This window comes from Homo sapiens, chromosome 15, assembly GCF_000001405.40.
Source record: "Homo sapiens chromosome 15, GRCh38.p14 Primary Assembly".
Classification (NCBI taxonomy): domain Eukaryota; kingdom Metazoa; phylum Chordata; class Mammalia; order Primates; family Hominidae; genus Homo; species Homo sapiens.
The window spans coordinates 48723012-49849146 of NC_000015.10; the positions used below are offsets into that span (position 1 = coordinate 48723012).

Consider the following 1126135-nt stretch of genomic DNA (forward strand, 5'->3'; position numbering starts at 1 on the left):
AATCAAACGGCTTTAGTTTTAGGAGCTAGATTTAAGACGGTAGACCTAAAGTAACAATTGACATGTCCTTGTTTATAGGAGGCCAGCAAAGAGTTTACTTATGAATGATGTGTGAGGCCAGTCCTTCCCAGATGCCTGAGGCCTTTTATGTTTCTGTGAATAACATTAATAACAGCTATTCATTTGGAAGACAGTGTTGCAAGATGGTTGCTGCAAATCCAGGTGTTACAACCAGACACAGTAACATCTAAAAAATGGCTCTAACCACTGATCTAGAAGTTGCACATTTGTCATTTAAAGTCAGCTCTTTCCAGTGTGGAAGAAAATACTTTTTAGAAAGAAACATTTTCTACAAGCCCTGCAGCCTCTCCCTTATATGGCATTGTCCAGAACTGAGTCATATGCCCATCCCTAAACAAGTCACGGTAACAGGAATTGAGGCCACTGGGATTACTCAGGCCAAACAGGAGTCAGCAACAGAGTTGAAACTGAGTCATGAGGGGAAGTGACAGCTATGCCCCCCTTGGTCTGCCAACAAGGAAGAAGTAGGTAATAACGTTGGGTAGATAACCAATAGTGTCCACTATATGTTCCCATTTTCCAGATGTGGAATCTAGGCTCACCAGTAGGTGACAGAATAAAGATATGCAACATATTTGATGTCAAAGTTTGATCCTAGTCACTACCTCTTCTAACCTGAGAAGTCTGCTTTGTACTAACTAGATCTGAACTATTCAGTACAGGTCTGATCCAATTTTAACAGGATATTTTTCAGAACAGTGCAGCAACTCCGAAATGTTTTTAGTATAAAGTCCTCTTATTAATGATAGCAACGGCATCTACATATGTTTGAAAACGATGCCATATTGATGCTGGAGATATATTGTCGTTTTCATTTGTAGATAATGCATGGCCAGCAAATGAGTTCATATTCACCTTGCAGTAACTCTATGGCTTCCTTGGACTCCTGTTCAGCCACATGAGACTCTTTGCATAAGTTCCTTCCCTTCTTTCTCATCTATAGAATGAGGATAATAAGACCTAGTTTGAAAAATTGTTGGAAGGATTAAGACAAAAGTGTAGGTATAGGGCTTAATATGATAACTGATCCATTGTCATGTTTAATGAATAATCTTGAAGACCTTTCAGAGTAGATTGCGACACTGGACTACATTTTTAAAAACTTTTCCAGGAAAACTAATTGGTAGCCAATGAAATCATTGACAGCTACAGGGTCACTGTGATAATACATGTATTGAGTTCACCCTGTGCTCTTACACAGATAGGATATTTCAACTTTTATTGAATAGGGTGAAATAGGGTGTTTCAATTTTTATTAACCGTTCCTAGGGAAACAGTTTGTGTAAGAGCACAGGGTCAAGAAAATATAAGAAGCAGAATTTCATCCAGTACATTCTATATACAACATGATTGATAAAATTATGAAATGAAATGAGGAAATATTTCAGACAAGGGCTATGCCTGAACCAAAACCAAAAATAAGTTTTAAAAGTTTTGTTGATTCTACTTAATTTACTCATCAGACAACATTTTTAAGAGCACAAGATTTAACATGTTCTCAAAGTTTCCAAATTATTGCTGACCTTTGTGGAAGAAGCCAATTCATTTATCTTACTTTCGAAAATAACAAAGTTTCTATTTAATGATGTTTTACTATTTTGATTTCTAATTAATTTCCTGGTCTGGTCCTTAAGGGGAAAAGTTGTTACAATTATATCAAGAGATTTAAAAATCGCATATTTACTACTAGAAAATTTCTAAATATCTTTTTTCTTTTAAGATGAACCATTACTCGTTGAATTTTAAAATTACAAAAGGTGGTTCTATAATATTACAGGCTTTCCTGTTGTGTTGGTAAATTTCTAGCTGCAGCATAATCTTCATATAATGTCATATTCTATAAATCCCTGCTAAAGAGCAAGATCTATTGCTCGTCTACATCCTGCTGAGAAAGCAAGTTAAACTGATTTCACATGTGGAGGAGCCTGCTGAACTCATTTTCCTGCTTGGAAGCATGGAGGGGAAGTGGAAGGAGCGGAAAAAGAAAAGGACTTTCCCCTTTAAAATAAATTCCAGCTCACCTGTAAGCCAAACCAAATAAAGACAGTATAGGGATTAAAGCCATGGCCTCTAGCGTCACAAGAAAAAAAAAATACATCTATATTTAAATGTAATGTTGGTTCCTTAGTTGTGAAAAAGTTACCATAGTGATGTAAGACATTAACAACAGAGGAGTCTGGGTGAGAGGTATAGAGACTCTGTATATCTTTGCAACTTTTTGGTAAACCTAAACCTATTCTCAAATGAAAAGTTTACTGCCAGATCAAATTGAAAAGCTTACCAAGCATCTTCCACCAAGAACAATTGGCTATCCACGGACTCTTGTTTATGGTACTGGAAAACATGGCACAAGCTTGCTTGAAAACTCTTTATCGAACAATGACAGGTTTAGACACCCCAGTGCTGATGGTAATTAAAGACAGTGATGGACAGGTTTTTGGTGCGTTAGCAGCTGAGCCATTTAAAGTGAGTGATGGCTTTTATGGTACTGGAGAGACCTTTGTTTTTACATTCTGTCCAGAGTTTGAGGTCTTTAAGTGGACAGGAGATAACATGTTTTTTATCAAAGGAGACATGGATTCACTAGCTTTCGGTGGTGGAGGAGGAGAATTTGCCCTTTGGCTTGATGGAGATCTCTACCATGCAAGAAGCCATTCTTGTAAAACGTTTGGGAATCGTACACTTTCTAAGAAGGAAGATTTCTTTATCCAAGATATTGAAATCTGGGCTTTTGAATAAATACAATGCTCTCTGTCTTAGCAGGAGAATGGCCCAAACCTGACATGGACAAGCATTGTTTGGAAAGTTCAAGAAGCAATACAGTGTAACATGTCACTTGTGCTTTAAAATTGGTCTGTCTCACCATTTATTACAGGTATAATTTTGGAGTTTATTTTTCAAATAATGTTCTTGTCCCAGAGTTCTTTAGGTTAACACTATGGACTGCGTCCATGTACTAGTATAACAGCTTGGGTTTGTTAGAATTTGGGCAACATTTTGATTATAATGACAACTTCATTTTCACATGTTACTCAGTTCCCTAATAGGATGGTGCTCTTTTGTTGAACCTGTATTTTTTTTTTTTAACTATATTGATTCGTTTACTAGAACCATCTAATTGGGGCATTGAGGAAATGAAGACTAGATACTTCTGTATCTGTGAAGTTGGCACAGGTAACATTTGGACATGTTCATCTTATTCTTAGGAAGGAAAAAATCACTTGCCAAAATAATACATACTTCATAGACAAAAAAAAAAAAAAAAAAGACTTGGGTATAACTTTTGGCTTTGCCTGCTGCAAGCTTGTGTTAACCATGAACAAATTACTTATCTTCTCTAAGCCTTGATTTTAGCCAACCATAAAGTGCTTATACAGAGCCTCACTCAAAAAGCTGTTGTGAGGATTAAAGGAGTTAGTGAAGTGCTTGGCACAATGCTCATCATCAAGTTAGCATCTGTAAATTAGTTGTTCTCATGACTGTGCCCACCAAAGGACTGTGCACTTCAGTACTCAAGGGAGAGCATGGTCCCTTCAATCCACCCTGTCTTGATTCTCCAGTACTGTTGATAGCAGAGTCATCTTCACAAACACCCAGGCTCTAAATCCCTTCTCAGTAGGTCCTGGAAGCATGGGTGTGTCATATTCTCAATCTTGTCACCTCTTCATTTCCACCACATCTACCCTGGCTCTGGCCTTGTTCCTTGCCTGACTGTCCTTGGACATTGTCCTCCTGGTTCCTTGGCTGTTTGCTCTGTTCCTCCAAGTCCTCCTATTATATGGCTTCCCTAATCTCTCTAAATCATGCTACCAAAACTTCAACAACTCTCCCTTTTCTATGAACCAAATTTCGAATTCTTTGGCTTTGACATCCAAGACCATCCATGATCATGATCTAGCCTCAATTTACCTATCTCACTATTCTTCATGTACTCTTTTTTTTTTATTATTTATTTTTTTTTTTTTTTAGAGGGAGTTTCGCTTTTTTATCCAGGCTGGAGTGCAATGGCACAATCTCGGCTCACTGCAACCTCTGCCCCCCAGGTTCAAGCAATTCTCCTGCCTCAGCCTCCCGAGTAGCTGGGATTATAGGCGCCCACCACCACACCTGTCTAATTTTTGTATTTTTAGTAGAAACGGGGTTTCACCATGTTGACTAGGCTGGTCTTGAACTCCTGACCTCAGGTGATGGGCCCGCCTCAGTCTCCCAAAGTGCTGGGATTACAGGCGTGAGCCACCGCGCCCGGCCTTCACATACTTTTAAATCTGGTTTACCTGAATCTTTAGGTAATCATATGCCTAAACCTTAATAATAGCAAACACTGAGGCCCAGACAGGCTACAGAAACAGCTAAGACACAGAGCTAATGACAAAGCAGACTTTAGGTCCTTGATGGCATTCTAAGTTTACACTTTGGAAGGACCCAACATCTACCAACATATAACAATGATGGAAAAAGTATATAGAGAAAAAAGACTTTTAAAACACAAAATGTCCCTGAGGACTTGAAAAGTAAGGTACTACCTGTTCTGTATCTAAATGTAGTAAAGGTAGGCCTGGTACGGTGGCTCATGCCTGTAATCCTAGCACTTTGGGAGGCTGAGGTGGGTGGATCACTTGAGGTCAGGAGTTCGAGACCAGCCTGGCCAATATGGTGAAACCCCATCTCTACTAAAAATACAAAAATTAGCCAGGAGTGGTGGTGCGTGTCTGTAGTCCCAGCCACTCAGGAGGCTGAGGCAGGAGAATCGCTTGAACCTGGAGGTGGAGATTGCAGTGAGCCAAGACTGCGTCACTGCACTCCAGCCTGGGCGACACAGTGAGACTCGGCTTAAAAAAAAAAAAAACCAAAAGTAGTAAAGGTGGCCAGGAGTTTCTGCAGAATAATAAGGACTAAAAGCATCCAACTGAGGAAAGGAACAAAGGACAAGCTTGCTGTCTAAAGCAGTAGTCCAGGTAGGGGTTCCTTACCTCAGGGAGGCTGAAAAAGCTACACTCTCCACCTGAGGCCACAAGTTATATTAAAACTATGTATCTAGAGAGCCTAGAGGTTAAAGGCAGAGCTTTGCAGCCAGGAACTGGGCCAAGCTGCCTGCTGGCTCAGTGACTAGCTTTAGAATAGCCCCACTAGATCAGAAATCACCTATGTAAGACCCAGTCTTGGACTGGGTACTATATGGAGCCCATATGGAGGCAACCAAAAGAACTAGACAGTGGTGGGAGAGAACTCAGAAGGAGAAAAAAAATCTTCTTCACTGTTAGACTGCAAGTTAGACTGCAAGCCAAAATTCCACACGCGTGGGGGAAACTAATTCTGTGTAAGGCAAAAACAAACAAACAAAAAGCAACAATTTGGATATGAACTCACTCCCAAGTGACATGATAAATTACTCTAGAAGTAACTTTAAGAATTTCTTAGTCTTTAAAAATATAAATACATAGAATCTATTAGAAAACAAGATTACTAAACAGGTAGAAATTTTACAAAAAGTCTAGGTGTAAAAACACCAACTAGAAATCCCGGAAGTGAAATTTCAAAACTCAATAAATTAAACAAACAAAGACAGAATTAGCAAACTGGAAGATAGTACTTCCAGTGAAAAAAGACCTCCACAAAGTAGCACAGAAAAATAAAAGTATACAAAAGAACAATGAAGAGAAACGAGGATGGGGCTATGTCTAAGAGAAGTTCCAGAAGCAGGAAACAGAAGGAATGGTGGAGTTAGAGTGGCTTCCTTCTAATCTTTACCCAAATGTTACCATCTCAGCGTGACCAACCCTCACTATTCTATTTAAATTTGTAACCACTCCCTCTTTACTCCTCTTTTTACCCTTACCTGCCCTTATTTTCTCCATAGCACTTACCAACTTCTAACATACTACATAAGTTATGTGTATTTACTGTCTCCCCTGACTAGAGTGTGAACCATGAAGGTAGAAACTCATGTTTTGATAAGCATTGTATCACCCTAGAACATTAACAATCAGTTGTTGACACCTCATAAATATTTGTTTAATGAATAGCTATTGGCTGAGCATTTTTCATAATCGAAGAAAAGTGGTAAGTCCTCAGCTTGAAGGTGAACAGCAAAGATCTAAAAAAAAGTTATAACACATTATTGTCACAATTAGGGCAATTTGAATATAGAATGTATGTATGTTGGCTGGGCACAGTGGCTCACGCCTGTAATCTCAACACTTTCGAAGGCTAAGGTGGGAGGATTGCTTGAGCCCAGGAGTTTGAGACCAGCCCAGGCAACATAGCGAGACACTGTGTCTACAAAAATATTTAAAAATTAGCCAAGTGCAGTGCTGTGTACCTGTAGTCCCAGCTATTCAAGAGGCTGAGCGGGGAGGATCATTTGAACCCAACAGTTGAAGTCTCGGTTCAGTTGCAGTGATTTGAGCAACTGCTCTCCAGCCTGGGTGACAGAGCAAGATCCCATCTCCTAAATAAAAAAAATTTTTTAAGTGTATATGTATATAAATATTTATCAATATTCAATGTCCTAAATATGACAATTGTATTTAAGAAATAAAATGTTTTTGTTCTTAGAAAATGTATGCTGAAGTATTTAGGAAGGAATACTCAGGGTGTCTGCAAATAATCTTCATGGTTAAGGAAAAATGTTTTTATATACATGTACATACTATGTACATGCATACATATGTATATTTACAGACAAATATAAAACAAATGTAGAAAGTAAACAATTGGTAAATCTAAATGCAGGGTATATAGGTGTTTATTTTCTACAGATTATGAAGATTTTCAATATAAAAAGTTGGGGAAAATAAAGAAAAAATTAATAAATACACAGAAAAGAGATTACTCCAGTACGTAACAAATAAATAAAAATAAGGAAATTTCTGGTGATACTGGAGTGAAGAAGCTCCCCACCGGCCCCCCCCAAAAAAAATTACTACAAAACTGAAAAAAGAAGAAAAACAACCATTTCAGGGCTCCAAAAATCAACCAAAGGGAAACAACCAAAATTGAGAAGCTGCTGAACTTTGGAAGATCAGTGAGACTCTGAGGCGTTCTTACCAGGGGCTGCTCCCATTCCGCTCCCCAGCTTGATCAGTGAGGTAGTGCTAACAGTGTAGGAATGACAGTGAACATTAGCAGCCTCTCTGCTACAGTGGGCTCACTTGATTTGGAGTAGAAGGAAAGGAGCCCATGCCCAGTAGTAGGGTTAGTTAAAAACAGTAAAGTTAGAGGGACAAAAACAGGGAAGATGCATAGCTCCGCTAGTCTGAGATTGCAGTCCCATTTGGGGCAAGAGATGGGCAGACTAATTTTTAAATTAACAGGAAGAAAGTCTAGAAATGAGGGGCTAAATAAGCTCTCCGCATATCTCTGCTGGAGTGGGAGGCTGTGTGCATATGTAGGGAAAACCTAAGAAAGCCCATGCTCACCACATATCCCTGAACTAATGAGGATGTGCACATGAGCAGGAAGACCTGGAAGCGCTCAGAGGGAAGCAAAGTGGAGGAAGACTGGAAAATTGCCTGAACATTGAATGCACAGACACATCAGCATAGGATGAAGACCTACTGACTCAAGGTTTTTCAATACAGCCTTCAACCAATAATTGAATAATCATTAAGCAATACAGATGCATAGAAATCCCCTAAAATGACCAGCTAAAAACTAGAAATGCAAATTAAAACAACAGTGGAGAAATCAGCAGGCACACACCATAGAGGATTTTGCAGATAAAGTCTAAGCAAATAATGAAACAACACAACAATAATAATAAACCAGCAATAACAACCCCCAGGGGAACAAATACCAAATCCAGAGTTGCCACAATATGTTACGTAAAATTTCCAGTTTTCAACAAATTTATAGCGTATGTAAAGAAACAGAAAGTCTGATTTATATCAAAGAAAAAAGCTGTCAAGAAAAACTATGCATGTGCTTGGATGTTGAATAAAGACTAAAAGTCACAAAAGGACAAATACTGCATGATTTCACTTACATGAGATTTCTAAAATAGTCAAACTCACAGAAACAGAATAGAAGGGGGCTGTCAGGGGAAATGGGGAGTTACTGTTCAACAGGTATAATGTTTTAGTTACTCAAGATGAAAACGTTCTAGAGATCTGATGTAAAACACTGTATGTATAGTTAACAACACTGTATTGTGCACTTAAAAATTTGTTGAGTATATCTTACCTTCCTGTGTTCTTACCAGACAAAAAATATTTACCAGAAAAATATATGGAAAAGAAAAAAATAAGATGAAAATATGATGACAATGACTCAACAGGGAATATTGTATTATAGTTGCTATTTTAAAATAGTCACGTTTTTCCTGACGAAAACGAGCAATGGGGAAAGGATCTCCTATTCAGTAAATGGTGCTGGGAGAACTGGCTAGCCATATGCAGAAAACTGAAACTGGACCCCTTCCTTACACCTTATACAAAAATTAACTCAAGATGGATTAAAGACTTAAATGTAAAACCCAAAACCATAAAAACCCTAGAAGAAAACCTAGGCAATACCATTTAGGACATAGGCATAGGAAAAGACTTTATGACAAAAACGCCAAAAGCAATTGCAACAAAAACCAGAATTGACAAATGGGATCTAATTAAGCTAAAGAGCTTCTGCACAGCAAAATAAACTATCATCAGAGTGAACAGGCAACCTACAGAATGGGAGAAAACTTTTGCAATCTACCCATCTGACAAAGGTCTAATATCCAGATTTACAAGGAACTTAAACAACCCCAACAAGAAACAAACAACCCCAACAAAAAGTGGGCAAAGGACATGAACAGACACTTCTAAAAAGGAGACATTTATGTGACCAACAAACATATGAAAAAAGCTCAACATCACTGGTCATTAGAGAAATGCAAATCAAAACCACAATGAGATACCATCTCACGCCAATCATCTCACGTGATTATTAAAAAGTCAGGAAACAATAGTTGCTGGCGAGGTTGAGGAGAAATAGGAATGCTTTTCCACTGTTGGTGGGAATGTAAATTAGTTCAACCATTGTGGAAGACAGTATGGCGATTCCTCAAGGATCTGGAAACAGAAATACCATCTGACCAGGCAATCCCATTACTGGGTATATAGTCAAAGGATTATGAATCAATCTGCTATAAATACACATGCACACGTATGTTTCCTGCAGCACTATTTACAATAGCAAAGACATGGAACCAACTCAAATGCCCATTAATGATAGACTAGATAAAGAAAATGTGGTACATACACACCATGGAATACTATGCAGCCATAAAAAAGAATGAGATCATGTCCTTTGCAAGGGATGTGGATGAAGCTAGAAGCCATCATCCTCAGCAAACTATCACAGGAACAGGAAACAAAACACTGCATGTTCTCACTCATAAGTGAGTGAGAACATTGGGAGCTGAACATTGGGAACACATGGACACAGAGAGGGGAACAACACACACCAGGGCCTGTTGGGGGTTTGGGGTGAGGGGAGGGAACTTAAGAGGATGGGTCAATAGGTGCAGCAAACCACCATGGCACACATATACCTAGGTAACAAATCTGCATGTTCTGCACATGTATTTTTTTTTTTTAGAGTAAAGGAAAAAAAAAGAATACATGATCAATGATGAATCTCTGGTTAAAAAAAAAGTCATGCTTTTAATTCTTTAAACATTTTACCTTAATTTTTAAAACACATTTGTAATAGCTGCTTTGTAGCTATTTTTAAACAAGTAACTATTAAAGAGCCAAATGTGGCCAGGTCTGGTGGCTCATGCTTAAAATTTCAGCACTTTGGGAGGCCAGGAGTTCGAGATCAGCCTGGGCAACATGGTGAGATCCCTTACTTATAATTAAAAAAAAAAAATTAGCCAGGCATGGTGGCATACACCTGTAGTCCCAGCTACTTGGGAGGCTGAGCGGGGAGGATCACTTGAGCCCAGGAGTTCAAGGCTGCCATGACTGCACCACTGTACTCCAGCCTGGGAGACAGAGTGATATACTGTCTTAAAATATATACATACATATATATAAAATGATGTTTTTGTATCCATTAACCAACCACTCTAGTATAGTAGGGTAACTATAGTTAACAATAATTTGTTGTAAAGTTCAAAATTGCTGGAGGAATTGGCAGGTTCCCAATATAAAGAAGGGGTGACTGTTTGGGGTGATGGATGTCCCAGTTGCCCTGGTCGATCATTACACATTGCATGCATGTATCAAAATATGTCTATCCCCAAAATATGTACAACTATTATGCATCAATTTAAAAAGAGCCAAATGAAAATTCTAGAGTCAGAAAGTTCAATAGCTGAAATGAAAATTCCTAGATAGGCTAAACAGCAGAATTGAGATGGCAGAAGGATCAGGAAACTTGCACATAGATTAATAAAATTATCCAATATGAAAAACAATAATGATTAAAGAAGAATGCACAGTGCCTCAAAGACCTGTGACACAATGGTAAGCATATTAATGTATATGAAAGCCCCAGAAAGAGGAAACGAGGACAGAAAAAAATAATTGAAGAAATAGTGGCCAAAAAACTGCCTAAATTGTATTAAAAGGATAAATCTAGAAATCCTAGAAGCTCAACAGACTCTAAGTAGGATAAACACAAATTCAGACCTAGACACACCATGCTCAGACTGTTGAAAGCCAAAGAGAAAATCTTAAAAACAGTATAAGAAAAACAATTCATCATATATAAAGAACAACAGGATTAACAGTTGACTTTTCATCATGAATAGTGGTGACCATAAGGCAGTGGAATGACATATTCAAAATGCTGGAGGAAAAAAGTCAACCGAGAACTCTAAATATATCACATACTGTCCTTCATATATAAATTTGAAATATATTCCAAAATCCACAAAGACTGAGAGAATTTGTTGCTGGCATACTTGCCTTACTTGGAATACTAAAGGAAGTAGAATATAGATGAAAGGAAATGACAACAGACCTGGCAACTAGAATCCATGGGAACAAAGAAAGAGCAGCAGAAATGATTACTACGTCAGTAAATATAAAGAACTATAAATATACATTTCTTCTATTAAATTCTTTAGAAGACATATTGCTTTATTGTATAAAGCAATAATTATAACACTGTAATATATACATATATACATATACATATATATATATATACACACATACATATATAAGACATAATAGCACAAAGGAGGGGCAAGGAAATGAAGCTAAACTGGGGCAAAGTTGCTATATTGTACCAGAAGTTAGTCAATATTCATGTGAAGTAGGCCGTAGTAAGTTAAGATACCTATGATAAGTAGAGACACCACTTAGAAAAATAGCTAAAAAAAAAAAGGTTAAAAAAACTAAAATGGTACCCTCATAAATATCTGTTTAATGCAGAAGAAGGCAATAAAAGAGCAATTCAATAACGAAAGATACACAGTAACCAAATAGCAAAATGGAAAATGCAAACCTAACAAAATTGTAGTAAATTTTAATGCACCTAAAAACTCCAATCAAAGCTTCTCTGATAAAAAAAAAAAAAGCAACATCCAGCACTATACTGTCTTCCAGAGACTCACTTCAAATTAAAAGATACAAATAGGTTAAAAGGAAAAAAACAGAAAGACATGCCATGCAAACAGTAATCATAAGAGAGCTGCAGTGGCTGTAGTAATTATAGACACAATGGACTTTTAAAACAAGAAATATAGTAGATACAAAGAGGGATATTTTAAAATAATAAAGGGCCAATTCATCTGAAAGGCATAACAGATATAAAGGTATATATACCTAACAACAAAGCTTCAAAATACATGAAGCAAGAACTGACAGAATTGAAAGAAAAAAGTTTAACAATTACAGCCAGAGATTACAATATCTCACTCTTAATAACCAGTTGAACAAATAGGAATAAAATCAGCAAGGCTATAGCAGACTTGAACAATGCTATCAACCAACTTGAACTGACATTTTTGAATACTCCATCCAAAAAGAGCAGAATATACATTCTTTTCAGGTGCATGTGAAACATTCCAGGATAGGCCATATGCCAGGCCATAAAACAAGTCTCAAGAAATTTAAAAGGATGGAAATCATTCAAAGTATATTATCTGAAAACAAGTAAATTAAAAATAAATAAGAAAGAAACTTTGAAAATCTGCAATTCTTAGAAATGAAGTAACATACTTCTAAATAATCTGTGGGTCAAAAGAAAAATCGCAAGGGAAGTTTGAAAATATTTTGAACTAAATGAAAACAACAATACAACATATCAAAACATATGAGGTGCAACTTAAACAGTGCTTAGAGAGAAATTCAGAGCTTTATACATCTATATCAATAGAGAACAGTTTCATATCAATAATCTAAACTTTCACTTTAAGAATCGATGAAGGGCCAGGCGTGGTGGCTCATGCCTGTAATCCCAGCACTTTGGGAGGCGGAGGTGGGCGGATCACTTGAGGTCAGGAGTTCAAGAACAGCCTTGCCAATATGGTGAAACGATGTCTCTACTAAAAATACAAAAATTAGCTGGGCATGGCGGCACACGCCTGTAGTCCCAGCTACTCGGGAGGCTGAGGCAGGAGAATTGCTTGAACCCGGGAGACGGAGGTTGCAATGAGCCAAGATCGCGCCACTTCACTCCAGCCTGGCGACAGAGCAAGTCTCCATCTCAAAAATAAATAAATTTTAAAAAAAAGAACAAAGAACAGTTAATTAGACATAAAGCAAACAGAAGGAAGAGGGAAAAATCAATGAAATTGGCAATAGAAAAACAAGAGAAAAGAGAAGAACCCAAAAGTTCTTTGGGGGAAAACAAATCAACTAATCTGATAAACCTTTAGATAGACTAAGAAAAAAATGAGATGACACAGAATACCAAAATCAGGAATGAAAGGGGGACATCATTATCAAGCCTACTGAAATGAAAGGATTATGAGAATACTATGGCTAACTGTGTCAACAAATTAGACAATTTAGATAAAATAGCCAAATTCCTCAAAAACCAAAAACTACCAAAACTGACTAAAGAAAAAATGGAAATTATGAATAGCTCTATAACAAGAAAATACATTACTTAAAATCCACACTTCTGCACCACCCCCACCACCAGCCCAGGCTAGATGCCTTCACCTAGTAAACTCCATCCAATATATAAAGAAGAAGTAATACCAATGCTACACCAATTCTTTCAGAAAACACAGGCAAGGAAACACTTTCCAACTCACCCTATGGGACTGGTATTACCCTTTTACCAAAGCAAGACAGAGAGCATGGGAAAACAAGAGACCAATATCTCTCAAGAACATACACATGAAAATCTTTAACAAAGTATAAAATAAAATAAAAATCCAGCAACATTAAAAAAAGGGCTAAATATCATGACAAAGTGAGATTTATGTGATCATGATATCTACAGGGCTCCTGCCTCCCTTTTGTTCTGCCATGACCTTTCAAACCAATGTACACCACTAGTCATAGTTTGGCTGTGTAGTCCCTTCATTTGCACACTAATAAGTGGATACCTTCATATTTATCATAATAGAATTAGGTTACCTTGTCATACACCCTATACCACACCCTATCTCCAACCAATTGGATATAGGATGTATGACATAAAGTAACTTAATCCTATTGAGATTATGAGTATCAAAAAAGATTAAGGATACTCTAAAAGGAGCAGAAAGCAAGAGAACTTCCAATTTCAACCTTAATGTTGAGAGTTTAAATAACTGACATGGATTTTGAACCAAGTGGAAAAGGTAGGTGAGCAACGAGCCTAGATTCTAAGTTTACTAAAAACAAGGGCTTAAAACGATCAAGCACCAACCAGATCCATAGGGAGCATAAACTTGGCTGTTTTAGAGTTTTTTTCTAGAGTGAGAGATGACAGCCTAACTGTTGGAGAAGGAGCATTGTATCTTCAGGAATACAAGTGAGACTTTGACAAGATGGTTTGTTCCTTACTATAGCTGTATGTGAATTCAAGCACTGAAGTCCAGGACCAATTTTTAGACTTATTTATCCCTGGTCAAGAGTTAAGGTGACAGAGCTTTCCAAGCCCAAAAAGTTTTCCTTCTCGGTTCTTGCTTTTAGAGATGGTTATCAGGAGGAGGAGGATGCATCTTGCCGTCTCCCCATCACCACCTAAGTTATCTGGCTCTGGGTGGAAAAATACACTAGATTAACCCCCAAATACAATCCATAATATAGTAGGTGTGGGAGATGTGAGAGAAAGCTATAGTTAACTGTTTTCGGAAGCACTTGCATACAGCTAAATGTTCATACCCATCGCTAGGGATCTGAAAAAGAATTCACCTAAAAACAATGATATTTAGGTAGTCATTCATTTCTGCATGTATTCTTCAGTTTAGAATTATAACCTTTAACCTAGAGCATTAATTAGCCAGTTCTGCACTATAAATGAATGTAAAAATCTAATCGTTTTACATTTTTTGCTACATGACAAAACTTATCTCAATTTTTCAAAAGGTCGTATTTCAGATGAAAAAACAAATGTGAAGCCATAAAAGAGACAAAGTTTTTGGATGTCACAGATGATCTGAAATAATGCAAGTAAGAACTAAAAAAATTCAGACTAATATTTAAATAATAAAACCAGGACATAGCTATGTATTTTGTAGTAAACCCTGGAAAACCTCTAACTGAAAAAAAGATCAAAATTTTGAGTAGATATTGCTAGGAAAAGTCTATGTAGATTAAGTTCATAGCCTCATTAAACATGACTAATTTCAAAAACTAAATCTGACTAACACATACAAATAATCAAAATTTATGTTTTTTTCTGGGTGAATTTCAAACATGATGCCAATATGACATTTCTGTATTCTGAACCACAAAATAATTCATAACAATTCTACAGACCATATGCAAGTTTATTTAAATAAGTTAACACTGCAGAGTGAGTCAATTTATAAGTATAAAAATAGATGGTTTAGAAACCAAAAATAAGCACCACACAAAAGCAGATTATACATACACCATCAGGCCTTTGGAATATTAAGGCAACATAAATATCTCAAGCAATTTTAGAAGAATGCTTTACTTATATAACAGATGTTATTAAAACATCTCAAAAGAGGCAGGGCTCACAATTTTTTTCAGTATGAGGTCTTCCCTTCCATTTTTGTTAATATATTAATGATTCTTCTTAAATACTGTACCATAATTAGTCTAGATTAACAAATGGGCTATCAAAGCCACTATCTTGTTGGCTAGATAGCGGAACAATTAATTTTCTTGAAGGCTGCTGACACACTGAAGATGGTAATGTACTGCTCAGTTTTTTGAAATCTGACTTTAATCTATCAGCCTTATGACGAGATGGGTGTCCACAATTCACACTGATCTTTCCTGGCTCCAAATACGTGGTTTCTTCTGACAGGTATGGAGTTTGATAACGCTGACATTTCATTGTTTGACAAATCATATTACTTTCCTCTGTATCTGAAAGATAACCGGATGGTGAAAACTGTTTGGATTTAACAGATTCACTTGGTATTTCCAAAGTTCCTTGTGGCCTACCATGTACAAATGATGCTTCACGACTGTCAAAGGATAAGGTTGCACTGCTGGAAGGCCAGCCCAAGCAGTCACTAAGGTCCCCTCCATCTTTTACTGGAGGTTCCTGAACATCCAAACCTTGACTTTTCTCAGATGCAGCATTTTCACTTTCCATTAGTGGATTGCATTTATATACTTTTAAACCAAGTCTTTCATTAGAATCGCGAAAGGTTATATGCATGCATCCTGATTCAGAAGGACCAGGGGTACATCTAGGTGAGGGTTTATTTCCTAAGGTTCCAAGAAAGGGGTATGCAGCTGAATGCGGAAGTGATTCAGAACCATTATCACTGAGTAGGTCTTTCTTCTTGTGCAAACCAAAGCCTCCTTCACCTTCACAAGGAACAAACTCAGGAGAAACATTCCTTGGCAAACTGTTTAGGTGCTTGCAACTACCATCCCCAAACTGGAATTCCAAATGTGTCTCTTTGGATCCCACATGCTTTATGCTCTGATGCTCTGAGTTCTCTAACAGCCTTTGTAAGTTACAAGCTGCCCTCCTCTTGGGAGCTTGTTCGCACAGAGTTCTGGTGATGGTGTTTACACTATTTGATTTGCTTTCAATACAACATGGTATTTTCTGATTCACATCATTTCTTTTTGATTTTTTAACTGCAATCAGCATCTCTGAAGTTAGGGGCAGTGCTATTATGTGCAAGGAAACACGAAATTAAGAGAAAATTAATATTTAAAGGGAAGATTCATCCTTGAACAAAAAAATAAAAAAAATTAAAAATAAGAAAAAATTTATGTTTTTATACTGTATTCCCAAAGAATGCTTATATACTGTAATAATTCTTAAAGAAAATACATCAATGCTGGACATTTAAAAATATTCTTTTACATATATCCACTAGATAAAGCTTGGTAATTTTGTTACTAAGATCTGATATATAATTATTATTGCTATCCATCTGACCTATCATTTTCTGCAATAGATGTTATAGCAATTTCAAGATCCAGCCACAATGTTTTCAATCCTGCCCTGATTCTGATGTTAAGAATGGAGTTTCTGACAAGTTCGCTCAAAGAACCCCACCCACCCAATACCTACACATACACTTCTAGAATAGCTAAATAGACTTTCTGATTTAATTACCTAAGACACTAAATCTGATCAAAGACAAAGCAGCCACATAGCATGAAATTAGAGGCATTGTATCTCAGAGTAGCAAGCCCTAGAGTCCATGAAAAGGATTTGCTTCTCTACTGGGGACATTATTTGCACACTGTTGCCCCAGATCTAGAAAATTATTTTCTTGTTATATGTTACTGCCTTTTCATACCTAAGGTTCACATCACCATTCCAAAATTTATACAAATAATCTTTGGCTTGTACATGAGGAATGTTTACCAACATCAGACTCATGGACCCCTGAACAATCTCAGCTTCAAGTTTTCCAGAGGTTCAAGAACCCCATTTCCCCACTGATATGTTAAAAATCTCTCAGTGTGATTGGGAATTTACCAGTCTTTTTCATGTATTTCTATCAGCTCTTGCTTTATATAAAGCTGTATGATCTACAGAAAGAAAACAATTACAGTTTCTTGGGAGACTATTCCATTATCATTATGAACTATCAGCTTTGTCCCTTTTAATGCTAACTCTAATTTATCTAATCTTTTATTTACCTCTATAATTTATCTAATATCAACACTGCATTTGCTTGGTATATCATTCTCCATCCCCTGATTTTTAATTTTAGATGTTCTTCTTGTAAAAATAGCAAATTTCCACATTTTTAAAAACCCTATTTGAAAGTTGTGGTCTTTTAATAACTTATATGAGTTTAACCTACTTATATTTAGTGTGATTGTTGATGTTTCAAACTACTATTATGTCCTACTTACCCACGCTCTCTAGGTTTTTTTCCTCTTTCCTGATTTTGTTAGATTGAAAATGTTTTTTTCCAAGTTTTTCCTTTACCAGTTTTAAAGTTATACGTTCTATGTTTTTGTTGGTTACTCTTACTTTTTTTTTTTTTTTTTTTTTTTTTTTTGAGACAGGGTCTGCTCTGTTTCCCAGGCTGGAGTGCAGTGGTGCGATCACAGCTCACTGCAGCCTTGACCTCCCGGACTCAAGTGATCCTCCCATCTCAGCCTCCCAAGGCAAGTCGGCTCCCAGTTCCTGCTTGATATGGCTAGCCACCTGGAGCACTGCCCTGCTCCCAGATTCTTTGTTCCTGTTGTTGTTGCCCAGCTCAATATTGAGGTTGGGGAAAGGAGGGGAGAAGAAGAAATAAAGAGAGGATTAACCCCACCTGGTTGCTGTTGGTTTAGAACACCAACTAATTACCCCATTCATATCCCCTAGGCCCTCTATTTCTCCTGGAACATATCACCCTCATATGTGGAACAGTTTTGATATTGCTCCTAATTGCAATAGTCATCTCCCGGTGGTTTTGAACTGAGGTTTCCATCTTCCATCCTATACTGTCTTCTTTCTCTCAGGGATTTCTTGTAGCTTCTGGTCTATCCACTGCAAACTTTTTTTTTTTTTTTTTGAGACAGGGCCTCACTCTGTCACCCAGGCTGGAGTACAGTGGCACAATCATAGCTTACTGCAACCTCAAATTCCTGGGATCAAGGGATCCTCCCACCTCAGCCTCCCAAAGTGCTGGGATTACAGGTGTGAGCCATGATGCCTGGCCCACTGCAACTTTTTAAAACCCACTTATAATTTCTTCTTTTTCTCATTCTTTATTTGCTGTTTAAAATCTTTTCTATCATTTCGAGGGATGGAAGCAGCAATAGGAAACTGATGGGCATGCTCAGTCTGCCTACTTAAATTGGAAACTGTGTACTCTTTTTGCGTAAACTTCTAGTTTAAGTAAAACATACAAAACTTCACAAATTAACTCTCACTCCTTACCTTCCCTGCCTTCTTCATACTGAAAATATTAAATAGCTAAAGAAGAAAAGATAGAAAAACCATTTGGCGACTCACTTTGACATACCTGACTGTGTAGTTTTGCTTTGGGACTTACTAGAAATAGGTGTTTCCAGTAATTTTGCCATTGTAGCAAGTTTGCTAGCAGCATTCATAATCTTTTTCTCAGCCCTGTGGGGAATTCCAGAATATTAAAAATATAGTTTAAAGGAAAAAATGAGTTGCCTTAGCCCCATGGTTTCTGTTTTCCTATTGGCTCTGCCAACATTTAGGGTAGCACAGCCATAAACCTCTCTTAACCCCCTATGGCTGATCATGTAGAAATAGTTAATTTAGTGGTTAAGGAAAATGCTTTAAAAATGATAACATGTTGTCCTGGTAATCTCAGGACACATTGTTCAGACTGAACTCACCCTTCTTTTCCATCATCCTGCAAAATCTGTTGGAGGCAAATCAAATAATATTTGCGCATCTTTCGGGCGGTTTCTTGACGTTCTCGCAGTACCTCTGCTTTTACCATTTCTGCAGCTCGTTCCTTACTCTCCTGAATATAACGAAGCATGTCACCTATAGGGAAGTGAGAAAATGCCCACAGAATGTATGTTTATTAGCACTTTTTCAGAAACAGGAGGGGCAGACTTCAGATCAATTTTCTGGTAGATGAAGTGATTTTAAGTATAGTTTAAACATTATACTTTCCACAGTCATTAAAATGGAATATTTTAGATCATCATTTTGGTAGACTCAAATGAGAAGTACTCTATAAGTTCTTTCGGAATGATGACAGCTACATATAGTAAGGAAACATGGCATATTCCCCAGCTAAATTTTGTCATATTCTAAAACACTTAGCGAAGAAAATACTGTAAATATGAGGTACAGAAACTTAGTATTTCAATTGTACATTATGTCCAGTTAGGAAAAGAGAAAAATAAAATATAGAGAAAAGGTTAAGCAGAAAGAAAGGAAAAAGCAAACACAAAGACAGAAGAAAAGGAGGCAGTATGAGCTGGAGAGACTCATTCTTCTCTAGTGCTCTGAAAATTTACGTTCCATTATTTATTGAAAATTCTTTCAGCAGCACTTTTTGAGCATCTAACTAAATATAATATTACAATTCATAAGAGATATGTACAAAATGAGACTACAAGGAGGGTGATGGGACTTATAGTTGGCCTCTGAAATTTACATATAAACATAGCCCACAGCTTTCAAGTTTTTTTTTTTAACTCAATATATCTTTGATTAGGACTACTATTAGCTAAGGCTAACTTTTATTTTTTTTTTTAATAAATCCAAGACTACATCCTACATCTAGAATTTCACCATCTCTGTTATATTAAGGATACCAATTCATACAGGAATCTTCCTGTTAATGTCAGTAAGCATCTGAAAATTAGTGGTTCTATGCAAAAATACTAACTGGGAGACTGTTTTTCATTATTTGAAATGGAAAATGAAATGCAGTACATGTCAAAACAAAACCTCCAACCAACTTTCTAAAAAATAACTAAAACATAATATACACACATACATACAAGTTATCACATTAGGATGAAAACATGCTTAAAATTCCACTTCCCAATTAATACATTATTAACAAAAAGTTGCGTTGCTTGTAGCAATATGCCCTTTATTAGCACCAGTAACAACGGAGAAGCAAATTCCCTTATAAATACCGAATGAGCTTTGTAGAACATCTACACGTGATTCTGAATCTACCAATTATATTTGAAACTTCAGACTTTTCCTGCTCTTTTTGTTAAAAAGAAATGTAATTTTAGGAAGTTAATATACATTTTTCCTATATAAACACTACTTATTGTTTTGGGACATATATCCATTCTATGCATATTAGAATTAGAAACCAAGAAGTATTCAAAACAGGGAAAACACACATCAGGAGAATGCTCTACAGGATATGCTGGCACAACCTGGTACTGACAAGGACTTGATAAATTTATAGCTATGAGAAATAATAACCAGAAACAACAGAACAATTGCTAACTAGATCCACTTCTACAGTCCTTAAAAGTTTATGGTAGGAGGCCGGGCACAGTGGCTCACGCCCGTAATCCCAGCACTTTGCGAGGCCGAAGCGGGTGGATCACCTGAGGTCAGGAGTTCGAGATCAGCCTGGCCAACACGGTGAAACCCTGTCTCTACTAAAAATACAAAAATTAGCTGGGTGTGGTGATGCATGTCTGTAATCCCAGCTACTCAGGAGGCTGAGGCTGGAGAATTGCTTGAATCCAGGAGGCGGAGGTTGCAGTGAGCCGAGACTGCACCACTGCATTCCAGCCTGGTTGACAGAGTGAGATTCCGTCTCAAAAAAAAAAAGTTTATGGTAGGAAGTAATAGTTAATTGCTCATTTAAAACCCATGTGACATTTTCTTTACTACAAATTAGTTAAGTTGTAAGATTATTAACTTTTCAGTTTAATACTAGTGTCCAAAAAGAAACAAGAAAATCAACAATATAAACATAAGACGATTCTCACATCACTTCCAAAAGATATTATTTGGGAAAAATGATCAATGACTACATAATTTTGAAAAGGTATCAATAATCTCTTTTAAGATTGAAGAAAAAGGTAATTTGGAAAATTCCCTAGAAGAACTACTGCTGGTAAACTCTGAGTTTACTTTAACAGTGATAATAAAAAAGGCCCAAGCCATCCTTAAAATCTTCAGAATTAAACTTACATTTAATTTTTTTTACAGCTTTAATGTACTGCCCACGAAGTTCTTCCAAGGCTCCCCCACTGCATGGCAGGCAAGCATTTTCAATGGCCCCTGCTGACAATGACCTAAAAAACAAACCAAAGATTACAAAAACAGAAATGGTAAGTGAAAAATTTCATTTGAAAAATATATATGTATCCATATACTCTAATAAAGTTAACTGAGAAGTGCTAAAAATCTCATCTAGAACAATCTCCACTATACAGTTATTTAAAATAGGGGAAAAATGGAAACAACATAAATGTTATGGTTGCTTCAATAAATAACAGTAAATCCACATGAAAATTTATGCAGGTATTGAAAAACATATGTAGGAGAATATCTAATAACATGGAGAAATGCTTATCTAGTAATATTAATAAAAAGTTATAAAATACCTTATACTATAGCCTCAATTTTAAAAACACATTGTGCATGTGGAGTATGTGTAGAAAGAGGCTTAAATGATATAAAACAAGAGGTCACTAGAGGGTATCTTCAGGAAATAAGGTTTTGGGGGATTTTCTTCTTTTTTATACTTTTTGCTGTATAACAAAAAAAATTGATACTTAAAAAAATTTAAAGATACTTGTACTTAGATTTCTTTAAAATAGCACTTTAAAATAGTAAAAGTATACCTTGGTGGTGTTTTACAAAGTGTTTGCAATTCTTCCAATTTATTCTTCATGTCGTTGTTTTCTTCTATTAATTCTTCAACAACTTTATTATTCTCTTCTATAACAGAAAGTTTATAGTATATTAGACAGTTAAAAATTTTTTAAGCCTTCTTTTCCCTTAAGTTCCCAATACAAATGTTTATAGAAGAGACTGTGCAATTTCCAGTCGCTTTTCTGTAACGTTCATCCCCTTAGAAACCCTACTCAGACCATTCCCTTGCTCTGTTTTCTCAGCACTTAAAATCTGTATCCCATCTTCTTCTTGCTTTGGGTTACACACTGTCCTGGAATTGGGTTTCAACTGTTTCAGATGCCTGTGTTTTGTTTTCCAACTGTGCTGAAGCTCTGTAGAAACCTACTAGGTTTTCTAATTCCATGTTCCCTATGGATCCTGGTAGACAGTTTATGCTCATATAAACGATCATTGAACATGCACCTCGATATAAAACAAAAAGAAAGTTAACCTTAAGTAGGTGTCTTTTTCAGAAATAATGTAAGATTTTCAATTCTTTGAACTTTGTGTGTGTGTGTGTGTGTGTGAGCAACAAGGCTGTTTATTTCACCTGTGTGCAGGCGGGCTGAGTCCGAAAAGAGAGTCAGCAAAGGGTGATGGGATTATCATTAGTTCTTACAGGTTTTGGGATAGGCGGTGGAGTTAAGAGCAATGTTTTGGGGGCAGGGGGTGGATCTCACAAAGTACATTCTCAAGGGTGGGGAGAGTTACAAAGAACCTTCTTAAGGGTGGGGAGATTACAATTCTTTGAACTTTTAAAAAGAGGATGAGGAAACTGATAAGAGTCCATGTGGTATGAAGGAAAACACATGAATTTCAGAGTCAGAGACATCAGTTTACATTCTAACTTTGCTGCTTACAAGGTTGATAAGCCTAGGAAAAATTAACCTTTCTGAACTTTTCTTCACATGTTAACTTACAGATTATAATAGAAATAAAACAACAAATGCACAACACCTACACAAGGCCTGGAAATACCAATATAAATGTGAACATGGCATCTCGTGTTTCCTGTGATGCTACCCTCTCAACACTCCGTAAGTTGAGGAACAAAATTACTCTATTCCCCCTGGTGATGGATATAACTTTTTGTTTTAAACAACTCACTCCCACCCCATCTATTTTTTAATAAACGCTACCAAGAAAGTGGAAAAATAGAATTTAAGAAACAAAGAAGCAATCTCAATAGCAAAGATATAATAACCTACTAAAGTTATATTAAGAAAAAATTTCAATTAAACTATTGACTTAAATTCTGACCCAGACCCTTTGTATCAACTCATTGTTTTGAGTGATATATCAACTTTCTTCGATTATTTGCAAGTCTACGAGTTTTAGAAGATATCAGCTTCAAAAAACACTGTGTAGAATAGTATGGTGCTAAATATTATTATTTATAAATAATAGTCATATCCAACTGCCCTTATCGCCATATTCTGTAAAACAAATTGTCTTGGTTTTCATCATATTTTAACATATCTATGTTTTAAATATACTACAGTTGGACAAATAACTCATTTACTCTCCTGGCCTCTACTAAAGAGCTAAGTAATCACAAAATGAATTGCAGTTGTTAAATTTTTAATCTCAAAATTCTTAAAACCCTTTCTGGTCTTAAAGTAATTATTATCTATCTCTTAGTAATAAGTACTAAGAGTAATAAGTGCCTTAGTAATAAGCAGTCAGTGGTAGTTACAGGTGGCTTCTTTTAGCAGTATTTCCCGAGTTGTGCTATGGTGCCAGGTGTGCTAAGTGCTGGAACAGGACTTGATCCTTATTGCTATAAAGACTACACTCCAAAGGGAAGTACAGACAGCAAATGATTACAAGGATGGTGAATGTTATAAAAAGCATAGGAACTATGGGGAGTGTATAACAGGAGGACTAAACAGGTCTGCAGTGGTTAGGAAAGCCTCCCTGAGGAAGTAATGTATTGGGGAAAAGATGAGAAGGAGTTAGCCAGCCAAATGAGATCAGGATGTTTTGGTGAAGGGAGAAAACAATGAAATCCATGCTATGGCTCTACTGAGAGAAATTAAGAGAGCTGGGGGAAGACAAGGTTGAAGGGGCTGGCAGGTGCTGGATCAAGAACTTTTCAAACCCCGTTAAACTAAGTGTTTTTGGTTTTATACTGAAGGCCATGGCAAGCCACTGAAGAGCTTTAAACAAGAGTGTCATGTTTCAATTCACTTTTTAAAAAGGTTGCTCCAGCTACCCTATGGAGAATGGATTAGAGGGGCTAGACTAGAAGCATAAAGAGTCAGGGAATTATTGCCAGTGTCCAGGCAAGAGAAAGAAGTGGATGTACAAAATAAACTTATTAACCTGGTCTTTTCTGAATGACACCATTATTTAGGACCCTGGCATTTTGTTTTTTGTCCATTTAAATATTTATTATCTGGTATGTGGTGGGCACCATGGCTATTAGGATGAACAAGATATGGCATATTCCTTCTCCTCAGAAAATTCTTGGAGAATTTGGAGAAGGTATCTGACAAGTGACCAAACAATTACAATACAGAATGGTAATGGTGATAATAGAGGAAGAGCCAATGCTACAGGGCCGCACAAGAGCAGCCCACTTCACCCTGACTAGGGAAAATCAAGAAGGGCTTTGCAGATAAAGCATCTTCTGAGTTGAATCCTAAAGGATGAGAGTAAGACTAAAAAGAATGTTGGGGAAAAGTACAGGACAGAATACAAACATCATATGCAATGAAGGTCCAGCAGTAAAAGAAATAGGACCAGCTCAGGAATCGGAAGCATTTCAAATGTAGAGTATAGCGTATAGGCTATAAGCGATAGTGAAAGGTAAGAAGAGGGAGCAGCGATCTAAGCCCCAAAACTTCCCTTCTTCAGAGGGGCACTGGGAAATGGTAGAAAATATCCCTTTCCAAATGTCTCACAGCATTGTGATGAATGGACTAGAAGGAGGCCAGTCCAGACCCTCACGCCCTTGTTTATGCCTTTTCCCTCTATCTCAAACGTTGTTCTCCTTGGCAAACACCTCTATTTTTCAAGGCTTAGTCAAACCTTTCTTAACTTTAATAAGAGGTAGAATTAACAATCCTCTTTCTGAGGAAAACACTGCCAACAGCATTCAACGTTTAATTATTTGTTAATCTGTTGTTAGATCTCCTCACTTAACCAAAAGCTTCTTGAAGGAAGGGAACACATCTCCACCAGAACTGGAATTTTGTATGATTTATTCACTGCTGCATCCCCAGTGCTTAGAAGCCTGCTTGACGTATACTGGGCCCTCAATATCTGTTTAATCAAGAAAGGAAGAAAGGAATGTGACCTTTTAATCAGAGCTGAAATCTTCCTCTTTTGAGTTTTGTAATAATAATTTGATTAGTAAAAATAAGATCCAAATTAGTTTATATTAATCCCAAAAGAGGATCAGTGCACACATTAACTAAAATGTCACATTTGAACATTTCAACAAGGATCAAAGAAATTCATATTGGTAGCAGTGCTACTTTAAATGCTAACCTCCAATTTTTTCCACTACAGCTTTGTGCTTCCTTTCTAAATGCTGAAGATGCCTACAGCATTTCTCCAGTTTTCCTTTCAGATCTTGACATTCCTGCTTTGCCTTTTCAAGTTCTTGGAAGCAGTGTCCACAGCATAAATCCTTAATTTCAAGGACCTTTTTCTTATCTGCAAAAATTAAATGACAGAAAACTTTTATATCAGTTTAGACCAAGAACTATCATTAAAAAAAAAAAAAAAAGACAGAAAGAAAAGCAGATGACTCATGACTAAAGGCTACAGCACGACTGAAAGAGTGTGATGCTTAAGATAGAGAGACATGGGTTTACATATTGTTTCTGCTGCTTACTGGCTGTGTGACTTGGAGCATATTAATTAACTTGTCTAAGGCACTACTGGATACTACCATCTACTTTAAAAATAGTCATGAAACCTATTGCTCTGGATCTTGGTATTGAATACCATTCCCTACTAAAGGGAGTCAAGGATCTTCAAGAAATGGCTGACTCCAGTACTGGGGAGGGTATATACAAAATAAGACTGAAATATCTTCCTATGCCAGAAAGTAAGAAAGTACTCAAAAATACAGGCATGTCACAAGGACATAGGAGCCAGTTTGAAGGAGCTCCACTAGCTGAATCTGGGACAATTTGAGCACTAATGAAATATAGTAATGAATTATAAAGTATTAAAAATAGGAATTTATGAGTCATACCAATAATTTTATGAATGGTAGGTAGGTAAGTGGGTTGGTAAGTAGGTAGGTAGATGGATCGATGGACAGAGAGATAAAATAAATACACAAATGAGAGGAAAGGATTCTTGATTCAACATGCTTAGTGCCAACTGGGATAAATAGAGGGAGGAAGTTGGAAGAATTATAATTTCACAACCACCATAGTAAAGACTGGATCAAGCAAGAATCATCAACGGTTGCCAAATATAAGAGAAGGTTTTCATGAGAGGAAGATATTTGCATGGTCTTAAAAAGTGTCTCCCACAGATTGCTTATCAACTGATAAGCAAGGGTGAAAAAAAAACAGTAATTATATAGTGAAGAAATTAGACAACATATTCACTAGGTAATGAAAAGTAACCTCACCAATAAGACATATGGACACCACAATTTTTAGATGTAACAACATATCACCCCTTGCAGTGCTCCAGCTGAGAAAACACAACCTGAATCAACCATGAAGAAACACCAGACAAACCCCAAATGAGAAAAGTTCTGTTAAAAAAAAATGAAGGTGGAAGCAGAGAATATTTCTCAAAAATGTCAATGTCATGAAAGACAAAGAGAGGCTGTGGAAATGTTCTAGATTAAAGGAGGCTAAAGATACATTACAACTAAATGTAACAGCTGACCCTAGACAAACGTCTGTACTGGAAGAGAAAAAAAAAATGCTATAAGACATTATTGGGTCAATTGACAAAATTAGAATACAACAGTAGATTAATACAATACTTTAATGTTAAATTTACTGTACTAAGGTTAAACAAGAAAATATTCATATTCCTGGAAAATACAGTCTGAAGTACTTAGCCATAAAAGTCACAATGTATATATAACTTACCCTCCAATGGTTCATAAAAAAATGAAATATTCACATACACATATATACATAAGAGCACAAAATGGAGTAAAATGTTAATAATAGGTGTATCTCATTAAAGGGTATGTGAATGTTCTTCGCAACTATTTTTCTTTTTGCTATTTTTCTATATGTTTGAAATTATTTCCAAGTTTAAAAAATGATTTAAAACTTTTAGAAGACGTAAATATATAAGAACTGTTTGGCACAGTAGCTGGCACAGAGCAAGTACACAATAAATAACAGACATTGTCATTAGTAATACATAAAATTTATAAAATTAAAATATACAAAAATGATTAAAAAGTAGACTATTAACATAAGTGATATAATAAAGCAGGAATACAAGTTAGCACAGGCTCAGGGGCCAAAATGTTACTGTAAAGTCATTGATCCAGCAAAATTATTCTTAGCTCTCTCCTGACATTTTAGTTTGATTTAAGTGGTGCCATTTATGTTAATGAACATTAAAGGATTAATGAAACATCACAATGGTACCATAAATTGCATTTATATTTTTCATCTAGGATACTGTTGTAAAATTGGAACTCGTGCAAATACCACTAACAAGAGAACAGATAACTCATAGTATATTCATACACTGAAATACTATGTAGCAATGAAAATGAATGAACTAGAGCTATTGCATCAACACAGACAAATCTTAGTAGCATGCTGTTAAACAGGAAAAAAGCAAGTTACAAAGAATATAGAGTATTAAACTATTTTTATAATGTTAAAACACAAAAAGGCAACAACTTTTTGAGGGTACATACACATAATTAAAACATTAAAAAAGACAGTAATTTTTGAAAATCAGAATATTTGTTAGCTCAGACTGGGGAGAGGTTGCAGGCATAGAACTGTGGTCAACAGCACTGGTGATGTTCTGTACCTTAAGCTGAATAATGGGTTCCTGGTTGCTAGGCTTCATAACTTACAGATGCATACATATATTCTTTGAATGAACTAAGTATTTCATAATTAATGTTTTAAGTACTTCAAATAATAATGAGATATTAGGACAACATAACCAAACATCCAACAGTGGTACTCTCTGGTGGTAGGATTTTAAAGGACTTTATCACTTAATACATGTTTTGTATTATTTAATCCTTTCTAATGAATTTATTAATGTGTTTGTTTTTAAGGGAAAAAAGACTAAAGAAAAATATTTTTATAGTCTGATTTTTCTTTGGCCAAAACTAATTGCTTTTATATTTATAGGACTTCCTAAAGCTAAGTAACATCCAAAACTTGTTTCTACCCATTCATTTCACAGATTAAGATAGAATTCTCAGGCTATTCCAAACAGGGCATAAAAAGTACAATGCAAAATACAAATTAAGGTAATATTATCATCCACTGAATTGGCAGTAAGATATTCTCAGCCACCTAGAACCTAGAAGTAGGGGAAAAGGGTTTGTGAACAATGAGAAAGGCAGAGATGGTATAGGCAGAGATTCTCTAAGATTCTGGTAACATTGCCTTCTGAATTAGAAATGTGTGCAAACTGAGGTTATTTACTTAGTAGGTATGACTGGCCTTGGCAATTATTAGTTCTTTTCCAGGTTACATTAGAAACAGCAAATAAGCAGCAGAGAGAGGCTGTTGCGTTTGTGTGGGGAGGAAAGGAGTAGGCTGCAAAGGGTCAAGAAGCTAAAAGAGATGGGAGCTAATAAAGGATTTGCAAATTTCTAGCTCTGAAATCTCCATGAATAGGCAATATAAGTCCTATACTCCTCAGTAAGCTCTGAATACAAGCGGCTCTAGTACAGTATAAGAATTCTTTTGTCATGATGAAGAGTCTAAGTCATTAAGGAAAAGTTAAACTATTAATTCATCACTCTGCCATACGTTGGAAAGGAAGAGATTAAAAACACTGCCCAGGCCCTCAGAAAAACTCACAAATCAATTAGAAAACATCTAATACATTTCAGAAAGATTTCCATTAAAAAGTGATTGAAATTAGTTTCAGTAATTTGAATGAAAAAGTCTGTATTACTTGGCAATTCTCTGATGTGAAACCCTTGATTTCAGGGAATAAAAACATGACTTCTCCATTAAAACTCTCATGATTCTCCTTGTAACAAGAATCAGTTGTGAATGAAGGGAAAACCATAAATAGAAGAAGAGGGCCTAAATTAACCCTCTTATCTAAATACAAAATGAAATCTAGGAAGAGGGGACATTAAGTCAGACGATTATTACCCATTTGTTCACATCTATGATCTCCTTTTATCCTCAAAGCAACCCTTCAGATGGGTGATTATGGATGCTACAAAGACTGGTGGGAACAAAATCCAATTACCAGCTTCTGCTTCTGTTGCTTGTAAGGCCAAGGGCTGAGCATGGTGTCCAGCAGCAGGTCCAGGGTCTCCTTGGCCAGTGCCCTGGCTGGCAGAATCCTTAGAGAGCTCGGCCATATTTCTCTGAAATAAAGTATCTTCAAAGTTAATGCTTAGTAAAAATCTTTATACAATTTTATATTTAAAATGCTAATATTAAAAATACAAAGAGAAAACACTACCTGAAAAAAATCTTGCCTGAACTATCTATCGCCAATATTTTTCTTAGGGTGTTATATAAGTACTGTCACTGTACTAGGAACTAGCTTCCTATGAAACTTTCCAAATAAGAACACTGTCTGACAGGCGACTGGTGGGCAGCTATGAGACAGACAGAAGATATGGTTTGCACATTATATATGTGAATTTGAGATTTTTCAATGGTTTACGTGATTAAACCACATGAAAGACAATATAAAATCAGAATTGTTCTTGAAAATCTAGAACATTTTTACTACAGCAAGGAACAAGTTAATTAGCAAGTATAATGCTAACCCTCTGCCTCCTATGAATTGAAAATAACAGTTAAAAATCATTTTAAATTTATATAGTACTTCATATGCTTCTAAATACTTTAACATACACAGTAATTTTGTAAGGAAGGCCAGCTGAATGCCAAAGTTAAGGACAGAAACTGAGGCTTAGCTAAATTAAACATCTTGCACAAGACCATTTCTTCACTAATATTTATTGAACGTTTTTATGTTCCAGTCCTTGTCACAGCAATACAGCTACTAAATCAATGGATTTTTCATTTTTGGTTTTTGTTTTGAGATGGAGTCCTCCTCTATCGGCCAGGCTGAAGGGCATTGGCGCGATCTCAGCTCACTGCAACCTCCACCTCCCAGTTCAAGCGATTCTCCTGCCTCAACCCTCGTGATCCGCCTGCTTTGGCCTCCCAAAGTACTGGGATTACAGGTGTGAGCCACCACGCTCAGCCAAATCAATGGATTTTTATGGTAATGTTTTCAGATTTAAGATGACTACTAAATCGGAAAGGAACAGAATAGGTGGTATGGAGAAAGTAGTCTTACTGATTATTTAAAACATACTATATATGCCTGATTCTAGAAGCCTTGATTTTGATTATGAGAAACCACTTAATTGACTGTCAGAAAACCTACTTACAATGTCCAACAGAAGCAGAGGTTAGCAATTATAGAGAAGAGGCAATCAAGAAGCTATGGGTTTGAGGTCAAAAGGAGTAGGAAAAGCTGAACCAAAATGCAGTCAGTGCTTCCAGTTTTTACTCAAAACTGGGGAAGAAAAGTCAAGATAACAGAAAAGGGAGAAAAGCAACAACCTTTTTGTCTCAGTTTTAACTTGACTTTGATGGTAAAAGAGACAACATACATCCTTAAGTTTGCTTGAAAATTTTGTTCCATTTGATATTTGTTTTATCTGTTATGAACTACTGTATTAATATATTTTGATATGGCATTCATTTTCTTGAAAGCTATATTTTTCATTCATTGCATCCTCTCCATTTAAAAAAACTTTTGATTGTCTCAGTTATTTTAATGAGGACTTGTTTTTATATATTAATAAACCATCTTTTGTTTTAATTTCCATGAACAATTTTTAAAACTAGAGAGTTAATAAATTATAAATTATAGTTCCTCACATTTACAGCACCTATGTAACAAATTTAAAATCACTGCTCTATAATCATAGCTTTACCTCAAGGTCCTGAGTGAAGATAGCTCGAAAATGGCAGAAGGTCAAGTATTACTTCTATGACAAATTCCAGATTAGGCATTTCAAAGCCATCCTTTTCTCAGGAATGGAATCTGACCCACCCAACAAAAGCCGTAAACATCTAAATTCTTAGCCAGATTATGTGATTCTGTCTCCATAGACTTATGAGCCTCATTAAGTCACACAGATGATCTTATACTGCTTGCACAATTATAAGCCCTGTAAAAAGACTCCAGGGTTGATTTTATATGTATATATTAATGGTAGGAGAAAGGTGTCATAGTTTCTTGATTTTTATAACAGATTTTATAACTGTTATAAAAATCGAAACATGCTTACAAACGAAAGCATGTAAACATGATTTTCCCATCATTTCTCATCTCCAAATCTGCTATAATTTTTTAATTATATGTTTTCTCCAAGTTATTTTAATTATTTTCTCCAAAAAATCTCAATTAAGTGTGAAGCAGTATTCATGGGAAGTGATCTTGCCCAGTAAATTTTACATTGAAGGCAACTACTCGGTAGCAACATCTTTGTGAGGTCAAGGATAAAAATATCAACTGGGGTGAAGTAGGATGGAGTGAGCTGATCTTTCAGGTCCCTTCTGGCTCTAAAATTCTATACTGTTTCAAATGCAGGACCCAGAAAGGCTAAGCTGTGCCATGCATATCCTACCCAAACCCAAGGAATTAGGCCGGGGATTTGTATTTTATTTTTCCAGTGAGCAACTATGTGATTGCCCAATATAATAATCTAGTTATCATCGAATATGGAACTGAAACTCAAGGTTATTTTTTCTAGTTTATAACTCTCCCAAGTAGGTATTAATACCAAATGCTCAATCCTGGCCTTGAAACTCCTTAATCACAATATTTTGATGGAACTTCACTCTTAAGTCTCAACTCTATTAGACAAACCTTATAATACTGGCTTTTTTTTTTTTCCTGCCTCTAATCCCAAATGTTGAAATTGGCTAATCACCATGCTCAGAATATCATTCTGGATCTTTCATGCATACCTAATTGCTTTGATCATAAGGTAGCAAGAATTTGGTTTTACTGAAACTTTCATACAAATTAAAAGCTGGTCTCAGAGAGTACTTATATAACTAAAAGAATATAATTAATTCTATATGCACATATATAGTACATCCAGAAACTGGGCTTCAGAGTTTTATGCGAGTGAGTCGTATTTATTTGCTTGTTTCTATATCAATACCTTTGTACTTGGTTGGCATTTTTTTGCCTAAATGAGACATAAATTTATTGAGGGCAATAAATAGGCTTCCAAACTCTTTACAAGCTTTTAAGAAACTCTTATTATGCATATTTCATGAAGTGGTCAGGCCCAGAAAACAGAATTTTGAAAAAAAAATTTTCAGTTTCTGAAATCTCAGGCCCTTAGAAAGAACAGCATATATTCTTTATTTTATTTTAAGTTCTGGGATACATGTGCTGAACGTGAAGGTTTACTACATAGGTATACATGTGCCATGGTGGTTTGCTGCACCTATCAACCTGTCATCTAGGTTTTAGGCCCCGCATGCATTAGGTATTTGTCCTAAATATTCTTTAGGAAAAAGATATTTAGAGGCTAAAATCTTGTCTTGTATTTGTGACACTATGAAGTAGTAAAGTTTTTTGGCAACGAAACATGCAAACCTTTGGATTTCGCTACAGAAACTTTTTTAAACCACTGACAAAAACATAAGACTTACATCTACTAAAATTTAAAAGGAAAAAAGGAAAAAACACTATATACAACTTCTATAATCATTCTTGGTGTTCAATACCTTCTCTCACTCTCAGGAACATACCTTTTTCCATTCTGGGTCAGCGTTTTCTACAAGCAGAGGAAGTGTATCTTGAAATGCTTTCTGTATGCAGCCCTTTAGTTTTTCAAAATATTGCACAGACATCCATTTTGAAGAACAAGTCGACATGATTTCCAAAAGCTGCTTGTCCTCAGAATCACTGATGTGCTCCTTTTGGGTATCACTTAAAAGAACCCCAAGTACAGTCAGGATGTCTTCCTCATACTGATAGATTTCCAGTTGGATCCGCTTGGCTTCCTGCATAGTCCATTCTCTACGACTCTGGTCTAGACAAGTTTGTAATTCTGTCTCCTTCTGAAGAAGTAGTTCAGTTTTTTGTTTCATAAAGTCTTCTTTAGCTGCCGCAAGCACCTCATTAATTTTATTTCGGTGATCATCTAAAAATTGCCGGTAATCTTGCTCATTTTGTTCTTGGATTCTGTGGATTTCTTCTTGCTTTTCTTTGTTCCATTCACTCCGAGCCTTAGCTAACTCAGCCCTGATGACCACAGGGACTTCTTCGTTCTTTAACTCAAGTTCCTTCTGAAGAGAATGAATCTTCTCTTCCAATTCCTTTCCAGGAAGTATATTTTTCCTCATATTTTCAAGCTCACTCTTCCATTTCTCTTTAGCTTCAGAAACAGCAAATGATATCTAAAGAACATAACAACATGCATTTTGAAAGTCTTTATGATTCTCCTCCTTCGCAAAAAAATTAAGGTAACTATTTTGGTTAACCTCTGAAGCTAGGAAATGTAAAATCAAAATTAAAAGGAAACATGATTTTAGATAAGACATTATTCTAAAAACTATACTTACACTAAAATTGGTCAAAATATATACATAAATATGTTTATATGTATGTATAGACACATAAACACTCACACATATAATTATATAATTAGCCAAAACTAATGTGAGAAAAAATTTCATATTACTTTTCTTAATACAGATACAATCTCAAATTTTATCTGTGCCCCCAACAAATTAAGTATCTTTTACCTAAAGCAAAAGCGGACTCATAAGGATTTTTTACTATTACTTAGGAATATAGCACACACCTGCATAATTACTTGCTGATAAGTGTAACTGTATTTTAATGCACTTTTAGTGGCTAGAACAGTTCATTAAAGGACAATACCAAACAGAAAAAGTCATTTTTCATTAGTCTAATTTGTTTGTATGACAGAATAATAGAACTAGTGGATCACAGAAAAAAACAGGTAGTACATAACTAAAAAGTAATAGCGAAATCAAAAAACCTAAGCTCCAATCCTGACACCAATTTGCAGAGGAAGCCTAGCACAGATGCTTAACAGAACAGAATCTGGAGACAAACTGCTGGAATTAACTTACCAGCTGAAGAACTAAAGGCCCATTCCTCAACTTCTTTGAGCCTCAATTTCCTCATCTATAAAATGGGGATAATTACAATGCCAATTTGATAGCATCCTTTAGGATTAAATGACATAAGGACATAATCCATTTAAAGTACTTAGCCCAGAGCCTGGCAGATGATAAGGACTCAATAAATCTTATGTAGTTATTACTTTTGGATGCATGGCCTTGCAAAAGTCACTTAATCTCTTTGGCACTAACATCTTCACCTATATAAAGGAGTAGAGTAGATAATGGCCTTGAGTCCCTTTCACTTTTAATATTCCTGACTGAATTCCTAACTGAATTCAAAGAAGGCACAAGGACGCACTAGTGTCAAAAGACAGAACTGGGCATCTCCAAAGGCTTGGCCTAGACAATGGTGGTTACCATTGATCAATACTATATATATGGCTGGGATGATGGGATAGAGTACCTACTAAATAAATTTTCTGCTAAAGGAACCCACTATCTAAGGTGAGCTTTACAAAAGAATTCACTGCAAAATTCCTTTGCTACCAGCAGAATAATTCAGTAGTGATTTGAAACATGTTTAAATAGTGTTTTTAGAGAAAACAGGTCATGTTGCAATGGATGCCTGGAAGTCATTCCCAGGTGACTCGGATAGAGGTGATGGATTCCACAGAATTTTTATAACCTGCCCAACCTTACCAAAATGTGCATTTTCTCATGTGAAGTTTTACAAAGAGAATTTGACAGCATTCATCAACTCAGTGCTTCCCAAACTTTGCTGCACATTAGAATCACCTGAGCAGCTTTTAAAAATCCTGATGCCCAGGCCAGGGCCCATACAAAACAAAGTTTAAGGGTAGGGGCCAGGCAACAGTATTTTTTAAAGATCCTCAAGTTATTCCAATGTGCAGCAAAGTTTGAGAACCACTGAACCAACTTAACTACTTCTGAATTCTAGAAACTGTCTTCACACTGTCACAGATCTCAACTAATCACTCTAATCTTAAAATAACTCTATAGCCAATGCTATGGAACCGGCCCTTTCTGGACCTCTTTTGGTTTGGAGGAAGGATGCACAACATGTTGACATTATTTTTTGTGGCTGATATAATTATCTGGAATAGTGCTACTTACATCCAAGTGTAGTCCAAAGACCAGCTGGGAGCCTGTTAGAAATGCAAATTCCAGCCAGGTGCGGTGACTCCCACCTGTAATCCCAGCACTTTGGGAGGCCGAGGTGGGCAAGATCATCTGAGATCAGGAGTTCAAGACCAGCCTGGCCAATATGGTGAAACCTCATCTCTACTAAAAATACAAAAATTAGCCAGGCGAGGTAGCGGGCACCTATAATCCCAGCTACTTGGGAGGCAGAGGCAGGAGAATCGCTTGAACCCAGGAGGTAGAGGTTGCAGTGAGCTGAGATTGTGCCACTGCACTCCAGCCTGGGAAACACAGCAAGACTCCATCTCAAAAAAAAAAAAAAAAAAAGGCAAATTCCCAGGACACCCTCCAGACCTACTATATCATTATCTCTAGGAGGAAAGCCCAGATAGCTATGCTTTAACAAACCCTGCAAGTGATTCTCAGGCCTGCTGAAGTTTGAGAAGCAACAAAAACACTTTTCTCTCATTTCTATATGTCTGCTTTCACAAACATACAGCCTTCTATGTTCTTATGAAAAGATCTCTTGGCCTGTTTTATTTTCTACATTGTACTCAACTTTACTATTCTACTTGACTTCTGAGCTCTGAGACACATATCCTCACAATCATATTGTTTCTTCTCTCTCTCCCTCTTAAATTTCCTTTTAAAATATTTCAGACATACTAAAAAATATAGATTATAATTTATCATGTGTTATCCATTTTTCTTATTTTTATTATTCCCTTTACTTTTTACTACAAAAACAAAACATATTTCAACCTATTACTTTATCTTTGCTATTGGATATGTTGCCTCAAAACTGAGTTGTTATTATGGTACAGATCTGAAATCTTCAATTTTCTTTTAATTTTTCTACACTTTTATTTAAAAATGTTTAACTCCTTCATTAACCTAGAATTTATTGTGATACACGTTGGGTAAACTTAATTTTTCCAAAGTGTTACCTGGCTATCATAAGACTATTATGAAATAATTCCTCATTCCCTTGTTTTAAAACAATTTATTAAGCTTTTATTTATAGTAGGGCCTACCTCTGAAACCTGTATTGCACTGAATTAAAATGAATTCTATTTTTGTGACTCAATACAGTCTGAGTTGTTGCTTTCCAATATATTCCATTATGTGTTAGGGCTTGACTATAATTTTTCCAGAACATTAAAAAACATCTAGTCCTTTTATTTTTCCAAAAACATTTTATAGAATTATTTTGTCAACTTCAAATACATTCAGTTTGTTGGCATTTTGATTAGAATTGGTTTAAACCAGTAATTAAGTTGGAAGAGTACACATGGTTATAATATCTGTATTTTCCAGTCAAGAAACATGACATTTCTGGAAAGGAGAACTGGCTATTTACCAAGAAGAATGTTACAAGACTACTAACACAACAGAGAAAACAATCTTTAAGCATGTGAAAGGATACTGTATAGCTAATAATAAACAAATATATACCTGTTCTCAATTTCATCTAAAGATAGGGCAAGATAGAATGGGAGTTATTAAATAGTTTCTAAGTTATCCTCATAGGAAAATACATTCTTTCTCTAAGAACAACTTGATGATGACAAGAACACTTGCTAGGCTTTGAGCTATTGCTTAACATGTATCAACATGTTTATCCTTCAACAATTCTATGAGTAGGTACAAATTCCAAGGACTGAGATAAGAGAAGGGGTCAGGTAAGACAGCCTCCTGAAGTGTCTTTGCAGAAGAGCTCTTACCCTTTTGTTCACAGAGACCTCATGCTGTTCTTCCCACTTTTTCTGTTCTGCCTTCACAAGTGCTTGATACTCTGCCAGCTCTGGTAGTTCTCCCAGCCATCGCTGATGAGCATTTTGCACAGCTATTTCTACCTGTAGGACATTGCAAAAGAAAGAGGTAAAGGGAAGTATAAAACTTAAAAAAGATCCCATTTTTAAACAGCAATTATGATTTCAGTATTTTATACTGTATATCACTACATAATAAAGTCAAACTGACTGCAAGTACCCTACCTATCCCAAACAGTGGATTCTAATCCTTTTGTTGTAAACTTCCCATAGCATCCCATACAAATGCAACAGAGGAAGTGGGAATCTGTGAATGTTTGATGACCAGTACTATCTTAGAAAGTGTCATACGAGGTACCAATTACCATTTCTAACAACTCCTATTTATCCTGGGAAAGAGAAGGCCTCCTGGAGGACTGCTTGGTGCCAACTGCTGTCTAATCACTACACCCACCACCTTCCTGACTCCTCATGCTCTACACATGTGCATGAACACATACACTGATCTAGTTTAGAGCCCTACACCTGCGAACTTTCCTACTGTCGAGAATGAGTTTATACTAAAGAATGAGGGTGATACCTCTGAAGGGAAAAAATTAAGACTTGATTAATTATGAGGGTCATCTGGTTGTAAATCTGCCACTAGTTACCAGAAGATTATGTTAAATAATTTTACCTTATTCCTTTATTTTAAAATACACACAGATATGCAGATATATGTATATATACGTACATACAACACAAAAGCAGGGTTGATATAAGAGGCTGTATTTCTCGTTAAAGTGCTAAATATGTCAATGTGTAAACTCTGTCTACGTACAAACTCCAAGGAGTTAAGAAATGGGGAAAAGATAAAGCTCCTGTAGAAATTTATCTACTTAAAAAGTTATTATGAAATATTTCCTTTCTGCTGTATTATGCTATTTAAGATTAATAATTTCATAAATACCAAAGCAGCACCTTTAAACTCAACTTTTTGTCTGTGGAACGTTTTCTTAACTCTTTTGAAACCCCCTTCAGTAAACATTTCGGTAAACTAACTGAAGATATCCTTGGCACCATTACATATATTTGCCTGTATTTCCAGACTTTAAAGGTGCCCTGTAAAATCACGTAGAACAATGTAACAAATAAGCAGAATTTCAAGTATTTATCAAAAGTAGAGTGTATTTTCAAAAACTTTACATTGAGTGCTATCTTGTTTAAGAGTTTATAATAAGTAATAAAATTAAAATAACTACATAACGGATGTATCAAAGTCCAAGGAACTCTTGAGGCTAGAAACCCTGTCAGGTAGTCTGTGAGGTCAAAACTTTTTCCAAAATAATATTAAGACACTATCTGTTTTATTGCTGTTCTCTCATGCATAAACAGCACAGTTCTCCAAAAGCTGCATGCTGTGATCATGTCATTGTTCTGACAGTCAGTGGAATGTGTGCTTGGGTATTTTTGTTTTTTAAAAATTTCTCAGATTTTCCAATAGTGTAAATATAAACCACACAAACAGAAGCTCTTTAGAGTCCCCAATTTTTAAAATTGTAAAGGAGTCCTGGGACCAAAATTTTGAGAATCACTGTAATAGGTAAGAAAGATATAACAGATAACTCATCTTTATTCTGTCACAATAGGCTGTACTTTTCTCAGTATGACATTTCTTTCAAATCAAGTAACTGTGTCAGTTAAAAGCTAGTTTTGTGAGTGCCTCAAAGGAAAGGTATTGGCACCACTTTTGGAAAGCTGATGGGAATGATAGATAAAGTTCCATTTAAGGGCACGCCTGCAGATCCAACCACATCAAGTCTCCACACAATGTTGTTAAATACCTTATGTGCTTAGGTTTACTTATCTATAACCACCTTAGTGGAATATTTTCTAAAAAATTAGATATGAAAGATTAATAATTAAACTGTGATTCATTCAGATGTAAAAAGCACCCTCTTTAACCTTGGGCATCTTAATGCTTAGACTAATCTCAAAGGAGCAAATATTTTGTAAACCGAAAGAATATACAGAAAAACCGAGGGGTGGCAGCTTTATGACAGAAATATTATGAAGAAAAATTTAGGAACATGACAGGTTTTCTATCCTAGAAATGCACAAAATCTTAAAAGTATAAAGTTATGAACGAGTTCAATGATAGCATTGTATGGGTTTTCATTAAGAGACAGGCAGTTCCAATAAATTTACTAGAATAAATCTGCCTTTTACCTGTTTGGTAATATTTTCACAATGTTTGAGTTCCAATTCAATTTCGAGTTTCTTCATAGCCCCCTTGATGGCTATGTCCTTCTCTTGTTCTAAGTTTTGCTGGATTGTGCACTTCTGCTCTTCTATCATAATTGCCATCTCTTTCTTGGAAATAACATCACTGGTGGTTACTTGGTCAGTTTGGCTGCCACAATCTAAGGTCTTCTTTTTCATTGCCTTTATAGTTTGATCCAGCTTAGACTGCCACTCCTTTTCAAGCTGTTGAATGAGTTTTTCTTTGATCTGTTTTCAGAAGAAAAATCATACGAGAAGAACAATTTTCAAATAAGTAAAAACTAGAATTAAAAGCTAGCCAGAAAAGCAACCACAGCTGTGTTTGAAAACCATCTAGATATTGTTGTAGTAATTATAAAAGGTTTAGAAATTTAGTCAATTAAAATACACTCTCAAGTAAAACTTGAAAGTTACTCTTTGAACTTAACTATATGACAAAAATCACATGAAAGATTTAAGTATGTTGTGTAAAGTCAGGATATCTTGCTCTTAATATCCAACCTTCTGGAATCTTTCCTATTGCCACTACAAAGATGGCAGGATTTAAAAAAAAAAAAATTACAGTTAATGTGTTTTGCCATCAACACCATGCTCTCCACAAAGGACCGAGTAAATCTAATTAACGAACCAAAACCTGAACAATCTAAAAAATAGTTTTACTCACTTGAACACATTAGAATCTTATTTGTTATAGTGTTAAATTTTACTAAGTAGACTACATTCAAAAGGGAGGCAGTATTATTGGAAGAACATCTTAATGATTTTTCCACTTTAACAGTACAGTGAGGTGGAGCTAAACACAGTCTTAGGCAAAACTATGAAACTGCACAATTTGGTTTTCCCTTTTTCTGTTCACCACCTGGGTATCTGAAGTTCTCCTACTGTTTCCCTGGCTACCAGATCAATAGCAATTAATAGCCATTTTGTAGATAAAAGAATCTAGTTGAGGCCAGGTGCAGTGGCTCATGCCTGTAATCCCAGCACTTTGGGAGGCTGAGGCAGGCGGATCACCTGAGGTCAGGAGTTCAAGACCAGCCTGGCCAACATGGCGAAACCCCATCTCTACTAAAAATATAAAAATTAGCTGGGTGTGGTGGCGCTTGCCTGTAATCCCAGCTACTCAGGAGGCTGAGGCAGGAGAATCACTTGAACTCGGGAGGTGGAGGTTGCAGTGAGCCGAGATCACACCACTGCACTCCAGCCTGGAGACAGAGCGAGGCTCCGTCTCAAAAAAGGAAAAAAAAAATTTAGTTTAAATAAGCTTGAGAATTCTTTTTTGTTTTCATTTCTAAATAAGCTTTTAGGATCATACTTTGTTCCCTAACTTGCTAGGGAACTATTAGCATTTCCTAATCTCATTTGCTATTTAAGTAATAGAGGTAACAAATTATGGGCTTCTGAGACTGCCCATTACTTCTTTGTTTCTAATCCATGATATGGCTTATTTGTTAGTTATAAATATTAGTCTAGAGTTATAATCATTCCACAATATGAAATCAGATCATGGTTTCATTTTGAGGAATCAAAGAAGTGCCCAAAAAACTTGTTATATCCTGAGTTGGGTCGAAAAGTCAAGAGGTGGCTAAATTCCTAAAAATAAAACTGGTGTGGTAACTGCTAATAGCTCAATTCCAAAAGGTAAAATGGATGATTATGTAAGTGCCTGGCAAATAAAAATTACGTATCTGGTTCAAGAAGAATTGTCTTCTAAAGTTAGTACCACATTTTAAAAATGTGGTGACCAGAAAGAAATTTTAATCCACACCTCTTGCTCTTCCTTATCCCAATGTGCTTTGGCTAAGATCACTTCACTTTCAACTTGCTGTTTAATATCAGTTTCTTGATCTTTCAGCCACTTGCTCTTTTCCATCATAAGTGTATCTTGGTACTTTTTTTCAAGTTCCACCTGCAGTTTGCTTACATATTCTTCTCTTTCCTCCAATAGCTGTCTCTTTAAACAAAATTCAAATAAACATCTCTCTACAACACTAACAGTCTCCAAGTTAAAACATGAACTTGTTGTGCGTGTCTTGGATAGCAAAAAAAATCCCTCTAACTTCTAAAATGCACCTACCTAACTCATATTACAATTGTATAAATAAGCCTTAATGTGCATAGAAATGGCATCAGGAATGGGAATGTTGACCATCTTTGCCTTGTCTGCAAATTCATAGGCTTCACTGATTACTACCCAACCTGAAGGATTCCGTGTATATGATTTTTTCCCCCTTTCTCTCAATGAGCCAGGTTAACATGTGAGGAAAGTTCTGTGTGCTACTAAAAGCTTTAAAACTTGGAATTGAGCTCCTATTTAACCTGCAACCTGACTCAGCAAGTGTTTCAGAAAACAATGCATGAAACATAAAAAAACACCCTTTAACTCTTATTGTTACCTGACTCATATATTCTGTATCCAGGTTAAATTCCCTACCTAAAGCTAAGCTGCAGTAAAATGGCTTATGTCCTGCATGGAAGAGCTACCCCAGAAGTGCCCTCACTTGTTCTAGAGTTTAGTAACATTCTCCCATGTATGTGAAACATTTCCTTTAAAAAAAAAAAAAAGGTGTATTTTTGCCTACCTCTGAAAAATGTGAGAAGATTAGACAGTCTCCTAAATATAAAGATGTTTCAGTTCTGACTGGCTTATACTACTAAGGGCTTATATAATTCTATAGTAAAAAACTAATGAATTCCCAGAGAGGGAAGAAATTAAACTTCTAATGCTTTAAGTACACTGGCCCTTTAAGTGAGGGGTGGGTTTGGAGGAGGAGTGTAACCACAAAAAGATAGCAAAAGGGAGCGTTTTAGGGTGATAAAACTGTTCTGTATCCTGACAAAACTATAAACGTGTTAAAGGTTTATAGAACTATACGCCCAGTGGTGGGAGGAAGTCAATTTTACTGTATAACAATTAAAATTTTTTTTTAATTATACTTTAAGTTTTGGGATACACGTGAAAAATTTAACCTCTAAGTTTGGTTTTTTTTTGAAGGATCAAATAGCAGTTTAACTTTTCTTCTTGGACTTGTGTACAAACACTCATGAGCCAAAATATCAGTCAATAGCAGATACTAATTGTAACTGACCCATTATATGAGATCATATTTTATAGTCAAATTGATTCTATTAAAAGTATCAGAAAATATTCCTGGAATGACCTCTTTGAGAAAATTCCTCTTATGTTCTTGCCAATTTTTTTTTTTTTTTTTTTTTTTTTTTTTTTTTGAGAGACGGAGTTTCGCTCTGTCGCCCAGGCTGGAGTGCAGTGGCGCAATCTCGACTCACTGCAAGCTCCGCCTCCCGGGTTCACGCCATTCTCCTGCCTCAGCCTCCCGTGTAGCTGGGACTACAGGCGCGCACAACCATGCCCGGCTAATTTTTGTATTTTTAGTAGAGACGGGGTTTCACCGTGTTAGCCAGGATGGTCTCGATCTCCTGACCTCGTGATCCGCCCGTCTCGGCCTCCCAAAGTGCTGGGATTACAGGCGTGAGCCACTGTGCCCGGCCGCCAATTTTTATACATATAAAAGAATCACACTAGTGATTTCCCTATTTTAATTTTTAAAACATTACTGAAAGCTAAGTCCTCAATTTCAAGGTAATATAAGATCCTTTCTCACTTTTATACTGCCATCCCTACCTAAAACAGCTCCCTTTAGAAGTTCTTTTTCCACTAGATGATATGTATACATGGCACATTTTTCACCATATTAATCTATTCAACAATAATCAAGATATTGAATGAACTGAATTCCTCGCCTGCTCTTTACTATTCTTTTTAAGTGTGTGGTAGTAATAGCTTGCTTTAACATAACTTATTCAAAAACCTCTGTATAGAACATTTATTTAAGCATTTAAAAATATTTTCTAATCTTGAGGCAGATAGCTTTCAAACTGTGGTTTGCCGCTGGTCCAAAGTGTGAAGGACAGTCAGGCCTGTTAAGGCACTGGGCCAGGACAGGGAAGAAAAGAGGAGGTGTGACTGTTTACATGTGATTTTACTCCTGGACACTCACCAAGAGTGACTCAGAAGAATCAGGCAGAGTTGGAGAATCTACTCTAGCCCCTCCAGCTTCCCTGAAGGAGGTCATACGAAGATGCTGACCTTGCTGTCCATATCCTCCATATCATCACTTTCCCTATCACGAGACCAACATTCAAATTCCTACTCTTCTCCCCAGAAGAATAAAATGACAATGAGGTAGTGAGAAAGAAATGGATCCGAGAAAAAGGGCTCTGAACGAATGCTCCGTGCAGCGCTCACAGGACTACATAGGGTTTCCTGAACAGTCAACACCGAAAATGAGGATCTGTGATTTTCAGATTTAAAGTGACACTGATCCTTTTTTTTTTTTTGCCCTTTAGAATAAATCTGCAAGAAAAAAAAAATCACTTTCTCCTATCTATATGCCATTGTACATTAAGGTTTTAATAATCATTTCAGTAATTACTGTATTTTATTTGTGAGCTATATGAGTGTGATACAGCCAAAAGTAAAGAGAACATATGAATACCTTCTCCATTCACTTCTCTAGAACAAATGTATTCGTTTAAATGATAATACTGAGGCTTGAAGAGTGAAAGGATGTCGATACAACATAAACTTGTACTGTACCTTCTCCTGAGTCTGTTGCTCCTTTTCAGTGGTCTTCCTGAGAGTCAATTCTAGATTATCCTTCTCTCTGCACACTTCTAGGTAACATTCCTGCACAGCAGTCACCTCCTTATTCAACTTATCCAACTCAGACCTTGGATACACAAAACCAGCAACTAAATGATTTAACCACAAAAAAATACAAGAGCTGCATAACAAACAATTTTCCTCTAAATTATGGAATAGGGGAATGTAGTCTCTACAGCTTAAAAGGCAGCTAAACTCTTTATTCTCACCTCAGTTGCAAATGAGTTCTCTCATAAGCCTCAAAGAGCTGCTGCTTCTCCAAAGCATGCTTTGCTAATAGGCTTTCACGTATTTGAGTTTTCATGGCTTCATGGTGCTGCTGATAAGTCCTTTCACACCTGGAAACAGAGCGGAATCAAAGGCAATGCCCAGTCTCACTACGAACACCAAAATGAATTGGTTTCCTTCCTTCCTCCTCACCTCTTCCCTCTAATGCAAATTATAATTGAGGTCAGATAACTTTTCCCCAACTGAAAGTGGTAATAATTAATTAATAACCAACAATCTTATGAGAATCTTCAAAATTTTCTTTCTTCAAATGTTTCTAGAGAACAATTAGAAACTTGGATGTGAGACTGCCCCAGTCCTTCAAATAGAGATAGTAATCTATGTTGAGGACTTCTGTTTATAAAAAATTAATGGCAATAATTGAGGGTGTGGCTCCAAAATTTCAAGTCATCTATATTAAACACAAATACTAGCAGTCCCCAACTCACAAGTAAGTTATGTTCCAGAAGTCTGTTTCCAAGTTTATGATTTGGTATTTGGAAGACATATTCCCTCTCACAGACTTTTTTCTTTATAAAGAATAGTTTCCCAGACGAGTCTTTAAAAAAATATTAACCTATAATATTTCAGTGAACTACAGTTTCAATGATACTATAGAACCCAACCCACTACATAACACTGTTTCTATGGAAAATGTGTTCCAAATTCTAATTTGAGAAGCCAGGGACTCATCTCTGCCAATCCAAGATCTCAACAGGGTAGAAATCACTCAATCATTTTGAATCTTTTTGTCACAGGGAAGGGCAGGGACTTAGAGGGGAAGGGTACCCAGGAGACAGTCGTCAGGCATCTATATAGACCTTACCTATCCACAGCTTCTTGTTTGTCATGGTCAAAATCTTGTACCATTTGTCTCATTTGATTACATAAGTCTTGATTTGTATTTCTCAGTTTTCCTTCAGTTTCTTTAAGTTCCTAGACACAAAAGAATAAACTTAGTACTTACAGAAAATAAACATCATTTTCACTGATTGATTTTGTCTTATTTTTTAATATTTTCTATGCTTTCTCTCTCCCCTATAACAATATTTGACATATTATTTTTACAATTCTGCAAAAGAAAAAGTCTCTTCACGCTTTGATAAGAACATAGATTCATTTATTTGACAAGTAGTTTTCTGACAGGACTAAACGTTTAAATTTTGTATTTACTTTGAAATATATAAAATGAAAATATTTAACCAGAGAAGTATTGGCTAGCTGATGCCTTAAAATAAGTCTCAGAATTCAATAATCTTCAGCAACCATCTAAATAAGCAAAGTTTTACTTCTGGGTCAAGAGCTGGCTAAGGAGGAAAGAATACCTCTGTCAGCCATGCTACCATAGAGAAAGAGAACTGGAACTACACTAACTTACCTTCCAATGAAACTACTAACCAACAGTTCACTAGCAAAGGGAAGTAACTGGAACTCATAATCACCTGCTAATATACTTGTCTACTAACTCACATTGCCTCTTTATTTGCAAAAACTCTATTATATCCTTTGTATTTAATGAGGAAATAAAAATTCTCATAAAATATAAAAAATATTTTTAATCACCTGATTTTGTTGTTGTAAAACTTGAATTTCATTTTTAAGCAGCAGAATATCATCTCTGACAACATCAGAAGTAGAAGACTCAGGCCATAATTGATTCTTTGGTTTTTCTGAGGTATCTGTTTTAGTCTGAATATTAAAAGGTCAAAAGTTTTACAAGTTTTAAAAAATTCTAAGTTTCACTTTGAAATACTTCCATACTTTAAAAAAATTGCAAACAGTACAAATAATCTCCATATAGCTTTTACTCATCTTCCCCCAATATAACTACAGCACAATCATCAAAACTAGTAAATTAACACAGATGCAATACTATCAAGTAATCTACAGACCTTATACAAATGTCTCCAATTTGCCCCAAATGTCTGTTTTCTGGTCCAAGATCAAATCCATGATTCTGAGTGGCATTTAGTTGTCATGTTTCATTAGTCTCCTCCAATCTAGGACAGCTCTTCAGTCTTTCAAACCCATGATGTTTTCTAAGAATACTAACCCGTTATTTTGTGGGATGTTCCTCAATTTGGAGTTTTTAGGTTTATTAAAATCAGGTTATGCATCTTTGGCATGCATGTCAAGAACTGATATGTGCTCTTTGCAGGAGACACATGATATCACTATGTCTCACCACTGGTAATAATCAATTGAAGGTGGGATCTGTCATCTCCATTGTAAACTTACTATTTTTTGTTTTATAATAAATGATAAGTATCTTATAGGATACTTTGAGACAATACAAATATCCTATTTCTCATCATATGTTCTCCTACTAAGATCAAGCATTTATTCTATTTCTGTATGTATTCATTTATGTCAGCATTCACTCACGGACATATATTTTATTCAATACATACAATTTTTAAGACTCATGATAGACTTTGGCGAATTGCCTTCCAGAAATGTCATCCAAATGTATACTGTCAGGTAGTACATGGGTCTGCCCATCTCTCTTTGCCTCCAATGGCAGTGATTATCTTTAAATAATTATCTTTGATGGGAAAAGAATATCTAACAATTGCTTTCATTTGTATTTCTTGTGTCACCACCAAAGTGGAACCTCTTATATACCTTCATTGTTCATTTGTTTTTCCACCTTCCCAGATTTATCTGTTCATTTAACTTTGCATATTTTCCTCTGAGAGTTTTCCTTATCTACTTTTCTTTTTATTCATTGATGGGGGTTACAAAGATTTTAAAAATATATCTACTCCGTTTCACTTGTTGTGTACCTGGACTCTGAGCTCTTTGCCACAACACAGTGGCTCATCCTTGTAATCCGAGCACTTTGGGAGGTGGAGGTGGGCAGATCACTTGAGTCCACAGCTGAAGTAACTTTGAGAAAAATTGGAGTTTAGATGTACACTACCGAGAATTCACTATGGCAATAGAGTAGCTGGACAAAAAGAATACTCAAAGATGAGATAGTTATTCCTTTGATCTATTGATCAACCAGACTACAGAGGAAAATGGGAAGGCTAAAAAACAGTACAATGCATGACCACTATCTACTGCTACACATGATAAAGTGTATCTGTATAGCAAATGCCATTAGCAAGTTTAATACAGAACAAAGAAAGCACCAAGATATCTGAGCTAAGGTTCAGACTCAAAATCAGGTTTCTAGTATCCTAAATCCTAGAGCACTCCCACCAAAATGCTTAAACTAATAAACTCTAATGTCTTAATGCAAATTGAGAAACAAGCTTTCATTCCCATCCTTTTAAAGAAATGTAGGGCAACAATGAAAACAGCTTGATTTAAAGATGTTAAATGTGCAGGGGGCAGGGCGGGGAGGAGTCTCTCTCATTTGCTGTTAATATTAAAATCTATGTTTTAGTCATCAAATGTAGTTACTCAGAAGAGGGAATCAGGCTGGAAAAGATTTTGATAGCAAAAACACTGTTTTTCCAAAATATAAAAATTAACCACAATCAAAATTCCACAATAATTAGCACAGAATATTATACATACTTTAGCAGAACTGTTCTAATGAACACAACTCCTAGTTTAAATAGGAGATAAAACAGTACTAAAGAAGGAAGTAAACAATTATCTCCACCCAGGAGGAAAAGGAGTATACTACCCACATTCCTTTTCCCTCTTCTTTTGCTTTTCTTAGTTATTAGGTGTTTTATATATTATTTTCTATTGGGAGTATAGATGGCTGATGATTTGTGAAATATGGAAGGGTAAAAAAAAGGATCTATAAAGGAGAGCAGCCCTAAAGATCTCTGTGATAGCATGATCTTACAGAAATATCTTTGACTTACTTATTAGTCATGTGTTTAGTTTCAATTTGTCTGAAATTGGCTCTGTAAATTCAAAAGTGTCACAAAGTGCTCCAGCTTCATTTTCCGAACTGAAGAATACAGAGGTGGATTTCAATGACTGACAAAACCAGATTTTGTGTACTTTCCCATAGTACCACGACCACTATATAATATCTGTACCATCATCACTATATAATTAATGTCCTCATATAGAATGACTTTTGTTGTAAGAACATGGGCCAGGAAAATCTCATAGAAAATACTACAGGATTTCTATGGAGGATTTATTTTAACTAGATTTTAGAGCACTATTGGTAAAAGCCAATCTTAAAGAAATGCAGATTCCTTGTTACAGAGAATACTTCCTTGTATTTATGGTAAAGGAATTTTACCTAATTGGTATCTCATTTACTAGGTGCCAAGAGTAACCAGAAAAAACATACAGATGCTTTTCAACTTACAATGGGTTTATCACCTAATAAAATCATTATAAGTTGAAAATATCATTAAGTCAAAAATGCATTTAATGCATCTAACCTATTAAAACCATAGCTTAGCCTGGCCTACCTTAAATGTGCTCAGAACACTTATAATAGCCAACAGTTATGCAAAGTCATCTAATGCAAAGCTTCATTTATAATAAACTGTTGAATATCTCATGAAATTTATTGAACACTGTACTGAAAGTAAAAAACAGAACTGTTTTACAGGTACTTGAAATATGGTTTCTACTGAATGCACATAACTTTTCCACCACTGTAAAGTCTAAAAATTGTAAGTCAAACCATCCTAAGTCAGGGACTGTCAGTATCCCTTTAAAAATGGCATTTCCTTCTTTAAACTTTATTTCTAAAAATGTCAAATAAACTCCTGAAAGCCAAAGGTTTATTAATTTAAAAACATGTAAAAGGGCTGGATGTGGTTAGTCACACCTGTAATCCAACACCTTGAGAGATTGAGGTGGGAGGATTGCTTGAGCCCAGGAGTTTGAGACCAGCCTGGGCAACATTGTGGGAACCTGTCTCTACAAAAAATTTAAAAATTAGCCAGGCATAGTGGCGTGCGCCTGTGGTCCCAGCTACTCAGGAGGCTGAGGTGGGAGCATCGCTTTAGCCTGGGAGGTTGAGGCTACAGGGAGCCATGTTTCCACCACTGCCCTCCAGCCTGGAAGACAGAGTGACGCCCTGTCTCAAAAAAAAAAAAGTGTAAAAGTTTTCTTTATTGAGCCTTTTAAAAATGGTTTTTTAACTCTATAGGCTTTACATACCTCAACCTCAATGCTTTTTTCATCCTTCTTCACTTGGTGGAGATCTTCAATTTTCTTATGACAGTCTTTGAGGTCATTTTGTAACTGAGACACCAGATGACGCTTCATTGAGTTGCTACCCAGCAAACGCTGTACTTCTGCCTTTAACTTCAGAATGAACTCATCTTTTGAAAGCTCTTCATTTGGGTCTTCTTCTTGTACAATGCTAATGGAGAAATTGTGATTTTTAACATTAAATCAAGTAATAAATCAGACATGGTTATTCCCTAAAAGCACTGACCACAGTGGTGAACATGTTTTGTCACCTATACAATTATATACTAGTATTTCAAAACAATTTTAAATGTTGTCATACACAAGGATTATCACCTTTGCCATGTCTCTATATACAGAAATACGTTTATTCACAGGAAGAGCCTTCTCAAGCTTAGTCCTGCTGCTCACTGTAAGTAGCTTAGAAATGTGAACTTTGACATAATTTACATTTGTGTTATTGGAAAACTGCATGCTGTATATACATGCCCTTTATGACTCTAACAGAAACAACATAAATATTAAGGAAGAAAAGAATACTAAACACTAGCCATCCTAACCAACAATTTCTGTTATTTTTTTCAACTTACTAAAACACAAGTCTGGGTGAATATCTGAGTAACTAGAAAAACACAAAAATAAAACCATGCTAATTTAAACCCAATTTTAGTTTCAATAAATTTAAAGATTGAGAGATTATCTGCTTCCTTGCCGTAATGAATTAACAAGACTAACCTTTATCTTCCTCCTTAAAAAACTAGCAAACCAAATAAAGCAAATAAAATAATAGTTTTCAATCACTAGACAACAGGCAGCACAGGCCAGGGATTCCTGAGAAAAGGAAAGCAAACAAGGTGAGCTCTAAGATTACCCCAGCTTTCTGCCTGGAGAGTGTCCAGGCCATAGCACAGGGAGGTGAAACCCAAACAGAGCCCAGTAATCTCACTGAGTTTCAGAGAAAGAATTCAGAATTTGGGGAGTCCAGAGTGGCTAGAATATGAAGGGAAGAAATACTGGGGAAAAAGAAGCTGCACAGAAAAAGAGCTCTGGAGATCTGTTCTGTATGAGTGGCTAGGGAAAAAAACATAGGAAATGAATAAGGCTGGGAATATGTTATGTTTCAATGAGCCATAATGCAAAGACTTCCTAATTTAAAGGGCATCAAATAATACCTTAGTAGTGGGGCAAAATTAGCCCCAGATTAAAGCCTTTTCTAAACCTGATGTAGTAAAGCCTATAAAGAAAGCCTTGAAAGGATCAAACTGATTCCAAGTAACTTGTGTGTCACAGAAAAAGTACAACAGTATTTTTAAAAATACAGTAATATCTGGCATCCAAAACAAAATTCAAAATGTCTAGCATTCAATCAAAATTTATCAGGCATAGAAAGAAGTAGGAAAAAAATATGAACCATACCAGGAGAAAAACCAATCAATAGAAACTAACCCATCAATGACACAGACAATAGAATTAATATATTTCATATGTTCTAGAAGGTTAAGGAAGATATGAATATGTGGAGGAAAATGGAAGATACAGAAAAGACTCAAATTAAACTTATAGAAAAAATTATAATATCTGAAATGTAAAATATACTGGATGGGGTTAATAGCATATTTAAAACTGCAGAAGAAAAGATCAGTGAACACATAGATATAGAAATAAAACTATATAATTAAAAACAAAGATAAAAAAGACTAAAACAGAAATACACAGAACATATTACATTTTCCAACATGTGTAACTGAACTCCCAGAAGAGGAGAGGGATGGAAAACATATTTGAAAAAATAATGGCCAAATTTTTCCTAATTTGATGAAAATGAAAACCCCACAAAACCCAGAAGTTTGGTGAATCTCAAGCAGAATAAACACAAAGAAAACCAGCATACATCACACCAATGTCAGATTGCTGAAACCCAGTGATAAAAAGAGAGTGTAGGAAGACTCCCGGAGAGAAAAGAACCAGAGAAAGGAATCCTGAATTCTGTGTATAAATTTGTACAAGCCTCAGTCTAAGCCCTGAACTATGCATGTACAGGGCAACCCTCAAACCAGCATATCAAAGATTTTAAAAACTTAACTGAAATTTAAACCACACATTCAAGTCTCACAATGACTAAACCCGAAGGGATGCATACACAGGTTGGATTCAAAGCAATGTGGCAAAGGCTTGGAGAACCAAACAGATTTAAAACACTCATACAAATTCACAATGTCTAGTATATAATCTAAAATTACTTGACATGCAACTAACCAGAAAAATGTGGCCAAATCTTAAAAGACAATCAACAAATGATCCAAATGCTGGAACTGTCACTAAAAGAGTTTTATAAGTTTAAAGTAGCTATTATATCTCTGCTTTATGAAGTAAAGAAAAAGATACTTGAAGTGAATGAAAAAAAACAGGAATTCTTAACAGAGAAAGAAAAGTGATACAAGAACAAAATAGAAATGTTATTAAGTAAACAAAAGTTAAAATAAAAACACACAAAACCTTCACTAGATAGGCTCAATAGAGTATAGAGGACAAGAAAAAAAGGAGTGAACTTGAAAATAGTCCAGTAGCAATTATGCAAAATAAAAAGGGAAAAACTATAGAAAAAAATGAACAGAGCCTCAAGAAACTGTAGTATAATATCAAAAAATCTAACATACATGTAACTGGAGACCCAAAAGGAGAGAACAAAGACACAGAGACAGAAAAGGTATTTAAGGAAATTAATGGCTGACATTTTCACAAATTTGGTAAAAGACATAATAAATTTATATATTCAAGAAGCTCAGAGAACCCAAAATGAGATAAACTAAAGAAAAACACACTTAAACATATCATAATCAAAGTACCAAAAACTAAATATAAAGAAAAAAATTCTTAAAGCAGCAAAAGAAAAACCTATACATTACTGACAGAAACACTAATTCAAATAACAATGAATTTCTTCACAGAAACCATTGAGTCCAGAGAGAGTGGACCAACATAGCTTTAATGTGCTGAAATAGAAGAACAATTGGTCAGGAATTGTATAATAAACAAATATAAGGATATTTTCATAAAAGGAAACAGACTCTGTCAGCAGCAGACATGCTTGAGAAGAAATGGTAAAGAAAATTCACAGAAGATCATATTATACGATTCTATTTATATGAAATGCACAGAGCTGTCAAATCCATAGAGACAGGAAGTAGATTAGTAGATTAGTTGTCTGGAGCTGTGGAGGCAGGAAGAGGTAATGGGAATGACTGGTAATAGGCATGGAGTTTCTTTGGGGGGATGTTGAAATGCTGTAAAATTAGGTGTGGTGATGACTGCACAGTTCTGTGAATATACGGAAAACCACTGAGCTGTATTCTTTAAGTGGGTGTCTTTTATGGTATGTGAAATAATATCTCAATAAAACAGTAAAAAAAAAAAGAAAAGAAAACCCAAACACCTAACGTATGAGTTTCCTTCATATGAAGGCAAATCTAATAATCTGTAGTGCTTAGGTGTGAATAACTGGGTATTAAAAAGCTAAGGGAAAAAAAAAACAGAAAATGATTGCCCTAATAGATAAGATAGTAGTTAGCCTCAAGGTTACAATAAGAAAGAATATGGGCAGCTCGTGGCAATATTTACTTCTTGACCTGGGTGGTGGTCCTACGAATATTCACTTTCAAATAATTCATTAAGCTATATATTTATGTTCCATGTTTTTTATATGGTATATTTCATAATTTGAAAGATTTAAAAAGCAAAATAAAACTATAGAAAGTACTAGAGAAATACCTTATTTTTAAATATCAAGAAACCATAAATGAAAACAGTGACAGATCTAACTATATAAAAATTATAAACAGGAAAAGTGATAACTCTCAATACTGGCTAGGTTACCAAGAAATAGGGACAGCCTCAGGACGTGGGTAATAATGTAAACTTTAGGGCTGTTTAGTAATATGCATCAAAGCCCTCAAATAAGTGCACACCCTCTAGCAAGACAATTATTCTACTTCTTTAGGAAGTAATCAAAGATGTGAATAAAGACTTGACTACAAGGATGCTTATAACAATGATATTGCATTATTTATAAGTAAAACTTTTAAACAGCGATTTAGTAGCTAAACTGGTTCATTCATCTACATAGTCACTAAAAGTAATCTATAAAAATATTCACTAATATTCAAAGATTTCAGAATATACTAGTAAAATGACATTATAAAGAAATATTATCAATATTATTTTATCTTTTAGAAACATACAAAACAGGTGATGTGGAAGTTTTATACTGAAATATAAAAGTGGTTTTCTTCATGGGAAGTAAGGTGAGATTATTGGTGACTTCTATTTTCTTCTTTTTTAGTCTGTATTTTCTAATTTTTTCATAATGGAGGATTAAGTTACTTTTGAAAAGAAATAAACAGTTGACAGTATCTGCCCTTAAGATGAGGTGATGAAAGTCTCTGTGGTCTTTCTCCACAAAACCCATGAGAAAAACGTAATCATAAGAAAAACGTCATATTCCAATAGACAAGCTTCCTACAAAATACTTGGCCAGTATTCCTTACGACTGTCAAGGTCATCAAAAACAAGTAAAGTCAAGAGAAATCTAAGGAAACATGACCCCTAAATGTAATGGGGTAGCCTGGTTGGGATCCCAGAACAGAAAAAGTATGTTAAATAAAAACCAAGGGCATGTAAATAAACCCTGGATGTTAATTAATAATAATATACCAATATTGGCTCATTAATTGTAACAAATGTACCATACTAACATAAGGTATTAGTAGGGAAAAATGGGTGCAGCATATCGTATATAGGAACTCTGCGTAATACAAATTTTTCTGTAAATTAAAAACTGTTCCAAAAATATATTTTTAAAAAACCTTTATTAGAAACAAAAATACTACCTGAGTTAAAATGTTTACTGTTCTTCAGTTTTAGATGATTCCAAATAAAATCTTAGAATATTGTGTGTGTGTGTGTGTGTGTGTGTGTGTGTCTGTGTGTATGGGTGTGCGAGACAGAGAAAATGAACAAACTATTAGGTAGGCTTTTTAATGTTATAAAAGGAGCTTTTGCAATACAAAATGCAAATTTGTATATGTAATATATATATATATTTTGTAAGTAGTCTGTCTATATACATAGATCTCATTTAAACCACTTCTATTTCCATTGAAGTAGAAAATATAAATTACAAGAAATATAAAATATTTTACAATATAACTTCCTGTGCCATAAGACATGGTGAACTAACCTTAAGCAGAATGATTATTTTGCTCGGTTAACAAATTATGCATCCCCAATTTCTTTTCTTACTGAATGCTGACCACTGAAATAGCACATCCTGTACTCCTAGAGGGAGCCAAGTCAGAGAGAGAAAGTGCTTGCTAAAATAATTTTCTCTTCTTTCCTCAAAGGGGAAAAAAATCAGTGGTAGTGACCAATCCTGAAAAAGGCTCACTACTGAGTCCCATGGAAGTCAGTTCTCCTAAATCCAAATAAACTGTAGTCCCTTATGAAGCCTGCTGAGAAGACCAAAGGGAAAAGGCATTCCACTTGTTAAATGTTTATTATTTGAGCTTAGCAGCCAACTATAATAAGGGAGAGAGGAAGCTGTCTGCAAGCTGCATGCAGATTTAGCTACTCAAATTCCATGAATGTAAAATAGAACATTGAGGCTAAACCCTTAAAATTTACTAGGCAGTAGCTTGAGGGAGGAGGTAGTTGGTAATAAAAGCTTGTAGCCACCAATATTTGAGTCAGTGATTTGAAAGCAGCCCAAGTCAACAAAGAACTAAAATTCCCAACACATGAAAATTATTGCTTCCCCTTATTCTAGGAATCACAGTAGACCAGGGGAAAGAGACAAATATCTTCTCTCCTTTATCTCCTTTGAATTTGATCTGAGTATAATAGCTTTTAGTTTTCCACGAAGCCAAAATATCATCTAATAAACTGCTGGTGGGTGGGATGACTACAAGCAAAACGTTTCTTCGCTTATCTTGTGCTTCACTGGATGTCTTTTTGCCGAGCCTCAGTGACTAATCACACTGTGCTTTATTCTTCACTTTCCCACTGAATGCGTCCATCATTCCTTTTACTATAATAATGATGCGGTGTCTCAGGTTTATTATCTATAGGAATGTGCTTTAAGATGAGTACAGGAGGCCGGGCGCGGTGGCTGAAGCCTGTAATCCCAGCACTTTGGGAGGCCGAGGTGGGAGGATCACCTGAAGTCGGGAGTTCAAGACCAGCCTGACCAACATGGAGAAACCCCGTCTCTACTAAAAATACAAAATTAGCTGGGCATGGTGGCACATGCCTGTATTCCCGGCTACTCAGGAGGCTGAGGCAGGAGAATTGCTTAAACCTGGGAGGTGGAGGTTGCAGTGAGCCGAGATCATGCCATTGCACTCCGGTCTGGGCAACAAAAGCAAAACTCCATCTCAAAAAAAAAAAAAAAGATGAATACAGGATTTTGGCTATGAGCACTAAGTAAATAGAAAGTGTAAAGGTAGCAGAATATGTTTTAATAGACATCATGAAGAAGTAACTATTTGAAAAGATAAACATACATAATGTATTATTTATCCAATTCCCAGACCAACTAGAGCAGAAACTAAAAGTAATCACAAATTGGAGAAAAATCTTTTTTGTCATGAACTACATCTTTAATCCTCAAAAATAAAAGACATGAAGAAAGGAGTTTAAGGCAAAAAGGTTTAACTGACATGTAAATATGAACAGACAGACAACCGAGCCTTTCTCAGGAGTCTGGGTTCAAGTACTGGTTCTGCTACTAATTGTCTGCCTTACTAAGCAAAGGAGTTCACTCTGGTTTTTCCAACTCTCACATGTTGATATTGGATTTGATATTTTTCACAAGGTTGAGAATCAAGAACATTTACAAAGTATGTGTTGAATTAATACAAAATTCATGTGACTTAATATAAAATCTGATCAGTGATATGTTTTAATCAACCATCTACTGTATAACAATAGTAACAGCCATCATTTATCAAATGATGCCTAATATATGTTAGAACGTGTTACATAAGGCCTTTTATATTCATTATTTTATTCCTCAGTTTAACCTCCAAGGGATTTTAAGCTTGATAAGAAAACAGGCTCAGAAAAGCTAAGAAATTTGCCCAAGCTCACAAAGCTGGTAATAAAATGGCAAAACTATTATTCAAAACAATCTGGATCTAAAGCCCACGCTCTTCCCAGTAGCCCCTTAGAATTAATCTGGCATTAGCAGGAAATGAGGCATTCACAGCAGTGAATTTTCCAGGTGACTATATTAACATTTTATGTAAATCTGTCTAAAAAAGATATAATGCACTTCGTTTTTTGCTTTAATTTACTAACCAAACTGGAAGCCTTTCTTTGACAACTTGGGATCATAACTGTGGACATTTTGATGTGGATCAAACACACGTAAATGTGTAGAGCTATTTGCTGTGATACTCAGCAACTCTAGCCTGTTGGGTTTCCATAGTTTTCTCCTTGCTAAGGCTGAGCTGCTGGCCGAAGGATGGATACTGTCTTTCCCAACCCTTGCCCTAGCCCTCTGCAGTTGGTTAGGAAATGAGACAATTCATGGAGTACAAATAAATCTAAGTCAATATGGTCCTGGGATAAGAACTTGAAGGTGGCTCCTACTAAATACATCATATAATCCAGTTCTGATATTTTCTTCTTTGCTTCCTTCTGGATAGCAGTGCTGTGATTTGTAGGGATGAGAGTCCCTGAAGACAGACCTCTAGATAAATGGAGCCTTACTAAACTAGAATAATACCATCTACTTTCACAGTATCACCTGATCACTTTATATTTCTACTTACTGAATCTCATCTTACTGTTCTTAAAATGAGATCACAGTCTCAAAATATGTAACTTCTAAAACCTATCGTAGAGCAAACTTTTCAGGACATTTATATATTTGTATTTAGTTGTGTAATACCTGAAATACAACATGTATTAAACACTCTCTGGAAACTACAATTCAACAATGATGACGAACTCCATCTTAAACTATAAACAAAAGGGTGGTGGTAAGGGCCAAACGCATCCAAAAATCTTTTCTTAACCTAAATACAATCTTTTCCAAACACCGTATCTCTCTCTTCCCTATCCAAAACCAGTACAGGAAATGTGTAAATCCCACCTCTATACATCAAACATAACATTGAATGCATAGCACTTAGTTGTTTCCAACAATGTTTCTTTCTCCCTGACCAGAAAACACGTAAGCTCCCTGTGGGAAGGACAGTTCCTATCTCATCTTTTGTACTCTATTCCCAGAGCCTTGTATAGCACCTTCCACGCAGCAAGTGCTTCTGAAGTCCTTTAAGTGTTTAATTCTCCTTCTACAACCACCACTACTCCCTCCCTAGTCAGTCTCTAGCAGGAGTGATAAAATACTTCCTACTATGAGATTGCTAAAATATCTGTATTAAGCAGTAATATAAAAGACAGAATCTCTACTTTAAAAGTAAGGTCATAGTAAGGTTTCTAGGAAAAATTAATGTATATTTTTTATACTATCACTGATAAATGCAAGGTATCTGCATTCAATACACAGTGTTAACATATGAAAATAATACGCTCTCACCTTAAAACAGATACCATGCATCATCAGCATTACTAATGTTGGTTCTTCTACAGTAAACTAAAATATTCTTTCCATACCTGGTAACTTTGGATTTTTTCCAGTTGACCTTTTTAATACCCAAATCCACATACGATTCAGTGAGTTCTATATTTAATTCTCCTTCTGAGTCACTTGGATGTATTCCTAGTTTTGCAGCAGATTCATAGAGAGAAATTTCATCTTTTAGTTCTGTTAATTCTTCCTACAACACAAAATTATTAAAAATAATTTTCACTATTTTCCTATATGAAGTAATCAGTCATTCTGTTTCAAAATTTGTTTTAATGATCAACAGGAGGCAAAAAAACTTCTTCAAATATATTATTAGTACACATTATACTTTATAAAGGTCGGCATATATCAGGTTTTCAAGTAAAGCCTAAATGAATAAATGAATGAGAAAACAAACATAAGGATTTCCTCTCACATCTCTGTCTCTTAGATTTTGTCCTCCATGGAAAGTGGTGTGTTCCTTGGGCTTAAATGCTGATGGCGGCGCTTTCTGGCTTACTAGAGTACAGGACAAAGTACGCTGGTTTGCCAAGAACAGGTTGTACTTTAGCCTGCCGGTGGTGAAAAGGTGGAGGTAATAATGGAACTCTTCTCCCATATTTTCCTCCCCCTCCAGTGGAAAATGTAAATAGCACTGGAGGAGGATATGACAGAATTGCAGCAAAATTCAACATTCCCCACCCCCATAGATGAACTGATCTCTGGGATACACCCAAAGATGAAAGGACATGCCACTTGAAGGAGGTGGCAGGCAAGCTGGCAGGAAGTGCAGGGCCTTGGCTCTGCAATTAGACAGACCTGAGTTTGACTTGCCAACTGTGTGAAGGAGATGGTGAACAACTCCCATGGGCTGGTTTGAAGGTGGTCCAACCACCTCTATTATACAGAGAAACCCAAGATTCAAAAAGGTGATGTAACTACTGCCTAATTCAGATACCCATAGAGCCTCTTCCAAGTGGCAACACTCACTTGCAAAGCCTTGTTCATGTTTGCACTCATAGCATGTGCCTTCTGTGCTTGCTGCAGCTGGAACTGTAGCTGAGCCACCTCTTGTACTGACCCTGCAGAGGAAAGAACCATAGGATATACTGAAAAAATTAAGGGGACAAAGTGCTTATGATCTACAGAAGACTTGAATCCACTGAGGCTACAGAAAGTAAAGTTCTGCTTTACTACTACTGTCTCTTTAGAATACATAGAGCCCATGGGACCCAGAAGGCATAGGTCTGGGCCAGACATTTCCCAGATTTAGTATGGCATCCCATATGACCTTGGGCAGTTAAAGGCATGGGCTACTATGACCTTTTTATGAATCAAATCAGTCACATTTACAGACCTTAACATTCCGGAAGTCCTTTAATAGGAGCGTAACACTCCAACTCATGGTAAGTCAAAGAAAAAATTCTTTGGAACCCATTTCTACCCTGCAATAAGAAAACTATACCGTGCTGCCTTTAACTTCTTTGTAGATGCTTTTCTATCCAGCATCCCCACCTCCACATGTAAATGAAGTGTATTAGGGTTATAATTCTGAAACTTTAGAAACCTAATATTTTAAATGTACTGGGCAAGGTGGTGGGGGGACTGTTCCCAATTTAAAAGGGACATTATTAGGTTTCAAAAGAAAATGACCATCTGGGAAATGATTAAGTGAAGCAATGATGGCATAAAGAAAATAATATTTTCAAAGCATTTAACAGCCAGGAAAAAGGCTCACCAAGTAATGCCAAATGAAAACAAAGGCTATAAAACTAAACAGGGAGGGGCCCTTAATAAAGCATAATCCAAATTTTGCCCCCTATCAAGACATATATACACATACATTTAGGCAGTCTTTGACTTTAGTATTTTCAGCTTTTGAATAGCCCACCCTTTCACATATTGTACCAACAGTCTAAATTACCTTTCATATGCCAAAGTGTGACTTTCATATATCAGTTAATGAATAACTGTTGACCTGTTTTCACAATGTGAGCTACTTACCAGCAAACAGGGAAGTTTTGTCTATATAGCGGTGTTTGTACAAACGTGATCATTTTATTGTTCTTTGCTCTAATATCATTTTATAAAAATTAATAAGAAATAAAACAACTGCTGAAACTAAAATGATAGGAAGCATATGTCTCAAACTTAATACTATAAAGACCATATTAGAAATCTGAAGCATGACAAAAATGTAACTCTCTGGCCTCAACTGACTAGGTAAGTCACTATTCCATTATGAGGGGAAAAATATGAAAGAAGTTATACAAAGGATAGAACTATATGATCAAATATTGGGCCTAAAAAAGCAAAATATAATGGGATTTTATAATCACTTTTAGTTTTCAGGGATAGAAATTACCCTATAATGTATTTTATTGTTCAATTTTTGCATGTTCAGCTTTAGTATGTTTTCAGAAATGCATTACATAAAGAAGCAGGACATTGTCTATGTGTGTACATTCATTTCATTTGAAGGAAATACATTCAAATGCTAACAATAATTATCTCAGTAGTAGAATTACGGTTATTTTTATTTGGTACTTTATACTGGTCTCCAGCTTCCAAATTATTTAATAAAAACAAACTAAACCTTTATATATTTTTTTATATATGTGTGTATGTATATATATATATATGTATATATATATATATGCCTTCTGTATATATATAAAAATATATATTTCTTTTTTTTAAAGAAATTTATTGCTGATTGTGTTTTCTGTCCCTTCTGGATTTTTACAAGTCATGGATCCTACTACATTCTTTCTGCATATTGAACCAACCTTCTGGGGAGACAGTGGACCTACCAGACACCTACCGGACTGCAACAAGTGGGCACACTGCTTTTGACTCTCCTCTAGACTTCTTGTCAACTTATTAATGATCTCAGTCTTTTCTAACTTGATTGCTTCTTGATTCCTTTCCAGTTGTTTCACGTGATCTTTCAGACGAGAGCAAATGTCTTCCTAAATAGAAAAAAAGTTCAGGAAGTCATTTTCATAAAGAGTTTTAATAAAGAGTAAACTAAAAATTATGATACATAATTAGATTTGATGTCAAACACAAGATCATCACATGGGAGCATCACCTCTTTTACAAGGTAAAGTGCACAGAACTGGGAGTCAAGAGCTTGGGTGAAGCTTCAACTCTTCAGTCTGTTTCTTCTTTTGTAATTATGCTAATAAAGGTTGAATTAGGTGCCTTCTAAAGTCTCCTTCAACTCTATATTCACAAGACAATGAGTTATTCAAAAATTAGATTTTATTCAAGCCAAAGAAAATGTATTACATTCCTATGCGTATTTTATATTGTCAGTATAAGTGTATGTATATATATTTAGGCAGACTACTTTGAATCATGCTATTTGTATCCCAAAACAGTAAGGATATAGATAAACACATGAAAACTCACTGTATTCTAAGCAGCCAAAAGTTCATTCCATTAAGAGCAGCCAAAAAATAATCTTTCCCTCCTCTGAAATTCTTTTAAACTTGATCTGTTTCTTTCTTATCTTTCTCCACCTTTTAGATGTCTTATTTCTCTTAATAGCCCCCTTGAAGGTGCTTCTGCAGTGCCTTAGACATATCAAGTGCTGTAAGAAACACTTGAAAAATAAATGACAAAGAAAAATAGGGTAAATGTGTATGTGCATGTGTGTAACTATATGGGATTACATAAAATATAGAGTGTGTATGCAATATACTCAAGTTTCTTCCAAAAGAAAATATGTTTGGGTGTAATAAACCACGGGAGTCCTGAGTCCAGGTAGAACAAACACACTGTCGAAATCATCACCTTTCTTTCAAAAAAGGCTACACAGGCTGAATTCCAGGCAAATGGCAGAGCATGGGAGAGGCAGAGGAATGAGTTAAGTTGATTAACTGAAATTACCCAAGAAAACCTAAAGAAAATAAGAAATAAGAAGAATACTGAGAAAGGGCTTTGAAGTAGAGAAAAGGCCTTAGGCTTTTGCTGCCTGATCTGTAGTATAACCTAAAGCCCAATAATACCTTAAGGATACTAACACAAGGTACATCCCATAAGAGCACCAATACATAACTACCTTGAAGCAAAGAGACTCTGAAGTCTCCCATTTTAGCTTAAAAATCCATGTGAATTTTGTATTCTATTTCATAATGAAGCTGTGTTTGCTTTAAATTTTTTCTACTAAATTTTTGAGCAAAATGAAGCTTCTGGAAACTAGTCCATGTTTATTCAGCACTGCAAACCTCCTGGCACACTGCTGCGAATTCCAGGCCAGCTTGAGAAACCTGGTTCTAAAGCGCCAAAGTAACGTGGCAAAAACAATGAATGAGCTCATATTAATGACAGCATGACAGTAATGACAGCAAGAAGGGGTGGGGAGACAGCTAATATTTATATTCTGGGGAGGTCACAATAGTGTTAACAAGGGACTGGGAACTAGCAAACAAAGTTAAAGAAAAGGTAGGTATAAAAAAATTGTAAAGAAAAGGCAGACTCTGCCAATAATTTGATTTTATGTAAAAATCAATTAAACTATGGTGTATCCTATTGACAAGTTCAGGAAAACAGATCATACTCATAAAACTTTAAAGTTTAAAGTTTTAATACCAAAAATCAAAAAAGATTGAGTAGCTCAATGTTTGCCATGATTAGCTTGAGTAGTTCAAGTCTGATATGGGCAGACATTTTTCAAGACTGAGACAAGTGTAATGATAAAGAGATGACGGCTGAACTCCAGCCTGGGCAACAGGGCGAGACTCCATCTCAAAAAAAAAAAAAAAGAGAGAGAGAGAGAGAGAGATGATAGAGATGACAGCTGAATCTGTGGGAGGGAAAAAGAACTGGACAGGGTTCTAGCACACAGGAAAATGAGGACTGGACCACACACAGAGAAGTCTGTGGGAGTCTCTAAGCCAACAGAAAGTGTTCAAAGTGGAGCCTTTAAATATAACATTAAAGAAAAGGTAAAAGGTTATGACATAGAAACCAAAGTCCATGACTTCACCAAAAGCTGAAGTTTTCAAGGAGACAGAAGGAAAAAAGTAATATACCAACAAGGAGATAATCAGAGATCTTAACATGACACTTCCATGAATGGGAGGAGGTAAAAGTCAGTTTGGTGGAGAGAGTCCAGGCGATAGTTTACTAGGAGAGAATTATGACATTGGAGGAACACTATGAGCTCCAAGAAGCCCATTTCTTTCACCTTTTCTGTCTCACTAAACAAATTCAAGGGAAAATCAGCCAAAAAAAAAGAACTATTATAATATGTTGTGAGTGCATACAATCTTTTCTACCCAGAAAAGCTGCTGTCTTAAGAAAAACACTAATAATTTTACAATCCATAAATTTCTCAAAATATACTAATTACAGACATTTTGTTTTTAATTTTAGATTCAGGGGATATGTGTATAGGTGTGTTACATGGATATGTGGCATGATGCCGAGGTCTGGGCTTCTGTTAGGCGCTTTGGAATCACCACTTTGCAAAGCAGCTATGCAATTATATGCAGAGCCTAACATCAGTGCCATGCTCTGTTAAAAAAAATAATAATAAAACAAAGTAAAAATAGGCAAAGAACGTAACAGTGGGAAAAGACCTTAACACCTTCAATTTATGGATTCCGGGGTCTGAAACCCACCCAGCACAGAATCAAGAATTTGTTCTGACTTTACTGTAGAGTTCTTCTATTGAAGGGGGTGGGGCAGTGGACAACAGAGTAATGCAGTGGGCACAGGGGTAGAAAACACTAGAAATTCCTTCCAATCCATCCCTAATGAAACTGTGTTTAAGTCAACAGAGAATGGAGACCCCCAACCCAATAAGGAAAAGCCACCAGGATCCACTCTTCTCCAGTCATCCAAGAAGGGCTACTGTCCAAGTCCAACTAACTTCAATGTTACCCTATGTTTGGCCAAAACTAACTTTAAAATAAAATAAAATAAAAATTTATGAAGCTACATCTCAAATTCTGTTTAAATATTCTATAAAGTAGACTTTTCAATAATTTGGTATAGCCTTCGTTTTTTTTTTTTTTTTTTTCTGGAAAAAGAGTCTCACTCTGTTACCCAGGCTGGAATGCAGTGGTGCAATCATGGCTCACTGCAGCCTCGACCTCCTGAGCTCAAGCAATCCTCCCACCTCAGCCTCCCAAGTAGCTGGGACTACAGGCGCATGCCACCATGCCCAGCTAATTTGTTATTTTTTCTTCGTAAAGACAAGGATTCACTATTTTGCCCAGGCTAGTCTTGAACTCATGGGCTCAAGTGATCCACCTGCCTCAACCTCCCGAAGTGCTGGGATTACAGGCATGAGCCACCGTAACTGGCCTTCATCTTTCCCTACTCCTATATATCCTCCACATTGATCAAATTCACAATTTTTTTATATAAAATAAATACATAATGAAATAGATATAATAAAAACACACATAAATACATGTAAAAATAAAATAAAATGATAAATAATTATTGCCAGTAATGCACTCTTATATAGTTCTACCTAAAAGCATGGAAAAATTAGAGGCAGCTATATAGGTCAGAAATAACCCAAATCAGCATGAATTTTAAGTGTGGTGAAATTTTCCATACCCTCACATCTGATTTTTCTTCTCTCCTTCCCTTAAGTTAAATCAATTTTGAAATTACATTAAGAAAAATAAATTCTGAAATGTTATTCACTCAAGTGATTACCTAGAGTTATGGAGCACAAGCAAACTCACCACCTGACTCACATTTAGCTTTCAATATTTTATTCCCCCTTGAGTGAAAATAATAAAAATTCACTGTGCAATATGCTCAAGATGCAAATCTCATTAAGTCTAGATCAGACTGTCTTATTTTATAAATTATACTGTCCTCAAAATTTACTCTCTTCCCAAGAATCATTTCTCAACAGACTGTATTGCTGTATTGACAGGTGAATTACCAAATGCTGGGAGACTCAAGTAAGGTTTTCTACTGGTTAAGCTTCCAAGGTAACCTCTCAAGTTCTAGCCAGCCGCTGGCAGACTCATTTGTTTTGGTCTGGATTTATTCTAGGACCATATAAACAACATACACAAATACCCTACAAATAAAGGACAAGTAATGTGAAAGTTGAGAAAGTACTAATAATCGTATAAGAAGTAGGGTTTCCAAAAGTATACCTTTAGGATGTATTCTCAGATTAAAATATCACTGGCTTCTTTTTTTTTTTTTTTTTTTTTTGGGGAGACGGAGTCTCGCTCTGTCGCCCAGGGTGGAGTGCAGTGGTGCGATCTCAGCTCACGGCAACCTCTGCCTCCCGGGTTCAAGCAATTCTCCTGCCTCAGCCTCCCGAGTAGCTGGGATTACAGGCACGCACCACTGCGCCCGGCTAATTTTTTTTTTTTTTTTGTATTTATAGTAGAGACGGGGTTTCACCAAGTTGGCCAGGCTGATCTTGAACTCCTGACCTCAGGTGATCCGCCTGCCTTGGCCTCCCAAAGTACTGGGATTACAGGCGTGAGCCATTGCGTCCAGCCAATATCACTGGCTTTTAAGTTTCACTCACCTCACACACAATCTAACATTTACTACAAACATCCAAGACTTCTATATGATGAACCATAAAATATCAGTTACAAAACATAACCAGCTTTACTTGTTGATAACAGTTGCTCATTTGAAATCATCCCAACCTGTTCTTTAAGTGCGGTGACTGTGGCATCCAAATTCTTTTGTAAGGACAATACTTGCTCTTCGTACTTCTTTGTGAGGCCCATAACAATGCTCTCATGCTGTTCTCTAGCTCGTTGAAGTGATTCAGAATGATGAAGGTCCACCAGCTGCTGCTTCAAGCTTTCCAGAGCCATTTCAGTTGTTCTGGACTTCTTGATCATCTAGTAAATACACACAGGATATCCATGTTTAAAATATACACAGAGTATTTTAGCTCTGTGCTGTCTATAAACTTTTACTTTTACTATAAAATAAAACTCAAGCATGTTTTAATGAGAGTAGAGAAGGGGTCTCCGCTCATCATGGCTCAAGCTCCTTAAAACAACCCTAGCTGGGACCCTCCAGGCCCATAGTTGTTGGAAACAATGTTCCCTGAGAAAATACATTTGGTAGATACCTGAGGGGAGTGAAAGAGGATTTTGCGCAGCATGATGGATGTGGCTATCAGGCACGGAATCTGCTGATGCCGTGATGGCCCCAGTGCTGTTTGCATTGCTCTATGACCAAAGTGTGGGGTAACCCAATTGTTAGGTCACAGAAAAATGACAACTGTTCCTTGAAAGACTGATGAAACCTGCCAATGGTCACTTACTAAAAACAAAGTTTTCAAAGCTGTAACTGCACAGTTGGTATTGTAGGCAAAATCATAGCCCTCCAAAATGACCGTGTCCTAATCCCCAAAACCTGTGAATCAGTTATATTACATGGCAAGGGAAAATTAAGATTGTATGTGGAATTAATATGGCTAATTAGATTGCCTTAAAATAAGGTGAGTAGCCTGGATTATCCAGGTGGGCCCAATGTAACCACAGGGTCCATAAATGAGAAAAACTAAGGCAGAAAAGTCAGAACCAGAGAGACTCAATCAGCCATTCATTGCTGGCTTTGAAGATGGAAATGGGCCACAAGCTAAGGAACACAGGTGGCCTCTAGAAGTTGGAAATAGCAAGAAAATGGATTCTCCCCTAAAGCCTCCGGAAAGCAATGCAGCCTTGTTGACACCCTGATTTTAGCCTAGTGAGATCCATGTCAGACTTCTGACCTCCAGAACTGTGAGATAAATTTGTATTGTTTTAAACCACTGAATTTGTGGTCATCTGTTACAGCAGCAATAGGAAACTAATACACTTGGTGATTCTGCTGCTTACATAAAAAAGATTACAAAGTTATAACCTTTTACTACATAAAGGCAACTTAACTTTTTAATCTAATAACTATTGGTTTTCAAAAAGTTAAAAATAATCTACATTACATACAAAAATTAAAATTTCAAGAGAATTATTCTTCATTCTATTCCAGAGATTGCCTATTTATTCCAATACTGCTTTCATGGCTAAGAGATCCATCCACTGAATGACACAGATCATTTGTGCCAGGCAGGGTTCTAAGCACTAAGGACATAATGACCAAACAGAAAAGGTCTAAGCTCTTACTACTTTCTAGTGGGAAGAGACAATAAATAACAAGTAAACAAATGAGATCATTTCAGATAGTTATAGAGTAATAGAATATGGCATGATGAAGGTGAGTTGGAGGATGGAGCTATGGGCTACCTTACATATAAAGTGAATAGCAAGTCCTCTGAAAAGGTAATTGTTTTTAGCTAAGACCTGAAGGATGAGGAGAAGCCAGACATGAGACAACACTGTTTAAACTCTTTCATTAAACCATCCTCAGACTTAGCTACAAGTCTCACTCAAAACCAAGCTCATTATTTCATAGTCACTTTCATTTTTTTTTTCTTCAGACAAGTCTCGCTCTCGTCCCCCAGGCTGGAGTGCAATGGAGCAATCTCAGCTCACTGCAACCTCCGCCTCCTGGGTTCAAGCGATTCTGCTGTCTCAGCCTCCAGAGTAGCTGGGATTACAGGCATCTGCCACCACGCCCAGCTAATTTTTGTACTTTTTAATAGAGACGGGGTTTCACAATGTTGGCCAGGCTGGTCTCAAACTCCTGACCTCAGGTGATTCGACCGCCTCGGCTTCCCAAAGTGCTGGGATTACAGGCGTGAGCCACTGCATCCGGCCATCACTTTCATTTTTAACCCTGCCCCCTGCCAAAAAATGAATCAACCACCACCAGGCTTAGCTACCAATGACTTATGACTATTTCCAAAAATCAAATGGCTATCTCATTAATCAAAGAATGTGAATGTGTCACCACTTTAAACTCAAGTTTAAAAAACAGTTCTCCAAATGGAGAAGCAGCAGGAAAAATAAAAATAAAAGCTTCTCGGGATACCAATTCTGAAGCAAACTATTGCAGTCAGGAAATTTAAGTTCTAATGCTTTGTCAATAACTTCAAAGTTCTTCTAAATTTAGTCCTACCCTACAAAAAGTTTTGTTAAATAACTAAACTTTTAATTTTTTTACCATACATAAGTTAAAATAGGTACCTGTTCTTCATTGACTTTTAATGCTTGTATCTGAGTCTCCAGTGCTTTTATTTGAGCTTCAAGCTGTATCTCTCTTTCTTTTCCATTCTGAAAGAGTTTCTGTGATTCTCGAAGGCTGAGAGTCAAACCATCCTTTTCATCTACGGTATTAAAAATGTTTATATAAATAATGTTCCTGTAGAGGGACCCCAATGTCACAATCCCAATCAGATGTCACGTCTGTATCATATATAAATGTTGTTGAATTAAATTTAATTCAGAAAAATGAACTTTAGTTGATTTAGAGAAAACTAAATAAAGAATTTACTTACTTACTTATTTATTTATTTTGAGACAGCGTCTCACTCCGTCGCCCAGGCTGGAGTACAGTGGTATAATCTTGGCTCACTACAACCTCAGCCTCCCCAGTAGCTGGGATTACAGGCACCTGCCACCACTCCCAGATAATTTTTATATTTTTAGTAGAGATGGGGTTTCACTATATTGGCCAGGCTAGTCTCGAACTCCTAACCTCAAGTGATCCACCCACCTTGGCCTCCCAAAGTGCTGGGATTACAGGCGTGAGCCACCTCACCCAGCCCCAAATAAATAAATTATTAAAAATTAAAAATTAAAAAAAAAAACAAACCTGATACCAAAAAAATTTTTTTAGAGAAGCAGAACTACTTCCTTTAAAACTATTATTGCATCCCTTTTGGGGACAAATCCCTGCTAATCAAAGAAGTTATCTGAGGACTAATTATCCTACACATACTTGCAATGAACTCTTTTTTTTGAAACGGAGTTTCGCTCTGTCGCCAAGCTGGAGGGCAGAGGTGCAATCTCGGCTCACTGCAAGCTCCGCCTCCCAGGTTCACGCCATTCTCCTGCCTCAGCCTCCTGAGTAGCTGGGACTACTGGCGCCACCACACACCCAGCTAATTTTTTGTATTTTTAGTAGAGATGGGGTTTCACCATGTTAGCCAGGATGATCTCGATCTCCTGACCGCGTGACCCGCCCTCCTTGACCTCCCAAAGTGCCGGGATTACAGGAGTGAGCCACCGTGCCCGACCCACTTGGAATGAACTCTTAAATTCACCTAATGTTAAATTCTTCCCACATACTTTGCTATAACAGCTCACAAGTTCTTCTCTCAAAATAAATGTTATGAGCATTACAGAAAGAGACATTTTTACCATCAATTAAATTTGAAATGAGCTAGAGTTCAATCACAAAAGTATTCTGCAAATGAAAGTTCAACGTGGACCAAAACTAGAGAAAGCACAAGGAGTAAGCAATTATAATTTGAATCTGTATTTACTCTGTGTGTTTATCCCAGACATGGCACTTCACAATCACTAACTCTTATTTGGATTAAAACGTTTATGCTAATTTGTAGCCTCAGGAAACGCTGCAGTGCAAACTAAACACAAATCACTCTGAAAGCTGGAATACTTCATCCAGAGTAATGACATAAGGAATCAGACATAAGGAATCAACAACTTTTTAGGACAGAATGCCATCAGTACAGTTAAATAATGTTCAATGATTCTAAAAGCCTAAGTGAGAAAAGGGAAAATATAGGGACTCCAAAATAGAGTGTCTTTTTTTTTTTTTTGAGACAGAGTCTCACTCTGTCACCCAGCCTGAAGTGCAATGGCGCTTTCTCGGCTCACTGCAACCTCCGCCTGCAGGTTCAGGTGATTCTCCTTCTCCTGCTTCAGCCTCCCAAGTAGATGGGATTACAGGTGCCTGCCACTATGCCCCGCTAATTTTTGTATTTTTAGTAGAGACAGGGTTTCACCATGTTGGCCAGGCTGGTTTTGAACTCCTGATCTCAAGTGATCCGCCCACCTCAGCCTCCCAAAGTGCTGGGATTACAGGCGTAAGCCACCATGCCTGGTCTCCAAAACAGCGTGTTCCAAAGAGAAGTAATCCAAGGCCAACACTCAGAAATCCTGGGTTTTGTTTTGCTATGCCTCACTCACTATGAGCCCTCTGACCAAGTGTTTTTACTCTCTAAGCTTCGTATGTAATCTGAGGTTATTGGAAACAAGATATCTAACTCAGTGTACCTCATAAATGACAGCATCCAGCATCTTACCTTTTATTATTACAAGCTGGTGATTCAGATATCGAATTTGACGTTCACTTTCATTTAACTTTTCAATTAAGTTCTCCAGTTGTCTCTCTTTTGCTTTGTTAAGAACCTGAAGTTGAATAATCTGCATATTTTCTGCAGAGTCTGGGAATTAAAGACAATTTATTAGATAAAAACATACCAAAATATAAATTTATAGTCATTTAAAGCAGTGTTTTTCAAACTGTGACTACAACCTTTTAGAGCATCATGAAATCAATTCAGTGAATTGTGACTAGGATTAAAAAAGAGAGAGAGAATATATCAGAGTGCATCATGTAGTAAGAAACAGTCTTATTTTGTGAAACTTGTTTCATTTATATATACCTGTTCATATAGATACATGTTGTACACCATATCACAATGTAAAAAAATATAGTTCTTACAGTGGGTCACTGATAGGAAAGTTTGAAAGTCACTGGTTTAAGTTATAACCCTGAATCACTAACTACCATTTTAGCCAGTTAAAAATCAGTATATAACAACTGCAATGAAATAAAGTAATATGCTGTCAGAAAATTAAAAACAAAACAAGTACATCAGCTTCTATAAAATCATTTTTAAAGAAAATTTCTAGACAGCCTCAAAATATTTTATTTTAGGCAGGAGTGGGGAAAATATTATATTTATATTGATGCTGGCACATAACTGAATTAATTAGCTAGTGAATAGATTAATCAAGAATTTTGGGGAGGGAGCAGGGGAGAAGGGTTGAAAAACTATCCATTGGGTACTATGTTCACTATTTGGGTGATGGGTTCACTAGAAGTCAAACCCCAGCATTATTTAATATACCCATATAACAAACCTCCAAATCTACTCCACGAATACATAATTTAAAAAAAAATTTTTGAAGTCTTCTTTTAGAAACAATTAGTCATTTGGGGACCACTTTAAAAAGAGAAAAAAAATGGAAAAAAGGATTGGTAGGTATGCTTCAACTACATAATGATAAATATTCTACTTACTACTAGAACAATGTTTCTGTTAGCTTACAATCAGAAATAAATGCATTTACTGAGTTTTAACCACTTGCTAACTAAATAATTCTGTCCTCTTTTTAGAAAGAGATCTGGTTAAATAAAGAAAATTAAAGACTGAAAAGTTTATACAAGTCAAACTCCTCATAGGTCTTATAGTAGAGCTAGCCCCATCTCCAAATTTTTTAAATTACTGTTGCTAAGAAACTATAATCACTAATTTGGCACTACCATTAAGTTATTTAATTAACTTCCAAATGTCAAATTTAGACAAATGTGTAACTGACTCAACTTGAAGAAGTGCAGAGTGTTAAGAAAGGTAAGGAAAGGTTTTTATATGCAGAAAGACCAGGAGATACAAATACAACTTTTCAAGGGAACTGAAAGAGTAAACACTAAGGAGATGTCAGGCCACTGCTGTGAGGTTCATTTACTCAACCTAAAACCAGTTATGTCATATACACTGTCCACTTCCTCATTCCACAAAAAACTTAAGAACAAAGAGAGGCCATCCTCATATTTGCTGTTGACTCCTTCAGGGGAAAATGAATTCTGGGCCTCCCCCTGTAACTACCCTGCCGTCCCAGTGTACGATGGAAGCAACAATATGAAGTCACAACCCAAAAGTCCAGTTTTCTCTTTGGTATAGCCCAGGTAAGCCAGAATATCCAGTATGACCTTTCCCCTACTAATTAAAGGGAAACAAAAAGTAAAACAAAAACACTTGCTGCCACACTCTAGAATTACACTGGCTCTTCAATATGCACAATAATTAGAAGCTATTTAGTGTGCCAGACAGTATGACAAGAGTAATTCAGTACAGTCACTATACGGGTTTATATTTTGGGATTTTTGTTTTTTGATACTAGCATTTCATCTCAGAATTCTCTAGTACCTATAAGCACTTTTTTCATTCTCATATTTATATACATACTATACAAAAAAAACTGGCAAATGCCACATGACTGAACCTGATATCTAAGTAATTCTGAATATAAACTAATTTATATCAGAGTTGACTAAAAACTGTAAAATCAAAAGAAAAAAGTTGATGATAGTGCTGATGTATTAAATTACACTTCTATATAGTCAAAAATCTGAGATTGAAAACTATGTTTCATTTTCCAAATTAGGCTTCAGTCAAAAAAATATATAAAGTTCATAAAAAGTCTTTTAAAATTTTTTTAAATTTCAAATAAGTCCAGGTATCCTGTATGATAGGCGAGGATACTTAACACTATACAAATAAGGAGAAAAGGCTTAACAAACTAGAATGACTGAAATATAAAGTTGGAAAAATGTCTTTTAACTTTTCATTACGAAAAATTTCAAATATATAAGAAAGTAAAGAGAATAATATGATGAATCTCCACGAACCCATCTCCCAGATTCAACAATTATGAACTCATGGCCAATTTGGCCACATCTATATTCCCACCCAACATTACCCCTCAACAGCCTATTATTTTAAAGTAAATCCTAGACTTCATGTCAGTTTATTCATAAATACTCTAGTATATATCTCTAAAAATAAGGGCTCTTTGAAATATCAAGCACAATTCTATTGTCATACTTAAAAAATAATAATTCTTGAATGTGCTCAAATATTCATTGTGTATTCAAATTTCCCCAATTATGTGGTATTAAAAAATAAATATAAACTTGATACCTACTCTCATTAGCTCCTAAAAATTGTTGTTGCAGGCCTTCGAATGTGTCACTTCCTGTTATCTCCTGGGCTGGTGAGCCATTATTCTGGGCAGAAGACTGATAAGGTTTATATGTCACTTTATTATACGGTTCCAAACCTTGACAACTGGGACCCTGTGATAACAAATGAAACTGACAATTAAGATTTGGCCTTTTCTTCCAAAATTATCTGAATTAGACACCTAAATTAATGTTACGTTACAGAACTTACTTTTGGTACAGTTCAAAGTTGTTTATATATATACACACACACACACACACACACACACACACACACATATATATATCTGCTCAAAAGTAGCACGTATTGTTATTTAACACTATTAATTGAAAGTCTGCAATACATAATTTATAGACACCTAAATTCTACTTTTGAGCACACAATGAAGGCAATTTTATAAATAAAACCCAAGAATTCCAATAAGACTATATAGAAATATTTTATTACAAATGATTTAGATTATGCCAACATCTTGGGAATATAAAAATGCACATATCCAATAACATGAACATGGACCACGGTGCCTCATATCTAATAAATAGTAACTCTTATGGGATGAATAATAACATTCTACGGAGATAGAATTAAGAGAAAATAACCACTTAACAGCCTAAAAAATCCATCCTGTCATTGCGTGACACAGACTAGCTGTTGAGGTATTTGCTGTCATTGAGAAATTCTAAGAAGCAACTAACTATATCCTGAGGTCTTACTTCATTAAACTCCCCCCCAGGAAAAACAAGGTTTTTTGGTTTTTCCTTCACATTCATCCTGTCTACTGTTATATCACCATACAATAGAGATATCAGCTTTGACATGTTTAACCTAAAATTTGTTATGGGTGGTGAGCAAGAAAACTGAGGAAATTAAATGTTGCCACCTACACAGAATTACTGCTTTAAAAACTACAATAAGAGACCTGAACACAGCTTCTCATTGAAGCACAGTGCAGTGGTAGAAGCAGCAGTAAATGAGGATAGTTATTCTTTGGCAGACTTAACTTTTAATGTTTAATCAACTATGTCCAAAGAGCCTCTATTTTAAACTTCTGACTTAAGATCATGATTGTATTAGACTGTAAACAGAAAATACCATGACTAATTCACCATGAACCTGAATAAGTGCCCTCTCAGAACTTCGTGTGGTTAAATCATCTTACCATTGTACTCACATACATTTCCTGAACACACACAAACATCACGCAAATGCGTGTGCACACACACAAGTTCTTGAAAGTCAAGTTTTTACAATACCTGAAAATGGTTCCATTGAGGATCTGAAAATTTAATTACATTGGTTGCTTGGTTATTAAATTCCTGCTTCTGACCATTGGTATATGGCCTAAAGTTTTCAGGAAGGTGATATAAATCAGTCTGTTCACATTTACTTGGAGGACTATAACCACTTCCACCTTCATCTCCACCTTCTTCAGGATGGTACACAGGATGTCGGTCTTCAGTTTTACTTCTATTTTCTTCCCAGACATTACCACATTTTTCTCCAGCATATAAACTCTGAATTTCATTATAGCCCTATTAGATAACAAGAGTAAAACAAAAGCACGAAGATCCAGTCCCACCCTCACCAAAGTCATCATCACACCAGATACTTACATTTACACTTTGAGATTTGGGCAGCATTTGCTCATTCCAGCTCATCTCCAATTGCTCAGGATGATGTGGTCTCGAGAAAAAGGAATACTTTCGATTTAAAGCGTATCATTTATTTGTACATAGATAACACAAAGAACCCCAAGATTTTAACCTTTTTCCTTCCAATCTTCACCCAAAATTTTAAGAATCAATTTACAATTTTATAATCATGTAATTATTAATCTTCATCAAAAGAAAAAGACTTATAGAATTGCAATATACAAGTGAAAGTGACTTCAGGTGCTTACTGTCCGTCTGTGCCATCCTCGCTGCAGTCCGAATACTGGAGCTCTGGAGAGGAGAGGTCGTCATCCAGCATGTCATGGGGAAGGTCTGTGAGTAACTGCTGCAACTGAGTCAAAAGGTCTGCATCAATATCATACCAACTTAAACACAAGACACCAAGCCAAAGCTGCCTTGGAACGAGTGGTTTTTTACTGTAGAGGTCAAAGAAGTTCATAATTCCCTCCTTTAATTAACTTCTTAAGTTCCACACAAATTATATTCATCATTTCACTTGGGGAAAAGGGAATGCATAATTTTAGGATTTATATCAGAAGGCTTTTTTTTTTTTTAACGAAGATCTCAGATTTAAATACACATAGAGCAGAATTCAAAAACTTTTTTATGGAAACACAGCAAGTCACAATAATGGTACAATCAATGCATTATGTTATCACAGGGCAGGCAGACTAAGTCTCAGAATCCTGTTTTATCAGTAATCAGACCTTGGGGAATTGACAATTAGGCATCCCACAGGGAATGTGAGTAGCCAGATGCACTCTGGCCAGGTGATGAGAACAGCAGCAGCAGCAGGTGGCCTAGAAGCTCTTAAATGCTCTGATAATGTAGAAACCCGTGGGAGTCACTAATTAGTAGAGAGCCATCTAATTCCAAAGATGAAAAGATACATAATACCCTGCTCTCATACAACATCTGAGTAAAAGAAGAGTTGGAAGACTGTTTTCTATAGATAGCACATGCAAAAGCATGACACTACATCTGACATTAAATGTTTGATTTCTCTCTCCTATTATTTTCTAGAAAAAAATCAGTTTTAGCATTCTGCTTATTATATAAACTAGATAGACAAAATTAATTCATTCAAATTTCAAATGTGATAAAAAGATGAGTAAATAAGCTAGTCTGTTAGACATAATTCAATAACATTTAGGATTTCAATAACTGTCTGCTATTGTCTTTCTTCAAAACCCAATATAATAATATTACCCTAAAAATCCCAATATAATGTATTTCTTAAATTATGTAACAATTAGAAGATCAAATATTATGTTACTAAATACTTTTTAGGGAAACTGTTTCTAATTACTTCTCTTTAAGAAACTAAGCACCAGTTTAATTGACAGCTTGATTAAATCCCTCCAAAGGACATAAATCAAACCCCATAACATTGTGCAAGTGGATTTTAAAGACTTTAAATACTTTGTAAAACCTTTCAGGAAAAAAAAAATGAGATGCTCCCTGGTCTATAGCATTTTTTTTCCACTTTACCTGTCATTAGTACAAAAGAAATGGAATGTGTCCATAAAACATATCTGAGTATTATATTAAGAATTACCAAAAAAAAAAGTTTCTTAAACAAAATATGTATAGTAAAAGTTAAATAAATATATTTTATGGAAGGTCTGAAAGGAATGCCCCAAATTCTTAACTGAGCTTTGGTGAAATAAAATTTGGGAATGGGAACAGAGTATGTTGGAGGTGGGTGGGAATACTTCCTCACTCTATATTTATTTCTCATATTCACTGGATGGGTTTTTTTTAAAGGGTTTCTCAATCCATTTGTCATCTAAAGATGCAACAAGAGAAAGATATTTTCTTCAATGAAAAGTTATCTTCATCTTTAAATCTTTTAACGCTAACATTAACACACAAGACCCTCATTAAATGCTCATCTCCACATGCAAGGTACTTGAAAAATCATTTTGAGAATTAGCCATATCAGAGTTGACTGAGAGATATAAAAAACAAGAAATACAAAAGACACAACATGAAAAACAAAACAGAACACATCAACATATTTGTACAAGACATGCCTCAAATGAAAGGTAGCAAAGCAATTCTACAAAGACACAAATGCACTAGAGAAAAAAGTTGCATCTATGAGGTCTTTTAAAAGTAGCACCACTTGTTGTCTAGAATTATGCATCACTGCTTTAAGGAAAAAGACTACCCCCACATGTTACACAAGGAAAAATAAAACAAATCTTTTATACTTACATTAAGTAAAGACTCCTGAACAGAAAGAATATTTTCTTGTAAACCTTCAGTAAGGTTCAAGTACATAGCCTTAAAATTCAGGGGCGCCTTGACAGGGACATCTGAAGAGTACATTGTTTTCCCCGCACAAAAACAAAAAACTACATAATAATTCAGCAGTTATTGTAGCTTTGTGACACCACAAAATTGGCATCCACAGAGAAAAATTAATTTGAGTATAAGCAATCAGCTAATCAAAATGCTTCTGGATACATACATAAACATCAACTAGCAAAATCATCCCTATAGTATTCAGAGTCTTGCAAGATATTTTACATATATGCTAACATTTTAAAATTGATCTTCAAAAAATTTATCCATCAAGTTCTTTGGCATAGCTGGGTCATATTCCCTGGCTTCTGTAAGTTTCAGGGCAGAGAAAAGCTAAATGAAGTCCTCCTAAATAAGGCCATTCAGGAACAAAATTCCACCTCCAGTGTTTCCATTTCCCAGGATCAAAGTGTGCCCTCCTCATATACATTGTCAAATTGCCCTTTGGTCACTAACCTTGTGCAATAAAACACAAAATTGCCGTATCTAGATATGCATGTTACCAAATACAGAAATTTAGAAACTATAAATTTTCCTCATTAAAGATCTATCAAACTTCCAAATACAGATTCAAGAACAGAAATAACAATCCTTATAAGTGATAAGATTTAATACCACTCATTAATTTAAAATTCATCAGACTGCTTTTTGGCAGCAAGCAGCAATCTCAACAGGATATTACTGTGTATTAACCGAGTTTAAAAATTTAACAGATACCTTCCCTGTAAGAAAGATAATTTGCCACTCTAAGGCTTCAGTTGAAATAAATTCAGAATCATTCTATAAACTCCCCTCCTTTTCTACTTCATGTTTCTTTCTTAAAAAGAAAAAAAAAGAGAGCATTTTACTCAAAGAACTTTGTTAACAAAACACTTTGCAATAACCCATGTAGAACATACAAAAGCCTACATTCAGGGGCAAATGTAAAACAGAGAACATGTAAACCTTTTGTTAGGATTTTCAACTTAAATTAACTAAACAGATTATCTTCAGAGCCTATAATCCTCAATATTCATGAAGGCAAGAGGCCTCAAGTTACAAACCATACAATAATCTTCTCCCAAGAGAAAGGGTAGCAAATGGAATACCTAACGGTCATATTCCCTTTGAACAGGTGACCTCTTAGTACGCTTCTAAAAAGATTCTGATATTTTCAAATATGAATTATTAAATAATGCTTTCATGGATACACGCTAAATGTAAACAAATACTAGCTTTACAACTCCCTCTAGTGGAAACAAAATATCAAAATGCTTCCGCAATTACATCAAACAAGGCAGTTAAAAAGTGGAAGAAAGGCTATGCAATGGAAACCTTGCCTCTAAAATACATGATGCTGAGCTCAATGGAGCTTTATTATTCTATTAGAGAAGTACCACTATAAAAACCAAGTCAGTATTGCCAAGTGCAAGTTTCTATCTGCCACCTGCTACCTAAACCATCTACCTTTCTACTCAAGATCATTTTCAAATATGTCATCACTAAATGACCCGTCAACACTAAATGATCCATCATCAGCAAATATTATCTTGATATCATAGATTACCAAGTATTTCTGCCCCAAATCACCAGCTCCAGAATATATACACACATAAATAGATAATTTTACTATCTGGAACCAACAACAATCACAGAGCTACTTCTGGTGACACTGCAGAAAGTACATGTCTACTCCAGCTGACTGTGAGAGTCCAAAATGGCAATCTTGTTTAAGCTGTGGCTTTACCAACAACTGAGAGGCTTATAACAAGCATGCCTATTACAAAAAGACCTTTATCTGGGGCTGGGTGCAGTGGCTCACACCTGTAATCACAGCACTTTGGGAGGCCGAGGCAGTTGGATCACCTGAAGTCAGGAGTTCAAGACCAGCCTGGCCAACATGGCAAAACCCTGTCTCTACTAAAAATACAAAAAAAATTAGCCAGGCATGGTGGTGCATGCCTCTAATCCCAGCTACTTGGGAGGCTGAGGCAGGAGAATCGCTTGAACCCGGGAGGCAGCGTCAGCCAAGATCCCGTGATTGCACTCCAGCATGGGCAACAGAGCGAGACTCCATCTCAAAAAAAAAAAAAAAGAACTATATCTCTGTAATATCCAACTGTGCAATCACAAGTATAGAGACTTAGGTGAAAAGCATTTTTGCAAAGTCATATTGTTACATTATGAGTGAGTTAATACAAGAGCTTCTGAATTATTTTCTGGGACAGCTTTATAAAGAAAAGTTTGCTTTGGATGATATCTCCTTCTTAGCAAGAAGGACAAGTATTACCAGCAGCTCTCAAGTGGTACAATCAGAAAATAATGCCCTCCAGTTAGTTAGGAGAAACATAAGTAATGTGTGACAATTAATTGATATTAACTGACGATACATATCTCTATGATGTCATCACTCTCACTGATCTACACCCTAATCTGCTCTGTCGACTATTTTTAAGAGATGAGAGTTTCAGTTGAAACACTGTGAGAAGCTGTGGTTTATGTACCTCTCTACTATGCCTTTATGCCTTGACTCACAGTGGGCCAACTTTTACTAATGTACCATTAAGAGTTGTAGCACTTTAGAAATACATTATAGGACGTTTCTAAAAAATTCTTGCTTTTTTTTTTCCCAAAATATGGGTATATTTGTGATGGTCTCTGGCTTGAGATCCACTGGTCTAAATATCCTCTAAATATTGAATAAAGTATTTACTAAATCCTTTCCTTTTTCTGAATGTTAAAGGCACTTTCTCCCTTTGACCTTCAATACAAACAATGGAGAGAATAGAAATGGAAAAAGCAAAATCATAATTGTAAAGCTGCTCATTAGGATGGCATGAAGGTTGGAATGGTGTATTCATTGGGATATGGGCCCATGTGGACAAAATCCCAACTGGCACCAAAACAACAAAATTAAACACAGCTTGGAAAAACATGCTGTATTAGCAACTAGCCTTTCATCCCAGGCAGTGAAAATCAGGACTATCCAACCATGTACCAAGACAGGCTCTCACAAACCCTTAGCAGGGTAGACTATGAGTCAGATGTGGTATGCCTGGTAAGCCTTATAGCACATCATCAGGGATAAAGGCATTCCTCCCACATCAGCAACTTGAACACAAAGTGATTCACTAAGTAGAGAAAGCAATATGCATTAGCCCACTGCTAACAGTTATAACCTAGCCACAATCCCAAAGCCACAGTCCCAAAGCTACCAACCAGGTAGACAGGATAAAACAGCTTTTTTTCTTTAATCTCTTAAGGCTGTGAACCATTTGGCTATTGCTGGGTCAGGAAGACTGAGACAGTTAAAAAAAACCTTCTAGATATGCATTCAAGCTTGGGTTTGACCACCCAATTTATTACTTTAACTTGTAGTGACAAAGTATACATACAGCTGAAGATTTGTGAACAGTTCCGAAGTTTGTTACTAAAATTTGAACCTCTCTAGCCTCTCATCTCACTTTTTCCCTTGCAGCAATTATTTTTTAAAGTAAAAATATTTTTATTAACATGAAGTTTTTTACAAATTTAACCATAATCATCATGTTAGAGTCAATTCAGCTATATATCCTTCCACTCTGCTAGAAATACTCATTCTTAGATACTTGATCTTTCAAGAACAACTTTTCCCCTGAAATTCCCTATCCCAGCATACAATCTATCAAAGAGGTGATCCCAAATAGCTGTTTTCTATATTATCTAGAATTAATTGCCTCCTTAACTAGTATCCCCTCTAAAATTTTAACCACACAATACACTGGCAGACCTATCTCTCTAATATATTTCTCAATGAAAAATCACCTGTCAAAATATTTTTTCTTCTTTACAGTAGTGATTATTTAAACTGACCTTCTCAAGAATCCCAGTGGCTAAACCCCAGCCAACTATCCAAGCCCAGTCATGAATACCTCATGCTGCAGGTTCAAAGTAACAGAAAATCCTCATTCCCATCCTTGCCACAATTGTTGTGAGGGGCCCTGCCAAAATCCGGAAACCCTCACCAGGGTCATAAACTCAAATGCCCTCAGGGCCCTGGCAGAGAATTTACCAGAGTGAAGCAGGCAGGTCTGAGTGCATAAGCCCATGTCTGTGTGAGAAGTGGGGACTGTGGCCAGCTGGGGAAGGAGAGCCACTGCTCAGTTCCAGCCCGCCTGCTGCCATGTGCAAATACAGGCCAGGTGTGGCCAGGGCTTTGGATGTTTTTTAGATAAGCCAGAGACTCTGCAGTGCTGCATAAAATTTTCCCATCTTCAAATACAGATTCAATTTTTTAAAAGCACTCTGCAACCAACAATACCTGTCTGAACCAAATCCAGCAAGTTGCCAGTTTTCTATCACTGCCTTAATTCTACCACCAGCCACATGAGCAATGGTCAACTGACCCTATTCCTTGCTTCCTGTTAATACTCATGGTCCACAATAACTATTAAAAAAGACTTTTTTACATGTTAGAAAATGGGTCATATAAAAAATAGCGTCAGGACAAAAGAAGCCTTTTATCACAGACAATCAAGAAATTTGACTTACACTAAAAACAACCAAAACAACTAAATTGACTTCCACCAATAACACTATTACTGCTGCTATTACTATTGCCACCATTTACTGAACATTTGCTATGTGCCAAGAATTCTGCTAAACACTTTACATATAAATAATATGGTCTCTCCCTTTTATTCCTTTCCTTCTATAATCTATTCACCATGCAGCCTTCTGAAAGATCTTCAAAAATATGATATCAATTTTCCCTGCTTAAAATCCTCCACTGGCTTCCCATTGTTCTTAGAATAAAATACAAACACCTTATCATGGCTTTCCATGATCTGACACCCACATCCACCACCCAACACTGGCTCATATATACCCAATACCATGGCCTTCTGGCCGCTCCACATGATCTGTGGCATACACGGGGTCTCTTCCCAACTTCCCAGCTTACACTCATTGGTGTTTTGGCGTAGACTGCTCTTCCTCAGGCTTCTGCATGGCTGGTTCCTTCTCATGAGTCAAGTCTCAGCTCATATATTGCCTCCTCCCACAGACCCTCCCTCACCACCCCATCTACAGCAATCCCCTATCAATTGCTTTCATAGCACTCCAATTTGTTTCCCTGTCATTTATCAATGATAAATTATCACTCACTCAAATTACTTTACTCACTTGTTTACTTGTTTATTGTCTGCCTCCACTAGGATGTAAACTACCCAAAGCAAAGAGCCTTGTCAGACTTGTTCATGGCAATGTTTCAAGCACCTAGAAACTAACCTTCCACTTCCAAAGCCAACCATTACCTCCTAAATGAAAAGAAAAATTTAACCATTTATCTGATGGTATTATTCACAGTTGTGTTTTATTCCTGTCTCAAAAACAGAAGCATTCCACTTATTCACCTTTTCAGTCTAAATAGCAAGCAGATTTTAGGGTTGTTTTTTTTTTAAAAAATCCAAATCCCTTCAAAATGACACAAGATGATACAATTTTGATCAAGAAATAAAACTTGTTAAAGATTGGGTTTAGTGTCTCTTTTTTTTTTTTTTTTTAACAACTTACCTCTTTCTCTCTTTCATAGTCCTCTTCGTCATACTCTTCATCTTCATTTTGCACTGGTAGTGCCACACTGCCAAAGTCTAATGACATGGTCCTCCTGTGGGAAGGGAAAGATGTTTGGTTTCTGGACACCACATAAAATCTCCCCAGGACAAACTACATAAGAGATGCCATACATACACAAAGTGAAAAGACAGAAACAGACTGGGAGAAAATATGTATAACTCAGTTATGGCCAATAAAAATAATGGTGATTCACCGAAAATAGCTATATGACAGCAATTCATGGAAAAGAAAACATGCAAATAGGTAATAAAGCTATGAATAGACCTTTCTAGTGGTCTGAAGAGTATAAAACAGTAAGATTTTTGCCGACATGAAAAATAAGATGACAATAATAATAAACTAGAAATGTGCCAAATGTAAAAATCTTAAGCTCAAACAAAACTTCAAATGTGATATATTAAACATGGCACAGGCAGTACCCTATTGCTTCATTTTTTTTTAATATCAGAAATCCAAATATCATGCTTTACAAGAAGAAGGCCCCTAAATCATGAGTGAATGACTACTACCCAGAAACCATTTACAATTCAGTCAATGCCATAGAGTGCACAACAAAATATAAGTCTTAAATGTCCTCCTCTTAAGCTTGATAAAATCAGGTTCTGGCAATATACTCGGGAAAAACAGAAGTGAAGGCTGTGAAGCTCCACCACTGTGGACTTCCAATTCCAAAAGCAACAGCAAGAGTTCCCTGGGGAGCAGTGACTGCTGCGGCAGAAGCAGCAGCAGGAAATGGGTTTTCAACTACTTACATTCAAAAAAGCTGCTGCTGATTTAACTTGTACTTAGGGATCCTGACACTATACATAAACTCCTCAGAACTTCAAAGCTCTGAACAATCACAACAAAAAAGTAGGCAGGTGTCATCAATTACCTGGCCTAACACTGCCCTCCATTCAGTCCACTGTTGTTCATGCCAATGAAACGCACTTGGATGTGAGCCTGAGCCACAACTCATTCACTACACCTTTCAAGCTCTAAAATGTCATTAAATTGGAAGTAAAATCAGAAGCATGGAGACCCAGCAATCCAAATGCATTTTACCATAGAGAACTTAGCTCCCTCGTCTTAACAGATACGAACTATATCACAAACTTTTGTGGAAGCCAATAGCTCTAGAGCAGACAATATCCCATTTCATCAGATCTAAGATGTCTTTGATTCTATGATGCAGTTCCATTTGTAGCAGTAGGAACGAGATGTAGCCAATCAAATTATGACATAACATTAATTTTAGGACGCAGTCTATGTTGTAGATATTAAAGTGTGAAAAGAAAATATGCAAGCTAGAATAGATGAATATGGTATTAAAGATTAACATACATATGAACTTCAGTGGTAAAAATCCCCCTATGACAAGTTTTTGTTTTTCAAAGACTGAGTTATGTTTCTTGGCCAACCTCTAATTTGCAGTCTACCTTCTAATCCCTTCCTCTCTGGTCCCTACACCCAACCCGTCCCTTTAAACTCATATCAACTCAGACTATACCTCAACTTAAAACCCTCCAGCCTCTGCTTCTCAGACCACACCTATTCCTTTCTACCCTTGTGACAGGGCTAAACGGGGGAAGAGACATGCATATCGAGGAAAATAAATCTATCTATAAGAATCCTTTTGTATGTCAACATAAGATGAAGATATGAATATGATAAAAAGCCTGTAACATGAAATGGTGAGGGAAAAACACACAATCTCATGTCTCTAGATTTTTTTCCACTATGCAAATAGACTTAATATTCTACAGAACACTATATATATTGAAAATACTAGCCCAATTAAATCCTATGTCCTTAAAAGAGATGCCTGTAGTCCCAGCTACTCGGGAGGCTGAGGAAGGAGAAGGGCGTGAACCCGGGAAGCGGAGCTTGCAGTGAGCCGAGATTGCGCCACTGCAGTCCGCAGTCCGGCCTGGGCGACAGAGCGAGACTCCGTCTCAAAAAAAAAAAAAAAAAAGAGATGAAATTAAGCTGGACCTTAAAGAAATTCCTGAATCCTCCAGGCAGAAAAAATCCTTTCTGTTTCTGAATTCTGTGTCTTCTACCTTTCTTTCATTCAAATATAAATACAAGACGAAATATGGAATTTGGGTTACTTTCTCCTTCATTAAGTTAGAGAAGAGAGGTTTGTTCCCATCCTTTATTAACCTGCCATCAACTGATGTTGATTATTGAAAAAGAACATTAAGATTTATAAGAGCCTATTGCTAAAAATGTAGCTACTAATATTTTAAATAGACAGCTACTTTTTCTCAGATAGAGAATACTTAGGGTTTTGTTTTTAAAGAGAATGTAAAATATCAAAGTATATATCTTTAATGTTATTTTAAATTCAAAACATGTCATTAAAGAAGACATCTAAAAATACCTGAAAAGACCAAAATCTCCCCCACTGAAGAAGGTATAAGTTTTCCTTATCAGAACTATAAACTATAAAAGACTTTAAGAAATGATTTCAGACATAAAGGGAAACCTGATCAACTTAATGTGGTTAAAAATATATATAGTAAAAAGGTAATACATATTTTAAATGAGACTTAAAATAAAAGCTAATACCTTAACTTATTAATCACCACTCATTATCACTGCTACCAGAGACTTTAGTATAATATTCAGAACAACAAAAGAGACTTCTTTAAAAAAAAAAAATAGCAAGATAGTAAATCCAAAAGCCATAAAGAAAAATGTGATGGAAACCTAACCACAAAAAATAAAATTTTGTTTAAGGCAAAAGACATCATTAACGAGTCAAATATTATATATGAAAAAATACATCAATAACAAAGTCAAGAAAAATAAGAATAAAAAAAATTTGCAAAGCACCTGACAAAGTCCCAATATAAAATTATTACAAAGAAATGAGAAAAAGACAATCCAATATAAAATTGGGCGACTGACATGACAATTTATTTTAAAAAGTGTAAATCAATTAGTTTGAAAAGATGCTTAAGCTCGTGATGTTTCAAAGAAGTGTCATTTAAACAATATGCCATTTTCAACCACTAGATTGAAAAAACAAACAAACAAAAAAAAAACTTGTTATCACCCAGTGGTGACTATTTTGTATTTTGTATGGCTCATGAGTTGCTGGTGAAAATATCAACTGCTAAACCATCTTGAAAACTATCAATATTAATATATTGAAAATTAACATTTACACTAGTAAAATTATTTTGAATTAATTTGTCAATACTATGCCACTAGTAAAAATACTGAAAATTTTCTATATCTATTGACTCAAGGCTGACCACTTGAGAAATCAAGATGCAGATTAAGTATACAGTATGTTTTGGTTTTCTTCTTCAATAGCAGTCTGGTAGACTTTCTTCCTAGATAACTTTTTCTGAACCCTTAACAAGACTATAAAAAGTATGTCTTGTTGTTACACTCAGATGGATGCTCTGACCCAGCATTCCTTTTGTTGTCCCCGGTTGTTTTCTCTGCCCTCCTTGCAACAAAAGCAATGGGTATTTGGACAAAAGATTACAAAGCAAAAGTAGCATTGTTTTTGCTTCATCTAATAAACTATAAGCACCCTGAAGGCAGAATTAAAATGTATCTGCCTGCTTGCACATGGTGGGTACATAACAAATATTTGTTGACTGAATATGATATAGGCATGTTACCTTATACGAATTCATTACTTCAATAAAATTTTATTGAATACCCACTGTGTTCCAGATCATATCCTAGATGCACCTAAGACATGGTACCAGCCATGAGGAGCTCACTGTCTCTGCTCACCCTCTCTTAGATAGAGCCACTGATATAAACAGTTACAATAACATATTGTAATAAATTCCGTAGTAGATGAAAGTACAAAGCACAAATTACTTTTCCTAAGAAGAAAGGATAGTTTAGAGAAGTTTTACAGAAAAAAAAGAGCTTTTAGATTAGAAATAAATCTTAAAGGACACAATATGGCTATAAGTGGTTCTAAGAATGAGGGCACTCATTCAGACAACCTGGGCTCAATTCTGGCTCTTCTATTTATCAGCAGTGCAATCTTGAGCAAACTGTTTCTGCTTCTACGTTAAAGAAATGGGGGTAAAAATAATACCTACTTCAAAGATTGATTCTGAGGATTCACAAGATACTACATGTAAAGTAATTAGCACTATGTACCAATCAATACATTGTAGTTTTATTACTATTATGACATTATTACTGATGAATAGGAGTCTGCCAGCTACCGAAGAGGTTTAGGGAATAAAGAGGATTCCGCATATCTGAGAAAAGGTGAATGTGCAGCCTATGAGAAATGTCACTTCTAATAATGCAACCTCCTATGGAACAAAAATGCCACCCTCCTTCAAGATGCCCTCCCAAGCCTGTTCCCCCATGGAGCTGGCCACTCCTTTGCACTTTCAGACTGTATTTCTTATGCTTTTCTTATGGCTTCAACTTCAGCTTCTCTTTAGTTGAGTGCATTCACCTGTCTAGGGAGTGCATGTTCATTGTCACGCACTATGAAGGTATAAGGTGATAATAGGCTTAAATCAGACTCAAGTTCATGACTACGATATAGGAAGGGTTATAAACCCCCACAAAAGGGGTTTCTAAGAACTGCACTTGGAGTTGGGAAATTCTACTTACTTGCTGACATAACTCGCCTTCTAGAATGGAAATAGCCAGAGCACATAGCCCGGTTTAGACTTGCAACACCTGGTGGAGACACCTTATTCATTCATTCGACAATTTACCAAGCACTGTTCAAGATTACAAAGTTTAACAGGACACGATGAAGGGAAAGAAAATAGACATATAAACAAATGATCACAACATCTTGTGATCAGTGCTAATAACAGCACTTTGGACAAATTGATTCAAGTTGCCCAGAGGGCGGAGCGAGTAATGCTAATACACAATAAGCATCCACAGGCTGAGCGAATGACCTTGAGGAACTGTTTGGCGTCAGCTACGGCACTACAAACATGACCAAAGCCGCACGGGGCCCAGGATGCCCGGGGCTACTGGCTTCGGGTGCCAGCGTCACTTGTACTCGGTCAACACACGTGCACAGAGCACCTACTGTGAGCCAGGCGTGACGCCAGGGTGACCAAGGCGGGGTCCGCAGAGTAGGGTCTCAGGGCGACCCCAGCAGCCTGGAAACGAGGCGGGCTTCCCATATGTCACTTCTAAGTAGGATATTGGAGGAATGAAGAGGTCTAAATGACACGTTAAGGTAAAAGCTGAGCCCGCAACATGCGGGCAGTCCACCACCGCGGGATTTGGGGAGGGGGCAGGTCAGCCCCCCCAGGAACCCTCAGCCAGCATCCCGAGGACCCCGCAACTCCTCTAACCCCAGGTCCAAGCTCACCCGTGAATCAGAACTTACCGGAGGCCACGGAGGCTGTTACCGCGAGGAAACTCTAGTCCTGGCGGAAGACCAACTTCTAGCAGATCCCCTTACCCTGGCTCTAGTCCACTAGCTCCTTCCTAGTCACAACCGAACTCACGGGGCGGAGGCCCTTAAGGAGCACTCGCATCCTTCAATCGCCGACTAGAAGCTCGCCCGGTGGGCGGAGCCGTGCCAGCTCAGGGCAGAGCGAGGAGGCAGAAGTCTCCGCCTTCCTCAAGCTTGGTTGAGAAGTCCACCTGCAGTTGCAAAGTACGGCTGTTTGAAAGCGGGCGCCAGAGGTGGCGGGAAGCTCCCCCTGTGCGCCCATTGGTGGATTCGAGAGCCAATTACGAGGAAGTCACCCCGGAGTGGGCGGGCTGATCGGTTGCCTAGAGACGCCGAGGCGCTTCACCCGCTACCTTCGGCCAGGGTGCAGCAGTCTTACGGGGACCCCTTGCCCGTTTGGTACCGGAGACTGCAAAGGTGACTCGTGCCTCCTGCGCTTCAGCACACAGAATCCCGCAGATTCCCCACCGAACTCTTGCCTTAGAGGTTTTTTACATTTGCCCTTGTTTTCTAAGGCGCCTGCTTCCCCATTATTTAACAGCCTTAGATATTTTGCTTTGTCTTCTACCTTACTAGGTGCCGCTTTGTTTACATTTTTGCTTCTTTAATTACTGATAAGATGGCACATTTTTCCACGTGTCTATTTACTACTCTAATTTCCTCGGGTGTGAGTGTTCTTGTCACTTAGGTGTATATTATTAACCTGCCCCTAAAGACAGCGCCACCCAGTCCTCAGTAAAGCCCAGTACTGTGTCTATCTTCTCTGGCTGAAAGGGTTCCAGTGAATAATCAAGGAATTGGTGGCGGCAGGTTCACATATCCTTTCAACCCTTTCCCATGTGTACTGGCACGGAGTAAAATGGTTGTTCGAGGCTCTTCATACTGTGGCTGGTTTTCCTTTGCTACTTCACCGTCCGCCCCCATGATGCCTACACTGACCCCTGTAACCCCATAAACTGGTATAGGGTTTGGCAAACAACAGGTAATTTAACCCACTGTAATAGAATGAACGAAATCACAGCCTGAGCTAACAATGGTTCCCAGAGCGCTTTTTTTCTTTCACCTGCTGTGAAAGCTGTTTCTTTCACCTGCATCGCCTCTACCTTCTCCTGCTACTTAGTTTTGAAGACAGACTAGCACCTCCTTTGAAGCCTTTCATGACACACACTCCCTCACTTCGCAAAAATGATCTTTCCTACCTCTGTACACAGTGTATCCTATATATCCTATTATAGTTCTTTTATCTACTGTAAGTTTTTGTGTGTCTTACACTCAGTACAACGTGAATATCTTGAAGTACTCACTTTACTTCTTGGGTGTCTAACATGACCCTGGTAGGCACTCAAAACAATTATGTTAAATGAGTAAATGAATAAATGAACAAATAGATGAAGATTTTGGCAGGGGGGCAGGCAGAAAAAGCAAATAAAAGGCCTTCAAGTAAATGGCATTTGTTGAATCTGAGCCAAGGCATCTTAGTGAGAATTAAATGCACTTTTCACTTTTCACATCCCACTGAAGTCGATTGGCAAACTGTATGTTGCATTCTGTGCTGAGGGTTATGATGGAGTGCTGCAGCAAGAATGCCAGGTGATCCCCATGCACAAACAACTGCTTCTTAGAAGGATGAAAGCATAAAACGTGTCAGGGTAAGCACATGAGGAGGCAGTGTTTATAATCCATTACACAGTGCTTTACAGATTGGTAAATTCTTTCACAAGCATCATCTCATTTGGTTCTCACTACAACACTGTGGGGGGTTAGGACAGGTATTCCTACCCATTTTCCAGTTGAAGAAACTTACATAAAAATAAATTAAATGACTTGTCCAAGGCTACACAGCTAATACAAGGCAGACAGAATCTGAAACCAGGTCCTTTATCTCCAAACCCAGAGCTCATCACTACATACAAAATATTTTAGTGAGACTAGCATATACGTGACAAAGAGGGAAAATAAAGAATAAATCAACCTCCCATCCTGCCATGCCTCTAAAAATGGTTTTTGGTGGAGTTATGGATATATTCAACTAAATTTCTTTGACCACCTATCCTGTTTAAGTCCTGGCCTAGGTGCAGGGTAGGACCCCTATGCTCAAGGTACCAACACTCTGAGTTACAAGATGCTTACGTAGAAAGATAAATAATAATAAAAATTGTTTACTAAGTGTAATAAGAGTAGAATAGGCAATAATTCTAGGGAAAGTGAACACCTAAAGATGAATCTATCAAGGCAGGTTCAAGGAAGAAGAGAAGGAGAGAGCTCAACAGGTCAGTTGATTAGCATGAGTGCAATTTAAAGGCCAGACCAGCAAAAGTGCAGGAATCTTACATTTAGATGTAAGTCTGGAGAAGAAGGCAGGAAGGAGGTGGTCCATAGAAGAGCTTTAAGCCTGGGAGAATAGGAAGGGCATTCTACAGAGGTCAGGTAATGGTGTGCACAAGGAATGAATCTAACATCCAAAGAAACACAAGCAGACAGAGGCATTCTGGGATAAGAAAGGCAAGTGTGGGAGAAGAAAGTAAAACTGCCAAAGATCTCAAATGCTGGACAAAAGATTATTTGTGAAACGTTGGCTCGATGTTTACCTTGCATGTTTTAAATGGGCACACCTATGAGCTGGGTGAGACATTTCAAGAGAAAATGTCACATTGTTGATGAGATGGGGTCCCTCCCACTAACAAGCATTTATAAAGGTAAAGCTAAACCATTATTTCTCCTTTTTCCTCCTTTTTGGTGTCAAAGCTATCAGGTCAAAGCAATGTCATCACAGGAGTGCTATCCAAAGTGCTATCATCAAGGAGTACTATCTTCAAAGGAACACAGAACTTAGAGTAAGAAGATCTGAGTTCAAGTCCCAGTTCTCCTACCTACTAGCATTGTCCATAACAATTTAACACTCAAAAGCCTCAAAGTCCTTATCTGAAAATAGGGATGATAATACCCACTTCTCAGGATTGTGGCCAAAAAAAAATGAGATGAGATTGTGAGAAACAGCTTTTAAATGTAAAAACATTATTTTCCATTGTGTTTCTATGTACTATGGCTTATTGGATTAGAGTACACACTGGGGTCTGAGGTAGTAAGGAAAAACCAGGAAGGTGTTCTGGGAGTGGATGGCAGAGAAAGACAAGGGTGAATGTGTGCCGAGGGCAACAGGAGCTTATGGGATGGGACAAACAAAGAGTCTACACAAAGGATATGGCTTCATGAGAACAGGACAAAAATAGGAAGTGCTAGAGATGGAACAGGAGTACTTGGAAAGAACCAAGGAAGATCAGACCATTATTTACATCTTATTCAACAGTATTTTGGGAACACCTACTTTGTGCCAAACACTGTGCTGGGATCATTTAATATTGACATGTGGATCAAAATGCCCACTCTGCTCAAGTCCCTTCTCACAGAATCTGCTCCTGCTCACAGTCATTATGACCTCACCACCATCACCATCCTACCACCCACGGTCCTGGCCAGACTTGACTGAATCAAAGGGGAACACTAGACCCAAGCTGGGCCAATCGTATTCCCTTCCCAGATAACTAAGATTCCACAAAACTGAGCAAGGTGGTAGCCATACAGAGGAGAAGCAGACTTTTATTACACTTGCCTGTATTTTATGGGAAATATGCTTCCTCCATAACTGTGTCATATACATGGTAGACCCTAGACTGAAGATCATGAACTTTTGCCACTGAAAGCCATGTATCTGTCTGGTTCCTGTACTTTGAAAAGCCAGACAGTTTAGCTTTTCCTTGCATTCTGTGATAACTAAACCTTAAAAACTTTTTGACTTGAGCTGGCTTGGGTCATTGTAGAGGTTGAATCATGTTCCCTAAAATTTCATGTCCACCTAGAACTTCAGAATGTGACTTTATTTGGAAATATGGTTTTTGCTGATACAATTGTTTAATATGAGCTCATTCGGGATTAAACTTAGGTAAAGCTAAACCATCATTTCTCCCTTTTCCTCTTTTTTGGTGTCAAAGCTATCAGGTTAAAGCAATGTCATCACAGAAGTGCTATGCAAAGTGCTATCAGCCTTAAGTCTAATGACTGGTGTCTTCATAAGAAGAGAGGACACAAAGAGACACATAGGGAGAAGACAGCCATGTGAGGGTAAAGGTGGTGATTGGGGTTAGATTGCCATAGGCCAAGGAACGTCTGGGGCCACCAGATGCTGGAAGAGACAAGAAAGGATTTTTCCCTAGAGCCTTTGGAGGGAGCATGGCCCTACCACATCTTGATTTCAGACTTCTATCTTCCAGAACTGTGAGAGAATAAACTTCTGTTGTTTGCGGTATTGGTTACAGTAGCCCTAAGAAGTTAATAAAGGTAGGTTTACATTCTTGGCAACCAAACATTCATGACTAAGATACATTTTTAGTGATTATATTTGAAAAGTCTAGACCAGTGATACTCCAAATAGGGCCATGGTCCACTGGTATACCTCATTTGTATTAAATGATACAAATGCCCAAGGCATTTCTTCAATTATCATAGGAAAATAATTTGTAGATTTTTATTTTTACATACAATTAGAAATCCACCAAGTAAGATATAGGAAGTTACTAATGTTAAGAATTTGTAAATTAAAATGAGTGCATTTTTCGGGTTTATCAAGAATGATCATCATTTGGATGTGCAATATTACAAAGCTCTTGCTCATGCACAGTTGAAGGTAATTGGAATTCCCAGTTTTGGAAGGAGGATGTTAATAGCACCATTCCCCCAGGAAGTCATGGTCTTTACGAGCTGTTATTACTGTTTATTTATTAACTATGTTTGGCTTCATCAATATCAAGTAAGCTTATTGTGAGTTGTTTGATTAAACCAACTCTATGTAGTGTTAACTACTTTAAATATTTTCACTTTTTCTATAGCGACTTTAAAATAATATACATTTGGGTGGGGCGCCATGGCTCATGTCTGTAATCCCAGCACTTTGGGAGGCTAAGCCCGGCAGATCACCTGAGGTCAGGAGTTTGAGACCAACCCAGGCAACATGGCGAAACCCCGTCTCTACCAAAAATATAAAAATTAGCAAGGCGTGGTGGCACATGCCTGTAGTCCCAGCTACTTGGGAGACTGAGGGAGGAGAATCACTTGAACCTGGGAGGCGGAGGCTGCAGTGAGCTGAGGTCAGCCACTGCACTCCAGCCTGGGCAACAGAGCGAGAGTCTGTCTCAAAAAACTAAATAAATAAATAAAATAATAGACATTTAGAGGTTCGAGTTCTTATTACTAAAACAATCAACTTGTAATTCCTCTGAAATTTGCTTATACTTTATGAAAATATGCTGGCTATGAATTTTTTCTGCTTAAATAACATATTTATCAAGGCAAGTGTGAAAAATTACTTGTTTTTTGAAAAATAGGGCAGTATTTAGGAATATAAAATCATATGAATGAGATCATACTCCTCTCTTAAAAGTAAGTAAATAGGCCGGGCACGGTAGCTCATGCCTGTAATCCCAGCACTTTGGGAGCCCGAGGACGGTGGAACACAAGGTCAGGCGATCGAGACCATCCTGGCTAATGCGGTGAAACCCTGTCTCTACTAAAAATACAAAAAATAAAAATAAAAATAAATTAGCCGGGCGTGGTGGCAGGCACCTGTAGTCCCAGCTACTCGGGAGGCTGTGGCAAGAGAATGGCGTGAACCTGGGAGGCGAAGCTAGCAGTGAGCAAAGATCGTGCCACTGCACTCCAGCCTGGGCGACAGAGCGAGACTCTGTCTCAAAAAAAAAAAAGTAAGTAAGTAAATAATTCCTATTGTTCCTCTCCAGTTCTCTGTTGTCACCAAGTTCTTTTCTCCCTGCCCAAGAAAGAGATGGGCTGGATGAAAGTTAGGTCTTTTGCTACTTTGGTCAAAAGAGTGTAAGCACCAATGGCTTGGATTTCATGTTTAGGCTTTTTAATCACAGACTTTTAATCACCACAGGCTCTTAATCAGAAACCAGTAAAAGCTGTCAGAAGTGATATTGACCATTTTTAAAGATCCAAAGCTGCAATAATTATATTTGAATGTGGAATTAAGACCCACTCAAATGGCAAGAGATGCTCAGGCCATTCCATTTTTGTTTCTTAAAACATTCAGCAGATTAAAAAAGAAAGATGTACCAAAGCAAGATTATAAAATTGGTGTATATTTTAAATGCTTACATAGTGTGTTCAATCCATATTGACAAAATACAGCATAATATAATGATGCCATTCATAAGAAAATGTATAATTTATTAACCTTTATAAATTTGTATGCATTCATATTTATTAAAAATTTTAATGCATTTGAATACTTAGACTAGTCCAGTAATGGAATACATGTTGAAAGTTATTTGATCTGAGGTTGGATTCCCAGAAGAAAAGTCATACAGATGATTTTTTAAGGGCTTCCAGAAGAAACCAGTAAGGAAGTGAAGAAAAGGGTAAAGCTAGGAGAAGAGGCCACGTAAGGGTATGATTTCAGAAGTACCAGCCCCCACCCTGATCCTGAACTCTGGAATGTAACAGATGCGAAGGAACTGAGCTTTTGCACTCTTGTACGAGTGATGGTGCGAGGTGTAAACTCACAGGCCGTTCTGGTTCTTGGTGACCCAAAGCAGCTTCACTAGCCTGCATCTGTTCTCAGAATGAACAGTGACACAGAAGCAAAACACACAGAAGCCAAGGATGGGGTAGACAGAAGTGCTTTGAGGGACTCCAGGGGGTCTGGACAAAGCACTGGCTATATCTCCTACAACATCCTTGTTTGCCATCCTTTGATCTTATCAGCGTATCTCTGGAAATAATATCAGATATTTACATTTGAGGCCCTTCAAGAATGTAACCTCATGCAGCTCCTCCAATTGACCCTCCTAGTCCTAGCATGATGGGACCCAGGACTACCAAGATGATCTTATCACCATATTCTGTGGATATACTATATTCAGTGGAGCTGCCAAGTGTTAAAGTAGAAATTTGCCTAAAGTCTCTTGATATATCTAGGTTTTACCCCTAAACTTTATTAAACTTTTTTATTTTGGGAAAATTATAGACTCACATGGAAGAAATGAGATCTCCTATAAGCTTTACCCAGTTTCCACCAATAATATCTTACAAAACTATACTACAACATCATAACCAGGATATCCATATTAATACAGTCAAGATACAAAACAATTCTGCCACCAAAAGGATCCCTCATGTTGTCCTTTTATAATTGTACCCACTTCCCTCCCACCTACTAACTCCCTCCTTAACCCCTGTCTTAGTCCACTGGGGCTGCTATAACAAAGTACCATAAACTGAATGGCTTATAAACAACAGCAATTTATTTCTTCTAGTTCTGGAGAGTAGGAAGTTCAAGATCGAGGCACCAGCAGATTTGGTGTCTGATGGGGGCCCATTTATTGGCTCATAGAAGGCACCTTCTTACTGCGTCCTCACATGACGGAAATGCTAAGGGAGCTCTCTGAGGCCTCTTTTATAGGGGCACTAATTTAATTACTTTACAAAGGCTCCACCTTCTAATATGATCACATTGATGATTAGGTTTCAGCATATGAATCTTAGGGGGATACAAACATTCAGACCATAGCAACCCCAATCTGTTCTTTATTTCTATAATTTTATTGTTTCCAAAATGTTTATGTGTGTGTGTGTGTATATATATATATATATATGTATAAAATAAAACCTTTGGGGACTGGCATTTTTCACTCTTCTAATTCTCTGGAGATTCATCCAAGTTGTTGCGTCTCTCAATGCTTCTTCCTTTTTAGTGATGAATAGTGTTCCATGGTACGGATACACCACAGTTTGTTTAATCATTCACCCATGGAAGGATCTGGGTTGTCTCCAGTTTTTGGTTATTATGAACAAAGCTGTTATGAACATTCCTGTACAAGTTTTAGTGTGAACATAGGGATTCATTTTTTTTTGTGATCAATACCCAGGAGTGCAGTTGCTGGTTAACGTTAGTTGCACGTGCAGTTTTTTAATAAACTGCCAGACTTTTCCAGAGTGGCTGTACTATTTCATGTCCCTACCAGGATTGTACGTGTGATCTACTTTCTCTTCTCATGGTTGGCATTTGGTAGTGTTGATATTTTCCATTTTACCCATTCTGATAGGTGTGTGGTGATATCTCATTATGGTTTTAATTTCCTTACTGGCAAATGATATCAAACATATTTTTATGTGCTTATTTGCCACCTGTATACCTTCTTCAGTGAAATCTGTGTTCATAAATTTTGCCCACTTTCTATTGTCTTTTTTCTTTTTTTTTTTTTTGAGACGAAGTGTTGCTCTGTTGCCCAAGCTGGAGTGCAGTGGTGTGATCTCGGCTCACTGCAACCTCTGCCTCCTGGGTTCAAGCGATTCTGCTGCCTCAGCCTCCAGAGTAGCTGGAATTACAGGCATGCACCACCATGCCTGGCTAATTTTTGTATTTTTAGTAGAGACAGGGTTTCACCATGTTGGCCAGGCTGGTCTTGAACTCCTGACCTCAAATTATCCACCCGCCTCGGCCTCCCAAAGTGTTGGGTTCACAGGCTGAGCCACTGTGCCCAGCCTCTGTTGTATTTTTTCTAACTGTTGAGTTTTGAGAGTTTTTAACTACATTCTAGATTTTTGTTCTTTGTCAGATATGTGGTTTGCAAATATTTTCTCTCAGTCTATGGTTTGTCCTTCATCGTCTCAACAGAGTTTTACACACAGCAAAAATCTGTAATTTTTTTTTTTTTGAGACAGAGTCTTGCTCTTTTGCTGAGGCTGGAGTGCAGTGGCATGATCTTGGCTCACTGCAACCTCTGCCTCCCAGGTTCAAGTGATTCTCATGCCTCAGCCTCCCAAGTAGCTGGGATTACAGGCACACACCCATGCCTGGCTAATTTTTTATATTTTTAGTAGAGATGGGTTTCGCCATGTTGCCCAGGCTGGTCTCCAACTCCTGAGCTCAGGCAATCAGCCCACCTCAGCCTCCTAAAGTGCTAGGATTAGGCATGAGCCACCGTGCCAGGCCAAAAATCTGTAATTTTGATGAAGTCCACTGTACTAGTGTTTCCTTTTACGGATCATGTTAAGTCTAATAAGTTTTTGCATAGTCCTATATCCTGAAGATTTTCTTTTAGGTTTTTTCCTAAAAGTGTTATAGTTTTACATCTTACATTGAAGTCCACAATCTACTTAAGGTTTGTGTAAAGTGTGAGGTTCATTTTGCCGAAAGATACTCAAGTATTCCAGCACTGTGTTAGTCAGGGTTCTCTAAAGAGACAGAACTAATAGGATATGTGTATACATGAAGGGGAGTTTATTAAGGAGAATTGACTCACACAATCACAAGGTGAAGTACCATGATAGGCTGTCTGCAAGCTGAGGAGCAAGGAAGCCAGTCCACGTCCCAAAATCTCAAAGGTAGGGAAGCTGACAGTGCAGCCTTCAGTCTGTGGCCGAAGGCCCACGAGCCCCTGGCAAACTACTGGTGTAAGTCCAAAAGTCCAAAAGCTGAAGAACATGGAGTCTGGTGTTCGAGGGCAGGAAGCATCCAGCATGGGAGAAAAGATGAAGGCCAGAAAACTCAACAAGTCAAGTTCTTCCACCTTCTTCTGTCTGCTTTATTCTAGCTGCCTGGCAGTTGATTAAATGGTGCCCACCCAGATTGAGGGTGGGTCTGCCTCTCCCTGTCCACTGATTAAAATATTAATCTCCTTTGGCAACACTCTCACAGACACACCCAAGAACGATAGTTTTCATCCTTCAATCCAATCAAGTTGACACTCAGTATTAACCATCACAAGCGCCATTTGTTGAAATGACCAGCCTTTATCTATTGAGTTGCTTTGCATCTTTGTCAAAAATCAGTTGGACATATTTGAGTGGTCTGTTTCTGGGTTCTCCATCTTGTTCCATTGGCCTATGTATCTATTCCTCCACCAACATCAATACAGTCTTTAAAATGATATAATAAGTCTTAAAATCAGGTAAGATGACTCCTCCCACCTTGTTCTTTTTAAAAATTGTTTTAGCTATTCTAGTTCCTCTGCCTTTCCACATACATTTTAGAATAATCTTGTCTATATCTACAAAAATCTTGCTGAAAGTTTGACAGGAATTGCATGAAGTCTGTGTACCAATTTGGGGAGAGTTGACATCTTTCTTATGTTGAGGTTTGTAATGCATGAACACAGTATGCCTCTCCATTTATTAGATCTTTGATTTCCTTCATCAGCATTCTGTCATTTGCAGTGTGCATCTTGTACGTATTTTGTTAGGTTTACATGCATGTCCTTTTTAGCAGCTGTAAATAGTATTGCATTTTAAATTTTGTGTCTATATGTTCATTGTTAATATATAGAAATGCAATTTAATTTTGTATGTTTATCTTGTATCCTCTAAGCTTTGCTAAACTTAGTTCTAGGAGGGATTTTTTTGGTCATTTTCTGGATTTGGGGATTTTGAGGGTTTTTGTAGATCCTTGGAATTTTTTGCACATAAACAATCATGTTATCTGCAAATAGGGACAGTTTTATTTCTTCTTTTCTGATCTTTAAATAAAATACCTTTTATTTCCTTTTCCTGTCTTATTGCACTCTCTAGAACTTCCAGTAGTATATTGACAAGAATAGTGGTAATAGATGTCATTGTCTTGCTCCTCATTTTAGGGGGAAATGACTCAGGCCATGACTTTAAGTATAATGTTAGTTAGCTGTAGGTTCTTTGTAGATTTTTTTTTTAAGACATGGTCTCACTTTATTGTCCAGGCTGGAGTGCCAGGGCACAGCTATGGCTCACTGCAGCCTTAGCCTCCCAGGCTCAAGTGATCTTCCCATGTCTGCCTTCAGAGTAGCTGGGACTACAGGTGCACATCACCACACCCAGCTAATATTTTAAAAATTTTCTGCAGAGATGGGGTTTTGCCATGCTGCCCAGGATGGTCTCAAACTCCTGAGCTCAAGCGACTGCCTGCCTTGGCCTCCCAAACTGTTGGGATTACGGGTGTGAGCCACCAAGTGTGGCCTCTGTAGTTGGTGTTTATTTATTTTTAGTTTACTAAGAATTTTTATCATAAATTGATGTTGAATTGTATCAAATGCATTTTCTGCATCAATTGATATCATGTGATTTTTCTTCTTTAGCTTCTTAATATAGTGGATTACAGTGATTGATTTTCAAACATTGAACCAGCCTTGTATTCCTGGAATTAACCTTACTTAGTCATATTATGGTGCATAATTCTTTTTATATATTGGGGAATAATCCTTGCTAATATTTTGTTAATGATTTTTGATCATATTCACAGAGATTTCATCAGTAGTTTTCTTTTTTTTTGCTGTTTTTGTCTGGTTTTGATGTCAGAGTAATTTTACCTTCAAAATATGAATTGAGAAGTATTCCCTTCTCTTCCATTTTCTGGAAGCAATTGTATAGCATTAATGTTATTTCTTCAAATGATAGAATTCTCCAATGAAACATCTGAGCCTGGAATTTCTTTGGGGGAGGTAATTGTGAATTCAGTTTTCATAATAGTTATAAGGTTATTCAAATGATCAATTTCATATTGGCTAAATTGTGGTAGTTTGTACTTTTTGAGGAACTGGTCTATTTCATCCAAGTTGTTGTCAAATTTATATGTGTAGAACTGTGTGTTGCATTCCCCTATTATTCTTTTGATGTTTTCAGAGTCTGTAGTGATAAATTCTCTTTCATTCACAGACTAAAACCGTTTGTCCCATTAGTAAGACTATGGCAAACTACAGACAATTCATTTTTAACACTAATATGTCGATACTTAAATATTTTCCACAGATGCAGATGGTATATTTCACATGTGTTTGACATAGTGATTTCATATTATAATTTTTGTCGGTCTATAATTCCAATCATAAAAGGTAACAGGGTCAGGTTCATTACTTTTCCATATATAATTACAAGTAATAAAATGGCAAAATTAGTAGAAGGAATTGCAAGAAACATGAAGGTGGGATTAAAAGTATCTCTGTAAGATTGAAATGCATTTGAAGTTGTTCTTGAGCAAAATAACCAATGCTTCAAAATATAGCTTGAGTTTTAATAATAGTAACAAGTTGACATTTTTGCTGTAATTCATTTATGGTTACCTGAGAATCTGGACTTATTTCTCTGCAAATTAGCTTTGCCTTACTGGCTAACCCAAAGCCTCTCTAATGCTTTTAGAAGCTTGACTCTCTTCAAAGTCCTCTGTGCTAGATGTACTCCATTTATTTGCCCTTCCAGATCTCCCCCTCTAGTCTTTTCCATCCTCCTCTGTTCCCAGGAGGCTGACCTCCAGAACTGCATCAAGGAGCTCCCTTGCTCTCTGTCTTCAAGTTACTTGGGCCACTGGAGAATCCCAGCAGGAGACAGATAGGGGGAGCAGAAAAACGTTGGGTTATGAATGCCCCTCACTGCCTCTTAGTTGAGTCAGCAGGGCTGATTGCATTCCTCCACTACAGGCCACAGCTCCTAAAAGGCAGCCCTTGCACACAGCTCCCTCTCCAGATTCTGTTAGCTGTTCTTTCCCTTTCTCCCTTAATTGGCCCCAAGGCACTGCATTCTCCCTCCTGATTTCCCTAAACTCTGCCCACACCTTTGTAAATAGTCCCTTTAATAAACTCACCTTGAATTATCCAGTTTGATTGAGCCAATGTGTTTCCCTGATACATTTTACAAATGACAGTTTCCAAATCCCAAACATCAGACATATTCTGTCAATTGTCACAAAGCAATAATCATTTATTTTTTAAAGTCGTTTACAGGTATTTATAGGCAAATGGATTTCCACTTTAAGACAGATAAAGAATGTGAGATTAAAATAGCATGCAGACATTCCTTTTATTGTTTCCTTTTGCTTTAACTGTGTCTGTGGTATTTTTAAGTGCTGTATTTAACTACTATACTATTACAGTCAAATACTGATTATCCATGTGTACTGCTGACACCATTTACAGTCATTGCATCTATTTGTATCAGGAACTCTTGCTACCAAGTTAATACTCTGCTCAGCTAGAGTGAGACCACAGCCCTGCTCTGTCTCTGATAAAAGTGGTTAGACTACCCATACATTTCTACTGTCTATACTCATGCTGATCCCCTTTTTAAGGACAAACGATCAAGACCTAAGGTATATGGAAAACTGGTGAAAAATACATTAATTCTAGTTGTGTAAGAGGAAACAAATCCATCTAAAAAATTAATGGCAGTAGAAATAAAAATCATAAGCCTTTACAGTAAAATATTAGAGTGCAGTATGCTTGGTTTCTAATGATTTCTATCCAAAAGAAGTTTTATTTAAAACTTAGCAAATATATCACAATCACAAAGACTAAGTTGTATCTACATAGCCAAAATGAAATGGAGTCAAGGCAATATCCAGATAACTCAAGATTAAAAAAAAAAACAAAAAACATTTTTCTTGGAAAGGCAAGAAAAGGACATAAGTAGTTTTCTGCTACTCAAACCAAATCCACTTTTATCATCATTCCCTATATTCCAAAGTTTCAGTATTTTAGACTGAATGGTTTGGAGTCTAAACTATGTGAATGTTGATCTCAGGTGTGCCATTCATTCTGTGAGTATGGACACAGACTATAGAAGAAAAGCTTAATTTTTTACCTTAACTATACAGACTGGTTATCAATAACGACCTCTAACAAATGAAAAACTTGCTTTTTAGAGACTCATACTATAAGTTAGGACTGAAGTAGTCCTCCAAATTCACCTAGCCCATTTAGCTCATTTTATTGCCAAGGAAACTGGAACCCAAACAGATTCAGCAACTTGCTGAAGGTCACACTGGTAAGACTCAGCGTAATGCTTTTCTGTACACCATGCTTAATCACTCTGTTAGTTTACCAGTTGGTCTACATGTGGAAAATCTTTCCAAGTGCTTCATTCAATATGTTTTTTTTTCCTTCTGCATTTTGTCTGATCATATCTATACGAGGTGCTAAGGATATATGTAGGTGAGAAACTATGATTCAGTGTCAGCCAATCAAGAAGAAATTTTACTATAATTTCAAATAGATTCTGTACTTTTACTAAGAATGAAACCAATTTGAATAGTAAATATGAAGAATACTGGTTTTGTTTGCCCTCTTTTAAATCCATGCACTCATGAGGTTTTTTTTGTTTTTTTTGTTTTTTGTTTTTTGTCTTTTTAGCAGGAAGAGGGGGAGAATATAATGAAATCAGAAATGACTGATAGATTTGGCTTCTTCAGCTTGTCACATGCTGTATTTAGACAGTCTGAATAGCAAACACTGAGAAATGCTAGGCCAGAGGATTTGGGCCCCAATCCTTTTAACCAGCAAATGGGACAGTCCAATGAAACAGACAGCCATGTTAGTGGCTTTTGATTTGATTCCACTGACATACACACAGTTCGAATTCAATGTCATATTTATTTTAACATTGCAGTGAAAAATGCTGCTAAACAGAAAATGTAATAAAGTCAATAAGGCTCAAGAAAATTGCTTATTTTTTGTAGCAAGAAAAGCTTTTTTTTTTGGCAAATGGTTCTATAGTCATAGAACATGAAGATACTTAGAATTAATCTCCCAATATGAAAATGTCCCCCAAATTATCAAGTTGAAAGGCACATACCACTGCCCCAGCAGTTCATTCAAGTTGTCGTTAGCATGTGAAATTTTAGTTGTGCTTTTAGCTTGTTATCAATGCAATATGGCCTTAAAAAGTGACATCCGTGCATACATATAATTTCTTTTAAAATGACCAACCCTCTTCCTCTTTTCTGATTTTCATTTCTGAAGACTAATTTTTGTTAGTTCTTCATTTTATAGAGGACCTGGTCCATGATGGTCTTGGAAAGATGCACTTCACAGTTTGTGCTCTATTTTATCTACAAACAAAGTTTAAATTATCTTTGTGTCCTAATACAAAATGGGGTTTCTTGAAATATCAGTGTGATGGTGCTTCAATACTGTCATTTGTTGGAATGCAAAAGTGCTGGATTATTATCTTTTCTCACTGGTTGTTTAAGGCTTACTTCGCTTCCAGAGGAGATGATTGGCAAACTGTTATCCATATGGTATCTGATAAGGTGGCCGACATTATCAAATACATGATCCTTGGTCCTCACCTTGAAAAAGAAGTACAAATATATTTAGGTTAAATTATAGTAGTTCTCCTGAAAGATATAAATAATAAGGGGGAAAATGCCAGATATATCCCTAAAGTAGATACTTTGCTGAAAAAAGAAAAGGTACTTTTTTTTTTTTTTTTGAGACAGAGTGTCACTCTGTGGCCCAGGTTAGAGTGTAGTGGCACGATCTCGACTCACTGCAACCTCCACCTCCTGGGTTCACGCAATTCTAGTGCTTCAGCCCGAGTAACTGGGACTACAGGCACGTGCCACCATGCCTGGCTAATTTTTTTTATTTTAGTAGAGATGGCGTTTCACCGTGTTGCCCAGGCTAGTCTCAAACTCCTGAGCGCCAATGCCCACCTTGGCTTCCCAAAGGGCTAGGAGAAAAGGTGCTTTTAAACTCTGTAGTCCCTAGTCAACAATTTTCTCATTCCTCATTACCATTTTAAAGCAACCATTCCCATAAGTTAGGAAAATGGTAGGCACTTGTCACCCAATCCAAATTTGCAATCAGCCTCTTTGCAGTATTATTGTTTGGTATATTCTATGTCACTATCTCTATAACTATTTAACTGGTTTGTATACAAGCATGAATCCCAGGATTGTAATTATCTTCTGTTAACCAGAGTGCTTCCATATCACCTTGTCTCTGTCAGAAGCAGGCCTTTCTGGAGAAGTCCTACCTCCTATCTCTCTTTGGAGGCTCAGCATTCCTGTCTTCTCCAAGAAGCCTCCTCAGACCTTTCTAATAGGCATTCATGTGTCCTTCCCACAGACTTCATAGTAGCTGATTCACAGATATTTGTTGCATGGAACTTACTGTCGGCATGCCAAAGAAATTCAATTTTCTTATGGCATGCCTTCTATGGAATTCCCTTCCTAGTACCCTATGCATAGACAGAAGCTGTACATTACTATCCATTGTGGCTCTACCAGCTTGGTGGCCTGGTTATACAAGTGCTCCTGTTTGGAGGGTGGCTAGGAACCATCCAGGAAAGGGGAAGGCATGCAACAAGGCAGCACCTCGTTATGTATTTCTGCCAGCTCTCCTACAAGGGATTCTTGGAGTTCTGTCTAGATGTTGGTTTTTGCCGTATTAAAATCATGCATAATTACTGGAATAATTAATATAATTTGAATATGGACTATGACTTAGATAGTATTGTACAAATGTTAAGTTTCCTGATTTTGATCTCTGTACTATGGCTATGGAAGAGAATATCTCTGTTCTTAGGAAATACACATTCAAGGATTTACAGAAGAGGACACAATGGCACCAATTTGCTCTCAAATGGCTCCAAACCTCAAAAAGGTTTTCAACTCCTCCATCTCATTCCCATCCCACACCAAATCAGCTGACCAATCCTTCCATTCTATGTTCTTAATGCCAAGTCACTCTGCCTTCTTCTTTGTATTTCTTCTGCCTCAGGCTGTCACTACTTTTTACCTAGAAGCCTCTAATTACTCTCTCTGTCCCTGGTCTTTCCCCTTCTCTTTAATCAATCCTGTATACAAGTGTGAAATTAATCTTTCAAGTACAGAGATTGTAAGCAGGCCACTCTGGCTGAATGCCCCGTATGCTTTAGTTTGCTAGGGGCTAGGATAGGGAGGGGAGGTTACGCACAGAGAGTTTCAACTATTTTGAATTAAAAATAAGGAGAGTTCCTATAAAACTCTGGTTTTATGACTTATTTGAAAAAAATAAAATCTGGTCCCACTGGGCCTCTGCTCTGCATGACAGCGTTTGGTTGGAGCTGAGTGGTGACTGCCCCCTTACACAGGGTATGTGCCTTTTTTAACACAGCCCACTGTACCTTATGCTCGCTCTATCCCCTGCCCAGCTTTATTCACTTACAGTACTGGCCTAGTCCTGCAGACACTTGTGTTTGTAACTTCACCCACACAAGATTTTTCACTGTGGTAAGAAACATATAACATGAGATCTGTTACATATGTATGTATGTGTGTGTGTGTGTGTGTGTGTATATATATATATATATATACATCTGTTATGTAACAGTTAATACTGTACTATACACTTAACAGATTTTTAAGTGTACAGTACAGTATTGTTAACTGTTAAGTACAACGTTATACAGCAGATCTCTGGAACTTTTTCATCTTGCATGACTGAAACTTTATACCCATCAAACAGCAACTACCCATTTCCTTGAGAACACTGTAGCATAGGACAGGATTTCCCTCTTTTCTATGGTTGTTCTATGGTGTTCCACTATATGGATATTATCATATTTCCTTTATCCATTTATTGTTTAGTGGATCTTAGTTTTCACCTCTTGACTATTGTGAATAATGCTGCAATAAACATGGGAGTGCAAACATCTTTTCAAGATCCTGCTTTCAGTTCTTTTGGATAATTACCCAGAAGTGAGGTTGCTAGATCATATGGTAGTTTTATTTTTAATTTTTCGAGAAACCTCCAAACTGTGTTCCATAGAGGCTGTACAATTTTACACACCCACCAATAGTGCACGAGGGCACCAATTCTTCATATCCTTGCGAACACCTGTTATTTTCTTCCTCTTTTTAAAAAAATAATGGCCATCTTAACAAGTGTGAGGTATTATCTCACTGTGGTTTTGATTTGCATTTTCCTGATGATTAATGATGTTGATTGAGCATGTTTTCATATACCCGTTGGTCATTTTTTGGTCTTTTTGGAGAAATCTCTATTCATTCAAGTCCTTTGCCTATGTTTTCATTGGTTGCTTTTATTTTTTTGCTATAGAGTTGTAGGCGTTCCTTATATATTTTGGATATTAACTCCTTATCAGATACATTGTTTGTAAATAGTTTCTCTCATTCTGTAGGTTGCCTTTTCACTAAGCTGATTGTTTTCTTTGCTGTGCAGAAGCTTTTTAGTTTAATGTAATGCCACTTCTCTAGTGTCCCTTTTGTTGCCTGTGGAAATACCAGTTTTCCTTCTGCCTCTAGTTTCATTCCACTGATACTTGTTATGATGTCAGCCTCTTAAATTTGTCAAGACTTGTCTTGTTATCTAACATAATCTATTCTGGAGAATGTTTTGTGTGCACTTGAGAAGAATATGTATTCTGTTGCTGTTGGATGGAATGTTCTGTATATGTATGTTAGATCCACTTGGTCCATAGTGTTGTTCAAGTTCTTTTTTTCCTCATTGATCTGTCTGGTGTTCTATCCATTATTGAAAGTGGAGCATTAAAATCCCCTACTATTATTGTTTTGCTGTCTATTTCCCCCTTTAGTTCTGTCAATGTTTGCTTCATATATTTGGGTACCCTGATGTGCATATATATTTATAATTATTATATCTTCCTGAAGAATTGATCCTTTTATCATTATATCATGTCCTTCTTTGTCTCTTTTGATATTTTGACTTAAAGTTTATTTTGTCCGATATAAGTATGGCCACTCCTGCCATTTTTTGGTTATCATTTTCATGGAATATCTTTTTCTAAACTTTCACTTTCAACCTACGTGTGTCCTTAAATCTAAAGTGAGTCCTTGCCAGGCGTGGTGGCTCACGCCTATAATCCCAACACTTTGGGAGGCCAAGCAGGTGGATTACCTGAGGTCAGGAGTTTGAGACCAGACTGGCGGACATGGTGAAACCTCGTCTCCACTAAAAATATATAAATTAGCTGGGCATGGTGGCGCACCCCTGTGGTCCCAGCTACTTGGGAGGCTGAGGCAGAAGAATCACTTGAACCCAGGAGGCGGAGGTTGTAGTGAGCTGAGATTGTGCCACTGCACTCCAGCCTGGGCAATAGAGCGAGACTCCGTCTCAAAAAAATAAATAAATAAAATAAAGTGAGTTTCTTATAGATAGCATGTAGTTGGAGCTTGTTTTTTTTTAATCAATTCAGCCACTCTATGCTTTTTGATTACAGAATTTAATATATTTACATTTAAAGTAGTTAATACTAGAGAAGAACTATTACCATTCTATTGTTTTCTGTCTTAAAGCTTTTTTTGGTCCTGTTTCTCCTTTCTTGCTGTCTTCCTTTGTGTTTCATTAATTTTTCATAGTGAATAGGCTTTAATTCCTTTATCATTTTGTTTTGTGTATCTTCTAGAAGTATTTTCTTTGTGATTACCATGGGGCTCGCATAAAACATAGCTATAACAATCTCTTTTAAACTGATAACACCTTAACTTCAATCACATACAAATACTCTACACTGTTATTTCTCCACACACAATTTTATGTTATTGATGTCACCAATTACATTTTTAAATTTTGTGTATTCATTAACATATTTTATAGTTACATAGTTATTGTTGCATAATAACATTTTGGTTAACAACAGACTGCATATACAATGGTGATCCCATAAGCTTATAATGAAGCTGAAAAATTCCTATTGCCTAATGCAATTGTCCTGAAGAATTGACTAATGAGTTGTTGGAACTGAAACAGGAAGGCATAGCTGAAGAGGAGGCAAAAGGAAAGGAAAGTGCAGGCAAAGAAAAAGAAGAAGAACCCCCCAAAAAATTAACAATAAAGAGTTTAGCAGAAGCTTTTTCAGACCTTAACAAGCTTCTTGAAAAGACTAAAAACATGGATCCCCAACACCAAAAGGTTTTCATTAATAGAAAAGAATGCTCATGTTGCATTATCTGCGTACGAGCAAATCTATGATGAAAAAAGAAACAAAGCAAGCAAACCGCCAAGGTCATATTTCTGAAAATAGTGACACTTTCTCAAGAGACTCAAGCAGGTCCTTTAGGAGATATTCTAGAATAAGGCATTGTTATCATAGGAGATGACAACTCCATGCAAGTTATTGCTCCTTAAAGACTGTGGAACAATATGTGGAGATAGAAGACAGTGATATTGATGATCCTGCCCCTGTCTAGTGCTAGCCTAATGTCTGTGTTTCTGTCTCTATTTTTAACAATAACAAAAAAGTTTAAAAGTAAAAAATAGAAATAAAAAATTTTAAAATAGGAAAAACCATATAGAATAAGGATATAAAGAAAGAAGATATTTTTGTACAGCTCTATAACCTATATTTTAAGCTAAGTGTTATTACAAAAAAGTCAAAAGATTAAAATAATTTAAATGTTTACAAAGTAAAAAAATTACAGTAAACTCAAGTTAATTTATTATTGAAGAAAGAAAATTAAAAAAAATAAACTTAGTGTGGTCTAAGTGCATAGTGTTTATAAAGTGTGCAGTAGTGTGCAGTAATGTCCTAGGTCTTTACATTCGCTCACCACTCACTCGCTGGCTCATCTGGAGCAATTTCCAGTCCTGCAAGCTTCATTCACAGTAAATGTTCTACATAGGTGTACCATTTCAAATCTTTTATATCCTATTTCACTGCACCTTTTCTATGTTTACATACACAAATATTTACCATTGTGTTACAATTGTCTACAGTATTCAGTACACTAACGTGCTGTATAGGTTTGCAACCTACAAGCAATAGGTTATACCATATAGCCTAGGTGTGTAGTAGGCTATACTATCTAGGTTTGTGTACATATATTCAAAAATGTTTGCACAATGAAAAAATCATCTAGCAATGTATTTCTCATAACATTTCCCCATTGTTAAGTGATATATGACTTATTTTTCACATTTTTGTCTTTTAACTTCTATAACCAGAATTAAAAGTTATTTACACACTGCCATTATAATATTACAGTATTCTGTGTTTTTCTATATATTTACCTTTACCAGCAAGCTTTGTACTTTCATATGCTTTCATGTTACTGTTTGGTATCCTTTTGTTTCAACTTGAAGGACTTTAGCATTTCTTGAAAGGCAGATCTAGTGCTAACAAACTCCTCATCTTTTGTTTATCTCAGAAAGTCTATATTTCTCTTTCATTTTTAAAGGATGGTTTTGGCCAGGAACGGTGGCTCACGCCTATAATCCCAGCACTTTGGGAGGCCAAGGCAGGTGGATAAACTGAGGTCTGGAGTTCAAGACCAGCCTGGCCAACATGGCAAAACCCTGTCTCTACTTAAAATACAAAAAATTAGCCAGGTGTGGTGGCGGGCACCTGTAATCCTAGCTACTTGGGAGGCTGAGGCAGGAGAATCACTTGAACCCAGGAGGCAGAGGTTGCAGTGAACCGAGATGGTGCCATTGTACTCCAGCCTGGGCGACAAGAGTGAAACGTGGTCTCAAAAGAAGAAGAAGAAAAAAAGAAAGGATGGTTTTGCCAGATGGAGTAGTCTTGGTTGGCAGTCTTTTTTCTTTTAGCATTTTGAATATATTGAACCCACTGATAGTCTTACGGTGGTTATGATAAATGTGCTGATAGTCTTATGGAGGCTCTCTGGCACATAATGAGTCTCTTCTCTTGCTGCTTTCAAAATTCTCTGTTTTTGACATTTTGATTATAATGTATCATGATGTGAATGTCTTAGGGTTCCTCATAGTTGGAGTCCATTGGTCTTCTTGAATCTGATGTTCATTCTCATCACTTACTTGGGAAGATTCAGACATTATTTCTTTAAATAAGCTTTCTGCCCCCTTTCCCTCTTCTTCTTCTCCTTCACTCTCTTGTTTTTGAACTCCAATAATGCATAAACTGGTCTGCTTGATGGTGTATCACAAATCCCTTAGGCTTTCTTCACTTTTTAAAAGTAATATTTTTGTTGTTGTTCCTTTTTCTGAAGAATTTCAAATGACCTCTCTTTGAGTTTGCTGGTTTTTTTCTTCTGCTTAATCAAGTCTGCTGCTGAACCCCTCTAGTGATCTTTTCAGTTCAGTTATTGTATTCTTCAGGTCCAAAATTTCTGTCTGCCTCTTTTTAATATTTTCTTTCTCTCTGTTGATATTCTGACTTTGTTCATGGATGGTATTATTGAGCTCATAGAGCATCTTTATTATACTTATTTTGAATTCTTTGTCAGTTAATTCATATGCCTCTGTTTCTTTAGGATCTGTTTCTAGATATTTATTTTGTTTGTTTGTTTGGGCCATGTTTCCCTGATTCTTTTTGAGTTTCATAACTTTGTGTTGGGATCTATGCATTTGAAAAACAGCCACCTCTCCCTTTCCTTACAAACTGGCTTCATACAAGGGAAGAATCACACCAACCAGCCCAAATAGAGATTCTGGGGGTCTCCAAAACCTTCTGTGGGGGGACGTGACTTTTCTGGGCCTGTGTGTTCAATTTTTCAATTACAGAGGTTTGCCAGTTTTTCAGGAACTTGTAATCTCTTGCTCCTTCTGATGTCTGTGGCACTGCAAGTTCTCTGGTTCTATAGCAGCAAGCCACCCCACTATCCCTTGTTGTCCATGGTCACAGGCATCCAAGGTATGCCAGCTTCCTTTCAGTGCCCCAAGTGGCAGGACAGATAACTGGTTTATCAGGTATCCCTCCAAAAAGCTGGAATTCTGGACACACTTCACTCCCCTCCCTCCCTTCTGAAGGAGAACCTTCAAGTTGTGTACTTTCTCCTATTTGTACTGAGGAGTGCCAGCTGCAGCAAGCTATCCTGTGCTCTTCTTTGTTCTCAGTGGCTCCTGGCATCCAAAATATGGCAGTACCATGAGCACTCCATGTGAAGTGAGACAGAAACCAGTCCCTCAGGCAACCCACTGAAAAGCCAGAACATGGCATGCAAGCTCTACTCTCCTCTTTCCCCCATTCCCCCAAGGGAGAGGTCATGAGACATGGAATTCCTTCCTGCCACTGAGCTATGCTGATTTGGGTAAGGAGATGATGCAGATAAAGTGAAATTGTTCTTCTTACCAGTTTTGACATGACTGTTTTCAGCTCTATGCTCACCTGAGGTACTGAAACTTTTGAAGTGAATTCTGTGGTTCTCATAAAGGTATTTTGGTCAATATAGAGTTGTTAATTCTGTGTTTCTTTTGGGGGAACAAGGGCTGGGACTTCCTATTCTGCCATCTTGCTGATGTCACCACTCACATGGGCTTTGATTGCATCATTTGTCTCAAAACTGCCAATGCCTCCCCACTGCCTGGCAAATTAGGCATTTCTACCCCATATTGATGGCTCTAACTTACCTTTCCCAAGATAATTTTCTGTCTACAGGCATTCTTTGCTACTGTCATTCATCTTCTATTGGCTTAATACCATTCTATTACTCTGTCTGCACCTATGGTTCCTTCTCTATACTCCAAATGTCCCCCTTTTGAAATCTTGCCTTCTTTCAAGGTTTGCTTTACATGATGGACCCTATAAGAAACCTTCTTAGTTTGCCTCAACCAGAATGACCTCTCTGTTCTGAGAAACACCATAATGCTTTGGTTGAACCATTCTTATCTCATTCAGCTTTATATTATAATTATTTAAGCACTTGTTTTATTAAATTATCAGCACTCTGAGAGCAAGGACTATGTATGTGATATTGAACAACAAACAGCTGCAAATTCCTTTATTTCTATATAGCAGGTATTCATTTAATTCATTGAATTGAATTGAAAAGGGCAGAAAGAGGCTGTCCTCTGCTTGATACTCCAGGGTGGCCTCCTACTCTAACCCCTCCACTACCCTCTAGTTAGCATGTCCTGCTCCAGCTGGAAGGTTCCAGAAAAAGCAAATACTTAGCCTTGAGCACTATTCAATACCAGGTTTTGGAAATCATTCAGGGTATGCTTAATAGAACAACATCCTGTGAAACCTCTAATGAGAAGTCAATGATACCTTGCCTTCAGGATCCACCAGGAGAAGATGTTTTGCTTGGCCTCCCTGTAGTCCACTCAGCACATATTGGCCAGGGGATGTTGCACTCTCTCGAACCAAAAAGTCCCCATCCTTTACCAAGAGGCTCTCTGCCGCCTTCCTGCTCAGCTTGCCATGATAGCATTCTTCGCTCCACAGCTGCTGCTTAATGTGTGGCAAAGAATGTGAGCTGGCAGGCTGGGCTGTGGCACCCGGCTGAACAGTTTCTGGTGCCTCTGAAGTCAGAACACAAAGAGAGACATCATCGAGTTACCTCTTCATCCATCCATTCATTCATTTATTCACTCAGTAAATATAACCTGAGGTCCTACTGTGTGCCAGCCATTGTTTAAATAATACTGCTTGGGGAACAAATGAGGTTTTTGTTTTCAGAACTCCCAACAGGCTTTAATTTAATGGTAGATCCAAACATTGCCTTTGGCTTCTGTTACCAGGGAAGCCTTGCCCAGGTGCAGGAGTTTTTCTTTCAGATGGGAAATGGAACAGACCCATGAGAACAGCTTTTATAACTGCAGAGAGAGGCTCTTTATGTCCTAGGGGTTGCATGTTAAAGAGAAAAAGGCTTATGCTGTACCTGGATTACAAATAATTTCTACAATGTTTCCAAACACTTTGAAAATAGCTATAATAACTTCAGGCCATCCCCACTTTTTAGCATTTAGCTCTTGTCCCACCTTTTTAAAACCAAATTATTAGTGTGTGTCTAGTCATTCTTCTGACCCAAAACTTCAAAACTTTGCTAAACCTCACAGCATTCCCACTAAAGGACTACTTTGTTGTTTGTGTCATTCACCTGCCTGGACAAAAACAGTTGATGAGGTAAAAGAAGACAAATCATCAGGGAGGAACAGCCCAAGGCAGCTCCCCAAGGCGCTGCTGAATAAGTGTTGTCCAGAGTTGAGAGCACTGGGGATGGGAAGGGACCTCCAGTTAGCAGTTTACAGTACTATCCACACTCATAATAGTGATAATAGTTACTGCGTAGTTCTCATTTATCAAGTGTGATAGAAACTGCTAAATGCTTTATATACATTATGTTGTTTAACTCTCAAAATTAGACAGCAAGGAAATGAATCTTTAGAAAGGGTGGCCAGACAGGATGGCTCATGCCTGTTATCCCAGCACTTTGGGAGGCCGAGGCAGGTGGATTACCTGAGCTCAGGAGTTCGAGACCAGCCTGGGAAACATGATGAAATCCTGTCTCTACAAAAAATCCAAAAAAAAAAAAAAAAAAAAAAAGCCAGGCATAGTGGCACGTGCCTGCAGTCCCAGCTACTTGGGGGGCTGAGACAAGAGAATCGCTTAAACCGGGGAGGCAGAGGTTGCAATGAGCCAAGATCGCGCCACTGCACTCCAGCCTGGGCGACAGTGAGACCCTGCCTCAAACAAACAAAAAGGAAGGTTAAGGGACTTAAATTTACACTGCTAATAGTTGTAGATCTGAAATTCGAAACAAGGTCATCTGACTCCAAAGCCTAGATTCTTAATTACTAAACTCTAAGGTCCTTGCCTTGGATGTGAAAATCTTTCTTTTAGTAGAATCTAGCCACTCTGCTTTAGTAGTACCCACAGAGGTCCCTAGCAGGTAGCAAGGCTAATCTTACTTGGGGTAGCCTTCAGCATCTCCAGAACTAATAATGTAAAATTCTTATGTCTGAAACCAGGTTCTTATGTCTGAAACTTGTATGTTTAATAAGGCAAATTTACCAGGAAAATAACCATAGAAACTAGACTTTGTTTCTTTTTTTTTGTTTTTTTTTAAACACAAAGCGTCTTTGAAATAGAAACCAGTCTTTATCTTTATAAACACAAAGAAGTGTTTATGTGTCCTTAGGTAAGGGTCTTGCAAATGAGAAATTATCTTGACTATGAGTTTGTATGACTACAATTTACACACGATCATCCCATGAAGTCACTGGTGTAGGCAACCAGTGTGCTGTAGTCGTAATTCAATTCTACTGTTAATACGTTATAGTTTTGTCCCTACTTGAGGGCTTCTTTCTGCACACAGTTATAATGAGTATTCACAAACAGATCTTTTAAAAAATATCATTAATCTAAATCTAATGGCTGGAAACACTCTCTTCTACAATCAAATCTTTCTATTGTTGCCAGAAATAGCCTGACAAAATGTATGCAGATTTGATGAATAATACTTGTAACTGGCCTTAGTGCTGCCTGCTTTCAGGCACAATGGATAACTTCTAATGAGTAGCCATGTGTGTGTTTGTGTGTGTGAAAAAGTGTGTGAGTGTGGGAGGAATGCATGCACGCAGTGTGTGGGTATACACGTCTTAATGCGTGATGGCTTTTGGTCTATTCTGAGATTATGGTGAAGAGCTTTTGGACAAAGACAAAACAATAGAAAAAGAGACATTATATCATCTTGAAAAGAGGCAACGGATCGTGGGCCAACCAGAGGAAATGGACAATGTTTCCCTAACAGTTTCCCAAATTAGCAGAAGGACAAGATACTCCGCTGGGAGATTTCAATCATCCAAACATTTGCTGAAAATCTGATTCTGCCAGAATAGATAACAATTTGTTTATTTTGCTTAATTTTAAAAGTTACACATACTAGCTTTTTAAAATCTAGGAAAGAGAAAAACAAATAAAATTAATCACCTATGGTCTCATCACTAAATAAAACCGCTCTTAACACTGTGGTACATTATCTATTATCTTGCTCCTTTTCTAATGCATAAGTTGACTTTGACAATAATAATTATAATCTAAATATGGTTATTTATATATAATTTATGTGTAATATTTAATAAATTGCTGAATTGATATAATCATATTTTCTGAGAAGAAGTAGTGGAGGTTAAGGAAGTAATAAGGAAGGCCAATCTAGATTTAATTGAAACCATAAAAAAGTGATAGGACTTATAGAAGATAGTAATCATATCATCTTGGAGTTCCTATTGGCACTTAAAGACATATTGTTCACAATCAGACCTTCAAGAAAGCACAGTATAGATATGGCTATCCACACCCAAATGGATCTAATGGGCAAAAACCTCTAAAAGGGAAAATACAGTTTAAGGAAGAGAAAAAAATCTAACACGCAAAATCTGGATTAAATAATTGAAAGTAATCTCAATGAGAAAGAAAGGATGAGACATTTAAAGAAACCAATATGAACTATAAAGATGGCACACTGATGAATCCCATTTTTTAAAAGCACCTGTATACAATTTTTATAGTATTAATTATTATTTTAGCAAAGCACTGGAAAAATTGATATGTCCATCAATAAGGGACTGACTACATAAATCATGATGCACTCATACAATAGAATACTATAGAGCAATTTAAAATAGTGAAGATTGTATGTTTATACAGACACATTTCTAAAAGAGAAGAGTAAAATAAGGAGGTATACAAGGGGATTATTATAACTGAGAGCTGAAACAAGAAAGCGGAGCGTTGTCTTATTTGACATCAGCTGAGAATGTGCACATTGGGTGATTGAAAATTTTTGTTGCTCCGTGCATGGCCACAAATGACGCAAAAGGACCATGAGTATTGATTTTGGAGTTACAACTAAATTTTAGCAAGTAAGCTAATTCTCAAATATGGAATCTGTGAATAATGATAATTGACTGTATACTGTTTATTAGTATGGATTACTGGGTGTATGAAAACTCTAAAATAAAAATGTATTTGCATTGAAAGGAAAAATATGTTCATTTACACAAAGTACCTGAACATTTGGTAGAAAAAGATGTTAACATGAAATGTTAAGCATAAATGAGAGAGAGGTTCAGATAGTACCCAGAGAAAAATTATTTGCAATGTAAAGGAAGAATTAAATGTCTGTCAGACATGTTACAAAGGCATAGCAATTAGTATATAGTAATTAAGATGCTGGTTGAGAAAAGGCAAGTGCTCCAATAGAAAAAACATAATAAAGATCCCAGAAACAAATTCACATATATACTAAGAGCTTGATATAATAGAAAGTAGCATCAGGGAAAAGAGGAGACTACTCAATCAATAGTGTTTGGAAAATTGACAAACATGGATAAAATTAAGTTAGATCCCCAACCTCACATAATCTATAAAGGTCAAGGGGAATAAATATTTTATTATGAAAATAAAACTATGAAGCCAATATTTAAAAAATATAATAGATGTTGGATAAAAAAGAGAAAATTTAATCCAAAGCAAGTAGAAGGAAAACATAATAAAAATAAAATGGAAATCAGTGAAATTGAAAACAAAAAACAACAGAGAAAATTAAACCAAAACTTGGGCACATTGGAAAGATAAATAAAATTAATAAACCTAAAAGAGGACTGATCAAGTAAAAAGGAGAAAATTACCAATAACAGGAAAGAGAGAAGGGATACCACTATGGATGTTTTAGGCACTAAAAAGACAATAAAGGAATATTGTGGAAAACTCCACACGGAACTGCCTCTAAGCTAATAAAATGGAATCCTGCCAAGTTTTCAAGGAAACTACATCGCCAAAGAAATCACAATCCCTTCTAGTCCATGGCTTTTGGCCCCTGAAGCGAACTCTAATCTCTCATGACCACAGTGGGAAATAGCCTGTAAAAGTGGCGAAGCCCCCAAGAAAGGCACTTTCTCCAACATCTACTTTAAGTATGCACATGAAGAACAATGGTAGGAACAACCCAGATGGCATCATCTGGATCCACAGATGACAGTGGACACCAAAAGTCCTTTCCTAAAGCTGAACCAGGATCCAAGCAAATTGCTTTCTCCACTTCCAGCTCATGTAGTCTTCACAACTCTAGCCTGGCCAGATTTGGTCATCGTTGTGGACCAGTGACTGCTGTCCCACACTGTTGCATTCCTCCCTTTTGTGAATGTGAGTTTCTACTGCAATTACCTTATTACTTTTCCCCCGCTAATTTGGGGTATGGAGGGTGGCAGACAACTTGGCAGATAATAAGGATCTTCATCTAATCTTAGATGCTGTAATGGTATAAGTACTTGCAATGTCTTCCTTGGGGAGAAGGCAAATATGTTCTATGTGAAAAGAAAAGTTCACGAATATTTGTGGCAGAGACAGTCATCTACCAATATCTATCCTCCCTTTCATTACATTACAGAACTCCTAAATTTAGCTGGGCACCCAGCTAGAGTAATTTTTCTAGCCTTCCTTGCAGCTAGGTGTGGTCACATGTCTATGGTCTGCCAATCGCAGGTGAAAAGAAATGATGTCTGCCACTTCTGGGTCACATCCTTTAAAGAAATATATATGTGCTCCTCTTGCTTTTCTCCTTTCCCACTAGCTGAATGCAAATGTGATGATGAGGGCCCAAGCAGCCACTTTGGACCAGAGATGGAAACCAGATGTTGAGAATGACAAAGCTACCCTACCAATCCCGTGGCACTAATCTTTGAGCTTTTAGGTAAAAGAAATAAATGTCAGCCCTTTTTACACTACAGCATTTGGCGGGGTGGCGGGGGCAGTATTTGTTATGGCAACTGAGACAGAAACTAACAATAAATCAAAACAAAAATTAGTACCAGAACTCAGGGAATCTTTCTGCCATGTTTGGTGAGAATAAAGATTGTGTCAGAACTTTTTTCTGTTGGTAGTGTGACAAGATGAACTGAGGAGCCCTAAGAGCATACCTGAGAGACATTAGGTTAGTAACTCTGGATTTGTTTTTGTTTGGTTTGGTTATACTGAATTATCAAAAGCTTTTTTTTTCTGGCTAAGGGAGGCTAAGTATGCCTAAAGAAGCTAAAGAGGATTTTTGAGGCAGGAAGGAAGAAAATAGAAGGATCCATTATGGGGGAAGGTTAAAGGTGCAGTTAAGACATTTTATTAAAAAGTATGTATAAAGCTATCCCCACTCCATCTCTTTATTACTAGACAGGTGCTTTAACCAGCTAAGCCACGAAGCCTCACCCCATCTCTTTATCAAATGTTCTTAAATCAACATAATTTAAGGTTTTGGAGTTGGATTTATTTTGGAGGGAGCAATGTTGAATTTAACCTCAACAGGGCAGCAAGGAGCCCAAGAGCGCTATGGTACATTAAATCCTAATAGGAAATAAAGAGGGAGATCGTACCAAAGGCCTAAATTATTAAATATGTTGCCACCAAAGCAGGGAAAGGGAGAAAGGTGAGGAAAAAAGGCTAGAGTCAGAGAAAATACATTTTGACATTACAATTTTGGACAAGGCAGACTTTATTTACTTTCAATGAATGATAGAAATTTTGTTATGTATTAATTTTGCCATTTCATATTATTGAATTGCCTATGACAAAAGGCAAAGTTCCTTTGCTTGGATTATGAATAATTTTAACTTTGAAGACTAAATTATAAAGGAACTGGAGTTGTGAATCAAAGAATATTCCAGATCACCTAATTTGGGCCACCCACTAAATAAGTTCTCTGATAATATGTGTGGCTCTGAAAAGTCCGTGAAATGAAAGGTATCAAGAATATACTCTTATAAAATCTAAGGTCCAGAAAGGGTTTTTTTCCAAAAAGTTGTAACAAACATTACCTATCCACACAGGACATTTCCCATTGCACAGTTGAGTAAGCTTAACAGCAAAAATCTGAATTTGTTTCACATCTCATCACCCGTCACATAAGATGTCCTCTGTGGTAGCCACAGAGATGCACTGCCCAGATCTCCCTTCAAGGAAGCACCATTGCCCCAGGTGTCAGCAGTCAGCCTGCAGCTGACCAGCCCTTCTGGCTCTGCCTCAGCTGCCCAGGGTTTGACTTTCCTGGTGTGGCCCACATCCCAAGACTGAGATAAATGGGGCTATATACGCTCAGCCATTTGGGCCCAATGTAGGACAACTCCGACAGACCACATGGGCTTTTTGGTGTTGGCTGAGGCTTTGTCAGGCCTGTGTTGTAGTCCCATCTCCCACTCCAGCCAATCCTACTTCCTCTCCATTGCTTCCTGATATTGATCCTCTTACAGACCCTGCCTGCCAAGCTTCATCTTAGCATCTGCTTCCAGAGAATCCAGCTTGGTTGAATAGGGTGTCAGGAGTGATCTTAGAAAGTCAGCATAAAGAGGGATCACTTGTCACCTGGCTGACAATAAGGACCCCTGGTTCTTAATCTAGACAGTTAAGACGGTCTGCTGAGATCCAGGCTCAACAAAATCTTTTAAATTTTGTCTTGCATTGTAGCCACACTAACTGGAAAGCTGTCTTTGGCAGTTCTGGAGAAATCTCCTGGACTATTAAAAGGATTTTCTTAGTGACTGGCTCTCCATCATTGGAGCAAACCAAATTTGACACCATGCCAATCTCTGAACAAAACAACTTCAATATTTTATGAAAAGCATTTTTTGTTTATTTTTCAGTTGATTATAGGCTTTTGGCTTGTTTTATTTTTATTTATGTTCCTGTTTATGATAGTAATTTGGCAGGAAAGATGTTTGTCTTATTGTATTTTACCCACAGTACATGGGTGAAGAAAGGAGCCAACTTATTTTAGTGCTTTATAGATGACTTATTAAGGGGTTTTGAAATGAATAAAATTAATGCTATCCCTAACAGAAACAGTAGCCACTGTGACTCATGCAAATAAACAAATTCAAAATTATCTCCTGGCCTTGACAGCCCTACTTTCAGCAAAAGTACGTAGTAGAAATCAAAAGTTCGAAGTAAATTTAAAGTATTTGAAAGGATTATTCAAAATCAACATTTCTAAACCTTGAAACCTAAAACAACTCCACAAAGCTCTAATCGATATTAACTATGGTGAAGGATGGAGGTAAAGAAAGAAAACTCAATCCCTGAAAATCAGACCAAGAAAATAGCCTTCTTGAAATATGAGATAGTACAATTAGTTAAATAGTAGCCCTCAAAAAGATAAATTCAAGGCCGGGCATGGTGGTGCCTGTAATCCCAATGCTTTGAGAGGCCGAGGCAGGCAGATGGCATGGGCCCAGGAGTTTTGAGACCAGCCTGGGCAAACAAGATGACACCCTGTGTTTACAAAAAATACAAAAATTAGCTGGGCATGTTGTTGCGTGCCTGTAGTCCCAGCTGCTCAGGAGGCTGAGATGAGAGGATCGCTTGAGCCCAGGAGGCAGAGGTTGCAGTGACCCGTGATCATGCCACTGTACCCCAGCCTGGGTGACAGAATGAGACCCTGCTTCAGAAAAAAAAAGAAAAGAAGAAGATAAATTCAAGCCCTAATCCCTGACCTGTGAACATGACCTAATTTGGCAAAAGGGTCTTTACAGATGTAATTAAATTAAGGATCTTGAGATGAGATTAGTCTCATCTCATACAATCATTTCATCTCCTCCTAAATCCAGTGACTGTTGTCCTGTAAGAGGAAGGAGAGGGAGATCAAGAAATAGAGACACAGGGGCAGTCAATATGAAGACAGTTGCAGAGATTAGAGTGATGTGTCTACAAGCCAAGGGACATCAAGAATTGCCAGCAGCCACCAGAAGCTAGAAGAGAAGCATAAAATGGATTCTCTTCCAGAGGTCCTAGAAGGAACCAACCCTGCTGACACTTTGATTTTGGACTTCTGGCCTCCAGAACTGTGAAAGAATAAATTTCTGTTTGTGGTAATTTGTTAAAACAGCCCTAAGAAATGAATACAGACAGTGAGTAGCTACTTACTTCCGCAGTGCCATGGGCTCCCCAGTGGTTGGGCTGACCTTTGATTTCCAGCAGAGCCAGGTGTACTTTGAAGAGCCTGTGTATTAATGTAGCAGGGGTCATCAAAGAGATCCACTCGGCACGTGTGCTTCAATAATGAGGTATCTCGCTGGGACTGCACCCCTCTTGGATGGACATTACCTGTAGTGATTAGTAGTGATCAATACATTATGTTTTTTCTTTGTAAATAGTAAATAAAATCATGTTTGAGTCTAGAATTGATAGAAACCTAAAGGCCATGCCCCACCCTATACAATGATTGAACACTTAACTTTTAGGTTTGACTTGGAAAATCAAAATAAGCACCAGTCTCTGAGGGAAAGCCACCCTTTCACTGGGCTTCTTTCCCTTCTCGGGCCCAGCCCTCAGCTGACCAATTGCGTCAACAGCAGACAGAAGACAAGCAGGAAGATCCAAAGAGGACTGACCAGCCGTGGAAGAAAGAGGGCTGATAGTCTCAGCAAACAGCACAAACCTGCACTCAACACTGCTCAGAGGGGTTGCCCAGGAATCAGGAAAACACACATGTCATATTGAACTTGATTATCTATAATTAAACTTTTCAAAACTGATTAATTTTAAATCCTTATTCCCTGTGAACTAAATTAATTTATAAATAAAAAATGAATGAATGAATACAATAAAATTCTTAAGAGTAGGAAGTCTGGCTTCTCTCTATGCTCAAAGTTTGCTCTTGCCAACCTCAGCCTTGCACCAATTGCTGATGTTTAATTCTGTTATTCAATGAAAAGAACTCAAGCCTCAGGTTATCTCCTCCTCCTCTATTAATCTGTCCTCTCCCCTTCCATTCTATTCTACACATTGTAGCCCAAATAATCTTTTAAAAACTGCAAATCCGGTCATATTTCTCAGAGGTTTCACACCTCTTCAATTGCTTCCCATGCTCTTTAACAAGCTGTAGGCCTTGCTCTGTCTACCCAGCTACCCTTCTTCCTCTCTCCTCCCCAGCCTCTGTCTGGGGTCACACTGGCCTTCCTGCAGTATGATCTCACATCGAAAGGCTGTCTCCTCTAATTAACATGCTCTTCACTCCTTTTCTCCATCACTGTCATCCTTCAGATATTAACTTAAACATCTCTTTCTTTAGGAAGGCCTTCCCTGACCTTCCAGACCAGAATAGATCTCTGCTTTCCTAGCAGTTTGCACTTGACCTCTGATATGGTTTGGCTGTGTCCCCACCCAAATCTCACCTTGAATTGTAATAATCCTCATGTGTCAAGGGCAGGGCCAGGTGGAGATAACTGAATCATGGGGGCAGTTTTCCCTATACTGTTCTCCTTGTAGTGAATGAGTTTCAGATCTGATGGTTTTATAAATGGGAGTTCCGCTGCACAAGCTCTTTTGCATGCTGCCATGTAAGATGTGCCTTTGCTTCTCCTTTGCCTTCTGCCATGATTGTGAGGCCTCCCCAGCCATGTGGAAATGTGAGTCCATTAAACCTCTTTCCTTTACAAATTACCCAGTCTTGGGTATGTCTTTATTAGCAGCATGAGAACATATGAATACAACCTCCAAAGTCCATATCATGACAGTAATTCATTCTGTTATTTATGTTCTATTCTATTATTTAGTTAAACAGAATATGTGCTAGCCATATAGCTAGCCATATGTGCTCATGGTCATCATAAGGCTGCACCTGAACTAGTGACAGTCCAATGTAAGACAACATTAGTCCTTCTATTGCTTTAGTCATTAAACCTTTTCAGTGTGGTCCAAGGACCAACCACATACTGAATTTCACATCAGGGTGAATAATGCTATGACACTTGTAACTCATAGTATGGAAAGTAAGAATACATCAAGCAGGAGAAGCCCAGTCAGAAGTCTGCAGTCTTACCACCTGCTTCTCCTTTACTCCTTGTCTGTCAGCTGTTACATGTCATCTTGTCATGTGTCATACTCTGTATGTGGGGTATCCTAAAACACGAGTGAGGTTTCTACAGAGGGAGGAGTTGACAGGGTGCCTCATCTGTTTTGTACATTTTACCACCTATAAGATAGTTTCCATTTGCTTAGTTAAGTGGATTTATAAGTTATATTATCTAGTTTAAACTAAACTTGCTTTTACAAATGGAAAGTGGCTAAAAAATTACTGCAAAGAAATGAAGGATTAAGGATAATTCTTTTAGTACAAGCTCCTCCTTAGCTGCATTAGGAGCTTATAAACGAGAATGATCTAATCAGATCAGAGCTTTGGCCCCTCAAATGTTCAAATTATCAGGAATTAAGTGTAGATTTACATCTATTTTCTTTTTCAATAAATGCTCTAAATGCATACTAGACCTTGAGATATTATCTAATGATAGCATCCAGCTGTTGTAATTAGCAAGTCTTTGTAAAAAATGTTTATTTATCATCTACTCTAACTTTAAATTTTCCTATATTTGTGTTTTATGATACATGCATATTAATATATTAGCACATGTGTATACAACTTATACATTATTAAATAACCATTTATGTAGGAGTGCCTGCTCATAAAAATTTACTGAAAGTGAAATATAATCAAAAGTGCTTGAAAGTGGCTTAAGTCAGTTTTTTTTTTTTTAAGTTGACATCTCACCCTGTCACCCAGGCTTAAGAGCATTGATGCAAACACAGCTTACTGCAGCCTCGAACTCCTAGGTTAAAGTGATCCTCCTGCCTCAGCCTCCGGAGTCACTGGGATTACAGGTGTGAGCTACCGGGCCTGGCTAGAAGTCAGCTTTTAAATTCATATGGACCTGAGTTCAAATCCCTGGGGTATCTCTTACTATCTGAGCGGTCTGGGATGAGTTAATTAACCTCTCTAAGACTCAGTTTTCATATCTGTAAAATGTGGGTGCCTAGCTTAAAATACTGTTGTGAGGACTAAGTGAAATAATGTTGGTGAGACACTTGAGCATAGTGCCTGCCTTATAGCAGGTATTCGATAAATAGTTCCCACTGATGCTCAGTTATTATTTAGTCATTGATGCTGGGCCTCCATACAAGATGCTTATCTCTTACAGCAATATGCTCCCCCTCCTTTACTTTACTTAATTCTTATTTGTCCTTCAAGATTCTGCTCTGAAACCATCTTTTTCAGGAAGCCTTCCCCTGAATCCTTCCCTCCCTAAGGTTGGGAATGGTGCCACTTCATGATATACTGCAAGAATCTGTTTACTTCTGTCTTCCCCCTTGAGACTGCAAATTCCTCGTGTCCTTGAGGAAAGACTAGAACGCATCCAATTTGTGTATCTTCTGCATCTTCAGTGCTTGGGATGAAGCAGGTGCTCAAAAGAAAAATGTTTATCAGCTGATTGGACAAATATCTGCATGTCTATCCAATCTTCCTTTGTTGGCATATTTAACCCCACCACGTTTTGAAGACTCTGGATCAACCCACAGCACAGGGTGCTAACGCATCTGCCCCTCACAAAGCGTTAGCCTGAGCTAACCACATCAATTTTACCATCCCGTAGGATGACACCAAAAACATCGGTGTTTATATCTAGCCTCTCTTGAAAACTGCCACCTTTAAGCGCACAATAGAGTACTGAAAAAAAAAAGAAAGAAAGGAAACTGCCATCCCCTTTTTTTTTTTCATATGGGCCATTATATTTAAGTTGGTAATGTTGCCTTAAATTAAAAAAAAAGAAAAGCCCACCCCAGACTCAAATTTAAAATCATTCTAGGCTGAAGTGTTTGGTTGACGAGGGCTTAGACACAGATGCCAGCTAGTACGCCTTCCAAAAGTTCTTTGTATTACTCCAAGACCCTTTCCAGCTTTCCTAAGAGAAGATTTGTAGAGGAAAATAAATATATACACAGTATATACACTGTAAGTAACAACATTTTAAAGTGTAAGCCCTTAGGGTTTGTGGGAACTTAATGTCTTTTTGATTAAAAATATCAACATTTCAATTTAACTGGAAGGTCAGGGAAACATTATTCTATTTTGCTAATTATTGTTTTCCATGAGGGAATTTTTCCATAAGTATGAAGGATAAGGATCTTTTCTATGTCTAGTGATAAATACAATTAACTCTTTCAACAACCAGAGGCTACTGCAGTATTTATAATACACTGGAATTCAAGTTTGAAGTCAATATTTGAATAAATGGATGTCTTCGGAGGCTACTGAAAATATTTCTATAGGTATCTCTCAAATGCCTATATATGAATCTCTGGGAAAAGCCACAAAAACTACATATTTGCTATTCTGGCAACTGCTATTAAATTGCTCATTGGTCAAGAATTTCGGATTACTTTAAAAACATATGCCCAAGTAGGCCAGGCGTGGTGGGTCACGCCTGTAATCCCAGCACTTTGGGAGGCCAAGGCGGGCAGATCACCTAAGGTTGGGAGTTCGAGACCAACCTGACCAACATGGAGAAACCCCGTCTCTACTAAAAATACAAAATTAGCCAGGCATGGTGGCGCATGCCTGTAATCCCAGCTACTCAGGAGGCTGAGGCAGGAGAATCGCTTGAACCCGGGAGGCAGAGATTGCAGTGAGCCGAGATGGCGCCATTGCACTCCAGCCCGAGCAACAAGAGCAAAACTCCGTCTAAAAAAAAAAAAAAAACAAAAAAAACAAACAAAAAAAACATAAAAACATATGCCCAAGTAATCAAAGACAGGTCTCAAGATAGGATTACCTGATTTATAGGTGCCTAGGGATGAAAGGACACTAGTAGGAAACTCTCTCCTGCCACAGTAGGAGGGACCTTACTTGTCATGGCCACTGGGACATGGGTTGATTCCTTCCATCCCACCATGGTTTTAGTAGCTAAGGTTTGGAGAGATAGCCTCTGAGCATTCTGGTTCCTCACCGGAACTCAGAAATGGCTTTTTTATGGAAACAATGTTGTAATTCAGTGATTTACGGGGGAGCAAAGTATCTAGGTGGAGGACTTTTCTTAACTGCAAACACCATCTCACCTCCTCAAGATTCCGAAGTTCCCAGTTACAATCATTACCTTACAGCCACCATTAACAAAGGGAGTATCCAATAGAACTTTCTATTGTTTTATCTGTCATTACAAAATATACATTTAAGCTTCAATATAGGCAAACCAGAATAGTAGAATATAGTATACTTGTCTAAGAGTTAACCATCATGGCTAGGATTAATTCTATAAAAATATATCCCAGGCTCCAAACAAACTTTTATTAAAGTCTGTTAATGTATTTGAATCTTCTTATAGTGGCTTAGGGAAATATATATGTAAATAAGAATAAGGGATTATGTTGTTTGTTGGTTTAAAGAAGAAATAAAACTAAGATAATCTGCAAGACTACACTTACAAAAAGAAAAATCTTGAATTAACGTTAAAATACTTTCATATCCATTAATTCCTTCATAAATTTATGTTTTTGGAGATGGGTGTTTTAAGAATTTTTTTTTAATTAATCAAGTTGAGAACTCTTGGGGGAAAAAGAAGAAGGGAAACCATGTCCCCTTTTTCTAGTGGTAGTATTGTGATTTAGCCCATTCAACATAATTCTAGAAATGTCCATTTCTAGACTTTCACTCAGTGAGTTCCCTTCAGAAGCTGGGTTATTAAGGACAGGAGGGATGTGGCTATGCTGACTATTTAATGGAGAGGAGAGAAACAAACTGGGAAGGGAGGTATTTGGGCAGGACTGAACATTTTGAAGATCCTTAGGATGCTGTTGTAGGTTCGACACTCATCTTTCTCTCTTTACTTCTGAGCTCTCTCTGTCCCAGTGATCTGGGAACTGGTCCTGGCATGCTTAGTTCTGGTGCCCATTTATTTTCTCTCTCTTCTTTCCCCTGCTCTCTCTCCCTCTCTCCCTATGTCCCTTTCCTACTTCCTTCCTACCTCCCTCTCTGTGCCTGGATAATTCCCACTCATCCTTCAGGCCTTGGTTTGATTGTCACTTCCTTAGGGAGAGCCTCTACAGCCTCCCCAATTAAGTTAGGTTTCCCCATTATTTGTTCCTATAACATCTTGGGCTTTGAAACACTCTTCATATTTGTAGGCATTTGTTTAAGGTGTGTCTTCCTGGCTAAACTGCAAACTACAAGAGTGCCAGTTGTGCCTCTAGCTCTAGCACCCAGCACAGTGCCTGACCCATGGGAAGTCTTCAGTAAGTAGTCATTAAATAAAGTGTTGAATAAATGAAGAATACATGAATGAGATAAAATAGGACATGGAGGTATTTCCAAGTGAGCTTCAGTACAGGGGAGAACATGGTTGCAATACCACAAGGCATGCGTGGTACGTTCCTGACTATTAAATCCTTAGGTTAAGAACCTCCAGGATGACGGAAAGGAGAGAGGAAGGAAATATGGCTGTCAGAGAGCATAACTTTTAAGAGATTCATACTTGCCATTAATTTAATTTGTTTAGTAATATTATTAAAGATTGGTTTGGAATTTTAAATAACTTTAAAGAATGGCATGGAATTTTAATTTCTATCATAAGAAGGCATATTTTTACAGAACTTAAAATACTGCCTTAGGCCCAGCATGGTGGCTCACGCCTGTGATCCCAGCACTTTGGGAGGCCAAGGCAGGTGGATCACTTGAGGTCAGGAGTTTGAAGTCAGCCTGACCAACATGGCGAAACCCCGTTTCTACTAAAACTACAAACATTAGCTGGGCATGGTGGCGGGTGCCTGTAATCTCAGCTACTCAGGAGGCTGAGGCAGGAGAATCGCTTGAACCCGGAAGGCTGAGGTTGCAGTGAGCCGAGGTTGCGCCATTGCACTCCAGCCTGAGCAACAGAGTGAGCCTTTGTCTGAAATAAAAATAAATAAATATAAATAAATAAATAAACTAAACTAAACTAAAATAAAATGTTGCCTTAGGTTCACTACTCCGTTTACAAGATAGAGGAAGGTGGTAATCATACCTATACCAGAAAGAATAAATCTTCATGTATCCTTCACTATATAAAAAATAATAAAATTAATATATTACATTGGTGTAATTCCATAAGAAATAAAAAAGTATCCTTGGAAGTGACTACCTTGTAGATGGCAAGTTCCTGCTAATTTGAGTCCTTAAATATGGTTATCCATCTGTATTCTCCACTGCATTATTTATACAGTTCAGTCATCTCCCCCTCTAAAACTGCAAAACTTTCCTTCCTGAAGAAATAAATATGCTCAACAACTAATGGGAATTAAAATGACTAACTCACAATATAACATGTTTTAATTAAAATATATTTCCAATCTGATAGTCAAGGTTGTGGAAAAGTTTTGTCCAACATCAATGATCACATGCAGTAATAAAACATTTACTACTCTGGCAAGTATGGGGTGGACAAGCTCCTAAATGAGATTCTCACATTTCAGACATCCTTTCGTTCCCTTTGCCAAGCCAGAATAAAGATTTTATCTTAATCCTAATGGATCTGACAGGCATCAATTTTCACATTAGCTTACTCCTGATCTTCTTTGAAGTGGAACTCCCTTGGGTTTCGAGCAGAGAAAGCACCTTTCCAGAGAGAGAGCTTTCATGATTTCAAGGCAGTAAAAGACTCCATAAAGCAAAACCATCATCATGGCAGATCACACAAGAGCAAGGGAGAACCATGAGCCTTCCTAGTGACACATATGCAACATTCTGGGCCTATCTGAGAAGCCTACAGTCAAAGGATTATGTGTTTAGTGGTAGATACCTGACTTTTCAATGAAGTATTTAAGAGCAAGGGCCACATATGTCCATAGGACTTACAAGGAATAAGGAGGGTGGCAGATGGAGAAGGGCATTGTACCTACCTATTGCCCTGCTTTGTTCTAAACAGTTCTCATATACACTGCTGCACTTGGAGTTTCCAGGCTGCATGAACAACAAATTATGAAACATTTACAAACATAGTACACATTCATAAACTTAAAAGAAAAAATTTATAATAATCCCAGAAGAATATAGCAGACTTCACTTTCTGACACAGGAAATGTTTGACAGGTAAGAAAAGAAAATGGATATTTGGGGTGAACAGAGAACACTCTTCATAGTTCATCGCCTTGGAGCTGCAGAGTTGGTTCTGATTCGGCTGGGGGGTTCTAAAGGCTACCAGTGTCCTGTGTCCTGAGGGTTACTGCTTCTGCTTGAGAAGTCACATGCCAGAACTCAATCCAAGTCTCAGCCAGAAAGTGATTTTCAGGACACTGCTATAAACATTGGCCATGTAGCCAACCTCTGTCTAATTTTGAATTGGTAGATTGGATTTCTACTCTACTCAGGTTTATGCCAGGCTCACGTCTCACCCTTGAAAATCTTATCCAAAGAACTTCGATCATCCCTGTACATACAACTCTCGTCAGCAATATACTGTGGGGGAGGGATCCACTTGATGCCTTTGAGATGAACAGTGTCTTTAGAAAGATTAGTTTGGCAGCACTGTGCAGGAGGGTTTGAGGGAATGAGATTGGAGTCAGGAAATGGTCTTTCAGAATCATCTAGGCAAGTGAGGACCAGGACTTCGAAAGAGGCAGTAGAAACGGGAAAGTTTGGATAGACTCAAAACATATTTTCATGGTAGAATCCTAGGTCTTGAAGACTGAACTGATATGGGGCCCAAAGTGTGAGAAAAACAGAAGATTGTAGATTAATGAAAGACTGTCAGTGCCATCAATAAACCTGAGTAAATCAGTAGAGGAATCAAGTTTGGAGTCAGGGAGAAAATGCTGAGTTCAACCTTGATATAGATAAGCAATGTAGTGCAATGTGGCATTACAGCTAGAGAGATACATAAGAGCCAAAGACAGAGAAGGTAGAGGAAGTGTGTACACAAGTGGCCTGCCAGAAGCAAGATAAAGGCCAAGGGTAGAGCCTAGGAGAGTGCTAATGTGGTGGTAGGGCAGGGCTTGTGTTTTTATTGGAGGAGATGAAATAAATGATAACATAAAAAGAAAAGGTAAGACTTACTTTGAAACATATCAAAAATAAGATGGATCAATGTATGATAATCAGCTACATATGTAATAAAGCAAATATAATAAAATGTTAATTGTAGAATTGAGATGGTATGTGAGTGTTCATTGTATAATTCTTTCAAATAGTCTATATGTTTAAAAATACTCATAATAAAATGTTGGAAAATGTGAGAAAATGAAAGGAAAGCAGCAACTAGAGATGCAGAAAGAGAATGAAAAGGTGGAAATGTTTTGGAAGCTTACAGAAGAGGTCTCAAAAAATAAGAGGTAGGGCCAGGCGTGACGGCTCACGCTTGTAATCTCAGCAATTTTGGAGGCCAAGGTGGGCAGATCACCTGAGGTCAGGAGTTTGAGACCAGCCTCGCCAACATGGGGAAACCCTGTCTCTACTAAAAATACAAACATTAGCTGGGCATGGTGGCATGCACCTGTAATCCCAGCTACTTGGAAGCCTGAGGCAGGAGAATCGCTTGAACCTGGGAGGCGGAGGTTGCAGTGAGCCGAGATCACGCCACTGCACTTCAGCTTGGGTGACAGAGTGAGACTCTGTCTCAAAAAAATATATAAAAATAAATAAATAAATAAATAAATAAATAAAATAAAAATAAAAAATAAAAAAATTTAGAGGTGGAAGTCTTAGAGCAATCAGGCAAGAGAAAGAGATTAAAAAACATACAAATAGGAAAGGAATAAGCATTTTTCTTCACTGGCTGTAATAATTCTATACCTAGAAAACACTAGACTCTGCCAAAAGGCTCCTGGAACTGATAAACTTCAATAAAGTTTCGGGACACAAAAGCAATGTACAAAAATCTAGCATTTCTATAAACCAGTAACATTCAAATTGAGAGCCAAATCAAGAACACAATTTCACTTACAATAGCCACCAAAATATAATAAAATAAAATACCTAGGAATACATCTAACTAAGGAGGTTAAAAGTCTCTACAAGGAGAACAAGAAAACACTGCTGAAAGAAATCACAGATGACACAAATGAAAAAGCATTCCATGCTTATGGATTGGAAGAATCAATATCATAAAAATGGCCATACTAGCCAAAGCAATCTACAGATCCAGTGCTATTCCAATAAAACACCAACATCATTTTCCCCAGAATTAGAAAAAAATACCCAAAAACAGTTGGTTCATATGGAACCAAAACATGAGCCCAAATAGCCAAAGCAATCCTAAGTAAAAAGAACAAAGCCAGAGGCATCACATTATCTGACTTCAAGCTACACTATAAGGCTACAGTAACCAAAACAGCATGGTACTGGCACAAAATCACAAACATAGACTAATGGAACAGAATAGAGAACCCAGAAATAAAGCTGCACACCTGCAGCCATTTGATCTTTGACAAAGTCAACAAAAATAAGCAATAGGGAAAATACTCCCTATTCAATAAATGGTGCTGGGATAGCTGGCTAGGCATATGCAAAAGAATGAAACTGGGCCCTTACTTTTCACCATATACAAGATAGATTAAATATATAAACGTTAAGACCTCAAATTGTAAGAATCCTAGAAGAAAACCTAGGAAATCTATTCTGGACATCAGCCTTCGGAAAGAATTTGTGACTACATCCTCAAAAGCAATTGCAAGAAAAATAAAAATGGACAAATGGGACCTAAATAAAGAGCTTCTAAGCACAGCAAAAGAAACTATCAACAGAGTAAACAGACAATCTACAGAATGGGAGAAAATATTCACAATCACTACGCATCCAAAAAGGTCTAATATGTAGAATCTATAAGAAACTTAATTCAACAAGCAAAAAACAACCCCATTAAAAAGTGGGCAAATTTCATGAACAGACATTTCTCAAAAGAACACATACAAGCAGCCAACAAACATATGAAAAGATGCTCAACATCACTAATCATCAGAGAAGTGCAAATCAAAACCACAATCACATATCACATATCATATCAGAATGACTATCATTAAAAAGGCAAAAATACAGATGCTGGCAAGGCTGCAGAGAAAGGGGAATGCTCATACACTGTTGGTAGGAATGTAAACTAGTCCAGTCACTGTGAAAAGCAGTTTGGAGAGTTCTCAAAGAACTTAAAACAGCACTCAAACATTTGACCCAGCAATCCCAACTACTGGGTATACACCCAAAGGAAAATGAATTGTTCTATCAAAAAGACACATGCATTTCTATGTTCATCGCAGCACTATTCACAATAGCAAAGACATGGAATCAATCTAGATGCCCATCAATGGTGGATTGGATAAAGAGAATGTGGTACATATACACCATGGAATACTATGCAGCCACAAAAAAGAATAAAATCATGTCCTTTGCAACAACATGGATGCTGCTGGAGGCCATTATCCTAAGTGAATTGACACAGGAACAGAAAACCAAATACCACATGTTCTCACTTATAAGTAGGAGCTAAATATTGGGTACTCATAGACGTAAAGATGGCAACAATTGACACTGGCGACCACTAAAAGGAGGAGGGAAAGAGGGGGGCAAAGGCTGAAAGCTATCTGTTACTATGCTCACTACCTGGCTGATGGGATCATTTGTATCTCAAACCTCAGCATCATGCGATATGTTGATGTAACAAACCTGCACACATACTCCCTCAATCTAAAATAAAAATTGAATTTAGTACACATGTACACAAAGAAGTGAACAATAGACACACTGGGGCCTATGTGAGAGTGAAGGGTGGGAGGAGGGTGAGGATTTAAAAACTAGCTACCAGGTGCTATGCTGATTACCTGGGTGACAAAATTATCTGTATGCCAAACCCCCATGATAAACAATTTACCCTTGTTAACAAACCTACACATGTACCCCTTGAGCCTAAAATAAAAGGTGGAAAGAAAAAAACTAAAACAAAAATAAAATAAAATAAAAGTTGAAATTATAAAAATAACAACAACAAAAAAGAAGAGGGGTCAAACATTATAAAGAGATACAGAATACTGAAGAAGGAAATAGATTTAGCAATTAAACCACTGGTGACCATTGTAAAAGTAACTTCCATCAGATTGTCAAGCAGAGTTCAGATCTTCCAGTATAGTGCACATGTTAACACAAAGACAGGGACAATGCTTTCTAGAAGTTTGTGGGTGAAAGGAAGATGACAAGGAGGTGGAACATTATTAGGTTGGGTTGAGGGAGTCCAAGTTTTTTGCAGGCAGAAGGAACCAATAGAGAAAGAGTGAAGATTGAGACAGAAGTTACTGGACAGAACTAGGACACAGAGTTGGCAGGAGAGGTTTGGATGAGAAGCACAGGGAAAAGATTAGCTTTGGAGATAGTTGCTAAGGAAGAGAAGCAAGGAGAACATGGGCAGACTTAGAGCTGTGGAGGGGTGAAGCTGAGGATAACATGTTGGATCGCCTCAGTCTTCCCAGTGAAGTGAGATATGAGATCATCTGCTGAGGCTACAATTGGGGGATTAGGAGTAAAAATGATCTAGTGTAGCCTCTGACAGTTATTCATTCTCTGGCTCTGTATTTGAGGAAGACAGGACTTTCTCTAAACTAGCATTTGGAAATCCTCAAAGTAAATGCTCTAGTGATAAGGGCAGAATTGCATTGCTGGTTCCAACAACAATAAAACATTACATACCAAATAGCACAACTTTTCACACTGTATGGGGCAGTAAGCCATTTGTTCCGTGGCTTGAACTTTGATCCGCATATCTGAAACACCACCTACTGGTGGCTGCTTCCCTGGAATTTCATTGTAATATTCATGATCTTCTCTCTCCTCGGCATGGCTATCAATATGCACCTCCTCACTGTGAAGGAAAAAAGAATCCTCAAGAGGCTGGGCGAAAATTCAAATACTGTAAGGGATGCAAGGGGATCAGAACCAAGCAAATCATCCTGAAAAACTTTGCATTCATGTTTTCAGTTTATAGCTGTGCTTAAGTGATGTTAAACATTTGGATGGGAGCAGTCAGATGGTTGAGTTGTTTAGCTTTCTGTAGACAAAACGGGGTAAGCCAATAGAAAGTGCCAAGGGTGATGCTTTTGTGTCTCCTCCAGTGATAAAAATAATGATAATAACAATATATGAACTTCCTAAATGTAAGATATTTTTGTCATAAGATCATAAAAATACAAAGTATTCTTGAGTATCTCCAGCACACTTTGATTGTTCCATTTTGGAAAGTTTTGCCCAGATAAAATTTAAATATTGTTCTTCGGGTATAGGGCCTGTCCCAGTTTATTAAACCAAAATGAAAAAAAAAATAAGAGAGCTATGGCCAGCTATCTTGTCTGCACAGATCTGGAGGAGTACATGGGATTAACACAGAAATATTAGAACCATATGTGGCAAGTGGGTAGATTTATATAAACATGGAATTGTTTTTAAAATTGAAACAGGGCAAGACAAACAAACAGACTTTTCTTCCAAATTGGAATCAGGGAAAGTTTCTTACTAAAAAAAAAAAAAAAAACAAGAATAAATCAAGTCTATTTGGATTGAACTGATTCAACTGACAACTCACACAGTTTTGTTAGGTTCATTACATGTCAATAAAATGATAGCACTAAGACAGAAGTGCTATCCTGGGAAAAATTCAGCATCAAGGCCTCCTGGTAACACCCTCTCCTTTGCTACCCTAGACTACCTCATAAAAGGAGATCTCCAAACCTAGTATTTGTTGATACACAAAGTGACATACCAGAGGAAAATGCATTTTAAAGTACCCAAGAGTTTTGTTTCTCCGGCATGAATTGTGTGAGCCAGAGGCATCACTGCATTCCACACTTGGTGAGGTCTGACAGGCCTGAAAGGGTTCAGCTTTCATTGCAGACTTTCTGTGCCTTAGAACAACCAAATCCTTGGGTCCCACCGTGTTCCACTCTAACCACAGTTTAGCTGAAGCCTATCTATTTACATTGCAAACCAACTGACAGGAATTCCTACAAGAGACATTTGATTCTTATTTTGCTCTTTGTTCTTGCTGTGTTTTTTTTTTTAACTGATATGTAAAGGATCTGGGGTTGAAACAAATCTGAGAAGTTTATTGATGTTTATTATTTTGATTTCAATTAATTAATTCAAAGCTCTTTATAGTGCTAGAATAACAGAGATAATCTATTCTTACTTTTAGTGAGAAGGGATCTCTTTTAATCTTGTTACAAAGCAAGAGGATATAACTGGATAAATATGAATGGAAGGAAAATATTATTTTGTACTGAGACTGTGTCTATTTGCAAGAAAAAAATTACTAATTTTATTAGTTCATTTTAAAATGCCACATTAATGTTATATATACACACACAAATAAATACATACAGATAAATGCACACATATATATATATTGTCAAATTATTATAAAACTCTTGGCTGACCTTTCACAAGAAGTATTCAAAGAAGGATTTTTCAAGTACTGTTTAAACCGGAGTTCAAAAGCCTGCCCTATGGTACTTATGACGTCTTGGGCCATTCCATTGTGGCATTCCAATATGTGACAGGCTGCAAGAGGACATACAAAAAATAATATTATAATAAATTTTTAGAAAGAGAAGATTACATAAAATCAGAGTACTTCAAAACCATGAACTGATAATTGAATAAAAGGGAGCAGGATTACAAGCTCTCTGCAGCCATGAAATGATATAAAGAATACTTCACATTTCACATGAATCAAAGAGAAGAAAGATTCAAATTTTACATCAAAATATATCCAACACTTACAAACTGGGTGCTCAAGGCAGGGATTTGGGGGCCACATTTTTACAAAAGCACACTGATTTGACTAATAATGTGACTAATGTTTAACTGCTAGCTCTTGAATTCAATATAGATTATGCTTAGGGCACTAATCTACACAGAAGGCGAAGTTTGAGGTTTCATATTTGTCATCTTTGCACGGTATGTTATGGAAGATTGAAAAAATATGACTTTCCAAATCCCTTCCAAAAGTGGGGAATGAGCTGTTGGTAAAGATAGGGGCTTTGGAATACGCCCCCCGCCCCGCTGCCACCCCTTTTCCCTGTCATTGCTATTATAAAGCACTGAAAAGCACAGCAATCCCCATCTTTGAAATCCCACTAAAAAAGTGTCTTCAATAAGCATCAAAATCAGCACTGGGTGAAGGTGTCATTACCAGAAGATATGAGAGTTTATATTAGATACTTTTTCTGAGGCACAGTTACCAGGAAGGCGCTAGTTTTCACACAAAAATAAACAAGTTAGGGTGCGGGCAGGCATCTGACTATCACAAATGAGTAAGCAAATCTGCTGCTGCCACTGAAAGGAGGAGCTTGTGGTTAGGGACTGTAAATTAATCTCCCTACCATATGTAACATCATTCCTGCCTTGGTTAGAATATGGCCTTGCAATATGAAGATATAATTGATGGAAGTTTCCTAATGGTGACCTAGAAAGAGTCCTAAGGATGGCTTAAAGACAGAGGCAATAAATCTCATGACAAATTTTTACAAAGGAACATTGGGATAACCAGAAGAATTGAGAGATGAGGAAAAGTCCAATAACAGTTTAATATACACAAGAGTGTTGTAAAAATTGTCAGCTATTTTCTGAGAAAAGGAAAGCAGGGGAGAGGCAATGGGCTTAAAGGAGTGCATGGAGAATCAGATTAAATACCAGGGAAAGTATCTTGGGTCTCAGCATTTTGAAAACAAACCTGGAACACATTACTAAAAGGGATATCTGAGGAGAGGAGAGACAACCGTCTTTATGGACTGGTTTAACTATGCTAACTTGGAAGCATGATTTTATGCTTTGCATTGTCTTGGAAAAAATTCATATTTATTTGAAGTAAAAGGCAATTCATTCACATCTAACAGAATTTGTAGAGCTGATAACAGTAAGTTATAACAGAACCTATAACAGTGTTTCTCAGCCTTATGTTAATAATCACCTCAAGGAATCTCAGATATTCTCATTCCAAAACTAATTTGACTTTTACTTAAAAATTTTGTCTGAACACATTTGAAAGGGGTGTGTGTGTGTGTGTGTGTGTGTGTGTGTGTGTGTGATGGTGGTGTGGTGGTATTACTAAATCAAACAATGCTAAGGTATCAAATCTTCATTCTTATAAAGTTGCCCCTTTAAAGTACAAATTGGATCCTGAAATAGACTTAGGAGCTAATTCCGGTTTTGAAACCCAGTTAAGAATATCTATAAATTTATGTCTTTCCTACCAAAGGAAAATATTTGGTCTATCTTTACACTGCCATTTTATATTGTTCCTATATTTTTCTCCACAGTAGCTTTACTTAGTGACCAACAGATAGAAAATGCTCTAAACATATTTGTTGAATGAATAAATAGTGATTTCTCTGAATCATATGAATAGTGCTACTGTATGAAATTGTCTTTGAGTTTTTTGAAGTGAGAATTGCAGTGAGTCCCTGCAATGGGACATGTTCTTATAGCTACTAGGTGATATAAATTATTTCTTAGGTGATTTGTGGAAATAGTCTCCTCCTTGCTAGTCAGGCCTCATATCCGGAGACCTAAAAAGTACCCTTGGAGATGTATCCTCCAGTTGAGCCATGAGAAGCTGTGTTACATTATAAGAAAAGGTAATTCACTAGTCCCAGATACTTGGGAGGCTTAAAGGAGGGAGGAGAGAGGTTCACTTGAGCCCAGGGGTTGCAGGCTCTAGTGTACTGTGATCACACCTGTGAATAGCCACTGCACCCCAGCCTAGGCAACATAGCAAGACCCTGTCTCTAAAAAAGAAAGAAAGGAAGAAAGAGAGAGAGAGCTTACATAATATCAAGTATGGCTTAAATGATAAAATATCTCCTAACACTAATATGCTAGCAACCTAACCAAATAAATACTTTTTTTTTAAAGAAAAGGTAATCCTTTTGTTTTTAATCTCGTAAATTCCCAGTCCAATTAAAAATGAAGTCAAGGCCAGGTGCAGTGGCTCACGCCTGTAATCCCAGTACTTTGGGAGGCTGAGGCAGGTGGATCACTTGAGGTCAGGAGTTCATGGCCAACATGGTGAAACCCCGTATCTATTAAAAATACAAAAAAATTGGCTGGGCATGGTGGCAGGTGCCTGTAATCCCAGTTACTTGGGAGGCTGAGACAGGAAAATCACTTGAACCTGGGAGGCAGAGGTTGCAGTGGGCCAAGATGGCGTCATTGCACTCCAGTCTGGGCGACGAGTGAAACTCCATCTCAAAAATAAAAATAATAATAATAAATAAAAATAAAAATGAAGTCAAAATAGAAAGTCATATCAAAATGGAAACAACAATTTTTGCAATTTTATTTTTTCTTAGGATTGAGGAGATGTTGAGAGATGAAGATGAGGAAGATAATGAGAGAAGCAGGATACTTAAGCCTAAATAAATAAATAAGAAAAGCTAAATTGTACTTCCAGTGAGGGCGATGAGAGAATAGGATGTTTAAAAGAACTCCGTGAAAAGATTCAGATCTGAGTTCAAGTTCCAATTATGCCACTACTTATGTGACCTTGAACAAGTCACTTTATGGCAAGGTCCTTGTCTGCCAAGACAATGTCCTGAGTCATCTTTGAAGTCTTTTTGTTTTACAGAAACCCTATTCTTCCTCTGTCATGGAAGCTCAAAGTCTCTGAGGAACAGGGCGGCATGTGGGTACACAGAAATGAATGAATCAATCAGACACATCAACCAGCCTCTAACGCTTCTGGCGTACCTCTAGAATGTCTTATTTATCTCAACTTTTCTGATTCTGATGCTTTGAGGTTTGGGTCCTGTTCATAGGCTGATGCTATCAACATAATTTTCTGCTTTTCTTTGGATTAGCCTATTACTACCATATTACTTTATTTATTATAGAGACAGGTGTCTCACTACGTTGCTCAGACTGGACTTGAACTCCTGGGCTCAAGTGATCCTCCTGCTTCAGCCTCCCAAGTAGCTGGGACTACAGGCATGCCCCAACACACCCAGCTTGAGAAGACTGGACAAAAATAAAAGAACAAACAGTGGTGTCTGTCTGTCTCCAGGCAAGATGCAACAGCAGACAAACAGACTGACCTCATGCAGATGTTCTGCCCAGTCTCACCACCTTCAGGGAGCACATGTACTTTCACAGTTCCATTGTTGCCTCTCATAGACATGCTATGTTGCTCTATGGAAATGGTCTTTTTTAGGTTGGTCATGGGACAGGATAGAGGTGGGCCTTGAATCACATATAAATATGCCCATTTCCCAGGATTAAAACCAATTCCAAAAGCTTGGCCAAGAATTGCCCAATTTTCAGCTAAAGGGAAAGAAGAAAGACAAGTAACTATATATAAAAAGAGCCAAGTCACAAAAAAGAGGGTGCCTTTTCAGGGATATGGTAACTTTGTTACCAAGGCCTGAGCTTTGCTTCCCATGTCTGGAATCAGATGAAAGTCTGGATTTTTTTCATCCCACCTGTAGCAGGATGGGCTCACACTTCCAGCCCTGGGTATCAAGTACTAAACTAAGATTCAAAAGAACCTGAGATACATATTCATCTGTCTTTTTTATTTGGTTATTGAATTAGGTAGTCATAAACAAGAGGATTACAACTATTACTAAAGGATAACAGACACTTCTTTACTACTTTTATATTTGTTCTTAATAAACAGTTTTTTTGTTTTGTTTCTGTCTTTTCCTTTTATACTTAGAAAACCAGAAATTCAAAAGTTCAGCTTTTCAGGTCAACCACCAGATGGTGCTATGGGATCAAAGCAGGGAGTCCTCCATACTTTAGGAAGAAACAACCTCAAAGAGGCAAGCCAGTATTCAGTTCATAGCTAATTAATACCACCAGGACAGTCGTAGGCATACTTTATAACTATAAACATAAATAAAAATAAGTGGATTAATTTAAGTTGGTTTTACTGGTTTTGGGGTTTTTTTTTTTTTAACTTTCTTCAGAGACCCAGAAGCATGGCCTTCCTATATCCAGGTAGTCCAAGCAGTCCAGTCCTATTCACAGACTAGATTCAGGGAAAATATTAAAACATTCCTGGACTGCCACACATTTGGAGTAAGACAATGTGGATTTCCTCATTTACAGCAATTACAGAAGCAGGGTGTATTAATCACTAACTAAACTCAAAACATTCTTACTGGAACTTAACCTTTTCTATAAAAAAGGCCTTTGATAAAATGAAGAGTTCACTAAAGGGTCCTAGCCAAGATGGAAAAAGTGGGAACTGCCCTGATTTAAATGCACTAATGCTAAAAGCGAATCAAGCAAAAGGAAGAGTGGGAAGCTTCGGGATTGTCAGCATGAAGCCCAGTCTCCTCTGCTCATCTCCACTTCCTGTCAACCATACTGTCCTCCTCATCCCTGCAATCTGGCTCCTGCCTTTCTAGGTGTACAAAAATTGAGCTTTCCAGAGTGACCAGTGGCCTGTTAATTGCTGGGCGAAATAGCATCTTCCCACCCTCATGCCCCTTAACTCCTTTTCAGTGTGTGACCATCTGAGATGTCTCCTTCAGAAGAACCTTGCTCTTCCCCTCTGTTAGGTAATACTCATTTCTTGACTTCCTCCTGTCCCCTGACTACTCCTTAGGCAAGTCACTGTCTCCTGTGGCTTCCCCCACTCCCTGACATCCTTAGCCCTCTTCTTTCTAGGTTCTGCTAAGAAGTTGCAGTTTTTTTCTGCACCTGCAGGCCTGGCCTGCCTCCCTCCCCTCCCTGCCAGCCCCACCCCCAGCCCCAGACCTACTCTCTGGGCTTCTCTTGTCTGCCATTTTCTCCTGGATGAAACAAACTTGCTAGTTAATTTTATAACATCAGCTTTCTGATTTCATTATTTTAAAACATTTATTCAAAGGTTTTGGATATTTTTTCTTTTTATAAATGTAATAAATATTCACTGTAAGAGTTTTAGAAAACAAAAAGGCACCAAGAAGAAATAAAAATTACAGAAAATTTCACTATCCAGTGGTTATCTCAATAACCACTAGGAACATTTTGCCATATGTCTTTCCTATCTTCTTATAATGCGTATCTACCCAGAAAAGTCACCTGGGATTATACTATACACAATCTTCATAATGTTTTTTGCATTAACAGCATTGTGAATATTTTTCCCATATAATTACTTATTTTTCTACTATTAGCTTTAATTGCTGCATCATAGTACATTCTATGAGTTTATTTAATTTGCTACTTATGAATACTAAATTTTGTCTTATGATATAAATAATATACAAAAATGATCTATATTGCTTAATCTTTGTACGTATCCTAATTATTTCCTCAGAAATAAAACTACTGGTTCAAAGGCATTTACATTTTTAAGATGTTTGATGCAAATGATCAAATTGCTCTTTAAAATGTTTGAATCTAAACTCTTTATCAGCAGTGTTCAAGAATAACTACTACTCGAAACCACATTTTATCTTTTTTCAATGTTTGAAATTTGGAGATGAAATATGATGTCTAATTATAATTTGTGTGTCTGATTGCTAGTGAGGCTAAACTTTTTTATTTTTCAAATGTTTCTTGGTGCCTTGCCATGTTCTTTTGTGTGCTCAGGACGTAGAATCTGTCCATCCACTTAATGGCTGGGTAATCTTACGAAAACCGCCTTATTTTTCTCACCTCCAGTGTTTTCTTCTATTTAAAAAAAGGAATGATATGTTTACATACTCCCTAGGGCTGCTGTGAGGATGAAATGAGATAATGCAGATGGAGTACTGAAAATGCCTGGCACATAGTAAGCATGCAATAAATGGTAGCCATTTTTCTTTGCCTATTTTTTTTATTAGATTGTTTGTTTATTCTATTTATGAGAATTTCTGTTTCTTTAGTGGCAACATCACTCCACATCACACAGAATAGTAATAATAGCTACCATTTACTGCCTAGGTGCTATAAGCCAGGTATTGAAATGTTTGCATTGCATATGATATCTCATTAAATCCTCAGGAACATCTGATTCCTATTTCTCCATCAATCTAAATATCTAAATAGTCATCAAGTACTATTAGTTCACAAATTTGACCCAAACTCTTCCTTCCTCCTCCAGTGCCATTTAGAACATTACACTGCTGCCCACGACTAATGAGATGTCCTCTAAATTGAATTCTATCATTCCAGGTGGCTTTTCTGCTTTCCAATACCAATACCACTTTCTTTTTTTTTTTTTTTTTTTTTTTTTTTTTGAGACAGAGTCTTGCTCTGTCGCCCAGGCTGGAGTGCAGTGGCGTGATCTTGGCTCACTGCAAGCTCCGCCTCCCGGGTTCACACCATTCTCCTGCCTCAGCCTCCCGAGTAGCTGGGACTACAGGTGCCCACCACCACACCCAGCTAATTTTTTGTATTTTTAGTAGAGACGGGGTTTCACCGTGTTAGCCAGGATGGTCTCCATCTCCTGACCTCATGATCTGCCCGCCTCGGCCTCCCACAGTGCTGGGATTACAGGCGTGAGCCACCGCGCCCGGCCTCCAATACCACTTTTAAAGACACAACTGCCAGAAAAATGATCATTTAGTAATTTCAGAATAGCAAAACATAATAATATTTTTAAAGCTCAAAATATTTGATGGCTCCAGTGACCTCCTGGCCAGTATTCAAAGTCCCCCCACAATCTGTCTCTGGTCTATCTTTTCAGCTGTGGGACCCCTACTTCCACTTTTTCCTTTCTCTGCAACCCCGCCTTTACACGCACATTCGCACAACCTGCAAACACTTGGCTGTAAGCTCTCATTACACTGCTCTTTCACCTGTGTCTTTTTTTACTTACTCCACAAATCCCAAGCATCTACTGCGTTTTAGGCACTGTTCTCTAGGCATCCCTCTTTCTCTATGCACATCTTATGGATTATGTTTCTCCCTCTTGCTAAATGATAATACCATGGTGGGATTTTCCTTCCATAATCATTAATAATTATTTGTGTATTCAAAAGCTGTGTCATCACCTCTTTGCGGGCACTGTCAGTCCAAGGGCTCAGGTCGGGGGAAAAGATTTAGCACTAGAGGACTGTGTGCAAGGAGGAGGTATGTTGAGAACACAGTGTCTTCTCACAGGATTTTTATAGCCAAGCTATATGAGAAAGAACGAGGAGATCAGAAAAGGAGGAAGAGGTGATAGAGACATATTAACTTTTAAAGCCAAGAAAACTACCCTATGTTACTAAGTTATCTTCTTGGACACACCCATTTTCCTATAGGAAAGAAAGATGTAATAAGGGAGGAAAGAAAACTATGCTTTCCATGTGTTATGCAGATGTTATTATTCCCACTTAAAAGATAAGGAAATCAAGGTTTGAGGTTGTGAAACAATCTGCCTGACATCGTACAGTGAGATGATGAAATAATTATGATTCCAACCCAGTCTTTCTGACTCCAGCATCAATCTTATTTCCTATACACAGGCTGATGGCTAAAGAAAGAAAAAACTGAAACCTTGATTTGGACTGTTTCTGTCCCTCACCTCCCATCCAGGACCTCGCTCAACAGTTCACATGAATGCCTTCTCAAAATCCCCAAGCCAGGATCCCCAGGGGTCCTCTTCAAGCAGCTCAGCTCTGACAAATGACTCAGGCACCAGAACAGGGGCTTTCAAAGTGAATGTGCTGCATCATAATTTTCTCTGCCTCTCCTGTTTCACTTAAGCAAAGGGAGAGCTTTGCAGGCATGTGGATCCTTCTTGGCCATTACCCTTAGCAACAACATTAATCTTTGAACTCTTCACCATCATTTACTTAAGAGCAATGACATGCCCAGAGATATTCTGTGACTGACGGCAAAGTTACTAAACATCTAGATTTCCTGATGTATTTTTTTCTTCCTTTCACCCTGTCATTTCCATGTTAAGACAAAAAGTGTTGTTGTTCAGAGGCCTTCCCAGAAATAGCAAGCAGTTATTATTTAGGGACGTTCAGGCAGGGATGAGAAGAAGTTGCCCTTTTCTGGTATCCTTTGTTGTGCCCTGTTCCTACATTCCCACTGCCCCATTCACTGGTTCCTGTCTCTCCTGCACACTCTTTGACCATGATTCATTCTTCTTATTTAGTTTAGAGTGGGTCAGTTTTAATGGAGTATTTCATACTGTTTATCCTCTGTTCCTTCCTTTTCATCTTTTTGCTGCCACATTCTTTTGGCAAACATTTGCTGAGGATCTACTACGTGCCAGGCTCTGTGCCAGCAGCTGGGCTTCATCATTTCATTTCTGACAATCACAATAGCTTCCAAATGGATATCCCTGCCTTAAGTTTCTCCCTGAATCCATCTACTACATCCTGCTGCCAAACCAATCTGTCTAAACTCTACTTTGTAAACAGTACTCTCCACCCATCTGCCCATGGGATTAAGTCCCTACTCATTAGCTCTCTCGTGTCTGTCCTATAGATGCCTTTTACGCTTTTACATTGTGAGGTCCAGGGTGTTCTATTTATTTACTCCCCAGCATCCCATGTACATTTCCACCTCGGTGTCTTATAGCTCTCTAAATTTTCAAGTCCTATTCCATGTCCACTTAATAAATGTTTGGGGGCAAACTCCATACCTGGGACAGCAGAGGATGTGGCCCAACCAATACGTTCTAGTTAAGGAGGAACCTAACACTTCTCCCTAAGAGGAGTCTGAATGTCCCAGCGTTAGGGATGAGAAGCAATACTAACCATGTGACCTTGCTAAATCCTGAAACAAGAATTCCCATCAAATCACTCTTCCATTCACTCAGTCATTCAATAAAATAGTTTTTGAGTATCGCCTATATGCTAGGCATCATGGTGAGTGCTAGGGAACAACAGCGAGTAAGAGAAACAGGTTCCTGCCCTCATGAAGATTTTAGCCTAGTAGAAAGGACACATTAAACATACAAACAAGTGCAATATGTGAGTAAATAAAATATTAGGTTGGTGCAAAGGTAATAGCAGTTTTTGCCATTAAAAGCAATGGCAAACTGTGATTACTTTTGCACTAACCTATAATAGAAATGTGGAGTGTTAATGAAAAGAGAAATAAGTGTTGTGATGCAACAAGGTAGGAAATGCTACTGGAGACAGGAGGTGCTATCAAAGAAGGTCTCTGAAGAAGAGGCATTTAAGCTGAAATCCATATGATGAAGTCAAGCATTCAAAGAGATAATACAGGCTCTTGAACAGCAAGTACACAGACACACAGACACACACACAGACACACACACACACCAAAGCCAATGCAGGCCAATAACCTCACTCCTCACTGGCTTTGATCTTACATGTAATTCATTTGTCCAGTGGGGATGTGACAGCCAGCCCCCTCTATCATAACCATAATAGCTTCTCTTTTGATAGCTAAGCCTTTGGTTTGTGGATCTTTAAAATGATTTAAATTTCATCTACATAGTTTTTCTACTTTGCTCTGCTAACAGGGCAATTTATTTCCAACTCAAATTTGCATAATATTTCTAGAATCCAGTATAGCACCCTAGTGATAGTCATCACTCTGTACATTGAAAATAACTGTTGGTTACTTTTTAGAGTTGGTATATACCAGCTCTTTAAAAAATCTGTAAGTTGCTTTCCATACCTCGTTGATTAACTGGATCTTTAGCTACGTAGGCAACATAGTCTGTAGTATCCTATAAAAAAGGGAAAATGACTGTATTTAAAATGGATGAACTGTACTGTTGAAAGAAACATATATTTTGGACATGATACTGAGGCAAGGACTCAAATACAAATGTTTTTTATTTAAAGAGACAAGAAAAGCATTGTAAAAGGGAACATAAACAAATATACACCATATAGTTTAACAATTATGGAGTCCATGTTCTCTGTCCCTTGGGGAAAGAATTGGAAAATTAAAAATTTAGAGGCAGACTGTCATTAAGAATAAAAGAGAAAGCAGATAGGGAACATGTTAGGACATATTCTTTAAAACTGGCTAGAGACTATGATGCTGTCCTAGGTTGAAAGTTGAAATATCAGGGATTATGCAATCACAAAAGTGACATAAACTAAGATAGGGTATCATGATCTCCTGTTGTCCAAACATATACCACATACATCAGAAAGTAAGTTGACTAAAGAGACATGTTGGATTTTGTGGTTGTTAGCTTGCTTGTATGCAGTGTAAGTTAACTTAAGGGATAATAAAGTGAAAATACAAGGAATTTATTTGATCAATATACAGAAAAGAAAAATCATTTTAAAAAAAAGAGAACCCCTGAAAAACTTAAGAAGTTCAAAAAGAGATGCACTGCTGACTTCGTAAAAACAAACCAACAAAACGCTACTTGGTAATTCCAGCTTTTATTGAAAACAGTAAGCTGATGAATGATAAGGTTTTAATAATTAAAGATGCTTTTTGTTATCTAAGTTCTTGGGAAAAAATACACACAATTCCATTTGCAGATTAGAAGTATGACTCTCTAGAGGGAAGATGCAATCAACTGGCAGGAAATAAAAGCCCATGTTTGTAATACCCTCAAGGATAATCACTTAATAACCCACAATGAATCACACAGGAAGTGGATCTCAGGGTCAGCATAACTCGTCTTGGGCAATTAAAGAAAATAATAACACATACCTGAGTAAATTTCTCTTACGCAAAAAGAAAAAAGGTTTTAAATATCCTCTAAATAAATAAGGCCATATCCTTGGGCTTTGTTTTATATGAATTTAGAAGGAAAGCCACAATTGCTGGGGACTTTGCCACTCTTATTCAAGTGAAGAGGTGGTCTGATGCCAGCCATGCTGTCTGGTAGGTCCAATTATGGGAAAGAGGCTGTGAGACCTCTACAGACCTCAGTTTTCTCATTTTCAAAACAGCCTCCAACATTGGTATAGTTCTAAAATTCTATAGCTGTAAACATTTGGGAGAATTTACAGAATGCTAAAAGTAAAGCACAAATAGCAGGGGAAAATATGTTTAAATGTATTTAATTTTTGACATACTCACAATGCACTTTTTAAGTGGAGAAAGTATATATAGTTATAGAGGCATTACCAACAACTGTTTTCAGGGCTGACGGATGGAAAACAACTGTTTTTGCAAAGAGAGTAAAAATGAGGGTGAGCAAAGGCCAAGAGATGAGAAGGCTATTCATTATTTTTGAAATTTTGGAGGAAATCTTGTAGAAAGATTACTATGTTGGACCTCAGGGACTTTTAAGTCAGCTTCCTACCCTTGTACACAGTTCACTGTGAAGCTGTAAACGATCTCAGTTAATATCCTAAAACAAATATGGGTATGTGTTAGCAATTGTGGTAGTAGTTACTTCTTGTGACTGTGTGCCAGGACCTGCGCTAACACTAACCATGTATCATTTCACTTAATTCCCACAACACTGTCAGGCAATAGGGATTATCCTCCATTTACATATGAGGACTCTGGAGTTTAGGGAGTTTAAATAAGTCACGTCTACTTGACTCCAAAGCCTGGCAGTACATAATACTGCCTCCCTGACCTGATGGTAAAACTTCATAGAGATGATTTCTAATGCCAATGCTTAGGGTGGCTCCAGACTTCTATTTTACTAGACAGGTGCTTTAACCAACCAAGCCATGGCACCGCCGCCAGATTTCTACTTTAAATTAGAATCAACAGGCTTTCTCACCAGCTTTAGAGAGCACAGAGGTGCTCTCAATGCAGCAGGTACAAACTTTCCCATAGTGGCCACAAATTATTTAATGTTTGTTTTTTATAGGAACAGTGGTTTGGTCAATTTAAAGAACTAAAGGCACATGAAGAGAGTATGAAAAAAATTAAGATTCTGGAGAACAATAACAGAAATCATTCAGGGCATGCCTTGAGTAAATGTTTGCGCACCAATTCTAACATGATGACAACCCTTAAGAAATTTAGGGCAAATGCCAATAATTATTTTTCACACTACATGTATAAACACTACTTTAAATCTCTTAAGAAAAGTATTTGAGTTCCTTCATGGATGACTGAGCTAGGGAGAAGAGAAAGTGCTGGTATTTTTCAGCCTGGATTCAGTTGACCCTCCCTGCCAGCCACCATCCTTGGTGTTGCTATTGAGGCCAGATTACAAGGCTGGATGGAAAAGAGTCCAGATAGGCTCTTGGGCTCAAATAGCAGCTGCTAAGCACCAGACACCTTGTATGTCCCTTGTTTGCTAATGGGAATTCACAATTAGGCATCTGTGGAATTTCTTGGGGAAAAGGTGGAACTCTTAACATTTGGTTTACTTTTAAAAATGGCAGCATCATGGAACTAATATATAATAGTTATTTGAAAATAACTATACCCCAGGCTAAAAGATGAGGAAGTAGTAAAGCTTAAAGGGGAAACTGGATATCCATTAATTAGAAAACAAGGGTTTGAAATCCTGTAAAGGCTGCTTTTCTTCCATATGCTTCGTGAGCCAAGATCGTGCCACTGCACTCCAGCCTGAGTGACAAGAGTGAGACGCCGTCTCAAAAAAAAAAAAAGCATGTCTTGGTTTGACATGCTTAAATACTTTAGGTCATTGGTAGCCAATGTGAAGACAAGTAATTATTGAAGTGTTTTTAAGAATTGGCTAATTTAGCTATATATTTTATACACAGGTAAGTTACACCAACACCCAAGAGGAAGAACCTGCTTAAATGCTTTAGATGCCAGTAAATGAAGCAATGATTACAGAGTAACTTCAGAACTTTACTTCCTTTTAGGATATACAATTATTTCTCCCCCATTGAATATTTAGCAAAAAGTTTAAAACAAATGAAAACTACCATGGTATCAGCTGCCAGATTTAGTTTTTAGCATCCTCTATATCTTTCTTGGGTTTCTAGGTTATTGTCCTATCATTTATGACTCTACATTTTATTCCTCAATTACAGGTGAAAACTAAATGTGGTGGATAGAAAACAATCAATGGTTAAACTGAATTGTATTGGTTCGTTCCTGAAGGATATAATCTTTTCTTTAAAAAATGCTTTGCAGAAAAGAAGGTAATACATTCTGAGTAAGAACAAGGTCTGTGTATGTTCCCCCTGCTTTCTTGACATGGCTGATGTTTAACCATTATGAAAGTCATACTCCATCCTCTTCTAACCTTTCATCAAAACATATGGAAGATTAGAAGAGGAAAGAGTACAATAAAAAGACCAATAATGTCACAGAGTGGCAAAAGTATTCTTCTACTCCCTCAGTTTAAACAGATTTGCTTCTTGCTCAGTTGCAGGCTCCCTAGCTTCAAAGCCCCTCTCCTTTTGCTGTGGTCCAGAAATGGTGCAGTAGGGAGTCAAGGAATGACACTCCATTCTGCAGAGTAGGCTTGGAGAAATCCTGTACAATTTCTGGGAAGTGAGTATCACATGACCCCATCTTGGTAGAGAAGAACTACAAGTTCTCTCTCCCCAGCTCAGCATTTCCTCCATGAGTTCCTGCAAACCTGGTTGCTCATTCCAGATTAGACTTAGTTGACTTGGTTGATATATCAAGTCCAGTTGATTAGTAAAGTGTTCCAGAAACTCTGTGTTGAGAAGAATTCTAAGGAAGGATTGAGCAACACATGTATGACATACTTGCTTTTCATGACCTAGATATTATCAACAAGAAGCTTATTAGATGATAACTCCATGGCTAATAACACAATGGAGCACTACTAGCTCATCTACTAATCCAAGTATTTTAAAATTTAATAATAGGAAATGTTTGCCTAAAGAAAATATTTTATTATCTGCTACATGTAGCTATTCACAGACTGTAATAGTATGTTAGGAAAAGACATGTAGTGGCTAATATGGTTTATGTAAAAGTTATTTTATTTTATTATCATCCAGCCCCAAATGTCAAGAAGTTATTTTAACTCATAAAAAGAACTTCTGTGAATCCATACTTACAGGATCCCCTCCAGAGGCAAATGAAATAGACTGCATATGATGATTTGCAATAATCTGAAAAACATAAACATGTATACTAATATAAATTAATTGTTATTTCTAGTTATATACAGTCTAACAGTAATAGACATACATTTGTTTGTTTTGTTTTTGCCTGATCAGCATCCCTTTGAAAACCACCCAACCTACACTCTATAATAATCTCATTTAAACCACGAGATTCTGATGATTTTGTGATGCCCATCTCACTGCCCTTGCCCACCCAGGTGGAACATTATCTAGGGCTAGCCAATCAGAAAATACCATCTCTCTGGATACAGCAGAGCCAATCAATGTATTTTGGGAAGAACTGAAATGAATAATAGGAGAGAAAGCATCTCTCTCTGCCATTAAAAACTATGTAAGCCCAAAGCTTCTAGGGGCCATATTATGCTGCCATGTGAGAAAAGTCTGCTGGAATATGAAGCTTTTCTTCTGATGAAAATCGGAACTGAGAACTAAAAATAGGAAAAAAGTCTGGTGGTAACATTTGTTCCATCACTTTAACCAATATATTTCACCCTCTCCCTTTATATTTTTGTTTCTTTTTGCAAAAGTTAGTTTGAATTTGATTTCAGTCATTCACTACTAAATGTATCCTGAGTAAGGCACTAACATTAGGACTTCTAATATGAGTAAGAATCGCCAAGTAACCACATTAATTAGCTAAGAAGATTGTCTTCTATTTGAGAGTCTAGGATTGCTTGTTTGCAAACCACAGTGTAATGACCATTTGCAGAGACATATCTGTCATGCTATTTTGAAGGTTCATTAAAACACCAACTATGCACCTATTGACTAATCCTGCTTTCAAAATTGTGTGACAGAATCTACCAAAGCTGATTATATAAGATGACCAGCAATTTTATTCCTAGACGTATATCCAACACAATTGTGTAAATATGTGCAACAAAAAATATTCTCAAAGAAGACAATAACTGCCCTGTTCATAACAGCCCTAAATTGGAAACAATTCCAATGATGACTATTGTAATATTCAATGGTGGCATACTATATAGCAGCAACATGTTTGCTGAGCAAAAGAAGTCTAACACAAAGAATATACTGCATGGCTTAATTTATATGAAGTTCAAAACTAGGCAAAATTATGGTATTTGAAATCAGAACAGTGGTTATTTCTGGAGCACAGGAAGAAGGGGCAAAAGATTTTCTGGGATTGCTGGAGTTTCTTGATCTGAATATTGGTTATACAACTGTTCATTTTGTGATAATTATTACGGACTTATTATCTGTGTACTTGTCTACATTTATATTTCAGTAAAAACAAAGTCAATATACAAAGATCAATGTCATTCCCATATATCAACAATAGTCGGCCGGGCGCAGTGGCTCACGCCTGTAATCCCAACCCTTTGGGAGGCCGTGGCGGGCGGATCATGAGGTCAGGAGATTGAGACCATCCTAGCTAACACAGTGAAACCCCATCTCTACTAAAAATACAAAAAATTAGCTGGGCGTGGTGGGCACCTGTAGTCCCCGCTACTCAGGAGTCTGAGGCAGGAGAATGGTGTGAACCCGGGAGGCGGAGCTTGCAGTGAGCTGAGATCATGCCACTGCACTCCAGCCTGGGCTACAGAGCGAGACTCCGTCTCAAAAAAAAAAACAGAAAAATAGCCAATTAGACACTGTATTTTGGGGAGAAAGGTACACTTTGTAAGAGTACTTTAGTACAAAACTAATAAGAATCATGTAATGCTTTTTGGAAAACTTCACTGAAGAGTATAAATAAGATCTGAACAAGTAGAAAGATATATATCACTCTCATGGATGAGAAGATGGTATTACAAAGGTGTCAATCCTACCCCAGATTAATTTATAAATTCCATGCAATTCCAATAAAAATGCTTCTAAAATTCATATGGAAGAATAAATGTGCAAGAACAGCTAAAGCAAATTTTAAAAGAACAAATGCATAAGAATTCCCTTATAAGATAATAAGAAATATTATAATATCACATTCAAGATGCTCCTAAATTCATATGAAAGAATAAATGCACAAGAAGAGTTAGCGCAGTTTTTTAAAGAACAAAGACAAAATATTCCTGATCAAACAGCAAGATATAAAACTGTAAAAATGTCACAAGAATTCAAAGTCTAAAAATAGACTCATGTATTTAAGAACTTTTAGTCTATGATAAATCTGACACCAAGCAGCAGTCAGCCAGAAATCATGTGTCCATGGTGAGAAGAACTAGAGCAGGGGCTCCCGACTCCCCTGGCCAGAGACCAAGTACCAGTCCGTGGCCTGTTAGGAACCGGGCTGCAGAGGAGGTGAGCAGTGGATGAGCAAGAGAAGCTTCATGTGTATGTACTGCTGCTCCCCGTTGCTCACATTACTGTCTGAGTTCTGCCTCCTGTCAGATCAGTGGCGACATTAGATTCTCATAGGAGAATGAACCCTATTGTGAACTACACATACGAGGGATCTAGGTTGCATGCTCCTTATGAGAATCTAATGCTTGATGACCTGAGGTAGAGCTGAGGTGGTGACGCTAGTGCTGGGGAGTGGCTGCAAATACAGATTAACAATAGCAGAGAGGTTTGACTGCACAGAGACCATAATAAATCAATTGCTTGCAGACTCATATCAAAACCCTATCGGTAAGTAGCAAGTGACACTTAAGTTGCATCTGGTGGCAGGCTACATAGTGGCAAGTGAGTTGATGTACTTCAGTTGTACAGCTGCAGCTGATGGCAGGCTTTAAGTCTGAATCCGACTATTTTAGTTTGTTCCTGACCCGCCCATTATTTTATTTACCACTCCCATCCATGTCTCTTTCCTGCACCATGCACTTTCTCGGTCACAGTTTTGGTAAGCCCATAAGCTAACCCTAGCCAAAATGAGTAAAAAACAAACTTCACTGGAGAGGTTCTTTGAAAAGGGGGAAAGATCCAGTGATGAGACTGCAGAAGACTTTAAGACTGCCAACAAAAATAAAGCTGCATTTAAAAGAAAATATCAAGAGTCCTACTTAAAATACCAGTTCATTACAACAGGTGATTCACATTATCCAAGCTTGCTTTGCATAACATGTAGCAAGTGGCTATCTAACAAAGCCATGAAGCCTTCTAAACTGCTTTGTCACATGGAGACCACACACCCTGCATTAATACTAAGCCTTTGGAGTTTTTCAAAAGAAAACAATGTGAACACAAAGAATAGAAGAAATTATTGAAGGCCACCACTTCATCAGATGTGTTTGCACTGAGAGCATCATTCTTAGTGGCTAACCACATTGCTAAAGCTAAGAAGTCCTTTACTATTGATGAAGAGTTGATCCTGCCTGCTTCTAAGGACATTTGTCATGAACTTTCAGGAGAGGCTGCAGTTCAAAAGGTGGCATGTGTTCCTCTTTTGGCTAGCACCACAACTAGATGAACTGATGAAATATCAGAGGATAATGAGGCACAATTGTTAGAAAGGAACAATGCTTTTTTGTGTGTGATATATTTTGCAGGAGGATGTGAATGAGGATATGCTATATGCACTTTTGTTGCCAACCAGCACCACAGATGCAGAACTATTCAAGTCTTTGAATGATTACATATCAGGAAAGTGGAATCAGTCATTTTGCATCGGTATATGCATGGGTGGAGCAGCTGCCATGACTGGATGGCATTTTGGTTTCACTACTCAGGTCAAAGAGGTCGCTTCTGAATGTGAGTCTATGCACCATGTCATCCATAGAGAAATGATGGCTAGTCAGAAAATGTCACCTGAACTTAACAACATTTTGCAGTATGTGATTAAAATTATCAACCATATTATACATGCCCTTAACTCACATCTGTTTGTGCAGCTCTGTGAGGAGATGGATGCAGAGCACACACGTCTTCTCTTACACACAGAAGTGAGATGGCTTTCTAAAGGTAGATCACTGGCCAGAGTTTTTGAGTTAAGAGAGCTGCTTCAGAGATTTCTTTGTAGAAAAACAGTCACCATTGGCGGCACATTTCAGTGACACAGAATGGGTCACAAAAAAACTTGCTTACTTGTGTGACATATTCAACCTGCTCAGTGAACTCTGTCACTTCAGGGACGAACAACAACTGTGTTCAACTTGGCAGATAAGGTGGCTGCATTCAAAGCCAAACTGGAATCATGCGGGTGACAAATGAACACTGGGATTTCTGACATTTCAAACATTAGCAGAGATTTTGAAAGAGACTGAGCCAGGGTCTTCTTTCTCCCAGCTGGTGCATGATCACCTATCTCAGCTTTCAAAATATTTTGAGCATTACTTCCTGTATTAGTCATGGTTCTCTAGAAGCACAGAACTAATGGAATATATACATATATATATACACACACACACACACGTATATACACATACACACATACATATACACATATATATGTATATATATGTAAAGGGGAGTTCACTAAGTATTAACTCACATGATCACAAGGTCCTACAATAGGCTGTCTGCAGGCTAAGGAGAGAGGAGAGCCAGTCCGAGTTCTGAAACTGAAGAACTTGGGAATCCAATGTTCGAGGGCAGGAAGCATCCAACACAGGAGAAAGATTTAGGCTGGGAGGCTAGGCCAGTCTCTCTTTTCACATTTTTCTGCCTGCTTATATTCTAGCCAAGCTGGCAGCTGATTAGATTGTGCCCAACCAGATTAAGGGTGGGTCTGCCTTTCGCAGCCCACTGACTCAAATGTTAATCTCCTTTGGCAACACCCTCACAGACACACCAATGATCAATACTTGTATCCTTCAATCCAATCAAGTTGACACTCAGTATTAACCATCACACTTCTCATCCACAAAAGACGGAATGGATCTGTGACCCATTTGTGAATAAGCCAGGTGAATCCACTTTGTCCACGCTAGAAGAGGATCAACTGCTTGATATTGCAAATGACGGTGGCCTTAAAAGTATGTTTGAGACAACTTCAAATCTCCATACGTTCTCGATTAAAGTCAAGGCGGAACATCCTGAGATTGCCACAAAAGTACTGAAAAGCCTCCTTCCATTTTCAACATCCTATCTTTGTGAGGCAGGATTTTCCACAGTAACAGCAACCAAAATGAGATTACAGAATAGACCGGACATAAGGAACACACCTCGGGTGTCACTGTGTCTCATCACCCCCAGATGGGACCATCTAGTTGCAGGAAAACAAGCTCAGGGCTCCCATTGATTCTACATTATGGTGAGTTGTATAATTCTACATAACTATAATGTAATAATAATAGAAATAAAGTGCAGAATAAATGAAATGTGCTTGAATCCTGTAAGTATACACAGTCATATAATTCATATAAGTATATACAACTTAAAACCTGAGGCTTTTAAGTTGAAGGTAAAAACAGGTAAAACATGTTTTTAAAAAACACACAAAATAGTATTTTGCTGTCAATACATAAAGATACATGTAAATGCAAATAAAAAGAATTCAAAGAATACACACCGCATTGCTAATAGTGGAAAGATACCTCCCAGGCGAAAAGAAATGGGACCAAGTATTTCTTCACTATAACTAAAAAAAAAAAAAGTACAATATATCTGTTGTTTGTGAATTTAACTTTTTAAATGAAAACACTAAAAGGACAAAATGGATTAGTTCTTAATATGCTGATCTGTGGTTATGGATGTTGTCTGGTTTGGAGACGTGGATTTACAAGTCATCAGTACATCGGTAAATTGCCCAGGGGAAGAGGAAGGGGGGGAAGGAGCATTAAATGTTACGAAGGCCATGTAAGGTTATTTTCCGGTTTGCAGCATTACAAGCAGCAGTAGGGTTAAGTAACACAGAAACTGTTACGCTCTTGCATGCAGGGTCCCTAGATACGAAGTTCGAATCGATGGAAACGTAGCTCAAAAGGCGACGCCAACACCCCGGAGAAAACACTGAGCTACTCCAACCACAGTGGCGCGCCAAGTAGGAGGCGGTACCTGAGGACCACGCCTGCGCGCGGGGTTACGCAAGCGCGCAGCCTTTGCGCACGCGCACGAACGCACGGCCGCGCAGCATCTGTCTTGCTGGAAGCTTTTTCCTAGAGGTTGAGCGGTTTGCACAATGTCGGAAATGGCTGAGTTGTCCGAGCTGTATGAAGAGAGCAGTGACCTGCAGATGGATGTGATGCCTGGCGAGGGTGACCTTCCGCAGATGGAGGTAGGCAGCGGGAGCCGGGAGCTATCCCTGCGTCCCTCCCGCAGCGGGGCCCAACAGCTCGAGGAGGAAGGCCCAATGGAGGAGGAGGAGGCCCAGCCAATGGCGGCGCCAGAGGGGAAACGGAGCCTTGCTAACGGGCCCAACGCTGGGGAGCAGCCAGGCCAGGTGGCGGGCGCAGACTTCGAGAGCGAGGACGAGGGCGAGGAATTTGATGACTGGGAGGACGACTACGACTATCCCGAAGAGGAGCAGCTCAGTGGTGCCGGCTACAGAGTATCAGCCGCTCTTGAAGAAGCCGACAAGATGTTTCTGAGAACAAGAGAACCAGCCCTGGATGGCGGGTTTCAGATGCATTATGAGAAGACCCCGTTTGATCAGTTAGCTTTTATCGAAGAGCTTTTTTCACTGATGGTTGTCAATCGTCTGACCGAAGAACTCGGCTGTGATGAGATTATTGATAGAGAGTAGTTAGATGCTGTTAAAAGAGGAGGAAACTACTTGAGGAGGGACCCAACTTTCCGCTATCTTTTGGGTTCATTCCAAATAGTTTTGTGCCATTGAAAAACTTGACCTTCAAAAAAATTTGTTTTTCAGAATAGAACACAATAGGACAGTGACTGCACAGTTGTGAAAAAGGAAGAGAATCATTAAAGAAAAAGAAAAAAGATTTTAAGACCGTTGAAATCAATTATCAAGAACGTCCTAAAACACCTATGGCTTTGACTTTGTTATTGATCCAGATTATTTTCCTTGCATTGGGGAAAATATCTTTCATATTTGTTTGCTGTAAAGATGGTTTTGCAAGAATAAGTCATGACCAAGACAAACTGCCAATACAAAAGCCCACTGATACTAATTATATAATGAGAAAAAAATGTATCCAACTAGGACACATATCTTTTGAGTTATTTGGACTGAAAGCTTAAGAAAACTTGGAAAATTCTATTTTGTGATCTAGTCAAGCCACAGTTATCAAAGGCTACATTTTCAGTGTAAGATAAATGGATGAGTAAACTCAAATATGTATCACGTGTGCTTTGTATCTTAAGATGTGTTTCCAAGAGCATCTGAAATTTTGTTTGTACATGTATCTTGATCATTTATAAAGCCACTGTGATCTATAAATCAAGAAAATCCATTGTCATAACCATTTTTAAAAGTCAAAAATTAAGACATCCTTAATTAAAAAGTTTCAAATCTAGACACTAAATGTGTGTGAATGTACAAAGAAAACAAACCATTGCTTATGCTGTTATATACTAGAGAAATTTTGTTTTGCTTGCTGTTTTAACTTGACAGATGAAGGACTTTAGTTGAACTTCATATTGTAAGAACTGTTAATAAAAGTTGTCAAGTAAAAAGCGCTATATCTAAAAAGACTTTATGAACAGTTATTCTATCAACTTTTAAAGGTTTTAAACCTGCCCAGAAATTACCTTGGTATCTGAAGTTTCCCTCTGTCTCCTCCTCTAATTAAGCTTGTTATTTGTCATGCACCAGCATTGGAGATAATAAAATTTCTTGTTCTGTGTATTTTGTTTGGCTAATAGTATTGCATACATACTTTCTCTGTATACTACTTTCTATTGTATGTGTTAACCAGTATTAAGGGAAAATGATCCAGCTTCAGCTATCTAATTCACAAATTAATTTCTGGAAATTAAACTTTGTAAATTAAGTTTTTGCCTATAAGAATTTGCTGGTCTGGGAAAACCTGCCCTATCAATGAGTATGTTGCCGTGGTTACCTTACTAAGATGCTGAAGTTCTAGGAGAGTAATGATTACATCAGAAGGCTAGGTTCAGCAAAATAAGTGTATCAGCAGGTTTTATCATGATCAGTAAAAATGTTCCAAATGCTTCTGCTCCATTATAGCAGTAAAGAACGAATATCCAATGCAACAGGACAATTCAGAGCCTTATTTATTTTATGGTCATCCTGTCTTTTGGGGAGAGAGATCTGTAAAAGATAGGACTGTGACAAGGCTGATCAGAATTGCTCAGACACTAGCTGGGTTAGGAGGGAGAGATGGTGGAAGTAAAATGTTGGTGCTTAGACTTAATCCTACTGCCTCTTCCACTGCTTTCTCAATTAGCGTGCAGCTACGGTCAGATGAGTGTGGATAGGTAATTAATTGCATGGATGATGTAAATTAGTGTGGGTGGGGGTATGCTAGTGCACAATAAACTGGCTGGTTGTATTTACCTCCAGATCTTTATCTTTACCAGGAAAGTTTATCTTTACTAGGAAAGATAAACTCTTGGAAAAAAAAATCTGAGGTCCACAAACTAGAAGGTTGTGATTCTGTTTTTCTCTGGGACTGAGTAGGGCAAAGAGGTGGGGGTGGGAAACACTATTCCATCTGAAGGCCCATCTTGGGGAGAAAAACCTGGGCTCTGCAATTGACTTGGTTGTTTTTCAGTCTTAAAAATAGGCAGTAAGCTGAGAGACAATGAAAATTGTAAATACTTACTTGTATTTATTGAGGATAGAAAACATTTTAACACCCCTTTTAGGGGTGTAAAATTATTTGTGTTTCTTTTACATGCAGTTGCCACAGACAAACCAGACTACTTGGTTAAAATTTGGGTTCTACTATTTATTAGCTCAGTAACTGGGAAATTAATCTCTCTGGCTCATGTCCTAAACTGAAAATAGGAACAATTGGATGTACCTTACAAATTGTGAGGACTAAATGATGATGTGTGTGAGAGTGTGTGTGTGTGTGTGTGTGTGTGTGTGTGTGTGTGTCTTCATTTAAGGAAGCTAGAGAAAGGAGTTCTGGGGAAATTCTGATTTTGCAAGGTAGGGGATTTAAAGAAGATTTTGAGTACACGGTGTGATTAGGGAGAGTTTTCCAAATTTATCCATACATATTATAAATGTTCGCTTAGATCAGATATCCCATGTTGACTGTCTTCAGGCCACAGATCTATTTTGTTTGGTTCATGCTTATAATTTTAAGAGACCAACATCTCAGTACAGAGACAGCAGCTAAAAATCTAGATTCTTACCTTTTTATTATTATTTTTTTAAAGTAAAAGATCTGGGAGCCTTTGACCTATAGACCTATGTAGCCAACAAACAAACAAAAAAACAAAGCAAAAAAAAAAAAAAACCATCTGATTCACCTTTAGATAAGGAAGATTCTGTTTGCCAAGTCCCTCAGTGTTGTCTCCCCAACACAGAGGCCAGGTAGCACTTGACATTTATCATTGGGCCTGCACCATTGTTTTTTCTTGTGCTTGCACAGCTTGCATTACCTACTTGGCCTCTAAATATCTCAAGTTGCCTCTCCTTGTAGAGACTAAAGGATGTCTCAATTTTTGCCTGTTTTACCTTAACTCTATTACCCTTCTGAATTCAGTACCTGTTAGAGTTGTAGAAATCAGTAAAGAATTAGTGGGAGTGTGAGCAACTGAGACTCTGACTTTGCTTGAGGCCCTAAAATACTATATTAAAGTATGTCAATAAAGTCTGTTGCTTGAATTTTAAAACAAGGAAATACCTATAACTTACCCTTGCAAAAATGTATTCCCATCCTGAAATATGGTAATATTTAAAAATTGCAAGCATCGCATGTTTAATATTTTCTGCCTCTGGAGGTTTGTAAAATATTTTCTGGGAATGAATTGTTATATTCTTGATGTTCTCAGTGGCCAAAGATAAATGTGAACTATCCGTTCCATAAATGCTATCATCTATGAATATATCCATAAATTTGAACCTTTGTTTTCAGTCCAAAGCATATCTTAGAAATTAAGTGGGGATGGGGAAGGCATTAGTATTTCTTTGTATTTATTTTAGAACTTCCAGTGGTAGCATTAAGGATTTAATTAATCCTTTTCTTGTGCTGTATCCACAAGGTCTCTCATCTTTGCTGCCTTCATTTCTTAAACATTTTAGTTGCCTTTCTCATGGGAAATAAAGCTTCTTGAGTTGAGGCCTCTACAGTGGCACATCTCTCCCCCATATCCCCCAGCCATTTCCCCTAGGCCTGCAGGAAAGCTCAAAATAGTTATTAAAAATCAGCCCTCAGGTCTGAGATAAATGAGATCTTAACTTTGGTCCCCACTCTAGCAGTGGGCTGAATACAACCCATTCCATGCCACCAGTGCAGAAAAGCTATGGATTACTTTCAAAGGCACATCATATTACTATAGTTACTGGTAATGAAAACCACCCGTTATCCTCACCTCTGTTTTGCCTGAAAGATTATGGATGGGTAGTAATACTTTGCCCTAAAGAAGGGTACTGAAGGGGAAAGAGAGGCTGAGAATAAACTCTGCCCCACCACATATACCACAATCCCATTCATAAATTCCTTATTCATTTCAGACACCCCACAGAAAGGGCCATCTTAAAAAATGATCATAGATTCTACCCAAAAGGCTGTCATTATGATGGCTTCAGCTTTGCCTACTCTTCCTCCCTTACAAAACTCTGAGATAACCCGAGGGCTCCTTTACTTAGTGAGATCTCATAACTAAAAGCATTGAGCTTGCGTGGTACCATCCATGTGAATGAAAACTGAAAATAAATTTTGCATCTACATATGTATTGAAGTCAAAATGTCAGAATGACTGAATGAATGTTTCACCACCCACATGTGTCTTCCAAGTGCAGCCCAAAATGTTATGCTCTCATGATACCAATGGTATCACCACTCTTGGAAGATCAGTCAGGACCCAACTAGACAAGAACTTATTTGTAACTGTTTCATATTAACACTTTTCCTCTAAGGTGTTGTATACTACTGCTTAAACAGTGTATTTTATTCTGTTTTTTTAATTTAGAAAATAAAATAGACCTCAAAACCTGTACTTATATGTTACTGATAATTTTATAATCTTATAATATGCACTTCCTATTAAGTACTGAGTATATGAAAAGGTCTCTGAGAATATTTGAGTAAATAATAATAGGTATCATGTGACTGGCACATGCTATATAATTTACATCTATTATCTCATTTAATCCTCTAAACAGCCCTATGAGACACTTAAAATCCATCCTCTCAGAAACCTTATAAATAAGTACCATAATCCTCATTTCACTGATGAGGAAAACTGAAGCCCAGAGTAGTAGAGTCATTTGCTAGTAAGTGGCAAAGCCAGCATTTCAACCCATATGTAACCTCAGACTTTTAGCATGTTATTATTGCCAAGTACATATTAAACCTTGATCAACAGCACTCCATACAGTAAAACCTTAAGTGTAAAGAAACTTGGATCACAACATATTAGACAAAGAGGAAAATCAGATCCTAACACACATACATAACCTGATAGAAGGAATTTAGTTTAAAAAATTAAAAGCAAGCCAAACAAAATGTCCTGGTTTAGGTACACATTTAGCCCAATGCCTACGTATCTTCTACATTTGCTTCAGCAATGCTGTTCTTTGAGAAATGAGGTTCACAATGAAAACTCAGGCACACCACAGTACCATAAATTATTAAGGAAGAAAACATTACCTTTTATACAATAACATTTTAGAAAGCTTCTCAACCACAAGAATTGGAAGAAAATATTTTCTGCTTAAATTTCAGTTCGCTAGAACATTAACCCCAACATCACCTTTCCCCTTTGTCCCTCATCTGTACCCTGGCCCAACACACAGTCTGTTAGTTGTGATAACGGAATTGCTATCCATTTGGGGAGGGTTGGTGGAGACATCAATGACCAATTCAAGGATATGAGTTGCTAAATGATATTTTCTATGTTCTTTGCAACTTAGTTCTTCATTCAAAGCCAGTTAGGTAGGGACACCTATGTAGGTGGTTACATGCTCCAGTGATGGGTTAGTAATGCTGTTGTTCTAATGATTGTTATGCATAAATCTTCAGCAGATTTTTCCCTTGTGCTGTATTAGGTTGTAGGCATACTCTGTCTAAAACTTTATTCTTTTCATTATCCCCACGCTTCTCTGAAAAAATAGATATGTTTATCTATAAATGACATTTGTGATCTTACCTGTTGGTTGTCAAGATTCATCAATGTGAGACTGCATGTTGAGATGGTCAGTTTTATATTCATTCCTGAAAACTGAAGATTACTTTTGCCAAGGACTGTTGATAGGAACTTAACTGGAGGCTTTAAAAATTAAAGAAGAAAAACAAAACACTGTTAGGAATTTTGTTACAGAATAAATGTTAATGTTTTTTAAATGTTAAAAATGAGTCAAAGTCCAAACTCTTCCTCTCTATTTTACTTTATGTAAATCAAATGAAAGGGAATGGTTTTTATTAAATAAACTTTTTTTTAAATTAGGATGCAGCGAATTCTTTATTAAGTAGTGAAATTTAGGCCCTCAGAACTTTCTCATAGTTTCTCTCCTCCCCAGGTGCTGGGAGTGGGCTCCTGCTTTAATGTAAACAAATTCCTGTGAGAGTTTAGACCAGCTGAACTCTTGAGTCCTTTTCAATACTACAAATCTAAAAAAAGAAAAATTTGACAATCCACTGAATCTAATGCCACAGAAGGCATTGATGAACTCTCCAATTACGTAACTGCTTCCTTCTCTGAGGCCATCCCTGTTCCTCCCTCATCTTTCCCTTCCCAGAGTTAAAAAGTCCTCTCTACTAGTCTAATTGTTACCTTCAGATAATCATGATGCCTGAAATTCTACCACTGGGCACCCTTTTAGGTTAAACCATTGTTTTCAGAAGGTCCCAATTGTTAAACTGAACAAATATTACTAGGAAGGGGTTAGCCCATTCCACATTAACTCATTAATAAAGATGATTTACCAGAAATTACTAATAGAGATTTAGAGGCAGATCCTGAGGAAAGGGATATGTTTTGATAAAAGTCAAAATTCTGAACCAGTCATTTCTCAAGGAGAAGAAGTGTGGGGGTGTGGTGAAGAATCATGAGAGCAGGGGGTACCCAGGAATTATAAAGAAAAGCACTGGGGTCATATGTCAGGAAAAAGGTACCAACAGGGGGGCGAGAGGCTGGGCTGGCAGATTTCCTCAGGCAGAAATGCCACTTACCAACTGATGACCTTAGACAAATAAACTTTCTAAGCCTCAAATTCCTTTTATATAAAATGTGGGGGGAAAAACAGTAGCCACCTCATAAGGGCTGTTGTGAAGATTAAATAATAACTAGAGAACATTTAGCATAGTATTTGGCTGGTTACATGAGAGCTGTTATTATTATTATTACTTATTTTTGCCCTTCCTAACATTAAAAATTCTAAGAAATCATTTGAGAGATTTGAATGCTTTGATGGATGCTTGGATTAAGTCCTGAAATCCTCTACTGGAAAGTGGACCAGATGATGGAAATCAGTAATTCCTCAGCATATGAATCAATACTTTAAGGCAATCAATGAAAACACAATTTGTTTCTTTCCTAGTTTTGCTTTTATATTACTCTCATTTGATTCATTCTGGAGCCATACCAAACTGTTAAACACACACTGTTGAAATTTAATGTACAGTTTTATTTTTAATTCCAAGCACATTCTAAAATGTAGTGCAAACAGTGTGAGGAAGGAGCCCTCAACCTCACAGCTATCACCACATCATAAAGCTGACTCTTGGTCTACTTTCTTTGCTTCTTACACAGCTCTGGGCAAAGCGAGCCACACAGTTCAGGGATTTTGTGTTCCCACAGTGATTTTATTTAACAGCAAGCTGCTCATTTGCTTCTCTAGAGTTTCTTTTCCATGCTAGTTTAAAAAATATTATTGTGAGGCTGGGTGCGGTGGCTCACGCCTGTAATCCCAGCACTCTGGGAGGCCGAGGTGAGCAGATCATGAAGTCAGGAGTTCGAGACCAGCGTGACCAACATGGTGAAACCCCGTCTCTACTAAAAACACAAAAATTAGCCAGGCGTGGTGGCGCATGCCTGTAATCCCAGCTACTGAGGAGGCTGAGGTAGGAGAATCGCTTGAACCTGGGAGGCGGAGGTCACAGTGAGCCAAGATTGGGCCACTGTACTCCAGCCTGGGCGACAGAGCAAGACTGTCTCAAAATATATATATATATATTATTATGAAATACAAATTAAATTATAACACTGTCTCACAGTCGAAAAGCATTTTGTTATCTGTAAAGAACTTTTACGTAAATCATCTTAATTTTGTTCTCACCATAACCTTAATCTCGTGAGAAATGTCCAAAATGTATTTATTATATAGGAGACAAAGTCTTTCATGCCATCATTAGAAATGTCCTAACAGTTAAAAGACCGATGGAAGAAAAAGGAGCGGAAAGCACACAGGATGGGCAGTGAGGCAACTGGAATTCAAGTCCCAGGTTTGATCCTAACTTGTCAAGGGACCTTAGACAACTCCGGAACCCCCTCAATGTTTTTGTTTACCAAACAGGATTAATACTACTATCACTTCCATTCTTCCACCTCTAGCCATGGGAATCTTAGGAGAATCAAATTTAGTATTAATAATAAAGTATATGGAAATGCATAGTATACAGCGAAGTGCTAACAAACTGTAGTGGTTATAATTACTACTTTTAAAATGAATTTTGGCAATTTTGCTGTAGGATTTCTCCTTCGAGAAAGAGAAACTGCAGACCCTGGCCTTGGGAGAGGTCATTATGGGAATGAGAGGAGAAGGGAACAGAAAGAGAAGGCTGAGGATGGGATACTGACCAAATTTTACTAAAGAGTGGAGGCAGGCCTGGCAGAGGTGCTTATCCACATTTTACAAACGAGAAAAGTATTAAGATAGGGAAACATTAATTGACTATATCTGGGTCAATTTATTTGTACTGACATAGCAGCCTAGCTCTTCTACTCTATGTCGCATAGTCTCTCAGGAACCCCCAGTTCTTTTGGTTATTCATTAACTTTTAGACTTCAAAACTCATGGGAGATCACATAAATGAATAAATCATTTTTCCATTAGCACTCCAAACTGCTAATGATGCAGTATCTAACAGATCTAAAGAAATCAAACAAAGATCTGACTATATTCAACTGGTCCTAAATCGTTTTTGGCTCCCTCCCCCCAGGGCAGATGCTTGGCAAGGAAGCAGATAACATTGTGATTAAGTGTGTAAATGCTGGAGCCTGCCTGGGCTTGACCTAGCTCCTCCATACACTGACTGGGCCACTAAGCAAGTTACTTAACCTCTCAGGGCCCCAGTTTCCTCATCTGTAAAATGGGGATAAATAATAACACTAGTGGCTAGGTTTTTTGTGATGATTAACAAAGTATAAAAACCACCGCATACCAAAACTTATGGGATGCAGTGAAAACAGTGAGTGCTAGGAGGAAAAATCATAGATATAAACACTTTTATTTAAAAAGCAGAAAGGTCTTAAGTCAAAAACCTAACATTGTAACTTAAGGAACTAGAAAAAAACAAAAGCCAAAGCTAGCAGAAGGAAGGAAATCATAAAGATTAGAACACAGATAAAATAAATAGAAAATAGAAAAATAGATAAAATTAATTAAACCAAAAGTTGGTTCTCCCAAAAGATCGACAAAACTGACAAACCTTTAGCTAGATGAACTAAGGCAAAAAAGAGAAAAGACTCAAATTACTAAAATCAGAAATGAAAGTGAAGACATTACTACCAATTCTATAGAAATAAAAAGGATTGTAAGAGACTACTGTGAACAATTGTATGCCAACAAATTGGAGAATCTAGATGAAATGGACAAATTCCTAGAATACCTATCAAGATGAAATCATAAAGAAACTGAAAATGTGAATAGGCTTGGTGAGAATATGGAGAAATTAGAACCCTTGTGCATTATTGGTGGGAATGTAAAATGATACAGCTGCTGTAGAAAACAGTATGGCAGTTCCTAAAAAAATTAAAAAATAGAATAACCACATGATCCAGCCATTCTACTTCTGGGTATATACCCAAAATAATTGAAAGGAAGGTCTCTAAAAGATTTTGTAACTCATGTTCATAGCAGCATTATTCATAATAGCTAAGCTGTGGAAGCAACCCGGTGTCCATCTACAGATGAATAGATAAGCAAAATGGGTATATACATACAATGCAAAATTATTCAGCCATAAAAAGGAAGTAAATTCTGACATCTGCTATGACATGGATGAACCTTGAGGACATTATGCTAAGTGAATTAAGCCAGTCATAAAAGGACCAATACTGTATGATTCCACTCATATGAAGTACCTAGAGTACTCAAAATCATAGAGACAGAAAGTAGAATTTTGGTTGCCAGGGGCCGGGGCGATAGGGGACTGGGGAGTTCTTGTTTAATGTGTAGAGTTTCAGTTTTGCAAGATCAAAAGAGTTCTAAAGATGGATGATGGCGATGGCTGCACAAAAATATGAATGTACTTAATACCACTGAACTGTACACTTAAAAAGGGTTAAGATGAGGCTGGGAGTGGTAGCTCACACCTATGATCCCAGCACTTTGGGAGGCTGAGATGGGCAGATCACTTGAGGCCAGGGAGTTAGAGACCAGCCTGGCCAAAATGGTAAAACCTCATTTCTACTAAAAATACAAAAATCAGCCAGGCATGGTGGCACATGATTGCAATCCCAGATACTCGGGAGGCTGAGGCATTGAGAATCGTTTGAACCCCCAGGAGGCAGAGGTTGCAGTGAGCCACTGCACTCCAGCCTGGGTGACAGAGTGAAACTGTCAAAAAAAAAAAAAAAAAAAAAGTTAAGATGGTAAATTTTATGTTATGGATATTTTACCACAATAAAGTGGAGAGAAAAGAAAAGAAAAAAGCCTAAAGTGCTGGAAAGAGTCCCTGGCTCATACTAAGTACTCAATACATGCCAGCTGTTGAAGGAAACTAGCTGCTTTTCTGTTTTTCTCTGCAAGTGTACTTTCCGGATAGATGATAGCCAGGTTTGCTCTGTTTTATTTTGGGATGGGGAATCCCTGCTCCTTAAATGAGAATATCTTGCCTGGTAGCTGGAATCATCCAGTTGAAGCATCCTAATCAGAAATTATGAGAAGCAGGAAGAGGTTAGAGATTACTTTGGAACCATGGGTTCTGTGAAAGAAACTAGTCAAAGGGAGTCCTTGATGGAATTTAAGAGCCATTTGTCAGAATGTTTCATACCGTGTGGATTCTCTAGGTGACACTGGGTTCAGCCCTATGTAATATAATGAAGAATGATAACCAAAAATGGGGCAGAATGGTATAGAAATAGAGCCCTAAGCTGGGAATCTGAAGACTTGGCTTCTACAGCTGGCTCTGACCTTAATCATCCTAGTGACTCAGGCAAATATCATCTCTTGTCTCAGACTCAGTTTAGTAGCTGGCAAAATGAAAAGGTTAGACCAGAAGATCTCTTAAAAAACCCTTCTCCGCCGGGTGCGGTGGCTCACGCCTGTGGCCCCAGCACTTTGGTAGGCCGAGGCAGGCGGATCATGAGGTCAGGAGATCAAGACCATCCTGGCTAACACAGTGAAACCCCGTCTCTACTAAAAATACAAAAAATTAGCCGGGTGTGGTGGCGGGCTCCTGTGGTCCCAGCTACTCGGGGGGCTGAGGCAGGAGAATGGCTTGAATCCGGGAGGCGGAGCTTGCAGTGAGCCGAGATCGCACCATTGCACTCCAACCTGGGCAACAGAGCGAGACTCCGTCTCAAAAACAAAAAACAAAACAAAAACAAAAAACCCTTCCCTTAAACAGTCTGCAATTCTATATGATTTATATAGTTATCTCAAGAGCTTTTGCATTGGCCCTTTGGACTTTTCAAACCAACAAAATATTCTAGGGCTCATAGCTTAATAGCAATAATACTAGCTACCATTAACACAGAAAGTGTAATAGATGCCAGACGCTGTGGTAGATAGTATGTAGACATCACTTCGTTTATTTCTTACATAACTCTATAAAGTAAGTGCTATTTTCTCCCATTTTACAGATGAGTAAACCAAGGATCCAAGAGGTTAAGTAACTTGTCCAAGAGTACACCATTTGTAGGTGGCTGAGGCAGGACTTTAATCCGAGTCTGTCTAACATCAAAACTTTTGCTTTCTTTCCACAGGGAAAGCTACTGTACCCATGTGCTATTACCTCACCTTTACCACTATCCATATTTATACTAGAAAATAGGCCAGGAAGCCTAAAAAGTCTAAAATGTTATAATGCAGAATACATACATTATAAAATGTGGAAATTGGAAGGCACTAAACTGGCCATTTAGTGCAACTCCCTAACTCCACAGGAAATAAGAACAGAGTCTCAGCAAGATGAGATCCCATGCTCACTGGTCAGTAACAGCCAACTCTGGCACCCTACATTTCTGACATAAAGCCCAGGGCTTTCTCCCCTCTGCAGCTGGAGGTATCACCACGTCGGACAGTGTCAGGCAACTCGGAAAGATTTGAGGGACAAGAGCAGTTTTGAGTGCAGCTCTGATATCACGCCACCTAATAAAGGCCAGGCTGGACCTTGGTCATATGGTGGGATGAACGAACAGCGATTTTCATACTATCTTTGCCATAATTAGGGAAACATAAACAAGAAAACCACATCATCATTTACCTTTCGCTTTTTAATGGCTCCATTTGCCCCGGGGACAGCTTCACACAGGCGACTTATTGCTTCCCTAAAGAACAGAAACCATATAAATAAAGACTTAGCATACTACCTCCACACAGTAAGTGTTTAAGAAATGTTAGAAATTATCACGACCAAAAAGTACACATACATAATAGTGAGTCTAACACAAATGGTATTCTCCCAGCCCCACAGGAGGAAATGCTGTACTTACTCCTTCTGCAGGAAAACCTAGCAGCACCCTAATACTGAGCAATTGCTTTACAACAAGGAGCTCTACTATTCGCTTTTTTCATCTCTGTTTTTCCTTGGGTTTTCAGATTTTGTTTATTGTGTTGTTGATTTTTAACCAAAAAGGAGGGGCAGGGCATTGTCATCTGGAAATACTTCGCAGTTTTATCTTTAGCAAAATCATCTCTGTAATGTTATGAATAAAAAGCTTCATAGTATCTCAGAACTAAAGACAATTAAATGCAAAAAGAACCTGACACGAGAAAATTTAAAAGGATCGGGAGAACGTTGAACTTCAAGGTGGTCTCAAATGGAGTTTTATTGACTAGGTTGCTGCTGCGAGCCATTGAGCTTTCATGTAATTTCACAGAAGAAAAGAAATCAATATCAAATTTCCTCCTTTGCTTACTTTTCTGCCCTTCCTATATATTGCACTTCCTGAGAGAAAGGCACCGCTAAAATAAGTAGTTGCTCCTTAATGGAAGTGGTGAAGAAACTGGCGCCCTCCTTTCCAGAAATGCAGTTATAACTAAAAGCTTTTGTCTCTGGGACTCTGAGCATTCATAACTGCCCAAGCTTTCACTCTGTGTAATTTGAACCTTAGCCTTGTGGCTTTGAACACATATATTAAACTTCTCACAAGGCAAATGGAAATCTCTTCTGGATTCCCCAGAGATCATTGTTTAAATTAATAAACTATATTCTCTCACACACACACCAATACACATACACATGCAACATTGTATTATAGTTTTTATATATATTATATTTCACAATAATATTTTCTATAGTTTCGATTCCCAAAGGAAGTGGGGAGAGGTCAGAGAGAGGAATGCAGACCCATTTTTGTTTTGTTTTGTTTTGTTTTGTTTTTGTTTTGAGACGGAGTCTCGCTCTGTCGCCCAGGCTGGAGTGCAGTGGCGCGATCTCAGCTCACTGCAAGCTCCGCTTCCCGGGTTCATGCCATTCTCCTGCCTCAGCCTCCCGAGTAGCTGGGACAACAGGCGCCCACCAACACGCCCGGTTAATTTTTTTGTATTTTTAGTAGAGATGGGGTTTCACCGTGTTAGCCAGGATGGTCTCGATCTCCTGACCTCGTTATCCGCCCGCCTCGGCCTCCTAAAGTGTTGGGACTACAGGCGTGAGCCACCGCGCCCGGCCATGCAGACCCATTTTTAAAACTACAGCTATGATATTTTGTAGTGCAGAGCGATGTTCTTCTAGAAAATACTTTTGAAAGATAAGCAGAATTCCCAAAGATTCTAGGCATTATTTTGCACTTATAATGTATGTTTTAGCTCAGATCATTTTTTCTATATAAATGAAACTCTTCTTCAAGGTATTATCTTGTCTGATTTTTGCATAATTATCTGCAACCAAAGGATAGAATGGATCTTTGGTTAGCATATATTCTCAGAATTTCATATTTATTGTTTCTCTAGGATTCTATCCTTTGTTCTCTGGAGTCAAATAGAAGGATAACACAGATAGTTGGGCCCTCTGGCTTGGTTGGTTGATTGACATTTTGAGTCATCTTAATGACTACTCAATAATTGATAAGACTCATATTATTAATCCAAATTGGCACTGATACTGCCGAAATAGCTAGTCCAGGCACCCCACTCTATTGACAGTATTTAATAAAGAGGTATTATAAGATAGGGCAGATCCTTTAATCCATGAGAGTGATTTGGATGTTTTGGTCTAAAAATACAAAAAATTAGCCAGGCATGGTGGCAGGCACCAGTAATCCCAGCTACTTGGGAGGCTGAGGCAGGAGAATCTCTTGAAGCCGAGAGGCAGAGGTTGCAGTGAGCTGAGATCACGCCATTGCACTCCAGCCTGGGCAAAAAGAGCAAAACTCCGTCTCAAAAAAAAAAAAAAAAAAGTTGACTATAAATGATATGAACTTAAAGTAAAAACAAAGGTGGATATTGATGCTGCCAAATATAATAACAACAATAATAAAAATATAACAATAATTATATGCCAAATATAGTAACTTTTTACTAGAAGTTGTTACTTTTATATAGCATCTTGTAATTTCACAAACTGTTTTCCCACACGTTTGTTTTCTTGATTCTCACACCAATTATCAATATCTTCTAACAAAAAGTAATGCAGTGAATTGAAGCTGAAGGGAATACTTTACAGCATGAATACCTCTCAAGGAGGTTTTGAAAGGATGAACCTTCCTGGCAGGGAGGGGATTGGAAATTCTAGACAGACAGAAGAACATAGGTGAAGACACCAAAACACAAAGTATCATGATATGAGGGGAATTACAGGTACTTTGATATTGCTGGAGCATAACATATGGTAGTAGAAGAGTGAATATTAACTAAGAAATAAGAGTCTAAAAACTGTTTCTGTGAAGTGCCAGACGGTAAATATTTCAGACTTTGCTCTTTTGCAAGTACTCAACTCTGCCATTGTAGCACAAAAAGCAGCCTTAGCCAATATGTAGACAAGTGAGCATGGCTGTGTTCCAATAAAACTTTATTTATAGAAACTGAAGGCTGGCCAGATTTGGCCCATGGGCCATAGTTTGTTGACCCCTGGATCCGATAATTCACACAAAAGGAGGGAGAAATCATTTGGCTTTTTAAGACGGGAAAATATTCACATTCATTATAATTTTAAAATTGAAAATTAAAACAACAAGATACTTCACTCATATTAAATTAGGAAAAAAGATACAAAACCCAGTGTTGGAAAAGATGGGAAATATTCTGCTTTAGGCATATTTATCCATTGCCAGGGGCCTTGGTTAGTATTAATACAATCTGAGAGTAATTTGGTAAAAGTTGACAAATGTCAAAATTTATCAGAGCACAGGTGGGGCGTGGTGGCACATACTTGTAGTCCCAGCTACTTGGAAGGATTGCTTGAGCCCAGGAGTTCAAGGCTGCAGTGCCACTGCACTCCCACCTGGGTGACAGAGCGAGGCCCTGCCTCTAAAAACAATTTGTTTAAATAACTTATTACAAACTTCGACAAGGTGGGGAGAAGCCTGTATTGGGATAGCATTGAGTATATAAGTAAAAGAAACACTTCAAGTAAGAAACCAACCCGAAGTCTTGTGATATAGAGATAAAACATATCAAAATAAATATTGCCACTCGGACTATAGAAATATGAAGAAGTCTATATAAATTAGTGTGAAAAAGTAGAACTTGCAACAGTATGTACACATTGGTAGCAGCTATACAAAATTAATCCTGTGTCAATAGTAATATAGAAAGAGCTTGTAAACTATGGCTTGGTTTTAGGTGCTTTTTTTGTGGTTTGCTATTTTGTTTCTGATTCTACCGATGTTTAGATATAAACAAGGTAAACAATGTTATGTTTTACTTTCATTGTGCACTTGATCGGATAAGTAATCCTTTAAAATATTGAAAATAATGCAGAGTAAGTTCCTTCAGCAGGAGTTTTGCTAGTGTGAGGCAAAGGTGTTGAGATGTGAAGGCACATCAAAGATGTCCCAATGGAGAGGTGACACCCATAGAGAGACGGGACAATGTTCCTGTTATGGATACTAACAGATGTTCTTTATTTCTCTCTCTGCTCCCATTCCAGCTTAGCTTTTAACCCCTCCATCTTTGTAGCCACTAAATCCAGATTTCCTTTTTCAGTTTTTTAAGTAGAGTTACCTGTTTCTATTCCCAAAAGTTTCATAAAGATAAAAAATCTTGAGCACGTTTAGTAAAGCCTTTTAGAATGGTGCACCTTGCAGTAGCAGGGAGCCCGAGTTTCAGTGAAAGAACAGCCTCTATTTATATTTATTTATTTAATTTTTTTGCTTTTGTAGAGATGGGGGTCTCACTCTGTTGCCAGGTTGGAGTGCAGTGGTGGGATCATAGCTCAATGCAGCCTCAACCTCCTTGGGTTCAAGCAGTCCTCCCACCTCAACCTCCCCTGTGGCTGGGACCACTACAACTGGCAAAAACCGCCACAATTAGCTAATTTTTTCTTTTCCTTTTTTATTTTTTGTAGAGACAGGGTCTCCCTATGTTGCCTGGGTTGGTCTTGAACTCCTGGGCTCAAGTGAGTCTCCCACCTCAGCCTCCCAAAGTGCTGGGATTAGAGGTGTGAGCCACAGCTCCTGGCCAGCCCCTATTTACTGAGCACTCTTTATGGTCAGGCCCAGAAGTGAGCACCTTATGTACATCATTTCATTGAGTCATAACAGTACCATTCCAAGGTATGGACTTTACCCTCATTTTACCAATGAGGATAATAAAGTTCAAATAATTTAAATAACTGTACAAATAACGCAATTGACAGTGAGAGAGACAGAATGCAAATCCAGTTCTGACTTCAAAACCCACAAGCACCGGGGAGGAACCATATTGCCAGATGGATAAAAAGGAGGGAGTCCTAGGCTCCAGAGACTAGGGAAAGTAGTATATTGACTGTCCTTCCCTTGTTCACTCCCCTAACATAGTGAGGCGCAGCTCTTTGGCCAATCGTTAATACCCGCGTGGCTGGTAAACTACCCAGGCAAAAGGACAAAGTGGTAGGGGCTGACTCTAGAAAAGGCTTACTCGGATGCCCCTGCCCTTCCCCAGCCCTCTGCTGTCTATGGCTGGCTGCCACCTCCTGGAAGAAACGAGCATCTGGAGCCAGGCTGTGCCCACCTGGGCAAACACATATGAGTGTGCACTCACACGCTCACTCAGAACTGTATATTTGAGGCATGTGAGGCTTTACAGAGCGCCCAAAATCTCTTGATATACAAAACTCTGCTCAAAAGAAAAAAAGGGGAAAACTTGTGCTTATGAACTTGCTTTAAAAAGTAATAATTAGCCAGGCACAGTGGCTCATGCCTGTAATCCCACCACTTAGGGAGGCCGAGGCAGGAGTATCCCTCAAGTCCAGGACTTCGAGACCAACTGGACAACATGGTGAGTCCTTGTGTCCACAAAAATATATATATTTTTAAATTGCCAGGCACAGCAGTGCACACCTGTGGCCACAGCTACCCAGGAGCCCGATGCAGGAGGATTGCTTGAGCCTAGGAGTTCAAGGCTGCAGTGAGTTAGGATCACATTACTGCACTCCAGTCTGGGCGACAGAGCAAGATCCTGTCTCAAAAAAAATAGTAGTTATTAATTTTTTGAATTGGAGACTCTAAGATGAGCCATGCCTCTCTCCAGTAAAAGACCTATTTGTACAAACTTTCCTTCTTTCTTTTTCTTTCTTTCTTTCTTCCTTTCTTTCTCTCTCTCTCCCTCCCTCCCTCCCTCTCTCTTTCTCTCTCTCTCCCTCCCTCTCCCTCTCTCTCTCTCTCTCTCCCTCCCTCTCCCTCTCTCTCTCTTTCTTTTCTTTCTTTTTTTTTTTTTGAGACGGAGTCTCACTCTGTCGGCCAGGCTGGAGTTCAATGGCATGATCTCAGCTCACTGCAACCTCCGCCTCTAGGGTTCAAGCGATTCTCCTGCCTCAGCCTCCCAAGTAGCTGGAATTACAGGTGCCTGCCACCATGCCCGGCTAATTTTTGTATTTTTAGTAGAGATGGGATTTCGCCACATTGGCCAGGCTGGTCTCAAACTCCTGACCTCAGGTGATCTGCCCGCCTGGCCTTTCAAAGTGCTGGGATTACAGACATGAGCCACCGCGCCCAGCCTGTACAAACTTTTCTATTCCATTTAAGAAGGTCCACTCCTCACCCCAAAGCTCCCCAAAACATTCTGTGGACCTCTTAGAAATTACAGATCCCAGGTTAAGAAATACTGCTTTAAATTAACCTCTCAAATTCTGCTGGCCTTGCTGATAGCAGCGTTAACAAATCTCCTGAAATCCCAGCAAGGACAGGCAGATAGATGCCTACATTTTGTTGCTTTTGTTCACAAAGATCTTTTCTTCCCCTGCTACTGGGACCAAGACATTAACTGTAACATTTTCAAGAACAAATAGTACTTTCAGTGCTTTTCTGGAGTCTCAGCCACACCCTTGGGCCAACTTTACAAATGCCGAGGAGAAAGAAAAAGAAAACAGAGTTGAGAGCGATTTCTCCTGGGGCTCAGGGGGTCCCCGCCATTCTTGCAGCCCAAGCAGCTGCGCTCCTGCAGAACCTTTTTGGAGCTGAGTGGCGGTGAGACTTTCTCCAGCTAGCAAACATTCAGCAAGTGTCTGCTCTTAGAGGAGCAGAAATTTTGGGGTTTCAGTGGCTAAAGATTTCCATCCTGGGAGCCTGTATTAGAAAGAAAGAGAAACGCCCCAGAGCACCAACAGTGGCCACTTTGTTTATTGTTTCGCCACATGAGAGAGAAGGGGAGAAGTGGGCTGATGTAAGAGAATGAGAATGCCGTGGAAGATTTGCTTTTAAGCATATAAAACCCTGCCTACGCCATAAGACCAAAAAAAGATATTTTGTCTGTCTTAACAGAGTCCAAACTAATCATCCAAACAAAGCCACCTTTCTTCATCAACTCCTGGCCACTACAACACTTAAGTTATAATTCTTCTGTGTTTTTAACCCTTAAACAGTTAAGCTCCTCTGGAAGCAATGTCGCCACACACACACACACACACACACACGCACACACTTTTTTTTTTTTTAAGTTTGGAAGGCAATATCACAATCCAAGACAAAGGGGAGCATTTAATGGGAGGAGAGGCTGCGCGGCAGATTTTTTCTGGTGAATGTCAAGATGCAGTTCTTCAGTAAATAGGAAAGCCAGAAAATGTGCAACATGAAACCAGGCAAAGGGGCCCAGCTGGAATGATTAAAGGCAATGATCCCCACATCCCCCACCTTCTGACACACACACACACACACACACACACACATCTATAGTCACATATGCAGTGAAGGAGTAGTTCCAGTTTTGTCCCTGCAAATAGGAATGAGAATAAAATTTTAATCACAGCAAGAGCCTTTCCAAAATAAAAAGTCAACGATACTCAGCCAAAACAAATTCACCTGCGTTTCCCAAAGGTCTTTCTTTCACTTTGCATCTCCAACGTAAGTCCTTAAAGAAATCAGTTAACAAAGTCTAAGGGACATGTTGCACCCTAAATGTCTTGGATTGCCTTCTTATTATGAATGAAGAGACTGAGTAATTCAGACTGCACATCCATGTGGTATCATGCTGTTCTCATTGTTCTAGGGAAACCAGTACCATCTTTTTTTAAATCTTTGCCTCCAGGACAGCAAGGCTCAGTGATCTATGTGTTCAATTTTGTCCAGCTTAGTGAAATTAAAGACATCCAAGAATTTGTGAAAGCCCTCAGACAGGACACTTTAGAACAGGAACCTGCCTCTGTGGCGATAAGCACACAATGAACGCAGTCAGTGCCCACAGACCAGTTGAAAATGGAAAGCCTCAGACTTGCTTTGTGCTATTATCAAGGGGCATCACCCGTGTACTCTAGGAGGGTGAACTCAGCCTCATAAAATACATCCTTTCACTTTAGAAACAGGCACCTCGGGTCCCAGGATGGTCAAATAAAACCTTTGAGTACTGCCCACAGCATTTATCCCCACACTGACTTAGTGTCCCACTCTGTTCACCTGAATTGTACTTAAAGTCTGTTTCTAAAGTACATTTGCTAGCCAACCCAGCTCAGCAACCATAGGAAATGGGTTTGTCTGTCTACTTCGTGATTCTGCCCTTTGGCTCTGATGCAAATGTGAACCCATTAATCACACTGGAATGAAGTGAAGGACCCTCTTGTCTGGAGTATCACATCTCCCCTATAACTCTCACTAGTTAACGGACATTAAGTGCTGGTTTTTTCCTGTCCCCACAGAGATTTCCTGTAATACAATCATGTATCTCAAAATTCAAACACCTACACCCACAAACTGATGGCTTATAGGCTTTATAAGTGGTTAAAGAAATGACAATAAGAAATAGAGTTGGTTTCATATAAAATACATGGGAATTTATAAATTCAAAAGATTGTTCTCCTTTAGGGTAAACTGGGCTTCTTTAAAACAACTTTGTTTTTGACAAAATATTCAAAATATTATGAAGGTGTGTCTTTTGGAGTTAAAGAGTGCACTGATGCATAATGTGGTCACTTAAAAGCCAAAGCTCATTTAGAAAAAAAAAAAAAAAAAACCGAAAACAGGTCTTACTTAGTCACCCACTTTATTCACTCAAGCTCACTCTAAGCAATGTATATCTACTTCCAAAAATTCTTCAGAGAATACTTGGAATTTTAAAGATATTTAAAACAGTTTGGCCAGGTGTGGTGGCTCACACCTGTAATCTTTGTACTTTGGGAGGCCAAGGTAGGCGGATCACTTGAGGTCAAGAGTTTGAGACCAGCCTGGCCAACATCGTGAAACCCCATCTCTAGTAAAAATACAAAAATTAGCTGGGCATGGTGGTGCACATCTGTAATCCCAGCTATTAGGGAGGCTGAGGCAGGAGAATTGCTTGAACCGGGAGGTGGAGGTTGCAGTGAGCCAAGATTGTGCCATTGCACTACAACCTGGGTGACAGAGCAACCCTCCGTCTCAATAAATAAATAAATGAATAAATAAATAAACAAACAGTAAAACAGTTTGTCATACAGGTGTCTATATTACTGAGCAAGACAGCAATTGGTGTAATGAATATATTACTTCTACCACTGTTTTTTTTTTTAAATAACTCTGGTTCTTTTAAAGGCTATTTGGCAAATATGTTGTAAATTTTTTTGGGAATTCCATTTTTTTAAATGTGTGTGCACCTCTGGAAGGAACGAACAACTGGCCTACCAAGTTAATCCACCTTGACAAATAATAGTAGGACAACTTCAGCTTGCACATCCACAGAGAGTACACCATTTAGGTAAGTGGTGATCAAACTGTAAAGTTCTTAAGAATCAACTGGGTGCTGGTTAAAATACAGATTTCTAGGACTGTTCCTAGAGGTTTTGATTCTGAGGTGAGGCCTAGGAATCTACAGCTTAACAAACCTTCCAAGTGATTCTGACACAGAGTTCATGAACCACACAGCTGATTAAACCTACTTGGACTCGTTGCATTGAGTAACAGGTTCTGTGCTCTATAGCTTAGACCAGATGGTTGTGTTAGTGCGTGTTAAGGAATGAGGTCACCTCTTCCTAGAGGCTAGGCTAGGGAAGGTTACACTGTCTATACGTTTGATGATATTCCGTTCTGGGGAATTTTGTTTTCAATGTAGTCACTCTATATTCTGGGATAGATATTTGGTATAATCCTCTCTTCTCCTCTCTGCCTCCCCCATTCTCATCTCCTAAAGAAGAAGGGCTTTATGGCTGGGCGCAGTGGCTCACACCTGTAATCCCAGCACTTTGGAAGGGCTAGGTGGGAGGATGACCTGAGGTCAGGAGTTCAAGACCAGCCTGGCCAACATAGTGAAACCCCATCTCTACTAAAAATACAAAAGTAGCCGGAAGTGGTGGTGGGCACCTGTAGTCCTAGCTACTTGGGAGGCTGAGGCAGGAGAATCTCTTGAACCTGGGAGGTGGAGGTTGCAGTAAGCTGAGATCGTGCTACTGCACTCCTGCCTGGGCTACAGAGTGAGATTCCAACTCAAAAAAAAAAAAAGAAAAAAAGAAGAAGAAGAAGGGCTTTTACCAGAGGGCACATGGAGGTCCTGAACATCTTTGCTTACATCACCCTTTGCACACACAAGCAGTGAGAGAGTGGCCTGCATTCTCTCTCTTATCTGGAGGCAGCAAGGTCATCCTGGAGGCAGCAAGATCTAATCTATTTGCCCCTAAAATGCATTCAACACTCTAGGCAGTGGTTCTCAGCCTTGGCTGCACATTGGACTACACCACCAAGAATTTTACGAAGTTCTGAAGACTGGGTCTCAGCTCCAGAGATTCTGAATTAATTGGTGCCGGACAGGGCTTGGGGGTCAGAAGTTTTAAGATCTCTTCCAAATGCTTCCAACAAGGCTAAGGTTGAGAATCACTCTAGCAGCAGTTGGCAAACTTTTTCTGAAAAGGGCCAGGTAGGAAATATTTTAGCCTTTGCAGGTTATATAGTTTCTGTTACAGCTACTCAATTCTGCTGTTGTAGCTAGAAAAACAGCCATAGGCAATCCATAAACAAATGGATGTGCTTGTGTGCCAGTAACACTTATGGACACTGAAATTTGAATTCCATATGATTTTCATGTGTCACAAAATATTCTTTTGGGGTGTTTTTTCCAACCATTTAAAAATTGTCAAAACCATTCTTGGCTGACAAGGTGGCAAAATCGAAATCAGGTAGCAGGTGGGATTTGGCCTGCAGGCTGTTGTTCTCTGACTCTTGCTCTAAAGCAAACCGGAAACAAATGTAAGAGGCTTTGGGGTCGTGGTCAGTTATTAGCTTGTGCATGGTGCAAAGCTTATTAGAGTGTAATCTTTTGCAAGGATTGTTTATACATATTTTGAACTTTGTCTTGTTCGGTTTCTTGGTACAGGAAGTTGGGTATTATAAGAAAGGGGTCTTTCCCTATGTCAGTATAAGAATTATGGGACTCCCTTTACGCTGTAAATTATTGTTTTTCCATTCTTTTATTCTAACAGCACTCAGTAGAGGCAGATGGAAACAAATTATTTTTTCCTTTTAATTATCATCTAACCTTCATTAAGTGATACTATGTACATGAAACAGTGCAAAGTGTTTGGGCAAGCAATACAGAAATAAACAAAAGTGCAAAATTATAGTAACTGTTAAAATTTGATGGCTTTATCTATAACTCTACTTTCTAATGATAATAGAAAGTGAGGAAAAGCTAGTCAGGTAGACTCTGCAGTTAGCCAGAGTTCAAAATCTAGCTGTCTCTTACAATCTCTGTCACCCTGAACAAGTTTTTAAAGCTCTCTATGTCTCAATTCCTTAAATATAAAAAGTAAGAATAATAATAGTGCTTTGAACAGTACCTCAGTAAATGCTAGCCATTATTATTGCTTTATCCTTATAATGGCTATCTACTTTAAGAACTGGGTCTAGGCCGGGTGCAGTGGCTCATGCCTGTAATCCCAGCACTTTGGGAGGCCGAGACAGGCAGATTGCCTGAGCTCAGGAGTTTGAGAGCAGACTGTGCAACATGGCAAAACCCTGTCTCTACAAAAAATACAAAAGTTAGCCAGGTGTGTTTGCTTGCACCTGTAGTCCCAGCTACTTGGGGAGGCTGAGGTGGGAGGATTGCTTGAGCCCGGGAGGTTAAGGCTGCAATTAACTGAGATTGTGCCACTGCACTCCAGCCTGGGCCAGGAAGTGAGACTGTGTCTCAAAAAAAAAAAAAAAAAGAACTGGGTCTAACCTAATTTGTACAACACCTATTACCCAGCAAAGTATTCTCTGTGTTATAACTGGAATGCTATAGTTAATATGTTATATAGTAGGTCAAATTATGTCTATCATGTGTATAGTAACGGATGGTATAAGTTTCTATAAAGGCAGAATACATGTCTGGCTTTCTTCAGATATTGCATGGTACCTAGTAGGCTGCCTTGGAAATACAATGTATTCAACATACAAATGTTAGGTAGTGCTATGTCATCAAAACAAAGTGTAACCCTTGTCTCCCTATATAAATCCAATCCCCCTTCAGGACAGAGGTACTCATTCCTCCAGTTGCTGGGATGCTCACTTCTCATGGATCACAGCTGAGTTCCTTACACAGAAATTGTGCTCTCTAGGGGAAGTTGCCCTGCCCATGTTATGACCCCTCCCCAGCAGCAGCAGGCATCCAACGACCTGACTGGTCAATATGGGGTTCCAAGGCCTGGTCCCCGTACCTCAATATGGGGTGACTCTGAAGTGCCATCCTAGCTCCAGAACTGCCCATGGAGTCTGCTGTGACTTCATTGCTTTTCAGCCTCTCCCTCTGCCAGGCCCTGCTTCCCTTACTCCCTTGACAGTTGATTTCAAGAGCCCTCCTAGTAAACCTTTTGCATTCAACTCTCCATCTCAGAACATGTTTCAATATCCAGCCTGAGACGTGCTAACAAGCTGCTGCCAGAGTTATGCCCCCTTAAACTTGCATACACTTAACTAGATGATGTCTTTCAAGAACCTATTTTGTCACAGACAACAGTGAAAAAAATCATTTTCAGAGAATTTCTCATAAGAGACACAGATGATCTGGATCAAAAACACCCATTTTTTAATTGTTCAAACATACACTACAGTACACATTTCCTAAAGTAAGTGCAGCTCTCAAAAACTGCAACTCAATCACATATAATTAAAGGGACCAGAGCTGTGCACTTACTCTACAAGGCATTTCTCAGCTTCCCTACTGAGAACACCAGCAGGAAATGGAATAAATCTGCCTGGCAGGTAGAGAGATGCACCAACTGTCCTGCATTTACTTTGGCCACAAAGCTCTCCTTTTACCAATGAAAAGACTATCTCTGGATGAGATTAGTTTTTGATGAGTTTTGGGTGCCTCCCGTCTAGCTCACTCTTCCCAAAAGGAATTATATCATTTTTTTTCTAGCTATTTAGGATGTAGCATAGTTAAAACTCACTGTTCTCACATTCCCTGATATTCCCATTTTCCTTTCTTAAAAGCAAAAACAAAACAATTAAAACTTGCAGATGCTTTGGGGGACTTTCTGGGGAACCACCTGCTCAAAAATAAGGAGCCTCCATGTAATCTGTGGTCCAAATTACGTGGAGACCTCATTTTAAAATCACTGGATAGGCTTCCCTTGCACATGCAGGCCTCAAAGTGCAGTCCTCGGACCAGCAGCATTAGCATCGCCTGGAACTCATTAGATATGCAAATTATTGAATCAAAAAACTCTGGGGCTGGGGTCCAATATTACGTGTTTGTTTGTTTGTTTGTTTCAGAGACAAGGGCTCACTATGTTGCCCAGGCTGGAGTGGAGTGGCTATTCACAAGTATGTGATTATCACACGCTACAGCCTCAAACTCCTGAGCTCAAGTGATCCTCCCATCTAAGCCTCCCAAGTAGTGGGGACTACAGGTGCATGCCACCACCCCCAGCTAACATTCTCTGTTTTAAGAAGCCTTTGCATACTAAAGTTTGAGAACTACTATCTCACACATTTTTTTTCTCCTTAGAAATCACAAAAGGACATTAAAGTATCTTTTCCTACAGATTTATGAGTATCTTTATGAAGACCTTCCAGAGAGAATTCACAAAAAAGGAATCTGGCATCTTAAACCCAGGATTAAACATTTCCTTATTCTGACCCTTCTGGCTTTCAGCACTTCCCCAAGATTTGTTCCTTAAAATTATTCCACTTTGGTTGACCCATAATGCACAAGAGGCAGGGCAGATCTGATTTCCAGTTCTACCACCTATTGACTTGCTAGATGACCTTGGTAAATTTTTTAATTTCTCTAAGTCTCAATATTCTTATGGACAAAACAGGGTTAATAGTAATATCTATTTTATAAATGTTAAATTTTGTGATGACAAAGTTGATAAGTCGCTATAAATTAATAATAAACTGCTATTTCAACAGCCTGCTAATAGATGAAACCATGTTTGATCTCTTCAACTAGAAAGAGGTTAAAGCTCATCCAGTTCCACATGATTGAGAAATCCTTCCCTTCATCTGAATCAACTTGTGGACCCCAAGGCTGTCTGAACCAAATGAGTATCTTCATGAAATTTATTTTTATTCCTTTGTTCAAAAATATACCTGGCTGGGCACAGTGGCTCACACCTGTAATCCCAGCACTTTGGGAGGCTAAGGTGGGAGGACTGCTTGAGGCCTAGAGTTTGAGACCAGCCTGGGCAATATAGCAAGACCTCATCTCCACACACACACACAAAAAAATGTAATTAGCCAAATGTGGTGCTGTATGACTGTGGTCCTAGCTCCTTGGGAGGCTGAGGCAGGAGGATCACTTGAGCCCAGGAGTTTGAGACTGCAAGGAGCTTTGATCATGCCACTGCACTCCAGCCTGGGTTACAGCATCTGGGTTACAGTATGAGATCCTGTCTCTAAACACGACACACACGCACACACACACACACACAGACACAACACACACACACACACACACACACACACACACGGATGGCACCCATAAGCCAAACACTCTCCTGTTGAGCCAGGGACCTGACCTAATTGTCCAAGAGCTTCTTGTTTTGGAATTTGGCCAGGTTTAGCACGTCAAATCCTATGTTTTAGATTCTCTAGGTCTTTTCTGCTTTTCTCTAACCAGCAGTGACCATGGAAAGTTCAAGACCTCCAGGATCATCTCAAGATCTGTGATCCAGGCCTGAGAAGCCTAGAAACCTCTCCGTTATTCGATAAATTATTATCAACCCAACTATGTTCTAGAAACTGTGGCTCTGAATCCTTCCAGCTCCAGGGACTGGGCTTCTGAGGAAAACCTTCAAGCCCAAAAATGATGGATGATGGAGCCCTTGTGGTTGCTCCACTGAAAAAAGACCTTAGGGAAACCAATCCCTTCCAGGCCAGACATCCCCCAGGGCACACTCTGAGCTTTCTCAGGAGGCTGCCATTCAACTGCAGCTTCTGTGCTTCCCAGAACAATGGTTCAAAAGGCCTATTCTTACTTGCATTGTAAAATGATTAAGACTAGAGGCTGGCCACTGTATCTATCAAAATCAAAATTAGAAATCCAGGCTTAAGGAAAGCAAAAAGGGGCCACCAAAGAGAGATACTAGAATGTATTTTCATCTGACTCTGCATGATGAAGAAGGCCTGGGAAGAAATCACTGGAGAAAGCTATTTCATTCAGCAATCAGAGCTAAAAATACACATGCATAGGCTTTCACATTCATGTGTTTTAATCTCTGAATTAATTTGTTTCTCTTCAAACACTTGAAGCCATCTATTACCATCTATATTTCAACATGGACAGATATATAACTATTCTTGCTTAGGCTAGTGAATGTGTATGTATTGCCTGATTGAGGAGCTGTGTTTGTGTAATAATATCTGCACATCTGTATGTTTCTATAGATTTATATGGATAAATTAGCAGGCCCTGCTTTTAGCCACAACATATTTTTAGAAACCACTTCATAATGTAGATCATATTTTCCATGGAAAAGATGCTATAATTGGGAGTTTCATTCCTGACCAAGGACTCCTCAGCAAATGAAATATAGAAACTGCCAACAGCTTGTCATGGAACGAAAACTATGACTATTTTATATACCTCTATAAATATCTAAAACTCTAAAACAATGCCCTAAGTCCTATAAAAGGGGCCCAAATATATACAGTACCTATACATGGAGTCTCAAAGTTTAGAAATGTTCAACAACCACATAAAAATACAGCTCAATTGAACTATGTTCTACAATTAACTCACTGCTATAATAACATCAAACATTTGATTAACAATTTTGCAAATATTAGATTTTAGTAGAGCATATTTAGGGATAATTTAAATAGTCCAAAGAAATTGATCTAATGTCTTCTTTTCCTTTTGAGGTGGAAATCTATTTTTTACTGTATCTACTACCTTCATTTTACAAGCTTCTTTTTCCACCTGATTTTTCTTGTCCTTGTCCTTCCCCCATTTCCCCCTACTCTTCCCTTCTCCTACTCCCCCATCTCATCCCCTTTTCCCTACCCACTCCCCTTCTCAATACAGGATTACCATGGAACTACCATATTGCCACAATACAGTGCTGTCCTGGTTAAAGATGTCTGGTCCAGGGTAAAGCCTCAATCGCCATATTTACTGGAAATTAGTATTTGGAACTAAGAGAACCAGAGATGGGGGTGTCCCTGCACTCCTGCTGCCAAGGCCTCAGAAGACCTGGCCCCTGTCCTTTATTAGTTTGATTGTTTACTGCTCCTCAGGTTCCATGAGCTGCCCCAATATCCTTTCAAGGAATTCCCTTTTTTGCTTAAGCTAGGCAATCATTTTCTGTTACTTAAAACCCAGAAGTAAATATGCCTAGGGCAAGCAGATGAACTGAAAATTATTCCCTCTATCTTAAGGCTCAAATCAAAGCAATTACTGCTCAGACTCAATGACCTACAAAATGTGCCCAACAAGTGGCAAAAGCATGTTACAAATTAATATGCACCACAGGATCTCACTTTAGTTTTTAAACATGCGATTAGAAAAACCATATATCAAACTGTTACTACGGGTTATCTCCAGTGATTTGCCTTTTTTAAAAGTTTATTTTACTTACCAATTTCTACAATAAGCCAGATTTACTTTTCATAATCAGAAAAGGAATGCAAAAAAAAATTAAGAATTAGATATGGCCCAGAGGATTGACCTTACCAATGATAACGGTCATGGTGATGTGTGATTTCTTTCTTTTTTTTTTTTCTTTTCCTTTTTTTTTCGAGACAGAGTTGTGCTCTGTCTCCCAGGCTAGAGTGCAGTGGCGCTAGCTCGGCTCACTGCAACCGCTGCCTCCTGGGTTCAAGCGATTCTCCCCTCAGCCTTCCCAGTAGCTGAGATTACAGGCATGCACCATCATGCCCAGCTAATTTTTGTATTTTTTTTGAAGTCTGTGTTTTTTTTTCCATAAGTTATTGGGGTACAGGTGGTATTTGGTTACACGAGTAAGGTCTTTAGTGGTGGTTTGTGAGATTTCAATGCACTCATCACCCGAGCAGTATACACTGCACCATACTTATAGTCTTCTATCTCTCATCCCCTCCCTCCCTTCCCCCCGATTCCCCAAAGTCCATTGCATCATTCTCATGCCTTTGTGTCCTCATAACTTAGCTCCCACTTATCAGTGAGAACATACGATGTCTGGTTTTCCATTCCTGAGTTACTTCACTTAGAATAATAGTCTCCAGTCTCATCCAGGTCACTGCAAATGCTGTTAATTCATTCCTTTTTATGACTGTGTAGTATTCCATCATATATATATATATACACGGTCATAAAAAGGAATGAATGAATATGTGTGTGTGTGTGTGTGTGTGTGTGTATATATATATATATGTATATGTATGTATATATACCACAGTTTCTTTATCCACTTGTTGATTGATGGGCATTTGGGTTGGTTCCATGATTTTGCAGTTGTGCTGCTATAAACCTGTATATGCAAGTATCTTTTTCGAATAATGACTTATTTTCCTCTGGGTAGATAGAAGGGAAAGTTGAGGCTCAGAGAGGTAAGTGGCCATTCTAAGACCACCAGTAGATACCCAGTAGTGGGATTGCTGGATCAAATGGTAGTTCTACTTTTAGTTCTTTAAGGAATCTCCACACTGTTTTCCATAGTGGCTGTACTAGTTTACATTCCCACCAGCAGTGTAGACGTGTTCCCTCTTCACCACATCCACGCCAACATCTGTTTTTTGATTTTTTGATTATGGCCATTCTTGCAGGAGTGAGGTGGTATTGCATTGTGGCTTTGATTTGCATTTCCCTGATCATTAGTGATGTTGAGCATTTTTTCATATGTTTGTTGGCCATTTGTATATCTTCTTTTGAGGAGTGTCTATTCATGTCCTTAGCCCACTTTTTGATGGGATTGTTTGTTTTCTTTCTTACTAATTTGTTTGAGTTCATTGTAGATTCTGGATATTAGTCCTTTGTCAGATGTATAGATTGTGAAGATTTTCTCCTACTCTGTGGGTTGTCTGTTTACTCTGCTGACTGTTCCTTTTGCCATGCGAAAGCTCTTTAGTTTAATTAGGTCCCAGCTATTTATCTTTGTTTTTATTGCGTTTGCTTTTGGGTTCTTGGTCATGAAATCCTTGCCTAAGCCAAAGTTTAGAAGAGTTTTTCCAATGTTATCTTCTAGAATTTTTATAGTTTCAGGTCTTAGGTTTAAATCCTTAATCCATCTTGAGTTGATTTTTGTATAAGGTGAGTGATGAGGATCCAGTTTCATTCTCCTACATGTGGCTAGCCAGTTATCCCAGCACCATTTGTTGAAAAGGGTGTCCTTTCCCCACTTTATGTTTTTGTTTGCTTTGTTGAAGATCAGTTGGCTGTAAGTATTTGGATTTATTTCTGGGTTTATTCTGTTCCGTTGGTGTATGTGCCTATTTTTATACCAGTACCACACTGTTTTGGTGACTATGGCACTATAGTATCGTTTGAAATCAAGTAATGTGATGCCTCCAGATTTGTTCTTTTTGTTTAGTCTTGCTTTTGCTCTGCTGGCTCTTTTTTCATTGCATAGGAATTTTAGAATTGTTTTTTCTAATTCTGTGAAGAATGATGGTGGTATTTTGATGAGAACTGCATTGAATTTGTAGATTGCTTTTGGCAGTATGGTCATTTTCACAATACTGATTCTGCCCATCCATGAGCATGGGATGTGTTTCCATTTGTTTGTGTCATCTATGATTTCTTTCAGCATTGTTTTGTAGTCTTCCTTGTAGAGGTCTTTTGACTCTTTTGTTAGGTATATTCCTAGGATTTTTTTTTTTTGCACTATTGTAAAAGGGGTTGAGTTCTTGATTTAATTCTCTGCTTGGTCACTGTTGATATATAGAAGACCTACTGATCTGTGAATACATTAATCTTGTATCCAGAAACTTTGCTGAATTCTTTAATCAGTTCTAGGAGCTTTCTGGAGGAGTCTTTAAGGTTTTCAAGGTAAATGATCATATCTCATATCGTCAGCAAGCAGTGACAGTTTGACTTCCTCTTTACTGATTTGGATGCTGTTTATTTCTTTCTCTTGTCTGATTGCTCCGGCTAGGACTTCCACTACTATGTTGAAGAGGAATGGTGAGAGTGGGCATGTTTGTCTTGTTCCAGTTCTCAGAGGGAATGTTTTCAAAGTTTCCCTATTCAGTATTATGTTGGCTGTGGGTTTGTCATAGATGGCTTTTATTAAATTAAGGTGTGTCCTTTGTATGCCAATTTTGCTGAGAGTTTTAATGATAAAGCGTTGCTGGATTTTGACAAATGTCTTTTCTGCATCTATTGAAATGATCGTGTGATTTTTATTTTTAATTTTATTTGTGTGGTGTATCACATTTATTGACTTGTGTATGTTAAACTATCCCGCATCCCTGGTATGAAACCCACTTGATCATGGTGGATTATCTTTTTTGATATGTTGTTGGATTTGGTTAGCTAGTATTTTGTTAAGGAGTTCAGCATCTATGTTCATCAAGGATATTGGTCTGTAGTTTTCTTTTTTGGTTATGTCCTTTTCTGGTTTTGGTATTAGGGTGATGCTGGCTTCATAGAATGAATTAACAAGGTATGCTTCTTTCTCTATATTGTGTAATAATGTCAAAAGGATTGGTACCAACTCTTCTTCAAATGTCTGGTAGAATTCTGCTGTGAATCCATCTGGTCCTGGAGGTTTTTTTTTGTTGTTGGTAATTTTTAAGTTACCATTTCAATCTCGCTGCTTGTTATTGGTCTGTTCGGGGTATCTAATTCTTCCTGATTTAAGCTAGGAGGGTTGTATTTTTCCAGGAATGTATCTATCTCTTCTAGGTTTTCTAGTTTATGTGCGTAAAGGTGCTCATAGTAGCCTTGAATGATCTTTTGTATTTCAGTGGTGTCAGCTGTAATATCTCCTGTTTTGTTTGCTAGTGAGTTGGATTTTCTCTCTTCTTTTCTTGGTTAATCTTGCTAATGGTCTATCAATTTTATTTATCTTTTCAAAGAACCATCTTTTTGTTCATTTATCTTTTGTATTGGTTTTTTTGTTTCTTTGTCTCAATTTCATTTAGTTCTGCTCTGATCTTGGTTATTTCCTTTCTTCTGCTGGGTTTGGGTTTGGTTTGTTCTTGTTTCTCTAGTTCCTTGAGGTGTGACTTTAGATTGTCTGTTTGTGCTCTTTCAGTCTTTTTGATGTAGACATTTATGGCTATGAACTTCCCTCTTAGCACCGCCTTAGCTGTATCCCAGAGGTTTTGATAGATTGTGTCATTATTGTTGTTCAGTTCAAAGAATTTTTAAATTTCCATCTTGATTTCGTTTTTGACCCAAATGCTCATGCAAGAGCAGGTTATTTAATTTCCATGTATTTGCAGGGTTTTGAAGGTTCCTTTTGGAGTTGATTTCCAGTTTTATTCCACTGTGGTCTGAGAGAGTGCTTGATATAATTTCAACTTTCTTAAATTTTTTGAGGCTTGTTTTATGGTCTATCTCATGGTCTATCTTGGAGAAAATTCCATGTGCTGTTGAATAGAATGTGTATTCTGCAGTTGCTGCATGAAATGTTCTGTATATATCTGTTCAGTCCACTTGTTCCAAGATATAGTTTATCCATTGTTTATTTGTTGACGCTCTGTCTTGATGACCTGTCTAGTGCTGTCAGTGGAGTATTGAAGTCTCCCACTATTATTGTGTTGCTGTTTATCTCATTTCTTAGGTCTATTAGTAATTGTTTTATAAATTTGGGAGCTCCAGTGTTAGGTTCATATATGTTTAGGATTGTGCTATTTTCCTGTTGGACAATGCCTTTTACCATTATATAATGTCCCTCATTGTCTCTTTTACTGATGTTGCTTTAAGGTTTATTTTGTCTGATATAAGAATAGCTACCCCTGCTCGCTTTTGGCATCCATTTGCATGAAATGGTTTTTTCCTACCCTACTCGTTACTTTATGTGAGTCCTTACATGTTAGGTGAGTCTCCTAAAGGCAGCAGATATTTGGTTGGTGAGTTCTTATCCATTCTGCAGTTGTGTGTCTTTTAAGTGGAGCATTTAGGCCATTTACATTCAATGTTAGTATTGAAATGTGAGGTTTAGATTGAAGAGCATTCATCGTGCTCTTTGTTGCCTGTGTACTTTGGTTTTTTTTGTTGTTGTTGTTTTTGCTTTTTAACTTGTATTTTTGTTTTATAGGTCCTGTGTGATTTATGCTTTAAAGAAGTTCTGTTTTGATGTGTTTCCAGGATTTGTTTCAAGATTTAGAGCTCTTTTTAGCAGTCCTTGTAGTGGTGATGTGGTAATGGTGAATTCTCTCAGCATTTGTTCGTCTGAAAAAGACTGTATCTTTCCTTCATGTATGATGCTTAGTTTCACAGGATACAAAATTATTGGCTGATAATTGTTTTGTTTGAGGAGGCTGAAGATAGGGCCCCAATCCCTTCTAGCTTGTAGGGTTTCTGCTGAGAAATCTTCTGTTAATCTAATAGGTTTTCCTTTATAGGTTACCTGGTGCTTCTGTCTCACAGCTCTTAAGATTCTTTCCTTCGTCTTAACTTTGACAATGTGCCTAGGCAAAGATGTTTTTGTGATTAATTTCCCAGGTGTTCTTTGTGCTTCTTATATTTGGATGTCTAGGTCTCTAGCAAGACCAGGGAAGTTTTCCTTGATTATTCCCCCAAATATGTCTTCCAAGTTTTGGAATTCTCTTCTTCCTCAGGAACACCAATTATTCTTAGGTTTGGTCATTTAACATAATCCCAGACTTCTTGGAGGCTTCACTCATATTTTCTTATTCTTTTTTCAGTGTCTTGGTTGGATTGGGTTAATTAGAAGACCTTGTCTTCGAGCTCTGAATTTCTTTCTTCTACTTGTTCAATTCTATTGTTGAGACTTTCCAGAGCATTTCACATTTCTAAAAGTGTGTCCACAGTTTCCTGAATTTTTTATTGCTTCTTTTTCTTTAAGCTATCTACTTCCTTGAATATTTCTCTCTTCACTTCTTGTGTCATTTTCTGGATTTCCTTGTATTGGGCTTCACCCTTCTCTGGTCCCTCCCTGATTAGCTTAATAACTAACATCCTGAATTCTTTTTCAGGTAAATCATGGATTTCTTCTTCGTTTGGATCCATTGCTGGTGAACTAGTGTGATTTTTGGGTGGTGTTGAAGAGCCTTGTTTTGTCATATTACCCGGGTTGGTTTTCTGGTTCCTTCTTATTTGGGTAGGCTCCGTCAGAGGGAAGGTCTAGGGCCGAAGGCTGTTGTTCAGATTCTTTTGTCCCACAGGGTGTTCCCTTGATGTAGTTCTCTCCCCCTTTTCCTATGGATGTGGCTTCCTGTGAGCCGAACTGCAGTGATTGTTGTCTCTTCTTGGTCTAGCCACCCAGTGAGTCTACCTGGCTCTGGGCTGGTTCTGGGGGTCGTCTGCACAGAGTCCTGCGATGTGAACTGTCTATGGGTCTCTCAGCTGTGGATACCAGTGCCTGTTCCAGTGGAGGGGGTGGGGTGCAGGGGCGGGTGCAGTGGACTCCATGGGGGTCCTTAGCTTTGGTGGTTTGATGCTCTATTGGGCTGGTTGGCCTCCTGCCAGGAGGTGGCACTTTCCAGAGAGCATCAGCTATAGTAGTATAGAGAGGAGCCCTTAGTGTGTGGGGTCCTAGAACTCCCAAGATTATATGCCCTTTGTCTTCTGCTACCAGGGTGGGTAGGGAAGGACCATCAGGTGGGGGTGGGGCTAGGCATGTCTGAGCTCTGACTCTCCTTGGGCAGGTCTTGATGTGGCTGCTGTGGGGGATGTGGGTGGGGTTCCCAGGTCACTGGAGCTGTGTACCTAGAAGGATTATGGCTTCCTCTGCTGAGTCATGTTGGTTGTCAGGGAAGTCAGGGAAAGCTGGCAGTCACAGGCCTCATCCAGCTCCCATGCAAACCGAAGGTCCGGTTTAACTCCCACCGTGCTCTCCCCAATAGCCCCCAGTCCATTTCTAGATGGAGAGCGACAGGGGCTTGAAAACCTGCCCCAGCTCCAGGCTACCTGCCTCCCAGCTGCAAAAGTAAAGGTCTTGGTTCTTTCCCTACATGTGGAGTCTGAGCACAGGATTTGTGCCCTCCCCCAAGTTCTGGCCAGGAGGCTTCTCACCCCCTTCAAATTGTCACAAAGTTCTACTAGAGAATTCCTTCTCCCTGTGGAGTTTTAACCCCTGCTCCTCTGGTCACCCTCCCGATGGATCCCTGTGGTTCCAGGCAGGAATGACCTGCTAGGGGGCCCAGCGAGCTCCCAGGGCCTTTCTACTGCTTCCTCTACCCTTGGATTTCGTTCAGCTCTCCAAATTGACTCAGCTCCAGGTAAAGTTGGAAACTTCTCCCGCAAACAGATCTTCAGCTTCCCCAGTGGGTGTGTTTGTTCAGGAGAGGAGGGTCTCCCTTTCCCACTTCCGCATCTGGGGCACTCACAGTTTTGGGGGTTCTCCTGGGTCCTGCAGGAGCAATCTGCTTCCTTCAGAGGGTCTGTGGGTCCTCTCGGGATTGCTGGTTTTCAATTCTTGTAGTTTTGGTAGAGACAGGGTTTCACCATGTTGCCCAGGCTGGTCTCACACTCCTGGGCTCAAGGGAGCTGTCTGCCTTGGCCTCCCAAAGTATTGGGATTACAGACATGAGCCACCGCGCCCGGCGCGACATTGTGCGTTTTAAAGACTTGAGCCTTTCGCTTGATTGTCTCCCACATTAGTTCATTCACAGCCCACAAGAACTGTTTCTTAGTTTCAATCCAAAGCAATCTCACTAGGAAACATTAAGTGTGGTAGGGATTTGGAGTGTGAGTACATGGGTTTGAGTCCCTGCAAAACAGCTGTGTGGTCTTAGAATGGCCACTTACCTCTCTGAGCCTCAACTTTCCCTTCTTTAAAAGGGGAAATTACTCCTTTCGAGGTGATTTTGCGGTTGCAGAAGCTCTGTGCAGTGTTAACAAACATTAGCTATTATTAGCTACTCTTTCATCGTCTTATTCTGCCACAGCTCCTCTCTGCCAGTGTGGCTTTTGGTTGGAATTTGCTGTCAAGAAATTAGAAGAGGCCACTACACACTCCTTACCAAATTCTCTTTGCTGTATGACATGCTAGAAACTTAAGCCCCGAAGCCTCGATTATCCTTTTCTTATTTGCTTTTCACCCTTTTTAAAGAATAAAATGTATACAATATTGAATACTTCAGTACTCCAAAAATATAAGTCATCTGGTAACTGCTGTTTTAAATATATATAATAAATATACGTAATACAAAATTTACCATTTTAATAATTTTTAAGCATACAGCTCAGTGGCATTAAGCAGATTCACATTGTTGTGCAACTATCACCGCCATCCATCTCCAGAACAGAACTTTTTCTATCTTCCCCAACTGAAACTCTATAAGCATTAAACAGTAACTCCCCCTACTGCCTGACAGCTACCATTCTACTTCCTGTCTTTGGATTTGACTACTGTAGGTACCCCATATAAGAGGAATTATGCGTATGATTGTATATCTTCTTCAGAGAAACATCTGTTCAAGTCCTCTGCCCATTGTTTCAATAGGGTTCTTTATTTTTTGTTGAGTAATAGGAGTTCTTTACATATTATGGATATTAATCCCTTATCAGATATATGATTTTCAAATATTTTTCCCATTCCGTCGGTTGCCTTAGCAGCTATATTTCTTGACTTTACACCTGTTTATTCAAACAAATAGTAACTATGTGCCTGCTGTGTGAAAGACATTGTGCTAATGACAGAGCAAAAAGGTACAATTGGCTTTCATACCCTCTCTGTCTGCATTTGACTTTGTCATGCTATCAGAACCATTCCCAATTGATTGGAATTTTTTTTTAAATGACTAGATCTTTGAAGGCTTCTAAAAGGAATTTAGTTGGCTATTTCAATTATCTCAAGTATCTGAAAAGTGAGATCTTATATTGGGCAAAACTGGAGAGCAGTGAAACCTGAAACTAAAAGAGGTGGTCACTGTGCACACACTCACATACACAACATCAGACTTCCAGCAAAGGCTTCCTGACATCTGCACGTGTGTGAAAGGAAATCATCCTTCCACTGACACCAGTGCTCGCTGAGGGGAGATCAACTTTGGATGCTATGTTTTATTGCATGGTTTATTGTTCTAATCAGCTGATAATGGCCATGAACCTTGACCCTTGGACAGCAGACCATTGCAGGGGCCTTAACACCCTTTCCTGACCAATGAACAATGCAACCTGTTTTAATCAACCGTGGGCATTCTGCCTTAGCTACAGTGCTTGTTTTCAATCCTTAGTATAATCACTATAAATTAGAACTTTAAAACTCCTGATTTTTTTCTCCTTAGCACTCTTCTCAGTAAATTTTTTCACTGGGGAATGTTCCCTTGTCTGCTAAATTAATAGACTTGGCCTTTTATCCCCCTCTCTGGTGATCTTTATTTCACATGACAAGTGGCTGCAATCCTATTCCTAACTGCAACAAGTCAACACAGAATCCACATACCATATGCTGTTCAACTACTCCAAGGCTTAGCAGAGATACTCTCACTTATCCATGCATTGCCGTAACTAATCCTGTTCTGCAATCCTCAGAAAATTTAGACAAACGCCAGACTGTTTTCAAACATATCTTAATTTAGCTACCTAATATACAGATATTTGACCTCTCCAGAATGCTTTTCCTTCTAGAGTTGACGTTTATTGAAAACCACATGTACAGGACTTTATGTAATTGTTCAGCTGCATCTTGAATCTGCTTTGCAGCTGATGGTTGCTCACACACACACACACACACACACACACACACACACACACACACACCCAGAAGTATGCATTTGTCATTAAAGGCATTTGTCACTGCCTTTAATGTCCTGTTGAAGCCCAATAATAAAAATTTTCAACATAGTGAATGAAATTTGCAGAATCACTGCTCAGGAGCAATAACATACACAGGAAATTAATCCAATTACAATAACTTCTGAATGATGATCTCTGTTTCCTTGTTGCTTTAGCTAGTACCAAATCACCCAGAGAACCTCCTTACTGTCTATAGCATCAGTTCAAAAAAAAAAAAAAACACTACTCAGGGTTTCTTCCTACACAGAATGGAATGGGACAGATACACCACGAGGCACAGGTAGAGATCAGCTAGAGAAAATGAATCCGAAGCCAGGACCTCAAAACGGAGCACTCACCACCCATTCTTTAACAGTTCCCCATTTTCCTTCATAGACCCCCAGGGTGGCAATCACACAAAGGAGGAAAACCCACTCCAAGCCACTGCTTCTTAGTTGCCCAGTAAGCCTGGCTTGGGCAGATCCTGTGCTGGGAGCCTGGCTGATTTTATTACTGAATACAAGTTACATGTGTAAGGCACTAAATATCAGAAAAGTACAGAGTGGTAAGACAGTGATCTGGAGGTCCCTTCTGCCAATGGTGTGCTCCGCCCCTCGGGGTGAATTATGTACTGTGGTGATGAAATAAATGTTCCCTTTGCAATTTCCTTGGGTATCAAAATGTATTCTGTTCTTCAGGGTTGAAAGTCAAGCCCTTTCTCACCAGCTCCACTTACTGGGTTTACCCTGATGTGTCTATTCCTCCTTCAGCGTTTGATGCAGGTTCCCACCTAGACACAAAGAGGTAGCCATCCTTAGAGGAGAAGGAAGATTTTTTTTCTTCTTTACTTGATGTGGATGCTTACTTAAGGGAAGGAAGCTGAGCTTTAAGTTTTAGTGACCTGATTTCTTGTGTGTGTGTGTGTGTGTGTGTGTGTGTGTGTGTGTGTGTGTGTGTGTCAGATTCCTGATTTAGGTCAGGTGTTTTTGTTGTTGTTATTGTTTTATTTTCTTTAACTGTGTTTTTAAAAACATAAGGAATACATTTTTATAGGAAAGTTTAAGTAACAATGTCATTCTTAGCATGATCTTCATTTTCTCTCTTCCCTTGTTTCCTTTGGATACAGTTCCGGACATTTTAAAGACAACTGCGGCTAGGAAACTTTGTTTTCCTAATGATCTTGTTTCTCTTTACTATCAGTAAAAACCTCCTCTTTTGCCCTTTTGCATGAATATTCTATTATTAAAAATGGAGATCTGGTCCAGAATCAGCCAAGGGGATGAATGCCTGGGTGAGAGTTAGTGGAGGAACAACAGTAAAAGCCATTCAAGTGGCTCCCCCAGGGACTAAATCTAGAGTCAAGGTAGGGAAGCAAGATGAGAGCTTTGAAAGGGGTGACATCCAGGGAATGGCTGAGAAAGTCAATGGCCTCTTGTCCTTTTATTTTCCTCTGCTCTATCTGAGTACTTTCTGTGTTCTAAGTCTGTGGATTCAGCCCTCAAATGGTTGGCAGAAAGGTCCCTCTAAAGAAAAGAATTCTGCTCCATCTTTCTCCTTTGTTTCAAAGGCTGACTCTTAATCATGGCTCCTCCTTTATTACCAGGAATTTCATGTTGCTGTCTCCCTGATATTTGGAATCTAAAGATGGTGAAATATTTACAGTGAGTGAGACATCAGCCTCCAGTTGTTTGTATCTGTAGCGGTAATTACTTACACCAGTTTGTCAGCATTCACACCTGAATTATTCTATGTTTGGTGGTATGTCAATGTCTAGAGATAGCTATGATCACACAAAATACAGTTTTTTCTTGTGAAATCCTAACTTGGCCCATGGAAATTTTTTTTGAAAAAACACAACAAAAGATCCCGTCCACCACCCTCCCACCCAACTCCCCCATATGTTAACTGGATGGAAATATTTGATTTGAGTGTGGTGTTAACTGGATGGAAATATTTGATTTGAGTGTGGTGTCCATAGGACATTCTCTCACCTTGACTTTAAACTGGCTCATTCAACAATGTGTGTTTCTCAAGGCCATATGGACCACTTTCTCAACAACCTCTATTTCCCACCCAACCTCCCAAATACTGTTCTTCCTTCTAATTTTTCCTTTTTTGTCATTCTCTCTTCTTTCAACTGCAATGTATTTTTGATGTTCAACCACTATTCAGGTTGTTTTGTTACCGATTGTCTTAGATGTTCTTATTAAACATTACTATTGAATCGTTTCCATTTTTTCTTTAAATTTTTTTATGTTTATAAAGTCTTTTCATTTAGCTCATAGTCCTATTTAGTTCAAGACCTAGAGTTTGAAAGAAGAGTTTCAAAGATCACCCTCTCTTTCAGCAATATTTGAGCTCCTGAGAAAAAAATGTGAAAGTAATTTATTTCCATACAAAACGTTATTTGAAACACCAAGGAATTCACCATTAAAAGGAAGTCAGAGGTGAATTCTGCAATATAATTTTTCTGTTCAGCAAATTTTGATTTTTTGCTAATTCTTTAAAGTGAGAGATAATCTATTTTATATCTTCTCTCTTTTTTTAAATTTACCCTTCTTTGATGGGGTTTTTCCTTCTCCCTTCTGGGTCAGGGCTTCCCAGGTCTGCTGTCACACCCAAGTAGCTGCAAGTCACAGCATTTCAAATTCAACAAGCCCCAGGGAAATAGTTCAAGAAGCTGGGATGGGGACAGGATTTTGAAGCAAGGGACTGATGTCTGGCCCTGGCACTTGGAAATCAGCCTCACTGCTTTCAAGACCTCCCTGGATAAGGTCCCTAGTCTACTGGTGGCTGGAATCTCCAGACTTCAAGTAGGACCACTTGACACCATAGGACATTTTAAAATTTGATCCTCCCCTCCAGTCAGCGTTTCCCTCTCCTGAGTTGACGGTTGAATGTTTTTGCATCCACTCTTGGGAGAAGATGCACACCCTCTCACACTCTTAAAAATTTATTTTAATTTTTTTTTTTTTTTTTTTTGTAGAGATGGGGTCTTGCTCTGTCACCTGGGCTGGAGTGCAGTGGTGTGGTCACAATTCACTGCAGCTTTGACCTTCCAGGCTCAGGTGATCCTCCCACCTTGGCCTATAGCATATCTGGGACTACAGGCTTGCACTACCATGCTTTATTTTTGGTAGAGATGGGATTTCACTCTGTTGCTCAGGCTGGTCTCAAACTCCAAGACTCAAATGATTCTCTCACCTTGGCCTCCCAAAGTGCTGGGACTACAGGTGTGAGCCACCATGCCTGACCTCTCTCACATTTTTATCAAACTCCCTGCCCAAATGTTGCCACCATGGACCCATGATGTCCATGGTCATCTTCCCTCTGCCTTCAGCTCTCTTCTTTCAGATACTTTCATGGCTGGATCCCTTACTTTATTCAGGCCCTAGCTCAAATGTCCTCTCCTTAGATAGGACTTCCTGACCACCAGATCTAAAAGTAAAAGACCATCACACTCGAGCTTCCATAACTGCTTAGAACACAATCAGCCATGCCTGAATCATGTATAGACACATCTACAAGAAACAATATCCAGATACCATACCAGATATCTTCCCCTTGGTGTGTATGTTAGACATAACTGAATCCTCAAAGGAGAGGGGAAAAAAAAAACAGTTCACCTTTTACTATTTACAAAATAATAGGGAAATATAGGCCTACAAGTTCACGGAGTTTGTTTTTTTTTTTTTTTCTGAGACGGAGTCTTGCTCTGTCACCCAGGCTGGAGTGCAGTGGCACGATCTTGGCTCACTGCAAGCTCCGCCTCCCGGGTTCACGCCATTCTCTTGCCTCAGCCTCCTGAGTAGCTGGGACTACAGGCACCTGCCACCACGCCTGGCTAATTTTTTTTTTTTTGTATTTTTAGTAGAGATGGGGTTTCACTGTGTTAGCCAGGATGGTCTCGATCTCCTGACCTCATGATCTGCCCGCCTCGGCCTCCCAAAGTGCTGGGATTACAGGCGTGAGCCACTGCGCCTGGCATGGGAATTCCAATTACCTTCAACTGTGCATGAGCAGGAGCTTTGTAATATTGCACATCTGAGTGATGAATGATCATTCTTGATAAACCCGAATAATGCACTCATTTTAATTTACAAATTCTTAACATTAGTAACTTCCTATATCTTACTTGGTAGGTTTCTAGTTGTATGTAAAAATAAAAATCTACAAATTATTCTGCCTGCCTCAGCCTCCCAAAATGCTGGGATTACAGGCATGAGCCACCGCGCCCGGCCAGAGATTTTTTTAAGTAGATAAAAATAGATAAATGGCTGGGAAAAGGGGGTACCAATTAGTACAAATAGACTGCAGAGCCATCCAGCAATACATATCAAAAGCCTTTAAAACATTTATATTGTTTGACCTAGTGATCCTAATTCTAGAATTTGTCCTTTGGAAATATAATCAAGATATATATATGATGTTAATCACAGCATTACTTATAATGATGAAAAATAGAAGAGGCCAGGCATGGTGGATCATGCCTGTAATCCCAGCACTTTGGAAGTCTGAGGTGGGAGGATCCCATGAGCCCAGAAGTTAAGATCAGCTTGGCCAACATATCGAGACTCTTGTCTCTATATATGAAGAAGAAGAAGGAGGAGAAGGAGAAGGAGAAGAAGGTGAAGAAGAAGGAGAAGGAGGAGGAGGAGGAGGAAGAGGCAGAGGAAGAGAAGAGAATGTTATGCAGTCATTAAAATTTTAGAAAAACAACCCATTTATCTATTGACTGATGGATGAATAGACAAAATGTAGTATAGACGTACAATAGAGAGTAGTATTGAGCCTTAAAAACGAATGAAATTCTGACACATGCTACAAGATGAATTAATCTTGAATACATTGTGCTAAAGGAAATAAGCCAGACAGAAAAGGACAAATACTGTATGTTTCCACTTTTATGAGGTACCTAGACCAGTCAAATCCATAGACACAAAAAGTAGAACAGTGGTTGCCAGGGGCTGGGGAGGAAGAGGAAATGGGAAGTTATCGTTTTTTTTTTTTTTTCCTTTGAGATGGAGTTTTGCTCTTGTTGCCCAGTCTGGAGTGCAATGGTGCAATCTCGGCTCACTGCAACCTCCGCCTCCCGGGTTCAAGCAATTCTCCTGCCTCAGCCTCCCAAGTAGCTGGGATTACAGGTGTGTGCCACAATGCCTGGCTAATTTTGTATTTTTTTAGTAGAAACAGGGTTTCACCATGTTGATCAGGTGATCTCAAATCCCTGACCTCAAGTGATCCATCTGCCTCAGCCTCCCAGTGCTGGGATTACAGGCGTGAGCCACCACGCCTGGCCAGAAGTTACTGTTTAATGAGTACAGAGTTTAATGCGTACAGTTTTTCATCTTCGGGAAGATGAAAAAGTTCTGCAGATGGATGGTGACGATAGTTGCGCAACAATGTGAATGTGCTTAATGCCACTGAACTATACACTTATAAATGATTAAAATAGTAAATCTTGTTATGTGTATTTTACCATGATAAAACATGCTTTAGAATCTTTAGCAACAGGAAATTGCTCAGTATGGGAGACTTAGTATATAATATTGTTCAGATTTTGTGTAAAATTCTTTGTAAGCTCATGTATAGAAAAAATACTGGAAATGGATTTAAAACACAGACTGTTAATAGACACCCTCTCTAGGTAAGATTCTGAGTAATTTTCTCTTTCATACTTTTCTGTACTTTCCAAATCTTCTAAGTAAACATGCAATATTTTATAACTAGAAAATAAAATAAAATTTAAAAACCCGCCACCTAAATCTCTATCCTCATTCCCTGCTTTTTTGATGCAGTAAATAAGCACTTCTTCCTATCTGAAAGTAGATTGCTTATTTACCTGTTTCCTTGCCTATAGTCTGTTTCCCCAGCAACAGTGTAAATTCCATGAGGGTAGAGGCTTTGTCTTATTCACTTGAACAGTTTCAGGAACTTTATGGATACTCCATAAACATTCGAGTGAAAAAGAAAGAATCAATGAATGAATGGGTGAATGAACAGAAGATTAGTCATCCTCAGTGTCTTAGTCCATTCCTGCTGCTATAACAAAATACCCCAGACTGGGTAATGAATAAATAATAGAAATGTATTTCTTAGACTTCTTGAGGCTGAGAAGTCCAAGATCAAGGCACCAGTAGATCTGGTGTGTGATGAAGGCTCACGCTGCTCCTCAGCCAGGTTCTTCTTGCTGCATCCTCACATGCTCCCTTGCACCTTTTATAAGATCACTAATCCCACTCGTGAGGGCTCTGGCCAATGAATTAATCCCCTCCTAAAGGCCCTGCCTCTTGATACTTTCACACTGGGAATTAAGTTTCAATACATAAATGTTGAGGGGACATATTCAGACCATAGCTCTCAGGTTAGGACAGTGGGGATTCCTTTGTCCTGTGCCAACCTGGGGTATCAGCCCTCTTTCTCTCATCTGTAGCCTGCTCAGGATTGGAAGAAAAAATGTCTCAAGATTAAGAATCTTCAAAATGGAGTAAACCCTGAAATATGTCCATCAAAGTAGGGCTAACAGTTTGGAAAGTAGTAGATACCATGTCACTTGAAGAGTAATTGAAGGCACTGAGAATGTGTAAGAGAAGATTTAAAGGGGAGAAGAAATGTAGCTGCTTGCAAATACTGGAAGTGTAGTCAGGTGGAACCATGAATTTATTCAGTAAATATCCAGTGAGCCTCTGCCATGTGCCAGTGACTGACGTAGGTACCAAGAGTACAAAAAACAGGATTATATAATATGTTTGATTCCAGAGGAAATACCAAGGATAGACTGAGAGAGGTTTGGAAAGGCAGATTTGAATGCATCATAAGGCAGAGAGTCTCAATCAGCATTTCCTAAGGCACATTTCATGGAACCCTAGGATGTACATTTCTGTTATACGAGAAAAGGATCCAAGGCCCAATAAAGTTTAGAAAATCTTAAGGTAAGGCTGGGTGTAGTGGCTCACGCCTCAATCCCAGAACTTTGGGAGTCCAAGGCAGGTGGATGACCTGAGGTCAGGAGTTCAAGACCAGCCTGGCCAACATAGTGAAACCCCATCTCTACTAAAAATATGAAATTAGCCGGGTGTGGTGGCGGGCACCTGTAGTCCCGGCTACTCAGGAGGCGGAGGCAGGAGAATTGCTTGAACATGTGAGGTGGAGGTTGCAGTGAGCCAAGATTGCACCACTCCAGCCTGGGAGACAGAGTGAGACTCTGTCTCAAAAAAAAAAAAAAAACAAAAAAGAAAAAAGAAAAAGAAAATTTTGAGGGGTAGAGTTTTTTCAACTATAGCAGCACAGGACTACTCAGTCTTTTTTTTTTTTTTTTTTTTTTATGAGTCAGGGTCTTGCTGTCACCCACACAGGAGTGTATTGGCACAATCATCTCTCACTGAAGCCTTGAACTCCTGGGCTCAAGTGATCCTCCAGCCTCAGCCTCCTGAGTAGCTGGGGCTACTGGCATGTGCTACCGTGCCTGGCTATGTTCTTTTTACTTTTGTAGAGATGGAGTCTCACTATGTTGCCCTGGCTGGTCTCAAACTCTTGGCCTCAAGCAATCCTCCAACCTCAGCCTTCTGAGTTGCTGGGATTACAAGCGTGAGCCACTGCACCAGGCTCAGAGTCTTCAATATACTATTGTATACTGTAGTCTCCTAAAGAGTGATGTGGCTCCTTTCGCTACATTTTTTGACCACAGGATACTTCTTTTTCTAGGCCTAGAATTTCATGGGATGAGCATTAGGGAGAGTTATTCTCTACATGACAATATTCACCTTCAGAACAGGAGGCCTGCAAGCACAGATCTACTGTGGCATGCCCCTGAGACACACCTTGGCACCACATCCAATGGATGCCCAAGTCTTCATTCTGAACCACTCATATCGACCCAGTCCTCTCACCTCATCTCCCTCACTTCACAATTTTTCCAGCTGCCAGTCTGCACTCACTCCTTCTTTCCGTCCTTGCTTTGGGCTTAGCTTTAATGAACCATGCCTTGTATTTCTGCTTCTGACTTGAGCTCCACGTAACAGGGATTCTGATTTCTTCCCCTAAGCTCCCTGGGGTCACCCTGGGTAAAACTTCCCTGATTCCACTGTTCCATCTAGCTCACTGTACATAGAGGAGGGAGACCCAGACAAGGAGTAAGCAGTTTCTCACGTCAGGAAGAGCTTGGGGAAAGCTTGGGCTTTCTCATGTTGAAAGTCTTACTTGGTCTTATTTTCTGCTACTTCCTTGACAGGTCTGATTCTGTAATGGCTTCCTGCCAGGCATAATTTTAAATACTTTTGGTACCTGGGAAACCAGCTATTTCTGTAGACTGTATCATCTTATTCATCCTCACATGAAACACAGATGCACTGCCACACAGTTGAGAAATCTTTCACACGATGAGATCAAGCCACTCATTGAAGGTCACTGGGCGAGCCTTCTACACTCCAGTCGCGTGAATAAAAGTGCATAATGAATTGGAAGGTTTGCATAAAATTCCTGTGGGAGAAATTATTGTGACTTTAAACCATACTCCTCAAAGCCCCTCCCATTTTTGGCTTCTTACCTTGTAACTTGGGTTCTCATTCCAAAATCCAGTGATCTCATTGATTGCAGCACTTCAACACAGCCCATGTACTACAATAAGAAGAAAAAAAAGAAGAAGTAGGACAAAAATTCCAAGAAGCTGTCTCTTAGCTTCACGGCAACTTCCTGGGAAGCACCTAAAATCAGCTTCTGCTATCAAGTTACATTTGCACCCTCTGCCTACAACTGTTATTTCTGACTGTTAATGGACACATGCCTAAAGGTTCAATTCAGTTACAAAACACCAGTTAAATCCAAACCATAATATAGATAATGCAAGTAACAAAGACAAATGTGGGTTCAGTGGTTAAGATCATGGGCTCTGGGGCCAGATCATGTGAATTTGCATCCTGGCTCTGCTACTTCTTAGTTATGGAACCTGAACCTCAGCAAGTTAACTTCTGTGCCTCACAGTTTTGTCATTGGTAAAATGGGGATACAATAGGAATTGTTAGGAGAGTGAAATTATTTCCTACATATAAATAAAGCTTTTAGAACAACGCCTGGTACATACAAAGGCCTAAATAGTAGAGGAAGCAAAAATAAATGTGAGATAGAGAATACAGGAATGTCAAATCTTCTAAGTGGATAGAACAAGCATATAAATGCATAGAATACCAAACTTAGTAATATAAGATCTTATCATCCTTTGCAGCTGATTTAAATATTAAGGGGGTTCTTGACAGGACAAAAGTCATGTGCTGCATCAGTGATTAGTATGGTTAGCTCGAACACCATGTATTGCAAAGGGAATTGTGACTTATAAAGCTGAAAGATGGTTTATATTTAGTGTGGCAGCAGTGAGGATCCATGGCAGGCGTGATGCGATTAGATCTGTGTTGGAGGAGGCTTAAGTCAGCGGCAGTATGAAGGTGGGTTAATGGTGAGGGAATAAGTTAGGATGACCCTGTGGAGAGGGAAGTAACGACAGCCCACACTGAAGAGGGATGGTGTCAATAGGAAGGACGGGACAGATTCAAGTGACATCATGGAAACAGATACTACAGAATTCGGCAGTTGATTTGATACGGAGAACAAGAGAGAAGGATGAGTCAAGGATGACTCACTCAGATGTTTCCAGCCAGGGTAGCAGAGGGAACAGTGATGCCATCAACAGAAACAGGAAAGCCAGGAGAAGGGAAGATGATGAATTGGTTTGGGAGCTGTTGACTTAAGGCACCGGTGGGGTATCCAGGAAATAACAGGCTGGCAGCTGAAAATTGGATTCTGGAGACCTGAGAGGATTCAGCCTAGGGACGTGGACTTAGTAGTCTTCTGTGTAGCTTTGCCAGGTGAGGCTGTGAGAGTCAATCCTCCCAGAAGAGCTTTGGTTGAGGAGGGAGAGTGCTTCTTTGAGAATTGCCTTAGAAATGTTACTAGAGCTAAGAGGTCCAATTGAAAGTGATCTGTTGTCTCCTCGGAAATGATATGCTCCCTGTTTAGCTTTCCTTTGGAGGCTTTCCAGCCTCTCTATGCTTGGGAATGGCAAAAACACTGTCAAAAGATGTCAGGAGCTGGTGGGGAGGGGCACCTACCCAAACACTTCTTGTATAATAGTATTTCTTTTTTTTTTTTTTCTTTTGAGATGGAGTCTCACTCTGTCACCCAGGCTGGTGTGCAGTGGCACGATCTTGGCTCACTGCAACCGCTGCCTCCCAAATTCAAGCAATTCTCCTGCCTCAGCCTTTTGAGTAGCTGGGATTACAGGCGCATGCCACTGCACCTGGCTAATTTTTGTATTTTTAGTAGAGACAGGGTTTCACCATGTTGGCCAGGCTGGTCTTAAACTCCTGACCTTAAGCGATCTGCCCACTTTGGCCTCCCAAAGTGCTGGGATTACAGGCATGAGCCACCGCATCCTGCTGTATAATAGTATTTCTGAGCAGATTGTGCAGGTAGAACTCCTTGATGCACCGAGTGCTGCCTGGAGCCTGGTGCTGGGAAGAGCATGCTGGCCGGGACAATCACCCTGCCAGTCTCATCCAGACTCCTGTTAGTCACACTCAGTTACACTCCTCTTGGGATCTCTAGTACTGAAACATTTTGGATATTTTACTCTGTCCCCATCACACTAGTAAGAAACATTTTGGATATTTTACTCTGTCCCCATCACACGTAACTTCCCAAGCCTTGGGTACCTTAAGGAAGTTGTGTCTAGAGATTTCTCTTCAACTGTAAGTGTTATTAGGAGAAGAAAGCTAGATATAGGAAGTAGGTTAGAAAGCCCATCTCAGAATTGTCAAGAAAGGAAATTCCAAGCATCCAAGCTCCACGTCCAGGTGGCATGAAAAGATTGTCCATATGTCTTCACTGACTTCTCTGGCTTTTGGTACCTTCCAGCGCCCTCTTCCACCCCAGAGCCTAGGTCTTGCGTCCCTATATCCTGCAGTCCTGGCTCTGGAAAGAGTGGACTCCCCACACAGGCTGGAGAGCAGGCCTGGATCCCCTCCAATACCCCCAGGAGGTCTTGTTGGTGAGGAGGTGGGTATCATCTTTCCCTTTAGCTGTAAATCACCGATTGAAGACAAGGTGATATCAACTGGCCCATCCGTGCACACTTTTTGAAAAGGTGACCAAGCACCTACATTTTTCACACTCCGCTGTGGTGGTTCTTCAAAACTTTATATCAGATCGTGTTCCTCCACCACATGAAACCCCTGGCATCTATGATCAAAACAATCTCGTTACTATAAACCCCTAGACCCTGGGGTTCCTGGCCCCAGCTCACCCCTTCAGCTTCATCTGTGTCACTGTCCCCTTACACACTTTGCTGCCACATTGGCCTCCTTTCTACTCCTCAAATACACCCCAGCTCTTCCCTGCACTTGACATTCTGTCCGCCTGGCTCTCCTACACAGTTCTGCAGGACAAACCCCTTCTCATCTTTCAGGTTTCAGTTCAAATGACACACCTCAGAGGCCCCCTCCTGCCACCCTTCATCTCAGCCCCTATTCATCACTGATTGATTATTGGTTTACTTGTTAATTTGCTTGTCTAGTACCTCTTTCTATTCCCTTGGCTATAACCACCATAAGATTAAAGATCACAATCACTGCCATATTCCCTGCAACAGTGCCTAGGATCTGGTGGGCACTCGATAAACACTTGTTGAAAGAATGAATGAAGCATCTTTTGTTCAATTCTATTGTACCTTTACAATGAGTGGGGGCTAGGGCGAGCCGAGGGACGGAGGGAGGTGAAGGCTTGGCTGGTCTCTCCACCCAGGAGTACAAGAGCACCCAGGACTCAGCCTCAGGTGCTACAGGCCAGAACAACGTCTTTGCAAGGTTTCTAGATTTCTCAGCAATGTACTTCATGTTTGTTATTTTTGTTGTTCTTCATTTTGGAGTGGCAACACACAACCTAGACCGAGGAGGTTTTGTAGTGAAGTGGGAAGCTGGCAAGAATGTGCCCTACTTCTCAGGCGGGCTATAAGCTGTGGGTGGGAACAGCCCTGGATGATAGAGTTGACAGTGGGAACTTTAAAAGGAAAGGAGAGTACAGAACAGAAACAGACATTTATGTTCAGACAGAAATGTCTGAACAGGAGGGGGACAAAGGGACAAACGGAAACAGCTGGAACAAGGACACCCAAGGCTGATCAAGTTTGAGACCCACGTGAGGAGAGTGTCAAAGTGAAGGCTATTCTCAGCCCAGTTATTAAATAAGTTGCCATTCATTTTGGTTATCAATGAGGAGAGGAATTTTTAGTGTCTTGGGGGTGAGAGGAATTCCTCCACGGTGTCGTTCTTAATCACACTTCATGGTTATAACCACCTTATCTGCTTCGGACTAAGGCAAGCCCAAGCATTGCTTCGGGATCCCCTTCCCTTCATGTGAACCTCTGTTTTGATTCATACACTTGTCTGTCAGCTATGGCACAGGTGACTCCCTGTTGCAGGGAATATGGCAGTGACTGTGATCTTTACTCTTACGGTGGTTATAGCCAAGGGAATAAAAAGAGGTACTAGACAAGCAAATTAACAAGTAAATCAATAATCAATCAGTGATGAATTGGGGCTGAGATGAAGGGTGGCAGGAGGGGGCCTCTGAGGTGTGTCATTTGAACAGAAGTTTCTGGAAAAACATGAGTCATGGCCTGAGATGATTGACAATGAGGACAAGTCCCCTTCCACTGTGGGCATGTGTTGAGAAAATCACAACTGATTTTTGCCACAATTACCCCAAAGACAAGAATGGAGTGAGTCTTCCCATTGACTCACACAATCCATTTCACTTAAAAAACACCGTGGTGAGGAAGCGGGGAGGGGGCGGTGCATAAAAATACTCTGTCCACTTCTTTCTTTAGGTGTTTGATGACTGCATAAGCAGATAGTGGCTGAATATCAAGGCCCGAGAGAGGAGAAGTTTAGTTTGTTAGCTATAAACTGGAGATGACAATACTTCTCATTCACGTATTAAATGCGGATCTGCATAAGACATGGGCTCTGTTCTTAAGAAACCTGGCCCCATTCAGATAGGACAACCATGAAAAGAGATGACCTATCTTTTCTTTTTATGAGATTAGTCATTGTTGCTAACTTTATTTAAGAGATGAGGAAATTGAAGCCTATTAAAGAGAAGTGCCTGGCTCAGTTTCATTTATTCACTGGTACTGAATCAGGGTTTATTCTAGAGTCTGCAGTCCATTGCTAGGACCCTGTATAACAGAAAAAGTGAAAAGAGGAGTTATCCTGCTGGCTGCCACTACCCTCCCTTTGGTCTACCCAGGAACACGGTGAACAGTGTCGAGACGGGGGACCACAATGGTAACAGCAGATGTGAGTCCAAACTGCTCTGGGAACTGCAGGAGGTGAGACAGAGGACACTCCCTAATTCCCCACCCTGTGGTGAGGAGAGGACACTGAAGACCTTTATTTGGAGCCTTACAGGAACAGTGGGAAAGCAGCGGAGCTCAGCGTTGCTCAGACAACCTGCCCATTCAGCCCCCAGCATAGGTTTACCTAACTCCCAACTCGCTTCCTCCCTTTATGCCCCAAGGCAGTCATAATATTTTTGTACTGTCTGAGCTTCAACCACTTGCTCCCAGGGAGAGGTGAACAGCCTATTTATGGCCATGTGTATCTTGGGCTTTGCTCTCCAGAGAAGAAATTACTGGGATTTTCAGAGGAAAGGAATGATAGTTACTTATGGGAAGTCTCATCCTAACTCTCTTACAGAATGATGACTACAAGCACGCTACCTAAAGAAAAAAAAGATACATATTCTTATACTCTTAGAAAGAAGGTCTGCAGGATAATAAGAAACTAACAGTGGTTGCTTTTGGAAGTGGGAGAGAGGCAGGTTTTTACTTTTTACTTTATACTTTTGTACTGTTTATACAAATAAGTGTAAACATATTTATTTTTAAAAATAAGTAGTAGTATTAGTTTAGATTTGAAAAATAAAATGAGCAAAGCTCACTACTTCATCTATAAGAACCACAGTTTTATTGAGTAGGGTGAAATCTCTTTTTATACATGGCTTATTCCCTTTCTCAGAATATACCTGCATCTTGGCTAGGAGTATGGGAGAATATTTTTCAAGAGAAGTTTAAGGCACAGGCCCTGCACTTGGTAAGTTTATAATAAGAGTGCTAAGACAAGGAAGAAAATCACTTCCCAGCTACTTGGGAGGCTGAGGCAGGAGGATCACTTGAGCCCAGGAGTTTAAGGCTGCAGTCAGCTACAATCGTGCCATTGCACTCCAGCCTGGGGGACAGAGCGAGACCCTGTCTGTAAATAAAAAATAAATAATGAATTAAAAACAAACACTGAAGAACAGTATATAATCAACTATGATATAAGGAGGGTCTGACCTTCATGCAATAAATGTTCAACAATGGTAGAGGCCACCAAAATGGCAGGAAAACACAGCAGGATATTTCTGCCACCTTTAAATAATTTTTAGTCTTTCCCATTTAAAAAAAATGGGAGAGTAAGAAACAGGGACATTCCCTTCATAACCTTGAAACACTGTCTCACTTTCTTCCTTTCACTCATGCCTCAACTCACAATAGTAAAGTTTCTGGCCTCATCACTCTAGTGAAACTGCCTGAGCAAACCAACTACTTCCTCAAAGTTCCTTTAGTGAACGATTTTTGTTTTCCTACTCACCTATTGGGGTCACCTACCGCTGTCGACCTTTACTCAATCCCTTCATTTTCCTCTGAACTCTCTTCTTTAGCTTTCCTGAGAACATTTTCTCCAATTCCTCATCTTCTCTGACTATTCGTTCTCAGTCTCCTTTGCTAGTTTCTTATTTTTTAAAAACAATGGTTCCTTCTCTCCCTATACCAGTGATTCTCAACCCTGACTGCATATTAGAATCACTTGGGAAGTATTAAAAATTCTGATTCCTAGGTTCTACTCTAGTCTAATAAAATCAGTCTCTAGCATGTACACTCCTTTGCTTTCAATTACTGCCTCATGCTCATGCCACACACATTTTTAGCCCAGGTTTTCTCCCACCTTCAGATGTGTATTGGCACATGAATATTCTAATTGCATCTCAAATTCAATACATTCAAATTATTCCTCTACTTACATTTCTGATCTAAACCAATAGTATCACTATCTACCTAATTACATAAACCAGAAAAGTCAACTCTTACTTTTTTTTCAAATCCATCAACCAATCAAGAGGTAAGCCGCATCCTTTCAATCTCCCTATCATCGTCATAACTTCCCTGTCTTCTTCCCTGAACTCTGCACACTACCCCCAGCATTTACTATCCAAGTTTAGGCACATTCTTTCTCTCAATTGCAATACTGGGGTCTCATCATATTCATGGGCAAAGCATATGAATTCAACTGCATCCATTTGGCAGGCAGAAAGCGAGAGATTAGCCCCTTTGTTATCTCCTCAGTCTTTCAACCCTACTTGCCAGAGAGTAGGGTAACTATCTGCCCCAGAGAAAGAGTATCTGAATTTATGGAGAGTTAAATAATATCTTGTGTTTCTGTTTGCAATAATAAATGTCTTGTGTTTCTGTTTGCATTTTTGGAGACATACTCTGCCCCAGAGAAAGAGTATCTCTCCATAAATGCAAACAGAAACACAAGACATTGATTCTGACAATTGATCATCCAGATGCGTGGGAGTTGGAGATTTCAAGGATGATCCAGTGTATTCTTTATTCTGAGTTTTATTCTACTGTTGACTTTAGAATATGGCCCTCCCTAAGATGGGGTTTCTGGTGTCCCACCTTTTGAATCTGCCTTTCCCAGTGCAGCCAGCACATTACTAAAACACATATATGGCATGTTATCATTCCGTCCGATCCCCCAATCATTCTCACTTAAAACACTCCCAAGACCCCCATCCTTAAAGCAGAGCTTCCCAAACTTTAGAGAACTTAAGAATCACCAGGGAAACTTACAAATCAGATTTTAAAAATAAAATTCCCAGGCTCTGAGAAATTCTTCTTCAGTAAGACTGTGAAACTGCATTTTAATAAGCAATCAGGTCCTTCTACTACAGGTTGTCCAGGAATCACACTTTGGAGAAAACACCAGTCTTCAGGAAAAGATCCAGCTTTCTTAGAATGATGTACAGGGCCTCTCATGATTTGGCTCTTGCTGAACTCTTTAGCCTTTTCCTCCCCGCTTTTGCCCTCTCATTTTGCACTCTGGTCATTTGCCTGAACTCACCATGCTTCAAAATTCAGAACAACCCCTTCCTTTGCTCCTCCCTCTTGAAATGTCCTTCTTATCCATGTCCATCTTATTAACACCTACTCATCATTCACAAGGAAATGCAAAGTCACTTCTTTTATGAGATCTCTCCTCTTCCTCCCCATCCCTACCTGCAGCCTTGATCTTCTTTGGGCCCTCTTCTATACTCTGTATGAACTTCTAGCAGACCTTTAATAAAACTTCCTTTGCTAATATGGAACTACTTCTTGGTCAATGTGTCCGTATCTCTTTTATAGCAAGAATGGTGTCTGTTTCTTCTTTGTATCCTCTGTGTAAAGCCTGGATCAACAATATTCTTGAGATGAGCAAGTAAGATATGGCTTGAGGTAACTTTTAAGAAAGAATGGGATATGCATATAAAAAAAATCACATTAAGGACTTAAATAATATTAACTGCTCTTTCAAATTGAATCTCATCTAACTTAAATTTCCCAAAAGAATAATCATAAAGGCCAAAAACTCAGTGCTTAATAATAAAGATATTAATGAGCAAAGTAAACTAGATATAAGAAAGTAGCTAGATTAGGACAAACTTGGAACCATATGGCCTACAAAAAGAACAAGGCCCAAACCAATCATTCCAGTCCCTCGTTACCATCTGGGAAACCAGACCCTGTGATTTTTCAAAAGAGGTCAGAAATCAGACTTTATTTGTAAGTTTTCCTGATTTTTAATTCCAGCAAGTCACAATGAACAATCCAAAACAAAATTAAGAAAATAATTTCATTTGCAATATGTGATCAAAAAGAATAAAATACTTATGAATAAATCTGATAGGATAAGCTTACACTTTGAAAACTGAAAAACATTGTTGAAGGAAATTTAAGAAAAGTGAAATAAATGGAAAAAACATCCCATGTTCATGGATCAGAAAACTTAATAATGTTAAGATAGTAATACTCCCAAAAGCTGATCTAAAACTTCAGCAGAATCCCTATCAAAATCTCAGATGGCTTCTTTGTACAAATTGACAAACTGATCCTAAAATTCATGTCTAACTTCAAATTCATGTGTAATTTCCTGACATTCATCTGTAATTTCAAAATAACCAGCACAATCTTGAAAAAGAACAAAGTTAGAGAATCCGCATGTCCCAATTTCAAAACTTACTGCTCAGCTACACAATCAAGATAATGTGGTACTAGCATAATGATAGACATATAGATTAGTAGAATAGAACTGAGTCCAAAAGTAAACCCCTGCATTTACTGTCAATTGAATTTTGACAAAGGTGACAAAAGAATTCAATGGAAAAATGACATTGTTTTCAACCGATGGCACCAGAGCAATTGTATATAAAAGTTGGACCTCTATCTCATACCATAAGCAAAACATAAACTCAGAATGGTTACAAGACCTAAATATAAGAGCTAAAACTGTAAAACTCCTTAAAGAAAACAGTCATAATCACAGGACCTCAGAATAGGCAATGGTTTCTTAGATATGACACCGAAAGCACCAGCAACCAAAGGAAATAAATATATAGGTTGGACTTCATAAAAATTAAATTCTTTTGTGCTTCAAATGACACTAAGAAGAAAGTGAAAAAACCACTCAGAGAATGGGAGAAAATATTTGCAAATGACATATCTGCTAAGAAACTTGCATCTAAAATACATTAAAAAACTCTTACAACCCAATGATAAAAAGACAAATAACCCAATTTAAAAATGGACAAAAGAACTGAACAGACATTTCTCCAAGAAATATATACAAATAGACAATAAGCACATGAAAAGATGTTCAATATAATTTACCATTGGGAAATGCAAATCAAAGCCACAGTGAGGTACAACTTCACACCCTCTGGAATGGCTATAATTTAAAATACAAACCAGCAAACTGAAAATAAATGTTGGTGAAGATGTGGAGAAACTGGAACCATCATACATTGCTGGTGGGAATACAACATGGTAACACCACTAGGGGAAACAGCTTGGCAGTTTCTCAAACAGTTAAACATAGAATTACCCATATGACCCAGCAATTCCACTCCTAGAAATATACCCAATAAAATTGAAAGCATATGTCCACACAAAAACTTGCACCTAAATGTTCATAGCAGCATTATTTATAATAGCCAAAAGGTAGAAATAACCCAAATATCCATCAACTGATGAATGGACAAATAAAAGGTAGTATGTCATGCAATGGAATAGTATTTGGCAATAAAAAGCGATCAAGTATTGATACATGCTGCAGCATGAATGAACTTTGAAAATATTAATTCTAAGTGAAAAAAGACAATCATAAAAGACTGATTTTATTTTATTTATGTGAAATGTCCAGAATAGACAAATTTGTAGAGCTAGAAAGTAGGGCTATGTGGTTTTTGGGGAATGGAGTGTGACCTCTAACAGGTACAAGGTTTCTTTGGGGGTTGATAAAAATGTTCTGTAATTGGTGATAGTTGCACAACTCTGTGAATATATTAAAAAACCATTGAATTGTATACTTTAAATGGGTGAATTATATGGTATGTGAATTACATCTCAATAAATCAATTACCAAGAAGCAACAACAACAAAAGGAATCCAAACAAGCAATATCTGCAGGCAGTGTGTGATCCTTGATATAAACTATTCAGGAAATATGTATGAATGGATGAATAATGGATAAATGAATGAGGCATCAGCAGTGACTACAGTTTTTTGAAATATTCTGTAGCCTTGAGGTGGAGTTCATTGCTCTTCCTTTGGGATCCCAGAACACCTTTGTCACACCCCTAGGTTGCAGTCACCCTGTGGTGCTGCAATTTATCTGTTCCAATGTCTATGCCTCCTGCTGGACTATGGGCTTCTCAAGGGCAGGGAGTGAGTCTTAGTCATCATTATGCCCAGCACCTCTTACAGTGCAATTAAATGATTTATTTGAATGAACTAGCCAAGAAATGATGTTCAGGAAGTCTCAAAATAACCTGCATCCTAACTGGACCATTTGTAATGTGTTCCTTCTTAAAGGGGTATATTGTCAATTAAAATAATCCTGAAGTTAAGCTGGCCAAAGCCCTCCTTGTGCCAGGTTTGAGCTGGAATGTGGGTCGTGTAAGAAGGGAATGGAAAATCCTTCCCCTTTTAGTGTAACACCAATCAAATGAAAACCTGGGCAGGGTTTTGAAGAAGCGGGAGTAGGGCATCTCCTGCCCTGGAATAGGGAAGCAAGTTTAGAGAGAGCTCAGTGAGATGGACAGAGAGATGAGCTGCTTGGAACACAACTTTAAGGAGGAGGTGCAAGTGGTCTTGGCAAAAACGGACTTTTCTTAGGAATAATCTTATAGCACCTTTGAATGCTATAATAATAGCATTATATAATAATATGTATATTATAATCTATAGCATCAAGGAGCATAAAGGTGCTAACACTTTCCATTTCTTCACTATTCTGTGTCCTCTTTTATTTGCTTTTCTACAGAGCACTTACTGCTGAAATTATTATGTATTTGTTGGCTATCTGTCTCCCCTACTAGAAGATTAGTAGCAGAGAACAGGGAGTGTTGTATCCCCAACACCTAGAACATAGTAGACCCTCCAAATATATTTTGGTTGATTGAATTTGAATATATATTTTTAAAATAGAAACATCTATTTTTGCTGAAAACTCCTCCTTCTGCTCCAGGTTTAAAAGCCTGAAAATCTGGATTTGTTCAGTCATTCACATTGGAGACTCAACAACCAGGAAATTTCAACCCTGTAAGTCATTAGTCATTATAACGATGGAACCTTCTAATAGTAAGTTGTGTGTTCTGTTTGCTCTTACAAAAGGCAGATCTCCTTTCTCCAGGGTTCCTGCCCAAGTCAAAAGGCAGGGTTGTGAAGTGAGCAAAGCCTTTCACTTGGCCCAATCCATCTCCTTCGATGTCTTTCCCTGCTAAGTGGACTCCACCCCAGCAGATGGAGAGAGTCTCCATTGTCTCCATCCCCAAGATTCTATTCCCAGTCCGCTTAAAGTAAGCTGAACCAAGCTTGTGCCTGCTTCCCCTTTGCCTTCCACCATGATTGTAAGTTTCCTGAGACCTCCCCAGCCATGGCTCCTGTACAGCCTGCAGAACTGTGAGTCAATTAAACCTCTTTTCTTTATTAATGACCCAGTCTTGGGTAGTTCTTTATAACAATGTGAGAACAGACTAATACACTGGGAAATGAGCTGCCTACAATTGTCCAAAGAAATCTTTCAATTTCTCTGAAAAAAGTACTGGTCATCTGTGGGCAAGGAAAGTATGACAACCATCTGCATCCCGTGAGGCAGCTATGTACTGTCTCATTCCAACAGTCCTACTCCCATTGAAAATCCCTTACACAGGGGAATTTGTTTGAACTAAGAGAGGTTTCATCTCTGCCTACAGACTTGAGCACAGACAAAGTCACCCAGCTGGAGGTCATCCCTGTGGCAAAAACTATACTGATAGCATTTGGAGAGCTATGACTTCTCCTAGGAATAACTTTACACCAATGTGTTGGGAGCCACAAATGGCTCTTTCTGCTGCTGGGCATGGCCAGAAAAGTTGTGCTATGTGATTCATCATGTGCCTTTGCACAAATAGAGATGTATATTCTGTTTAGTCGCAAAAGTATTATATCATTTGAGCCTCATAATGAAACTGTGATGAGACCTGAATAGGTAGGTGATCTCCTTTTTTATTTTTATTTTTGTAGAGATGGGGTCTCATTATGTTGCCCAGGTGATCTCAAACTCCTCACTTCAAGTGAATTCTCTCACCTTGGCCTCCCAAAAACCTGGGATTACAGGTCTGAGCCACCACGCCTGGCCCTGATGCCTTTTTACAGATGGAAAAACTGATTCTCAGAGGTTCAATGCTGTGCTCAAGAGTCACAGGGCTGATTAATGGAGAATAACCCAGATCTTTTGATGTTTAAAGCTGCTGTTCCATGTCATCTTTCCGATCCTGACCTAAAGAAGTTTACCATCTAGGGGAGACTCATGCCTTGCATATATTATATATAGAAGATAGTACTCTATCACACAGACACATAGATAGATAGATAGATAGATAGATAGATAGATAGATAGATAGAGATATAAATAATACACATATAGATCTATCTATCCATATCATGAAGAGAAAGAGGAGTGGTAAGGCCAGACAACCCCTGTATGTAGCAAATGTTTTACACTATCCAATAACTTATAGTGACTTGACAAAAGATTGCTGCATCCAATACCTAAGACAGTAAGTATTGTGCTCAGTTTTATACTGTGTCAGCCATTCTGTGTTCTCTGAAAACAGGAATTGCTTTGTACAACGGTGAATTCTCCTTGACCAAAATATTCCCAATATATCTTTGCAGAAATTCCTTGAGGCCTTGTATTTTATATTCAATTTTAATGTTGTTATTGAGATCTAAAAGTTGCAACCAATAGCTTTAACCCAAGTCTTTTGCGGGGAGGAGCAAGTGTTGGCACTGTAGCCAAGCCTCCTAAGAGACTTTTAAGATCTTTATCACCATGTAGGCCTAATCCTAGGAAACCAGGAATGCTACTCTCTGTTGTTGGAGAAAGTCTTTAACCTGGTGGGACTGGTTCTCCGAAATGAAAATGAGAATTGGAATACTGGCTTGCAAAAGCTGACCCTACTCAGATTAAGATGTTTTGTAATAGCAATTGACTACTCTCTCCTGATAGATCCAGCAAAATCCCAGGTTGTGTCAAAGTATTAATACATTCAGAAGAGAAGAAGCCTTAACAATGCAACTTACAGGAAGAACAACTGAATAATTGATCCCAGCAGCCGTTTAACTGGAGACCTATGGTTTAAAAAGGCAAGCTTTCTCCTATTCCCTGGAAGGCCCTTATTCCTCTGAACACTTTATCCTCTATTATTTTCATTTCTCTATTTCCCTCACTCCTTTCTTTTGTATTGTGGGAGTCATTAGTACCGTTCCACAAATATTTCCAATTCTTCATCTTCCCAGCACACAGCAGCATTGCACTTCTCCTGCCCCTTTGAAGTTGGGTACAGCACCTGATTCGGCCAATGATATCACTGTGGGAGTGATTTGTCACATGTCCTTTCTCTTGCAATTGGGGAGGCACAGATAGAAAGCCACCTTCAGCCTTTTTGCTGAGTGAGAATAACATACAGCAGATGCCCCAGCCAATGTGCTCGGACCATGACATGAGCAAGAAGTAAACCTTTTTGTCTAAGCCACTGAGATGTTGGCATTACTTGTTAACATAGAATGACCTGCCCTATCCTGACTGATACAATAACCATGAGAGGGGAGAAGGAATATGGCATACAGTCTAGGAGCATGGGCTTTGAGAATCAGAAGGGCCTGGGTTTGAATCTCAGCTTTACACGTACTGGCTGTGAAACCTTGGACAAATAACTTTAATTCTCAAAGCCTCAGTTTCCTCATCCATAAAACAAGAACAATAGTTTATGTGTTTCATAGGGTTATTGTGAGGATCCAATCAGGTAATGCATGTGTGGTGCTAAGCACAGTGACTGGCACATACAAAGGTCTCAGCATATGTTCATCATTACAGTGGGATGACTATACTGCTGTTCCTGATTGTCTTCAGTTCTACCTGCCTCAGTATGGGGAGCTGATAAACAAGCCTCAATTACTGTGCAGGGACCTTAATCAATGGCGCTCCATAGGAGTGTGATGAGCACTGGGATGCAAGGGGCTATGGGAGTGTGTCAGAGAGGCTCCAGACCAGCCTCAGGGAATCAGGGAAGAAGGGTCAGAGGAAGGACGCTGGGGCGAGTTATGAAGGGCAGGCAATGAGAGGTGATGGTGGAGGAATTTCCAGACAATGGGCACAGCATGTGCAAGAGGTAAGGGCAAAAATAAGGGGTGGTCCAAAAATACCAAATACTTCAATATGACTAATGTCCAGGGATATGGCTGAGATATCAGCAGGGGCTACATTTCATTAATCATCCAATTAACCATCTGCCCACACAATTCAATGAGCTCTTAGAGGGCAGAAGCTGGTTCTCATTTTCCCTTTTGTTCTTGGAGTCCAGCACAATATGTGACACACAGTAGGCTCTCAATACACTATGCTGAATGTCTGAGGACTGTAACCAAGTTTCAGGCCACCCTCGCTTAGATGTGACGCCAATTTCTTCTTATTCTTTCATGAGTTTCCCAACTACACTTCCACCCAGCCCACTTCTCAGACCCAAATAAATAAAAGCTAAAAATACAGCTCAGGTCATGAATCATAAATGAGATGGAAGAGCAGTGACTCACAGAAGTTAATCTGCTTCCCAGGAGAGTCTTGCTGGATGTCCTCTGCTCTGAAAGGTTAGGCAAAAAGCCAGGATCATAGCTGTGCAGACAAAGCTAATCTAAAGACTAGGCCTGCCATTGGAAGCCCATCTGGTATTCCAAGGCTCCTAGGCAGAGATGCCAAGAGGCGGCAGCTCTGTGCAACCCATCATGGGGCAGCGGAAGGATGGGCCCAGACACAGATGCTGACAAGGTTGCTCTAGGTGTCTGCTAAGAACACCTTAAGCACAGGGCCCTGTCGATTTTCTCAGTGGCCCAACATATCCACCATCAAGTTGGTTATGGTTACTGCTGTAGCCAAGGCAATGCCCTTGCAGGATGGTTTAGTGAATGACCTACCAATTATATTTTGTATTCTTGTCTAGTTAAGTTGAGAATATGATCTAACCTAATAGTGACACTGTGTTTATGGTCTCTCCTGCCAACACATAATCCACTTACAATTGAACATTTTTGGGATATTTTGACCTTCATTCTCAATTATCAGCTCCTCAACAAAATTAAATAATTATATCCTACACCCTAAAATCACACAAATCTGACTCAGCTTTCAGTACCTAGGATGTCGAGTTTCAGTTTAATTAAATATTTACTGGAGGAACTCTGTGTATTCACAAATGAGAGCATCTGCAAATACTGCCACAAGGTAGACAAACAGCAGCTCCATCAAACTTTCTTCTACTCCATTTTCCGTTTGACTCAGCAGTGTCAAAGGCCAAAATTTTTGTCGTCAGTTACCATGTCTGGTCAAAGTTGATGTCCCTAGTAGCAGCATCAGTATGATGGTGGTTTCAATCTCCCCAGCGCTCTAGGACTTTGCATGTTCAATGTGTGGTCATGTCTGGAGACCATGTGGGCAAAGAACCTCATTGACGTCATTCTCCCTCTATGTCACAGCACTGAAGTCCTAAATGAATGGTCAGTGTTCGTTATACTGAAACCATGACTCACATTAGTCATTCTCCCACATGGTGATAAACTGCTGAATTATGCTGTATTAGTTTTCAGCTTTTATGACTTCTTTGAAAAAGCAGCAGTCAACAATACGGCTTTGCGGAAATGCAGCTCAAATGTTAATCATTTCTCATTATACTTCTTTTTACATGAAACACAAGAGTTGTCTGTACCTGGAGCAGTGAATTCTGACTCCTGATAATATGACTAAAAGCACACCAGGGCTCGAAGGGACCTTAGAGATGATCCATTCCAACTCCTCTACTTTTTGTGGATAAAAAATTAAATGGCTTATCTGATGTCACTCAGCATTTAAAGGGAAGGCAGAGAACAGTCTACTAAAGACACAAAAGTCAGAGATGTACAAAGCGAATCAGAAGAGTATAAGACAGCAGCAGTCAAGTGTACACAGAGCTCCATGGAGGAAGAAGTTGTTGACTGAATTCAGGGCAGTGGAGAGGGTCAATAGGCTAAGGAACTGGAAAATGTTCATAGGAGTTTGGCAACTGTTGGCTTTTGTGGAACATTATCAGTGGAGTAGTCAACGTAGAAGCCAGGTAGCAAGAGATTTAAAATTTGATATGGAGATGAGGCAGTGAACCGGTAAGCATAGTACTTTTGTTTTTGTTTTGAGAAATTGATATTTTAACAAGAGGGGCAAGATAAGCTTAGGGGAGGGTGTTATTTTAAGAGTAGAACAGATTTGAGCATGTTTATTGATAGAAAGTTTGACAGTAACAGGAGAAAAGAGAAATAATGGCGAGATCACAGTCCCTGGGGAGGCAGGAGTGAAGACTACCCATGAAATGTGAAAGACCTGATTCAAATAAATTATTTTAATTATGAATCAGATTCTCTCAAGCATTCAAATCAAGTAACTTTGAAAGTTGAAGATACAGTTGCCCTTTTCACATGTCTGGATACCTTTCTGGGAATCTTCTTTTGGTGTTAATTTAAGGGGTACAAGTGCAGTTTTGTTTCATGGATATACCGGGTAGTGGTGAAGTCTGGGCATTTGCTGTAACTATCACTCAAATAGTTCACATTGTATTCATTAAGTAATTTTTCATCCTTCACCTCCTTCACACCCTCCCACTCTTCTGAGTCTCCAATGTCTATCAATTTCAACTCTATGCCCACGTGTACATATTATTTCATTCTCATTTATAAATGAGAACATGCAGTATTTGAGTCATATTCTTATAAATAATCAGGATTGAGCCTAATTTTACGTAAATGGCAATGCTATGAAGATGGACAGCAGCAGGATCCTGTGACTTCAGTAACTGTAGGGTTGCTTCAGGATTACATCACAGGGTCATCATGATCAGAGCTAGAACGAGGTGACCTGTTAGTCAGTATTTTTTTAAAAAAACAAAAACCCTAGATTCATAAAAACTTTGTGATGGACGACACTATTTGTCCCAACCCCTTTATTTCCAAAGCATTTAAGTGACTTGAACAAGATCACCCCGCAGTACAAAGCTCTAAGCAAGCATAGAAATTTGCTAAGCTATTCGATCACAAACATCAGGTTCCCATTAAAATCGAACATAGATTTTTGAATCAAACTCAAATAACGCTGTTATAACTTAAATAACCAACACCTTCAAGATGCAATGTAAATAGGATCCTAGATTCAAGTTGCTTATTTTATAGCTTGTATTCTTTAAAAAAAAAAACTCAGCATTTTTAGCTAAGGAGAAAAAAAGGGCACAGGGAGATCTCTATTTTCCTTTAAAGTCTGCTAGCATGAGTGGATTATTATTAATTATTGGTTATTATTATCCAATTATTTTTTACATTGCTTGAAGGTCTCATGATAATCAATTATTATCATTGGTTATTACATTAAGTATTGACTTTCTAGAAGGATACATAGATTGATGTAAGTAATCAAAAAGTTAGGAATGCTGAAGTAAGAGTCTAGGAGCAGGGAGAGGTCAGTTGGTTATAGCTAATAAGAAGTGTAGTTCAGGCTTGAGATTTACATAGAAGTTAGGCAGCTTCTTTTCTTGCCCAGTCACTGACTACACACCAAACCTTCAACCATTGCCCTGAATTCCCCTGACCAATGGCATTCATGAGTACATCAATGGAAACCAAGTGTAGGTGATACCATGCTGGCTCTAAGCCAGCCATTCCCATAATACCTAAAGAGGGTCTGCTGATAGCATCACTTCCTTTAACATTCTTCTGAAATCCCATATCCTCCAGAAAGTCTCACTGAAGAACTGAGATAGACAATTCAACCATTACCAAAAACATTCCTCTCAATAATCTTTATGTATGTGGGTAAAAACACCCAACATCTACTCCCTTAGCAAATTTTCCATCTACAATCCAATGTTACTAACAATAGTCCTCATGCTGCACATTAGATCTCTAGACCTATTCATCCCATGTAACTGCAAGTTTGGACCCCTTGACCTATACCTCACCATTTTCTCCCGCTCCCTGGCCCTTGTAACCCCTGTTCTACTCTCTGCCTCTATATATTCCACCTTTACAAGATTCCACATATAAGTGAAATCATGCAGTAGTTTTCTTTCTATATCTGGCTTATTTCACTTAGAATAATGTTCTCTAGGTTCATCCATGTTGTCACAAATGACAAGATTACCTTCTTTTTTAAGGCTGAATAATATTTCATTGTATATATACCACAATTTCTTTATCCCTTTATCCATCAGTGGATACTTTGGTTGTTTCCATATCTTGACTACTGTGAATAATGCTACAATGAACACGGGGGTGCAGAAAGCTCTACAAAATGCTGATTTCATTTCCTTTGGGTATATACCCAGCAATAGGATTGCTGGGTCATATGACAGTTCTACTTTGAATTTTTTGAAGAACCTCCATATTGTTTTCCATAATGATTGTGCCAGTTTACATTCCCACCAAGAGTGCACAAAAGTTCCCTGTTCTCCACACCTTCACTTATTGTCTCTTGTCTTTTTGATAATAGCCCTCTTAACAGGTGTGAGATGATATCCCATATAGTTTTGATTTGCATTTCCCTGATGATCAGTAATAGTTTTCCTTGAAGTCCTACCCAATAACATCCTCTCACATCTCCTTGGGCCCCTGGCTTCCAGGGAAGCTGAGAAATGGCAGTTTTTAAGCTGCGTACATTGGGGATCTGTTAGTAAGGTAGAAAGAGGGAACGGAAAAGGAACATAAGGTGTAGGTAGGACACCCAGAGTCTCTGCCCTGGCCGAGCACCTTTTTATATAGCTGTTGGCCATTTTTATGTCTTCTTCAGAAAAAGGTCTATTTAGTTTTCAACAATCTAAGCCTACAAACTTTCAAGTGGTAAAGGGATGGGCTCTTGCAAAGCTCTGCCCAGCTCTGTGTGCAACACCATGTGGTGTCCACCTCTGTTGCATCCATCTTAAAGCATGAGAGCCTAGGTGGCCAGGGCAGAGACTCTGGGTGCCCTACCTACATCTTTTGTTCCTTTTCCTTTCCCTCATTCTTCCTTACTAACAGATCCCCAAACTGCCATTTCTCAGCTTCCCTGGAAGCCAGGAGCCCAAGGAGATGTGAGAGGATGTTATTGGGTAGGACTTCAAGGAAAACTATTTAAAAGGGGGCTGACTCAGCCAGGAGGTACACCATTTGTATTTGCCATTCCTTCTTCCTGCTGCTTGGAAAATGGGTATGATGCTGGGTGCTCTAGCAGCCTTGTTGCAATCTTGAATGAGCCCAAAGATGGAAGCCATGTGTTAAGGATGGCCAAACAGAAAGCTGGAAGGATCCTGGGTTATTGATGACTGAATCCCTGGCCAACCTACCTAACATGAACAAAAAGGGAAACCTCTATCTTGTTTAAACTCCAGTTATTTGAGTTTTGTAGTGATATAATCTGAAGTGATAAGGGGGATCTTTTAAACTGTGCTTTCAGATGGCAGCTGAGGAGTCAGGGTTCCTCTGCAGCCCCCTTCCTACCAAAAAAGATCTCTGTGAAAAGGTTTCTTACTCGAATCAGTTCAGCAGCTCTTAAATAGGCTTTCCTATATGTCAGCAAAAGTAACGTTTTAATCCCCATTATCTGAAAGTAGAGTCTTTATACAATAACACCTTACTGAAAGTATTATACCTAACAACTTCAAATGTCCTAAGCATGGCTAAGAATACAAAAATATGCACCCAAAAACATCTAAAAATACTACTAAGTCAACACTGATGTTTATGCTTATGTTTTTCTCTTAGGAGAGCAACCCAGTCTTTCATTCAGAGCCCATTTACCCTTGCTTTCGATAACAGTGGTAACAGGTTGTCCTCTCCAGAGCTCAAGAGCCCAGATTGAAATGTTGGGTCCTCCCAGAGACAGACTCACTCTGAAAAGCAAAAAGTCATAGCTGACTGAACAAAAGAAATCTGATAAAGTATAAAAATATAGTCAGATAAGTTCAAAAAGCTCAACCACTTGGGAATCCAGACTTCAGGGGCAACCAACCATTGCATTCCATGACTGTTAGAATGAAGGCTCCATTTCCATCAGAAAAAAAAAAAAAGGAGATTGAATTCCAATCAGTATCCACTTCTGGGTGTACACCCAAGAAAGTTGAAAACATGTCTGCACAAAAACTTACCCATGAATGTTCATTATAGCACTATTCATAATAGCCCAAAAGTAGAGACAACCCGAAGGTCCAGTAACTGGTGAATGGATAACAAAATGTGGTATTGCCGTACAATGGACTATTATACTGGAATAAAAAGAAAGGAAGAACTGACACATGCTACAACATGATGAATCTTGAAAACACTTGCTCAATGACAGGAACCAGACACAAAAGACCACATATTATATGATTCCATTTATAAGAAATAGCCAGAAAACACAAATCCACAGAGACAGGAAGTAGATTAGTCTCTGCCAGGGGTTGGAGGGGAAGAAGAGGGAGTGGCTAATGGTTACAGGGTTTCTCTTTGGAGTGCTAAAAATGTTTTAAAACTAGACAATGGTGATGGTTGCACAATTTCGTGACTATATGAAAAACAATTGAATTGTACACTTAAAGTGAATTTTACAGTATGTGAATTATAGCTCAATAAAACTGTTATAAAAATAAACCATAGATCTAGAAAAAAACCTGACATTTACCTCCCAAAATTTTTTTTCAAACAGTATCATCTGTCTATGAAGAGAAGGAAGCATATAATCTTCATTATACAGAGGTTTCCATGTAAAATACTGCATTTTTAGAAGACTGACATCTAAAGGGAGAAGCTTCAATTATCTGAAAAAGTCAATGATTGCCTAGTGATGTCAACTAAATGAGCTTTACTGTGTCGAGATTCTTACTGGTGAGTGTTGACAATGTCTGTGGGCATCTTATTCAGAAGAAATAGCTCCCTTCTCCCTCTTATCACTTAAACAGTTGGATGATGACTCACAGAGTTTCTGCTCTTTCACTTGCTTAGAGTTGCTCAGTGTGTGTAGGAAGCATTAACTCACTAGCAGGTGAGCCACCTCAAACCTTTTTGGAAGTCAGCTGGGTATAAATCATAAATAAATATATTACCCATGACTGTGCACATTATGCTTCCTGGAGGCCTCCAGAATCAATACTCACTCCTTGCCAGGGCCGAGGGGCCTCCCACAGCAATGCCCACGTCCTTCCTCATCCTTCCTCTTCCTTCTCCCTCCTCTCTTTCTCCTCCCCCTTTCCTCTCCCTCTCCTCTTCCTCCTTCTTTTCTTAAGTGACAGCCTAGTTGTAAAATCGGATTCTTACATTTTCTGAAGAGAAATTTGGAGATTTGTCACACATCCCAGGCCAGAATCTCTTTCACTTGTTTCATGTTGAGATTTTTCACTGGATGGCTGTTCCCCATTCCTTGCTTATCTTTCTTGCTCTCTGGGCAACGCATTTGGAACATTCTCTCCCCAGAACATTCCTATCACTGGACTAGGCACAATGATATGGTACTTGCCTTTATTTCACAGAACTTTGCAACTTATTGCTGCTTGTCATAAAAGATAAAAAAATTCAAGATTTGGTGTTGAATAAGAGTTTCTTTGTTTTTAAGTGAACAGCAGATATCTATTTCAGATGGATTAACATTTTTTAAAACTCACCTCTGCATTTGAAAAGGTTGAGAAGAGACACTTGACATAACTTAGACAGGTCCTGAGAGTCCGGTATTATGTAAATAGGCTGTGTGAGCTCCTATGAGCTATATATAATGCTTATGCTAGGGGGGTTTAGGGGATAAGGCTTCAGTTAGAGCTACTCTGAAAAGTTTTAGTCTTTTATTTCAAACTGTCAGTATTTCCAAGATACATATTTTTTCAAATCAAAAACTATTTCTAAGTATGTCTTCATTTGGCCAAAATGAGTATCTTTAACATTATTTCAGAAGCCAAAAGAAAATCAGCATGAAAACAGATCAGCCTCTGGCCAGGGTCATCCAGCACCTCTGGGTCTTGTCTTTCAATAAAGGAATGGCTAGAAGTGTGACCCCTTCCCCAAGACACTCTCCTGCCACTGATGGATCAACAGGTACTGACATGCAAGGGTGCCCTAATCCACAAGAGAGAAAAAAACACACACATTGCAGACCAGCATGCACAGTATAATTTTCATCTGTGTCAACAATTATATTTGTGTGTATACACAAATATGCAACACTTAGGAAAAAAAGTCTGAAAGAATACAAAAGAAGCTGTTAATAGTGCAATTACCCCTCAAAAAGTCATTGCTTGTCATCCTTTTTTCTTGTCCTGACTCCTCTATTTAAAAAATACAAGTGAGAGAACAATCTCATTCACCAGGATCCTGGAGGCCTTTGAGTCCCTAGAAGCATTGGGTAAATAAGAGCTAAAATATATCCACTTTGTGGATAAAGTATCTTGGTTTTTGCCAGCATATTTCTGATAGTTAACGTCATCACACCTGAGAAAGATATGTATTTTTTCCAAATGACGAACAAAAGCTATTGAAAAAAATTACACCTGCTTTTGTAACACCCTTTATTATAATTTGTTTAATGTTTGCAGAATGCTATGGAGATGCAAAGGGCCCTCTAGAAGATTGATGTTGTTATCAATAAAAACAAAAATCAAGGCATCTTCACTCAGTCTTCAGCTGATAAAAATGTTGACAACAGTGGGAGAAACTCAAAACTCACATGTTTTGGCTTTCTTTATAAAGGGAAAGGCCATAGATGAATTTCTAAATTTAAACCTCCATCTCCAGAGACACCCTTCTCGTTGCTGATTCAGTTTCATCTCATGAATACACAGGGTCTTGGATAGGATTCTGCATGGGCAGCCAAGATATCTGTTGTATTCCTAGCTGTGTTTTTTATTTCTAGGTTGCCCTGGGACACTCTCTATATATCATTTTCCCTGAACAGAAACCATTTTGAGAGTAAGTACAACAGCATTCGTTAAATGCTCTCTGCTCTTCAAGGGCAAGATGTTGTTGTCAAGTTTAGTAGAAAAACAATTGAATGTAAAATGGGCTCATTGATTAAAGCTATACAACAAAGCATTTACATGTGATGACAAAAATAGGAAACGCATTGTGAGACATACCAACAAATCGTGTTGCTGAATTGTTAACACAAACTTCAATACCATAAAACTCTGCTGACTGATCTCCAGTTGACAACTTGCTGCATGAAGCCAACAGGCTACCAATATGTCCACACTTTCGGCTGTGAGTATTTGAATTGTGGGCTTACCAAGAATTCTGCTATGTTTGTGCCATTGTAATTGCTGTATATGGCACCTGTATATTGCAATTGTAACTGCTATTGAAATCACATAATTTAAGCAGATAGTAAACACACTGGGCTGGGCGAAGTGGCTCACGCCTGTAATCCCAACACTTTGGAAGGCCGAGGCAGGAGAATTACTTGAGCCCTGGAGTTTGAGACCAGCCTGGGCAACATAGCAAGGCCCAGTCTCTACAGAAATTTTAAAAATTAGCCAAGCCTGTTGGTGTTTGCCTGGAGTCCCAGCTACTTGGGAGGCTTAGGTGGGAGGATGGCTTGAGCCTGGGAGGTTGAGGCTGCAGTGAGCCGTGATTGCACCACTGTATCCCACCCTGGGTGACAGAGCGAGACCTTGTCTCAAAAAAGAAAAATCACACACCTCCCTCTCATCTAGATGACTCTGCCACCTCAAACTCAACATGTTGGGAATGGAACCTCATCCGTTCCCTCTCAACACTGCTTGTCCTTCTGTAGTCCTGTGTCTTCCACTGGCATCTCTCCCATCCCATCCTAGGCCACTTACCTCAAAACCTTAGGCAGGCTGGCCAGGCGCGGTGGCTCACGCCTGTAATCCCAGCACTTTGGGAGGCTGAGGCGGGTGGATCATGAGGTCAGGAGATCGAGACCATCCTGGCTAACACGGTGAAACTCCGTCTCTACTAAAAATACAAAAAATTAGCTGGGCATGGTGGTGGGCGCCTGTAGTCCCAGCTACTTGGGAGGCTGAGGCAGGAGACTGGCATTAATCCAGGATGCAGAGCTTGCAGTGAGCCTAGATCATGCCACTGCACTCCAGCCTGGGCGACAGAGTGAGACTCCGTCTCAAAAAAAAAAAAAAAAACCTTAGGGAGGCTGGACTGAATTCTACCCTCTTCATCAAATTATTCTTCCACGATCTCTCTATCTCTTTACATCATTGCCTGTATCAAGACCTTGATACAAACACTTCTCACCTTGACTATTGCTGTAATCTCCTCTTAATGGGCTTCCCCACCTCAAGGCACTTTGTTTGGCAGCGCAAATCCTCATGCCTCTGCTCAGACACCTAAACTTCTTAGGCTGATGCTTAAGACTTGTTATAATCTGGATCGAATCTCAGCATTATTACCCACCATTCTTTTCCAGCAGCTTTTACTCTGGCCCAACTAAAATCGGTGCCCTCCCTTGCGGATAACCTATAATTCCTTATCTATATTCCCTCATCTACAATACCTTAAAAAAATTATATATATGTAAAGTAATATAATTTTATAATTATATATAATTACAAATTAATATATATATAAATTATGTAATATTTATATATTATAATTAGTATATTAATAATTTTATAATGTATGTATACAAGTTATAAATTATACATATAATTTATATAATATATTAATATGCAGATTATATATTATATATAATTTTAACATATGAAATATGAAATAATATATAAAATAATATATTAATATTATTAAAATATTTATTATTAATAAATAATATAAATATAATACAATAAATATATTTATTAACATACAATAAACATATAAAATATATTTTTATAATATAGTAAATACATAATTATATAATAATATGTGTTTATTTTATATTATATAATTGTATATATTATTTTATATTATATAATTATATTTATAATTTTATATTATATAATTGTATTTATATTATTATATATAAAATTTATATATTATTAAATTTCATATATATTTTAGATAATATATAAAATTACATATATATATATTCCCTATGGTTAAACTTCTAACCGATCATTAGGGACCATCTCAGAGGCCATCTCCTTAGGAAGCTTTCCTTGATTACTCAGCTAGAAGACATCTCCACCAGATAGAAGACATATCTACTTTATCACACTGATGTATATGACTGTGTCTATAGGCATATATCATTTTCTACCTTGTATTATGATTATTGATCTCCTAGTTTCAAATGAAAGCTATAGTAGCAGAGTTTCCCAACCTGTGTTTCACAGAATATTAGCTCCATGAGAAGATGATCTAATAAGTTTTAAAATGGTGCATACTAGAGCCCACCTTAGAAACTGCAGTGGGGATGGAGGGAAATGGGAGTGTGTGAGAAATGTCATAAAGGTGGAATTGACAGTTTGTGATAAGAGGAGGCTGCGTGCAGCAAGACAGAGTGAGTGGTCTAGAATGCCCCCAGACTTCTGACTTGGACAACAGGGAGGCACCATTCACTGAGTGGGCGGAGGTGACAGTGGAGGTGTGGGATATCCACTGGTGTGCTTGGGTCGCGATGGTTGGCGTTAATATCCTGGAGGAGGGTAGGAGTAGGAAGACAAAAGACCAAGCCCTGCGGTTCTTTCTCAGTTCTCATCTTCCTTGAACACTCCACGGATTTTGACATGGTTTTGACCAACCTCTCTCTCCTGGAAACTCTCTCCACCCTCTCCCTAGGTGACCTGTCCTCTCTTCATCCTGCTCCTCATACTGCCCATTCCCTTCCTCCCCTTTCCATAGAACACCTAAATCCTAAATCCTGCTCTACCCTCTCCTTGTGGCAGCCTTGTCCATTCCACGGGCCTTGATGACAATAACAACAAAAATAATTTCTCCCCAGTCCTAACTATTCTATTTTTTGCTGGAGATTTCCACCTGGATGCTTTCGGGGTCACCTTGAACACAGCAGGTGTACAATGGGACTCATCCCCAGCCACATCCTTCCTACCCCCTCACTTTCCTGCCTGTGACCCATTTCCAAAGGGGTGAGAAGCTGGTGGCTTCTTCCTCCCTTAGGTGTCCCATCTTTCCCCTCTCTTCCCAGTGCCACTGCCTTTGTTACCACTCTGTTTCTTCTGGTTGCCTTTCTCCAGGCTCCCTCCTCTTGCATCCTCTCTGAGCATTGCAGCCCATGTAATCTTCCTAAAGCATATCTCTGCATTTGTCATTCCCCCATTTAAAAAAAAATCCAGTGGCTTTCTGGTGAAAACCCAGCTTTTCAGGTACTATACAACCTTGTTGTATCAGTCCATCTTATTTTCCTTCTGATTTCCTACATATGCCTCTTGCACTGTTTAACCAAGTCAAATCACTTACTGCTCCCCAAATACATCCTCCACTTTCCCACCTCCATGCCTTCACTTTGCCTAGGATGTTCTCTCTCCATCTCAGCCTATGGAAACTCTACCTATTTCTTAAAACTCAGGTAAGATACCTCTTCCTCCAAGAAACTTTCTCTAATTATCTCAAATGGAAGGTGTGCCCTTTCTTCTCTGAACTCCCATAATCCTTCATTGGTATCACTTTGGTTTCATTTATTATAACCTAACATTTATTACAGTAATGTGTGTGGACATCTTTGCTTTACTTTCCTACCACACCTCCTCATGCAAGAATTATGTCTCATTCACATAATGTAGTGGAAAGACCACTGGCCTGGGAGTAAGGAGATGTGAAATTTAGTCTTTGCGCTGCTGCCGATGAGCCCTGTGACCTTGGAGAGCTTAACTCACCATGAAACAGAACTTTGTAGTCTAACCTATCAGATGAGTTCTGAGTCCAGGGTTAAAGGAACCAAGCTGAGAGGGATGTGGGAGGCACAATGGCCTTTCAAGGAGCCAGGATTGGCATTAGGTTAAAAAAGATTAAGTTTGAATTATGCATTTTACCACTTCCCAATAAATGATTCATATATAATAAATTATTTGCTGATGATATTAAGGGTAAAAATCCAATTTCTGGGGTTGTCCCTAAAGCACATGGGTTTTTCAACTGGAATGTCAACCCCTCTAACTAGAGGAAGTTTTCAACCCCAAGACAGGCTCTGCTCTTAAAATTTACTTGTAAATTAGTTGTTAAAAATCTTAATGCATTTCCCTGTGAAAATGAAGTTACTAGTAAGAGTAGGATACCATGATTAAGATACAAAGCTATCTGCACAGCAAAAGAAACTATCAACAGAGTAAACAGACAACCTACAGAATGGGAGAAAAGTTTTGCAAACTATGCACCCAACAAAGGTCTAGTACTCACCATCTATAAGGAACTTAAACAAATTTACAAGAAAAAAAACCCATTGAAAAATGGGCAAAGGACATGAACAGACACTTCTCGAAAGAAGACATCCATGTGGCCAACTATCACATGAAAAAGGCTCAACATCACTGATCATTAGAACAATGCAAATCAAAACCACATACCATCTCACACCAGTCAGAATGGTTATTAAAATGTCAAAAAATAACAGATGCTGGTGAGATTGTGGAGAAAAGGGAATGCTCATACACTGTTGGTGGGAGTGCAAATAGTTCAACCATTGTGGAAGATAGTGTGGTAATTCTTCAAAGATCTAAAGACAGAAATACCATTTGACCCAGCAATCCCATTACTGGGTATATACCCAAAGGAATATAAATCGTTCTATTATAAAGACACATGCACATGTATGTTCACTGCAGCACTATTCACAATAGCAAAGACATGGAATCAACCTAAATGAAGATCAGTGATAGACTGGATAAAGAAAATGTGGTACATATATACCATGGAATACTATGCAGCCATAAAAACGAATGAGATCATGTCCTTTGCAGGGACATGGATGGAGCTGGAGGCCATTATCCTTAGCAAACTAATGCATGAACAGAAAACCAAATACTGCATGTTCTCACTTAAAAGTGGGAACTAAATGATGAGAACGCATGGACATATAGAGGGGAACAACACACATTGGGGCCTATCAGAGGGTGGAGGATGAGAGGAGGGAGAGGATTAGGAAAAATAACTAATGGGTACCAGGCTTAATACCTGAGTGATGAAATAATCTGTACAACAACCCCCCATGACACAAGTTTACCTATGTAACATGTACCCCTGAACTTAAAATAAAAGTTAAAAAAAAACAAACACTGTGTAAAGCAAACTACAGTAGTGGAGTTGACATGTTGGACTCCCATTTCAATACTGATGCTTGCTACTTATAAGCATCAAGGCCAGACAATGGGCCTCTCTTGGTGTCAGTTTCCTCTCCATCTACCCACTCCACAGGGTCATTGTGAGGTAATTGATGCAAGCTTCCTGCAACATACACAGAGCTCAACAAATCATAGCTATTATGTTAATGAGAATGTGATGTTATGTTCCTATATTTCCAAATAAATTATAATAAAATCTCATATTTCCATTTCCCTCCACAGAAAAAGAAAGTAAGCTAGCCTGTCAATGTCATTTAGCCCGAGTGCTCCTGGGTTAAGGTAGAATCTGTCCTAATGTGGACATCCTTGATGTACGAGTAGCTCATAGCAACATATGGCTCATGTGGCTCACCCTCATCCCATGACTTGAGATCATGATGTGGAAGCCACAGGAATATTGTTTGGGTGGAAAGTGGTGTGAACTATAATTTTTAGAGAATCTGTAGATTTAAAAGAGGGGAAAGAAGAAAATGAGAAGATGTAGAAGTGGCTTAGATTCGATTTACAGGAATCACTGAGCAGTTGTTTATTTTTCCATTTAATATTGCCTCCTAATCTACATCCCGGGTTCATACACTTCATCCCACTGGCTCAAGGTTTCTCAGCCTCAGCACTTCTGATGTGTTGGACCTCACAATTCTGTGTTGTGGGAGCTGCCCTGGGCCTTGCAGGCTGTTTAGCTGCAACCTGCCCTCCAACCACTAAAGGCCAGTAGCATTCACCTCCCCTCCCAGCTAAGACAATTAAAAATGTCTCCAGACATTACCAAATGTCCCTTGAGTGGCAAAATAATCCCCCGTTGAGAACCATTGCTCTGACTGGACTCAGCAGAGGTTCCCAAATCTTCTCTGCCGCAGAATCACATAAGCAGTTTGCCAAAAATGCAGGTTTCTGGGCCCCAGCCTCAGACATTCTGGTCCAGTAAGTCCAAGCTAGAGACTGGGAATCTGCATTTTAACAAGCATTTTTAACTGATACAGGTGGTCCTCAGCAAACTTTGGGAAACACTACAATGAAGAGTCAATGAAGTAAATAAACATCTTTCCAAAATGCAGATGCTTTTCGCTTTGCTGCACTGGAGGAGCAGGGGACTAGCGGATAAACATTAGGCAGCTTTAGAGAAGAAGGCAGGCAGGCCCTCCCTGGTGAGCAGCACAAGGCAAGACTTAGGGAAGAAAGTTCTGCCAGGGTGGCGCTGCTGGCCGGGAGAAAGTATGCCAAAGGAATGTGGGGAAATGCCAAAACCAAGTTTAGTCTATCCTGAGTTTTCGGCCCAGAGGCACCCCCTAGGCTATTGAAATCCATTCTCTTCCCTCCACTTGGGACCTACTGTGAGACAGGCTCTGTGCTAAGCCTTGTACATACAGTTTGTTATTTTATCCTGTCCCTAACTGTATGAGAAGGCTTATCAAGTTTTAGTTTTATTTCTCTGAGAAATTTCAGTCTCAAAGAACTGCTGTACAAATTAACTCTTCACCCGCAATCTCTTCATGAAATGGGAACAGCCTGTACTAATCCTAGAGTTCTACCACCCTTAAAAACTCTTTGCAACATTGTTACAATGAGAAAAAGCTCCATGAGTTGAGAAGGCAGGATCCCTCTCTTGGGTTTCCTGCAGCCCCCAGTACTCTGTCCCTTTGCGTAAAAGAAAGACATCCCAGTATGTTTACCCAGGAAGAGGACATTCTAAGCTTCTTTCCCACATATTCTGAAGGGGAAAATGAAAGACAAAGGGACTAGAAATGTCTTCACATTCCAATACCACGGGTGGGTGTGCAAACCTAGCCACCTTCAGGTGCAGACAGATGATGTAAGTGAGTGAAGCTGGGTAGGAGCGGGGTGTGGGGCAGCCTGTGTGCATCATTTAGATCACTCTCCTGGTGATGGAACTGTCATATTGGGGTCCAGGCTTGGTTCGGTCCCTCCATATGATAACACCGTATTGGCTTCAGAGTAATATGAACATGGAAATGAGAGGAAACCATATTGGGGAAATGACCCTAAGGTCATTAGGGTTGCAGCAATGAATGAAATGGGAGCCAGTCCATGCATGTGGTAACAAGTCCTGGCCCAACATGGACACACTGCCATCCGCAGGGACCTCCTTAATCAAAAGGTTGAAACTGGCCAAGCCAGTGCTCTTTGGTCTCCTTGCCACCCTTCTATGCTCCCTCTTTTCTTCTCACTGCTATTTTAAGACAATTTTCCCATTAGAAAGAAGTTTTTGTAATTATCTTTCTAAAAAGCACACGCAGCATTTTAATCATGTAGAGGCATTTGGTGTAGCATATTTATTTCAGGAAGTGGGGGAAGATGAAGCAAGGTGGAGGTAGAAAATAGAGTGCTGTACACAGAACTGGGAGCTCTTGTCTGGGCTCCACCACTGGTAGATGTGTGGTTGGGGGCAAGTCACTTCACATGTCTGAGCCTTAGTTTCCTCAACTGCAAAATGAAGTGTGTGGACTCACTGATCTCTAAGACTCTTGCAGTTAAGGCTCTAGTGTCCAGGGGCATGAAAGGACTGGACCAATCAAGGGATATGTGAAGGTCTAGAGAGAAGAACAGGGGAACGGGTCAAACCTGCCAGGCTTTCTCTAAGTTCCAGCAGAATCTACTTCCACGTCTACTCCAAGAAAGAAATAGGAAGGAAAATATAATACCCTCAATGCCAAGTCATCAGTTTTAGCTGGAATTATTTCCTCCCATCCATACTACCTCCCTCTCAACCACCAATAACTTAGAAAAGAAGGAAATTTACAAAGGCAGAAAGCCATGTTTCTTTGCTGTGGGTACCTGAGCGACCCAGGTCTGGCTTCATTGTGTAAACCATGGGACTGTCTCTCCAGGAGTCTCCTGGAGTCACAAATCTCCCTCTTTCAAGGTTAGAGTTACCAGGCTATGTGTGTGGCAAGGCCTTTTTCTCTTGGCTCTTTTGTCCAGAGAAAATAGAGATGGCTTAATTTCTGTCACTTCTGCAGTCCTCCTGTTGGACACCAAGTCCAGTCAGACCTAGCTGGCCAGACACATGAGGAATGCCATGTTCCCACAATCCCATCCACTATCGCTCACCTCTTCCAACCCTGGCCTGCCCCCGAACTAGCCCACCCTTCACCCCTCCCTGGAATTCTACTCTTGGATGCTGTTCTACCACCCTCCATCTCTCTAAAACTTACTGCCTCCACCCATGCCAGTATAACACCCTCCTTTCTGCCTTACTGGTGAAGCCAGCTCAGTGTTAGTAAGAGGGTGCTAAAATAGAAGTGAATGCATCCCTGAAGGACATTCTTTCTCTTCTCTGCTAACATAAAGTGGATAAACATTATTTCCTCAAGGTAACTCTTTCTAACCAAAAGAGATCCTAATAATAAGGGGTTTCAAACAGGTAGGAAAGAAGACCTGGAGTCTCAGGATTTTAAGCAGCATTTTGTTCAAACTTCTTCTTCTTTTTTTCTTTTTCTTTCTTTCTTTCTTTCTTTCTTTTTTTTTTTTTTTTTTTTTGAGACAGAGTCTTGCTCTGTCGCCCAGGCTGCAGTGTAGTGGCATGATCTCAGCTCACTACAATCTCCACTTCCCAGGTTCAAGCAATCCTCCCACCTCAGCCTCCCAAGTAGCTGGGAGTACAGGTGCATGCAAACATGCCCGGCTAATTTGTGTATTTCTAGTAGAGATGAGGTTTCACCATGTTGGCCTGGCTGGTCTCGAACTCCTGACCTCAAGTGATATGCGTGCCTCAGCCTCCCTAAGTGCTGGGGTTACAGGCATGAGCCACTGTGCCTGGCTGAAACTTCTTTTAAATATGAGAAAATGAGGCCCACAGAGGTGAAGTGACCCACCCAAGATCACACAGCTTAGTGTCAGAGCCGTTACTTCAATGCACGTCTCCAAACTCCTAGACCTGTATTCTCCTATGGAAAAGCTACTTGAGGTAGATGTAACATTGTGGTACTGTGGACTACATCTAGTCTAGACAACAGATGATTGACAATACTAGTTTACTGGGTCAGTGATAAGATACCTTAGACAGGAGAAGACGGATGGTAAGAGTATACTGTGGGATTTATAAAGGAAGTAAAGAAAATCTTTCAACACAAATTTCTATTTGCACACAAAGCTGATGAGCTTGATACCCAAGAAGGCCCATGTGAGCAAACACATTGCAATAAATGCTCTTGGGGACTGTTTTGGGTTGAATTATGTCCACCAAAAAAGATATGCCCAAGTCTTAACCCTCAGAACCTGTGAGTGTGACCTTCTTTGGAAATAGGGTCTTTGCAAATGTCATCAAATAAAGATGAGATTATATTAGATGAGAGTGAGCCCTAATCCAATGACTGATGTTCTTATAAAAAAGAGGGAAATTTGGCCATGGACACACAGAGAGAATGCATGTGAAGACAGAGGCAGAGATTGGAGTGATGCATCTACAAGCCAAGGAGCACCAAGAATTGCAGGCAACTGCCAAAAGCTAGAAGAGACAAGGAAGAGCTCTAAGATTCCTCCCCTAGAGCTTTTAGAGACAGCGTGACTTGGCTGATATCTTGATTTCAGACGTCCAGCCTCAAGAACTGTGAGAGAATCGATTTCTATAGTAGTAAGCCACGCAGTTTGTGGGACTTGTTACAGAAGCCCTAGGAAACTAATGCGATCTGGGAAACAGTTGGCTGGGCTGGGCTGAAGTGAAGAGACTGAAATCATGCAAATGCATATCACAAGGCAAGTTCCATGGGCTGGTCCTATGATGAGGCTATCCTGCACAGTGTGGCCTCTCATCTACGCTACTCCATTCCCATACTTCAGAGGCTGCCTGTCTTGCTTGGAGGCAAGTGAGAGGTTGGGAAGTGGAGGAACATTGGAGTGAGACACACCTGGTTAGGAATCCTCAGTCTGCTACTTACTAGTTGTGAAGTATCCTGTGGATCACAGACACCTGGGCTCTCAGTGTCCTCACCTGGAGAACACGGCCTTCCTCAGGGGGTTGTGGTGAGGGCCACTGCAGTTACCTGCCAAAGCTCGTCAAGGTTGGTTTCTTTGCCTCTGCTTTATTAAGTCTTTGAGCCAAGTTGAGAATTGGAAAGGAAACTAACATTTTCAACACCTCCCGTGTGAGAAAGGAACCCTACATTCATTAAATACTGGTGCTGCGAGGGGGCTTTCAAGCCAATTCTCTCATTTTAAAGAGGAGAACACTGTCACGTTGTAGATTTTCCACATTCCCCACTATGTTGGGCACCTGGGAGACCTTTAAATGAATGTCTGCTGATGGATGAATGGACTTGGAAAGGCCTCTAAAGAAAGGAGACTCAGTCTTATGGGGAGAATGAAGTCACATTTGACACCATTTAATGGGCTTTGCCCACCTCACTACTTTGCCCAGACTGGGATCTCACTGTCCTATTTCTGGCTCAATATCTTTCAAAGAATGGTTTGCTAGGCCCCCTTCCCTGAGAGACCTTCAGGTGGTCCAAAGTCTGAGCTTCAATTAAAGTTACTCAAAACAGGTGGTCAGGATTCATAAAGTGTTTTCAGCTATATAATTTATTCTACATCATAAGACCAAATGAAGAACCATTTTTTAAAAAGAATATTTAACCCAAAGTCAACTCTAGCTTAGCGCAGATGAAAAATATAGTCCCTATCATAAAGAGAAAATATGCAAGAAAACAAAGTAAAGAGTAGCTATAACAATCCCACTTTTTACCCAAGAGTAATATGCCTTCCATTCCCACCCAAGCTACTGCCTTTTTCACTTACCCCACTTTATTGCTCTCCATAGCACTTAATGCCATCTGAAATAGTATATTTTTTCATTTATTCAATTGAACCTATCTCCGCTCACTAAAATATTTCACAATGATTCAGACCTGGTCTCTTTTGTTTACTGATGCTTAGAACTGATTCATTTTGTTCATGGATGCCCAGTGCCTAGAACAGTTCCTGCTGCATAATTGATTCATAATACATATTTGTTAAATAAATGGATGAATGGATTAGCAAATAAGTTGGGGCAGGGAGAGGAGCAGTCACATGATATGGATAAGAAGGTAGAATATGAAGTGGCTTTTTTCCTGTAAACTTTGCCCCTAAATCCACCAGCCCTGTGTCAACTAGCCATTAAGATCATCTTTCTCTCAGTTCTCTCCTATGAATCCATTATTACCAAGCAAGGTTTGATTTAAAATTTTTTATGTGCTTTTTCCTACAGATGGGAATACAGAGCTCACAACTTTGGTTCATTTGGTATGATATTTTTACTGTAAATTAATAGCTTAGCATTTCATTTTTCAAAATTGGTTCACATCTCAAAAGAATTCTGAGGAACAGAACAACAACCAGGATGGAAACCTGTGGTGAAGACAGATAAGAATGGCACACAGGAGATTTGGGCTCTAGATCTCACTCTGCTTTAACTCATCTGTGTGGCCTTTGAAAAACCTGGGGTTTGGTTTCACCATTAAGGAATTGACCTTGATAACTTCTGAGTCTTCCGTCTTTCAAAGTTAGGATTCTATAAAACTTAATAAGTAAGTTCTTTCACGTATTTTGACTTCATAAGAGATGTCATTAGCTTGTATCGGACATCACGGATATCGGCAATCTTGTGAGGTTCATTTGGGTCGTGGGGTCAGCACTTTTTCTGGAGTCAGTGATTATTGCCATGAAAAGACAGATGGTGCCCCCATTAAAAATCTAAAACGCCAGAGGAGGCACTCCCTAGGGAAACTGGAGATCACACAGCAACTCTTTTCACATTTAAAATTGTACAGGTGTGTGGGTATGGGGAGGTTGCAGGAGGTACAAGAGGAAAGGAAAGCTGAGGCAGAGGCTAGAGGATGTGTAGGTGATGGTAAGGCAAGTGCAGAGAGCCCAGGTTTGGAGACTCACTCGTTTTCCCATGAGGGCCTGGCACACACCTAATCTTGATAAATGAGAATATGCCCATGAACTTTGAGTAGAAACATGAAAATATTTCCATTATGTGCCATGTCACTGTGGGTGAGGGCGAGAGCTGCATGTCCCATACATTTATCTGCTTTAGAGGTTTTAGTTACCCATTTGCCAGGACTGCCCAAGCCTGCTCTCTCTGTAACCCTTCCAGTGTTTATTATTTGAACTTCCCTGAGATCCTAATTGTCTGTTTGTAATACTGAGATCCTAATTGTCTGTAATACAGTTCTTGGGCTAGCTCTCTATACCTTCAGATCAGACATCTCGCCTGAGTGCTAGTTTTATATGACTGTCTACCTACATATTAGCATTATTTACAAATAATTACATTAAATTTAATATGTCAAAAACAAACTTAAAATGAGTCCATTTCCTAATTTACTCTGCTTCAGTCATTGGCATCACTGATGTCATTCTGAGACTTCAATTTGAAAGTTTTTTTTTCACCCTTTACAACCCTCCATCAATAATCAATCACAACCCCAATAAACAACAATGGTAACAAAATAATCAATCTACCCACTGCTCCATAAATGTTCACTACTCTATTAGTTATATTATGATTTGAAATGATCTGCTTAATCTCCCAGGGTTGTTGAGGCTTCTCTCATTCTTCTGTCACAGAATGCCTTACCATTCACCTCCTTTCTCTCCTCTCCACCTTAATCAGTGTTCTCATTGCCTCATACCTAAACTCTCAGAGTATCTTTCTTACTGTCCTCCAAGTCTCTAATTTTTCCCTGCTTCAATCCATGTCAAATAAATCAACCAACTGGTCTTTTAAAAATTACTTTCAGCAAGTCATGCCCTACAAACCTAGGAGGATTCTCATTTATCAATCACAGTATTTACAATCTCCTCATTTGGCATTTAAGAGCTTCAGTCAACTTCGGTCTCCCAAGCTACCCGTGATCTCTATTTGTCTTTATTCAACTCATACTTGTTTGAGTACTACAAGCCACCCCCTCCCTCAGTCACCCACTATTCTCCAGCATTCCCCTTCCTCCTCCATAAGGCCCAGCCTGTGTGATGCTCCCCTGCAGCCACCACAGTGACTTTGCTCCTATTCTTGGCCTACCAGGAATCCCCTCCTTTCTGCCAACCCAGATCTGACATTTCTTCCAAGATTCATCTTCTCCTGAGGGTTCCCCATGTGAATGAATCCCAGATCACATAATCTTTCCTTTTTTCTGAATTCCCTCAGCATTCTCATATTAGCTATCTATTGCTAAGTATTATTATCTTAGTATTTCGCATGTATTCATTGATCTCATTGAAATCTGAGCTGCAAAAGGGCACAGGCCAAATCTTCATTTGCCCACATCTTGACTGAGCAAGGACAGATACAAGGCCAGTAAGGACCTTGATTTTGCCCATAGCTCATGGACAAGGCCTACTTGCTGCAGCGTAGGCAGTAAAGGCAATAAATGTGCACCGGAGAGCTAAGACTAGCTCCTGGCACAAGGTTAGAGACTCGGACGTGTTTTGAGAAGTGTTTGTTAAATGCTGAAATAAATTTTTAAAGAATAATTCAAGCCCCTTACACACCATGTGTTTCTACAGCACAGAAATCTTTACTGTATTCATCCAAAATACAATGGCCAGTATAACCTACCAGGTCTCAATCACTGATCAGATTTGAAGTCCTTGACTCTTTTTGGCCAGAATACTAGGTCCAGCGGGGACAAAGTGGTGCCATCAGCTGCCTCTATCAGAACTTGCCTCTACACCTGCCAAGTACCCACAAGTTCATGTCCTACAAGTTAGCACCGGTTCATGTCCTTGAACCAAAGGCTGCCTGACTCCAGTACAAGTCAGATAGTTGTAGGGACATATATAAACCCAGCTCCCCTCCGCCTTGGTCCAGTTGAATCATGTCCTGTCCAAACACAGAACCCAGGCAGGTAACATTAGACCCCTTGCAGAAAGCAGAGAAGATGCCCCCTTCCACGGAAGTTCTTAGAGGGCAGAGAGGAAAATGGACTTACCCTCACACAGTAGTTCATGCCCATCCCCAACAGGTGCTGTAGAAAGTGCCTGTCCTGCCTGCTCCTAAGTGTTGGCTCCCCAGGGCCAGGAAGCGGGCACGAATCAGGGGTTAGGGCGGTTGCCCTGTGTCCCACCAGGTCCTGCTGCGGTGGAGGTGCAGTCCCGGACCTACTTAAACTGGTTTCTGGGGAAGAGGGGCCGCTGGAACCTGGGTCCCGGCTTTCCTGGAGCTTCAGCCGAGGCACCTCTTTGGTACCCAGGCAAAAGTTTTTCAGACTCAGCAAAGTGGCCGGGTTGGCCAGCTTCATGCTTGCCATGCGGGGGATCAAGGTGCACAGTGGGGTGGGGCTCTCCTGCGACGGCAAGGTGGCATCTTCAGTCGGCAGGTGAGGTGCCAGGGCGGGGTGGGGAGGCTGCGGCGAGCCCTTGTTCCCGACCGAGCCTCCGGAGCTACCTTCGTCCAAGGACGTGATCGACTCGTTCCGAAAGCGGCTGTACTTGGCCCTGTGCAGCATCCCGGGGTGCCCGAAGAGTCCTACATACAGCACGAGTCCTGCCAGGCTGTCCTGGCCGCGTTCTCGCATAGCCTTGGCAGTGCTGAAACAGGATACTGTTGCATAAATCGCCTCGTCGTCTGGTAGATAAACGGTGCAGACATCAGATACCTCAACGCCCGATGCAACTCACAGCAGCCACCTCTCCAACTCTGCTCTCGAGCTCGCCCACCTCGGCTCCCGGCCCCTTAAGGGTGACAGCCCATGGGGGAAACGCCTCCCCTGCTCTGATTTCAGTCTCTCCCTGGCCCAGGCAGAGGCACCAGTGTTCTCGCCTTGGAATCCTTGTCGGGAGAGCCTAGACCCAGGCTCCCGGCGGCGCGGGTCGCTCACGGCCAACTCTTAGGCGCAGAACCCGGGCGAGCGCCGGTCGGGGGGCCCGCTGCATCACTAGCCTTGCAGGAGCCTAGTAGAAATATTTAGCACCCGACTCCCACCCTCACCCCAGCCTTCTGTTCTGCACACAGGAACTTTCGAACCTGCTCCCTTCGGCTCTCACAGGGCGGGGCAAATGACTGGCCTATTAACCCTTTATTTGTTCCAGTGATTGTTCATTTAAAAAGGAAAAAAAAATGTATCTATGAACCAAAGGCCCTTTTGCCTGGGTTCGTTGATTCCAAAGGCTGCCCTCTCTTGGAAGATCTTGTCTTGCATCCCGTTCTGGGCCACCAGCCAGGAGTACTACTGACGGGCGCTGCTCCGCATTGTTTCACTGACTTGTGATGGGTCCGTGTTCCTCAGATCCCCTCCCAGCCTGCCTACCCTCGCTCAGAGCTTCCCTCCCTCCTGGATTCCTCTCGGAGCTTTTTTCAGAAGCCCATTTGCAGCCGAAAGCTGAGATGTGCAGGATGATACGCAGCGTGTTGAAATTTTTATGAATGAACTTTGCCGAATGAATTTCTCTGTGTGTGTGCAAGCTAATAAATCTGTGAATGAAGCTGAGAATAGCTGTAATTGACTGACGGTCTCAGAGGTGCTTGGTTTTTATCCAATCAGGAGGCAGCTTGATGACTCATACACCATAAATATACTAAACTAGTAGCCGAGAGAAATAAAGCTAGCGGGAGAGGAGGGACGTATTTTATTTTGTGGTATCTGATGAATGAGTTAAAAGGAAAGGCAATCTTTACTACAGATCATTAGCCGGGGAGCAGCAGGTTAAAAGATCTATTTTCTTTCTTGTTGAGATGGCCGGGAGGGCAGAGCAGAAGAGCTAAAAATTAGACCCATTGTTACAGGGATATTAGGACATATGGTTCACAACTCCTGTGGGAAGCCATGATGCATTTTTCTTAGAAACATAGTTCTTTTTTTATTGATTGTTGGTTCCATCTTCCGTCTGGTGCGACTTCCTGTACCTATCAAATGCATCCTGAAGACATGATGACAACTGCAAAGGCTTAGCACACAGGAAGCCAAAACCAGAGCTGGGAAAAGGAAATGCAGGTTCTTCAGGAATGGAGAAGAGGAAACTGCTGAAACACTGGGGGTGTGGGGTGTCGGGGTGGGGTGGAAATCACACATAGGAAGAGATAAAGAACTCTCAGAAAAGATTGCATTACTCCGTGTCTCAAGGCTTTGACATCTGAAATTGTTCATTAATTAAAAAATTAAGACAAACTGGCAACCAAAGGAATTAAGGGTGCCACCTTCATTATCTTATTGTCCCTAATGCTGGATTAGGCTTATGTATATTCATGACTTTGGGAGCCTGAGCTCCCTTGGGATCCAAACACAGGTTCTGAATTAAATGGTTGAGAGTGACCAGTGAAAGCGGCATCCTCCTCCCAAGCTCCCTGGTCCCCCAGGGAAATAAAGCACCCATCACATCCTGTCTGCCAAGCCTGTTCAGACATTTCTTTCCCTGGAAAGGCCTTTCTGCATCTTCATAAATCTTCCCTTCAATCCTTGTTGACCTCCTTTTCCCTGCCCTACATCTCCTCCTGGCAAAACTGAGGGAAGTAGCTAAATCAGTTGGACCCCACATCCCTGGGGCTGAGGAGACAGGCTCTGGGCAAGAATATTTACCTCTCATTCCTCCTCATTCCTCATCTGCTTTCTTCCTCTCATTTTTCCTGCCTTCCCCTGGGTCCCTGGGTCCCTGTGTTGCTTCTGTTATGCTATGATGACCTCATTATATGCTCCCTTTAGAAAGTTACTTTACCTCTCCGTGCCTGAATGTCCTCATATGTTGGCAGCAGCCATCTAATGGGGTTGTTATGAGGGCTTACGAGGCCCAATGCTCCATACAGTGCCCATCTCACTAAGTACATGTGGGCAGTATGAAAAAATGGCCATTGGAACCAGAGCTACCTCCCCTTGAAGCTCATATTCTTAACCCTCACACTGCAGAGTTTACATCATTCTAGGCAACTAAAAAGAAAAATTAGTACAAAGTGGGAGAAGCTAAGAAACTCAACATTGTCCAAAGAAAACAATTTTTTAAATCAGGTGGGCCTGGAGAAGGCTGGAAAGGACATGGGCCTGCCTGGCTGATAGGAATCCTTACAGAGGTCTCATGACTGCAGGATGGGGTGTCCAGGGGAGCCAGCTCATCTAGGTAGGCACCATGCTGGCCAGACTCCAGGAGCCCAGACCAGCCTACATGCCTCAGAAAGTGCGAGTCCTGGGAGGGTTGGGGGTTGCGAAGTGGGACTAAGTAAGGTAAGAAAGCAGTCATGGCCATTGTGGGCTCCTTCTCTTCCCAAAGCCTAGAGACCTTGGCTGTCCTGGGTAGCTCTGCTACAGCGTTTTACGAGGGTGAAAGAGACCAGATCTGCAACTGGAAGTGGGGAATAGCCTCTAGGCTGAGCCTGCCCAGCTGGACCACTCTCTCAGTCCTAACAGCCCAAGAGAAGGCTCGTTGATTGAATTGCTTTTCATTCTAGGTAGATGGGTGGGTAAAGCAGATGGTTTGCTTTTTCCAGGGCATTAGAACATCCTCTTCAATTAGTCATGATTAAAATAATATTAATAAGAGCTACTATTTGTGGAACACCTGACAGTTTACCTACATTCTGGTTCAATTATTATAACAAATTGTGGATGCTTGGATTATGTTCCTCACTGCCTTACAGATATGAAAATGAGGCTGAGAGAAAGGGCAGTGACTTGTTCAAGGTGCTCCAGCTGTTGAGCAATGATCTTGGGATCCCTCTGGGCCTGATTGCAAAGCCTCTGCTGGCAGCCACTGTACTCTGCTGCCTCCCAGGGGACCAGAGAGCTCAAGTCTAGTTTCCAGGCCTATGATGGCTACAGGGCATCTTACTGCTTCCTAAAGCTCTGAGAAATGACTGGACAGGAAGATGAGCTGGGGATTTTTGGAGGTTCTAGGGTTGTTGGGAAGCCTACCCCTGAGCTGGCCCTCACAGATCAATGAGATCAGGGCTGGCAGAATATTTTCCTATCTATGGTTTTCCTGTATCTACCCCTCCAAAACCCCCAGGGAAAGTGTATTTAGCCCAAAGATCATTTATCAGAAGATAATACTAGACTAGATATCTCAGGAAACCTTTGTAACTGGGCCACTACCTACAAGCAGTATGCACTCAGCAGCAAAATGTAATTGGATGAACATTAATCTGGGAATTCCAGAACCAGCTGTGGGATTTTGAGTAAGTTATTTAACCTCTCTGAGACTTAGGTTTTGTATATGTAAAATGTGCACAATAATAATAACATCTGCTGAGCACTAACTCTAGATCAGGTCCTGAACTAAGTGTTTCACATTTAAGCCCCCCAGCAAGCCTATGCAGCAGGTGCTATCTGACATTTACTGACTTGCCCAAGTCACATAACCAGGAAGTGGTAGTTGTGGTGTAGAATCGAGCACTGACTCACTCCAAACTATGCCCTTAACCACTGTGATATGATCCAGTGTATATGAACCTAACTCCTACTGCATGCTCGATAAATGTTAGTTCTTGCTCCTTTCTCCTCCTTGGAAAGCATACCTATAAAATTCACCCTAAATACCTCACAAGTAACAACATGAATAATAGATAAGAAAAACCATTATTGTCATTAAATCATCTAAGAACCATGAATGCCTCATCATTGCCCTTGGAAAACAGAGTTCTGCTTAGACCCCAGCAGTATGCCTCCTTTACTCTGAGACATCCCCTCTCTAAAGGCACCTGCTAGGAAACAACATGTCAGCTTCTTAAGAGACATCCTATGCTGGCTGAGCTTCTTGAGTAGAACAGGCAGTTTCAAGGAAGACCTGGGTCAGGCTGGGTCATGCTACAATTAGCCAGGTCCAGGAGGAGGAGAGAAGAGAACCTGGCAAAAATGCCAGCCCAGTTTTGAAGATAATCCAATATGGAATTCGGGGTAGAGGAAGGTTGTGCTAGAGGATATGGGGAAGAGGAGAGAGAACAAGGCAGAAACATAATAACTCTGGGGGGCTGTAGGCCAATTGCTACTTTGGAACAAAGTGGAGCAGGTGGCATCTGAGTGTTATAGCACAAGGACTGTTACTTCATCCCTCCACTACAATTTCTACCATAAAGCAGGCCTACTAGCAAAGGATTTTCACTGAGCAATACCCACAATGAGTCTAACAGCCCATCAGCTGGGAATGAAAACATTGCTGAAGCTCTATTTTGGGGAAAAAATTCCACAAGAAAATATTTATATAAAGTTCTTGGTAGAGACCAAAATATCATTTTCAGGATGGGGAAATGAGATGGTGAAGAAGAATTGTATCTCTGAGAGTAAGGGCCTAGCCTCACAAAAATCATATCCCCCAAAGTTGTCATTAACTCTAGAAATAATCACCTTTTGCTTCCTGAACCCAATGTTTTCTGTTTTTTTCACAGTCTCCAGCCCTGTAGGTCAACAGTTTTCTGATGGCTGCTGTTGATCTCACACTCCTAGAACTAGGACCAGCTAAAAAAAAAATGAACAGGAAAACGGATATTTTCCTATCTGTTGAAAAGAAAATAATGTACCTGGGAAGGCTATGTAAAGAGTTAGCATGAAGATGAAAAGTAGATGAATTACTTAGGGTCATGTTCAGTTGAAAATAAGATAAAAATTAAAAATTATAATAGATTAAATAGAAAGTTTATTACTCTGGAGGTGGGAAATCCAGAGGCAGTGTCAGCTCTTGGCCATCCCTAAAGTATAGTCCTTCTCCTCATAGCCCAAAATAGCTGATGGAGCTCCAGATATTTCATCTGCACTCCAGGCAGCAAAACGGATGAAAGGACAAAGAACGATACGCCCTCTCTCTTTAAAGAAACATTCTGGATACCCCATACAATGTTTTAATTTATATCACATTAGCCAGAACTTAATCACATGCTGTACCTAGCTGTAAAAGAAGATAAAGTCTTCTTCATCTGAGAATGAAAAAGTCTTTTGTCTGGGTGCGTGGTTGCTGCACAGAAAGTCACAGTTCTGTTACTGGGGGGAAGAAGATAAAAACAGATATTATCTGCCATGGTAATATTTTTAGAAGACCTTCTACTTTATTAAATTTAAACCTAGCATAGGATTAAAATGTTCTTGGCCAATGTGGTCCAGTTGTCCCCTTTTTTGTACATGCAAACACACACACACACACACACACACACACACACACACACACAATGCTTATAAATGACCCATGTAAAAACAGGCCCTGTCAGAATAGAAGCTTACCTCTGCAGAGCCAGGGGACTGATGGAGTCTCTAGGCTCTGAAAGGTGGTCAGGTGCTTCCAGGGGCCAGCAGCTAGAAGCAACAGAAAGTGCATCCAGGCCATGTCAGATGGCAGGCCAAGTAGTTAATTGGGGCCAGGAAGATTTTATAAGGAGTAAGTGGGTGTTAAAGTGGTCCAAGTACAATCATCAGGTGGCTGATTCAGGAGCAGAATCTCCACTCTAATTGTGACTGGCAAGAGAAAAAGGCAAAGATAGAGTCCTGATAGGCTGAAACTCTGACACTATGAATTGGCTAATCCAATCCTCATTTCCAACTTTCTTTTCCTTTGCCCACCCCCACCAGGAAAAGCTAAATACTCTCCTTCTCAGGCTTCCCTGTAACTGCAGGGAATAGGGGCATTTGATACAGTTCTGATCTACGAGATGCAAGTTAAAATATGATGGGGACTTCTGGGAAAACATCTACTTCCTAATTAAAAGGGCAGATAAAACTGGAGCCCACTCTTTACCCCATGTCTTCTTGTCTTGAATGTGGATATGATAGCTAGAGTTATGGTAGCCATACTGCAACCATGAAGGAAAGACCAACCAAATTATGAAGCCAATGCTTTGACATCATTGAACCCCTGAACCAAGACCAGCAATCACCTCTAGATTTGTTATGTGACAAAAATTAACCTCAATAATTCAAGCAACTCAAGCAGCTCTTAGCTGTTATTTATGACTTACAGCCCAACACATTGCTACCTGACACAAATACAGTGGCAAGAACAGGATCATAAGAAGAGCAGGGCCTCTAGGTATGAGACAGAAGCACAGTTATGACAGGAGATTATAGAATCAGGTGGGAAAAGTCCAAAAGCAGTCAGATCAACCTGGTTTCAACTCTGGATGTTGACAGTATGGTAAGCAGACTAAGCACTCCCAAAGATGTCCATACCCTAATCCCGGGAACATGACAAAAGAAACTTTGCAGATGTGATTAAGATTACAGACCTTGAGATGGGGGAATTATCTGCGTGGGCCCAATCTAAACACACAAGTCCTTCAATGCAGAGAACATTTCCTTGTTGTGGTAAGAGCTAGGAAATTTGAGATATAAAAAAATGGAGGAAAAATTTGAAGCGTGAGAAGGATTCACCCTACTGTTACTGCCTTTGGAGATGGAGGAAGGCGCTATGAAGACAGGGTCCTCAGCTGACAGCCAACAAAGAAACAGGGATCTCAGACGTAGAGCTGTAAATCATTTAATTCTGCTTAAAGTCTGAATAAGCAAGAAACCAGATGCTTCTCTAAAGTCTCCAGAAAGAAATGTAGCCCTGCCAATACTTTGATTTAAGCAGGTGATCAGAGAGACCTGTGTCAAACGTCTACCCCAACCCTTACAGTAGCAAGATAATAAATGTGTGTTGTTTAAACTAAGGTGGTGGTAATTTATTATGGCAGCAATTGAAAACTAATACAGATTTTGGCACCACAAGTGAAGTACTACTATAACAAATATAAAATGTGAAGTGGTTTCAAAACTGGGCAACAGGCAGTGGCTGGAAAAATTTTGAGGAGCATGACCAGAAAAGGCTAAATTAAGATCAATATCACTGTAATAGCCAAACTGCCCAATGCAATCTATAGATTCAATGCTATTCCTATCAAACTACTAACATCATTTTTCCCAGAATTAGAAAAAACTATTCTAAAATTCATATGAAACCAAAAAGGAGCCCAAATAGCCAAGCAACCCTAAGCAAAAAGAACAAAGTTACCCAACTTCAAACTATACTATAAGACTACAGTAACCAAAACAGCATGGTACTGGTACAAAAACACACACATAGATCAATGGAACAGAATAGAGAATCCAGAAATAAAGCCACACACCTACAGCCATCTGATCTTTAACAAAGTTGACAAAAACAAGCAATGGGGAAAAGACTCCCTGTTCAATAAATGATGCTGGTATAGCTGGCCAGCCATAAGCAGAAGAAAGAAACTAGACCCCTACCTTTCACCACATACAAAAATTAACTCAAGATAGATTAAAGATTTACATTTAACACTTCAAACCATAAGCATCCTAGGAAACACCATTCTGGACATCAACCTTGGGAAAGAATTTATAACTGAGCCCTCAAAAACAATTGCAACAAAAAGAAAGATGAACAAGTGGGACCTAGTTAAAGAGCTTCTGCACAGCAAAACAAACTATCAACAGAGTAAACAGACAACCTACAGAATGGGAGAAGATATTTGAAAACTCTGCATCTGACAGAAGACTAATATGCAGAATCTATAACTTAAGCAATTGAACAAGCAAAAAAAAATCCATACAACTCTATTAAAAAGTGGGCAAAGATATTAACAGACATTTCTCAGAAGAAGACATACAAGCAGCCAAAAAACATGAAAGGATGCTCAATATCACTAATCATCAGAGAAATGCAAATCAAAACCACAATGAGATACCACTCATACCAGTCAGAATGGCTATTATTAAAAAGTCAAAAAACAGCAGATGTTGGCACGACTGCAGAGAAAAGGGAATGCTTATATACTGTTGGTGGGAATGTAAATTAGTTCAACCACTGTGGAAAGCAGTTTGGAGATTTCTCAAAGAACTTTAAACAGAACTACCATTTGATCCAGCAATCTCATTTACTGGGTATGTATCCAAAAGAAAATAAAACATTCTACCAAAAAGACACATGCACTCATGTCTTCATTGCAGCACTATTCACCATAGCAAACCTAGTTTTCTTTAACTAGGTCCCACTTGTCCATAGCAAAGACATTAAATCTACCTAGGTGCAGATCAATGGCAGATTAAAGAAAATGTCATACAAATACACCATGGAATATAATGCTGCCATCAAAAAAGACAAAATCATGTCCCTTGCGTTGACATAGGTGAAACTGGAGGTCATTTTCCTAAGTGAATTGACGCAGGAACAGAAAACCAAATACTGCATGTTCTCACTTATAAGTGGTAGCTAAACATTGGGTGCTCACGGACATAAATATGGCAAAAATAGATACTGGAGACCATTGGGGGAGAAGCCAGGAGTGAGGCAAGGGTTGAAAAACTAACTACGGGACCTAGAAGTAGCTTCTCCGTTCCTTCTCGAATCTCTGCCTGGTTCAGCCTGCCTGCCTCCACTCCTGCCTCCACCATGTCCATCAGGGTGACCCAGAAGTCCTACAAGGTGTTCAATTCTGGCCCCCGGGCCTCCTAATGGGATCATTAGTACCCCAAACCTTAGCATCATGCAATATACCCTTATAACAACCCTGCACATGTACCCCCTGAATATAAAAGTTAAAAAAAATTATTGACTAAGCTTGTTGAGCTTCTCCCCAGTGGGCAGCAGCAGCTTCCGAGATGTCCTGGGCACCAGCATGGGTCTGTGTGGAGGCTATGCGGGGCCAGCGTATGGGAGGCATCACAGCCGTCACAGTCAACCAGAACGTGCTGAGCCCCCTTAACCTGGAAGTGGACCCCAACATGCAGGGCATGCACACCCAGGAGAAAGAGCAGGTCAAGACCCTCAACAAGTCTGCCTCCTTCGTTGACAAGGTACTGTTCCTGGAACAGCAGAACAAGATGCTGGAGACCAACTGGAGCCTCCTGCAGCAGCAGAAGCCGGCTCAGAGCAACATGGACAACATGTTCGAGAGCTACATCAACAACCTTCTGGGGCAGCTAGAGATCCTGGGCCAGGAGAAGCTGAAACTGGAGGCAGAGCTTGGCAACATGCAGGGGCTCTGCATGTTTTTCGTGAAGGAGGACTTCAAGAAAAAGTACGAGGACGAGATCAATAAGCCTACAGAGATGGAGAATGAATTTGTCCTCATCAAGAAGGATGTGGATGACGCTTACATGAACAAGGTAGAGCTAGAGTTTCGCCTGGAGGGGCTGACTGACGAGATCAACTTCCTCAGGCAGCTGTATGAAGAGGAGATCCCAGAGCTGCAGTCCCAGATCTTGGACACATCTGTGGTGCTGTCCATGGACAACAGCCGCTCCCTGGACATGGACAGCATCATCGCGGAGGTCAAGGCGCAGTACTAGGAAATCGCCAACTGCAGCCGGCCCGAGGCTGAGATTATGTAGCAGATCAAGTATGAGGAGCTGCAGACACTGGCTGGGAAGCACTGGGATGACCGGCGTCTTACAAAGACGAAGATTTCTGAGATGAACCGGAACATCAGCCGGCTCCAGGCTGAGATTGAGGGCCTGCCTCAAAGGCCAGAGCAGAGAGCTTCCCTGGAGTCCGTCATCGCAGATGCTGAGCAGCGGGGGGAGCTGGCCATTAAGGACGCCAAGACTAAGCTGTCCGAGCTGGAGGCCGCCCAGCAGCGGGCCAAGCAGGACATGGCACATGGCACGGCAGCTGCCTGAGTACCAGGAGCTGATGAACGGCAAGCTGGTCCTGGACATCGAGATCGCCACCTACACGAAGCTGCTGGAGGGCTAGGAGAGCCGGCTGGAATCTGGGATGCAGAATATGAGTATCCACAGGAAGACCACCAGTGGCTATGCAGGTGCGCTGAGCTCGGCCTACCGGAGCGTCACAAGCCTTGACCTCAGCTAAGGCCTGGGACTCCAGCTTTGGCTCTGGCCGGGCCTCCAGCTCTTTCAGCCGCACCGGCTCCATCAGGGCCGTGGTTGCGAAGACGATCAAGACCCGCGATGGGAAGCTGGTGTCCGAGTCCTCTGATGTTCTGCCCAAGTGAATGGCCACGGCAGCCCCGCCCAACCTATCCCTCCTGCTGCTGCCTCAGGGCCTGAGAGGGAGGCCGCTGTGCAGGGGAGCACAGGGAACAGGAGGCCCACCTGAGGCTCAGCCCTGGCCCTCAGCCCACCTGCGGGGAAGTTTACTGCCTGGGGGACCTGCCTTGCCCATGCCTCCAATTACAAAACAATTCCATTTTTTTTCCCAAAATAAAACCTCAGCTAGCTCTGCAAAAATAAAAATAAAAATAAAAAAACTATGGGGTACTATGCTCAGTACCTAGGTGATGGGATCATTAGTACCCCAAACCTTAACATCATGCAATATACCCTTATAACAAGCCTGCACCTGTACCCCCGAATATAAAAGTTAAAAAAAATTATTGACTAAGCTTGTTAAACAATGCTTCAGTATTACACTGAAAGGACATGCTGTCTACCTTTTTGCCTTATTCTTTTTAGTGATGTTTAGAAACCTATCACTAAAGGACACCAAAATGAGGGAATTTCAGGCACCAGTCAATAGATGTATATGGATAGATACATACGAGTAGATATATTAGCATTCTAATATATAATTCTCCCCTAGAAACCACCTATATGAATGGCTTTGTTGATAAAGCAAATAATGAAATTAGAGAGGAACTTTCCTGAAAGGCTAATTCCATCCGACGAGCTCAGTTATTTTTCAATCAAAAATAAAATTTGACCAACTGGGTGTAGTCTGGTGATCCAAGTGTAGCCAAGACTTTCATTTGCTTTTCAGTTAGGTTTTCTCTGGGTAGAATCACACTGGCAAGGTGGTTAGACAGAGGCAATCTGCAATAAGAAAAAGCCACTGGGAGCAGACAGACTTGAATTTGATTCTAACCATTCCATCAGCTGATAGTCTCTAAACCTTGGCTTCCTCACCTGCAAGTGGGTAACTCTAAGTATCAAAAACAATGGAGCACTGTTCCCAAACCACTGATTATCTGTAAAAATGTTTTCTCCAGTTTATATAGAAATAGTAATAATCTTAAAATACATGGGGGAAAAGGAGGACCTTATAGTGAAGTTCTATTTAAACAGTGCTTTAAAAAAAAAAAATTTGAGATTGTCCTTCCTATTTTCTGTGTGTGGTAAAATGTCTTTTCCGTTAGGAAGTAATGGCAAACATGGATACTAGGCAGCTTTTTAAATGGCTCTACCTGGCAAAACATAAGTTAGCAGCCCTATTTCTATCTCCAAATGATTTTGGATATGCTCTGGGAATCACTGTAAGGGAGTCTGTGGATTTACTTTGTGAACTAAAAATACGTGTACAAAGTAAGCTATTATTACTGTAGTCTCCCAAAGTGCCGTTGCTTGTGTAGTGATGAAAATATCGTCCAGCTGGTCCTAAAGATGCCTAAAGAACGCACACTAAAAAAAAATGCTTTTTCCCAGGAGACTAACTGGGACAGGCCTCTCACAGAGAGACAGGTCAGGGTCTGCCTCTGGGTTAAGCCCCAGACTTCTTTTTAAGAAGAGGAATTTTATCTTACAAGACTTTTGCTTTTAGTGGGAAAAGTGAATAGCATGGTAGGATTCTCTATAGAGACTAAGGAACCTCTCTGGCTTGAGTAAGTGATGAGAGGGAGGAATGCAGTTTGCTGCAGGAAAGCAGGGATAAGAGAAGGGAGGATCTAGCGCAAATTTGAGAACCTGTATGGGGCTGGTGGAGCTGGAAATGGCCAGAAGGGGCAACACAGTAGTGTTTGTATGTGGGCTGGGAGAGCCCAGGACTTCTGTCATGATAAATAGTGCTGAAATAATCCCACGGAGCCTGGTCAGCTTCTTGAGCTGACCACATGTTTTAAACTTCTTTTTTTCATTTTGCATAGAAGTACTTCATTGATAGATAAGTTACAAAGATAAGTCAGATATGAAAACTAAATTCATCCATATCCTAATTTAGCCACAATCCTTATTCACATTTTAGCGACAAAAACCACCTCAGGCTGCTTTTCCCCTATACGTATTTTTTTTTTTCAAACAAAAACAACATAATATTGTGCATACGGTTTTCCACCTGCTTTTTTAACAAAAAAAAAATCTCCATATCACTGAATAGACGATGTTACTTTAACAGCTATATAGTACCATTGTGCAAATGTGGCATAATTTAGCAAATCGGAGAGGGGGTGGATTTAGATTCCTACACACACACACACACAATAGGACAGTGATAGCCATTGTTGCTAAATCCTTCCATACAAAATGCTAATTGCAGACGCCAGATAGCGGGTATATAGGTGTATATTGTACCATTCTTCCAACTTTTTAGCATGATTGCAATTTTTCATAGAAAGATTTGGAGGAAGAAGTTTTTTTTGACATATCCTCTCACAGATCCCAGTCTGATTATCTCAGAATGAGCTCTCAGAATGAGCTCCCAGAGGTAGCATTGCCGGGCCCCGGGCTGCCTGTTTTTCGTCTGAAAGGCGGGCGGCGGATGAGTTTCCCGGATGAGCTCCGGCTGCGTGAGCTCCCCGCGGGCAGGCGCAGCGCCCCCTCGGTGCGGCGGCGGGAGCTGCAGGCCGCCAGCTCCGCGGCCGCCCCGGGCTGTGCCCTTCTCGAGAAGCCCGGCCGGGCGGCGGGGAGAGCGTCTGGTCCGCGCTTTCGCACGGTCTCCCTGAAAAAGACCAGCGGAGCACCAGGCTGCCAGGCGCACAGCATCAAAGCTGCGGGCGCCCCGAGAAGAAAAGGGCCAGTGTGCATTCCGTGAAACTCCAAAGCCCTTCTCCAGGCACAGCGACTCGGGGGGAGGGGAGAGGGGGCTGGAACTGCGCTTTCACAGTGTGGGCAGTCAGGCCCCGGGTGCCCCGCCGGGACAATAGGGCCTCAGTGCTGGATACTAAGCGGCCCGGGGGCCTAGTGGGAGCATAAAGGGAAGCTGTGTCTCCGCAGCACTCAAGTTCACCTTTGTCTTCGGAGTCCAAGTCAAAGAAGGCTAAAGAAGGAGCCTGCAGGCTCTCCTCCCTCGTCATGGGTCTGGTCGATAGGAAGGGCCAAGTTCTTTCCCTAAGATGCTGGGAATTCAGATGAAAATAGAAATGGGCTTGCCTGCTAGCTGGGACAGCGGTCAGTGTTTCTATCGAGAGCTGAGTCCTCTGGCCAGGACCTACGAGCAGGGGGACGCCAGTACAAATTACTGGAGCCAGCCGTCCGGAAGGCGCCTATGCACACGTGTTGTACAGCAATGCGAACTTGCCCTGGTTGGGGAGAAGTAGCGGGTGGGAGGTGGGCAAGTTTCTTCCCAGCAACTATCCGCTGTCCACACTCCGCTACTGCCTCTTCCCCAGAGAGAGAGGCCGCCCTGTATTCTGGCTGATAGCAGCAGCCCACTGATCAGTGGTGGAAGGTGACTTAGGCTACGGTCCTTACACTTGGCCTTGGCCGTTTTCTCCTGGAGTTGACACAAGATCGGCTGGCTGGGGTCAGGTCTCTATTGCCACTTAAGGGAAAACAAAACCTGGCTCTTGGCTGAATTGCCTAAATAATGCCAATGGCTTGCACAAGACAGAGGAGTAGCTGTGATTGAAGAGCAATTCACAACCCCTGCCCTGCAACACACGCAATCCACACAACCCAGTTGTACATCAATTTCCTAATCCTTCTCTTTGTTATAGAGGGTCAAGATAGTTAACAACAACAACAAACAACCAAACCAAACAAATAAATAAACTAACACACAAACTTTTTTTTTCAACTTTTATTTTAGTTTCCAGAGTACATGTGCAGGTTTGTTATATAGGTAAATTGCTTGTCATGGGGTTTGCTGTACTGATTATTTCATCACCCTGGTAATAAGCATAGCACCCAATAGGTAGTTTTTTAAAATTTTCTACCCCTTCCCCAGCTTCCCACCCTCCACCCTCAGGCAGGCCCTGGTGTCTTTCGTTTTTTGTTTTGTTTTGTTTTGTTTTTCGAGACGGAGTCTCGCTCTGTCGCCCAGGCTGGAGTGCAGTGGCGCTATCTCGGCTCACTGCAATCTCTGCCTCCCGGGTTCACGCCATTCGCCTGCCTCAGCCTCCAGAGTAGCTGGGACTACAGGTGCCCGCCACCACGTCCGGCTAATTTTTTTGTATTTTTAGTAGAGACAGGGTTTCACCGCGTTAGCCAGGATGGTCTCGATCTCCTGACCTTGTGATCTGCCCGCCTCGGCGTCCCAAAGTGCTGGGATTACAGGCGTGAGCCAGCGCGCCTGGCCTGTTTCCTTCTTTATGTCCATGTGTACTCAATGTTTAGCTGCCACTTATAAGTGAGAACATGCAGTATTTGTTATTTCTGTTCCTGCGTTGGTTCTTTTAGGATTATGGCCTTCAGCTTCGTCCATGTTGCTGCAAAGGACCTGATCTCGTTCTTTTTTATGGCTGTGTAGTATTTCATGGTGTATATATACCACATTTTCTTTATCCAGTCCACCATTGATGGGCATTTAGGTTGATTCCATGACTTTGCTATTGAACACACAAACTTTGAACTCTTGATCTGAGTTTTATTCTGACTTTACCACTTACTATGACTTTGGACAACTAACTTAACCTCATTCAATTGTGTTAGTTTGTGAAATGAGCATATGAAATCTGCCTTATAGAGTTGCTGTGACAATCAAAAGAGAAAGCATACTGAACATTCCTAGCATGGCAGTAAGCTTTCAAACAAAGGTACCTATTTATTTGTTTTTCAGATAAAGGTATCTTTTATTTGTTTTAAAAAATTTGATTATTCCTAATATTGTTCCAAATGGATTTGAGGCTACTTACACAAATACAGAGAGAGTACTATGACATAATAAATGAATGCTTTCAGGTTTTGTTCTGTATACTTCTGAGTTCATTATTTACAACAAGAATGTATTATTCATCGATTAACTTATGAAATAAATGTAAGAAGCAACTGATGAGAAAAAAACAAGAAGGAAATTAAGGTGAAAGCAGTGGTGACAGTATATAAAGTGTTTCACAGAAGGGCAAGTAAACTTTCTAGAAGTTTAGGCTGTCAATTTAATTCTGAGCTCCCAAGCAAACATGTCAAATGGGGGAACAGGATCAGTTTCATAATTCATGCTGTTCACTGATGAAGCCAAACCTGTTTCTCAGGGTCACAAACTATTTCTTTGGAAATCTCTCTTGAAAGTTTTTGTGAAAATAAACACTGCAAGAGAGATTAATTTAAGCAGTTAATTGAGGAGAACCCCGGAAAGAAAGTCTTGGGTAAAATACCTGTGCTCAATGCCTTTAGGTGAAGGTGGAGGGTGGAGATTTAGGACATAGTAGCTATATTAGTCTGCTCAGACTTCCATGACAAAGTGACACAGGCTGGGTGGCTTTAATCACAGAAATTCATTTTCTCACTGTTCTGGAGGCTGGAGTCCAAGATCAAGGTGCCAGCGTTGGTTCCTGGTGAGGCCTCTCTTCCTGGCTTGCAGATGGCTGCCTTCTGGCTGTGTCCTCACATGACCTTTCTTCTGAGCATGCTTAGAGAGAGAGAATTCTGGTGTCTCCTTCTCTTATAAGGACACCGGTCCTGTCATATTAGGGCTCCATCCTTATGACCTCATTTAATCTTAATTATCTCCTTGAAGGGCCTATTTCCACATACAGTTACATTGGAGGTGGGAGCTTAAACATATGAATGGAGGCAGGGGACACAATTCAGTTCATAACAGGAGCCAAAGTGGGGAGGGAGGAGTGTCACTAGAACATAGGGAAGAAGAGCAGTCCAGACCTGCCATGAGGACCTTATTTCCTCAGGACACAGCCTTATTCTACCTGGTAAAGAATGTGGAGCTAAGAGGCTCTTTGTCACAGGGTGAAACTTGGGCAGAGTCTGACAAGGGACCAACATGTGGCATCACTGCATGTCAACGTGAGGACCCTACTGACCAAATCCCTGGCTCGGAAGCAAATGACCTCTGTGACCTCGGGCCAGTAACTTAAATGCTCACAGCCTCAGTTTCCTTATCTGTAAAATGGGGCTGATAATACCTACCTTGTTTACCTCAGAGGGTAGAAAATTGAGCTACAGTGAGGAGTAGCAGTAATGAGAAGTAATTCCCAGTCTCTCCTGGCCCACCCACCCCCACTGTATATAAATATTGTATATAAATATTATGCACAACAAATAAAATGAAATGGTGGATGTCAAAAGTGCTGGGTAGACTAGAACCTGCCATGTAAATCAGATGTAAAGGATATTCTCAACAATGCCACCAATGACAGCAGTAGAAGCTATACACTCGGCATCTTGTCAGTTCCACACCCTCCTTGGCTGTGGGTGTGAGAGGCATTGCCTGGCCAAGGTCAGCATTCATCACAGCTGTGGCAATGGGAGTCCCCCCCAAGAGCACTGCCGTGTGATCTCTGGGCTGAAAAGAGACCTTCTTCCCCTCCATGCAATAATAACAGGCTCAACTACTTCTACCTCTGCTCATGGTCTCTTCCTCTCTACCCTCCGATCTCCCTCACAAACTGAGATGTTGGGAAGGCAAGAGCAGACGGAGATGGAACCTCACATCCTCTTGAACCAGATCAGGTCCCAAGCCAGGCACATCCCTTTCTCTCTATCATGGCTGTGAATGAATAATCAGATGTGTAGTGAGACTTTGAGGTCTGTCCAGCCACGGGGATAGAAGCTCCTCGAGGACCAGAGCTGCCATCTCTGCTCTGGCCCGGGGTGTAGCACAGAGGCTCGGGCACAAGAGGGCTCAGCACAAATCCGAAGATGTGTGAGCAAGTGAGTGAATGTCACCTACGAGGCGCCCCAGGTCCTTGACGTCTTCTTGGTTTTAGTGACTTTTCTCTGGGGAGCCAGGTGATAAAAGAATGAGAAGGAAATTGCCATTTCTGTCTATGCCTAGGAAGAAGCTCTCTGAGCCTTGATTTTCTCTTCTGTGAAAAGTGGGTAACACAGTTCTCAGAGGGAGTGTGAGCATTCAGTGAGAGGATGCATGTAAAACATCAACTACAGGGCCTGGCACGTGGCCGTTCTCATGTCATTGGAAGGCTTGCCTTCTCCATGTGCCACCTGGGTGCCTTGTACATGTTTCTACAGTGGCATTCCTTCTGTACAATTCTGAAAATCACCCTTTATTGAATGTCTGTCATGTGCCAGGCACTGTTTTAAGTGCTGTGCATTATTTCACTTGATCCTCACAACTCTATATTATTATTCCTGTTTTACAGATGAGGAAGCTGATGCTCACGGCAAGTTGAATAACTCATTCAAGATGAGATTGGACCCCAAGAATGTCTTACCTGCAGGTAGGAGTCTATGCTCTTACTGTCTTTGTGAACGACTTCCCAACCATTCTGCTGTAATAAATATAAAATATAAAAATATTTAGTATAACATAAATATAAAAATAAATAAATTTGTTTGTTTAGATCTCCTTCTTCAACCTTAAGTTGTAAACATTTTAAGGGCCAACACCTCTTTTCTACAGTACCCAGGACAGTATCTGGCACATAGTAGGCATACAGTAAGTAGCCACCATTTATTGGACATGCTATGTGCTAAACATGTCACAGACACTCTCTCACTTATGTATTAGGAATCACTATGTCCATTTGTCAGATGAGAAAACTAAAGCCCAGAGAGGTTTTGTCACATGTACATGATCAATGGTAAGTCTGTCCTAGATCTGCCTGACTGCAGAGTGCCTGTGCACTTAACCGTAAGACACATCACCCACCTTCCACCCGAATGAGCATTATTGAACCTTTCGGAATGCAGCTCCACATGGGCTGAAGTGGAAGATACATATGTTTAAGAGGATAAAAACTGTCCTTCATTTGTGTGTATGCACATGCACAAATACACACATATAGATGTATTTCCATACACATATTTATTGTTGGGATGTGCATAGATGGGCTCTGGAAGGCTGCATCTTTAGGGAGCTGCCTTTGGGGAATGAAGCAGAGAAGCAGGAAAGGGACTTGCTTTTCATTGTACATCTTTTGGTATCTTTGGAATTATGAACCGTGTGTAGATATTGTCTATTCAAGAACAATAAAAAATTTTCAAAAGACTGCTATATGTTTGGTGGAAAAGATACTGGATCCAAGAGACTCGGGTTCTGATCTTGCCTCTGCCACTGGATACATTTGAAGAATAATCAGATTTATTTTTAGTTTCTTTGTCCATAAAATGGGTATAAGAATCACTTCTCTTACCTCCCTCACAGGGCCACATGAGATCATTTACACAAAAGCATTTTTCAAGGTGTGAACAGCCTTGCACATGGAATACATTATTATACCATAGTGGTATCATTAAGGTCAATTCCTTGATCCACCCACTCTGGCAGCCTGAGGACCTCGTAAAGAGCAGCATGGCTTTGAGCAAGATAATGGGTGTTTCCAGGTTAGAAAAGAGGTTTGGAGGCTTATCAGACATCTGTGGACAGAGGGCCATGGAGCACTAGTGCTACATCTTTCGACAAAGTGTTTGCATTTCCTCTTCCATCACCATCACACACCTACAAAGAGCAGTCTCTCTCCTCTTGAGAGTTAAGAACATTCTGGTCAGGTGGCCAGAGGCGGGGCAGCTCCTTTCCAATGAGTGGAGATAAACATGGTGAGGATGGGAGACATGTGCTGGTGTTTGCTGGTGCTGCCAATTGCTGATTTCCGTTTGGGAGAAGGAAGATTCCAGGTGCAGAGAAACTGCAGCATCTGCAGTATCGTGGGGTGGCAAAGTTTGGCAATCTCTGCCTCAAGAGTTCTATGACCTCAACTCAGCAAGCACAGCTATTTTAGCCAGAAAACAAAGCTTCTCTTAGAGAATGTGTTTCGCAAAAGTAGAATTGGGCGTTGGAAGGAGCCTGAGGGGAATTCTAGTTTCTGAGTCTCAGGATGCAGGGACAAGAGCACAGCCTGGGGATTGGTGGATCTGGAATCCCAGCCCTAATATGCCTCCACAAAGCTAAGTGGCCTTGGCCAGATCCCTTTGCTTCCCTGGGCCTCAGTTTCCCCATCTGTAAATGAGGGGCTTAGACTGAATCATCTTTACGATTCTCTCCATATTAAAGATCCCCTAACCTGGGACCTCTGTGTTGGGGAAACATGCTGCCTGACCTGTGTCTCTACTTGACAGACTTGCAGAGTGTGCTGTGTTTTCTTATCCCTGTCGTTGCATCTGGAGGCCATAGCCAGGAGAGTGTCTGTTCTGAGACATCAACACCCCAGCAGCGGAAAGTGCTGCTGACCTGCCTTTGCACCGGGAAACCTTGATCCTTGATTCTCACACTGCCCCACTGCGGGGGAGTTTGGGTAAGAGAAAGACTCTGTGTGTGTGTGTGTGTGTGTGTGTGTGTGTGTGTGTGTGTGTGTGTGTGTGTATTTGTATGTGTGAGTAGAAGGGGCCAGGTAATTGGAAATGTGTACTTATTTTCCTGAATTATACACTTTTCTCCTAGAAACAAGGGGAATTCAACAACAATTTCAGTGTATGAAGCTGAAATGCATTTGTAGCAGCATAGTTTCCTATAACTGTGGGTTTTTCCTATCATTTCAGCTCCAACATGAGTTATGGTTAAGGGTTTCTAGGGCTTAGCTTGGGAATATAATGAGCACTTTAATATGGCTACTCTGGGATAATGTTCCATGTTTCAAGCAATTTAGGAACTCTCAGTACACAGCCATGTGTGAGATGGGGCAGCCTGTGTGTCTGTCAACTCTGCCAGGGCACTAACTCAACCATGGCCCAGAATCAGCATCAACCAACACTGATTTGATTAAAATATAATAGAGGGTCCTCAGTTTGTGGCTTAGTAAGTCTCCCTATGTCTTTCAACAGTAATCTTAAGAAGGGAGCTTCTTCTTTGTAGACGGGGGCTTTGTGTTCCATTCTCTCCAGAATTACAGGAGCTGCTCAGGCATTTCCAAGCCCCTTTCCAAGCCCCTGTCCAGTGATTCTGCTGAGGGACTTGGTTCCAGGGCAGCCATTCCCTGGGAGGTTGCTGGAGTATCCTGCAGAGGCTTTCTTGTGTCTGCTTCAGAGATGCTACTCAGCAGGGCAGGCAGCTGGATTCCATGTCACAGTGTCTTAGAAAACTCAGTCCCCGCCACCTTTGCTTGATTCAATTGTGTGATACGGCCAGACCACCGAATTCCTCTGGCCTCCTGTTCGCACTTGAGTTGTGCTTTTCTTGGAGTGTTCACTGAGCAGCCCTTGCCAGAGGTGCCTCCCTGCCCTTTTGCTCCTCACACGCCTGCCCACATGATGGGAGGAAACAAGTGGGAGACATGGGAGGATGTACTGGCACATGATCAGAAGCTCCAGGTCAAACTCTCTTCATTCTCTTCCCCAGGCGGTTGAAAAAAACACTTTTTAAAAATAAGGCCTATTGTATCAGGAAGACCTGGATGTCCCTGGCTAAGCCAACTCTGGAACATTAGAGAATGTATAAACATGTGACAGAAACAGAAGTCAAGAGCATTTGATAACTCACCATATGAATACATGCCCACCTTCTTGGGGCCATGAACCTATATGGGACTAATGCAGTCTCCCAGGATTGAGTTAGTGCAGGGCCTCTCAACCTCTCCATTGTTGACATTTCAGGCCAAATAGTTCTTTTTTGTGGGGTGGGGTCGCTCTCTTGTGTACCATAAGGTGCTTAGCGTATCTCTGGTCTTCACCTGCTAGATGACAAGTAGCCCCTTCTTCAGTTGTGACAATCAAAACTGTTTCCAGACGTTGCCGAATGTCCCCTGGAGGTGAAATTGCCCCTGGTTGAGAATCTGCGAGTTACAGCAGTCCAGGTATTCCTTATGTGCCTCATCCTCCTGGACCTTCAGAGTTTAAGCAACATAGATTTTGTCGCACATTACATGAAAAACTAGTTCCCCAGGATGTTCATAGTTCCTGCACAGAAAAAGTGCTCTGTGACTGAATGTGGAGAACTGTGTGTGCCATGGTCCAACATGTTGAGGAAATGCAGCCTGATATATAATAAATCCTTCCTTCATGGAGAGTCAAAATACATTAGGATATTGGAGGCTGTAAAATGTCTGACAGTAAGGAAATCTGTTCAACACTGCCTGACCCAGATTTTGCTTTTTCTTGGCCAAAAATGACTTTAGAGATTCCTCTTTTAAAAGCCAGACACCCCAAACCATTTGAGCCAAGCTCTCTCAATCCCAAGTCCAAAATTCCCAAAGAAAAATCCCATTGGCCCGGCACAGATCAACTGTTTCATGATTTCCAGACTAATCAATGGTTTCGGGGTCATTTAACTGCCTGCTCCTGTTGCAATTAAGAGATTATATCGCTGGTGGGTGTGTGAGGCATAAAGTGTTGTTCCCCAAAGAATGGATGTACTAACCAGACAAAACAACAGATGCCTAGTTAATAATACTTTAGTACTGATTTCCTTTCAAAGTTCTTTTTCCTTTCTTTATGCTTTTTTTCTAAATGCCTGAGCAGCTTCATCATCTTGATTCGTGTTCAGATTTCTTGGAAGCTGGTGGCAACCAACCTAAATTGCTGCAAAAGTTACAAGTACATGGAAACATTTTTTAAATTCTGAAATTAAAAGAGACAGTTTGTTTTGTCAATATTTCCACAGACTGGGCTACTGTAGGTGCCACTGCAGCTGGCCAGGGTGAAGTTGGCGGTGGATACAGGTCCAGAGCTTTCACTATGTTGTATTCCAGATAGTTGCCCCTGTGCTACCATTTATAGGTTTGCTACCATGAATTGGCAGGTGAAAAATAGTGTTTGAAGAGGTGAAGCAGCCCTGAGCAGACCAGGGGCACCACGATCAGCTTACTCAATTTCTATTCCGAGCAAGGAATGCCATTACTTTAAATACTGTGTTCTGGTTTCTAAGGAAACCAAATAAGTGGGTTGCTAACACAATCTTAGAACTTTCTATGAAGATTAAAGCACTTTGCTCTAGCTAAAGAGCAGATGGGAGAGTCATAGATGGAACCCATATTTCTCACTACTTGGGGGAGGGTTAGGCCAGGGAAAAGATGAAGGAAGAGTTTTTCATTCGTGGGAAGAAAATAAAATGTGTAGCTCTTGGCTATTTAACAAATAGTTGTTATTTGCTAAATCAATCAAGATAGGGGTTTAAATCTGGCTTCCAGTTCCATTTCCACTACTAATGCTTTTTCTGTTTGTCAATTTATTGAAGTCAGTGCCAAATCTGGGAAGTCAGTTATGGGATAGAAAATAGTTGCGTTTTAGTTGGCCCCTTCCTTTTGGTTATTCTTATAAAATATTTTAAGTACATAAAAAGCTCTATACAATTAAGGAAAAGTAGTGTTGGTTAAAGCACAGCATGGGCTAAAAAAATGCAAAGTGGTCAGTCTTGCTTTGTTACTTTCATAGCCTCTCTACTTTCTGCATACCTGCATACTGCACACCTGCGACACTCTGCTTTCTCTGGCCTCCAGTTCAAATTTTAGTGGGGGATGGTTGGGGGGAGGGGTGAAGCGGGAAGAACTAAGGTGATCAGCCTAATTGCCATGACCCATTCTGGGGACAGGACCCATCCAGGCCACTTTGAGGGTGCTGGCAGTCTTTGGCTATGGTAGCCTTAGAAAGTGCCCAGCTCACATCCAACTTATGACCATCCTTGACCAAAAAATGGCTTCACTGTTTCTCTAAGGAGCCAAGTTCTGATTCATCCAGTACATCCCCTGACAGAAGAGGAAATCAGGAACCAGGGACTTGCCCAATATTAGAGAACAGAGAAACAAGAATTCAGGCCTTCCCAAACGCCAGTACTGTCCAAGCATCCAGGCTTGCTTCTGGTGGTGCCCCTCCTATGCATCTGCATGCCTTCTACCACTGGGCAGAGCTTAGTACGTTTTTTAATATGTAAAACCACAACAAACGTATCATCTCTGGAGATAAAAGAACTGGGGGCGGGAATCACGTGAGTGTAAAATATTGGACATCATCTCAATTTTAGAGGTTGGCCAGAGAATAAATATTTCAGGCTTTGCAGGCCATATGGTCTCTCACCTCCGCATTGTAGCACTGAAGCAACCATGGACAATATGTAAATAATGTGTGGCTGTGTTCTAACAAAACTTTGTTTACAAAAAGAGGCTGCTGGGCAGCGTTGGTCCACAGGCTATAAGGCAATAGTTTGCTGATCACCTTATCTAAAAGATTACATCATTTAATTGGTACACTTTATTAGGAAAAGAGAAAATTAAGGAAATAGTTTTATCTTTCTTGGTCATCATGGTGTTTGAGTATTTGTAAAATAGGAATACAGTAATTTCTTACCTTTCTAATTACAGATGTTACAGGATTTGTTAGAAGCTCACCATTTTCCTTACAATATTGGCTTTAAGAAGGGGGAAGCAAGGAAAAGGAACAATGAGAGGGATGATGACCTCTAATATTTCTGTGATTGAGAAGCCAATATTTTAAAAGTTTTCTCTCATTTCTCTTTATCCAGAGCTAACAAACATTAACTGCTTTAATTTCAATTCAATACTCCATTCTCAAGCTGAGGGTTTACAAGGCAATGAAATTCTCTAACTCAGTTAAACAGAGAGAAGACTGAGAAGTAAAGGGTGAAAACAATTACCTGGAGAAATCTGCACAATGAAGTAGGAACCGCCTTACATCACTCATCCCCTGGTAGATGAGGATGCAACTGACACTGCCTCCCATCAGAGGCCTACCACGGGAATGCTGTAGCTATTATCTGTTCCCTCTGGGTAATTCAAAGCCATGGCTAGATGAAGCACTCATTCCTTCCACAGAAACCTATTACGCCAGCCTCCAAAACCATAGCACACCAGATCACAATTCCATTCTTTGGTTGGTTCCTCAGCAATTACATAAAGAACATCATGCTCAGCCAGAAGCTCCAAATTTCATGCAGCTCATTATCTTATTTGCTCCAATCCTCTGCTTCCAACTGAAACCTTAGATACAGGTACAGCCAGTTTATAGTTGCACAATTATCCAACCTATTTCTGCAAGAGTAAGGGTCACCTTGCTTGCCACATGATTGCTAAATAATTACTCAAAGTGTCAAAATGGAAGGACTGGGAAGAGAGAAATACAGAGATTGAGACTGGGTCCAGAACTGAAACATCTCCCATTTCACAAACCATACTCTGGCTCTGCAATCCACAAGGCTGCCATTGATGCCTAATATATAAGCCAAGTGTAATATTCCATGACAGTAACATCAGAAGAACCCAAATCAAGCCAAAAGTACTGACTGACTTGCTAATCTAGAAATTTCACGACCTATTCAACATGTCTAAATATTCTCTCTAAAATGAAATGATACCCATAGGCATGGTTCCCAGTTCTGAGCTTAGACTCAACTAAGCACCTTTAATGGCAAGGCCCATAGTTCAGGTTACTTCTCTTTCACCGTTTCCTGCTTTAAAAAAGTATTATTATTACATGTAGCTTTTGACTGTTTTCAGGTGCGATGCACACCCTCTTCTGGTTAGGAGAAAAACTGATCACTATTGGAAAAAATTAGGGAGTGGTACATGTACTGGTTAAAAAGGAAGTATCTGATACAACTGATGAGGCATTCTCCTTCGCTTTGTGATCACCAAAAAGTTCATTTCTTTGTTATGAAAATTAGTATCCTATTTTCTGACAGATGAATGCACTTTTTCAGATTCCCTACATTTCACTGTGACATAGTGAGAAGTCCTGGGGCTACTTAGGGAAAGGGCGATGAGGTGAGGCCCAATAACTTTAGTCCCCAAGGCCCTCTTCAGTCCTCCTGTTCCACATTCCCAAAGACACCTGAAGGTGAAGGAAGCATGTTTGCCTTGCACACCCTGTGCACCTTATGCCAAGACATAACAAAGTACAGTGATTGGGGCATGGGCTTTGGTATGGGGCTGGGTTAACATCTCCATGACTCTTCCATCATCTGAAAAGTGAGAAATAGTAACCAAAATCTACTTCACAGGACTGTTTTAAGGATTGAGTTAATACTGGGAAAAGACTTAGAACAGTGCCCAGCACAGAGGAACTAATATAAAAAGGTGAAGGAATCTATAGAAGCCTTCTCCTAATAACCAGGATGGTCTCTGGCTAAACGCCTGGGCCCATGCCGCAGATCACACCAACCATCCCAGATGGAGATTTTTATTCTTAACTCCTTCGTGACGATTTTACAGCCTTTTTTGGCAACTCCATATGACCACCAATCAATACTCAAGCTGGACTCTTTTTTCTGTCTTCTACTTGTGGGGAGTCATGAACTCTTGAAGTATCTCTTCTGAAAGGACAGATTTCATTTCAATAATCATTTTATTAGTACAGAAGAATCCCCACTAGTATTTACATAGTGCAAAAAAGCTGTTATTACCCCCCAAATGTGATATAACAATTATCCTTCATACAGCAAAAGATGAAAATCCCTTCATGTTATAACTCACACTAATTTTGCTAGTTTTTTATTAGAGCATTACAATTAAGACATTAAATTATAAACTTATGTGGTATATTTAGAAATTAAATTATAAAATAATACAAATACTTTCAAGGTGTGATGTGCCAACAAAATTTAAATTTTTCTCATTAGGATTCAGATTTCAGATTAGGCAAACAGTTTGGTTGATTCTGTGATGTATGTAAAGGTTGGAAGGGATGAGGGAGGAGGAAGATGTCTGTAAATAAATTATTTCACAGAATTTTTTTAAATCAAAAAAAGATAAAAATTTTTAAATGAGTTGATGTTCTAACCTGTTGGCCCAACATACAGAAAATACATGACAAGGGTGTTTTTTTTTTTTAAGCAAACAGCAGCTTTACAAACAGTAATACTTCTTTATACATATATTAAAGTAACAATGTGTTAAGATTGAACAGTTTCATGTTAAAGAGTTGAAAATGAGTGTAGCATTCACTACTCATTTGCACATTTCAATTCCCACCCCTCCCTCCTCCCCCAGCTTATTTAGAAATCAGACAAGTACATATTTGGATATTAATTTCTCAGTATTTAAACTATGTGAATTCCTTTTGACTAATTCTTTTCCAAATACTGGAATCATATAAAATACCATCTCTGCAAAAACAACCTCCAGTCAAAGCCAGTAAAAACTTCTCAATGTATAACACACATTACTTTTCCACATTTAGTCAAAAGAAATATATTACATCATTTACAAACATATTTAAACCGAAAATTAAGCTAATATGAACATCTGTCTTTTGAGAAGTAATCTTCACAGCAAACAAACCTACTGAAGCAGAAATCTAACTTTGGAAGTGTAATTCATATTTTAGTTAATATGCTTACATACTGAAATAGAAATCTATTATTAATTATTGCCAGTAAAACCACCTCTACACATTAAGAGAAAAAATCACTATGTTTTTTATTTCTTGTGATGATGAACCAACCCTTACTCTTCCCACTGGATCTCTTTATAGGTCTTCAAAGAGCCAACCATGCCCACTTCAAAAAATATATAAAAACTTTCCTAATTTTCACAACTCCTCCAAAGCCTGTAATTCAATATTCCAAAATTTAAAGGAAACAAGTTATAAAGACATTATTAATATTTATTTAAGCATGCTCTCAAAATGGTAACATTTCCTTTAATAATTCTTGGGTTGTCCTCTAGAGGTGACCTGTCTCATAAAAAGGCTATGGTCCCTTGGATTTGCTGGCAGAAGAGGTACTGCATATGCGAGAGCATTTACCGAACATATAAATAAACACTTCTGAAGTCTATAGCAAAACTAAAAGTTACCAGTGTTCTGAAGATTTCCTCAACTTCTCTTTTGATACAAATGTCAAAAATCTAAAATGACAATTCATGTTCAGAAGAGATATAAAATATAAGAAACCTGTGAAAAGCCATCATCTCAAGGTCAAGAGTTATCTGAATCACTGACATCGAGCAAAGGAAATTTACACCATAAAAAGTATGAACAGTTTTTAAATTCACTTTTAAGACTGTCAGTAGTTCAAAACCTCTATCATTTCTTTAAACCAACGAACACTTCCAAATGTGTAGAGACAGTAAGATCTGCCATGTATAAATCCATGAGTACTATTTCAGAGGCTTCATTCCTTACCTGCTGTGTTCCTTTAAATATTGGATATTTAGTGCCTAGGAAGTCTATACTGGAGAACAGTTTAGACAGGACAGTATAAGAATGTCCCCTTTTAGCACAATAATAAAGTTGATTGACTAACATTTTCTACACAGCTCCTGAACTTTCACAATTCACAAATACTAAATCATCAACCAAGAATCCAATCTCTCCAGTAATTAAATGCCAGCATTATAAAACATCAAAACTAGCACAGTAGTCCCAATGAGTTCAGTAAAGAATCTGCCCAATTCTTCTCTCCTGCCTCTGTGAGGCAAAGCCCTGCCCCAGATAATCAGGGCAGGGATAATACCCCTTCCTTCTCAGTTTTGTGCCTGCTTATGGAAGCTTGTAAGTGGAAAACACACACACGTACGGATGTGTGCATGTGTGTGAGGGGGGTGGGGGGGACAGTTGGGGGTGGTGGGGAGTTGGATGGAAGACAAAAAAATTACATAGTTTGTCATTCTTCCACCATTACATAAACTTGTAAAGTCACTGAAGTCCAGGTGGTGACTGACTAGCAAATAAAACATTTAGCTCATTTATTGTCTCCTAAGCAGGTATACAAACTCCTAGAGAAGGGCAGAGATAAATAATAGTGAATAGAGAATTAATACCTACATATCTGTATACTCTAAATCATCTAATAGTTTCAGCACAATTAGAACAACTTTCTCTTATCTTCTAAAACTTCCTCCTCTAAGCCTTGATTATCAGGATACATGTCACAAGTTGTGCAAAGTTCCTTTCCTTGACCTCCTGACAGTAACTATGGTCATTGCTATGTGGAAGGTGCTCAAGGCTAGGTGCAAAATAGGTATTTTTTAAAAGGTGAAACAGTTTTGCACTCAGGACAAGTTTGGATACTCAATCAAATCCATATCTCAAATCAAGAGTCCTGAACCAGAAGCATGCAAGAGAACACACCAGTATAAGACTCTGTTTCTGAAGAGTTTACATGTAAGTGCAGCAGTCATACAATCGGTTACAGTTATTCACCTGTCAACATGTGCCTAGCTTTTTGTAAATAAGTCTATGTACAAGAGCATTCCTGAGGTAAGTAAGAAGCAAATATGAGACAGAACCTGGAGGTCCTATCATGGGTGACTGTTCACTATTATAGACAGCATCTATCACTTTCCACAAATGAGGCTAGCTAGCTATAATCTAAGATGGTGGCTCCACTGCTAGCCGAAGTTTTGAAGGCTCTGTTTTAGCCCATCCCAACACTAATTAATTACAATAATCAGTGACTTCTGACTAAACATTTGTGGACCACATAAAAGTTGCATTGATTTTTTAACATACAACACTGGTGGACTTAGTTACCCTCAGCCTTTCATTTAATTTTCTGACTCCACCCCCAGTTCTTTTTTAAAGAAGCCCAAACAATTTTTTGGTCAAATTAGAGTAGAGGAGGTGGAGTCCTGAAGCAAACACTGATAACTGCTTCTATCCTTAGAACCTTGTTCTTTAACTTTCAAAATGTCTTTTAAGTAAGCATTTGAAATTTATTTTCTTTAAGATCTGGTCTTCTTTTTATCACTGTTTTTGATTACAAAATAAGCTGAAACAGATCTGAATTTTCCACACAGTTCTTAGAAAGACACTTAGATACTAATTAAAAGCTAAGCTACAGATCATAACAAGTAAAAGCTACAAAAATATTTGTTGGGAATTAAATACGTATATTAAATACTGGACAGTGCAAAATGTTGAGATGAAGCATAAAAGGTAATGGCTGCAACCCTTCCACAGCTGGAGATAGAGAGCCGACATTTCCTGAGTTACGTAGTTTGCGTTGTGTAATTAGAATCAGAGTGCTCTTTGTTGAGCGAGCTGCAGTTGCTGGACTTCTGCTGCCCAGGACTGGCCTGCTGGTCAGCAGTCCATGCCTCACTGTCCATCCCTGGCTCCAGCACCTCAGGCGCCTCTGCTTCCTCTTCTCCACTTTGCTCTACATTGTCTTCCTCAGAACCATTAAGGGTTTTTCCAAGCTGAAGGGTTTCCATAGTTCTCTGGGTCTCTGAGACCCAAGACTCAATTCTACTATTGAGCTGCACTTCTACAGATATGGGTTCATGAGTATAATCTTCCTCCTCCTCCTCATCTTCATCTTCTTCTTCTTCAAGCATGCCAGGTACAAGAGTGCTGGTGGTGCTGGTGATGGAGGAATTCAAAAGATCTCGGCAACTGCCATCCAAAGAGCCAGTCTCTGTACTCTGCTGTGAGGCCCATTCCAGGTCATCTGGCTTCACTTCCTCTTTATCACTTGCTGTGGATTTCCCAGCACTTGTAGCTGAGGTAGTACTGCCTGTAGCCACTAATGATGGCTGCTTACCAATTGGGGGTGTGTCAAATGGAAGTTTACTGGGTTTTTCAGAAGTGCTGTGCTTACAGGATACCTCTTTCTCATTTTCTGATGCTTCCAGTCCATCTGAAGTTTCCACCATGTTTCTCCAATTTGTTTCTACAAGTATCAAGCAGATTTTTTAAAAACCAGAACACTGTTTCAAAATCATGCAACTCTTTAAAAACCCCCAAAAAAGAAAGAACAACAAAATATATAAATTTGTTGGCTTAGAAACTGACTGGAAAAACTACAAATTTAGTTTATTTAGTACTAGTTTGAGACAGAGAGAGAGTGTGTGTGTGTGTGTGTGTGTGTGTGTGTGTGTGTGTGTGTTTCAGATGGGGTCTTGCTCTTTTAGGCTGGAATGCAGCAACATGATCTTGGCTCACTGCAGCCTTGACCTCCTGGGCTCAATCTATCCTCCTATCTTGGGCTCCCAAAATGCTGGGATTACAGGTGTGAGCCACTGTGCCCAACCTAATTTAAATGTTATAAAGGGAAAATAATTCCCAAAAATGTACATTCAAGATAAAGAAACAGGGAGGTAAAAATAAGTATATTAACGCTTCAGAATGCAAGAGATCTTATACCAATAGGAGCTCACTGGCATTCACAAATAAAATCCATATATTCATGAAAATCAATAAACTGCCTAACTTTTTGGTAGCCTAGAGGTGTAATGGGCTCAAGGACCCACAACCCAAGAGATAGAAGAGCCAAGATGTCCAGCAATAATAGTTCTGATTCATGTGTTTGTACCATGCTCACTCAGCAAGTTATTTAAATTATCTTTTGGCCTGTAATGGGACATGTGTTTCCAATTATAAGCAAAGAATCCATCCATGCATTTCTAACATCTGTGAAAGGTTGTTTTATAATATATATATATATATAGCTTGGCTTACAAAGTGATTTTGGAGGACAAAAAAAGTATTATATACTACAGTGATGACAAACTAAATTATTTCTCATGATAGGAAATCAGTTGAAGGCAAAAAAAGTACCAAGAATCAGTAAAGATCTCTCACCCCTGTATTTTTTCAAATTTTTTTAAAAAATAAAAATTCTATCATATTGACATTACAGCTACTATTTGCAGTTTATAGGTATAATATTCTTATCAAGTTGTAGCAAACCTATTCACATTAGTATGTTCAATATGGTCACCATCTATGGCCTATATATTGATATAGAACATGTTTTGGGCACTTCAAGTCAGGATACATTGTTTGGGAAAAAATTTCTTTCCTGAAGCTACTTTAGTGTAGAATGAGTCCTTTCCACTGTCATTTCTACCTTATGAAAAAAAAAAAATCACCTCCTCCTATATTCTCATTCTCAGCTAATGACATTATCATTTACACAATCTCAAAGCAGAAGACACCTTATAGTAACACTTGATCCTACTTTTCTCTCTTATTAGTATTATATCCCTTTAGTCCACTGAATTCATCACTATACCATGACACCTGTAGCTCAAAAACTACTAAATCTGTTTACTACTCCCTTAGCTCAGGCCTTCTTTTTCTTGCTGTTCATTTGTAACATCTTCGTAACCGGTTTTGTGAACTGATTATATCATTGTCTAACTGGCTTTTTATCACCCTAGGATAGAATCCAAAATCCCTGGCGTGGCACAGCAAAGCCCTTCATGATCTGGCCCTTATCTATCATTCTGGTCCTACTGCCTTCTGACCCTGCGCCATAGGCCACACACTCCATGCTCAGTGTCATCTAAATTCTCACTGTTCCCTAAAGTTGGAACATCAGCTGTACTCTTTCTGCAGATGTGTTTTCCTCCTTTCCCCTTCAGACTCCTATTCATCTTGATAACCACTCTTAAATGTTAGTTCCTTCATGAAGTTTTTCCTAACTCCTGACAGGCAATCGCTAACCTGAACTCCCACAGTACTTTTTACATATACAGTCAAAAGCCTTGTTTTGTGTTTGCTGTTTCACCTTCCTCATCCCTCCTCACTTCCACTCCAGCTCATCTCTGTGTCCCTATGACTGGTATATAGTAAGTGCTGGGGAAAAAAAAAAAAAAAAACAGTCTAGTAAGTGAAAATTTTCCCACATATATTTAATTATGAAAAAAAATTTTAAAGGCACAAAATGTTTAAAAATTTTAGATGCACATTAACATTTCAACAGTTTTTTTTTCTAAGGAGAAATCCAAGACCCCGAGATTAACTGATTACACCTAAAACCTTTAGGCAGAGTATAGAAAAACCAAGGCTTCAATCTTTGAACACTTTGAATCTGGTGCTTTCTGAAAACATCACCTCAATCTCTGAGACTTTCGTTTTATACTACTTGTGTTTATATGTGCCCATATCATTTGTTACTCTGTCATCTGTCCAAACCCACAGCTTTACAGGTTTCTCTTATGGCTTGCCTTTGAGATGCGGCATTTCACTATATAGAGAGGATCGTGCTCATTTACAATGTTAGCACTTTCCCTTTATCTTCTTAATTTTCAACTAGTATCACTCCTGCAAAAGAAACATGTCTGCCTCTAAACCAGTATCACCCATCCCTGGCCAACAGTTTCCTAAGGGCCCACAACAGCTTGTTAATTGCCTCTGCTCTGGAGCTTTACTGAAAGCATTCCAAACATCTAACTACAATCACAGACAGGGAGGCCAGGAAGGAGAATATGGGAAGAAAATGAGGGCTCAGTTTTTTTTACACGTTAAATTTTAGGTGGCAACAAGCTATCTGATAACCTCCCAGAGAAAAGAAAAAAAGAACGAACAAAGAGCCAAATGAAAGAAGGTGGCTATACTATTTAAAATTTTAAAAAAAGAAGAAAGGAAGTTACATAGGGAAAACAAATCATAAACTAAACCAAGAAAGAGAACTCAAGAGCTCAAAGTATTATAGAAATAAGGCAAAGAAACTACTGAGATGTAGACTTCAATAAATAAATGTTAAACATTAAATACTATTTTTTAGTCTGTATCTCTTCTTGATTACAATCAGACTACTTAAGGCAAACAGCATGCTAGGTTTTATAAGCCTAGAGTGAATATTATTCACGTCTGTAGTTTACTTAGTAAATACAACATTTAAAGTTTTTTTAAATTTATTTTTTTCTTTTTAAGACTATAGTCAAGTGCAGTAGTGAAAAGGGGGGAAAGAGCAGAACAAAGAGATTGATCTATAACTGACTGTGAACAAATTAGATAACTCACTACCTTCAGACCAGCCCTTAGGAAATATAAAATTTTAGTAACTGAGCATAAAGTATTGGAATAAAACTTCCTAATGTTTAGTTAGTGATAGGTCACAAGTATGGTGTGTTTTGCTTTTTAAAGCCCCTGAGGCTTTTTATAAAGATTTGGAACTGTGATTAAATTCTGGGGTCTCATAAGAAGTCTCAGTCCCAAATATTCTCCTGATTTTTAATGAACATGTTTAATGCAATGTTTTAAACCAAATTTCGAGCAACATTTGAATAATCAAGAATAAAGATTAAAAATAAAAGGTAGAATAGAAAGTCATTTAAATCATCTCATGGTTTAAGTCATTTAAAATAGTATTCAACAACTTACCATATTCCTTTTCATTTACTTCAGAGATCGGTTCAGAAATAACACTGCAGAAAGAAATGGCACTTGCTGCAGAGGGATTCCGAGAATGTCCCATGTGGTGTGGTACCTTCTTCACATTCTTTAAGGCTTCCTCAGCCTGCTCCTGTTCCATTGCTGCAACCATATCTTTATATGCTTTCCTGGCCTCCTCAGTGAGTTCTACTAATTTATTAAACAGGCTCTGAAAAGAAAGAGTATTTTGATTAATCCATTTTTTTGTTACACTTTTTATTCCTATTATGGATAATAAATATCTCTACTGTTTGTTTCAGGGTCAGACACTTTCAATGAGGACAAAATCCAAATGGTATGCAAACCACAGAACCTTATGAAATTACTCTGTAACTTACATTTACTGTTTATTTAATTCTCACAAGTCAAGTCTGAGGAAATTTCTTGATTCCAACACTAGCCACTAAATGTGATATATTAAAAGTTCTTACACTATTCAACAAGTGTACTCTTCCTTTAGTGTCTGCCACTACAGAGGGTACAAAGATGACTGAACATCAACTCTACTCTCAAGGAACCTTCTATGTGGCTAGAAAAAGATGGTAAGAGACACCTATAATGCAAGGCATAACACCTTACATGCCTTGAGAGGTGTAAAGTGTTATGGCTTTAGTTGAGGCATCAACTCTAAACTGCTGGGCATCACTGAGGAAGTCATGAAGGGAAGATGACATCAGCATTGGCCTTGAAAAAGGTACAATTTTGAGGGGTGAAATCAGGGCCTTCAAAGCCAAATATGCAAAATCATTAATAAAGCTACAGACATAAGAAAAGTATAAGGCTTGTTAGGGGAGCAGTAAAGATTTTATCTGGGTTAGAATATAAAGGAGTGAGTGTATTCTGAGTGATGTTCAGGAATGTAGAAGAAGATGGCAGTCTCTATAGGAATTAAATTTTTCTGTAATGTTTACTTTTTGGAATAACTAGACGAAGACCAAAAGTAAGTTGGTGATAATATGGAGAGCTAGGACCTTGAAGATGATGAAAAGATAACACAAGATAGAAAAGCATGACTACTGGGCCAAATGCAAATTAGAATATAGAGCTTGGAAGTAGAATATGGAGCTAAAAAACCAGATGTTCTTTCATTGCTGAAACAAACATAGGAACAAAATAAATAGTTTCCGTGAAGTGGTAGGTACACTGAGCATATTCACATCTAATGAGATGGCAAAATTCAGCTGGGCACAGTGGCTCATGCCTGTAATCCCACCACTTTGGGAGGCCAAGGCAAGAGAGGTCAGGAGTTTGAGACCAGCGTGACCAACATGGAGAAACACCATCTCTACTAAAAATACAAAATTAGCTGGGCGTGGTGGTGCATGCCTGTAATCCCAGCTACTCGGGAGGCTGAGGCAGGAGAATCACTTGAAACCGGGAGGTGGAGGTTGTGGTGAGCCGAGATCATGCCATTGCACTCCAGCCTGGGCAACAAGAGTGAACCTCTGCCTCAAAAAAAAATAATAAGATGGCAAAATACATATAGCATTAAAGTTGCACTTCAATAACCATGATACCGAATGATGTCCAAAGATTTAAGTTTCTACAGCCACCAGAAGGCCAATCTATATGACTTTTAGTTATGCCATAATTCTATAGCATCCCATTCCTGTTAAATGTCCAATTTAGTATCACAATGCAACATACTCACAACATTAAGAATTTCAAAGAATTAAACATAACCTGGACATTTTTGAGAATCTGTTTAATTTTATAGTAAGTACAAACCTTGAGATGAAAGCATGGCAAAAAGTGCTACATTGCTGTAGAATAATAAGTCTCTGAAGATTCATCTCAAGAGGGAAAAATATAAGTAGCATCCTTTATCCAGCTGCATTTTAAATTGTTTAAAATAGCAGGTATAATATAGGATGCTGCTAATTGTATTGATTTTTGAAGAGTGGTGGGTGTTACCTATTAGTAGTGTAAAAAATATAATCAGGATTTATTATTTTTAAAAAGGAAGGACAAATTCTGTTAAAAACAAAAAACAATAGCCCCTATGTGGTTACATGTAACAGGCTTGACAAATATTTTCAGTGTTTAACAAACCATGCACTGAAGTGAAAACAATAAAAAGAAAATATGCAAATGGATATGTGAGTTTAACATTGGTTTTACAATATAAAAGAAAGAAAGAAATTGTTAGGAATAAAAGAATATAAGGAAAGAGAAGAAAAACTGAAGAGAGATGCTAGGATCAAGGAATTAAAGCCTTGAATGTGAGGGTAAAGATTGGAAGCTTAATTCCAAGATTAGTTGTATCAGATGGTAACAGTAACAGGTGCACTACCATTCATTGTGAATAGACATACTTGATAATATACCAAGCTGGTCTGGAACTCCTGGCCTCAAGCACTCCTCCCACCTCAGCCTCCCGAGTTACTGGGCTAACAGGCATGAGCTACCAAGAAATTCTCACATACAGTCTAGCATAGTGGGCAGATATACATCTATCTCACAATATCATTCAACAAACATATATTGCCTGCTTATACTCAAGTAATGTGAAAGGTGTCAGGAATATAAAGACAAGGTAAGGGGCCTGTCACCAAGGAATTCACAGTTAAAGGGAAAGAAACATACGTAACCTACAGCAAGGCAGTGTGCTATGCTAAACGTGACAAAAGCACAGGCTATTGTGGGAGCACAAATATTATTTATATGCTCATAGAGCAGGTGGGTAGAGAATTTCATGGGTGGTGGGAAAGAAACAGAATGGACAGGGGAATGTAGGATATGCAAACATGGTGACTGGATAGACACATACACAAAAATAGTGTGGTTGGGAAAAGTAGTCTGTCATTGATATCACAAAGTACTTCAGAATCAACTTTGTTAAAAAACAGTCTTAAACACTACAGTTGATGAGCATTACTCTAAATTGATAACCATTACATTATCAGCTCCTATGATAAAGATCTATATTAGCAGATTGCCAAAGAGATGATGGTTGATAGTATCATGGGTACAATCATTGTGACAATTGGTTTAGAAATTTCATTTTCTAAAGGAAAATCCCTTCCAATTAAAGGATTCTTTTGTCTCCTGATTCCTAGTAGCACAAAATATACCCATCTAGAGACTGAAGAAATTACATTACGTAATATCAGATATCTTTAACCAGCAGTAAAATAAATTACCAAGTACTATGCAGTTGAGCCTGGAAGAAAAAAACCACTTTGGCAGAAATACGAACTAAAACCTTTTCAAAATGCTTTAGGATTAATCTACATAAATCTTTTCCACCACTAAAAAAGGAAATGTAATACTCAAAAAATTTCCATTTATTCTTTCAGGGTTGTCAACTCACTCCTTCAAATGCTTAAACATAACACTGGCATATGTCAATCGAAAAATGTGCTATCTGGGGGATGTGCTGGAGAGCAAGAGTGTGTGTCTTCTAAATTCTTACCTCAGCACCAAAGTAGTTGAAGATTCCCACTACGCTAACAGGAACCAGCTTGTTCACACAGCGTCCTAGAGCTTTCCTTCCAAGGGCAAACACAAAAGGAATTTCTTGTTCCCGTGCCATGGCTATAACATTATAGAGAGCCTCATCCAGACCACCTGAGAAAATCAACACATGCAGACGCCTTTAGTTGTTGCCTACATGGAGCTAATTGCACACCCGATAGCTAAAGCATAAAACATCGCAGCAAAGAATTCTATGAACACTTGTAGCACTTAACGCTGTTACACATTATCCTATTTAATTTTATACAATATATGGAAGTATATATGTATTTTCTTTCTCCCCTATTAAATTCCAAATTCCCTCAAATCCAGTATTTTTCTTTCTCCATAGGGATTAGCATAGCAGCAATCAAACTGCAATTCAACAAATATTTATAATAAAGAAATTAATTAAAATTGTCAATAGTGGCTGACTTGCAAATGTTTCAGCTCAAGAAAAGATCTCTCACAATGCAATGAGATCGATTACACATTACTGGTCTCACTGATATTCCTCGCCATGCATATGCCTACTACTACTACCTGCTTTGTCTACTACAGTCACCTAAAGTTGCCCATCGAAAAGGACAAATAAGGATGCATGATGTAGTTCAAAGTACTTGTGTGCTGGTTTGCCTAAGTGCCTCTAAATGAAACTGCTGGTTTCTCAGAGACAAATCACCACCATAAAATTTTAAAAGCAGAATATATTTGCCGAAGAAATGCATTCTGGCTAGACCTCCATCTGATCACAACAGAAGGGACAGTTGGTGGGCCAAACTGAAATCTTCCACTGGTGTTCATACATGAGGATTTTATTTACAATCCAGTCTCAATTCTACTACTTAATTTCAGGTATTGAAAGACTGCATTTTCTTTTCTCATGCTCCAATATTGTTTTATACCTAAACTCTGATGAGAAAGACATATGGCTTCTACTTTATATTCACTGTATATCCCACAGCTATACTATCAAAACACTTCAAAAGCAAAAAGCGCATACCTTTTGACTGGATTTTTTCACAGTTTGGAGAAATTATAACACACTTGATCTTGTTTAACTTCATATGTTTGGTAACTTCTCTTAGACCCATAACGAGTCGTCTCCTTGCTTTTGCTCTTACAGGATCTTTTTGGTAGATGCGTTCCTGGAAACTGACAAGCTCTTGGAGAAGAAGAGTCACACATTCATCAATCTCTTTACAAAGAACCTGATTACAATACCTGTAAAAAAAAACCAAAATGGGTAACTCCATCCTAATTTTTTTCCCTATAGTTATAAAACTGCATTAAGAAAATATCTCTAAGAGAAAATATATATGGTAAGAAGTTTTCATGAAAAGTCTCTTAAAGAAGTGTTTAAAACTTCTTAAATCCTTCAGTCATTTACAAAAACAGAAGAGTGATACAGATATTCCTTGTTTCTGCATTTCAAATAGATTTTTTTAAGTATTCAACAAATGCTTGCTTTTATTATGATACTGGTTTATCACTTTATCCCCATCACCTAGAAAAAGGCACATACTAAACACTCAAAAATATCTGATAAATTAACAAATATATTTGTTGTCTTCCACATCGTATTCTTTTTTTTTTTTTTCTTAATTATCCTTTAAGTTCTGGGATACAGGTGCAGAACATGCAGGTTTGTTACATAGGTATACACGTGTCATGGTGGTTTGCTGCACCCATCAACCCGTCATCTACATTAGGTATTTCTCCTAATGCTATCCCTCCCCTAGCCTCCCACCCCGACAGGCCCCGGTGTGTGATGTTCCCCTCCCTGTGTCCATGTGTTCTAACTGTTCAACTCCTACTTATGCGTGAAAACATGCAGTGTTTGGTTTTCTGTTCCTGTGTTAGTTTGCTGAGAATCATGGTTTCCAGCTTCATCCATGTCCCTGCAAAGAACATGAACTCATCCTTTTTTATGGCTATATAGTATTCCATGGTGTGTATGTGCCACATTTTCTTTATCCAGTCTATCATTGATGAGCATTTGGGTTGGTTCCAAGTCTTTGCTATTGTGAATAGTGCTGCAATAAACATATGTGTGCATGTCTCTTTATAGCAGCATGCTTTAGAATCCTTTGGGTATATACCCAGTAATGGGACTGCTGGGTCAAATGGTTCTGATTCTAGATCCTTGAGGAATCGACACACTGTCTTTCACAATGGTTGAACTAATTTACACTCACACCAAAAGTGTAAAAGCATTCCTATTTCTCCGCATCCTCTCCAGTGTCTCGTTTCCTGACTTTTTAATGATTGCTATTCTAACTGGCATGAGATGGTATCTCATTGTGGTTTTGATTTGCATTTCTCTAATGACCAGTGATGATGAGTTTTTCATACGTTTCTTGACCGCATAAACGTCTTCTTTTGAGAAGTATCTGCTCGTATCCTTCGCCCACTTTTTGATGGGGTTGTTTTTTCTTATAAATTTGTTTAAGTTCTTTGTAGATTCTGGATATTACCCCTTGGTCAGATGGATAGATTGCAAAAACTTTCTCCCATCGTATAGGTTGCCTATTCACTCTGACGATAGTTTCTTTTGCTGTGTAGAAGCTCTTCAGTTTAACTAGATCCCATCTGTCAATTTTGGCTTTTGTTGCCATTGCTTTTGGTGTTTTAGTCATGAACTCTTTGCCCCATGCCTATGTCCTGAATGGTATTGCCTAGGTTTTCTTCCAGGGTTTTTATGGTTTTAGGTTTTATGTTTTAAGCCATTAATTCATCTTGAGTTAATTTTTGTATAAGGTGTAAGAAAGGGGCCCCATTTCAGTTTTCTACATATGGCTAGCCAGTTTTCCCAACACCATTTATTAAATAAGGAATCCTTTCCCCATTGCTTGTTTTTGTCAGATTTGTCAAAGATCAGATGGTTGTAGATGTGTGGAGTTATTTCTGAGGCCTCTGGTCTCTTCCATCGGTCTATGTATCTGTTTTGGTACCAGTACCATGCTGTTTTGGTTACTGTAGCCTTGTAAAGTTTGAAGTCAGGTAGTGTAATGCCTCCAGCTTTGTTCTTTTTGCTTAGGATTGTCTTGGCTATATGGGCTCTTTTTTGGTTCCATATGAAGTTTAAAGTAGTTTTTTCTAATTCTGTGAAGAAAGTCAATGGTAGCTTGATGGGGATAGCACTGAATCTATAAATTACTTTGGGCAGTATGGCCATTTTCACAATATTGATTCTTCCTATCCGTGAGCATGGAATGTTTTTCAATTTGTTTGTGTCCTCTCTTATTTCCTTGAGCAGTGGTTTGTAATTCTCCTTGAAGAGTTCCTTCACATCCCTTGTAAGTTGGATTCCTAGGTATTTTATTCTCTTTGTGGCAATTGTGAATGGGAGTTCACTCATTATTTGGCTATTATTGGTGTGTAGGAATGCTTGTGATTTTTGCACATTGATTTTGTAGCCTGAGACTTTGCTGAAGTTGCTTATCAGCTTAAGGAGATTTGGGGATGAGACAATGGGGTTTTCAAAATATACAATCATGTCATCTGCAAACAGAGACAATTTGACTTCCTCTCTTTCTATTTGAATACCCTTTATTTCTTTCTCTTGCCTGATTGCCCTGGCCAGAACTTCCAACACTATGTTGAATAGGAGCAGTGAGAGAGGGCATCCTTGTCTTGTGCTGGTTTTCAAAGGGAATGCTTCCAGCTTTTGCCCATTCAGTATGATATTGGCTGTGGGTTTGTCATAAATAGCTCTTATTATTTTGAGATACACTCCATCAATACCTAGTTTATTGAGAGTTTTTAGCACGAAGGGCTGTTGAATTTTATCGAGGGCCTCTTCTGCATCTACTGAGATAATCATGTGAGTTTTATCATTGGATCTGTTTATGTGATGGATTACGTTTACTGATTGCCATATGGTAAACCAGCCTTGCATCCAAGAGATGAAGCCGACTTGATCGTGGTCGATAAGCTTTTTGATGTGCTGCTAAATTCGGTTTGCCAGTATTTTATTGAGGATTTCCGCATCGATGTTCATCAGGGATACTGGCCTGAAATTTTCTTTTTTTGTTGTGTCTCTGCCAGGTTTTGGTATCAGGATGATGCTGGCCTCATAAAATGAGTTAGGTAGGAGTCCCTCTTTTTCTATTGTTTGGAATAGTTTCAGAAGGAATGGTACCAGCTCCTCTTTGTAACTCTGGCAGAATTCGGCTGTGAATATGTCTGGTTCTAGGCTTTTTTTGGTTGGTAGGATATTAGTTACTGCCTCAATTTCAGAACTTGTTATTGCTCTATTCAGGGATTCGACTTCTTCCTGGTTTAGTCTTGGGAGGGTGTATGTGTCCAGGAATTTATCCATTTCTTCTAGATTTTCTTGTTTATTTGTATAGAGCTGTTTATAGTATTCTCTGATGGCAGTTTGTATTTCTGTGGGATCAGTTGTGATCTTCCCTTTATCATTTTTTATTGTGTCTATTTGATTCTTCTCTCTTTTCTATTAGTCTGGCTAGCAGTCTATTTTGTTAATCTTTTCAAAAAACCAGCTCCTAGATTCATTGACTGTTTGAAGGGTTTTTTGTGTCTCTATCTCCTTCAGTTCTGCTCTGATCTTAGTTATTTCTTGTCTTCTGCTAGCTTTTGAATGTGTTTGCTCTTGCTTCTCTAGTTCTTTTAATTGTGATGTAAGAGTGTTGATTTTAGATCTTTCCTACTTTCTCCTGTGGGCATTTTAGTGCTATAAATTTCCCTCTAAACACTGCTTTAGCTGTGTCCCAGAGATTCTAGTACGTTGTGTCTTTGTTCTCATTGGTTTCAAAGAACTTATTTATCTCTGCCTTAATTTCGTTATTTACCCAGTAGTCATTCAGGAACAGGTTGCTCAGTTTCCACGTAGTTGTGCAGTTTTGAGTGAGTTTATTAATCCTGAATTCTAATTTGATTGCACTTGTTTTGAGAGACTGTTTGTTACAATTTCCATTCTTCTGCATTTGCTGAGGAGTGTTTTACATCCAATTATGTGGTCAATTTTAGAATAAGTGCAATGTGGTGCTGAGAAGAATGTATATTCTGTGATTTGGGGTGGAGAGTTCTGTAGATGTCTAACAGGTCTGCTTCATCCAGAGCTGAGTTCAAGTCCTGAATATCCTTATTAATTTTCTGTCTCGTTGATGTCTAATATTGACAGTGGGGTGTTAAAGTCTCCCACTATTGGCTGGGCGCAGTGGCTCACGCCTGTAATCCCAGCACTTTGTGAGACTAAGGCAGGTGGATCACCTGAGGTCAGAACTTTGAGACCAGCCTGGCCAACATGGCGAAATCCTGTCTCTACTAAAAATACAAAAATTAGCCAGGCATGGTGGCACAGGCCTGTAGTCCCACCTACTCAGGAGGCTGAAGCAAGAGAATCACTTGAACTCAGGAGGTGGAGGTTGCAATAAGCCGAGATCGCGCCACTGCACTCCAGCCTGGGTGACAGACCCAGACTCCATCTCAAAAAAAAAGTCTCCCACTATTTTTGTGTAGGAGTCTAAGTCTCTCTGTAGGTCTCTAAGGACTTGCTTTATGAATCTGGGTGCTCTTGTATTGGGTGCATATACATTTGGGATAGTTACCTCATCTTGATGCATTGATCCCTTTACCATTATGTAATGCCCTTCTTTGTCTCTCTTGATCTTTGTTGGTTTAAAGTCTGTTTTATCAGAGACTAGAATTGCAACCCCTGCTTTTTTTTTTTTTTTTTTTTTTTTTTTTGCTTTCCATTTGCTTGGTAAATATTCCTCCATCCTTTTATTTTGAGCCTATGTGTGTCTTTGCACGTGAGATGGGTCTCCTGAATACAGGACACCAATGGGTCTTGACTCTTTATCCAATTTGACAGTCTGTGTCTTTTAATTGGGGCATTTAGCCCATTCACATTTACAATTAATATTGTTATGTGTGAATCTGATCCTGTCATTATGATGCTAGCTGGTTATTTTGCCCCTCAGTTGATGCAGTTTCTTCATAGTGTTGACGGTCTTTACAATTTGGTATGTTTTTGCAGTGGCTGGTACCGGTTTTTCCTTTCCATATTTAGTGCTTCCTTCAGGAGCTCTTGTAAGGCAGGCATGGTGGTGACAAAATCTCTCAGCATTTACTTGTCTGTATAGGATTTTATTTCTCCTTTGTTTATGAAGCTTAGTTTGGCTGAATTTGAAATTCTGGATTGAAAATTCTTCTAAGAACGTTGAATATTGGCCCCACTCTCTTCTGGCTTGTAGGGTTTCTGCAGAGAGACCCGCTGTTAGACTGATGGCCTTACCTTTCTGGGTAACCCGACCTTTCTCTCTGGCTGCCTTTAACATTTTTTCCTTCATTTCAACCTTGGTGAATCTGATGCTTTGTCTCTTGGGTTTGTTCTTCTCAAGGAGTATCTTTGTGGTGTTCTCTGTATTACCTGCATTTGAATGTTGGCCTGTCCTGCTAGGTTGGGGAAGTTCTCCTGGATAATATCCTGAAGAGTGTTTTCCAACTTGGTTCCATTCTCCTCGTCACTTTCAGGTACACCAATCTAACGTAGGTTTGGTCTTTTCATATAGACCCATATTTCTTGGAGGCTTTGTTCATTCCTTTTCATTATTTTTTCTCTAACCTTGTCTTCACGATTTATTTCATTAATTTGATCTTCAATCACTGATATCCTTTCTTCCGCTTGATCGATTCAGCTGTTGATACTTGTGTATGCTTCAGGAAGTTCTCGTGCTGTTTTTCAGCTCCATCAGGTAATTTATTATGTTATTCTTTAAACTGGTTATTCTAGTTAGCAATTCCTCTAACCTTTTTTCAAGGTTCTTAGCTTCCCTGCATTGAATTAGAACATACTCCTTTAGCTCGGAGGAGTTTGTTAACATTGAATTAGAACATACTCCTTTAGCTCGGAGGAGTTTGTTATTACCCACCTTCTGAAGCCTACTTCCGTCAATTTGTCAAACTCATTCTCCGTCTAGTTTTGTTCCCTTGCTGGCGAGGAGTTGTGATCCTTTGGAGGAGAAGAGGTATTCTGGTTTTTGCAATTTTCAGCCTTTTTGCGCTGGTTTTTCCTCATCTTCGTGGATTTATCTATCTTTGGTCTTTGATATTGGTGACCTTCGGTGGGGTTTTTGTGTGGACATCCTTTTTGTTGATGTTGATGCTATTCCTTTCTGTTTGCTAGTTTTCCTTCTAACAGTCAGGTCCCTCTGCTGCAGGTCTGCTGGAGTTTGCTGGAGGTCCACTCCAGACCCTTTTTGCCTGGGTATCACCAGCGGAGGCTACAGAACAGCAAAGATTCCTGCCTGTTCCTTCCTCTGGAGCTTCATCCCAGAGGGGTACCCACCAAATGCCAGTGGAGCTGCCCTGTATGAGGAGTCTGTCAACCCCTGCTGGGAGGTATCTCCTATTCAGGAGGCACAGGGGTCAGGGACCCACTTGAAGAGGCAGTCTGTCCCTTAGCAGAGCTTGAACGCTGTGCTGGGAGATCCACTGCTCCTTTCAGAGCCAGCAGACAGGAACATTTAACTCTGCTGAAGCTGCGTCCACAGCTGCCCCTTCCCCAAGATGCTCTGTCCCAGGCAGATGGGAGTTTTATCTGTAAGCCCGTGACCAGGGCTGCTGTCTTTCTTTCAGAGATGCCCTGCCCAGAGAGGAGGAATCTAAAGAGGCAGTCTGGCTACAGCAGCTTTGCCGAGCTCAATTCAGATAGATTTTATGTAAAGGATAAGTTAACCTAAGGTAAAGACTATCAGAATTACTAATTATTAAATTCCTAAGGATATAAACCAAATGACAACCTGCTATTAGATAAAAACAAACATAATGATTTTGGTAAAGAGTTACTGAAGATGCTTCTAGTAGGAAATATATACAATTTCTAACTGAATGTCCTATTACCAACAATTCCTCCTCTGGGCTTGGATAGATTTCTGGGCACTGGCTTTCTCAGTCATAAAAGTAAGGAGCTAGGTAAAATGGCCTCAAGAGTGCCTAGAGCTCCGAAAATTTATGGCTATGGAGGATGAACTCAATAATTAAACTGAAGCCAAAACCAAAGAGGTCATGAGGTAAAAATCACATGCCTTTACATCAGACAAAGCAAATGAGTAGGGCTCTCTGAGATTATGTATGACTATAGTGTGAGACACAGAAAGTCAGAAGCGTGAGGCCACTACAGTACCTAATTTCTGGGACAAAGAAGTCATCTAAGTATATACTTCTCCTGTATACTCTTTCCATCTTTTCTAGTAATCACCCCTCATGTCTACCATAAGCAGGTACTTAATAGGGAGAATTGGTGTTTCTTATCTATGAATAACCAAGGCAAGCAAATTTCTACTTTTATATTATGTAGTGGGAAAATCTGTGCCTGTTCTTCTTTAGTGCAAAAAAGTTTGCAGGGGAATTTTTTGTATTTCTGTCAAAAATAGTTAAATAAGTACAAGAATGACACTACTTCAGAAGAATATATATAAATGCAGAGATTGAGGAACATTTAACTGTCAAAGTGTGCCAAATTGAAGAATGCAATCAAAGACTAGAACATCCCAAAATGCAATTTTCTTCATTCTTTTTTTCCCTTTTTCCTTCAAGCTGTTCATTTCATACATATGTAACATTTTATCCCCCAAGTGTTTCATTTGCTCCACATCTGTGATTTGACATTTAATTAACTTTCCAAAGCTAGGCAGGAAGTATTTGCTCAAAAACAATGGTATAGGGAAAAGGAACAGAATAAACCAATGTAATTTGGACTCACATAGATTATACTTTCACCCTGGGATTCTTTCATATGTCATTTTTAAAGGTAAAATTAATTCATCAACATAAATGTTAAAATCTTAAAATCCTTCACAGCAATAACTGTTAAAGCTATTCACAGATGGGGTATCATATTCTGTGATCCCCCCAGTTATCTCAATTTAAGAACTTAGAAATACTTGCACAAATAGCTTTATGTAATAGGTTCACTTCATATAATAGGGTCTTAGAAACCTATTAATTGGTTAGAGTGATCTTTTGAAGGGCCAATAATATAAACAAAAAAGCAAAAGCATTTGTAGGAGGAAAACTGATAGTACAACATTTAATATATAAGATATTAAGAGTCTAGATTTCTAGAATAGAAATACTATCTGATATAAAGAGAATATACTTACTGTCAGATCACTCTCACGTGAATACTAACAGCTGACAGAAGGCAATGCTTTAAATAATAAACCCAGCTGTTAAACAAAATCCGAAAGGAGTTAAAGATCTCTGGTCTTTTGTCTGCTTGACTCACTGAGTAACAATGACAATACTAAATTCAGAACTACAATCAAGATCCTTAAACTATTCAACCTCAATAATGAGTATAAAACTTACTCTCTAAATCTTTTGCTGTGGATTTTGGTTATTGTTGAAGATGCCATTGGACTGCCTATTCCAGAACTAGCAGGAGAGCCTTGTGACACAGGTGTCATACAGTATGGAGAGTTCTGACTTGCTGGAGAGAGTGAAGTATCACTGGGCATGCTTAGTCCAGTATCTGTGGAGATGTGGAGTGAAGGGAAAAAATTTAGAAACTTCAAATGCTGAAAAGTTCTACGTTGATCAATGCAATTTAGAATGGCCATTGTCTTTTGGGTCATTTCCAAATTTTCCAGAAGCTAATAAGGTGGGCATTTTTCATATCACAAATAAACATGTTCCATACACTACAAAAATTAAATTCTCCTATTGTCTGTTGAAGTATATTCTTAGCCAGGTGAGGTGGTGCATGCCTGTGGTCCCAGCTACTCAGGAGGGTGAGGCGAGAAAATCGCTTGAATCTGGGAGTTTGAGGTCAGCCTGAGAAACGTTGTGAGACTTCCATCTCTTTAAAAAAAAAACATTCCCTCTCTCTCTCAAAAGTTAAGCATAGCCCAGAAGTCTCCACAGGGATGAGGAAGAATACACATTACCTAAAACATGTGTTCCCAGAGAATTTAAATTAAAGAGAAAAAATCTGCACCTCTTAGGCCGGGCATGGTGGCTCATGCCTGTAATCCCAGCACTTTGGGAGGCCAAGGCAGAAGATTACTTGAGGTCCAGGGTTCAAGACCAGTCTAGCCAACATGGTGAAACCCCATCTCTACTAAAAATACAAATAAATTAGCCGGGCGTGGTGGCACATGCCTGTAGTCCCAGCTACTCGGGAGGCTAAGGCAGGAGAATCGCTTGAACCCGGAGGTGGAGGTTGCAGTGAGCCAAGATGGCACTACTGCACTCCAGCCTGGGCAACAACAGAGGCAGACACACACACACACACACACACACACACACCCCTCTTGCCAGATCACATTACTCACTTCTTCATTTCTAGTTTTCCATCTATTTCTTAGAAATCTTTTTTTTTTTTAAACAATCTAAAACTTCCCATTATTGCTGGCAATGACAAATTCTACCTCACCCTCTCCACACCACTCCTGATTCTCCAGGTACCACCCCGGTCTCTCTCTTATTTGGTCTTTGCTTCTGTGTTCAAGAAGCCACATTATTAAATGCCATTTCTTGACTCTACTGTCTCCTTCGTTTAGTTATTGCCTCTTTCCTAAACAGCTAAACTCAGGAAATTAGTTTGTATTTGTATATCTAGTCCATTAATTAGCAAAGCTACACATGGTGTTTTTTTTTGGTTTTTTTGTTTGTTTGTTTTTGATACAGGGTCTCACTTTGTCATCCGGGCTGGAGTGCAGTGGCATGATCTCCACTCATTGCAGCCTCAACCTCCTGGGCTCAACCAATCCTCCCACTTCAGTCCCCCAAGTAGCTTGGACTATAAATATGAGCTACCATGCCCAGTTAATTCTTGTATTTTTTTGTAGAGACAGGGTTTTGCCTTGTTGTCCAGGCTGGTCTCAAACTCCTGAGCTCAAGTGATCTGCCCATCTTGGCTTACCAAAGTGTTGGGATTATAGGCGTGAGCCACTGCGCCCAGCCCACGTGTATCTTCTTACCTTCCTACTGGGCTGTAAGCTCTTCAACAGCAGGACCTGTCTACTATATATCTTTATTACATTCCCCAACGTCCTCCTGCCGCTCTAGTTACTAAAATACATGGGGTAAGCATTCAATAAACATTTGCTGAATGAATGGATGGATGATTACACCTAAAAACATGGGGAATCATTAAATTGAGAATAAAACAGAACCCTAAACAAACATGTCCCCAGTGAACAATCTTTAGAAATCAACTCATTTTTCTAAAAACAATGAAACATTGTTGCTTAATCTATGTGTAAACCAGATTTAAATGTGTTGCAAAAAGTTGGGCAATAAAGATATACTAGCAGAAAAATCTTTCTTTTATGGTGGTATAAATATTAGAAGAAATCTGCGGTTTTACTAAGTTACCAACTGGAATCATATGTGTTGCTACTTACTGTATGACACTGAATCTTATCGACCAACTAGATTCTGCTTTGCAATTGCATTCATTGTGACATATGTATTAATTCCATGAAAGCAAGAAAATCAACAAAAATGACTCAATGAAAAGTAGCCCTAAAAAGAAAGATAGCCAACAGTATTTTGGACGTAAAAGAAAACAAAATGAAAATACTTGTGACAATTCCAGAGATCCCATGCATTCGTGACATCTTAATTTTGAGAATTCACTACAAATTCAGGATTTAAGCCTCAAAAATGTCATAGGCCTACTATATAATACCTGTCCCCTTCTCTTTAACCATCTCCCTACAAAAGCATCTTTAAAAGAAACCACTCTGAAGAATAAAGAGATTTATGTAAAATATGGAGCACGTCTTCCAATCAGGAGCATTAACTAGTGATAGCTTACGTATCTATTAAAATATTTCAGACCATTCCATGAGAAGAGGAGAAAGGGGGAGCTCCTTACCTTCCTGGGAAACAATCTCCTGTGGCAAGTCATCAATAAAATCTAAGTGCATTTCTGTTGGTTCCTCGGATCCCAAAAGATTGTGGTCCACAGTTAAGCGCCCCTTCTTTTCCTCTCTTTCTTTTAAAATAACCTAAAAGTCATTACACTAGTCTTTAATTACAGATTACTCTTCAACTGTGTACAAATGATGACAATATACATTATAACACAGGTATGGTAGTTCACTTAAACATGAACATGAGAAGTTTGGCTAACTGGCAAAAAGGCAAATGTAATTTCAGACACTGTAAGTTGAAGGAAGTACTGCATACAAAATAAAGAAAAGCAATTATGTTATAGAATATACAGCTATCAAACCATATCTGATGCTTTAAATCCTAGGTGGCAAACTAGAGTTTCCAAAAAAAAAAAGGGTAAATTAAAAAGTTTGGAACCCAGGTCATACAGTTACATTTGATTGACATTCTACAGTTTTCAATTATTTGGACACGAATTATCTCATTTTGACCCTTTTAACAATAGTGAGTTAAATCAAATATGCTCCCCAATTTATAGATGAGAAAGATGAGAGTAAAATGGTTGCCTAAAATGATATGTGTAGCAAGCACTGAAGTTAATACTGAAATCCAGGGCTTCTGATTCCTGGAGTCTTAATGTTTTGGGATACTACATATTTATCTTTTTTTTAACCTTATAGAAATAATTCATTTTCCAGGGCCCCGTTCTACACAGAAAGATAGTCATGATACTGATGATATCCTGAGCTTCAAATTAACACATTATCGTCAAGATTCATGTGTATGAATACTTCTCACAACAATCTGTTGGCTAAGACACCACAACCTACTTTTACAAAACAGATTAAAATCCTTATTCATCCTATAAAATAAATATCCCACCAGATTTTGGTTTACCTTTTTAAGTGCTGTGGGTCGTTTTAGTTTTGCAATTTCCTTCTCTTTTCCTTTTTTTGCTTTAGAAGAAGCAATGTCCACAGAATTAAAGGATGTCAAACAGGGCTGACTTTTGGTTAAAGGTTTTCTATTAGTAGAGTCTTTAGTGTGAAAAGAAGCTGCAGTAACCACTAAAAACAAAGAGGAACATTAGTTTCACCATTAGGGCCAATCCCACATACTTTCAAAATTTCCAATAACTACAAAAACAAGAACATCCTCCTCCCATGGAAAAAACGACATCATAACAGTAGGAGCACTATACATGGCTAGGCAGTGTCCCTCAGATACAGCTTTTACCTATCCTTTAGAGACTAAGCCAATGCAATTAACCAATTTAGAAGTCCATTATAGGGGTAAATAATTAGTTCTACTCTCCTGTACAACCCTCAAACATGGCAATTCCTTGCAACTGGTCTTCAGTCAGAACCATTCTACCTTTGAAACTTCACAATGCTGCACCCCTTCTTATTCCTACTGAATCTGCTATTTGTCCTTATGTAAGATATCTTATCTATCACTTCTCTCCTTATTTCAGTTGGTCAGTAAAGAATGATGATTTTACCCACTCAGCTGCACTCAGCCTCACTCAGTAATTATTTTTATTTATTTATTTATTTATTTATTTTGAGATGGAGTCTACTCTGTCGCCCAAGCTGCAGTGCAGTGGCACGATCTCGGCTCACTGAAACCTCCACCTCCTGGGTTCAAGCAATTCTCCTGCCTCAGCCTCCCGAGTAGCTGGGATTACAGGCACGTGCCACCACGCCCAGCTAATTTTGGTATTTTTAGTAGAGACAGGGTTTCACCATGTTGGCCAGGATGGTCTCGATCTCTTGACCTTGTGATCCGCCCACGCTGGCCTCCCAAAGTGCTGGGATTACAGGCGTGAGCCACTACACCCGGCCTCAGTAATTCTTTTATGTCTGGTTGATACCCTCAGTTTCCACTGGCTTCTTCCAATCCTTTACTATACCTAAATCCCCAACCTCAATCCTCTCACTCTAGCAGAGCTTTCCTGCCACTTCCCTGAGAAGATGCTATCCAATATAAACTTACCAACCACCTGAAAGGAGGTGGCAGACATCCTTACTCCTGTCCAAGGCTCACCAACTGTCTTTATTCTTAATATCCCATCTCAGTTCCTCTAAGATCTAACTCTATTCCTATACCCTTGCATCTTTCGAGTTCCTCCCTGACCCTTGACTTTTTTCTTGATCCCCTAATAAGATGCTAGAATCTTCTATCTAAAAAAAAGAAAGGGTTTTTTAAAAAGGCACACCAACTAAACCCTTCCCTTCAAGCTAAGGTGCCATCATTCCCCTTTCCTTCCCTATTAAACTTCGAAACAGTTTTTCTCTCATTATCACTTTTCAAATCATTACAATTTGACCTCTGCCCAACCCATTCTCTTGAAACGTACTGTCAAGGTCACACATAATCTTGCAATTGCCAAATACAATTCTCTGACTCTTCACTCTACTCTAATTTTCTTCAGCATTTGGTACCAAGGACTACATCCTTTTCCTCAAAATTCTATCCTTGCCTTCTGTAACATTACACTCCTTTATTTTTCTTACTCTTTCTCAAATCTATGTTTCTTGTTCTTCTTCCTCTTATCCTTTAAATGTGAGCATTCCACAAGGCTTTGTCTGTGAACATCTTTTTCCTAATTTTTCTTTCCCCCAACAATCTGATTTCCACAACTTCAACAATCATCTGTATTTGAAACTCACTGACTTGTAACCTAAACTATACATTCATAACTATATGCTAAATAGGAACCACCAGAATCTCCCATGCTAGCATTTAAAATACAACAGGCAGCATCTGCTCTTCCCAACAAAATTCTTCTATAATCCCTATCTTGTGTAGTAACATCGCAGCCCTTATCACCACCACAGTCATTCAAGACAGAATCTGGAGTCATCACTGACCTGTTTCCAGATCCATCATTTCCCTATAATTCTTTTTCATCATGATCAGTCTCATCCTTTTCTTGAACATGTGTATATATGGGTGTATATATATTAAAAAGATATATAATTATATATAAAACAATATATAGTTATATAATTTATAGTAATTATATCATATTAACATTTAGCAACTGCTAAATGTTTGTTTATGTATATTAACAGTATATGTATAAATATATAAATGTATATATTTAGCAGTATATACTGTATATATAATATAGACATTATATATACTGTATATATGTACACATATAAACATATATATTAACAGTTGCTAAATTAATTGAAGTTGTAACAATAAGCCATCTGAAGTATCACAGGTTAACAATCTCGTCTCCATAATAATATTAAACATTTATTGAGTGATTATAACCCAGATACTCTATAAGCACTTTACATATATCATCTCATCTAATTCTCAAGACAATCCTGAAGTAGGTACTCTCATATTAATGTGAGGAAACTGAAGCACAGGAAGGTTAAGTAACTTGCCAATGAAACACATGGAAGAACAGGATTCAAACAAAGGCAACTTGATTCCAGGGCCCCTGCTTTTAGCTACTAGGGCATACCGCCTCCAGAACACTGCTAACTCTCAGTTTTATTCCCTATTTTTACTCTTAAGTGAGAGATTACTGCCACTCTGCCCATCTCAACATGCAACTCTAAAGCTTTATATACATTCAGTACTATTTGTAATAATAGTTATTACAAATAACTATTGTAATAACAGAGGTTGATAGTGGATTGGTAACTAGATAGGTTTAAACGTTTTGCACACAGGTTAAAATTATACACTGTAATTTATCTTTCTGTCTAATAAGTAATAGTCCCTTCACACAGGATCAGAAGAAACACAAAATTCAATTTTGCCTCTCAACATTGGTGCTGGTGCTGTACATTGGTACCTTTCCTGTTCCTTTGTTCTATTCCTCACCCTCTAAAAAAAGACTATGAAAAGAAATGAGGGAACACAGAAAAGCTGAGCTCTAAATCTGACAAGGTTTGTTAAAATAGAAATTACTGTTTCAGTAGAAAGCCAGATCATTTTCTCATATACACACACACACAATCTGATCAAAACCCTTGTATGCAACTGAGTTTTAAACTGGATAATTTAAGAGAGCCAGATTACTTGTGATTTTTTATTTCAATCTTTGAAAAAGAAAAAAATTTGGGTGAGTCAAAATGCATATCAACTGACATTTATGCAGAGATCTAAAGAACCTGAGGGAAGCAAACTATGCTGATACCTGGGGAAAGAGCATCCCAGGAAAAGGGAATAGCAAGCCCACAGATACTGAGCTAGGATCATGCTGGGTGTGTCTGAGGACTGCTAATGCAGCTAGAGCAGAGTGTGTTAGGAGAGAATGGTGACGAAGGCAAAAAGGTAATAGGGTCAGCTAAAATATGGCTTTAGTTAGGAGTCTGGCTTCATGCCAAGTGAAATGAAGCACTGTTAGAGGATTCTGAGCAGTGAAGTGATATAATCCAGCTTACATTTTAAAAAGGTCACTCCTTTTAACGCAGACAAGGGGTTGTGGGGAGGGAAAAGCAGGTAGTAGTAAGGAGGCTACTCAGTCTAGTATGATACAATAATGGGGGCTACTGTGGTGGCAGGAAATCTGGTGAGTAGTTAGAGTATGGATATGTTTTGCAGGCAGGACAGATAGGATGTGTTAAAGGACTAGGTGTGGAAAGGAGCATGGACAATTTCAAGGCTTGCGGTTTAAGCTGACTTAAAATACACACACACAAACACACATACATATATATACACACACACACACATATATATACACATACATATATAAAATTTTAAAAATTTCGATTAACAACATCTAACATATATTAGCAGAGACAAACAGCAAATTGCTCAGACTAATGATATCACCTGTATATGACAGAGGTCTGGTGTTAGTAATTTGCCGTGCTTTCATTGCTTGCTGTTGTTTTTCCAGAGCAGCTAACATGTCCCCTAAATCTAGCTGCACAGGTGTTTTATTCTTTTTTCCAGCTGCTTTTGATAAAGCTTCCTACAAAATAAATATAAAAAATTAATTTTTTTGTTATAGTACGAAACTGTGGCATTTTAAGATGACTACATTTATCACTCCTTCTATCTATTCCATCAAACCTAGCAAGTAAACTATCACATTTGTTCATAAAAATGAATATGTACCTGTAATTTTTTTTGCTCCATACTTATTTCTGAATACTCTTGAGCTGTGGCAAGGGCTGCTGCTAAAGCTTTCTTCTTCTGACTTTTTGCACGTTTGGGAACTGAGGTGGTAATAGGAATTGGAGTCTGAACTATATTGATTGGTGAGTTTTCAGGTAAATCATCCAACTATGATAACCAGAAAAAACACATTTGTTAGTGATCCCATAAAAGTCAATCATAAGGAAAAAGGATCCAGAATGTGGGATGTTCTGCAGTACAACCGGACTAGACTCTTCAAAGAATTCAATGTCATAAAGAACAGGATTTGACAGTGGGACCATTTCAGACTGGGAAATAATAAAGGGACAAAACAGCTTAATGCAGTGGGTGATGGCTGCCTGGATCCTTGAATGAAATAAAACAAAATACATCCAAAGTAAAATTTTGCAACAGTTGGGAAAATTTCAGTACAGACTGTATGTTGTATGATGATATCATTTAGTTAATGGTATTTTAGTAATAGAACTGTGGATTTCATAGGGTATTATCTTTGTTCAGGCTATGCTGGAAAAGAAATATTAAAGATAGGTACTAAACACCATCTCCTGCACACTCTGCTGCTCCATGTGCCTTTACACTTATCTTTAATATTTCCCTTCAACATAGCCATTGTTCAAAAGATGTTATATTTTGCTTTTCTTTTTAAAGAGTTACTTACTACTTTAGAAGAAAGTTTTTGTTGAATATTCTCATCCTTAGCATTTCCATTCTCATTTAGTTCTTGAAACCCATCTTCATCCTGAAATGTTTCACATTTTAAGTAAAAAGAGTTCAAGGCAAACTCCTAAACTTTTTATAATGCTTAGAAGTATTGAAAAATGAGGAAGTTATTTCTTGTATTCTATTACTGAATTATTCAAAGTCGGTCTTAAAGAGGAAATGTCATTTCTCACATGCTAAAATATAAACAATTTAATTATTCAAGGATGGGGGCGTATCCACACATGTCCAGTTTTTGGATTTCTGCACCTACTATTTCATTTTTATTAATAATTCTACCTTCAGATGGGTGGGTAATTGAAAAGAAATTCAAACTGGGTTTTATCACATTCAGATAATTTGAGAAAGTGTTTAACAGACAGCTTCATGTAAACTTTATTAATATACTCCTTGTTCTGCATTACTCCACACAATTGTCAATAAGGTTAAAAACATCTTTTCCATTGAAATTAATTTATTAATATCTTCCTTTTTCCTGAAAATTATATCTAATGTCTTTAAATATAAGTATAGAACCAATAGTACAGTTGAGTACATGTACTACAATTGCCAGACCTGGATATATTGAAACTATTCTTGAGAAAATAATTGAGATATACTCTCAAGTCCTTTGGCTCAATTACTAAACTTATCTAACATATTATTGATTTTTTTTTTTTTTTTTGAGATGGAGTTTCACTATTGTTGCCCAGGATAGAGTGCAATGGCACAATCTCGGCTCACTGCAACCTCCACCTCCTGGGTTCAAGCAATTCTCCTGCCTCAGCCTCCCAGTTAGCTGGGATTACAGGGACCCGCCACCATGCCCAGTTAACTTTTTGTATTTTTAGTAGAGATGGGGTTTCACCACGTTGGCCAGGCTGGTCTCGAACTCCTGACCTCAAGTGATCCTGACCTCAGGTGATCTGCTTGGCCTCCCAAAGTGCTGGGATTACAGGCATTAGCCACCACGCCCAGCATATTATTGATTTCTATCCTCTGACCTCAAGCAAGTTTTCCAGTTTAACCTCCCATCTATTAACTCATTCAATAGAATTTATGATCCAACCAAAATGAGTTACTCAAATGAGTTACCGGAGATGTGTGGTGAAAAACATCTTGACACATACAAATTCTACTTGTTTTTTAAATTCATTTCAAATGTTACCTACCCTGCCACAAACCCAAAGTGACCTGTCTCTGCGCTCAACTCTAACCACACTCAACTAAGTATTAGGTGTGTATATGCCTATGTTCTTCTACTACACAGCAACTTTCCCAAAGATAGCAGGTCTATTCACCTTAATGTATCATTCAGAGCACCTTACTGCACACATATACTAGACCACCAGTAAGAATCTGTTAGATGAATAACAGTGCAATTAGGATATGAACTGTCTATCAGAGAAAGTAAAACATTTTTCTTCCTTCTCTAAAATTCTCCTGGCTGGCAGCACAACTTAACTAGACTGAACTACTCAAATCTGAAAAGCCTTTCAAATGGATTGAATAACAACAAAAATTAAGTGAAAAAGCTCCATACTAAATAAAGTCCACATGAAATCAAGTTCTACCTCTATACATTACCCCCTAAATGATGAACACACAGGACAAAAATTTATAAAAATAAACATCAGTAAAATTAATGTTAGATTAAATATATATAACCAAGACAAAAATGAGTTAATACTTCTGAGTAATTTATAATTTAATACTAGAATCACATGTTAAGACATAAAAAGTACTCACAATGTTCACAATGTAACAAATTAATTTCTTAATGGGAACATTTCCTATAACAGCTTACAAATAGAGTTTGAAAAAAATACCTCAAAATATAAAGACTCAGAATTTGGATCGCTTCTATGGGATTGACTAGAGCTTAAATGCTTATTATCTGGTCTCTTTTGCAAATTCTGTCTTCTTTCTGAGGAAGTACTGTGTCCTCGGCATCTGAATCCAACCTAAGTAAACCCCAGAGGGGAAAAAAAATCTAATTATTTTTAAATAAATGTTTCACTCAAATATATAACATACTGGCAGAAAAGTACACGCAAGTGTACAACTCAATAAATTTTCACCAAGTGCATCACTTATTTTAAAGATCAAGTTTCTGACAAGTAAGGTACTTATAAGAAAAATAGAAAAATGAGACAATTAATCCACATTGCTTTTTTCCCCTCGACATGAATATTTATTAGCAGCTTTATTCACAAAAGTGAAAACAGGAAACAAACCAGATGTTCTACAGTGGGTGAACAGTTAAACTAACTGTGGCATATCCAGATCATAGTATAGAAGTCTGTATCAACCACAAAAAGGAATAAACTACAGTATTGATAAACTCAACAACCAGAGAACCATGGAAGTGAAAAAGGCCAATCCCAAAAAGACTGTATGAAGGCATACAAAATTATTGAAACAACAAAATTAGAAAGGGAGAATAGATCAGTGGATTCTAGGGGATAAGGAGCAGTTGGTGTGGCTATGAAAGCCAACAGGAGGGTCCTTGTGATGATGGATCTGTTCTGCATCTTGACTGTATCGAGGCCAATATCTGGGTGTGATATTGCACTATAGTTTTGCAAGATGTTACCACAGGGGGGAAACTGCATATTACTTGCTTATTTTTTTTAGAGACGTGATCTTGCTCTGTTGCCCAGGCTGGAGTGCAGTGGCTTGATCATAGCTCACTACAGCCTGAACACCTAGGCTCGAGTGATTCTCTTGCCTCAGCCTCCCAAGTAGCTGGGACTACAAGCACATGCCACCACACCCAGCTAATTGTTTTATTTGTATTTTTGTAGAGACAGGGGTCTCGCTATGTTGCCCAGGCTGGTCTCAAACTGCTGACTTCAAGCAATCTTCCCACCTTGGCCTCTCAAAGTACTGAGATTAAGGCATGAGTCACATGCCTGGCTTTTTACATTACTTTTTCAGTTAGGATCTTACTCTGTCACCCAGGCAGGAGTGCAGTAGTGTGATCACAGCTCACTGCAGCCTCAACCTCCTGGGCACAAGTGATTCTTTCACCTCAGCCTCCCAAACAACTAGGACCACAGGTGTGCACCACCACACCCAGCTAATTTTTTTTATTTTCTGTAGAAGCAGGGTCTACCTATATTGTCCAGGCTGGTCTGCAACTCCTGGGCTCAAGGGATCCTCCTGCCTCGCCTCCCAAAGTGCTGGGATTACAGGCATGATTCACCGTGCCCAGCTACTCTTTAATTTAACTACTGTAAGTCTTCTGATACTTGCAGTTTATTTTTTTATAAAATAGATAAAACAATTAGGAGAATAATTTAATACAAATCTTGTTTCCAAGATTTAAGAGAATAAGCTTTTATTAAATCACATAAATTAGTATTATCATTGTATGTTATGGACTAAAATGTTTCCATCTCCTAAAATTCATGTATTAAAATCCCAATACGCCCTCCGCCCACGAGACGGTATTTGAAAGTGCGGCCTTTGGGAGGTGATTAAGTTATGAGGGCAGAGCCATCACAAATGGGATTAGTGACCTCATATAAGAAACCCCAGAGACGCCTTCACCCCTTCTACCACATAAGGACAAAGCTAGAAGACAGCCACCTATGAACCACAAAGCAGGCCCTTACCAGACATCGAATTTGCCAGTGCCTTGGACTTCCCACCCTCCAGAACTGAGAGAAATAAACTTCTGTTGTTTATAAGTCACTGAGTCTATAGCATTATCTTATAGCAGCCAAAACAGACCAAAAAATCCCATTAACGAATATGCAAAATGTTCAACTGTCATATGGGCAAGAAAAAAAACATTAAGCATTCTAAGACTCTTAAGACATTTCAAGTTACCTCTCTTAAGTACCAAATGCAGCTAACAGTAAATGCCTCTCTTAACCAGGACACTTAAAATATATGAAAAGTATAATCTTTAGTAACAGCTACTCCAAAATTCTAACAACTGCGAATTGGAAGCAGACCTGGAGAGAAGGTGCTGGTACACAGGCCTTGGATTCTGAAGTCAAACAGATGCACACAAAGACCTGGAACCACCTGAATTCTCACGCTTGCTGTTGTAAACCAGAATTAGTATATATGTATTAACGGTGTTACAAACGGTAAAACAATTTCCTTTAAAAACAAACGCAACCTGATTCTTACACTTCGAGACATAAAGCACCAGGATTAAATTAAAACCCCCAAACTAATGGTCCCAACAAAGTTCATGTGAGCCAAATGTGCAAGTACTCCAATAAACTCATGAATGAATCAATAACCTCAGGACGTCGAAATACTTTTTGTCAGCTCTTCTAAGAAAGAGTTTTGTTGATAGAAAGAGGGTATACTGAACAAAACAAAGCAGAAGCTACGGCTTTGAATATATATTAAGATTCTTAAATGAGTAGCACAAAATTAATTTAAAAATTTTAAAGTTTTCATACCCCATTTACAATAAAAAGGAAAAAAATATTAGAAATTGCCACTAAGAATATGTACAAACTTATTTAAAGAAAACTTTACAACACTTCCATTTATTTGATTGATTGACTAACTGCTTAACTGAGACAGGGTCTCATTCTGTCACCCAGGCTGGAGTGCAGTGGCGCCATCATAGCTCACTGTAACCTCAAACTCCTGGGCTCAAGCGCTCCTCCCACCTCAGCCTCCCAAGTAGCTAGGACTATGGGTGCATGCCACCATGCCTGCCTTACACCACTTCTAAAGAACACAAAAAAACGATTCAAGCCAGGTGCGGTGGCTCATGCCTGTAATCCCAGCACTTTGGGAGGCTGAAGCGGATGGATCGCTTGAGGTCAGGAGTTCGAGACCAGTCTGGCCAACATGGTGAAACCTGGTCTCTACTGAAATACAAAAATTAGCCACGTGTGGTAGCAGGCACCTGTAATCTCAGCTACTTGGGAGGAGGCTGAGGCAGGAGAATCATTTGAACCCAGGAGGAGGAGGTTGCAGTGAGCTGAGATTGTGCCACTGTACTCCAGCCTGGGCAACAGAGCAAGACTCCGTCTCAAAAAAAAGATTCAAAAATAGGAAGACATACTGTTTTTGCATAGAAAGGTGACACATCATAAAGGTAGCTGATTCTCTCTAAGTTTACAGATTAATTTAAACACCAATGGAACAGAATAGAAAGTCCAGAAATGGATTCCAATATATTTGGGAATTTAATAAGTGATAAAGGTAATTAAAGTCAGTGAAGAAGAGATCAACTTTTCAACAAATGCTGCTGGAAGATTTTAAAAAGTCACTTTGAAATTACAAAGTAGGATCATATCTCACATCATATACCAAGAAAAACTCCAAATGGAATAAAGATTTAAATGTAAAAAGCAAGGCCATGAATACACTAGAGGAAAAAACAAGCAAATTCCTTTACAGCTTTAGAGCAGGGGCAAAGCTCTTCCAATTATGATTTAAAACCCTTTAGAAGCCATCAAAAAAAAAAGGACCAATAAAGTCAATTTATAAATATAAACTTCTTAATGTTATTTTAAAAATAAACTGTGCATGGCAATAATCATGATAATAATGAGCAAAGTAAAAAATAAAAAGGAAAACCTAGCAAAATATTTGCAACTTGTATTACATATTAAATACTCCAAGTAACTTCAGGAATTTGATAAAAACTTGATCAAACTGATTTTAAAATGTACCCCAAAAAAGAAAGAAATAGATCAAGATTCAAAAAATGAGCAAAGGATAGGACCAGGTAAGTTCACAGGAAAAGAAGTAAATACAAATGCTCCTTAAACACATGGAAGAATGATCAACTACATTAAGACATAATTTTTATCTAACTGGCATACACCCCAAATCCTGAAAACGCACTATATCTGAAGCCGTATGAAACTAGGCACTTTCCACATTGTTGCTGAGGATGCAAACTGATACAATCTGGTGATATTTACCAAAACAACAGATGAATTTACCTTCTGACTCAGCAGTCCCTAACTAGAAACTGATTCTATACATACACATTTCTAAATGACACAGCAGCATGTCTATAACAGCAACAGTTTGCAAACAACTCAAGTGTCCACTGGTAAGACTACAGAAATCAACAAGATTATATCCACACAATATTACGAGTTGTCTAAAAGGAAAAAGTGTGGAAGCCCTTTATGTAGTAATATGGAAATTATGAAAATGTCTCCAAGATACACTGTTAAGTGAGCAAAGCAGAGAACAGAGTAGATATGCTCTTTTATGTAAAGAAAGAACAAAAATAAGATATATACTTCTATTTACTTATAATGAAGTGAAAAAACTCTGGAAGACAAGAAATTACTCAAAGTGGGAGAGGTATGGGGGAGAGGAGAAGTCAAGGAGAAGCAGAGGTGAAATGAGACTTTTACATTGTATATAATCTTTTTTTAAAAATCTCTTTTACTTTTCAACCTATTCCATAAAATAAAGCCGTTTTAAAAGATTTCAAGTTTTTGGATTCTTTCCATCATTTAAAATTAGACCTATACCAGACTAAAGAAATGATCTATATTACCCAATGTTAAAACACCAGAAGAATGTTTAAAACTCCTGTAATTAAACAGCATGGTATAGGTGCAAAAATATGATAAACTGAACAAAACAAGTAGCCCCAAAATAACATATAAGAAATCAGTAGGCTGGGTGCCATGGCTCACCCCTGTAATCCCAATACTTTGGGAGGCCGAGGTGGGTGGATCACGAGGTCAGGAGTTTGAGACCAGCCTGGCCAACATAGTGAAACCCTGTTTCTACTAAAAATACAAAAATTACCCACATGTGGTGGCGGGCACCTGTAATCCCAGCTACTCAGGAGGCTGAGGCAGGACAATCACTTGAACCCGGGAGGCGGAGGTTGCAGTGAGCTAAGATCGTGCCACTGCATTCCAGCCTGGGCAACAAGAGCAAGACTCTGTCTCAAAAAAAAAAAAAAAAAAGAAAGAAATCACCAAATCACTAAAATGGAAACACAAACCAGGGAAAGAATGTTAGGATAACTGGTTAACTACTTTGAAAATTTTGTTTTACCATGGATCAAAATAAATCTCAGATAAAAATGCCCTGAAATATTATATTATAAAAAGTAGCAGAACATACAGGTCAATATTTATTTGATTTCTAAAAGATGTTTAGAGCCTAAAAACAATCAGAAATTGCAAATAGGGAAAAACATTTTGACTTAAAAAGACTCTGCATCTCAAAAATCAAACAAATCAAAAATCAAACAAATACACTTAAGTAAAGTACAAGGATAACAAAGCATCAGAAGTAGAAAGCAAATACATTGTCAAACATGTGGCTCCAGTTCTTTGGTGCCATATATATTTGCAAAGTTTTCTTTTTTGTTCTTTTAACATTCCTCATCAAGTTTTGAGAAAGAGATAAAATGTTTTTCATCTCAGTATTATTTCCTCTCTAGTGAGCTACTGATACCAAAACCAATAGTACTGAAACTGTAAACATGGGTAGGACTAGCAATTACAGTCTCAACAGAAAATTTCAGCCCGTATGTAAATATTAGGTAGAATTCATTTATCTAATCTACATAAATGATTCCCCTTTTAGCTCTTTTGTTTTTAATCAAATGAAGTTAGACTGCCTCACAAGCTTGCCATAAATGATTTATTTTTGCAATAACCACATGGAAGAGTGAATTATTTTTTTTTGACAGCCTAATTAATGTTAAGGTACATATGAAGTACAGGTTGAGTTATTCCTTATCTGAAATGCTTGGGACCAGAAGTGTTTTGAATTTCAGACTTTTTCAGATTCTGGAATATCTGCATATACATACTGAGGTACCTTGGGGATGGGATCCAAGACTAAACACGAAATTCACTTGTGTTTCACATACACCTTATGCACATAGCCGGAAGGTAATTTCATACATTATTTTAAATAACTGTATGCATTAAACAAAGTTGTGTTAAGTACTTATGTGTAGAATTTTCTACTTGTGGTATCATGGCACTAAAAAAGTTTCATATTTTTCAATTAAAAAATGGGCAAATGATTTGAACAGTCATTTCTCAAGAGAAGGCATACATGAAAAAATGCTCAGCATCACTAATCATCAGGGAAATGCATATCAAAACCATAATGAGGTATTTTCTCATCTCAGAATGCCTATTCTCAAAAAGACAAAAAAAAATGCTGGTATGCTGGTGAGGATGCAGAGAAAAGGAAACTCGTATACACATTGATCTTGGGAATGTAAATTAGTATGACCACTACAGAAAATAGTATAAAGTTTCCTCAAAAACTAAAAAAGAACTGCCATATGATCCAGCAATCCCACTACTAAATCCAAAGAAAAGGCCATCAGTATGTTAAAGAGATATCTGCCTCTCTTCTTTATTGCAGCATTATTCACAATAGCCAAGATATGAAATCAACTTAAGTGTCCATCAGCAGATGAATGGATGAAGAAATGTGGTATATATAAACAAGGGAATACTATTCAGCCATAAAAAGAACAAAATCCTGTCATTCACAGCAACATGGATGAGCCTAGAGGACAATATGTTAAGTGAAATAAGCAAGGCACAGAAAGATAAATAACACACGTTGTCACTCACATGTGGAAGCTAAAAAAGTTGATCTTACAAGTAGAGAGTAGAATAATGGTTACCAGAGGCTGGGAAGGGTTGAGGGAGAGGGATAGGGAAAGGTTGGTCAACAAATGCAAAATTACAGTTACATAGAGGGAATAAATTCTAGTGTTCTATAGCCCTGGTAGAGTGACTACAGTTAACAATAATTTAATGTTTATTTTCAAATAGGGGACAGGATTCTGAATGTTCCCAAAACAAAGAAATGATCTATGTTTGAGATGATGGATATGGTAATCACCCTGATTTGATCATTACACATTATATACATATATCAATATATCACACTATACTTTATAACTATGTACAGTTATCATGTGTCGACTAGAAAGAAAAAAGTTTCAGATGCTCTAAAATCCCAATCCCAAATCCAAAATGCTCTAAAATCTGAAACTTTTTTCTTGGATGCTCAACCTGTATTTCATTCCAGGGAGGCAAAGGAACAGGCAAAGAGTTAGTATATTTAACCCATTAGTAACTTGCTCCTATTTAAGTTTATTCACAGATGAACATGTCCATATAGTCATATGATAGTTTTAATTCCTTAAATAGAGTTAAGGAATCCAAGAAGGCCATCTGAAAAATGAAAAGGAAAAATAATGACCATTAAACAACTCCCTGATTTTACAGCCAACCAAAGCAGGAAGATACAGTTATGGGTAGTTCATGGCAGTGCACAGCCTGCTCTACTGTACTGCAGTTACACCTTGTTCCTCTGGGCCTCAGGAAACTGCTCTGTCTGACTACCTCATGGCAAGCCATCACTATGGCACTGCCATTAGCACAAAAGGGTATTTACAGTCAAGTAAAGACACGTGGACAAGGCTACAATCCTTAAGATCAAAGAATCAATATTTAAAGCACAAAATGCTTTTGAATTTTTATGTGGGAAAAAGACATGGCAAATGAAACAGGATTAAAGGGCATCCTTTTTTAACATATAAAATATTTAAATATACAGAAATGTAGAAAAATGGTACCATATATACCCACTCAACACTTTGCCATTTTGTTTCATTATTTAAGTAAGTTTATTAGCTAAGCCATTTTAAAGTTACACATGATAGTTCACTTCCAAATCACTCCATGTGCATATCCACTACACCACTGTAACTAACAAATCTAAAATGACTCATCTCATACCTAATCAATTTTCTCCAACCTAATTCGAATTACCTGTGAATTATTTCTTTGTTCAGTTTGCCTTCCACCTCTAGAAAATGTCTGATTTTTTTCCATCCAAGGTTTTTTCTGAGTTGCCTGGCAAGTTACATTGGACCAATTTACACCACCTATAACAAATGAAATTTTAAATTATAATTTACTTATAAAAGGTAGGAAAACCTAAATTGACCTGACTTCACATACTGAAATTCAGTCACTAGAAATGTAATAGTGAAAATTTTTCTATAAACCTTATTATTTTTTTTTTTTTTTGAGACAGAGTTTCACTCTTCTTGCCCAGGCTGGAGTGCAGTGGCGAGATCTTGGCTCACTGCAACCTCCGCCTCCCGGGTTCAAGCAATTCTCCTTCCTCAGCCTCCCAAGTAGCTGGGATTACAGGCGCTCACCACCACGTCCAGTTAACTTTTTTGTATTTTTACTAGAGATTGGGTTTCATCATGTTGGCCAGGCTGGTCTCGAACTCCTGACCTCGTGATCCACCCACCTCGGCCTCCCAAAGTTCTGGGATTAGAGGCGTGAGCCACCTTACCCGGCCCTATAAACTTCTAAGCAGTACTACAGCTCTTAGTAATACAAGTGTCCTCTTACAGAATACCTCCAGCTGGCATTTTCTCAAGCTGATCAGCAAAACTGTACTTCCAAATTACCTTGAATCTCTGGAAGACTTCTAAGTTTTTTTTGCAGTATCAGCAAGCCTCATGCTTAAAAGGAAAACTCTGATATGGACAAAGTAGAAAGTATAGCAAAAACACAATGCAGAAAACAAGTACCTGCACACATAGATGATTCCACATGCTAAAAAAAGAAACAAAAAGACAATTATACTCTACTTGAGAACCAACATTATGTACTTTGCTAAATGTTTTATAATTTATCCTAGTGTGAAGCATGCATATCACAATATTATCATACTTCTTCATAAATGAATATTTTTATTAATAAAATACAAAATACATTTGTAACTATCCTATTACTACAGGAATTGCTAATGAAAACAGATACTTAAGCTTTAGCAGAGGATGCAAAATAATAATACTGATATCAATGACCAATAAAGAAATCAAGACGATGTCACATACATTCATGGTCCCAGAATCAGGATTTCTCAAAGCCCCTGCTGCAGGCTGGTTGTTGCTGTGTTTGGGACTGCAGTAACCACTATCACTGTCAATGTCGGCTTCACTAGCCCCCTGCTCACTAGAAGATTCAGCAGTAGGGTGGGATGCTCTTCTTCTCCTGCCCTTGGACTTCCAGAGCATTGTTGCAGTGGTCTCTGAGAGAGACTTGTTAGCGATATCTGATGGGAAATCTACAAAGGCAAGGAAAGTTTGACAATTCTTTGTGATGAACAAATTGATAAATTCTCATTAAATCATCATTAAGATTGTAAGAAAATAGATACCAAACTTCATAAATGAAGAAATAGGTGACAACTTTTTGAAAAGGTCATTAAAAGGTAAGATGTTCCTGGTAAGTTGGTTCATAATGTTTTTTGTTTTTCTTGAGGCAAGGTCTCAGTCTGTTTCGCAGGCTGGAGGGCAGTGGCGCAATCTTGGCTCACTGCAACCTTTGCCTCCCAGGCTCAAGCAATCCTTCTACCTCAGCCTCCCAAGTAGCCGGGACTACAGGCACGCACCACCACCACACCAGGGTTATTTTTTGTAGAGACAGGGTTTCGCCATGTTGCCCAGGCTGGTCTCAAACTCCTGAGCTCAAGCGATCCACCCGACTTGACCTCCCAAAATGCTGGGATTACAGGCATGAGCTACCTCGCCCAGTCTATATGTTCTATATGTTTTTTATTATGAAAATAGAATAAAATATATCACTAAAATACTAAAACCACCATCAACCATTTAGGAAAGAGAACATCGTCAATCTTTTGAAGGTCACTGTGTGCTCCCCTCCACTACTATACCGTTTTCTTACCCAGAGCTTACAATCTATTCTGAATTCTGTGCATATCATTCCCTCACTTTTCTTTACGCATTTGCCATGGATTTCTGTATTTCTAAAACCTAAATCATATAATTTTCCAGTTTCTAACTTTATTTTAAAACGCCACTTTATCCATGTGACTTCTCACCCCTGCCACACCTCAACACTGGCTTTCAGATTCTGGTGCATGTGATTCATGCCTTTACATGAATATACCACAGTGTACTTATCCTTTGTACCACTGATGAGACACCTGAGTTGTTTTGGAGTTTTGCTACTAAGAACAATAGTACTGTTGACATTGATACACAGACACATGAACATGCATATATGCATATGTAAGTTTCTCTAAGGTAAATACTGCAAGAACTTAGGGGATGCACATATCCAACTTTACTTGATGCCAAATCATTTTCACAGGTACTTAATAGACAGTTATACTCCAACAGTAGTATATACCCCCAATGATCCACATATTCATTAAATACTTTACATTATCATCCAGACTGTACCTAATCTGTTGGTTATAAAATGGTGGCTCATTGTGGGTTTTAATTTGTATGTACCTGCTTAATAATGAGGCTGATCTTTTTTTTTTTTTTACTTTTAGCCACAGTGTTTTCCCTTCTGAGAAATTTTTATTAATATTACTTTTGAATTATCTGACTTCTGCCATTTTTCAACTGAGTTGTATTTCTTATTTACTTCACAAATCATAACTGTACCAAGACAGTCCAAAAAAAAAAAACAAAAAACAAGACTCTCTTTGAACAAATTACAAGTTTTCCTTTTTCCACATTTCTGCCGATTCATAATTTTTATACAACACTGATACAATTTTGAGTTGTGCTCTGCTTAATATGATGTCATGTCATGACAAGTCTTCATAATTATAAGATGACTCCATATTATTCCATTGAGTGGGTGTTCTGTACTTAGAGTAGTATCCAAGCAGGACTTGTTACCTGCTACTAGTGGACACTATGAAAGCTTCAGTACTTTTGCTGCACTGCTGCAATATGCATCTTTAATCAAATACCCCCTCTCTTTCTAGGGGGAGGCTCCATTTGGATACATTCATAGGAATGAGATGACTGCGTCCAAAGAAAAATTCCCATATTCCCGCAAAATTGTTCAGCCTGCTAGCACAGTGTTCCACGGGCCCCAAGGACAGGGTGGGATCATTCTCTTATTGATTCATATTAATTCTTTATATATCTCATGCTAATCCTTTGTCAGTTATATACATGGTAAAAGTCTTTTCCAAGTTGGGGATTATTCTTTCACTAACTTTTAATAAATAGAAATTCTTGATTTTAGAAATAGTTCCCTCCCTGCAGTCATAAAGTTATCTGCCTATATTTCTTCTACCATAGGGTTTCCCTAAGTCTTTAATCAATCTGAAATAGATTTGCATGGGGCATAAATCAGTAATGCTATCTGTCATCTTCCATATACATGTTTTCATACACATGTGGGGTCTGTTTCTGGGCTCTCTGTTCTGTTCAACTTTTGTATTCTGCATTGACAAAATAAACCTATAGGAATTAAGATGGCTTTACAAGTTTCCATATCTAGAGGAAAAGTTCTTTTCCAGGGATGTCTTGGGTCTTCTGAGACCACTGTTCCTTTATTTTAGCATTAGTTTATCAAGTTTCCCCAAAATCACTTTGAACATGATATTTAGGTTTTTCTTAATGTCCCATAATAAAGACTTATCATTTTCTTTTTTTTTTTTTTTTTTTTTTTCCCTTTTGAGACAGAGTCTTTCTCAGTTGCCAGGCTGGAGTGCAGTGATGTGATCTCGGCTCACTGCAACCTCCGCCTACCAGGTTCAAGTGATTCTCCTACCTCAGCCTCCCAGATAGCTAGACTACAGGCACGTGCCACCACACAGAGCTGATTTTTATATTTTTTAGTAGAGATGGGGTTTCACCATACTGGCCAGGGTAGTCTCGAACTCCAGACCTCAAGTGATCTGTCTGCCTCGGCCTCCCAAAATGCTGGGATTACAGGCATGAGCCACGGCGCTCAGCCTATTCTTACCATTTTCTGCCTATACATCCCATATGTCTTCTCTAAGATTTCTAGAAACTCTCTTTTTCAGTGTTATTGTTAATGACATCTTTTTTTTAAATTTTGTGGGTGGCAAACTGAAATGCAATTAACTTTTGTATATTATATTAGATCCAGCTATCTTATTATAAACTCTTATTAAATAATGAGCTTGTGTTCAAATGTAAAAATCTGTTAGAAATGGAAAGACATTCCTAATGAACTATAATATTTAATTCGATCTCTGATTGATACCAATTAATCCTCAGAAATTAAAAACTTAACTGAAGAATAAAAATACTGACAGAATTAAAATCCTCAGATTTGAAAACTAAAAATAAAAATACTAATAGGATGTATAATATATAACATTCTATTCAAATTTCACCTTCATCTTTTCATTTTCTAATTCCTGTGCCTTAGAAAGAATGTCTTTGTGGTTAAAATAATAAGCAACGTAAAGAAGTAAGGATATTTTAAAGCCTTCCCAGGGTTAAAAGCACATAGAAATGGGTCACTATGACTAGAGACAACCAAACCAGAAAACTTAGTAATATATTACATTATGATTCTTTTCCATAGCCACTCCAAGTATTTGTCAGTCTGTTAATCTCAAAGCTTCATGCCTTTATGCTTTAACCACACAATGACTGTACTATCAACAAGGCTTTTAAAACTGATTTTCAGATCCTTTCTCTGCTCCTAATGGATCTAAGCAACCGTAAAAAGATACATAGATCTCCAAAAGAAAGGGTATAATCTAAATGAAAAAAGTATAAGCCATCTTATTCATTTCAACTCAGACTTCATTTGAATGGAGGCTGTACAGAGATAAAAAAGCTAATTCTGCCTTTGAACAGATCTTGGCCTTGGATCACAAACAAAGATTTTTTACTAGTGTCAATAACTATGGGTGAGAGGAGATAAACATCTACTCTACAGATAGTTTCTGTACTGAGATCAAAGATACAAAGTGAAATTTCAAAATATAAACTGTAAAAAATAGCACATTGTAAGAATACTAATTCTTGTCTATTACCAGGTGAAAGCTTTTTTATTTAATGCCTGTACAGTCCTCTAAAAATTTTTGACAAAATGATATTTGACTAGTTCAAAACTTGTACTTGTTTAACAGGATATACATGACATACATAGGTTTGGTTCAGATCTATGCTAAAATATGGCATAGAAAACTTCCTAAGTTCTTTCTACAAAGATATATAGGATATTAGGATGTTTTATAAAGGGCTTTAATCTAGTTATAAAAACATGTACAATTTTAATTTTAACCAAAATGAGTTCCTCAAATTTCTACAGTATCTGCAAAATTCCATCTCTGATTTCTGAACCGCTCCATTATTACAAAAGGAAAGGACATCTTAAACCCGCCCAAAATTGTACATAAGGCCAGCAAGCAAATTGAAAGAACATTAAGGACACAGATTGCTTTATCCTTCCTAGAGAATTTCACAAAGTGGCAGGACAAATGAAAGGATGAAAGTCTACAATTCTGACAAGTGGTTCAGACCACAATTATAAAGTGAATGAATGAAAACAGATAAAAATCAGTGACGCACATGTAAGAACCCTTGCCTTACCAGTTTGCTGTGAAGCATCTACCAGAAGCACAATTTTTGATCGACTATCAGGACCTGCTGCATTTGTTTCTTTCTGAGTAGCTACATTTTTCACCAGCGGCCTTTTGCTTTTTATGTGCTGTTGTAAAAGCTGTTGCTGATTTAAAAAAAAAACAAAAAAACAAAAAACACACAACTATTCAATGTACTGAACATTATAAAAAACACATCTAAAATAAACATTATAAAATACACATCTTAAGTGTATGTTCACAATTCTTGGCTTCCATGGGGAAATAGTACTAGGGTTTCATGAAATGCCTGCAGCAAAGCATACGAGGCTAAACAATGTATTATACGCACATATATACACTTTTTCAAATAATAATTAACACAAGTATGATTAATAAATGAATTCATTTTTAACTGCTAATTTTCTCAGTCAAAAAAATAATTAATAGCAGGGGTATAATAATGTCATACAAGGGGTTGTAAATTTCTTTAAAAGGGTAGTAACCTATCCCAAAGTAAATTTTAGTTTCAGAAAAGCAATGACATGAAAAATGGTTTCTGCTTCAGAGTTCAAAATGAAAATATAAAAAAGCTGATCATGGCAGGGCACAGTGGTTCACACCTATAATCCCAAACTCCTGGGCTCCTAGGCTGAAAGATCACTTGAGGTCAGGAGTTTGGGACCAGCCTGGGCAACACAGAGACCCCCAATCGCTACAAAACAAACAAACAAACAAAAAAACAAAGGCATCGGTAGTCTTAGCTACCCAGGAAGCTAAGGCAGGAGGATCACTTGAGCCCAGGCGTTTGAGATTACAGTGAGCAATGATTGCTCTACTGTACTCCAGTCTGGCTGACAGAGACCGACCCTGTCAATCAATCAATCAATCAATCAATATTAATAAACTGATCTCTTCCTTTACTTTTAAAAATATAAGTATTCATCACTTAATAGCAACTTACACAATAGAACTCTGAATTTATTTAACTTCTTGAACGTCTGAAATTGAAGTGCTGGGAATGTATTCTAAGAAATCATGTTCCTTAAACATCTGTAAATTATATACTACTATCTTATTTCCAACACTTTTTTTTTCATTCTGAGTTCCCGAAAAGATATTTCTTGACCAAGAAAGTTTCCATGAACAAAAACTAAAAGCTTTTTAAAGCAATCTCTGCTGCTTGTATTTCAATTTTTAGAAATTATACGAGGAGGCAGCAAAGACTTCACTGAAGAAGTTGGGCTAATGGAATCTAGGGAAAGCATCAACTCCTTGATGATGTACTCATAAGATATGTCTAAGATGTCCCTCTTCTATCAGCTCAAAAGTGCCAACTAGAAACACATTCTTTCTTCCCATTAGCTTTGACAATAAGGCTTCAACTGTAAAATAGCCTTTTAAGTTAAAAAGTTAACTAAAATTAAACCTTAATTCTCTTGTGATTCAAAGCCTTCATTTCTTTCTTTTTTTTTTTTTACTTAGTCAAAAGGCTCGTACTGAGTAAGTGGTTTCACATATTTATCTTCCATTTTCTTCAGTCTTAGGAGACCCTTGTTCATATAAAAGTAAAGCACCTCTTAAATAACAAAGTGCTATTCCTACTAAAAATTCACAGAGTAGAAACAATAAAGTTGAAGCGATCTAATGAACCACAAATGTTCTTTTCCATAATGTCTCCAGCTAACTTTTGAAGATTGAAAGTATATCTTTTGTTTTTTTTTTTTTGAGACAGGGTGTCACTCTGTCACCTACGCTGGAGTGTAGTGGTGCTATCTCAGTTCACTGCAGTCTTGACCTCCTGGGCTCAAGCGATCTTCCCACCTCAGCCCCCAAGTAGCTGGAGCTACAGGCATGCACTAACATACCCAGCTAATTTTTGTATTTTTGGTAGAGATGGGGTTTCGCATGTTGCCCAGACTGGTCTCAAACTCTTGGGCTCAAGCGACTAGCCTGCCTCGGCCTCCCAAAGTGCTGGGATTATAGGTGTGGCCACTACACCTGGCCCATTGAAATATCTTGAAGTGCATTAGCCATTCAACACAGCTAGCACAAGATCCACACTAATCACTTACAAATGTTAGTGTCACCATGCAATTTTTATCACTAAATTTATTTGTAAATATTTCTGCCTTATGTTATGTAAAACTCTCTAAAGGAATGTGAAAATGATTATAAATCATATCACAATTAAGAATGAGGAACAAACAACACAAAGAAAATTATTTTAAGAATTACATACCCTTTACCATTTTACAATAGTGAACAATATGTTTTATAGTAAATTCAGCATTAATGGTCAATCAACCCAAGTAGCAAATTGCTTATACTAATATAAGTAATATCAAATTTAAAAGCCAATCAAGACCAGACACTTACTTTTGGGACCACTGATCCTCTGTTACTGTTTCTGCTTCGATGGCTGGACAATGGGAAGACCTGTCCAAGCTGACTTGGACGCTCAGTGCATTCTGTGGTGATAGCATTTACAGTATTTGCAGCCTGAAAGGTGTTGGAGTAAGGTGTAGGAAAAGGATGATAGAAACCCATAACCTGGGCACATGGTGCTGGCATCAGCTGATAATATGTATACTCTGTAGAAACAGGCGGCTGAGCAGATATAATGGGATAGGCAAAGTATGGTCCAGTAGGGTTTGGATTGGGTTGTTGCCATCGTATATCATTGTTATATAAAGGAAACTGTCTGCAAAACCAAATCAAAGAAGAACAAATCTATTGACAAGTCTAAAAATACCACTAAAGCAAAATCTCTTAACTTACACTAATAAAAGACAAAACAGAACAGTGGCTTCATGATAATTTTGGGAAAGGAGACAAAACTATCATCATCTTATAAATTTCTTTGCTATAGAGATCATTATGTACATGCAGTAACAATGTAAACAACAGTATAAACGAACCCAACCTGATGGTTTTACAGTATTCCACATACCAGCATTGTCTGTAACTCTGCCTTCCAATTCCTCAAGATATTTCTGCCTAAAAGTTAAACACCTAGCTACTGTATCTACCAACAATGGCAGTCCAAAGTTCCCATTCAAGGTACACAACCGTGACAGCCTTCTGTAAAGAACAGAGTAAAGTGACCATTGTGTAAGGTGATCTTTACATAGGGTGATTTAATTCCTCATTTTCAGCTCAATCTCAGAGCCTCCTACTCCTCCTCTCATACTCCCCTAATCACTTGGCCAAGTCCAGCTCTTTTCCTGGCTCCCCTCCTGGCAATAGAAGCAGGCTCTGGGTCCAAGGGAAAGAAGAGAAGAGGCAAATCTGTCCACTGACATCTTCAGGAGTGGAGCTTCTTCTAATGCAGTTCATATAAAACACTAGCAAAATTCTTCCTGTCCCAGCAGCCCCCTCACCAAATCAATATGGGGTCCTAAGGACTAGGGAGTTGAAGCATAGGGCTTTTCCTCATTACTCCCATGACAAAGCAAAATAGTAAAATGTTCACGGCCATATTCTTAAAAATATTTTTTAAATAATCTGTTGGCTTGTTTACTCATAAATTCACAAAGATTATTTGGTAAACCAAGAAAATCAATTAAGTTTATCATACTGTATACTTGGCCATTTTTTCAAATAGAAAAATAGTATTATTAAATTTAGTTTCATGAATCAGTTTGCACATTATCCAATATAGGCAAAGATATTTAATATCATGCTAACTTCAATTGAAAATGATTCCTTAGTTTCTACTATTTGTCTAACCCTCAAGACTCTTGATTAACAGCCTCAGAATATTAACTTGAACATTTAATATTTGAGTAGTTGAATGGCCTTATATACCATACATCCACAATTTCTCAAAGAATGTGCACTGGCACACTAATGTGCAACAGTGGTTTATAGATGGGTGGAAATATTGATTGACTCAGCCCTCAGGAATGACAGAGCCTATAGCCAGTTAACAGCTGCCTCATCCATTTACAGTCCTAGAAAAACGAAATTTTCTGTGTGACATAACTTGAAAAAGGCTGAAAGTACTTTTATACAGCCATAAAATAAACTATACCAATGAAGTGCTAATCACTCAGACAGTATAAGCAGGGTTAGAATGGCTATCACGACTATCATAAGTAACACCCTAACCACTAGGTTACACATGACCTAATTGCGGGCAATTTTGCTAAATCATCCTGTAACTATAGCACAGACATAAATTTAAACTAAAATCTGAGTCTAGAAATACTAATATATGCTAACCATGACAGCTTCAAAGTTAAGGACTATTGCTTGGTATTTTCTTTTACACCAGAGACTATCTTGGCAACTATGAGATTAGATGTTCAATCTCAAAAAAAAAAAAAAAAAAAAAAAAAAAAAAAGGTTTTTGTTCACCTCTGAATATTTTATTTCTCCCTTTGAGCTGACTTACTTCAAATAAATTTCAATGACTTACTGAAGGAGACATAGCCTAAGAATTCAATTTTCTCTTAGAAAAAATGAGAAACTAATCCATATCAACAATTTCCAAATTTCAGTATCATTTTATTTACTCCTCTTAATAGAGAAATGGTTAAAGTCTAAAAGTTGCAAAGGAAAAATATTAAGTGCACTTTGCCAGCTTTTATAGCCACCCCCACAAAAAAGAAAATAAAAATAAACAAATTACCTATTGGACTGGTTTTCCTGCACAAATGGGTAACAAGTAATCAGGTAGCTGGGAATTGGAGTTGGTTCCACACCAGAAACACTTCCATTATCATTTGGGAGAGCCATAGGGATCATAAATGTATCAGGACTCTTCTTCTGGGGAATAAATGGCTCCACCTCAGCTGACAGCTTGACATTCTTCAAAGAGAAAGTAGAATACATTAATAACAAATGAGCAAGCAACTTCCTACAAATTCAAAATTTAACAACAGAAGAGTCAGTCCTTATAAACAGTAATTAGGTCTCTTCTCAGCATTCATAAAACATCCAAAAGGAAGAGCAATGTCAATTTTAAAATAACTGAATAATGATCAAGTTATTTAGACAAAGCCATCAAATAAGGAAAATAAACCAAATGTTACATTTCAATGTAATTAAAGCTGTTAAAACAATCAAGAGAACACAGAAGTTATACCTCAGGTTCTAAAAATAAAGTTGGTAGTAAGAGATGTAGCTCTTCAGACAAAACAATGTGTTTTTAACTCATTTTGTTGGGGGAAAAATTGAACAAAATTATGAAGGATAATTATTACTCTATATTTGTTTGAATAGTCTTAAAAGTTGTCTATTTCTGTCCATTTCTGGAAATTAGATCAGTATCATTAAAAGAAAAAATGTCTAAGATGAAAAAATACTTAACATTAACAAGAAAAAATCTGCACAGTTAAACTGGGGAAAATATGAGTACTTCAGTTTCCCAGTACACATGTGAGTAAACTAAAGTAATCCAAGATATGTAATCCATTTTAGTTTACTTTGTATCTTTTCTTACAAGAAATCTATAGAGATTTAAAAGACATAAAAAAAAAAAAAACCCTGTAGTATTTAGGGATGCACATATGGGCAACAAAACTATAAAGAAAAGTAAATAAAATCCATAAAAGTCAGGATAGGAATTATTCTTAGCAAAGAGAGTTGTGATTAAGAGGAATCTGGAGAGCTTCCAGGGTGCCTGGCAAAGTTCTATATCCTAACCAGGATAAAATTTACAAGGTGTTTGTCCTGTAACAATTCATCAAGCTGTACATTGGTTTTATGCAGTTTCTATATGTTATAGTTAACAACAAATTTAACATTTTAAATTATTTTTTGAAATCATTAAGTACATTCTGTAAAAAATCATATAAATATTATAATATCAAATGATATGAAACATGTTTTAATGAAACCAGTAAGTGAAATGCAAGCTAATGTTTTTAACTACTGTAAAAAATTACCTTAAAAGCCATGGTCCTAGCCAGAACTTTTTCCCAACAAACCCACTAGGGTGATATTTATTAGAGGCTCCCACCAAAACATAGTTGTAAGAATAAATTTCATGTTTCTCACAAAAGCAGCTAGTAAGGAATCCAAGTAAAAAATCTGAAGATGAGATATGCTCATTTGTTTCAGAAAAATTAACTTCTCTAAAAAGTTCACTGTAAATATTTATAAATGCTTGTTAAAAGGGAAGGGGTGGGGATGGTAAAATCTGAACTGTCCAGCAGTATTAATTCAGTATCCTTCCTCCCTACCTGATTTGAGGTTTACATTTGTACTATTAACCAAATCAGAAGTAGATATACTATAATAATAATACAAATATTAGTGAACTGAAGTTGGTTTCTTAAAGATTAACATAAGAGGCAAAAATATCTTCAAACTCTAATGATACAAGCTAGTAATTTTCACTCTGTGATATTCATTAGAACCCAAACTCACTTATATAGGACACAATATATCAAAACAATAAATATTTCCCCAATTAGGAAAAAGAAAAGCCGACGTACAGCAATAATGCAAAGATAATGGAAGCTTGCTTTATACAGTTCACACATACATGCATAAGAAAAGAAACTGAAATCACAGTTTAACTGCACTAAAAATGTAATTTTTAGGATTTCTTTTTTTTTTCTTTCTTTTTTTTTTTTTTAGACAGGGTCTCGCTCTGTCACGGGGTGGAGGTGGAGGTGGGGTGCAGTGGTGTCATCATGGCTCATTGCAGCCTCAATCTCCTGGACTCAAGTGATCCTCCCACCTCAGCCTCCCAAGTAGTCAGGACTACAGGTGCACATCACCATACCCAGCAAACTTTTTAATGTAGAGATGGGGTTTTGCCACGTTTCCCAGGCTGGTCTTGAACTCCTGGGCTCAAGTGATCCTCCCACCTCAGCCTCCCAAAGTGCTGGGATTATAGGCATGAGCCTGGCCAGGATTTCTTTTAAAAAACAAAAAGTTCTTTACGACATATGAGAACTCACTGAGCAGTTTTATAAATCTGAGCTAGTAGACATTCGGGGTTTTTTTCAGCAAGGTATATGGGTACATCAAATTATCAATCTTAACCATACTAATATAATCATAAATAAATAATTTTAAAATAACACTTTTTCTGACCTCTCCCCCCAAAACATATCAACTCATAAATTACTTTGGTAGCAATACATTCAAATTCTTGCTCAGCTCAAAAGCTGCAAAAAATTTTTACACCCCACTTCATTTGTACTTCATAGAAAGTTTTATAAACTTAGGCAACCTACTGTTTAAAAGGTATTATGTATAATTCAAAACTAATGGCTGCACATATACACAGTATGTGCCTTTATTAAAGTTTGTATTGGTTTCTAAGTGCAATTCTAGTTATCAGAGTTCAACAATAAAACTCACAAACACTAAAATGATCCTTTGTTTTTAGCACACACACAAAAGAGAGAGAGAGAAGCTGCTATAGTCAACAGCTGCACAAACAGAAGATGTCACTAGTAGGAACAGACTGGCAAACTTTCTCCTATAGCTACAACTCTGTATGGTTTCAAAAGCTGTTTATTGTGACTTTGGGGCCTTCAGTAATATACATCAAAATGCAGCATCTGTTGTTCTCAGGACTGAAAAGGAGTGTTATGATCCCAAACTATTCTTTTTTTTTTTTTTTTTTTTTTTTTTGAGACGGAGTCTTGCTCTGTGGCCCAGGCGGGAGTGCAGTGGCGCAATCTCGGCTCACTGCAAGCTCCGCCTCCAGGGTTCACGCCATTCTCCTGCCTCAGCCTCCCGAGTAGCTGGGACTACAGGCGCCCACCATCACGCCCGGCTAATTTTTTTTTGAATTTTTAGTAGAGACGGGGTTTCACCGTGTTAGCCAGGATGGTCTCGATCTCCTGACCTCGTGATCCGCCCGCCTCGGCCTCCCAAAGTGCTGGGATTACAAGCGTGAGCCACCGCGCCCGGCCGATCCCAAACTATTCTTAAAAGTCCACATAATAAAGCCCATAACATTAACATGTTAAATAAATAACAAATTCTGGCAGTGTTTTAATTATATTATTATACAAATAAAAAAAAAAGCCTTGCATAGTGAACAACAAAATGTATGAAAAAACTAGACTAGATACATTATAGAACGTTATTCCTCAGTTTGAATTTCTGTGTTTAGTCTCTCTACTTTTGCCAAGATCTATTTTTTAGGAATAAGAACTTTCATAGCAGAGAGTTGTCTTCATAAAGGAAATAAATATGGAATAAATGTAAACTACACTTAACAAAGTCTAATCATTCTTGTATTATTTGCTTCACAAAAAAGCACAACCATCTACATAGCAAAACTATCTTCATCTTTCAGAAATTATTTCAGAATTTTCCAAATTAATGAAAAAAATCATAGTCCCAGAATCATCTTTGTAAAAATATTTAAGCAGTTTCATGTTCACTTTTTATTTTGTGTACATTAAGGCAAATGTCTATAAACAAAATGCCTTTGATGTAAATAATCTAGAAAGCTCAAGACTCTGTCAGAGTATGAAACAAAAATGTTATTTAAAAGAGTTTATTAGACAAATGTATTCAGATCATTGAGAGCCTATATAATTCAACAAACGTGCATTTAGCATACATTCCGGAAAGAGCACTGTGCTGGACTGGGTTAGGGAAAATGGGCAAACATTACCACAAAGCACACGTCGGCAGAGAATGTACACTAAATTCCTCAGACATGGAACCTCCAGATGAATGCAAATAATTTTCCCAGATTAAGCAATAAAAAACTGACACCCACTTAAAATCAAAACTGAAGTTGGAACATAACGAGACACTCTCCCACAGTGAAACTCCAGAGTATGTACCACACACCCACAGAAAAAATATGACCATGGAAACCCTCCATATTCTTTCTATGTTAAGGTAAAAATAGAATATCTCAAACTTTAAGATATTTTACATCTCATGGCAAAAGATAAAATAAATGTCCTCTGAAGGGAAAAATGATTAATGCTTAAGAGATAACTACTAGCTGTGCTGTTTTTTTGATTAAAATGCCGAAACAAAACACAGTACTTACACGTGTAAGTTTCACAGACTCCAGACAATAATGAGGAAGACAAATCAAAGTATTTAACTTAGATTCTGCCCATACTGGGCAGAATGCTTTGCTACCCATACTTTTCCTTTTTAAAAAACAGACCAAATCTAATGTTTTTTAAATCTGATGGTTACTTTTTTAAAAAACCAGCTTTCTAGATTTAATATTAGTTTCTGAATTATCCACTACTTTGTTTTTAACTTATTATTTTCTCTTTTGATTTGATGGAGTTTCCCCTCTAACTTCTTGCCTTGGATGCTTAATTTTCATTCTCCTTGTAAACTGTTTAACAATGAAGGCATTTATGACTATGCATTTGCCTCAGAGTATAGCTTCAGCCACATTCCATAGGTTTTTTGTTTGTTTGTTTGTTTGTTTTAGAGATGGGGTCCCACTATGTTGTCCAGGCTGGAGTACAGTGGCTATTCACAGGTGTGATCTCACTACTGATCAGCACCAGAGTTTCTACATGCTTCATTTCTGACCTGGGCCAGTTCACCCTTCCTTAGGCAACCTGGAGTTTCCCCACTCCAGGGAGGTTATCATATTGATGCTGAACTTAGTGCAGATACCTGATCCACATAGCACACTACAGTCCAGAACACCGAGGTAGGGTCAAGCGATGCCCCTGCCTTAGCCTCCTTAGCAGCTGGGACTACAGGTGTACACCACCATGCTGGGCCCCATAGGTTTTTCATATGTGGTATTTTATTATTAACACATTTTTAATAACCTATCATACTACTTTTTATTCTTTTTTGACCTAAGAGCTTGAAAATGTCTTTTTGGCCAGGTGCAGTGGCTCAGCCTGTAATCCCAGCACTTTGGGAGGCCGACGTGGGTGGATCACCTGAGGTCAGAAGTTCGAGACCAGCCTGGACAACATGGTGAAACCCCATCTCTACTAAAAATACAAAAATTAGCTGGGTGTGGTGGTGCACACCTGTAATCCCAGCTTCAGGAGGCTGAGGCAGGAGAACTGCTTGAACTGGGAAGGCGAGGTTGTAGTGAGCTGAGACAGTACCATTGCACTCCAGCCTGGGTGACAGAGTGAGACTCCGTCTCAAAAAGAAAAAACAGAAAATGTCTTTTTAAATTTCCAAATGCTATTTTCCCTAAATGTATATATTAATACTTTTTTATTATGAACATATTATTTTTTAAATCTGATAAGACAGCTCATTTACTTATATCCTTACGTAAGGGCCAACTATACGTATTACTGAATAATAAACATTTAAAATAACTTATTTAGAATACATTTCATTTGGAGTACTGACATTACTTAAAGTTTATAAATTATTTAAAGGAAACAATGAAAAGCTAGACAATTTTCTATCCTGATTGGTAAAACGCATGTTGCATGAAATCATACGTATTCATTAGTTTTTCCAAAAATTAAAGACATTAATAACTAGTAATCTTATAAATTCTTTTAAAAGAACTAATGTTAATGTACTAAAAATTAAGCCAACATTTAAATTATTTGTGATAACAGAAAAGAGACTGTTAACCTCAAGTGTTCTGTCACTTCTAAGCCCATTGTTTACTTTAAAAAATCTCAATAAATTTCCTAAAAATAGAACCAGTAAGCCTTTATAAACAAAATGAACTCCATGATTTATCCTTCACATCTCAAAATGCAAGTTTTTTTTTTTTTTTCAGGGGAAAAAATGCATTATATACCAAGCAACACATATTCTTAGAATATTTAACTCTGGCAGTTAAAATTAAGCTAGCTATTTTGATTAAATACAGAGAATACTCTATAAAAAGTGCTGAAAGAGGATACTCCTAAGATTTTCTTCTAGTTATAACATTCTTTCAAATAATCATTATTGCAATTAAGATTATCCATCTAGCACTGTATTCCCAGTAAGTTACTTTTTACAATCTTGATCAGCACACATACAATTTACCTTTTCTATAAAAAGATTTTATATATTAAAAAAAGGTAATTCACAAGAACAAGAACATGAATGCCTTCAGGCAAAAAAAAAGCGTTTTTTTTTTAAAGTTACACTTGTAAAGTACACAAGGATTTAATTAGGTTAAGATAAAATGCAGAAAGTCTATATTAAGTACTACTTTTTAAAAACCAAACTTCTATGAATTGCTAACTACCACAATACTATAATGAGTAAGTTTTAATGCTGTAGGCATCTAGAGAAATTCTGAGTATGTCAACACTGGTCTAAAGGGAAAAAAACATTCTGTGAGGAAAAATGGAAATTGACACATATTACATATACTTTTCAATGACGTCAATCTACCTAAATTCACTTCAATAGTAGAAATACAAAAGTATAATCCAAATATCCTGGAAAAGCCATTACATGACTCTATGGCATAAAGAATCAAGAATTCCACAAAATTGAGAAATCTCAGTTCCCAATCTACTATTAAGTTAATGGTTCTTAGCCGTCCTTTGAGAATACGATGAAAATAATGGATTCTTGCCCTAGAAAAAGGCATATAAAGAAGCATACTCCTTCTAGGTCATTCATGGACCCCTGAATTAACTGCCTATCGCATAAATGAGGTGAAGACATCACTTTTCTATATATATTTTCTGAGTGTATAGGGAAGTGGAGGATTTTCAAATTATTCTTTCATTTAGGGTTAGGCTGGGGAAGAGGCAAGAAGTACTGGAAGAAAAAAAAGTCAACAGAAAACCTTCTTCCATGTTTTTTTCCTAGTTCTTAAATTTCTACAAGGTTTTAATAGGTCGTGGACTTTGGAAAGATGTGGAAAGGGGAAAAGGCTCTCTAGTTTAAATAATTTGCTCACAGCACTTGCTGCTAGGATAATCACAAACAGCTATGCTAAAAATTACCATCTAAATAGTTAATTATATTTCCTCTAGGATGAAAGGAACTCTAAGTATACATAAGGTAGCATTACTGGTTTTAGTCCTGGCATCCTAGTGAAGGAACAAAATGTTGAACCCTTTCATTAGTAACACACATACAAGGAAATGATTCAAGGAAAATTCGTATTCATTTGTCAGGCTTTGAAATCTCAGGTATTTATGATAGATACCTTCAAAAATGTTTTTAAATTAAACTAGATACAGGCTGTATACAGAATACTTCTGGGTCACATAAATGCCTAAGTGTATTTGCCAAGAGACTCTGTATCAATTTCTCTTTGGTAATTCCATGTATTGTTTTATAAAACTCATTTGTGTCTTCAGAGTTACATTCACATAAAGCTTTTTTTTAAAAAAAAAAGTCTTCTGTAAAAACAAGTATACACAACTAGGAAGCTGTGCTTTGCCTGCTAAGAGTCCGATTTCAAAATACAAACCGGCTTCAACTACATATAGACACATACAGGAATTTGGGAAATCTTATCTCATTAATTCAGGTGCTAATTATCCAACTGTAAAATTAATAGGCAGAAATTACTAGCCTCTCTTCTTCCGTCATCTAGTCATCAATGGGCAAGGCCTTCGAAGAAGGGAATAGAGAGTGAATAAACTTGGACTTCAAATTAAGTCGTTTCGCAGAGATCTTAAGAGTGGAAAATACTGGGGGGGAAACTATTGTTTTCGATTACTTTTAACACTGTTATCATCCCTGCCTGCTACCACCTACTAGCATGCATAATCAGGAATTTGATGCAAATAAAAATAAAACAGAACACTAATAGGACTACTTTGCGAATATGAAAACGGGTTCGAAAATAAGCTTATGCTTTACACCCTTAAAATAGAGCTAGCTTTAAAAAAAAACCCACTAATTACAATTCTTTGCAAAATAACTGGATAAAAGGACAAGGGGAAATCGTAGTATCGTTTCTTAAAAGAAACACCTCCGTAAAACCACTGCAAAAACAATGCTTCGCTCCATTGAACACAGACCTAAAAGGCCCGTGACTTCCCTTCATCTGTAGTTACCACACATTCTCTTACAGTCTTTCTGGGTGAGAAGCCTTCAAACGCCTTTCCACCTTGAAAACACATTCCAGAGCTGAAGGGAATGGGGGAAGCGGGGAGACTACTAGAAGTTATAAGCCCTCCTCCCAGGAGAGCAGGGACAACTTGGAGCCTTCTGACCCCTTCACCAAGCAGGGGAGAAGCGGCAACGGCGAGCCCTCCGCCTGGGAAGTAATCAGGGTTGGAAAAGCCCCCAAGTCCCAGGCAGCAGCTGGAACAATGAAGGAGAGCTGGGAGCTGCCAGGCTCCCAGGTGAGGGGGTCTGCGGCCGCAGGACCGGCCCCCGGTCCCCACGTTCGGAGAACTGGGCCTGGCCTGTGAGGAAGCGGCGACCCCAACCCCCGGCTCGGCGGGCCCAGCCCAAACCCGCGTACCTGCTCCGTGGGGGCTCGGTCCATGGTGCCTGCAGCCGCAACGGGCCCGCGCTAGTCGGTGTAAACAGCGCCTCGGGCCGCTTTCTCCATGGCCCCCCGCTCGGGTCCAGACTGGGTTCCGGACCTCCGCCCCTATCTGGCTGGCCGCGACACCGATTCGGCTACGCCACTGGCCGAGGAGGCGGCTCCAGCTCCGGGAGATGGAGGAGGCGGTGGCAGCTTCGGGGAGGGATCATCTGGGACGGAAGCCGAGGAGGGCCCGAATGGGCTGGAGGCGTAGTTAGAAATGGAGGCGCACGGAAGGAAAAGGAGTGGGGAGGAGGCAGAGAGGGGCAGTGGGCGGAGTGACAGCAAATGGCCTCAGCAAGGGTAGGAGGAACCCGGCCTGGCCTGGAGGCTAAGGCCAGGTGGAGGCGCCCAGGAGCAGGTGCCCCGAACCACACGCCACCCCTGCGACTGTTAAACGAGAAGTGTCAGACCACTTGGGACCCAGGTCTCCCGGGACTTCAAAGACCTCTTCAGGATCTGAAACCACCTCTTAGTGATGTTGGAAAAGCTTTCATCTGCCCACCGTACATCTGCTCCTTCCTTATGTTACGCAAATAAAGGGAGTCATGACTATAAAGGAATGAGAATATTCTGAAAATAATGGAGTCTTGCCCTAGAAAAATGCATATGTAAAACGCATACACAGAATGACTGGAAGAGGCCCGCTAGGAAGCTCCCCACAAATATTTATTGAGAGTTAATTCATTATCCAGGTTCATGCCCACTTCTAGGCTCACATCCAGGCTGACCTCGCCCATCTCAGAAATCCTAATTTTATGCAGGATCTGTATAACACCACCCAACGGGTAATTATTTTATCTTCAGATCCTTAGCTCCTTAAGGGCAGAGACTGTCTTGAAACTGGGCACTACCGTTAGCATGGCAAATTTCTTCTGGGCATCTCCTCAGACACACCCTCCAACACCCACACCCTCTGTGAAGATTCAACCAACTGCGGATAGAAATATTTTGAGGAAAAAAGAAATATCAAGTACAACAATAAAATACAAGTAATACAGTTTAACAACTGCTTATACAGCATTTACATTGTATTAGGTATTATAAGTAATCTAGAGATGATTTAAAGTATATCGGAGGATATGCATGGATTGTATGCAAATACTACACCATTTTATATAAGGATCTTTAGCACTCATGGATTTTGGTATCAGCAGGGATCCTGGAGCCAATATCCCCCCTGGGATACTTAGGGACAACTGTATAAGCTAAATTACACTTAAGTGAAGGTAGAGTTGAGGTGGCTGCTGTTTGGGGCACTGGTGTGGAGATCCACAGCTAGGAATGGGAAAGAGATTTTAAGAAATTTGCTTTGTCATGCTTCAGGAGATATCAGTAAAGACTAATTGCCTTTTCAGTTAGTCTAGGTTATTAGTCTGGTTATTAGACTCCAATATGAGGCTTGTTATGTGAAGGCCCCTTGCTGTACTTATGTTGATACAGGTTGGGTATCTCTAATGGAAACTATGAAATTCCAAACCCTCTTGAATCCCAAATGTTCCAAAATTAGAAACTTTCTGAGCACAGACATGACATTTAAGGATAATGTTCGCTGGAACATTTCAGATTTTGGACTTCCAGTTTAGAGATGCTCAACCAGTAAGTATAATGCAAATCTTCCAAAATCCAAAATCTGAAACACTTATGGTTTCAAGTATGTCAAAATAAGGGACATTCAACCTGTATTATATATTGGCCTGCTGAAAGGAGCTATATTGTGTCAGCAAGACTTATATCAAGGCTGGCAATAGAAACATCTTGAAAGGAGAAACATTTATATTTACACATTTATATTTACATTTAAATATATTTATTTAATTTTAGTAAATTTTCTGCCACCTCAAATTTAATATCAATGCATGTGTATTTGAACTGCAAATTTATGTAACATTTGTAAATATATGTGCAATTAACGTAATGTTAGGTCCCTGGTGCCTATCACACACCTAGCTGGGATTCAGTGAATGCTGAATGAATTTAGGGTTGGTTGCTCAGAAAAACTAAGTTATTTATAAGGAGTAGTTATGTAAACTAACAGATGACCGTCCTCCTTCACAATTGAAAGACAAAATAACTGAATTTTCAGATTGTCTTCCTACTGGTGGTCTATAGCCATAATATACCCTCATCTGAGTAAAAAGATAATAGCAATGCACTCATAAAAATACTATAGTACTTTTGCTTTTCTTCCTTCTTCTGAGGAATGATCTGAGGAAATTTAAATATAGGATTCCCAAGGATCTTTCCACATTATAGGATTTTTATGACTGTAAAATTGTTTTCATTGAGAATCTATGTACAAGACATTCATTAAAATTATAAGAACAGAATCATAAGAATTATGAGAACAGAAATGTCACAATGCCCTTCTCATTTAATGTAATCTTTAAAAAGATGGCAATAGCTAGTAGATAAAAAATTAAAATCTGTGAAAAAAAGTAAGACATATTAAAAATACTACACTTTACAGATGATATAAATGAATGCAAATTATTTTATTCACCAATAAATATTTAATGTGCAAGGTACTATGCTAAATACTAGAGGTACAGCAGTTTATGAGACACCTTGAGGGCTGAGACCATGTTTGTCTTGTGGGCAAGACATGCATAGGAGAAGTCTTTATAAGTGAGATGAGTGTAATGAAAAAGGAAGTATAATAGGTGCTACCATGGTAAGGGATGGAAGGTCAGGGAAGGCTATTTGAGTAAATAGCATCTACAAAAAGACCTGAGTAGGAGTTATGATCAGTAAAGGAGAAGAAGTAGGAAAATTGTTTCAAGAAGAGGAAATGGCACATGTTAGCATTCTGAGGAAAGAGAAAATTCAGCCTTTAGTACTCACACAAGCTCATCCCTTGGAATGAGGGTTCAGAATGTGAGGGATAATCCAATAGATGAAGGCCTCTGAGAAGCTCGGAGGGGATAGGACACAAATACCAGGGGCAAGAAAGAGGCCTTTGATGGGAGTAGGGGCATGTTATCTACTGTAACAGAAGAAAGGAAGAAAAGATCAATATGGCTACAGATTATATACATTTGTAAGTTTGGTGCCAAAAGTTGAGGGAATGCCTAATGGCTTCTGTTTTCTCAGTGATGTAGGAGGCAAGGTTACCTGCTGACAATAAAGAGAGGTGGAGTTGTGGTGACTAGGCACTTGTCAAAATTCAGCAAACATATAGTTAAATTATGTACATGTCATTATATGTACATTTTATCTCAAAAGAAAAAACTATAACCAAATATTGAATTCTAGCTTTAACAAACGCATACACCTATGTAATTCAAATCTCTATCAAAACATAGAATGTCACCATTACCTCCAGTGACATTGAAAACTTCTCTACTTATATCAAATGCTTGTCTTATACATTGTTGTTATTCTTACTACCTATACCAAAGCCTAGCATGCAACAGGTGCTCCACAAATATTTATTGAATAAATGAGCTGTAATATTATATTAAATCAGGATTCTTTCATCCAGGGTTGGGGTTTTGTTAGGCATGTGCATTTTATTGAAGGAGCAGGATTCACTAGGGTGCAAGTAGAATTATTATTTATTGTCCTGTACCTTCAAATTCTCTGAAGATGATTTCTTTTTCTGCCTTGGATGAAATCTCGTGAAGGTCACACAAACTTTATTCCACGTCAAAACTTCTCCTTTTCCCCAGCTCAGTCCTGCTTCAAGCTGGAAGCCTGCAGTGAAGGACGTGGCTTGGTCCACTTCAGTTTTGTTTTCTACATTTTTTATCTCCACCTCCTGTACCTTAAATACTCAGATTAGGCTTTTAGATTTCTCTAGGTTTGGACTGTGAGGGGGAGGATGGCAGAGCTTCTCAGATGTTTAATTACTACTTTCCTGCATGTTTACATGCAGCAAAGTCATCTCAGAGCAGTCACTTATGACCCTAGCCCTCAGCCCTTGTGCTTCTGAGGGTTTAAATCTCAGCTTGATCAATTTGGGGAAGAGCAAGCCAGCCTTATTTGCTGGATTCCCTTTTAAAATGGCTTCAGGCAGAATTCCTGGGATCCCATCAATCCCTGGGATCATTTTGCTACACTTGATTTATCATGTAGCTATCCATCCCTCCGTCCCTTTATCCAGCTATTAATTTGTCTTATTTTTGGTGCATGTCAAAGTAGATTACAGACTTCAGTACACTTTGCCCTGGGAAAAACTTATATAGCTACAGTAGGCAAAAATGCAGCTTGTTCCCACTGTTTCTCTCAGGTCCTTGTATTCTACCACACTCCAGGCAACATGTATCAAGTTCTCCAAGTGTTTCCCAGAAAGTTTCTCTCACATAGCTTGAGGTAAGGGGAAGCATCTCCTTTTGCCCATGGGAGGTGTGGGTATGTATAAGGTATACAAAACAGTACCCTTCGTGAGTCATTGTATTAGTCTGTTTTCATGCTGCTAATAAAGACATACCTGAGACTGGGCAATTTACAAAAGGAAGAGGTTTAATGGGCTTGCAGTTCCACCTGGCTGTGGAGGCCTCACAACCACAGTGGAAGGTGAAAGGCACATCTCACATGGTGGCAGACAAGAGAACAGAATGAGACCCAAGTGAACAGGGTTTCCCCTTATAAAACCATCAGCTCTCATGAGACTTATTCACTACCGTGAGAACAGTATGAGGGAAACTGCCCTATAATTTATTTATCTCCCACTTTGTCCCTCCCACAACACAAGGGAATTATGGGAGCTACAATTCAAGATGAGATTTGGGTGGGAACACAGCAAACCATATCATTCTGCCCCAGCCTTTCCCAAATCTCATGTCCTCACATTTCAAAACCAACTGTGCCTTCCCAACAGTCCCCCAAAGTCTTAACTCATTTCAGCATTAACTCAAAAGTCCACAGTCCAAAGTCTCATTTGAGACAAGGCAAGTCCTTTCTGCCTATGATCCTGTAAAATCAAAAGCAAGTTAGTTACTTCCTAGATACAATGGGGGTACAGGCATTGGGTAAATATACCCATTCCAAGTGGGAGAAATTGGCCAAAACAAAGGGGCTACAGGTCTCATGCAAGTCTGAAATCCAGCAGGGCAGTCAAATCTTGAAACTCCAAAATGATCTGCTTTGACTCCATGTCTCACATCTAGGTCACGCTGATGGAAGAAGTGGGTTCCCATGGTCTTGGGCAGCTCTTCCTCTGTGGCTTTGCAGGGTACAGCCTCCCTCTCAGCTGCTTTCATGGGCTAGTGTTGTGTCTGCAGCTTTTCCAGACACAGAGTGCAAGCTGTCAGTGGATCTACCATTCGGGGGTCTGGAGGAAGGTGGCACTCTTCTCATAGCTCCACTAGGCAGTACCCCAGTGGGGACTCTGTGTGGGGGTGCCCGCCCCACATTTCCCTTCCACACTGCCCTAGCAGAGGTTCTCCATGAGTGCCCCACCCCTGCAGCAAACTTCTGCCTGGACATCCAGGCATTTCCATACATCCTCTGAAATCTAGGCAGAGATTCCCAAACTCAATTCTTGACTCCTGTTCACCCACAGGCTCAATACCACATGGAAGCTGCCAAATCTTGGGGCTTACACCCTCTGAAGCCATGGCTCGAGCTGTACCTTGGTCCCTTTTAGCCATGGCTGGAGCGGCTGGGATGCAGGGCACAAAGTCCCTAGGAGGAAGAAATGGATTACCTTAGATGGTTGACCACTGAAGAGGTGATATCTGATGTGAGATTTGAGAAATACAAAAAGATAGAGAAAAGACAAGCAAAGGCCTCAGGAGGGGAAACTCTTAAATTGTGGAAACAGAAAGGAGAGACCAGTGTGAATAGTGAATGGTAGGAGGGGGAGAGTAGTATGGACAATAGATAGAATGGAAGACTAGACCAGGCCAGATTTTGTACTAATTTGCAAGCCATGGTAAAGAATTTGGATTTAACTTTAAGTCAAAAAGCCATTTGGAGAATTTTAAAGAAGTGCATTGAATTCACATTTTGTCTGAATGCTGAATAGCAAAATGTTAAAATTAATACTTCTGGGATATAAAAACACATCTAAATGACTATTGAAAAACTGGATTATTATTACAATTTTATTATTAAAAGGTTTAGTAGTGTTCAAAGAGAAACTGTAGACAAATTAAATTTAAGAATTTAATTAAGCAAAGAATGATCTGCCAATTGAGCAGGTCCCCAGAACCAGAATAAGCTCAGAGAGACTCTGGGGTTCCCACATGATCCAATCATACTTATAGAAAGTGAGGTACAGAAAATGGAAGCGGGGTACAGAAACAGCTGGATTGGTTACAGCTTGGTACTTGTCTTATTTGAATACAGTTTGAACAGTTGCCCACCTATGATTGGCTGAAACTGCGTGATTAGTACAAGAGTAAGTTAAAGTCTGTTTACACATCCAGTTAGGTGACAGTTTACTATATGTGTAAGGAGGCAGCTTTAACTTAATTTAACAGTTCACCCTTTTGGTGACCCTCTCAGTATAGACAAAACTGATCTGTTTTGGGATCGATCTGCTTCCATAATGTTTCACTTTAATTACGTAGCATTTAGCATGAGTGACTCCATGTTGGTTTGGTCTGGTCTGTTGGGGCCTACTGCAGGAGCTCTGTCTAGAACACTGGTTTCCCATAATTTTGACTAATAATTTCCCCCTTTCGCTCAAGTTCTCACCTAAGTGAGTGTAACCAAAATTTAGGGTTTAGCACTACTCCCAGTTGCCATCATTTTGGATTTCTAGTCACAGCACATCATTCATAGGTTACAGCGTCTTCATGATCACTCATTTCTTTGAGGTTTTTGTCATACCAACAAAAGGGAGATCATTTGACATTCTACAGATGGCTATATGCAAGCATTTATAATTTTGGAGAAAATACAGTGCACCAGGGATACTACTCTTATGGTTATCAGAAGGATAATACCAAGAGTTGGGAGTATGCTCCCTGGCCAGGGTCCTCATGAACTAAGCCAACTAAAATCAAATAGATCTACGAATGAGCCTGATAAAGAATCTTGTTTTAACCAACCAGCCTGTTTGTTAATCCCGTGAAAGTGAGTCTTTATAAAACCTGATGTATTCATACAACAAGAAGTGTCAGGAACTGCACAGATCCTTCCCTGTTCAGTCAAAAATAATCTAGAGTAATTCAGTCATCTAGCACAACTTTAGCAAGAAAATTTTTAAAAGTTTGTTGTGCAACCATAGCCTTTGCAGTAAAATCTTCTATAAAGTCTACTACAAGGAACACATTTCTAATCATTGTCTGATTTATATTTCCCGCATGCCACAGAAAAGAAGACCTAACAATGATGCCCATCCAGAAAGGTGAAGTCCTCCTGGCAATGTTCTCTTTAACCTATGATGTATGCTAAGAGTGGACCAAGGTTGTTTTTGACTGTTAGTGGAGCAACAAAGGTACCTTTAAAATTCCTAGTCCAGCTGGCCACGGTGGCTCATGCCTGTAATCCCAGCACCTGGGGAGGCCAAGGCATGAGGATCACTTGAGCCAAGTAGTTGAAGATCAACCTGGGCAACATAGTGAGACCTCACCTCTACAAAAAAATAAATAAATGAAAAAAATTTAAAAAAAATAGCCAGGTGTACTTATGCGTGCCTGTAGTCCCAGGTACTCAGGAGGCTGAGGTGGGAAGATTGCTTGAGCCTGGGAGGTCAAGGCTGCAGTAAGCTATGATTACATCACTCCACTCCAGCATGGATGACAGACTGAGACCCTGTCTCTAAAAAAAAAAAAATCCCTAGCCACAGTGGCCCCTCATCTTCCATTTTTTAAGGCAGGCGTTCCCAATCCCCGGACCATGAACTTGTACCAGCTAGGGGCCTGTTAGAAACTGGGTCGCACAGCAGGAAGTGAGCAGTGGGTGAGCAGGCATTACTGCCTGAGCTCCGCCTCCTATCAGGTCAGTGGCAGCATTAGATTCTCACAGGAATGAGAACTGCACTGTGAACTGTGCATGCGAAGGATCTAGGTTGCACACTCCTTATGAGAACTGAATGCCCAATAATCTGGGGTGGAGCAGTTTCATTCCAAAACCATCACCACTACCACCCAACACCCCCAGTCCATGGAAAAATTGTCTTCCACAAAACCAGTCCCTGGTGCCAAAAAGGTTGGGGACCACTGCATTAAAGCATAAGGTTTCCCCTGTATAGGGTTAGCTGTAAAATCCTCCACACATAAAAGTATACCCTATGGGTACACCCAAAGCACCTTTTCCAGTTCTATTGTTCATAGAGGCATAAGCAAGAAGATGTAAGCGTCACAGGATGGCAGGTCCTTGATCCATGATCTTGAGAAACTTGTTCATGTCTAGGATTCTGTCTGCTTCCAGGGAGAAAATTCCCAGTTAACTTTACCTTAAGGTCTCCAATAGGTATACAGTAGCAGTCCCCAACCTTTTTGGCACCAGGGACTGGTTTTGTGGAAGACAATTTTTCCATGAACCTGGGGGTGGGGGATGATTTTGGGATAATTCAAGTGCATTACATTTATTGTGTACTTTATTTCTGTTATTATTACATTGTAATATATAATGAAATAATTACACAACTCACCATAACATAGAATCAGTGGGAGCCTTGAGCTTGTTTTCCTGCAACTAAACCAGGGGTCCCCAACCCCAGGCTGTGGACAGGTACAGTCTGTGGTCTGTTAGGAACCAGGCTGCACAGCAGGAGGTGAGCAGCAGACATGCAAGCTCAGATTAGTAACAGCATTAGATTCTCATAGCAGAGCGAACCTTATTGTGAACTGCCCACGGGAGGGATCTAGGTTGTACGCTCCTTATGACAATCTAATGCCTGGTGATCTGAGGTGGAACAGTTTCATCTCAAAACCATCTGCCCCTTCCTCTCCTCCCCATCCATGGAAAAATTGTCTTCCATGAAACGAGTCCCTGATGCCCAAAAGGTTGGGGACCATTGAACTAGACAGTTCCATCTGGGGATGATGGGAGACAGTAACAGATCATCAGGCATTAGATTCTCATAAGGAGCGTGCAACCTAGATCCCTTGTGTGCACAGTTCACAATAGGGTTCACGCTCCTATGAGAATCTAATGCTGCTGCTGATCTGACAGGAGGTGGAGCTCAAGTGGTAATGCCAGAGATGGGGAGCAGCTGTAAATACAGATGAAGCTTCACTTGCTTGCCCACTGCTCACCTCCTGCTGTACAGCCTGGTTCCTAACAGCCCATGGACAAGTACCTGTTAGGGGGACCCTGGTATACAGTCCTGAGTCTGAAAGGGCTGTTTAGAGTTATGAGACTATGGATACAAGGTTTGCGGTCCCAAAGTTTTGCTGCAGTGTGTGTGGCAAGGGCAGTCTTTCTCTTCACTTCCAGAAGACCCAATATCTTGGTTCTATATCATCAATGTTTTAATTATCCTGAGTCAATGGGTCATTAAAATTTCCTTTGCCTGACTAAAATACACTTTGGCATAATGCATTAAAGCCTTGCGGCAATTAGTCATATCAGAGTACAGGAATGGAAGAGATATAATGTTCTATTATTAGGAGGATAGGCCTTCCAGTGACTGTTTCATAAGGGGTCAACTTATGTTTTCCTCTGGAAGTGGATCTGATTGCCATCAATCTTCAATACTTTGGATCAAGGCAATCCAGTCGATTCATTTAGCTTTGCCTAATGCTATAATACTTTATTTAACTTTTCTACAACCTGTCCAGTGAAACAAGTACCTCCATCACTGGAGATTTCTTCAGAATTCCCCATGAGGGAAACACATTTTAAAATAACCTTTTAGCTACTGTTATAGCATTGGCCTTCTTGCATGGGAAAGCTTCTATACAATCAGAAAATGTGCGTAGAATGGCAAGTGAATGAAATGCCCTCATAAATGTTCAAAAGGCTCATCATGTAGCAGAAATGTACCCCAAATTTTGATATTTTCCCTTAATTATGGATTTGACAAACTAAACATTGATCATAAGCCATTTTAGCAGTTTAGAATAGTCACCACACACACACACACACACACACACACACACACACACATAATTTAAATCATTTTACCTCTTTCCTAATAAGTCATAGGGTATACAGCTTTTAATAATGGAAGCTATAAGGACTCAGGAAGGGCCAGGCAGCCATCCAGGCTCTCCATGAGTCCACACTTAACATTGGATTTTTATCATTCTTAAATAGCGATTTTGTTGCACAGCACTGTTTGTTAAATCTGTTATCATAGGTAATTTGCCTTGGGCCATGGAGTTCATTTAAGTTGAATTTCTTAACAATTTCAGTACTGGCTCATTTTGCATAACATTTGGCAAAATTTTTTCTTGATATTCAATCAATTCTTGTCCTGCTTGGTTTAGCAGTTTTATGAATCAGTCAGTCTCTTCATGAGAGTTCTAGGAATTCCTACCCAGTCCAAATTATATGATCCTAAAGTTATCAGAACCGTGTATTCAAGAGTGCTTCTCAGGGTCCTTTCCATCCTTTCCATGAGCCTCCTTGAAGGCACAATACTCTAGGATTTTAGTTGCTTATAAATAGCTTTCAGAAAATGCACCAGAATTAAGCAATTAACTGGAAGCAAGACTTAAAATGGTCACGGTTAAAGACACAATTGACAAGGAAATTTGGTTATTTCTGTGACCTACAATAATTAAACATACTAACTATAACTATGACTGATAACATATACCAAGACATATCAGAATTTTAGGAGTCTCATACAATTTTAGAACATATATTAATAACATATCCTTAAAAATATAACATGAGAAGGTTAAACATCATTTCTTATTTGGCAGTAGTCAAACTTCAGAAGCTTAAATAATGCAGGAACAATTTCTTAGCATTACTAGTGTTCCTACAGTCATGATACTGCACATTGCAATTTTAAATATTAAAGTCCACTATTAACCAAAGTCAGATGAGGAACAAGATTATTTTTGGCTAGCTCTGCTAGTATAGGATACTTCTGATAGTGATGTCATCATCTGTTATTAAGCTTCCCTTCCTTTCTAATAGAAACTAAGTTTTATCCGCTTTTCTGCTGCTGGACTTGAAGATTTGGTCAATGGACATGATTCCATTTCATTGAAGCCCCCTAGAAACTGAAGTTTGTGCTGTGCTTGAAGAAGATGCTTTGTGGATATTTTCAGATGCACACCTAAGATTGTTATTCTCATTTAAAATTTTAATTTCTAATATGCGTTTATTTCTGCATGCCTTTTATTATTAATTACATTGTATGAATATTAGTGGTTCAAAAGGATGTAATTTTCTTTCTAAATTTATGTAGCCCATCTTTTGTATAATTGTATTAATTTTCAATTATTTTCTTACCTAACTACTTGAAAGTTCTACATTTTTGCATAAAATTAACAATTTTCACAATTACCTTTATTACTGAAGTTTATATTAAACAATTAATAGAATTTCAACAGAGGAAATACATCCAAAATGCTTACCTATATTTGAAAGTGCATATCCATATATTAACACTAACTCTGACTAACATACTTTGCTCTTATAATTTACATAGTTATGCTGATTAGATATAATGGTTACCCAGTAAGATCACATGATGGGGAGGCCATACCCAGTTTAGACTTGCCAGAAGGTGAAATAGAAATTTGACAATATGACCTTCCAAAGGCCAATGCTAAAGGTGAAATTGAAAAGCAAATTTTGGCCAATGCTGAGGCCAGGGCACAGCTGAACTGGAGTATGTATCTCTCATTATTTGCAGGAAAGTAACATGATCTAATGGCAAGAGGGTGGTTAGGGTGACAGAACAGACCATGGAATCAAACCTGAGTAAAGATAGTATGAATCAAAATTACTAGAGATAATATCTTTATGTTTTCAGCATATAAGATGAATCCACCAAAATTCCTAAAAACTAGTGGCAAACTCATAAGAAAAAAGATTCCATTGATAATATAAGTGTTATGATGGAAAGAGCACTACTAGACTAAGACTTGATAACTTGGGTTTAAATTTTATCTATACCCATTTCAGGCCATGTGCCCTCAAAAGTCGCTTAAGCTTCCCTGGGCCTCAGTTTCCTCATCTGCACAATGCATGGGATTGTTGAGGGGTTCGAGTTGAGGTAACGAATGCAAGAACACATTGCAAGCCCTAGAGGAGTGGTTCTCAATCTGTGGCACTCTTAAAGCTAGAATATTCAGTCCCCTCTTAGACCGATTAAGTCAGAATCTCTGGAGCAGATAATCTCCCAATCAGCCATAGTCAGCCATAAAATTTTAAGTCAGATCATGTCACTCCTCTCTTCCAAGGAGCTCCAGTGGAGCTTCCCATCTCAGAGTAAAAGCCCAAGTCCTTAGAGGGGCCATTGAAGTCCCTATGATCAAGCCCCTACCATGCCTCTGGCCTTAATTCCTATTCCTCACTCACTTGCTATTCACTTGCTCACTCCTTGCTGTTCCCTTGTCATTCTAAGCACACTCTCATCTTGAGATCCCTTGGCCTTGCTGCTTCCACTGGCAGGAACTCCCTACCCCCAGTTAACCCACATGGCTCAAGCCCTCACTTCAGGCCTTTTCTTAAATGTGACCTTGGAGTGAGGCCTTTTCTGACCACCTTCTTTAAAGCAGGATGCAATACAGAGCGATCTAATGGACTATGGAGACTCAGAAGGAGGAAGGTAGAAGAGGGGGTGAGGGATTTAAAAAACTACATATTGGGTATAATGTACACTACTTGGGTGATGCGTGCACTAAAATCTCAGGCTTCACCACTGTATAATTCATCCACGTAACCAAAAACCACTTGTACCCCTCAAAGCTATTGAAATTTTTAAAAAAGAAAAAAAGAAAAAAAAAACAGCATGCAAACACACACACTGCCTCTCCTTTCCAGCTTTTTCTCCGTAGCACTTATCATCATCTAAAATGCTGTATGTCTGTTTTGTTTATTGACTGTCATTTTTATCTCAAATATAAGCTCCATGAAGGCAGGGATTTTGTTTGTTGTGCCCACTGCTCGATGTTTCCAGTGCTTGGAACACTGCCTAGCACATAGCAAGCCCTCAGAGCACATTTATTATTGCTATTCCAAATGGAAGCTCTGAGCATGCACCTTATTCAATCTACAAACTTCATTGATGGCTCACTGCCTATCCCAAATGTATTCTGTGCTTTCCCACCTCCCTGACTTTGTTCACACATTTTTTTTCTACTTAGTGTGTCTTTTTTGTATTGAAAATCATTTCCTCCATTTCCTGGATGAAACAGATCCTCCTCAAAATTCCTCTAGCTTGTTGTGCCATATCCTGCCTGAAATTATTTGTGTACTGTGTATAATTATTTATGTAATTATTTCCTTTCTAAGAGCATAAACTCCTTGAGAAATTACTCAACAGTGTTTTTTGAATGAACAAATGAGCTTGCCTTTAGAGCTGAGTCAGATGTTTACCAGAAAAAGGAAGACAGGTAATTAAATGGTGGATTTAAACGGAAAACTCCCTAGCTCCTTTGAGAATATTAGACGCAGGTAAGTAAAATGAAAACAGAAGACGATAACATCAAAAAATGATTTTTGGATGGTAAGATCAACTACATAATTAGCTGTCTTGTAAACAATCTAGTTTAGGTAAGAGTGAGTTGAAAAAGAATGAATAAATGCATAAATGGACTTGGAGAACTAGATAAAAATTGGACATGACATTCATTTTTATGGCAGTGAGGTCTTCAGACCATTCCAACTAAAAACAGGAAATAACTTCCCAGATTTATTATGATGTCCTTAAGATGGTTTTCTTTTTTATTTTTGAGACAATGTCTCATTCTGTCACCCAGGCTGGAGTGCAGTGGCACAATCTTAGCTCAAGACTGTGAGCCAAGATTGGCTCACTGCAACCTCCTAGGCCCGATGGATTCTCCTGCCTCAGCTTCCCAGTAGCTGGAACTACAGGCTCATGCCACCACACTGGGCTAAATTTTGTATTTTGGTAAAGACAGGGTTTTGTAATGTTGCCCAGGCGGTCTCAAACTCCTGAGCTCAAGTGATCCACCAGCCTCGGCCCCTCAAAGTGCTGGGATTAGAGGTATGAGCCACTGTGTCTGGCCTATCATATTATTTTCATGAACTATTCCAAATCTCAATCTTTCTCTAGAGGATGCTGTCTTATGATAGTGAAAGCTATGAATCTTTGATAGTCCCCCTTCATTTAGAAGTACTATACAACCTGAAATTGAAAAATATCCTTCAAAACTCAATGTTTTCTGGCCAGGCATGGTGGCTCATGCCTGTAATCCCAGCACTTTGGGTGGCCTAGGCTGGCAGATCACTTGAGGCCAGGAACTCTAGACCAGCCTGGCCAACATGGTGAAACCCTGTCTCTATTTTTAATATTTAAAAAAAAAAAAAACGCAATTTTTTTTTACTCTGTCTTTAGAAATCTTTGCAAACAAGCTATCTAGATTTTTCATGTCAGTGACTCATATCCACAGCTCCCCAAACCTAACATTCTTTCTGGAATGTCCTTTTTGAACCAGTAGGCGCTTTCTTCATCAGCAGGCCCTGATTCTTAGAATCAAAATGTACGAAGCTCAACCTGTAAATGTGTAATTCTTGTTAACCTTGATGTGCCATCAAGTTTCCTTAAGGCTTCCAATGATAAGCAAGATATCGCCAGTCTCAGAAGGAAAATAACAGGTGCTAAATAACTAAAACTAGCAGAGATACCATCTCTGAAAACATTCCTGCTTCAAAGAATACCGTGACAGGAAGCATACATTATAGATGACAGAATTTGTTTTTTTTTTCTTAAAGAAAGAGTTTTAAATGTTTTTGCAAAAATAACATCAGAGCAAAAATAGTACAATAAAAAGAAAGAGAATCCACCAACTTAGCTTTTTAACATAAGAAAAATATTTCTTAGTTTCTGTTCATCTATGTGCATGTGACATGATTTTTAATCTGTGTGACCTGGAGGTTCTCAGGCCTATTGTGCAATGGAGTGTCTGCCCATTCTCTAGAAATAGGGTAGGAAGAAGTCACTGGCCCCTGCTCTGGGGCCTGTATAAATGAGGTGTGGAAGCTTAGGAAGAGCCTAAAATAGTTAAGAGGAATGTGAGACATGAGGCCCAGAACTAACCTGAAGGTATGTATCACTTGGCTTGATGCATGATGTGGGAGCTCCAGAGATCCATCACTGACTCTAAAACAGAACAGGGTATATCCATGAGAATATCATTTCCATCCATTTAAAGGATAGCTGGAATCTTCATGTTGACAATTATATCAACTCAATCCTCCCTTGCCAAACTATCTAGGCCCTGTGTTATCTGGGTCCTGCGGGTAGACGGTAGTATAAGATAAACATTGAGGGAAATAAGAAATTATTTATAATAATATAAAACCCTAAAATTGTCTTGGAGATAGAGAGAAGGGCACCAATACTATACTGTGGGGTTTTAATCTCAAAAGACCCGTCAATACCAAAGTCAATCAGAAACTATACCTACTTATAAAACCCCAGCCTCTTCTCCAGTCCATCCTTAATCAGAGTTGGCAGAACTCTTAAGGAAGACAACTGTTGGAATCCTGGTCTCGTTGCTTCTGGCTGACCTGCCCTGCTTCTTCACATTGACTTGTAACAGGCAGGCCATTCACTCGCCAGCTGACCATGGGGTCTCCAGATTTTCAGCTGTGCCAAACTCTAACAGGTTATAATTCACAGTCTTTGAACTGGTCAAGGTCTCTAAAAGAAATAATAGGAACTACAGCCCCTGGCCATCAAGAACAATGAATGATAAGAAGCTGTTCACAATGACCTCTTACCAAGTAGTAATAATAGCTTACACTGATTGTTCCAGAAACAGTGCTGAGCCCTTTACAGAAAACATTTCATTCAACCTTCACAAGCACCCTTGAGGGAAAAGCTACTGCCTTTTTTTCTCCAGAAGGAGAAACTAAGACATATATGTTATATACATGATATAATTACCATGTATATATGGTAATTAGCTTACACAAAATTCCTGTATAGATAGAAGTGGCAGAGCTGGAATTTGAATACAGCAAGCAAAAGAACTTGTATATAAGGAAACAACTCCTTCCTGTTGGTGAGACTAATACAGGAGACACTCATGGTGAGCTTGGAGCTCACAGGCTATTAGGTCCTGGGCAAGGCCTCCTAAATGGTGCATCTCATCACATGTGCCCTGAGTTATGCTGTTTGCTCCTCACGCCAGCACGAAATGCTCTGGCGTAGAAAATTACCACAAACCTAATGAAGGTGAAATGGGAAAATTTCCCTTGTCCCCCTTGCAGGGCATGTGATGGGGGTGTGGCCCACTTCTTCAGTGTCCCCCTGCTCAAATCTTTAGGGGAGCATACAGCCTGCCAGGCTGTGGGTCTACAACCCCACGGCAGTGTATAGGGGTGAATATTTACAGCCGAAGCCCCAGTGGGTGTGTGTTACCATGTGCTCTTTTAGTTTAGCTGTCCATAGGCAGCTTGTGTTAGTCAGCTAAATGAGACCCCTGCCTTATGGCAAGAACAGAGGGCTTTCTGTATCCCAGCGTTCTTGCTTTGGTGTACCGGAAGAATTGGATCATGTGTGGGCTTGGAGAATTAGTGCAAGGTTTTATTGAGTAGAAGTAGCTCTCAGCAAATGGGAGAGCCAAAAGCGAGATGGTTTTCCCCTGGATTTGGGCCACTCGGCAGCCCCGGCTCTCCTCGGACTGCCCCAGCCAAACTCCTCCCCGTTCTGCCAGTCCATAGCCTGCCCACGTGCCGTCTGTCATGTGCTCTTCCACCAGCATGCTCCCCTCCACGTCCTCTCGCAGTCCAGCTGCTTGTGTCTTCTTCAAACAACGTGTTCCTCTCGACGTCCAGCGGCTTGTGTGCCTGCCTGCTATGGTCTTGTCCTGGGCCTCATCTTTCACATTCCTCTTGACTATTTTAGGGCTCTTCCTAAGCTTCCCACCTCATTTTTACAGGCCCCAGAGCAGGGGAGAGTGACTTCTTCCTACTCCATTTCTAGAGAATGGGCAGACACTCCATCACACAATAAGCCTGAGAACCTCCAGGTCACACAGATTATAGGCACAGGACGGGGGCATGGTGGGCCAGCGTGGTCTTGGGAAATGCAACATTTGGGCACGAAGGCAGGCGTGCCTGTCCTCACCAAGGTTTGTGACCACCGGCAGGTAGGCAGAGCCCTAGCCGGGGACCTGCCCTTCCCTTCCCAGCACTTCCCCACCCCCCTTCCATATCAAAGTGATCCGTCTGGGACAGAAAAGGGAACTAAGCCTCCAGGGGAAAGGTCCTTGTGGCAAGTTCGCAACCCGATTACAGTATGAGGAAATGATTTGGATGTCCCAATCAGCTGGGATTAGAGAAGAGCAGCCGCTGCTTCAGCAAAGCTGCTTCACAGGTACAGATGTCCCTATGTCTGTTCATATATTTTCCCAGGGCCCAAGAAAATCTAGTGTCTCCTTTGCAGGCAATAAATGTGTCCATTGCAAATGATGGTAAGACAGGGTGTTTGTCAGGAGGAAAGCACAGGGACAAGGAATATGCAGAGGAAATAAAGAAAGGAGAGGAGAAATAAGAGCGACAAGGGAGAGGAAACAAAAGAGAGACCACACAGGGCAGAGCCCTGTGTGTGAAGCTTTTCGTTTCTCAACATACCCGTTACCAGCCAAAGCCTGACTGCAGCGCCAGCACCAGGGAGGTGTTCAGATAGAATCACTCACATGCTGACCCTTCTCTGCTGCTCTGTCCCGGCCCATCAAGTTTCTCCTTCTTTCTCTCCTGCTCTTCCTTCCCCATTTTGCCACTCTCTTTCCCTTTTCCATCTCCCAATCATTTACTTTTTTCTTCTCTATTTTCTCACTCTGTAAATGCTCAACTCAGAAACAGGCAGTACTGAAAGAGCTGTTAGCCCTGGCTGTGGTGTGTGGCTCATTACTATGTTGTTGTACTAGGAAATGGACTGAGTGAAATAAAGCAAGTCCGAAGAATTCAGCCCCCTTATTCTCATTGAGGTCAGGTCCTAGGTCAGAATTTGAAAACATCCTAACACTTTCAATTGTATAACTCAGTCCTGAAGTCCTTGCCTACTCCACCCAGTTCTCTGTGACAGCCTTTGATCTTTATCACATGTAACATTTTGCAGTCCCACCGCTGCAGGGGAAAGATGTTTGCATGCAATGGGAACCTGTGATTCAGTGCTGTTACACTGATTTCTTCTGAGATCTTTGCTGGTGTTTGGGCACTTTCATGTTCTTGAAATTGTATATATTGATGTGATTAGTTTGGACTCAGTTTCAACATCATTAAGAAAATCTCTTTACTGCCGGAGGAAAGTATGTTTTGAGGGAGTATATTCAGAGGGAAAAGATGCAATGCCTTTATATATAAAGTTGCACAACATTAGGTGGTGAAAATTCACTTTCTAGCACTATTAGGAAGTCATTCATTCATTGGACACATACTTAAATATATCAGAAGTTATATATGCTATGAATAAAAATAAAACATGGTAAAGGGATAGAAAATGGAGGGGAGGCTAGTTTAGATAAGGTGGACAGGGATGGCCTTCCTGAAAAAGTAACATTTAAATAGAGCCCTGAAAACAGTAAGGTAGTGAGCCATGAAAACATCTGCGGAAGAGTGATGTTCCAGGTGGAAAGAACAGCAGATGTTATGGCCCTGAGATGGAAATGAGCTTGATGAGTTTGAAGAATAGCAAGAGGGCCAGTCAAGTTAAAATAGACTCAGGAAAAAAGCAGTACTTGTGACGTCACAAAGGTATGCAGAGCCTGATAAGCTATATTTCACAGTTGTGAATGTCTTGTAAATGTGATGAGAAATCGCTGGAGGATTTCAGCAGGAGAATGGCATGATCTGTTTTATGTTTTATAAAGATTACTCTGGCCTCTGATTAAATAATAGACATAAGAGTGCAGGGAGAGAAGCAGGAAAGCAGGGAGAGAAGCAGGAAGGCTGTTAGAGTAGCCAAAGTAAGAGAGGATAGGAACTGTCAGGGTTGGGATATATTTTATAAATAGAAACAAGAGGCTCACTCTGACTTTGTTTCCTTTAATTGGGTCAAGTCTTGTGGCATCTCCTCCACCAAGGTTGCTGTTCACCAGCAAGACCCCATCATTGCACTCATTCACTTGAAAACTAGACAGGTATATTTCTGCATTAGAAAAATATGATGATGCTTTGGGTGTGAGGGAAAGAGAAGATTCAAAGTCACCCCCAGGTTTTTAGCCTGAGCAATAGGTGAACGATGGAGCCATTTACTGAGATTGGAAAAGTTTGGGAGGAAGGTAGTAAATCCAGTGCTCAGTGTTGAACATATTGAGTTTGAGATGGCCTAAACATCCAAGTGGAGAGGCCAAGTAGGCAGTTGTAAAGCAATTCTGAAGCTCGTTGAGAGGTGCTATTTACTAACTGAAACACAAAATAAATTCAGCCCCTGGCGAGGGCACTGCACTCTACCTGGCAGAGCCCTGTTCTCTGTTTCAATTCTACAGGTCAGGGACGGTTAGATGAGATGCCGAGGGATCACCTGGTTTATGGAGTTCACAATCGTATCCTCTGATACTGCCTCTTGAGCAATTAAAATCTGACATTTAGGAAGGGCTCCTTGACAGGCATGGTGGCTTACATTTGTAATCCTAGCAGTTTTGGAGGCTGAGGCGGGTGGATGGCTTGAGACCAAGAGTTTGGAGACCAGCCAGGGTAATGTGGTGAAACCTCATCTCTACAAAAAATACCAAAAAAATTAGCCAGGCATGGTGATGAGCACCTGTAGTCCCAGCTACTTGGGAGGCTGAGGTGGGAGGATCATATGAGCCAAGGAGGTTGAGGCTGCCGTGAGCTGTGTTCATGCCACTGCACTCCAGACTGTGTAGCAGAGTAGGACCCTGTCTCAACAACAACAACAACAAGAAGGGCCTGAACTAGTGAGGCTATGTGCTTCTTAAATATTGTCCCTAACCTAGGCAGAAACTCTGGACAACAGAGGCAGCTGAACACAAGGAACGCATGTTCCATAATATCTGCAGATCAGTTTCAGGCATCTTAACCTTTTTCAGAGGATGTGGCGAGTCACAGAGTTAAAGATAGGGAGTGTTGATTTTGAATGAGGAAAGGCCTACCTTAAAAGAGCATGCTATTCAAATGCTGATGGATGGAAGCCTGGAACTTATGCGGTAGGGTCACATCACCTGACATGATGATCTGGATTCTTGACAGGGCACTGAGATCCAAGAGTTGCATCATACTCAGAAAAATTGAGGATATATGCCTTAGGATACTTTAGAACATATAACTGGATAAGTGAATAAATGAAGCATAGCATGACATTTCAATAATCAATACAGGCTTTGCTCACAATATTTTTTCATGAGATGTTTTGCCAGAATTACCAAATTAGCCAAAACTCCTTTAACATTATAATGCTCACATAGCTGATCTTGCAAGGACTCCTTTGTGAAGAGAGTACCACCTATCCTTTCTAGAGATAACACCTTTTGAGAAGGAACATAGAGACCTGGGTACACAGCATCTGTACCAAGAGAAAGTCTGATTGAAGAAGGTGTCAGTAGATTTCTCATGGTATTTCTCCAGACATTGAAAGCTTATAAGGCTCACTCTGACTCTGACTTTGCCTCCTTTAACCGGGTCAAGTCTGTTTGGCATCTCCTCCACCAAGGTTGCTGTTTACCAGCAAGACCCTGTCATTGCGCTCATTCACTTGAAAACTAGACAGGTATATCTCTGCAATTAGAAAAATATGTAAACGTCTTGCTTATCTTATCAAACAAGGTCTCTTTAAATCAGTTGCATGTACTACCATGAACTGTGTCATTTGTGTCCTTGGCATTATTAACAAGAAGCATAGGCTTTCGATCAGTGAGATTAGAGTTTTGAATTCAGCCTGCCACTTATTGCTCTGGTGGGTAAACTTGGGTTACTGTAAAATTAGAATGATAACAGTACCAACCTCATAATGTTGTTATGAGAATTAATTGAGTTAATACCTTCAGAAAGATTAGTAGAGTATCCAGAATATAGTAAACACAATAAATGTTAGCTATTATTATGACAATGATGAACATTATTCATTTAAAGCCCATTGGAAAAGAGACTGTTGGAACTATAGACCCAATACAAATAAGATACTTAAGCAGACCCTTCATCAAGTTTCTGCAGTCAGTTAACACTATACTATTTGTAATTTTAGAGAATGAAGTTTAGTATAAATCTTGGCCCAGTTCAAGGTTGTCAGTGACTTTTTTTTACTGAGGTGAAATTCACATAACATAATATTAACTTTTTTTTCGAGACAGGGTCTTGCTCTGTCACCCAGGCTGGAGTGCGGTGGCGCAATCATGGTTCACTGCAGCCTCAACCTCCCAGGCTCAAGTGATCCTCCTGCCTCAGCCTCCCAAATAGCTGGGACTACAGGTATTCATCACTGTGCATGCTAATAGAATTAACCATTTTGAAGTGTACAATTCAGTAGCATTTAGCACATTCACAATGTTTTGCAACCATCATCACTATCCAGTTCCTGACCAATTTCATCACCCCTGAGGAAGACCCCCTATCCTTTCAGCAGTCACTCTCCATTCCTGTCTCTCCCAAGCCCCTGGCAACCACCAAACTGCTTTCTGTCTCCATGGATTTACCTATTCTGGATATTTCATGTAAATGGAGTAATACCATATGCAATGTTTCGTTTCTGGCTTCTTTCATGTAGAATGATTTATTATCAAAGATGAAGCTGCAGACTCCCAAAAGAATCTCCATCCCTTCATCTCTGATAGGCTTGGAATTTTCCAGTGCTTCTAATGGAGACTCTGATCTCCAGGATCTCAGATTCTGTCCTCTGTTAATAAAGTACTTGAATCAACAGTGGATGGATTCTTGGGAAAGCTTCAGGCAGTTCTAAATTATTTGAATATATCAAGTATCTGAGACAAATGATGACCTTTAGATCTATAGATCTTGGCAATCATGCAGTTCAACCCTCTCATTTTATAGAGAAGGACTTTGAGGCATAATATTGTTTTCTTTGGCTACTGTAAGACACATACAACCATTGATGCACTTATTTTTAAAAGTTCCTCTTATGAGGTTGTATAATGTTCTAGTGCCTAATGAAAGACACAGTCCCCAACTTCAAGCTGCCTATAGTCCACTGGAGGAAAAAGACAAATGATCAGATATTAAAATGCAATATGGGGAGGTCACTTCCAAGATGGCTGAATAGGAACAGCTCCGATCTACAGCTCCCAGTGAAATCAATGCAGAAGATGGGTGATTTCTGCATTTCCAACTGAGGTACCTGGTTCATCTCATTGGAACTGGCTGGACGGTGGGTGCAGCCCACGGAGGGTGAGCCAAAGCAGGGCGGGACATCACCTCACCCAGGAAGTGCAAGGGGTCGGGGGATTTCCCTTTCCTAGCCAAGGGAAGCCATAAGTGACTGTACCTGGAGAGGCAGTACACTCCTTCCCAAATACTGCACTTTTCCCATGGTCTTCACAACCACCAGACCAGGAGATCCCCTCCTGTGCCTGGCATGGCAGGTCCCATGCCCATGGAGCCTTACTCACTGCTAGCGCAGCAGTCTGAGATCAACCTGGGATATGGGAACTTGGTGGTGGGAGGGGTGTCTACCATTGTTGAGGCTTGAGTAGGTGGCTCTATGCTCACAGTGTAAACAAAGTGGCAGGGAAGCTCAAACTGGGCAGAGCTCACTGCAGATCAGCAAGGCCTACTGCCTCTCTAGATTCCATCTCTGGGAGCAGGGCATATCTGAACAAAAGGCAGCAGACAGCTTCTCCACTTAAACATCCCTGCCTGACAGCTCTGAGGAGAGCAGTCTCCCAGCATGATGTTTGAGCTCCGATAATGGACAGATTGCCTCCTCAAGTGGGTCCCTTACCCCCATGTAGCCTGACAGGGAGACACCTCCCAGTAGGGGTGAACAGACACCTCATACAGGCAGGTGCCCCTCTGGGACAAAGCTTCCAGAGGAAGGGTCAGGCAGCAATATTTGCTGTTCTGCAGCCTCTGCTGGTGATACCCAGGCAAACAGGGTCTGGAGTGGACCTCCAGCAAACTCCAGCAGACCTGCAGCTGTGAGGCCTGTCTGTTAGAAGGAAAACTAACAAACAGAAAGGAATAGCATCAACATCAACAATAAGCACATCCACACCAAAACCCCATTTGTAGGTCACCACCATCAAAGACCAAAGGTAGATAAAATGACAAAGATGGGGAGAAACCAGAGCAGAAAGGCTGAAAATTCCAAAAACCAGAATGTCTCTTCTCCTTCAAAAGAACACAATTCTTTGCCAGCAAGGGAACAAAACTGGATGGAAAATGAGTTTGATAAGTTGACAGAAGTAGGCTTCAGAAGGTCGGAAATAACAAACCTCTGAGCTAAAGGAGCATGTTCTAACCTACTGCAAGGAAGCTAAAAACATTGAAAAAAGGTTAGAGGAATGGCTACCTAGAATAACCAGTGTAGAGAAGAGCTTAAATGACCTGATGGAGCTGAAAGCCACAGTACAAGAACTTTGTGAAGCACATATAAGCTTCAATAGCCGATTCAATCAAGTGGAAGAAAGGATATCAGGGATTGAAGATCAAATTAATGAAATAAAGTGAGAAGACAAGATTAGAGAAAAAAGAGTGAGAACAAACAATCAAAACCACCAAGAAATATGGGACTATGTGAAAACACTTAATCTACATTTGACTGGTGTACCTGAAAGTGATGGGGAGAGTGGAACCAAGTTGGAACACACTCCTCAGGCTATTGTCCAGAACTTCCCCAATGTAGCATGACAGGCTGACATTCAAATTCAGAAAATATAGAGAACACCACAAAGATACTCCTTGAGAAGAGCAACCCCAACACACATAATCTTCAGAGTCACCAAGGTTGAAATGAAGGAAAAAATGTTAAAGGCACCTAGAGAGAAAGGTCGGGTTACCCACAAAGGGAAGCCCATCAAACTAACAGTGGATCTCTCTGCAGACTAACAGTGGATCTCTCTACAAGCAAGAAGAGAGTGGGGGCCAATATTCAACATCCTTAAAGAAAAGAATTTTCAACCCAGAATTTCATATCCAGCCAAACTAAGCTTCATAAGCGAAGGAGAAATAAAATCCTTTACAGACAAGCAAATGCTGAGAGATTTTGTCTCCACCAGGCCTGCCTTATAAGAGCTCCTGAAGGAAGCACTAAACATGGATAGGAAGAACTGGTACCAGCCACTGTAAAAACATGCCAAATTGTAAAGACCATCGACGCTATGAAGAAACTGCATTAATCAATGGGTGAAATAACCAGCTAGCATCATAATGACAGGATCAAATTCACACATAACAATATTAACCCAAAATGTAAACGGGCTAAATGCCCCAATTAAAAGACACAGACTGTCAAAATGGATAAAGAGTCAAGACCCGTCAGTGTCCTGTATTCAGGAGACCCATCTCATGTGCAAAGACACACATAGGCTCAAACTAAAGGGATGGAGGAAGATCTACCAAGGAAATGGAAAACAAAAAAAAGCAGGGGTTGCAATCCTGGTCTCTGATAAAACAGACTTTAAACCAAGAAAGATCAAAAGAGACAAAGAAGGCCATTTCATAATGGTAAAGGAATCAATGCAACAAGAGCTAACTATCCTAAATATATATGCACCCAATAAGGAGCACCCTGATTCATAAAGCAAGTTCTTAGAGATCTACAAAAAGACTTAGACTCCCACAAAATAATAATGGGGGACTTTAATACCCCACTGTCAATATTAGACAGATCAACAAGACAGAAAATTAACAAGGATATTCAGGACTTGAACTCAGCTCTGGACCAAGTGGACCTAATAGACATCTACAGAACTCTCCACCCGAAATCAACAGAATATACATTCTTCTCAGTACCACATTGCACTCATTCAGAAATTGACCACATAATTGGAAGTAAAGCCACTCCTCAGCAAATGTAAAAGAACAGAAATCACAACAAACTGTCTCTCAGACCACAGTGCAATCAAACTAGAACTCAGGATTAAGAAACTCACTCAAAACCGCAGAACTACATGGAAACTGAACAACCTGCTCCTGAATGACTACTGGGTAAATAACGAAATGAAGGCACAAATAAAGACGTTCTTTGAAACCAATGAGAACAAATACACGACGTACCAGAATCTCTGGGACACATTTAAAGTAGTGTGTAGAGGGAAATTTATAGCACTAAATGCCCATAAGAGAAAGCAGGAGAGATCTAAAATCAACACCCTAACATCACAATTAAAAGAACTAGAGCAGCAAGAGCAAACACATTCAAAAGCTAGCAGAAGGCAAGAAATAACTAAGATCAGAGCAGAGCTGAAGGAGATAGAGACACAAAAAACCTTTCAAAAAATCAATGAATCCAGGAGCTGGTTTTTTGAAAAGATCAACAAAATAGATAGACCGCTAGCAAGACTAATAAAGAAGAAAAGAGAGAAGAATTAGATGCAATAAAAAATGATAAAGGGGATATCACCACCGATCCCACAGAAATACAAACTACCATCAGAGAATACTAGAAACACTTCTATGCAAATAAACTAGAAAATCTAGAAGAAATGGAAAAATTCCTGGACACATACACCCTCCCAAGACTAAATCAGGATGAAGTTGAATCTCTGAATAGACCAATAACGGGTTTTGAAATTGAGGGAATAATTAAAGCCTACCAACAAAAAAGGTCCAGGACCAGATGGATTCACAGCTGAATTCTACCAGAGGTACAAAGAGGAGCTGGTACCATTCCTTCTGAAACTATTCCAATCAATAGAAAAAGAGGGAATCCTCCCTAACTCATTTTACGAGGCCAGCATCATTCTGATACCAAAACCTGGCAGAGGCACAACAACAACAAAAAGAAAATTTCAGGCCAATATCCCTGATGAACATTGATGCGAAAATCCTCAATAAAACACTGGTAAGCTGAATCCAGCAGTACATCAAAAAGCTTATCCACCAAGATCAAGTTGGCTTCATCCCTGGGATGCAAGGCTAGTTCAACATATGCAAATCAATAAACGTAATCCATCATATAAACAGAACAAACAACAAAAACCACACGATTATCTCAATAGATGCAGAAGAGGCATTCAACAAAATTCAGCATAAAAACTCTCAATAAACTAGGTATCGATGGAACATATCTCAACATAATAAGAGTTATTTATGACAAACCCACAGCCAATATCATACTGAATGGGCAAAAGCTGGAAGCATTCCCTTTAAAAACCGGCACAAGACAGGGATGCCCTCTCTCACCGCTCTTATTCAACATAGTATTGGAAGTTGTAGCCAGAGCAATCAGGAAAGAGAAAGAAATAAAGGATATTCAAATAGGAAAAGAGGAAGTCAAATTGTCTCTGTTTGCAGATGACATGATTGTATATTTAGAAAACCCCATCGTCTCAGTCCCAAATCTCCTTAAGCTGATAAGCAACTTCAACAAAGTCGCAGGATACAAAATCAATGTGCAAAAATCACAAGCATTCCTATACACCAATAATAGACAAACAGAGAGCCAAATGATGAGTGAACTCCCATTCACAATTGCTACAAAGAGAATAAAATACCTAGGAATAAAAGTTACCAAAGATGTGAAGGACCTCTTCAAGGAGAACTACAAACCACTGCTCAAGGAAATAAGAGAGGACACAAACAAATGGAAAAACATTCCATGCTCATAGACAGGAAGAATCAGTATCATGAAAATGGCCTTACTACCCAAAGTAATTTATAAATTCAAAGCTATCCCTATCAAGCTACCACTGACTTTCTTCAGAGAATTGGAAAAAACTACTTTACACTTCATACGGAACCAAAAAAGAGCCCCCATAGCCAAGACGATTCTGGGCAAGAAGAACAAGGCTGGAGGCATCACGCTACCTGACTTCGAACTTCACTACAAGGCTACAGTAACCAAAACAGCATGGTACTGGTACCAAAACAGATATATAGTCCAATGGAACAGAACGGATGCCTCATAAATAATGCCACACACCTACAACCATCTGATCTTTGACAAACCTGTCACACACAAGCAATGGGGAGAAGATTCCCTATTTAATAAATGGTGTTGCTATTTAATAAATGGCAAGAGAAAGAAATAAAGAGTATTCAAATAGGAAGAGAGGAAGTCAAATTGTCTCTGCAGAGACAGATTGTCTCTGTTTGCAGGCTAGCCATATGCAGAAAACTGAAACTGAACCCCTTCCTTACACCTTACACAAAAATCAACTCAAGATGGATCAAAGACTTAAACGTAAGACCTAGGACCATAAAAATCCTAGAAGGCCGGGCATGGTGGCTCACACCTGTAATCCCAGCACTTTGGGAGGCCAAGGTGGGCAGATTACGAGGTCAAGAGATTGAGACCATCCTGGCTAACATGGTGAAACCCCGTCTCTACTAAAAATACAAAAAAATTAGCTGGGCGTGGTGGTGGGTGCCTGTAGTCCAGCTACTTGGGAGACTGAGGCAGGAGAATGGTGTGAACCCGGGAGGCGGAGCTTGCAGTGAGCAGAGATCGCGCCACTGCACTCCAGCCTGGGTGACAGAGCAAGACTCTGTCTTAAAAAAAAAAAAAAAATCCAAGAAGAAAACCTGGGCAATATCATTCAGGACATAGACATGGGCAAAGACTACATGTGTAAAACAGCAAAAGCAATGGCAACAAAAGCCAAAATAGACAAATGGGTTCTAATTAAACTAAAGAACTGCACAGCGAAAGAAACTATCATCAGAGTGAACAGGCAACCTACAGAATGGGAGAAAATTTTTGCAATCTATTCATCTGACAAAGGGCTAATATCCAGAATCTACAAGGAACTTAAACAAATGTACAAGAAAAAAGCAAACAACCCCATCAAAAAAATTGGCAAAGGATATGAACAGACACTTCTCAAAAGAAAACATTTATGTAGCCAATAGACATAAGAAAAAATGCTCATCATCACTGGTCATTAGAGAAATGCAAATCAAAACCACAATGAGATACCATCTCATGCCAGTTCGAATGGTGATCATTAAAAAGTCAGGAAACAACAGATGCTGGAAAGGTTGTCGAAAAATAGGAACGCTTTTACACTGTTTGTGGGAGTGTAAATTAGTTCAACCATTGTGGAAGACAGTGTGGCAGTTTCTCAAGGATTTAGAACTAGAAATACCATTTGACCCAGCAATCCCATTACTGGGCATATACCCAAAGGATTATAAATCATTCTACGATAAAGACACATGCATACGTATGTTTATTGCAACACTATTCACAATAGCAAAGACTTGGAACCAACCCAAATGTCCATCAATGATAGACTGAATTAAGAAAATGTGGCACATACACACTGTGGAATACTATGCAGCCATAAAAAAGGATGAGTTCATGTCCTTTGCAGGGACATGAATGGAGCTGGAAACCATCATTCTCAGCAAACTATCACAAGATCAGAAAACCAAACACTGCATGTTCTCACTCATAAGTGGGTGTTGAACAATCAGAACACATGGACACAGGGAGGGGAACATCACACATCGGGGCCTGTGGGAGGTGAGGGGGTAGGGGAGGGATAACATTAGGAGAAATACCTAATGTAGGTGATGGGTTGATGGGTGCAGCAAACCACCATGGCATGTGTATACCTATGCAACAAAACTGCACGTTTTGCACATGTAACCGAGAACTATTAAGTATTAATATAATACTTAATTAATATAATTAAGTATTAATATAATAATTAATACTTAAGTATTAATATAATACTTAATTATATTATTAAATATAATAATAATTTTAAAAATGTGATATAATAGGTGCTGTGACTGAATGACGCCAGGGTGCCATGAGAGCACATGTGAAGCTATCCAGCCCCATGGGATGCACTGTAGGGACAGTCTTCATACAGATGGTCCCAACACATGATGGCTCGACTTAAGACTTTTCGATTTTATGATAGCACAAAAGCAATAGGGATTCAGCAGAAATCATCCTTTGAATTTTGAATTTTGACCTTTTCCTTGGCTAGTGATAATCAGTATTATACTCTTACATGGGATATTCAACACTTTATTATAAAATAGGCTTTGTGTTAGATGTTTATGCTCAACTGTAGACTAATGTAAGTGTTCTGAGCACATTTAAGGCAGGCTGGGCTAAACTATGATGTTCAGGAGGTTAGGTATATTAAATGCATTTTTTACTTAGAATATTCTGTACTCATGATGGATAGATTAGGATGTAACCCTACTCCAAGTGAAAGAGCATCTGCACTCTATCTGCCTTCCACAAAATAACAAGTTATTGCATTGCTAGTGGAAAAGCAAATTTTATGCATCACAAAGCAATGTTTTTTAGAATGTGAAACAGTTGTTGGCTTCAGAGACTGTGCTAATTTATTATCAGAAAAAGAGAGCACTGTTACCTTAGGTGTTTCTCCTTACATTACTTTTTTCTGTTTGGACACCAATGCCATGTGGCATTAAGGTACAGATTGTTCCTAAAGATAATGTTTCCTGTTGAATGGAACTACACAGTTACTGACCAGGAAATCCTTGCTGGTATTGTGGGAGTTATTCTTTCTGACTAAACTCTAAGAGCTTAAACTCACCACAGGCTCTGGGAGGATTCTATTCTAAGAGTAAACATGGTCTCTTAATTACATTCTGTCTCAACTCTTTGCCACAACCATGACTCTACCCCCATTGTTTGCAACATACAAGTGTTGTCACACTTGACCTTGTCATCTATGCTCAATATCAGTCCCTAGCTGGATATCAGCTGATAGTATTGCAAGTCCTCCAGCATTATGGGCACACCCATTTTCATAATAGCAAGTAAAAATGGCTCTGAGCACCATCTCTCATCTCTCTTCTTCCTCAGGGACTCTTGGGGCTTTCATTTCTCCTAGTCACTTCTTCTGACATCCTGCTTTTGCTGAATTATTGATTCTTGCTCTTGGTCTCACCTTCTGTATGTGTTTCTCCTTTTCTGTACCACATCACCACATGTTGGACACTTCTGATCTCCACTTCGCAAAATACTATTGACTAAGCAGTATCAGAATACTTGGAGATAATTGAATGGTTTCTATTGCAGAAAAGGAAAGCAAATAATTTAAAATTGAATATTTCAGTGTGCTCCAAAATCCTTTTGTCCACTTACCTCTAATCATTTTTCTTCCCCATTTCTATTTTTTTCTCCCCTAATTTTCCCCAGAACTCAAATGTCCTCCCACTTTATTATTATGCAGAGCTCAGTACCTTCTGCTTCTACCTCAAAGTCTGCTACTGGCCAACTTTTGTACTCACCAAAATGGCCTCGTAAATAAATAGCCATTTGCTTTGGAACACTACACTTGAACAGCACAAAGCACCTGTAGAGACTTTACAACTTGTCCTTGCTTTAGCAAGATTAAATGATCAGGCAGTGGTTCTTATAGTCCCCCAACCAACAGCCTTGGCATCCCCTGGGAACTCGGTAGAATTTCAAGGTCTCAGGTTCCACCATAGACCTACTGATTGCGAAGCCATCCACAAGCCCTCCAGGTGATCCTGGTGCATGCTAAAACTTGAGAACCCCTGACTTAGGCAAACTTTGAGTTTATATATTTGTAACATGCACATGTATAGAGATCTACTTCAATTTTAATGGTTGTATGAATTTAAAGATTCCATACTCATGGACATTTAGGTTGCTTCCATTTTTCTTTTTTTGAGATGGAGTCTCTCTCTGTCACCCAGGTGGGAGTGCAGTGGTGTGTTCTTGGCTCACTGCAACCTCTGCCTCCCAGGTTGAAGTGATTCTCCCACCTCAGCCTCCCAAGTAGCTGGGACTACAGGATCCTGCCACCACACCTGGCTAATTTTAACCAGGCTGGTCTCAAACTCCTGATCTCAAGTGATCCGTCCATCTCGGCCTCCCAAAGCGTTGAAATTACAGCCAACGTCCAATTTTAATACATGAACAAACACTAGAAGGGTATGTGGAAAAATAAAAACAATTATGAAAAGATCTAGCTATTTTTTAGATAAATTTTTTTCTTAAAAAATTCCTCCAATGTTACAATATTGTTTTAACAACAAATAAAAATTGGAAGAGAGAACAATGTTAGGTTAACTAAAGAAGTGAGGGAAGGATGGATTCTCCATAAAGGGTAAAGGGAGCCCACTGCAGTAGGCTGGAATAGCCATGAGGCCAGAGACCATGTCCAGTGTGCTTACTTCTATATGCCCAGTGTCTTCAATGGTGCCTGACACAGAATAGGTACTTAGAAAATATTAAATGAATAAATGGATGAATCAAATGCTGCTGAGGCTTCAGCTCCTATGTCTGGATTTGCCACAGTTCATGCTCTAGGACTTGAGCTTTTTGACTACCCAGGGCTATAACTGTGGCTCTACTTTGTGCCCACGTCTCAATTGGGAAGACACTCATGATAGTAGTGCGGTAAGGAGCTGGGTATGCATTTCAGCACAAACCTTTATTAGTTTCTTTCTCCCAAAAGACCCTACCTATGACCTATCAGTAGGCAGGGTCAATAATCTGGTTCTATAACAACTGAATAATGGAAGATATTAAGGAATTAATTTTTATTTAGTTTGAATAATGGCATAGTAATTATATGTCTATTTTAAAAGAGTCTAGGATTTGCTTCAAAATCATCTGGATTGGGGAGTTGAAGAGTTGGCGTAGAGATGAAATAAGATAGGCCATCAGTTGATAATTGCTGAGGCTGGGAAAATGAAAACATTTTCAAGTACATGGGGGCTTATAATGAATATATTGAATATACACATATATTTATTTATAAGGAATAGAATAATGATTGTATTATTATTAAAAAAAAAACTTCAGGTCAGCAGCAGGTGCTCTCCCAATGAGCACAGCACAGCTGTCACACCTGCCACCAACTCCTGGGTACATGTCTCTTGTTCCTTTTGGTTACAGTAGAAGAACACTCTGGATCCCAATCTTTCTTACATTTTGATGCACTTAGTGACATCAGTTATCTCTTTCTCTCCTGTATCAATGTCTACCTCTCCTCTGGAGTTTTATACTCAGACTTTAAATATAACTCAATTATCTTCCATATTAAAAATCAAATAAACATCCCGTCCCCTCAGCTCAGACACTTCCTCCAGCAATTGCTTGATTTTTCTTTTATCCAGAACAGCCAAACTTACCAAAAGAGTTACCTATTTTTCTCTCTACATTTCTTTGCTTCTGCCTCAATCTACTGGAGTCTGGCTCTGTCCTCACCATTCAACCTTAATGGCTGTTGTCATAAAATTTCATGTGCATATTTCAGGTGTAAAATAGCAGCTCTAGCCCAAATACTTCTCCTTAAAGAGACTCTAGTATTCAAAACTCACTGACTTCTCTATTTGGATATTCTGTGGTTCTATTCAGACTCAGCACTGTATGTCCAAACAGAGCTCTTTGTCTTCCTCCCAACCTGTGGTCCTTTCAGTGAATCACCAATTGCCCAAATAACAAACACCCTGGCAACATTTTGCTTTGTTTTATTCTAAATAGCTTTACTGAGGTATAAATTATAGACCACAATAAACTGCACATATTTACTGATTTGCTTTTCTGTCAGTATAGATTAATTTACAGTTTTCAGAATTTCATATAAATGGAGTCATGTAGCATGTACTTTTTTGTCTGGTTTCTTTCACTCAGCATAATTATTTTGAGATTCATCCATGTTGATGTGTGTATTAATAATTCATTCCTTTTTATTAGCATGTAGCATACCATTATATGGATATACCACAATTTGTTTATTCATTTGCCTGTTGATGGCCATTTGAGTCATTTCTAGGTTTTGGCTATTGCAAATAAAACTACTATTTCATGTACAAGCCTTGGTATGTACATATGATTTCATTTTTCTTGGTTAAATTTGCAGGAGCCGAATGTCTAGGTCACATGGTAGGTATGATTTTGTGTTAACTTTTAAAGAAACTTCTCGGTGTTACTCTTGACTTTTTGTGGCAGTCCTAGTTGGCTGCCTTCCCAACAACCATCTCATATTCCATCCCCTACTTTGCACTGTCTCTTCCACTGCAGAAGCGGAAAAGGTGACATTTGCTTTCCCAGAACCCTTTGCATCTGTGGCCAGGGCATGTGGCTCCACCTGGCTGCGGAGACTTGAAGACAACTCCCCTGGGAGTGAGGGGTGGGGAGGGAGGTTCTGGGAAGCCACGAGAGGATGTAGCAGAAGGACTCCCTAGCACTCCTCTAACGGCGCCCTTCCCTGTAAAGGGTGGTGTCTTGGAACCAAGGGGACATTCCCACGCGGAGCTTGTGGCCCCCATCCACACCACTCTCCTTGTACCCAGGACGCAGAACTCCTTAGGCTCATCGCCCCGACCCCTGCCAGGGGCTCAGAGGGACTCTTCCAGTCCTTTCCCCGACCGACTGACTGCAGGCCCCGCCGCTAGCGTGTTTATCCCTGGACACAGACGGTGGCCAATTGCAGGAGGAGATGCGCTAGGGTGGCCATACGCATGCGTGTAAGGTCCCTAATGGCGCAGGTTGCTGCACCGTGTGGAGAAAGTTTTGGGAGAGCTCTGCTTATACACTTAGGAGCAGAAAGTCTGCTTCTGACACCAGAAAGTGAAACAGATATTCTGAGGCTACGAGGGGCACAGCACTGCCAGCATGCTGAGAATTGTCCTTAGAAACACCTTGGAATCCCCCAAACCTTCCCTTCCAACAGCTTTGCCTCTGGTTTATATCAATTTTGTTTTGTTTTTAGAGTCTGAGTCTCCCTCTGTCACCCAGGCTGCAGTGCAGTGACACGATCATAGCTCACTGCAGCCTCAAACTCCTGAGATCAAGCGATCCTCCCACCTCAGCCTCCCGTGTAGCTTAAACCACAGGCCCTCTCCCCCATGCCAGGCTAATTTTCTTTTCAAATTTTTCTGTAGAGACAGGGTCTTGCTCGGTTGTCCAGGCTGGTCTTGAGCTTCTGTTCCTTGCACTGCAAAGCGTCCTGACTAATGCTCCCTCCCTCCCTTCCTCCCTTCCTCCCTTCCTCCCTTCCTCTCTTCCTCCCTTTCCCTTTCTCTCTCTCTCTTCCTTTCTCTTTTTCTTTCTTTCTTTCTTTCTTTCTTTCTTTCTTTCTTTCTTTCTTTCTTTCTTTCTTTCTCTTTCTCTTTCTTTCTCTCGCTTTCTTTCTTTCTTTCTTTCTTTCTTTCTTTCTTTCTTTCTTTCTTTCTTTCTTTCTTTCTTTCTTTCTTTCTTTCTTTTCTTCTCACTTCTTTTAGCCCATCACCAAGTCCTTTCATTCCTATCTTCTTAATAGTCTTCAAATCTGTCCACTGTTCACTGTTCTCAACCCCTCTGCCGTTGTCTCAGGGCAGACCACTGTTATCTTCACCTGAATTACTGCCGATTCTGAAGGTTACTCTCACAGCGCAGACCTAGAGTCACTGGGTTCAAATGCCAACTTGCTCCTTATGAGCTTAGTGAATTCTCTGTGCCTAAGTTAAAAGTGCTTTTCTGCCAAGATTATTGTGAAGACAAAATGCAATAAAATAAGTGGGGCATTTAGCACAGTTCTGGTTTTTAAAAATGTTTTTTTTTTTCTTTTTTCTAACTTCCATATAATCATGTGCATTGATTTTTTTGTTTGGAAAATATTTACTTCTACTTACAAAAATAATAATAATAATAAGTGTAAAACAGCCTTAGGCAGGTCCTCCAGGAGATATTCTGTAAGGCATTGCTATCATAGGAGATGACAGCTTCATGCGTCATCTGCCCTTGAAGACCATCCAGTGGGACAAGATGTGGAAGTGGAAGATGGTGATGTTGATAATTCTGACCCTGTGTAGGCCTAGGCTAACATGTATGTTTGTGTCTTTGTTTGTAATGAAAAAGCTTAAAAAGTTAAAAAAATTAAAAAATGTAAAAGTAGAAAAAAGCCTATAAAGATATAAAGAAAGAAAATATTTTTGTACAGCCATACAATGTTTGTGTTTTAAGATAAGTGTTATTACACAAGAGTCAAAAAGTTGAAAAAAGTTTAGTTTTTATATAAAATAAGAAAATTTACATTGAGCTGAGGTTAATTTATTACTGAAGAAAGAAAAAATTTTGCGTAAATTTAATGTAGCCTAACTGTACGGTAGTTTATAAAATCTATAGTTGTGTACAATAATTTCCTAGGCCTTCTCATTTACTTACCGCTCACTTACTGACTCACCCTCCTAGATCCAATCATAATAAGTGTCCTATACAGGTGTATCATTTTTTATCTTTTATACCATATTTTTACTGTACTTCCCTATGTTTAGACACACAAATACTTATCATCGTGTTACAATTGCCTAGGGTATTCAGAACAGTAACATGTTGTATAGGTTTGTAGCCGAAGAGCAATAGGCTATACCGTATAGCCCTGGAGTGTAGTAGGCTATACCATCTAGGTTTGTGTAAGTACACACCACGCTGTTTGCACAGTAAAAAAATTACCTAATAATGCATTTTTCAGAACATATCCCTACTATTAAGTGGTCCATGACCGTATACATATTTTGTATATCTAATATATGTATAAACGTTAGGAACCTAAGCACAACCCACTGAAATGAGTCAATTTGACACTCATTTGCTTCCTATGTGCTAGGGTGGTAGGAATGTGGCTGTGGAGAAATCATCCCTGCCTTTGTAGAGGCAGACATTAAACAAATAATTATACAATACTACTAATTATTATTATTATTTATATACCACTGATGAAGTGCTATGGAGCTCAGGATCTTCCATAAGAAAGTAAAATTTAAGGTGATGCCTGAAGGCCAAGGAGGAGTTAACTCAATAAAAAGGCTCTTTAAAGAGCCTAGTGCCCAGAGGGAACAGTGTTCCAGGACCCTAAGGCAGAAAGGAGAGGAGGTGCAGGCAGACCAGGCTAGTTGGAATACAGTGAGTAAAGGTGATAAGATTCAGAGGGGAGAGAGTGAGCAGAGGGACAACCATACAGGGTTTGAAGCCACAATTATGGTTGGAGGCTGCGTCCTAAGAAGAGTGGGAAACTATTGAAAGATATTAAGTAGGCAACTGATGTGGTCAGGTTTGAATTGAAAAAAAAAGAAAAAAAAAACAAAAAACTCTCTCTGGCTGTCACGTAAGTGAATGGATCAGAAGGGACAATCTGAAAGTGGCTTGACCAGGGAGGAGAGTATTGCTATATTCCAGGTAAGGTAAATAGAAAATGCAAAATATTTAGCTCTTTGTAGACATACTCCATGTGGCTATGGGCAATGCAGAAGTGGCAAAAGAAAGAGGAAAAGCATGTGGAAATGGCAGGAAATATGAGCAGAGAGTTTATGGCATGATAAAGCTGAATAAATTGATATAGATTTTGATACTAATGTTTTTTAATAATACCACTTTTGTAACAATGATAATAATAAAACAATAACCATAGTAGCTTAATATTTATTGAGTACTTACCATGTGCTAGATAACTGTTCTATGCTCTTTATATAAATTAATTCATTTCATCCTTGTTCCAGTCATTTATTGCTTCTTAACAAACCACCTTACAATTTAGTGCTTAAAACAACCACAATATATATTTTGCTCCCAAATCTGCAGCTTGGGCAAAGCTTACGGGTTGAGGGGAGTTCATTTCTACTCCACTTGGTGTCAAAGTGTGAGAAAGTCTGACTTCCAGCTTAAAGTCTGAGAGCTGGAATCTCTGAATCTTGCTCACACACATGTCTGTGATTGATGCCAGCTGTGTGCATTCTTCTACTATTACACTCAACACACTATATTGCAATGTTTTTGTTTAAATATCTGGTTCTCTGCTAGACCTTAAGCTCCTCCAAAACATGAAATAAGTCTTATTTATCTTTGTATCACCACTGTTTGGGGCACCATCCACACAGTGGGTGCTACACAAATGTTTATAGAGTAATGAACAAATGAATAGTTCTGATCTTCACTAATAGAATATTTTCCTTCCCCAAATGCTTACGGGAAATTCTCCATCTTCTATTTGAACACTCATAGTGACTGGATTTTTAGAACTTTGCAAAGCTACTATTTCATTAGGAAGTTTTCCTTGATCTTCAGCCAAAATCTGCTTTTGCATAACTTTTACTCAGTTGTTGTAGTTAGGATTCATAGAACCGCACAGAATGAGTCTAAGTTAACATAAGACATAAGATATCATTCCCTCTAAGTTAACATAAGACATAAGACATCCATTCCCTCTAAGCTAAACACCCTAGTTCCCATTTCTGGGCCTTATGGATATGGTTTCCATGATTACCTCACTCTAGATGCATTCTCAGATTGTCATTGTGGTTCACAGAGGTCCAGAACAAAATGCCTGGAGAAATATTAATGGTGAGCCTGTGGACAAAGGAACAAAGTGGGAGAGAAAACCATTCTGAAACTGTCATAAGCAAGTGAGCTAAAAAAGGAAGTGCAGGATGGGAGTGTGGATTGAGGACAGGATGAGTGGGAGACCAAATTCTGTCATGGACCTTCTCTGGATAGGCTGCCTCTCTGTTGAGAAGTGGAAGGAGAATGTCTAAGAAAGTAATCTGAGGCAGTGACTGAATGGAAGTGGAGAAGGAAAAACAGGAAAAGTGGGGAGGTCATTGAAACCCAGTTGCCCACTTCCATCTGAAAATAACCTTTTTTCAAAGCATAGTTTATATTGATCATGTACGTAAGAATCTCATAACCCACGGGTTAACATGCAATGCCGGAGCTCAGCTCCGTAACTATGGAATGTGCATTCTTCACAAACTCTAAGGTAATTCTTAAGTGTGTTGAAAATCTTGTTTTAAAGAATGAGGTAAGGTGGGAACTACTCATATGCAGGTTTAGAAGACTGTTTTTGAAATGTTATGTTTTGCAAAGCAAAAGACTCTCATGTTCTTCAGAAATGTCTTGGAAATATAAAAAGCCCCAGCTTAATTGTTCCGTTTGCGTAAGTTCCAGCACATAGGTCCTTATCCCAACCCATAAGGGCCTGAAAAACAACTTAAAAAGAGCTGCCTTTGTCAAAAGATCCTATCACAATAACTCTCAGAGTAAGGCCTCCCATCCGTAACTCCCTCCAGCCCTCCCCCAGAAAAATAAGTAGTTGAAGAATTCAAACTCATGATACATTTTTTCCATTCCAAGTCCACAGCTTTATAGAAATATTAAATCCTTTCTCCTTTTCTACAGATGGATTTGAAGACAGATTTTACAATAAATTTTTAGTTAAATAATGAGTAAAAAATGTGAGATATAGTTGTAGCAAAGACTCTTTTTGCTTAGAATTAGAAAGAAGCTAAAATGAAATTTAGGCAAAAAATATGGTTTGTGCTCTTTTAGGAAAATGTTTTAAGTACCTTTACGGAGTGTCCCAGGTAGATATCAGTGCATTTTTTTTTTAATGAAGTTGCAACAAATGAAAATCTAACATTATTACACAAAAATATAAGGACAAATTTTTCATATGTGAAAAGATTTTGCCTTAATAAAATAATTCAGCAGTAGCATTTCTTTAAATTTCTTCTCTGACCCTTAGCCTATCTCCCCAAAGCATTTATTTACAGAGCAGAAGGAAGATCAATGAGAAATAGATTCTTTTAATGAGATAATGTCAAGGGAAGAGCAGGCAGAAATGGGGAGAAGGCATTGGTGATAATTTTACCACAAGTTATTGGGGGGGAAAAATGGATTTAAAGTGGATTCACCTACAGCCTTTCAGAAGCACTGCTTTAAACAGAAACACAGACTACTGCACTCACTCACTGACTCTTCAAATGTTTATTAATATCACCTATTGTATGTCAACTGGAGATACAGAAGTTGCCAAGACAGACACAGTTCCTCCCTTCAAGATAGAGTTCATAATACCAGGGATCAAGGCATTTAGTTATAGTTGTGATAAATATAAAGGAAAAGTGCAAAATGCTTTGAGAATTAATTTATCATCATTACAATATTGAGCTAGAGGTTAATCTTAAATGAGGGGACAAATTTAAACAATTTTTCACAGGCTTCAATGTGGGCTTTCTTCTTTAAGTTTTTGAAAATGGTTTGGGAGAGTGATTTTTCAAAACATGTATTGTTGGCTAAAGGTAAAACAGGGAGTGAGTCCTGTAGATTGTTTGCAGTCAGCTACAACTCAAACTCCTTGTTCTGCTCTTTCCCCACCTCTCATTGCTGTACTTGACTAGTAAAAAACAACCACCACCACCATCATCTATTGTGTGTCAAAGCCTGGATGCAAAACTCAGATGAAGAGATGACTTACTGCTTTCCAGTGACTTTGCTTTGCTGGTGTAATTTCCTACAAGATCCTTCTCTGAGGGCAAGGACATTCACATTTATTGAGTGCTGATTCTTTTGGAGGACTTGGATCAATTTTGCTCAGCAATCCTAAGATGGGTGTATTTGCAAATGAGAAAATGAAGGCTCAGAAAGACAAAATAATTCATTTCAAGTCAGCTGCGCCTGTTCCTGTCACTACACTAAGCTAGAAAATGGAGGAGGGGAGAGGGTGACAGATAAAACACAAGTTTGACTGACAATTAGTTTATTGTTAGCAAAGCTAATGGGTTGAGCCAAACCTAATTAGAGCCAACAAAATGCCGCCTTTTTATCAAAAGTAAACGCAGGCTCTGTAGATGAAAGAATAACTGGAGTTTCTTGAGCGAGAAATAGTAGTTGAGATTTTGTGTGAAAAATAGCTTCTAATAAAATTAGATTGTACCAAAATGCATGAGGAGACTGAGCATTGCACTCAAGCACTTTTTAAGATGTTTATTTTACCTTCAGCAAAGTTTGCAATAGATAACGAGGTAAGATTGTAGAGAATTTATTTTGTGAAATAGAAGAAATTGTGCAATGCCAGTTTACACAACCAAGTTAAAGTTTTTAATTCTAAGCAAGGAATGAGGGGAAAAGCTAAAGTAATTAGACCAGAGAAATTATAGAAAACTAGAGATAAGCTGAATATATAGTGTTAGTTAACAAACAGTAATGTGAAAGATCAAGATTTGCTTCCTCCTGGATAATCAATCAAGAACAGAAAGAAACAACTACCAAGATTGGTAAATTCTAGTCTTAGCTCTGCTACATCTACTCAATGAAGACCAGATACATGTCAGTTAATCAAAAAAGTTTGAAGATAGTATAAACATTCAAAACAATTGGTGAGAGTCAATTCATTTTAAATTCAAACCCACCAGGGCCTCATCATTCAAGGTGACCCACAGGAAGGTAGGCTGTGGTGGAAACAGACTGAGATTCACCTTGAAATTTTATTCTCCACCAAACTGTCACCGTTTTTATTTAACTTATTGTGCCTTTATCAATACAAGTGAGGAAATGCTAAGTATATATTTGTATATATAGAAGTATATATTATATATTATTAATATGTTGTGGAAAAATATATATATTTGCACAACATTATAAGAAAGGTTCACTTCTATATACAAAAGAATACAGTTTTAGAGAGTCTTCAACAATACCATTCTGTTGAACTAGCTACAAGAAATTCTTTTCAATGATAATTTTGCTAGCAAATTATCTTACAAAAGACCGATTTTTCTATATAAACATGCCTGATGGTGATGAGCTCATCACCATTCTTTTATTCTACTACCAAGTAGCAATGACCTGTTACTCTTCCTCCTTTCTCCACTAAACATCTCAGTCACTTCCTAACCAAAAGCAGATCTAAACTCTTAAGCCATTCACCAAACAAAATAATATTGTAGAAGGCTTAGACAATTAAAAAAGAAAATAATTTGAGATTAAATTTCATATAGGACATAACCTACTTTCTTCTGTATAATTTAACATCTTTAATTTATTTACTAGATATCATATCACGTCTGCTCAGCCTCTAGTTCCTATCAACTTGTGTAAGAATTCTAGTAATTCACCCAGAACAATAGAATCCTAGTTCAGTAAAACAATGTGTATATTATTTTAAATATACATGACATATTTCTGAAAACATTTAAATGAATTTGAGTTCGTGTGCCTCATGTAGTCTTTTATTTCCTTTTGAAATGGACTCTCCTGATTGCCTTTTCAATTCTCCTTCAACAGAAAGTAAGAAATGAATAGCAGAAGGAGGTAATTGATGATGGACTTTTAAATATCCCAGAAAGCAGCAGTCTACATAATTTCTTTCTTTTTTTTTTTTTTTTTGAGATGGAGTCTTGCTCTGTCGCCCAGGCTGGAGGGCAGTGGTGTGGTCTGGGCTCACTGCAAACTCCACCTCCCGAACTCAAGCGATACTCCTGTGTCAGCCTTCCAAGTAGCTGGGATCACAAGTGCACACCCACGCCCGGCTAATTTTTGTATTTTTAGTAGAGACAGAGTTTCGCCATGTTGGCCATGCTGGTCTCGAACCCTTGACCTCAGGTGATCCATCCACCTCGGCCTCCCAAAGTGCTGAGATTGCAGGCATGAGCCACCGTGCCAGCCCAGTCTACATAACTTTTAAACAGATGCCCATGAATAAGAATGGCTCTTCAATGTGACAGCACTCAATCAGAACTCTTTCTGTTCAGTATGGAATGATAAATTAATTGATTTAAAATGATCAGATTACTAATAAGTATAATAATGATTAAATTATTGACTTAAACCAGAATTTTAGGTGGTTTGCAAAAATACATAAAATACCTATGACAGAGTTGTAACAAAGAAATATAGTGAAAAAAATAATAAAGCCTGCCATGAGATTAGTACGAGTGCCTTAAAGTCCTACATACTTGCCAGAGCTGGGTCACAAACGTGAGTCTGATCTTTCTTACAATTGAGGGGCCAGAGTCAGTTACCTGATTCACAGGATCTGTGAGACAGAAACTGGTGAAACACAGCCACTCAGATCTGCCTGGGAGGCTGACACTTCGCTTGAATCAGATGTGATAGGTTGACTGAGTGACCCTCAGTCAACATTGGGACATGTCAGTGATCCAAGGCCAAATGTTCTATGCCATGGCAGCACAGCTGAGATAACACTGGTGGGGAGCATTTTTTTTTTCTTTTTTGTGAGACGAAGTCTTGCTTTGTCGCCCAGGCTAGAATGCAATGGTACAATCTCAACTTGCTGCAACCTCCGCCTACCGGGTTCAAGGGAGGATATTATTTGGGTGACAAGGAGTCTCCTGCCTCAGCCTCCTGAGTAGCTGGGATTACAGGTGTCCGCCACCACGCACAGCTAATTTTGTTTTGTATTTTTAGTAGAGACGAGGCTTCGCTGTGTTGGCCAGGCTGGTCTCAAACTCCTGACCTCAGGTGATCCGCCCACCTTGGCATCCCAAAGTGCTGGGATTACAGGCGTGAGCCACTGCGCCCAGCTGGGAGCATTTTTAAAGCAAGTTTTATCAAATTACAAAAGTGAACACACAAGAAAATTCTCCATAAACACCCATAGAAAACCTAACCATCAGCAATAGATTTGTTAGTGAAGATTTTAAATTGTTTGTCAAAGGTATCCCTGGGTAGGTATCTGAATGAAATCCTTGCTGAATGCAGTCATTAGGTTTCAGCCAGTGGTATTTTGAGAGATAGCTACCAAAATGGACAACTTTGGCCTTGGAATAATTGGCAGTGCTATGCAAGCATAGCCCTGCCTAGCATCTCATGACAGAACCAGTTCATAGGCAACCAAAGAAAATGTAATCTCCTGTCTTCCATAGCTGGATACTCATGCTGAAGGAACAACAGCCCACCACTTTGAGGTGGGTGCAGGAAGCTGTGTGTGGTTGCTGGGTATGTTAGTGTTAAGCCTGCATTCAGAAGAGATAACGTGTACAAGTTACAGGCCTGAGGAGTGGAGAGACAAGAAGCCGAGGAGGGGAGTTACAATCACAGGCATTGTGTTGAGCTCAATGCTATGTGTGACTTCTTATGGTGCTTGGTATAACAGATTTTGTGGGGGTGCTATGAAAAAGCTTTTCATCCTTCGAAATAATTAAATAAAAAGGAGGATGGTCTGGCACGCTGCATAACTCTGGGGAATTTGTCTGCTCTGGAAAAAAGCAGACAATGTCCTGAAAATAGGACATTGACTACAATATGACTTATGAAATGTTAAAGATTTTCTTAAATTTCACTTTAAGGAATTTGCAAATCCTCAGTTTATAATTTTAAACAATGACATCCAAGTAGGATGGACAAATGCCTTCAAATTTTTAATTTAAAGAGGTGGCATAGAAGATGAAGTCAGGAAGACCCTAATAATGTAGGACAAAGAACTAAAGGAAAAGGAAAGAATGCTTCTTTTTATCATGTCTAAGGCCTAACCAAGAATATAGGTTAAAAAGACGCAAGAGTCAGAACTGAATATTTTGTTTGCTTGTTTTGAATATGCTTTGGGTGGAAGAATTCTAGAACTTAACTTGCTATTTTTTCTTATTTTAGTTAATGGTTCCGATACTTATTTAAGAATGTATGTATTGCTGAACCTGAGTTACTTTCCCTCCTCTGTGGTCAGGAAGGAAAGGATTGCTTTAAAAAAATTCAAACAGGGCTGAGTATGGGGGGGTCACACCTGTAATCCCAACACTTTGGGAGGTCGAGGCAGGAGGGTCACTTGAGCCCAGGAGTTCGAGACCAGCCTGGGCAACAAACTGAAACACCCCCCCACCACATCTCTACATTAAAAAAAAAAGAAAATAGCCAGGCTTGGTGGTGTACACCTGTGGCCCCAGCTGCAGGGGAGACTGAGGCAGGAGGATCACTTGAGCCTGGGGGGTCAAGGTTGCAGTGAGCCATGTTTGCACCACTGCACTCCAGCCTGGGCAATGGAGCGAGACACTGTCTAAAAAAAAAACAAATCAAACAGATGATGTCCATGGTTATGTTTTTCCAGTAGTAAAAATACCATCCCTAGCTACGGCGTATCTTAAACTGTGTCATGTGATGCTCTGGGTTGATTGGTTTCTTAGCTGGGCTAAAACTAAATATGGCTTTGTTGTAAAACAGATTCTTTCACAGTCCAGCAGGCATTTGCTGTAAGACTTTTATTTAATAATCTGCACACAACCTTAAGTTCAAAGTAACGTGGATAAATAAAAGTCAAAAAAATTTTCAACATTGGCCAGGCGTGGTGGCTCACGCCTGTAGTCCCAGAACTTCGGAAGGCCGAAGCAGGTGGATCACCTGAGGTCAGGAGTTTGAGAACAGCCTGGCCAATATGGTGAAACCGTTTCTACTAAAAATACAAAAAATTAGCCGGGCGTGGTGGTGGGAGCCTATAATCTCAGCTACTTGAGAGGCTGAGGCAGGAAAATCACTTGAACCCGGGAGGCAGAGGTTGCAGTGAGCTGAGATCGTGCCGTTGCACTCCAGCCTGGGCAACAAGAGCGAAACCCTGTCTCAAAAAAAAAAAAATTTTTTTTTCAACATTAAAAGAAATGCTTAAGTTAAAAAATTATAAATGTTTCATTCTTTTTTTTTTTTTTCTTTTTTGAGGTGGGGTCTCACTCTGTCACCTAGGCTGGAGTTCAGTGGCAAGATCTCGGCTCACTGCAACTTCCACCTCCTGGACTCAAGCGATTCTCCTGCTTCAGCCTCCCGAGTAGCTGGGATTACAAGTGTGTGCCACCACACCCGGCTAATTTTTGTATTTTTAGCAGAGACGAGGTTTTGCCCTTTTGTCTAGGCTGGCCTCAAACACCTGATCTCAAGTGATCTGCCTGCCTCAGCCTCCCAAAGTGCTGGGATTACAAGTGTGAGCCCCCTCTCCCAGCCTTCATTAGTTTTTTAAAATGTCTTTTATCAGATTAACTACATACTTTGATTTTAATTTGTTATTTTCCATAATTTTACTGATATGTGGCAATAATTAGGCCATAATCAGTTCACTTACTCAAAAATATTTGTGGAGGGTCTATTACATATAAGCCACCATGCTGGCCTTGAAAAGCAGGGTTGGGTGCTGGGGTAATGGTTAGCTTATTTTCCTTAAATCTTAGGGAGTTAGATAGTAACACAACTGCTACCAAAAAAATCTTTTATGCAAAGGTTGCCATTTACAGAGCAGCCCATTCCTCTGCCTATAGCAGTAATTAAAATAAGTTATTTCTCATTATAGCCCAATATCTACTTCCCACTGGGCTCCTAATTTTAACTTTTAAAGCAACACCTTGCAAAGCCAATTTCTCTTTCTCTGAATCCATTTTAAATACTTGAAAACAGCTATTTTCTCCCCGCTAAGTCTTCTCTCATCTACACTAAAAATCCCAAGTGATGCAAAATTTTTTGGAACCCAATATAAAATTTTATATCAATTACTGCTAAATTTTACTTTATTGCTTTCATCAGCTAGCCCACTTTATGGGAATATTTAAATATTTATTCTAGATTCAGTGTATTAGACACCTAAGTTTATCTTCCTGCCTTTGAAATATACTGAGAAAACATTTAAGAATTTTAACAGTAGGAGTCATCTTTCTTTTCCAGTTTAAAATAATAAAAAAAAAGGATAGTGAAGATAAAATTATTTAATCTATTTAAAAAATGTCTCAGCTGGGCATGGTGGCTCATGGCTGTAATCCCAGCACTTTGGAAGGCCAAGGCCAGAGAATCACTTGAGGCCAGGAGTTTGAGACCAGCCTGGTCAACATAGTGAGACCCCATCTCTACAAAACATTAAAAAAATTAGCTGGACTTGGTAGTGCATACCTGTAGTCCCAGCTACTTGGGAGGTTGAGACTGAAGGATGGCTTAAGCCCAGGAGTTTAAGGCTGCAGTGAGCCATGATTGGTCCACTGTACTCCATCCTGATGGACAGAGTGAGATTCTGTCTTAAATAAATAAATAAACATTTCTCATGTGAACCCATCTGAAGTATTTAACTTTTATTTTTAAATGACACATAAAAGTCATATATATGCACAAGTGTTTTGTTTTTTAAGTATCTGAAACACGTTTTTTTATTCTAATAAGATAAGTAGTGACAGATGTTTTACTGTCTAAAAATATTTCCAGAATAATCAGATTAAGCTCATGAATTAGAGATTATTTCTTGTAACTTCATAAACATTAGTTTGGTTTGTCAAATAATAAGTTCAATTTTTCAGTGATACAAATTTGAAATATGCTATGACTTTAAATAAACCTCCAAATATATATAATATGTTATATATATTATATATTTTATATATATATATATATATATATATATATATATATATACACACACACACACATCCATTTTTTTTTTGAGTCATGGTCTTGCTCTGTCACTGAGGCTGGAGTGCAGTAGCACGATCATAGGTTGCTACAGCCTTGAACTCCTGAGGCACGAGCCTCTAGCTTTTCCCCCTCCCCTCCCCTCCCCTCCCTTCTTCTTCCCTCCCCTCCCCTCTCCTTCCCTCCCCTCCCCTCTCCTTCCCTCCCCTTCCCTCCCCTTCCCTCCCCTTCCCTCCCCTTCCCTTCCCTTCCTTCCTAGAGACAAGGCCTCACTAGTTGACCAGGCTGGTCTCAAACACCTGGCCTCAAGTGATCCTCCTGCCTCCACCTCCCAAAGTGTTAGGATAACAGGTGTGAGCCACTATGCCCAGTCCATCTATCTTTAGGTTGTGAAGAGTATGCTTTAGGATTTTTCCAAACAATACTAATATACTTATTTTTTTTTTTGAGACAGGGTCTCACTCTATCACTCAGGCTGGAATGCAGTGGTGTGATCTCGGCTCACTGCAGCCTCGACCTCCCAGGCTCACATGATACTCCCACCTCAGCCTCCTGAGTAGCTGGGACTACAGGCACTCACCACCATGACCAGTTAGTTTTTGTATTTTTTGTAGAGACGGGGTTTCACCATGTTGGCCAGGCTGGTCTTGAACTCCTGAGCTCAAGGGATCCATCTGCCTTGGTCTTTCAAAGTGCTGGGATTACAGGTGTGAGCCACTGTGCCTGGCCAGAAGCACTTTTAAAATAAGTGGATTAGGTTACATAATCTCTAAGGTCACTTCTAGTTAAAAAAAAAAAAAGAAATATTTTCTTATCAATTGAGCTACACTTTCAGTGGAGAGTTGGTGTACTCTATTTTAAAAAATGCTTTTAAATGATGATTCTGGAATTTTCATATGAAAACAATTCTGTTACAACATGAATAACTCAGTTATCTATGAATACTTGGTTAAACCTTATCAAAATATCAGAAGAATCTGCTAAAACTCTCAATGTAATACATGACCTGCTGTTCTTCAGAAAGACAACAGATAGAGACATTTTGATTTTTGTCGTTATTTGATTTTGATTTTGTACTGTAAGACACACTTCAAATGTGCTAGAAAAAATATTGCTGAAGTTATAGAACATTTTGTAGCTCTCAGCTTGATAAATAGCAGGAAGTAGAGAGAAGTTAGCATTCACCTTCTCTTTCCAAGACTCTGTCACCAAGCACTCCTCCTCCCTATACTCTTCGAGCCTGCCTCTCAAGAGAAGCCATCCAGAGCTTCCTTAGGTACAATGCTACTTTCTTCCAGTTCTACCTTCCACACAGGCCCCCTTTGTGTTCCCTGAATGAATGCTTCCTTCTTGGGATCATACCCAGACGCAAAGCTGTCATCAGAGAGTGGACCAGGATCTTCCCCAGCTCTGTCTCTCAAATGACCAGTATGCTGGTATTTAATGAATGTGACAATGATTTGGGACCACTAGTGTTATATCTGTGCCTTAGCTATTCATCTTTGCTACTTTCGAGGGGAGTTGGTGCTGTTGCTCCTGAAAACTGAAATGTGGAAGGATCCAGAGACTACTTAGCTAGATCTGCCCAAGTACTGAACCCCTCAGGCCCTCCCAAACTGCTGCTCAGCTTTGGCCTGGCTCCAGAGGGGCAGGCTGGACCTGGTTCTCCTCTGAATCCGGGCATCTCTGGGAAAAGAAATCCAGATTAGGATCCAGTTTGTTTCAAAGGAATCTTGAGGAGAGATGAGAACCAGGTCTTCTCTAGAGTCAGGTTTCGGTTTACTTCTGAAAAGCCTGGTGCTGGACTACAAGGCTAAGACGTGGTGTCTGATTCGGGTTCTGCCACTGATGTGCCCTTGGATAAGTCATCGCTTCTCTGGGATTTAGTTTTTTCATTTGCAAAATGACAGTTCAGTTTTCATGACTCCTTCCATTGTACCATCTGATCATTCAAGCAGATCAAAATCTACCTGCCGAGCCAGAACTGAATAAACCACCCCACACCAGACCCTACCTCCTTTCCCAGTGCTGGAGGACAAGGTAACATTTGTCCTTCACGTTAAACTGGTTACGTCCACATAAATGTTTTTATTTGTGTCTGTATTATTTGCATTTGTATTATTTTGCTATTCTCCTTGCAGATAAGATACTGTTGAATTCACTCCAGCTCACTTGGTACCAGATATTCCTTTAAGAGGGAGAGAGTAGCAGCTGTATTTGGTATTTTCACAAAGAAAATATTTTCCAGTAGAAGAGGCCAAGATGTGAGAAGATAAGTCAGGTTGTCCTACATAGCTATAATCTCCAATTGACTTTTTTTTTTGACATAATTGAAAAAACAGACAAAAACTCTGAACAAGAACAACAAAAGGTAACTTTATTTGCTCCCTTATGCCCCTGCTATTTTTTTCTCTTCTTTTAGCTCTTACAGCACCCTAAGTTTTCATATTTCCCTGGATTCCTTTTGTCACAGGAAAAAAGCACGTCTCACAGACTAAGTTCTCTGAGCTGAGCTGAATGTGTTGTCTCTCCAGAATAATTCATCATTAAAAACCACAGAATGGCATCTCTTGACAGGCAAAGAAACATTAGAATACAAATTGTTAGAGAAAAATCATTCTCCCCTTTCTCTTACACTGCTGTTAGCATTTTAATTGCTGCTAAACTTTTTTTCTTTGCTTAGGCTTTTTCTATGTGTATAATATATGGATTCCACAACTTGGTTTTCCACAGACTTTTTTTTTTTTTTTTTTTTTTGAGATGAAGTCTCACTCTGTAACCCAGGCTGGAGTGCAGTGGTGCGATCTCAGCTCACTGCAACCTCTGCCTCCTGGGTTCATGTGATTCTTGTGCCTCAGCCTCCTGATTAGCCACCATGCCTGGCTAATTTTTATATTTTAAGTAGAGACGGGGTTTCACCATGTTGGCCAGGCTGGTTCTGAACTCCTGACCTCAGGTGATCCACCCACCTCAGCTTCCCGAAGTGTTGGGATTACAGGCATGAGCCACCGCGCCCGGCCATTCCACAGCCTTTAATGCCTATGCACTAAACCCTCCAGGGACAAGTAGCACGTTTTCTTAACCACCATTTCTCTTTCTTAACCCTGGGAGTTGGGTATCTCAGGGTAACTTGACGGTTAGATGAAGGAATAGAATGATACGGAGCAATCAGTTCTCACTGTTGAAACCTTATGTTCACTGGGAGGCAGATGGGGTAGAGATTTTGAACATGGGGAGAAGTTCATAGGCCCCATCCTCTAGATATTAAAGAGTAGCCAATCATGGTCAGTTTCTCTTTTCTTTTTAAAAATTAAAAATAGCTTTATTGAGATATAATTCACATATAATACAATTCACCTATTTAAAGGGCACAATTCAGTGATGTCTAGTATAGTCACTGAGTTCGTGCAGCCATCACCATAGTCAATTTTACAGCATTCATGGTCAATTTCTATGAGTGATGAGAAAGCGAATACCTTTATTTCACATAGCATTTGAAATCAGTACCCACTCATTACCTTTATACAATTGTTTATTTTAAATGATGTTTCTCACACCAAGACTGATGGGTTAACACCCTCTAACTCCAGTCCTACCTCTGGATAGGTAGGAAGGTTAACTAGAGTTCCTATATACCAACACACACAGTTCCTTAGGGTCAACATGTGAGAGAACATTTAGCAAACAGTCTTTGTCCTAGGGCTGGGTTCACTTCTGGTTCCTGGTGCTGTGTTTTCATCTACCTTTGTTTCTGCCAGGAGTTGGGAGAGCTGGTGACTTCTTTCTGCTTCAGACCCTTTGGCTTCCAGACTCCAGCCCACTCTTGACTACAGGTGACCCACTGACACCCTGGAGCCTGCTCTATTGCCTTGGCCACCTTTTCTAGGGCTCTTGGCCTTGTTCCTGACCTTTTGCTGCACTAGAGTCCTCACCTTCTGTTGCAGATCCCAGTCCCTGACACTGGTGTGGCCTTCTCACCAGAGCAAGCAGGCCCAGCCAATCAGTTTCATTCTATTGTAACCTTTGCCCTATTTTGAAATCATGAGTGATTCTCTGCACTTCAGCAGGGCTCACTTCACCAACTGAAGATAAGGAAGCCCCTACTACCAAGGTCATGTTTCTAAATTCAAGACTTGTAAGATAGACTGAGAACCAGAAATAAACTAGATTGAAAAATCTAGTTAAGCCTTAGTGATTTTTTTTGTACAAATATATTCAGCTTGTGTTATTTATAAAATTGAAATGTCCAGCAATAGATGGTAGTTGAATGAATTATAATACATCCCCATGATGAAATATTACTCAGCAATTGATATTTATCAAAAGGCTTTGATGAAGAAGGTAACGCTTATCGTATAATAGTCAGAAAATCAGGATATAAAATTGCACACAGAGAATGGTATCAACTATGTAAAACACACACATTTTTTAAAAAAAGACCAGAAAGAAATAGCTAATTTTTAATCTCTAGATAGGTATTGATTATTTTCTTTTCTATGCTTTTCTGTACTTTCTGAGTATGCATTCCTTTTACAAGCAGAAAAAAAGGTAATATTAACTTTTTAAAAGAACTATTTTAGGCTAAGCGTTATGACTCACACCTGTAATTCCAGTGCTTTGGGAGGCCAAGGTGGGAGGACTGCTTGAGCCCAGGTGTTTGGAAACCAGCCTAGGCAATATAGCAAGACTCCTGTCTACAGAAAAAAAAAAGTTTTTTTCAAATTAGCCAGACACACACCTATAACTACTGGGGAGGCTGAAGCGGGAGGCTCGCTTGAGCCCAGGAGATCAGGGATACAGTGAGCTATGATCACTCCATTGCATTCCAGCCTGGGCAACAGAATGAGGCTCTATCATAAAATTCACTCATTTCAAGTGTACAAATCAATGTTGTTGGTTTTTTTTTTTTTTGGAGACAGAATCTTGCTCTGTCACCCAGGTTGGAGTGCAGTGGCGTCATCTCAGCTCACTGCACCCTTCGCCTCCTGGGTTCAAGCGATTCTTGTGCCTCAGCCTCCTGAGCAGCTGGGATTACAGGTGCACACCACGACCTTTGGCTAATTTTTTTTTGTATTTTTAGTAGAGACAAGGTTTCACCATGTTAGCCAGGCTGGTCTCGAATTTTTGACCTCAAGTGATCCGCCCGCCTTGGCTTCCCAAAATGCTGGGATTACAGGTGTGAGCCACTGCACCTAGCCAAATGAATGGTTTTTAATAACTCTACCAAGTGGCACAGCCATCATCATAAATCAGTTTTATAACATTCTCTTCACCCCAGTAAGAATCCTCATGTTCATTTATAGTTAATGCTCCTCCCCCTCAGCCACAGCACCAAGCAACCACTAATCTACTTTCTGTCTCTGTTACTTTTCTGAACATTTTATGTAATAGATTCATACATGTGGTTATTTGTGTCTGGCTTATTTCACTTAACATAGTGTTTCTGAGGTTCATCCAGGTAGCATGTATCAATTTATTTTCTTTTATCGCTCTGTATTCTAACATATGAACAAACTACATTTAATCTATTCATTCCTCCATTGATGGACATTTAGGTTGTTTCTATTTGGGGACTATTATGAATAATACTGTTATGAACATTTGTGTACAAGTTTCTGCGTGTACATGTTTCCATTTCTCTTGTTTGTAGATACCCAGGTATGAAACACTGGGCCATACAGCAACTTTGTGTTTAACTTTTTGAGAAACTGCCAAACTGTTTTCCAAAGTGGCTACATTAACATTTTTTTCTGGCCCTTTTCTGTAAGTATATATTAGCTTCTAGAACTCCACCCTAGAACTTAAAGTATGCCTCTTGGCCTTTAGATAGACAGCTGGATCTGGCTTTTTCATCCTTTTCTCAGCAGATTTAGCTGGTGACTGAGGAGACAGACTATTACAAAAGTTATAACCATACTTGTATTGGCCCAAGACATCACCTGAGAAATTATTGATGATTCTTGTGCATCCTTCATATTTCCTTAAGCTCCCAATAAACAACGGACCCTTTGCTTGGCTTTTCCGGGCTATGAAAATCTCTATAATAAAGAATTTGAGTGTTCAAGAAGGAAGTATACCTTTAGCCTAGTTGTCTGCCCTTTTGGAAATTTTTTATAGTTATCCAATAGGCAGCTTCACCTTGAAAGACTCTAGTTTACTGTAGATAGAATCTAATCATCAAGAATCTAATGAATGTTGACTATATGCCCAGCACTCTGCTAGGAGCTGTGGATTGCAGAAAATTAATCCTATGTTGTCTTTGCCCTCAAGAAAGTTACAATTTGGCTGGGAAGATTAAAAAAAAAAACAAGCACATGTTAAACAGAACAATTGATGTCTGATCAGATACTATGGTTTGGGATAGTAAACCAGAAAAAATTAAATCAGACAGGAAAAGGAAGGCAAAAGCCCTGGGATTCATTTAATTTGTTTTTCTTGAACAGTCAGGCACTGTTCTAGTCACTGGAGACATAGCAATGAACAAAGTTGACAAAATCTCTACCCTCAGAGAGCTTACATTCTAAGGACATGAAAATAAGAAAAAATAAAGTAAAATAAATAGTATGACAGATGGTGGCCATGGAAAAATAAAGCAGAAAGTGGGATGTGTGTGTGCAAATTAAAATAGGTTGGTCAGGGACCATGTCTCTTAGAAGGTGATATATATGAGCAAACGGCTGAAGAAATGAAGGAAGCAGTCATGTGGCTGTCCAGGGGAAATAGTATTCCAGACTCAGAAATCAGCAAGTGCAACAGCCTGAGGAGGGATGTGCCTGGCAGGTTGGAGAAACTGCAAGAAGACGAATATGGCAGGGGCGAAATGAACAAGAAAGTAAGTAGTAGGTGATCAGGTCAGAAAGACAATGGGAGAACTTTTTGGGCAGGGCCTTGGGGGCCATTTTAAGAATATGATCTTCTACTCTGAGTGAGATGGGAATCCAGTGGGAGGTTTTGGACAGGGGAGTAAGATATTTGGACATGCTTTAATAGAATCACTTGGCAGCTGTTCTAGGAGTAGATTGAAGATAAACTGAAGGGGAAAGGCACAGAGACCAACTGGGAGGCTGTTGAAATAATCTATTGGCATGGTCTTATTTTGAAGCAGGAGCCACCATGAACAAAAGGTAGTGTTCAGGAAACACTGAAGAGCCATACTTGACTGCAGAGAATGCCAAGTTGGAGATGATGGGCAACTATGGTAGGATTGGATTTGGTAGGGGGTATAAAGGAGTCTAGAGTCAGAAAAATAGGGAGTTACCCTAGTATATTAGTCTGGTAGGGTTGCCACAAGAAAATAACGTAGGCTGGATGCTTTAAACAACAGAAACTTATTTTTTCACAGTCCTGGAGGCTAGAAGTTCCATATCAAGGTATGAACTAATTTAGTCCCTGGTGAAGGCTCTCTTCTTGGCTTATAGATAATTGCTTCTCACTTGTCTTCACATGGCCTTTCCTCTGTGCTGGCATAAAGAGAAAAAACTCTGGTCTGTCTTTCTTTTCTTACAAGGGCACCGATACTATTGGATTGGGAACCCACTCTTATTACCTCATTTAACCTTAATTACCTTCTTAGAGACCCTATCTCCAAATATATTCCCATTAAGGGTTAGGGCTTCAACATATGAATTTGGTGGGGGTAGGGGGAGCAACATAATTCAGCTCATAATATGTAGGTTATCAATTAGAGAATTTTGGGGAGACAAATCTGATATTGGCTACTAGGATGAATTGAAAGAGGAAAGCTTAGGGGACTAATCTGGAAGCTCTATGTAAGGATCAAGACAAGAGATGTTGCAAGCCTTGACTAGGGCACAGGTTAGCTAGTGAGGGACAGAGAGAGCCTTAGAGAAATTCCCTAGCTCTATTACCACATTTCTGTTATAGAAAAGGAATTTTGTGTCTTTATTTCCACTTATTTATCATATTTATTGAACATATGCCAGAGCATATATCAGAGAGTGAATTGGGCACACAAATATACCATTTGCTCATCCATACACATACACACCAAGACACTCCACTATATGTACTTTCACTCACCCTTCCCCACTTGCACATGCCTGTGAGCATCTATGAAACAGTATTTCAAGGATGCAAATGCAGAAGAAAAAGAACATGCTTACAACATAAATTTGTGAGAGAAAAGACTGGGTAGATAGGAAGGAGAATCAGAAGTATGACAGTTAAGAGAGAGAATTGAAATTCAGATTGCTGAAGTCCAGGAGAAGACTCATGACCAGGTAAGGTGAATTTCTCTGTAACATATTCTACTACCAAGTTACACTAATTTTCCACTATTTTGTGGATGTAGGTCATACTAAAAGCCAGTGTTTTATAAACAGGCATATGTAGCATACAGAGTTGATATTCATTTGATGGTTATCTTTGTTCCAGTTTCAGAAAGAGACCACCTGGCCGATGTGAACTCCCTGCTTTCAGTTTAATAGGCAGTGTCTGCTGACCCTTCTTGTACTAGGGTGGTCTGAGCTGAATGAGGACAGGGCTTTCTAGAAGGGAGATTCAAAAGAAACAAATAAAAGGTAAAGGCAATATGCTGTTTCAGCTAACACTGCCGACGTGCTGAGTAGGGTGCACCAACAGTGCAAGGGCAATAGGTGGGAAGAGAAGGGACAAAATACTGCACAAGAGAAGTTAGGTAGCACAGAGGTTAGCATACGGCCTCTGGAGTTACACTAATCTTGGTCTCAAGCTCAGCTTCTCCACTTAGTGATGTGGTCTTGAACACATTATTTAACCTTTGTGTGCCTTTGTTTTTGTTAACAGAAAGGAAATCAGAAAAGAACAGTATTTACCTCATAGGTTGCAGTGAAGATTAAATGACATATCAAAAGCGTTCATCATAGCTTGGCACACAGTAGGCCTGAAAATTAACTGGTGGAAGTTGTTTTTCTAAAAGTCAAAAGTGGAAACATTTGCAGTGCTAAAAATAATAAGCATTAAGCTTTCCATTTACAAATCTAACTAGATTATAGGTCTTGAGAATGGTGGGAGTATCTTGGTCAAAAAAATTTTTGTGAAACATCCCACTGGTAAAATGAGTTTTCTCACAATCCCATTCTTTGTGAGACTGAATATGGAATGCCACAGAACTAGACAGGAATCTCACTCCAAGTTTGCTGACCACCAGATGCACGATGACATTTTCCCAAGATATTTGCTAGGTTTTTTTTCCTCCAAATAATGAGTCATTATTGTAAGATATTGTTTATTGTAAAACTCTTGTGTTCCTTCCGTACATACTAAAACAAAAGGTCACTTTAAAGGCACATTATGTTGTAGTCAAGAATAAAAGAATACAATGTTGTGAAATGTCATACTGTATGATGGGCCCTGTCTTGCTGTGCCTTCTTTATATCAATTTAAAATATACACATTAGATACAAAGCAAGTGGCAGAACATTTAGTTGGACCCTACTTATGCAAAAATTGTATTTTTTTATATGCACAGAGAGTTTCTGGAAGGACAGAAAATAATCTACTGATAATGATTCTATCTAAGGTCAAGATTCTTTTACTTTTTCTTGTTTTTTGAGACAGAGTTTCACTGTTGTTGCCCTGGCTGGAGTTCGATGGCGCAATCTCGGCTCACCGCAAACTCCGCTTCCCGGGTTCAAGCAATTCTCCTGCCTCAGCCTCCCGAGTAGCTGGGATTACAGGCATACACACCTGGCTAATTTTGTATTTTTAGCAGAGACAGGGTTTCTCCATGTTGGTCAGGTTGGTCTCGAACTCCCGACCTCAGGTGATCCATCTGCCTCAGCCTCCCAAAGTGCTGGGATTACAGGTGTGAGCCACCGCGCCTGGCCTGATTCTTTTGCTTTTCATGATATATCCTGTGTACCTTGAGTTTTTTACCAATGAACATGTATTATTTGCAGAGTAATTTTCTAAGCCATATGAAAATGCATACAGAAAAAAAAATTACACTGCCAGATTAATAGTAGGCCTCAAAACTATAGAAATAATTTAAGGAGAAGGAGTAAGAAATGTCATCTGAGATTGTCTTTCAAGATAAAAGACAAACATAACAGATAAAAAATAAATATATGTGTGTGCACGTAACTATTAAAACATTATAACACACCGGGCTCAGTGGCTCACGCCTGTAATCCCAGCACTTTGGGAGGCTGAGGTGGGTGGATCACCTGAGGTCAGGAGTTCGAGACCAGCCTGATCAACATGGAGAAACCCCGTCTCTACTAAAAATACAAAATTAGCCGGGCGTGGTGGCACATGCCTGTAATCCCAGCTACTCGGGAGGCTGAGGAAGGAGAATCGCTTGAACCCGGGAAACGGAGGTTGCGGTGAGCCAAAATCGTGCTATTGCACTCCAGCCTAGGCAACAAGAGTGAAACTCTGTCTCAAAAACAAAAAAACAAAAAACAAAACAAAAAAAACCACATTATGACACCTACAGGCTAATTCATGTAGAGAACCAGGATCTCTTCACGGGTAATACCATGAAGAATTACCTCCAAGTATTCCCAGGGTTATTCCATAAATGTGGGGGTTTGAGCTACAGCATTTTTACTAAAATGAGGTAACTCAGTGGAGCTCAATCCAGAAGAAACTTCTGACTCAGAGGTTCTAGCCACATTTAGTATCTGGATGTATCTACGCTGCTACACCCAACTCTGCTCAGTGTTTTTCCTTCACTGAGTCAGAATAATGACTCTAGGGGTGTAGCTGTATCACAGTAGTAATGGAACCCCCATCCCTATATTGACTGAAAGCACATTTCTAAGTACTTTGCTTTTTGTCCTATGCCCTCACTCTGACTCTTGGATATTATGACAGAAAAGCCAAATAACTTGCTCATAATTAAATGTCATGCACTCTTACACAAAAATGGACATTTAACTAGTGAAAAATTAAAATATCTTGGTAAGTCTCTTGATATGGGGTTATAGTCATAAGTGACCTAAACCAGAGAATGAAGTCACTAAGAGACCTCCCAAAAGCTTCAAACTAAGAAAAGCATGCTAAAAATTAAGGAAAAACCTTCCAAAAATAGGAGTCTTGGTGAAGACAAGACAAAATGCCATTTTATTGACAGCATCCTCTCTAAGTTATGGAGATTGTTATAACCTCCCCTGCAGGTGTCTTCAGTAAATATTTTGCTCTACAAAATAAAATAATCCAAAAACTTGTAGCTTCTCTGCCCAAACAACGATCATTTTTAACTGCTCTATGGACAGTGAGTGAACCTATATATATGGGTAGCATGAGAAGAGTTTATGGAGCGTGAAGCTTTACTTTGTTCAGGCTTACAGGAAGAAATCACTGGCCAATATAAATTTCCTGCTTTCAACTAACATGACAGTGTCTGTTATATCCTTTCTTATGGTCTGGGCTAAATGAGGACAGGACTCTTTGCAAAGGAGATTCAAAAGGAAGTTGCAAAAATATGTCTTCTGTCACTGTGAATCTGCAGGTCTCATCTGGGTTTCTTTGTATTTTTCAAAACCATCTTATAATCTATTCCTCTATGCCTGATTTCCCAAATAGAAGCACTATAAAAAACCAAACCCTTGCACTGGGCACGGTGGCCCAAGCATATAATCTCAGCACTTTGAAAGGCTGAGGTGGGAGGATTGCTTGAGGCTAGGAGTTTGAGACCAGCCCGGGCAACATAGTGAGATCCCATCTCTACAAAAAAAAAAAAAAAAAAATACAAACACTAGCCAGGTGTGGTGGTGTGCACCTATAGTTTCAGCTACTCGGGAAACTGAGTTGGGAGGATTTCTTGAGGCTGGGAGGCCGAGGTCACAGTGAGCCATGATCATGCCACTGCACTCCAGCCTGGGCAACAGAGTGAGACCTTATCTCAAAGGAAAAAAATAAAAATAAAAAAATAAGAAGTAAAAAAATCAAACCCTTAAATATATTGATTCAAAGTAACAGGAAAGAGGAAACTGTCTGGATTCTGTCCCTGGCACAAGTATAAAATACACATTATTGACAAGTACCTGGAGAAAAAACAGGATAGAAGACTCATGGTAAGATTATTGAATTGTTTGGATTAGTTTTAGCTTTTGACTATTATAACAAATGTTCCAGATTTTATCTAAGCCAAGCTATCTGCTCAGCAGTCACCCCTTTTTTTTTGCTGCATTATAAGCAAATAAGGCATAATGGTGGTGGTGATGGCAGACCCCAAACCTGTGTCACTGGAGACAAGGAGAGAGAGCTGGGACTCTGTTAAAGAAAAGTGTGTAACAGGACAAGGGAATAGCCTATCAGGGAAAGGTGAGAAACAAGTAAGGAAAGGGAGGTGTCCTTTTACTTGGGTTAAGATAGCACAATGTAGGCTGGGCACGGGGGCTCCCGCCTATAATCCCAGCACTATGGGAGGCTGAGGCGGATGGATCATCTGAGGTTGGGAGTTCGAGACCAGCCTGACCAACATGGAGAAACCCCATCTCTACTAAAAAAATAAATAAATACAAAATTAGCCAGGCATGGTGGTGCATGTCTGTAATCCCAGCTATTCGGGAGGCTGAGGCAGGAGAATCACTTGAATCCAGGAGGCGGAGGTTGCGGTGAGCTGAGATCACGCCATTGCACTCCAGCCTAGGCAACAAGCAAAACTCTGTCTTAAAAAAAAAAAAAACAAAAAAACAAAAACAAACAAAAAAACAGATAGCACAATATAGAAGACGCATTAAAGTGGGGGCTTTAGGCAGCTAGCTGTGAGAAACCATGGAAAGTCAATTTGTTGAAAATGTTACATCATCATTTTCTGCAACGAATGGTATTCAAACTCCATATAGTACCATAGCTTCATATTTGACATTATATAAAATCTGACTTTCAGCTCCCAGCTGGAAGTTTAATGCATACCTGGATTAGTTGTACACTTGACTCTCATTGTTTGCAGATTTCATATTTGAGAATTCACCTACTCATTAAAATGTATTTGTAAACAGAAAATCAATATTTCTGGTGCTTTCACAGTCATTCATGAACATACATTTGCAAAGACTAATGAAAAATGTGAGTAACCCAAAGCGCACATTCTGAGCTGGGACTGATTCTCTGTCTTCTAGTTTCAGCTCTCAGAATATACACAACTGTTCTTCTTGCAACCTATTTAGTGCCACAGTTTTTGCATTTTTGGGCTTTGTGTTGGTGACTTTGCTATTTAATGGCCCTCAAAACATAGTGCTGAAGTGCTGTCTAGTGTTCCTAAGTGCAGGAAGGCTGTATCTTATGGAGAAAATATGTGTGTTAGGTAAGCTATGTTCAGGCATGAGTTATAGTGCTGTTGGCCATGAGGTCAACCTTAATGAATCAATAATATACATTAAATAAGTTGTTTTTAAACAGAAACACACACAAAACAAAGGTACGTATGACTGACTGACAAATTGGCTCAAAGGAATTTCCCGTAAATGTTGGAAAATAACTTCATGGATAGGGATATTTGTTTCCTAGGACTGCCAGAACAAACTACCACAAACCTGGTAGCTTAAAACAACAGAAATTTATTCTCTCACAGTTCTGGAGCCAGAAGTCTGAAATCAAGGTGCTGGCAGGGTTATATTTTCTTTCTTTGAAGGCTTTAGAGGGGAAGTTCTTCCTTGCCTTTCTCCTACCTTCTGGTGTTTCTTGGCTCTTGGTTTCTTGGCTTATGGCAGCAAAACTCCAATCTCTGGTTCTGTCTTCACTTTGACCTCTTCTCTGTGTGTCTGTGTCCAAATCTTCCTCTCCTTTCTCTTATAAAGAAACCAATCATTGAATTTAGAGCCCATCCTAAAACCAGGATGCTTTCATCTTAAGATCTTTAATTACATCTGCAAAGATGCTGCTTCCAAATGAGGTCACATTCTGAGGTCTTAGTATACATGAATTTTGGGGTGACATTATTCAACTCACTACGATGGGCTTAATAATGGATTACACACAGCTAAGTGACAATACAAAACCAATATAAATTTAATAATGGATTACACATAGCTAAGTGACAATATTAAAAAAAAGGCAAATGAAAATCCAAAATAAAGCATATAAAGGCAAAAAAAAAAAAAAACGAAAAAAAATTAAGGTTAGAGACATAGGATACAATGAAAAGGTCTAATATATGCTTATTTGGAGTTTCAGAAAAAAAGAAGAGAGAAAATGTGGCAGAAGCAATACCCAAGGAGACAATATCTGATATTCTGCTATAGCTGGTGAGAGATATCAATCTGTAGATTCAACAGACCCAAAGGATGCCAAGAGGATGCATTTTTAAAAGTCCACATCTAGGTACATCACAGTAAAATTGTGGAAAACCAAAGACAAAGAGAACATCTTCAAAGCAGCTAAAGATAAAAAGACAGTTAATTTTCAAAGGCAAAACAATTAGATTGACAGTTGACTCCTCAAAAGAAACAATAAAAACCACAAGATAGTAAAATATTTTTGATGTGCTGGAAGGAAATAATAGCACACTTAGATTTATATACCCAGTGAAAATATTCTTCAAAAATGAAGATGAAATAAAGACATTTTCAGACCAATAAGTACCAGAAGAATTTATTATCAGCAGATCTATATAAGGAAAATACCAAAGAGGATTTTCATATAGTTTTGAGCAAATTTACTATAATTTAATTTAAAAATGATTCAATTCAAGAAGCTAGAAAAGGAGCCACAGAATATATATTTAAAGAAATGACAATAAAGGAAGTCATACAGATCAGGGCAAAAATCAGTAAGAGAACAAAAAACATAATAAAGATGAGCCCCAAACTGGAAAGTTAGAAAGACTAATAAGATAGACATAATAAACAAATACAGAACAAAAAAGGGGAATAATCATAAATATAATGGATATTAAAAATAAAAAGAATATCACAAACTATATCCTGATAAATTTGAAGACTGATATAAATCAGGTATATTTCTGAAAACAAATAAAATGCCAAAATAGCACAAGATAAGTTTTTGAAAGGATGAATAATCATTAAAGAAATTGCAAAATTTAAAAATCTTACTATCTCTGAAATGTCTTAGTCCAAACAGCATTACAAGTGAGTTCTTTCAAGAACATATTATACATATTATATGTATATATATAATATTATACATATTATATGTATATATATAATATTATACATATACACATATATTATACATATTATATGTATACATATATTATACGTATATACATATATTATACATATGATATTGTATGTGTATAATATGCTACATATTATATGTAATATAATAATGTATATTATATACTGTTATAATAAACAGAAAGAGTGAAAGCTGCCTATTCATTTTATGATGTAAAATAACCTTGATAGCTAAACCAATGAAAGACAGTCCAAGAAGAGAAAATTATAGCCCAATTTTACTTAAAATCATAGGTGGCAAACCTCTAAATAAAATGTTGGCTATTAAATGCAAAATTGTACTGAAAAGGAAGATATAATCATCAGTCTGAGTTTATCCCAGAATGTTGGGATGATTTAACACCATGTAACCCACTATGTGAACACACATGTTCATCTTATTAGGTCGAGGAATATTTTATATAGCTCATAAAACCTATTTTCATAAAACCTATTTATGATTTTTAAAGAGCTTTTAGAAGACAAAAAACAGAAGAGAATTTTTGTAATTTAAAGAATGCTAACTCCTCAAAACTGATAACGAATTTCATGCCTAATGGAGAAATTTGAGATGCTTACAAATAAATGTGTGTGTGTATTTTTGACATGATTATCCATATTAAAAACACAGGTGATTGGGAGGCTGAGGTGGGCAGATCACGAGGTCAGGAGATCGAGAACATCCTGGCTAACACGGTAAAACCCCTTCTCTACTAAAAATACAAAAAATTAGCTGGGCATGGTGGCACGTGCCTGTAATCCAAGCTACTTGGGAGGCTGAGGCAGGAGAATCGCTTGAACCCAGGGGGCGGAGGTTGCAGTGAGCCAAGATCACACCACTGCACTCCAGCCCGGGCGACAGAGTGAGACTCCGTCTCAAACACACACATACACATGTGAATCAAAGACCAACTATTGATAAATAAGGTTCAGCAAGGTTGGTAAACATAAAAACCAGTATGCAAATTATCAATATCATTCTTCTATTTCAATAATAACCAACTAGAAAATATTTTAGAAAATGACAGATCATAAGCTATAAAGATTTTGAAATTAATATAACAAAGAATGCTCAAAATCTTTATAGTGAAAAAAACTAAAAACAAGAGTCACATAAAAGTCACATAAAAGGAAACAAATCTATCTCTGAATTTAATGTAATTCCAATTAAAACTCCACAGTACCTTAAAGAAACTTGACAAACTGATGGCAAAATTGATACAGAAAAATAAAGATAAAGATACATGAATACTAAAATAAATTTCAAAATGAGCAGAAAATTGGGTGGAGAGATTCTCCTGTAATGAAGACATCACTCAGCTCAGTAATAAAAACACAACGTGGCACTGGTGAGGAAACAAATAGAACTAGACTACAGAACCCAGAAATATACCCCTTGCCTTTGTAGAAGTGGTAGTTAAAAAAGGTAGCATCACAAATCAGTGGGGAATAATAATTTAGTAGATGAAATTGAGAAAATGTGCTTCATTACAAAGAAATGAAAAGCTTGATGCTTACCTCAAATCATATACCATAATAAACTCCAAATAAAGATTTAAATATAAAAGGGAAACTATAAAACAACACTTCTGTATTGGAAAAGATTTCTTAAATGAGTTCTTAAAAAACATGGATGATGAGGAGGAAAAAGGATAGACTTATCATTAGAATGAAAGTTTTATGTTCAATAAGGACATAAGAGACAATGCTTCGGAGAATAGTTGCAAATCTAAAATAAGATAGATAAGAGTTTAATATCTAGAATACACAAATGGCCTGACATAGATCAGTAAAAATAAGCCAATAACAGATTGTGAAGAGTAGACAGTCCATAGAAGGGGACAACTAAATGGCTAATAAATGTATGAAGAGATGTACAAGCTCATTAGTAATAAAAATGTGCATTTAAAAAACAATAAGATACCGAAGTTAGATATTATCAAGGGCTGTCAAGGATAAAAGAAAACTGGAACCCTCATGCACTACTGGTGGGAACATAAATGATACAGCCATTTTGATGAGTTATCTGGCAGTACTTGGTGAAATAAAGTACTATGCCCTAAGACCCAGTATTTCCAGATACACATGCCAGAATAAATTTTGCACAGGTACATAAGGAGATAAAGATAAAGTGTTCATCAGAATTATTTATGTAGTAAGGATCTGGAAGGAACCTCCATAGATGTCTATCACAGGATAAATATGTAAATTGCGGCATGCATATGAGATATAAGTGACAAAACAACAGTCAGAAGTAATAAACCAGATTTAAAAATAACATGGATAAAAGCATAGTTTAAAAAGGTACTGAGAGTGTTAAAGGGACGGGTTCAAAAGGACTAAGTAGAGGCATTTGATACTTGTCTCCTCCACAAAGAAGAACCAAAATAGCAAGTAGATAATCACACTTTGAATGGATAATCTAAGAAAGAAAACTAGAATTCAACAGAGAAGTAACAGGAAACACCTAAGGCAAAGAAGGAGAGGGAATCAAGGCAGCCTGCTCAGCCAGGATTGGCTGGTAGCCTAAAGAGGCTGCTCAATGTGGAGAAAGGGTAAGTGAGAGACGGAGAGACCACCCGTGGTCCACATTCCTATGGAGGACTCCCACAGTCCTAGACAAAGGAAGAGTCCCTTACCTTTACAGGCCCTGAGACTAACATAGGGAACTGCCTGGAGACCATACCACACAACACCCTTGCTCCAAAGAGGAAACTCATGCTAGGTCCCATGCATCCCTATGAGTCCTAAGTAGCTACAACATGGCAGGATACTGAGAGCTCAGTCTCCACCAGACTGCCTCCTGCCATGGGGCCCAACAGTCTCTGCATCTCCACATTCCTGGAGTCCCACTGACATGCCCTGCCTACAGCCACTGCCACTGCTGGCTACTGCTGCCAGGGCTGAAGTGGGAGCCAATGCCAATAATCCTGTTGTCCCCAGAAGCACTGCTGTGGCATATTTATGAGTGCCATGAGGACAGGCTATCCTATCCACAGCCATACTCTGAGGCCAAATCATGTGCTACCCAGCCACCTGCTTTCTGCTGGCTACCACTGAAAGCAACCCTGCCATCCCCACAGGGGCCTGGGGATCACTCTGCCTCTGCCAAAAATAGCCAATGCCCACATGTACAACTGAGGGACCTGAGGACAGGTCTGCCCAGCCAAGCTCCACCCTCTGGCCAGTGCCTGAGAATGTCATCTGGGGCCTGGGATCACCCTGCCTCATCCATCATCACTGGCACCTGAGCACTCTTCCCAGGGTCCTAAGGATGGGACCACTCAACCTGCCACTACCACCACAGTTGGCACCCACCTGAATGCATCACCTGAGGGCCTGAGTACCTGTTGCAGCCACCTCCAACACCAGTGTGAACCACTTGGGAGCCAGGGAGTTGTTCTGTCACTACCACTGCCATTGTTCATGTACCACCCACTGCCCAGGAGCTCAACAACCTGCGCACACACCAGGCCACCAATGCCACTGCTGGCACCCAAGCAAGGTGGCGGAAGGCCCAAGAAATGACCCACCTGAAGCAACTAACACAAGTGCCAGTGCATGCTGTCCTGGGGCCCAAGGACAGGCATGTCCAGCCTTCCATGGCCACCACTGGGGCCAGTGGAGTAGTCTACCTGGTGTCTCTGTTCCCAGTAAAATTTCACCAGAGCCTCCACTAACAACAAAACCCTAAGCCACTAAGGAAATCACATACATACACCACAGATGCTGTTTATAGCCAAATAAATCATACAGACCCTATACTACTGCTCACACCCATAATCAAAGCCAAAGTGTCCTACCCAACAAACATTATAGATATATCATCAGGAAAAAGTCCTCCTCTAAGAGGAAGAAGTGACTATTATACCAGATGCACAGGTATCAATGTAAGGACACAGAAACACGAAAAAGCAAAGAGATATGACACCTGCAAAGGAACATAATAATTCCCCAACAACAGATCCCAATGAAAAAGAAATTTATGAAATCCCAGAAAGAGAATTCAAAATGATGATATTAAAAGTATCAGTGAGATACAGAGGGACACAGATAAACAATATAAAGAATAAGAAAAACAATTCAGGATATGAATGAGAAATTTAGCCAAGAGATAGGTATCATAAAAAAGAACTAAACAAAAATTATTGCAGAATTCATTGAATGAAATAAAAAATACAATTAAAAGCTTCCACAATAGACTAGAACAAGCAGAAGAAAGAATTTCAGAACTTGAAGACAAGTCTTTTGAAATAACCCAATTTATTTTTTTAAGGAATAAAAAAGAATGAACAAAGCATACATGACACGTGGGACTCCACAAAGCAACCAAATATTCAAAATTTCAGTGTCCCAGGATGTGAAGAGTCAACCAAAGGGATACAAAACCTATTTCACAAGATAATAGCTAAAAACTTCCCATCTAGCAAGAGATTTACACATACAGATTCAGAAAGCTTAGAGATCCCCAAACAGATACGATTCAAAAAATCTCCATACATTATAGTCAAACTGTCAAAGTGAAAAACAATGAGATAATTCTAAAAGCAGCAAGAGAAAGCATCTGGTCACTTATGAGGGAATCTCCATCAGACTAACAGTAGATTCTCAGCAGTAACCTTACAGGCCGGGAGAAAATTGGATGATATATAAGTGCTGGAAGAAAAAAAAAACCATCAGCCAAGGATACTATACCCAGCAAAGTTATCCTTCATAAATGAAGGAAAAATAAAGTCTTACCCAGACAAGCAAAAGCTGAGGGAATCCATCACCACTGGATTGGTCCTACAAGATGTGCTCTGAAGGGTCCTACACGTAGAAGTGAAAGGATATTATCTACTATCATGAAACACATAAATGTATAAAATCAACTGGTAAACACACAAATAAGGAACAGCAAGGACTCAAAAGTTACCAATAAAGAAAACCACCAAACCACAATGACAAACAAGAAGAGTAGAAGAAAGGTACAAAGGATATATAAAATGACCAGAAATCAATAAAATGACAAGAGTAAGTTCTTACACATTAATAACATTGAATTTGAACAGATTAAATGTTGCACTTAAAAGATATAGACGGCTGAATGGATTTTTTTTTTTAAAAAAACCATGACCTAATTATATGCTGCCTACAAAAAACTAATCTCATCTATAAAAGCACATATAGTCTAAAAGTCAAAGGATGGAAAAATATCCACCCATGCAAATGGGTTAAAAAAGCAAGCAGAAGTAGCTATATTTATTTATATCAGATAAAAAAGACTTTAAGTCAAAAATAGTAAAAAGAGACAAAGAAGGTCATTATGTAATGACAAAGGGATCAATTCAGCAATAGGATAGGACAATTCTAAACATATATGTAGCCAACACCTAAGCACTCATATATATAAAGCAAATATTATTAGATCTAAAAGGAGAGATGAGATAGACTCTAATATAATAATAGTTGAAGACATCAACACATCACTCTCAGCATTACCCAGATCATATAGACAGAAAATTAACAAAGAAACATTGGATTTAAAGTGCACTATAGACCAAATGGACATAACAGACATACACAGAACAATTCATCCAACAGCTCCAGAATACACATACTTCTCATCAGCACATGGAACATTTTTCAGGATAGACCACACGCTAGGACCCAAAGCAAGTCTTCACAATTTTTTAAAAATAGAAATCATATCAAGTATTTTCTCAGACCACAGTGAAATAAAACCAGGTATCAATAACAAAAGGAATTTTAAAAATTGTACAGATATATAAAAATTAAACAACATGCTCCTCAATGACCACTGGGTCAAGAAAGAAATTAAGGAGAAAAATTTAAAAAGCTCTTGAAACAGATGAAAATCGAACACAACATACCAAAACCTATGGGATATAGCAAAAGCACTGCCAAGAGGAAATTTTGTAGCAATAAATGTGTACATCAAAGAAGAAAGATTTCAATAAACAATCCAATGATGTACCTCAAAGAACTATAAAAGCAAGAACAAGCAAACCCGAAAGTTAATAGGAGAGAAATAATAAAGATTAGAGAACTAAACAAAATAGAGCATAAAAATATACAGAATCAATAAAACAAAAATTTAACTTTTTGAAAAGATAAAATCAATACACTATTAGCTAGACTAATCAAGAAAAAAAAAAGGAAGACAGAAGACTCAAACAAAACTAGAAAAGAAAATGAAGACATTACAACTGATACCCACAAAAATGCAAAAGATTGTCAGAGATTATCATGAACAAACTGGGAAACATAGAGGAAATGGATAAATTCCTGGACATACACAATCTACCAAGATCGAATCAGGAAAAAATAGAAAACCTGAATAGACTGATAATGAGTAATAAATCAGTAATAAAAAGTCTCCCAACAAAAAAAAAAGCCCATGACTGAATGGCTTCATTGCTGAATTCTACCAAATTTCCAAAAAAAGAACTAACACCAATTTTTTTTCAAACTATTCCAAAAACTTGAGGAGGGTATTCTTATTTATTTATTTATTTTTGAGACCAAATCTCACTCTGTTGCCCAGGCTGGAGTGCAGTGGCATGATTATATATATATATATATATATATATATATATATATATATATATATATATATATATGTGTGTGTGTGTGTGTGTGTGTGTGTGTGAGAGAGAGAGTATATATATATGTGTGTGTATGTGTGTGTGTCTATATATGTGTGTGTGTATATATATATATATATATATATATATATATATTTTTTTTTTTTTTTTTTTTTTTTTTTTTTAGCTGGAGTCTTACTCTGTCACCAAGGCTGGAGTGAAATGGTGTGATCTCAGCTCACTGCAGCCTCCACCTCCTGGGTTCAAGCAATCCTCCTGCCTCAGCCTCTCATGTGGCTAGGATTACTGGCACATGCCGCCACGCCCAGCTAATTTGAATTTTTAGTAGAGATGGGATTTCACCATGTTGGCCAGGCTGGTCTCAAACTCCTAACCTCAGGTGATCCACCCGCCTCGGCCTTCCAAAATGTTGGGATTACAGGCGTGAGCCACCACGCCTGGCTGAGGAGGGTATTCTTTTTAACTCATTCTATGAGGCCAGCATTGTTACAACCAGAAGAGGATACAACAAAACAAGAAAACTATAGGCCAATATCCCTGATAAACACAGACACAAAAATCCTCAAGAAAATACTAGCAAACCAAATCCAACAGCACATCCAAAAGATAATACATGATTAGCAAATGGGGTTTATCCCATGGATGAAAGGATGGTATAACATATGCAGATCCATAAGAGTGAAACATCACATCAACAGAATGAAGGACAAAATCATACGATCACCTCAAAAGACACAGAAAAAGCATTTGATAATATTTCACATCTCTTTATGACAAAAGTTCTGAAGAAATTGGGTACAGAAGGAAAGTATCTCAACATAATAGACCATATATGACAAACCCACAGCTTACATCATACTGAATGGGGAAAAATGGAAAGCTTTCTATTTAAAAACTGGAACACGATAAGCATGCCTACTTTCACCACTGTCATTCAACATAGTACTAGAAGTTTTACCACAGCTGTTAGGCAAGAGAAAAAAATAAAAGATATCCAAACTCAAAGAGAGGAAGTCAACTTGTCCTTGTTTGCAGACAGCATATTATACATAGAAAAACTTAAGACTCCACCAGAAAACTCTTAGAACTGATAAACGAATTTAGTAAAGTTGCAAGATAAAAAATGAACTTTAAAAATCACTAGTGTTTCTATACACCACTAACAAATTCTTTGAAAAAGAAATCAACCAAGCAATCCTATTTACAATAGGTATAAAAATAAAATAAAATAAAATAAAATAAAATACATACGGATAAATTTAACCAACTAGGCGAAAGACCTTTTCAAGGAAAACTACAAAACACTGATGAAAGAAATTGAAAGAACTTATTGAAAGACAACCATTCTTATGGATTAAAGAATACTGTTAAAATGACCATACTACACAAAGCACCTATAGATTCAACGCAGTCCTTATCAAAATGCCACTGTCATTTTCACAGAAATAGAAAAAACAATCCTAACATTCACTTGAAACCAAAAAGAGCTCAAATAGCCAAAGCAATCCTGAGCAAAAACAAAAACCACCAAAGCTAGAGGCATTATACTACCTGACCTCAAAAATATTACAAGGCTATAGCAACCAAAGCAGCATGGCATTGGTAAAAAACAGACACAATGACCAACGAAACAAAATAGGGAACTCAGAAATAAATCCACATGTTGGGAAAAGAATACTCTGTTAAACAAGTGGTGCTGGGAAAATTGGATATCCATACGCAGAAGAATGACACTGGACCTCTATCTCTCACCATACACAAATATCTACTCAACATGGATTAAAGACTTAAAACATACCACATGCAATTATAAAAGTACTAGAGGAAAACATAGCGGAAATGCTTCAGGGGATTGGCATAGGCAAAGATTTTATGGTTAAGGCTTTGAAAGCACAGGCAACAAAAACAAAAATACACAAATGGGATTATATTAAACTAGGAAGTTTCTGCATGACAAGGAAACAATCAACAGAGTGAAAAGACAACTTGTTGAATGGGAGAAAATACATGCAAACTATTCATCCAACAAGGGACTAATATCCAGAATATATAAGGAACTCAACTAAACAGTACAAAAAAAATAATCCCATTAAAAAGTAGTCAAAGGATATGAATAGACATTTCTTAAAAGACATTCAAATGGCCAACAGGTACATGAAATAATGCGCAACATCACTAAACATCAAAGAAATGTAAATCAAAACCACAATGACATATCTTCTTACACCAGTTAAAATGGTTATTATCAAAAAGACAAAAATAACAGATGCTGGGAAGGATGGAGAAAAAGGAACTCATACACTGTTGATAGGAATGTGAGTCAGTACAGCCATTATGGAAAACAGTATGGTGATTTCTCAAAGAACTAAAAAGAGAACTATCATATGATCCAGGAATCCCACTACTGAATATTTATCAAAAGGAAAAAAATCAGTAGATCAAAGGGATACTTGCACCCTGTGTTTATTGTAGAATGATTCACAACAGCAAAGATATGAAAAGAACCGGTGTCTATCAACAGATGAACGAATAAAGAAAATGTGGTGTGTACACACACACACGAATACTATTCAGCCATAGAAAATAATGAAAACCTTGTCAATTTGCCACAACATGGATGGAACCAGAGGTCATTATGTTAAGTGAAATAAGCCAGGCACAGAAAGACAAATATCACATGTTCTTACTCACATGTGAGGGCTAAAAAAGTTGATGTAATGGAGATAGATTAGAATGATAGATACCAGAGGCTGAGAAAGGTGTGTATGTGGGGTGGTTGAAGAAAGGTTGGTTAATGGGTATACGTACACAGTTAGAAGGAATAAATTCTAATGTTCGATAGCAGAGTAGTGTGACTATGTATTGTATATTTTAAAATAGCTAGAAGATAGGACTGAAAATGTTCCCAACACATAGAAATGATAAATTCTCAAGGTGAAGGATACCCTACATAGCCAGACTTGATCATTACACATCCTATGCATGTAAAAAATATTACATATGCCCCATAAATACGTACTAGTATTATTTATCAATAAAATTTGTCATTTATAAAAATTAAAGGCCAGGCGCGGTGGCTCACGCCTGTAATCCCAGCACTTTGGGAGGCCGAGGCAGGCGGATCACCTGAGGTCAGGAGTTCGAGACCAACCTGGCCAACAGGGTGAAACCCCGTCTCTACTAAAAATGCAAAAATTAGCCTAGTGTGGTGGCCGATGCCTGCAATCCCAGCTACTCAGGAGGCTGAGGTAGAAGAATCACTTGAACCCAGGAGGCGGAGGTTGCAGTGAGCCAAGATTGTGCCACTGCACTCCAGCCTGCGTGACAGCGAGACTCCTTCTCAAAAAAAAGTTAAAAATAGGCATATGTATATTATTTTTTCAAAATATACACATAACTAAATACATGGAAAGTAAACTGAAAAGACATGCTATTATGCCAGGTGACAAGGATAATGATTTTCTCTGTTCTATATACCTGAGGTTAAAAAGAATCGCTCAAGAAAAAAAAATGAAGCCCAGAGAGATTAAGTGGCAAGATCTCAATTCTTAGTCAACCATATAATGCAGGTCGCCTGTTTCCTAGGTCTTTCTACTCTACCACACTCCTCTTTCCTGGGAAGCTGAAAGTGGCATCTATTAAGATAGCAACCTTGGGCACCGTGGCTCACGACTGTAATCCCAGCACTTTGGGAGGCCGAGGCGGGTGGATCACCTGAGGTCAGGAGTTCGAGAGCAGCCTGACCAACATGGTGAAACCCCATCTCTACTAAAAATACAAAAATTAGCTGGGTGTGATGGCAGATGCCTATAATCCTAGCTACTTGGGAGGCTGAGACAGGAGACTTGCTTGAATCCAGGAGGCGGAGGTTGCAGTGAGCCAAGATTGTGTCACTGCACTCCAGCCTGGGTGACGGAGTAAGACTCTTTCAAAAAAAAAAAAAAAAAGATAGCAACCTATTGCTAGAATTCATTGTTTTTTCCACAGAAGCACAATCTCACTCAACTGTTTCCTGATTTTCTATTGAGGAGAAATAGCCATTACTTCTGAGATATGATTGCCTGCAAATTTAATTATTCTTGCTTCATAAGCATTCAAATATGTAAAGCCAAGTATACTTTCAGATATTAGGTTGGCACAAAAGTAACTGCAGTTTTTTCCATTACCTTCAATAGCAAAACCTGCAATTACTTTTGCACCAACCTAATAAAACATGGTAATTTTAGATGTATTGTTATTCCACTGTGAATTTGAGATTACTCAAAATACAATCTTTCAATGTTGTTTATATTTGAACTGGTTTGTTTCTTCTAGACAAACCCAAACTTTTCTATAATTCATGATTTTTATATTAACATCTAGCTATAATGATATTCTGAGATATCACAAAAATTGATAAACCAAAAGGGCTTTGTTTACATATAAAAAATTCATTCTTCATCAACAAGGAAAAATTGACAGCTTTTGTGGGGACATACAAATGTTAGGTAAAGCAATGGATTTCAACAATTTTATAGTTAATAGGCATCAAAGAAAAACTTTAAAGTTAAATGCTTATAAATATACAGTGTTGGGCCAGGCACAGTGGCTCACTCCTGTAATCCCAGCACTTTGGGAGGCTGAGCCAGGCAGATAACCTGAGGCTAGGAGTTCAAGACAAGCCTGGCCAACACGGTAAAACCCCGTCTCTACTAAAAATTAAAAAATTAGCTGGGCGTGGTGGCACACACCTGTAATTCCAGCCACTTGGGAGGCTGAGGCAGGAGAATCGCTTGAACCCGGGAGGCGGAGGCTGCAGTGAGCCGAGATCGTGCCACTGCACTTCAGCCTAGGCAACAAGAGCGAGACTCCATCTGAAAAATAATAATAATAATAAAATATATATAAATACACACACACACACACACACACACACACACACACACACACACAGTGTTGGAAAGGAAACAAACTGGTTTTAAAATACTTTATAGGAAGAGACATTTTATAGAAAGCTGTTTGTTATTAATGTCTGGAGTTATAGTTGGCTTTATTTCAAAATTTCCTAAGTTATTCTACTTAACATTCAGAAGATGGAAAAAAGAACCAACTTTCAGGTAAGGACAAATACTGCATGATCATTTATGTGAGGTATCTAAGATAGTCAAACTCACTGAAGCAAAGAATAAAATGGTTACCAGGGGCTGGGGGGTGGGGAAATGGGGAGATGCGAATTAATTAGTATAAAGTCAGTTACGCAAGATGAAAAAGTTCTAGAGGTCTGCTGCGTAACATTGTGCCTGTACTTAACAATACTCTATTGTACACTTAAAAATCTCATGTTTAGTGTTCTTACTACCACCACAACCACCCAAAAAAAGGACTTTAAAAAAAAACCTTTAGGTCGGGCACAGCGGCTCATGCCTATAGTCCCAGCACTTTGGGAGGCAGAGGCAGGCAGATCACGAGGTCAGGAGAGTAATTTCATTTAAATAGTCATCCTTAATTTCTCACTATAAAGTTTGTTTGTTTTGTTTTGTTTTGTTTTTTGAGACGAGTTTTGCGATTGTTGCCCAGTCTGGAGTGCAGCAGCGCGATCTTGGCTCACTGCAACCTCTGCCTCCTGCATTCAAACGATTCTCCTGCCTCAGCCTCCTGAGTAGCCGAGACTACAGCTGTGCACCACCACGCCCAGCTAATTTTTGTATTTTTAGTAGAGATGGGGTTTCTCCATGTTGGCCAGAACCTTATAAATATACAGTGCTTATATATAAATGCTTATAAATATATAAATGCTTATAAATATATGCATATATATTTATATACATATATGCAGAACCTGGCCAACGTGGAGAAACCACATCTCTACTAAAAACACAAAAATTAGGTGGGCGTGGTGGTGCACAGCTGTAGTCTCGGCTACTCGGGAGGCTGAGGCAGGAGAATCGTTTGAATCTGGGAGGCAAAGGTTGCAGTGAGCCAAGATCACGCTGCTGCACTCCAGACTGGGCAACAATAGCAAAACTCGTCTCAAAAAACAAAACAAAACAAACAAAAAACCTTTAATTTATAGTGAGAAATTAAGGATGACTATTTAAATGAAATTACTCATAGTTAAATAGAAGAGCTGGAACATCTTCATCATTCCACTGAAAATGCTTATTAACATTACCAAAGACTTGCATCTTGCTAAATCCTAGGGCCCTTCTCTGCCCTTATTTAACCTCTCAGCAGCATTCAGTTAATACTTACTGTTTGAAATGCCTGTTTCTGTGACACCGCTCTCATTTATTTCCAAGCTCCTTGTCCACTGTCTTTTACCAAAAAATACTTTCTTAGTCTTCTCATTTCATTTAATCATACCACTGTCTACCAGTTACTCAGTAACAAATCCAAGAGCCATCCTTGATGTTTCTCTCCTTCATAACCCCCAATTTCAACTCATAAGCAAATCCTTGTCAGCCTTATCCTGATCTTACCCACTTCTCCTGTCCTAGTCCAAAAATCTCCATCATTTCACCCAGACTTCTGCAATGGACTCCTACTGTCTCTCGGCCCACACTCTTGCCCCATACAGTAATTTTTCCACATAATAGCCAGTATCATCTTTTAAATTTCCAGTCTTCCCAGTGTATTCAGAGTAAAATCTCAGCTAATTACCTCTAAGACTACACATAATCTGGTCCCCGCCCACTTCTAAAGTCTTAACATCATACCCTGCCTCGTTTGAATCTGAGATACCCATCTCTACGAATATGCACTTAACCTCTGCCTGAACTGCTCTTCCTCTAGATCTGCATGTCCAGCTTCTTTCCTCATTTAAGTGTGAAATAAACTTTTATTGATAGGATTTTTCTCTAAAATCAACTTGTGTATCTGCCTCTCCCCATACAGCTAAGCTCTTTGAGCACAAGGATAATTTATTCCATATGGTATTCTTCAACTTTAGAATGGTCCCTAGCACATGGTAGGCACAATAAATACCTGTCTCAATAGATTAAGCGGTTAGAGAAAGGATATAACCCTTTTAGTATTCTAGCATGTTTGAATTCCTTTCTTTACCTGTTGGTGGTAAAGACGGTAATAATGACAGTGACTTAAGTTTTAACAACCAACCTTACCTTACCCAATTAGTACATTAGTTTATCATCTATATTTAGTCCCAAAACTTGAGACAACGTCTGTCACCCAGGCTGGACTATAGTGGCATGATCATGGCTCACTACAGCCTCAACCTCCGTGGGCTCAGGTGATCCTCCCACAACAGCTCTGGAGAAGCTGGGACTATGACTCGTACCATCATGCTGGCTAATTTTTATATTTTTTTGTAGAGATGGGGTTTCACCATGTTGCCCAGGCTGGTTTCAAACTCCTGGGCTCAAGTGATCTGCCCACCTTGGTCTCCCAAAGTGCTGGGATTACAGAAGTGAGCCACCTTGCCTGGCCACAAAACTTATTTTTTGAGTTAGGTAACTCTTCTTCAGTTGAAGACCACTAACCTACAGTGGTTCATAATCCGAGGCTTAAAATAGGTTTCTGGAAAGAAAGAAAAAAATTCCATTCATTACTCTAAAAATTGAGAGTTGGGAATATAAAACCATTAAGTACCACAAATAAAATAACTCAAATGTCAGATGTATATTGCTTATGTAGTTTCTTGCTGGGCTAATGCTATCAACATAATACCACCTACCACTGCTGTGTGAAATGCAGCTGAAATAGAAGTAGCTAATCTGTTTCACTCCTCTTCTACTCCCACAACTTGGAAGGCCAAAGGATTTGCAATGACAATTTGCAGTGACATTAGTTTTAGACACTTACATTGGAACCTTGGTTATACGGCTATTAGTCTGAAAGTTCTTTTGACTTTCAAGAGCTGTCTGATTGTGTTATCACTGTACTTTGAGATTAGGGTGGTCCATTCCACCAGGTGAATGTTACATCTGAGAACATTATTTTTAGATATATAATAAATTCACAAGTGGTTTCTTAGATGTTGCAGTCCTTAAATAGTTCATTTTAAAGCACCATAACAAGGCTTACAAAGCTTGGGAGAGAACATTTCTTACCCCACGTCTTTCCTTGGCTTAATTTCCTGCTTTAAAGTGTTTAATTTTATACTGAAGGAATAATTCCTGAGACATTTGTTTGAAACATGAATTGTTCCAGGTCAGATAATTAAACAGCTCAGGAGAGAACAGCTCCTCCATGAATGCTTCAAAGCATAATAAAAAGGTAATCTTAAACATGGAAAATACTAAAATCCTTTCAAACCAAATGAACAAGATTTTCAGTACTTTAGAGAAGCATTCTTAAAACATTCAACAGCTATTTTACAGAAGTATACATTTTTGAAGTACTAGATCAAACATAAAGTTACTGTGCTGATCTTGAGCATTGTAACTAATGTTAACACAGTAAATACTTAAGAAGTAGATTACGTATTTTTTATTACCAATAAGGAATGTGCACTTCCAGATAAATAAAAAAACCCTTGAGTATTTAAGCCTTACAGCATCTTATGACACATCCTGCACATATAATCAGTTCTCAATTATTAATTGGTGGAACTGACCATTTCAGGCAGACATCCTGTTACATTCCTAATCACCTACTACTTCCTTCCCACCTAGTGTTAGCTCAAGGAATTTGATACCTTTTATATTAGCTTATCATAAACAAAATGGAGAAAATTTATAATGCAACCAATTATGTAACACATTGCAAAACCAAACAACTTTCTATTTTCCATGTCATTGCTCCATTTCTTGAAATATATTTTAATTTTCTTCAGTGTTATTTAAAATAGATGCATAAAAATTTATTACTGTCGTAAACAGTAAGGGATAGGCAAACATTTGAACAGAAATTAGATACTCAACACTTGGCATTAATATGTTGCTAATAAGCATGCCAAAACTTTTGACAACTTCATGGGATGACGCTAGAGATTACTTTTTCTAAACTCTAAACTCCCATAAAATGGATGTACAATAAAACAACCTTTAGCAATTAATTTTAAAATGCCCTTACTTCAGAATTAAAAAATTACTCTAGATTATGTAAATTTGGACAGTCTTCCACATGAAACCTAGTCATAACACGCAAGTTACTGGTACACTGGTAATTCTTTTCATGGCATATGACATTTGCCTGTGTCAGAAATAAGTGATATTAAGTAAAATAGAAAACTGGAAAATTACTGTGATAAACTGGTGATGAATTTTGTACTCCCACAAGTATGTTTCACTTATTACATATGTATACATATGCACACAAAAAAGTTTTGGTCAGCTATTCATGTGGAAATTCTGAGCAAAGTTCATAATTTTGCCAACACGGAACAAAGTTGCCCCCGAATAGTAAGTACTTAAGAAATAATTTTTTCTTTTTTCCTGTCACAGGGTTTTAAGGTACACTTGGCATATACCTTTGATGCCGTAATATTTTTAACTACTACAGGTAGTTTAGATATTATTATACGTGACAGTAAAAAAGTAAAATTTTAGAGAACCACACACTGGTTTCTTCTGAGACATTACCTAAGACGAATCTCCTTAAAATTCAAAAGCAAGTAAGTGATGCTAAACTTTAGCATTTTGAGAAACATGTAGAATCACTAGTTGACAGTTTAAATTTGTGGTGCTTAATATAACACAAATCCTCCAAATGGCATTTAAACTCACATTTTAATGGCCCAAGAAGTTACTATAAATTTAATAATCTCGAGTTAAAGAGAACCTCCAATTTGTCTTCGTTACGAAATTTCTGCCAAATTCCTGCTTAAAACTGTATCAGGCTGGGCGTGGTGGCTCACGCCTGTAATCCCAGCACTATGGGAGGCCAAAGCGGTGGATCGCCTGAGGTCAGGAGTTTGAGACCAGCCTGGCCAACATGGTGAAATCTTGTCTCTACTAAAAACACAAAAATTAGCTGGGCGTGGTGGCGGGTGTCTGTAATCCCAGCTACTCCGGAGATTGAGGCAGGAGAATCGCTTGAACCCGGGAGGTGGAGGTGGCAGTGAACTGAGATTGCGCCACTGCACTCCAGCCTGGGTGACAAGAGCGAAACTGTTTCCAAAAAAAGCAAAACAAAAACAAAAACAAAAAAACCGTATCAAACAAATATAAATAGGATGCTGATTTGGGGGAAAAAAAAACCTAAAACAATGAAAACTAAAAGAAAACCTCCAGAAAAAGAAAAAAAGAGGAAAATTTTAATTGTGGTCACATAAATGAAGACCAAATGCCTTTTGCGTCACATTCTGAAACCTGATACTCCATCTCTTGTTCTGGATAGTGTTCTTAAACACTTTGATACAAAATAGTTAAATGTCAAATTCCTTTTTTTGTTATATACTTCAGTTCAAAATGTTTATCTTCTTCAAAATGCTAGAAATATTTAGTCATAAATCCCATATGAAGAATGAAACTCCCAGCTTTACTTGTGTATGCTCAAGCCTCACTTCAAAAATCTAAATCAAAAGAGAAATTTTCAGGTTTAAAAGTGACTAAAATAATATTTTAAAAAATCCTTAGTAAATTAATGATTACAGATCTCTGAGCTTCTTAAAAAGAGGTAAAGGGAATCCACTAGGCAAATAATTTTTTGTCTTATGGACTAACTGCTTCACCCATAGATTTAGACTGACACTGACACCACAAAAGCATACATACCTGTGTTTACTGAAGAACTGTAACTATTGATTAAAAAAGAAAATTTCCCACAAAATTTCTACCATCATGGATATTTTAAATATTAAGAATAAGAGTTTTTCAGTCTAAGACAAACCTAAGTCTTACATAAGGTAACAAACACTACCACCCACAGTATAGCTCATTTAAAATAGGCCTCACTTAAATATTAGGTTCTCAGTTTTCCTGAAAGATGTATCAGCCTGTAGTTAGAAGGGACTCATGTAATGAGAGCATTACTTAGTACATATATACTCATCTTTAAAAAGAAATCAGTTATGTTACATTAAGATGTAGAGAAAAAGTATTTAATCAACAACTTTAATGTAAGAGCAAGAGTGAGTAATGGAAATCCAGCTCTTGTAGTAGAGAGCATCTACTTGTGGCAGCCAAAGATTTCTTTGCAGTAACTTTTAGCTAGGTTTAGGGATAAAAAGAAGAATGAGATGAACACATTACAATATGATGTAAACCACTGGTATGGTTTTCACAAAAGTGGAAAAGATTTAATCAGTGAATAAATGCTACAAATTTGCCAATCGATTTTTAACTTCCCCTAAATTTATATTTCGATAAGCAATCTCTAAGATTTCAACTCTACAATATTTGATGCACAAAAACACAGAAAAATGTTTTAAGGGAAGAATAAATTATTTTAAGTTAGTCAGACTGTTAAGATATATTTAAAAACCTGTATTCCAGAACAAAAGTCACAGATGACTAACAGAAAAAAAAGAACGCACCTATATCTGGGTAAACAAAGCTATGTAATACACAATTACAATAAATTATTATGGTATAACTTTGGATACTGTTATATATTTAGCCCAGTTTTCCAAATAACAAGTGCATGCTTTCTCTCTAGAAAGTGGAAGATGCACTATTGTACAAAGCAAAGATAGCACAGGAGAACTGGGCACTGTAAGAATTGGAGGATAAAGGTTAAATCATTTCATTCAAATCTTTGAATTCTAATTCCATCAACTCAAAAGTTAAGAAGGGCTTTAGCTTTCAAGGGTTATCACATGCATACATATTTGAATACAGGCACAAAAACTCATCATTTTTATTTGGATAACAAAGGGTCTCCAAATTATATTGAAAAATAAATCCTAATTAATATCACTCTTGTAAAAAAAGTTTAGCACACTTTTCACAAATGATTTATGTAAAAGAGAAAATACACATAATTTTATAATATCTTAAACTTTTATTCCCTACCATAGACATTTTGTCTTTTGTTTTCTTTCCGTTTTCTACAATTTCCAACTTGTACCTGTGTTTAATACTGCTTTAGTCTGCTAAAGACATTAACTGATTGCTTTTCTAAATCTAAGGATTATATATTTTTAGTATAAATATATATCACATATTTTCGTAAAATTTTGACAAAACCGAATAAGCATGCCTTGTTTTAAGTCCATGCTCCTTCCACTGTTTATAAAATCTGATTTAATGATCAAAAAATTCTTGGTTGTCACTCTTCTGTAACCACAATCTTCCTTCTGAACTGCCACCCAGTTTTTACATAATAATAACAAGCAATAGAAAAACCAAAGAAATTATGTTAATCCTAGTTCTTCCTTTCGACACTATAAAATAATGTGAACTTTTTAAAAAATGAAACAAATACATCCAAAACTCAATACATTCAAATGAGCTGAGTTCCTTTAAGGTAGTTACCTTGGAAGGCCACAGTTCATTCTCCTAAGTATACTGCCACTGCTCAAAAAACCTTTAAAACTCTTTTGGGATTGCCTTCAAAGCCAGTTATATACTTTCTGCATTACCTCAAAGTTAGGTGGAAGTTTTGGAAACTTTCATTTGGTGCCAAGTAATGGTAACTAAAAATAATCAAGCTTCCTAATACTATATTTTTTAAAACAATGTATAATCATAAAGTTTAGTGTGTGTGACAAATTAACTTTGAATGCAATTCTAAAAGAGTAAACTCAGCAGGTTTTGGGCAATGGTAGATTGCTGGCATTAGGAAATAACCTTCCAGCATGATCACTATGCAGAGTAACATTCATTTAGCTGTCTATGTTCTGGCATATTCGTTTAAAGTGAACATTCTGAGAGTTAGTATTCTTTTGAAAAGGAATATCACTCTTTAAAAAAAAAGAATTTTATTCCTTTAAAGCATCACTGTCATAACTATGCACGTGTTTTGTTAGAAAGTAGTTCTCCTTACTCTATCAATAAAGACTACTTTTAAAAACTTGAAAGCAAATAACCAACTTATTTGCCCCCAGGCTTTTTAAAATCATTAACTGAAGATAAAATAATTTGAAATTTCGAAGGTACTAAAAAACAAAACAACTCCAAATGTAATAAAAACACATCAAGAACCAAACTACAATTTCTGAGCTGCACTGTTTATTTTGCTGCTTGAAACCTAAGTGACAGTATGCCACTATAATTATGGGGTTTCGTCTAAACCTTTACTACACTGCAGGTACAGAAATATACGGACACATTTTTAGAGAATTGACATTTTGCAAAATGCAGCAAACATTTTAATTTATACATGAGAAAAGGAAGTGTTCAAAAGGGTATGCATTTCAAGTTATTGCAGGTTATTTGTGAGAGAATTTCTGCAGGTAAAACATGTTTAAATTTAACCAACAGTAGCGTGTCAGTGTATTTAAAATCATGACAAAAATCTTCTCTCTGGTCATGTTGCCCATGACAAATTACTATGATGTTGTACGTTTAGGGCAAGATGTCAATACAGCATAAATCCCATGGTATTTTGGTTTTCTTCTGGAGATTAAAGCTGTTTTTCTTGGGATAAATGCAGCAGCAAAACACAAACCAGTTGATCAAAAAAGCACTTCTGCCATAACTCCAATAATTTTCAGGACACATCAACCGACAGTAGTTTTGCCATTCCCAGTTCTTTTAAGGATTACATCTCTGCACTGTTGCCTTAAGGACGTCTGTAAAAGCTTGTTCTCTGTTAAGCCAGTTTACTGACTACAGCCTGGTTGAGAGAATTTAGTTGGTTGGTCCATTTATCTAGTGCAGTATATCGTGCACCACCCCTCTTCTGATGATCCAGTTCAAGGAGTTGGTTGACTTGATCAATTCGGCCATGAATAGTGCTAGAAAGAAATAAATAAGATGTGTCTACAAAAGACTTTCATCAAGCACAGTTTCTGGATTAATGTTTCATAAAATACAGTATCAACAAATGCCAAAAAAAAAGCAGCTGCCTACATTAAATGAGTTCAGTGTTAGTTTTAACTTCACTGTGTTATTCAAACTCTAGATAGAAACCAGATTTCAGATACTTTTCATCAGTTTCACTGAAAGACCCATAAGGCATAGATTTATCCGATTAATCAAAGGCAAGTATCACCTGTGAAGCTTTAAACAATGTACTGTTTTCAAGTAAGATACAATTTCAAAAATGTTATGTACCACATACCCTATACTTAAAAACATACATAAATACTATTCATTAAATAATTCTTTGGCTGTATATAATAAGAAATCCTTCTGAAAAATCATTTAGAACTTTTTCTGAGATGTGTTTAATACGCTCATTCATCAAAAACCATCACACATACATATATATCTCTTCTAATAGAAAACCATACCCAAGGGTGCTTTTTATGAATAATCAAGAATCCAATTGTTACCTTTGTCACTATTATTCAAAACTTACGGTACCAAATATTTTGTGATAAAAAATAGTAAAGTACTTACTTATCCAATATGCACTGCACCAGCAAGCTCTCCACATCAGCTACATCTATGTTTAACTCCTAAGACAAAAGACTTGTTATATACCAATTAACATTTTAAAGACTTCATAATTTTACACAATCATTCTAATTTTAATTCATTTCTATCACTTAAAGGAAAATTAGTGAAGAGAAGATTTTTAAACATATTTCATTATCACTTCAAAATATATCCGAGAACACAGGTATGATAAAGACTTAAATTTTTAACTTCTGAAGCACATTCCTGCAACAATTTTATTGTGGTTGAAGTTAACCCTTCATCAATTACATATTTTAGCCACTACTTTCCCCTACAATTTTCTCTGAGGGTGAAAGAATCCTTAAAAAGAAATTTAGTGATTCCTAATTTCTTTGTTACAATGTTAAGGCTCTTTTCTGTTAACTCAATTTATGCCAAGAAAACAGAAAAATTCACATTAAAAGTAAAGCCCAGTCCCAGCTACTCAGGAGGCTGAGGTAGGAGGACTGCCTGAGGTCAGGAGTTCAAGACTACAGTGTGCCACACTGTGCCTGTGAATAGCCACTGTACTCCAGCCTGGGCTATACAGCAAGACCCTGTCTCTTAAAAAAAAAAAAAATGATTAAAAGTAAAGCCCTTAAGTTATGTTTAATTTAAAAAATGTATTATTATAATAAAATGTTACCAAGTTAGAGTGACTCTTAAATGCAAGACTGGTATACTGCATTTATAACTATAAATTATAAACATCATTAAAATCTATGAATATAAGTACCTTAGAAATAAAAGGAATATGTATTCTTGTGTAAGGCTTAATTAATTTTATAAGCACTTGTGTTCTGATGTTTCGCAAAAGCTCTGAAAGACAAAAAATTAAAATAACATTTTATTTAACAGTTTGTATGATATCTTTATGGATCATTATGTACTCCTAATTATCTTCTCAAAATACATCTTCCTGCTTGGCAATGATATAAAGTGTTTAGATTTTAAAATACCTGGGTCAATGGATGGACAGTATGATCAGCTGCTGCCTATCCCATAATTTCTTGTTCCCACCTCCTTGATTTTGTTGACATTGAGACTCTACTAAAATATTATTTTGCCTTCTCAATATTACACTACTTATCATTTCCTCAACAGTTAATATCTTTAAAGAAGCTCTGATTTATACCAGCCAGCCAAGTTCCTTGTTTTAGACTCTCTCAAAACCTAGAGTACTATATTTTATATAATGCTTTTACAATTTCCTCCAGTTTTGTCTGTACAATAGTTCTTAAAATTTTTTAAAACCAGGTTGAAATTCATGTACAAAGATTCTACGTTTTTCTATATCTATAAACTGCAGTATCATTCCAGGTTCATGTAAGAACTTTTAAAATGTCTGTTGATTAAAAGAGAAAGAAAGATGGGGAACAGAACATTACTTCTGATGCATCTGAAATTTAGTTCCAAATGGTCATTTAAAAACCTTCAAATAGCTCCATAATAGGTGGGAAAATCGGAGCTATAAAAGAAGTCCAAGAGCAAAGAGATGATTGTAGTCTTTGGTAATTCAATATAACTTGCTAAAAACCTCATTCACTTACTGGTATGAAACCTTCACAGTGTTGCCTTATCTTTCATAGTACATATATCTTAGCATTATCTATAGCAGGATATTTTCATAACTTTTGTTATTTGTCAAAAATAAACCTTAAAAATTAACTTTGAACCTAAGCATCAATAATAAACATGCAACAGCATCTATATTAGATTTTTTTAAAAAGGGACAGTTACCTTAAACAAAATGGACATTATATATAAACTTGACTATAGTAATATGAAATTGGTCAATTTCTTTAAAAGAGCTTCATAATTTTAAGGAATATCCCATCCAATGACAGCATTTAGAAACATATCTATACTTTGCAATAGACAGAAAGAAAACAGCTTAATGCCATGCAGCTTCATTAAGTGGCATTTCTTTGACAGTGGCAAAGAAAGTAATAGAATCCAGTTGGCAGAAAGAACATACCTTCAATGTGTTCTCTTATGAAAGGATCATCCATGATGTTGCTGTGATTTGTTTTTAGAATCTTTTCAAATTCAGTGATGTCATTATTCTGATAGGCACTAATAGAAAAACAAAGTGTAAATTATGTCAAACATGAAGAAGTTATGTATTAAATCAGATAATCCAAAGACCCTGCTTCTCAACTTTCATATGCAAAAATCTAAATAATATTATACTTTCTGTCATGGAAATCACAGTTAAACAAGCACACATAACCTTCTGCCAAAAAAAACATAAATTTCCTTTTCATGCTTTTGGTTTTTTAAAAGAAAGATTAAATAAATCTTCTTTTGGGGTTATATACTATATTTATACAAAGTTAATTAAAATCACCTCAATATCTTACTTCTCTTAAAAGTTGGCAATAAAACATTTAACAACTATTTAATGTTTGATGTTTTCAAATGAAATTGTGCATTTAATTCCTAATTGTTCATAATGAAAGGAACCAGGCTTCATGTACACTACATGAAGGGGTGTAGCCTCGTCTTTCAAATGAGAAAGCATATCCTCTGTGTAGGTTATTCAGAAAATGCAGCTTCTTAATTTTTATATTCTAGAAAGCTACCAGCAACTGTGAAAATTTTCAAAAGGAACATTTCTCAATCCCCTGTTGCAGAAGGCCAAAGACTGATTTATATTCATAATTCTCTGAGGTATCTAGTATCTCCTCTTGAAATAATTCTGTAAAGCTCTATGGGAATTGCTAAAGGTGCTGAGAAGGAAGAATCCAACCTTGTGGATATGGCACCATTGTCTGCTTTATACGTAAGACATTATCATCAGCTATACTGCACGCCCTCTGCTAGTGCTTCCATCTGTTGGGTCCCAATGTAACCTCATATTAGGGGCACGTGATTCAAGTGCTTTGACAGGAATTATTTTCCTCTAGTCTCCTGGCAACTGACTAGGAAGACAAAATTAGGAAGCATTACTTTCTTACCTACCCCAAATACACTGCTGTAATATACTATAGGAGGACATATTCAAGCATTGAAAACACTTGCACAAACATTTGTTTTATATTTGTGTACATACATATTTTAACCGTAAGACATTCTTCCATTTCTTAAGTGGGGTTTCAAAAAAAACATCTTATACAAAATTGTGGGACACCATGCATCACATCATGTGGGTCAAAATTTACCATTAAAATAAGTTTTGAGTTCTAATACAGTGGCTTTGCTGGAGTAGTTGGATATAATAAATTTATAAATGTCATTATATATTCTGATATAGGTCAGATAAAGGTCTGACAAATCAGTCCTTTAACCAATTTTAATGTACTTAGCCAATTTAATTTATACAAAATATCAATGTCTAGGGTAAAGCTTTTCCTCAATATTTCTTAGAGTTTTAAAAGTGTAAACTGCTGCTTAGCAATTTAACATTATAAACAACTTTGGTTCTTAGTTAATGTGACCAAATGTGAATGAAATAAACTATCTGAAATAAAGATGACGTTTCCTTTAATAATGAAAAGCAACCTAATTCAACAAATAAATTAAAATAAAGTAAACAATAAAGAAACTGATTTAATGTGGTAACTTAAGGTTTTTAATTCCAAACTGTTCTTAGTCCCCCTAAAAAAAAACGCTTTTTTTTTTACAGCCAAAATTAAGGTTTCTTTAAAAAAAGTTAAATGAGGACATTTTACACAGGAACTTTAATATCATGAAATAAGCTATCTTCTCCAAGTATACACAATTTATATGTAGGTGACCCATAATGTACAGTCTAATAGTGTTTTCTGTTAAATGAAAAAGTACTATAAATAGAACTTCTGGTCACCTAAATTATTTACATATATCTGCAAAAAAAAAAAAAAAAAAAAAAGCCCTGCTTCATGTCCCTAACTACATTTTTCCAGCTGTGGTAAAACTCAGCTGTACAACTTAAAATAAAAGACTTGAAGAAATTTAGTAAATTTCTTATACTTTTTTAATGAATAAAACCCACAAAAACCCTGGGTTCCATTTATTCTATGCCTGGAGGAAAGTTTCTCTTACTCACTAATTCCTTTTGCAAAAATGGGCCTTTTCTTCTAGGTTTTTTGTTTGGTCTTATCTTCCATAATTTTGTCGAATATTAATTGACTATGGTAGGTTCTTCAGTGGTTAACCATCATTACATCTTCCTCCACAGAATCATTCAATAAATCTTGGGTTTCTTACCAGTACGACCCTTCTGTCACCCCACACTCCACCTCAGAAAATTATCCATTGTAAACATTTTTTTTTTTTTTTTTTGAGACGGAGTCTTGCTCTATCGCCCAGGCTGGAGTTCTGTGGCGCAATCTCAGCTCACTGCCACCTCTGCCTCCCGGGTTCATGCCATTCTCCTGCCTCAGCCTCCCGAGTAGCTGAGACTACAGGCGCCTGCCACCACGCCCGGCTAATTTTTTGTATTTTTAGTAGAGACGGGGTTTCACCGTGTTAGCCAGGATGGTCTTGATCTCCTGATCTTGTGATCCACCCGCCTTGGCCTCCCAAAGTGCTGGGATGACAGGCGTGAGCCACCACGCCCAGCCTATCCATTGTAAACATTTTTAAAAATACTTTCATCTTGTCATTGAGAAAATATATGAGTAAAAAAATATGCTTATGCTGTCTTGTCTTACTGAAAATTCTTGACTCATCTTGGACTAGTTCGTAATTTCATTCTGGATTAAGAGAGGTATAGGCAGTATCATTGTGAAATAATGTTTTAAGACATCCACAATCAGTTTTCCACTGAAAGACACAGGTGCATTCGTGCGTGCGCAGACAGACAGACACACACACATGGATAATAGGAAAACTAAGTAGATACTTTATAAAATCTTGTGGCTACAGAAAATAGCGTAATAAATAACCTCAGAAGATAAAAATTCTACAAACTTTTCTAAGAAAATACAAAAGGGCAAATGTTGAATATTAACTGAGTTCTGAAAAGTTTTCTCACTCTTTCCTTTATGAACTGCTTTAAGGAAATTTACCTTAACTGAAATACAAAATCTTACCTTACTAAATTCGTCATTGCTAAAATTTCTGGATCATTTTTGTACGGCTTGGCCTAAACACAGTAAAGAAAAAAATTAAATATATGTACAAAGAAACAACATTTTAAAAAAAGAAATAACATTTATTTCCAGATAGCTGATAAGAGAAATTAACAATTAAAACACACGTACCTCCTGTGAGTCAAATGGATTTATTCCCGATTTCATAAGCATATTTGCTAAGACCAAATATTTTAAGCAAGTGGTTCGTCTTGGACTTCCAGATTCATCATAATTCTTGAAGGCTTCAAAAAAATCAGTGTGTGCCTTTTCAAATTCACCTTCCCTCAAGTGCATTTTACCACCACATTCTGTGAAGAATAAGACATGAGAAAATAGGACATTTTCAGTTCTGTAATAACAAAACTGACCACCTCATAAATGCCAAATGAAAACTATTTCAGTGCCTTTCAGTTTTTAAATTCTGTAACTTGAATACTACTGGCCCCAAGGTATACACTGAAGTTCTAAAAAGCAAGAGTTTAATTAAACACTTTGATATCTCCCCATGCCACTGCCCACCCTCTCCAAACCAAACTTGCCTCTGATAACTCCCATAATCAGTGGATGAGGGATGGCAGACTTGATGTGAAGTGACTGTTCATAGAGTGCTTTAAGTTTTTTGTTATTTTTCTGTGCTGTGTACATTTGAATTTCCAAAGCATATATTTCTAATAACTGTGTACCTTTTTTCAGATCATCTTCTCCATCATCAGTCTAGGAAAGCAAATATTTAACTTTAGACAAGATAGAATTCAGACAGTAATTCTTATTTGCATTAGCCTGGAAATCTTACATTTATAATACTATTTCCATGTGAAAACACAACACAAATTTTAATTGGGAGCTACAGTACTAAGAATACCACTTGTAATGGCCAAAAAGAAACTAATACATCCTTTCTACTTTTTAGTTATGAGATAAGGAAAAAGTAGCCAAAGGTTTTTTTTATAGTAGTCCTTCCTTATCCACAGGGAATATATTCCAAGACGTCCAGTGGATGCCTGAAACTATGTATAGTAGTATGTTTTTTCCTATATAGTAAGTCCTCGTTTAACACTGTCGATAGGTTCTTGGAAACCATGACCTTAAGCAAAACAATGTACAATGAAATCATTTTTTCCCCTCATCAATGTAGTGTTGAACAAAACAACATTAAATCACAGTTTCTAAGAACCTATTAACAACGTTAAGTGAAAACTTACTATACAGACATACCTATGATTAAGTTTAATTTATAAATCAGGTACAGTGAGACATTAACAATAACTGATCATAAAATAGAACACATAACAATATACTGTAATAAAAGTTATGTGAATGTGATCTCTCTCTCTCAAAATATCTTATTTTCAGACCACAGGAAATAAGCTGACCACAGGAAACTGAAATTGAAGAAAGCAATCTGTGGATAAGGGTTGGGAGGACTGCTGTACGTATGAAATGTTTTAATGTTTATGTTTTTATCTAGGAGATTTATTATTGTCTTCCCAAAATCTTCACAACTGCTTTAGAACCACTTATTCAATTAAAAAGCCCTTCCTAAGTCCCTTCCACATGCCAGGCACTGGGTCTGTCATGGGGAAATACAAAGTTAAAAAAGCCAAGGTTCCCGGTCTCAAAAAGTTCACACTCTAGTAGAAGATTAATCTGTCAGTAGATAAATTACAATGTAAGTGACAATGACTAGGTGAAGCATAAACCAAGTGCCTAGGAGAATGAAATAGGGACTAACCTTCCTGGAGGACGTCACAGGAATCACAAAAAAGTGCTGACATTTGAGCATGACTTTAAAGTTGACCAACAGCCCATGAAATGTGGGCCATGAAAAATAGCAATATGATCAACAGGAAGATATTCATAAATATCTCACACTGACATACACTAAGCCAAAATTTATTGGGTCTTCAAACTTAAAATTCTGTTTAATTATTCACTAATGAATCATAACCAGAGTAAAACATACAATATACAAAACAATTTATACATCTAGAGTATCCTGCATCTTTCCCTGAACATACTTCCATCAAAGTACTAAGTAATATAATGCTATTTACCATCCTGATAGCATTTTTATGTTCTTAAAGCAAAACTTCTTCAAAGGGTTTTCTCAAATTCCTTATATACATACTGAAAGACCCTCCACCATTCAGAGATGGCTGTTCCAGCATTTCCATTTCATAGGGAACTGAACCTCCAGTTGGTTATGCATCAGACTAAAGCATCTTAACAATGTGTAGATAAGAAATAATTCCTAAGTGACTAATCTGCTTTACAAAACAAAACTATTGAATATCTGCAGGTGATTCATTTAGAACAGTTTCTTAATCGTTTCTCCCATTCACAGAAATGACACATATATCATTAAAATAATACTACATGGTGGCAAGCGTGGGGAGGGGTTGAAAAAAAGTAGTACGTGGCATTGGAAGAGTTTAAAAATATTTAAAGCAGTATTTCCACATTCAATTTAAACTAGTATTAAATGATGTATTTGGTTAAGACAAAAAAGGGAATATAAAATGAAAGCCTGGTTAAAAAGTTATAGAGCCATTCTGTCCTGACCATATGGCTTTTCAAATTTAAAGTAATTAATTACAGAAAATAAAGAACTCAGTACCTCTGTCACAATAGCCATACTTCAAATGCTTGATAGCTACACATAGCTGGTGCTACCATATTTGATAACAGATATAGAACATTCCCAGTATCACTTGAAGTTCTGTTGGACAGTGCTGCTAGGATTCATATAAATTGGAATATAAAAATATCTTTATTACACGTTTGTAATATCCTGGCTCTGTTTTCACAGGGTATATAACTACATATCAATATAATAGTAAGTATTACAATAGGCCTGTTTGTTTATTGATACTGGTACCTCATTAGACAAAGAATAAAGATTGAGGGGCCAGGCATGGTGGCTCACACCTGTAATCCCAGCACTTTGGGTGGCCGAGGCGGTGATCGCCTGAGCTCAGGAGTTCAAGACTAGCCTGGGCAACATGGCAAAACCCCACCTCTACAAAAAAATACAAAAAATTAGCTGGGCATGGTGGTGTGCACTTGTAGTCCCAGCTACTTAGGAGGCTGAGGTGGGAAGACTGCTTCAGCCCAGGAGGTAAAGGTTGCAGTGAGCCAAGATCGCACCACTGCACTCTCCAGCCTGGGTGACAGAGCCATACCCTCTCTCTCAAAAAAAAAAAGATAATTTTATAACTTATTTTCTAAATTTTATTTTTCAGATAATGCTTAAACTAAAACATCCCTAAACAATATTTTGAATATAATTATTGCTTATACTTTTTTTTTATTATGAAGAAATATTCAGAAAAAAATAAGGGAAAGCTACCTGGCACGACTGATGTAACTGGCGTAAAATTTTTTGAAGCTTTCCATATTCCTCTCGTTCTAAATATAATTTTCCAAGCTGCAAGAAAGCAAATTTATTAAAATCAAGATTTCAACAGAAGATGTGCATCTTTAGGAGACTTTATTAAAAACACCCACCCACTTTTCAAAAGAAAAGTGTAAGTATTATAACGGTTACCTTTGTGTTTGTCTTAAACCACAGTCTATCATTCTTAGCATCTTTCAAAGCTTCCAGTGTTGTTTCATAGAATTCCTGCAGTAAATCCATCTGACATAAAAAATCAGAATTCTATAATTGTAAACAGCAAATTTGTACCTGTTAATAAAGTTAATTTGAACAAACTAAAAGTGCATCTTTGAACTTTAATACACATAAGATACACTATCTGTATCTTACTGTCTTCTACAGTCCAAAAAATTAACAAACTGAAGCAAAATACAGACCAAATTTACAAGTACCATGATGCGTTGTTTTATAGAACCCAGAAAATATTTCCCCATATAAACATAGTGCTGTAAGTTCTCATGCTGTAATAGTACACGTTTGTCCTTCCCAATCTAATAATACATTCTGTATTTTATTTTACTTTTTAAAAAGCTATTCAAGTGAAGCAGTGGGAGTGGAGAAGGAACAAAGTAATCTGTAACTGGTTGTGCTCAATTAGCTGTAAATACCACTCCACTCACATCAGCCACTCATTTCATATTAACAGCAGTAAATGAAATGTACATAGAACTAGTTGTATTATTACTAACAGTGTATATCTTATTCACTCAACTCTTATTTGGAGCCTACAATGTGGCAAACACTAAGCATGCTGGTGAAGAAACAAAGAATAAGCTCCTTCCCTCAAAATTCTTCTATAAATATGACTAAGTAACTCAACTGCATAGCTTTTAAGTCACTGGTAAACCATGGAGGTGGGTGGAGAGAAAAGTCTAGTATAATTTTAGCTATGTCTAATCACCACCAAATCACCAATCTGTGTGGCATTTTTTCACGGAAATCATTATTTGTTTTACATCTTGTTAAGTTCCCCTGCCCACCCTCTTCCCCCCGCTTCTGGCTTTGCCTTTGTTTGAATATCTAATTCTCTGCTTAACAGGATCAAGAAGAGGACTGTAAGAGCAGGAAAATTTCACATTTTCAGAAAACACTCTCTATTTATGCATGACTGCTGATGGCATATTGAATAGAACAGAGTACCACCCACCCAATATCTGTTGTTACTTTCAAAAGACAAAAACCTTACATATAACCACACACAGAGCATGCAGTCCTGAAGTTTCAAAATCACTCGATTCCCTCTCCCTGCTCCAATTACTGGCATAATATTTATAAACAGTATACAAAATATGTTTTGATGACACTTGTTTTTAAGAGTTGGAAAACATTTTCCCACTTTAGGAAAGCTCCATGATATATAGCTTAACTCTAGAATTAGTGTCATTAAGTGTTAATATTCTAACAAAACATGTAAGTTTACCTTCCTCTATTGGCATTACATAAAATTTAAATGTAAAGAGTACAAACTGCCTGAAAAAAATGACATCTAGTAGAAAAGACATTAAATGAGGCTGATTCTGATCTGAACATTCTTTGATTACGAGTACAAAAAGTATCAAATATTCTAAGAAATACTAAATGACATAGAGACTATATCTTGTACTCAAGTATCACAGAGTAAGAGGACGAAAAACTAAAACTGAGGACTATACTGCTTACAAGGATAAGGACAAATGATCCAATTAAAAATTATCTTAGCAAAAATATATATAAAATAATCATTGGTTTTCTTAATAACCAAAATCTAGACTCATAATGAAAGCACTATCACTCCCAATACCTTCTTTAGTTTCTTTCATCAGTAGCTCTTCTTTCATTATCCACCCATCCTTTGCAGAAGCATTTACTGAGCACCTGTTGAGTAATGCCAAACACTAACTGATAAGAGCACAGGCACTTCTCAAAGATTTTAATATAACCAAATCCACACAAATAACCTGTGATTCAGTGTATTTAACACCTCAGAATGGCTAGCTAAAGTGTTAATGTAGTTTATTAGAAGGACCTGTGGTAGCAACTGTATAGGAGTCTAACATAAGCCTGAAAAGTTGTTTACAGATTTTAGCATCTGAAGGCATTATTTAAAGAGATCAAGCTGGAGTTATTACCTTTTACTATTATATAATCAGTAATATAACCAGGAAAATAGTACTTATCATTTTTAAAGCATACTAATAACTAGCACAACTACTTAAATAGAAGCTCTAGGCCTTTCCATCTATAAAGAACAAAGCCCTTACTATAAATAATAAACACACTGATCGTCCCAAGAGGGGAAAATTGAGTCTAACCTGTTTAGAAGTAGAGATATAATCAAGAATAGAATTAATGGATTTTTCAGAATAATTTCTTGTGACTGCACTCCGAATATAGGTCAATAGCTGCTTATATCTATTCATCATTTCTGGAAAGTTTGTCTGTGAGAAAAGAAAAATGAATTATCAGATGCAAATTTAGGTACTAAAATATGTACACATGATTAAGGTTATAGAATACACTACTACATAATGAAATGTAGTTCATATAGTTCCTGATATAGTTTTGTAAAAGAGGAACTATGTATGACAGGAACATTGTAATTACCTTAAATTTGAAATGACTAGATTACTCAAACCAAATGTATAAAGTTAGCTTATGAAACAAGTACAACTGCTAAATTTTCCAAATTTCAGAAATTGTCATTGCACAACATATTTAAATCATAAAACCTACTACAATATTCATAAGCCAAAACATACAAATAAAATCCAAGTATTTTCTTTTTTTTTGAGACAGAGTTTCACTCTTGTTGCCCAGGCTGGAGTGCATGGCGCGATCTTGACTCACCGCAACCTCCGCCTCCCAGGTTCAAGCGATTCTCCTGCCTCAGCCCTCCAAGTAGCTGGGATTACAGGCATGTGCCACCACACCGGGCTAATTTTGTATTTTTTTTTTTTTTAGTAGGGACAGGGTTTCTCCATGTTGGTCAGGCTGGTCTTGAACTCCCGATCTCAGGTGATCTGCCCGCCTTGGCCTCCCAAAGTGCTGGAATTACAGGTGTGAGCCACTGCACTCGGCCAAAATCCAAGCTTTCAAATGCCTTGGGTACCTGCTATGCAGGATATTAGCTATATTCTTCCCTGTAATTTTATCCCTTCCTCAGGAAGCTCTGCAATAAGAGTTACCTGTTTCTTTTCTCCCTACAACTGGCTGGTTATATATAAAAATGTGAAATTAAACAATTTTTTCAAGCCTCAATACTCGTTTCAAGTCAAGAAAAGACCCCCCATCTAAGGTTCTATTCAAAAGTAGATATAGTAAATGTTGTTATTCCTTGTATTTGTACTATTGAGGTTGTTCCAGGAAACAAGAAAGGTCTAAAAAATAAAGGAGTACTGAGACTTATTCTGGGAGAGGTTTACCATTCCTAAGTATATCCTGTAAGTCAATTTATAAGTCTAACCTTATAACCTGCATCCACAATCCTCATAATCTGCAATTGCTGTTAACCTCTCTTTTTACTGAGTTCTATTTTCTTTTTTTTTTTATCAAAGACATGAAGCATTGGCAGATACAAATGCTTCTTTCCTTGACTAACTGAACATATGTATTTATTAGGGTGAGGAATAAACTAATAATGCTGCAATTATCTTGCTTATGACAATACATTCTGCCCTGAGGCACAGCACAAAGAACAAGAAAACTTGAGAACAATCCCTGAAACCTAACCAAGAATTGAATTACAATAAAGAAAACAGCAGAGGTGGATGGGACAAAAAAAAAAAAAGGATAGAACTATGGAAATATATACATATATAAAACCACTTCTGTTTCCAAGTTTCATGTGGGGGTAAATGATAGGTGACATCCTGTCAATGAGCTGCTAAATCCACATTACAGTACATATCTTGCAGCAAAAGGGAAATCAGAGAAATACGACTATCCTAACTTTGAAGCTGTATCTTGGCACTGAAATAGGAGTTTTGCAAAAAGTTACAGTTTTTGGCTGGGCTTGGTGGCTCACTCCTGTAATCCCAGCCCTTTGAGAGGCTGTGAGCATTGCTTAAGTCCAGGAGTTTGAGACCAGCCTGAGCAACATGGTGAAACCCCGTCTTTACAAAAAACACAAAAATTAGTCAGGTGTGGTGGCATGCGCCTGTAGTCCCAGCTACTTGGAGGCTGAGGGAGGAGGATAGCTTGAGCCCGGGAGGCAGAGGTTGCAGTGATGCAGTGAACCAAGACTGCGCCACTGCACTCCAGCCTGGGCAACAGAGCAAGACTTCATCTCAAAAGAAAAAAAAAAAGTTAGCTTTGAATTTATCTCATGTTATAATAATTTATAGCTCATTTAAAAAACAATTACATTCTAATTAAAGACTGAAGGAAGAGTAGGTAAATTGGTCCCAGAGAAGTTGATAGTGAACCCTTCCAACTTTTTACTATAAAATCACCACACATAACATAGCTCCTACTCTGAGTCCAATCAGAAAACGAGAGGGGCAGGTACAGAAGCTGAAATCACTCTTGTGAACCATAACTTATTCACAGATGCTGCTACAGCAAACAAAAGGTAGATAAGGTAAACAAAATAACATAAAATGCAAAAAACCCTCTCCCTTCCTTCCCACTCTGCTCAAGGTAAAATGGCAAAACCAAGTCTTAAGGGTAGCACAGTGTTCAAATGGACTCGAAACCACTGCTAGTACGTTAAAATAGCAGATTTCTATAGGGACTCTTGGTATTATCTCAAATCACAGAACCTACGAGTTAAACATTCAGCCCCTAATGGCACTATAATTGTTTAATCACAAATTTCTGTCCCTTGAAACACTTGGTGCTTCTTCCACAGCCTTCTAAGTTATTAATCTGAATACAGTAAATGTTTGTGTTTAATATTCTTGCAAACAGAAAATGGAAAGAAAGCATGGGGCTCTGGGCAACATAGAAATGTTTTGAGAGTATCAAAGCAGTAGGAGTAGAAAGGGTAAATATAATGTAGATAATTTTCATTCTTTAACTAGATTTAAGTGCAATATACAATATACTTAATAACATTTAACATGTTTTGAATTGTTCTGATGTATTTTGGGGAAGAAATGAACAAAGACATTTTGTCAACAGCTTCTGTAGGAGATGCCATGGAGTGCCCCTCCTATTAAAGGTGAGATAAACCATACCAGAGTGACAGTACCTCAAAAAGAAGAGGTACAAGATTAGTAGAAGTTAACCTGGATACAAGTACTAGTCAGACGGGATAGAGAAGCTAATGGAGAGGTGGAGGAAACATATCATATGGGAAATACAAAAACAGGGGAAAAAGAAAGTGGTAACATATCAGCTATTCTTCAATTTGCCATAGTTCCTGAACCTTCCAACTGCTTCACTCCCTGCTCATCTGAGCTTCAACTTCATCTTTCTCTCAAAAGTTCTTCTCCTTTAGTGATCTAAGATTCATGTTTGTACCTAGTCCTATCATCTCCTGATCCTTTTTCCCTCCGCTTCTACCCTGTATTCTTTACCAGTTTAAAGAAACCGAGGAATGACATTTTGAGTATAATGTCATAATTCCAGTTTCTCTAGAATAAGTTATGAGTTCATTCAATAAAATATTTGAGCACCAACCAAATGACAGTCACCATTATAGGTTCTAAGATTATAACAACGAATAACACAAAGTCCTGCTCTCATGGAGCTTACAATTTACTTGGGGGGAGGGGTGGGGTGAAGAGGAGCAATAAATAATAGATCACATGGTGACATATGCAAAGAAAAAGAGCAAAGAAGAAATTTAAGTGACGATGGGAAGAATGCTATTTTATATCAGGTGGTCATGGGAAGGCCATCCTGATAAGTGGTGCCATTGAGCAGAGACCTGAATCAAATGAAGAAAAAATCCATATGGTTATCAGAGAAGAGCTTCTGAGGCAGAGGAAACAGCAGGTGCAAGCCTTTACACAGGATTGTGCTTGGGATGACTTGAGGAACAGCAAGAAGGCCAGTGATGGAGCAAATAAAAACAGCAGCAAAGGATGAGCTTACATAGGGATCTGTAGGTCATGGTAAGAATTTTGGATTTTACTAAGGGAGATGGGGACCACTAGAAGATATGGAGCAAAAGAATGGCATAATCTGACTTACATTTTAAAAGGATCACTCTGCTACTTGTGGAAAACTGTAGCAGGGTAAGGATGAAAGTAAGGAGACCAGTTAAGAGGCTATCTCAATAATCCAGGTAAGAAATCATGGTGCCTTGGACCAGAGTAGCAGAGGTAGAAATGGTAAGCACAGTCATACTGGATGTAAAGCCATGTGGATTTGCCAATGGATTATTTGTGGGGTAATAGACAATGAGAAGAGTTAAGCATAATGCTAACGTTTTGGCCCTAGTCAATGGAAGAGAAACTCTTTATAATAAACAGGAGAATTTTAAAACTCCAAAGTAAACACTAATCCTTTGTGGAAAAGTCAATCTATTAATAATGCAGCCCTGGCAGGGTGCGGTGGCTCACGCCTGTAATCCTAGCACTTTGGGAGGCCAAGGCAGGCAGATCACGAGGTCAGGAGATCGAGACCATCCTGGCTAACATGGTGAAAGCCCGTCTCTTCTAAAAACACAAAAAATTAGCTGGGCATGGTGGCATGTGCCTGTAGTTCCAGCTACTCAGGAGGCTGAGGCAGGAGAATCACTTGAACCCAGGAGGCAGAGGTTGCAGTGAACCAAGATTGCACCATTGCACTCCAGCCTGGGTGACAGAGCGGGGGAAAAAAAAAAAAGGCAAATACTGTAAATGCATCTAAAAGAGTAAGTTTTCTTAAATAGAAAACTTCTGTATCCTATGAAGAATTTGTTTTTTTTACTTAGTATTACTATAGTCCCAACTGCAGAGCAGACTAAATATAAAAACACATCCAAAGAAGTACTTTAGAAAAGAAGATATAATAGTACTTTGTCGTGATGAGGTTTTTACCTACAAAATTTATTAGTTTAATTCCCCTCAAAACAAATCTTACCAACTTGAAGTTAATCTTAATCATTTGTTTCAGTGCTTTAAATCCCCATTCTCCTTTTTCACCTTCAAGTTCCAAAACCTAAAAAGAGGAAGAAATTTTTAGTTTATCTTAATATTAACACATTATTTTCTAATGATGCCCAATGTGTAAGTATTGAATTAATTTTATACTATATGCATAAAAAACATTTCCCCAAGGATACCACCATTTCTCAATGTCATTTTTCAGTCTTTAAAAAAAACAAGTTGTAAGATGCCTACATAAGGATAAGCAAGCTTAAAGTTCCTTCATCAGCAAAATAAAGAGCCACTTCTTGATTATTATATAGTTTCTGAAATATTTTTTCCCCTGAATAACCAACCTATGGTAAAAATAATCCGTAAGTGTATCAGTAAGTCAAGAAATCAAGCTATTCATAATAATGAAACCACAACTGTATGATTTACCCCTAAAAGAAACAAGATTGCAGTGATAATACCTACTGACCATCATGTTGGTGGTTCTTCTGCCAGAACCATCCTAGTTTTTCAGGACAATGGCCCTGCTCCATAGACAGCTTGATTGGAAAAAACATCAGGATAACCGTTTTGAAACACTTGCTTGTGCTGCCTAATGCTAACTGATAGGATAATTAAGTATTCAAAACACATTTCTGAGATAAAATCACCTGGGACTTATTTGTTCTAGCATATCATTAAAAAAATTAACACATAGAATCAAATGGAAAAGAATATAAACCTTTTGGAAACTGCTTAATGCCGCTTTTGGGTCATCTTCTTTTAATGCTTTGGAATTATAGTACTGATTTTCCAAATCCACATTTGGCTCGGAGTTACTATCTTCAGAGTATTCCTGTGTTGGAAAGAAAGAAATATTAAAAGAAAAAAAGAAAAGAAACCCACACGTAGCAACGTAAAAAGTGAATGCTGTTAAGACAGAAAAACCACATATTTTTACAAAACAAAACAACCTTGAATACATACGTAAAATGCCACTGATATTCAACTGTTATATAAAACCAGGGGTTGAAGAGAGGAGGAAGGAGGAGTCAAAATCAAGTGTATAGCAGAATATAATCATTACTTTCTTTCAGATGAAAGCTAAAATTTCTATAGAATCAACATAAAAGAAGAATGCAACCTAATATTGGTTAATGACCCCAATTCTGTAGTTGCTAAGCTTTCGTTAGTCATGAAATCTGAGGGAAACCTAACGTAGATGTGTTCTAATTATTAATCTTTGGTTCTGTAATCTAATTTTTCTATTCCCCAAGTCTAAATTTCATTATTGTAACACGGTTTAAAACCAGCTAGGATGGTAATCTACACATGGCAAAGTCATCTAGCACTAAATATAATTATGTTAATAAGAATACTTTCCTTATGTGCACTATACAACAGCTGTTTATACTAATGTTAACTTAATCAGCTTTATAACAAATCAAAATAAATAAAACAAAATGGATTTATATAATTTTATGAGACTTTCTATTACATGAGTTCAATTCTTAGTGGAAAAAAAACAAGGCAGAAGGGAAAACTGGAATAAAACAACTATTTTGTGGAGCAGTATAAACAAGAGTGTTACACAGTTCCAGGACATTCAACCTAATAATGAGGATTACAAAATACACATGGATTGGTATAATGGAAATTATTATCTTATGAGTCATAAGATATAGATTATTTCCTTCTCAGCTTTAAGTCATTACAAAGGGCAAGTTTATATCAAATTAAGAATAGTACCTGGAAACAAACACAAAAAGACAAGAATAGTTTTATAGTTATTTCTAAATCCAAATACAGGTAACAAATTTCTTTATGAGATATTTATGAAAAATTCTGTTACAGTCTCATAAAAGCATAGGAGTGAAGAAAGGTATGCTGTGTATAATAAGTTACTTGAAAGCTCAAAAATACATTAACACAAGATGAATTTTTCAATAATCAAGAGTGGCTTTGTAATGTGCGCCCTCTGGAGGATAATTCCTTCCTCGTGTGAAGACCTGAGTCTGTCAGTCTTACAGATTTAAGACCTGGAATTCCATTCTGTTTAACATATGAAAATCACTTGGAACACTTCTTTTAGGGACAAGATGAAACTAGGTAGTAAATAAGTTTCATAATTATTCATTTACTTCTTAACCCTTGTAATCTAGGCTTGACTACAAAGAAACTGATCAAGCTAAAAAAAAAGAGAAATTAGTAAAGAATGAATAAGCCAACCATACACAGAATGATGCTGTGACAGTGATGGCTTCAAACCTGGGTTTTGAAAGATAAATGGAAGTTTGCCCACTAGACAAAACAGGAGAGGATAAAGAGAATAGTACACGTAGTAACAGCATAAACAATGAAAGGTAACTATTTGTTGGAACATAAAAATCCTTATTGACTCTACCTTCAAAATAAATCTCAAATCTATCCACTCCCGAACCCCCTGCCTGCTACCACCCTACCCTACCCAACTACTTTCATCTCTCCACAAACTTTAGCAGCCTTCTCATTCTCCTTTTTAAGTTCTAATATCCTCATGGTTAAGCAGGTGAAATAATTTTCACAAAATGTAAATTATCTTATTCCTCTCCTCAAAAATGGTTCCTATTCCTCTTAAAATCGAGAGCAAAATCAGCAAAACTTGACTCCTGTGTCCAACCTTATCTCCTATCTAGTTCTCCCTCATTCACTTTGCTGCAGCCATCCTGGCCTTAACTCAACAAGTGCCAAATTCTCCCACTTTTATGTGCTATTTCTCTCTCTTTCCACCTCTACCTCTACCTCTCTTCATCTAGTTAACTACTGCTTATCATTTCAGATCTCAGCCTAAGGGTATTCTTTAGGGAAGACTTGGAGTAAAGAATCACAGCTATAAAACCTACTCTATGCCTTCGGAAATCAGCTCTTTTCTAATTGTTTTATTAAGTTGGAACAAATATAAACAGATTTACCATATATGATTTATCATACAATAACTAAAATAAAAACTTCACTTAACAGTGTTGAATAAGATAGAGGAATAGCTTGCTGAACCAGAAAATTACTTTTTTTTGCAACCCAAACCTTCAGAATGCAGCCTTGAACCTGGAAGTAAAATGAAAAGTATTTCTGATTTACATTGATCACAAAGTAAAAATTCAGAGTCCATTTATTTTTGGTTTCTTGGCTCAAAACAAATTAGAAAAAACAATTAGGTCAGGTTTCGAGAAGAGGAAAGTAGAAGCTGAAAGGTATACATGACAACAGTAGGACTAGTATTTTGGAGCTTCCCAGCAAATGAGAAACAGTATTTTAGAAAGGGAAGAGATTAACTTCAATTATCTGGAAATTACTGAACCAATTATAACATTGTTAAAAACAGGATCCTTGACATTTCCTGTCATATGTCACACAGTGTCTTGTCATTCAGTCACGGAATACTTATAATAAGAGTAGTTACCTGTAACTTCTGGGACCTGATAGATTTCAGATAGAGATTTCTAAACTTTAGATGTTACAACTCCAAAAAAAAAAAAAAAAAAAAAAATCACAATGACTGAGAAAAGATTTGATTCAGCCCTCTTCGTTTTGTGACTACATTCTTTTGGTTTTTCATATCATACGGATTAAGAAATGGCATGTATAATGTTTTTGCATAACTGCAATTCAACTCTTAAACAAATGTTATTGCTAAAATATATAAATACATGAGAATCGGCACAACTGATGTTCTACTGATTGACTACAAATAGACAGTTCCTTGTTATGATCTGCAACGCCATGTTCGTAGGCTTGAACCAGCCATCATGACATCACTAACCCATCATTTGCACCCCACTGAATCAATTATCACAAGCTGTGCACTACTGCAAATTATTCTTCAGTTATTACACAGGCATAATTTTTCAAACTCATGTTTTGAAGTCTTTGGAAGAACAATTCTATTGTTTAGGTGCTTCTACTATTTATACTCAAAAATCATGATCTTTAATATATGCCAGCAATTAATTATTGCTCACAGAAATCCAAATTAACAACCCTTCCCCTCAAGGTATTCATGGTCTATTAAGGAACAGATATGCAAACAAAACCGTAATATAATATAATATAATATAAGCAATAACAGACACACATACTAAGTCCACTGGCATCTCAAAAAGGAGTAATCAACTACTTCTGAGTTAGAGGAAGGAAAAAGATACCCAAGTCAGGTATAAAAGTATGAATAGGAATCGCCAGCAATGAGGAAGGGCAGCTGAAATAAAGCAATTAACATGCAAATGCAAGGAAGCTTGAAACAGTATGAATAGTTTGGGCTGAAGCACAGGATGTTATGTAAAGGGCTGATGAAAGATGAACTGGTATTGAACAGAGGAACAGGACAACAGAAGTCTTACAAGGAGATGAGATCCAATAAAGAGCCTCTAAAAGATTTTACAAGGAAATAGTCAGATTTGTGTTTCTGGAAGCAATGAAGAGCCCATTGGATAATCTTAAAAGTCTGGCCAGGAGCTGTGAAGGCCTGACTCCAAGAAGCAGAATAAGGAGAAAAGTTAGGGGACACAATAAATGATGGAATAAACACAGAAGATGTTAAACAATGTTAAGGATGTAAAATAAAAGTGCCCATATGGGCACAAGATAAAGGAAAATAAAGTTATCCATAATGACTATCAAAGGCTTGGTAACACATGATGCCATTACTCAGAATAGGAAATCTAGAAGTATTGAGTAAGTATTGCTAAACTGAATTAGTTACGTCAAATGAAAAAGAGATAATTTGTAAAAGTGTAAATGTTCTTTAACAGAAGAGAAAGTGAAATTTTAATTAGTATATAAAGAATGCTTTAAAAACAAATGAAGAGGTTAAGCAAATTATGAAAAATAATCAAGCACTTGTTTTACAAGAACAGTTGTAAAAGGGATTAAAAATAAAAAAACCCCCTAAAGTTCAATAATAGTTCCAACCTACTCATGTCCTGTTATTTCCCCCAAGCAATTTGTGATCCATCCACACAACCAAAATCTACTCTTTCTCAAACATGCCACACAATTTTAAATCTCTGCTTTGGCATAAACTGCTCTTTTTGCTAGAATTCTAAACCACTTTCCCTCCTAACAAACTTTCTGATTTTCTCCTAAGATACTCCCCTGCCCTAATACTGCTGGGAAATGTGTTCATCAACTCATCTTAGCATCACTCTTCTTAGCAAACTAAATTTTTTTTCTCAGTCATGCTTCCATATGACATGCATCTCTCTAACATAGAGCTTTGTATGTTAAAACAGTCCAAATTGTGAACTTCTCAGAAGCAGGAACTTTCTTATTCATCTGTGTATTCTGAGAGCCTGGGATATTACAAAACGCTTAGTGAGTGTTTGGTGAGTTAAAATAAAAGGTGGATAAACATTCCAAAATAACACAACACAGAGCAGCCAGGGTCAATTTTGACTATATCTGGAATGTCGCTACTGCTGAACAGGATCAGTTCCATAGCTCATTTACTTACTCTTGTATTTACCGCCAATAGAAGTCCTAAGAAATGTACTTTAGGAAAACAATACTCACCATTAACAATGCTTTCTGAGTCTTGTCTAACAGCTGTACCATATGTTGGCACACTAAGAGGTACATGGCAGTTGTTTCATTATCCTTAAAAACCAGACACGATTCAAATCCTAGGTAGCCATTTATGGTTTAGCTACTGATAAAGTTATCCATTTAAAAAAATTCACACAAGTTAATGGGTGCTGATTTGTTAACTATGGAGTAAATTAGAATTAAAAAACAAAACAAAACAAAAAAACTGTCTGCTGGGCACGGTGGCTCATGCCTGTAATCCCAGCACTTTGGGAGGCGGAGGCAGGTGGATCACCAGGAGTTCGAGACCAGCCTGACCAACATGGAGAAACCCTGTCTCTACTAAAATACAAAAAATTAGCCGGGCATGGTGGCGCATGCCTGTAATCCCAGCCACTTGGGAGGCTGAGGCATGAGAATCACGCCACTGCACTCCAGCCTGGGCAACAGAGTAAGACTCTATCTCAAAAAAAAAAAAAAATAAATAAAAATAAAAAAATAAATAAATAAATAAAACCATTGATAATTTATTTGCAGACATTTTTCTATATTTTTCCCACCTAACAAAATTGGGATAATATGGATTATACCGTCTTTGATATTTTTTGAACTTAACATTTATATTGAATACATGTTCGCTATGTACATAGCACTGGCAATCGACCATCATCTTTCTACTGATCTTTTTATTAAAAGGATGACAAATACGAGAGTCTGTAAGAGATCCTGTAGCTAAGACTCATTTACCTCCCCACTGCACACAAAAAAATAGACAAATAAGTAAAAATGTAGAGCATTAAAACTGCTATACCATAAAAAATAATGGCAACATGGGTGGAGCTGGAGGCCATTTTTCCTACCCAACTAATGCAGGAACAGAAAACCAAATACTGCATGTTCTCTGTTATAAGTGGGAACTAAATGATGAGAACTCATTAACACAAAGAAGGGAACAGACACTAGGGCCTGCTTGAGAGAGAAGGGTGGGAGGAGGGAGAGCAGCAGAAAAAATAACTATTGGATACTTGGCTTAGTACCTGGGTGATGAAATAATCTGTATAATAAACCCTTGTAATACGAACTTATCTATATAACTAACCTGCACATGTACCCTTGAACCTAAAAGTTAAAAAAAATAAATAAAACTGCTATATATTAAGACAAGAAGAACAATACTAGTAAACATTTATCCCCTAATCCCAACTATGAGCTTGACTAGGGGAATATAATGAGGCTCACAGCTGGTCATATGGTCATATATTTAACCAAGTGGAATTATTCTAACTTTTAGACAATGTTTTCCTTGTAATACATTTAAATAATTATATCCAAATATAGGCCAGGCGTGGTGGCTCACGTCTGTAATCTCAGCACTTTGGGAGGGCGAGGAAGGCCAATCACCAAAGGTCAGGAGTTTGAGACCAGCCTGGCCAACATGGTGAAACCCTGTCTCTACTAAAATATAAAAATTAGCCGGGCATGGTGGTGGGTGCCTGTGGTCCCAGCTATTCAGGAGGTTGAGGCAGGAGAATTGCTTGAACCCAGAAGGTGGAGGTTGCAGTGAGCCGAGATCATGCCACTGCACTCCAGCCTAGGCGAAAGAGCACAACTCTGTCTCAAAAAAAAAAAAAAAAATTATATTCAAATATATAATATCCTACATATAACAGGACTTACTAAAGACTAATTTTTGGAATAAAGTCAATTGGTCTTAAATTCTTTCTAAAAAGATTATTAGAAGTTTCACGGTAGAACGATTGGACTGCGGAATTAAAACAGTTAGCTTATCAATGGCCTTACCAACTTAATGAATGGCACTATGATTATTATTTAGTGTTACTGGATCAGCAAATAATCTATAAACCTGTAAAATTAGCATTGCATTAAATGTCATTTACTAGCACCATCACCTACCACAGATTACTATGTTTAGAAATGCCTGCTTCTGCCTCTAATGAAAATCAAACAGATCTTAGAACATACATGATCATGCATGTATGTTGAATTTCTTTTATATTCGTTTCTTTTTTTTTTTTTTTAAATAACAAGTTTGTTTTATTTTAGATTCTTCTTGGGCAGAAATCATTATTTACTTTCTTGGGTAAAAACAGTACAGTTTTAGAAACAGACTTAATTTTTCAGGTGGTATCCTAACTACCTATTTCTACCAGATTGGGGAAGAACAAAGTGATTTAGGGTGTTAAAATATATCATTGGACGACCAATAAAGATATGCTGAGTATCACTGTGGTCAGCAATACTCACTGCTCTTAGTTAACACTTTAACTAAAACGAGGTGATGATCAATTTTCCAAAAAACAATACATTTTTTATAAAAATAAATCTTGAGAAAACAAGTCAATTACGCACATTTTTTAAATACTAAGAAACATAAAAAAAAAAAAAGAAAATCCCAGACAAAATAACTATTTTAAAAAAAGAAAAACTCTTTTGGCAAAAGGTAAGCATGAAATGGTAACCTGCTTCATTAATCTTTTTTTTTTAAATATATGATTTAAGGAAATGAAAAACAAATTACTAAATAAGTTTTATGCCACCAAAAGTTTTAACTGTTAGTAAATTGATCATAAATAATTTTACAATTAGACACCTGATGAGAGACAGATGAGGGGAGGAAGAGCTATTTAATAGAACGCTAGGGAAAGAAAAACAAAAAACCCAACAGAAAACTCCAACATTTCATTTCATTATGTGGTAGTGCAAAATCTTACTTTAAGAAATAAAAAAGTTAAAACAAGGCTGGTTGTGGTGACTAACACCGGTAATCCCAGCACTTTGGAAGGCTGAGGAGGGCAGATCACTTGAGGTCAGGAGTTCAAGACCAGTCTGACCAACATGGTGAAACCCCGCCTCTAATAAAAACACAAAAAATTAGTCAGGTGTGGTGGCAGGCGCCTGTAATCTCAGCTACTAAGGAGGCTGAGGCAGGAGAATCGCTCGAACCTGGGAGGCGGAGGTTGCAGTGAGCTGAGATTGTGCCACTGCACTCCAGCCTGGGCAACAGAGTGAGACTCTGTTTCAAAAAAAAAAGTTAAAGCAATTATATATTCAACTTCATTTTACTGCTCATGTAGCGTAGGCCCTAAAAGGCTGGGAAAATATGACCAAGTTAAAACACTGTATGTTTAATAAAAAATCTTGCAAAAGTTAATCAAGTACTTCATGGGACAAAAAGATTCTCACTGCTATTGCTACATTACATTCTCAAAGATGATCATCAGCTTGATCACAGTGCTAATAAGTTATGTATCCAACAGACTATTGCTTAGGAAAGAGGTAAGCAGAAACACTTACAAACACAAACTAATAATACAAATGCAATTTCTCAAGAGATGACATACAGCTGGGCATGGTGGCACGTGCCAGTAGTCTCAGCTACTTAAGAGGCTGAGGCGGGATGATTGGTTGGGCCCAGGAGTTTGGGCCCAGCCTGAGTAACACAGCAAAATCCCATCTCTAAAAATATATACATGTGTAAATAAATAAAGAAGACATACAAATGGCCAACACATACATGAAAAAAAAAAAGGTCAATATCACTACCAAGAAATGCAAATCAAAACCACAATTAGAATGGTTATTAATCAAAAAGACAAAAAATAATAGAATGCTGGCAAGAAAGTGGAGAAAACAGAACTCTTCTACACTTTTGATGGAGATGTAAATTAGTATAGCCATTATGGAGATTTCTCAAAAACTAGAAGTAGAACTACCATAAGATCTTGCAATCCACTCCTGGGTTTATCCAAAGGAAAGAAAATCGGTCTATTAAAGGAATACCTGCACTCCATGTTCATTGCAGCATTATTCATAACAGCAAAGACAGGGAATCAACCTAAGTGTCCATCAATGGATAAACGGATGAAGAAAATGTGGTATATATACATAATGGAATATTATTTGACTATAAAAAAGAATGAAATTCTGTCAGTTTGCAGCAACATGGATCTGGAGAATTAGGTTAAGTGAAATAAGCCAGGCACAGAAAGACAAATATCACATGTTCTCACTCAGATCTGGGAGCAAAAGAAGTTGATTTCACGGTGGTAGAGAGTAGAATGATAGGAAGGGTGTTGTGGGGGGAAGAGGAGTGGGGAAGTAAGAGAAGTTGGTTAATGGTATGTACAAACCAACAGTTAGATAGAAGGAGTAAGTTCTAATGTTTGACAGCGGAGCAGGGTGACTATGGTTAAAACGTATTTTATATTTCAAAATATCTAGAAGAGATGACTTTAAATATTCCCTAGACACAGAAATGATAAAAACACAAGGTGATGGATATCCTAAATACCGACTTGATCACTACATATCCTGTGCATGTAACGAAACCCCCCATAAATATGTACAAAATACTATGAATCAATTAAAAAAATACAAGCACATATAAAAGAAACATTTTGATAACAAAACACCTGTAATATAAATAAACAGGTAATAAGTAAAAATGGACAGATACATATTCTTAATGAACTGAAGTCACTGCCTACAACTGGCTTGCACAAACTAAAATGTAAGGTAGAAACCATAACTATTAGCGAAACTACATTTAACTTTAAAAATTATAAAAATCTCTACTATGACTTTCAAATAATAGCGAGAATTTCCTTTCTCCCTTTTGCAAAGTGTGCCTTATTTTAAAATGCAAAAAACTGAAAATATATACGAAAAAGTTATAGACTAATTCAAAACAATGTATTAATATTTTGACAATCTCTGGCACTTAAAATGAGTCAGACGTCCCAAAACATCTATTTCGTAACTTTATGATAATGCAGCATCACCATAAAAGAACCATATGAAACACCCCCAAAATAAAGAAACACAGCAAAATTGACGTTAATTCTGGATCAAGATAATTTTCTGAGTTTCCACACGATGTTTTTGAATAGCAAACGTTATTCAAACTTGCAAATCCATTAATAAATGAAGCTTTGAATCTTTAAAAATCTCCATTCGGTCAGAAAAATTCGTTTATTTCTATGCTGTTGCTGTTTTAAACTTTGTATACTGGGAAATTTCTAAGGGAAAAGCCATGGGTTCAATTATCTTTCACCCGTCCTCCAAAAACACCACAAGCAAAACCTCCTCCCCAGCTTTTCTTTATAAAGAACTGAAAAAGTGGTTCGACTACCTTTTTTTCAGTTATCTTTGCTCTGAACTCTCCCCTACACACTTACCTCGGACCAAAACTGGCCCTGGCAAGACTATTTAAGCTATGTCTCCAGGAGACTCACAAGTTGCGTTTCGCAGTCAGGCCTGGGAGCAGTAAGGACACCCCCGTTTTCTGACTTCTCCTAGCATTTCGCACCCGCTCAGTTCCAGTGTGAAGAAGTGGGGGCCCGGAACGCTGGGCCCGAAAGGGCAAAGCCAGGGCCTACACCGCAGCATGGTCACCGAGGCGGCTAGCGCGGTGGGGAGGCAGAAGACAGAGAACCGAACGCCTGGGACCAGGGGCATCCGTGTAAACCGAAGAGGCGCTCAGACTCGGAGGGCAAGGCCCGGGGCCCCCTTCGCTGCCTCCTTTGCCCTCCCTTCCCCCATGCTGGAGAAGCAGGGCCCGGGCCCGGTGCGGGAACGGGGAGGAGGTAAACCAGTCCTGTCACCGCACTGAGAGAGGCTGTAAACGGCACATGCTCTACGGGGAGAGGCCGCGGGCGCCCCGGCCCGGACCCCGAAAACAAGACACATCACCACCCTCAGAGTTCCATTCCCTGCGCCTCACCAGGTCGTAGTCCTCCTCATCATCGCACATGAAATCATCCTCCATGTCAGACATCTTGGCCGGGAGGGGGAGGAGAAATTGGAGACAACCTCCTCCCACAATCCTCCGCGGCTCAGAGGCGTCACTCTCAGCTTCTTTCCGCCTTCCAGTCCCTCTTAGAGGAGCTGTTTCCTGCCGGAACTAATTATCTCGACTTGTAGCTGATTCGCTACGACTCCAAAAGAGACTGCACCACCCCCCGTTTCCTCCGAAGTGGTTGGTGCCTTAGCAACTAAAGCTGGCAACTGGGACATCGTCCGGTGCTGCAGGTCTCAGCCGAAGGGCGTCGGAAACTGCGCTCGCATCGAGCAGTTTCCAGCCTCCTGGGTAAAGGAGCAGTCTCCTCCCTTGCTTGGGACTCTGGACGCATCTCATTCCGGTGAAAGTAAGGGACAGCTTAGGACCAGAAGCCTTTCGCGGAGAAAAGGCTGACATGCCCGTCCTATATGACAGGTATTATTTCTGCTATCATTGTACGTGTGCATTTAGCCCACACATTGCGGTGGGTGTTCCTAAGATACTTGGAGTACTTTTCAGCAACACAGTTTACACTTAATGCTTGTTATATTTGTAGTTGACAAAACAATTCTATGGATATCCTAAATTAGGTATGCAGCTATCAGTTGAGTTGCCTTAAATCTTACTCAGTTGTTCAACGAGTTGTAAACTGACCTTTACAGCCCTTGGGACCAAATTAAGGTAACAACGACTGGTTTTTAAAAAATACATTACTGTGAACCTGAGGGCATCATGTTGTAAGGAGATGGGGGCTGCGGTGACTCGCGGGATCAGGAATTTCAAGAGAACCGAGCGGAAAGGGAAATCCGCAACATGAAGCCCTCTCTCGCTCCCAGGCACCCCTCTACCAGCAGCCTCCTGCCAGAGCAGATTAGTCTCTATCCAGAAATTAAGGGAGAGATTGCTCGTAAAGATGACAAGCTGCTGTCATTTCTAAAATATGTGTGTGTTGATTCCAAAGATCCTGTGTCTTCCGTGCAGCTGAAAGCTGCTGAAACACGTCAGGAGCCAAAGAAATTCAGATTGCCGAAAGGCCATCACTTTGATATGATAAATATTAAGAGCATTCCCAAAGGCAAAATTTCCACTGTAGAAGCATTGACACTTTTCAATAATCATAAACTTTATCCAGAAACATGAACTGCTGAGAAAATAGCGCAAGAATATCATTTAGAACAGAAAGATGTGAATTCCCTTCTTAAATATTTTGTTACTTTTGAAGTCAAAATCTTCCCTCCTGAAGACAAGAAAGCAATACAATCAAAATGAAGAAAATCACAAAAATTTCCTATGTGTACTCCTCATCCCTCATCCTGTATATTTTCTTATTTTTGCATATTAAATTATGTTAATTACCAAGTGTTTAATGCTCTCATTGTGAGAGCATCCTCTTAATATTTATTGAGCTCCCTGAATTTTCAAGATTGCCATAGACTGTATTTTGTTTTCTTTTAATTTGGTTTAGGCATATTTCATATGTACATGTTAGCATGACTAATCAGCACATCTGTACCTTTATTATAAGTAAAAGAGTTAATTTGTTATTTTAGACACATCATACCAACTTTTAAATTGGTCATATGACCCCTTGGGAAGTGTCCTGAATCCCTCATTTAAGTTTTCCTATCCAATTTAGGTGTTTAGTTCATTCTTCATATGTGATAGTGAAAGTAAAAGCTTTCCTGACTCTTAAGACTGACATTTTCTTGCTAGGGAAAGAGACTCGATAGTAAGGTAGACTAACAGTATTTCCCAAATAAAGGCACATAGGAGAAAATAAAGAATCAATAAAATCTAATTAAAATTACTACCCCAGGGAATAAGAAGTATTGAGGATTTATTTTATTTTGAATTGGTTTTAAGTATGGAATAATTGTCTTTACAGTTATAAAAAGTAATTAGTGGTGTTTACGAAATGTTGGGAATTTCTGCTTTGACAAATAGTTAAGTCCCATGGCCTTCAGAGAGAGAGGCAGTAGTAGAAACTTTCGAAAAAGTAACATTTCTCTGGATTTAACATGGAACTAGAAAAATTTAAAGAATAATTAAAAAACCATGGTAAATGAAATTTGGTGATTATATATAGTTTTGGATGTTAATGCTAGTTGAGAGAAGAGAGAAAAAATAGCAAGTAGAAGCAGAGAACAGGATCATTGGAAGGGACCTGAGAAATTGCTGCTTTATCCATTTTAGCAAACTTATTAGCACGGCATGTACCAGTACTAGGATCTTGAGTAAGAGTGTGTGAGTTTAGCTCTGCCTAATATATTACTACTTGTGGGATCTTTGGGAGACTATGTCCTCTTTGAGATTGAATTTCTTCTATAAAATGAGCATAATGCTACCTTACTTAAATTTAAGGGTTATCATGAAGATAAGTGAAATAGTAAAGGACTACAAAAGACCAAGGGAATAATGAATTTTTTTTTTGTAGTGGAGAAACGCCTGGGGAGAATATATGACCTAAGGTTTCTGTAGTTTATGACCTAACCAGGCCCAGAACTTAGTTTTTCAAATCCTAGTAGTGTGTTTTTTCTGATGTGCCAAAAAGCAGCACACCTCAGAGAAGGGAATAAGTGTGAATTGTGGGTATATTGGGGTTATCAGTGTGCTTCTGAGGGAAGATAGGCATCACTACTTCCCAGAGATGCCCCTGGAAATGATACAGAAGATGCTAAAGAATTCAACAAGATGACGGAATGAGGCATTTGTAGTAATGCTGAGAACAGAAAAATGAACTAAGTGGAAAATTTGTAAGCATGTCTTTGAATGTAGATTGGTTAGGTGAACAAACTACCTAGTTTATTTTTAGTTCAGTACAATAATTGTTTTAAGAAAACATGAAATAACTACTCAATATAAAATGCATTTTAAAACTCCTGTAAATCAGTCAAAACTTTATTCCATTTGTCATAATGGTAACTAGTTGAGTCACTAATACTAGTACACTCTTATTTCTGAGCCATCTTTATTCATATCTACATTGTGTGGTTAGGCAGCTGTTATGTGGTATCACATGATAAAAGATTTCTTCCCATACCATTAAAAAAATACTATTACACAAAATCATTGGCAGAATTCAAAATAAAGAAAAAAATGAAATAAAGGGGAAAAACTGCTTTTCAAATAGGTAGCATTTTCCACGTAAACTTCCAGATCTGTCCACGTGACTCCACAAATGGTTATGTAGTTAAGCATATAGATTTGGATTATTTTTGCATCTATGTAGCAGCATAGGTCAATATTTGGTTGTTTATATTTAGAGACAAGATCTTGCTCTGTCACCCAGGCTGGAGTGCAGTGGCACCATCATAGCTTACTGCAGCCTCGAACTCCTTGGTTTAAGTGACCTTCCCATCTCAGCCTCCTCAGTGGCTAGGACTTCAGGTACATGCCACCATTCCTGACTAATTTAAAATATTTTTTTTGTAGAGACAGGGGTCTCACCATGTTGCCCAGACTGGTCTTGCAATCCTCCCACCTCAACCTTCCAAAGCACTGGTATTACAGGTGTGAACCACATTGCCCAGTCTTAAAATATATTCCTAATAATAATTATTTTAGTGGCTGTGTAATAATCCCTCGTTGAATGTACCCGTGCACCATAATTCATGCCATTATTGTTATACATTCAGAGTATTGCAGAAATAACACTATTTTAAGCAATTCTGCAGTGAATATCTTTGAAATTTTATTCTTTAAAAAATAATTCCGGCTGGCGCGCTGGCTCACGCCTGTAATCCCAGCACTTTGGGAAGCCGAGGCAGACGGACCACCTGAGGTCAGGAGTTTGAGACCAGCCTGGCCAGCATGGCAAAACCCTGTCTCTGCTAAAAATACAAAAAAAAAATTATCCAGGCATGGTGGCGGGTGCCTGTAATTCCAGCTGGAGGCTGAGGCAGGAGAATCTTTTGAACCAGGGAGGCAGAGGTTGCAGTGAGCCGAGATCGCACCATTGCACTCCAGCCTGGGCGACAGAACAAGACTCTGTCTCAAAAAAAAAAAAAAAAATAAAATAAAATAAATAATTCCAAGAAGAGAAATTACAGGCTTGATTCTTTTTTAGTAATTACTTGAATTGACACCTTTTTGGTCATAGTTCTTTTAAGTTATATTTGTGACAATAATGTGTTCTCACCTATACATACAAATGTTTTTCCCTAACAGTCTTCTTCTCAATATTTTATTATGATAAATTTCAAGCATACATAAAATTGAAAGAATAGTATAGTGGACATGTATATACCCATTATCAGCTTTGATTGTATGTATGTGTGTGTTCCCTGTATCAGTTGAAAGGATTCGGATATCATGACACATCACTCCTAAATGCAGCTGTGTCTGTTTCCTAAAAATAAGAACATTCTCCTATGTAATCACATCATTATTACATATAAGATTAATAATACTGGCCAGGCACGGTGGCTCGTGCTTGTAAACCCAGCACTTTGGGAGGCTGAGGTAGGTGGATCACCTGAGGTTAGGAGTTTGAGACCAGCCTGGCCAACATGGAGAAATCCTGTCTCTACTAAAAATACAAAAATTATCCAGGCATGGTGGCACATGCCTGTAATCTCAGATACTCAGGAAACCTTAGGCAGGAGAATTGCTTGCATCTGGGAGGTCGGGGTTGCAGTGAGCCAAGATTGCGCCACTGTACTCCAGCCTGGGCGACAGAGTGAGAGTTTGTCTCAAAAAAGAAAAAAAAAGATTAATAATAATTCCCTATCATTCAATATCCAGTCTATATTCAAAATTACCATATTAAATGTATAACTTAGAATTGGAAGAGCCTTTAATGATATCACTTTACAGTATAAGGCTTCCCAAATCCCACAGTAGAGATTCTGATTCAGTAGTTCTGAGTGGCATTCAGAAACCTATACTTGTAACTTTACAACAAAACAAACCTCCCTGTACCTGGGATGACTATACATCCCAGTTTTCCTGGGACTGATCTCGTTTACTACTGTTGACCCATCATAATAGTAATAGTACCCAGGCCGGGTGCGGTGGCTCACACCTGGAATCCTAGCACTTTGGGAGGCCGAGGTGGGTGGATCACGAGGTCAAGAGATCGAGACCATCCTGGCGAACATGGTGAAACCCCGTCTCTACTAAAAATACAAAATACAAAAATTAGCTGGGCGTGGTGGTGTGCGCCTGTAGTCCCAGCTACCTGATGCTGAGGCAGGAGAATCGCTTGAACCGGGGAGGTGGAGGCGGAGGTTGCAGTGAGCTGAGATCGTGCCACTGCACTCTAGCCTGGTGATAGAGCGAGACTCCATCTCAAAAAAAAAAAAAATTAATAGCACCCATCACTTTCAGAAGTTAGACAGTAAATCACATGGTTACTCTACTTTTAATTGTTCAAAAGAGAAAATAGGATCCCGAGGTAGTTAAGAGGTTTATTTGCTCAGAGTAATCAAAGTTTCATAGTTTTACTTTGTACTCAAGATAGCAGTTGCAAAATGGATAATATGCTTAACAAATGCATACTGATCACATATATGAAACTGCATGTTGATTTACATTTAAATATATTGCATAATTTGCTGCTTTTAAATGTAATGCCTTATTCCTACAATGGGAAAATAAGTATGCAAATAAGCTGGTAAGTAGGAAGACTGGGTGAACGGCAGCTAAATTTTGAGTATAATTTCCTTGGCCATGACCAAATTTATTAAGTCTAGTCTGGAAATTTACTAACAGCAGTTGAAAAGGTCTTCACTGTGCTGAGCATGCTGCTTGAGTACACAGGTGCTAATAAGTGCTAGTTGGATAAATAAAAATGTTAATAGATTAATCTTTCTGTATCACACATCAAAATATTTTTCTGTCCTTAAAAATCCATGTAAATGTGACCTTATTCACATAGCCTATCCTGAATACTTTATACCGTTAAGATACTCTCTTTTATTTTTTCTTGACATTAATTTTATTCAATGGTAAATAATAGAAAATTGTAATTTTAACAGAGTGTATTTGTGTGACATGCTGCCCTTGTTGAAAGTGGATCCTATGTTTTTAAAACATATTTTCATAAAATGGCATTATTGAGGTATTATTCAGTAGCTTCATTTACCTCAATAAGGTAAATTAAGCTGCACATACTTAAAGTATAAAATTTATTTATTTATTTTATTTTATTTTTTGAGATGGAGTCTTGCTTTGTTGCCCAGTCTAGAGTGCAGTGGCATGATCTCGGCTCACTACAACCTCCGCCTCCTGGGTTCAAGCGATTCTCCTGCCTCAGCCTCCCTAGAAGCTGGAATTACAGGTACTCACCACCACGCCCAGCTAATTTTTGTATTTGTAGTAGTGATGAGGTTTCGCCATGTTGGCCAGGCTGGTCTCGAACTCCTGACCTCAGGTGATCCACTCGCCTTGGCCTCCCAAAGTGCTGGGACTACAGGCATGAGCCACCACTCCCAGCCTTAAAGTATAAAATTTAATGAACTTTGACATATGTATACACCTGTGAAACTATCACGACACAAGATAATGAACATATTATCACTGCAAAATTTCCTCTCAGATTCCTTGCAGAAATTTCTCTCCTCCCCCCTTAACTTTTCCCAGGTAACTGCTGATCTACTTTTTGTCACTATAGATTAGTTTACATTTTCAGGAATTTTATATAAATGGAATCATGCAATATGTACTCTCATTTTCCTGGTTTCTTTCACTTAGTATAATTATGTTGAGATTTGTCCAGGTTGTTGCATGTATCAGTTGGTTGTTTCTTTTTATTGCTGAATATTCATTACATGGATATATTACAATTCATCTTACCCATTTATCTGTTGATAGATATTTTAAGTTTTTTTCAGTTTGTGGCTAATATAAATGAAGCTGCTAAGAACATTTGTGCACAAGTTTTTGTGTGGACATATGTTTTGTTTCTCTTGGGTAATTTATGGTAGACAGACTCTGGTGGCTACCCATTATCTATTTCCTTGAATAATTCTTTGCTTTTTGAGCGTGAGTGGGATCTGTGACTTGCTTCTAACTAAAATACAGCAAAGGTGATATACGTGATTATATATACATGATTACATTATACAAGATTGTTAAGTCAATCCTGATAGGAAAGATGATCTCCTGTGCTGGCTTTGAGGAAGGCAAGTGCCCATGTTGGGAAGGACAACACAACAGGGAGCTGATGGTGGCATCTGGTTAGCAGCCAGCCAAAAAATAAAAAATATGGTCTTAGTCTGACAGCCCACAAGGAACTGAATGCTGCTAACAGCCATGTGCTCTTGGAAGTGAATCCTTCCCCAGTTGAGCCTCAAATAAGCCTTTGTGAGACCTTAAAACAGGATGGAAAATTGTGAGATAATAAATGTGTATTTATTTATACTACTACATTTGTAGTAATATTGTTACGCAGAATAGATGTGAATGCAGTTAGTAAATATCTTGTAGTGAAATGGTTGGGTCATATGGTAGGTATATATTTAACTTTTTAAGAAACTCTCAAATTGTTTTCCTAAGTGGTTTTACCATTTTGCATATCCAACAGCAGTGCATAAGAGTTCTAGTTGCTCCACATCCTTGCCAACATTTAGTGTGGTCAATCTTTTTAACTTTAGCTACTCTAGCAGGAATGTAGCAGTATACTATTGTAGTTTTAATTTGCATTTACTTAATAACTAATGTTGAACATTTTTTGTGTGCTTATTTGTCATCTATGTATCTTCTTTGGTGAAATGTTTTTAAATATATTTTGCCTATTTTTTAAACTGGGTTGTTTATCTTATTACTGTTGAGTTGTAAGAGTTCTTTATGCTTTTTGTGTTGTATTCATCTTTGTCATACCTAAGGGCGCTGAGATTTTCACTTATGTTTTTTTCTGGAAGTTTTATATAGTTTTACCTCTTCCATTTAGGTCTGCGATCCATTTCAAATTTAATTTTCGTGTATAGTGTGAATGAATGTGGAGGTTCATTAGTTTGCATATGGATGTCAAATTGTTCCAGCATCATTTGTTGAAAAGATACGCTTTTTCAATTGAGTTGTCTTGGCACCTTTGTCAAAAATCCAATGACAGTTTAATTGTCAGCATAATTTGATCCTTTTAAAATATATTTTTCATAATTGTATGCTACCTTGTATTACAATTATTTCCATTTATTCATTATTAAACAGAAAGCTCCTTGAGGACACAACTGTCTTTCTTACTTCTGAATTCTCTGAAATGCAGCATATGCCTTGCTTATAGAAGATTCTCAATGAAAATGTGATGTGTTTAAGTAAACTTTAGCATTCATGACTCTTCACAGGCCTTGGCTGAGTCATACCAAACAGGTTTATGATTTGGCATCCTTTCAGACCAATCATCTTTAAAATTTTTTTTTACTATATTAATTTGGGGAGACTGAACACTGTGTGTTAGAAGAGCAGAAAAAGAGGACTCCTTTTGTATTAGTAAAGTTCTGGAAAGAAAACTCGTGGCATACTCAGGGAAGTTAACTGAAAATTTAATTAAGGGACTATTTATAGAGATGGAGGCAGGGTTAAGGGAATCAACAACTACTTATACTAAGCCTTCAGAATGCTCCAGACTGCAATTATATCTTTCATCTCTATAGTTGACATAGGAGGAATATGCTAATACAGTATGATTAAGCATTGAAGGGGTTCAGAATATGCCACCCCAAAATATGCTACTTTGGCCTAAGTATTATTTTGAGCCGAAGCCAATTGACAACCAGTAGATGCAGTTATGTCAGTCACTGGAGAGCATTAGCAAATGTATTCCAAAAAAAAAAAAAATTGCTTAAGATAATAACCACAATCAGCTCCTCATTGAGGTGGGCAACATTGGATGGTTATGACAAGGTGAGGAAAGAATTGTCTAGTTTGAAGATTCTTGGTACTATATTTAGTTTCTAGGTGAAGAAATAAAAAGGAAGGCTGGGCATGGTGGCTCATACCTGTAATCGCAGCACTTTGGGAGGCCAAGGCAGGTGGATCACCTGAGGTCAGGAGTTCAAGATCAGCCTGGCCAACATGGTAAAACCCCATCTCTACTAATCATACAAAAATTAGCCGAGCGTGGTGGCGCATGCCTGTAATCCCAGATGCTCCGGAGGCTGAGGCAGGAGAATCGCTTGAACCCAGCAGGCGGAGGTTGCAGTGAGCCGAGATCATGCCATTGCACTCAGCCTGGATGACAAAAGCAAAACTCCGTCTCAAAAAAAAAAAAAAAAAAAAAAAAAAGAAATAAAAAGGAAAAAACAAAATATAGTTTTAAATTGGGGCAATTTATCTGTAGTTTGGTCAGGCTAATGTACACTGTAAGCTTGAAATGCAAATTTCTAATTTCAGAGTCTAAATATTTGTTTCTCAGATTTCATTTTGATGATGGAATGTATACTAGATGCAGAGTTTGCATCAATTTTTGTAATATATTCATTTATTTACTTAACTAATTTTAATTTGCCATAATAGCAGGAGCTTTTTGTTTATGTTTATTGTTGTATCCCCAGTGCCTAGAATAGTGCTTAGAACATAGTAGCACAGAGAAACATTTGTTAAATGAATGAATGAATGATAGAATAATGGATGAAACATGGAATATGAATTTTAGTGGAGGTGACAGGTAATAAGTATAAAAATCAATAAATAATGTAATTTCAGATGGCCTTAAAGACAGCAAACCAGATTTAGGTGATAGAGAATAACTGGAGAGAATGTTGGGATGGTTTTTAAAATCTTCATAATAACCCTATGAAGTAGGTATTTTTATCTCCCTTTTTTAGAAGAGGAATTTCAGACTTGCCTAGGGTCACAAAGTAGTGGAACCACGCTAATCTGATTTCATTAATTTATTCCTTCATTAAACATTCCTTGAGTGCCTGCTCAACACTGAGCCAGAGTCTATAAAATCAGAGTAAAACAGTCTTTGCCTTCAGGGAGCTTATAATCTAGCTCTGTGCTGTCTAATATAGCAGCCACTTGTTTCTCATCATAATTGAGATATGCTGTAATTGAGATATGCTGGATTTTGGAGACTTATTTAAAAAAGTAAAATGTCAATAATTTAAAATATTATATTTAAAATGATATTTTGGTGTATTAGATAAAATATATTATTAAATTTAACATTTCTTTTTATTGTTTTGAAAGTGGCTTCTAGAAAATTTAAAATGGCATGTTTGACTTGCATTGTAGATTCTGATTCAGTAGGTCTGGGCCCAAGATAATGTATTTCTTTTTTTTTTTTTTTTTATTGAGACGGAGTCTTGCTCTGTCACCCAGGCTGGAGTGCAGTGGTGCCATCTCCGCTCACTGCAAGCTCCGCCTCCCAGGTTCACGCCATTCTCCTGCCTTAGCCTCCCGAGTAGCTGGGACTACAGGCGCCCACCACCACGCCCAGCTAATTTTTTGTATTTTTAGTAGAGATGGGGTTTCACTGTGTTAGCCAGGATGGTCTCGATCTCCCGACCTTGTGATCTGCCCGCCTCGGCCTCCCAAAGTGCTGGAATTACACTGCGCCCGGCCCAAGATAATGTATTTCTAAAAACTTTCAAGTGACGCTGATGCTGCTGTTCTGAGGACCACACTTTGAGTAGAAAAACTTAGACTAGACAGAAAACAAGTAATTAGAGTACTGATGTGATGCTTTGTATGACTGGGCAAGCAGAGGGTGCTTAGAGTCTTCGTTTTGTTTTGCTTTGTTTTTCACTCTGCAAAACAATCTATGTTCGGTTAAAGCATTTTTGCACAATTTTTATTTCCTCCATAACTACATAAATATAGATTTCTCTGATTCATGAGTTTATCTTTTGCCATTTAATGATTATATACACTAGAGAGCAGTATCTATTTTATGAACAGAAGAATAAGGGGCCGGGTGCAGTAGCTCACGCCTGTAATCTCAGCACTTTGGGAGGCCGAGGCAGGTGGATGGCCTCAGTTCAGGAGTTTGAGACCAGCCTGGCCAACATGTTGAAACCCCATCTCTACTAAAAATACAAAAATTAAGTGGCAGGCACCTGTAATCCCAGCTACTCGGGAGGCTGAGGCAGGAGAATCACTTGAACCCGGAAGGCGGAGGTTGCAGTGAGCCGAGATCGCGCCATTGCACTCCAGCCTGGGCAACAAGAGCGAGACTTGGTCTCAACAACAACAACAAAAAAGAAGGAATGTAACATCATTATAAAGAAGACATAAACAAGTATTACATATTATTTACTATAATGAGAAAATATCCAAAATAGGTCACTGAAGTAGATTCTCCCAATTGTGAACAATAGTTTTTATTGTAAGTCAAAATAGGAAATATTTTCCAGAGGTTGCACAAACAGATTAAACCACAGAAATAACATTATTTCAGATAAATGGTCAATCCCTCTGTGGTCTTAGACATTTAGTTTTGGGTAGAGAACATGGAAAACTTCCTGAAGGAAGTGATTTCTAAGCTGAGAAACATCAATAGGCACTAGCCAGGTCTGTAAGTCTCTAACACCCATGCTTTAACTCATATTTTGGATCAAGTTTTTGTATTCTTTCATTTTAGTGTTTGTTTTGTTTTTGTTTAGTTTGCTATAATATTTTATCTGAATGGAGACTAATATCCTTTGAGGAGAAACAATTTCAAGTTTATTAATTAGGTTTCTGTTTAAGACTCCATCATAATATACCATTTATTAGTTTATAATTCAGATTCTAAACCTATTGTAAGAGTGCCTACTTGCAAAAAGCAAAGAACCAGAGGTTCAGGATTTGTGAAAATAAAAATACTGTAAAATATAAATGTTTAAATATTTTCTTTTCTTTTTTTTTGAGATGGAGTTTCGCTCTTGGTTGCCCAGGCTGGAGTGCAGTGGCGTGATTTTGGCTTACTCAATCTCCATCTCCTGGGTTCAAGCGATTCTCCCGCCTCAGCCTCCCAAGCTGCTGGGATTACAGGCGCCCGCCACCACACCTGGCTATATTTTTGTAGTTTTAGTAGAGATGGGGTTTCACCATGTTGGCCAGGCCGTTCTCGAACTCCTGACCTCAGGTGATCTGCCCACCTTGGCCTCCCAAAGTGCTGGGATTATAGGCATGAGCCACTGTGCCCAGCCAAATGTTTAAATGTTTTCACTATTAGATATGTCTAATAAGAACTAAAGGAATATCTTCTTGAAATTGAAAAGGAAATAATATTTTTCTATCCCATAAGGATTGTTGGAAAGGTTTAAAGAGACAATAATATACGCAAAGTGCTTACTTAGCAAGATGCCTAGTATAAGGAAGGTAGTATAAGAAAGTAATGTTTTGTTTTTGGTGTCCATTTGGGGTTCTCTAGTAGTTTGGACAGGTTATTTTAAGAGTAATCCTTTATGAAAATTATAATGTACACATTTTATTTTGGGACAAGGATTCTAATCATTTCAATAATTTATTTTTAAGCACAGTTTACTGGGGTCTCAACAAAAGTCACATATTCAGAAGTAGTATGGCCTCTAGGCTAGGAGTCTAGAGACCTAGGTTTTAGTTCTAGCTCTGTTAATCCTGTTTTACTTTGTGCCAATCATTTCAAAAAAGGATGCTTTACTAATTGCTCTGTAAGGTGCTTTCTAGTCTGCATCGGTTTTGTTGAGACTGCAATAGCAATGTATCCAAGGTCCAAACTAATGATTTGCCATCTGGTTTCATTTAGCAAAGTTAATGTTCGGTCATCAAGTACATATTCAGTAGGAAGTATTCTTTTTCGAAACAGTTTCTACAGTCATTTTTTTTTAACCCTGTATAAAATGAGTTTATTTTGGACTGTTAAAAAAATTCAAAACTTTAAAATTTGTTATTTTTCAACTAATGCAAAAGAATATATTAGAAACATCTGAATAAAAAATGATTCTGGGCTGGGCACGGTGGCTCACACCTTTAATCCCAGAATTTTGGAAGGCCGAGGTGGGCTGATCACCTGAGGTCAGGAGCTCGAGACCAGCCTGCCCAGCATGGTGAAACCCCGTCTTTACTAAAAATACAAAAATTAGCTGGTGTGGTGGCGGCTGCCTGTATTCCCAGCTACTTGGGAGGCTGAGACGGGAGAATCGTTTGAACCTGGGAGGTGGAGGTTGTAGTGAACAGAGATCATGCCATTGCACTCCAGCCTGGGCAACAAAGAGCGAAACTCCATCTAAAAAAAAAAAAAAAGATTCTGTTCTTTTCTGTATTTACTGATGTCCCTAAACATTTTACATTTTTTTTTAAAATTTAGGTTATCTCCCTATTAAAACTATTTACAAGTGACAGTGATGACTCCTGTTACTCAAAATTAAACCAAAATGAACATCAAACTGGGATTTATTGGGGCCCAGAAACAAGAAGATATAATTCATTCATTTGAAAATGATAAAGAGGGACTGAAATAATAGTGAGAAAGCTGCCCTGAGACCAGAGTAACTTTGTTTCTTTGATGTATCATTTACAGTAATAACCCAACGGGGTGCCAAGGGGCTGCCACTCTTTGGCTATGCTTTATTGTCCATTCACACTTTGTCTCCATGTTTCCTTCCCCCTTCCTCCTGTATACATGTATACAGAAGGGGGAAGGAAACATGGAGACAAAGTATGCATATACATATAGAAATTCTGGAGCAGTAACTTACTGATGTATACAACTTATCGAATCTCTCTGAGTTATGCTACTACCCCTAGTGTGTTGGGCATGTTGGCTCAAACTTCCTTAATCAGGAAACTTTGGAATGGGTTTATTGCTAGCTGTCTTTGCTTGGGTTTAATCTCAATATTTCTGAGGTGCAAAGTGCACTAGATTGAGAGTTAATAGATCTGAATTTTAATTCCAGTTTTGTTCCCAATGATCACTGTGACCTCAGGCACATCATTTCACCTTTCGTCGTTCATTCAGTTTATCTTACCTATTCATTAAAAACCAATCTGCCTGCCCCCAGTTGCTTTCTAGTGGTAGTGATGATGGAGGTGGTGAGAGACACAATAAATACATAAGCAAATAGGAGAACTATGAAGGAAGGAAAAGTTAGTGATGTACTAGGGATAGTGTACTTTTGATAGGGCATCTAGGATTTCTCTAGATAAGTGAAAAATGAAGAGGTTTAACTGGATGCTAAGGGGTCTTGCACATTAAAAGGCATGTGTTTCCGTCTTTTCACTACTGTGTTCTAGGAAGGCCCACCAATGCCTCTAACCTGTAAATAAATGCAAATCTATTTAAATCAAGTGATACATCAATTTTATGTTGCTTGATTTGGAAGTAATCCGCAAAGAAGCAATAGCTAAACATTTTAGTGTTGTTTGGGGAGTAGCTGCTGAACAATAAAGACCAAAACCATAACTAAAAAACAAACAAACAAACAAAAAAACGCAGCCCGAGACAGATCAGAAACTAGGTGTATGTAGGGCGCCAGGTTATGACACTGTTCTCTGACATCCACAGGGCGCAAAAAGAAAACCTCACTAGTCAGCTTCGCACGTGCTCTGCGCAGGGGCTCCTGCGAGGCCCTAGTCCCTCCCTGGGAGCTAAGAGCAGGACGGAGGCTGTACCTGACTGCTGCTTGGAGGGAACCCTGGCTGAGTCCAGGGAGGAGGAGCCAGAGGAGGGGCCGATTGGAAGCAGCCACCTCAGCGAAGCTGCAGGATTTCCGCAGGGCGGGAGCTGTTTATCTCCCGGAAGAAAACGGCTCCTGTCACAGAAGTCTCGTGATTGCTCTGGGAGCTTTGCTTAGACACTTGAAACTACAGGAGAAAGAAGGATCTAGCGAAATATGGCTACAGAGAGCCCTGCTACGCGTCGGGTCCAGGTGGCAGAACATCCTAGGTGGGGGAGAGGAGACGCCGGGCTTTGGGATCTGCTGGGTTGGCTACGTGTAGATCGGGTCCACAGCACTTGGCTCCTCCCTTGGGGCGCTGCTTTTGGTCCCGGGGAGCAAGTGGAACCCTTGGGATTCTATAAGGACACGTGGCTGGGCTTGCAAAAAAGATCACGCCGCAAACACATTCTACCTTGACTACTACGAAGGGTTGTATGTTTTTTTCTTCATCCATGCAGATTCTTCTTTTCCTTTTCTTGTTGTAATTAGTGTACTCTTTCTACTGGGCTTCAGCAGAAATGCCCATATCCACACTGAACTCCTCTCTTTGTCTCGCATGCCAGTTGATACTGCTTTTTAAAAGTCTTCTTTCTAAATATTAATTGAAAACAAACACAAAAACCTTCTTGGTGTCTGCATCCTCTTTAAAACAAAACAAAACAAAAACACGAGAATCTCTGAACTGTCACTTAGGGAATTAATTTGCTGGCAGTCCCTAGCTACACAGTAACTAATAGTTTAGTGATGTCTCGGGGAGGATCTTTTCAGTTACAGGTACTTTGTAGAAATACTTCGTTCTGACTAATGGGGCTGAGGTCTCATAAAATGAAGTCTGTCACCTGCTACATTAGCGAAGGGCTTTCCTGACTCTCTGCTTTTGCTGTTTTTCTTTTCTTTTCTTTCTTCCTTCCTTTCTTTTTTCTTTTTCTTTTTCTTTTTTTTTTTTTTTTTGAGACGGAGTTTTGCTCTTGTTGCCCAGGCTGGAGTGCAGTGGCGCCATCTTGGCTCACCGCAACCTCCGCCTCCCAGGTTCAAGCGATTCTCCTGTCTCAGCCTCCTGAGTAGGTGGGATTACAGGCAGGCGTCACCACACCCGGCTAATTTTGTATTTTCATCAGAGATGGGGTTTCTCTATGTTGGTCAGGCTGGTCTCGAGCTCCTGAGCTCAAGTGATCCGCTCACCCTGGCCTCCCAAAGTGCTGGGATTACAGACGTGAGCCATCGCGCCCGGCCCTCTGCCTTTGCTGTTTTCAGTTTTTTTCTGTTAGTTTTTTTCTCTGGCATCAAGTCCTTAAGCTCTTCCTACTTGGTGGTTTATTACCACCGTGTGTCAGTTGATGATATTATACTTTACTACAACTTGAAAATGTTCTTTCATCCTTAAACCAGCAAACAGTGTGTCTTTAGTTACCAGAAAGAAGCATGATTTCTTATTATAGAGTCCAGCACAGCTTTGGACTACTTCTCAATGTCTTTGAATGTTTTAATATACTCTAGAGGTTCTTGTATAGCACTGTTGCCCTTATATATTTGAATTAATTAAGACACACTGTTAAAGGCATGCTTCCAATAAGATTAATGAGAAATTTGTTACATGAAAATAACTTGATCTCTTGTAGTTTAGTCTTATTTTTTTTTTTTGAGACAGAGTCTTGTTCTGTTGCCCAGGCTGGAGTATAGTGGCGCAGTCTCCGCTCACTGCAACCTCCACCTCCCAGGTTCAATCCATTCTCCTGCCTTAGCCTCCAGAGTAGCTGGGATTACAAGTGCCCGCCACCACGCCCCGTTATTTTTTTGTGTTTTTGGTAGAGACGGAGTTTCGCCATGTTGGCCAGGCTGGTCTCCAACTTGTGACCTCAAGTGATCCGCCCGTCTCAGCCTCCCAAATTGCTGGGATTACAGGCGTGAGCCACCGTGCCACGTCTATAGTTTAATCTTCTACATAAAACATACCCATGTGTAAATTCCTAATGTGTTTCCATTTTATGTGATTGTAATAATAAAGATCAACATTTCTATCTATATTTACCCTGTTTGGGGGAGGATGGTGGTAACAAGTATAGGTACATGTACTAAAAGTGAAGAATTGTTTACTGAATTTCCTTAGTGTTCTTCTTGCTTTTCATGATTTTTATATTATTCATGTAACAAATATTTATTGTTAATATTTATTCTGTGTTATCCACAGAAGAGATCATAGTAGATAAGCTCTGCCGTTTTCTTGTTTTTCATTTGTGCACAAAATGCAATTATTAGCTTCAAGCAATGTTTTATTTGCAGGAATGTTTTGCAGCCACTTACTCATTCTAGGAGGGATGTATTTTATTAAATCTAAATAGTATAATCTATAAATTCACCTAACCGGTCAAGTATTGCAATATGCTGAGAAGGAAAAAAAATGAATGAATGGTCAGCCTGCTTTCTTGTGGAACTCTTATTCTTTTTCCAGGATGCCTCTTCAACCTCACAAGGCACATGATCCTTTGAGTAAAGGCACTGGTCAACCATATCATACATTTTAGTAAAACTTAATTTTATTTTTATTATTTTTATGTAAAAATCAAATAGAAATTGAAGTTCTAATATTTTCTTTCTGTGTCCCACTCTTGCATGGTACCGGTACCGTAAGACTCTGAATTTCACTGTTCTGGCTTTCTTTGCATTCTTAGCAGTTGTATCTCTTATCTTTACTTTCTCTTTTGGATTAAGTTTTAAAACTTGTTGGATTATTGCTATTTTTGTAGCAGTTTTATTGACATTCACGTATCATATAACTAATTCATTTAAAGTTTGCAATTAAATGGGTTTAATGTATTCATAGAGCTATGCAACCATCACCATAATCAAATTTAGAACGTTTTCTTAGAAAGAACCCAGCCATCCCTTAGATTATCACACCCCAGAACTCCATTCCCTTTCCCCTCACCTAGCCTTAAACAACTACTGCTCTGTTTTCTGTATTTATAGATTTAGTCACTTTGGGCATTTCAAATGAATGGAATCATATAAAATGTGTGTTTTTTTGGTGACTGGCTTCTTCCATGTGGCATAATGTTCTGAAGGTTCATGTATCAGTACATCATTTAACATGTATCAGTATATCATTCCTTTTTATGGTTAAATAATATTCTAGCTTATGGATATACATTTTGTTTATACATTCAACAATTGATGGACATTTGGGTTGCTTCTATCTTTTGGCTCTTATGAATAATGCTGCTGTATGAACACATTCTTGAGTCTCTATTCTACCAGTTGAGCTAGCAGGGTGACACTGAATACATTTTTAATATTAAAAATTTGGATTATTTAAAAGTATATTCAGTAAAGCCTGAAAATCCCACAGTTTCTTTCCTGATTGTCTCTGATTTCTACCCTTGGCTGCCAATTTCTACTTCTCTTCTTAGAAGTTATTCATTTGGTTTGTATCCTTGTAATATTATTGTGTCCTTATATCATTGTTACTATATTTTATAAAAATGATATATTCACATAAGTCCAATAATTATATTTGTTTTTTTTTACTTACTTTTTTTCACTTAATCTTTCTCAGATATCTGGTATATCAGTTCATACAGATATATTTCACTATTTTTACTTATTTCATTTTATTTTTTGAGACAGAGTCTCGCTCTGTTGGCTGGAGTGCAGTGGCACTATCTTGGCTCACTGCAGCCTCCGCTCTTGGGTTCAAGAGATTCTCCTTGTCTCAGCCTTCCAAGTAGTTGGGATCACAGGAATGTGCCACCATGTCTGGCTAATTTTTGTATTTTTAGTAGAGACAGGATTTCACCATATTGGCCAGGCTGGTCTTGAACTCCTGACCTCAAGTGATCCACCCGCCTTGGTCTCCCTGGGATTACAGGCTGAGCCGCTGTGCCCCGGACTATTTCACTGTTTTTAAGGGCTGAGAGTATTTTGTAGTATGAATACCATTATTTAACCACTCAACATTTAGTACACTTAGATTTCTAATTTTTCTCTCTTGTAAACAATGCTGCAACAAACATCCTTGTGTACATATACATATGTACATATATGTATATATATTCTCTGAGCATTCTTGTGAATTTTTTAAAGCTCATTTATGAAAATGGAAGCAGAGCCAAAGGTAATAAACATTTAAAATGTTGATAGCTCCTGTCAAATGGCCCTGCAAAAAAGATGTTATTGGATTGCCTATTTCTTGCTTTTTTGTTTGTTTGTTTTGTTTTTAAGAGACAGTCTCACTCTGTTGCCCAGGCTGGAGTGCAGTGTCATGAACTCGGCTCACCACAACCACCACTTGCCGGGTTCAAGCAGTTTTCCTGCCTCAGCCTCCCAAGTAGCTGGGACTACAGGTGCTCACCACCACGCCAGGCTAATTTTTGTATTTTTAGTAGAGACAGGGTTTCACTATGTTGGCCGGGCTGGTTTCGAACTCCTGACCTCGTGATCTGCCTGCCTTGGTCTCCCAAAGTGCTGGGATTACAGGCATGAGCCACAGCACTTGGCCTATTTCTTGTTATTTTTAGAAACTCTTTTTATATGTGTGTATTTTTGTATTTGTATGTATTTTTAATAGAAACCATTTATTCTATATATATTATAAATATAGTTTCTAGTTTAACTTTATGACATCTTATGTAGACATTTTATAATTTATGCATTGTAGTATGTTGAATAATAATGATGATAGCATCTTTGTCTTCACCCTTATTTTAATATGTCATCCAAATGACCACCAGAATGGTGAGATAGTAGAAAGAAGAGCTTTATTGGCACTATCAGTTTGTAGACCAGAAGAGAGAGTCTGCAGTGTGGACTGAAGGTGTTCTAACTTCGAGTAGGGAAGAGGAAGTTTGGGTTTTAGGCCCCACAGAGTCTGTCTTATACAATAGAGTCATACATATTCAGTAGGTTTTGGGGAAAAGCTATACATATTTATGAGGGGAGCCAAGCACATGCGCAGTGGGTAAACATATATGTAACATACATCCCATGTTCCCTTCGTGGCAGGTTTTAGCATTAAAATGAGGTGGAATTTGGCTCACATAACAAGGTGAGCTATAGGACACAAAGACAGTTAGTGCACAGCCTTTATAGGCTGGCTGAAACTAGCTTAAGGTCTGCAGTTGTTTATCAGAAAAGAATGTTTGTAAGGCTGGTCCTCTGTCCAATCAGAGTTGTAGTGGCCTGGATCATAAGTCAGAGTTAGGAGGTGTCCAATAGCTGCTATTGCTAGGGGGTTTAGCAAGAGAGTGGTTTTACTTGTAGCCATGAGAATTTAGGAAGTTGTTACACCTCGACCTGTAACTTTTGTTACCTTAACTTTAGAGTCCCCCTTACCTGATAAAGGGACATCTACTTAAGTTTCTCAGATCACAAATGGGAATGCTTCTAATATTTTGCCATCAAATATGATGTTTGCTGTTTCTGGTAAACATCCTTTATTAAATTAAGGACATGCCCTTTTCTAGTAGGTGAGAAAAGAAAAATAGCTCTGAGCCATCTGAGGTATGTTAAGGGAGGCGACCACCTCTCATATTGTCTTATGCCCAATTTCTGCCTCCAAAAAAAGAAGTAAAAACTAAAAGGCAGAAATGAAATCCACAAGCAGACAGCCCAGTGCCACACCCTGGGCCTGGTAGTTAAAGATCAACCCCTGACCTTATCAGTTACTTGCATAAAAAAGCACTGTGAAGATCCCTGTCCTGTTCTGTTCCCTTCTAATTACCAGTGTATGCATCCCCCAGTCAAGTACCCCCTGCTTGCTCAATCGATCATGACCCTCTCATGTGGACCCCCTTAGAGTTGTGATCCCTTAAAAGGGACAGGAATTGCTCACTCGGGGAGCTCGGCTCTTGAGACAGGAGTCTTGCTGATGCTCCCGGCTGAATAAACCCCTTCCTTCTTTAACTTGGTGTCTGAGGGGTTTTGTCTGTGGCTTGTCCTGCTACAATGTGAGATATGCAAAGATTTATCAGGCCCAGAGAGACATGAATATGGCACTTTAGTCACATCCCTCGCCCTCCTTGCACCCATGTGCCAGGGGGCAATCATTTAAAGACCTTTTGTTCCTGACTTCCCCTGTTCCTGCTTCCCCTGTTATCTTGATGTTCCTGTAATCTGTGATACAAAGTACAGCCAATCAATAGGTTATGCTATTTTAATGTAAATTCTTGGTAAACAAGTTAGGAACCACCCCATTTTTTTCCTTTAAAAACCACTAGTAACTACTGCTAATCAGAGGGTATATTCATGTTAACTTGAATCTATGTTCCTGGGTTGCAATCTTCAAACTTGGCCCAAATAAACTCTGTATTAAGTTTGCCTCACTTTTTTTGTCTTTAGATCAACGCATGACAGAGATTTAAAAAATTTTATATTTTATTTTTAAAAATAAGGAATGGCTATGAAAATACATTTGTTTCTTATTTGGATTTTTTGAGAGGATCATGAAGTCATAGAATTTTCTTCTTTTTATTCTGTTAGCATAGTTCATTTAATCAACAGATTTCTGGTGCTGATTACCTTCATATTCCTGGAATGAACTCTGCTTGGTCACATAGGTTATTTTAGGTAATTACTGCATTAAATTTACCGACATTTTATTTAGGGTTTTTCTATCTATTTCCACAAGTGAGATTAGCCTATAGTTTGCTTTTGAGGGCCATTCTTGTCAAATGTAAGCATCTGGGTTAGACCAGCCTCCTAAAATGAGATGGGAAACTTTCCACAGCTTCTATTATTTAGAACCATTTATAAAAAGAAAATACCACTTTTTCCTTGAAGGTCCAACCAACTTGTTGTAACACTTTTTGGGCTTTGTTTCTGACAACTTTTCTATTTCTTTATTTTTAAACTCTTGTGTCAATTTTAGAAATTTGTATTTTTTCTAGAAAAATCAGCCATTTAAAAATTTTTAAATCTTTTTAAAATTTATGTTTGTCTATTATTTCTAGTATTGATTATGTTTAATGACACTCAAAGTTCTTTTTCTATATATTTTTTTAAATTGAAGAACCACCTTGTAATTTTTTTATCCAATCTGCTATTTTCCCCTGGTTCAATAAATTTTGCTTTTATCTGTTAATTTGCTTCTTCTAATTTATTTAACTACTTTTTGCTAGGTTCCTATGTTATATGCATACTTTATTTATTTTCATTATTTATTTTCTTTTTTTCTTTTAAATAATTTATGTTAAACCTATTGTATCACACAGTATGTTTTAAACACTGCCAGATAACTCCCTAATCAGATAAAGCAAAGACAAAAAAGTTTATCTTACTAGAAACAAGAGACATCATCACTTATAGTTTTCAAACATTATTGCACTTTAACTGTCATAATTTGACAAAGAATTCATGAAATAATCTACAGACTAGTTTTAACAGACAAATAATACTTGTAAGCAGACATGACTGTCCTAAATTGTTTTTTAGGTATCAACTTTACAAACATTACTTACATTAGTGGTAACGGTGGAGTTGGAGAGTATTGTGCCTTTTCCAAGATGCACAGTGAGAATCACCAGGAGTGTGGTGGAACTTATGACCCTACCAAGGCCACGGATCTTTCGGCCTGCAGATGTCAGCCCATGCATCACCCTTTGCTTGTGGACTGGTTTGGTGATCCACTGGGTGGCAGGATTTTTTCTGACAGCATTATGGAGTGGATGAATGAGGATAACTTCAAACATTTTGTATGTTGAATCTTCACCGAAGTGAGAACTCAGGACTCTTAGCCGGGCATGGTGGCTCACACCTGTAATCCCAGCACTTTGGGAGGCCAAGTTGGGTGGATCACTTGAGGCCAGGAGTTCGAGACCAGCCTGGCCAACATGGTGAAACCGCGTTTCTACTAAACAAAAATTACAAAATTACAAAAATTAGCTGGGTGTGGTGGCGCACACCTATAATCCCAGCTACTTGGGAGGCTGAGGCATGAGAATTAGTTGAACCCAGGAGGCAGAGGTTGCAGTGAGTGAGATTGTGCCACTGCACTCCAGCCTGGGTGACAGAGCAAGACTCTGTTTCAAAAAAAAAAAAAAAAAAAAAGAAATACTATATATATATATATATATATATATATATATAGAAATAAAATGTATAAATATGTCTATATGTATAAATAAAAATATATGTACATGTATATCATATATACATGTACATATATGTATGCACATATATGTATGTACATATATACATGATGTACATGTATATCATGTATACATGTATATATATGTACATATATATATATATGTGAATTCAGGACTCTTAGAACCCCACAGTGGCGTCCAGCTTTCTCGTCTTCAATGGACTTCAAGCATACTTTAGCTGGTTAACACCACAGTGGACAGGCTTGCCATAAGCTGCACCCTTAGGAACTGGGCATTTTCGGCCACCATGGTGCACACGAATCCTATATATAACGTAAACTTGCTTGGCCTTGTAGCCCTGTCGGTGCACTTTTTTGGGCTGGGTGGGATGTGGAGCCCTGTGGTAGAGCAGAGAGCTGTCAGTACTGCTAGCAGGGACTCTCCGAAGAAAGTGCATGGTATCAGACTGCTGCTTCCTCCACAGCTCCTGAATGTACTTGTATGCAGTTATCTTGGCTTACCTGATGGCTGTTGCCAGACGGAAAGGAAAGAGCCTTTCTCCCCCATTATTTATTTTCTTATATGAATAGAAGGCTAGAAAATTTTCTGAGTGCTATTACGGTTGTGCCTCATGGGTTTTGATATGTAGACCTCTCATTATTATTTTCAAAATAGCTATAGCTGTGGCCTTAATTTCCACTTTCCTTCAGCTTCTTGCTCATTAATTTGCTCTTTAACTCTTTTCATTCTTCTATTCAACCTATCTACTATTTTTATTTTCACCATCATAACCTCGTTTTCTAAGATCTCTAATATAATTTTAATTTTGTTTTTATGTTTAATTTTTGATCTTGGAGAAATTTATTGTGATGAAAGGAACAAAACAGAGATTCAAATTCACCCTCCTTTCCCAATGGTAATTACCAATCTTTGAAATTCCATCTCTAACATATATTAAATTCTCAAATATAACAGTAATAATAGTAATAACTAATAATTATTTTATACTTATAAAACCCTCAAACAAACCTTTGCAGTGAGTTCTAGTATTAGCCTCAGTTTGTAGATGAGGAAAATTGAGGCATGGAGCAACTCATACAAATTAACATAAAAATTCATGTTATAACCAATTGTTCTTAAATTAGTATTAAAAATTAACATTTTCTATAATGCCATGACTCGATATCCTGATATTGAAGAGAAAACAAGCACAGACAGGATGGGGGACTTGCCCAAGGTCACAGTGGAAGACTGAAAATACATGTCATAGCTCCTGAAATTTTAATTCATTCATTTCTGCAGTTAGCCACACGGTCTGAGAGAATCAGTCCTTTTATTAAAGTCCATTTCATTCACAACAGTCATAGCTTTGTTTCTCAAGTTCTGTTACTAATACTGCTGTTCTTTTTTCTTTGTTTCTTTCTTTTTTTTTTTTTTTTTTAAGATTTTAAGTCAAAAGAGCATTCAGAGCACCAGAGTCAGCAATTTGTGCTGCAATACTTTGGCCAATTCCCCATTTAACAGTATGATCTTTGTAGGAGCTCTTATTTTCATATTGAAATGCTCATTGTATTTTTTGGGGGGCATACTTTCAGTGACTGCATTAAGACACAAGGTCTTGTTGGTAGCTCACCTAGAGGTAAAATACAGCTACTTCCCCCAATTACAGCCCTACCATTCATTATTAGAGGGTTAGGTATGAAGTTTAGAAAAACACTGTACACTTCAGTTCTTTCTGTTCTTAGAGAAAAATGCCTTCCTTGTTTCCTTTTATAGCCTCCATGCATTTGAATTTCTAAGGTAGGAATGTTGTATAGTAAGCCTCTTGGTACTGAAGCAGTTATAAGCCATGAACAGACTGCCTTCCCAAGGAAGTCTAGGAAAATGACAAAGTTTTATAATTCAAAATAATTTCATTAAGACACATTTTAGGAGACTTATTCTAACTCTGCTGTTAGCACTTCATGTTATTTGTGTTTGCAGTCCTTATAAAAACAAATTAATAAGGATTCAAGTTCAGGAAAACTTGAATTTCATCTGTATATGATTTTCACAGGCAGAAACATTAACCCCTATTAAGGCTAGCAGGATTATCTAAACCAGCAAAGTGGGAGTTGTACTTATTGCTCTTTTTCCCACATTTAATTGTACCAATTCCTTTGGATTTGACATTTCAAATATCACCTTAATTTCACCCTTCTCTACCTATAGCTTTGAAGTACTTTCAGCATTTCTCTCTAGATATATTACAATGAACTGCTATTAGATCTCTTTATTTCTACAATCCGAATTCCACACACTACCCAGTGAGCTTTTTCAAATGCAAAATTGATGATTTACTTCATTTTTAAACATCTGTTCACATCCATTGCCTGTATGTTAAAAGCCAGGTTTCTCAATATGGCATAAGGCCCTTTAAGATCTGAGACTTGATATCCTCCAACCTCCTCCCCTCCTTTTCTCTTCTGATGTTTTTAGATACCTAATTGTAGTTTTCTGAATGCTGTATGCTTGGGCCTTTTCATGTCAATTGCCTAGAATGCTTCACCGTACCCCACCTGTCTGACATCATCCTTTAAAATTTATTTCAAACATTACCTCTTTGGGGATCCTTTAATGTACCTTCCCTCTTTTTGATTTATCTTACGGCTCATATCATATTCTGTCATAGCAGGGACTAAATGATGTTTCTCTGTGCTCCCAAAGGACTGTATTTGGCCGACTTATCACTCTGTATTGTCCCCCTGTATTGTGAATTTTGGCTTACCTATTTTCCTCTTTTGCTAGACCAATCCTTCCTTCCTTCCTTCCTTCCTTCCTTCCCTCCCTCCCTCCCTTTCCTTCCTTTTCTTTCCTTCCTCTTCCCTCCCCCCTCCCCTCATCTCCTCTTCTTTCTTTTGAGACAGGGTCTCACTCTGTTGCCCAGAATGAAGTGCAGTGGCACAATTATGGCTCACTGCAGCTTTGACTTTCTGGTGATTCTCCCACTTCAGCCTCCTGAGTAGCTAGGACTACAGGCATGCATGTGCCATGGTGCCCAGCTAATTTTTTGTATTTTTTGTAGAGATGGGGTTTTGCCTTGTTGCCCAGGCTGGTCTGGAATTCCTGAGCTTAAGTGATCTGCCTTGGCCTCCCAAAGTGCTGGGATTACATACATGAGCCACTGCACCTGGCCAACTTTTAAATTTCTTAAGGCCAAGGATTCTTATTCATCTCCTTTCAAAGAGTACTTAGTAAAGCATCAGTAAATGTTTCTTTTTTAAAAAAAAGACTTTTTTTTTTTTTTTTTTTTGGAACAGAGTCTCACTCTGTTGCCCAGGCTGGAGTGCAGTGGTGCCGTGGCACGATCTCGGCTCACTGCAGCCTCCACCTCCTGGGTTCAAGCGATTCTTGTGCCTCAGCCTCCCGAGTAGCTGGGATTACAGGAGCCCGCCACCATGCCTGGCTAATTTTTGTATTTAAAAAAAATAGTTTTTTATTTTGAAATATTTTTAGACTTATAGAAAAATCAAATAATAATTGAAAAAAGTACTGTATATTCCTCTCCCAAATTCCCCAAACTTAACATTTTACCACATTTGCTTTATCATTCTCTATCTCTGTTTTAATTTTTTTTAATTTTTATTTTTTATGGGTACATAATATAGATGTATATATTTATGGGGTACATGAGATATTTTGATACAGGCATACAATGTATAATAATCCCATCAGGGTAAATAGGGTATGCATCACCTCAAGCATTTATCATTTCTTTGTGTTATAAACTTTCCAATGATAATCTTTTAGTTATTATAAAATGTAAAATAAATTTTTGTTGACTATAATAACTGTTATGCTGTCAAATAGTAGATCTTATTCATTCTATCTAACTTCATTTTTGTACCTATTAACCATCCCCACTCCCTCATCTCTGCTACCCTTCGCAACCTCTGGTAACCATCATTCTACTCTCTTTCTCCATGAGTTCAATTGTTTTAATTTTTAGCTCCTGCAGATGAGTGAGAACGTATGAAGTTTGTATTTCTGTGCATGACTTGTTTCACTTAACATAATGTCCCCCAGATCCATCCATGTTGCTGCAAATGACAGGATCTCATTCTTTTTTACGGCTGAGTAGTACTCCATTGTGTGTATATGCCACATTTCTTTATTCATTTATCTGTTGCTGGACACTTAGGTTGCCTCCAAATCTTGGCTATTGTAAATGGTACTGCAATAAACATGGAGTGCAGGTGTCTTTTCAATACACCGATTTCCTTTTGGATATATGCCTAGCAGTGGGATTCCTGGATCATAAGGTAGTTCTATTTTTAATTTTTTGAAGAACCTCTCAACTGTTCTCGGTAGTGGTTGTACTAATTTACATTTCCACCAACAGTGTATGAGGGTTCTCTTTTCTCCACATCCTTACCAGCATTTGCTATTATCTTTTTTTTGGATAAAAGCCATTGTAGCTTGGGTGAGATGTTATCTTATTGCAGTTTTAATTTGCATTTCTCTGACTATCAGTGATGTTAATCACTTTTTCATATACCTGTTTGCCATTTTTATGTCTTTTGAAAAATGTTTATTCAGATCTTTTGCCCATTTTTGAATTGAATTATTACATTTTTTCCTATTACATTGTTTAAGCTCATTACATTTTCTGGTTTTTAATCCCAGTCAGATAGTTTGCAAATATTTTTTCTCATTCTGTAGGTTGTCTCTTCACTGCATTGATTTTTTTCCTTTGCTGTGCAGAAGCTTTTTAACTTGATGTGATCTGATTTGTCCATTTTTGCTTTGGTAGCCTTTACTTTTAGGACATTAGACAAAAAAAATCTTTGCTCAAACCAATGTCCTGGATGTTTCCCCAATGTTTTTTGTTTATCTTTTCAAAATACTAACTTTTCCTTTTGTTTATCTTCTGTATTTTTTGCTTTAATTTCATTTATTTCTGCTCTCATCTTTATTATTTCTTTTCTTATACTAATTTCGGGTTTGGCTTTCTCTTGTCTTTCCATGTTTAGATGCATCATTAGGTCATTTATTTGGTGTTTTTCTACTTTTTTGACATGGGCATTTATTTCTATAAACTTTTCTCTTAGCATTCCATCACTGTAACCCAAAGGTTTTGCTGTGTTGTGTTTCCATTTTTATTTGTCTCAAGAAATTTTTAAATTTTCTTCTTAACTTATTCATTGACCTACTGGTCATTCAGGAACATATTGTTTAATTGTGTTTGTATAGTTTCTAAAGTTCCTCTTATTGATTTCTAGTTTTATTCCATTGTTTTCAGAAAAGATACATGATATGATTTCATTTTTTTGAATTTTTAAAGACTAGTTTTGGCTGGGCGTGGTGGCTCACGCCTGTAATCCCAGCACTTTGGGAGGCCAAGGCGGGCGGATCACTTGAGGTCGGGAGTTTGAGACCAGCCTGACCAACGTGGAGAAACCCTGACTTTACTAAAAATACAAAATTAGCCAGGCGTGGTGGCACATGCCTGTAATCCCAGCTACTTGGGAGGCTGAGGCAGGAGAATGGCTTGAACCCGGGAGGCAGAGGTTGTGGTGAGCCAAGATCACACCATTGCACTCCAGCCTGGGCAACAAGAATGAAACTTTGTCTCAGAAAAAAAAAAAAAAAAAAGGACTAGTTTTGTGGCCTAACATATGGTCTGTTTTTGAGAATGAACCATGTGCTGAGGAGAGGAATGTGTATTCTGCCACCGTTGGATGAAATGTTCTGTAAATAACTATTATTAGGTCCATTTGTTATAGTGCAGATTACGTCTCATGTTTCTTTGTTGATTTTCTGTCTGGATGATCTGTCCAATGCTGAAAGTGGAGTGTTGAAGTCTCCAGCTATTATTGTTTTGGGGCCTATCTCTCTTTTTAGCTCTGATAATATTTGTTTTATATATTTGGATGCTCCAGTATAAGGTGCATATATATTTACAATTGTTACATTCTCTTGCTGAATTGACCCCTTTTATCATTATATAATGACCTTCTTTTTCTCTTCTTATAGTTTTTTTTTTGGAAATCTATTTTGTGTGATATAAGTATAGCTACACCTGCTCTTTTTTGGTTTCCATTGGCATGGAATATCTTTTTTCATCTGTTTTCTTTTTCAGTCTATGTGTGTCTTTAGAGGTGAAGTTTGTTGCTTGTAGGCAACAGATCATTGGATTTTGTTTTGTTTTTAATCCATTCAGCCATTCTATGTCCTTTGACTGGAGAGCTGAGTCCATTTACGTTCAATGTTATTGTTGATAAGTAAGGACTTTTCTGCCATTTTATTATGGTGTTCTTGTTGTTTTGTAGTCTTCTCTTCCTTCCTTCCTGTCTTGCTGTTTGTGAAGGTGATTTTCTCTGGTTTCTAATTTCTAGCTTTTTATTTTTTGTGTATCTGTTTTGTGTTTTTTATTTGAGGTTACCATGAGGCTTGCAAATAACATCTTATCACCCATTGTTTTAAACTGATATTAACACCAATTACAAAAAGAAACAAACGAGAAAAGAGAAAACTAATAACACTTCAACTTCATCTACCTTCTTTTTTAAGTTTTTGTTGTTTTTATTCATATCTTATTGTCTATGTCTTGAGAAGTTATTGTAGTTATTATTTTAGATGGGTTCATGTTTTAGTCTTTCTACTCAAGATATAAGTAGTATACATGCCACAATTATAGTGTTACAATGTTCTGTGTTTGTGTCCTTCTTATTACCAGTGAATTTTCTATCTTCAGATGATTTCTTTTTTAAAAAAATTAACTTCTACTGTTGATATGTGGGTACATGTGCACCTTTGTTATATGGGAATATTGTGTGATGCTGGGGTTTGGGGCCTGTATCCTGTCATTCAGGTAATAAGCATAGTACCTGATAGTTTTTCAACCCATACCCCACTCCTCCTTTCCTCTCTCTAGTAGTCTGGAGTGTCTTTTGTTTCCATGTTTATGTTCATGTGTGCTCAATGTTTAGCTCTTACTCATAAGTAAGAACATGTGATATTTTGTTTTCTGTTTATGTGTTTATTTGCTTAGGATAATGGCTTTCCACTGCAACCATTTTACTGCAAAGAATATGGTATTACTCTTTTTTATGGCTGTGTAGTATTACAGGGTGTTTATGTGCCACATTTTCTTTATCCAGTCTACCATTGATAGGCACCTGGGTTTGATTCCATGTCTTTCTTATTGTGAATAGCACAGCAATGAACATATGAGTACATTTGTCTTTTTGGTAGAATGATTTATTTTCCTTTGGATGTATACCCAGTAATGGGATTGTTGGGTCAAATGGTAGGTCTGTTTTAAGTTCTTTGAAGAAACTCCAGACACTGGCTAATTTACATTTCCATCAACAGTGTATAAATGTCCCCTTTTTCTCTGCAGCCTCATCAGCATCTGTTAGTTTTTGACACATTTTGGTAACAGCCATTCTGACTAGTGTAAGGTGGGTATCTCATTGTGGTTTTGGTTTTGATTTGCATTTCTTCAGATGATTTCTTATTGCTTATTAACAACCTTTTCTCTCAGTTTGAAGTTTCTTCAGCGTTTCTTGTAGGATATGTCTGCTGTCAGTGATAGCAGTTTTTGTCTGTCTCAGAAAATCTTTGTTTCTTTTTCATGTTTGAAGGATATTTTTGCTGGATATACTATTCTAGGGTAAACATTTTTTTCTTTCAGCACTTTAAGTATGTCTTGCCATTCTCTCCTAGCCTGTAAGGTTTCCACTGAGAAGTGTGCTGACAGTTGTAATGGAGCTCCTTTATATGTTACTGGTTTCTCTTCTCTTCCTGCTTTTAGGATCCTTTCTTTATCCTTGACCTTTGGGAGTTTGATTATTAAATGTCTTGAGGTAGTCTTATTTGTGTTAAATCTGCTTGGTGTTCCATAACCTTCTTGTACTTGAATATTGATATATTTCTCTAGGTTTATAAAGTTCTCTTTTATTATCCCTTTGAATAAACGTCCTATCCCAGTCTCTCTCACTCTCTATGCTTTTTCAGGCCAATAAATCTTAGACTTGCCCTTTACAGGCTATTTTCTGTAACTTGTCGGCATGCTATATTCTTTTTTATTCTTTTTTCTTTTGTGTCCTCTCACTGTGTATTTTCAAATACCCTGTCTTCAAGCTCACTAATTCTTTCTTCTACTTGATCAATTCTGCTATTGAGTGACTCTGATGCATTCTTCAGTATTTCAATTGAGTGTTTCACTCTAGAATTTCTGTTTGATTCTTTTAAATTATTTTAATGTATTTGTTAAATTTATCTGATAAGATTCTGAATTTTTTCTCTGTATTGTCCTGAATTTTTTTCTTTTTTTTTTTTTTTTGAGATGGAGTCTCACTCTGTCGTCAGGCTGGAGTGCAGTGGTGCAATCTCAGCTCACTGCAACCTCCGCCTCCCGGGTTCAAATGATTCTCCTGCCTCAACCTCCGAGTAGCTGGGACTACAGGTGTGCACTACCACACCCAGCTAATTTTTGTATTTTTAGTAGAGACAGGGTTTCACCATGTTGGCCAGGATGGTCTCAATCTCTTGACCTCATGATCCGCCCACCTTGGCCTCCCAAAGTGCTGGGATTACAGGTGTGAGCCACTGCGCCTGGTCTGTTATCCTGAATTTTGTTGAGCTTCCTCAAAACAGTTATTTTGAATTCTCTGTATAAAAGGTCACTTGTCCCTGCCACTCTGGGAATGGCCACTGGTGCCTCATTTAGTTGATTTGGTGATGTCATATTTTCCTTGATGGTCTTGATGCTTGTGGATGTTCACTGATGTCTGGACATTGAAGACTCAAGTATTATGGTAGTCTTTGCAGTCTGGATTTATTTGTATCCTTTTGGGGCAGGCTTTCTAGGTATTTGAAGGGAATTGAGTATTACGATCTAAGTCTTTGGTCACTGCAGCTATATCTTTATTAGGGGGTACCCCACACCCAGTAACACTGTGTCTCTTGCCTTCTTGTAGAGGTACTGCCTTGGTGGTGTTGGGTAAGATCTGGGAGAATTCCCTGGATTACCAGGCAGAGTCTTTAAATCTTTACCATCATTTTCCCCCAAAGAGAATTTCTTTCTCCATACTGATTTTCCTGGAGTTAGGGGATGGGAGACACAAGTAGACTTGTGGCCACTGTCAGTGGGACTGCACTGGGTCAGACCCAAAGTTCACACAGCACTGGGTCTTGCCTGAGGCCTGCAGAAACCATGTCATGGTTACCACTGATGCTCCCTCAAGGCCCAAGCAGGTGGCAAACCCAGCCAGACTTGTGGCTTTCTCTTTAGGGTGATGAGCTCCCCCTAAGCCCAGGATTGGTCCAGAAATGCTGTCTAGGAGTCAGGGCATAGAGTAAGGAACCTTAGGAATCTACTTGGTGCTCTATTCCACTGTGGCTGAGCTGGCACCCAAGCTGCAAGAGAAAGTCTTTCCCACTCTTCCCTCCTCTTTTCTTAAGCAGAAGTATTTCCCTGTAGCCACCTCCCCCAGCCTGTAGTGAGTAATGCCTGGTTATTGCTGATGTTTACTGCCTGGCTCCCACTGTTTACCCAAGGGCTCTTCTGTCAGCTTGTAGTACATGCTCCTGGGCCTGGGATGCTCCCTTCAGGGTAGTGAGCTCCTCTCTGGTCCAGCATGAGTCCAAAAATGCCATCCAGGAGCCAAGTCCTAGAATTGTGGACCCCAGGAGTCCTTGGGTGGTCTGCATCACAGTAACCAGGCTGGTACCCATGCTTCAGGACAAAGTTCCCGTTAATCTTCCTTCTTTCCTCAAGCAGAACGAGTCTCTTTCCATGGCCAACACACTGGGAATGCACAGGGTCACCCAAGGCCTATGACAAGTACTGCCTGGCAACCACTGATGGTTATTCAAGGTCTGACAGCTCTTTAGTCAGCAGGTGATGAATTCTCCCAGGACTAGTTCTTTCTCTTCAAGGCAGTAGATTCCCCTCTGGTCCAGGATGTGTAGAAATGTTGTCAGGGTTTACAGCCTTATAAAGGCTTAGAGTGCCTTTCAGATTTGTTTAGGAACCTGTTGTGCTTTAGCCCATGGTGGTTGGGCTAGCCAGAACTTACTTTCAGGCTGCTGGGATGGGCAATTTCCCTCTAGCTAGGGCTGGTCTAAATGCTGCTTCCATGGGCACTGGCTGATTTCTGCACTGTGTTACTTTCTACTGTTACAAGACAGCACTGAATTCCAAAGCAAAGCCCCATAATCACTGTACTCCTCCATGTGCACAGCTTCTCTCTCCATGCTACATGGCCACCACCATTGCTGGGGGTTAAGAGAGTGGTGGTGTCAATGATTCAAGACTATCTTTCCAACCGTCTTCAGTATCTCTTTCCTTGACATGATTTTAAAACCAGATGTTGTGATTACTCACCTGATTTTGGGTTCTTAAGAAGGTGCTTTCTTCTGTGGATAGATAGTTGTTCAACTTGGTATTTCTGCAGGAGGATGATCCCTAGAGGGTTCTATTTGGTTATCTTGCTCCTATCCCCTTATAATTTTTTTCCTGAACAGTTTGAGATTAAGTTGAGGACCTGATTCCTGGTAGAAGACAAAATCTCAACTAATTTAATTAAATGCTGTAATCAGCTTTTATTATTATTTTCAATTCCTGAATTGGGCAGCATGTAAAAATAGAGAGGTGCTAGGCTAGGCATGGCAGAACAGTTGGTTTTCACAAAATAGCTTGAAGAAGCACAAGGAAACAGCATAATAAAAAGCAGATTATTATGTTAACATCAGGTTACTTAAGGTTCTTTTTCTTGTAAGGGTTAAAACAGAGGGGACTTCCTTACCATGCAGGCTAAAACTGGCCTGTTTAGGAATTTGGCTACCATGTATCCCCTGCTTTTTTATAGATCAGATAAATAATTTAGTTTTGGTTTGGTGATGTGGAACTTTAGCATGAATGACTCCATTTTGGTTTGGCTTACTGGGGCCTAGTGGAGGAACTCAGCCCAAAACAATGGTCTTCCATAAATTTTATTTAACATGCTCTTTTAACCTTAAATACTTGAATGCGTATTTCCTAAACACAAGGACATTCTTTTATATAATCGTAGCATAATGATTAAAATTAGGAAATTAACATTGATAGAACAGTATTCTCTAATTACAGACCTGAAGTGTTACCAGTTATCCTACTAATGTTCTTTATAGCAAAATACAGCATACGTTGGTGGATACATCCCAAGACCCCTCAGTAGATGCCTGAAACCACAGATAGTACCGAATCCTATATATGCTATTTGCTTTTTTCCTATATATAAATACCTATGATAAAGTTTAATTTATAAATTAGGCATAGCAAGAGATTAACAATAATAACTAGAAATAAAATAGAACAATTTTAACAGTATGCCAACATCACTACTCATAGGCTTTGGGGTCATTATTACATAACATTATGGTTACTTGAACACAAGCACTGCAATATAGAGACAATACAGAGTCAAGCTGATAATGAGATGACTACCAAGTGACTAGTGGGTGGGTAGCATATATAGTGTGGATATGCTGGACAAAGGGAAGACTCATGACCTGGGCAGGGCAAAATGGGACAGTGTGAGATTTTATTATGCTACTCAGAATAGTGTGCAATTTAAAACTTAGGAGTTGTTTATTTCTGTATTTTTCCATTTAATATTTTCAGACCATGGTTGACAGCAGATAACCGAAGCCACAGAAAACAAAACCACAAATAAGGGTGGACTGCTATATTTTTTCGTGTTTCAAGATCCAATCTAGGATGTATACTATACTTACTTATTGCCTCTTTAATCTTTTTTATTGTGGAATACTTCCTCAGCCTTTCTATGTGTTTTATGAGCAGCTATTTTATAGAATATTCCTCAGTTTGAGTTTTAGGGAAAATTGTGAAAAACTTCGAAATGGACCAAAAGATTATCAGGTATCTTCAAAGGAAAACTAGAAGTTTTCTAGTATACCCTTTCAAATTATCCGATTTCTATGTGAGTTCTGAGGCTTTCATTGTATTCATGGATTCATGGTATTTTACAACTCTATAGGTCATATAAAACTGATAGCAATGCAAATGATTTTTTTTTTCCATAGAAATCGCAAATTGCGTCTGGTGGAATGCAACTGATTGCCCCCTGGCTGTTAATGTTTTCAATTTTTTTTGTATATATTTCTAAATGCATATTGGCCATTCCTTATTTTACTGTATATGGGTGAGACTTTGGATTCTTTTTTCTGATTGGTTATAACATCTTACCAGTTCTGTCATTAATTACTGAGATAAATAAAATCTTTAACATATGTTCATTTTATATGTCATGATGATATTTGTCAAAAGACAAAAGCACAACAAATTTAGTTTTGTTAAAGCAAATTAAATATGGCCTGAGGAGGCCTCTCTACTTCTATATTTGAGTCCTTGTGGATGAACTGCAACCTAACTTAAAAGGTAGACAAGACTGAAAACCTAACTTAAGAGGATGCTCCTGTAACAGTAGTTGATTCTTGGCCAATCCCAGCAGCCGTACTTCAACCAGTCATACACTCCTGAGTGTTCAAACTGTGTTCGAATAAGGCAAATGTGGAACTGTAAGGAATTCAGTTGTTTCTGTATGTCACTTCTGATTTCTGTGTTACTTCCCTTTTTTTGTCTATAAATTTGTTCTGACCATGAGGCATCCCTGGAGTCTCTCTGAATCTACTGTGATTCTGGGGGCTGTCCAATTCATGAATTGTTCATTGCTCAGTTAAACCCCTTTAAATTTAACTTGACTGAAGTTTTTCTTTTAACAGTTTAAAGACCTTACTTGGTGTTATTTGCAGTTCTAGAATTGGGCAGCACTTCATTCTATAAAATAGAATAAGTGTTCCAATGGGCTAAACGGAGGTTGGTTTTATAGACAAAGGGCTGAAAAAAGCAGAAAAAAGAACAAAAAGTGGATCGGTCATTTTAATGTTAATTTCCTATTAAGGGAGGAATAGGGAAAAAAATAATACAAAAATAACTGGTTGGTCAACATCAGGCTACTTAGGTTACTTTTTGTTGTTAAAGGCAGAGGGAACTTTATTGTTACGCTGACTGAGACTGGTCTGTTTGGGAAATTTGGCTATTGTCTCTCTCTCTCTCTCCTGATTTCTTGGAAAGTCAGATAACAACTTAGTTTTGGTTTGCTGATGTGGAACTTTAGTACCAGTACTACATTTTGGTTTGGTCTGTTGGGTCTAGTGCAACAGCTTAGTCTAAAACAATGGCCTCCTATAATTTTCATTTAACATACTTTAAAGAAATTTCTCCCTTAATGAGTTTGTGTAATATTTCTTCATGGTTAGATTCAGCTTATGTATTTTTAGGAGGAATACAACAAAAGTGATTTTGTTTCTTTAGTACATCATATCAAAAGGCACATGATGTATATGTCCCATCACCAATTCTGTTAACCTAAATCACTTAAGGAGGTGTCTGCTGGTTTTTCCACTGTACAGTTACTGTTTTCTCTTCTGTAACTTATAAGTATCTTTTGGTGAAAAACTTTGAGAATATATTGGTATCCTATTTCTTACCAAATTTTCATTTACTGATTTTAGCATCCATTGTTGATTCTTGCCTGAATCACTTATTACTACAATGATCTCTAAGTGGTGATTTTCTGTGTTTTTTTTTTCCATACTTTTAATTTATTAATTGGCATTCTACTGTAAGGAAATGCTTTTCCTTTTCTTCCTTTTATATCACTATGGACTCGGGTTTTTATTTTATTCTATGGATTCTAATGTTTCCATTATTTTTGTATTTATTTTGATGCTCAATTGTTTCAGGGTCAGATTTGGGCAATGGGAACCTCTTCAGGTGGGTTTCTGTGTCATTGCGACATGTCACTATCATTGAGCACTTCCTTACTTTCTGGTATAGAAAGATGTTTCAGATTTATATTGTGTTGTTTCTTTCCAGTTCTGGAATCAGCCATTTCTTTAAGGAACTGTAATTTCTTTTGAAATAAAGATCTGGGCATTAGAGATGCTTATTGCTAATATGATAGTAATTATCCCAGGCCATCTCAGCAGATAAAGCACTTTGCTTTTTTCTTTTAACATAGTATTTCTGGAAGTCGCTAGATCAACATTTCTAGAAATGATATTCTTTTAAACAGTTTCATTGCACTTCATTTTGGAAACAAGTCAGAATTTATTCAAACATTCTCCTATGTAAGAGTGTTTAGATTGTTTCCAGTATTTTGCGATTATAAACTATTCTGCAATGAATATTATATATATATGTATATATATATATATATATATATATATATATATATATATAGTTGGAGGTGTATCTTCAGGGCAAATTCTTAGATAGTGGATTGCTAGGTAAAAATTAATGACTATGTATTTTTGTTAGACAATGCCCAGTTCCCCTCTGAAAGTGTTGTACCAAATTTGTATTCCCAAAACAGTATATAATAGAAGAGTGCCTGTTTACCCAGAACCTCAACATCAGAATGCATTGTTACTTTTTAATTTTAACCATCTGATAGTATCTCAGTGTAGTTTTAATTTGTATTTCTATCTAAAAGTTAAGGCTGAACATCTTTTCATATGTTTAAGGGCCTTTTAAAAATTTTTTCTTTTAGAGACAGGTCACCCTATGTGGCCTAAGCTAGTCTCTAACTCCTGGCCTCAAGCAATCCTTCTGCCTTGGCATCCCCAAGTACTGGGATTACAGGTGTGGGCCACTGTGCCTGGCCTAGGGTCATTATGAAACTATCTTTTGTTATGAATTTTCTGTTTATACCTTTTTTTTTTTTTTTTTTTTGATGGAATCTCGCTCTGTTGCCCAGGCTGGAGTGCAGTGGTACAATCTTGGCTCACTGTAACCTCCACCTCCGGGGTTCAAGCAATTCTCCTGCTTCAGCCTCCCAAGTAGCTGGGACTGCAGGCATGTGCCACCACTCCTGGCTAATTTTTGTATTTTTAGTAGAGACAGGGTTTCACCATGTTAGCCAGGCTGGTCTCGAACTCCTGACCTCAGGCAGTCCACTCGCCTTGGCCTCCCAAAGTGCTGGGATTACAGGCGTGAGCCACCATGCCCGACCTGTTTATACCTTTTACACATTTTTCTATCAAGGCTTTGGTCTTTTTCACATGGTTTTTAAGAGGCTTTTTTTTTTTAATGTAAGGGATATTATCTCTTTATCTACAATATATGTTATTTTCTGTGCGTTGTTTTTTAAATTTTGTAGTGTTTTTGCCATAAATGTTTTAAAACATTTTTATATAGTCAACTCTATCAAATTAAAAAAATTTGCCTCTATTTTGAGTCATATTAGAAAACCTTTCCCTTAAGCCTGCATTATATTGAAATTCACTTGTGTTTTCTTCTAGTTTTCTGTAGTTTCTTTTTTACATTTAGACTCCTGATCCATTTGGAGATTATTATTGTGTATGGTGTAAGATATGGATCTAATTTTACCTTTTCCCAGAAGTCTAACCAATTGTACTAGCATTCTGTTTTTTTATTTTTTTATTTTTATTTTTTTTTTTGAGATGGAGTCTCATTCTGTTGCCCAGGCTGGAGTGCAGTGGTGCAATCTCAGCTCACGGCAACCTGTGCCTTCTGGGTTCAAGTGACTCTTCTGGCTTAGCCTCCCAAGTAGCTGGGATTACAGGCACGTGCCAACACGCCCGGCTAATTTTTTGTATTTTTAGTAGAGACGGGGTTTCACTGTGTTAGCCAGATGGTCTCGATCTCTTGACCTCGTGATCCGCCCACGTCAGCCTCCAAATGTGCTGGGATTACAGGTGTGATGTACTAGCATTCTTTATTAAAAATTTACCTTTGTGGGCTGGGTGCAGAGGCTCATGCCTGTAATCCCAGCACTTTGGGAGGCCGAGTGGGGGAGATCACGTGGTCAGGAGTTCGAGACCAGCCTGGCCAATATGGTGAAACCCCATCTCTACTAAAAATACAAAAATTATCCAGGCGTGGTGGCATGCACCTGTAGTCGCAGCTACTCGGGAGGCCGAGGCAGAAGAATTGCTTGAACCAGGGAGGCGGAGGTTGGAGTGAGTCGAGATCCGCCACTGCACTCCAGCCTAGGCAACAGAGCGAGACTACGTCTCAAAAAAAAAAAATTTACCTTTGTGTCATGATTTGAGATGCCACCATCATCATATATTAAATTTCTATTTGAATCTGTTTCTGGACATGATATTATTCCACTGAAGTCTGCTAGTCTATTTATGCACTGATATCTCACTGTTTTCATTACGGAGGCCATATAGTATGTTTTAATGTTTGGTAAGGTTACTCCTCTCTCAAAACAGGGTTTTTTTGTTTTTGTTTTTTCTTTTTTTAGTGTTTTGCCCACTATTGTTACATATTTGTTTTTCTTTTCTTTTTTTTTTTTTGAGATGGAGTTTCACTGTTATTGCCTGGGCTGGAGTGCAATGGTGCAATCTTGGCTCACCGCAACCTCTGCTTCCCAAGTTTAAGTGATTCTCCTGCCTCAGCCTCCCGAGTAGCTAGGATTACAAGCACGTGCCACCATGCCCAGCTAATTTTGTATTTATACTAGATACAGGGTTTCTCCATGTCGGTCAGGCTGGTCTTGAACTTCCTCCCTCAGGTGATCCGCCTGCCTTGGCTTCCCAAAATGCTTGGATTACAGGCATAAGCCACCGTGCCTGGCTACATATTTGTTTTTCGTAAGGTCTTTTTAGCTAACTTGTCTATCTCCATAAGAAAAGCTTATTGGTATTTTTTGGGAGATTTAGTTGAATTTGTAAATTAACTTTGGGAGAACTACATCTTTATGATGTTGTATCATCTTATCCAAAACAGGGATATCTTTTCATTTCTTATTTTTTTATTTTATTTGAGATGGAGTCTCGCTCTGTCACCTGTGCTGGAGGCTAGAGTGCAAGTGGCACGATCTTGGCTCACTGCAACCTCCGCCTCCTGGGTTGAAGTGATTCTCCTGCCTCCGCCTCCGGAGTAGCTGGGATTACAGGTGCGTGCCACCATGCTGGGCTAATTTTTTGTATTTTTAGTAGAGATGGTGTTTCACTATGTTGGCAAGGCTGGTCTGGAACTCCTGACCTCATGATCCACCCGCCTCGGCCTCCCAAAGTGCTGGGATTACAGGCATGAGCCACAGTGCCCAGCCCGTTTCTTTAAGTCTATTTGTCTTTCAAGAATGTTTAAAAACTTTTCTTAAATAGATTTTGCACGTTTATTAAGTTTGTTTGTAAGCATTTAGTGTTTTTTGGTGCTAACATTAATTATATTTTCTTTACCATTCTAGTCTCTAATTGGTTTTTGTTTTCGCATATGAAGTCTACTGATTTCTGTATATTAATCTTACATCCTGTTACCTTAGTGAATTCTTTTATTATTCAAGTTGGTTTTATCATTACTTCTCTGTGGTTTTCCAGAAATTTATTACTGACATTATAAGGCTTTCTGGGGGAGCATGGCAGGTTGCCTAAGCTGGTCCAAAACTGGTTTGAAAGAGCAGGGAAAGGAGACTGACTTGGGGTTTTTATGATGGTTAGAGGGTAGAGCCAGGGAGAGGATTTCTACATGTGGTTTGGCTGGTGGCAAAAGAGAGGGGCTTTTTTTTTTTATCCCTTTGCTTAATGTTAGGTAGAAAGGGGAAAGAGGGAGAGTTAAGGTCTAAAAGCTGGCAGTAGTCAAACATCAAAAATGGAATCAGACTATTATAGTTTCTGATATATTTGGATAGAGGTCTGCAAAGTCATTTCTTATTTAAAAAAAAGTCTTCTGTTTAGTAGTATTTTCCCTTTGTTATTTTTTTATTTTGTACATTTGTGCTTTATCCCCCATATTATTAATTCATTAGCTAATGGCTTATTTTGTTAACTTTTTTCCTAAAACCGCAGGCTTTGAATTTTTAGGTCTGCTGTTTTTCTACTCCCCATATCATTACTTTCTGTTCTTATCTTTTTTGTGTCATTCTTTTTGTTTATTTTCTAGCTTATGGAGCTGAGAATTTAGTTTCCTATTATCATTTTTCATTTTTACTGCTAAAGTGTTTAGAGCTATGGAGTTTTCTGACTGCTTTAAATGTATCCCATATATTTTTTATGAGTAGAGCTTTTAATGTTATCATTATTTTTAGATTCTATCTTTCACTTCATTTCCCCTTTCACCCAAGAGTTGTTTAAAAGACACTTAAGAAATTTGCAGGTAGGAAGACCTTTTTGTTATTTTTCTTGTTAATAATTTCTAGTTCTATTGCATTGAGTGTTGTTTGTATTATTTCTACTTTATGGAATTTACTAATGTTTCATTGTAACCAAATATATGATCAGTATTTGTGAATGTTCCATGTACTCTTGAGAAGTTTTATTGCCTATTATCAGGGTAAAATGTTTGATATATGTATACATCCATAAAATTTACTTTATCAAGTTTATTGAGTCTTTTCTCTGTGTTTTTGGACTCATTGATCTACTAAGGTGTCTTATAATCTCTTATTATTAATGTATTTCTACCTTTATTTCCTTACATTGCCTTATAGTTTTGCCTTATACAAGTAATTACTGTTTCATTTGGGATATTTCTTAACTGCCATGTCTTCATTTTGATTTGTGGCTCTCAGCATTAAGAAATATCCTTCTGGTAGGCTGAGGCAGGAGGATCACTTGAAGCCAGAAGTTTGAGACCAGCCTGGGCAACATAGTGAGACTATGCCTCTACAAAAAATTAAAAAATATTTTAGCTAGGCATGGCAGCATGCCTCTGTAGTTCTGCTGAGGCTGAGACCACAGGATTGCCTGAGCCCAGGAGTTCTAGGCTGCAGCGAGCCGTGATCATGCCACTGCCCATTGAACTTTAGCCTGGGCAACAGAGCGAGTCCCTGTCTCTCACTCTCTAAAGAAAGGTATCCTTCTATGCACATTTAATGTGTAAGCTTAAATTCTACAATTTTGATCAGGATTACTACTTGTTTTCTTATTGTTTTCATTTGCCTATAATACCTTTGCCCATTTCTTGATATTTAGTCTTTCGGAATCACCTTGTTTTAGTTATGTGTCTAGTATTCAGCATAATACATTCAGTCCTATTTTAGGAGCAAAATTGCACATCTTTATGTTTTAATAGTTGAGGCTCATTCACATTTATTAATGTGACTAATATGTTTGATTTCAGTTCTGTCATATTATTTTATACAGGTTGAGTATCCCTTATCCAAAATGTTTGAGACTAGAAGTTTTTCAGATTTCAGATTTATTGGATTTTGGAATATTTAAAGATACATAATGAGATATCTTGGGGATAGCACCCAAATCTAAACATGAAATTTATTTGTTTCATATACGCTTTATTCACATAGCATGAAGGTAGTTTTATACAATATTTTAAATAATTTTATTTATGAAAGTTTGTGTTAAATACTTAAATGTGGAATTTTCCACTTATAACGTCATGTCTGTGCTTAAAAAGCTTCAAATTTTGGAATGATTTGGATTTTGAAATTTTGAATTAGGAATGCTCAACCTGTAATTATATACTATGGTACATTTTATGTTTTTCTTTATCTACCAGATATTTTTCTTTTCTCCTTTAGTTTTGAAATTTCTGTGGTATTTAAGAAGATTTATATTTTTGTTTTATTGGTTACCTTTGTACTTATATTTTAAAACACCCTTAGAAAATAGGGGAATATTTTCTTATTTAACTTCTACTATCTGCTTTGTCAGTTTTTTTTTCCCAGTGGTGGCTGTTGAAAAGCACTAATATTTTATGTCATTCTATCTCAAATCCAGACAAATAACCTCAGTTGTTTCAACAAACTTCTCTATAAAATAGAAGAAGCTGGGCAGAGAGCAGCAAGATTTATCAACAGCATCATTAAAATTACCCAGTGCACTAACATTACTAACTATCCTGACACAAGCTAAACACTTAATTACCTACCATCTCTCATTGCTTGTGATGTATTCTTTTTTGTTGTTGTTGTTGAGATGGAGTTTTGCTCTTGTTGCCCAGGCTGGAGTGCAATGGCGCGGCCTCTGCTCACTGCAACCTCCACCTGGGCCTGTAATCCCAGCTTGTGATGTATTCTTATTCACCTGCACAGACTGGAAATGATATTGAACCCAGGAACTAAGATACAATCATAACTACCATTTATTAAACACATACTTCATGCCAGTGCTGGGCTGGACACTGTTCCAAATGACCTTATTAATCTTCCCAACAAATCTATGGGATACATGTTTCTATCCTATTTAAAGGAGAATGAGATTAATGAATTTCATCATGTGTAGAGAACAGTTTTAAGCCCAGGTCTACCTGACTGCACAGGCCCTGTTCTTTGTTTTTGTTTGTTTGTTTAATAATATCCTTGTATATGCCTGTACTATAACTTAAAAAAAATCATTGCTTTGTCAGTTTTTTTGGTATCTTTTAACTTTTACCTCTTGCCTATTTAGTAATCAATGAGCTTATTCTACTTTCCTCTTTTTCTTTCCTACACTTCACCTTTTTTTAATAGGTGGACTTTTTCTTTCTAGTAGTAGTTTTAGATTAATCTTAGTTTTGGTGGCTCCCTTCTTTTCTCTTTATTTTACTCAATTTTCCCTTCCTCCCCCTCTTCCCCTCCCCTCTCCCTCCCTCCCTCCCTCCCTCCCTTCCTTCCTTCCTCTTTCATTCTTTCCTTTTTTTCCAAAGACAAGGTCTCATGTTGCCCAGGCTAGAGTGCAGTGGCTACTCGCAGGCAGGATCTTGCCGTTGATCAGTGCGGCAGTTTTGACCTGCTCCATTTCCCTCCTAGGTTGGTTTACTTCTCCTTAGGCAACGTGATAATCCCTTGGCCCCCACAGGTCACCTTATTGAAGCCCAACTTAGTGCAGACACCTGGACAGCGTAGCGCACCACAGCCCAGAACTTCTAGGCTCAAGCGATCCTTCTGCCTTAGCCTCCAGAGTAGCTGGAACTACAGGCACACCCAGGGCGTCCGGCTTTTTTGCTTAATTTTTGTTTCACTATGTTTTGTAGTTCACTAATGTTTTGTAGTTCACTATGGTCTTCTTTTCTCCCTTCTTCTTTTTTCCCCCTATTATAGATAACTTAAAGTTTGGCATTTCGTCTTCTAGTTATACTGAAGACAAAGTTTTTGTATACTTTTATTTGTTCTTGTTTTGTTTTTTGAGGATGTATAGAGAAAGATTTAGGCAGCCGCATCTACCAGGTAGTCCAGTAGATGTATTTTGAGTGATATGCTAGCGATATCAGTTATTGTCTCCCTGCTGCAATCTTTTGTTCTCATCCACAGCCTCTGCTGAAGGAGTAAACACAAGTGACCATATTTGTAACTAAAACAAGTGACCTTATTTTTACTAAATGACCTCACCCTTTGGCCACAGATGAATTTATCTTTCCTGTATGGATACAGGACCTAAACTCTGCCAAGCTGATTATATCTTTTGAGAATTTGAACGAAAGGACACAGAAACGTAATCAGTTAGTATAGGATGCTGGAGCTGTTAAGTCTTGTAGAGTCAAGGCCACAGTGTCATGAAAACTGAAGGTATGGAGGAGCAGAAACTAAGAGGTTCACAGAAGTAGGTGGAATGCAGAGTACTCAGCAGAGAGAAGTTTATAATGGTGTCTTTGGAGCAACAAGAGAATGAGGCAGGAAGAGAGCCAAAGAAACTGGTATAAACAGTTTCTGATGACTATTCAATTCCCAAGAGACGAGCTTGAATAACTTCCAACAATATTCAACATATTTTTCTATTATTTTATTACATTTTCTTGAGGTTTTTTGGGTGTGGGTCTCTGTTTCTTAATTAATTAATTTCCTGAATATATTAGGCTTTAATAAATGTTTATCATCCTGGTGTTATTACCCAGATACAATATGATGTGGGACTACAAATAATGAGGGCTATTCACAGAATTGACTTGAGATAATTTGAGAGTATCAAGTTATTAAATATATTACAAGAATTTTGGATCTGGAAGGGACCTATGAGGAATATCTAGTTCAAATTCTCAAATTTTAGGGAAGAGAGGCCAAGAGAAAATGATTTGCCGAACTTTGACATTGAATTAGAGGTCTCATTAGAATTAGAACTGTGGTTTCCTGATACCCAGTCTAGTTTTCATTTGACTACATGTTCTGAGTTAGACAGTATAACCCCCCAAATTCATATCTACTTGAAACTGCAGAATATGACCTTATTTGGACTAGCATCTTTGCAAATGTAATGAATTAAGATGAGGTCGTACTCAATTAGAGTGGATGGACTTTAATCCAATATGACTGGTGTCCTTACAAGAAGGAAAAACAGACAGAATGCCATGTGATGACACGGCAGAGATTAGAGTAATAAAGCTGTAAGCCAAAGAACACCAAGGATTGACGGCTGCTACCAGAAGGTAGAAAGAGGCAGGGAAGAAATGATTCTCCTCTACAGCTTTCAGAGGTACTACTGACCTCTGGTTTTAGACTTCTGGCTGCAGAATTGTGATTATAAATCTCTGTTGTGTTAAGCCATCCAGTTTATAGTTCTTCGTTATGACAGCCTTAGGAAACCAAATATACTACCGCATGGTACACTTTTAATGTAAAGAGATTCTTCCCTGAATGTCACCAAAAAAGTATACAGAAACTACATTCTTCAAAAGGGAAGAAAATAGCTTTTTCTGTTGGGTATATCAATCTTAACTTTTAAATTCTTCAGTGTGCTTAGCTATACTTTTGTGCCATTTAGAGATTACAGTATTGTTCATCTTGGGATTTTCAAGGAAGTATGTCACTAGGAAATTTTGCTTTTATTCTTTTAAGGAATAATTAATGGTGGCAGGCATATGGAGTGTGTGTGTGTGTGTGTGTGTGTGTGTGTGTGTATGTATGTGTGTGTATGTTATGTTACGGATTTTCTGTTATATGATATTCTGAAATATTGTACTTTTATTTTCAGGTTACTGAAGCTAAAGGAGATGTTTAACTCCAAGTTTGGATCTATTCCCAAGTTTTATGTTCGAGCACCAGGAAGAGTCAACATAATAGGTATTTCAAAAGTTCCTTCTCTTAATTTTTTTCTTCATCCTTTGATAAGATCTAAATTTTTAAAAATATATTTCTTTCTTAATTTTTCCCAAAATAGAATATTTCACATGTATCTACTAATAGTAAGATGTGCCTTTGCATAAGGAACACACTTTACTTTTATCTTTCCCAATCCATGTTATTAGTATTGTTCATTTGTTTTTTAAATGTATTAATTTGTTGAAACCAAGTTGTTAATATTGTTTTCATAAAAAATGAAAATATTTTTCTAGGCCACAGGTTAAAATTTTAGACTGTGGTAAGTAGTTTTGATGGTTTTATATTTACTCACTGGGTTAGAGGAGCACAGGGAAACCTTAAAATTCCTTGCTACTAAAAGTGTGGTCCAGAATTTGCAGCCCTTCTAGATGAATTTATCTTTCCTTTTGTTTATCCTGTGAAGTACTTTGAATTTTACTACCTTTTAGTGGTAAATAACACAACCTTTCAACATTTTGTTTACTATCATTTTATCAATGTCCCTATATATAATAATTGACATAGTTGTACTTAGACTACATACCATTTGTATCTTTTTTTCATTTAATATATCATAAATATTTCCATGTATCTATTTCCATTTTCTGCTGGTATAACAGAATTCCACAGATGGGGTAATTTATCAACAATAGAAGTTTATTTGGCTTGTGATTCTGGAGGCAGAGAAGTTCAATATCATGGTACTCACATCTGGTGATGGCCTTCTTATTGTGTTATTCTCTTTTTTTTCTGAGATGGAGTTTTGCTCTTATTGCCCAGGCTGGTGTGCAATGGTGCAGTCTCGGCTCACTGCAACCTCTGCCTCCCGGGTTCAAGTGATTCTCCTGCCTCAGCCTCCCGAGTAGCTGGGATTACAGGCATGTGCCACCATGCCTGGCTAATTTTTTGTATTTTTAGTAGAGACAGGGTTTCTCCATGTTGGTCAGGCTGGTCTCGAACTCCCAATCTCAGGTGATCCACCTGCCTTGGCCTCCCAAAGTGCTGAGATTACAGGCGTGAGCCTCCACACCTGGCCTCTTGTGTCTGTTAACTGACCTCTCCCTACCTGCCCTTCCTGCCCTCACTACATGTTATCCTTCCCAGCCTCTAGTAACCATTAATTTATCCTCTATTTTTATGAGATCAACTCTTTTAGCCTCCATATATGAGTGAGAACATGAGGTATGTATCTTTCTGTGCCTGACTTATTTCACTTAACATAATGTCCTCTAAGCTCATCCATGTTGCTGTGAATAACAGGATTTCACTCTTTTAGGTGGCTGAATAGTATTCCATTGCACACATACACCACATTTTAAAAATCCATTCATCTGTGAATGGACATTTATGTTGATTCTGTATCTTGACTATTGTGAATAGTTTTGCAATAAACAAGAGAGCCACATATCTCTTTGACATACTGATGTCCTTTTCTTTGGATATATACCTAGTAATGGGATTGCTGGATCATATGGTGGTTCTATTTTTAGTTTTTTGAGGAGCCTTCATACTGTTTTCCATATGGCTATACTAATTTACTTTCCCACCAACAGTGTAGAAGAATTCTTATTTCTCTGCATTCTCTCTAACACTTATTATTTTTTGTCTTTTTGATAATAGTCATCCTAACTGAAGTGAGATAATATCTCCTGGTGGTTTTGATTTGCATTTTCCTGATTATTAGTGATGTTGAGCATTTGTCTATGATTGTAAGTCATTTGTATGTCTTCTTTTTAGAAATGTCTATTTAGATCATTTGCCAATTTTTATTTTATTTTATTTTATTAATTTATTTATTTTGAGACAGAGTCTCTCTCTGTTGCCCAGGCTGGAGTGCAGTGGCACGATCTGGGCTCACTGCAACCTCCACCTCCTGGGTTCGAGCAATTCTCCTGCCTCGGCCTCCCGAGTAGCTGGGACTACAGGCACGTGCCACCATGCCCAGGTAATTTTTGTATTGTTAGTAGAGATGGGGTTTCACCATGTTGGCCAGGATGGTCTTGAACTCCTGACCTCAGATGATCTGCCCACCTTGGCCTCCCAAAGTGCTGGGATTACAGGTGTGAGCCACCACACCGAGACCATTTGCCAATTTTTTAATTGGAATATTTGTTTTACTACTGTTGAGTTAAGTTTTTTATATATTCTGGAGATTAATTCCTTGTTCGGTGAATAGTTTACAAATATTTTATCCCTTTCAACAGGTTGTCTCTTCACTCTATTGGAAGGTTTCCTTTGCTGTGCAGAAGCTTTTTAGTTTGATATAATTTCATTTGTCTATTTTTGTTTCTTTGCCTGTGCTTTTATAGTCTTATTCATAAAATCTTTGCCTAGACCAATGTCTTGAAGTGTTTCCTTTATGTTTTCTTCTAGTAGTTTCATAGTTTCAGTTCTGATGTTTAAGTCTTTAATCCATTTTAAATTCATTTTTATAAATGGTGAGATATTGGGGCCTATTTTTATTCTTTTGCATATGGATATCTAGTTTTTCCATCACCATTTATTAAACAGATTGTCCTTTTCCCTATGAATGAAAGTAACTTTGTTGAAAATCATTTGGCCTTGGCCAGGCATGGTGGCTCACACTTGCAATCCCAGCACTTTAGGAAGCCGAGGAGGGTGGATCACTTGAGGTCAGGAGTTTGAAAGCAGCCTGGCCAACATCATGAAACCTCGTCTCTGCTAAAAATACAAAAATTAGCTGGGTGTGGTGGCACACACCTGTAATCCCAGCTACGCAGGGGGCTGAGGCACGAGAATCTCTTGAATCTGGGAGGCGGAGGCTGCAGTGAGCCGAGATCAAACCACTACTGCACTCCAGCAGGATTCTGTCTCAAAAAAAAAAAAAAAAAGAAAATCAGTTGGCTGTAAATACATGGATTTAGCTCTGGGTTCTCTATTCTGTTCTATTGGTCTGTATGTCTGTTTTTACGCCAAAACCATAGTATTACTGTAGCTTTGTAGTATATTTGAAGTCAGATAGTGTGATGCCTCCAGCTTTTCTTTTCTTCTTCTTCTTCTTCTTTTATTTTTTTTTTTGGCTCAGGATTGCTTTGGTTTTTTGGGGTCTTTTGTGATTCCATACAAATTTTAGAATTAATTTCTGTGAAGAATGTCATTGGTATCATACGAGGAATTGCATTGAATCTGTAGTAGTATGGTCATTTTAACAATATTAATTCTTCCAGTCCAAGAATGTGGGATGTCTTCCCACTTTTTTGTATCCTCTTCAATTTCTTTCATCAGTGTTTTATTGTTTTCATTGTACAGGTCTTTTATCACCTTGGTTAAATTTATTCCTAGATATTCATTTTTTTTAGCTATTTCAAATGGGATTGCTTGCTTGATTTCTTTTTCAGGTAGTCTGTTATTGGTGTATAGAAACACTAGTGATTTTAAAAATTTTTTCAAAGTACTTTTATTTATTATTTTAAAATCTTATTTTTCCATAAGTTATTGGGGTACAGGTGGTATTTGGTTACATGAATACATTTTTTAGTGGTGATTTGTGAGATTTTGGTGTACCCATCACCCAAGCAGCATACACTGCACTGTATTTGTAGTCTTCTATCCCGCGCTCCCCTCCCACTCTTCCTCACAAGTCCCCGATGTCCATTACCTAATTCTTATGCTTTTGCATCCTCATAGCTTAGCCCCCACATATCAGTGAGAACATACAATGTTTGGTTTTCCATTTCTGAGTTATTTAACTTAGAATAATAGTCTCCAGTCTCATCCAGGTCACTGCAAATACTGTTAATTCATTCCTTTTTATGGCTGCATAGTATTCCATTGTATATATACCACAGTTTCTTTATCTACTTGTTGATTGATGGGCATTTGGGTTGGTTCCGCGATTGGGTTGGTTCCATAATACCAATGACATATAGTGGCAATTGTGAATTGTGCCACTATAAACATGCGCGTGCACATATCTTTTTCAAATAATGACTTCTTTTCCTCTGAGTAGATACCCATTAGTGGGATTGCTGGATCAAATGGTAGTTCTACTTTTAGTTCTTTAAGGAATCTCCACACTGTTTTCCATAGCAGCTGTACTACTTTACATTCCCAACAGCAGTGTAGAAGTGTTCCCTGTTCACCACATCCACACCAACATCTACTCTTTTTTGATTTTTAGATTATGGCCATTCTTGCAGGAGTGAGGTGGTATCACATTGTGGTTTTGATTTGCATTTCCCTGATCATTAGTGATGTTGAGCATTTTTCCATATGTTTGTTGGCCATTTCTATATCTTCCTTTGAGAATTGTCTATTCGTGTCCTTAGCCCACTCTTTGAATGGGATGGTTTGTTTTTTTCTTACTGATTTGTTTGAGTTCATTGTAGATTCTGGACATTAGTCCTTTGTCAGATGTATAGACTGTGAAGATTTTCTCCAACTCTGTAGGTTGTCTTTTTACTCTGCTGACTGTTCCTTTTGCCATGCAAAAGCTCTTTAGTTTAATTAGGTCCCAGCTGTTTATCTTTGCTTTTATTGCATTTGCTTTTGGGTTCTTGGTCATGAAATCCTTGCCTAAGCCAATGTCTAGAAGGGTTTATCCAATGTTATCTGCTAGAATTTTTTTAGTTTCATATCTTAGGTTTAAGTCCTTAATCCATTTTGAGTTGATTTTTGTGTAAGGTGAGAGATGGGGATCCAGTTTCATTCTCCCACATGTGGCTAGCCAGTTATCCCCGCACAATTTGTTGAAAAGGGTGTCCTTTCCCTACTTTTTGATTTTGTTTGCTTTGTTGAAGATCAGTTGGCTATAAGTATTTGGGTTTATTTGTGCGTTCTCTATTTTGTTCCATTGGTCTACGTGCCTATTTTTATACTAGTACCACGCTGTTTTGGTTGACTATGGCCTAATGGTATAGTTTGAAATCAGGTAGTGTGGTGCCTCCAGATTTGTTTCTTTTTGCTTAGTCTTGTTTTTGCTATGCAGGCTCTTTTTTGGTTCCATATGAATTTTTATTTATTTATTTATTATTATTATACTTTTTTTAGGGTACATGTGCACAATGTGCAGGTTAGTTACATATGTATGGTTCCATATGAATTTTATAATTGTTTTTTCTAAGTCTGTGAAGAATGATGGTGGTATTTTGATGGGGACTGCATTGAATTTGTAGATTGCTTTTGGCAGTATGGTCATTTTCACAATATTGATTCTACCCATCCATGAGCATGGGATGTGTTTCCATTTGTTTGTGTTGTCTATGATTTCTTTCAGCAGTGTTTCGTAGTTTTCCTTGTAGAGGTCTTTTGACTCCTTTGTTAGGTATATTCCTGAGTATTTTATTTTATTTTTTATTTATTTATTTTTTGCAGCTATTGTAAAAGGGGTTGAGTTCTTCATTTGATTCTCTGGTCGCTGTTGGTATATAGAAGAGCTATATTTGTGTACATTAATCTTGTATCTGGAAACTTTGCTGAATTCTTTTATCAGTTCCAGGAGCTTTCTGAAGGAGTCCATAGGGTTTTCAAGGTAAACGATCGTATCATCAGCAAACAGTGACAATTTGAGTTCCTCTTTACCAATTTGAATGCCCTATATTTCTTTCTCTTGTCTGATTGCTCTGGCTAGGACCTCCAGTACCATGTTGAAAAGGAGTGGTGAGAGTGGGCATCTTAGTCTTGTCCCAGTTCTCAGAGGGAATGCTTTCAACTTTACCTCATTCAATATTATGTTGGCTGTGGGTCTGTCATAGATGGCTTTTATTACATTGAGGTATGTCCCTTTTATGTCAATTTTGCTGAGAGTCTTAATCATAAAGCTTGCTGGATTTTGTCGAATGCTTTTTCTGCATCTATTGAGATGATCATGTGATTTTTGTTTTCTATTCTGTTTATGTGGTGTATCACATTTATAGACTTGCCTATGTTAAACCATCCCTGCATCCCTGGTGTGAAACCCACTTGATCATGGTAGATTAACTTTTTGATATATTGTTGGATTTGGTTAGCTGGGATTTTGTTAAGGATTTTAGCATCTATGTTCATCAAGGATATTGAACTGTAGTTTTCTTTCTTGGTTATGTCCTTTCCTGGTTTTGATATTAGGGTGATGCTGGCTTCATAAAATGAATTCGTAAAATGAATTCGGAAAGGTTCCTTCTTTCTCTATCTTGTGGAATACTGTGAAAAGGATTGGTTTCAATTCTTCTTTGAATGTCTGATAGAGTTCTGCTGTGAATCTGTCTGGTCCTGTACTTTTTTTTTGTTGGTAATTTTTAAATTACCATTTAAATCTCACTGCTTGTGATTGGTCTGTTCAGGGTATCTAATTCTTCCTGATTTAAGCTAGGAGGGTTGTATTTTTCCAGGAATTTATCCATCTATTCTAGGTTTTCTAGTTTACTCATGTAAAGGTGTTCATAGTCGCCTTGAATGATCTTTTGTATTTCAGTGGTATCAATTGTAATATCTCCTCTTTTGTTTCTTAGTGAGGTTATTTGGATTTTCTCTCTTCTTTTCTTGGGTTAATCTTGCTAATGGTCTATCAATTTTCTTTTCTTTTTTTGAGACGGAGTCTCGCTTTTGTCACCCAGGCTGGAGTGCAGTGGTGTGATCTCAGCTCACTGCAATGTCCACCACCCAGGTTCAAGCTTCTCCTGCCTCAGCCTGAGTAGCTAGGATTACAGGCACCCACCACCATGCCCAGCTAATTTTTGTACTTTTAGTAGAGACGAGATTTCACCATGTTGGTCAGGCTGGTCTTGAACTCCTGACCTCAGGTGGTCCACCCGCCTCAGCCTCCCAAAGTGCTGGGATTACAGGCGTGAGTCACTGCGCCGGCCCAATTTTATCTTTTCAAAGACCCATCTTTTTGTTTCATTTACCTTTTGTATTTTGTTTGTTTGTTTGTTTCAATTTCACTTAGTTCTGCTCTGATATTGGTTATTTCCTTTCTTCTGCTGTGTTTGGGTTTAGTTTGTTCTTGTTTCTTTAGTTTGTTGAGGTGTGACCTTAGATTGTCTGTTTGTGCTCTTTCAGACTTTTTGATGTAGGTGTTTAGGGCTATGAACTTTCCTCTTAGCACTGCCTTAGCTGTATCCCAGAGGTTTTGATAGGTTGTGTCATTATTGTCATTCAGTTCAAAGAAGTTTTTAATTTCCATCTGGATCTCATTTTTGACTCAATGCTCATTTAGGAGCAGGTTATTTAATTTCCATGTATTTGCATGGTTTTGAAGGTTCCTTTTATAGTTGATTTCCAGTTTTATTTCATTGTAGTTTGAGAGAGTGCTTGATATAATTTCAATTTTCTTAAATTTATTAAGGCTTGTTTTGTGGCCCATCACGTGGTCTATCTTGGAGAAAGTTCCATGCCCTGTTGAAAAGGATGTGTTTTCTGTGGTTGTTGGATGAAATGCTCTGTATATATGTGTTAAGTCCATTTGTTCCAAGGTATAGGTTCAATCCATTGTTTCTTTGTTGACTTTCTGTCTTGATGACCTGTCTAGTGCTGTCAGTGGAGTATTGAAGTCCCCCACTATTATTGTGTTGCTGTCTATCTCATTTCTTAGGTCTATTAGTAATTGTTTTATAAATTTGGGAGCTCTAGTGTTAGGTGCATATATCTTTAGGATTGTGATATTTTCCTGTTGGACAAAGCCTTTTTACCATTGTATAATATCCCTCTTTGTCTCTTTTAACTGCTCTTGCTTTGAAATTTGTTTTGTCTAATATAAGAATGGCTACCTCTGCTCGCTTTGGTGTCCATTTGCATGAAATGCCTTTTTCTACCCCTTTACTTTAAGTTTATGTGAGTCCTTATGTATTAGGTGAGTCTCCTGAAGGCAGCAGATAGTTGGTTGGTTAGTCCTTATCCTTTTTGCGGTTCTCTATCTTTTAAGTGGAGCATTTGGGCCATTTACATTGAATGAAACACTAGCTATTTTTAATACTGATTTTGTATCTTGCGACTTTACTGAATTTATCAGCTCTAAAAGCTTTTTATGGTTTTTAGGTTTTTCTACGTATAAGATCATGTTGTGTACAAGTAGAGACCATCTGACTTCCTCCTTTCCAATTTGGATGCCCTTTACATTTTTCTCTTGCCTGATTGCTCTGGCTCAGACTTCCAGTACTATTTTGAATAAGAGTGGTGAAATTGGGTATGCTTGTCTTGTTCTAGTGCTTAGACAAAAAGCTTTCCATTTTTCCTCATTTGGTATGACATTAGCTATGGGTTTGTCATATATGGCCTTTATTGTGTATTGAGACATGTTCCTTCTGTACCTAGTATGTTAAGAGTTTTTATCATGAAAGAATGTTGAATTTTATCAAATGCTTTTTCTGAATTGATTGTAAAGATTATATGGGTTTTGTCCTTCATTCTGTTGATGTGATATATCGTATTTTTGGATTTGTGTATGTTGAACCCCTTCCTTGCATTTCTAGGATTAATCCCACTTGATCATGGTATATAATCTTTTTATGGGCTCTTGGGTTCATTTTGCCAACATTTTATTGAGGATTTTTGATTATATGTTCAACTGAGATATTGTCCTGTAGTTTTCTTTTTCTGTTGTGTCCTTGTTCAGTTTTGGTATCAGAATAATGCTGGCCTCATAGAATAGTTTCAAAGAATTCCCCGCCTTTCAATTTTTTTGCAAGTCTGAAAAGAATTGGTGTTAGTTCTTCTTTAAAGGTTTGGTAGAATTCATGGGTGAAGCCCTCTGGTCCTGAGCATTTCTTCGTTGGGAGACTTTTTACTGTTGCTTCAATCTTGTTACTTGTTATTGGTGCGTTCAGGTTTTCTATTTCTACCTGGTTCAATCTTCTTAGGTTTTATGTGTCCAGGAACTTATGCATGTCCTTTAGGTTTTGCAATTTGTTGGCATAATAGTTGTTCACAATAGGCTTTAATGATCCTTTGTATTTTGTGGTGTCACTTGTAATGTCTCCTTTTCTGTTTTTTTTAATTTTATTTATTTGTGTGTTCTCTTTTTCTCAGTCTAGCTAAAGATTTGCTATTATGTTTACCTTTTCATTTCATTAATTTTTGTCTCAAATTTACTTCTGCTCTGATCTTTATTATTTCTTTCCTTCTACTAATTTTGGATTTGGATTGTTTTTGCTAGAGATGTACCATTAGGTTGTTTATATGCAAAATTTCTACCTTTTTTTTTAGTGGCTGATTTATTTTATTTTATTTTATTTTATTATTATTATTTTTTTGAGATGGAGTTCTGCTCTTGTTGCCCAAGCTGGAGTGCAATGGTGCGATCTCAGCTCACTGCAATGTCTGCCTCCCAGATTCAAGTGATTTTCCTGCCTTAGCCTCCCAAGTAGCTGGGATTACAGGCACCCACCACCATGCTTGGCTAATTTTTTGTATTTTTAGTAGAGACAGGGTTTCACCACGAAGGCCAGGCTGGTCGCGAACTCCTGACCTCAGGTGATCCACCCGCCTCGGCCTCCCAGAGTGTTAGGATTACAGGCGTGAGTCGCCGTGCCTGGTCTATTTTATTTTATTTTTAACTTTCGAGATGTAGTCTCGCCCTGTTGCCCAGGCTGGAGTGTAGTGGCACGATCTTGGCTCACTGCAACCTGCACTTCCTGGACTCAAGTGATTCTTGTGCTTCAGCGTCCTGAGTAGCTGGGATTACAGGCATGTGCCACCATGCCTGGCTAATTTTTGTATTTTTACTAGAGACGGGGTTTCCCAATGTTGGCTGTCACACACACACACACTCACACACACACACACACACACACACACACACACGGCCTTTTCATTTCTACCACATGGCTGGGCTTCAATTTTTCAAACTTGTTCACTCTGCTTCCCTTTTAAATATAAATTCCAGTTTCAGGTCATTTCTTTGCTTATGCATAAGAGCATAGGTTGTTAGAAGCAGCCAGACTACATCTTGAATGCTTTGCTGCTTAGAAATTTTTTTCACCAGATATCATCACTCTCAAGTTCAAAGTTCCACAGGTCCCCAGAGCAGGGGCACAATGCCTCCAGACTCTTTGCTAAAGCATAACAAAAGTGACCTTTACTCTAGTTCTCAAAAAGTTTTGTATTTTCATCTGAGACCTCTTTAGCTGGGACTTCATTGTTCATATTATTATCAGCATTTTGGACACAACCATTCAACAAGTTTCTTGGAAGTTCCAAACTTTCCCTCATCGTCCTATCTTTTTTCTGAGCCCTCCAAACTGTTCCAACCTCTGCCACTTACCTAGTTCCAAAGGTGCTTTCACATTTTCAGGTATCTTTATAGCAATGCCCCACTTCTGATACCAATTTTCTGTATTAATCTGCTCTTGCACTGCTATAAAGAAGTATCTGAGACTGGATAATTTATTTAAAAAAAGAGGTTTAATTGGCTCACAATTTTGCAGGCTGTACAGGAAGCATGGCTGGGAAAGCCTCAGGAAACTTACAAGCATGGTGGAAGACAAAGGGGAAGGAGGCACGCCGTACATGGCTAGAGCAGGAGGACGAGAGGGAGGGGAAGTGCTATACTCTTTTAAATGATCAGATCTCATGAGAACTCTATCATGAGAACCACACTCAGGAGATTGTGTTAAGCCATTAGAAACCACCTCCATGATTCAATCAACACCCACCAGGCTTCACTTCCAGCATTAGGTATTACATTTCACCATGAGATTTGGGTGGGGACACAGATCCAAGCCATATCATATGGGTCTAGGCATTGATCCCTTTCTTCTTGGTTTTCTAATTTGTTGGTATATAGTTGCTCATAATAGTCTCTAATGATGCCTTGACTCTCTGCTATCAGTTATAATATCTTTAAAAAAAATTATCTGACTTTATTTATTTGAATCTTCTTTATTTTTTACTTTTTCTTTTTTGTTTGAAATGGAGTCTCGCTCTGTTGCCCAGGCTGGAGTGCAGTGGCGCTATCTCAACTCACTGCAACCTCCACCTCTCAGATTCAAGTGATTGTCCTGCCTCAGCCTCCCGAGTAGCTGGGATTACAGGTGTCCACGACCATGCCTGGATAATTTTTGTATTTTTAGTAGAGATGGGGTTTCACCCTGTTGGCCAGGCTGGTCTTGAACGCCTGGCCTTGTGATCTGCCCACCTTGGCCTCCCCTCCCAAAGTGCTGGGATTACAGGTGTGAGCCAGTGCACCTGGCCTCTTTTTTACTTAGTGTGGCTAAAGGTTTTTTGATTTAGTTTATGTTTGCAAAACACCAACTTTTAATTTCATTGATTTTTTTTTGTAGTTTTAAATTTCAATTTTACTTATTTTTGCTCTGATCCGAATTCTTTTCCTCTACTAATTCTGCATTTCATTTGCTTTTGCCTTTCTCATTTGTTAAGATTCATCTTTAGGTTGCTTATTTGACATATTTCTACCTTTTTGATGTAGGTGTTTATTGTTTTAAATGTGCTTTTTTGTACTGCTCTTTCTGTATCATGGAGATTTTGATCTGTTGTCTTTTCACTCCCAATTGTTTCATGAAATTTAAAAATTTCTTAATTTTTTCATTGGCCCACTGGTCATTCAGGAGCATATTTTTTACTTTCCAAGTGTTTGCTTAGTTTCCAAAGTTTTTCTTCATGTTTATTTCTAATTTTATTTCATTATGATCAGAGAAGTTACTTGATATTATTTTAACTTTTTTGAACTTTTTGAGACTTGTTTTGTGGTCTAACTTAAGATCTATCCTGGAGAATATTCTGGGCACTGATGAGAAGAATGTGTATTCTGGGGCTGTTGGATGGAATGTTTTTATAAATATCCATTTGTTCTATAGTGCAGATTAAGTCTGATGTTTCTTTGTTGATTTTCTCCCTGGATAAATACCCTAGGGCTGAAAGTGAGGTTTTGAAATCCCCAGCTATTATTCTATAGGCATCTATCCTTCTTTTTAGTTTTAATAATATTTGTTTTACATATCTGAGTGCTCCAGCATTGGGTGCACATATATTTACAATTGTTATATCCTGTTGCTGAACTGACTCCTTTGACATTATATAATGACCTTCGTCTCTTTTTATAGTTTTTATCTTGAATCCTGTTTATTTATGCATAACTACTCTTGCTCTCGTTTGGTTTTCATTTGTATGGAGTATCTTTTTCTTTTTTAAAAAATTTTACTTTAAGTTCTGGGATATAAATGCAGAATGTGTAGGTTTGATACCTAGGTATACGTGTGCCATGGTGGTTTGCTGCACCTGTCAACCCATTGTCTAGGTTTTAAGCCCCGCATGCATTAGCTATTTGTCCTAATGCTCTTCCTCCCCTTCCCCTCCACCCCACAATTGGCCCTGGTGTGTGTTCCGGAATATCTTTTTCTATTTTATTTTATTTTTTTTGGTCTGCATGTCTTTATTGATGAGGTTAGCTTATTGTTTTTGTTTTTATAATCCATTCATCCACTTTGTCTTTTATTGGGAATTTAGTCCATTTATATTCGATGTTATAGTTATAAGGTACAGACTTACTACTGCCATTTTGTTATTTATTTTCTGGTTGTTTTGTTGGTCCTCTCTTCCTTCCTTCTTGTCTTCCTTTGTGTAAAAGTGACTTTTTCTGACAATGTTTTAATTTATTATTTAAAACTTTTTTTGGGCTGGGCATGGTGCCTCACGCCTGTAATCCCAGCACGTTGGCAGGTGGAGGCGGGTGGATCATGGGGTCAGGAGATCGAGACCATCATGGCTAACACGGTGAAACCCCATCTCTACTAAAAAATAAAAAAAGATTTAGCTGGGCATGGTGGCGGGTGCCTGTAGTCCCAGCTACTCAGGAGGCTGAGGCAGGAGAATGGCATGAACCCGGGAGGTGGAGCGTGCAGTGAGCTGAGATCATGCCACTGCACTCCAGCCTGGGCGACCGAGCAAGAGTCTGTCTCAAAAACAAACAAACAAAAAAACCCAACTTTTTTTGTATCTGTTACAGGTTTTTGTTTTGTGGTTACTGTGAGGCTTGCAAATAACATAACCAATTATTTTAAGCAGATGACAGCTTAACTCTGATTACAATGAAAATAAAAAAGAAATCAGCAAAAAGAAAACAAAAAAACCCCCCAAAACTTTACCTTAACCCCATTTCTTCACTTTGTCACTTTTTTTTTTTTTTTTTGAGATGGAGTCTCACTCTGTCACCCAGGCTGGATACAGTGGCGTGATCTCGGCTCACTTCAACCTCTGCCTCCCGGGTTCAAGCGATTCTCCTGCCTCAGCCTCCCAAGTAGCTGGGACTACAGGCACCTGCCACCACACCCGGCTATTTTTTTTTTTTTTTTTGTATTTTTAGTAGAGATGGGGTTTCACCATGTTAGCCAGGATAGTCTTGATCTCCTGACCTCGTGATCTTCCTGCCTTGTCCTCCCAAAGTGCTAGGATTACAGGCTTGAGCCACCATGCCCGGCTGCTTTGTCACTTTTGATTGTCTCTGTTTATATCTTTTTATGCTCAGAAAGCTGTTTCAGTTACTATTTTTGATAGGTTTGTCTTTTAATCTTCCTACTAAGATATGAGTGTTTTAACACTATAGTTACAGTGTTAGAGTATTCTGTATTCATTCATCTGTTCATTTACCACTACCAGTGAGTTCTGTACCACCATGTGATATATATTTTTTTACATTAATGTGCTTTTCTTTCAGATTGAATAACTCTCTTTAACATTTTTTGCAAGACAGGTCTGGTGTTGTTGAAACCCCTCAGCTGTGTTTGTCTGGGAAAGTATTTCTCTTTCATGTTTGAAGGATAATTTTACTGGAAATAATATTCTAGTTCAAAAGTTGTTTTTCTTCAACACTTTGAATATGTCATCCCCCTCTCTCTTGGCCTCTAAGTTTCCTGCGGAGTTGTCTCCTACTAGACATATTGGAGCCCCTTTATATGTTCTTTGCTTCTTTTCTTTTTCTGCTTTTAGGATACTTTCTTTATCCTTGACCTTTGAGAGTTTGATTAATATATTAACTGAGTTAGTCTTATTTGGGTTGAATCCTTTTGGTGTTGTGTGATCTTCTTATACCTTAATATTTATATCTTTTCTTAGGTTTGGAAAGTTTTCTATCAGTATTTCACTGAATAAACTTTCTACCCTGATCTCTCTATCTCTACATCCTCTTTAAAGCCAATAACTCTTAGATTTGCCCCTTTTAGGCTATTTTCTAGATCTTGTAGAGAGGCTTCATTCTTTTAAAATTATTTCTCTTTTCTCTCCTCTGACTGTGTATTTTTATATAGCCTGTCTTCAGGTTCACTATTTATTTTTCTTGATCGATTCTGCTGTTGAGAGACTCTGAGACATTTTTGAGTTTGCCAGTTGAATTTTTCAGCTGCAGAATTTCTGTTTGAAATTTCAAAAACTATTTTAATCTCTTTGTTAAATTTCTCTGGTAGAATAATGAATTTCTTCCCTGTGTTATCTTTAAGTTTGTTGAGCTTCCTCAAGACAGTTCTTTTGAATTCTCTGTCTGAAAGGACATACATCTCCATCTTTCTGGGATTGGTCACTGGTGTCTTCTGTAGTTCATTTAATGAGGTCATGTTTTCCTGGATACTCTTGATGCTTGTGGACATTCATCACTTATGGGCATTGACAAATTAGATATTTATTTGTCTGTGTAGTCTGGGCTTGTTTGTACCCTTCATTCTTGAGAAGGCTTTTCATGTATTCAAATGGGATTGAGTGTGTTGTGCTCTAAGCCTGTGGTCCGTATGGGCATATCGGCACAAGGAGGTGCTCTAAGCCCAGGAATGCTGCAATTCTTCCTGACATCTAGAGGCACTGCCTTGACGAGTTTGGGTAAGGTAAAGGAGAATTCCCTGGGTTGTCAGGCAAAGTCCTCTTGATATCTTCCCTTTACTCCTCCCAGTCAGAAGTAGTCTGTCTCCATACTGGGCTGCCTAGAGCACTTCCATGGCTTCCACAGCTGGCACTGTGCTAGGTCACACCTGAAGCCTGTATAATACTGGATCTTGCCTGGTTACTGCTGATGTTTATTCAAGGCCCAAGGGATCTTTAGTGAGCAGGTGAATCCTGCCAAGACTGGGTTCTTCTCTTCAGGGCAGTGGATTCCCTCTGAATGAGAGTGGGTCCAGGAACTAAGTCCTGGAATTGACAGCTTCAGGAATCTCCTTGGTGCTTTACTTCGACTGAGCTGGTACCCAAATTGCAAGACAGTCTTCTGTACTCTTCCCACTTCTTTCCTTAAGCTAAAGGAATCTCTCCCCAAACTGCACTTCCTGGAGTTGGGTGCAGTGCGATCAGGCACTCCCCTGGCTGCCACAGCTGGTGTCACACTTGGTCACACATCACAAGTCTACTGCCTCCAAGGCCGGTGCAGTACCAGGGCTTGCCCGAGGACTGCAGTACTTGTGGCCTGACAGCCACTTAAGCTTATTCTGGGCACTAGGCCAGTTTAGTTAGCCAGAGGTGAGGTTGGTTGGGACTCAGGTTCCTCCTGCTGAGATTGAGAATTCTGTCTTGCCCAGGGCTGATCTAAATGCCCCCTCCTTGGGTGCTAGCAGAGTTCTGCTGTTTTGTGTTTTTCTGTAACATGGCTGCACTAAGTTCCAGTGCAAAGACCCACACTCACTTCACCCTCCCTCCCCCAAACACAGTTTCTCTGTCCATGCTGGAAGGGATCCTGTAGGCAATGCAAGACTGTCTTTCCTGTCCTCTTCAATTCCTCTATCCCTGATGTTATGTTAAAACCAGGTACTGTGATTTTCAGGTACTCACCTGAATTTTCTGGGTTCTTATGAAGGTGTTTATTGCATAGATAGTTGCTCAATTTGGTGTAAGATCATGGAAGGGTTCTATTTGGCCATCTTGCTCTGCTTCCCTTTATTTTTATTTACTGTTAAAACCTGGCTCATGGTCAGTTTTTTCCTGTATGTAAACTTTCTTGAGGTGCTTTTGTTTTATATATTAGCAATGATTAAAAAAGCTTTCTCTTTTTTCTAGGAGAGCATATAGATTATTGTGGATATTCTGTTCTTCCTATGGCTGTAGAACAAGATGTGCTAATAGCTGTAGAACCTGTGAAAACGTACGCTCTCCAACTGGCCAATACAAATCCCTTGTATCCGTGAGTATTTAAAATTGTTAGTGTGTGTGTATGTATGGTTCTGTTTGTACCCAAATGAACTCTTTAGGAGACATCAAATTTGTAACAGGTCATTTAACTTATTGATATTTTGTGTCTGACATTAAAAAAATTCTAAGGCCATTATTTATTGTTCATTTTGTTCATTTGTCAATTCATTTAAGGAATATTTATCAAAGACTTATCATGTGCTAGACATAGTCTTAGATACCAGGTGATACAAAGATAAATAACTCTGTCCTTGTCCGATAGGTACTTATCATCTATTGATCTAATTATCTCCAGCAAAGTCAGGTCTGATGTTTTCCTATGTTACTATGGCACCTTCTAAGTATCTTGTCATAGCATATTATTATGCTGTATTATTATTATCTGTTTATTTACCTGTGTCACCCAGTAGACTGTAAACTCTGTGACTTCAGGCATTGTTGCCTCTCTTCTTCAATGCCCTAGCATATAAAACAGAGTCTGGTGCCTAATAGAGGTAAGTTTCTAGTACATATGCTTTATCAAGTTAACAAAGTCTTTAAAAAAAATCTTAGTTTGCTAAGATTAAAAAAGTTTACTAATGGGTATTGAATTTAATTAAATGTCTATTTAGAATTGAAGATCAGTTTTTTTAAAAATATGGTGAATTAGTCTGACGAATTTTCTAATGTTGAGCCCTTTTTGCATTTCTGGGATAAACTCTACTTGCTTCTAATGTATTATAATGGATTTGACTTGATAATTACAGAAAAAGATTTTGGCTTGTATTTGGCATATTATATGTTTGGCTTGTTCATTGGTTAGTTTATCTGCAATAACATTCATGTATTCGGAAAATATTTTTGATAAGACTCTATACCAGTTTGTGCAAGACGTAGAAGTTTTTTACTTTTATATGGAACTTACTGTAGAAGATCTTTTTTTCCTTTTCATTTCGCATGTTTGATAATATATCTTGTGTGCATTTTGGACCCTTGAAAAGCTCACATTATGTCAAGCATATTTTCGTGTCATTGTGTATGAACATTTAAAAATCGGTGCATAGTATTTTGTCATCTTGATTTAGTAAAATTTACTTAATCATTCCCACAATAATGAATATGTGGTTTCAGTTTCGTTTTTCACAAAAGTAGATCCTGAGACAGACCTGGATGAAGGTAGTATATTTGAGAAATGGTCCCAGGAGCAGTAGGAAAGAGCATGAAGAATGAGTTGGGCAATTAGAGGTGAATTATCAAGACATATAGTCCCTGCTAGAGGCAGGAGGCTTGATTCTACCAGGACCCCTAGGAAGCATGCAGTATGCCTCCTAGAATTGTCCATTTGTTTTAGCATTCATTGTGTAAGTATATCTTAATTTGTTTGTTTACCAATAATGGACATTTAGATCATTCCCAGTTTTTGCCTGTATGAATAATACTGCTACAAATATTTATGTACGAATATATGTGTGGACATATGTTTCATTTCTGTTGGGTAAATACCTATGATTGGAGTGTCTGGTTTGCCATTTATTTATTTATTGAGACAGGGTCTCACCCTGTTGCTCAGCCTGGAGTGTAGTGGGGCGATCTCAGCTCAACTCAACCTCTGCCTCCCAGGTTCAAGAGATTCTCCCACTTCAGTCTCCGGAGTAGCTGGGACTACAGGCACATGCCGTCACACCTGGCTAATTTTTGTATTTTTTGGTAGAGATGGGATTTCACCATGTTGACCAGGCTGGTCTTAAGCTACTGACCTCAAGTGATCCACCTGCATCAGCCTCCCAAAGTGCTGGGATTGCAGGTTTGAGCTACTGCATCCGTCCTGGTTTGCCTTTGATATGGTTTGGTGGTGTCCCCACCCAAATCTCATCTTGAATTTTAACTCCCACAATTCCCACGTGTCCTGGGAGGAACCTGGTAGGAGGTAATTGAATCATGGGGGCAAGTCTTTCCCATGCTGTTCTTGTGATAATGAATAAGTCTCATGAGATCTGATGGTTTTAAAAATGGGAGTTTCCCTGCACAAGCTCTCTTTTTGCCTGACACCATTGATATAAGACGTGACTTGCTCCTCCTTGCCTTCTGCCATGATTGTGAGGCTCCCGCAGCCATGTGGAACTGTAAGTTCATTAAATCTCTTGCTTTTGTAAATTGCTCAGTCTCAAGTATGTCTTTATCAGCAGCATGAAAATGAACTAATATAGCCTTTTAAAGAAATTTTCTGGCTGGGCACGGTGGTTCACGCCTGTAATCCCAGCATTTTGGGAGGCTGAGGTGGATGGATCTCTTGAGCCTGGGAGTTCGAGACCAGCCTGGGCAGCATGGCAAAAGCTTGTCTCCACTAAGAATACAAAAAAATTAGTTGGGTATTGTGGCATGCACCTGTAATCCCAGCTACTCAGGAGGCTGAGGCAGGAGAATCACTTGAACCTCGGAGGTGGAGGTTGCAGTGAGCCAAGATTGCGCCACTGCGCTCCAGCCAGGGTGACAGAGCGAGACTCTGTCTCAAAAAAAAAGATATTTTCTGCTTGCCAAAGTTGTATAATTTTACATTTTCACCAGTGGTGTTACTAACATGTCTTAAAATTTTAGCTATTCTCATAAATGTGTAGTAGCATATTTCAAGTTTTTAAATTTCTCTGATTAATGATGTTGAACATCTTTTCATCTACTTATTTGCTACCTAGATATATTCTTTGTTGAAGCGTCTTCTCAAATCATTTCCCTATTTTTGAGTTTCTTATAGATACAAGTCTTTTTTTTTTTTTTTTTTTTGAGACAGAGTCTTGTTCTGTCATTTCTGTGTTGGGACATTACAGGTCCTTTCTTCTAGGTATTTTGAAATATACAATACATGGTTGATAACTATAGTCCCCCTACTCTGCTATAGACCATTAGAACTTATTCCTTCTATCTAACCGTATGTTTTTACCTATTTGCCAACCTCTTTTTATCCCCCGTTCACTGACCATTCCTCACCTCTATTATCTATTATTCTACCCTGTACCTTCATGAGATCAGTTTTTTAAGTTCCCACATATGAGTGAGAATATCTGATGTTTGTTTTTCTGTACCTGGCTTATTCCATCCACATTGCTGCAAATGACATGATTTTATTTTTTTTATGGCTGAGTAGTATTCCATTGTGTATATATACATTTTCTTTATTTATTCATCTGTTGGTGGGCACTTAGGTTGATTCCCTATCTTTGCTATTGTGAATGGTACTGGAATAAATATGGAGTGCAGGTATCCCCTTGATATACTGATTTCTTTTCCTTTGGATAAATACGCAGTATTAGGGTTGCTGGATCATATGGTAGTTGTGTTTTTAGTGCTCTGAGAAATCTCCCTACTGTTTTGTATAATGGCTGCACTAATTACATTCTCACCAACAGTGTATAAGTGTTTCCTTTTTTCTGTGTCCTTACCAGCATCTGTTTTCTTTAGTCTTATTAGTAATAGCCATTCTAACTTGGGTAAGATGATGTCTCATTGTGGTTTTGATTTCCATTTTGCTGATGATTAGTGATGGTAAGCAGTTTTCATATACCTATCTGCCATTTGTATGTATGTCTTTGGAAAAATGTCTCTTCATGTTATTTGTCCACTTTTAAATGGGATTATTACTAGTTTTTACTATCGAGTGTTTTGAGTTCCTTGTATATTTTGGATATTAGTTCCTTGTTGGATGAATAGTTTGCAAATATTTTCTCCCATTCAACAGGTTGTCTCCCCACTCTGTTGATTGCTTCCTATGTGGGCAGAAGCTTTTTAGTTTAAAATAGTTTTATTTATCTATTTTTGTTTTATTTTTCTGTACTTTTGAGATCTTAGTCATAAAATCTTTGGCTATATCCTAAAGTGTTTCCCCTATATTTCTTTCTAGTAGTTTTATAGTTGTGGGTGTTATGTTTAAGTCTTTAACCTATCTTGGATTGAATTTTGTATATGGTGAGAAATAGGGGTTCAATTCATTCTTCTGCATATGGGTATTGAGTTTTCCCAGCACCATTTATTCAAGAGGGTGTTTGTTCCTGAATGTATTTTCTTGGTACCTTTGTTGAAAATGAGTTTGCTGGCCGAGCGTGGTGGCTCATGCCTATAATCCCTGCACTTTGGGAGGCTGAGGCAGGCAGATCACCTGAGGTCAGGAGTTTGAGACCAGCCTGGCCAACATGATGAAGCCCTGTCTCTATTAAAAATACAAAAAATTAGCTGGGTGTGGTGGTGCGTGCCTATAATCCCAGCTACTCAGGAGGCTGAGGCAGGAGAATTGCTTGAGCCCAGGAGGTGGAGGTTGCAGTGAGCCGAGATCGTGACACTGCACTCCAGCCTGGGCAACAAGAGCAAAATCTCTGTCTTGAAAAAAATAAAAAAATTAAAAAAAAAAGAAAATGAGTTTGCTGTACATACATGGATGTATTTCTGGGTTCTCCCTTCTGTCCCATTATTACTTGTGTCTGTTTTGATACCAATACCTTGCTGTTTGGGTTTTTATAGCCTTATAATATATTTTGAGGTCAGATAGCGTGACCCCTCTTGCTTTGTTCTTTTTCCTCAGGAGTGCTTTGGCTATTTGGGCTCTTTTTTTTGGTTTTATACATATTTTAGGATATTTTTCTATTTTTGTGAAAATGACAGTAGTATTTTCATAGGGATTGCATTGAATTTGTAGACTGCTTTGGGCAGTATGTTCATTTTAACAATATTAATTTTTTCCAATCCATGAACATGGGATGTCTTTTCATTTGTTTGTGTCCTCTTCAATTTCATTCATCAGTGTTTTCTAGTTTTCCTTAGAGATCTTTCATCTCCTTGGTTAAATTTATTCTTAGGTATTTTTTTTTGTAGCTATTATAAACAGCATTTCTGGCTTAATTTCTTTCTCAGCTAGTTCATTATTGATGTATTGAAATGCTGCAAATTTTTGTATGTTGGTTTTTTATACTGCAACTTTACTGAATTTATTTATTAGGTGTAAGAGTTTTTTTTAGAGTCTAGGTTTTTCTGGATATAAAATCATGTCACCTGTGAAACAGGACAATTTAACTTCCTCCATTTCAACTTGGATCCTTCTATTTTTATTCTTGCCTGATTATTCTGGCTAAAATTTCTAGTATTATGTTGACTAGGAGTAGTGATATTGGTCATCTTTTTTGGGTTCCAGGTTTTACAGGAAAGGCTTCAACTTTTCTTTATTTGATATGATGTTAGCTGTGGGTTTGTCATATGAGACTTTTATTGTGTTGTGGTATATTTATTCTATGCCTGATAATTGAGAGTTTTTATCGTGAAAGGATGTTGAATTTTATTACATGCTTTCTCTATGTCTATTGAGATGATTATGTGGTTTCTGTCCTTTATTCTACTGATGCGATGTGTCACATTTAGTGATTTGTGTTTCTTGAACAATCCTTGCATCCCTGGGATAAATCCCGCTTGATCATGGTGTTTTATCTTTTTGATGTGCTGTGGGATTCAGTTTGCGGCAATTTTGTTGAAGATTTTTACATATATGTAAATAGGGATCTTGGCCTGCAGTTTTGGTTTTTGTTACACCTTTCTCTAATTTTAGCATCAGAGTGATGCTTGCCTTTTGGGACTAGGTTAATTCCCTTCTCTTCAATTCATTGGAATTGTTTGAAGAGGATTGGTATTTGTTCTTTGTAAGTTTGGTAGAATTTTTCAGTGAAGCTGTCCAGTCTTGGGCTTTTCTTTGTTGGAAGCCTTTTCATTTTACTGTTTCAATCTTGGTACTTGTTACTAGTCTGTTTATGTTTTTTGTTTCTTCCTGATTTAATCTTGGTATGTTGTGTGTTTAGGAATTTATCAATTTCCTTTAGGTTTTCTGGTTTGTTTGTGTATAGTATAGTTGTTCATAACAGTGTCTGATAAGCTTTTGTATTTCCATGGTATCAGTTGTAATGTCCTTTTTTGATTCTGATTTTGTTTATTTGGGTCTTCTCACTTTTTTTCGTGGTTAATCTGGCTAGCAGTTTATCAATTTTGTTCTTCTTTTCAAATAATCAACTTTCCATTTTCTTGATTCTTTGTATTTTTTCAGTAAAATAATTTCAACTTTTATTTTAGATTCAGGGGTTACATGTGCAGGTTTGTTACTTGGATACATTTTGTAATGGTGATGTTTGGGGTACAGATGATCCCATCACCCAGGTAGTTAGCATAGCAGCCAATAGGCAGTTTTTCAGCCCACACTTCCTGCCTCCCTACTGCCCCCGCCATTGCTTACTAGTCCTCAGTGTCTATTGTTCCCATCTTTATGTCCCTGTGTACTCATATTTAGCTCCCACTTATAAGTGAGAACATGCAGCAGTACTTGATTTTCTTCCTGTGTTAATTTGCTTAGGACTATAGCCTCCAGCTGCATCCATGTTGTCGCAAAGGATATGATTTCATCCTTTTTATGGCTGCATAGTATTCCCTGGTGTATGTATACCACAGTTTCTTTATCCAGCCCACCATTGATGGGCACCTGCGTTGATTCCATGTGTTTGCTATGGTAAATAGTGCTTCAATGAACATATGAGTGCATGTGTCTTTTTTTTTTTAGAATAATTTATTTTCCTATGGGTATATACCCAGTAATGGGATTGCTGGGTTAAATGGTAGTTCTGTTTTAAGTTCTGTGAGGAAACTCCAAACTGCTTTCCACAGTGGCTGAACTAATTTACACTCCCACCAAGAGTGTATAAGCATTCCTTTTTCTACACAGCCTTGCCAGCATCTGTTTCTTGTTGACATTTACATAATAGCCATTCTGACTGGAGTGAGATGGTATCTCATTGTGGTTTTGATTTGCATTTGTATGTCTTCCTTTGAGAAGTGTTTGTTCATATACTTTGCCCATTTTTAAGTGGGATTATTTGTTTTTTGCTTGTTTATTTGTTTACAATGTTTACAGATTCTGATATTAGACCTTTGTCAGATGCATAGTTTGTGAATATTTTCTCTCATTTTGTGAGTTATCTGTTTACTCTGTTGATAGTTTCTTTCGCTGTGCAGAACCTCTTTAATTAGGTCTCACTTGTCAATTTTTGTTTTTATCACAGTTGCTTTTGGAGATTTAGCCATAAAATCTTGGCCAAATTCTAAGCATTTCCTAGGTTTTCTTCTAGGATTCATACAGCTTGAGGTCTTATATTTAAATCTTTTATCCATCTTGAATAAATTTTTATATATGCTGAAAGATAGGGGTCCAGTTTCATTCTACTGCATACGGCTAACCAGTTATACCAGCACCATTTATTGAATAGGGAGCCCTTCCTTCATTGCTTGTTTTTGTTGACTTTGTGGAAGATCAGATGGATGTAGGTGTTCAGCTTTATTTCTGGGTTTTCTATTCTGTTCTATAAGTCTATGTCTGTGTATCTGTTTTTGTACCAATACTATGCTGTTTTGGTTACTATAGCCTTGTAGTATAATTTGAAGTTGGGTAATGTGATAACTCCAATTTTTTTCCTTTTACTTTAGTTTTTTCACTGATTCTCCTCTGAGAGAAGTGGTGTTCTTTTAACTGTGGTTTAAATGGAGGATAGTCAATTGGCTTCATTTCTGGTTGCTTTCAGAGGGCCAAGGCTCTGTACAGGATCTTTATTTGTGGCTAGATTCTTGCCCCTGGTTTCACAAGTGATGTATATTGGCAGATTATTTTTGGTGTTTTAATTTGGGATGTGATCCAGTAAATGGTGCTTAAGAGTGGTGGCCAGCAGATAGGCTCTTAATCAGCTTCACAGCTTTTTTTGTATTTCAGTGCATTTGCAGTAGTGGTCTATAGTGGGGTAGGGGGAGACAGATGACCCTCTCAGCAGGTCTGTTCCTGAGCTTTGAGGAAGCCGCCTCTGATCACTGGCACTGATCCTGTCTTTTTCTTTAATTAGGTCTTCCGGGCTGCAGGGCTCCCTCAGGCAGAGGCTATGACCTGCAGATAGGCCACACCATTCTTGGACTGGTCCTGTAGAGCAGGGTTCCCCAATCCCTGTTACTGCTTCATGGCCTGTTCAGAAGTGGGCCACACAGCAGGAGGTGAGTGGTGGGTGAGTGAGCATTATTACCACCTGAGCTCGGTCTCCCGTCAGATCAGCAGTGGCATTAGACTGTCATGGAAGCATGAACCCTATTGTGGACTGCATGTGGGAGGGATCTAGGTTGCATGCTCCTTATGATAATCCAATGCTTGATGATCTGAGGTAGAACAGTTTCAACCTGAAACCATCCCCTCCTCCCCAACATACACCATCCATGGAAAAATTGTCTTCCACAAAACTGGTCCCTGTGCTAAAAAGGTTGGGGACTGCTGCTGTAGAGGGAGAGATGCCCTTCTCTGGTGCTGGCTTACAAGCCTCTGTGTTTCACTCCTCTCTGTCTTCTGAGGGTGTGGGCTCCTTCCCTGCTCTAGCACTGGCTACAGATCTTGGCTCAAGATTCCCAAGCTGCATGCTGCAGCCCTGAGCTGTTGGGACTGGCCCACAGCTCCATCTTTTGGCTCCCTTTGGCACAGCACCAACTGTGCTGGGGGATTCCAACTGCTTCCAGACCTCTGAGAAAGTACTCAGGCTGGCCTTTTGATAAAGCACCCATACTGGGCAGTGGAGGCTGCACTGTACTCATGTTCCTGTTAGAGCAGCTGGGCAGAGGCCTTGGAAGGGGCTGGTGGGCAGGAGTGCCTGCAGAACAGACATGCCCCATTCCCACTGGAAAGTCAGCCCTGTTCTCTTGACCCAGTGGTCAACTGGGGTTAGAGTTACTCAGAGGAAGAAGGGGAGCGTTGGGGGATGGGCACCTATGGCTGTATTCTGCTTGCGGCTGTCATGTGTGCCAAACCTCCATTCCATATAGGCTGGAGTACTTTTACTGCCTACTCTCCAGGCAGATCCCCTTGCCAGTTTAAATGTTTATGGGCGTCATAGGATCTCTTGTACCTAGGATTGGAGATCTGCAGCAAGAGTGGGTTGCCCCACTATCCCTTCACTAACCCCTCCCTCAGGAGGCTTTCAGGGCTGAGCATGAGCCCTAGCATTCAGCAACCCCACACAAGGTTCCCAGCTTCTTCTCTTTTCAGCCTCAGTGTCAGTGTTGCTTCTCTATCTACTCTTGGTGTTTTCTGTCTAAGATTTGCTCAAAGTTTATTAGTTTACTTAATTTTTAGTCTCGTTCAGTGGGAGTGGTGCTTCCTGGCTGTGTCTAGTCAGCCACCTTATCTGCTATCCCTCCAAAAGCTTTAACCCTTTATGTTTTTTTTTAGTAGCTACTTTATTTACTTCTATTCTGATCTTCATTATTTCTTTCCTTCCACTATTTTTGGGTTTTGTTTCTTATTGCTTTTCTAATTCCCTGAGATGCATAATTAGGTTGCTTATTTGAACTCTTTCTTTCTAGATGTAGGCATTCATTGCTATGATCTTCTCTGTTGGCAGTGTTTTTAGTATATTCCATAGATTTTGGTATGTTGTGTTTCAGTTCTCATTTATTTGAATAAACTTTTTGATTTCTATGTTAATTTCTTCCTTGAGCTAGTGGTCATTCAGAATAATGCTGTTAAATTTCCTTGTATTTATACAGTATCACAAGTTCCTCTTTTTATTACTATCTAATTTTAATCCATTGTATCTAAGAAGGTATTTGATACACACTGTCTAGTTTTATTCTGTTGTATCTAAGAAGATATTTGACATGATTTCCATTTTAAGAAATTTGTTGAGGCTTGTTATGTGTCCTAACATATGGTCTATCCTGGAGAATGTTTCATCTGCTGATGAGAAGAATGTATATTCTGTAGCTGCTGGATGAAATGTTTTGTAAATTTCTGTTAGGTCTATTTGGTCAGTAGTGCAGTCTAAATCCAGTGTTTCTTTTTAAATTTTCTGTTGTGATGATCTCTGTAATGTTGAGAGTGGGCTGCTGAAGTCCCCAAGTATTATTGTATTGTGCTGTCTTTCTCCCTTTAGTCATAATAATATTTGCTTTATATATCTGGGTGCTTTGTTGTTGAGTGTATATGTGTTTAGAGTTGTCATATCCTTTGCTAATTTGATCCCTTTGTCATTATATAATACCCCTCTTTGTCTATTTTTACTTTTTTTTGACTTAAAGTCTATTTTATCTGATATAAGCATGGCTATTCCTGCTTGCTTTTGGTTTCTGTTTGCATGGAATATATTTTTTTCATTCTCTTACTTTCAATATATATGTGTTTTTTTCAGATGAAAAGAGGTTTTATTTTTGTAGGGGGCTTATTATAGGGTCATGTTTTTAAATCAGTTATCCTAGTTTGTATCTTTTAATTGGAAAATTTAATCTTTTTACATTCAATGTTATTATTGATATGGGAGGGCTTATTCCTGTCATTTTGTTAATTGACTTCTGGTTGTTTTATATATCTTTTTTCTTTTTTTTATTTCTCTCTTGTTTGTTGTGGTTTGGTGGTGTTCTGTAGTGGTAACATTTGAGTCCTTTCTCTTTCTTATTCATGAGTTTGCTCTACCAGTGGGCTTTATACTTTTATGTGTTTTCCTGTTGGTGTATATATTATCCCTTTGCTTCCAGGTATAGTACTCCCTTAAGTATTGCTTGTAGGTTCAGCCCATTCATGATAAATGTGCTCAGCTTTTGTTTTTCTAGGAAAGACTTCAGTTCTCCTTCATTTATGAAGGATGATTTTGTTGAGTATAGTATCCTTGGCTGCCAGTCTTTTTCTATCTACACTTTGAATATATCATCCCATTTTCTCAGGGCCTGTATGGTTTCTGCTGAGAAATCCACTGTTGTTTTGGTGGGGCTCCTTTGTAAGTGTCTAGATGCTTTTCTTTTGCTGCTTTAAGAATTTTCTTGTTGTCTTTGACTTTTGACCACTTTGCTATAATGTGCCATGGAGAAGACCTTTTAAAGTCATATTTGTTTGGGGATCTCTGAGCTTCCTGTATCAGAATATGTAAATCTGTTACTGGACTGGGGAAGTTTTCAGCTATTATTTTGTTAAGTAGGTTTTCTATCCTTTTGGTTTTCTCTGCTTTCTTGAACACCAAAAATTCAAATATTTGGTTGCTTTATGATGCTTCATAAGTTACATAAGGTTTTTTCATTCTCTCTTATCATTTTTTCCTTATATTTGTCTGACTGTGTTATTTCAAAAGAGCTATCTTTAGGTACTGAAATTCTTTCTTCTGCTTGATCTAGTTTATTGTTGAGGCTTTCAAATGCATGTTTTATTTCATTCAGTGAATTGTTCTGTTCCAATATTTTTGTTTATTTTATGATATCCATTTGTTAAATTTCTTTTTCATATTCTAGAATTTTTTTCCGATTTCTTTGTATCTGTGTTCTCTTGTCTTTCACTGATATATATATATATATATATATATATATTTTTTTTTTTTTTTTTTTTTTTTGCGATGGAGTCTCAATCTGTTGCCCAGGCTGGAGTGCAGTGGCATGATGTTGGTTCACTACAGCCTCTGCATCCTGGGTTCAAGTGATTCTCATGTCTCAGCCTCCCGAGTAGCTGAGGATTACAGGCACCCACCACCACACCTGGCTGATTTTTGTATTTTTAGTAGAGATGGTGTTTCACCATGTTGGATGGGCTGGTCTCAAACTGCTGACCTCAAGTGATCTGCCTGCTTCAGCCTTCCAAAGTGCTGGGATTACAGGTGTGAACCACCACACCCAGCTTCACTGAGCTTTTTAAATGTCATTACTTTGAATTCTATTTCTGGAATTTAATAAATTTCTTTGTCATTGGAATCTGTTGCTGGTGAATTGTTTTGCTTCTTCCAAGTTTTTGAATTTGCTTTTATAGACAGTGACTTTTTCTCAAAGATGTACCTATGATATTGGTTGGGTTGGCATGTTGGCATTGATTCTTGGCACTTGTAGTATTGTAGTCTCTGTATAATTCCTTTGGCTATAAACAGTATCACTGGTCTCTGATTTCCTCAGTGACTTAGGATATGGTTGTTGTTGGAGACTGTGGATCCTGGCAGTTGTAGCAGTGAGCTGGGTGAGTGGCTGGGTCCTTGGACCCCTGGGTAGTTAGTGTCACCTGTGTGATGGCAGTAGCAGTAGTAGAACAACCCTCTGGCTCCAAAGCATTCTGCATTGTTGTTGGTGGCTGTATTAGGCTGGGTGAGTTGGTCCCCTGTGCCACAGGTGTTGCATGCAGGTGGAAGCTAGCTGTGGTAGTAGTAGTACGTTGGGTGGGCTCATCTTTAGGTCTCTGGGAGAGTATTCAGGTGCCAATGGTGGTAGATTGGTCACAGCCATTCTTAGTACCCTGGATTGTATGCTTAGGCATAGGGGTGGAGTCTGGCAGGGCGGGCCTATCCTCAGGCCTCCTGGTGGTGTATGCAAGTGGTAGGCAGTAGTAGAGTGAACCAAGCCACCTAGTGGAATGCCCAGGTGGTGGTGGCAGTGGCTGTGATGTGGCCCAGCTGCGGGGGAGAGTGGGGTTGCTTTTACTGGCAGCAGTCGTAGACAATTGGCTGGGGAGCATGCACTTTGGCTCCAGGTAGTGGCTGCAGGTGGGGTAGCGTTTCCTCGGGGCACTTGAAAATCCATGGTGGCTCTGCTGCTGTGAATACCAGGGTTCTGCCAGTGGCTCATGGTTTGGCCTCAGCAGTGCAATGGAAGTTGCTGTGAGTGAGGGAGTCTGTATTTAGGGCTCGTGAAAATACACAGCAGTCCCACTGCTGGGAGTATTGTAGTTATTGCCAGTGGCTTACATTTTGGCTCTGACAACAGCAGTTAGCACTCGTGGTGTCTGTGGGTAGGGGACATCAGAGAGGTTGCAAGGATGTGGAGACAGGAGCTGTTGATCCCCATGGCAGGATGCGGTCTAGTAGAGTCTGGGATCTCAGGATAGTGATGTGCAAGTTGCTTAAGACTTGGGGGTGTGTGGAACCCAGCATGAATTTCCTCTTTGGAGCAATGCCATCATGTGATTTCCAAGTAGTTCCTCTGTCAGTCGCATGGTCCTAAAGGGTTGAGGCGCTCTCCTATGGCTAGGATTGCAGGAGTCCTTGATAGTAATGTGGACCACTTGGGGTGTTTCTCTTGCCCTTTACCCACGCTGAAGAGCCTCTCCAGGCTCCCAGCTGATTCTGGCTGAGCAGGCTGCCCTGATTTCCTCTCCTTCCTTGCCTTAGGTGTTCCTTGTCACTTCTTGTTGAATTCAGTGTTCTCTCTTACATGATCTATTCTAACTATGATTGTCAACTTGTTATTTTGGTTCTTCTTTATGGAGGAGGCAAGTACCAGATGCCTACAGGCATTCTTCTGTGCCTCCGACTTCATATTTTTTTTGATGCTACTCTTATTATAAATGGTCTACCCCAGATCCAGACACACACAGGTGTCTTATAATGGTCTACCTACCCCAGGTCCAGACACACACAGGGTAGACACTGGGCAGATGTTTCTTTGAAGAACAAGTAAATGAATAAAATATGTAAGTGGAAAGTATTAATGTAATAATGGGTCATGTCTGCTCATTTTCAGGATTCTTTTCTCAGAATTCTACAAACATGGAAGTGGGGGTAGAGAAAGCAAATGGATAATGTAATGCAGGGTTGAGAATTGGTGGGAAAATGAGTGGTTTTGAACCTCAGGAAAAGGCTAGGTAGAGAGGTGAGATAGGGATGTGGGAAAGAGCAAAGATCAATAACTAATCAAAAAGCAGTTTTTTTTTGTTTTTTTCTGACAGACTTGAGCCATACTTCTAATTCTGTGGGAGCTGGCACTTTTCAGTTTGTATTAGTCCATTCTTACACTGCTATAAAGAAATACCTGAGACTGGGTAATTTATAAATAAAAGAGGTATAAATGGCTCATGATTCTCTACAGGATATACAGGAAGCATGGCTGCGGAGGCCTCAGGCAAATTACAAACATGGTGGAAAGCAAAGGAGAAGCAGGCATGTCTTACATGAGTGGAGCAGGAGGCAGAGGGCTGGGGGCAGCTACACACTTTTTACACAACCAAGTCAAGTGAGAACTGTATCACGAGAAGAGTACCAAAGGGGGAAATCCACCTCTGTGATCCAATCACTTTCCACCAGACCCCACTTCCAAAACTGGGGATTATAATTTGACATGAGATTTGGGCAGAGACACAAATCCAAACCATATTATTCTGTCCCTGGCCCCTCCCAAGTCTCAGGTACTCACATTCCAAAATTCAGTCATCCTTCTCAACAGTCCTCAGAGTCTTAACTCATTCCAGCATTAACTTACAAGTCCACAGTCCAAAATCTCATCTGAGACAAGGCAAGTCCCTTCTGCCTATAAGCCTGTAAAATAAAAAATGGGTTAGTTATTACTTCCAACATACAGTGAGGGTACAGGCACTGGGTAAATACTTCTTTTCCAAAAGGGAGAAATTAGCCAAAAGAAAGGGGCTACAGGCCCCATGTAAGTTTGAAACCCAGCAAGGGAGTCATTAAATCTTAAAGCTCCAAATAATCTCCTTTGATTCCACATCTCACTTCCAGGGCACACTGGGGCAAGGGGTGGGCTCCTAAGGTTGGGAAGCTGCACCTCTGAGGCTTTGCAAAGTAAAGCCCCTGAGGCTGCTTTCATGGGCTAGTGTTCATGCACCTGCGGCTTTTACATGTGCATGGTACAAGCTCCTGGTTGATCTACCATTCTGCAGTCTCGAAGACAATGGCCCTCTTCTCACAGCTCCACTAGGTAGTGCCCCAGTGGGGCTCTGTGTGAGGGATTCAACCCCAGATTTCCCTTCAGTACTGCCCTAGTAGAGATTCTCCATGACGGCTCTGCTCCTGCAGCAGGGTTCTGCCTAGACATTTAGGCTTTTCTACACATACTCTGAAATCTAGGCAGAGGCTCCCGAAGCCTTAACTCTTGCACTCTGAACATTGGCAGGCTAAACACCTCATAGAAACACCAAGTTTTATGGCTTGCACATTCTGAAGCAGCAGCCTGAGCTGTATCTGAAGTCCTTTCAGCCACCCCTGGAGGCAGAGGGGTCAGGATATGGGGAGCAGTGTCTTGAGCCTGTGCAGGGAAGTGGGACCCTGGTCCCTGTTCATGAAACCATTCTTCCTTCTTAGACCTACATGCCTGTGATGGAAGGAACTGCTGCAAAGGTTTCTGAAATGCTTTGAAAGTCTTTTCCCCTTTGTCTTGGCCATCAGCATTTGACTATTCTTTACTTATGCAAATTTCTGTAGCTGGCTTGAACTCCTCCTCCAAAAAGGCCTTTTCTTTTCTACCACATGGCCAGCCTTCAAATTTTTCAAACTCGTACACTTTGCTTCCCTTTTAAATATAAGTTTCAGTTTCAGGTCATTTCTTTGCTCACGCATATGAACATAGGTTGTTAGAAGCAGCAGGCTATATCTTGACTGCTTTGCTGCTTAGAAATTTCTCCTGTCAGTAACCTAAACCATCACTCTCAAGTTCAAAGTTCCACATACCCCTAGATGCCTCCAGGCTCTTTGTTAATGCATAACAAAAATGACCTTTACACTAGTTCCCAAGAAGTTCCTCATTTTCATCTGAGACCTTCTTAGCTGGGATTTCATTGTCCATATCACTATCAGGATTTTCAAAGCAACCGTTCAACAAGTCTCTAGGAAGTTACAAATTTTCCTCATCTTCCTGTCTTTTTCTCAGCCCTCCAAATTGGTCCAACCTCTACCTGTTACCCAGTTCCAAATGCAAATTCACATTTTCAGGTATCTTTATACCAATGCCCCTGTCCTTGTTACCAATTTTCCATATTAGTTCATTCTTGCACTGCTATAAAGAAATACCTGAGACTGAGTGATTTATAAGGAAAAGAGGTTTAATTGACTCACAATTCTACAGGTGTACAGGAAGCATGGCTAGGGAGGCCTCAGGAAACTTACAAGCATGGTGGAAGGCAAAGGGGAAGCAGGCATGTCTACATGGCCAGAGCCAGGAGGAAGAGAGAGAGGTGGGAAGTGCCACAGACTTTTTAAATAACCAGATCTAGTGAGAGCTCTATCATGAAAACAATACCAAAGGGGGAAATCCACCCCCATGATCCAGTCACCTCCCACCAGGTCCCACCTCCAACACTGGGGAATCACAACTTGGCATGAGATTTGGGCAGGGATGCAAATCCAAATTATATCACAGTTCTTTCTGGAACGTTGCTCATGTAGCTTCCTACATATGTGCAACTATCCTCCTCTTTTTCTCCTCATACCTGCCTACCCCCTCTGTTCATATTCCCCTCTCAAAATCTCTTTCTGTTTTTCTTTTCTTAGTGACTTTCAAGATGTCCTTTTAACTAGGAATAGAACCTGTCAGATATGCTAACATAACTGTATCTGCTTTCAAATTGTGTGACCTCTTGTTGATGGTGAGCAACATATTTTCAACTTCTGTGAGTGACAGTAGAGTAAAATTCTGATGAGCTGAAGTCAGACTACGCATTTTTGGAAAGCAGCTAAACCTCTTTGAGCCTCCAGGAAGACGTCCTCTCTCTATCAAATGCGGACTTTTAGAAATAATACTCTCTCAGCCACGTATGCCACCCAGTATTATTATCACGTGCCATTACTGTTTGGTAGTTATTTATGTTCATGTCATCTTGGCTAGATTGTGAACTTTTAAAAGGCAAGCCTTCTGCCTTTTACCTTTATATTCCCATGCATGCTTTGTATGCTTAAGTGGTTAGCCACTTAATATATTTTAAAAGAGATAATGTATCCATGTTATTGAGTTAAAATAATCCATGGAAGGCATCTATTACAATGATTGGCATATAGTAGATATTTAGTCAGTTATATTAGAGCACTCAGTCAATATGGGGAATTTTGCTTCATTTCCTCCTCTTTAATTGATTCTCCCATTTCACATACATTGTCCTTCGGCTGATTTTAGGAGCCTATTTATTTATCTGCCTATTTTTCATTTTGAAGTATTTTTTTTGACTTTCAAAGAAGACACAAGAATAGCATAAGGAAATCCCACATTCCATGGATGTATGCTTAGTATATTGTATCAAGGAGGCACAAAACATCCCTTTACTGGTGGTGTTAATTTTGATCATTTGATTAAGGTGGCATCTGTCAGATCTTTCTACCATAAAGATGCTATATTTCATGCTGTTAATAGAGAAAAACCCTAGGCTGGGTAATTATAAAGGAAAGAGGTTTAATTGACTCACAGTTCCATATGGCGGGGGAAGCCTCACAATCATGGCAGAAAGCAAATGAGGAGCAAAGTCACATCTTACATGGCAGCGGGCAAAGAGAGCATGTGCAGGGGAACTCCCCTTTGTAAAACCAGCGGATCCCATGAGACTTATTCACTATCATGACAAAAGCACAAGAAAGATCCACCCCCCATGATTCAGTTACCTACCATCAGGTCCCTCCCACAACGTGTGAGAATTATGGGAGCTACAATTCAAGATGAGATTTGAGTGGGGACACAGCCAAACCATATCAGATACTTTTTTTTTTTTTTGAGACGGAATCTTGCTCTGTCGCCCAGGCTGGGGTGCAGTGGCACGATCTCAGCTCACTGCAACCTCTACCTCCCGGGTTCAAGCGATTCTTCTGCCTCAGCCTCCTGAGTAGCTGGGACTACAGGCTCCCACCACCACACCCAGATAATTTTTGTGTTTTTAGTAGAGACAGGGTTTCACCATATTGGCCAGGCTTGTCTCGAACTCCTGAACTTGTGATCCGCCTGCCTTGGCCTCCCAAAGTGCTGAGATTAGAGGTGTGAGCTGCTGCGCCTGGCCCAGATACTATGTTTTTCCATTGTAGTTCATAAGTGTCTGGTGGGGAAATACTGTAAATATCTTGCTTCTCATCACATTTTTACTAAGTTTAGCCCAGTTTAGCCAGTTTATTAAGTTTAACAGTCCATTGATGATTGTTTCCTGAAACAAATTATCATACAGTTTACCATGTAGTGACTTTTCTATTCACATCATTCCTTCTATATCTATTAGTTAGCATTTTACCATAATAAAGAGTTTTTCTTTCCTCTTCATTTAGCTTTGTATTCATTTGTTAACTTACATTAGTATAGACTCATGGAATCTTATTTTGTTAAATTGATTATGCATCAAAATCATCATTTTGTTTATTTGTTTTTTTTTCTTAAATTGTGCAGATGGTAAAATTGGATGGGTGGCAGAGATGGCTTTGAGTACTCTTGTTTCAGTTTGGGGGTGTGCCAAACAGCAGGCCCAGAGGATAAGCATTCATGTGGTTTACACCAGTTTAACAAGGACCAACATGAAAGAGAAAATAGTTGTAGATTACTCTGAAATATATTGTTTCCTCTGTGTTTCAGGAAATAAAAAGGGTCAGTTGGAGGTAGTTTAGTCACTAAGGCCACTGCAACTTCCTCTCTTAACTCTTAGCAGCTGGAGATGTTTTGCTGTAGACACACAGTTTGAACATAAAAGGTAAAGGAGAGTCAGTATCGCTGTGTTGGCACAAGATGGCAGCAGTCATCCATTGATTTTGCAGCTCAAGGCCTACAGATTTTAAATTAATGGTGTCTTTTGTCTTCGCAGGGACTTCAGTACTAGTGCTAATAACATCCAGATTGATAAAACCAAGCCTTTGTGGCACAACTATTTCTTATGTGGACTTAAAGGAATTCAGGTAAATTGGTTTATAAGGCACTTACTACCAGTTGAGATTATCATGTGTATTCTGTCAGATTTATTTTATTTACTACATCTTTTTCATCTCCTTACAGTACTAACCGATGCTTCTGTTCTATTTTGCTAGTTTGTGTTTCAGAGAGTGGGGAAGATATGACTGTTTTGGGGTGGTGTTCACAGGGGGCAGTAGTGGTTTTTATACAGCTGGCTGTTCATAAATAGGTGCATCTGACAAACATCTGTCTGGTTTTAAAATCTTTGTTTAAACATACTTTTGAGGATATGTTTTAATACTATTATTTACATTTATACTTGGGATGTATAGGGGTATACTGTAATAGGATTTAGAGTCAGCCCAGGTTTGAATCTGGGCTCTTCTCAGCTGTGGTAATTTAACCTCTTAAGTCTCAGATTTATCCATAAAATGATGTCATTGCTATCCTGACAAAGAGTTGTTAAAAGAATTACATAAAGCTTGATGGTAGCCATTTAATAAATGGTAGCTAGTATTGTTATTGCTACTTCAGATGGGATTAAAAAAAGATATAATGAAATGTATTAGTATAAGTATTTTCCAAGAAACATTGAATAATTACTTTGAAAATCTCTAATGTTACATACAAGAACAAGAAAATAAAATGTTTTCACTCTCATAATTGAAAAAGTATCAAGGACCAAAAGAAAATTGATATTTGCTGTTTTTAGAGCCACTTTTATATTGCAATAATTATTTTAGATGTAGTGACTTGCATAGAATCATAGTAGGACAATAAGAAGTAAATTTTGCCTTTGTGAGCTAAAAGTAAACAAACAAACTGACCCATGTTTTAGAGAGCTTGTGTTCCTTACTGCCTGGCAGTCCTATCTGAAACTTTGTAATGAGCAGCTAGGACTTAGTGGCACATCCATTACAGAAATACATCAAATTTATTTCTAATGTGTAGTCCTATACTGTAACAGTGGTGGTTTTTGTTCTTAAAGTTAATGAATTCATTTCTTTCTTTCTTTTGTGTTTTCCTTTCTCTCAGACACATGGTAATAACTTACAGGAAAAGTTATTGGCAGGTTTTAAATCTTCAAATCATCTGGCTTATCATATGCATTAGTGGGAATTACAGTATTTGGAAGCATTTGCCTGGCAAATGCAATTTTAATCTTCCTTGTAACAACATGCCTTTTTGCAGCATATGGGTAAAGTGGCCTAAATAATGCATGTTGCTTTGTGTTATTTTTGAGCATTTCAGGTTTTAAAGCCTTCCTGTTTGGTTTGACAATTTATGTGCAAAAGCAAACTTATACAATGAACTTTTGGCAGAAAGGTAATTTAAATGCTAGCCTGTTCAGAAACTTTCAAATTCAAATACTAGAAAGTTTCAGAGAATAATTCACTTATATTACATTGAACATGTTATCCTTTTGGCATAGAGCTATTACAGAATGTGGCATATACCCATTTGCATTTTGAATTTGTTATACATTTTCATTTAAACATTGCATAATACGTTGTTTTTTGTTTTTGTTTTTTTGTTTTTGTTTTTGTTTTTGTTTTTTGAGACGGAGTCTTGCTCTGTCGCCCAGGCTGGAGTGTAGTGGCGTGATCTCGGCTCACTGCAACCTCTGCCCCCGGGGTTCAAGCGATTCTCCTGCCTCACCCTCCTTAGTAGCTGGGATTACAGGTGCCTGCCACCGCGCCTGGCTAATTTTTGTATTTTTAGTAGAGACGGGGTTTCACTATATTGGCCAGGCTGGTCTTGAACTCCTGACTTCGTGACCCACCCGCCTCGGCCTCCCAAAGTGCTGGGATTGCAGGTGTGAGCCACTGCGCCCGGCTGATAAGTTCTTAAGTGTGATTCCCACTCAAGACACCTGTGTTTGATCAGTTTATATTAAATATATTGTATTCTTCAATTTTTTTTTTTAAACAAGCTGTCTGATATTCTGTATGAAAGGGCATTGGCAACAGTAGAGTTTCAGTTTATAGTTTGTTTGTATATCTGGAAGGAAATTTTTAGATGACTTGAAATCAGGAAGAGAAGTACACCCAGCTAAATTTCTTCTTATTGTGGTGCGAGAATTTTGCTAGCTAGGACAGACAGACAAAAAATTAAGGAAAAAGGTCTTTTATTTGCAGAATTTTGTTGTTATTTTAGTTATTCTAGCTAGCTGATTGAAATTCTCCCTTGTATAATAGGTATGATGAAATGCATAATTAGGTAATAGTATTTCATATGTTAATCTTCAGTCATTTGAGTAATTTGCAAAGACTATGGTACTTTTTCTTGAGAAGGAGGTAGACTTGAATTTATTTGTAAACTTAAACCACAAAGGTTATGATATGATATCATCCAAAGTGTCCTAGTGTTAGAAAGTAATGTAAGTATACTAGAGCTTTCCATATTTAAATCAGAATCTGATTATTTCTTTGGGCTTTCCTATTTGTAGAAATAGAGTTTCCTCAACTTGTTTAGGGTCTGTATTCTCATTTGTGGCTGAATTCTAATTTGACTATCTTTAAAGCTACCATATGGCTAAACTGTATCTATAAACTGTAGTAAGCATCTGGATTTTCTCATGTAGCTGGCATATTAAATCACAATGACGGTTTGCTGGCTCAGGTTTCTAACTGCAGTGGAAAAGTTTTCAAACAGGATTCAGAGACCTGGGCCCTACTCTCGTCTCCCTATGTGTCATCTTGGGAAAGTTTCTTCATCTCTTGGTGCCTAGGTTTTTTCATAAGTAAAACAGAACTGAGAATGTTTGGAACTCCTTTTTTTCAGAGAACCTTCTAAAGTAAGGCACTCCTTAGAAACAAGTCACTGCTTGGGGGCTGGACTTTTATAATAACAGAATGCTGGAGTTGTGCTGCATGGAGATTTAAATTACCTCACAGATAATTGTATATTTCTTGTCCTGCTACTTGACAAATTGGATTATAATTGTTTTATATTTTTTCCATATTTGTTCAAATCAATTAATACTCAAGAAAAAGAACATTCAAGGCAATTTTATATTTTTTCCATATTCAAATCAATTAATATTCAAGAAAAAGAACATTCAAGGCAAGAAAATTAAAGGCATTTAAGGGAATTACTCTGTGGCTAAGAGTCATTAAATAAAATGTCACATATAGTCTCAACTAAATTGAATTGCATAAGTAGTTTCTATAACTATTATAAGTCTATTGATAGACTTTTGTTCTCTGGGGAATGAAAGAAGCTTTCACTACTCCTTGAATTCAATACTGAATTACTGTTGCTGTTTTTCCTTATATTCTTAGGAACACTTTGGTCTTAGTAACCTGACTGGAATGAACTGCCTGGTAGATGGAAATATCCCACCAAGTTCTGGCCTCTCCAGCTCCAGTGCTTTGGTCTGTTGTGCTGGCTTGGTGACGCTCACAGTGCTGGGAAGGAATCTATCCAAGGTAACTACCTTTGATAGGAAACCTCATAGAACCCTCTCCTAATAATCATTAGCATCCAAATCTCAAATCAGAATGCCTTCCTTGATTGAAAAACTGTCTTCTCTAAAAGGACTGCACATGTGGGCAAGCATTGTAACTTAACAAGTGATAAATCACTATAAAGTAGCTTATACCCTCCAAACAGTGAGTGAATAGATCTGTGAATAACTGTATAAAAATACATTGTATTAAATATGGGATTTGAATGTATGGATATCATTTTAGATCACCTCATTCACAAGTTAAATTTAGGGCAAGAAATTCTTCCTCTCATGGTTGAGCCTGCTTATTTTCACCCAAAACCTTAAATTAAAAATTTGACAAGTAGTGGGTTACAAGGGTAAAGACTAGGTAATAAAGGAACTGAATATGCCAGCAGATTAGTCACAGAAATAAACTTTAAAATATTGCATTACAAGACGAAATGCTTATTTAAAGGAAATATAAATTGTACAAGAGGTCAGAAAGCCTCAAGTTTATAAGTTCACATAAATCTCTGACTCTGCAGTTTAGAGCAGGTGTGCTCAGCTTTAATTAATGCTTTAGCATTCTGGTTCAAATAAAATGTTATCATAGGTTCTTTTTACCCCATGTACATATACTACCAGGTTTACGGATGGTTTGGACAGATCAAGAGAAAGGCAGCCACATGCTTAGTCTCTTTTAAGCATGTTTAAACTTTCAGTTTGAAAATTTTATGTATAGGAGGAAGGCAGAAATGAAGGAGAAAGCAAAGGTTCAGACAGAATCCTTCTTTTTAGCTGTCCTGTGTAAGTGTACATTAATTAGCCCTTAGTGAGCAATGACTGGTTGGGAGGGAAAGGGGGCTTACATATTATTATTATTTTTTGAGAAGAGAAGAAGCAAGGGACAGGAAGTCCATGTGTAAAATGTGTTTCCCCTGGTACAATTTTCAATCTGATTTGTTTATTTATTCATTTGTTTGTTCATCATTCAACCATTATTTATTTAATGGCTATTTTGTGCCAGATAATGTTCAAGGCATTGGAGATATAATAAGTATAGTCTCAACTTTCACTATGCTTATAGTCTAAAAGGGAAAAGAGACAAGTAAATAGGCAACTGCAATAGAATATAGTAAGTGGATAAGTAGTTTTCTATGGGAGCAGATATAACCCAGATTTAGAGAGCATAGGACATCTAAATGGAGACAACAAAGATTAAAGGAGTTGTAGATATTGATGGCATGATAACACTGATGACATCAGATAAGCATGTATTGGGTGGAGAGAACATCATGTGGAAATGTCCAGAGTAAAAGCAATCATGGCTTGTTGGAGTAACAAAAAAAATGTCTCAATATGGTTGAAGCATACAGCAATTTGGATAACAGAGCAGGAGATCAGTTGCTGGGCCTTGTAAACTTTGTTAAGGAATTTAGGTATCATCTTCATAGCAGTGGGAAACCATTGCAGGGTTTTAGGAAGAGGTAAGGTGATCATATCTGTATTTTAGAAAGATCTCCCTGGCTATATTACAAAGTCTGCATTTCAGGGTTTTAGCAGTAGGGAGGTGATTTGGTTTAGAGTAGTGGCAATGAGAATGGTTAGAATTAGATAGATTCAAGATCTCAGAATCAGTAGGACTTGGTCATTGATTGGGCATGGGAATGGGGAACAGCAAAGACTCAAAGATTATATCGGTGTCTGGCTGGTATGATTCATTGGAATAAGAGATATGGGGGAAAAATAGGTTTGAGTGGAAGCTGAAATGTTGAGTGTGAGGAATCTGTGGGCATACTGATGGAGTTATTTAGTATTTAGTTATGAAAAAAATATGAAGGTCAGGAGGAGATCTGGACTTGAGATGGTACATTTGAGAATCATTAGTTTATCATTGTTTTTGAAGCCATAGGAGTGGATCAAGATACCTGGTGTTGGAATATAGGTGGAAAGATAAGGAAAACTAGGACAGAGCCCCAAGAAACATGAACATTTGAGGAATGGGCATAGGAAGGGATGTCCACTGAAGGGATTGAGGAGTAGTCCAGTAAGTATGAGAAAAACCAGAAAGGTGAGGCAACAGCAAAGACAAGGAAGATAATGTTTCATGAAAGGAGTGGTAGTGTTGTCATATGCTTCTGAGAGGTTACCACAAGTTCTGAGAAGTATCCATTGAATATCACAACAAAGAAGTTGTACAAAACTTTGACAAGAGCAGTTTTAGATGGAAATGGGTTGAAGGGTCTATAAGGGGTAAGAAAGTGGTAAAGTTCAGTGGATACAAAAAGTCTGGTGATGCATAGAAAAAGATAATTTGGTATTTGGAGGAGGGTGTGAAGTCAAGGAATTCATTTCACTTTTAATGGGAGGATTGGTGAAACTTAGTTTTTCTATTTTTCTGGTGTTTTGATAATATACCTATCTAAGAAATAGGAAGGAAAGAAGATAAAGAGAAACACTTGAACCCTTAGAATTAATTCTGATTGTCTGTTTTCAAAGTCGGAAATAGCAAATACATTTTTTTATCGGAACTATCTTACTGCAGTGCCTAAGCAAAAAGGGAACAATATGTATATCCTGGCTTTCTCAGCTAGTCTAAGTTGTACTAACAATATTTACATTTTCTAAGGACTGAGCATAATTATTTGGAGAGTTTTTTTTTTTCTGGAGTGAGACAGAATCTTGAATGAAAGGAAGTCTGTAATTTGTTCAGTCTTTAATTTAAATGCCATGTGATTTTACTCTTGTAAAAATCACAGAATATAAGAATTCAAGGGACTTTAGAGATGAGCTAGTTCAAAATGCTCCTTTTACTGATGTATTAGTGTTACCATAGGAAACAAATGACATGTTAGGTATAACTGAAGAGAGTTTAATAAAGAGACTTTTACAGAGATGTGGGTAAGGTCAAGGGAACTAACTAGGAAGGGTTCTCTTGTGAAGCTGGAAGCCATTGTACTTTAGGAGCTGTGGATATAGAGTAATGTTGCCAGAAATGCAGCAAGGCAGAGAAAGAATGACACAGGTGAAAATGGCAATGAGTGGGAATAGTTGAGGGGAATTTACCATAGAGGTCAGCCTTTTGGGGTAGGGGAAGTGTGAGAATAGAGGAACAGAGGGACAACCGAAAATAACTAGCCTGTTTGATAAGGACACTAAGTCCCACAACAGATTGGTGACTAAAGCCTTTCCTATTATTTCATATCCAGTAAACCCCATTCAGTTGCAGACAACAATTACTGCAGATGGGATATAATAAGTAGATGTGGAACTTGTTAATTCATTAATATACTAAATGTTGCATATCTGAAACCAGAAAACAATATGGCTAATCACCCAGAGAATCTGGAAGCCAGAAATTATGAATCAGAATGTTACTGGTACAAGAGAGTATGATGTGGCAAAAGATCTATGAAAAAGGAAAATCTAGAGACTTCTGATTTCAGCATGTCAGAATAAGACTTACCTACTCTTTTTCTGTGTCCCTAAATTAATCTTCTTTTCTCAAAAATCATTTCCAAACAACAGGGAAAATAAGAAAAGGAAGCACAAGCTTTATCTTTGGTAAGCCAAGGAGACATAAATAACCATAAACCACAAAATACAAAGATGGAAAGTGGATAGAGGAATGTTACATGACTTAGGCGAATGGAGAAAGGTCAGAGCCAAGTGCCTGCGGAGGGAGTTGCAGATGGAAAGGCAGCTGACTCATCCCACAGCTCTCTGGCAAGGCTTAGGAAGAAAGCAGGGTAATATGGTGGGTGGGGATTTATCTGAAAGCCTTTGTGAGGACTATTTAGACCCTAAAAGGCCTCTCTTCACCTGGACCATTTCCCCCTATCTTTGCAGGAGTCTCTGGAGAAACAACCAGAGATCATTTGTACTTGGGGACACTGAGCACTGAGAAAGGCAGGACGAGAAAGACTTGAAAACTGGGAGATTAGAGGACATTCTGCATCTGAAAAATGAAATTCTTAGCTCCATTCTTCTGGTCATTACTGGCACACTGGCAACCTCACCACCCTACACTCCAGCAGGAATGTTGGAGGATCCTTCTCAAAGGAAACTTAACCATCCCAGAGATGGTTCATACAGATACTGACATTTGGTGACCCCCTTCTCCAGCTCCTCTATGACCTTGTTAGAAGCCCATTTACAAAGCTTCTAATAAGCTTTTTAGTGACTCACTCTTAAATATGATAGGGCATCAAAGTATAGTAAGATTTTGGAAGAAAACCTACAAAATGAACCAAACAAACAAAAAAAACAGAGAAAACAGGAAACTAGAGGAAACAGAGACAATGCTGAGAGCAGAAGAATCAAAGACATGATGTCCTCAGAGAGATAAAAGAAAATGTTAAGTCCTTGAAAAATAATAGTGTTACTTTTTTAAAAAAGGAACCAACGGTAAGATAGAGCTTTTGCATATTAAAAATATGACAAGACAAAATTTAGCAAAAAGATTGGAAACAGCTGGGCATGGTGGCTCATGCCTGCAATCTCAGCAGTTTGGGAGGCTAAGGCAGGAGGATCGCTTGAGGCCAGGAGTTCAAGACCAGCCTGGGCAACACAGTGAGACCTTGTCTCAAAAAAAGAGAACAGACTGGAAGAACTCTCTGATATAGTAGGGAATAAAAGAGCTGGACAATAAGAGAGAAAAACAGGAAAATTTATGGATCAATTCCAGAAATCCATCCAACTAGTAAGGAAAAACAGAAAAAACAGTTATTAGAAATTATTATTATTATTAAAAATAGAGTTGGGGCCTCTCTATGTTGCCCAGGCTGGTCTCAAACTCCTGACCTCAAGTGATCCTCCCTCATCAGCCTCTCAAAGCTCTGGGATTATAGGTGTGAGCCACTGTGTCTGTCCAGAAGATTTTTTTTTTAAAATAATATTTCTCCAAAGTGAAAATGTGAATTTGGATTGGAAGGGCTCACTGGGTGTTTGGTATAATAAATGTAAAAGGCCAAACCAAAGAATATCATCTGGAAATTTTGAAACTTGAGTGTTATAGAAAAGACACTAAAAGCTAGTTGACAGAGCAAGAGAAAAGAACGGAAAGAAATCATAATCAAAGGATCAGAAATGTAAATTAATTTCTCAAAAACAGTATTGGAAGATAAAGGCAGTTGATAAATGTCTCTAAAATATTAATAAATTTTAGTTTAGGCTATCTGTTTAAATGAATTAATCAAATGTGAGGGTATAGTAAAACATTTTCAACATGTAAAGTGTAAAAGTCTAGAGGATGTAATCCACCAAAACTAGGGAGTAAACCAAGAAAGAAGATCGCATGGGAACTAGGAAATGAGAAATCCAATATATGAGAGAGGAGTTGGGTATTTATAGAACATTGGTATTTGTAGAACATAAGGGGAATTCCAACATAACACCCATAATATCCAGCAGCTTAGAAAGCAGTGCAGATTAAAATGAGGAGAGGGAAAGATGGAACTTATAATCTTATCAGTAAAACAAAAAAAAAGCCAAAAAAACTGGTTAATCTGATATGTTCAACCATGTGGAAAATGGATTCAGAGTAATTTCACAGAGCTGTTGTAGGATATGACAAAGCTCAGCTAGATATACAAATCTAAGCAAATGAAGAAATGGGGCAATTATTAAATATAGGAAAAACAAAAAAGTTTGTAACAGAAATGAAATCAACCATTTTTTTTTGCTCATAAGTGAACAATAATCTCAGTAATTAACACAACAAATATGAATTTAAGCAAAATTTTGGGCATAACTTTATTGAGAAAGGTGGAGGAGGGTAAAGGAAAGGTGGATGTAAGAGAGCTAAAATCCTCACTTATCATAATAGGAAAGCAATAAATAATGTTTAAAATGAAACAACAGGCAATAACATTTACCAATGTTATTTGGAATTGGAAGCAAAAGCAAAGAGCCAAAAGTATTTGCCGTTGTACACATTGCATTGGGGATAGGGATGACAGAGTGAGCTAGGGGCTGCCTTTGTTGTTGTTATAAGCCTTTTACCTCTATTTAATCTTTTAGATTATATGCAAATATCACTTTGGCGAAAGTAAAATAAAAGATAGAAGAACTGAATAGAATGAAAAATAAGAATGGAAATAGAATGAAAAGTAAGATGACCTGTATGACCACACCTGGGGGAACCTGAAAGATGAAGAGATGAGAAGGGATTCAATGAGTCAAGGCTAGAGATTGAGAACAGATGAGCTGTTGGAATGTGACCAAATCAATGGCCTAGGGTGAGGTCTGTTGATGGGTTTTGGGTGGAAGAATCCAAGAAAATACAGGCATCTTCCATTTAGTGGCAGTAGTCCATTCCAACAAATCAGATGTTCTGCACAAAATTATTCAGCGAGGGCCTATTTTTTTAAAATAGGAAAAAGTATAATGCATTATTCCTCAACTCAAAACCTCTAACTAATTTCCTACAATGTTACAAAAATACAGTAAAGCTTTCTTTATATAAGTCACACAGAAGTAGCATGAAAAATGTTTAAACCAATTTTCTTGAACATTAAACAATTAATATGGTTGTTAACAAGCAGTTACTTTATATAGTGATACCGGTATGTCTTCTGTATTGACACCTGGTATTTCAGTACTCTGCATACTATTTTGTTAACAATGTTGTGTTTAGGTTTTAGGGTGTAAATATGTATGTTTTCCTATATAAACACCTTTCAGAAAGTGTTGTTTTGAGAGATATGAACATTCTATGAAGTTTGGGTATCAAAAATCTTTCGCCAAGAAAATGTTAGTTGCTGAGGTGTTCTACAAGATATGCCTGTATTTTGTAAGAATGGGATTTGGGTTGCTCTGATGTCCAGTTTCTGTCTGTTCTTGGAGTTGTCCTTGGAGGCCAAGAAGAAAGGACCAAGTGCCTCTTAGGAATCTTAGAATAGAAATAGCTGGCCTACTTGGGAAACAGGTTGCAACTCTAAAAGCTAGTCTTGGGTAGTAAGGTGTGTTAGACTAGCATCTATCCACAAATTCCTCCCTCTGCTGGTGTGGGGTTGGGAGTAGATTTTGAATTCATGAGGTTGTAGACTGAGCAGGTGATATTCAGAAAACCCACTTTGGAGGATCTGGGAGGTACAGTAGAGAAGTATAGGGTTGAGCTGCATCCCCCATACTGAAGTCTAAGGAAGAGAAAACCCATATTATCTTGGTTGATGAAGACTGAAAGAGCCAGCTGGGAATAGTGGGGTAGGGGAGAATTCTTGTATGTGGATATCTCTGGCATTTTGTCAAAAACACAATTTACATGATTCTGAGTTACCCAGAATATGAATTGGACATAAAACCTTCCTTTGAGAGTTATAGTTCACTGGGGAACCTGGGGAATCTCTTAGATGGCATCAAGAATCCTGTATTGGGAAGCCCAGAATAACATGTATAATACTGGATTTGTGAGGAGTGCTTTCAAGAGAAGAAGACAGATAAACTTCCTAACCTACCACTTGAAAGCAGTGATTCAGTGGCATTTGTTGAATACCTACTATATGCCATGCGTTGTTCTAGGCACTGGAAATACAACTGTGAATAAAACCAGTGAAGTGCCCCTGCTTTTATGGAGTTTCCATATTGGCAGAAGTGATGGTATGAGAAAGATAATGAAGAGCTATACAAATAAATATATAATATCAGCTAGGCCGTAGTTAAGGGAAATTGTATATTTTATCTAGGGAGTTAGGAGAAGTTCTCTCCGAGAAGAGGACATTTGAACAGAGACCTTAGGGAGTGAGCAGCTGAGAAAGAGTGTCAGAGGGAACAGCAAGTGCAAAAGCCCTAAGGTGAAAGAGAGTTTGTCATGTCTCAGGAATAAGAGGTCCCTGTGGTTGGGGTGTGGTGAGACAGAAGCGGGGAGAGGTGGGAGGTGAGTTGAGAGAGTTGGTCAAGGGCCATGGTGTGTAGCATCTTCTTTGGCTTTCATTCTAAGCGTAATGGAAAACCTTTGGAGGGCTGTGAGCTGGGGATGGCAAGATGTGATTTACATGGATTAAGTTCTTTTACCTGGGAGTATTATACCATACCCCTGACAGTGGCAAGAGAGGAAACAATAAGAAAGAAAAGAGAAGAGAAAAAAGAAAAGAAGGAAGGAAGACAAATGGTCAATGCCCTTATGGAACTTAAATGCATATAGTGGAATAGTAACAGAAGATTTATTAACTGACCATCTATCTCATACAAAGTGTAAGGTATTTTATATGTAAATGAATAAAGAGGTTGAAATAATGTCTCCTTGGTGAAGTTAAACAGGGACAGTTTCAAGTAATTGGTGAGTTCTAAGAAAATGTTAAAGGAAGGAAAGGCTGGGAAACAAAGCACTGGGAGGGGCCCAAGGGCATTTCAGGCAGAGTGAACCCATAAGTGTATTTTAACAGTTCTCTGAGCCAGACTTAAAATATGTGTCAGCCAAGGCCTAGAAATTCTCTTGCAGCCTCATGAAATTCCTTTTAAAACTTTTTGACTACAGGGATGCTTTCTAGTTGCTTAAGTCCCTGAACAGATTTACTTAACTTCATTTCAGGGGCAAATTAGTTATATAGACAGGGGTTGATACTCTTTTCAGGGGAGTGTTTTTGAAGTTTGAAACCTGTTCTGTACTGGAGACCTCTAAGGTTCATAAACAGAGTAAGTGGAATGTTCAAAGTTCTGTGCCAAATATGTCCACATTTTCACTTTTCTGAGTTTACAAGTGCTGTTTCCTTGAGAAAGTACAAGGCTGTATTTTTCTTCACATATAGCTGCATTTCAGTGAAATATTTCTTGGCCTTCAGAATAAGACCTTGTGCCTAAAGAATAAAGACATGTCTATGTTATAAAATGAAAAGGATCTCAAAATTATATAAACTATGATTTGAATGTTTTAATAGTTTGTTACATGGTATAAGAAAAATCAGAAACCAATTTGCACTGTCACTAATTATTATGCTTAGAAGTCCACATAAGGACATTGTTTCAGTTTGCTTAGAATAACAAAACCTCATCCATATAATGGTTAAGGAAAATAGTAGTTTAAACCATTCCAGCCAGATGTTGAGTGCTAATGAACTGCAGCAGTATGGCCTCTGAAAAGATGGTAAATCCAGAATACAAGCTTTGAAAAGAATCTCTTAATTAGGTGTTGAACATGGACTGAAGCCATGTGCTCACTGGTACAAAAACCAGGAAGCTATAGTGTTAGCTCTGGGTGGCCTGTGTTTAAATGTGTTCTAAGTTTTAGGTTAATAATGTAAATACAAAACCATTCACGTAGTTTTGTCAATTAAAAGAGATCCTCTGGTTGTATCCTTTTTTAGGAGTAGGATTGGAGACTGAATCATTTCTTTAATGATTTTGAGTAGTTTGGATTCACTTGGGTGATGTGACACTAAGCTATTTGTCTTTGCAGACGTTGTTTGGGTCACTTCTGGGTTTTTTTTCCGTTTTCTTTCCTAGGCTAAATACTTGTTTACCTTTAGCGTAAACGAAGGCAAACAAGCATAATTAGGGAACAGCAGATTTGAGGAGTGTGTGTCACTGTTTGCAAGTGGTTTCAAATGAAACCACTGTTGCTACAAATTAATATGTATGCCTAGTTGTGTTTTGAACTTTTGTTGTGATCCTTAAATCGTTATTACTCAGTGACTGTGTTTCAAGGCCTCCAGATTTTGACTTGCACCCTACAATAAGTTAAGTGTTACACAGTATTCAAATAATTAACTGGAATAATGCAAGTGATATTAAGTACTACACATATGTGCATAGCCTTTACCTACTACATCAGTTGTGTGCATTGAACATAACTTAAAGATGAAAATACAAGGATAGATAACCCCCCTACCAAATTCAGAAGTGTTTCTCATTTATTTTCATGCATTTCTGTTTCACAGAGGTTATGGTAGCCATCTTGGTCAAGAGTTACCTATGCTGACTCCCAGACTAATATTTGATAGAGTAAGGAAGACAATGAAAGACTGACTTAACTTTGTCCCCTCTGTGGCCAATTTGCTCTGTAACTTGTGATAACTTCCCTATGCCTCAGTTTCTGTTTCTAAAATAAGGGTGAGAATAGTTCTTCCTTTAACTTCACAAGGATGACTCAGTTAAACTGGCTTAATACCTACAGTTCTCTGACCTTCCTGATAGGAGATTTTGATGAAGTTCAGGGAAAGAGTTTAGCAAGAAAATAGGTAAGGTAGGAAAATAAATTAGTAGTCAGGGAAGTTTTTGTAATTGTATGAAGTTTTGTTGACTGTATTGGTGGTATAAAAAGTAAAGTAGAGGTTCCTTTTCAAAGAGACTCTCCTCCCTGTCTAATTAGGAATAAATAGTACTTCTCTTAGAAGCAAAATTTATTCAAAGAGCTGTGCTAACATTCTTAAATATCTGCTAGCTCTAATAAAGAAATCAATGTACTTTATGTTCTTAGCTCCCACAATTTAGCCTAAATATTTGCCCTGGCATGCTTATACTGGTCCAAGCGGGCATTAGGTTATAGCCTGTTCCTCTTCCTTATTTGGAGGTGTTTTTACCTTTCTCAGCATTCCACAAGTTACTTCCTCCTTCCTTTGTTCTCGTCTGCCCGTGCCTCTTTTAAAAAGTTCTAAGTTGCTAGCCAATTGGGACAAATACAGAATGTGAGGTCCCGTACTAGCCAATGGAAACCGGACATAGCAGTAGGGTGGACGCGTCAGGTTATAAATGACTCTGTCTCCTTTGTTTGGTGTACTCTTGTGGTAAAACTGCTGGCGAGTGTACCCTTTCTGCAGAAAGTAAAAATGGCCTTGCTGAGGAAATTAAATTTATGTTCAAGTGCTATTTCTTTATGGCACCGGGGAACAAGCATTTCTAACAGTGGTCATGGGAAGAGTAAGGAGCCAAATCATATTGTGTGGAGAAGAAAGTGATTCAAAGAGAAAAGGTTAATAAATGAGACTGGTTAAAGCATGCACTGCAGTATTGGAGACACAAAGATTTGGAGGTTATTACTGCAAAATATGACTTTAAAGTTTTATGTTAGAATTTTCATGAGAGTAAAAGATGTCTTTTTAAAAAAATTACTGTTAAGCACCTAGATGTTTTATGCACATCAACTCTAACTTTGTGGTAGTCTTGTAAATAAGTTTTACTACTATTTCAATTTTGCAGAGGAAAATATGAGGCTCAGAGAATTTATATAATGTCACCAAAGACAAATCACATGTAACTGGAGTTGTCTGGATTCCAGCTCACATATTTTTGATCCAAAATGGATACTTTTCTATTCAGCCATGCTGCTACCTATGGTATAATGTAATTATACCATATTGTCTGATATAATCAGTATCATAGACATCGGAAAACCCTGGAGATGAGGTCCAGCCCTAACATTCTGTGATCCTTCTGATGTCCTAAAAGACAGGGAAGTAAATTATACATTTTCATGTATATAATTAATGTGAATTGGATTTTTTAAATAAGTTGACAGATTTTATACTCTTTGTCAAAGTTATAATGATATTTTTTTGAAATCCTACTATATCCAAAGCAAACGGTTGGATTCTCAGGATATAGGAAAACTTAGATACAGTCTTTGGGCCTTAGAAGTTTATAATTTCAGTAGGGAGATTAGATTAACATAAAAATGGAAATGTCATGCAAAAGTAGCATATACAAATTCTTCCAAAGAATACGAAAACAAAGAACACTTCCCAACTTGTATTATGAGGCCAGTAAAACCTTTCTGCCAAACCAAATGTGATAGCTTGATACCAAACCTGACAAGGACATCACAAGAAAAGAGAATTACAGGTCAATCTCTCTCATGACATTGGATACAAAAAATTCTGAACAAAATGTTCACAAATTTAATCTGGTAATATTATAGGCTAATACATTGTGGCCAAGATGAGTTTATTCTAAGAATTTAAGGTTGGTTTATCATTTAAAAATCAGTGTTATTTACCATATTAACAGTAAAACATGTCATCTTGATATATAAAGGAAAGAGTTTGATAAGATTTATCATGCATTCATGATAAAAACTCTTAGCAAATTAGTAGAATTCAGTATAATGACTGCCTTTGGGAATTAGGGAAGAGAAATGATTAGGTAGAGACATGAAGAGACCTTCTAGAGTGCTGGCAGAGGTTCATTACTTTTTCTTTTATTGTGGCAAGACCACTTAACATGAGATCTACCCTCTTAACAAAATTTTAAATGTATAATACATTATCATTGACTATAGGTGCAATGTTGTAGAGCAGATCTCTAGAGCTTGTCCAGCTTGTTTGACTGAAGCTTTATGCCAGTTGATTAGTAACTCCCCATCCACCTCACCCTGCACCAGCAACCATCATTCCACTCTGATTCTAAGTGCTTCATTTCTTAACCTTGATGGTGGTTACGAGGATGTTTCCTTTGTGACAAATTATTAAGCTTTATTTTTATGCTTTATATACTTTTCTCTATGTTCTGTACTTCCTAAACATAAAAAATAGCAAGACTTTCTTCAACCCTAGGATCAACCACTGTTAAAAGATTTTTAATGAATCCTTCCAGAAATACTCTATCCAATGTAATATATACATATGTTTGCCCTTTTTGTAAAACACCCAGGAAAATTTTATATATAAATATATGTATATATTGGCCCGGTGCGGTGCCTCATGCCTGTAATCCCAGCACTTTGGGAGGCAAAGGCGGGTGGATCACTTGAGGTCAGGAGTTTGAGACCACCCTGGCCAACATGGTGAAACTCTGTCTCTCCTAAAAATACAAAAAATTAGCTGGGTATGATGGTGAGCACCTGTAATCCCAGCTATCAGGAGGCTGAGGCAGGAGGATTGCTTGAACCCGGGAGGCAGAGGTTGCAGTGAGGCGAGATCGCACCATTGCACTCCAGTCTGGGTGACAGAGTAAGACTTCGTCTCAAAAAAAAAATTATACACACACACACATACACACACATCTTTCCCCTTGCTTTGCTTTTTCACTTAAAACCATAAATTGGGAATCATTCCATGTCAGCACATCTACATATACTGAATTCTCTTTAATGGCTGCCTTGTTTTCTAATATACGGTCATACTATAATGCCCAATTATAGATTTTGGTGTGATGGTAATGTTCTAAAATTGGCCTGACTATTGGACATTTCAGTTGTTTCCAGGGTTTTGTATAATATCAGTTTTAATACTTAATAATATTTCTTTATAAGGATATGCTATACTTTATTTAACTAGACCTCTATGATGGAAATGTAGGTTGTTTTCAAGTTTCCACTATTATAAAGAAGGCTCTGATGAATATTCTTGTAGACAATTATTTTCATACTTATTCACTTTTTTATTTAACATAAATCCCAGAACATAAAGTTACTGGGTTAAAAGATATGATAACTTTACTTTTGAAATACACTGCCCAATCCGGAAAGATTTTACCAGCAATGCAGCAACATTGCATGAGAGGATCTATTTTCCTACTACTGAAGTTCTATCAATCTTTTAAATCTTTCCTAATCTGAAAGATGTTGTCATGGCCATTTCTTTAATTATTAGATAGTTTAATTAGATAGTTTAAATGTTTAATCTTTTCCATGTCTTTTATTGATCACTTGCATTTTTTGATTTGGCTGTATATCAACTCAGCTCATTTTCTCCTGGAGTATTTATCAATCATCTTATTACTTTATAAGAACTCTTCATATGCTAACCATTCATCTATTATATGTTGCAAATATTTATCCCTGCTCAAACTAATTTTCTGTTTGACTTCTTTTAAACTAACAATTGTGAAGCAAAAGTCACTTTAGTCATATTTAATCACATATAGCATAGGATCATTATATGTGCATTCAATTTTATCTTCCTTGAGTTGAAAATACTCTATAATCTCTCATTTCATTTTGAAGTACTTGGACACAGGGAGCCTCATAGACTCAGGGATTTTACTTAGCATCTCTCAGGAGATCTCCACTAAATGGATCCCAGGGTTCTCTTGTCTACTACAGGTGTGACCTTTTATCTTTAGACGCTTACTCAGAGGAACCAAAACTGTGACTGATTTGCATTGTAAGCAGGAATATTTTTTCTTTCTTTCTTTTTTTTTGTGGTGAAAGCAAGTTTATTAAGCAACTAAAGGAATAAAAGAATCACTACTTCATAGGCAGAGCAGCCAGCAGGAATATTTTTTCCAATAGCATTTGTGCAGTAAGACATACACTTTTGAATCATGAATAATGTAACTTACCATCTGTTTAGCACTTGGAAAGTTTCAAAGAACTGTACCATGATCCATATGATAGGCCATTTAACTCTGTTAAGTAAGGTACAACTGCCAACTTCTTAGACCAGAGCCCTGCCTCTCAGAGACTTCCTGGAGCCTAGCTATAGGAGTGTTTACTTAGGACTCTAGACTTTATGTTATATCAAAGAGATATGGAAGATTTCACTTTTATAGTATATTAACATTGTCCCCATTTCATCTTTGGACCTTAAAACACCAAGCATCATCATCATCATCATCATCAACAACAACTACACAAAACTGTTGAGGGGCACAGTCATTGGGTGGATAGGCTTAGGTTCATTCAGCCCTTCTGGATCTTGGGTCAGCCACTGGTATTGACAATAGGGATGAATTTTCAATCTTGAAGGACATATAAATTTGTTAAGAATAAAAGAAGTGCAGTTAGTCTGGCAAATTGTAAATAACCTTAAAACTTTTCTCCCTAAAGAGAGATGATTGTATCACTTTCTTATGAGCATCTTTACAGTGCCTGACATAAAGGAGGCAAGTAATTGGATTGGGTTGAATTAGTGAACTACCTTCATCTGTAAAGCAGCCATTTTCCCCTAGTGTTAGTACTATATTTGGATGAATTAACAACTGGTTGTTAATTTTGACTGTATTTATATAAATTAAAGTGAAGCAAGACCCTGTGGAATTTATTTGTGACCATCAAAGACCATAAATCTCTTACATTTTAAGTAAGTTACAGAGAAAGTAAAATTGGTGATGAGTCCTGTGGTTACAAAGGCATTCAGAGATTATCTGATTATTTCTTCTTCTGATAAAATTATGTTATTGCTTTGTAAAATATAAGCAAAAATCTAAGCAATCAGGACTCTTTATGCTGTCAAGACCTTTTCATTGTAATGAAAGTGCTCCTTTTTATTTTTATAATTTAATTTGTATTTATATTTATTTTCATGACAAAATATTTTAATTCTCATCAGGTTTTATAAATAGTTCTTCAAATGTCACTATGGTTTAAATTTGGTGATAAAGCAGAGAATTTGGATAAAAGAAAATTTGGTGATAAAGGAAGAAATTTATTGGAAAAATTTAAAAGATGTAGATTTTTTAGGGATAGTTCACAGAAACCTATGTGTTAATGCAGGGTGCTTTTATATTTAGAAGTTTTCATTGATTTTCTTCAATTATTTGGGATAATATTGTTACCTATTGACAGCGATGTTACATCTCTCACACACACATGATTAGATGTATTGTTAATGTACCACTTAAAATTTTTTTCCAACTTTTAATTATGAGAAAATTTCAAAAGGATAGAAGAGGCAAGAATAGGCAATGAACATGTATGTCTTTCACATAGATCCTTGGAAACATTTTGCCACATTTGCTTTATCTTTCTCTCTACTTTTTTTTCTGAGCCATTTGGGAATTAATTGCGGACATCACCTCTGAGTACATCAATATTCATCCCCTCAAAGCAAGGCATTCTTTAATATGCCACACTATATCATTGGAACATTTAACATTGATATAATATTATTATCTAATATGCAGTTCATATTCAAATTTCCCAATTGTCTCAATAGTAATGTCCTTTAGAACTTCTTTTTCTTGTTCTTTTTCTTTCTTTCTTTTAATTTTTTCTGATTGAGAATTTACTTATTCAAGATAATTGAATACATTCTGGATCTGAAAAATTAAAAAGAAAGGAATTAAATACTACTCATAATAATACTCAGTTTTACCAATAATTGGATTTAATTAATATCATCATTGCATTTAGTTTTTTTTTCATTTTTTTAGTTTACTTTATTTTAGAACAGTTCCCCAGCATTTTTTTGTCTTTTATGACACTGACAATTTTGAAGCGTCCAGGCCAAATTTTTTTGTTCAAATTTCCTGAATTTGGATTTGTCAGACGGTTGCCTTATTATTAGATTGAGACTAAGGTTTTTTGCCCCAAGAATACTGTATAGGTGATGGATGTCCTTCTTGGTGAATTGCATCACATGGTTTCTGTTTCTCCAATTGTACTTAACATTATTTAATACACAGAGATAGGTAGAGATCTGCTGTCTATCAAAATAATGCCATAGTTTAGGTATGTCATATGAATTCCCCTTTATAAAGGTGGAGTTTTTGTTAATAAAAGTTCTTTAAAAGTGTATTAAAAGTGATGATAGAGACTATAACATAGTCTTCTATTACATGTTTTAATTAATAATGCATGTTTGTCAAATGAGTGAAAAATAGCAATGACTTAAAAATCACAAATTCTCAATTTTGTCAAGGAATTTCAATTCATTATTGCACTGCTATTTAAGTCTGTTCATGTTCTTCATTGTTTTGTTTAGGAAACAAAATGTACTAAGCTTGGAATAAACTGTTTGAGATGTCTAACATAAAAATAACCAAAGCAGATGTAATTTTATACTGCCACTGTGTATATAGGGTTACATTATTTCACTTGCAGTCACTTAGGGTTTGTATATATCACATTTCAGTATAATGACATGGGCAGGCTCCAAAGAAAATACCAAGCAACGCGAATTTGGTTTGACTAACAAATATTTACATGTCTTTGTGTCTGTAATTATTGTAATCTTTTAAGGGGTTTATGCTACACAGGCTTAATTCTCTAGAGCTCTGTGTTAGATTAAAAGAGGCTGATCAGTAGTATATATAACTGTAAAAATGATACTGTAGCCCGTCTAGATAAATTGGTATAAGCCAGAGCTTCTGCAGGGAACAGGTGGACTTAAGAGAGCCCTGACATGGGCAGATAGCTGCCTTTCATGTGCATGCTTTCTTATGTGTTTTAGCCTTTTCTTTCTTTCCAGATGGGTGGTGTTGATGGAACCATCATTTGATTGTTATTTGATCTTTTCAGGTTTCTCTAGTCATGTAGTTAGCACATTGGAAGCAAGAAAAGATAAACAGTACAGTCCTTTCCTCATCTATAGGAGGCAGACAGATAGTTGTATTGCTGGTACTGAACCATTCACGTATATTTGCTTACTCAGTACCATCCGTGTCAATTTGCAAGCTTTAGCCAGATGTAATTGGTTAAATAGATTCTCCCCTGTTGCCCCCTTGATTAAAGCTCCTTGGCCTGTAAGATGTCAATATCCTATTAACTTTTAACTTCACTATAGCGCTTCTTAGTTTGTATTGTAAAGATGTTTCCCTCTAGACCATCATGGGGTTTTCAAGCATAGAGACTATTTATTTTTTAAATGTTTGGATCCCCATAGACTCAAATCACAACTGATTTAGATCAGGCAGTATGGTGCCTAACTGAATTAATTAAAAAAATGTAATCTCATTTGCAACATAATTTCCTGGTGATGACATAAATAATTATTTGAGTTTTAACTTGAGATTCTATCAATTTTACAATTTGGTTTAATCCAGAGGATTTATTCATTTATCCACATTGACTGAGGAGTTATTATGTTCCAGGCAGGGTTGATCCACTGGTCTCTCTCCTGCCTCTCTTATGGCTGATGTCTATTCTGAGTTGTTGGTGTCTCTGCCACACTGGCTGGTGACTGTCATTATTAGTTTTAGGCATTTGTGCTAGTTGCTGGGTTCCGCCTAGTTGCTAATAGGCTTTGTCTGTTATATACAGACATAAATCCCATAAATTTAAGCATGTGAATTAGTAAAGTTGTCATAGTAACAGTTCTAGTAAAGACTGTTCCTCTTGGATGTCACACTTGAACCCGCTGAATTTTGTCACCTGCCTCTTACATTCTCAGATGAAGGAGTTATTACACAGGGAGGTGGTAAAGGAGCAACAGAGGCAAAGAAATGGGATGCACTCATATAATATAATTGGCTACCCAAAATGGAGATGTTTCTAAAGGCATAAATATCTCTGGATGCATGTGGAAACCTCTCTTTTATCCCTGATTGTATTCTCCTTTAGTGTAAAGAATAGGCATTACATAGCTATTATAACTAGTAAAGTTAGAGTTTTTGTTTATCAGAAATTTAAGATCAATTAAATATTTTCTAATTAAAGTGTTGTAGTTAAAAATTATAAATATTGACTGAACACAATGGCAGTGAGAATACAGTTTTCAAGTGTGAGTTTTAGCACTGAGGGCTAGTTCATGAGCTGGGTGTTCCCAAAGCCATGGGTAGAAGTAGGAAATACAGCACAACATCTTAAATGGGTGAAACTATATTTCTTAATAACCCTAGGTTTTTCCTGATCTCATTAGAAATGATTATATGTTCCTTAAAATTTTTTTAACTGTAAAAGCAATATATTCTATTTTATAAGATTATGGATTATTTTATTTAATTTTAATTATAATTGTAATAAAATAACATTTTATTTAATTTTAATTATAATTATAATAAAATAACATTTTATTTAATTAGAAATTAAAGAAAATTATCCATAATCTTATACAACCAAATATTGGACTCACAGTCACCTTAAGTATTGTGAGGAAAATAAAATCTTTGTATCTTTAAATATTACAACTCAAAGAGACTACATTTAGCTCATATGTTGATTCAATTAACAATTTTTAATAACATATCTATTTTGTGTCAGGCACTATTCCTGGCACTGGGGTAGAGCAATTACTAAAATGCAGTGCCTGCTCTCATGGAGCTTACAATTAAGTGGGGAAAGAAGGGTGATGGAAAAGAAATAAGTGAAAAGATAACCTAAAGTGTTAAAAGCCTTGAAGAAAAAGCAGGGTTTGAGATGGAGAGTGGCAGGGGGTATTAGTATATTTTAAGGAAGTAAGGGAAGTTCTGTCTGATGAGGTAACGTTTGAGCAGAGATTTTGGGATAAGGGCATTCCAGACTGAAGGAATGGTGGATATAAAGATCCTGAGGTGGTGGGATATTGATGCACTAACTATATGCTAGGCTTTTAAAATCCTAACAGTGACACAATGAAGTAGGTAATTATTATAATTTGTATTTTGCAGAGAAGGAAACTTACATGCTTTAACCACTGTGCTATACACCCACATGATGTAATAGAGCAGAGAGTTAAAGTATGTAACTCAGGTCCCAGGAGGCCAGGAAAAGTTCCCCAGAGGAGTTGCTCCTTGAATTTAGTTGTAGTGAAAAAGCAAGTAGAAAATGAGAAGGGTTTAGAATTCTGGTCTGTTTTCTCCTGTTACTATATCCCCAGAAGCACATTTATTTGGAAGCATATATATATATATATATGTGTGTGTGTGTGTGTGTGTGTGTGTGTGTGTGTGAGAGAGAGAGAGAGAGAGAGAGAGATGGTATCTCATTGTGGTTTTGATTTGCATTTCTCTGATGGCCAGTGATGGTGAGCATTTTTTCATGTGTTTTTTGGCTGCATAAATGTCTTCTTTTGAGAAGTGTCAGTTCATGTCCTTCACCCATTTTTTGATGGGGTTGTTTTTTTCTTGTAAATTTGTTTGAGTTCACTGTAGATTCTGGATATTAGCCCTTTGTCAGATGAGTAGGTTGTGAAAATTTTCTCCTATTTTGTATACATATATATATATGTATACTAAAAATTGATAAGCTATAGAGGAGATGATCATAGACCTCAGGGAAGGATAAAGTGAGTAGTTCCATTATTTATTTTATTTTATTATTATTATACTTTAAGTTTTAGGGTACATGTGCACAATGTGCAGGTTAGTTACATATGTATACATGTGCCATGCTGTTGTGCTGCACCCATTAACTCCTCATTTAGCATTAGGTATATCTCCTAAAGCTATCCATCCCCCCTCCCCCCACCCCACAACAGTTCCCCAGAGTGTGATGTTCCCCTTCCTGTGTCCATGTGTTCTCATTGTTCAGTTCCCACCTATGAGTGAGAATATGTGGTGTTTGGTTATTTGTTCTTGTGATAGTTTACTGAGAATGATGATTTCCAATTTCATCCAGGTCCCTACAAAGGACATGAACTCATCATTTTTTATGGCTGCATAGTATTCCATGGTGTATATGTGCCACATTTTCTTTTTTTTTTTTAATTATTATTATACTTTAAGTTTTAGGGTACATGTGCACAATGTGCAGGTTAGTTACATATGTATACATGTGCCATGCTGGTGCGCTGCACCCACTAACTTGTCATCTAGCATTAGGTATATCTCCCAATGCTATCCCTCCCCCCTCCCCCAACCCCACCACAGTCCCCAGAGTGTGATGTTCCCCTTCCTGTGTCCATATGTTCTCATTGTTCAATTCCCACCTATGAGTGAGAATATGTGGTGTTTGGTTTTTTTGTTCTTGCGATACTTTACTGAGAATGATGATTTCCAGTTTCATCCACGTCCCTACAAAGGATATGAACTCATCATTTTTTATGGCTGCATAGTATTCCATGGTGTATATGTGCCACATTTTCTTAATCCAGTCTATCATTGTTGGACATTTGGGTTGGTTCCAAGTCTTTGCTATTGTGAATAGTGCCGCAATAAACATACGTGTGCATGTGTCTTTATAGCAGCATGATTTATAGTCCTTTGGGTATATACCCAGTAATGGGATGGCTGGGTGAAATGGTATTTCTAGTTCTAGATCCCTGAGGAATCGCCACACAGACTTCCACAAGGTTTGAACTAGTTTACAGTCCCACCAACAGTGTAAAAGTGTTCCTATTTCTCCACATCCTCTCCAGCACCTGTTGTTTCCTGACTTTTTAATGATCGCCATTCTAACTGGTGTGAGATGGTATCTCATTGTGGTTTTGATTTGCATTCCTCTGATGGCCAATTTCATGTGTTTTTTGGCTGCATAAATGTCTTCTTTTGAGAAGTGTCTGTTCATGTCCTTCGCCCACTTTTTCATGGGGTTGTTTGTTTTTTTCTTGTAAATTTGTTTGAGTTCATTGTAGATTCTGGATATTAGCCCTTTGTCAGACGAGTAGGTTGTGAAAATTTTCTCCCATTTTGTAGGTTGCCTGTTCACTCTGATGGTAGTTTCTTTTGCTGTGCAGAAGCTCTTTAGTTTAATTAGATCCCATTTGTCAATTTTGGCTTTTGTTGCCATTGCTTTTGGTGTTTTAGACATGAAGTCCTTGCCCATGCCTATGTCCTGAATGGTAATGCCTAGGTTTTCTTCTAGGGTTTTTATGGTTTTAGGTCTAACGTTTAAGTCTTTAATCCATCTTGAATTGATTTTTGTATCAGGTGTAAGGAAGGGATCGAGTTTCAGCTTTCTACATATGGCTAGCCAGTTTTCCCAGCACCATTTATTAAATAGGGAATCCTTTCCCCATTGCTTGTTTTTCTCAGGTTTGTCAAATATCAGATAGTTGTAGATATGTGGTGTTATTTCTGAGGGCTCTGTTCTGTTCCATTGATCTATATCTCTGTTTCGGTACCAGTACCATGCTGTTTTGGTTACTGTAGCCTTGTAGTATAGTTTGAAGTCAGGTAGTGTGATGCCTCCAGCTTTGTACTTTTGGCTTAGGATTGGCTTGGCAATGCAGGCTCTTTTTTGGTTCCATATGAACTTTAAAGTAGTTTTTTCCAATTCTGTGAAGAAAGTCATTGGTAGCTTGATGGGGATGGCATTGAATCTATAAATTACCTTGGGCAGTATGGCCATTTTCATGATATTGATTCTTCCTACCCATGAGCATGGAATGTTCTTCCATTTGTTTGTATCCTCTTTTATTTCCTTGAGCAGTGGTTTGTAGTTCTCCTTGAAGAGGTCCTTCACGTCCCTTGTAAGTTGGATTCCTAGGTATTTTATTCTCTTTGAAGCAATTGTGAATGGGAGTTCACTCATGATTTAGCTGTCTGTTTGTCTGTTATTGGTGTATAAGAATGCTTGTGATTTTTGTACATTGATTTTGTATCCTGAGACTTTGCTGAAGTTGCTTATCAGCTTAAGGAGATTTTGGGCTGAGACAATGGGGTTTTCCAGATATACAATCATGTCATCCGCAAACAGGGACAATTTGACTTCCTCTTTTCCTGATTGAATACCCTTTATTTCCTTCTCCTGCCTAATTGCCCTGGCCAGAACTTCCAACACTATGTTGAATAGGAGTGGTGAGAGAGGGCATCCCTGTCTTGTGCCACTTTTCAAAGGGAATGCTTCCAGTTTTTGCCCATTCAGTATGATATTGGCTGTGGGTTTGTCATAGATAGCTCTTATTATTTTGAAATACATCCCATCAATACCTAATTTATTCAGAGTTTTTAGCATGAAGGGTTGTTGAATTTTGTCAAAGGCTTTTTCTGCATCTATTGAGATAATCATGTGGTTTTTGTCTTTGGTTCTGTTTATATGCTGGATTACATTTATTGATTTGTGTATATTGAACCAGCCTTGCATCCCAGGGATGAAGCCCACTTGATCATGGTGGGTAAGCTTTTTGATGTGCTGCTGGATTCAGTTTGCCAGTATTTTATTGAGGATTTTTGCATCAATGTTCTTCAAGGATATTGGTCTAAAATTCTCTTTTTTGGTTGTGTCTCTGCCCGGCTTTGACATCAGGATGATGCTGGCCTCATAAAATGAGTTAGGGAGGATTCCCTCTTTTTCTATTGATTGGAATATTTTCAGAAGGAATGGTACCAGTTCCTCCTTGTACCTCTGGTAGAATTCGGCTGTGAATCCATCTGGTCCTGGACTCTTTTTGGTTGGTAAGCTATTGATTATTGCCACAATTTCAGAGCCTGTTATTGGTCTTTTCAGAGATTCAACTTCTTCCTGGTTTAGTCTTGGGAGGGTGTATGTGTCGAGGAATTTATCCATTTCTTCTGGATTTTCTAGTTTATTTGCATAGAGGTGTTTGTAGTATTCTCTGATGGTAGTTTGTATTTCTGTGGGATCGGTGGTGATATCCCCTTTATCATTTTTTATTGCGTCTATTGATTCTTCTCTGTTTTCTTCTGTATTAGTCTTGCTAGCGGTCTGTCAATTTTGTTGATCCTTTCAAAAAAACCAGCTCCTGGATTCATTAATTTTTTGAAGGGTTTTTTGTGTCTCCATTTCCTTCAGTTCTGCTCTGATTTTAGTTATTTCTTGCCCTCTGCTAGCTTTTGAATGTGTTTGCTCTTGCTTTTCTAGTTCTTTTAATTGTGATGTTAGGGTGTCAATTTTGGATCTTTCCTGCTTTCTCTTGTGGGCATTTAGTGCTATAAATTTCCCTCTACACACTGCTTTGAATGCATCCCAGAGATTCTGGTATGTTGTGTCTTTGTTCTCGTTGGTTTCAAAGAACATCTTTATTTCTACCTTCATTTCATTATGTACCCAGTAGTCATTCAGGAGCAGGTTGTTCAGTTTCCATGTAGTTGAGCAGTTTTGAGTGAGATTCTTAATCCTGAGTTCTAGTTTGATTGCACTGTGGTCTGAGAGATAGTTTGTTATAATTTCTGTTCTTTTACATCTGCTGAGGAGAGCTTTACTTCCAAGTATGTGGTCAGTTTTGGAATAGGTGTGGTGTGGTGCTGAAAAAAATGTATATTCTGTTGATTTGGGGTGGAGAGTTCTGTAGATGTCTATTAGGTCCGCTTGGTGCAGAGCTGAGTTCAATTCCTGGGTATCCTTGTTGACTTTCTGTCTCGTTGATCTGTCTAATGTTGACAGTGGGGTGTTAAAGTCTCCCATTATTAATGTGTGGGAGTCTAAGTCTCTTTGTAGGTCACTCAGGACTTGCTTTATGAATCTTGGTGCTCCTGTATTGGGTGCACATATATTTAGGATAGTTAGCTCTTCTTGTTGAATTGATCCCTTTACCATTATGTAATGGCCTTCTTTGTCTCTTTTGATCTTTGTTGGTTTAAAGTCTGTTGTATCAGAGACTGGGATTGCAACCCCTGCCTTTTTTTGTTTTCCATTGGCTTGGTAGATCTTCCTCCATCCTTTTATTTTGAGCCTATGTGTGTCTCTGCACATGAGATGGGTTTCCTGAATACAGCACACTGATGGGTCTTGACTCTTTATCCAATTTGCCAGTCTGTGTCTTTTAATTGGAGCATTTAGTCCATTTACATTTAAAGTTAATATTGTTATATGTGAATTTGATCCTGTCATTATGATGTTAGCTGGTTATTTTGCTTGTTAGTTGATGCAGTTTCTTCCTAGTCTCGATGGTCTTTACATTTTGGCATGATTTTGCAGCGGCTGGTACTGGTTGTTCCTTTCCATGTTTAGTGCTTCCTTCAGGAGCTCTTGTAAGGCAGGCCTGTTGGTGAGAAAATCTCTCAGCATTTGCTTGTCTGTAAAGTATTTTATTTCTCCTTCACTTATGAAGCTTAGTTTGGCTGGATATGAAATTCTGGGTTGAAAATTCTTTTCTTTCAGAATGTTGAATATTGGCCCCCACTCTCTTCTGGCTTGTAGGGTTTCTGCCAAGAGATCCACTGTTAGTCTGATGGGCTTCCCTTTGAGGGTAACCCGACCTTTCTCTCTAGCTGTCCTTAACATTTTTTCCTTCATTTCAACTTTGGTGAATCTGACAATTATGTGTCTTGGAGTTGCTCTTCTCGAGGAGTATCTTTGTGGCGTTCTCTGGATTTCCTGAATCTGAACGTTGGCCTGCCTTGCTAGATTGGGGAAGTTCTCCTGGATAATATCCTGCAGAGTGTTTTCCAACTTGGTTCCATTCTCCCCATCACTTTCAGGTACACCAATCAGACGTAGATTTGGTCTTTTCACATAGTCCCATATTTCTTGGAGGCTTTGCTCATTTCTTTTTATTCTTTTTTCTCTAAACCTCCCTTCTCGCTTCATTTCATTCATTTCATCTTCCATCACTGATACCCTTTCTTCCAGTTGATCGCATCGGCTCCTGAGGCTTCTGCATTCTTCACGTAGTTCTCGAGCCTTGGCTTTCAGCTCCATCAGCTCCTTTAAGCGCTTCTCTGTATTGATTATTCTAGTTATACATTCGTCTAAATTTTTTTCAAAGTTTTCAACTTCTTTGCCTTTGGTTTGAATGTCCTCCCAACGTAGCTCAGAGTAATTTGATCGTCTGAAGCCTTCTTCTCTCAGCTCGTCAAAGTCATTCTCCATCCAGCTTTGTTCCATTGCTGGTGAGGAACTGCGTTCCTTTGGAGGAGGAGAGGCGCTCTGCTTTTTAGAGTTTCCAGTTTTTCTGTTCTGTTTTTTCCCCATCTTTGTGGTTTTATCTACTTTTGGTCTTTGATGATGGTGATGTACAGATGGGTTTTTGGTGTGTATGTCCTTTCTGTTTGTTAGTTTTCCTTCTAACAGACAGGACCCTCAGCTGCAGGTCTGTTGGAGTTTGCTAGAGGTCCACTCCAGACCCTGTTTGCCTGGGTACCAGCAGTGGTGGCTGTAGTACAGCGGATTTTCGTGAACCGCGAATGCTGCTGTCTGATCGTTCCTCTGGTAGTTTTGTCTCAGAGGAGTACCCAGCCGTGTGAGGTGTCAGTCTGCCCCTACTGGGGGGTGCCTCCCAGTTAGGCTGCTTGGGGGTCAGGGGTCAGGGACCCACTTGAGGAGGCAGTCTGCCCATTCTCAGATCTCCAGCTGCGTGCTGGGAGAACCACTGCTCTCTTCAAAGCTGTCAGACAGGGACATTTAAGTCTGCAGAGGTTACTGCTGTCTTTTTGTCTGTGCCCTTCCCCCAGAGGTGGAGCCTACAGAGGCAGGCAGGCCTCCTTGAGCTGTGGTGGGCTCCACCCAGTTCTAGGTTCCTGGCTGCTTTATTTACCTAAGGAAGCCTGGGCAATGGCGCGCGCCCTCCCCCAGCCTGGCTGCCGCCTTGCAGTTTGATCTTATACTGCTGTGCTAGCAATCAGCGAGGCTCCGTGGGCATAGGACCCTCTGAGCCAGGTGCAGGATATAATCTCCTGGTGTGCCGTTTTTTAAGCCCGTCGGAAAAGCGCAGTGTTGGGTTGGGAGTGATGCGATTTTCCAGGTGCTGTCTGTCACCCCTTTCTTTGACTAGGAAAGGGAACTCCCTGACCCGTTGCGCTTCCCGAGTGAGGCAATGCCTCGCCCTGTTTTGGCTCGCGCGCAGTGCGCTGCATCCACTATCCTGTGCCCACTGTCTGGCACTCCCTAGGGAGATGAACCCAGTACCTCAGATGGAAATGCAGAAATCACCCGTCTTCTGCGTCGCTCACGCTGGGAGCTGTAGAGCGGAGCTGTTCCTATTCGGCCATCTTTGCTCCTGCCCCAGTAGTTCCATGTTTTTTTAACTGAATGGAACAAAATGTTTGAAATTGTTTGAATGTTTGAATATTCTTTGGGCTTCTGTGAAGATAAAATATTCCAAAAGCGCTTGTGAGTTTTTAAGATTCTTGCTAGCAAGGAAAAATAGCCCACTCAAGCCAGCTTCATTAAAAAAGGAGTGTTTGCTTTAAGTATGTGTCCTAAAATGCGAAGGAGGGTATGTCAGTTAGCTTTTGCTGTGTAACAATTTTTTTCGAAATATAGTGGCTTAAGACTACCACCACTTGGACTGGGTTCAGCTTGACAGTAATTCTGTCTATTTTGTCTGGACTCATTAAGACATCTGATCTCAGCTGCTGGTCAAGTTGGCACTTCTGCTTCTGGATTGGCTGGCTGTCAGCCGACATGATAGGAGGCCTTGGGCCACATGTTTATCATCCTCCAGGCTAGTCCAGGCTTGTCCAAATGGAGATCTCCAGCTTCCAAGAGCAGGTGGAGGGCAAGCTCCAATGTACAAGTGCTTTTCAAGTTTCTGTTTATATCTCATATGCCTCTACCCAAATTGAGCAAAGCAAGTTTTATCCCAGATTTAATGAGTGGAGAAACAGATTTCATCTTTTGATGGGTGGAACTGCAAAGTCACATTGCAAGGGAACGGAAACAGAGAGGGGAAGAATTTGTGGTCATTTTGCAGTCTAATATAATGGAGCTGGGTTTCAGGAATGCACAGAAACCTAAGTGTCGTTAAGACTGCCTCTCTCACTTGTCTTGCTCTCTGTTTTGCTTGTCTGTTTCATTCTTCTTAATCTTCAGACCAGCTTCCTCTACTTCTCTGGTCTCCATTTTAGAAAATATGGCTGCTGACAGCTTCTATGATCATATGAGATAGACATAGATCGCTTAAAACTGACTCTTTCCCCATTGGGAAGATTTTTCTGAAGAAGGAACTCTAGAAGGGGAATCTGGTTAGTGTCTTCAGCCAGGTACCCACTCCTGGATCTATGAATGGTGATAAAGCATTTTGTTGGGTGGATGGGAGATTGGGTGTGTGTGTGAATCTGGCAATTATGAGTTATATTGTTATAACCTTGTGGTATTAATAGTTGGAGGTAGAGTGCTAAGAAGGAGGAAAAAGAGTTCAGTGTCCCCAGAAAAGTGTAGAGATGGGAAGAGGGTGGCTAGACATCTCACATGGGTCCATTACGATGAGTTTTATAACTACTGTATTAATTTCAGGGGATTGAGAGTAGTGGCTGGGACCTGGGAGGAACGAGATGATGAACTAAAAACCAGTATGGAAGGGAGGTACTTGAGCCACGTAAAGGGGTAAAGGGTGTTAAAGAAAAAAATATTCAATGATATTTGTTAAAACATGGCAAAGCAGGCTTTCTTAAGGACCATTGTGATGAGATTTTGCAATGGGAGAGAGAAATTGGGCTCAACTCTGAATACAGCATGGCCAAATGGGAAGTTATAGCCAAGGAGCAGGGTAGGAGCCAGTGAATGGGAAATTAAACATCAGGAGTAATGAGGATTCCAGCTAACCTGACCTAAAAGGATTCTTGCTGAATGCAGGCCAAGGTGATCAGTCATTACCTGGAGGATGTTGGAAGATGAGGAACCTTATCAGATATCAAGGGTGATCAGATATTGAGGGTGGGGTGTTCTCACTAAACTGATTTAGCAAGGTGAACAGATGGGCCTAGTAGCTGGTTCAGGAGCATGACTGAAGTTTGGGCAAGCAAAGAATCGTTGTCAAGGTCTTCTGTCTCCAGAGTCTCAGTCCAATGGGGAATACCAATCCCTTCAATAATGGCAGCAGTGTTTCTAGTAACAGACTGGGAAATCTGTTTGGGTATGTCTTGGATGGTTTTATCACTTAAACCCTTTTTCTTCTACACATAATGCCATTTCTGTGATAACATGTTATTTCTGTTTTACTGGAATTTTCTAGTTCTTTATTTCCTCCTTTTCATGTTGGTCATATTATAGATGTTTTGATAGTTATTGGCATATTTTTCTTGAATAAATCAGAAAAATGGAAAGAAGTAAAATCCTTACTTCTTTCATATTTTTATCAAAGAAGGAAGTTGGAAAATATTGACTATAATGAATTTTCTAGATTTTTTTTCTGTATCTCAGCACATAAACATATAAAGAAGAATGAGATAGGTTTTTCTGTTATAAAACTCTGAATGAAGCAAAAGAAAGTGATATTTCACTCTCCAAGATTTGCCAGTGTCATATAATGACTGCATAGTTCCAGGATTTTAATTTGGTACATATTCATTTATCAGGGGAAGATTTTTGTCTCTGAATATGGTGGGTTAGCAGGGAAATGGGGAGTTGACATTGTATATTCATTTGTTCATTCATTCATTTATTCAGCATTCATTTATCAACAAATAGTTTAGGTATTAGAGATACAAGGTGAACAGAATGACTCCTCCCCTCATGGAGCTTAGACTAATGGAGGAAGACTAATATTAAACAAACATACACAAATATCTGTACACAGATTGTGATAAATGTTATGAAGGAAACAGATTATGAGAGAGAACAGGGAGAACCCAATTTAAATGGGGAAGAGTAGTTTTGGGAAAGGCTTTGTGGTGTCAGTTGAGATGTAAAAGCTGAGTTGCAGGTACAAGCCAAAAATTACTCATTTTTTAAAGTCACTATGTCATATGTCAATGTAAAATGCAGAGTGTTCTAGATTGCTTTGCAGAGCTAAAACTTCAGCTATAGAAATTAGTAATATATCCACTGAAAGATGTGGATAGAAAGAATCATGAAGTAAGAGAGAAAGTGAGCAGAGCTGCAGTCTGAGGCACAGGTGGTGTAATGTAAGGACAGTGGCTGATGTTGCAGGCTGCTGTTTGGTCCAGTAGCAGGGAGCCCATTATCCACCTTGCAAAGCAGCCAGCCAGGGTTCTATCCTTACTGGTATACCTTAGAAATGATCAGAAATGATCATCTTCTTTTTCTCCCCTTCTTCTACTGTCTCTCTTTAGACAATGTTAGCATCTTTTGCTCCATGGATTGGCAGTGTGTAAAATGGATTTATTTTCTAGCAAATTACCTTACCAATTGGGTACATCTCCTGGTCTAGGTTAGTTTTTGTTCCATTAGAAATTACTTCCCTCTCCTTTGAGCCCTTCTACCAATAGTGTGCTAAACTAAATGACATTTTTATATTTACATCCAAGATAGTGATTATGCAACATCATCTGCAATATTGTTTCTATTTTTATCTAAGTTTTGTTAAGCATTGTATTTATAACATTTATAATTTGGGGGAGTGTCAGGAGTAACTATATGTAGGTACTTAAGGAATGAAAATCTGGAGAAAGAGATTACAATCATTTATTTTTCAAAGGATAGGTTTTCTAGGTCAGCTTTTTGCCTTATGGATTAGAGTGTACTTGGGCTGTGATTTGTAATTAGATTGTTCATGAAAGTTATTGGTTGTCAGCACTTCTTTTGGTTCTCCCATGGTGTGTAGCATAGAGCCGCAAATATATATTTAAAAAGTGCTGTACAAGAGATCAAATGAATCTGCCCCTGAGGTACTTCTTCCATAGGGTATATTGTGCAGTGCAAGGTCAGGGGCCTGGTAGATTGCATGGAGGGTGAAGGTGAGCTCTTGTGGTAGTCTCAACTCAGCATAGGCCTCATAAACATGGGGAGTAGAGTTGTGCCCAAGAACCCACATTTTGGAAGACAGGACAAAATGGAAATTCTCTACTGTTTCATGAAGTTTTCCTTTTACTTCCCTCTCCTATTTTGCAAAGAGCAAGGAATTTAACCCTTTTGTTTCAGCATTTCTACATACATTTTCATCTTTTGTAGAACAGAATATTTATAAATTTTTAAAATTTGGAGGAGGACAAGGAAGTATAGTTTTTCCCTAGGAATTGAAGTTAAGACGCTGCTGTCTCTGAACCCCAGAACTCAGGGGCCCTCTCCCTATGTGCATTTTTATTCCACTCACCTCCCAACTTGAGATATTAATAGGAGATCATTTTCTACCCTCTGTTACCATAGTGATCTCACTGCTTCACAAATTAGCCCTTTTCATTCTTGGACCACTCTAATCATTGGAAAGATTTTCCTTCTATTTAATCAAACTCTATCCTTTCTATCTATATATCCCCAATTGTCTCCTCCTTTTGATAGTAGAATCCTTTGAAGTTTGAAGGAACCGCTTGTGCGTCCTCTTATTCTTTCTCTAAGCCACACATCCACTGTTGTTTCAACTATTCCTTATGGAATATGGCTACTGGACCTCCTCACCATTCTTGCTCCCTCTTCTTAGAATGTACTCTTGTTTATCATCGCTCCCCTAACGTAACTATTCCTCCCATCTGCTATGTCTCAGTTTTTTATTCTATTTGTACCAAGTGCCTATTTTCTTTATGTTTAAAGTGTCTAGGAATTATACAATCCAAAATATTCAGTAAGGTTAATAAATTAGAAGTAGAAAACTAGGACAAAAGAAAAGAATAAAAACATACCAACTCTTAATTACTTAATGTAATTGTTTTGTTTAATCTTACTTACTAAGATTCCTGGAGGCCAAGGTGAAAGGGCAATAGTAAGTTATAGAGGTCTCATGATCAGAATAGAGGAATCATTCCAGTTCTTCAGAAGAGGCAGTATTTTCCCTGGGGGTGCTAAATTCTGAAATGCATTTCTCACATGGATTCTTTAGAGCACATAAAATATAATGAAAATCACCTCTGCAATGTCTGAAAACAAATGCAAGAGTGGTGTTCACATGACTCTTTCTTATAATGACCTTCAGTAGATGCTCTGAGCATAACATTTGAGCACAGTGCAGTAAAATCAATTTATTTCATGTAACAACTCTTGGAACACCCTCAGCATTTCCTGACCCTAAAGATGCTTCCCACTACATGTCAAAGTGTTTGCGAATTAACTATTGTATACATAAAACCCTTTCCCCAAGGCAAATGTGTACACTGAGATATGTATTTGGTTGACTCGGATTATGATTCATAGAGGTTCTTTCTTTCTCTTTCGTTTGCATCTATATCTGTATGATCAGATCCATATTAGGAAAATTAGCAAGTATTCTCATAGTTATTATTATGCTAGGGAAAGAAATAGTAACTAGTCATCGAATGCCCCTCTCTTCTTGTCATTCTCTAGGAGAGTCCAGATTGGTTTACCACTAGAAATCCTGCAGTTAGGACCTCAAGAGTGGGACAGGACTGTTCTGCTCAAAACACAGTATAAGGAACCCTTCCTCCAGGGAATAGGAGGGTTCCTCTATCCATGGGAAGGAACATGCAATTCCAGGACACGCTTGCCAAACCACAGAGATTGTAAGCCTGCCGCCCATCCATTATTATCATTATTTAGCATTTTTAGAAGGTTAGAGCCAAAATAAGTATTCTGCCAGCCAAAGGAGTGACACCAGCCTTTACCACAGGCATTGGAGGCCCCGCTGGTATTTAGTAGCTGTGACTTGGGTCATATTATTGTCTGATTCCATCAGGCCGGCCAGGCTCCTGCCTCCTGTTGGCTTTCCCCAACAACTTTTTTTTAGGCAGTTTTTTCTCCCCTCTTCTCCTCTTCCCAGTAGTAGTTACTTTGGTATGTGTTTGCTGACTATTCCCTCCAACTCCCACCCTGTGTTTTCTAAGAATTTAAACAATGAAAGGGATTCAGTCAATTGTGCTAGTGAGAGATAAGTATGCAGGGAAGGCTTTGGGGGCTCCTGAATTTTGGGATCCTGGTCTACTCCTGAAACCTTTCCCTGAGAGATAAAGTATAGTATTATGCTTAAAAGCATAGAACCAAGACTCTGAGCTCAAATTCTGGCTTTGCCACTTACTAGCTGAATGATCTTGGGCAGTTTATTTAACCTCTCTATGCTTCAGTTTCTTCATTATAAAATGGATTTGAAACTCCCTCCCTCACGGATTTGAAACTAGATAGAACACAAAAAGTGCTTAGAACAGTGTCTGAGGCATTGTGTTAGCTGGCATTACAATTATTGGGCTACAGAAATCATACCAAGCTATTAGCCCTATATTGAGATCACTCTGGGTTGCGAAACAATTAAGAACATTGGGATCTTTGGGAGGAAACTATTTGGGAATTGTGTTTGGAAATGGATAATGGCAAAGCCCTCCAAGCCTCAGGCCATCCAGCAACGTACACGTTTTTTAACTTGAAGAGAAAATGGAGGAACATTTTGATGAATCAGAAATGTCTGCCTCCTAGAACTTATGGTCAACTTAATTGTTCATTCTAATGAAAAGGAGTTTCAGTTCAGATATGCATAAATTGTGCTCCATTGGCTCACCAGGGCCCAATTTTGGGCACAGCCTGTTTCCTGAAGCAGAATGACAAGGTAGCTTGGTGGACTTTTGAGCCAGGCCTTTCTGGCTTTGAATCTTATTTTAGGTCAGCTTATTGACCTTTTTGAGCCTCAATTTCCTTCTCTATGAAATAGAGAAGTTACAATTCTATAAAAAGTTATAATTCTTTTTCTGGGTTGTTTTGTAAATTAAATAAGATGTACAAAATACCCTGCACAGTGTCTAGCCCTAGAAGACATTTGGTATTTGTCAGCTTTCTTCACTTTTTTGTTAATATTCTTTCCCAATTTGTTTAATTTATCAAGAAAGCCTTGTCATGTAGGAAATCATTTAAAGAGCTGTTTCAGATTTAATATGCATGCAGATCACCTGGGGATCTTGTTAAGTTGCAGATTCTGATTCAGTAGGTCTGGGATGGAGCATGAGATTGTGCACGTTTAACCAGTTCCCGGGTGACATCAATGCTGCGTGTGAAGACTGCACTTGGAGTAGCAGAGTATACTGTACTCTTTTCTCCCTTTGCATCTCATTATTACCTTTTAGATTCATGTTAATATTTTAACAGTTTTACCACACACATTTGCACATCCAGAGTCATCATCTGGAGAAATATCCAAGGTTGTACATTGTTAGGTACTAATAAGATTCCTCCTCATGCAGTACAGGCCGTGATGGTTGAGGTCTAGAAGAAACCTATCATAGACATTTCCCCAGGATTCCCATGGGCCTAGGATCCCAAAGTGTTTGAATAAAATACTTTGCTCCAGCCTGATTGTTGAAGGTCCCTTCTCAGAATCTGGGTCCCTCTGTGACTTGGATTGCAGATCAGTTAGGTTAAGGAAGTGGTCTTTGTCTTTCTCTTGTCGACAAGTCTGGAGGGAGCCACTGGAAGACTGTGCTTCTGCCCTCACTGAGCACCTGAGATATTTTTAGAGCCCCATGTCCCAACTACTAGCTTTCTCCAGGTTCATTAGATCACGTTCTCTCCACTGTACACAGATAGAAGAGTGTACTGTTGTCCTTTTGTGATACACACTTTCTGAGCCCATTGAGCTTTTATAGGAACATACGAATATCCAGCCCTAAGAACTAAAAACAAGCTATGTGTGAAAAAAGCATGAGTGCTTAATGCAAACTCTGAGTGCTTAATGCAAACTCTGTGGTGTTTCTACATTTTTGCAGATTTCTTAGATTGACTTTGGAGAAACCTCCTCACTGTTGTTGTTTTTTTCTAGTTTCTGCTTATTTTGATATTTAAACTCCTTCCTTTCTTTCCTGTATTATTTACAGGAACTTTTCAGCCTGAACCATCAGGGTCATTTGCATCTGCTGTGCCCAGTTTGGGAATTGGCTGTCTTTGTCCTCAGGCAACTTTTCTTGAAGTAAAAAATGCGAAAGTTGCTAATTCCTTTGCATTACATCTCTTAAGTTAGAGATGTGAAGAAGAAATAATAGCCTCCTTCTTGAAAAAAAAATATTAGAACAGGCTTTTTTTTTTTTCCCTTACAAAGTGTCTGTAAGTTAGAGCTTGTTCATCAGCCATGTTTCAAAACAAAGCAAGTCTGCTTCAGTCTCTTTTAGAGTTATCTTGGTGCCATTTCATGGAGAACTTCTCTGTCCTGGATGGGCTCTACCTAATATGTTTGCCAACTTGGGGAAGAATTTGAAAATAGCCCCAGGTAATAACCTAGAAATTTTGAAAGTTAGGGTGGAGAAGGATTATAGAGGGAGAAAATAGAGAAAATATTTGAGGTAAAGTCAGAGGAGCCATTAATGTTTTTACTTTATCTAGATGAAACAGTCAGGGTTGTAACAGAAAACAGATGGCACACTCAATGCTGAAGGACAGTTTATTTCACTAGGACTGTTTACAAAGATGTGGGTTTAGGGGACACCCAGGACTAGTTGTAGCTGTGCTGTTGCTGCCCTTGGGCCTGAAGGTACCCTCGACAGGGAGAGACATCACTTTACTCTCCCTCCCTTCCCCATTTCCTGCCAGAGTCCTCTGTTAGAAGAACCTGATGGGAAGCAGAGAGCACCGGAGCCTGTTGATGCACAATTATGCATTGCTTAACAATGGGGTAATGGACTGAGAAATGTGCTGTTAGGTGATTTTGTCATTGTGTCAACATCATAGAGTGTACTAACACAAACCTAGATGGTGTAGCCTACTACACACCTAGTCTATATGGTACAGCCTATTGCTTCTAGGCTATAGAACCAGTACAGCATATTACTGTACTGAATACTATAGGCAGTTGTAACACAATGGTAAGTATTTGTGTAGCTAAACATAAAAAAGGTAAAGTAAAAATATGGTTTAAAAGAAAAAATCATACAGTTATATTGGGCATTTATTATGAATGGACCTTGCAGGACTGGCAGTTGCTCTGGGTGAGTCTGTGAGTGGTGAGTGAATGTGAAGGCGCAGGACATGACTGTACACTACTGTAGACTTTATCAACACTGTCCATGTAGGCTACACTAAATTTATATAAAAATGTTTTCCTTCAGTAATAAACTAACCTTAGCTTGCTGTAACTTTCTTACTTTATAAACTTAAAATTAAAAAAAATTTTTGACTCTTGTAATAACACTTAGCTTGAAACACAAACACATTGTATAGCTGTACAAAGTGTTTCTTTATATCCTTATTCTGTGAGCTCTTTTCTATTTTTAAAATTTTTTAATTTTTTAACGTTTTAAACTTTTAGTTTTTTTGTTAAAAACTAAAACAGAGTCAGGATCATCAATATCACTGTGTTCCACCTCCACCTCTTGTCCTACTGGAAGGTCTTCAGGGGCAATAACATGGATGGAGCTGTCATCTCCTGTGATAACAGTGCCTTCTTCTGGCATACCTCCCGAAGACCTGTCTTGAGACTGTTTTACAGTTAACTTTTTTTTTTAATAAGTAGAAGACATATGCTCTAAAATAATGATAAAAAGTATAATAAATATGTACACCAGTAGCATAGTCATTTATTACCAAGTATTATGTACTGTGCATAATCATACATACTACACTTTTATATGACTGGCAGTGCAGTAGGTTTGTTTACATCAACATCACCACAAATGTAATGTGATGTTACAACAGCTCTGAGCTATGGTGTCACTAGGTGATAGGAATTGTTCAGTTCCGTTTTACTCTTATGAGACCACTCCAAAATGCTTTTGTGCAGCACATGACTGTAGTTCATCCTGGGCAGCCTTCTGGGGCAGATAGCAGGATGAAGGCAAGTGGACAGATCTGGAGAGGCAAACAGAAGCTGTCACTCCAGGTTTACATTTTCTTTTGGAAGACTTGTTCACCTAAAGACACTATCAATATTGTGAGCTCCTTGAGGGCAGACACTGGCCTATTCACTTATCTGTTAGGTCACTATTTAAATGATTGTTGAATGAATGAATGGGTCTGTTTATTTCCTTCCTTTCTCTTGACTTGCACTTATGGCAGCTGACTATAACAGTATAATTTTGTCTTGGTTAGAGCCTTGTGTTCTGAATAGTTAGGCTTCCCATAGGCATGGTTAACTAACTCAGCGAAACATTCCTTCCAGTGTAATTCAGCTTTTAACAATCTCATTATTAAAACTGCTAAACAAAAACAGGTCACTGTATTAATATCTTGAGTCTTTTGTATTATTATTATTGTTTTTTTGTGGATATCCAGGTTTAGCGAGGCATAACATTCATGAATCTTTCGCCCTTCTCAGTGCTAATCAGTTAGATTTAATTAGATTCTCTATTAAATTGAACCCTGTTATTTCATTTCTCCTCTTACCTGGAGTTCCACTGGCATGCAGATGGATAAACTTTAATTTAGGAAGCCCACAAGGCTTTTGTTTCCTACCCAGGCTGCTTCAAGAGAACCACACAAAGGGCTAAAGTAGCTTCATTAACTATCTTTAGTAGCTTTAAAAGAAGATCTGTAAATAATGTCAGGTGTCTCCTAACTGTCCAGAGGGCAGAAGTCTGAATAGACACCAGCTTATTGGTTACACACTTTGGCAAAGTTTCCCATGCAGTCAAATTGTCTTCCCTAATGATTCTCAGTCATTAGGGTTTTGAAAGAAGGGATAGAGAGCAAAATGTCACAAGTGACTAGTTTGGAAGTCCCTGGGTTTCTTGTGGTGCTCAAGTGTAAGAGCAAAAGAAAATACATGGTAGAGACGGGAGTGAACCCCTTCTTCATTAGAGCTTTGCTGATCTAGCTTGAGGGTTTTCAGGTTGTGTGTTTGTGTTTGTGGGGTACAGTGGAAAAGCCTTAGAATCACTTAGCCATCAGGTAGAAATATGCCTTTGTCCTTTGCTAAAGAGAATGGTGTTCCTGAATTCATTTTGATCTATCCATGAAGTTAGCTTCCAGTATGCTTCTTTTCTTTATGCTTTTGATAATGTTCTTTTGATAGCTACTCCTTATTCTCATGAAATCTATTGAGATTTTACATAATTTAAGTAGGTATGGAGTATTGATTCAGTGTCTTTGCAAGTCACTCTGTCTGATTATAATCCTTGGAGGACATTTTATGGTTCTATTTTCAGTGTCCCAAAGGACAGACAGAAAAAGCATGAATAGACTCACTCACATGTCTCCCTCACATCATCCATAATGACAGCATTCTCTGCTTCCTTTTACAGTGTAGTGCTGTTAAGGCACCAGATCCCTTCATTAATGGTTCTCTGAGTTCAGGTCATGCTATCTCTGGCTTAGGCCATGGGCCTAGCTAATTTATTTATTAATTATTTATTATTTCTTTGATTTCTGTGGGCCTAATTTTTGTTTACCATCAGAAGAATGCAAGCTTTTTTCTTAATAGAATCTGAGGTTTTTTTTTTTTTTTTTTGGTTTTTGTTTTTTTAACCTTTTGTTTCTAGTTTCTTTTTTTCTTTTCTTTTTTTTTTTTTTTTTGAGACAGAGTCTCGCTCTGTCCCGCCTGCAGGCTGGAGTGCAGTGGCGCAATCTCGGCTCACTGCAAGCTCCGCCTCCTGGGTTCACGCCATTCTCCTGCCTCAGCCACTCGAGTAGGGCGCCCGCCAACACGCCCGGCTAATTTTTGTATTTTTTTTTTTTTTTTTTTTTTTTTTTTTTTTTTTTTTTTTTTTTTTTTGAGACGGAGTCTCGCTCTGTCGCCCAGGCTGGAGTGCAGTGGCGGGATCTCGGCTCACTGCAAGCTCCGCCTCCCGGGTTCACGCCATTCTCCTGCCTCAGCCTCCCAAGTAGCTGGGACTACAGGCGCCCGCCACTACGCCCGGCTAATTTTTTGTATTTTTAGTAGAGACGGGGTTTCACCGTTTTAGCCGGGATGGTCTCGATCTCCTGACCTCGTGATCCGCCCGCCTCGGCCTCCCAAAGTGCTGGGATGACAGGCGTGAGCCACCGCACCCAGCTGTTTCTAGTTTCTTTATATATCATAACCATTTAGGATTTGACCTTTCTGGCCGGGCGCGGTGGCTCACGCCTGTTATCCCAGCACTTTGGGAGGCCGAGGCGGGCGGATCACGAGGTCAGGAGATTGAGACCATCCTGGCTAACACAGTGAAACCCCGTCTCTACTAAAAATACAAAAATTAGCCGGGCGTGTTGGCGGGCGCCTGTAGTCCCAGCTACTCGGGTGGCTGAGGCAGGAGAATGGCGTGAACCCGGGAGGCGGAGCTTGCAGTGAGCCGAGATTGAGCCACTGCACTCCAGCCTGCGGACAGAGTGAGACTCCGTCTCAAACAAACGAACAAACAAAAAAGGATTTGACCTTTCTGCTTATGGTACTGGGGTGAAGAGGTAGGGCCGCTGGGGAAACCAGCTGGTGGGCCTGCAGTTGAATATTTTACTACAGGCATGTTTTATTTTGTGAGTAGAGACTCCCTGCCCCTGTAAGTAGACCCAAATGCTTTAAATCGGGCATAGGGCTGGGTGCGGTGGCTCACGCCTGTAATCCCAGCACTTTGGGAGGCCGAGGCGGGCAGATCACGAGGTCAGGAGATCAAGACCATCCTGGCTAACACGGTGAAACCCCGTCTCTACTAAAAATACAAAAATTAGCCTGGCGTGGTGGCGGGCGCCTGTAGTCCCAGCTACTGGGGAGGCTGAGGCAGGAGAATGGCGTGAACCCGGGAGGCGGAGCTTGCAGTGAGCCGAGATCGCACCACTGTACTCCAGCCCGGGCGACAGAGCTAGACACTGACTCAAAAAAACAAAAACAAAAATAAAACACAATTGGACATATATTTTCCTGTTTGCCTCAGGCTTCATTACTCCTTAATGTTGAATTGGCTGTTTTAGAGGAATCCAGATTCTTTAAATTCTCTTTCCCTGAACACTTAAAAAATGGTCTTGTATTCTATAGTAATTATAACTTGTCTTTACATTTGGCTTGGGACTTGGCTGCTTTTTTATGTAAATCAGATGATTCCTTATTCATCATGTAAAGATAACACCAACTGTGTAGTACTTTAGAGCACTATAAGGTGCTTTTATTTGAAGTTTTAAACTTTAGTTTCTTGGATCATTACAATAATCCTGTGGCTAGGGAGGTGGGTATTTTTCTCCTTATTATGGATAGGAGGTAATATATGGTGGTGGTTAAGATTATGGGTGCTGGAGTCAGATCATTTGAGTTTGGATTATATCTTTAATAATTACTAGCCTAGTCTCAGCTAATAAACCCACTCAGTTTCCTAATCTGTAAGCCACAGAGACCTATTTTATAGGTGTATTAGTCCGTTATCACACTGCTGTGAAGAAATACTTGATACTGGGTAATTTTTAAAGGAAAGAGATGTAATTGACTCACAGTTCCACATTGCTGGGGCAGCCTCAGGAAACTTACAATCATGGCAGAAGGCAAAGGAGAAGCAGGTACTTTCTTCACAGGGCGGCAGGGCGGAGTGAGTGCAGGCAGGGGAAATGCCAGACACTTATAAAATCATCAGATCTCCCGAGACTCACTCACTATCATGAGAACAGCATGAGGGAAACCAACCCTGTGATCCAATTACCTCCACCTGGTCCTGCCCTTGACACGTAGGGATTATGGGGATTACAATTCAAGATGAGCTTTTGGGTGGGGACACAGCCAAACCATATCAGTAGGGTTGTGTGAGAAATAAATAATTCAGGCAAAGCAATTAGAACACTACCTAGCACATAATAAGTGCTCAATAAACCTTAACTACTAAAACTATTAGCATTGTTAATAGAATATGAATACATGGAAAAAATAATTAATAAGCATAAATTTCTCAAACTTCTCAATGTTCTGGTTTTTTCCTCTTAAGAGGGAGGATACTTAAATTTTGGTGAATCTCATTTGTCTTTTCATATCCCTTTGAGGTAGTGAAAAATAGATTACATCATCTCCATTTTGCAGGGACTGGTTGAAGTCCAGTGAGAAAAGAATACAGGCTTTGGAGTCAGGTGAGGTTCAAATCCTGGCACTTCCACTTCTGGTTATATATCTCTAAACCTCATTTTTCTCATGTCTATAATGGGGATAAGCAGAACTTTGTTTGGAGGTTTGAAGGAGATAATGCTTACAAAAGAAATAATGCAAGGTACTTAGTATACTTACCACATACTGTGACTCAGTAAATGTGGCTGTTATTGCTGTTGAGGGGAGGGGACTTTTTACACTGGCCCAGGGTCACAGTTAGTTGGGCACCCAGGTTCCATCATCTCTTACATAATGATGAATGTACTGCTTCATCTGGGTATGTTGTTTCTCTACATTTTAAATCCAAGTGTTTTGATCTTTTGGTTACTAATTTATTTTTAATGTACATATTATGGACACTGGCTCTGTGTGTCAGCAGACTATGAACAATGCCTATTGCATCAAAATCCTAAGTTTACCTCATGTCACAAGACAAAAGTTAATGTTAGTGAATCCACATGACCAACAAGGAATATGACACTTGCAGAATCTGTCAGATGGTGTTTGGGCAGCTATTCTCAGAAATTGAAAGCAGCAGGTGTTTATTAATATTTACTATGTGTTCGGCATTATGTGAAGTAGGGGACACAAAAGAAACACCATACTTTATTCATCTCTCACAAGAAACAGATGTGATAGAAACATGAAACAATTAACAATTAAGGAGCAATAATAACACTGTGATTCACAGACATGTAGATAAAAAGACAAGTAGAGCCACACTTAAAGCATATTCAATACATGATAATAGAGTTATTAACAGGGAGTGCTGAGGAGGAGTTATGTGGTATGTATGCATATGGGTGGTGGTGCAGGTTCCACGGCAAGGTGCTGCTTGAATTGTTGACTAGTTGGGAATGCGGTGGGGAGTATTGAGTGAAGAGAATGGAAAATCATATTTGTAAAGACAATGAGATGTGAAAGAGCCTGCGGTAGTAAAGAACAGCATTTGTTTAGTATCCCTCATGGCTGGAGCTTAGGATTTACAGGAGGAGTGGTGGGAGAGCAGGCTGGAGAAGTGCACTAGGGTTAAGTCATTAAAGACCTTGTGTACCATGCTGTAGAGTATGAGCATTAAGGTGTTGGCAACCAAGCAGGCAAGAGATGATTATATCAGTTTTTCAGAATAATTATTCTAGAAACATCATATAGTAAAACAGAAATAAGGGCCCGAATAAAGTCTTACAATAAATTAAACTGAATAGATGAATGAATGAATAGTAGTGTGAGTATTAGACGATACTAACTTAAATGTTTTAGGAGTTTAGAAAAAGGGGACACCATGATGGGAATAATATTCGAAGAAGACTCCATGATGAAGAAAGATTTTTTATTTTTTTATTTTTTTTTGAGAAGGGGTCTTACTCTGTCACCAGGCTGGAGTGCAGTGGTGCAACCTCGGCTCACTGCAACCTCCGCTGCCCAGGTTCAAGAGACTCTCCTGCCTCAGCCTCCTGAGTAGCTGTGACTACGGGCATGCACCACAATGCCCAGCTAATTTTTGTATTTTTAGTAGAGATGGGGTTTCGCCATGTTGGCCAGGATGGTCTTGATCTCTTGACCTCGTGATCCGCCCACCTCGGCCTCCCAAAGTGCTGGGATTACAGGCGTAAGCCACAGTGCTGGGCCATGAAGAAAGATTTGAGTGGTCAGCCCAGGGATTTATCTATAGTAGCTAGCCAATAAACTGGATATTGGACAAAAGTACAATTTATACAGGACAGAAGACAGGAAGTAATACCAAGTTGCATAAACATGTGTGAAGTGGTCAAAGAGACAAATCTAACTGGATAAGAATGGTAAATGATACAATTTCGTATGCATAATGGTCCCAGATTTTGGAAGCCTTCGAAATGCCTGGTTGAGGCGTTTAGATTTATTTCTTAATCAATAGGAAGCCATTAAAGATTCTTAAACAGATATTTCAAGATTTTCAGTTTGGGTTAGAACATCTTGGTTGGAGGAAGATGAGCCTGATGAGATGACACCAGTTCTGATTCTTACATTTAATGGAAATGCCAGAGAGACTTCATTACTTTTGGACAGGAAAATAAAGTTTAATGACCCCACTTTGGTTATGGGTAGACTGTGGAATAGTAGTTCACTGTTGGGAGACAAAGGAAGCTGAGGCAAAAATGAATGATTGCCCATATGAGATTTTCAGTGATACCAGTCTAGGGAAGGATAGAGTAAATAGAAAGATGGTAGAAACTGCTTGCTCTGTGGAGACTATTAGGGATGGCGAAAACATAGTGTGCACGGTCAATATCTTATTCCATACCCATAGCAGACATTGTTAATTGATTTTGGTATATTTTCCTATAGTCTGGAGCCCTTTTTAATGCAGTGCTCCAGGCAGGCTACTATTAGTTGATCAGAGTTGGTGCTGGAATTCAAACCTGTTTGTCATGCCTGTAGTAAGAAATGAATGAGAAATGGGTTATGACTACTCACAGTACAAATCAGTTTTTACCTTTCCAGGTGGAACTTGCAGAAATCTGTGCCAAGAGTGAGCGTTACATTGGCACTGAAGGAGGAGGCATGGACCAGTCTATATCATTTCTTGCAGAAGAAGGAACTGTAGGTAGCATTCCAAGTAGGAACCATTCAGAAATTCCTAGTGGGAAAATTTACATGGAGAAGAAGGCCCTGAGAGCCCCAGGATGCTTGGTTATGGACAGCCTACTATATTAGGCTCTATTGTAGGATATTATTTCCCAACTGCTTGTAACTCAAGGCTGCCACCAGTTAATCTACTCTATTTCATGTTGATTGCCTTTCTCTTACGCTTCCAGAATGATACTCAGGTCTGTTTTTCTCATGTGTCTAGCTTTTTCCCCTCTTCTATTTTTCTTCATTGTTAAGATGAGCTTTCTCAATTCCCTAGTTATTGGAACCTCATTTCCTGCTCCTATCCTAAATCACTTCATCTCATGCATTTTTATAATCTCTTGTTGGTTTTAAACCCAAATCATAGTTCTCTTACCACATATATTCACAGTCCCTCTTTTTATAATTTACTCTTTGGTATCATTTTTCCTGTCAACATTTTTGGGGCTTCAGTGGTGGGAAAAAGAATGTTGCCAGTAAGCCAGGAATGAATTCCTTAGCTGGATACCGCTTCCCCTTGGCTATCAACTCCTTTAGGCAGAGCAGAGGTTTTAGTTGTTGCTCATAAGCTGCTCATTTCCAAAATAGAGCAAACATTTCTTTAAAACATTTTCTTAGTTTTTCATCAGATTCCTACAGGCTTGGCTATTTTCCAAGAACACCTGGATTCCTTCTTAGTAAGAATATTTGTTATTGATTCCCCTAAGCCAAAGACATGAGGCATGAGGAAATTTGTTTTAATACTAAGAAAATACTTTGGGTGTTTTGGATGAGACGCAACAGGCAGACATGAGGGCCAGAGTCCTGATGTTAATGTAAGTTAGCTATAGAGTCTGAACACAGTCTAAGTTCTTTGGGCTTACAAAACACTTCACCATCTGACCCCTGCTTTACCCTTCTATCCTAACCTCTCACCACTTCTCACCCCTCAAACTGTAAGCTCTAACCAAATTTCCATGCCCGTAGCTCCATTAACATTCCATGTTGTTTTTTGCCCCTGGACTTGCCTAAGTTCTTCCCTCTTCTTGACATGCTTTTTGAGGAAAGAAACCCTCTGTCTGCCCTACTTTTTTCATCTTTTAGAACTCAGTTTAGATTTCTCTTTTTCAACTGAGTGGAACCTACAGTAGGCTGTACTGATGAGATGCTTCAGCTATGTATCCATATAGCATCTGTGCTTTGCTACCATTGTAACACAACTTGGAAAGGTATTTGTCTGTCTACTAGACTGTCTTTCCCACTTGATTGCGGGCTCTATGAGAGGAATGACAGTGTCTTTCCTGTTCACTGTTGTATTTCCAGTGCCTAGTACAGCGCCTGGAGGTCAATAAGTAATATTTGAATGAATGAATGCATTTTTGACAAAACACTTTAAGATAAATACATAAACACTTGAACATTTTCTGCATTCTAATAAATTATATTTCTCCTTTCATTTTTCTTCTAACAGGCCAAGTTGATAGAATTTAGTCCTCTGAGGGCAACCGATGTAAAACTCCCAAGTGGAGCAGTGTTTGTGATTGCCAACAGTTGTGTGGAGATGAATAAGGCAGCAACTTCCCATTTCAATATCAGGGTGATGGAGTGTCGGCTGGCTGCGAAGGTATGAACTTGGCAGGCTAGTGAAACTTGAAGTAGGGTTTTTCTTGTCTTTATTTTCATTGTTCTCTATTACTTTATCTCTTTCCCCAAATTTTAGGGCAACATTCTGACTGCACAGCATTCCAACTGAAGGTCTTTGGGTACAGAGAAATCTGATTTCTAACTCAGAAGACAGATGAACCAGTTGAGTCTTCTGGGGTGGCACTGGGAAGAAAAGGGCAGCTTATATATGTGAAGCAGAATTATAGGTTAGGTCTATGGGTGGAGAAAGATAGTTGGGGACAATTGATGGGAATGACCACAGCTGGTCTTGTTTCCTCAACAAAAGTGATGGCAGCCTCACCCCTCCTGGTCCTCTAAGATGCAGTTTTTTTATTGGGTTATCATTCGTTACTCCAAAAATACAGGATTGGTGAAGTCCCCCCAGACCCCGTACCCAGAAAGAAGATTTTTACATGTCTACTAGGGAAACACAAACCAGCAGGGAGTCTTGGAAGTCTCTCTTTAGAAAACTGCCACAGTTAAACCTTAAATCTATTTAGGTAGTATTCATTGACTAGCTATTGTAGTTCTAGCGGCATGAAGATATACAAAGGGACATAGGACATGGGACTAGAGAGAGTGGACAGTAGAGTTAAGAGTTCAAGTTAAGGGATTATGAAACAGGAAATGGTTAATATGTGATCAGATAGTAAGTAATCCAGTGATCCAACAAGTGACACAGTAATTAAATATTATAAATAATCCAGAATAGCTCATAATACGACTAGAAAGTTGGAGAGAGGACTGAGGCTGGAGGCTAGGAAGTGGATTCTGGGTCAGGAGCTCCACTGTGCTTTCTTCCACTCTTGCTTTGATCTCCTGATGGATACTGATGGATATCACCTAAGACTTATGATCAACCTTTACCAGGTCTTAAATACAGCCTGAAATCTATTTTCTCAGTAGTAATAATTTCATACCTTCTTTACTTCTCTCAAATACCCATTACTTGATTCAGCCTAACTTCCAAAAGTGATTTTCTCCCATATTTCATGTTGGAAATAGATGTGGTCACATAGACTTTGGCTTCCTGTCATCATATCTGTATGTCTCTCTATATCTGCATCTCCTGTCAAAGCCAGCCCTTCCATGTGTGGCTGCAGGGAACTCACTCCATCTTTAACTTGTTCCTCGCCTCTATTTCTCTACTAAATCCTTTCTATCAGACTCCACCTATTCTAGTATTTTGTATTAGAAAAGTCTACCCTAAGCCTCACAACTCTCTCCATCTACTATTTCTATTTCTACTTTTTCATTCTCTTCACAGCTAAACTTCTCAAAAATTGCTTTATATATGTTATCTTTACTCCTCTACCTCCCTCTTATTCCTTAATTTACTAAAATCTCACTTCTGCGTTCTCCACAATGTTGAATTTGCTCTTTCTTAGGCCACCAAAGGTTTTTTCATTGGTAAATCCAGTGGATGCTTTTCAGTCTTCATCTTATTTCTCATTGTTATTTCTTATCTTTCAACAGAGTTAACCAGTCTTTCCCTCTTGAAATATTCTCTTCCTTAGGTTTCCAGTATACTTCACTTCCTGTTTTTTCTTTTCCCCCTTATATTTTTGTTGCTATTTCTTTTTAGTTTTAGCCATTCCCTCCACCGACCCACCCTGGGCAGGGATGAAGGGATGGCAGGAATTCACTCCTCCTCCCACAGATGTTTAAATGTTGGTGTTCTTCAAGGCCTTGGCCTTGGTCGTCTTCTTCTTTCTAGTGGTCTTTCTTCTGTTGGTCTCATGCCCTCAGCTTCAACTTCCATCTCTATGATGATGACTTCCTAATAAACATCTTCAACTAAGGCTTTCTTGGTTGAGCTCCAAACCTCTATATCCCATGCCTTATTGACCATCTTTACTTGAATGAATCATAGACCTCTCAAACTGAGCATGTTGAAATTGAACTCAGTCTTTCACAGACCTTATATTTTTCCATCGGTCCCATCATCACTTATTGACTATCACATTAGCCTTCTCACTGTTCCTTAAATTCATGCTCATCTCTTTCCCAATCATTCTTTAAATAACAGCATGACGGCTTAGAAATTTAAATCTGAGCAATTTAAATTCCCCTGCTTAATACCTTTCAAAAGCTTCCTATTTCGTTGGAATAAAGTAAAAGGTCCATATCACGACCTGGAGAGCCACCATATCTGAGACCTGTGCACCTCATCCTCTTCATCTCTTAGCATCACCTGCTTTCCTTACACTCCAGCCATGAGACTCATTCTCATCTCAGAGACTTTGCACCTGCCCAGGACATTCTTCCTTCAGCCCTCTTTGAAGTCTTAGTCTAAATGTCCCTCAAGGAAGCCTTCCCTGACTTCCTTACTCCTAGACTAAGTTAGAGCCCCCTTTATATTTTGAAGCACTTCATTTTTCAGTTATGGCACTTATCACAATCATTTATTTAATGTCTGTCTCTTCTTTCAGATTCAGTTTTACCTGAGAGCTGAGGCTGTGTTTGTCTTGTTAACTCTTATATCCCTAATGCTTGATGTGATGCTTAAGCTGAAGAGACACAGGATAAACATTTGTTCAATAGATGAATGACAACTCCCTGTATCACCTGCTCTGTAGTTTATTTTGCACAATTTCACAGTTTTTTACAAGTACCTATTGTATGCTTAGCACTGGCCTAGATCCTGTGGAGGTGTGTAAAGTATAGTTTTCCCTTGTTACTGACTTAGCACTTCTCCTCTTACTTCTATCCTCTGAGGTTGGGAAATTCAGGAAATTAGAGATATACTGAACGAGGAAAATAAAAGCTTTTTGTTTCTGGAATATTTGGGGGGCATACATTTTTTGAAAAATTATGATTTAAATGTTTTGAATTTTTAATTTACTTATTAAGATAGTGTCTAAAAATAATGTAATAGAAGTGCTTTAACATTGAACTCTTCATAGTATTTGATCAGTGCATATGTGCAGAGAAACAGTTCTGTAAACTTTTTAATATCAAGGGTTCAATGAACTTTTTTTCTTTTACGACACACTTCCTTTTTCAGGAGATGGAAGAAATTAGTGTCTTATTTGTTTGAGGGCTTAGTCTTGTTGACCTTTTATCTTGAGGTTGATGAGTAAGTGTTGCCTTCCTAAGGAGACCTCAAACATACACAACATTGTTTTCAAAGTTTTATCACGAAATTAGATATCCTCTACCAGATCCATAGGTGAGCTGAAACAAGTATTAGACATGTAAAATCAGTTCATGTTGTGACTACTCTCCCAAAGATACAAGAAGAAAATGATGGATAAAATTGTAGTGCTGAGTCTCTGTAGTAAAAGTTATTGGGATGTGGGAATGTTTTTTGAGAGTTAACTAGAAAAAGGGCATCTCCTTTGGAAGCAGTAGTAGCTGAAGATCTTAATCCACTGCAGAACCTCCTGTTCTTGAGGATGTTTTCTCAGTTTAACTGCGTAACCCCATATGCATTTTAGAGGTACTTTGGTCAGCAAAATTGGCATCTGAATTTGGCTTTTTGCTACACACTCCTCCCAATTGACGTAGATAAACACACTGTTTTAAATACTCTGAATTTTTCTCTTTTAAAATGTGGAAGAAAGAAAAATGAAAGACTTTATCAAGATGGAAAATGTTTTCTAAATCATGTTGCTGCAAATCACTAAAATCCCAGGTTTTATACAAAAGGGAAATGAAGATAAAACTGCTAATGTGCACTTTACTCAGAGATATTGATATTAGGAATATGCTTTTGCTTAGGAATATAGGCTGGAATTCTACTAAGCATATTTTCTTTGCAATATGGTTCTATTCTTCCATTTTTGGCAACATGTGAATGAATATAATTATTGTTTGAAGATGGTCTCATTAAATAAATAACCTCTCATGTAAAAAGTTTAAAAAAAAGCTTATCTCAATCTGACCAAACTTTCTGTTTTCCAACAACAATAATGAAGTGTCAGTTGAAGAATGGCTAATCAAGATAGTTTTGAAAATGAGACTGAGACTGATCAGCTAGGGCTCCACATGGCAAAGTTGTAATGAAGAACATTTATTTTTCCTTTCTTCCTATTTTTCTCAGATCCTTTTTTGAAAATGAGTACCTTTTTTTAATCAAGTTAACACAGAGAAGTACACTAAACCAGTAAAGACAATTTTTCTTTGTTTTGCATTAATGCTAGCAATTTCTTCTATTCTCAACTTCTTTCTCATCTTGTTTCTCTGTCTCTGTCTCTTTCTCTCCATCAGCTTTCAAAAGCTAATTCATGCAAATTCATAAAAAGTCAGAGCCTTGTAGAGCATTTGACTAAAATTAAAAATTTTTCAAAGCAAACTCGAGATTTATAATTACTACTTGTATAAATGATATCTTAATGAAGCACATTTTTATGATAAAGTAGCCAAGGATCTTTAGTAGGTACAACATTTTTCATATTTTACACACATTTGGGGCTTAAATGTTTCCAGAAGTGCTTTTCTTATACAGTATCCCTTAGTTATGTTGAAGAATAAAATGTGTGATACCCATGATAAGTATTATGGGAAGTCAGGTAGGGAAGAGAAATTATACTGTTGCTTTTTGCATACCCTGAGCTCCTTGTGGCAACATGAGAAGCAGTGAAAGAGAGAGTTTCATATGTTCCTTTGACACTTCAAGGAAAATTTACAGTGATTCTTTACAGGGCCTGTCTGGTCAGGGGCCATCAGTCACCCAGTTTTTCAGCTCCTTTCATTTAGTAGTTGGTATGAAACTTATTCTTTGTCTGGTGATAGAATGGGAGGAGAAGTTGGCATAATAGTCTCAGGGTTTTGGCAGTTTCCTTGAATTTGAGCAGAGAAAAACCAAATACTCAAGAATGTAGCCAATTTCACGCAGCCAGTTGATTCAATAGTGCATACTCTGCCAAGACTCTGGCATGGAGTATTCAGGCAATGGTGAGTCCGAGCTGCATGGCAGAGGACATACATACTGGGGAATAGGGGTAATGTGTTTAGTGGAACCAGATTGTGGCAGGACCTTCAGTGCTATGCTCAGCCTTACCCAGGCTTGGCTTTGAAAGCAGTGGTTGTTAGCAAGGTATTTTAGAAATATTAATATGACAGCAGGAGCTTTTGCCTTGGTTGAAGAGAAGTAGGTACTAGAGTATCAGTGAGGATGGGATAAAAAGGGAGAGATGTGAGAGAAGCTCTGACTGGACCTAGTAAGGGTTGGGTACAGGCTCTCTGTGATTGGATTTTTGTTTTCCTTCTGGCATATACTTCATTACTTTGAGGAAGTTTTCCTTGACTACCTCCTGACCTCAGTTAGGTGAAACACTCTTTTATGTGCTCTTACCATGTCCTGTATTTTTCTATTATAGCAGTTTATCATAATTGGATTAAGTTCTTTATGATAAATGTAGTTTTAATTTAACCTCTGTCTTTTCTGGTGGGCTGTGAGCTGCACGTGGTCAGGAGCCATGTGTGCCTTACTCACTGCTGTCTGCCTGGAGCCTGGGAAGTAATAGGCACTCAGTAGACACTCACTGTGAGCAGATGCACATGAATGAAGGAAATGAAGAAAAGGTGTTGAGTCAATAAGGGCTGCAGCTTCAAGGTGCAATGGTTGGTGAAAAGCATAGTGCTGCCATTGATAGGTTTTGAGAAGGCAGGATGGACTAGAAGTTGACTAAAAAGTAGGAGATGATGAGAATTCTTCATGAATATCTTAACACTTTCTCTACCATACCCTCTTACCAGAAGACCCAGGGAGTCTCAGACCAAGAACAGAGGGCTTAGTATTTTTGTTTGTGTCTGGGACAACCTGAAAGTGCTAGGGAGTTAATATCCTTGAGAGCCACCTCAATCAGTGGTAACTGGGAGTTATTGGGTAAATACTTTGGCTTTCTTGCCCATGGTGGGACATGACTGAGCTTTACACATACAGGTTCCTGAGAACCTGTGATTTGAAGCTCAGCGGGCCCAGACTCACCTGCCAATATCAGTACACCTCATATTGGCGTCTTTTCCTGTTTCACTTTCCATTCCTCTCTTAATGCTTCTTAGGATCACCTTCCCCTCAAATTCTTACCCTCAAATTTTTGTCACAGGGCCTGCGTCTGAGAGAAACCAACCTAAAACAGAGTTTTAGCACCATTTATCAGTGCCTCTTTCCATGACTGTGGACAAAGCACTTGTTGCCTGCTTTTTTGTCCACAGAGCATGGAACAGAGCTCAGGAACCTCTCAGAAGTGGTATCTGATAGGAATACTTAATGTTTGCCATGGTGAAAAGAAAGTGGTGAATGTGGACAAAGAACTGCCTTCTCTTATTTCCCCACCCTACTACTGAGTGAGAAAGTTGTGACAAAATAACCTATAGCCCTGACTTATAGCCCTGCTTCACAAATGTGAAGGAGGCCAGTCACCTGGGCCACAAGTGCCTCCATGAAGCTCTGTCTTTGAACAATGGTGATCTTATCCACCCATTTCCTTCATCTGAAAGTCATCTTTCTGTTTTTCAAGCCAAATTTCAAAGGGCTTAAGAGGCTTTTCTATTTGACTCCCTCAATGTAGTGTAATTCAACAGCTCACGGGCTGTGCAGCTGTCATTGAGGGCATATGGTAGATTTCATCCTTAATTGAAATACACACCAAATTGGCTGTGTGGATTCTCCAGCTGAGGGCTCACTGGACAACTGGTGTCACAGTAAAGTGGGATATTGCTGGAGTGAATGTGAACTCTATGTTAGTGCCTCAATCTGCAGAAGAGCACATCAGGAGGCTGCCTTTGAAAACTGAATCTTGTGGGCTGTAGCCATCCCTTGCAGACTTTCTCCCCACACATCACTGGCCCAGTTTTCTTGGATCAAGTGCCTGGGGCAATGTGACTGGTTCAAGAGAGAATGGGAATGGGAACTTGGAGATTACTGTGGACTGAAAGCTTCTTAGGAAGAGCCCACTGTCATCTCTTGGGGGCAGTTCTGTGATGTTTTTCTTTTTTTGTTTGGAAGGAACCCATTTATCAAAGTGTTTTTAAATTACTGGAATGTTCACTTCTAGCACAGATCTAGGTTTGTGTTTTGAAATGCGTTTCTAAGACTTGATCGGTGATTTTAATTCATGTGGGTAACATGATATAGTTATCATGCATACCTCATTGAGAACGTGGCCTAGGGGCAGCAAGAAAGAGTTATAAGACCTGGATTCAGTTTCCAACTCTGTTATTAACTAGTTGAGTTACTTTGTTTTTTTGTTTTGTTTTGTTTTTTTGAGACCGAGTCTCACTTCATCACCCAGGCCGGAGCACAGTGGCATGACTTCCGCTCACTGCAACCTCTGCCTCCTGGGTTCAAGCAATTTTCATTCCTCAGCCTCCTGAGTAGCTGGGATGTCAGGCACATGCCACCACGCCCAGCTAATTTTTGTATTTTTAGTAGAGACAAGGTTTCGCCATTTTTTTTTTTTGCTTTTTGTTTTTTGTTTTAAATGACACCATGTTCCATGAAATAATTGAACCGAAAATCATAGTTCTATTGTTTTGTTTCCCAGTTTGGCCTTAAAATCATTAACTCATTTCAAATATACGAGCCAGGGTTTTAAAAAGAGGATTAAATTAATATAAGAACTTCTGTTATTAACATTCTTCAGAAGTCAGTGGCTGTAACCAGAGTACAATAGTCTTTTGGTAAACCCCGCTTCCTGTCAAAAAGAGAAAATCATCAACATAATGGAAGAGTAAATCAGATGCACATTTTCTTGAAGACTGATTTCCCCTTCTCTTGTTTCTTTTTGCTGCTTAAAATGCCCCTCTGTCTTCACACCCAGGCAATGAATATTGTAGACCTCAGGATAAGAGAAATCCTCACTGTTTTGATTGCCACCTACTCTGATATTGCTTGGGGAGAATGACAGAAATATATTCTGGATTGGGGTTCCCATGGGTGGTTACAGATTTGGTTTGTACTTAACCCGCACTGTCAGATTGAGGAGGTACCTCAGGATGCAGTTAGAAGCCAAACTCTTTTTCTTGAGGGTAGAGGAACATATAGCTCTACTACCACCAGTGACCTAATGAAGTGCTTCCCATAAAGTCACCAATGAGGTTTTCATTTCAAATTTAGGACTTTACCCCAAATGCCCATATAATGCCATTTTCAAAGAGACATATAGTAAACAGGAAGTACCCTAATTGGATGTACAGTATCCTCTCAGGACCCAGGTCACATGAGATTTAAGTAGTTTTCTCTTGACTTCCTAGGGAGGAATGCAGTAGGCATGAACTGAATAAGGATAAAAGAGTAAAATTATTCAAAGAAACAGCCCTGAGGGAAAGTGGTGACAGGCCAAAAAAAAAATCAGTGAGAGATTAGTTGTGTGTGTTTGCGTGTGTGTGTGTGTGTTTCAGGACAAATACCTACCTAGTCTGTGAGTGTAATACAGACATGTTTAATTCCAGGCATCTGAAGCCAGTATGCATTTCCAAGTAATGGTGGGAAAGTTGGATAGGTTGAAAGGAAAACAACAACAAAACAAAAAACAGCTTAACGTTGAATCTGGCTAATTAAAATAGTACACATCAAATTCTGAATCAAAACTGACCATTATCTTGATTTGAATTTGCAGCTCCTGGCTAAATACAAAAGCTTGCAATGGGACAAAGTACTGAGGCTGGAGGAGGTGCAGGCTAAACTAGGGATTAGTCTAGAAGAAATGCTGTTGGTCACAGAAGATGCCCTTCATCCTGAACCCTATAACCCTGAGGAGATCTGCAGGTGTCTGGGAATTAGCCTGGAGGAACTCCGAACCCAAATCCTGAGTCCAAACACTCAAGATGGTGAGTTGGCTGGAGAAAGTATGATATATGTTATTCCCTCACTTACAGCTGGAAGGTTTCAATTTCTCCACTGGTTTTAGAGAATACTTGAGGGAATTTGGAGACTGTGTTTTGGCAAGCTTAATTATTTAGAATCTTAGCTTCATAAATGTATTCATTCATTCTTTCATTCACCACTATGCTGGGTAGGCAAGGGTGAATGAGACATGATTCCTGTCTTCCAGGGGCTTATAATTCAGTAAGCTTCTCTTTTTTATCTTTTTTTTCCCTTATCCATTTTTTTCTGGTTATTATGCTACTTGTATAAAAAATGGACTAAGTTAGAGAACTGCTCTAACTCTGTGAAACAATACTCGGAACACTATAAAGTGTTCACGTCTTAGGTTGAAACTTGTGGCCTACTTTAGTGTGGAAGCTTATTTCTATTTGTGGTCTGCTTTCAATTAACTTTATTTTTATACCAATAACATCAGAAACTGAGATGAAGCCCAGGTAAATGTTGCAGGCACAGGATGGAGTCTTGGGCTGGCTTGTTCCTCTTAGACTAGAGGTTATCTATTTGTGACAAATCAGTACTGGGGGCAAGGACATCTAGTTAAGATCCAGTTGCCCTTAGCGGATGGTTATGGGGGATGAGTAGGAGATTAATACAAACATCAGCCTCAGGGACCCATTTCTGTCTCATTCAGTTCAGTTCTACAACTGGTTGTTGAGTTGCTACTGTAGATTTACCCACAAAGTAATGTCTTAAAGGCTGGAAGTACTGAAAACTTTGGGATGAGATAAGGGAATCATTTGGAAGTAGGGATTGGGTTTTAGTTTCTAACACTGTCGATCCAATTTAATTTGATGAAGCTTGATTGAGTCTTTAGAACCAGAATAAGCAAACTATGGCCTACTGGCCAAATCAGGCCTGCCATCTGTTTTTATAAAATAAACTTTTACTACAACACGGCCATGTATTAGCTATGGCTGCCTTTGCACTATAAGAGTTGAGTAGTTGTGATAGAGATTAAATAGTCCACAAAACCTAAAATATTTACTATATGGTTCTTTGCAGAAAATGTTTGCTGGCTCTCGTTCCAGAAAGGCAGTAGACTAAAGTTTACCTTAGTTTTGCCATGAAAATAGGCGTAACAGGAATGCCTCTAAGAATAATCTGTATAATGTGCTAAGAATAATGCTTGGTAGCAGAGGTACTAATAGAGTGATGAGTGTGGTGATGGAGTTGTACTTGGGTCTAGGGAGACCAGAAAACAAAGAAGTCAAAGCCAGCTTAAGGCCGGGTGCAGGGGCTCATGCCTGTAATTCCAGCACTTTGGGAAGCCGAGGTGGGTGGATCACTTGAGGCCAGGAGTTCGAGACCAGCCTGGCCAACATAGTAAAACCCTGCCTCTACCAGAAACACAAAAATAAGCCAGGCATGGTGGCAAGCACCTGTAATCCCAGCTAGTCAGGTGGCTGAGGCATGAGAATTTTTTGAATCCAGGAGACAGAGGTTGCAGTAAGCTGACATTGTGCCACTGCACTCCAGGGGGAGACCCTGTCTCAAATAAATAAATAAATAAATAAATAAATAAATAAATAAATAAGACCCTGTCTCAAATAAATAAATAAATAAATAAATAAATAAATAAATAAATAAATAAGCAAGCAAGCAAGCTAGCCAGCTTAACTAAGGAGTTAGCAACCAGCCAAAAGTTAAATAATAAATAGGTATTTCCTAGGTAGGCAAACAGTCAGAAAGAATTCCAGTCTGACAAAACAGTAGATACAGAGGCAGAAAGAAGTGAGAGAAGATTATATGTCCAGGGAACTACAGATAGTTGAGTGTTTCTTGAAAATAATGTACATAGTAGAGAATGATACAGTATCAGGCCAAGGTTGTGGACAGACCCAGATCACCAAAGGCCTTATTAAATAATTTGTGTGTGTGTGTTGTATAGGTAATGTGGGAGGTAATCAATATTTATTGAATGAAGAAGTTGGGTAAGGTATTGGATAGGGAGAGGTTCAGGGGAATTGCCTTTCTCCTTTGACCTGAGATATTGATTTCTTTAACAAATCGTATTGACTTCTGTGGACTGGAAATTGTGCTAGATGCTGGGATACAAAGATAATCAGGACACAGTCTCTACTTTATAGTGACTTAGTGTCTAATTGGGGGAGAGTGCCATACAACAATCACAATAAATAATACCTGCTATAATAAAGGTATTTATCAAGAACCCTAAGAGTATGGAGGGAAAAGTGGCTCAGGTCCTGTAGATGGTGGTTCAATTTTGAGCTGGATCCTTAGAGAAAGTTATGAATTTCCTAGACTTAGAGAGATTACCAGCCTTTCCAGGTGGAGAGTAGAGCTTGAATGAAGACAAAGTAGCACAAGGAGTCGAGTACTGGAGAACATGCACCAAGAGGTATTGTGTGCAGTATGAGTTAGAAGACAAAAAGACTGCCTAAAAGGATGCCAATTAGGAAACTATTGCTCTATACTCTATACTGAATGAGAAGAGCCTGAAGTAGGATAGATGGCTCAACTGGTAGATTCTCAAGACTGTAAAATAGAATTCAGTTGCAATTGGCAATTGCTGGTATCTAGGAGTGAAGGAAAGAAGAAAGAGAAGAAGGAGGGGAAGGAGGGAGAGGAAGAAGGAAGAAAGGAAGGGAAGAAGAAAAGAAATATAAGGTAAATAAATCCAAGGTATGGATAACTGGGAAAGTTAGGAAATTATAGTATTGAAGTGATTTTGGCAGTAAGATGACAAGCTCATTTCTCTCTCTCTCTCTCTCTCTATCTATATATATATATAGATAGATAGATAGATTCATCTATCTATCATTGAATTTGTCTGGTGTGATAGCAAGATATCTAAATAGAGATGTAAAACAGGTAAAGATCCAAATGATATAATAATTAGATTTGGGGGTTATTGTTGAAAAGGTGAGAAAGTCTTAATAGACATTGAAAATGTTGACTATGAAATGATTTTAAAAGAGTCATTTCATGGTGTCACTTAGTTCAGAAGCCTTCAGAGGCTTACCATTACCTAATTGCCTGAGCTCTTCTAGTCCTGTCTTAACTAAGTTCTGTCCTGTGTCCCTTTTGAGCCCATACTTGCCTGTGTGGACAGTGTTACCTTGGTTGGACCATTCCACTTACTAATTGGAAGCTTGGTCTTCCCTCTGGGCTTTTAATCCTAAATACCACTGTGCTTTTATAAATGAATTTTCTCCCTTTTCTGAAATGCAGTTTCTACCTGTCTTAAAAGCTTAATATAATTCTTATCTTCTGCTTATGCTTCTTAATCCACAACCTATTCTCTTGCTCTGTATCCATCTTCCTTTCTTTCTGCATCTGCCTGTCTTCCTTTCTTTTAGATTTTTTTTGAATAAGTAAATTTCCCAGAATGCTTTGGAAAATACAAAGAGCAATTTGCTTATCAAACAACATGTATTGCTCTCTCTCTGCCTCTCTATGTATATATTCATAAGCTTTTCCTCCTGAAGAATAATGACTTCATGGTTTTTGTAAAAATGAGGCATGCTTCATCTTATTTCTTTTTTTCCAGAACTTTTATTTATTTTCTTTTTCAACTTAATTTTAGGTTCAGGGCATACACACTAGGTTTCTTACATGTGTAAATTGCATGTTTCTGGGGTTTGGTGTACACATGATTTTATCACCCAGGTAGTGAGCATAGTATCCAAAGGGTAGTGTTTTGACTCTCACTCTCCTACCACTGGCCATCCTCAAGTAGGCCCTGGTGTGTACTTTTCCTTTCTTTGTCACCATATGTACTCAGTGTTTACCTCCCACTTACAATTGAGAACATATGGTATTTTGTTTTCTGTTCCTGCATTAATTTGTTTAGGATAATGTCCCTCAGCTGCATCCATGTTGCTACACAGGACATTATTTCATTCCTTTTTATGGCAGCATAGTATTCCACAGTGTATTTGCACCACGTTTTCTTTATCCAGTCAACTGTTGGGCATCTAGTTTGATTCCATATCTTTGCTATTGTGAATAGTGCTGCAGTGAATATATAAGTGCATGTGTCTTTTTCTTTTTTTTTTTTTAAGACAGAGTTTCACTCTGTAGCCTAGGCTGGAGTGCAGTGATGCGATCTTGGCTCACTGAAACCTCTGCCTCCCTGGTTCAAGAGATTCTCCTGCCACAGCCTCCCGAGTAGCTGGGGTTATAGGCACCTGCCACTACGCCCAGCTAATTTTTTGTATTTTTAGTAGAGACAGGGTTTCACCATGTTGGCCAGGCTGGTCTCGAACTCCTGACCTCGTGATTCACCCGCCTTGGCCTCTCAAAGTGTTGGGATTACAGGCGTGAGCCACTGCACCTGTCCACATGTGTCTTTTTGGTAGAATGATTTATATTCATTTGGGTATATACCCAGTAATGGGATTGCTGAGTTGAATGGTAGTTCTGTTTTAAGTTCTTTGAGAAATCTCCAAACTGTTTTCCACAATGGCTGAATTAATTTACGTTCTCACTAGCAGTGTATAAACATTCCCTTTTCTTGGCAAACTTGGCAACATCTGTTGTTTTATGACTTTTTAGTAATAGCCATTCTGACTGGTGTGAGATGATATCTCATTATGGTTTTAATATGCATTTCTGTAATGATTAGATATTGAGCATTTTTTATATGCTTGTTGGCCATGTGTATGTCTTTTTTTGAGAAGTATCTGTCCATGTCCTTTGCCCATTTTTTAATGGAGTTATTTGTTTCTTGCTTGTTGATTTGTTTACCTTTTTCATAGATTCTGGATATTAGACATTTGTAAGATGCATAGTTTGCAAAAATTTTATCCTATCTCTGTAGGTTGTCTGTTTACTCTGTTGACAGTTTCTTTTGCTGTACAGAAGCTCTTTAGTTTATGTCTCACTTGTCAATTTTTGTTTTTGTTGCAATTGCTTTTAGAGATTTCATCATGAAATCTTTGTCAAGTTCTATGTTCAGAACTGCATATACTGGCTGTTTTTTCTAGAATTTTTATAGTTTTAAGTCACACATTTAAGTTTTTAATCTACCTTGAGTTGATTTTTGTATATGGTAAAAGGAAGGGGTCCAGTTTCCATTTTCTGTGTATGAATAGCCACCTATCCCAGTACCATTTATTGAATAGGGAGTCATTTCTCCATTGGTTATTTTTGTTGACTTCGTCAAAGATCAGATGGCTGTAGGTGTATGGATTTATTTCTGAGTTTTCTATTCTGTTGCATCAGTCTATGTGTCTGTTGTTTTATGCTGTTTTGGTTACTGTAGCCTTGTAGTATAGTTTAAAGTTGGGTGGTATAATGGCTCCAGCTCTGTTCTTTTTCCTTAGGATTGCTTTGGCTATTTGGGCCCATTTTTTATTTGAATTTTTGAATTTTTTTTTTTCTAATTCTGTGAGAAATGACATTGGTAGTTTGATAGGAAAAGCATTGAATCTGTAAATTGCCTTGGGCAGTATGGCCATTTTGATAATATTGATTCTTCAAACCCATGAGCATGGAAAGTTTTCCCATTTGTTTGTGTTGTCTCTGATTTCTTTCAGCCATGTTTTGTAATTCTTATTGTAGAGATCTTTCACCTCCTTGGTTAACTATATTCCTAAGTATTTCATTCTTTTTGTGGCTATTGTGAATGGTATTGTGTTTTTGATTTGGCTCTTAGCTTGGACATTACTGGTGTATAAAAATACTACTGATTTTTGTACATGGATTTTGTATCCTGAAACTTTACTGAAGTTATTTGTCAGTTCCACGAGCCTTTGGGCAGAGACTATGGGGTTTTCTAGGTATAGTATCATATTGTCAGTGTAGAGAGATAGTTTGACTTCCTATTTTCCTACTTGGATGCATTTTATTTCTTTCTCTTGCCTGATTGCTGTGGCTAGGACCTCCAATACTATGTTGAATAGGTGAGAATGGGAATCCTTGTTTTGTTCTGGTTCTCAGGGGAATGCCTCTAGCTTTTGCCTGTTTAGTATGATGTTGACTGTGGGTTTGTTATAGATGGCTCTTATTATTTTGAGGTATGTTCCTTTGATGCCCAGTTTGTTGGTAGTTTTTAACATAAGGAGTTCTTGAATTTTATTGAAAGTCTTTATTTCTATTGAGATGATCATATGGTTTTTGTTTAATTCTGTTTATGTTGTGAATCACACCTATTGATTTGCCTATGTTGAACTAACCTTTGCATCCAAGGAATGAAGGCTGCTTGATAGTGGTGGACTAGCTTTGTGATGTACTGCTGGATTCAATTTCCTAGTTTTTGCTGAATAGTTTTGCATCTATATTCATCAGGGATATTGGCCTGAAGTTTTCTTTTTTTGTTGTGTCTTTGCCAGGTTTTGGTATTGGAATCATGCTGGCCTTATAGAATGAGTTAGGCAGGTGTCCCTCTTCTTCAATTTTTGGAATAATTCCAGTAGGATTGCTAACAGGTCTTCTTTATATGTTTGGTAGAATTTGGCTGTGAATCCATCTGCTCCAGGGCTTTTTCTGGTTGGTAGATTTTTTATTATTGATTCAATTTTAGAACTTTTTATTTGTCTGTTCAGGAATTCAGTTTCTTCCTGGTTCAGTTCCTGGAGTTTATTCATTTCTTTTAGGTTTTCTAGTTTGAGTGCACAGAGGTGTCCACAATAGTGTCTGAGGGTTTTTTGTATTTCTCTGAGGTCAGTGGTGATATCACCTTTGTCATTTCTGATTATGTTTATGTGGATCTTCTCCCTTTTTTCTTTATTAACTAGGCAGCAGTCTGTCAATCTTATTTATTCATTCAAAGAACTAGTTTTGGTTTCGTTGATCTTTTGTATGGATTTTTATGTCTCAATTTCATTTGGTTCAGCTCTGATTTTGGTTGTTTCCTTTCTTCTGCTAGCTTTGTGGTTGGTTTGCTATTGTTTTCCTAGTTCCTTTAGGTGTGATGTTTGGTTATTAATTTGAGATCTTTCTAATGTTTTGATGTAGGTGTTCAGTGCTATAAATTTCCTCTTAACACTACTTTAGCTGTGCCCTACAAATTCTGATATATATTTGTTTTCATTAGTTTTACAGAATTAATTTCATTGCCTTAATATCCTTCTTTACCTAAAAGTTATTCAGGAGCAAGTTGTTTAGTTTTCATGGGATTGTATGGTTTTGAGAGATCTTCTTGGTATTGCTTTCTTTCTTTCTTTCTTTCTTTCTTTTCTTTCTTTCTTTCTTTCTTTCTTTCTTTCTTTCTTTCTTTCTTTCTTTCTTTCTTTCGTGCTGTAGTCTGAGAGCGTGATTGGTATGATTTTTTTTTTAATTTGTTGAGAATTACTTTATGGCTGGGCATGTGGTCAGTCTTATAATACGTGCCATGTGCAGATGAGAAGAATGTATATTCTGTTGTTGTTGGGTGGAGTATTCTATAGATATCTGTTAGGTCCATTTGGTCAAGTGCTGAGTTTAAGTCCCTAATATCTTTGTTAGTTTTCTGCCTGGATGATCTGTCAGTAGGGTGTTAATGTCTCCCACTATTATTGTTTGGTTATCTAAGTCTCTTTGTGGGTCTCTAAGAACTTGGTTTTATAAATCTGGGTGCTCTAATGTTGGGTGAATATATATTTAGGACAGTTAAGTCATCTTGCTGAATTGAACCCTTTATCATTATGTAATGCCCATTTTTGACCTTTTTGATCATTGTTAGCTTTAAATCTGTTTTGTCTGAAATAAGAATAGCAACCCCTGCTCTTTTTGTCTTCTGTTTGCTTGATAGATCTTTCTCCATCCCTTTACTTTGAGCCTACATGTGTCATTGCATGTGAGATGAGTCTCTTCAAGACAGCATGCAGTTGATTCTTGCTTCTTTATCCCACTCATCACTCTGTGTCTTTTAAGTGGGGCATTTAACCTGTTTAAATTCCAAGCTAATATTGACATTTGAGGGTTTGATCTTGTCATTGCTTTGTTAGCTGGTTGTTTTGTAGCATTGATTATATAATTGCTTTATAGTTGATATGGTTTGGCTGTGTCCCCACCCAAATCTTATCTTGAATTGTAGTTCCCATAATCCCGACATGTCATGGGAGAGATCCTGGGAGGTAATTGAATCACGGTGCCAGTTATCCCCATGCTGCTGTTTTCATGATTGTGAGTGAGTTCTCTTGAGAACTGATGGTTTTATAAGGGGCTTTTCCAACCTTCACTTGGCACTTCTCCTTGCTGCCACCATGTGAAGAAGGATATGTTTGCTTCTCATTCCGCCATGATTATAAGTTCCTGAGGCCTCCCCAGCCATGCTGAACTTTGTCAATTAAACCTCTTTCCTTTATAAATTACTCAGTCTCAGGTATGTCCTTATTGGCAGCAAGAGAACGGACTAATACAGTAGTGTTGGTGGGCTATGTACTTAAATGTGTTTTGTGGTGGCAGGTACCAGTTTTTTGTTTCCATGTTTAACACTTCCTTAAGGATCTTTTGTAAGGCAGGTCCGATGGTAATGAATTCCCTTAGGCTTTGCTTGTCTGAAAAGGATTTTATTTCCTCTTCACTTACAAAACTTGTTTGTCTGGATATGAAACTCTTGGTTGGAATTTCTTTTTTTTAAGGATGTTAACCTTGAGGTGACAGTGTAGGGAGAGATGTTCAAATCAAGCAGTGGCTTGAAGCTTCTGTTAAACTAGCCAGACTTCCAAAGGCCCATGCGCAGTTCTTATTTTCTGTTTCCAAATTTCTAATAATTAGATTTAGAAATGCTCAGTGGCCATTCAAATTAAACACACACAAAGCAAAATCCTTCAATCCTTTAGATGTTGTTTAGAAACTTTTAGGAATAGTTTCAGGCTTATTTGCCAGGCCTTACCCACAGGTAGGAATTGTCTAAGGGTGTGGTAGAGTGGTCTGGAGTCTTGGAGCCTCAGGGGCCAGACTTAATTGGGAGGGATGTTTCCCATGGTGTGACCCAAGAAGAAAATTTGAAGCTGTGGTCAGGGTAAGGAGAGATAGGCAGATGTATCAAGCGTATAACTCAAGAACACACATTGGAGGACAGAAGAATTTCTGAGAAGGTAAATGGGCAGTGAAGTAGAGAGAATGGGTCAGTTGGTTTAGATTCTAGCTTAAAAAAAAAAAGGAATTTGTTGGGAGCATTTCTTTTGGGAGTGTCCAAACTGCTCTGGGTTGGGGTGGCCCAGCTGCTTAGCCACACTGTGCTGGGGTAGACCCAAATTTCATTACTTCAGTTATCAACTTTGCCTGTGACCACATGCTGACAAAGTGCTGGTCAGTTCCTGACTCATTTGTTTGCCTTGTATGATCTCCAGAGTCATGGGTGATAATCATGACTTTTAATAAAGAACAAAGCCCTGATGTAGATTGCTTTTTAGGAAGACACCTAGAGTCAATGGTAAAGAAAAAAAGAACAAAACAACTTGTTATACACTTTATAGTTCCCACGTGACCATTTACACACACCTTCTAATTTGAATCTCACAACAACCCTGGGGCACAGGGTTATCTGCATTTCACAGATGAAGAAACAGAGGTGAGAGAATTTAGTGATTTGTCAAGACCACATAGGTGGTACGAGCTGGAGCCGGACTCCAAATCCTAGTCTTCTAACTTAATCCAGTACTTTTTCTGCCATCACTTTTTAAATCTTGGCACACTTATAAGCTGCCCTTAGCAATCCTGCACCAATTACGGGAGGTGATATCAGTATTTTGACTTTGCTTGGCTCTAATTTTTTCTTGAGACTAAGGAGTAATGATAAAGATAGGTAGCTTTATGTCCAAAGAGTTTCCTTTATGGCTATTTCCCATTCTAGTGTTTTGGCCTTAGAAGAGATAAGACTGTGTGGCATCTAGAAGCTTGCTTTATTTAAGGAACAACTCAACTTGGCCATAATATGCATAAGCTGTTGTGTTCTAGAAGAGCCATGAGAAGTGCTATGGAATTTTCACGTTTAATAAAAATGCAGTTCTCATAGATTATCTTGGTTAAGTCTAAGAAGATTAGTTTGTTTTTATCTAATAAAAAGTATAAAGGTGCTTTACAATGTAAAAAGGGTCAGTTGTTTAGTAATTTAAATGTCCAGTTGAGGGTTCTCAATTATGAAGGAAATTGATTTAAATGTAGCTTATAAGATATCAAGCACTAAACTCTGTGATCTCAACAGATTCCATTGTTCTTCTTGTAAATGTTTTGGAAGAAAAGTTTTCCATAGAAAGCTAGACGAAACTCCAAAGGAAGTTTTAGACCCTTCTAGAGTTTACAGATGTTGGTTGAACAGAAATCCTTAAAATCTGTGAGATGGACTTCTAATGAGAAAGCCAATAAAATGGGTCCTTTGGTTTTGTCTATTGTTTTTGTTTTTATGAGAAAAATAATAGACTGTTGTAAAACAAAGTATAAAAGAATAAATCAAATAATAATGATTTTTCTTTCACACAAAAGATATTATTCTTTAAGTTGTTTTGGAAGTCAAGTTTGCAGAAAATTTGCTTTCATTAGTCCTTTTTTCTTTCTCTCTCTGCCTGGTCACTTCCTTTTGCCCATCAGCTTCTATTGACTTCTCAGTTGTCTGGCTGTGGAGGACAGGTTCATGCCAGGAATAAAGGTTCCTACCTTGTTTCCTAGGGAAAAAAAATGGGCTTACCTGATATCGCAGATAACCAGGAAATTCCACTTCCTCTTTCAGATGTGTGCGTGATATGTCCCTATTCATTGGTTCACCTTCCCCCTTCAAAACTAAAAATGAATGTGAACATACCTTATTAAGTAGGATTTTTAAAGGCACGGCATCATAAAACTTGCAACTTCTGTAGGAAGAGCCTAGGACATGTGTTGGAATCACACCAGTGATTTGTGTTGTGTGTTGGTCAGCTTCTCAGCCGCTGGTAGGTAGGTCAGTACTCACAGTGTGACTCTTGTCCCACAAGGCTAATGGTGACCATGGTTCTGGCTTCTGAGGCCAGCAGAGAAGTAACAATGTGCATGAACTGCCGTGGCACCAGCTGCTCCTATGTAGACCTTTGAAGCATGAAAAATACATGTCTCTCATCATTCTTAGTATATTTACTTATTTGCTCATTTTCCCTGTATGTACCTGGTTTCCTGACCCTGCCAACTATCTTCTTCACTCCAGCTGCCTCCTTGGCCTTGGCATCACTGGCCTCCTTGGTCTCCTCAGCTCTGACCACCACCTTGGTCCAGCCTTGCAGGCCTCTTTGTTTCTGACCCTGTAGTTCCTGTACATCTCCTCAGCCCCAGCTGCTTCTTTGGCTCTAGCCTTGCTGGTCTTCTCATTTGTGGCTGCCTCAAGGGGAAGGAAGGGAAGAAAAGGAAAGGAAAATGTATAATTTCTAAACTTGTAAATATATGTATTTAAGTCTAAGGAAATGTTACTCAGTATTCCCTTTGCTTAAATTTATCATGGATGTATCTCTGTCTTTCAGGAGTGAAATTATCAAAGGATCAGCTGTGAAGTTATTAGATACTATGTTTTGAGTAGAATGAGGCTTCTGCAGATATAAGGACATCTCATTGTCTCCTCTGTCACTCCTCTGCTGGTTTGGAAACATCTATAGGAAAGCATCTTCTATAGTCATCATCAACCTAAGAGGCCAACATCTTGCCATCCTATTTTCCTTTTTTGCTACTTATGCTTTCATTTTTACATTTTGTAGGTTTCCACATAAGTAAGTGTTCTCTTTGTATACAAAGCAGCTTTTCTTATGGTGAAATTCATTTATTTTGGTCAAAGTGATTGTCCTGTACTGGTAAGCTCAAACTGATTGTGCTTCAGTAACAAACAATTTCAAAGTCTCAGTGGCTTGACCAAGCAAAAGTTTATTTCTTACTCACTCTTTATATCTAACATAAGTCAGCAAAAGAGTTTGTTCATCTAAGACACTTATGGAGCTGGGCTCAGAGGGCTCCATCTCAACACGTTTGTCCACAATCATGGCAGGAGGAAGGTAATGTTGTTAATTGCTCTCTGGCTCTTAACATCTGCCAGAGTGACTGGCATCACCCCTATGCTCATTCGATTGGCCAAAGCCAGTCAGATGGATGTGATGAACTTCAGTGAGGGTGAGGTAGTACAGTCTTAATATGTGTGAGGATAGCTGGAATATTTGGAAGCAGCCTAATGACAACTGTACTTTCCCATGTTGAGTGGCTATGAGTCTCATCCCATCAAATCTTGGTGATACCAATGAGAACCAATTTACTTTCTCATATACAAATACGAAGTTGACATTTTTTCCAAACATCTGGGACAATGAATATTGCTCTTGATCAAATTTCAAGTTATTTTCATTTAAGAATTAGACAGACATACTGTGATCTCTTTTTATGTTACACATTTCTCTCATACTGGCATTTTATCTGCACATGATCTGGTGAAAGCTTACTTGGTAATGATGGCTTGTCACTTTCTTCCCTGTCTTGCAGAGTTCATGGTCTCTTTTCAGGAGCCAGTCATTCTAATATCCTAGTTCAAGAAAACATCTTCTTCTGTTTATTAGTTGTTCAATTTCTGTAGTCCTTTTTCAAAGTACTTAGCTTCAGGTGGAAGAAAGTTTCCTAATAATTTCTAAATTAGAAATTGTATGCTATTTTCTACCTACTGTGCCATTTGTTTCCAGGAGAGTCAGCTGAGGCGAGTAACTGTGGATGGATCTAGTGCCTTTTTGCAGGTTATTGCCAAATATTAATAGTAATGACAACAAAAATAATGACCTATTGTATGTGTATAGACACTAACAGTTTAACCATATGAGATCTCATTTGATCATCATTCATGTGGCAGGTTTCAGACGAAAATATGACAGGCCACCACTCTATATTCAGGGTAGAGACGCTCCATAGTTTTTTAGAAAATGTTTGAGGAAGATGGTTTCTTGTTTTGTCTTTAGAAAGGATTAGAATGGGAGAGACCACAAAGATTAACACCCTTAGTCCATTAGGACTTCTCTAATATTGGGAAACCCTTATTCTGTCAAGGGCCACTGATGGAACAGTAAAAAAGACCAGAGACCACCTACATAGGAAAGCAATATAATTTAGTCTTTTAATGAGAAGTTATAAAATGTTCCAAGAAGAAGCAATATAAAAGTCTACTTAATTAACACAAGAAATAGCAAGATACATGCTTCATTTCTCTATTTTAGCCTAAAAAGGGAAGGGGGACAGAGAGGATGAAGATCACAAGGGAAAGAGTCATATGAATAAAGAAAACAGGAAAGAGAATCTGATAAAGGGGGGAAGGTTGCTTATGGAAAAGCACATAAACACAAATGCAGAGAAACCACAAACAAACACACCTGTGTGCATTCACTTCCCAACTGGCTTCCGGAGAACTACATAAGCACATTTGTAATCATGGAGTGCTGTGAAATAGCAGCATCTTGATTTATTCTTTCAGGGTATTGCCAGTTATAGTGTAAACACCTTGAGAATAGGAACATCTCTAGATGTTTGTGAAAGTGAAAGATTTTTATCTTCTTAATGCTGCACTGCATTTTGGAAAGTTCAGGTATAGTGTAGGTGTATTGTCCTTCAATAGGAAGTTCGGAGAAGGGCCACATTTGGCACATGATTCAGAGCTCCCTCACTTTCAGTCACCCCAGGTCACTCTTCCTGTTCTGCTCCAGTACCTACCTTCCAAAAGCAAACTCCGGACAACAGCCTATGTAATCTAGTAGGGCCATTTTACATGCCAGATAGCATAGTTTCATACTTGCTTAAACTGTTGACGTAATCTGTTCACTGACTACTTTTTCATCATTTTGGGAAATAAATAACATAAGTAGAGATAGATTTTTATTCCTTTATCAACAAATGTTTGAGAACCAGCTATTTAAGCACTGTGCTAGGTACTGTGTATTAGAAGTCAGTAAGGCCAGCATAATCCTTATTATTATTTAATTTTGTGGGAAGACAACAATAAAATAATAACTAAAGTGTTCTAATAGAAATATGCTTATTTCACAGGTAAGCACTAATTTTTCTTTTGCCTCTCTTTCACCCCTTTTTATTCCCTTATGTATTTTTCCTGTAATTCAATTAATAGAAGAAATCTAGGATAAGAGCTTATTCCCTTTCATGTAAAAATACCAGGCCAGGCCAGCCCTAGGCAAGCATGACCATGTTTCTCATAGTCCTTCTTGCAGCTCTGCATTGACCACGATTCCTTCTTAACTCTCTAGGTTCCTTTTTAAATGGCTTGAAATTGTTTCCTCTTTTCACATTTTGCAAGAATGAAGTTTTAGGGAAGTTCTGGAAAATTAATGGGAAAGTAATTCCCTCAAGAGAGTGAGACACAAAAATGTGGCTCATCCAGGGAGCAGCTTCAGATTCTTCCCTTGCTAATAAGATGAGAGCAAGATGATGTGTATTGAGAACCTGCCATATTCAAGACACTCTATTAGGTTCCAAGGGGGCTATAAAGATAAAGAGGGCACAGTCCCTGCCCTCCAGAAGCAGTATATGGTAACTATAATTAGAAAGGAACACAAAGTAATTAAAGAAGTGTGCCGAGATGGGAGGTATGGATGCCTCTGACTGTTATGTTTTTGGAGAGTTTTGTGAAAGAGGTGGCATCCAGGCTGATACTGAAAGAGATGTGGGGATTGCAGAATCGGACTGGGTAGGATGCTGATGCAGCATCTTCATTCTGGTACTCTGCATGCTGCCAGTGGACAGGCAATGATGGTGCGGGGCAGGTATCTCAAGTCAACGGGGAGAGGATAGTGTCACAACCATACCATTTGGGGGACTGTTGATGTTTCTTGATGAATTGAAATACGGGGGCTTTCATTTGTTGGGCAATGGAAAAATACGCTAGATTTCGATGCAATGAAATATTCACAAATGCCACAATCAAAATGGCAATTTGGGAAGTTTGTTATGGTATGTATGAGCAGGTTGATTAGAGGGGAGAGGGATACCAGTTAGAAGGTAGTGCAATGGTACAGACATGGGATGATAAGAATCCAAACTACAAAGGTAGAGGGTAGAATGGAAAGAAGAGAGTGATGGGCTCTGTCTTGTAATGTGTATGACCCTGGAGTTATTTACAGAAGCTTAGCATATGCCAGCGTGTAAAATGCAGGTGAGGGTGACTACAGTGGAGTGAGGCAAAGGTTTTGATCAGCGGAGTAAAATGTACTATGGAACAGACCTTGAAGGCTCTTGCTACTTTGGAAATCTGAGAAAGGGAAGCCATAAACATGAGGAGCACTGTTACTCTCCATAAAACAGCATTATGCTGTTGATTTTCAAATATTCACAAATGCTTCTTGGAATGTACTTTTCCATGGATTAGTGTGTTTTATGTTGAAAGTGCATTTTTTTTCATCAGCGAGTTTGCTTTTAAAATCAGGTAAAGATATTTTCCCTTTAAATGTAAAATGCTAATTTAATTTAGTCTTTGCAGCATGGGAATGGGATACTAATGTGGCTGAAAACAGCAGTTTATTTTTTGTGGGTTTGACCATTTCAGAAGTTTAACATTTTTAAAAAATATTATCACTAGGAAAATAAATTTGAAACCACATTCCAGCTTCAATGAGGATTATTCAAGTGTTTTTCAATTATATTGCTTAAATGCTCCAAAGAGTCTTTGCCTCAGAGCACGGACTTTTTATTATGACTTCACTGCAAAGGGAAACAGAGGACTCTGTTCTGGGTTCTGAAGTGGTTTTCCTCATCCATCTCTGGATTGCTCTTCTTGGAAACCAACTTTTGGTTTAGCCTAGTGGAGCTTTCTATTTGTTAGAGAAATTGACCAGTAATGTGTAGTTATATGATTGTGCATAGCCAGCTACAGCCACAACTACTTTTAGCCCCTCACTCAAACAGTGGGAAAATATTCTAGGGTATGAAAGTCTCAGAAAGATTAATTATACACGTACATGATAAAGATTTCCAGTTATCTCAGACCAGCATATTTATTCTTTATGATTAATTATCCTGAGATAGTCTTCATTCAAGGTAATGAAATATTCTTAAAATACTTATTGCTTTTTAGCTTGATAGCTGAAAACCAATGCTCTGCATTCTTCTGTATTTATAAACCTTTATGCAGTTTGGTGATATGAGGCTACGTGGAGAAACTCGCTGCATAAAGAATGAGGGAGATGATGGTCCAGCTCTCCCTTGCAGTCATCAGCTGACGTCCAGAACTGCATTCAGGCCTGGGAACCACCCTTCAAGAAGGGCATACACAGACTAAAGTGTATTTGGAAGAATAAACAGGTGAAGGAGACTGGAAATTTGATCATGTTGGAACTTGGAAGGTTGCTCTGGAGAGAAGACTCAAATAGTTGTGGTATTTCACTGCTGCAGTGGGCAGATGGCAGCAGCCATAGTTTTGGCTACCTAGCATCTGGGCCCCTTTTCCATCTCAGGGAAATCTGCTGTGTGTATGTTGGTGATGGAGAAGGTCTTGCATTCTATGGTAGAAGCTGAAGGGTCAGATTTGTCTCTTTTGAGTCACTTGACATCTGCATGTGGACAAGGGTACTAGGCTTCTTCTGGTGTCCGGGCACTTGTTTATGGCTGGGGCTTTGAGTCTAACAGGCATAGGTCAGTTGATAAAGTGTCTAGATTCCAATGTCATATCCAGACTGCTCTTGTGGAATGATTTTGGCAGTGTTCTTCACTGGCTGCTTCCCTTAGCTTCTAACCACTTCCCACCTGGTTTCACGTTCTAATAGAGAATGGAAATATATAATCCTAAAAGATTTTGTGAGCTTCTCAATATCTTCAAAACAAGTTTCTTTTTTGCTTAAGGTAGTTGGTGTAGGTTTCTGTTGTTTACAAACAAGAATGCTGACTGATATAATTACTAAAAACATAATGATTTCTTATTTCTAACTGGAATTATTTTATTTTTTACTATTTAGTGAATTTTTTCTTTAATTTTTAGTTAACATATGACAATTGTGCATATTTATAGGGTACAGAGTGATATTTCAATATAGGTATACAAATGTGTAATGATCAAGTCAAGATAATTAGGCTATACATGACCTCAAACATTTAGCATGTCTTTGTGTTGGGAACATTCAGAATCCTCTTTTCTAGTTGCTTGGGTTTTTTTTTTGTTTTTTTTTGAGATGGAGTTTCATTCTTGTTGCCCAGGCTGGAGTGCAATGGCATGATCTTGGCTCCCTGCAACCTCTGCTTCCCGGGTTCAAGCAATTCTCATGCCTCGGCCTCCTGAGTAGCTGGGATTACAGGCATGCCCCACGACGCCCGGCTAATTTTGTATTTTTAGTAGAGACAGGTTTCTCCATGTTGGTCAGGCTGGTCTCGAACTCCCGACCTCAGGTGATCCACCCAAAGTGCTGGGATTACAGGCATGAGCCACTGTGCTGGACCTCTTCTAGTTTTTTTGAACATGTATAATAAATTCTTGTTAACTGTAGTCACTCTACAGTGCTATAGGACACTAGAACTTATTCCTCCTATCTAGCTACAATTTTGTAATCATTCTCTTCCTACTTGCCTTCCCCCACTACCCTTCCTGGCCTCTAGTAACTATAATTCTATTCTTTACTTCCATGAGCTCAGTTATTTTTAGCTCCTGCAGATGGGTAGGATCATGTGGTTTTTAATCTCTCTGTGCCTGATTTATCTCACATAACATAATGCCTTCTAGGTTTATCCATATTTCTGCTAATGACAGGATTTCATTCTTTTTTATTGTTCAATAGTACTCTATTATGTGTACATGCCACATTTTCTTTATTCATTCATCTGTTGGTGAACATTTAGGTTGATCCTATATCTTGGCTATTGTGAATAGTGCTGCAATAAACATGGGGTACAGATAGCCCTTTGATATACTGATTTTCTTTCTTTTGGATAAATACCCAGTAATGAGATTGATGAATCATATGGTAGTTCTATTTTTAGTTTTTTTAGAAACCTCTATACTGTTTTCCATAATGGCTGTACTAATTTACATTCGCACCAACAGTGTAGAAGAGTTCCCTTTTCTCTGCATCCTCACCATCACTTGTTATTTTTTTGTCTTTTTGATAGTAGCCATTCTAACTGGGTGAGACGATACCTCATGGTGGTTTTGATTTGCATTTCCCTGATGATTAGTGATGTTAAGCATTTTTTCATATTCCTGTTGGCCATTTATATGTCTTCTTTTGAGAAATCTCTATTCAGACCCTTTGCCTATTTTTTAATTGGATTTTTTGTTGTTGTTGTTGTTGAGTTGTTTGAGTTCTTTGTATATTCTGGATATTAGTTCCTTGTTAGATGAATAGTTTGCAGGTATTCTCTCCCATTCTGCAAGTTGTCTCTTCACTCTATTGATAGGTTTCCTTTGCTGTGTAGAATCTTTTTAGTTTCATGTTGTCCTATTTGTCTATTTTTGTTGTTGTCACTGGTGATTTTTGTTGTCTTACGCATAAGTTCTTTGCCTATACCAGTGTCCTGAAGCATTTCCCCTGTGTTCTCTTCTAGTAGTTTTATAGTTTTGGGTTTTACATTTAAGTCTTTAATCCATCTTAAGTTGATTTTTTTATATGGTGAGAGACAGGAGTCTATTTGTCTTCTTCTGCATATAAATATCCAGTTTTCTCAGCACCATTTATTGACAAGCGTATCCTTTCCTCAATCTAACTGGAATTTTTAACCAGGATTCAACAATAGCTTTATGGAATCTGTGTGTATGTTGTGTTATATGCAGTATTTTGGTTATTTGTTCATTCACATGGGGGAGAGAGTCCATTGTTTTATTTACTTCTCAAAAGGTTCTGTAATCCCTAAAGGGCCAAGAACCACTTATCTGCAGGATACAATTTAAACATCTTAGCATGACATACAAAGTCCTCATTATCTGGCTGGCCTCAGCCCATTGCTTTGATTTTCTCTCCTGTTACATTCTCTGTTGCTTCTATTTCTTTATCCTCTTTTCATGCTCCAGTAGTCAAAGTACTTTGTTTCTCTAAAAGCACCTAATGGTTTATAATCTCGACGTCTTTGCTCTTAACGTTCTTTCTGCCCAACCCTTTTCTTTGCTTCTTATCCCACCATTTCATTGGTTTGCTGAACACCTACTCATCTATTTAGACTTCACTGGTTTAATTCCTATGTGGATGTAATGATTACTGTGCTATATCCTCTTGGATATATCCGTATTGTACTTTATATTCTGATTTCAGCATTGCTGGCAGCCCATGTTAAGCTAGCAGCTTGTATGAGTGCCTCTTCTTTGTAGCCATTGTGCGTTCTCCAAAGTCACTAAGGCAGATGTGTTACCCAGGCACATCTTTGTGGAGAAGTTAACCCTTCTAGGGGGAAACACTCAAACAATGAGAATGTGAATGGGTCAATGCCCCAGGCTTCCCATTGCCTGTGGGCCAATGGTAGGCACATTCGACATGACTCTTCAGAGAGATCCCTGAGAGATTGGGCCGGGGGCTGTCCACACAGTTAATCTGCTCATTAAGCCCCCTTTATTGGCTTGCTTTCTTTCCTGAATCACTTTTCTTCCTCTTTCACTCCTGCTTTCTAGATTACTGCTCCCTGCATCCAAGTCTTTATCTCAAGCTCTACTCTCAGGTGCATCTAGATCCAGACACCCTCTTGACTGTGTGCATCTATTTTAGCTGTGAGATGCTGCTTTAGCATCTCTTGCCCTTTGTTGATCTCATTTAATGATTTCTTTCTAGTAGACTATTACTTGTGGGGCGTAAACAGCTTATCTTATTGTGATGTGAGTGGGCACCATCCAACTGGCTGCCAGTATGGGTAGAACAAAGCAGGTAGAAGAAGGGAGATAGGTTTTGCTGAGTCTTCTTGCTCTCTTTCTCTTCCTGTGTCAGATGCTTGTTTCCTCTCCTCAGGAAGGACATCAGATTCTATGTTCTTCAGCCTTGGAATCTGGGACTTAAACCAGCAGCCTTCTGGGGGCCCTAGGGCCTTTGGCTTCAGACTGAGGGCTGCACTGTTGGCTTCTCTGGTTTTGAGGTTCTCAGACTTGGACTGAGTCATACTACTGTCCTCTCTCCCTCCCCAGCTTAGAGACAGCCTATCAAGGAGACTTCTCCTTGTGATTATATCAGCCAATTCTCCCTCTTTTGTATACCTATATATCCTGTTGTTTGTGTCTCACTGGAGAACCCTGATTAGTACACTTATTCATTATTGGTCCCTAAGCAGGTACATAGTGGACCCTCAACAATGTGTAAAAGGCACAGTGCATGAGAGCTGTCTTCAGATATCTGAAGGGTTACCTTGTGTTTACATATGTCTGGGGAACAGAACCAAGACCAAAGAGTAGAAGTTACAGGAAGACAGATTATAATTCAATACATTGTTTATCAGTGCACCTATGGGAGGTGATATTTGATAGCAACAGTAACAGTGGCTCATTATGGCATGATGACCCACTCAGGGAAGATATTTGCCCACTCTTCTGCTGAGAAGTCCTATTATAGAAAGTTTTATAGAACAAGGACCACAAGCACATACCTGCAAGGACCAGGCTGGCATATAAACTAGTGAGGCAGGCTAAGTGTCACATAGTTGGGAATGGTGAGAACTGTGTGGAATAAAGTGTGTGTACCCTGACTCAAAGGGGTAGGTACTCCTTAGCTCCAGCCAACAGTTGCTAGACAGTAATGCAGATCCAGCACTGTCAGACCTTCCAGTTTTCCAAAAGTAAGTAGAAATCCAGATTCTTAGGTAAATCTTCCAATATAAAGACATTTGAGTCAAGAAGGCATCACCGTGGCTGGCTATGGCACATGGGTTGTTTGTAATCTTTGTGTAGTGGATGTAGCTGAGGATGCTAAAGCCTCAGATGTGAGGATAGCTTTCTAGAGAGCCAGATTCTGGTCAGCTTGCTCTCTTCAGGCCCATGAACACACTCTGCCTGTTCCCACCTTGGGCCTTTGGCCATCCTCTCTTCACAGAAGGGACACTGTGTGGCTCAGGCCCCTCTCCTGTGACATCTCCCACTACTGGTCCTTCCCCAGCAAGCCCTGTCTTCTTGGTGCACCTTCAGCATTTCCAGCACTCAGATGTCTGCTGCAATTGCTCACTGTCTAGTAGTGTCATAGTTTGTCTTATCTGTGTAACTAAGTTATAAGTTCCCTTAATGCAGAGGTTCTACTTCATGTGGCTTTCCTGTCATTTGGAGCACAGTATTGGGTGCATAGCAGGTGCTCAATAAGAACTGTTGGTTAACTTTTGCTAGATGACTATCATACTCAGTGCTTATGGCATCCCTCTTAGTAGAAGATGAGGTAATAAAGAAGAGGCCACCAGCTCTTGCATGGAGAACTTAAAATTAAATCAGTGAAGCTCTTTCAGATGACTCAGTGCTTTTGGCATTGCTCTTAGCAGAAGATGAGGTAATAAAGAAGAGGCCACTAGCCCTTGCATGCATAGGTTAAATTTAAATCAGTGGGACTCTTTCAGAGATGAAATAGACATGTCCTCTATCTACTGTTGACCTGCTGTCCTCAGAGCTTAAAGTGGCGCTCAGTGTGCCTCACCTGTCAAAGGCTTTCCCTCACCATTTCCCACCAGAGATCCAATAAAATAACCAATTATGTGTGCCCTGATTTAGATTCCTTGATTAGAGATGGGTTCTGATCATAAACTATGTAACCATCTTTTAAAGGAAAACGTTAATAGGCAACTCTTTGTTACAAAGATTGCCTAAAAGAAAAACTAATTTTAACTGTTTACAATTATCCATTTTTATATTCTTTCTCTTTTATTTGAAACAGATTTTGTTTTAGAAATCTCTTTTCTCTCACATCTGTAAAGCAAAATACAATATAAACAATTCTCAGTCATCTGTGATAATGAATATTAGGGTATACTTTGGGCACTGAAGTTTACTAATTGTTTCCAAACTTTATTTTAGCAAACTTTCCCCACTTTTTGGTGAGGATGCTAGTGAGTATAAATTGTTAAAATAGTATGTCTCCTTTATATTCCATATTGTACTTGTCTCACTACTGTTTATTTAGCCTAGTTTCAGTGCAGTTTTGTTACAAGGAGAAGGATTTGAATTATGCATTCAACAAACATTTATTGAACCCCTACTAAGTGCCAGATCCTATTTTAGCTGCTAGAGATAGTTATGAAGAAACTAGACAAGGCCCTTGCTTTCTTGGAGCTGAGCTTCCATTGGTGGGAGACAACCACAAACCAATGAACAAATGAACACACAGGAAAATATTGGATGGTGATAGGTGTTGGGAGCATAAAATAGAATGGAGAAAATATGTATGTGTGTGGGCTACTCCAGATTGGAGTTGAGTCTCTTCAAAGCTGTGACATCTGAGTGTTGAACCACAAGAAGGAACCAGCCATGTGAAGATCTTGGGGAAGAGCATTTCAGGACAACAAAACAGCTACTGCCAAGGGCCTGTCACAGGAGCCACATGGTGTGCTGGAAGCACAGCTCGGAGGCTGGGCAGAAGGAATTTAGCCAATATAATTTATTATACAAGCCAAAATTATTAGCAACAAAATGAAATATTTATTTTGCAGTTTAAGTATATATAGCCATGAACATTTAGATTTCAGAATTTGTGCCATGATTTCATGACTAGATTCAGTAATTATTTAAGATTCACATTGGAGAAAATCAGTGTTCTGAAGACTATGACGTATATCCCGCTTTGAAGTTTTGGATTTTTCTTGAATAGGATAGGCCATTAACAATATTGGAGGAAAATATCATCTAGTGTTATATTCTTAAATTGAATTTGCCTTGGAAGTAATCATGCATGCAATGAACATAGTAAGAAACAGCTTCTTTCATCCTTTAATGTAATAATTGCTCCCAAGGATTACAAGAGCTTATAGACAGCTGGAACATCCAGCTATAATGTTAGCTGGACAGGGAAGAAAGTTGTTATGGATAAAGCTTCAGATTTTCTTGGATTTTTTGGTATCTGTATAACAGAGACCTGATGAGTTGCCAGCACATAACAAGCCAGAACCCTGGATCCAGAGAGCATTTGTGACATTCAGCCAACACAGAACTGCTTTCCCACCCAAAGGGTGGTCTCCAAATCTGTTGTAGCTTTTGGCAAGATTTTTATATCACAATTGAAAACAGATGCCCTTTCTGCCCTTTCCCTTGTTGTCTGAGTTACTACCGTTCAAGAGATTGCAAGCCATGGCAATCTCTCATGCACCTTCAGAATGCCCAGCAAGAGTCCTCGTTAGACATTCCTATTCAGAAGTCCTGCTGTGACACACTTCCTCTGCAAGAAGAGAACAGATTCAGGAAGGTGCCAGGATTGTGAGGTTCTGGTAGTCTGCAGGGTGTACTGTGAATGCTTTTTGTCAAAATCAAAGCACCAGTCCTGGGTTTAATAGAAAACATCTCTCTGGATAGTTTCTATTTTAAAATATTTAATCCTAAAATAAAATATTTAATCCTAAAGAAATATGTAATCCTAAAGGAAAACCAAAGTGTACTCTCCCTGATGGACTATATTGAGTTTTATTACAGGATATGGCCCTAAAATGTGCTTGGATGGGATATTGAAAATCCAGAGTATCAAAAATCACTAAACTACTAAATTCTTGATTGACTAAAAGAGACTTATTAGACATAACAACTGAATATAATGTGTGGAATTTGTTTGGATCTTGGTGTAAACCAGTTGAAATGTAAACTGGTGGACAATTGGGAAAATTTAAATATGGACTGAATATCAGGCAATATTAAGGAACCACTGGTAATTTTGTTAGGTGTGATAATGATATAGTGGTTATCTACGAAAGTAAGAGTTATAAGGACAGTGCTGTGGAGGGGAAAAATGAAACCTGAAACTTTAATAAGATTTATTGGTTCAAACACCACATGTTCTCACTCGTAGCTGGGAATTGAACAATGAGAACACATGGACACAGGGAGGGGAACATCACACATGGGGGCCTGTAGTGGGGTGGGGGTAGGGGGGAGGGATAGCATTAGGAGATATACCTAATGTAAATGACGAGTTAATGGGTACAGCACACCAACATGGCACATGTATACATATGTAACAAACCTGCACGTTGTGCACATGTACCCTAGAGCTCAAAGTATAATACAAATAAATAAATAAATAAACAAGAAAAATCAAGGGCAAAAAAAAAATTATTGGCTCATTAGTAGAAATGTAAAAGTGCTTCAGAAAAAGTAATCATAGTTTAGGGGAGAGGAACCTAGGGGCAGACCCAGGAGGAGAGAAAGTCATGTAGAAAAGGAGATTTTGAAGGATGTTCAGTGTCCTTCAGTGGAAAGACACTGCCAGCTCTAAATGGCTCTGCAAGGGAGGAGCCGGGGAATAAATCCTCTGACATCACTCTCTTCCCTCCCATCTATTGCTGATCTTTTCCTGCTCTCAAATCTAGATGGCAAGGGACTCACTGGTGTAGTCTATACAGGTCAGCCTTTGGGGCTGATAGTAGGGTGGAAAAGGGCAGAGAGTAGGACTGGGGTGTAAACAAAAGCTACCAGTAACAGCATCTTCTTTACAAAGTATAACAATATGGGGGGAATGTTGAAGGATAGATACTTTTGGAAGAAGCCCTTCATAGAATTATAAAATGTTAGGGCTGGGAGTATCCTGAGAAGTGATTCTCAACCTCATTTTAGAGGTGAGGAAATAAAGGGAGCATTATACAGGTAGCAATTTGTGTACAGCTAGTTGTCACAGATCTGTTAAGAAATTACAGACTTTTTGATATGAACAGACACTTCTCAGAAGAAGACATTTATGCGGCCAAAAAACGTGAAAAAAAGTGCATCATCACTGGTCATTAGAGAAATGCAAATCAAAACCACAATGAGATACCATCTCACACCAGTTAGAAAGGCGGTTATTAAAAAGTCAGGAAGCAATAGATGCTGGAGAGGATGTGGAGAAATAGGAATGCTTTTACACTGTTGTTGGGAATGTAAATTAGTTCAACCATTGTGGAAGACAGTGTGGCGATTCCTCAAGGATCTTGAACTAGAAAGACCATTTGACCCAGCAATCCCATTACTGGGTATATACCCAAAGGACTATAAATCATTCTACTATAAAGACACATGCACACATATGTTTATTGCAGCACTATTCACAATAGCAAAGACTTGGAACCAACCCAAATGCCCATCAATGATAGATTGGATAAAGAAAATGTGGCACATATACACCATGGAATAATATGCAGCCATAAAAAAGGATGAGTTCGTGTCCTTTACAGGGACATGGATGAAGCTGGAAACTATCATTCTCAGCAAACTAACACAGGAGCAGAAAACCAAACACCACATGTTCTCACTCATAAGTGGGAGTTGAACAATGGACACATGGACACAGGGAAAGGGGAACAACACATACTGGGGCCTGTCAGTGGGTTGGGAGCTAGGGGAGGGATAGCATTAGGAGAAATACCTAATAGAGATGACGGGTTGATGGGTGCAGCAAACCACCATGGCATGGTATATCTATGTAACAAACCTGCACATTCTGCACATGTATCCCAGAATTTAAAGTAAAATTAAAAAAAAAAATTATAGACTTTTTGATTTTCAGCCCTGTCTCTTTCCCCTAGGCCTGGGAATTTTCATAAATTTTCCAAAATTTTCCCAGACCCACCACACCAGCTCAGCAACTGTTCAGCATGGGTGAAAATGGTAAGGAAGTCTCAGTTGTTATTCACAGGAATGTGTAAGCATTATAGACATAGCCATTGCAATATACCATGTTTCTGTAGCTGAAATTACAGTGTCACTGTGGGTAATCTGGAAAATACATATATGTGTCAAAAGGAAAATAAAATCACCCATAATGGACCACAGAGATAACTAATATTAACATTTTCGTGCTTTCCTATCAGTTTTTTAAATTAAAATATACATAAATATGTGTATGCAAAATTAGTATCAGTTGTACATATAGTTTTGTAGGTTGTTTTTTCACTTAATAATGAATAATTTCCTATATATCAAATTGCCTTAGAATCTGAGTTTTGATAGCAGTAATATTTCAAAAATGAATATAGCATAATTTTTAAAAGTCCTCTGTTATTAGATATTTGTTTCTTATTTTCTTCTATGATAAATAATGCTGCAATATATATATATAGGTACATATATAAACATTATATATCCCATATAAATAATTGTGTTTATCTGGGACATATAATATTTTTATTTAAAAAATTGCCACCATAAGAATTTCCAGTGGTCCTTTCTGTTGGGGCAGAGTGGAAAGAACATGGCTCTAGGGCCAGGCATCCCTGATCTGTTTGGCTTCCGCCACATTCTGGATGTGTGTCCTTAAGCATGTCACTTCACTCTATTGAGCCTCCTTCTCTTTTCTGTTAACAGGGATCATACTGCACATCCCTCAGTGCTGTGATGAGAACTTTATGAGGTAGTACTTTTCTTTCTTTCTTTTTTTTTTTTTTGAGACGGAGTCGTGCTCTATCGCCCAGGCTGGAGTGCAACGGCGTGATCTCAGCTCACTGCAACCTCTGCCTCCCAGGTTCAAGCAATTCTCCCACTTCAGTCTCTCAAATAGCTGGGATTACATGCACCCACCATCATCATGCCCAGGTAATTTTTGTACTTTTAGTAGAGATGGGTTTTCACCATGTTGGTCAGGCTGGTCTTGAACTCCTGACCTCAGATGATCCACCTGCCTCGGCCTCCCAAAGTGCTGGGATTACGGATGTGAGCTACCGCGCCTGGCCTACACAAAGTAGTATTTTAAAGTGTTTGGCATGTAGGGTGTACTCATTACATGTTAGGTCTGTCTTCATTTGGGATGGATTAGATTGCACACAAGTATATGCACATGTGTGTTGAGTGAAGTGAAGGAAATATAGTTACAAGATTTTATTCAGTATCAAGAAAAAAGTAAACCTGACTTGCCGATAGACACATTTCAATTGAAAGAATCCTTTCAGCAAGAGAGACCTATTGAAGTTTAAGATACTGATAATGAAAACAGAAATGAAAGTCTTTAAAAGTGTATTTTTCTTTATACTGGGTTGTCCAGTAACTATTCCTAACCTCCTTCCCCATCCTCTTCCTTCCTCAGTGCTCATCTTCAAACTCTATCAGCGGGCAAAGCATGTGTACAGCGAGGCTGCGCGAGTGCTCCAGTTTAAGAAGATATGTGAAGAAGCACCTGAAAACATGGTCCAGCTGCTGGGAGAGTTGATGAACCAGAGCCACATGAGCTGCCGGGACATGTATGAGTGCAGCTGCCCCGAGCTGGATCAGCTGGTGGACATCTGTCGGTGAGGCAGCCTGGTGGGGGCCAAGGGATGCCATCAAATAATATTGTTTAAATTAATGGAAAAAAATGCAACATTTCATAATCTACGGGAATGAAGATCATTCCCCACTTCCTATATGAGGAGTCTCTGATGATACAGAGCTACACTTGTTCCCTTCTAAATACCTGTAGGATGAAAGATTTGCTACCTGGCTCCATGATTTTATGAGGCTCTGGGTTTGGAGTCAGTTTGGAGTCAGCTCTTTACATCATGAGAAAGACCTTTCCGTCTTTGGATGATTAGGCCTTTCAGGATGGTAACTTTGCTCAGAGCTGGGCCCTGTTAACTTTCTTATGATATGTTTTATTATACTGCTGCTCTGCCAGAAACTCCTGTCCAGTGTCCTAATTAAGTTTAGTAGTTCTACTCAGAAGAAGGGAGAAAACTGACAGAGGATCTCAAGCTTGATGGGAGCATGTGGGGAGATTTGCTGAAGGAATCACCCAGAAAGCCAGCATTTCCTGCCTTCTAGGTTTAGTTTAGGCAGTTTGAGGAAATAAAGGCTGAAGAAAGCCCAGGTGATACATGGTTAATAGAGGCAGAAATGTAAAGAGGACAACTCTTTCACAAAGCCTAAAATCAGCTTTCCTAAAATTGTGAAAGAATGGAGATAACAGAGTTAGTCCTCTTACCCAGGAAGGAGCTCAGTGACCCTGGGAGAACTGAAACTGGGAAAGTTCTCAAACGCTAGATGTTACTTCACTGTGAGAACACAATGCTACACTACAATTAGTAATGGAAATGTAATTAACCACTTGGCACTTGTGGCTTGCCTCAGTCATTGCCACACTCCCAGCCTGAAAAGTTTAAACCAAGTAACTCCAGTGATCACAAATGGCCTGGGTAATCCAGCTTGTCAAAAGACTTGAACACAGCATTGATGAAGATCACTCTGCTGACATGTTTGCTCACTCATTTCCAAAAGCCTTCCCCAGCTTGTTTCATTTTAAGTACCCTTTTCTGAAAATATCAAGGGCCTAGTATATGGAAGGGACAAATATTGTTCAGTTCTGGAAATAAGAGGAAGTGGAATTATTTCTGCAGAGATCAGGAAGAAATGTCTTTGCCTGGAAGGAAGTGGGATGGTTGGAATCCCACCTGAAAAGCTGCGGAAGGGCATTTGCCAGCTTCCTGGAATTCTCTAATAAACTTTCTCTTCCTAGAGTGGTCAACCTGTACTTGTTTTCATGGAGCTTACATTCTCGTGGGGAAAGAGAGAAATGACAATTAAAAATAATTTGAATGGTAGTGATAAGTGCTATGGAAAAAAATGAGAAGGAATAGAGACTACAGGTTTGGGTGGGTACTCTTTCTGTGGAGTGGTTGAAGAAGGTCACTCTGACGAAGAGATCTTTGAGCAGAGGCCTGAAGGAGGTGAATAAATGAGAACAGCAAATGCATAGGCCCTGAGGTGGATACTTGGCTGTCAGGTGTGAGGCTCAGCAGGATCAGCATGGCAGAGGGCCAGGAAGGAAGGAGAGGTAGTAGATGAAGTAAGGAAGGAAGTGGGGAGCCACACCATATAGGCCGTGTAGGCCATCGGAAGGCTTCTGGCTTTGAGAAGAGAAAGGGGGCAATGGAAATGCTAGGCAATTCTATGCCAAATATGCCTGCAAGGAAGACTTAGATAATTGCTGTGTGGGTATAAGAGAGAAATCAAGACGACTCCTGGGTTTTTGTCCTGAGAAACTTTCCTTGTGCCTCTAAAAGCCACATTTTTGAAAAGCACACTTCACCACTGTAGGTAAGAGTTATCTTAGAGTACCATAAAATATTAGATCAGGAAGGGGTCTTAGAGATCCAGGAAGGCACTAAGAGATGAAATAATTTGAGTAAGTTTCACATATGAGTTCATTGGAAAGCCTGGCTCCCAATCCAATGATTTTGCCACACGTGCCTCTCCCCTTGGGTTATACTAAGATGTGATTACACTTAAATGTGGGTCATACATACGTGTGTGTACGTGTGTGTTTGTAACCTATTTTCATCTCCTAGCTTTGAAGCTTTATGATGGAGGCCTTTGTTGTCATAGTTTCCAGCATTTGAACATTAAGCAAAGTCATGTTGAGCAGGAACGTAATGTGTAGAGTAGGATGAAAAGTGGGCTGGAAGTGAGGAAGCTTGGATTCCGACTCTCTTTTCATTCTGAGCTCTGTGAGCTGGAACTGTTGCTTCGCTTTGTGTTCTCCATTGGCTTTTTCTGTTCTAGCAGTCTACAGACCTATACATTTAAAAAATATGGTTCTAGTGAAAAAGCTTATGGCTATGTCTTAAATGGGTTTGGAAGAGTACCTTTTATTTATCTTTTCATTTTGTTTGTTTTTGGAAAATCCTTTCTTAATGGCAGCTAAAGTGTTTCATTTTCATTTGCTGTATTTATTTTCTGAGAAAAATTCAGTTCTGTGAAAAATTCAGGAGCTCCATCACTTTTTCATGATTGTTTTGTTTGGAAAGCCAATTGCTAAGTATCAAAGTTATTTTCTACTTATTCGATAACCATATAGGGTCCAAGTTTTCCATATTGAAAGATTATCTTCTGGCTTGTTGGCCAGAATAGTTGTCTGGTCCTTAAAGCTTCTTATATAATTAATTTTTTCTTTGCTGTCACTGTGACCAGCAGATAATATTCTTCAAATGTTTCAGTTGGCTGCAAGTTACTGAAAGGTCCTAAGTGGCAGAGCAACCTCAGAGGAGGATAGCCCCAGGGGAATTAAGTTGATGCAGGCATTATGTCCTTCCCTCCTTCAATCAATACATATTTTCACATGGGTATCTTTGTACCGTGTGAAATTGCAGTCTATTCTCTACTTTCAAAAGCTGTGACTTTCTCTTGCCGGGCCCAATTGCTCACACCTGTAATCCCAGCACTTTGGGAGGCCAAGGCGGGCAGATCATGAGGTCAGGAGATCGAGATCATCCTGGCTAACACGGTGAAACCCCATCTCTATTAAAAATACAAAAAATTAGCCGAGCGTGGCGGCATGCGCCTGTAGTCCCAGCTACTCGGGAGGCTGAGGCGGGAGAATGGCGTGAACCCGGGAGGCAGAGCTTGCAGTGAGCCGAGATCGCAACACTGCCCTCCAGCCTGTGGGACAGAGCAAGACTCCATCTCAGGTAAAAAAAAAAAAAAAAGAAAAAAAAAAAAAGATGTCTGGAAAGTAATGAGGCAAGAAGGAGGGGTTCAGAAGAATGCAGAAATTAGTGGGAATAAGATAAAGGATGGATAAAGGATGGGGAAGACAGACGGTACAAGAGTAGCAGGTAGTAACATGGGGAAAGGTTCGAATGAACAGTGGAGCTACTTGTAAGCCCTAGTTCCTTCTGAAGCCTTGTGACTGTCTCACTGGGTCAGGCAGAGAAGGTGTTGGACATACTGGAAGGGGTCCTGGCAAGGCCTGGTGTGAGCCACTGGTGCCACAGACACAACCTCTAGCAAAGTATTGCTTTGTTTAAAAACCACCACCACCTCCACAATTACCCTGCCACCATTAAAAATGTTAACATCAGTAGGGAAGGTGTGACTAAGACTGGGCAGCCTGAGCAGGTTGCTTGTTTTCCCCAAAAGAGGGAGGAGGAGGGAAGCTGAAATGGGTTCAAGGAGGAGCACTGCCAAAAATAATCTTTACATCACCCTCCCTGGTCCACTTATGGCACTTCAAAATTCCTTTAGTGTTTCTGAAGGGCTTCTTGGAAACTATTTGTATGAAAAGACAACTAATTGAGTGAGTAAATTAACGGCTTGAATACCTAGAATACCTAAGTTGCTATACACAAGCAGAAAATCTTACAGTGATCTGAGCTAGACTGAATTAAAAAGGCATCTCCTACTTAGCATATAGGACAATGTATAGAACAACTTTGTGACCCAAGTGGAGAGAAGGGGGGTTGGGAAAGAGCACCACTGCTAGCTGTCTTTTTCAGTTGAACCTTTTCCTGCTCTTCAAGAGAAAATCAGTTTAGAATCTAAAGAAAGGAGCAGGGAGGATGAAGGAAACTATACTTACAGAGTGAGGCTTTTTTAAAAAATTAAATTAATGTTAGAACTTAAATTATATGAAACAAAGTAAATAATGAAGGAAAAAGATAATGTTTGCTGAATTATAAAGTATCTTTTGTAGCCAAACAAAATGTAAACAGAAAGAAATGACTAAATTTTAAGTAGAATTTACTGGAGAACACAAAACAATTTTGAAACCAAGTCAGTTATATGTGAGACAGCTCATTCACTATTGGTTCCCTCGTTTTACTTAAGACAAAATGGTTAATGCCTTTTGTTTTTGTTTTGACACTTGTTGAAGTTAGAGAGGATTAATTGCTGCATTATCGCCCAAGCTATTAAGGGAGATGAATGACAAATTTTAGTGGATCAACTATGATTACAAAAGTTAATTTACTTTGTCTTCCTCAGAAGTCTTTCTGCAATGTATTCCATGGTGAGGCTGCTCAGCCTCTCGCATCCATTCTTCAACAAGGTCATAATGGGGAAGAATGAAGTGCAAATCCATTGTTGCATGCTCTTTCCCCATGACCTTAAGTGCTAACATGCATACCCTGTCAAAAAAAAAAAAAGAGGGAGGGAGCCATTTCACCTCCCCTTAGGGGTTCACTTCTCTTTGGGCCTCTTTGACTTATGAATATACATGCCATTTGCAGGACCCAAACCCACTGCTCTTCAATGGCCTTTAAGTGGCTTACATTTCTAAAGTAGACATGTGGGCATATTTTCTTATCCTTTCTCATTTGAACACTGAAGGCTGTGGTTTCTTGACTGTAAAGCAATTTGAAGGCACGGTGTCTAACCTGGCTGTAAAAATCATAGAAACTGCTAGAAGTTCCCTTACCTGTGACTCTTGCCATTTCCCAGAGAGCAGAAGCTAGAAGTCTTCTCAAGTAAAAAAATACACTGCTGACTGCTTATATTATATATAATTTTTAAAATATTTTAAGGGAAATATCGTAGTCCAGCAGCCATTTATTAGAACCTAGAATTTCTAGAATTGTGCTGGGCTGGGGTCAGAGAGATGGATGTGACCTGTTCCTAAATTCTAGATTTCCTGAAATAATTTATTTCATATCCATTTGTATAATATATATTTACTTATTTAGAAAGAAATGACACAGAATTTAAATACAAGGCATAATTTCTTACCTTCCCTCTTTTTCAAGTGTGTAGTGCAGTTGGGTCTCCTGGATCTCCTCCCCACCCTCTCCATTGCTCTGTATCTTGCAACTTAGTAAGTGCTTTATGGTCGAATTAGTTCACTTAAAAGTAGGAAATTTGACTTTGGCTATATTGGGTGCCTGGATAGTTAATTCTGTGAATACACAAGGATCAAAGAGTAACATTCCTCATAATCTCCATCCCTCATCTGCCCTAGCCTTTGCCATCGTGCTTTATAAAGTAGAGGCTGCCTTTGTTGCTTTAACAAACCCTTCTACATTATTCCCAATCTAGTCATCACAATCATCAAAGTGGGATCCGAGGGATTTTAGGGTTTTGGTTTTTGTAATTCTTGTATTGCCTCTCTGATGTGCAATAGCTCAGGAGATATATTTTTAATGTTTTATTGTTCTTCCAGAAAAAGGCGCAAACATGAAAAGTTCACTAAACACCCTTGGTTCACTTACTTTTCTTTCTTAATTTAAAGGGTATATCGGTCTCCTAACTTTCGGTCTTCTCAGAATTTCTATGGCATATGCCAAAGGGCCTATTAAGTACCAGCAGGGAACACTGCAGACAGACCTTTCTGCCTTTATAAGTGTATACAGCTGCGCAGGCTGCTGACCAGCTGCTGGGGCAGCCCTGACTTGTGATCAGATGTGCCACTGACTTGGGGGCAGAAGGCTATTTCTAATAGCACTTATCATTCTTTATTTGGGAAATTTGAGCCCTGATTTCAGACCATGTGATTGATGCAATTCAGTCCATTTTCATCTGTAGCAGGCAGGGTGGTGACAGAGCAGCTCTGGAGACTCAGTAGCAAATATCTTTACCTACAAAGACTTCCAGCTTCTGCTCCCTGGAAACTAGTAAAAGTCTCAGGAAAATAGACCTCTGGCCCAGTTCCTATAGGTTTTACAGCCAGATTAAAAATAATACTCTGTTTGCTTTAGGTTCAATTTTGAAAAACCACAGCTTTCAAAAACTGTTCAAATGAGAAAGTATAATAAAATATGCCTTTTAGAAGTTGGATTGAGGACCCTTAAAGACTTGATAACTTGAGTCCAGCAAAACGGCATATTTTAGATCTTAGAAAATCAAGTAAGAAGGCACAGTATTCTTCTCTAGACCATGTCATGGCTGGCTTTAATGCCCATATTTTAGGGTCTTCCAGAGACACTTCAGTGACACCTCAGTTTTCCCCAGCATCTTCCACAGTAAGAGTTTGATACGACTGCATATGACAACCATTTTTTTTTTTTTTTTTTTTTTTGAGATGGAGTCTCACTGTGTCACGCAGGCTGGAGTGCAGCGGTGCAATCTCGGCTCACTGCAACCTCCACCTCCTGGGTTCAAGCAGTTCTCTGCTTCAGCCTCCTGAGTAGCTGGGATTACAGGTGTGCACCCGGCTAATTTTTGTATTTTTAGTAGAGACGGGGTTTCACCATGTTGGTCAGGCTGGTCTCAAACTCCTGACTTCATGATCTGCCTGCCTTGGCCTCCCAAAGTGCTGGGATTACAGGCGTGAGCCACTGCACCCGGCATGACAACCATTTTTTAAATCCAACAAACTGCAAACAGGCCCTTTGCCAACCTAGAAATTTAGAATAATCCAAGGATCCCAAGGTCAGAGAAATTTTTTAGCCTGGATGATGGGATTTCAGGCTTAGTCACTGGGCCATAAATTGAATGTTAAAGGGATAGGAGGAGATCAGTGATGTTTATTTGTTTGTAAGCATTTTTTTTCTTTCTTAAATACCTATGTTCATTTGAAAAGCGTATTTTAATATATATAATAAAGCAGATGATAAAAAGAAATCAACTGAGAAGAATCACTGACAGGAAAATCAATTACTGACATGCAGTAATTCTGATGTTCTAGAGTAGAGGTAGTATTCTATTGATATGTCCAGGAAGTAAAATATCTCATTTAGATTGAAAAAAAGAGACAAAATTGTGCTAAATTAATCATAGAGCCTTTAATCCACTAGTAATTTGGAGTGAATTTTATTAAGAAGAATTAATTGTAAGTACATGTTAACTTTCGTGTCAGGATAAATTGCATCTTTTAAAGCTAAGTGATCTGTGTACATTGTGATAGGGCCTTTCACTTTGGTTGAAATCTTAGGTTTGAAACTGTGCCTGGTTTACAGTAACTAAAATTAACTCTAGCTGTGTGGTCCTTTATATAGTTGTTGTCATCCCAATCAGATATATCTCATCTGATGTCAACTTCTGAGTCCAATAATCAGACTAGCTCCAGAAGGCACAGGGAAGGTGGTGTGGACCTCTAGGGACTGCCCTCTGCTTTGTGGAAAGGCTTGGTTAATTTTCCATTAGAGATTCAACCAACCACCGACCCAACCTGGAGTTTAATAACACGCTTTTTGTTGATAAGTTTATTCAGTGAACTAGGCTATCTGTTCTAGGGGACTGATTCTTCTTTGAAACAGCCCGGCCTTAAGAATGCAGCTGAAATAGCCATTGGGGAAAACTTGTATAAGACTGTACATTTTAAATTTTGATTTGTCCTCATTTGGAGTGACCTTCTGATTCAGGGTTGCCTACATTTCTTTTACCATTGCCTGTTTTATCTTAACGCCTCCTTCCTGATTTACGTGTAAGCTTGCTATACAACTCTTCAAGTGGCTACTTTATGGAATCAATATTACAGTGGGTTATTGCCAGTCATGAAATGGGAGGAGTACTGTTGACTTACCACTTGGAGTCAAAACCAGGGACTAGATTTAGATACAATGAAAAAATTCCAAATCACTCTCTGAAACAGTATAAATGTCTTAATGTCCTAAAATGTTTGATGACACCTAAAAACCCCGCATGTATTTTCTTCTTAGAACTTAGATAGGCTATGTGTTCTACAAACACCAAGCAAATCCCTTGTATTTTCATTTATAGGTTCTAATATTTTTTTCCTCACTGTTTTAGGAAGTTTGGGGCTCAAGGGTCACGACTTACTGGAGCAGGATGGGGAGGCTGCACAGTATCAATGGTACCTGCGGACAAGCTGCCCAGCTTTCTAGCAAATGTGCACAAAGCTTATTACCAGAGGAGTGATGGAAGCTTAGCACCGGAGAAGCAAAGTTTGTTTGCTACCAAACCTGGAGGTGGGGCTTTGGTTTTGCTTGAGGCCTGAAAAAATGTAAAAAGTCTGAGAGAAACTACTTAGGGCACTTAGGAATTGGCAGGACTTTCTGTGCCACAGTAAATTAATCTTCCTTCTGTTTTGTATTATGATGAACGGTTGCTATTATATCAAGATATATTTTCAAAGAAATGGTTGAAAGCTCTCTATGCTTCATAATGATTCTTTTTCCATCTTAAAATATGGTTTTACTATTAAGAGCCAAGATCATGCTTGGACAGATCTTTTAAGAATAACTTACTGAGATTTATTGATTTGAAGATTTTAAAGATGAATGGTAAAACACACTCTTAATACTGATTACATGGATTGGACTTGAATTAAATATATTGTTACAATTAAACTGATACCACTGAATTGTATGCATTATTCTTGAATAGAGTTCATTTCTGGTTTCTCTTAGTATTCTTCTTCCTCAAAGTTGTAGTTGTCTGTTGATGATGGTGATGATGATGATGATGACGATAGTGATGCCACACATTCTCTCTCAATTTCAGCTTCGGAACGCTATGAAAATAATACATGATTAAAGTTTCACAGATCTTCTTGGACATTGTATAATTGAATTTGAATGTGAGATTTCTCCAGTTATCAAGAGACTAAGGATTTTTTTTTTTTTTTGACAAAAGGAGGATACAGGAAGAAAATTCAGACTCATTTGAATATTTGTAAACCATGTAATATATAAATAACCACTTTCAATTCTTTTGGCCCTGAGCTATCTCCATTACTTAATAGAAAAACTTAGATAAAAAACACTTTAAGACTCTTCTATTCACATTGAAATAAAGAATTATCTAGATGATAATTCAGATAATTCAGTTTGTTCATAGAATTACTTTCTTATCACTCTTTTTCTACTACTTTTTCTCAAATACCTCTCTAATCCAAGAGGCACTTCCAAGAAATTCCACACATTCCTTATATCCCTTTTTTGCTTGTCTAGCAAAGCTTGTTTGTATATATGCACCCCATTGTAAAGCAGGTATGCAGGTATGTGGGTGAAAGTGACTATGAAAAGACTTAATGAATTCTGGGATTTGTAATGGTATTGATGGGTATCTCTGTATGTATATCAAGAGTGGGCAGAAATGTTTGGCTGGTGATGGCAAATGACTGGCTTTCTCTTGTGGATGGACTATAGGAAGCACTTTCTGAATTATGTAATGATTTGGACCAAAAAGTATTTTGCTGAAATACTCAGGTAATTGAGATAGCAATGGTTTTATGGCATGAATTATCCAAAAAAATATCAGAATTACTTATTATTCTGTGATTTCATTAGCTCATTAATGTTTAACTCACAGATTGGGCATCACCATCTAGAATTTCAGTTTAAGGGAGGCCTGCGCAAAGCTAGTTTTATTTCTTAAAGGATAACAGTCATACATAGAATACTAGGAAAGCCAATATTCTATTTAAAAATAAACTTCTGATGCATTTTCATTCTTAGCAGAAAGGTAAATGCTTGAGAAAGCTTGAGTCAAATTTGTTAAAAGAATTTTGAGTTCTATAAATCCAAAAATCTGAAACCTGAATTTATTTAAATTTATAATCCTTTATTTTTTAATACCGTGCCATTTTCCACAAAGGATTTGTGGTTGGTATATAATTCTTTAAAGATACCTGGATCAGTGTAAAAAAAAAAAAAAAAAGGCACCTGTCATTGTTTTGCTGTTCCATTTACAATTTTCACCAGGTGATTTCTTCTTCACAAAAGGTGAGTAAAAATTTCCAATGTGCACTCTTCTTTGGGGGACACACATGGTCATTCTAAGCGAGGGATCTATTCTATATTTGTTTTGATTTCTCTCGATAAAAAGAACTATGTTTCAGTCTTACTATCACTGTGTGGTATCTAGATATTATGAGAGATGCTAAACTTACCTGGAAGGGATAGGGCCGGGGCCATTAGAAAAAAGATCATGCAGTAAATGGACTTTGAGCATGGCCCTAAAAGATGAGTAGAGTTTAAAAGCTGTGGAGTGCACACTGCAGATGAGCAAAGCCTATGGGTATAGGCAAACATGGTGTGTGTAGGAGGCTCAGTGAGAGTGAAGGCTTTGCTTTGGTATGTAGTGAAGAATAAGATTGACTACACTGGCTGGAGCTAGCTTTTGAAGAGTCAAATCCAGGCAGCATTTAGATCAGGGGTTATAGCCCAGCAGCCCATGGGCCACATCTGGTCTGCAGATGTATATAGTTTGGCCCACAGAATGACTAAAAACTTGGGCTCCAAATCAGGAGATTGTACAAGCAGTATCAGATATTCTGGATTACTCAGAATCTGGATTACTGAGTGGTGGAATATCTGATACTACTTGTCCAACATTTCTACAGGGCATCAATGAACTAGGGCTGAGATAGTAGCTGCCTTGTTAGATGAGGCATGGCTATCCAGTGCGCTACAGTTTCCACAACTGCTTGTATAATAGTTTCCCTGACACTCAAATCATTTACCACTTACCAGCTGAGGTCACTTGCCCTTTATCAGGACACTTGCACTGTTGTTTTCCTATTCTAATTAGGTATTTCTCTGTGCCCATGTCCCTATCAATAGTAGGGAAGATAGACCAAAAAAAAAAAAAAAGAGAGAAAGAATGAATATTTTTGTGTGTGGATGTAAAAAATAGTCCTTAGCTGGGAGTGGTGGCATGTGCCTGCTGTCCCAGCTACTCAGGAGGCTGAGGCAGGAGGATCACTTGAGCTGAGGACTTCAAAGCTACAGTGAGCCATGACTGCAGCACTGCACTCCAGCCTGGGAGACAGGTGACAGAGTGAGACCCTGTTTCAACAACAACAACAAAAATGAATAGTCCTGTTTGCTTATTATACTGTCCTGTTTGTATATTATACAACACCCAGGTGTTTCACTCTTTCTATCACTTTTCTGCCCCATGTAGGAATTTGATTTGATCCATTTTTGACATTATACTAGCAGCCAATGGGATTGCTCTAGATTTTTGAATGGAAGCCTTGACATGCTGAAAGTAAAAGGCTCTCCTCTATCCCTGACCTCCAATTGTCCAGCATTCAGACATATTGTACACTAGTCTCTACATGTTCTTGTCTGTTGGGAGAGAAGAAGCCCTTCAGACTTAACAAGAATGCCCATAAGTAAAGAGAAGCAAAAGAGAAGATGACAAGGAAAATCAGAAAGATGGAACAGGCTCCTTTCTTTTCTTTCTTTCTCATACTTGAGTCCTGTTTAGAACCTTATCATATTCTGCCTTGATAATTGAGGGCAGGGACCATTCATCTAACACAGCTGTTGGTACCCAATATGATTTTGTTGAATTATTAATGAAAAACTTACAATTTTAAACATCAGTGATTATTAGTTTGTAATTCTAACTGCATTTGGAGCTTTTCAGTTACATAAACTGTTCCTGGTCAGAAGCTGGAAATGGGGAATGTGAACATGAGTTGTCACTAAATATGTAAAACAGATTTTCTTACATGTGCATGTAGATGATTAAGTAACAAGAATGTATCCTCTCCTGCCACTGTAATTTGGGTGTGCCACCATACATTGCTTATGAAATATTGTCCAGTCTATATAAAAGAAGCTAGAGAGAGAATTCTCAATTATTTTCAGAAAGAAAACCTACCAGTTTATGTAGGAACTTCTCAAAGTCCTGTTTCACTTCATGAGGTTTCTTGGTAGCCTTTGCTTGGAGTCTAATCATGGAATAAAGAAAATCAGTAACCAAACTAATTGTCCTTATATTGACACCATCTAAATAGCCAACATTTATTAAGAATTTAATATGCTGGGCATTCGTCAAGCACTTTACATATATTAATTCAATTACCCTTAAAACTTCTGAAGTAGGTACTCCTATTATCCTATTTTATAAATGAGGAAACAGGCTGAGATAGGTTCAGACACCCACCCCCGCTGCATGTGCACACGTGCCACACACACACACACACACACACACACACACATCCACAACAGTCATACACTTAGCAAGGAGACAGTCTGAACCCAAGCACTGTGACTCAAGCCTTCAGTTCCACCCACTGTGTGGTTCTCATCCCAGCAGTGGCACATCCTCTTCAGTTAGATGGTTTACACAGTATTGCTTTAACTGATTCCACTCATAAGGCTCTAGCCCAGACTTTAAGGAGTGACAGTGGGGAGAGAAGAGTAAAAGAGACTGGCAAGGTAGAGACACAGGAAAGAAAGAGAGGGAGATGGAAAAGGCCAGTGGGTGACAGCGCTTACTAGACTGTAAGCTCATTGTGAGCAGGGATCCAGGAATCTCATGATATCTGTCACCAAGTATTCATTCAAGAAATATTTATGAAGGACTTGAATGGTTGAAATCAGGAAGCAGCAGGAACCTTTCCAGAGATCTAAGAATGAGGGGAGAAGCAATGGTAGCTAGGCAAGGAAGGATAGAAACTTGAGAGAAGGAGAAACATTAGTAAAAGTAACACAGATGAGGAAGAGAAACGGAATAAAGGATATATAAGACTATTAATTTCACTGGCAATTTTCAAGTGAAATATTTAAAAACTATTTTTCCATGAAATTGGCAGGAAGTAAAATTTTCTGCAAATCCCAAATACATGTTGCTGAAGCAGCAAGTTTAGATGAGCTATTTAACCCCTTGCCAGGCCTAGCCAAGGTTTCTTCAGCAGTTAGACTAGTGCACCCCTGAAGGCAGAGTGGGATTACTTAGTCGGAGGTTCTCTTGCATTTGTGCTCTGTGACTGGTACATGCCCCCTCACTCATTCTCTCTCTGCTTGTTTTGTCTTCTCAAGCTGAGTTTCCTCCTTGCTGATTGCTCTTTAGGCTTCACATTTTTCCTTCCATGCCAGTCTCAAATCTGGCTCTTAGTTTCTCAGTAACACCTTCTTAGAATCTCCTTGAACTGCACAGTATCCTTAGAATCTGTCTCATCTCACTAAGTTAAAATCACTCCCTCTTCCAAGTCACTCTTTTAGTTTACAATCTCCCCTCTTTAAAAAAAATTAAGTTTTATTGAGATATGTTACATACCATAAAATTGACCCATTAAAGTGTACAGTTCAGTGGTTTTAGTACATTCATGAAGTTTTATAACATTACTAATCCTCCCTCTTTCTGATTGCCTTTCCTCTCATGAGTATCTCTTTTGAAGATTACAAATGGAAGCTCATACATTGTGCCTATAACTTTAACAAGCACGTGAGATTTATATATCCAAATATGTATGTTTCAACAATGTGCCATTGCATTAATCATATTTGAATACTTCTTGTGAGTTACTCTGAGAATTGTCCTACATTCTTCTGCATATTCTCAGTGGTGAAAATTCTTGTCCTATGTGGATTTGATTTTTGGAAACTTGTAAGAGTCACCCGGAATGGAACCTTGTAACAGGTGTTGTGAAGCAGAAAGCTGGGTGATAAAGTTTTTGGTGAAAAGTGAGATAAGATCCTAAAGTAGTGGGTTGAAATTTTCTGATGTGACTGGAAAACTAGCTTTATAAGTTCTAAAATAGTATTTAGAAGTGTGAAGTGTGACTGGCACAAAGTTATAGTCTCCCTAGGGGGCTTGTCTGAAGGGCTGAACTTGTCTGATACTTCTTATTCTGCACGTGCTTACGGGTGTGTTGGAAGAAGTAGGTTAATCTCAATACTTTATAGTTGTTCTTCCTATAGTTTAATTTATAAAATAAATGAGCCCAATTTTTCTTGCTTCATTGAGGAAAAATGTTTATATGCATAGAGGAAGAAGGGAAATAAAAAACTAGCCCAATAGAGACCAGCTAAATCTGTTGTTTTTCTAGTTTACAACTTCCATAGGATGGGGAAGGCTTATAGGTTTATTTTGAAAAGGACTTGAGCTTAAGTCCTATGGCTGGAGAGTAAAAATAGATGATGATAATGTTTAGCAATTAATTAGCAGAGTAGATGATTTTGTGATTAAAGAAAGTTAAAATGTTACTCCAGATTAACTGTTAACTAGAAAACTTTTGCAGTTTTGTGGTTTTATGTAACATCTCTTCAATTAAAGATGATCTTAAGCACTACCAAGCTGAATAAGAGACAAACCTATCAAGCTCCTTGTCAATTCTTTCCTGCTGCTGTTTTAGAAGTTTTATTTCTTCATTAATTCTGAGCTTTTCCCTATAAAGTTAAAGTTTGAAGTTAAATTTTAAAATAATGCAGGCATTACTAATTGGGAAAGAATAAATCAACAATTTACTGATATACACGTGTTAGTAAAAGCCCTCTACAAACCAATTCATTCCCTCCCTATGCACTATTTAGTGTAAAGAACCCCTCAGCACATTCCCTGTTACAAACATATGCCAAAGGTATCACCCACAACACCTGAGTACAGCTGGACTCCACCTTCTGCTACCACAGGGGCCCTCTAGAAAGGTGTCCATCCGTTTTTCCCACTAAGCACAGGAAGTCTAAGGGATATGTGTGTGTGGACGTACACATGCGTCTGTGGGTGGGTGGGCAGGAGACGGGAATGGGGACCCTTGGAAAGCAGGGGCGCAGGCTTTTAGATCTGCCCGCTGGATAGGACATAACTGGTGGTCCTCCATTTACTTCTCTTGGAGGTGCTCCTTGGACAGCAGGAGGCACCCAAAAGGGAGGATCATCCTTTCTCCCCTTAAAGGCAATGACATCTCAAGGCAGTAACCTTGACAGCATGGATAGAAGAACTGGACCCTGCCCATTTGTTCTTGTAAAAATTGATGGATATTCTCTCATTAACCCATTCCTAGCTTCCTAGCACATAAGATTACCATGACTGACCACAAGCAATTATTTTATAAATTATTATGAATAACTGCAAATGTTCCCCCAAGAAAACATTTCAGGAAGGACTTTGCTGTCTTGATTTCCTTGCTTGACACCAGCCCAGCTGCCACCCCAGCTCCAGGGAATTCCTTCCACTGCAGGGAATTTTTCTGCTAGTCTTCCAGGGCTTATCTTTGTAAATGGACGATACTCCAGTCTCCATTCCCTGGAGCTCTTGCCTCTTCCTGTTGGGGTGCACCCCTCCAGTCACACCAAGCAAAGCTTCCTTCCTTTCTTCTGTCCCTCTCACTTGCCATGGCTCCATGGTTACAACATACACCCTTGACACTTACCTGAAAAGAATCTCTGAGTCTATAAGATGCTCAGACATGACTCTCCTCATCATTAAGGAACTTAGTTTAGATGATTTCTCTGATTGTTTCCAGTTCTAAAAAAGTATTATTTTATATTTAACAATAGTATAGCATCAACTTACATCCTAAAATCCTTTTGGTTCCTTGCAAATTGTCTTTTTGCCTCCTTTATAACATCACGGTATGTTGGAGCAGGTAGTGTGCTAGGCTTATTATTAAGGAATGATTTTCAATTAGGAACATTTGGGAAGTAAACAGTACCCTTCACAGAGGAACCAAGGGGACCGTGTGACCTTCACTTTTCAGTAATGAAGAGTCTCAAGTATAAACATGAATATTATGTCTGGAGTTACACTCAGAGGACTGAAAGAAGAAAACATCACTTTAAACTTGTGTCCCATTATCTCAACCACAGCAACCATAGGGCACTATGATTTAATAGTTTCATAAATCCTGTAATTACCTTTTGTATGTGTTTGTTTTAAAAGCAGCAACTTGTTAAAGGTAAATATTAAAAATTACCAAAATATTAAAAATGTACCAAAATTCATTTTTTTCTTATTTATTCATTTTCGAGACAGGGTCTTGCTTTGTCACCCAGGCTGGAGTGTGGTAACATGATCATAGTTCACTGTGACCTCAAACTCCTGGGCTCAAAGGAATCCTCCTGCCTCAGCTTCCTGAGTAGTAGACAGTTTCTCGCTATCTTGCCCAGACTGGTCTTGAACTTCAAACTCCTGGGCTCTAGCAATCCTCCTGCCTTGGCCTCCCAAAGTATTGGGATTACAGGTGTGAGCCACCACACCCAGCTTTCATTTTTACATATACTGAGAACCTTAAAGACTCTTTAATTCTAAGAGGCTTTGGGGGCAACTGGCAGCATGCGTGGCTGCCTCAGTTAGCCTGGCTTCTGCCATCTTCCCAGAAGAAAGGTGGTAATCAGAATGTCCAAGTATGTTGCTAATGAAGCTGGATTCCTCTGTCCTGTCTGTTTCTGGTGCAGTCTGTGGATATGTCCTAACCTTGGCCTTAACCCATGCCTGATCTGGCAAAACAGACACTTCCCTTTGAAGTGGCAATTGGCCAGTATTGGCCAATATTAGCAAGGAGACAGCTCCTCAGCTTGTGTTAAATGAAGACCTTAGCCTCAGTGTTACACTAGGAGCTCTTAAACCTCTGCCATCACTAAGATATAGGGGATGAACTGTCCTCTTACAGCCCCACTCCCATTGTGAAACAAACTTCAGTATTACCTTTCTCTGAATATAGTTTGCCCATTTTTAGAAAACTTTATTTTCCATTTCAAGGCTGTTCCTGATGCTCATTTTATTTATTTTTCACTAAGTATTTTATTCAATTTATTTAAATAATTTATTTATTTTTCCCTTGGTAAGTACTTTCTAAAAAATAATTTCAACTTTTATTTTAGATCCAGGGGTTACATGGGCAGGTTTGATACATGGGTATATTTCACGATATTGAGGTTTGGGGTCTGAATGATCCTGTCATCCAGGTAGTGAGCACAGAACATGATAGATAGTTTTTCAACACTTGCTCCCCTCCCTTCCCTTCTCTTACAGTATGCAGTGTCTATTGTTGACACGTTTATGTCCATGAGTACCCAATATTTAGCTCCCACTTACAGTTAGAACATGTGGTATTTGGTGTTATTTACTTAGGATAATGGCCTCCATCTGCATTCATGTTGCTGCAAAGGACATGAGTTTGTCCTTTATTTATGACTATGTAGAATTCCATGGTGTATATGTACCACATTTTCTTTATCCAGTCTGCTGTTGATGGGGATCTACGTTGATTCCATGTCTTTGCTATTGTGAATAGTGCTGCAATGAACATATGAGTACATATGTCTTTTTGGTGGAATAATTTATTTTTCTTTTGAGTATATACCCAGTAATGGGACTGCTGGGTTGAACGGTAGTTCTGTTTTAAGTTCTTTGAGAAATCTCAACTACTTTTGACAGTGGCTGAACTAATTTACGTTCCCACCAACAATGTATAAGCTTTCCTTTTCTCTGCAGCCCCATCAGCATCTATTGTTTTTTGACTTTTTAATAATAGTCATCCTGACTGGAGTGAGATGATATCTCATTGTGGTTTTCGTTTGCATTTCTCTGCTGACGAGTGATGCTAAGCATTTTTGCATATGTTTGTTGGACACTTGCAATGTCTGTTCATATCATTTACCCACTTTTTTTTTTTTTTTTTTTTTTTTTTTAGTATTATACTTTAAGTTCTGGGATACATGTGCAGAACATGCAGGTTTGTTACATAGGTATACATGTGCCATGGTGGTTTGCTGCACTCATCAACCTGTCATCTACATTAGGTATTTCTCCTAATGCTATCCCTCCCACAGCCCCACCCCCTCAACAGGCCCCCTGATGTTCCTGTCCCTGAATCCATGTGTTCTCATTGTTCAATTCCCACTTATGAGTGAGAACATGCAATGTTTGGTTTTCTGTTCTTGTGTTAGTTTGCTGAGAATGATGGTTTCCAGCTTCATCCATGTCCCTGCAATGTTTTTTATGGCTGCATAGTATTCCATGGTGTGTATGTGCCACATTTTCTTTATCCAGTCTATCACTGATGGACATTTGGGTTGGTTCCAAGTCTTCGCTATTGTGAACACTGCCGCAATAAACATACGTGTGCATGTGTCTTTATAGTAGAATGATTTATAATCCTTTGTGTATATACCCAGTAATGGGATTGCTGGGTCAAATGGTATTTCTCATTCTAGAGCCTTGAGGAATTGCCACATTGTCTTCCATTGTTGTGTCTTTTAATTGGGGGCATTTAGCCCATTTACATTTAAGGTTAATATTGTTATGTGTGAACTGGATCCTGCCATTATGATGCTATCTGGTTGTTTTGCCCGTTAATTATGTAGTTTCTTTATAGCATTGATGGTCTTTACAATTTGGTATGTTTTTGCAGTGCCTGGTACCGGTTGTTCCTTTCCATGTTTAGTGCTTCTTTCAGCTCTTGGAGGGCAGGCCTGGTGGTGACAAAATCTCTCAGCATTTCCTTGTCTGTAAAGATTTTATTTCTCCTTCACTTATGAAGCTTAGTTTGGCTGGATATGAAATTCTGGGTTGAAAATTCTTTTCTTTAAGAATGTTGAATATTGGCTCCCAATCTCTTCTGGTTTGTAGGGTTTCTGCAGAGAGATCCGCTGTTAGTCTGGTGGGCTTCCCTTTGTGGGTAACCCAACCTTTCTCTCTGGCTGCCCTTAACATTTTTTCCTTCATTTCAACCTTGGTGAATCTGACAATTATGTGTCTTGGGGTTGCTCTTTTTGAGGAGTATCTTTGTGGTGTTCTCTGTATTTCCTGAATTTGAATGTTGGCCTGCCTTGCTAGGTTGGGGAAGTTCTCCTGGATAATATCCTGAAGAGTGTTTTCCAACTTGGTTCCATACTCTCCATCACTTTCAGGTACACCAATCAATTGTAGATTTGGTCTTTTCACATAGTCCCATATTTGTTGGAGGCTTTGTTCGTTTCTTTTCATTCTTTTTTTCTCTAATCTTGTCTTCTTGCTTTACTTCATTGAGTTGATTTTCAGTCTCTGATATCCTTTCTACCGCTTGATCAATTCAGCTATTGATACTTGTGTATGCTTCACGAAGTTCTCATGCTGTGTTTTTCAGCTCCGTCAGGTCACTTATGTTCTTCTCTAAACTGGTTATCCTAGTTAGCAATTCATCTAACCTTTTTTCAAGGTTCTTAGCTTGCTTGCATTGGGTCAGAACATAACTCCTTTAGCTCGCAGGAGTTTGTTATTACCCACCTTCTGAAGCCTACTTCTGTCAGTTTGTCAAACTTATTCTCTGTCCAGTTTTGTTCCCTTGCTGGCAAGGAGTTGTGATTCTTTAGCAGAGAAGAGGCATTCTGGTTTTTGGAATTTTCAGTCTTTTTGCGCTGGTTTCTCCCCATCTTCATGGATTTATGTACCTTTGGCCTTTGAAGTTGGTGACCTTTGGATGGGGTCTCTGAGTGGACATCCTTTTTGTTGATGTTGATATTATTCCTTTCTGTTTGTTAGTTTTCCTTCTAACAGTCAGGCCCCTCTGCTGCAGGTCTGCTGTAGGTCCGCCCCAGACCCTGTTTGCCTGGGTATCACTGGCAGAGGCTGCACAACAGTAAAGATTGCTGCCTGTTCCTTCCTCTGGAAGCTTCGTCCCAGAGGGGCACCCGCCAGATGCCAGCCAGAGCTCTCCTGTAGGAGGTGTCTGTTGGCCCCTACTGGGAGGTGCCTCCCAGTCAGGATACCCAGGTGTCAGGGACCCACTTGAGAAGGTAGGCTGTCCCTTATCAGAGCTCTAACGCTGTGCTGGGAGATCCGCTGCTGTCTTTAGAGCTGCCAAGTATGGACGTTTAAGTTTGCTGAAGCTGTGCCTACAACCGCCCCTTGCCCCACGTGCTCTGTCCCAGGTAGGTGGGGGTTTTATCTATAAGTCCCTGATTGGGGCTGGTGCCTTTTTTTCAGAGATGCCCTGCCCGTAGAGGAATGAATCTAGAGAGGCAGCAGCGGCCTTGCTGAGCTGCGGTGGGCTCCACCCAGTTCGAACTTCCTGGAGGCTTTGTTTACACTGTGCGGGTAAAACTGCCTACTCAAGCCTCAGCAATGGTGGACACCCCTCCCCCCACCAAGCTTGAGGGTCCCAGGTTGAGCTCAGACTGCTGTGCTGGCACGAGAATTTCAAGCCAGTGGATCTTAACTTGCTGGGCTCAGTGGGGGTGGGACCCGCTGAGCCAGACCACTTGGCTCCCTGGCTTCTGCCCCCTTTCCAGGGGAGTGAACTGTTCTGTCTCACTGGTGTTCCAGGTGCCACTGGGGTATGAAAGAAAACTCCTGTGGCTAGCTTGGTGTCTACCCAAACAGCCGCCCAGTTTTGTGCTGGAAACCCAGGGCCCTGGTGGTATAGGCTCCAGAGGGGATTCCTGGTCTGCAGGTTGCGAAGACCATGGGAAAAGCGCAGTATCTGGGCTGGAGTACACGGTACAGTCCCTAATGGCTTCCCTTGGGTGGGAGAGGGAGTTCCCCGGCCCCTTGTGCTTCCTGGGTGAGGCAGTGCCCCGCCCCCCCCCTCCCCCCCCCGCTTTGCCTCGCCCTCCTTGGGCTGCACCCACTGTCCAACCAGTCCCAATGAGATGAACCAGGTACCTCAGTTGGAAATGCAGAAGTCACCTGTCTTCTGTGTCAATCTTGCTGGAAGCTGCAGACCAGCGCTTTTCCTATTAGGCCATCTTGCCAGCAAAGTCCTTGCCCACTTTTTAATGGGGCTATTTATTATTTGCTTGTTCAGTTCTTTAAGTTCCTTACAGATTCTGGATATAAGAACTTTGTTGGATGCATAGTTTGTGAATATTTTCTCCCATTCTGTAGATTGTTTATTGACTACGTTGATGTTTTATATTGCTGTGCAGAAGCTCTTTAGTTTAATTAGGTCCCACTTGTCAATTTTTGTTTTTGTTGCATTTGTTTTTGGGGACTTAGTCACAGATTATTTCTCAATGCCAATGTACAGAATGGTGTTTTCTAGGTTTTCTTCTAGGATTCTTATAGTGTAAAGTCTTACATTTAAATATTTAATCCATTTTGAGTTAATTTTTGTATATGATGAAAGGAAAGGGTCCAGTTCCAATCTTTGGCATATGGCTGGCCAGCTATCCCAGTACCATTTATTGAGTAGGAAGTCCTTTCCCCATTGCTTGTTTTTGTTGACTTTTTTGGAGATCACATAGTTATAGGTGTGTGGCTTTATTTCTGAGTTCTCTATTCTGTTTCATCAGTCTATGTGTCTGTTGTTGTACCAGTACCATGCTGTTTGGGTTACTGTAGCCTTGTAGTATAGTTTGAAGTTGGGTAATATGATGCCTTCAGCTTTGTTCTTTTTGCTTAGGATTTTTTTTGGCTATTTGGGCTGTTTTGGTTTTAGAATAGTTTTTTTCTAATTCTGTGAAAAATTACATTGGTAATTGGATAGAAATAGCATTGAATCTGTAAATTGCTTTGGGTAGTATGGCAAGTTTAACAATATTGATTCTTCCAACCCATGAGCATAGGATGTTTTTTCATTTGTTTGTGTCACCTATGATTTCTTTCCACAGAATTTTCTAGTTTTCTTTGTAGAGATCTTGCACCTCCTGGGTTAGATGTACCTGTGATTACAGGTGTGTGCCACCATGCCTAATTTTTGTATTTTTAGTAGAGATGAGGTTTCACCATGTTGCCCAGGCTGGTCTCAAACTCTTGAGCTCAACTGATTTGCTTACTTCAATCTCCCAAAGTACTGGGATTACAGGCTTGAGCCACTGTGTCTGGCTGAGATCTTTCTAACTTTTTGAGGTAAGCATTAGTGCTATAAACTTTTGTCTTAACATGGTTTTTGCTGCATCCCAGAGATTTTGGTATGTTCTGGTTCTGTTTTCATTTCTTTTAAATATTTTTTTCCTTTCTGCCTTAATTTCATTGTTTACAGTCAGGCAGGGGCAATTTGTTTGATTTTCATTCAATTGTGTGGTTTTGGGAAATCTTTTTGGTATTGATACCTATTTTTATTCCAAGAGTATGGTTGATAAGAGTTTGGTTTTTTTGAATTTATCAAAACTGCTTTATGGCCGAGCATGTGGTTAATATTAGAGCATGTTCTGTGTGCAGATGATAGCAATGTATTTTCTGTGGTTGATGGGTGAAGTATTTTGTAGGTATCTCTTATGTCCTATTGGTTAAGTGTCTAAATCAAGTCCTGAGTTTTTTTGTTGGGTTCTGCCTCGATGATCTGCATTATGTTGTCAGTACGGTGTTGAAGTTCCCCGTCCCATTATTGTGTGACTATTTCTTTTTGTATGTGTAAAAGTAGTTGTTTTATGAATCTGGGTGATCCAATGCTGGGTGCATATATATTTAGGATAGTTAAGTTTCCTGGTTGAATTGAACTTTTTATCATTATGTAATACCCTTTGTCTTTTTTTGACTGTTGTTGGTTTAAAGTCTGTTTTATCTGGTATAAGAATAGTGACTCCTGCTCTTTTTTGTTTTCCATTTATGTGATAGAACTTTCTCCAGTCCTTTAATTTGAGCCTAGGGGTGGGTGTTGTTACTTGTAAAAAGGGTCTCTTGAAGACAGCAGATGGACTGATCTTGTTCTTTTATCCAACTTGCAACTCTGTGCCTTTTCAATGGAGCATTTAGACTGTTTACATTCAAGGTTATAATTAATATGTGAGGCTTTGGTGCTATCGTGAAGTTGTTAGCTGGTTGCTTTGTAGTTTCTATTGTGTCATTGGTTTATAGTATCTGTGGCTATATATTCAAGGGTGTTTCTGTGGTAGAAGGTATCCTCCTTTGTCTTCCCTTTTAGAACTCCCTTAAAGATCTCTTATGAGACAGGTCTAGTGGCAATGAATTCCCTTAGTGCTTGCGTGTCTGGAAGATTTTATTTCTCCTTGCTTATGAAGCTTAGTTTGGTGGGATATTAAATTCTTGGTTAGAATTTCTTTTCTTTAAGAATGCTGAAAATAGGCCCCCAATCTCTCCTGGCTTATAAGGTTTTTGCTGAGAAGTCTGCTGTAGCCTGAAGGTGTTCCCTTTATCTGGCCTTTTTCTCTAGCTGCTTTTAAGATTTTTTCTTTAGCACTGACCTTGGAAAGTCTGGTGAGTATATGCCTTGGTGATGTTCATTTTGTATAGTATCTCACAGGTGTTCTCTGAATTTCTTGAATCTGGTTGTCTACCTCTCTAACAAGATAACAAGATTAGGGACACTTTTTGAATTATTCCTTCAAATATGTTTTCTGTGTTGTATACTTTTTCTCCTCTCTCAGGAATGCCAATAATTTATAGGTTTGGTCACTTTACATAATCCCATATTTCTCAAAGATTTTGTTTATTTTTCTTAATTCTTTTTTTAATTTTTTGTCAGACTTGGTTATTTTGAAAGACTGGTCTTCAAGCTCTGAGGTTTTTTCTTCTGCTTGGAACAGTCTATTGATAAAACTTTCAAATGTGTTTTGAAAATTTCAGTTGAGTTTTTGAATTCCAGAAGCTCTGATTGATTTCCTAAGATGTGTATCTCTTACTTCATTTCCTGAATTGATTTAGGAGTTTCTTTGTGTTGACTTTCAACACACTCTAGTGCCTGTGTTTAAGGCTGTTGAGCAAGATGGAAGAGTGACTGTATTTTCACTTACATGAAAATAGCTCTACCCAATACGATTTTATTTGTTGCCTGGCAGAGGCCATCCCAGGAAGTTTCTTCCCAGTTAAGGCCTCATTTTGGGATGAGATTTGTTTCCATTGTGTTCCTGAGGGCAACTCATTTTACTCCAGGAGAGAAATGTAATAGTGATGTAGGTTGTATTCAAACAGTAACTAACTGAATGGCCAATTTATCCACTGGAATTTCCTGCTTTCAACTTATTGTTCTGGCAACCTGTAGTCTGAAAGACAGCATTGTCTTCAGGCATCACATGATATCCATGAGATCTGATCATACTACACAAATTACCCTGCATTCAGGAATCTCCTACATGATATTGCTGGAATAAGTGTCCATATGAACTACAGTTTTGCTGATATGAATTAATTCTGCATGGTATTATTTAAAAATAAAACATCCTTAGGCTGAATCCAGGTTACTTTCAAATTTTGGCTTTGAGATTTCATTCTGCATAGTAATATTTTTTATCATTTAATAAACATTCAACATTAACACATTAGTCCTCAAATCTAAAAGGAAAGTAGTGGAAGCCTCATTTTAAATAATTGAAGCAGCGAAAACTAAACCTTATGAAATCTCATATTGATGAATGTTTCAGCATGACTTAAAAATATGATTGTACAAAGAATATTATAGAAGCATTAATGTAATCAAAAGAAAGAAAATTATCATAATCCCATTCTCCAAAAAATAAAAATTATTTTCATTTTTCTGTGTCTTTTCATCTGTTACATACAAATACATATTTTACAATATTGTTATAATGGTATGGTTGCTTTCTTTACCCAACATACTATCATAATTTATGCATTCAAGTTTTATAATAATTATTTTAATGTTTGCAAAAGGTTACACTGAATGTACATACCTAAGGTGCTCTATTTCTCTGGTAATATAGCATGGTACTAACTTTATTGTGTTTCTTTATGTGAAATCACTAGTTTCTCCTCTCATCCCCAATTGTGTGTTCCAATATGACACTTTCCCCACAAGAGCCTAGCGAGGGAGGACTGTAACTCTTTTATCTGAAATCCCTCTGAATTCGAAGGAAAGATAGCCCTGGTCTTGCTTAGCTTGGACTTGGAGCAATACACATAATTGAAAATAGAGGTGGTGGTCCTGCTCATTACATAAACAAGAAGTCTGCAATCTCAGTTATGCCAGGTTTCCATCTTTAGCTTTTTTCCCCACTTTGGCTGTCACAGACTGTGAAGGAGTCTGGCAGCCTTCAAATAAAAGGTTCAGCAATCTTCCTGAAATGACTGAAACTTGAAGATATCAAGTTACTTTTAATGCCCGTCTTACTCCCTCCTGCTACATCAAGTGACTGAACATCTAAAATCTTTTCTGAGTAAAAGCTGCAGAAAATTGAATATTATTCTTCTTGTAGAATGATTAATACAACCAATGATACACTTTTTCTAAAGTATAAATGGTGTTGAGCTGCTTAAACTTTATTTGCATACAGCTATTACCTGCTACTATTTAATTTCTTCCTCAGAGTGCCTGTTAGAACTTCAAAGATTTTATTCTTCTACAAAGTTATTGTGCTCTCTTGAGTATCATTTCCATGATTATTTGTGAGGGAGGTGATGTATTTGTCACTTTGAACAAATTTTGGATTTTCTTTGACTTGTACATTTATTATATACTATTGGTATTGAAATCAAGAATTATGTTTTATTTCTTATAAATTATTAATTTTGAACATATGACTTTATTGAAATGAACTGGGTAGACATACGTTCCTCATAAAGTCATTCTAATTGTAAAATTTGGTCATGGTTGTACATTTGTGCTGTATAATGAAGTGCTGGGCTGCATGATGTTGGTGTTGACTGAAATCTTAGCATTTTCTTGTACAACTCAGTGGTGATGGTTTTCAGTAGATTTCTGTTGAAGTGTGTTAATGAATATCTTAACTTTTATTCTTTTTAGACACTTATAACTATAAATTTTTTCCGAATTAGATAAAACAGAATACTTAGACCATATACATTATGAACAATGGTTATATTCTACTCCTTGGGGATGAATGTGGCAACATGTTTTTCAATTCCACCATCTGAATTGGCCTCATACTTTATATTCCCATGCACTGCTATATGGTAAGCCACTGAATGGAAGATTCACTTGGGGACAAATAAAATAGTCCTTTTCTGGGACTTCACAACAGTGGTTGGGATGTAACAAACTAAGACCTTCTCAACTCAGGACTCTGGGGTCTTTCATCTCCCTTTATAATCACAGAATATTAGAGAAACAAAGGGTTTTGGAAATTGTAGGATCCAATTTAATTAGATTAGAAATGAAGAAACTGAAGCTTCTAGAAGTGAAGTACCTTGCCTTTGAGAGATTGAGTGTGTGTGAGAGACTCAGGAAAAGAATGGCCCAGGGGCAAATTTCGTACTTATCTGCCAAAAGTATTGTCCTAGAATTGAAACCAAGAGGTTAATTTGATCAGGTCTGCCTGCCCTGCTTGCTTTTGGTCACTTGCTTTTGTTATTTTTTTTTTTTTTCCTTTTTCCATGAAGCTGAAAGCCATGCTGCTGAACACGAAACTTAACCTTTACTGGCTGCTTGATAGATACCATCCATAGTTCACCAAAACAACACTTCCGTTGTTTTTCAGAAACTTGGGCCAGCTCCTGTCCAATTCAAACTGGTTGAGACCACCAGCCCTTGAGCTGGGCCTGCGCAAGTGCGCAACAAATGGCCTTTTGACCATGGAGGGCCAAAAACTCTACCCTCAGGTTGTGCTAACACGATTTTCTATACATATGTCCTACAAAATGCTATGAAGCCTGACTATGCTTGCACAGAATGAACCTGTTACTTCATTTTCCCCATTGCCAATCACCTTTCCCCACACCTAAGGCCACCCCCATTTCCCTAACCCAAAAATATCCCTAAGCCTTATTTTAGGGGAAGTAGATGTGAGAGCTGTTCTCCTGCCTCCTTGCTTGGCAGCTTTGCCAATAAATCTTTTCTCTTTTGCAAAACCTGTGTCACAGTGATTGATTCACTGTGCATGGGCAGAACAGACCTGGACCTCGGTGATAACAGAATGAAGCTTCAGGAGGCTTTGCTGTCTATCTTGTATCCCTTAGAGATAGTCTTTGGATTATCCTCAGAGTTGTTTCTGAGCATCTCAGGCTTAAGGCGAAAGTGCCCATTATACACATAATGCTAATTGTATAACAAGTAAAAGGAAGCTAGGCAGCAAGCTGTGGCCAGAATCTCCTACTTTATACACTAGAATGCACTTAGTTCTTAATCCTAAAAACTACATTCTTGAAATAAGCTTATTAGCATGTGGCCTAAACTGATCTTAGAGCAGTTATATTCTGTTTAATGTTTACCTTTGCCTATAAGTAAAATATTTTAATGTTAGATTTGTAGTTTACCCAACATCCATGTATCAAAAACATTTTTTAAAAGGTTATAAGCACATGTGACTTACTCTATAGGAAATAACATCATTGTTGGAATCTTACCCAGATTCTAAATGGCCTAGAATTATATGTAAAATAGGATTGCAGTTCTAGTAAGTTTCACTATTTAATACATCATTATCAGCAGTTTTGTAGTATACTCAGGAAATTGAGGGAAGGGCTATTGAAAACATTAACACTTATTCAAGTAAAATAATTCAACAAAATTGCCAGGACTTGTATTAGGCATGGAGACACAAAAATAAGTAGAGACATGGTGTTTTGCCCTTAAGAAATTAGTAAGAATAAGAAGTGACAACATTTTTGAAGTAGGAGACAGAAGAACTATAAAATTTAGGAATAAAGACTGTAACAGCTTAGTGATCTATGCTTTTAGTGCAGGGTTGTTTAAAAGTAGATGAAGGTGCTTCTCCTTTCTACTATAGCATTCTATGTATAGGACAGATTATTGATGACCCTATTTCCCTGTCTTTGCTATTAGATTGCTTAGCACCCTCATACTAGTATCAGTGCTGGTATGTAACAGGTATTTGGTAAAACAAACAGTAAATGTTTACTGTTCTTTGCATACTGAACGAGTATTCTTATTGGTATCTAGGTGCAGTTGAGTTATAGATTTCATCCTGAGAAGCTTAGTTATTATCATAAAGTTAATTAGTTTTTGCTACTTTGTTAAAGAAGTCAGAGAAGTATTGATAACCTTCAATGAAAACTTCCATTAAAATGGATAACATTGGCCAGGCATGGTGGCTCACGCCAGTAATCTCAACACTTTGGGAGGCTAAGGTGGGTGGATCACCTGAGGTCAGGAGTTCAAGACCAGCCTGGCCAACATGGTGAAACCCCGTCTCTACTAAAAATATACAAATTAGCTGGGCGTGGTGGCAGATGCCTGTAGTCCCAGCTACTCGGGAGGCTGAGGCAGGAGAATTGTTTGATCTTGGGAGGTGGAGGCTGCAGTGAGCTGAGATTGCACCATTGCACTCCAGCCTGGGTGACAAGAGCAAAACTCTGTCTCAAAAAAAAAAAAAAAAAAAAAAAGGCTAACATAAAAAGTGTTAGTGCTTCAAATGATCAGCTTTAGTTATCTGGAAAATTTAATTATGGGCCACAGATCACTCCCTGATAAGGCTGGATAAACAAGTTGTTGATTTACAGAAATTCCAGCATTTTTATAATTTATGTCCTTTAACAGAGACAGCTCCAAGGGTTGCTTTGAAGGACTTTGGCTATTCCCATTATTTTCAATCACCCCTCTACCCTCCACAAAGCTATTCCAAATAAATATACAAACTTCGGGTTTGCTTTGCAAATACATGTTCAAGACAAGTTCCCTAGCTCTCTGCTTGAAACTTAATTGAATATCTAAGTCCTTCATATAAAGATAGAACTTCTGGAACTCCCACTTTGAAATTTGATATATCACTAAAAAAACAGAAAACAGACACATGTGAGGCAACCACCAAAAGGAGCCAATTTCGTTTTTCCTTCAATAAACAGGACTTTAGCTCTAAACTAGAATATAGGTTTCTACTTTCTGAAATTTTGGAGCACCTCACAGAATCACTCGGAGCCAGAGGCTGGAAGTGATTTTTGTGGGGCAAATGCATGGTAATAGAGTAGGTTTTGTTTACTTTCTCCTTTGTCTGCCCACCTCCTAAGAGAGAAGTAGGTTGGGTGAACACAAAATTATTATCTGATCAATATTTACTTGAGGTATTGCTTTTGAGTCCTAAATTCCAAGCATTCAAAAGGTTTGGCTTTTCCACCTGATTTTATTGACCAACAATATTTATAGCAAGAAGGCTTTTACCCCAGCCTTTGATATTCACTTAAACTATTTGAAAATGAAGTTTTCTTCTCTTATTTGATACAAATGTGGCTTTACCACATTTCTCCTAAATTGAACAAACCAACCTATTACTAACTCTCCAGAATGAGAATTCATATTTCCCCCCTTATTCTTCCGTTGAGTCATGTTTATAATCTAAAGCCCAAATTGTGCTTTAAAAAATGATGTAACTCACTCCCTGGAACCTGATTACCTAAAGCAACTGAAGTCTTTTATTTAATTCACTAGTTAGTGTTAATAACAAGTTGGTGAATTGTAGTCTGTATCTTGTATATTTTATTAAAAGAAAATCCCTAACTAGAACTTAAACTGAGTTTGTAAGAAAAAATAGCCAGATATTACAATTTTTTAATTGTCTCTGGCTCAAGGTGGCTGACAATACTTACAATACTCATACTCATTCATGTGAAACAAAACTCCTTTGTTCATCAAGTTCTTATAAAAATTATTAATTTCATTTTCATTTTAAAACTCATCCTCCCCCTCTTAACTGGCAGAGTTTATAAAAGGAATAAACTAGCAATTTACTCATCAAAGTTTAGAACAGCTTCAAGTGTAAGCCATCAAAAATAAAATAAAATGTCTTTCTCTAAGAGCAAAATTTAAATACTTGATATATCCTTTATTTTACTATGCCTTGCCAATATTTTTATGCTTATTCTCTATTACATAAGTTTTAAATGTATTTTTAAAAATCTGAAATTGGTTCCTTTATGGAATCCCTGGGAGTCAAGTAGGGGAGTTATTAGGTTATTTTAGGTATTTGATATATGGTAGCATCAAAGGGAATTGAGCAGAGATTCACTGATCAGAAATATTCTAACTGTAAAAAGGCAATTGCAGACTTTTATACAGAGGTAGGTTACCAATAGTCATTGACCTCTACTGACTTCTGGGCTTATACAGAGAGTGACTAGCTTTTTTCTATGGGTTGAAGCCATGTGTATGGACCAAAACTCTGCATGATGCTGACAGTATTTTTCTGTAAGCAAAAACGATAAAAAACAAAACAAAACAAAACACAAAATAACCCGAAACTAGAATGAAAGGGGAAAAAAAATCCAACCAAAACAAAATGAGAGGGAGAATTTAAGAATTTAGATGGGAAATTAACTTTGTTGGTAACTTTGTTGGATGGATGAATAAGGTAATATGTAAACTCTTAAGCCCCTAAACTTCTAAAATTAGAAGGCTGCACGTGACAAAGTAAAATACAGTTCTGTATGTGTTGGCTTTCTGATATCCCTAGGTGGTATATCAATTTCTATAAAATAAATTAAACTTTTCTTCTTACTCAAGGCAGTGTTGTTCATAGTACTTTCTGTGACAATGGAAATGTCTGACATTTGCATTGTCCAATAGTCACATATGGTTAATGAGCACTTAAAATGTGGCGAGTGTATCAGATTAACTGAATTTCTACTTATACTTAATTTCATTAATTTAAATGACCACACATGGCTAGTGGCTACCATACTGGACAGTGCAGGTCTAGAATGATGACAAACATCATAAATACCTGTGTGCACATACTTATATTTCTTTAAATTTTGCTCTAAATAATCTATATTGCATTTTGGGTAATGTAAAAGTATCATTGACTGGATCACATACTAATTCTCGATCTGTTAAACACTGTTAAGTTTTTACTGGGAGATGCTACCAAGGTTATAAGAATAGTGGGGGAAAGCAAATAGTTTAAACTGTCTTTTATGGGCTAGTTCCACAAAACTGAGCTTAAAAGTAAGAACAAATGGTTCATCTCTTAAAACAACAGATTCAGAACCCCTATGAGGGTACTGTGATTTGCCTTTTCCCGTAATCTAATTTTTGACCTTGGTGGGTCTTCCTGCACCATTTGCCTTTTATAATCCCTAACACACAGGAAGCTTCTCTCTTATTTGCTCCAAGGTGAATATGACTTTTCCTTTCCTAACAGTGCTCTCTAAGATATGCGAGCCAAAGACAAAGTGAGCTGGGCCAATGGTAGGGATAAATGGGAGTGAATAAGTACAAAGGAGAGACTGCTGATAGGCTCATCCTAATCCACTGCATGGAACAGCTTTCCCCGTGTGCATCACATTCCCCCTTAAAAGCACGTTGTTAAGGCCACCATGTACCACTGAGCACATATATGCTACACAGTTCTTAGAGGGACCACACTGGCCAGTGCATAACCTACTCAACCATACGCTGTGGTTTGAGCTCTACAATCAATGAATTTTTCTCATTCTTTCCTATATAAACTATCCATTGTGTAGATCATTTAGTTTTGTTAGCCTTGTTTGCACTTATTTGAATTCAGGTAGTAGAGAAATAAGAACTGCATAGGCACAGTGTGTGATTATACACTGTGCTTCTATACAAATAAAATATTTTCAGTTTCAAATGTCTTCCACACAATGCAAAAATGACTACTAGCTATGGAATTGTTAGTTTAATTCAGTACTTAGCCACTCCTTTTAGATCATGTTAAAGTCTTTCCTGGAAGATACGGAAAGAAGATACGGCCAATTCCGCCCAAACTCTGGAGCATGCAACTCCAAGTCATGACAGCAAATGAGATCTTACCATAGGACAATGTTGATTTTTTTCTAAAACATGTAATTCCCATATAGTTTTTAAAAATCTGCTTCCATCTAATCGACTATTGGAGATCTACAAGAAAAGTAGTGAGCAATCAATGGATTGTTTTCTCTGTAATGGTGAGAACTGAAACTAACACATACACCGTCCCAAGTTGGGTTTTCCGGAAAGCGGACCTAAAGACAAAGATCAGCGTGTAGGAGGCTTATTTGAGTGCTCTTGGAATCAATACCTGTGGTTTCAAGGGAATAAAGTAACATTGGACAGACAGAAAAGTTGAACCCTGATAACAGTCCCAATGGATGTCTCAGCTGACCCTATAAGGGAGGTCTGAAGCTCAGATGACCCTTCAGAATTGTTCTGAATTGGGGCTAAGGAGCCAGATCTTTGTACATCACCTTAGTCAGTGGATGTGGGCTAGCTTGGGAAGGGAATATGGTTTAGTTGTCTATTGCTATATAACAAACAACCTCAAAAACTTAGGGGCATAAAGCAACTCTAATTTATATTATTACCTCTGTAGTTCTAGGTGTTGACTGAGCTCAGCTAGGCTGTTCTAAGATGGAGTCTATCATGTAGTTGAGGTCAGTTGTTGACTGGGACTGGAGCCATCTCAAAGATTTCCTCATTTATGTGTCTGGGGCTGATACTTGCTGTGGCTCATCCTCAGCTGTGACTGCTAACTGGAACACAGACTCTCCATATGGTCTGAACTTGTTACTCATATAGCAGCTAGTTCCAAGAGCAAGCATCCCAAAAGCAAGAGTGAAACAGGCAGAAGCTGTAAAGCCATTTAGTACCTTGTCTCGAAGTCACAAAGTCAAACTCTAATGGTTGAGGAATTACAAAAGACTGTTCAAACTCAAGGGCAGTGAACATTGATGCTATCTCTTGATGGAAGAATTGGTGAGGTCACATTGTAACAGGAGCATGTGGGAAGGGCAATATTGTTATGGCCTCTTGAAAAATATAATCTGCCATAGGACTTATGTTAAGTAAGTCCACTATCAGCAGCTGAGGAAATCCTTGTAGGGTATTGGTAGCCAAGGGCCTTCTGCCTTCAGTATCATCCCACCCCAGCAGCTGAAGGATGTCTTTTATTTTTCTTTATCTAGGCTTCAGAGCGCCTACCATATGTATTTTCCTATTCTGTGTTATGCATAATTTTTTTGTCCCTATGTTTAACAATATTGAGAGTAAGCAAAAATAACTTAGTTACTTGCTCCAGAACATCCTTTTCCCTAAAGATAAGACAGTGAACAAATTAAAATAGCTTGGTCATCACAGCGCACTTCAAGACCCTTGGTCCACTGGTCCCTCCAATCCAAAATTATAATATCAAAACCTCTACCCAATCCCAAGCAGTTCCCTATCTTGCAAAGCCTGCCTCAAAAATCACCTACCTCAGTCCTTAAAACCCCATAATATCCTCCTGGAATTTCTTGGTTTTGAGACATTCCTAAAGCTCTGTTACACTGGTGTTCTGTCTTACTGCAGTGTATTAAACTTAGCTTTGCTTGGTCAACAGGTTATTCTGGTAGTCTTTTAGGGGACTATGCACAGACAATGGCAAAAACAGTGTCTAAGCATTCTTTCTCTTAGTGTAGCTTCAGAAGAACTTGGTTCTATGGTGAGTTGATGAAATGAGAACGTCATCATTTCAGGGAAAAATGGAAATAGTTGCCAATTCAGCCACTGATAGTGTGGAAAGTCAAATTCCTCCAACAAAATCATAGGGACTTGAAATTTATTTAGTCCAATTCATCTGCTTAATATGAATGGAGAAGAGGCTCAAATTTGGGCTCAAATTAGAGTAAAATTTTTTCCTATACTGCTGAAGAGTCCTCTTCAGTGCAATCAAGGGTTTTATGTTTCCTCTCTGATCCTCATCTTCCTCTTCCCTTCGCCTGTTTGGGATCACACTGTGTCTCTGTTTTTCCTCTTTTCAGACAATTAGAGGAAATATCAATTCTCCATCATATTTTGGCAGAGGAAGTCTTTTATCTCTACGTTGCCACAGGATTTTTAGGCCTGTATGTTTTGAACAAAAATATACTTTTAAGATAGCTCACATTTCATCAAGTTAACGTGTGCTTTCCATTATCTGAAAAATCTCATTAACAGATAATTTTATGACATTGACACCCAATTTTTGAAGTTGAAGGAAAATAAGGGTTTTTTTTTTTTTTTGTAAAATCTCATAAATAATAGAACAAACTTTCTTGCAGTATAGGCTTTCCTATTCACTTCGCCCAGAGTATTTTAGAAGGACTGAGGGAAAAAAGATATTTTACCTTGTATATATTGGAAAAATAACTAGATGGGAGGGTTCTGGATTAGTTGTTTTTTTCAGATATTTGTATTTCAGCTAATTTATCCTTTTAAAAATGTGATTGCATTACTAGGTTCTTACCATATGTTAATTAAGTAGTCAATGACTTGAAATGAAAAATACAATTGATAGTTACTTTAGTAATAACTTACAAGTTGTTATTCACATATTGGTTAATGGGAAAAATGTGTGTTCATGTGATGAAGATTATTGGAAATCATTATATAAATAATGGTAAAAAGAATACAGAGCTGGTGACACTTCTGGAGTCTCAGAGTTCTTTTTTTCACTGTTGACAATTTTCTTCTCCCACATCACAGATAATTCACAACAGATTATTTCTTTATATAGCTTTTATTTTTATGCTAGGATAAATGCTGATATATCCCACATTATTTTCAATTGTTGAGTTTAAACAAGTCATTCCTGAACACTATTTACATGTTTAAAAAGTCTGTGTATGGGGAGGAGCCAAGATGGCCGAATAGGAACAGCTCCGGTCTACAGCTCCCAGCGTGAGCGACGCAGAAGACGGGTGATTTCTGCATTTCCATCTGAGGTACCGGGTTCATCTCACTAGGGAGTGCCAGACAGTGGGCGCAGGTCAGTGGGTGCGCGCACCGTGCGTGAGCCGAAGCAGGGCGAGGCATTGCCTCACTTGGGAAGCGCAAGGGGTCAGGGAGTTCCCTTTCCGAGTCAAAGAAAGGGGTGACGGACGGCACCTGGAAAATCGTGTCACTCCCACCTGAATACTGCACTTTTCCGACCGGCTTAAAAAACGGCGCACCACGAGATTATATCCCGCACCTGGCTGGAAGGGTCCTACGCCCACGGAGTCTCGCTGATTGCTAGCACAGCAGTCTGAGATCAAACTGCAAGGTGGGCTGGGGGAGGGGCGCCCGCCATTGCCCAGGCTTGATTAGGTAAACAAAACAGTCGGGAAGCTCGAACTGGGTGGAGCCCACCACAGCTCAAGGAGGCCTGCCTGCCTCTGTAGGCTCCACCTCTGGGGGCAGGGCACAGACAAACAAAAAGACAGCAGTAACCTCTGCAGACTTAAATGTCCCTGTCTGACAGCTTTGAAGAGAGCAGTGGTTCTCCCAGCATGCAGCTGGAGATCTGAGAACGGGCAGACTGCCTCCTCAAGTGGGTCCCTGACCCCTGACCCTCGAGCAGCCTAACTGGGAGGCACCCCCCAGCAGGGGCACACTGACACCTCACACGGCAGGGTACTCCAACAGACCTGCAGCTGAGGGTCCTCTCTGTTAGAAGGAAAACTAACAAACAGAAAGGACATCCACACCAAAAACCCATCTGTACATCACCATCATCAAAGACCAAAAGTAGATAAAACCACAAAGATGGGGAAAAAACAGAACAGAAAAACTGGAAACTCTAAAAAGCAGAGCGCCTCTCCTCCTCCAAAGGAACGCAGTTCCTCACCAGCAAAGGAACAAAGCTGGATGGAGAATGACTTTGAAGAGCTCAGAGAAGAAGGCTTCAGACTATCAAATTACTCTGAGCTACGGGAGGACATTCAAACCAAAGGCAAAGAAGTTGAAAACTTTGAAAAAAATTTAGCAGTATGTATAACTAGAATAACCAATACAGAGAACTGCCTAAAGGAGCTAATGGAGCTGAAAACCAAGGCTCGAGAACTACGTGAAGAATGCAGAAGCCTCAGGAGCCGATGCGATCAACTGGAAGAAAGGGTATCAGCGATGGAAGATGAAATGAATGAAATGAAGCAAGAAGGGAAGTTTAGAGAAAAAAGAATAAAAAGAAATGAGCAAAGCCTCCAAGAAATATGGGGCTATGTGAAAAGACCAAATCTACGTCTGACTGGTGTACCTGAAAGTGATGGGGAGAATGGAACCAAGTTGGAAAACACTCTGCAGGATATTATCCAGGAGAACTTCCCCAATCTAGCAAGGCAGGCCAACGTTCAGATTCAGGAAATACAGAGAACACCACAAAGATACTCCTCGAGAAGAGCAACTCCAAGACACATAATTGTCAGATTCACCAAAGTTGAAATGAAGGAAAAAATGTTAAGGGCAGCTAGAGAGAAAGGTCGGGTCACCCTCAAAGGGAAGCCCATCAGACTAACAGTGGATCTCTCGGCAGAAACCCTACAAGCCAGAAGAGAGTGGGGGCCAATATTCAACATTCTTAAAGAAAAGAATTTTCAACCCAGAATTTCATATCCAGCCAAACTAAGCTTCATAAGTGAAGGAGAAATAAAATACTTTACAGACAAGCAAATGCTGAGAGATTTTCTCACCAACAGGCCTGCCTTACAAGAGCTCCTGAAGGAAGCACTAAACATGGAAAGGAACAACCGGTACCAGCCGCTGTAAAATCATGCCAAAATGTAAAGACCATCGAGACTAGGAAGAAACTGCATCAACTAACGAGCAAAATAACCAGCTAACATCATAATGACAGGATCAAATTCACACATAACAATTTAAATGTAAATGGACTAAATGCTCCAATTAAAAGACACAGACTGGCAAATTGGATAAAGAGTCAAGACCCATCAGTGTGCTGTATTCAGGAAACCCATCTCATGTGCAGAGACACACATAGGCTCAAAATAAAAGGATGGAGGAAGATCTACCAAGCCAATGGAAAACAAAAAAAGGCAGGGGTTGCAATCCCAGTCTCTGATACAACAGACTTTAAACCAACAAAGATCAAAAGAGACAAAGAAGGCCATTACATAATGGTAAAGGGATCAATTCAACAAGAAGAGCTAACTATCCTAAATATATATGCACCCAATACAGGAGCACCAAGATTCATAAAGCAAGTCCTGAGTGACCTACAAAGAGACTTAGACTCCCACACATTAATAATGGGAGACTTTAACACCCCACTGTCAACATTAGACAGATCAACGAGACAGAAAGTCAACAAGGATACCCAGGAATTGAACTCAGCTCTGCACCAAGCGGACCTAATAGACATCTACAGAACTCTCCACCCCAAATCAACAGAATATACATTTTTTTCAGCACCACACCACACCTATTCCAAAATTGACCACATACTTGGAAGTAAAGCTCTCCTCAGCAAATGTAAAAGAACAGAAATTATAACAAACTATCTCTCAGACCACAGTGCAATCAAACTAGAACTCAGGATTAAGAATCTCACTCAAAACCGCTCCACTACATGGAAACTGAACAACCTGCTCCTGAATGACTACTGGGTACATAACGAAATGAAGGCAGAAATAAAGATGCTCTTTGAAACCAACGAGAACAAAGACACAACATACCAGAATCTCTGGGATGCATTCAAAGCAGTGTGTAGAGGGAAATTTATAGCACTAAATGCCCACAAGAGAAGGCAGGAAAGATCCAAAATTGACACCCTAACATCACAATTAAAAGAACTAGAAAAGCAAGAGCAAACACATTCAAAAGCTAGCAGAAGGCAAGAAATAACTAAAATCAGAGCAGAACTGAAGGAAATAGAGACACAAAAAACCCTTCAAAAAATTAGTGAATCCAGGAGCTGGTTTTTTGAAAGGATCAACAAAATTGATAGACCGCTAGCAAGACTAATAAAGAAAAAAAGAGAGAAGAATCAAATAGACGCAATAAAAAATGATAAAGGGGATATCACCACCGATCCCACAGAAATACAAACTACCATCAGAGAATACTACAAACACCTCTATGCAAATAAACTAGAAAATCTAGAAGAAATAATGGATAAATTCCTCGACACATACACTCTCCCAAGACTAAACCAGGAAGAAGTTGAATCTCTGAACAGACCAATAACAGGAGCTGAAATTGTGGCAATAATCAATAGCTTACCAACCAAAAAGAGTCCAGGACCAGATGGATTCACAGCCGAATTCTACCAGAGGTACAAGGAGGAACTGGTACCATTCCTTCTGAAACTATTCCAATCAATAGAAAAAGAGGGAATCCTCCCTAACTCATTTATGAGGCCAGCATCATTCTGATACCAAAGCCAAGCAGAGACACAACAAAAAAAGAGAATTTTAGACCAATATCCTTGATGAACATTGATGCAAAAATCCTCAATAAAATACTGGCAAAACAAATCCAGCAGCCCATCAAAAAGCTTATCCACCATGATCAAGTGGGCTTCATCCCTGGGATGCAAGGCTGGTTCAATATACACAAATCAATAAATGTAATCCAGCATATAAACAGAGCCAAAGACAAAAACCACATGATTATCTCAATAGATGCAGAAAAAGCCTTTGACAAAATTCAACAACCCTTCATGCTAAAAGCTATCAATAAATTAGGTATTGATGGGACGTATTTCAAAATAATAAGAGCTATCTATGACAAACCCACAGCCAATATCATACTGAATGGGCAAAAACTGGAAGCATTCCCTTTGAAAAGTGGCACAAGACAGGGATGCCCTCCTCACCACTCCTATTCAACATAGTGTTGGAAGTTCTGGCCAGGGCAATTAGGCAGGAGAAGGAAATAAAGGGTATTCAATTAGGAAAAGAGGAAGTCAAATTGTCCCTGTTTGCAGACGACATGATTGTGTATGTAGAAAACCCCATTGTCTCAGCCCAAAATCTCCTTAAGCTGATAAGCAACTTCAGCAAAGTCTCAGGATACAAAATCAATGTACAAAAATCACAAGCATTCTTATACACCAACAACAGACAAACAGAGAGCCAAATCATGAGTGAACTCCCATTCACAATTGCTTCAAAGAGAATAAAATACCTAGGAATCCAACTTACAAGGGATATGAAGGACCTCTTCAAGGAGAACTACAAACCACTGCTCAAGGAAATAAAAGAGGATACAAACAAATGGAAGAACATTCCATGCTCATGGGTAGGAAGAATCAATATCGTGAAAATGGCCATACAGCCCAAGGTAATTTACAGATTCAATGCCATCCCCATCAAGCTACCAATGACTTTCTTCACAGAATTGGAAAAAACTACTTTAAAGTTCATATGGAACCAAAAAAGAGCCTGCATCGCCAAGTCAAACTTAAGCCAGAAGAACAAAGCTGGAGACATCACACTACCTGACTTCAAACTATACTACAAGGCTACAGTAACCAAAACAGCATGGTACTGGTACCAAAACAGAGATATAGATCAATGGAACAGAACAGAGCCCTCAGAAATAACGCCGCATATCTACAACTATCTGATCTTTGACAAACCTGAGAAAAACAAGCAATGGGGAAAGGATTCCCTATTTAATAAATGGTGCTGGGAAAACTGGCTAGCCATATGTATAAAGCTGAAACTCGATCCCTTCCTTACACCTTATACAAAAATCAATTCAAGATAGATTAAAGACTTAAACGTTAGACCTAAAACCATAAAAACCCTAGAAGAAAACCTAGGCATTACCATTCAGGACATAGGCATGGGCAAGGACTTCATGTCTAAAACACCAAAAGCAACGGCAACAAAAGACAAAATTGACAAATGGGATCTAATTAAACTAAAGAGCTTCTGCACAGCAAAAGAAACTACCATCAGAGTGAACAGGCAACCTACAGAATGGGAGAAAATTTTCGCAACCTACTCATCTGACAAAGGGCTAATATCCAGAATCTACAATAAACTCAAACAAATTTACAAGAAAAAAACAAACAACCCCATCAAATAGTGGGCGAAGGACATGAACAGACACTTCTCAAAAGAAGACATTTATGCAGCCAAAAAACACATGAAAAAATGCTCATCATCACTGGCCGTCAGAGAAATGCAAATCAAAACCACAATGAGATACCATCTCACACCAGTTAGAATGGCAATCATTAAAAAGTCAGGAAACAACAGGTGCTGGAGAGGATGTGGAGAAATAGGAACACTTTTACACTGTTGGTGGGACTGTAAACTAGTTCAACCCTTGTGGAAGTCAGTGTGGCGATTCCTCAGGGATCTAGAACTGGAAGTACCATTTGACCCAGCCATCCCATTACTGGGTATATACCCAAAGGACTATAAATCATGCTGCTATAAAGACACATGCACATGTATGTTTATTGCGTCATTATTCACAATAGCAAAGACTTGGAACCAACCCAAATGTCCAAAAATGATAGACTGGATTAAGAAAATGTGGCACATATACACCATGGAATACTACGCAGCCATAAAAAATTATGAGTTCATGTCCTTTGTATGGACATGGATGAAATTGGAAATCATCATTCTCAGTAAACTATCGCAAGAACAAAAAACCAAACACCGCATATTCTCACTCATAGGTGGGAATTCAACAATGAGATCACATGGACACAGGAAGGGGAATATCACACTCTGGGGACTGTTGTGGGGTGGGGGGAGGGGGGAGGGATAGCATCAGGAGATATACCTAATGCTGGATGACAAGTTAGTGGGTGCAGCGCACCAGCATGGCACATGTATACATATGTAACTAACCTGCACAATGTGCACATGTACCCTAAAACTTATAGTATAAGGAAAAAAAAAAAAAGTCTGTGTATGCATGTGTGATAGTGGGAGCATGTGTTTATAGTAACATTGTACTCATTATGACACTGCATTGAGTTCAGATTTTTCTAAACTGCAACAAAATGTGAATGTTTAAAACTCATGTTAGCAATACAGATATGGCTTATACACTTTTCTTTTTAACGAGACCCATACAGACTACACCAACATTTTGGCTCTGAGTTTTCAATTTTTTAAATAATTTGCATTTTGCATGTTAAAAAAATTATTAAATTTTTGGGTATTCTTTGGTTAGCTTAGTCTCAACACATAAAGGGCTTGAGGTGGCTTATAAAAACATAGACAAAGTATGAAGGGAGAATTAGCAGCTCTAAATACATTTTATCCAAGATTCTGCAGTTTAAAGATATACCATGCATTCAGCTCTAAATCCTAGACATCAAAGTTTTTCTCCTGTTTTACTCATAATTCAAATATCAAGTGACCAAGTTTTTAATAAAACTCCAAAGATCATCCAAAAATTATATTTAAATGTTCTGCTAATGAATTAGTGTACATTAACTAGTAAACAAGTTTATCATCCTTATAAATAAATATACATTTAAAATCATGTCAGAAGACATAAGCACTCCTGTGATGTGAAATTTCATTGACTCCCTCCAGTCCTCTCCATACATACCTCCAGTCTACTCAGTGTTTACATGTGAATCCTTACACATAGACAATAATGTCATCCTCCCTCTTGTGATTTAGGCAAATCACTCCTTATCAATAGAAATATTACCTGTGGGGTTGCGGAATAGGGAGGTTTTGGTTAAAGAGGACAAAGTTTCAGTTAGGAGGGATAAATGATAAGTATTTAAGGTGATGAATATGTTAGCTTGATTCAGTCATTCCACAATGTATACATATATCATAACATCACTTTTTACCCCATAAATATATACAATTATAATTTGTCAATTAAAAAATTAATTTAAAAAACTTAAAAAATATTACCTATGATGCAAATTTTTTTTTAACTTTTATTTTAGGTTCAGGGGTACATGTGGAGGTTTGTTACATAGGTAAATTGATGTTACAGGGATTTGTTGTACTGATTATTTCACCACTCAGGTAATAAGCATAATACCCAGTAGGCAGTTTTTTGATCCTCACCCTCCTCCTTCCCTCCTCCCTCAAGTAGGTCCTGGTGTCTGTTATTCCCTTCTTTGTGTCCACATGTACTCAATGTTTAGCTCCTACTTATTAGTGAGAACATGTGGTTTTAGTTTTCTGTCCCTGCATTAGTTCACTTAGGTTAATGGCCTCCAGCTCCATTCATATTGCTGCAAAGGACATGATCTTGTTAGTTTTTATGGCTGCACAGTATTCCCTGGTGTATATGTACCACGTTTTCTTTACCTAGTCCTGTTGATGGGCATCTAGGTTGAATTCCTTATCTTTACTATTGTGAATAGTGTTGCAATGAGCATACGCGTGAATGTATCTTTCTGGTAGAAAGATTTATATTCCTTTGGGTATATACTCAGTAATAGTATTGCTGAGTTGAATGGTAATTCTGCTTTCAGTTCTTTGAGAAATTGCCAAACTGCTTTCCACAACGGTTGAACTAATTTACATTCCCACCAGCAGTGTATAAGCATTCCTTTTCTCTGCAACCTCTCCAGAATCTGTTATTTTTTGACTTTTCCATAGTAGCCATTCTAACTGGTCTGAGATGGTATCTCATCGTGGCTTTGATTTGCATTTCTCTTATGATTAGTGATGTTGAGCATTTTTTCATATGCTTGTGGGTTACGTGTATGTCTTCTTTTGAAATGTGTTCATTCATGTCTTTTGCCCACTTCTTAATGGGTTTGTTTGCTGTGTGCTTGTTGATTTAAGTTCCTTATTAACATAGTTTGGCTCTGTGTCCCCACCCAAATCTCATGTTGAATTGTAATCCCCATGTGTTGGGGGAGGGTCCTGGTGGGAGGTGATTGGATCATGGGAGTGGATTTCCCTCCTGCTGTTTTCATGATAGTGAAAGTTCTCATGAGATACGCTGGCTTAAAAGTGTATGGCACTTCCCCCTTCACTCTCCTACCACCACGTGAAGAAGGTTCTTGCTTCCCCTTCACATTCTGCTGTGATTGTAAGTTTCCTGAGGCTCCCCAGTCATGCTTCCTGTTAAACCTGCAGAACTGTGAGTCAGTTAAATCTCTTTTCTTCATAAATTATCCAGGTTCAGGTAGTTCTTTATAGCAGCATGAAAACCGACTAATACACTTATAGATTCTGGACATTGGATCTTTGTCACATGCATAGTTTGCAAATATTTCTACCCATTCTGTAGGCTGTCTGTTTACTCTGTTGATAGGTCTTTTGCTGCGCAGAAGGTCTTTAGTTTAATTAGGTTTCATCTGTCAATTTTTGTTTTTCTTGCAATTGCTTTTGGCATCTTTATCATGAAATCTTTGCCATTTCCTACGTTCAGAATGGTATGTCCTAGGTTATCTTCCAGAGTTTTTTTAATAGGTTTAGGTCTTACACTTAAGTCTTTCATCCATCTTAAGTTGATTTTTGTATGTCGTGTATGGAAGGGGTCCAGTTTCAATCTTCTGCATATAGCTAGCCAGTTTCCCAGCACCATTTATTGAATAGGGAGTCCTTTCCCTATTACTTGTTTTGTCAACTTTGTCAAAGGTTAGATGGTAGTAGGTGTGCAGCATTATTTCTGAGCTGTCTCTTCTGTTCCATACGTCTTTGTGTCTGCTTTCATATCAGTGCCATGCTGTTTTGGTTACTGTAGCCTTGTAGTGGAATCTGAATTTGGGTAACATGATTCCTCCAGCTTTGTCCTTTTTGCTTAAGATTGTCTTGGCTGTTCAAGCTCTTTTTTGGTTCAACATAAATTTTAATATAGTTTTTCCTAATTATGTGAAGAATGTCATTGGTAGTTTGATAGGAATAGCATTGAATCTGTAAATTGCTTTGGGCAGTATGGCCATTTAAATGGTATTGATTCTTTATATCCACAATCATTGAATGTTCTTCCACTTGTTTGTGTCATCTCTGATTTCTTTGAGCAATGTTTTGTAATTCTTGTTGTAGAGATCTTTTGCTTACATGGTTAGCTGTATTCCTAGGTATTTTATTCTTTTTGTGGCTATTGGCATTGGGATTGCAGACTTGATTTGATTCTCAGCTTGGATGTTGTTGGTATATGGGAATGCTATTGATTTTTGTACATTGATTTTGTATCCTGAAACTTTGCTGAAGTTGTTTATCAGCTTAAGGAGCTTTTGGGCAGAGACGATTGGTTTTGCTACATATAGGATCATATTGTCTATAAACAAGGATAGTTTAACTTCCTCTGTTCTTATTTGAATGCCTTTTACTTCTTTCTCTTGTCTGATTGCTCTGGCCAGGACTTCCAATACTATGTTGAATAGGAGTGTTGAGAGTGGGTATCCTTGTCTTGTTCTGGTTTCCAAGGTGAATACTTCCAGCTTTTGATGATGTTTGCTGTGGGTTTGTCATAGATGGCTCTTATTATTTTGAAGTATGTTCCTTCAATGTCTAGTTTGTTGAGGGTTTTTTATCATGAAGGGATGTTGAATTGTATCAAAAGCCTATTCTGCATGTATTGAGATAATCTTATGGGTCTGTTTTTAGTTCTGTTTAATGTGATGAATCACATTTATTGATTTGCACATGTTGCATGAACCTTGTGTCCAAGAGGTAAAGCCTACTTTGTCATGGTGGATTTGCTTTTTGACATGCTGCTGGATTCCGTTCGCTAGTATTTTGTTGAGAATTTTTGCATCTATGTTCATCAAGAATATTGGCCAGATGTTTTCTTTTTTTATTGTGTCTATGCCAGGTTTTGATATTAGGATGATGCTGGCCTCAGAATGAGTTAGGAAAGAGTCCCTCCTCCTCAATGTTTTGGAATAGTTTCAGTAGGAATGGTACCAGCTCTTCTTTATATATCTGGTGGAATTCAGCTGTGAATCCATCTAGTCCTGGGCTTTTTCTGGTTGGTAGGCTTTTTATTTCTGATACAATTTCAGAACTTGTTATTGGTCTGTTCAGGGATTCAGTTTATTCCTAGTTCAATCTTAGTAGGTTGTATGTTCCAGGAATTTATCCATTTCTTGTAGGTTTTCTAGCTTGTGTGCATAGAGATGTTCATAGTAGTCTTGGAGGTTGTTTTGTATTTCTGTGGGGTTGGTGGCAATGTCTTGTCATTTCTGATTGTGTTTATTTCTATATATTATGTTTCTCTACAGCTGAAAAAATGTTCTTAATATAATACACATGCAGTCTGAAGTAATTTCAGTTCTCAAGTTTATGAAAGGATTGGGTTTTAAAAAAACATACTACAAAAATATGCACTTACATTTATTCCAAAATTTTATATTTCTAACCTCTGCAGTGATAAAAGGTCCAAATTTTCACCGTTGAACTGCCTTCTTGCATGGTCTTAAACAGTTATTTCTATAAAGCAGATAAAATTTGCATAATTATTTACAGTAAAACCCATTCAGAAACTCACTTTGATAGTAATACTTTTATCTACCATTAGAGTTGGAAGAAACATTTGAGTAAAAAAGCATAGGGATGGGTCAAGGCATTTTTTTTTTTAAGAAAAATATACTCTATGTAATACATCTTGGAAACTACACAGACCATATCCTTTTATTTAATGTGAAGGCACAACTTTAACATTAAAAGCAAAGCATTTTAATTATTTATGATGTAACTGTCAGTACCAGCTCATAAAAATATATATTTGCAAACATATCATTGAAGACTTTCAGATTGTCAATTCAAAAATCAATTTAAAAAGTCAAAGTCTATTTGTAGAAAATCAATGACACATTATAGCAGTTCCACATAATATTATTGCTGGACAATCTGTTCACCAGACATCACAGGGTTTTCTTCGTTTTTTGCATAATACAGATGGTCCATCATCTGATAGCTGTTACCTTTCCAGAACTTTTTCATTTCCTTACATTTCCAGGCAACAACTGAGGCAATAATAAGTGTGCAAGTTACTAAATAGAGGAGAGCAGGTTGCCCCTTTTTCATCAGCACCAGAACAACAAATGTAAGTATCATGCCAATAGCATAGGCAACTGTAGAGGAAACATAGTATATATACGAAGAACCAGTCTAAACATCAACTCTTCTACAGTACGCAAGCAACAGGCCTGTACAATAATGTCTCCAAAGCCCAATATTGAAACAGGCATGATGCACACACTCATTACTGAGAAACAGATCAGCTTTGGTACTCTGATGACTACTGGCAATGTTTCAGTATTTTCAAAAGGTCCAGCTGCAAGTTTAACCATGATACTCTCACCATTCTTTGTGATGAATGGTGTTATGAAAACAAAAAATACATCATAGAGGAGGAGAAGGCCTAGAAGTATCACACATGACTTGAAGCTGGCCAACTTCAGTGTTTTAATTAAATTCAGACAGAAAGCAATCTCCAAGATATCTTGTAAAATCCAAGCCCACCTGTCTTCATTTTGAAACACAGCCCAAACAATAGCTATTGCTATGCACAGTCCAGAGAGAAACATAAGTCTCACTTCCATGCTTTTGCCGCGACACTCAATTGTGCATTGTCCATATGGCATCTTATGAATTAGTGCAGCAAGAGAGTTGTACAGACTCATTGCTGATACTATGCAGAAAATTGCTATCATAACATAAACTAACCATTTGTGGAAGAAATAAAGTAAGACCATCATAACACAGTAGATGACTACAAATATTACAACTGTAAGAGGACTAAAAGTTAGATATTCTTCCTTTTTTTTCCCTCATTTATCTATCTTCAGTTGTCACTGCTTTCAAGTTTTCCAATTCAACTAGTCCACTCCAGTATCCACCTAATGCCACAGTGAACACAGCAATTACAAAAATAACCACCATAGTATAATCAAAGTTAGGCCACGATGGAGAACACATTTTCACAGTAATGTTATTTCCTAGAGTCTGCTTCATATCTATAAAGTCTTTGTCACTTATAAATGCAATCAGTATTTTCACATCAGGAAATTCAGATCTGTTACCTGAGGTAGGAAATAGGATACTGTTATTGACAACCAACATTGCTTCAGCACCTCTTTTCTGTGCATTTCTGGTGTTTTCAAGAAAATGGCAGCTGCCCCATTGCACCACAACTGCTTTGTTCTTTATGTCAACAGGAGGAACATCAGAAAGGTTGCATAGTGGTGCGGAAGTCAGATTCATCAAACTAATGGAAGTTGCATTTTCTAGGGTACTTGGAAGAGCTGACCAATGGGGGTTATAAAGCATGCAGTAGTCCTTGGATGTGCCATTTCCAGACGCATGCAAGATTGCTTCCTGAGCGGCTGTCAGCTGGAGCAGGAAGCCCCAGAGCAGGGCGGCCGTGGCAGGGGACAGCCGCCGCTGCGGCCCCATCGGACTGGTGGGTGGCGGGTGGGGTGGCGCGGCGCGGCTCACTAGGTGGGGTAGGCTGGGAGTCCCGCCACTGCGCTGCCTCCGTGGCGGGGGCGGCCGGGCTAGGCTGGGATCGCCGCTGCTGCAGGGGCCGCCACTGCAGCCCACACTCTAATTTAGTGGCTAGTGTTCTAATTCCTTTGGGATTCATCTGAGTCCTTAATGAGGACTGGGCCAAGAAAAGTTATACTGAAGATAGGACTGTAAAAAACAGAACTCTGGGCCCTACCCCTGCTTCAACCAAAGAGCTCCGATTTTAATTTATTTTTTATTTTACACATAAAAATAAATTTTTTAATGTGTAAAAAATGTTCTGATAAATTTTCATTTGAACAAAGAATTCCACAGCTAAAACATGCCTAAAACTCTCTTTGGAGAAGGCTAGAAGCCCATGCCTCATAATTCTGACAAATGTTTGAAACCAGTCACTGAACAGTAAAGTTGCAAAGATAGCCTTTTATCAGAGAACCAAATATACTAGTTTTAAAAGTTCTTTGGGTTAATGTTTGTTTTATTTTTCTTACATGCAAAATCATAGCATTAGATCTAATAAAGAAAAGCCAAACATACTACCAAAGTTTTAAGCATAAGTAAATATTAATACTAAACAGAAGCATTGATAAAACATGCATTCAATTTGTTTCTCAATTGAGACATTCAGTGAAATGTTTTGAATATTATTTTTGAAAGAAATTATATTAAAGCAAAGCTTTAAAAAGGATATGGTTCCTGGAATATCTTAGTGAGTTTAATCTTGGTTTTCTTAGGTGCTTTGGAAATACCAGCCAGCTCATGCATCTTAAGATAATATAAAATCAATGGACTCTGACCTCCAAAATTGAAGAGAACACGATTAAACTCTGGACCAGTACTACTATAGTGCGACTGTAAGAGGAAGAAAATAATCAAGACAACGATTACTTTTGTGTTTCTAAAAAACTGTGAATAAAATATAACTTCATATTTAGCATAAAGTTACCATTTGATATATTAAAATAAAGGAAATTCTACAAAGCATCTTCTTAATTAGAGGAATTTACCAAAGTATGAGTCTATAAGTACATGCAGTAAGGCTCTTCTACTCTTTTGAGTTATCATCAGACTTGCATATAGGCAATAGACATTATTCAGTCTTAAGAACAGAAAAAAAAAAAAAAAAATGAAGAAAATGAACAAAGCCAGGAAAAGGCATAGGAAAAATATCTGAACAAATGATGGTCTCAATTTTCAAAATTTATGAAAAACACATCCAAGAAGTTCAGCAATTTCTAAGTAGAATAAATTCACACCTAGCACATCCCAGACAAAGTTTTTTAAAATAAAGACAAGGAGAAAAACCTCAAAAGCAAGAGTAAGCAACTCATATATAGGGGAACTTTAAAAGGATTAATAACTAACTTCTTATCATAACAAAACAGGCCAGAAGGCAGTGGGATAGCATAGAGGTGCTGATGGAAAAAAAAAAACCTGTTGACCAAAAATTCTATGTCAAGAATACAATAACCATAAATATAATTACTCCAAGATTCTATTATTCCCTTCTTATGGCAGAAATGTCAGTATAGCAACTACTAATATTTTAAGTTTTCCTCAATCTTTGTAATACCATTATGAAAGATTTTTTATTGATTCCACTTACTGTGGGGAAATAAAATTTTGTTTTCATTTGCTTTTATTGATACAAAAAGTTCTCTTGAATTTCTTTTGCTTATGGTCACTTTTTTATTCTATAGGTTTTTGCAAAAAATATGTTTCAGAATTCCTAGCAGCTACAGAACCATTTCAAATAATGGGACTATCATAATCAATAGCAATTCTTTGCTAGTAAAAAGTTAATGTCAATATCAGACATGTTTTCTATGATGTAAATCACTCCTTCATTTTAAGCTCCCATGATAATTCACATTGGGTTACGTATAGCTCAATCTTCAAAATGTATGCAAAACTAGCCCAAGCTCAGTTTAGATTTTTAAAAAATTTGCCTGTCTAGATAGTTGTTTTGCAACACTCTTCCTGTTTCTTTCTTGGGTACTATAAGATAAACATTCTATCTTACTAAAATTCTAGAAATAGACATTTCTGTTATTTTTCTGCAGTTATCAGTTATTAAGTTAAGAAAATCACAGTTTGCAGCCCTTTTTCCTCTATAAGAGTTCATGGTTTTTAAGAGTACTTCAGCCAGGTAAGAGGCAAATAGGTATTAAATGCAATCCCGTGGTGTTGTTTTTGTTTTGTTTTTGTTTGTTTGTTTGTTTTTATTTTTTTGAGACGGAGTCTCGCTCTGGAGTGCAGTAGCGTGATCTTGGCTCACTGCAAGCTCTGCCTCCCGGGTTCACGCCATTCTCCTGCCTCAGCCTTCCGAGTAGCTGGGACTACAGGCGTCCACCACCACGCCTGGCTAATTTTTTTATTTTTAGTAGAGACGGGGTATCACCGTGTTAGCCAGGATGGTTTTGATCTCCTGACCTCGAGATCCGCCCACCTCGGCCTCCCAAAGTGCTGGGATTACAGGCGTGAGCCACTGCACCCGGCCTGGTGTTTTGGTTTTTAAAGCAGAATGTCGCAAGTTGACCAAAAACCTCTTGCTAGGGACATTCCAAATAGCCAAACCAATGAGCAGAAACCCTAATGTTTCCATTCATCCCATGAAAGATAATAGCAGAAATTTGTCAGAGCACTTTAAGATTCCATGAAACAAGACTTTTATTGTCAAGTCAACCTAGCCTAAATTCAAAGAATCAAGCAACTCCATAAACTTAAGAATGATCATAAAGGATGAAATAGAAAGTCCAAGGGGTGATTTGGGTACCTAATTTCTCAGAAAATTTATTAAAGGATAATTGCTACAATAAGTAAAAAGCTAAACATTGATTTTTGAGGCTTGAATATGTGTTCTGCCAATGCTCATACCCAGTGTCACTTTCAGGGACTAGAAACCCACAGGCACCCATTTAGCATGTGGACAACTTCGGTGCCTGGAAAATTTTTCATCTTGAGCTGAAATCTATATCCCTGTATCTTTCACTTATTTATTGGCAAAACTTATACTTTTTTTGAGCCATACAGAAAAACTCTAATTCTGCTTTCCTACAGTAGCTCTCTACATATTTGAAAACAGTTATTATGGCCTTCAGAGTCTTTTCCTTCCAGAAGAAATACTTATAAATAGTTTGGCCATTGCTGAAGCAATATGATTTCAGAGCTCTTCATAATTAGGTTTAGATGAGGTTGTCAATGATGGAATTGGAGTCTTTATAAGAAGAAGAAGAGACCAGAGCTCACTCTCTCTGCCATATGAGGACACAACAAGGAAGAGGCCATCTGCAAGGCAGGAAGAGAGCCTTCACCAGAAAACCAAATTGGCTGGCTCCTTGATCTTGGATTTCCCATACTCCAGAACTATGAGAAATGAATTTCTGTTGTTTAAGCTACCCAGTCCATGGTATTTTGTTCTGGCAGTCCAAGCTGACTAGTACAATGGGACAGGGCAAAAAATGCAGCAATGTGCTATACTACTAAAGATGTATTTCCAATTTCTATCTGTTAGCAGCATCCTCTGAAAAAGGTTGTTTAATCTGTTACAAACCCATGTGTTAGCTACTAAACAAAGTACGAGAGACCATTTTTAGTGTTTGCTGAAGACCAGATATACAATTTTTATTACTTATCTCTGATTTCTAAATCTGGCAATATTGCCCCAAAGGAAATGGAGTGACATTGTCATTGATTCAAAATTGACTTCTATACATCACCAGTTAATATCTGAAGTGCCTGCAAACCATCCTTAGCCTCACTGTGAAGGTCAGAATAAAGTAGGAAGATATTTTATTAAACTTGGGTTATTAAATACCGGGAAAAACATAAATACTGACTTTCAGAAAGTGGTTTTTATATAGGCATAATTTTTAATTTTAAATAAATTATCTTATCAGACTGGATAAGATGATGTAGACAAAATTTTAACAATAAAGACTGTAACCAACTTAAAATCTAATTGTCTAACAAATTAAGATATCAAATTCAGAATTTCAGGTCAATAATCTCATCAAATTTTGGCTAAGGCAACACATGGTGGTGAGTACATGAAATCTCTACCTGCAAGGCACCTTCAAGAATGTCGAGAAACTAAGCATTCAAGACTCAAGAGTAACAGTATCTACATGTGGTCAATTATTCTAGGACCATGGCTTAAGAAGTAAGGACAGGTCAACTATTGTTGATACTCCTTTGAAGTTTTGCCTGCAGCTTTGCTGCTTATTAAGATCATATTCATGTGCAAACACCAGATGGAGCCTTTGTATGTCAACCAAAGGAGAAACAGTGACAAGACATGTTGTGAGGAAAAAAGATAAATATTATGATATTTTTCATTAGAAATGGGGATATTTTCAGAAGAAAATAAAACTTTTTAATATTAAGATTAAACCTCAAACAAATCTCTTTTGACCATTAAATTCTTTTCCAAAATATATGGTAAGAATGTAGTAACCAGCATTGCCTATGTACAGCACAGTCAATTGCAAATATATTGCAAATTAAACAAGTAAGAAATTTTTTCATAATTATTATACTCCAAACCTTTGTTGCTAGTCTTGATAATCTTGATTCTTCCTTGGATATGGGCAACGTATATGCTCTTGGGTTGTTCAGAATCTTTATAATATTGAAGTCGATACCTAAAACAGAAAATAAAATACTTTTTAAAATTCTGGTATTTTTTTCCTTCACAGAAAAAGCATGATACCTCTTTCGCCTTTTAACAATGCACCCTAAACATGGAGAAAGGCAAACATGGATAAAGAGTGTTAAGACATTGTTACAACTTGTCCCAAAGAGGAAATAAATATTTCATATTTTTACTCAATAGGGCTTTATTATTATTGTAAATATTCATTTATAAATAAATGAAATAAAATTCACTTATAAATAAATGAAATAAAATTCACTAATAAATAAATGAAATAAAATTCACTTATAAATAAATGAAATAAAATTCACTTATAAATAAATAATGAAATAAAATTCACTTATAAATAAATGAAATAAAATTCACTTATAAATAAATGAAATAAAATTCACTTATAAATAAATGAAATAAAATTCACTTATAAATAAATGAAATAAAATTCACTTATAAATAAATGAAATAAAATTCACTTATAAATAAATGAAATAAAATTCACTTATAAATAATGAAATAAAATTCACTTATAAATAAATGAAATAAAATTCACTTATAAATAAATGAAATAAAATTCACTTATAAATAAATGAAATAAAATTCACTTATAAATCAATGAAATAAAATTCACTTATAAATCAATGAAATAAAATTCACTTATAAATCAATGAAATAAAATTCATTTATAAATAAATGAAATAAAATTCATTTATAAATAAATGAAATAAAATTCATTTATAAATAAATGAAATAAAATTCATTTATAAATAAATGAAATAAAATTCACTTATAAATAAATGAAATAAAATTCACTTATAAATAAATGAAATAAAATTCACTTATAAATAAATGAAATAAAATTCACTTATAAATAAATGAAATAAAATTCATTTATTTACATTATGTCATCCTCGCAAACCATTCAGTGAGCTAAGAAACATTTTCCATAATTTACAGTTGAGAAGACTAAAGTGCAAGTTCTATGACTTGTTTAAGCTACTATTTACTAAGTAGTAGAAGGAGAGGACATAAATTGGGTCTTTTGCTTCTAAGTCCAAAGCAATGACCCTCTAATTAAATGCAATAAGCAACCTGGGCCTCTGCCTGTCAGAGTCCTGTTTTTCCATATTCTGACAATACACCCAGATAAGAGGAGACTTGGTGACCTTTCCTTTCAACTGGCATGAATATGCATGAGGGTACAGAGGGATTCGTGCCACTTCTTAAAGGAAAAGAGAGCCATGTGATTTAATCAGGTATGTCAATCAGCCTAAAAGCAGAAGCTAGGTATTAAGTGTATCTTAACATCTGAGAAAAAAGGTGATCTGAGAGGTTTGTTCTAGACTCTGGCACTGATTATCAGTTACCAGGTAGACTAATCAGATCTAGTGATTGTAATGTTGATGACAAACCTTTTAAGAGTTAAAGAAAGTTACTTGGGTTGATTTTTGACATTAGACATTAGGAAATATTAGGCATTAGCTTGAAATACTAAAGGCAGGTAAGCATTTATGTCCACCAGGGATTAAAGAATTGGTTAGCAAGGAACTTACATTTAAACATTTTGAGTAGAAAGAATATTAGATTTAGAATTAGAATGGGCAAGAAAAGTAATAAACCATATTTTTTTCTTCAAAATTTGCTCAATTTTGAAAATTCTTAAATACACATATAATACTTAATATATATGATATTACTTAATTTCTAGTCTTCTATGAACCAGTATCATTAAAAAAATAAAAGAACCTCTCCATGTTCACTGTACACACAATAAAAAGTTTACTTTTCAAATCACCTGAGCTTAATTGTGGAATTGCTACTTAACAGATAGTAGTATACATTAATATGAGGCAAGGTGTCTAAGCTGGGAGTAAGGCAATGGCAAAATAGTAAAGCAAAACAATTTAAGGAGAAAAACAGTCAAATAAAAATTGCAAAGAAACTCATCTACATATGATGACTAATCAATAACATTAAAATGCCTATATTTATTAGCTTTTTTTCCTCTAACCCATTGATTAGTTTTAGGGAAAAATGTTAATATTCCCCCAAATTATAGTTTTAGTGCTTCTTCTGTTCTCAGCATCTCTGAAAGCTTGGGAATATTACCTGAAAATCCAAAAATGACTCTATCTGATAAAACTATAATAAAATGTCTTAACTGTTCTTACTAAGTCTCCAGAAATTTCACTAGTGAAAAAATGTTCCAGTCTTCCTCCACTTTCATTGGGAAAATTTCATTTCCATAATTATCCCCTATTTATTTTAGAGATGTTATCCCCTCTAAAAGGGAGACATGTAAGTAAGTATGGTTATTGCTATCCACTTTTACAGTTTTTATTCTAACAGTCTTCCTGAAATGCAAATAACTCCTATATGTTGGAAAAATTAAAGAAAGGTCAAGTGTAGGTCACAAATATTAATACAATAATTGACTAAACTATACAAACAGAAAAAGTATTGCTGATAGATACACTTTAGAATATATGTAATTAAAATCAGAACTACTCTCAGAAAGAGACTTTTAATCTTGTATTGAAATGCAAGTTAATTCAAGAAAAGGCCTCATACCTGCATTAAAAGACAGACAAATGATGTAATATTTAACTTGTTTTAAGTTAAAATGCTAAAAGATACAAGTATCATTTTCCATGATTCCTGATTTGGGTAACTGGTTTTTCCATTAACCAACCACACCAGATAAAAGCTCTACTTTATAAAGATAGTTGGTATCAAAGCAAGAATTTTTGAGGCTAGATTACTTCAAGATCAGATCTTTCAGAGTCATTTACAAAGAGAATACCTGAGACCCAAGCCTGATATAATTTTACAGTCGACTTTTAAATCCTGTAAATGGTCAGAATTCCCGAGATTTTTAGTTGTTCCAATGAAGTCTAGGAAGGAATCCAATAAGCCTCATAAATAAGAACTATAGAATGCACCAAAATAGCACAGTAATAATAATTTTAGAAGCTCAAGAGTTGGAATGTACCTTGGAGAGAGGGGTAGAAAAGAAATGCCAGGAGAAATAGAGAAAATATAGGTATCCATTAGGCAAAATGTATGTGATCTTAGCAAATAAAAAATAAAATGTGAATGCAATTTTGTCCAATAATATAGGAAAATGATGAGTATTTCAAATAAACTATTGCATATTCATGAGTTTTTGAGACTGAGTCTCGCTCTGTTGCCCAGGCTGGAGTGCAGTGGTGCCATCTAGGCTCCGCCTCCCAGGTTCAAGCGATTCTCCTGCCTCAGCCTCCTGAGTATTGAGATTACAGGTGTTCACCACCATGGCCAGCTGATTTTTACTATTTTTAGTAGAGACTGGGTTTGACCATGTTGGTCAGGCTGGTCTCGAACTCCTGACCTCAAAAGATCCTCCTACCTTGGCTTCCCAAAGTGGTAGGATTACAGGCGTGAGCCACCATGCCCGGCCTCATGAGTATATTCTTAATGTCTTATTGTGTGTATTTTCTGATCATGCTTCTCTGACTGTTTCAGATCTTTATATGCATACTTCCAAGTCCTTTCAATCTGATCATCTGCAGGCCCAGTCATTGGTTTGTATATATATTAAATCTCAAATGAGTTATATCTCTCTACATACCTACTTACAGATCCATCCTCCCACCTCTCTGTGTGAAATTCATGGTTCAAATTGGCAAACTGAAAGATTAAGGACCTTCTCAATGCTCTAAATTAGAATTGCTTCTCCAAGTAATGTTAACATAATATACATAATTATAAATAACTTCACAGAGAGATTATACAGTCCAAGTGTTTATACATATACTTTGTTAACTATGAAGTGTATACTTATGTAGATCGCTAGCATCGTTAGGTTTCACTAACTCTGCACCAAATTTAGTATATCCAAAAACATGAAAATTTTTTATGTTATAATAAATTAGTGATTCATATCACACTTGGTTCCCAAGGAAAGTGCCATCTTATTATTACTTTATTTTGGCATTTTTGGGAGTTACTTTTATCCATTATTTCTTACTATGAATTATATTTGTATCTCTAAGGACCAAATCATTGCTCAGGCAAGTTATAGATGCAAGACACAAGTTATTATTTTTAAAGCATTTCTATTTTTTTTTATAAGAACCAAAGTGACAAGTATCTGAATAAGAAACTGATGTATTTAAGGCTCTGTGGAGCCAAACATTACATATGTTTTATAAAAGAGTAGCTTTTAAGCTTAAGATTTGATCAAAGGTGCTGGTGAAGAAACTTATTGACCCATTTAAAAATCTTTCCTATAGAATGAAAAACATTTTTTAAAAATCCACCACTAAATGGGTTCACAGGCAAAACTTAGAGCATACCGTCTGATAAATTACTTTTCCCATGATATGTAAATTTATCTACACAAGAACTTTTAGGATGATATAAAATTGAGACTAATTTAATTGTATGTGGAGTACAAACTATGCTTATTGAGAATAATAAAATTAGAAGGAATTGAGACTATCTTTATTTTATAACCAAACCTTGACAGTCTTGACTGGTACTGTCATAAAAATTCTTAACCATCTTTGTATTAGTGATTGTTTGAACTTATTATTGATGTGTTCCTCCTTTGTATTAGTGATTGTGTGAACTTATTATTGATATGTGTTCCTCATTGAAACCATGTTTCCACAGTTCCATATCTAAAAATGTCCCATAAAAGAGAAGGCCAGGAAAATTTGCAATACTTTGTGTGAAAAGAGAGATAAATGAAGTTCAATTTATTTATTTTTAATTTTGTTGCTTTTTTGGTGTCATATCTAAGACTCATTCCTAAATCAAGGTCACGAAGAGTTACTCCTGTTTTCTCTGAGATTTTTATATTTTTAGCTATTATATTTAAGTATATAATCCATTTTGAGTTAAATTTTGTATATTGTGTGAGGTACAAGTCCAACTTTATTCTTTTGTAGGTGAATACCCCAGTTGTCACAGCAGTGCTGAAAAAATCATTCTTTTTACATTGAATGGTCTCAACATTCTTCTAGAAAATCAATGACCCATGAATGTGAGATTTATTACTGGACTCTCCAGTCTATTTCATTTACCTATATGTTTACCCTTATGCCAGTACCACATTGTCTTGATTAATGTGGCTTTGTAGCAAGTTTTGAGATCAGGAATTGTGAGTCTTCCAACCTTGTTCTTCCTTTCTCAACAGTGATTTGGTTATTCTTGTTCCCTTGCATTTCCATATGAATTTCTATACCATTCTCAAAACAGGTAGCTAGAATTTAATAGGCATTGTGTTGCATTTGTAGACCATTTTGGGGAGTATTGTATTAACAATATTAAATATTCCAATACATTAGCATGGGAGGTTTTTTCATTCATTTAGGTCTTCTATACTTTCTTTCAATACTGGTTTGTAATTTTCAGTGGATAAGCCTTATCTTATCCACTTTTGCTAATCTATTCCTAAGTATCTTATTTGTTTTCATGGTATTGTAAATGGGGTGGTTTTCTTTTCTATTAAAAATGTACAATTAAGTTATTATTGACTATAGTCACCCTGTTGTGCTATCAAATACTAGGTCTTATTCATTTTTTCTAGCTACTTTTTTTTATTGTCTCCATTAATCATCCCAACTTCTTCCCCAGCCTGCCACTACCCTTCCAGCCTCTGGTAACCATCCTTCTAGTCTCTATGTCCATGAGTTCAATTGTTTTAATTTTTAGATCCCATAAATAATTGAGAACATGCAATGTTTGTCTTTCTGTGCCTGGCTTATTTCACTCCAGTTTCTTCCATGTTGTTGCAAATGCCTGGACCTTACTCTTTTTATGGCTGAATAGTACTCCATTGTGTATATGTACACATTTTCTTATTCTTTCATCTATTGATGGACATTTAGGTTGCTTCCAAATCTTAGCTATTGTGAACAGTGCTGCAACATACAGGAGTACAGATATTTCTTTGATATACTGATTTCCTTTCTTTTGGGGGTACATATCCAGCAGTGAGATTACTAGATTATATGGTAGCTCAATTTTTAGTTTTTTGAGGAAACTCCAAACTGTTTTCCATAGTGGCTGTACTAATTTACATTTCCACAAACAGTGTATGAGGGTTCCCTTTTCTCCATATCCTTGCCTATTATTGCCTGTCTTTTGGAAATAAACCATTTCAAGTGGGGTGAGATGGTATCTCGCAGTTTTGATTTGCATTTCTCTGATGATCAATAATGTTGAGCACTTTTTCATATGCCTGTTTGCCATTTGTACGTCTTCTTTTGAGAAATGTCTATTCAAGCCTTTTGCTCATTTGTTGACTAGATTATTCAATTCTTTTCCCATAGAGTTACTTGAGCTCCTTATATACCCTGGTTATTAATCCCTTGTCAGATAAGTAGTTTGCAAATATTTTCTGCCATTCTGTGGGTTGTCTCTTCACTTTGTTGATTGTATCCTCTGCTGTACAGAAGCTTTTTAACTTGATGTGATCACATCTGTCAATGTTGCCTTTGATTGTCTGTGTTTGTGGGGTGTTGCTCAAAAAAATGTCACTTAGACCAATGTCCTGGAGAGTTTCCCTGATGTTTTCTTGCAGTAGTTTTGTAGTTTGAAGTTTCAGATGTAAGTCTTTATTTCATTTTGATTTCATTTTGTCTATGACAAGAGATAGCGGTGTAGTTTCAGTCTTCTGAATATGGAGATCTAGTTTTCTCAGCATCACTTGTTGAAGAGACTGTCTTTTCCCTAATGTATGTTCTTGGCACTTTTGTTAAAAATGAGTTCACTGTAGGTGTGTGGGTTTGTTTCTGGGTTCTATATTCTGTTCCATTGGTCTGTGTGTCTGTTTTTATGCCAGTACCATGCTGTTTTGGTTCCTCTAGTTTTGCTCTTTTTGCTTAGGATAGCTTTGGTTTTTCTTGGTGTTCTTTTAGGATTTTTTTTTTCTATTTCTGTAAAGAATATCATTGGTATTTTGATAGGGATAGCATTGAATCTGTAGATTGCTTTGGTTAGTATGAACATGTTAACAATATTGATTATTCCAATCTGTGAACATTGAATATTTTTCCAATATTTCTATTTTTTGATGTCCTCTTCAATGTATTTCATCAGTGTTTTATAGTTTTCATTATAGAGTTCCTTCACTTCTTTGATAATTCCTAGGTATTTAATTTTATGTGTGACTATTGTAAATGGGTTACTTTTAAGATTTCTTATTCAGATTGTTCACCGTTGGCATATAGATGTGCTACTGATTTTTGTTTGTTGATTTTGTATCCTGAAGCTTTACTGAATTTATCAGTTCTAATAGCTTTCTTGTGGAGTCTTTAGGTTTTTCCAAATATAAGATAAACTCATCTGCAGATAACAATCATTTGACTTCTTCCTTTCCAATTTGGATGCCCTTTATTTCTTTCTCTTGTCTGATTGCTCTAGCTAGGACTTCCAGTACTATGTTGAATAACAGAGGTGAAAGTGGGCATCAATGTCATGCTCTAGATCTTAGAGCTTTTAGTTTTTCCTCACTCAATATAATACTAGATGTGGGTCTGTTGTATATGGCTTTTATTATGTTGAGGTATGTTCCTGCTATTCCCAGTTTTTTGAGGGTTTTTATCTTGAAGGGATGTTAAACTTTATCAAATGCTTTTTCAGCATCAATTGAAAGGATCATATCATTTTTATCTTTCATTTTGTTGATATGATGTATTACATTGATCGATTTGCATATGTTGAACCATCCCTGCATCCCTGGAATAAATCCCACTTGGATCTGATGAATAATCTTTCTAATGTATTGTTTAATTTCTAATGTATTGTTTGCTAGTGTTTTCTTCAGGGTTTTCACATCAATATTAATCAGAGATATTGGTCTGTAGTTTTCTTTTTTTGATGTGTCTTTATCTGGTTTTGGTATCAGGGTAATACTGGCCTTGTAGAGTAAATTTGGAAGTATTCCCTCCTTCTCTAGTTTTTGATTTTGAGTAGGATTGGTGTTAGTTCTTTAAATGTTTGCTAGAATTCAGCTATGAGATCCTGGGCTTTTCTTTACCAGGAGACTTTTTGTTAGGACTTTGATCTCAATATTTGTTATTCATCTGTTGAGGTTTTGGATTTATTTATGGTTCAATCTTGGTAGGTTGTATGTGTCTAGAAATTTGATTTTCCAATGTATTGCCATATATTTGCTCACAGTAGCCACTGATGATCCTTTCAGTTTCTGTGGTATCAGTTGTATTGCTTCCTTTTTCATTTCTAATTTTATTTATTTGTATTTGGATGATTTTAGACATAATCCAGCAGAATCCTCTGGATTACAAGGTAGAGACTCTTTTCTCACCCCTTACTTTCTCCCAAACAGGGTTTCTTTCTCCATTCTGAGCCACCTGAAGCTGGAGCTGGAGTGACACATGTACCACTGTGGCCACCACCACTATGATTGTACTGGGTCAGACCTGAAGCCGGCACAGCACTGGGTCTTGCTCAAGGCCGGCTGTAACCACTCCCTGGCTACTGCCTATGTTTGCTCAAGGCCCCAGGGCTTTACAATCAGCTGGTGGCAAAGCCATCCTGGCCTATTTCCTACCCTTCAGGGTGTTGAGGTACCCCAGGCCCTGGGTGGGTCCAGAGGTGCCATCCAGGAGTCAGGAACTAGTGTCAAAAACCTTAGAAGTCTAACTGGTATTCTATTGTATTACAGCTGAGCTGGCACTCAAACCACAGGACCTCTCTTTCTTCCCCTTTCCAAAGGCAGAGGCGCCTCACCCCATAGCCACTGACACCCCAGGCCATGGGGAGTACTGCCAGACTACTACCTAAGTTCCCTTAAGGCCCACAAGCTCTTCAGTCAGTTTGTGGTGAATGCTGCCTGGCCTGGGCCTCACCCTTCAGGGCGGCGTGCTCCCCTCTGTCCAAGGGCAGGTCCAGAAATGCTGTCCAAGAGTCAAATCCTGGAACTGGGGACCCCAAGAGCCCACGTGGTGCTCTGCCCTGCCATGGCTTTGCTGGTACCTAAGGTGAAGACAAAGTCCTCTTTACCTTTCCCTCTGCTTTTCTCAAGCAGGAGTTTTGCGTTGATTAAAAAAAAATATATTTAATAAAATGTAATATTCATTCCAAATGAAACACTAAGTAAACCCATAAAAGAAGGTTATGTCTCTAACATGCTAAAGAAATCATCTTGAAATAAAAATTCAAAATATTACTTAAATGCAGAATAATTTGATGCATGCCATTAAAATCAGGGACAAAGTTTGGATTCTTTCTATGGTAGTTATGTAAATTGGCTCATTTAACATCCACTTCAAAGTCCTTTACTTTTTTTTCTACTTTATTTTTTTTCTGCCCTTTATTTTTTTCTACTCAAGCTAAACACTTGAGCTACTTAACTCCTCTGAATTGGATTTGATTTGATTTAATTGGCCCCTTGTGACACAGCTGTGGTCAATGAAATGTCGGCAGAAGCCCCTTGTGTTAGTCCATTCTTGCATTGCTGTAAAGAAACACCTGAGGCTGGGTAACTAATAAAGAAAATAGGTTTAATTGGATTATGGTTCTGCGGGATGTACAAGAAACATAGTGCCAGCATCTGCTTCTGGTGCACGCCTCAGGGAGATTACAATCGTGGTAAAAGGCAAAGGAGGAGCCCATGTGTCATCTGGTGAGAAACGAAGCAAGAGCAAGGGGGAGGGGAGGTGTCATGCATTTTTAAACAACTGATCAACTGATCTCACAGGAACTCAGAGCAACAGCTCACTCATCACCACAGGGATGGTGGTAAGCCATTCATGAAGGATCTGCCCCCGCCTCCTGGTCCAAGTATCTCCCTCTAGGCCCATCTCCAACACTGGGGATTATATCTCAACATTAGATTTGGAGGGCACACATATCCAAATCATATCACCCCTGGGGAAGGTTTTATTTCCTAAATAAAAAGGCAAAACCTGATAAAGAAAAGGCTTACTATATGCCTGGTGTCCTTTCTCTTTTGTCCTGTGTGGCTGGAATGCCAGGAGATACAGCAATTATCTTGTGACAATATAAAAGTAACATGCTAAGGATGCTGAAGCAGGAGGACATAAGAAACATGGTTCCTTGGTGACATCCATGAGAAGTAATAGCTACCTTTATATTTCTTCTCATGTAAAAATTATTTTTTGTTATGTAAAATATTAACTCTTTACTTGCTTCAGTGATATTTATAAGGTACTTTGTATTTGCCAGTAGCTGAAATTTTAGTAGATATTCCCACCATCACAACTGTTATTTAACACTGCTCTGTAAATCCTAACCAATGCAGTAAGCCAATAAAAATAAATAAGAGGTGTAAATATTAGAATGAGGAAGACAACACTAATTGTTTTTTGTTTTTACACGTGATATTATGGTCTTCCAAGCAAACACAAGATAATCATTTTAATAAGCATTGTTAAGTAGGAGAGTTTAGTTGCAAATTACAAATACATAAAAATTTATCACTGTTATAAATGTCAGCAGTTGACCAGTTAGACAATAAAATATTTTAAAATCTCATGCCTAATTTTAAAATATGTGAAATATGTAGGAAGAAATTATTTAAGAAATGTTTAGGACCTAGATGCAGAACATTACAAACTAAAGATACACATGATATTTCTAAATGTATAGAATAAAAATTATGAAGGTATAAGTTCTCCCCCAAATAAATTATAAATATTAAATACAATTCTAAACAATCTATATATGATTGTTTGGTGGGGAGGGGAACAGGGCAAACTTATTCTAAAGTGCAAATTAAAAATTTTAGTATAGGTACAATATGCAGGAAGTAGTGAAAAAAGTCATGATAGAAGAATTATACTGTCAGATATTAAAATGTATAAAACAATAATGATTGAAATAATATGGTGTGGACATAAAATTAGGTATTGCAATCATTAGGGAAGAGTAACATAATTTATAGTTTCAAGCAAATATTAATGCGTTTACTATTTAGCAAATGTGACGTTCCTAATCATTAAGAAAAGATGAATCATTGAATAAAAAGAAATAAGGCAAATGTTAACTGTTTAGGAAAAAGTAAATTTGATCTCTACCACACCACATATTGAAATGAAATTTCTTTCCCTTTTTTTCTTATTCTCCCCATATTCATGTAGAAATGACTTGTCCACTTACAAAGGTACCTAAATACTGCAAAAGTAGCATGCAATTTAAGTGTAATGAAAGGACAGAGAAAAGCAGAAGTGGCAACAAAATGGGCCAGGAATCATTCTCAAAATGCATATTGTTTTTAACAGCTAACTTAATAAACAAGGACATCTTATTCATTACACTCTTCACAGTGTCTATGAGATAAAAAAGAACAATCACTGTGAAGATTCCCAGCTAGCTATTCTTGTTACTAGGGTAAGATGGAGCTCTCCTTTTTTATGGAGGCCTTATAAAGAAAAGACTCTATGGGTAGCTGATAAAGGTTTTGAGAATATCTTTACCATAATGAGAATGAAATTCACAACCTTTTAAAAAGCAACAATCATAGGTAGATGCTGAGTACAATTTTAAAAAGCCATTAAACTCAGAAGCAAGGTTTAAGTTCTCATTGTGGTAGAAATGTAAATCGGTTCATTTAACATTTACTTCAATCTCCTTGTCTTTTTTTCCTACTTTGTGCTGTCGTGCATAAACATTTTGAGGTGTTCCATTCTTGTGTAATCTTAGCTCCCTAACAAAGAATAAACAGTTGATGGATTGGAAAATTAAATCTGGATTAAAAAAAGCAGAACAATATATAAACTAGAAAAAATATATGTATAGGTGGTGGAGAAGTCTACAAAAGATGAGATTACACAGTAAAACATTAATATACAGGCATATCTTGTTTAACTGCACTTTATTGTACTTCACAGATATTGCTTTTTTACAAATGGAATGTTCACGGAACTCTGTGTAGAGCAAGTCTGTTGTTGCCATTTTTCCAACACCTGTGTTCACTTCCTGTCTCTGTGTCAGCATTTTTTAGCAGTAAACTATTTTTAAATTAAGGTATGCACTTTTTATTAGACAAAATGCTATTATACCCTTAAGAGACTACAATATAGTATAAACATAACTTTTATATACACTGGGAAACCAAAACATTTGTATGACTCACTTTGTTGCAATATTTGTTTTATTGCAATGGTCTTACACAAAGCCTGCAATATCTCTGAGGTATGCCTATATTTTATTATGTAAAAATTCAAAAGTCCTGCTAGGCAAAAAGTACAGTCCCACAAAATGAAAACTGGCAAAAAATATTTCTAACAGAATGACAGATGAAACAAAAACCTCAGTAGATAACAGATGACGGACATAAGAAGTAAGTTATAAAAAAGGAATACGATTGGCAAATAATTTTTTAATTTCACCAGAAACTAAAGCAATCAAAGAAATGCTGATATGCTATTTAAAGACAAACAAAGAAAAAGATAATGTGCCAGGTTGTTGAGACTCATAATCTCACGTGCTAATGATGGGCCATAGTTTTCTCTACCATTTGTCATTCTCCCCCCAAATACAGGAGACACCTGGCTTTGAATGAGGAGCCAGCAGCTTCTGTTTCTTGTTTTAACATCCCAATGTGTTCCTCACTGGGACTGAGGGAAAAAGTATTCCAAAGTTACTTCTGTCCTCCTAAGGAATTCTCTTGATTCCTCAACATTCCTCTTTGCCATGTTTTATAGGTTCAAGGTGGGTTAATATCCTGCAAGGTAGGACTTCTCTTTAGGATGTACCTATTAATGTCATCAGCCTTTAAGAATTCAGAAGAAACTAGAACAGAAACAGCCTCATTTTAACATCCATTACACAGTTCAAGCCGATTTGTGTTACAACCAAAAAAACTTTGACTAAGAAACTTGTATGAACTCCTCAATTTCTCAAGGGTATTTTACTCTTTGAGCACTAGTAGCAAAAACTGCTATATATTATCACTCATTCTATCCATATTCATTCATTACAAAAGTGCCTACTGAGTGTTAATTATGCTCAATGCCTGGAATACAAGGATGAAGACAGGGCTCACTGTCTGTGGGGATGGGGTGGGGACGAGTCTCAGATGTATTCTTAGGTAGCTGCAATGCAACATAATAGCTCTATAGCATAAAAACAATAGGGAAGTGCCACAGGAACACAGCGATCCTCTTAGTTGTTGATCACTTGGGAATTTCAAGGAATTGGAAAACATTCTTGTGTGTGTGACTTTCCTACCAACAGAATTAAACAGTCATATTATACCAGATTGGCATTGTTTTCATTCTGCTACTCAAAGTATAAATAAGCTGTGGCACAAAAATGCCTTATAAACTGTTCTGCTGTGACTAGTAATAGTTAAGATTATAGATCCAAGATTTAAAATGACAACAATATGTACTAAAGTATTAATAATTCCCTTAAATATTTCTCCTTATCTTATTTTCTTGCTGTGTTTTATATGTTCTTTATAATTACTTTGACAAGATTTTTAATTGATTGGGACATTTATTGGAACAATATTTTATATGTATGATTCAATACATACTATTCTGTTTTTCAGACCATGGCTCCAGTTTTTTTCCATGAAAAACATTTCAATTATATTCAAAGTGAATGGCCCACCAATGGCAGAGAATTTCAGGACCTTGCTCTTCCTGTAAAACGTGCTCTAATAGCATTTGAGTCTTCTCTGAAGGTATCTCCTAAGACAATGTCACTCAAGGGTTTTGGAGGTTTGGAGAAAGGTTTGGCAAGGTTTCTTATCAGGGCAGGTTTTCTCCTCTCCTATTTATTAGGAGAGTGGATCTAACTCCATCTTGACCAATTGTTTAAAGTACATTCATGTAACCTTAACCTGCATTTCTGATGCAGAGTAGTATATTAGTTAAGCACATAGGCTTTGGAGTCAGACGGACACAAATTTAAATGCCAGCTTTGCCATTTGTTGATTAAGTGACCTTAGGCAAATTAATTCCTTTAAGCCTGTTTCCTCAAACATAATTTGGAGATTATAATAATTACCTTATAAACTTGGTAAGTGGATAAAATGAGAATATATATGCAAAAACACAGTGTCTGGCATATTGTAAAGGTTGTATAAATGGTAATCAATATTGTTATTAATAAAAGGGGTTCTAAGCCTTAAAACAAAAGCCCAATACGCACCAAAATAGAACCTCTTGAAAGCTTAAAACTCACTGGGTCTATAAAACAGTAACACAATGAAAAAAAAAAAAACTAGGTAATAACATGATGAAGAGAACAGCACCTTACATCTCAATATTAATGTTGACTGTAAAAGGCCTAAATACTCCACTTAAAAGATACAGAATGGCAGAATGGATAAAAAAATCACAATAGAAATATCTACTTCAAGAGACTCACCTAACATGGAAAGATTCAAATAAACTCAAGGTAAAAGTGTGTAAAAAGGTATTCCATGCAAATGGAAACCAAAAGTGAGCAGGAGTAGCTATTCTTTTATCAGACAAAACAGACTTCAAAGCAACAACACTAAAAAAAGAAAGACAGTCCCTATTATATTGATAAAAGGATCAATTCAACAAGAAGAGATTACAATCCTAAATTTATATGTACCAAACACTGAAGCATCTACATTTATAAAACAATCACTATTAGACCTAAGAAATGAGATTGACAGCAAAACAATAATAGTGGGAGACTTCAGTGTGCCACTGACAGCACTAGCAGATCTTCAACACAGAAAGTCAACAGAGGAACAGTGGACTTAAATGACATGCTAGAACAAATGAACTTAAAGATATTTACAGATCATGCTACCCAAGATTTCCAGAATACACATTCTTCTCATGAGCACGTGGAACATTCTCCAAGACAGACCATATAATAGGCCATAAAACAAATCTCAATAAATTAAAAAAAAAAATCAAAATTATATCAAGTATCTTCTCAGGCCACAGTGGAATAAAGCTAGAAATCAACTCCAAAAGGAACCCTCAAAACTATACAAATACATGGAAATTAAATAAGCTGCTTCTGACTGATATCTGGGTTAACAATGAAATCAAGATGGAAATTTAAAAATTATTTGAATTGAATGATGATAATGACCCAAGTTATCAAAACCTCTGGAATACAGCAAAAGCAGTGCTTAGAGGAAAGTTTATAGTGCTAAATGCCTACATCAAGAAGTCTGAAAGTGCCCAAATTGATGACCTAATGTCACACCTCAAGGAACTAGAGAAACGAGAACAGACTAAACCTGAAGCTAGAAGAAAAGAAATAACACAGATCAGAGCAGAACTAAATAAAATTCAAACAAACAAAACAATACAAAAGATCAATGAAACAAAAAGCTGGTTCTTTGAAAAAAATAAACAAAACTGATAGACCATTAGCTAGATTAACCAAGAAGAGGGAAGATCCAAATAAGCTCAATTAGAAATGAAACTGGAGACATTACAACCAACACCACAGAATTACAGAAACAATCATTCAAGACTATTATGAACACCTTTATGTGCACAAACTAGAAAACCTAGAGGAAATGGATGAATTCCTGGAAACATACAATCCTCCTAGATTAAATCAGGAATAGAAACCTTGAAAAGACTAATAAGAAGCAGTGAGATTGAATCAGTAATTTAAAAATTGTCAACAAAATAAAAGCCCAGGACCAGATGGATTCACACCTGAATTCTATCAGACATTCAAAGAATTGGTACTAATCCTACTGAAACTATTCCAAAAGATTGAGAAGGAAGGAATCCTCCCTAAATCATTCTATGAAGCTAGTATCATTCTGATACCAAATCCAGGAAAAGACACAACAAAAAAAGAAAACTACCGATCAATTTTCCTTATGAACATAGATTCAAAAATCCCCCCCAAAATACTAGCTAAACAAATCCCACAGGATATCAAAAAGGTAATTCATCATGGTCAAGTGGGTTTCATCCCAGGGATGCTGGGATGGTTTAATATACGCAAGTCAGTAAGTGTAATACATCACATAAACAGAATTAAAAACAAAAACTATATTATTATCCCAATAGATGCAGAAAAAGCATTTGATAAACTACAGCATCCCTTTATAAGAACCAGGCATAGAAGGCACCTATATCAAAATAATAAAATCCATATATGACAAACCCATAGCCAACATCTTACTGAATGGGGAAAAGTTGTAAGCATTTCCCCTGAGAACAGAAACAAGACAAAGATGATCACTTTCACCACTCCTGTTCAACATAGTTCTGCAAGTGCTATCCAGACCAATCAGGCAAGAGAAAGAAATAAGGGACATTGAAACTGGAAAAGAGGAAGTCCAACTATCACTGTTTGCAGATGATATGACTGTGTACCTAGAACATCCTAAGTACTCCTCCAAAAGACTCTTAGATTTAATAAACGAATTCAGTAAAGTCTCAGGTTTCAAAGTCAATGTACAACAATATCATTGTTGATGTATAGCATCAAGCTGAGAATCAGATCAAGAACGTGATCTCTTTTATAAGAGCTGCAAAAAGGAAAAAATAAATAAAATACCTACGAATATATTTAACTATGGAGGTGAAAGATCTCTACAAGGAGGACTACAAGACACTGCTGAAAGAAATTATAGATGACAGAAACAAATGAAAACACATTTCATGCTCATGGATTGGAAGAATCAATATTGTGCAAATGATCATACTGCCCAAAGGAATCTACAGATTTAATACAATTCCCATGAAAATACCAACATTGTTTTTCACAAAATTAGAAAGAACAATCCTAAAATTCATATGGAACCAAAAAAGAGCCCAAATAGCCATAGAAATCCTACGCAAAAAGAACAAATTTGGAGGCATCACATTACCGGACTTCAAATTATACTATAAGCCTGCAGTTACTAAAACAGCATGATACTGATACAAAAGTGGGCACCTAGACCAAAGGAACAGAATAGAGAACCCAGAAATCAAGCCAAATACTTACAGCCAACTGACCTTCAATAAAGTACACAAAAATATAAGTTAGGGAATTGATATCATTTATTACATTAAATGGTGCTAGGAAAACTGCCAAGCCACACATTGAAGAATGAAACTGGATTCCTATCTCTCACCTTATACAAAAATCAACTCAAGATGAATCAATGAGTCAAATATAGGACCTGAAACTATACAAATTCTAGAAGACAACGTTGGAAAAACTCTTCTAGACACTGACCTAGGCAAAGAATTTATAACAAAGATCCCAAAAGCAAATATAACAAAAACAAAAATAAACAAATGAGACCTAATTAAACTAAAAACCTTCTGCACAACAAAAGAAATAATTGACAGAGTAAACAGAAAACCCACAGAATGGGAGAAAATATTTGCAAACTACACATCCGAAAAAGGACTAGTATCCAGAATGTACAAGGAACTCAAACAAATTACCAAGAAAAAATACAAATAATTCCATTAAAAAGTGGGCAAAGGACATGAATAGACATTTCTTAAAAGAAGATATACAAATGGTCAATAAATATATGAAAAAGTCCTCAACATCAGTAATCACCAGGGAAGTGCAAATTAAAACCACAATGAGATATCACAATGAATTCTGAAAGAATGGCCATTATTAATAAAAAGTCAAAAAACAATAGAGGTTGGCATGGATGTGGGAAAAAGGGAACACTTATTCACTATTGGTGGGAATGTAAATTAGTACAACCTCTATGGAAAACTGTAATGAAGGTCCCTTGAGGAATTAAATATAGAACTACCATTTGATCCAGCAATCCCACTGTGGGGTATCTACCCAAAGAAAGAAGTCATTATATGAAAAAGACACTTGCCCATGTATGTTTATAGCAGCACAATTCACAATTGCAAAGATGTAGAACCAACCTAAGTACCCATCAACTAATGATGGGATAAAGAAAATGTGGCACATACACACCATGGACTACTCAGCCATTCAAAGGAAATTACCTCTTTTGCAGCAACTTAGATGGAGCTGGAGGCCATTATTCTAAGTGAAGTAACACAGGAGTGGAAAACTGAAAACCATATGTTCTCACTTTTAAGTGGGAGCTAAGCTACCAGTATGCAAAGGCATACAGAGTGATATAATAGATTTTAGAGACTCAGAGCCGGGAGGGTGAGAGGAGGGCTAGAGATACAAAACTACACATTAGGTAAAATGTATGCTACTTGGGTGATGGGTGCACTAAAATCTCAGAATTCAGCACTATGTAATTCATCCATCCATGTAAAAAAAAAACCATTGTACCTCAAAAGCTATTGAATTTTTAAAAAGAAGAAAAAAGTATTGTTATTAATATTATTTCTTAAGGGATATAAATGCAAACTCACTATTAGTTCATACATATAAAAGCTTTGTTGAGAGAATATATATTTAGGAGTAACTTTTATCCCTTTCTTTAGGAAAGCTGAAACAATTCCTGAATTAAGGTAGACCAATAAAGAGCTATGTATCAGAACTGATTTTTCCTAGCCACTGGTAGAACCATTTTTACCAGCTTTTGCCTTGTCTTTATGCCCTTGGTCAACATCGTGCAATGTCATAGACTCAGTTCTGGCCGTATTTTCTATGTCAACATAACTCATTACTTTACGCAGTGCTTCTCTATGGAGAGTGTGGTAATCAGTTGGGCTGTTCAGAAATATTCACCTTTTCATCCTTCCAAGGCACAAGGTTGGACTGCAAACTGTCTTTAAGTTCATTGAAGATAAGTATGAACACGGGGCTTGCTCTGGGAAATGAAATGAAGAAATTTGAGCTCAAATGAAATGTGTCTTTTCCGAGTGGAAGCTTTAAGAACCACTATACGGGCCACCCAATTCTCTTCCACCTGCTGCACTGATTATAAATGAGATGAAGTCTCCTTTGGCTTGTATGTATGAGTTACTGTGGTAGATAGAGACCCCATCTTATATGCAATGGACACACAGTGTGAGTGAAAAATAAGCCTTTGTCAGCATAAGCCACTAAGATTTTACTAATGTTTGTCACTATAGCATAATTCTGTCTATCCTGTTTGATATAGGGATCCACAAGAAAAAAATACTATTTGTTCTTAGTATAAGGAATAGGTGTACTTGATGTGCACATTGTTTTGTTTTTGGATACTTCCCAATTATCCAAAGTGGCATTGTCATTTACTCTGCCTTGACAGACAGAATGCTCAGAGCCAATCTAATTCATGGGCCAAGTCTAGCAAAAGTAAAAGGTTTTTCAACAGAATTTCACATTCTAACCTCATTTCAGGCTTTTATCCTCCCTCCTATCTCACTTTTTGAATCCTCTTTTCCTTATCTGCTTATTTAAAATGTTATTTTATGCTGTTGTATTCAACATGTTTATGTACAGCTATGTAAAATAAACCTTATGTGAAAAAATGGGCATATACATAATTAAATACATATACAAATATACTGTCCATTCTTTTAATACTAACAAAAACTTTAAACATGTGACAACCAGTATGAACTGACCTATGTGCTTTGCCATACCTTTCAGTTATCCCTTCCTTGAAACAGCCTAACAACCGAGACACTGCTATTAACCTGGTATCTCCATTGGAAAGAACTGTCCTTAGGAAGACCATGGGATGAAGATTCAGGACTAGTTCTAGTTTAAATTTTTCAGACTACATATGTAGTTTCCGGCAACTCACTTTCCAATTGGGTCTCAACTTTTTCATTTGTAAAAGTGAGGAGTTTCAAAAAATTTAATTTATATTCAAATTATGTCCTTTATTTTAGATTATATGAATTAAGACATGAGGAGATAGATCAAATTAATCTACCTCTATTAAGCAGGAAAAAAACCACAAATATTTCTCCAGCCTAAATCAGCTATTTGCCATTTATTCATTTATTCACACATTTCTTTAAGAAATATCTCTTGTAGTAAGACAGAACAGAGACCCCTCTTAGGGGCCTGCTGGGACACCTCAAGCATGAAAATAAGGGAAAAGGCTTGAGTCCCTTCAAGAGAAATTCCAGGCATATAGCTAGCCTCGAGAAGTAAATCAGCAACTCAATAAGCAAGAAGGACAAGATGTTTGGTTCCCTATAGAAACTAAAGATGACACATGTCCCTGAGTTGTTTTTCAGAAACCCAGACCCCCATCAGATGGAAAAGGCCAACCACAGTCACACAGACTTCAGATAAAGGGAATATGAAATCTGATTGCTCTTCTTTGTTCTAAATTTTTTCCTGACGGGCCTGGAGAGAGTAATGCCCACAGGTCAAACCTCAACATTCCCTTCTGATGACCCCAAGTTTTTAAACAAAGCCTTGACTTCCTTAAGCAATTGCAAATCAAAGAATCTCTGAATCCACCTATGACCTGTGAGCCCCCACTTCAAGATAGCCTGCCATTTTGGGCCAAACCAATGTATTAATATAACCTCCAAGTATTGATTTACAATTTTGACTGTAACTTCTGCTTTCCTAAAAAGAGGTGTCTCTGCTTTTAAGAGCCCTTGCTTATAGGCCATTGGGGAGGCCAGCTCTTAAGGATTAGCTGCCCAATTCTCCTTGCTTGGCACCCTGCAAATAAATGCCCTCCTTACTCTTACTGCAAACGTTGGTGTGGGTATTTGGCTTTACTGTGCCAGGCAAGCAGACCCACATGTGGTTTAGTAACAGTAGACAACGAGAAAAACACTGCAAGTTTCAAGACAAGTAAAGAATACAGCCTTTAACAGTCAATTATGACCAAATGAGATGATAAAACATATTACAGGTCATACTTGTGGAAAAATTCAACATCTATTATAAATTTAATATGAGATAAAGGGGCAAATATATTGCATCAGAAATGAAACTTCTAGGATGCAAAAGAGACTGTGAACTGAACACCATCAGAAACTTCATTTGCAAGAAACTAACAGAATTTATGGAGGGCTTGAATTAGTACCTTGGAGAAGGATTGAGTTCTAGTAAAACATAATCTAAGAATCAATTTTATTTTTTAAATAATTGGTGCCACTATACTACAGTGGAATGTGCATGGGGAAGGACCTGCAAAAGATGTCTGTGCGATGAGGATGCAAAAGAGACTGTGCAATGAGGTAGTCAGTGAAGTCTTACTTAAAAACTGATTAGATTTGCATGGGTTCAAACATGGAAAATGAATTCAGGCAGTGGAGTGTATATAAAAGTGAGGTTGAGTAACAAGGCAAGACAATGAACAGACCACCCTGAGTGTCCTTACTTTAAGAACGTGAAGAAGACAAAGAGCAAAGGACATTAAGATGGAGTGGTTATCCAAGTGTAAGAAGCTTTTAAAAATGCATCTGTCAAGAAATAATGCGTTGAACTCAAATCTTTGAGGATGATTGAAATAACTGGTGGGTAATTATAAGTTCATTTAAATATTATAGTTGCTTAATGAATGACATGAGTGATGTGGCTTTACCCCTTAAGTCATAAGCTCTTAATGAGCCTAATTATTTCAAATGGTCATAGACTTAATTTCCCCACAGATTATTTGTAATGGAGAAAGGTAACATGATAGTCTATTGGAAGATTTTGAATTGGAAGAGAGAATTTTGAAATGTTTGCCAAGGGCTTGCTTGAAACTTTTTGTTAACTGAGTGTAGTTTTTTGTAATAGCAACAGGAATGGACCAATCCTACCACTATGAAAATCATGAAGAAAAGAGGAGCAAAGGAGTACATAGTTACCTGTTACTGTAGAAGTATAAAGTGGAGTATTTTTAATTTAAACATTTAAAACCTTGAAATAATGCAATCAAAGTGATAACAAAATTTATGTTTTGGTGAGTGAGGTCAGTGTATGTACACTTTATTTGAAATGCAGGTTTCTTTCAAAATGTGGGGAGAGGGCTCAAATGTGAAAGAGAGAAAACTTTCATGAGAGTTCAATGTGTTTTCCTCTTAGTGTAAATGGAGGGTGCTGTGGTTCACCCATATCATTTCCTCTTTGTTTGGAGCCATTGTGCTCTAATGGGAAAAATGCTAGCAGAAGTCTTAATGACGTAGTGTCAGTTCCCTACCCTTTCACTAAAATATTTCCATCGGAATGTTTACTGTAAGTCAGACTTCTGCACTGAACAAAAAACTAAAATTTAATTCCATTATTTTAAAAAATAAATTATAGGCTCTCAAATTTTTTCCACAGGTGGGTTCCCAATCTTCACCACTAACAATATGCCTTAAAATAAGTCCATATACCAAGATCAAATCTGCAAAATTTTGTTCTGTTGTTAATTAAACCAAGTCCTTTCTCAGTGAATGAGAAATTAACAGTTAAAATGAATGAATACAATAAGGATTGGCTCTTACAAGGCTGGTCATTCCAAATTCTTTGATCTGGCTACCACCAAGCTCCTACCCTGACTACTGCGACTAACTGAATCCAAACTTAATCAAATCAATCACACCAAAAGAAGGAACACCATCAGAAACTTCATTTGCAAGAAACAAACAGAATTTATGGAGGGCTTGAATTAGTACCTTGGAGAAGGACTGAGTTCTAGTAAAACATAATCTAAGAACCAATTTTATTTTTTAAATAATTGGTGCCACTATACTATAGTGGAATGTGCATGGGGAAGGACAGACTGGTATACAGGAGTGTTCTTTAAATGTCAAACAGCATAAGAAACACTTGAGAATCTTTTTAAAATGCATCCCTTTTTTGGATTAATTAGGTCTGGGGCCCAATAACATCACAGGTATTGGTGATGATACTGATCTGTGGAATCACCTTTGAGTAACAAGGGGATAGAGAACACAGAGCTAGAACAGTCCTTCTCTAATGATTTGACTTTGAAGCTTTCCCCCCAGCTGTAAAATGATACCATCAACACCAGTTCATAGGATAATTGGAGGAGTAAATGAAGATATATTTGTGAAATGCTAGGAAAAGCTGACCTTAGGTAGGAGCAAAAAAGGGAAAGCAGAGAATATGGTACATAGTGCTGGTAATTGGGTAGATGTGGTGGTGGGAATTTGTGGAGGTTCTCATTGCTTTAAATTTCTAATTGAAGTAGAAAACAAAGTCACCATCTGAGATTGAAGATGGGGAGGTAGTGCTGGAGAGTTGAAGAGAAATAAAGGTGGAAGTAGTTGTCTAGGTGCATGGGAGAAATAAAGTAATAGGGAATGCAGTAGGATTGTCTGACAGAATTAAGGCCGATTTGAGTTATATAATTATGAATTTAAAATGAGACTATTCGGCATGGTTGTATAATTTCTGTATACAGTTAGCTGCACAAATTCAGGTGTGGAGAATTATCTTTAATTAGGTTTGCGGCTTTTTCAGTGAACTGAAAAGGAAGAATTGCAAAAGAGTTGAAGGTGAGTGCAAATAAATAACTATAATGATTAGCCATGTTTAATTTAGGTAAGGAAGAAAGGACTTCAGTGAGTTAGGAGCAGTAGGAAGGTAATAAAGTCTATATATTGCTGAGATTTCATTTATGACAGTATGTGGAAAATGTTTGTAATTGTTCCATTTGTACCTTCACTTGAAAAGAATGTATAGTCTTGACTGTTGAATGCAGTGTCTAATACACACACACAAACACACACACGCATGCCAAACTTACAAATGTTCTCCTAATAAATATTCTTTAACAATTCTTTGTCAGAGTTAACTACTGTTATTTAAGAGAGGAGGATTAAAATATTATATTGTTGTTACGGATTTGTCAGTTAATCCATGAGAGTCTGAACATTTTTGCTTTATATATTTCTAGCCAATATTTTTGGTACACACATATTAATACTTACCAATGTCTTCTTCCTTAAATTTTAATTTATTCTATATGAATATTACCATGTTAGCTTTCTTTTGGTAAATAGTTACATGGTATTTTCTTTTTCTATTGCTTTGTTTTCAACTTTTCTAGGGGGTTTTAAGGTTTTTTTTGTAAGAAGAATAAAGATGGTTTAAAAAAATCACTTTTGCTTCTCAGTAAGATATAGTAGTTCTTGTAGGCAATGTTTCCACTTCAATAATGAGAAAAAAGTAGAGATATTACAAAAATGCTATTTTAAGGACACTGGAAACAACGGGCAAGGGAGAGGCTAAAATTCTAGAGGGAAGAGTCCTATGTGAGCTGTCACTCTCAGTTATTTTCATCCCTTGAAAGCATCTACGGATTCTGAGTACTGCTGAGAATCAGGGTTAGCATAGGCAGAAGTACATTACTATGGAAGAGATGAACCATCAGAACTTTGGACAATTATGCAGGCAGTTATAAAAATTTAAAGCAGCATCACATACATGGCAGCTAATTTTTACCACAGGATATTTGCTGAGTTATGTGGTGTTTTGAAAGGCTGAGGCAGGGCTGGGTCAGAAACTTCTGAAGTCTCTATGATGTCTTTTACAGTTCTTACAGCGACTACGAGGCAGTCTTGCAAATACCTGGTTGGTCTTCTCATCAAGACATATATTAAATTTTGAAGATGTGTGGTATCGAAGTTTAAAGAGTTAAACTCAACACATTCAAAGGATAGAATTGAATCTCTCTAAATTTTCATGGCTGAGGATTCAGAAACTTCCAGGTTCTTAATTTAAGGCCCATGAATGCCATGTCCAAAGAACAGAGGAGAACAAAATGTGGGTTAATCTTACCAAAACTGGGGGCGAGGAGCCAAGATGGCCAAATAGGAACAGCTCCGGTCTACAGCTCCCAGCGTGAGCGACGCAGAAGATGGTGATTTCTGCATTTCCATCTGAGGTACCAGGTTCATCTCACTAGGGAGTGCCAGACAGTGGGCGCAGGTCAGTGGGTGTGCTCACCGTGTGCGAGCCGAAGCAGGGCGAGGCATTGCCTCACTTGGGAAGCGCAAGGGGTCAGGGAGTTCCCTTTCCGAGTCAAAGAAAGGGGTGACGGACGGCACCTGGAAAATCGTGTCACTCCCACCTGAATACTGTGCTTTTCTGACGGGCTTAAAAAGCGGCGCACCACGAGATTATATCCCACACCTGGCTCGGAGGGTCCTACGCCCACGGAGTCTCGCTGATTGCTAGCACAGCAGTCTGAGATCAAACTGCAAGGCGGCAGCGAGGCTGGGGGAGGGGCGCCCGCCATTGCCCAGGCTTGATTAGGTAAACAAAGCAGCCGGGAAGCTCGAACTGGGTGGAGCCCACCACAGCTCAAGGAGGCCTGCCTGCCTCTGTAGGCTCCACCTCTGGGGGCAGGGCACAGACAAACAAAAAGACAACAGTAACCTCTGCAGACTTAAATGTCCCTGTCTGACAGCTTTGAAGAGAGCAGTGGTTCTCCCAGCACCCAGCTGGAGATCTGAGAACGGGCAGACTGCCTCCTCAAGTGGGTCCCTGACCCCTGACCCCCGAGCAGCCTAACTGGGAGGCACCCCCCAGCAGGGGCACACTGACACCTCACACGGCAGGGTACTCCAACAGACCTGCGGCTGAGGGTCCTGTCTGTTAGAAGGAAAACTAACAAACAGAAAGGACATCCACACCAAAAACCCATCTGTACATCACCATTATCAAAGACCAAAAGTAGATAAAACCACAAAGATGGGGAAAAAACAGAACAGAAAAACTGGAAACTCTAAAAAGCAGAGCGCCTCTCCTCCTTCAAAGGAACGCAGTTCCCCACCAGCAACAGAACAAAGCTGGATGGAGAATGATTTTGACGAGCTGAGAGAAGAAGGCTTCAGATGATCAAATTACTCTGAGCTACGGGAGGACATTCAAACCAAAGGCAAAGAAGTTGAAAACCTTGAAAAAAATTTAGAAGAATGTATAATTAGAATAACGAATACAGAGAAGTGCTTAAAGGAGCTGATGGAGCTGAACACCAAGGCTTGAGAACAACGTGAAGAATGCAGAAGCCTCAGGAGCCGACGCGATCAACTAGAAGAAAGGGTATCAGCCATGGAAGATGAAATGAATGAAATGAAGCAAGAAGGGAAGTTTAGAGAAAAAAGAATAAAAGGAAATGAGCAAAGCCTCCAAGAAATATGGGGGCTATGTGAAAAGACCAAATCTACGTCTGACTGGTGTACCTGAAAGTGATGGGGAGAATGGAACCAAGTTGGAAAACACTCTGCAGGATATTATCCAGGAGAACTTCCCCAATCTAGCAAGGCAGGCCAACGTTCAGATTCAGGAAATACAGAGAACACCACAAAGATACTCCTCGAGAAGAGCAACTCCAAGACACATAATTGTCAGATTCACCAAAGTTGAAATGAAGGAAAAAATGTTAAGGGCAGCTAGAGAGAAAGGTCGGGTCACCCTCAAAGGGAAGTCCATCAGACTAACAGCGGATCTCTTGGCAGAAACCCTACAAGCCAGAAGAGAGTGGGGGCCAATATTCAAAATTTTAAAGAAAAGAATTTTCAACCCAGAATTTCATATCCAGCCAAACTAAGCTTCATAAGTGAAGGAGAAATAAAATACTTTACAGACAAGCAAATGCTGAGACATTTTGTCACCACCAGGCCTGCCCTAAAAGAGCTTCTGAAGGAAGTGCTAAACACGGAAAGGAACCACCGGTACCAGCAGCTGCAAAACCATGCCAAAATGTAAAGACCATCAAGACTAGGAAGAAACTGCATCAACTAACCAGCAAAATAACCAGCTAACATCATAATGACAGGATCAAATTCACACATAACAACATTAACTTTAAATGTAAATGGACTAAATGCTCCAATTAAAAGACACAGACTGGCAAATTGGATAAAGAGTCAAGACCCAACAGTGTGCTGTATTCAGGAAACCCATCTCACATGCAGAGACACACATAGGCTCAAAATAAAAGGTTGGAGGAAGATCTACCAAGCCAATGGAAAACAAAAAAAGGCAGGGGTTGCAATCCCAGTCTCTGATACAACAGACTTTAAACCAACAAAGATCAAGAGAGACAAAGAAGGCCATTACATAATGGTAAAGGGATCAATTCAACAAGAAGAGCTAACTATCCTAAATATATATGCACCCAATACAGGAGCACCAAGATTCATAAAGCAAGTCCTGAGTGACCTACAAAGAGACTTAGACTCCCACACATTAATAATGGGAGACTTTAACACCCCACTGTCAACATTAGACAGATCAACGAGACAGAAAGTCAACAAGGATACCCAGGAATTGAACTCAGCTCTGCACCAAGCAGACCTAATAGATATCTACAGAACTCTCCACCCCAAATCAACAGAATATACATTTTTTTCAGCACCACACCACACCTATTCCAAAATTGACCACATACTTGGAAGTAAAGCTCTCCTCAGCAAATGTAAAAGAACAGAAATTATAACAAACTATCTCTCAGACCACAGTGCAATCAAACTAGAACTCAGGATTAAGAATCTCACTCAAAACCGCTCAACTACATGGAAACTGAACAACCTGCTCCTGAATGACTACTGGGTACATAACGAAATGAAGGCAGAAATAAAGATGTTCTTTGAAACCAACGAGAACAAAGACACAACATACCAGAATCTCTGGGACGCATTCAAAGCAGTGTGTAGACGGAAATTTATAGCACTAAATGCCCACAAGAGAAGGCAGGAAAGATCCAAAATTGACACCCTAACATCACAATTAAAAGAACTAGAAAAGCAAGAGCAAACACATTCAAAAGCTAGCAGAAGGCAAGAAATAACTAAAATCAGAGCAGAACTGAAGGAAATAGAGACACAAAAAACCCTTCAAAAAATTAGTGAATCCAGGAGCTGGTTTTTTGAAAGGATCAACAAAATTGATAGACCGCTAGCAAGACTAATAAAGAAAAAAAGAGAGAAGAATCAAGTAGACGCAATAAAAAATGATAAAGGGGATATCACCACCGATCCCACAGAAATACAAACTACCATCAGAGAATACTACAAACACCTCTATGCAAATAAACTAGAAAATCTAGAAGAAATGGATAAATTCCTCAACACATACACTCTCCCAAGACTAAACCAGGAAGAAGTTGAATCTCTGAATAGACCAATAACAGGATCTGAAATTGTAGCAATAATCAATAGCTTACCAACCAAAAAGAGTCCAGGACCAGATGGATTCACAGCCGAATTCTACCAGAGGTACAAGGAGGAACTGGTACCATTCCTTCTGAAAATATTCCAATCAATAGAAAAAGAGGGAATCCTCCCTAACTCATTTTATGAGGCCAGCATCATTCTGATACCAAAGCCAGGCAGAGACACAACAAAAAAAGAGAATTTTAGACCAATATCCTTGATGAACATTGATGCAAAAATCCTCAATAAAATACTGGCAAAACAAATCCAGCAGCCCATCAAAAAGCTTATCCACCATGATCAAGTGGGCTTCATCCCTGGGATGCAAGGCTGGTTCAATATACACAAATCAATAAATGTAATCCAGCATATAAACAGAGCCAAAGACAAAAACCGCATGATTATCTCAATAGATGCAGAAAAAGCCTTTGACAAAATTCAACAACCCTTCATGCTAAAAACTCTCAATAAATTAGGTATTGATGGGACGTATTTCAAAATAATAAGAGCTATCTATGACAAACCCACAGCCAATATCATACTGAATGGGCAAAAACTGGAAGCATTCCCTTTGAAAAGTGGCACAAGACAGGGATGCCCTCTCTCACCACTCCTATTCAACATAGTGTTGGAAGTTCTGGCCAGGGCAATTAGGCAGGAGAAGGAAATAAAGGGTATTCAATTAGGAAAAGAGGAAGTCAAATTGTCCCTGTTTGCAGACGACATGATTGTATATCTAGAAAACCCCATTGTCTCAGCCCAAAATCTCCTTAAGCTGATAAGCAACTTCAGCAAAGTCTCAGGATACAAAATCAATGTACAAAAATCACAAGCATTCTTATACACCAACAACAGACAAACAGAGAGCCAAATCATGAGTGAACTCCCATTCACAATTGCTTCAAAGAGAATAAAATACCTAGGAATCCAACTTACAAGGGATGTGAAGGATCTCTTCAAGGAGAACTACAAACCACTGCTCAAGGAAATAAAAGAGGATACAAACAAATGGAAGAACATTCCATGCTCATGGGTAGGAAGAATCAATATCGTGAAAATGGCCATACTGCCCAAGGTAATTTACAGATTCAATGCCATCCCCATCAAGCTACCAATGACTTTCGTCACAGAATTGGAAAAAACTACTTTAAAGTTCATATGGAACCAAAAAAGAGCCCGCATTGCCAAGTCAATCCTAAGCCAAAAGAACAAAGCTGGAGGCATCACACTACCTGACTTCAAAGTATACTACAAGGCTACAGTAACCAAAACAGCATGGTACTGGTACCAAAACAGAGATATAGATCAATGGAACAGAACAGAGCCCTCAGAAATAATGCCACATATCTACAACCATCTGATCTTTGACAAACCTGAGAAAAACAAGGAATGGGGAAAGGATTCCCTATTTAATAAATGGTGCTGGGAAAACTGGCTAGCCATATGCAGAAAGCTGAAACTTGATCCCTTCCTTACACCTTATACAAAAATCAATTCAAGATGGATTAAAGACTTAAACGTTAGACCTAAAACCATAAAAACCCTAGAAGAAAACCTAGGCATTACCATTCAGGACATAGGCATGGGCAAGGACTTCATGTCTAAACACCAAAAGCAATGTCAACAAAAGACAAAATTGACAAATGGGATCTAATTAAACTAAAGAGCTTCTGCACAGCAAAAGAAACTACCATCAGAGTGAACAGGCAACCTACAGAATGGGAGAAAATTTTCGCAAACTACTCATCTGACAAAGGGCTAATATCCAGAATCTACAATGAACTCAAACAAATTTACAAGAAAAGAACAAACAACCCCATCAAAAAGTGGGCGAAGGACATGAACAGACACTTCTCAAAAGAAGACATTTATGCAGCCAAAAAACACATGAAAAAATGCTCATCATCACTGGCCATCAGAGAAATGCAAATCAAAACCACAATGTGATACCATTTCACACCAGTTAGAATGGCAATCATTAAAAAGTCAGGAAACAACAGGTGCTGGAGAGGATGTGGAGAAATAGGAACACTTTTACACTGTTGGTGGGACTGTAAACTAGTTCAACCCTTGTGGAAGTCAGTGTGGCGATTCCTCAGGGATCTAGAACTGGAAGTACCATTTGACCCAGCCATCCCATTACTGGGTATATACCCAAAGGACTATAAATCATGCTGCTATAAAGACACATGCACATGTATGTTTATTGCGGCATTATTCACAATAGCAAAGACTTGGAACCAAGCCAAATGTCCAACAATGATAGACTGGATTAAGAAAATGTGGCACATATACACCATGGAATACTATGCAGCCATAAAAAATGATGAGTTCATGTCCTTTGTAGGGACATGGATGAAATTGGAAATCATCATTCTCAGTAAACTATCGCAAGAACAAAAAACCAAACACCGCATATTCTCACTCATAGGTGGGAATTCAACAATGAGATCACATGGACACAGGAAGGGGAATATCACACTCTGGGGACTGTTGTGGGGTGGGGGGAGGGGGGAGGGATAGCATCGGGAGATATACCTAATGCTAGATGACGAGTTAGTGGGTGCAGCGCACCAGCATGGCACATGTATACATATGTAACTAACCTGCACAATGTGCACATGTACCCTAAAACTTAAAGTATAATAAAAAGAAGAAAAAAAAAATCTTACCAAAACTGCATTCCAGCTCTGATCTAGCTCAACCACTGATTAAATCATAGTCTCAGTCCCTCTTCCTAAATGAGAAAAGGAAGAACCACCTCTGGTGACAAGTAACATCATCTTCAGACTCTATAGTTCTTTTGTATACAAGCTTGGTGTACAATAAAATACTGCAAGACAAGCAAAGGGCATGATAGAAAGACACAGAGATGATGTGTATATGGCTCTTCTTTGTTTTTGCAGAGAAAGGGCTATTTGGGCTCTTTTTGGATTCCATATAAATTGTTAGGAAAAGTTTTTCCTAATTCTGTGAAGAATGTCAATGTCATTGAATCTATAAATTACTTTGGGCCACATGGCCATTTTCACAATATTGATTCTGTCTATCCATGAGCATGGAAGGTTTTTCCATTTGTTTGTGTCCTCCAATTTCTTTAAGCAGTCTTTTGTAGTTCTTACTGAAAAGGTCCTTCACTTCCCTTGTTAGCTGTAATTCCTAGGCATTTTATTTTTATTGTAGCAATTGTGAGTGGGAATTCATTCACAATTCATGATTTGGTTCTCTATACCTATTGTTTGTATATAGGAATGATAGCAATTTTTGCACATTGATTTTGTATCCTGGGACTTTGCTGAAGTTGTTTATCAGCTTAAGAAGCTTTTGGACTGAGACAATGGGGTTTTCTAGATATAGGATCATGTCATCTGCACAGAAAGATAATTTGACTTCCTCTCTTCCTATTCGAATACTCTTTCTTTCTCTTGCCTGATTGCCCTGGCCAGAGCTTCCAATGCTATGTTGAATAGGAGTGGTGAGAGTGGATATCCTTGTGTTGTGCCGATTTTCAATAGGAATGCTTCCAGCTTTTGTCCATTCAGTATGATATTGGCTGTGGGTCTGTCATATATGGCTCTTATTTCGAGGTATGTTCCTTCAATACCTAGTTTATTGAGAGTTTTTAACTTGAAAGCATGTTGAATTTTATTGAAGGCCTTTTTTCTGCATCTATTGAGATAATCATGTGGTTTTTGTCTTTAGTTCTGTTTATGTGACGAATCACATTTACTGATTTGTGTATGTTGAACCAACCTTGCATCCCAGGGATGAAACCAACTTGATCATGGTGGATAAGCTTTTGGATGTGCTGCTCGATTTAGTTTGCCAGTATTTGGTTGAGGATTTTTGCATCTATGTTCATCAAGGGTATTGGCCTGAAGTTGTATCTCTACCAGGTCTTGGTATCAGGATGATGCTGGCCTCACAGAATGAGCTAGGGAGGGGTCCCTCCTTTGCAATTTTTTGGAATAGTTTCAGTAGAAATGGTCCAGCTTTTCTTTGTACCTTTTGGTAGAATTCAGCTATGAATCTGGTCCTGCATTTTTATTGGTTGGTAGGCTATTTATTATCGCCTTAATTTCAGAACATGTTATTGATCTATTCAGGGATTCAATTTCTTCCTGGTTCAGTCTTGGGAGTGTGTATGTGTCCAGGAATTTATCCATTCCTTCTAGATTTTCTAGTTTATGTGCACAGAGGTGTTTATAGTATTCTCTGATGGTTGTTTGTATTTCTGTGAGCTAGGGGTAATATCCCCTTTGTCTTTTGTGATTGTGTTTGTTTGGATCTTCTCTCTTTTCTTTATTGGTCTAGCTAGCAGTCTATCTAGTTTATTAATTTTTTTCAAAAAAAAACTGCTAGATTCACTGATCTTTTGAATGTTTTTTCGTGTCTTAATCTCCTTCAGTTTAGCTCTGATTTTGGTTATTTCTTGTTTTCTGCTAGCTTTGGGGTTGGTTTTCTCTTGGTTCTCTAGTTCTTTTAGTTGTGATGTTAGGTTGTTAACTTGAGATCTTTTTATCTGTTTTATGTGGGCATTTAGTCCTATACATTTCCCTCTTAACACTGCCGTAGCTGTGTCCCAGAGATTCTGGTATGTTGCATCTTTGTTCTCATTAATTTCAAAGAACTTCTTAATTTCTTCCTTAATTTCATTATTTACCCAAAAGTTATTTGGGAGCAGGTTATTCAATTTCCATGTAATTGTATGATTTTGAATGCATTTCTTATTCTTGATTTCTAACTGTATTGTGCTGTGTGTGGTCCAAGAGACTGGTTGTTATGATTTGAGTTCTGCATTTGCTGAGGAATGTTCTGTGTTCAATTATATGATCAATTTTAGAGTATATACCATGTGGCAATGAAAAGAATGTGTATTCTCTTGTTTTGGGTGGAGAGTTCTGTAAATATCTATCAGGTCCATTTGATCCAGTGCTGAGTTCAGTTCTTGAGTATCTTTGTTAATTTTCTGCCTCAATGATCTGTATTAATACTGTCAGTGGGGTGTTAAAGTCCCCCACTATTACTGTATGAGAGTCTAAGTCTCTTTGAAGGTCTCTAAGAAGTTGCTTTATGAATCTGGGTACTCCTGTGTTGGGTGCATATATATTTAGGATAGTTAGGTCTTCTTACTGAATTGAACCCTTTATCATTATGTAACACCCTTCCTTGTCTTTTTTTTATGTTTGTTGGTTTAAAGTTTGTTTTGTCTGACATTAGGATTGCAACTCCTTTTTTTTTCACTTTTCCATTTTCCTGGTAGTTTTTTCTCCATCCCTTTACTTTAAGACTATGGGTGTCATTGCATGTGAGATGCATCTCTTGAAGACAGTATACCAATGGGTCTTGGTTCTTTATCCAGCTTGCCACTCTATGTCTTCTAATTGGGGTATTTATCCCATTTACATTCATGGTTAGTATTATTGTGTGTAGATTTGATCCTGTCATCATGATGTTAGCTGGTTCGTATGGGCGCTTGTTTATGTGGTTGTTTTATAGTGTCACTGATCTGTGTGTTTTTGTAGTGGCTGGCAATGGTTTTTCCCGTCCATATTTAGTGCTTCCTTCAGGAGCTCTTGTAAGGCAGTTCTGGTGGTAACTAATTCCCACAGCATTTGCTTGTCTGAAAAGGATATTATTTCTCCCTCACTTATGGAGCTAGTTTGATGAGAAATGAAATTCTGGGTTGGAATTCACTTTCTTTAATAATGTTGAATATTGGCCCCCAATCTCTTCTGGCTTGTAGGGTTTCTGCTGAGAAGCCCTCTGTTAGTCTTATGGGCTTCCCTTTGTAGGTGACCTGATCTTTCTCTCTAGCTGCCTTTAACATTTTTTCTTTCATTTCAACCTTAGAGAATCTGATGATTATGTGTCTTGGGATGATCTTCTTGTGTGAAATATCTTACTGGGGTTCTCTGCCTTCCCAAATTTGAATGTTGACCTCTTTAGCTAAGTAGAGGAAGTTCTTATGAATGATATCCTGAAATATGTTTTCCAACTTGCTTGTACTCACCCCATCTCTTTTGGGGACACCAATGAGTCATAGAGTTGGTTTCTTTAAATAATCCCATATTTCTCAGAGATTTTGTTTGTTGCTTTTTATTCTTTTTTCTCTATTCTTGTCCAACTGTCTTATTTCAGAAAGCCAGTCTTCAAGCTCTGAGATGCTTTCTTCAATGTGGTCTATTCTGTTATTAACACTTGTGATCACATTGTAAAATTATTGTAGCATGTTTTTCAGCTCTATCAGGTTGATTATGTTCCTTTCTATAGTGGCTATTCTGTCTGTCAGCTTTTACATCATTTTATTTTAGCTTCCTTAGATTGGGTTTCAATGTACTCCTGCATCTCAATGATCTTCATTTCTATCCATATTCTGAATTCTATTTCTGTCATTTCAGCCATCTCAGCCTGGTTCAGAACCCTTGCTGGAGAAGTGATGCAGTCATTTGGAGCAAAGAAGGCACTCTGGCTTTTTGAGTTGTCAGGGTTCTTGAGCTGGTTCTTTCTCATTTTTGTGGGCTTATGTTCCTTCAGTCTTTGAAGTGCTGACCTTTGAATGGTTATTTCTTTTATCCTATGTGATGACCCGGAAGGTTTGATTGTGGTATAAGGTAGATTTAACCAACTGGCTTCATTTCTGGAAGATTCCAGGGGGCCAACGCTCAGCTCCCAACTCCTGGACTGCGAGCTCTAACTCTGAGGGACTTGTATTGGGCCCTGACTTTGTTCTCTGGCTCCGCAAGGTTAGAAATCCACTGTCCTGGGGGAGCTGAGTTGCTCCCAGACCACTGGTCACTGCATTCTGATGGGTGGTGTCGGTCAAAGCTTTTCATAGCGCAGTGACAGCAGGATCCATTTTTGTTCACACATGCCAGCAGCAGCAGCAGCAGCAATAGAAATGTGGTGGGGTGCACACTCGTTGGCTGAAGCAGGGTGCTACTGGATGCCAGGGTTCCTGTTTTCATATGGGCATTCATCACAGTGGCAGAGGCAATATGGCTCCAGGACTGATGGGTTGGGGGGCATCCCTGCTGGTGACTGCAGGCGGTTGCACTGTTGATAGTGTTGGCACGGTGTTGGGGCGCTGGAGGGCACAGGACTATGTGTGATTTATGCACTGCAGGCAGGCGTGATCACTCAGGGTGGGGGAGGGTCTGCTGTTCTCCATGCTTAGCTTCACTCCCACAGCAGCAGCTTTGGCGGGAGGGTGGGGTGCTGGCCGGGGTGGGGCTGGCTAGCTGGCTAAGTGCCGGCCAAGGCTCCAACTGCAATGATGGTTAGTGGTGGGGAGTGCCGTGGGGGAGCGGAGTGCACTTCTGACCCAGCAGTGGCAGGGCAGGGTGCATACACAGAGACGTGCACACACACACACACTGGCAGGGCAAGGAAAGCAAAACCCACCCATACGCATGTGTGCCGGTACATGTTTGGGGTTTGCTGTGGGCCTGAGGGAAGACACAGTGTGGAGAGGGAGCAGGCAGAGCAGCCGGGCTGGCCATGGGGACTGCCCCACTGGCGCTCTCCACCAGTCAAGCATGATCCACCAGTGCAGGAGTTATGAGGCAGGACCCCAGAACACCCGAGGATGCCCTGCAAGCAGATGTGGCAAGGCTGGAGGCCCAGGAGAAGCCAGCAGACCAAGAAGTGCTCAGGTTGGACTGGCCCCGTCTGATGGGCAAGACTGACCTGCAGAGTTCAGGTCCGACAGTTCTCCTGGGGCTAATGTCTCCTATGGGAGCAAGCCAAGCCTAGGAGGATGGCTGTCCCTGGCCGTGTTCTGCTACACATGCTCTCATGCCAAACCCTCTGGGCTCCACATCAGCTGGCTTGCTGTCCCTACCACTTTTCTAAGCAGCTCTCCCTGTCAACTTGAGTGTCTGTGGTGGTTTAGGAGTCTCCTCCTGCACTAAGGCCCATGGTGAGAGCCGGTTGCTCCTTGCCAGTTCAACTGGCCCATTCTCCTTGAGTCGCTGGGAACCAGGAATAAGTCCTGGTGCACCATAGCCCAGGGCAGGGTTCCTGGCTTTTTCCCACTTCAGCCCAGCTTCTGTGTTTTCCCTGTGACCACACTTGGTGCCTTCCCTCTGAAGATCTGTTAGGAATACACCAGTCATCTCAGTCCCTCGGTGGCAGCTGTTCCACCTGGCTTTGTCTAGTCTGCCATCTTGCCCTCTCCCCTATTTTTAAAATTTTAACACTGAGATTCAAATATATATTTAACTAGTTTCTTTACTCTCCGCTGTTTTGTCCCTCATTCGTACTAATATATATGTATTTAATATATATATTATATTATTATTATATTAATTATATATAGTACTAATATATATATAATATGTATTTATATATGAGGTATCATTTATATGCTGTAATTTTCACCTTTAGTTTTGTGAGTTCTGCCAAAAGTACATGATTGTGTAACTACCCCCACAATCAAGATATAGAACTGTTCCATCACCCAAGTAATCCTTTCATGCCCGGTTGTTGTCAATCTCTCATCCCCACTCCACATCCGCTGGCAATCTGTTTCTGTACCTATAGTTTTTGCCTTTCTAGAACATAAAATGGAACCATACAGCATGTAGCCTTTTGGGTCTGGCTTCTTTCACTTAGCATAATGCATTTGAGATTCATGCACATGTTCTACATACCAGTAAATAGTTTATTTTTATTGTTGAGTAGTATTTCATCCTTTTTGTTTTGTATCCCACATTTCCTCTTGGAAACATTTTTTATTTTGCCACAGTAATTATTTCAGGGAGGGTCTAAAGTTGGGAAACATTTGAAGTTCTTATTTGCAAGAAAACGTTTTTATTTATACTTGCATCTGAATAATATTTTAACTGGTATATATTTTAGCTTAATATCATTTTGCTCAAATCTTTGTAGGTATTCTGTACTTTCTTCTAGCATCAAGTGCTGCCTAATGATATAATCTGATGCCAATCTGATTCTAGTTCCTTTGTAAGCAACTTGTGCAAATTTTATTTTTAGAAACTTTCAATATTTTCTACTTATTGTTTGAGTTCAGAGGTTTCACCATGACATGGGTCTTCACTCATTATGCTTAGCCATTGGTGGGTCATTTCAATTGATCACTTGAGTTCTTATTCAATTTTGTAAAGTGTTCATTGCTCTCTCGCTTTTCCTTCATATTTTCTTCCTGGAATTCGTTTTGAAGTGAAGATAAACTATCTAAATTGATCTTCCATATCCTTTAACATTTCTCTATTTTCTGCCTCTCTGTTTTTTGTTCTAATTTTGAATGCTGGACATTACAAATCATTTATTTGTTTTTTAGCCATATTCAGTCTATTACTTAACCATTCTGCCAAATTATTTGTTCTGCTATCATAGTCTTGATACCTAATCCTGTTTTTTTCTGCTTCATTTTCTGTCAGATTATGCTTTTAAAATAATGCAATATAATTTCAAATAAGCTCCATGGGAGCAAGTAACATGTGTTGTTGTGGTGGTTTTTTCTGGGGGTGGAGGGGTGGGGTTATATCACCATGGCATTTACTACCACAATTCAGAGTCTGATACATAGTAGGAGGTGTATAGTGAATATTTTAAAAATGAATGAGTATATAAATTCTAGTAAGAATTTGAAATACATATTTTATATTTCTTGGATTGCCTTTATGAAGGATCAGTTTTCTTGGTGCCTTCACTTTGATCTTTCTTCTTTTCTGCAAATGTTTGTCATCTTTGGTTCATATGTATGATTAAAGATTGAGTTTAGTATTATGGATGGCTGGCATGAGAGTCCTCTGGAGATGAGTATGCTTTCTTTCTTAGCAAGTTTCACTTCAGTATTGGAGGGCTTCTTATTTGGGTTCTTTACATGTGAACTGACCATGTCAACAAGCATATTCCACTTTAAGATGCGGCACACTTGAAAAAGTGAAGCATGCTAGGGACACCCTCCCCACCCCCTTTATGAAAATAAACCGTATGTTGAAAGTAATAGTGGCTAAAGGCTCAGGCTTCAGATTAGCCCTTCTGTATCAATATTCCAATTTATTTCAAACTTTATTAACTTGTGAAAGTTACTTAAATTCTCTTGTGCCTTGTTTCTTCATCTGGAAAATGAGGATAAAGGAGTACTTGTACTCTTTTATTACTGTTCCTTCTCTCTCTCTTTCTATATATATATAGTTATATATATGTATATATAAATAGGAATATATATATATGCCAAAAGAGAGATATATAGAAACTTGAAACAGTGGCTGGCACTTAATAAAGGCTCAATAAATGCTGTTGTTGTAATTATTATTGTTATTACTATTTTCTTCCTGGACAAAACTATCTCTCGTTTAACTTTCTAGCAATGTTTGCTGGAGAACTGAAGTCACCTCAAATTTTATTCCACTTCTTTCCCTGTTCTGGCAAACTATACCTAAGACTAGTTTCATCACTTGCAAAATGAGGATAAAAATAATGCCAACTTAATATGACTGCATTATTTAACTTTATAAAATGCTTAGAAAACTGCCTGGCATGCAGTAAGTGTTATGTAAGGCTTTAATATATAAAATAGAGATATATGCCAGAAGATTAGTCTCTTTCTGTTTTCTACTGTATTCATCTCTGCTTTTACTGTTTATTAGGATCATTCAGGCTCTAGTATTTCCCTTGTTCTCATTTCTTTTCAGGCTCACCTTCCCACATGAGGTTTCTGCTCAATCTCACCTATAATGCTGGCACTAGAATTATCTAATTATCTTCTTTCACAACTGTACTCTCACTTCGGATCTTCTAAAGCACCCTATTTATTTTTTGCATCCACTCTCCAGCCCTTTAGGCTTCTTCAAGTGGAAATTTGTCCTCTATTATTCTTGTAACATGTGATGGACTCAGAGAAGTTAAATAACTTGCCTATGTCACACAATTATTAAGAACAATATTTCAAATGCAGAATGTCTGATTGCAAATCGTTTGAACCCTGACAGCTCCCCATAGGCCACGTTGTTTCATGCTGCCTCTGAATACTATATCCTCTCATAATGCACATAGCTTTATGTTTTGTAAGTAGTTTTCAATAATTTCTCACTTAACATCTATTTGCTCTTTTTTAGTAGTTCTAATGTTTTTGTCTTCTTTTTTCAGTACATAGTCTTCACTATCACCTCATTTACACAGCACATAAGTTGTGTCATTTCAATTGTGAACTCTCAGAAATGAATAGCTATTGAAAATAGCGAATCATTTTCCATGTTTAGTTTAAAAAATTTGTCATTTTGAAAAAGGTTTCCAAATATTGTTTCTTTAAATGATTACCCACACAAACCCCACCTCCATAAACTTTTATCTTAAAAAAAAGGCTGCCAAGTTAGACTACATGAATAGCTCTTTTAAAGTTACTGGATAAAAGTTTAAATTACCAGAAGTTGAACCATTATGGGTTATTATTTGAGAATTCTTTGACTTCTATAACATGATGCTACTCTCAGAGGAATACTGATTAGAATGGAAACCAGATGTGTTTTTCAAGACTAGATTGAAAAAATGATAAACAAGTAGAAAATTAATATAAGAATGACCTAATGAGTTTTCTAGAAACCTGAAGCATGGGAATGACAGAAAAAGCATTTGAGAGTGTGTGTGTGTGTGTGTGTATGTGTGTGTGTGTATCTGTGTGTGGGGGGGGTGGGCAGGGAGAGAGGGAGTGAAAGTAAGCAAATGAGAGAGGGAGCTAGGAAAAAAATATAAAAAAGTGGAAAATAAAAATGCAGAGAAAGGGAAGGAGGTTGGATAGGATAAAAAACAGTTGCAGAATTGAAAATAGAACCCCCCAAAAAATCCCCAAATCTTTGTAAATATTTGGTATCACCAGGGTAATAGCATAATATAATTTTATCTGTAAACCAAGGAAGTGAAAAACAGAAAAAAAGATGATTTCTCATTCTAAAAGGGATAAATTAAGTACTAACGAGATGAGGAACATTGTTGAAAGAAAAAAAGTCCCCTTTTAAATCAAAATATATTCTAGGTATGCTAAAATAATCCAAAAATTTTATATATTTCATTCTTTCTTGTCCACCTTTTTGAGAGAGAAAATGAACAATGATATTTTTGATACTTCTGAGTTTGCATTCTGGTTTCATATTTGATGACACTGGAAATAAAGTATATTTATTGTCACAATATGTCGACATGCTGAGTGGTATAAAATGGAATGGAAGGCATAAAGAAGGCAATCAAGGTAAAGGATGAGTACATATAAAACATTTCATTACCAGTTTTGAAATAGACTTTTACTTAATCCTTTGGTTGTACTAAGAACTAGAATTATCCCCTTTAATTTTATTTATTCAAGGCAAAAATAATAAATATTATCCTAATAAACCATGTATTCTTAGCATAATTTGAAATATGGCGGAAGTTCTTATATTTGGAATCTCTCAATTCAGAATTTGTTACCATTCAAATTGGGCTTTGAATTCAAACTTGTCTTTTTTGCTTCGCAGACATTTCCAAAATTGTGCACAAATAATAGGATATATCAATTGTTATGGGGAATTTTAAATATTTTAGAGAGAAAGCAATTTTCAAACATCTTTCAGTACTTTTACATCCTCATTTGCAGATAACCTAATAAGCTATTTCCATATTCTTTTATTGATTCAATTAAACCAGGTGACAGTTTGATTTATTACACATACAGTACTTGGCATTAAGAAGCAATATTTCGTCTAAAACATGCTATAATTTTGTATTTCTACTTATTCAGCAGCTTTCTAAGCTCATGCTACAATGTTTCCAACTTCCAAACTACTTAGGCTAAGAAATGAAAGCTATAATCATGTGTAGCCAAAAAATTATATTAGAAAAAAATCAGTCTTATTTTGTTGTTCTTCTGGGCACTATAAAATGATTAATATAATTTTTGCCAAATTAGCCATTTTTTCTTGGCATTAGACAATATTTTAGTTTTAACATATTCTTTTTGTTGTGCAATACAGGGTGGTGTTATAATCTGATATGAGCAACTCTACTACTATGTTTCTCTGCTAACATCCTTCTATGGAAAGAAGTATAGCTTTCAGGAATATGAAAGCAATTTTCTTTCAGGTAAAATAACCAGAGAGGGTACTAAGGATTAATTTTTTTCAAAATATCAACACTGTTATTCTTAAAATTTTTTTTTTCTCAGTGTCACAAGAATTGATTTGAACACGAAGTACATTGACTTGTTTTTTGGCAACTTTGAAACCCATTTATAGCTGAAATCAAAGAATAAATCAGTTTTAGGTTTTCACAATAACGTCCCATGATATAGTTTGACTTCCGATATCATGTATTATATTACTGGGGCCTATGATATGCTGGTTGTCAGAGACATCCTTAATTAGAAAAATGAGGGAGGATGGCCCTTATTATTTTCATTAAAATGCATAGTCAATACTGCACAAGAAAAACTTTCCTTTTGCACCAGATATCCTTAAAAAGAGATTTTGTTTCTATTTCCACACTTGTGTGGAAATTGAATTTCAAGATGCTTCTTGGTTCTCATTCAAAGGAGTAAAAAGGTCCAGATCTCTCTGATCCAGAATGAATTGGCCCTTGGGTGATAGCATTTCTCTCAGCCAAACTTTCCAGTTGTCTGATTTTCCCCTCTAATCCTGGTCTTCTCCCAGTCTCCCTTAGCTCAGCAAATGACATCACCATTTATCCAGTTACAAATATTGGACATCTGGAATTTAACCTTGACTCCTCTTTGTCTCTTACATTGAATAAGGCTTTGTCTCTGATATGGTTTGGCTCTGTGTCCTCACCCAAATCTCATCTTGAATTGTACTCCCATAATTCCCACATGTTGTGGGAGGGACCTGGTGGGAGATAAGTGAATCATGGGGGCAGTTGCCTCCATACTGTTCTCATGGTAGTGAATAAGTCTTACGAGATCTGATGGTTTTGTAAGGGGTTTCAGCTTTTGCTTCTCTCTCATTCTCTCTCTTTACCTGCTACCATCTGTGTAAGACCTGACATGCTCCTCCTTGTCTTCCACCATGATTGTGAGGCCTCCCCAACCATGTGGAACTGTGGGTCGATTAAACGTCTTTCTTTTGTAAATTGCCCAGTCTCGGGTATGACTTTATCAGCAGCATAAGAACAGACTAATAACAGTCTCCAACATACATCTAACTACTCCTTTCCATCTCCCTTACCATAATTAGTCTAAGATATAATCTCTGACCTGTATTTCAATTATGGCCTCCTAACCAGTCTCCTTATTTCAACTTTTGCCATCTCCCAAACATTCTCCAAAAAGTTTTCAGAATGATTATACCCATTATACTTGCTAATTACAATCTATTATACTTAGGATCAAATCCAAAGTCTTTAATGTTAGTATCAACGCCTTATGTACATTGGTCTCGTGTTGCCCAACTTTCCCTTTGTTCAGTATACTCCAGTTATACTATCTTTTGGTTTCTAGAACACAACAAGCTCATTTTCACCTCAGAACTTTTGCTCTTGTTACCTTTATCTAGAATGCTCTACCTCCACTTCTGATTTCTTCTCATGTATCAGATCTGAGCTTAAATAGCAATTCTACAGAAAGACATTTTGTAATGAGATTTGAAACATCCTTCTCCTTTCTGTGTTAAATGATACCATAGTAACCTATTTATTTCCTCCTGAAATAGCCATCAGAGTTATTTTTAATATCTATTATCCACCCCCTCCTCCAATAATTTAAGCTCTAAGTCAGGGACCTTGCTTATCTTATTGAACAGTATGTCATAATGCACACTATTCGAATACAGAGTAAGTGTTGATTTAAAGTAATTAGCTGAGTTATCAGTTAACTAGGACCAAGGACTTTATTGCATCATTAAAAACTCAATATGTAAAATTTCAAAGGAAATATCTGATAATTGGTTACACAACTCTTGGGTTCCTCATGCAGACTGAATATATAAGAGAAAGAGATGGGGAGATAGGGAGAGAAGGTAGAGAGGGAGAGAATTTGTAAGGGGGATTTCTTCTCTGTTAGTCCACTTCTCTACCAAGAGGTGAAGTGTGTGGGGGGAGGGAGGGGGGAAATCTCCCTACACCCCAAACCAAGTGAGAGAGCCTAGTGTTTGGGGGATGTTGAGGATCATAGAGGGCATTGGAAACAGTAGTCTGCATATTGGAAAAAGAAAAGTAGAGTTTTATTTAGGAAAAATGGGGATGTTACTGATGACTTTGGGGCAGAGAAATAACATGGTTGCAATTATATTTTAGAAAGATTAATCTCATAACAACATTTAAAATGGATTGGAGATTGGGGAGAGAAGATACAAAGAGGTGGATTAGGAATAGAATTAATGTGAACTATAACAATAACTTGATCTAGGATGTGAAAGTGATAATTGATAGGAAGAAACAGGTGTAGAAGAAGTTGTGGTAGAATTGACATTTTTTGGAATTAATTAGAGGAATAAGGAGGACTCACTATGTTTGAATTAATATTAAAAACTATCGAGGGAAAAATATAAGTTGTAGCTGAGGATAGAAATAACGTTTAGCTTGAAGAGGAGCTTAAGCAGAAGTATAAACCTCCTTTCTCATGCATAAGTTATTGCGATAGCCACCAGTTTTACACAAATACAAATTTTTACTGAATACTTGGCTTTTCATGGATGTAGCTCTATAATTAAGGTGGTGGACTCCCTAACTTTCTTTTTCTTCTTTACTATCATAATTACTTTTACTCTGCCTCTTTTTCTCACTTTTGAACATGCTTTGAAAGCTAATGAATTGAAAATTAAGCCAGTTTTGCTACTAACACATTGATATCCAGGAAACATTTTTAAAAGAAAAATTGCTATTGCTAGTTTTACCCCTCATTTTGCTGCCTTGCTACATAGACAATTCATGTAGAACCAAATAATGACAATTTAGAGCTAACAATGTAATAACCTCAATTGCACAAGGTCTTTGTGTTTGTCATGATGTCCTTCTAGGGATGAAGCAAAATTCTCTCTGTGAGAACATTTTTCAACATTTAGAATGGCATGAAGCTGTCAAAACTAGGTACCAATGTAAAGCACTTACTCAAGGAAATTGATTGTTTCCTAAAGTTAAGCAGTAACTTAAGGGGAATCAAGACAATCTAGAATGAATTACATAATATGCTTTCATTATATAGAAATGTACAAGTGGAAAAAAAAACCCAAACTAGTAGCTCCAACTAGAGATTTTGCTCTAGGTCTAAAGTTGTATCACAATTCAGTAAATTCATAATATAATTTTAAGAACTTTAAATTTAGATTAGCATTTCAGATAACTTCTTACAAATATAAAATTAAAGCATAAATTTTTATAGACTCAGAGATACAAGAGTCAAGTAACTTTTGTAAACTGAGATATTTATATATTTGAGTCACCAGCACACCACAATTTTGAACATATGACTCATACTTTGTATCTTATATACAGTTAGTTTTAAAATGTTAGGGCATTATGCCAAGGGTAAGCACAAGTTTACATAATTGAGGATTTATAGGGACCTCAGGCTTGCTCAATTACTTTTGGGATTTTATGCCAGAGTTTAAACTACTGTCTTTGACCAGGCCCATCAAGTTTGGGTTGACGTGTCCATACTACAGCCTCCTTTTATATTAATACTTAGAATAAACTCAATCTCCTATTACCATGACCTACAAAGTTCATTATGATCTGGTCCCTGCCTACCTCTTCAGGTTCATTCACCTCTCACTACTTTTTCCATTTTTCATTCATATTAGCCTTCATTCAGTTCTTGGAACACACCAAGATCCACCCCACCCCCCACCCCCCACCAATCTACTTGTTTATGTTTGTTCTCTCACTGGAATGCATGCTCTGTTAGGGCAGAGGTCACTTCCAGAATATTCACCATTGTATCTCCAAAAGGCCAGAACAACATCTGGCACCGAGTATCTATTTGATAAATATTTGTTAGATGGATGAATCAAGGAAATAAGTAAGATTGGTTATATGGCATGACCCAGGGTTCAAGCTGATTTATGGAATGGGGTGGACAGAAGAAAAGAGGAAGATAAATTCATAGTGTAAGGACATCTCTGAGAATGTAGTAGAAATATGTCTTGGACAAAGATGCCCTCTCTCACCACTTCTATTCAGCATCGTATTTGAAGTCCGAGTCAGAACTATCAGGCAAGAGAAAGAAATAAAAGGCATCCAAATAGGAAGAGAAGAAGTCAAACTACCCTGTTTGCAGATGACATGATTTTCTATGTAGAAAATCGCATAGTCTCTGTCCAAAAGCTCTTTGAATTGATAAATAACTTTAGCAAAGTTTCAGGACACAACATCAATGTACAAAAATCACTAGCATTCTTATACACCAACAGTCAAGCTGAAAGCCAAATCAGGAACACAATCCCATCCACAATTGCCACACACACATAGACACACACACACACACACACACACACAAACACACAAATACCTAGGAATACAGCTAACCAGGGAGGTGAAAGATCTCCAAAATGAAAATTATAAAACATTGCTCAAAGAAATCAGAGATGACACAAATGCATGGAAAAAGATTCCATGTTCATGGATAGGAAGAATCAAGATCATTAAAATGGCCACACTGCCTAAAGCAATTTATACATTCAATGCTATTCCTATCAAACTACCAATGACATTCTTCACAGAACTAAAGAAAACTAGTTTAAAATTCATATGGAACCATAAAAGAGCCTGAAGATCCAAGGCAATCCTAGGCCAAAAGAACATAGCTGGTTGGGTGCAGTTGCTCACACCTGCAATCCCAGCATGTTGGGAAGCCCAGGTAGGCAGACTGCTTGAGGCCAGGAGTTTGAGACCAGCCTGGGCAACAAGGAAAAATCCTGTCTTTGCAAAAAATACAAAAAAATAGCCTGGTATGGTGATGCATGCCTGTAGTCCCAGCTACTCAGGAGGCGGGAGGATCACCTGAGCCCAGAAACTTGAGGCTGCAGTAAGCCATGATTATGCCACTGCGCTTCAGTCTGGGTGACTCTCTTAAAAAAATAATGACAAAGCTGGAGGCATCATGCTACCCGACTTCAAACTATACTATAAGGCTACAGTACTAAAACAGTATGGTACTGGTACAGAAAGAGACACATAGACCAATGGAACAGAATGAGCCCAGAAATAAGGCTGCACACCCACAACTATCTGATCGTTGACAAATCTCACAAAAACAAGCAATGAAGAAATAACTCCCTATTCAATAAACGGTGCTGGGATAACTGGCTAGTCATATGAAGCAGACTGAAGCTGGACCCCTTCCTTGCACCACGTACAAAAATAAACTAAAGATGGATTAAAGACTTAAATGTAAAACTTAAAACTATAAAAACCCTGGAAGATAACCTAGTAAATACCATTCTGGACATAGGAACTAGCAAAGATTTCATGACAAACATGCCAAAAGCAATTGCAACAAAAGCAAAAATTGACAAATGGGATCTAATTAAGCTAAAGAGCTCCTGCACAGCAAAGGAAATTATCAACAAAGTAAACAGACAACCTACAGAACAGGAGAAAATTTTTGCAAACAATGCATCTGACAAAGATTTAACATCCAACATCTATAAGGAGCTTAAACAAATTTATAAGCAAAACCAAACAGCCCCATTAAAAAGTGGGCAAAGGACATGAACAATTTTGAAAAGACATACATGTGTCTAAAAAACATATGAAAGAATGCTCAATACTGCTAATCATTAGAGAAATGCAAATAAAAAACACAGTGAGATACTATCTCAGATCAGTCAGAATGGCTATTACTAAAAAGTCAAAAAATAAACGCTGGCAAGCTTGCAGAGAAAAGGGAACACTTACACACTGCTGATAGGAGTGTAAATTAGTTCAACCATTATGGAAAGAAGTGTGGCAATTCCTCAAAGAACTAAAGACACAATTGCCATTTGACCCAGCAATCCTATTACTGGGTATGTACCCAAAGGAATATAAATCATTCTACCATAAAGACACATGCATGTGTATGTTCATTGCAGCACTATTCACAATAGCAAAGATATGGAATCAATCTAAATGCCCTCAATGGTAGACTGGATAAAGAAAATGTGGTACATATAGACTATGGAATACTTTGCAGCCATCATGTCCTTTGCAGGAACGTGGATGGAGCTGGAGGCCATTATCCTTAGCAAACTAACACAGGAACAGCAAATCAAATATCATATTCTCCCACTTATAAATAGAGCTAAGTAGTGAGAACAAATGGACACAAACAGAGAACAACAGATACTGGGGTCCACTTGAGGGTGGAGGGAGGGAAGAGAAAATATAACTATCAGGTACTATGCTTAGTGCTTCGGTGATAATCTGTACACTGAACCCTTGTGACATGAGTTTACCTGTATAACAAATCTGCACATGTACCCCTGAACCTAAAAGATCAAAAAAAGAAAAAAAAAGAAATATGTGTTGGACCACAATTTCAGATATGCAAAGAATAACATATAAATTTATATTTATAAATATAAATCAACCTAGCTTTAATTTTGAGAATTCTGCTCTTCCAGTTTGGTAAAAAACTTAACTTCAGTTATTCTAGGGTTTCCCTCTTCTGTTTCAAGATGGGATAGATTTCAAGAGTTTTATGTATGGCCAAAGCTAAGGCATCTGGGTGTTGAGTCATTCGTCTACCCTGATTCCTCTTCTGGGGTATTCATTCACTCTGTTCACACAGTTTCTACAGTTCTGAACTCCCTCCTACTTCCAGAATTATTTTAAAATATGGGAATGTTTATGAGGGGTCCTTATGGACCTATTTGTTCAGACACATGAGGCAGCCCTGATTCTCTGGAGTATTGCTGCCTCTGCTATGTGCGGTGGTGCTGTGTACAGATAAATATACAAGCATGGCTCCCCAAATATGGGGGCCATAAATTTTCTCTATGCTCCCAGGTCCATGGGACTCTGTGATAGCTTCCCTGGGCTGCTTCTCAAATGCACTCTAGTGCTTCCTTTATTTTCAGTGCGCTTGGCATGACCTTTTGAAAGGGATTCATGTTTTACCCTAGTCAGGAAGCATTTATGACTTTTTTCCCTCAACCTTTCCTTTCCAATATCTTTTTGAAAATATGAAGAACAGAAAAAAATGGGATAAATGAACACAGTTTAATATTTCATAAGCCCATTCTGCCAATAGGAATTAAGTTTTGACCAGAACAGAGGCAGAGTAAAATTCTGATCATGTCACTCTTCTGCTTACCATATTATAATGGCTTCCTATTGCTCCTGGAATACAGATCATATGCCTTAATAAAACACATGGAGATCCTGCCTGCCTCTCCAACCTCTTCATGCACCACAGTCCCTTCTCATTCTCTCTACTGGGACCAAACCTGTGTTTCACTGTGAAAAGGACAGGTTTTTTTATTATTATTATTTTTTTATTTTTTATTTTTGTATAGTACCTCTTCACCTGGTTAACTCCCATTCATGCTGTAAAGTTGCAGCTTTAGTGGAATTCTTGCAGGGAAAGCTTACATATTGCCACTTATTATAGATACTCATGGCACTATGTATCTTTTCTTTGTAGCACTTGTCCATGATGGTTACCTTCTCTCATAAGAAGAGAAATGCAAAGGATAACTACAATTTAATGGCATTTTCACTTGTCAGACTAATAAAACTCCAAATGTTTTCACAATAAATTTTTTGAAATAAATGAGTACTCTTACCTACTGCTGGTGGGATTATAAAACTAGCACAACCTCTGTGGAGGATAAGTTGGCAATATCTTTTTTTTAATACCTTTTGTCCCAGGCAGTCTACTTCTGGAAATTGATCCTATAGATTTATTTTCGTAGTATAAAATGACATATTTTGTCTTTATTCATTACAGCATTTCTTTGGTAATAGAAAAGTACTGAAGAAAATTAAATGTTCCTCAATAGGAGGCTGCTCAAATACACTGTGATATACCCATTCGGTGGAATACCCTGTAGCTATAACAAAAACAAAAATGTGAGAAGCTTCCTAAATAATGAGATAGGAAGATTTTTCTGTTAAAAAAAAATACAAAAAAATGCATATGACGTGCTACCTTTTGTATAAAAAGGGTAAAAGTAAAAAATAATATGTATGTGTATATACATATACACACAAACATATGTATCCAGTTTGCCTGTACAAGCATAGCGAAACTCTGAAAAGATACACAAGAAACTAATAAAAAGAATTATCTATGTTTTGGGGAAGAATGAAAACTGACAGGATATGGAACAGAATAAGATGTAAGAATGAAAAGTAATGAAAATATTTAATTATGTTCCCTTCTACTGATTATATTATACATGATTATGAACGAGGCAAAGTTTTGTTTTTCTTTTTCAGATGGAGTCTCGCTTTGTCACCTAGGCTGGAGTGCAGTTGTGCGATCTCTGCTCACTGCAAGCTCTGCTTCCCAGGTTCACACCATTTTCCTGCCTCAGCCTCCCGAGTAGCTGGGACTACAGGCGCCCGCTACCATGCCCGGCTAATTTTTTTGTATTTTTAGTAGAGACGGGGTTTCACTGTGTTAGCCAGGATGGTCTCGATCTCCTGACTTTGTGATCCATCCGCCTCGGCCTCCCAAAGTGCTGGGATTACAGGCGTGAGCCACCATGCTGGGCCAGTTAATTCTTTGAAGCCAGCAATGGTGTGTTAAAAAAGAAAATTCAATCTACAAATAACAAAAAAAAGACAATAGTTCAAAGTATTCCTGTGCTTAATCTATCACTATAGGTCTATTAAAACAAGAGCAACAAACGGTTGCCAATGTATAACTTAAAACATCCAGAGGGTTACCCCATCTACAGTTGCCTAAAGTTATTCTTAGTTCCTGGAGAATTCATTTAGAAGCATAAGCATAATAAGGGCACAGTGAAATCTAAGTTTGGTTCTCCATTATAGCTGTGGTCCTAATGAATTGTGGGCCCATCCTGAATTAATAATTCTCCAATAAAAATGATAATCAAAGAATTTAAACCATTGATACAGTTCCCTTGTTGATATTAATCTGTTCATTAATATTACTTGGATCATATTTCCAAATTACAGAGTGTAATAGCATCTAATGCACTTTCATAGATCACAATTTTATTCTTTTGTTTCCCATTTTACAGTTAATCCTATGTAGCAGATATTAAGGAGGCACTAAGCACTCTTTGCTAACAAACTATCCATTTCTTTCATTTAAGTATTTAGCACTTAGTTAGCAAATGTGGACTTCTCACTTACTGATTTCTTGGTTTAAAAACTGTAGGTTCAGTATGGAACAAATGGATTTAGTAGCTCTTGAATATCTTTACACTGTAAACTTACTATTGATAACTTTTATTTCTTTAGAAGCAATATCTAAGTCCTAGGAATTCTGAGCCTGCTCATTATTGTTACCTCCCAAACTAGCGGAGTGTGATTCAGAACACAATAACATTATATTTTCTTTCCTCCTTCTCTTCCTCCTTTTAGAGAATACATGATAGGATGTTTTCAGCTTTCTAGCTTTCAACAGATGCAATGATCAAAGAGTCTGTCCCCCTCTGCTTTAATAAATGTGGAACATTCAACATTTGGCATATGAAGAGTAACTGGGTACATCTGAACTATTCTGTGCTCTTCATTCTGTTCCCTAAAGGGACAGATACAAAGAGAAATCACATAAACTATAATCCAGTTGAGTAGATTTAATTTCCTTTTCCTATTTGGTCTACATGCACCACCTGGTGGTAAAGTAGTGCATTTCACATAGAGAGAGAGAGAGAGAGAGAGAGAGTGTGTGTGTGTGTGTGTGCGCGCGCGCGCGCGTGCACGCGTGTGTGTTTTGAGGAGTATATAACATGAAAAAGATAATTTTAATATACTTTCTTAATACTGATTTAGATAGACAACACAATTATTCTACACCAAGAATCTAATACAACACTTGAGCACTACTTCATGTATAACAGAACAGGAAGTAAAGGAGAGAACTCATGCTGGAAAGTAAAATAGCTTTCACTTATTTACCTTAGCAATACATATTATAATTCCATCTCTAAATTAACATTTATTGTTCCAATATTCTTATTGAGGCAAAAATCAAACACTGATAATCAATGTGAAACCATTTCCTCCTTTTTAAAGAATAACAGCTTTTAAAAGTAGGTGCCCTGTTCCTTATATTAGTAGTGAGTATAAGTCACAGATCACAGAATTGTAAAGCACCATAGAGGCATTAGACCAATACACCAATTTTACAAATGTAGCAGCTGAGACTCTGGAACAGCAGGTAACTTGCCCGAAGTCATACTGGTCATTAGTGGTCCAACACAAATAAGAATCTAGATCTTCTCACTTTCAGCCTAGGAATATAATACATAAAAATTGTACTTATATTCATATTCAATGAATTGTCTCTGTATGATGTGATAATATTCAACTTATCTACACAGTGCTTTAAGGCACTCATATGTTAGTTAACACATACCAGTTTTGTTCTAACATTCTGAGCACAAAGAAGTAATTGAAGAAATGCATGTATCATAAAGCTATGGAAAAGATTTTCTAAGTATTAAAAAACCCTATATATATGTTCAAATGAATAATTTTCCAAGTATAATACAACTGCTATATTGCAAAGAAGGTTTAAAAAATTCCCTTTCCCCTTCTAACTGCTTCAGAACCAGAGATCTGTTTCTACAAAGTAGGTACCCACTTGTAGATTTAAGCATAAAACATGTTCATAGCTCCCTCTCATGACCATTGAATACTATACAAGCCTCCTTTTATTCTCGCTGTTGTATTCAACTAACAGCTCACTGGCTAAGTTTTAATTGCTTCCAATGAGGTCAGCAAAGGTATTTATCGAAAAGCCCTGAATAAAAGGCTCACACACACACACAAGCACACACGCGCTCACACACAGAGAGAAAATCCTTCTGCCTGTTGATTTATGGAAACAATTATGATTCTGCTGGAGAACTTTTCAGCTGAGAAATAGTTTGTAGCTACAGTAGAAAGGCTCAAGTTGCACCAGGCAGACAACAGACATGGAATTCTTATATATCCAGCTGTTAGCAACAAAACAAGTAAGTTACTGTTATTTGTCTTTTAAAACAATGCTGAATGTTTTCTAAAAGTTTATCTCTTTTTCTGATTTTAGTACTGAGCAGGAAAGTAAAGTTACAAGATTTTTGAGCCATGTAACTATAGTAATTATGCTGTAGAACATAAAGATAAGGTTGAAGTTCTCCAGAGCAATCCTGACATTTAACTTAAAAAACCTGGGCAGTTCAGGAGAAAATAATTGATTAACCACAAATGTAAAAGCATATAATAAAGAAGTCTAGGGAGAAAGCAGTTACACTTTGTTAGCAGTAATTGTAAAAACTTAATTTAAATCAATAGTTCTGAGTGCAGTATGGTTCTCACAAAATAGCAATTGGAATGAATGGTACAGTCATATTCTGTTTTGTCTCTACTCATGCATAAATTTTATAAATCTACACATAAAGTGGTAAAGATTTTGACATCCTCTGTGAAGGCTGTTTTAAATGTATCTTCAAAGAATAACCTATACTGTATTCTAATGCTACTACTTACCCACTAAAATTTACACATACAATTTTTTATCTTCCTCTCTCCTCCCCTCCCTATTCTTAATCTCTCATTGCAAACAGAAGTCAAATAGCAAACAGCGTCACAGCAACTGAACTTACTACGAACTGTTTTTATGAGGATTTATCAACAGAGTTATTTAAGGAGGAATCCTGTGTTGTTATCAGGAACTAAAAGGATAAGGCTAACAATTTGGAAAGAGCAACTACTCTTTCTTAAATCAATCTACAATTCACAGATAGGAAGAGGTCAATGACCTAGGAGTAACAATCAACTCAAGATTCATTTTCATTATGTTATTCATGAACACCCGGAGCACTACACTATAATGCACAAATGGATACTGACATGGATCCTGCCAACTTTGCTCTACAGATCATGCTTTCACATTATCTGTCTAGTGGGTACTATATCTTTAGCTTGCAATGACATGACTCCAGAGCAAATGGCTACAAATGTGAACTGTTCCAGCCCTGAGCGACACACAAGAAGTTATGATTACATGGAAGGAGGGGATATAAGAGTGAGAAGACTCTTCTGTCGAACACAGTGGTACCTGAGGATCGATAAAAGAGGCAAAGTAAAAGGGACCCAAGAGATGAAGAATAATTACAGTAAGTAATTTTAAGTACTGCTCATGAACCTTAGCAATCTGTTAATGGATCAATTTTCAGGTGATATGTTTTCTCATCTTCCTTTTGCTTCTTGGAAAAAAAATTAAATAAAATGTCACCTAATTTCTCTAAATTGAACTATGTTGAACTATGCCCCTAAAAATATCTCTTTTAACAGGGCAAATCTACTTACATTATAGTTGGACCTGATAATCCAAGCCAATTTGAAAATATATACTCCTTGTCCTGAAAATGCTCATAAGTTAAGCAAAATGTAAATAATATTATTCACACCAAAATGTGACTTAATATTGTCTAAGCAAAACTCATTAAGATATCTAATTTAGAACTTCATAAATTATCACTAAAAGCTATTTATCACTAGTTTAAAGAGTAGGGAAATTATTTTTATTAATTTGATTTTCTTTGAAATAATATTTTCATGATGTAAATTAAAATACTTAATCTGTGCTAAGATATGCATTCCTTTGCAATTGTGTATAATGATAAAATAGAAGGGAATCTGTGGTATCCTTATTCATTTGAGTCATAATGAGCTTGTATTAAGTTGATGACTTATCAACTTAGGCAGAAAAACAGATCTCTCCTAACGTTTTCCTTAACTAAATCTTTTATGTCATAAAAGTTCTGTGCTATCTTAAGAAAAATGTAAAGGTGAGGGGAAAAAAGTGGGCTGGAAGAGATGGTAATTCCATGTTTTTCAATTTAAAGCCTTACATTTTTCCCAAGAATCAGTTATTCTTCTTATGTTAAAATATCAGGGTTGTGTTTTGCATTTAATGGTTATGATGAATAACCAACTTCAATAGTATTAAATGTAATGGAATAAGATACACACCTCAACATGTACATTAAGGATTTAAAATACTTAGTAAAAATAAATTTTGTTTACATTACTAGCACTCAGAAAACATTGTTATTAATATATAATTTCATATTAATTGTTTTAAAGTCATTTGAAAAAGAATGCATGGGGAGACTGGTGTAAACATGTGCAAATCACAGTGCCAGGCTTGCAGCAATTACTCAAACTTTTGTTGCCTGTTTACTGAATGACTTTTAGGGTTCTGAACTAATCAACCAATCAATGGGAATTTCAGAGAATTATGTTTCCAATATGAAAATGAGAAGACCTTCTTTTTAACCATAATTGATATAGAATGTTAAGGCCATTTTAATGACTGGACAGTTATGGTTTTATTATTATTATTTATTATTATTACTGAGATTAATAAAGGTATCATGTTAGTTCTAGAAGATCATTCTTATTATACTAAAGTTTATCTAAGGAAATGACTATTTGGAGAAAATTTTTTTGATATCTACTTCTATATAAGCAACAGAATTTGGCTTATAATTAATTTATTTAAAAGTTGCTCAGATTTATCATGGATAATATCATGGATATAATAACAATATTATATATTATCATGGATAATATATATCAATAATAATATCATGGATAATAAAACCTGGTGGAGACGACAGAGCCTAGGTAAAAATTATGACACATGGGGCAACTCCCTGTCTACGAATGATCTGGGGACAATTTCTTTGTTTTTCTGACCCTCAATTTTTCATCTATAAAATGTGGGATAGGTACAGATGATTTCCATGATACTTTCCAGTTCTTATAGTCTATTCTATTTTAAACCGCAGAATATATTTCATAAATATAAAGAAACCTAAATACCCATTGTATAATTATCTCACACAACGAATGAGATGAAAGTAATAGGATAAGCTGTCAGAACTAATTTCAAATTATAGCAATAAGGTTACCAAACCTTAACTGTGGAATTCTACATGCTGACTACTCCTTTTGAATCCTTTTACCAAGTAATGAAAAAGCAAAAAAGTAGATGTAAAATCCAGTGAAAATGAATAGTATGCATAATTATTTAGGATCAACAATATCTTCAACTGGAATACATTTGCATATGTAAATTTTATTTTGTTTGTGTTAAAATTTCTTGAAACAATGAAACTCAGGTAGTACACATGCATAAAATGCTAAAATTATTTTATAGTTTGAAATACAATTTAGTGCTAACTTTGAGTAACCCTAAAGCCAATTTTGTAAACCATCTCCTCTAACACCAATTCTATAGCACAAAAGAAAAAAAAAGGAAGTCGCCCTATATTGTTATAAATTAGAATGTCACAATACCAGTGTACTAAAAAGACAAGATACACATCATGTAAATAATTTTTACTTCTATAAACTTTTTAATAGGCTGTATATATGGTATACTTTCTTGATATCGTTAATTATCCTGGAAAGGGAAACTTTCATCAGAATCCTTTAAGTAAACCCTAAAACTGTCGTAAGGTTATGTGGCTATCTTATTGGAGAAGGAGTCAGTAAGATTTCTCCAAAGTTAAAAAGAGGATAAGCCACTCTTTTTTTTCTATAGGAAGTCCTTAGGTACAGAGGGAAATGCTACAATGAAGAATATATGGAGAATAACATGTTAGAAGAAAATTCTGATAGCCATTTCCTATTATTTGAAGGGTAGCCTTACTATAATAATTTTAAGAGTGAATGTCCAATTGTGCTAATTGACACATGTGAAGTTGAAGCTGCTATATTAGGAAATCTAGGTTCAAAAAATGCTCAGAATTTGTTTAAAATAACAAGAATGGAAACTTGAAATTATGACATTTGAAGATTGTTTACATTCCTCAATCATTAATTGAATGAATGGACAAATAAATGAATGAAAGAATGTTTCCTTCCTATTTTCATTAAAATGAGAGAAAAAGGTAATTGGATTGTCTACTAGAATGAAATGCAGCAGGATTCTGATTAAAGATCAGAATCAAACTCAGAATTTCATTTTCAATGTTTTGATGCCTTAAATTTTTTCAACAGGTTGTCATGTCAATCACCTTTCTTTGGAGGTCTTTTAAGTTAGTATAGATTTTAGTGTCTTGGAAGATAAAATTTTACATGAAAAGTAATATGCCAGCTATGCAAAATATAATTATTCTTCTGGTTACCAAAAGAAAGTCCCCAATCTTTTCTCATGACTTTTTTTTGAATGACTGACCTGAGAATGTCAATAGGCTTCAGAGGACTACTCACTTCACCAGCAGAAGCAATGCTTCCACACAGGAATGTGGTTTTTTAAGATACTAGTAAATATGGATTGGAGCTAGCAGGAGAAGTAAAATATCTAGATGTATAATTCTGCTTCCACAATGTTTTGGGCTCGGGTAGATGGTTGGAGGGCATGGAGAAAGAAAAGGGAGTGGTGGGCAAGTGGATGTGACTGCTCATGTCTCATAACTTTAGGGAATTTTAAAAAATTACTTAAGCTATCCTGGATTGTGAGGTTGTCACTTACTTTAGTCTTACCTTAATTACTGTGTTGTTTTGTAAAATATTTTAAGTTTAGATTAGAATGAATATATTACAGAAAGAGTGCATCAAGGAACCCAACGGAAATAAGACTTGTATTAGTAGACATATAAATAAGAACTATGAAGATGGGGGAATTCATGAGAGGCCAAGAGATACTGGACCACATTTCTGACTCTTGAGGGGACAGAAGCTGCTACTAGAGAACTGGTCATAAGGATTGTGTACTACTGTTACCCAGGAGGCAGAAAGTCTCTCCCCTTTACTTATCTCTCTGGTGGCTTCACATTTAGCCTAACAGTGGGTTTCCAGGTGATGAAACTAGTATCTAACCTTAACTAATAATAAGAATACTAAAAGCATAAAATGTCCCTCCAAAGTACACATTCAAAATGAAGTAAATATTCATTTTCTCTGCAGAAGAAGAAGAGCATTGAGAACATCATAAAAGGGTGAAATGAATGGTCGATACTTCCACTTTTGTTGTCAGAACTCTCCCCATGGGGACAAGATCAGAGGGTGAATTTAGATTACTGCTGCACCAGGCAGTCCAACAGCAGACAGAGGCTATCATTCTGCACCTGACAGAAATAACACTGCTCTTTAAGCTGAGTATTGAGGTGCCGAGTGAGAGAAAGCAGCAGTGCACTGGGCACTCAGTGACCGCCTTGAGAGACAGATGTGGAAGACAGAATCCAATCCCTCAGGATAATTTTCATGCTTTTGGTATCCAATTACTAAAAAGTTGTGCTCTTCCCAATAATAGTCAATATCATCTACTCCTTTTAAGAATTTCTTGTCATAAATTGCCTCACTTGATTATAATGAAGCACTGTTAGTTCCATAGCAAGAAAAGGGTTAGCCATTCTGAAAACTGGCCAATGATTTGGCAATATTCTCTTTTGGACTGTTAGACTGTGATGGGATATGGCCTAACAATTGGCAAAAGGCAAATAAACACAGCGTTGCTGAATTTGACTTTGGCTACAAAACCTTCAGCGACTCATTTGTCAACAATTCTTTGGATAGGCTCCTACTTAACAATAATGTGTTAGAAGCTAGCAAATACACATATTGCCTCTGAATATGGAGATGGTAAATTTGCTTATATTCTAAACAGTTCTTAGCAAGTTATCTAAAAGAACAATAATTCACATTATCAGAATCAAAAATAGCAATGTAAGGACAACCCCTGCCTTTAAAAAAATAGATAATAAGTAACATATCTACGCAGTCGAACCAAAATCCTAGCAATTATAGACAAGGTAGAATCTTGTAGAACTGGTGACCCGCATTCCCTTAAGTAACTTGTTAGGGCTTTAAATTATGAAGAATGGATAAACTGCTGGGGAGCAGATTTGAAAATATTAGCCATTCTTTGATTAGTTTTTAATTTTATAATCTTTTCTTTTTGGCTATCACATGTGCCTGGCACTTATGAAGTGCTAATAAGTTCATTCATTGCCACGAGTGCATCTCTTATCATCTCTTTTCTCTTTTGTAAATCCTCATCTAGACTGACCCTTATGACTCAGCTGTACAATAACTCTTTAACCTACAGTTCTAGAGCATTCAGAGGCCCAAGTGAATTACAGAGAATGGAAGAAGTCAGCTCTTAGATATATTGAAAGGGTTGCCTTTCTACATTTTTCTATCTCTCAACCTTGTCTAAATATTACAATCAGCTGGGGAACTTTAAAAAAATACTGATGCCAGTTTCCACCCACAAAAAATTTTTCATTAAATTGATCTGAGGTACAGTCTGGGCATCAGGAATTTTAAAAGCTTCCCCAGATAATTCTGACATGCTGCCAGGGATGAGAACCACTGGACTAAGGGGATCACATTAGATTACTGGGGAATTAAGTCAGAATCTCACAAAGGTGGGAAGGACCAGGCATTAGTATTTGTTAAAGTTCTCCAATGATTCTAAAGTGCAGCTAAGGTTGCAAACCACTGCTTATGGAGAACAAGAATTCTAATTCAGCCTGGACCACCTCAGGGGTCTTGGGAATGTTTCAGACCCTGTAGAGGGATTCAAAGTTAACTTGAACCCTAGAGGATTTTGAAATAGGCTTGATTAGGCATAAATCTCTGAATTATGCACCAAGAGGGTTCTTCTGGGCTCATCTGACCTCTCTGACAAATCTTAGTGGCTCCAACATTTGGTGAACTGGCCTGGAAATGTACGTGATGATAGCTCTGTAGCTACTATGTTAAGAAGACTGCTTTGGTGAATGAGTTAGCTGCAGGGAAGAATAGGTTCTGTACCACAGCCTCACAATGACAGGCAGGTCTGCATCTCTTCTGACACTTTAAAGTGGTGTTGCAGTAGGGTACTTGAAGTACAGGCCTCAATGTCTGCTTATTCTGCACTTAAATGAGCCACCTTATGACTATGAACTCAGATGCTCCCAGATTAGGATCTCACCTCTCATGGCCACACAACCAAGTTCAAAGGCAGAGGTTTAAGGAGACAACCTCTAGCCTAGGAAACCCAGGGGGAGAGAACCACAATTCTAGAGGGTTGGCTTAGTCTGCTTTGTGTTGATATAAGAGAATACTGCAGATTGGATAATTTATAAAGAAAAGAAATTTATTCTTCACAGTTCTGGAGGCTGGGAAGTCCAATATCAAGGTAATGGCATCTAGCAAGGGCCTGCTTGCTGTGTCATTCCATGGTGGAAGGTAGAAGGGCAAGAATGTATGAGAGTAAGAGAGTATGAGACAGACAGGGCTGAAATCATTTTTTCTAACAACCCATTCTCTTCATAACTCACTTCTGAGAAAATGACATTAATCTATTCAGGAGGTTGAAGCCTTCATGGCCTAATCACCTCTCAATGGTCCCATCTCTTAATACCATCACAATGGCAATTAAATTTCAACATGAGTTTTGGAGAGGACATTCAAACCATAGCAAGGGTCTATCCAGATCAGAGAAAAGACATAAAGCTAGAGGACTGTTCTCTTTTTAAGACTGGAATGATGCACAACATTAGGGCAAAGCTTTTTTTATTTTCTAAGGATCATAGCTTTCTTCCTTTGTATCACACAATTTTTGGTAGCACAATAACTTCTCTAACATCACTATTGGAATACAATACTTTTCCATTTTTAAATTTTATATATCTCACAATAAAATTATGTATACTTAAGTAATATGGAGAAAAATGACTCTTGTTCAATGAAATAGACTTTAATATAAACTCCTTTACTAAACAACATCTAACATTTTTACCCCTCAAATAGGTTGTAAATGAAAATCCTCTGCCTTCCACATGATTTGGAAAATTGTGTTAAAGAGTCCCTGAATGTTTAACCGCTTTTGGACCAAGTTTTTTATCTGCATTTGAGATTATATCTGGACATATCTTTAGTAGAGAAGTCGTGTCAAATTCACTAACAAAAATGTCATTAAAGTTCCTTAACTATGTGTATGAAAGGGTTTGTGTAGTAATATGTAAAGACAAAGTGATTAAGATGGGGAGTGAGAGAGGAGAATTATCCAGTACCCATGCCCAAGTAAACCTTGTCTTTAGGCAGGCAACATCATTCTCAGAGGAAAAAAATTTGATGTATACTGGGGAGAATTGGCTCTAGAGATTCTCCAGTTGCTTAACTTCCCTCCAGAAGAAAGTAATCTCTTCTACTGGAGTGGTCATGAGTACTTGATAGAGTCATTAGCTAGTGTCCATCTAAAAATAAAGAGGAAGAAAATATCTTTGTGAACAGGAGGAAAAAGAGCAAAAGAGAAAAGGAAAAAGACTTTACATAAAAATTATTGGATTTTAAATCTTCTGTAAACTTAAAATGAAGCAAAGTTTCTCATAAAATATAGCCCCACTAACTTTCTTGATGCACTTAAAGAATGAGACAATGGAATGACAAGATAGTAGAAGGAAGAAACAAAACCACTAAAATGCTGGGGGTTGGATTTAACTAGAAATTGAAATAACAATTTCAGATAATAATACAGAGGGGTTGAAATGATAATAAATTATTACAGGTATTACTCAAATAGGTTTGAATCTCTTGGTTGATTTTGTGCCGAAAACTGTAATAATCTTTGCTTATTTATCAGAATTATTCTGAAACTGAATTTATTTTTAAGATTAATGTAAGAGAAATAAGACATGTTTCAATATCCTCAAATATCACATTTGTTATATTCTATTGTAATATTTCCCATTTTATCTGGCTACTTGAACTTTAGATGTAACTGTAAGTAATGCTAAGAAAATAGTTTGAGACCAAATTCAGAATGAACTCAGCTTGCAGAATTTTCTTAAGGTAATATTTCCAAACTGTGTTTCTTTATAACACTAGTGCCCCCTGAGATATTAAGGCTGTTTCCTGTAGCACAGCTTCTCTAACTAACCTGCTGAGAAATATTAGGTTAAATAAAATTGAACAATTTTCTTTCAGCAGAATTTCTCTGAGTCTATACTATACTAATGAGAATTTTTAAAACTCTAGGAAAAGAGTATACATGATTTCTTAAACTTATTTGACAACATAACACTCCTCCTCTCCCTCACCTCCATTCTTAGTCCCTGGTTTGGGTGGAATATTTAAATTTTATTAAATTTCAACTTGAGAGCTATTGTCTAAGGATCTATCTTTGGTGTTGTCAAGAACTAAACGAAGTTGCCACTAAATTGTTTGAATCAAATAAAAAAACTATACAATTGACCTGAACCAACATTTTAATAATGACCAACTAAGCATGTATGCCAAAGTCAGAAGATTATATATGATTTCGGACTATTAGAGTAATATTTTGTGCATGAATACTGGACAGAAATCCAGGGATTTGCAGTGGGATTTAAGCCTAATTTAAAATTCTTTCTGAGTTCTGAGCAGATTTATAGGACCACCCTCCTGTAACAAGAAATGATGCCCAACAGCTATTATTTGGGCCACCGATAAACTAACCAAAAACATTTCCTATGCTATAACCTAAAAATGCTTTAGGATCCTAATATGATTGAAAAATTCTTACTGTATATATCTAAAACAATAAATTTTTACTTTTCGAAAAAGTAGTTGGAGCAAAATTTGTTGCTATTTCAATTATTTCAATAAAGAAATGTTTCATTTACTGGCTAAAAATTATTTAGAAATTTAACATAATCTGATGAAAGGACTACAAATTTAATGAATTAATCTCCACATTCTTCAAAGAAATCAATTATTTGAGATTTTCAATACAGAGCCAGTAATGGTCTTATTCTCTTTCTGTGCCCCAATTGCTTTTCTACCTGTGTACAGCACATCTGCCTTGTCTTATGATTCTTTCTGTTTGCATTTGGCACTGTCACTAGAATGTCAGTTCTGAGAAAATAAGTACCATATCTTACTTTTTATTTTTTTTAATCTTCCAGTGGTAGAAGCAGCAGCACTTAGCCCAGTGTAAGAGGTGAAAGGGTAAAAGAGGGGAGAAAGATTAGTGATCACTCAATATATTTATCCTTTAATTTATTACACATTTAAAATTAGATGTAAATAAGAAATAGATTACTAAATTATCATGAAAATTTAAAGTGGGCAAGAATTAAAAGCCTTGCTGAAATAAAAGAGAAATACACCTCACTTCCCTCTCATTCTCTATCACTAAAAAAAAATGGCCTCCAGAACCAATTTGATTTAATGTCTTTCTAGGTGATTTCAAGGAACTGGTGGAAAATTTGGTTTATTGTAGAGGCCAACTATATAAGCAGACACAGTTACCACTGGTGACACTGGAAGGTTGATTGGCAGGGCATAGTGAAGACCAATTCTAGAGGAGCTGTGGCCCTCCATGACACCCATTTTTGTTCCCACCTGACTGCCAGCTAATCCATGCATGCCAAAAACTATAAACAGAAAAAAACAGTAATTCATAGTTGATATTGGTTTAAGGAATATCTGCATTAGAGACAAAAAGAGAAAAAGTCTTTAATAATTAAATGAGCTATACTAGAAAACAAGCAGTGGACTGATAATTTTGGGGCAGGGGTCTGCCTACTAATATTGATCCTGGAGTTGGTGATCAGCACTGAAGGGAGGAGAGGGCATATGCATAGGAAGAGAGAACTGGGGAGAAGTCAAGAAAGTTGGTGAATCCACTCTCAATTCGTTTTAGTGCCAGTAGCCTGATCTTCAGGAGTCTTTTGGTATCTTACGGGGTCTCTAACTGTACTTCTGACCATAGGCCTAGTTTATCTGGTTCATATTGAGGCAGCTCTCATAGGAAGGTCACTTGTAGGTGTTACATAGTTTCCGCCTTTGTTTGCATGAATAATGAAGATATGCAAAATTTTAAAGGTTAATGACTTTTTTTTTTAATTAATTCAACCAAGTTATTTATACCTCCTTTTGCTAGACTAAGAATGCAATAGTAAGCAAATATACAGTCCATGCTTTTACAGAATTAACAGTTGGGAGTCAAGGGAGAACTCCAAGTCAGAGTGAGTAAGTTTAGGGCACATCGCAGGTTGTCAAACCCAACACAAGGAGAAGGGCATGGAAATCTTTTCTGAGAGGAAATAGCCTGAAGGATGAAAGGACAAAAGATAGAGGACAGATGTATTATCCTCAGAGGAAATGCTTTTTGTAGATGTTTGGTAGTAACAGTACTGCAAGATTGGGAAATGAAAAGTGATTTAACATCTTTCCAAGTATCAATGCTAAACTCACCAAGGTAAAGGTTTTTTTTCTATTAAAAATATAAGAACATTTACTCTTTATTAATTTGCATGCTTCGAATGATTGCTATGTTTATTAAAAACATAACTACCAGCAACTTAAATTAAATCTAAAAACATAGACTGTGAATTTGTTCACTGTGTATGCTCAATCTGGCAAGGGAAAACATCAATAATTAATAAAAAACTAATTAATAATTAATTAATAAAAAAGAGAACCAATTTCTCAAAGTTCATACAATGTTTTTCCTTTAAAGGGAAATTTTAAAGGCATAATTCAATTGGAATAATATATTTTTTCTGAATAACTGCATATTTTTCACTTTTTTATGATAAACAGTATGTTGTGTGTATTTTACAACAATAAAAATACATTCATACAAAACAGTAATGTTCATTTCGAACACATACAAAATAGTATACATTAAAATTGTTGTGTATGAAGTGAGAGGGGGGTACATGGGGAAAAGGCATAAGTGTGAAAAAAATGAATGAAATATTTTTTACTTTTTAATGCCTTTTCAATCTTTGACCATAAGTGTAACTTACCTATGTCAGCTGTTGACAAATAATCACTGTAAAATCGAAGTAATCTTTATGGAGTTTTTTCCCTAACAGTTTCTAAAATGTGAGAAAAATAATTTTGAGTCATATGTTTGGCATGTAAGGACAAAATTATGAAGGTTATCTACCACATTCTTTAAGATAAGACATACTTTTACTACCATGAGCACTGGATCACCTGTTTCAACTATGTAATCAAGACACTCAGTAGTCAAGCAGCTGTGCATAGTTTTATGCCCTCTAATTCATGAAGTATGCTACTTTCATAAAACTACTGATATGTCTTTGTTTTTGCAAAATTAGGCTCACCTCCCTTCTTGTATAAATAATGTGTTATAAAATAATGTTGGATGTTTAACAGGCACACAGAAGTGCTTTCAGCTTTGAAAAGATTCTGGCCAAATTTGGTCTTCAAATTTTCTCTTAACTGGCTGGAAGATGGCCAGATATTGAATAATAATAGATACCCCAAAGAAGATGAGCATAAATCTATATCATAGTTGCTATGTTGTAATTTAAAATTTATGATGTTTTGAAGTACTATTTAGTAGTTTATTAGATATTCAAATTAATATTACCACTAAAATCACTGCACTGTATAGAAGTAAATCTGTTACTGTTGCCATAAATCTTTTAATTTAGTCTGCAAAATCTTACAATGTACAACTGGGAACATTTTTATTGAGTGAATAAATGTAAGTATATAATTAATGTTAATTCTTTAAAAATACATATGCCAATATTGAAATTGGTACAGAGTACTTTATTCCATTCTGATTAATTCTCAAAATATCTCCATGCTGTAAGCTTGCAATTACACAGTTACTTCATTTCACGGAAGAAAAAAAAGACCCTCAGGAAACTGGCCAGCTTAATAAGTTTGCTGGTATATAAATTCTAACTGTTTTAAAATTATACATGGGCCTGTTTTACTTCCTATTTAGATGTTGTTCATTTTAGTGAAGAAAGATTGGTGTTCAAAATTAGCCAGTGTTTCAGATGATCCTATCAAAAACCTTTGCATACAATGTTGATTGTTTTCTGAAAATATTTGAGTAGTCAGTTAACTTACAAAGATTAGATATTGCATAGTAGGTCTGATGAGTCCATTGTGTGATTAACATCATTGTATATTAAGGAGCAAGAAGTTCATATATAGAATCTTGCTTTAAACCTTCCAGCTTTCCTTTTATCAACACAAGCTGGTTACTAAAAGACTGTGTAGAGGAAAAATGAGACATTCTTAAGTAAATTTTTTCCCTCAATGAAAACATGGGCCATTAGTATTAAGATAACAAAAATGACTACTACAACAAAAATTAAATGTGTGAGTGGTTTCTGTGTGCCTGGCACTGTGTTAAACACTTTATATACATTATTTAATTTAATCTTCACAGGGCTCTTATTAGGTGGGCAGACTTATGCTCATTTGCAGATGGGGGAGATTTGGCTCACAGAATTAAGTAACTTGCTCTAGGTTACATAGCTAGTAACTGTCAAAGTTGGGATGTGAATGCAAGTAGGTTTAACTCCAAAGCACAGCTTTAGTATCATCACATGTATCACTATACTGTCACTGGTGTTATTAAAACATCGCATATTACTTTGTATCAAGCAGTGGGATAATTTGCATCTGAAGAAATACAAATAACTGAAGTTTTCTTCTCTGTAATATGACCTAATGAATACTTGGCATTATCTTCAGCTTATTAAATAAAAACTTACTCCAAGTTTCCTTGTACAAAATATATCCATCTGTCTTCCCCTGAGAAGGCGTAGCAACCTTCAGTTTATTTTGCTTACACATTGCTAAGATGCTACAAAATTTAACTTGGTTGTATTTTAAACACATTCCTGACATTTATTAAAACTATTTATACTTCTGTTCTTTAGGGTCTGGAAAATTGTTATAGAATGCATAATAATAATTATCCAGACACTACATATATTATATATTAAATTGTATATATACAGTTTAATTTCAGATAATCTCAGATAACTTAGTCATATTTAGGAATGCCTAAAGATAATTTCCTTCCCTAAAGCCACTAAATCCAAATACAAAGCAACACAAAAACAAATAAAAGAAACAGCAGAGAGTTTGTTTTAACAAGCATGTCTGAAGGATGGTGAAAAAGAAACAGTTTACTGGCAAATAGGTTCTTTCTTTTGTCCATGTCCTTAGTTTATTTTTAATCCTTTTAGGACTGCGCTCCACAAAAAGTAAGAGGCAAAAGAAAGGGAATAAAAATGATGAATTAATCCAAAGATAGTATATCTGGAATTCTATTTTAAGGATTTTTTTGGGGTGTGATTCTGGGTAAATCATATCTCTGTTTCTCAATATTTTTCTGAAAACCAGACATGCATTATTTGTGACCTGATTAACTTTAGGTTCTTTCAGTGTCTTAAGAATATCTTAGAAGGTTTGTATTCTGAAAGTTGCAGTGGCTCTTTCCAGCAATTAGAATACTATTTATTGCAATATTTACTGAGCATATATTACGTATTATGTACTGTGTATGCACAGATACACAATGCAAGCACCCACCATTGAAAAAATTCAGCCTATGTGTGGATACCAACACCAAAGAGTCAATTTCAGTAGAATATAGTAAGTACTGTGAAAAAGGTATGTTCAGGGAGTTAGAGGACTCTAGTGGAGGCCAGCTAACAGAACCTGGGAGAGAAAGGGCAATACTCTCAAAAAACATATTTTAACCACATCTCAAAGAGCAGGTGGGAGTGAATCAGGCTAGAGAAGAGGGTAGGAAATGGGGAAGGGAGTCAGAAGAAAGGGTATCTCTTCCTGGAAAATAGTACATGAAGAAAAAGCTGAGTTGTGTGTCAGTAGGTTTGTATGGGAATTAGTGTTTCAGGAGTACCAAGTTCAAGATAGGAAGTAGGAAGAGATAAGACTGCAGGGAAGTCTCATATCTTGGAAAGTTGTTTTAGGGAATATGAAGCTTTACCCATAGGCTATAAGGAGCCATTGAAGAATAGTAGAAGCACTAACTAATCAAAAACAGTCATTTACATTATTCACAAAAATGACCTGGATAGTTAATATCAATTAATAACTCAAATATTACTTTGTTAAAAATTTAACCTTTCTTACCAAATCCTCTTACCAGAACTACCCACAAAGCAATGAAATTAACTCGTGACAATGAATATCCATTGCTTTGTTCCACCCAGTCTTTGATACAGGGATTTATAAATGGACCAGATTGTCAATTGCAGAAGAGAAAAGGGAGAAAAGTAGGCTAGAAAATTCACCAAAGAGTTATCAGTCTTAGCTTATCACACCAATAGCATTATTTTGTATAAATATTAATACACATTATATATAGCATAGGAGTAGATTGAGTTGATAAGAAAGTGAGAGGGAGCACGAGGACAAGGAAATAATACTGTATCATATATTATGGAACCTGGGTGTTAATCCTTTTTCTTCCAATAATTAACTGAATGACCTTGGGCAAATAGTTGACTCTCCTAGGCCTCAGTTTTTGTTTTTGTATTTGTTTTATAAATATAAATTGAAGAGAGGTAGGCCAGATTTCTTGAATAGATTACAGTTGTTAAATGTTACCAATAGTGCTAAGCAACTGAGAGAGAGAGTGGGTGGTAAGGTGAGAGAAGGAAAGATAAGAGAGAGGGAGAAAAAAGAGAGAGAAAAAGAGAGAGAGAGAAAATTAGTTATCTATTGTTGCATAACAAGTTACCTAAAATTTACCAGCTTAAAACAGTATTTATTATCTTGCAGTTTCAGAGGGTCAGGAATTTGGGAGTAGCTTAGCTGAGTGGGTTGGTCTTAGGGACTCTTACGAGGTTGCAATCAAACTGTCAGCTAGGGCTGAAGTCTTCTTATGTCTTGACTGGGGCTGAAGGATCTATATAAAGCATTCTCACATTGTTGTTGGCAGGCCTCTGTTTCTATCAGGCTGTTGGCCGGCAACTTCCTCTTTGCTATGTGGGCCTCTCGACAGGCTTCCTGAGTGTCCTTATAACATGGCAACTGGCCTCCTTCAGACTGAGCAATGAGAGGGGTAGGAGAGAGAGAGAGAGAGGGAGGGAGAAAGAGAGAGAGAAAGGGAGGCAGAGAGAGAGAGAATCTTTAAGATGGAAATTGCAGTGTGACGTACCATCATTTCTGCCTTATTTTATTGGTCACACAGACTAACCCTAGTAAAATAGTAAAACGTGGGGGGAGGGAACTACCCAAGGGTGTGAATAGTGAATACTAAGTGTTAGGGATCATTGGGGCCAAACCACGGACTAACTACCATGCATGGTTTTTGCATCTGAAGAATTTTTAGTCAAGTTGAAATTCTAAGTACACATAAAATTAAGTTAAAGCAACAATAGAAGAGAAACAGAGCAATAAGTTTGTGGAATAAGCTTGTTTCTGAACAAGCCTGAGAAGTAGATAGCTTTCCTTATTGGAACTGCTAATCTGGGTTAGGGTCTCCTCAGGAGGAACGTGGCTCTCTTCTCTTACTGCAGACAGAGGGAGGAAACCTTATACCATGTGTTAATACCCCACTTCGTAGCATTGAGAAAGAAACTGGATGATTTGCTTGCTTAAAATCACACTAATGGTTGTATGAAACAAAGACAACTCCACTCTGGAATTACAGGTCTGGAAGGAAGCCATGAGATCATAGAGTCCAGAGATTTTGACATGAAGTTTGCAGATAGCCCTCAGGGAAACTGGAAAGGAAAAAATATGCACAAATATTGGGGACAGGATTCAAAGCGTTTATCACATTATCAAAAGTATCTGTGTTTCCAATAAAAGTTTAAGAAGCACTGATCTAGTCTATTATGCTTATTTTATTTGATGAGGGAACTGAGTCACGAAAAGATAACTTTTCAAAATGACATCACGAATTAGTGGCAGTGGTGGTTTGGACTGGAATTGAAGTCTTCTGGTTTTTAGTTCAGCATACTTTTAGTTAAACCCACTGTGTAAACAATATGCATTATTACTGTGGTTTGTAACACCAAAAGCTTAGCTGATTTCCTTCTGTTTATACACTCTTACAATTTGGATCATTTCCCCTTTTGTTCTCCCACCAAATGTCAAAAAGTTGATATATTTCTTATAAGTAAAAGAGTCATCATAGAGGGGTAGAATATTGCTCCAAAGTATTTATAGTGAAAAGCCAATGTTTATATATATAGGAAAAAGAGATCAGCAAATTGATTATAGTTGGCCATCTATAATATAAAACCAAATACTTAATTGAAACTGAAATTGAAACTACTTAATGTCCTATTTACATAAAATTATCTAAAATGAACATATTGTTGTACAGTCATACAGCTAAAATAAAATTAACCAAATTAATGCATTAATATTTATTAAACAGATGGGAGAATAAAAACTTCTCTTTATTGGGTATTAACTATTTGTCAGGCACAGTGCTTGGTGCTTTACATGATTTCTCTCATCTAATTCCATTTTATAAATGAGGAAAATGAGGCTCAGTTTGACAGTCAGAGACTGGTTTGGTTCTAGTAAACAACAGAGTCAGGACCTGAACTCAGGGCTCTACAGAAATGAAAAGCCAATGCTCTTTCCACCCATTGAGTTGTTTTGTTATATAACATTCTGAAGTTGATTACTGAGGTATTATTAAACATTCTAATATTTTAACATTTTAAGTTTTCTATCAAGATGATACTGGTTATAAGTTGGTTTAGATGGAAAAAACTGTAACAAGAAAACTCAACCTGCTTACTGCTTAGAGATTCATTCTTTTTGGCTTAATGTTTTATCTTTCAAAGTGTAAATTACCACCAAAACATAACACTTAAATACTTATGAATAGCTTACAACTTTAAAATGAATGAGTAAATAAGATAATTTCCTGAATGTGGGATTTGATTGGGTAGAACACAGAGAACATGAGATTACCTTAAAAGGAGAAGAGAATACAGAAGTGGAAGAGACTGCAGAAGGAGGTCAGAGGCCTCACCAAACAATACTGCCAATGTTGCCTGGGTGCCCACAACTTAGATTTTCAAATTAAACACTCAATTCATACTTATTTAGCATCAATTTAAGTCTGCAGTGTTATAGGCTCATTAGGGGATACAATGATTAGAAAGCATAACATATGTCTTGGATTCAGCCCCTAAGAATCCAATTTTAGAAATAAAACTAATATCAACACAAGATGAAGTAAAATAAAAATAAAATTAGAGAGACATTAAATGCTAAATCATATGGTATTGGCCACAGTTCCAACAGGAGCTCCAGAGGACTGAAGTAGACCAGGAAAGTAGACCAGGAAGCATTACAGACAAAGTGGGACACAAAGATTAGTTAGGATTTCCATATATAGAGAGAAAAGGAGAGTGCATTTCATGACATGGTATAATTTTCTTCTGATTCACCACAGCAGTACTTCTCAGGGGCTCCACATCATTTCATATGTTCAGCCTCTCAAATAACAATGATAATGATTATAATACTATTTTATTTTATTCATAATTCTTATTCTTTATTACACATTTTCATAATTATTATTCTTAATAGCAGTATTGTGTAAAGTTTTTAAAGAAAATGTATTATCTCATTGAATTCCTATCAGTCACATGACTAATTGCATACAGTGTTTCTCAGTGGTCAGTAGGAGGAGGGAGCAACCTTCTCATTGTACTTATGCATTTATTTTTATCATTTTGTGTAGTGCTCAAGTATTATAATTATTTGTATATGTCTGTCTGGCTAGAGCTCCTTGAGGGCGGGGAACTTTTCTTTTTCATCTTTTTATCAAAAGATCCATTATAGTGTCCAGCACATTAGGAAATAATGTGTTCAAGTAATTGAATTAAGTAAGAAGCAATAAAAACTTCAGTGAATAAAGGTATTGTAAGGCTTCTCTCAGCTCTTCATTAAGAAACTCTATCATTTGGCTCTTTTTTTTCTTTTACCTTATTTTCTACTGTTTGCTAATGGAAAGATTCTATTCTAGCCAGCCAATCTATTCACTATTTTTCCTAGACTATAAACATCCATACTTTTTCACTCTGCATGACAATATTGACTAGAATTTTTCTTCTCAGTATCTACCCATTCTTCAGGGCCCAGATTAAGTCTCAACTCTCCACGAAGCTCCCCTTGGCCATTTCAGTCCACCCCTGCACACTGCTGAGTACCTTGTGAGAGTAAAATGTGAGAACTGTAAAACAGTATACAAACATAAGGCATTACTGTTATGATTTTCTCCTTAGATTACTGTATTCTCCTAGACTTTAGAACCAGGAGTTGGAAGTATTATAGGTCTTTCCATCTATTATATTACCTCTTTTCCAATTCCCTTGTCACTCTCTCCCCTTTCCTTATCCCTCACTCCCATCTCAGCATTAGAATAGTGCTTTGCATAGAGTAGTTACTCACTAATTACATGAATGCAGTGTCTTTTATTGTTGCCTGCCATTATAAAGCTGCAGGTAAAGGAAATCTACTAGCATGGTTATTTAAACATTTGACAGAAAAAGCTCAGTTCTAATTTGTTACTATTTACACTAGACACTTCAAATACCCAACCACTGGCTTTTCTTCTTTTTAATTCCGTTTGTGCTTCCACACGACACCTATATACCTACTAAGTCACTACAATTCACCAAATATGTGCTGCTCACACCACTAATGATTAGGTTGATTAGGAAAAAGAGACTGGAAGTGGGAGAGTCAAAGGCTGTTGGAAATCATGTGAAGGCAGAAATAGTTTCTATCTCGAACTCTGCTGTATTGCATCTCACAAAACTAGCACAATTCCTGGCACATATTAAGTGTTTGAAAATATGTAGCCAATGAATGTTTGAATATATGGGATTAGTTATAAGTAGGGTGACCATATTTGGTGGTCTGCTGAAGCTCCTTGTACTGGTCCATGAGAGCCAATTGTTAAATTTTCAAAAATTTTGTTAACTTATTAAATACAGCCATTATTAAACATTTAATTACATAAACTTAGAATGAAATAAATTACATTAAAAGAAAAGTAATAAATACTCAAAACTCTTTACTACTGAATTTCTTTACTATTATATATGTTTTTGAGGTTATTTCTAATGTATTTATATGATGGAAATACTAGATAATGGTATGCGTCTGTATATTTCTTCCCAACTCTGTTCAGTGATGTTTTGTTGGTGGCTTGGACCCAACTATGATAAGAGCACCTACACCACATAAATTGGCCAATGCTACAAATCAGGGCTTGATTCACTATTTTGTTGATGGTCTACATTTAAGCGAATGATACAAAAATGTTAATAATGTAGATTAAACTTAAGGTTTAGTGTCTATAACTGTTTCATTGTGAATAGAACAAAAATGAGAAAATAGTTTTCTAGTATCTCTAAAAACTATGATCTAATTCAGCAAAGAAGTCACTCATATCATTGAGAAGTGAGTGAAGTTCCAATATACATCTTCATTCATTTACCTTCTTCTTACTTATTAACATAAATGAAAACATCAACAAATATTATTGTCAGAACTATAGTTGTTCCTCTATTACAACCATGGTTTGGCTTCAGAGAAAAACAGAAATAGTGAAAGCATTTTGTGAGTATTATATTTTATTATTTATATGCTTGTGTGCTATGCTTCCTTTATATCAGTAGAATTTGTAATGAACTATGTGTGCATATATATGTACACTTTTTTTCCCTGAGAGTCAGTTGTTAAACATTTACATCATGCTTCTACATATAATCTATCATCCAAACTGGAACACTTTTGAGAGTAAAAGATTGTGCTGTAAATAAACACATCAGAATAGCAGGTGTAAACTAACATTGTGCTGGGCAAACAAGGATGCAAGGTCACCTTTCTTATAAGGATCTTACGGCAGTGTTGGAAGCAATGCTGGGGTAGGCAGTGGCATTGCTGGGATAGCAGAAAACTCATCAATGAGAACCATATGTACTATTTAATTTTTCATTATAGTATCCATTCTCCCTCATAAGGATTTATGATTGCTCTCAAGACAATGAAAAAACGGAGAATGGAAGGCCACAATCCAGCTATTTAGCCCAGTGTTTCTTCTTTTTAACATTTTAACATTTCAGTAAAACATGCTACTATGAAAAGATTTGAAAATGCACGGAACCAAAGTTGGTTTAAACAGTAACAGATTATGTTTTATAGTATGAAAAAGTAAAAAAGAATATAGATGATCACATATTTGCCTTTAAAAACTTTTTTAGGATAAAAAGTAAGTAGACAAAGAAATAACATTGAAATTATCTGCTTCAAAACATCAATAGATTGTAGTACGTGGGTCTAATTACATTCAGTTAAAACGTTATGTGTGTGAGAGAACATAAGGTTTATCTCAAGCTGAAATAACTTGGTATCTAATGAAGCCTAATGAAGCAGATCTAAGTTGAATCAGGAACCTTCTTAGCCTAATATTCTGCTGCTGACTGCAGACCAAGGACCCTTTGTGCATATGTTCCGGGGTCTGTCTCAAAGGCTAGAAATAAATTGCAAATATCTCCAGCTTTTTAAATACTCTGCATGAATCTATCATTCAAGAATCAATTTAAGCCATCTTGAATCAATGTTTTTGTGATATACTTTGAGCTAAAAAAATAAATTTACAACCTAATGCATAAAGTTTAGCCTCTCTTTTTTTGTTTTTATCACATCTCAGAATACTGGTAATTAGAAGCTTTGTGTGTAAACTTAAATAAAATACTTTAGAACAAATATTCATGTATTCATATTCATTCTGATTCATATTCATATATTCATATATGAATTCATATTCATTTGGTTAAAGTCCTAATTATTATATAGATTTCAGACATATCCTCAATAATCCTTTTCTTTCCAGACTAAAATTTCATAATTTAAAATGGTTGGTGTTTTTTCAACTTTTATTTTAGATTCAGGGAGTACATGTGTAGGTTTGTTACTTGGGTATATTGTGTGATGCTAAAGTTTGGGGTATGTATGATCCCATTACCCAGGTACTGAGCATAGTACCCAATAGTTAAGTTTTCAACCCTTGCCTACATCTCTACCTCCTGCTAGTAGTTCCCAGTTTGTATTGTTGCCATTTTTAAGTCCATGAGTATTCAATGTTTAGCTCTTACTTATAAGTGAAAACATGCAGTATTTGGTTTTCTGTTCCTGTGGCAAACTTATTTTTATCATGCTAAATTTTCCTCTCTAGACATTTTTCCCACTTGAAATGTAAGTTTTCTATTGTTTTTTCTTTAGAACATTTTTATCTAAAACAAACAGACCTTTTGCTTAAGCTGTTTTATATTTTGTTAATTTTCTCCTAGTTTGGTTCAGATAAATGTCTAGATCACGGACATACTAATTACCCTGCTCTGATCACTATACACTGTATATATGAAAACATCACTGTGTACACCATAAATATGTACAATTATTATGTCAATTGAAAGAAAAAAATAAAATATAGAAAAGTATATGATCCATCAAGTTCAGATGATAATAGCTGTCCAGTTTTTAAAAACTGCAGGTATCTGTTTAAAGTCCTGCTCATGTTAGCCAAGAAATAATAGTAAAAGAGTGTATTTGAAACTCTCTTATCACCAGATTCCAATTATCAGATAATTTCAAACTAAAATTTAGTATGATCATTTGAAATTAGATAGAAAGTTTACTAGACAAACATATCTATACTATCATTAATAACTTCTTGTTAAAAATGCCCAAGTATCAGACTTCCCCATCTACATTATAATTTTATATAAATTCATGAATTTTTTCCTTACTGGAATAGACATATTTACAATGTTAGTTTTCTTGTACATTAAAACTATGGTGTATTTCTAAATAACAATGTTTTATTAAATAATTCACTACCTTTTAAGTAAAGATGAAGTAATTAGTGTATTATAATTGGGAGTAGGCTGACAACAATTTTCATTGAGGAAGGCTTCACTCACTGATAAATATGGGAACACTTTTTTCTTTTTAAGTTAAGAGCCACTCATCTTAGAAAATCTTAACTGAATGTTACATGGAATCAAAGGGCAATTAGATCTAGTTCATTAAGATTTAAATTAGTGCAGTTCAATTCAGTACTCATAGAGCACCTTCGATGTACAGGTGACATTGTGTAATAATGGATACAAAGATAAACAATGTGACTTTTACCCTTAATGTACTGCCATAGGAAATAATTTGGTAAGTTACGATAGTTGCTAGTAAGTTTCATATGAACAAAGGAGTGATAAGGAGACTGAAAGAGAATATTTCTGGGTGCACCTAAGGAGGTAAAGAACTGGGAAAGGAAAATTTCCTGGTAAAGGTGCATTTGCTTGAAGGAAGGATTGGTTGGAGGATTTCATAGAGGGTAAAGAGCTTTTTTAAAGAAGAGAACAAAATGTGAAAAAAAGGTGCAGATGCATTAGGACAACAGTGAGGAATGGGGATCTCTGTCCTGTCTAGCTGGAGAATATGATGCAAAGAAAGTGGTAACACAGACCTAGTGAACAGATAAAATGCTTCAAAACATATTTTAACTTCATATTATAAAAAGAGAAGATAGCACAAAACAAGGATAAATGGGAGAGACAGAATTAAAGGAAGGATGTTAGGAAGTAAATGGAGAAAGATACAAGCAGGGGGAGAAGTGAGGAAGGAGTGCTCACTAAAGAGAAGGAAAAGCAATACACAGATATATCAAGAAATCAGGAGAGATAAAAGGCAGAGAAATACTCCAGAAGTTCTGAAGTTTCTAGAGATTTTGACAGGTATAACCAGAACACTCACTGGAATTTGGGGGTGCGGGAACTCATCCTGAATAAATGGACTGTGATTCTACTAACATTACCCTAAACACTGAATAAAATCATGTTAAAGGTCAAATATGCAAGCCTGTGGTTTCCTACACTGATATAAGGCTTTCAAAAAGTATTTCTTGTAATAATAATTTAGGTGGACAAAGTGTTATTATATAATCCACCAGGCCCATTGTAAATAATCTTGCACTATATTGTTATTTCTTTTGATACTTGTAAGAGCTTGAGAATATTAACTAAGAAACTCTGTAACATGGCTGGCAAAATACTCTCTTATCACTTTGAACTTTACTTAGAGGTAAATACATTTTGAGCTTCTGTGAGGTTAAGAAGAAGTAAGCAAAGATCACAGAGCTAGTTAGTGATAGAGTCAGATTTGGAACATATGTTTCTAGATACCCAGATGTGCATTACAAGAGTCAAATATGGCAGCTAGTATAGAAATCATGCTAGAATAAGAGATTCTCAATCTTAATGTGATTTAATTACTAAGTCTTGGTAGCATATGCGTTGATGTATTGTTTGTCAGGTTTAAAATACATGTTCACCATCAGTGGTGTATTTGCTTGGGGTGAATTTTCTGGTAAATTTATGCAAATTGATAGATTTCAAAGCTATCTCCTTCATTACTGAAGAAGATGATTTGGGTAAAACATGCAATCAATTCATGGATAATTGTTAATACTTGAGAAAATTTTTATGTGGAATGACTTTGTCCTCATTACTGCTTGCTCCAAACTAATTCAACTAACTGGTCACCAACATGATGGAGAAAACATGAAAACATAAAATCCAAGATTCACAGAACGAGAATGAATTGAATAAACAATAGGTTTGACTTTTGTTTTTCATGCCAATTAATATAAGGTAGAGGTAGAATCCTCAGGCTCGTGTCCTTTAAAGATCTAGCTTTTACTTCTGCAACCAGAGAAGAACTTCATCATTCAAAAGCTGCTCCAGATATCTTTTGATTTGAGAGTTTGAAATTATTTTAATGTCCGAGAGCATATACAGATTTATAATCAGTAAATAACAAACTTATCAGAACTTCAAAAGACAGAAATATGAAGCAACATATTATGCTCCTATTTACATAACATATTTGAGGGCCAGATGAATGAGGGTTATCTCAGGATATCTATCATAAATTACTAGAACTTTCTTTTCAACCTTCTCCCTAACATTTCACTATTGTTGTCCCCCCAACTCTTCTGTTTTTTCTACATCTCCTTCCAAATTTGTCTTCTTTCCTGTTACCTTTTCTCCCTCTTTTCTTTTCCTTATTCTTTTTTCTCTTCCCTTCTCTCCTTTCTTTCCATTTAACTCTTTTAATTCCTTTTCTCCATTTCTTTGCTTTAACTAACCACAATATAGAACTGATGTGTATATTAATTGTTCATTAAAGTGACTGGGTAAATTCCTTGTGCTTAAATTTAAAAAGCAATTTTAAAAGAGTATATTTATTGTTTTAAAAAACTCCTAACATAAGTTAATCAAAATTCACAGAAAAATGATTAAAAATAAATATACTAGATTACAATAGTTATATTTCTGGTTATTCTCTTCACTTTTTTTCAGTGATTTCCAAATATTCTTTGATGAGCATATACTATTTTTTGATGAACATCCACATATGTACATATATATATATATAATAAACTATGTTGCTTTTAATACATGTGGCTGTCAATTTCCTCTCAGTCACACTCTGATAAGATAAGGAAGGCTCCCCCAAATACCCAGTAGTCTAAGCAACCCAAGACAGATAACTGGCAAAACTTTTCTTGAAGCTCTCCAAGAATGAACCCTCTACAATTTTCTTTAGCAGTCGATTCCAATATTATATTACCCTAACAACTGGATACTTTCTCATATCTAGGGAAATTACTCCTGCTTCAGTTTAAGCCCCTTTCCTCATGCTCTTTTTTTTGCATATGAATAATATGGATATGCCACTAAAAAAAACACTTTCATAGGAGAAATAACATTCTTTTCTGTCTGCACTCATCCCCTTGATAAGTAATTTTTGGCTATTTCAAATGCTGGTCTGGCTTACAGATAGGAATTCAAACAGAGACTTGAATGATACCTTCAGTCTGTAGAGAACTGCTCACTCTAGCACTATCTCAGACTGCATTACTAAGTCTAAGTTTTTCTTGTTACCTAATTTCCACCTGCATAGGCTCATATTGGGCTCCTAGTATTTATTGCTAGTTATTTTTATATGGAATAAAGCAATCATGAAATCAATCTAAAATAAGACCACAAATCAGTAAATGTTTTTTACTTCTATACCTACAAATTGTCCTCTATAGGACAGTGATTTTAGTATATAAAGACAGTTATATTTCTATTTAATCTTATCTTCTCTAGGCTAAGCAATGTAAATTCACTCAACCATTACACTTAAACATGATTTCTCAGATTTTCACCACCCACCAGTCCTCTAAGAATACCACCTAAAATAGGATACCCAGAATGCAATGCTCCAAATTGCACAGGGTGGGGCCAGAATCAGCAAGATTACTGCCTCCTTGGCAACCTTATACTTCTATTAAGGCAGCCAAGGTTGCCTTCCCATTAATATAGTTTAAGGCAAATATGCCATACTGTCGGCTCATCTTAAGCTTGTCCAGGTCCCTTTCAGATGAATTGCTGCCAAGTTAGGTCTCTTTCGCTTCTATACTTGTGCAATTGCTTTTTGTATTTACAGTGCCTTGCTTTTCTCTTTCTTAAATTTTGTTAGCTTCATCCCAATATCATAGTCAATTATAAAGATACATGTAAACGAGATCAGATATCCATAAAGATTACTTAACTTTAGAGATACTGTCATCCTGTGAATTCTAATGTTAAAATTTCTGAGTTGGAAAACAGGTTTTTAGAAATGTATGGAGGGAACACTCCACAGACATATGCAAAGAAAATGTCATGCTCAATCACAAACTAGACTGTGATGCGCCATTCATACAAATGTGGTTGCATGAGCCCGTAAGGAATGGATCAGCAATGCATGTGCCAAAGTTGTATAAATCCATAAGACTGAGAAGAAACAAATTAAAACGGAGTTGTGGAATAAACATGCCTTCTTACAGGGAAATTCACTATAAAGAAATTTGCAATAATGGAATTAGAATGGCAGAAGAGTGAATTTAGTTTCTATATCAAGACTCAAGTGACAGAAGAATAACAATTGAACAACTGATGAAGTGTGTTCATTTCCCTCCTCATCATCTTTTAGCAGTTTCCTGTCAATACAAGATAACTCTTTCTTCCAAATCTTGGAATTTTTATTGTGTTCCTGACTGTCTAGAGTTCATTTCTCTGGCCTATGTCACTGATTATGTTGCTAAAGATATTTTTTTTCCCTTATACTGACCCTTCAAAACCATCCTGAATGCCATTTTTTAAGCCCCTCCTCTTAGCCAGCTACACCATTAGAGAGCCATTTTATAAACTGACATTATTAATGGTTAATAGCTCAATGTGTAAACTTTCTCAGAAATATTTACTCTTTAGTTATGTGCCCCTGAAAATATGATGCTTAATGTAGAGCAACTAGTTTCCAGTGGTACAATTCAAGGGCTGCAGCCAGCAAGAGTCTGGATAAGAAAGACATTTCAGAGAACAAAAACTTCCTTATGCCTCTTGATTCCCACATCACAGGTTTTCAATTACATTCTTGATCTTTAAATCCAGTTTAACAAAACTAATAACACTGCGTTTGTTATGATAGTTCATTTAAAAATAAACCTCATCTGTTTTACTGTAAAATCTGTTACAGGCAATTGGATAGCTTAGGTTTTTTGTCTGAAGCTGCCCAGTTATTCTTTTCCACATGTGGGCTGAACCTATTTGGGAAAAAAACTAAACTAGAGATATAGTTAGTATAGCTACAGCTAATCAACTCCTTTGAATGCTCCTTCCCCCAAAAATATATTTCCCTGGTCAGTGCCATCTGTATGTGTGTGAGTGGGGAAATATATGTCTAAAAACTGGTTTTTTTTTAAATGACAGTTTAATTCAATCAAAATTTTAAGTCAGATATAATCCCATGACCTAGAAAAAGTATATCAAAAACCAATTTCCTTTAGGGTTTATATGTATTTGTTTCCAAAATATTAACTAAGAATATGGATACTTACATATAAAATAAATAATACGGTCATTTAAAATTTTAACCAATTAGAGCTTGCCAATTTCTACAGAAAGTGTGACAACTACATATATTGCATATCATAGAGGCTAAGGTTTTGTGAGAGAAGAAATTATAAAAACTAAAAAAGTTTTATTAGGCACAAAATTAGTATCATAATGATAAAGTATTTTTTCTTCTGTAAAGTGTTGAATAGTATATATTTTTAAGCAACATTCAAAATTACAGAGAAGTCTATGCATTGCTGACAGACATATATGTATATATGTTTGCTTAAATCTATATGTATATATAGATTATAACATCAACAATGAGATTAAATTCTGAAATCTCAACTTTACTAAAATTTTAGTATTTATATTTTTTTCTAAATCTTCTTAGAATTCCTCTTCAATTCACCTTTAAATGTACTGACTACACATTCATTGACCTTGATAATTTCAGTAAACATGAAGTGAAACACAGCACAAGCCAAACTGAACTCTAATTTTTATGTACGTCTCAAATCATGAAACATGTCTTCTAAATTTGAAGCCTTTATTGGGGATTAATACTCCTAAATTTTATTTAGAATCACTTGTTAAGTAAGTTTTAAAAGTAATACTTATATAGCAATCAAGAGCGGTCAAGTAAATCTTTTACCTAGGAGGAAAAAACTAAGACCCACTTTGTAATCTCTTAGGAATTATTTTACATGCGGTTCTTCCAGTAAGTCCAGGATCCAGGATGCTCTCAGAATTTGAGAGACTGTGTTTAATAACTAGTGAAAAAATGCTATTTGAGAAACTTTCTCTCAATATGATATCTTATATCACTACTTGACATAGATTCAAAATTTGATTCAATACCAACCAGATTTTTTTTTTTTGAGATAGAGTCTTGCTCTGTTGCCCAGGCTGGAGTGCAATGGCATGGTCTTGGCTCACTGCAGCCTCTGCCTTCTAGGTTCAAGCAATTCTCCTGCCTCAGCTTCCTGAGTATCTGGCACTACAGGTGCATGCTACCATGCCCAGCTAATTTTTGTATTTTTAGTACAAATATTACTGGACTGGGGTTTCACTGTGTTGGCCAGGATGGTCTCGAACTCCTGACCTCAAGTTATCTGCCTGCCTTGGCTTCCCACTGTTCTGGGATTACAGGTGTGAGCCACTGCACCCGGCCCCAACCAGAATTTTAAATGCCAGTTACCTTACTATTTCATATTTGTGAAAATTAAAATGAACCCTTGTTAACATCTATTTCTATACTTGCTATGGGAAAAAATGTTTGGTAAACAAATTAATAAGTAAAAAGCTGCCAGAGAAACTGGATGTTATTTTCTGGTTCTTCATAAAAAGATCTATGCAGATTTTTTAATGCAGTTACAAGTTATTATTGTTTATTTAACTTAAGCAACTAAAGAAAGCTCTTTTGGATGCAGTCTTTAGGAAATATAATGAAGATACCTTAGTTTGGGTTCAAATCTGAGATTTGAGAGAAATCCTATTATTTCTGGGCAAATGAGTCAGTCTCTCTGAATCTTGGTTTCTTTATTGGGTGACTGAGATAGTATCTAATCTATGTGCTTACAAGATTATTAAAATAATGAATACTGTATATGTGAATCACAGCACAGGGTGCAGGATAATATAAGCACTCAGCAAACGTTAGCTGTTATATGCCTTGCTTACTATGGTATAAACAAAAAGATGATAAAACTAAATTTCTTTGAATATTTTACATATTTCAAAGTCAGGAATTTATCACTTTAAATTTTTATCACTTTAAAAGGTTTTCCTTCCATAGGGCCCAAATTCACAAAATTACTCTAGTTAAAAATTGTACTGCTAATATAATAATCACTTTTCTCCTTTCTCTTACCACTGTGGAAATGTAATTTTTATAAATAATCTTAGGTAATCATCCTAAAATATTGCATTGAGGTCAACAAAAAGTGGTAGTAGCATGTTTGGTTCCCATTTTATATTCTCTGTAATAACAACTGTATTTTTCTTTTTTTAAAATTTGAATATGTTCTGTTTAATCTAATACGTCATTTCAACACATAATCAGTATAAAAATATATACATATTTTCATTATTATTATTTTTTATTTTAAGATGGGATTTCACCATGTTACCCAGGCTGGTCTCAAATGCCTGAGCTCAAGCCATTTGCTCACCTCCGCCTCCCAAAGTGTTGAGATTACAGGCATGCGCCACCGTGCCTGGCCCAGTATAAAAATATTAATGAGATATTTTACATTCTTTCTTTTTGTACAGGTCCTTCAAAATCCAATGCATGTTTTTCCTTTACAACACACCTTAATTCCAACTATTCACATTGCAAGGGTTCAGTAGCCACATGTGGCACATGGCTCTTATGCAGGACAGTTCAGTGTAGACCATGTAACCGTCAGGGACCATGTGTTACTCTGCTCATGACAACCATATTTTTCTGCTCATACATTCCGAGGTAATTGTATCTAGACTCATGACTTCAATTATGACCCACGTGCTGTTTAATCTGAAATCTGAAATTTCATGTCTCTTCCTTTTCTTGAGCTCTTGTTACATGTATCTAATGGTCACTAGATAGCTCTCCTGATGACCTCCAGGAAATTCAATTTCAGCACGTTCCCAATTGAATTCAGGATCTTCCCCCTCAATCCTGCTCTTACCTTATACATTTTACATAAGAGTTCTGATATTACTCAGTTGACCAAAGTGGAAGCCTTGCATTCCTCCATCTCTTCTAGCTCCCATTTTTAATCACCAAGTCCTACTATTCTATCACTTGAAATGTGATAGAACATTTTAATATTCTCTTAAACTGAATCCTCAAATCTCCTAGGAAGTTTATATGGCTGGGGAGGCAGTGTGGTGTAATAGAAAAGATGTGTCAGACAGGCGTAGGTTTGAAACTCTGCTTTACCTCTAATTAATGTACAACATAGATGGGGCATACTTTTATAAAAGAAATACAGAGTGAATGATTTATTGAAGGTTATATAGTTAGCATTTTATCATCAGAAATACAGACTAAATAAATTGCACTGGAATCCCTGAAATATACCATGGATTTCCAGAAGTTTCATAGGGGGCAGGGCACTTGTTAGGTCTCTCTTGTGCATTTTCTTCTCTTTTCCCCCTTTCCAGTTTAATTCCAGAAACACATCATTTATAAAGTAAAGGAAAAAACACTAATATCATCCTAGGTAAAAATCCTGGTAATAATAAGAGCCAATATTTATTGAGTGCCTGCTCTGTTTATAGAAAATATTTACCTATCAGCATATCCTCAAGTAAATTCAGTTCTGCTGTGGAACTCCCTACTAATGAGAAAACATTGGTTCCACTTAACTTATCTGTACTTTAAGACTAGAAGAGGTCTCCAAGATCTAGATATTCCCCATAATTATACTCTTTATTTATTTTATTTTTTATATTATTTTTTTGAGACGAAGTCTCGCTCTGTCACACAGGCTGGAGTGCAGTGGAGCGATCTCAGCTCACTGCAACCTCTGCCTCCCGAATTCAAGCGATTCTCCTGCCTCAGCCTCTCAAGTAGCTGGGATTATAGGCGCGTGCCACCATGCCCCACTAAATTTTTGTATTTTTAGTAGACACAGGGTTTCACTGTGTTAGCCAGGATGGTCTCGATCTCCTGACCTCGTGATCCGCTCGCCTCGGCCTCCCAAAGTGCTGGGATTACAGGTGTGAGCCACTGGACCCAGCCATAATATATTCTTAAAGCACTCTCTGCAGGCCTTCAGTCTCACCATGTTCCATTAGCCAATTCCAGGGATTTTAGTGAGGTGGGATGGAAAACAGGTACCTTGCCCCTAAACAGCAGTATGATTTAAAGTGTAGTTGGGGGATCACCTGTATTAGGATCACCTACTTTACTTGTTTTAAAGCATATTCTCTAGGCCTCAACCCTCACCTATTGAGTCAAAATCTCTGCTGTTAATTGGCGTCTCAGGTGATTTGTATGCATGCAATGTGACAGGCACCTCAAGTCTGGTGATATTCCTGTTCACCTGTGTGTCAGGCATTCTGCTAGGTGGTGAATACACAGTGTTAACAAAGCGGCCATGGTATCCCTAATGTATAGCGCTTATATTTGTTATGAATTCATCTAGCATGAAAATCAAGGTCAATCTGTATTTATACACAGCTTTCATTTTAAGAATATCTACTTCATGATGAATACTGTGTGCAGAAAAATGCATAAAACCCCAGCATTTTTCAAACAAATTGTATGTTTTCTTAAGTAATAAAATTGTAGTAAGGCAATGTTAAAAATAATGGGCATGATACCATACGGGTGCTCAATTGCACTACTCTGAAAAAGATAAGACAAATACTCTTTACTGAATTTCTGGGTAGGTCCATCGTCAGTTATAAAAAAGTTTTTGGATTTAGATAAAAGTCTTTAAAGAAATATTTTTAACAATTTTTAATCTAATGTCCTATATTTCTAAACAGACATATTTTTAAATGGCAGCACTTAAATAAGTGATTTTGGTGTTTTAAACATCAAATGTATGCTATTTTCTTGCTTAAAGTGGAGAAAACAAAACGTGCTCCACTTTGGGTATGGTCAATAGAAGAAATTTTTCAGTTTGTCTCAAGTAGCTTATCTTATCACTATTGGGTATTATTGAACCATGGCTTTTTTCTTTTTTTTCTTTTTGTACCCAGAAATATGCTCCTCTTAATTTTTCACTCTAGAGCTCCAAATGTGTTGGAAATTACTACAGAATGGGAACTATGTTGTTTAGGGGAGTATCAGAAACACTCTAGAAGAGCTTTCTATTGACATAAATAAGAACTAGCTCAACATGCTGTTACATGCTTTAATGTGACCGCATATTGGTGCCACTTCTGCCATTCACTAACTTATAAGACATTCTAAAATGTTAAAAGTAAGTCTAGACTCTGTATTATAATTTTGTTAAACACATTTGATTGAGATTTTTTTCAGTTTTTTTCCAGATATGCTATATTTCAGAATTAATTCTTTAGAATTTCATTTTTTACCCTATTTCCCTCTGAGACTTGAATTATTACCCCAGTTCCCAAAATGTGTTTGATGATCATAATAGAATGCTTTGTGAAAGAAGTACAAAGTGCAGAGTTCTATTTAGAAGTTGAAAGAAATAATGGAAAGGGAAAGCAGCTGGACAGTGTCTTATATGACAAGTCATTTCTGCCAATTAAAATTTCTTGACAGGGTTAAGGAAGGTTAATGTAAAATGTAATGCTATGTGGGTAACATACTTGAAGTAAAATTTCTCAACCATTATATTTCCATTTATTCAATAAATTCAGCATTTCTACTATATGCAAGCATTCAACTGGATATATATAAAAATAAGACTATTCAAGAATTACTTTTTTTCCTTTGCCTTTCTCTTCTCAAGGAATAAATGTTTGAGAAGGAGAGATAACTAACATAGTAACTACAAAATAAGGCAGGATAAGTGTTCTTTCTAAAAAGAGTCAGAGATACTTTATTTTGTGAATTTCTGAAAAGAAAAAAGGGGAAAGGATCAGGGAAGGAACTTGAGTCTCACTTTGAAAGATGAACAGGGTATTGACAGGTGATGGGAAGTCACAAATAAACAAAAGATACAGAGTTGTGAGAATCAGTGGCAGTCCAACTTTGTTGATGAAAAATAAGACCAGAAAAAGACAGGCAACTGTTTTTACTGTGTTAAGTGCATTACAATTCAATCCAATTTAATTTTTAAAAAGATACCTTCATATTATAGAGAAGGGAACTTAGAATTGAAAAAGTTAGTCACTTTGCTCAAAATCACAGAGCTAGTGAGTGGATGAATCTAGATTTAAAGCCATGTCTCAAAGCCAGTATCATTTTTACTACTACACCACCATGCCTGTCAAAATAGGAAGACTCCATAATTTACAGCAAGACGTTTGGGTTTCATTTCATGAACAGTAGAGAACTACTAAAACTTTTAACAGTGTTTTTTCTTTGGGAAAGCAGGAAGCAGTTTATTGGATTCATTGGAATCAGGAGAAAGTAGGCAAAGAGAGAAGAGTTCGTTTAATACTATAATATTCCAAATGCGGTAACAACGGTGTTAGTAATAGAAATGGAAAAAAATCAAATCAGCGTGTAAACTACCCTGTAGGTGGAATCCATAGAAAGTGGTAATTAGATATGGGTTATGAGAGATAACTTTTTTAAAAAGCATTCAAATTTCAAAGCTGAATGGTTTGGAAAATTATGATGCCATTAACTAAAACAGGAAAATCAAGAGGACTGAACTTTTCAGTAAAATATAAATACTTGAGTCACTTTTTCTTAAAAATCTATAACATTTTATAAGTAACTACATTATCAAATTCCTTAGAGAACAGAAACTTTTCTACTTCCATTTCTCAAGAGGAAAGAAAACTTGAGTACAGACTTGAAAAATGAGTCTATAAAATGAGTATGATCTTAGAGCAGAATCTTTGAAGTGGTCCCAGGTCCCAGTGACAATAGATTTCCAATGTCTATTACTTCAGTATTTAGAAAATAGATGACAAGTTTTGAGGCTTTATTTAGTATATTTAAAATTAAAAGAATTGATTAATACATTATATTAGAGAATAGGAATTTTTATAGTCATCAGTTAAATGGTATACTTTTGGAAAGCGTTCATAATGATATAAAAAACAATTAAATGAATCTAATCATTTTTGTGCTAATTTTAGCACAAGTTAAACATTTAATTAATGTTAGAAAAATTAAGCCTTTACTGATGTTATTTATCTTTCGTTAGGCATCACTTTCTTGATTGATAATATTTTTTCCCCAAAAGCACAATATTCACTTTATAGCAAGATTGTTGTTGGGGAGATCAAATGACATAAAACATGTAAAAATTCTCTGAAAACTTAGTGAAAGGTGCTGAGGTAGGGCTTCAGCTTGATAAGATGGACAAGTGAAGGTATTTATAATCACTAACATAAATTATTGATATGAGTAGGATCTTAGAGCAGGAATTTTGAAGTGGTCCTCAAGTACCAATGACAATAGATTTTGAATGTATATTTATTCATTTATACTGAATTAATATACTCTGGAGAAAAAGAACCCCCCCACGTGCCAAATAGTACATTTAAATAGTCATAATCCACAAATAAGCTATTACTTGGCTTTGAGTCATCTTTAAAGGTCACTTAAACTCATAAACATGCACGTCCAGCATAGTTAACTTGTGTTTCTAATTAATTCTCATTTAAAGGTTTTGGTTTTATTTGGATTATTTTTCATCCAAGATTTTCCTGTTCCCTCTTTACCAATTTAAGATTCAACACACTTTTGCATTTTAAGATAATACTCACTAGAAGAAACTCTTTAAGAACAGGATGACTAAAAATTGCTTTTTACCATTGCCAAGCTCTTGTCTTTATAGAAATCAGAGGGAACTTTATGTTCCCATATTTTCTGACTTTCATACAAATGGGAATCTAATACTTCAGAAAACAAAACTCAAAATCAACTTCATAATAATGTTTCCTAAAAGCAATAGGATTAGTTACAGTTGTGGATATTTCTGAAGTTCCTAAAATCCTGTCTTTTAGAAATTTATTCTATAAATTCAATTTATAAACAAAAAATAAGTCTTGCAGATGAATTCAAAGTATTTCCCCCCTGCACCAGTATTTTGTCTATTTTTTCTAGACTGACCAACATCTACTACTCTATTTAGTAATTATTTTTTACGAGACTAGTTGATAAAAATGACCACTGCTTATAAAAATATTGATCTGCTATCCAGAACAATAAAGCAATTCGTTTGATTGTCCTTCATTTCTATTAAAAAACACACAAAATCTACTGTCATATAACTAATACTCAACTAATATATCTTCCTTCTCTAGTGATATAAATACAAACATTACTGAATATCTTCTGAGTTTCCCAGAAAGTTTCAAAATGCTTTGAATCTTTGTCCAGGAGAAAGAGTGTGCGTGTATGTTTCTCACACCACATTGTAATTGATGTGCAGATGTCAGCTGTCCTGGCCAGAGGAGGAGAGATTTGTACATTTGACTACTTTCAAACATGGAGGAGTAGGCTCCCAATAGGTTCTCTGCATTAGGTGCTTTCTAGGGGAGCAGCACACCATGTGATGCCTACAACAAATTCAAAAACTCTCTTAGAATCAGAACACCTGTAATTAGTATGTTTATTCCATGAATTTTCTGAACCTCCTAGTCCATGTGTTGTACATTTTTGCAGTGCTGTTTTCTTTCTTTTCTTTTTTTTGAGATATAAGAGTGAAAAGAGATTTTTTAAATGAACCTGCATTTCAGCATTGTGTTAAGTGCTTTTCTTTTCCCATCCTCTATCTTTATCTTAATTATTTTAAAGTCCTCTTGTTTTATCTCTTCAATATTTTGCAAATATTGCTTTTATGTAAATTTATAGAGTTTGAGGAATAATTAAAACTAGTATTTCTATAGTTCTCTACACTATTATTTTATGCTTTCAAAAATGACTGTACACATTTTCAGGGGCCAAAACCAGGCTATAGTTCATGACATAAGCTGTGCTTGAGACTTGTAGCTGGTGGTGTGCTGGAGATGGCTCATCCCGGCTCCTGTGTGCATCTCTTTCCAACTCCACATTCATCTCTTCCCAATACCATGTTGGTATCTTGACATGGGCATAAAACTGGCCATGGTGGAGGTATTTACACAATGTAAATGGGCAAATGCCACACATTAGAGACATTTCTTTTCTTCTGGAGAGTCTGTTCTTAAATATTTTTATCCACCCACACACTGTCTGTAGACGAAATTTCCACAGCTATCACTTTCTTCCCTTGACACCACACCTCACCACTGCCTAGTTTGTCTCTACCAACAACAAACTTTATGTTTTTGTTAGCACTGTGACAACCTGTGCAAGGAATGTCAAGCCAGAGCATCAGGTATCATGGAAGAGGCAAGCCCCAAGAGAGGAAGAAAAGTGATACTATTTTTCCTAGTACCTGCCAAAGTTACTTCTGAAGCCTTAAAAAAAAAGTCCAAAAAACTCAGTGCCCCTAGAAGTAGGTAAGCTGCACAATTACTTACATAGTACATAAGTACTGATCCACCCACAGATAACAATATGTTGAGACAAACATATAGCCATGCTTATGGAAGGTGAAGTTTGATTTTAGTGGAATGACATATAATTTACTTAAGTGTTTTAGTTGTGTAGTGGGTGTCCATATATGATCTCTGATTCCACTGCAAAGTCTGAATGCATGTGCTCAAATTAGCTCAAATTCTAAATCTGTGGTACCAGGATTCTTTTTGAAGGACTATGTTTTTACTACTTATATTTTGACATTTCTTCACAGTTCAGGCGATCATTACCAAATATTCGAGGTGGGAGTACTGGCCAATCCCAAAAATGTTCTAGCAACAGCCAAGTCAGAAAACAAATATTTTAACCCACACACATTGTATTCATTATAGTCTGAAAAAAATAGGACTCTTGATACCAGTCATGTATATAATAATTAAACAATCTAAAACCCCTCTGGCACTTATAAAAACTGTGCAGCTTCTTTGTTTTGGCAATATGATTTTCTGTCCTTAGCAGAGACATATTAGAGGGCAAAGCTTTGTGTGTGAGGCAGATATCAAAGAAGAACATTGTTTGTTTGATTATGTTTTGTTTTGTCTTTTTCAGAATGCATTTGGTTTGTTTTTAATTTTTCTTTCTTAAAGGAATACTGTCCAAGCCAAATTCCACTATGTCAAAGCTCAGTGTTGATAGCTGGCATCCATGTAGACCATAAAGAATGAGTGATATTCATCTTGTGGGGCCAGCCTTCCCCTGAAAATACTACCCTTCATCCCACCTCTGCCATTTTTCTTAGTCTATTTCCTTCTAGTATGTTTCTCCCTGACTTAAATATCTCTTCCATCCTGATGAACTTCTTCTTCCTATCTGTTGAAGTCCTCCTCGACTAGACTAGTGACAGATCTTTTCTCTTCCTTACTACTTTGCCACTTAGAGTCTTCCTTGTCATTTGGGCTAATTGCAGGTCTCATTATCTCAAAAGGCAATTAGTTCCTCAAAGATAGAGAGCTAACAATTTATTTTTTGTATTCCCTGTAAAAATCCATGCACAATGTTAGATACTGAGTAGGTATACAGTCAATAACTCTGCTTCATTTTATGCAGATTTGAAAAACATTAAATACATATTCCTTGGCCATCATCCAAACTATAAAAAGAGGAGTGGCTTATCTGACATCATGTCTATTTTTCAATGCAGACTTTAGCTAATCTGAGAAACTGCATATTTCATGCTCTATACTTCTCCTACTTACTGCTAGATGTCTTGTCTATCTCTTTGAAAGAGCCACGTACTTCTGTTTAATTTAGGCATATGAAGTTAATCCCTGCAAATACTGGCTAGAATAAGTTGTACACTATGTATTCAGATAGTGCAGGTACAATATGTACATTCTCAAAGCATCAAAAAGAATAAGAGCAATCCTTATTTTTTTGAGGAAAAATTTTTATACTCCATTAAAACTTAAAGAGATACCATGTGAAATTCAAGTTGAATTTTCTTATGCTAATTATGGTACTGATTTAATTTCAAATTAAACAACTGCAAGCTCTCTATCTACATATGGTTACTAGGGTAACCTCATTTATCTAATACACATAGCTTTAAGACTGATTATTGCCCAGGGGCAGTGGCTCTGTAATCCTAGCACTTTGGGAGGCCGAAGCAGGCAGATTACTTGAGGTAAGGAGTTCGAGACCAGCCTGGCCAACATGGCAAAATCCCATCTCTACTAAAAATACAAAAATTAGTCAGAAATTGCTTGAACCTGGCAGGTGGCGGTTGCAGTGAGCTGAGATCGTGCCACTGTACTCCAGCCTGGGTGACAGAGTGAGACTCCATCTCAAAAAAAAAATTGTATTTAAAGGCAGTATGAGAGCATGGTGAAAGGAGAAATGTGTGAGGATCTGGGATGACTTAGGAGGATCTGGGATGAAAAAAAGATTGATTATTGCTTTTTTGTACTTTAATCATATATGAGTACACTGAAAGTGGTCTCATTATTTAAAATATCTTGTAGAAAATAATTTCTAAACATGTATTTTGCAAGATAAATAGTAAGCTCCTAACATATATTTACTAAATTTAGAAATTTTCGGATGATATTTCTTAATCACAATGCTTTTTCCCCTTGTACTCACTAGAGAGCTGGCCTTAGTCCAGAAGTATTTTTAGTCCAGTCTCATAATTCTCTTTTCCAGCATGGGCAAATATAATTTCTAACATAATTTGTTAAAAAGTCTCTACTGATTCTATTTTAACTTTGTATCTTTCATTCATTGTGCATGATCCACTTTCGTTGGCACAGAACTGGAAAGTATAGAGTAGGGAGGTAAGGGTAGGCTACAGTAACTCTTACCAAGAAGAGGAAAGCTAACTCACTGTTGCTCACAGATTCTATGACTGCTCTTCCTTCCTCTTTCTCTCATTCAATTTATTTTACTTCCAATTAAGTTAAAATACAACTTTGAAAGATAAGATATGATATATCAGATTATGAAAGCAGCTTAGACTAGTGAAGACTTTGGCATGTATAGAAAGGATGACTGTATTCTGAAAGATTATTGATAAATTATAAACGATATTACATTCAAAATAAATAAATACATTTTATTCTCTAGGTCCTAAGGCACTTTATACATTCAATTTTGGCAGAATGGAACTGTGTCATGATAAATATAGCATTATTGGATTCTCTAAATATCAACAATACTTTGAGGTCTTTAAAGAGTTTGTGTCTTAAATCACTCAAAATAGATTCAGGATCTATATGAACCATTTATGGAAATATAACCTGTTTGAAGAAACAAGTTCACTCTCTCCCAATCCTGACGATTCTTGCCCTGGAGTAGGCCTCCATCAGCTCCTGCTTAGATCAGTACTACAATCTCTTCACTGGTCTTGCCTCTTGCCAATTTATCTCCCACACTGCTGCTAGAAGTATTTTTCTAAACTTTTCAGTGGCTTACCATCCTCTACAGAATAAAAATTCAAATTCGGCCAGGCACAGTGGCTCACACCTGTAATCCCAGCACTCTGGGAGGCTGAGGTGGGTGGATCACCTGAAATCAGGGGTTCAAGACCAGCCTGGCCAACATAGTGAAACCCCACTTCTACTAAAAATACAAAAATTACCTGGGTGTGGTGATGGGCGCCTGTAATCCCAGCTACTTGGGAGGCCGCAGGAGAATCACTGGAACCCGGAAGGCAGAGGTTTCAGTGAGCTGAGATTGTGCCACTGCACTCCAGCCTAGGCGACACAGTGAGATTCCGTCTCAAAAAAAAAAAAAAAATATCCAAACTCAACTAGCTGCATAAGTTCTTAATGGTCTAGCCCTGCCTATATTTCTTATTTCTTTTCCTGGAAGTTCGCTGTGTATAAGTTGCAAGCACACCAAGTTAACCCCCAAATGCCACAGTGTTTTATGCTTCTGTGCCTTTCTCACACAGTTCCTTCTGTCTGATTTTCTGTTTCACTACTATGCTGCTACAAAGTACTTATAATGTTTATGGAATAGATTCTGAGGAAAGGCAAGGCAGCTTCTGTAAGGGGAAAATTGTAAGTATTTGCTAACGCTCTTATAAGCACAGAAATATCGTTTTTTAGACTACTTCAAACTGATTTGATGTGGCTCAACAAACAAGGTTTTTGTTTGTTTTTTGTTTGTTTGCTTTAGAGTTACTATTTTTATCCTAGGATAAAGCTGATCTTTTTCATTGGCGGAGGTGAGACACTTTTTAAAACCTGGCTTTGAATAAGTTGTGATTTTTTTTTCCATCCCCAAACACCTGCTGTATGGACAATAATTCTATTAGTTTCATTGGCTAACTACTGTGATAAGCCTCATGAAGGATGGGTTAGGCAGGGGATGGATTTTCTAAACGAGGGTGTAGGGAGGGTAGGTAATCAGAATCTCCACAGAGTATGTGTAGATTTAAAAAGCGGTGATTCTGACACTTTATTTCCCGAAGGATATTTTTTGCCCAACAATTTCTGCCCCCACCTCTAGTCTATCATGTTGAGAATCACTGGTTCTTAAAAGAGAAACAGAAAAGGAATTAGTTTGAATTAATATTTTAAATAAAAATGTGTTAACAGTGAGATTCCTCTAAAATGATCCAACTTAGTTGACATTTTTATAAATGATCTAAAAGTATGTACGTGTAGTGAAAATTCTAAGTTTGTAGGTTGGGCTAACATCTCTAAATTCATGAACTAAGCTAATGATGATAAAATGCTGGAAGACAGAACATTTATATATAGGTAGGCAAAAAACTGGCAGATGACTTTTAATGTATTGAATTTTGTAATAAAATTTAAATTATACAAGATAAAAGTCACTGAATAATGATTTTCTTGCAAAAATGACACCAATAAATCATTTCAGATGTTCCCATAAAAATGTTATCTTAATGTGCAGTGGTCCCAAATGACCAATAAAGTAATGGACACTATCAGGAAGAATGTAAGACACAAAACAGAACACATAGTATCTCCGTGTAAACAGTGTGGTGCATCTACATCTGGAAGACAGATGCCATTCTCCTTGCTTAGCGTTAATAAAAACTATACAGTACAATGGAAGCATCCTGCAATTAGAATGAATAAATGAATAACGTAAGACATACATGACATACCTAAAAAACATTTTGGCTATCATCTAGAATAATAAATGTTTATTAAGGTGATAATAAACACCTTAACTAGTTTCTAATTAAGAAACTATAATGTTATAAATGTCTAGTTAAGAAACTATAATGGACTGTATTCAATGTATATAAAATCATAATATGGATAAGAACAGAGGCTTGGATAACTCATGAAATATTAGAAGTAGAATGTCCTTCTTAATTTTATTTTTATTTTATTTTTTGAGATGGAGTCTCGCACTGTTGCTCAGGCTAGAGTGCAGTAACACGATCTCAACTCACTGCAACCTCTGCCTCCTAGGTTAAAGCGATTCTCCTGCCTCAGCCTCCCAAGTAGGTGGGATTACAGGCACCTGCCACCATGTCTGGCTTTTCTTTTTCTTTTTTTTTTTTTTGGTAGAGATGGGTTTCACCATGTTGGCCAGGCTGCTCGAACTCCTGAGCTCAAGTGATCTGCCCACCTCGGCCTCCCAAAGTGCTGGGATTACAGGCGTGAGCCACCATGCCCGGCCTACTTCTTAAAGTGTTAATGTGTTAGGAGCAAGATAGATAAATAGATATGCTATCTTACAGAGTACATAGAAAACATATGTAAGTTGTTACCCATAATATGAGTGTTGCATGTTGAAAATATAAATAGATTCAAGAGAGATTTAGCCAAAACCAAAAAAGAGAGACCTATAATTGATTGAAAAACCAGAGATATTTGGGGTTCTCTCAACTTTTTTGAGTTGGCATCATAAAATACAATCTGAGATAAAGTATTATTTAAATTAACCAAGGAATTTTGTGCTTATTTAATTAAACTCCAAAATGTAATGAAAATTAGAAGGAAATTTAGCAAATACTTTTGTTATTCAATCTAACCTTAGTTTTTCGACATTTAGTATGATTAGAAAACTTGTTAATTCTTTAATCTTGGAATAATAACAATCATATGCCAACTTATAATTTGACACACTACTTAATATGGTGTTTTTGTCATTTATTGAGGGTGTGTCAAATACAAATCCCTGTACCAAGTACTGGGGGTTAGCTGAAGCATAAGATAGTCTCTTCAAATAGTCTACAACCTAGATTTAAAAACAGGCAAAATTTATAAATAACAAGAGAACAATAGAGGTGGGTGCTAATTAATAGTACAGCAGTATGTTCTTAAAGTAAAATAGATGACAACAGATTAGGAAACTACTAATCACTATGGAGAAACTGGAATTTCAATTTGGGTACTCAGGTAGGTGGAAGCTGTTAAAATACTAATTATCAAGCTTCACCTCAGACCTGTTGGATCAGACTTTCTGAGGAACGGGAACTGGAAACCTGAAAATCTTTTAGAGTTCATCTTGTGATTCCATGCAATCAGTCCATGAGGCAATATTTGGGAAGTACTTGAGTAGAGCATTCTATGTAATTCCAGGAACTGGTAGGCAGAGCAGGTAGAGACTGACATTTTGCATGGGAGAGGAAGACAATTAGTAAATCTGTTTGAAGTCAAAGGATCTTCTAAGTTGTAGAAGAAAAATGGGAGAAAATTATGTAGGCTGGAGTCAGATTTTGGAGAGCTTTGGATAGTAAATAAAAGAGGTTTTTGTTTGCTTTTGTTTTTAATAGAGTATACCACTGAAACTTTTGAAGCAGAAGAGTAACCTTTATAACATATATCTTATGAATACATAAAGGGTTAAAGTCAGAAGGGCTGGAGGCAAAGGTCTAGCTAAGAAACTATAATAATAGTTGAGGCACAAGAAAATGAAGGCCTGGACTAATGTGATGGCAATGGAAACAGAAGAGAACGGCTGGATATACATTGGTAATATAGAGAGGAAACATAATTGTTTCTGGTAAGAGCTTGGGGGTCTTTAACCCTTTTTAAATTTTTTAATTATCTTTTTAAGTAAACTCAGATGTTTTTATTTCTGCCTCTTTTTCCTTTCACTTTCATTTCTGTGAAAAAATATTAACTACTCCACATAAGAATTCCTTGTTTAGACTGCTAGCAAAGAGCATATGCTTTAAAAGTGCTAAGAAAGCCAATGACCAAAATGACTTTAAATCGTGCTTTAATTTTTCCATGCTGATGACCAGCATGATTTGAAACCAAAATGTTTAGAATTATCTTATGCCTGGGTAGCAGAACATTTAGACACAAGTTAAAGAGGGAGGGAAGAAAGATTACATTATATATCTACTGGATGGTAAGTTTCACGGAGTATATTAGTATTTAAAATAAAGGGAGAAAGTGGATGTGTAGTTTATCATCTAAGCTGCTGTCTCTGAATTAGATAAAGTGTAGCATAACATGCTTTGTGACTCCTAGAGGTAGCTATGAACAAAACGTTAATGAAAGTTTCTATAACTTCTTTTTCTGACCATTTTCCCCCTTCAATTTCACTCTTAGTGCCCTTGTGATCACTTTCTTCTAGCCCCATCAAATTCTGCTCTCAGAGAAGGTATAGTCACTTATACACAGTATAAATTTATGCATAGGTGTTAACTCCTCCCTGGTACATTTGTATTTTGAAACTTACCTCTCATCCTATGTAATGAAAATCTGGTTTCCTGCTGAAGATATTTTAGACTTTAGGAAAATCCAGAAAATGGAAGAGATTTTCTAGATGGTGGGAAGAGATTGCTTCAACTATTTCCATTTCATATAAAAATCTGATACTTTCTCACATGTTCTGGGACTATAATATCCACACCTATTCTGATAATTTTGGAGCCATTTTTAAAAAAACACAGTGTTGTATTTAGCAGATGTAAATAGTCTACATTGTCAGACAAATAATTCTTTCTGTATAAAAGTTTAGAATCTTTAGTGATTAGAGAGTAAACAAAGAGTATTTCCTCCTGTCTGATTCAGGGAATATATCTTCTCTGGCCCAAAGGAGAAAGGTGGGTCCCTTGCATTCCTGAGAGGCCATAAATGATAAGGAAAACGATCAGTAAATTGGTATAGAAATATAAGTCTGTGCAATACAGTTCAATGATGTTCCCATGACATTCTTCAGTAATATGCTACTGGATAAATATCACACTGTATATTGCACAACCGAATAGTTTGCTTCAAATTCTGATATAGTTCTAACGCTGCTGAAACAAGCTGCTGCAACTTAAATTCTTTCAAAAGAAAGTATTGCTATAATTGTACCACATGCTGATGTACTTTCTAAAGATTTTCTAATGTTTTATTTTCTTAATAAATCCCTGAATGAATGACATAATTATTTTTGGTTAACCAGACATGTCATTTAAATGGTTTTTGACATCATTATAAAATATATATGGGATTAATAAGAAGTATGTTTGATTTATTCCCTAATAATGAGGATGATGTGGAATCAGTTCTCTTGTTGCAGGACATTTCAGTTATACTTGATACCAGCAATTATGCAATCATGTGGAACTATTTTGAATTTCATGCTAATTTGAGGGGAATTATACTTTCTGGGTTTCAGTAATAATTTATCTACTTGTGTTTCTTTCTTGCAGGCTTCAATTAGTTTTCTAATTTCTTTTAGTGTATTCCAAGGTTCTGACTTAAATCTGTTATTTAACAGCTACAGGGCATGCTTTCTTAGGGTAAAGTGATCCAACGACAAGATTAGTATTATCAACCATATGTATCATTGTGTTTTTTTACAATAGTGGACTTCAGGGTTCATGGGAAAAGAGAAAAACCTGGAAGCAGGTTCTGTATCCAGCCTGCTGGAGGTCACTACCTCCACAGAGTCCTTTGTGTTGCCCCTTCAAAGTGAAAGTCAATAAAGAAATGTGGAGAAAGTGAACTCAATTCTTTCCTAACTCAAACATTGAATCATTCCCTCCAGGCAGCAAAGCCAACATGTGCACAGCATATCCAGTTAATGGTCCTATCCCAATACTAGCACTGACAAAAGAGGTTTGTCTTCCGTGTTAAGCAGTCACTCTGCTTAACTGATGGAACAAGTTTATTTCAACTTCAGTGCTCATAATTTGGGCTTTTTCTATTTCACTGTCACTTTTGAAAAAGTCAATTTTGAATAACATGCATACATTACTAAAGGTCATTTGCTTATGTTTCAGGTTGACACCTTAAAAAAATACAGCTACATGTTTTATGTATATGTATATATCTTACATGATTTTGACTTGGTTCATGATGGAGGTAACTTATACAAGTTGTTTACAAGAAAATAAATGACTCATAAAACATCTGTAAAATAAATGTAAGACTGAATGAAATAAATGTAAAATGGTACTTGAGTCATTTATTTTCTTATAAGACATTTGTCTATAACAGTTGATATAAAATTATATTACTCTGTTTTCAAACATATTTTCTTTTAGAGAAACATTTCTTGGTTAGAGATAATTATACCACTTATCGAATACTGTCTATACAGAAAACTGCTGTTTATTCCAGGGATACTCTTAAAATTAAATTAAATTTAATTCTATTTCTACTTGAAGGATATGGAGCATTACAATTATATTTAATTTTAATACATTATATGTGATTTATAAGCACTATCTTTACTTCATTCTGAAATCTCAGACCAACAAATCACTTGGCTTTTCATGGCACAATTTTTACTCCCTTTCTTAGAGTCAGAACAAGAAAAATTTATTTCTGTAGTCAAGGCCAAAACAGTGGCTTATGAATTAAATTATTAGGTGTTGCTTCAATAAAGTATTGAATTGAAATAATTCAATAAAGTATTTACTTAAATTCCTTGATTTTACTATAAGGCAGACAAAAAGTAGCCAAGGAACTTCATTTGCAAGAACTAATTAGCAGTTGTCAGAGAATGAAATAATCTTCATTATCAAGACACTGGTTACAACTAAGTTATGCCTTTAAAAGTGATTGATAATAGCAGTAATGAGATTGAGAAGCTACTGGCTGAAACATATTGTCATTATCTTTCAATTTTTTACGACTCTAAGAAGTCATAATGATAAGCAAACTCAAAATGAGAAATGGTGATAAAGAGAATGGAGAAAATGTAAATCCACATCAAACCAAAGAATTCTCACCTTCACAGTACAATTAAGAGTTTAATGATTCCATCTTTTCATTAGAGGATGGCATTAAATAGAAATGGTAGCTATGCTTTAACATATTTCTTAATTCTCTGGTAAAATTTAAGCCCTGCATACAACCATAATCAAAATGGGACATTCTAATGTTGCTCCATCTTTTGAAGACCACGGTATTATGATCAAAGCGTGGAAAATGATGGAATTCTAAAATGTTACTGTAGATTGTAAATTAAAGAGGAAGACAGGGATAGAAAAACCACATGTGAGAATACTTTAAGTGGCACCTTATAATTCTTTAACACTGGGAACACTGAGTACATATTAAATATTTTTAAAATTAAAACACTATCATTATCACTATATTTTAAAAAGTCAGATATGAAATTTTTTGGTGCTGAGCAAATTTCTTTTTTATTACCAATAAGCAATTCTGTTGATCCTACATATCTAGTACAGCTACAATTTCACTGTGGATCTAGATCACAAAGTGATTTTCTTATGCCAAATTTAGGACAAGTATATACAAAACCACTATCACTTCAAACTTAATATCTTCATAAAAACTCCAACACATTATCACTCCCACCTAGTAAAAATAGCATCCCCTTAACTTTTATGATACCTTAATTCTCAAAATGACCTGTGTTTGAAATGATATTTGACTTCTCTAACTTCTTTTGCTTTAGCCTCAACATCCATTGGGCCTGGAAGTTGAAAAAATGGGCATAGCAAGAGGAATGTGTAAATGTGATAGAAATAATTTGGATCATTGCTGTTAAGTATAAATGAGTATTTGTGATCTATCATATTTGCTGAAGTTTGACATTAAGGTGGTACATTCCAGTATTATGTATCACTTTCTAGAAGATCAATGAAGTAGAAATGCAGTGACAAGGGTGTCATCTAGAAAGAATGAAAAGAAATACATCCAAGAACTCAAACAGCTTGCTGGGAGAAATTCCAGGATGTAAGGACACCAAGGGAACTACTGCAGCCCACCTGGAACATATTTGTTGTGTTTGTTCCACATCTTGTGCCTGAGATGGTTACCAATTCATGTATAATATAAACTGTTTTTCTTGAGTAGATGTGAAAGTGAAAAGTCTTGTTGATACTCTTTTCTATGCTACAGCTTATTAGAAAAGATAAGTACTTTTAAAGGGAGTAGAAAAACTAATTCAGAAAGGAAGCCAAGAAGAAAAATTCTAAAGAGGCTAGGGAATCCAAACCATCATTAAGAATATGGCAAATGTGAGGCCGGATACAGTGACTCGTGCCTGTAATCCCAGCACTTTGGGAGGCCGAGGTGGGTGGATCACCTAGGTCAGGAGTTCGAGACTAGCCTGGCTAACATGGCAAAACCCCTCCTCTACTAAAAATACAAAAATTAGCTGGTGTGGTGGCACAACCTGTAATTACAGCTACTCAGGAGGCTGAAGGAGGAGAATTGCTTGAACCTGAGAGGCGGAGGTTGTAGTGCACCTAGATGGCGCCACTGCACTATAGCCTGAGCTACAGAGTGAGACTCTATCTCAAAATAATAATAATAATAATAATAATAATAATAATAATAATAATAATAATATGGCAAATGTAATGAATTTATATACAGAAGAAAGATGACAGATATGTAGAGTACTGAACATAGTTAAGTAATCAATGACTTGTTTTATTCAAAAATGGAAAGTTATGATTTTCTAATCAAGAATGGCGAATCTGGTCTTTTTGAGAGTGACAACAGCATCTCATGCTTTATGTAACAATAATGAGCATCCAGAAAAGCTAGCTGACATTAGGTAATTTCTTGGCTAGGAAGCAGCTGAACACAGGTTTGACAGTTTGCTGAGTGGGGAGCTGTGGTCTTCCTGACACGTGTATCAAGATCTAAAGGGCAGCCAGAAAAGACGTATCAAGCTAACTAAATGCTGACACATGCAGGAATAAATGACAGCACCGGAAGAAACTTGGAATCCCTCGTGACAGTGAAGTTCTGGATAAGAAAGTGAAAGACATGACAGCACAGGTGTTGTTTTCATTTTTTCTTCTAGTTTTATCTCATGACTTTAGAAGTGAAAAAAAAAAAAAAGCTGTGAAAGTAAACACCTGGCCATTAACAACAGTGTTGAAAATAAGACTTGTCTTTCTGGCTGTTAGCTTAGAATAACTGAAAAAATAGGCTCCTGGAGTTTTATGTACATTTTATGAAGAACGCATTTGAAGTAAAGTGAAATTGGGGTGCATTAGTTAAGATTCAGTTTGGCTTAAAAAATTGTTTATTTCTCCATGCAATAAACATCTGGAGGAGTGACAACTCTGCTCCACAAAAACATCTGGAAGTTTCCAAGTCCATTTAGCTCACCGTTCCATAATCTCTTTGTTCTCATAACCCAAGGTAGAATCCAAATTCCAGCAGGAAGGTGGAATAAAGTGATTAAAAGTGAGCATAAAGGGCTTCTGCTGGGTACCTTTTATGGAAGACTTTTGGAAGTTGCCATAGGACACTTCAGTTAAATCGCATCAGCTAAAACTTGGTCACATGGCCACATTAAGCTGCAAAAAAGACTGGGAAATGGAAAGTTTATTTTGTGCAGTCAGCTAAAAATTCTATTGCTATGGAAAAAGGAGAGAATAAAAGTTGGGAACAATTAAAAGTCTTTGCTCAGAAAGTTGGGGAGAAAAATGCGTACATATGATTGAAGGAATGAACATCACAATGAATGACATTATACTGTCATAAGCTTGAAGACTTAAGGGGCAAAGATATGACAAGAAGAGAATAGAAAGCTTATTATGCCTCATAAGAAAAGGGCTAGAATCAAAACGTGTAACTTCAAATGGGTAGAAAAAAAGCACAGATGTAATGATAAATAGTAGATGGAAAAGTTACATGACATTACAGATGAAGACATTTCCCAAATTTGCTAATGACAAATAAGAGAAAGGAGTATCTAATTTTTTGGGTACCATACATTTTAATATACTCATGTATCAGTTATTTGTGATTTATTCCATGCCAAATTATAAACAGAATTAAAGTGGCTGAATTAAAACTCACCATTTCTTAAGCAATTGTATGTGGACCACTCATGTTTCCAAAGGTACTTGGGGGATTAATTTAACTAAAGGCATACTGTAATCTTTTTTCAACTGAATATTTTTTAAAAACATTTTTGTATTTTTTCAATTTAGAAAAGAATGGTTTGAGTGCCTCCACAAACATATCAAATATGAATGCCAGGAATTTAGAAAGATGAGACAGATTTACTCACAGTTTAGTTAACTCATCCTTTTGTCATTTAATGAAGTCATGATGATGTTCACTATTATATAAATAAGTTCATTCATTGTCATATGCTGCTAAATTTATAACCTTAACAAACCATTGGTTAACAAGAGAAAGTATAAAGAACATTGAGTTAAATATAAGTTATTAGAAGCATAAAATAACTCCAAAATTCGCTTTTATTTTTTAAATTGATGTATATTTGACAATTTACAGTTAACTTTTAGATAATTTTCTTCAGATCACTACAGTCCTAGTGCCAAGAATGGGTCTGGCAATAAACACTCAGTAAATACTTGTTAAATAACTTGTATGTTACAGAAAATATTGTGACAATCATATTGGAGTTGGTCTCACGTTTTGGAGGGGTATAATGACTCTCTACCCCAGCAATATTTTATTTATGGAGCACTATTTACAAATAGAAGAATAAAACTATTTCTCTTATTTCAACATTTGGAAACCAAAGAAATTGTAAAAATAAGTGAGCTAATTTTTTTAAAGCATAGAAAGAATTTTAATGATTAGATTCCAAAACTAGATTTTGTCATCTTTGATGTTATAACATTTATATTTCAACATATATTTATTTAACTCACTTTTAATTCTACACATGCTGTATGAGGTCATTTTAAAATGTATTTTTTCAAAAATCATGAGGTTTTTAAAAACATAATTAATGTAAAGAAAATGAGGAACATTCATCATTTGTTGCAGGGGAACAGTTGACATTTGCCTTTATATATAATACATATTTAAACAAACTTTATAATATAACCTTGAAAAATATACTAACCTAAAACAAAATGTATTTTTGATAGGCGAACTTTTTATTATATTCAAACTCTAAAATAATGACAGGATTTAAAATATTTTTAAGGAGATGGTGAGATTGTATTACTGTAAAATACATTTATGGTCTATATCAAGGAAAATAATGAACACTATTCTGTCTTAGGCTATCTATATCAGCCCAGTTCTTGCTGAGATACTTATTTTTAGTAAATAATGTAGCTGGTAAAGAGTCTGGAATTCATACCGTATGAGAAAGGGCCAAAGAAACTAAGGATAATGGGAAGCATGATCAATGTCTTCACCTCTTTCAAGGGCTGTTATGTGGAAATGGTATTGATTTATTCTGCATAGCTTCAGAGGATATATTCACGTATAATTGGTAACACAATCAGAGCTACTTGTAAATGTAATGAACCACCTGAAAACTGGTAACCTACAATAAATTAATGAGATTATATAGCTGACAGACAGGTAAATCAATGGGACAAAACAGTCAATAAAAGGTAAAAGAGAGGCATCAGTAAAAAAAGGAATAGAATGTTTAATAAATAATGTTGAAAATACTAGATAGCTATTTCAAGGAATAAAATATCAGTTTTCGGCAGGAGCCCCCAACCCCTGGGCTGGGGACCGGTACTGGTCCATGGCCTGTTAGGAACTAGGCGGCAGAGCAGGAGATGAGCTGCGGGTGAGCAAGCATTCCACCTCCTGTCAGATTAGCTGTGGCATTAGAATCTCATAGGAGCGTGAACCCTATTGTGAACTGCATATGCCAGGGATCTAGGTTGCGTGCTCCGTACGAAAATCTCACTAATGCCTGACGATTTGAAGTGGAACAGTTTCATCCTGAACCTCCCCCCGGCTCCCGTCCCCTGACTGTTGGTTTAGAGTATCATCTCACACCATACCCCAGAATTAATTCCAGATGAATTTAAGATAATTTGAATTTATATTTAAAATTCAAACTATAAAAGATAGAATAAACTATATTTCAGACAATGGTATGGAAAACATACTTTTAAGCATAGATACAATATAATAAATTATCACAAAAGATCTATAGAATTGGTTACACAAAAATTGATCAGTTTGATTAATTTTTTCACCCTGCACTCCGGTAGTGTATGATTAGTGAAACATGAGAATTAGGAATAGAACAAGGAGTGTGAAGTGAGCCAAACAGTGCATAAAATAAAGTGTTACTGAAAGAACTCTTGGATTTGGCAATTAGGAGTTTATTCATGAGTTTGAAGAGAGAACGCCAATAAAGAGATTAGAAGTTAGGATGCAAAAGTTAAATTGAAGAAAAATGAGCAGATTCTGGCTACGTGTTCAAGAAAGTTGGTGCTAGTGAAAAGGAACCAGGGTAGTCCTTTGAAAAGATTTCAGAGTTAAGGGCAGGGACATTTTATTCATTTGACCTATAGGCACAGAGATGGGAGCCTGTGAAAATTTCAAAGGCTTGCAAATGTATTTAAACTTTAATATTAAGATAGTGACAGTAAAATTTGAAAATAAAATATACAGATTAGCAGATATTTAACAAATAAAATATTATGCTAACTTTATTATTTATTAAATTTATTAATTTTTTCATAACATCTAAAAACAATTTGATATTTTTTTTACTTTGTAACAATTCCCAAGAATGTACACAATTTGCAGAAAATTTACAGCTGGGGCGGGCACGGTGGCTTATACTTGTAATCCCAACCCTTTGGGAGGCTGAGGCAGGTGAATCACCTGAGGTCAGGAGTTTGAGACCAGCCTGGCCAACATGGCAAAACCGGGTCTCTACTAAAATTACAAAAATTAGGCGGTCGTGGTGGCGCATGCCTGTAATTGCAGCTACAAGGGAGGCTGAGGAACAAGAATTGCTTGATCCTGGGAGGTTCAAGACCCTTGACAATTTGGCCCTAACTCTTTTTCCACCCTCTCACTATTTTGTTACACTTCCTATTCCAGACATACAGCTCTAGTTTCAATCTTCTGAACATGACTTTTGAATCTTTGCTTCCATGGCCTTGCACATAGTACTTTTATCTCTCAATTAGCATGTTTCCATCTTTTCTACCTATGTCAACTCTATTCATCCATCAAGATCTAATTCAAGCTCTATCTATTCCTCAAATCCTCCGTTGACCACTTGACCACTTCTTTCTTCTGAATTCCTATTTATTTTGCTGTTTTGTTTTTTTGTTTTTGGTTTTTTTTTTTTTGCATTTGGCATATACTGCCAGGTATCACTTATTTTATTTTTTCTGTGGAAAAAGAAAATACTAACTGAATTTTTGTATATATTTATTAATATCCAGATAGGATATCATAATTAAAGTAATCAGATCAAGTTTCTAAAATATTACTGGCTCTTGTTTTCCATTCCCAAACACCTGAGAGATACTGTACACTTAACAAGTGAAACAGTGGTCTGTATATCCAGTATTTGTATCCTACAATTTCCAAAGTGTGTTTTTATTATGACCTTACTCCTCTTTACTGTCCATATTTCACAAAAAGAAGTTATCCATTGGGTAAGAAGATCTTAATCCATTACCAAAGACATTTTTAATAGTAATTAATAAATCACATATGTTCTATATATTTTGGACATAAATAAATAATGTAAAATGTCGGTACAAATAGTTTCTCTACACTCAATGATATTATATTATTAAAGTCAGCTGCATTTAAAAATTAGTAGACTTTGTATTTTAGAACACTTTTAGATTTACAAAAAAAATTGAGCAGATAGGCCAGGCGTGGTGGCTCACGCCTGTAATCCCAGCACTTTGGGAGGCTGAGGTGGGCAGATCACAAGGTCAGGAGATTGAGACCATCCTGGCTAACACGGTGAAACCTCGTCTCTACTAAAAATACAAAAAAATTAGCCGGGCGTGGTGGCGGGTGCCTGTAGTCCCAGCTACTCGGGAGGCTGAGGCAGGGAAATGGTGCAAACCTGGGAGGCGGAGCTTGCAGTGAGCGGAGATCCCGCCACTGCACTCCAGCCTGGGCGACAAAGCGAGACTCTGTCTCGAAAAAAAAAAAAAAATTGAGCAGATAATAGAGTTCCCATAAACAATCTCCATTTCCCCCCACAGTTCCTCCATTATAAATATCTTGCACTAATGTGGCACATTTATTACAACAGATGAGCCAATATTTATTTATGCCATCAGTTTATACTAAGGTCCACGTTTTGCTTTGTATAGTTCTATGAGTTCTGACAAATGTATATCATGTATCCACTATTACAGTATTACGCAGAATAGTTTCACTGATTTAAAAATCCCCTGTGATTCAGCTTTTCATCCTTTTTCTGCTCTCCTCAAGGCCCTTGCCACCACTGATACTACTGTCTCTAAAGTTTTGCCTTTGCCAGAATGTCATATGGCTGGAATCATACAGTATGTGGCTTTTTCAGACTGGTTTCTTTCACTTAGCAATATGTACTTAAGGTTCCCCTTGTCTTTTTGTGGCTTCACAGCTCAATACCTTTTTATTGCTAAATAATATTCCAGTGTATACGTGTACCATAGTTTGTTTATCCATTTACCTATTGGATATGTGGGTTGCGTCTGGTTTTTGATGATACGAATAAAGCTTCTATAAATAGTCATGTTCAGGTTTTTGTGTGGACATAGTTTTCAATTCAATTGGGCAAAAACCTGGGGGCATGACTGCTGGATTATATAGTAAGAGTATGTTTAGTTTTTAAGAAACTGCCAAACTGTCTTCCCATGTGACTGCACCATTTTGCATTCCCACTAGTAATGAAAGAGTTTTGGTTGCTTTGCATCCTTGCCAGCATACAGCACTGTTAGTTTTTTGGAGTTTAGTCACGCTAATAGTTGTACAGAGGTATCTCATTGTTGTTTTAATTTGCAATTCCTTTTTAAATAATTTCAACTTTTATTTTAGATTCAGGGGGTACATGTGCAGGTCTGTTACCTGGGTATATTGTGTGATACTGAGGTTTGAGGTATGATTGCTCCCATCACCCAGGTACTGAGCGTAGTACCTAATGGTTTTTCAACCCTTCCCTCATCTACTCCCCGCCAGTAGTCCCCAGTGTCAGTTGTTGCCATCTTTATGTCCCTAAGTACCCAGTGTTTAGCTCCCACTTATAAGGGAAAACATGCAGTATTTAGTTTTCTGTTCATGTGTTAATTTGCTTAGGATAATGGCCTCCGGCTGCATCCATGTTGCAATTCTTTAATGATCTATGATATTGAGCATCTTTTCATATGCTTATTTGCCCTTTGTGTATCTTTAGTGAGGTGTCCAGATTTTGCCCACTTTTTAACTAGGTTTTTTTTTTCTTATTGTTGTGTTTTCAGTGTTTTTTGTATATGTTGGATATATTGATATATTTTTTGCATATATGTATATGTCGGTGTATTTTAGTGATGTAAAATGAATGGAATCTATAGCCTTAAACATAATAAAAATATATAATAGTTAAGATTTCCCACTCAACAATCCAGGCTTGACAGAAAATCATAAAATGTATTTAAATTTAAATGTTTTTTTCTTTGTTGATACTAGTTCTTAGTTTTAACATGCCAAAGAGGGTATATTTGATCAAGGACAAGATTAAATGTTCTGATTGGCTAACCATCAAACCACTGCCTCCACTTTTTTTCCAACTTGAAAATAATATTTAGTTATCATGCTAGCACAGCCATATTAATATATACCCCTTCAAAACTTTAAATATAAAGCTTTAAATGTTTCAGGAAAAAGAAATATTAATGATGCTGAGATTGGTGGGCATGGATTCTGTGTAGTGAGACACTAAAAAGTAATTTTTCAAATAGGAAAGTTAAAGCACTTTAAAATCACAAAGCTATTGGTAATTAAAAAAAGAATTAGTATCAATTTCTGAAATACAAGATTAGAGGGACACCTAAAATTATGAAAGATTTTAGAGAATTTTTTTAAAAAGTAATTGCAATTTAGATCAAAGTTTCCCATTTTTCATTCCAAGTGTGATACAGGTTTAAATAATAAACAGACAAAAAGGTTTAGATAAATTCATGAATTATTGAACCAGAGGATAAAAAATAGGGAAGCTATTTAGGGCATAGTCTCTAGTGTGTAAGGGTGACATCCTAAATAATAAATTTGTGCTATTATTGACAATATTGCTGACAAGGCTAAATGGTCAATGTGCTTGACATATTGCCTGGTTTTTCATGTTCTATTGCATGAGCTGATTCTCTCTCTCTTTTATTTATATTTTTGAACTCTACCATTATGCTATCATGGACATTATGTCAACAATTTGATGCATCTATGTAATATGCTTTAAATCTTTGGAAATAAATTTACTGGGTACTACTTAATGTGAACAAACTTCTCTTAAGCACAAATGGAAATCCACAAAGAAAGACAGCCTCTTCTATTTGTTTTATGTGAGGCAACGGATACACTGTAGACAAAAAGACCAAGTATAATTAACTTATATTGGTAACTAACTTAATATCTGCATATTACATATTTTTCTATTATGTTTTCTGAGCAACTTCGTGGCTTCTGATTTGGAGGGTAGGATTTCATAGTTAATACCTCTGTTTTTTTTTTTTTTTTTTTTTTTTTTTTTGTGAAATGGAGTCTAGCTCTTGTTGTCCAGGCTGGAGTGCAATGGTGAAATCTCGGCTCACTGCAACCTCCGCCTCCCAGGTTCAAATGATTCTCCTGACTCAGACTACCGAGTAACTGGGATTACAGACACCCACCATCATGCCTGGCTAATTTTTGTATTTTTAGTAGAGATGGGGTTTCACCATATTTGCCAGGCTGGTCTTGAACTCCTGACCTCAGGTGATCCACCCGCGTTGGCCTCCCAAAGTGCTGGGATTACAGGCGTGAGCCACTGCGCTCCGCCCATAGTTAACACTTCTATAAATATTTGTGCATATTGAAAGGAACATCACTCCCCACACTGCAAGTGAACAAAAGAGTGATAATGTTAATTTCTTTATTCTTGAGCTTTTCTTGAATAAAAGAGGGTTGTAGGACATGGAACAAAATAGACTAGAAAATAGGGTTGATAAGCTACTGATTCTGCCAACACTGCTTAATGCTCTTCCCAAGCAATTGTCTTTTAGATATGTTGATTTCCCAGTGTTAATGGTATTTTTTAAATATGTCAAGCAATTAAGAATATAAGTCTATTCTCATCTCAGTTAAACGTAGAATCTTTACAAAGAATTTTTGGTATCCTTAACCCTAATATGTGGAGGGATAAGATTAAAAATGTTCATCACCTTATTTTTATTTATTTATTTATCTATTATTTTGAGACAGAGCCTCACTCCACCCACACTGGAGTGCTGTGGTGTGACCTCGGCTCATTGCAACCTCTGCCTCCCAAGTTCAAGTGATTCCCCTGCCTCAGCCTCTCAAGTAGCTAGAATTATAGGAATGCACCACCATGCCCAACTAATTTTTTTTTTTTTTTTTTTTTTGGTGAGACGGAGTCTCACTCTGTTGCCTAGGCTAGAGGGCAGTGGCGCCATTTTGGCTCACTGCAGCCTCCGCCTTCTGGGTTCATGCAATTCTCCTGCTTCAGCCTCCTGAGTAGCTGGGATTACAGGCACCCGCCACCACACCCGGATAATTTTTTGTATTTTTAGTAGAAACGGGGTTTCGCCATGTTGGCCAGGTTAGTATTGAATTCCTGACCTCAAGTGTTCCGCCTGACTCGGCCTCCCAAAGTGCTGGGATTACAGGTGTGAGCTACCACATCCAGCCATCCCCTTTGTAAAGTGCAGTAAAGAAACAGTGGGCAATAGACAGGCAGGGGATAGAGGAAAATGTTTTGGGAGAGGGGCAATATGAACTTATTGTCATGACTGGACCAAAAAGGGAAGATGTCTGCCTATCATAATTAATAATAACTCTATCAGTCAACATTTATGTTTTACAATTGTTCTGTAAAAGAAAAGCCAGCAAACATTACAGATTCCAGTCCCTAATAACTGATCATGAAAGACACTCTAAACTTGTGCATCAGCATTCTCTTTTTATCTAAAAGAAAATATATTAAATAAAGGGAGGAATGGCAGGAGTAAAGAGACTTGAAGGAAAAGAAAATATTGACTTCTTAATGATATTTTACAATGCTAAGATCTTTAGAAACCAACTATTCCATATGTCTTTTAAATATTAGGTTGGTGCAAAGGTAATTACAGTTTTTGTCATAAAAGTAATGGCAAAAGCCACAATTACTTTTGCACCAACCTAACTGATACATTTATTCCATTTTGGAGGTATTGCAAATATGTTGAATCAATGAATTTCTTCAGTATTTTTCATTTTATTAGTACAAATTTAACCTAATAGTATTCTTCTGCATGTTATTTCCCTTTGTGCTTCCTTTACTGCAATGAAGTTGTAGTTACCAAATAGAGTGCTCTAAAAGGGCAAGGCTTGTCTGTGAATTAAGCCTAGCATAGAATTGGCTCTCAGTGAAGATGTGTTGAACGTTACATGAATGCATCAACATCATAATCCTTCATGTGCTTGTAAGCAATTATTAAAATTTTCTCTAGCCTATTCAGGCCTGTGTTCTTCAAAATTCTGCAAAATATATGGACGTGTTTGCTGTTTCTATTAGGTTTTAACTTCTGGTGTCAGAAACCAGGGCTGTTTTTCTTAATTTGTGTCCTAAAACCACAGTAGGGTTGTATGCATTGTGATAATGCTTAATAAATATATAAAAGATTAATATCCATTCATTTGCATTTTCTTAATAAAACCCAATTTCTAGATGAGTAGCTGTGAAACTCTCAACTGGACGAGCTCTGACTAGTGTTAAGTATAGTATATTGGGAAAAGGGCTTCTATATGCAACATATATGTGAGGCAAATGACAAATATTAGCTGGGCTACATTAAATCCCAATGACATGAATAGAAATTTTATTATCCAGGTAGCAAAAATGAAGTAAAAAAAATAAATAAGAGAATGAAGTGAAGGTATGGGGCAAAACAATTAGTTTTTTCTTTAAGTCAATATTTTAGAAAATAGTTTTTGAAGGCCCAATCACACAGATAATTGACACTTTGACTTTTCTTTGCACTGTGTTAGACATAGGTAAAAGAATGTCTCAGGACTGTACCTTCATGTAGAAAATGTAATTAATAGCAAATTGCATAAAAGTACATTAAAATTTTAATTATTACATCATTTTAATAAATATCTTGAGATTTTACTTTATTTAGTGTGTCATTAAAACACAGGATTTAAGGAAGATATATATAATAAAGGAAAATAGTAAGTTACCATTCTTGTGTAAACACATTTTGTAAATACTATTTCAACAAAGATTTAAAAGTTAATTACAAAGGTATAAAGTTATGAAGTATTATATAAACAGGATTCATAATTTTGTTTTAAATGGTCTTTTAATGTATCAAAATACTATCAGTTTAAAACAATCTTTTTTTTAAGGCAGTAGGCTCTGTTTACCATCATTTACACTTGCTTTAATTAGAATTTTCTTCACTTTCAGTATATTCAAGAGCTATTCTGTTGGCAATAATTTTTAAGATAAAGTTTATCCAAATAGAAAAGTAATTATATAATGATTAAGAGCCAGAATGTCTGGGTTCAAATTCCAGTTCTGCTACTTATCAGGTATAAGAATTTGGGCAAATTTCTTAGTTTCTCTGTGCTTCAGTTTCCTGATCTGTAAAACTGGGATAACAAGACTACCTGTCTCAATCTGTGGTTATGAGTAAATGAGTTAATACATAAGAGCAATGCAATAATCCTTGGCATGTGGTATGAGTTCAATAAACATTAGCTATTATTATTATAGTAAATTAGAAATTTAATTCTAGAGAATAAAAAGCTGAACTCAAATATGTAACTATTTATTTGATACAGACACATTTTCTACAAAATAAAAAACCATCGGTTTGCACTTCCCTTATATAATGACTATCTTGGTGTTTGTGTGTATCTGTTGTGGGTCAGGGGTCTTGGGCTGAGTAAATAATCACATTAAAAATTTTAAAAACTTCCGATTAAAACAGAAATAAGAACAAATGGCCATTCGTGGATCATTTGCAAAACTGAACGAATATTTGACATGTCTTTCTGTGATTCCTTGCAGATATCATGGAAATCAGGACAGTGGCAGTTGGAATTGTGGCAATCAAAGGGGTGGAAAGTGAATTCTATCTTGCAATGAACAAGGAAGGAAAACTCTATGCAAAGGTATTGATAATTGATAGCTTAGGCTTAATTTTTAAAACTCATTTTTGTCAAAATATCTCACCTTTCTGAAAAGTAAAAATGGAATTAATTTATCTCCAACTGTATAATTTAATGATTTTATTAAAACACTTTATACTCAAACGTTAAGAAAAAATGTTTTCTGTGTGACTTTGGACAAATGGCTTGTTCTTTGGATTTTGGTTTCTTCATCTGTAAAATGAGTTGAATTAACTGACCTCTAAGGATCCTTCCAGCTCTAAAATTCCATGTGCATTTTAGATATTTAAAATCCAAAATTTCCATTTGCCAGTATTAAAGCTCTTTTTGTTAAAGTTCACCCAATTTGCACATTGCTGACATGAAAATTCTTGGGAAAAAATCTTGAAATGTTTAGTTCATTCATCAACATCAATCTCACAATCATGGGCATTGAAATGTAATTATTCACATTGTCCCCACTTCACTACAATGCAAAATATGTAACAGTTCATCCCACCATAATAAAATATAATTGGCTTTCCTTTGTATTCCCACAGCTAGGCATAATGATACAGGTTTAATTGAATGAACAAATGGTTGCATGGATGAACAAACAAATTAACCTTTTATCTTCCATTACCATTGAAGACAATGTAGAAGTAAATAAAGTTGTGAAACAAGTCTCTCACCTGAGGGAGGCAGAGGTTCTGCTAATTATACCAAATTTCCAGTGGTTAAAGAATGAGTGATGTGGGAATAAGTAATATGAGGCCTGTTACTTAGGGGGAAATAGGTCCTAATTTAAAGAATAGTTGACATGAACTTCCAAAAAGCTACACATATTTCATAACTAGCTGTGTATTATGTGGTGTTTTTATTTCAAATTTAAGATACCTTTTTATGCAAATATACTACATAAGTATAGCTAATAAACCACATTAGGCCTGCTCAATCTGAGGGTTAAAAAAAGTTGTGTATGTTTCAATTCTACCAAATATTACCTGCTTACTCTTCGTTTAATTGAGCCTCTCTAAAAATCATTTGGATAATGTCTGTTTGTTTGTTTGTTTTAACAGAAAGAATGCAATGAAGATTGTAACTTCAAAGAACTAATTCTGGAAAACCATTACAACACATATGCATCAGCTAAATGGACACACAACGGAGGGGAAATGTTTGTTGCCTTAAATCAAAAGGGGATTCCTGTAAGAGGAAAAAAAACGAAGAAAGAACAAAAAACAGCCCACTTTCTTCCTATGGCAATAACTTAATTGCATATGGTATATAAAGAACCAGTTCCAGCAGGGAGATTTCTTTAAGTGGACTGTTTTCTTTCTTCTCAAAATTTTCTTTCCTTTTATTTTTTAGTAATCAAGAAAGGCTGGAAAACTACTGAAAAACTGATCAAGCTGGACTTGTGCATTTATGTTTGTTTTAAGACACTGCATTAAAGAAAGATTTGAAAAGTATACACAAAAATCAGATTTAGTAACTAAAGGTTGTAAAAAATTGTAAAACTGGTTGTACAATCATGATGTTAGTAACAGTAATTTTTTTCTTAAATTAATTTACCCTTAAGAGTATGTTAGATTTGATTATCTGATAATGATTATTTAAATATTCCTATCTGCTTATAAAATGGCTGCTATAATAATAATAATACAGATGTTGTTATATAAGGTATATCAGACCTACAGGCTTCTGGCAGGATTTGTCAGATAATCAAGCCACACTAACTATGGAAAATGAGCAGCATTTTAAATGCTTTCTAGTGAAAAATTATAATCTACTTAAACTCTAATCAGAAAAAAAATTCTCAAAAAAACTATTATGAAAGTCAATAAAATAGATAATTTAACAAAAGTACAGGATTAGAACATGCTTATACCTATAAATAAGAACAAAATTTCTAATGCTGCTCAAGTGGAAAGGGTATTGCTAAAAGGATGTTTCCAAAAATCTTGTATATAAGATAGCAACAGTGATTGATGATAATACTGTACTTCATCTTACTTGCCACAAAATAACATTTTATAAATCCTCAAAGTAAAATTGAGAAATCTTTAAGTTTTTTTCAAGTAACATAATCTATCTTTGTATAATTCATATTTGGGAATATGGCTTTTAATAATGTTCTTCCCACAAATAATCATGCTTTTTTCCTATGGTTACAGCATTAAACTCTATTTTAAGTTGTTTTTGAACTTTATTGTTTTGTTATTTAAGTTTATGTTATTTATAAAAAAAAAACCTTAATAAGCTGTATCTGTTTCATATGCTTTTAATTTTAAAGGAATAACAAAACTGTCTGGCTCAACGGCAAGTTTCCCTCCCTTTTCTGACTGACACTAAGTCTAGCACACAGCACTTGGGCCAGCAAATCCTGGAAGGCAGACAAAAATAAGAGCCTGAAGCAATGCTTACAATAGATGTCTCACACAGAACAATACAAATATGTAAAAAATCTTTCACCACATATTCTTGCCAATTAATTGGATCATATAAGTAAAATCATTACAAATATAAGTATTTACAGGATTTTAAAGTTAGAATATATTTGAATGCATGGGTAGAAAATATCATATTTTAAAACTATGTATATTTAAATTTAGTAATTTTCTAATCTCTAGAAATCTCTGCTGTTCAAAAGGTGGCAGCACTGAAAGTTGTTTTCCTGTTAGATGGCAAGAGCACAATGCCCAAAATAGAAGATGCAGTTAAGAATAAGGGGCCCTGAATGTCATGAAGGCTTGAGGTCAGCCTACAGATAACAGGATTATTACAAGGATGAATTTCCACTTCAAAAGTCTTTCATTGGCAGATCTTGGTAGCACTTTATATGTTCACCAATGGGAGGTCAATATTTATCTAATTTAAAAGGTATGCTAACCACTGTGGTTTTAATTTCAAAATATTTGTCATTCAAGTCCCTTTACATAAATAGTATTTGGTAATACATTTATAGATGAGAGTTATATGAAAAGGCTAGGTCAACAAAAACAATAGATTCATTTAATTTTCCTGTGGTTGACCTATACGACCAGGATGTAGAAAACTAGAAAGAACTGCCCTTCCTCAGATATACTCTTGGGAGAGAGCATGAATGGTATTCTGAACTATCACCTGATTCAAGGACTTTGCTAGCTAGGTTTTGAGGTCAGGCTTCAGTAACTGTAGTCTTGTGAGCATATTGAGGGCAGAGGAGGACTTAGTTTTTCATATGTGTTTCCTTAGTGCCTAGCAGACTATCTGTTCATAATCAGTTTTCAGTGTGAATTCACTGAATGTTTATAGACAAAAGAAAATACACACTAAAACTAATCTTCATTTTAAAAGGGTAAAACATGACTATACAGAAATTTAAATAGAAATAGTGTATATACATATAAAATACAAGCTATGTTAGGACCAAATGCTCTTTGTCTATGGAGTTATACTTCCATCAAATTACATAGCAATGCTGAATTAGGCAAAACCAACATTTAGTGGTAAATCCATTCCTGGTAGTATAAGTCACCTAAAAAAGACTTCTAGAAATATGTACTTTAATTATTTGTTTTTCTCCTATTTTTAAATTTATTATGCAAATTTTAGAAAATAAAATTTGCTCTAGTTACACACCTTTAGAATTCTAGAATATTAAAACTGTAAGGGGCCTCCATCCCTCTTACTCATTTGTAGTCTAGGAAATTGAGATTTTGATACACCTAAGGTCACGCAGCTGGGTAGATATACAGCTGTCACAAGAGTCTAGATCAGTTAGCACATGCTTTCTACTCTTCGATTATTAGTATTATTAGCTAATGGTCTTTGGCATGTTTTTGTTTTTTATTTCTGTTGAGATATAGCCTTTACATTTGTACACAAATGTGACTATGTCTTGGCAATGCACTTCATACACAATGACTAATCTATACTGTGATGATTTGACTCAAAAGGAGAAAAGAAATTATGTAGTTTTCAATTCTGATTCCTATTCACCTTTTGTTTATGAATGGAAAGCTTTGTGCAAAATATACATATAAGCAGAGTAAGCCTTTTAAAAATGTTCTTTGAAAGATAAAATTAAATACATGAGTTTCTAACAATTAGAAAAGAAAAAATTAAAACATGAAATGATAACAAAAGTAAACAAAAGATACTTTCAAAGCAGTGAACAAAACATTTTGACATAAGCCATAATATAAATTATAATATAAAAAATAAAAACCATAGTATAAATTGTCAGCCTTTGAGTTGGCTACAAATTCAATTTAATGACAGAAGAGAAGGGATGCTGGAGGTAAATTCTTAGGGTTTCTATCTCATAGAGTTTGCTCTTCTGGTTCTCTAGACTGCCAAAGAACATAAAGATGTGCGAGGGGACCTAGCTGTAGTAAAAGCAATCCTATAACAAGAAAAACTCTAAAACAGTGCCCCTTACGATTTTCTACTGAAATTTCTCTAATAGTAGAGGTGTAAAATAAGAAGTTAGAGAATAATGCAAAGGGGGCCCACCACAGACGGAACATTTCTTTTCTCTTAAGACTCATGTGATTTTTGCATCTTACTCCATAATATATTTGTGGTTGCGTTAATATGACAATGTCTGCAATTAAACACCAGTAAGCAAAATTGATACATCAGAATGACTTGCAGGGCTTATCATGCAGTTTGGTTTACATCCCTACTCCACTGCCATTTACTTGAGCGTGAATGAGACACAAAAGATTATTTGCCTCCCATAATCCAACTTTACACATAAATAACACAAGGCTAAAGAAAACCAGAACTCAAATTCACCACGCATAGGAGTGATAACAAAAATATTTAACAGTCAGTATGGGTGATTACTGGCCAATCAGAATACATCACTGATACATCGAAATGGATGCAGGCCACTATGACTAACTTGTGGGTATCATTTCTATGATCACCCTAAAACAGAGTTGGGAAAATATCTATTAACTGGTCTCTCTGGTTTGAATTCTCAATATGTATCTTAATATGAAATAGCTCATTAAAACTTCATGTGTAACTATTTCAGCATTGTTGTCAGCTACTCTTTATTCCACTTCTGTACAGTATTTATTCAACCAAGCTGCTGCTTTCAATGAAGGTCACTTGTTCCTTCAGGGACACATATACTCCCACCTATCCTTTAATTTTGAATGGTTTGTCAGGAAAATTTACTTTCTCTTGAGTTGAAAAACTTGACAGGAAGCAAGAAATAATACAGTCCTAGCCTCTTTCCAATAACATCTGATTTCTCCATTCTCAAACTACACTTCTCAAGGAACCAGATATTTACTCTCATCTGGGAAGATGCCTCTTATGTTTTCCTTTTACTTCCTGGTTATCATGTGGTTGCATTTTCCAAGTTCTTATCATTGAATTTATGAGAGCCTATCAAAATTTATTTTCTTTCATTTATATTCTAATAATTGAAATGTGAGATGAAAATAACATTTCACTTATGAAAAACCCTTCTCTTGATGAATCCTTCCATGTGTTAGTTATCTATTGCTGTGTAACAAATTAAAACTTAATGGCTTGAAACAAATATTTGTTTTCTCATAGTTTATGTGGCTCAGGAGCCTGGGCATGGTTCAGCACAGTGTTTTTGGTCAGAATTCCTCATGAGGCTGCAATCAAGGTGTAGACCAGGGCTGTAGTCATCTATCTCAATATTCAACTCAGAAAGGGATCCACCTTAGATCCTCACTGGCTGTTATCAGGACCTATCACTTCCTAACCACATGGACCTCTCCATAGCACTGCTTACAACATTACAGTCTGTTTCCCACGGAGCAAGAAATCAGAAAGTGTGAGATGAAGTACCCAAAATGGAAGCCACAGGTTTGTTTTTTTATTTTAATATATATAGCCTAGTTTCAAAAGCGATGTTACCTCTGCCTACACTCATGAGGAGGGTATTATACAAGGGCATACATACCAGAAAGCAGGGATCACTGGAAGCCATTTTACAGGCTGCCTGATCCAAGTCATAAACTAGGTGTTTTTAATGTCACTGCCATAAACTGGGATTCTACAGGGTCTAATAAGAGTAATTCATGGCTTTCAGTGGGCATCCATTCATCAGAGAAAGAGATGAAATATGTATATTCTCTGTGGAAACATTCTTGATTCTTCCTTGAGGGATACTGCGTGGTCCATTCCTACAAAGGATAATTAACAAAAGGTTTGAACCAATCTGGACTTCCTCTTAGCCTGAGATGTGGCTACTTAGAACTCCCAATGTAGCTGCAAAACTAACAATATCCCTTTGCCTCCACATGAAGCAAATTACCCTGCCATCAGACTCAACATGAAGATAATCCTCCCTTTAGCTGCCCTACCTCAAGAGAATAAGATCATAGATGCCAGCTGGAATTCCTCTAGGCCATAGAGTGTTTTGTTCTAGATGCTGAAGGCAATCAGCCACCACTTACCCAAGACCATCTGAGAATAAGACCTAAAAAGACTTGAAAACAATTGATTTCAATGGTAGGTACACACTGGTATCCCCTGTTCTATATATATCTATAGATATATAGATATATACAGAACAGGAGATATATATATATATTTTATATATATATATATATTTTATATATATATATATATTTTATATATATATATATATTTTATATATATATATATATATATATAGAGAGAGAGAGAGAGAGAGAGAGAGAGAGACAGAGAGAGAGACAGAGAGAGAGAGAGAGAGACACCTAGGCCCCAACGCAGGCCAATTACATCAGTGTATATGACAGGTGGCCCATGCAGTGGTATTTTAAAAATTCCCCAGAAGATTCTAATGTGCCTCTGCAGTTGAGAACTAATTAGGTAAATGAAAACAACAACAAAAACCAAAAAACCTCTTCAGAAACTATGCCTGCTTCTTCATCTTTGTCCCTTCTTTAAACACCTTGAAAGGTCTTATTCCCTCCCAGCCCCTCCTGCCCCTAGGTTTTCCTAGATGCCTCCATATTTCTGCTATTCACAACTGGGGCTCACAGGAAATGTAGACACTAGAAAGAGAGTTACAATTGTTTTTGCATCAGAATGATTATGGAATACAAAGTGCACAAAAGTTCTCCCTCCCCCACCACAGTCCATTCTCAAACAGAGCAGCCAAAGTGATTCTGTTAAAATATATTTCAGATCATGCATCCTCTGTTTAAAATTGCAATTGTTTTCCATATTCTTCAGAATAGGAGCCTGTCCTTATAGTGGCTAAGGAGTGGCAATGGAAGAAGGTGAGTAATTAAAAACTTTGCTGCTTAATTAGGTGGGCAAAACAACAAGAAAAAGTAATAAAAATCTAGAGAAATTATGCACTTAAGTTGTTTGGCAGATGTCACTGAATTCTTAGTTCATTTTAAAGAAATGGATACTGGATACTATAGACAATATTTAATGGGTATAATCATTATTAGAATCATACTCAGAGGAAAGGGCATAGCTCTACATCGAAAAATGACGAATGTACCTTTTTATGTTTGAAGTAAATATATTTAGGGCATGTACATATCACCTTAATGATTCTCCACTTGACTGAAATTTTTCCATTAATCAACCAATTAATAGATACAACCAGGCTAGATGAGAGGGCTTCTACTTTACTATCACTTCTTTATTATATATCTCCGATTGTTGATTATTTTTGGTTATTTCAATTATTTTATGAAGATAAATATGAACAATTTATATATGTTTCTTTATATTTCTGATTTTCTTAGGACGATTACAGGAAATAAAATTGAAAAACTGATTTTCTGAAAGTTTTTTCCAGAATATATTCTAATCAGCAGTGCCGGAAGTAAATATTCTCACTTTTATACTCAAAATTTAGTCAGCTCTTATTCTTGTCTCTCCTTCCCTTTGACTCTGTGAATATGGTAAATCACCAACACTCAGCTAACTTCTTTCTCAACATCCATTCAGATTCATCTCTTTCTTCATCCTCCTACAGCTTTATTACTTCATGCCTAGAATTTAGCAATAGCTCCTTAATCTTTCTTGTTTCAAATTCCTTCCCATCTCATATACTGCCTAATTCTTTAATCTTCCTATAATACTACTTTGACTATTTCAGTCACCAATTGAAGACCCATATTGGCTCTTTTTTGCCTGTTGGGTTTAGTTTAAATCTCTTAAACTAGCACCCAAAGCTGTCAAACAATTGGCTCTAACTCGACTGTCCAATCTTCTCACTGTTCAATATACACCTAGTAGTTTCTTTAGTCCATTGTATTTATCATGATTTACACAAGTTGCAAATTGATTCTGCCTCTGAGTTTTGTCTATACTGTCCCCACTGCTTAGAATATCTCTACTTCCTACTGTCAATCAATCCATACCCTGCTCTGCTCTTAAGGACAAAGCTCAAGTTTAATGAGCTATTCCCAAACTTGCCCCTGCCTTATAACAATTTTTTTCCTTCTCTGAATCCTATTGCACTCTAATATAGTAATTGATTGCACACACACACACACATATGCACACACACACACATATATATATGCAATGTTTATGTATATGTGTATTCATCTACTTCAGTTAAACAAGCATATATTGACAATTCTACCATGTTTGTATCAAGCACTGTATGATAAATATATGTTGAGTGTGATAAAAGTAAAAGTAACTATTGCCTTTTTAAAATTCCCCATGTAATCTGGTAAGGAAATAGAACGTCAAAAAGTACTTAATACTATTAATACTTGCTTACTAACTGATCCATATTAATAATCTATTGATAAAATATATAATAAATTTTATATACAAAGATCTTTCCAGTCTTGTCATCATGCCTACATAATCTTATCTATTGCCATACAAAGGTCTGTGTTATATATTGGCAAGTCCTTTAGAATCTGTTTTTAAAAATAACTTATTTAACAAATGCAGCAATCACTATGTGAGGTAAAAACACATCTATACTTTTAAAAAATTCTGTCAGTCACAGGTTTGAAAGCACAAGATATTTGATAGCATTGATAGTGATGCTAGTCCTGTATACAATTTAAATAGAATCCATCAGGAAAAGCAAGAGATCAAAACTTTTTGCTTTTGAAGTACTTCATCCCTTATCCTTGAAAGCTTAGTGTGTTCAGCAGTTCACGCTCATAGGCCTTCTTAGAATGAATCATGTAACATTTTTCAGCTTTTCTCCCTTTTCTTTATTCCTGTCTGTTATTGTTTTGCTAGGTGGCAGTGCTTATCTCAATTCAATTTTAAGTTTCTATAGTTTACAGCGTTAATTATTAATTTTTCATATTTCTCATTTATTGTACATGTCACTCAACTAGCTATTCATCTGTCCAACTTTTATGATATTGCTCTATAATGAAAAAAGAAAAATGTTACTTTCTTGCTAATAAATCTTCCTAATTATCTCCATTCACTGTTTCAAAAATAATATTGGAATTTTTATTCCCTTTCAGAAGATAAATATTTACCATGCCTTAATGTTATTAAGGTTAAATCACAGGTGATATTTTATTGTCTTCTAAATACTTCATTTTCAAATTTTCTACATTAATATATATGATCTTTATAATCAGAATAACAATAGCAAATGTGGTTTAAAAAATTATCTTCACATTCAGTTTTTATGGAGCTGGAAGAGTGGGATGTTGGTGCAGCATTGATGTATTAAATAGCATGGTCTTCTACATAAATGATCAAACCTGGCACCCACATTGCTCATCTCATTCAATTAACTAAACTTACTGAAACTCCATAATTTCATAATAATGTAGTCATTGTTACCATATTTTAGTGGTGACTGTGTCCTGAATCTTCTTCTTGAATCTGTTCCTTTATCCAGTAATCACCAAGATTGCTCAACTCTTCTTACCTAATGTCCCTCAGTCTCATCTCTTCCTCACTACTTTCATGACCTCATTAAATTGTACCTAAAGTTTAGCAATAGCATCCTATTTGTTTTTCTGTTCCAAGTCCTCGTCTCAATTCCTGTTTAGTTACCTAATATTCCTAAAATGTCATTTAAACTATGTCAATTACCAATTGTAGAACCCATGTTGTCTCTCTAGGGCTCACTGAATTTGGGTAAAATTCTTTAAACTAGAAATCAAAACCATCAACAAATTGGTTCCATCCATCTGGTCCAATCTCCTCACTGTTCACAAACTTCATAGTATCCTTAGACCATTGTTCTCATGTCATTTTGTACACGCACCATACTTCCTTGTGTCTCTGGGATTTGTCTATATTGTCTCTATCATCCAGAATGTCTCAACTTCTCACTATCAATCCATACCCTGCTCTGCCATCAAGAACAAAATCAAGATTCTCCTCTTTAATGATTACCAGACTTGGTCCTGCCTTACGATGATTTTTCTCTTCTATAAATTCCCACTGCATGTCAATCTATGCCATTAATCTAGCATTTAGAGAATTTTTATCTCTATCTCAATAGAGGATGGATAGGCATACCTGTATGTCTATCTATCCATCCATCTACACTTATCTACTTAAGCAACTAGGCATACCTGTGTGTCTATCTATCCATCCACCTACACTCATCTACTTAAGCAACACAAATACACACACACTTATGTTATATATGTCCACATCTATTTCAGTTACACAAATATATAAAGGGGTCTGTGTATGTATGTATGTGTATATATATATATATATGTGTGTGTGTGTATGTATGTGTGTAGTCAATAGTACAGTGTCAGGCACTGTAATAGTGTTAATAAAATCCATGCTTCAAAATTTAAAACAATTACATACCTATAGATATATAATCAATTTTATGAGGATCAGATTTGGAACAAATGAGCCTTTGGAACCACTAAGAACCATAAGTGATAGCTGACAGACTGTCAAGAAAAAAACTTCCTAAGTCTTTAGCATGTCAGTTGTAGAGCACATGTATAAGTTACCATTGTGCTTTGACCCTAACAGTAATTTTAATGCTTGAGTCTTAAATATAAATATGCATATATTAAACAACTGCCAAACCAGTATCAACTCTATTGCCTTAGTGGGAGACACACAAACACACACACACACACACACACACACACACACACCCTAAACATAGAGTCAGCAATAAATTCAAAAAATTCAGTTGAACAAAGAAACGTATATTGTCAAGAACTGCAATTTCAGTTTTGTTTTTGTTGCAAACTTTCTGGTTGACTTCATTCTGTGTTTAACAAGGTCCAGTATTGTCCTGGAAGTCCATGTTACAAGACGGACTTTATTAGTGAAAACTTTTCCTAACATTTTGCTAGATTTATACATTGCACTGATTTACTCTAATGAAAACTTAGCTGTCCTCTTAGGATACTGCTTCCCCTGCAATCCTCTCAGTTGGAGGCTCTTTTTTTTCCCTCACACAGTATTCATACCAGTCTAGAGGTGTATGGTAGGTATATGTATGCCTGCTACACATTCTATGTAACTTATTTAATCACACTTGTTGGTTATTGTCTGTCTCTCCTCACTAGCCCATAAGTTCCATAAGGAAAAGGATACTGTTTTGTTCCCTTATGTATCCGAAGCTCCTTTAAGAGCAGCTGTTAAGCACTCAGTAAATATATTTAATACTCAGGAAATATAAGGACTCAGTAAATGTTCATTGCACTCAGCAAATATTTATTAAACTAATGGACAAACCAATTCCAATTCAGTGACAGAATAATAAGCACACCTCACTGCAAAGAGTCATTCTAATACCTAAGCATGATACAAATGTCATTGTTGCAAATGAATAGAAATATATCACATTGTTTTATGCAAACTGATGACTAAATCTCTCAGGTATTCAAAGTCTTATCATTCACTTCTCCATAACACAGCATTTTAATGTCATTTAGTATAATATGCTAATAATTCATTTCATAATATAATGGAAACCTGCTGTTTCAAAATTAAACCCAGCCCCTCTGACTAATGCTACCAACCAACAGACCAATATATCTGGGGGAGGTATTTGCAGGCGATCTTATGGTAGACATGGAAAATTATCTTGGAAGTTAAATAACTTGAAATTGCTTGGTGAGCATGGCATCAAAGCAAAAGGAGAGAAAACAGGTTTGAAATATACATATTCTCCAAATAATGATGAAATCTAACTCATAATAATCTGAATAGTTCCGTTAAATTTCTACCAAATTTCCGGTTCTTTGGGCTACTCTGTGCCTTATGTTATTCACTCTGCTTCTGTTCATATAGTCTTTCTCTACACAGTATAAAATACAACTAACAACAATATGACTTAACAAATTGCTACCACTTTGGGAGTTTGTATGTCTGACCATATTAATAGCATATTTCTGGGGTTTCCTCACTCCTTAGCTGTGCAAATTTCTTGGTTTTCTTTTAATGATGTATAATGAAAAGCATAATGTGGAAATTTTACTGGCTTAGTTCTCAAAGTGCTATTTTATATCCTACTTCTAATGGTTTCTTTTTTATTATCCCTGAGCATTGCTAATAGTGAAGAGGTAGCAAAATTAGAGGTGCAAACTAAAATCCGGGCCGGGCATGGTGGCTCGTGCTTTAATCCCAGCACTTTGGGAGGCAAAGGTGGGCAAATCACTTGAGGTCAGGAGTTTGAGACCAGTCTGGCCCACATGGAGAATCCCTGTCTCTACTAAAAATACAAAAATTAGCTGAGTGTCGTGGTGCATGCCTGTAGTCCCAGCTACTTGGGAGACTGAGGCAGAAGAACTGCTTGAACCCGGGAGGCAGAGGTTGCAGTGAGCCAAGATCCCACCACTGCACTTCAGCCTGGGTGACAGAGCGAGACTCTGTCTTGAAAAATAAAATAAATAAAATAAATAAATAAATAATAAAATCCAAGTAGCTCTTTATAACATATGGAATCCTAAAGCATCTGGCTATTACTTTAAATATTTCTGTAACATGTCATTTGCTAAATATCACCTAGTACTTGTGTATGAGTAACTACTGTGTTTCTTTTTATTTTTTATCTCCTTACAGTGCCAAGTACAGTAATGTGTACTAGGTACATAAAAGTACATGATAGTTAAATATAAGGATTTTTCTTATTGCTTGCGGTTTAAGCTACAGTTTATAAAAAGAATGAGACTTGTTATTGTTTTAGCTTTAAAATCCAACAAAGAGAAAAAACTGAATTTAGAAATTGGGGGAGAGGTATAAAAATAGTTTTTAAAAATGATCTTTATTTGAGTTCAAAAGCTTAAATGGTATTGTACCACAATAAAGAAATTAACATTAAAATTTTAGTCTTGTAAATAATCTAACAATACACTGCTTAAGAGGAGCTGGCTTATAAATCATGAGTCATTCCAGATACTGAAATTCTATAACTGCTTACATTCCAGTCCTAAAAAGGGAGATATCATGACATTTTGTTTGGAAGGCAAATTTTAACTATCCACTGTGTGTTTATTTCATTAAAAACAAAACAGAAAGTCCTCTTTGTAAAATTCTGGAAAAAAGTTAACTCCACATTACAATAAGCATCTCAAATGTCGAAAAAAATTATGTTTTAAATATGTTTTAGATTAGAAGAAGCAATCCTAAGACAGCAGTATATATGGAATACAGAATATTTCTTTTAAGTCATATATATGTATATGCATGCATATGTACATATACTAATGTTTTACCCTAGTTCTGCTCTTTATCTGCCTTAGCCTTCCTCCAGCACACAGAATAAGGTTTTAGTATACACAAAGTCACACACACACACACACACACACACACAGCTATAGAGAAAGAGGAGTTCTCAAATCATGAATCCTAAACCACCAGTCTCTATTACTAATTACACCTGAACAGTCAGCAATCACTTTGGAAGATTATTCAGCACCTATGGATAGAAGTCTTTAAAGAACAAAATGCTGGAAAAGGGGAATATAGAAATATTCTACTCACCTCATTTTTCAGTTGTAAAAATAAAGCTCAGAGGGGTTGTATGACCTGCTCAAAGACATTCAAGTTCTTTATGTGCAAGTTGAATACATTAGAGCAGATGAAACATTAGGGACTATAGTATAGGAAAGCCTCCAAACAAAAGCATACTTATGGCACCAGTAAATACATGATCTGAATCTTATGTTCAGAGAATTCTCCACAATGATGACTGTGTCCAGACTGGGGGTAAGGTACACAGAAACTGTAAAGCAACAAGCAGGATATGGAAGCTCTCAGATACCATGAGCCAAGCCCCTTTGCAATGATTTCCTATAGGATAGGAATGTTTCAGTTTCTCACCGTCAATCCATACCCTGCTCTGCCATCAAGGACAAAATCAATGAGTTGGGGGAGGCACTCACTGACCACTAACTGATATAAAAACACAGAAGATAGTTTTAAAAGTAGATTAAAGCTCTGGAGAAATATGAGATGCTCAAAGTTCAAAAAAGAAACTCATAAATTTGAACAAACTTCTTTCTTAAGTAGATTTCCTAGTAGTCACAATCTAAGCAGAAGATTATAGAAAAAATACCTCTTTAGTGATCTTTACCTCTTTGAAATGTTACAACAACTTCTCTTTTAATTCCACCATCAAAAACAGCGGTGTGTGGTAGACATGTAATTCTCAATGGAGGCTGTGTTTCTTTTAGAGGTTTAGAAATTCTGGCCCATTGTTGCCATTGTGCCTCTGCACCACTTTGGCCCCAAAGTGTGAATTTTCCAAGTCCCCTAACCATTGCTTGCTATTTCTAGAGAAATTCGTACACGAAACTGGAAAACAAGTAAATTTTTGTCCAGTCTTCTGCTACCTTTCTGGCCTTTCTACTAGCATCTTTCCTCATTCACCCTCATCTATTAAAATTTAATCCAGGAAAAGACCTAAAAACTCATTCACATTTGCCATAAATGAAGTATTAAGGCTATGGTAACTCTCATAAGTTACAATACTTATTCTACAATGATAATTTTAAGCCTTAATTTAATTATAAGCCTGTAAAATCAAATGACTGATAGGCAGTACGTGAAGTGGTTATGAGTTCAGACTCTGTGGCCAAAATTTCTTGAATTTCAATTTATAGTCTAGCACTGATCAGTTATGTGGCTTTAGGAAAATTACTTAATCAACTTATATTGTGGTTTTGTCACTTATAAAAATGAAGATGATAATAAAAGTCACCTGTCACATAAAAGGATTACTCATTTATGAGAGTAAGGCAGTTAATAGAGCCTTAGCTCTCTTAAGTTAACACACTTTATCAAGTACATATTTCAAACTGAAGATTTTCCCAGGTTGAACATGAACTATTAAATTAAAATTTGAGCAATGAATTAAAAGAAACAGCCACTATAACTTGGCCCTTGCTCCCACAGCTTAGACCATCTCATCCAGAAACAAAAATATCTTGTCACGTTTTAGCGTCAGATATAAAAAGCGTATTTCAAATATTTAGAGATAAATAAAATATATAATACACTTTCAAGCTTTTTAAAAGGCACAGAGTGCCAAGTTGAAAAAAGAATCAAGACCCAATAGTCTGCTATCTTCAAGAGACCCATCTCATGTGAAATGACACCCATAGACTCAAAATAAAGGGATGGAAAAGGATCTGTCAGCCAAATGGAAAACAAAAAGAGCAAGGGTTGCTATTCTTATATCAGACAAAACAGACTTTAAAACAACAATAATCAAAAAGGACAAAGAAGGGCATTACAGGCCGGGCGCGGTGGCTCACGCCTGTAATCCCAGCACTTTGGGAGGCCGAGGCGGGCGGATCACGAGGTCAGGAGATCGAGACCATCCCGGCTAAAACGGTGAAACCCCGTCTCTACTAAAAATACAAAAAATTAGCCGGGCGTAGTGGCGGGCGCCTGTAGTCCCAGCTACTTGGGAGGCTGAGGCAGGAGAATGGCGTGAACCCGGGAGGCGGAGCTTGCAGTGAGCCGAGATCCCGCCACTGCACTCCAGCCTGGGCGACAGAGCGAGACTCCGTCTCAAAAAAAAAAAAAAAAAAAAAAAAAGAAGGGCATTACATAATGATAAAGTATTCAATACAACAAAAAGACTTAACTGTCCTAAATATACATGCACCCAACAAAAATGCAAAATAAAAAGTTTTTTCCTATATAGCAGCATGAATAATCAAAATTGAAAATTTAAAATGCCATGTATAATTGGAAAAAGATGTGTCTGTATAGTAAAAACTAGAAAACATTGCTGAGAAAAATTAAAGAAGTATTATATAAATATAGGCATATTCTATGTTTGTGAACTGACAAACTCACTTTGTTAAGATACCAATTCTCCCCAAATTGATCAATACAATGTATTTAAAATAAAGATGCCCGAGTATATATTTTAGAAACTGACTAGCAGTTTTTCAAATTTATATGGAAATGACAAGAATCTAGAATAACCAAAATAATTGTGTAAAAGAAGCGCAAACTTGGAGGACTTATAGTACCTAACTTCAAGATACATTATAAAACTACAGTTTTAAAGGTAGCTGGTTATTGGCATCAGTGGAACAGAATACAGAGAACAGACATAAACCAATATGTATGGTCAATTGATTTCCAAGATAATTCGATGAGGAGAGGATAATCTTTTCAACAAATGGTGCTAAAGCAATATGCAAAGAAGTGATTCTTAATGTTTATACATATAATTAAGAAAAATTACTCAAAATGAATTAGAGACCTAAAAGTAAGAGCTACAACTCTGAACTATAAAGCTACATACTATAAAATTTCCATGTGAAATTGGGTTCACAAATATTATTAAATAGAATGCAAAAAGCACAAACTATATTAAAAAATTGATAAATGGGTTTCTTCTAATTATAAACTTTTGTTTTTTAAAAGATGTTATTAAGAAATGAAAGGGCAAGCAACATACTGGGAGAAAATATTTGTAAAATATGTATCTGAAAAAGGACCTGTTTCTAAATACATGAATAACTTTTTTCTAGGCTGCAGTGAATTATGATCATGGCACTGTATTCCAGCCTGGGTGACAGAACAAGATCCTGTCTTTAAAAACGAACTAACTAAATAAATAAGCATAAAATATATAAAGACCTCTTATAACTCAATAAGAAGACAAACAACTCAAATAAAAATGGCCAAGATATTTGAACAGACACTTCAGCAGGCACTCAATAACCTGTGAGAGCAGCTGTGGGGGCAGAACCCCACAAAGCCACAGGGGTGAAGCTGCCCAAGGCCTTTGGTGCCCATCCTTTGCACCAGTGTGCCCTAGATGTGGGACATAAAGTCAAAGGAGGTTATTTTGGAGCTTTAAGATACATGGATGGCAAATAAGCACATGAAAAGAAGCTCATCATGATTGATCATCAGAGAAATTAAAATAAAACCTAGCTAAATACCAGTATATAACTCACGAGAATAGCTAAAATTAAAAAGACCATAACAAGTGTTAGTAAGGAAGTAAATATAACTTGTATACTGGTAGAAATGTAAAATTTCGGATAAGAGATTGACAATTTCTTAAAATGTTATACATACGTGATATAGTTTGGATATCTACCCCCAACCAAATCTCATGTTGAAATGTAATCCCCAATGTTGGATGTGGGGCCTGGTGGGAGGTGGCTGGATCATGGGGGCAGATCCCTCAAGAATGGCTGGGGCCATTCCCTTGGTGGTAAGTGAGCTCTTGCTCTGAGTTCATATGAGGTCTGCTTGTTTAAAATTGTGTGGCACCTCTGCCCCCCTCTTGCTTGATCCTGCTTTTGCCATGTGACATGCCTGCTCTCCCTTCACCTTCTGCCATGATTGTAAGCTTCCTAAGGCCTCTCTAGAAGCTGAGCAGATGCCAGCACCGTGCTTCCTGTAGAGCATCCAGAACCATGAGCCAATTAAACCTCTTTTTCTTGTAAATTACCTGGTCACGGGTATTCTTTTATAGCAACACAAGCATGAACTAATACAGAAAGTTGGTACCAGGAGTAGGGCATTGCTATAAAGATACCTGAAAATGCAGAAGCAGATTTGGAATTGCATAATGGGCAGAGGCTGGAAGAGTGTGGAAGGCTCAGAAGAAGACAGGAAGATGAGGGAAAGTTCAGAACTTCTTGGAAACTAGTTAAATGGTTGTGGTCAAAATGCTGATACTGATATGGGCAGTGAAGCCCAGGCTGATGAGGTCTCAGATGGAAATAACAAACTTATTGGGAACTGGAGCAAAGGTCATCTGTGTTGTGCCTTAGCAAAGAACTTGGCTGCATTGTTTCCCTGCCCTAGGGATCTGTGAAAGCTTGAACTTCAGAGTGATAATTTAGGGTATCTGGTGGAAGAAATTTCTAGGCAACAGGGTATTCAAGATGTAACCCTGGCTGCTTGCAACAGACGACACTCAGATGCAGGAGCAAAGAAATGATAAATGTGGAACTTATATTTAAACAGGAAGCATAACGTAAAAGGTTAGAAAATTGGCAGCCTAGCCATGTGGCAGAGAAAGAAAAGGCTCTTTTGGAAGAATAATTCAAGTAGGCTTTGTAGCAATGACTTGCTAGAGAAATTTGCATAACAAAAGGGAGCCAAGTGCTAATAACCAAGACAATGGGAAAAAGGCCTTGAAGGCATCCCAGAAATCTAAGACACAGGTCCTCTAGTCACAGGCCCTGAGGCCTAGGAAGACTAAATGGTTTTATGGGTCAGGCCCAGGGACCTGCTGTCCTGCACAGTCTTGGGCCACTGCTCTGTGCATCCCAGCTGCTTCAGTTCTAGCTGGGGCTTTAAAAGGTCCAGGTACAGCTTGAGCTGCCACTTTGGAGAATGCAAGCTATAAAACTTGGCAGCTTCCTCATGGTGTTAAGCCTGTAGGTGCACAGAATGCAAGAGTGAAGATCATTTTGCAGCCTCTGCTTAGATTTGAGGATGTATGAAAAAGCCTGGTTGCCCAAGCAGAAGCCTGCTGCAGGGGCAGAGCCCTCATAGATAACTTTTATTACGGCAGTAAAGAGGGAAAATGTAGGATAAGAGCCCCCACACAGAGTACCCACTGGGGCACTGCCTAGTCGAACTGTGAGAAGGGGGCCACTGCCCTCCAGACCCGAGAACGGTAGATCTACTGGCAGCTTGCACCCTGAATCTGAAAAAGCCACAGACACTCAATAACCTGTGAGAGCAGCTGTGGAGGCAGAACCCCACAAAGCCACAGGGGTGAAGCTGCCCAAGGCCTTTGGTGCCCATCCTTTGCACCAGTGTGCCCTAGATGTGGGACATAAAGTCAAAGGAGGTTATTTTGGAGCTTTAAGATTTAATGACTGCTCTGCCAGGTTTGAACTTGCATTGGGCCTTCAGTTCTTTTCTTTTGGCCGATTTCTCCCTTTTGGAATGGCAATGTTTACCCAATGCCTATACTCCCATCGTATTTTGGAAGTAAGTAACTTGTTTTTGACCTTACAGGCTCATAGGCGGAAGAGACTTGCCTTGTTTTAGATGAGACTTTGGACCTCTGAGTTAATGCTGGAATGAGTTAAGATTTTCGGGGACTGTTGGGAAGGCATGATTGTATTTTGCAATGTGAGAAGGACAAGATTTGGGAGGGGTCAGTGGTGAAATGATATAGTTTGGATATTTGTCCCTGTACAAATCTCATGTTGAAATGTAATCCCCAGTGTTGGAGGTGGGGTCTGGTGGGAAGTGGTTGGATCATGAAGGCAGAGCCCTCATGAATGACTTGGGACATCCCCTTGGTGATAAGTAAGCTCTCACTCTGAGTTAACACAAAATCTGGTTGTTTAAAAGTGTGTGGCACCCCGCATTGCCAAGTCAATCCTAAGCCAAAAGAACAAAGCTGGAGGCATCACGTTACCTGACTTCAAACTATACTACAAGGCTACAGTAACCAAAACAGCATGGTCCTGGTACCAAAACAGAGATATAGATCAATGGAACAGAACAGAGCCCTCAGAAATAATGCCACACATCTATAACTATCTGATCTTTGACAAACCTGACAAAAACAAGAAATGGGGGAAGGATTCCCTGTTTAATAAATGGTGCTGGGAAAACTGGCTAGCCATATGTAGAAAGCTGAAACTGGATCCCTTCCTTACACCTTATAAAAAAATTAATTCAAGATGGATTAAAGACTTAAACGTTAGACCTAAAACTATAAAAACCCTAGAAGAAAACCTAGGCAATATCATTCAGGACATAGGCATGGGCAAGGACTTCATGTCTAAAACACCAAAAGCAATGGCAACAAAAGCCAGAATTGACAATTGAGATCTAATTAAACTAAAGAGCTTCTGCATAGCCAAAGAAACTACCATCACAGTGAACAGGCAACCTACAGAATGGGAGAAAATTTCTGCAATCTACTCATCTGACAAAGGGCTAATATCCAGACTCTACAAAGAACTCAAACAAATTTACAAGAAAAAAACAAACAACCCCATCAAAAAGTGGGCAAAGGATATGAACAGACACTTCGCAAAAGAAGACATTTATGCAGCCAAAAGACACATGAAAAAATGCTCATCATCACTGGCCACCAGAGAAATGCAAATCAAAACCACAATGAGATACCATCTCACACCAGTTAGAATGGTGATCATTAAAAAGTCAGGAAACAACAGGTGCTAGAGAGGATATGGAGAAATAGAAACACGTTTACACTGTTGGTGGGACTGTAAACTAGTTCAACCATTGTGGAAGTCAGTGTGGCGATTCCTCAGGGACCTAGAACTGGAAATACCATTTGACCCAGCCATCCCATTACTGGGTATATACCCAAAGGATTATAAATCATGCTGCTATAAAGACACATGCACACGTATGTTTATTGCGGCACTATTCACAATAGCAAAGACTTGGAGCCAAGCCAAATGTCCAACAATGATAGACTGGATTAAGAAAATGTGGCACATATACACCATGGAATACTATGCAGCCATAAAAAATGATCAGTTCATGTCCTTTGTAGGGACATGGATGAAGACGGAAACCATCATTCTCAGCAAACTATCGCAAGGACAAAAAACCAAACACTGCATGTTCTCACTCATAGGTGGGAATTGAACAATGAGAACACTTGGACACAGGAAGGGGAACATCACACCCCGGGGCCTGTTGTGGGGTGGGGGGAGGGGGGAGGGATAGCATTAGGAGACATACCCAATGTAAATGACGAGTTAATGGGTGCAGCACACCAACATGGCACATGTATACATATGTAACAAACCTGCACGTTGTGCACATGTACCCTAAAACTTAAAGTATAATAAAAAAAAAGAAAAGATCAGATATATATTGTTCATAACTTTGTTACTCAAAGTGTGTGGAACTAGCACCACTCGCGTTCCCTGAAGCCTGCTAGAAATGCAAAATCCCAGGTCCCACCCTAGACCCACTGAACAGAAACTTTTAATAAAATAAAGGTCATTCATGTGCATGTTAAAGTTTAAAAAAAAAAAGTGTGTGGCACCTCCCTTCCACTTTCTCTCACTTGCTGCTTCTTTCACCATGTGATGTGCCTGCTCCCCCTTTGCTTTCTGCCATGACTGTAAACTTCCTGAGGCCTTCCTAGAAGCTGAGCAGATACCAACACCATGCTTTCTGTAAAGCCTGCAGAACCATGAGCCAATTGAGCCTCTTTTTTCCTAAATTACCCAGGTTCAGATATTTATTTATAGCAATGCAAGAATGACCTAATACGTTACATAACCATGCTGCTCTGTCATCCCACTACTAGATGTTTATCAAAGAGAAATAAAATCCTATATCCGAACAAATACTTGTATATAAATGTTCATAGCAGCTGTATTTATAATAGCCAAATACTGAGAACAATACAAATAGCCACCAAAAGATGAATGGATAAACAAATCATATTATATTCCTACTATGGAGGACTACTATTCAGCAATACAAAGGAAGAGATTATTAATACATGTAACAACATGAATGAATCTCAGAATAATTATGTGGAATAAAAAATGTTAGTTGAAAAACAGCATGCACTCTATATAATTTCATTTATGTAAACTTCTAGAAAATTGCATTCTAACCTATAGTGACAAAAATTACATAAATGATTGCCTGTGGGTTGGTGGCAAGAAGGAATTACAAAAAAAGCATAAGGAACTTTTGAGAGAGATAGATGTTTTTTTACCTCGAGTTGTAATGGTTTTACAGATTTATACATACGTCAAAACTCATCAAATTTTACACTTTAAATATATGCAATTTATTGTACACCAATTAGATCTCAAAAAGCTGAAAAAACATGTAATTATTTGAAACAAAAGTCATGACACTATATAATGTGAGGCTATTATTTATGTAGATATATTTGACAATAGCAAAAAAGACACGGGGGTGTATATGTAACTATACTGCTCCAAGGTCCTACATTTTAAGTTAAGTAGGACAATATTAACTTTAGATAGTATTTTGATAATTTAAGAATGCATTTTGCAAGCATTAAAGCAGCCTCAAAAAATACAAAAGTGGTATAGGTAAATAGCCAATAGAGGAATTAAAATAGAATGACAAAAATATTCAATTAACCAAAAGAAGACAGGGAAAACAAAGAACAGATGGGATAAATCTCAAAACAAATAGAAACTAGTAGAAATAAGATTAATCATATCAATAATTACATTAAATGTAAGTGAAGTAACACTTCAAATTAAAGTGAAGAGATTGTCATCCTGAATAAAAAAACAAGACTCAACTACAGATTGTTTACAAAAAGTATATAAGAATATGAACTAGTTATATGTAAAATGATGAGAAAAGATACGATGTGAACCATAAGCATAGGAAAACTGAAGTGTCTATATTAAGATTAAACAAAATGAACTCAAAAAAAGAGAATTATCACAGCTACAAAGGAACATTTTATAATGGTTAAAGGAAAAACCTAATAAAAGTATATTTGCTCAATAATTTAAAAATGGATACAGCAAAAATCAATAACATTAAAGGGAGAAATAGATAATTCTAAAATTATATTTTAATATCCCCTCTGAGTAATTAATAGAACTAAATAAAATATCAATAAAGATATAGAACTAGGGTGAGCAAAATTTTTCTATAAAAAGCAAGTCAGTATTGTAGGATTTTCAGGCCAATGTAGTCTCTGTCACATATTCTTTATTTTGTTTTACGTTTTTGTTTTTTACAACCCTTAAAAATGCAAAAACCATTCTAAGTTCATAGAATGTATAAAAACATGCTACACACCAGATTTAATCCACAGGCTACAGTTAGCTGACTTGATACAGAAGATCTGAATAATACTATTAGCCACCTTGATCTAATTGAGATTTTTTTTAACTGCAGATATACATTCTTCTCAAGTGTACATGGAATGTTCACCAAGACAGACCACATTCTGAACCATAAAACAAGTCTCAACACGTTGCAAAAGATCATACAGAGTATGCCCTCAGACCACAGTAGTTTTTTTTTAATTAGACATCAGTAATTTTAAGATATCTAGAAAGGTCCCAAACATTTGGAAATTAAACAATACTTTTCTAAATAACCCTACTTTGACCTACTAATGGGTCAAAGTAGGAATTACAGTAAATGTTAGAAAATTTTTAATTAAGTGATAAAATACAACATATCTAAATACAACACACTTAAAGCAGTGCTTAGGGAAATTTAATCTTTAATTGCTTATGTGAAAAAAGAAGAAAGAGAATGATTTAAAGAACAAGCAAAATATAAATAATTGGTAGGTAAAGGATATATGGGAGTTGTTAATGCTATTCTTACCACTTTTCTGTTACTTAAAAAGAAAATGGAAAGTTCACAAAATACTCTCAATTTAGTTATTCATATGTGAGGGTGAGAAGTCAAAACAGATAAACAAAATTGGCTCAAGATAGTAGACTATTACTCTTTCTATCAGAAATCCCTAGAAATAGCCCCCCACCCCCCATAACAATATATACGAAGTTTTGGTAAAACACTGAGGATGACAGCAAACAAGAAAATTTCCTGTAACTAATAAAAGATAGAAATCATATTGGATGATATATACTGCGATAAGAATATAGAAAACCACAGTTAAAATAGTGATGCTCTAAATTCAAAATTCTCAGATCTGAAGAAGAATAATTAACTAATTAAATAATTCTAGAATCAGATTAACTAAAGAATAACTTCCCAAAGAGTAGGCTGGGTAGGTTAATTCCTCCTCTTCCTTGGCCTATATCAAGGTATAGGTTAGAAAGGTATTTCCCTCTGCATTAGTGGTTTGTAACATTGCCTGCACATGAAATCATCTGAGGCACTGAGGAACTTTAAACATTACTAAGCCTAGATTCTGATTTAACCAGTCAGACACGAGACCTGAGCATTAGACTTATGTTTGGTATTAAAGAAATAGCATAAACAGGAGAGAAATAAACTCGCCTTACAAAGCTTATTAATGTAGAGTAACTGAGGACTTTGGTCCTGGCACAAGAATTTGGACGTGGCTCAAAGGAACAGAAAAGAATATTAAAATGTAAATGAATTGGTATTTCAAGTAGGCTCTAAGTGGACTATTTAATAAACGGATCATTTGGAAAAAAAAAACCCATCATATTGGAATACAACTATGCTGTTTATAACAAAGAGTTAAATTTATATGGAAATTTAAAAATACTAGAAAAATACAGGTAGGTATTTTTATAATCTTAGTTAAGTCTTCACAAACACACCACAAAACTGAAACCCTAAAGAAAACATAATTTAAATGAACAAAATAAAAAATGTAAATTTATCTATAGAGACAATACATATTAACCAGTTAGCAATACAAGTAAAAGTGAGAATATATGTAGTATACATAAAGACAAAAAGGATAAACATTTTAAAAAATCATTATTTTGTAACAGGCAAATGGAAAAAGGACTTAAGTGTGTACCACTATAACATCAATCTATAAATCAAATGTTATTTTAAGGCCCTCACCAAAAACATAAATCATTAGAAAATTCTGCCTAATAAATAAATTAATTGATTTTTGCTACCTATTCCATTTGGCAGTATACAGAAACTTTACTTACTAGTTGATATATGTTCTTGACTGTCTGCAATTCTTTCCTTTACTGATTTTGCAGGTGCTTTTTTGCTACCATGAATGGTGGTTGTGGAGAGTTCTTTCAGTTTCCAGTGGATCCAAAAGCCTTTTTGAGGTTTTAAACCTGTTAATATAAAATACATATTTAGCCAAATAAATTTGGATTTTGAAAATACCTTTTAATTTGTCAAAGCATTTTTATGATAATTATACATTTCATCCTCACAACAAAAAAGTTCCTTTTTTGTTCCTTTTAAGCTGCGTAGGATTAGATAAGTCATCTAACCACTCTAAACATCTGTATCCTCAGCAATAAAAATGAGAATAACATAAATTATTTTGAAATATATGTTACAGTGTTGGTAAATGGGAAAGTATGACACAAATATGAACTAATATTATTATTAATATTATATGTTAACAATAATTATGACTATAACATGCTCATAAATGTAGCCAATATTTTCTCAGCGGTGAGTGTTCAATGAGGGTTATTCACTAGACTGAGCCATCAAATTGTAATTTTCTAAATGTTTTTAGATACAGTTATCACTTATTTAGCAGACTTCAGTTTGATTCACTTGAGTGCTTCTAGATAGATTGCCTATGTTTTAAAATATTGTGCATTAATAGAAAAATTGAAGTATAGTAAGGCCAACAGATCAGCAGATTGCGTTTATAAAGATGGTTTATTACTCACAGTTCCCAAGAGTAGGGGGATGTCATGCCACAGGGGGCCACATGGGCAAGCCCTGGGGCCAGTCAGGAGGCAGAGAAAGAGGGGAGAACTGTGGGGGAGAGTCTTTATTGTGCTTTCCTTAGGAAGGAAGAGGCAAGGCAAGAAGGCCTATGATTGACTAGTTTAAATAATTTCAGTAGGCTTTAGTGCATAGGAGCTACCCCTATCTGGTACCTAGTCCTGGGATGATTTGGGCAGGTGGATAGTGACCCAGAGTGTAACAGCCAAATAAAGGAAATGGTTGTGTGTGACCTCTGAATTGGTTGGTTTGTTTAAAAATCAAAAAGCATTTAAAAAACATGCTCATGGGCAAGTTGCCTCTAGGAATTAACTAACCCTAGGAAGTGCAGTCCTTCTAGGGTCATCAAGGTCCCAGATGTCAAAGTATCAGAATATAGAAAATAAAATACATGGTTAATACTGTCCAGTATTGCATAAACCCTACTTGGTCCTGATATATAAAGAGAGAGAGGGATTACTATGTACCAAACTATGTGCTTGACACAAGGGGCGCAAAAGTCATTTCAATCTAGTCCCTGTCTGCCATCAAGGCAGACGTGAAATTATTTAACATGGTGCCTGATCCCTAGTAAGCACTTAATATAAGTTACTTTCACTGTTACTTTTTTTTTTTTTTTTTGCAAATTAGCCACTGGTTGATATCTGACTACATTCCAACATTATTTACAAGTTTTAATTCAAATTGGTCACAAAACATGAATTGTTCCAAAGAATGACATTAATATAGAGCCACAACACTCGAAATTTATCTTTTCACATTGCCAGTTTTAAAAAACTAAACTCTAGTAGGATCTATTCAAGTATTTCCTAGGAAATTGTTATCCTACAGGATTTAGAAACAAATGGCCCATAAAATAAAGGAGCTAAAAACCTAAAATGTCTTTGCAATTATTTGGTAACTTACATATATTCTAATTTTCATTTTTCATTTTATAAAATTTATACAGACATACAATTTAAAGAGTGAAATTATATGTGAAACTATTTGTTTAATTTCCAAAGTCCCATAGTTCCTCACACATCCCCAAGACCATATCTTGCTTCCCAGAAACAACTATCTTTATCTGGGACCCATAACCATAGCACACACAAAAAAGGGCTATATTGTTACATTTTGATGTATTAATTTTAGGCATTCTATTGACGTCCAACTAGGGAAGATAAAGATTTAACGATCTTTCACCATCCTATCCCATTATCACCACATACAAGCTAACTTTCTATTCTTTACATAATATCAACTGTTATAATTTTCATTGTGTGAATATCAGCATTTACATTATTGTAACTATGTAAAATCTTGTTGACAGCTGAACCAGTTTTCTCTTTTTGAATATAGAGAATAATGTGGACAATTGAGACTTTAAAAATGAATCTGCTATACTTATTTTCTTAAGAAAATTTTTTTATCTGAAGTTAATAATTGTTGGATGTTTTTGTTTTCTTATGTTCTATGTACTTATAATTAACTTAGCTCCAAACTGCTCCCCCCACTATTGTCTAAATTGCCTTTGAATACATTCAGATGCATTAGAGATGCTTTCAGTTTAATATTCTTGGAGACATCTCTCCCAAAGCCTGCCAATGTGCTCGAATCTGAACAAATTTTTTCATTAGGCCTGTGCAGTTATCATTTAGGGAGCTCCCTTCACCAGTATTTTGGAGATTCAATTTACATGTCTCATGTGTTAAAGCCTCCATTTCTTGACTCTCATCTTAACCTCTTCATTAATTTACGCCTTATTTTGGTGGTTTTTTTTCTCCAATAACTTGATGAGAAAAGATGTATATAAGTTAACAATGCCTTCAGTTCATCTTTACACTTACTTGACAAATTGGTTGGGTCTAGGGTCCTAGGTTATAAATAATTTTCCCTTAGAATTTGTAAGACATTGTTCCATTCTCTTCCATCTTTCAAAGCTGCTGTTAAGAGGGATGATACAATTCTGTTTCTTAATCTTTCTGTTCTCTGGAAGTTTTTTTTTTTTAGCATTTTCTTTTTGTTCTCTGGGTTCTGAGGACTCACAATTTACTGTGGCATACAGCAATTTTTATCCATTGTCCTAAGCACTAGATAACCTCTTTCAAACTAGAAACTCAAGTTTTTCAAGCATGGAAAACTTTTTGAAGTAATTCTTTGATTATTTCTTTGCTTTCTCTCTGTTTTCTCTTTTTGAATATAATATAGAGAATTGAGATGTCAAAAACAAAAAGGCTTCTGAAGGGTTAGTTTCTTCCCATTTGAGATGGATGCTTAAACAGATCACTGTGGTCTTCAGTCTTTATTCTTTTTTGAAAATACACATTAAAGGCCATAAATTACCTTCCAAGAACCTTAGCTATCATCTTATATATTTTGAGACATAGTATTTATTCTTGTCAACTTGTTCAAAACTAGTTTCCATTTCTCTAATTTCCATTATGATATCTTCTTTGAAGATTGAGTTAGTAGGCACATATTTCTTATTTTATTTTTTCATTAACTTTTAAGTTCCAGGGAACATGTGTGGATGTGCAGGTTTGTTATATAGATAAACGTGTACTATGATGATTTGCTGCACAGATCCCCATCACCTAGGTACTAAGCCCAGCAACCATTAGCTATTCTTCCTGATGCTCTCCCTCCCTCTGCATCCCCAATAGGCCCTAGTGTGTGTTGTTCCCCTGCATATGTCCTTGTGTTCTTATCGTTCAGCTCCCACTTATAAGTGAGAACATGCAGTGTTTGGTTTTCTGTTCCTGGGTTAGTTCAGGAAAACAGCTTCCAGATGCATCCATATCCTTGCAAAGGACATTATCTCGTTCCTTTCTGTGGTTGCATAGCATTCCATGGTGTATATGTACCGCATATCCTTTATCCAGCCTATTACTGATGGGCATTTGGGTTGATTCTATGTCTTTGCTATAGTTAACAGTACTGCAATGAACACACATGTACATGTCTTTGTAACAGAATGATTTATATTTCTTTGGGTACGTACCCAGTGATCACAATGCCTCTCCAGCAAGGGAACAGAACTGGGTGGGGGCTCAGATAGATGAGCATGTTATTAGGCACATATTTCTTTTTATTATTATTATACTCTCAGTTCTGGGGTACATGTGCAGAACATGCAGGTTTGTTACATAGTTACACACGTAGGCACATATTTTTAATTTTCAACTTACATAAAGACTTCCTATTTTTTGATCATAGTTTCTAATGCATTGCATTCAATGAATGATTCCATATGATTTAAATCTCTTGAAAGCTGGAAGTATTTGATTTTTGGCTGAATATAAAAAGAATTTTTATAAATATTTTGTGTTTGAAAGTAATGTATATTTTTCAATTGTAGTGTTCTATATGTATACATTACTTCATGTTTGTTAATCATGTTATTTAAATCGTTTATACCTGTCCTAGGTTTCATTTTTTTGCTCGCTTCTTCTATTAATTACTAAGAGTTGTACATTTCTTTCTGAATTATTTTTTGTCCCTTATCATTACCCACAATCTTCCAGAATTATTATGGCTATGCCAATAATTGAGATGATGTTCTTAGATTCATACGAATTCTTCGATAAGGTGCCTATTCAAATATTTATTTTTTTAATTATTTATTTATTTAACTTTACATTCTGGGATACATGTGCAGAATGTGCAGGTTTGTTACATAGGTATACATGTGCCATGGTGGTTTGCTGCACCTATGAACCTGTCACCTAGGTTTTAAGCCCTGCATGCATTAGCTATTTGTCCTGATACTCTGCCTTCTCTCACCTCACCCTCTCCCCACTCGACAGGCCCTGGTGTGTGTTTTTCTCCTCCCTGTGTCCACGTGTTCTCATTGTTCAACTCCCACTTATGAGTGAGAACATGAGTTGCTTGGTTTTCTATTCCTGTGTTAGTTTGCTGAGGATGATGGCTTCTAGCTTCATCCATGTCCCTGCAGAGGGCATGATCTGATTCTTTTTCGTGGCTGCATAGTATTCCATGGTGTATATGTAACACAAAATTTTCTTTATCCGGTCTATCATTGATGGACATTTGGGTTGGTTTCATGTCTTTGATATTGTGAATAGTGCTGCAATAAACATACATGTGCATGTATCTTTATAATAGAATGATTTATATTCCTTTGGGTATATATCTAGCAATGGAATTGCTGGATCAAATGGTATTTCTGATTCTAGATCCTTGAGGAATAGCCACACTGCCTTCCACAATGGTTGAACTAATTTCCATTCCCACCAACAATGTAAAAGTGTTCCTATTTCTCCACAGCCTCACCAACATCTGTTGTTTCTTGACTTTCTAATAACCACCATTCTGACTGGTGTGAGATGGTATCTTACTGTGGCTTTGATTTGCATTTCTCTAATGATCAGTGATGTTGAGCTTTTTTTGATACATTTGTTGGCCACATAAATATCTTCTTTTGAGAAGTGTCTCTTCATATCCTCTGCCCACTTTTTGATGGGGTTGTTTTTTTCTTGTAAATTTGTTTAAGTTCCTTGTACATTCTGGATATTAAACCTTTGTCAGATAGGTAGCTTGCAAAAATTTTCTCCCGTTCTGTAGGTTGCCTGTTTGCTCTGATGATCTCTTGCTGTGCAGAAGTTCTTTAGTTTAATTAGATCCCATTTGTCAATTTCAGCTTTTGTTGCAATTGCTTTTGGCAATTTCATCATTAAATCTTTGCCCATGCCTATGTCCTGAATGGTATTACCTAGGTTTTCTTCTAGGGTTTTTACGGTTTTTGGTTTTATGTTTAAGTCTTTAATCCATCTTGAGTTATATTTTTATATAAGGTATAAGGAAGGGGTCCAGTTTTAGTTTTCTGCATATGGCTAGCCAGTTTCCCCAGCACCTTATTAAATAGGGAATCCTTTCCCCATCGCTTGTTTTTGTCAGGTTTGCCAAAGATCAGATAGTTGTAGATGTGTGGTCTTATTTCTGAGGTCTCTATTCTGTTCCACTGGTCTATATGTCTGTTTTGGTACCAGTACTTTGCTGTTTTGGTTACTGTAACCTTGTAGGATAGTTTGAAGTCAGGTAGTGTGATGCCTCCAGCTTTGTTCTTTTTGCTTAGGAAGGCCTTGGCTATGTGGGCTCTTTTTTTGGTTCCATCTGAATTTTAAAGTAGTTTTTGCTAATTCTGTGAAGAATGTCAATGGTAGTTTGATGGAAATAGAATTACATTTATAAATTACTTTGGGCAGTATGGCCATTTTCACGATATTGATTTTTCCTATCCATGAGGATAGAATGTTTTTCCATTTGTTTGTGTCCTCTCTTATTTCCATGAGCAGTGGTTTGCAGCTCTCCTTGAAGAGGTCTTTCATGTCCCTTGTTAGCTGTATTCCTAGGTATTTTATTCTCTTTGTAGCAGTTGTGAATGGGAGTTTATTCATGATTTGGCTCTTTGCTTGTCTATTGTTAATGTATAGGAATGCTTGTGATGTTTGTATATTGATTTTGTATTCTAAGACTTTGCTGAAGTTACTTATCAGCTTAAGGAGTTTTGGGGCTGAGACTATGTGGTTTTCTAAATATAGGGTCATGTTATCTGCAACAGATACGACTTCCTCTCTTCCTACTCCATTTAAATATTTCACCCATTTTTAAATTGAGATGTTTGATTTCTTTTCAGTGAATTTTCAGCTCTTCATATGTCTCAATACCAATCTTTTATTATAAATATGATACGCCAGTGTTTTCTTCCAGGCTGTGAATTTTCTTTTCATTTCTATTAACAGTGCCTTCTGAGTAACAGAAGTTCTTAATTTTGATTAAATCCAATTTGTCAAGATTTTTCTTTTATGCACTATGCTTTTGATGTCTTAGCTAAGAAATTGTGCCTAACCTATTGTCACAAAAATTTCTTTCATGCTTTCTTCCAAAAGTTTTATAGTTTTAAGTTTTACACTTAGGGCTATAATCCATTTCAGTTAATTTTTGCATAGGTTAGAAGATTTGAATCAAAGTTTATTTTTCAACTTATGAATAGCCACGAGCTCCAGGACAAATTTTTGAAAAGACCACTCTTTTCCATTTAGGAAGATCTCAGCCATTACCTTCTCAAATATTTCTTTTATAATATATTCTCTCTTTTCTCCTTTAGGGATTCCAATTACATATATGCCTGACAGTTTGAGGTTGTCTTACAGGTCTTGGATGCTCTGTTCTGTATTTTTCACTCTTTTTTCTCTCTGTGTTTCAGTGTGGGTAATTTCTCTGATCTATGTTCAAGTTAATGGATTCTTTCCTTGGGTGTGACAAGTTTATGTGATAAGTTTGTCAATGACATTCTTCATCTCTGTTCATGTGTTTCTCATTTGATCCTCTTAGAGTTTTCAATGTCTCTGCTGAAATTACACATCTAAGTATGCATGTTGCGTACCTTTTCCACTAAAGCCTTTCACATATTAATTATGGTTATTTCAAATTTCCTGTCTGATATTCCAATCTATGAGCCTTACCTGAAACTGATTCTGTTGATTGCTTTTTCGCTTGACAGTGTTTTCTTTTTCTATGGCTTTTTTGCATACCTTATAATTTTTGTTGAAGACCAAATATATTATGCAGTGTAGTAAAGATGAGGTAAGTAGTTTTAACGCCTGAAAATGGGCTGCTTCTTTTGCTCAAATTTAGTGTGAGAAACTGACCAAATCTAGTCTAGAATGAACTGTGTTTATGTTTTCTTGTTGCTATTATTACTTTTAGTACTGCATATGCTTCAAATTCCTCTTAGGATGGGAACTATTATTCCAGAAGTGTTTTGTTGTGTTTGTCTGTTTGTCTATCAACTTTAGATCTTCTCTTTGTGCCTTCTTCTCAAAAACAGTATTTTTATACACTACTTTCCCCTCTCTCAGAAATAAACTGCTGATATTTGTTAGTTGATGTTTGTTAGATGGGTGGCAATGGGATATCCTCCGTTGCCCTGAATCAGCTCAGTGATGGGCTATGTTCCTGTGTCTTGGAATGGGGTCTTCTCAATGATCCAGAGTTGCTCCAGCTGTAGCACACCTCTAATATTTTGGATCTGGTATGTAGTCCTGGCCTCACAAGTAGAGGGTTTTTTCTCTGCTTCTTTCTTGTAGGTAAATCAGGTCTTCACCAGTTCTTTAAGGACAATAGGGTTTGCTGTCCCCATGCCAAGACTTAAAAAAATTTTTTTATTGTTATTTTTTACATAGAGTAGGGGCTTTATCCCTTTCCTTCAGTGACTGCTCTTCCATTCTCCCAGACATTCTCAGGATTGTCACACTATCCCTAAGCTTTCTTATGAGGTCCATGGTGTAAAACATAAATGTAGGGCAACTTCTCTTTTATCCGCACACTAACCTATGCTCAGCTTTTAGCAATTCACTAAAAATTTCTGCTAAATTGTTATTACTTGATTTTATGGCAAAGTACTGCATCTCCTCCAGGTAAACAAGGCTTGCATCCCCTCTCTGCTTGGTGGCTACTTTTTAAAAATAGATTTTGGATTGGTGCCTACAACTTCTGATGGGTTCAGGAAAGGTTTTGAAATTGCAGATAGTTCAGTGATTTTTGGTAGAAGGGAGGGAGCAATATATTTTTAGCTATCTAAATCCTAGGCAGAAGCCATAAGTAATGGCACAGGTTTTAATTTTACTTTTTGTAAGGCTGGGATGTGGAATTCAGTCATAAAGGTTGTGACATAGTCTAGCCAGTTATACAAAACCTTAATGTGTCTCTGTGGTGGGCAGAGGCAGTCTTCAAAATCACCCATGTTCTAATCCCCCAAAACTATGAATATGTCTTGTTATATGGTGAAGGGGACTTAAGGGAGAAGACAGAATTAAGTTTGCTAATTGGCTGACCATAAAATAGGGTGATTATATTGTTCAGGCAGGCTCATTGAATTCACAAGAATCCTTAAATGTGGAAGAGAAAGGCAAAGCAGTCAGTGTCAAAGTGATGTGATATGAGATCAGACACTTATGACTCTGAAAATGGAAAAGGGCTATAAGGCAAATGCAGAGAGCTTTTAGAAGCTACAAAGAAACAGATTCTCCCAAAAAGCCTCTAAAGGAACACATCTCTGTCAATATCTTGATTTTACTCCAGTTGGACTTCTAACTTCCAGAACTGTAAGATATACATTTGTGTTGTTATAAATCACTAAATGGCAACTTGTTAAAGCAGCAATAGAAAACTAATACAGCCTCTTGTGATCCTTTTTTTCTCTTATTGTGTATAAGTCACTTAGGCAATGAAAATTTTAGTTGTGAAAAAATGAACCAAAACTAAAGCCAGTTGTTAATGAAATTAATGGAACTCAGTATACTGTAAACAGCCTAAGAAAGTGATTACTTCATCCTGAAGAAGAATATATGATACATTAAAGAGAACATTGAATCTAGTATTTTAGATCTATAATACAAACATTTCCTCAACAAAGAAATAAAAATATGTTTTATAAAATTCTTTCAACAAGTGCTTTTGCCAGTGCAAAATAGTCACAAATAAAAGATAAAAATCTATTTGAGTCACAAATGTAAGTTGAGAAAATCATTCATGAGAATTAGACTCAGAAAACATGTGATTCTTGATGGATATAAACTGTAAGAGAAAGCAGTGTAAGAAAAATCTATACAAACATATTAATGATTAAATAAATCATAGAGGCTTTACTGCAGCTACTATTGCCTTTGTTTTCAACTTAACTTTTTGTAAATTCATATAAATATTCAAAAAATGAACAAATCATAAATGTATAGCTCAATTAATTTTTTACAAATTTAATATATAGTGCTCACATAACCAGCACCTAGGAGTCCTCTGTTCTAGTTACTACCCATTCCAAGGGTAACTATTAGTCTCACTACTAACACAATAGATTAGTTTTATAGATGTTGACCTTTATATAAATAGACTCATACAGCATCTACTCACTTGTATCTGGCTTTTTCTTTTTGTTTAACTAAGTTTGTGTGATTTAACCATATTGTTGTATATAGATATAATTTGTTCACTCTTATTTCTGGTAATATTTCATTGTATGAATATTCTGCAATTTACGTAAACTTCATATTACTGATGGGCATTTTTACAGTTTCTGTCTTGATGATTATAGACAGGCCTGATATGAACATTTTGCTCTTTTTTCCGTGTACAGAAATGTGCACATTTCTATAGGGCATGTACCTGGAAGTCATACATATTCTGTGACAAAAGTATGCATATGCTCAGCTTTAGTAGATATTGGCAGTTGTCCAAAATTATTGTATTAACCTGCACTCTCACCAGCATGGTTATCTTTTATCTTAAAAAATATAGGTCTGTGTTTTTATAGGATTTTAAGATGGCTGCCTATGGTGGTTGAATGCCAGTACTCCTCAGAAAGATTAAAGTTACAGGTTGATGGTCATGACCTGAGTGAAAAGCTAAGGGAATTATGCTCAAAACTGTTGGGAGAACACTGTATTAGTTCAATTTCATACTGCTATGAAGAAAATACCCCAGACTGGGTAATTTATCAAGAAAAAAGAGGTTTAATGGACTCACAGTTTCACACGGCTGGGGAGGCCGCACAATCATGGCAGAAGGCAAAGGAGGAGCAAAACTAGGTCTTACCTGGCAGCAGGCAAGAATGATCACGTTCAGGGGAACAGCCCTTTATAAAACCTTCAGATCTCAGGAGACTTATTCACTATCATGAGAACAGCATGGAAAAAAAAACACTCCCATGATTCAATTATTTTCCACTGGGTCCCTCCCATAACACATGGGGATTATGTGCTACAATTCAAGATGAGATTTGGGTGGGGGACACAGCCAAACCATATCATTCCATGCCTGGCCCCTCCCAAAACTCATGTCCTGACATTTCAAAATACAATCATGCCCTTGCAACAGTCCCCCAAAGTCTCAACTCATTCCACCATTAACTCAAAAGTCTACAGTCCAAAATCTCATCTGAGACAAAGCAAGTCTCTTCTGACTATGAGCTTGTAATATCAAAAGCAACTTAATTACTTCCTAGATAAAATGCGGGTACAGGCATTTGGTAAATACACCTGTTCCAAATGGGAGAAGTTGGCCAAAGTGAAGGGGCTACAGGCCCCATGCAAGTCTGAAATCCAGCAGAGCAGTCAAATCTTAAAGCTTCAAAATGATCTCCTACGACTCCATGTCTCACATCTACATCATGCTGATGCAAGAGATGGGCTCCCATGGCCTTGGGCAGCTCCACCCCTGTGGCTTTGCAGGGTACAGCTTCCCTCTTGGCTGCTTTCATGGGTTGGCATTGAGTGTCTGTGGCTTTTACAGGCACATGGTGCAAGCTGTCAGTGGAGCTACAATTCTGGGGTCTAGAGGACAGTGGCCCTCTTCTCACAGCTCCACTAGGCAGTACCCCCGTGGGGACTCTATGTGGGGACTCTCACCCCACATTTCCCTTTCACACTGCCCTTGCAGAGGTTCTCCATGAGGGTTCCACCCCTGCAGCACACCTCTGCCTGGATATCCAGGCATTTCCATACATCCTCTAATTTCTAGGCAGAAGGTACCAAACCCCAATGCTTAACTTCTGTGCACCCTCAGGCTCAACACCATGTGTAAGCCACCGAGGCTTGCACCCTCTGAAGCAATGTCCTGATCTGTACATTGTATTTTGGCTCCATTTCATCCATGGCTGGGACACAGGGCACCAAGTCCCAAGACTGCACAAAGCAGCAAGGCCCTGGACCCAGCCCACAAAACCACTTTTTCTTCCTAGGCCTCAGCTTGTGATGAGAGGGGCTGCTGTGAAGACCTCTGACATGCCCTGGAGATATTTTCCCCATTGTCTTAGCAATTAACAGTTGGCTCCTCATTACTTATGCAAATTTCTGCAGCTGGTTTGAATTTCTCCTCAGAAAATGGGCTTTTCTTTTCCGTCGCATTATTGGGCTGCAAATTTTCTGAACTTTTATGCTTGGCTTCCCTTTTAAACATAAATTCCAATTCCAAACCATATATTTGTGAATACATAAAGCTGAATGCTTTTAAGAGCACCCAAGTCACATCTTGAATGCTTTGCTGCTTAGAAATTTCTTCTGCTAGATACTCTAAATCATCTCTCTCAAGTTCAAAGTTCCACAGATCTCTAAGGTAGGGGGAAAATGCCATTAGTCTCTTTGCTAAAGAGTAGCAAGGAACACTTTTGCTCCAGTTTCCAATAAATTCCTCATCTCCGTCTGACACCACTTCATCCTGGACTTTATTGTCCATATCACTATCAGCATCAAAATGCTGACAGTTAAAGCCATTCAACAAATCTCTAGGAAGTTCCAAACTTTCCCACATCTTCCTGTCTTCTGAGCCCTCCAAGTCTCCAGGAAGTTCCAAACTTTTCCACATGTTTATGTTTTCTTCTGAGCCCTCCAAACTGTTTCAACCTCTCTGCCTGTTATCCTGTTCCAAAGTTGCTTCCACATTTTTGCGTATCTTAATAGTACCCTGCTCTCCTGGTGCCAATTTACTGTATTAGTCTGTTATCATACTGCTGTGAAGAAATACCTAAGACTGGGTAAATTATAAAGAAAAAGGAGGTGTAATTAAACTCACAGTTTCACATAGCCAGGGAGACCTCACAATCATGGTGGAAAGCAAAGGAGAGCAAAGGCACATCTTACATGGTGGCTGGCAAGAGAGAGCATGTGCAGGCGGAGCTGCCCTTTATAAAACCATCAGATCTTGTGAGACTTATTTACTATCATGAGAACAGCGTGGGAAAAACTCATCCCCATGATTCAATTACCTCCCATCAAGTCCCTTCCATGACACATGGAAGCTACAGTTCAAGATGAGATTTGCGTGGGGACACAGCCAAACCATATCAAACCCCCAGGAAGAAGCTGGGCCACAGGAAAGGAAGACAGCAAGAGTCTGGTAGAGATTGATGCCTGGAGAACTTGAAGTCCCAGTGAAAGGATAGGTGGAAATATTTCTTTGCTCCCCTCACCCCAAGACAGACTACTGACCACTGAATTGTCAGAGTCCCTCTTCCCTTGTGAGCACAAGCAATGCTGTTGGAAGTGATATGGGAACTTCCTGGGGGTACAGCACAGGGCAGCCAGATTGTGCATGTGTGTTCACGCTCCCCTCAAACCTGAATTGAGGTGGTGGGTGCCATACTGCTTGTACACTTGTTATGGGACACTGTCTCATCCAGGGAATCTTAGCCCTGTGTTGTTGCATCACCAGATCATCTGGAAACATGCTCTGGAACACACTCTGACTTTGGCAATCACAGGGGACCAGCCAGACGCTAGGGAGCTGTGGGATTCCTGGAGACCTAGCCCTTAGCATGGGCTGCCCCAAGGAAAAGGGGCAGTGCAGCCCATTAAAGTGCCCTTTGAAACAAAGGAAACATGGGTGTGTGGTGATCTCTGAAAGGGGCAATGTTGTTCTGCCTAGCAAAAGGGCAGCAACTAGTGGCTGACAATGGACATGGAGGGGGTTCATCTCTTACTCCCCTTGTCTACAGCTGTGGACATAGCCAAGGCTTTCCCCACTGGGAACTAAAGCAAACAAACTTGGAGACAGCCTTTCCTATGCTATTTGTGTTCAGTTACACCTCCCTGAAAGTGTGCCTGCTGCCACCTGAGCTTGCACAAAGGGAGGGCTTATCTCCCCTTCCTGCAAAAGAGTGCAGACCAGCTGCAGAGCTGTTTGGAGCTGGGGAGAGAGTTTCTTCCCCAGGCCATTTTGGTAGCTACCAGATGGGTGTTTTCCATGGACCTAGTCACATCGTGGTCTCCAGATAAAGAACAGAATCTATTTTAACTGAAGCTTGCAAGCCCTATGACAGGGGCATGATAGGAAAGCAAATTATATTTCTACCTGCCAAAGATGAGGAGATGGTGCAGCCCCCACGCCATTTCTCCACCCCAGACCTCAGCACATTCAACCATGAACTCCCTCCACCACCCCTATCAGGGCGGCATTTCCACTCATTATCAAGATACTGGAGGGTGATCTGGCTTCCAGTCTTAAGCACCACCTACTGTACTGGGAACTGAACTGCACCACCAAATAACCTGCTGAAGCACACCATGCTAGGGCAGGAGATAAGCTTCCTAAGACATCCACACTCTCAGCCACACAGAAGACAGTGAGTCAGTTCATACACCCAATACACAGCTACAACAGGAGCCATTTGAGAAAATCATGTCCAAAAGCTATCTATAAGCAAGGAACCCGTAACAGTGTCTTAGCCCCTGGAGATCACCCAGGAACAAACCAAAATGATCATACACAACATACACTACAGTCAGAAACACAAAGGAGAAAAGAATAAAAAATTTAGAAGTCCCATCTAAATGATAGCAAATTTAAAAATAAGAAGTGATAGCTTCTTCAGTTGAGAAGGATTCTGTGCAAAAACTCTGGAAGCAAATAAGACAGAGTGTTTTGACATCCCCAAAGGAATCACAGTCATTTCTCTAGCAATGGATATGAACCAAATGAAAATTCTAAAATGACACATAAAGAATTCAAAATATGGATTGTAAGGAAGCTCAATAAGACCCAAGACAAAGTTGAAAAACAACACAGATAAAAAATTCAGAATATGAAAGATGAAATCGATATATTTTAAGGAACCAACAGAACTTCTAAAAATAAAAAACTCTCTGAAAGAATTTCAAAATACAGTTTAAAGCTTTAACAATAGACTAGACCAAGTAGAAGAAAAAAATTTCAGAGCTTGAAAACTAGTCTTTCAAATTAACTCAGTCATACAAAAATTAAAAAAAGAAAGAATTTTTTAAAATGAAAGAAGTCTTTAAGAGATATGGGATTACGTAAAGCAACCAAACCTATGACTTATAGACATTTCTGAGGCAGAAGAAGAAAAAGGAATTTGAAAACATATTTGAGGGAATAATTCAGGAAAATTTCCCTGATCTTGCTAGAGATGAACACATCCAAATACAAGAAATTCAAGGACACCTGGGAGATTCTATACAAAACAAGCTTCACTAAAGCATACAGTAATCAGACTCTCCATCTCTACTCTCCATACAGTACTCAGACTCTCTTTCTTTTACTCTCTTCAATGTGAAAGAAAAAATCTTAAGAGCAGATGTAGAGAAGTAGCAAATCAGCTATAAAGAAAATCTCATCAGACTAACAGCAGACTTCTAAGCAGAAACCTTGAAGCTAGAAGAGATGCTAGAAGAGTGAGCCTAGGGTTAGTCTTCTTAAAGAAAACAAAAAGCCAGCTGATATGGTTTGGCTGTGTCCCCACCCAAATCTCATCTTCAATGCCCACATGTTGCAGGAGGGTTGCAGTGGGAAGTAATTGAATCATGATGGTAGGTTTTTCCCTGCTGTTCTTGGGATGGTGAATAAGTCTCACAAGATCTGATAATTTAAAAAATGGGAGTTTCCCCGCACAAGCTCTCTCTTTGCCTGCTGCCATCCATGTAAGAAATGACTTGCTTCTCCCTGCCTTCCACCACGATTGTGAGGCCTCCCCAGCCATGTGGAACCCTAAGTCCATTAAATCTTTTTCCTGTATAAATTACCCAGTCTCGTGTATGTCTTTATTAGCAGCACAAAAGCAGACTAATTCAGTAAATTGGTACCGGTATAGTGGGGTGCTGCTAAAAAGATACCAAAAAATGTGGAAGAGACTTTGGAACTGGGTAACAGGCAGAGGTTGGAACAATTTGGAGGGCCCAGAAGACAGGAAGATGTGAGGAAGTTTGGAACTTCCTAGAAATTTGTTGAATGGCTTTCACTATCAGCATTTTTATGCTAATAGTGATATGGACAATGAAATCCAGTCTGAAGTGGTCTCAGATGGAGATGAAGAACTTGTTGGAAACTGGAGCAAAGGTGACTCTTGTTATATTTTAGCAAAGAGACTGGTGGCATTTAGGCCCTGCCCTAGAGATCTGTGGAACTTCGAACTTGAGAGAGATGATTTAGGTTATTTGGCAGAAGAAATTTCTAAGCAGCAAAGCATTCAAGATGTGACTTGGATGCTGTTAAAAGCATTCAGTTTTAAAGGGAAACAGAGCACAAAAGATAAAAAAAATTGCAGCCTGATTATGCGACAGAAACGAAAATCCCATTTTCTGAGGAGAAATTCAAGGCAGCTGCAAAATTTGCATAAGTAATGAAGAGCTGAATGTTAATCCCCAACAGAATGGGGAAAATGTCATCAGGGCATGTCAGAGGTCTTCATGGCAGCCCCTCCCATCACAGGCTTGGAGGCCTAGAAGGGAAAGATGGTTTTGTCAGCTGGGCCCAGGGCTCCCTGCTCTGTGCAGCCTAGGGACTTGGTTTCCTGTGTTCCAGCCACTCCAGTCATAGCTAAAAGGGGCTCGAGTGGTTTGTTCAGGGGGTGGAAGCCCCAAGCCTTGGCAGCCTCCATGTGGTGTTGAGCCTGCAGGTGCACAGAAGTCAAGAATTGAGGTTTGGGAACGTCCGCCTAGATTTCATAGGATGTATGGAAATGCCTCGATACCCAGGCAGAAGTTTGCTGCACGGGAGGGACCCTCATGGAGAATCTCTGCTAGGGCAGTGCAGAAGGAAAATGTGGGGTCAGAGCCCCCACAGAGTCCCTATTGGGGCACTGCCTAGTGGATCTGTGAGAAGATGGCCACTGCTCTCCAGTCCCCAGAATGGTAGATCCACTGACAGCCTTCACTGTGCACCTGGAAAAGCCACAGACACTCAACGCCAGCTGGTGAAAGCAGCCTGGAGGAGGGATATACCCTGCAAAGCCACAGGTATGGAACTGCCCAAGCCTGTGGAAGTCCACCTCTTGCATCAGTGTGACCTGGATGTGAGACATGGAGTCAAAGGAGATCATTTTGGAGCTTTGAGATTTGACTCCCCCACCAGATTTCAGACTTGCATGGGGTCCGTGGCCCCTTTGTTTTGGCCAATTTCTCCCATTTGGAATGGCTGTATTTACCCAACGCCTGTACTCTAATTGTATCTAGGAAGTAACTAACTTGCTTTTGATTTCACAGGCTCATAGGCAGAAGGGGCTTGCCTTGTCTCAGATGAGACTTTGGATTGTGGACTTTTGAGTTAATGCTGAAATGAGTTAAGACTTTGAGGGACTGTTGGGAAGGCATTATTGGTTTTGAAATGTGAGGACATGAGATTTGGGAGGGAATCGGGGTAAAATGATATGGCTTGGCTGTGTCCCCACCCAAATCTCATCTTGAATTCCCACATGTTATGGGAGGGACCCAGTGGGAGGTAATTGAATCATGGGGGCAGGTTTTTCCCTGATGTTCTTGGGATAGTGAATAAGTCTCATGAGATCTGATGGTTTTAAAAATGGGAGTTTCCCTGCAAAGTTCTCTCTTCGCCTGCTGCCATCCATGTAAGACATGACTTGTTCCTCCTTGCCTTCTGCCATGATTGTGAGGCCTCCACAGCCATATGGAACTGTAAGTCCATTAAACTTAAGTACATTAAACCTTTTTCCTGTATGAATTACCCAATCTTGGATATGTCTTTATTGGCAGCATGAAAACAGACTAATAAACCAGCCAATCATTTTATATGCTGCAAAATCGAGCTTCCTAAATGAAGGAGAAATAAAACACTAAAGTAATTTGTCACCATTAGACCAGTTCTACAGGACCTGCCTATAACAGACCCATCAAATGTGTACAGATACCTAGAGACTCAAAGTTAAAGGGTGGAGAAATATATATATATATATATATATATATATATATATATATATATATATATATATATCACAAACAGAGCACAAAAATGAACAGGAGTAGTACTCTTACATCAAATAAAGCAGACTTTAAAACAACAATGGTAAAAAAAAAGACAAAGAAGGATATCATATGATATTGAAGGGTTCAATTCAACAAGATTTAACGATCTTAAATATATATGAAGCCAACAATGGAGCACAAAGATTCATAAAACAAAGAATAATAAACCTTAGAAAAGAGATGGACAGCAATACAGTAATAGTGGAGGACTTCAACACCCCACTGACAGACCTAGATACCATCAAGGTAGAAAATCAAGAAAGGAACTCTGGACTTAAACTGGACTCTAGACCAAACGAACCTAATAGACATTTAAAGAAGATTCTACCCAACAATTGCAAAAGAAACATTTTTCTCATCAGCATATGGAACATTCTCCAAAACTGACCAGATGCTTAGCAATAAAGCAAGTCTCAATAAATTTCGAAAACTGAAATTGTATCAAGTATCTTATCAGACCACAGTGGAATAAAATTAAAAATCAATCCTAAAATGAACTCTCAAAGTTACACAAGTACAGGGAAACGAAACAACTTGCTCCTGAAGGACTTTTGGGTAAAAAATGAAATTTGGGCAGCAATAAAAAAATTTTGAAATCAATGAAGCAGACACATAATATACCAAAACATCTAAGATATGGTAAAATCTGTGCTGAGAGTAAAGTTTACAGTGTTAAATGCCAACATCAAAAATATCGAGATCTCAAATTAACAACCTAACATTTACCCCAAGGAACTAGAAAAACAAGAACAAACTAAACCCAAAGCTACAAGAAGAAAATAAATAACAAAGATAAGAGCAGAAGTGAATGTAATTGAGATTAAGAAAGTGATACAAAACATTAATGAAATGAAAAGTTGGTTATTTGAAAGGAGAAACAAGATTGATAGACCATTAGGTAGATTTGCCAAGCAAAAAAGAAAGAAGATTCAAATAAGCACAGTCAGAAATGGTAAAACTGACTTACCACTGATATCAGAGAAATACAAAGGATCATCAGAGACTATTTTGAACATCTCTATGTGTACAAACTAGAAAACCTAGAAGAAATGGATAAATTTTGTGGAATATACAACCTCCCATGATTGAACCAGGAAGAAATAGAAATTCTGAACAGATCAAGTAGGAGTAATAAAATTGAATCAATTAAAAAAACAACAAAAAAGTCCAGGACCAGACAAATTCACAGTCAAATGTTACCAGATGTTCAAAGAAGAGCTAGTTTCAATCTTATTGAAACTACTCCAAAACATCAAGGAGGAGGGAATCTCATCTAACTGATTCTACAAAACCAGTATCACCCAGTACCAAAATCAGGTAAGGACACCATAAAAAAGAAAACTACAGTTCAATATTTCTGATGAACACGGATGTAAAAATTTTCAAAAAAACAACCAGCAAACTGATTCCAACAGCACATCCAAAAAGATAATGCATCACGGTCAAGTGGGTTTTATTCCAGGGATGTAAGGATGGCTCAAGATATGAAAATCAATAATGTGATATATTATATAAACAGAATTAAAAACAAAAACCATCCAATCATCTCAATATATGCAGAATAAGCATTCAACAAAATCCAACATCCCTTCAGTCATCAAAGGAACCATACCTCAAAATAGTAAGAACCATCAAACACACAGCCAACATCATACTAAATGGGAAAAAGCTGGAAACATTCCCCATGAGAACCAAAATAAGACATGTATGCATGCTCTTACCACTCCTATTCAACACTGTACTGTAAATTTGTCCAGAAAACTCAGGCAAGCGAGAAATAATAGAAGACACCCAAATTGGAAAAAAGGTCAAATTATTTGTTTGCTATGACATGATCTTTTACCTAGAAAACTTTAAGTATTCCTCCAAAAGACTCACAGATTTAATAAATTATTTCAGTAAAGTTTCAGGAAATAAAACAGTGTACAGAAATCAGTAGCATTTCTACACACTGATAATGTTCAAGCTAAAACCAAACCAAAACTCAGTCCCATTTACAACAGACATATACACAAAAATTAAATACCTAGGAATACATTTAACTAAGAAAGTGAAAGATCTCTACAAAGAGAACTACATAACACTGATGAAAGAAATCTCAGAAGACACAAATGAATCAAAAAAGATCCCATATTTACGGGTTGTAAGAATCAATATCATTAAAATGACCATGATGCCCAAAACAATCTACTGATTCAATGCAATTCCTATCAAATTACTAATGTCTTTTTTTGACAGGATTAGAAAAAACAACCCTAAAATTAATATGGAATCAAAAAATGCCTGTGTATCCAAAGCAATTCAGCAAAAACAACAAAGTTGGAGGTATCACATCACATGACTTCAAGTTAAACTACAAAGCTATAGTAACCCAAATAACATAGTGCTGGTACAATAGACACATAGATCAATGAAGCAAAATAGAGAACCTATAAATAAACCCACATATCTGCAACCAATTGATCTTTGACTAAGTCAACAAAAGTAAACAATAGAGAAAGAACACCTATTCAATAAATGGTGCTGGGAAAACTGGATAGCCATATGCAGAAAACGAAACTGGACCCCTATCTCTCATCGTATGCAAAAATTAACCTAAGATAGATGAGAGACTGAAATATAAGAACTGAAACTATAAAATAATTCCAGAAAAAAAAACTAGGAAGAATTCTTCTTGACATTGTCTTGGGCAAAGAATTTATGACTAAGACTTCAAAGGCAAATGTAATGGAAACAAAACAGACCAGTGAGACGTAACCTAAAAACCGTCTGCACAGCAAAAGAAATAATAAACAGAGTAAACAGACAATCTACAGAATGAGAAAAAGTATTTGCAAATTGTGCCTCTGACAAAGGACTAATTTTCACAATCTACAAACAACAAGAGAAAAACACTCCATTAAAAAGTGGGCAAAGGATATGAACAGACATTTCTCAAAAGAAAATATAAAAGCAACCAACAAACATAAGAAAAAATGCTCAACATCACTGATTATCAGAGAAGCACATTAAAACCACAATGAGATACCATCTCAAACCAATCAGAATGGCTATTATCAAAAAGTCAAAAATAACAGATACTGGTGAGGATGTGGAGAAAAGGTAACTTACACACCATTTATGGGAATGTATAATACAGTAACTCCTATGGGAAAAAGCATGGAGATTTCTCAAAGAATTAAAAATAAAACTACCATTGAACCCAGCAGTCCTACTACTGGGTATAAACCCAAAGGAAAGCAAATCACTATACAAAAAAAGACACCTGCACTCATATGTTTATCACAACACTATTCACAATAGCAAAGTCTTGGAATAAACCTAAGTGTCTATCAATGGATGATCAGATAAAGAAAATATGGAATATATACACCAAGGAATACTATGCAGCCATAAAAGGGAATACAATCATGTTTCTGCAGCAATATGGATGGAGCTGGATGTCATTATTCTATGAGAAATAACTCAGAAGCTGAAAACCAAATACCATATATTCTCATAAGTGGGAACTAAACAATGGGTACACATGGATATAAAGATTAAAAAAAAGACACTGAGGACTCCAAAAGAGGGGAGGTTGAGAGGAGGGTCAGAGTTAAAAAATGAACTATTGGGTACTGTGTTTACTATTTGGGTGATAGGTTTACTAGAAGCCCAAATATCACCATTGCACAATATATCTATGTAACAAACCTGCACATGTACCTGCATCAAAAATAATCTAAAATAATCTAAAAATAAACATACACACAAAAGAAAATGTAGGTTTGATTTTTTTAAATTAAACTTCTTACTTGAGATAATTGTAGATGTACATAGAGTTGCAAGAAATAATACAAGGAGATACTCTGTACTTTTCACCCAGTTTCCCACAATGGTAACACCTTGTAAAACTATAGTGCAATATCACACTAGGATACAGACATTGATAGAGTCAAGATACAGAACAGATCCATCACAAGTATCTCTCAAATTGCTTGCTTATAGTCACATCTACTCTTTTTCCTTCCCAGTTTCTTCTCTCATCTCTAAATCTTGGCTAGCACTAATCTTTTCCCAATTTCTGTAATTTTGTAACTTGAAGATTGTTATATAAATGAAATCAAATAGTATATGAACTTTTGGGATTGACTTTATTCACTCAGCATAATTCTTTAGAGACTTATCCAAGTCATTTCATATATCTATAATCCATTCCCTTTTTATTGCTGAGTAGTTTTCCATGGCACAGATGCACCATAGTTTGTTTAATCATTTGCCCTTAAGTTTTTATATGTGGCTATCTTTGAAACCCTTTTGTTCAAATTAGTTTTACTATTGACTGTCTAGAGTTTTCCATGGATATATCATATCATCTACAAATACAATTTTAATGCTTTTTTGCAATTATTATGCTTTTAATTGATTCCTATTACGTATTTAGAAAACAATATATGTAACAGATGAAGATGAGGCAATATCAATTATCCAGGAGATTCACACAGAATGGTTTTGAAATCCTGTGGTAAATTCAGTTTGGAATGTTTACTTTAGGCCACTCCTATGGGTCTTTCAAAGCATACTTCACAGCATCAATAAAATCATTCCACACACAAACTGCCTAGCAAGAACACTAACATAAATGCTCTATACTACTTAAATATCAGAATAGGTAGTTCTAACTAAAGTAAACAAAAACTGATCTTGTTTCAGGAAGTTTTATAAGGTTATGACTGGTAGAATTAATCTGAAGATATCAAAATAGTTATGGCAAATGACTAAGAGATTCTTTCTGCAAGAAAAAAAAGTTAACATTTTTTGAGATACCATTGGGTAAAAGTGAAATCAATTTCTTTGCCTCTGTTGTAATAGAACTACAATGAAAGGCTAGAAAAAATTGAATTGTATGTATCTCTAAAATTGCTCCAATATTAAATTATTAGTAGCTAAAATACCAAAAACTATTTATTGTAAAAAGAAGAGTAACAAATGTATCTAAACTGTTCAAGTAAGATATATGTTAGACAAAAAAGAATATTTCCCTTATTTGTAAACTCATTTGAGTTTTAATAGAAGAAAATATATTTTTATTAATTAAAAGTGCAACACATATTAAAACTACTGTAAATATAAAGAAATATAAAGAAAACCCTACAGAAGCACAAGTGTACAGCATTCTATAGAATCACAAATATAATACATAGAATCCTATTTCCAACAGAGAATATTCTTTTGTTTTCAAGTCATTAGATTCCATTTATAATGTTTTACTATGCATTATTACATGACAACAACTCAACACATTCTAAAATACAAGGATAATACACAGGCCACAGTGTTTAAGATAATATAAAAAAGTTTAAACTAATAATTAAATTATAAACATGAAATTCTTTGCCACTAAAAAGCACTATTTTGAAATATTCTTAGGTAAAAATACAAACCAAAATTGCAACTACATGCTGGAAATGTTCCATACCTTGATGTGTATGTTGATTTCATGTATATATGTCTGTGTACATATATTATGTATTGTGTATGCTTATATATATTATATACTATGTATCAAGGCACACCCTACAGATTTGTGTAATGTACTGGATGTATATTAGATTTCAATAAAATAATGTTAAAAACAAATAATCATAGAAAAATTTAAAAATCAGTAATAAAATGTTTAAAGTGTAGGGAAATAAGATATCTCTATCAGAATTCTTCAAGATTCAAATATTCTCTATAACAACTTGCAAATATTTAAAATCAAAATTCCATTTCTGAATATAAAAACACAAAATATCTCATTCATTGTGAAAATGTTTAGATTTCTTGGGAGCCTAGGTGAGAAGATACAGCTAATGCTGCACTTGTACATCAGCTATTTTCCAGAAAGGATCATGTCTCATGCTTTTGTTGTTTAAAAGCATTGTGCATTACTCCCATCATCTTCCCTGTCTTTAGACTGTGGGTTTAGTCCTCCAAGAGGCCCAGTGTTTCTCTCTGCCAAACGCCTGAGAGAACGTGCAACCCTGGCACAATTTAGATAATATATTCAATATGTTTACTACATATTTCATTGTTCATTTACATTTCAGCACTTATTCATTTCCTTAAGAAGGCAAATATAATTTGTGGCCATTATTGTACATTGTTGTTGAATACTGCCAAAAAACATATCCATTAATAAGTTTGTTACTAGATAAACAGGTAGTTACTTTGTCTATTAAATGACTTATGAAGAAATCCTTGGTGGGTTACTATATAGCTATTTAAGGGAATATCTATATATAATATACGTAATATTATATAGCTATTTAAGGGAATATCTATATATAAAATATACATAATATTATATAGATATTTAAGGGATTATCTATATATAATAGATAAATGATAACAGATATTTAGGGAAGCTGGTTGGGGTTTTTGAATGGCTTGGGAGCACACTGATGTTCCTCTCAATTAAATTATCAAATGTCAGTTGCCACTATTTGAAAATTTGCTATTTGAAACATTTTTAGGGATTAGAATCATATAATGAAGAAAGCCTGTGGTGAAAAAAATTATAGTTAAACATCATGAGATATAAATAAAGGTTTACTCAGGGGAAACTCATAGCCTTGATTCTTTTATTACTAAGCAATAAATATGAAAATAATGTACAAAACTTTCAGCTCTGTAAGTTAAAAAAGAACAGCAAACAATCATTTAAAAAGACTGAGAGAAAGTAATGACAATACAAGCAAAATTAATGACAAATATTTTTGTCAAGTAAAAATTGCAAATAAAATAATTGTTTCTTTGGTGGAAAATTAGACAAAATAGTCTAGAGAAAACGGGAATGAAAATTGCTTCAGAATAACGCAAAAAGCATCAAGTATGCCATATCTTCTTAAAAAAGAGCATTTACAGAATTTTTCCAATTATAATCGTAATTAATATTCAACAATATTATTAAAATATTAGAATTCTCAAAAAACCATTTTATTGTTTAATCAGAACAACTTTACAAAGTAAACAGATGAAGAAAATGATGTGATTTTTCTAAGATCATAGAGTCACACAGCTCTAACTACAAAGTTAAATAAGAAGAAAAAACTACTTATGCTCATTCACCAAAATATTTACATTTATCTTTACAAATATTTGTAGGTAGAAACCATACAATCTTTTTCATATTTTAATTGGCTAGCATATGGCCACTTGTAAGTCCTTAAGAAAGGCTCGTGTGACTAAAACTCCCTAAACTTTTTATGTTTAAAACAGTTTGTGGTGCACATTTTTGTGTGTCCCCCCCACACTGCTCCATCAATGGCACATCCTCCAATTGCTTTTGTTGTATCCCATAAGTTTTGATATGTTGCTTCCATTTTCATTTTTTCCTCAAGATATTTTGATTTTCCTTTTGATTTCTTTCTTGACCCAATGGGTGTTCAGTTTCTATATATTTATAAATTTTCCTCTTCCTATTACTGATTTTTAATTTCATGTCATCGTGGTCAGAAGAGATGCTTGATATGATTTTAGCCTTCTTAAAGTGGTTAAGACTTGTTTTGTGGCCCAACATATGATCTATCCTGGAAAATGTTTTGTGTGCATGTGAGAAAAATGTGCATTCTGCTGCTTTGGATGGAATGTTCTGTATATGTCTGTTAGGTCCATTTTGTCTTCAGTGTTGTCAAGTCCTTTGTTTCCCTACTAGTTTTCTCTGTAGAAATCTATCAATTTTTGAAAATAGGGTCTTATAGTCTCCTATTATTATTGCTTTGTAGTCTACTTCTTCCCTCAGTTCTGTTAATATTTGCTTTATATATTTAGGTGCTCCAACATCTAGTGCATATATATTTACTATTGTTATATCCTCTTTATGAATTGACTGCTTTATTATTATATGAATAACCTCTTTGTCTCCTTTTTTAAGTTTTTGTTTTAATGTCCATTTTATCTGATAGAAGTAGAGCTTTTCTCACTCTCTTTTATTATCATTTGCATGGATTATCTGTTTTCCTCTTGTCACTTTCTAAGTGCAACCTCAAAGCTGAAATAAGTCTCTTGTAGGCAGCATATAGTTGGGTGTTGTTTTTTAATCCATTCAGCCCCTCTCTATCTTTTGATTGGAGATTGTAATCCATTTAAATTCAATGTAATTGAAACGTAAGGACTTACTCCTACCATTTTGTTTTTCGTTTTCTGGTTGTTTTGTAGATCCTTTGCTCATTTATTACTTTCTTGCTGTCTTCCTTTGTGATTTTATTATTTTCTCTGGCTGTGTAATTTGCTTCCTTTCTGTCTATCTTTCGTGGGTCTACTGTAGGTTTTTACTTTGTAGTTACCATGTGACTTACATAAATCCTATTATAATTACAACAGTCTATTTTGATAGCATAACACACTCACAGGAAGTAATCATTTCCCATGAGAACCATTTCAGGTACATGAGAGCAAGAACTCACTACCTTAAGATCAAGAGCAGGTCACCTCTGCAGGTAGAGCCCAAATGATTCAGACACCTCCCAATAAACTCTACTTAAAGTTTCACCTCTCAATATTACCATGCTGAGAAATAAGGTTCCACATGAATTTGGCAAGAACACTCATATGATAGCAAAACAAAGTAGACTTTAAGCCAAAAACTGTCACAAGGGACAAATAACATTATTTTTTAATGATAAATGGATCAATTTATCAAGAGGATGTAACAATTAAAAGTATATATGCACCCAACATCAGAGTGCCTAAATAAACCAAAGATTATTTGACATGAGATGAGAAATGGATAGCAATACAATAATAACAAGAGACTTTAACACTCTGCTTTCAACACTGGATAAATTAAGAAGACAAGATTAATAATGAAATTACTGGATTGCACTGTGATAACAGACATATACAGACTATTCCATCCAACAGCAGTAGATCACACATTTCTGTCTTATGCAAATGGGACATTCTCTAGGATAGACCATATGTTAGGCCACAAAAAAAATTTTAACAAATTCAAGAAGTTTGAAATCATATCTAGTATTGCTTTCAACCACAATGGCCAGAAACTACAAGTTAATAATGAGGAATGTGGGAAAATTAAAAAACATCTGGAAATCAATGTAATCCTGGCCAATGGGTCAAAGAAGAAATCAAAAGGGAAGTTAAAGAAAAATCGGAACAAAGGAAAATGGAAACATGACATACTAAAACCTGTGGGATGCAGCAAATGGAGTTCTGAGTTGGAAATGTATAGCAACGAATGCCTATATGAAAAAAAATCCCAAATAAATAACCTAACATTATGCCTTAAGGAACTAGAATAATAAGAGCAAATTAAAATCAAAGTTAGCAGAAGGAAGGAAATAACAAAAAACAGAACAGAAACAAAGCAAATAGAAAATAGAAAAATCATTTAAAAATCAATAAAACTAAGAGTTCATTTTTTGAGGAAATAAAATGGACAAACCTTTAGCTAGACTAAAAAAAGGGAGAATATTCAAATAAATACAATAAAAAGGAAAGTGGAGACGTTACAAGAGATACCTCTGAAATAAAAATAATTATGAGACTATTATGAATAATTATATGCCATCAAATTGAAAAAACCTAAATGGAATGGACAAATACCTAGAAAAATGCAACCTATTAATATTAATCAGGAAGAAATAGGAAGCTGGAACATACCAACAACAAATAAAGACATTGAAAAGGTAATTAAAAACCTCCCAACAATGAAGAGCCCAACACCAGATGGCTTTATGGGTGAATTCCACCAAACATATAAAGAAGAATTAATATCAACACTCTTTAAACTCTAGAAATAAAACTAGAGAGAATACTCCCAAACACACTTAGTGAGATCAGCATCACCTTCGTACTGAAACCAGACAGAGATATTACAAGAAAACTACAGGTCAATTTCTCTGATGAACAATGATGTAAAAATCCTTAATAAGATATTAGCAAACCAAATTTAAAAGCACATGAAAAAGATTATACATCATCACTAAGTAGGCTTTATCCCTAGCATGCAAGGCTGGTTTAATAAATGCAATTCAATCAGTGTGACACATCATACCAACACAATCAGTTATGATAGCCTCATGATCATATTAATTGATGCAAAAAAAGCATTTGATAAAGTTCAACATTCTTTTGATAAAAACTCTCAACAGTTTAGATGTAGAAATAAAGTTCCTAAACATAATGAAGGCCATTTATGCAAAACCCATGGCTAACATTATAATCAATTGGAAAAACCAGAACACTTTTCCACTAAGATCCAGTACAAGACAAGGATACTCTCTCTTTGCATTTCTCTTTAACACAGTGCTGGAAGTACTAGCAAGGGCAATCAGACAAAAAAAAAAAAAAAAAAGAAAAAAGAAAGAAAAAACTTGAAAATGGGAAAGGAAATACATAAAATTATCTGTATTTACAGATGACATAATAGTATCTGTAGAAAATCCTAAAGCATTCACAAAAAAGTTAGAACTGATAAGTGATTTCTGCAAAGTTACAGGATACTAAGTCAATATACAATAACCAATTACATTTCTATATATTAACAACAGACTATCCAAAAAAGATATTTAAAAATTCCATTTAATAAGAGGGTCAAAAATAACTATTTAAGAATAAATTTAACTAAGGAGGTAAAAAGTCTGCAGACTGAACACTGTAAAACACTGAAGAAAGAAATTGAAGAAGACAACAATAAAGATATCCCATGCTATGTATCAGAAGAATCAATATGGTTAATATGTCCATACTACCCAAACCTATATACAATGTCAACACAATCTCTAACAAAATCTTAATGACATTCTTCACAGAAATAGAATAAACAATTCTAAAATTTGTATAGAACCACAAAAGATCCTGAGAGGGCAAAGCAATTATGAGGAAAAAAACGTTGTAGGCATTAAACCTCTTGATTTAAAATTATATTAAAAAGCTATAGAAATAATAATTTTTAAAAACTATGGTATTGGCATGAACACCGACATAAAGATGAGGTATAGAATACAGGGCCCAGAAATAAATGACAAACATATGTGGTGAATTAATTTTTGACAAGGGCACCAAAAGAACACAATGAGGAAAAGATAGTTTTTTCAATAAATGGTGCTGGGAAAACTGAATTTCTGCATGCAAAAGGATGAAATGGACCCTTATTTTATGCCACTCAGAAACTCCACAAAAAAAATGGATAGGCTACCTAAATGTAAGACACAAAGTCATAAAACTTCTAAATGAGAACATAGGGCAATAGCTTCTTGACACTGACATATGTGATGAATATTTGGATATCATACCAATAGCTTGGGCTACAATAGCAAAAATAAGCAAATGGGATGACATCAAACTAAACGTCTTCTGCACGTCAAAGAAAATAATCAACAAAATGAAATGGCAACCTATGAATTAGGAAAATATATTGACAAATAATATTACTACTATCTATTAATTGTAATATCTATAATTTATAAAGAATTCATACAACTCAAAGTAGAAAACAACCCAATTAATAAATAAGCCAATGACTTGAATAGACATTCCTTCAAAGAAGACATACAAATATATGAAAAGACACAGAAGTATATGAAAAGGTGCTCAATATTAATTTTTAGGGAAATGCAAATTAAAACCACTATGAATATCACCTCACATAGAATGGCTATTAAAAAGTCAAGAGATTAAAAAAATTGGTAAGGGTGTGCATAAATGAGAACCCTTGTACACTACTGGTAAGAATGTAGACTGGTGCAGCTATTGAGGAAAACAGTATGAGAGTTCCTAAAGAAATTTAAAATAGAACTACCATGTGACCCAGCAATCTCACTTTTGGGTATATTACCCAAAGGAAATGAAATCACCATATCATAAGGGTATCTGCACTCCCATGTTCATTGCAGCATTCCTCACAATAGCCAAGGTATAGAAACAGCCTAAGTGCTTACTGATTGATGAATGGATAAAAATATTTTGGTGTATGTGTAAAACAGAATATTATTCAGCATTTTAAAAAAGGAGATCCTGCCATTTGCCCCACAATGTAGAACCTGGAAGGAATAATCCAGTGAAATAAGCCAGACACATAAATAAAAATATTTCATGATCTCACTGATATTTGGAAAATAAGAAAAATCAAAGATACAGAAATAAAGAATAAAATATTGGTTACCGGGACCAGGCAAGGTGGGTGGGGTACAGCATGAATGGGATGATAAAGGTTAGAGGCTATGAAGGAGCAGACATGTAGGATGAACTAGTCTAAAGATCTAATGTACAACATTAATGTACTAGTTAATAAAACTGTACTGTTAAAAAAAGAATCACGGACAGAAAATTTTGAAAGCAATAAGGTAAAGAAAATTCCTCACATACAAGGGAGTGTGGTGGCTTTCAGTGGATTTTTCAACAAAAACTTTGCAAGCCAGGAGAGAGTTTGATTATGCGGTTGACACTTGAAGAATATAAATTGAAGTACTTGGGTTCACTTACATATGGATTTTCATCTGCCTCTACCACCGCCAAGACCAATCCCTGTTTTTCCTCCTTTTCCTCAGCCTACTCAACATGAAGATGACAAGGACAGCTCAGCCAAGCTTCTGATTCCCTGGAACCTGGAGCACTTCATCAGTTTGGCCGCAGAAGGCACAACTGCTCTGGGGGACCTAAGCTTAGGGTCCCTGGAAGGTGAAAGCATTGACTCAGCTTTGGCACTGGAGAAGCAGGATGCTCTGGTAGGCTGAGACTTTGGGTCCCCAGGGGGTGAGGTGCTACTTCACTTTGGGTACCAGGGGGTGCAAATGCTCCAGTGGGTCAAGGCTTCAGGTCCTGCCCTTTCTCTCTCTTCATCTGAAAAGGTTGCAATGTAAAATTTAACTCTTTTAATGGTTTCCTATAAACCCTGTAGACTTTCTTCATTCTTTTTTCCTTTTGCTCCTCTGACTGGATACTTTCAATTGACCTGTCTTAGAGTTCACAGATTCTTTCTTCTGCTTGATCAAGTCTGCTGTTGACACTGTCTATTGCATTTTTCATTTCATTCACTGTATTCTTAAACTCCAGAGTTCTGGTTTTTTAAATTCCTATTTCTTCATTGACCTCATTGTTTTCAAGTATCTTTTTCTATTGTTTAGTTGTCTATCTGTGTTCTCTTTTTAGTTAACTTAGTTTCCTTAATTATTTTGAATTCTTTATCAGGAAATTGTTGAGTATCCATTTATTTTGGGTCAGTTACTAGAAAATTATTGCATTCTGTTGGCGGTATCATGTTTGTTTTCCTTGTTTCTTTTTGCCTTGCATTAATGTCTGCACATTTGATGGTGCAGTCACCTCTTCCAGAATTTACATGCTGGTTTTGGTGGGGAAAGAGCTTCAACTATGGGTGGGTGTGAAGGCATTGACTAGGTGAGGTGTAGTGTTTCTGGCTTGGTGAGCATGCAACAGCTTACATTCCCCATGCAGCTCTGTCAGATGAGGTCAGCATCACTGAAAATTGCAGCATCCTCAGTCGCCAAGGCTAGTGGTGTCTGCAATGGCTGTGAGGGTTGTTAGCGTCTTCAGCTACAAAGGCTGCTGGGATCTTACTAATCTCTTTTTCTCCCATAGTGGAATTCATGCCCACAGATATCCCTAAAAATGCCAGGTTCAGTTTGTGGGCATCTTCGTGGTGGTAGTAGTGGTGGCATCAGTGTCTGATGTTCAGTGCCCACAAAATGGCCATGGTGCCAGGATTTGGAGTATGAGTACACATGAAGAGTCAGTGGCTCCAGGGTCTGGGGCAGTAGGGACATTGGTGCCTGTGGTGCAGGTCCCTCTGCAGCAGCATTAATAATGGTTTGTGGGACATGGGAACTTTTGGAGAAACAAGAAAATGAGGTCTGGAGAGTAAATTCAGGCAGAGCTCAGGAATCTGAGGTGGTGTTGCAGTGGGTCCAGTGTCATGGGTGCAGGTGTTGCCCTAGGATCTGGGGTCCAGAGCATGGGCATGTGCAAATTTACTGTTGCTCTAGAGTCCACAATGCAGATGCAGATGCTGCAGCAGTGGCTCTGGTGTCCATAGGAGGTGTTTATGGAGTGGCTGTAGAGCTAGAATTTAAAGTGAAGACATGTGTGGAGTAAAAGTGGCTCCATGGTCCCAGGTGCAGGCTAGCTTGTCGTGAAAATGACTTTGGAATATGAAACATGGACATGCATGCTCCTGCAACAAAGCTGAGGCCTAGAATGTGGGTATGCAAAGAGTGTCTGTGGCTCTGGAGTCTGTGGCATGCATGGTTTTGGATGTGAGTAGGTCCTGGCCCTGGGTAGCACAACAGTGGCTTCTTATTGAGGATGGAGCACAGCAGTCTCTCTCTCTCTCTCCAGGAGGTCAAAACAGCAATGGCTGTTGGTTAACCATCTCAGTGGAAGAGCCAGCAGTGTCCTGTGTCCTGAAGACAGAAAGGATGAACACTAAGGGGACATCTGATGTGAAAGCTGCAGGGAGTGTGTGGCTGCCTCAGGAACTGTTGAAGTCCTTAGTAGAAAAGGTTGCTAGGATCCTTTGCAGAGCAGGCCACTGGAGACCAGAGTGGTACCTGCCTCATGACTGATTCTGATATTCCCCATCTTTCTTTGTTCCTAGCTGTATCCAGATGTCTCACATATGCCAATCTCCCCAGAAATCCTTTCTGTGCAATTATTGGTTTTTGCTGTACTGTTTTGCTGTAGGTTTTAAATTTGACTCTTAACCCCTTCTAGGACTATTTTTGTTCATGGGTAGCTGTCTAATTATTTTGTGTGTGTGTGAGAGAGATAAAAGCTGGTATAACCTAATCCACCGTGTTGCTCATATCATTTATCTCTCCCACTTCTTATAAGGACACCAATCATATTGGATTAGAGCCCACCCATGTAATGCCATTTAACCTTAATTACTTATTTAAAGATCACACCTCCAAATACAGTCACATTGTGAGGTGTAGTAGAGATGAATTTACTTCAGCATATGAATTTTGGGGAAGATACAATTCAGTTCATAACATGTCTGTAGAAAATTCTTCTGCCCTTCATCATGTCCTTTTCTTGTAGTATCTTTGTTTGAATGCAGTGGTCATTTCGTTTTTGTTTCTTATGTTTGAATTAATTTGATTTTTTATATAACTGGCAGGAGATTCTTACCCGTGTGTATTCATAGGTGGTTTCTCAGGGTTGTTTTCAAGTCTTTACCTCTCAAAGGCTCCCTCCATAAAGTATAAAACATTTTCTTATAAAAGTGATTTGGTTAGTAAAAACTGACATTAAGCAGTTTTAAAAATCAAATAACATTTAGATTGAAATATTTACAAGAACTATGTGAAAACAGTTAATAGCTTCTGGTGGTTAATAATAATAATCTTATAAAAAATGCTGGGAGGTCATTCTAGGAACATGAAACTATATTTCTATACCTTAGTTTTAAACTCTAGTACTTAAATTTCTTGATAAATGTTCTAGGATAGAGTTTTGCTTTCCTTTAGCTTTTCAATCCTACCATTTTCACCTACACACACACAGTGATTCACAAACAGGTTTTCCTTGATTAATGTTCTCTGAGAAATTAAATTATTTCTAGATTTTATCCTAAATAATATTATTCGCTAATTAAATATAAGTAGTATTCTAAAAGCAGTTTAAAACATGTATGGTCCAAATATAGTACATACATGGTATGACTATTTCTGTGACATTTCAGTTTTCCATAATAATTCCATTGATTATAAGATATTTGGCTCTAAATTTAATAAGTAATTAATTATGGTATAATGAAATGTTCAGAAGAAAATAAATAACATTTATTTTAACACATGGGTACTGCTATGGCATGCTTTGTAAGAAAAAGAACTACCAATATTTTTGGATGGAATAAATAAAATACTGCAACCCCAAAATTTTAGAAACCAAAACAATGATTAATATTTAAATGATATATTCATACCTGAACACCAAAGAAAAATGTTATTCCCTAGATCTTCTTTAAATTCATCATTAAAGAGGTAACTCGATTCTGGAAATGCTTCATGGAACGTTGCATATATGGCTTGTGCCAAACAATCAGGATATATCTACCAAAATAAAATCAAATTAGATTAATTTTATATTTTTAAATTTTAATATATGTCAGCTGCCAAAGAAATTATTATTTTTTAAATTTGCCTTGCAATTTATTAACCGAATAAAAATTCGCCATTTTTTAAATTCTAAAATCACATTTATATAAATTAATGTACGTCACTATGCCTGAAAGCTAAATTTGAACTGGAATATGTTTCAGTAAGGAGCAATGCCACCCTCTCCACTCCCTCCAACCACCTGGAAATTAAATTTCTTTGGTTTCCTTATGATTTTAAATTTTAGTTTTTAAAACTAGTTTTACATTTATTTAATATTTTTAACTTTTATTTTATATTCAAGGGTACATGTGCAGGTTTCTTATATAGGTAAATTGCATGTTAAGAAGGTTTTGTGAACAGATTATTTCTTTTTATAAACATTAGTACAATTTATTGAGAAAGTAAGTCTGAGTCACAGCCAGTGGAGGGAGATGATGAAATTATTTGGGTTGGATTGTTGTTGTTGTTTTAAAAATTTATTTTGATTTCAATAGTTTTGGGGGAACAAGTGGTATCTAATTGCATGGAAAAGTTCTTCAGTGGTGATTTCTGAGATTTTGGTGCACTCGCCACCTGAGCAATGTGCACAGTACCCAATTTGTAGGCTTTTATCCCTCATCTCCCTCCCATTCCCATCCCCCTCCCATCCTTCCCCCTGAGTCCCTAAAGTCCACTATATGTATGCCTCTGCATCCTCATAGCTTAGCTCCCATGTATAAGTGAGACCATATGATGTTTGGTTTTCCATTCTTGAGTTACTCCACTTAGAATAATTGTCTGCAGCTCCATCCAGGTTGCTGTGAATGCCATTATTTCATTCCTTCTAATGGCTGAGTAGTATTCCATTTTATATATAAATATATATATATATAATTAAAACTAGTTATACATTTATTTAATATTTTTAACTTTTATTTTATATTCAAGGGGACATGTGCTGGTTTCTTATATAGGTAAATTACATGTGAAGGAGGTTTGTGAACAGATTATTTCTTTTTATAAACATTTCTTTTTGTATATATATATACCACATTTTCTTTATCCACTTGTTGGTTGATAGGCATTTAGGCTGGTTTCATATTTTTGCAATTGCAAATTGTGCTGCTATAAACATGCGTGTGCAAGTGACTTTTTCATATAATGTCTTCTTTTCCTCTGGGTAGATACCCAGTAGTGGGATTGCTGGATCAAACGGTAGTTCTACTTTTAGTTCTTTGAGTAATCCTCATACTGTTTTCCATAGTTGTTTTATTTGTTTACATTACCACCAGCAGTGTAAAAGTGTTCCCTTTTCACCACACCCATGCCAACATATATTATTTTTGGATTTTTTACTTATGGTAATTCTTGCAGGAGTAAAATGGTATCATATTGTGGTTTTGATTTGTATTTCCCTAATAATCAGCGATGTAGTGCATTTTTTCATATGTTTGTTGGCCATTTGTATATCTTCTTTTGAGAACTGTCTATTCATGTCCTTTGCCCACTTTTTAATGGAATTATTTGTTTTTTCTTGCTGATTCGTTTGAGTTTCTTGTAGATTCTGGATATTAGTCCTTTGTCGGATGCATAGCTTGCAAATGTTTGCACCGACTCAGGAGGCTGTTTACTGTGACGATTATTTCTTTTGTTGTGCAGAAGCTTTTTAGTTTAATTAAGTCCCATCTGTTTGTTTTTGTTTTTGTTGAATTTGCTTTTGGTTTTTTGGTCATGAACTCTTTGCCTAAAGCAATGTCTAGAAGAGTTTTTTCAATGTTATCTTCTAGAATTTTTATGGTTTCAGGTCTTAGTTTAAGTCTTTGAGCCATCTTCAGTTGACTTTTGTATAAGAGACAAGTATCCAGCTTTATTCTTCTACATGTGGTTTGCCAATTATCCCAGAACCATTTGTTAAATAGGGTCTCCTTTTCCCACTTTATGTTTTTGTTTGCTTTGTCAAAGATCAGTTGGCTGTAAGTATTTGGCTTTATTTCAGTGTTTTCTATGCTCTTCGATTTGTCTACTTGCCTATTTTTATACTAGTACCATGGTGTTTTGGTAACATAGCCTTGTAGTATAGTTTGAAGTCGGGTAATGTGATGCCTCTAAATTTGTTCTTTTTGTTTAGTCTTACTTTGGCTTTGTGGGATTTTTGGTTCCATATGAATTTTAGAATTTTTTCTAGTTCTGTGCAGAAAGATGATGTTACTTTTATGGGAATTGCACTGAATTTGTAGGTTGCTTTTGGCAGTATGATCATTTTCACAATATTGATTCTACCTATCTGTGAGCATGGGATGTGTTTTTATTTGTTTGTCTCATCTGTGATTTGTTTCAGCAGTGTTTTATAGTTTTCCTTGTAGAGGTCTTTCACCTCCTTGGTTAGGTATATTCCCAAGTTATTTATTTATTTAATTTATTTATATTTGCAGCTGTTGTAAAACGGACTGAGTTCTTCATTTGATTCTCAGCTTGGTTGTTGTTGGTGTATAGCAGTGCTACTTATTTGTGTACACTGATTTCATATCCTGAAACTTTAGTGAATGAATTTGTCAGATATAGGAGCTTTTTGGATGAAGACTTTAGGGTTTTCTAGGTATACAATCATATCATCAGAAAACAGTGACAGTATGACTTCCTTTTTACTCATCTGGATGCTCTTTATTTCATTCTCTTCTTTGATTGCTCTGGCTAGGACTGCCAGTATGTTAAATAGAAGTGGTGAAAGTGGGCATCCTTGTCTTGTTCCAGTTCTCAGGGGGCAATGCTTTCAACTTCTCCCCATTCAGTATAATGTTGGCTGTGTATTTGTCATAGATGGCTTTATTACCCTGAGGTATGTCTCCTCTTTGCCAATTTTGCTGAGGGTTTTAATCATAAAGTGATGCTGGATTTTGTCAAATAATTTTTCTGCATCTATTGAGATAAACATATGCTTTTTAATTTTGTTTTTGTGATGTATCACATTTATTGACATATTGATGGTATGTTAAACCATCCCTGCATCCCTGTTATGAAACATACTTGATCGTGGTGTATGATATTTTTGATATGCTGTTGGAATTGGTTAGCTAGTATTTCGTTGAGGATTTTTGCATCTATGTTCATCAAGAATATTGGTCTGTAGTTTTCTTTTTTTGTTATGTTCTTTCCTGGTTTTGGTATTAGGGTGATCCTGGCTTCATAGAATTAGGGAAGAGTCCCTCTTTCACCATCTTGTGGAATAGTTTCAGTAAAATTGGTACCAATTCTTCTTTAAATGTCTGATAGAATTCAGCTGTGAATTCATCTGATCCTCAAACTTTTTTTTGGCAATTTTTTTATTACTGTTTCAATCTCACTACTTGTTATTGCTCCATTCAGAGTTTCTATTTCTTCCTGATATAACCTAGGACAGTTGTATATTTCCTGGAATTTATCCATCTCCTGTAGATTTTGTAATTTGTGTGCATAAAGGTGTTCATAGTAGCCCTAAATGATCTTTTGTATTTCTGTGGTATCGGTTGTAATGTTTCCCATTTTGTTTCTAATTGAGCTTACTTGGATCTTCTATTTTCTTGCTTAATCTTGCTAATGGTGTGTCAAATTTGTTAATCTTTTCAAAGAATCAACTTTTTGTTTTGTTTGTCTTTTATAGTTTTTTGTTTCAATTTCATTTAGTTCTGCTCTGATCTTTGTTGTTGATTTTCTTCAGCTGGGTTTGGGATTGGTTTGTTCTTGTTTCTCTAGTTCCTTGAGATGTGACCTTAGATTGTCTATTTGTGCTTTTTTAGGCTTTTTGATATAGACATTTAATGCTATGAACTTTCCTCTTAGCATGGCTTTTGCTGTGTCCCAGAGGTTTAGATAGGTCATGTCAGTATTACTGTTCAGTTCAAAGAATTTTAAAATTTTCGTCTTAATTTCATTGTTCACCCAAAGATCATTCAGGAGCAGATTATTTAACTTCCATGTATTGGTATCATTTTGAGGGTTCCTTTTGGAGTAATTTCTAATTTTATTCTACTGTGGTCTGAAAGAGTACTTCATATAATTTTGATTTTCTTAAATTTATTGAGACTTGTTTTGTGGCCTATCATATGATCTCACCAGAAGGGAGCAGGAGTAGCTATTTTTTTTTTTTTTAATTTTATTATTATTATACTTTAAGTTTTAGGGTACATGTGCACAACGTGCAGGTTTGTTACATATGTATACATGTGCCATGTTGGTGTGCTGCACCCATTAACTCGTCATTTAGCATTAGGTATATCTCCCAATGCTATCCGTCCCCCCTCCCCTCACCCCACAACAGGCCCCGGTGTGTGATGGTCCCCTTCCTGTGTCCATGTGTTCTCATTGTTCAATTCCCACCTATGAGTGAGAACATGCAGTGTTTGGTTTTTTGTCCTTGCAACAGTTTGCTGAGAATGATGGTTTCCATTTTCATCCATGTCCCTACAAAGGACATGAACTCATCATTTTTTATGGCTCCATAGTATTCCATGGTGTATATGTGCCACATTTTCTTAATCCAGTCTATCGTTGTTGGACATTTACGTTGGTTCCAAGTCTTTGCTATTGTGAATAGTGCCGCAATAAACATACGTGTGCATGTGTCTTTATAGCAGCGTGATTTATAATCCTTTGGGTATATACCCAGTAACGGGATGGCTGGGTCAAATGGTATTTCTAGTTCTAGATCCCTGAGGAATCACCACACTGACTTCCACAATGGTTGAACTAGTTTACAGTCCCACCAACAGTGTAAAAGTGTTCCTATTTCTCCACATCTTCTCCAGCACCTGTTGTTTCCTAACTTTTTAATGATCGCCATTCTAACTGGTGTGAGATGGTATCTCATTGTGGTTTTGATTTGCATTTCTCTGATGGCCAGTGATGATGAGCAGAGAAGTTTAGAGGAAAAAGAATAAAAAGAAATAAAGCCTCCAAGAAATATGGGACTATGTGAAAAGACCAAATCTACGTCTGATTGGTGTACCTGAAAGTGATGGGGAGAATAGAACCAAGTTAGAAAACACTCTGCAGGATATTATCCAGGAGAACTCCCCCATCTAGCAAGGCAGGCCAACATTCAAATTCAGGAAATACAGAGAATGCCACAACGATACTCCTTGAGAAGAGCAAGTCCAAGACACATAATTGTCAGATTCACCAAAGTTGAAATGAAGGAAAAAATGTTAAGGGCAGCCAGAGAGAAAGGTCGGGTTACCCACAAAGGGAAGCCCATCAGACTAACAGCGGATCTCTTGGCAGAAACTACAAGCCAGAAGAGAGTGGGGACCAATATTCAACATTCTTAAAGAAAAGAATTTTCAGCCCAGAATCTCATATCCAGCCAAATTAAGCCTCATAAGTGAAGGAGAAATAAAATACTTTACAGACAAGCAAATGCTGAGAGATTTTGTCACCACCAGGCCTGCCCTAGAAGAGCTCCTGAAGGAAGCACTAAACATGGAAAGGAACAACCAGTACCAGCCACTGCAAAAACATGCCAAATTGTAAAGACCATCAAGGCTAGGAAGAAACTGCATCAACTAACAAGCAAAATAACCAGCTAACATCAAAATGACAGGATCAAATTCAGATATAACAATATTAACTTTAAATGTAAATGGGCTAAATGCTCCAATTAAAAAACACAGACTGGCAAATTGGATAAAGAGTCAAGACCCATCAGTGTGCTGTATTCAGGAAACCCATCTCAAGTGCAGAGACACACATAGGCTCAAAATAAAGGGATGGAGGAAGATCTACCAAGCAAATGGAAAACAAAAAAAGGCAGGGGTTGCAATCCTAGTCTCTGATAAAACAGACTTTAAACCAACAAGGAGTAGCTATTCTTGTATCAGACAAAATAGACTTTAAAGCAACAGCAGTTAAAAAAGACAAAGAGACATTTATATAATGATAAAGCAATCAGTCCAACAGGAAAATGTCACAATCCTAAACTTATATGCATCTAACATAGGAACTCACAGATTTGTAAAACAATTATTACTAGGCACAAGAAATTAGATATACAGCAACACAGTAATAGTAGAGGACTTCAATACTCCACTGACGACACCAAACAGGTCATCAAGATGGAAAGTCAACAAAGAAATAATGGACATAAATTATGCCCTAGAACAAATGGACTTAACAGATATTTACAGAATAGTCTACCAACAACTTCAGAATATACATTCTCTTCATCAGCAGATGGAATTCCAGTACTATGTTGAACAACTGGTGACAGTGTGTATCCTTGTCATGTTCCAGATCTTAGAGGAAAAACTTTCAGTTTTTCCCCATTCAGCATGATACTAGCTCTGAGTCTGTTATACATGGTTTTTACTATGCTGAGGTATATTCCTTATATCACCAATTTTTTGATAATTTTTATTATGAAGGGATATGGAATTTTATCAAATGCTTTTTTTCAGCATCAGTTGAAATGATCATATGGGTTTTATCCTTCATTCTGTTAATACAATGTATTACATTGATTGATTTGCATATGTTGAACCATCCTTCCACTTCAGGAATAAATGCCACTTGGTATTGATGAATGATCTTTCTCACGTATTGTTGAATTTGGTTTGTAGTATCTTGTTGAGGATTTTTGCATCAATATCCATCAGTGATACTGGTCTGTAGTTTTCTTTTCTTTTCTTGATGTGCCTTTGTCTAGTTTTGGTATCCAAATAATACTGCCTTGTAGAATGAGTTTGGGAGTATTCCCTCCTCCTCTCTTTTTTGGAAATAGTTTGAGTAGAATTGGTATTAGTTCTTCTTTGAATGTTTGGTAGAATTCAGCAGTGAAGCCAGCAAGTCCTGGGCTTTTCCTTACTGGGGTACTTTTTATTATGGCTTTGATCTCATTACTTGGTTTGTTCAGGATTTGAATTTGTTCCTGGTTCAATCTTGGGAGGTGGTAATATTTAGAAATCTGTCAATTTCCTCTAGATTTTCTAATTTATTGGCATACAGTTGCTCATGGTAGCAACTAATAATCCTTTGACTTTCTGCAGTATCAGTTGCAATGTCTCCTTTTTCATTTCTGATTTGTATCTTGTCTTTTTTACTTAGTCTGGCTAACGATTTGTCAATTTTTTCTAACTTTTCAAAAAACAAACTTGTTTTATTAATCTTTCTTATCATTTGTTTTCATTTCAATTTCATTTACTTCTGCTCTGATCTTTATTATTTATTTTCTTCTCCTAATTTTGGGTTTGGTTTGCTCTTGCTTTTCTAATTCTTTAAGACACATTGTTAGAGACTGTTTCTTTGAAGTTGTTCTTTATTGATGTAGGCACTTACAGCTATAAATATGCCTCTTAGTACTGCTTTCACCCTATTCCATGGATTTTGGCATGTTGTGTTTCCATAGTCGTTTGTTTAAAGAGATTTTTCAAATTCTTTCTTAATTTCTTCATGAGGAGCATATTGTTTAATTTCCACGTTTACTTTCAAATTTTCTTCTCTTATTGATTTGCATATGTATTTTATTTATTTATTTATTTTTATTGATTATTCTTGGGTGTTTCTCGCAGAGGGGGATTTGGCAGGGTCATAGGACAACAGTGGAGGGAAGGTCAGCAGATAAACAAGTGAACAAAGGTCTCTGGTTTTCCTAGGCAGAGGACCCTGTGGCCTGGCCTTCCACAGTGTTTGTGTCCCTGGGTACTTGAGATAAGGGAGTGGTGATGACTCTTAACGAGCATGCTGCCCTCAAGCATCTGTTTAACAAAGCACATCTTGCACCGCCCTTAATCCATTTAACCCTGAGTGGACACAGCACATGATTCCGAGAGCACAGGGTTGGGGGTAAGGTCACAGATCAACAGGATAAGAATTTTTCTTAGTACAGAACAAAATGAAAAGTCTCCCATGTCTACCTCTTTCTACACAGACACAGCAACCATCCGATTTCTCAATCTTTTCCCCACCTTTCCCCACTTTCTATTCCACAAAACCGCCATTGTCATCATGGCCCGCTCTCAATGAGCTGTTGGGTACACCTCCCAGACGGGGTGGTGGCCGGGCAGAGGGGCTCCTCACTTCCCAGACGGGGTGGTTGGCCGGGCGGGGGGCTGACCCCCCCCACCTCCCTCCCGGATGGGGCGGCTGGCCGGGCGGGGGGCTGACCCCCCCACCTCCCTCCCAGACGGGGCGGCTGGCCGGGCAGGGGGCTGACCCCCCCACCTCCCTCCCGGACGGGGCGGCTGGCCGGGCTGGGGGCTGATCCCCCCACCTCCCTCCTGGACGGGGGCGGCTGGCCGGGCAGGGGGCTGACCCCCCCACCTCCCTCCCGGACGGGGCGGCTGGCCGGGCAGGGGGCTGATCCCCCCACCTCCCTCCTGGACGGGGTGGCTGGCCGGGCGGGGGGCTGACCCCCCCACCTCCCTCCCTGACGGGGCGGCTGGCCGGGCAGAGGGGCTCCTCACTTCCCAGTAGGGGCGGCCGGGCAGAGGCGCCCCTCACCTCCCGGACGGGGCGGCTGGCCGGGCGGCGGGCTGACCCCCCCACCTCCCTCCCGGACGGGGCGGCTGGCCTGGCGGGGGCTGACCCCCACCTCCCTCCCGGACGGGGTGGCTGCTGGGCGGAGACGCTCCTCACTTCCCAGACGGGGTGACTGCCAGGCGGAGGGGCTCCTCACTTCTCAGACGGGGCAGCTGCCAGGCGGAGGGGCTCCTCACTTCTCAGATGGGCGGCTGCCAGGCGGAGGGTCTCCTCACTTCTCAGACGGGGCGGCTGGGCAGAGACGCTCCTCACCTCCCAGACGGGGTCACGGCCGGGTAGAGGCGCTCCTCACATCCCAGGTGGGGCGGCGGGGCAGAGGCTCTCCCCACATCTCAGACGATGGGCGGCCGGGCAGAGACGCTCCTCACTTCCTAGATGGGATGGCGACCGGGAAGAGGCGCTCGTCACTTCCTAGATGGGATGGCGGCCGGGCAGAGACACTCCTCACTTTCCAGACTGAGCAGCCAGGCAGAGGGGCTCCTCACGTCCCAGACGATGGGCGGCCAGGCAGAGACGCTCCTCACTTCCCAGACGGGGTGGCGGCCGGGCAGAGGCTGCAATCTCGGCACTTTGGGAGGCCAAGGCAGGCGGCTGGGAGGTGGAGGTTGTAGCGAGCCGAGATCACACCACTGCACTCCAGCCTGGGCACCATTGAGCACTGAGTGAACCAGACTCCGTCTGCAATCCCGGCACCCCGGGAGGCCGAGGCTGGCGGATCACTCGCCGCTAGGAGCTGGAGACCAGCCCAGCCAACACAGCGAAACCCCGTCTCCACCAAAAAAATACGAAAACCAGTCAGGCGTGGCGTCACGCGCCTGCAATTGCAGGCACTCGGCAGGCTGAGGCAGGAGAATCAGGCAGGGAGGTTGCAGTGGGCCGAGATGGCAGCAGTACAGTCCAGCTTTGGCTCAGCATGAGGGAGAGGGAGAGGGAGAGGGAGAGGGAGAGGACGCATATGTATTTTTAAATTGTTATATCCTCTTGCTGAATTGACCCCTTTATTATTATGTAATAACCTTCTTTGTTTCTTCTTATAGTTTCTGTATTTAAGTCTATTTTGTCTGATACAAGTATAGCAATTCCTTTTTTTGGTTTCCATTGGCATAGAATACTTTTCTTCATATCTTTATTTTCAGTCTATGTGTATCTTTATAGGTGAAGTGTGTTTTTTGTCGGCAACAGAACAATGAGTCTTGTTTTTTCATCCATTCAGCCAGTCTTTTAATTAGAGTTTAGTCCACTTACACTCAATATTATTATTGGTAAGTAAGGGTTTACTTCTGTGATTTTGTTATTTGCTTTCTTGTTCTGTGTTCTTCTCTTCCTTCTTTCTTTGCTCCTGTCTTACTGTAGTGAATGTGATTTTTCTCTGGTGACATGCTTTAGTTTCTTGCTTTGTATTTTTTGTGTATCTACTGTATGTTTTTTGGTTTGAGGTTACCATGAGGCTTGCAAACACTATTTTAAAACCCATATTTTAACCTGGTAACAACATAATACTATTTCCATAAACAAACTAATAAAAACTCAATGGTTTAAATTTGTCCCCCCACTTTTTAACTCTTTGTTGTTTCTATTTATATCTTACTGTATTATGTCTTAAAAAGTTGTTGAAATTATAATTTTTGAGTGGTTCCTCCTTTATTTAGTCTTTCTACTTAGGATAAGAGTAGTTTACACACAACAGTTGCAGTGTTTTAATATTCTGTGTTTTTTCTGTGTACTTACTATTACCAGTGAGTTTTGTAAATGTAAGTGATTACTTATTGCTCATTAATGTTTTTTCTTTCTAATTGAAGTCCTCCCTTTAGCATTTCTTGTAGGATAGGTCCGGTATTGCTGAAATCCCTCAGCTTTTGTGTGGGAATATCTTTATCTTTCCTTCATGTTTGAAGGATATTTTTGCCAGATATACTACTTTGGGTAAATGTTTTTGTTCCTTCAGCACTTTAAATATATCATTCCATTCTCTTCTGGCCTATAAGGTTTCCACTGAAAAGACTGCTGCCAGATGTACTGGAGCATTATTGTATGTTGTTTCTTTCTTTTATCTTGCTGCTCTCAGGTCCTTTCTTTATCCTTGACCTTTGGGAGTCTGATTATTAAACATCTTAAGTAATCTTTGGGTTAAACCTGCTTAGTGTTCTATAACCTTCTTGTACTTGGATATTGGTATTTTTCCTTTAGGTTTAAGGAAATTGCCTATTATCCCTTTCAATAACCTATCTACCCCATCTCTTTTTCTACCTCCTTTTTAAGGCCAACAACTCAGATTTGCCCTTTTGAGGCTATTTTCTAGATCCTGTAGGCATGTTTCATTGTTTTTTGTTTTTTTCTTTTGATTTCCTTGTGTTTTCAAATAGCCTATCTTCAAGCTCACTAATTCTTTCTTCTGCTTGATCCATTCTGCTATTTAAGGACTCTGATGCATTCTGCAGTGTGCCAATTGCATTTTCAGCTCCAGAATTTCTGCTTCTTTTTATTTCTATCTCTTTGTTAAGTTTATCTGATATAATTCAGATTCCTTCTCTGGGTTATCCTGAATTTATTTGAGTTTCCTCAACACAGCTATTTTTAAGTTTTGTTTCAAAGGTCACATATCTCTGTTTCTCCAAGACTGGTCCCTGGTGCCTTATTTAGTTAATTGCTGAAGTCTTTTCCTGGATGTGTTGATGCCAGTTGATGTTCTTTGGTGTCTGGGCATTAAAGAGTTAGGTATTTATTGTAATATTCACTGTCTGCGCTTATTTATAGCTGTTCTACTTGGGAAGGTTTTCCAGATACTTGAAAGAGCTTGGGTGTTGTGATATAAGCTGTATCTACTTTAAGGGACACCCCAAGCCCAGTAACACTGTGGTTCTTGCAGACTTGTGGAGGTAATTCTCTGAATTACCAGGCAGAGACTTTTTTTCTCCTCCCTTACTTTATCCCAAACATACAGAATCTCTCTTTCTGTTCTGACACCTAAAAATGTAGGTGGAGTGACACAAGCACTCCTGTGGCTATCACCATTATGACTGCTTTGGGTAAGACGTGAAGCCAGAACAATGCTGGGTCTCACTGAAGGCCTGCAGCAATCACTCCCTAACTACTGTATATGTTTGCTCAAGGCCCTGGGGCTCTACAATCAGCAAGTGGCAAAGCCAGCCAGGCCTGTGTCCTTCCCTTCAGGGTGGCGAGGTTCCCCAGGCCCCTGGTAGGTCCAGGTGTGCTGCCTGGGAGCCAGAGACTAAAGAAAAAAAACCTTAGAGCTGGCACTCAAATCACAAGATGCAGTCCTTCCTACTCTTCCCTCCCCTTTCCAAAGGCAGAGTCATCTCACCCTGTAGCCACTGTCACACCATGCCATGAGGAATATTGCCACACTATCAGCCAATGTTCCCTTAAGGGCCACAGGCTCTTAAATCAGCTCTTGTTGAATGCTGCCTGGCCTGGGACACAACCTTCAGGGAAGTGGGCTCCTCTCTGGCCCAGGGCAGGTCCAGAAATGCTGCCCAAGAGTCAAGTCCTGGAATTGGGGACCCCAAGAGCACAGCTGATGCTCTCCCCACCTGTGGCCATGCTGGTACCTGAAGCCAGCAAGTCTCAGAGTATCACCCAGGGCCCTCAATGTAGTACTTGGGTATTGCTGCTAGTTATTCAGGGCTCAAGGGCTCTTCAGTTAGCAGGTGATAATGTTGCCAGGATTGGGCCCTTTCCTTCAAGGCAGTGTGTTCCATTTTTGCCCAGTTTGTGTCTAGAAATGTCATCTGGAAACTAGGGCCTGGAATAAGGGCCTCCCATCTCTGTCTGATGCCCTATCCTGCTGGGGTTGAGCTGGTATCCAAGATGCAAGTCAAAGTCCTCCCCACTCTTCCCTCTCCTTTCCTCTAGCAGAAGGAAGGGGTCTCTTTCAGAGCTGTGAGCTGTGCAGCCTGGGGTTATGAGAGAGGTGATGCCGGTACTCCCTTGGCTGCCCCTACTGATGTGTCACTATGTTGCGTGCACACTCCAGTCCATTGTCTCTGGACCTCGTTCAGTAATAGGTCTTGCTTAAGAGTCGCAGTCCTTATGGCCTAGACTCTCAGATTTACTTGGAGACACAGAATGTGTAGCCCTCTGTGGCAAGGTTTGCAGGTTCTCAAGTTCTGACCGCTGGGATCCACAATTCCCCTCTGTCTAGGGCTGGTTTAAATGCTCCCTCTGTGGGCCGGTATCAGCTGAGTTTGGTTCGGTTTTCTTTCTGCTCTAACAGGACAGCACTGAGTTAACTATCTCACAATGTTGTGTTCTTTCCCCAGCACCCAGAAATGCTCTCTGCACTACACTGCCACTGCTGGGGGTTGGGGAGGGGTGGTGTTGGTGATTCCAGACTGCTTTTCCTATCTCTTCAGTGCCTCTTTCAGTGATATGAAGCTAAAACTAGGCACTATAAGTACTTGGCCTGATTTTTGTTTTTTTATGAAGGTGTTTTTTTCTGTGTAGATAGTTGTTAACTTGGTGTTCTTGTGGGGGGACAATCAGTGAGGTTTCTATTCTGCCATTGTGCTCTGCCTCTGCCTGTTTTATCTTAAACTAGAATAGCAACTTCTGCTTCTTTTCTGTTTGCTAGGTGGATTTTTCTCCATCCCTTTACTTTGAGCCTGGGGGTATCACTGTATGTGAGATTGGTCTCTTGAAGACAGCATACAGTTGGGTCTTCTTTATTCAACTTGTCACTCTGTCCCTTTTAATTGAGGCATTTAGCCCATTTACATTCAAGGTTATTATCGATATATGCAGATTTAATGCAGTCATTGTGTTTTTAGCTGGTTATTATGCAGACTTCTTTATGTGATTGCTTTATAATGTTGTTGGTTTAGTGGCCAGTAAAAATCTTTCCTTTCCATATTTAGCACTCTCTTCGGGACCTCTTATAAAGCAGATTTGTTGGTAGTGAATTCCCTTAACATTTGCTTATCTGAAAAGGAGCTTATTTCTCTTTCACTTATGAAGTTTAGTTTGGCTGGATATTAATTCTTGTTTGGAAATTCCTTTAAGAATGCTGAATATAGGCTGCCAGTCTCTTCTGGGTTGTAGGGCTTTTGCTGGAAGGTCTGCTGGTAAATTGGTGAGGTTTCCTTTGTAGGTGACTGCCTCTTCTCTCTAGCTGCCATTAATGTTTTTCTTTCATGTCAACCTTGGAGAATCTGATGACTATGTGACTTGGATATGGTCTTCTTGTATAGTATTTTGCAGTTCTTCACAGTTCCTGAATTTGAATGTTGGCCTCTCTAGTGAGGGTGGGTAATTTTTCACAAACAATATTCTGAAATGTTTTCCATGCTGCTTGCTTTCTCTCCCTCTTTCAAGGATGTCAATGAGTCATAGATTTGGTCTCTTTACATAATCCCATATCTCTAGAAGGTTTTGTTCATTCTTGTTCATTGTTTTTTCTTTGTATTTGTCTGATTGGTTGATTTTGGAGAATCAGTCTTTGAGCCATGAAGAGTCTTTCCTCAGCTTGGTCTATTCTGCATTAATACTTGCAACTGTATTCTGAAATTCTTGAAGTGCGTTTTTCAGCTGTATCAGTGCTTCTTCTTTTTAAAAATGGCCATTTTGTCTTCTACCACCTGTATCATTTTATTGTATTCCTTAGAATCCTTGGATTGAATTTCAATGAATTCTTTTTAATCTGTATTCTAAATTCTGTATCTAGAATTAGGTTATTATCGATGCATATTTGACCTGCTCATCGAGTCTGACAAGTGACCCGGGAACCATTTCATCCTGATTAAGAACCATTATTGGGGAACTAGTACAGTTATTTGGAGGTAAGCAGTCTATCTTTTTGAGTTCCCAGAGTTCTTGCACTTGTTCCTTCTCATCTTCATGAGCTGATGTTTCTTCAATCTTTAAAGTTGCTTTCTTTGGATTTTTTTTTCTTTTATCTTATTTGATTTTGTCAGGGGTTTAATTGTTGTATAAGGTGGCTTCAGTTTACTGACTTTGTTTCTGAAAGAAATTAGAAGGCTATACAGCTCAGCTCAGCACTCCTGGGCAGGGTGCTCTAACTCTGGAGAGCTGGTATCCTGCCCCAGCTTTGTTCCCTGGCCCCTTGAGGTTAGAAATCTGCTGTGCTGGTGGGCTAAAGTGTTCTTGGGCCACAGGCCACAACATTCTGATGTGTGGTGCCAGCAAAAGCACTTCATCAGACAGGGGCCATTCTGTTGGAACTCTTGATGGCCAGGCACTGTTTGCCACTGCAAGAGCTTTAATGTAGGCCCCCGGGAGGCAGCCCATTTGGGCATCCATTGCCATACTGCAAGCAACCATGGAAAGGCTGGACCCAAGGAGAGGCTGACAGACAGGGGGCACTCAGGTCAGACTGGCCCATCTCCGAGGCAAGGATACCCTGCTCTGTTCAGGTCTGACAGTTCCCCTAAAATGAAAGTCTCCTAGGGTAGCATGGCAAGCCTTCAGGTATGGGTATTTCTGGTTGTGCTCCATCACAGACATTCCCGCACTAATCCCTCTGGCCTCTGCACAGGCTACAGTCCTGCTCCAACATATCTCCAACCAGCTCTCCCTGCTAGCTCAAGCGTCCATAGGGGTCATGGGTCCTTTGATGCCAGGATTCCAGAGGTCCCTGGTGAGAGTGGGTTGCCCCTTGCCTGCTCATCTCACCTCTTCCCCAGGAGTCACTGGGGCCAGGAAGAAGTCCTTGTGCATGGTAGCCCCATGCAGAGTTCCCATATTCCTCCCCCTCCATCCCAGTATGTGTGTTCTCCCTCCATCCACTCTCAGTGCCTTCCCTCTGATGATATGCTCAGAGTGCACAAGTCTTCCCAGTGTCCCAGTCCCTTGGTAGCAGATATTCCTTCTGGCTGCATCTAGTCAGCCACCTTAGAAATTATTATTTACTTTATGAAATATATATGTCTTTTTTTTTCTTATAACTTGCTTTTGGCCATTTTATTACTTCTTTGTACCTTTAATTGAGGGACATAAACAAGTAAGAGTTGAAAATCCAGTCAATCTGACAATGTTTTGGGAAAAAAACTTAATTCAGATAGAGAATAAAATGAACAATTAAGATTTCATAATTATTCATTTCACTTAACTTTGCTGTTGCTTTCCTCTTTTAGAAAGTCATGTACAGAGGAGTTTAAGACGACAGATGGGAAGCAGCTAGTATACACTGCTCTCATGGAGATGAAACAAAGTGGTGAGTAAATACTAGTTCCTCAAGTGGATTGTCAAGGAGATCCCATGAAGATTCACCAAGGAAGCAACAGGACCAACAGAGAACAAGAGGAGCGAAGCCAGGCAGCTGCCCACCCAGAACTGATGGAGAGTGGGGGAAGCTCCCTCACGCAGGGAAAGGTGAGTGAGTGAGAGTCCTGAGGGGATCTATACTTCTGTGATAGACCTTTGCAATCCCGGACATGAGAGATATTCCTGACCCCCAGGAGCCTCCAGATTGAGATGGAGAGCCACCTAGAGTCTTTGCAGAAGAACCATTGAAGCCCACATGGGGCCCTACAGGCCTTGAATCCCTGAGTAGTCCAGTGCCATCTGCTGTAGCCCCAACAGAGGCTGCAGCCATGGTGCTAAGAAGCAGCCAGACTGCCCCACTGCTCCTCAGTAGGCAAGGCTTGCCAGCATGGGTTTCCAGCACAGTGGCCCCACCCCAACCTGAACCTGGGTGGTCATGGCTCTGAGTTTCTCCAGGAAGCACCCAGGCTGCAGACTATGTGACCTCCTATCCCCACTGCTCCTCATCCGGCAGGGCTTGCTGACTTGGGCTCCTAATGCCTAATGCCCCAACTTTGCCTGAATACTGTGGGTGGTCACAGCTCTGCATTTCTCCAGAAAGCACCCAGACTAAAGACCGTGTGACCCCTACCCACACTGCTCCTTGCAAGGCAGGGCTTGCCAACCTGGGCTCCTAGTGCAGCAGCCCTGGATCCACCTAAACACCTGTTGTCAGTCACAGCTCTGCATTTCTCTGGGACAAAACTCCAAAAGGTAACAAACAAGGCTTGGCACCTTTGCATTGTTCTGACAGTGAAGTCTAGCACTGCTTGGGTAAAAGTGAAGTGCAAGTGTGCCATGTGCCCCACAGCTGCCAGTCTCCATTGCTCCAGCTGAGGGATCTTCCCCTCCTCAGTGAAAGGCCCACTGCATAGCCACCCTTACCCTACTTGAACATTTCATCTGCAGTCCACAGCCATTCTGAAAACCCAACTCCCACAGGTTTGTGATATTCCTTTTGGTTCCCCCCACCTAAGTGTTCTGCCTGCCCCTGGTTTCCACCATCTAAGCATTTTACCTGCTGCCACCTAAGAGTTTGGCCAGTGACCCAGGGACCAACCCGCCACTCTTCATCATAACCAGCACTTGAACTCTGGGTTAGCCTGATTCTGGCACAGCCCTTTCAGGACTCATACCCATTGCTCTGCAAGCCATCGAGGAGCCTGGAAATTACCTACGTACCCTACCCCTACCCTGTTCCAACTCTACAGGCACTGGACCACTTCCCCAGGGCCCAAAGTCAGGCTGACCTAACCAGTCACCACCACCAGAACCAAAACTCACTCATGTGGGCCCAAAGGTGGAGACCCCCCGCCCACCCACCATTTACAAGCAGCAGCAGTACTGTCACACTGGCAAAGACGTGAGCCATAAAACTGTCTGTATCAGGTTCAGAGATTAAATTATGCCCTGAAACCACTCCCACAGAGAGTCACAAAACAGGCATTTACTGTGGCTCTCAACCTCACTGTAGTCCAGAGATAGACTAGAATATGAATCTAAACTAGGAGTCATGAGCCCTGGAACAATTGTGTAATAGGAAAACAGATCAAGTTCCTGCCTATGTAGGATAGGAAGCTGGTGCAACCATCTCAACTCCCTGCAGAGTCTTTAGTGCACTTCATAAGGAACTCCTCCCATTAACCCTCATCAGGGCAGGTGCCTGTGCTTGCCATTTGGGCATTTGTGGGAAAGCAAGGGGCTCCAGCTGTGTCTCTCCAACCCCACAGAACAGGAAACTTATGGCACCAGGTACTCCAATGTCCAGTCCTTCACTTGAAACAACAGAGAGCACCTCAATAAACAAAGATCAGGTACCTACCTACCTGCTTATGTTGCAACTGGCTCTCACCTGAGAGCACCACTGACCAACTTCTAGGTCAAACTGCACAGCTCAATATAAAACCAGCCCACGGAAGTGCATAAGGCAATAGAAGCAAAGCCAAAACACCATAAGTCAACAGAGGCAATGCCAAAAGACCCACCCACTCCTCTCCAGACAAGCAGGAACTAGCATAAGAATTCTGACACTATAGGCCGGGTGTGGTGGCTCACGCCTGTAATCCCAGCACTTTGGGAGGCTGAGGCAGGCAGATCACGAGGTCAGGAGTTCGAGACTAGCCTGACCAACATGGTGAAACCCCGTCTCTACTAAAAATACAAAAATTAGCAGGGCGTGGTGGCACGTGCCTGTAATCCCAGATACTCAGGAGGCTGAGGCAGGAGAATCACTTGAACCTGAAAGGTGGAGACTGCAGTTGAGCTGAGATTGTGCTACTGCACTCCAGCCTGGGTGACAGAGCGAGACTCCAAGACTGTCTCGAAAAAAAAAAAATTCTGACACCAAAAATACCTGAATGTTGCAACACCACCAAAAGATCACTCTAGTTCCTCCGCAATGGTTCCTGACCAAAAAAGAAACTCAGAAATGACAAGTAAGAATTTAAAGCATGGATTGCAAGGAAGCTCAATGAGATTCAAGAAAAGATTAAAAATCAACACAAAGAAACTTCTAAAGGAATCCAGGAAATGAAGGAAGTGCTAAACATCATGAAAAGAAATCAATTAGAGCACTGGAAATAAAAAACTCACCAAAGAAATTTCAAAATACCACTGAAAGTTTTATCAATAGTCTAGACTAAGCAGAAGAAAAATTTTCAGAGCTTGAAGATCAGTATTTTGAACTAACCCAGTCAGACAAAAAGAAATAAAAAATAATTAAGAAAAATGAACAAAGTATCAAAAAAATGGTATTATGTAAAGCAACCAAACCTATGAATTACTGGTATTCCTGAAAGAGAAGGAGAACAAGTTCACAACCTGGAAAACGTATTTGAAAAAATAATTCAAGAAAAATTTCCTAATTTTGCTAGAGAGGTAGACATCCAAATTTAAAAAATCAAGAGAACACCTGCCAGATACCATACAAAATGAATACCATGAAGGCATATAGTCAACAGAGTGTCTAAGGTCAATGCTAATAAAAGTATCTTATAGCCACCTAGAGAAAATGGTCAGATTATGTATGAAGGGAATCTCATCAGGCTTACAGCAGACCTCTCAGCAGAAACCTTTCAAACCAGAATAGATTGGAGGTCTATTTTCAGCACTGTCAAAGAAAATAAATTCCCACAAAGAATTTTCATATCCCACTAAACTAAGCTTCATAAGTAAGGGAGAAATAGAAAATTTTTCAGACAAGCAATCACTAAGGTAATTTATTACCACTATACCAGCCTTATAAGAGATCATTAAGGGAGTTCTAAATGTAGAAACAAAAAAATGACACCTACTAACACAAAATTAAACTTAAGTATATAACCCACATACCCAATAAAGCAAGTACATAATAGAAGATAGAAAACAATAAGCTAAGAACTTTACAATAGAATCAAAATCTCACATATCAATACTTACTTTGAACGTATATTGTCTTAATGCCCCACTTAAAAGGAACAGAGTGGCAAGTTGACTTGAAAGACAAGACTTATCTATCTACTTTCCTCAAGAGACCCATCTCACATATAATGACACCTAAAGTCTCAGGGTTGGAGAAAGATCTACCATGCAAAGGGAAAACAAGAAAAGAGCAACAGTAGCTATTCTTATAAGATAAAACAGACATTTAACTGCTAACAGTAAAAAAGGACAAAGAAGGCCCCACATAATGATAAAGGGTTCAATTCAACAAGAAGCCTTAACTTTCTTAAATATATACACATCCAATATTGAAGCACCCAGATTAATAAAACAAGTACTTATGGACCTATGAAAAGACTTAGCCACACAATATTAGTAGGAAACTTCAACACCCCACTGACAGCATTAGACAGATCATCAAGGCAGAAAACTGACACAGAAGTCCTGATCTTAAATTCAACACTTGATCAGTTGGACCTAACAAATATCTACAGAGCACTCCACCCATCAACTAGAAATGTGCATTATTCTCATCTTCACATAGAACATACTCTAAGATCAACCACATGCTCAGCCATGAAGCAGGTCTCAATAAATTCAAAAAAAGTTAAATACTACCACAGTGGAATAACAACACAAATCAATATCAAGAAGATCTCTCAAAACCAGAAAATCACATGAAAATTACACAACTTGCTCCTAAATAGTTTTTTGGTAAACAACTAAGTTAGACACAAATAAACAAAATATTTGGAATAAATGAAAATAGAGACACGACATACCCAAATTTCTGGTATGCAGCCAAAGCAATGTTAAGAGCAAAGTTGATAGCACTAAACACCTACATAGAGAAGTTACAAGGATCTCAAATTAACAATATAATATTACACCTAAAGGAACTAGAAAAATAAAAACAATATAACCCCAAAGCTAGTAGAAGACAAGAAGTAACTAAAATCAGAGCAGTTCTTAATGAAGTTGAGACCCAGAAATCCATAAAAAGGATCATCCAAGCCAAAAGCTGATTCTTTGAGAGGATAAACAATGTCAATAGACCACTAGCTAGATTAATAAAGAGAAAAAAGGAGAAGATCCAAATAAACATGGTCAGAAATGACAAAGGAGATATTACAAACAATCCCACAAAAATACAATAGATTCTCAGAGACTATTATGAACAACACTACACACACAAGTTAGAAAATCTAGAATAAATAATAAATTCCTAGAAATATAAAACTTCCCATGACTGAAGCAGGAAGAAATTGAAACCCTGAACAGACCAATATCAAATTCTGAAGTTAAATCAGTAATAATAATAATAAAAACCTATGTACCAAAAAGAACCCTGTACCAGATGGATTCATAGTAAAATCTACCAGTTGAAGAGCTGGTACCAACCCTAGTTAAACTATTCAAAGAAACTGAGGAACCTTAGCGGGGCTTCTCCTCACATATTCTACCAAACCAACATCACTCTGATACCAAAATCTGGAAAAGACAAAAGGAAAAAAAAAACTGTAGGCCAAGATCCCTGATGAACACAGAGGCAAAAATTCTCAACAAAATTCTAGCAAACAAAATCCAGCAGTACATCAAAATGTGAATTCACCATGATCAAATAAGCTTTATTCCTGTGATGCAAGGTTGGTTCAGCGTACACAAATCAACAAATGTGGTTCACCACATAAATATAATTTTTTTAAAAAATATGATCAACTCAATAGATGCAGAAAAAGCATTTGATAAAATTCAACATCCCTTTATGATAAAAATCCTCAAAAAAGTAGGCACTGAAGGAACATACCTCAAAATAATAAGAGCCATCTATGACAAACCCACAGCCAATATCATACTAAAAGGGCAAAAGCTGGGAGCATTCCCCATAAGAACCAAAAAAAGGCAAGGATGCCCACACTCACCATTCCTATTTAACTAGTACTGGAAGTCCTAGCCAGAGCAATCAGGCAAGAAAAAGAAATAAAAGGCATACAAATAGTAAAAGAAGTCAAATTATCTCTCTTCACTAATGATATAATTCTATACCTAGAACATCCTAAAGACTCTGCCAAAAGGTCTGTAAGACTGATAAACAACTCCAGTAGAGTTTCAGAATACAAAACCAATGTACAAAACTCAGTAGCATTTCTATACACCTATAATGTTAAAGCTGAGAGCCAAATTAAGAATGCAATCATATTTACAGAAGCCAAAAATAAAATACCCAGGAATGCAGCTAACCAGGGAGGTGAAAGATCTCTACAAGGAAAACTACAAAACACTGCTCAAAGAAATCATAGATGACATGAACAAACGGAAAAACATTCCACACTCACGGAATGGAAGAATCAACATTGTTAAAAATGGCCATACTGCCCAAAGCAATCTACAAATTTAATGCTATTCCTATCAAACTACCAATACTATTTTTCACAGAAGTAGAAAAATCTATTCTAAAATTCATACAGAAACACAAAAGAGCCCAAATAGCCAAAGCAATCCCAAGCAAAAAGAACAAATTCAGAGACATCACATTACCTGACTTCTGACTACACTATAAGGTTACAGTAACCAAAACAGCATGGTACTGGTTGAACAGCAGACACACAGACAAACAGAACAGGACAGATAAGCCAAAAATAAAGCTGCACACTTATAAACATCTGATCTTCAACAAGTAGACAAAACAAGCAATCAGGAAAGGACTCCCTATTCAATAAATGGTGTTGGGGTAACTGGCTAGCCATACGCTGAAGAACAAAACTGGACTTCTACCTATCACCATATACAAAGATTGACTCAAGATGGATTAAAGACAAATATAAGATGTAATACTATAAAAATCCTAGAAGAAAACCTAGGAAGTACCTTTCTGGACATTGGCCTTGGCAGAGAATTTACGACTAAGTCTGCAAAAGCAACTACAACAAAAATAGAAATTGACAAGCAGGATCTAATTAAACTAAAAAGCTTCTGCACAACATAGGAAACTATCAACAGCATAAACAGGCAACCTACAGAATAGGAGAAAATATTCACAAACTATTCATCCAACAAAGGCCCAATATCCAAAATCTATAAACTTAAGATTTAAGCAATTCAACAAAGAAGAAATAATCCCATTAAAATGTGGATAAAGGAAAAGAACAGCCAATTCTCAAAAGAAGACATACACGCAGCAAACATGTGAAAAAATGCTCAACATCACCAATCATTAGAGAAATGCAAATCAAAACCACAAAGACATACTATCTCACATCAATCTGAGTGTGCATTATTAAAGAGTCAAAAACAATGGATGCTGGCAAGGCTGCAGAGAAAAAAGAATGCTTATGCACTGTTGGTGGAAATGTTTATTAGTTCAGCCACTGTGGAAAACAGTTTAGAGATTTCTCAAATAACTTAAAAAACAGAACTACCATTAGACCCAGGAATCCCATAACAAGGCGTGTTTACCCAAAGGAAAATAAGTCGTTCTATCAAAAAGACACATGTACTTGTATGTTCATCACAGCACTGTTCACAATAGCAAAGACATGGAATCAACCTAACTATCCATCAATGGTGAACTGGATGAAGAAAATGTGGTACATATACAACATGGAATACTATACAGCTATAAAAAGGAACAAAATCATGTCCTTTGCAGCAATGTGGTTGCAGCTGGAGGCCATTAATCTAAGCTAATTAACACAGAAACAGAAAACCAAATACCACATGTTCTCACTTATAAGTGGGAGCTAAACATTGAATACATATAGATATAAAGATGAGAACAATAGACACTGGGGACTACTAGATAGAAGAGGGAGGTGTTGGGGGTGAGGACTGAAAAACTCACTATACTATACTTACTACCTGGATGACAGGATCTTTCATACAATATACCCACGTAACGAACCTGCACGTGCACTCCCTGAACCTAAAGTAAATGTTGCAATTTTTGTAAATGATGCATATGAGCCATAGCAATAAAAAGTATATTTTTAAGTAACTGTAGGTTGTTCGCATGAGTTTATATAGTGCAATCAGTACTATTTCAATATTAAAATCATAATCAGAGGCCGGGCACAGTAGTTCACACCTGTAATCCCAGCACTTTGGGAGGCTGAGGTGGGCGGATCACGAGGTCAGGAGTTCAAGAACAGTGTGGCCAATATGGTGAAACCCCGTCTCTACTAAAAATACAAAAATTAGCCAGGGGTGGTGATGGGCACCTATAGTCCCAGCTACTCAGGAGGCTGAGGCAGAAGAATCGCTTGAACCCGGGAGGCGGAGGTTGCAGTGAGCCGTGATTGCGCCACTGAACTCCAGCCTGGGTGACAGAGTGAGACTCCATCTCAAAAAAAAAAAAAAAAAAATCAGAAATCAACAAATATAAGGGACTACCAGTATCCTGTTAGCTTTCAAATCCCTAAACTATTAAATTCCTCTCAGGGAGTGACTCAACATAGAAAAACACAATATTTTTATATTAAAGACAAATTGATACAACTATTTGCATACTCTGCATTCAGATAAGTATTTATAATCACACATTAAGCCCATCACTTTGTAAAATTTTAGAATTAGAAAGTCTCTTACAAGTCATTGTGATAGACTGAATACTGGTGCAAAATATATACATGTTCTAATCCCTGGAACCTGTAAATGTTACCTTACAAGGCAAAAGCATATTGCAAATGTGATAGTTAAAGATCTTCGGTGGGGGTTAAGATTAAAGATCTTAACTTAATCCCCACTTAAAATAAGGAGATTATCCCATGGGCTGTAAGTGTCCTTGTAAGAGGGCAGCTGAGGGAAATTTGACTATAGAAAATGAGAAAGCAATTCAAAAACAGAAGCAGAGATTGGAGTGATACAACCATAAGCTAAGGAATACTGGCAACCTCCAGAAGACAGAAGAGGCAAGGAATAGATTCTCCTCTGGGCCCTCCTAAAGACATTGGTCCTGCTGACACCTTGATTTTAGCCCTGTAAGACTCATTTGGGGCTCCTGGCCGCCACAGCTAAGAAAATTAATTTCTATTGCTTTAAGCCACTAAATATATAATTTTTACAACAGTAGTAGGAGACTAATACAGTCACTTAATCTATTAGTGCTCAAATTTGCTGGTAAGTGATGGTATTCTTTTAAGATCTCCATGATTTTTCTTGGGAAGTGAAGGGAAAAGGGAAAAACTCTATAATATGTTGACATATTTAATTTTATTAAATGAGCCATGAGCATTTTTTTCTACCAGAAATGATGACATATTCTATTTGTGGTACACAAATTATACCAATGGTTAAAATTAAAATGTTGAACAAGGTGAATAAAGGGAACTTCTAAACATTTTCTATGAATATCCTGCCTTCAGGAGATGAAGGAGATTAAGTGTCAAACTATTTGGAAAATTTCTGAGAGAATATCATTGTGTGATGCTGGAAGAAAGGAAAATAAAAGCCATACAAAATATATTTAGGTTCAGATTAATTTGTGCTAAATAGTGGACTGGAAGATAATTTTTTTCTTTCTTAAATATTAATACATTTATCTTCCTTAGGAAATATAAATCAGATGAGTTAATAGTAATAAAACCCTCACTTATTTGAATTAGTTAAAAATAATTGAAATTATGGTCAATAAAAGATGAGATCCTGAAGGCAGGTGGCTCTCACACATAAATGCATGGACAGGGAGTTTTAAAGGAAGACTTAGTGCAAGTCCAGGAGTCTAATCATTAAGTACATCTTGTCTGTTCTCAAATGAGGCTTTGCAACTTAATTAAACAACTTCTAATTTCTTCTTAGAAAAAGTTACTGAAAATCAGAATCCAGAAAAAATCAAATCATGGTTTGAGAGAAGTTGTAAGTATAAGATTTATCAAAAGACACATCCACCACAAGTGAGAACATTTGGATCATAAAAGTAGAAACAGAAACTAAAGAATGGGGGATACACAATGTTACCACCATTTTATTCTTTGTCCATATTTAAAAGCCTCTTATCTTTTTCTTAAGGGCCCTGTACTAAAACATGCTTGATTTCATAAAATCATGTAGGTGGACTAGGCACTCTCAGTAAATAGTTAAAATAAAAGCCATAGAAGAATAGGCTAACTGAAAGAATATGGGTAGCAGAAACAGCTGTTTTTGTGATCTTTAGACAATTTAATTGCAACATGCCTAATCATTAACTTTTTGCTGCAAATAAGAAAAAACCTGTCAGAACATCACTGTTTGATAACAATTTAAGAATCACTGTCTTAAAATAATCAAGACCTAATCAACCTCTTCATGTGATATACAACCCAGCTGTCAACCTGAGAGGCTGAGTGGCTTGCTGAGATCACCCAGGTAATCAGTAGCATATTCTGGACATGAAGCCAAGTATCCTTATTCCCAGTCTACTAGTGATAGTTTCTTTCTATCAAACTTTACACATGTGTTTGTGAGTAAGATAGGTCAAGATTAAATATAAATATTTGGCAAATTTGTGAATTTAGGCTTGTTTATATATTCATCATGAAAGACACCTTTTTATTTTGGGTATGGCTTTCTCATGAAAACATTTACAAACTCCAAAGTATTTACTATGATTTCTGATTTACAAATTGCTAATGCAACAAAGTATTTGAATATGACTTGTGTTTTGAAATGCTAAATATTAAACTTAAAAACACCCAGTGAGATTCCTACCATCTTCATTTCACACTACCCAGGGACATTACTTATTTGAATCAATCCTATCCATCAGTTAGTACAATAACAGAAAAGCACAGCAAGCATTTGATTCATAATTTTATGTATTGTGCTTTACTGTAACAGGTGCTTAGTCCTTGGGCATAAAATAAACTTGTAAAGTCCGCTTAAGTGGATCAAGATTCATTATAAAGTAAAAGAAAAGTCATAAATAATTTTGTAGGTAAACAGAAAAAAAAACAGGAACATACATAGAATGACTCAGTAGTTTTAAAATTATTAATATGCAAACAAAGTTCCTGTAGTCACTAAGGAGATTATGTAAGACCTTGATGCCAGGGAATACAATATTTTGAGGGGTTAATAAGAGCATAACTTTCAAAATATTACTAATACTCTACACCAACTTTGCTTTCAAAAGTAACAAAATATATTCTCATATGGGTTTAAATAAAATAACGATTTTTTCTATTTCATTCACTTTAAAAATAATTAGCATAACTGTTAATTTCAATGCTTACCTGAAAAAATGCATCCTTTCGACTTAGAGGTATGCTCATGAAAAGTGTCACATAACTTTCTGAAATTCTATCGAATAAGCAATCTTGGTTTTCTCTGTCAGGCTTAAAAAAATGTGTGAAATTAAAGTCAATATTACAATTTAAAACTGGAATTTGTTTACATGATGACAGCAATTTCATTTATTCTCATGAGCAGATCAATTGGTACAGGAGAATCAGCATGGGTTTTCGCATAATGCAGACCCAAATTTTAACACTGGCTGTTATGCATTGGCTGTATTACCCTGGGCAAGTTAATTAAGTCCCGGGTTTCTCATCTGTCAAATGTAGGTAATATATACTTATCTTAAAGGCGTGCAGTAAAATTAAATAAGGACAGGGATCATATTTTTGTAACTTTTTATTTCAAGGCCTTAGCACAGTACCTGGCAACAAAAAGCATGCAAACATTTGATGAGTTAATTATCCTTACATTCCAGGAATAAATCCCATTGGTTATGGTGTATAATCCTTTTAATATGCTGTTGCTTTTGATTTGCTAGTATTTTGTTGAGGATTTTTGTCTCAAAATTCACCATAAAAGATATTGGTAGTTTCTTTTTATTGCAGTGTCTTTTTGGGCTTTAGTATCAGAGTAATACCTTCTAACTTACAGGTTGAGTTAGAAAATGTTTCCTCTTCAACTTTTTGAAAGAGTTTCAGAAGGACTGGTGTTTATTCTTCTTTAAATGTTGGTAGAATTCCCCAGTGACGCCATCTGGTACAGGGCTTTTCTTTGATGGGAGGTTTTTGATTACTGATTTAATCTCCTTAATAGTTACAATCTAGATTTTCTATTTCTTTATGATTCCATCTTGTTAGATTGTATGTTTCTAAGAATTTGTCTATTTCAACTACATTATTCCAATTTGTTGGCATATATTCATTTACAACACTCTTATAATCCTTTCAACCTCCATAAAATTGAAAATATTGCCCCCACTTTTTTATAATTTTAGTAATTATAGTCTTCCCTATTTTTTAATAGTCATTCTAGCTAAAGGTTTGTCCATTTTGTTCTTCTCAGAGACAGAACTTCTAGTTTTATTTTTTTTCTGTTTTTCTATTCTTTATTTCATTTATCTCTGCTGCAATATGTATTATTTCCTTCCTTCTGTTAACTTAGGATTTAATTTGTTCTGTTTCCGGTTACTTAATGTGTGAGACGGTGTGGTTGATTTCAGATCTTTCTTCTTTGATTTTTAATGTTTTATTATTTTGAACGTATAAATCATAATTGTGTTTATTTATAGGGTACAATGTATCATTTTGATAAATGTATACAATGTGAAATGATTAAATCAAGCTACTTAATATATCCATTATCTCAGTTACTTATAATTTGTTGAGGTGAGACATTTAAAATTTACCTTCTTAGCAATTTTGAAGTATACAATATAGTACTATTAATTGTAGTGACCATGTTGTGCTATGGATCTCAAAAAGTTATTCCTCCTGTCTCACTGAAACTCTTTACCCTTTGAACATGTGCCCATTGCCATTCAGCCCAGCCTCTGTAACTACTGCTCTGCTCTCTACTTCTGTGAGTTCAACTTTTTTAGGTTCCACATATAAGTGAGATCATGTGATGTTTGTCTTTATGAGCCTGGCTTATTCCACTTAGCAAAATGTTCTCCAGGTTCATTCAGGTTGTCACAAATGTTAGGATTTCCTTTTTTCAAGGCCCAAGCATATTCTATTGTGTACTTACACCACATTATCCATTCATTCGTTGACAGACAATTAGGTTGATTTCCATGATGGACACTTAGGTTGATTTCCTGTCTTAGCTATTGTGCTGCAATGAACGTGGAAATAGAGTTATGTATTTGACATATTGATTTCAATTTCTTTGGATGTATATCCAGAAGTGGGATTACTGGAGCATGTGGTAGTTCTATTTTTAGTTTTTGAGAAATCCATACTGTTTTCCATATTAGCTGTAGCAATTCATATTTCCAATCATATACAAGCATTTCCTTTTCTCCATAACCTCACCAAAACTTGTTATCTTTCATCTTTTTGATAACAGTCATGTGAGATAAAATCTCACACATCAAACAGTTGTGTGAGATGACATCCCATGGTGGTTTTGGTTTGTATTCCCCTAACGATTAGTGATGTTGAGCAGTTTTTCAAATACTGTTCACATAGCTATTTGTATGTCTTCCTTTGAGAAGTGTTTAGAGCCTCTGCCCATTTTAAAAATTTTATCAAATTATTTTATCAAATTTGAAATGTATTATTTATTGTGGTCACCATGCAGTATAATAGATCATTAAAACTTATTTCTCTGGTGTAAGTGAAACTTTGCACCTTTTGATCATCTCACCTTTCCCCATTTCTCCCCACCCTCGGCCTCTGATAACTACCTTTCTGCTGTTTCTATGAGATTGACTTTTTTAAATTCCACATGTAAGTGAGATCATACAGTATTTGTCTTTCTGTGACTGGCTTATTTCAGTTAGCAAAACATCCAGTTCCATCTAGGTTGTTGGAAATTACAGGATATCCTTCTTTTTAAAGGCTATATATTTTTATATTATATATAATATATAAATATATTTAAATATATATTAAATATTACATATGCATTTATATAATTTATTAATATTATTATGAATATATTTAATATTACACATTAAATATATATTATATATAATTATATACCAAATCTTCTTTATCCATTCATCCATTGATGGACATTCAGGTTGCTTTCATATCTCGGTTATTGCAATTAATGCTAAAATGAACATGAAAATGCAAATCTTTTCAACACAGCAGTTTAAACTCCTTTGGATATAAACAGAAATGGGATTGCTGGATCTTACGGTGATTCTACTTTCAGTTTTTTTGTGGAAACTTCATACTATTTTCCAAAATGACTACTAATTTACTTTGTTCCTTTTAAAATCAGGTTGTTTTCCTGCTATTAAATTGTTTAAATTGCTTATATATTTTGGACATTAACCCCTTATCAGATGTATGGTTTTCAAATATTTTCTCCCATTCTACAGGTTCTCTCTTCAATCTATTGACTGTTTGCTTTGCTCTGCTGAAGCTTTTTAGTTTGACGCAATTCCATTTGTCTATTTTTTGCTTTTGTTGCCTGTACATTTGGCTTCATACTCAAAAAATCACCGTACAAACCAACGTCATGGAGCTTTTCCTCTGTTTTCTTCTAGTAGTTTTACAGTTTCAGATCTGATATTTAAGTCTTTAATTCATGCTGACTTTTGTATATTATGTGAAATAAGGGTTCAATTTCCGTCTTCTGCATGTGGATACTCAGTTATCCCAACAACAGTTATTGGAGACTGTCCATTCTCTGTTATGTGTTCTTGGCGCCTTTGTTGAAAACCAATTAGTTGTAAACGCGTAGATTCATTTGGGGGCTCTCTTTTCTGTTCTATGCGTATATGTGTCTGTTTTTATGCCAATACTCTGCTTTTTTTGGTTACTACAGCATTGTAGTATATTTTGAAGTTAGGTAGGGTGATACTTCAAGCTTTGTTCTTTTTGCTCAAGATTGCTCAGACTATTCAGGGATCTTCTGCAGTTCCATATAAATTTTAGGACTGTTTTCTTCTATCTCTGTTTAAACATCACTGGAATTTTGTTAGGGATTGCATTGATTCTGTAGGTTGCTTTGGGTAGTATAGACATTTTAATAATACTAATTCTTTCAATCTATAAACACAGGATATCTTTCCATTTATTTGTGTCATTTTCAATTTCTTTCATCAGTATTTTATATTTCTAGTATACAGATCTCTCACCTCCTTGGTTAAGTTTAAATCTAAGTATTTTACTTTTTGTTATTACTATTGTAAACAGAATTGTTTTCTTGATTTCTTTTTTGTATAATTCATTGTTAGTGTACAGAAATGCTACTAATTTTTGAATGTTGATTTTGTATCCTGCAACTTAATTCATACATTTCTAACAGTTTTTTGGTGGAATCTTTAGGATTTTCTGTATATAAGATGTTGTTACAAACAGAGATATTTCACTTCTTCCTTTTCTATTAGGATACTTTTATTTCTTTCTCTGGCCTAATTGCTATGGCTTTCTTCTTTTTTAATGTAAGAATTTACAGCTATAAATTTCCCTCTTTGCACTGCTTGTGCTGCATCTCATAAGTTTTGGTATGTTGTGTTTTTGTTTTCATTTGTCTCAAGGTATTTTCTGATTTCCTTTTTGATTTGTTCTTTGACCCATTGGTTGTTCAGGAACAATGGGAACTCAATATATTAACAATGGGAGTATAAAATTGTACATTCACCTGGAAAAACAATGTGACATTTTCTCATTAAGCTGATCATTTTCATACCAAACAACCCACAATTCCTTTCCTTCTTTATATGTCTTATACCTTCTGTTTGAGAGCAGGGCACTTTCATAGGCCTGTAGAAACTGAGGTATATAATATTTATGCTTGGGAATAGGCATTCCTCTTCTTTTGCTAAGCCTTTAGGAGCTGGACTCAAGTCAAGTAATGAGCTGTATTTGGGTTTTGTTTCTTCTATGGTCACTCAGTGAAACACAGGCTTCAATTTGCTCTTGTGCTACCTCATTTTTAGAATTCTCAAATAACCAACTTTTGGCCTAATTGAGTTTCTTTATTTTCTCTTTTCAATGTTATTAATTTTCTCTCTGATCTTTATTATTTTATTTTCTTCTGCTTTCCATAGGTTTGGCTTTTTTTTTTCTTTTTCCACTTTCTTAAGGTAGAAGCTGAACTTTCTCTTTCTGGAGAACTTTCTCTTTTTTCTAATGCAGGCATTTTAATTCTATGATTTTCTCTCTAAATACTGCTTTAGTTATATCTCACACATTTTAATCTGTTTTCATTTTCATTTAGTTCAAAATAATTTTTGATTTCCTTATTGATTCCTGATTTGATCCATGGTAACTGAGAATTGTGTTCATTTCCAAATATTTGGGGATTTTCTAGATATGTTATTATTTTATAATATAATTCCATGTTGATCTGAAAACACTGTGTTTGACTTAAATTCTTATAAACTTATTAGGATATTTTCCTAGCTCAGAATGTAGTTAATCTTAGCAACTGTTTAATGTGGACTTGAGAAAAATGTGTATTCTGCTGTTATTGGGAGGTGCTACGATTTGAATGTGTCCCCCAAAGTTCATGTATTGAAAACTTGATCCCCAATGCAGTGGTGTTGGGAGATGAGGCCTAATGGGAGGTGTTTGGGTCTTGGGGACATTACCCTCATGAACAGATTATGCCATTATCACAGAAGTGGGTTTGTTATCATAGGAGGGGCCCTCTTGCTTGTTCCCTCTCTCACTCTTCTACTTGCTGCCAAGGGATGATGCAGCAAAAAGGCCTTCACCACATGCCGGTCCCTCTATCTTGGACTTCCCAGCCTACTGTGAGCCAATTCATTCTGTTCATTATAAATCACCATTCTGTTATTGTAGCACAAAACCAACTAATACAAGAGAGATGTTTAATAAATGTCAATTAGTCAAGTTGCTTGACAGTGTTGTTCAAGCCTTCTATATCATACTGTATCCTTACTGATTTTCTGTATATTCTACCAACTATTCAAAGAAGGGGCTGAAGTCTCTATACGTACTGATTTGTGTATTTCTCTTTGAAGTATTAAGTTTTTATTAAATGTGTTTTGAAGCATTTTTATTAGGTGCATAAATATTTGGAATTGTTATGTTAGGTTGATGAATTGACCACTTCAACATTATAAAATTACTTTCTTTATCCCTGGCAACATTGCTTTGAAATCTACTTTGTATGATGGATTAAAAAAAAACTGACTTTGTAAGTTAAATGCCTTCCTTTTGTTGCTGTTTAGAGGGGAATGATGCACTTTCCAGGTATTTGTCTTTTTTGTAGTTAAGGTCCCAAGAGCAATTTTTTTTAAACATTAAGGGTATTATAATATTATTACTGAAATTCTTCCAGTAAAACACAGTTTCAGGTGCTGTTTATTTCTTCTCTTATTGATTCCCAGATACCCCCTCTGATATGGTTTGGCTCTGTCTCCCCAAACAAAACTCATCTTGAATTGTAATCCCCACATGTCGAGGGAGGGACTGGGAGGGAGGTGACTGAATCATGGGAGTGGTTTCCCCCACGATGTTCTCGTAATAGTCAGTGAGTTCTCATGAGATCTGTGGTTTAAAAAGTGTGGCACTTGCCCTTCCCTTTCTGTCTTTCCTGCATTCCTGTGAAGAAGGTGCCTGCTTCCCTTTTGCCTTCCACCATGATTGTAAGTTTCCTGAGGCCTCCACACCATGCGGAAATACGAGTCAATTAAATCTCTTTCCTTCATAAATTGCTCAGTCTTAGGTGGTTCTTTATAACAGTGTGAAAACAGACTAATACACCTTCTTTATCTGTTCAATCCTAATCAGAATTCTCACCTTTCTAATTCTGGATCTTCTGATTAAAAATCTGACTTAGACTCTAATTATATAATATGTGATATATATTATGATAGATATAATATATGAAGTCTAATTTCAAAGATCCAGAATCTTTTGAAATCTATATTAAAGTTTTAACTCCTCTGAAAGAACTCTAGACATCATATAGGATTTCTAATGTGTGGAATGCTCAAAAACTAATCTCTGTAGTTGCATCCAGAAAAACATTTTTGTACTAGACTTATCTCTATTGAAAAATTAATTATGCCAAAAATCAACTTAAAAAATAAATTTTTAAAAATCACTATACCCTAAATTTATGGAGAAACCACCACCAAAAGGAGTCATGCAAAAGAGCAATGGAGGCTTCTGAGAGAAAATGAGTCTTCCAGATTTTAAAAACTCTTTCCTATGGAAAAAAACAAGAGAGAGATGCATGGAGATTAAAATATATTACAAAACATGTTAATGTAAATAGGCTTTATAAAGAGTATGCTTTCATTGCTTATAGATCAGCACTGTCCAACAGAAATTTAACATGAGCCACATACATAATGTTAAATTTTCTTGTAGCCACATTAAAAAAGTAAAAAGTGAAATTAATTTTAGTGACATTTTATTTAACCAAATATATTTAAAATATCATTTCAACATAATTTTTATAAAAATTATTAAAATATTTTGGATTCTATTTTTAGTACTAGGCATTTGAAATACGGTATATATTTTTGATAGCATATCTCAACTTGAACACTACATTTTCATCAGAAGTACTAGATTAATATTTAGACTTCATAGAATACATGTTTGTAATTTTCTTCCAAACATAATTAAAAGCTTTTTAATAACTAAATCAAATATAGTTTTTAGATTTATATATAAAGTAGTTAAAAGAAATACAATAAAAAATTCAGCTCCTCAGTCATACTAGTCATATTTCATATGCTCAATAATCATATTTGGCTAGTAGATATTGAAAGGACACCAAGAACAGCAAAAATGTAAGATTCATGCCATTATTTCCCCCTTTTCCACTGAGGACAAATATCAACAATCAATCATGGACTTATATTCTAATAAGCCCCTATCCTGAGCCTGTGTAGTATTCTTCCTAAGCAAACAATTAATCAAAATTGGAATAAATGGCTAAATTTGTCTACTGTAACTACTAGAAAATATAAGTTTTGGTTTAAATAGGCAGATTCAATAGATTATTTTATCTTCTTAGTCACAAAATGTTTTAATGCCAGATTGAGTAACATTCAAGATTTCTTTTAAGTGCATCCAGAGGTATGAATTCCTCTTCAAGTACAGGTCTATAAAAAGGACATCATATAAACTCTCATGGCAAGAAAATTATTATGTATTCTGTGGGGACACATCTTTTTCATAGGCCACTAAGTATAGTATGATGTACACTGATAACAGCTTCAACTTGGATTTAATACTTTTTAATGAAAAAGAACATATGTAATGTACATAAACACAAAGAGCAGAAAACTGAAATAGAGGGCAAAATGACCAGTTTTACCAGGTAACCATCCCACCCTCATTTTAGCCCTCGTATTCACTGGCTATTGATCTAATTACCTCCCAACACCTGCAGTTTTTCACTGTTTGGTTACCCTACAGGGATACTACCCCAAAATTCCCACAGACACTTGAAGACTCAAAAGAAACACCCAGAAGGGTTGTGAAGAAGGGCACTCACAACTTATTTCAGGATCAAAAATGAGCAGGCTAAAACATCCTGAGCTGACAGAGCAGGAACAGACAAGAAGGAAAAAACACCTGTTACGGTTACATGCCAAGCCAGTGTACGCTAGCAACCTCAGGGTCCCAAAGCAGTAACACAGAGTTTAATATATTCTTTTCTGGTAATTAGCGGTTAGACACATCACTGGTCTTTCCTGCCAAATTTAATGCCCAAAGGATCAAATCTTGTTGAACACCTAATTTATCATAGCTTTAAGTAAAGGTCTGATTCATTAAATCATACTGTCAAAATGTATCCTACAATAAAATGAAATATTTACATACATCAAAATTATGGGCTTTTAAAATAAAAAGATAAATTTGTTCAGCATCCAAATGTCTGGGTAGCTGAGTAAGTTCATTTGCTTTGAATCCTGTGAAGCTGCAACCCTAGAAAGAGGAAAATATAACAGGAGAGTAAATATTTCACTCTTCTCACTATAGTAGACTCATATAACTACAGAAGACCAACATTTAACTATCACTCACTAACATAATTACTTTACTTCTTTTTACTAAATTAACTAAAAATTATATAACCCATCTAAGAAAAACCTTTGGCCGTGCACGGTGGCTCACGCCTGTAATCCCACCACACTGGGAGGCTGAAGTGGGTGGATCACTTGAGGTCGGGAGTTCGAGACCAGCCTGGACAACATGGTGAAACCCTGTTTCTATTAAAAATACAAAAATTAGCTGGGCGTGGTGGCACGTGCCTGTAATCACAGCTACTTGGGAGGCTGAGGCAGGAGAATCACTTGAATCTGGGAGGCAGAGGTTGCAGTGAGCCACGGTTGCGCCACTGCACTCCAGCCTGGGCCACAGAGTGAGGCCCCATTCCCCACACCCCCTGCAAAAAAAGAAAAACCTTCATATTTTCTGCTTCTTTGAAATTAAGAACCCTAGCACATTCATATGTCATATCTAAAATAAAAACAAAATCATATTTCAGAACTAATTTTGATATAAACTCAAATGATCAAGAATTTTAGCTAGACTACACATAAGTAAATAAAGACTAGGCAGAAAGAGAAAGCTTCTATACCTGTTTCCAACTCTCTCCTCTGGTACCTCTCTCTATATTTAGAGCCTTGTTTATATTGTTGTAAACATTATTTTAGTCCTACATAATACACTTGATATACAATCTGGCAGAACAGAAATTTTAAGTACCTCTATATTCTTCTCTGTCTCCATTTCATCTGAAAGCTGGAAAACATTTTAAATAAACTCTTTAAAACTCTAAATTAAAGAAATTTTACATTTAGTAAATTTGTTCAGTTAACTAGTATGCATAGATAACTATAGATATATGTATATATATCCTACAGAGGCCTAAAATACTATTGCTGTGTTTGATATTGGAAATTCAAAGATGGCCTTTGCCCTCAAACTAGTTATGGTTCAAAAACGGAATCAGATACATATACAAACAAAACAAATAGATATAAGGGCTATAATAAACAAACTACTTATTACAGTTTGGTTCCCTGGGAAATAGACTCTCTGGGGAAGTTTAGTGTTCAGAATGTTTATTGTGAGTGCTTTTGGAATCAATGCCTTTTGGAATCAATGCCTTTGGCAGTCAAGGGAAGAGGCAGGATTGGGCAGATGGAGAAATTAGTTATGATGGAGGCCTAATAGCCACAACTGGCTCAAAGAAGAGTTCTAGAGCTGAAAGTATTGATCAGAGCTGTCCTGCATTGGACTGAAATAGCCAAGCCTTTCTGCTCCAACTTGAGCTGTCACTGGATGGTTCCTGGAAAGATGTTTTCTCAGAAGAGGAAGTTCTCTGGAGGTAAGTAAACCAATGAAGGGGCTGACAGTTGAAGGGTGTCCCTTAACAGCACTCTTAGGCCCTAGAGCACAGATCCTTCTTTGAAAAGGAATTGGGTGGCATATTTTAATGTCTACTACACTGCTTTATACACATAGATTAGTTTTTGATCATCTAGTCATGTTTAAATATATATATATAAAACATACATAATATGTATACATACTATAGACAGACATAGATAGATAGATAGATAGATAGCAGGTTAATTTCCACATTCCTAATTACTCCAACAATTACTAAGCTTACAAGTAAGTTTTACACACACAATACCACACATACACACATATTACACATACACATATATTAGAAAGAAGATGACATATGACATATAAAACAAATTGGAAAGAATGATGTATTGCTTCCAGAAAGAGGATCATATTATTCTCACTTTTTAAAGTGTACACAGGAATAAGAAAGAGAGACTTTTTAGGAAAAATGAGATCAAATATGATTGGAAAGAAGGCTATATGCTTGAAAGCTATAGATCAATAAAGATGGGGTCAGAAATGGGACTATATTAAAACAGGAGGCTGCTGTACAGCAAAGGAAACAATTAACAGAGTGATGACACAACCTTTGTAATGGGAGAAAATATTTGCAAACCATCTATTTAACAAGAGACAAATATCTAGAATATATTAGTATTTAAGCCACTGGAACAACTCAACAGCAAAACTAAACACAAATAATACCATGAAAAAGTAGGCAAAGGATCTGAATATACATTTCTCAAAAGAAGACATATAAATGGCCTACGAAAAACGTTCAACATCACAAATCATCAGAGAAATGCAAGTCAAACCCACAATGAAATATCATCTTATCCAAATTAGAATGGCTATTATCAAAAGACAACAAATGCTAGTAAGGATGAAGAGAAAAGAGAATTCTTATATACTATTGGTGGGAATGTAAATTAGTACAGCTATCATGGAAAACAGTACAGAGGTTTCTCAAAAAACTAAAAATAGAACTGTCATACAATTAGTCCAGCAATCCCACTACTCAGTATCTCTCCAAAAGAAAGGAAATCAAAGGGATACCTGCACTCTCAGGTTTACTGGAACACTATTCACGATAGCTAAGGTATGGAACCAATCTAAGTTTCCATCAAAGGATAAATAGATAAAATGTGGTGTATATACACAATGGAATACTATTTAGCCATTAAACGAATGAAATCCTGTCATTTGCAGCAATATGGATAAAACTGGAGGTTGTCTGTTAAGTGAAATAAGGCACAGAAAGACAAGTATTATGTGTTCTTACTCATATGTGGGAACTTAAAAAGTTTATTTCGTGGAGGTATAGAGTAGAATGGTGGTTACCAGAGGCTGTGAGAAGGGTGTTTGGGGAATGGAGGAGATTAAGAGAGGTTGGTTAATCTGTACAACCATATAGTTATTTAGAATGATTAAGTTCTACTGTTTGATAGCATAGTAGGGCAACTATAGTTAGCAACAATGTATTGTATATTTCAAAATAGCTATAAAAGAATATTTGAAATGTTCCTGACACAAAAAAATGATAGCTATTCTAAATAACCTGATTTGATCATTACACATTGCATGCATGAATCAAAATATCACATGTACCCTGTAAATAGGTACAATGATTATGTATCAATAAAAAAGATGAAGTCAGATTTAATTAAATGTTAAGGTTAATCTCCAAGTCCTGGCTTTATTCTGCAGGAGGAAAAGAAACAGTGGAAGTTTTCAAGCAGCAGAGTTGCAGTAACAAAAAACATAGTTTTTGGTCATATAACCTGAAAACGAGACCACAAAAATATAAATACATGTTAAAATTCTGATTGATAAATCCAATAAAACTTTTATATTTAACAAAAAGAATAACTATTAAAACTTTTGTTAGTATAATTTACCTATAGCCCATTTCAATAGATTTTGAAAAGTCATTTGATAAAACTAAGTAGTCACAATTTTAAAACTTCTTTGAAAGGAGCATGCCTTGTAAATGTGAGGAAATACAGAAGAGCCACTTGGCTGAGCGAGTGCCCAGCTACTAACCAGCATGCTTAAGCACCATCTACTGAATCACATCCCAAACTTCAACACTAAAAATACTTTGCCAATACATGCCCCGATAAAACCAAGGACAATAATTCAGCTACAAAAAAAGACCCAACACAAAGTCTCAGCCCTCTGAAAACATCCAGAAACAAAGCCAATTGACTACACTCAAACTACACCACAGTTAAAGGAACATCAGCCCACACAGATGAGAATCAGCACAAGAACTCTGGCAATTCAAAAAGCCAAAGTGTCTTTTTCCTCCAAATGACTGCACTAGTTCCAGTAATGGTGCTTAACCAGGTTGAAATGGCTGAAATGACAGGCAAAGAATTCAGAACATGGATAGAAATAAAGATCATGAAAATTCAGAAGAAACTGAAACCAACTCCAAAGAATCTAAGGATTACAATAAAACAATACAGGAGCTGAAAGTTGAAATGATAATTTTAAGAAAGAACCAAACTGAACTGACAGAGCTGAAAAACACGCTAAAAGTATTTAATAATACAATCACAAGTATTAACAGCAGAATAGACCAAGATGAGGAATGAATCTCAGACCTCAAAGATTGCTTCTCAGAAATAACTCAGTCACACAAAAATAAATAAAAAATAATGAACAAAACCTCTGAGAAATATGAGATTATGTAAAGAGATCAAATCTACACTCACTAGAGTTCCTGAAAATGGGGGAGAGAAAAGGAACTTGGAAAACATATTTCAGGACATCATCCATGATAATTTCCCAAATCTCGTTAGAGAGGCCAAAATTCAAATTCAGGAAACACAGAGAGAACCCTTGTGAGATACTATACAAGATGACCATCCACAAGACACATAGTTATCAGATTCTCCAAGGTTGACACGAAAGAAAAAATATTAAATGTGGCTAGAGAGAAGGGCAGGTAAACCTACAAAGGGAACCTCTCCAGGCTAACAGCAGACCTTTCAGCAAAAATCCTACAAGCCAGAAGAGATTGGGGGCCTATATTCAGTATTCTTTTTTTTTTTTTTGAGACAGAGTTTCGCTCTTGTTGCCCAGGCTGGAGTGCAGTGGCACAATCTTGGCTCACTGCAACTTCCCCCTCTCAGGTTCAAGTTCTCCTGCCTCAGCCTCCCAAGTAGCTGGAATTATGCACCACTGCGCCTGGCTAATTTTGTATTTTTAGTAGAGATGGGGTTTCACCATGTTGGTCAGGATGGTCTCAAATTCTTGAACTCATGTGATCTACCTGCCTCGGCCTCCCAAAGTGCTGGATTACAGGCGTGAGCCACCGTACCCAGATGTATTCAGTATTCTTAAAGAAAAGAAATTCCAACTAAGAATTTCGTATCTAGCCAAACTAAGCTTCACAAGTGAAGAAGAAATAAGATCTTTTTCAGAAAAGCAAATGTTAAAGGAATTCATTACCAACAGACCTGCTTTGTAAGAGGTCCTTCAGGGAGTGCTAAATACGGAAATCAAAGACCGTTACTAGCCACCAGAGAAACATATTTAAGTACATACACCAGTGACACTAAAAAGTACCCACACAATCAAGTCTGCATAATAACAAACTAACAACAAGATGACAGCCCTAGGGGAACTGTCAGACCTGAACTACGCAAGGCCATCTTGCCCAAAAAATGGGGCCAATCCATCTTGGGCACCCCTTGGTCTGCTGGCCTCTCCCAGGGCCCCAGCCTGGCTGTACCTGCTTGCAGTACACATACCAGTGACACTATAAAGCAACCACATAAACAAATCTTCATAATAACCAGCTAACATCATGATGACAGGATCAAATCAACACATATCAATACTAACTTTGAATGTAAATGGGGGCTAAATGCCCCCGTTAAAAGGCACAGAGTGGAAACCTGGATAAAGAACCAAGATCCACTAGTACGCTATCTTCAAGAGACCCATCTTGTGTGCAATGACACACATAGGCTCAAAGTAAAGAAATGGAAAAAAATTTACCAAGAAACTGAGAAACAGAAAAAAGCAGGAGTTGCAATCCTAATTGCAGACAAAACAGACTTTAAACCAACAAAAATCAAAAAAGACAAGGGAATTACATAATGGTAAAAGACTCAATTCAACAAGAAGACCTAACTATCCTAAATATATATGCACCCAACACAGGAGAACCCAGATTCATAAAGCAAGTTCTTAGAGACCTTCAAAGAGACTTAGACTCCCACACAGTAATACTGGAAGACTTTTAACACGCCACTGACAATATTAGGACAGATCATTGAGGCAGAAAATTAACAAAGCTATTCAGGACCTAAACCCAGCACTGGGTCAAACGGACCTGGCAGACATCTACAGAACTCACCACTCCAAAATAACAGAATACACATTTTCATTGCCCACATGGGACATACTCTAAACTTGATCACATAATCAGAAGTAAAACACTCCTCAGCAAATGCAAAAGAACTGAATTCATGACAGTCTCTTGGACCATGCAGCAATCAAATTAGAAATTAAGACTAGGAAATTCACTCAAAACCATACAACTACATGGAAATTGAATAACCTGCTACTGAATGACTTTCAGGAAAAAAAAAAGGAATTAAGGCAGAAATCAGGAAGTCCTTTGGAACTGATGAGAACAAAGGTATAACACACCAGAATCTCTGGGACACAGCTAAGGCAGTGTTAAGAGGGAAATTTATAGCACTAAATGCCGACATCAAAAAGTTAAAAAGATCTGAAGTTAACAACCTAACATCACAACTAAAAGAACCAGGGAATCAAAAGAAAACCAAACCCAAAGCTAGCAGAAGACAAAAATAACCAAAATCAGAGCTGAACTGAAGGAGACTGAGACACAAAAAAAATTGAGAAGATCAACAAATCCAGGACAACTCCCGTATTTGTTTTTTTTTTTAATTAACAAAATAGACTGCTAGCTAGACTAATAAAGAGGAAAACAGAGAAGAATCAAATAAACACAATCAGAAATGATAAGGGAATAGGAGGTCAGCACAAAAGTTTACAGATCATAAAGGCCTTGCTGATAAAACAGGTTGCAGTAAAGGAGGCGGCCAAAACCCACCAAAACCAAAATGGCGACGAGAGTGAGAGACCTCAAGTCATCCTCACTGCTACACTCCCACCAGCACCATGACAGTTTACAAATGACATGACAATGTCAGGAGGTTACTCTTTTTGGTCTAAAAAGGGGAGGCATGAATAATCCACCCGTTGTTTAGCATATCATCAAAAATAACCACAAAAATGGGTAACCAGCAGCCCTTGGGGCTCCTCTGTCTATGGAGTAGCCATTTTTTCATTCCTTTACTTTCTTAATAAACTTGCTTTCACTTGGCAAAAAAAAAAAAAAAATTATATGGGGGATATCACCTCTGACCCCACAGAAATACAACCATCGGAGAATACTATAAGCACCTCTGTCCACATAAACTAGAAAATCTGGAAGAAACTGATAAATTCCTGGACACATATACCCTCCCAAGACTGAGCCAAAAAGAAATTGAATCCCTGAACAGACCAATAATGAGGTCTGAAATTGAATCAGTAATAAATAGCCTATCAACCTATTAAAGCCCACGACCAGATAAATTCACAACTGAATTCTACCAGATGTACAAAGAAGGGCTGGTACCATACCTGCTGAAACTATTCCAAAAACTTAAGGAAGAAGGACTCCTCCCTAACTCATTCTATGAGGCCAGCATCATCCTGTCACTAAAACCGGGCAGAGATAACAACAAAAAAAGAGAACTACAGGCCAATACTCTTGATGAACATTGATGCAAAAATCCTCAACAAAATACTGGCAAATTGAATCCAGCAGTACATCAAAAAGCTTATCCACCACAATCAAGTAGGCTTTATCCCTGGGATGCAAAATTGGATCAATATATGCAAATCAATAAATGTGATTCATCACATAAACAAAACTCAAATAAAAAAATGACATGATTATCTCAATAGATGCAGAAAAGGCTTTCATTAAAATTCAACATCCTTTCATGTGAAAAACTCTCATTAAACTACATATTGAAGGTACATACCTCAAAATAATAACAGCCAACTATGACAAACTTACAGCCAATGTCATAATAAATAGGCAAAAGCTGGAAGCATTCCCCTTGAAAACTGGCACAAGAAAAGGATGCCCTCTCTCACCACTTCTACTGAACATAGTATTGGAAGCCCTAGTCAGAGCTATCAGGCAGGAGAAAGAAATAAAGGGCATCCAAATAGAAAGAAAGGAAGTCATACTACCCTGTTTTCAGGTGACATTATCCTATACCTAGAAACCCTATAGTCTCAAAAGCTCCTTAAGCTGATAAACAACTTCAGCGAAGTCTCAGGATACAAAATTAATGTATAAAAATCATTAGTACTCCTATATACCAACAACACTCAAGCCAAGAGCCAAATCAGAAACACAATCCCATTCACGATTGCCACAGACACACAAAAATATCTAGGAATACTGCTTACCAGGGAGGTGAAAGATCTCTACAAGAACTACAAAACACTTCTCGGATCTAATTAAACTAAAGAGCTTCTGCACAGCAAAAGAAACTACCATCAGAGTGAACAGGCAACCTACAGAATGGGAGAAAATTTTTGCAACCTACTCATCTGACAAAGGGCTAATATCCAGAATCTACAATGAACTCAAACAAATTACAAGAAAAAAACAAACAACCCCATCAAAAAGTGGGCGAAGGATATGAACAGACACTTCTCTAAAGAAGACATTTATGCAGCCAAAAAACACATGAAAAAATGCTCATCATCACTGGCCATCAGAGAAATGCAAATCAAAACCACAATGAGATACCATCTCACACCAGTTAGAATGGCAATCATTAAAAAGTCAGGAAACAACAGGTGCTGGAGAGGATGTGGAGAAATAGGAACACTTTTACACTGTTGGTGGGGACTGTAAACTAGTTCAACCATTGTGGAAGTCAATGTGGCGATTCCTCAGAGATCTAGAACTGGAAATACCATTTGACCCAGCCATCCCATTACTGGGTATATACCCAAAGGATTATAAATCATGCTGCTATAAAGACACATGCACACGTATGCTTACTGCGGCACTATTCACAATAGCAAAGACTTGGAACCAAGCCAAATGTCCAACAATGATAGACTGGATTAAGAAAATGTGGCACATATACACCATGGAATACTATGCAGCCATAAAAAATGATGAGTTCATGTCCTTTGTAGGGACATGGATGAAGATGGAAACCATCATTCTCAGCAAACTATCTCAAGGACAAAAAACCAAACACTGCATGTTCTCACTTATAGGTGGGAATTGAACAATGAGAACACATGGACACAGGAAGGGGAACATCACACACCGGGGACTGTTGTGGGGTGGGTGGAGGGGGGAGGGATAGCAGTAGGAGATATACCTAATGCTAAATGACGAGTTAATGTGTGCAACACACCAACATGGCACATGTATACATATGTAACTAACCTGCACATTGTGCACATGTACCCTAAAACTTAAAGTATAATAATAAAATTAAATTAAATTGAAAAGAAATCAGAGATGATACAAACAAATGGAAAAACGTTCCATGCTCGTGAACAGGAAGAATCAATATCGTTAAAATGACCATAACTTCCCAAAGCAATATGTAGATTCAATGCTATTCCTATTAAACTACCAATCACATTATTCACAGAACTAGAAAAGGCTCTTTTTTAAATTCATATGGAACCAAAAATAGAGCTAAAATACCCAAGACAATCCTAAGTAAAAAAAACAACAAAGCTGGGGGCATGATGCTACTTAACTTCAAACTATTACAAACTACAGGGCTACAGCCACCCAAACAGCATGGAACTGGTACAAAAAGAGACACACAGACCAATGGAACAGAATAAAGAACTCATAAATAAGGCCACACATCTACAACTACCTGATCTTTGATAAAGCTGACAAAAACCAGCAATGGGAAAAGGACTCCCTATTCAATAAATAATGCTGGGATAACTGGCTAGCCATATGCAGAAGATTGAAACTGGACCTTTTCCTTGCACCTTATACAAAAGTTAACTCAAGATAGATTAAAGACCAAAATGTAAAACCCAAAACTATGAAAACCCTGGAAGACAACCTAGGTAATACCATTCTGGACATAGGTATGGGCAAAGATTTCATGACAAAAATGGCAAATGCAATTGCAACAAAAGCAAAAAATGACAAATAGGATCCAATTGAACTAAAGAGCTTCTGCATAGCAAAATAAACTACCAACAGAGTAAACAACCAACCTACAGAATGGGAGAAAATATTTGCAAACTACGCATCTTACAAAGGTCTAATATCCAACTCACACGGAACTTAATAAGAAAAAAGCACATAACCCCATTAAAAAGTGGGCAAAAGGCATGAACAAACACTTTTCAAAAGAAAACATATATGCAGCCAACAAACATGAAAAAAACTCAACATCACTGATCATTAGAGAAGTGCAAATCAAAACCGCAATGAGATACCATCTCACATCAGTCAGAATAACTGTTATTAAAAAGTCAAAAAATAACAGAAGCTGACGAGGTTGCAGAGAAAAGGGAATGCTTATAATACACAGCTGGTGGGAATATAAATTAGTTCAGCCACTGTGGGAAGCAGTTTGATGATTTCTGAAAGAACTCAAAAGGAATATATATCATTCTACCATAAAGACACATGCAAATACATGTTCACTGCAGCACTATTCACAATAGCAAAGGCATGGAATCAACCTAAATGCCCATCAATGGTTGACTGCATAAAGAAAATGTGGTATATATACACCACGGAATACTATGCAGCCCTAAGAAACAACAAGATCATGTCCTTTGCAGGTATATGGATCCAGCTGGAGGCCATTATCCTTAGCAAACTAATGCAGGAACAGAAAAACAAATACTGCATGTTCTCACTTTTAAGTGGGAGCTAAATTATGAGAACACATGAACTCATAGAGGAGAACAACAGACACTGGGGCCTATTGAAGGGTGGATGGCAGGAGGAGGGAGAAAATCAGGAAAAATAACTAATGGGCACTAAGTTTAATACCTGGGTGACAAAATAATCTGTACAGCAAACCCGCATGTCACAAGTTTATTTATATAACAAACCTGCACATGTAACCCTGAACTGAAAATAAAAGTTAAATTTTTAAAAATAAAGCATTAAATGAGGTGGCTAGACTAATGGTGATACAAAGTTTTTCTAGCTCTAACATTATATAATTTTAGAACATATTTTTAAAAAGACTAAGTATCTGAAAGTAATTCAAAACACTTGCCATTTTTATCAAAATCTCAAAAATATTTTTTAAAATTGGCAAAGTAAAGGTCATCAAAAAGAATTATTAATTTTCTAAAATAAGAGGGCTGATATAGGACCTGCACTACTAAGTATGTTATAAATTATTAAATAACCAAAAAATGTAATAGTATACCTTGAAATAAGTCTTCAAATAACTTGTAGTTATGTGAAGATGCCAATACTCAGTAATACTGAGTATGAAAAGAAAGTAAGTGCAGCTATCTTTAAAACATAGAGATAGATTGGTAACAGTAGACTAAAAGGACATTTACAAAAGTGTTATTAGTGCTCATCTGTGGAAATGTAGTGTTTATATTTTCTGTGAAAATCCAACTTTCAAGGATGATAAAAACATAGATACCATACCATTATCTTTTTTTTCTTATGGTACTTCTTTAGAAATTCCCCATATCGTTCCAATTTTCTATAAGAACCTTTAAGAAAATAAGAATTCACAGTATATATATTATACATATGAACCTCCTCTAAAAATAAACAAAATTTTAAATACTTTAAACAAATTATATACAAAATTATTCAATGAAATCAATTAGCAATTGTGATAAGTATATGTTAATACACACTGTTAGCTGAATGAATAACTGGAATTATTATATAAAGTATATCTTCTGTTTCCTTTTTCTGAAATACCATGTTCCAACTAACATGTCTGTGGCACTTACTCCTATGTCTAAACTTTTATGTCAATCCCTTCTCCTAAAAAAGTCCACATTTTTCAAATAGCTCAGCCACTTACACTTGGTTGTTTCATGGTCACCTTAATTTCAATAAAGTGCAGTACTGTGGAGCAGGGCACAGTGAGACAATATGGGGGGCTCTGAAGTCAGATAACCGAGATAGACTTGAATCCAAGTTCTGATATCTACATATTGAGGACTATATATATATATATATATATATATATATATATATATATATATATATATATATAAAATTACCTTTTTTAAAAAACAGAAGGAAGATATGAAAGGATATGTTCATACTTTGTTTACTTGTGGGTATTTTATTTCATTACAAGACGAATTTATACACACACATGGGTGTCTGTGTGTATGTGTGTATGCAAGCTATATATATGTGTGTGTATTTATATATACATACACAGAAGCTATACATAACTTTTATACATTAAAAATATAAACTTTTAAAAATTTACAGTTTAAATATGAAAATTTTTAAAAAGTTAATTTAATAGAAGTGTATTTAAACACATCTTCAGAATTACACAAATCTTAGTTCAAAAAAGAATATTAAATACCAAAATAACATAATGAATCTAATACCTAAAAACACTTTATAAGTACAATTAGTATCATTTCCAAGACTTATATATATGACAAATTTGCCCATTAAATCAAGAATAAGACAAGAATAATTATAAGTATTTAAAACTATTCTGGAAATGTTAATACAATTAGATAAGAAAAATGTTATACAAATATTGAAAAGAAGTAAAAATTATCATTACTTGCTGTATGCTTTGTCATTCATTCAGCTATTCCATAGTGAATACCAGCTACCCCTAGAAACTAGCCTGAGAGCCCATATAGGTTAACTATCACCCCTTTTACTTTCAGTTTCAGATATTTCTGTTCTATCCTGACCCTTACTGATATGTTTGTTTCTAGTAAGAATATTAGTTGATGCAATCTTGCTCTCCTGTTTTCCTAATACTCTGTACCTCCACTCCAATTTAACAAAAGCTTAACAGTTTAACAACTGTTTTAAGGCTTTGTTTTAGTAATACTTCCTTTGAAACCACATATTTCTGTTCAACTAAAAAAATCTGTATTGAACCATTTTGAAATGAAGAGGTTTTAAAATAAAATATTTTTAATATTTGTACCTTAGAATTTCATTCTTTATGAGATTACACACACACACACACACACACACACACACACACACACACACACACAGACAACTGACCATTACTTTACTAACACAAAAAATAAGGACTGGCCAGGTGCACTGGCTTATGCCTGTAATTCCAACACTTTTGGAGGGTGACTCAGGAGGATCACTTGAGGCCAAGATTTGGAGACCAGCCTGGGAAACATAGTGAGACTCCATTTCTATAAAAGATAAAAATAAATAAGGCTCACTTGTCTCAGAAATCATGCTTTTCCACTTAAATATTTCAGAGGTGTGGTTTTGCAAAATAAGTGAATATTCCTTTAATTTTGATTCCATGATCAAAAGTGCTTCAAATATTCGAGGAACATTTTCCCATAGGTGTGTATAAATTGAAACAAATGAACTATCTTCTTTTATTTTTTTCAGAGTGCATGACCATTTATCATCATCTCTAAAATGGATTTCCCTTGGCCAATAATCCTGCAAAAAACGTGAAAGAGAGAATATAGCTTAAGTCATTTTTAATGAATTTAAATAATAGAGTTCAAAACCAATGAGCTATAATCGAGATTTTATTCCACAGCATTGTTTTTTATCACTTTTTAAAAATTTGAAACAATCACAAACGTCAGAAAAGTTACAAGTCCTTTACTAAAACTATTTTCCTGAATCATTTGAGAATAATTTGCTTATATGATAGCCCATCATCCTTTAAAACGTCAATGTATATTTCCAAAAACCAAAAACATTCTCCTACATAATAAATGCAACCATTAGAATCAGGAAATTGGCACTGATACATTATTTATATTTAATACAAAGACTCTATTCAAGTTTCAGTGGAACCAATTATGCCCTTTATAGCAAAAGAATCTAGTTCAGAATAAAAATGTTAAGTTTTGGCTTCATGTCTCTTTGGTCCCTTTCAGTCTACGACAGTTCCATAATATCTGTGGGGAAGGGAAGGGGGAAGATTAGAAGAGATAATTTTAACTTATTTTCATTTTTTTCTAGTTTTATTAAAGTATAATTGACAAATTAAAATTGTAAATATTTATGATGTACAATGTGAAGCTTCGATAAATGTATAGACTGTGCAATGACTGCCAAAAAGGTAATTAACATATCCATCACCTCACAGAGTTTATGTGTTGAGAACATTTAAGATCTACTCTATTAGCAATTTTCAAGTACACCATACATTATTATTAACTGTAATCATCATGCTGACCAATTGATCCCCAGAATTTCTCTCTCCTGTCTGAAACTTTGCACCCTTTAATCCATTTCTCCCTTTCTTTCACAAGCCCCAGTAAGACTCCATTCTACTCTCTGCTCCTATGAGTTCCATTTTTATACATTCCACTTATAAGTGAGATCATGCCACAGTTGCCTTTTTGTGCCTGGCTTATTTTACATAGCATCATGTCCTCCAAGATCATCCACACTGTCAAAAATAGAGAGATCTCTCTCTTCTTTTCTTTCTCTTTCTCTTTTTTTTGTTTTTTTTTTTTTTGATTTTTTTTTTTTTTTTTTGAGACAGAGTCTCGCTCTGTCGCCCAGGTGGAGTGCAGTGGTGCGATCTTGGCTCACTGCAAGCTCCGCCTCCTGGGTTCACGCCATTCTCCTGCCTCAGCCTCCTGAGTAGTTGGGACTACAGGCACAGCCTCCCGAGTAGTTGGGACTACAGGCGCCCGCCACCATGCCCGGCTAATTTTTTGTATTTTTAGTAGAGACGGGGTTTGTGTTATCCAGGATGGTCTCAATCACCTGACCCCGTAATCCGCCTGCCTCAGCCTCCCAAAGTGCTGGGATTATAGGTGTGAGCCACCACACCCTCCCTCCCTCCCTCCCTTCCCTCCCTCCCTCCTTCCTTCCTTCCCTCCTTCCGTCCTTCCTCAGCCTCCCAAAGTGCTGGGATTACAGGCATAAGCCACTGCACCTGGCCCTTCCTTCCTTTTTTTTTTTTTTTTTTTTTTTTGGAGTCTTGCTCTGTTGCCCAGGCTGGAGTGCAGTGGCACGATCTTGGCTCGCCACAACCTCCGCCTCCAAGGTTCAAGCGATTCTCCTGCCTCAGCCTCCCAAGTAGCTGGGATTACAGGCACGTGCCACCATGCCCAACTAATTTTTGTATTTTTTAATAGAGATGGGGTTTCACTATGTTGGCCAGGCTGGTCTTGAACTCCTGACCTTGTGATCTGCTCACCTCGGCCTCCCAAAATGCTGCGATTACAGGCATGAGCCACTGTGCCCAGCCTTTCTTAAGGCTGAATAATATTCTATTTTGTGTATGTGTGCATGTATACACATGCACACACACAAAGAAAATGTGTTCTATGTATATACAGCCACACACACACACCATATTTTCTTTTTCCATTCTTATGTTGAAAAGCACTTAGGTTGATTCCATATCTTTCTTCCACTTGATCGAATTGGCTATTGAAGCTTGTGCACGTCATGAAGTTCTCATGGCATGGTTTTCTGCTCCATCAGGTCATTTAAGCCCTTCTCTCCACTGTTTATTCTAGTTAGCTATTCGTCTTTTTTTCAAGGTTTTTAGCTTCCTTGCGATGGGTTAGAACATGTTCCTTTAGCTCACAGAAGTTTGTTATTACTGACCTCCTAGAGCCTACTTCTGTCAACTCATCAAAGTCATTCTCTGTCCAGCTTTGTTCCATTGCTGGCAAGGGGCTGAGATCCTTTGGAGAAGAGGTGCTCTGGTTTTTAGAATTTTCAGATTTTCTGCTCTGGTTTCTCCCCATCTTTGTGGTTTTATCTAACTTTGGTCTTTGATGTTGGTGACCTACAGAAGAAGTTTTGGTGTGGATGTCCTTTTTGTGGATGTTGATGCTATTCCTTTCTGTTTCATAATTTTTCTTCTAACAATCAGGTCCCTCAACTGCAGGTCTGTTGGAGTTTGCTGGTGGTCCACTCCAGACCCTGTTTGCCTGGGTATCACCAGCGGAGGCTGCAGAACAGCAAATATTGAAGAACAGAAAATATTGTTGTCTGATCCTTACTCTGGAAGCTTCGTCCCACAGTTGCACTTGCCTGTATGAGGTGTCTGTTGGCCCCTACTGGGAGGTGTCTCCCAGTTAGGCTACACAGTGGTCAGGGATCCACTTGAGGAGGCAGTCTGTCCATTCTCAGAGATCAAATGCCATGCTGGGAGAACCACTGCTCTCTTCAGAGCTGTCAGATAGGGACGTTTAAGTCTGCAGAAGTTGTCTGCTGCCTTTTGTTCAGCTATGCCCTGCCCACAGAGGTGGAGTATATAGAGGCAGTAGGCCTTGCTGAGCTGCAGTGGGCTCCACCCAGTTCAAGCTTCCTGCCCACTTTGTTTACCTACTCAAGCCTCAGCAATGGTGGACACCCCTCCCCCGACCAGGCTTCAGCCTCGCAGATCTCAGACTGCTGCACCAGCAGTGAGCAAAGTTCCGTGGGCGTGGGACCCACTGAGCCAGGCACAGGAGAGAATCTCCTGGTCTGCCAGTTGCTAATACCGTGGGAAAGGCACAGTATTTGGGCAGAAGTGTACTGATTTTCCAGGTACAGTCTGTCACGGCTTCCCTTGACTAGGAAAGGGAAATTCCCTGACCCCTTGCGCTTCCTGGGTGAGGTGATGCCCCGCCCTGCTTTGGCTCACCTCCGAGGGCTGCACCCTCTGTCCAACCAGTCCCAATGAGATGAAGCAGGTACCTCAGTCGGAAATGCAGAAATCACCCGTCTTCTGCACCAATCACACAGGAGCTGTAGACTGGAGCTGTTCCTATTCGGCCATTTTGGAACTGCTCTCATCTCAATTTCTTTCATCAATATTTTACAGTTTTCAGCATATAGAGCATTTACTTTCTTATTTTAAAAATTTTTTTTGCTGTCAGAATCTGCATTTTATTTTTTATTTTTATTTTTGTTATTTTTTAATTTCAATAGTTTTGGGGGAACAGGTGGTTTTCGTTACATGAATAGGTTCTTCAGTGGTGATTTCTGAGATTTTGGTGCACCTATCACCCGAGCAGTATACACTGTACCCAATGTGTAGTCTTTTGTACCTCAACCCCCGAACCCTTCCCCCAAGTCCCCAAAGTCCACTGTAACATTCTTATGCTTTTGTGTCCTCATAGCTTAGCTGCCACTTGTAAGTGAGAACATACGATATTTGATTTTCCATTCTTAAGTTACTTCACTTAGAATAATGGCTCCAACTCCATCCAGGTTGCTTCAAATGCCATTATTTGGTTCCTTTTTATGGCTGAGTAGTATTCTATGGTATATGTACACCACATTTTATCAACTTGTTGATTGGGCATTTGGGCTGGTTCCATATTTTTGCAAATGCAAATTGTGCAGCTATAAACATGCGAGTGCAAGTGTCTTTTTTATATAATGACTTCTTTTCCTCTGGGTACATATCTAATAGTGGGATTACTGGATCAAATGGTAGATCTACTTTTAGTTCTTCAAGGAATCTCCATACTGTTTTCCATAGTGATTGTACTACTTTACATTCACACCAACAGAGTAAAAGTGTTCCATTTCCACCATATCCACAACTATATTATATATAATTTTTTAATTTTGGCAATTCTCGCAGGAGTAAGGTGGTATTGCATTGTGGTTTTGATTTGTATTTCCCTGATAATTAATGATGTTGAGCATTTTTTTCACAGGTTTTTTGGCCATTTGTATATCTTCTTTTGAGAATTGTCTATTCATATCCTTAGCCCACTTTTTGATGGAATTATTTCTTTTTTTTCTTGCTGATTTGAGTTCCTTGTAGACTCTGGATATTAGTCCTTTGTCCAATGCACAGTTTACAAAGACTTTTTTGCAACTCTATGGGTTGTCTGTTTACTCTGCTGATTATTTATTTTGCTGTGCAGAAGACTTTTAGTTTAATTAAGTCCCATCTATTTATCTTGGTTTTTGTTGCATTTGTTTTGGGGCTCTTGGTCATGAAGTCTTTGCCTCTGCCAATGTCTAGAAGGGTTTTTCCAATATTATCTTCAGATCGTTATGGTTTCAGGTCTTAGACTTAAGTCTTTGATCCATCTTGATTTGGTTATTGTATATGGTGAGACATGAGGATCCAGTTTCATCCTTTTAACATGTGGCTTGCCAATTATCCCACCAACATTTGTTGAACAGGGTTTCCCTCCCCCACTTTATGCTTTTGTTTGCTTTGTTGAAGATCAGTTGGCTGTCAATATTTGACTTTATTTAAAGGTTCTCTGTTCTGTCCATTGGCTTATATGCCTGTTTTTATACCAGTACCATGCTGTTTTGGTGACTACAGCCTTATAGTGTAGTTTGAAGTTGGGTATTATAATGCCTCCAGATTTGTTCTTTTTGCTTAGTTTTGCTTTGGGCATGAAGGCATTTTTTTGGTTACATATAAATTTTAGGACTGTTTTTTCTAGTTCTGTGAAGAATGATTATGTTATTTTGATGGGAATTACACTGAATTTGTAGATTGCTTTTGGCAGTACGGTCATTTTCACGATATTGATTCTACCCACCATGAATATGAGATGTGTTTCCATTTGTTTGTGTCATCTATGATTTCTTTCAGTAGTGTTTTATAGTTTATCTTGTAGAGGTCTTTCATCTCCTTGGTTAGACATACTCCTAAGTATTTTTAATTTTATTTTATATTGTATTAATTTAATTTAATTAATTGTAAAAGAGGTGGAGTTCCTGATTTGATTCTCAGCTTGGTTGTTATTTGTATATAGCAGTGCTACTGATTTGTATACACTGATATTGTATCCTGAGACTTTACTGAAATCATTTATCAGATCTAGGAGCTTTTCAAATTAGTCTTTATCATCTTCTAGGTATATAATCATATCAACAGTGAACAGTGACAGTTTGACATACTCTTTACCTATTTGGATGCCCCTATTTCTTTCCCTTATCTGATTGTTCTAGCTAGGACTTCAGTACTGGGTTGAATAGAAGTGGTGAAAGTGGGCATACTTGTCTTGTTCAAGTTCTCAGAAGGAATGTTTTAAACATTTCCCTGTTCAGTATAATGTTGGCTGTGGGTTTGACATAGCTTTTATTACCTTAAGGTATGTCCCTTCTATGTTGATTTTGCTGAGGGTTTTAATCATAAAGGGATGCTGAATTTTGTACTCAAGAAAGCACCGAGAAAGGGGAAAACAAACATGAGGGAATTAAAATTAAATACAGAATATGGACAACAAAAACTCCAGAGAAATACATATCATAAATAAAAATCACAAATTCTGGAATGAAAGACACACTTAGAAAAACGCAAAAGACATTGAAAAGTTTCAACAATAGAATCAAACAAGTAGAATAAAGAACTTCAGAGCTCAAAATCAAGAAGGCTTTTAAATTGACCCAGTCCAACAAAGACAAAGGAAAAATAATTTTTTTAAAAATGAACAAAGCCTCCAAGGAGTCTGAGATTATGTTACATGACCAAACCTAAAAATAACTGGTATTCCTGAGGAGGAAATCTGAAAGTTTCAAAAACTTACTTGAGGGAATAATCAAGAAAGACTTCCCTGCCTTGCTAGAAATCTAGACATGCAAACAGAGGAAGCTCAATGGACATCCAGGAAATTCATTGCAATATAATCATCACCTAGGCACACAGTCATTAGGTTATCTAAAGTCGAAACAAAGTAAAGAATTTTAAGAGCTATGAGGCAAAAGCATCAGGTAACCTATAGAGGAAAACCTATCAGATTAACAGATTTTTCAGCAGAAACATTATAAGCCAGAAGAGACTGGGGTCCTACCTTTAGCCTCCTTAAACAAAATTATTATCAGTTAAGAATTTTGTATCCAGCAAAACTAAGATTCATAAATGAAGACAAGATAAAGTCCTCTTCAGACAAACAAATGATGAGAGAGAGACTACCAAGCCAGCACTAAAAGAACTGCTAAAAGGAGTTCTAAATCTTGAAACAAATCTTGAAAACAAAACAAAACAAAACAAAACAAAATAGAACATCCTTAAGGCATAAATCTCACAGGGCCTATAAAACAATAACACAAAGAAAAAAAACCATGGTATTCAAGTAACAACTGGCATGATGAATAGAATAGTACCTCATATCTCAATACATTGGATGTAAATGGCCTAAATGCTCCACTTAGAAGATACAGAATGGCAGAATGGATAAGAATTCATCAACCCAGTATCTGTTATCTTCAAGAGACTCACCTAACACATAAAGACTCACATAAACTTAAGGTAAAGGGGTGGAAAATGATATTCCATGCAAATTCACACCAAAAGTGCAGGAGTAGCTATTCTTGTATCAGACAAAATAAACTTTAAAGCAACAAGAGTTAAAAAAGACAAAGAGGGACATTATATAATGATGAAAGGCCTAGTCCAACAGGAAAATATCACAATCCTAAATATATATGCACCTAAAACTGCAGCTCCCAAATTTACAAAACAATTACTACTATACCTAAAAAATGAGATAGATGGGAACACAATAATAGTGGGGGACTTCAATACTCCACTGACAGCACCAAACAAGTCATCAAAAGAGAAAGTCAACAAAGAAATTATGGACTTAAACTATACCCTACAACAAATGGACTTAACAGATATTTACAGAACATACTGGCCAACAAATGCAGAATATACATTCTATTCATCAGCTCATGAAACATTCTCCAAGATAGACCATGTGACAGGCCACAAAACAAGTCTCAATAAATTCAAGAAAATCAAAATTACATAAAGTACTCTTTCAGACCACAATTGAATAAAATTGGAAATCCACTCCAGAAAGAACCCTTAAAACCATGCAAATACCTGGAAATAAAATAACCTGCTCCTGAATGGTCGGTGGGTCAACAATGAAATCAAGATGGAAATTTAAAAATTGAACTGAACAATAATATTGACACAACCTATCAAAACCTCTAAGGTACAGCAAAACCAGTGCTAAGAGGAATGTTCACAGCATTGAATACCTACATCAAAAAGCCTGAAAGAGCACAAGAAGACAATCTAAGGTGACACCTCAAGGAACCAGAGAAAACAGAAACCAAACCAAACCCAAACCCAGCTGAAGAAATGAAATAAGATCACAGCAGAACTAAATGAAATTGAAGCAACAAAGACAAGACAAAGATAAACTAAACAAAAAGCTTGTTAAATTATTTGAAAAGATTAACAAAATTGACAGACCATTAGCGAGATTAAGCAAGAAAAGAAGAGAGAAGATCCAAATAAGCTCAATTAGGAAAGAAAGGGGAGATATTACAACTGATAACACAGAGATACAAAAGTTTATTCAAGGCTACTGTGAACATCTTCACACACATAAACTAGAAAACCTAGAGGAGATGGATAAATTCCTGGAAATATACAACACTCATAGATTAAACCAGGAAAAAAATAGAAACTCTGAACAGACAAATAATGAGCAGTAATATTGAAATGGTAATAAATAATTACCAACAAAAAAAAAGTCCAGGACAAGGTGGATTCACAGCTGAATTATATTAGATATTCAAAGAAGAATTGGTACCAATTCTACTGAAACTATTCCAAAAGACAGAGAAGGAGGGAATCCTCCCTAAATCATTCTATGAAGCCAGTATTACCTTAATACCAAAACTAGGAAAAGACAACAAAAAAAGCTACATGCCAATACCTCCTTCTTTAAATTTATCCATAAGTATTTTTTCATGTTATTGTAAAAGAGATTGTTTTCTTGATTTCTTTAATAGTTAATTGCTAGTACCTAGAAATACTACTCATTTTTGAATGTTGATTCCATGTTGTGCAAATTTACTGAATTCATTCAGTATTTCTAACAGTTTCTGGAATCTTTAGAGTTTTGTGTATACAAAATTATGTTATCTGCAAGAGACAATTTTACTTCTTCCTTTCCTATTTGGATGGTTTGTTTCTTTGTTTTCTAACTGCTCTAGGAGAACTTTCAATACCATAATGAATAGGAGTGCTGAGTGGGAATCCTTGTGTTGTTTCTGTTCTTAGAGGAAAACCTTTCCATTTTTCACTATTGATTATGATGTTAGATGTGGGCTTTCATATACGGTCCTTATAATCTCAAAGTACATTCCTTCTGCACCTAATTTGCTGAGAGTTTTTAAAATCATGAAGCAATGCTAAATTTTGTTAACATGCTTTTTCTTCATCTGTTGAGCTGATAATAATTTTATTCTTTATTCTGCTAATGTGGTTTATCACATTTATGGATTTGTATATGTTGAAACGTCCTTGCATCCCATGAATAAATCCTACTTGATCATGGTATATGATCCTTTTAATGTACTGTTGAATTGGGTTCGCTTGTTTTTGTTGAGGATTTTGCCATTACTATTCATCATAAGAGATAATGGTCCACAGTTTTCTTCTCTTGTCGTGTCCTTGTAGTATCAGGGTAACCCTAGCCTCATCAAATAAATTTGAAAGTATTCTTTCCTCTTCTATTTTTCAGAAGAGTCTGAGAAAGATTGATACTAATTCTTCTTTCAATGTTTGGTAGGATTCATGAGTAAAGTTAAAGGGTCCTGGGCTTTTGTTTATTGGGAGGTTTTCAATTACTGATTCAATCTCTTTACTCATTATTGGTCTGTTCAGATTTTCTATTTTTCATGATCCAGTCAAGGTAGGTTGTATGTTTCAAGGAATTTATTCATTTATTTTAGGTTATTCAATTTACTTGTATATAATTTCTCATGGTAGCCTACTATAATTATTTATATTTCTGTGGTATCAACTTCAATGTCTCCTCTTTCATTTCTGATTCTATTTATTTGAATCTTTCTTCTTTTTTTCCCTTAGTTTAGCTAGAGATTTGACAGTTTTGTTAATCTTTTCAGAAAACACAATTCAGTTTTGTTGATCATCTCTATTGTTTTTCCAGTCTCTCCATTTATTTCTGCTCTGATCTTTGTTATTTCCTTCCTTCTACTGACTTTGGGCTTAGTTAGTTCTGCTTGTTCTAGTTACTTGAGATATAAGTTAGATTGTTTATCTGAGAGTTTTTCTTAATGTAGGCATTTATTGCTATAAACTTCCCTCTTAGAAATCCTTTGTTGCATTCCATAAGTTTTGGTACATTATTTCCATTTTCATTTATCTCAAGATAATTTGATTTCCCTTTTGATTTATTCCTTGACCTACTGGCTATTCAAGAGCATTTTGTTCAATTTCCAGTTCTCCTCCTATTACTGATTTCTAGTTTAATATTATTGTGGTCACAAGAGGTACTTGATAAGACTTCAATCTTATAAAATTTGTTAAGACTTGTTTTGTGGCCCAATATATAATCCATCCTGGAGAATTTTCTTTGTGTACTTGAGAAAAATTTGCATTTTGTTGCTTTTGGATAGAATGATCTGTATGTGTCTGTTAGGACCATTTTGTCTAGAGAGTTGTTCAAGTCCTCTATTTCCATATTAATTTTCTCTCCATATGATCTATCCATTTTTGAAAATATGGCCTTAAAGTCTCCTATTGTTAATGTATTGCTGTTATTTCTCCCTTCAATTCTGTTAATATTTGCTTCATATATTTAGGTGTTCTGACACTGGGTGCATATATATTTACAATTGTTAGACACTCTTTGCAAATTGACCCTTTTATTATTATATGAATACCCTCTTTGTCTCTCTTAAAAGATTTTGACTTTAAAGCTTACTTAATCTGATAGAAGTAGAGCTATCCTAGTTCTCTTTTATTACCATTGCATAAATTTATTTTAATCATCTCTTCACCTTCAGTCTATGTGTGTCCTTAAAGCTAAAGTGAGTCTTTTGTATGCAGCATATAGCTGTTTCTTTCTTTCTTTTTTTTTTTTTTTAAATCCGGCCAGGCATGGTGGCTCATGCCTGTAATCTAAGCATTTTGAGAGGCCAAGGCGGGTGGGTCACCCGAGGTTAGGAGTTTGAGACCCACCTGACCAATATGGTGAAACCCCATCTCTACTAAAAATATAAAAATTACCCAGGTGTGGTGGTGTCTGCCTGTGGTCCCAGCTACTCAGGAGGCTGAGGCAGGGAGAATCTCTTGAACCCGGGAGGGAGAGGTTGCAGTGAGCTGAGATCGCACCACTGCACTCCAGCCTGGGTGACAGAGCAAGACCACATCTCAAAAAAAAAAAAAAAATCCAGCCAGCCACTTAACATCTGTTGATTAAAGAATTTAACCCATTTACATTTAAAGCAATTATTGACATGGAATAATTTACTACTGCCAGGCCGGGCGTGGTGGCTCACACTTATAATCCCAGCACTTCGGGAGGTTGAGGTGGGCGAATTACCAGGTCAGGAGTTCAAGACCAGCCTGGCCAACATGGTGAAACCCCATCTCTACTAAAAATACCAAAAATTAGCTGGGTGTGGTGGTGTGCGCCTGTAATCCCAGCTACACCGGAGGCTGAAGCAGGAGAATCACTTGAATCTAGGAGGCAGAGGTTGCGGTGAGTGGAGATCGCGCCATTGCACTCCAGCCTGGGTGACAGAGCAAGACTCTGTCTCAAAAAAAAAAAAAAAGAATTTAATACTACCACTTTGTTCACTGTTTTCTGATTGTTTTGTATTAGGTTGGAGCAACAGTAATTGCGGTTTTTGCCATCACTTTTAATGGCAAAAACCACAATTACTGTTGCTCCAACCTAATAGTAACTTCATTCTCTTCTTCCTCTATTCCTCTCTTCCTTTGTGATTTGATGATTTTTTAAATAATGGTACACTTTGATTCCTTTCTCTTTATCTCTTGTGTATGTACACAAGGTTTTTCCTTGTGGTTATATAAGGCTTACATAAAACATCTTACAGTTATTATGTTATATTTTGGGATGATAACAACTTCATATGTACCACATACAAAAACTCTACACTTTAACTCCCACTCTCACATTTTATGCTACTGATTTCACTATTTACATTTTAAATATATTGTGTATCCATTATCAAATTATTGTAATAATTTAATTTTAATTTTTGTGGGTGCATGGTAGGTATATATATTTATGGGGTATATGAGAGGTTTTGATATAGGCATGCAATGCATAATAATCACGTCATGAAAAATGGGGTAACCATCCCCTCAAGCATTTATCCTATGTGTCACAAATAATCCAATTATACTCTTTTAGTTATTTTAAATGTACAATTCAATCATTATTGACTACACTCACCTTATTGTGCTATCAATACTTGGTCTTACTCATTTTTTCTAACTAACATTTTTGTACCTATTAACCATCCCCATCTCCCCACAATCCTCCCACTCCTTTTCCCAGTTTCTGGTAACCCTCCTTCTGCTCTCTATTTCCATGAGTTCAATTGTTTTGATTTTCAGAACCCAAAAATAAGTGAGAAATGCAATGTTTGTCTTTCTGTGCCTGGCTTATTTCACTCAACATAAAAATTTTCAGTTCCATCTATGTTGTGTGGATAACAGGATCTCCCACTTTTTTATGGCTGAATAGTACTCCATGTGTAAAGGTACCACATTCTCTTTATACATTCATCAGCTCATGGACACTTAAGATTGCTTCCTAATCTTAGCTATTGTGAACAGTGCTGCAACAAACCTGGGAGTGCAGATATCTCTTTGACATACTGATTTTTTTTCTCTGGGGTATACACTCAGCAGTGGGACTGCTAGATTGTATGGTAGCTCTATCTTTAGATTTTTGAGGAACCTTCAAATTGTTCACTGTAGTGGTTGTACTAACTTACATCCCCACCAACAGTGTATGAGGGTTCCCTTTTCTCCACATCCTCACTAGCATTTGTTATTGCCTGTCTTTTGGATATAAGCCATTTTAACTGGGGTGAGATTGTATGTCACTATAGTTTAGATTTGCATTTCTCTGATGATCAGTGATGTTGAGCACCTTTTCATATGACTGTTTGCCATTTGTATGTCTCCTTTTGAGAAATGTCTATTCAAATATTTCGCCCATTTGTTAATCAGATTATTAGTTTTCCTATAGAGTTGCTTAAGCTCCTTATATATTCTGGTTATTAATCATCCCTTATCAGATGAGTAATTTGCAAGTATTTCCTCCCATTCTATGGGCTGTCTCTTCACTTTACTGGTGGTCTCCTTTGCTGGTCAGAAGCTTTTTAGCTTGATGTGATCCCATTTGTCCATGTTTGCTTTGGTTGCCTGTGCTTGTGGCATATTGCTCAAGAAATCTTTGCCCAGACCAATGTGCTGGAGAGTTTTCCCAGTGTTTTCTTGTAGTAGTTTCATAGTTTGAGATCCTAAATTTAAGTCTTTAATCCCTTTTGATTTGATTTTTGTATATGGAAAGAGATAGGGGTCTAGTTTCATTCTTCTGCATATGGATATCCAGTTTTCCCAGCACCATTTATTGAAGAAACTGTCCTTTATTCAATGTATGTACTTAGCACCTTTGTTGAAAATGAGTTCACTGCAGGTGTGTGGATTGGTTTCTGGGTTCTCTTATTTTGTTCCATGGGTGTATATGTGTTTTTATGCCAGTACCATGCTGTTTTGGTTAACGCAGCTTGTAGTATAATTTGAAGTCAGGTAATGTGATTCCTCTTGTTTTACTCTTTTGCTTAGAATAGCTTTGGCTATTCTGGGTCTTTTGCGGTTTCATATAAATTTTAGGATTTTCTTTTCTATTTCTGTGAAGAATGTCGCTGGTATTTTGATAGGGATTGCATTACATCTGTAAATTGCTTTGGGTAGTTTGGACATTTTAACAATATTGATTATTCCAATCCATAAACATGGACTATCTTTCCATGTTTTGGTGACCTCTTAAATTTCCTTCATGATAGTTTTCATTGCAGAGATATTTCACTTCTTTGGTTAACTTGATTCCTTAGGTATTTCATTTATTTTTGGCTACTATACATGGGATTACTTTTTAATTTCTTTTTCAGATTTTTCTCTCTTGGCATATAGAAATGCTGATTTTTGTATGTTGTTTTGTATCCTGCAAGCTTACTGAATTTTTTTACCAGTTCTAGAGGGTTTTTTGATGAAGTCTTTAGGTTTTTCCAAATATAAGATCGTATCATCTGCAAACAAGGAGAATTTGACTTTTTCCTTTCCAACTTAGATGCCATTTATTTCTTTCTTTTGTCTGATTGCTCTACCTAGGACTTCCAGTACTATGGTTGAATAATAGCAGTGAAAGTTAGAATAATAGTGGTGAAAGTGGGCATCCTTGTTGTGTTCCTGATCTTACAGGAAAGGCATTCAGCTCTTCTCCATTCAGTGTGTTACTAGCTGTGGGTCTGTCATATATAGCTTTTATTATGTTAAAGTATATTCCTTCTATATCCAGTTTTTTGAGGATTTTTATCTTGAAGGAATGTTGGATTTTATTAAATGCTTTTTCAGCATCAGCGGAAATCATATGGGTTTTGTCCTTCATTCTGTTGATATGACATATCACGCTGACTGATTTGTGTATGTTGAACCATCCCTGCATCCCTGGAATAAATCCCACTTGGCCATGATGAATGATACTTTTAATGTTTTGTTGAATTCAGTTTGATGTATAGTTATTTTAAATATTTTTGCCTTTTAACTCTTATAATAGAGTTAAAAGTAATTTACATACTACCAATACACTATTACAGTATTCTGATTTTGACTATATTCTTACGTTTATGGTGAGTTCTATACTTTAATGTTTTTATATTGTTAGTGTTCTTCATTTGAACTTGAAGAACTCCCTTTAGCATCTAGTGGTGATAAACTCCCAACACTTTTTCCATGTGTGCAAAACTTGTTATCTTGACTTCCATTTTTGAAGGAGAGCCTTGCCAGGTTATCAAATTCTTTGTTGGCAGTTTTTTTTTCAACACTTCGTTATCATCCCACTCTCTCCTGGATTTCAAGGTATCTGCTGATAAATCTGCTTATAATCTTATAACTGTATATAATAAATAACTTTCTTCTTGCTGCTTTCAAAATTATCTCATCTTTGACTTTTGAGAATTTCATTATAATGTATCTTGGGGAAGATTTCTTCTTTGTCTTAATCTATCTGGAGTTTTTTGGGCTTCATGGATCCTGCTGTTTATTTTGCTCTCTCAATTTAGGAATATTTCTATCATTCTTTCTTTAAATAAGCTTTCTACCCTTTTCTCTTTCTCTTCTCCTTCTGGAATTCCTATTATGTATATATGTTTCACTTGACAATGTCCCATGTCTCATAGGCTTTATTCACTATTTTTCATTCTATGTTTTTGTTCCTCTGACAGCAGTTTCAAATGATCTGTTTTTGAGTACCCCTATTCTTTCTTCTGCTTGATCACATCTGCTGTTGAAGCTTTCTATGGAATTTTTTGGTTTAATCATTATGTTCTTCAGCTCCCAGAATTTCTGTGTGTGGATTTTTCATGATTTTTTATCTCTTTTATAAGCCTCTACTTTTGTTCCTTTATTGTTTTCCTGATTTTCTTTGTGTTCTCTTGTTTACTAAGCTTCTTGAAGATGATATTTTTAAGTCTTCATCAGGCAGTTTGTAGATCTCTATTTTTTTAGGTAACTGATGCTTCTATTTGTTACTTTGGTGATGTCATGTTTCCCTGACTGCCTTGTTTTGATGTCTGCACATCTGAAGAACAGGCGCCTCTTCTGGGGGCTGGCTTCAGCACAAAAGCCCTTCACCTGTCAGCCCACCCAGAAAATGTAGGCAGGCCAGCTGGTGGGGTCCATGGACTTCCTGTTGGAATTGTCAGGTAAGCTGACTTGGTATCTGGTTCAGTATGTGGGCAGGCCTGTTACCTGAGCCCACAGTGGCTAGCCTTGTAGTTTGGTTTATGGGGTTGGGCCTCTGGGTTCCCTTAGGTGGTATTACCTCTTGGGTCCACCGGAGTGGTCCTGAGTCCTAGGCTCAAGGGATGTTGACCTGGCACAGCAGTCCACTGGGTGCAGCCTGTACACTTAATCTGTGGAGGCAGGACTGAAGCCTGGGTCCACAGGGGCCAACCTGACACTGAAGTGGGGGTTGGCCTGGTGCTGGGGTGGGCCTCGAATCTGTTTTGGGGGATATCCTGGTTCCTGGACTTGTGGGGTTTGGCTTTAAGCCTAGGTCTCAGGAGCAGTCCTGGAGCCTGGGTCCATGGGCTGGCCTGGTGCTGGGGTCTACTTGTGCAGACCTGGTCCTGAGTACACTGGAGTGGACCTGAAGTCTGACTGCCCTGGAGCCTGCCTCCCCTGGAAATGGCCTGGAGCCTGCAGCAGCCTGGTGCTGGAGTGGGCCTGGAGCCTGGGTCCTCATGTGGTAGCCTAAAATCAAAAATCCAAGGGGCTGGCATGGAGCTGGAGTTTGAGTCTGAGAGGGATAGCCTGGGGCTGTGGGAGCTATCCTGCCACTGGAGTGGACTTGGAGACTGGGTCTACAGGTGCTGGCCTGGAGCTTGGGGCTGTGGAGGGTGGGCTTGCACAGTCCTCTTGCTGCGGTCCACGGCAAAGTTATGTGCTCACTTCATTCTCCTTTCCCTTTCCCACATGAAAGGTATCTCTCTCCACACTGTTCTGCCCTTGCTTGGTAACTTGAAAATGTCCTTCCTAACCTCTTCAAGGTATCTTTTCTTATTTCTGTGCCACGCCTAGGACTCCCATATAGTGAAGACTAGTAATATCTCACCTGGATTCCTTAGCTCTTGTAAAGGTATTTTTCTTGCAAGGATAGTTGTTCAAATTGATATTTCTGCAAAGGGATAAAGGTTATTTTGCCATCTTGCTGGAGTCATTTCTCCTAAGTATTTTTTTTTTTACTTTTATATATTCAAAGCCATGAGTTCACACTGATGCCTCTAATTCCAATTCTAACCATTCTAGTTTTCTCTCTTTCCGTATTATAATTGCCATCCCTAACAATTAAAAACCTAGCTACCATTATCTTTAATATATTTACTTATTTGATCAATCCTTTTATGTAACCAATCTCTCATATTTGCTCCCAGACTCTTCCTTACGTGGATATCCTTTTCATACTACTTGGGCTCTAATATCGCATGTTAGGTTGCCAATTCTGTGAGGACATCCTCCTTACCCCCACTTGATCTCTGACCTCCCACATCAGAGTGAAGGCTACCTTCCTCTTCTCCCTTTATGTGTGAATATCATCATCATTCCCTTGGATTCTGATACCTGTGGTGTCACATGGACATCCTCCTCACCATTGTTGGGCTCAGAAATCTTGCTCTGGGCCACCAAGCAAACCCTTCTTTCTCAATGTGGAAGCCTGCCTTGTTTTGGCCACCAGATGGCTTTAATACTAAATTGTTTAGGAAAGGAAGCAGATGGAATGAAAAGGAAACAAGGGAAATGAAGAGAAGAAGGGAAGTGGAACCACAACATTAATATTTGCAAATCTAAATACAAGATCTTTTAATATAACCAAATAATAGCAAAACAAAGAAAGTTAGTCAACATAATTAAAAGTTTATGAATAAGAGAATACTTTTTGGGATGGTGGGAGACTTGTGTAGGATGAAACTCTGCAATGGAGTTTGGGTAAAATACACTGGGGCCTTAGCTTAAGGGGAAGAAATCTGAGGTCTGCAGATCAGAAATTTCAAACCCACCTTGGTCTGTTCCATCTCCTTTTTTCTTCCTTTAAAAGCAATCCTAAACTCATCATACATTTGTTCATTTATTAACTGTGCTAATAGTAAGATATGAAAATAATACCCAGTGCTTAACACTGCAAAACTTTTCCAAAAAGGTCCCCCTGTCATTTTGAAAAAAAGAGTGCTATATAAATACGTTAAGTGCCCTCTTCCAAATCCTGTAAATGTGTATCTTAAATAAGACGCATAGCCACTTGGGAAAGTTTTCCAGCATTGAAATCTGGAAAACTGTGTCAAAAATTTAAAAGATTTTGAAGAATAAGAGAAGGTCACAGGGTAAAATCCCTGAAGACCAACACTGTCAATTTAGAATGGCAGCCACATTTGAAAACACAGTCCTTATGAGTCATGTGTTGCTATTGTTAGGGGAGTTGAGGGAGAAGGAAGAGGCTAAAAGGAATTTGAAAAGATGTTATAATATGTACAAATCTTTATGAAAATGTCTTTATGTCAGTTCTTTATGTCAGACTTGTTATATCACAATCCTTTTCCCCAAGATATTGAAATATTATGAGCTGAATAAAGTTTCCAAAAATTCCATAAGGCTGATGAGACTCTGTCTTCTCTACATCACCAAGGTAATCAAGGGATAGACTGGTGTCCCAAAGTCATTAATATAAAGAAGGTGATTTTTAAATTCTTTTAATTCTTTGTGGCTGTATTATTAAATGGATACCAGATGATTATCTTGGAGTAGATCATATCTTGTAGCAGATCATAATCTATTTTCCCCATCTCATTTCTCTATTACTTTCCTTCCTTATTCCTTTATATTTTGCCTTCAATAAGGTACCTCTTGAATAGAGTGTTATCTAAAAAATAAATTTTGTGGCCAGACCTAAAAAGGCAAATCGAGTCAACTAGCAGCTAACAGGCAGATTAGCTGTCAGGCAGTTCATACTGCCCGAAAGAAAATCAACACTACTACTAGAGTATGAGCATCCAGAGTCTATGGTGATTATATTAATTAAAAGTAAATAAATGTATTCAAATCCCAAAAGAACAAAAGAATTGGACTAGAAGTTTTTGTTCCCTAAGGAGTTAAATTCTACATTATAGCGCTGTGGTCCTTAGTGATAAGTAAGAAGAACATTTACCTTGTTTAAAACAGGGTCAGTGAAGCAAGAATTGGCTATGTATTTGTCATGTTTATTTTAATTATAGCAATTAACTTTGGCAGTGGCAGAAGCACAAATTATTATATGCTAATATAAAACTAGAGATGGAGAAGGGAGAGTAGACAGACAAAAGGGCTCTCGTGGAGTTTAGAGAGGAATTTTTTTTATTGAATATATGGGTAAGTCTTCACCCATGTCCCAAAGCCCAAGAGACAATGCTGAAGTATCAAACAGAAGGTAAGAAATAAGAAGCATGACTAGAATTAGTAAGAAAAGTGACTATTATTTAGCTCTTTTTCCTTTATATTAAGCTTTGATATAAGGATTTAAATGGATTAATGAATAAATAAATGAATAAACAAATAAGCAAATAAATCAGGCTATTCCCTCAAAAAAGAGAATGGGATTGAAATTATTATTTTCTCTATCATAAAATAATTTTGATCCTCTAAGAAAAATCATATCATGGAGTACTCTTCAGACACAGATTACGAATCTAACAGGCCTGTTAACAAAAATTAACATTGATGAACTAAGAAAAGATGAATTAAAGTTCTACCAGATAAAAGTTGCATGGACACAGAAAAAAGGTAATAAGAAATAAATAACATGAAAAATCAAAAGTATAATATATAAATATGGAAGAAATTGGAATCAACACTTTGTACTTGAAGAACCAAAAAGAATTTTTTAAAGTGTGACAGTAAAGAGAGATGAGACAAAAAGGGGGAAGATAATGTAGATTCCTTAAGAGTAGAATCTTTTGTCTTTGTTCATAGCTGTAACTCCAGTGCCCAGAAAAATATCTGGCAAATAGTGGGTAGTGAACGGAAGTAACTAAATGAGTGAATGAATAGGATAAGTAAGAGAGCTGACACTGATACAACAATAGTGGAAAAAGAAGATGTTATAAAAACATAAAAATATTTTTATAAAAATAAAACTAGAAATAGAATTGTGATGGAGTAAAGGGAATGTGGGAAATGATCAATAGAGAAATGAGAGGATAAAAACAATTGAAGATAAAAAGATACACAGAAGTACAACAGGAGATAGGAAGAGGTGAAAGAGAGGAGTAGATGATATAAAATATTAAAATTACCAAAAAAGATAGAAATGGTAGGAACTGGCAAAAAAGAGAGGACTTTAGATGATATGATAAAAGATTAAGTAGAAGACAAGAGAAACAAGTAGCTAACATGTAGGTTGCAAGTACTATTATAATGCTAGTTAACAGCAGAGCTTGGATTAATAACATGATTCAATTCTAAAAGAATAATAGCTCCATAAGGGCAGGCATCTTTGCTTGTTTTTATTCACTGATATATCCTAAGCATCTATGTGCCTGGCACATAGCAGGTGTTCAAAAATATTTCTTAAATGAATTCATGGCAGTCACTACTTTTCTACCATTGTCTATTGGACAAAGACTTTGTATAGCAAACAAAAAATTAAGCATCTAGTCATTTTATTCCTGAATATTTTCAAATATCCAATAGTTTGGCAATGTATAAACATAGTCAAACCATAAAAAATAACTACAGAATATGGGTATTTGGTTGGGAAATTCAGAAAATATGAAAAGATTTACAGAGAAACCTATAAATGACAAAATGATACAGATGGATATGTTGTTTTATCAAATGCTACCTGATAAAACTTGAAGGCTATAAATATAGCCTTTGAATACAAATATAAATATATCCTTTGCATACAAAGATGATACTACTGACATACTATTAATAAGACATGGTTTGATTTGATTTTTATCCTGTATTTAGTGAAGAGCTGGCATAAACCCACTATCTTGATTTGATTGGTATCATTCTCAATTTAAGCAAAGGGATAACATATTTACTACTTCAAATAATTAGAATTTTTTATTTAAAATCCTAGGTCCTCAAACATGTATAATAATACAGTCTCCATTATTTGCTGAATTTAGATTAATTTTAACTTAAAACTTAAAACATTAAAAAGTCCTTAAACATTGTCATTAGGCTGCAGCACATTTGCATCATTATTTAAATCAAAATAGTTACAAAAAGTTTGTTCCAAAAGTATTTCAACATACTTAGATACACCATGTGACTGAAGTAAACTTTTATGACTAAGAATGTTTTCATCTGAGCGCAATCCTTTCCCAAAACATTGAAAGTAAAAAAAAAAAAAAAAAAAAACTTGTCTAAACAAATATAAAAACAGAAGATAGATATTTAAAAGTAGATATTTCTGAAACTACATTGTTAGCAGTTTAATCATAGCAAATACTATTTACATTTAAGCATAAATAAATGTAAATTATTTATATTCCAATCCACTCAAAATACAAACATATCTAATTAAAAAGCCACCTTTTTTCTGTTTTCTATACTGACATCTTTCTTCTGGCCCTTACTTGACATTCCTCAATGCAAAACAAATATGACCTTCACACTTGCAGATGCATGGATCCAAGGGAAGACTTAGCAAGTCCAATAACCCCAGGCGAAGTCAGTAATTTTGCATAACAATGGAAACTGAACTTTTAACATGAAAACACATTTTGAATTTTTCACTCTGATTCAATAATCAAGGAATATTGATGTAACACCTCTACAGATTACCTGTCTCAGGTGTGGTGCATAAATAAATGAGATAAGTAAGCATAACTGTTGGATATTCTTTAAGGTGTAAATACATAAGACAAAAATCTTACAATAACAAAAGTATATAGAAATGTCTGTATAGGGCTAGAATTTTTTTAATGTGAAAAAGAGAATAGAATGTTGACAAGAGGGAAGACTACAACATAGAGCCTACTCAAAGGACATAAGTATTTATATACACACTTTCCTCATTGAAACATATTTCTGAAATTTCTAGTCTTAAAGTTTATTCTAAGCCTTCTAAATCTCCATAACTGATATTTTAAAATGATGTAATGGCACATAAAATAAGATGCTTTACTCACCCAATTTTGAAACTTTAAGAATTCTTCAATGCTCTTTGGAGGTTCTTGCATTTTCTAATAAAGTAATATCAACATTGTTCATTGGCATAAACTCACTAGACTGTTCATAATATTTACAAATAATTTACTTAAATAAAATGATACTCTATTTATCATTTTCAGAGCGGTAAGATATCATAAAATGCTCACTTTATACCATCCCTCCACTTTGAAAAGGGACACACATAAATGTTTAAGTTCTTAGCCTCCAAACCAAATTTTGTAATAGGCTTCCCTCTTATACACTAGCCCTAGAGAAAAACTCCACATGAATCTTGCTTTAGGTCCTCATTTCAGATTCCTAAAAGAGTTCCAAGATATTTTGGGCTATCATGGATAGCCTCTATAATAAATCCAGAGCCAAAAATATAATATGTTCTTGCTGATAAAGTATTTTAAAAAGTTAACTAGTTACATAGTTAAAATAAATTTAAATGTTTGGATATTTCAGTCTAATAGATAAAAATCACATTTTTTAGTAGTTTCTTTGTGATTTCAAAATGTATTCAACATTACACAAACTAATTTTAATCCAGACCACAACTTTCTCCTTTTCGCCTTAGAGACTTTGCCTACATTCTTCCTTCTGCCCAGAAGTCTCCCTTTCCCAAACCCTCTTTCAATCCTTTCTTGGCCTATTTAACTCTTACTTCAAATAACAAATTAAAAGTCACTTTGTCCATCAAGCCTTTCTTATCCCCCAAAGTTTTCTCCGTGGTAACATACAGCAGATTATCTCTATGAGGATAGAAACTATGGTGCAATCATGGCTGAATTTTCTTTTTTTTTTTTTTTAATTTGGTATGTTTATTTTGTAGCCGGCCAATTCCTTGGAGAGGCTATTTTTTTTTATTATACTTTAAGTTTTAGGGTACATGTGTACAACGTGCAGGTCTGTTACATATGTATACATGTGCCATGTTGGTGTGCTGCACCCATTAACTCGTCATTTAACATTAGGTATATCTCCTAATGCTATCCCTCCCACCTGTCCCCACCCCACAACAGGCCCCAGTGTGTGATGTTCCCCTTCCTGTGTCCATGTGTTCTCATTGTTCAATTCCCACCTATGAGTGAGAACATGCGGTGTTTGTTTTTTGTCCTTGCGATAGTTTGCTGAGAATGATGGTTTCTACCTTCATCCATGTCCCTACAAAGGACATGAACTCATCATTTTTTATGGCTGCATAGTATTCCATGGTGTATATGTGAATCATGGCTGAATTTTCTAAATTTCACACAGTGGCTGGTTCATAGTCAATGCATAATAAGTACTCGCAGTGTGCATAAATTAAAGCATAAATGAGTAGATGAATGTCAGAAATATATAGGTACTTGAAAAATAATAAAAATACTTCTAGAGAATGAAAATCCAGTGAGAAGGCAAAAATAAGAGGAATTCAGAAGTCTAATATCCTAATATCCATGATGATATCACTGAAAAGATTGTACTACATTTTTATTTATTAAAACACATATTTCATATCAATATATAAAGTGGTCAAGATTACAGAATCACAAGTTCATGTTTTAGAAAAAAATGCTAAAAAATAATTACATATTTGAATTGGGGGATATTTCATTCATCTAAATATATGATGAATATAAGAAAATATATAACTGATAATACAAGAAGAAGATAAAGAGTGTATGTGACAACCATTATAGAAAATGAGTATTTAGTGAGAGTCAAAAAATTAAACAATTGAACTCATGGAGATAGAGATAGAATGATGGTTGCCAGAGGCCGAGAAGGGTAGTGGGAAGTGAGGGGAAAGTGGGTATAGTCAATGGGTACAAAAATATAGGTTAGGGTCAAGCACAGTGGCTCATGCCTATAATACCAGCACACTTTGGGAGGCCAAGACAGGAGGACTGCTTGAGCCCAGGAGTTTGAGACCAGGTTGGGCAACACAGCAAGAGCCAATCTCCATAAAAAATTTTAAAAAAAGGTAAAACAAAACAAAACAAAACAGAGTGGCCAGGCATGGTGGCTCACGCCTGTAATCCCAGCACTTTGGGAGGCCAAGGCAGGTGGATTGCTTGAGGTCAACAGTACAAGAGACCAGCCTGGCCAACACGGTAAAACCCCAGTCTCTTATAAAAATACAAAAAAATTAGCCAGGTGTCCCAGCTACTCGAGAGGCTGAGGTGAGAGAATCGCTTGAACCCCAGAGGCGGAGGTTGCGGTGAGCCAAGATTGTGCCACTACACTCCAGCCTGGGTGACAGAGCGAGACTCTCTCTAAAAAACAAACGGACAAATAAAAACAGCTAGAGAGAATGAATAAGATCTAATATTCGATAGCACAACTGGCTAACTATAGTCAACAATAATTTACTGCACATTTTAAAATAAATAAAAGAGTATAATTGGAATGTCTACAACATAAATAAGTGATAAATGCTTGAAATGATGGATACCCCACTTACTCTGATATAATTATTATATATTGTATGTATCAAAAATTATCTCATGTATGCCATAAATATATATATACTTATGATGTACCCTTAAAAATTAAAAATAAAAATTTGAAAAAGGAAAGCAAATGTTTAGACAGAAGCAAAGATGCATAGAGATGTGAAGAACATGTTATGGGAAACAGGGAACTCTAGAGCTAGTCAAATTGAAAAGAATGAGAGATATGAGAGATGGTGCATGCAAAAGGCTTACAGACAGAAAAATACTCACGATATAATATCTCTAGCTTCATGGGTATAGCAATTTGGCTAGAAGGAACTCACAATACATTTACAAATATACAGAATCAAACTTAATGAAAACAATTTAAGCATTGACTTTTTTTTCTTGTAATGGCTGTCAAACCACTCCAAGTACAAAGCACCAAAAATAATATGCACATTTAAATTAAAGGGAATTAGAAAAGTGAAGAAAGTGAAACTTGCATAGTGAAGTTCTAACTAATTTCAAAAATTCCATGTTTCTTTTGGGGTAAAATTAAAATAAGGTAAGGTATAAATTAAACAGATTTCTACTTTTGGTAGGATGTAGAAGGATATAAAACACCTACACTTCCATGATAATAATAAGACAAACTTGGACAAAAAAAAAATCATATTTTTCTATGGGGTTAGTGAAAAGTGGTGAATGCCAGGAGGCAGGACCAGTTAAATAACTTGTAAACATTCAGAGTTCCTTGTTCAAAATTATTGAGTTTGAAGATAATAACATCAGAGCATTAAACCAAATGCATGTACTTCTCAGCATAAGGCCCTGTGCAACTGCAGAAGTTGTAAACCCATGAAGCTAAAAACAAGCCTAACTGTCCCATAGAACTAATGTTTATGGTTTCTTTAAATAAATATAGAAATTAATCCTTCTAGTCTTAAAACTTGAGAAAGTTACATTGGTCTTATCTGAGTTCCTTTCCCAGAAAACTAACCATCAGGCCTCCCAGATAGTGTCAAGGAACTAAAACATACCAAATCACTATATCTTGACAATTAGCCTCTAGACTCCTCACCATCACCCATCATGATTGCCTAACTGACTACCTGTTTCCTGTTAACCAACTCCTCCTTCTTACCACCACTCCCTAATTTCTGTTTTCCCACACATGGTTACATTTCTTCCTTGCTATATAAAACCCTAATTTTAGTCAGTCAGGGAGATGGATTTGAGACTGATCTCCCATCTCCTCGGCTGCAGCACCCTATTAAAGCTTTCTTCCTTGGCAATACTCATCTCAGTGATTGGCCATCTGTGCAGCGAGCATTAAGACCTAGACCAAACCCTTGGTGTTTCAGTGACAAAGCCAGCTCTACCTGGGAGCCCTGATTACCTGAAATTCCAAGAGAAATATAACCTTTGTAAGTGAACATAAAGCTGTGGAAGCTTCCTTACCCCGGGGCCAGCTCTGCTGCTCCTCCTTTGACATGTTCGTTGGCCTGCCATGGTACAGTAACTTTGCAGAAATGAAGAGAAATCAGCTGGGTCTTAGGCTTCAATGTGAGTTGGGCGACCAAACTGGGGTATGAAAGACACCCAAATGCAAAAATAAATGACTCAGCCAAACAATCCCTTTCCCCTCACCCACAAACCTCACTTCTGACTTTTACCAAGTCAGATAGTTTGGCTCTGTATCTCCACTCAAATCTCATGTTGAACTGTTGGAATCCCCAGTGTTGGAGGTGGGGCCTGGTGGGAGGTGATTGGATCATGGGGGTGGTTTCTAATGATTTTGCAACATCCCCCTAGTGCTGTTTTGTGATAGACTTCTCATGAGATCTGGTTGTTTAAAAGTGTGTAGCACCTCCCCCTTCACCCTTTTCCTCCTGCTCCAGCCATGTAGGACGCATCTGCTTCCCCTTCACCTTCTGCCATGATTGTAAGTTTCCTGAGGCCTCCCCAGCCATGCTTCCTGTACAGCCTGTGGAACTGTGAGTCAATTAAACTTCTTTTCTTTAAAATTACCCAGTCTCTGGTAGTTCTTTATAGCAATGTGAGAACGGACTAACGCAGCAGGGGAGGAAGGGCTGGAAAATATATTCTGCTCATGAAGCTGGAGGTTCTACTACGTCACATGACAAACGACATGCATATAACAAGAAATGGACAAGGGAAGGCTAATAATATAAGCTATTATAATGTTTATAAGAAAGATTGGCCTGAATTTTTCTATCTTATAATGTGAAGATTTGGAATTAAGGCTATTATGGTCTCAAAAAAAATGAGTTGGGAAATGCCTCTATTTTTTTCTATTATCTGAAAGAATTTAAAATCTGAAAGATCAGTACTATTTCTTCCTTTCTTCCTTAAATGTTTGGTGGACACTGCTAGTTATGTTCCCTGAACCTGAACCTGAAATTATGGGGGAGTTTTAAATTAAGGATACTGTTATGGACCTAATCATGCCCCCACCCCAAATTCATATGTTCAAGCCCTAACACTTATAACAAGATGTGACTTTATTTGCAGATGGAGCCTTTGAGGAGACAATTAAGGTTAAAAGAGACTAAAAGAGTGGGGCTCTAATATGATTGGTGTCATTATGAGAACAGACACCAGAGAGCTTGCTTGCTTATACTCTCTCTCCATATACACACAGATATTTTATCTGTGAAAATATCTAGAACTATGAAATAATAAACTTTGTGTTGTTTTAAGCCACTTTGCTTGTTGGCTGTTTGTTACAGCAGCAATAAGAAACTAATATGAGGAGAAAGAGTGATTTTTTTTTTTAGCATTTTGCAGATGTGAAAAATGCCACACACTTAACTGATGCTCTGTCTATATAAGAGAAGAGGCTTTGTAAGGACATGGTGAGAAGGCAGTGGTCTACAAGCCAGGAAGAGAGGCCTCACTAGAAACTCACACTGATGGCACCTTGGTCTTGGACTTCTGGCCTTTAAAACTGTGAGAAAATAAACTACTGTTGTTTAAGTCATCTACTCTGTGGTATTCTATTACAGCATCCTAGGTAGACTAATACAGATATAAGCTATCAAAATTAATATAGGATCATTCAGCTATTCTATTACTTCTTAATTTTGGTAAATTATCTTTCAAGAAAAATTGAAATGTCAAGTATTTTGATATAAATATTTATTCTTAATATCCTCCTATTATCTTTGCAATCTGTAGTGTCTGTGGTGATGTTTCATTTTTCATTTCTGAAATTTGTACTTTTCTTTATCTTGGTCAGTCTATCTAAAGGCTTATCAATTTTATTAATCTTTGCAAAGAACCAGTTTTGGCCTTGTTGCTTTTCTTTAGTGCACATTTGTTTTTAATTTCATTGATTTATTCTTATCTTTATTAGTCCCTTTTCTTCTTTAAATGTTTGAGAAACTTCCAATGATAAACCTTGCTCTACTATGAAGCTGAATGCTTGACAATTCCTGTTGAGACACCATGAGGCTTTCTATCACCATTTTAATCCTTGTATTTCAAAATGGATAGAAAGCTAAAGATTATTATTTATGGACTAATTGTGAAATAAAAAATATTTTTAAAAAATGGAAATCCAAACAAGTGACTAAAAATAAAATCTAGGCATATACAGACAATGTGGGGAACAGAAGGAAACTTCAAAAAAGTCTTTAAGACTCATAGAGAGCTATAATAAGATAATGCATCCCTGAAACCAAAACTGCATGTTATAAATGAATACAGAATAAGAAAAAATGCAAAGTACAAATATGATATAAATTATTCAACAACAGTCTAGTGAAAAATAGCTGAAGAAATCTTCTAGAAACTAGAACAAAAATGTTAAAGTAAACAAGAATCAGAGGATAAAAAAACAATAATTTAGAGGATTATGCCAGAAAATGACTTTCAATCTGTAAATTTAAATATAAACAGAGCATCAATTAAATGTGTGGCATTTTTCAGATTTGCAAGATACTAAAAAAAAATTCATCTCATATTAGTTTCTTATTGCTGCTGTAACAAACAGCTAACAAAGTGGCTTAAAAAATCACAAAGTTTATTATTTCACAGGTCTAGAGGTCGGGAATCTGAAATGGGTCTGCAGGGCTATGCTCCTTTCATGTTTTGTGTGTGTGTGTGTGTGTGTGTGTGTGTGACAGAGTTTCACTCTTGTCGCCCAGCATAGTAAATTTACTTGTGTAACAAAAAAAACACAAAATATCAATGGCTTAATACACATAATTTTTTCTCCCAGAAGATCTTTTTGTGAGAAAAGGGGCTTCTAGCAGTCACCTGCTATCCTTTGCTCAGAGCTCCTCCCTCTATCTTCAAAGCCAGCAGTGTAGAGTCTTCTCCCCTCTCTTGACATCTTGTCTTCCTCTCATAAGAACTCTTTGATTATGTCCAGCCACCCAGACAATCCAGGGTAATTTAGCCCATCTCCTTAATCACATATGCAGTTCCTTTTGCCATATAAAATATCAACAGGTTCTGGAGGTAAGGATATAGACATCTTTGGGGGCCATTATTCTATCTACTACACTCCTATTTACCTTTTTCCAAGAAGGTATTAGAGAATGTAGTTCATTTTTAAAAAGGGATTAAACAAAGAAAAAGGAAACAAGGGATCTAACACACAGGAGAGCAGTATTATGTTGGAGAAACCAGCAATCCTAAATAAACTAAAGGCTGTAACGCTGTAGGAAGAGTATCTGTAAGGAAAAAAAATCTACTGGATTAACTGATGTATTTCACTGTGATGCTTTAGCAGTTTGCCAGTGTTTGAGAACAGATAAATAATACATTAAAAATGGCAGTTAAGAGAAAGGAAAGTAAAAAGTTGTATTAAAAGTTAATGCGATCTTAGTATACTATGTGCCTTGGGGTTGAATGACATTTACCTAGACAGTAGTGATAACACTAAATGTTGATTTAGCCAAAGCCTATGATATCACTATTGACAGGTGAAGGGACAAGAAGAGTGTATGAGGTAGAGAGGGAATGTTCACACACTTGGAGGTGGTGTTGTTACAAAAGACCTTTATCACTGCCTTCCACAGGAGAAAGTCAGTGGGTAATGTCTGAAATTGGAAAATCAAGAAACTGCAATGTAAGTATATTTAGACATGGGGGTAACAGATGAAATATTTAAAAGACTTGAATTTTCCTTTGGTGAGAAGAATTGAGAATAGAGTAGAAGGGTTGGGTACTACAGGGTTTTCTTTAACCTAGAATGTGGCAAACTGTTAGTGCTCACCAATATGTGTGTGTTTCTCTACATTTCTCAGGATCCCCGGCAGTTAAAGTGGGGGCCTTGGGACTAAATTCTGGCCAACAGAATGTGGCCAAATTGATACATGTCATTTTTAGAGTTAACCTTGGGTAATTTGCCATACTTTCTTTCTTGTCAAACAAGCTAGTCCTAGAAGGCAGCAGAACCATTAAAAATAAAAACATCTGGCCTTGAATTTAACATTTCGTCTGCCTAGAAATAGCCACAATGGATCTTTTGTGAGGAAAAAAAAAAGTGTATTAAACCACCGATATTTTGGGGTTTTCTGTTACAGAAGTAAATTCACTATGCTGGTTTTAAAACATGGACAAGAAATCTTTGCCAATCCTTTGAGAAGAGGGATCTATGTCTCCTTTCCTAAAATGGAACAGGACTTTGACACATTTGTAAGCAAAAGAAAGTGGGGGAAGTAGCACCGCGTTACTTTTTGAGGCAAGGTCAGAAAAGGTCAGGCAATTTTTGCCTTGTTCATTGCAACACTCCCTTTGGAGCTCTGAGTTTAAGCTAAGAAGTCTGACTACCTTGCTGCCATACTGTGAGGAAACCCCGGCCATATAGTTACAGAAGCTCTGCTAGCATGCCCACTCTAGTCTTTCTAATTGAGTTACCAAAGAAAAGCTGATGACTATGCCCTATTGACAACACCACCTGTGAACATAATAAAATGGTTGTTTTAAGCCACCATATTTTGGAGTAATTTATTACATACGATAGCAACCCAATGCTCAATCTAACAAGTAGTATTATTTGCTTTTTAATCTGTGCAATTTAACTACTTTGATAAAATTTAGAGTTAAACTAAAAAGGAAAATGGTTGTGAATTCTTCTTGGCTTATAGACTTTGCTATTCTACTTTCCCTACCCAGAAAATTCACCTTTCTCCCTAAATCACTGGCTTTCAAACTTTTTAAGGTTTGAAATACAGTAAGAAATACATTTTACAAACAAGCCCTAGTGCACACATACACGCATATATACAATTAAAAGCTCCATAAAGCAGTACTTTACTAACTAACACTAAATTTACTTACATGCGCTGATATTTCCAATCTATATTGTTTCTTTTTTTTAAGTTTAAAGAGATTTCCTTGCTTACAAATGGGTCAAGACCTCCACTAATGGGTCCCACACAATCCCCTTTCCAGTTGAAAAACACTGTCCTAAACCTAAATCATTCTTCAAGGCCTTACCCAAGTCCGAAAAAGAAGCCTTTATTGACCACTCCATTCTCAGCTTTCTTGAAATTCCTGTAATTTATTAAATTCCATTTTTTATCTCAGTAGTAAGAATATTGCATTTTCTGTACTTGAATTTAACATGCTTTACTTGATATCGTGAGCACTTCTAGGGCATTGTAATGTCCTTTATCTACCACTTGATAAATTCAGAGTAGTCAATAAAACATTGCTCAACATTTGACCATTGTGTTTTAAAATCTTAGTTGTTAGAGTGCACTTCCGTTTGCGCATTGTTTGGGGAGAGGCACGGACAAATGTTCTAATAACTTATCCACATATTATACTTCAAAGTGGAAAAACACAAAGTACTCTTAACTCTATATGCGTGTTTTTATGCAAACTAAATCATTAAGATACAAATGATTTTTCTAATAGCTTTCATTACCACACAGCACACGAAATAATGATATTGATATAGCCACGAAAGACTAATGTAACCAAGTTCTCACAATCAAAATATCTTTGAGGTGGGCAAAATGCAAACTTTTCTCTGGGATCAACATTTCTTCACAACTCACTGCAACTACGCCTTGACAGTATGTTTCGAGAACCGCTTCCCAATTTTGTTGTCCCAGCAAGAATCGGGAGGAAACTGGGTGAAAGGCTGCGAGGCTTGAGGCGGGTCCCGGACGAACGCGGCCCTGCCCCTCGCCGGAGCCTCTCGGGAGAAGTGCGACACCGCCGCTGATTGAGAGGCTGAGGCGGAACTTCCCGTCTAACCCCCCCCCCGCTGTCGTCCCAGCCTGTTGCTTAAGCCGCGCGGTGTGCGGTGTGCGCGGCCCCTGCCTTAGCAACGACGCTAGTAACTGCCTGGCTCCTCCCTCTGGTGTCTCCCGGAAAGCGCTCCGTCTGGTCCGTGCGCGATCACGGCCCGGCGCGTGGCTCGGGCTCGGGCGGAGCTGGAGACGTGTGGAGCTGTTCGAGGACTCGCGGGTGTGCAGGTCTGAGTACCACTCCGATCCCTGGTGGAGGTCCCCGCGCCTCTCTGGAGACCAGTGGTCTGGCCCCAGAGGTGCGGCCGCGGGAAGTGGACATTCTTTGTCAGGACCCTAGCGGAGGTCGCGCTGGGTGTCGCCTGTGAGGGGGATCCTCGGTTTCTGCGCGGTCTCTTGCTTTTTTTAGGATCTTGCGGGCCCTTTGGGAAAAAGGTTTCCAAATTTTTCCTCAAAAAAAAAATTATTTTTCCTACCAATGATTTTCGGTGCATTCCGCCCCAACGAAAAGTATGTCCTGGCAAAGTCAGTTCCCTAGGAACCCCATACTTTATTTTATTTTATTTTTAGTATTTGGAGTGGTTTGTGGGGGTTTGGTTATCACGGAAGGGGAAGCGTAGTACAGACGTAGAATTAGTGATGCCATGCAGTGTATTTAAAATATTGAGGTTGTGGTTACATAATAAGCAAAAGAGCCTGTTTCTTACGTCTAAATTATTTATTGGGAATGTAGGACAAATAAGGAAGTATATTAACATTTTCAGTCGCCAGGCCCACAAAGTTGGATGGTAAAATCAATACTGTAGATCGCAGCATGTAAGGACTAACCCAGTGCACCATGAAAACGAAGGCAAGACAGTTTGTTACCATATGGCGGGTGGTGTGGGAGAGGCCATTGATCCTATATGAAAAAGGGTACTACTACCTTGGATTATGAAAAATGAATGTTGGACCTGTAGGTCCTATGTGACCAAGTTCTTAAAAACACTCTAAAGAAAATTGGAAGTGGTTTTTTTCTAATACTGAATTGGTCCACAATATAGGACAGGGGAGTCTGTATAGTGTTCCATTGGGAGGTGAGTCAGCTTACAATAATGGAAGAGGTAGAAGCTTTTTGTTATTATTTTGGAGAAAAAAAAATTGCCAGCCTGCCACTTGTGCTAGGCTGCAGACGGCCCATAAAGGTAGTTTGTCAGATACTTCAGTAGTGAGATGCTTACTGGATGTGTTTTGCAGAATGGTTTTGATTTAGTTAACAAGTGTTTGTTGAGTTCCTGCTGTTGCATAAGAATCAGGAATAGGTGAGATCAGGGAAGGAATCTGCTCTTACAGAGTTGAATGCTGGAGGGGATAGATTCACTAAAGTACCTCCACAATAAATGCATTTTTCCATGTCAAATATGTGGAACTAATAATAAGTACTCAAAGAGGTTTAAGACATTGCTGTGGCCCATCTATGAGTTAATAAGGAACTGAATTAGAATCCTGACTTTGAGAGTGAAGATAGAGGATTATATACAAGGTAGATGCAACTTGGTGAGTATAATTAATTTGGGGTGGAAATTGGGTAGAAGGAGGAATAAAAAATTAATGTATTTTTAGCCTTAAGTTCCAGAATGATGGACGCACCATCAAGGTGTTAAAATTGTTAGTTCCTTAGGAACAGTCTTTATGTTTTCTAAGTCTTTTTAGCCCCCATGACTCAAATTGTACTTCCTTGCACATATTTGATGTTAACAAGTATGTTTTAAAAATTTTAAATAACCCCATTTGCAATAAAATCATTTGCAATGATTTTCTCACAGTCGAGGCAGGCTGTTGGCTCGGTTAGGACAGATGCCCTGATCATGTAGTTTCAGAGACCACTGGAGGGAGCTGCCCATGATTTACAATTGCTGGCCTCTTCTACGTGGCCACCTCAGCCATAAGTGAGAGTATATAGGTGAACTAAGAGGTGGAGCCATAAACATTTCTCTTTTACTGTCTTACAGGTATTTGTGGTGGTTGATTTTTCTAGAGGAAGGTTATTTATATAAAGCTTCACTAATATCCATTTAGTTATGTGGATAGCAGGTCCATGAACTGCAAAGTGATATTTCTGAGGTATCTCTAGGAGGAATGCACTTTCAGTGCCCTAGGATAACTCCAAAAACTCACCAGTAGTTTTCTGTTAAATGTCAGGCAACCACAGTAACTTTCATGACATCCACAGGAACTACATTTTTCAGTCCCACTATGCCTGGGCCTTTGAGTGGTACATGCATTCCCACTAAATAGCTACTCCATTACCCAGGGAAATGAAGTCAGGTTGAGCTACTCCAATCAAATTTCATTTTTTAGGATGAATCCCATCATCTGAATAACTCAGGACTATTAAAGCCTCAAAATGTTTCTCTGTAAGAACCTCAGGCAACACCAGGACAAACCCAAAGAGAGTTTAGGTGAAACTTAGCTTCGTATGTGCAGCAAAGAGACGCCAACAGAGCATTTGCAACTCTCATTTCTGGGGACTATTAGGATCTCTTCCCAAGCTTTTTTTTTTTCTCTGTTTTAGAGATGGGATCTCACTTTGTTGTCCAGACTGTTCTCAAACTCTTGTGCTCAAGTAATCCTCCCACCTTAACCTCCCAAATGCTAGTATTATAGGCATGAGCCACCATGCGTGGCCCTTCCCAAGCTTGGAACTTCCTTACCTGGGTCGTAGATGGACTCTAGGAGATCTCCAAACCTCCTGAAATTGTGTGCAAAATATTGTGTCTGTATATGCATTTTCTAGGGATGCGGTTTAATATTTTCATGTGATTCCTAAAAGAATCTGAGGCTCAAGAAAAGAGGGCATCTTAATATCCTGCACTTTCAGTCATTGAGGGCATGATCACAAAGATCAAAGCCATTTTTAGGCAGGTGAGTTGGAGTGGCAGTCAGAAGTAGGTAAGATTTTCTATTTGTGAGGCAGGAACAAGGGATTGGACCATTGTTCTTAAATACTGCTTTCTTACCCAAAATGCAAATCTGTGCGTAATCAGTACACAGCAAAAATATTTACTGTATTTTGTTTTTCCCCTTGGGTACATTTGGCAAGTGCCTTTTTCTACTATAACCGGCGTTTTTGTATCTCTTTATTTGTATCTCAAACTCACTGGGACTTACAATCTTAAAAAAAAAAAGAAAAAGAAAAATTCATTTGATGAGTAATTAAATTAGTGCCACTAACTTCTTCTCAGCAAATTATGTTGTATTTTATGTTTCTCTGGACTTTTTGTTCACTTTCTGTTTGGGAGACCACAAAATGTTTCCTGCTGGAGTCACAGCATTTCTCTTGTCCCTGTTTCTACTTAAAGTGCCTGGAGCTTCGTAGTTAAACCACAATGCCAGAAGGCTTTATAATAAGAGAATTATTTTACAGCTGTGGAATGCATATCGAATCAATAGGGCACCAGTGTTGTTTCTCCCTTGAAAGATATCTTCCTTACAGGGTATACAGATAGCAATTTTGGCAGCCATCACCCTTCTTTGAAGAAAATATTAAGTGGGAAAGTTATTTTACCATTTTTCTCTAGTACTAAAGAATCTGAATGATGTATGTTTTTAAAAAACATAAATTCTTAGAGTAAGTGGACATTAATGTTACTCTGTAAATTTTTAAAATTTATAGGATAATATATTTTACCTTATGGGATATTTTACAAATTGTAATGAGTAGTAGATGCCTCTTATTTTTTATTGGATATGAAGTTTTATATGTATATGCACACATGTACACAGACACACTCACACATATGTAGTGTGTGTTTAAGTTGGAGAGGGTTATATCTTTTAGAACATAACCAACTAAATTTTGCCAATTCCACTAGAATCTTCTATTTTTCATTAATGTCAATTCAAAGTCAGAGCCAACAGGGTTGAATATATCCCTGTCTGATGCTAACGTGAAACCATTGCATTCCTAATATCTGGAAAACAAAACTGCCATCTCTGGAACAAAAAAGGGTTCTTGAAAAATGGATTCTCAGTACCTGAACTTTATATTTGAAATAACTTTCAGTTTATTGCTTTTAATCTTATGTTTTAAAGTGTGCCAATTTGGTGGTTTAAAACATGTTTAATAAGTACTAAAACAGCACACAATTGTGACTTAAATTGAGTAATTTTCTTTGTAGACTGAGTAAAATGTTTTCTGTTTTTATTTTTCCTTCTCTTGATACTTTTTTTTTACAGTGCACCTATGATATGTGTTTTAGAAATAGCCGTTAAACTTTGGTTTGAATGAAGAATGTCTCTCAATCCACCTATATTTCTCAAACGAAGTGAAGAAAATAGTTCAAAATTTGTGGAAACAAAACAGTCACAAACTACTTCCATAGCTTCAGAAGATCCCCTTCAAAACTTATGTTTAGCATCTCAAGAAGTTCTTCAAAAAGCTCAGCAAAGTGGGAGATCAAAATGTCTCAAATGTGGTGGTTCCAGAATGTTCTACTGCTATACATGTTATGTTCCAGTTGAAAATGTACCTATTGAACAGATTCCACTTGTGAAGGTTAGTAAGAAATTTAATTGTTTGAAAGTATGAAAATAGATTTTTTAAAAACATCTCATGTATACCTACTCTAATTGATAAACTTAATAAATAATGTTATTATTGTTAGAAACAAGTGCTTGTTGCTGCAAAGAAAAACTAGCACTTAGACAGAAAATTTCTCAGCAGGGCACATTTACTTCTGCAGAAGGGTGCTGCGCCTGATCGCAAGAGCACACCGAACAAAGGAAGGAAGGGATTTTTAACCCTAATGCAGTTCCTGTCCCTGTGTCCTTCCCTTATTGGCTAGGGTTGGACCACACAATCAAAACTGATTCCAGTTGGCTAAGACTTAAAATTTTCCAAATAGGGTAAATGCACGATTTGTAAAAGGAGGGGTTAGGAGTGGTCTGTCCACTATAGTATAAGGCATGTCTGGACATGTTTGGCCATGTCAGGGCACAACAAGAGTGGGAGGGTTGTTTGCAGGCTGGAAACGAGAGTACAAGGAGCTTGGGCTTCTGAACAAAGAATAAGAACATCACACAATTAAACATTTTGAAGAGGAATTTATCATTCCTAGCATGAAAACCAAGTGTATTTATGGAAAATTTAGCCCTACAGACCACTAAACCTCTTTGTTTTTCTTGTCTCTGGGTCTGAAATGGTGTTTTTAATGAAACCAATTAATTTTTCATTAATGATTTTAATTTATTTACAACATGGGAAAAAATGTGTGATATAAACTTATGAATACTAAAAAAAAAGTTTATAGACACCCTGAAGGAGCTCCAAACACTCATGTCTTTGGACTGCTCCTTGAGAAAATACTATTCTAGTAGAATTAGAGTTGATTTTCACCTAAGATTTTGTGACTTATCCTATACATGGGGATGGAGCAGATTTCATTGACCAAAATGAAAATAAAGTAAAATTTAAAAACTAAGACCAATTCCCTGGGCTGTGTTATCATTAGAGTGATTTTAAGCCCGATTTGATTGCTTACCTTTATACTTTTTGGGCTCACCAACACTACTTTTGTATAGGTAAAAGGTCTGTAGAACGTCATGTCTACATAATCAAAGAATTTATTATATATATGTTAACTTGTCTAACATTATCCCAAACTTTAGGAATAAATCAATTAATGTATAAAATTTGACTGTGTAAGACTTTAGAGAGACTAAATTCTACACATGGACTCATTAGAACTTGCCAGTAAAAAAAAAATAAGTTGTAGCTATATTTTAAAATTTGTTTTGATGATTTTAAAGTTCATTTGAATTTGAAGTAAGAAGAGTACTTTGACACTCATATTTTATTTGAATTTCAGTTTAGCCTATATCATCTTGGCCAGTCCATGGTCTCCTCAGCATCTAAAATCACATGTATAGGCTAATGGAAAGTTTACTAGCCAAGAATAAGTAAGTGTGGAATTTAATATGATCTTCACAGTTTGCTCCGAAAAAACAAGAACTTGAGGGTAATAATTATTTTCAAGTTTCCCATTATCTTACAGGAATGTTACATTTTGAAGTATGGTTTTTGAAGTATACGTAGAATTATTCTATTTTACATTTCTCTCATAGCCATGTAAAGAAGGGATTCCATTAAAAGTTTTATCCTAAGGTGTATTGTATTAAAAAATGGATTGCATATTATAATAATAATAATCAGTAATATAGTTACAGGGCTGATATTTTCATAGATATTTAATAATAGAGGGTATTTTCCAAATCAGTGGTCTAATATACACCATTTAATAGAAATGACTCAAGACATTAGTGTTTGATCATCTCTCAATGGTCTGGACTGTGCAGAGTTTTCTAAAGTGTTTATATTTTAATGGCCTTGTATAAAATTTGATACTTTAATATACATTAATGGTAATAACAGCTCTACAAAATGTCCTTTCCAATTTTTACTTTATTTTTATTTTAACAAATCATTCAGCATTTGCTTTTAGATAGCCTACTTGGGAAAGGAGGATGACAATATAATGAGTAATTCCCTCCCAATTTTAGTCTAGGGAATGCATTCATAAATATAGTCATATGTCTCCTAATGACAGGGATACATCCTGAGAAATGTGTCCTGAGAAATGAGTCGTTAGGCAAATTCACTGTTGTGCAAACATAATAGAATGTACTTACACAACCTTCATAGTATAGCCTACTATACACCTGGGCAATACCTATTGCTCCTAGCCTACAAAATCTGTACAGCATGTTATTGTACTGCATACTGTACACAGTTGTACACACAATGGTATTAGTGTATCTAAACAAATATAAGCATAGAAAAGTACAGTAGAAGTACAGTATAAAAATAGTAATCCTTTATGGGCACTTAGCATGAATGGAATTTGCAGGACTGGAAGTTTTTCTTGGTGAGTCAGTGGTGACTTGTGAGTGAATGTGAAGGCCTGTGATGTTACTGTACACTACTGTAGTTTTTATAAACACTGTATACTTAGGGTACACTACATTTATGAAAAATATTTTTCTTCAATAATAAATTAGCTTACTGTGACTTTTTTACTTTATAAACTTTTTAAAAAACTTGTGATAACACTTACATTTAAACACAAACACATTGCACAGCTGAACAAAAATATTTCTTTATGCTCTTATTCTGTAACCTTATTCCTATTTTTATTATTTATTTATTTTTACTTTTTAAACTTTTTTTGTTGAAAACCAAGACACAAACACGTTACCCTAGGCTTACACAGTGTCAGGATCATCAGTATCACTGTCTTCTTCCACCTCCACATCTTGTCCCACTGGAAGCTCTTCAGGGGTAATGTATGGAGCTGTCATCTCCTATGATAGCAATGCCTTCTTCTGGAATACCTCCTTAAGGACCTGCCTGAGGCTATTTTACAGTTAACATTTCTTTTTTCTAATTAGGATGAGTGTACTCTAAAACTAAAAAAATTAAGTGTAGTATAGCAAATATATAAACCAGTAACAGATTTATATTATCATTATTAAACATTATTGTATAGCATGCTTTTATATGACTGGCAGTGCAGTAAGTTTGTTTACATCAGCATCATCACAAGCATATAAGTACTGCACTGTGGTGCAATGTTACAATGGTTACACTTCGCTAGGCCATAGGCATTTAGAGCCTAGAATTTAAAAGGCTCTCTTGGGGAAAGTTGATAATCCCATGGGAAAATGCTTAGGTCTCCTTGTCAGTAGCATTTTGATAAACTTGGGCAGAAGGATTTGTGGTAAGTCTCTTTTATAAAACATAAGTGTTCGAGAGCAGATTGATATTCTTTACTTGTTTGAAAACAGAATGTCTCTACTCAGACTGCCCTCTGGTCAACACTATTTTTTTTTTTTAAACACAGTTAAGCTTTAATGTCCATACGAAGCCTCAGAGCAAATGTTTTTGTAGCTTGTAAAAAAGCAAATTTTTTTTCTTTCTTTTTTAATTATACTTTAAGTTCTTGGATACATGTGCAGAACTTGCAGGTTTGTTACATTGATACACATGTGCCCTGGTAGTTTGCTGCACCCATCATCTACATTAGGTATTGCTCCTAATGCTATCCCTCCCCTAGCTCCCCACCCCCAGACGGGCTCCAGTGTGTGATGTTCCCCTCCCTGTGTCCATGTGTTCTCCTTGTTCAACTCCCACTTATGAGTGAGAACATGCGTTGTTTGGTTTTCTGTTCCTGTGTGGTCAACACTATTTTGTTACTCTGTACTCTTGTCATTATTTAAGAAATAATCTTCTTTTAACATGTGTGAACTAGAACACAAACATGGATTTCCATGATTTGATCTGTTTCTGTGCTTTGGTTTTATGATGTGAGAGATCTCACGCTCATGGAAAACTAACAATACCTTGGATTGTGTACAGGTTTTGCATAATTATGCTTGCAGACTTTAGTTCATAAAGCTTTTTCTTTTATCATATAATTAAAAAAATAGGCTAGGCACATGATTTATAAAATTTGTCAATAACACTCCTGTGTTCTTGATATAAATGATACCCTCCAAGATAGCTAGCTGATCAGAAATATTGATAACTTTTGGAATTTTCAGCTTTACTCATCAGCCATATAAGAAGTTCACATTTATGATCTGCTTTCTTTTTCTTTTCTTGTCATGATCTGCTTTTTTTTCTTTTCTTACTTCCTACCTTCCCTGGGCTAAGATAATACTGATGTGGTGCTCAGAGACCCTAGGGAGAGGGAAGGTAGTTTCAACTGAGACCGAGCGTCATGAGGAAACTCTGATGTAGTGTTCAGCCAGAAGTAGACTGATGTAAAATCATTTGTGAACTGCCTACTTAAATGGTAAATTTTCCATAACTAGAAGTTGGTTTGATGATTAGAAGCAATTGGGCCTAACTTATAAATGATCATTGGGCCTAACTTATAAATGATTGCTAGGCCTAAGCGGGGAGGGTAGGAGATACAGCATTTGAAACCCTAATTGAAAACTATTTGAGGAATTCATTTGTAGGCCAAGGTCCTCCAGGGGTGTATTATTTATACTGTTCTGTCCCCAACATAATTGTCCAGGAAGAAAAAAATTTGAAATTGAAATTATTTAGTAGCTGCTCCATTCAAAAATAGTTTTGGAACTAATGACACACACACACACACAACATGGAAGAACCTCAAAATAATTATTCTTAGCTAAAGTCAAATGAAGAGGGTATATTGTATGATTTCATTTATATAAAATTCTAGAAAGTACAAACTATAGTGGCAGTGGATTACTGATTGCCTGAGGAGGGCAATTGTTGATGGTGAGAGGAGAAGGAAGAAGGGCTTGAGAAGACTTTTGATAGTGGCAAATCATTATTTTGACTGTAGCAGTGGATTCAAGAATTTAACATATGTTAAAACTTATTAGATTGTACACTTTAAATATGTACAGTTTAAGACATAAGAAAAATAGTTTTGTCCTCCAGGGTAAAATAGTGTGCCCAGGGTAAATTCCTAGAATCCTACTTATTTAGCATGGGATGGGAACTTGGAGATGGTGGGAACTACCAAATAAAACAAAAGGTCATTTAAAAGCTGAAGTCAAGAACACATCTCCAGAGGGTTTCTTATATATAGTAAGGGAGATATGATTTGGCATTTTTTTCATAATCATGGCTGAATGCAGTACTTGTATAAGCATTACAAAGAGAGCTAAACCAAAAAAGCCAAAGTGAAATAAGAAAAATATAATTTACAAAATCCAAGAGAATATTATTTTTGCATAGAGACATGTTACAGACAACATCTATAACAAATAATGAAACTTCAAGGGAAATACTTAGGCAACAGGGGTCCCCAATCCCCAGACCACAGACCAGTACCGGTCCTAAGGAACCAGGCCGCACACCAAGAGGTGAGCTGCTGGAGAGCAAGCGAAGCTTCCGTCTGTATTTACAGCCGCTCCCCATCACTCGCATTACCACCTGAGCTCTGCCTCCTGTCAGATCAGCGGCAGCATTAGATTCTCATAGGAGCATGAACCCTATTGTGAACTGTGCATACAAGGGACCTAGATTGCATGCTCCTTAGGAGAATCCAATGCCTGAAGATCTGTCACTGTCTCCCATGTCCTAGATGGGACCATCAAGTTGCAGGAAAACCAGCTCAGGGATCCTGCTGATTTTACATTATGGTGAGTTGTATAATTATTTCATTATATATTATAATGTAATAATAATAGAAATAAAGTGCACAATAAGTGTAATGTGCTTGAATCATCCCCAAACCCTCTCCCCAAACCCTGGTCTGTGGAAAAATTGTCTTCCACGAAACCAGTCCTTCTTGGTGCCAGAAAGATTGGGGAGTAGTTAGGCAAGATGATTTTGAAGACAGTTTTGTGATATAAAGATTACACCTCTTAGGTCTATTGTTACTATTTTTTAATTGATAATTATTTAATTTGTGCTATTGAAAATGTGATGCCGAAAATCATGATGTTTCCTGCAAAGGATAACAGTTTTGACTTGAAAGTATGTCTAAGGAACAGAATTTCAACTTGAATTTTAGATCTGAAGCTTTTTGCCCAAACTTACATTTCTTTTTAAAATAGCGTAAGAGGCCAGGTGTGGTGGCTCACTGGTAATCTCAGCACTTTGGGAGGCTGAGGCAGGCAGATCGCTTGAGGTCAGGAGTTCAAGACCAACCTGGCCAACATGGTGAAAACCTGTCTCTACTAAAAAAATACAACAATTAGCTGGGCATGGTGGCAGGTGCCTGTAATGCCAGCTACTTGGGAGGCTGGGGCAGAATTGCTTAACCCAGGAGACGGAGGTTGCAGTGAGCCGAGATCACACCACTGCACTGCAGCCTGGGTGGCAGAGTGAGAGTCCATCTCAAGATAAATAAATAAAAATAAAATAAAATGGCATAAAATAGGCAAACCTAAAGTTTATAGGATTTATTAAAATGTCCTTGGCACACATGGTGAAATGCAAAGAATTGGAGTTAATATAACTTAAGTGAAAATGACATTGGAGCTTTGCTTTAAGAGAAGATTCTCTGTTAAATGAGTTGAAAATAGTTGTCCTAATACATGAATAACAATGCCAAGGAAGAAATTTGGGTTGGTTTTGTAACAATCACCATTCTTAATATTATGGTATATCTTTTAAACCATATGCATATTTATAGGAGTTTATTGTGAGCTTCCTATTTAGCTTTAAAGACCCTTTTTATTAACATAAAAATTAAAATGTTTATATATTTTTTTATTTGTGCTTTTTTTACCTTTAGCTTCCATTGAAGATTGACATCATTAAACATCCAAATGAAACAGATGGCAAAAGTACTGCTATACATGCAAAACTCTTAGCACCTGAATTTGTAAACATTTACACGTATCCGTGTATTCCAGAATATGAAGAAAAGGACCATGAAGTAGGCAACTTAGTTTTTATAACTCTTCACATTGGATATAAAAATGAATTTTAACCTCCATTGCCTTTCTGAACTTACTCAAACATAATTTAATATTTTTCTTAGTAAAGTATTATGCTCAGGTAATGTTAGACAATATACAGTTTATTTCATTGATATCTTCAAAGATCAGATGTTTCTAGACTGCTATGCGTTTTTGAGTCTTTCTGCATTTTATAGCTCTTCTGCCTTATTTCTTCAGGTTTTTACTCCTTGCCAATACTATTGTGCCTGCTTTTACCTTTTCTCCTCTCCTTCTCCTGTTTGTGCTACATATAGATGATCTAATTTGATGCAAACTGGGAAACCAGATTACAAATATTGTTGGAATTTCTCTAAAAGAAGAAAGACTGAGTTAGGATATTCAGGAATCCTCCTAAATTAAGAGCTTTAGTGCATAGCCTTTATAACATTTCTTTTGGCTGCTCAGAGGCCTTCCTTGCTCATTTTTAGATTCTTAATTGGTTTTCACCCAGTTGCAATTGTCACATTGGTGAGAAATTATGGGTCTTCTTGCTGAAAAGTAATTTTACAATGTGTCTCAAAAAATTAAGGCCTTGGGTACTGAAAGAAGCATGTAAAAGCCTTTTGGTCTCTTGGAGGCCATTTGTTGGTGTGGCTAGTATAGAAACAAAATTAAAAATTAGTGCATTCATTTGTTCCAGGAAGAACTTGGTAAATTTTTACTTTCCTATTTATATCTATATCTATATATATATATATATATATGTATTTTTTTGGTTGAGTTTATATAAAAAATTATGTTTGTAAATAATATTTGAGTTTTGGATCTAGGAAAATGTTTCTTTCTCTGGTCAGCTAGACTCCATTTATGTTGATTAAATAGAATGTAGTGCTATGTTCTGTAAGGAGATGTGATACGCTTATAATTTAAGAAAATTCAGAAGCCCTGGACTTTGCTAACTGGATATAGGGGGAAATATAGACATGTATTATGAATATTTAAAAACTTTTACAACTTTGAAATGTATAAAATTCAAGGTTTTTGCTTTTTAAGAGTCGTGCTCTGTTGCTCAGGTTGGAATGCATTGGCATGATCACAGCTTGCTGCAGCCTTAAATTTCTGGGCCCAAGCAATCCCCATACCTCAGGCTCCCGAGTAGCTGAGGCCATGGGTGTGCGCCACTACTTCCAGCTAATATTTTTATTCTTTGTAGAGACAGGTCTCACTATGTTGCCCAGACTGGTCTCGAACTCCTAGGGCTCAAGTGATCCTCTCACCTTGGCCTCCCAAAGTGCCGGGATTACAGGTATGAGCCACTGTGCCCGGCCAAGATTTTTTGTTTCATAATTTTATTTTATTGTGATTTTGTTTTTATCTTTTTATTTTAAAAATTTGTGTGCTCATTGAAGAAAATTTGGGAAATAGAGAAACATATGGGGATAAAATTCCCTTGATTCTCCAACATTTATTCATTTAACAAATATTTACTTGGTGCCTGCTTTGTGCCAGGAGCTGTTCAGACATTGGAAGCTCTAACAATATAAATCTCAGTAAAAATGTGCGGAAAGAAAAGTGGTATCATATTTATGTAATTTTTCCTGGAAGGTTAGATTTTTTCATTTTAATTTTTCACTGTAATAAATATACTTAGATATTGTAAGTGTCTGTGTTTAGGATTATTTTATTACATTCACATAATGAGATCGTTGAACCAAAGGGTATGAATATTTTAAGACTCTTGATTTAAATGGTCAAATTGCTTCCATGAAGAGTTATGCTATTTAATCCTGCTCTCAGACCACCATTTCCTCACCAGCATTCACTGTATCATTTGTTTTATCTTTGGCTTATGATATAGATGAAAATGGCATTTAATCATTGAACAGTTTTCAGTGGTTCTTTTACGAAGTATCATGTACTTTGCTTTTTATCTTATGAAAAATTATATAATTTAGTCTTTTTATTTCAAGTATGACTAACTTGGCATCTATCAGTCAGTGAATAACTTATTTTGAAATAATAGTTTTAATTATTATATTATGATTATAAATTACTAGGGGAGAGCCAAAAACTTTACCATACATATTAAAGAACCATATACAATAGAACCAACCTAATGCTTATTTCTCAGATATTCAACATATCTTTCTTAAAATTTTAAGTCAATCAAAATTTATATATTTTGAAGATCATAGTAGCACACTGCTAACCCAATTTTCTTTGTTTTAGGTTGCACTCATTTTTCCTGGACCTCAGTCTATCTCAATAAAAGATATTTCTTTTCATCTGCAAAAAAGGATTCAAAATAATGTTAGAGGCAAAAATGATGACCCTGACAAGCCATCTTTTAAACGCAAAAGAACTGAAGAACAAGAGTTCTGTGATTTGAATGACAGCAAGTGCAAAGGCACAACACTGAAAAAAATTATATTTATAGATAGCACCTGGAACCAAACAAACAAAATATTCACTGATGAGCGACTTCAAGGTAAAAAAAAAATGTTTTTTTGGACTGCTCCTCCCTCAGACTTATTTTGAAAAAACTTCAAACTTACAGATAATTTGAAAGAGGAGTTACACTGAATACCTATACATTTTGCCATATTTACTTTATTTCTCTCTTTTTATTATATATGTGAGTGTGTATTTATATATTATATATTTTTTGGTTGATCAATTGAAAGTAAGTTTCAGGCTTTGTAACACTTCACCCTTAAATATTAAGTGTACATTTTCCTTTTTTTTCTTGAGACAGTCCCACTCTGTTGCCCAGGCTGGAGTGCAATGGCACAATCTTGGCTCACTGCAACCTCCTCCTCCTGGGTTCAAGTGATCCTCCCACCTCAGCCTCCCAGGTAGCTGGGATTACAGGCGCCCACCACCACACCTGCCTAAATTTTGTATTATTAGTAGAGACGGGGATTCATCATGTTGGCCAGGCTGGTCTCAAACTCCTGACCTCAGGTGATCCTCCTGCCTTGGCCTCCCAAAGTGCTGGGATTATAGGCATGAGCTACCACGTCCAGCCTAAGTGTACATTTTCTAAGAATAAGAATATTCTCCTATATTAATAAAGAATGACATCTCTTTTATAAACACCCTAATGGTGAATACATTTACTAAGAAGTTAGATCTTCTATTTTGTTTTTTTTGTTTTTTGCCTTACAGGTTTTTTGTTGTTCTTGTTGTTGTTTGTTTGTTTGTTTTTGAGAGGGAGTCTTGCTCTGTTACCCAGGCTAGCAGTGGTGCAATCTCAGCTCACTGCAACCTCTGCCTCCTGGGGTCAGGCGATTCTCCTGCCTCAGCCTCGCTAGTAGCTGGGATTACAGGCACACCATCACCACGCCTGGCTAATTTTTTTGTATTTTCATAGAGACGGGTTTCACCATATTGGCCAGGCTGGTCTCTAACTCCTGACCTCAGGTGATCTGCCTGCCCTGGCCTCCCAAAGTGCTGGGATTACAGGTGTGAGCCACCACGCGCAGCCTTCCTTACAGTTTTTAAAAATAACTTTTTTGAGTAAGAATTAACATGTAGTAAACTACATGTTTCCAGAGTATTAAAGTTTTCTCATATGTGTACAGCTGTGAGACCATCACTACAAGTTAGGAAATGAACCTGTCCATCCCCTGCCAAAGTTTCTGCCTGACCTTTTATAATCTTTCTCATCCAGCTTTCCCCACAGCACACTTCCACACTCTCCAACCCCATCTCTAATCAATGATCTATATCTAATCATTATAGATTAGATGCATTTTCTGGGATATTATAGAAATTGAATCATATAGTATGTACTCTTTTCCTTTTTTTGGTTTGGCTTTCTCACACAAAATAAATAACTTGACACTCATTTTTGTTGTAGCATGTATCAATAGGTCATACATTTATTGCCAAGTAGTATTTCGTTGTATGGATATGCTACAATTAGTGTTATCTATTTATCTGTTGATGGACATTTACACTGGTTGTTTCCCATTTTCTACTATTTCAAATAAAGTTGCTATGACACTTGTGTAAAAAAAAAAAAAAAGGATGTTCTCCTGTATAATAAATACAGTACCATTATCACTCCTAAGAAAATTAATGAAAATTACATAATATCATCTAATATACTGTCCATATTCAAATTTCCCTAACTGACCCAAAAATACCTTTTGTAGCTTCCCCCCATATAGCATTTAAACTCGTCACGGTTTATTTCATTATTATGTATCTTTAGTCTCTTTTAATCTAGAGTAGTCCTGTTTTTATTTTTCATGACTTAGACTTTTGTGAAGAGGACAGGTCAATTGTCTGAATGTTTCATTGTGATTAGTTTCAGTCTAAATATGTTGCCTAGGATACTTACAGGTAAGGATAAATCCAGGGTTGTCTATGTCTAGTTTATATCTATCGTTTGGGTATAATTATTAATAACATGTAATTTTACTCTCAGAAATGAACCTTTTAGCTGATAAATTGTATGGCTAACCAATTCATAGGTGAATTCATACTTTATTGTTGCATCAAATTAGGAGGCACATAATGCAAATTGTCTATCATTTGTGATAACTTTCATTACTTGATTAAAGTGGTGATTACCCCATCTCTCCATTATAAAGGTTTATTTTTTCTCTTTGTAAGTAGTGGTAATCTATGGGGTGATGTTTTCAGACTGTGGACTGTTTCCCAAAAACTTTTCACCAGTGATTTTAGTATTCATTGATGATCCCTGCATAAATTGAATAATTACATTGAGAATTGAAAAATAGTGAAATTTTAATTACATGATTTCTTCCTACATTAGTTAGCCAGTATTCTTATGTAAAGAAGAGCTTTTCCTTTTTCTCCTGTTCTTTATTTCTTTCTCTTTCCACCCCTTTTTGAGATCATTATGATCTTATGGATTTTCTTTTTAATTCAATATGCTATAATAAATTATAGTGTAGCATCAATAAAGATGCTAATCTTTTTGATAATAATCTTTTTGATGCTCTAGTTCTCTCAAATTTTGCCAGTGGAAACCCTTCAAGTACTTCATGGCATGGCCTCATTTGTCTTTTTGGTGCAACAGGCAAGTTCACTTGTACTTTTTTTCTGTCTCAGACCTGGAATCAATTGTTTTTCTAAGAAGCTATAGTTTCTTTTAATAGGAAATGGTATTAGAAACTAAGATCTGGTAAATTCATTACTTTTGGGATGTCATTGCTTCAATGGATAGAGCCAGGAAAAATACATAGTTATGTATCATGAGTTCACACAGATAGTTCCAATTCATATTTAACATTATAAGGATTTTTATTTCTTTTAGAGTGAAAAACTTGGTTCCTAATAATAGTGATTTAAAACAGTTACTTTACTTGTCCATGTATGATTAGAAGGCAAGAAAGCTATTCAGTTGATATTAGGCAGTTGCTAAAACAGTTTGTTTCAAACTGGGAGAGCTTCTCTCAGGCTAGTGTTAAAAATGTGCATTATCTAGAAAAGAACATTTTGACACTTTTTGGAGTCTGATTGGTGTTCATTAATTCCAAGCTGAAGTGAGTGACAACACTAGATTTAACGAGCTTAATTTATATAGTTTATGCATCTGAGATCTTCATACACATTAGTAAAGTTGCTTTGAAAGTCTAATTGTGTGCGCTTTGTGTCTTATGTGTGTGGGAGAGAGTGAAGGGCAGGTACTACGGAGCATAAGATCTTTAAGAAATTTTGTTGCCGATGTTTGATAGAAAGACAAACGCCTAAGCCCTAAGGCTGTGCTCTTTGAAAGAGAGAAAGGGAACACTGCCTGCCACATTCCTGTGGATGTTTACAGCAGCAGGTTACTTGCCAGTTTGAAGATTTTTCTGAGCCATTTTTCTTTATAGTTACCTTATATGGTAATTGAAAAGATAAATGAAAAAACATAAGTAAAAACCCTTGACAAAACTATAAAAGGAATTATTGTGGTATTATTCAAAATCTCTTTTCAGAGTGTCCAAATTTGGCTTGCCTAAAATCAGATTTGTACAAAAGATTTTTGTTATTCCTTCCCAATTCACATGGAAAGTATCATATATTTCAGTTCTGTGCTAGATCAAAAATTTTTAAAGGGGCTTCTTAATCTCTTTAAAATCATAAAAGGAACAGATTTCTAAAGGCAAGTTTTCTGCATGACCTACTTCAACCCCTGTCCTTTGTGGCTCTTCATTGCACCACAGGAAACAATTAGGGCTCTATACATATCTATAACCTCTGTATATGTGAAATACTGATTTCTGAATAAACCGAGTTACTTCCATAAGAAACAATCCATGGTTTTTATAAATTGTTGGCTTTAGGCTTTAAAACTTCGTCATTTCGTGAGATTAATCTGAACAAACTGAGTCTATACCTCAATTAAACCCTCAGGTGTATTGGAAATTATGTTTCCATTATTTTACTATGAATGCTGAGGTTAAGAATCCCTTTAACAATGTAAAACCTTACTGTTTTGCCAAATTTTTACAGAAAAATAGCTCTGTGTGTTCTACCAGTGTCAAAATAAAACACTTGAAGGTAGAGTGCCTAATTTAATTATAAAAGGTAAACCTAAACCTACAGGTGAAGAATGATATAACATTCTTAAAGATTTATCATAGGAAGCCTTGGCAGAATGTAGGGGGAGACATTGTTTCTTTTTGTTGGATGTGAGTCCAAATTATATTTAAATGGCATTATACTGTAATTGGTTATAAAAATTAGCCAGCTCTTTCCCTTCAGTTTGACTGTATTGATACAACTTTTAAAGTGATAACTTTATTCATATTATAAGCTTTGCCTAAACTACACTCCCTGTCAGTGAGTGCTGTGTCCTATACTACCTTATTCAATCCTCACATCAAATATATGAGGTAAAGGATGTCACCCTCACTTTGCAATTGAAGAAACTGAGGCAGCACTTTTGGAAGGAAAAGCCATTTGTAATTATCTACTTTAAGTTTCTACTGCTAAAATATTTTACTAGTTTTGAGCCAGGTGTAGTGGCTCATTCCTGTAATCCCAGCACTTTGGGAGATGAAGGTGGGAGTATCACTTGAACACAGGAGTTCTAGACTAGCCTAGGCAACATAGCAAGGCCTACATCTCAACAAAAAATAAAGTAATTAGCAAGGCGTGGTAGTGTGCACCTGTAGTCTTAGGTACTTGGGAGACTGAGGCAGGAGGATTGCTTGAGCCCAGGAGTTCAAGGATGCGGTGAGCTATGCTCATGCCACTGAACTCCAGCCTGGACAACAGAGCAAAATCCCACCTCAAGAAAAAATGTTTACGATTTTTACTATAATTTTATTATAAAGTTACTGATTGTTAGAAATACTAGGGTATAAAAAATATTTTGCATTCAAGAAACTGAAATATTTAATGTTGTCTAGAATGCATACATATATGAGAATGGTAAAAGAGACTGGAGAAATTCAAATTATGAATGTCATATTTTATTCAGCATGCTTGGGCATTTGTTCTTTTATCCATAGTGCTGTGGCATCATTAAAAAATTTTTAAGCTTGTCATTGACATGATTAGATTGTATTTTAAGTCTAATGGAAAGAATTGGGCTGGGACATGACTTCAAGCTCCAATTCCTTCACTAAATAAGCAAAGAGGTTTTGTTTGTTTGTTTTTAACTGTTTTATATTTTTAAATAAATTGTGATACATATGAAATAATATATACACACACACACGTATATGTAACATTAAGTTATAAAGCATAGTGATATAATGAACAATTAAGAACTCAAGCACCAGTATTTCTAACTTCCATTTACCTATGTTTTCCCTTGTGCCATTCCCCTTCTTCCCCTGACAGTTATTTTCCTGAATTATGCTTTTTTAGATTATAGTGTTATATATATGTTTTCATAAACTATATATGATTTAGTTTTGCTTTATTTTGAGCTGTGTGTTGTTTTCTTGGGACTTGCTTTCTAAAGTCACATTTTGTTTCTAGGGTTTATATATATTGTCATATCACTGTAGCTATAGTTTATTCTATTTCACTGCTGAATAATATCTGTGATATACTACAGTTTATCTGGTTTCCTGCTAATGAAACACTTTGGTTATTTCTAGTTTTTCCTATTGCAAATAATGCTACTACACACATTCTTGTGCAAGTACAAGCTCCTCTAGGAAACATCCCTAGGAGTCACATTGCTGAGTTGTTGAGTATGAGAATATTCACCTTTACAGGATAATGCCAAATTGTTTTTCAAAGTGGACATACAAAGGAATATTTCCATCATTAATGTATAAGCGCTCCATTGATCCATAATCTCTCCTACCTTGGTATTATCAAATGTCTGATTTTTGCCAACCTAGTATTTTAAAATGGTGTCTCATTGTCATCTTCATTTACTTTTCTCTAATTACTAATAGGATTGATAATTACATTGTTTATTTGGCCATATACGTGTCCTATTCTGTGAAATATCTATGCCCATTTTTCTGTGTTTTATCTTAATTGATTTGTAGAAATTCTTTGTATATTCTAGAATATAGATAATGTTGCAAAATATCTTCTTGCAGTTTGTGGTTCATCTTTTCAATTTCTTTTCTTTTGAGGAAAAAAAACTTTTAGTGTGGAATTTATCACTATGTTTGTGTCTTGTTTGAATCCTTCTCTTCTGCAAGATACTATGTGGCTAATGATTTGCCTGAGGTTTTTTGTATTTTCTGTGTAAGTAATGCCAATTGCATTTCTTTCCAGTTCTTATCCTTCTAATTAATTTATTGTTCTTTATTACTATGTTAAATAAGAAAGACCTCTAATGCAATATTTAATTGAAGCCAGTTATTTAATTGTAGGGGTCATCCTTCTCACGTTTCAATCTGATAATCTATGTCTTTTAAATATTAAGTTTAGTTTATTTACAATTGCTGTGAGTATTGAAATAATTGGATCTACTTTCTACCATCTTAATTTTTATTTCTATTTGTCCTTTTTTATAATTTTTGTTTCTTTTTTTGATTGAGGTTTTTTCTTATTCTATTTTTATTCCTATTTCAATTATTTTAGAGAATTGCCCATATCACTTAAAAAGTTCAAAGCCAAACAATGTTTAACCTCTCCTTTTTTACATTGTATGGACTTTGTATGCTGAAGCTTCATTCAGCCTCCTCCTGGTTCACATTGTTATTGTTAATATCATTATTTTTGTCTGTCGTTTATTGTCAGTCTACAAATTAGATATTATTATTGTTTTTGTTTTATACAGGCAACATTTATCTGGATTTGCATAGATGTTTACCATTTTCTTTACTCAGTGTTTTATCAAATACATCCTTTAGGAATTCCTTTAATTTGGTCTCTTGTTGGCGTATGTTCAGTTTTCATTTGTCTATTAAATGTTTATCACTTTTTTCGTGATAGGTTGTTCTGCTGGGTTCACAATTTTAGGTTGCCAGTTCTGTTTTTTTGTTTGTTTGTTTGTTTGACACTTGGAAGATATTATTCTAGTGTCTTCAATATTCTGTCTTTGGTCTTTGGTCATTCTAATTACCTTTTCTTTGTATATGATCTGTCCCTTCTCCATGGCTTCTTTTAAAATCTTCTCTTTATCTTTGGTGTTTTTCAGTTAAATATGTAATAGAACTAGGCACTGATTTGTTTATATTTATCCTGCTCGAGACACATGATGTTTCATGTATCTGTGGCTTTTTATAGTTTAAAATAATTTCTGGAAAAGTCATAGTCATTATCTCTTTAACCGCTCCCTCTCTTCCATTCTCTTTGTTCTCTCTTCCTCGAACTCCTGTTAGTCATTTGATCCTCCATATCTCTGAATATTTTTGTATTTCTTTTATTATTTATTTCTTGTCTCTGCTACATTTTACATTGAGTAAAAGTGGGATGTGACAGTGGGAAATCATTAGTGACTTAGAAATTCCAGTTGGTCATTGGGCCAATTTTGATGCTACCTTCTCTCTTTTATTTCTCACTTTAAAATAAAATTTGCAAAAACAAAAAATTAAATATAGTATGAGTCCAGTTACTGGCCTAAGGAGCTAAAAGCATTCTGGGTTTGTATGAAGACAGCTGAGTTATAACAAATGAGAGTACTGTTGTGTGACTGCATTAATTATTCCCTTTTTAAATGTACAAGAGCAAGGCATTCTACCTGACTGTGTTATTGAGCTCTGCAGCATACATGTGACAGAGCTAAAACAAACAAGCAAACAAAAGAAACCACAGCTTTAGGATACTCTGTTCATGAATATAGCCTGAAAATGATAATCAAGAAGTAAACTTTTACCAGTATTAAGGAACATTAAGCTGCCTATCTCTCAGTGAATTTCAGAATGATATTTTAAAAGTTAGTTTAGGCTGGGCACTGTAGCTCATGCCTATAATCCCAGCACTTTGAGAGGCAGAGGCCAAGGCAGGAGGATCACTTGAGCCCCGGATTTTGAGACCAGCCTGGGCAACATAGCAAGACACTGTCTCTAAAAAAAAATAAAAATAAAAAATCTTAGCTGGATATGGTGGTGTGCACATGTAGTCCCAGCTATTTGGGAGGCTGAGATGGGAGGATCACTGAGTCCAGAGTTTGAGGTAACTGTGAGCTATGATCACACTGCTGCAGTCTAGCCTGGGTGACAGAGTGAGACCTCATCTCTAAATAAACAAAAAAGTCAGTTTGTCAAGGAAATGAAACCCTTCTGAAAATTGGTGAATGCAGTCCTGTCAGAGATTTAGATTTTTGAAGATGCTGATACATAGAAGATTGGAAGACATGAATATCTTAAATGTTAACTACTTTTAATTCATTGGTCTAAGACTCAGTGTTAACTGTCATGTATAAGATTTTATTATTTGTTTTATGTTGCTTCTGTATATACCTTGAGGTGTTTAAGAAAATATCTTGTTTCAAACTGGGATTGAAGGAAGTTATCTGCAGTCTTTAAAAAAAAATTCTTAGAATAATTAAGAGAAATCATTATTATTGTACCAAGCCTGTGGTTAAGAAGAAATATTTATATTTTTTCTTTCTTTCTTTCTTTTTTTTTTTTTTTTTTTGACAGGGTTGTTACAAGTTGAGTTGAAAACAAGAAAAACTTGCTTTTGGCGCCATCAAAAAGGAAAGCCAGATACTTTCCTTTCTACAATTGAAGCCATTTACTACTTTCTGGTAGACTACCATACTGATATATTAAAAGAGAAATACAGAGGGCAATATGACAATCTTTTATTTTTCTATTCTTTTATGTACCAGTTGATAAAGAATGCCAAATGCTCTGGAGATAAGGAAACAGGAAAACTTACACATTAGTTTTTAACAAGCCACTTATGTCTTTTTATTTTGCTAACATTAATAAACTTATATTTGTGCTTTGTTTTTTCTTAAGAAATAATCATATATAATGCCTGTAAGACCATTTGAAAAAATTCCAGTTTCATATATATCACTTCATATTTCTTGAAGGAAATTGTATCTGGGGGAATTTTTCAGAGATACTGTTGATTGAAAAACTTACTTCAGAAGTTATTTGCTCAGTGAAACCTCAGTTTCATTACTACATTTTAATATAGTGTGTTATGTCTCTGTGATTAGATATAACATATTCCATTAGATCTAATTAGCTATTTATTTCAACATCTTTATATCTTTTCACCTGTACTCATGACCACCTTTAGAAGTAAATGGGGTTACAATCTGCTGGCTGAAAAATAGGTCATAAGTGATTTTTCTTGAGGTTAGTAGCAAACATAGGCAGAACTAGAATTAGAATTCTGGTATCTAGGGCTGTTTCTTTAAGTCCTAAGGTTGTTAAAAGCAGAGACTCTGGAGCTAGACTACCTGAATCTAAATCTCAGCCTTTCTGCTTATCAGCCATGTCATTTTCTTCCATTTGTACAAAGCAGGCAATACTGAGCAACTACCTTATAGGAATAACTGAGTTAATATCTAAGGGGCTTTCAGCAGTACCTGAAATATAGTAAGTGTTACATATATGTTTACTCTTTTTATTTTATTTGGAATTGTGAACTGATAATAATTGAAGCCTACCTGCTAGTGGCCATCTCTGCTGCCAGGTGAAAAGAGCCTGACTTAGAATGAAGTCAGCGAAGGAAAGCAGAGTGGAGAGAAAAAGAGAGACTGAGTCCTGATGACATCATTTATTTACCTAGACCTAGCTGCTTGTGAATAGAGCCCTACTGTGCTGAATAGCTTCTGTCTGCTCTTTTCTATTCTGCTCCCTGCTCTGTGAGGTAGGTTCCTTTGCTCTCTTGCTTTTGGTTGGGTTCAACAAATGGGAAGCACCAGTGGGAGATTAGAAGTTGAGAGGAAAATGAAATGATGTTATTTATTTCCCTGGCTCCTTTCCTGCCATGTCATCATCAGTTGGCTGTGTTCCTCTACTAAATAGTACCTTATCAGGAATCCTATCTCTTCTGTTCCCAAGCAGTTACCCCAGTTACCTCACTAGGTTTAGTTCCTGCTCCCTCCCTTTACCCCTTTTCACTTAGGGTTGGTAATAGCTTACAGTTATTACTAGCCCCAGTATAGTTCACTACAACTTGTTGCTTTACCTAAACCCTGCTCATACATTTGTAAATACTGTAGTTGTTTTATTACACTCTTCTCAAATGTCCCCACTTGAAATAGCCTTCTATTTCTTTTGGGGACTCTGATAAATTCACCTGTTTGGGTGAAATAATAGCACATTTCCTGAAGTATATACAGTGGGACACATGATGTTTTATGGGGGAAAGAGTTCTTGGTGAAATTAGTTTGCTGTACATTACGTTGTTTCCCTCCCAGGGATTCAGAAGGCAAAACATATTAAAGGTTCTGAAAAGTCCTGAAATAAACATTTTGAACTTTATTTAAGCTGATATATCTTAAACTTACTTGAATATGTAGCACCTATTAACATGCCATGGAAATAGGACGTTTGGAGTATTGTAATTAAGAACAATTCCTATTAATATACATGGGGCAACTGAGAATTAAAGAGGTAAGTAAATTATTGATAGATCATACACCTAGTTAGTAGCAGAGCCTGTTCTAGAATCTGGAACTTCTGATTTGGTTTGGTTCAGTAAGGTCACCATTATATTATGCTATTCATAAAAAGGAATGTGGATTATATAAGGCTTGAACATTATTAGTCTTACAGTCTTAGCCAAATAAACTAACTGGCTTGCTTATTTTAGCAGTTATTCTACAAGAATGGAATTAAAATAGATTTTTTTTTTCATGTTTAGAACTTGGCCCTGGGAATAGAGGAAGGCTTGAATTGATTTAAGCAGGGCCAAAGTTGGATTTCTCTAGGCTAAATTTGGACTTCCCTGAGCCAAAATCTATTGCATTTAACTGGCTTTACAAACCAACTAAACATAACAGTTCAGAGGGAAAAGAAAAAAAAAAGCGAGAGACAGAGAACAATTCTATCACTCATTTGCCTCCATCTCTCAGCTGGCATAAGAAAGATGACCCACGTACTTCATAAGAGCCTAATTTACAGCTAAGGCCAGATAAAATCTCAGGTTCTTTTCAAAAGAAGTTAGTAATACCTATTAGAACAATGAATTGACTATACTTGTCTTAGTTTTTTTTGTTTGTTTTTTGTTTTTTGTTTTTTTGGTGTGATAGATGTAACAGTGGCCCTAATTCTTTATCCTTGCTTGTATTCATGGTCATTTTTCAGGTTCCTTTGAAGTACTCCCCCCACTGTGATTCTGGGTCATCTGCATTCAGAGATTTAGTGCATTTTTACTTACACTTGTGCTTCTGCTGTTGACATAAGAATATGCATGGCTGAGTTAGCCTGCTGGAGCATGAGACTCCATGGAACAGAGCCAGGTTGCCCTGGTCACCCTCACTGAATCTTGTCTAGATTGGCTGATGGCCAGCCAAACCCAAGATATGTGAATGATTCCAGCCAAGATCAGCAGAGTCATCTAACTGACACCTACCTGATTCCAAACATGTGAGCAAGGAATGTCTATTATGCCACCAATGTCTTATAGCTATTTATTGTGGCTATAGATATCTCATCTTTGGATGCATTATCAGATCATCTTCTTCAAGTACCTTAGAAGATTCTCAGTCTCATGTTTCTTGGGCTCTTGACCACTTGCTTTGCCTTAGCTACCACCTCATATAGTAACAGATTACCAGCAGGTTTGTATGATTCCTCTGCTTGAGATCAATTAGCCATATGTTCAGAATCCCTGGCCTATAACAACACTTCTGTGCTTTAAAAACCCCATGCCACAATGACTGTTAAAAGGGCTAGGCGATGTAGTCTGGTAGGTTTGTGAAGTTAACTGTCTGAAAAACTTGGATCAATGGACTAGAAAAAGCTGCTGGGTAAATTGCTCTTCTTCTGATGGACTGTATAGAGACACTGTTTTTCATCTTGCCTGTCCAGAAGCGTACTCTGTGGCCAAGCAAGTGTACTTGCCACATGATTGGCAGTGTCTCTTCATGGCTTTTCATGAAACAGCAGCAAGTGCTACACAGTAATTTATCAGTTTGCATTTGCCTCCCATTATTGCCAGCCTCACTTCCTTTCTTCCTCGCTCTTACCAGCCTGGATTGTACCTTTAATAAAGTAGTGGATATATTTCCTTTAGGGTCTCTTTTTCTAGGGAAGTCAGGTGTTTTAGTCTGGATTTAGTTAGAAAAGCAGCATCGTTACAAGTATTACATGAATAAAGAAGTTTAGTAAAGAAATTAAGGTTTACCCCAATGTGAGAATTACTGGGGTAATAAAGGTCTGGAAGGCTGCAGCAGAAGAGATTTAGAGAAGCAGTGACTAACTAGGTCAGCCGGAGATTCTCAAAGTACTCATGACTTCATTTGTAGAAACATGTATATCTTAAGCATATCAAGTGTCTCATTCCTCTAATCTTTCTAGGAGCCCTTTGGTTCATCCTGAAGGTCCCCCTAAATCCCTTCAGAAGTCTTAAAAAGGAGTAAATGGCCACACCTTTTATTTGTTCTTTTCTTTGAGGCCATGTTAATGGCAGTCCCTTGATTTGGTCTTTGTACTAGGCTGTTTTTAATGATCACATTTTATTTGATGAGAAACAATTTTATTTTCTAGTTCTGCATATCCTAGGTTATGTATTTCATTTCAGTTCCATTTCCATACCCATTGCCTTAATTTTGAGCTTGTCTGTTTCTTACATTTCTCATTTTGACAGAATAAGCTGACTGTTATTAAGTACAATAGATAAGGTACCTAAGAGCCTCGAAACATCACCAAATACCATGAATGCATTAGGTATATTTTTTGTCTTCCATGTTACTGGAAGCATTAATTATAGCAACTTTTTATCTCCAAATACTGACAATTAAAAGACCCTAGTGAAAACTTTAACCAAACACTTACTGACCCTACATTGAAGGCCACCAGCCAAAAATCACCACCCATACATAAGAGCCAAACATCACTAGACACTTGGTGAAATCCTTCAAATATAAAAGGGGAAAAGGAGGGGAGAAAATCCAAAGGAAATAGACAAACGGAGAATAATGGCAACAAAAAAAAAACTGTCTTCAAAATAAGAGTATATTATATTCACAAAACAAGAATAGGAGAGTGTGAAAAAGAACAAGCAATAAAAAAGATCTCAGAAATTTAAAAAGTGATTGCTGAAATAAAAATTAAATATAAGAGTTGAAGATAAAATATAGCATAAGAATAGAAAATTCTGAATTCCAAATACCTAAGGCCAATCTTAGTTAAAAGTTGTAAATGCAACCATAGGCTACATGTTACATTGTATTTAATTAAAAACCTTAAGAGGAAAGGCAATAGAGCTTGTAACAGCTATTACCCTTGGTTGTAAAGGAGAAGGTTGGAGATTATTTGTATACCAACTACTTAAGTTTACAAAAAATAATGAGCATTAGGTAGATGGAATGAAAGTCTATTCATACACTGTATATTAAGCTCTATATACACTGCATATCATCATCATGACATTGAGTTTCTAGCTGGATTGCAGAGATGAGCCAAAGCGCTTCTCCCCAAATTATTATTTATTCATTTTTGAGACAGAGTCTCACTCTTGTCTCCCAGGCTGCAGTGCAGTGGTGCGATCTCAGCTCACTACAACCTCCACCTCCCAAGTTCAAGCAATTATCATGCCTTAGCCCCCCGAGTAGCTGGGATCACAGGCATGTGCCACCACACCCCGCTAATTTTTGTATTTTTAGTAGAGATGGAGTTTTGTCATGTTTGGCCAGCCTTATCTGAAACTCCTGACCTCAAGTGATCCTGCCTTTGCTTCCCAAAGTGCTGGGATTAACAGGCCTGAGCCACAACACCCAGCCTAAATTATTTTTAATTATGACATTTTTTGTATTCCCTTGAGGCACTGACAACTATAGTCTTATTTTATATGTTATAGTGAATCATATTTATCTCATTATATATTACAGAATATTTTGTTTGATGGAGAAAATTCACTGACCTGTGCTGTAATGTTTATACCAGCAATTAGCTGATTGATTTACTATGACCTCACTCTTTATTCAGCAGTTCTGCCACTATTACTAGCTAATCCAACAACGAGGCCTTATTTTGGCTTTCTTTCGAAAGGTCATTTCTGACCCCAGCTTGAAGTTTGTTTATTTTCACTTGAAGAGATCTCTCAGAAAGTCAAAGAAAATAGGAGGAAAAAAACTTAAGATTAAGGGCCAATCTAAGAGGTCCTTCATTTGAATAATAGGAGTAACAGAATGGGAAAGGCGTGGAAAAAAATTTGTGATTTCTAAAATTGAGGACATTAAGTCATTAGAGTAAAAAAAAGATGTACATTAAGGCTTATCATCAAGGAATTTCAGAACACTGTGGATAGAAAATACTAAAAGATTTCAAACAGAAGAAATAGGTCGTATATCGACCAATAATCAGGATATTAAAGGACTTCTTAACAACATTGGAAACTAGAAGACATGGGGTGATGCCTTTAGAACTTTAAGTGAAAATAGTTTTCTATTTGGATTCTATTTTTAGTCATGCAATTAATCAAGTATGAATATAGTATAAAGACACAGAAGGTCTCAAAGGTATTACCTCCCATATATTCTTGAGATAAAGATGCTTAGGAGAATACTGAAGATGTTTTCCAGTAAAACGGAGAAGGAAACCAAAAACCAAAAAAGAGAGCATTAAGAAGTCAGCAGGCCAGGCGCGGTGGCTCACGCCTCTAATCCCAGCACTTTAGGAGGCCAAGGCAGGTGGATCGCCTGAGGTCTGGAGTTTAAGACCAGCCTGGCTAACATGGCGAAACTCTGTCTCTACTAAAAATACAAAAATTAGTCGGGTGTGATGGCATGTGTCTGTAATCCCAGCTACTCGGGAGGCTGAAGCAGGAGAATCACTTAGAACCTGGGAGGCAGAAGTTGTAGTGAGCCGAGATGGTGCCATTGCACTCCAGCCTGGGTGACAGAGTGAGACTCCGTCTCAAAAAAAATAAATAAAAAAATAAAAAGTCAGCAAAGGGAAGTTTCAGGGTTTCAGGATTCATTCATCCATTCTAAAAAATTTTGAGTGCATACTATGTGTCAAATTATTGTCTAGGTGATGGCTATAGCATGCCGAGGTAGTAAGTGCTAAGAAGAAAATAAAGCAGAGTAAGGAACTGATAGTGACTGGTGCAGGAAAGGGGTGCCAGTTTAAATAGCATGGTCAGATGGAAAAGCCTGTGATAAGGTAAAATTGAGCAGAGACCTAAATGAGAGAGAGTGAACCATGCGAATAATTAAGTGAATAATGTTTTAATTATAGGGAACAATATGTGTGTGTCTATATATATATATACACACAAAGGTACTGAGGCAGCAGTATACTTGGCATGTTTGAGGAATAACAAGGACACTAGTTTGGAACAGTGTGTGGGAGGGAAAAAATGATAGAAGATGACATCATAGGGAGTAATGGTGTGGAGCCATGGTAAGATGTTAAGATTTTACTCTGAGTGATGAGATAGGAAGCCATCAGAGAATTTAAGCAAATGAGTGACAGGATCTGACTTATATTTTTAAAGGATTATTTGGCTTCTTTATGAAAAATAGACTGCAAGAGAGTAAGAAATAAAATAGGAAGATCAATTAGAATGCTATTTCAGTAGTCCATTTGAGAGATGATATTTGCCTGGACAAGGGTTGTGATCATGGGCGAGTGGTACAGAATGACAAGATCCTGCATGTATTTTTAAGGTAGAGCCAGTATTTGCAGATAGTTTAGACATTGTGGTAGATATGAAAATGTGCTGCCTATATCCCCCTTCTAGGAAGGACTTGCTAATTAGCTGCAGGGAGTGTGAAGAACAGAAATCCACCAGTATCAGCACTTCATCTGCAACAGCTATAGAAAAAGCTTCACCTGAGGTTACCCTCGTCTTAGATCTCAGGGCAGCCCTCAGTGGAGATGTAAGGCCTTGCTACTTCAGCCTCATTTATTACACTGTCAGGCAAAACCTTCCTCAGAGCTCCCTCTATTACAACTTAATTTCTTCTTCTGCCCAATCCTGCTTCCTCCCCTTCCCCTGAAAGGTGACACTTTCTAATAAACATCTTACACCCCAAACTCCATCTCAGCATTCCTCTTTAGAGGACTCGACCTGTGGTAATTGTTAGTAGGAGTGATCTGAGCTGCCAATGAGAATCCCATCACATGTGGCACATGGAACAAAAGCCCATGGCTCAAGGTGGTAACTTTTATTAGTGGTAAAATGAGAAGATTTACCCACGGAAGAGAATGTGCCAGCAAGTGCAGTATATCAGGTATTTGAGACTCATGAAGGAAATAGTAAATTTAAGAATAACAGAATTGAATGGCCAAGTGCCACTAATGCTCTGTAGAAAGAGGGCTTCTTTGGTTGCATACAAATCTCATCTAGAATTTAATAGTCCAAGTAGCCAAACTGGTATTTGTCCTTAAGAATAAATACTGGAAGATCAAGCACAGAAAGTCTAGAATAGAGGCATGTGAATGGACATACTTGTGTCAAGTATGTACATGAACTGTGAAGGTCTCTGTATTACGTGCAGTGCCCACCAGAGAGCATTCAGTACTGAAGAGTCTCTAAACAATAAAGCAAACTAAACACATTGCCTAGTTGACGTCATCCTTCCTGCTTCAGTTATTCGCCACCCAGTGCTAGCACAGTGGGCACATGAATGGAATGTCCACTGTGGAAAGGATGAAGACTAAGCATAGGGTTCAGTAGCTTGAGTTTCAACTTACCAAGGCTGCCTTAGCTGCTGCTGCTGTTGAATGTCCAACCTACAAGCAACACAGACAATACTGCACCCCTGATATAATACCATTCTTCAATATCAAGTTGGTTACATTGGGCCCCTTCCACACTGGAAGGACCAGCATTTCCTTGTCATAGAAATAGACACAATTTCCAGATAGGAGTTTGCTTTTCCTCTTTGCAGAGCCTCAGTCAGTATCACCATTTGAGTTTACTTAGTATTGTATTGACCAGCATGCGATCTCACATTATATCATATCAGATCCGGAAACCTATTTTATGGAAAACCAAGCGCAGGAGTGGACCCATATCCACAGGATCCACTAATAATATCACTTTTTTCACCACTTGGAATTTGTCAGCTTGATAGAACATTGGAACAACCTGCTGAAGGTACAGCTGAACACCAGCTCATAGGCAAATTCTACAAGGATAGGATGCCATACTCCAAGATACAGAGTATGTACTGGATCAATTATCCTTATATAGCATGTGCCCCAATATGAAGAATAAATGGGTCTTGGAACCCATTTATTCCTAGGGGTAGATGCAAAGAGAGTAGAAGAAGAGGTGCCTCCCCTCCGTGCCATCACTTTTAATGACCCATATGGTACTTTGCACCTCTTCATAACTCTGAACTCTGCAGTGAGAGGTCTTGGTCCCACAAGGGGACACAGTTTTGCTGAGAGATATATAAAAAATCTCACTGAAAAACATAAGCTGCAGCAGCTACCTGGATACTTTCGGTTCCTTGTGTCTGTCTAGGGAGCAGCAGCCAATAAAAGGAGTCAAGATCAGTTGACCCTAATCAAGAGGAGATTGGAATCCTGGTTACACAATCTGGGCAGAAGTAATAAATGTGGTGCCCAAGTGATAAACCTACCAAATTGAGACTAATGTGTAGGTGTGGCAACCCATCCTCAAAAGGGCATGATGGCCTGGAACTCAGGCCTCTCAAGGAATGTGGGTCTGAATTATACCAGATAAACCACCAGGAGCAGCAGAGGTGGTAGCAGAGGCTGAGGGAAATCTAGAATTGATAGTGGAGGATGAGGGGATGTGACAAGTATTGATGGCATTCCCAAGCCCCACTGCAGCAGCAAGCACTGTAATTTGTCCCACTAATCTCCCATCTTCTAAATTTCTGAGAGGTCAAGAAAAGAGGTCTCTTGATTCCTTTAGGAACTGCTCCCTAAGCATACAGGGAGACATAGATCTATGTGGAGCAAAGGGTGGATTGTAATAAGCAAAGAGATACACTGCCTGATTCACTTTAAGAAAGGACTGACCTCCCAGTTGCAAGGAATGAGGTCAGCAGCCTCCAACTGTCAGCTCCTTCAGAGTCTGCTTCAACTGCAGAAGGACACTGTGCTTGAGGTCATACCCTTCCCATGTCTGGTGACTGAAGTCCAGCTGAATGTAGCTGCCAAAGTTACCTTAATGCCCATGGGAAGCAAAAAATCAAAGAGTTTAAACAGAATTTTGAGAAATCCCAAATCAGTTTTTTTTCAGCATATGACATTTTGGAGTAGTTTGTTATTCAGCAATAGATAACAGAAATTGGTATCAGGAGTGGGGTGTTACCATAACAAAAGGTTAAACCTTACATGGTAAAAAGGACTTTGCCTCTGTCATTAAGTTAAGCACTTTGAAATGTAGAGATTATCCTGAATTATCTAGGTAGGCTCAATATAAGCATGAGTCCTTAAAAGTGGAAGACGGATACATGAGAGGATGTCAGAATGATGTGAAATGAGAAGAACTCAACCTGCTATTGTTGGCTTTACAGGTGAGTGATAGGAACCACAAGCCCCAAGCAGCCTCTGGAAGCTGGAAAAAGCAAAGAAACAGATTCTTTCCAGAGTGTCCAGAAAGGAATGCAGTTCAGCTAACATCTTGATTTTAGATCAGTGAGATTTTTGTGTTGGACTTCTACAGAACTATATAAGAATAAATTGTGTTGCTTAAGCACACTATAATACATGTGGCAAGAAGCTGCCAGCTAAGCCTTGAAGAATAGTGAACAAACTCTTACTGGAGGATGGGAAGGCAGTAAATAAATTATTGAATTATTGAAATAAATGGAGGATTGAGTTATGCATTGACAGAATGCTTAGCAATAATTTTGCTTGTCTTAATGTGGAACAGAAAATGAAACTTAATAGCTTGTAGATGTCTTAAGGAGATTTCCAGGTGAATGTTGAAAGTACTGATGAACTTATTATGGCTGCATCTCATAATGTACAGGAAGACATTTACTGAGTGAACTAAAGAAGGAACTGTTCAATTTGAAAGCAGAATTTAGAGGAAATTTTTCAACCTAGTACTTGTCATTTTTTTATAGAAAAGGAAAAATAGATGGAAGATGGAGCCAAAATCCCAGAGGGAGGAGCCAAGAAGCAAGGAGAGCAATGGATTAGGAAACCACTACCAGAGGGATGAACTGAACCACAATCAAGGAATAGCCTCTTCCTTTGGTGTAGGGGGACCCTGAAAACAATTTAATTTTATGCTTCCTGTTTCCTTGTCTCCTTTTTTGAATGATAGTCTCTGTGTGGTGTTCCTATCCTAGAAAACCTTAACTGGGACAAGCTACTCTCAAGCATCTTCACTTGAGAAACAGTAACTGAGGAAGTTTATTGTATCTGGACATGGTTTAGATGATAAGATTCTGAACTTAAACTTATGCCATAATGGAGTGAGACTCTTAGGGTACAGAGTAAGTACATTTTTGCATGTTAGTGAGACAAGAACTGTGGCCGGGGGCAGACTGTGATAGTTTTTGAAGATGTCCCTCAAACAATTCCTTCCCTTCCTTGGACTCCTCTCTTCAGAGGGTAGAGTCCATTTCCTTTTCCTTTTAATCTGGATTGGCCTTCTAACTCACTTTGACCAATAAAATGTGGTAAAAGTAAGGTCTGGCAGTTTTCACTTTCACTCTCCTGAACCTTCATATTAGAATTCCAGGATATCCTTCTAGAGATATCCATATCTCTAGGGACATGGTGAGTCCCTAGAGACACCACATGGAAAGGCCACCTAGGGAAGAACTGAGATGCCCCAGTCAATAGCACTGCCTTAGTCAGTTTGGGCTAGTATAACAGAAATATCATAGATTGAGTGACTTTTTTTCTTTAAAAAAATGAGATTGTGGAACCTGAAAATACAGTGTAGTAAGAGTGGAGAGAAAGGCCACCTAAGGAAGAACTGAGACGTCCCAGTCAATAGCACTGCCTTAGTCAGTTGGAGCTACTGTAACAAAAAATATCATAGATTGAGTGACTTAAACAACAGAAATTTATATCTTACATTTCTGGAGACTGAAAATATGGAAATCCAAGATCAGAGTTTCAGCATGGTTAGGTGTTTAGTGGGCGCTCCCTTCCTGGTTTGCAGACAGCCATCTTCCTGCTATATCCTCACATGATGCAGAGAGAGAGAACTCTGGTATCTTTGTCCCCTTATAAGGGCACCAATCTCATCATGGAGGGTCTTCAACCTCATGGCTTCTTGGAACCAAATTACTTCCCAAAGTCCTCACCTCCAAATCTAGCACATTGAGGTTTAGGGCTTCAACATATGAATTTCAGTGCATAGAAAGCACCAAGTCCTCAGACAAAGAGAACTTGAACCTTCTAACTCAGCTTAGCCATTATCTGCATGCAACCACATAAGTGACCCTGGGTAACACCATCTGGAGCTGAAGAACCACCAGCCAGTACACAGAAATGAGAAATTTTAAAATGGTTGATTTAGGTAATTAAGTTTTGGGGTGGTTTATTACATAGCAATTGATAACTGATACAACAGTCTTTTCGTTAGTAGAAGAGGGGGTAAGAAAGAAAGACTTATGAAGAAAAGACCTGTAGAAAATCGGGCCTACGTACCTCTATTTTTTTTTCATACTCCCGTGTTTTTTTTAGTCCATGCTGGTGGTATCCTCATCAATGCAATTTTCTTTAAAACTCTGTGAGCCTTTATATCAGATTAGTCCACCCCATTAGAACAAAAGCAACTTCTATAAATATTGAGACATTCCCTTTCTACCTTTGGCTAAGAATTGGGGTGCTATAGATAATTCCCAAAAGATTATCTAGCCTACAGGGCCGATGAGGTATAGCTTGAAGTCATTCTAAAGTCTTCACAAAGGATCTTACAGCCTTTGATTTTATTATCACTCTGGGACCACGTTTTACTGTTGGCACGTTCGGCTTTTCTCATCTTTTCCCTGAGATCATTTATGATGTGGAAATTACTTTGCTGGCTGAAGTTGGGAATAGAAAACAGTAGAGAATACTTCAAGAGTATTCTAGGTATGCACTAAGTTTATGGGAAGATATGCCATCTACATAATTTACCTTCCTCTCTAGGCCCATCATAAAAATCTTTGAAAAATTAATACTACATTTTAGTATGAATATAAGTTAAACTTAGAGGTGATATCTATTTTGTGGTTAAATGTGTTATAAACATTTATTTAGTGAAATACAGTACAATTACAACAAGCATCAATGAATATTTAATGAGCAGCTGTTAATTTCTGAAGCAGAAAGAAAGATGAATAAAAGTTCTGGTTTTACTTTTAAAAGTGAAGGCTAACTGTTAGCTCAAGAAATACTTTATGTTTGTCCTATATGAAAGTGTTGATTGCACCTGGTTCTTTGCTGTAAATTAAATAAAAATTCAAATATTTGTAAAAGAATATTTCTTTCTTTAACCTCGAACACTAAGACCTTAATGTTTATAATTTTATTATCAATGTCAACTTTTAAAAACAAACATACATATTTGGCAATGCTGCAAATAGAATCTAAATTATTGAATCAATTTTTCTAATTGTTGATTATTATTTATTTTTTAATTGATGATATATTTTGAAATTTTATAACCACCCTGATTCTGAAAAATAAATTAGTTTGTTGCCTTCAAGGATTCTTAGGTCCAAGTAAAATGGATTCTAAAACAAAAATTAAAGGAAATCTAGATTGATTATATTCTCGGAGATTACCTAATATTCTTATCATTTATTATAGAGGATTTTTTCACAGTCACAGTGATATATATTCCTGTCTCTTTTTGTATTATTAAATATTTGCTATTGTAACATTTTTTTCCCTTCCAGTTTCTCAAGCAAATATTTCACAAATATTTTAGGCAACTCTAGAGAAATTTTTAATACTTCAATGCACAATACATTCTGATTTTCATGCACTTTGTCCAGAGGGAAGGGAAGAAGGAAAGAAAGAAAGGAAGAAGGGAAGAAAAAAAGAAGGGAGGGAGGAAGGAAGGGAGGGAAATGGAAGGGAAGGAGAAGGCAAGAAGGGAAGAAAGCAGGGAGGGAGATAAAAGGGAATGAAAGAAGGGAGCGAGGGAGTGAGAAATGGAGGAAGGAAGGGAAAGGAGGGAGGGAAGGAGAGAGGAAGCAAATACCCTGGCTGAACCAAGTGGCCTAATGTTTTGTAATCTTAGGGAAAATAATTTCTTTTTTTTCTTCCAAGACACATTTCCCTGAAAACATGTTGTTTGTATTTAAAAGACAGAAGTCTTTGTTATTTTTGGAAACTATTTTTGAAAGTTAAAAATGTTTTCCAAATTTAAGCTTGGACACCTCAGTTTATTTGAACAATGGGAATTAAGAAGCTATTCCAAAAGTAAATTAAGATGAAATCAATGCACAGAGATATTTAAAGCTGGAAGATGGCATCTTCAGAAATCTAGGCTATCCTGCTGGAGAGAAGGACTATGTGGCAAGTCCCTGGAGACACTACAAGGAAAGAAAGGCCACATAGGAAAGAGAAGGAATAATTGAAGTACTCCAGTCATTAACACCAAGGAAAGAAGGGAAATAACTGAAGTACCCCAGTCAACACCAAGGCCCCAGCCAGGTAAGAGAAGCCTTCATGAACTTGCTCGTTCAGCTTAGCTAACAGGTGAACTCAGCCATAAGAGCAACCCCAGCTAACATCACTTGAAGCAACTATTGAAAATAGTTAATCTGAATAACACATAAGCACCATATCAAGAAACCAGGTAGTTGACTGATTTTTTTCATTATCTAGTCATTAATTCTATTATATGCTGTCAGTTTGTTGCATATGGCCTTTATTATATTGAGGTTCACTTCTTCTATACCTTAATTTGTTGAGAGCTTTGTTATGAAAGGATGTTGAATTTTGTCAAACGCATTTTCTATATCTGTTGAGATGATCATGTTTTTTGTCCTTCATTTTGCTAATGTGGTGTATCACATTTACAGATTTGCATTTGTTGAATGATCCTTGTATCCCTCAGATAAATCCCACTTGGTCATGGTGAATGACCCTTTTAGTTGAATTTGGTTTGCTAGTATTTCGTTGAGGATTTTTGCATCTGTGTTCATCAGGGATATCAGCCTGTAGTTTCTTTTTTCTTGTAGTGCTCTTGTCTGGCTTTGGAAGTATTCACTGTTCTTCAAATTTTTGAGGAGTTTGAGAAGGACTCGTATTAGTTCTTCTTTTAATATTTGGTAGAATTCAGCAGTGAAGCCAACAGGTCCTCGGCTTTTCCCTGATGGGTGACTTTTTATTATTGATTCAATCTCCTAATGTGTTACTGGTCTGTTTGGATTTTCTATTTCTTCATGATTCAGTCTTGGAAGGTTGTGTGTGTCCAGGAATTTATCCATTTCTTGTAGGTAATTCAAATCATTGGCATATAATTGTTCACGGTAGCCTTCTTGTATGATACTTTGTTTCTGTAGGATCAGTTGTAATGTCTCTTCTTTTGTTTCTGATTTTTCTTATTTGAGTCTTCTCTCTTTTTTTCTTAGTTGAGCTAAAGATATGTCCATTTTGTTTATCTTTATAAAAACCAACTTTTGGTTTCATTGATCATCTTTATTGTTTTTATAATCTATATTTCATTTATTTCTGCTCTGATTTTTATTATTTCCTTCTTTCCGCTAACCTTGGGCTTTGTTCTTATTTCTCTAGTACTTGAGGTGTAACTTTAGGTTGTTTGTTTCAGATCTAGCTTCTTTTTGATGTAAATGTTTATTGATTTAAACTTCCATCTTAGAAACACTTCTGCTGCATCCATATTTGTAGTCTAATTTTCCAGTCCATGCTAGAATAATGACAAACTCCATTTTCTTTTGATCTAGGAATATAGTGCAATCAATCTTTTTTTTTCAGTAAATCTTTTGTATTCCTATCAGTCTTCTGATTTTAGGTTATTGGCCAAATAAGTATTTTGGTAGTTATAAAAATTTTTGCTTTGACTACAATTTTAATACATAAAGTAATGGTTCTTTCTATGTCAAGAGATGAGCCAGTCATATATTTAGAAGTTTTTTAAAGCTCTTAGCTTACTTTTAAAAAATTTATATATTTAGGGTTAGGCACAGTGGTTCACACCTGTAATTCCAGCACTGTGGGAGGCCAAAGTGGGCAGATCACTTGACGCCAGGAGTTCGAGACCAGCCTGGCCAACATAGAGAAACCCTCTACTAAAAATACAAAAATTAGCCAGGCATGGTGGTGCATGACTGTAATCCCAGCTACTCAGCAGTCTGAGGCATGAGAATCGCTTGAACTTGGGAGGTGGAGGTTTCAGTGAGCCAAGATCACACCACTGCACTCCAGCCTAGGCAACAGAGCGAGACTCTGTCTAAAAAGAAAAGAAAAGGAAAGAAGAGGGGAGGGGAGGGGAGAAAGAAATGAGTAAAGCAAAGCAAAGACAACAAATTTATATATTTAGAGCCCGTTTGTCTGTTTGAATAGTTAGATAAAAATAGTTTCATTACTGAATGCTTTAAAATGAAGGCTATGTTTCCCTTTTGGTGTCTCAAATAAACTTTCCCACTTCACCCACTAACATAGAACATTGCTCCAGCTATTAAAAAACTACAGTTTAGGAATGTAATAATGCAACAAACTAAAATTAATCACAAATAACCTGTATGTATTGACTTCACCAAAGAGGTATCTTGTCTGACTAGACACCTCTTGTCTGACTAGATACCACTTGTCTGTGATTTTCATTCTAAAATTAGGGTTGGAAATAGGTGTATAATACTAATTTGGGGGGACCTGGTTACTAATTTGGAGACTGCCATTTTCAGAAATGTTAGTCTTGAGATTTGTCCCTCTACATTTGCATCGAAAGGTGAATAAGTTCAGTGTAATTAAGGTCACTAAGATTATGCAGATATAATTTTTAATTTTTAATGATAAATGTTAATTAACCCAAGTGTACAGAGCATGTAACATATCACAGAGGTACATGAAGCTAACATTTTCGTAGAAGTTTATCTTACAAGAAGGATATAATACCAATTTCAATACCACAGGTAAAGGGAATTCAATCAAAATTAAGGTAGATTATTCAATATAATGTTTTAAGCCTGTTTGGCTGCTTCTAGCTATACAGCTTATTCTACACTGCTATTGTCCATGAATAATTGTTATACTGTCAAGGATATCAGACCATGTTAATAATACCTAGAAGAACATATCTTGAAATGTAAGTGTATTGAAAAACAAAAATAGAATACACTTGAAAGTCCAATTGCATACTTACTCATTCAATAAATATTTATTGAGCATCCACTACATGCCAGATATATCTATCTTGCTTGTGACTGTTTTAAAATTTTTTTTATTTCCAAATGTTCATTGCTAGTACATATGCTCCTCCACTTAACTATAGTTAATTCCTGATGAACACACTGTAAATTGAAAGAATCTTAAGTCAAAAGTGTGCATAATACACATAACCTACCAAACATCATAGCTTAGTCTAGCCTACCTTAAACGTGCTCAGAACACTTACATTAGCCTATAGTTGGACAAAATCATCTAGCAACACAATACACTATAGAGTATAGGACGTTTACCCCCCTGATCTCCTGGCTGACTGGGAGCTGCGGCTTGCTGCCACTGTCTAGCATCATGAGTGAGCATCTTACAGCATATCTAGCCTGGAAAAAGATCAAAATTCAAAGTACAGTTCCTACTGAATGCTATCACTTTTGCACTATTGTAAAGTAGAAAAATTACAAGTCAAACTATTGTAAGCTGGGGACCATCTCTTTATAAAATGTGATTTATTTTATAAAGTGACCTTGTATCCTGTGAATTTGCTAAACTCACTTATTAGTTCTGTGAACATTTTGCTAGATTCCTTGGGATTTTCTGTATAGACAATCACATCATCCCTGAATAGACAACATTTTATTTCTTCCTTTTCAGTAAGTATGCTTTTTATTTCTTTTTCTTGATCAATTGAATTGGCCAGGACTTGAATATTGGATAGATGTATAAGAACAGACATCCTTTCCTTGTTCTCAATCATGGAGGGAGGGAATTTAAACCTTCACCATTAAGTATGCTAGGTTTAAGTTGTATGTGCATGTTCATGTGCATGTGTGCACATGCTACCCATTATGGGATTAAGAAAGTTCCCTTATGTTCCTAGTTTGCTGAGAGTCTGTTGAAAAATATACAATGAATGGAATTTGAACTTTATCATTTTTTCTGCATATATGTGGTTTTTCTTCTTTAGTATGTTTATATGGTAAAATACATTTCTCTAATTGTATTTTCTAATTTGGGACCAATCTTGCATTCCTGGGATAGACTTTGCTTGGTTATTTATTATCATTTTTATGTTTTTGCATTTGATTTGCTAATACTTTGTTGAGAATTTTTGCATTTCTGTTTGTGAGGTATATTGGGGCATAGTTTTCTTGTGCAGTGTTTCTGTAGTTGTAGTATCAGGGTACTGCTACCCTCCTAAAATGAGTTGGGAAGTGTTATCTCCAGTTTTCTTGAAGACTTGCAATTTTTGTATTTACAGATTTTTATTCTTTCTTTCCTAAATGTTTGGTAGAATTAATCAGGGAAACCATCAGAGCCTGGACTTTTTTATTTTTGGAAACTTTATACTTAAAATTCATTTTTTGAAACAGATATAGAAACATTTAGGTTAACTTTTTTCTTGAGTGAGTTTGTCAGTTTGTCTCTTTCAAGAATTGGTTCAGTTCATCTAACCTGTGGAATCTATAAGCAGTGATTGTAGGATTCCCTTCTTCTACCTTTAATGCCTGTAAGGTCTATAGTTTTCTATTTTTTCTTGATAAATCTAAGTAGAGATTTATCAATTTTATTGATCATTTCAAAGAACAAGTTTTTTGTTCCCTTTTGTTTCCTTTACTTTTTGTCAGTTGTATTGATTTATTCTATTTATCTTTTCCTCTTTTGATTGATTTGGGTTTAATTAGCTTTTTTTCCTACTGTTTTAAGTTTGAAACTTAGATTATTGATTTGAGGTTTTTCTGCTTTTTCAATATAAACATTTAATACTATAAATTTCCTTCTAAGCACTGCTGAGAAGGACATAGCTGTAGCTGCATCCCACAAATTTTGACATGTTGTATCTTCATTTTCAATCGGTTCAAAATAATTTCCAATTTCATTTGAAACTTCCCCTTTGACCCATGGGTTATTTAGAAGTGTGCCACTTAACTTCCAGGTATTTGGGGATTTTCCAGAATTTTTGTTATTGATTCCTAATTTAATACCTATTTGATTAGAGAATACACTTTGTATGATTTCAATTATTTTTAATTTTTTAGGATTTGTATTATAGTCCAGGATATTATCTATATTCATGAATATCCATTTTCAATTGAAAAAAAAAGTTTGGAGTCTGCTTTACAGTTAGATCAGGTTGATTGATAGTGTTAGTCAAGTGTTCTAGAATCAATGGGAAAGATAGGTTGTAGTGGGATTACTCTTGGCCAGCAGTAGAAGTTTAAGTCGGATTTTGAACTCAGATTTTTCTGACTGTACAGTTGATATTGTTTCCATTATGCCACAACGAAACATGAAAAGCTCCTAAAAGGTCTAAAAATCTGCTAGGTATTATGCAGCAAACATAATTCTTGATCCTAAGTTTACCCTTATGCTGCAAGTAAATTCTATTTTTTGCTTAAAGAGGAAAAGTCAAAACCTACTTAGGAAATGTACAAGTTTTCTTGTTCTTTGCAAACAGACATTAAATATTTTATTTAATTTCTCATTGGAAACAGGCTTTAAATATGTTTTCTAGTCTACCCAATTTTGAAAGACATGTCCTTCTATCTCTTTTAAAAGTTAATAACTTTGGAGTCAAAGGGCTACTTCCCTTTTACTATAGAGGGAAACACTGAGGCATAATGAGGAAAAAAATATCTTAAACCACTGCATTAGATATCAAATTTGAGCTTTTCTTCACTTTTCACTCACACTCCTCCCTGCTTCCTTCTATTCCATGAGTTAGAGGGGTAGATTAGAGAAGTATTTTCCAGTCTTAAAGAAAAAAAAAACACCCACATTCTCTGTTCACAAATATAAGTATCCCACACTCTCCTTCTGTTACATTTAAATTTTATAAGTAAATGAAACTTTTACTTAAAAGTTTTAAATAGTCATTTTATTTTTTTTTTCAAATTTCTTATGTCCCCCTCTCCTGAATTTCATGTGTACTCCCTAAGGATGACATCCCATGTTGGAAGTGCAAATCATTTCTTCTTCCAGATTCATCTAGATCTTCCCATCTGGGGATCCTTTGGCAGTCTTCTTGTTCTCCTCAAAGTCTTTTTCACCTTAACCTGTCACACTGTGGCTCATGTGTATGCTCTGAAATGGATCCATCATCATAGATGACCTTCTCCTTTTCCCCTGTAAACCCATGCCTTCCATAAGGGAGCAGGCCACAAAGCTAGCTAACCCATGCAGAAGTGTGCAAAGAAATCTATGTCACAACTCATGAGGACACTAGTGACAGGTCAGGGTTGATTGGTCAAGGGCTAAGGCCAAGCAAGTTCTCCCAGGAACGGTAGGCATCACCAGCAGGTCACTAGTAATGAAAAACTTTCTTTGCTGTTTATTATGGCAGTGAAACCATATTTGGCTCTGCTACCAATTCTGCCATTATTTAATCAGAGCCAGCAGAGAGGCTACCAGACACATCTATTCTTTAACAGGTGCCTTCTCCAAAATACTTAATAATAATGGAAAATGAAGTAGTATTTCTATGGGTCATATTAACCTCTCACTTTTTCATAAGTTGGTTTTGGAGCTTAGGCATTTGGCTATGGGATGATGCAGGATATTTTTAAGGATTTGCCCTAAAATTTGTATAGTATTACATAAAATATAAGAAAGGGTTAGAGAGGTATGGAGGAAAGGCAGTAATTAAAATAAAAGAGAGAGAGGTGATCAAGAGAATGGGTGAGGGTGAGAATGAGTGTGTGCATGAAACTAAAGACTTGGTATATTTTAAGCCTGAAAACAACATTATTTTTTAATCCATCCTCTTGTCTTCTTTACCACCCTCCTTAAATTGAGCTTCTGCTCCTATGCCAGTGTCAATCCTTAAGCTGCAAATGTAACTGTATTGGTCCTTTACTTAAAACATTTTAGGGGATGAAGTCTTTCCATGATCTGATTCCAAACTTCTGCTTTAGCCTCACCAGCTGCCAACCTTAACCTTTTGTTTAGACAATTTTCATTTCTTTTGAGTTTCTGAAGAACACTAGGCTATGTCATTCCTCTATGCCTCTGTATTTTTTATTCCTTCTGCCTGTCGTGTGATTCTCTTCTCTGCTGGCCAATTATTCTACAACACCTCCTCTGTGATGTCTTCCCTGACCATGCATTCAGTGAGAATTAATAACTTGTTCTTCCAAGAAACATTGTATATAGTATTTTCATTATAATAAGCAATTGTTATATGGTTATCATTGGTTTTGCTTTTGTTTCCTCACTGGTCTGTGAACTCCCTGTGGGCTGGGTCAGTGTCTTTTTGTCATTCTGTCATGTGTATCTAACATTGTGCCTGGTACAGTGTAGGCGCTTAGAGAATATTGTTTGATCTAAATCAAACAGCTTATATAACAAGAAGTCACCAGTCTTTCACGATGTAGATTCTTATGTCAACTACACTGCTGTGTTGTCACTAATATGGTATATAATGTATCTGCTCTAGGGGAGAAAAAAGATTTTTAGGCAGATCAAGCTAGATCAAGTAATCATCTCTTTTTTCATTTGAATAAGGTTACCCCAAAGGAAAATGTAATAAACAGAATATTTTTACATCAATCTTTTATATTTAGGGGAGAAGAGGATTTGTAAATTTTTTTCACGAGCTAGTTAGAAAAACTAAACCCCTATGCAATGTTGTACTTCTCAAAATAATATCCAAAGGAACAGCAGTTCTAGACTAAATACTAAATCCAAATGGGGCTAGATTCCATCTTCATTTTGGAAACAGCTACAGCTGTGGCCAGCCCAGCAGCTGATGGAATGCAGTTGAGGGTTTGATATGGGGGAAAGGAAAGGTTTTCTGCACAAAGGCAGTTGGTGCATAGACCCTGCCCTTCCCTGCCCCTGCATCCTGTTCCCAACGCCTCATCACTACCCAGGAAATACATTGGTGATCTTGCCAAGATCTGGCAATTGGATTCTGTACTGTTGGGAATATCATGGTAAAGGGCCTCAAAATAAAATCTAAGATGACAATATTATATTCTATGTCTCAAACTCCCACCAAGTTTGGACAATTATCGAGTTAAGCCACAGAGAATGCTTAAAAAATTTCTATAAATTGTGTTTTGCAATTTATCTGAGGCAAAAGAAACCTAATAGTTCCAATGTAATTAAGCCTCTCCTTTTCCAAAAATATTACAGTACAAGATCATATGCCTGCTGGAAATGACACACTAGTCTTAACCAGCAAATTATGGAGAAGATAATTTCCAGTCCTTTCTTCTGCATCTGCCCCTGTACTCTACCCACTTTTTCCCCATTCCTTATTAATTCATCAGGAAGCACATTTGATAAAAAATGAGTGTCTGATCTATAACAGTTTAAGAGGTATTAGCATCTCCATGGATGTAGCATATTTATCCTGTTAAAGGGCTACTAGGAAAACTAATTATGGCTGTGGAAATCAGGATAGTGGTAACTAAGTGGAAGCATTGGAAGGAGGCACAAGGCGGGTTTCTGGGGTGCTGCTTATGCTCTGTTTCTTGATCTGGGTGCTGGTTACATGAATGTGCTCAAGCTATGAAAAAAAATTAAGCTATACCCTTATTATTTATACACTTTTCTGTATGTATGATTACTTCAATAAAAATAAACAATAATTATAACGATTATGATAATCAAAATATCAGTCTTGTGTTGGTTCAAAACACGAGTTTATGTCTTCAGCTAGATATCAGTTTATAGTCTTCACAAATACTATAAAGATCAGTAAGTCTATGTCTAGACTATAAAGTCAGTATAGGTATGTGGAATATACCTTTTAGTAAGAGGTCATTTGTTTACTTTGGGAACAGGAGGCCCAGAAACCAGCTGAAGAGGCCTGTTTCTCAGTGAGTAGAAAGGCTGGAAAGGTTCTTTCCAGCTCTTGTTGCCCACTGCCCAGTTCTTCTTCAGTCATCTTCATGTTATTACTGAACAACCCTTTGGGAAAGACAGAGCAGATATAATCAACCTAACTTTTAAAAAGAGGAGACTGAGGCACATAGTTTTTTTTAACTTTTATTTTAAGTTCAGGGATACAAGTGCAGGTTTGTTACATAGGTAAACTTGTGTCATGGGGGTGTGTCGTACAGATTATTTCATCACCCAGGTATTAAGCCTAGTTCCCATTAGTTATCTTTTCTGATCCTCTCCCTCCTCCTACCCTCCCCCACTGATAGGCCCCAGTGTATGTTGTTCCCCTCTAGGTGTCTATATGTTCTCATCATTTAGCTCCCACTTGTAAGTGAGAACATACAGTATTTGGTTTTCTGTTCCTACATTAGTTTGCTAAGGATAATAGCCTCCAGCTCCTTCCATGTCCCTGCAAAGGACATGCTCTTATTCTTTTTTATGGTGTGTAATATTCCATGCTGTATATGTACCACATTTTCTTTATCCAGTCTATCGTTGATGGGCATTTAGGTTGCTATTGTGAATAGTGCTGCAGTGAACATACATATGCATGTGTCTTTATGGTAGAATGATTTATATTCCTTTGGGTATATACCCAGTAATGGGATTGCTGAGTCAAATGGTAGTTCTGCTTTAGGTCTTTGAGGAATTGCCACACTGTCTTCCACAATGGCTGAAGTAATTTGTACTCCCACCAACCGTGTATAAGTGTTCCTCTTTCCCCACAAGCTTGAGGCATATAATTATTAATAATCTGTTCAAACTAATAAAGTCGGTGGTGATGCTAGGATTAGGACCCAGATCTGCTGATTCCTGATGTAGAATTTCTATTTTATACAAGTCAGTGTGTTGCATCCAAGTCAACAATCACTGTGTCCAGTTCCTTCTTTTTGACATTAAATCAATAAAATACTATGATTATTGACATAGCATTTGGACTTTATTGACCTTGATCAAAGTCTTCATGCTTAAACTCTTTTCCCTGACAAATCCTGCCTAACCTCCTACCAAGGAAACAATACCCATCCCTCTCCTGTGGTCTCCTGCAGGCAGAAAACCATTATATTTCTCAGCTTTCCTCAAGTAGCAGACAAAATTAGCAGGTCTGTGAGAGGAATTTTTGGTGAAAGAGGATGGTGGAGTTTTCTGGGGTACCCCAATTGTGAGAATCCAGCAGTGGCTTCCCAAGGGAGGCTATAGGGTGGGAGGATCTGTGGGGGAGCAGTCTGCAATGGGTACAGGCAATTAGAGGGTGCATTTTCTGCAGAGAATTTGAGAACAGTAATAAAGCCAACTAAAAGTTGTTGGTCAGCTTTTTATTATCACCATGTGCCTAAAAATCCTGAGCAGCCCTTCCTGCAGATATTCCTACAGACTGGACCTGAGAGTAGTAGTGAGGAGTACAACTGACCATTTCCCTACCTCCACCCCTTTGCCACATTTTGACATTAAAACTCTTGTAGTTGTAGGACATGACATTGCCAACGCACTGAGAGGCATGAACTGTTTGTCTCTAGGGCCAGAGGGATAAGACACTTGTTTGAGGAAGGTGTTATAGGTAGACATTCCAGTTGGTTCTAGGTCTGCATCCTTCTCATGAACATATTTTCAGCATCTATTCATAGAACTGCAGCCCACAGACCTTGAGCAGATAATTGAGAACACATAGACTTCAGATGTAGAATTTGGCTCAGAGGCCTTCATGGAGGTGGCACTTTCACTTGGCTCACCTTTCAAGACCACAGTCTTTCCAAGGTGCTGCCTACTTACCTGGGTTAGTTGAATAACTTCACCTTTTCTCCTCTGATATTGATCTTCTGTGACTTTAACTAAACTTTAGTTTCTGAAGTGCTTCCTTTTAAAAGGAAGAGAATTTTGTTATTCTTAACTTTTCTTTCATAATAGCTTCATACCTCCTTGATCCCACCCCAGAACACAATAGCTGATTACAAAGATATTTTCTGCAAGGAGCCTCATTTGGATTTACCTACACCAAGCTGAAATGCCTGAGTACCATCCAAAAGGGAAGAAAAAAAAATGTGTCCTGTAGTATCAAAAATGCTGGAATGGAGATATAAAGTAATGTATAGTCAGTGAGAGCATGTTTTATATCTATGACAGAATATTCTGACATTAGAAGCGCAGACTAAAATCAAACAAAATGAAACAACAGTATGTCCAGCACTCAGCTTTGTAAAAATCCCAGGCTGTAAGCACATTTAATTTATTTTTCAGGATGACACAGCAGCTAAAACAATTTAGTCCACAAGAAGATTCCACAAACAATGCATCAACAGTCTCCCAAAATATACATATTTACTTTTAATTCCTCAGTTGAGGCCATGGAAATAAAAATGGAGGTGAGTGAGAAAATTATTGTGGACCCTGATAATCACTGAACTATTGATAATGGGGATAAAATAAACATTTGGGGAACTTTACTGGCTACTCAGTGTTATACCCATTCACATTAGAGGTTTAATTCTTAAGGAATGATTTATGAAAAAATAAAGGGATTCTACTGGAACTTCTTGAGACATACAAACCCTGAGAGAGGCTTAGTATTTTAAAAAAAACCTATAGAAAAATTTGCACTTGGATAATCCTGTAGTACCCCAATTAATTAGAAGAAATATGTTCCAGGGAAGCATTTCATTTCTGAAATCCTGCAACACTCTCCCTAAGACAATGAACAGGATTTACTGTGGCTACCAAGTCGTCACTGACCCTGAAGATTGGTTCCACTCACTCTTTGTGGTTCAAAAAAAGCACACCCAGCTTACCATTTGGTTTTAGCTTCTTGCTCACATAGTGTTTGAGGGGTTTTGTTGTTTCTTTTTGACATACCATGTGATTTTATTCTAAGGAGGTCAAGAACAGGCAAAAATATAGGGAAAAATTTAAACAGTGGTTGCCTCAGAAAGTAGAGATCAGGGGTTGATTACCAAGGGGCATAAGGGGACTTTTGTTTTATATCTTCATTGGAGTAGCTGGTTACACAGGCATACACTGTCAAAACATTTAACTGTTTATGTGACATCTGTGTATTACATTATATGCAAATTTTATCTGAAAATGTAAGCTAAATATGACTGTGCTCAGAATTAATGGAAAAGTGTAGACCTTCCTAAACTCCTTTCAACCCCTGGGGGTGATGCTTTAAAGCCAGCGAGGTTTCTTTGTATCCAGACAGAGAATGTGAGTCCCAGCATGTAACAAGGGATGAAGTGGAGGCTAGGCTGGGGCTGAGTATGATGACATGAGGCAGTGTCAATCATACTAAGAGGACAACCTGGGACAGGGATGTGGGCTGCAGGAAGATGCCCCTTAGGACCAAAACTGCATCAGGTAAGTGCCTGCCAAGAGCTGTCTTCTGAAAATGGGCATCTGACCTTATTAAGAAAGGTTGGTTGGGTTGGCTGTTGAAGGCCTCTAGCCAGCTCTTGCACATGGCTGAATTATCTGATGGAACCAGGACGAGCTTAATGTTTCTGAGAGGCTTCACAGTATGGTGCTTCTCTTTCCCAGCCCCACTCTACCCCATTCTGAGTAAGCAGAGTTGGTCTATTTACTCACTAATTGGTCTATAATTGTCAATGCTTCTTCACAGGGGACAAAGGAGTTGAAATCTTACAGGGAGTTTAAAATATTCACTAGTAGACTGTCAAAGGCAACTGAGAAAAAATCCTAGAATGTTAAATGCCATAAGACATTTCTCTCACCTTTCCTTTTACTCTACACAAAGAAATAAAGATCCCAAGAAATGGTTAAAACATAAAAAGGCATATAAAGATTAAAAGGCATTTTTCTTAGTTTTTAAAAAATACATAGACTCGTTTTGACTTTATAGATTTTAAAATAAAGTGCAAATGCAAAGGCCATATTTATATGGGGATCTCACAAATAAGCATAATTTGTCTTGTGGCTCAAATGACTACTGATAAAGCTACAAATAGTGTTTACTAGGGGGAAAACTGTGATCTTCAACTATTTACCACTTAGTCAAGAAATATTTGTTAAACAAAGAACTTCTCACTAAAGAAGATTCACAAGGTAAAAAATGAGGAGCACATGATGAGAATGAATTACTCAGAGAGAAAAAGGGAAAATATGAACACACACGAACATGAGAGAAAACACCTGCTTGTCTATGAACATTTGACTTAATACAGTTCCCAGAAATGTTACAATGAAATAGCTGTTAACAAAAAAATCAGATTAAATTAAATGACATTACAATTTCAAAGGTCAGGAGATAAAAATGCCTTTCTTCTCTTTTTACTTCTGAGATTTCTCTTTTCCAGAATTCCCTGGTGATGAAACCAACAGATGGAGTTATTTCTTTTTAAGCTTAAAGAAAGGTCACCAATAGCTTTTAACAGATTACAAATGACTTGACACATGATTTCAGAAGTGGGGAAAATTCTATGGAGGCAAGAACACTTCAAGAATCGATGAAAAAAGATTTCATAACAGCGCAGGCCAAAATTAACATTGCTAAAGTGGTTCTATTTTAATTAACTAGGTGCAGACCATCTTATAGTCCTCTGAATCAATTGTGACTGTTGTATTAGACAATTTTGAAAATTCTTTGATATTTAAATTTGATATTATTGCTTAACAATGAAAGGCCTTTTGTTACCTTAAGGTAAAACCTTCACTTTCATACCCAGGCCCAGTCTGTGGTGTAATTACAAAGGCATTTGCCTGTCCAACATTATTTTCATTAGACTCAACCAAAACAATATTCCCATTCTATGCTCCCTGTCTGTGATAGAGACAATTGTTGTTGCTATGAATGTCAGGGCTTTCCTTCATAAAGATGGAGTGATCCTTAGAAATGACTGGCCCCCAGTTTTCCTGAAAAGTTTCTTATATTGGGAGAAGCTCTAGGATACCAAAGCTGTACTTAAAAGAGGGAGGTTAGAGGTTAAAAAAGAAGGTATTTTACTGCTTAAAGAAGAGCAACTTTGAGATCCCTTTAACCTTGCCATGTGAATCCTCAAAAGAATACAGTATTTATTTTTATTTTTAATTTTTATTTTATATCTTTTCTAAGTGATTTCAAAGATATTGAAAGGGCTTGTTGGAACCATCAGAAGTCTTAAGCTCTCTTTAGTTATTAATCAATGGAGGTCAGTGAATTACAGCAATATGTAGTAAATACATTTATTTCAGGATCATTATTAATAAGCCAGCGCCCTGTACTAGTAGTGGTTAGGAAGAATTGCTTTAATAGGGATACAGTTATGCTTATCTTCTTTCTCACCTCTGCCCATGCTTAACCTGGTAGCTTAGGGTGTCACAAGCTTCCTCTCAAAGTTAAAAAAGAATTTGTTAAATTATTTTCCTGAATAGTCTTATATATGTTTCATAAATATGTAACCTTAACAAGAGTTACTTCACCTATATCAGTCTTGATTTCCTCATTGGTGAAATGATGGGTAGTTTAAAAAATTTCTTCCAACTCTAAAAACTTACAATCAGTGCAGATTTTTTTGATGAATGATGTAATTCCATGATACTCAGGAGTCTGTGTTCACCACCCATGCATCCTTCCTCCCAAAATTCTAAAAAAAAATGCTTCACCAATATAAGGAATTAATTAAAGAAAGAGGAATACAGAGGATCTAGGATCTTGATAAGTCAATACAGGAAACATTAGGGAAGTCCAAAAGAGAATATTGAACAAAAATCATAGAACAATGTGTAGCAAGCCTGCAGAGTAGCTAGTCTAGATCAAAATAAGAGGACAGAGGCCTTCGGAAAGGCTACTTTTAATGAAAAGATGAATGGAACTTCTAACTTTTCTGTTGACTTTGACCATGAAAACAGTTTTAGAATTCTTTAGAAGAATTTGGGGGTAAATTAGAGTTAGTACATAGAAGAATAAGCTTTGAAAAATTAAGCTGTTATTAACTCCGGGGAAAACATAAGATGTACATGGAAGATAACATATACTATGTGATTCTGCTATAAACCATATTTATATCTTAATAATGCTGTTCCTTTTTATTCAATCAAAGATTGTTATATTAAGAGAATGGGTAGGAGTTCAGAGAAGGAGTTTAGAATGTGTGTATGCTGGGGGAAGGCATTGGTCTGTGTAAGGAGCTATATCATAATTTTTATAGACAAAAATCAACAGATATTGTCTAGTAATAACATTTTAATGTGTGCAACCTAGAAATATGGAAATAAACTCCAGGAGAAACAAACAAAATTAAAAGTGGGTTGCCTCTGGGAAGTGGGGCTCCACAGTAGGGGAGGGCAGTAGGGACAGTGTCCCTACTCTGAGTAGCGAAGGTAATCCCCTGTATTACTGTAGGCAGAGTAGGGACGGCAATCCCATGTATTACTCTACTGCTATTTGATTTCTCAAACTATATAAAACAAACACTTTAATAAAAATTAAAATGTTTTTTAAAGAATTGTCCTGTATATGTTTAGAGGGAAAGGCACCATAATTTCAACTATTTCTACTGAGACAAAATGATTCACTTTTTTTCAGAGTGGTGCTTATTTTTTTGTTGTTCTTTACATTTGCAGAAATGAGATTGTCTATACACTGATAAATAATAGGTATTATACATCTATCTCAACATGGATAGGAAATCAGTCACCAAGATTTGAGTATTGAAGATGGTACATGGGCTGATTTTCAGCAGTCACCCCGACACAGTCCCCTCTTTGCCACTTCCAACATGTTCTGCCTGCCACTTGCTAAGATTGCCAGATAAAATACAAGATGCCTTGTTAAATTTGAATTTCAGATAAATAACAATTTTTTAAGTATTCAAGTGTATCCTAAATATTGCATGGGATAAATAATTTAGTATGGTATTTTGTTCTCCAACTCAGTATATTAGAATAAAAAATTTTGAAGGATTTAACAAATATTGATTGGTTCTGGACATGGTTTGTTAAGTCAGTTTCATCAACTGATATTTATCTGGATAGAGCACATTTCTTTTTTTTTCTAAGATGCCAATAAAGGACGTTTACTGCAGGTTTAATGCAAATTACACAATGTGAGGGGTAAAGTGTACAACACATAAAGCCCCCAGCATCAAACAAACAAGCAAGACAAAACACCAGCATGACACATTTGCTCTAAATTCACAGTAAAAAAGCAAATTATGGAAATGATGCAGGAGAGAATAAACACTGGCATATTTTCTTCTTCCTTAAAGAAAGTCACATCAGTCATTAATATTTATTCCCCTGTGAAGTTCTTTGTTCTAATTTCCATTACCCAAAAGGGAAGTTCTGTCCTTGAGGACACCTAAAATGATGCTATTACGTGGCGGCATCAACAGCATTCTCAGCATTGGAGGCCAAGCAAGTCATTCTCTGTACAAACTTGTTGCTCCATAAATAGTGTAACAATAGGATCATTTCACCATTACCAGGGCTCTTGCAAGCGTCCCTACATGCCTTGTTCAGTGAGTTCCTGAGGTCAGTAGAGTCATAGCTGAAGAGGGCACGGACACTTCTAAGTAGTAAGGCACAACAGTATGGGAGAAGTTTCCAGCAGTGGAACCTTTCTGTAGTTCACACAACACTTCAGATGAACTAGATATAGTTTCCCAGAAGAAATCAAAGTTCAATTCTGATAGCTTTATCTTACTTAAGCAGTACTTTTCAGGGCTGCTTCAACTCTTAAACTCCGAAAACCTAAGGAGGAGAAAAATGACTCTCATTTCTAGGATTTGAGATTCTAACCTCTATTCACTTGGCGGATGGATACTGAAACCTGCTAGGTGTCAGGCTTTGCGTGCTTCCTGTCTCTGAGTTGGCCTGATGGCTTTAGTAAGAGTAAGTTGGGAGCTGTAGCACATACGTTTGCTTAACTTTATCATTTTCCTTTTTTAAATTGTAGATTCTACACATTGCCTCTTTTAACTATTTTTACTTTAGAAAACCAAAATACCTGAGGCTTTAAGGAGTTTCAAATGCCTGATAAAGACATAGTGGGGTAATCTACAAAATAATCAAAATGAATGAATAGCATTAGGTACTAAAATCAAATAATCTAGTGACTCAAACTTCTGTGACTAATCTTGTGTCCAAACAGTTAATGAAAGAAATAACCTCCCATAGAGCTTTTTGAATCTGTAATTCAGTGGTACTCCTAGTTCTAATAAGAAGCTGAGGTTTAGTAATGTACAGATAATCTTTATCAGAAGGTATGTTGATACTTGAAATGGAGATTGACTATTGATGGACTTGCTTCAGTTGATCCGGCATCAATCATTCTTGGAAAAATAGCCACACATGTTACTTGGATAGAAGCAAGAAAATTTCCAACCCTGAATGCTTTCATAGGCTAAAAATAAAATATAGATCCAGAATCGCAAAAACAAATAAATCAACAAACAACCCCAAACTCCATTTCAGGTGGAATTCGAAACCACAGACTTAATGTAGATGACCTTGTCTCACAGTAACTGACATTCCAGAGCACTCTATAGTGCTACTTTTGGTTGAGCAGTTTGCTCAGGCAAGGCTTTCTGGCAATTTGCACAGGAAAACTGTACTAAAAATTTCTCTGAACTGTAAAATATTTGTTTTATGCAAATGTTGAAAGAATCCTGAGACCAAAAGAAAAGGAGGGGGAGTAGAGAGAAGAAGAAAACAAATGTAGAAGTCTTAAGTTCTGACCATCAGACAGATTTCCCAATGGCTTCTTACATCTTTTACTGCTGTATTTTTAAAATCTACAAGGAAAGAAAAAGAAAATTGTTGAGCATCTGAATATTATTAAAACAGAAAGACCACACAGACATTTAAATGATCCCTAAATGGCCTTGTCTCCTTCAATTCATCATTCTTTGGCATGTTTTTGACCCCTTTGTTTTTATTGTTAGGAGAAAAACAGGAGGAAAAACATTTTTTTTTTTAAGAAGGAAAAATAAAGTTTTCTGTGTCAGGCCTATAATCACCTTCTACAGTTACCGTGGCATCTTTGCTTAACATTTTAAGACCATGTACATTTGTAGTGCTAAATCTATTAATTTGCATAATTTAAAGCCTTATTTCATGGAACTTTGGGATTCTGGAAAGAACTTGCTTCTTTCTACCTCCTTTCTGTAGACTTTCTCTGAGCTTCCTATCTTCTTGTAACCCCAACAACTGGCTTGACTAATTTTCTGTTTGAGATCAGAAAATAGTTTGCAGTTGAGTAAACACAGTCTGAATCATCTCATGGGTGAGGTTTAAACAATAGGATGAGAAGGTTCAGCCAATTGTGAGTTTTATTTACACATCTGATATTCATGGGCCTAAGGAGCAGCAGAAGAACTGAACACTCACCTCTACCAGCAGGGGCAAAAAAGGAGTTTCTCTTCTTACAGTAGCTTTGTAGGGTATTGTTAGGCATCATGGAGAAAATGATGAGAGAGTTTGACTCTTTTAGCAAGTATGGATCCAAGGGAAATTATTTTTAAATTTTTGTAAAACTGAACCTTGAGATCTTTGTGTTAGAAAACCTTGATTTATAAATTGGCATTGGTTAAAGATCTTGGAACCCAAAAAGCTATTCCTTAAGAATGAGACCTAGTAAACCAAGAATTCCTAACTGATAAAAAAAAATTGACAGCAAGAAAGAAAAAAAAAGGGAATGTGTAAACATACTATTCTAAACCTAAAAGCACAAAATTTTGTGCCTTTCTTCTAATTTTCATTTTCCCCTTAAAGAAGAAAAAGCCAGATATATTTTCTTTAAACATGTTTTTACAGCTATTTATTAGGTTGAATGTTCTTCTACATAAGCTTAACCCTGTTGCTGATAGAAATTTCAAAAATAAAGTAAAAGTTATGAAAAATGCATCCTCTAATCTTGTCTGCCTTCTATGTGAGCAGAGGGAAAAAAATGTACTCCCAATATTTAACTTTTGTTCATTAATCAAATGTCTGTATGACTGAAACATGAGGCATCACTACCAGAGATAGGAGAATCTGTTCTTGAGATGGTTGCAATTATTGGCTTTGGATACAGAGTATTGAGTTTAAAGTAATGGTGTTGGCATATCTTCGTGGAAATATCCAGCAGAGAGAAAGAAATTCCAAACTGGGTCTTGGGATATTCAGGACTGAAGATATTGATTTGATGTCATCCACCCATCCAAGTGTAGAGGAGAGGATAGAGAGAAGGAAAAGCAGAAGCTCAAGATATAAAGCAAGTAAAGCACCCACAGTCATAGGCAGAAGAAATGAAAAATCAGAAGAGGCATGATTTCAAAAAGAGAATTGAGAATTGTAGAAGCCAAGAGGAAAATATTTTAATAAGGTGGGTTTCAAGAATGACAAATAGTGTAAAGAGGGCAAGAAGAACAAAGACTGAGAAAAAGATGAGGAGAGTGTCATTGGTGACCATTCAATGGATGCTGAATGATCTAATAAGGGTTGAAAACCTATTTTTGAATCTGTTCCATTTAGAGAATAGAATTATTCTTAGGGCTGTCCTCATGTGATTCCCTGATACTTGAGTTACATAGGAGGCCCTGATGTAAGGATGTAGTTGTGCAAAGGCATGCTATCTATAAATCATGAATATAAGCTCTTCAGTTTACCATCGGAGGAGAGAGATGAGAGATGAGAGACCACTTCACCAAACAAGGGCAACTCATAAGTTAATATTAGGAGACCAGTGTGTGAATAAATACTTCATTACTGCTTATGATATATAAAGATAATCTGTGTCAACAAATAGTAACATTCTTTGTCTAATTTTATTTAAGTTCACTAAGGCATTTTGTGAAATTGAGGACCCATTTATGCCAATGGGCCACAATTTTTCAGGGCCACAATTATTTATACATGGATAAGTGAAACTTACAATTATAGAAATGCTATTTCTGATCTCTAAAATAGCCATGGAGTGTACATGGTTTTCTATTCCTAGTTAGAGGCATTTTTTTCTACCAGCTCTTAGTACACACTTACTATCTACAATATGATAGCAACAGTGAGAGTTTATCCTATTTTTACAGAACCAGGCATAGCAAACTTAAAAGTATTGCCCAAGATCACCCAATAAAGAGGAATAAATGACATACAAATATGTACAAGGAATATAGCTGCAGATAAATGGGGATGACTCTCTTAATCCAGACAAGAACAGCTTCTCAGAGTTGGTGACATTTGAGCTGATATTTGTTTGTTTGTTTGTTTGAGATAGGATCTAGCCCTTTCCTGGAGTGCAGTGGTGTGATCACAGCTCACTGTAGCCTTGACCTCCCAGACTCAAGTGATCCTCCCATCTCAGCCTCCCAAGTAGCTGGAACTACAGGCACGTGCCACTATGCCTAGATAATTTATTTTTATTTTAACTTTTGTAGAGATGAGGTCTCACTGTGTTGCCCAAGCTGGTCTTGAACTCCTGGGCCCAAGCAATCTCCCACCTTGGCCTCCCAAAGTGTTGGGATTATAGACATGAACCACCATGCCTGGCTTGAACTGGGTTTTGAAGGACAATGAAGGGCATCTGTAATTAATAGAGGGTAGAGATGGCATTGTTGTACAAAGGCAGAAACTCATTCCACCACCAAGATGGACTCTTGTTGGGCTCTAACATGAGGAACTTGGTATAGGATGTAGGGATAGAATATCACTTGCCTGAGGGCTTTCCTGCTTGGAACCAAATGTGAGAAAACAAGAGGAAAGCTTTAAAGAGAAACTAGGTAAAAAGCTAAGTAGGTCATGGAACTCTACTTAGAACCAAAGGAATTTGACAGAGAAGGAAAATGTAGGTATAACATGATGACAGTTATGGAACCTAGATAAGAGGCACTCCTGGATAATTCCCTGAATAACACCCAAAGCATCCATAAAGACCCCATACAGCTATTTAGGATGTGCTGCATGGGGTCCTTATAGATGCTTTGAGTGTTACTCAAATAGTAGCTGTGAAGGCACTGACTCCGTCTGAATAGGGACAGAGGCATGAAACGCCTTGGAAAGTTCAAGATACCTCACTATTGGAGGATAAAGAAAAACTAGAACACAGTTTCAAAGGGCTAGATCATAAAGGGCCTTAGGTGCCATGCTGGGGAGCTTGAACTTTCATATATAAGAATTTAAATGCCACTGGGAGATGGGGTTAAGAAAGGGAATTATAAGATTATGACTTAGAAATTTCGCTTTTATGGCTTGGTGAAGGAAGAATAGATAGGATGGGTAAAGAGACTAGAAGTGGCTGAGACTAGTTTTAAGGTAATTGCACTTGTCCAGAGGATAGGTAATATGGGCCTGAAATAAGGCAATGGTTGTGGCAATGGTGATAGAGAAGAGAGATTGTATTTCAGAGATATTTAGAATATCATACATAAAGCCAAGGCTGGTTGATAGGTATGGAGAATCAGGGAAATGTAGGAGTTGGAAAGTCCTCTTGGCTTCCTGGTTTAGGTATGTGATGATGCCACTAACTGAAGTAGAAACTCTATGAGGAAGAATTTGTCTTGAAGAGAAGATACTAGGTATGTTGAGGTTGAAGTATCTATGACATCCTAGTAAAGATGACTTACGTGCAGTCTGATATATAAGTCCTGAGTCCCTAAAATAAAAAGTCACTAACTCTCTCCAAGTATAATAATATAGTATCTTAATATAAACCCATGTGTTGGTATTAGAAGTACTGTTTTGAGTAGCTTCACATGCTTATCATTCTGTATGGGTACAGCTCGTACTCGGAGAGAGATGCCCCGATATAATCTACAAACTCTGCCAAACACTTAGAAGTGTTTGTCTGCTTTGGTTTTCTGACTTCCTGACTTGTGAACTTCTGGGAGAAATTAAGGGAGAATTCACTATGCTCTAGGACAATGGGAAAACTATTGAATGAGTGTTACATCATGGAAACTTAGAAAACTGTATGCACATTGAAGAGTTAAGAGTCAGAGAATGAATTCAGAGACAGACATTCCCAGAGGAACTATTGCACATGAAACAACACTTATTCGAATATAAAACAATTTGCCTTTCCCTGTCCCATCCCCTAGTTTCATGACAGGACAAAATGTCAAGACTTACTTTACCTATTTGTTGAGAAATTGTTTTATTTCTTTCCTCTCCTGAGACAAGAATATTAAGGAATGGAATTCGACAACCAACAAAGTTTTGAAACCTGCTTCAAAAATTTGTTTTATCTTGTACCCTATTCCAAACCTTGGCAAGTGAGAAAAAATAAAACTAACAATAAGCAACAGACAAAAAGCACTTGCAAAATGATACATCATAGACTGAGTTGCCTCTCTTAAATATTTCTGAATAATTCCAACTGACAGCAATGAAAGTTGAATCTGAGGGTTTGGGCAGAAGTTTGGCTGAGTTTAGTTCTCTTAAGTAGATATTACTTTCATTGCTTTGTCTTAAATGAATTAAAGTGAAATCTTCTAGATGCTTACTTATTTGACATTTCTGTCACAATGATCCTAACTCAGTGACCTCTGGATTATGACTGTTGTTCAAAACATGCTCAACAAAATGCAAAAGGTCTTTTACCTTTGCAGTGGATTTGAGGGACAAAAAGGAGAAAAGAACTGCAGATTTCCAAACTTATATAAAAAACTCAGGGTAGTACAGGTCTCGGTGATTTGCCCCATGTTGGGGTCTGACTTAAGGGAATTTGGGTAGTAGGCAGAAGGACCGTGAGTACACATGTCCTGCCTCCTTCTGTGGTGTGCCACTGCTTTCAGCTTACACAGCCAGGATCCCAAGAAGCTTTAGGCCAGCATTGACACTGACACTTAGCCCACTTTCTAGAGCTCTAGAAATAATCAGCTACAGTCAACAATTATCTTTTGTGATTCAGGTCTAGGCAAAGTAATGAGCAGAAGGATCTGAAACTCAACATACCTAAAACTGAACTCATTAGCTCCACACTTGTCTGAAAGACATCTGTTGCTCCTTCTGTGTTCCCAGTCTCCATAAATGGGATGCCATTCACCTATTTACCCAAGTCAAAGGATGAACTCCTACTCTGGAATACAAAAAGGCAGTGTGGTATAGTGGTTAAGAGGAAGGAGGCTAGAGCCAAACTGCCTAGGTTCAAATTTTAGCCTTATCATTCATGAGCTTTGTTAACTTAAGCAAAAGTCTTGGCGTTTGTTACTTGGTCTCCTCATCCATAAAGTGAGGATGATTATAATACTACTTACCCTCATAGCGATGTTATAAGTTATACAGGATGAGTTAATATTTATAAAGTGCTTAGATCATGGCTTGACACATTAGCACTATGTAAATTCTCGTTAAATAAATTCAATTGTGTGTCATCCTCAGATCCTTACCGATCACTTGGACTCTTTGTATAACAGTCTTCCAAATCATTCCTATTTGAAGCTGCCCAAGCTATTCAGTTTCCAATACCAAGTTCAAGCATTCATTGATCCACTGGACCATTCTCCTTATCTAACATAGGCACAGTTAGATATTCCCTTCTCTATGCTCTCATAGTACTTAGCACATCATCTATCAGCACATTGTATTACAAATATCTGTCTGTGCTTATCTCCTCTACCAGGCTGGAGTTTCCACGGATATCCCCAGTACCAAATTCAGGGCATGTCATATATTTGGAGATAAAACACAAATAAAGCACAAAAAATTTACCTTTGTCTCTCTAAAGAGTAAGAATGTAGTATTATGTATTTCGGAAATGTATGGTGAACACATGCAGAAATGTATTTCATATGTTAAGGCTGAAGTCAAAACTCTTTATGAGGTTAAAGTGAGCTGGTTAAATAAGATTTAACAAATGATCAACTAATAGTTTGTTTATAATTAGTGTTTTCCCTTCTGAGTAGCAGATAAAGACCTTAACACTTATTTTTATGAAATATTTGAACTGTGGCTTGCCAATGCTTATTCTTACACTGTACCTGGCATGTACTTCACTTGATTCTACATGCAGAGTCATGTAGAAGTTTCTATCAAATATAATAATTATACCAATATTAGTTATAAAGAGTTAATTCAAGCCTAAAGCTCCTCAGAGGAATGCTCTCACTATTATGAAAGAGCAGTGAAAGTATTAAAATGGAACAGAATAGAGAATTCAGAAATAACTCCACATATTTACAGTCAACTGACTTTTTTACAAAGGTGCCAAGAACATACAATGGGGAAAGGACACCTTCATTAAATGGTTCTGGGAAAATAAAATATCTGTATTCAGAATAATGAAACTAATTCCCTGTCTCCCACCATTAAAAAAAAAAAACTCAAAATGGATTAAAGACTTAAATGTATAGACCTGAAGCCATAAAAGTCCTAGAAGAAAACATAAGGGAAACACTCCAGGACATTGATCTAGGCAAAGATTTTATGGCTAAGACTACAGAAGCACAAGCAACAACAACAACAAAATAGACAAATGGGACTACATTAAATTGAAAAGCTCTGCACAGCAAAGAAAACAACAAACAGAGTGAAGAGACAATCTGTAAAATGAGATAAAATATTTGCAAACTATCCAACAAGGGACTAATATCCAGAATCTACAAGGTACGCAAACAACTCAACAGCAAAAAACAAATAATCCCATTAAAAAGCGGGCAAAGAAAATGAATAGACATTTTTCAAAAGAAGACGTATAAATGGCCAACAGGTATATGACAAAATGCTCAACCTCACTAATCATCAGGGTAATGCAAATCAAAACCACAATGAGTTACCATTTTACTGCAGTTAGAATGGCTGTTATTAAAAAGACAAAAAATAACAGACGCTGGTAAGGATACAAAGAAAAGAGAACTTTTCTATGCTTTTAGTGGAATGCAAATTAGTTCAAGCATTAGGAAAAACAGTATAACAATTACTCAAAAAACTAACCATGGAACTGCCATGCGATCCAGCAATCCCACTCCTGGATATTTATCCAAGAGAAAGAAAAACGTATATCAAAGGCAAACCTGCACACCATGTTTATTACATCACTGTTCACAATTCCAGAAATAAGGAATCAAATTTAATGTCCATCAACAGATGAATGAATAAAGAAAATGTGGCATATATAATATACATAAGAGAATACTATTCACCATAAAAACGAATGAAATCCTGTCATTTGCAGCAACATGGATGGAACTGGAAGTCATTATGTTAAGTGAATAAGCCAGACACAGAAACAAATATCACGTGTTCTCACTCATATAGGAGCTTAAAAAGGTGATCTCATGGGGGTGGAGAGTAGAATGGTACATACCATAGGCTTGGAAGGGTGCCTGTGGGGTGAGGGGAATAAAGAGAGGTAGGTTAATGGGTACAACCATGCAGTCATGTAGAAGAAATAAGTTCTAATGTTTGGTCACACAGTAAGGTAACTATAGTTAGCAACAATGTATTGCATGTTTCACAATAACTAGAAGAGAGGATTTAAAGTGTTCCCAACACAAAGAAATGATAAATGCTCAAGGTGATGGATATCCTAAATACTCTGACTTGATCGTTTCCCATTCTATGCACTTATCAAAATTCACATGTGCCCCATAAAAACGTACAAGTATTATGTATCAATTTAAAATTTTTAAAAATAGGAATAAGGGTGCCAAATATTTTTAAAACTAGATTTGTTATTCCTTGGTTAAAGGCATTCTTTTCCAAGGACTCAGAATGGCCTGTCCCTCTATCTTCAAGGAGAGAATTAGGACTGATAATTCATAAGTAACCTATCAATCCTGCCATGTGACGTTGCTAAGGAAAAAGCCATAACTGTAACACTAGTGCATATGTATAAAGTGATAATGTATACTTAGAAACATATGTATAATGTGAATGTATAACATTCACAGAGTACTGTATAAGCTAAATTTTTAATGTTTCATTAAAAAGTCCCCTGTCCCTCTGTTGCAACTCCAGCTCTCTGATATTCAGTAATCAATTGCAACTTCATATTTTCCCTAACCCACCTGTCTTTGGACAAAATCTTCCTGCCATCCTTACAAAGTCCCTTAGATAATTAGGCTTTTCAGGAAAGACTGTTCTTTATGAAAGATATTCATGAGGAATTGGAAAATTTCTAGTTTTCTTTTACAGGTGAAAGCATACAATTTTTAATATGCCTACTTCAAGTTTTTTTTCCCAGTGTTTTGCTCATTCATCCATTCGTTGGTATCTAAATTCACATGTCTTCCATGTGAGTAGTTAGGAAATCTGTAACCAAAGTATCTCTTTTCCTGCATATTAGTATTATTGAAGCATACCTATTCCTCAGTCAATTAAGCTGGGATGTTTTTATTTCTTTGGAATTGATTTCAGCTCCAACAGTTATCCATTCCCTGGAATGAATAAACTATTTCAAAATAGCCAACATACTCTTTCTCCTCCCCAACTCCTCAAAACTAGTACTTCCTTTTTTATCTGTTGATACTTTCTTAAATTGTCCCAGAATATTGCTAGTTGTACCTAAATGGAACATTTCTTACTTTTCTTTCAGCCACAAACTGAAAATAAAGCATAGAGTGCCCAGTCTTAACAAATGAATCTCCCAATTTTTATTGTCAATTAATGTATTTAGATTTTTCTTGAATATTAAAATCCAATGGATAAAAAAGTGACGTCTCCATCTTTAAGTCATAAATTGGCTATTTGGTTCAGTCAAACCTGAATAATTCCATTCAGTATTCATGTTGTAACTGACAAGATAAACACAACTATCATTTCATTCTCACTTTCCATATCATTGTTTCTCTGATGATTCCAACAAATCCCTTATTAAAACTCATCCTTTGGCTTAAGGTAAAAATAATCATTGCATGGAGAAAGAGTTTTTAATCAATTCAAGATATAACTGGAATAAATGCTACTGGCCTGAGTAGCCATTGTTCTTGGCAAATCCCTCTAAGCAATAAACAGTGAACACCATACACTTTTGAGAAAGTAGGAGAGGGATGGGGATAGTCACTGTTTCATGTCACACTCCTTAATGCTCTTATGGTCCATTTACATGCAGTTGGAACTGACATGTAATATATTTGATGAATACAGAACAATCAGCAAAGAAACAACGCTGAGCTGCTGGAGACAAGTATTCGAAGTGCTTAGTTTTATAAGCTTTGCATTCAGTCGTGAAACTAATGCTTGTTGCAGAATCTACTAAAAAACACTATCAATAAGCCAATAGCAGATGATTTTGGAAGCTGTTCAAGGATTGAGCTATAGATCCACTTGGTGGAGAGAAAGGAGCAAAATATTGGAAGCTTTGAAAGCATTCGTTACTTTTCCCATACAACTTACATATTAGCAGTGAGTACCTTGTCAATTGTGTTGTCATTCAATCATTAAATAAGATTTTAATAAGTGATAGCTTTTATAATTATGTATTTTTGATATTCCTAAAACAATGTTATATTCTCTATCATGTTAAAATTGATATTTGTGGTTCAATGAGGGTGGGAAATCCAATTCCACAACTCCAAACACTTCATGGATTTGAACTTTGGAGCCCTTAACCTTAAATTGAGAAGAATTTCTTATAGCATTGATCACCCTTCCTATTAAAGAATTCAGACCTAAATATCTGGGCTAAACATCTTGCCAACTCATGGATAGTCAGTGTTTTAAGCCATACAGGTTAAGTGAAAAGAGAGAATGCTATGATTGACAGTATAAGTCAGCTCTAGATTATACTCACCAAAAAAGTGTTGCTTTGGAAATACAGACCATCCCTTGACCTCTACCCAGAAAAGGAAGCAATTTTGAAGTCAAGAAAAGCTCATGGGATGCACCACATTTAGGGAGGCAATTCAACATAATGGCTAAGAACATAGGCTTTGGATTCAGAGACCCCAAGACAGAAGTTTTGGCTCTACTCCTTTCAAATTTGGGGAAAGTTACTCAACCTCAATTTGCACACTGTCATAAAACTAGTACCTATCTCATGGAGTTACTCAAAGGATTAAATAGGGCAATACACATAAAGTGCTTGGCACAGAGCCTGAATATCACATTATACACACATACCCACATACACACACGCACATGCACACACACACACAGTCTTCTTTCATGGATTCTGTATTTGTAACTTTGCCTACTTACTAAAATTTATTTGTAATCACAAAATCAGTATTGGGTGATCTAAGGTAATAATCTAATAAATGACACAGTGTAAAGAGCACTGTAGCAGAAAACATGGGTCATAATCTCCATTCTGCCACTAACTTGCTGCATGACCTTGAGCAATTTTTTTAATCCCCATGGGTCTCACTTTCCCCATTTGTAAAAATTATGAGTTTGGACCAGCTGACAAGAAGTTCTTCCAGCTCTCTATGATCATACAACGGTGAATAGAATTCATCTCTTCTTCTTTCACAGAGGGAGAGCTGATGGAGGCCCAAAAACAGAGTTAAGGCCTGCCAGATCAGGTCTCTGACTGAAAGCAATATAGGAAACTCCTGCCAGGATCTGCCATGTGCAGCAAGATACTAAAAAGTGGAGACACCTTTATGCAAGGGTTGGATAAAATCCCAAAGAGACCAAGTTTTTTAATCTGCATAGCTAAGGCTTTCTTATCTGGTAGACAGACCTGCATGAGAAACCAAATTGTAATGAGGATTACATAGTGTGCATAGAATTACAGCAATGGAGCAAGGGAATAAAAGGAGGAAGAGTTGAATGTCAAGTGTTTGCTAATAGAGTTTGAGACCCCCTTTTTCAGCACGACCAGTAATGTTATTCTTGTAATTGTAAAAGTCTGATTGCCAACAATCGCTCCCTTCTAACAGTGCTTTGGTGTTTGCTGCTAAAGTTTGCATTTGTGACCTTCCTTTTCTATCTTCCTAGGGTACACCCTCTGATTTTCCTTCTGTATGTATTCTTTCTTTGGTTTGTACTTTTGTTTTAGCCATATTCTGATCTAAAAAAAAAAAAACAGAAACTGCCTCAAATATTTACAACAGTGAAGTTTTTATTTGGGGAATTGGTTACCACAAGTGATTTAGTATATAAAAAGCAAAACTAGGGATGATGGTGAAGCAACCCAAAGATTAGCAGTCGTAGGAATCAACTCTTACCAGTAGACTAGAACTATGCTGCCCAGTATGGTAGCAACTAGCCATACCTGACTATCAGCACTTGAAATGTGGCTAGCCTGAACTGAATTGTGTTCTTAGTGTAAAATGCACACCAGATTTTGAAGACTTACCGTGAAAAGAAGAAAATGTAAACTAGGTCATTTGTACATCAGTTATATTCAATATGACTTTCGTATTGAATATACAGATAGGTGATACATTGAATTTATTGGGTTAGATAAAATATAGTAGTTTAATTAATTTCACTTTTTAATTTTGACTTTTTTTTTTTTTTGAGACAGAGTCTTGCTCTGTTGCCCAGGCTGGAGTGCAGTGGCGCAATCTCAACTCACTGCAAACTCTGCCACCTGGGTTCAGGTGATTCTCATGCCTTAGCCTCCTGAGTAGCTGGGATAACAGGCGGGTGCCATCACGTCCAGCTAATTTTTGTATTTTTTGTAGAGACGAGGTTTTGCATATTGGCCAGGCTGGTCTTGAACTTCTGACCCCAAGTGATCTTCCTGCCTCAGCCTCCCAAAGTGCTGGGATTACAGGCAAGAGCCACAGCGCCCAGCCTAATTTTGACTTTTTAATGTGACCATAGTAAATTAAAACTGATATAAGTGACTCACATTATGTTTCTATTAGACAGTGCTGGGCTAGAGAGACAAATATAGGACATTTACTCTAGGTGCCCTGTAGAGTTATTGCCCTGAATTGTCTGGGGTTCCTGGCCCTTAATGTTGAGATTGCTTGATTTGTTTCCAGATTCCCTCACTGCCTAGACTGTGATCTGGATACTTAACAACTTCCCTGGACATTAATCAAATGAGTCACCCTGTTCTTTGTTACGTTTTGACATTTCTCAGTATTTGAATCCATTGTCTTATCTTGTTCTCCCAATTCTTAGTAGTCTATCTGGGATTTTCATCCAATTTCTTATTCTATGTTATTTATAGTGCCTATATAATTAATGGTGCCAAACATAGTGCTGCTTCCCTAAGAGTATCAGCTACTATAGCAGTCTTGGAAACCACAAGTTCTTGCTCTCTGCTTCCTTTCCATAATACGCCACCATGTTTGGGACTAATTACAAAGAAAGTTTGCCTTGTAATCCATGCAGAAACCTAAAAGAAAACTGCAGACCCTAAGTCTAAGGGTAAATTTCTCTGGCCAAAAGCTAATTGTCACAAAGTGTTTACCTGGGAAAAGTTTATTCTTTAGGCCTGATAATCATCAAGTTAATAGAGAAATATGTGTTATCATTAAGAAACATTTTCAGGGTATCCATGATGTGCTACACACTTTTCTAAACAACAGGATGCAAAGGTGAAAAAGTCAAAAACTCCTGGAGGGTAGATATGAGAAGAAACAAATAATCCAAGGAGTCATGACAACAAGTTAATGAATGTCCTGGGAATTTTTAGGCAAAGAACTCCCTTGTGCCAGAGAAAGTTTCAAAGAATATGGGAACCTGAGCTGGGATTTGAAGGAAGGCAAGAATTAGATAAACAAAGTAGAAACAAAAAGTTTTCTAGGAAGGGCAAATTGTATACATAGCAAGAATATACAGAAGCAGGAATACATTTACTCCATATTTGAAGTGGAATATATTATGGTCAGGAAGCTCAAGTCTTTTAAGAACTGTCTTCATCTAAGTGAGACCCAAGAACAGTTTCAACTTGAGTCAAAAACTCTATAGCATTTTTATTAAGATTTAAAAATATGTCTAGAAAGTGAAGCTTGTTGGGAAGTGCTGTGGGACTCCTTCACGGATAATATCTGATTACACTAAAATGTGGTTTCTACTTTTGGACTATAAGATTCCCAAAGGACAATGCCTGTCCTGTTCACTGTCGTCTCAAAGTGTGGCCCAGAGTAGATGCTTAGTGATTCTGTGTTGAATGAATGAATGCCAACAAATGGTGTGATAGTGCATGAGTCCCTGTGATGAGAGACACAAAGGAAGTATTGATTCAATATCTATGTATTCCAGAATAGAGTTTAGGGAATTAGAAATTGAGTTAGGCAGCATATTCCAATTATTAGGAGAACTCCCTTCAGGGATTTGGGCAGTGTGTCCCCTGGCCCACAGTTATTGGAGAATCAGAAATCCCAGTGAAGAATTGAATCAGCCTGACATGTTGTTAGGTGATGATAAAATTTAAAATATAATTGTCACCACTCATGCCTTTGTAAGAATTTTCTTTATGATAATACCTATTTAAGGCTGCCTCCATTAGGCACATCTGGATTGGATCAAGAAGAATATGAGATCCGTCTCAAGCTAGTAATTCAGAGACCAGATCCTGCAGGCCATTGCTAATTCATTAAATTTTGAGATGTGAAAACACATAAATTAACATCATTGAACCCAGAGAACCATTAGGATCTTTGGAAATCTCAGGGAAACAGCATTATATGAGGGAAAGTTTTGAGGAGGACCCATTCCATTCACTTAGACACTGGGGAGTGTTGCTGTATATCAAATGCAGGCTGTGTTAGTCCAACATTCTACCATATGGAGGCCATATGGCTGTTCCGAGTGGGTGTTGTCTCCAGAAACAGCCAGAGCTGCATTCACAGCCTGAATTCAACATTTGTTACTCTGAGAGCTTTAACAAGTGATGGAGATAAACACAGCATTTGCATCATAACGTTGTTGCAATAATTCAATAAGATAATGCAAGCAAAGCTCTTAGCACAGTGCCTATCCCCAAAAAAGTGCTTAGTAGATGTTAGGTCTCTCTTCAAGAACAATGGAAGTGCAGCTCTGCCCCCAAGAGTCTTTACTTTCCCAAAGAGAATCATCCCCAACGACACTCCCCACTTCCCCATTCCCTGTCCTGACAAGGCTGGGAATTTATCCAGACCAACTACATATATGCCCTATTTCTTAAGCCTTACTAAAAAACAGAATACATTCAACCCTTTCCCCACATTGGGACTGGATTCATTTTTTGATCTTAGAATAATTTTTGTGTATGCCATTTCCTCAAATGACTACCTCTTGCTCTGACTCCAGTACAATCCATGCCCTGGTTTTGTTTCACCAACAAAGTTTTGTCCGGCGGGTCTTGATTTCCCCAGTGCCTGAATAAGTTTGCCCCAACTTTTGACTTCAATCTTCCTGACAGCTGTGAGCGATCTTCACCCTGCTGCAGAGCTGAAACATATTTCACAGAGACAAAACAAAGCAAGTAGCCTTATATTTGAGGAATAAATGATTTATATCAGATTATTTTCTGAAAGAAGCTTTTGACTAGGGAGGGGAATGACAATTGAAATGCATAGACCACAAGATGACTGTCCTTTGGTTGGAAATCAAAGGGCAGGGAAAGATGGCTCCCAGAAGGGAGGGATACATAAAACACACTTACTTCTCTTACTTTGTGATCCTCTCTGGGGATTTTGACAGTTAATATTGGCCTAGGTGGCAGTTAGTAGGGCTTAGTCACTTAATTTCTCTTTATCCTTAAAAATGCCATCTATTTTTCCACTTTTAAAAATGGAAAGAAGAAGCTATTTCTGTGATTTCTCAAATCCCTAAAATTGCAGTCTGGGTGCACATTTTCAAGGTGGTCTTTGCCAGAGTGTTGCTTTTATAACCCTAGAACCAGACATGTACAGACATGTAGTTTTAGGGAAGTCAGGGATTTTGAGGTGAGCCATGGTAGGCCTGGCACCAGCTCCTGAACTGATGTCTTGTGGCATTAACAACTCACCACTGTCATCAATACCATTGCCTTAAAGGAATAAGAAGGCTGGGCGTGGTGGCTCATGCCTGTAATCCCAGCACTTTGGGAGGCCGAAGTGGGTGGATCACGAGGTCAGGAGATCGAGACCATCCTGGCTAACACGGTGAAATCCCATCTCTACTAAAAATACAAAAAATTAGCCGGGTGTGGTGGCAGGCACCTGTACTCCTAGCTACTCTGGTGGCTGAGGCAGGAGAATGGCGTGAACCCGGGAGGCGGAACTTGCAGTGAGCCTAGATCTTGCCACTGCACTCCAGCCTGGGCGACAGAGCGAGACTCTGACTCAAAAAATAAATAAATAAATAAATAAAATAAAGAAAGGAATAAGAAATATGACCATGTGAAGTGTCACCCTTATCAGGGAATTGACCAAGATAATTGGGATACCTGCTCTATTATGGGAAACCTTGCGGTTGGAGCATGAATATACTTCAACATGGCAAAGACTGGAGGAAACTGATGCTAACAATGGTGACATTTCCACCTCTAGTATCTCATGTACAAACAATGTATGCCTGCAATCTCTATCTTTCCACTAATCTCTCCCAGGATCATTAAGACAATATGGAATCCATGAGAGCTGATTGCACAGCAGCATCAACCCTGCCCACAGAAAGAAAGCTCTTTTCTACAAACCACAGTCTCTTTCCTCAGTGCCTCTGCCCAGTCCTTCTTACTTCTTTTAGTCTGCTACCTCCTGACTGTCATAATATCCTGGGAGATTCTCTCCATACCTACTAACATAGGATAGGCATTCCCTTCTAACAAAAAATGTAGTATGTGAGGTAGTTTTAAGATGCACTGGAGGAAAATTAACCAGGATTAGGGAGACAGAAAGTTGCTACTTTGTTAATGTGGTCAGAGAAGTTATCTCTGATAAAGTGACAATTGAGCATATAATTGAATAAAATAAGGGGTGAGACTTGGAAGTATTAGAGAAAAATTATTCTAATCAAGGGAACAGCCAGAGCAAAGGCCCTGAGATGGCAGAGTGCTAGGAATTCAAAGAAAAGCAAAAAAGCCAGTAAGACTAGAGCACAATGAATAAGGAAAAGAGTGACAGAAGAGAGGACAAGAGCTATTGGGGGACCAAGTCATTTAAGGCTCTATAGGCTTTTTACTTTGAAAAAGATAGGAAACCTTTGGAGATTTTGAGCAGAAGAAGGACATGACCTGACTCAAGTTTTAAAAGGCTCACTCTGGCTATTGAGAATAGACTATAGGGAAGTCAAAAAGAAAGAGAGAAAAAAACAGAAAGTGATTGCAATAATCAAGGTAAGAGATGATATCTTTTTTTTTTTTTTTTTTTGAGACAGTCTTGCTCTGTCACCCAGGCTGGAGTGCAGTGGTGTGATCTCAGCTCACTGCAGCCTCCACCTCCCAGGTTCAAGCAATCCTCCTGTCTCACCTTCCCAAGTAGCTGGGACCACAGGTACACATCACTATGCCTGGCTAATTTTTGTATTTTTAGTAGAGATGGGGTTTCACCATGTTGGCCAGGCTGGTCTTGAACTCCTGACCTCAGGTGATCCACCCACCTCAGCCTCCCACAGTGTTAGGATTACAGGCGTGAGCCACTGTGCCCAGCCTAAGAGATGATATCTCGACAAAAGTCATAGCAGTGGATGTGGGTAAATAAATTGGAACAGAAAGAGATGATGATAATTAGTAGTATTATGGATATATTTTTAAGGTGGAGCCAACAAGATTTCCTGAAAGATTGGTGGAGGGTTATGAGAAAAAGAGAAGAATCAAAGAAAAGTACAGGGGTTTTGGCCCAAGCAACTGGATAGATGAATTGCTGTTGGTAGAGATGAAGCTGAAGGCAGGACAATTAGAGTTTAGGGAAAAATTAGGAGTTCTGTTTTAAACATGTTGACTTTAAACTAATATTAAACATCCTTGTGGAGATTTTGAATAGACAGAAAGGACTTCAGGTGACAGGTCCAGGCTTTGAGCATCAGTGGTAGATGCTTTTAAAAGATAGCATAGTTTTTAAAAGCCATGAGACCACAGGAAATTGTAGATATATAAAAATGTTCAAAGATTGACCCCTGAGGTGGGACAAGGTCTAGAGGTCAAGTGTATGTGAAGGAGCCACCAAAGGAGACGAGAGAGAACAGCCAGTGATGTAAAGGGAACACTAAGAGAGAGTGGTACACTAAGGCCAAGTAAAGGAAATATTCAAGAAAGGAAGTGTTCAATTTTATTGAAAGCTGCTGTTAGAACAAGAAAGATGAGGACTGAGAAATGACCAAAGTAAAGTGGAAAGTAAAAAAATAGAAGTATACTTACAGTTGAACATTTAATGTATTTTCTCTTACATAATATTTTTTAAAACCCTAATGAAAACATATGAGATAGAAACATTTATCATTTTCTACCATAAGTTTGGTGACCATATTTCCCAAATGACAAAATTGATACAAGTGGTATCAAAATGGAGCAATATATTTGAAAACAGGATTGATCTCTAAAACTCGAGCCATATGTACAGCAGATCAAGAAAAAACCCTCAGAAGAGGGATTCACTCACTTCATTCTGGGTCACTTTTCACCCCCCTGAGAATCAGTGACTCATTCCTCCATTTATTCCTTTATGTTATAAATCATTGATGTGTATAGCTCTTTGTCCCTTTATCCACCTATCTAACCATTCTCTACCTAACTATTCACAAAAGAAATGCTGCTTCTAAAAGAAGATAGTCCTAACACACCGGTAGAATTTTTGCCAACAAGATGAGAAGAGTTGGTAACATTTTATTCATTAATATCTATAGCAGTTATAGAAGATTATACTATTCTTTGCTGCAAGAACAAAACCCACTGTGAGAAACACAGACTAAAAATCATTGGCAATTTATGTCTCTTAGTGCAAGGAGATTTTGAGTCTTTATGGGGAAAGTCAAGATGAGCTGTTTCCAAATGCAGCAGTAATTGCGACACTTCTCAAAGGGACCACAAATTACAGTGAAGATGATGAAGATATGTTCAGTGGATCTGAAGTTCCTGAAGGATGTTCAGGAGTAAATATCAAATAGGAAGGGATATATAGATGTATGGGTTTGTAGAACAAGAGAGAACTCTATTCTGGATTTATCAAGTTAACAATCTGAGCTATTGTATGGTGTAAAAACGTTGACATAGATGGAGTCACATAGAGAGATTGTTGAGAATTGAAAGAGCTGAATGACTACCCTGTTAAATTTTTCAGGGAAGCTCCCTCTCTTTCAGAACAATGCTTTATCAACATTACAGCAGTGTTTTTCTGATAAAATGCTAATTCTCATCAAATAATTGTAAAAATAAATCATGGGAGAAAACAGTAAAAGCAATCTATCATCAATCTTCATATCTCATCAAGGAACACACTGAGAGGTCTTTTCTACTTTCCACTGTCTCCTGCCCTGCTATTTTAGGATTGCAATTGTTCCTCTATTTTGTTCAAGGCTACGGTATTTTCTTGGGGACATTTCTGAATAGGGATATTCAGAACATAATAATCTTCATAAAAACAACAGATCACTAAGCCTTCTGAAATGGAATATGTCATGATAGTATTTTGTTTGCTGTTTCATTTCTTCTGAACCATAATGTGCTTCATTCTCATGCGTAAGCACTGTGTGAACAGACATGAAATGGCTTTGAAAAAAACACTGCTACTTCTCTGATGTTTATTACCTTCCTCTTGATTCAAACAGCAATGGCATTATTATGACTTTGTCTGATAAAACTATTTCTTTCTTAAAAAGTCAGGTTTGATTCTACAGACATTTTAAATTCAACACACTGCATCTTGCACTAGCATCTAATTCAGGTTTCTAATTACAAAACTTCTTTCCTTGCTTTCATTGCCTTTTTGTGACTAGGACTGTTGACTTTTCTTCTTGTGACATCCATAACCCAGCATCTTGGAAACCAGATACATTTGCATAACTCACTGACCTAGAAAAAATGTTAAAAATCCATGTCTTAGTCTTGCATTACTAGAAAAATTTAAAATTGTATGGCTATGTTAATACTTTGGAGACTTTAGCATGAGTTTAAACTTGTCAGTTAACAGAACTGGACATGTACTTTGCCATTAAGTTTCCTCTTAGCACTTCAATTCAAAATATTTCCCTATTACTTTCCCTGAGAAATTTAACTTGAAACTTTCATTATAATTGAAGGAGGGGTTGGTTTTTACCCAAGAAAAAAATCATGAACAAAGTTCACAACATGAATAATGTACATGGGAGAATATTAAAGAGATGTATGTGCTTGTATTCATGTGCAGAGATAGAAGGTGTTCAACAACTAGGAACCCAAATTACCAAACTGAGTACCAGAAGTTGCTTTGGCATGAAGCTTTGAGGCAAAATAGAGGTTGACAGGACGGTGGGAGTTAGGCAGAATAAGGATGTGGGGGATAAAGGCAGTCTGAGGTTGCTCTTTTAAGGCAGTTAATTTCATGTATGGACTTTTTCCACACAACTCCCAAACAAACCGTATAACAATTTCAACTTTTTAATTTTAATTTTTTTATTTTTAAAGTTGAAGTCTCACTATGTTGCCCAGGCTGGACTTTAACTCCTTGGCTCAAGTGATCCTCCAGCCTCATCAACTGTTTTTAGTATTAAGAAATGTGTGATATAATCATCCGCACCTTATTGCTGTTGGCATAGGGCTGAGCAAGGCATGAGCTGAGGATCAGGGAAGAGTAAGAATGAGGAGACACCTAGACACAATCTGAAAGACAAACTACAGATAACCAAGAGGTCTGTATTTACCAAGCTCGCTCATTTCACAAAAGACCATCAGTCATTCTTAACTTAAGCATCTGCCCATTCTCTAGGAATTTACATGAATGAGTTCTCCGAGTGTCATGATTTCTCTTTTAAAGTTATAATAGCCATATTCATTTACTTTAAATGAATGCATAGAATTTCTGCTTAATAATGATAGCTGTTTTTTTAATTTGAAAATTTTGGGGTTCCTAATGTGTTTACACACACACATACACACACAAACGTATATATATATATGGAATTTGGGAAAGGGGGGATATTTGAGTAATAGTAATTTGATCTACTAATTTAGCGTCAATCTCCATGGGGAATTCTTAATTTTATATTTAATGATTCTCTCAGCACTCAAAAAACATATGCCAATATCCTTAAAATGAAAGTCTCCTAAGATTGCCTGGGGTTAATGTGTTGTAAATATTTCCTAGTAATAAAAAAGGGGGGAAACTTGCACATTTCAAGCCACTTTAATGCATTTTGACTCAGCTATGACAAATAGCTGCCCCAAGTAAATGCGTCAAAATGACTTTCTAGTAAATAGCCTTGCAAAACTGACTCCAAGTTTCCTTGTTACAAGTAACAACTTAGGGATAGAAATTACTTTAGACTTATAGAATGTAGAGAATTTTGCTCTTTTTATGATGAGAATGATGGATGGAAAGCCTTCTTTCCCTTATTGCTTTGAAGGATGTATGATTGTCCCTTTTGGAAACCTCAGAACCAACCTTTATTTTCTACTGCAACAAATGTCAGATACTCAGAATATTTGAGAAATGGTGAAATCTTGTTGGCTTGCTATTTTGTTTTTCTGGTGTTTAAGAACTTTTTTTTCTTTGCATGTTTGTTTCAACAATCACTTTAGGAGAAAAGGTGGGTACAAGGAGAACATTATAAAATATATTAGTCCTTTCTCCTGCCTTAGTTGAGTATGTATTAATTCAGTAAATACTTATTGATCATCTTTGTGCTAGTCAATGTGAATTAAGAACTATATGTTTTTGCCCCCCAAAAAGCTCACTGTTTAGCAGTAAGAGATAGGCATATAAATGCAATTATGTAGTATATTAGTCAGAATAGGCTAAATGCTATAACAAACAGAGTTATTTTCAGTGTTTTAACACAACAAAGATTTATTATTTGGTTATATCACCAACCACTGGGGATACACAGAGAGGATATGGTGGGGTTTCTGCTTCACATAGTCATCCAGGTACCCAGGCTTCTTCCAGAGTGGCTCTGCCATCTTTTGGGGCCTCAGAGAGCTCCACCAGATTTTCTTTATCTGTTTAGCAGGCAAGGGAGGTTTCATGGACCAGGCCTGGAAGAGCCATTCTTACATGTCCTGTTGGTCAAAACTCAGACATGTGACTATATCAAACTTCTGACAGGCTGGAAAATATAATTTAGAATTTTCAATTTATCTTTTGCCAGTGAAATATAGACTACTAGGCATTTCAAGTTCCTCTGCATTCTAGCTTTATTGTATCTTTCCAATTATATATCCCATTTCTTCCTTCACATGATCTGGTCAAATAATTATTCCTTGTTCCCTGAGCTAGTTTTCTACATCCCATGCTCAGTTTGTTTTTATGAAAGGCTCTTCCCTATCAACTTTTTTTCCAGATTTTCTTATCTTTAGGGCCAGTTTTAAAATTCACCTCTTCTATGAAACCTCCATTATAGGAATGATACAAATTAGCTTACTCATCACTCAAACATGAAAATAAAATGTTTTTTTATAATTGATCAATACTTCCTCACAAGCTCTGTCCTTCCCAACATAAAAGTATAAAGAAAAAAAAATACTAAGCACAACTTCCAACGTAAGAGTAGGAAAAAAACTAGTTTCTATAAGTTTCAAAACGTAGCTCAATTTAATACATTAAACATCTTTAAAGCCCTTTGAACTGGATCAAAACATCTTTAGAGGTGTTGTTTAATGTGTAATATACAGTCATGTATTTAACATTTCAGTCAATGACTGATTGCAAATATGATGGTGGTCCCATAGGATTATAATGAGCTGGAAAATTCCTATCACTGAGTGGTGTTGTAGCCATTATAAGTCATTGCACAACGCATTACTCACATGGTTGCAGTGATGTTGGTGTGCACAAACCTACTGCACTGCTATTCATATAAACGTCTAGCACAGTTTTGTACAGTACATAATACTTGATAATAAGAAACAACTATGCTACTGGTTTATTATTTACTGTACTGTAAATATCATTATTTTAGAATATATGCCTTCTATTTAGAAAAGAAAAAAGCTAACTGTAAAACAGCCTTAGACTAGTCCTTCAGGAGGTATTCCAGAGGAAGGCATTGTTATCATAGGAGAGGACAGCATCATGCATTGCCCCTGAAGACCTTCCAGTGGGACAAGATGTGGAGGTGGAAGATAGTGATATTGATGATCCTGACCCTGTGTAGGCCTAGGCTAATGTGTGTTTGTCTTCATTTTTAACAAAAAAGTTTATAAAGTAAAAAAAAATATTAAAAACAGAAAAAAGTTATAGAATACAGATATAAGGAAAGAAAATATTTTCAGAGTTGTACATTTTTGTGTTTAAAGTTGTGTCATTACAAGATTCAAAAAGTTTTAAAAATGAAAAAGTTTATAAAGTGAAAAAGTTACAGTAAGCTAAAGTTAATTTATTATTGAAGGAAAATATTTTTTATAAATGAGTGTGGCCTAAGTGTACAATGTGTATAAAAACTACAGTGGTGTACAGTAATGTCACAGGCCTTCACATTCACTCAACACTTACTCACTGACTCACCCAGAACAACTTCCAGTTCTGCAAGCTCCATTCATGTTAAGCGCCCTATGGAGGTTTTTATCCTTTATACTGTATTTTTACTGTGCCTTTTCTATGTTTAGATACACAAATACTTACCACTGTGTTATAATCACCTACAATATATAGTACAGTAACCTGCTATACACATTTGTAGCCTAGGAGCAATAGGCTATATCATATAGCTTGGGCATGTAGTAAATTATACCATCTAGGTTTGTGTGTTACTTTTTACTGTACTATAAATATCATTATTTTAGAGTATGTGCCTTCTATTTAGAAAAGAAAAAAGTTAACTGTAAAACAGCCTCAGACTCGTCCTTTGGGAGGTATTCCAGAAGAAGGTATTGTTATCATAGGAGAGGACAGCAGGTTTGTGTAAGTATGCCCTATGATGTTCACACAACAAAATTGCCTAATGATGCATTTCTCAGAATGTATTCCCATTGTGATGTGACACATGATTGTATACCTGTATCTATATTTTATCTATCTTATCTATCTATCTGAAAGGTATAAATAGAACAAACAGCTATGAACCTAATACTCAGCTTAAGGAATAAAACATTATTAATGCAGCTGAATCCTCCTATACCTCCCAGTCACATCTCCCTTTATATTGAGTATTTTATACATAACCTTTCAGATTCTCTCTCCCTCACATGTCTCCTGACCCTTGGCTGTTCCATGTGAGCTGCCAGTGCCACTGCAGTACACTCAGGGCAGCGGTTCCACTGCATGAGTTCCAGCAGACAAGCACTAGAAATCCCTAGATCTTCTTACTACTTCCAGATTTGAATGAAGCTATCATGCCACAGAGCACTGGAGATGCCTTCCATAGCAGTTGTGTAAAGGCCCGGTGAGAGAACCTGGAAGCGTGGAAAAATTAGTTTCCTGACAGTAAATTATGACCGATGAGAGCAAGAAGACTGTAAGAACCTAAAATAATCATTTCTTCTCCCTTCCTTTCTCTAATGGACTGTTCTGAGGATGGTTCTTTGTGCGGCCTGTGCAGTTACATTGCTGTACTTCTCTTCCTTATCCTTTCCTGTCTCATTTTGCCTTTCCTTCACTCTTGCTGCCCTGAGATCACATCTCCCAATATTTATCCCTGTATTAGGCTCTGTTTTGGGGCCTGACCTGAGATGCCCCCTTTCACTTGCATCTGTGTGAAGAGAACACCAAACAGGCTTTGTGTGAGCAATAAAGCTTTTTAATCACCTGGGTGCAGGCGGGCTGAGTCCAAAAAGAGAGTCAGCGAAGGGAGATAAGGATAGGGCCATTTTATAAGATTTGGGTAGGTAAAGGAAAATTACAGTCAAAGAGGGGTTGTTCTCTGGCGGGCAGGAGTGGGGGTCACAAGGTGCTCAGTAGGGGAGCTTTTGAGCCAGGATGAGCTATGAGAAGGAATTTCACAAGATAATGTCATCACTTAGGGCAAGGCCCGGCCATTTTCACTTCTTTTGTGGTGGAATGTCATCAGTTAAGGCAAGGAACAGGCCATCTGGATGTATATGTGCAGGTCACAGGGGATAAGATGGCTTAGCTTGGGCTCAGAGGCCTGACATTCCTGTCTTCTTATATTAATAAGAAAAATAAAACAAAATAGTGTTGAAGTGTTGGGGCGGCAAAAATTTTGGGGGTGGTATGGAGAGATAATGCGCGATGTTTCTCAGGGCTTCTTCGAGCAGGATTAGGGGCGGCGTGGGAACCTAGAGTGGGAGAGATTAAGCTGAAGGAAGATTTTGTGGTAAGGGGTGATATTGTGGGGTTGTTAGAAGAAACATTTGTCGTGTAGAATTATTGGTGGTGGCCTGGATATAGTTTTGTATGAATCAAAAAACTAAATTTAATAAGAGAAGGAGAAAAACAGGTATTAAAGGACTAAGAATTGGGAGGATCTAGGACATCTAATTAGAGAGTGTCCAAGGGGGTTCAGCATAATTACTTGCTTGGTTGGCAAGTTTTTAGGCTCTATCCTTGAGTTTTTTATGTTGTCATACACCAGGCCAGATTGATTTAGGTAAAAACAACACTCTTCATTAAAAAATATACAGAGTCATCCTTTTTCAGCAGTAAGTCAAGGCCACGGCAGTTTTGGAGGACAACTGCAGCTAAAGAGTCAACTTGAAGTTTGCAATATGTGCATGATGCTAGCAGAGAAGTCATTAGAGAGGCTATGGAAGGTCGTGAAAGAGGTTGAAATGCCTGCTATTCCAGTACTGAGAGCAGTAGTGGAGGCAGACAGTCTTAAACCGACAAGCAAGGGAATTAATGGAATAACTCTTTTTTGTCATGTTGGTGTCATGAGGGGAACGGGGAGCTCTTCAGTCCTATTTGCAAATTGAATTTTGGGAGTAAGAAAAACTAGTGTCTATGTGCCTGTCCAATTAGCAGGTAGACACATATAGGTAGAGGATCCACAGAGGAAGAAGAGACCTTGTGCAAGGCAAAACTAGAGATGAAAGTAAAAAGATGAGAAGGAATGCTGAAAGGGGTGTCTTGTACCTAGACTCCTAGGGATCCAGCTAGGGCGGCAGCCGTCGGAGGTTTTAATGGGGACTGATGAGGTAACTGCATAGAGGGGGAAGTTCGATTTTCATGGTGTATGAGAAAATGTTGAGTGTCTACGAGCAACCTTTCACTGTTATTTTTGGGGCTGCGTATAAGTAAACAAGAAGAGGACTTTGGAGATAAAGAGTAAAGGAACATAGAGAAGTTGAAAGGTTACCTCGGGGAATTCCAGTGGGTCTTTGCCGAGAGATACATAAAAGAGCGGCCACAGGAATAGTAGTTTGTGTTGTGAGAGGTCTAAATATGGGGGGAGTAGAGTTGATATAAGGAGAAAGGTTTTTTAAGTAAGTGCAGAGGAGGGTGGCAGCTTGCTGATGTGAAATGTCTGGGGAGGTCTTGCTGGACCTGTCTAGAAAGTAAATGAGTTCTTCAGGAGGGTAAAGGTGAGGGCTGTTAAAGGAAGTTCAGAGGTGTAGGGAGACAGGAGATGTTGCCTAGTCTGCATGTAAGGCGGGGACAGCTGTGTAGGCACTGGAAGAAAGGGAAATGCAAAGCCAGTGGTTGTTCGCTAAGGAGGGATTAGAAACGGCTAGGAGAGAATGAGTAAGATTGATAGTGTGGTGGAGATAGCTGGGAGGTAGAGGGTGGCATAAGAATGGGAATGAGAATAAGAGTGAGTATAAACGTAAAGAATAGAACTTCATCAGGGTGAAACTATCGGAGGGTCCCCTGCCAGCAGATATCATCTATCCACTCTAAGAGGGAGTTAAGAGTTGCCAGTCCTGGGCGAGGGAAAATCCTCGAGCTTGATGTGTAGGGAAGGGAGGGGGCCTGAATAATCCCTGAGGAGTGGTAGAATAGCAGATGGAACACTGAGAAGTTATTTCCTTGAGGATAGATTTCCACAATGGAAAGGAAATGAGAAGTTCTAAGAGGCGGACTGTTGGCTTGTACTATAGCATAGCCTGCCTTTGCTGGTGTGTGGCGATTAGGCCTGGTGGAACTACTATCAATAAACCAAGTGTGTTCAGGGTGAAGAACAGAAAAGATGGAAATATGGGGAAATGGGGTGAATGTCAGGTGGATCAGAGAGATACAGTCATGGGGGTCAGGTGTGGTATCCGGAATACTGTGAGATACCAGATTGAAGTCCGGGCCAGGAACAATGGTAATTGTGGGAGACTCAACAAAGAGTGAGTACAGCTGAAGGAGCCGGGGAGCAGAAAGTATATGTGTCAGGTGTGAGGAAGAAAATAGATTTTGGAAGTTATGAGAACTGTAGAGTGAGTTGAGCACAGTTTGTGATTTTTAGGGCCTTTAAAAGTATTAAGGCAGCGGCAGCCACTGCACACAGACATGAAGGCTAGGCTAAAACAGTAAGGTCCAGTTGTTTGGACAGAAAGGCTGCAGGACGCGGTCCCAGCTCTTGTGTAAGAATTCTGACTTTACTAACCATGCCTAGGAAAGAAAGGAGTTGTTATTTTGTAGAAGGGATTGGGGTTTGGGAGATTAGCCAGACACGATCAGCAGGGAGAGCATGTGTGTTTTTATGAGAATTATGCCGAGATAGGTAACAGATGAGGAAGAAATCTGGGCTTGACTGAAGTAATGGGGGCTGTCTGTGAAGCCTTGCGGCAGTACAGCCCAGGTAATTTACTGAGCCTGGTGGGTGTCAGGGTCAGTCTAAGTGAAAGCAAAGAGAGGCTGGGATGAAGGGTGCAAAGGAATAGTAAAGAAAGCGTGTTTGAGATCTAGAACAGAATAATGGGTTGTGGAGAGAGGTATTGAGGATAGGAGAGTACATGGGTTTGGCACCACAGGGTAGATAGGCAAAACAATTTGGTTGATAAGGCACAGATCCTGAACTAACCTGTAAGCCTTGTCTGGTTTTAGGACAGGTATAATTGGGGGAATTGTAAGAGGAGTTTATAGGCTTTAAAAGGCCATGCTGTAGCAGGCAGTGATAACAGACTTTAATCCTTTTAAAGCGTGCTGTGGGATGGGATATTGGCATTGAGCGGGGTAAGAGTGATTAGGTTTTAATGGGATGGTAAGGGTTGCATGATCGGTCGCTAAGGAGGGAGTAGAGGGGTCTTATACTTGTGGGTTAAGGTGGGGAGATACAAGGGGAGGATGTGAAGAAGGCTTTGAACTGGGGGAAAAGGCGGCAATAAGGTGTGGCTAGAACCCAGGAATAGTCAGGGAAGCAGATAATTTAGTTAAAGTGTCTCGGCCTAATAAGGGAACTGGGCAGGTGGGGATAACTAAAAGGAGTGCTTAAAAGAGTATTGTCTAAGTTGGCACCAGAGTTGGGGAGTTTTAAGATGTTTAGAAGCCTGGCCGTCAATACCTACAACAGTTATAGAGGCAAGGGAAACAGGCCCTTGAAAAGAAGGTAATGTGGAGTGGGTAGCCTCCATATTGATTAAGAAGGGGATGGACTTACCTTCCACTGTGAGAGTCACCTGAAGCTCGGCGTCCCTGATGGTTTAGTGGGCTTCTGAGGCGATCGGGCAGTGTCAACCTTCAGCTGCTAAGCCAGGAAGATCTGGGAAGGAGTCAGAGAGCCTTGGGCCAGAGTTCCAGGGGCTCTGAGAGTGGCTGCCAGGTGAGTTGAACAGTCCGAATTTCAGTGGGGTCCCACACAGATGGGATGTGGCTTAGGAGGAATCCTGGGCTGCGGGCATTCCTTGGCCTGGTGGCCAGATTTCCGGCACTTGTAGCAAGCTCCTGGGGGAGAAGGTTCTGGAGGAACGCCTGGCCGCTGCGGTTCAGGCATTTGGAAGTTCTTGTGTGCTGGAGATGTGGCTGGGGTTTGTCTCACAGTGGAGGCAAGGAATTGCAACTTTTTTCTATTATTGTACACCTTGAAGGCGAGGTGAATTAAGTCCTGTGGTGGGGTTTGAGGGCCAGAATTTAATTTTTGGAGCTTTATTTAAAGTCGGGAGCGGATTGGGTAATAAAATGTATATTGAGAATAAGACGGCCTTTTGACCTTTTAGGGTCTAGGGCTGTAAAGCGTCTCAGAGTTGCTGCCAAATGAGCCATGAACTGGCCTGGGTTTTTCATATTTGATGAAAAAGAGCCTAAACGCTAACTGATTTGGGACAGGTCGGATAAAGAAAAAGGAGCATTAACCTTGACTATGCCTTTAGCTCCAGCCACCTTTTTAAGAGGAAATTGCTGGGCAGGTGGGGGAGGGCTAGTCACAGAACGAAACTGTAAGCCGGACCGGGTGTGAGGAAGGGAGGTGATAAAAAGATTATAGGGTGGAGGAGCGGAGCTAAGGAAGAATTGGGACCTAGCTCGTCCTGGCGAGGAGCAGCCTGGGGAGGAGGGGAGAGGTCAGATGGGTCTGTAGAAAAGGAAGATTAGAAAGACTCAGCGACGCTTGGGGTTGGGACTGAGGGGACAGGTGAGAGGGAAAGAAGGAGGATTTGGGACGAGTCGCATTGCGAACAGAGACTAGGTAGGGAACAATGTGTAAAAGAATGCCTGGATGTCAGGCACCTCAGACTGTTTGCCTATTTTACAACAAGAATTATTTAGATCTTGTAGGATGGAAAAATCGAAAGTGCCGTTTTCTGGCTCTTTGGAACCGCTGTCGAGTTTGTACTGGGGTCAGGTGGCATTGCAGAAGAAAATAAGGCATTTAGGTTTAGGTCAGGTGTGAGTTGAAGAGGTTTTAAGTTCTTGAGAACACAGGCTAAGGGAGAAGAGGGAGGAATGGAGGGTGGAAGGTTGCCCGTAGTGAAGGAGGCAAGCCCAGAAAAAAGAGAGAGTAGAGACACGGAGGGAAGGGGTTGGGGGGTTCTTGCCCTCCAGAAAAGCAGAAAAGGGGTAGAGACACGGAGAGAAGGGGTCGGGGGGTTCTTACCCCTTAGAAAAGCGGTACTTGCCACTAAGGGTGAAGGAGAAGGGGTTAGGGAGTTCTTGTCCCCCAGAAAAGCAGAGAAGGGATAGAGACACGGAGAGAAGGGGTTGGGGGATTCTTGACCCCTAGAAAAGTGGTACTTGCCGCTAAGGTTGAAGGACCAAGGCAGGCGTCCCCGCGTGGTCAGACACCTCTGAAACGTGGGTGAATAATCAGGCAGGCGTCCCCGCGTGATTAAACACCAAGGGAAGACTGTCTTCCTGAGTCCAGGACTGGCGCCGGAGTTTTGGGTCCACGGATAAAACGCGTCTCCTTCGTGTCTACCAGGAAAGGAAAGGAACTGAAATTCAGAGAAGGGAGAGATTGAAGTGTGGCACCAAGACTGAAAGGAGAAAGAGGTTGAGGGATAGAGAGGTTGGAGAAGAGAGTAAAAAGAGGCCGCTTACCGGATTTAAAATTGGTGAGATGTTCCTTGGGCTGCTTGGTCTGAGGACCCAAGGTTATAGGTGGATCTTTCTCATGGAGCAAAGAGCAGGAGGACAGGGGATTGATCTCCTAAGGGAGGTCCCCCGATCCGAGTCATGGCACCAAATTTCACTCACGTCCATGTGAAGAGACCACCAAACAGGCTTTGTGTGAGCAATAAAGCTTTTTAATCACCTGGGTGCAGGCGGGCTGAGTCCAAAAAGAGAGTCAGCGAAGGGAGATAAGAGTAGGGCCGTTTTATAAGATTTCAGTAGGTAAAGGAAAATTACAGTCAAAGAGGGGTTGTTCTCTGGCGGGCAGGAGTGGGGGTCACAAGGTGCTCAGTAGGGGAGCTTTTGAGCCAGGATGAGCTATGAGAAGGAATTTCACAAGATAATGTCATCACTTAGGGCAAGGCCCGGCCATTTTCACTTCTTTTGTGGTGGAATGTCATCAGTTAAGGCAAGGAACAGGCCATCTGGATGTATATGTGCAGGTCACAGGAGATATGATGGCTTAGCTTGGGCTCAGAGGCCTGACACCCCCCACCACCCAGAGGTAATAATTATCATAAATTTTAGGTATAATATTTCATTTAATTTTTATGCTTTTATATGTATATGCATAAATCCATAACAACATATAATGTTCTTACATGCTCTCAAAATTTATATACATTTAAAACATAAGGAGACTCTATGTGTCTTTATCAAACTTGCCTTTAAAATCTAATGTTATATTCATGAAAATTACTCATATTGAAAGATACCATTCTAGTCCATTTTCACTCCTGTAGTGTATTTCATAATTTATCTATTTTCTTGTTGATGTACTTTTGAATTGTTTCCAATCTGTTGCTCCTATAAGTAATGCTGTAAAGAACACTCTTACACATGTTTTCTTGTGCAAATGTGACAGAATTTCTCATGGAATTGCTAGGCCACAGGGCACGTGCATATTGAACTTTATTAGGTATTGCTGCATTGCTCTGCAGTCTGTACAATCCCCACCTGCAATACATGAAAGTTCTCATTGTATCCTTGCTAACATTTTATATTATCAGGTTTAAGTATTTATCATTCTGATAGTCGTGATATAATGTGTCACTTTGTTTAATCTGCCATTGTTGAAGTTCAATATCTTTTCAAGAGCTTACTGGCTATTTGGATTTCCTCTTCCTTCATCCATTTTCAATTGGATTGTTTTCTTATTGACCGGCCCGGGTTCTTTCTGTGTTCCACGTACCTATTAGTCCCACTTTGAGGCTTGTAGTTTCCGTCTGTTTATGGTGTCTTTTCATTCAGAAAATTTCTAATTTAGCCAGATTTTATTGTAAGCAATTGATGAATATATTTAATGAATTTTACTATTGTATTTCTTAAGAAATTCTAACAATACAAAGACAGTGTCCTGTATTAACTATTTTCTACATGTTTTACAGATTTTCTTTTCACGTTTAGGCCTTTAATTCACCTGAAATTGGTTTTTGTGGAGGGTGTGAAATAGGAATTTTATTTGATTCTTTTCATGTAGATAAATAATTGCTCTAGTATCATGTATTGAATAGCCTGTTTTTTCCTTGCTGACCTATATACTGTCTTTGCTTTCACATATGTTCTATATATATGTGTATATATATACATATATATACACATATATATATATAATATGTCTGTTTCTGGTTTTCCTGTTGTGATCCATTGGACTACTTATTTTTCCCTGTATTAATACAAACTGTCTGTATTATAAGTGGTATCTCGTAGATAGAAATGTCTTACTTTGTTCTCTTTTTGCAAAATAATCCTGGAAATTTTTGGCCTTTTGTTTTTTCATCAAAATTTTAAGTAAACTTATAAGAGTTCCATGAAAAAAACATTTTTTCCATGAAATGTTTTTATTTGAATCGCATTTGTTTATCATTTTATTAGAATTAAATTTCTATTTGATTCATCCCAGACTTTATTACAAAGTAGTTGCTCAGTAAATACTCATTAACTAAATGAAAGAAGGATAACAATTCTAAGTTTCAGGACAATGTGCCCACCATAAGCTTTATGCTTAGAACTGCAAACTAATTTTTAAATTAAGCAAAATAAAATTCAAAAATTAACTGCTGCAAACCCTTCATCATGTAATAAAATCAGAAGGTCTTAATTTTTTCTAAGGGTATTGAACTTAATCATTCATATATTTAAATATAACACATGTAAAGTCCCTAGCACATCTGTTATTATTGTTATACATGGTAACAATTCATGGCATGGTTGACTACATCCTAATTCCCTTTTGATATACCACTGTTCTATTTTAATAGCCAAGATCATTAAATGCCTAAGTGTGATTTTTTTAATAGGCTAGGGAAACAAAAATAACTTTTTATTGCTTTAAAAATACTATACTTTTTTAAAAAATGTGTTACTACCTTTTTAATCCATTGATTTGAAATGCTAGTAGCCTCTCATCAAACTATAGCTACTAGTCATGTATGGCTATTTGCTTGCTGAAGTTTAACAGTAGCAGACATAAATCTAAAAGTTACTCTTATGAAACATAAGATAATCTTTTAAATACCTAAAAAAATTAGTACAGATTTCTGCCTCTGTGCTTTTTCTATGAGGTAAATGGACTACCAGTGTGAGCTAATGTGACACGAAGGATTTTCTAAGGCAAGAAAGCAAATACTGACTAGTATCTTTATCTATATAAGCATATCCTAATTGAATGACATAATCCAGGGTTGGAAGTTGCCTTGGTAAGATTTATTACTATTTCCTTCCTCTCTCCCCATTTCACTTCCCCAATAATGTCTCTGTTCCTCATTATGAAAAATAAAGTTCACGTCTGAAAGGCAGTTTTCAAATCCACATGGGTATGCTTTACAGACTGAGATGCAGAAACTGACATGGTCTATTAAATTGATGGGATCATAAATATCCCATTCTTTCCCTGAACGTGCAGACAGAAGTGAAAGATAAAGGGATTCAGATAGTTCAGTGTGTTACAGTCACATTACAAGTGATGAGACAAACGTAAGTCAACCTCAAGCTCTTGCCAGGGGATGGTAAATCTAGTGAAGGGGGTTGGGGGCGGTGGGGGAAACAACCCTCACTTCAGCTTCTAACCTTATTTTACTTTCATTGACTGAAACTGCCCCAGATCTTGTGCCCAAAGGACATGTAGAGCTCCTAGACTCTGAAGCAAGCAGTTTGGGGTTGTAGTAAACTGGCAGAATATATCTCTGAAGTGAATATCACTCATGAAACTGTCTTGAACACTGGAAACAAATGTAATTAATAATTTGGGTTCTCTCCTGCCAGGCTTCAGCTTAGAAATAACTGAAAATTGCCAAATCCAGGGAGCAAGCTCATTCTTGGTGTCTTCATAGCCCAGAAATTAATTGCACACCCTTCTGCTCCACCAGGGTGAAGGGAAGAGTGTTTCTTCTTTGTGCTCATAAATTCTCATCATTTAGCTCCCATTTGTAAGCGAGAACATGTGGTATTTGGTTTTCTCTTCCTGTGTTAGTTTGCTGAGGATAATAGCCTGTAACTCCATCCATGTTCCCACAAAAGATGTAATCTCATTTTTTCATGGCTGCATAGTATTCCATGGTGTCTGTGTACCAAAATTTCTTTGTCCAATCTGTCATTAATAGGCATTTAGGTTGATTCCATGTCTTTGCTATTGTGAATAGTGCTACAGTGAATATTCACATGCATGTGACTTTATGGTAGAATGGTTTATATTCCTCTGGGTATACAACCAGTAATGGGATTGCTGGGTTGAATGGTAGTTCTGCTTTTAGCTCATTGAGTAATCATCATACTGCTTTCCACAATGGTTGAACTAATTAACGCTCCCATCAGCAGTGTATAAGGATTCCCTTTTCTCTGCAACCTCACCAGCATCTGTTATTTTTGACTTTTTAATAATAGCCATTCTGACTGGTGTGAGATGATATCTCATTGCGGTTTTGATTTGCATTGCTCTAATAATCACTGATATTGAGCTGCTTTTTCATATGCTTCTTGGCCACATGTATGTCTTCTTTTGAAAAGTGTCTGTTCATTTCCTCTGCCCACTTTAATGGGGTTGGTTATTTTCTCTTGTAAATTTGTTTAAGTTCCTTATAGATGCTGGATATTAGACCTTATACACCTGAATATTAGATGCATAGTTTGCAAATATTTTCTTTCATTCTGTAGGTTGTATGTTTACTCTGTTCACAGTTTCTTTTGCTGTGCAGAAGCTCTTAAGTTTAATTAGATCCCAATTGTCAATTTTTGCTTTTGTTGCAATTGCTTTTGGTGTCTTTGTCATGAAATCTTTGCCTGTTCCTATGTCCAGGATGGTATTGTCGAGGTTGTCTTCCAGGGTTTTTATAGTTTGGGGATTTACATTTAAGTCTTTAATACATCTTGAGTTGATTTTTGTATATGGTGTAAGGAAGGGGTCCAGCTTCTTCTGCATATGGCTAGCCAGTTTTATCAGCATCATTTATTGAATAGTGAGTCTTTTCCCATTGCTTGTTTTTGTCAGCTTTGTCAAAGATCAGGTGGTCATAGGTGTGCAGCCTTATTTCTGGGCTCTCTATTCTGTTCCATTAATCTATCTGCCTGTTTTTGTACCAGTACCATGCTGTTTTGGTGACTGCAGCCCTGTAGTATAGTTTGAAATTAGGTAATGTGATGCCTCCAGCTTTGTTCTTTTTGCTTAGGATTGCCTTGGCTATCTGGGCTCTTTTCTTTATTCCTCTCTTCTTTTGTGATTTGATTTTTTTTTTTTTTTTTTTTTTTGGCAGTGGTATACTTTGACTTCTTTATCATTTCCTTTTGGGTATCTGCTACAGGTTTTTTTCTTTGTGGTTATAATGAGACTTACATAAATTATAACAGGCTATTTTAGGCTATAAGCAACTTAACATACAAAAACTCTGTATTTTAAGTTCTCCTTCCCTTACATATTACTGATATTACAAATTACATCTTTCTATATTGTGTATTCCTTGACACATTATTGTAGCTATAGTTATTTTTAATAATTTTTTCTTTTTAACTTTATGCTAGAGTTAAATGTGATTTTCACACAATTGTTACAGTATTAGAGTATTGTGAATTTGACTATATCTCACCTTTCCAATGAGTTTTGTACTGTTACATGTTGTTAGCATTTTTCATTACAACGTGAATTTATGAAGCATTTCTTGTAAGGCAGATCTAGTGGTGATAACTCCTTCAACTTTTGTTTTTCTGGGACAGTCTCTATCTCTACTTCATTTCTGAAGGACAGTTTTGCTGAGTATTGTATTATTGGTTGCCAGGATATTTTCTTTCAGTACTTGATTATCCTACTATCTCCTGGCATGCAAGATTTCTTCTGAGATATCTACCTATAGTTTTGTAGTGGTTCTGTTGTAAGTGATGAGTTGCTTTTCTCTTACTGCTTTCAAAATTCTTTATTTTTTTAAGAATTGTATAACAATGTGTTTCAATCAAGATCTCATTATGTTTAATCTATTGGGATTCATTGAGCTTCTTGGATACAGATGTTCATTTCCTTCTCTAGATTTGAAAATGCTTCTGTCATTGTTTCTTCACATAAGCTTTCTGCTTCTTTCTCTTTCTCTTCTCCTTTTGGTACTGCAAAAAAGGCATATATTCATTTGTTTGATGGTGTCCCAAGTTGCATAGGCTTTCTTCCCTTTTTTTCTTTTTATTCTTCTGCCTGGCTAATTTTTAAAAACACATCTTTATGTGCCTTGATTCTTCTGTCTGATGAAGTCTGCTGCTGAAGGTCTCTATGGAATTTTTCAGTACAATCATTATGTTCTTCAGCTCCAAATTTCTATTTGGTTTTTGTTTTGTTTTTCTTTATTGAACTTGTCATTGTGTTTATGTATTGTTTTTCTGATATCGTTTAGTTGTCTGTGTTCTCTTGTAGCTTACTAAACTTCTTTAAGATAATTATTTTGAAGTCTTTGTCAGGAAGTTTATAGGTCTTCGTTTCTGAGAGTCAGTTATTGGTACTTTATTTTTTTCCTTTGGTGGTTTCATGTTTCCCTGATTATTTGTGATCCTTGTGGATCTGCAGTAGTGTCTGCATTTGAATAAGTGGGCACCTTTTCCAGTCTTTATAGACTGACATCTCCAGTGAAAGGCCTTCACCAGTCAGCTTGTCCAGAGACTCTGAGCAGAGTAGCCAGCAGGGTCTGCAGGCAGGCTTGCTGTGAAAGTCTCCAAGTCAGCTGGCATAGTGCCTGGGTCAGTGGGTAGGTGATCCCAATGCCTGGGTCCACAGGGACTGGCCTGGTACCTGGATCCATAGAGCTGAGGACCCTAGGGGCCAGCCTGGAAGCTGTCTGTGAGGTCAGCCTGGTGATGGGGCAGGTCTGGAGGCTAGGTCCACTGGTGACAACCTGGATCCCTGAACCATGAGGGCTGGCCTGGAGCCTGGGGCTACAGGGGGTAAACTGTCTCTGGAGGAAACCCAGAGCCTGAGTTCACTGGGGTGGGACTGATGCTGGTGTCCACAGTGGTGGGCCAGCCTGGTACTAGGTGGACCTGGAGCCTGTGGCCATAAGAGTTGTCCTGGTGCTGAGGTAGGCCTAGAAGCTAGGTCTTCAGGGACTGGTCTAGAGCCTATGGCTACAGGAGCCAGCCTGATGTTGGGGTGGACCTGGAACCTGAGGCCATGATGGCTGGCCTGGCACTGTAGTGGGCTTGGAAGCTGGGTCCATGGGGGCTAGCCTTGGTCAGAGTGAGCCTTGTAACACACAATGTTAGATTATATCACCCCTTGCTTAGAACTCTCTAATAACTTCCCATCTCTCCCTTTCTCTCCCTTTCTCTCTCTCTCTCTCTCTCTTTCTCTTTCACACACACACACACACAAATAACAATCCCAAGTCCTTCCCTCAGTCTGCTTACCTGGCCCACAGGATCTAGCCCTTTGACCTTTCCTTTGTTCACTGTGTCCAGTTGCACTTATCTTCTTCCTGTAACTTGAACATTATCCACCCTTGGTATGTTTGTACAGTTTCTTCTTTTTCTATGGAATTTTCTACTTCCAGAAATCTATAATTCATTCCCTTACTTTATTCTAGTTTGAATGCAAATATCACCTTCTCATGGAGGCCTTTCTGAACTTCCCTGTCTAAAATAGGACCATGTACCCCATCATCCTCTATCCTCTGATACTGATCCTGTACTTGACCACTTTGTCCAATGACAGGATTCTGGATTTGCACAGAGTCATAAAACAACCTCACAGGAACATGTGCTGCTGTGCATGGAATCTGAAGCCCTTTCTTTGGACCTTACCCTAGTCTACCCTCAGAGCCATAAACTGGGTTTCATGGCCTTCAGAAGACCCTTCTCTGAAATCTATCCAGCAAAGCAGGATGCTAGGGGCATGGCCAGTTGTGAGAGCCTGGATAGCACACAAGCGACCAAGGACACATATCTTTTGCAATTTGTCTATTTCACCCTCACAGAAACTTTGCCAGGAGGCCTAACAGAGAACACCTTGAAAATGCTTACTTTAGTATACTGTTAAACAATCTCAGAAAAAAAAAATTAAAATACATTTATCTTTTTGAGCCAAATTTCCCCATGGAAAATAGCAAGATGATTTTCTCTTTATAGCTCTTTATAGCTGCAGAGAAATCCCTATGGCAAGTGAGTCTCAATGATGGCTGTTTGCCATTGAGTCAGCTAGAATATCTATAAGCACAGTGAATTCTGCAGTATGCCACACTTATTCCCCTGAAGAATAGATGCACTTATTCCTCTAGTGCTAGGGGATGTCTATCTAGTTCACTGCTGTATCCACAGTGGCTGGGACAGTACTAGACACATGGTAGGTGTTCAGTAAATGCACTGGATGAAAAATGAATATCCTGTTCATTCATTAGTCTTCTCTACACAATACCAGAAGCTATATGAGACAGCTATTGATGCACAAGTACAAAAGCTCTTCGAGGAACTGGCCAGGGCCCAAACTACAAGATCTGAGGAAAGGCTTGTTTCTACTGTTTGTGTTTATAATGCTGGCTGTGAGGGTTGGTAGAGATTGTGGGGTGTATAATTTGTGAATAGAAAATAGCATGGGTGGGGTGAGAGTTTCTATTTGATGCCACACACAGTTGAAATGCAGCGTCTCCCCGAAATAGTGAAACTGACTTCCCTGGTACAGTTCACATAAAAAGAATGGAACTTACATACCTCAGCCTTTCTATCTGGGACTTAGAGTACAGCAGTCTTTGGAGCACTACAGAAAGTTCTGGCTGACATTGACTGCTGCAAGCCTAATAGAAGAATGGCTAAAAGCAAATGGCTGTGTCTGTTCTTGATGTATACATTGGAAACCCTGCAGGAGTAGAGGGTGTATGCTCTTGTATTGGCTCGTCTTCTCACCAGTACTACCACACTTGCAGGACCTTATGATAGTTGCAGGGTGCTTAAACCTGCATGCATCCTCCCAGTTCATATCCCAGGCAGTCTCTGCTGGAGAACCACCACATCATCAGAAGATGTTAAAGTCAGAAGGGACTTTAGGGCTCATCCCCTGCAGTTGTGTTTATGCTGGTTCCCTTGCTTTAGCTAGAAGAGCTCTGCTTTTCATCTGTTTTCTTCATTTCACTTGAGAAAGGCAATATATTTCTGAATAAATTACAAACCAGGAAACATACAAGCTCTTTATATTAGAGTCCAGGAAACCCAAGTCCAAAGATGTGTTGAGACGGACTTAAGTCCCAAGGCAGTTAGTGGCAGAATCAAACTATGACTATGGGTATTGTGTCATCAAGCCTAGCTCTGTTTCTCCACTCCATGCATTACTGCCTGTGCCAATCATTTGATGTGGCCATCTTTATTACTTAACTTTCTCCATATGTTAATGTTGTTCTACCCACCAGTTTTTACAGGCCTTAAAGAGCAGAGCATTTCACACCTGTCTTTATACAAACCCCAACCCCACAGAGCCACAGCCTAGGGATTTACACCTCCTAGGTATTCAGGTGCTTTAGTGCTTGAGTGGTCACAGCTGACTGCTCCTGGCTGCCTACAGCCTGAGAAGCGGAGCCAGCTCTACCCTCTTTTCTTGGCACAGCTCTTACCTCCTTGAGTTCCAGAAATAAGCAGAACTGTGGGGACAGTGGAAGAAGAAGAGTGTCTTTTTGTCCAGTCCCATCACTCCTCTGCCCTCTGGTAGGCCACACTCCTCTAGGGTATTTTATCTGGTTCCTCAGAGCAGCACTACTGAAGCCATTCTGCCTGTGCAGGGTTGGGGATAAGTAAAGATGTGATTGCTCCCAAACCAGCTTGGCCCAGTACACATTGTGCTCTTTGGTCCCTGCCTTCCCTCTACCACTTTCCCTTTTTTGGTGGGTGTGAGGAGGATTGTTGGTGGTGAAATACAGGAAGAAGGGATGTGTTAGTTAACCATTGCTGCGTTAAAAAATGAATGCTTTTTTTCATATGTTTGTTGGCTGCATAAATGTCTTCTTTTGAAAAGTGTTCATATCCTTCACCCACTTTTTGATGGGGTTGTTTTTTTCTTGCAAATTTGTTTAAGTTCCTTGTAGATTCTGGATATTAGCCCTTTGTCAGATGGATAGATTGCAAAAATTTTTTCCTGTTCTGTAGGTTGCCTGTTCACTCTGATGATAGTTTCCTTTGTTGTGCAGAAGCTCTTTAAATTAATTAGATCCCATTTGTCAATTTTGGCTTTTGTTGCCATTGCTTTTGATGTTTTATGAAGTCTTTGCCCATGCCTTGTCATCATCACTGGTCATTAGAGAAATGCAAATCAAAACCACAGTGAGATACCATCTCATGTCAGTTAGAATGGCAGTCATTAAAAAGTCAGGAAACAACAGATGCTGGAGAGGATGTGGAGAAATAGGAATGCTTTTACACTGTTTGTGGGAGTGTAAATTAGTTCACATAGGAACAGAGAACCAAACACCGCATGTTCTCACTCATAAGTGGGAGTTGAACAATGAGAACACATGGACACTGGGAGGGGAACATCACACACCGGGGCCTGTTGAGAGGTGGGGGGCACCGGGAGGGATAGCATTAGGAGAAATACCTAATGTAGGTGACGGGTTGATGGGTGCAGCAAACCACCGTGGCACATGTATACCTATGTAACAAACCTGCACGTTCCGCACATGTATCCTAGAACTTAAAGAGTAATAAAAAATAAATAAATAAATAATGCAAACTTAGCAGCTTAAAACAACATGCATTTATTATTTCACAGTTTCCATGGATCAGGAGTCTGGGCAAAACTTATCTGACTCCTCTGCTTAGGGTCTCACAAGACTATGTTCAAGAGGCTGCAGTCTTATCTGAGACTCGGGGTCCTCTTGCAAGTCCATGTGGATTCTGGCAAAATTTATTTCTGTACATCTGTAAAATTAATAATGGCTTACTTCTTTAGGGCTGACAGAAGAGGGAGTCTGCTATCCAGAATCTCTAAGCTCAGGGAAGGAATAAGCCCCCTTTTAAAGGACTACTTGATTAGGGGAGATTAGAACAGAAGTTCTACAGAGGTTCTGAGGTTCTGCGGATTAGAACCTTAACTTAATTTCACTTGCAAAATCCCTTCACTTATAACACAGTATAATCATGGCAGTGATATCCCATCACCTTGGTCACATTCTATTAGCAAGTCACAGGTCCTGCCCACACTCAAGAGGAGATTGTTTCACAAAGGCATGAATACACGGAGTCAGAGGTTGCAGGGGTTATTTTAGGTTGCTATTATCACAAGGGGATTATTAGAAGGATAAGTAACTTACTCATGGTTACCTCATGGCAGAATCAGTTTTCCAGTCAAGAGTGCCTGAAGTTAGGGCTTCTGTTCTTAACCTCTACTGCCTAAATCATATATTTGAAAAACAAACCAACTGTTGTGATGTTCAATGGCAAGCAACCTGTACAGGCACATTTATCTAACTAGCTTGGTATAACCTTAGGTAGCTCCTTCATGCTGCGTCTCATTCCTTCCCCCTGTAACACCACCTGATTTTTGTGAGGATTGGTGAAAAAGCACAAAGCATTGCAAATAGCAGGTACCTATAAATGCTATTAAACTGAAATGAAAGGTAGCAGTTTTGAGTAGAGGAAGTTGTCCAATTTAACCTCTTCCTCCTTCTGCCAAGGTTGGTCTAGAATGCTATGAGTATTGGTGTGATTGGAGGAAGGAAGAGGATGACTGAAAGTGAAAATTAATGTCTCTGAGACCTCACCTCCCTTCTTCCTCTCTGCTGAAGGCCAAGGGGGTACACTGGAGAAATTCTGAGCAGCACAGTTTTAGGATCACATTTCTTTTTCAGGAAACTTTCTGTGAGAGTGGAATGAAAATGAGTTGAAGGATGGTAAGAAAAGAATACCAAATATAGAAAGCTCTTGCAAAATTGTGAGTGAGAGATAATTGTTACCTGAATCAAGACATGAGAAGAGGGCTGGAGAGGAAGAGCCTCTGCAGGTATTTAGGATACAGAACCTATAGAATTTTGTAGTCATTTATGTGTGAGGAATAAAATAAATGAGCCTAAAAAGAGGTGTAAAATAATCATTAAAGAGGTTGGAATAAAACCAGCAAGCTTCCTAAAAAAGATGCGATGCATCATTTCCATCATCTCCTCCTTACATGGGATATAGCCTTTTGCTGAGTCAGGGAAAAGAGAGGGCTTATCAGAGTGTGTGGTAGCATGTAAGGCGATCAGCATCATATCTACGACTGGGTCCTAAGGAGCCATTGCTTTTAGCCCCGAACCCTGGGACTAGCCGTAAGTATCACTTGGAAACTTGTTAGCATTTGTTTCATCCTAGATCTACTGAATTAGAAGGTAGGGATGGGGCTTAGTAGTCTGTATTTTAACAAGCTTTCTTAGTGATTTTCATTCAGAATAAAATTTGAGGATTGCTGTAGAGAATTCATTTTGGTTCTGAAAATAGATCCACTCACAAAATCCCTGGGCAGTTAGGCAAAATGAATATATACACAGGGTCTTCCACAGTGGGCCATTATTCAAGCTGAAGTACAACGGGCTGGACATGTAGGAACTCAGTGAGGGTAAGGTTCACTTTTCTCCCACACCTGAAGACGCCAAATGATAGCTTCCAAATTCTCAAAGAAGATGTCTCTGATTCATATTTTGTTTGTTATTGAGTATTGCTCATAATAAAACATTTTCAAAAGGAAAGAAAAATGAAGGATAGGAGATGGGGGAGGAAAAGGCCATATTATTTGGTTTTGCCCTTGAGAATTCCAGGCCCTGACTCCTCACCTTGCATTTTCAGTTACCACCTTCACAGCTTGCTCAAAGGCCTGTACCCAGAATCCTCTGGCGGTTTAGAATCTATAGAGCAGAGGTGTGGATGGAAGGGGGTGCCCATAAGGACCCCCTAACTCTTTCTGTCACACTTGGTCACTCAGATAAGGAATCTAAGACCAGTGCAGACATTCACCGTTCCCTGATCACTGTAGCAAGAGGAAGGACAAGGCCTTGGGTGAGGCCTGTGTCTGAGGCCTGATTCAAATTACTTTCAGAAGTGGTCTCAGGATAAGTTCCAGTGTGCACCTCTATCTCTCTGAACCTCAGCTACCTTATTTTCAAAATGGAAGAGTTAATGGTATACCCAATATTTTTATTTTTACCTGTTCGTTCATGTCCCACAATTCCTAACCCTAGAGGTGATATCAGTATAGCTCTGGAGGCAAGGGAGAGTGCTACTCACTGTATTTATTATTTGAGGGAAAGGTCTTTAAGATTTTCAGTATTGGGTTCACTTTAAAGCAAGACAAAACCAGCCAAACTCATAACTCTGAGAAGTTCTGTGAATATTTTTGTCCGTATGTATATGAAGCTAGTATTTTTGTGTGGAGAGTATTAAATTTACATTGACAGAGAGATTTGAAGTAAGCAGAAGAAGGCAGTTTCTCTGACCTTAGAAATTTTTCTTGAGGAAGGTTTTGTGATCTTTCAGATGTCTCTGAGGCACAGAGAAAGAGCTCTTTCTGAAGGAACGACTCAGTCCAACCATTCTTTCATCTTCAAATTAGAGGGCATTAAATAAGTTGAATTTTTTTTTCAAATTTTTGAACCCAGAGATTCCACAGTTTTGTTTTCCTTCTGCACAAAATTAATTCCTTGACTTTTAGTCTGTTTCCTTCATCCTTCCTTTTTTCATTTGAAAAAATATGTTTTGAGCAAGACTCAAAGGCAAACAGAATGTGAGCCAGAGGCATTTTGTTTCTCTAAAATATTTGGAAAGTTTCATTTGACAACTTCAGGTGGAGTAGAAAGGCGAGACTTTTCCTCACTGTACTCCTAAATATCCAGCCAACTGTACTTCAGTTTGAGTCCTGCCCATTGCAGAGAGCTATACATCTGTTTTGTCTGACTTCCCAGAGGTTATATAAGGGTGCATTTTCAGAAACAAACACAATAACAAAAATTAATTCACACAAAATTTTTTGAAAAAAAACCATAAATTGTTTTCCTGATTTCAAATAATTATGGTACCCTTTTATCACAACGTGAACCAAAATGTTCATTCTCTCACCGAAATGCACTTCCTTGTTTATTCCCTTACCCAAGACATAATTTTGTCTCGAACATAATCCTCCTCTGCAATTTATTTTAGTAACTGAAAGCAATTTTCAGATTTATTTTGAAAGTCAAATGATTCCTCATAACAATCCTACTAATTATATTTGTGGAGGATTTGGAATAATTGTTTTTCTATCAGAAAGTAAAGGCAAAGAAGGGTGAGGTGATGGATTAAGACTACACAGGGAATCCCTGTTTATGCTAGATGAGAATTGAGTTCATTCAGTAAATATTTAGTAATGTTCCCATTACTAATCTAATTCTTTATATACTGGAATATAGTTCTTGTGTTTTGCCTTACACTCCGCGTGCCTTTTAAAGGGAGAATTTTATCCCAATATTTTCCTGATTCTCCCAACATGCATCCCAAACTCATAGAATCACACCATCAGGAGGGAACCTTATACTACTTTGTATCCAAAGGCAAAGAAGGAAGAAAAGCAAAGGAAAGTAGAAAAGCTAACAGGAGTCTAGAAAAAGCATACTAGAATGATTTTTATTCTTCAGCTATAATAGAGGAAAACGAAAGGTTTCTCAAAATAGAACTAACATTTTCCCTTGCTTCCGATTAAGCAATGACTCTTACACAAGACTTTCTGTGTAATTTCTCTTTATGTAAGTCCTGATTCACAAAACCCTTGGCATTAAAAACTGAGTAACTTCAGAAGCTCAAGACCTTATTATAACTGAAATATCTATTGTAAAGATGGTAAAATGCTCTCCTATTTAAAGTAAGAGGATAAAGGAGTGTTACAGCTAGAAGAGACTCTAGAGATCATCTACTTCAGGGAGCCAGAGAGGTTTTATTTCATACTGTTTAATACAGGTTTTATTACTATTAGGTATGATAAGGCCAACAGATTAGGAGATGACTTCCATTGGAAAGATAGTTATATTCACAGATCCCAAGAGAAGGGGGCATGCCACAAGCACACATGGGGAAGCACCAGGGCCAGTTAGGAGACAGACGGAGAGTGGAGAACTGTAGGAAAGAACATTATTATTTTTGTTTCTGTGGGAAGGAACAAGTGACATAGTGGAAACAGATTTAGGATTAGCTAGTTTGAATAATTTCAGCAGATTCTGGGGCATAGGTACTATCCTTGCTTGTTTGGTACCTGGCCTTGGAGTGCTTAGAGCGAGTGGATAGAGGCTCAGAATATGAGAGCTCTAATAAAGGAAGTGCTTGGGGTGTGGGCTCTTGATTGGTTGGTTTGCATTTGAATTGATTCGTTTGGTTGCCAGTGTGCTCCTGGGCAATTTCTTTACTGTCTCTAGGAATTGATTAACCCTGGGAAGGCGAGTCTCTCCAGAGTCATTAAGGCAGTAGTCTAACATTTCTGAATTTCCAAGGTTGGGCATTCCAAGGATTTTAACAGGAGATTTCCCTTAGCTTATATGGATGTGACATGACAAACTCGCAGCTCTCTAGGCTCATTGTTTCTCTTTCTTTTTTCTTTTTTTTTTGGACGGAATCTCACTGTGTCGCCCAGGCTGGAGTGCAGTGGCGCCATCTGGGCTCACAGCAAGCTCCGCCTCCCGGGTTCACGCCATTCTCCTGCCTCAGCCTCCCGAGTAGCTGGGTCTACAGGCGCCTGCCACCACGCCCGGCTAATTTTTTGTATTTGTAGTAGAGACGGGGTTTCACCGTGTTAGCCAGGATGGTCTCAATCTCCTGACATCATGATCCACCCGCCTCGGCCTCCCGAAGTGCTGGGATTACAGGCGTGAGCCAACGTGCCCGGCTGTTTCTCCCTCTTGAACTCTCCAACAAAACTGGGAGTTCAAAGGAAATTGCCCAAGTACTCACGATTCCTAGAATAGAGCAGAAATTATTTAGACACATGGCTGACTCTGACTGTCTCCTCAGTGCAATTGCTGGACACTAAAAAGCCCACACAAATCACAGACCAGAAGCAAAGGCAAACTTGTGAAGTAGATATAATTTCCCTTTTATGTGTTTAAATTTCCCCTAAAAACTGTCTACTCTCCTTACACGTATTTTCTGGAGCCATAGTACATGCATTCTCCCAGTTGGATGCCAGAAGCTCCCAAATTTAGCACTTTTCCCTGGCCTTCCAATTTTCGGATGTCATTATCCACTTCACATCTTAATCACTAAACCTGCTCAAATTTCAAACTAAAATACTATGGTGGGGTGTGGGTGTGTAGGCTACAATGTTACTGAAAGAGAACCTAGCATTCTCACAAAACAGTCCATTAGGTTACATCTGTCTATAATTAGCTGGATAATACCTTGGGTCCAAAAGGTGGAATACAGTTTAGAGAAATGTCAATGGATTAGGAATAGGAGAGTACAGAATTCTAAGTTCTGTCCATGACCATTTGCGGTAGGTTCCAGAGAGAAGGGCTGTGATTACTTCCTTAGGAGAAGAAAATCTTGCAAAATAAAAGTGAGAAGGTGTTAGGGAAAACGCTGTCTGTTCTGTTTAAGAATGGTTCTGACTTTATAACATTTTTTTCCTGAGAAAACATGCGCAGGCAAAAATAGTGAGCTACACACACCCAAGAGAATTGAATAGATGATATGCTTTGCACAATGCAAGTTGCAAATGCCAAAGTTCATTCTTCTGCTGTAATATTCATCAATAGTTAAGAATGCCCTGGGTAAGTTATTTGCCTGCCTAAAAAAACAGCATCCTGTTTTTTATAAACATGATTAGGGGTGAAAATAATTGCTTTTGTCATTTTGTCTCATTTTTATAAGATAGTTGATTCTGTTTGAGGCTAGCTTATGAATTTGGGTTTGTTCTGATTTATAAGCGACCTCTGGATGAATCTACAGTTGTTCCTGGAATTTATACCACAGGGATTCCCTTTCTTTCCTCCGTACTTAATTACCAAACATATCACACATAAATGTGATGGGAGGGCAGACAAACATTTAAATTACTTTCAAAAGGAAGCTTATGTTGGAAAATATTTGAGCTACATCCATCTTGTGGGTTTTTAAAAATCGAATTCAAGCATTTTTTTTATAATTTAGCCATCCTGATAAATTAATACTCAAAATCACTTAAGCTTATTGTTGTCCAGAGTACTGGTGGTAACACAACAAATAGTCATTTAAATGTTGCCTCTCACTTCAATATTTGGTAACCCAACCACACTCTTTAATGAAATGCTTCATGTGAAAGGTCACCCTTGAAATCCCAGTGCCTGAGAGGGGAAAATTTCTTACCATGCTGAAATGTTAGTTTCTAGGATCTAGTATGGCAAGTCTGCGCCCTTTCTATTCATGTAATACTTTAGAGATAGGAAATGAAGCAAAGAAGCTGCTTCCAGGAGCTATGGATGTTTGTCCCCTTGGTAACCTGAATGACAAATGTGGGCAGGATGGCAATGAGAAAGTGATAAGCCTACCAGAATATCAGCAGATGTCCTTTTGGATGCATCATCTGCATTGTACTAAAAACACATGGAAGCTGTTTTCCACAGAGGCAGAGCTCTGCTCTAAGCTTGGCGCCAGATCAGTTCATACTAGGTAATTATTGTAGAATGTTTTCTCAATACCACTGTTATTGTGCCACTTTCTTGCTAAAAACTATCCCATGGTGTGGTAAATGGACCCTAAAAGATGTCCATGTTCCAATACCCAGAACCTGTGAATATGTTACCCTACATGGAAAAGGGCCTTTGTTGATGTGATTAAGGTAAAGGACCTTGAGTTGGGAAGATTAGGGCCTATTACCCAGGTGGACCCAATATAATCACATGTTCTCCAAAGCAGGGAGCCTTTTCTAGACGTGGAGATAGAAACAGAAAGGGAGTGCGAGGAGGGAGAGAAAAGGTGATAATGGAAGAAGGGTCAGAGAGGTGAAGTGGAAGAAGAGATTTTGAGCATGAGAGGCACTCTCACTGCTTGATTCACTACTGATTGACTCAGAGAACTCCAAATCTACCATGACTGTTCTTACTACTATGCCCTTCTCATACTGTTCCTTCTCTGGTTCCTTCCTCTAAATCTTAGCAGTCTGTGGTCTCATCCCACTCTGGAGCAAAGCCAATTCTAACCCATACTGTTTCTTCTACTTTTGCACTCCCATACCATTTACTTTACTATGTTGCACACATAGCACAAAGATCTTCAAATTTATTGTTCTAAGGATTTGTTTATACTCTTAAAAATTATTGAGGACCCCAAAGATCTTTTGCTAGTATAAGTTATAGCTATACTGCTTACTGTAGTAGAAATTAAAAACAAAAGTATTTTTAATAATAATGTATTAATTTATTTTAAAATAACCCCATTTCATGTTAACTTAAAAAAATTTTAATAAAGATAGTTATTATATTTTCCAAAACAAGAAAAGATAATGAGAAGTGTTGTGTTGTGTTATATTTTTGCAAATCTCTTTTATGTCTGGCTTAATAGAAGACAGCTGGAATTTCAGTCTATGTTCCTTCTATTGTTATATATTGTTTTGATTAAAGTATTTGAAGAAAATCTGGCCTCAAACAATTTGCAGTTGTAACAGGTAAATTATTTTAAAAGCTTTCTGGATAACTCTCTATATATTTTTTGATCAATAAGTGCTAGTTTATTAAAGGTAATACTCTGTTACTTTAAAATCCAGTCACTTCCCCTGCATTTTGAAGGAAATTTTTAACCCATATATGATTTTGTAGTATGCCTGATTGTTCATTTGGAAAATATTGGTTTATTGAGTTGTACAAATCTTATAAGTATTGACACAATTTATTAGGACATATAAAAAAAAATCAGGCTTGTTAAAATCAACACCAGTATTATCAGATAAGTATTTACGTGTTAAGAGGGCGTCAAGTCACAGTGGTGGACATAAGATTTCAAAAGTTCTAATTTTCACTTGAAAGCTTAAATTTGATTGCTGTCAACAAATATTGTCAGTCATATTTTTTTTATGGGGCAGGCTCATTTCATTCATTTTTAAAAGATGCTGTCAAAAACCCAAGCCTGAACACCCAAACTGACTCAGTGTGTCAATCATTATTTTATGAAAAAAGTGGCTACTTCAACTTGTAACTCAAATCGCAGTGAGGAAAGGCATTGACATATGATGTCTTCGCTTCTGACTTCCAGCAGGACACAGATTTCCATTAAAGTGAGCATCAAAGTTCCAAAGGGACTGTCTAGCATTCTTTGGATTAGAAAAATTATATCCACATGCATGCAACAGCCCCAGAAGTGGATGATATTGCCTTAGAGACCCTGCTTGGCACAAGATAGCAGGGAGGCAGAGCTGAAGAACAAAATCACACTGACCTTGAAAGTTTTTCTCTCTCTTACCTCCTAAGTGATGGATATTAGGAAGTGAGGGCAGGCAAAGGAGGAAGGGAATTTTATAGTGTATATGTTTTATAAAACGATAACATAATTTTGATTTAGAAAAGGGGCACAGTAATAGCTATGTTACAGGATTTTTTTGAGAATTAAATGATATGTATTAGGAGCTTAGAATAATGTTTGGTTTGTAGTAAGGACTCAATAAAGATTGTTATTCTTACTATCACTAGAAAGAAAGTAGAAAGAGGAAAGGGAGGAGGAAGTCCATTTGTAGCCAAATTGATCTGATCCTATGCAGCATTGGACTATTTAGAGTGTAGCGATTTATCCATGGTGAATCTGGGATTTGGGGTGGTTTTCATTATGACCACTGGAGATGGCCACGAGTCCATCATTTGATGTTAACTCTGTGTAGAATGATTTTCTTGATAAGGAGAGTGATCGTGGCATAGTCACTACTATGAAAAAGGCTTAGTCCTTCTATTTAATTAATAAAGTCTCCATCTATTTGGTATATTTCCTTCAAAGAAGGAATCTAATTGCTTTCTTGTGGATACTATCAACCAATCTATTGACGAATAGTGTCTTTAGAGGCAGGAGATAAGTCACCACCACATCTCTAAAGTTACATACACACACACACACACACACACACACAAATCCTGATGAATAGAGGGCGTAGTTGAGCTTCACCAGGGGAGAAGGAACTGTTCGAAAGAAAATTCATGGTTAATAGGATTTTAATATTTTCTTCATCTAAGAAAGGATGTATGTAGATTAAGAAAATATTTCATCTTTTTATGATTATTGGATTATAAAAGAGCTGTCAGCAAAATGCTTGAAAAAATGTTCTTCCTGATTTTGTTTATGGTTTTACAAAGACTAATCATATTGACTAGGCTAGCTTTACCGTTGGTGGTCATTTTTTCCTATCTAGCAGTGTTATAATTGGATACATGAGAGTGATTCATATGATCCTGCTTATATGACAGCAAAAGCAGAAAAATAGTACATGAATACATGTGGTATAACTTGGCTAGAGAAATGTATAAATATGGATATAAAATTACAATGGGAGATGAAATTTCCAGTGAGTAAACAATTCTGCATAATATGTACAAGGCCAAGAATGCCATACCCTGCTGCATAGATACCTCAGGGGAAGCAGAAATAGACAAATGGACTTGGACGCTTGGTTAGATCTCATTTCAGAAATGTAACAGATCTCAAAGAACATGGGCATTGGTATCAAATAAACCTAATTCTAAAACCTAGCACTGCCTCTTTATTTTATTAAGTTTTAACAAATTAGGCACTTAAAATCTATTAAAGTGATAGTTTTTCTCATTTATAAAATAAACAGTAACAATATGACCTACTATATGATTGTTGTGAAAACTGATGTAATAACATATGTGACAAACTTAGCATGATGCATAGTAGGATAAGTTCTCAATAAATGGCAGTTAGATATGGCCAATTAAGAAAAACACAATGTCAGCAAGATAACTGACTAAACAAACCTAACACTTGTCCACCCCACCCCCCAACTGCCCACACACACACACAGGAACACAACAACAAACACCTACATTTCAAGGAGAGTATCTGAAGGTGGGCAGTCAAGTACAACAGAGGAGGGGCAGAGAACCTGTGGAGCATAGAGACTCAGGATGGCCACATAAAGATAAGAATGAAATGCCCTGACTTTACCACCCTATCTCCCCAGTCAGGATCAGCCTGGAACAGGAGGGATTCTCTCTGCAGAGAAAAGGTAAGCAGGAGGCCCCCAGCATCCCCCACTAAAACTATGGACACCTATAGTCTTTTTGTTGGAGAACGCTGAAGTCCTTCTGGTACCTGAGACCAGTCTAGGGAGCTGCCTGGAGTTCACATAGCTGCATGACTCCAAAGAAGGAGCACATGTTGTGCCCCTTCCCTCACCATGATCTAAGCTGCTACTATACAGCACCATCTTGAGACTAGAGTCTGAAGGACTACTAAAGTGTGTCCTGCTCTGGGGGCTAGTAGCCACTGCATCTGCTCATCTCTGAAGTTCTGCCACCACTACATTTCACCAATACAAGGTAGTGTACCACTCCACCACGGAGCAACTATACATCCCTACACCCTGGGAATAGACTGCCTAAGAAGCTATCCATCTTCTCCATCCCAGTGGCTGCAGCACCCCAACTTGGCTACTTGGAACCTAGGCCCAGTGAAACACCCATAACTCCAGTGCCTGAGCCCACGTGGCACCCTACCTCCCAAGGAACAGACACCGATGGTGCACAAAACAGCTCAGTATCCCCTCCCCCGGAAAGAAGCCACATCCAACCATGGTAAGGCAGCCCCTATGTACCTACAGTGCATGGAGCAGCTCAGTGCCCCTGCCTGCAGCTGAGAGCTTGCACTGAACCCTCGCAGAACATCCCCCATGCACCCATAACATGTGGACCAGCCTGGTACCCCTGTCCCCAGTGGGGAGGATGCACCCAACCCAGCAGAGCAGTTGCACAGACTCCTGAGCCTCAGCCACTGTAGTATTCATAGGCATTGCTGACAGTGACTGTAGCTGAAGAAACAGCACAGAGACCATACTACTGAACCCAGCCAGAACAAAAGCCTACACACCCTACCCAACTGACACTCTAGGACACATCTGCAAGCAAAATATCTTTCTCTATAATAGCTATTCTGTGAAATTGGAAGAGGTGATTATTTCATCAAATGCACAGATGTCAATGCAGGTACACAATGAAAAAGCAAAGATAATGACACTATGAAAGAAACACAGTAACTCTCCAGTAATTGACCCCAAAGACACAGAAATTTACAGATTGCCTAGAAAATAACTCAAAATAATTACCTTAAGAAACTCAATGAGATACAAGAGAATATAGATAAAAACTCAATGAAATTAGGAAAACAATTCATGATCTGAATGAAAAATTCAAGAGATAGATATCATTAAACAGAAATCTTGGGGCTGAAGACATCGAAGACAATGAAAAAATACAGTTGAGAACTTCAATAGCAGACTAGATGAAGCAGAAGAAAAAAAATCTGAACTTGAAAACAGGTCTTTTGAAATAACCCAGCCAGAGGAAAAGAAAAAAAAAAAAGAATGAAAAAGAGCAAGGAAAACCTACAAGGCCTATGAGATACCATTAATAAAAAAAAATTCACATAATGGTAATTATACATGGAGAAGAGGTGAAAAAGGGCACAGAAAACTTATTTAACAAAATCATAGCTGAAAACTTCCCAAGACTTGATAGAGATATGCACATCCAGATCCATGAAGCTCAAGAACCTCAACTAGATGTAAACCAAAGAGGTCCTCTCTAAGGAACATAGCAATCAGACTGTCAAAAATCAAAGACAAAGAGAATTCTAAAAGCAGCAAGAGAAAAGTGTCAAGTCACATATAAGAGAATCTCCATTAGACAATCATTAGATTTATCAGCAGAAACTTTGCAGGCCAGGAGAGATTGGGTTCAGATATTCAAAGTGCTGAAAGTGGGGCAGTGCGGGGGAAGCTTTTAGCCAAGAATACTATACCCAGAAAATCTATCCTTCAGAAATGAAGAAAAAATAAAGTCTTTTCCAGACAAACAAAACCTGAGGAACTTCAGCACTAGACCAGCCTTATAAGAAATGCTTCAGGGAGTGCCTCAACCAGAAGTGAAAGGACATTAATTACTACCATGAAATCATATAAAAGTATAACTCATTGGTAGAGGTAAACTCATAATAAAATTCAGAATACTCCATTACTATAATTTAGGTGGTATATAGTTTTTCAAACCTTTAGTATGAAGGCTAAAATTTTAAATGTTTGTACATTCATTGCAGCACTTTTTACAATAGCAAAGACATGGAATCAACCCAAATGCTCATCAGTGATAGAGTGGATACAGATAATGTGGTACACAGACACCATGGAGTACTATACAGCTATAAAAGGAACGAGATCATGTCCTTTGTAGGGACATAGATGGAGGTGGCAACTATTATCCTCAGCAAACTAACACAGGAACAGAAAACCAAACACCACATACTCTCACTTATAAGTGGGAGCTGAACGATGAGAACACATGGACACATGGTGTGGAACTACACACACTGGGGCCTGTGGGGGTGTGGAGGGAGAGCATCAGAAAAAAATAGCTAATGGATGCTGGAGTTTATACCTAGGTGATGGGTTGATCTGTGCAGAAAACCACTGTAGGTTTGGGTGTGTCCTCACCCAAATCTCATCTTGAATTGTAGTTCTCATAATTCCCACATGTTGTGGGAGGGACCCGGTGGGAGTTAATTGAATCATGGTGATGGTTTCCCCCATACTGTTCTCGTGGTGTTGAATAAGTCTCAAGAGATCTGGTGGTTTTATAAGAAGTTTCCCCTTTTGCTTGGCTCTCATTCTCTCATCTGCCACCACATAAGATGCGCCTTTCGCCTTTTGCCATAATTGTGAGGCCTCCCCAGCCACGTGGAACTGTGAGTTCATGAAACTTCTTTTTCCTTATAAATTACCCAGTCTTGGGTATGTCTTTATCAACAGCATGAAAATGGACTAATACAAACACCATGGCACACTTTTACCTATGTAACAAACCTGCACATTCTGTACATGTACCCTGGAACTTAAAAGTTGAAGGGGAAAGAAAAGGACTCCCCACTAGAGAACATCAGAATCTGTATTTGAAGCCAGGCTCCTCTAATTTCAGAGTGCCCACTAATTATTGCTGGATATTTTCTCTTTGTTCCATCAGCCCTTTGAAAATAATTCTCTAGTAGGACAAAATATGTAGTTTCAAAGTAATTATTCTGTTTTCTTAATGTCTCTTCCAAGAAATTGTGAGCTCTTTAAGGGCAAGGCCAATGTTCAATGTTGATTTAATAAATTAATTATGACTTGTTACTGAAGTCCTCAAAATGATTCAGGGTTTAGGAACTGGGTCTACAAGTTAGCATTAACTGAAGTAGAGACTGGGAATGAGTTGGGGGTGGGAGGCGGGATTTGTAAGTGGGCAGATAAGCTTCAGGGAGCCAAGAAAACAAGGGAAATAAGGCTATCATCTGCAGGCTGTTTCCAAGCCAAATTGTGCAGGAATCAATCTTATCTTTGAATTTTTGTCTATATTTCATTTCTGTGCTCCCATCTTACTGTTCTCTTCTCAAGTGGGCTGAGATCTTTAAAAGGAAAACATTATTAATGGGAACAAAAAAAATTTAAAATGTTCAATAATCATACCTACAAAAAGTTGTTAAGAAATATACAATATAAAAAGATAAAGGCAATAAATTACAAATTGTAAGGGGGAGTGTAAAAGTCTAGAATATTTGTTTGCAACCAATGTAAAGTTATCAGCTTAAAATAGTCTTTCATAACTATAAGGTTTTGTTTTTTGAAATCCCCAAGGTACCAACAAAGAAAAAAAAAATAGAGCAGAGACACAAATTAGAAAGGGAAGGGAATCAAAGCTTATCATTACAGAAAACCACCAAGCCACAAAGATAAACAAGAGAGGAAAAAATCAACAAGAGATCTACAAAATAACCAGAAAACAATTAGCAGAATGGTGGGAATAAATCCTTACCTATGAAAAATAACTTTGAATATTTTTGATTAAGTTATTCAATTAAAAAATAAGATCCAACTATGTGGGAATAAATCCTTACCTATGAAAAATAACTGAATATTTTTGATTAAGTTATTCAATTAAAAAATAAGATCCAACTATGTGCTGCAAACAAGACATTCACTCTATCTGTAACGACATACACAGACTGAAAATAAAAAGATGGAAAATGATGTCCCATATAAATGGAAATTAAAAAAAGCAGGAGTAGCTATACCTATGTCAGATAAATATAGGCATTAAGTAAAAAAACTGTAAAAAGAATCAAAGATGGTCATTATATAATGATAAAGGAGTCATTTTAGCAAGAGGATATAATAATTGTAAATACATATGCACTCAAAACCAGAGCACCTAAATATAGAAATCAAATAATATTCTATCTAAAAGGAGTGATAGACTGCAACATAAGAATTGTAGGGGACTTAGCATTCCACTTTCAGCAATGGACAGATCATCCAGACAGATCCATCAAAGAAACATGAGATTTAAAATGCACTCTAGATCAAATGAATCTGAGATTTGCAGAACATTTCCACTCAACAGCTGCAGAATACACATCCTTTTCATCAGCACATGGAACTTTCTCCAGGACAGATCATATTTTAGCTCACAAAACAAGTCTCAACAAATTTTTAAAAATCGAAATTATATCAAGTATTTTTTTTTTACCGCAATGAAATAAAACTAGAAAACAATAACAGGAGGAACTCTGGAAACTATACAAAGACATAGAAATTAAACAACATGCTCCTAAACAACAAATGGGTCAATAAATAATTTTAAATAAATTTTAAATATTCTTGAGATAAATGAAAATGGGAATGCAACATACCAAAATCAATGAGATACAGGAAAAGCAATTCTAAAAGTGAAGTTTATAGCAATAAAAACTTACATTAAAAAATTAGAAAGGTCCTAAATAACCTAATATTGTACCTCAAGAAATTAGATAAACATGAACAGGCCAGGCACAATGGTTTATGCCTGTAATCCCAGTGCTGCAGGAGGCCAAGGCAGAAGGATCACTTGAAGCCAGAAGTTTCAAACCAGCTTAGGCAAAAGGTGAGACCATGTCTCTACAAAAAGAAAAAAAAAAAAAAATTAACCAGGTGTGGGGGTATGTACCTGTGGTATTAGCTACTCAGCTAAGGTAGGAGACTGAGGTAGGAGGATCACTTGAACCCAGGAGTTTGAGGCTGCAGTGAGCTATTATTGCCACACTGCACTCCAGCCTGTGTGACAGAGCAGAACTGTGTTTGTTTCAAAACCAAAAAAAAAAAAAAGTAGAATGAAATAATAAAGATCAGAACAGAAATACAAATATAGACATAAAAAATGCAAAGATCAGCCAAACAAGGGTTGGTTTTTCTAAAATATAAACAAAATTGACAAATCTTTAAGCCAGACTAAGCAAAAACAGACAAAATTTAAATACATAAAATCAGAGATGAAAAAGGAGACATTACAACTGATACAACAGAAATATTTAAAATAACAGACTATTATAAATAACAATAGGCCAACAAATCAAAAAACCTAGAAAAATGGTTAAATTCCTGGACACATACAATCTTACAAATTGAATTATAAGAAATAGAAAATCTGAACAGACCAATACTGAGTAATGAGATTAAATCAATAATAAAATGTCTCCCAAAAAAGAAAAGCCTAGGACTGGAAGGAGTCACTGATGAATTCTACCAAACATTTAAAGAACTAATAACAATCATTCTAAAACTCCCCAAAATTAAAGAGGGAGCTCTTCCAAATTCATTCTATAAGGCTCTACAACAAAAAAATAGAAAACTATAGGCTAATGGTCCTGATGAACATAGATGCAAAAATCAACAAAATACTTGCAAGCTGAATTTAACAGCTCATTTAAAAAATTATTTGGGGAGGGGAGGTCAAGATAGCAGACTAGAAGCAGCTCATGTGTACAGCTCTCACGGAGAGAAAATAAAAGGGCTAGTAGTCATTGACCGTATAGGCCAATCATTTGAGAAACCATATCAGGATCCATCGAGGCAGCAGAAGGACACAGAGAACAGAGAGGAGCAAAGCTGGCACTGGCCTGTTTGGGCTCAGCATGGAGCCAGGAGAACATCTCCAAAAGCAAAAGGGAGGGTGAGTGAGTGAATGAATGAGAGCCCATTTGGGGGATTCACACTCTCCACAGGAACCTATGCACACCAGGAACAGAAAAATGCCCCTGGCCTCACTGCATACCCTCACCACACTTCTAGATTGAGGCAGAGAGCCACGCAGACATTTTCCAAGGGCAACTCTTGAATCCAAGGGGACCTCTACAAGCCTTGGGCCCTGAAGTAGACCAGCACAGATACCATAGCCCCAATAGAGGCCACAGTTGCAGTGCCTGGGAGCAATAAGATTGCTCCACACCCCCTCACCAGGCGGTGCTCAGTACCAGGTTCTGGCTCAGCAGTCCCACTTCTGTGTAAACTCAGCCAGAAGGTGCAGCCTCTTGTCCCAGGAAACACCTAGATAGCAAAGTGGGTGATCCCACCCTCACCCACCACTGGTAGCCAGGCAGTCAACACCTGCTAGAGCTTCTGGCCCAGTGGTCCTGCTTCTGTGTGAACTCAGCCAGAGGGTGCAACCTCTTGTTGTCCTGGGAAGAACCCAGATGGAAGGGTGAGTGGCCCAACCCCTTCCCATCACTGGTAGCCGGCAGGAAATGCCTGCTAGGGTTTCCAGCCCAGCAGTCTTGTTTCTCTGGGGCCTCAGCTTATGTATATAGCCTCCTGTTTTCCCAGTAAGCATCTAGATTGCAGGGCAGGCTACCTCACTCCCCCAACCCTGCATTGGTAGGGAGGCAACTCCTATTTAAGCTTCCAGCCCAGCAGTCCCACTTCTGCCTGAACTCAGCCAGCAGGAGCAGCCTACTGTTGTCCTGGGAAATACCCAGCAGGGCAGTAACCCCACTGTATTGGTCTGTTCTCACAGTGCAATGAAGAAATACCCAAGACTGGGTAATTTATAAAGGAAAGAGGTTTAATTGACTCACAGTTTTGCATTGCTGGGGAGGCCTCAGGAAATTTACAATCATAGCAGAAGGCAAAGGAGAAGCAGGCACCTACTTTACAGGGTGGCGGAATGAAGTCAGTGCAAGCAGGGGAAATGCCAGACACTTATAAAACCATCAGATCTCATGAGACTCATTCACTATCATAGGAACAGCACTGGGGAAACCACCTGCATGATCCAATTACCTCCACATGGTCACACCCTTGACATGTGGGGTTTATGGTGTAGCAGGACGAGCCGCAGACAAAACTCCTGAGACACCAAGTTAAGGAAGGGGTTTATTCGGCCGGGAGCATCGGCAAGCCTCCTGTCTTAAGAGCCGAGCTCCCTGAGTGAGCAATTCCTGTCCCTTTTAAGGACCCACATCTCTAAGGGGGTCCACATGAGAGGGTTGTGATCGATTAAGCAAGCAGGGGGTAAGTGACTGGGGGCTGCATGCACCGGTAATCAGAACAAAACAGAACAGGACAGGGATTTTCACAGTGCTTTTCCATACAATGTCTGGAATCTATAGATAACATAACCAGTTAGGTCAGGGGTCGATCTTTAACTACCAGGCCCAGGGTGCGGCCCCGGGCTGTCTGCCTCTGGATTTCATTTCTGCCTTTTAGTTTTTACTTCTTCTTTCTTTGCAGGCAGAAATTGGGCATAAGACAATATAACGGGTGGTCTCCTCCCTTAATGGGGATTACAATTCAAGGTGAGATTTGGCTGCGGACACAGAGCCAAACCATATCATTCTGTCCCAGCCTCTCTTAACTCTCATATCTTTTCACATTTCAAAACCAATCATGCCTTCCCCAAAGTCCCCCAAAGTCTTAACCATTTCAGCATTAATAAAAAGTCCACAGTCCAAAGTCTCATCTGAGACAAGGCAAGTCCATTCAGCCTATGAGCCTGTGAAATCAAAAGCAAGTTAGTTACTTCATAGATACAATGGGGGTACAGGCATTGGGTAAATAAAGCTGTTCAAATGGGAGAAATTGGCCAAAACCAAGGGGCTGCAGGCCCCATACAAGTCCAAAACCCAATAGGGCAGTCATTAAATCTTTAAGTTCCAAAATGATTTACTTTGACTCCATGTTTCAAATCCAGATCACGCTCATGCAGGAAGGGTGTTCCCATGGCCTTGGGCAGCTCTGCCCCTGTGGCTTTGCAGGGTACAGCCCCCCTCCTGGCTGCTTTCATGAGCTGGTGTTGAGTGTCTGTGGCTTTTCCAGGCACACAGTGAAAGCTGTTGGTGGATCTAACATTCTGGGATCTGGAGGATCTACTAGGCAGTGCCCCAGTGGAGACTTGATGTGGAGGCTCTGACCCACATTTCCCTTCCACACTGCCCTAGCAGAGGTTCTCCATGATGGCTCTGCCCCTGCAGCAAACTTTTGCCTGGACAACCAGGCATTTCCATACACCCTCTGAAATCTAGGTGGAGGTTCCCAACCTCAATTCTTGACTTCTGTGTACTGCAGGCCCAACACCATGTGTAAGCTGACAAGGCTTGAGGCTTGAACCCTCCGAAGCAACAGCATGAGCTGTACCTTGGCCCTTTTTAGCCATTACTGGGGGGGCTGGGACACAGGGTGCCAAGTCCTTAGGCTGCACACATCAGGGGAGCACTGGGCCAGACCCAGAAAACCATTTTTTCCCTCTTAGGCCTCAGGGTCTATGATGGGAGGGGCTGCCACAAGGTCTCTGACATGCCCTGGAGACATTTTCCCCATTGTCTTGGTGATTACATTTGGCTCCTCATTATTTATGCAAATTTCTTCAGCTGGCTTGAATTTCTCCCCCAAAATGGGTTTTTCTTTTCTACTGCTTCATCAGGCTGCAAATTTTACGAACTTTTATGCTCTGTCAGCTCTTGAATGCTTTGCTGCTTATGAATTTCTTAGAAATGTCTCCCAGATACCTTATATCAACTCGTTCAAGTTCAAAGTTCCACAGATCTCTAGGGTAGTGGCTGTCACGCGCATCCCTGTGAAGAGACCACCAAACAGGCTTTGTGTGAGCAACAAGGCTCTTTATTTCACCTGGGTGCAGGTGGGCTGAGTCCAAAAAGATAGCAAAGAGTGGTGGGATTATCATTAGTTGTTATAGGTTTTGGGATAGGTGGTGGAGTTAGGAGCAATGTTTTGTGGGCGGGGGGTGGATCTCACAAAGTACATTATCAGGTGGGGAGAATTTCAAAGAATCTTCTTAAGGGTGGGGGAGATTACAAAGAACTTTCTTAAGGGTGGGGGAGATTACAAAGAACCTTCTTAAGGGTGAGGGAGATTACAAAGTACATTGATCAGTTAGGGTGGGGCAGAAACAAATCACAGTGGTGGAATGTCATCAGCTAAAGCTATTTTCACTTCTTTTGTGGATCTTCAGTTGCTTCAGGCCATCTGGATGTATACCTGCAGGCTTGGGCTCAGAGACCTGACAGTGGCAAAATGCCATCAGTCTGTTTGCTAAAGCACAGTAAGAGTCACCTTTGCTCCAGTTCCCAGTAACTTTCTCATGCGCATCTAAAACTGCCTCAGCCTGGACTTCATTGTCCATACCACTATCAGCATTTTGGTCAAAACCATTCAATAAGTCTCTAGGAAGTTCCAAATTTTCCTGGATCTTCCTGTCTTCTTCTGAGCCCTCCAAACTGTTCCAACCTCTGCCTGTTACCCAGTTCCAAAGTCATTTCTACATTTTCAGGTATCTTTATATCGGCACCTTACTACTTTGGTATCAATTTACTGTATTAGTAGATTTGCACCCTGCTATGAAAAAATACCTGAGACTAGGTAATTTATAAAGGAAAGAGGTTTAATTGACTCACATTTCCACATTGCTGGGGAGGCTTCAGGAAACTTACAATCATTGTGGAAGGCAAAGGAGAAGTGGATGCTTCTTTACACGGTTGCGGGAAGGAGTGAGTGCAAGCAGGAGAAATACCAGACACTGATAAACCGTCAGATCTCATGAGACTCACTCACTGTCATGAGAACAGCATCAGGGAAATCGCCTCCATGATCCAATTACCTCCACCTGGTCCCACGCTTGATACATGGGGATTATGGGAATTACAACTTGAGGTGAGATTTTGGTGGCAACACAAAGCCAAACCATATCACCCCCTCACCCTCATTGCTGGTCACCAGGCAAGAAATGGCAGCTGGAGCTTCTAGCCCAGTGTTTCTGCTTCTATGTGAACTCAGCCAGTGGGCACAGCCTCCTGTTGTTCTGAGAAACACCCAGATGGCAGAGTGGGTGACTCCACCCACCCCCAGCTGTCACAAGCAGGTGAACAATACTGGCTAGAACTTCCAAACAAGCAGTCCTCCTTCTGTCTAAATTTACTGAGGGGCATAGCCTCTTGTTGCCCAGGAAACACCTGGAAGACAGGATGGGAAACTCCATCAACCCCTGCTTCTCAAATCCAGACAGGCCACACTGGCTAGAACTTCCACCCAGCAGTCCTGCTCCTGCCCGAAGTCTGCAAGCAAGTGCAACCACATGTTGCTATGGAAAGCACACAGACAACAGATTAGGGCAGACCTGGCAAAGATATGGCCTGTCTGCCATCTTCAGCCCCTGTTTGAGGGAGGCCTACGGACCAGAACCCCATGCATAAAAGTAATGTGGGCATAGAAACAGTAATCGGAGGGGCTCCTTCAAGACCCAGGAGCAGACTAGAGTTGAAGCCGGTGGACTCAACCTACCTCACACCACAATCAAACCTCAAAGGACAACAAAGAAGATAAAAGCAAAAACAGCCATCCAAAAAACAGCAGCTTCAAAGATTAAAGGAACGTCAGCCAACACAGATGAGAAAGAACCCACACAAGAATTCTGGCAGCTCAAAAAGCTAGAGTGACTTTTTACTTCCAAACGACTGCACTAGCTTCCTATCGATGATTCTTAACCAGGCTGAAATGGCAGAAATGTCGGAAATAAAATACAGATTATGGATAGAGTGAAGATCATTGACATGCAGAAGAAAGTTTAAACTCAATCCAAGGAATCTAAATAATATAATAAAATGATACAGGAGATAAAAGACAAAGTGGTCATTTTAAGAAAGAACCAAACCAAACTGACAGAGCTGAAAAACTTGCTTCAAGAATTTCATAATACAATTGAAAGTGTTAATAGTAGAATTGACCAAGCTAATGAAAAAAATCTCAGAGGTCAAAGACCAGTTCTGCAGACTGTGACTTTTGTCACAGTCAGACAAAAATAAATAAGAAAAAATAAAGAAGAATGAACAAAATCTCCAAGAAATATGGGATAATGTAAAGAGACCAAATCTATGACTCATTGGTGTCATAGATTGGTGAAAGAGAGGGAGAAAAAGCAAGCAACTTGGAAAACACATTTGAGAATATCATCCATGAAAATTTCTTCAACCACGCCAAAGAGTCCAACATTCAAATCAAGTAAATGCAGAAAATGCCTGTGACATACTATACAAGACAACCACAACCAAGGCAAAAAGTTATCAAATTTTCCAAGGCTGAAATGAAAGAAAAAATGATAAAGGCAGCTAGAAAGAAGGGGCATATCACCTACAAGGGGTATAAGCCCATCAGGCTTACAGCAGACACTGCAGTAGAAACTACAATCCAAGAGAAATTGAGGGCCTATATCCAGCATTCTTAGAGAAAAGAAATCCCAACAGAGAATTTTATATCCAGCCAAATGAAGCTTCAAAAGGGAAGAAGAAATAAGATCCTTTTCAGATGAGCAAATGCTAAGGAAATTCCTTACCACTAGATCTACCTTGAAAGAGATCCTTAAGGGAATGCTAAATATGGACAGGAAAGACCATTATTGGTCACCACAGTAACACACAACTACTTAGACTATTCACACTATGAAACAATCACATGATCAAGTCTACGTAATAACCCGTAAGAAACATGATGACAGAATCAAACCTGCACATATCAATATTAACCTTGAATATAAGAGAGCTAAATGCCCCAAATTAAAAGGGACAGAGTGGCAAGATGAATAAAGAAGCAAGACCCAACTGTATTGAGGGCCTATATCCAGCTATCCACGAGAGAACCATCTCACATGCAATGACATGTGTAAGCTCAAAGGAAAATAATGGAGAAAAATGTACCAAGCAAATGGAAAACAGAAAAAAGCAGGGGTTGCTAATCTAATTTCAGTCAAAGCAGACTTTAAACCAACAACAATCAAAAAAGACAATAAAGGGCATTACATAATGGTAACAGGTTGAGTTCAATGAGACCTAACAGTCCTAAATTTACCTGTACCCTATACAGGAGCACCGAGATTCATAAAGCAAGTTATTAGATCTCTGAAGATACTTAGATAACCACAAAATAATAGTGGGAGACTACAACACCCTCACTGACAGTATTAAACAGATCACTGCAGCAGAAAACTAACAAAGATATTCAGGACATGAATTTGACATTGGACTAAATGGTCCTAACAGATATCTACAGAAATCTCCACCCTACACCAAGAGAATGTACATTCTTCTTATCTGCACATGCCACATACTCTAAAACTGACCACACAATCATTCATAAAAGAATCCTCAACACATTTGAACAAACCAAAATTATACAAAACACATTCTCAGACCACAGCAAAATAAAAATAGAAATCAATACTAAGAAAATTGCTCAAAACCATACTACTGCATGGAAATTAAACCACTTGCTCCTGAATGACTTTTGGGTAAATAATAAAATTAAGGCAAAAATTGAGAATTTATTTGAAGCTGATGGCAACAAAGATACAACATACCAAAATCTCTGGGCCACAGCTAAAGCAGTTTTGGATGGAAGTTTATAGCGCTAATGCCCGCATCACAAAGTTAGAAAGATCTCAAATTAACAACCTAACATCACACCTAACATCACACCTAGAGGAAGTACAGAAACAAGAGCAAACCAACCCCAAAGCTAGCAGAAGAGAAGAAATGACCAAAATCAGAGCTAAACTGGAGGAAATTGAGACATGAAAAACCATACAAAAGATCAGCAAATATACAGGTTGGTTCTTTGAAAGAATATAATAAGATTGATAGACTACTAGCTAAACTAATAAAGAAAAAAAAAGAGAAGATCCAAATAAACAAGTAGAAATGACAAATTGGGACATTACCGTAGACCTCACTGAAATACAAAAACAAAACAAAACAAAACAAAAAAACCCCTTAGAGACTGCTATGAACACCTCTAGCACAAAAACTAGAAAAGCCAGAAGAAATAGATACATTCTTGGAAACATACAACCTCTCAAGATTGAACCAGGAAGAAATCAAATTCCTGAATGACCAATAATGAATTCCAAAACTGAATCAGTAATAAAAAGCCTACTAACCAGAAAAAGCCCGAGACCAGAGAAATTCACAGCCAGATTCTACCAGACATATATAAAGAACAGCTGATACCATTCCTACTGAAACTAGTCCAACAAATGAAGAAGGAGGGACTCCTCCCTAACACACTCCATGAGGCCAGCATCATCCTGAACTAAACCCTGGCAAAACACAATGAAAAAAGAAAACTACAGGCAAATATCCTTGATAAATATCGACACAAAAATCCTCAACAAAACAGTAGCAAACCAAATCGAGCAGCACATCAAAGCCTACCATCATCAGTAGGCTTTAATCCTGAGATGTAAGGTTGGTTCAACATATGCAAATCAACAAATGTGAGTCACCACATGGACAGAACTATAAACAAAAACCACATGATCATCTCAATAGATGCAGAAAAAGCTTTCAATAAAATTCAACATCCATTCATATTAAAAGCCTTCACCAAATTAAGCATCAAAGGAACATACCTAAATCTAGTAAGAGAGATCTGCGGCAAACAGCCAATATCATAGTGCATAAGCAAAAGCTGGAAACATTCCCATTGAGAACCAGAATAAGACAAGAATGCCCACTTTCACCACTCTTAGTGAACATAGTAGTAGAAGTTTTAGCCAGAACAATTAGTTAAGAGAAAAAAATAAAAAACATGCAAATAGAGAGATGGGCAAACTATCTCTATTTGCAGACAATATGATTATATGCCTAGAAAACCCCATAGTCGCTACCTCAGAGCTCCTAGCTCTAATAAACAACATCAGCAAATTTTCAGGATACAGAATCATAGTACAAAAATCAGTAGCATTTCTATACACCAATAAATTTCAAGCTGAGGGCCAAACCAAGAATGCAACCCCACTGGCAATAGCCACATACAAAAAAACCCTAAGAACAAACCTAACCAGGGAGATGAAATATCTCTATGAAGAAAACCACAAACACTGCTGATAGAAATAGAGATGGCATAACAAATGGAGGAACATTTCCTGCTCATGGATTGGAAGAATCAATATCATTAAGATGGCCATACCTCCCAAAGCAATCTGCAGATTCAGTGCTATTCCAATCAAACTACAAACTTCATTTATCACAGAAGTGGAAAAAAACTATTCTAAAATTCATATGGAACAAAAAGGAAGCCTGAATAACCAAAGCAATTGTAAGAAAATGAGCAAAGCTAATGGTATCACATAACCTGACTTCAAACCACTGTAAGGTTACAGTAACCCAAACAGCATGATACTGGAACAAAAACAGACATATAGACAAATGAAACAGAATCGAGAACCCAGAGGTAAAGCCAGATACCTACAGCCATGTGATCTTTAATAAAATTGACACAAATAAGCAATGGGTAAAGGATGGTGCTGAGATAGCTGGCTGGCCATATGCGGAAGAATGAAACTGGGCTCTTATCTTTCACCATATACAAAAATTAGCTCAAGATGGATTAAAGATTTAAATGTAAGACCTTAAACTATAAGAATCCTGGAAGAAAACCTAGGAAACACCACTCTGGACATCAGCCTTGGGAAAGAATTTATGACTAAGTTCATAAAAGCAATTACAACAAAAACAAAAATTGACAAGTGGATCTGATTAAACTGAAGAGCTTCTGTACAGCAAAGAAAGCTATCAAAAGAGTAAACAGACAACCTATAAAATGATAGAAAATATTCTCTAACTGTGCATCTGACAAAGGTCTAATATCCAGAATCCATAAGGAACTCAAACAATTGAACAAGTAAAATACAAATAACCCCATTAAAAAGTACACAAAAGACCTTAACAGACACATCTCAAAAGAATACAAACAGCCAATAACAAGAAAAAATGCTCAACATCAGTAATCATCAGAGAAATGCAAATCAAAACCACAATGAGATACCATCTCACACCAGTTAGAATGGCTATTACAAAAAAATGTCAAAAAACAACAGATGATGGTGAGGCTTCAAAGAAAAGGGAATGCTTATACACTGTTGGTGAGAATGTAAATTAGCTTGGCCACTGTGTAAAGCAGTTTGGAGATGTCCCAAAGAACTTAAAACAGCTACCATTTGACCTAGCAATCCCATTACTGGGTATATGTCCAATATAAAATAAGTTGTCCTGCCAAAAAGATATATGCATTTCTATGTTTATCACAGCACTATTCACAATAGTAAAGATATGGAATCAACCTAGGTGCCCATCACTGGTAGACTGAATAAAGAAAATGTAGTAAATATATGCCATGGAGCCATAAAAAATGAAATCACTGCCTTTGCAGCAACATGGATGCAGCTGGAGGTCATTATCCTAAATGTATTAATTCAGTAACAGACAACCAAATGTTGCATGTTCTCACTTGTAAGTGGGAGCTAAAGATTGGGTACTCAACGCCCATAGAGATGGCAACAATAGACACTGGGGACTACAAGAGATGGAAGTGGGGAAATGGGACAAAGGTTGAAAAACTAACTGCTGGGTAGTATGCTCCCTACCTGGGTGATGGGATCATTTGTATCCCAAACCTCCACGTCATGCAATATACTCATGTAACAAACCTGCATATATACCCCCGAACCTACAATAAAAGTAAATTATAAAAAAAAAGAAAATGTGGTATGTAAACAGAGTAGAATACTATTCAATCATAAAACAGAATGAAATCTTGTCATTTGAAGTAACATGGATGCACCTAAAGGACATTATGTTAAGTGACATAAGCCCAGCACAGAAATGCAAATACTGCATAATCTCAGCTATTTGTAAAACCAAACAAAAGGTGATCTCACAGAAGTACAGAGTACAATAGTGGTTACCAGAAGCTGGGGAGGGTAGGAGGAAAGGCCAATGGAGAGAAGTTGGTAAATGGGTAGAAAATTACAGTTAGTTAGGAGGAGTAAGTTATGGTGTTTTATTGCACAGTAAGGTGGTTATAGTTAACAATATCATATATTTCAAAATAACTGAAGAGGGTTTCTGATGTACTTAAAAGAAAATGTCAAATGTTTGAGATGATGGATGTGGTAAATACCCTGTTTATCATTACACAATGTATACATCATTTGAAACATCACACAGTAACCCATAAATATGTACAACTATTATGTATCAAAAATCATATAGAACTTTAAAAGAATACAAAAAGCAACATCCTTAGATACAGAAGGCAGGAGAGGGATGGAGTAAATGGCTGAATAAAAGGTTACACCATTCACTCTCGCCTCCCACCTGGAACACCAAATTTAACTATCTACGCAAAAAAAAGCACCCTCATACAAACCAAAAATTAGTAGAGCAGTCAGAAAATCTGGTTTTAGCTTCATATCACTGAAAGAGCCATTGAAGAGAATAGGAAAGACAGTCTTGAATTGCTGATGCCACCCTTCTCTCATGCCCCAGCAGTGGCCATCTGGCACAGAGAGAAAATCTGTGTTCTTGGGAGAGAGAAGGTGTAGGAATTGTGAGACTTTGCATTGAACTCAGTTATGCCCTGTCACAGTGGAAAGCAAATCCGGGCTGAACTCAGTGGACACCCACCTATGGAGGGAATATTTAGTCCAGGCCTAGTCAGAGGGGAATTGTCCATCCCACTGGACAGAACTTGAGTTCCAGCAAGCATCACCATTGTGAGCAAAAGTGCTCTGGGGCACTAAATACACTTGAAAGGCAGCCTAGGCCACAAGGACTGCAGTTGCTAGGTGTGTCCTAATGCTGAGCTGGGCTCAGAGCCAGTGGATGTGGGGGACATGTGACCTACTGAGACACCAGCTGGGACAGCTAAGGGTGTTGTTGTGCCACCTCTCCCCCATCCCCAGGCTGTGTAGCTTGTAGCTCTAAAAGAGACCTCTTCCTTCTGCTTGAGGAGAGGAGGGGGAAGAGTGAACAGGACTTTGTCTTGCATCTTGCATACCAGCTCAGCCACAGAAGAATAAGTCAGAGTCATGAGACCCCCATTGCAGGCTCTATCTTCTGGATGACATTTCTAGACATAAACAGGGCTAGAATAGAACCCACTGCCTTTCAGGGATAGACCCAGTCCAGGAAGTACCCATCTCCTGCTGACTAAAGGGGCCTTGGTCCTTGAATATCCAGCAGTGATACTCAGGTACTACACTGTGGGCCTTGGGTGAGACTGAGACATGCTGGCTTCAGACGAAACCCAGCACATTCCCAGCTGTGGTGGTTACAGTGAGAAACTGTTTTTGCCTGAGAAAGGCAAAGGGAAAAGTAAAAGGGGACTTTGACTTGCACGTTAGGTTCCAGCTCAGCCACAGGGAAGTAGAGCACCAAGCAGGTGCTTAGAGTTACTGATTCCAAGTGTTGACTCAGTTGGCATTTCTGGATCTGTCCTGGGCCAGACGGAAGTCCACTGTCCAGAAGGGTGAGTCCCAGGCCTGGCAGACTTCACCACAAGCTGCACTTGGGCCATAAGTGAAAATTGGCTGTAGCCTGGCAATAATCCCTATGGGCCTGTGGTGGTGGCCAAAGGGTGAGGCTCCTCTGCGTGTGGAAAGGGGAGGGAAGAGTGGAAAGGGCTGTGGCTCATGGTTTAAGTGCCAGCCAAGCTAAACTTTAATAGAATACCAGGTAGTTTTCCATGGTTTATGACTCCAGTTCCTGGCTCCCAGATGGCATCAGTGGATCCACTTGGAGCCTGGGGAAGCTTGCTGCCTTAAAAAGAAGGACATAAGCCTAGCTGGCTTCACCACCTGCTGATTGTAGAGCACTAGAGCCTTGAGTCAACATAAGCAGTAGTCAGATAGTAGTTACGGTGGGCCTTTGATGAGACCCAGTGCTATCTTGGCTTCAGGTCTAACCTAACTCAGTCCCAGCGGTGGTGGCCACAGTGGGGCTTGTGTCATGGTAAACTCAAATAAAAAATCATACAACAGATACACAAAAAATAAAAAACAAAAAAACCCAAGAAATTAAATCATATAACCAGAGAAAATCACCTTCATTAAAAAATAGGAAGGAAGGAAAGAATGAAGAGAAGACCACATAATAATCAGAAAACAAATTAAAAAATGGCAGGAGTAAGTCCTTACTTATCAATAATAACATTGAATGTTGTCAGAATTAATCTGCACTATGGAACAAACGGACCTAATAGACATTTACAGAACATTTCATCCAAAGCTGCAGAATATGCATTCTTTTCCTCAGCACAGTGATCATTCTTAAGGATAGAACACATGTTAGGTCATAAAACAAGTCTTAAAACATTAAAAAAATGGAAATATCAAGCATTTTCTCTGATCATAATAGAATAAAACTAAAATTATTAACAAGGGGAATTTTGAAAACTATCCATGCATCTGGAAATTAAATAATGTGCTCCTAAGTGACTAGTGGGTCAATGAAGAAATTTAAAAGGAAACTGAAAAATTTCTTGAAACAAATGATAATAGAAACACAACATATCAAAACCTATGGGATACAGCAAAAACAATACTAAGAGGAAAGTTTATAGCCATATACATCAAAAAGAAGAAAAAAATTCAAATAAACAACCTAATGGTGCTTTTTAAGGAATTTAAAAAAGCAAGAGCAAACCAGACCCCAAATTGGTAAAAGAAGATAAATAATAAAAATGACAGCAGAAATGAATGAAATTGAAATAAAGAAAACAATACAAAAGATTAATGAAACAAAAAGTTATTTTTTGAAAATGTAAACAAAATTGACAAACCTTTAGCCAGACTAAGAAAAAAAAAGAGAAGACATGAATAAATAAAATCAGAGATGAAAAAGAAGACATTATAACTGATACCACAGAAATTCAAAGGATCATTAGTGCTGCTGTGAGCAATTATATGCCAATAAATTGGAGAATCCAGAAGAAATGGATAAATTCCTAGACATATACAACCGACTAACATTGAACCATGAAGAAATCCAAATCCTGAACAGACCAATAACAAGTAACGATATTGAAGCTGTAATAAATAGTCTTCCAGCAAAGACAAGCCTGGAACTCGATGACTTCACAGCTGAATTCTACCAAACATTGAAAGAAGAACTACTATCAATCCTACTCCAGCTATTCCAAAAAATAGAGGAGGAGGGACTACTTCCAAACTCATTCTATGAGGCCAAAAGCAGACAAAGACACATCAAAAAAAGAAAACTGCAGGTCAATATCCCTGATGAACATTGATATAAAAATCATCAACAAAATACCAGCAAACTAAATTCAACAACACATTAAAAAGATAATTCATCATGACCAAGGGTAAAATCCCAAGGATGCAAGCATTGTTCAACATATGTAAATCAATCACTGCAATACATTGTATCAACAGAATGAAGGACAGAAACCATATGACTATTTCAACTGATACTGAAAAAATAATTTGGTAGAATTTAACATCCTTTCATGATAAAAAAAAATTTTAAAGTCTTGGTATAGAAGGAATATATCTCAACATAATAAAAGCTGTATATGAAAGACCCATAGCTAGTATCATACTGAATGGGGAAAAACCAAATGCCTTTCCTCTAAGATTTGGACTATGACAAGAATGCCCAATTTTATAATTGTTACTCAACATAGTACTGGAAGTCCTAGCTAGAGCAATTAGGCAAGAGAAAGAAATAAAGGGCATCTAAATTGGAAAGAAAGAAGTCAAATTATCCTTGTTTGCAGATGATATGATCTTATATTTGGGAAAACCTAAAGATGCCACAAAAAAACTATCAAAACTGATAAACAAATTTAGTAAAGTTGCAGGATACAAAATCACATACTAAAATCAGTAGCATTTCTTATAAGCCAACAGCAAACAATCTGAAAAAGAAATCAAGAAAGGAATCTCCTTTACCATAGCTACAAATAAAATTAAATACCTAGGAATTAGCTAAAGAAGCGAAAGATCCCTACAATGAAAACTACAAAACACTGATTGAAAAAATTGAAGAGGACACAAAATATGTAACAGTATTCTGTGGTCATGGGTTTGAAGAATCAATATTGTTAAAATGTCCACTCTACCCAAAGCAATCTACAGATTTAATTAAATCCATATCAAAATACCAATAACATTTTTTTACAGAAATAGAAAAAAAAAATCCTAAAATTTATATGAAACCACAAAAGACCCAGAATAGCCAAGGCTATCCTAAGCAAAAAGAACAAAACTGGAGGAATCATATTACCTGACTTCAGATTATACTACAGATCTATAGTAACCAAAATAGCATGGTACTGTCATAAAAACAGACACCTAGACCATTGGAACAGAATACAGAATGCAGAAATAAGTATGGACATCTACAGTGAACTAATTTTTGACAAAGGTGACAAGAACATACATTGAAGAAAGGACAATCTACAACAAATGGTGCAGGGAAAACTGGATATCCATATGCAGAAGAATGAAACTAGACTTCTATCTCTCACCACATACAAAAATCAAATGAAAATGGATTAAAGATTTGAATCTAAGACCTCAAACCATGAAACTACTACAAGAAAACATTGGGGAAACTTTCCAGGATATTGTATTGGGCAAAGATGTCTTGAGTAATACCTCACAAGCACAGGAAACCAAAGCAAACATGGACAAATGGGATCACATAAAATTAAAAAGCTTTTTACCAGCAAAGGAAACTGTCAAGAAAGGCAACAACCCACAGAATGGGAGAAAATATTTGCAAACTACCCATCTCAGAAAGGATTAATAACCAGAATGTATAAAAAGCTCAAACAACTCTATAAGAAAAAAAAATCTAATAATCCTTTATTTTATTTTATTTTTTTTGAGACAGAGTCTTGCTCTTGTCACCCAGGATGGAGTGCAGTGACGCGATCTCCGCTCACTGCAACCTCCATCTCCCGGGTTCAAGCAGTTCTTCTGCCTCAGCCTCCCAAGTAGTTGGGATTACAGGCACCTGCCATCACAACCAGCTAATTTTTGTATTTTTAGTAGAGATGGGGTTTCACCATGTTGGCCAGGCTGGTTTCAAACTCCTGACCTCCAGTGATCCATCTGCCTCAGCCTCCCAAAGTGCTGAGATTATAGGTGTGAGCCACCATGTCTGGCCTAATCCAATTTTTAAATGGGCAAAAGGTCTGAATAGACATTTCTCAAAAGAAGATATACAAATGGCAAACAGGTATATGAATAGGTGCCCGGTATCATTGATCATCAGATAAATGCAAATCAAAGCTACAATGACATATCATCTCACCCCAGTACAGGCGATAAGAAATGGTGGCAAGGATATGGAGAAAAGGGAACCCTTGTATACTGTTGGTGGAGATGTTCATTAGTACGACCGCTATGGAGAACAGTTTGCAGATTCTTCAAAAAAACTAAAAATGGGCTACCGTGTGATCCAGCAATCTCACTGCTGGGCATATACCCAAAAGAAAGGAAATCAGTATATCTAAGAGATATCTGCACTCCTATGTTTGCTGCAGCATTGTTTATAATAGCCAAGATTTGAAAGCAACCTATGTCATCAACAAATGAATGGATAAAGAAAATGTGGTATATATATATGAAATGGAGTACTATTTGGCCATAAAAAAGAATGAGATCCAGTCATTTGCAACAACATGAATGGAACTGGAGGTCATTACATTAAGTGAAACAAGCCAGGCATAGAAAAACAAACTTCACCTGTTCTCACTTATTTGTGGGAGCTAAAATTTAAAACAATTGAACTTATGAGGACAGAGCTGACTCCTCTGTCATCTTGTCTGTGTTCTTATACTATATTGTCTCTTTTGGAGTTCTTAACCACATTGTTTGGTGGTTAGTTCTTTAAACCTCTATTTCACCTACTAGCATATGAGCTCCTTGTAGCTGAGATATTTTGTATCCCCATCATCCAGCAGAGTGAGTTGCTTGTAGTAGGAGTTCAACAGACTCCTTGAGAAAGGAGAGAGGAAAGCTAGAAGTGGAGAGGAAATGACCAGTTACTAAATATCTAATAAGTGTCAGCCATGTACCAAACCCTTCACATGCATTATTTCACTTATTGTATCACTCATATCTATTCATGTGTCTATTTAACAAATATTAGCCCTATACTACCTGTCAGCCACTGTTCCGTATGTTAAGGATAGAGCCACTCTTACATGCTTAATTTCAAGTGAGAGGAGACAGACAACAAACAAAATATAACAAATAAATATATAATTATGTCAAGTGGTAATACATTTTATGAAGAAAAATAAAAGTGGGTAAGAAAATAAAGAGTTATGGAAGTTGGGAGTGTTCCATTTTAGATAAAGGACCAAGGAGGCACTTTGTGATAAGGTAGTTTTTTGAACAAAAAAAGTAAACAGAGTAACCTGAAGAACTGTAGATATGTGGAAGGAGAGAATTCCTGGAAGAGGGCTAGGCAGTACAAAGGCTCTGAGGCAGGAGCTCATCTGCATGTTTGAGGCCCAACATGGAGGCCACTGTGTCTGGAAAGGAGTGATCAAGATGCTGAGTGATTTATGAGAATTAGAGGGATAATAAAGGAGAAGCATGTCATATAAACCCTCACGGGAAGGCTTTGGAAAGATCTTGTGATTTAATTCTCAGTGAGGGGCAAAGGCATGTGAGGATTTTGACCAGAGAAGTGACTTCTTTGGATAGCATGTGGAATGCAGACTATGATGGAGCAAGATGTATTGACGGAACCAGTTACTCCTTTATTGCAATAGCTCAGAGAGACAGAGGATTGGAACAGAATAACAGTAGTGGAGGCCACATTTGGATATAGTTTAAGGTAGAGCCAATAGATTTGCTAATCAATTGGAAGTGTGAAGTGAGATAATGAGGGTTTAGTCATGAGAAATGAGACAAATGGAGATGTTACTCATTTAGGTAGGAAAGATTATGGAAAGGACAAATTTGGGGAGGAAAACGAGATTGCTTTGGACATATTAAGTTTGAAATGCCTATTACATATGCAAGTAGAGTTATTGAGTAGGCAATTTGATATGAGTTAGAATTCAGAGAAAGTTTAGGGCTAGAGATACACATTTGAAGGTCATCAGCATAAAAATGGTATTTAAAGTTATAGAACTGGATGGGTTATTATTATTTTAGTTTTACCTTAAAGTCTTTTATCCTGAAAACTTTATGAGGCTTCAGAAATACCAGTCCCTCTGAAAACTTGTATGTTTTTATTTAATTAGAAAGGGGCCTCACTGTCTTGGCCAGGCTGGTCTCGAACTCCTGTCTTCAGGCAATCCTCCTGCCTCAGCCTTCCAAAGAGCTGGGATTACAAGCATGAGCCACCATTCCCAGTCTGGTCATTATTATTTTATATATTAAATTGTTTTTGTTTGTTTCAAAACTATATCAATAAAATTTACTTCATCTGAAACAAACAAATAAGTTATAGGATTGGATGAGGTTCCCTAGGAAATAATTGTAAACAGGTGACAGAAGATCTTCTGACTGAGTCTTGGGCACTCCAATGATTAGAAATTGAGAAGGCACAAAGAATTCAGCAAAAGTAATATAGCCACAGGGGCAAGGAAAAGTAAGTCTAAAGTAATGTCCCAGAAGCTAAACAGAGGCAGTGGCTCAAGAAGATGGAAATGATCAAACACGGCAAATGCTGCACATAGGTCAAATGAGACCTGATAACTGTAGATTGACTAGTGCCACTGAATTTGGTCATTTGAGTAAGCATCTTTATCCCTCTTTGACATACAATCAAATTGAGGTTCAAATGGATTAACTAATTTGCCCAAGTAGAGACAGCTGGAAAGTGGAGTTGAGACTGAAACACAGATCTGCTGTGTCCAAAGCCCATATTCTTTTTCCTCCTTTGGTTACAAGCCTGCAAGCTGTGCCATCCACAAAGCACCCAGGCAACGGGACAATTAGGAAATTAATTCTAGCCTGTGCTCTGCTTGTCAAACTGTGTGCCCTGAAGCAGGGAGGATTCAGACTTGGGTAAAGGGTGCCTTTTCCCACAAAGGCAGGGAAGAACTTGAGCGGTGGGAGAGAGAGCAGTAAGAAATTGGACAAGTTAAAATAAAACATAAAAACTAACTTAATAAAGTAAATCTGAGCATTAGCTGTGTATCACATCACCTGTGGATATTTAAAAATATGCATGTCTGGGCACCACTCCAGATCTATTAAATCAGACTCTCCAAGAGTGATCACATGTGTACCCTAGCACTTATAGGTGGATTGTACATTCTATCATTAAAAAAACTTAAGATCTTCCCTCATTTACACAGTATCCAGAAGATTATACAAAAAGCTCTCTGAATTTGAGTGGGACATTCTAATACATGCAACAACAGAGAGCAGTGGAGTCTGGAATGGCTTTTCTCACTCTATTCTGGATATCCCTACTCCAATCTTCTTCAATAATAGATGCAGGGGCTTAATTCTGGTGTGCCCCCCACCCCTTACTCCCCCATGTAGCCATCTGCCTTGTGATCAGCAAAGAAACCTCTTTTCTTTGGGCACTCTTTTTTCATGTCCCCTCTCCCAAGTCCCTTCAGTTTATATGTTTTGCCAACCCTCCTTTTACTTCCTATCCAAATTCAATCATTTATCTCTGTCTGGTTGAGCTGGGAGGGCTCTGGATACTGTGAAAGGAGGAGAGACAGATATGAAGCTCTGAAGAAGCATTCACTCTCTAGCATCAGGGTGATTATTTAAAAGGCTAGTAGACCTTTTACACTGTCAAAATTAATGTCTGCAAGAAAGGTTTCCATATATTATTACGCTAAAAGGCACCTATCTCCTTCTGTCATCCTAGCTTCAGAATGTGTGAAACCTCAGAAAGGATTTGTGGGATGATAGAGGCTGGAGGAGGATGCAATGAAGTGAAATGAATTTGGACCACTAGATCCAAATTATACAAAATTTCTACAAGCAAACATATTGGGGAATTAGATTTGATAAACAGTGATATGGTTTATGCCCAACACCCATCCACTCTCACCTCCTTACAGATAAAAACTTGAAGCCCATGAGAATCCAGTGACTTAGGGCAAGGTCATGCAGAAAATTTAGAAGCCAATCAAGGATTAGAAGCTAGGAGACCCAATTCTCAGTCTCAAACAAGAAAGAGATGAATTGTGTCATGACTAGTCTAGTGGGAGTGCACTAGGAGTATTATGTCATAATCTCCTAGGATACTGAAAGCAACCCTGATACCTGGTCCACCACAAAGATTCTGCTATAGTAGTACAAAGTGAGACCTAGGAATTATAAAACATTTCTGATGCCAAGCCAGGGTCAGGAGCCTTAGACATAAAGCAACAAGCTGTGGTCAGTCCTAGGAGATTTGAAGCCTGCAGATGACTTTTCTTAGAAGAAATCACCATAACCTGAAAGCAAAATGAATGCAAATAGAGATGGAGAGATATGAAGGGACAATGTGCAAGGTATTGTATGGGATGAGAATACCAGATTTAGGTCAACATGCTCCAACTCAGTCTCACCTTAAAGTCTAGCTGAAGACTTCAGGTTCTATGTGCTATCTCTGTCTGGAAACCAACAAGTGAAACTGCACAGCAGAAAGAAGATGACTCCAGAGGACAGTGGAAGGAATATGGAATCCTTGGCTTCTTGAGTCTGACTTGCATCTAATTCAGGTTGGCAGGCACCATAAGTCATTAGCATGAGTTGAATTTCCTGTAGTCATGGTGAGCTCAGCCCTGGACTCTCCAGTTCCTGGGAGACCAGTGTCTCAACTAGCACTAAGTACCTTGGAAGACTTAGTTGAAAGGGCAAGTCAAGAGAGAACAGGACTGGACTTCTTCCTATACCTGATTTAAAAGACAAGTATATCTGGAAGCACCTAAGATCAAAGATACTTCAACCAGGGTCTCTGCTTTGCCTTTCACTTTCCAAGACTATGCAGCTGTTTTTTTTTTTTTCTATTATGTTACAAAAAGCAAGAAAGTATTTAGCATGGCCAATAATAGAAATACACTCTGTTTTCAGGATTCCAAAGAGCATATAATTTTCCTTTCATTTGAATAAATTATTGTGCCCCGCCCCCCACCCGCCCCAGCTCCTTACATAGTGACCAAGAAAAAAAAAGTTTAGGTGCATAACCTTTTTGTGCTGGCATAACTGAGACTTGAATCTTGCACAAACCAGTGAGATCCTAAACTATGAAGTTGGAGTGCAGTCAGGGACAGCTAGCAAAGCAAGAAAGATAAGTCTGTCCTTTGGGATACCATCCCAGCAGTGGCATCATCCCAGCTCGGTATGCCACAGCCACTGGCCAGGGAACCATGAAGCAGCCTTAGCAGGCAGAGTTCTCTCCCAGTGCTGTCTGGAACAAACTAGGAGCAGTAGCACAGCTGTCTCTGCAATTTCCATGTTGCTGTAGAGAGCTAGTTCTGGCTTTTCTGAATGTGAGTGGAGCCCATCTTGTCTGTTTGGAAGGTGAGAGTCGGTGCTGCAAAGAGATAGGGCGTAAGCATTCTCTTCACTGTGAATAGGTCTTAAAGAAAGCTGCCCTTGCCAACAATAAAAATGCAAATGTTAGAACTTCTTCCAAGGATACTACCTACAGTTCAGTGAGCCAATGTGCCAAACAAGTTTGAGGACCACTGCCCTTAAGCGCCTTTCATCTTCCTCACAATTTTATCACAGGGTCGGTGATCAGAAGGACTTATCCTTACAAACACTTTTCACTTGGAGGGCTAACTTGGTCTGCCTTATTAGTCTTCTAAGCCAAGAATGGAATACAGCAGAAAAAGCAGATGAAAATGAAAAAGGCCTTCCAAATGTGAGATAAATGAGACAATTCCTCTCCCAAGCATATACCTCGGGGGAGAGCAGGGCTTTTTGGAGTGGCTCAGTTTCCAGTGGCTGAGACCATGACTTTCCTTCGCCTCTCAAGTCCTTTAAGCCTTGGAATTCTTTCAGCCTCTGAAAATGCACAAACAAGAGCCAAGGAAAGACAAATTGGAGTCTGGTGCCTTCCAGTAAGAGATGCTTGTGAAAGCCAATAACTAATGGGGGTTCCTTTGTGCCTTGTTGATGGCTGAGTGGGGCTGGTGTTCAGGGGTATAGGTCAGATCAGCCAAAAAACCCAGCTTCAGAGTGTCCTTGAGATAACATAGCCGTGTGTTGAAAGCCTGTGAGAGACAGGCATGGGAGTGGGATCAAGGAGAAGATCGGTAAAGGATACCTCTTGTTATTCCCCAAATACTTTGATGATAGTTCATATTTTAAATGAGTTGAATCTGTTCAGAGTCTGAAGCGATTCAAACCTGAAAACATATTAGCATGTAGCTTGTATCAGACTATAATTGGTGCAATATGAACCAGCGTAGATGATTTTCATTTAATGAGTGCCTTGTCCAAATGACTCTGGAATCATTTCCAAATCTGAATTGATTCAAATTGTGACTATTTATGAATGATGATGGGTTAGGTGGATGTTTCATGGAGCCCTGTAGACATATGCAGGAGGGCCAGGAGAGGAGCAGCAGTAGGATCCTTGCACATCCAGCACTCAGCAGATGAAGGCTTTGGTAACTGGACAATCTAATGGTCCCAGGCCAGCAAGCACAGAGCTGTCACTCATCCCGAGTGAAGCCTGTCCCTGCTTGTGACTCATAGTAAAATTTAATGCTGACTCTGCAATGGAGAAAGTGAGACTGGTTTGTCTCCAGCTCTGCTTACACTTTTCATTCGTAGAGGGAAAGCAAGTCCAGGCCTGGGTTTGTATCTGTATGAAACAGAATCATAAAATAGCTGGGTTCTACATTCAGCAGGGCTCAGTACAAGTATGGTACCACAGTCTTGTGATAATCAGTGCTATCATAAAAAATTGAAGGAACAAATTTGGCCCTGTGTAAAACAGGTTGTCTTCTACAGCACTAACAAACTCTTAATGATATAAAACAACTTTGGAGGAGATACAATGATATAAAACAACTTTGGAGGAGATTAGTTGGATTCCAGAGATTATAGGCAAGTTAGACATATACCAGATATTTAATACTTGGTCTGAAGAGTAGTTTCTATATTAGAAGAAACCTCTATTTTATGACTAGGGTGTGAACTATTTAATGTCTCAATAAGCCATTAAAATGTAGAAAGAATAATTGCCATTTTTAGTTTCTATAAATATCAAAGTGAGTTGTATGAACTACTTAAGCCAAGACAATGAAATGGATATCATGCATTACTCCGTACTTCTATATGTTGCAAGCATGGCTGAAAAGAGATTTATATCACATATTTGGTAGGATTCTAATTAAAGCCATAAGATCATGATCAAATAATCTTGCATTTTATCAACCTGTGGCTCTGGGTGAAGGTCAAAGGTGAAACACCAATGCTGTCTTAAAATACATAGCCAACATACAACAATATTTACTTCTCCTTGTTGAGTTCATTTCCAATGAAAAAAAGACAGACGTATACAGATTTAATAATCTGTATAAGTACATTTCCCCTAATGACTATCTTATTTTGTTACACAATTAAATTCTATAGACTCTTGCTGGCATTGTTTGAAAACTTCTGGGAGTACTGGTCACATTACATTACAAACTCATAATTTTTTTTGTTAATAAACTATCTGAACCAAGGAAGAAGCTATTATGATTTGTTTATGTTCTTTAGATGATATGTCTCAAATATGGTGGGTATTATTGCTGGTGTGGACATCTTCACAAAAATTGAAGGCCAATTGCTGGCATATTTTCTTCATACCCTAGAAAAATGCAAATACAAACCTCAGATGTCAAGGAGGTACTACCCAGTATATAGGTCTGCCTTTATAAGACATATATAAAAAAGCAAGAGATATGAATTCTGATATCTGTACATCATGTTCCAATTCATTTTGAGAGCCTTAGAGAATGACTTTGCTGGAACAGTGTTCATGTTCTTATTGCAATTAGAAACGTCCAAACTAAACAGGTTTCAATACCTGTGGTAGCACCTTTGGCTTTTAAATCTTATTAAACCACTAGAGACCTGAGAGAGACTTGACATTTATTTAATTTGGCCGATAATACTCAACAAATAAGAACCACAATGGATAAAATGTATTAATATTCGAAAAGTCACTTTTCTGCCCACCACCCATGGCAACAAGTTTATTTGTTTGGAGGAAGACTGAAACTTGAATTCCTACCAATAGTATGAACTGTAGCAAATCTTAAGTTGAATTTGTGTGAGAACTTTGGGGAAGACACATAGGCAGGATGTTTGTTTCATCTTTTCCATTTTTCCTGCTGAATTTATCTTGTAAAGAATGAGACTGGTCCCAATTTCTGTATGCCCCAGTATCGACATCTGGAAAACATGGGTTATTTATCCCCTAAGGTTACTGAGGCCGATTACATAGGATTTAAAAAAAGAGGGAATCACTCATTTATGAACAGCATGGGGAATCTTCACTACAAGGCAATCTGCTGTATACTTCATTTATTTAGCATGGTTTGGACTATATACAAATGTAATATACAAAGGCAATAATTTCTTATTAGATTTTGTCTAGGTCTTGTAGTCTTATCTTTTTGGCTGAAATAAAAATAAATCCTTAGAGAAACAGAACTGGGGTCACAGTATCTCTTTTAAAGCCATTTTCACAATAAGTATTTATAAACAATTTCCAGAACAATTAATAATCTGTACTAAATTGAAGTGAATTCAGGTAATGACTTTTAAAACAAAAGCAAGAATAGTTTCCTCAGAAAAAAGGTAGCAGGGTTTTTGACTATTAGACATTCAGTAATGAATATTTGAGTCAAATTTTATAAGGCATTTCTGTATAGCTATCCACCCTTTCACCTAAAATTCATAATGGAGTTCAAAATTGAAAATAATATTGCCTATCTAGCTATTTCAATATCAAATCCCATAAAGAAAAAATGAAGGGAATGTAAGGTAAGAATTAAATATGTGATAGAGAAACTAGTAGATAATCTATGTGAATTCTTAATGTGACCATGAAGATTATGCAGATAGTTTTCCATTAGGCATTTGATCACATAGGTGAATTGAATGCCATAGACTATGTTTATTCATGCTTTAATAGCCATTGAAAAGCAAAGTAATTTTTCAATTAAAGGAAAAACTTTCAAAGAAACAGTTTTATTTAACTTTTTTTGGTTGGACAGTGAAGCTAAGAGAAGGTTGGAGAAAAAAGAAGAAGGAAGTACACAGTCTTGGCTAACACACACAAAAAACAAGGACAGAAAGTATTTTCAAGGATCTTCAAGTGGGGTTCTTTTATGATTTTAAAATATATGCATATCTTTTCTTTCTCTATGGGGACCTATCTCCAGAATTAGAATATATTTTATTGGGCAAATATAGTCTGATATACAAATACTTGCTTTATAAACATCATCTTAAAATGTACTCATTCAGTGTGGCTAGGAAGAGATAACGTATCTCCAAAGGGCTACTCACATAATCTTTTATGGATTACTGAAAGGATTTAATTTGATCTATTTAAGATATAAAATCACATCTAATTAAAGATATAAAATTTAGAGATTTTATACCTTGCTAAGGGGGTGTCATTGCAGAGTGCACTGGTGAACAAAGATCACTAGGAATAAGGTATGAAGCTTAACTTCATATACAGGGCAAAAATACAAGGTAGTGGTCAAACAAAAGAAGGGGGTGTCATTTATATCTTGCTAAGGGGGTGTCATTGCAGAGTGCACTGGTGAACAAAGATCACTAGGAATAAGGTATGAAGCTTAACTTCATATACAGGGCAAAAATACAAGGTAGTGGTCAAGCAAAAGAACAGATAAATGTACCTAAGGGTGGCTGGTCAAGAAGGATCAGAAAGACTTTAACAAGGTATTTCAACCTCAAAATTCATTAAGATATTTGCATCAGAAAAACTCAGTGAGTACAAAAAGTAAAATAATTAACAAACAAAGGGGTTCAGAGCCTCTAAATTCAAGGCAAGGCGATTGCTAAAATTAAGCAAAAAAATAAGAACCAAAAGTATATGATTCCAAACCCAAGACCAAAGACCATAATTGAAAGCTGGTAGGAAGACAGGAAGTAATTACACTACAAGAAGCACAATAGGTGGTGCCATCCATCCTTGGGCAAAAAATCTAGACAGCCAATATGCAGCACCTCAATACTGAGAGCAACTTTCATCTCATTTCACTTCCTGCTATAACAGTCCATTCTAGGACTGTTAACTCAGAGTCTGCAGGTTGTAGCAGATAAATCAACTCAAAAAATGAATATCCTGACTTAACTGGGGAGTATGAGGGTACTTCAGTGAGCATACATATTTCCAATTAATTCATTTATTAATTTGCTCCTTCAAAAACATGTACTGAGGATGAAAGGAAACATGGTGAAGTAGGACTGCCAAAACTCCTCTCTTTCCTAAAAGCAATGAGAACAGCAGCAAAAAAAATATTGCCAGAATCAACTATTTTAGAATTCCAAAAAAATGAATCAAAAGCTTACAGCAACCTGGGGATAATTTATCCAAGAAAAATGGACAAATCCCAATAAGAAAAGTGAGCCTTGTGGTGATTTAACTTATACTATTCCCAGCCCCCAGTACTCCAGCTCTGTGGTGGCCTTAGAAACCAACAGCCTACAATTATGGTGAAAGCCAGCAGTCCAGCAGCCACTGGAGGAAACAGAATGGGATTGGAGTTTCTATAGAGCCACCTTCCCAGATAAGAGTCATTATTTGTCCTGTCTGGTGGTTCCATGGAAGCCCTACTTCAAGGATGCCTGACCTGGCACAGATCCAACACAGAGCTTATCCAGTGAAAAAAAATCTTTTCCTGAGGACATTTGTCAAAAACAATTACAGTCAAGCGTGGCTGACTGAGGTGGTATATAGCATTTGGGACAAATAACAGGCTAACCACAGCTTGAAAGGAAAATCTGGAGAATGAGATATCCATAGGGGGCTTTGAAAAGCTCTGACACATTCCTGGAACTGTAGAAAGCCATGTGCATATGTAGGACAGTGAGCATGACCAGGGCTGTGCACATACTCAGGAAAGACGTGAAAAGGTCCTATGCACTCACATCTGGCTAAACTTGAGGCTCTGTACGAGCAGGAAATGAAATTTCAAAACTTTCTGCAAAACTGTAGTAAACAAGATGGTGTGGAACTGTCATTAGAATAGACACATAGATCAATATAATGAAATTGGAAGTCCAAAAATGAATCCATATATTTATGATTAATTGATTTTGGAAAGGGATGTCAAAACAATTCATTAGGGGAGAGAATAGCCTTCAATAAATAGTGCAGAGACATCTTAATAGCCACATATAAAACATGAAGTTATACTCTTATCACACATCATATACGGAAATTAACTCAAAATGAATCAAAGACTGAAGTGTAAAAGCTAAAATTGTACAATTCTTGGAAGAAAATATAGGTGTAAATCTTCATGACCTTGGATTAGGCAAGGATTTCTCGAGCATGACATCAAAAACACAAGAAAACAAAAGAAAAAATAGATAAATTCAATTTCATCAAAATTAAAAACTTACGTGCATCAAACCATCAAGAAAGTGAAAAGACAACCCACATAATGGAGAACATTCCTATTGACAAAATCACATATCTGATAAGAGTCTAGTATCCACAATATATCAAGAACTTTCACACTCAGTAATAAAAAGAAAAATTAATTTAAAAATGGGCAACTAATAATCATATGAAAAGGTGCTCAATATCATTACTCATTAGAGAAATGCAAATCAAAACCATAATGAGATTCCACTCATATCCACATAGATGGCTATAATCAATAAAACAGACAAGAGCAAGTATTGGCAAGGATTCTGAGAAACTGGAACCCGCATACACTGCAGGTAGGAGTGTAAAATGATGCAGAAACCTTGAAAAACAGTTTGCCAGTATCACAAAAAGTTAAATATAGAGTTACAAGAAATTCCACTTCTACACATATAAGCCAAGGGAACTGAGAACATATATTCATGCAAAAACTTGTATACAAATGTTCATAGCAGTATTGTTACGGATAGCCAAAAAGTGGAAACAATCAAAGTGCTCATCAGCATCTGTCTGAATAAACAAAATATGGTATATCTGTAGAATGGAATATTATTCACCCATGAAAAGCAATAAAATATTTCTGCTAAAACATGGAAGAGCCTTGAAATTTTTATGCTAAGTAAAAGAAGTCAGACACAAAAAGCTGCATGTTGTGTGATTTTGTTTATTTGAAATTTCCAGAATAGGTAAGCCCATAAATATAGAAAACAGATTAGTGGTTGCCAGGGACTAAGGAGGTAGAAAATGAGGAGAGTCTGATAATAGGTATGGGGTTTCTGTTTAGGGCAATGAAACTATCAGGGGATTATGTAGTGGTAATTGTTGCACAACTTTATTAATAAACTACTGAATTGTACACTTTAAATGGGTGAATTTTGATGTTTGAATTTTATATTTGAAAAAATGTACTGAGGATCTAACAAGTATGAAAAAATGTACTGAGGATCTAACAAGTATTAGTTGCTATATTGGGCACTGAAGATAGTGAGAAGAGTGAGGTCATGCTTGTGCCCTTGTGAGAGAGTCTGGTAAGGAAGAGAGACACAAATAATTCACTGCAATGACAAGCGCTATAGAAGAATATCAGAAAACAAAGAGAAGCCAGAAGAGAAAGCATGTGATGTTGTTGAGATATTAGGTAAAACTTTACAAAGGGGAACATTTTGAACACTGAAGTGTATAGTTCACTAGATAAGAAAAAAGGAGGACATTGAAAGCATCAGAAAAAAATGTTCAAAGACCGAGAAATCAGACAGAGCAGACCCTGACAGAAATTCAGCACATAACATAGTGACTTCCCATTTCTAAGTTTACTGTAAGAGAGACCCTTTTAAAAATGAGACAAGGCAATGAATCAGTCTAGCTATGTCTCACCAGCTGTATCTCCAAATAGCAATCACATGGCAAGAACTGTTTATACCAGTCAAGATTAGTCAAGTACATGCAGCCAAGATTTTTGTCAAAAATCACTTCTGGGTGACCACCTACATGATAAGCAAATAAATGATTCAGAACAAATGGATGAACGTATTGACATACCTTTGTATGAATTAAAATCTGTAAAATTCAGTCCCTTGTATCTCACAAAATTTTGACCCTTAGAAGTAGCCTCAAGTTATTATAAACTTTAGTTTTCATTAAAATAAGGGGTGGAATAACAATAAAAGTGAAGAATCAAAAAACTTTCTCAACCAGTTTTTACAGGATGAAGAAATTTCATTTGCTTATTCATTTATTCAGCCATTCATCAATATTTATTTTGTGTCAATTTTGTGCCGAATATGGGGCTAATTGTTTTTCAGTTGTCTCAAGCTAGAAAAGGAGTAAGGATGAAGGGAAGAGTGACAGCAATACACTTATTTATTTATATTATTATTTAATAATACACTTATAATACACATATTAATAAGTAATACACTTATTAATATATATTATTTATATATAGAAGGATGGAACCATAAGCACCTTTAAAGGAACTATAGGGTTGTGATTCAAAGGATTAAGTATATATTTCTCAGATACAATTAGTACAAAAACCTTTCTCAGAGCTTCAAAGATAAAAAGATAAAAGAATCTATTTGGAGCTTTAGATAAAGAGTAATTCTAGAATTTGTTTATGTTGCCATTCAGGGAAAGTTGAAACCAGACATCAGGGCCAGGTTTTGTATAAAAATAATTTGGCATTTTCTCTAAACAAAATCCTAAAATTCTAAATCAGTACTTCCAGGCAGAATATGCATTTCCACTTCTGACTATCATAGAATAATTGAGAACAGTTATAAAAGTCAGGCAAACTATCATGACAGTAGTTTGTACAGATAAGAGGGCAACCAAGGCAACCAGAATTTGAGGGGCCAGGATCCCAGAGAGCAGGGGCATGCCTTGAGAGAGTCCCATATTTGTCACTGTTTTTCCCCCCAACCCAGGGCATTTTCAAATCAAATCATGGGGCAGGGAAATCATGAAGAAAATGGTGGCCTAGTGCTTATAGTAGTCTCACCGACATGGAAAGACAAAAGCTACAGAACTTGATTGAGGGGCCAAGTTCCTGGATAAAAGGTGAACCAAATAAAAGTGTGGCTGACTTTCTGCAGGCAACTTTTGTTTTGATGTGTTTTTAACTCCTAAGCTGTGCATCTGTGAGATAAGAAACCAAGAATCAAAGCAAAAAGCAACTGTCAACAGGCTAAAATGCTAAACTGAGATTTTGGTAATCCATGGTGCTAGGGATATAAAAGTTGGAGTTCAAGATCCTTCAAGTAGAAAAGGTAGATGGATCACCTCAGGTTTTTAATAGAGATCTCTAAAAGGACTATAATGTAATAATAAGAGCAGATCAAATTATACCAACCTTGACTAGATCAAGGTGATCTGCACATATATTAACTGCCTGCCAGGAGAAAATTAAATCCTCTTATTTAAGATAATGATATTATTCAGAGAACCCTTATAACATTTCAGATATTAGGTCAAGCATTCAATTAAACTTTACTTGGCATATCATAAAACAAACAAAACAACACAACACAGCAAACGCCCAAGTGACTGAACAATAAGAGAAGAGATAGATAATAGAAACAGGCCAACAGGTGGTTTAGATATGGGTATTATCAAATATAGACCTTAAAATCATTATGATTAATATGTTTGACAAGTGCATACAAATATGGGGAATTTTACTAAAATAGAATATGTGAAAGAGAATCAAAGGGAAATTTTAGAAAAAGTTTGAATTAAGAATTTAAAGAATGGACTTCACATATTAGACACAGTAGAAGAGAGGATTAGTGAACTGGAAGATAGGTCAGCAGAAAGTGTCCAGAATACAGTCCAGAAAGGGAGAAAATACGAAGAATATTTTTAAAAGAAATCATAAGAGACATATGAGAACCCATGTAAAAGTCTAACATAAATGTAATTGGAGGTGAGATTGAAAAAGAAGCAATTTTGAAGAACTACTACCTGAGAATTTTCCAAAACTGACCCCAAAAACCCCACACATCGAGTCATAGATTCAAACAAAATAAACTCAAAGAAAGCCAAACATAGGCACATCATAGTAAAACTGCTGAAAACCAAGGAAGACAAGAAAAATTGTTAAAGCAGCAAGGAAAAACACACATTACCTTCAAATAAGCAGTAATGACAGCCAACTTTTCAACAGAACCAACAGAAGCCATTAAAAAATGGAATCACATCTTTGAAATAGTGAAAGATATGTGTCAATTGAGAATGCTATACTCAATTAAAATATCAGTGAAAAACGAAGACAAAATAAATACTTTTCAAAGACAAAAACAAACTTCTGATAACTTACCTCTATCAGATTTACATTAAAAGAAATACAAAAGGGGATTCTTTTGGCAGAAGAAAAATGATCCTAGACACAAGTGTAATAATGCAAGAAGGAACAAAAACAAAAGAAAGAGTGACTATGGTGGAAAATATAAATAAATATTATTTAAAACCAATACCAATGTCTGTTGGTTTTAAAGTATATGTAGAATTGAAATACGTAATAGCCAAATCACAACGAGTAGAGAGTTAAATGAAGTTAAAGTGTTACAAGGTCTTTGCATGATATGGAAAGTTTGTAAAATTATTAATTGACATTAAATTCTTATAAGTCAAAGATGCCTGTTGCAATAATTGGGGTATACAACAAAAGGAAAGTTTTAAAAATTGCAAGCAAACTAATAGAGTGAGAAATGCAATAATTAAAAATTATTTAGTATGTAGTATTACTAGATACAAAGTATATTTTTGTATATCATAATTTAGAGATAAAGAAAAAAATCATTGTGAAAAATTCAAAAGGAAGGTTTAAGTACTTTGAAATATTTCTATATTTATCTTGCATGACAAGAACTCTAGTCCCATTGAACAGCAACTCTTTATTTCACCCTCTCTTGTAGCCCCAAGCAAACACCATTCAACGTTCTTTACTTATCAATTTGACTACTTTAGATACCTCATGTAAGTAAAATCATGTAGTATTTGTCCTATCCCCTTCAGCACAATGTCCCCCAGGTTCATCTGTGTTGTAGCAAATGACAGAATTTCTTTCTGATGGCTGGATAAGCACATACGGGGTGTGTGTGTGTGTGTGTGTGTGTGTGTGTGTACGTGTGCATATATATATATTTATGTATATATATACACCACAATTATATTTTCTTTATGCATTTATCTATTGATGGGTATTTACATTATTTTCAGCTCCTGGCTGTTGCAAATAATGCCGCAATGAGTATGAGAATACAACCATCTCTTCAAGATCCTGATTTCTTTTAGATAAACACCCAGAGGTGGAATTGCTGGATTATATTGCTATACTATTTTTCATTTTGGGGGGAACCCCATACTGTTTTACTTAGCAATTTTACTTTGCCATCAGTGGTCCACAAGGGTTCCAATTTGTCCACATATTCACAATACTTGTTATTTTCTGTTTTTTTTTTGTTTGTTTTTTTAAAGAAAATCCTAACAGGTGTCAGGTGATACCTCATTGTGGTTTTTATTTGCATTTCCCTGGTGATTAGTGATGTTGAGCATCTTTTTATATACCTGTTGATTGTTTGTTTTCTTTTGAGAAATGTCTATTCAAGTCCTTTGCTCATTTTAAAATCAAGTTACTGTTTTTAAACTTTTGAGCTATAGGAGTTTCTTATATATTAACGTCTCATCAAATATATGGCTTTCAAATATTTTCTTTCATTTTATAGGTTGTCTTTTCACTCTCTGGATGGTTTCCTTTGCTGTGCAGAAGGTTTTTAGTTTGATGTAGTTTCAATTGTCTACTTTTGCTTTTGTTCCCTGTGCTTTTGATGTCAGATCCAAGAAATTATTGCCAAGACCAATGTTATGAGGATTTTCTCCTATAAGTTCTTCTAGGAGTTTTATTATTTCTGGTCTTGCATTTAATTCTTTCATTTTTAGTTGATTTTTGTATATGGCGTAAGGTCGGTGTTCATTTTCATTCTTTTGCATGGGGATATCCAGTTTTCTCAATGTCATTTGTTGAAGAGACTATCCTTTCCCCATTTTGTAGTCTTAACACCATTATTGAAGATTGTTTGACTGTTGTGATGGTTACTTTTAATCTGTCAACTTGACTGGGCTAAGGGATGCCCACAAAACTGGTAAAACATAATTTCTGAGTGTGTGTGTGTATGTGTATTTCCAGGAGAGATCAGCACTTGCCTTAGTAAACTGAGTAAAAATCACTCTTCCAATATGGGTATCATCTAATCCTTTTAGCTCCTGAAAAGAACAGAAAGGTGAAGGAAGGGTAAATTCGCTCTCTGTTTGATCTGGAACATCCATCTTCTCCTGCCCTGGGATGCCAGCACTGCTGGTTTTTGAGCCTTAGGACTTGGACTGGAAATTATAACATTGGCTCTCCTGGTTCTCAGGCCTTTGGGTTTGAACTGGCACTATACCACTGGCTTTCAGGGACCTCCAGCTTGCAGATGGCAGATTATGAAATTTCTCAACCCCCATAATCAAGTGAGCCCATCCCTCATAATAAATATCTGTCTGGTACTATTTTTCTGGAGAACCATGACTTATAAATCCATATATATGTAAGCTATTTCTGTTCTCCATATTCTGATCTATAATTGGTCTGTCACTAATGACAGTATCATATCGTTTGATTACTGCAGGTTTGTAATATATTTTAAAATTAGGAAGTGTGGGGCTTCCATCTTTGTTCTTCTTTCTCCAGGTTGTTTTGGCTATTTGGAATCCTTGTGGTTCCATATAAACTGTAGAATTGTTTTCATATTTTTAAAAAAAATTTTAACTTTTATTTTAGGTTCATGGGTACATGTGCAAGTTGGTTATATAGGTAAACTCATAACTCAGGCGTTTTTCTGTACAAATTATTTTGTCACCCAGGGACTAAGCATAGTACCTGATAGGTTTTGTTTTCCCCAAACCTCTCCCACTTCCCACCTCTTAGTCTTAAATAGGCCACAGTGTCTGTCGTTCCCTTCTTTCTGTCCATGTGTTCTCATTATTTAGCTCCCACTGTTAAGTGAGAACATGTATTATTTGGTTTTCTGATCCTTCATTAGTTTGCTGAATATAATGGCATTTGCTTTCATCCATGTTTCAACAAAGAACATGATCTCGTTCTTTTTTATGGCTGTGTAGATATTCCATGGTGTATATGTACCATGTTTTCTTTATCCAGTCTACTGTTGATGGGCATTTAGATTGCTTCCATGTCTTTGCTATTGTGAAGTGCTGCAATAAACATACAAATGCATATGTCTTTATGGTTTTTATATTTCTGTAAAAAATGCCGCTGGGATTTTGATAGAGAATGTATTGAATCTTTAGATTGCTTTGGATAGTATGGCCATTTTAATAATATTAATCTTTCCAATCCAAGAACATGGGATATATTTCCATTTATTTTATTTATTTTATTTTTGTCTTTAAATTTAACAATATTACATCTTCAAATCCGTGAGCACTAGATGTCTTCCATTTATTTGTATCTTCTCTAATTTATTTCAGAAATGTTTTGCAGTTTTCAATGTATAAGCCTTTTGTCTCCTTGGTTAAGTTTTTTCCTAAATATTTTGTTCTTATTGATGCTATTTTAAATGGAATTGTTTTCTTAATTTCCCTTTGATTGTTCATTGTTGGTATATAAAAATACAACTGATCTTTGTATGTTGATTTTGTATCCTGTTATTCATAAATTTGCTATTAGTTCTAAGAAGTTTATTCTTGTTTTTGTTTTTTGTTTTTGTGAAATCCTTATGATTTTCTACATATAAAATCATGTCATTTGTGAACAGGGACAATTTTACTTCCCTTCCAATTTGGGTGCATTTTATTTCTTCTTATCGCCTAATTGCTCCCGATAGTACTTCCAATGCTATGGTGATTAGAAGTGGTGAGGGTGAGTATCCTTGTCTTATTCCTGATCTTAGAGGAAAAGCTCTCCATTTTTCAGCATTGAATATGAAGCTAACTATGAGTTTTTCATATATAAACTTTATGAGGTCAATATAATTTCTTTCTACAGGTAGTTACTTAAGTGGGTTTTAAATCATTAATGAGTGTTTAATTTTGTCAAGTGCCTTTTACACACCTATTGAGATGGTCATGTGGTTTTTATATTTCATTCTGTTAACATGGTATATTACAGATTGATTTTCATATGCTGAACCATCCTTGAATTCCACAAATAAATCCCAATTGACATAGTGTATGATACTTTTAATGTGCTGTTGAATTTGGTTTTCTTGTATTTTGTTGAAGATATTTGCATCTATATTCATCAGGAATATTGGCCTTTAGTTTTCTTTTCTTCGTCATCAGGATAATTCTGTCCTCAAAATTAGTTTGGAAGTATTCTTTCCTCTTAAATTTTTTAGAAGAAATTTGAGAAAAGCTGCAATTCTTCTTTAAGTATTTGCAGTAATTCACCAGTGAAACCATCTGGTCTTGGGCTTTTTTTGTTGTTGTGAGGTTCTTTGATTATGGATTTAATCTTTTTGCTAGTTATACGTCTGTTCATATTTTCTATTTATTCATAATCCTGTCTTGGTAAGGTGATAAGGTAGGGGAATAAATTCCTAGAAATTTATTCATTTCTGTTGGTTATACAATTTGTTGGCAATATAACTGTTCTTAGTACTCTCTTATAATCCTTTAATTTCTGTAGCATCAGTTGTAATGGGCCCTATTGCATTTCTGATTTTATTTATTTGAGTCTTTTATCTTTTTTCTTAGTTGGTCTAGCTAAAGACTTGTCAATTTTGTTTATCTTTCAGAAAACCAAAAATCAGCCTTTAGTTGCATTTTTTTAAATTTTTCTAGTCTGTTTTATTTATTTATGCTCTGGTATTTATTATGTTCTTCTACTAAATTTAAACTTAGTTTGCTCTTTTTATAGTTCCTTGAGGTGTAAAGTTAGGTTGTATCTGAGGTCTTTCTTTTTCTTAATGTAGGCATTTATCACTACAAATTGCCTTGTTAGACTTGCTTTTGCTGCATCCCATAATATTGGTATGTTATGTGTCCGTTTTCACATGTCTCAAGATTTTCTTTTCTAATTTCAGGAGACTGTTAGTTAATTTTCACATATTTATGAATTTTCCAATTTTTATCCTGTTATTGACTTTTAGTTTCATACTACTGTGGTTTGAAAAGATACTTGACATGATAACAATCTTTTTAAATTTGTTAGTGCTTGTTTTATGGCCTAACATATGATCTATCCCAGACAATGTTCCATGTGCATTTGAGAAAAATGTGTTTTTTGCTATTGTTACATGAAATATTCTGTATATGTCTGTTATATCATATTGTTCAAGTATTGTTCAAGTTCACTATTTCATTAGTGATATTTGGTCTGGATGGTCTACTCATTGTCAAAAGTAGGGTATTGATGTGCTCTACTATTACTGTATTGCTATCTATTTCTCCTTTTATTTCTCTTAATATTTGCTTTATATATCCAGATGCTCAAATGATGGTTGCATATATATTTTCAACTGTTATATCCTCTTAATGAATCGACCAATTTTCTTAATAAAATGACCCTGAATATGAATATCCATTTTCTTCCCATTTGGGAAGTTTTCAGCCATTATTTATTTAAATAAACTTTCTTCTTATTTTTTTCCTTCCTCTGAAATTCCCATAATGTATAAATGTATATATTGATCTGCTTGATGATATCTCATAAGTCCCTTAAGCTTTCTTCACTCTTTTCCAATTTTTAAAAAATTTTTGATTTCTGACTGTGTAATTTCAAATGACTTCTCTTCAAGCTTATTGATTCTTCTGCTTGATCATGTCTGCTATTGATCCCTCTAGTGAATTTTTCTGTTCAGTTATTGTATTCTTCATGTTCACAGTTTCTGTTTGGTTTGTTCTTTTTTTATATTTCCAATTCTGTTGATATTCTTATTTTGTTCATATATTTTTTAGCTCATAAAGCATTTTTATAACAGTTATTTTTAATTCTTTTTGAGTAATTCATGTACCTCAGTTTCTTTACAATCAGTTATGTATGTATTTTGTTCCCTTCTTTGGGCCATGTTTCCCTGTTTCTTCATGTGTCTCATAGCTGCCTCCAGGCATTCAAACTATACCTGTTTCATTAGCACTTTGAATGAAGGGAGACAGAAAAGTCCACCAGGTATCCCTGCCTTCAAGAAAGAAGTTGTGAGCCAGGACTGTCTCTCCATGGGAAAGGGGGTAGGTAAAGGGAAATTGCCCTATTAACCTGTTTCAATGTGGCTATTCTTTGCTTTGTGCTTGCCTTGAGTACTGAAATGTCTTAACTAGAGTTCAACATTCTTACAAAGGTATTTTGGCCCATGTATCATTAAATTGGTGTTTCTGTGGAAGAACAAGAGCTACGAATTCCTACTTCACCACCTTGTTGACGTTACTCCTCCTCGCTTGATTTTTAAGACAATAAGTAAACAATTAAATCCTCTGAATTGTAAATGTATAATCTTACTAATAAAAGCAGAGAGACAAGGTTATTAAAACCTATGTTTGCTTACAGAGATGTTCAGGAGGAACAACAATGCCAAACACAAAGGCAAAAGGAATGGCCATGAAACTTCAGCACTGAACAGCAAACCATGAGTGGAAAGTCTGGTTGTTTAGTGCAGACTACATTTCCCTATAAGAAAACACTTTGAGTAAAGCCCAGCCTTAGACTGCTACAAAAACTCACCATTCTTCTTATCCCCAGTGCCATTTATTCTGACATATAAAATGACTCTATGAATTCTTTAGAAATGTAAATCCAGGGGTGCCCCAGCAGCCCAGAAACACATGTTCCCTATTAAGCTAATCACCACCAAATCTCTGGGAGATTCACGTTATCACTGAGAGGAACTGCTGGTACTCTTTACACTCAGTTCTGAATTTGGCCAATAGTCCTATTTTTTGAGGATTTATACCCTTTGGGGTTATTAGTTGTTTTGTTTTACAGTCTTAGAAGCCTGGCCAATGACAATGTTTTGCCTGAGATACAGGTGCAGTGCCACTTTTCTGTCTGTATAAAAAGGAATCACAGCAAGTTCCAACAGATCCTGTCAAGAAAGAGGTCAGCGTCATAACTGGTAAAGCTGTCTCAGATTGACTGCTTAGTTCCACTGTTACATGGGCCCATTTGTGAAGGGTGGGAATAACAAGAACAGCATTTTGTGATATTTGGGTGACTATGGAGACTAATTTTAGGCCTACACATGGAGTACAAGGACAGGGCTGTCTTCCCCAGACAAGTGTTGCCCTTAGAGCCTGACAAAATATATGCAGAGGAATTTCAAAGGCACTACTATGAAATTATTTTTTCTTGCCTTGTCATTATTTTTTCTTTTAACTTAAGAAAAAATGGTGCATTGGCATCATTTCCCAGAAAGTACATGATTCTTCTCTCTGCAATACCCATTCCTTGGTAAAAGAGAGAATTATCACAGACACATTAAGGTATAGCAAAAATTTTTTTAAACCACACTTAAAACCCATTCCTTAATCTAGGTTAAAGAACTTAAGAGCAAAAAAATTATGAACTTATTCCCTTCCATTTTTATTTTACTCTCTTTTTTTATGTGCAAATTTTATCTCTGCATCAATAATCAAGGACTCAGAAATGTGCTTAGAGTATTATCCTCCCTGCCTCTGCCATTAATTCACTAGCTCCCTTTCCTTAGGGACTGTGTTCTACAATCTCATCATAAACAACATTATTCTCTTGCTAACTCCTACTCATCATGCGTCTGCGATATTATGCAGATCCAGGCCTTTAGTAGAACCTGCAATAGTGAAAAAACCCCAAACACATTGTTTGAAAGCCATACCAACAATACAATAGGAAGGGTATTACAGTGAAGTGCTGGTTTAAGGCCAAGGGAGTGGCTGGGTCCCCCCAGCAACAGGTGCATTCACTTCCAGACCCGCTTTGGTCTGTCCTAATTAGCATATCATTTCAATTGTCAAAGCCCCCAATGATGACTATACCTCAGCTTCCAATGAACAGGAATTAAAGAAAAATTAACTCAAAGATATCTTCCTCTCCTTCTGTTATGGAGTTACTAGAGTTTATTAAGTGTCTAGAATCTGTTTGTTGGACAATCCTTTGGCTTAAGCTGCCTTCACACTCTGATTCATCCTTCCCCTGACCCATTCCTTGCCCCACACCCATCTCCCATCGTATTTTGAAAGGTTAATGGCTGGCTCCAATCACTGGCAGTCTTCTTTGCTATTAAGCATGGTTTTCATTTCCTTATTTTTATAAACTGGTAACCATCCAAGTTTCCTCCTAGGACTGCAACATGTAGTGCAAAAACAAGCTTGTTAAAGCATTGCTTCTTTGGGTCATAAACCATTCCTGAACACCAACTAGGTGGAACCAGGAGTTGGCAAAAGAGATCCAACCCAAATTTGGCATGACTAGTGGGAGAAACTGAAGGAAACAATGTCCTTACAAAAGATAAGAGTCATCTGATTGGCTGTATCATTATCTGGTGGATTCTATATCAAATATGTTCCCTCCACTGGCCCTAAATGTTGTTGCATTACATGAGTTAGCAAAGGAAAATAAGAAAGCCTTTAAATGTTGGGGAGTGCTAAAGGAGAGAGAAAGAGTATGGGTGATGTACTTTGTAGTCTAGTCCTCAGTTTGAAAGCATGGGCAACTCCATCATTCTTATTTCCATCTCTGACCCAAGCAAGTTCCTTAACCTCTTTCTGCCTCAGTTTTATGATCACTGAAATGGGAATCCCAATACAACCTTCCTCATAGGAAATAATGCATTGTAAAACATATGAAGTACTTAGTCTAGGGAAAAATACATAATGAGGGCTCAGCAAATGGTAAATGTAAGATAAAATTGTATTTTTATTAACAAAATTCACCTGGCTTACCCATACCTGTTCATGTGCTCAGATACAGAAAGAAGTACATGTACTCAGACACATGACTCTGGGACTCTGGAGTTCTTTGTTCCAATTGCAGCCTGTTGAGGCTTGAGTAAGTTAGACAATGGCTGCAGAGAGAATCTCTGAATCTATAAAAACACAAGGCATGTCTGAGTGGATGAATCGACTGCCTCCTCTCAAAGATATGAAGATATGATGTTTTTACAGCCTAAGCCCCATTGCACATTCACATTAGCCTTGGGACTAGTCCCATCCAAGCTTTGAATTTACCTAGAAGGGGCCAGGTATACCTTTTATTCTGAGGTCAGAGTAATGGAGGTATGTGAGCCAACATACACACAAACACACACACCTACACACATATACATGTGTGCACACACACATATCCAAATTTAACATAAATCCAAAGAATCACTCTTAGGGAGTCTTCCATGGAGACTTGGTTGGATATTGGCTCTGTATTTATCAAATTCTTTGAGTTTGATTAACAGTCTTACCTCTTCCTAACTCCTCCTTAGCAACCTACTAAACCTCTCTATGCTTCATTTTTCTCTTTGTAAAATGGGAATTACAATAGTTGTTACTATTCGTTTAAATTATATGAGGCATGTAACTTGCCTGGCATGCACGGTACATCTTTTTTATTTTTTATTATTATTATTATTTTTTTGAGACAGAGTCTCGCTCTGTCGCCCAGGCTGGAGTGCAGTGGCGCAATCTTGGCTCACTGCAAGCTCCGCCTCCCAGGTTCACCCCATTCTCCTGCCTCAGCCTCCCAGCATGGTACATCTTTTAGTAAATATTAGCTATTGACTTTATTTTTGTTTTAATTTTTTTTTTTTTAAAGAAAGACATAAGCCCAATCTGGAGCCCCAAGGCAAAGCTTCTTTTCACCAAAGACAAAACAATTATATTTCATTCAGGGGTTTGTTTCAAAATATCTGTTAGATATTAGCAAAAGGAAAAATACAAATACTCAGAGACTGAAAGAAAATAACCCAAAATATCCAGTAACTTTCTCTTAATGATGGGCTTATAGAAAATTATTTTTTGCTTTATATTTTTCAAAAATTCTAAAACACTACGATGAGCACAAATTACTTTTATAGTCACAAAAAGTCATTATTTTTACAAATATTCACACACATAATTGTCTTAATGACAGTGCATGTACTTTAGCCTCTCTACTCAGTTCCTCATACTTACCTGCACATCTCCAAGGTGGTCTTTGCTGAATTCTCTGGGGGATGATGGTGCCTAATGACTGGGAGATTTGTAAATCTCTCTCTCTCTCTCTCTCTCTCTCTCCCTTTCTGTCTCTTTCTTTCTCACTCTGTGTCTGTGTGTGTGTGTGTAAAGTTATTAGTCTAATTTGAACTTTTTTGCTATGTTTCATTTTTGAAATGTTCAAATAAAATACCAAAATCTAAAAGAACCCACTCTCAAGGATGATCACACGTTACTATTTAATCATTTTGCTTCAGATATTTTGTTTAAATATGTAAAACAGAATATTATAAATGAAATCAAGTTTCTTTTGTTTCTTCAAGTTCCAACCCCTTATCTCTTTCTTTATGAGAAGCTATTATTATAAATTTGAAGGGTACCATTTCAGTCCACATTTTTGTATTTGAATTGCATGTGTATGTCTTCATAAACATGCTTTGCATGCCTTGAAGTGTTTACAGATTCTTTCGTGCTGTATCATTTTAAGGTTGCTTATTTTCACTCAAATTATATTTTATAGATCAGTGTGATCTGATAAAAATATAATATAAACCATACATGTAATTTTAAATTTTCTAGTAGCTGCATCATAAAAAGTAAAAAGAAGCAGGTAAAATCAAATTTATTATATATTTTATTTAACCAAATATATAGAAAATATTATTTTAATGTATGGCCTTAGCCACATTTCAAGTGCTGAATAGCTTTATATGGCTAGTGGCTACCATATTGGATAGTACAATTCTAGTTCTATTCATATTGATATACATTCACTTAATTGTTAAATATATATAATAATATCTATATTTATATATAATTACATATATAGAATAAAGAAATATATATATATATATAATTTACCATAACAGATTTACCCATTCACTTATTGATGGACCATTCACATAATAATGCAAAGTTAGATTTTTTCCCCGTTGCAAATAATGTTTTGTTGGACATTTTTGTCTTGTCTTCTGCTGTGCATACACAAGAATTTCTCTTGATGACTATCTGTGAGTGGAGTGCCAGGTTAATAGGAGTGAGCAACTAGTTGTACAACTGTTACCAAATTGTTAACCATTAGTGATATCAATTTGGTAAAACTGTTATCTAAATTGTTATCCGTTAGCAAATCAGTGATTGTATTAATTTACATTATCTACAGTAGGGGTTGAGAGAGTTTGATTCCAAACATCTTTACTACAGACTGCCAGGATGAAATCCCACTTCTACTTCTTATTAACTGAGAGACCTAGGCAAAACAACCTCTGTTTACTTTTATGTAGAGTTGGAATAATAAAAATGTACCCATCTCGTTGTATTAGATGAGCTAATACATGTAAAGAAAACATTTAGATCCATCCTGTAAAATAGTAATCCCTCAATAAATGTAACCAATTGTTATTGTTGTTATTATCATCTTATTTGTTCTTCATAGCTGCTTTGTGTAGTAAGCTGGACAGGTGTTGCTATTACCAAGATAAAGGGACTGAATAAGACTCAATCCAAGTCAAGGATTCATTAAATGATATAATGTCACAGCTACAATAAGATTATTTTACCCCATCTTCCTCTTGCTTTAAAGAAGAAAAAATTGGCATTTCCTGGGATATTAATTAACTTTTCCAAATTTGATAAGTATCAGAATCTAGAACTAAGTCTTCTTACTCTTAGATATTACTAGTTGGGGAAATCCATCTCTTTCTCAAGAAACACTGGAAGAAACATAATTTCAGCTATGATCAAATGACAAAGTTCATGGGAAATATCACAGATGTATAACTTCATTTAATTAGAACAAAAATCTAGAATACTTTCCTCCTACATTCTGATATTTGGTTAGAATTTCAGTTCTGTCTATCACCACTATACCAACATCATTAATACCACCACACCACCAGTACTGCCATGCACACTCTTCCCAATTGCAATTATACCCACTTAAACTGGAATATGTGGTGCTTCTCAGTATTGATTATGGCTCCATAATACTGAGTGAAAGTAAATTAGAACCCAATGCTTGGCTTAGAAGAGGTATCAAAGCCTAAGCAGGTAAGGATTCTAGGACTCAAATTCTGCTGAAATTCTCCCCTTCTTTTCATTCATTGTGTGTATATTTCTCTTTGAGTCTTCGGACATATTTATTATGGCTGTTTTAAAGACCTTGTCTGGAATTTCCATTACCTGGATCCTCCTCAGGGTCAGTTTCTATTGAATGCCTTTTTTCTCTAGATTATTTTTTGTTGTCTTTGTGTATCGGTGATCTTTGATGGCAACTGGACATTATACATTATACATTGCAGAGTCTCTGGATTCTACCATGTTCTTTTGAAGAGTAATTTATTTATGTATTTATGTATTTTTTTTTTTTGAGACAGAGTCTTGCTCTGTCACCCAGGCTGTGGTGCAATGGCGCAATCTCAGCTCACTGCAACCTCCCCCTCCTGGGTTCAAGCAATTCTCCTCCCTCAGCCTCCTGAGTAGCTGGGATTACAGGCATGTGCCACCATGCCCGGCTAATTTTTGTATTTTTAATAGAGACAGGTTTCATCATGTTGGCCAGGCTGGTCTCAAACTCCTGACCTCAAGTGATCCACCCACCTTGACCTCTCAAAGTGCTGGAATTACAGGTGTGAGCCACTGTACCTGGCCTCAAGATATGCTTTGAAGGAAGATCTGATAAACTGCTTAATTTTCTGTGCCTTAATTTTATCATTTATAAAATGGGAATAATAATAATACCTACCTTATAGTAGGTTATATTAAGGATTAAATGATAGATGATATGTAAAATTCTCAGCACATTCAATAAATATTAGCTCCTCTTATTGTGAAAAGAGTACTGGGTAGAAAAGAGTAGATCTATGCTTTATTTCAATTCTACCATAAGCTCAAGATATGGCCTCAGTTTCTTACCAGTATAATGTTGGGTTGGGGTGGTGATTATAAGGTCATGGAATAGTAGAGCTGTATGGGGCCTTTGAGATTTTTTTTTGGATTGAGTCTCACTCTGTTGCCTAGCCTAGGGTGCACTGGCATGATCTGGGCTCACTGCAACCTCTGCCTCCTGGGCTCAAGTGACCCTCCCACCTCAGCCTTATGAGTACCTGGGACCATAGGCATGTGCGACCACACCTGGCTAATTTTTGCAGTTTTTGTAGAGACAGGGTTTTGCCATGTTGCCCAGGCTGGTCTCAAACCCCTGAGCTTAAGATTAGCCTCCCAAAGTGTTAGGATTACAGGCGTGGGCCACCGCACGGCTGACCTTTGAGATTATTGATCTCATCCAATCAGTGAGGGAAGAATAGGTAGCCCAGGAAGGTAAAACCGTAGCGTTGAACTTTGTGGCATTATGAGGCTCTGAGAAACTTTGGTTATTCTCAGTATTCCATGACGTTACTGAACATTCTTTTTTAAGGGCTCTTTTAGACCTCTGTCATACCTTCTCCTCATACTTAAGTTATCATATTCCTTTTCTGATCTTTCCTGAGTTCACAGATTTCTCAGGAGCAGGGCAGAGAATATGTCAAATCAACATTTAATTATCTTTCCTGCTTCTCCACATCTGTGTATTCAATGACTCGTACCATTAGGAGTACTACCTATCTCTACTAAAAATACAAAAATTTGCTGGGCATGGTGGTGCACGGCTGTAGTCCCAGTTACTTGGGAGGCTGAGGCAGGAGAATTGCTTGAACCTGGGAGACAGAGGTCACAGTGAGCCAAGATCATACCACTGCACTCTATCCTGGGCAACAGAGAGAGATTCCATCACACACACACACACACACACACACACACACACACACACACGAAGCATATCTTGAATCGATCATTAATTTTTCTCACCAGCATCCTCACTACCATAGTCCAAGCCTATGCCATCTCTCTCCTAGATACCTGTATTCTAACTGCTCTACCTGTTTCCACTCTTGCCCCCTCCCAGTCCATCATCTCTCAGAAGCCAACGTCATCTTTCAAAAATATAAATCAAATTGTTACACTTCTGCTTACACTCTCCAATAATTTCTCATTGCACTTAGAATAAAATATAGACTCCTTTCCATGACCAGGCCTTTATCTGTCTTTCTGACCTCACCTGCTGCCATATTCTTCTGGCGGGTTGTTACTGAAATCCCTGCCTTCACGTTCTTCAAACACGCAGCTTCTGCTGGGCTCCAGCCCTTCACACTGCACAGACTGCTCTTTCCCAGCATCTTTAAACCTCATCATTCAGCTTTCAACTAGAACGTCACCTTCTCAGAGAAATCTTCCCTGCCCATTCAAGCTAAAGAACAATGTGCCTTGTCCCCGCTCACCGCCCATGGCCACCGCTCTATTCCACTATACTAGTTTTTTTTTTTTTAACCTTAAGTAATTATCACGCTCTGAAATTACCTTATTATTTACTTGTTATGTTTTCTCTCCTCCACTAAAATGTACTCCATATGTCAGTCTTAGTTTCTCTAAGAAGCAAACAAATTTAAAATGGGATTAAATGTGCCAGGATTTTTGTCGGGTGAAATGCCTGAGAGAGAAAACAGGGAGGGAGCATAAGTTTGAGAGAGCCCTGAAAAGGTACTGGAAGCTGGATCCTGAGTGAAGGACAGAGGGGAGGAAAATTAGGTTGAAGTGAACTAGACTGCTGTGCAGTCTAAAGAATGCTCAACATGACCATCACTGAGTTTTCCAGCTGTGTCTGCCAGGAATGAACTTGCTTATCCCTACTGTAGTCAGTCACTCTTGGGGAGCAGCCCATGGGAAGCATAGCCTGGTGCAAATGTTACATTGGATTTCAGAGCACAGAATCTGAGGCCCTCAATCAATTTTGCTCCTGTAGTTGGAGATCTCTGAGGTACACTGTCATACCTGCCACACTTTATAAGACCAAGGGCTGTGTTACTCTTCCATTGTCAGTGATTTCCACAATATCTGACATATAGAAAATATTCAAGACATATTTGTGGGATTTATGAATGAATTAACACAAGAATAAAGAATGTTGCCCAAGATCACATAGGTGGAAGAGCAGAATTTAGAAAACAGCCTCTCTAATTTTAGACAGTTAGTGCTCTTGCTGCTTCTTGACTATGCTCACTATATTATACTGCTTCTTACATCGTAAACCAGGGAAAACAAAAAAAATTATGTACCCTTGATTAGACCTTTCAGGTATATTTATGTCCCTTCTGCAACATATTGTCTATAACACAGATTTATTTCTTGGATCTGATCAAAAGGAACAGAAAGGCTTACCCACCATCATGCAAAAGAAATAGTGCTAACCATCTCCCATCCAGCCAAATGTATTAGATACACAAAGTGTAATATGTTTTCTTTAAGTGCAGTTAGAAAGGAGAGAGGAAAAACAAAAGCCCTTCCAGAAGGATTGGGAGTGAGCATTAACTGAACTTTTTTTTTGAGACTGAGTTTAGCTCTTTTGCCCAGGCTGGAGTGCAGTGGCACAATATTGGCTCACTGCAAACTCCGCCTTCCAGTTTCAAGTGATTCTCCTGCCTCAGCCTCCCAAGTAGCTGGGATTATAGGCACCCACTACCACGCCCGGCTAATTTCTGTATTTTTAGTAGAGATGGGGTTTCATCATGTTGGCCAGGCTGGTTTTGAACTCCTGACCTTGTGATCCACCCACCTTGGCCTCCCAAAATGCTGGGATTACAGGCATGAGCCACCGCACCTGGCCAACTGAATTTTCATTAAATGTCATACATAGAAGAGCCATGCATTCATGTTACCTCTGTCTGATACAATAATCAATAAAGTCTGGGATATTTATATAAAGGAGTTGAGTTCTATCACAACGGACAAACATCTAACTTGATCATCTTACAAAAATGCTCAAAACCAGAAAAGACATCTTAAAATAATCCTCAGTTTCATGCAAAACAGGTGAAATAATAGAAACCACATACAATTATTTTTAAATGTTATACTTTGAAGCTGATAGTTTGAGATCAAAGACAGTGGTGAATTGCTTATCTAAAACATCTCCTCAGAAACTTGGATGACAAAAAATAAACAACTTTGTTCTTAGCCTTAATAATTTTTCTTAAAACCAAAATTGGATAGCACTAGTTGTCCATAGACAGAGTCAAATATAGTGAGTAAGTAAAGAAAAACTGTTGGCACGTAAGAGAACCTGATACAGTGACTTGTGTGATCCACAATAGCTCTTTTGCTGTAAATAAATCTTTATTTTGAAACCCTTTTCATTCTATGTAGTGAAGTGGTTTCCTTCTGTATCCTTGACCTGGAGCAAGAGGAGAGTATTATGTATTAGCCTGGGATCTTCAAGTTATTTTGACTCAGGGATTGGAAAGGCTACAGCGGTTGAAGACAGATGAGAAGAAATGAAGTAAGAAGAGATGGTTCTAAATGGTTCTAAAATATCACCATTATTTGCTTAGGTGGAAATTAGGCAAGTGAGAGAGGAGTTAACATGGCGTGAGAGGAAGAGAGGACAGCAGCCTGATGACGGAGGGCTCTGTTGGAGGCAAGTGTAAAATACTTGCTTGCATGCTAATTTTCCCTAATGCAGTTGTTTCTAATCATAGGTTATATACAGATCCTTGAGTTCCACCTTAGACTTACTAAATCAAAATCTCTGCTAGAGCCACTGCTAGCAGGACATGCCCCTACACATGCATAGCTTCCCCCATTACCAACATCTCCCCACAAAGTGGTACATTTGTTACAATTGAGGAACCTCCTTTAGCACATCATAATCACTGGAAGTCCATAGTTCATTAGATTTAACTCTAAGTGTTATACATTCTATGGGCTTGGACAAATGTATAATAGCAAGTATCTACCATTATACTATAATATGGAGTATTTTCACTGCCTTAAACATCCTCTCTGCTCTGGCTATTCATCTCTGTATCCCCCACCCCAAACCCCTGGGAACCAGTGATCTTTTATTGTCTTCTTAGTTTTGCTTTTTCCAGAATATCACAGTTAAAATTTTACAGTATGTGGCTTTTTCAGATTGCCTTCTTTCGCTTAATAATACGTGTTTAAGATTTCTCCATGTTTATTCACAGAGGAATGAAGGTTTGATAGCTTATTTCTTTTTTTTTCTTTTTTTTTTAATTTTCTTTTTTTTAATTATTTTTTATTTTTTATTTTTTATTTTTTGCCAGCACTGTTCTTTATTGCACTAGGGTGCCACCATCTTATTTATTTATTTTTTTTAATTATACTTTAAGTTTTAGGGTACATATGCACATTGTGCAGGTTAGTTACATATGTGTACATGTGCCATGCTGGTGCGCTGCACCCACTAACTCGTCATCTAGCATTAGGTATATCTCCCAATGTTATGCCTCCCCCCTCCCCCCACCCCACAACAGTCCCCAGAGTGTGATATTCCCCTTCCTGTGTCCATGTGATCTCATTGTTCAATTCCCACCTATGAGTGAGAATATGTGGTGTTTGGTTTTCTGTTCTTGTGATAGTTTACTGAGAATGATGATTTCCAATTTCATCCATGTCCCTGCAAAGGACATGAACTCATCATTTTTTATGGCTGCATAGTATTCCATGGTGTATATGTGCCACATTTTCTTAATCCAGTCTATCATTGTTGGACATTTGGGTTGGTTCCAAGTCTTTGCTATTGTGAATAGTGCCGCAATAAACATACGTGTGCGTGCGTCTTTATAGCAGCATGATTTATAGTCCTTTGGGTATATACCCAGTAATGGGATGGCTGGGTCAAATGGTATTTCTAGTTCTAGATCCCTGAGGAATCGCCACACTGACTTCCACAATGGTTGAACTAGTTTACAGTCCCACCAACAGTGTAAAAGTGTTCCTATTTCTCCACATCCTCTCCAGCACCTGTTGTTTCCTGACTTTTTAATGATTGCCATTCTAACTGGTGTGAGATGGTAGCTCATTGTGGTTTTGATTTGCATTTCTCTGATGGCCAGTGATGATGAGCATTTTTTCATGTGTCTTTTGGCTGCATAAATGTCTTCTTTTGAGAAGTGTCTGTTCATGTCCTTCGCCCACTTTTTGATGGGGTTGTTTGTTCTTTTCTTGTAAATTTGTTTGAGTTCATTGTAGATTCTGGATATTAGCCCTTTGTCAGATGAGTAGGTTGCGAAAATTTTCTCCCATTTTGTAGGTTGCCTGTTCACTCTGATGGTAGTTTCTTTTGCTGTGCAGAAGCTCTTTAATTTAATTAGATCCCATTTGTCAATTTTGGCTTTTGTTGCCATTGCTTTTGGTGTTTTAGACATGAAGTCCTTGCCCATGCCTATGTCCTGAATGGTAATGCCTAGGTTTTCTTCTAGGGTTTTTATGGTTTTAGGTCTAACGTTTAAGTCTTTAATCCATCTTGAATTGATTTTTGTATCAGGTGTAAGGAAGGGATCCAGTTTCAGCTTTCTACATATGGCTAACCAGTTTTCCCAGCACCATTTATTAAATAGGGAATCTTTCCCCATTGCTTGTTTTTCTCAGGTTTGTCAAAGATCAGATAGCTGTAGATAAGCGGCGTTATTTCTGAGGGCTCTGTTCTGTTCCATTGATCTATATCTCTGTTTTGCATGCTGTTTTGGTTACTGTAGCCTTGTAGTATAGTTTGAAGTCAGGTAGTGTGATGCCTCCAGCTTTGTTCTTTTGGCTTAGGATTGACTTGGCGATGCGGGCTCTTTTTTGGTTCCATATGAACTTTAAGGTAGTTTTTTCTAATTCTGTGAAGAAAGGCATTGGTAGCTTGATGGGGATGGCATTGAATCTGTAAATTACCTTGGGCAGTATGGCCATTTTCACGATATTGATTTTTCCTACCCATGAGCATGGAATGTTCTTCCATTTGTTTGTATCCTCTTTTATTTCCTTGAGCAGTGGTTTGTAGTTCTCCTTGAAGAGGTCCTTCACATCCCTTGTAAGTTGGATTCCTAGGTATTTTATTCTCTTTGAAGCAATTGTGAATGGGATTTCACTCATGATTTGGCTCTCTGTCTGTTGTTGGTGTATAAGAATGCTTGTGATTTTTGTACATTGATTTTGTATCCTGAGACTTTGCTGAAGTTGCTTATCAGCTTAAGGAGATTTTGGGCTGGGACCATGGGCTTTTCTAGATATACAATCATGTCGTCTGCAAACAGGGACAATTTGACTTCCTCCTTTCCTAATTGAATACCTTTTATTTCCTTCTCCTGCCTGATTGCCCTGGCCAGAACTTCCAACACTATGTTGAATAGGAGTGGTGAGAGAGGGCATCCCTGTCTTGTGCCACTTTTCAAAGGGAATGCTTCCAGTTTTTGCCCATTCAGTATGATATTGGCTGTGGGTTTGTCATAGATAGCTCTTATTATTTTGAAATACATCCCATCAATACCTAATTTATTCAGAGTTTTTAGCATGAAGGGTTGTTGAATTTTGTCAAAGGCTTTTTCTGCATCTATTGAGATAATCATGTGGTTTTTGTCTTTGGCTCTGTTTATATGCTGGATAACATTTATTGATTTGCATATATTGAACCAGCCTTGCATCCCAGGGATGAAGCCCACTTGATCATGGTGGATAAGCTTTTTGATATGCTGCTGGATTCGTTTTGCCAGTATTTTATTGAGGATTTTTGCATCAATGTTCATCAAGGATATTGGTCTAAAATTCTCTTTTTTGGTTGTGTCTCTGCCTGGCTTTGGTATCAGAATGATGCTGGCCTCATAAAATGAGTTAGGGAGGATTCCCTCTTTTTCTATTGATTGGAATAGTTTCAGAAGGAATGATACCAGCTCCTCCTTGTACCTCTGGTAGAATTCGGCTGTGAATCCATCTGGTCCTGGACTCTTTTTGGTTGGTAAGCTATTGATTATTGCCACAATTTCAGATCCTGTTATTGGTCTATTCAGAGATTCAACTTCTTCCTGGTTTAGTCTTGGGAGAGTGTATATGTCGAGGAATTTATCCATTTCTTCTAGATTTTCTAGTTTATTTGCATAGAGGTGTTTGTAGTATTCTCTGATGGTAGTTTGTATTTCTGTGGGATTGGTGGTGATATCCCCTTTATCATTTTTTATTGCGTCTATTTGATTCTTCTCTCTTTTTTTCTTTATTAGTCTTCCTAGTGGTCTATCAATTTTGTTGATCCTTTCAAAAAACCAGCTTCTGGATTCATTAATTTTTTGAAGGGTTTTTTGTGTCTCTATTTCCTTCAGTTCTGCTCTGATTTTAGTTATTTCTTGCCTTCTGCTAGCTTTTGAATGTGTTTGCTCTTGCTTTTCTAGTTCTTTTAATTGTGATGTTAGGGTGTCAATTTTGGATCTTTCCTGCTTTCTCTTGTGGGCATTTAGTGCTATAAATTTCCCTCTACACACTGCTTTGAATGCGTCCCAGAGATTCTGGTATGTTGTGTCTTTGTTCTCGTTGGTTTCAAAGAACATCTTTATTTCTGCCTTCATTTCGATATGTACCCAGTATTCATTCAGGAGCAGGTTGTTCAGTTTCCATGTAGTGGAGCGGTTTTGAGTGAGATTCTTAATCCTGAGTTCTAGTTTGATTGCACTGTGGTCTGAGAGATAGTTTGTTATAATCTCTGTTCTTTTACATTTGCTGAGGAGAGCTTTACTTCCAAGTATGTGGTCAATTTCGGAATAGGTGTGGTGTGGTGCTGAAAAAAATGTATATTCTGTTGATTTGGGGTGGAGAGTTCTGTAGATGTCTATTAGGTCTGCTTGGTGCAGAGCTGAGTTCAATTCCTGGGTATCCTTGTTGACTTTCTGTCTCGTTGATCTGTCTAATGTTGACAGTGGGGTGTTAAAGTCTCCCATTATTAATGTGTGGGAGTCTAAGTCTCTTTGTAGGTCACTCAGGACTTGCTTTATGAATCTGGGTGCTCCTGTATTGGGTGCATATATATTTAGGATAGTTAGCTCTTCTTGTTGAATTGATCCCTTTACCATTATGTGATGGCCTTCTTTGTCTCTTTTGATCTTTGTTGGTTTAAAGTCTGTTTTTTCAGAGACTAGGATTGCAACCCCTGCCTTTTTTTGTTTTCCATTTGCTTGGTAGATCTTCCTCCATCCTTTTATTTTGAGCCTTTGCGTGTCTCTGCACATGAGATGGGTTTCCTGAATACAGCACACTGATGGGTCTTGACTCTTTATCCAATTTGCCAGTCTGTGTCTTTTAATTGGAGCATTTAGTCCATTTGCATTTAAAGTTAATATTGTTATGTGTGAATTTGATCCTGTCATTATGATGTTAGCTGGTTCTTTTGCTGGTTAGTTGATGCAGTTTCTTCCTAGTCTCGATGGTCTTTACATTTTGGCATGATTTTGCAGCGGCTGGTACCGGTTGTTCCTTTCCATGTTTAGTGCTTCCTTCAGGAGCTCTTGTAAGGCAGGCCTGGTGGTGACAAAATCTCTCAGCATTTGCTTATCTGTAAAGTATTTTATTTCTCCTTCACTTATGAAGCTTAGTTTGGCTGGATATGAAATTCTGGGTTGAAAATTCTTTTCTTTAAGAATGTTGAATATTGGTCCCCACTCTCTTCTGGCTTGTAGGGTTTCTGCCAAGAGATCCGCTGTTAGTCTGATGGGCTTCCCTTTGAGGGTAACCCGACCTTTCTCTCTAGCTGTCCTTAACATTTTTTCCTTCATTTCAACTTTGGTGAATCTGACAATTATGTGTCTTGGAGTTGCTCTTCTCGAGGAGTATCTTTGTGGCGTTCTCTGTATTTCCTGAATCTGAACGTTGGCCTGCCTTGCTAGATTGGGGAAGTTCTCCTGGATAATATCCTGCAGAGTGCTTTCCAACTTGGTTCCATTCTCCCCATCACTTTCAGGTACACCGATCAGACGTAGATTTGGTCTTTTCACATAGTCCCATATTTCTTGGAGGCTTTGCTCATTTCCTTTTATTCTTTTTTCTCTAAACTTCCCTTCTCGCTTCATTTCATTCATTTCATCTTCCATTGCTGATACCCTTTCTTCCAGTTGATCGCATCGGCTCCTGAGGCTTCTGCATTCTTCACGTAGTTCTCGAGCCTTGGTTTTCAGCTCCATCAGCTCCTTTAAGCACTTCTCTGTATTGGTTATTCTAGTTATACATTCTTCTAAATTTTTTTCAAAGTTTTCAACTTCTTTGCCTTTGGTTTGAATGTCCTCCCATAGCTCAGAGTAATTTGATCGTCTGAAGCCTTCTTCTCTGAGCTCGTCAAAGTCATTCTCCATCCATCTTTGTTCCGTTGCTGGTGAGGAACTGCGTTCCTTTGAAGGAGGAGAGGCGCTCTGCTTTTTAGAGTTTCCAGTTTTTCTGTTCTGTTTTTTCCCCATCTTTGTGGTTTTATCTACTTTTGGTCTTTGATGATGGTGATGTACAGATGGGTTTTTGGTGTGGATGTCCTTTCTGTTTGTTAGTTTTCCTTCTAACAGACAGGACCCTCAGCTGCAGGTCTGTTGGAATACCCTGCCGTGTGAGGTGTCAGTGTGCCCCTGCTGGGGGTTGCCTCCCAGTTAGGCTGCTCGGGGGTCAGGGACCCACTTGAGGAGGCAGTCTGCCCGTTCTCAGATCTCCAGCTGGGTGCTGGGAGAACCACTGCTCTCTTCAAACTGTCAGACAGGGACATTTAAGTCTGCAGAGGTTACTGCTGTCTTTTTGTTTGTCTGTGCCCTGCCCCCAGCGGTGGAGCCTACAGAGGCAGGCAGGCCTCCTTGAGCTGTGGTGGGCTCCACCCAGTTCGAGCTTCCTGGCTGCTTTGTTTACCTAAGCAAGCCTGGGCAATGGCGGGCACCCCTCCCCCAGCCTCGCTGCCACCTTGCAGTTTGATCTCAGACTGCTGTGCTAGCAATCAGCGAGACTCTGTGGGCGTAGGTCCCTCCGAGCCAGGTGCGGGATATAATCTCATGGTGCGCCGTTTTTTAAGCCCCTCGGAACAGCGCAGTATTCGGGTGGGAGTGACCCGATTTTCCAGGTGCGTCTGTCACCCCTTTCTTTGACTCGGAAAGGGAACTCCCTGACCCCTTGCGCTTCCCAAGTGAGGCAATGCCTCGCCCTGCTTCGGCTTGCGCACGGTGCGCGCACCCACTGACCTGCGCCCACTGTCTGGCACTCCCAAGTGAGATGAACCCGGTACCTCAGATGGAAATGCAGAAATCACCCGTCTTCTGCGTCACTCATGCTGGGAGTTGTAGACAGGAGCTGTTCCTATTTGGCCATCTTGGCTCCTCCCCCCTTATTTCTTTTTATCACTGAATAATATTCCATTGTCTGGTTGTACCAGTTTAGTTATCCACTCACCTGCTGAAAGATATCTTAGTTGCTTCCAAGTTTTAACAATTATCAATAAAGTTGCTATAAACATCTATGCAGAATTTTGTGTGGATATCAAGTTTTCAACTCCTTTGAGTAGGTATCAAGGAGTGCAATTGCTGGATCATATGATAAGACTATATTTAGTTTTGTAAGAAACTGTCAAACTGTCTTCCAAAGTGGCATTCCCATTAGCAGTACGTGCGAGTTCTTCTTGTTGTTCCACATCCTCACCGACATTCGGTGTTGTCACAGTTCCAGATTTTAGCCATTCTAATAGGTATATAGTGGTATCTTGTTTTGGTTGGAATTTGCATTTCCCTGTGGGCATCTTTTTATATGCTTATTTGCCATCTGTATATCTTCTTTGGTGAGATGTTTCTTAAGGGCTTTGGCCCATTTAATTGGGTTGTTTGTTTTTTAATTGTTTAGTTTTAAGAGTTCTTTGTATATTTTTAATAACAATCCTTTATCAGATGTGTCTTTTGCAAATATGTGGCTTGCATTTTTATTCTTTTGACATTATCTTTTGCAAAACAGAAGTTTTAAATTTTAATGAAGCCCAACTTATCAATTATTTCTTTCGTGGATCATGACTTTAGTGTTGTATCTAAAAGTCATCACCATATCCAAGATCATCTAGGTTTTCTCCTATGTTATCTTCCAGGAGTTTTTTAGTTTTGTGTTTTGCATTAGGTCTATGATTCATTTTGAGTTAAATTTTATGAAGGGTGTAAGATCTGTGTCTAGATTAAATTTTTTGCCTGTCGATGTCCAGTTGTTTCAAACTCATTTGTTGAAAGACTATCTTTACTTCATTGTTTGCCTTTTCTGCTTTGTCAAAGATCAGTTGACTATATGTGGGTATATCTCTAGGCTTTCTGTTTAGTTCCATTGATCTATTTGTCTAGTCTTTTATCAATACCACACTGCCTTGATTAGTGTAGCAAGTATTGAAGTTGGGTAGTGTCCATCCTCCAAATTTGTTCTTCTCTTTCAACATTGTATTGGCTATTCTGGGACTTTTTGCCTTTCCATATAAACTTTAAATTTAATTTATTGATATCTTAAAAAGTAACTTGCTGGGATTGTAATTGTCACTGCATTTAGTCTATAGATAAAGTTGGGAAGAACTGACATCTTAACAATATTGAGTCTTCCCATCCATGAACATGGACGGCCTCTTCATTTATGTAATTTTTAAAAATTTTGTTCATGAGAATTTTGTGCTTTTCCTCATGTAGATCTTGTCCACATTTTGTTAAATTTATACTCACATATTGCATTTTGTGGGTACTATTGTAAATAGTGTTGTATTTTTAATTTTCAATTCCACTTGTTTATTGCTGGTACACAGGAAAATAATGAACTTTTGTATATTAACTTTATATCCTGCAACCTTGATTAGTTCCTAGATTTTTGTTGTTTATGTTTTCAGGTTTTCTACATAGAGGATCATGTCATCTGCAAACAAAGACAGTTTTATTTCTTTCTTCCCAATCTGTATATTTCTTATTTCCTTTTTCTTTTCAGTCTCATTTTATTAGTTAAGACTTCCAGTACAGTGTTGTAAAGGAGTAGTGAAAGGAGACATCCTTACCTTGTTTCTGATCTTAGTGAGAAAGCTACTAGTTTTTCACCATTAAATATGATGTTAACTATAGATGCTTTTACAGATATTCTTTATCAGATTAAGGAAGTCCCCCCCATTCCTAGTTTATTGAGAGTTTTTAATCATAAATGGGTACTGGATTTTGTCAAATGCTTTTTCCTTTTCTATTAATATGATCATGTGATTTTTCTTTTTCAGCCTGTTGATATAATGAATTACATTAATTGTTGTTCAAATGTTGAACCAGTCTTGCGCACCTGGGTCAAATCCCACTTGGTCATGGCGTATAACTCCTTTAATATACTGTTGGATTTAATTGGTAATATTTTGTTGAGGCTTTTTCAGAAATAGATATTAATCTGTAGTGACCCACATATTTAACAGTTTTAGTGAGATAAGATTGACATACAATTGAGTGTATATATTTAAGTGTACAGTTTGTTTACACCTGTAAAGTCATCACCACAATTGAGATGATGCACACATCTATTAGTCCAAATTTTCCTTGAGCCTTTTTGAAATTTCTCCTTCCCATCTTTCCCTGTTTCTCTTTTTTTAATCCCCAGGCAGTAACCAAACTGCTTTCTATCAGTTTAGTTTGCATTTTCTAGAATTTTATGTAATGGGAATAAAAATGTATATTCTTTCTTTTGTCTGGCATCTTTCACTAAGCATAATTAATTTCATATTCATCTATATTCTTATTGTATTGGTAGTTTATTCCTTTTATTTGCTAAGTGGCATTCCATTGTGTGGGCATTCCACTTTGTTTATCCATTCACCAGGTGATGAACATTTAGGTTGTTTCAAGTTTTTGGCTATTACAAATAAAGCTTCTGTACACATTCATGATATGTCTTTGTAGGGACAGATACCTTCATTTGTCTGGGGCAAATACCTGGAACTGGAATTGATGGATTATATGATAGATGTGTGCATTAGTTTTAAAGAAACTATCAAGCAGTGTTCCACAGTGGTTATACCACTTTACATTCATACCAGCAATATATGAGGGTTCTAGTTCTTCCACAAACCAAATAACACTTGATTATAATATATTATCATTTTCATGTGTTGCCAGATTTAATCTGTTAAAATTTTGTTTCAAATTGTTGTATCTGTGCTTATGAAGGATATTGATCTATAGTTTTCTTGTTGTGTCTGTGTGGTTTTGGCATCAAGTTAATGCTGTCCTCATAGAATAAATTGGGAAATACTTTCTCTTACTTAATTCAATTTTCTGCAACAGTTTGTGTAGATTTGGTATTATTTCTCCAGTAAATATTTGAAAGTTCCACCAGTAAAGCTATTTTGGAGCTGGTTTTTTTCTTTGTCAGAAGTTTTTAAACTACAAATTTAATTTATTTAATAAAACTATTAATGTTACCTGTTTCTTCTTAGATAAACTTTAATAGTTTGTGTCTTTTAAGAAATTTGTTCACCTATGTTGATGAATTTATAGTTGTTCAAAATACTCCCTTATTACCCTTTTAATCCCTGTAGAATCTGCAGTGATGTCACCTCTATTGTTCTTGATATTGATAATTTGTGTATATTATCTCTTTTATTTTCCTGATTAGTTTGGCTAGATGTTTTATAATTTTTTGATCTTCTCAAAGAACCAGTGTTTACTATTTTCTTTTTTCTATTTTCCTTTCTATTCTATTATTTCCTTTCTTCTGCTTACTATATTTTCTATTTAATTCTTTTTTCTATTTACTTTAGGTGAAATTTGCTCTTCTTTTTTTAGTTTCTTAATGTGGAAACAGATCTTTGATAAAGTTATTCTTCTTCTCTAATACATGTGTTTAGTGCTATAAATGTCTCCATAATTACTTTTTTGTAGCATCTCATTTTAGTAGCATCAAATTTGATATATTGAATTTGTATTTTAATTTTATCCAAAATACTTTCTTAGTGCCCTTTTGATTTATTCTTTAACCCTTGGACTACTTAGAAGAGTATTAAGCTAATCAAATTTATTTAATAATTTCTCAATATTTGGGGATTTTTCAGAGATCATTGTTATTGATTTATAATTTAATTACATGGTTGTCAGAAAACATACTTCAAATGGCTTGAATCCCTGCAAATCTATTGAGACTTGTTTTATGATCTAAATATGGTCTATCATATGATTTATCTTGATAAATGTTTTTTGTGCCCTTAAAAAGAATACATATTTTGAGACTTTTAAGTGGACTGTTCTATAAATGTCAATTAGGTCAAGTTGATTGATGATACTATTTAAGTGTTCTATATCTTTAATGATATTCTGTCTACTTGTCCTATCTATCAATTATTGAGAGAAGAGTATTAAAGTCTCCTGCATTAACTGGGGATTTGTCTACTTATCTTTATAGTTCTGTTTTTGCTTTATGTGTTTTAAAGTTTTGTTTTTTTATATACAAACTTTCAGGATTGCTTTGATGAGTTAACCTCTTTATTTTTATGAAATGACCTTATTTATCCTGGTAACATTTTTTGCTTTGCAGTCTACTTAATCTGATATTAATATAGCCATCCTAGCTGTCTTTGACTCATGTTAGAATGGTGTATATTTTTACATTCTTTTACTTTTAACCTTTTTGTGCCTTCATATTTAGAGGGCATTCTTGTAGGTAGCATATAGTTGGGTCTTCCTTTGTAACCACTCTGACAATCTCTGCCTTTTATGGTGTTTAGAAAATTTACATCTTTTATGATTACCAATATGGTTAAGTTTACAACTATTATCTTGCCATTTGTTTTCTATTTGCTCCATCATTCTTTTACCTTTTTTCTTTTTCTGCTTTATAAAATCATTTTTTGTTATTCCACTTATCTCCTTTGTTGGTGTGCTTATTTTCTTGTCTTTTACTGGTTGCTTTAGGGTTTATAGTATATATCTTTAAGTTATCACAGTCTATCTCCAAATACCACTTTAGGTATAGATGTATAGTATAAGAGCTTTGCAACAATATATTCCATTTTGCCCTTCCTGGCCTTTATCCTATTGTTGCCACATATTTTACTTTTATATATGTTATTAATACCATACTACATTGTCATTATTTTTATTTAAACAGTTAAGTATATTTTTAAAAGATTTAAATAATAAGATTATTATTTACTCATGTAGTATCATTTCCTGTGCTTTTCATGCCTTTGTATAGATTCATATTTCCATCAGGTAGCATTTTCCTTCTGATTGAAGTACTTCTTTCAATACTTACCATAGTGTGGGTCTACTAGTGATTAATTATTTCAGCTTTTGTATGTTTGAAATAATCTTTATTTTACTTTTAATTTTCAAAGATATTGTTGCTAGGTATACAGAATTCCACATTTACAGGGTTTATTTTTCTCTTTAATACTTTATACTTTGTGATATTGTTCTATTGTCTTCTTACCTGCATTGTTTTTCATGAGAAATCTGCTGTCATTCTTTATAATTATCCCTCTACTTTTTCTGTGGCTGTTTTTAAGATTTTATCTTTATCAGTTGTTTTGAGCAATTTGATTATGATGTTCCTTGGCATTGTTTTCTTCATGTTTATGTGCTTGGGTTTAATTTAGCTTCTTAGGTCCATAGAGTTTAGTTTTATAAAATTTGGAAAATTTTTGGTCATTATTTCTGCAAATATTTTGCCCTCCCCTTATGAAACTACTCCAATTGCAAATACATTAGACCATTTGAATTATCCCACAGCTCAGTTATTATCTGTTCATTTTATTTTATTTTATTTTTTCTTTTAATTTTTTTTATTATTATTATTATAATACTTTAAGTTTTAGGGTACATGTGCACAACGTGCAGGTTTGTTACATATGTATACATGTGCCATGTTGGTCTGCTGCACCCATTAACTCATCATTTAGCATTAGGTATATCTCCTAATGCTATCCATCCCCCCTTCCCCCACCCCACAACAGTCCCTGGTGTGTGATGTTCCCCTTCCTGTGTCCATGTGTTCTCATTGTTCAATTCCCACCTATGAGTGAGAACATGCAGTGTTTGGTTTTTTGTCCTTGCAATAGTTTGCTGAGAATGATGGTTTCCAGCTTCATCCATGTCCCTACAAAGGACACGAATTCATCATTTTTTATGGCTGCATAGTATTCCATGGTGTATATGTGCCATATTTTTTTAATACAGTCTATCATTGTTGGACATTTGGGTTGGTTCCAAGTCTTTGCTATTGTGAATAGTGCCACAATAAATCTTTCAATGTTTTATTTTGGATAGTTTTCTATTAAACTGTCTTTGAGTCCATTTACCTTGACTTTTTAAATTTCCAATCTGTAGTGAATTCCATTCAGTGTACCATTTATCCCAGATATTGTTCTTTTTATTTCTGGAAATTTTGAGTCTTTTTTATATCTTTCATATCTATACTTCACTTTTTGAATATATGAAATGTAGTTATAAAAACTGTTTTTAATGTCCTTGTCTTTTAATTTTAATATTTGTGTCAGTTCTTGGCTGGTTAAAATTGATTTTTTTTCCTCCTTATCAAAGATTATAGTTTTCTGCTTCTTTTTCATGCCTAGTAGTTTTTTATTGTATTCTAGACATGGGGAAATTTTCTTTCTTGGATTCTGGATATTTTTGTATTCCTATAATTATTGAGCTTTATTCTAGGATGGATTTAAGTCACTTGGAAACTATTTAATCCTTTTGGGTCTTGCTTTTATGATTCACAAGGTGGGACCAGAGCTGTGCATATCATAGGGCTAATTATTCCCCACTAATAATCTGGTTGATGGATCCAGGAACGAGTCCTATACCTGTGTGAGCAGTACTCAGTATTCTTTCCTTTAATTCTTTTGGTGGTTACATTCCTAGCCTTAGGTAGTTTTCTCACATGCATGTGCTGATGAGTACATGAGAAGATAACCATAACCATCACCACACACTGGCTTCACACTAAACTTCTCTTATTTTCTGAAAATAAAATCACAAATCAGGCACAATATCATTGTGACTAAGTACTTTACTGTGATTCTGAATTTACTGATAGGTTTCATCAGTATGACTTTTAATGATAGTTAAATTATTTTTGCTAGGGAAAAATTTATTCCATTCTTTTTTTTTGTTTTTGTTTGTTTGTTTTTTTGCTCTGCATCTCAAGTAAAATCCTATTGTTTGGCTGGTGAGTATGGTCTGCAAGCTGGGGTTAAGACTTGGAACTGAAATGCTCACGCAATAGGCTTTGGTAAGGAATTGTAAATTGAGAAAAAGAAGAGACATGAGAGAGCTGTCTGTACTGGAGGAAATTTGGAGAAACTGATATGTGTAATGGCAAAATGTGTAAGGCATCTGTGATGTGAATCATCTTACTTGTCAAGCCTCAAACCTTCAGTTTAAACTCTGTTATTCACCAAATTTCCATTTTGGAAATTAATTTTTGTTTCAGCAACATGATATAATAATTAAACTCGCCTATTGATGGCACAGGTTGAAAACAGGATCCCTAGGCCAAAGATAGCTGTTCATATACTTATTAATATTATGATTGCATACTTACTTAAAATAATGATTATGTGGAGGCTGAGGCAGGAGGATTGCTTGAACCCATGAGTTCAAGTCCAGCCTAGGCAACATAATAATAATAATTATTATTATGTGCAGTCAAATGAGTGATTCTCTTCTAAATTGCAGAAAATGAAGACTTATTTTCTACAGAAATCGATAGGGGTGTTCTGCGTACTGAGAAAACAAGGGTAGTGTTAGAATGTAAAATGAGTAATTAAGCAAAAGTCTGACTATTCAATAAATGGAACTCTGCAGCACTTTCCTCTACTCTGCTCCCAGAATACTCTAGACAATTGTATCTGCTTTTTGCAGCAGATTTAAGGATTCTTCTCTGAAAAGACTGGAAATCCCATAGAAAAGTCCTGCAGTTACCAATGTTTTAGGGTTCCTGAACCAAAAAGTTAGTCACTTTCTGATTACCCTACTATAAGGCCCACAAGTTAACAAGCCCTGCACAGACACAAAGAATATGCAACCAGCTTTCTAGATCTCATTCTGAAATATGAATGGACAATCGAAAATCATCAGATGAGCCTCAACATGAAAAATAAAAATCAAAATCAAAACAAGGAAAAAACTTGAAAAAATAGATGCAGAGTAAAGAAACTATAACTAATATCTTCAGAGAGAGATAAGTGAAGATATTATATCCATGGAACAGTAATTTGAAAATCATAACCCATTCAGATGAACAGTAAAAGCCAATGTACTGGAATTATCTTCATTCTACCTGGCATTTGGGGATATCCAAGGACCTGTGCTTTTAACAAAGATGACTTTATGACTGTCTAAGGATTGAACAGATTCCTGTACAGGTTGCCTGGTTTCAAGTTATATTCTCTTAGTATAAGCTCTCTTTTCTGAATGTAAACCTATTTGCATTGTTATTTCTAAAACTCCAGTAGGTTTCTGGATATTGTAAAGATACTGAGTACAGATACAATTGTGTAAATTTTATAGTGTTTAATTTTGAGGTAAGAGTTTTGTTACAGATTATAAAAGATATTTTCCTATTCAGACCTCAGGGCTATTTTGGGACCTACAAATAAATGTGATTCCCAGCATCTTCAATTTTTGATATTCAAAAAGTTAATAATCTATAAGTTAAATATGTGACATTATTTAGCAAAAAGAATGTGCTTTCCTTTTAAATTTCTAACAAATTATGTATCTAATGTTTAAAAATATGAAAAAAATGTGATAATGCAAAAATGTGGGAGAACTGTGGCTAAAGAACAAAAAATCACTTGCTAAATAAAAAAAGAAAACAAGGATAAATCAGAGTACATAAAAGAATTTTTAGGAAAAATAAAGTTTGGACAAAAAAGAAAAACTCAATAAAGTATCGGAATGTGAAGTTGAGGATATTTTCCAGAAAGCAGGATTTTAAAAAGCTGAGATAGAAAAAAGAAAAGAAAACATTTTAAAAAAATTAAAGAATCACCTGGGAGGTCCAACATAAGACTAATAGGAATTTTAGAAAGAGAAAATGACAATGTAGAATTTTTATTTTTTATTTTTTTAGACACATGGCCTCATTCTGTCACCCAAGCTAGAGTGCAGTGGTACAATCACAACTCACTGCAGCCTCGAACTCCTGGGCTCAAGTGATCTTCCTGTCTCAGCCTCCAAGTAACGAGGACTACAGGTGCATGCCACCATACCCAGCTATGTTCCTTTCTATTTTTCATAGAGACAGAGTCTCATTATGTTGCCCAGGCTGGTCTTGAACTCCTGGGCTCAAGCGATCCTCCTGCCTCAGCCTCTTGAAGTGCTGGGATTACAGATGTGAGCCACTGCACCAGGTCAAATTTTTTATTTTTAGTCCATAGACAGACACAAATTTCCAGAATGAAAGAGTCTATTGTGTTACCTACAATTTTGAATGAAAATGGGAAAAAGGATTCATGAAGGAACGTAGTGAAATTTTCAATGCTTAAATTTCAAAAATAAATTAAACAAATGAACAATAGCAACAACCAAAACAGGCAACAGTCAAAGATTGTGAATAAGAAAGGCACAAAACTTTAAAAGCCAGAAAACAGTGAAGCAATGCATTAGAAATTCTGAGGGAAAGTTATCTTCTATTCATGACTATGAAGCTTGAAGTAGATACTATAGAATAAAGGTGTTTTAGCCACATAATACTGGAGGATATTCTTCATCACAATAAGAGGTTACACCAAGACAGAGGAAGGTGTGAGAATGGTTCCAGCACAGGAAATCCTAGAGAAAATACTCAGAGACATAGAAAATGCCTGTTCATGGGAAATGCCTAAAGAAAACCAGTCAAGAGTTTTCCTGTCGCTGCTTGGTAACAATGGGGAAGATAATGGCTGCCTGAGCAACGTCTCCAAGCAGGCGCTAGGCTAGAGGCGGGTCTCAACCAGCTACTTATTGGAGGCGGGCTTGAGAGCTGCGGCCAGGGAGGTGCGGAGCAGCTTCGGAGGCAGCGGCCGAACCAACCGAGTCGGACCCTGACCCTCAAACCTGGTAATTTTCCACTTGTTCATTAATATGGAAAACTCAGTTTCTAATGACAAAGGAAGTGGTGATCAGTCTGCAGCACAGTGCAGAAGTCAGATGGACCGATTGGATCGGGAAGAAGCTTTCTATCCATTTGTAAATAACCTGAGTGAAGAAGATTATAGGCTTATGGAGATAATAATTTGCTAGGCACCCCAGGTGAAAGTACTGAGGAAGAGTTGCTGAGAAGACTACAGCAAACTAAAGAAGGCCCACCACTGCAAAACTCAGGTGAAAATAGAGGAGGAGACTCTTCAGATGATGTGTCTAATGGTGACTCTATAATAGACTGGCTTAACTCTGTCAGACAAACTGGAAATACAACAAGAAGTGGGCAAAGAGGAAACCAATCTTGGAGAGCAGTGAGCCGGACTAATCCAAACAGCGGTAATTTCAGATTCAGTTTAGAGATAAATGTTAACAGTAATAATGGGAGCCAAAATTCAGAGAATGAAAATGAGCCATCTGCAAGACGTTCTAGTGGAGAAAATGTGGAAAACAACAGCCAAAGGCAAGTGGAAAACCCACGATCTGAATCAACATCTGCAAGGCCATCTAGATCAGAACGAAATTCAACTGAAGCATTAACAGAAGTCCCACCTACCAGAGGTCGGGGAGGGCAAGAAGCAGGAGCCCAGACCGTGGGAGAGCCAGAGCAAGAGCTGAGAGAAGTAGGTCACCTCTGCATCCAATGAGTGAAATTCCACGAAGATCTCATCATAGTATCTCATCTCAGACTTTTGAACATCCTTTGGTAAATGAGATGGAGGGAAGTTCTAGAACCCGGCCCTGTGTGACATTGAGACAGCAAATATCTGGGCCTGAGTTGCTAAGTAGAGGTCTTTTTGCAGCTTCTGGAAAAAGAAATGCCTCTCAAGCAGCAGGTTCTTCAGACACAGCGGCCAATGGTGAATCTACAGGATCAGCACAGAGACCTCTAACCATAGTCCTTGATCTTCAAGTAAAAAGAGTTAGTCCTGGAGAATATCGGCAGAGAGATAGCATAGCCAGCAGAACTCGGTCTAGGTCTCAGAGGCCAAACAACACTATCACCTATGAAAGTGAGCGAGGAGGTTTCAGGCGTACGTTTTCACGTTCTGAGTGGGCAGGTGTGAGAACCTATGTCAGTAGCACCAGAATCCCCATTTGTAGAATCTTAAATACTGGTTTATGTGAGACTACATCTGTTGCAATTCAGACGATGTTAAGGCAGATAATGACAGGTTTTGGTGAGTTAAGCTATTTTATGTACAGTGATAGCGACTCAGAGCCTACTGGCTCAGTCCCAAATCAAAATATGGAAAGGGCAGAGTCACGGAGTGGAAGAGGGGGTTCTGGTGGTGGTAATAGTTCTGGTTCCAGTTCGAGTTCCAGTTCAAGTTCCAGTTCCAGTTCCAGTCCTAGTTCCAGTTCCGGTGGTGAAAGCTCAGAAACTAGCTCAGATTTATTTGAAGGCAGTAATGAAGGAAGCTTATCATCAGGCTCATCAGGTGCCAGGCGAGAGGGTCGACATACGGCCCCAGTCATATTTCATTAAAGTGGCTCTTTGCCCTTCCTAGCCTGGCTCAGTTTTCCTCTTAAATGAGGATGATGATGACCAACCTAGAGGACTCACTAAAGAACAGATTGACAACTTGGCAATGAGAAGTTTTGGTGAAAATGGTGCATTAAAAACCTGTAGTGTTTGCATTACAGAATATACAGAAAGCAACAAACTTCGTAAACTACCTTGTTCCCATGAGTACCATGTCCACTGACTGCATCGATCGCTGGTTATCTGAGAATTCTACCTGTCCTATTTGTCGCAGAGCAGTCTTAGCTTCTGGTAACAGAGAAAGTGTTGTGTAATTAAGATCTGAACTCTTAGCTATGTAGCTGATATAGTGATGGGCAAACAGGAATCACTTGCTTTTATGTCCACTTTTTGAGTGGTACTTAAATGTAAAGTAACAACCTGAATTGAGTCGTTGCTTTCTGAGGTAATCATTGTCCTTTCTCCAGTTTTTGTTCCAGAATAAAAGGAAATATTTTAAAAGCCACGTTTTAGGACATAAAAATCTGATTTCCATACCAGTTAAATTGGTAGCATCACTGTTACTGATAGTTTATCATATACACTTGTCAATTTTTCCTTTGTTATCTTAAAAGATCTGCCTTAGCAATGGCTCCTGTTTCATGTTGATCTTTAAATTTTCTCACGCCATACAGAGAGGGGTGAAGGAAATTACCAGTTTAGACTAAGTTACAGTATGTGTTTCATAAGTGATTAAAGCTATACCATTCCCAGTTATTAGCTGACACAAATTCAGCCACATTCTGAATATTTTTTGTTCACCTTTCAGACTTTGTAATACTGGACATGTCAGTGTAAATAACACTAAGGTTAGGATCTTCTAAGTGTATAACTGTCGCCTAAGCCCATCACTGTGGCACACTGTAGAGTGAGCTTATAGTTTGAGGTATTTATCTTGTGGAAATATTAAAAAGCCTATACCTGTGTAAGTGAAAAAAATCACATTCATTTGTTTAAAAATGTAAAGCTATTTTGTAGAGGCTCAGTACTTTTCCAATGCATTTTTTTTTTTTTACTATTATTATACTTTAAGCTTTAGGGTACATGTGCACAATGTGCAGGTTAGTTACATATGTATACATGTGCCATGCTGGTGCGCTGCACCCACTAACTCGTCATCTAGCATTAGGTATATCTCCCAGTGCTATCCCTCCCCCTCCCCCCACCCCACAACAGGCTCCAGAGTGTGATGTTCCCCTTCCTGTGTCCACGTGTTCTCATTGTTCAATTCCCACCTATGAGTGAGAATATGCGGTGTTTGGTTTTTTGTTCTTGCGATAGTTTACTGAGAATGATGATTTCCAATTTCATCCATGTCCCTACAAAGGACATGAACTCATCATTTTTTATGGCTGCATAGTATTCCATGGTGTATATGTGCCACATTTTCTTAATCCAGTCTATCATTGTTGGACATTTGGCTTGGTTCCAAGTCTTTGCTATTGTGAATAATGCCGCAATAAACATATGTGTGCATGTGTCTTTATAGCAGCATGATTTACAGTCCTTTGGGTATATACCCAGTAATGGGATGGCTGGGTCAAATGGTATTTCTAGTTCTAGATCCCTGAGGAATCGCCACACTGACTTCCACAATGGTTGAACTAGTTTACAGTCCCACCAACAGTGTAAAAGTGTTCCTATTTCTCCACATCCTCTCCAGCACCTGTTGTTTCCTGACTTTTTAATGATTGCCATTCTAACTGGTGTGAGATGGTAGCTCATTGTGGTTTTGATTTGTGTTTCTCTGATGGCCAGTGATGAGCATTTTTTCATGTGTTTTTTGGCTGCATAAATGTCTTCTTTTGAGAAGTGTCTGTTCATGTCCTTCGCCCACTTTTTGATGGGGTTGTTTGTTTTTTTCTTGTAAATTTGTTTGAGTTCATTGTAGATTCTGGATATTAGCCCTTTGTCAGATGAGAAGGTTGCGAAAATTTTCTCCCATTTTGTAGGTTGCCTGTTCACTGATGGTAGTTTCTTTTGCTGTGCAGAAGTCCAATGGATTGTTGTATGAATGCATTAAAAATTGTAAAGTACCATGCTTAGAACTAAGAAAACTGCTTTTTGTGAACCAACACAGTAACAAACACACCAAACAAAGTACAAAGCTGCTTTTGTAAGTGTGTAGATGTCAAGAGTAGAACATATCTATAAGATTTAATGTATGTGAACAGCTACTGTGACAGGCAAAGGAAACGACAGTGCAGAATCAAACTGTGTTGAAGACCAGTGGAAACTGCATAATTTAACTTGGATTTAGGCGGAAATGAAAGATGGGAGGAGTAAAGAAAACTGCTCTGAAGAATTTAAAGTTTTCCTGAAGACAGTAATAATGCAGACACAAACTGCTTTCATATCATGAGAGCAGCCACAGCAGCAGCTTGACCTGGTATTCTACCTGAGTAGATGAAGCAGAAGATCGGCAAGTTTGGCAGAGTTTTGGTTTAAGAAAAACAAACCACTACCACCTAGCACAAGTTAAATTGATGTTTTTACAAGTCTGCTCCTCAAAAATGAAAAGATGGACGAAAGAGACCATAAAACCACTTTTAGCATATGAATTGCAGTTGGTACACATGTGTGTGTTAATAGGAAAGTCTCGAATTTGTGTTGTTTTTGAGATTTGACATTTAAGGTACCAGTGCACACTTGATAATATTTCATTACTATCTCTAACACAGACCTAACATCTCGAATTTAAAGACCAGTTGAAGATTAAGGGATTTTTATCCTTTGTCGAAAGTGAGTCATGTTGGGTTATTTGAAATTCCAATTTTAATTGTGCTGCCCATATATGAAAATGAGACCTGCTGATTCGCTATCTATGGACATGAACTTTATGTTGGTTTCTTAGTAGTAAGAGTAATTTCATGATAACCCCAGTCCTCTTGCCTAATTTCTTTTTTGAGGCTAGTTGGGGTTAGGATTAGAATGACTATGCAGCAGATATTTGTTCTTCTGGGAAAAGCTTTAACAGGCCAAAATAGGGATTGAACTTGTCCTTGGCCTTTATAAAAGCAAGCTAGCTACCCAGACATAGTCAAATACTCTACAAAATAAGCAAGTCTGCTTTAGGAATTGTCTGGCTACCTTCACTGTTATCAGCTTAGCTGTAAAGCTTATTTCAAAGCTCACTCTTTCATGATTTCTCCTGGCTTTCAATCCTACCTAAGTATCACGGAAATTAACTTGTAAATATGGTAGTTGTTTACTAAGGATATGTACTGCTCTTGCAAGGGAATAATGTCCAAACAAAGCTTCACTTATTTTTTTTTTTTAATATAAGCAGATTTCACTTTTATGGCGCTAATGTAACACATTTTACCTTTTTTTTAAAAAAAATAAGATAAAAGAAAACCAGTCAAGATTAAAACAAAAGAACTCCTGGATGGAGACCTGTGTAAACAAACAAACAAACTAATGCATCTGGCTATGTGAAAAATAGAATGAAAATGAGGTTTTTTTTCCATATCTGTCATTATATTTAGAGAAAATTATGCATCTATTTTATACTGGTACATAGAAAACTAAGCAAATAAAAGAATGAAGTAATAATAAAGAAAAACAAAATTTGTATAAAAAGAAACTATTTTAGTACTCTCCCTGCCTAATAGTGAAGAATATTTACATAGACATTATAACACAAATGTAAAATATTTATTTAACAAACATGGTGCTATTAAATTGATAATACCAATTATTACATGGATAAATTGGAATAAAAGGGTGTAAGGTATGGAAGAGAAGTAGGGAGAACAGAAAAATTCTCATCTGCAATAACATGATGGCAAGAGATTATATCTAAAATAGGTAAATATAAAGATGAGTATAGACACAATAGTTACAAATATGAAGATAGATTTCAGAAGAGAAAGCTAAGAAACAATACTGAGACATGAGTAAGGGTATAGCTTGGGACTACATTTTTCCTTGATAAGCCTCATGGCACTGTTTAACCTTTTAAACTATGCATTTATTGTTTTTATAAAAATAAAAATGAATTTTAGATAGACTAAAATTATCACTAATCTCCACTACTATAATGTTGATAGGAAACTTCCTAATGTACCTTCTTTGTTGGGTCACAATACCTACTAATAACTCTTTCATTACTTATAAGATAGAGATCCCTAGACACTTGTATCAGTTAGCTATTGCTAGGTAACAAACTTCCCCCAAAATTTAGTGGCATAAAGCAATGAGTATCTATTATTGCTCATAAGTTGATGGGTCAGCTGGATACTTTTCATTTCCTTAGGGCTCACTCATCTATCTGATATTAGCTGTGGGTCAGTTAGGCATCTCTGCTGCTATAGGCAAGGTTCTCTCACATGTTTGGGGATTGCAGGTTCTTCACTGCTCTAGGATGGAATTGGCTAGAACAACCATGTGGCTCTCTGCCATATGGTCTCTTATCCTCCAACATGTTAGCTGGACTCATTCACCTGGCAGCTTTCCAGGGTTCCAAGATAGCGAAAAGGGGTTCAAAGACTCTTGAGTCTAGGCTCAAGATTGGCAGTCCGTTACTTCTGCCTCATTCTGTCAGTCGGTGCAATTAGTAGGCAAACCCAGATTCAAAGAGTAAGGGAATAGATTCCATCTGTTCATGAGAGGAGCTGTAGTCATATTGAAATGGGTATGGATATGGGAAAGGACAGAGAATTGTGACCATTTTTGCACTTAGTCTCCTTTACCACTCAAAGAAAGTCCCACTTCCCTTCCTACAAGGCTTTTCCCAAGTTCATACACATACATGCCTCTATGTCCTTGCTTTACCCAAAAGGCTTTTCCTGCCTTCTACATGACATTCAAAACTCCTTCCATCCATTCAGACTATAGGTCAAGTTTCTTTTCTCCTTTTAAGCCTTTCCTGGCCTTTCTAAGCCTTTTGTGATCTCCTATATTGTCAGTATCATTCATTTGCCATTTGATAATTTATTGCTACCATGGAGATATCTTAGCCTTGAACTAGGCCATACCTTCCTTAATGACAGGAATTGTGTCTTATGATGTTTTGACAAATACTACCATCTGCCCAGAAGACTGTCCATAAAGAAGGAATGAATGAGTAGACAATCAGACTACCTCCTCTAACTTGAGACAAACTATCTGCCTACATAAAACTGGAAGAGCAGATAATTGGAAGCTATAAAGAGATAATGCAAGGGAGTTTTGGGGGAGATGAAACTGATCTGTATCCTGATTATGGTCATGGTAACACAAATCAACATGTTAAGATTCATAGAATTGTATACCAAAAGGAAAAAAAAAAGTAAATTTTACTCTATGATGATGAAGAAAAAGCCTCTTAACTCTATAAAATCATGAATCCAGTGTGTGTAAATTGAGCAATTTCCTGGAATCCAAAAAATAAATAAGTAAACAGAAGACAGAAAGAAGAAAGGAAGCAAGCTACTTCCTATTTTAGCATCAAAAAGTACAAATCACTACATACAGAGTCACTGAATCTCCTTGTGAACTAAAATTATGGATGCTGCTCAATCCTCTTCTGCTGAAATTGTCCTACCTGTATCCATTATGTTGGAAAATGCTCTTGCCCTGGCTGGACTCACCTCTGTTTGGGCTACGTGGAAAGAGGGCTGACTGGAAGGTGTACTGAGAGACAGTGCTTCTCCCCAGCATTAGGACAGAGATGTCAAGAGGCATTCCCACCCCTCTTATATTCCTTTCCTGCTGCATGAGTATCTTGGCCTAAGGCACATATCAGGGGCCAGATATTAGGCATCCAACATTCCTTTTATTGATTATTATGAGGAGTTGAGTGCCAGTATTCAGAGAAATTCGCCCTCTCACCCTCCACTGGCTTCCCTTCAGGACAGAGAGAACCTATTACCATGTCTCCCAAACACCCTTGCCAATCTGCTTTTAAAACCTCCTCTCTCGCCCATCTGTATTTGATCTGCAGTATATTTTGTTGTTTGTTTTCTGGTAAAATATTTTAAAGCTTAGATATTTGTTCTTTAGGTGCTCCTTTGTGAGTTTCATTAATTCTTCCTATAAAGATATCATATTTTCTATAATGAGAAATTTGTGCCTGGATTGTGTGGTCACCATAAAAGCTTCTGACAACTTTTCTTTTCCAATGTAAATGCAGTCTGTCAGCTGCTGAATGGTTTAAAATTCTCATGACTAGTAACAAGACCATCCAAATCATCTGCACTCCATAAAATTAGGATTCTCCACAGCCCTGGTCAGTCTGGAGAATTGGGACTATCTCAGGCCTTCTTTTTCTCTATTGCCAGAATTTAAAAGAGACATCATCAGTTTAGTTTAACCCTACATTTTGAGGTATCTAAAAATAGTTGTAAAAATCTGATGATAGTTAAAATGTTTTCAATGTTTAAAATGTTTTACATGTCTTACATCTTTTGATTCCTGTGTTGAGATAAATTATTATTTTGACAGCAAAAAAAATCAATCCATATTGTTAGGGAAAAAAAAGAAGAAAGGAGGTGGATAGCAAATGAACTGTGTTGGTTGTTTGAGTTGCCCATGCTGAAGACGCATATTAAACAAAACAAAATTAGTAAAAACCAGAAGAGAGAACAAACAGTAACTTCAGCTGTGAAGCTGTTGATCCTTATCTCTCCTGTCAAATTCTGGGCAAGAAAACCACATAGATAGTCCATGTAGCCCGGGGCACCTCTGTGCTTTCTTTTTTTTTTTTTTTTTTTTTTTTTTTTTTTGAGACGGAGTTTCGCTCTGTCGCCCAGGCTGGAGTGCAGTGGCGCGATCTCGACTCACTGCAAGCTCCGCCTCCCGGGTTCACGCCATTCTCCTGCCTCAGCCTCCCGTGTAGCTGGGACTACAGGCGCGCGCCACCATGCCCGGCTAATTTTTGTATTTTTAGTAGAGACGGGGTTTCACCGTGTTAGCCAGGATGGTCTCGATCTCCTGACCTCGTGATCCGCCCGTCTCGGCCTCCCAAAGTGCTGGGATTACAGGCGTGAGCCACCGCGCCCGGCCCACCTCTGTGCTTTCTTAAAGACAACCCTGGTGTGTAAAAATTGTGTACACATATGACTTTCTCTCTGAATATTGCACAACATCACCTGGTAAACTCCCTGTAATTCCTCAGCATTTTATTGACCTCTTTGTATCCTCCTCTTTTCATCTCTCTCCCTGACCCTTCAGTAGTCTATCAGTTCAGAATATCTCAGTATGGTGTGTCTGTGTTCCCAGCTGGATGTAGAAAATTTATCTCAACCATACAAGGATTTTTAAACAAAGTGAATAAAGCATCATCTCAAGATTTTTCGCCTGCATGAGCTTATTCCAAGGCTCTATTTCTAATTTTGTATTTGTATTATTTTTCTTGCGATTCCTCCCCTAAATTGTACAAGATCCAGATCCCAAAAAGCCCACATATGCCCTTGGTCTCCACTCACCCCTGGACCCTTTCTTACCCAATACTCCATTAAAAATCGAAATATGATTAAAGAAGTACCAAACTTGCTTGTCTTTGAGTCTATCAAATGGACAATTCATCAAAACAGTTTTTAAAGGCATCTGTATTATTCTCTTTTCATGCTGCTGATAAACACATACCCAAGACTGGGCAATTTACAAAAGAAGTTTATTGGACTTACAGTTCCACGTGGCTGGGAAGGCCTCACAATCATGGCAGAAGGTGAAAGGCACATCTCGCATGGCAGCAGACAAGAGAAAAGAGAGTTTGTGCAGGGAAACTCCCATTTTTAAAACCATCAGATCTTGTGAGACTCATTTGCTATCACAAGAATAGCACAGGAAAGACCCACCCCAGTAATTCAATCACCTTTCACCTGGTTCCTCCCATGACATGTGGGAATTGTGGGAGTTACAATTCAAGATGAAATTTGGGTGGGAACACAGCCAAACCATATCATTCCACCACTGGCCCCTCCCAAATCTCATGTCCTCACATTTCAAAACCAATCATGCCTTCCCAACAGTTCCCGAAAATCTTAACTCATTTCAGCATTAACTCAAATGTCCACAGTCCAAAGTCTCATCTGAGACTAGGCAAGTCTTCCACCTATGATCCTGTAAAATCAAAAGCAAGTTAATTACTTCCTAGATACAATGGAGGTACAGGCATTGGGTAAATACAGCTGTTCCAAATGGGATAAATTTGCCAAAACAAGGGGCTACAGCCCCTCTGCAAGTCCAAAATCCAGCAGGGCAGTTGAATCTGAAAGTTCCAAAATGATCTCTTTTTAACTCCATGCCTCATGCTGATGCAAGAGGTGGGTTCCCAGGGTCTTGGGTAACTCCACCCTCATGGCTTTGCGGGGTACAGCCCCCTTCCTGGCTGCTTTAATGAGCTGGCATTGAGTGTCTGTGGCTTTTCCAGGTGCACGGTGCAAGCTGTCAGTGGATCTACCATTCTGGGGTCTGGAGAACAGTGGTCCTCTTCTCACAGCTCCACTAGGTGGTGTCCCAGTAGGGACTCTGTGTAGGAGCTCCGACCCCACATTTCCCTTCTGTACTGCCCTAGCAGCGGTTCTCCATGAGGGTCCCACCCCTGCAGCAAATTTCTGCCTGGCCATCCAGGCATTTTCATATATCCTCTGAAATTTAAGCAGAGGTTCCCAAACCTCAATTCTTGACTTCTGTGCACTCGCAGGCTCAACACCACATGGAAGCTACCAAGGCTTGAGGCTTGCACCCTCTGAAGCTATGGCCCAGGTCTCTGGGCCTGTGATGGGAGAGGCTGCTGTGAAGACCTCTGACATGCCCTGGAAACATTTTCCTCATTGTCTTGGGGATTAACATTTGGGTCTTTGCTACTTATGCAAATTTTTGCATCCATCTTGAATTTCTCGTCAGAAAATGGGATTTTCTTTTCTGTTGTGTTGTCTGGCTGCAAATTTTCCAAACTTTTATATTCTGTTTCTCTTATAAAACTGAATGCCTTTAACAGCACCCAAGTCACTTCTTGAATGCTTTGCTGCTTAGAAATTTCTTCCACCAGATACCCTAAATTATCTCTCTCAAGTTCAAAGTTCCACAAATCTCTAGGGCAGGGGCAAAATGCTGCCAGTCTCTTCACTAGGACACGACAAGAGTCACCATTGCTCCAGTTCCCAACAAGTTCCTCAGCTCTATCTGAAACCACTTCAGCCTGGATTTCACTGTCCATATCATTATCAGCATTTTGGTCAAAGCCATTCAACAAGTCTCTGGGCAATTCCAAACTTTCCCACATTTTCCTGTCTTCTTCTGAGCCCTCCAAACTGTTCCAACCTCTGCCTGTTACCCAGTTCCAAAGTCACTTCCACATTTTTGGGTATCTTTTCAGCAGCACCCCACTCTACTGGTACCAATTTACTATATTAGTCCATTTTCACACTGCTAATTAATAAAGACATACCTGAGACTGGGCAATTTACCAAAGAGGTTTACTGGACTTACAGTTCCACATGGCTGGGGAGGCCTCACAATCATGGCAAAAGGTGAAAGGCACATCTCACATGGCAGCAGACAAGAGAAGAGAGCGCTTGTGCAGGGAAACTCCTGTTTTTAAAACCATCAGATCTCATGAGACTCATTCACCATCAGAAGAACAGGTCAGGAAAGACCGGCTCCCATAATTCAATCACCTCCCAGCAGGTTCCTCCCATGACACATGAGAATTGTGAGAGTTACAATTCAAGATGAATGAGAATGCAGCCAAACCATATAAGCATATTTTCTTTCTTCCTGAGTTCTTCTTTCATATTTATATGTGCCATCATGTTTTCTTATAAATTGAAAAAAATTTATCCCTTTTGCTTCTCCCTGTCACTTCATCATCTTCAATGTAGAGAGTTAAGTCATGCCAGTGAACAGTTGTTAGCCTTCCTCCATGAAGCAAAAGACCTTCAGTCTCCAAATGGAAGACTAAAAATGCAGGGAGGCTGAATTTAAGATAAATGCTTTTGCAGCCCCAAAATAGCTGGACACTTTCTGCGATGTCTCATGTCTTCTTTATTTTCTTAGGACTAAGGTTCCAAAGTCATTGGTAATGAACATAAAGCAATCATCTTAAGATTAGTTTTTCTGCTCAGTAGAGAAGGCACTATATAACTAGTTTTGTGATGACTTTTTTGAGACAGTCTCACTCTATTGCCCAGGTTGGAGTGCAGTGGCATGATCTCTGCTCATTGCAACCTCCACCTCTCAGGTTCAAGTGATTTTCATGCCTCAGCCTCCTGACTAGCAGGGACTACAGGTGCACACCATCATGTCCAGCTAATTTTTGTATTTCTGGTAGAGACTGGGTTTCACCATGTTGGCCAGGCTGGTCTCGAACTCCTGGCCTCAAGTGATCTGCCCACCTTGGCCTCCCAAAGTGCTGGGATCACAGGCATGAGCCATCATGTCCAGCCTAGTTTTGTGATAACTTTCACCAGTGTTTAATTAAAAGGTGAGTTTTCATGCACCTGAATGAGTGATACATGGGCAGGAAACTAAAATAATAGAGCTGAGAGTCCTGTCCCCCACCACTAACTTCCCATCCTCGGTTTGATAATCAGAATGACCTGAGCTCAGGGCTAAGCCTGTAACTTCCTGCATCAGATAGTCTAGGGGCAGGATAGAGAGTCAAGTAAAGGGAGCAGATCCTGAGAGCTGTGTGTGTTCACCCGAGCAGCCCAAGTCCTCTCTTTAGCTTGAAAAACATGAAATCAAATTTCCATCTAATCCTCCCCATCTTAAAGCTTTTACTTGGCCTTCTGCTTTTCACTCCAAGCTTTGTTTTAGCAGCTTCAGATACAACCACAGAAGAGTCAGTGGTTAGGAGCACAAGAGCACAAAAGTTAGGCCAGGCAGTTCTGGGAATGTACATCATGTCTTGCTTCTCTCATTCGTTCTGACCTTGGGTTAACCATTTTCAGCTTTAGTTTCCTTGTGTATAGAATGGGGCTAGAATTAATGTTGTTAGAAACTAAATGAGATGTCTGTAAAGTCCTTAGCAAATATAAGCATTCAATAAATATTAGCTATTGTGAGTGCCATAATTATCTTTCTGCAGTCTCCTAAACAAAGTGAATCATCAGGTATTTGATAGATAAGAGCCAAGTGATATAATACCAGAGAGGATAGAAAGACATGCTTATTGCCCACTCACTGTATCCTTTTCCTCGGCCAGAAGCCCTGAGATGGGTGTGAAGGAGCAGGAAATAGAAAGAGAAGGAAATACATAGAAGATCAAGTATATTAAAAAAATATGAATCCTGAAAATCCAGAATGATCTAGGGACAGAGTTTGAATTGCTGATGACCATTAGAGGAGGATCCTTGATCTATCCTTAGTATTCCTTTCAACCTCAGGAGGGTTTCTTCCTCCAGATGAGTTTGGTGAACCTTGAAGTCTAGAGAGGGCAGCAGAGAAAAATGTCAGCAGAGAAAACTGGAGTCTCAAGCAAAAATTCTTCTTCCTATTGGCAGAAGAGTTCTGGTTAACTAGTCAAGTTACATATAAATCCACTTATTCAAACTAGCAGGCTTATGACATTTTAAACATAGAGATTATTAGTCTATTTCATAAAAGAAAAATTGTGAACCTTCTTATTAAATGCAATATAAGTACCACAAGCTCTTAAGGCTAGAAAGCAATTTAAACACCATTCAGTTCAATCCCAATGTCAGATGATATAACTCAAGTTCAGAAAGGCCAAATGACTTGTTCATGGTCACATTGCAAGTTTGACCAGATAGCAAATATAAAATCAGCTGGGATAGACAAACAATTGGCTTGGCTTTTAACTTACTATCCCAAAGCTCATCAGTCAAATTGGTTTATAAACATACATACAGGTTAAGAAATACCCATATGAAAATGGAAAAAAAAAAAAAAGATTTGGTTTATATTTACACTGCTTTTTCTTCTTTAAAGGATACTGTTTGTAAAGATTTGTTGACTCACAAGCCACAAACTTGAAGAGAAGGTAGTTTCACTTGTATACTTTTTCCTCCTCAAATTTTTTTATTTGAAAATAAAAATAATGGTCAAATTAAAAAAATGGGAAAATAAAAAAGTGGGCAAATAATGTGATAGAATAAGGATTATTAATATCTTACTATTCCCAGACCTCAGTTCCCCCTTCCCTGTCCATCAAAGGGTAGCCCATCTCTCCCCACCAAACCTGCAGTCAGATCATAAATAGGACTCTTTCCTACTAGGAGACTTAGTCAATCTAATAAAACAAACAAACAAAAAACACTGGGATAATTAGAGGAGGAAGAAGAAATGGGAGAGAAAACCTTAGTGGGCTGGGTGGAGGAGGATGAATATTAACAGAATGTTTGGGAAATGTGTTTTAAACTATGTGTTTCAATCTCCTTCAATACCCTCCAATAGAATTCCTTTCCAATTCCTTTTTTGCTCTTAAATTACGCTTCTTACAAAATACACTGCCGTAAAATGAACCTCCTCTAGAAACCCTTCTCCTGGGCATCTAGGTTTATAAGGGTTACAAGCAGTGGTGCACTAGAGACAGCTTGTACTGGCTTAGAGAACAAATTCTGTGCATCTCTTCCCAATACTATTCAGTGATCTCATACTGGTAGTTTGAAATTGGCCATGGTGGGAGTATTTACACCATAGAAATTGGCAAACATTACAAATCAGAGCTTGTTTTTTTTTTCCCCCTCTCCCAGAGAGCTGGTTTACCAGCACACCACTGGACAAAAAAACACAATGGTAAAATAATCCTCCTCCCAGTTTTCATATTCTGATATTGTTGTTTTTGAAACGTGATAGCTGGGTTTTCCTTTAGACTCTCTCTACTTTATAAAATACTTCTAAAAATGTCCAAAGTCACACTCCACACACTAGAACCCTGCCAGCTGTTTCATGAACACATGCCCAAGTGAAGTCAGGGAGTGGTTGAGGGAATATTTACTGTTTTATTCAAATCCATCCCCCACTGTTAAAATAACAATGCGTGCTATAATAATAGATGAATATTATTATTGTAGTATTTGAAAGATAATACATTTTTATTCCTTAAACGTTTAAATTTATTATTAACAAAATAGCCCTCTCCTAGGAGCCTTGGCACCCATAAAATATTTTAAAACAGTATTCTTACCCTCTTTTTGTCATTTTTTTATCCCTTTGAAAATATTAAGAAAGCTACAGACCCTCTAAACCAGAAAAGTTGTAAGGCGAAAGTCTAGTTAACTCCAGGTTAAGAACGCCTGCTTGTAGATAAGGTCCCCATTCTCAAGGCATTTGCAGTCTCCTGGGTAGAACTTTTTGGGAACTTCTGTTCTGAAATCCCCTTAAGAATCCATCACACTTTTTGTACATATTCTTAGTAGTGGCATCTTTATCCTCTTGGGGTAGATTGAAGTTAAAAGGAAAAAAAGAAGCCAAAGGTCATTTGGCACTAAAGCTGATGAATACAATGTGCAATGAAACTGAGTATTACCTTTTTTGGTAAAAACAAATAGGGAGTAGAGTAATAGGGCCCTTTTTCTTTCTGACACATAAACTGGCTCTGTAAGCAATTCCAAAAGAGGATTTCCAGAAAAGATCTGGGCAATACAGCATCATCACAATAAGTGGGTATCTTCCATTTCTCTGCCCAATATTTAGGGGGCAGATGATAAGGGGAAATTTGGATGCATAAATTCTAATTTCTACCACTTTAATTAAATGAAATCAGTCTCATTACCATATATATCCTGTTTCCAGTAGTTTACATGTATCAAACTTTTACCATGTAGCAGGTACTGTGCTGAATGCTCTCCATGCTTCAGATAAGCTCTATGAAATATGCAACACTGTTATCTTTAACTTATAAATGAGAAAACTGAGGCTTAGAGTAGGTAAGTAGTGGCAGCTTGGAATTTGAAACACCAATCTTCCCAACTCTGAATCCTGTGCTCTTAACAGTGGTTAAGAGCTTCCTGTCCACACATGAAAATCACATACTGCCTTTCGTCGCTAAATGAAAAGCCACTAGAATGATGCAGGTAGGAATTCAAACAGGCGTTTAGAAGCAGCAGCCAGCTGTGTGGGCAGTGATGAGAGACAGTTGCATGGAGAAGGCGAAACTTTGGTTCAACAAGATTCCAATAGAGAAAAGAGGAGTGATTACAAGCAGCCACAATAGCAAGGACAAAGATTTGAAGGTAAGATCAGCAATGTGCTTTTGCTAAGAGAGGACACAGAGGAACAGAACAAAACAGAACAGGCAGAATGATAGCAGGGCAGATAGGTAAACCACTGCAAGTGGAGGTGGCAGCCAAGGGAGGCAGGGGAGCTATTACTAACAAAACAAACAAAAACAAGGCATGTTGCTCAATAAACCCAGGAGGAAGATAAGAATAGCATCTAAGGTAGAGATTCTCATCCCAAAGTTCTATGGAACTTCAAAAAAAATCCCAGAAGCAAGCTCATACACACTATACCCCGTATCAATTAAATTCACACTTCTGGGAATGAAATCCAGGCTCCAGTGTGTTTGGTTCCTTGGTTTTAAGCTCCCCAGTGATTCTGGCATGTATACAGGATTAAGAATCACTGGTCTAACATCTTGGTTAAGGCAGATGAAGCAGATAGGGAAGAAGTCTGAGTATGTGAAACAAACTGGCCAGCTGAGAACTAGGCCAAGAAGAGGAGCACAGGCAGAAAGGTAGTAAGGACACAGACATGGGCTGGTGCCAAGCGACCAGATGGGGTAGGAAAGCCATGACAGATAGAGACTCTGTAAGTAATCAAGAGGTATTTAGGTTCAAATCAACTCTGTTCATACCAAATTGTTGGAGAACCATACCAGATATGGAGAGAGTAGAGACACAATCAAAAGTATAGGCTCTGCTACTCCTTAGCTATGGCACCCTGGGCAAGTTACCTGACCTCTGTGAGCCTCAGTGCTTTCCTCTGTAAAAATGGAAATGTTAATCATATCTATCTTCCAGGGATATACATACACTAGGCATAAGAGAAAGACTATGAAGTGAAGGTCCTCTAGGAGATTCCAGTTCTAACACAGGTTGAAAACTGAAATGAAAAGTACACATTCCTGAGAACCAGGAGATGGCAACAGAAAAGCAGGTTGGTGCCAGGTAGTAGGAGAGCTATTTTTTTTTTTTAAACTTTGTAGTAATGATAGGGAAGGAAAAGCACAACATTTTTGGAAAGCAGTGTGGAAAAATATAACAAGAGCCAGAAAGATGTTTGTACCATTTTATCCAGTAATCCTACTCTTGGAATGTATCCTAGAAAAATAAATTAACAGAAGAAAAAGAAACTTCAGTATATAAAAATCTATATTAAAAAATGGAAACAACCAGAACTGTCAAATATAGGTCAATGGCTAAGTAAATTGTTACATATCCACCATATAGAATATTAACTTTGGAATTCAGAAACCTTGTCTTATTCATCTTTTAATTTTTTAAAGTTCAACCTTAATTATACAAGGAACACTTTTAAAAATTGTCATTATAAAAAAATTAACGCAATAAAAAGCTAAAATTCTCCTTAACCAATTTTAGTTTTCCATCTAAAAATTGCCACTGTTAACAGTTCGGTGTGCACTCTGAGACATTTTTCAAGACACTTACACAAACACCCACAGATACATTTACACATATATATGTATACTTACATACACATATCTATAGAGGTATCTGTTTTGTTTACTGTATGTTACAAAAATGCTATCTTGGCTGTACTTGTTTTTTTGCAATTTGGTTTTTTTTTTTTTTCACTTAGCAACATGCCTTGGAAGATTTTCATGTCAGTATTAATAGATATATCTCACTGTTTTTAATTTAAGGATGAATATATCACAGCTTATTTAACCATTCCAAGTATTGGTAGGTATTGATGTAGCTTTCAGTTTTCATAATTACAAACGTTGTTTAGATGAACACTCTGGCTTCTGTCTCCTGATGCACTTTAACGACTGTTTCTTGAGGGCATGTAAAGAAGAGTGAAATGGTTGGATATAGAGGGTCTGGTCTATGCGTTTAAATGTTAGTAGTTAAATGGCTGTACCAGCTTACAGTTTGCCAGCAGAGGAGGGGGAGTACCCAATGTCCCAGGCCCTGATCTAAAGTGGATATTATCAAATTTTGTTTCCAATCTGCTAGGTGAAAATAGTAACTATTGCTTTAATTAGCATTTACCAACCTCTTATTAGAGTAAGCCTTTCCTTTGGCCATATATATTTCTTTTTGGTGTTTTACCTATTTGTCACCTTTGCTAATTTTTCCAATTTATTATCATTTTAGTGTCTCTGTCATATAGCATAATCAGTTTTGAGTTAAGTGCTGAAATATTTAGTGAGTTAAATTATTCTAACTTTTAAAAATGATCATAAAAACATATAAAATATGTATGACATAATGCAGTTAGATTAAAATGAGAATAAATTATGTGCAACATGAGAAGATATTCGTACAATTGGACATATGCTGGAAAGGAATACTTTAAATAAGAACAATAAAACTAGAAACAGAAGCTAACATTTACATAGTACTTTACATATACTTAACCACTAATCAAAATGTTTTACATGTGTTAATATCTTTATTCTTCATACCAATACTATTAGATTTTTTTTGAACTTGCTAAAAATCATTGTATAAATGGCAAAGCCAGAATCTGATAAGCCTGGGCAATCTGATTCCATAGCCTTTACACTCTTCACTATTACATTATACTAATATAGCTGCTACTGCTGTTGCTTCTCTTCCTTCTCCTCCCTCTCCTCCCCCTCCTCTTCCTTCTTTTTCTCCTTCTTCTTTTCTTCTCCTTCTTCCTCCTCCTCTTAATTTTGCTGTGAACCTAAAAGGTTTTTTTTTTTTTAATTAAGTCTTTTCTTTCTTAAGTTGCTCAGTGAAAGCAGAGTTAAGACCAATGGGAATTGGAAGAGCTTAGAAAACATCATAGCAGAATAGTTAGAATGAATATTCTAACTATCTAAAATACCATCACAGAATAGTTAGAATGAATCCCAGTGCACAAACAGGTATATAAGAAAAATTATTCATTGTGATTTAATTTTTATTTCTAATATTTTTCCTGCCAGTCTATTAGAAAATATAGCTTCAGTCATTTTCTTGCTTCTCTCTCCTCCATCCTGTGCAAAGTTATGCATGTCAGAGTGGGAGTGGGGAGAGCACATTGCATATCATGTGGTCCTTGATCCTCCGTTACCAGGCTATCTAATTTGCCAGTGGGATATCCTCTGTCCCTTTCCAGTATGCTGCCTGCCGCCTCTGTGCTCTCAGGCCCTACCTGGGGCCAAGGGTACCTGTTATTCTACCTGCCTAGTTGCCTATACAGCTATTCTCTCTGTAGGGCTAGGACTACCTCCCAGATGGTTCTGTCTGGGATGTGGGGTATATATCCTCTTGCTTAGAGACACATTAGCCTTCTTACTCTCCCTTCCAAGACCAGGAAAATTATTCTTCTAGACAGGGAAAAATTCTGATTTCATGGTTCTGGCCAAGACAAGTTCTATGCCCCAAATTCACTCTTACCTCTGGGACTTAGGCTTGTGGACCTATATCCAAGATTACTATTAGGATACTTTCTTCTTTTTATGCTGGCAGGTCTCTCCCTTGAGATAATGTGTACAGAGCCAACCATTAGTTCAGGGGTAGGGTGGAAAGCTAGAAATACAAAAAAAAATTAATAGATTTTTGCAGATCCAGATAGATTGATTGATAGAGATATATGAGAAATATCTCATGATACACTGCCACATAATCTCATCTAGGTATGAGAATACCCAGGGTACTCTCTCCCTTGGACATTATTGGCATTCAGGTGGATCTTCTATAGTCAACTCCTTTTTCTGAGTTCCCTGACAGCTGTACCAAAACTTTGTCCTTCCACTGTTACTTCTGACAGACATACTTGCTTCACTCTTCATCATATTTTCCTTCTGTTGCTATCTCTGCAAATGTCCCATGGACAGCTGGGGCCATCTGCCTACAAAACAATTGGCAGCACACAACAAAGTGTCAGTTGCTTCCAATGACTCAATAGATGGGTAGCTGGAATACACAGCACTATTGGGGTCTTGCTGCCCTGAGGACAAGGCTGTCTAGCTACATGAATGTGCAATCTATGCAGTCACACAGGGCCATGAGCTTGATTTAATGCTCTGTTGTCACCATACTGGAATTTTTAATAGTCTTTTTAAACAAAAGGCCCTGTGCCTTCATGTTGCACTGTGTCTCATAAATTATCTAGTTGGTCCTGCCTAAAGGTCATCATTTCAACAGATTTGCAAACTCTGTACTTGAAGACCCATCTGCAGAGTTTCTGAGACTGAGAAACTGTAAAGACAAATCACATTTCAATTGCATTTAAGGATACCATTAATGGATAATTTTGATAGGATTGGTTAAGGGATACCCTTTAGGGTCTTTTTTTTTTCAAGTTCAAAACTCTTGGGCTTTCAGGATGATAAGAGTAATTCTTATAATCCCATTTGTGAGGTTAATGTGCACACACTCTTCTTCATTTATGGTGGTGCCCACACATATAAAAATGCTAGAATACGAGAATGGTTGCAAACTGTATGTTGGAATTAATTCAAACAACTGTTTTCAGAATGATCAGTGGTTTGATTGGATGGTGTCTTTATGCAGTACAAATGATTGTGGAAGCCTAACTGGACCAACCCCATGAGCAACACTATGCTAATTAATGTGCTGTCCCATGCTCACTCATGGATCAGTAGGTACCCTTTGACCATCACCTTCCCGTTTGCTGTGGAATCAGCCTTGAGTCAGAACCATGACACCTGAACTCTAGGCTCCTTCATAAGGTTCAAAGAGATTGCTGAGAATCCATTTTATCAGCCAATCTTTCCCCATTCCATCTGGTGAGGTTAATAATATATAAAAGAAGTTGTAGATAATATGGTAACTTCATGTCCTCAAGAGTTAATATAGTTTTTAAAAAATTTGTATTTTTCCTGTGACATGAAAAATACCTCAGGGATGGAGGCTTCACATCAGTGTACTATCACACCAGCTTGAGAAATACGTCATCCTTCTATCTAATCTCTCTATTTATGAGAATCAACAGATGATTCTGTCTTCAAGCAAGGATCTGCTCAGCCTTTCAGAGAACTCAGAATGTCTTTCATCACAGAAGGATGTGGTCTGTTTTCTGAGATGATTTATGGCTCTTAGAGATGAGCTTTGAGTATCCAGCCTTTGGCCAGGATACATCAACTTCTTTAATAAGTAGCATCATGCACTGAATGTCTGTTGACACATAACACTGTATTTGTCAAGTGTCACCAAACCAGGAAGGACCCATCTTCTCATTATCACTGCCCTTCTTTTCTTATGAATATTACTTAAATCTGCCAGTACAGAAATCAGAGAATTTTTTTAAAGTTCACACAATCTAGAGTAGGATGTATTATGGTCCAATGAATGGTTTTTCAATGATAGACTGAATTGAGGCAGTTACAAAGTGGTGGAAGAAATAGTGGAACCAGGATCCATGAGTTCAAAGATTATTTCTGCCTTTACCAGCAGTGTGTTGCAGAGCAAGTTACTCAACCTCTCAGAGACCCACTTTTCTGTATACAAATTGAGGCTAACACACAAATATACAAATTCTGACTAACTGCTTTCTGGGGTTGTTTTTGAGGCTAAAATAGATTGTTTCTGTGAAAAGGTTTTGTAATGGGTAGTCTTGAAAATAAATAGTGATTAAAAATTGAGTCAATATGCAAAAATTATGTGTAGACATTATTAATTTCTAAGGCAATGTTCCTCAGTCTTGGCTGCTTTTAAAACTCTCAGTCTCCAAGCTGCATCCCAGATCAATTAACTCAGAATTTCTGGGGTTTGGGTGCAGGCATCAGTATGTTTTTAAAGCTCCCTAAGGCGATTACAACATGCAGCCAGAGCTGCATACAGGAAACTGTCCTAAAGGAAAAAGAAAACCACTTTCATTGTTTGCTTCCTATAGCTTGACCAAGTGACTTAACAAATAATTTGATTATATATCCCTCAAGCACCTGGGATGGTGCTGAGCACACTGAAATTGCTAACCAAATATTTGTAGATAACCTTTACAAATGACCATGAAAATAGTTGAAAATTCTTCACATTAAGTTCATACTATTGCAACTCATTTCTTATTTAGTGAACTATTTAGGGGGAAAGGAAAGACAGTAATGACTGTCAAAAAAAAAAAAAAAAACTAAAAGAACTTAGCATGAAAAGTTGGGTGGTATGTTGACCACAACCACATATAAATGAGTAATGAAAGCAGACAGGAAAGAAAAATGAAACTTCACTTGGGGGCCTCGGCCAGCACGTGTGCATGCAGCTTTCCTTCCTGGCATGTGGTTGCCTTTGGTGTATGGCTAATCCAGGAGGAGCCAGGAAACTGTGAAAAGCCTTATAAATGTGTTCAGTGAACATCGTTGACAAGTGACTGGACTCCAGCTCTCCCATCTGTCTCTGGCAGGGTTGCTGCCAGCCTTCCAAGTCTGGGAGAGCAACTGTGTGGTAAATCACTCCATAGCCTGGGAAAATCAAGAGTTTTATTTTCTTATGGTGGAGAGTCTGTTGCCCTCCACATGGTGATGTCTGTGGGAGAGGGGTAGGTCCCAATAAGTAGTCCTCCTCAGGGAATTAAGTAGTAGCTTTGGAAGGGTCCCCAGAAAAGCTAGGGGGACTGATATTGTTGCACTGGGCTGGGAATTTTATATATGAGATTACATTTAATGCTCACAGCAACTCTGTGAGGTGGATATTTTATTGTCTCTGTTTTGCCGATTCAGAACTTAAGGCTCTAAAAGTTAAACTCACTCTGCAGATCACAGGGCTAGGAAGTGGCAGACTGGGGGACTTAATGAAGTCTGCTGTCTCCAAATATGTGTCTTCTCTATAACAATGGTCTAAGTCACCCAAAGGTAATCAATCAGCTAAGTCTTCACTCAAGCCAAGTAAATATTTTGGGTCACTATCCATGTGTGTGCCCTTCTCCCTTATCCATGTGTATGGACCCTTGAGCCATTGCCTAGATTATTTTCATCCCAAAAAGTAAGTCAACCTACTGTGTGACCATGTAGTATCACATAAAGCAGCAGCAGCACCTAGGAGCTTGGTAGTAATGCAGATTATCAAACCCCATTGCAAGCCAACTGAATCAGAAACTACATTTTAATGACATTTCCAAGGAATTCATTGAAGTTTAAAAAGCACTGGCCTACACCATAGAATTCTTTATCTGAAAGGGAATTTAGGTTAGTGATTCTCGAATTTGTGTGCATTAGAATTACTTGGGGGAAAGGAGTTAAAATGCAGATTCCCAGGTCCTTTGCCCAAGGGTTCTAATTAGGGAGCTGTGAGTGGGATCTGGGCAATCTGCACCTTTTAAGAAGCAGCCCAGCTGATTCAGCTATAGGTGACTTAAAAGCAAGACTATGATGAACATCGACTTAGGAATTTCAGCACCTACCACTCATTTTGATGAATCTGAGGTCAAGGAGGGGAGAGGGATGACTTAGGTCATGCGGTGGTTAGTGACAGGAACAAGATGAAGACTGTGTCCTTGAAGCAGACTAAACACACCAGGTTTGGCATTGTAGGCCTTACAGAAAATGACTACCAAGTCTCTACCACATTTATTCTTTGTGCTACTTTAGAATCATTGATCCAATTGCAGTTCATTTACTCCTAATGAGAAAGGAATACTCTGGACATGGCAATGGAGGAAGGAGTGGGAGTCAATGAATCTCACTGGTCTTTTTCTTCATAGACCTGGTTTTTAAAGTTTGTTTTGTTTTTAATAAGCCAAGGGATTTATTTGGCAGAGGAGAGTTGAGGAGCACAGAAACACAAGTAAAATAGTACTTACACCTACATCTCTATGTGCTTACATGTAACCATCTCATTTAATCCTAAAATAGTCCTGTGAGGTACCATTTTACAGCTAGTAAACTCCAGAGTCAGGGATGGAATACAGTCTTCTAGCTTCAGGGATCTCTCTGTTGTATGATTACTACTTTCTGGGGAAAGTTAGAAATTCCACCTTGAGACTGTAAGCAGTTGGTGGACCATGGTTTGTAAACCAAAAAGAACCAATTAAAATCATGATTAGATCATAGTTTTAATTTTATCATCTTGACTATGGAAATCCAATATCAACTCCAGCCCTTTACTATATCCCTTAGGAAGAAAGGGGAACAAGAAAAAAAAATCTGTGGGGTGCTTTTATTCAAGAATTATACTTTTCTTTTGGAAGGTGGAATGACATAGTGGGAAAAGCATAATTTGTGGTTCAAATAATGCCTCCTCCATTTATTAGCTGTATGAAACTGGTAAAATTTTCCAACAACTCTGAGCAGTGTTTTTCTCATCTATAAAATGTGTCATGATGAGAATCACAGAGATAATGTCAGTATATAGTTTGTCACAATGTTTGGGACCTAGTAAGTATTCAATGCCTACAAATCATGGCTGAAATAGAGTGAGGAACACATTTATTTTGGTCAGTATTTTTGACCTCAGATAATAAGAGTGAAAGTTTTCTTTCTTTAGCTCTACTCTTTCTTCAAAATTCTCTATCTCAAGGAACTAGAAAACAAGAACAAACTAAACCCAAAGCTAGCAAAAAAAAAAAAATAGCTAAAATCAGAATTGAATAAGCAAAAATCAAACAACCCCATTAAAAAGTAAGCAAAAGACATGAACAGACACTTCTCAAAAGAAGACAGACAAGTGGCCAATAAACATGAAAAAGTTCTCAACATCAGTAATCATAAGATAAAGGCAAATCAAAACCATAATGAGATACCATCTTACACCAGTTAGAATGGCTACTATGAAAGTCAGAAAACAACAAATGCTGGCAAGTCTGTGGAAAAAAGAGAACACTTATACACTGTTGGTGGGAATGTGGAAAGCAATTTAGAGGTTCCTTAAAGAACTTAAAACAGAACTATCATTCAACTCAGCAACCCCATTATTGGGTATATACAGACACATGCAGTTGTATGTTTATCACAGCACTATTCACGATAGCAAAGACATGGAATTAATCTACATGCCCCTCAATGGTAGATTGGATAAAGAAAATACAGTACACAGACACCGTGGAATACAACGAAGCCATAAAAAAGAACAAAATCATGTCCTTTGCAGCAACATAGATACAGCAAAGAGGCCATTATCCTAAGAGAATTAACACAGGATCACAAAACCAAAGACCGCACGTTTTCACTTATAAGTAAGGGCTAAACAGCGGGTATTCATGGACATAAAGATGGCAACAGTAGACACTGGGGACTACTAGAGTGGGGAGGTAGGAAGAGGGGCAAGTGTGGAGCAACTTACTATTGGGAACCATGCTCAGTATCTGGGTGACAGGATTCAGTCGTACCCCAAACCTCAGCATCACACAACATACCCAGGTAACAAACTCATACATTTACCCCCGCGAATCTAAAATAAAAGTTGAAATTATTGTTTTAAAAGATTCTTTATCTCAATAAATGGCCTCACTATCTATCAACATTAAGCCAAACTAATAACCTTGTGCTTATTTTTACTTTTCCCCATGCTTTGCCACCTAACTGAACAGGTGTTCAAGCTGAGCTGGCTATACCTTTGAAACTCCTCCTAAATCTGAAGATTTTCACACCTACATTCCTGTCTAATGTGTTCCTCATAATTTCTCTCATGTGCTGTCAAAGCAGTTACAAAGCTGTCTTTTCTGGGTGAAACTTCTCCCATTCCTCCATGCAGCCACTGAAGCTCTCCATGTAAAATGCAAATCTCACTACGCTAAACAAAAAATAACTTTCTTTTTAAAATAGAGTGTGTTTTGCATTTCCTTGAGATTAGATTCAGGTTGTGTATTCTCAACTGCGATACTGGATGGGTGATGCATCCTCAAGGTATCAGCTCTGGAGGCATGATGATCATCTTTCCCTTACTGGCAATGTTAACTTTGATCACCTGGTAATTGAAAATACTTTCAAATTTACAGAAATGTTGCAATTATGAAACAGTACAACAAATACCCACATGCCTTTGACCCAGAGTCACCTGTAGTTAATATTTTATCCCATTTGCTTTATCACTTGTTCTATCTATATAATATTTTTCTTAACTTTTATGGTAAGCTGCATAAATCATAGAGCTTTAAATACTTCAGTGTGTATTTCTCAAGTATATAGTGTATATAGATATAGTCTTGTACATAATCACAGTATAGTCATCAGTACCAATAAATTTAAATTTAATACAATATTTTATCTAATCTGTCATTTGTATTTCAGTTTTCTCAGGTGACTTATTAATGTCCTTATGGCATTTTCCCCTCTAGTATAGGATCCAGTCTAGGGACATGTATTGCATTTAGTTGGTAGGTCTCTGTAATCTCCTTTAACCTAAAATACTTCCACAGCCTTTCTTTGTCATTTAAAAAAAAAATACACTCTCTCTCCTTTTTGTCAGTAGAGTGTTTCTTATTCTGGGTTTTCTGATGCATGTCTATGGCTGTATTCAAGTCCTGTATTCTCAGCCCAAATACTGCATAGATGATGGTGTGTTCTCCTCAGGACATAATGTGGAGGAACTCCATGTCCATCTACTTCGACGAATTTTGGTTACCCTGTCAAGTTATTGTTCAATTTCTCCACGATGGAATTACTATTATTTTTTTCTTCTTCACAGAAGATACTTTAAGACAATGTGGATATTTTTCTCTTCATCAGAACTTTCAGATTTAGCAATTATTGATGATTCTTCCCTGATGCAATCTTTACTGTAATATTTGCCAAATAATAATTTTTCAACTCCCATAATTTCTCAACATTCACAAGTTGGCTATCAGCATTCTACTGTATGCAAGAGCCCTCCATCCTCCCTCATTCATTCATTTATTTATCTTTTTATTATCAGTATGGACTCATGATTTTTTATTTTTTCAATTGTTTATAGTTTATCACTGTATTCAAGAATTTTGGTCCTCAAATTGTCCCAGATTTAGCCAATGAGAACCCTTTCCAGCTAGCACTTTGGTAATTGTGACATGACTCCATAATTTTTTTGAAAGTGCTTTCTTACTTTCCAGCATAACAAGATGTTCCAGGCTTATCTTTTACCTACCCTATCTCATCCCTTGAATCAGCCATATCAAAGACCCTTGATTCCTTTTAGTGGAGAATGGTATTAGAGACCAAGATTTAGGTTTTAGGTGGGATCATTGCTAATGGAGTGTCTTTGATTCTTGACTCTTACAACAGGCCTAGGAAATACATACATGTATACCTGTACATATACACATATAAAATATATATACAAACATACATTGAACATGCATACAAACACAAATGAACATATGCATGTTTGCTTACATGTGTACATCACATGCATTTACATAATTTAGAAATTATCAGTTCACACTGGTACCTACAATTCCAATGCATGCCCATGGGGTTCTTTCTTGCCTTCTCTCATGCTATATATGTTTTTGTGTGTGTGTGTGTGTGTGTGTGTGTGGTTGTTGTTGTTGTTGTTTAGTATTTGATAGCACAACAGTGTGACTACCATCAATAATCATTTATAATTTTTTTTAAATTTTATTTCCATAGGTTATTGGGGAACATGTGGGGTTTGGTTACATGAGTAAGTTCTTTAGTGGTGATTTGTGAGATTTCAGTGCACCCATCACTTGAGCAGTATACACTGCACCTAGTTTGTAGTCTTTTATCCCTCACCCGCTTCTCACCCTTTCTCCCTGAGTCCCCAAAGTATACTGTGTCATTCTTATGCCTTTGTATGCTCACAGCTTAGCTGCGTCTTATGAGTGAGAACATACGATGTTTGGTTTTCCATTCCTGAGTTACTTCACTCAATAGTCTCCAATCTCAGTTAGGTTGCTGTGAATGCCATTAATTCATTCTTTTTTATGGCTGAGTGGTATTCCATCATATATATCACAGTTTCTTTATTCACTCGTTGATTGATGGGCATTTGGGTTGGTTCCACATTTTTGTAATTGTGAATTGTGCTACTACAAACATGCATGTGCAAGTATCTTTTTTGTATAATGGGTATGAATCCCAGTAGTGGGATTTCTCATGCTGTATTTGTATGTTCCTTCTTCCATAGAGAGAACTTTGACTCCCTTCCACCTCATTTACTCACTTAATCCTATAATTTATCTAAAATAGTTTCAGAATTGCTTTGCCTATATTTATATAATTGAAAAAAAAGTACTAAGAGTTCAGGATTTGTTTTCTATCCTTCTCCCCTCACCCCTCATGCCCAACCTTGGCCAAAATTGAGGGTATATGGTCAAAAATTGTGTTTCTAAGTTACTTAGATTTATTTATTCTTTCCTCCCTCCCTCCTTCATTTGCTTTCACTATGGTTACCATATTTACTGAAATATGATTAGGTTTATTCTTTTCTTTCTGCTTTTATGTTTTTCCTCCTTCCTTTTCTTATCGATTTAATTTTAATTGTTGAATATGTAGAATATTTGCATGCTTTCCTAAGTAAAAACTATTTTTCCTGCTTTAGCACACAAAAAGTAACATACTATATGCTCTTTGCTTTATTCACTTAATATTATCTCCTGGAAATTACTCCTTATCCAGTTAACAGAGATCTCCTCATTCTTTTTTATAGCTGTATATTACTCCATTGTGTGAATGGAGCTTTTAACTAGGCCTCTATGCTTAGTTAGTTAGGTAGCTCCTATACTTTGCAATTATAAGCAGTGCTACATGGAATAACCTTGTGCATATGTTTTTTTTATATTGTTGGAAGTATATATTCAGAGTAAATTCCTAGAATTAGCATCATTATGTTGAAGGGTGAATGCACAATGTAATTTTAGTACGTGTTTTGAAATTCTCCTCCATAGGAACATGTGCCATTTTACATTCCACCAGCAATGTATGAGAGAACCTATTTCCCTGCAGCCTTGCCAACAGTGAATTGTCAAGCTTTTAAATATTTGCCAATCTGATAGGTAAAAATGTCAGTGTAGTTTTAATTTGCATTTTACTTATTATGAGTGAAATTGAACATTTTCTTACATGTGTAAGAGGCCATTTTTAAACTTCTCTTATGAATCATCTATGTATTTTGCCCTTTTTACTATAGTATTTTGTGGTTTTCCTCAATTTTTAAAAGTTCTTTATGAACTAGATCTATCATCTATGCTACGTTTTATAGTATTTTCTCCTAGTTTGTCGTTTGTCTTTTGACTTGGTTTATGGTGTTTTTTTTTTTTTTTTTTTTTTGCCACTTAAAATGCTTTTACTTTTAAGTAGTCAAATTAATCAATATTTTCTTATATTGCATCAAGTCTTTTTAGTCATAGTTAGAAAACCTAAGTCTTACTATGTGATTTGTAAGGGCTTTGGAAATATGCGAAAAACTAGCAGTAGTGCAAAGAACAACAAGCACTGCAATAGCAGAAGAGGCAAAATGCTTTGGAGCACATAGTAGAGTTGCCAGATTCAACACAGACTGCCTAGTTAAAAGTTGAGTTTCAAATAAGTATTGAATAATTTTTTAATATATTATATCCCAAATATTGTATGGAATATACTCACATTAAATATTATTTGTTGTTTTATCTCAAATTTAAATTTAACTGGATAACTTGTATTTTTATAAATCTAACAACCTTAGTCCCGGGGAAAGATAAACAAATCCCAGTTTGGGCTTATCCTCTGTTGTCCATTTACCTTCCTAAAAACAGATCAGTCCTCTTCACCTAGAACTCTTGCAACCCAAGTTGTCTCAGGGTCATTGATTCATCTATGTAGCCACTGTTCCCACACCTGTCATACGATTTCTTGTCCATCACAAAAATAACAATTTTAGAGGTAAGGCTATAGACAGAATGCAGTGCACAGAGCAGACTTTAGAATCTGACGCACCTGGCTTTTAATTCTGTCTGCATAATCTTGGGAAGTTTGTTTATTGTACTTAAGCTTCAAATAATATCTACTGTGCAGGACTTATATAATTAAGTGAATTAAATTGTGTTTACATATTGTAAGTGTTCCATAATTGTTTATCTATGATTACTTACTAAACTCACATTTTCAGCAGATATAGTTAAGGTAGGTCTTTTCATCAGCAAAAAGCGGGTATAAAGTCATAGCATCATAATCTGTTAGTGAGTATACTCATTTCTCAGACAAGGAAACTGATGCACAACTCATCATCATGACATTGGGACAGGGCTCTTCAGTGATGTTTCCTAGTACAAGAATCAGCCTCTGGCCTACTTGGGATGGTCTATGGCATTGCGAAGGAGTGAGATGGATGCAGGACAGAGTAAGGGAATTGAGGGCAGGAATTAACCACGACATCGGAACAGACGATAGGAGAGGCTGAGTGATAAAGAGGACAAAGAGTTCATTCATAAAGAAAATACATAAGGAAGAGTGAAAACACAAAAGCAAATATGAATGTGAGAGAAGGAAGTAGTAAAATGCTTTTGAAGATGCCAGTTAGAGGAATAGCAGAGCAAGTGAGATAATATAAATAAATGGTTGGACAAATAAATGAATGACTAAGAAACCAGAGAATTGAAGATGACTATGGAGATAAGGGGAAGTATTGCTTACATACTATAATTTATAAAGTAGTTTTTACCTATAATGTTGATATTTAATCTTTATAGTAATTCTGTGAGGTGAGCAGAGTAGATATTATTTTTCCCATTTTACAGAATGAGGAATTACTTAAATCAAAGTGGATAAATCATTTGCCCATGATTGCAATGTAAATAGGTGTAGAGCTAAAATGAGATCTCAGAGCTCCTAGCCACTTCCCCCATACTACACTCTTGTCCTTAAGAGCCTCAGGGACTGTGGTGAGAAGAATGAAGGGCAAAGGGTCTAGACAAATCCAGGGCTTCTAAAAAATCCAGGTGTTTGGTATGTTCTATACTGAGAGAGACATACAGTCCTGGTCCGTGGTGAGGACCAGAATTCAGGATATGAATTGTTCCAATTCCTTGTAAAAACAAACAAACAAACAAACAAAAAAAACAAATGGAATTCCTTCAAGCTATAAAACTAGGAGGCATGGTCTTCCAGACTGTTGATTTCTCTTTGATCTGGCTGAGCCTCCACAATTTGTGAAGTGAACCATAAATTTGGTCTTAGTTCACTTCCCAAAACCTGCAGGCTACCCACTCATCACAGAAGCCAGAGTGCAGTCTCTCATCCCCAAGCTCATCTTCCAGAGTTGAATCCATGTCCTTTGGATAGGGCCAATGTATTCATTGGCAGACAAATGGAGGAAACCCAATTTTCCTACAACTGTTGTGAATTCCTTCTTTGATGTTCATTTGCAGCTGCAGTGCATACAATTTCATCTGAATCAGATTAAGCTCTGATAACCCTGGGAAGCCACAACACTGCTAGAGGAGAAAGATTTATACACACAATTCCTTTCCACAGCAAGAAGAAATCAAGGTAGAAAAAAATCACCACCAACTCAACTGTGCTTTCTTCCAAGAGTTTTCTGATGTCTTTTTGAGGTGGTTCTTTTTAGTCTCGGCCACAATGTTGTGTTCCTAATCACATATGTTTAGTAGAGAGTTTGTGCGCCCCCAAAACTTACATGTTGAAATCCTAACCCCCAAGGAGGTTATGTTAAGGAGGTGAGGTGGGACCTTTGGGTGGTCATGGGGTGGGCAGCATGGTGGGCAAAGCCCTCATGAATAGGATTAGTGGTCTCCCTCATAAAAGAGACCCCTGAGAGCTAGCTAGTCCCTTCCACCATGTGAGAACACAGTGAGAAGGCTCTATGAACTAGAGTGGGCCATCACCAGACGCCAATTCTGCCAATGCCTTGATCTTGAACTTCCAAGCTTCCAAGCTGAGAAATAAATTTCTGTTGTTTACAAGCTACCCAATTTGTGGTATTTTATTATAGCAGATCAAATGGACTAAGACGGTCCTTGATGATAACAGAAATACAGACATACCTCAGAAATATTGCAGGTTCAGTTTGAAGCCACCACAATAAAATAAATTTCTCAACAAAGTAAGTCACGTGAACTTTTTGGTTTCCCAGTGCATATAAAAGTTATGTTTACACTATATTATAGTCTATTAAGTGTGCAATAGCGTTGTGTCTAAAAAATGTACACACTTTAATTTTAAAATACTTTATTGCTTAAAAATGCTAACAATTATCTGACCCTTCAGAGAGCTGTCATCTTTTTTGCTGATACAGGGTCTTACCTTGATGTTGATGGCTGCTGATAGATCAGGGTGGTGGTCGCTGAAGGTTGGGGTGGCTGTGGCAATTTCTATTATTATTATTATTATTATTATTATTATTATTATTATTATACTCTAAGTTCTAGGGTGCATGTGCACAACGTGCAGGTACACATGTACTTAGGTATACATGTGCCATGTTGGTTTGCTGCACCCATCAACTCATCATTTACATTAGGTATTTCTCCTAATGCTATCCTTCCCCCAGCCCCCCACTCCTCGACAGGCCCCAGTGTGTGATGTTCCCCACCCTGTATCCAAGTGTTCTCATTGTTCAATCCCCACCTATGAGTGAGAATATGTGGTGTTTGGTTTTCTGTCTTTGTGATAGTTTGCTGAGGATGATGGTTTCCAGCTTCATCCATGTCCATTTCTTAAAATAAAACAGCAATTAAGTTCGCCATATTGATTGACTCTTCCTTTCAGAAAGATTTATCTGTAGCATGAAATGCTGTTGGATAACATTTTACCCACAGTAGAACGTCTTTCTAAATTGGAGGCAATCCTCTCAAATTCTGCAATGGCTTTATCAACTAAGTTTATGGAATATTCTAAATCTTTTGTTGCCATATCAACAATGTTCACAGCCTCTTAACCAGGAATAGATCCCATCTCAAGAAACCACTTTCTTTGCTTATTCATAAGAAGCAACTCTTCCCCTGTTCAAGTTTTATCATGAGATTGCAGCAATTCAGTCACATCTTCAGGCTCCACTAGTTCTTTTGCTATTTCTACTACATCAGCAATTACTGCCTCCACTGAAATCTTGAACCACTTAAACTCATCATAAGTGAATCCACTTCTTCCAAACTCCTGTTAATATTAGTATTCTGACCTCCTCCCATGAATCATGAATGTTCTTAATGTCATTGACAATGTTTAATCCTTTCCAGAGGTTTTAAATTTACTTTGCTCAGATCCATCAGAAGAATCACTATCTGTGGCAGCTATAACTTTGAAATGTATCTCTTAAATAAGAAGACTTGACAGTCAAAATTGCTCCTTGATCCATGGGCTGAGGAGTGCATATTGCATTAGCAGGCATGAAAACAACATTCATTTTCTTGTTCATCCCCATAAGAGTTCTTGAGTGACTAGGTGCATTGTCAATGAGCAATAACATTCACCATAACAGATATAATAATAATGAAAAAGCTTGAAATCTTACAAGAATTATAAAAATGTGACACATAGACACAAAATGAGCCCATGTTGTTGGAAAAATCACTCCAATAGACTTGCTCAACACAGGATTACCATAAACCTTTAATTTGTGAAGAAGAAGAAGAAAAAAGCAATATCTGTGAAGTGCAATAAACCACAGCATAATAAAATGAGGTATGTCTTGCAGTCTTTGGGAAACAACAAATACCCAAATGAACATTAATGCGACACAGTTCTTGACTTCCAGGTGAGGCTGGAAAAGGGCCAAGTAGTTGCTGAGTGTTGGAGTGTGGGAGGAATCTTGTGAGGGCTGGGAACAAGGAAATTTTTAACTTTGTTCTAACATCTTATCCCTGGTCTCAGAACATGAGTTATATGTAAAATCCTGCCTTTCTTCTCTAAATTTCCATCTTTATCATGATTTACTCTCCTGTCTGGGAGAGACTTCCTAAGCCAAGATTCAAGCCGAAAGTAGTGTTTTATCACAGCAGTTTTCTTTCCACAATATATAAGAGTGTGGGCAATACTCTCTCAATTTACCTTGTCCCTTTTGCCTGCTACTTAAAAATAACACAATTCATAACCCTTGAAATATAAAAATGTTGCTCTTCTTTCCAATTCTAACTGGCAATAGCAATCATAGACTGTGGTGGGCAGAATCTGAAATGACCCCCAGTGATCTCTGTCTGCTGTATAATCTCCTCGCCTTGAGTGTGGTTGGGATCTAGTGAGTTGCTTCTAACTAACAGAATATGGCAAAAAATGATAGGATGTCACTTCCAAGATAAGGGTTAAAAGCTGTGACTTCTGTCTTGCTCTCACTCCCTCACTGGCACTCTCCTTTGCCCTATCACTTGCTCATTCTGTTGAAGCCAGCTACCATGTTGTGAACTACCCTATGAAGAGGCCCACACAGCAAGGAACTGAAAGAAGCATCTGGCCATCAGTCAGTAGGCAACCAAAGCCTTCATCCAAAGCTCAGGAGAACTAAATCCTGCCAACCATGTGAGCTTAGAAATGGATAATTCTCCAGTCAAGTCTTCCGATGAGACTATTAAGCCCAGCAGCTTAGTCCATTCAGGCTACTATAACAAATACCAGAAATTGGGTAGCCTGCAAACAACACAAATTTATTTCTCATAGTTCTAGAGGCTGAGAAGTTCAAGAGCAAGGTGATGGCAGATTCAGTGTCTGATAAGGGCCTGCTCTCTGGTTCACAGACAGAGCCTTTTTGCAGTGTCCTCACATGGTGAAAGGCACTGCTAGCTCTCTAGGTTATCTCTTATAAGGGCACAAATCCCATTCATGAGGGCTTTGCACTTATGAACTAATCACCTCCCAAAGTCTGTATCTCCAAATACCATTACGTTGGGGATTAGAATTTCAACATATGAATTTTGGTGAGACATAAGTATTCAGTAAATTGCACTCAACCTTGTGAGAGACCCAGAGCAAAGAACCCAATGAATCCATGCTCACTGAAATTATAAGGTAATAACTATTTTAAGAAACTATGTTTGAAAGTGATTGTTATACATCAATAGATAATTAATGGACTCTTACTAAACTATGCCACAAATTTGACATTGCAACAAATCAATTCATCTTATCAGCCCCACCTGCATTCCTTCACCCTCGTTAATGAAGCCAATTCTATCCTATGTGCATTGTTTTATGACATCAATCAATTTCCATATTCTCTTGGCCTGCTCCTTAGTCTACTCTGCAATCCTCACCCCGCAACCTCATTTATGTTATTGGCACCTTTGTGACTCCTAGTATTTTCCTTTCTTCTTGTTCTCCATAAGCCTCACACATTTTCCCCATAGTAGATGTTCAGTAAATTATTGTGAATGTATTTAAATGTCCACATTAATTTCAAATTATTCATTCAAAATATTTACTGAGTACCTATTAAGTGGTAGGCACTAAGGATGCAGTGGTGAATAAAAATAGACACAAGCCCTGCCTTCATGGAGCTTATCATCTAGAGGGAGGGTGACAGTGATACCAGTCAATTACATGAGCAAATGTGTTAAGTATTAAGTTTCCTGAAGGGGAGGTAAAGGTGCTATAAGAATACTAGAAATAAAAGAATTTTATCACATGAAGGAGATTAGAGGAGATTCCCTGAGAAAGTGGTGACTGAAGTAAGCTCTCAAAGGTGCATAAAGGGAGTTAACTTGGTAAAAGTGAGCTGGGGGGTTGATGAGGATGGAACCACTCAAGACAGTGGGACCATCATGTGCAAAGTGGAATATTTGCAGCTCTTAAAGAGAGCCAGTGAGTCTTGATGATAAAGGGCTAGGGACATATGATGTGAGATGAGTGGATAAGTGGGTGAGGGCCAGACCTGAGCCTGTCTTATTCTAGGCCAACTTTGAATAATGGAAATTCAGGACTATCCAGAAATTTCTCCATTCCAACTACATCCTCTTCGTAGCACTCCAGCCACGCAGGTCTCAAATATTCATTGGAACCCTGTTAGGAAGTTGCTTTTTGAAACTTCTTTTGATGACACCGTTAAAAGAAATCATGACCATGAAAATGTGAAAAGACCCAGCCCTTGACCACAAAGGTGTCTGTTCTAGTAGGGACTAACCTTGGAAAAAACTTAACAGTCTCTGAATCACAGCACGGCTGCACACAAAGTCATAAACTAAGTGCCATAAGAGAACTCCAATTTAAATAACCCTAGGGGGAAAAAGGAGCTGAGTAAGGGGTATATCCCACTTGGTCTTGGCTTCATCTAAGCCATTTTCAAGCCTCTCCTGGGCTAGCCAGTCTCAGGCCTCTCAAAGATGTCTTGTGGCACAGTCTGGATCATGAGAAGAGAGAAAGAGATCTCAAAAAATAGAAATAGAAACAAAGACCCATGAAACTGGTGGAAGACAGAAAGGGCGGAAGGAACCAAGGATACTTCTATAGAAGTCTGTACTGAATAGCTCAAAGTTACTGTTCTCTTTGGGATGCTGCAGCCATTTTGCTCATGTTACATGGAAGTGATAGGGGATGGCAAGCATATATGACCTCTGTGCCCGGCACAAATTGATGCTCATAATAGACACATTTTGAACCATTTGGGGAAGGGTCATATATTGTACACGATGTCTTAATCTATAGGGGTGATAGAGGTTTTCACAGAAGGAATTGCATAGTTTGTGAACTCAAGGTGACTTAGAGTTCTGTTTCTCTCTCCTCTTTCCCCTAACTTTGGAATGCAGCCAGCCGGTAAGAATGGCCTCACAAGACTTCCTGTGTTAGGCTAGGAGGTATGCGCAGAAGAGGCAGTGTGTGAGCCCCTCAGGGAAAGCTCTCTACTCTTTAACTCTATTTGGCCCTACCTTCCCCCTCTTGAACTCAGCCTTTATTACTCAGAATTTCAATAGATCTTAAGCAACCATGACAGTCTTCAGCAGTGCTGACTGCAGGATTTTAGGCTCAAACACAACCATCCATGGAATGAAAACTTGAAGAGTAAATTCCAAATATGCCATAATATTGGGAAACTGTCCACATGGAATTTTTAGACGTGTACAGATTTTCACTAATAAAAATAACCACCATTTGTTAATTGTGTTCCTGGCACACCATTCTATATGTATTATCTCACTCAATCCACATACAGAGCCCTTTAAAAAGGTACTATTATCTTTATTTTACAGATGGAGAAGCCAAAGCTCAGAAAGTTTAAGAAACCTTCTCCAAGATACAGAGTAAGTAGCAGAGGTAGAATTTTAACTCAGGTGAGTCTATTTCTGGGAACCAACAGCTTAACCCTAATGTTATTTTATCTGTAAAGCCTTGCATGATATACCCATTCACTATGCCCATATTGGACTTTGAACCCATTTATATTAATATGCAAAATATTATATAATATTAATTATCATTTAGGATTTTGTGAAATCCTCTTTGAAGGTATTCTCTAGCACTGTGCCTGGCATATGGTGACCCCTCCAATATTTATAGAAAAAATGAGTGTGCATCAAGGTAATTTCCAGAGAAATTATCTTCTCAGGAAATTTTCTCTGGAAATTACCTTGATGTACAGGTAATTTGTCCATTCCAGGAATATGGCATGGACTAATTTTAGAGAAATTAATAGCAATTATGCCAAAGAGCCAATCAGAAACTGCTTAGTCACCTCTGCTTCTGACCCCTGAAGAGGACATTCATCTCTGAGATAGGTACTCATCCTCTTCAGTGATTACCACAGGGACTTGGAGGCCCCTTCAAAGCTAAAACCTCCTCTCACCATGGCCCAGGCAACATCATCAAAACATCTTGTCTGAGCTCAGAGCCTGGGACCCTAGCCACACACTCCTGTCTTCTGAAGAAACATCTTTCTTCACAGGGCAGGACCTAGGAAGCATGATTTATCACGAATCAGGGAAAACCCAGGGAAAGTGAGGGCTGCTGTGGTTTCTCCTCTTCCTGTGGAAAGGTCAGTTGATCCTGGGCCTGAGCTCTCCCATGGAGCCTGGGATGCTCGCCTGATGTCACTGATCTGTTCACTTGGCTTCACAGCCTCTCCTTCTCCTCCCCCCAGGGCCAGGATAACACCTCAGGGGACTCACATCTGATTCATACCAGACGTCGAGAGGAAGGAAATGAAAAGTGAGGACAGACATTCCTTCCCTCGGCTGAGTGGAAGTCCCAGTAGTCATAATAACTAGCAGTCACTGAACATGTGTGGTATGCCAGCCACTGTGCTAAGGACTATAATGCACAGTAAATGTTAACTCTTCCAGTTACTGAGTGCTTACTCTGTACCAGCCACTATTCCAGGAGCTTTACAAGTATTATTTCATTTAATCCTTGTGACAACCCCATGAGATGAATCCTATTATTATCACCATTTTACAGATAGGAAAACTGAAGTAGGGAGAGAAGAATTAACTTTCCCAGGGCCACAGAGCTGAAATGTGATAGAAGAAGGTTTGAACTTAGACAGCCTGGCTTGAGAATCCATTCATTTAACTGTTAAAATATATGAACAAATTCTTACAAGTCCTCTGTGGTGATTACCACCTTCCCATTTTCAGATGAGGAAGCTGAGATTCTGCTAATGTTAAATGACTGGGGTGAGATGTGGAAGCAACTAACTGGGGTAGGAAGAATGTGATTTCATTCTGGTCCCAGGTCCTTAGCTCCTTCCATAGCATCATGTTGTGTAGGAGATCGGTCAGAGTGGTAGGAGAAGCTATAAGGAAAGACGCAAACCTTCTTGAAAGGTGGGAAGGTCTTGCAAAAGCTTCCGGAGAGAATAAAGCTGAAGGCAGCTAATTCTCTCACCCTGACGCTAAGGGCGAGGACTCCGTAACAAGGGAGTGTAAAGAAATCTATCTAGAAAAGCTTATTTACTTATGTCATCCAGAGACCAACCTTTGATCATCCGCGCACAAGACTGCTCCCTGCAAGAGGGGACAACAGTGTTAATTACTCACAGATTGTGTTGGTTCCAGGCCTTTGACATTATACCAGTATTGAATAAATACATGCAGCTCTGGCTTATCAGGGCTGCTGACTCTTCCGCCACCTAGTGCCAGGCAGTCCCCTAGCTACTCTCACGGGATACCTGTGTCTGACTACTCCTTTCATCTGTTGCTCAGCCAGGGTCTGTGGGACAAACCCTGCAGCTGGTGCTCCATGTGAGGAATGCTGCAACAGATCACAATGGAACCTTCAAAAATGAAGGTGAAGAGACTGTGCAGTCAGTAAGTCATTGGTGCCCACTCAGGATTTCCAAGTTTGAGGGAATTTTCAGGTTAGGGTTTCATCATGAGACAACAGTTATCAGCTCAACAGAAACAGTATATAAAAATATTGAAATAGCTGCTTAAAGCTAGCAGAGCCTCAGTTTCACAGGCTCAATTAAGGGACCTAAAGCAAACTTTCCCATAACCCATAGTTCTGGAAGAAGGCATGCTAGACATAGAGGTCTGGGAACAAGTGGGTAGAAATCTTTTTTTTTTAAATTATACTTTAAGTTTTAGGGTACATGTGCACAACATGCGGGTTAGTTACGTATGTATACATGTGCCATGTTAGTATGCTGAACCCAGTAACTCGTCATTTAACATTAGGTATATCTCCAAATGCTATCCCTCCCCCATCCCCCTACCCCACAACAGGCCCCGGTGTGTGATGTTCCCCTTCCTGTGTCCATGTGTTCTCATTGTTCAATTCCCACGTATGAGTGAGAACATGTGGTGTTTGGTTTTTTGTCCTTGCGATAGTTTGCTGAGAATGATGGTTTCCAGCTTCATCCATGTCCCTACAAAGGACATGAACTCATCACTTTTTATGGCTGCATAGTATTCCATGGTATATATGTGCCACATTTTCTTAATTCAGTCTATCATTGTTGGACATTTGGCTTGGTTCCAAGTCTTTGCTATTGTGAATAGTGCCGCAATAAACATAAGTGTGAATGTGTCTTTATAGCAGCATGATTTTATAATCCTTTGGGTATATACCCAGTAATGGGTTTGCTGGGTCATATGGTATTTCTAGTTCTAGATCCCTGAGGAATCGCCACACTGACTTCCACAATGGTTGAACTAGTTTACAGTCCCACCAACAGTGTAAGAGTGTTCCTATTTCTCCACATCCTCTCCAGCACCTGTTGTTTCCTGACTTTTTAATGATTGCCATTCTAACTGGTGTGAGACGGTATCTCATTGTGGTTTTGATTTGCATTTCTCTGATGGCCAGTGATGGTGAGCATTTTTTCATGTGTCTTTTGGCTGCATAAATGTCTTCTTTTGAGAAGTGTCTGTTCATATCCTTTGCCCACTTGTTGATGGGGTTGTTTGTTTTTTTCTTGTAAATTTGTTGGAGTTCATCATAGATTCTGGATATTAGGCCTTTGTCAGATGAGTAGATTGCAAAAATTTTTGCCCATTCTGTAGGTTGCCTGTTCACTCTGATGGTAGTTTCTTTGGCTGTGCAGAAGCTCTTTAGTTTAATTAGATCCCATTTGTCAATTTTGGCTTTTGTTGCCATTGCTTTTGGTGTTTTAGATGTGAAGTCCTTGCCCATGCCTATGTCCTGAATGGTATTGCCTACGTTTTCTTCTAGGGTTTTTATGGTTTTAGGTCTAACATGTACGTCTTTAACCCATCTTGAATTAATTTTTGTATAAGGTGTAAGGAAGGGATCCAGTTTCAGCTTTCTACATGTGGCTAGCCAGTTTTCCCAGCACCATTTATTAAATAGGGAATCCTTTCCCCATTTCTTGTTTTTGTCAGGTTTGTCAAAGATCAGATAGTTGTAGGTATGCGGCATCATTTCTGAGGGCTCTTTTCTGTTCCATTGGTCTATATCTCTGTTTTGGTGCCAGTACCATCCTGTTTTGGTTACTGTAGCCTTGTAGTATAGTTTGAAGTCAGGTAACGTGATGCCTCCAGCTTTGTTCTTTTGGCTTAGGGTTGACTTGGCAATGCGGGCTCTTTTATGGTTCCATATGAACTTCAAAGTAGTTTTTTCCAATTCTGTGAAGAAAGTCATTGGTAGCTTGATGGGGATGGCATTGAATCTATAAATTACCTTGGGCAGTATGGCCATTTTCACGATATTGATTCTTCCTACCCATGAGCATGGAATGTTCTTCCACTTGTTTGTATCCTCTTTTATTTCATTGAGCAGTGGTTTGTAGTTCTCCTTGAAGAGGTCCTTCACATCCCTTGTAAGTTGGATTCCTAGGTATTTTATTCTCTTTGAAGCAATTGTGAATGGGAGTTCACTCATGATTTGGCTCTCTGTTTGTCTGTCATTGGCGTATAAGAATGCTTGTGACTTTTGCACATTGATTTTGTATCCTGAGACTTTGCTGAAGTTGCCTATCAGCTTAAGGAGATTTTAGGCTGAGACAATGGGCTTTTCTAGATATACAGTCATGTCATCTGCAAACAGGGACAATTTGACTTCCTCTTTTCTTAATTGAATATCCTTTATTTCCTTCTCCTGCCTGATTGCCCTGGCCAGAACTTCCAACACTATGTTGAATAGGAGTGGTGAGAGACAGCATCCCTGTCTTGTACCGGTTTTCAAAGGGAATGCTTCTAGTTTTTGCCCATTCAGTATGATATTGGCTGTGGGTTTGTCATAGATAGCTCTTATTATTTTGAGATACATCCCATCAATACCTGATTTATTGATAGCTTTTAGCATGAAGGGTTGTTGAATTTTATCAAAGGCCTTTTCTGCATCTATTGAGATAATCATATGGTTTTTGTCATTGGTTCTGTTTATATGCTGGATTATATTTATTGATTTGCATATGTTGAACCAGCCCTGCATCCCAGGGATGAAGCCCACTTGATCATGGTGGATAAGCTTTTTGATGTGCTGCTGGATTCGGTTTGCCAGTATTTTATTGAGGATTTTTGCATCGATGTTCATCAGGGATATTGGTCTAAAATTCTCTTTTTTCGTTGTGTCTCTGCCAGGCTTTGGTATCAGGATGATGCTGGCCTCATAAAATGAGTTAGGGAGGATTCCCTCTTTTTCTATTGATTGGAATAGTTTCAGAAGGAATGGGACCAGCTCCTCCTTGTACCTCTGGTAGAATTCAGCTGTGAATACATCTGGTCCTGGACTTTTTTTGGTTGGTAAGCTATTAATTATTGCCTCAATTTCAGAGCCTGTTATTGGTCTATTCAGAGATTCAACTTCTTCCTGGTTTAGTCTTGGGAGGGTGTATGTGTTGAGGAATGTATCCATTTCTTCTAGATTTTCTAGTTTATTTGTGTAGAGGTGTTTATAGTATTATCTGATGGTACTTTGTATTTCTGTGGAATCGGTGGTGATATCCCCTTTATCATTTTTTATTGCATCTATTTGATTCTTCTCTCTTATCTTCTTTGTTAGTCTAGCTAGAGGTCTATCAATTTTGTTGATCTTTCCAAAAAACCAGCTCCTGGATTCATTGATTTTTTGAAGGGTTTTTTGTGTCTCTATTTCCTTCAGTTCTGCTCTGATCTTAGTTATTTCTTGCCTTCTGCTAGCTTTTGAATGTGTTTTCTCTTGCTTCTCTAGTTCTTTTAATTGTGATGTTAGGGTGTCAATTTTAGACCTTTCCTGCTTTCTCTTGTGGGCATTTAGTGCTATAAGTTTCCCTCTACACACTGCTTTGAATGTGTCCCAAAGATTCTGGTATGTTGTGTCTTTGTTCTCGTTGGTTGCAAAGAACATCTTTATTTCTGCCTTCATTTCGTTATGTACCCAGTAGTCATTCAGGAGCAAGTTGTTCAGTTTCCATGTAGTTGAGCGGTTTTGTGTGAGTTTCTTAATCCTGAGTCCTAGTTGGATTGCGCTGTGGTCTGAGAGACAGTTTGTTATAATTTCTGTTCTTTTACATTTGCTGAGGAGTGCTTTACTTCCAACTATGTGGTCAATTTTGGAATAAGTGCAGTGTGGTGCTGAGAAAAATGTATATTCTGTTGATTTGGGGTGGAGAATTCTGTAGATGTCTATTAGGTCTGCTTGGTGCAGAGCTGAGTTCAATTCCTGGATATCCTTTTTAACTTTCTGTCTCATTGATCTGTCTAATGTTGACAGTGGGGTGTTAAAGTCTCCCATTGTTATTGTGTGGGAGTCTAAGTTTCTTTGTAGGTCTCTAAAGACTTGCCTTATGAATCTGGGTGCTCCTGTATTGGGTGCATATATATTTAGGATAGTTAGCTCTTCTTGTTGAATTGATCCCTTTACCATTATGTAATGGCCTTCTTTGTCTCTTTTGATCTTTATTGGTTTAAAGTCTGTTTTATCAGAGACTAGGATTGCAACCCCTGCCTTTTATTGTTTTCCATTTGCTTGGTAGATCTTCCTCCATCCTTTTATTTTGAGCCTATGTGTGTCTCTGCACGTGAGATGGGTTTCCTGAATACAGCACACTGATGGGTCTTGACTCTTTATTCAATTTGCCAGTCTGTGTCTTTTAATTGGAGTATTTAGTCCATTTACATTTAAAGTTAATATTGTTATGTGTGAATTTGATCCTGCCATTATGATGTTAGCTGGTTATTTTGCTTGTTAGTTGATGCAGTTTCTTCCTAGCCTTGATGGTCTTTACAATTTGGCATGTTTTTGCAGTGGCTGGTACTGGTTTTTCCTTTCCATGTTTAGTGCTTCCTTCAGGAGCTCTTTTAGGGCAGGCCTGGTGGTGATAAAATCTCTCAGCATTTGCTTGTCTGTAAAATATTTTATTTCTCCTTCACTTATGAAGCTTAGTTTGGCTGGATATGAAATTCTTGGTTGAAAATTCTTTTCTTTAAGAATGTTGAATATTGGCCCCCACTCTCTTCTGGCTTGTAGAGTTTCTGCCGAGAGATCCGCTGTTAGTTTTATGGGCTTCCCTTTGTGGGTAACCCGACCTTTCTCTCTGGCTGCCCTTAACATTTTTCCTTCATTTCAACTTTGGTGAATCTGACAATTATGTGTCCTGGAGTTGCTCTTCTCGAGGAATATCTTTGTGGCATTCTCTGTATTTCTTGAATTTGAATGTTGGCCTGCCTTGCTAGGTTGGGGAAGTTCTCCTGGCTAATATCCTGCAGAGTGCTTTCCAACTTGGTTCCATTCTCCCCGTCACTTTCAGGTACACCAATCAGATGTAGGTTTGGTCTTTTCACACAGTCCCATATTTCTTGGAGGCTTTTATTTCTTTTTATTCTTTTTTCTCTAAACTTCTCTTCTCACTTCATTTCATCCATTTGATCTTCCATCACTGATACCCTTTCGTCCAGTTGATCGAATTGGCTACTGAGGCTTGTGCATTTGTCACATACTTCTCGTACCTTGGTTTTCAGCTCCCTCAGGTCCTTTAAGGACTTCTCTGCATTGGTTATTCTAGTTAGCCATTCATCTAATTTTTTTTCCAGGTTTTTGACTTCTTTGCCATGGGTCTGAACTTACTCCTTTAGCTCAGAGTAGTTTGATCATCTGAAGCCTTCTTCTCTCAACTCGTCAAAGTCATTCTCCGTCCAGCTTTGTTCCATTGCTGGTGAGGAGCTGTGCTCCTTTGGAGGAGGAGAGGTGCTCTGATTTTTAGAGTTTCCAGTTTTTCTGCTCTGTTTTTTCCCCATCTTTGTGGTTTTATCTACTTTTGGTCTTTGATGATGGTGATATACAGATGGGGTTTTGGTGTGGATGTCCTTTCTGTTTGTTAGTTTTCCTTGTAAGAGTCAGGACCCTCAGCAGCAGGTCTGTTGGAGTTTGCTGGAGGTCCACTCCAGACCCTGTTTGCCTGGGTATCAGCAGTGGAGGCTGCAGAACAGCAGATATTGGTGAACAGCAAATGTTGCTGCCTGATCATTCCTCTGGAAGTTTTGTCTCAGTGGAGTACCCAGCCGTGTGAGATGTCAGTCTGCCCCTACTGGAGGGTGCCTCCCAGTTAGGCTACTCGGGGGTCAGGGACCCACTTGAGGAGGCAGTCTATCTGTTCTCAGATCTCCAGCTGTGTGCTGGGAGAACGACTACTCCCTTCAAAGCTGTCAGAGGGACATTTAAGTCTGCAGAGGATTCTGCTGCCTTTTGTTTGGCAGTGCCCTGCCCCCAGAGGTGGAGTCTACAGAGGCAGGCAGGCCTCCTTGAGCTGCAGTGGGCTCCACCCAGTTCGAGCTTCCCAGCCGCTCTGTTTACCTACTCAAGCCTTGGCAATGGCGGGCGCCCCTCCCCTAGCCTTGCTGCTGCCTTGTAGTTTGATCTCACACTGCTGTGCTAGCAATGAGTGAGGCTCCGTGGGCGTAGGACCCTCCGAGCCATGCACGGGATATAATCTCCTGGTGTGCCATTTGCTAAGACTGTTGGAAAAGCGCAGTATTGGGGTGGGAGTAACCCGATTTTCCAGGTGCCATCTGTCACCCCTTTCTTTGACTAGGAAAGGGAATTACCTGACCCCTTGTGCTTCCCGGGTGAGGCAATGCCTCGCCCTGCTTCGGCTCATGCTCAGTGCGCTGCACCCACTGTCCTGCACTCACTTTCTGACACTCCCCAGTGAGATGAACCCGGTACCTCAGTTGGAAATGCAGAAATCACCCGTCTTCTGTATCACTCACGCTGGGAGCTATAGACTGGAGCTGTTCCTATTCGGCCATCTTGGCTCCACCCCCCCCGAGAAATCTTAAACGCAATTATGCACAAGGGCAACAGGTCCCAGTAACATCTTTAACATTATGGGCTTTAGTCAGTGCTGCTTTGGACCCACTCTACATGGAAGAGTCTAAAAAGGGAAGGGAGGAGGAACTATCCCCTACCTTACCACCTCCTCCTCCTCCCTCAGCCCCACCATTACCAGATAAAAGTACAAAAGAGAAAACGGGGATTTTTCCTAAGTCCCCTCCTCGAATATATTAATTGGAAAAAAGACAAGGTCCCACACTACAGCTATGGGACCCTGTCTTAGGCAGGCAGCATTAGAAGGGGAGCTCTTGGCCTGCCTGGTAATGCAAGATTGACAAGGCAATCAGGTATATGAGCCCATTTCTTTTGATGCTTATAAAGATATAAGAAAAAGCATTAAAGAAAATGGAGCCACTAGCCCATTTACGAAAGGACTAACTGAAACCATAGCAGACAACTTCCATATGACCCCATGGGACTGGTTAGTGCTAGCTAAAACAACTTTAGAGCCCAGTCAATAACTCCTCTGGAAGGCAGAATATGATAAGTTGTGCGAACAAGCCAACCAGAATCAATTGGCTGGGCAAGACATAACAGCTGCTATTCTGCAGGGGAGGGGTCCCTATGCCAATGTACAACAATTAAGTTTTGTTCCCCAAGCCTATGCCCAAGTGTTTTTGTGTGCTCTTAGGGCTTGGGACCGAATTCCCGAAAGCGGAGTTCAACAGGGATCTTTTATAAATGTCCGACAAGAGCCTCAGGAGCCATTTGTTGAATTTGTCAATCTGTTAACCCAGGCAATTAAAAGACAAATTAGTCATGTGCAGGCCACTGATATCTTATTGTTGCAGTTGGCTTATGAAAACGCTAATGTGGATTGCCAACAGGCAATGCAGGCAATCAGAGGAAAAGCAGCTACAGTTGGGGAATTTATATGAACGTTTCAACTGGTAGGGACTGAAACACACAAAGCCAAAATATTGCCTATGGCATTAAAGCCTCCTAAAGAGAAAAGGGAGAAAAACCCAAATTGTGTTCTATGTAGAGAGCCAGGTCATATGAAGCGGGAATGCCCCAATAGTAGAGACCAAGTTAACTCAGAAAAGAACCCCCTTCTGTATGTCGCCAATGTAAAAAGGGGAAACATTGGGAAAATCAATGCAAGTCCAAATTTGATAAAAACAGCAAACCCCTAGGCGAGAAACTTCATAAGGGGCCAGCCCCAGACCCTGCTCCAAACTGGGGCAATGCCAATGGCTTTCCTTGGTCAGATGGAAAGCCCACAGTCCTCTCTCTCAGAGCAGCCACCTCTGGGAGCACAGGCCTGGACTTACTCTGCCCCAGCAAATTAGTGCTAAAAGAAGGAGAAGATCCTAAAAGGGTTGCAACAGGGATCTGGGACCCACTGCCTCTGGGAACAGTGGGATTAGTCCCAAGGTGATCAAGCCTATCCAGTAGAGGAATCAATGTACGCACTGGAGTAAATGATAGTGATTACCAAGGTGAGATATTAGTTATGATGGAATGTAAAGGTCTGCATATTCTTCCCCCTGGATCAAAGATAGCTCAGTTACTACTCTTACCATACTGGGTCCCCAACACTCAGGGAAAGGAAAAGGGAAAGGGAAGTTTTGGAAACATGGGAGCCACAGGAGTATATTAGAACCAATTAATCACTGATCAGAGACCCATGATTACCTTAAAAATTGGAAATAAAAATTTTACTGGCTTATTGTACACAGGGGCAGACATTTCAATCATTAGTGATCAAAACTGGCTGAAAACTTGGCCTTGGGTCACTGAGAAACAAAAAATTGTTAACATCAGGGACATGCACACAGCCAAGCAGAGCACACATCCCCTGACATGTTGCGATTTGGAAGGGAGAAAAGCAGTTATACAACCTCTAGTCATGCCCATCCCTGTTAATCTTTGGGAACGAGACCTATTAGCCCAATGGGGGGTCACTCTGCAGAGCCCTTTTTAATAATGGCCACTGTTGCAATTCCTCCCCTACCCATGATGTGGCTCTCTCAAGATCCAATGTGGGTAGAACAGTGGCTTTTAAAGGGAGATAAATTACAAAGGGACCATGAATTAGTTGAGGAACAATTAAAAGCTGGCCATATAGAGCCATCAAACAGCCCTTGGAATTTGTCCATTTTTGTCATTCCCAAAAAGTCTGGTAAATGGAGACTTTTGCATGACTTACATGCTATCAATGCTAATTTGCAACCTATGGGGCCCCTTCAACAGGGGCTCCCTTCCCCTGTGGTGATTCTTCTAGATTGGTTTGTAGTCATTATTGACTTAAAAGACTGTTTTTATACTATTCCTCTTGCAAAACAGGGCAGGGAAAAATTTGTGTTTACAATACCAGCTATCAATAATGAAAGGTCAGTTTGCCAATTTCATTGGAAAGTACTTCCTCATGGAATGCTGGACAGTCCTACCATGTGTCAGTATCATGTAAATCAGACTTTGCTCCCCAGTAGAAAAGAATTTCCTAATTGCAAGATTATTCATTTTATGGATGATAAATTACTGGCAGCCCCACCAGAGCCAATACTTGTAAGTTTATATGCCTCTGTCAAAAAGAATACACAATTAAGAGGTTTAATCATAGCACCTGAAAAAGTACAGATGTCCTCTCCTTGGAAATATCCTGGATAGATACTAACTTCCCGGTCAGTAAGACCCCAGAAGGTTAAATTAAATACTAACAACTTACACACCTTAAATGATTATCAAAAAACACTAGGTAATATTAACTGGTTTTGCCCCACCTTAGGCATAACTATTTATAGGTTATAAGCCTGTTTTCTATCCTAAAAGGCAATGCAGCCCTAGACTCCCCCAGGTATTTAACCCCTGCAGCACAAAGGGAAATTGAGGAAATAGAGCAAACTATTTCTCAGAGGCAACTAGATAGCATAGGCCCATGATATTCAGTCCAATTATTTGTTTTTCCTACTAAACATTCCTCAACAGGATTAATAGGACAGATGGCCCCTGGGCTGCATTTTCTAGAACAGGTTTTTTGCTCACATATTGGGACTAAAACACTATCTCCCTATATCCAGCTAGTTAGTAAAGTTATCTATACAGGCTGCAGACGATGCAATCAATTGCTAGGTTATGACCCTGATGTCACAAAAATTCCCTTGCGTAAAAAACAATTCAAAGCAGTTTTGCCCTTATCTCTAGACCTGCAGATAGCAGCAGGCCATATAGAAGATGCCCTTCCTGCTGACAAACTACTTCAGATAGATAAGAGTACAAGTTCTTATCTTGTACTCCTGTAGTTATACCTACAAAAGTAGTTCACTCCCCCATACCTAATGTTTTAACGCTTTTTACTGATGGCTCTGGTAAAAATGGAAAAGCAGTTATCTAGTGGGAACTGCATAACTCCCTCACTCCATCTGGATTTACTAGCACTCAGACAGCTGAGGTTGGAGCCCTAATATTGGCCCTAGAAATCTTTTCTGCTCAATCTATCAATATTGTTAGTGACTCTGCTTACTCCATTTATTTATTGCAGTACCTTGAGACAGCCCTCATTAAGTCTACTCTTGAGCCCACCCTGTGTACACATTTTCTTTGACTTCAGCAATTGCTAGATCAATGTACACATCCTATTTTTATTACACACATTCGGGCCCACACCTCACTCCCCAGGCCACCAGCTTATGACAATAATCAAGCAGACCTGCAGGTTATGACATCATTGCTTGACCAAGCCACCCAATCACACCAATTTTTCCACGAAAATTGGAGAAATTTATCTAAACAATTTCAAGTTACCCAAAGACTAGCTAAACAAATTATTTTACAATGCCCAGATTGCCAGCTCACAGTCACATCCCCTCCTTCAACAGGTGTTAACCTTAGAGGACTAGAACCTAATCAATTATGGCAAACAGATGTTACACACATCCCTGAATTTGGAAAACTAAGATATGTACATGTATCTGTTGATACCAGTTCCCATTTAATAAGCGCTCATGCTCTTCCTGGAGAGTCTGCCCAATATATCATTAAACATCTTCTCTTTACTTTTGTGTTTATGGAGTGGCCCACAAAAATTAAAACTGATAATGGTCCGGCTTATGTCAGCTCACAATTTCAACAATTTTGTCACACGTGGAACATCCAACATTCCACAGGCATCCCTTAAAACCCCTAAGGACAGGCCATAGTAGAACATGTCCACTCCACCCTTAAAAATATGCTCAAAAAACAGAAAAGAAGGAATATGGGTAAGGACCCTGCAACACTATTGGCAAAAGCCTTATTTACCCTTAATTTTTTAAATGTAGATGATAAATTTCAATCAGCCATAGAAAAGCATTTTGCAAAATGCTCTCAAAACATAAAACCTGCGGTTTTACGGAAACATGTAAATAGTAATGTATGGTGTGGTCCAAATGATTTGCTAACATGGGGAAGAGGACATGCTTGTGTTCACACCCCCTCAAGCCCTCTTTGGATTCCAGCATGACTCATCAAACCATACCATGGCATGGCTAGGATCCAACCCGGTACCAGAAATGAAGGAAATGACCCTGCAGGACCCGCAGCCCCAGTTGATGCAGCTTCCTTGGATGACACAGGCCCCGGACATTACCTGGGGAATGCTGAAGAAGAAAACTCAGGAGGCTGAGCAAATCCTGCTCCAGACACAGACACCATTCATTCCAGATAATCTGTTCCTTGCTATGCTTTCTGTTGTACATTGCAAGTCTCACAGAGTATTAACCTTTCTTATTCTCTCACTCTGCCTGCAACCCGCACCTGCTACACTCTATTGGGCTCATCTCTTAGATCCATCTTTCTTCTGCCCTGTTACCTTGGCAGACACGCCCTTCCAGCCTCTAATAACATAACTGCTTGGCTGGGAGGGATTGAGTTGCCCCCGGTAGGGTCCCTCATTAATAACACACATTGGACTAAGGTGCCAGGTAACGCTACATATCACTTCACAATCCTCCCACTGTGTGTAAGTTATAAAAGTTCTAACCCTTACTGTGTACCTGCCCAAACACAATTATGGCTACATTATGGCAAAGGAAATACCTTAACATTCTCGGTTGCAGGTAGCCTCTCTAGATAAGCTTATTTACGTATGTCATCCAGAGACCGACCTTTGATCATCCGCATGCAAGACTGCTCCCTGCAAGGGGGAATGACAATGTTAATTACCCATAGATTGTGTTGGCTCCAGGCCTTTGACATTATACCAGTACTGAATAAATACAAGCAGCTCCGGCTTATTGGGGCTGCTGACTCTTCGGCCACCTAGTGCCAGGCAGTCCCCTAGTCACTCTTTCATGGGATACCTGTGTCTGAGTATTCCTTTCATCTGTCGCTCAGCCAGGGTCTGCAGGACAGACCTGGCAATGTTGAGTTGAAGCTCAGTTGAGGTCTAACAGGAAATCCTGTTTATAAATCACCAGAAGGACAGCATCATAGAGGACTGTTTTCTATAGGATTCTAAAGATGCTGATTTTCTTCCTGCAAGATGCATTTTTCTGAGAATGGCTATTGCCACCACACACTCACAGGCCAAGGACCCCTCCTTAAAACTCTGACAAACATGGGGCAACCCAGCCTACGTTGAAGAGATGAAGAAAGAGCTTGAGGACCAGGCACAAGAGCTTTGTCTGCTCCACCTCCTGGCTCTAGGCTCAGACGGAGAAGGTGGGGTGCCAAAAGAAATTCCTCACATGTTTACTACCTTCCTTCTAATTTCCTGTCCCCTCTGTTGTTTATTGAGTGAAAAAGGATGGCTGTCTTATAAGGAACATCAGATAGCCTACTTCAAGTCCACAGTGATTTTCAGGACTGGCATTTGCTATTACTTTATAGGTCTGGCCAATGCCTGGTCCACGAGAGAGGTGTTCACGACCAAGGTGAGAAGGTACCACTTGCTTACATTTTTTGCCTCTAGTGCAAGTACATTCACCTTGATTCCTCTCCAGTCATGTGGTTTGAGTTACTTTGGCCAGAAGCAGCAACTGAGGCCCAATCTGTGCTGTGCCCACAGGAAACTTCACAAAGGTTTACGTACAGAAGCATTTGGGGCCATGTCTGTCTTGGCTATGGGGACAGGTGGGGCTAAGCCGGCATCTCTGCTGTCAGTTGCCAGACTGCAGAGAGAGGCCCTTGCCTCCTTCCACAAGGTGTTTCCAATAAAGGGGACATATTTCCTTCGTTAGAAATAAACACAGACTGACAATATCATAGCATTTCTTGGGAAAAGAAGAAAACAGTCTTCAAACGTCCTCTGTAAGCTCCTCTGATGTGCATCTAGGTGGGGCTGGCATGGTGAGGAGAGAAGTGTATTATGAGAAAGCAAGAAAAGCACCCACACCATTCCATCACTAGATTTGACTTCCCAAACTAAAGAGGGTAGGATGACATCTGCTTAGCTACATCATAGGCCATCAAGGCTTGAAGAGACATAGGGTGCAACCTCCCTATAATGCTGATGAGGACACAGAGCCCAGGGAGGCTGAAGGATCTGACCACCTTACACAGCAGTCAGGGCAGAGCTGAAGCTACAACCCGCAACTTCTAATTTCAGTCCAGTGTATTTTCTGAAGTACTCCATTTCATCCAACCATCTCAACAATTGAACAAATCTGTTCATGTGTGGTTGGTGCTATAAGGCAATGGTTTTCAACCTACAGTCATGTTGTGAACCTCTGGGATATTTGAAAAATTACCAACACTTGGGCCTCATACCCTGAGATTTCAATTTCATAGGTTTAGTGTGAGGCCCAGCATAGACATTCTTAAGAGCTCTCCACTTGATAGTCACAGAGTTGAGAGCCATTACTTTAAGGAATATATATGGGAAATACTGGCACTTTCCTCTCCATTTTGCTGTGAACTTCACATTGCTCTAAAAAGATAATGTCTTGCCTGGGCGTGGTGGCTCACGCCTGTAATTCCAGCACTTTGGGAGGCCAAGGTGGGTGGATCACAAGGTAAGGAGTTCGAGACCAGCCTGGCCAACATAGTGAAACTCTGTCTCTACTAAAAATACAAAAAATTAGCCAGGCGTGGTGGCGGGTGCCTGTAATCCCAGCTACTCGGGAGGCTGAGGCAGAAGAATCGTTTGATCCTGGGAGACAGAGGTTGCAGTGAGCCAAAATTGCACCACTGCACTCCAGCCCGGGCAACACTGTGAGACTCCGTCCAAAAAAAAAAGATAAAGTCTTAAGAAATAAAATAGGAATATAAAGATAAAAATGACATGTTTCTAGGATCTCATGAGGAGGCAAACAAATACATAAATAACTTCCAAGCTAGGTGCTACAGAAGGTCCAAGAATAATATGAATATAAGTGTGATCCTGCCTGAACTATGCTGTCTATGGCCACAGGACTAATTTGTGTTAACTCTACTGTTTGTTCCACCAAGGCAAAGCTTACTTACCTTCCAGGCCTATCTCAAATCACACCTCTTCTATGGGCCTTTTTAACAAGACTCCAAAAACAGCTGGCATGCCTCTTCTCTAAACTTCTACACTACCCACAGGCCATAGGCAAACAATTTAGCACCAAATTATATATTATTTTCATTGTTACACTATAGTAATAGTGAAATGAAAGCTTCTACTTGTTCAGTGCATACCATGTGCCAGCCACCCTTTATGTTTTCTACACAGTGCCACCCATGCTCCCAGGAGCTCTATGATGCTGGTATTAATATACCCATTATACACATTAGGAAACTGAAACTCAGAGATGTCAAGTGCCTTGCCCCCAACCAGACAGCTGGTAAAGACATGAATTCAGGTATGCATGTCTCTAGACATGTTGCTTTGTATCAAATACAAATAATACTTCTTTATTATAGCACGTACTCCTGACATATTATTTTGCAAACTGTAAACTTCTTTGCTGTTCATTCACTTGTTTAATTCTTACTACAGCCCCACTATCAATTCTATTTGTGAGGGAATTAAGTCTAGAAAAATTAGATACAATTGCTCAAGATTCCATAGCCTGGCCAGGAACCCAGGTGTTCTATTCCAAGTGCAGGGCCATTTCACTGCCCACATATCCATGTGCCGGGCTCTGTTCCATGCTAACCTGAAGTCCCCTGAGAGAAAGCCTGTGTTTGATGCTGCTTCTGTATTTCCCACTGATGCCAGATATGCAGCCTGTTGCTTCATTAATTGATTTGCCAAGAAGTAGCAAGAATGTCCCCAAGACACAGCCAGACCCTAAGGACTTGAAGAATGAAACCACAGCAATTCTTTGGGGGCTGAAAATAACTGCTGAGAAGACATGACTGTGGGTTATTTTTAGTGCCATGAATAAGTTGTATTCTAGAAAAAACAAACAAAACTCCAACCTTTCAGTCACCATTTTTGAAGGAATGATTCTCAACTATCTACATCAACTAACAGAAGCAAACAGCAAAAGCGAAAGAAGTGACCTGCCCATGACCAAAGGATGGATCAGTGGAAGAAAGTCAACTTCCTTTCTCCTTCTCCCCCAAAAGTTTCCAATTTAAATCCCCAAAATCTCCAATTTAAATCCCAGTTATCTGTCTATGACACAACAATGTCTCTTTAGCCATATCCCATCTCGTTTCGTAAAGGATTCAAAGTAGCTTGCAACATGAATAGATATAATAAGCAATGATAAAATATAAACAAGTAAAGACTACCAAGGCTGAGGAACATGTAAATATAAGAAGTCAAGTCCAAGAAAAAATGCCTTATTAGTCAGAGAGGAAACTGTCTAAAGCCCAAAAGACTGCACTGCATTTAAAATAGATCTTCCATGCATGAGGTTTAGTTGATGAGGTATTTTTAGGGGCTCAGTCACTACTGTGGGTTTTACTCCTTGCCGGATATTGATCCAAAAGAATAATTGAAGCAATGAAACTATAGAATTTATCTCCAGGATGTGGTCAGCACACAATATTCATGCCTCCTTGGTTAAATAAGAGACGTGTTTTCCAAGTCTAATGTTGCCAAAAAGACCACGTCAGTGCTTTCTGTGGAATGGAACTCTTATTTCAACAGTAAGTCTGAATCATGACCATTTATTTATTTAACAGATATTGTGACAATAAATTATCTGCCAGGAACTGTGCAATGCATTGCTAATTCAAAGACAAGACATAGACCCTCTCTTACAGGACTTCTCTCTCTGGAGGAGCAGAGAGGCTTGTAAATATACAATAAGTAAAAACATAACAAGTATGATTAGAGAGGAATGCATAAGGAGTTGTAGAAGCAGGGATAGAGACAACCATGTCACTGAGGTTAGCAAGCACATCTTAACTTCTAATCTAACATCTTGTAACACATCTAGTTATAAGGATGCAGAGCTTCTGGGTTGGCAGAGGTGGGGTGAGCATTCTTAATTGAGTGGAACTGATAGAATCATAGAAGAAAGAACTTCCTTTTGTGACTTGCTGAACATCTCCATATTTCTGATTTGATTTTGTGGAGAAGTAAGGCAGACAAATGCAGCAGTGCCATCTCAAAAAGTGGCGGCCAGCAGGAATAGGACAGAGGAGTGTGAAGAAATGCTGTGGCAAGTATTTTGTCATATCCAGGTTAGTGAGACGAATTTCTTGGCAGTATAGGCATATTGTTCTTGGCAATTCTGTATATGGTAAAGGGAACTTCAGGATCCAAATCAACTTTCTGGCTGACTATGCATCCATTCAAACCACCTATGATCACATTTAAAACAAAAATCTAGCATCTCAAGAGAGATTTAAAATGGAAGGTTTC

At 37.8% G+C, this 1126135-nt stretch overlaps 9 protein-coding genes, 3 long non-coding RNA genes, 1 other non-coding gene and 8 pseudogenes across 86 annotated transcripts, besides 49 other annotated features; 10 read left to right on the plus strand and 11 right to left on the minus strand.

Annotated features, from left to right (window-relative positions):
- LOC645405 (oxidation resistance 1 pseudogene) lies at positions 2334–2817 on the plus strand (annotated as a pseudogene).
- Positions 6072–88058, minus strand: CEP152 (centrosomal protein 152). 15 transcript variants are annotated; one of them, XM_047432252.1, is made up of 28 exons: positions 87950–88058; positions 82552–82645; positions 74937–75040; positions 74650–74719; positions 74290–74568; positions 72999–73149; positions 70310–70450; positions 68226–68365; positions 65790–65990; positions 60962–61109; positions 59128–59219; positions 58185–58348; positions 49476–49680; positions 45945–46070; positions 45208–45317; positions 44324–44452; positions 44049–44181; positions 39380–39661; positions 37124–37255; positions 32892–33542; positions 29338–29458; positions 25432–25599; positions 21885–21981; positions 21229–21332; positions 18936–19089; positions 18620–18693; positions 6401–6529; positions 6072–6175 (listed from the first exon to the last, which is right to left on the minus strand). In XM_047432252.1, the coding sequence occupies exons 2-27, from the start codon at positions 82636–82638 to the stop codon at positions 6417–6419; spliced, it is 4176 nt and encodes a 1391-aa protein (XP_047288208.1). In that variant the 5' UTR covers positions 82639–82645; positions 87950–88058; the 3' UTR covers positions 6072–6175; positions 6401–6416. The 15 variants fall into 15 exon arrangements, 14 of the variants coding, with proteins under 14 accessions (XP_047288208.1, XP_011519676.1, XP_047288210.1 ...); XM_011521374.4 differs by having other exon boundaries at positions 18590–18693; XR_931769.4 differs by lacking the exon at positions 6072–6175 and adding an exon at positions 14016–14210 and having other exon boundaries at positions 6461–6529.
- Positions 71822–72101: an enhancer, noted in NCBI's record as "active region_9377". NCBI's record gives its function as "activates an Ori minimal core promoter by ATAC-STARR-seq in GM12878 lymphoblastoid cells {active_cell/tissue: GM12878}" and the evidence as "EXISTENCE:reporter gene assay evidence [ECO:0000049][PMID:35858748]".
- Positions 75218–75757: an enhancer, noted in NCBI's record as "OCT4-NANOG hESC enhancer chr15:49090426-49090965 (GRCh37/hg19 assembly coordinates)". NCBI's record gives its function as "activates a minimal SCP1, AML or CMV promoter by ChIP-STARR-seq in primed H9 embryonic stem cells {active_cell/tissue: H9 hESC(primed)}" and the evidence as "EXISTENCE:reporter gene assay evidence [ECO:0000049][PMID:30033119]".
- Positions 84485–84985: an enhancer, noted in NCBI's record as "H3K4me1 hESC enhancer chr15:49099693-49100193 (GRCh37/hg19 assembly coordinates)". NCBI's record gives its function as "activates a minimal SCP1, AML or CMV promoter by ChIP-STARR-seq in naive H9 embryonic stem cells {active_cell/tissue: H9 hESC(naive)}" and the evidence as "EXISTENCE:reporter gene assay evidence [ECO:0000049][PMID:30033119]".
- Positions 87208–87769: an enhancer, noted in NCBI's record as "H3K27ac hESC enhancer chr15:49102416-49102977 (GRCh37/hg19 assembly coordinates)". NCBI's record gives its function as "activates a minimal SCP1, AML or CMV promoter by ChIP-STARR-seq in primed H9 embryonic stem cells {active_cell/tissue: H9 hESC(primed)}" and the evidence as "EXISTENCE:reporter gene assay evidence [ECO:0000049][PMID:30033119]".
- Positions 87687–88898, plus strand: LOC124903487 (uncharacterized). The gene is made up of 2 exons (XR_007064626.1): positions 87687–87796; positions 87920–88898. It is a non-coding gene; the product is annotated as an uncharacterized LOC124903487 (long non-coding RNA).
- Positions 88062–88252: a silencer, noted in NCBI's record as "fragment chr15:49103270-49103460 (GRCh37/hg19 assembly coordinates)". NCBI's record gives its function as "represses an EF-1alpha promoter that drives an FKBP-Casp9 reporter gene in an ReSE screen in HepG2 liver carcinoma cells and K562 erythroleukemia cells {active_cell/tissue: HepG2 | K562}" and the evidence as "EXISTENCE:reporter gene assay evidence [ECO:0000049][PMID:32094911]".
- Positions 88428–88487: an enhancer, noted in NCBI's record as "active region_9378". NCBI's record gives its function as "activates an Ori minimal core promoter by ATAC-STARR-seq in GM12878 lymphoblastoid cells {active_cell/tissue: GM12878}" and the evidence as "EXISTENCE:reporter gene assay evidence [ECO:0000049][PMID:35858748]".
- SHC4 (SHC adaptor protein 4) lies at positions 100730–240908 on the minus strand. 4 transcript variants are annotated; one of them, NM_203349.4, is made up of 12 exons: positions 239420–240908; positions 201868–201938; positions 167737–167800; positions 161237–161356; positions 149078–149131; positions 144807–144858; positions 134681–134804; positions 132942–133113; positions 128177–128237; positions 120398–120577; positions 111758–112011; positions 100730–103115 (listed from the first exon to the last, which is right to left on the minus strand). In NM_203349.4, the coding sequence occupies exons 1-12, from the start codon at positions 240002–240004 to the stop codon at positions 102960–102962; spliced, it is 1893 nt and encodes a 630-aa protein (NP_976224.3). In that variant the 5' UTR covers positions 240005–240908; the 3' UTR covers positions 100730–102959. The 4 variants fall into 4 exon arrangements, with proteins under 4 accessions (NP_976224.3, XP_005254432.1, XP_047288449.1 ...); XM_005254375.4 differs by lacking the exon at positions 239420–240908 and adding an exon at positions 223549–223720; XM_047432493.1 differs by lacking the exons at positions 161237–161356; positions 167737–167800; positions 201868–201938; positions 239420–240908 and adding exons at positions 154557–154625; positions 154911–155031.
- Positions 109727–109927: a silencer, noted in NCBI's record as "peak2329 fragment used in MPRA reporter construct". NCBI's record gives its function as "represses an SCP1 promoter by STARR-seq MPRAs in K562 erythroleukemia cells {active_cell/tissue: K562}" and the evidence as "EXISTENCE:reporter gene assay evidence [ECO:0000049][PMID:32103011]".
- Positions 120816–120983: a silencer, noted in NCBI's record as "fragment chr15:49136024-49136191 (GRCh37/hg19 assembly coordinates)". NCBI's record gives its function as "represses an EF-1alpha promoter that drives an FKBP-Casp9 reporter gene in an ReSE screen in K562 erythroleukemia cells {active_cell/tissue: K562}" and the evidence as "EXISTENCE:reporter gene assay evidence [ECO:0000049][PMID:32094911]".
- Positions 132541–132835: a silencer, noted in NCBI's record as "tiled region #4235; HepG2 Repressive non-DNase unmatched - State 3:PromF". NCBI's record gives its function as "represses a minimal TATA promoter and a strong SV40 promoter by Sharpr-MPRA in HepG2 cells {active_cell/tissue: HepG2}" and the evidence as "EXISTENCE:reporter gene assay evidence [ECO:0000049][PMID:27701403]".
- Positions 151312–151633: a silencer, noted in NCBI's record as "fragment chr15:49166520-49166841 (GRCh37/hg19 assembly coordinates)". NCBI's record gives its function as "represses an EF-1alpha promoter that drives an FKBP-Casp9 reporter gene in an ReSE screen in both phorbol 12-myristate 13-acetate-treated (for megakaryocytic differentiation) and untreated K562 erythroleukemia cells {active_cell/tissue: K562 | K562(+PMA)}" and the evidence as "EXISTENCE:reporter gene assay evidence [ECO:0000049][PMID:32094911]".
- Positions 154698–154807: an enhancer, noted in NCBI's record as "active region_9379". NCBI's record gives its function as "activates an Ori minimal core promoter by ATAC-STARR-seq in GM12878 lymphoblastoid cells {active_cell/tissue: GM12878}" and the evidence as "EXISTENCE:reporter gene assay evidence [ECO:0000049][PMID:35858748]".
- Positions 155078–155377: an enhancer, noted in NCBI's record as "active region_9380". NCBI's record gives its function as "activates an Ori minimal core promoter by ATAC-STARR-seq in GM12878 lymphoblastoid cells {active_cell/tissue: GM12878}" and the evidence as "EXISTENCE:reporter gene assay evidence [ECO:0000049][PMID:35858748]".
- On the plus strand, positions 155123–157162 carry EID1 (EP300 interacting inhibitor of differentiation 1). Its single transcript, NM_014335.3, has one exon. The coding sequence runs from the start codon at positions 155166–155168 to the stop codon at positions 155727–155729; it is 564 nt and encodes a 187-aa protein (NP_055150.1). The 5' UTR covers positions 155123–155165; the 3' UTR covers positions 155730–157162.
- Positions 165788–165969: a silencer, noted in NCBI's record as "fragment chr15:49180996-49181177 (GRCh37/hg19 assembly coordinates)". NCBI's record gives its function as "represses an EF-1alpha promoter that drives an FKBP-Casp9 reporter gene in an ReSE screen in K562 erythroleukemia cells {active_cell/tissue: K562}" and the evidence as "EXISTENCE:reporter gene assay evidence [ECO:0000049][PMID:32094911]".
- Positions 189768–190967: an enhancer, noted in NCBI's record as "MED14-independent group 3 enhancer chr15:49204976-49206175 (GRCh37/hg19 assembly coordinates)". NCBI's record gives its function as "activates an origin of replication core promoter dependent on BRD2, BRD4, P300/CBP and CDK7 cofactors, and independent of MED14, by STARR-seq in HCT116 cells {active_cell/tissue: HCT116}" and the evidence as "EXISTENCE:reporter gene assay evidence [ECO:0000049][PMID:35650434]".
- Positions 222646–223845: an enhancer, noted in NCBI's record as "CDK7 strongly-dependent group 2 enhancer chr15:49237854-49239053 (GRCh37/hg19 assembly coordinates)". NCBI's record gives its function as "activates an origin of replication core promoter dependent on BRD2, BRD4, P300/CBP, MED14 and CDK7 cofactors, with strong dependence on CDK7, by STARR-seq in HCT116 cells {active_cell/tissue: HCT116}" and the evidence as "EXISTENCE:reporter gene assay evidence [ECO:0000049][PMID:35650434]".
- Positions 239382–239884: an enhancer, noted in NCBI's record as "H3K4me1 hESC enhancer chr15:49254590-49255092 (GRCh37/hg19 assembly coordinates)". NCBI's record gives its function as "activates a minimal SCP1, AML or CMV promoter by ChIP-STARR-seq in naive H9 embryonic stem cells {active_cell/tissue: H9 hESC(naive)}" and the evidence as "EXISTENCE:reporter gene assay evidence [ECO:0000049][PMID:30033119]".
- Positions 239885–240386: an enhancer, noted in NCBI's record as "H3K4me1 hESC enhancer chr15:49255093-49255594 (GRCh37/hg19 assembly coordinates)". NCBI's record gives its function as "activates a minimal SCP1, AML or CMV promoter by ChIP-STARR-seq in naive H9 embryonic stem cells {active_cell/tissue: H9 hESC(naive)}" and the evidence as "EXISTENCE:reporter gene assay evidence [ECO:0000049][PMID:30033119]".
- On the plus strand, positions 248714–250553 carry KRT8P24 (keratin 8 pseudogene 24; annotated as a pseudogene).
- Positions 252588–252677: an enhancer, noted in NCBI's record as "active region_9381". NCBI's record gives its function as "activates an Ori minimal core promoter by ATAC-STARR-seq in GM12878 lymphoblastoid cells {active_cell/tissue: GM12878}" and the evidence as "EXISTENCE:reporter gene assay evidence [ECO:0000049][PMID:35858748]".
- Positions 252678–252913: a silencer, noted in NCBI's record as "fragment chr15:49267886-49268121 (GRCh37/hg19 assembly coordinates)". NCBI's record gives its function as "represses an EF-1alpha promoter that drives an FKBP-Casp9 reporter gene in an ReSE screen in K562 erythroleukemia cells {active_cell/tissue: K562}" and the evidence as "EXISTENCE:reporter gene assay evidence [ECO:0000049][PMID:32094911]".
- Positions 252678–252987: a biological region, named in NCBI's record as "ReSE screen-validated silencer GRCh37_chr15:49267886-49268121".
- Positions 252738–252987: a silencer, noted in NCBI's record as "silent region_6421". NCBI's record gives its function as "represses an Ori minimal core promoter by ATAC-STARR-seq in GM12878 lymphoblastoid cells {active_cell/tissue: GM12878}" and the evidence as "EXISTENCE:reporter gene assay evidence [ECO:0000049][PMID:35858748]".
- Positions 265627–323435, minus strand: SECISBP2L (SECIS binding protein 2 like). 2 transcript variants are annotated; one of them, NM_001193489.2, is made up of 18 exons: positions 323265–323435; positions 314580–314758; positions 312323–312647; positions 309954–310089; positions 305442–305671; positions 305133–305157; positions 304354–304469; positions 296407–296541; positions 294537–294617; positions 293837–294004; positions 293549–293690; positions 289637–289806; positions 288720–288852; positions 286205–286367; positions 277866–278086; positions 276822–276976; positions 273356–273575; positions 265627–269915 (listed from the first exon to the last, which is right to left on the minus strand). In NM_001193489.2, exons 1-18 carry the CDS (start codon positions 323286–323288, stop codon positions 269233–269235), a joined length of 3306 nt encoding a protein of 1101 aa, NP_001180418.1. In that variant the 5' UTR covers positions 323289–323435; the 3' UTR covers positions 265627–269232. The 2 variants fall into 2 exon arrangements, with proteins under 2 accessions (NP_001180418.1, NP_055516.2); NM_014701.4 differs by lacking the exon at positions 296407–296541.
- Positions 300227–300427: a silencer, noted in NCBI's record as "peak2330 fragment used in MPRA reporter construct". NCBI's record gives its function as "represses an SCP1 promoter by STARR-seq MPRAs in K562 erythroleukemia cells {active_cell/tissue: K562}" and the evidence as "EXISTENCE:reporter gene assay evidence [ECO:0000049][PMID:32103011]".
- Positions 300397–300597: a silencer, noted in NCBI's record as "peak2331 fragment used in MPRA reporter construct". NCBI's record gives its function as "represses an SCP1 promoter by STARR-seq MPRAs in K562 erythroleukemia cells {active_cell/tissue: K562}" and the evidence as "EXISTENCE:reporter gene assay evidence [ECO:0000049][PMID:32103011]".
- Positions 312841–313135: an enhancer, noted in NCBI's record as "tiled region #10237; HepG2 Activating DNase matched - State 5:Enh". NCBI's record gives its function as "activates a minimal TATA promoter and a strong SV40 promoter by Sharpr-MPRA in HepG2 cells {active_cell/tissue: HepG2}" and the evidence as "EXISTENCE:reporter gene assay evidence [ECO:0000049][PMID:27701403]".
- RN7SL577P (RNA, 7SL, cytoplasmic 577, pseudogene) lies at positions 319330–319632 on the minus strand (annotated as a pseudogene).
- Positions 322892–323031: an enhancer, noted in NCBI's record as "active region_9382". NCBI's record gives its function as "activates an Ori minimal core promoter by ATAC-STARR-seq in GM12878 lymphoblastoid cells {active_cell/tissue: GM12878}" and the evidence as "EXISTENCE:reporter gene assay evidence [ECO:0000049][PMID:35858748]".
- Positions 323322–323671: an enhancer, noted in NCBI's record as "active region_9383". NCBI's record gives its function as "activates an Ori minimal core promoter by ATAC-STARR-seq in GM12878 lymphoblastoid cells {active_cell/tissue: GM12878}" and the evidence as "EXISTENCE:reporter gene assay evidence [ECO:0000049][PMID:35858748]".
- Positions 323772–323901: an enhancer, noted in NCBI's record as "active region_9384". NCBI's record gives its function as "activates an Ori minimal core promoter by ATAC-STARR-seq in GM12878 lymphoblastoid cells {active_cell/tissue: GM12878}" and the evidence as "EXISTENCE:reporter gene assay evidence [ECO:0000049][PMID:35858748]".
- Positions 342588–343088: an enhancer, noted in NCBI's record as "H3K27ac hESC enhancer chr15:49357796-49358296 (GRCh37/hg19 assembly coordinates)". NCBI's record gives its function as "activates a minimal SCP1, AML or CMV promoter by ChIP-STARR-seq in naive H9 embryonic stem cells {active_cell/tissue: H9 hESC(naive)}" and the evidence as "EXISTENCE:reporter gene assay evidence [ECO:0000049][PMID:30033119]".
- LOC124903489 (uncharacterized) lies at positions 383059–396852 on the minus strand. The gene is made up of 2 exons (XR_007064629.1): positions 396034–396852; positions 383059–383309 (listed from the first exon to the last, which is right to left on the minus strand). It is a non-coding gene; the product is annotated as an uncharacterized LOC124903489 (long non-coding RNA).
- Positions 396853–399715: 2863 nt separating this feature from the next.
- Positions 399716–432588, minus strand: COPS2 (COP9 signalosome subunit 2). 2 transcript variants are annotated; one of them, NM_004236.4, is made up of 13 exons: positions 432514–432588; positions 421954–422067; positions 421216–421293; positions 416517–416642; positions 414337–414426; positions 414139–414216; positions 411329–411503; positions 410919–411097; positions 410748–410800; positions 407708–407805; positions 406466–406548; positions 405691–405749; positions 399716–405083 (listed from the first exon to the last, which is right to left on the minus strand). In NM_004236.4, the coding sequence occupies exons 1-13, from the start codon at positions 432565–432567 to the stop codon at positions 404939–404941; spliced, it is 1332 nt and encodes a 443-aa protein (NP_004227.1). In that variant the 5' UTR covers positions 432568–432588; the 3' UTR covers positions 399716–404938. The 2 variants fall into 2 exon arrangements, with proteins under 2 accessions (NP_004227.1, NP_001137359.1); NM_001143887.2 differs by having other exon boundaries at positions 414337–414447.
- Positions 432334–432863: an enhancer, noted in NCBI's record as "active region_9385". NCBI's record gives its function as "activates an Ori minimal core promoter by ATAC-STARR-seq in GM12878 lymphoblastoid cells {active_cell/tissue: GM12878}" and the evidence as "EXISTENCE:reporter gene assay evidence [ECO:0000049][PMID:35858748]".
- Positions 432334–433540: a biological region, named in NCBI's record as "NANOG-H3K27ac-H3K4me1 hESC enhancer GRCh37_chr15:49447830-49448748".
- Positions 432622–433540: an enhancer, noted in NCBI's record as "NANOG-H3K27ac-H3K4me1 hESC enhancer chr15:49447830-49448748 (GRCh37/hg19 assembly coordinates)". NCBI's record gives its function as "activates a minimal SCP1, AML or CMV promoter by ChIP-STARR-seq in primed H9 embryonic stem cells {active_cell/tissue: H9 hESC(primed)}" and the evidence as "EXISTENCE:reporter gene assay evidence [ECO:0000049][PMID:30033119]".
- Positions 432763–644729, plus strand: GALK2 (galactokinase 2). Of its 18 annotated transcripts, none has more exons than XM_047432347.1 (13): positions 447005–447347; positions 478151–478239; positions 494179–494302; positions 512840–512930; positions 516210–516356; positions 558976–559074; positions 560555–560707; positions 569316–569526; positions 595878–595923; positions 596035–596105; positions 596593–596794; positions 604941–605119; positions 644480–644729. In XM_047432347.1, exons 2-13 carry the CDS (start codon positions 478170–478172, stop codon positions 644518–644520), a joined length of 1434 nt encoding a protein of 477 aa, XP_047288303.1. In that variant the 5' UTR covers positions 447005–447347; positions 478151–478169; the 3' UTR covers positions 644521–644729. The 18 variants fall into 18 exon arrangements, 17 of the variants coding, with proteins under 17 accessions (NP_001338977.1, XP_047288305.1, NP_001001556.1 ...); XM_047432348.1 differs by lacking the exon at positions 447005–447347 and adding an exon at positions 472074–472203; NM_001352048.2 differs by lacking the exons at positions 447005–447347; positions 595878–595923; positions 596035–596105; positions 644480–644729 and adding exons at positions 432763–433005; positions 502194–502338; positions 605655–606794.
- NDUFAF4P1 (NADH:ubiquinone oxidoreductase complex assembly factor 4 pseudogene 1) lies at positions 433287–435614 on the plus strand (annotated as a pseudogene). The gene has a single exon (NR_036507.1). The product of NR_036507.1 is annotated as an NADH:ubiquinone oxidoreductase complex assembly factor 4 pseudogene 1 (transcript).
- MIR4716 (microRNA 4716) lies at positions 446059–446142 on the minus strand. The gene has a single exon (NR_039866.1). It is a non-coding gene; the product is annotated as a microRNA 4716 (primary transcript).
- Positions 446648–447552: an enhancer, noted in NCBI's record as "OCT4-NANOG-H3K27ac-H3K4me1 hESC enhancer chr15:49461856-49462760 (GRCh37/hg19 assembly coordinates)". NCBI's record gives its function as "activates a minimal SCP1, AML or CMV promoter by ChIP-STARR-seq in primed H9 embryonic stem cells {active_cell/tissue: H9 hESC(primed)}" and the evidence as "EXISTENCE:reporter gene assay evidence [ECO:0000049][PMID:30033119]".
- Positions 447184–447423: an enhancer, noted in NCBI's record as "active region_9386". NCBI's record gives its function as "activates an Ori minimal core promoter by ATAC-STARR-seq in GM12878 lymphoblastoid cells {active_cell/tissue: GM12878}" and the evidence as "EXISTENCE:reporter gene assay evidence [ECO:0000049][PMID:35858748]".
- On the minus strand, positions 454290–455781 carry RPL15P19 (RPL15 pseudogene 19; annotated as a pseudogene).
- Positions 467750–467809: a silencer, noted in NCBI's record as "silent region_6422". NCBI's record gives its function as "represses an Ori minimal core promoter by ATAC-STARR-seq in GM12878 lymphoblastoid cells {active_cell/tissue: GM12878}" and the evidence as "EXISTENCE:reporter gene assay evidence [ECO:0000049][PMID:35858748]".
- On the minus strand, positions 475889–476183 carry RN7SL307P (RNA, 7SL, cytoplasmic 307, pseudogene; annotated as a pseudogene).
- Positions 488688–488888: a silencer, noted in NCBI's record as "peak2332 fragment used in MPRA reporter construct". NCBI's record gives its function as "represses an SCP1 promoter by STARR-seq MPRAs in K562 erythroleukemia cells {active_cell/tissue: K562}" and the evidence as "EXISTENCE:reporter gene assay evidence [ECO:0000049][PMID:32103011]".
- Positions 508565–509236: an enhancer, noted in NCBI's record as "OCT4-NANOG-H3K27ac hESC enhancer chr15:49523773-49524444 (GRCh37/hg19 assembly coordinates)". NCBI's record gives its function as "activates a minimal SCP1, AML or CMV promoter by ChIP-STARR-seq in primed H9 embryonic stem cells {active_cell/tissue: H9 hESC(primed)}" and the evidence as "EXISTENCE:reporter gene assay evidence [ECO:0000049][PMID:30033119]".
- Positions 509237–509907: an enhancer, noted in NCBI's record as "OCT4-NANOG-H3K27ac hESC enhancer chr15:49524445-49525115 (GRCh37/hg19 assembly coordinates)". NCBI's record gives its function as "activates a minimal SCP1, AML or CMV promoter by ChIP-STARR-seq in naive and primed H9 embryonic stem cells {active_cell/tissue: H9 hESC(naive and primed)}" and the evidence as "EXISTENCE:reporter gene assay evidence [ECO:0000049][PMID:30033119]".
- Positions 519881–520175: a silencer, noted in NCBI's record as "tiled region #5673; HepG2 Repressive non-DNase unmatched - State 15:Elon". NCBI's record gives its function as "represses a minimal TATA promoter and a strong SV40 promoter by Sharpr-MPRA in HepG2 cells {active_cell/tissue: HepG2}" and the evidence as "EXISTENCE:reporter gene assay evidence [ECO:0000049][PMID:27701403]".
- Positions 519881–520175: an enhancer, noted in NCBI's record as "tiled region #5673; K562 Activating DNase matched - State 14:Gen5'". NCBI's record gives its function as "activates a minimal TATA promoter and a strong SV40 promoter by Sharpr-MPRA in K562 cells {active_cell/tissue: K562}" and the evidence as "EXISTENCE:reporter gene assay evidence [ECO:0000049][PMID:27701403]".
- Positions 542639–543838: an enhancer, noted in NCBI's record as "MED14-independent group 3 enhancer chr15:49557847-49559046 (GRCh37/hg19 assembly coordinates)". NCBI's record gives its function as "activates an origin of replication core promoter dependent on BRD2, BRD4, P300/CBP and CDK7 cofactors, and independent of MED14, by STARR-seq in HCT116 cells {active_cell/tissue: HCT116}" and the evidence as "EXISTENCE:reporter gene assay evidence [ECO:0000049][PMID:35650434]".
- FAM227B (family with sequence similarity 227 member B) lies at positions 603959–897807 on the minus strand. 28 transcript variants are annotated; one of them, XM_006720423.4, is made up of 18 exons: positions 897689–897807; positions 897123–897179; positions 892110–892232; positions 888204–888257; positions 866765–866996; positions 865005–865072; positions 854618–854653; positions 853730–853834; positions 852000–852098; positions 845234–845335; positions 818669–818795; positions 785200–785337; positions 648291–648388; positions 644437–644597; positions 612408–612485; positions 611207–611281; positions 608769–608838; positions 603959–605664 (listed from the first exon to the last, which is right to left on the minus strand). In XM_006720423.4, exons 3-18 carry the CDS (start codon positions 892158–892160, stop codon positions 605557–605559), a joined length of 1602 nt encoding a protein of 533 aa, XP_006720486.1. In that variant the 5' UTR covers positions 892161–892232; positions 897123–897179; positions 897689–897807; the 3' UTR covers positions 603959–605556. The 28 variants fall into 28 exon arrangements, with proteins under 28 accessions (XP_006720486.1, XP_047288176.1, XP_005254271.1 ...); XM_047432220.1 differs by having other exon boundaries at positions 894933–897179; XM_005254214.4 differs by lacking the exon at positions 897123–897179.
- Positions 631494–632139: an enhancer, noted in NCBI's record as "NANOG-H3K27ac-H3K4me1 hESC enhancer chr15:49646702-49647347 (GRCh37/hg19 assembly coordinates)". NCBI's record gives its function as "activates a minimal SCP1, AML or CMV promoter by ChIP-STARR-seq in naive H9 embryonic stem cells {active_cell/tissue: H9 hESC(naive)}" and the evidence as "EXISTENCE:reporter gene assay evidence [ECO:0000049][PMID:30033119]".
- Positions 641721–643816, minus strand: LOC100420615 (signal peptide peptidase like 2A pseudogene; annotated as a pseudogene).
- Positions 649283–649836: an enhancer, noted in NCBI's record as "OCT4 hESC enhancer chr15:49664491-49665044 (GRCh37/hg19 assembly coordinates)". NCBI's record gives its function as "activates a minimal SCP1, AML or CMV promoter by ChIP-STARR-seq in primed H9 embryonic stem cells {active_cell/tissue: H9 hESC(primed)}" and the evidence as "EXISTENCE:reporter gene assay evidence [ECO:0000049][PMID:30033119]".
- Positions 656523–657048: an enhancer, noted in NCBI's record as "H3K27ac-H3K4me1 hESC enhancer chr15:49671731-49672256 (GRCh37/hg19 assembly coordinates)". NCBI's record gives its function as "activates a minimal SCP1, AML or CMV promoter by ChIP-STARR-seq in primed H9 embryonic stem cells {active_cell/tissue: H9 hESC(primed)}" and the evidence as "EXISTENCE:reporter gene assay evidence [ECO:0000049][PMID:30033119]".
- Positions 657049–657573: an enhancer, noted in NCBI's record as "H3K27ac-H3K4me1 hESC enhancer chr15:49672257-49672781 (GRCh37/hg19 assembly coordinates)". NCBI's record gives its function as "activates a minimal SCP1, AML or CMV promoter by ChIP-STARR-seq in primed H9 embryonic stem cells {active_cell/tissue: H9 hESC(primed)}" and the evidence as "EXISTENCE:reporter gene assay evidence [ECO:0000049][PMID:30033119]".
- Positions 673174–673687: an enhancer, noted in NCBI's record as "OCT4-NANOG-H3K27ac hESC enhancer chr15:49688382-49688895 (GRCh37/hg19 assembly coordinates)". NCBI's record gives its function as "activates a minimal SCP1, AML or CMV promoter by ChIP-STARR-seq in primed H9 embryonic stem cells {active_cell/tissue: H9 hESC(primed)}" and the evidence as "EXISTENCE:reporter gene assay evidence [ECO:0000049][PMID:30033119]".
- On the plus strand, positions 700231–765764 carry FGF7 (fibroblast growth factor 7). Its single transcript, NM_002009.4, has 4 exons — positions 700231–700429; positions 701021–701572; positions 760140–760243; positions 761299–765764. Exons 2-4 carry the CDS (start codon positions 701287–701289, stop codon positions 761491–761493), a joined length of 585 nt encoding a protein of 194 aa, NP_002000.1. The 5' UTR covers positions 700231–700429; positions 701021–701286; the 3' UTR covers positions 761494–765764.
- Positions 749048–749097: an enhancer, noted in NCBI's record as "active region_9387". NCBI's record gives its function as "activates an Ori minimal core promoter by ATAC-STARR-seq in GM12878 lymphoblastoid cells {active_cell/tissue: GM12878}" and the evidence as "EXISTENCE:reporter gene assay evidence [ECO:0000049][PMID:35858748]".
- Positions 815363–834578, plus strand: LOC105370811 (uncharacterized). The gene is made up of 3 exons (XR_001751537.2): positions 815363–815450; positions 833011–833125; positions 834440–834578. It is a non-coding gene; the product is annotated as an uncharacterized LOC105370811 (long non-coding RNA).
- A 229-nt stretch (positions 897808–898036) lies between the features above and the next one.
- On the plus strand, positions 898037–933221 carry DTWD1 (DTW motif tRNA-uridine aminocarboxypropyltransferase 1). 10 transcript variants are annotated; one of them, NM_020234.6, is made up of 6 exons: positions 898037–898111; positions 900660–900787; positions 902102–902420; positions 909148–909291; positions 911525–911783; positions 920320–933221. In NM_020234.6, the coding sequence occupies exons 3-6, from the start codon at positions 902157–902159 to the stop codon at positions 920565–920567; spliced, it is 915 nt and encodes a 304-aa protein (NP_064619.2). In that variant the 5' UTR covers positions 898037–898111; positions 900660–900787; positions 902102–902156; the 3' UTR covers positions 920568–933221. The 10 variants fall into 10 exon arrangements, with proteins under 10 accessions (NP_064619.2, XP_016877914.1, XP_047288836.1 ...); XM_017022425.2 differs by having other exon boundaries at positions 930867–933221; XM_047432880.1 differs by lacking the exon at positions 920320–933221 and adding an exon at positions 914274–917812 and having other exon boundaries at positions 898037–899419.
- Positions 898149–898268: an enhancer, noted in NCBI's record as "active region_9388". NCBI's record gives its function as "activates an Ori minimal core promoter by ATAC-STARR-seq in GM12878 lymphoblastoid cells {active_cell/tissue: GM12878}" and the evidence as "EXISTENCE:reporter gene assay evidence [ECO:0000049][PMID:35858748]".
- Positions 902115–903314: an enhancer, noted in NCBI's record as "MED14-independent group 3 enhancer chr15:49917323-49918522 (GRCh37/hg19 assembly coordinates)". NCBI's record gives its function as "activates an origin of replication core promoter dependent on BRD2, BRD4, P300/CBP and CDK7 cofactors, and independent of MED14, by STARR-seq in HCT116 cells {active_cell/tissue: HCT116}" and the evidence as "EXISTENCE:reporter gene assay evidence [ECO:0000049][PMID:35650434]".
- Positions 975562–976092: an enhancer, noted in NCBI's record as "NANOG hESC enhancer chr15:49990770-49991300 (GRCh37/hg19 assembly coordinates)". NCBI's record gives its function as "activates a minimal SCP1, AML or CMV promoter by ChIP-STARR-seq in primed H9 embryonic stem cells {active_cell/tissue: H9 hESC(primed)}" and the evidence as "EXISTENCE:reporter gene assay evidence [ECO:0000049][PMID:30033119]".
- RLIMP3 (ring finger protein, LIM domain interacting pseudogene 3) lies at positions 1071034–1073284 on the plus strand (annotated as a pseudogene).

Coding starts and splice junctions, on each gene's coding strand:
- CEP152 (NM_001194998.2), bottom strand. CDS start 82,638: ATGTCATTAGACTTTGGCAGTGTGGCACTACCAGTGCAAAATGAAGAT. Junction 68,366..70,309: donor CCAGCTTGTAATAATAAAAG/GTAAGATGCTGG, acceptor TTAATACCGTAG/ATGAAAAGGATGGTTTGACT. Junction 25,600..29,337: donor AGCAACAGAAGCAGAAGCTG/GTAATTGGATTT, acceptor TAATTTTTGCAG/ATAAGAAAAAGGTCCTTGAA.
- EID1 (NM_014335.3), top strand. CDS start 155,166: ATGTCGGAAATGGCTGAGTTGTCCGAGCTGTATGAAGAGAGCAGTGAC.
- SHC4 (NM_203349.4), bottom strand. CDS start 240,004: ATGCGAGAACGCGGCCAGGACAGCCTGGCAGGACTCGTGCTGTATGTA. Junction 120,578..128,176: donor AGAACAAAGCAGGGCAATAG/GTAGGTACAATG, acceptor TAATCACTACAG/GTAATGTCCATCCAAGAGGG. Junction 112,012..120,397: donor GAGCCCATGGCACTGCGGAA/GTAAGTAGCTAC, acceptor TTCTGACTTCAG/AGGCACCAGAAACTGTTCAG.
- SECISBP2L (NM_001193489.2), bottom strand. CDS start 323,288: ATGGACCGAGCCCCCACGGAGCAG. Junction 314,759..323,264: donor ACCGAGCCCCCACGGAGCAG/GTACGCGGGTTT, acceptor TTCTCTTTGAAG/AATGTCAAGCTGTCAGCTGA. Junction 294,005..294,536: donor AAAAACTTTCTTCTAAAGTA/GTAAGTAACTCT, acceptor TGGTTATCATAG/TTGGATGATTTACCTGAAAA.
- COPS2 (NM_001143887.2), bottom strand. CDS start 432,567: ATGTCTGACATGGAGGATGATTTCATGTGCGATGATGAGGAGGACTAC. Junction 416,643..421,215: donor TTAAGATTAACTTCAAGTTG/GTAAGATTTGTT, acceptor CTTTTCTCACAG/ACAAACTTTCCAGAAATGAT. Junction 410,801..410,918: donor ATCCATTTGACTCACAGGAG/GTACGTGTGTTT, acceptor TACTGTGTTTAG/GCCAAGCCGTACAAAAATGA.
- GALK2 (XM_047432347.1), top strand. CDS start 478,170: ATGTTTAACTCCAAGTTTGGATCTATTCCCAAGTTTTATGTTCGAGCA. Junction 494,303..512,839: donor AATACAAATCCCTTGTATCC/GTGAGTATTTAA, acceptor TTGTCTTCGCAG/GGACTTCAGTACTAGTGCTA. Junction 605,120..644,479: donor GTTTGCTACCAAACCTGGAG/GTGGGGCTTTGG, acceptor TGGTTTTCTTAG/GTGCTTTGGAAATACCAGCC.
- FGF7 (NM_002009.4), top strand. CDS start 701,287: ATGCACAAATGGATACTGACATGGATCCTGCCAACTTTGCTCTACAGA. Junction 701,573..760,139: donor AGAGATGAAGAATAATTACA/GTAAGTAATTTT, acceptor GATTCCTTGCAG/ATATCATGGAAATCAGGACA. Junction 760,244..761,298: donor AAGGAAAACTCTATGCAAAG/GTATTGATAATT, acceptor TTGTTTTAACAG/AAAGAATGCAATGAAGATTG.
- FAM227B (XM_005254214.4), bottom strand. CDS start 892,160: ATGGCAGGCCAACGAACATGTCAAAGGAGGAGCAGCAGAGCTGGCCCC. Junction 852,099..853,729: donor TAAAAGCCCATAATTTTGAT/GTATGTAAATAT, acceptor TTTTTTCCATAG/GAAAGAGTTTTTAAAATCTG. Junction 845,336..851,999: donor GGTTTCTCCATAAATTTAGG/GTATAGTGATTT, acceptor CATTTTTTTAAG/CCTGACAGAGAAAACCAAGA.
- DTWD1 (NM_020234.6), top strand. CDS start 902,157: ATGTCTCTCAATCCACCTATATTTCTCAAACGAAGTGAAGAAAATAGT. Junction 909,292..911,524: donor ATGAAGAAAAGGACCATGAA/GTAGGCAACTTA, acceptor TCTTTGTTTTAG/GTTGCACTCATTTTTCCTGG. Junction 911,784..920,319: donor CACTGATGAGCGACTTCAAG/GTAAAAAAAAAA, acceptor TTTTTTTGACAG/GGTTGTTACAAGTTGAGTTG.